Genomic DNA, 1,102,805 nt, shown 5'->3' with positions numbered 1-1,102,805 from the left:
TTAAAATACAACTCTGACCTGCAAAAACAGCCTGTTGTGGTGCTTCATTCGTGGCTTTCTGTTCTTAAGAAAATGGCACTATCTGCATGAATAATGTTGCAAAGACACCAACATGTTTGCTAAATCAGGGCCAGAAAGTAAGGCATGGATTTCCTTCGAAACTTTTCTAAAGTACCATGAACTATTAGGGATAATCATAATATTGATAAATGAAATATTAATAAAATATTAATCTAAGTGTTCCAGACTAAAGATATATTTACATTTTTATATATATATACATATATATATATATATATATCTCCAAGCCTTGGAGCTTGCAGCTTAATCATCTTGCTTTTTGTTTCTTTGGCCTGGATTCAGCAAAGCAATTAAGTCCCTAAATAGTCCGATTGATTTCAGTGACACATAGGTAGTTGGTTGAACCAGGTCCACTCTGCCTGCCTAACTGCATTGCTTCCTGCCTCCCAGTGTATTAGATTATGGAAGAGCAGTTCCAGTTATCATCAGTAGCTGTAACATGAAATCATAGTATATGTTGGCACTTCTATGCCTAGATACCTCTGCAGGAGGCCCATCTATGAGAAACTATGCAGAGATCTGCCTGAAGATTTCAGTCTTTCACAGCAGCGTTGCCGCAATTCCATGAAGTGCATGGTTGAACACACCACAGCAGACACCATACACTGCATCCATGGCAAGGCTTCCATCCTTGGAGCAGCCAAATCTCTGCAGCTAAAGCAGAGACAAGCCCTTGATTCAGGACCGATCTCTGAAATCTGCAGAGGACCAATCTCTGAAATCTGAAATCCAGATTTCAGAGAAAGGATCCCCTGTATCCGCTGTGCCAGAGAGGCAACTATTGTGCGTGGGACCAGGAGGGGAGGCGGGGGGGGGGACATGAGTCCTGTAGCCAGGACTGGGGTAGAGTTGGGTGACACACTGACTGCCAGCTCCTCAGCTCCAGCTCCTATGGTTGCTCGTCACAGAAACATTAAATTGAAGGTTTTTTTGTTTAATACATGGTTATAGTTCCCCTTTTCACATGAAGAGATAGTGGTTCTGGGTGAAATGGAAAATGCTGTGTTGTGAGGGTTGCTGCTAAATAAGAAGAACTGGAATATTTTTAGGTACCTCCTTTTTTAAAGTAGCATTATCCCCTTGTCTCATCTGCCATTTCATTTCTCTTTGATCTTTTCTGGTCATCACTATTTGTTAGTCATAATATGTTTCTAATTTTCACACTTTACAGGGAAAGAAGAAGTTGTGAGAATTAAATGGTGACAGGAGCTGCAGAGCTTTCCTCCTTAAAAGCAGAGATGGTTTTATTTTTCTGAAGTACATGTTACATAATTGTATCAGTTCCACAGCTGAATTATTTCAAAAAATGGATAATGAGGTTGTCAGCTGAGTCGAGGCAGAGCTGCCTGCTGAATCCTGACTCCATGTTCGTCAGGGCTACTGGACTTTACATGGGAAAGCTGACCAACTTAGAGCTTATCTTGTAGTAGCCAACATCAAATAGAAGAATAAAGCATGTGAAAATATTGTAGTGGTAAAAGAGGTATTTAAAAAAAGAAAATTTTGACTGTCACCAGAGACTTCATGGTATTAAGTCTGGTATTTTAATAATATTAAAGAACTGTTGATGTCCGTGATCATGTCTCTGATATAGTTAGTTTAGACTAAATTCTTTTGTACCTCTATGTTAGTATTTTCTAACTATTATAAAATGCTGGGTTTGTATATATTTCTTTGTTTTCACAGGAAAAAAATATTAAATATCCACTGTTCTTAAAGCCTTTAAACATTAACCAGGCCCTGCACTTTTCCTCCATTGAAAGCATAATCCTATACAGATCTAATGTTGCAACCCATCACTCTTTCTACAGTTTCAAAATTTACTGCTTTTGTCATTTAATTTGAAACTAAAAGCAAGTGCAGAGAGATTTGGAAGCAAAATGAACGTACAGAGATTCTTATTGTGACACTGATGCTTCTTGTCCTGGCCCATTTCCTCCTGCAACAGAAAACAACTGGACAAACAGCGTGCAAAAAACCTCAATTAAGTGTTTGGGGGTTTTTAAATAAATAAATACAGCCTAAAGTAACACCTGACATATATAACATTGGAATATTAATATCTGTGAATTACCTTATCATTCATGCTATGTTTTCATTAGCAGTGCAGTCAAATCTTATTTCACTTAACTTGGTCTAGATAGGTGTATGTTGCCAGCTGGCCTGAAGAAACAGGTGCAAAATCTCTGGACCACCAAAGGTAACCAGGCTGAAGTCAGTGTAAGTGCAAATTTATACAATCTGCGTCCCTGAAGCCTGGCTGCTCCTGCTTGCATTGGTTGGGTATAATCTGGTTGTACATTCAGACAGCTTTATTCAGGATGCTGCTGCAGAGTACTTCTGAAAATATGACCAGCCTACCCTGACAGGAAATAGCATAAAGAAATGAACACTTCATCGATTTTATCGTCTTCTCTTACCACCTTTCAGATGCATGTGAATAAAATAGGATTTGAAATACTAACAAAAAGCCTGAATCTTCACAGAATGCCTTTCTGTCTTTCTGGTGCTTCAACAACATGTACTTCCCAGTAATAGACCAAGAAAACAAATGGTACAAGCTCTTAACTACTGAATCAAGTAAATAAATAACAGTTAATTATTTAATGTAGACAAATTTGGTTTTCTATTCCTATAAAGCTGGTGATGAGGTACCACGTGATCATTTCTAAAGGTGCCTAGGATTTCTGTTGATCTTCCCTCCACACTTGTTACCAGGATGCGTTGATCAGCTCAGAGGGCAGCTGGCCCATGCGCGCGCGCGCGTGTGTGTGTGTGCTGGCACTGTGCTGAGCGTGGCCCGCAGTGCAGTGTCACACAGAGACAGAGAAGCTACATGAGCTGGCAGTGGGGGTTGCTCTGCCCGTGGGGTTGAGCTAACTTCTCTGCTGAGAGTGAGCAAACATTCCCCATTGATGAAGATGATGGGCACAGGCAAGGGGAACCTCCTGCTTTTCCTTTTACGTCTCCTTCCCCTTTAACTCTCCCTCCCCTTAGCAGAATGATGGATCAATGGCTATATAGGCATCCTTTATAGTGTGTTTTCTATCACTAGACATTGGTATTATTGTTCATCAAATGTGATCAGACATTTGTGACCTTATGGTGTGCTGTGCAGTATTCCATTTGCTGTTTCCTCATTCAAGCAGGAAAAGATGAGTAGAAAGCATAACCACATATTTCAAAAAAACTGCAAGCCACAACAAACAAAAATAGCCGAAATTAATCTTTCTACAGATTCAGGACAAAGATGCTGCATGGGGTCTTAGCCTCATCTCAAGCCCTACGTGGTTAGAATCCTGTTTGTAACCTGGTGCCCAACCTGTCTGCAATTGTTTGTGAGCCTCAGAGCAGCTACTGTGCTCTAAGTGTCACTGAGGAAGGGTTAGGCAAGCAGAGAAAAAGTGAACCAAGAAATCTGGCTGAATAAAGTCCACAAGACAGGCTCTGTCTGTCATGTGCCAGGTCACACAGAAAGGGCACAGTCCCCTGTAAGTAGCTTTAGCACTCACATGAATTGTGCCGCTCCACAGCACTTCAGTTGCTTCCTCTATTGCTCTCTGGTGCATCTCAGCTGTTTGTCAAACAGCTGCAACAACAAATCTTTTCCAAGTACAAGGGAGGCTGAAGAACCTCCTGAAATGCATGTGATACAGGTCTTTGAGAGGAAAGTGGAAAAAATGTTCCACCAAAAATGTAATGGTGGCTGTCTGATCCCATCTCTTGGTGGGCTCCATTGAAGCTGACCGGTGGGTGCTCACAGTGGTGCCTGGCTCCAGCTACTGCCCTGACCCAGTCAGAACCAGGAACTGAGCCACTGCTTCTCACAAAGGTTTCTCAGAAGACATAAAGGCTTTTTCCGTGCTGTAATTAAAATCGGTCCTGTTGTAACTTGTAAAGCCTTTGCCAATACAAGATGCTAATGCAAATAAGCTCTTCCATCCTAGAAGAAAGAAGGAGGGTTTATTGGTCTAGGAACATTTACTTTAAGAGATCTTTTTTCAGGCATTTTTTGGTCAAACAATGACAAATAAGAAGTAGAAAATACTAGAAGTGTCTATCTGTGTTAGCTGCCATGTGAGCTCATTCCTTTTACTACTATGCCTTGAAAACACATAAGAACCTGTGACTTTTCAGGTCCCTGATATACTATCATGCCTCTTCTCTGCCATATTGCTTTTGAAGTGGAATCAATACCTATTCAAACAGTGTTGAAATTCCATTAATTTACTAAATCATATTGTATATTCCATTAATTTACTAAATTATATTGTATATTTAGGGCTGTAGGGAGAGAGAAGATGACTGACTACAAGAAGACCAGCATTCATTACCCCCTGCACTCCAAGCTCAGGAGACTCAGTATTGGGACTGACTGGACAGTTTTTCCTGTGCGCAAGAAAACCAAGGAGGTGTAATTTCCTATGGATTTGTGCACGTCTGATGACTCATCTAACTCCTTTGCAACAACCCAATGGTCTCCATAGGGCACCCCAGAGGCATCTCCATAGGCAGAGGCAGCACACCCCAACATATGTACTGGCTGGCTCCTGGTGCAGTGGGTGACCACTGCTGGAAAGAGAGAGTAATAGTTGTTGCTTAACTTAACCTGGAAGGGGAATTCATTTGATTCTTATTTACCTGAAACTTTCAGGAGTCTGAATACCTGTGAGGCTCAGAGATCAGACTTGGCAAAGTTCTGGGTTCAGAACTGATGTGCAGGCAGCACAATTCCATAAAACTAATTTTCAGGATAAAAATCATAGTAAAAAATGTAATGTTCATATATGTGTTTCTTATCTGGATTCTTCAGAGTCATGAGAATTTGGATCACATTTTTAAGAGTGTTAAAGAAGTAGTAAATTGAACTTAAAAGATTAAAAATGGATATTCTCACATAGTTATTTGACTTACATTTGGAAATTTAAACTGACAAAATTCCTTGGAAACAAAGTAATTGAGTAGGTAGGGGTAGGTGCACATTAGAGCTTGCCTACATCTGACAGATGCTGTAGGTTCAGGGAAGTGCTGGTGGCAAAGCAAATTCTTTTCCATTTTACGGGTAAGGATTTTTACTGGAAGAGGTTTCTTTCAGGCTAACATCCTCACTGGAAACCCCTGCAGCTGCTGGAATGCAGCCTGGTAGGGGGACAAATGCCCACAACCTCCAAGCCCTCTGGCTTGTGGTGTTTGTTGCTATGACAGTAAGTCAACAACAAGGACGGACCAGGCAGCCTGTAAAGAAGGGGAAGCTTTGTAATGAGTTAGATCACCTGGAGTAGAAATTTCCTTTATGTGGTTTTGCTCCACTTCTACCCCTTGTCTTCTCGATAATTGATTTAATTATGGCATTAATTTTTCTCCCAGTTACTTCACTAAAGAAGGTTTGTCCATCTTTCCTTCCATTTCAAAGCATAAAGATGCTTTCCTAAGATTCCACCTGGCCAGATGGCTCCTGCTAGTCTTAGTGCTTCAGCAAGTGAACATGTCAGCCTCTGAACATATATGGATTTGAATACATTACTTGTTTACAGCATTATGACTTCAAATCTAATCATGATGCAGCAAGAGAAGCAGGGCCAAGGAATGGGGCCCATTAGCACCTCTCAGTATGCACTGGATTGGACTGCAGACTTGCGTTCTTTGTGCTGGCCCAAAGTGACAACTAGTTATGGCAAAAGGACCAGAGACTTTGCATTAATAGCATTTCTCCATGTTTGATAGCAGTGCTGCTGCAGTTTCTGTAGTACTCTACCTTCCTCTAGGAGCTCATTCCTAACCCAAGACTCTTCCATCATGTCGTCACAAGGGTTTGTGTGTTCAGATTTGAATCCATGTTATGACAAATAGCACAGCCAAGACAGATAAGTTCTCTGATCTAGTTCATTGCATGACTATACAAACAGTTATGCAAGGCACAGTAAAGGGGGGAAATATGGTGTAAGAACAAGATGCCAAGGTGAAGAGGAAGAAGGGCTCATTTCAGCAAGCCTTATCGCAGTATAAAGGTCCAAGGAGCTGTAACCCAGGCTGCTGTAGCAGAAATTAATAATTCTGATAGTTTCTGCACCAAGCATTATCTTCTTCTTTAATAAGGTATAGATATAGAGACATTAGCACTTCTTGGCAGTTTTCCTGTCCTTTTAAAGATAAATTTTCAACAATAATGTGTCTGTTAAAATGACACAACGTAGCTAAGGCATACATCTGAGCTATAACAGCTTTTTCAATAGAATAAATATAAAATTTCCTGCTTTCACTGTTCCTCAGAATATTAATGTCTTTTTGACATTTTGCCTGCATTGTACTGTACTCTGAGATCCCTTTCCAGATGCAGTCAGTCTGATACATGGAGGCTCAAATAGCTCACAGCTTAAATAGTTCACATCAGGGAAACCTCCTGCGCAGACAGTCAGATGTGCCAGATATTAGCACCATTTGTGGTAAATATAGCAGTCCTCTGACACCAGATTTACACACGTAAGGCCTGCACTGCATGCATATCTATCACCTGCAAGGAGAATGAGCTCAGAGAAGAAATTTATTGTTGTAATGGGATCATCTACCCAAGATATTCAAGACTCCCTGGCACACTTTCACAGATATTATAGCTTGTGTAGTATGGGTAGTTTAAGGACTTCAGCTGCCTTTTCTGGCTCTCCTAGAAACACAGTGACAACGTGGGAGCCTACAACCCAGGAGGAGTGTAGTTTTAATCCTCTTATAGTAATAATATTTATTTCTTTCCAAATGGGCTGCCCCTCTCTTCTTGCCTTATAAAGTCAAGACAGGAAGAAACGAGGAGCAAGACATTAATAACAAGGGAAAATTTATACAGTGAAGGCAGAAGAGAAGTGTCAGGAGGGAAACAAAAAATAAGAAGAGGAGGGGAAAAGGACAGGTGAGGTGTTGTGTGCAGATTGCTTACTTGGTTTCACCAAGTTCAGAGGCAATCAAATCTATTTGCAAGGATGACATTGTCTAGTCAATGCTTTTGTTGTGAAGCAGAAGGATCCTTTGCTCTGGCCATGGTTTTTGTGCTTTCAGCTGCAGGACTTGTGCTGATAGGTAAACACTATGTTGTGTATCAATGCCCAGGTGTCATCCTGTCTGAATGACAGAGGTTATAATCTATTTACTGAGGCTTGGGCGAGCAAACCAAGATTAATTTCTCTAGCATGTGGTGATCCTTCATGGTGACCCAGCTGAAGAAGAAACCTAGATAGAGAGATGATGGATAGAGTGAATAGATAGATGTATTAGATAGATAGATAGATAGATAGATAGATAGATAGATAGATAGATAGATGATAGATAGATAGATAGATAGATAGATAGATAGATAGATAGATAGATAGATAGATCTATGTGCCTACAAAATTATACCGGTCCAGTTTGACCTCACTGCGCTCTTTGAAATATTGGCATATTCTGATAATCTTGAGGTACCTACTCTACATAGCCTTGCTTCAGCATAGAACAACAATGACAGTTTTAGCAGCAGGACCACCCTAACCTGAGACCTCTGTTTGAGTTAAGGGTTGATCCTGAGAGCAGGCACAGAATTATTGTCCAAGCACGTCCTTTAGCCTCAGGTTCAGGTGCTGCACTGATTTTCTAGAGGAAAATGCAATGAGGGGCTTCGCTTAGTCCCAGGCACTTGAAAGTCATAGCAACAGTGTGATTCACAGGAACATACCATGTGACTCAGCCGACGTTTGCCCCAGCACAGAGATGGAATTGCCACTTCAGCCACAGCAGACTGGGTGTGAGCTTGCAGCATGGCTGCTCACATCTCACAGAGGCCAGAAACAGAGGGTGCAAGCTCTGGTGCTCCTGCTGCTGCCTGGGACAACCTGGGACTGAGGTTGGGGACAATCATGGGGATTGCTTTCAAACAAATAATGGATGAATTTCTTCCAGACTAAACAATGTTGTTAACCATTAGTGGTAGTTATATGCAATCCTGAAGTAACTGAGAAATACTTTAGCAAAACAAAATGGAAGTACAGTATTTTTACAATAATAAGCCAATACAAATTCACTGTAGGTTCAGACAAATGAGGTAACCCAGTTTTTGAACCAGAATAGATGAACATAGGACAACATAGCTGGCACTTTGTTGACCTTAATACAACTCCAGAGAAGGCAATACAGAATCAATATGCATTTTAGTTTGGCCTGGTATTCCCAGGTCAGGCTTGACTTCAAGAATGAAGTAGCATAAAGCCTTGCACCCAAGGCTTACCTCAGAGTGGAGACTTTGGGAGTTGTGGCTTCTTGATAGGAAAACACTTAATCTCCTCATTTACTACTGACGTCACCTATCTGTGAGGGATGGTCACCCTTCCGACAGCGGAGATGCCAGAGCAGTTACCCTGACAGGGATCAGTGCTGATGAGCAGGAGAGGCAGGCAGCCCATGCCAGCAGCACTTGCTTGCACCAGAGGAGTCTCACAGAAGCTGCGCTGAGGGTTGTGCATTGCCTATGCCTTGGCTCGGTTTTGTCATCCTCATGCCCACACCTGAACAAGGTATCAGCTTCTACAGAGTCCTTTGTGTAATACCACAAGATAAATTCTTCATGTTTTTAAGTGAGAAAATAGACACCTGTTCTTTGAGCACAGGGGTAGAGTGGGGAATTAACCATGGGAATAAATGCCAGGAAAACCAGTGGGGTTTTTATCTCTTCACGTGCATTTGACTCAAACATCTTCTAATCAGATTCTCAAATAACTACACTGAGTGTAGGAATAAACGGGTGCAATGCAATGCTCTGTTTTGTCAGGTGGTCAGATGAAATGATTCCCAGTCTGTCCTGTGCTTACAGTTTATAAATCAGTATCCAGTACACTCTGCTACAGAAGGATAAAACCAAGCATTTTGAAGAGTATCACTGTGGGCAAGAAACGTATGATGATATATCCTAAACTTCAGTCAGTAGTGTCCCAAACTACAAACTGTGACTGTCTTAACAAAGCCTATGTACAGCTGTAGCTGCCAAAATAGGACTTGCCAGCTGTTTGTTTGTAATCCAATAATCCAGTATCACCCCTGCAGCTGGCCTGCCTCCACTCACACCATCACAGGCAGGCAGCAGAAGTTACACCACCATAATTATGAGATGGCCTGGACACAGTCATCAGATAGAAGCAGATATGTATCCATCTTACTGGAGGAATGATATTCCAGCATATGCTCCATGAAATGTGTTTTCAGCTGTCTTGCAGAAGACTGTTTCCCAGTCCAGTTGTGGGAAGGAATCAGCTGTCGCTGGCCATGAACTGCTTTCCCAAGGTACTGTATAGAAGAGGTGACCGGCTTTGATCAATAACACGAGGAAACTGGTGTTGTACAATGCTGACAAAGTTGACTTTTATGAGGGATCTGCAAAATGACCATGGTTTGTGCAGCTGGTTCCACCACTTTGAACTAAACTGCCTCAGCCCAGCCTTTCTTCTTAGTGATCCAACTCCTCATGATGACCAGGCAAGTTGACCAGAGAAGGTGACCAAAAAGCCAATTTTCTAACATTTTGTGCAGAACGCATATATCTGTCATTTTAAGCTGAGATTTTCCAAGCTGCCATGTTGGGTCCAGTTCCCAGTCCCTCTGTGCCCTCAGCTGTATTCAGTTAATGACCTGAGACTTCCATCACCACACAGCAGCTACAAAACACATTTCAGGGCTTTGGACACTGTACCTGGTGTGCTACAAAACAGCAGACCAATGGATTTGACCAATGTGGTAATAAAATACATGGGAAACTGTGTGGGACCAAGTGGGATAGTGTAAAAACAGTTGACTATAGGCAGGGTTTTTTTGGAAAATTGAGGAAAAAATATCCTGCAGTGGCAAAGACAGATGATGTTTTGAGACTGCTCATCATGATGTTTAGTTATTGCTCTGCCGATCTATGCCAGGGAATATTCTCTTCTCTTCAACCCAGTTACCAGGGAAATTAAATAGGAGGTTGTTACTATTTCAAGACTCAGAATGAAAAACAAACGTATTGGTTTGCTGCAGCACAATGAATTTGCAGGGACCCTCCAGGCCATGGTGTTGAAACAGACTGAAAAGTGTGCATGGGTTTTTATTTTTCATGTCAAAAGCAGACTTACGCTCTGATTTTCCAAGGAGGAAAAATTGTAGTGGAAATTAATTCCCTTTACCTTGCCCGCAGTATGAAGTGAAAGAAAAATGTGCAGATGCTATTCAGCGAAGCCCAGCTTAGTCTTAGTTAAAGATGTTGCAAAGACTTTAATGGCAGGAGTGTTTTTCTGCTGTTCAATTACTGCTATGCCTCATTTGGAAGATCTGGTAGTTACTCTGACCGCTACACAGTGATACAATGAAGTCTCCAAGAGAGGCTGAAAGCTGCTCACAAGGCTCAATGATGTGCCAGGAACGAAGTAAGAACCAGGGCTTCAAACGGGAATTTCTGTGACTTGAATCAAGACTATTCCCTCCCCTCTCTACCGGAAGTCTGGTTTCTTTTTCATTACGAAGCCAAAAAAGCTCAAATGTATATTGGTGCAGGGATCTGGCATTAAACAGTGAAGGTAAATGTGGAGAAGCAGAGTTACTAGCTATACAGATTTATTGCTCCAAGTCATTACAGGAAAAACAGTGGCAAGCAAAACCATTCCCTAAGTTATATTTTGATAACCTCATAAAATTAATGACATGGTATTACATCCTGAAATTCACTTGCAGTTTCTCTGAAATTTCCTCTGTGCTCTGCAGAGGCACATGAAAAATTCATCCTCTGGCATTGCTGCTTTGAGTCAGAGGAATGAATGATCTCCTGTGAGGAACTGTATCTTCATTGCATTGACAGCTTATCAAATGCCAGAAGTCCTCGGTGAGTTCTGTTTGAATGAACAGCAAGGGGAGAGAGTAAGAACAGATCACGTATCAGATACTGCTGAAGAGTGACTCTCCTCTGCAGGGACGTGCTACCTTGGCTGACTCCAGCAACCACTGGAGTAGCATGGAGTTAAATGGTGTCACTGGCAGAGCATGAGTCCTCTGAAAACAGAATAGCCTCTCGGCAGAGCCAGACACTGTCCTGTCAGGCCACTCTCTGCAGGGCAGCTGATGTTAGCCAGCCACCACTGTACCTGGAGGTGCAGCACTGCTGTGCCCCAAACTCATGTCAAAAGTGACACAAGTCATCAAATGCTGCTTCAGACCTCTGCTCTCCTCCTCCCTCTCCTTGCCTGTAGCTACAAATGTAACATAAGGGTTTATGCCTGTCAGCTTTGCAAAATATTTACCATAAACATCACAAATTGTGATTTTTGCTAGAAATGCCACAAGGGGGAAGAATTGGGTTATTTACAGGGCAGCATTCGCTTAAAACATTTGGTTTGTTCAGTCGAATTAAGACTGAGATTGCTCTACAAACCCTTTGTTGGGAGAGGCAGGAAGGAAAGAGGAGAAAGGATAGGGTGAAACTAATCCCTGAGATCTAAGGAAAACTCAGTCAAGCAACCCTAGTTCTGTATCTAGACAGGGCATACTGAAGTTTTGCATTGTACTGGTTCAAAAGAACCCACATCTGGCCCATGCTGAAACAATCTCTCTCAAAAGGGCTCTTAAGCAAACTGGTTTTTATTAAGCCTTCCATTAATCTGTTCAGCAAAAGGTTTAACAGACTGTCCAGTTCTACACCTGACAGTACTTCCTCTGGCTTTGGTAATAAATCAATGAAACCAGAGGTGGGGTTGATAGGGGCCTGCCATGGCAGCACAGTTAGTCAAAGTGCCTGCAGGGTCACTGGGCACAATTATTTTTTAAAAAATTATTTTCCTCATCACTCTAATGGTATCTAAGCACCTTACTGTAAAATGAAAATCCCAGCCACACATTTCAGGTTTGTTTCAAGGCAGCAGTGCTTGCTTCACCATCAGAGCTGTACCTTGCTAATACTGTGCTAGAGAGCACATTTGTATGACAAGGTGCTGGGTTTTTACAGAAAAGAAGCAGAGGCCAAAACAACCTTCTGATTCAGATTAACATATCAAACCATAAGTGCTAGAAGTGCATGTATATATATGAGAATATTGTTATACTTATGGATTGACAAAATGAAGACATGATTTCATGATGGTGTCATTTGGACACTCTTAGATATCTGAGCAGTTCAATGAGACAGCATAATGAAATATGGAGTGCAAATAACTTTAAAACAACCTTGTATGTTCCCAAGCTTTTGCCTGACTGGTTTGACTGTATGAAAAGAAAAAAGAGGAACACTGAATTAGCATTCCTGGGAAATGAATAAACTATTGCAGCCCAATCAGGAAGGCAAATATAATGTTTTCTCTCCTCAGGAAGTAAGGAAAGCTGACTTCATGCTGTAAAACATAATGCGGAGTGTTTGTCATAAGTTAAAAATCAATGAACTCCAGCTGTTCTTGTGGTCCTGGGAGATCCATTTTCAATAAAGAAATATTTTTTCTTGCAGGACTATTCTAGAAAATAGACTTCACCCTCAATGACAGTGTGAAAAGTCAAGTTGGATGGAACATAGCTTTCCAAGCTAGTAGATAGGCTCCCTGATGAGCCCTTAAAATAAAAAATGACTTTGCTAAATGAGAGTATTAGTCCAATATTAGCCCAATTAGAAAATCAGCAGAATGAGACTTTCCTCCTCTTTTGAACAGAGGTTCAGCCTCTATTTCAGAAGCTGTCTACTTGCTTGCCAAGGAGCACTTTCTCTTACCAATGCATTATGCTGAAGTATGCAGAAGACAAACCAACTTCTGGCATGAACCAGACTATCCTTAGGGTGTCTATCTAGTAAAACATTTACTTATCTAACCAAGAAGGCATCTCTCTAACCAGAACAGATGGATCATGCAGGATTTTGGCTTCTTCATCTTCCATTTTGGATCTGCTTCCTCGTTATCATCCAAGAAAGTCTTCTGGTTAAGTGTCTTGCCTCCGCACAGGGACTGTAGATGCTTTAAGTCCCCTTTGAGTAGGAGGAGATGCCTCAGTGTAGAAGACATGTTAGGGATTTGGATCTCCAGTTCTGCTTTTTATTCCGTATGGGCATTGCAATAAGCCTGTGTGGCAAAGAGATGAAATTAAATGCAAACCGTGCACCCAGGCAATTGATCTGACAGTATTCTATCTACTGTTGGAAAAATATCCCACATACAGCCTGTTTGGGTAGAAAAGAAATGAGTTCGTTGTTTCTGGAGTTCTTGATTCCTGTTCATGTCAGTGTCTCCCAGGGAAAAAAAAATATTCTAATGGTATTTTTAAGCCAGAGTTGGAGCCAGGTCGTCAGCCATCAGAAGCAATCATGTCACTCTTGAGAGCAAGCACAGCAAGAAGAGGTGTGAGGGAAAATGGCTTCTGTGTCCAGCTCTAAAAATGCCAGCATATGTGTGAATTTAGCCTAGAAGCACAGTAGAGGAAACCCACCTGTACTGCAGCAAATAAAAATCAAACTCACAGAGCAGTTTGGTTGCTAGCAGTTATTCACACATTGTGAGTAAATAACTGTGTCAACAGGAAAGAAGACAAGGGAAGTTACAGTCAAATCATAGTTCCACATTCTTCTTTTAGGAAATGTAAAACCAGAATAATTTCTTAAGGAAAGTGGGAATTTGATAGCAAATTTAAGCCATGACTTCCCAGGAGTGCAAGGCTCGCAACTAATTAAAATGCAATGTTTCACAAATTTTATCATCTTCTAATGATGGTGCAACCAAAGGATTACATGGTCTCACCTACAAGTGCTGAATTTAGGTACTGCATTATCTGCATTAAATTAAGTGCATTGATTTTCGTGCTAAAGCTATTAAAAAAATGGGAGAGGCTTTTCCCCCTCAGTTTCCTCAAGCTGCACCTTTCTTGTAAAGTTAATCCTTGTCACAAGCTGCAGTAATAAGCAGTGCTTGCACACAAATACATTTTTCTGATGTCAAGGACTTGGATTCGGTGAGCTTGCTTTGGAATATATTACTATGAGTGAATTCAATTTACCTTAACTGATTAAAAAGACAATTTTTAAACTACAACCAGTCCTCTGTAAAAAAAGCACCATTCTTTTGCAATCAACATATGCTCAAGAAAATAATGTATTTTTCTTAAAAAGGTTTAAGTAGGATTTTAAAAAATCTGGATGTGCAAGGTAGCCCTGAGTCTCAATGCCTTTCCTCCAGAAGTCATAGCAAAAATAATCTACAAAAGATCAATGGCCTTCTGTCAGTATTTCTGGTAAGTCATAATATATTTGAGACAATTCCAAGTCTGGAAGTGTTCAAACAGAACACAGAAGAAGACTCAAATAATTGCAGGTCATCTATCCTGATATCATATTCAATGTGGCATGGTGTCAGGCAACATAGTCATTAAAAACACTTAGTGTAAGACAGCCCTGATTTTACCCACTGAAGAGTTCAGTTGTTAAAAGTAGCTTTCACATACAGCATCTTAGAATCACAGACTCATTATGTCAGAAAGCGCCTTTAAGTTTATCAAGTCCAATGTTAACACTGCCTAGTCCACCACTAAACCATGTCCCTAAGTGCAACATAGAATGATGGAATTGTTTGGGTTGGAAGGGACCTTAAAGATTTAGTTCCAACCCCCTTGGCCATGGGCAGGGACACCTTCACTAGACCAGGTTGCTCAAAGCCCCATCTAGCCTGGTCTTGAACCTCCGGGGTTGAACCATCCATAGCTTCTCTGGGCAACCTGTTCCAGTGCCACACCATGCTCACAGTAAAGAATTTCTTCCTGGGATCTGTTCTAACGCTACTCTCTTTCAGTTTTAAGCCATTTCCCCTTGTCCTACCACCTCTCATCAAGGAAGAAGAGATACAAGCTAAGCTGACAGACTGAAAGGCACTATGCTGGGGAACAAACAAGCAAACAAACAAACTGACCTAAAAAGTTCAATCATGATGAAAAAGATGGCATGGCTGCATGGTGACACTTGATGAAATATATAGGGTTTCACAGAAATTTCAGAAAATATTCTGAGTTGGAAGGGACCCACAAGTTTGAAATATCTCTAATTGTGTAGACATAGGGTTACAATAACTGTGGCTGGAAAATGAAGCAAAGCTAATTAATGTGAGAAATCAGATATATACCTATAACCTTCCTTGGTGTTTGTGCATGTGTGTGTGTGTGTGTATACTTATATAAACCCAGCAACCTAGAACAAACTGAATGGTATGACAGATTATTCTCCATTGCTGTGGTCCTTAATTTCTTCCCAGAAGCCTGATCTAAACTCATTACTTTTGCATCAGAAATTAATTATTACACTCAGTACAGGAATAGTTGGATGAAGTGTGTTGACCTATTGTTTTACTGAAAACCAGATTTGAAGATCTAATTGTTCCTTTAAATCTCTGAAACAACAAATTAGCAATATAAGCAGCAGTATTAGCAACATTATCCAAAAAGCTAGTCCCAAGCTAATTATTCAGTCAGCCTAAGTGATTATGTTTTGCATTAAGGCCCCAAAATTATTCTCTAGAAATACCATGATGTTGGAGACTGTGGCCACATTCTTAGAGACCCTATGCCCAGCGAGAGATTAACTCATAAATCTACTGTCCTTTTTTTGGTACTGTCTTTTCACTATGGCTGATGAAATGGCTTGGATAGGCAGTGTGGACTGAGTGGGCCAGGGACTGCCTGCTGCATGGCAGAAGGCTGCATATGGCTTTTTACAACAGTTGGTTTCTTATGGATTTTATTTGCACATATTGATTCAATAAAAGAAAGTTATATCTGAAAATCACAAATACAATTTGTGGAATCTAAACAGGTTTTCAATTTAGATGTTCAAGGAGCAGAGACATGGAAAAAGACAAAAGATAAAAATCAAAGGAGGAAGACTATAAATTACATCATCCTCAGTATGTTACTAAACAATCCTGTCAGGGCCCTTTCTGCCTATCACCTTCCTCTCTTGCAATAACAGTAATTCTTAAGAATATAAATCATTATTACACCTATTAAAGGGCTGACAGAGATGATGGACCCAAGAAGGCTGAAATATAAACACTAGGAAAATTACAGATGCAGAAAGAGACCAGAGTCTTTCTTCATGTAGGCAATGATTGCAAGTGCAGCAGCTGGCATCATCTAGAAATACAGGCCATCATGCACTTTGATACTTTCTTGTGTCTTCAAATACTGCCTCATCACTGCTTTAGATTTGGCAGTGCAAGAGAGGTCTGGTTTGATGGGAGTACCCAGCATATGACATGAGTGTTTGAAAGCAGACTTTCACAAGGTAGGAAATGAATGAGAAGGGAAAGCACAGGGCTGGAGCTGTATTCCATAGGCAGATGATAAAACCCAGCAGGCAGGAGATGGAGCAAGTTCAGAGCCTGTTTCTGCACACCCCTGTTTTCCTCATTGCTGGCTGTAATAGAAATGCTAGTGAGGAAACTAATCCGGACATTCAAGACAGAAAAGAGCAATTTGGGTTGTGATGCAGCACAGATACATAGTGAAACTGTCAAACTTCACTTGAGCTATTCCACCTTCACTGGGTCCCACCTATTTTTATATTTTATTTTGCAGAATACACAAGTTCACTATCATTTTACAAACTTCACATGTCAGAGGGCCTCTCACCTTTGAGGTCATTTTATTCAGGCAATGTAAATGTCAGCTGCCAGTTGTAGGTATTATTATTTATATGGAGACGTCAAGGAGTGAGGGGAAAATGATGCAGGCAGCTCACTTCTGTCTTAGCTCTCAGGAAAGGTCAGCTGAGCCTTTCAAAAAGGGCTGTCAAAGCCAAACCATCTTTCAAAATACATTTGGTAGAAACAGTGCAAAAAAGCACATGCTTTAAAACCAGCCAAGGTAGGGCTGAAGTGACTGGTTTTTTCTGTTGTCAAAAGGTTCCATTAGTGACTACTAGTGATGTAAGAACCCAAGGCAGCCAGAGAATGGACAGAGCTCACTCTAGTAACTGCATCCAGCTGCATTTTGTTTACTTTGGGGATTATGTTTTTTAGCCTCCTGTTTGACCTGACTCACATCTGAGCAAATTTCATCCTCTGATGAACATCCCCACATATCCCCATTTCATCCTCCTGATCTACCAGTACACAGAGCAGCTCTCTACCCCATGACCTGGATGGGAGCAGAGGAAGACCAAGATGTACAGCCTACAGCTCTAACAGTGAGGGTAGATTTTGTCCTTGCAAACTTGGCAAAGGAATATGGGGGTTATATGGCTGACAACACTAGGATTCGAGGCAGATTATGGCACTTAGATGTGGATAGACTGGCCAGAAATTTTATAAGTGCAGAAAGGAGATCTCTTCACAGAGGTTTGGCTCAAATCCCAAAAATATTTAGGTGCCTGATTTCCAAGGAAATCAATAGCAATCAAATGGCTAAATGTCCTGCCAGTTACGTAAAAGAAGCAGAAAGAAATTCCTTTAGTTCTCCTATAAGAATTGCTGATGCAGTTCTGTGAAAATGTCCCAAAGGGAATAAGAATAAAGGAGGAAAGGCAAATTCCAGATGAATGCAATGACTAACTTCTAGTTATCCAGAGGTACTCTCTCAAGAACATCCCAGCCCAGAAATGCTCTGTTTCAAGCATATTGAGTTCTAGACTAATAATTCCATCTTCTTTTTTTTTTCTCCTTCACCCAATTAAAAAAAAAAAAATCAGGAAACACTCAAATTTCCCTGAAGACATCTAAAAGAAACAAGAGACCCACTTAGTATTGCTGTTGCATAATACTTCAAGAAAAAAAAATGAGCAGGACTTTATGATCTCTGCCCACATCAATATTTACTGTTCTGGCTCCTCGTTAGCCAGGTCTGTGTTACTAAAAAATGAGTTCTATCCCCAGCAGGATGTGAATGAAACCATATAGGAAGAGTGAGTCCCTCTGTCCTGCTCCCAGTTTTCTGATCTGAGGGGAATGCTGAGCCAGACTGTGTGGTTACAGAGCCTTGCCCCTTTCGACATGGCTACCATGTCTATTTTTAATTTATTGGTGTATTCAGCTGTTCTTTTCCCCTTGGCCCATGTCCTGCTGGGATCTCAGCTTCTGAGCCCTATCTACGAAATTCACACCCACTGAGACAGAGAAGCACTAAAGTGAAAAATAGTTTTATGTGTATTTAAGCCTCGTGTTGCTGTGGGGCCAAGTCTTTTAGGGAACAATGTATTTAAATCTGAGCTTGTTTTCACTGCTGTTTCTGATCCTGCCATAGGAGGTCCTCAGGAGCAGAAGCACGTGAAGAAAGACAAAAGCCCACTGCCAGATCACATTTTGGAGGAGGTTATCACATCTTGGAAAATACACGGCTCTTTCACCCATGGGGCTGTTTTCCCTTTGACACAGAGTTTGTCTTTGCTAGAATATACTGAAAGCCGGAAAGACTTGCCAGAAATTGTGTTCACTAGGGAGATGGAAACACGGATTCTTTGGTTCCTCTAGCTCTTCATCCTCATCTGCGCCACCTCTGGCCATCCCAGCAAACTGGACACCTTCCTGCAGTAAGCAGACACTGGTTAACACAGCTCCTTATCTCCCAGCTGAAAAGGGGGATGCTAGGGCTTGAGAGAGCTGCCTGGACTTCGCCAAGATTTCTTGCAAGATGGTGGAGAAACCCACATATACCAATCTTCACCTTCTCACCTGTAAAATGGGAGAAGTGTTTTCCCACCTCATGGCTCTTTTTAAGTCATCCATGAGTAGGAAGTGCTTTAGATTAAGGGTTTATCCAAACATCGGGCCTTATCCTTTCTATGCACCATTCGTTTTTGGCTTCTTATCTCCAAAGAATTTTATTGGGAGTTTGTTGTTCTTCTGTGTTACTTATTCCCTGGAGAGGTATATCATTCCCTCCCCCCTTTTTTATTAGCTCATTCTCTCTTAATTATCTTGTGCTCTTACTATCCAATCACTGCATGTGTCTTCTCTCAAGACTGTGGTTTTATGATAATTAGTATCAGACCTGAGTATTACCTGTCCAAAGAGGACAAATGAGATCAAACAATCATGTTTCTGCCAAATTAACCCAAGCTCACAGCAGCGGTTTCTGGCAGATTTTTTCACAAGAGTTGTGGGAGAACAGGCAGTACCCGATGTGGTGTGAAGTTAAAGCAGTGACATAAAGCCAGCTGATAAAAGCCAAACCTTTCAATGTTCTTTGAAGAAATGTAAAATGGAGTGTTTGTTGCTGTCAGATTGGTTTCAGGGATCCAGTACTAGATCCCCGAACTTTCCTAGTCTTCAAGTTCTTGTATTACCAAACTACAGCCTTATGCACGTAAACATACCAGCTCCTCCATCTCCTCTCCTTGTCCCTCAGCACTGGTGAGCTGCACCCTTTCCCACATCCCTACCTGGCAATGCTGGTGTAGGGACAAGAATGAGAAGTGAAGAAAAGCAAGGCAGGGCAGAGAGCGAGGAAAGGCTTTCACTGACAGTGTAACATCTGAACTTTTATTTAGCAGTTGGTCCCTTTATAATTAAGAAATAAATAAAAAAGATCAGGAAATTTAATCCAATGACAGTGGCCAAAGCAAGTTCTGTACCGCTTCACGAAGTGAGTGTATAAGTGAAAGTCTTTGCCAACCCTGGGGCACTGCTTTTGTTAGTCAGCTCCCAGGTCACTGCATGCCTGCAAGGACTGCTCATGTGCTCCAGGCTTGCAGCTGGGCTGTGTGTGACTGTTTTGAGTGGTGAGGCTGGCCAGGCAGGCATCCTGGAGCTGATGATGGTCTGCCAAGCTGCAGTGCCGCCTTGACTGCTGCGTGTGGTCCTTACATTCACCTGGAGAGCTGTGTCAGGAAAGGTCAAACTGTCAACATTCCCACCTTTCCCCTTTGGAAAGTCTGGCATTTGGAAGCCTATTATTCCCACGCATAAGAATAACTTTTTTTCTCTGACAACAGGATAGCTCTGGGACTGATATGTCAGTCAAACATTGCAGAAGGAGAGACCATACACACTGCCATTTTATAAATCCTGAAAACCTATTTGTAATTAAAAGGAAAACCAAAATTACACAACCCCACAGCTCTGATTTGTTGTAAAGATGGATTTTTAGAATTAAAAAAAAAGATAGAATTTACGGGAAAGAGTTGTTACTATGAAAAAATTTTCATATAGATTAGCCCTGTGGGAAATTTTGTAAGTTTATGTGAGAAGGGAAATTAATCCATTCAAGACACCCACTCAGCCCTTTCCCACAAATAAAATAAAGCATCCAATCACATATTGACAATAGGAAATAATGTGTGTGTTGCAAGCTGGTCTGGCTGGAACTGAGTGAATTTTTTACCTATTCCCATCTATTTCATATGTTCTGATACATTTATTACAGTGAAAATACTGAAAAGTACCCTTTCCTGGCAACCTGAGAGGATAAACCACCCTTTACCTGTGTCTATGTGCTCTCTCCCTATTTCCCTGACCTTGAAAGTCACTTTGCAATTTTATGCAAAGAAGCCAAAAGCCAGCAAAAATGTGAGCTGCCTTGGTAGAGGATCTGCAGCATGTTGGTGTGTGTGCTTGCACAGAGAATATCCTGAGCAGACAGTTTTTTATGGCCCTCTGGCTCTGTTCGTGCTCTCACAACACCAATGGCGTAACTGCAGTAAACAAGTCTGAACAAAAGTCTTTGTCTAAACCTCATGCAGGACTATGTTCAGGCTTTCTACAGCAGGGACCCTTCTGGCAACCATTTTCTGCAGAGGACAAACCAACGTGGACAGGAACACCCCGGAGTAGGATCTTCAATGCAAAGGCCTGGTAGACATGAAAGCAAATGCTGCGAAGAGAAAGGGAAAACCAATTCTCCATGTCAATAAGAGGTAAAACAAGAAGGAAGAGTTTTAAATGGAGTGAAATGTCAGATGTCCTGTTAAGCCTTTGGAGAAAACTCTCCCAAGATAAGGGATAATAAGGCATGGGAAGAGAGCTCTCTGAGGCAGTTCAAATCTGGCTAATCTTGCCTGGATATTTCAGACTCTTCCTGAAGCTTCTTCCATTTCTATTTCCTATCATTTTATGAGCTATTCCAGAATGCAGATACCTTTTCCTGTAACTAAACTAACCTGACCAGTGAGGCTGTCCTCTGTTTCAGGCCTTGTGTCATGCAAATATAATTTTTCTTTTATTAACCTCAGATCATCTGGGAGTTTCCCAGGCTGTTGCATGTGCAAATAGTTTTAGTGTAATTTGCTTATGTGCAGAAATGCCTGTACTTCCCTGGGAATTTCTGCTTTAGCAGTTAGTCATGTATCAACCAACAAGCTGAGAAGTCCACAGAAAATATAGCTAAGGTCCATGTCACCTATATATGGCCATATAGCTAATATAAGCTAGTAAGCTAATAAGAGAAACAATGGCAACTTTATAGCACACTCTGACAAACCACAAGCATGTAAACTCTCAGGCAGCCCTTACTGAAGAGAAACCGAGCCAGCTTATTTTGTTTCAGAGCACCATGCATTTCCCAGAGAAGAAGACCTTTTTTCTCACTTTCCTTAGCTTGCTTTTCTTTCTATGAACTCCTTAAGAATGATACACACAGTTGACCGCAAATGCTGCCATGGGAGACAGCTAGTTCTACATTTCTGAGGTAATTGGAAACACCAAGATGCAGAAGGAGAAGAAATGGACTGGCACTTTCCATGGTAATTCCCTAGTGTATTAAAAATAATCAATATAACTATAGTAACAAGTAAAAACTTGCTAACACAGAGCAGGGAAGCAGGGAGCAGGTTCATGCTGTCCACACCATACCAACGTGATGTTCTTGAGATGCTGAAGTGGAACTACCAAAACAGAAAACTACACTTGACCTGATTTTCTTTCTGCATCCAGAAACATTCCTGACATGAGCAGGAATTGCATGCGCCAGCATCTCTGAGAAACAAGGTCCTAACAAGCATATACATGAACGGAGCATTGGGACATAGACCACGGCAAAATATAGCCTGCTCATACACAGGGTTATTCACAGCCTGTTTCAGTCAGTATTGCTCTATCTCTAATGAAATGCCAGAGCCCAGACCATTTCCCAAGAACGCTTACATCAGTAAGGAAAGAACTATAAAACCAGATTAATATCTCAGAAGCTTGGTTTAAGGCATTATAACCGTGACAGTTATGAACTAAACAAATCTGTTTTCACATGTGTAAGCAGAGATTTTGCAGAGCTAAATATGCTGAGAATTTTTACTCTTGGGCCAGGTATTCCTACTATTTTTTCTTATTCAGTAGATCTCATCAAATGCATGCTCTGTTTTTATGTTGTTAAGTGATTTTCATTACATTTTCATGGAACAAATGCCATTCCTTTTGCCGGATATCCAAAAGAACTTGCTGCTTGGACCATCTGATTTTTACAGAATTTTACTTTACTGCTGTCTTTAAAGGAGTCGCTGCCATGGGCAAATGCCTCCCCATGCAGCACCACAGGCAGGCTTCTCACCACCCCTCCAGTATGTTTGCATGGCTATCACACCCTCAGTGCACACCGACATATATACCTTCTGATATATGACAATAAAATGTGGCCCTCTAATGTCACATGCAGTAAACAAGATATTTAAAATGCAGGAAAGTACTTAACCACTACATTTGCTAATGCTTTTTAAAGCTTTCAACACATTTTAGCACAGAGAAATTCCTTAGGAGGAGAGCTCCAATGCGTGGTGTCAGCCTGTGCCATCTGCTGAATGCGTTCATCAGCAGTCTCTGCTCTGGGGTGCTAAAACACAGCAGCTTTTGTTAGGGATGTGCATCTCCATGGGCAGTAGCAGAAAGGCACTGGCACAGCTGGAGGGTGGCTTTCCATACAGGCATTGGTACCAGCCAGGGAAGGGTTTGTCCACCCTGTGTTCAGCCATACTAGCCATGTGTCCTTGGTACACGTATCAGGGTAGACATGTTCCTGGTGATGGGGTGGGGGGCATGGAGAGGGTGAGTTGTAGGGTATGGGGTGGGAGCACACATGTCACTGATGCCAGTGACAGAGCTCCTACAGCCTGTCAGGCTGACCTGTCTCTGCACCGCAGCCATGACTGTGCCCTCTTGCCACCCCCCCTCTACCGTCTGGGCTTCAGCCGAAAGCCTCCAGGGACAGCAGCTGCAAGAACGAGCCAAAAAAACCCAGCAATGCCACGTGCATCTCTTTTTTGTGTGCAGCCTTTCCTTCCCTAGGGAGCAGGGAATGGAACAAACTGTGAACTGTGTGGCTGAAATTCAAACACTCAGGGTTAAGAAGCACATGAGAGATTAAAAGCAGCATCACGCTATCAGGTGAAGCTCATGACAGCAACAAACCTGATGGAAAAACTTCCCCCCAGTCTCAGACTTGCTCTCACAGCATTGCTTGCGTGCAATAAAGTCTCTGCTCTGTGAATTTGGCAGTATCAGAGGACATAAAGAGTTGGCTGCTTTTGGAACTGAATTCCCTTGCCTTTGTTCAGCCTTTGAAGCAGGAGAAGCCAAGCCAGGAGGAGGTGACTGGAAACAAGCCCATTCCCAGCTAGCCAGTGCCTGGCAGGGACCTGGGGTCACCCAGGCAGAGTGGGGAGGCATCACCACCCTGGTAAGAGAGGGTCTCCTCCTCCCATTCCAAGAGGGCAGCCCTTCCATCGGCACTGCAATATCAGGCTGGCTATATCCACTGGTGAGACTGCACCTTGGCTCCCTACCTGCTACCCAGTGATGTACAGCACAGGCATGTATCTACAGCATCCAAGCACTATTCCATCCATCTGCAGGCAGTATGGCAAACACAGCTTGGTTAATTCCTCACTACACTTTTCCTCCCCAGTGACAGTTAATAAACAAAAATACTAGAATGACCCTTTAAAAATAGGTCTGCTATAAGAGCATGTGGTTGTAATTACTGTCTTTATGGACAAATCTATTATTTTTGTTTCCTTCTATCTCCCCTGTGTTATAGGAAATGTGCCAGTTTTCAAGCATTCTGCTTCATTACTATTGGAAGGAAGTTTCCAAAAAGTAGAGTTTGTTTAACATAGGTTCCTGAGCCCATCCTGAGAGTCACCCTCAAAAGCTGGGGTGGAATAAATTTGAATGAAGTTCTAAAGTCCCAAGCACTTCCTTGCTTCTTCATTGTCATTCTTTATCTCTATTACATTAATCTTCTGCATGTTTTCTTTCCCTTTTTTTTCCTTTGGATTCTTCTTACACCAAGTCCAGCCTCCCTTCACCTTCTTCCCATTATCTTTTCTCTTTTGCATACAGTTTTCCCATCAGTCCTCAGGCTGTCTCCAATGCTGGTCTTCTTCCCATGTCCTTCTGTCACCCCAGGCAGTCCCTTCTCTTTTTCAGCACCTGATTTCCCTTCCGGGTGTCTGAAATTGTTTTCTCTCCTTATTTTCCCTGTTCTGTCCTCCTTTCCATGGTTTCTCATGTCACCATCTTTTCCCCCTTCCTTACCCTTCCCCCATCTCTCTGCTCAGCTGCCCTCCATCATCCTTCCCTATCATCTTTTGTCTTCCTGAGGGCTTTCCTTGTAGGGCTCCCCCTCTCAGTCCCTATTGCCTCCATCCACCACCTTCAGCCCTCCCTCGTGCCTTCTTTGCTTGCCGTCAGTGCTGGGGTTACCATCCAGCAGTGTTCCATCACTCTACCCCTACATCAGCTCATGCTTCAGTGAGTCTGACACCAAGGTGACACAGGATTCGCCAGGGGCCATGAAATCTGAATGGCCTGCCAGGGGGCTGCCACTGCACTGGAGTGTTGGCACTCACTTTCCACCTCCATGTTGCCCCGGGGAATCACTGTTAGAGCCAACAGGCGCAAGGCAGCGTGGGCTCCAGCTCTACTGTGAGAGATTTGTTTGTAATGGAAACAACCCTGATGGATTAAGGGAAGCTGCCTCTTCCAAAAAACACATGAGATTTCAATATTAAATGGGGAGAAGTGGCCAAAGTAACATGACCCACGAAATACCTCTGAACTTTGGAGTTTTTTGGCATGGCAGCAGGTATGGTGTTTCATTCAGCTACCAAACCAGTCCCACTTGCATGGCTAAAACCACTCCTGCTGCTGCTGCTAAGGGTAACCACAGAGCCCTGTCTCCTACCAGAGAATTTTGGAGTGCAATGCAAATAATTGATGAGTTATCAGAACACTGAGCGCATATTTTCATTATTCTCTCACGCACAAGGATTCCGATCAGGCATAGTATGTATTTCCAGTGCTACTCACCACCTTCATTCTTGCATCATTTTGATACAAGAAAGATAGTCTCGCAGGTTGGCATAAGGCTTGATAATCCAGGAAAGTGGAATAATGGGCAGGCACTGGAGCACTCAGAAAATTAAAATGCATTTTTTATAGTATTTTTGGTTTAGAGATTTGGGGAGTCCTTATTTTAAAAAATTATATTTAGAAGCTTGAACACTGACAAAATCTAAAAATGAAAATGTGCATATTTAGGATATTTCTATGTTCAAAAACTGAACAATTTTTAGGGGAAATCTGCTCTGATATGCAAGGCTTACATCTGCCACCTTTGGTGAAATCACTGTCACATACCTGTCTCATGCGTAGACACGTGCACACAGTCAGAGTACTCCTCCTAGATAATGTAGTCAGTGCATCCCATGAAATTAATTCCTAGTTTTTGCAGGACTAGAACTGATCATTAATTCATAGATTTATGTCTTTCCAGAATAAAGTAGGAAAACCTGAAAATAAATGGAAAATATTGGAAAAGTAAATGCACATGCTTTTAAATTTCCAATATGATTTTCTTTATTGACATAATTTACGACCAAAAACTTTTGGCTCAAGCTGGTTTGAGTTTCCAGGAAGTTCTCTGGCCCCTGACTGCCCATTACTGTCAATCTCAAGTCTGTGCACATACTGACATTCCAAGTACGTAGTCGGTGTTTCACTGCAGTTCGAAACAGCTCCTAGAAACTGTCAGGTGACCAGTTAGGGCCAAGGCAGGCAGTAGCAAATGAATGGGCATGAGGGGAGAGGGTTGTGCAGGGCTGCACATGGAGACAGTGAAAGAAGCAATGGGAAATTACACTTTCCTAGTAGACAAAACCACAGTGGAAAGGAGCAAAGTGTAGTGTAAAGAGAAAATGATTGGATCAGGCATGTACAAATGGAAGAGGAAACCAGAATGTAAAAGCTTAAAGAGCAGAAAAAAATACACAAGTAGAAATACAAGTACTAATGTCAGGGATGCCCAGAAAAGACATGAGATACTTGCAGGACTGAGCCTCATGTAGATCACAAACATGTTTGTTACGTTAGAATTAATTGCTGCCTTTTATATGAGAGGGAGAAAGGGCTATGCAAGGCTGCTCCCCCTACCACCACAGGGTGCTTATGCAGGGATTAGACATCAGGAAATCAACCTCTTAAAAAATCTATCTTTGAGAGTGCACAAGTCCTGACAGTTTTGCCTAGGTCTTTGTACAACAAGACCTACATGAGAGACATGACTGCAAACTAAAGATGTGAAGTGCATTTCTCCTGACTCAACGGGAGCAGCCACCAGCTGCCATTAGCAAAACCTCATGAAAACAAGAGAAGCAACCTGTGAAGGCTACACAGCATGTTGTGGTGCTGAAGTTTGCCAAGTCACAAGCCTTGGATGAGCGTATGAGCTAAAGACAAATGTGTATTGACAGCAAAAACCAAAGAGAAAGCATCATGGGTCTTCCCAGAAGGCACAGAAATCAGGCAAAGAGTTCGTTGGCATGGCAGGCCACATGGCTAATGCTTATTTCTATTTTAATCTAAAAGAACAGTCCAGAAAAACAGCCTCCTTGAAACAAACCCTTGAATGCTACTCTAAGCCTGACCTGCATGAACCAGTCTGGGGTTTCATGTGCACAGATCTGATTTCACACTGTCATCAAAAGGGATAAGACTGGCCCTGCTGCACATGTCCAAAGCTTCCCTTGCACTGTCACCAGCAGAAGTAGGGACCTAGGGCAGGGAATATCTCAGGCTGAACATGAGTCATTATTTTTCCTCTGGATCAGTTTTCAGCTGCACCTCTCTCCAGATCCTTCCTGCCAGGCAGGGGCACAAGCATTAGCCCTGGGAGTATGCAGCTGGGAGTAAACTCCCCTTTGGCAGCAAACACCAGCACAGGCTGCAGTCTGAGTCAGCGGCACCATCTGATACCGGTGGCATCACAGGGCAACATGACTCCGAGTCATCCTGGGACACGTGTGCCTGAGCTGAGCGTCTGCACGTGTATGTGTGACAAGGTCCATGGGTAGGACCTTAGCCATAGCAGAGCGGCCCTTGCAAGCACGGAAATTGGTAAACGTGATTTTTGTTCTGACTCGGCTAAGCTTCTGCAAATTGCTGTTATTAGTGCGTTTTTAACTTTCTGTGGTCCAGCCCTTGAGGCCACCCTGAGCTTTTCACGGGATATGTTTGGCAGCTACAATTGTTTGCATGCCAATTGGATTGTATTTTATATATCAGCAGCTGTGCCTGGAGCAGCGCCTGATCTTTTGACTTCCTTTTGTGGTGACCTCCTCTTTTGTTCAACCACTGCATGCTCTGATGCCTGTCAGTCTGTCATGTGCCAGAGAAGCAGCAGCAAGACAGAAATTCTCCAAGGATTTTTATTTTCTTTTTCACATGAATTCAGGCACAACAAGGAGGTTCATGAAGAGCATCTTGTGAACAATTCAGCTCTGGTTGGACAGTGTCCTCTGTGTCAAGCAGTGGGCCAGCAGGAGCTTCTGGATTTGACAGTTTTGGTTTGTCTGAGGTAACAGTCATGAAAACAACCCAGCCCATAAAAAAACAACGAGACTCTTGTCATCTCTTGGAGATGATATATGTCCTTTGGCTAGTGGCCCTGTGAAAGTTTGTGGGTTTGTACAGATCCTGCCCTTGCTGTACAGTGATTTGGTTGTGCTCTCTAACACAATCTTAAGCTGCTATAGGCCACTCCTTGACACAGTATGGTATCTAAGATCAAATTCATATCCCACACCACATGGTCCAAAGGATTGTGCCTACCTTTTCACAAACCCCAAGACACTGCTAGCATCAAACCATTCCCTGCAGACACAACAGATACGTTCACATGGGTCTGCTGACTGCTCAACATAACTTCATGGATCATAGGTAGTGAGGAGTGGGACCCACATGTTCTCCTGGGACCCACAGGAATCTGATGTGAGAGGATCCAGCACATTTCACCCACTCGTGCACCCCCTCCTGCACTTTACCCTGTGTATTGGGAACAACATACATTCTTTTCTCTGGATATATGGTTTGCTTACTTACACCCAGGAGACACCTTAACAACAAGAAGCTCATGAGGGACCGCTGTCACTGAAGGCACGGGGTAAAAGCTGTTGTAGAGAAGAGACAGGAGCACTGCTGCATTGCTCCACAGTCTTTCTCACAGGCACCACTGAGGCTGCACGGAACTGAGAGGCAGACAAGCACGTCAGTGAGAAATGTGTCTGCCTTTGGCACATTTTACGCAATGCAGAAAGTGCGAAACACCTTGAAGTAGATGTAAATTTTGTTTCAACTTGATTGGTACTTTTATTGCCCATTTTGTTCTAAATGACAGCTAGGCCTAAGATATCCAAGTTAATATATCATAGCAATAGCATTTCCTGTTTTATCATACCATGAAGGACAAATGAATGATGTAATCTTGCAAAAAACATTAAATACCTTCAGAAGACTCTGAAACAGCCCTTGGTGGCTATTTATAGCAAGTGCACATTGCTTTGTGGTGCTCTGAGGTCTGGGGTCTGCTGTAGCAGAAGGATGCACAATGTGGAGCAAGCTGTATTTGCTTACAGCTAGTAAACAACAGCATTTATTGTAGGTCATCTTCCACTGCTGTTTGCTACTCACTTTTAAATACTACTTACTTTCTCTGTCAGAAAACTACACAATTACTACTAGCAATCAGAATAAATTACACTTCTAAAATAATTTCTGCTGAAATAGAGACCCCTCCAGGGTGAAACACTTGAGCACTACATAGCCATGCTAGGTTGCAAGCAGGGACAAAAGGAAGACTATACTGGAGCATAGGAACTTGAAAGAATTGTTGTGTTTCCAGTAACATGCTTCTTTTTCTTTTTGCTTTTTAGTTGGATATTCCTTTGCTACCCCCTTTCCCTACTTTGGCTCCAGTTCAGAACTACTTGGGCATATATTTAACTTCAAGTAGTTAATCATGTGCTCATGTTCTTTGCTCAGTTGGTTCCATGGTTATTAAATATCTACTTCATATCAGGAAGGAGGGCTCTGTGTGATAGTAAGTACCTGCCAACCTTGCCCTTTGGGGCTCTGGGAGGTTACCCCAAACCTTAGACCAAACAGACTTGTTCAAGAGCATTACAATTGCTCTTTTCCCTAGGAACTCATCATGTTGTCAAAGCATCAGTCTTGGTCTGTATACATCTCATTCTTGAGATGGTCGCTTTCTGTGTCCTCTGCAGAAAGCAGACTTTAAATCAGAGGCTTTGTGTGGTTCTGCACTATTCCCACCCTGCAGCAACAGCTCTGAAGACAACAGTCACCAAGTCAAACCCTTCATGGCATTCAAAGCAAGAGGTAGGAAGAGTATTTTGCTAGTACGTTGGTTTCTCTCTAGCTGTGTGTGCAGCTGCACTGCATTAGCCTAAAGGTACTTTCCTTCTTACGTGCCTGTTAGCAGGTACCTCATTCAGCTGACTACAGTTTAAAGTGAATTGGGTCTGGCAGAGTACAAACCTTGCTTTCCACTCCAAGTACAAACCTTGCTTTCCATGCTTCCTTAAGAAAGGCTGTCCTGGGACTGCAGGTTCCTGGAGGGAGTGAAGGAAAAGCTGCAGAGCTGGGCATAGAGCCACTTTTGCAGGGAGAAAAGACTCACATAGTGCCATCTGCCCTGTAAAGCTTTTTGGCAACGTAAAAATACATACCATGTCTTCAACGTATACATATAGAGAAAGCTAACATCCCTTGCTAAATCACACCCATTTTCCCCTGGATTTCACTCTACTTGCATAGATACTTACAGAAATGCTACATATTGTATTCTCTGACTGACTTTAGCCCCTGTCACTTTTAACAGGCCCCAGTTAGTATGCTAACAGGAATGCGTGTTTAATGCTTTGTTCATGATTGTGCAATGAGGATGGAAAAGCTGTAACGACTGTTCCATGATGCAGAGTCTATAAATAGAGTGTATGGGAAAGGATGCTCTCTAATGCATTATGTTCTAATCAATAACAACAAGCTGACTCCAATTATATTTTATTGTCTCAGAAAAGTATTTACATGGTATAACAGCTGTGAGTCACAGCAGTGGTTTAGTTAAGAGTCAGATTCACTTAGGAATATTTGAGGCTAATGGCTATTGTTTTCTGCACTCAGGCACTGCACCATTGACTGCTCTTGCTACAGTTAATATTTAATCCCTTCGCTGAACTTGCACCACTTACATGTAAGCGCTCTTCACAAGACTGCACTCCAAGGCCATAGAAAGCAAAAGGCTGTTATCTTAGCTGGATGCAAACCTCAGCAAGCTTATGAATTCTTTGGATAGGGAAAGTGTAGAGATCCCAAGTGCATATGATCCTTCAAATTCTTTTAAGTAAAGAGAAAGATGGCAGGTTAAAGTGATTTGCCCAAAATTGCGTAGCAGATGAGTGGCAGAGAGAGGAAAACAACCCAAGTTCCCTAAGCCTTGCATTGTTAGGTCTGGCCACAGACTTTGGGTACCATGTTTTGTTTGTCAATGGTCTGAACTGTGTTGCATTACCCTCTATCTGTGGCAGACTAGCAACTGGTATACAGAAGATTACTAGAGATACCCAAGTCTTGGGTGGTACATGGCAATTAACCAGAAGTTTAGTCATGTGGCAGAGACCTCATATGTCCATATGAGCTTGAGGAAAATCTTCACAGATCAACCTGCAGATACTCTGAACATGAATAAATAAAATCCAAATACTGTGTATTTAATGAGAACCAGACCTGGGAGAAGCACATAGTTTCAACTTTCAGCCATTTTCCCTCTTCCAAAGCAAGAAACACTGAGAAAAGATGTTTTATCTCTCTTTTCTAACAGACTTAAAAGCTTGGCTAACAATGCTTTACAAAAAAACCCCCTTCAGTTATGTACTGCAATATGGTAAGTACAATGGTAATTATTACAATTTCATGCATCCATTTTCCATAGAAGCATTTACAACCCTGATTTCTCTAGAGCACTTAATGCTTTCAGACAGCCAGTGAGGATGACTTTTCGAGAGGTGGAAAGCAGGGAGGCAGAACAACTTCAGTGTTCCAGGAGAGCATTCACATTTACGTGGAGGCTGCCTACAGCAACGAATGGTATAAGCTTCCTTTTGTCTCCCTAAAGTGACAAATTTTAAGACACTTGCTTGTGTTTTCTTGCTTTTTTAAACTACAAGACAAGGAGAGAAACATGAAGAAAGAGGCCGAGAGTCAGTGAGAGAAATAGGTACCAGTCAAGACCAAAATATAAGGTAGCCTCAGAGGTAAACCAGAGTTACTTATGTCTTCGACAGAGTTACCCTGTGGTGAGAGGAAACTCACTGCTGTCAGTGAATTACAGACATCAGAAGCCAGGACATGGAATTACCCATTAGTACATTACTGGTATGCTGGATTCCAAAATAACTTTGCCTTTGAGAAAGGTGAGGTTGGCTTGCTCTAGTCTGTGCCTCTTGACTGTGGAGATTATGGACTCTGACTATGTCCCGGGGAGTTGCGAATGTCTGGAGCCTGATTTCCAGAGAAAGTGTGCATTATTAGGTTATATGTTTTGCCAAAAGTTGGGGGGGGTTCCCCTCTGTAAAGTTTACGTATTGCTTAAGTAGCCAAAGCAAGCGCTAGGTACCAAGTTACACTTGTACTAGGATTGTCCAGTGGTTAATCTAACACAAAATGTGAATTCACCTTACCAAATCATTGCTTGCCCAACACTTTGGGGATCTAACATACTACATAGCATGAGGTGTACTTGACTATCATGGTCAATTGGTCACATCCTCCTCCTCCGTTGTAGACAACACTATCCAGTTTCACAGGCAGTGCTGAAGCCCACAGAGACAGAATGACCACAGCTGCGTGAATAGCATCACCATGGTAAATATGTAAACATGCAAGGTTTAGAAGGTGGTCAGATCTGATACTTGCAATACCAGACCAGAGCCAGTACCTCTGCTATGATCTAGTCATGCAGAAATGAGTCATTGTTGACCTCCTGAACTTGGTGAGCCTATGAGTTCACATGATTCATCTCATTTTGCAGTAAAAAGTTTTTTAATATATTTCTGCACAGCTACAAGAAATGCAAGGTGTAGGATGCCTCTTGGTGTGACAATTTACACTAGGGTATTTTTAGATTCAGTAGTTACACTTATTTTGATTATAAAGTTTCCATCAATAGTTTCTACCTGATTCTGCTTACATTAAGAACTTTCAGCACAACATTTTGTCATCCATTCTCATGGATGGTCTCTATCTCATCTATTTAATGCTTTTCATGCCCACGAATTCTATCAATATGTGATTGTACGTGTCTGATATGATAAAGTCCAAATCTTCCCTGGTGCCTACAAAAAGTACTCCACTAGATTTGCATTTCTCACATTAAAATGCATGTCTTTTAGTATTTTGATGTTTTTAAACAATTGCCCAGCACATGATTACCCTCCTACTTTATTGTGTCTACCCAATTTTAAAGGACATCTTTTTTGGAACCCTACCTTGGCAGAATAATAAATACACTCTGGTAATCTAAGAGAACAGATCACTTCCTGAAACAAATTTATCCACTTAAACACTTCTTTAACAAATCCACAGATCAGGAGCACTAAACAGGATCAAGGGCTAAGCAATAGGATTCTATACTGCATTTGAATCCTTTAATTATCATATTCTTTAAATGGTGAGAGGGTTATATTTTACCAAATCAAGATAGCTAGCAACTTTAATGAAGCTGTATTACACTAACTTCATAACAGTGAGTTTCAGAGCAGGGGATAACCTAACTTGTACCTGTACAGGCTGAACTTACAGCCCTGCTTTTGGCTTGAACTTCGGCTCCTTTCAAATATCACTCGCCCTACATCAGATAGCTTTTCTAGGAAGAAGCAGGGAGATTATTCTTGAGTGGGATCCAGGATCGACTTCTTTCTACCTGTGGTCTGCCAGTACCAAAGGCAATGGGTCTCTGGGATGATTTGCACAGTGGGGAGATGTGCCAGAGAAGCTGCCATAATATAGGGCTCACAATGGGGAAGCATCATCTGGCTCTCCCTGCATCCTGTCCGGAAGAGCTCCCACTGGCAAGTGCTGCCAGCAGGGTGAACTCAGCCACATAGTTAGTTTGGGGGCTGATCCTGAGTAGCTGTGCAAGTCCAGCCAGTGAACTTACGAGCGGGACTTTTATGTATATGTTTCAAGTGCAGCTTTCAGCTAGATTTTTCCTGATATAGTTCTACTCTTTGTTTGACCCTAAGAAACTGCTAGTATTTCCACTAGTCATGGGCAAAACTCCCATGGACTTCAACGCAAGTTAAATTTCTCTGCAAAAAGAGACATGTCATTTAGTCTGTGGTTTGATCTCACATTAGTATTTACTGCCCACTGCTATGCAAAACAAAATGACAAGTTTCTAAAAGGAAAGTTTATTCTTTTGCATGTGTGTTTTCTAACCACATGAGTAAAAATAGACATGGTAATTTCACTGTCTGCAAGCAAATGTCTGGAGCTTCTTGAAAATCATCTTTGAGAGACAGCATGTGAACCTGCAGGACTCACTGAGATCCAGGTGGTAATTCCATGACAAAGCTGCTTTGATGTGACTCAGAGACAACTGCAAAGTGACACTTGGTGACTTATCACCTCTCAGATCAGTGAGTGCCCCAATTCCACTTTTTTGTGTGGATGTGCCCCAGGACATCCGTAATTCATGATAGGAATTACCTAGATGTTGGCAGAAGAAATCACAAAAAAACTCTGCCCAGTCTGCAGCAGTGGTGAAAAGAGCTGATTTATGTCAGAATACAAAAAGAAGGTGATAGAGAACAGCTTGAAATATACTCTGTGTCATTTGATAATTCAAGGAGAGTTTCTTTCGCAAAACACATTGGTTACTCCTGTCTATTTTGAGAATGGTATTGGAGACAATTCCAAAGCATATTAGAGGCAAAGCAAAAGTCCCCTTAAAGAATGCTTGAAAAGTTTGGGAACACTTTCTTAGACTAAATAAAAAAATTTGAATAAAAAGAAACAAGATTAAAAGCATATAAAATGATGCAGACAAAGTTAATCAGGAAGAGAATGAAGGTAACTTCCTGAAAGGAAGTTTTTAACTTGGTTTTCTTTCCCAAATGAAAGAAAAGCAGGTTTAAAAAAATGTGCATTTTCACCGTATGCACAGCTAACCTATGTTGCCATTATAGCAGACATTAAAGCAGACTCCTCTTAATGCAGAAAGGCAAGTTATATGTATTTACAGCTTAAAGCAGTGTCAAGAGTTGTAATAGGACAAGTAAGCAGGGCTCAAACCCCAAACTTAGTTGGTGGGACAGTAGCTATAATGGTGGATGTGAGAGGTGTGGGTTCAATTTCCTTCTCTACCCTGTAATCTGTTTGGCTAGAGAGGGATGAAAGACAATAGCTAGGCAGATGCTGAAACTTGGTTTGGAGACCAGAAACCCCTGAGAATTCTCTGGAATTCCACAGTTCAATGCCATTAAAACATTGGCTCTCTGCACCTCTGCTCTCCAGCTACAAAGTGGGAAAAACGGCATTGCACTCCAACCAAAACATATGAGACAATCCATCAATGTGCAAAGACATATATTCCTGTGACCAAGAACCAGAGAAACATTATCTTCAGAAGAAATTAACTCCTGTTCCTACTTCTGGGGTTATTTTTGGTTGTGTCGTTTTTTTGTTCTGGTTTGTTGGTTTTTTTTTCTCTCCCTCCCCCAAAGTACATGATGCTGTTGACTGCTGCCAAGGTCTAGCTGGGCTTTAACTACAGCTGCAGCCCTAGTCCTGGAGGAGGTTAGTCAGATGCCAGAGTGCCAGAAGGGCAGAAGCAATGCTTGATGACTCTTGCCTGCAGATCAGTATTCCTCTCTTCTACCTGTGTGCTTTAAAATTCAGTGACTGAACCCATGCTTTCCCTCCAACATGGATCTTTAATAACAAAGCATCAGACAGGGTAGCAAAAGTCACCCCAGAGTGAATCTAAGAACCAACTGTTGTCAGCTTGTTGATCCTTTACTTCCATACACTGATCCAGTGCTGAAACTACAAGTCCCAGTGTGCAATACCACATCTTTATCAAAATGGAGCATCTGTTGCCTAGCAGTTAAATATCTTGGCAACAAAATATCAATACTTATGACTATGTGAGCAGACATTATCTGATTTGCTATAGCTGCCCCCTCTAAACTGTGTTGGAGGTATTTGGTTACAGCAAAATTCAGAAGTCAGGAGGTTCAGAGCACCAAAAAGCTACTAGATTCACACCGGAGGAGAAAAAAAGGGAATGCAATGCTTTTTGACTGCAGTATATACTATAAATCACACAGCAAATATCAGAAGATGCAATTTGGCATTATGTCCAACCATGCTTGAATAATCAGGTCAGTCTTATTTGTTGCTGTTCCAATCTCTCCTGCAAATACTAGCTTCCTTGTTTTATTCTGATTCACGCAGGCCCCACAACCATCTGCGATTTGGCAGCTTCACCGAGTCAGAAAATGTCAGCAGGAGTGGGGAGGGGTGATTAAAGAGAAGAGACAGAAACTTTTCCAGCCCTCAGCTTGCCTGCCTTTTTAGCACACTTTGTGTGAGCTCTGCTGGCAACACCTACAATTCCTTTCTTTCATTAGAACATCTGATTGTGCTAACTGGGGCTGCCCAGCACTTGATTAAAGATGTGATTTTGACTGAGACTGTGCAATTAAATGTGAGAGTTGTACGGATCCAAGACCTTAATCAGGGGCTGGAGAGGGGAGATCTACTGTTAATACAATATAGCCCTGAACTACTTAATAGACTGATATTTCATGTTGGGGAGGGGGGAGAAAGAGGTGTAAAGAGTCTGAGGTCCCACATGGGGAAGCAGGATGCAAAGCTCAGGGAAGAGGTTTGCCTTCTTGTCTTCTCAGCACCCTAGCCACAGACCTGCCACTGACCCTTGGGTAGCCTGGCACAGATCACTAGGGACTGGTTTCTGACCTCACTTGGCTGTTCTGCCTTTGGCTGTATGAAATCAACCTGTGCCAGGTCTGTTGCAGTGTGTGTACAGGAACATATTACATACTGTTTCAGGCCAAACTAGTACATTATCAGATTTGACCAACTCTGCTTGGACAGTGGTGACACAAAGTCTTCTGCTCCACAACAAAGGCATGTTAATGGCACAGTAACATCTTTGGACTGGAGCACTGTTGTGGGCTGCAGTGAGCTGTCACAGCAAGCACAATGATTCTGGCACAGTAGCAGGTATCCCCTCTCACCAGTTGCCTCCCTTGCCTCTGCAGGAGGCACCCACCTTCCCAGGAAGAGCTGCGGGAATGAATCACGGAAGTCCCTCACCCAGTTCAATGCAAAATCAGCAAGGTTTTCTCTTCCCCAGCATTAGGTAAGTTGACATCAGTCTGAGTGTTTGGCTTGTTAGGCGATACAGGTTTCACTCTTCAAAGGGCAATAGAAAAGAGCATGGCACTTCTTACATTGCTACACCTGTGTCTGCTCTGACCTGCTTCACTTCCTTCCTCCCACTTACCCCCAGGAAGTCAAGAGTTCCCTGCTATTTCTTTTTCTGCTTCATTTTCCTGCATTTCAAAAATGAGATTGTTAATGCTCGCTCCACAGGACTATAGAAAACACAGTCAGAAGATAAACATGTACCAGTGCAGTGCTTTAAAATCTCATATCTAGCACACCCTCACACTGTAAGCTGCTTGTGGAGAGAAGAGTGATCTTTCCCACTGTGAAATTTATTACTTAGCTGGATCACAGTCATTTATTCTACCTCCAAACAAAGTGCAGTGATCAGAAGTTCTTCTTTTGTGATAGCATTAAAGAATTTTGCAGATCAAGGCCTGTCACACATTATGGAGATGGAGCGAATACCCCTCCTCTTGATTCAACTTAGCTGAGTGTGTAATGAAAACCAAATTCCCTGTATCTCTGCCAAAGAAATAAGAAAACTAAGTGTGGCATTTCCTTACTCCTGACGTCCTACAACTGGCCTTTTCTGTAATACAGAAGGTCTATGGTAAGTAACCATTCTCATGAAAACCAATTTAGATAGCAGTGACTAGGTGGGTACACACGGTGTTTCAGAAAGAGAAGTGTGGCTGCTGCGGTTTTTTACTGTGTTTAGGAAAAGAAACATTGTAAGTGTCACCCTTCAACAACCCTAAACTTGCTGTGGGTGTCAAGAAGACAGTTCTTTTCTCCTGACTTTCTTGGTCAATAGTAACAGCAAGGAGTTCTGGAGCAAAGATGATAACTGATGACATCAGCATCCACTTATGGCACAAGAGCTGATTTAAATTCAGCTCTACCAGTTGTTGCTCTTTCAGGAAAGTTGGTGCAAACCTGGGAATCCAGCTACAAACACAGAGAATTTCATCTAATGCTCCTCTGTGCAAGAGGAAGAGACCATTCTCTTTCCACATCTATCTATGGCAATAAGTAATCAGTGGTGAAACCTGTGCAGCAAAGCTGGTATCTGCTTCCTTGTTTTAACAGAGATATCCCAGGTGTGGCTGGAGCTTGGACTTTTTTTATGTGTGGTTTTTTTTGGTATTTTTGTTGTTGTTTATCCTATGCATTCATGGCTTTTACACAGTCGGTCTTACAGGCTAGAGTGGTGATCACTAGTGTGAAATATTAGCAGGAAATATTGAGCTGCATGAAGTGCTCTGAGATTCATTAGTCTCTGCACACTGATAATACTTATACATGCATGTAAAGTTTCCCTCTGCAGCCATTCCAAATTCAAACTCTGTGGGAGATATCAGGACTGGCAGATTAATATGAAATTTGGGGTTGGATTTTAGGGAGGTTCAAGCAGCAATTAAACCAGAAATCTGAATTTGAAGATTCAATTCCTCTCCAACTTCCAATATATTCCTGTCAGACATAGTTTACATTTGACCCCTGTGTGCCAAGTGAATGAAGCGAATCCAATCTTCCTGAACTGGGGAAATCTTCACTGTTAATTGAAGTCCTCTTTCTCCAAATCACAGGACAATGTAGGTAGGGAAAAACATAAACATACTCACGCTGGCCCTGTAAAGACAGAGTAAAATCTATAATGTTTGAACAAAATAGCATAAGAAAGGATTAGGCTGCTGTAGCTGAAATGAATGATAAATGACTTGGTTCAACTCCCTACCCTAAAATGTCTCAACACTTCCTTTCACTGGCATTTTTGTTGGGGTCCCAAGTCCAGCGTCACACCCCTATTTCTTCCATTTTGGCTAAGACCGATTGTAACAGGCCTCACTTCGGTTTCCATACAGTGCAAAACCAAGACGGAAGCAGAAAAAAAAACCTTATCAGTGTATATGTCCATGTGATGTGTACATATCTGTGTGCATATAGACATAAAAGGAAAGCAGGCACTCTGGATCAGTGAGCTTTGATTTTCTCAAATGTTTCTCAAATGATCACAGAGATGGTGGCTCCAGCATTACATCAGCCTGGTTCTTCCAGATATATATAAATAAATGTATACCTCCTATGAGACAGCAGTCTAGACCAAAACACATGTGGGCTGGCACTAAATGGCATCCTAGGAAAATCAGAATATCTATCCTCATAGGAGGCTGTGCAAACAGCATAAAGCTACTTAAATCACCAGAGCACTGTTACCTTCATTTCTGAATGTTGCAAATTACTTTCATCATCCACTTTCCACTCACTACAGCAGAAACAAGTTGGTTTATTTCCCAGAATCAAGCTTAAAGAGACAGTTGACTTCTAAAAACCTTGGTGGGCTGACTGCAGATCACTTTGGCTGAAGATTTTAAACAGTTTTAAATTCGTCTTGGCCCTTTGTACATCTGGTTCAGCTTTTGGCCAACTTCCAATAGAGAATGACGAATTCTTCACTTTCTGTCCCAACTGCTGTGAAATTTTGCTGTAAAATGAATTAAAATTGCAGAAACCCATCCAAGAGGTGGTTTAAAGACAGACTCCTGCACAGAAGAGGAAAAAGCTTTTTTACACTACAGTTGGAAAAAAATCCCATGAAACTGTTCAGCCCCAAACTGGCTGATGCAGTGCTTGTTGCAGAAAGACACCAAAAGATATCTTTCTCTGGCTTCTCACATCGTCTCAAACATGATGTGTTTTGCAGGTCTGGAGGCCTGCAGAAGAGAAGCTGGAAAGTGAAGAGAAGCTTCCACACAGCTTTTTTTGCCAGGCCTACTTCTCCTTAGGTGGCTGAATTGTCACCTCCTGATGGAAGGAGAGAGAAGGAAGGAATAAAACTACAGAGAGGAGAAATGGAAGATCATCTTCTCTTCATGGTCAATAATGTTTAATAATAAGCTGTCAAAGCCTCATCCATGTACAGTGAGGCCAGTACCAGTCATTTTGCAGTGCCTAAGCTAGAGGCACTGACAAAGGATTTTTCTGACTATCTCTATTTCCACTTCCCTTCTTTTTTTTTTTTTCCCTGCAGTACATGAGACAAAATTAGGATCAGAGCTATAAGGCAGGCTTGCAATATTTGGAAGGAAGAAGTGACATGCATAAGCATGTTTCTTTCATTAGAAGATTTGATTGCATTTACTTATATGAAAGTGGGATTTCAAAAACTACTGGATCTCATTAAGTCACATGCTGTTTTTAATGTAAAGCATTTCAGCACCATTCTTTGGGAGGAGTCTGTTTACATACAGTATTAGACATCATTTTTCTGTATGTACTATGTGTGTGACTATGGTACTCCTATATGCAGTAAATAGTGTCATATGGCAAAACCAGCTGCCTTGGACATGTGGGATTTCCTGGAGGATAAGTTCCTAAGATGTGTGTGTGTGTGTGTGTGTGTACACAGACATGTAACAGCATATGAGCCAGTTTGTGAACTGGCTTGTTCAACTTAGATCTTACCATCTTACCTCCTTTGGTAGCCAGCTACTTCTCTGAGTAGATATTTTGGTTTCGGAAGAACACCTGTGAGACTTCTTATCAGCAATAACTTGGGTAGCTCAATTGCTTTCAGGTAAATTTGGAGAAAAAAATTCCCAAACTCCCAAAACAAACAGAATATCTTTGTGGAAACTAGAAAGATTCTGCAAAGAAACAAGCAGACCGTATGTACACACATATCTGTCTGTGGTGCACTTCCAACAATATCTTAAGCAGCTCTACATCATATACGGTACCAGAACAGTTGACCTGCTGCAGATATCTCATGATATAGCAGTAAAACTCAGTCTGATTTTCTGTGTCACCATGACAGTTGGCAGTGGTCATGTTCACAGAGTTCACATATGAATGCAATTTTCTTTAATGAAAGTCCTTTTCTACTGTGAATATGATTTAGAAATTCTTCTAGCTGCAGTAAACTAACTTAGGGAATTTTAAGGGGCACTGGCAAAAGACTTTGTAGGCACATCTGCCACAGGCAAGTAGCATCCCTCTAGGTGGAAGAGCATTCAAAATCAGGCTTCTCAGCATTACAATCCCTGTGACACATTAGCAGGTTAGCAGAAGTCTATGTATCCACTGAGACCTAGTATTAAAGAACCTCTGGCTTTAATGAGGTGATTAGTCACCTCATCCCATTAGCTCACCCCTTAACATCAGCCAGCACAGCTTAGTTGTTTGTATTATATACTTTAGGCCTATCTGTGCAGTGTCTGCTCTCTTCCCCCAATTCATATTGGGATCAAATCTACTCTGTAGTACAGGGTACTATTATCTCATGCAATAGAGTGGAATATTTTGGGCTTACACATTAGATAATCTGATTTAAAAGTGTAAGACGTATGGACTCCCCTATAGTGTCATTTTTCTGTGCATCTTGGCCATACACACACAGACATGCACCACTAGGAGGAAACAAACTCTGGACCCTTAAACAGAAATATTGCAGACTGCAGGTACTAGAGAAAAGGCATAAACCACACTTTCACTCTGATCATGTTGAAGGTTCAATCTCTCTTACCCCATGGAAATTCTGATACAATACTTTTTAGAGTAACATAGTTAGCAAGGCTCCCTTAGGTATGAGCTCCCACAGCCACACAGCAACTGCATCAACTCTACACATCAGAAAGATGTCTCTGCTGATGCAAGCACTTTGCAAATACAAAAGATGCAAGGGGGAGGGGTAGAATCAAACTTCAAAAGCAGCTTAAATATAACTTCAAAAAACAAAGTTTTGTGTAATATATGCCACTAACAGTTGATGAAGAAAGTGCGTTTTCAGTGATGCAAAACAATAGATCAAGATCTAATGTATTTGTGAATGGCAGTAGTAATATCAGACCTTTTTAGAACAGGCTGTCCAAAAAAATATTTTGGCTGCAGTACAGACAGAAAGTCCTATGGGATGACATATACATACAGACCAATGGCAATAAACCACCTAAAAATACACATCCACTGGAAACTGAGAAGGGGTGGAAAGATCAGAGAGGCAACAAGGGGCTTTGATTAGCACATTTAGAGCAAATGCATTCCACCTTTCAGTTTAAAGAGCATGAACACAACCAAATTCACCATTACAGACGAGTCCAATAGAGAATATCAGCAGTTTAATGGCTAGAGTTTGTATGTTACATATCTCAAAGCCAAAGAAATTCTTTGCATTAGCAGCACTGTGAGAATTGCATAAGTTCTTGCATGCTAGGAAATTTAGTCCAGAAATAACAAAACTGTAAGGGAAATGTCCTGCCTTCTGTATTGCTGTAGATCTTTGCTAAAATGCTGTTGAAGCCATTTGGATATAAAATCCCTATTTACAGAAACAATTTTTTAAATGGACAACTGGAGAAATAGACAGGTATTCTGAATGCTCTGGAAAATTATATTACACTGATTGCCAATTCTTTCCTATACATAACAGCCAACTCCCTTACAGTGTGTGTAATAGTGAAAGACAATTCTGTTGTTGGTGAAGAACAAGCAGAGTTCATCTCTTCAGCAACATTTTAAAGATACACAAGAAGTCTCTCACACCGTAAAGACAAAACACTAGTGGAAATGTACTCTGAGTTTGAGGAATGATACCGAGGGGGTTTAAAGGAAATTCTTTTTCTCTACTCCTTCTGCCTCTAGCAGAGGCTGAGTCAGGCCAGTTTTAAAGCCTCCAGGTGGCCTGCTCTGTAGATGTGCATATAAGGTCTAAATTATTCTACTCTATGTGCCATGTTCCTCCCTAAAACGGTTTCAAGGAACAATTATGGCTCCATCTCTCAGCATGAAGGAGAATGATGCTTTCTGTCAACTGATTACCAGCCAGCTGATTCCTAGTGGCATCCCTATTTCAATGGGCAGCTGACTGTGTCTGCAGAGAGTTACTAAGGCCCACAAGCATGCAATAAAGAGAGTTTTAGACTCATTCGGAGTGCAAGTAAGAAAAACATATATCTGCATTAAGACTTCAGACAGCATATGGAGGAATAATATTAAAAACCAATTTTAAAGACAGGCTTACAAAACTCGCCACTTCCATAGGTGACACTAGGATTAATAGGAAGGTCAAGTTATACTTAGATCATTTATGTTTCTTGCATGAATGTGTGTGTATGTGTAGATTTCCTTTTCAGAAATAATACAGGGGAATGGAGCCTAACGGAGCTCTTCCCCTTAAGCAAATAAGTGAATAAAGCCATTACTGTGGTTCAGTAATCACAGTTATGGGAACTAGAAAAATTACCACAGTCCACTGGCCCTGTTATGAGTGAAGCTGAAAGAAATATTTAAACAGTGACAGCAGCAACTTTTTAAAATTAGTATGTCCAACTAGCCACCTGCAAACCAAAATCACCAGTTTTGATACTTTTGGGCATCAGAATCAATGTCTGTAATTAGGCGGACACAGAAAACCTTGACAAAATGAACTTGCACTTGACCTATTAGTTTATTTCAAAAACCTTCTGTTCATTAAACTTACATACATCAGGGAATGTTGTCGATATTTGATCCTTTCTCTGTTATTCAACAATGTGGTCTATGTCAAAGGCAACCAAAGAAACTGAAGGGAACAAAAGAAACACCTTCACTGACTAATCAAGGGAAATGCTTTCATAGTTAAATACTTCAAACAAAAGTGCACCACTATTTTTCAGAACAAAACTGCTTAACTTTACCTTAGAGGTAATTTAAAGAGTGTTATTGCAGTCATCTCTGACTGAAATAAAGAACCATATTTTTTTACAATTCTTTCATATTACTCTTTCCTCGGCCTTAGGCATTTAAAGCTGGTCAGCTACTTAGGCATTAAAAGGTCAATTTTCAAGGCATTTTGGTTTGCTAATTTCCAGTTAGAATATTAAGCCATGTTCCAAATTCACTGTGAATCATCTCTAATTTTTTTAGGGCTAAGGAAGTTAATGGAATGCAATGTCTAAATTAGGCCAAGCAGGCAAATTTAGAGAAGTCTTGATTTTTCACTTAAGCACACAGACTTTTGTCTCCATCCAAACCGTATAAATTTTCCTCAAGATTTTCTGTCCTTGTATCTCTTCCAGCAAGAACTTTGCAATGTCTGAGTAAATTTTGATGAATTGTTGATTGGCTTGAAGTCTTCATATATTGTAGTGAGATAGACTTAGAAAGGACCAGAAGTCTAGATAGGGCAAATTACTCTGGGCATGGTTTTGCCAAGCAGACAGCCACAATGGCATGACAAGGTGGGATTTAGCACTCTAATGCCTGCTTGTTCTAATATTGGCAAGCCCAAACAGTTACCAATGCTACCATACAGGCTATATTGCTCAGAACACATGGCCTCCTGTTTTCTCTCTCTTCAAAATCAAAGCTGTGTAGAGGAAAGAACAATAAGGTCCTAAAAGGAAGGAAAAAGGCATGAATTCTCAACATGACTGGAATAGGACAACAGATCACTACCAAATTAAGCACAATTAATTTTCCCTATATTGCCACATATACAATTCACTAGGACAAAAGCCTACACTCTCTCTGAAATCCTTTTTACATTCACATAAGATGTGCACATTAATGGGTACCGGGATGATTTTTAAAATTCCTTTGAACATCCTATGTTTCTCCAGGAGAAGAAAAGTTGTAAGACAAGATCAGGCTGATGTTGAAGAAGTGCCTCTTTACTCCTTTTAACCTAGACATGCTACTTAAAGGTAACATTTATCATCATTACTGCACTATGCATCCAGCAACAGCCTAACAAAGGGTGCAAAAATTCCAGGATAACAGACACTGTCTTTCTGAAAGTTCAGAGTGTGAGAAGCATCCATGTTTCTCTCACACTGTGGGAAGGAACAAGCCAGGCTCTGTGCATGTCATTCAGATGGCCCATAATACCAGGTCAAGTGATGGCAAAAACATACTTGCAATGCCACATGTCTACGATTTTGGGCACAATTGTGATCATACCTCGATGCAGTATTTCCGTACTAGATGCAGCTTGTTGCCAGAGTGCAAGTAAACTTTGTAACTGACTGCCACGAGTCAGTCGGGGAGCAGTAAACGAGCAAGTGGCTCAGGCACTCTAGTCTAGGAGAAGAGTAAAAGAGGAGTGTGGCTGCAGCACTGGGTACAGCGGTGTTTGTTCTCCTGCCTTGAGTGAAAGTAAACAAGTCCATTGTTATTTGACTTTGCCAAACCTCAAAGTATAATGCTAGAAGGAAAAATAAGTTTTACAGAATTGAGCATATATAACCCTTTTCTTCCCTTCATAAATTGTATGTTACAGTAGTTGAAATTACCAAAGTGTTTACAGTATGCTATATATAAAATGGCACATTTAAGCTTTTTAAAGGGATTGGAACATTTCAGAAATGTCTCTGGTGCTGAAAAAGGCTAATGTATTACAAATCATATAATATTTTAATTCAGAAAAAAATATGTTTGGGTATTTTGACCTAGCATAAGGGTTAGGAAACCGAACGAGTATGCCATGAAGCATGACTGACAAATCAGTCGAGCTAGTCTGCTTCAGATACATATTGTGCAAGGCATTATCGCTGCAATCAGTCACAAAAAATGAATATTTAAGTATTTTTTACATTAAATACTACGCCTGTGAACCTATGTAAAAGATATACAAAATATAAATGTCATCAGGACTGTATATTTCAAACTTTTTAAAATAAACATGAAGTATATATATACGTAGGCATATAGGTTGCAATTTCAATGTCAACACTAGCACAGTTTGTCTCTTCTAAGTACAGGCCTGTATACTTCCTAGTCCAACACATGCACCTACAAACACATGATCATGCATACAGCTTTACGTTCTGCTGTTTGCAGAAGAGTCAGAATATACAGCACTATACATTGTTTCGACTCAAAACTGATTGGCAAATTAAGGAAGATGCCATTCAAAATAAATTCCTTGTGAACTACTACCAAAAAAAACCCAGATAAAACCAGGGGTATAGTTATTTCATCTCAATAAAAACACTGAAGACCACGGTGATGATGACCTAAGATTCAGAATGCTTTGTCCAGCACGTGGTGGGGGTCACTCTTGGACAAAATACAATAGTGTAGAACTGGTTGCTATGACACATACCAAACACAGTTATAATGAGGCGTAGAGCTTTCACAACACCATCCAACCCAGCTCTGGGTTCAGACTACTGAGGTCTCTGACCGAAAGGAGACAGAGCAGTTGTACACCGTTCTTCTCACAGCAGGTGGTGCTGAGGGGGATCTAGATGCCCATCTGGAAGGTAAGCGTCGATTTGCTGGCCGAGCAGGACGGGAAAAACCCTTCTCACTTGAACATTTAGCTGGCACACAGATCTGGAACACAAAGGCAATTCCTTTCTTTAACAAGTTAAGGCTTTTGCGGAATGCAGCGGGAATGCAGGAAGACATTTGCGGTGACCTCAGAACAGGTGGTCGGAAGCTATTAAAAGGAGTGCAGTCATGTACAGAATGCAAAAGAACAGCTATTTCTATGTACTGGGATTCTCACATCAGTTGTGGTTTAAAATACATGGAGACAAGTGTCAGACACAAGGAAAGGTATAAAATGTTAGTGCAAGACAAAACTAACATTCACCTCTTAGTTATTTTAATTTTTGGAAGGTTTTTTTTGTCAATGAACACTGCAAACTATTTTAAGTATAGAACTCAGAATACCATCTTATATTACTGAAGTATGATCTACATATTTTTCAGGTATTTTTTGATAGATCCTATTTCAGCAGTCACATAGTCTATTAAGAACTCTGTTTCCATTAGTGCAGTGTGAAGCTGTTTACACTTGGTAACTAATTCAGAATGTTTACATATTAATACAGCGTTATGTCTACCTGCAGAGCTTTAGGAAACCCAACGGATTTTGATCATAGCTACAGTGATGTGAATTGGAAATAATGAACATAAACCAAATGCCTCATGCCATGTACAGTTCCTACAGCTCTGTGACATGCATGCTGTCAGACCTAAAATGGTAACTTCTGATCAGGCAGTATTCTACACTCAGTTTGTTCAGATAGAAATGATGATATAAAGTGTGAGCCTACGGAGAAATAAAATCTAATTGGTTTAATAAAGTTATTCTGGGCTTACATCAGTATAAACTCAGCATTATTTAGTCATTATTTCTTTCCTCCATTGCTGAAAAATTGTTTTCCTGTCAAAAGTTTATCAGATGAAAAACAAATGGTAAGCTTCATGGGTTTTTCCTTCTTTGTTGTAGTAAAGATGTGTCTGCTAAGTAAGAGATGTTGCTTCACTGCAAGGCTGTCAGAAAGACATGCGGAAGAAAATCTGCATGGTCAGATTCTCAGCTGCTTAAATCCACATAGCTCCACTGAAGTCTGTGAATTTGTGACAGTTTAAAGCATACCAGCTGACAGTCTGAACCCATTTAAGTTTCTCAGCTCAAAACACACCTGCCTTCTCCTTTTTGAGATTCTAAGGGGCATATCTATCTGTGTTTGTTGGCCAAGGAGCACTGCAGGAAAAAATATTTTTCTTTCTTTGCGGACTTTTACAGAACTTGCAATTTATAGTATATTTTCCAAACCATCTGTTTCTCTCTTCATTAAGAAAGAATGTTGGCAAAGGAAGTATTTCTAAACTTCTGCAAATAAAATTCAGCCAAATATAAATTAATTAGTCATGCCATGATCTTCTGTTTCTGTGAGCGTATGTTTGAATATATAGGAGAAGCTGGTACTGAGACATGAGTAAGAGGAGGTCACTTTATTACTGGAAAATTTATGGAGTTACAATATCCCTTGTCATAGGCAGTTCCAAGGAAATCCTGAACCAAGCAGCACCCTGGATGCTGAAGAATGCTATCTAAGACCTCCAGGGTTTTGGACATGGGCAAGTGTGCTTAAGTCCTTTGAGAAGTCTTATGAAATAACTAAAGGAAGGAAAGATGGGGTTAAAACCTGATTGCAGTTCTCACTAGTTCAATCCTTGCATAACTGCATTGCAGTTAAAATACAGCTTTATAGAACAGCAGCAGGGATCAGAATCTGGCACATGTCTCCACTCTTACTTACATCCTTCTGCCCTTCTACAACTCTATAATCTGCAGAGGAAATGCTCCTGATTCATCCAGATCTTGGTTTAAAATGTCTATTTCTACATAATTATTTACAATACAATGTTAGCCTGCCTCATTTTAGAATCTGAGGTTTGGTATGAAACAATTTTTCTGGTCTTGCCATTCTTATGAACCTTACCTCTGGTAACTTCTGTCTCTCTTTTCCTTGCTTGAGTTGCTGCCCAATATGCTTGGCTGAATTCCTCGGAAATTCTTGCTTTTCTTGCTCAATCTGGAGCATTTCTAAATACTGACTCAGTTTCTCGCAACCCCCATCAGTGAATTCAGAATTTGCCTGCGTCCACTTATCTTTGCAGCATTTTGCATTACACGGAGAAGTCACTGTTGATTTTTCATAGGTTTTCAAAAGCTTTTCAACAACACCATAGTTCGACCTTGAGTCAGCTGAACGCGGGCGACCGGATAAATTACTTGGTCTCCAGTCATGCTCCTGGAGCATGTGCCTATAACCACTAGTATTTGGAAGTCCATTCATTTGTTTTTGTTGCCCTGCTGTCCTGACAGCTTTGCTGGGGTTGCTAGCTTCTTGCTCCTTGGCTACAGAGAGTTTGGGATTTGAAATACAAGATGTATTTACAGTGTCTGTCCTGCTAGTAGCAGAGTCACACAGTGGCCCACAGGGTTTGTGATCTTCTGATGCTGTTTGAGGCACCTGGTTTTGTTGCAGAGCATTGTTATGTTTATCTGTGTGAAATACAGTCCGATTAAACTCATCGATCTTTGCTGCTAACATTTCATTTCTTTGGGTCTTTCCCAAAGTATATCTGGTGTCTTCCAAAAGGTCGTTGTGCAGGGTAGCAGGGGTACAAAAGTCATTACTGTAAAAAGGGCTGCTGTGAGACTTGGGGTTTTGTTTCTGGTGCATCTTGTTCCTTTGGGCCATATTTCCATCTGAACAACTTTTTTGGGCTGACAGTTGGAAAGGCTCGCTTCTGTTGTCTTTCCCAAGTTTGACCACATCATATGCCCATGTGTTGTGGCAGAAACTTGTTGGAACTTTGCACTCATTTTTGGTTACAGGTACTGCAGCAGTTACCATCACAGGAACTTTCACAGCCTGCCCTTCATTTGCACAGGCTGCTGCAGATTCATTCTTGTTTACAGGTGAAGAATTCCTCAGTTTCCCTCCACTCCAACAGTCCTGAACCTTGCAATTGCTTTTGATGCCTGAGTCTCTTATTGGTGCTTCAGAAAGCTGTACAACTGTAGAAAGAGAGTTTGTTAGGTGCCGAGAAGTGCTCCGTGGAGGAACTGGTGGAGCTTCTTTCCTTTGCCAAGGTCTGAAGTCTGTTCCTATGTCACCAGTAAGACCACCATAAGACATGTCCTTCAAAGCCTTGGTGGAGCTCATCAGATTCTTCCTATTGTTGTGTTCCTCTGTTTCAAAAGCAACTGAAGTCTGTGATTCATCGCTGGACACATGGTTCATCTCAGGCAGAATAACCGTGTTTTGGGTTTCCTCAAATTCCCCCAGGAAAGGAAGTGACTTCATTCTGGAAATAACAGAAGTGTTTTAGGGACGAGCAATAAGGATCCCTCCAGGGGACCTCATCATAGATTCATTCCCCCATGAGCAGGTGTTTTAACACTGGCTGCTTAAAGAGATTTGGGAGCAGTTTTGCCACAGCTGATATACCCAGCATAACTGAAACATATATGAAGAATTTGACAAAAGATCAAAACAAGGAATTTGTATTCCTTCCCTGTGCCACTAAAATTCTTTTCCTGAGTTTTTTAGATGATTGTTCATTTTCTTACCTATACTACAATAAGGACAGAGGAATCCTGTGAGTTCTAATAACTCCCATGAGTCTACCTGATTATAAACTGACTGAAGCAAGCTTCGGGACCTCCCTTGTATAGATTTCCTAACCTTACACATGACAGTAAAAATGTCTTTTGAGATCTGTTAAAAAATCACCTTTAGAAACTACGCATCAGCTATGAATCTATTTGCTTTAAAGATACGAACACTAGCCCAGCTACAATAATAAACTAGTGACAGAGCCAACTGACAGCATGGGGGAGTGTAAGAAGTCCCTCTTCTCTTTGGGAGCATCTGAGAAGAGCTTGCCATGATGCACACTTCCATGGGGTCTCAGCTGCGACAGTTCATTTGCCATGCGACAGTTCATTTGCAGTTCAGGGGCTGACTTGCTATCTCTCCATTAGTACAAATGTATGGTGGTTCTTCTTTCTCTTGCCTTCTTTGCACTCTTGAGTTGTCAGTTCCTGATATATCCCCCATGCTCATGGCTAGATCTGGGCTTTAAGTAAGAAACTTCCCAGCCTGACAAACACACACAGTGTTGTATAGAACTGCATGAAAATGGCATCAGGGCAGATAGAACTATCTGTTCACTTTGCAAATCCTCCATATAGCCATTAGAAACAAGTATAATTTCATCTCACAGAAATACTAATTTCAATTTGTAGGTTCTGGAGAAAAACTCCATTTTGCTAATAAAACACGCTCTTTGATCATATTTCAGTAAATTTAATTTGAATGTTTTATGCTGAGCACTGAAACACTAGGATGGTAGGAACTGCCCAACTCCTAATAAATCCAATAGCAAACCCAGCTTCAAAGTGAACAGCAAAAGGAGCACAGTCTCATTATTTATTTTCTTCCTCTAATATAAGAATTCCAAATATGTTTTTACCTTCTGTGGTTGGACCTCTTTCGAATTTCTTCTTGATAGCTGCATAATTCTTCACTGACTCTGGCAAGTTCTTTAAGAGCCTTTATAAATATAAAAACAGTCCTTTAATATAAGTGTTTTAAATGGTATCTCCAGAATTATTTTGAAACCTGTGGTCATTCGCATTTCAGACTCACAGCAGAGGAAACTGGCACAGGAAAAAATACAAAAATGCCCCCACAGTAGGAAGAGAGGTAAAGAGCATGCTGTTAACACATTTAAATAGTGAGAGGACACTCACTGATAGCAAACCGAGGAGGAAGTAGTGACTTATTGGAAAGCTAAAACCAGGGAGATCAGTTCTTTAGGTTAACCTGACAGGCCAAAGTCCTCAGTATTTTCCTCACCCTTGTAACTGAAACATGCTCATACTTTACTTACTACATTGAGATCACCAATATAATTCTTGGTATTTTTCTTGGAAGGTGTGGTGCTGTGGCTGTCTTCAAGTTCCTCATGGTTCTCAAAGGCCAGATTGTCCATTAACAGAGTATTGTTTCTGCTCTTGGCTCTGGTTTCTTTACATTCGTGTCCTGTTTTACCGAGCAAACTCCCTTTTTCCATTCTGTCATTTTCCATATTGTGTTGAAAGTTCAGCTCCACTGTGTCACTCTCTTGCAAAGTAGGGGAATACATAGACAGCTGCAGCATCTTGCTCTGAATGGCATTGTTATCACGGACATTCATATTGCTCTCCCTTCTAAGTCTTACCTCCTGGTAGAGCTGAAAAAACAATAGAATCTTCTATTAAATCGTGGTATTCTAATGAACTTTATGGTAAAATACATATTTATCTTCTGTTGTTAACAACGCTTCACTCAGTAGCACTGATTGGAAAGTTTTTATACATGTGTTTGTAGAAAAGTGCTGAGTCACCTAGTGTAATAGTTCACACACCATTATTGTCACCAGATAAGGAAAGGGCTGTTACCATTCACAAACTCTTTGCCATGGTTTTAACCATGGTTGGAACTGGAAGAGATCTCATGAGATCAATGGCCCTGTCTTGAGCTGGAAGCCGTATGGTTGTCTTCCAAGTAATCTTATTGTACTATGTGGTGGACACAGCCCTGACCTGATGGATAGGAAATGCAGGGGAATGTGAGGGAGGGAGAGGGTTCTGGCTATGTTACAGCCTAATAAAGTATATTAGTTGAAGGAGAGGAAGTGAATTCACATCAAATACAGTGCCATCTGCACTAGAGCAGACTTTTCTGGTTCTCAGGCAAGTGGAATTCTTCCCTCTGATTGGAGCGATAAATCAGTACTGCAGAATAGTATTATTTGGCAATGCACTGTCACGCTCTTCTTTCACGCTATCTGCTGAGATCCAGTGGCTTCATTTGTAAATGAAAAAGTGTTAATTCCTGTCACCCAGCACATTCAAACTAGGAACCGTGATAAATTATACATTAGAAAAAAATAGCAACATCATAAAAATCTCTTCTGCTTACAGTATAATTCCCAGGCCAAGAATCCCATGGCTCTTTATAAACCTTCATTCTTAACTTGCTCTTACAAAGAAAGCACAGAGCAGGCACCTCTGAACAGCCATCTGCCTGCCCTCTCACAGTGCACAAGGCCATCACAACAGCTTTTGAAAGGACAGTGAAAAAGAATAACATGAAGAACATGTGGCTAGTTCATGGGTAGTGCTGTGGATGACAAGTATCCTCACGTTCAGAGACTTAACACTTGATCTCATCCTGGGCTTTCAGATTTCACTTTCAAAGCCCAGCTGCTCATGGAAACTGAAGGCTGAACTTTGCCATTTCCAAGACATTGAGAGCTTCATGGATTCAGCATAGCAGTAAGAAGGAAGGATACCATCTCCTATACCACACAAGTCTTCCTGGACAAATCCAGGAATTAAGTTAGGTTTTGATGGGCTAGAGAAAACTACCAAATAAAAATACAAGCTGATAAGGTAGTGAAAATTTTATTGAGGAAATCTTTCTACAGATGATGGCATTTAAAAGGTATCTATCTCCCCTTTTCTCCACGCACGTGGCTTTTGGAGAAGAAATGTCAGGCAACTGAAATCAATTGACATTGTCAGAACTACCAATAGCCAGAATACCTTTTCATTACCATCATTCCAAAACGCTTCATATACCTAAGAAAATTAAATTCAACTACATACACAGATCACATTACTAATTTTTGGAGTATTCTCACCTCGGCAGTGAAATTAGGTACGAATCTACAGAAAAGTCCTAACACAAAAGGAAAAATGTGGCAAAGACCATCATATTAAAGTCTGCAAGTAAGAATTGCAGGTAAAATATAAGAAAGCTGACATTATGGAGTTATGCTGCAGGCTGGTTTAATGGGCACTGTATGCCTTATGCCTGTAATTCCTTTGGCTCTGACTATTTTACTTCTCATACTTTCATGTCAGCAATCTCTGCCATACATTCCTGTGTTGCTCAGCCACAGGACAGTGTCGGCAGAGAGCAAGAAAAAACTACTCCATGTGTATATTAGATGAAAAATGTGAAAGAAAAAACTTGCCTCTATATGTAGCCAAACATATTCAGTTAATGCATTATAGTGCCACGGGGTTCTGCTGCAGGGACAATTTGGGGATAAAAGAATAATAATTGCTATAACTATTTCTGGAAGGAGATGCATTGCAAATGGCAGGGAGTGAGCGTTTATTAGTATGTGTAAACACAAGTGGTGTCAGGACTTTCATGCTATTTACTTTACCTGTTTCCTCTCCTAAAAGCCATCCATAAATGGAACAGGTTCTAGCCAGAATGATTCTATATCATGCAGCATTTAAAATATGTATTCTTTTTAATATTACCATTTACCCCAGCAGACATTGCCATATGATTCCTTTTTGCCAGATGATGATACCTAGATTTTTTTGTTACTAAATATGTATTTTCCTAAACTCCATATTGTTCAGTATGTACTTGAAAAAAACTTGTATAATATAGGCAGTGTGGCTCATGCCCAGTAGAACTGACAGCAGTATGTACAGCCAACAACCTCATCGCAAACAAAGTGACATTTCACTCGCTGCTCTTTATTCATGACTGTTAAATGAGCAATTGCAAATACTGCTTAATCCCAGGTTTTTCATCCTAGTATTAGCTATTAGAAACTTCCAGTGAGACATAAGAAACAGGATAAAATTCAGAAAAAAAAAAATTTAAGTGATTCCATGTCACTTCACCCCAAGTGAAAATGGTAATGCTCAGAGTTTTGTTTAGTAGTACCTCTTCTATTTTCTTCTGCATGATCTTCCATTGACATTCCCATTCTTTCCTTTCATTGTCAAATCTCTCCAGCAATTCCATCTTCTCTTTATTCCAGTTCCTCTCAGTATTCTCCAGTTGTTTACGCAGGTCCATGGTTACAGTCTGTGCAACAGCAAAGAGAGCTCTGCTTTTTTTCTTTCTTCTCTGAATGTTTCCTGGAAGTTTATCAGAATAAGTCTTACTTCTATTTGATTCTAGCTTTCAGAGAACAAAAAACAACAAAACAATTTCACAAAATTCATAACTGAAATGTGCTTTCAGGAAACAGTATCATATGATTGCTTGATATTTATCTGGAGTGTGATTGAAATATGGATGAACTAAGTGTTACAGGACATAAACCCAAGGCAGAGAGGCCCAATCTGGAAGGGGGAGGTGGGACATGCGTTCAGCATCAGAGAATTCAGTAACATCTGCCACAGTGGGCTTTGTATCATGGCCACTTTGCATCTTCCATTAATCTTCACTATAAATGTGTTTTCAATGAATTTGAGTCTGTATAATACTGAATGGCACTTCAGAACCATGGGATCCTGCAACATCTGCCCTTGAGGGCAAAAGTTATTTTAGGTTTGTTCAAAAGACAACTGCAAATGGAAAGGTATCATGTTTACTCATGCACTCCTTTCATGCATGCATGAAGCACAACAAAGACTATGACATTCTTTTGGCAATTGAAGACTGTAAACTTGATAACCGAAGACTGTAAACTTGATATATGCAGAAAATTCTCATGGCTATATGAGTGATTTGGAATACATGAAGAAAAACAAGATAGGAAAGCTAATAATAGGTACAAACATATATACAGTAGAAAGCATCATTCTACTATATAAAGGACTATCAGTCACTATAAAGGGTTCAAGCTTTTTGGATTTACAAATCTAAATCTGTACATGTTAGTTTCAGGACCAGCATAGGGAAAAGTAGAAAATATTCTCCAATAGCACTAACTCCAATCTAGTTCAAAACCTTTCTCAGAATATTTAACTAATTTGTCCTCCGGTTTCTTCTTCCCCTTAAGAAGTCTTTAGCATCTTAGTGTCTCTGAATGAAAAAATTATTATATGAACCACTAAATATTTGTATTTTAAGGGAAATATTTTAGATCTGCTCATGTGGCTTTGGAGAAAAGCAGGTACAGGTTTTATGGACCTGGTGTTACTCTTGATTTCTTAGGTTTTACAATAGAAACCCCACTACCATCAGCACATTTACTATGCCAGCAAGACCAAAATAACACTCATTCATTCAGTTATGATGGCCCCTGTGGTATGATGGCTGGTACACATACACTGATACTTGAGTTTGTTAATTTTAGTTCTCAAAGCCAACTGTTGTGTTACTTGGGTAGACATAAATGTAGTTCTAGTGATAAAACACCTCTGCATTGCTTTGGTCCCCTGCCAGAAATCAAACGGGCAGACAAATGAATTACCAGAGGGTTAACTAGGGCTAAGACCACCCTACCTTCCTGCAATTTGTTCATTTCCCTGACTGAGGATCAGTGATCGTAAACTCACAGGAACTGCCCATTTCATTGCCCACATTTTCTATGATACAGTGAAAATTTATTCCTGAGCTTCACACAAAGTCCTTCCCCATCCTATATGTTATTGGACAAGTCTTGTTGATTCAGCTGTGGCTACTGTGTAACCACCGTTTACCAGCGTCTGTGTTATTTCAGCTCACTGGGAAGATGATGCCAAACTTGAAGTAAGACTCTTTCGTGAACAAGCAGAAGAGCTCAGATGAAACCCAACAGTTTACTCAGGTCTTTGGGTCATAGCAAGTCCTCCCAAAGGACCTCTCAAGCCATCACGGGCCCAATCCTAACTCAGGGCTTGCAAAACAGTTTACCCCAAGCACCTGTTCTTGGGCCTCTGAAATGGCAATCTGTCTCTCAACTGTCTACAAACAGATTTCAAACCCTTCGTCTTTCCCCTGCCCAAAAACATACAGGGCAGCTTTATAAAAACATGAAACTCCTTGAAACTAAGACCTGCTGAAAGACAGCACAGCATTCTCATCACAAGAGAAGCCGAGCACTGGTTTGCTCCCGGCTTCTTAGGGAATGCAGCCAGGCTATAGAGACTGCACCTCTCCAGGCCAGTGTTTCAGCTTTGTGCCAGACTTCAGTAAGTGTTGACCAAAAACAACTTGTAAAAAAATTCTATTGCATTTAAGATCTGTTGCGGTCTAAACATCTATTGATAATGAACTTTAGAAGCATTTCCATACTTTCTCACTTTGCTAATTCAAAGATTGTAGTTTTTAGTACAGTCGTTAGCTTTTTGGTTACATTTATGTCTTTATAACCTTTCAAGATATCTCTGAGAAATAAACAAAACTCTCTGCTCCACTATAAACCTTATACAAATACATCTCAGAAAACAATTTTAAAAACTCCACGTGTAAACGCTGTGAAATCATGAACAAGATAGGCAGACATAATCTGTCAACAATTTGCACAAATGGTGATTTTGCTAGTGCACTTACAGTAATAATGACCACACTTTAATCAGCAGCATATTACTAGAAAGGTCAATACTGTATAGCATATTATTTTTACACATATAAGAATAGATATAAAGCATGAATATAGTGTTGAAAAGGCCCCTGGTGTTTTCTTAGTACTATTGCCATGTTTGCATTAATCTTAACAATTTTTAATTTTTTCATATGGAACTCCGATTATAAAAAGAGATGAGACCATGAGAAGGAAATCAAGTCTTTAAAGAGGTTAGTTACAGAAGTTACAGATAGTCACTTGTAGCTCTAAGATTCACAAAAAGCCTTTATTGCTTCTTACACTTCTACAATTTCCTCTTGACATAAATTCTGAGAAAAAAACCACGTTTATTGATGTTAGCAGCTGAATGACTATACAGTTTTGCTCCTGTTGTACAGTGGATGAGTTCCTCAGAGAGTTTTAACTCCTATGTCTGCATCTCTTTCCCCCTTTTTTTTTTTTCTGTTTGTTTTGTTTTGTTTTGGGGGGGATGGTGTTGCTTGCTTTTTCCCCTACTAGCAATAAAATCCAATATGCAGTCCTGGTGCTATCCCTCTGTCTGTATAGTGCACTAAGATGTCCCCATGGGTATTTCACGTGGCTTAAGCAACACAAAGGCATGTAAAATGCCACATTATAATTTGCTCTGTAGATCAGAACAGTATCTGTGCTCTTGCAGTATTGGCAATTTCTGCATGTCCTAGACAAGGTCAGAAGCTCATTACAGCAGTCAAATTTAAGCAAATAATCAATTTTGTCTACATCAGCTGCATTTTCCTTTAGTCCTTCCTCCTTTCAAGCAAAAAATGCTTTAAGCAAAAATTTTATGTTAGTCATTATTCCCTCATATCATACTCATTCCCTTTTCATCCACATTTTAAAAATGCAAAATAGTTTGCAAACAACCTCTATCAACTTCTGAAAATAATCTGTTTGACATCAGCCAAGATGTTACTTTTCAACAGATTTTAATTAGATTGGATATACACAACCATTCAGAGACACAAATCTTCCCTTGTTTTTACAGAAAAAAAATGAAATGAAATTATATTTCCAACAAAGTGCTGTGTTTTGGATGACTAAGAAAATTGTAAACATATGTATTTGTTCAGTTATAATCATGTGCCATGTGTCACAATATTGTGTGCTTTATCCATAAAAAGAAAGTACAGTTGAGTGAGAGAAGGGAAAGAAACAAGAAACAGAGAGAAATGAGAGCCAGAAAGAGTGAAAGCAAGAAAGAAAAAGAAAAAAGAAAGAAGAGAGGGGAAAAAGAAAGAAAAAAGAAGGAAGGAAAGAAAAAGTAGGAAAGAAAGAAAGAAAGACAAGTGCTCACAATGCTCCGTCATTCCTGTTCTGTTAATATATCTCTGCCTGCACTGAAGAAACTAACTGAACTAATGAAGTCTTTCTCTAAGAATAAAGACCATATATAACATACATGAACATCACATTACACATAAATAACGTTAGATGTTTAAATAACTGTTTGCTGCATCAGTAATATGCTTTCTTTTTTAATCTAAAGTGTTCAAAACCATTGATTTAAAATAAACTGCAACCATACCTTTCATGGAATAAGAAATCCTTTAGAAGATTCTCTGTCCATTTCTAAGCAGCAGTGAAAGCAATGAAACACATAGCTAGCAGGGGTCCAGTTCTGTGAATCTTGATCTTTAAAAGAAATAAGAAAGCTGAGCAAGACACAACCTTTCAACTGGGGCAGTATTTGTAACTCTCTTTGAATAACTCCTCAACTTCTGCAAACTGAAAAACAGTTCCGTTCAGCATCATTCCCGCAGCTGGCTTCCACGTGACGTCAGCGCATGGAGGATGGTTTTAAAGCCACCTCTTCCAGCCCCCAGCTCTGTAACTTTATATCTCTTCATATTTTGTGTAAACAACTCCAAGTCCAGGACATTTTTAGGTTTTATAGTGCAGTCCAGCCTTTAAAGCTTGCCAAAGCAGATAGTGTTAATATTAAAGCTATGACAATAGGCAATTTTAGGTTTCTTTTATTGTGGTCCAGATTTTTTGCTGTTTTCCAGACCCAGCTTTCAGGGTTTTATTTTTTAGTATGATTATTTTGAGCTTTGCAACTTGATCCTCATAAACTGCTTTTTAAAGGGAGTTTTGTTTAAAGCAGCAAAACAACAACAAAAGGTTTTGTCAGTTAACAGCTATCTTAAAGAGCTAAGAGCAAACCCCTCCTCTCTAAAATCTTTTTCTGTACTCTAAATATGCTCTTACTTATGAAGTGTGGAATTATTAGGCACTGCGTAATCCCACTGTCTTGCATTTTGGGAATGACAATAATGGTTTCTTTGGGATATACCCAAATATTCCCGATACTTTATAAGGTTTCTGGATCAGATTCTCCAGTCTGTTAAGACACTTGGTGTCTCAGCAAAGCAAAGCACTTGAAATTGGATGGAGAGTCTCCCTTTCACAAGGAAACTCATCTCTGGCATTAAGCCTGGTAAGGAAGGTACAAAAACACTTTGGTCTGGATATAAATCACTGGGAGTGCCCATAGCAAGTGTTGGCATGGGGTAAGGTAAGGGAGTGTATGTGACAAAAATGATCCAGCAAGTCTAAGTCCACAGGAGACCCTGAAGCCAGCATGGCAAAAATTAGCTGCTCCCCCTGCTGAGCCACAGGCACAAGGAGCCCAGCTCACTCTTCCTGTCTCTGCCCACAACTCTCCCGTTGCATTGTGTGTTAAATTGCTTTCATTTTGCAACTGAGAGAGACCCTTGGGTGGAAGCTTCACACACAAATACCACTGCCATGCTGGGTACTTGTGCTTGGATGTGTTTGTGGACAGTGACTGAGGCACAGTTAGTAAATTCACATTTCAGAAAACATTTTTCCCCACATGTATCTAGAGAAGGGCCCCAAAATACTTGACTCAGGCAGCATAAAACTGGATAAATCCTGCTATCAGATGGGTGTCTTCAAATGCACTAAGCAGGAGTGACATATATTTTTGTGGGCAGAGCAGTTGATGACAGGAGGATCAGTGAGACAAAGGGCATGATATGAGGTTTCACACAACCTTTGCTTAGTCAGCACTCTCATCTTTAGAACAGTAAGTTTTTATCTGTGATAAAATCCATGCACAGTATAAAGATTTTAGCTCTGGGTGCATTTTATAGTAAATACCAAATCAGGTTTCAGGGAAAACACATTTTTTCTCCTTATATGGTCTAGCAGTAAGTCTTAGTGAATACATTACTGGGGTGCTTATTCTGCTCCTATGTAACATAAATAATGGGACTTGGGATGTTCGTGAAAATTTTAAAGATGATTTAAAAATTGAACAAAGATGCCCAAGTACTTGACTGAATGTTCCTGAAGAAAATTCCCAGACTCTAAACTCTGAGGATTTAAAAATAAAGCAACAGTGTGACTTTCTTTTGTGACATTAGGACCCAAACACCAGCTGACATGGCTGGAGGTGAAGCTGGAGTGCCTGGGAGCAGAACTGAGCCCACAGCTGGAGGCCAGGTGCCACAGCACAGCCTCCTCCCTGAAGCCAGCACAGCTGCACCACTGCACATGAAGGCAGACTCCTAAGACATGTTTTTTTACTCTTATCCGTCAGCATAGGCTATTATTCTTTAATATTGCTAACTCAATCCCTCTAGTCTTGCTATGTGAACTCTTTGAAGTAAAAGGAGTAAAATTAAAGAAAACAATGGATTAAATCCCAGGCTTGAGTTTTCACTCAGGCAAAGGCCTACATTTCTGTCAGTGTGAAGAATTAGAAATGTGTGAGACTGAAGGGCTCATTAGGAGACAAGCACAGGACCCATCTCATAGGTCAAAGGGCCACATCAAACTCATCCTAATATGGGAAAGGCAGAATAAAGTTGAGACAAAGAAAACATGTAGTGAGTTCTGAAAACCTGGGATCATTATTCTATATACCCTTAAGTGTAGCAGTAGTGACTTCTGCTTTTGAGGAAAAGAAGTTATTTAACAAAAATTGTCCCTACTGACTCTCCTCCAGCAGCAGGGGCCAAAGCAGCAGATGTGGCTTTCTGGCCTCTGGCACAGGTAAAATAAGCAGGAAGATTTATTACACTCAACACATTGCTTCCCCAGGAAAGCATATTTTGTCTATATCTGGCATCAGCTCTACTTGTGTCAAAAGTCAGCACCTCAACAAACAAAAGGTGCAAGGGCATTTTAAACAAGCCCTCTGCTAAATCTCTCTTCATCATGCAGGACTGGAGGCAAAGCAGCATGAGTTTCAGCATGGGCTATAATCTGATTACATACTCAGGATAGTGTGTATTCTGGTTACAGTAGTCTGTGCTCAAGACTGTTTCAGAGCATCCTCGGTTCTGCTGCAATAGTTTGATTATGGCATACCCATTGTGCTATGGCCACATAAACTAGTGACAAGAAGGAAGAGCACAGCTGTCACTGCAGTCAACCCATCCACAACATTAGATTCCTGAATGATGTACATCTTGGTAATCCTGGTATATACATTTCAGGAGTGGATATATACAATTGGTATATATATACACAAAACTGGCAGAAGGGAGTAAAAATTGTGTCTCCTCTTTGTTGTGCACTTCTGAGATAGTACATAACTCAGTGGAGAAACGGAGCAAACAACGTGTTATGTCATGTCACTTCTCCAAGGTTACATTGGAAATCGGTGGCAGATAGTTTAGATGTTTACTTTAAATAGAGCCACCGTAATTTTCCTCATAGGCAACTGCATGTGTAATGGCAAAAGTTGGGTTTGAATATCACTTCCCCTGGCATTAAATCAGAGACAGGCATGTAAGCCAATGGGAACTATGTCCGTGATACTGATGCCTTTAGAAGTCTCCTACTCACCTATCAGATTCTGGGGTGATTAAGGGAAAGGGCATGTAATACCCTGAAGCTCTGCTTGTTTTCGTAAACAACTCCCAAAGTTCATGTGCAGTTCATCTTTTTTTATAACACATATCTAGACAGTCATGTTTCTGGCAATTTTCTATTTTCCGACTGCCAGGCATTTTTCTGCACTATAGCACCTGCTCTCTTCTGGTTTTGATTCTGAAACACTGGTGACATGTGTCAGCAGACACTTATTCTATCTCTAAACTGGAACTTCAGGCATGGATATTCTTGGTTGAAAGAAATATCTCTGATCCTAGAGAAGATGATCATTCTAGCTTCAAGAGAATTTTTCAGCAGCAGTAAAGAAAATATTTGCAGAGAGATTTTGTCAGGGCATTCAGAGCTGCCTCTAAATAGAAAACAAATACAATTGAGTTTATCTGGTTGCATTAAAGGAAAAAATACATCTTTCCCTAAATTACATAAAAATTCATTGGAGTTACTGCCAATTTACACAAGTGTAAAAATGTCAGAATGAGACTTATAGATGAAAGATTTTTCCTTTTGAAAGAACATGGAATTAATTCCTTGGGAACACTGGAAACAGAAAGTAATATTTCAGAGAAATGCTAAATTAAGGCAATCTCATGGTTCAAATTCAATAACTTTTTTTTCCCCGAATGTTAATATTTCACCAGAATGTTACAAAATGGGAACCGTGAATCTGCTAAGTGAGACCTGAACTGATAGGTAACCTGGCATATCCAGCTTTTTGCCACATGCAATTAAAATCTGTACTCTTCTTATTAATGCTCTTCAGAATTACAAGCTATGCAGCAGGCAGAATCAGTGAATCAGCAGTATTCTGTCTGCCTCCGCCCAGCCTGACTCCCCTGCATTCCTGCTAGAGGATGCTGATGTGTTCAGCTGCATCTATTCACTCACCTGTGAAGTGGTCTTTGCCCATCAGGCCAGTAAATGAGTGGGCAGAGTCTGCTTTCTTTCTTGCAAGTATAATTGCTGCATTTCGTAATACTAAGTTCAATTTAGCAAGACAGAACATTTATTTCTTTGGCTAGATCTTGTCTTATGGTGAAGAATAAATGTTCATACAGATTTTATTAGCTTTCTCAGCAACTTTTTAAATTATGCAATATCTGGTGTGAAACAGATAAGCCACTTCAATTCCTGCCTTCAAGGAAAATGAAAAAAGACAGGAAAAACACATCTCATATCTCACTGAGATTTCTCTGTGGGGTTCCTCATCATTCTCCATGCTTGTCACAGAGTCAAAGATTGTGGGGAACTTCTAAAATAATTTTGTATACTTTGGTGTGCTTTTATTTCAGATTGAAGCCTGTGCAATAGCTCCCTAAATGTCTCAAAAGGTCCCAGCTTTGATTTGTTTTGTTGCTGCCCAATGGAATTAGGCCTAGGAAATGTCCAGCTATATGCAAGAAAAAAACACTGTGAGAAAGCAATGGGGTTGTAACTGCCAGTGTTTGTGCAGAGATTAGCTCCATCTCTTGTCTGAACACATATGAAAGCAGCTTAGAAACTCCTCAAAATTAGTTTGGGCCTGACTTTCTTTTTATTTGGGTCACCAATCAAGGCTACCTAATTATCTCATATGTATTGATTCTAATTTCCTTTAGACATATCTTGCTAACTATAAAATAGATAATGACAGCATCCCCTGGCAGCAATAAGTATTGAAATCAAAGAGGTCAATAATTTAAATGATAAGGTTACTACACCTGCAGAGTATGCTGAGGGTAAGCTAGACAAACAAGGAGAAAAATACAATATTTGTTTAATACCAAATATTTTGAGTTTACTATTTTTTTTGTTCTTAAAACATACATTTTATTGCTCCACCTCTGCTGCCCTTCAAGGATTTTCTCTCAAAGCCGTGTCTCTCAACAAGTAGCAGAGCACAACTCAGGTGTGGAGATGAACTTTTCTCACTGGGAATGGGTTAAGTGAACGAAGTGCTAGCATAAGTCAAAGGGGATCCTTATTGCTAGCTGCTTTTTTTTTATTACCACTTTTCATTATTAGATTATTTAACATGGCAACTGCAGAAAAAAAAGTCATTAATACACATACTTGTTCACCTTTGGAGAATTCACATTTGCGGGACTTAATGGTTTCAACATAGGTTGAATAAAACAGAAAAGAAAACTGAGCCCCATTGGACATTTCAGATGAGGTTTTCACAGTGGGAGATCTACTGTTTGTAGGAACAGCCCATGTAAGTGTGAAAGAAAGGTAATGAGTTGCCTGTATTCTTAGTTCAGCCTCTCATAAGCAAGACAGGAATATCCAGTGACTATTGATGCACACCTATGCACACAAGCTTCCCTCACCTATGGTGGTTGGCTACCAACAGCATGGTTAGATAGGGGTCACTCAGCAAGCCAAGAGTTACCATGTTCATTCAAAATTTGTTCTGAAACCTGGAGAATGTAAAGCTGGGGTAGCTACAGACTGGGAAATGTTATCGGATAAATTCAACATGAGACAAGGTGACTTACATCACTCTCATCAGTTCAAGGTAGACTCTAGCGTGGCCATTTTTCTAGAGCATAGAGAGAATGCAGCCAGACTGTATCTCTCTGAAGACTCCTAAACTACTCTGATACCTCCTCCTCAGGTATCTCATTCTCAGGGGCTCCAGCTCCTCGACACAGTTCCAGAGTGCTTTATTTACCAAGCATTCTGATTTTGTCCCCTCCAGGGTGTCTAATCCATGTTAATACAGTCCTGGAAAACATCATCATCACAGTCATGCAAAACATATATACAAGCTGTGATATACAACCGCAGAATAAACATGGAATGCGATTTTACTATTCATATGTGGCTAGAATACAAATTCTGTTTCTGGGAGTGGGAAAAGTAACAGTCCTCACACCCACTGTGCGTATTTCTGTTTTGTTTCTGATTTGGTGCAAATTAATAAATATTAAAATGGTTTCAGTCACCCAGGAAACTTTTATCCAAAAATGATAAAACCAGAGAAAGTGAAAAATACTGTTGTCTGTTTGCTTACCTGGAACACTGTGGTGAGCAGGTTTCCTATTCAACTGGGTGACTTTTTGGTATGGTTTTTGCAGCTTTTTTGGTTTTTTTTTGGTTTTGGCAAACAAGTAGTCTTCAGTGTTTTTACAGCAGTGGTTATTACAAAAACTATGTCTCTTTCACTTCTTATCTTGGAGGGTGGACAAAATAAACAAACTGAAAATAACACTACAATGAACAGTAAATGATGAATGGCTTACAGTACAAAAAACAGTGTAAAAAGGAAGACAAGTTTAAATATTGTTGTGTATGAAAGGGATGAAAATAATACAAGGATGAGAATAAGTAAAATGATAGGCTGGAACATCTGGGAAAGTAAATACAAAGACAAAGAGAACAGTCAATTAATGGAATAGCAAGTCCAAAGTTTCAACAAAATAAATAGTGAATCAGACTATGCTTGTGGAGGGACCAAGTGCCCATCTCCCATTTACTTCAGTAGGAGTTCTGCATGGTCATGCCCTGAAATTCCAATTGTTAAATGTTCAATTGTTGTTACTTGTTTAGAGAAAATGCTAATTACTTTGCTTTAAATTTGTGTAAGTCCACGCAGTGCTCTGCCTTTAAGCTAATGGGAGCTCTACAAGCCCAGAGCTATTGCTAGATCAGAAAGTGAGCATGCTAAATGCCGTCTCTGTTTGATTTCATGCAATACATGTATAGTAATTGATTAGCTTTAAACTCACTGCGTCTGTGACTTTCTGATACAAGGAAACAAAAGACTAATTAGTCAGCATAGGAATAAGAATAGCTTTCAGCTTCACCTGGCAACTACTTTGACTGTAAACTAGCAAGACAGCACAAAATAAATTAACACAGCAAGAGACTTACAAAACATTGGGTAATTCCATGAGCAATAACAAGATATGTCAACTATAGGACTGCATGATAAGATAAGAGTTGGTAATTTTCATTTTTCATGGCAAAAGATCTTGAGTCAGCAAGGAATTTGCTTCCCAAAACCTCTCTGAGACAGTTCTGCACAAAAATGAACCACAAAAAAGATTCTTGTCACTGCTGCATGCAAGCAGTGACCCATAGGCCTTCAACAAGATGCAATCAGTTACAGCAATTCCAGTATTCACACTACTGTGTGGCTCTCTGACTCCATAAAGTAGATTCACATGATTTCCTTTTATCCGTGGTTTGCCATATTCTCTATAATTTCTGAAATTTATTGATTCTTCCTGTTTAAAATTAATAAAGTTTTCCTTTTATCCATTTAACACCACTAAGAAAACAACCATGTTCATTCGTGTGCCAGAAATACGATCTGTACTGCCTTTAGTGGCAATGAAGGCACAACTCTGTCAAAATGCAGTTGCAAAGCCAGAAAGGAGTGAAATCTTCTACCTCCTAGCACATAATTTTAATTTCCAGGAGACCAGACTTATTCACTGTTCACAAACAATTCTATTGGTAGAACATGTTTTTATATGGCCAAATGGGGATTTTAAGTAATTTGAGAAATAGTGATTGTGGTCCACTGCCTAGAGTAAAGAATTTTCACGTGCCATAAATTGAATTTGAGGCTTAATTTGCTTGGCAGAGCCTTTTTACCTGTAGGCCGTAATAAGTAAAAGTCTACCTGACTCACTGACAAAGGTTCATCTGCACTTCGATCGTCCGAAGACTTTGGAACTTCGAGTCTGTCAATGAAAGCCTGGAGCTCTTTCCTGAAGGCCTTCATCTGCGCATTGATGCGGTAAAGAAGCTCATGCTCACGTATTCTGCTGCCATCGTCTTCCTCATCCATGAGTCCAAAGAGATCACCATTAGCTACATAAATTCGTGCCTCTGTTATGATGGTGCTCGTGTCAGAAATTAGGCGATCTATTGTCTTGCCCAGCCGCTCAGCTTCAGAGCGAATGTCCTTCATCTGCTGCCTGTCAGTGAAGCTTTTCTGCCACCCAGATGGTGTTGGATAAAAAGACCTCGTGGGTGTCAGGCATCGAATGTTGCGCACCTCTTCAGAGTCACTTTCCCCACCTATGGGGCCTTCCCTTTTGCGGTGAGGAGGGCGGGAATCATCATCGCTCTCCTTTTTTCCTGCATCACTTTCCGCGTCACTGTCTCTAGGACTGCCACGGATCCCAAGATGAGAGGCCAAGTCATAGCGCTGCATGTTGGACATTAAGACTCTGTTCTCATACTGGAGTTGCATGACTTTGCCACTCAGCTCGTTGATCTGCATTCGTGCAGCTTTTAGCTCCTCCTGTAATGCTTCTGTCTTGGCATTGTCATGGTGCCTAGAGCTCTCATGGGCCCCAGACTTGTACTTGTATTTGTTCAGCTCAGCTGTTATGCGCTTGTTTTGTTCTTCCAAATCAGCTACATTTCTCCTCAGCAATTCTGTTTCATCTTCTACCAACTGCAGATGCTGCCGCAATTCTGACAGGGATTCACTCTGCTCTCCCAGGAGTGGGTTAGTGGTCCCTGAGAAATCATCTCCTCTTAAATCATCAAGCTCCGCTTTCAGTCCTCTATTTTCTACTTCTAGTTCCACTATTTTCCTCCCAAGAATGTTAGCTTCCTCCTCAACAAGTCTCAGTCGAAGCTTGAGTTCAGCTTCTCTTGTGGTAGGTGGCCCACCTGCTTCACCTTTTGGCAAGGGACTGTCCAAATCCCCATAAAATGATCTGTATTTTTGCAGCTCATGTTCAAATCTGTCTTTCTCTTTATCTATTTTAGCCATTTTCTTCCTCATCAAGGCTGCTTCTTCTTTGACAAACTGTAGCTGGCATTTCAGGTCTTCATTGTCCTCCTTAGGAAAAAAAACATAGTATTTGAAGAAACTTGATGTCAAACAGGAGACCTCCAGTGGATAGTCTTAACTTACAAGATTAACAATCACAGGTATATGGCTTTATACACTATGAGATTTTTCTGTAATCATTTTTTCACTGATCAATAAATTAAAAAGAGGGAAGTAAGGACTTACATGTAAAAGAGGAGAAAAGAATATTTTACTTGTGACTAAAATTTGCACAGAAAATACATAGTGAGGGGCGGAGAGGAGGGCTTGTAAAAAACCCTAATATTTTCTAGGCTTGCAACATAGACTTTACAGTGTTCAAAAATCCTGAAGTCAGCACACAAAGAACCTATAAACTTGTTTCACTGGTGCTGCCATTTACATCTTCTAAAATATCAGGTAGATGAAAGCTGGAGGGTTCTGTCACAGTACCAACAGTTTGTTTCGGTGGTCCTTGAGATTAGTGGTGACTGACTGCAAATCTGGGGTAAGATCTCTCCATTTCACAGCATATAGGAAAACAAAGGGCAAAGCAAAAAGCAAGCCAAGCGCACATCTACAAATCATGTACCCCATTTCAATAGTGTCCTTGAAGCCTGTGCATAAGAATCCAGGTTACAGTTATTGCAACATACCTCTGTTGGTGTCTGCTGTGACTTTTTTTCTGATTTTGGAAGGTCTTTGCTCCCTCTCCTTTTCAGTGATTGCTGCAATTACAACAAAAGGAGATGCACTGAATATTTCACTAAAGAGGTATATAATTCATGTATCGTTCATTTCAAAATATAGTAAGATGAAACTATAAAGGAATTAATTTCTTCCAATTTTTGAGATACCAAATACAGAGGGGAGACACAGCTGCCCAAAAATGACACAGCAATGGCATACAAGTAAAGCTTTGGTTTAATCAATCTGTTACCTTTTTTGTTCAACACATTTTAAGACTAATCCATTATGAATGCTTAACACATGACAAGAATGGTAAGAAAGCAGGTATCCCAAGTAGTAACTTACAGATGGGAAAGCTGAGACAAGCAGTGAAACCCAGCTTGCCCATTTGGCATTAACCTTAGTGTGGCTAAGGCACTTAAAAATACTTTAGCCTTAGACTTTGTGGTAGTAAAGCTACATAAAAGCATCTCTGAGATCTGTCAGCTGACATCAGAGTACACCTACAAACACACCTTTCTCCATGTCCTGGTATAGTCACAGCTCCATAAGTGTACACTGCAGATAAACTCACACATAGGTCTGGTCCCTGTTTGTTTTGTTTTCAGAAGTTATTCAAGGAAATACAATTTAAAACTGCTTGGACTACAAAGTCGTGGTGAGAGAGCACGTTAGCTCAAGAACAGCACCACACAAACACACATATGCACCACCATATGAGCAATATTCTTTAGTGCCCTCTATTCTGCTATGTAGCCCAAGTGAGTAGAAAAGAAATGCCTGCTTTTGAAACAGGATGCATTGGAATTGAAACCTGCTAGTGTTTCAATTCCAAATTGAAAAAATCTTGTAATTGCTGACAGCAGAAAGGTTGTTAGCGGGAAAACGGCAGCAGTGGAAAACAACTACCACTATCCCACTGGCAGCACTCAATACAGATCATCGAGAAAACAGCAGGAGAGAGGAAAGCAAATTAGAGAATATGTTAATACATAACACTCCACTTGCAGCTGTTCCCAGTTTTTATTTTCCCCAGGTAAACTGTAGGCCCCGAGGCAGAACAGTGATAAAACCAACACCATCTCCCTCTGAGACTATTCTCTGGTAAAAGGACCCTTCGTGCCTTTGAGAAACATGCAGTTCCCTGCACCAGCTAGGGGAGAATCCAGCTCTATCTAAAAGCCACTCAGTTCCATAGAGTGGGAAATACAATATGTTCATAATCCTCAAGAAACAGAGTACAGTGGGCAGGTTTGCTGTACATAACAATCCTGTGCACTATTTGACTGCTGGTACCAATCATTCTCTTTTTTCTGCAGATCAACCCCAGTAAAAAATCCTATGCTCATAGACTACTCACTCAAAAGGAAAAGTTAACACCATAGAAGCGACTCACATATAAATCTGAGCAACCACAAGAGACGATTTTTCATGGGGTTTTTTGCTCGAATTTGCTGTAGAATTAAGCAATTAAATATTACCTCAGATTCAGAGTCAGAACTAAAATTCAATGATGTGTCCACCAAGAATCAGAACCGAAATTCTTACGTCTCTTCCAGAAACACTGAATGCTCTGAGCAGACCAAATAATAAAATCAATCACAAGTCATAGCTGGATAGCCGGATAGCTGTAAAACACAGGTTTCTAAGGTAATCCAGAAAAGACGTGAAAATAGTTAAACTAACTTATTCTTCCCTCTAAATATAAATCCAACAACTCCGGATCCAGTCTACAAACTGGTTCTTTTCCGGGGTCACCCATCAGTTATCCTATTATTGAAATAGCTTTGGAGAAGTTTTTTGTTGTTTTTCTTTCTGAATTGGCAAATTTATAAAGCCTTAAACTTTCAAAGGAGCAGGTTTCTCCTCTGTATTACCATTAATTATACCACTATATATTTCCACTTCAAAAAAAAACTTTTAAATCAGTTAGCACCACAAACTTCTCCGTGCTCCAGATTCTTGCCAATACCACTGACTGAGAAAACAAATAAGGGATAGTTAAACCAGATTTCTGCTTGATTATATAAATGCCTTCTATTCACCCTGCTGAGCTCAGCATCTCTCCAGAAATAAGGAAGTTCTGAAATGCTGAGCTGAAACTTCTTGTGTACCCTACAACATTTCAGAAGATAAAAGAAACAACAAAAAGTACTTTTCTAGGTGTGACATGGAAAAAACCAACTTGTTTTTCTTCTTTCTCTCTATATTTTTTTGTGTTCCTTTTAGTAGTCAGGATGGCAACATTTTAATTACAACAGTAGTTGTGGCTATGTAATGACTAGGCAGCACTTTCTATTCTGCTCTACTTGAATTACAACAAATCATCCACAGAGCTTGTATTATTCACCAATGAAATGACAGTGCTTAGCAACAAAATTTTGTAGCAGAAATCAATGAAGAACACACACAATTCAACTGGCAGGATGATTGGGGTAAGTGGATTAGGCCCAGCTGGAATTGGTATGATTTCTTTACTTAAGGAAAACACCATGAGACAATTTCTGATCACTAGAGGTTAAGATCTCACACATTTCAGCTGATAAACAATATCTGCAAAATCAGTGTCCCACAACATCATGCCAGAGCACAGAGGCAATGCTCATACCAAATAAAGAATGCCACATATCAAGAAGTATATCCTGCTATATATAAATGCTACATTTTTCAGAGTTTCTTCCAGAGGTGCATTTCACAATTTACAGTGGCTACTCTTTCTCTCACTTCTCTCAAGCATTGCACTACTACACTCTTCCAATCCAGTTCTCAACATGGAAAAATTTATTGTTGCTAACAAAAAGAAATCCATCGCAGCAAAATAGAAAAAGGAAAACATATGGCAAAGCCAAAAAATAGCAACTCAGATTTCTCCAAGTAAATCTTCATATTACCCCTGCAACTGGACACTGCTAAAATTGCGTGTTGCTTGTTTTGACACGCTAACAAAAGTTAGACTGGGTGAGTGATTCAGCCACCTTCATATATGAAATTTGTTTATTCAAAAGCATTCATGTTAGATCACCTCTAAATATAATTCACCACTTGCTATATTTTTCCCATGACACAGTGTACCACAAAATCTACTGTAGTGCCACTAAAAGCCACCTCTACTGTTTTCTCAACTGTAGCAAAAAATCGGTCCCTCATATTCTAGAACTGGTTTTTTGAAAGTTTGTTGTGAAGGACAGTTTGGAGGCTTAGATAATTTTGCTTCCATATAATTTAAAAAATCATATTCAGTTCACTCTAATGATTATGAGTTAAAAAAATGACAACAGTAAAGCAAGAAACATGAGACTCCTTTTGCACTATCTGATCTGTAAAGCTTACCAGACAGTGCTATGGTGTTAATAACCTTGAACCAAGAATAAGCAAAAAAATGTATATAATACTGTTTCTACTCCACAAAAGAGTTTGGTGAAATAAACACTTGAAGAAAAGTACAAAGATCAGTGTTTACAAAGCCATTGTGCTGTCTACTCTTTTATATGGATCTGAATCATGGGTCATCTACCGCCACCACCTGCGTCTCCTAGAACGCTTCCATCAACGCTGCCTCCATACAATCCTAAACATCCACTGGTCAGATTATGTGACCAGTACATCTGTTCTAGAACAAGCAGCAGTCACAAGTATTGAGGCCATGCTGCTGAGAACACAGCTGCAATGGGCAGGGCACATCTCCAGGATGAAGGACCACCGCCTCCCTAAGATCCTGCTCTATGGTGAACTTGCCACCGGCTGCTGCAAGAGAGGAGCCCTGAAGAGAAGATACAAGGACTCCCTGAAACAACATCTCAGCCTTGGCCATATTGATCAACATAACTGGTCTACTCTGGCCTCCAATCGGGAGGTCTGGAGACACACCATCTATAACGCTGCTGATGCCTTTGAGAACACACGCAGGATCACTCTCAAGGAGAAAAGACAATGCAGAAAGAATCGTGCCTTGCAGAATATACCACCTAAGGAGTCTTTCTGTTGTGCCTTTTGCAGTCGGACGTGTCTATCTCGTATTGGCCTTTTTAGCCATCAGCATGCTTGTAACAAATGTGGGTAAAACCTTTCCCAAATCTTCGTTCACGAAGCCTAGCCATGATGATGACAATGAGGAGTTTGCTAAACTGCTCAAGTATTAATGAAACATTTGAACAGTACTGGGGATTACAAAACCAGTAATTGTGGCATGCATCATTATATTGTATAATCTGTGCTTACCTTTGCTTACCTCTTTACCTGTGAGGTAAAACTGGGTTTCACCTGACTATTCTAGCATTCACTGTAGCCAGCACACATGGGGCTGCACGTGTGTTCTGATAATGCTGAGAAGTGTCCACAGCCTAGATAAGACTGCAGATAATATTTGTATTAGATGCATACCAGATCACACGCAACGGGCAATTCAGTTGTGATGTTCAGCAGCATCAAATCCCCAGTGACCTTCATTGGAGTTTATCCAATGTCTTGCTGGAGATGCTAAGCACTTCTCAAGACCAGATGGCATAATCCTTCTCTTGCCAGCCCTAAATTGCAAGCCAAATGTGCAGTCCAAACATCACCTGCCATGCTCAGTGCTTCTCAGGTGTAAAAAGACCTGAAATCTACTCTGAGAGTAAGACAATGCAGAAATAATTGCATCATGCTCCACCGAGTAGGAAAGCTATAAAATGAACTCAAATTCTTCCTACCTGATTCTAAGCTACAGTAAATATATCAGCAATTAATAAAGAAGTCTTAAGCAAAACATACCAATATTTTTCAAGATTCTCAAATTTGATTATTTCAAGCCTGATCTAGGGGTATTATCTAAAAATTACTGTAGGAAAGCACAGGAGGAACTCCTGATGCATCAAAGGATTTATGCATGCACATGGGTCCCATAACAGCCCTTATCACTCCTCACAGAGCAGGCTAAGGCAAAGGGTGTGCAGCTCCTTGAATCTCCACAGCTATCATTGAACCTTCTCATCTGCACAAAACTGTCCTGTACTCGATTATGGTTAGCTGCCTCCCAACTCTGACACATCTGCAGAGTTTTCAAATATCAGAGTAAACCTACCACCATCTTTACAGTCTTGAAAATACTTGATGAATACTGAACAACTTTTGGGCTGCACAAACTTGGCTCTGTCTGATACAGGGTGACAAGGACCAGGGAAATTAAAATTTGCCCTAAGCCTCTCCCTGTATTTTCCCTTCAATCAGTATGGCTGGGTAACTCATGGAGCTGAATGAACTCTTGACACAAGATATATTTTCGAGTTTTCTGCCACTAGCTCTAATGTAGTGAAAACTAAATGGACACTATCTATTTTGGCAAATTGAAAATGCCTATTCTCCTAAAAAAAAAAATAATTGTTTTTAAAATGTCTCCCTTATACTGCAACTCTTATCAGTGCAGTTTGCCAGCAACCAACTCAAGATACTGGCCTTGTCTGTCACTGGCACAAGTACATAGAATAATACAACACTTTATTCCTCCCACCACCCTTCAAGAGCAGGAGGAGTCTTGGGTATTTCTGTATTCTACTTCCTTGCAAAATTAAGGCATGAATGAAAAATCAAAAGATAATTGAAATACAAAGATGCACATCCTCCCTGTCCATGAAGCAAATACTAAGCATATCCCCACCAGCTCTAGCAATGCTCTCTTCATGTTAAAACTGGTGTATTTGAAAACGCTGCTAAGGAAAAACACAAAATGAAAGCAATCTTTATTACTTCACTACAGGGAGAAAAATAGTTCTCATGCAGTCTTTTGCATGACTTCATATTGCAGAAGAGAAAAGAGGAGCTGCCCTCCAATATTTGTATTATTTCATTTGTATTTATTTAGGAGTTATTTCAGTTATCATTTTCAAAACCATTATTCATTTGCCAATTAAAAGAGAAAAAAATAAAAGAAGGGGAAAAGATACACAACATTTGCACTTTATCTAGAGAAACCTTTTGCAATTGAACAAAAACCACATTGCCAGAGCATATAATGGTAACTCTGTGGTATAACTAGGTAAAAGCATTCTTTGCAGTGCATAAATGAAGCAGCATATTTATGCTTTGATTACATTTGCTTCTGTCTTTTCTTTATTTGAAAAAAATCCCGAGCAATGGAAGACGAAAGATGCCTTTTCAAAGCTCTCACTATGGTCTGGTCAAATATCTGGCCAAACTCTGATACTTTGCTTCCTGTGATTACACATTCCTTCATCCACCAGGATATCATGAAATAGTGAAAGCAATTTATCTGAGGAGGAAGAGGTCTCCTGTCATTTGACTCTTTAAAAAGATGGAAGAGCTAGATATTCTTAGTTCCTCAGTGCTATCCAACTAGGCCTCATTGCAGATGGAGAAATCACAGTTGTCTTACACTTGGCTCCCTAATCCTGAAATGCAAAAGAAAATCTCAGAATACCATGAATATTTTGGAATGCAAGTGCAGGAATAAGGTATTTTATTCATAGTGACGCCAGTTAAACCTCTTCCTAGGGCTTCCTAAGTTTGTGTTTATTTGTCAACTCAGCTATTTGTCTGTTTTGAGAGAAGAGAGTCAGTCTTTTTGCCAGGGTTTGCACAACGTCTAGTCCAATGTACTGCCCCAGTCTTTATTTGAGACTGCCAGCATGACAGACAGCCTGTCAACATAGTTCAAACCATCACCACATAACAATAGCAATAATCACAGGCACAAACATGGATATGGCAATTATGAATTAAATACATATGAGATTTTGTCAAATATAAAGAGTTTTCATTCTCACACCTAGTATCACATGTAGAGTTTTCCAGTCTTCTTAGAGGAATATCCCAGAAGAGATTCCAAACAGATTTTCATGAGAACAGGAAAGTGCAAGCAACCAGACAAAAATGCATATCTATAACCAAAAAAAAAGGTTCATCTGAAAATGAGAAGTAATGAGAAGGAAAATAAGTATGATTCTGCATACAATGTGCACCTCTACACTGCTTGCTGGAAATGTATACAGAAGCCAGTTTGCAAAGTTGTGGGCTGATCAAACATGTACGTTTGTGTTTGTGCTCATTTCATACTAAAGATTTGTATGAAATGCATATACAGCCCTCACAGTCCCTCACCCGGATTCACAGGGTAGATGGCATCAAGCACACACATCTGTGTGTTTGTAGGCACACAGCAGAGAAAGGGGCTTTGAAGCTTGCCCTATGAGACTGTACATCTCTGACAATACCTCCAGTTATGGGGACATCTCACAAAAATCAGATTTTAGAGTTCATTTGAAAGGATGCTAAAATTTAAGATGAATTCAGGTAGAAAAAACTCTGAAATCAGCGCTTGGCCTAGAAGCCTGAGCAGTGAGCAGAAGATTTTCTATTAACAAGGGAAAGAATTACAGCTGTTGTGTCAGCAATCATCAGTCTGTTCTCTGGCTATAAGGAGGGGTCTTCTATTACACTTGGTCTCTTCGTTTGCTTGTATTTTCTTGGGAAAGTTCTATTCTAAAGCTAGCTTTTTGTAAATTGACTGAAAAATATTTTCCTCAATATAACATATGGGGAAGTTTCAAAGGTGTTTGGGAACTTAGATTATTGAAAACAGAGAATCAGTCTCTGCAGTGCTCTGAAGTTATGCCAATGTGATCCTACCATAAATTAAATCTACATTTTGAGCAGCTCATGTAAAGAACATAGAATCACAGAATCATAGAATCAGCTAGGTTGGAAGGGACCTCAGAGATCATCAAGTCCAACCCTTGATTCACTACCACTGCGGTTACTAGGCCATGGCACTAAGTGCCACATCCAGTCTCTTTTTAAAAATCTCCAGGGACGGAGAATCCACTACTTCCTTGGGTAGCCCATTCCAATGTCTGACCACCCTCTCTGTAAAGAAATTCTTTCTAAGATCTAACCTAAACCTCCCCCAGCACAACTTGAGACCATGCCCTCTCGTCTTGCTGATAGTTGCCAGGGAAAAGAGACCAACCCCCACCTGGATACAACCTTCTCTCAGGTAGTTGTAGAGAGTATGCTCTAGAAAAAACTTTGGAGGCTAGAAGCTAAAATGGAAGGAAGATGTTTTAGGAGTTTGGACATCCCCATATCTACTTTTCTCTGGTACCACTCTGATCTCACATAAGCCTGCGTCCAATACCTTTCGTGGTATTTCAACAATGCAAAGATGGAAATGAGGGAAGGAGAATATTGCAGCATTGGTTGGAGCAGCTTCACTGACTTCAAGAGGCTCATAAGACCTATGACTTGTGATCCATGTCTCATCCTTATAAATGATAACTCTTCCCCCTAACTGAAATCTGCTCAGGTTCTTAAGGGAAAAGCTTATTCCCACCAAGGGACGGGACTGTGGCTCTTAGGCTGACTTAAAACCTTAATGTAGAGGTTGATTTAAGACTATTATTTAAAGGTTCTCTTTGCTAGGAATGTGAAAATCTCATTCTAAAAAGAAGCTTGACAGTCATCAGCTCATTATAAATATTTGATCACTGGGATGCATTTTTAACTAGCTACCATGAACAAATATCTGACTCTTCAGAATTTATCATAAATGTCACTGAACCAGCAAATCACCTGCCACAGCAACCCTAATGGGGTTATGCAAGAATCAAGTCTTCATCCTACACTAATTAACATTTTTTGCCACTACCTGGAAAAAAACCACATAAAATAATATTGGATTAAGGCTGCAGATAGGGTAAAGACTGGAGAAACATTAAATATTGAAAAGGACAGTCACTGATACAAACCTTGGAGCAATCAAATATCTGTTTTAATATGTGTAAATATGAAACACACATGCAAGAACAAGGAGTAACAAGAATGCTAACACAACAGGAGAAGAGCCTAGAGAATAGAGAAGATCTCTTGAAAAGCCACATCTCTGAAAAAAACTACAGGGTCGTAAACAGTAATCAGCTGAAATAATATCAAGGTGTAATTTTGTGACCAAAAGGTTTAATGCAGGATGTAGATGTCAAAACTGAGGTTCACTGTGCAATAATTAGAAATAGATATGCCTCTCCACAGAATCAAACCAGCCTCAGACAAGTGGAATGATTCACTTTAAAGTAGTGCCCACCTTCCTCCTTTGAGGGAGGTCAAATTCCCTATTTAGGTTAAATACTTAATTTTTAAATGGCTAAATGATATCAACTCTAAGCATGAAGATTAAAAAAAACCACAACCAAAAAACAAACAAACAAACAAAACCAAAACAAAACGGCAAAAAAATCAAACCAAACAAAAAAACCCCACAACAAACCAAAACCAAACCACAAACAAACAAACAAAAAACCACCAAAGCATTGATTCTGTACTTTTGAATTTAGCATGGTAGTAAGAAAATGTTTCCTGACTGGTAACTAGCAAATTCAGTTGAGAAGGGAGGTGCAAATTTTTACCGGTTCCTGAGACAGTTTAGGCAGAGCTGTGGTAGACTATTCTCAGCTGTCAATTTTTAATACAGACAAGAACCCTTTTCTGAAATGTAGGCATCAGTCTGAACAAATTTAATTGGGGTATTTTATGACCCATGTTATTCAGAAGACCTGACTAGTTGATCATATAATACAGTTCTGGCCTCACAATTTCTGAACACATGAAGCCCAACCAAAATTTGGAAACTCAGCAACAATACTCCTAGAAGCACTCCACAAAGAAAATGAAGCTCCTAGAAGCACATCACAAGGAAAATAAACGTTTAAGAGTATCTATGTGTACCACCAAGGCAATGTTCCAGTTCAAAACTACTTCTGAGGCCCTCTTACTGGTGCTTCTAATTAATCATTTAATCAAAGATCTAAACTGGTAGCATCTGTAAATTTAAAATAATTCAGCCAAGCCTGTAATATAACAGGCTCTTGGTAATCAGGCCAGTTGGATGTCATCATCGGTCATGCTTTGCAGGGATGTGGAAGCCTCTCATCACACACAACACTGATGGCAAATACCTTCTAAGTGCAGCTACTCATCTGTGATATAAGCAAAGGGCTTCATTGTTATGCTAACCTGGATTTATTTCTAACCTAGCAAAAGTAAATTAACACAATCATGCAACTAAGGTGAGACAGAGCAAAAGAGGCTTAATACCCAGAGGTCCCATTCTACACATCTCAATATATGCAGTTGTTAATACTAGCAGTGGAGAGGGAAAAATCACATAATATATCAAAACATCTCAGCAGAAACAAACACTTTGGAAAAGCATACCTGCACATCTAAAAGGTTAATCCACTGCCCTTTACTTCAAAATAAGAAATCCAGTGCTTGGAATGCTTAGCTATGGGGCATTACCAAAATCTGAATCTGCTTAAATGCCAGGGGGTTGCATTTCTTTATATCATGAACACTGCAGTAAGAGAAAAAAACCCAAAACATCAAAAGCCTGGTGTTCTTGTTCTTGAATTGATTCCATGTGATTTAGAAGACCCACTGGGCTGATGCCAGAACCCAGCACACCCTATAGCTGGGCCTTCTCCCTGTCAAGTGACATACACTATAGAATATGGCTCTAAATGTGTGCAAACGAGAGGGTCTAAAATATGAAGGAGTCTAAAAGAAGAGGGTCAAACATGCCATTTTGCTCTCCAAAGTGTCACATACTTCCAGGGCAGTTCAGAGGTAAAGCACAACTAGCACACTGGTAGTTGATGTAGAATCAGCTGGCTGCCTTGAATAGTCACACAGTCTCTACTCCTGTCCAGCCCACCACAGAAGCCATTTGTTGGGCAGTATTCCCCTCCCCTGTACTGTGTACAATACATTCTTTGTTGCATTTTGTTCTTCATACATCAATCCCCTTACTGCATGTGAGGTATCTGCCTGAAGGAAGGTTTAGTACTCTGCCCACAGACACACACATGTACAGATATATGGCACAGAACACAAGTAGATGCACAAACCACTGTGCCTATCAGTGCCACAGGGAAAATGCCCTCCTTGATAGCATGTAGCTGCCTCTGACTTCCTGTTAACTCCTGTGTTTTGTCTGAGAAGAAAGTCAGCTTGGAAAAACCCTGGATTCTCCTGCTTAACAGAAGTAACTCGCAAACCATTTCCTTTCTCCCTTTCCAGAACTGGTATTTTCATATGCTCTGCTGTAAAATGGGAAATTAGATTCTGCTTGTTGTTAACAAGTACACATCACAGAGTTGATAAAAAGTACAGAGCCATTGAGGCTGAAAAATCTAGTCCAGTCCCCCTGCTCAGTGCAGAGACAAGCAGGCTTCTCAGGGCTTGTCCTGTACAGTCCTGAATTTCTCCAAGGATGGAGTCTCCTCTTCTATAGGCCGTATTTGACCACGTTCACTAAAAAGTTTGTTCTTGTCTTGTCACTGAACACCACTGAAAAGTGTCCGAGTCCTTCTTTGTACCCTACTATCAGGTATTTCATAGAATCATATATCTAGGGCCTCCCCAGACACCCTGCCCATGGGCCCTGGAGCCCCATTTCAGCTCAGCCCAGGAGGCTCCAGGTCCTGTTTGAGCTATGTGAGATGCAGTGTGAGATGTCTGTGTCTTTAGCTCACCACAGTTGTTCCTATTGCCAGTCACAGACTCTGTTGATACACCTGTGGATTGGCTTTCCGGCTGCGCCTCAGACCTGACTCATCACCTTGAACCTGGTTGACAATCTGGTCACCCTAATGGGGTGACAGTGGAACCAGGCCTTGGCTGACAAAACCCCTGCCCCGCTGTCTGTGTTGTTCCCCCGAACTCCCCAAATCACAGGAGGAAGCCAGCCCTTGCTGGTCCCCAACATCTCCAGGCTGAGCAGTCTCAGCTCTCTCAGCACCCCTGGAATTTCACATATGCTCCAATTCCTTATCATCTTCACAGCCCTTTCTCCAGTATGCCCATACGGCCCTCTTGAGATGAGAAGCCCAGCACTCCAGGAGTGGCATCACCATTCCTGAATAGAGGGGAGAGATCACCTCCCTTAACCTACTGACCTCATTCAGGTCAATAATGAAGATGTTAAACACAATTGGCTATACACTGACCCCTAGGGTCCTGCCAAAAGCCTGTATGTTCTAATAGGCCTTCACCACCCAGATGAGCTTCAGCAGGGCTTACATCCACAGTCCTGCCCACAGCCCCAAGAGGTCCACCTGACTTCAGATCTGGGCCTTGCATCCCTGCATGAATTCCATTGTAGCTGTATCCAGCTCTGTCATAGCTGTGGATGGCCATGGACCCTCTTGATCTTAACCCTCATCCGCAGCCTGACTTCCTGGCTTAACCTTGCATTTTCCCCTTGATTACTAGACCTGTGGATTAATATCTAAGTTTAACCTCAGAGCTCCCTGTCACCCCATGACCTGGATTCCTGCTTGATTCCAGCTGCTCTCCCTAGGCTGGTTCTGGTCACTTTGTTGGATACTGCTAAACCAGACCCTGGCTGTGCTGCCCCTGCCCTATGCTCTGTGTTGTTGTGCTTGGCTTCTCTTCCCAGTTCTTAGAGCAGCTGGCATTTGCTGTTTCCTGACAGGTACACCACCAGGCACCAGACTCCAGATGGACTTTGCACTGCTGATTGCAACTGTTTGAACCTGGTAGTTCATCAGATAGTTTTCAGTCAACCTCATTGTCCAGTTATGTAGCCCATACTTTATCAGCTTATCTAGGAGAATGCTATGGAAGAGGTTCCCTACACCATTAGAGTGCATACATTTTCACTCATCTTCACATTGTAGCTGATATACCTGTAGAGGCCCTTCTTGTTGCCCTTTGACATCCCTTACCAGATTCCAATCCAGCGGGTTTTGTCTTTTCAAACCCCACTGCTCTATGTTCTGACAGTGTCTCTACATTTTTCTAGGATCACCTTCACTTGATTTCCTGCACACTAGGATGGACCATGGCTATTGTTGCAAACAATAGCCTCACCACACTGCATAATCTTTTTTTTAAAGTGCACTAGAAACAAACATAAGAGATGTTATAAAGCATTTGAAACAAAACATTTTTTTTTTTATCCTGGAGAGGGCAGGGGAGAAGATGAATTTGAAAGAGAATGACCAAGCCAAATTAAAAGCCCAGAGTATCATGCTACATTTTTTGCATTTTATGTGCCTCTAGGATGCTAGTTAACAAACAGTATCATCTCTCCTTCAGGAACTACTTACTAATCACACATAGCAGTACATAAAGAAGCTACCCAGGCTTCACTTGGCTTTTCTGATTCTGTAAGTACTGGGCACTTTATGCCAGCCACCTAAGTTTCCCAGAAGGATCATTCTAAAAAAAGTAACAAGTAATATATTGAATAGTAAATACAGCAATTTCCTGTTTGAGCTATGTGAGATGCAGTGAGAGATATCTGTGTCTTTAGCTAGCTGTGTCTTTAGCTGTGTCTTCAGGTAGTTTTGCTGTACATGTCTGTTTTCTATGTTCCTTTTGAGGTCTTGCCACTCTGTTTCACCTGTTCTTACACTGGAAACTGCACTGAGGTTACTCCCTGAGGGCCCATGACATGTTCCAGAACAGCCATCTGTACTATGACATGACAAGGTTCTCCTTCCTCACACTGACAGCTGAGTTCAGCCAAAATGCAGGACAGTGCTTAACTCCACGGTGCTACATCCTGCTTACTCTCTCAAAGCCAGAACAAACTACCTATGGCTGTGAGGCTCTGCCAAACTTCTATCAGGAACACAGGAACCTAAAAGATGCATTGGGAAATTCCATGTGCAGAATAATTGAAAAATCTACCAGGCTACAGAGTGTTCCGTTCTTTTTTTTAACTGTAGATTTCACTAGCAGCACCAGAGATCATAAAGACTAAAAATTATTTCATGTGGAGTTGCTGAAGAGCTCAATTAAAGACTGAGAAAGACAGCCCTGAAACCAGCAGTAACCACATGCACGAAAGAATAACAGAGCTATGCTAACTTTCCTTTCAATCTGAAACATGCTCAGCTTTGATCTTTATCAACACATTGCAAACGCTCTGTTATTTCACGTGTTTCTTTGAAGGGACAGGTGCACTTAAGCACTAAGGACTAAATACAGTGGTATAAGGGACAGAAAGCATGTATAACTATTATTCATCAAAGGCTTGGTGAGACTTCAGTAAGATGACGACATTTGGTGTACACTGATTCCATACAAAAACATGTATCTAGACCTCTTGTTCAGTACCAAAAGATGTCTCTGTTCTTCCGCCATAAAACCTTCCAAGTGATAAAAAGAAATTTTACAAAGTCACATGGACTTCCTTTAAATCTAGAAAATTCTGGCCTACCCCTACTCTCCCATTCATGTTTTTGTAGCAGTACAAAGAGGTCGAATTTGTCCTCTCTATCATGCAATCTCTTTCTTTAAGAAACTAAGGAAATCATACACAGTATCTCACAAAAAAATTCCAAAGACCTGGCAAAACTGGTTCTAAATAAGATGTTAGTTAGAATTTGAAAAGCATAATATATTATTAAAAAAATGTAAGCAAAACAACAACAAAAGAACAAGTGTGGATTACGTACTATCTGTGGATACAACTGTGAAAGGTAATATGATAGCTATTGAAAAGCCAGCTAAACCAGGGAGTTAATTTTTAAGTTACCTGGCAACTTTTTCTTTCATTTGAGCAATCAAGTTGGTACCTCTATGTCTAAATTACATATATGGACATTTGAATGTCCGTTTGAGTAAAAATATACTGAGACCGTGAAGTACAAAACCAAAAACTTGTCTTCTGTGACCAAGGACCATTACAGAGCCCTGTAAAACTGGATTTCCCCAAATTTCCTCCATTTGTTAATGTGGTATCGTATTTTCACAATTTTAGTGAAGTCAGTAGCGAGATTACCTACTTCTTTCTCCTTTAGATCTCTAGAAAGTCATACCCTAAAGTCTGTAGCAAGAGAAATACTCTTTTACAACCTGCCCCAAGGTGAGTTCATGACCACAAACTATTTTCTCTGGTAACCAGTTACCACCTACGCCACAGTTACCACACTGCCCATTATTCCTACAGACAACTGGGAATGCCAGCTATATTGGCTTTGTCACTGCTGATGATTGCCCCTTGCCAAGTAATTCTCAGCAGTGGGAACTCATATGGCAGCAACAGACTGGACTTGCTGTTCTTCATCTCATTTGCCATCTCATCTGGCTCTATACCAAGTCAGAGAGCCTTTGCCTAGTTTTTACACTAGTAAATTAAATGGTCAGGGACTGTTCTCAGGACCTGATGCCAACTGGCACTTCATAATTCAGTCTCCTTTCAGCTATGATGACAATACAGCTAAACTTCCCTACAGCTTCCTTTCAAACAAACAGGACCATATCCAAATTGTCAATCAGGAACAAGCTCTGACCCAGGCTAGACCCCAAATTATGCCCAAGCACTGAAGCAGTGGTAGCTGATCCAGGTCAAAAGATCTGAGGCATGTACAAGGAATCACTTGTCAGCGTGCAGACCCTTCTTTAGCCTGATTTACTTTATAAATATAGTTTACTTTACTTTATAAATATAGTTTACTTTATAAATATAGTTTTTGACTGATGGAAGCAATTCTATAGCAAAGAAAAACTTTGAGAAGCATGATCCAAGCAAAAAAAAGTCTCAGGTGCTTGAGATCATGATGTTGGGACTCCTGTCCTTTCTCTATAACATAGTTTCTATGTTTGGAAGCTCAGCTCTTATTCTATGTTTCCATTTTAGTTTTTTTGAAGATGGTCATTATTTTTTTCCTTTAAAATACACCTTATTGCAAAGAGACTCTGATTTTATCCGAAGACTGTATATAATATCAACAACACCTTTGACAGATAGCTTGCAAATCTAAGGCTGCTGATAACTATTACAGAAATTAAGGAAAACAAAGTAAGATTCTGACACAAGGAAGGAACTCCCATGTTCCCATGAAACCAGAGTAACACCATTATGCTTACAGGTTCAAAAGAATAGATCAGACTTTATTTTGTGATGGCTAAATCAGTTTCTGTTTTAAACCTGTTCTAGATATAGTCTTTTTCACTACAGCTGCCAGCTTTCATTATTACTTTCCAGTTGGTCATCAATCCTGCCACTCCTTTTACACATCCTTGCAAATTTTCATACAATTCAATAGGAATTCACAAAACAGCACAGCAGCTTGAAAGACAGAAAAATACCACCTCCAGACATCTTTACTCACAAATCTCTTCACAATAACATATTTATGGAGCTTTATTCTTTGGACTCATTCACTATTTATTACATATGTTTTGGAGTATATTATATTGACCATCAGGCTGTTTAGCTTTAATTTTGAGTAACTCTCTTGAAGAAAATAGCTGATGTGAATTGCTGATGGCTGATATATAATTAAAATCTAATTTTATGAAGTTTAAGTGCAAACTGCTTCTAAAATGCACTTTTTCCCCTATTTATGGCATGACATTTTCAGAGAAGCACTACAACAGATTTTGTAACAGATTAATATTTTTCTCCATTATGATTCTTTTCTCATATTCAAAGAACTAAACCGATGCAAACTCTGCATATCTCACTCACACACTGTGAAATCACAGTGTGCTCTGAGCAAGTATGTCAGAAGCACACCCTCACAGATCATGAATAGCATCCCCGCAGAGTACTGCTTTTAAAGGAACAAAATATTTGGGCAAGATACCAAGGGTAACAGAATATCACACAAGCAAGTCTGAAAAGTAACCAGGGGTTATGCATCTACTGGAATGTGGTGCTCAAAAATCATTGAGCTAGCTGTGCTTAGAGATGGAGAACTTTTTTTTCTTTTTCCTGTACTAACCCAGGCACACACTTATTTCTCATCTCTTTTTAAAAAACCCTTTCATTATCCTGTTGTTCTCTTCACCAAAGCAGATTGAATTTTGGTGAGGCAACAAACCGAAATTCCAGATCATGGAAACTCTCTGCTTAACAGTACTATTAGTAAAAGTGTAGCTGATACACTTAGCGTTTGGGTACTCCAAAAGACCCAGGAAGGAGCTGGACTGGTGAGAGCCCTATTAAACCTTCCCCTGCTGCCATCTGGTGCCAGGAGCAAGTAAATTACCCTAACTGTCCGAAGAGTACTGCTTACTGCTCTGAGCCTGTGAGGCTGAGCAGCTACATCAGCAGGTGTACTAGCATCTCATCTCTCTCTGCCTTGACCTTGCTCCCTTCATTACCAGCTGTTTAAAATGAGACTCTAACTCCGAGGAAAAAAGAAAATATGAGGTGCAATTATTATGTGCTTGGTAGACAGTATGATGGAGGAGACTCAAACTTTCCCTTTCAAAGCAGCACAACCAAGTATCCATCTCCAGTGACTTGTATGCATGCAGCATGGGCCACAAACAGAAGCTAGAAGTGCATGAACATCTGCACAGTTATGACCTCACTGGAATCATAGAGACCTGTCAAGATAACTCACATGCCTGGAGTACAGCAATGGATTGATGAAAACTCTGAAGTTGAGGAAGGGTTTTGCTCTACGCAAAAGAGCAGTTCAATTGCATTTGGTGTTGTCTTGTAACAGGTGATGGGCCAACTGGGAGCTATGGGCACAAATCAGAGGACAGAGAAGCATGGTGGCATCATCTGGAGTATCTTCTACTGACCATCTGACGCATAAGAGAAAATAGATGAAGCATTTTTCAGACCACTAGAAGTCACGTGATTTTTGCAATGGATTGAAGACAATTTTTGCCACGGGTGATTAATGTCAGCTGTGGGAATTACTTGTTGCAAATAAAGAAGCATTGGTCAGGGGTTTGATGGCCAATGGTAGCACTGGCAGCCTACTATGAGACTGTAAGGTGGTGAAGTTTAAGGTCCTGAGAGAAGGGACCAAGACAAGTACCAGATGAGAAAGTTCTGAAAGCATCCAAAAATGTAGCACTGCTGTTGGACAGGGTTGCCTTGCCCATTGGAAATGCTGCAAACCACCACTCATTATGAAACTTGTTTCCAGTTTCTTGCAACCTCACTACATTTTAGATGTTGCAGATTTTCCACGCCAAGCATCTGTCCCGGAATAAGTTATCAATATGGTTAATATCTTTTAGAAAATTTTAGCAAAAATATTCATATTTTTTTAAGATGAGAACATTCTTTTTTGCTCATAATAAATTATTCTAGCAACTGTTCTTTTGAGAAGTTCCAATATGTCTGTGTTCTGGAACATTTTTGTGTTTATACATTTCTAACTGTATAAAATCATGACATAACCTTTCAGAAATCTTCCATTCCTATACAATGCCAGCTAATTATTTGTTGGAACTTACCAGTTTAAGTTGCTGAAAATTCTATATTTATGAACTACCACACCCTCTCCCACTCCAGCTATCAATCTGCACATTTTCTCCAGCTGACAGATCATGTTCAAACTCCAGGCCAGAAGGCAAAACCTAACTAGTCCTGTGATTGCTGTTCCATGAGAGTCTAGATAAAGCTGAGTCTAGACATTAGAATCAGAAATCCTCCCTTCACTGCTCACAGTGATATAGCTGCTATCTCCCAGCACAGTGAGTGATCCTCCACAGCTCTCTCTCCAGACGCAAAAACGAAGAGCTAAGGCTTGGAAATAAGGAAAGGAACAGAACAAACTAAGGAAGCTGACAGATTTATATGAGGGGTTGGGAGAATCAGGGGAAAAGGACAAATTTTGCAGCAGAGAGAAGTTGTAACTAAGAAATGCGGATAAAATATCTGGAGTAGAATAAGGGCTAAATGAACTGGAATATACTCGAAATCCGGAGAGGAGATTGGACACTCATGAGGAGTTGGAAGGATACAGGGAAGGAGGGAATGGTGGGGGAGAAGGACAAGACTAGAACTTAAGAATCAGTAGACAGCAAAACAGCCACTACTACCACACATATGAAAAAAAAAAAAAAAGAAGAAATGAAAAAACAGACACAAGATCAAGACCGAGTGAGAGAACCTGGAGAATTTGAGGCTTTGTAAGTTATAGACGAAAGACTTGAAATAAGCAGTTGTGGTTAAATGACAGGAGAAGGGGCTTAGAGAGAGAAAGGGCTGTGAGACAGAAGAGATATTCGATTTTTATCAGAGACAAGCTGGGCAAGCTGGTATTGGTGATAAGAGGACCGGGGTAGGAACACTCCTTACTAGTTCTTACACAGCTTTCCAGTTTTGGGGTTTTGGTGTTTTGTTTGAGGGGTTTTTTGGGGGGGGAAAGGGGAGGGGTGGAATTTGGGTTTGTTTGTGGGGGTTTTTTACAGCAGTTTTTGTGGAGAAATTTCCAGCTACCCTCCTGATTTCTGTGCAGCCTGAACACTCAGAGAGGTGAAGAGAGCTAATCTGTGCTTAAATGGCAGGCAAAGGTTGCAAGAATAAGCAGAAAAGTGTAATTATTTTCCCGTGGTCCTGCAGCATGTTAGTATCTAAATCAGGAACAGAATTCAGGTTCTTCCTCCCAGCTCCAATGCCCAGTTCCCCAGACCATATTCTTCCATTTCCATGCAGTGTACAAAGAGACAGACTGACAAGACAGGCACCACTCCAGCAAAACACAGACCCATGCAGGGAGGCATAAACTCCTCTGCCTGCAGTCTGAACTGAAGGGACAGAAGACATCTCTGGTTCATGTGCCATGTAGCCATGTTTATCACAAGTTCTATCTCTGACCAAATACTTACGCTAAGAAGAAGAAAATGGTGGCTTGGCAACATCACCCTTAAGTGGCTGTAAGAACTGAGCTTGGAGCGCTAGCAGAGCAATCTATCTCTATCCAGAGAGATGTATGTCTCTGAAAAACACTGAGCTTCTTGCAATTACATGTCTGCATTGCAATGAGGATTTGTAAAGACCAAGGTTCAGTACATCTGTCATATTTTCCCCCTACTTCATTTGTCTCTCAACAAGCCACCTAAAGCACAGCTAACTGGGAGTTTCCTACATAGCTATAGCAGATGAATGATATATGATATATGATATGGCACTGTGATACCAAAAGCTTTACAAGAGTTAGCTAGGCTTTGCCAAAGAGTTAACAACAAACTAATGAACATTAATTAATTAACAACATGTTGACTTCTTTTTATATAACTGAAAAATTACATCTAGCTATTGTTGGTTTCTCAGTAGGAGGAAGAGGAAATCAGCAGCAGTTGCTACAAAAAAAACCAACACAGATTAAAAATCTCGTGTATCTGTGTGGACATATGCAGGAATAACATTAAATCAAATAGCTGCAGGCTAGGGGACCGAATGCAAAAGTAGCTGATAGAGAATGTATGCATTGCTGGAACACCTTCCAAAACCTGGATGCTTGCAAGCTTCTGCTGTCATCAACAACAATTTCTGATTTGTCGTGAAATTTACCATAAATACAAATAAAGCTCCAAATCAAGAGAGCCAACAGCAACTACCTCTCTATATTAATGGACAAATGCATTCACATGTCTATATTCACACAAATGTTCACTGAAGAACTCTAGATTTGAGTCTACACAAACACATCTGCTAGTATTTATCTTTTATACAAGTTTCCAGTCAAGTCTCCATGCTTTTAAAAACGACTGAGAATCCACACAGAGAGAACTTTGGCTTTGGTCCTGCCCTGGAGACTACCTAACAAAAAATTGTACTTCTGCTTCTTGCATTTTCTATTAAGTCTTATTTTAACTATTCTATGCTATCTCACACTGTTCATTATAAAAGGAGAACAAATTTCCCATGGCAGTCATACATAAACAGATTTTAAGAAGAATGGAAATGTTTGTGTTTCTGCGATACATTTAATGACATAAAAGTACAGAAATCAGTCATTACATATTCTGAGCACTGTTACTATGCTGTGAAACAAAAATGGTTCATTGTCTTTGGAGATTAACTTTGCCATTAATTATAACCTCAAAAAAGTGAAGATTGCAATCCAGACAAAAGATCTTCCATTCATTTCTATCTATGCTGAGTAGAACTTCCCTAGATAGGAGGTTCCATTGATTATAATGGCTGTATTGAAATAAGAAAGGGTTGTAAACCCACGAAATTAGAGGAAATAACTCACAAGTAAACAGAAAATTAATATTATGACTATCTGACAATGACATTTAAGATGCACAAAACCTTTGATTGCCACAGAAGAAGAAAACATATTTGTCACAGAAAAATTCCAATGCACTTCACATGGTTTTGGGTTGTTTTCATAGTTGTTTCACATTAACATTTTCATAGCTTCTTCACAGATTCTAAATTTCAGTTCTGTAAGAATTAGTATTTTTTACCAGCATGCTTCCATGGGTCCCCCAAGTCATGACATGTTTGCAAAGTGCATAATAATTTAGCTTTGCTTCAAACTTGCTTCTCTCTGACTTGTACCAACTATCCTCCAACTTTCCCCATGCTGTGCTGAAAGTCCTAGCCCGAAAAGCAGCCTTCTCCTACTGAAATGGACTCAGCAACCTCTTTGAAGTACATAAATGAAAACTCCTGCCTAATTATGATGACCCATATAATGACTGTGCATGGCAGTTCTCCTCTGTTCAGTATAAGGATGTATATTTCTGACTCTTTGTCCACTCCACCTCTACTATGGTATCAAGTCTTACTTCATTTTTTCATTCTGGCTCAGTGCCCCCATTCTGTGCCAGTGGGAATCATCCATCTGTTTCAGCTTCATAAAAACCACTATTGTGTAGCACAGCCCCTAGTTTAAACATGACACTCTCTCTTTTGGAGTCTCCACTATCCTTTCATTGATACCAACTGCAAAAACAGAAAGGGTAAACACCTAAACCAGAGAAAGAATTGGAGAACAGTATGAGAGCAAGAGAACCATAGTTCCATCAGTGGTCCAGAGGGAAGAATCAGGATAAGGAGAAAGTGACTAGTGATGACACGGATAAAGAAGCCTATTTATTGGTTAATATCAAAGAACATGAGCTATTAAATTGCATTAAACTTCATTATAATCTGAGGATGTGTAAGAAGCAGCAAGGCAAAAGAAGCTTACAGCAGTACAACCTAGTAGAGCGCAGGAGGGTCCAAAGACGAGGATCTACAAGAAAGTAGAGTCTGAATGGACAAGAATAATGAAAAATTCTGAGTAAAACCAATCTTAAAGCACAAGCTGCAAGGATAATTGCAGAAAGATCATGCTCTCACAAAGAAAATGGCCCAGGAAACCAAGTTGGTTTTGATGGCAGAAACCAGAGTGAAAACAGAGGAAGAAAGTCTCAGGGAAATGAGAGGAAAGCTGAATAAGGCTCAGATTTCATGCCCTTTTAAATCTGCAATTATCTGGGATAGCAGCAGAAGGTGGAGCAAACCACCTGTTAATCATCTACTAACATGCTTGAAATTCAGTTCCTGTAAGGAAAACAAGAATATTTTTAATACTACATCACTTAAAGGCAGCACTTGCAGTTCCTAAAAATACCCTAACTTATCATACAACTGAAAATTTCCTGTTGTTCTTAACAACAGAAATACATCTCTTTTGCTTCATAAAAGATCAAAGAAGACCCTGGCATTCCTACTGGCCTATATTCCTAAAAGTGAAAATCTGTGACATTCATTGATTTTTAAACATTGAACTGGAGAGCTGTTGCTAAAAGCTGTTCTGAGAATTCATTCTTAATCAACAGGTTCTCCTCTTACTCCCTGCTTTGTTATCTCTGTTGGCCTAGCTATTACTGCTGTAATGCAATTTTCTGCTTACTTAATGGCACGGTATCTTGCAGTTATATAATGGCAAATTGAGTAATTTTGAAGATTAATTAGATCCAATGTAAAACTATGCTTAGATTGAAAGACCAGGTAGAGTCTCTCACTTCCAGATAAGTCCAAAGAGCATGACTGAACAAGATGGGGAGGTGGATAGATCCCCAGTCTCGGTGCCTGCTAGGCTCTGCTAGGAATCAGCAAGGGAAAAACTATCGGTCTTTGTAAAAACATGTAGGGAATACAGATGCCTCTTAACACACTTCAGCACTCTTCCTGCATGAATCTTTACATAGGTACAATGTATCAAAGCCTCCGAACTCTTGTTACCATCAGCATCACATTTCCCTCCTTGTAGAGGAAAAAACAAAGCCACAACTTGGTTTCTGTTTTGCCTAGAAAACACAGAATATTTTAGTTTGTATTTAGCTTCCCAATCACCACGTTGTACTTCAGCACTCTTTGCAACTTTCAACTTTTGCCTGCCATATTTTTTGACCCCACAAGTAAGAGAAGAAAAACAGTTAGTTCAGTAATAAAAATTTGAGATCTTCAAATAATTGCTATAGAAGTAAATAGCAACACTAACCTCTTTCATTTTTTCCAGTTCATTCTGTAGTGCTTGTTTGGCAATTTCAACTTCTATAAGCTGCTGTCTTAATTTTTCATTTTCGTCTTCTGTTATAGTACGTTTTTCTTCCACATTTTCTAACTCATGATGAAGTCTCACTGATACATCTTTTGCAACCTAAGTGAAATGGTATATCAAAAGAAAGGTTAAAAAATAAATTACTGCTGCAGTGCTTAGTGCCTAAGCAACCATTTAGAGGCTAATTCTGGACGTTTTGATGAAAGTGGTATGTAAGGAACCATGTAGACAAGGACATCCACAGACAGAATTCTAAATTATTCCAAATTCAAGGCAATTCCTTTCAAAAGATGGTACATTGTTCCTATGGACTTCACTGGAAATTACATTAGACACTAAACCTCAACTCCTTCTGAGGTTCTGTTACATCCACAGTTAAACAGGACCTGCAATATTCCTGGAGGCAGTGCATCACCTATCTTCTCTGAACCACAGTTAGTTTATGTTTTTCAATGCACCAAAGCATATGCCCTTCAAATACTTGACATGCAACAGCATCAAAAAGCAGGGCCCATCTTCTCCAGGCCTTCCCTAACTGTGCTTTGAATAGGACCACAAATGGATACGTGTTTATTTCTACTCTGCTAGTTTCTCTCTCCATCATGGACAATTAATCTAAATATTCACTACAATTAATTCATTTTAGGATTAAAATAAGAACAAACAATATTTTTACTGACCTTGTGTTCACCCAAATGATGTCCAATATTTTCAGTGAAAATGAACAATAAGGTTTTTTGGTTGTTGGGGGTTTTTTTAATGCATTTTCACAGGAATAGAGTTAAAAAGCATATGACAAGATCTGACTCCTCTTCTTCATAGAAAGTAATGAGAATCTTGCCCTCCAAGGCACTTGCACTGCATTTTGTGGAACCACTAGAAACTATAATCACACACCAAAAATATTTAAATATACACTAATCACTGTTATGGTGGTGATTTAAACACATAGACACATGATTTGAAAAGCCTAATTTTCTGCTTTTTTTAGAACATGGGAAAGCATAATTAATCCTACTTAGCATTAGCTAGGGGAGCTCAGTGAGCTATCCTTCATGGCTTTGACTAGAATGATCTTTATGTTAGTATGTCAGAGACTTCTTTGACATACTAAAACACTAAAGAAAAATAATAATTGTAAGCAAGCAGTCTAGAAGAATCAACCTAGAAGAATCCAACCAGAAAACAGTAGCAGTTAGTGACTCAGCCTCCTCTGACAAGAAACCCAGTGTGTGTGAATTACAGATACAACACCAACCTCCCCCACTGCACATGCACTCAAGACACATAATGCCCAACAGAGAGTGTGAGTGGAGGGGAACTTAAATTATACCCATACTCCAAAGAGACTACAGAATGAGTTGAGAATCACACCACAGGGCTTTAGATTGATGTCTTTTCCTACACTTAGTGTTAAACTGCTCATTTGGTTGTCCAATCAAAGTAAATGGAAAATCATGGGGGATATTTTAAACAGCATCCTATCAGAATCTGTCTTCAACCCATAGATACAGCCTGGATAGGTAAATAAAACCGAATTAAAATATCATTACTGGGAGCAAATGTTTTGACACAAAATGTGACAGAGTAGCTATTAATGCAGGGAAATCCTACAGAGCATCCTAGGCTACATGGGAAATGGGACTCACTTATGCAAGATACATTTTAATACAGTTACATGCAAGACTATATCTATGAAAGATCAAGTCCTCTAATATATTGCCCATGCAAAATGAAGAATGTTATTTTGGATAGTCATTCTTCAGAAGAGGATTTGGGAACACTACAGACACCTGCACATGAATTATTATGGTTAGCCAGCACCTAGAATTCTATTAGGCAGCAATCTGGCATTCATCCCTACTCCAAAGCAGAACACATTCAGGATCCTTGGGAACACTCTGCAAAAACACTATTCCTTCCCAAAGAGTCAGTCATATAGTTATATAAAAACATGGGAAAAATGCTAATTAAAGTGAGCCCTTTATCCAGCTCAACCTAAGGCCTTAGCTGCTATCTCCTATATTAGCAGGCAAGAACCTCAGCAGAGGTATTCTCACCACTTCCCTGGCTCGCCTGCATGTGTATGACTTGCTAATACAAAGTAACATTGAGACAACAAAGAAGCCAACTCTATAAGCTGGAATCACAATATTCACTTGGAACATGAAGGCTCACATTCAAATTCTGCCTGCAAAGGTGCATATCTCAACTAAGCACCTAAGCATCTTTCTGAATGTGCAAAACATCCCTTGTTTCGAACAGAAATCCCTGTGACAAAGGGATGTTTTCGCTTCTGGCCAGGAACACTATTTTGTTAAAGAGTCATGTGGGCAGTCGTATTTATAGAACTGTCACAGCCACAACAGAAAACATGGGGTTTGATTATGCACAGAAAAGGAATATCAAATAGAAATTTTAATAAGAATGATGACAAGATGGAAAACTTTCAGAAAAGATGATCCAAACCAGGCCTGGGAATAAAATACTCTCAATTCGCTATACCAATTAGAAAGAAGTTTAAAATTCACCTTACTCCAAATCATGTATTAAATTTGCATTATCAACTGCAGTTCACAGAATCCAATGCACCACAGGTAACTAGAATCCTGGGCAGAAGTGCACCCAGTAAGCTCGTATTTGCTATACAGAGGTCTACACTTCCATGAGAAAAGGTGGGAGACCAGTCAACTGAAAAAATTTACAAGTCCTGGTTTAGCAGGAGCCTTTCAAAGTCTAGTAGATGGAAGCAGAAATTAAACTTGCAACTACCTCAAGAAAGCTTTTTTTTCCCCTGTAATTGGACCAATTTAGACTGCAGATGATGGCTATTTTACCAATGACAATCTTTAAATGAGGACTGAAACTTCTCCTCAACAATGGGTTGTGGTTCATTCAGATTTTATGGATGAAATGCAGTTGATTACACATTGAAATCTGATGGGTTTTGTCTGAGGTTTCAGGTGGATTGGAAAATCCTGGATTTGCTGAATGTAACAGCAGTTTTTTACTGACAGCAACAGCATCAGGGTTTCATGTTATGACTCTGCAAGTATTCAATCTGCTCATCCCTTGAAATCTTTTACTAAAGAGTAATAAAATCCCCTCAAAGTCAATGTAGCTATTCAGTGAGGTTGGTTTCATTTCGCAGTGGAAGGGTATGTTTTCCGTTCAGCATAAAGGGTCCAAAACTTTTAGTTCCTAAATTGCATTAGAACAATTTCTTGCACATTATCTTTACAAAAAATGGTTGGACTGAAGCTGAAAATAGCCTATCTCCATACTGGAAGGCCTTCTATTACCAAGGATAGCTCGGCCATTGCTATTCTATGAGGCGCACTGGGTGCACAGTGAAATGGATGGAAATGCCTGACTCATGAGGACTGAGAACACGGTTGTGTCTCCATCTGAGGCGCTCCCTCCCTTCGACACCTGCTCATGTCTGTACCTTGAGGTCCTGCTCCATGCTGCGTATGAGCTCGTTGTCAATCTCGCCAGTCTGGGCATAGCGAAGCCTCTTGCGCTCAGCCTTGCGCAGCCGGTACTGAAGGATCCGGCAGTTCTTGTTGGCTCGCTCCAGTTCGTGGCGCATTTCTTGAAGCTGACAAGCATCCTCCTCAAAGAAACTGTCCCTCATCTCGTCCATCTCTGTTCTCAGCTCATCTATCTCATTCTGGTACCAGGGCGAGAAAGGGATGGGGACGCAACAGGTGGGTCAAAAGCACAAATGTCAGCACGTACAGGGGAAGGAAGCCAAAACAGAGCTCCGCCCCGCAGGGACCGCAGGTAAATACAACCCAGCTCATTAAAAGCACCGCAACGACGCAGGGAAGCGACAGTGCCCACATCCCCCAAAACAGAGCCATCTTAACGCTGCCTCCACCGTTCCTGCCGGGGGAGAAGGCGGCCGGGAAAGTCCCTCCCGGCGCGGGCGTGGGGAGGTGGCCTGACCCCCGCCCGGCCCCGGTTCTCCCCCACCCCCGCCACCGCCCCGGCCACTCACCTTGAGGCTCTCGTTCTCCTCCCGCAGCTTCTCCATCTCTTCCTGCATCTCCTCCTGTAGCTGCGGGCTCAGGGCGCCTTCGGGGCCGCCGCTCCTGCCGTCGCCTCCCGCCTCGCCCTGTCGCAGCCCCTCCGCCCCGGCCGCCGCCATGGCAGCGGGCGAGGAGGCGGAGGCGGCCGGGGGAGGCTCGGCTGGGGCGGCGGCCGCGGAGGCGGCGGAGGAAGCACTGCCGCTGCTGCCGCTGTGATTGCTGACCTTGGTTTGCATCTGGGCGGCCGCCGCCAGCCCTTTCCTGAGGTGGAACTGGATGAGCTCACTTTGCAGGCATCCCTCCTTCCAGTACCCGCCGCCGCCCGCCGCCGCACCGCGGCCCTTCCCCGCACCCGAGGAAGATGGAGGCGCCGGGGCCGCCTCCCCCGCGCCCTTCAGCGGGGACCGCCCCGCTTTCCCCCGCCACTGCTTGGGCGGCGGCGCCGCCGCCCCCTCCCGCTCGCCCCCGCCGGCCCCTGCAGGGGGCGCCTCCTCGGCGGCGCCGGGCGGCGGCAGCGGCTCCTCGGCGGCGGCTCCTCTCCCGGCGGCGGCGGCGGCGGCGGCGGGAGGGGGTTCAGCACCGGCGCCGGGCTGGACAGCTCCCCGCGGCGGTCTGTCGGCGGCACGACCGCGGGCGGCTCGGGGGGCCTGGCCCTGTAGCGGCCGCGCCGAGGCGGCTTTGGCGGCGGCGGCGGCGGCGGGCGGGGCGCGGGAGGCGGCGGCGGCCGGCGGCGGGCGCGGGGCGGTGTCGCGGGCCCGGGCCGGCGAGGATGCTCGCGGCTGCTTCCTGCCGCTGCTGCCCTCGGGATGCAGGCGCGGCTCGGCGGCGGCGCCCCCTGCAGGCGGCTGGCTCATGGCGGCGGCTATCTCGGGGACGCGTCCATCATCCGTGCTGTCCTCCGCCTCCTCCTCCGCCGCCGCCCCGACAGCTGGGGGAGGAGAACCGGAGAAGGCGGTCGGGGTGGGGACGGGGAGGACAAGGAGATGGGCTTCCTGGCAACGGCAGCGGCCAGCGAGCCCGGTCCCTGCCACCCCCCAGCCCTGCCCCGAGCCCACCTGCGGGCGGAGCGGCGGCCGGGGACGCGCCAGCCGAGGCTGCAGCCCAGCGCCAATGGGAGCGGCTCTCGGAAGGGGTGCGCAGGGCTCAGCTGAGGCTGAGACCTGTTCCCACTCCGCCTGCACCTCGGGGCGTTTCCCCAACCCCCATGCCGAACCTTCCCCCGAAGGGCCACCACATTAAGGATGAATTTCCTTGCACACACAAACTTCTCTCTCCCTCGTCCTCAACACGAAGCCTGGGTTGCTAATGCACCTGTCTGCCTGGTCAAAGGCCTCTTCCAGGTGTCTGTCATAGCCAAGTGGGGAAACGCTGCTCTACAAAGGGCTGCACACATGGAAGCAAGTACAGATTTTCCTTCAGCATTGACAAGGATTCTTCCAGGGCAAGGTGACTTGGCAATCGAGGGTCATAAAGGAAAGTGGTTCTTCAATCAGCTTCTAAACACAAATTTGTCCCAGTTTGTTACCCAGATGCACTGTTTCATGTTTATTATTGGTTATGCAGATCAGTAGGTTATATAGGACTGAGGTATAATCGCTCAGCAGATTTTCAAACCAAAGCAAGGAATACAGCTTTATCCAGAACAAAATGTTATGTGGTATTCTCTGAAGGGTGCTCACTTGGCAATTTTCCCATACAGTGAAACAACCAGAGTTTTCGTGGCTGCAACATATTATGAAAAAGGGCTGTTAAAAGCCGTATCATGCTGTTAATGTCGCTCAATATATTCTTTAAAAAATGGCTATGATCCGTAAACTGCTTTCACACAGCCTTTATTCAACTGTCCTTAAAGGGACAACGTGGGCAACAGCAGAAATGACAGCATTCCTAACACAGCCAACCACTTCCCTCCCAGAACATGGCTTAAACGTTCCCTGCTAAAACAGGGAATAAAGAAAGAAGCACAACTGGGCAAAGTCAATGTAGACACTATACCGTACCCTGACAATTGGTTTACTCCCTGGAATATACTAGACAATGAGGCTCTGTTTGCTCTGCTCTCACTGGCAGGAGCACAGCATTTCCTCTCAAATGCACTGTCATTATCAACCCGATATATATCTGGAAAATAATTCTCAAAATGACACAATTAGGCAGAAACCTCCCAGGCATTAATTAGTAAAAAAGGCGCATGGGATTGTAGACCTACCTACCAAAACTTGTATCACAACACTTTATAAAAGATTTGCTTTGCATTTCTATTTAACCAACACAAACGGAATTCCCACACTACAGTTGTTTAGAGCTATATAGGTATGAAATGTATAGAATTAAATTAAAATTAATAATCGGGAACCCTATGCTATATCTGAATCTTTTCGGGAACTTTCACTGCAACTAAGTCATCAGCCGCGACCTGCCAGAACACAGCCAGCACCCTCCATGCCCCGAATTCCAGGATCGGCTACCGCCTACGGTTAAGTTGGCTGATTTTAGATAGATATAAACATATACATTTTTTTTTTAACTGGCACAACGAAAGCCCGTTTGAGCTCAAGTCCGAAATCTCCGTCCTCACAAAACTCCGCGGCACAACCTTCTCCCCAGCGGCAAACCCACGTGGCGCCGGGCCGCGCCGTCTCCGCAGGTTTTCTTGTCCAGGCGAAAAAACGGGTAAATAAATGGCAGCAACAAAAGGGAGCAGTCCGGTGGCTCTACGCGCCGGTGCGGGGCTCTTTTCTGCCCGGGGCTTCGGGCAGGGTAACCCTCCCGGCTCCGGCCCTTTCGCCCGGCCGGGGGCCCGCCTCTCCCTCTCCGAGAATTCGCAAACGCGGCTTGAGCTTTGGGAGCGCTTCTGCCTTTTGTCCCGGTTTAGAGGCGCGGGGGGATTTTCGAGGGTCCCCCGTCATACCTGGCGGGTTTGTTGCATCTGGATCCCGAGTAACATTCCCTTTTTGGAGTGGGGGGGGGGGGGTGGGGGGGGGGGGGAAGAGGGAGAAAAAAAGGCTTAGATCTAAAGAATCCGCGTTACTCACCACCACTTCGTTTGCTGCCCGGCTGGCGAAATGCATGCACGGAGAGCTGGGCACCGCACACGAGGTACACGCCGCTGCCAGAGCCTCTCAGGAAAATGAGCTGACCTCACTGGGCCTGGGAGACGGAAAGGGGGGGGGGGGGGGGGAGCAGGGAGGAAAGCAGCGAAGAGAAGAGAAAGGAAGAGATTAAACGGCGAGAACCCCGCCCAGGCCTGAAGGCTGAGTTAACGTCCCCTCATCTATCCGCACATGGTGGAATAGGATTACAGCGCAAATGGGGGAAGGAGCTGGTTGCACGCAAGGGATGCGCCCTCTTTCCCTTTCCAATGCATGCAGGCAATCGATTCTGATCAATTATTTAGTGTCCCCTTCAGGGGAGCCTGCTCGGGCCGGGCAGGGATGCCGGGCGTCTTCTGTACCGACAGCAGGATGGTGACAGAGCTTTCTTTCCTTTGTTCGCCGCCCTCTTCTGCGCCCCTTCGGCAAGAGCCCGCTTCCACCGGGAGGGGTAGAGACAAAGGCAGCCCCCTCTCAGAGTTGGTGGAGATCATTCCCCGGGGTTATTTATCCGCCTGAACACAGGGAACTAACGGGTCACTGACACTTTACTCGTGTCGCGGGCAAATCCCAGAGGTGGTCATCTGTTTTACCTTTCTGTTCTGTCATGAGGTGATTTTACCTTTGCTCTGAAGCACCTCAGAGGGCTCTTAAGATTTTACGATTGAAGTCTTTCCCAATTACAAACAAAGAGAAGCAGAGAAAAGGCTTGCTTTCCTTCCCCTTCCCTCCCTGCCCTCCGAGGAGGGTCCCTTGCCATCTGATGGCTGTGCGTGGGAGTGTCCCGGACCCACCTGTGTCTGCGTATCTGTGTGAACATCGGGCAAGAATAGTCTCGGGGGGAGCAGTACTCGAGGTGGGGTCCTTCTCACTCCTCCTGCAGCAGCTGGCAGGTCCGGGGGAGCTCCTGGGCTCTGCTTCAGCCTCGGCAGCGCGTTCGAGGCGGGAGAGGCGGAGGGCACTTCGCTCCAGCCGGGAGGAGACTGGGTTTCCGGGCTGGAAACTCCTCCCGAAGGATAATTAACCGAGGATTTCGTGCCCATAGGTATACCAGCATATACGTACATGCATACGTCTATATGCAAACTAAATGTACACCGTACATATGTATATACATAAATGTGTGTGCATACACACGCACAAATACATGTATAAAATATACGTATATATGCATGGGTTTATTTATTGTATGTACATATATGCTTATCTCTGATGTTCTTGTGCGTCCTTGGGGGAGGGCAAGCTCGGGGAAGGGCAAGCTCAGGGGAGACCAGCTGCCCCCTTTCCAGCTTCCCCTCCCCCACAGTTCTCTCCACCTCTTCTGATACGCCAAGCAGGACTCAGCGCATCTAAAACAGCATATCCTGGCATGCAGAAAGGTATTCCCCCATGCAGGTGCATGTCCTTCAACCTTGAGCCCAGGGACTGCGTGAACGGGATATATATATATAGATGTGATGAGTTGAGGGCAATCAGAAAATAGGAAATGGAACATTTATGCTGAAGAAGAAAATCACTAGGATGATGAAAAGCTACTTTTTGAATTCATAATATTTAATGATTTTTTAAGCCTTTGAAACTCATAAATAACAACTGCAATCGTACCAATTAAACAGAATAACTGGTTGAAAGCATGAGGGATGAAAATAAAAAATATTTCTGGAGTTGAAGTTGAAAAACTTCCCTGTGAAAGCACTGCATAGATTCTGCTAGAACATCTAGGCTCCTGGTCTCGGTGAATATACGGAATAGAAGCGATCAGGTGACAAAAACATAACAGTTTGTCTACACAGTATCTTTCAGAAGGACAAACACAACAGTCTATTTAAGCACTGGACAGCAATTAGCATCCTTTCTGCTCACTTGGTGGGTGCGATCTCTGGATGAACTTTCCACAGAAAAAAAATACGGGATGTGATGACATACCACCTACAATAGGTTTTATCATTATTTTGCAAAGATACAGATTCTTATTTTCTCATAGTAGTGTCCAAATGAAAATCAGGTCATCAGATTATCTTCACCCACATTTTCAGGCCATATGTCTGATGGCAAAGATCAATCTTATGGAAGAAAAAATTGCCCATCTCTCAATGTCATTTGGGACTGTTGATTTTATTCTCAAAATTTCCATTCTGACTAAACTTCAGTGCTGACGCAATTATAAAAATTGACATGGGCACAAAAATACTCTACTCATACAATTTACTCTTCTGGGGGAAATGAGTATAATCTACACAAGCTAAAGCACTCTTTTTCTAATATAAGCTGTATTTCCATTAGGAAATTCTCTGCTAGATCTCTGTGGGCGTTTTACGTCACTAGCAGGTCATGATATAAAAGATACAATAATTATATCTACCCTTGAATAAGTACAGTATGAAGAGATCTATACATAAAAGTTAATATAGTAAAAATTCCCTTTATGAACAAATTTTGTTGTAGAGTCTCTAAAACCTGTGAATTGAAATAATGCACAGAAAGAAAGATCTTAATTTCACATAGAAAACAGGATGCTCTCAGCTGACTATTGTCATTCAGAAGTGAAGCACTGCCATGATGCTAAACAGTTGTATAAATACACTGGCTCAAGTGTCAGACAAAACAATGCAAATAAAATATTAGAATTAGAGAGAAGTAGAGAGGAAATCAGAAAATATAATTATTGGTCCAGTATAATTCCATGGTAGAGAGATTTTGATTACCAAGAGCAGTTTTAGTCCCCCATCTCAAACCAGGCATGATGGAAGAGAGTTAGGTACAGAGAAGAGTGGCCAGGGTGTGAAGTGTGTGTGCTTGAGGAATGGCTAGGTATGGTAGGAGTCTTCAGAGTGGAAATGGGGTGACAGAGGAGAAATATGATGTAGGTCCCTACCTGTAAGGAAGGTATACAGTGGTAAAAGGTTCACTGTCACTCACAGTCTCTTCCTACACAAGTAGTGCAAAGACGCAAATGTGAATGAAAGAAACAAGCAGGTGATGGATTCCAAAAAACTAGAAAACAGTCCTTGTGGTTAAGCTGTTCAACTCCCTGACACACGGTGTTGTGAATATAAGGGTCTATGTGGGTTTAAAAAATGACTGAAGAAAAATCAGTTGGACATAACAAAGGGCAAACGTGTTCAAGAAACACCTCTCCACTGACTATTTCTTTGATCCGGGAGATTGTCTGGGAGAGATATTAGTATGTGTTTTTGTGTTCTCTTCTAGCATCCACTATTGACCACGGTCAGATTCCTATCAGTAAGCTAAAAAGTCCTTGATCTGGCTTTGTATGAGAATTCTTATCCTGTTAGCATCACCCTCTAGCTTTGCTCCTCTCTCTTTTCCACCTTCTTTTATTTTCTTCATTTCTTTTTCATTCCTTCTCCATAGATTTCTTGTCATGCAGAGCACTGGCAACCTGCTCCACCCTGATAGAGCATACCTATGACTTTTTCATTACTTTTTTGTCTTCAGTATCTAAAAGCATTTTGACTTGATTTAAAGCTAAGAATACCTTGTTTTCTAATCCCCATTATCGCATACTTGTGTAGAGTCATATTTTTTTGTTCGGTCTACAACTGCATTTAGTTGTATGCAGTTGTGCAAGAGATGAAGGAACACCAGACTTAGAAGTAGAGGAAGAGAAAGGAGAGGAAGAATTTCTCTTCCAAGCAGAGTTTCAGTTTGTCATATAGGTCTCTTTTCCTAAGTTAAGAAGAGAATCCCTTTACATAACACCCTAAAGGTATGACCGAAGCATGACCTCCTGGCTTTCGGTAGAGAACACTTTAATAACAGATTTCAGATGCAGGTTGGAGAGGATGTTTTTCCAGGAGAATGCCTGTGTGGCTCACAATTGCTGTGCTTTTACCACTTGCTTACTCACCTCCTCTGCCCTCTTGGGAATATGCTGATTTATGCTGGGGCAGAAAGAGAAGCTTCTGGAGCATGCTGTGCTAGTTCATGGTACTGGCACTGCCCCAGCTGGCAGAGGCTGCAGTTTATCTGCCTGCCCAAGAAGATGTGCCGGACACGACTAATTATACACCAGACCGGAGCCCATTTTCTCTGTCCATTAAAAAAAAAAAAAAAAGGAAAGTTTGGGACTTTTAACTCACCAGGTTCTAATATGTTGACTAAGTGTGCCAAGCAGTAATTTAGAAATAAACAATGAATACTTTAGGAGTGTTCTTTTTTCTTATTTACTTGGAAATGGAAAAGCTTTCCAGATGTACTACTGTATTGCGTTTGGCTAAGCTGAAGTTCATTTTCCCACAGTAGCCCTCACAGTGCTGTGCTTTGCACTGGTAGCTAGAAGGGTGTTGATAACACACTGGTGTTTTGGCTACTGCTGAACACAGCATCAGCACTGTAACATTCTTTCCTTAGTTGAGGGCAAGATCCTGGGAGGGGACTCAAGTAGGCCAGATGACCCAAACTAACCAAAGGGATATTCCAGACCATGTAATGTCAGCTCAGATATAAAAGCTAAGGCAAGGAGCAAGAAGGCAGGCATTCATTGTCTCCAATGGCTGCCTGCTGAGGAACGTGTACCAAAGCCCTGCTTCTCGGGAGTGGCCAACCATTGCTGCTGATGGGAAGTAGAGAATAAACCCTGCTATCTTTTGCTTCGCTTTTTGCACGGACAAGCTTCCACTTTACTTTTTGCTTTAAATAAAGTGCCTTATCCCAACCCACAAGTGGTTTTTCCACCTTACTCTCTACCCTGTCCAGCTGGAAATGGGAGTGATAGAGCAGTTGGGTGGGCACCTGGCATCCAGTCAAGGTCAGCCTATCACAACTGCATAGCAGAATTGTACAGCACCAAATCATCATATTTCAAAAAGAAGAAACCTTTATGTTAGATAGGAATAATATTTGGGTGAAAAAGCAAAGCTAAAACCCAAATATTTTAAGTTCATACAACTTAGTAGAATAGAAATAACAGCACCAAATAATTTGTTAAAAGAGGCAGTTTGGCATGCACATTTAACCAGATCATTATATAAAATCATGGTGGTCTGACTGTCATGTCTCCCTCCTTTTTCCTCCTCCTCCTCTTTGGCGGTTGCTTCTCAACCAGAGACAGCTACAGCATGGCACACCGAGGCTGCACCTTCTGTTCATCCACAGACCCTACCAAGGGGACAGGATGCCCCATCAAAGGTACAGAAATACCATCTGCATCCTTCCTGGCAATTCATCCCAATGGGAGAAGTAGGTCATGCTGCTTTTCACTGCTATGTAAAGGAAACAGCTTCAGCCTTCATATCTGTGAGGGATCTCCTATATCCTGGTTCAGGAAATCTGTATGGCATGCACTGTGTCATACCTGTCTTGGTTTAACCCTTGCATTCAAACACCTGACTGGTTTCTCAGCCTCACAGGCTTGTGAGAAGGCACAAAAATTGAAATTGTAATGAAAATTAGAGAAATCTTTGGCTCCGTCAATGGAGAATAAAACTAGGTGAAATTGGGTCTTGCTTATAACAACTAAGTTCTTATAAAATAAAGGATTGGTTCTATTTTTTATATCATACATTTCATTCAGCCTTTCTGAAGGCTTCAGGAAGTTTTGAAGTCCTGATATTTATTCCTTCAGCAATCAATTGTACCTATGGTTCAGAGATAGTGTCAGAACTGAACATGCCCTGAAATAGGCAAGTGCATGATCAAAAAAAAAAACTGCATTAATTTGGAACTTAAGACACTGAAAAAGTCTAACTGTGTTTGCTGCTACTCTACTTTCACACATTCAGAGTATAAGATTATACCAAACTTGCATAAATCCTATCATGGATACATATATCCGCATAGTCTCTATATTGCATTAGTATCTAAAGCTCACTGATTACTTAATGAGGCTAATGGGAGAGAAAATTTTATAGCTAAGACCGTGGGAATGAAAGCCAAAATACGGAATTTCTCTAGATTAATCAGTCTTGTACCCTGTGTCATTGCATTTTGTATAACATGCTCACTGGCTGCTAAACAAAAACAATACTCCTGTTTGGACACTAACACAGTACCAATATGTTCAAACAGTCTTCTCCAGGAACAGATTTCAAATATAAAGCACAGTAATAGCAGGTGAATGGATGGTCTTAAAAGAAATTAGTCATGAGCAGGCTGTACCCTGTGGTCTGTCTGCTTCCTCCTGACAGGAGGCTGTGCCACAACCTGTGTGTCACACTGAGCAGTGGCTCCTGATCAATATGAATGTTTTATTGCTCACATTAGTCTTTAAAGTCCTCGTTGTGTCTTTCTCAAGCAGGCTGCAGAGCTTATTACCCTATGGTGCTCCACCACAGCTTAAAGTAAGTGGAAACAGAGGTTCTAGCATCCTAGAGGGGTTACAGACTCCTTCCTCTGTGCCTAAAAAGAGAGTATGGGAGAAGCAGGGCCATCCCAGTACTGTACATCTGGTGACTAACAAAGCACAGTACTTTCCAGGGGTCTCCACAGTTGGTGGTTTTTCTTCATTAAACTTTTACAGCCCAGCAGCTGGCCATTGCATTAGTCAGGCAAGTGTAAAACAAAGCTGCACAACTTTAAAGGTGCTTGAATGCCCAGTTCCCTTTGACAGCTAAGAAACTTAGGAAAGGCAGGGACAGAATGAGGAAACAGGTGAATAAACAGTATTTTGTTAGCTGATGTTAGACAATTAGTTACCTTTCCACCTGTGATGCCTCCTGAATTACTCTCTGCCTTGTTGTCCTCTTTTTATGGATAATCTCTCTTTTTGTTTTTTCTTTACTCTCTCTGGTAATTATTCTCTATTACTTGCACTTCAGGATCAGTAGATTTTTGTACAGATCATTTGTGAGCTTAATGTGATTTTCAGAGATAACTCTTGGACTAGGAACTTCTGAAAATATTATCAGATTTATCTCTGTTCTTTTTTCTCCTAAATGCCTGTGAGACCTCAATGTAAGAAATTCTGAAAATAAGTTTTTTCATTTCTATGTTTTAATGGATTTTGAATATGACGATTTGACATCTTATTTGTTAATTTACACTTGCAAATGTTATGGAAAAATGACTGTACTTAGGCAAGCTGAAAATTAGTAAATCAACAATGAAACAGATCCTTTGTTCAACAGCTTGCTGGGCTTTTTATCAAACCTGTTATGCTGTTATCTACATTCTGGATCTTATCTGAGCTTCTTACATAGTACCTTAGTGCTTTCGGAGAAATTAGAGGACTCTGGCACACATCAAAATAAGAGAATCAGGATATTAGGTTTTCCAGCTGGTACATGTGCACAGGAGAAGCTCTGTAGGTGTATTGAGAAGTATATTTAATAGCTTCATTGCATGGCTTTTGATTCAGGGACCACATATTTAATGAACAAATGAGAAAATTATTTGCCCCAGATCTCATCCCTTGCATATGCTGGTGTTGTTTTACAGGGCTTTAAATGACAGACAGTGTTGATCAGCTCTGACTATACCTACAAGAGCTTCTGTGCTCTCTCCGGGCTGTGGGAGAGCAGCTTGCTGTGTGAATGAGGCCAGAGCCTCTGTTTCTATGGTGACTTTACCTGAACGTCACCCCATCAAGCAGCCCTTCTTCAATGCCATGGAGCTGGTGAAGGGGAGGGGGAGGAGGTGGAGGTAAGGAAGGAGTATTTCCAAGGAGGCACCTGGGAAATCAGCATTGGTTTGTTACCTCTGTAGCCCTTATGGTAGTGCCAGAGTGTCAGGGAATGGAAATAGGAGAGACCTCATTCCTGCAGGGCAAGCTTAGGGGAGATGCTGGGCTCCTCCTCCCTAATCACCTCCTGCATTCTTTGCGTCTCACAGAAAGCACGGCAGTGACAAAATGCTGATAGCCTGATCTTGTTTGGAGTCCCAATGGAGTAATGTTATTCAGCACAGCACATCTACCCTGGTGTAATTCTATAACAAACAACATAACAATCAAGCTTTGTGCAGTATGGACAGGGCCGCTGACATCGGAGTCCTGCAACAAGGCTTTGGGTCACATTGCCATAGCAAAATGTAAACCCTGGACAGCTCATACTGCTGCCCATGGAGAATCAGAACATTGCAGGACAGATCTGGGATAATCTTTTTTTGACACGAGGTGCAAGAGATCATTATTGCAGTAAAATTGATCCTTAAGCTTAAGATAATTTCTTTGGGCTGAAAAGGGTGCTGCAGAGTGAGTCTTTCTCCCTCTCCTCTGAGCCTGAATGTGGGGTTAACTTGGTACATATCCCAGCAGTCAGCAATAAATCCAAAAGTTTCTGTTTGGCCTAACTAAACAGTTATTAATGAAATACATACAGGAGAGGATACCCCACAGGTTTCATTCATTATTGAGGGAGGAAGTCCAAGGAAAGCACACAAACTTACCCTGTTGTAAACCTATACTTGCTCAAAAGAGCTGTGATACACTCTTTCCAAACTCACCCTCTTTTCTCATGCTCCAACTTGTCTTATAACAGTAGAAGAGGCATATGGAGGAAGCAACAAATCCTCATATTACAGGGATATTCCCTAAAATCTTCTGTGGCTAAATTTTAGCTCCACTGAGGTCAATAGCAAATCTTACATTGTCATCAAAATGACCATACCCAAACATTAGGATTCCTTGCCTGTTTTGCTCATTGTTGCAAACTGGCACAGGATTGCTCTGTGATTTGAGTACTGACAGATTTAATTTAGAAGCTTTACTAAATAAATTGCTATAAAGAAAATATATATTTTCAAATCACTGTTTATTTCTGCCATTACTAGAAAAAAATATGGTCAGTTCACTTGAAATACTTCATATAACCTGAGAACTGCTATGAAACATGGTCAGGAATTGTACTAGGAATGGACTTTATTAAAACAGTAGTTGTCTTTGCTATCTTTGTGTGTAAAACATTTTTGTATGACAGAAAAACAATTTAAGCAAAATAAAAATCACTTAATGCAGCAAGGTAGATCATCCTACTTTTATAATGAAGCTTCTCTTTCAAGAGGAAATGGTGTAGTTACTGGAAAGGAAGGCTCTCTCTGCTCAGCTGGGGCTGCCAATGCTCAGGCACAGAGCCAAGCAGTGCACTCCCATCTTCTGTTTGATACTGGCCATGTACCTTATGACTTTCAGACACAGTTTTCTAAAGTAATGATAATATTCATCAGCATCTCTTCTACTCCCATCCTTCAGATCTAATTCTGGAATGAGATATGAAAAGCAGGCTAACTCAGGGAAGTTAAGTCCCTTCTCTTAGAGATGATTGAGTTCAATTTTTTGAGGGAAAAAAAAGCTAAAGCATTTTTACCCACTTTTCATTTGCATGAGCTTTCTATTGATCAATAATTTTAAAGATGCCTCACTGCATTAAAACAAAATTTCAGCTTTCTTTTTGTTTACCATGCTTTTAGTAGCTTGAAATACCAAAAACTCCAGTGCTGAAGGCTTCACTAGCATTAAAACCCACAAAAAGAGACGTGAAAATTTTTATTGAGCCCAGAATATCCCTCTTTCAGCAAGAATAAGTGGCTTCTTCAGTAACTGCTGTGGTGACATTGTCTCTCACAGCAGAATGGTTTGAGAGCCATTGGGAATCTGAGTGCTAAAGTATGACCCTGATTTGCTTATGTTTATTTTTATAGCCTTTCAGCCTCATTTTCTAGGCTGTATGTGAGAATTTCATAACTACAATGAAGCAGTTAAATTGGATCTTGCATTGTGTATTGCCTGTATAATGTAGTACCCCAAAATTGTTGTGCTCCTGTGAAGATGAGAAATTGAGGAACTGTCAAATGTATGACTTAAGTATGACTTCCCAGAGTAAGGAATCTTTCTACTACCATCCTTCACTTCTTACCAGAAAAATCAAACTTTCCCCACATGCACAAAGGACAATATTGATCTCTCAGAAGAGCAACTGTAGATCTACAGAGGTGTTTGATGTGTACTGCTGTTGGAGTACTACTAATGAAACAGAAAATGACGGGCCTGTGTGCAGGGGCCCATTTGCTAACACATGAAGTTGAAGGTGCATACAGGGAGTAATTACAAAAGTTCTGTTGTATATTAAAATATTCTTGATGAGAGTATGAGAAAAGTCTTGCTGAGAATGAAAGTGTTCTTAAGTCAGAACTTCTCTAGTTTATATGAAAGAGTGCAGCTTCTGTTCCCTGGTTGCACTCTTATCATCATGCTTGTAATCGTAATCAATTGACAGGACTCAAGAGTTCTCGAACTCTAGAGGAGCATTACAAAACCCTGTGCCCTAGTTCTGACAAACTAAAATTCAAGTATGCTAAAATTCAACTATGTTCTCACCACTACAGGTTTCTCTTCTACAAAAACAGCAACAGCCTTCACAGCTATTCTGATGTGTGTTCTCTTATCTGAGAACACACATCCTTGCTACAGTGGAGGTTGCCTTGGAGAGAATTTTTCAATGATACTTTCCTGGGTTCCACTCAATGATTTCCCTGAAACCCACTCATTTTTGCTGAAGCCTGCTGGGTAATTTTAACCTCCTTTTTTTCTGCATTCTACTCACTAATTTTCCAGCCACACACCTTTGCAGGCATTATACTTCTGAGACACTTCAGGCAAGGGCCATGCAATCCTCCCACAACAAGAATCAGAATCAGATCCTGCCGAGAGTCCAACAATGGAGAACTACTAAACCAAACACCGTGTCTTATGTTTTTCATATCCATTTTCATGTTATTTCTTCTTCAACACAGAGAGTAGATGAAAATGAGCATCAAGAACAGAGTTTATTACAGTCAGAAATGACAACTTAGAAGACATGGGTAAGTTGCATACAAGTGGAATTGCTGTACTTTATTCTTCCTTGTTTTCATTTCAGGGTGTGTCCAATAGATTTTAGATCAGAATTAAGTGAACACCATGATGACTAGGTATTAAATTAGTGAAACACCACAACACTTTTTGCATTTGCAAAAGACAGTCATGACTGTTTTCCCACATACAAAGTAACAAAAAAATGAAGCAGGTATTTTGATGTCTCTTGACTAGGCAGTGGAAACACCTTCTGTCATTTCACTATAAAATGTCAGTGGTGTTAATGAATGGTTTTATTGACATTATGCTGTAATTAATAGTATTAATACATTGGGTAGGGGGGTTTGTTGTTTGGTTTTTTTTGTTGTTGTTCTTCTTCTGTTTTTTTTTTTTTTTATAAAGCAACAGAAGACTCAAGACATCTGTCAGATGATGTTGCTATCCAGAACAGAGGACACATGGCTGTTATTTAGCATAGTCACCCAATTCTCCCATGCATCTTGGTGGTCAAAACCTTTAAAGCAAGGCCGGAGCAGCAATGGCGAGCCAGAGCCACAAGTCTTTCAGGGGCAGGCAGAAGCCCAGCATGGATCTTCACTGCTCCATGTGTGACCCCCTCAATTTTTTGGGGAATCTAGGACCTGAATTACTGAACCTCCTTCTGTTTCAGGCTGATGTAGAAACTGTATGGGAAGCATGAGATACTAAAGAAACATTGTCTCTTGCCTCTGTCATGAAGGTACGAGGCTGAACAGAAACAGTGGGGCTGTCAGAAGCTGAGTCCTCCCTTGCTCTCCTTTAAGGAAGGGGAGAAGGAGCAGGGGGATGGAGTAAGCCATTCTAGGAATGGTGTGTGACAAGTAGGGATGTTGCTAAACTTAATATGTTATCTGGTGTCACTTGAGAAAGCATGCAATGGGTAAATTGTGCCAAGCAGAACGAACATAATCCAAGAACATTAGTATATTTCAATCTTAAGCAAATGAGCAGATTGACTACATATATTTATATTTGAAGGAACAGGTAATTTCATCCACTAGGACCTCTAATACTTAATCAGTGGTTTATACAACTTGGCTTAGTCACATTCCCAAAATGGAGGAATTAATTATATATCCATCAAGTGGATAGAATTTGTCTCCAAATAGTGGCTTGTAAAGTCCAGGAGACTTTACAAAAGTATGAGCCTGCTTTTTACTATTTCCATACCCGAAAAAACCTGACTACATAGAAGAAAAGCAAGTGGATTTAGCCAGACAACTCACCTTTTGGAAGTATTTTGCAGCTCTTGGTGAATAACCTTTCAAATCTTACGTCTTGTAATCACTAACAAAGCTTTGCCTAAGGATCAAACTAGTTCTTCAAGCAAGCTTAAAGTCCTTGTGCCTTCATCAACCACCTTTTCTAAGGTAATGTTAAGCTGCACCAGTGATGTGAAAAGAGCATAACAGCAGAGTTATTTCCATGACTGCCTCGTGAGCATGTTAGTGCATAGGCAGTGTAGAATAACTAAGGAGTTCTGGAAACTGCATAGATGAATACCAACATGGAGCAAGAGCAGCAGCTAGTCCACTTCCCAGACAGCAAAATTTGGGATTCTCCCTTTTAATATTGCTGCGAATTATAAAAGAACTATCAGTATGTGGACAGGGAACTGTTTGTATCTGTAACTGTATCCACCCTGAGACTCAGATTCACAACTTGGTTAATGTTTGAACTGTGATATAGAGACATCATACATACAAGGGTCATCAAGATCAGAGGAGCTATTTCTTATAGGAAAAACAGGAGACGTCAGAATGACTCCAAAGCCTTTTCTCTGGGTCACACCCTTTTTCTGTACAGTACCACACTACCTGGCAGCACAAGTTTCATCTGGATCAAGCTGACTTAGTCCAAATACAGCATGTGATGTTTATGCCAGTTTAAGGCATTGTCTTGACTGTAGCAAAAAAGTTGATACCTGGTCCAGTAAAAAAGGCCTATTCTGCTATCTCTGCTAAATACAGACAGAGCAATGCTTTAAAGAAACCTGTGAATTAAGAAGCTGAAGCCAGTGCAATGGGCAGGGGGGCTGTTGCCAACTTTTTTTTGGCAAAGCAATTGGAAAGCACCATTGCTGTTAAAGATTTGTTTAAAATCATTCTGTAGTACATTGCCACAATGTCTGGCACAAGGAGCCCTAAAATCACATGTACTCTCTCTCTTTGCATCTGTCAGCTGAGATGGAGACAGCTGACTGAGAATGTAGATTTTTTTATTTCAGTGCTGTGGTTTGGCTTACGTGCATACTTGTCAGTGTATTAAAACCAAATTCTAGTCTGGTCTTCTGATTTTATTCAATTTTTTTTCAGTTACGTGTGAAAGTAATAGATTGAAAAGTTATATAGCATCATCTAGTGTTCATTTACAAATTTACAGGAGCCTGCAGTTTCACCATCCTTACTTATTCAGATTTGCTGGCACCAGTGTAGACTCCAAAGGAAGATGTAAGGTAAATTCTTTATTTCCAGCTGTCAGTCTGTGGACTCTAAGGAAAAAAAAAAAAAAGAAAAAGAAAGAAAGAAAGAAAGAAAGAAAAAGAAAGAAAGAAAGAAAGAAAAGAAAGAAAGAAAGAAAAGAAAGAAAGAAAGAAAGAAAGAAAGAAAGAAAGAAAGAAAGAAAAGAAAGAAAGAAAGAGCTGTGTCATACCCACACTGTTAGCATTCACAGATGAAGAACAAGAATATCAAATATTTTGTTGCAAGTATTTTTGAAAATAAGGTGAAGCCAGAGGATTTTGGTGTGTGATTTAAGTATAAGGATGGTAAAAGCCCAGGTTCAGAGCCTACTGTACTTACTCAGATTTGACAAAATAAACTACAATGCTTTACTTTGTAAGTACTGTTCAAAGACAGAGAATCAGAACAGGAATGCAAATCTTCTCTCTTCAAGGCTAAGCATTTTAAATTAAATTAATTACAAGAAAATGCAATAGAAATCCAGGAGGATGTCACAGACTTCAGAAACTTGCCTTCTATAAAGCTTGGCTGCTTATGTTCACTGCTCTGGAGAGGGTTTTGCTTTTTTCTCCTTCTTAAAAGCTTCAGATTTCAAGATTTTAAAATCAGTTGTACTTAACTGTATACTGTGTTAGTATGTGTAAAATAGCTGGTAGCAAGGTCCATGCTAATGCAAAAAAAAAAAAAAAAAGAAAAAAAATTATAATTATCCCTGGTCTTTCATTTAAATCTGAGCTATAATGTAAGACTTTCTTGTATCTGTGTCAATGACACTCTTAGTCATCTCTAACAGGTCACATCACTCTAGGAAAGGCAACCTTTGTTCCTAGGGAGCACAGCAGTTCCCTTCACACCCAAACAGCAGAAAAAAATTCAGATCACGTCTCTCTAGCCTCTTCTGCTGGATGGTTTCCCATGGTATGCCATCCTGGGTAAGTAAGCATAGTATTGCAGCTCCCCACAAAGACCACAGAGCATGACCCAAGTGATGGTGCAGTCAGGGAGGAGACAGACAGGTTATGCTGGAAACCAAGGTAGGAACAGGACAGACAGCTGGATAGGAGGCTGAGGGAGGCATACCTTTTTATCAACAAAACTATTCTTATGTTCTTGATGCCAATTAAATATGACAATTATGTATGACTTGAGCTGAGTAAGGTCATGTGCCACATTCATTTGAGGAAACGGCTCTTCAGAGCAGGCCAGGAATATTTGGGAAGTTGGACAGTTTTTTCAGTGATATCAGTGAATCCTCAGAGGTTCTTGTTTGACAGGAATACCTGGGGGCTAAAATGAATTCCTTTAAAATCTATTTAAAGTTAAAAATGTGTTTCTCTTACATCCTTTTGATAATCCAAGGCTTAATTTTTTAATGACCTGGGACAATGGACTAGAAAGCCCTGTCCCACAATAGCTGCCCAGTCGTGTGCTGCAGGGCTTTTATTATAGTCCCAAACTTGGTGGGCTTTGTGGCAGTTTATGTTTGCTGTGTAATATCAGCAGGTAGCTGTTAGATATAGGAAATATATTTCACATGAATATTTATGCATTGGACACTTGCATTATGGAATTGATATTGATAGACATGAAATCATGTCATGTGAGAAATCTCAGAAGCAGAGTCCTTAGTAGCATCCAGGTATTGGAGCTTGGTGATCTAAAAAGAAAGAGAAGTCAAGTGAAAGAAAAGCATGAAAAAATGGGCAATGGAAATATTTATTATGTTTTCCAGAAAAATGTTCTATTTTATAATTATTTCTTTTTCTATCATATCTCAGCTTGATGATGTGACATCTCTCCATATAGTATCATTAGGTATCATTTCAATGTTAGCTTTGTTGTGCAAGTATCTGTGAATACCAAGTCATTTCTCTCTTAATACATATCCATGCATATCTTTGCTTCTTACAGACCTTTTCTAGGTTTATAGTACCATGATTATGTTTCAAAAATTACTGATTTGATTTGGGAATTTTATGTTAAATACACATTTTAGTTTAATCAAATAGGTTTAGAATTTGTTTTTAGTGAGTTATTCAGAATTCTCTAAACAAGAATGAAATCTGTTTTTCTTGAAAATCACCCTTATTTCCTCTGTCATTGCAAATGAAACTGCAGACCAAAATACTGTGCTGAATACCAACAGAGAATATCAATTAGAAACAACAAGAGTGTTATTCTTTTCCATGACAGAAACAAAATTAGGCAATAAATGTGAGGATAATTTATACCACTTGTCTTTTATTTTACTACATTTTCTTCCAGTTTTCTTACATTAAAATTTATTTTTCCTGCTTACACAATGAAGACTAATTTGTTTCTTTGAGAAACATTTTTGTTAGCTCTCCTTTCCTTTCTTGTAAGGAAGCTTTTCCCCTCCCCCTCCCTTTTATTTTTTCAGTCTGAGGAAAATGGCTGCAGCTGGAAGAAGATGGTTCACAGTCTTCTGAAAGTTTTCTCTGCAGTCTCTGAGTTTCAAGTGCCTCAAAATATATCCTGATTTTAATTCCTGAAATAATTGTTTACTCCTTCCAAATGGCAAAAAAAAGCTGTTTTGGTCCAAGTTTCTAATTGATGCAGTCATTTTGCATACTTCACATCAGTAAATCTGGGCACCAGCAACTAGCTACAGATTTACTGCTTTGGAAATTTGTGCCTTTATTTTAATGAATCTTTGCCATTATGGTGATTTTTTTCTAATTAGTTATTCCCACTTATTCTCATTTTCATATTAGAATATCATGCTAAAAATATAAGTGAAGATTCAGTTAATTTGTCTTATAAATGGATGCATAATTAATGAAAGATTGAAAATTTTCATCAACTGACAATGTGATCCTAGTATTTTTTGCTGCAGTTTGCTCACTCCCTAGTGATATACAAAAAAGCAGCCAGAAGATTTCCTTGACTTTGTACACAGTCTTAGGGAGGTATTTGAGTAACTACTTCTAAGACAAAATAGACATATTATATTAAAAATTTATTATCATCTTCCTCCATTAGACATGTGTTTACAACCCTGATGCTCTCAGGAATATATCTATCTGTTTTGGTTTTACCAACTTTTAAATCTCTGCTCCAGTGAATGGAGGTTTTGTGTGGTCTATCTCAAAGGAATGAATTCCACCATATGAAAATAAGGTTGATGTCTTGTAGAGTAGGTGTTGAAGAGGTGATGTGGAAGACCATAGATCTGTAGGTGCTAAATACTACAGATATCTGAGTATGTGATCAGCTTAAGCTTCACCTTCTAAGCTGAAGATAACAAAAAGATGTGAAGGTTATGGTGTCATCTGAACTAACCTCTAAGGAAAATATACCTCCATAATACCATTATGAAAATGAAAACTATAGGTTAATTCAAACTTTCCTGTTTTGGGTCTGATGAAGGGTTGTTGTTTTTTTTTTTTTTGGTTGATTGGTTTTGTATCCATCTATCCATCTATTTATCTGCCCATGCACAAAGTCACATTGGTCCTGCAAGCAAGCCTGCTCAGGAACTTGAGTATGGTCTGTACTCCTCTGGAGCACTCTGATCTGACAGAGTACACCTGGGACAGCTTCAGGTATGCATTACACATCTTGTAGCTTACTCTTAAATCCATATGTTTACCTTGCTGGTAGTTACTCTTCTTTTACTATTATGAATTGGAACTCTGGAAATGTTGGACTTACACTTGCTTTTGTAGCCAGTTATTCAGCCAGACTTTCACCCAGCCAGCTCCATGGAAAGAATACTGCTTCATCTGGGAAAGAAAAACTGCAAATGGTAAAATCCCACCACAGATATGAATCTGGTATTTCCTAAAATAGGAGTGATTGGATTTAATTTGATTATTAGGTTTGGGGGGGTTGAGTTGTTTTTTTTTGTTTTGGTTTGTTTGGGTTTTTTGTTTGGTTTTGTTTGTTTTTATTTCTTTTTTTGTTTGTTGGTTTGGTTGGTTTGGTTGGGATTTTTTTTGTGCTACTCTGTATGGCCAATTCAATAGTTTGCTTCTGTTAAAAAAAAAAAAAAGAAAGAAAGAGAGAGATAAAGTGAATATATTATTATGACCATAGTTCACCAACATTTATCAGCACAATTTATAGTCTGGATTGTCAGGATCTGCAGCTCTGCAGCATAGGTTACTCTTTCTGGTGATGCAAGATCAGCAGGTAATATGGGAAGTCTTTTGGAGAGGGGAGAACAACATGAGAATGATGTTTTCCAAAGGAGAAATGTTAGGTCCAAGGACATGTGGAGAAGACAGGATATGATGATGCAGCGCCTGCTGCTAGGTCCACTACACACACAACGTCGTTTCCCCTCAGATGCCTGACAGTCTTACCACGTGTGTTGCTGCATTAGTGGTAGAGCCCACTCATGGTCATGAGGTTTAGCTGATGACCTTTACTCACAACCACACCAGTAGCAATTTATAATCTCTTTTATAGCCCTGTTAAGGGGTTTTGCTGGAGGGCACTGAAGCCAGAGAGATCCTCCCTTGCCAAATATCCCTGCCTGTGACAAAAAGAGTCTGTTCAAAACGATAGCTGCAGTCAATAACAACAAATATGAGTAAGTAACCTAAATATATCCACTGTTCTAAGTTTATCCAGTGAAATACATGAAGAATACCTTCAGCTACAGTGTGGTCTTGTTTTCCCTGGAACAGATCACAGTCGAGGAGCGCTCACAATTACTGGTGGAAATGTCAGGGCATGAAAAAATGTGCCAGGTGGTAGGGAGGCTCACCCAGAACAATATCCCATCTAAATGAAAACTCATTCTTCTTTTTCTTAGGACAGTTGCCCTAAAATGAAGTGTGGGAACCCTTCTTTTCAGCGCTATTTTATGTGATTGAAGGGTAGTGAGAGCGCCAGATAATCTAAAGATTTCTGACATGCTTCTGACTTCACTCCAGTGGGAGTACTGATGCTTCTTCCTCACTCGCTTTCCAGTTCCTTCCTCAGAGTATCCCACCAGGACTACAGAACTTTATGTTTTGATAGTCTGGGGACTTAAAGCTGCCATCTTTTCTTGCAGTCACCTCAACCAGTCTAATTGATGCTTATCAGCTTTTCTGCTGTTATCTTGAAGCAAAATCTGTAGCCCATCTGAAAACTATAGAGTTGTCTCTTGAAACTTGACAACAATTACATATCAGACCTGAAATTACCATCTATCATAATCTACAGTCTTTTCCAGCACGTGCTTCTATTGCCATGTCTGTATGAGCACATCCTTACTGAGTAACTGGCAGGGTGCTTATTAAGAGAGTTGTGAAAAGAACAGCGGTGCTGACATTACTAATAGTCTTCCTTAATCTTCCACTTACTTAAAATGCTGATAGTCCTGAAGGGGTGCTATGACTCAACACCCAACATCACCACCACTCAAGTCCAATTGATATCACATGAAGCACACCCTTGTCCCTCCCTCAGGACAGCAAACCAACAGGCCTGGATTCCAAACTGGAAACGCCAGATATTTCTCAGAGTAAAACTGTTGTCCCTAAAGACTTAAAGAAACTTCAGCAACGTATTTGCTGACACAGATAAATGCAAAAATGGAGTAAGAGCTATAAAATTAATTATAATATTTTTCAGAAAGAATATTTTATTGTATTACGGAAAAATTATTGTTGATCTTTAAAGATGAATTAGGTTGTTGAACTCCTTTTATTACCATAATAAGCAAAAGGCTGAAACTCCTAAAAGTGAACGAACTCAGCAGAGTTTGTCTAAGTAGATGTATTCAAGTTTTGGTTTTTTTACCATTTAGCATACAACACAATTTTTTTTCTATAAAATAACTCAAAAATTGATATAAGACAAGCATTATGTCATTAATTTCTCTTAATTCTGTATTGTAAGTCTTTTGAGAAAGTACATTTTTGCATTCAAACTAGTAATTAATATTTTTACACCTGCCCAGACCAGTGTTAATAGGGTTTGCTTTTCCAGATGGCAGAGCAGGACGACAGTTTTTCATGCACAATAAAGTTCCACACAAACATAGAACCAATCAATTTACTATATGTAATCTGTCATGAGGATGTAAATATACTGTACCTCTGCCAAAAAAAAGTGAAGAAGTTTATTCACCTCTCTTTACCTTAATTACCTAAAGCAAAATAACTCGTAATACAAATGGCTGCTATCTCTCACTAGCAAATTCAAACTCTCCCCCTTGACTATAGAAAACCAGAAAGAATTTAGGCTCCTGATTTGGACACTTCTTTCAGTGACGGTAAAAACCAAAATGCCAGCCACTCTTACTCACTCTTTCATGTTCCCAAATAAAATTTTTGCCCTAGTGCAATTATGAAATTTGTGCCTTTTATTTCATTGAGTCACAGGTTTCCTCTGTAAGTCTTGTGACCTAGTTAATGCCTTTCAGCATTCTTCCTTTTTAGGTGAGCCTTACTGCCCATTGTCTCAATTAGATCCTAAATATATATATATATACATAGGTATGTATAAAACCAACACAATTCTTGGCGTTTATCCTGGGTATTATTTCACAGAATGTCTTATTTCAAGGAAATAAAAAGTACCTTTGAAAACATTTCTGAAGGAATTATTTCAGAAAAGTAGGTAAAACAATATTGATCTTATTTAATCTAAAAATATTTTTTTCTCTGTCTAAAGGTAAACTTGTAATTTCTACTCCCTCTTCAGTCAGTCAGGAGCAATACTCCTCTCAGTGGTGTGTTTTAAATGAGTTACATTCTGGACATGCCTCATTCTCTGGTTTGGCTATCGAGGGAATCTTCATAGCTAGGTTAATATTTAAATGTCCACAGTGAGGTTAGATAAATCTCATCCACTGAAAGTTAATGAAAGAATAGCTTGATTATTTGTAACCTCTGCGAGGCAGCATGATTAGAAAAAGCGTTCTCCAATCTATGTTAATTTCTGTTGAACACTGTATTTCAAAAGCCTTTGTTTCTTTCTCAGTAGCGGAGCCAAAAATAATAAATGATCATTGAAAAATCATGCTATTTAGATATTTAGAGACTAGAAAGTCTCCTTAATACATAGAGAAAATGGAAAAATTTTGAATTGAACTGATAAATTTCTTCTAAATTTACTGTGAAAAGTTTGCAGCCACTTTTGACTTGTTCCATCCACAGTTTAAGGTACTTTAGGCACACAAAGCCCAACCGAAACTCACAGAATTACTTCAAAGAAAAGGGGCATTTGCAATTTTTCTCATGCAAATAAAAGACTACAGAGATAACAAACCATGTGTTTGCTGAGTGTTCTTTTGCAACCATTGCTTATCTGAGAAAAAGCAGCTGAAGATTATAAAGTCCCAGAATTCCTAGAAGTACCTACTTCTAGGAAGTAGGTGAGAGGAAGGCAGCTGGACAGTTTCACTTTTTTTGGAGTGTAACTTAGACACCCCTTTTATCAGTGGAGGCTTGGCCTTTGTATTCCCTTTGCAGGCTACAAGATCATGGAGGTTTAGTAGGAGACTTTAGGACTTTATAATGATGACCATTTCCACACAAGACAAGTCAGTACTTGCAGACAGGCTGATTTGGCTACTTCCAACACTCTTATGACCTGAAGGCTGCAGGCAGTTGTCTCAAGGCCAAAAGACAAAGGTGCCAATGGCAGTGCCGGCCATATGTCACTGCTGTTCCTTTGTCAGGGCTTTGAGCCCTCCTCAGAGTACCTCAGCCCTAGCCCCACTCTGCCTTGTGTGTGTGCTGGGGTGAGCTCTATGGCATTGCTGTCCCTTCTTTACCTGAACTAGGTTGGGAAAGGGAAGCTGAAAACTAGTAAGAAACACTGCCACAAAAATTTTGATAATGCAGCTCTACAATCAGTATTGTAGCACCTCAGCCATATGGAAGGGTGGGTATATGTCACGGGCAGCGCAGACTTGGACATTTTCTGATTAGATTGATTTTTCTTAAACATCTGTCGCTGCTCCCTAGATTCCATGGAAAGGACAGAGCATTATTCACACAGTTGCTAATCTGGCAACTCCACGTCAGGGTCACTGGGAAGAGGGAAGGACGACAACGGAGACCTCTGTGTTTGAGTCACCCTTTTTTGCCCAGCCCTCACCTTTCCTGATAAAAGCCCTGCAGCCACAAACACCTGGGTTACAAACCTTCACAATGTGTCCCTGCCTTGGCATATACACTCTTTTTATAGTGACTATTACCCTGAGTCCTGTGACGGCTGCAGCATGGAGTGAAAACAAAGTCCCTGGAGAAGATGAATATCCCCCTCTGTGGGACCTTGCCCCTGAAAACCTGCTGGATTTCCCAGTAAAGGACAACAAAATTGTCATCAATGCTTGGAACTATCAAGAAAGACTGGGAGTGTATAAGAGCTTGCTAAATTCTTCAGCCGAATATTTTAGTGCCTTTGGACTCCAAAACATTGGCAACATTCTCTGGGGATTACCACTGCAGCATGGGTGGCAATTTCGTACAGGTATGAATTATGTCCTTAAAATGTTAGATTAGCAAAGTATTTACTGGATCTGCTTTGAGTCTTCCTTTCCAAGGTTTTTGCCCCGAAAGCCCAGCGTAGCCTCAGTACGTGTAAACTTTGACATGCTGAGCTAGGCTGCCAATTTGAAAAAGAAATGCTGAACGAAGAGAACACCCTTGCCTTGTTGAGCAATAGCTATTAAAATTCCTAATAGGAAGAGGTCAGAATACAGAAGATCTGTGGTTTAGATGGGTAATATTTCAGCTAGCAGAAAATCTTTGAAAAGGCATTCCCAGTTGTTCCAGCAGACAGATTTCAGGGCCTGCACTGTGCAGGGCTGCTCTTAATTTGTTAACTAATAAGCTTTTATTTTTTGTCAATGGTTGCTATAGGTAGTTTTAGTTTAATTTCTAATACAGATAGTTAAAAGTCCACCTCTCCCTGTGAGAATTTATTTCCATTTGCTTTCATGATCAGTTTAGAAGTAGCCTCATTATTTTCTAGATATGGTTTTTACAAAAATTAAAGCTTGTTCTGTTTGTTGAGGTTGTTTTGTTTGTTTGTGGGGGTTGTGAGTTTGTTTTGTTGTTGTTGTTGATTTGGTTTTGTGGCGTCTTCAATTTTGTCCAAAATCTAATGGTTTATCCCCTAAAAGCTTGTTTTTATCTAGGGCAGTCATTCTTGTTTGCCTGTTCATGACAGGGAAGCAGACACAGAAACACATGTGAAAGGTCCCTTAAGGCTAAGGCTGTAACATCTTATCGGGGGCTTTATCAGAGAATGCATTCTCTCAGAGGCTGCTTCACACACAGACGCCGGTGAAGCTTTCCTTTCAAAGCCAGAGCTGAACTCGCCTTGTTCTAGCAATCAAAAAAAGAGGGGAAGAGGGGAATAAAAGTCAAGGATGTTTTCACGGACTTGTGCCTAGTGGTAACAAGATGTAAGCAAATGTATCTGTCTGCCTGTTTTTTTCTTTATTGGATATAATCTGCAGTGGTGGTTTGGCTGAAGCTGTATGTTTGGAAGAAGCTAGAGGTGCTGCAGCTGGTGGAGAAGCAAGGCTGCCAGCATTTAGTCACAACTAATGGAAAATTAACTCCTAAGTAAAAATTAGGAAAACAATGTAGTAAGCAAAATCCAAGCAGGAAACTAGCTGGCAAACAGATAGCAACAAGAAGAATTTAGTTGGAGTTTAGTCAAGCTTTTTCCTCTTTCCCTTTTTTATGTATACAAGAAGGGGAGAGGCTAGTGCAGCAGGAGAACTGACCCACTGTGAGGCAAAGATGACTGGATGTTGGAGCTACACTTCAGTGGTTACCTGCTGGAAAGGATCTAGTTATGCAGAATGGCCTCTTCCAAAAAGTGAGGATGTGCCTTGTTGCAGCAAGGATTTCCAAGTAGAGATGAGGGACATAGTAGATGAGAAGAAGATTTGCACCTTGTTGCATAGATAGGTAAAGATGTACTGTCACCTACCAGAGAGTCATAGGACTGGTCCTTAGACAAGGAGATATATTTTTGAAATTACATGACCAGAAGGTTAAAAAAAATACTAAAAGGTTTTACAGTAAAAAAATATAAGAAGTTGAAAGATAAATAGATAAGGGACAAAGAATAACATAATTCTGCTGCATTCAGTATTGAGGTTAGCAACAGGCTAAACCTAACTGAGACAGGCAGCTGGGATAAACTAGTGAGGAATGGCTGAAGTGTTTGTATGTTGACTTAATAAGCTTGGACATACAAAAGCAGGATGTGAGTCCAGAGTGCAAGACAACAGATCTTTAAAAATACTGCAAAAATTGTTGAATTAACAGTTCTGTCTGGTCTTGAAAGTTATGTTACTGAGAAAATATTTTTATGGATATAGTTCCGTATAAACCATAAAGAGGAAGCGAAGCTGCTACTTAATAAGAGCAGTACAAAGATTTGCAATAATCTACTCACGGACATAAAATGAAATCAGTCATTTCCCTAAATTTACAGTAGAGAAAATTATGTTGAGACAAAACGGATGTTAGGAATGAGACTGTGGAAGGACAAATTGTCACTTGGGAGATGAAGCTAGACTGGGAGTCCTACCTACACAAACTGAGGAAACTGGGTAGTCTCTACCCCCACTTCACATATAGAAGTACAAATTCAGGAGCAAGAACTTTGAGAAAGATTCAGGCACCATTGTATGTCTGAGGAGCAGGATAGGTTGTACCTATATTAAGAAGAAGGAAAAGTGGGATAAGAACACAAAAACATTTGTCTTACCTCAGCAGTAGATGAGACATTAGAATAAGTACAGAGGAAAGAATAATTAAAGACATAGAACTAAATAGAAAAAGGGATAAAGCAGAGCTTACATGAATCAAAGGTAGATTGTGTCAGGCTAACTTGATATTTTCTTTCATTATATGAATGTTGTTTTATCAAAGTCCAGAAATGTATTTCCTCCCTTTGTAAAAGCAAAGCATAGGACGAAAATTTTTAATGATACTTTACAAGATAAGAATGAAACAGGGAACTGTAAATTTGGTAAAGGAACACTTGAAGGAGAATTTAGTGATGAGTGTTGCTAAGAGAATTACACAGCTAAATGGAGGATGTGCTCAGAGTTCTTCATCAGCAAGATAAGAACAACTGCATTTAGCATTTTCAGTAACAACCTTTCCACAAAAAATAGTGGAGAGATCTTGCTGGTGGGATAACATACGGCTGGGGACACTGTCAATACAGAGAGACACAGTTTAGCTTGGGTAGACCTGAAGACTGAAATAACGATCATGTTAAGCACAGAGAATGGGAGGGAGTAGAGACAACAAAAATGGAGTATAGACCTGTAAGCCCAGCTAGTAATTACTACATATCTTATAATTATCACTGATACTGCCTGGGATTCTTCATTTTCCCAAAACACCAAGGCTAACAATCTTTCATAAACCTCATATACAACTCCTTTGCAACATTTTGTCTTCTTTTCTTCTTATCCTTTATCCTCCCCATTCATCTCCTTTGCATACCAGTGATCTATTGTGCCTATTTTTGGCACTCCCTGTTGAAGTAGAATATTGAAAAATAGAATCTTTCTGTTAATATTAAAAATTATAGTTTTTCACTAAAAAAAATAATCCAGTTGAACTGCAATCCTCATCACTGCAAGTTCATGTGCTCTGCTAACGAAAGATATGAGTTTGAGCACCTTGCGTGCCCCAGAGCACAAGCTCTGTCCAGTCATCTAGGGAAGATGATTAGGATAATTTGTATCCACATTGTTCATGATCATCTCTTCTTCTTGAGCAAAAAGTATCAGAAAATTTGGTTTGGTAATGAGGTTTAGTTCTAATCTGACAGAAACGATGCTGTCTTCATTCAGCTGACTTGTCAGAGAGTAAGTGCTCTGCAGGGCAGAGTTTGAGAGCTTCTGGAATAGCTCAAGTCATTGGACTAGACCACAGTAATTTCACATCATGCAATTCAAGCAGACTTCCTGACACACTACATAATTACTTACCACTTCATATACATGTACGTTATTCTTTTAATACTTGGGCTGTTTCTTCACATCACATGCTTAAAGTAAAATATGCCTTACATGCTGTCACAAATAATTGTGAAATGTCTTGCATGTTTGCTACAGCATAGATGCTTGAAAACCTTGCTAATCAGTTACAACAACATTTGCATGCTTAGCTTCACAGTAAGGCCATGTTTGTATGCATGATTAAACTGAAAGGGATTCTGTATCACACAACCCAATTAGGTGAGACAATTACTAGTACATTTAATTTGTGCTATTCTGCTCATTAAGCAGCTCTCCTGCACTAGCAGCCCTACATCTATTGGAAATTATGCATCAGCTATGCGTGTGTTTACCTCTCTATGTGAATATATATTTACACCTCTGTAAAAATATCACTGTGGTGTTCTGATTTCAAACAGCTCCATAAATTCACAGGGAGGCATAAATCAAACTGTACAACACAATCAAATTACTATGCACTGAGAGATTCAACTACTCTAGGAACAGTAGTTTATGAAACAAAGCAACAGTAATTGTTTTGCTTCTCTGAGCAAAATTCTGTTTGCTTTACTCCTACATATTGTTTTCATCTCAGTAGGATTTCTTGTGTGAAAAGTTTGATAAGTATTTGTTGTATTATTTCATTTGATTTATTCAGGTAGGTTAGCAGATCCTTCTGGTGCAACTTCCTGTGGCTATGAAGATGGAGACCTCCTGTGCCTATCTGTAAGAAGCTGGTGGTCCTGTAAGTATATGCTAACACATTGTTCTTCTCCAGAATAAGATTAGTGTCCTAGAAGGCTATTTCTAAATCTTTCTTCCCCTTAGAATTCTCTATTACAATGTAATTTCCATGTTATGTGATGTTGCATTGCAAACTTGCAGTAAGACACCTAAGTGTGAGTAAATGAAAGTTAGTTGATTTTGATAATATGTTTGAGGAAGGAGAAAAAAAACCCAAACTTGCAGCTTTAAAAATGTTTACACTGCAAAAATTTATGTTAAATAAGTGGGAAACACCATGACAGTTACCTATATTTGTAGATATTTGCCGTTTTCAATTACTCCACAGCAGATTTGTTCAGTTTAGATGCTAGCACTTCAAACTAAAACCTTGTGTGAGAATGTCAAGCAGGAATCTTTGTGGTTCTTCCAATCACCTTTGGTTCTTTTTCCCATAGCATGTTCTCCCTCCATCACTTCTGTCCCTTGCTCCCTCAGCTGTCTTGCTGTCCTGTCCTAGGTCCCCCTTTCCACCAGACCTGCCAGCAGGTTTCAGCGAGCAGCTGTCCCTTCCCCGCCACAGGAATGCTTTGTTGAATGAAGCTTCTGGCTGTGAGCCAGCAATTAAATGTATATGTCTTCAAGTGAACAAAGGCACAAGCACAGAGAAAATGTCAAATGTAAATCTAGAGTAAAACCAAAGCCGACTGCGATACTCACTCCAGCTTCAGTTTCCCATCTCTGCGGTTGGATAGCACTACATGCTCTGTGGGAAGGCATCCCATGAAGTGACAAGTAATAAGAGTCATTTCATAGCCCTGTGCAAGCAGGGCACCCTCCTGGAATAGAAACCACCACCTTTACCTTCTCAGTGTTTGCATTCCTGCTCTTCACTTACTTCTAAATATTGCATGTTTGCTTGATATCAATTTTGTTGCCTCCAAAAATGTATAAACTCAGCCTTGATTTAGCCTATTGCAGCAAGAACATGCAAAAAGTCTTTGAGACTGCATGGAAATGTCTCTTACTGTTCTGAGTGTATGAGTGCTTTCAGCTGTCCTTCAGAGCTGGCTTCTCTGGTACGAGTAGTCATAAGAAGCCAGGAATGAGTTTAAAGAAGAAACTCACATTTAATACACCCCTAGGTGTATGGGAAACTCCCTACTTAAGAACATCAGTCTTTTTAGCTCACTGTTTTGGAGGGTTGGTTGGTTGGTTCAACCAACCTATTCAGGTTCATACACCTGAATAGCATTCCCGCTCTGTATGTATGAGCAGTTTTGTCAAGTATGATATTGCTGCCAGCCACTCCTAGTGCCTATTCTGAAAACCAAACAGTTTACAGAATAACACACTTTATTAACAAACACACTGATTGTAGAAAACTGTGACAGGTTAATATTCAGAAATTGCTGTTGATAGTAACAGACTGCAGAAATGAATTTGAAGCAATATATAGACAAGCTCTAACCACCAATTAAAGCTAGCTAGAGATAATAATTTAGCTTGCATAGAATGAGGTTCTTACTCAATAAGCATCCCTATGGGGGAGAAGACAGGTTCAGCCTTTTGACTGATCCCAGAAGTTACGATTGAGTCTTCGGTGACCTCCCTCCCTACTTAAGAGATATTTATATTAATTTCTTTGAGGAAAGGGAGAAGCTAAAGTTAGAGTTGATGACATTTCATGTTGAGGTGGAGTTTGAGTGACTTTAGTCATTAGTATATGTAGGGCATCAAAAGTAATATGTATTTTTGAGCTGCATTGTTTTTGATGGAGCATAATCTCAATACCACTGTGTTGCTCTATCCTTTGTTTCATACGTGCCACTCCATCCTCCTCATCTCATCCTTAGAGCAATACACCAAGCTCCCTCAGTGTTCCTGTACAGACAGTCCCTGGTGAATTATAGCCAAGGTATACACTCCTTTTTGCTGAACTTTGTTTTGTGGTCTTCTCCCCAGAAGGTGGAACAATGGTTTCCCATTAGTAGGACAGGGATACATGGTCGGTGGTCAGGTTTTGGTAATTTTGGTCCTCGCTGCTGTGATTGTATAAAACATACCAGGGCAGCCCATGGCCTGGAGACCATAAGCAAATGACTTTTCAGCACAGCAGCTCAGAGGCACCCACACAAAAGAGAGAATAACGGATTTCCAGGCTTTACTTCACTGAAAGTTATTTAACTTTATTTCTACAAAGGGGACACAATTAAAAGGAGAATTTAAAATTCTCCTTTCAAATGTGGAATATCAAATAACCCTATGGGCACTCTCACTGCAGACATGATTTGGCAGAGGTGAGAAATGAGCCTGAGTTTCCTACGTGCTGGATCTGACTGCTCCAAATTATGGATCAGACCAAAGGAAGCCATCACCCCAAAATAAAACTGGACAGATAAAGTGAGGTAGTTTTCAGGCAGTTTTCAGTGTGTGAAATATTTTTTAAAAGCAAAATGATTATTTTCCAGTAAAATATTGCTAGTATTTGTCTTTTCATTGCTTATAGGTCTAGGATGCAAAGAAGGGGATCTTTTAATGAAAACAATACTTGTGGAGTACCCTTTAGTCCTTCTGTACTTAGTTTGCAATTAATATTTGAGAGGCTTTTCTTGTCCTGTCTGTGACAGCCTAAAAAGATTTAACTTTTTTTTTAATAGTGTTTTCATTTCCGGCAAAGTAAAGCCCTCTGTAAGCTCATGCAAGGCTCTTAAAGGACAATATATAAATGAACATTACAAATCATATCTAAATTAATACAGATGACACCATTAGTGCATTTCAGTAAATATGTCCCACTGCTGAACACAGTTGTATCAGTGGCAATTTGAAACGGTTGAATTTGGTGTGGGACAGAGTTCACTTTTCTATGCAGGAATTTTTCATTTGCTTGTGATTAACACTTCCTCCTTTTTAATTATTGTTACAGGTATGAATTACTACCTGGCTGTCATACCCTTTCTGGGGGCAGTGGAGGCTGGCCTCTTTGGGCAGCTGCCGTTCAAGGTAGAAATACTGCCACCAGAGGAGCGAAAAGATGATTTCTGTTACAGTGTTGCAGACTGCCGGTCTCGCATGCCCAAGCTCATGGATGAGTGGAAGGCCTTTTTTGAAGTAAATAATGTTTCTTTCCCCCCCCCCCCCCCATAGTTTTAGAAATGAGACCAGAATATTACCTTTAAAAACTATTATTACTGTCACTTGTAAGACTCAGAGAGCTTAGTTTTCTTTCAATAACAGCTTCATATAAAAGCAAGAAGCAGGAAAAATGAAAAGCATAACATAAATTGAGTCAGAGATAAGAAGGCCATGATTTTTACTAGTTATGGATTTTTCTTTTCTTCCTTTAAGATAATTTCTGTAATTTGGCCTCTGTCCCAAGACACTGCTTTGTTAACAATTATATTTGTATTCTTCCAATACTGCTTATGTTAGCAATGCAAAATAAGCATGTGAGATGGAACACTGCCATTAAGAAATGACCTTGGGTTGGTTTTATAAGGTTCATTTATTCCTTTAGACATCTAAAAACCTGAAAATGTGAAACTTCACTCAGAGGGACACTTATTCATGTAAGTAGATATTGTCTTTCCTCCACATTCAGCTGCTCCCTAATCCCAAAGATGACAATATTTCTTATTTCATAGATTTAATAACTAATTTTTATAGATAGACTACTACAGTCAACATTATTGTTGGTAGTCAAATAATTTATAATGATCTGAAAGCTTAAACTATAAGTTCCTCTTGGCACCTCTGAGTGAAGGTAGAGGGTTTGAGAGACTTTGAGAGTTTTTGAAAGACTGGATTTGTCTTCATAAGATCATTTTTCCTACGCAGCATGTTTCAGAAATTATTATAAAATATCAGCTCCTCAAATAACCGTAATTATAACAATTAAGGCTAATTTTCTTGTTTTCTGAAAATCTCCAGAAAGTTGTGGCCAAAAGGATAGAGACAGGTTTTTAAGGAATCCAATATTTCATTGCAGTAGCTTCCACGGAAGTTGGATACAAAAGTCCACTGACAGAATACCTAAAGCATGTGGATAAAACCCTTGCTCTGTTGCTGTCAAAGAACAGCAGGTCCCACTAACTCCAGCATGGATACATATTCATTTTAAAAATTTATATTAATCATCTTTTTGTCCCTATGTCAGACATTATATTTACATACAAAGCAGCACATTCTAACTACTCAAAAGCAATTTTCCTTAGCTTGTAAACTCCTTATTTTGTGAAGTATGTGCGCAAATAAAATGCATTGTGTTTCGATCTCCCCTTTCATTCTCTGCCTTTTTTCCTCCCTATTGCTGTAGTATCTGCTATCTACAGAACACAAAGCTGTGAGCCCTGCAACCTTCTCCTCCTTCAAACTGGATGATGCCCTTGGTCTTATGTGGAAGGCACATGTTACCTCCATTGCTTATGCACTCCCTAAGTTCCAGGACAGGTAAGGGGATGAGAAAGGTGGCCAAGGAGGATCTTCCCACCTCCATGCCTCTTTGGAAGGGTAGTATCCTAACAAAGTCTGCATGAGCTTTCTTACTTTAGGTATCTACTCTTTAGGCTCTGCTCTTCTTTCCACTCTCTCGGAGTATGGGATGACCAGTGAGAGATGGCTGCCCAGACTGTGATGGGCAAGTAGGCTGTGCCCTTAAAATGAGATGTTGATTCCCCACTGGGAGCCAGGGCCTGATTCAGGAGCTGTTTTGAGTCTGGGCAGAGGCAGTAATACCAGGAGAAATTAGGTGTAAAGTACTGAAGGAGGCTTTAGTTCACTGTGGCACTAAGACCACTCAGGATTTTATACTGAACAAAAACATTTGGGATAAATGATCAACTAATGTGTTCTACAGGAGATTTCAATTATTTGTTACATTTTTTTATCTTCATCTCTTTCAGCTTAAAATATCTCTCTGATCCAGAAGCAAATTTTGGTGAAGACTGGTCTAATGCTGTAGATTTCATTGGGGCCACACACTTCCTTACAGATTTACCAACCACAAACAAGTTCCAGGCTTTCCTGCCCTCAAGGATGCTTGTTGAAGGGGATATTCCCCCATCCATTAGTGACTTCAGTCCACAGCAAAATAAAGTTCTGCTTTCAATGAGAGCTCTTCATAAAGCAAATAAATTAACAGGTATGAGACTGACCTACAAATGTATGCAGTCCATAGATATTTAATATCTTGTTCTCTCTACATAGCTTTCTCCATATGAATACAATGAATTTTTTATATAAAGTACTATAAACACTTAGAGACTAACAATAAAACAGTTAAAAATACAACCATAAGCAAACAATACACCAGAGAGCAAATGCAGCAATGGGATAATACTGACTACATGTGGTATTTCAGTGAGACAAATGCATTTGTTAAGCAGATGACCTTACTTTTTTCCCCCCAGTTTTCATAAGAACTTTAAAAACACAGACACTAGTGTGTGTTTCACCAGTTGAATGTGGAAACATTAAAGCTGTAAATGAATTTATTAGATCAGTTGAACAACAACAACAAAAAGTAAACGATCATGAGTAAGAGTTTGTGAGTTCACAAGTGTTCTAGTTTTCGTTTTTGAGAGAATGTCATTTGTCCCAGCAAAACTGTATCCTTAGACAATGCTGGCTTCTTCATCTTCACCAAAATTAGTCATGCATCACCATCCAGCGGTGCGACATAGAATTACACTCTTCTGAGGATTCAGTTCATGCATAGATACTGCTGGGTTGGCTATTTTTGTTTGACCTTTATGAAGCAAAGTTATTTTGAATCTTTAAATGGAAATAGAACGTAAAAATACACTGGAAAATTAGTATGCCTAGTTATGGCATTCGTGATTCTCTTCTGTCCATATATTTCAGTGAAAATTCTCTCACCAGTTGCATTTGCAGCTGAAAAAGATGTGAAATGAAGCTCTCGAATGTTACAAAAGAGCACCCTCCCATCACAGAGTGCTTCCCTCCCACTTTCCATATAGCATTATTCCTCAGAATCTGAATAAGGGTCTTAACAGCTCTATCCCCTGCCTGGTAGTCTATGCCACAGCTCAGGGTTTCTTGACCTACCTCCAGAGGGAAAAAGGGGCAGAGCAAAGAAAAGCATGACCAGTAGGATGGCAGGGAGGGAGAAGAGTACCAGGGCAGCACAGTAGGTGAGGATAACAATGCAGGGAGAGAGGAAAGGAGATATCAGTGCTGAATATGGTAGATGGAAGGAAAGCGAGAGATGATGTTTCGTGCAGGTGCAGCCAAAATAAAGTTCATAGCTGAAATCCTGAAATTGCTTTGCAGGGAAAAGGTTTCCCTGACTCTGCTCTAAGGGATGAACTTTGAATTCAGCTGATAATTAAAGGCCAGCTAACTCAGGCTGGTGACTGATTTGCAGATGAGAAAAAGAAGCTTTGAAATATATTTTGTCTGGATGCACAGCGTCAGCAGGAACCTGAAAGACCCTACACTATTGCTAAAAACCTCAGGTGAAAAAATGTGACATAGTGTTTTTGTAGAGTCAGATTCCTCAAAATTTTGAATACGTTCTGTGAGATATAGAGTCCTCTTCTGGTACTCCAAACTTCAACAGCAGGTAGAGGGATAGACTAGAGCAGCCAGTACCTCCTAGGATGGGACTCCATCCAACCAAGAGTGAGACTTCATTTCTTGATTCAGACTTTGATTACTCTTTATTTTCTTCTAGTTGCCTCTGCTAGTCCAGCAGGAACTGTACTGAGAGAGTGCTGTGCTACCTCTAAAGCTTCTCAATCCATGGACAGTCAGAATCTTTATTTTTTATGCTCTGCCCCTCACTGATACCCAAAGGTAGAGCAGCATATGCCACATTATTCAAAACCTTTCCTGCTGTCCTCACCTTTTCTGCAGTCCTCTTGTGGTCCTCCTAGGCAAGAGGACTGTTTGCTTCCTTCTCCTCCTAATTCATTCCCCCAGTACAATACTGTGCAAATTCAATTCTTCAACGTTGCCAGTTTTATACAAAAGCATGCTTTGCAGGAGAATAACTCTTCTCAGTTTTCTAGTAGACTTTTTACCCTCAAATTTCCTCTGTAGACCCTTTATCCACTATAAAGATCAGTACTGAGTGTAGTGAGGAGCAAACAATGACTATCCTGCAAACTGGTGCTAATGTTAGGTTGGGCTGGCCAGGCACACTTCCTAGAGGGCCACAGCTTATTGCCTGGACATAAGTACTGGGGATTATTTTCTTCATTAGCTTGAGGTCTTAGCTGGCAGAAAGCACAAACTATAGTTATAGAGTGAAAACCATATAGTTATAGAGTGAAAACCATATAGTTATAGAGTGAAAACAAAGACAGGCCTAGTTATATCTACCACACTACTACTTCATAAACCATGAAGGTATGTGCAAGCACAGACCAAGACCTTAACATGAGTCTTCAATCATCTTGACTTGCAACACTGGTGACAAGGGAACAAGCCCGGTTGTCTCTCAGTACGAAGGATCCTGAGCTGAATGAATGGCCTGTGTCTCCCTACGCATTTGTAGGCAATTATTACCCCATCAGCAAGCTCCAGCTTTGTCTACTTTTCACTGTCCACAGGAGAGTGGCAAGTGCAGACATGTATTTCATCCCTTGCATGCTGCAAGCTGCATGTGCTCCATGCTAATTTGACAATGTCATGTTGTGTTTCTTTCCAAGGAGGACTGCTGCTGAAGCTCTGGCAAAAGGCTATGACTAATGAAGCAGGAAGAAAAATGGGCCGAGAACTGCTTGAAAGCTTGACTTTGAGCCAACAGCTTGACCTAGTGGGAATTTAGAATGATTTGGAAGGAGATGATTTGACAGTGCCCAGTTTCTTGAGAAAGAGCAGTTCCAACATTGTTTGATTTTATCTTTTAGCAGACGTGTCTGGTAATCTGGCTTTGGTAATTTCTTACAGCAGGATTTCCTGAGAAACCATGTGTGCATCTCTCTCATATTGAATCAATATTTTTATCCTTAATTTTTCTAATTATCTCATTTGTTTAACTCAATTCCTTATAAATAAAAGGCCTCACAGTATATGTTACTTTACTACTTTTTTGACTTTATAAATAGTGTATCATTATTGGAGACAAAATTAAATGCAGGCAAATTATATTCTGTTTCAGACTGGGTTTTTTTGTCCCTGTAGACAGGGATTCCACCAGATATGGAATTACTCAGGTCCTTGACGGTCTGGATGAGCATCAGAAACTTTTCTTTGAAGTTCTGATCAAAAACCAATGTCTTGACTGTTTCCCACCAAAGCTGTTATTTTGCAGACCAGCTGCAATCAAATTTGAAGCTTTCAGGCTTTTCAGGTTGAATACTAGAGTACAGATGGATTCCCTCGGTAGGCTGCTTTGCAACAAGTAAATGCCTCGTGGTAGTGCAGAGCCCATCCAAAGAAGTCCTGAAAGCAAATTACCTCATTCTGTAGCTGCTTTTACATGACAACAGAGATTTCTGGTTTTTGATTCATTACACTTACTTCAAGAAAACTTTGATCTATATATTGATTTATGTGATTACGTATCCTGTATAAGCACAGGATGCTTTTCCATTCTCCCATGTCTAATCCTCTTGTTACAGTGTGTCATATGTTAGATTTGATTACTGAGGAAGAGAAATATTTGCAATGTTTGTAATCTCAGTGCCTGGCACACTCAGACCCAAGTGCTGATCGCAGTCTTCATGGTGATAACACGTACTGGGAATCAATTATAACTTGGAAACAGAGGTTGTGGGGAGGTGGGACAGGGAAGTTTCTTGGGAAATCTGCTGGCTTGGATCCTCCATCTTTATGGAAACTCCCTCTGGAGAGCAGGCATAGCTGGAGCTCCCTTTCCATGGTGGAGTGTAGGACCACTGCCTGCTATATCGTATCAGGTTATAGCCTGCACTACAGTGTAGTCAAAGATAACACAAGTCTTAGACTCATAAGTCAAAATCAGGAAAAGCAGAGTTCTTCTGACACCATTTTAGGTCTGCCTCATAGTTTTGGTTTCACCCAACATGTCAGTTGGTAACCCACTCCCACAGCACTCAATCAGAAGAAGAAAAGCATGTGCCACTTGCTCTTCTACTGGAGCACAGAGTTTCATTCTATTGCACTCACACACCATGTTTCATTTGTAGCCATTGTAGAGATGACCTTTCTGACACAAGCAACAGTCCAGGATTTTCCGTGGACATTAGAGGTGACATTTGAACTTTTCCTCCATCAGTAGAGTGACTGAAATAAGCTCTCGCAGCCTTGCTGGCCACTGAGCAAAGGCCCTTCCAGCAGGAACCCTCTGAGGCTGCCCTTAGGAGCCCACCCTCCCAGCAGGTTGACCCTGGGGTGGGAGAGCAGCCCCCTCTGCATGCCTGCCAGACACAAGTCCTTGCTGTCTCTTTGTACTGCTGATTCAGCTTCAGGTAACAGGAGAAACATCAGCTCCTCAGGAGGCTCCATGTCTCCTAAATTATTGGCCATATGCCAAGGAAATGAATGAAAGGTGTCCAGGCACATGGCAATGGGGTTGGAACTAGATGACCTTTAAGGTTCTTTCTAATCCAAACCTTTCTATGATTCTATGAAAAGGAAATTATTTCTGTCTTTCCCTTCCACTTTCCCAGTTTGACTGGTCCTTTCTCCCCAAACTTGCATGATATTTGCACTGCAAATTAAGAAATAATTACCGACACATTGAGCAGTTAAACACTATTCTGTCCTTTAATGTCCCAGGACAAAGGTTTTAATTATTCATTGTCACTTAATGGATAAACTCTTAATGTACCATCATTAGCTAACAATTTTCAAAGGAAATACATTAATGAGGTCTACTAAAATGTGGGAGTTTTTACCTTAATTACCTGGTTCATATATCTGAGTAATTAGATTCCAACAGACTTTAGGTATAATCTAAAAGTAATCACCACAGCTGCCAGCTGCTAAAATATTAAGCTAGTTGTGCTCCTGAAAACTTTGAAAAAAATTTTTGACCTTTTCTGTGGTTAACTTAGATTTAACCTAAGGCTCGCTTTGAGAAAACAAAAAGAGCCATTAATACAAACTTACAAACTGCACTTGAGAGAATATTTTTAAAGCACGTTTTAAAAAAGCAAATAACTCCTTACCTGAATTTATGACAACATTAAGAAATATTTCAGATTTTTGAAAAAGAGTCATCTTTCTAATACAGCATCAAACACTTGTGTATTTTAGACACTTTGTCCTAATCCAACAACTAGTTAGGTAAAGACTTTAAATATTGGTCAATGATTGCACTTTGGAGGTTGAGGAATGTATGAAAGTTTAGATAAAATATGGGATGGGAGCAGAGCCTGTTACCTTGAAACGGAATAGATGCATTCTTGTAAGAAAACATCTGGGTATCAGAAACAGATAGAAACAGAGAAGAGCAGCAACAGAAAGCCTTAGAGGTATGGTAGGTGTCCTTGGCGAGGAATGGGAGAGCACTGGAGGAGCCTGCTTGCTAGTTAGAGCTAGCAAAAGCTGATAACTACCAAAGCAGGGGTTTGCCCAGCAAGAAGGACTTGCAAAGCATACGGGTTTTTCTTACTCAGCATTAGTCTGGGGTTTGCAGCTCTGTTCTCATACCTGTTACACATGTAATCTCTTTACTGAGGAATGCCTGGCATTACACAGGACTAGTTTCTGTTTGACAGAGGTGCTGTTAGAAGAAAGCATAACCACAGTTGGCTGCATCTCCAGAAAGCCAGGGAGATAAATTTCCATATGTGCCTACAAATAGCAAGCCTAAAAGGACTAGAAAAAGCATCTGCGAGTGAAGAAGGGAGGTTTAGAAACGAAATGTAGCACATGATAAAGGAAGAACTGGGGAGAATAAAAGCCCACCACAAAACAGCCTGTCCATCCTCAAAACTTGGATAATAGTGCTGAACACCATGCAGTGCTCCACCCCGCCCCAGCTCTGTGGGGTTGATGGGGAACTACCGCCTTTGCCTCCTCAGTCTACTTGCACCCAAGGTCACCCAGGCTCATTTTAGGCGGATCAGCTCCTTATGTCTGAGAGTTGAGCAGTTTTCAGTGCCCTTCCTACAGGAATGATCACATTTCTGAGGAATGGTGAGAAATGAGGTTCTCGTCCTTGCCTACTCTTTGCACTCTTTGCAACTAGGTATACAGTCATGGTAAAATGGACCTGCGCTTTACAAATACTGTCCTAAACTATTACCTAATAGATATGTGTAAGGGCTGACCTCTCCAGCAATCTCCCTTTTTTGTTCCAGAAGGCGAATGGCACCCTTGTCCTTCTCTAGGAATGATACCTCTCTCTTCACAAAACTGCAAACAGAGGTCAGCAGTCATTTCTTTAGATTTCTTAGATATCAAGACACAGAGGTCACAGGGCCTACACCCAAGGAGGTCATTTGCAAAGATGCCAAAAAACTATTTTTTTTCAAGGAGGAGTTGGAACCCCAGATTTCCCTTTCCCTATGATCCCTAACCTGTGCAGAATTACTTGGGCATTCCTTCCCAGCCTATGCTCCCTATTGCACTTTTTGTGGTGGGAAAAAGTACTCTCCACACACCTGCCAGGTGTGGAGGAGAGCAAAGATATTCTTGCCCAGGGCAGCCTCTAATCTGGCAGCTAGGAGGTTTTGCTGGGAAGCAGATGTAAATTTGCACTCTGACAGAAAACAAAATGACCTAATATAAATACTCTAACTGTAGTGCACAACATTAAAAAACTCCTGCATTTCCCAAACCTAAACTGTTCCACTACTTTTTTAAACCAGGGAATGCTGCCTGCCCCTCTCACCAGGTGTTGTGAGCTGTGGACCTTCAGTTCCCACTACCAAAGGTAGTGAGGTTCGAGACGATGCAGTCTTATAACATTTTCCCTCATCCTAACATCAGTGACTTCAGGAGCATGTTGTCTTTTCCAGAGCTCATACTGAACCTTGATATACTGAGTGCAAAGAGCTGGCAACTGAAAAAGGTATGATATTTCCTTCAGTTTAATTTTTGAAGAAAAATTCCAGCTTGATACCACCTCTCCCACTGCCACTTCATTTTTGCACAAATGCTGGACACCAGAGCACTTGCTGGGCTCTGTTCTATTTAAGTTTGAAGTGCTTACAGCCTATATCCACAGTGGCATTTGGGCTCCTAACACCTAATAGGACATTTTTGATGCTTGTAAATCTGAGTCTAAGTTCCTTTTGGATTTAATTCTCTGTTCAACAAAGAGATACAATTGACCATGAGGTATTTCAAGAGCAAAGTGCATGGTATTGAAGTGCTGTGCTGCCACAGGCAGCGGTGGCAAGGATCCCTGGAGGGCATAAGGGAGCTTGGGACTGCAGATCTGCCTGACTGCACCAACTGGAAAGGGCTGCTCCAGCTGGGAAGCATAGACAGTCACTCAAAATGGGGTTCAGAGGATGAGGAATGGAGGCAGAATCACATAAAGATTTGTTAAAAAGCATTTATACCTACTTAAAACATGACTCTAGGAAAAAAAAACATGATACTTTAAAAACGCTTTTTAACTGATTCATTCCTAATCAAACTCTCCAGGACAGAAAATGCAATAAAATAAAATCCTTAATGTCTTTCACTTTCTTCTACAAACTGTTTGTAGCTGTGGGAAAATTTGCATGAACTGTTTGTGTGCATGTTTGCAGGAAGGGGCTGCAGCAGGTACGGTGGACAGATAGTGGCAGTATAAACCAGCCTTCTGGACTAGGAAAGTCATTTTAGAAAGAAAGGTTCCTTCTACCTCTCCTTTTGTGCGATGTTAGATCCCAAAACACTAACAGATGTGATCACTGAAGCTAAGAAGAACAGGCAGCTGAAATAAGGGGGGAAAGTAGAAGAATCTTTTTGCTGACAAAGTAGCTGCAGTGCCCCATGAGGGGCAATCCTCTGAGCTCCACTCAGACCCTTCCTCTGCACCATGGGGACCAGGGGGATTACAGAGGAACACTATTTCCTAGAAAGAAAGATCATAACATCTGAGGCTGCCCTAGGAAGAGTTACTGCTTTCTGAGGTTGGCCTGAGCCTCCAGCTGCTGGCACTGCTGCGTCCAGAGCCTCAGGGACAATGTCACAAGAGGACATGGGAACAAGGCATGCACATGTACAGGCACTTCTTAGATCCTGATGGGATCAGCCCCTTGAGACATCATGTAACCTTCTCCACATACTCCCAAATCTTAATAAACATGAGGAATTTAAAGTTACATGAGAAAATTTAAAGGGTCAGATTGAGTTATCCATCCCAGTAACCTCTCTCTCTGCTGGGGGCTGGCAGCAGTGAACTGGGACAAGAGCAGCAGCAGCAAGGCAAAAGCAGGGTAATCTCTCCTCCTACCCAGCCTGCCAGCAGCTGGCAGTCTGCACTTACATCAGACCCACATGGTTTATCAGTCCTAGAGAAAGAGTTGTAAAAGGCTATCCTAGAAAATAAAAAAACCTATGAAAATATATGAAGTAAGCTTATCAGAGACATGTTATTGCAAAGCACAAGAACTCTTCCCAGCACACAGATGCATTAAAAAAAAAAAGAGGAAAAAAACAAAACAAAACAAAACAACAACAACAAAAAACCTAAACCAGCAAAAACCAGCCACTAATACATGAAGCAGAAGCAAGAAAACTTTCTCTTCAGAGATGATCAGTTTTAATATGGTGTCAAAAAGTTGAAAATTAAAGGCGCACCAAAGCGGGAAAATGTTAGGGCAGTCTCAGGAGAGGTAGGAAAGGTATCATATCAGTTAAGTGAAGAGATAGCAAGAATAAAAGGCCGTTTCTTATTGGGAGCATTGTGGTAGATAAGTGTTCCTGCAACATATGTCATTTAAACAAAAGAGCTTTTGGCATTTAAAGAAGAATGCAGGGAGAACATTCTTCTTATCTTCCCAGGCACAAAGGCTGGATATATAAAAAATGTGCATATTGATCATCCAAACAGAAAATGCCATCTCACTAAGGGCTTATGTACACATGGAGTGCTGTGGAAGCAGCTGCTTCTGATCAGGTCCTCAGTGAGAACACACTGGAAATACTTCTTAGCATTAAAAGAGATAAGCCTTTAAGCTAACAAGTCTGTGCAAAAGCTTATGCCAATCTTTTGCAAAGCAAATATCTTATTATTTAAATACACTTGTATTCTCTTCAGGCATAGTGATTGTGGTCTGTGTTTAGCTGAAAATGGCTTTCCCCTCTTGAATGCAGTCTTCTTGAGCATTAATGTCTGGGAATGATAACCATGTCCCTCAAGGACTGCAATGACATTATAGCTTTGTCAAACATGTATTAGCAAACAGTATGAAATCACTGTGGTCATCTGTATGGCATAAGGGAATCACAATACTTATTAAGTCTTAAATATCAAACACAAGCCTTTTATTAGGACCTTACTTTGTGCCTTCTCCCTGTTCTCTGCTTTCCTCAGCAAGACTGGATGCCCTTTCCTCACAGCACAGCACAGCACCACGGCCTCTCCTCTATGCCAGAACTGAATGCAAGAGGCACTGTCCCTCTGTGTCATGTAAACTGAACAGCCAGGCTAGTTCTCATTTCTGTGATAGGGCACGATGCTGGCTCATGTGCCTGAGGAAAAGATACAGGCCTTCACTCAGATCAATAAAACTCATTCAACTCAGTGAGGTTGAACATACAAGACATGATTACAGTATGGGACAAGGGTGTTAGAACCAGACTCCTTATGTGACAGGATCTATGCAAACAAGAGAAATTGCTTCTTTGAAAGCATTTTAAAGGGAAGAATTTGCAAAAAGGGCTGATGAGCCTGGGTTTTAGATCCCAAATGCTGACGTAGAATGTCTGAAAAAAGCCTAGGTTTGTTGGGAAAGTTACTGCATCCCACCTCGTTCACACTCATCCTAACACTTAGAGCAACTAATGAGCACCTTGTTTTTTCTAGACTGTCTCATGCTCTCCTTGTATGCCAAATGCTCCAAGTCCTCAGTCATCTTCATGGTCCAGAACTGGACACAGTAGTCCAGATGTGGCCTCACCAGCGCTGAGCAGAGGGAAGAGTCATCACCTGCTGGCACCATTCCACCACTGTAGCCCAGGAGGCTGTTGGTTTTCCTCTCCTTTCTATCTGCAGAAGCCTGGCTTCTGATACTTTAGTGAAGAAAAATTGTGGTAGTAATGTATCATACCTTTCAAACATTCAGCAGATGACATCACCACATTCAGTAGAAAAGTAGGAAAAGAGAAAAAGAAAATCAGCAAAATGCACAACAAATTTCTTTTATTCAAATACCAGGCTGTACTTGCCAGTGAAACAAACAGGGCTGTTTTGAGCTGCTAGAAGAGAAATACAGATTTTTGTGAAAGAATCCTTAAAATTTATTTAAAATATCCAAAAGTGATGTGTCAGCCACTTAAAAGTTCTGTACACATCTGCAAACTGTGTTAACTAGTGATATGTGTAGAATCAGAGTACTCTGAGTGATACTTTTAATACTTAAATGTTCATCCTCATTAAAATCAGTTACAATTTATCTTGAATAAATTAATGTGAGACTATTAAGAAATCCTAAATCAATTTGCATTAGGGAAAATTAATCATTCAGTAGAATTTTAATAGACAAGTCTGAAGATACTACAAAGAAAAAGTCTTTTCAAGCAGACAAGAAAGTATTTTAAGGTATTTTTGTGAGCTTTTGCTTTTAAACTCCTCAGTAGGACTAAAAATAGATATGCCTAGGCTTTGTAAAAATGTTCTCTTTTTCCACCCTGCTGTCTGGGATTTCTGGATATGTCACTCTGATCAAGTTGCTGTTGAGTCTGGAGACTGTTGGCACATCAACTCTGTGTTTACACATCAGTTCTCGATAGTTTTCCCTGGAAGTCAAATCACTGCCAGAGGGTTATGCACCTCTCCTAGGTCTAACACTTTTGGATACACAGTACTCACTATGCAGGAGTTGCATACAAGGACTAGGTTCAGTACCACCCAAAGATATTAAGCGCACCCTACCTGCGCAGCTCGTGTGCTCGCCCAAATCGATCCCAGACAGGAATGTGGCAGGTCTAATATCAGCATCGATTACACGCTTCCTGCTAAGCCCACTGAGATTCTCATTCATATAAGCAGAGGTTCTCCCTGTCCCTACTCAGCACTCACAGGCTAGGGGGCAGGACACAAATGAAGGTCCCTCCATCTGGGCCAAGGAGGTCCTGTATCCTTTCGGATATCATGCAACCATTTTGCTCTCATTTTCATTTCCAGTTGTATGAAGTAAAAGGAAATTCTTCAAAATAAATACTTGTTTAATTTAAAAAAGAAAAGGTTATGATGCCTCCTGTACCTTTTCTCCAGTGGGGTGATGTTGACCATTCATGGGTGTTGCAGAGAGGTACTTGGGGCTGCCTCTTCCCCCAATCCCTGCGTGGGAATATGAGGTACCGCAAGGTGTAGGTGAAGTTCTTCAGCATTGCTTTCCTCAGACTTCTTAAAGAGGGCAGCACGTGCCTTTATCTCAGTTTGTAGAGTCAGCACGAACACTAACCTTTCAGCTCCAGCTTCTGTCCATCGTTCCTGGCTGCATTTTCAGAACATTGCTGAATATAGTAGTTCTAGTGTGATTCTAAACATTAGCTGTGCAAGGGGTTATAGAGATGCAATGCTATCTAAGTTGGGCATTCCTGGGCCTTCTGAGTAGCACTTCCCTCTGAGAGGAGTGGCACTGCTTTCCAGGAAAAATTAAATGTTTTGCAACAGTACTACTTGTACATTGTTCATCATCTGAAAGAGTGGCAGAATCTGGTAATTTCCAGTTTTGAGCCTTAACCTGAAGCATGTAAGATTGGCCAAAGAAATTGGCCAATTGTTCACCTAAGACATCCCTTCCCTTTCTACCTTTCCCTTCTCAAAAAAGCCTAAGGAAACAATCCTGCAGCTGTTTTAGTAAGGGATGTTCCTTTTGCTTATACCCTACAGTGATTCAGGAAATAACTGGAATTTCAGGTGCAATGAGAATGAAGGATTGGACTAGGCATTATTATCTGAATTCATTAATAAATATGTACAGAAGAACTCCATCCCTTCAAAGGATTATGAGACATTAGCTGGTTTGACTTCTTCAGGACAAGTAAGCAGTTTATTTTCGTGGGGGATTATTATAGCTAAACTACAGCCTCATTGCTCTTCATGAGACAAGAAGGACACTTTCATGAGTAGCTTTTTCTTACAGTTGTGGTCAATCTTAATGTGTGAAGGACAGAGCTTCCTACTTGTTTCCAGTTAATTTCAGAATTATTTTGCTTCAGATGTTTCTGAAAACAAACAAAACAAAATGACAAGGTGAAATGAGAATTTTTACTTTTGGATCTAAAAATTGCACAGAGAGTACAGGTGAATGAGCTCGAGTGAAACTAATGGCTGCAAGTTAGGGCTTGTCTGTGCTGTAAAATGGTTTGTCAGTACCATTACACCAGCAATCCCAAGACTACAGCAAAAAAATAAAGCTAATATATGACTCCAACACAGCTATGCCAGCAACTTTGCCGAAATAAGTGAAACTCATACCAGTAAATTTTTCTTCTAGCTTATGCAGTTTAGGGAAATATTTTACCTACATGGGGCCAAAGAACTTATCTAGTCAGTATAAACTGTGACTCCAGCAAAAACTTTTCCTAGTGTTTCTCCACTATGATTACAACCATGGTGCCTGTGTCATGTTGCTGGTCTGGCAGACATGGGGGAAGAGATACCTCCCTCTTGGAGAGAGACTTCCAAGATGTGTGCCCTGGGGCTCATGTAATAGAGGTGTAGGCCTGGAGGGAAGTTAATTAATAATTTAATTAATATTTAATGGCAATATGCCAGTGTACTAAGACTTCACTAGTGGACTCTGTTCCCAGCTCTGCAACACTATAAAAATGTTTGAATTTGCTGTCTGGGGGAACGGCAGTGCTTGTGCATGCAGGAAGAACATCTAGAACATCTAAATAATCGTGGTAGTCTCCCCTGCTCTTAGAGTCTCTGCACCCACAACTGCTTTGAGACAAACTGTCTGAAGTCCTGCTTCTGTCAAAGCTAAGAAGTGATCTGCAGCTCTAAGCGCAGCACACCCTTTAGTTGCTCCCTTCTTGATTCTTTCTTCCTTCTGGAATCACCATTGGTTGCAACCCAGAAAAAAGCTCCACTTCACATATTAGGGGAAAGTGGCAGCTGAAAAATCACCTAACAACGAAAATGAGCAAAGTAGATGATGCCCCCAAATCTGCACTGAAAGTTACTCTGGAGGGAGACTTTCAAAAGTGCTGAGAACACACAACTACATTCATGGATTTGGGTTCCTCACTCCAATATCCCCAAGGCTACAAAGTTTGCTGCAGCCTTTCAGCCAGAGGCTTTTCTAAGACAGAAACAGCTAACTTAGAGGGTCAGTGGTACAAAAGCTCCAGAGAAATGTCTTAGAAAAAGAGTACAAAAGGATTAATGAAGACGTGGCAGGGTCAGAAAGGCTGGTTTTCATTTGTAGTACTGGCTCTATATTTCAATTATGAAGGAACCTGAATTTCAGCACAACCAAGGTAAAAAAAAAAAAAAGTTGCTCCTCAATCTGTTTCATACAATTACTTTAAAAATTTGGTACAAATTGAAAATACAAAAATCTACTTTGCCTAAACAAAACCCCCTCAGCTGTTGAGTTCATGAGAACAGGAAAACACAGCTGTGTATTTTTTTCATTCCCTACTGCATTACTCTATCTTTTCTACTCTTCCTTTTTTTTGCCTCCTATTTAATAAGCATAGAAGGTTAGTCAGCTGAGACCATTCCTTTTCCGGCACTTATGTGCAGTTCAAGTCCAGAAAGCAACGTCCTGAAACAGTCTGACACTAGTACTCATTTTCAGCTCTCCAGGCAGCTGGACCATGTTGTTTTGATCCTTTTTCAGCCATGAGATTACAAGGAGCTATCAGGACTGGAGACAGAAGCTGCCTCCTCTGGTTTTGCTGCTATTCTTTTGTTGTCATTGCTGTTCCTGCATGCATGCCTCTCATTTTTGTCTGCAGGGACAGAGGAGGAGACATTACAACAGCACCACCGGTATTCCAATTCAATGCAATGGACCTTTTCTCTTCCGATTTTCTCACACCCAAGAAAAGCCACTCTTGACATCTTTAATACCACTTAAAAGACTGTCAAACTGAAGGCTTTCCTCCTTAAAAAAGCAGAACCAACTCATGGCAGTAAAAGAAGAGAAACTTGTTAAAAAGAAAGCCACACATTTTAAATGCTTCCAGGGTGGTGTGTTTTTTTCTTAATTTCTCTTGAATCTTTAATGAAAGGTTAAATAAAATATGTTAATGATGGTTGTTGCTATAGCAAGCTCAGGCATCTGTAGTGAAATCCCTTGCTTAATTTCTTATCATTCTGGAGTGATGAGGTCATGTTAACATCATTGACCCACTGGGCCCATTTTTTCTATCAAAATTAACATAGTAATGACCTGAGGCAAGTCTCCTTTCTTTCTCACTGTTGCTTAGGATGAGGACTAGCTCTTAGTAGTATCATCCTGGCATGCTTCAGCCCTGACTGTGGAAAGATTTTGAGGGTGACACTGGTGAAGCACTGCAAATAATAAATACTGGGGTTTTTTAAGTAGACCTGACTGTTGAGGTTTACTTCTTTATTTCATTAAAACTATTTTTCCTCCTAATGACTCTATTTAAAAGTAATTTAGATCAATAGATTTAATTTTGATAGATCATACATACCAAATAATTAAAAGTGGACATTAAGAAATAGCATAAATATCCTGAGGAAAGAAGGGACTATGGGTGGGAAATAGTTGACTGATGAATTCTTGAAGAACTAACATGATCAGATATTAAGTATTGGCACAGGTGAAAGAGACAACGTATTTTGGTGTGTTATTTCTCTACGTATAAGCCTAAAAGAGCTAGTTTGGTTACTTTATCTGGCTAGATATTTTATAAGACTTTTGCCCACATTAAAGGTTAATTGTATATGGCCACATCAAATCTGTATTTCTCTCAATGCTCACATGTGAGGAAGCTTAATAGAAATTTTAAGTGCTAGAAAAAAGCCATAATGGAGGATTTCTGATGGCTGGGGGAGACCAGCAGCTGGAGGAGCCACATGCTCCTTAGCTAATAATTTCAGAGGGTGGATACTTGTGTGAGCCATCAAGGATGATAATTTATGAGACTGCTTTATAATCCAGACAATGATTTCCCTCAAGGTGGCAAAGGTCCTTTCTTTCATGTTTTGCTAGAGCCTCACTAGAAGACAACTAATAAAGTGAAACCTTACCTCCATTGATAGGGAGTTTAAAGGGCAGGTGGATAAAGACTTAAAGGAGCTGATGCCATAACAGTAAGTACTATAATCAGACGCTGATCCTCTACCTGGCTTGCTTCTTGAGAGCATGCTTTTCCTTTAATGCCTATAGCTGCAAGGGGTATTTTAGTCAAAAGAGAATTTAATTCTCTCTTTCTCAGCTTCTTTACATGATAGACAAGACCCCACCCTCACTGGTATGTGGACTGAGGAAATAATGTGTTATATGAAACATACTAGTTTGTTTCATTTTTCAGTCTTTTCTGTAACTTTGGACTTTCTGCAGCTGTGAGTAGGGGAATAGATGGTCTTACGTATACCACACACTGCCCTGGATGTCATGTTTCTGAGGGGTTTGAGCATTTCAGAAAAAAAATAACAGCTTATTTCAGATTCACGATATTGTTTAACTCAAATACAACATTAACATTGCATGCAAGTTAAAAATAAATAGAAAGTACCTTTTGAAATAAAATACCACTTCATAAAAAAATATTTTTTTAAATCTCTGAAACAAAAAATTTGAAGTTTCTCTCTTTTTTCATGGGTTTCTCTTCACAAAAGAAGCCATTCAGCTGAATCAAGTGAAGTTCATACAAGGTTTAGCTGTGAGTGAAAAGAGCTGGGACCACATAGTTTCACTCATATCTAGAAAAAGTCTCATCTCTGTTTAGCTGGAAATGATGCCTAGAGATCTTTAGAAGCAAAGACCCTCTTCACTAGCGTCTAAAGCCTCTGCAGATTGCCGGAGCAGAACCTCGAGGTTTAAATGAAAACACAGATTATTCCTGAAAGCTTTTAAAGTGACTAAACTTAGTCACAAGGCATCCATTTCCAAAAAGAGGAAAAGGATTGAATTCAGAGTATTATAATTCATTACAGCAAACTGGCACAAATCAGAAGAAATGCCTGTGCACTTCTATCCCCAGAACAATGATAGGTACCACTTTAACAAAGGTGACACAGCTAAGAGTGGCAGGGGGTCACAGATGGTAGCTCAGAGGTGCCTTTCCTGCCATATTCACAGGACGTTTGGGGTAACAGCAGCAGCCCCAAGGGAAAAACTTCTCTTGTTTCAAGGAGTGAAGACTGCTGTCCAGTCTGAAAAATCACTCTGACTGCTCTTGTTTGCATAAGTGACCATAGGTTATGCTCACCTTCTTCCTTCAGAGATTGCAGGCTTATTTCCAATGCTGCTGTCATGAAATGCTTTTCTTATGTTTTCAATTATGTTTTCATCCACATAGCTGTAGTCATGCTCTTCTTCCTCTTCTTTTTCTGCCTCATAATTACTTGTTAAACCTGAAAAAATTAACAAAAAATAACTGTAGGAAATGGAAGACACTGCCCTTGGCCTGAAAAAAAAAAAAGTACAATTCAAACAGGTAATCATACAAGCAAAGAAAACAATGTTTCGTTTTTCGTATAGTACTAGTACTCTAATTTGACCACTCCCTGCTACCTATGCACATATAACTAAGGTTTATTGAAACTTTTAAATGATATAATCACTAACAGCATAAAAGCAGGCAGATAAAATTATCTGACCATAGTAAGAGAAGAGTAGTCCACTTGCCATGAGCCACACATACCACCCTTACCGCAGATGTGCTCCCATGCTCCTGTGTTTCATTGCCTTACAAAACGAGCCACTTCAGCTAGGAAACCACGGTGTTACCTAGAGCCAGAAAACCCACTTGCTGCTTATTCTGAAGGGAATAACACAGACATAGTCTTGAAAGTGGCTTGAGGTTAAAATGAAAAGTGTTGAAGTACATTTCTTTATATCCATCTAAACTAGCTTGAAGTAACACTAAGGACAAACCTTTCAGAAAGCAGCAGCCTTTTTCCAAAAGGGCAGAGACCCTCACTGGAGACTTCTTGGGAGTTCAATGGCTGGGGCAGCCCCTGCTTTTTATCTAGGCACAGCAACAGTTTCACATTACAGCTCACACTGACGAGCTACAGACTGCTGTCAGGAGGCCCCAGTCTCCTCCCCTGCTTGGGTGGTCCTACCACTTCCCTGAAGCTAGAGGGAGCTCTGCAAGACACATGGGACCACTGGTCTCCTGCAGAACCCCATAAGGATCAGTCAGTGAGTGCCCCACATCCCTCCTCTAGAGCCACCCCATCCCTCAGCTCAGGCTGTGGTGCGGAAAAGCCAGGTAGTAATAAGACCAGCCAGGGCTGAAGTAGTGGCACTGGGACCAGCTGGAGCTGAGGTGGTGGTGGAGGCATCATCAGTCTCCCTGCAAAGAACAGCTCACCCTTGAAGTTTATCAGGAAGACTATAATTTAATAGAGCTGAGAGGATACTGTATTTCTACAGCAAAAAGTTTCACTTGAAATTGCAAAACCATGTGAAACACTGCTTTGGGTACAGCTGTTCATGGTTGTTTAACTTGCTACGATGCAACCTGAAACAACCTACAGTAGTGCACTAACTGACCTCGCAGCAAGGCTGTGCTTGTTAAACATGTCCTTCTTCATGGGACCAAGCTTCTCAAACACGAATCCTGCCAAGTTTACTCTTGCAACCACCGTATGCCCCTTCACCAAGACAATAATTGTATAATCTCTCAGCAGTCTCCAAATCCCATTGTGTTCCTCCTGAGACTCTCCATGGCTGATGTGTCTCTCCCTGAAAAACTGGTTAGTAATAATTTCTTTCTGAAGTTGTGACTCTTTCCTTTATAGGTTTTTTCAAGGCTAGAAATAAACACCAAGTTAATCAAGCAGCTGTCTGGCCACACCAGTACACAGTCTATCACAGACCAATTTATACACAAGTCCCCTGCTACTAAATTAGCAAAATATTTCCAGATCTAGGTATCAAAAGGAAAAAACCAAAACAAAATCCCAAGCATATGATTACAAATATATTGAAGATCTCATTCACACATATGGCCACTATTTCGTTAATAAGCATTTCCAGGTTTGTAGTTAATTTCCAATTTGGCTATGTTTGATATCAGTAAAAGTAAACTAATGAATAAAACAGGCACTGAAAGAATAAGCTAATCCCTGTGATTCAGCAAGGGAAATATTGTTTGTGCACTTAGACTTGCTAATACGGATATAAGGTACAGATTGCTCATGGGTGGCATAGCTAGACTTTCTTCTTTCCCAAACATGTGCAAACAAAATTATGCGGTTCTAAGCAAGACAGCTCAAGGAGAAAGAAAATTAATGTCATCAGGCCAGACTAAATCACAGCTGTCCCCAGTACCAAACTTGTGCAGGATGCCTTCTCAAATGTATATATTTACACTTCAATAAAGCATTAAGCAATGAATAGACAAGCCGAACAATCCCAAGGGGATTCTGAATATTGAAATCAATGCAATTTACTTCCCTGTTTGAAAAAAAAATAAAATCTATTACCCTCAACACTGAATTACCTAATCGGATAGGTCATGTCAGCCTGCCAAGAAAACAAGGCTTATGTCATCGTGCTGTCTATCCATTCGTCAATCTCTTTGGTACTTTTACAAGTTTATTTCTGCCAATTTCAGTCAGATTTGAAAAGGGGGCAGAAGTCTTACCGTGGTTACAAAAGCAAGATTTGAATTAGTTCCTCCATTGAAAGAGAAAGATGCAGAACACAGCTGTCATACACTCCATTTGGCAGCAGACAGCAGGATAAGTCAGTGTGTGCATATTGGTTGGCCATTCAACACACACATAGCTCCAGACTTGCTCTTTTTCATTTGATAGGAGCACCATAAAGAGAGTTTTGGTTATTATCAGGAAAGGCAGAGAGGAGCAGTAGGGGACAACAGACCTGAATACTTATTAAACCAAACTTCATTAATTCTGCTCTTCCTGGAACAATTTGTATAATTACGTTTGCCTTTATAGTGGAAGGGTAGTGCTCTGCAGACTAAAATTTTCCATTTATCTCACTTGTATCTTCAAGTGAGTAGGATTTGATTTTTTTTTTTCTCAGAATATACTTGCTGTTTTTTCACAAATTTCAGGGTCACAAATGGTTGTCATAACTCTCCATTTTGTCCTTATTCAAAATGTAGGCAACAGAAGCAACCCAACCCATCAAGACCCTTAGTTGGATGAAACAAGTGCTAGAGGCCCCAACTCATGTACATACAAGGCTGGCTGCACACCTAAATGCCTTTGGCTGTGTGACCATAACACATTTTTATAGCTATGGTAAATATTTCAGATCAGTATTTACAGTGTATAAATTAACATTCAACCACATAGCATTTATTGTTTATTTATGCCTAACTTGAAAAAAGTAATTGTGAAATATTCTGCATAATAATATTATGAATTCAACATGGTAGAACCACATCTTTATTTCTGCACATCACATACGTGAAAATGCACGGAACTGAAGGTATATGCATAAGCCAAAGTGTTTTTATGGACAGTAGCATTTTATTTGCCGTGAGCCTGGTTCTAATGCTCCTCAGTGCTAATGAGAACTAATTCCTTAGGGACTGCTACTAAAAGTCATTCAGTGACAGCAGAATCTGAGCCCATAAAACTAATGGATTGTTCCTCGAGCTGATATCCATCAACTGTTCCTTCATGTGATGATGTAGTGTATCTTTAAAAACTGTTAAGTGCTACAGTTCAAATATTTCATATAAACTGTAGAGTTGCAATTCATGTATGGGTAATGTTTATCTCCCTCTGGAATCTACTAACCTATTGTTTGGAAAAGTTTAATCTTAAATTTAATTTCTTAAAAAAATCTTAAGTTTCCTGAGAGACACAACTGTTAACCTCTTTCATTCTCCTCTTTTTTTTTTCCTCAGTTTTTTTTTCTGGTCTATCTTGATGGTTTTATTGAACTTTTTGAGATCTAATTTCCACTGCTGCGCCACTGCCTTGTATAAAATAAATCTCCAGTGTATCAACAGCTCTTCCAGATCAGAAATGGTTGCCGTAAGTTTTAAACAATCACATATTTCTTGCCTCATCACACGTTCCTGCAAGAGGATAAGGGAAAGGGCCCAGGGCACCATGAACCACACCTTCCCAGGCTCTGAAGTGCTGCTCGTCATGAGGCTGGAGGAGGAGAACCTGCCAGAGAGTGGGAGAGGGGACTGACATGATGTACCCTTTAGTTACACTACATATAACACTGCAATACCCCCTCTTTGCAACCATATCCATGAGTTCCTGCCTGGAACCTCTGCATATTACTGCAGTTAAAACCAGTCATATCTAATAAATCAGTAAAATGTGGAAGGATTCAGAGCTTTCTTCCCCCTGCTGTCCAGCAAGTTAGAGTTTGGTTAAGGGCAAAGCTGATTGAAAATGTTTAAATATAATTTACTAAAATTTACTCACCATCCTATGAAATTAGATGATCTCCATATTTTAAGCAATTTTCTTGCCTTTTTTTAAACTGAGCTCAGAAGATGTGGTAGCCAAGAATAAGTTTTGTGTTTACAGCCCAAAACCCAAGAGTCTTTTTTTTTTTAAGATAGTTACAAGACCAGAGGAGCCAGAGAATCTAATAACAGCTTTGCTCTAATCAAAGCCTGAGCTGAGTGTGGAAGCTGGAGAGAGTTGTCACACATGCATAAAGGATTCCTAATTCATATTGCTTATCCCCTACACCCAATTCAGAACACTAATGCAAAATCTCTGTGATGAAAGAGTAATTTATTTTCAAAATAATTTAGAATTCTATGTTTTGCTTTTTAAGTTTTTGAGTTTGCTATGTTTAATTCATTTTAATACTGGTTTTAGAGCGCAGTGACATAGCCTCATGTATTGTCTTAACTAATGGGACAGCAAGTTACAGCACAGGGGTAAAAATTTCTTAAACCATCTTTGCTGCCAAATTTATTAGACATTATATGTGTATCCTAAAGTACAATCAGAAGGCCCATTTCTCTTTTTCTTTCTCAAGCCCACTAGCCTTCTAAATCAAGTGCCTAAAGACAGTATAAATAAATACCTTCCCTAAAATATCCTAACATCAAAAAATAAAATCAACATAAATAATGTTTTACTGCAGACTGTAACAATTCCAGAAACTAAGCCATGAGCAAGAAGATTATGCAATGTTTCAGAAACTCCACATAGAATAACTTTCAAGGTTAAAGAGAAGCTGATACAGCAGATTTCTGTTGAGAGTTATCCTGCAGATATTGCTACTATTTCTAATGGATTCAAACTCAGTCAAATATTAGAAAATAATATTTTTAGTGGCCTATTGAGGTTTAATTGCAACAGAGCAAAAAGGTTAAATTTCTTTGACGTAAGAATAATAAATCCTACCTTTATTAACATGAACTCCATAAGGAAAGACAATAGAGGCTTTAAAACTGAAAGAAAAACATGTTGCTTTTCCTTTCAGAACTATCTGGCCTTTGGTAAGAAATACTAATTGTCTCTATAACCAGTTTGGTTTTTTTTTGAGAGTTCATATTCAATATCCTTATTAGGAATTTGAAATAGGTTGGTGCTTTAGAGGGTGGCTGAACATTCATCAGTAGAAGTTTAAAGATTAGTCAGTGAATGGTGCATTTCCTCCCACTCAAAACCCACAGGAGTGAGTCTGTGTCATTAGTCTTGACATATTTTCTAAATCCATTATCTTGTGAATTAGCAGAGCATACTCTCTGGAACAGGCAAGCTTGCTGCATGCAACAATGGACTCATGGGGATCCCTTGGCTGGCCAGGAAGAACTGTTTTATCATCTAATCTAATCTCCTGTATAATTCTACAGTCCTATTTGAATAAAGCCAAATAATTTTGGGCTATACATTTTTCAGAAAAACCTTTAGCTTTAATTCGGGTATGTCAGTGTACAATCCATCACTGTTCTTTGGACAAGGTTAAATCTGCCCAGCTCAAATACACACTATGCTCCAATTCAGACAGAGTTTGTAAAGGGATATACTCCAAGGCAATTTCCTAGCATTTTCCTAGTCTTGCAAAAAAAGAATCATTATGATACTACTTCTTGATTTTCTATGTGTGTACTGAACTGAAGTACCAGGAGTTTGTTTGAAACCTTCAGTAACAAAAGTTATTCCTCATCTGGTGTTCCGTGAGTAGTCTAAGCAAATACAGTATATAGGATGAACTTCAAATTATCTAATGGCCACTTTCATGATAAAGGAAGCAGGAGACGTGACTGATGAGCTTTTGAATCAGATACATGGCTAAGAACTGCGCTAGCAGGCAAAAGTTAAGTGCTGTGAATCTCTGCAGTACCAGAGGCCCGCAAGCATTTAGCAGTTCTAACATCACTTTTTCTCTAATACTCTTGGTCAGACACACAAAGCTACCTTCAAAGCACAGGTCTCTAGTCATAAACTCAGGGAAATAAGTAGATAGGACAAAGATGAGCCTGACTGATACTTTAAGTTTTTTAAAAAAAAATGTCTACTGGACACAGGAACAGTTAAGTCAGAAATCTACCATGACAGTTGATATGTGAATCTCAGCCAGCAGGAAAGTAAACTCTGCTTTCTCAGAAGGGATGTTACAACAAACATTAGGATCTTGATGGAATGAGGAGCAAAGGAAATAGAGAAGAATAGCTAAGACAAGATATTTCCAAACTTCAAAAAGCCCCTGGAAAAGGCTTTCTTTTCAATCAGATTGTTTCAGAATTAAAAACAAATGGAGAATTGTCTGGGACAAATAGACTTTTGCTAGAAAGTGAAAAATTGCAATAAAAATCAAGTGCTGTTCAAGAGTCTGAAAAAGGTTTATCAAGGACATATAAGTAAGGCTTAATGGGGTGGACAAAACACTAAATGCTAGTGCCTCTGAGTGAATACAGAGAGAGGTGGCAGGCAGACTTCAAGCAGGGCAGCTCAGACAGTCAGCAATATTGTTTTGTTTCAACATAGTGCTGAAACATGTTCAATAGAAGATCCAAATAATGAACTGTTGCAGAAAGTCCAAGTCTGTTTTCTAGTGTCCAGAAGAAGAAGGAAGAAACTTTGCTTGTAGCATGGCTGACAGAGGCAGCCCTCTTTCTAGGGCAGGTAAGAGGCACAGGAAGTGACTGTACGACTCCACTTCTCACTGCATGAACCGAGCAGCTGTGTTCAGAAAAATATTTGAAGAATCTTGACTGTAAAGCCATTTTGAAACTTTAGCCTGTGTGACTTTCCATGTCTGTGAGGAGTCTAGACCCATCTAGTAAAGCACCTACACAAGCATTGACTTCTGTGTCCTCAGCATAAGCTTTATGTCTGGCTTACTTCAGTAAGCTTTGGTCAAGTTTTCTTCAGGTGTGTTCCCCCTGCTTCCCATGCCTGCCTCACCCCACAGAGACTAACCCATGCACGTGATCTGACTGATCCCTGTAGCATGGACAGTGGTTTTCAAACTCAAGCCTCAGTGATTTGCAGGTAGTTCCCTTGACAAAAATGAGTACCACATTAACCCATGCTGGTAATCTTTTTTTTTTCTTTTTTTTTGTGAGGTTTAAACAGAGATGCTGTCCTTTGTAGCCACCAATATGTAAGCTTCACCGTTTACCACTATAAAATCTAATCAATTCATTAAACATTGACAAAATGAAGCCTGAAGGGAGATTTTTAAAGTCACAAAATAACATATGTGGAATTATATTTCAAAGCTGCCACATACTAAAATACCTTTTTGTGCTGGTTTTGGCTGGGGTAGAATCAACTGTCTTCATAGTGGCCTCTATGGGGCTATGTTTTGGATTTGTGCTGAACACAGGGTTGATAATATAGAGATGTTTTTGCTGTTGCTGAGCAGTGCTTACACAGAGCCAAGGCCTCTTCTGCTTCTATAATACCACACTGACAAGAGAAGTTGGGAGTGCATGGCAAACTGGGAGGAGACACAGCCAGGATAGGTGATTCAAACTGCCCAAAGTCTGAAGTTCCATACCATCTGATATCATACTAAGCGTATAAAGGGGGAGGAAGAAGGAAGAATGGTGGGACATTTGGAGTGATGGTGTTTGTTTTCCCAAGTAAAGGTTATGCGTGATGGGGCTCTGTTCTCCTGGAGATGGCTGAACACCTGCCTGATGATTATTTGTTTTTCTTTGGTTTTGTGTGTTGCTTTTGCTTTCCCTATTAAACTGTCTTAACCTCAACCCATGAGTTTTCTAGCTTTTACCCTTCCAATTTTGTTCCCGATTCCACTGCGGGGAGTGAGCGGGTGACTGCTTGATTGCCAGCTGGCGTGAAACCATGGCACTTTCAAAAATCAGTCCTCAAATAATCAACTTCCACAGCAATAAGGATTAATGAATATTCAGCATGACACTGTAATTCTTCTCTATAAAAATTACATTGCTTTTAGAAGTTTCAATACACATAGTTTCAAATAGACAATCCTTTTTAAGAGTCTGACACACTGAATGACAAGAAAATAAAGAGAAACCTTATGGGAGGTTCTTATATTGATATCAATTATCAGTTAACAAATGCTGTGAGGATAAGTATTTGTGCTTTAGTCTTCCAAATGTTCCAGTGTTGTAATTAATGTGATATGATTGTATTTCAGATATAACCTGTGACTGACAGAGTAACAAAATATTTTTTTTTCTATTAACTGCAAAGTTATTGTATCTATATAATAAATATAATTTGGATTTGTCCTCTTATCATCTAGCTTCTCAACTTCAGTATGGTTCCTTTCTGCAAAAGGAAAAACTTGAAAGATAAGTAGAAAAACTATCTATCTATCAAAAATTATGGGAAATCGAAACAAATGGTGACTTTAAATCCAATTATCAGTCAAGCAATTTGCTCAATATTATTTTTTCTTCAAAATACAAAAATGTGAGTTGAAGACATCCTCATATCTTTGTGCAAAATGCTTGCTCATCTTAAAACCTTTTGGGATAGGTATTCTTTTCTAACAGATTATGTGTAAGCATCACCCTAAAGCTAAAGGAAAACACATCTTTTCCAAATGTCTGTTCCTCAAACCCACTGAATATTCATGCTGGAGTGTCAAACAGAGTTTAATACCATGCTGCTGTTGAGAGCTTGGATGAATTTGCCTTACAGCATTTATGGAGGAAGAACAGAAATGTTCACTTTTCATCCCTTTTGACTAAGCCACAGATTCCAAGTGAAATAACACAAGATGCTCCTGTATGTCAGTCTTTCATCAGGGCTGGGGTTAAGCTTTGTTATATTAATAGCTCAAACCATAAAGCTTAACTGACCTTTAATCATAGTAGGTTCCACTAGTGGAGCTTTCCCAGTCTTGTCCTTATTCTCACAATGCACCAAATCATTTTGACAACTGACTTGCAATTCTGAAACATCAGCAGCTTGACTTGAGCACAATTTCTTCATGGTATCTACACAAAATTTCTGAAACAGAAGAGTACATTAACTTTACATGTAAATTGTTATTCCTAACTGATGTATTCAGAGATGTGACATGTAAGAGCAACATTCTTTGAGTTGCTTCTGTGAGTTTTAACCACAGATCTGTTTGTCAAAGCCATGGATCACATTTACCACAATGCTTGTCTTTGAGGCATGTACATCACAAAATAACATGACCAGAAGGCACTCTAGGTGAAGAAATTACCTCTAAAACCTATCTTCAGTCTTTCTTTTTTTTTGTTGTGGTTTTTTTTTTTGGCTATATGGAGTCACACAAACAACAGGAGATTTATTTATCCTTTTGGCTGATACAGATTACTTTCTGATTAACTATTTTTATTGTATTGATTGTTCATTTAATGTGTTCTGTTAGGTATTACATCACAAATTCATATAAAGTCTGACATTTCAATTCCATTTACCCAGTAGCATTCATAGCATAGTAAGTATAGATGGATGATGGGAACAGACAATTATGGAGTAATTAATTATAGTTTTACTACATTGCAGAAAGTTATATGGCTGCAATATTTGCATCCCTTGAAATTCAGGCTTGATACATACATTTCCATAATTCCGTTGTTTGTTTTATTTTTAATTCAGAGATATTTATATAATAAATACTTTCAGTCAAATACCTATTTTTGGCTGTGTAAATAACAGTCAATTAAAAGTGTCAAAAGGTGTATCTTTGGTGAAGCTGCAGTATAGGTACAAACCAATTGCAATCATTATACCAGAGAGTATATATTTTAAGAAATCATCAGTATATACTTTCCATTCAAAATCAAATGTAGATTTTTCCTCAGCAATGACAAAGCCCATCCTATTCAGAGAGATAAGGTCATGTTGGTAAAACTGACAGTAGCCACACAGTAATAGTATTTGATCTTTTCAGAATCAACCCACAATTTGTGAAGGCACAACACAAGCCCACATTTTATGACAATCTACCCTTTCTGAAAAAAAGATATTAGCTAGCAACAAGAAAGTCACAGGTAATTGAAATAGAAAATTTGATAGAGTATATTAAGAAGACCAGATGAGGATGAAACGTGTAACACATAGGGATGATTTTCCTCAGTGGGTGGGTCACGATATTGCATAAGTGGAAGACCCTCATTTTTCAGTTAGAGGAATCTATGGTACTTTTCTCTATTTTCTAAGAATAATACTGCAAGCTGAATCTGCAGGGGGCAGTTGAGTTACAGTATTCAATGCATGTTTGTGCACTACAGGCTCTACAATGCTTGACAGTGCTGTCCTTGATTGCAAAACTGCCACTGAGGCCAAGCAAAGCTTTAAACAGTAATGTAATAATTAAAAAAAACCTCAAGGACTTGTACAAAAATAAATTCAGCTAAGAAATATTTTACAAAGAGGACAGAAACATCAGAATAAGTTCTTCACAGCAGAGAATTAACCCAATGGAAATGGCACTGTTCAAACTGGGATCATGCTCGGCTGGTGTGTTGGGGAACAGCTTCACTGAGGCTACAGGATCTTTACCTTTCTTTCACCAGCATGGCATGGCCTTTCTTTCATCTCCAGTTCTTTTCTTGATCATCTGCACCTAAACATGCCTGTATGCACCACCTGTTTGTTGCTGGACTGTCCCAATAATACAAATCCCAGAATCATAGAATATGCTGTGTTGGAAGGGAACTACAAGGATCATTGAGTCCAACTCATAGGACCATCCCCACGAATCACAACATGCGCCTGAGAGTATTGTCCAAACAATTCTCAAACTCTGTCAGGTTTAGTGCTGTGACAACTTCCCTGAGGAGCCTGTTCCAGTGCCCAAACACTCTCTGGGTGAAGAACCTTTTTCTAATATCCAACCTAAACCTTCCCTAACACACACACTTTACAGATAGTTATTGAGAAATTTCCACCTTCTGCTGGGGGAAAATAAATGCTTAAATAACCACGTTTCAGAGCTGTCACTAAACTAGTCCCATCCTTTGTATCAGTCATACTTGTTTATCATAAATGAAAGGTCTTGGGCAGAGTAGGGTAACTTTATTATTCACAGGCTGATTTTTTCAATGTTCAAGTTATTTGGCATACTTAACACACAGAAAACTTTCACTTAGTAATCAGCTTTCAGGTGAAAATGGATCCTTAATTTAAATAGCACACATTAAAAAAGAAAAAACAAGATTTTTTAAAAAATTATAAATTCTTTTATTTTCTAGTCAGCTCCTTATTTAACATATTAATACCAGCAATCAATATGATGAATAAGTATTGAGTTTATTTATTTTTGTATTGCCTTAACTAACTAAAAACAAGCCTTGGAATCAAAATAGAAAGATCCTCTCATTTGGAAAAATGTAGCTGAAATTTGTGCTAATCTTATAATTCCTCAGTAAAACCACATGCTGTGAAACAATAGCTACCTGGGGCAACTTGCAAACCAATTAAAATATGCAGAATTCAAATATTTAAAAACTAATATAATTACAGAGAGTGAACTGTCACATCACTTTATGCTAAAATCTGATCACATTTTAACATCCTTAATAGCACTATAGATAACAGTTATATTAGAGACCCATAGAGATAAGATTTTTTTTAAAACTATGTAAGAGTGAAGTCTTACAGTTGTCTTTCAAATACTTGGCGTACTTAACAGCACAGGGTTTCCATCTATGCAGTTATTATTCCACTAATTTAAAGAAGTCAGGATATCAGCCATGGTTTTCAGTAGTTACTGCCAGAAGAAACACTAATTCAATTAAAACCTCATGATTAGAACTACAGTCACTTGTTATAAGAGACTACTCATGAGGAAACACCAAATCTCAGCATCTGGAAAATACAACCAACAGGAACATGTGCATGAACTAAAAATTTTACCCCAGTGGCAAAGCACTTCCCATTACATCTCTAGGCTCGCTCACTGTCCAGGAACAACTCAGGAGACAAAGCACAAAGCCGTAAAGGTAAGGTAGTCTAAATGTACACAGTTCCTCTCAGGAAATAGGAGGTGTTATGTCAAACAGGATACAAAAAAGTGTGAGTGCTAAGGTGAGACCTAAAGAGGCAGAGATGCATCATTTTAGTAAGAACAGAAGTGTCAACATTCTGCAGAAGCTGTAAGTGAGTGCAGTTTATCGAAGGTGCTCAAACTGAAAACACTGCAGTAGCAAACTGAGTTTTGGACTAAATGGTTTGAATTAATTTCCCTTGGTTACCTGAAGAGTTTAATGCACTACATGTATGTGTGTGCGTGAGCTCTCTTCTGCATGCAAGGCTTCCCTCTGCCTCTCTGCAGAAGCAGTGAAATCTGACAGTAGTTCTCATTTTTATGAATGGCACTGCACAAATAGTAATGCTTTCCCTATCTACAGCCCCAGTTGCATAAAACCTGTTCCCAAAATGCCAATTTCCCCTGCAATGTAAGTGTATGCTATCATCTTCTTCTCATAGCTCCAAGGTGTGTTCTCCTCTCACTTAAAAAATTGGGATATCAACAATTGTTTCCATATGAATATTTCTTTCATTACTGTGTCTAATTGTTTTCTTTAACTCACATTTCTGTTATCAATATCATGTGGCAATGAGTTCCAGAATTTACTTCTGCATTGAAATTTACTTTTGGTTGTGGGGTTTTTTTGCCGCCCTACCTCATAATTTCATGCTGCTGCTGTAATCCCTTTCTATTAATTTTCTCCCTGCATTCAGGTTTTTAGTCTTTTTTCTTGAGCTGCCTCTTCCTCAGGTTGAAGAATTTCTGATCAATTTAAGCTTTCTTCTTATAGGAACCGAATTGTAACCCAGGATGGTTACATGACTGGAAATTCCTGCTCCTTTGCAAGATACAACCCAAAAATACTGAAGGCAATCCATATTCCACACATACATCAGACAGCAGTATTTGGTCACAACTACTCAGTAAGCCCATAAAATAGCACAGAAGTTCTTACAAAAAAATATCCATAAACAACACCACCACCACCCACCACCACCCAATAACAAAAACACAGAACAAACAAACAACAAAAAACCAACTATCAACTCTGGAGCTGCCCAGCAAAATTATTGTAACCTCTGAGATAGAACAGAAGAAAGAGAAGCTCTTACAGCAAGTAAGAAAACAGGCTGTTAAATCCATTTACAAAAAAAAGAAAATAATACATGTGTTCATAATACACATTATTGTTTGGTTGCTTTTTTTTAAGGAAACAAAGCCTCAACAGCATCTAGAACATTCAGAGTAAAGAAGGAGAAACAACATTTGTTTAAAGTACAGAATAATGTGGGAGTAAATATGAAACCAACAGCTGTCATAGTCTCTGAAAATGCTGTGAGAGATGTAGTGGCATAAACCAGTGTGACAAAGCTATGCTTTTCCAGACAGAAAGTCAAACTGTTACATGATTACAAATGACTCTAGTGAAGAGGAGTACTCATTTGCTGGAGCAATCAGTGCTGGACATGGCACTACACCATTGGAGTACATTTATTACAAGTCACCCACGCTAGTAAATACAGATCATAAACCTTTTACTGCAGTCTTTAAAGACAGCTTGGAGTGGCACTCTCTACTGCTTGCACAAACCCAAGCCAAAGCTCTAGATACATATTTTTTGCTTTGGCATATACTGCGTGGATATATTTATCTGCAAAATGCTTAATTGCTGGATGCACCTTTCTGCCAGAAAAAAAAAAAAAGCTATATACATAGAATGAAAGTGTGAGGAATGATTTCACAGTCAAAACACAAACAAAAAAGACAATTTATCCCCAAAAGCTGCATATGATGATTCTGCAAGAGTCACACAGCACTTTATTCATGGGGAAGCCCAAACCAGACGGAACGAAGATTTAGTTTTCAATATTTTAGAGAATATTTTAAGGAAATTGTGAAAGAGGGGGTTAGGAAGAGTCATATCAGTCTAAGGTTATTCATAGTTGCTGATTTATAGAGAAGACTTCATGAATTTCTGAGCAACCTACAGAATTACAACTTACTTATTTAATTTTGCTTCAACTGCATGAGTTTCTGCAGGGACAGTTTGGAACTACAGTGAACTAGAGAAGAATCACAGATTTCGATTCCCATATCATATCAACCAGTGTAAACACTATCACAATCAGAACCTCAGACCATCCTGAAACACAGATCCGAATAGTTTTTCAGTTTGCAAAAGCATAAACTGGAGTAAATACATTCTGGAGTAACTACATTCTAGAGTAACTTCATTGATCAGATTTACACCAATGTTCGTAATTAGGTGATTCTGCCTCTCTGCTGTGGGGACCTCAACATAACAAGGACATGGATCTGTTGGAGTGGGTCCAGAGGATGGCTGCAAACATGATCTGGAGCACCTCTCCTATGAAAACAGGCTGAGGGAGCTGGAGTTGTTCAGCCTGGAGAAGGCTCTGGGGAGACCTTATAGTAGCCTTCCAGTACCTAAAGGGGGCCTTACAGTAAAGATGAGGAGGGACTCTATCAGATACTGTAGTGATATGACAAGGGGGGCATAGTTTTAAACTGAAAGTAGGAAGTAGATTAGATATTGGGAAGAAATTCTCTACTGTGAGGGTGGTGAGGCACTGGCACAGAGAAGTGATGGGTTCAAGGCCAAGTGGGAAGAGTCTTTGAGCAAGCTGGTCTAGTGGAAGGTGTCCCTGACCATGGTAGCAGAGTTGGAACCAGATGATCTCTAAGTCCCTTCCAACCCAAACCATTCTATGACTCTGTGAAAATATATTTCATCCACTGCATGACTAGAAGCAGGAATCGGTGCTCCCACCTAACAGATGGGAAAGACAAATTTGAATAATGGGAACACACATATGCAAATTGCTGACACCTCTCAAAATCTGTGTTATTACGGTAGACAGGATTGATTTATTCCACTTGAAAAGAAACAATTACCTTTAGATTATTACTCATTTGTATCCCAAGGTAGCCTTCTTGCATGATCTATTGGCAAGCCAACTTATCTTGCACATCAAGGTAATTTTTGCAAGGGCACAGTGTACCCATAGCAAAGGGTACTGACAAGGGTCTATGATTTTGTAGCAAAGAATTTTAACGGTCTTCTCCATTGCACTGATTCCAGTACATGATATCAAGTCTTCATTTTCCACAGTCCACTGGAGTGTGGAAAAGGAGAAGAGCTAGTTAGAAGAAACTCCAGAAAGGCCATGGGCAATAAAAAGGATCCTCATTTAGCCTTATTAATATACAGGACAAGAGCACTTTGGAGAATTATTATTTGCCTGCAGGACTCATAAGGTACTATAAACTGCAGATGAGCTATTTTTGACAAAGAAGGGGTCAAGGTTATATCATCTCAAAGACAGGAACAAAATTACATTAGTTTATGAGTTCTTCTCTGCCTAAAAGAGACACAGAACATGTGATCACATTAGGTTTCTTTGATCCAGGTTCAAGCACTCGATAGGTTTCTTCCTCACAAGGTACTTTCTGTACATACCAACAAGAACACCATTAATTTGAATTTCCTTGTCAGCAGTCTGGGTTTTATTTAGAATCATAGAATAGTTTGGGTTGGAAAGGACCTTAAAGATCATCTTGTTGCATCTCCACTGCCATGGACAGGGACACTTTCCACTAGACCAGGTTGCTCCTGGTTCTTTTCCCAAAGATTAAAAAGGGTAAGATTATAAATAAAGTCATGCTAGATCACAGGCAGATGCTGCTGTAGGCTCATTGTAAGGGTTCAAACACCGTATTTAAAAAGTGCTGTTTTCCTAACAGTAGGGACAGTATTAGTTAATCCTTGTTCAGGGCTTGAATAAGAATATTTGTATTTAAAACCAAAACAAACCGGAGCAGAGAGCCATGTTCTAGCCGGATCCATTTCTACAAAAACAATGTACCAAACCGAAAGATCTTGGAAAAATCAGCGGCACCGAGCCCTGCCCGACGCGCAGTTTATCTATGAGCTGGGAATCCCCCGCCACACTGACTGAAAGGAATAAACGGGGCAGCGGGCGGCGGGCACCGCTAGGGGGCTCCGTCCGCCGCCGCATCCCGCCGGATCGGGGCTGCCGGGGCTCGCGGCTCAGCGGTAAAACCAGGAAAACCCGGCATCCGAACTCCCCTCTGACAAAGATTCTCCTCCTGGTTCATCCCTTTCCACCTGTTTAAAACGACAAGCACAGCAAATTCCGCGGTTCTGTCTGGGACTAGGCAGAAAGAAAAATACGCTCGATCAGATCTGATGATTTTTTGGGGGATGAAATATGGTGAAATGTTAAAATCTTGTAATTTAACAGGATGAGGTTTAATAATTGCAGGGGGAGTAGCAAACAGAGGGGAGAAAGGGATCCAGCCAATAGAACGACCTTTAAAAAACAGCTGTTGATCATAAATGGTCCATGCTTTTCTAGGAAATGTTGGGAGGGCTTTAATGAGCTAATGAAATAGTGCCACTCTTCAGTGACAGTTCCCACAGTTCAGGTAAATTTTCTTCAGCTGACTGAGACAAAATAAATTGCATTAAGTCATCAATAAAAATCACACAAGAGTGTATTGATATTTCATTCTACTAAAATTCTTTGCTTGCTCCAGAAATTCAGAGCCCCAAGCTTTTTGTTCTTAATCCAATGACTTTCATGTACTCATTCACCGCTCACAGTACTCATTTAATCATTTGTTGAATGAGATCTTTTTCTTTCCCAAAATCTATCCCAGAATAAGACAATTTACGTCTCAAGAGACTTTAAAATGAAGTTTTGCTACCAAAGGGTCTTTTATGTCTCTGGGTAACTGAAGCTGTCAGCCTCTTTTCCCAGACAATTTTTTCCAGTTCTGTGTGTGTACAAGCAAAAGAGAACAGAAAATGATGTTGTGCACCCATGAGTGGCCTGGGATGAAACAATGCTCTATTAGCCAGCGCAAAATCACGAGCCTTACCCCTTCAGCTCTTGGTGTTACAAATAAAAAAGTGTATTTAAAAATCTTTAAGCAATAGTTCAAATGCAAAGTGCATATCTGCATTTTGCCTTCCCAGCTCCATCTCTTCCCTCTTCTCTACCTGATAAATGCATAAAGGTGGGAGTGCTTGATCCTCAGTGCCTTGGAGCAGAGAGCAGTTTTTTCATCTTTCCTATAATGTGGGTGATAATAATATTACATTTATTTTTGCAGCTATGTCTTTATCTTAAGGCTTAGATTTTTTTCTGAGTACTTAGTCTTAAACAGCACTTTCTCTCTTCAGCACAGTATGCAGTGAAAGGTAAATATTGTTTTCTGCATTTTACATGCTGGCAAATTGAAATGTGCTCTTTTCTACATAGATTCAAAAAGTGGGTAGGAGCCAGGGAGGTGCCACAAGCTGTCACCTTTCTATACACACTGACTCTTCAGCACTCTGCCTTCACTGCCAGCAGGCACAGCAACTGCAGCCACAGCTCTCAGCTAAAGAAATTAGCCACAGCTCTCAGCTAAAGAAATTAGGCCTGGACTGTTTCAGACTGGGCAATGAAACACCATTAGTAGCAACCTGTGAAAATCCTGGTTTCCATGGCGCTCATGGCAACTGTGAAAGGAAGCAAAAAGAGGACCCCATAGTTTCTTGGAGAGTCCGCTGTCTTAACCCCAAGGAGGCTTTGCTCTTCTCCTGGGCTACTCACCCACTCAGCACTGAAGTTCTTGGGAGAAAAAAAGTGTACACCTGAAGAAGTAAATTATTGAGATCTACTTCTGTATTACAAATGCACCTCACCTTGGCAAATGGAAGTGCTTGTTTGTTCAACGACTATGAAATGTTGTATTTTGTGCAATCACCACTTAAGCAGTAGATGCGAATTCTTCTCATTTATCTTTAATAGGACATTAACTTGAAATATAATTACAAGGGAGAGCTAATTACCTGCAGGTTTGCCAAACTGCAGATGGAATCTACTCAACAGAATGAAATCTGAATGCTGAAGCTGATGTGAACATAAGTGCAGTTTAGTGTGCTGAAAATTTGAATTGAAACTAAATGAAAAGAAGAATGAAATTTCCTGTAACTCCTAACACAGAACCTCAAATGAGGCAGCCCTCACTGCACCGTTGTCTCAGTTGTCTCTCTCTGAGTCCTCAGATCTTCTCTGTCCCTAAAAAATGAAATAAAAACCATACTGGTTCAGGTCAAAATGCATCTCACACAGTGTTTTTTCTTCACCATTGCCTTATGCAGACAGCAAGGAAGAGTGAGAACTGAGCAAGGTGACCTGCTATATTGAAATACACTCTCAGCCTTTTATTATTTTCAGTTCAGGGAATTTCCTGAGTTTGATGTGGTTTGTCTATTAGTAACCCTTAAAGAGTCTCTCTTCCAAGTATCTGCTCAGTCTCCCCTTGAACTCCTGATCTTCTTTCAGCCTTGTTTGGGCTCCCCTTAATCTGACTGTATCCTGCCCCATTTCCTCTAATTGTGGTCCTGCAGAGACTGGGGAAGGGAAGGAGTAGGGGGGCAAGATTTTTAAAATAAATTGTTTTCAATTCTTACTGCTGTGCTGCCCTTCCTAGCATAAGTCTGCAAGTCCAGCAGAGCTCACACTGTGCTTCCTCTTATTGCATGACAGAAAATGCTGTGCGTGGCAGACAGCAGCCTCAGGAAAGCAGCAGGACACTCTGTTGGTAGGAATTAAATACTTCAGACTGGACTCAGACCTCAGAAACTGGGTGTAAATCTGGAGTAACTCCCAGCAGTTTGAAAGCATTATTCTGGATTTACTCAGTCATGGCTGAGTCCAGCATCAGGCTTCTTGTTTTTCAAAATCATCCAGTTTCCAGGCCACAGCAGGAAATGTAACAGCAGGAGTGAAAAGAAAATGGGTTATTTTATTAGTAAAATACATTTCTATTCTAACAGGTATTTCTGCAATGTTTCGATTCCTTCAAGAAAATTTTGCCTTCTCACACACATATGCACATAAAAATGTATACAAAAATATGAGTATATAAATATTTCAGTTTGCCCACTAGAAGCCAGCCTGTTTTGTCAGAAAGAAACTATTCTGCCCCATTTTCAATTCCCTTTTTGTTCTTTTTTCTCCAACATAATTTCAAAGCTCTGAAAATGAATTCCCTAGCAGCTGTGTTAAGCTACATATTGGTAGTTAGCAAACCTGGCTAAGTCACAGGGGGTTTTGGTTTGTTGGCAACATTGAACCATGTCCTGTAGAGGATCTGGATTTTTCCTCATCAGAAAGGATGTTCACATCCTGGAACTTCTGGCAAATTGGGAAGTGTTCACCCCCTGAAAAAAATTCACTTCTAATTACAAGTACTTATCAAAACTATTAAAAGGAGACTTTTTGGTCTGTTTCTGTCTGTTGGCATTTTAGATTTTAATTTCCTCAATTCACTACAGGGAACAAAAAGTAAGAGGTGGAAAGGCTTTCAAGGGCTTTTGCTCCCCAATATCAAAATGAAACTCTGTAATGTGATGTGCCCACTTCTGCTTCCTGCCCCCCCACCCTGAACCACCTTCCCTCCTGGGCACTGGAGCTACTGGAGGTCTGAGAGATCTCCCTGGGTTATCTCTATGGCAAACAGCAGGCCCTGATAACCAGCTCACTTCAGAGCCAGGCTGTAGCCTGATCTGCCTCAATAGCAAGCTGTGAGAATGAGAATTAAATATCCTCCTCTGCTCGTAACTGTTTTCCATCGCTTTTGTTAAATCCACTCCCTTTCTAAGTTCTCTCCAGAGAGCTGGGTTTGTAGGACAGGCCTGGCACTCCAACAATGTTCAGAGCTATGCCTCAGTGGCATTTATAAGGAAAACCTTTTAAGCCCATTCAAAAAGAAATAAGTGAGAAGAGAGGATCTGTACAAACCTCAACCCATTATTTCTTGGCTTTCAGAATAACAATTGAGAAGTCATCCTAATAAGCATGGAAAACAGTGATGACGGTACTTCCCTCATACACTAAAAAATGTCGAATAGCAGAAGAAGGTTTATATTCAGCCATTTTGCTTTATGTTATGGAAGTCAAGGCCTGTCCCATACGTGTTCATCTTAATGCATTATGAGTTTGTCCAAAGGACAGAGATGGATGTGTCATACCACAGGCTTCTTCCAGCAAACACCACTGTGCCTTGCCTCCTGTATTTTCTTCACAGGAGTTATGTAGCAATTAGATATTTTCTTCTCTTGCTTGATTGTGATGGTATCTTGACACTCATTCCTGTTGCTCCCAAAGGAACTAATCTGGAGACAGTAGTTACTCATTCTCAATATATTCCATTTATTTGGGATGCTATTAAAAAGATGAGCGAACACCTGTGGTTTATTTTTGTAAGACACAGAAAGGTCTGTGATAAAGTCTTCTAGGGTATTTAAATATTTAGGTAATTTTTAGATCTTTAAGGTAGATTTTATTCTCAGTCAGATATCATGCTTCACAAATAGGTCTCCTTTCACTGTTTTTCTCTTTTTAATATGGGACAATTTCTTCATTATAGAATTATACTTTAGGTATAATAGTGGTTGGCTTTCTTGGGTTAAAAATGGGAAAATCTGGATTGCATTAATCTCACTAAAGATTTGTTTTCCCATCTCTTCATTGAGTGCTGTAGCTCAAAAGGAGATAATGAAATTTCATCCATGTTAAATATGCATTTTTTCATAAAACCAAAGATACCCTGATAAAATCTTGGTTGCTAGTTCCACCATTCTGTAGATGACACTGAAGATGGTGCAATCTTGAAAGTGGATGTTGCTTATCCCCGGCTCATATTCATTCATGTTCAGCATGTATACGTCTTCATGAAATAGTGTCTGAACTTTGTAGGTAGTTTCAACATACTAAACCAGGCCTTTTAAGCCACTTGTTTAATATTTTTCTGAAAGACTCGATGTGCAGAATACAGTCTAAGTGGTAAATATCTGCATTTCCTAACCAAAATAATGAAGTAAATAATTCCTGTACTACATTTACAAAACCCAGGAAGACATCCACATTGGTGGGGTTTTAAGCACTGCTGCAGCTGACTAATGCATTAAACAGCTGTTGGCATGCTCTGCTGTATCCTATGTCTAGGCATACACACAGCTGTTACATTCTGACCTGTCAGTGTATCCACATACATTTTCAGAGTGCTTTGCCACAGTGACCACATATATACACCAGATAGAACATTCTTTGAGCAAATAAATACTTGCTTGGTGGACAATACTTCAAAGTACTGACAAGGGCAAAGAGCTGTGTAACTCTCATGAGTTTCAACAATAGGACTGCTTTGGTTTCTTTAGTCCACTGAATTACCTTGGGAATTTAGAAAAGGTTTTATCTCTGCAGCCTACAATTTCATCTCATTCAGTCTTTGAGCCAAGTTTAAGTATTTATTTGCTTCTTGATTCAGCAGCTAGCCTTTAAAATATAATGCTGTCTTCTCCTGAGGTTTCATGCTCAACATTCAGATGGTCAGGTGGGTCCAGGAGGTGGAAATACAAGATCACAGAAGGTTTTAAAAGAGATTATTATCACATCAATCTTATGCCAGTCTTTAGCGGTAATATTGGCAGTCCTATTTAGTGCACAAGAAAGACAACTTTCTTACACTTACTGACAGTAAGTAGTCCAAACATGCACACTAGGCCTCCCCTCAATGATATGTGTTACGTGTCAGATTATCAGTGTAGTTTTTATGCCCTACATTGCAGCAAAGTTTGCAAGCAACATTGCAGACTGGTCTCCCAGATCTATGAACTTGGCTCCAGAAACAAAAAGGTGAGCATGTCTAATCAAACTGGCAGCGTTGCCAGCAGCAGGACTTTTTTTCCTTTGAAATTCCAGCTGAAATGACTGCTGATCTCCAACCTTCTCTCATTTCCTTCATCTGGTTTGCAAAATGGTGGCAGGCATAAGAGGAAGAGGCTCTTGGCTGCAGTGCCAGGAGTTAGCCATTACTGCCTCAGGAAACTGTCTGGCACAGCAGGCCTGTGAAGAAAGACTCACCACAGGCAGATGTGAGAAGACATTTATCTCTCCAGAGCTGTTCTTTTCTTTGATTTCACCAAAAACATAGATTGTGGAAGTACAGTGCTGTATAGGGGCATGGTACTGAGCAGATGCAAAAATATTCCAGCTCTGGGAATATGGGGTTACCTCCCAGCTGTGCCTTCCGCCAGCCACCATGAGCATATTAAGATTGCTGTAGATCATGCAAATAAAGAGGTACGTGACAGAAATGAAGTTGTCCAAGCTGAAACAAAATGGAAAGCCTGAAATGAGCCTGGCCAAGTCACAGGTGGTGTCAGAGGTTGCTGGTACTTGTTTCAAGCTGTTTGGAAAATGGCTTGTTGAGAGTTTAATAAAAGCAACACAAATTCTCAAAATAATTTGGCTGGTTTCGGCTATTGTTGTGTTCTTGACCCAGTGTGAAACAGATTAATGCAAGAAAAATATCTAATCAGCTGGAGTAAATTAGTCTGTTACAATGAGTGTGCATCCTTGTGTGAGTATAGCTATGCACATGTTTAATTGCAAAAGCAGAGCCTTAGAGGCCAAAACATTCACACATACTGAAGTTTACTATGTGAACAATCCCACTTGGCAAGTGGAAAATCTCAGTGTGGTATTGAACAAGCCTAACAGTTGGCAAAGTCAGGACCTTGGAAACAATGTTTTCTACAGCTATATGTATTTTTTGGCATGGAGGAAGCTGAATAATCTATCAGATATATAAATCTAGTATGTCTTAAACAAAAAAGTATTCAGGGAAGAAACTGTATGGGGACAGTCTTTAACATATTGTGGGTGCTACCAAAATTCAAAGAAAAAAAAAAAAGAGAAAATAACTTGGCATCATTTATTTATTTGCTTCTTTGTGGATATATGAAAAGACTGACAAGAAAAAAGGAAGAATGTACAGTGTGTTGTCTTTAATTCTGTGGTTTAATAGTTTTCTATTTACTTAGGTGTAGAAAACTTCAAAACTTACAAATCCATCCATGCTTTCTGGGTGCCTGGTGACATTTGAAAGCTTATAAAAATCATGCGGATCTCAGGTTAGCCTCACCCCCCAACACTTATTTTGATTTCTTAGATAACTAATAAGATCAACAGCAGGTGACACTGCATGTGAAAATGGCTCTAGGGAGAAAATTCTCTGATCTACCTGGAGTTGGACTGAAATCTCTCATTAATTTCACATGGATCATCAAAGAGCATCTGTGAGGTAGCAACAGTTTGTGGATGGCACAACCCTGCTTGCCAACAAAAGCCTTCCCTTCAGCATTACTTATTATTCTAAGACATAAAGTCTCAAATTTTGCAATCTTGACTGATACTGTGGAAAAAAAATTGCTGTGAATTAAAAAGCTGTGTCATAAGCAACCTAAGGGCATGCCCAATACCTCCTTTTGAGACAGAATTTACAGGGTTAGCAATTTCTGACTCCTCCTAGCCCATTTGGCCACCTCTATAACCGGCATGTTAGCAACAGGGAAACGTACCTCCTGTGACAGTAACTGTCTCCTTTTTGAGGCCCCATTTTGCACTGCCATAGCAAAAAGAGCCTTTAATGCAAGTGAGAGGTAGATCCAGGGATGAGTAAGAAGCCACGCTTAAAGTGTGGAGCTCTCTGAGGTCAGTGAGTTTTAACTATGTACTGGTTTTAGCAAACCTTTGCAGGAGGTGGTCTGTGAGGGTTTGTGTCCCAAAAGTTTCATCTTAAGTTTGGGGAGTTAGGTGACAGACAACATTTTTGAAGAAACTGGGTGAAAGATTTACACATATCTTTGAAAGATTCAGAAAGTTTTCACTGAACTGCCTGGTTTCTAGTCCAGGATTTCACTGGAATTTTCTGGTAAAATTTCCAAGAGCTTGACTTTTGATCCACCATGTATTATGTTTGAGATTTAACAAACAAACAAACAAAAAAACCCAAAACAACAAAAAAGGCAGAAATAAAGGGTCTTGTATTTTAAACCAGCTTATTTTGATATTTGTAATAGTCTAACACTTTTGCAGATTGTTTGTTGCACAAACATTTTCTAATGTCTTAGAACTTGATATAAGTAAGACTGCAGTTATGAAGTTTCATATGTTTTTCCCCTGAAAAATTGGTTTGCATTCATATAGTGAAAGGAGAAAAGCAGGGGCTATCAAATACTCTTCTGATAAAAGCAGTATTACTGATGGAAATTTTTAGGTTTAAATAGTTCTCATCAAATTTCTCTTACTAACTTAAAAAATATTCTTTATAGCAATTTCATAATGTAGCTATCTAAAACTTCTATATTAAGCAGTGGATTCAAGCAGGTATTCATTTTTTTGTGACTTTACAGGTACGACTGGTACATTGCTCCTGGCAGACTGGCAAGATAGCACATAGGAATTATCTCATTTAGCTGTAGATCAATGCCATGACTGCAATGATAAAATTGTAGGCAAATTTTACTGTAACTACAAGGTTATTATCAATCACTTTTAGCTCTGCAGTGGCACAGGAGAGAGGACAGATACTGTAATAGGCTCTCTGCTGAGTACATTTCATTAACATGCTATGTTTTCTTCCAGTCTTGCACATCTCTTGCTCCCAATGGCTACTTTTGTCTTGCTTATGACAAAAGTTGGAAATCAGCCTAGGTTCAAGTAAATACATCAGGATGAGTGTTACTTTTCCTCTTATAGATGAAAAGATTCATTTAGTGATTTATTATTTGCTAGAAATGTATCGCATGGGCATTTCATAAAATCAAGCAGCATCCTTCTGCTTTTGCTTAGTAATTATTAGGTCACAGCCCTAAGTGGAAGACAAAGTAAAACCAAAGGTTTGATTTCCAGTGTAGGCAGGTGTTCCTTTACTGAACATGGTAGCATCACAGAGGCACAAAATCAGGAGGCCACTCAAATCTCAATATTGATCTTAAACAATTTATCAGATTTTGTTAATGAATGCATAGAGGCAGAAATGGAGCCACATGCTTTTTTACTGCTGCTTAGTATCAATGGCTGCAAAGTTATTTAAAGACTGAAAGCAGTAGTATAGGAGAGTGGACTTCACTCTTAAAATAGCCTCTTTTGCCCATCTCAAATGCTTCCTTTCAAAATTACCCCTTCAAAAACATTTATTTCATACCTGACCAAAATCCTTTATTTCTGGCAGTCCTCTGACTTGGTCTCTCATGGCCATAGTAGAATTTAATGTTTGGGGCCAGGGAAACAGTAACACATATTGGCACAAAAGAGTTTCTTGAGGATTTTGCTTCAGAGGAGAGCTAAATACAGTAGTCACTTGCTCCAGTATTTTTTCTTAGCTGCCTATATTTCATCTTTACACTGTAAAGATAACATGAGGGAGTTCCAGGAGAGTAAGGTGGCAAACTTATTCTGGTTGTCACTACAAAAGGGGACATCATTCAAGAAAGAGATGTCTGGTGATGATTTCCAACTAGTTTAGAATTATTATGCAAAACTAATACCTAATATTACTTCACAAGGCTATTCTAACACAGAACTTCATGCTAGACTTTGGTGTAGATGTATAGGGACACATTACAGACTTGTGACAAGTGCATCCTTCCAAGTATAGCATTAATTCAACCTGAACAACAATGCTGACTTAAAAAATACTATGGTTGTTTTGAATTAATTTTATAGGCTGACTGTTTGACAAACTTTGTATCTGGGATCTCAGTTTATTTTTCTCCTCAAAAACTGCAGAGAAAAAATTCTGCCCAGAGATTTAGTTAGGACGAAACAGGTCTGCTAGCCAAGAAACCCAGCCACTAACCTGCTGAGTGACTGCAGGCAAGTCATCTGCTGTCTGTTCCCTCTGACAAGAGTTCTCCAGCTATTTAGAGCAGAAGGATATCTGCTGGGATTGCCACTCACTGCATGTTTCTGCAGGGCTTAGAGATTCCAAGCCCCTCGCTCTGCATGGGCCTGTAGGTGATACAATGGCTGTAAATATCCACGCAATGAATCTTCACCATCACACCATTTCCTAGTGGAATTCTATTCATCCAAATATCCCACTCTTATATGCCAGTGATTGGCCAAGGCAAGTCCCTAGGTGTAAGAAGCCCTCCAGCTGCCTAGAAATTGAAGCAACAGACAGCTGCAATAGTATTAGATACCTCCCCAGGATCCTTACAGCAAGCAGTAGCCTTTTGTTCTCATCTCTCTTCATATTACCCTTATACAGTTCTCTTGTACAGCTAATAGTAACATGAAAATGCGGAAAAAATCAAGTTTGCCTTACTCTTGACAAAATAGAAACATGAACATATAACAAATATTGATATATTCATGACATATATTTTGAATATAGAATGATGGAAACCTTCTAAATGAAGGTCTAAGGTCAGAAAACTTCCCTTAAGTTATGGTTAAGGGTACAAAGATGAGTTGATTTAAATATAGACTGCCAATAAAGAAAATAGTCTCTAATTAACTTTTTTATCATAAAAAATGGTATCTTACATAAACGTGTTAGTTGTCTTAAAACCACTGAGAAAACATGAACCTGATCCCTCAAAACAAAGAGCTGCCTTTTGTGAACATTCACCATGTATTCTGGTCACTATGACAATAATTACCAACTAGCTCACAGTGTTATCTGAGATACCAAGGGGACCTGACTTACACGAAAATAGAAAGCAGAATGCAGGACACTGTATTCCACTGAGCTGTAAGGCAGGTAAGCATTGATGAAATGACAGGCACAGGAAAATATACTAGAAAGTAACAGCCTCAGTTCATAGCTTCCCTCAATGCCCATAATGTCTTTTCAGACCACATAAGGTTTTCATTTCAGTTATATCAACTATAACTCCAACCTTAACCTTGATACAGGCTTTTTCTGCAGGTTTTTTTTTTCCCTGCAGATGGCAAGCTCTTTCAGCAAGGATCATCTCTTCTTCACTGTTTGTAAACAAGGTAGCCCTCTCTCATGTTTAGCAGCATTTATGTATGTTCATAGCTGTCCTGCTGACTTCAAATTAATTTTGTCACAAGGGAACGCTAATGTGTAAGAATGACAGCATCAGAGCTGGACCAGAGCTACATGGAAGCATGCCTCAGGTACCACTAAGGCAAATACTCCAGCAATGAATGCAGACAAAACTGCTGAAAACAGAACACAGCCTTTATGAAATTGCTAACATGAGGCTTAAAAACTAGAAGCACATTAGCTATCTTAATTGTGTGGTTCCTCTGAAATGAAGTGCCCCATTAACAGCTACATGTCCACTGTACAGGTGAGACTGTTGTCAAATCCATCACTATTCAGTCAAAAACCCTAAGGCGAAATTTTGTGCTGTGTAACAAAAAAATTACAGCTGAGGAAGAGGGAGCTTTGATGGTTTAAAATAGTCTTCTTATCATCCAACTTTTAGCTGTCTCAGGAGCTATAGCTGATATTGGCCAGTTTTGTGTCCTACTACCTCATTTTTTACCAAGGCCCTTCAGAACAGAGGGAACAATGCAACAAAGTACATGAGCTACTGTCCAAGGATGTATTTATTTCAGTTAGATGTAGTGAAGAAGGCATGCTCAGCAGAGGAGAGATGGGAGATAGAAGAGAGAACAAAATTACAGAAGTGAAGAGCAGCTGTTCGAATTAACTCATTGCATCTGTCTAAAGTCATACAAAAAGATATAATTTCACCCAAGAGCAAGCCTTCCAAACGGCAATTTATTTTCTAGAAATAATTTAATGACACACAACTACTTGAGTGCCTGGTACTTTACATACAAATAAAAATGGCAAGTCCTTGCACTTCAGTTTTGTCATCTAAATTAGACTTTTGAGACCAAGTCCTCTGTGGATATAAATTAGCATAGCTCCACTAATGCTACAGGAATCATTTATGCACCAGAAGGGGAAATAGTATGGGGAAAAGATATTTTTTGACTATAAAACACCAGCTCAGTCCTGGTTGTTTTAATTTAAATTATTAATACTCCAGGCATTTCCAGTGAATTGATTTTACAACACTTGTAGATCTAGAGAATGCATATATAGATTCATGAATTGATAGGATAAGCCTTTCAGTTCTCAAAAAGAAAAAATACAGGGAAGAAACACATAGAACAAGGGAATTCTATAACCAAGTTTCTAGGCTTCTTATGCAAAACTCCTGCAAATTTTGGCTTAAAAGGTCGCAAACGCCAACAGGGAAAAGGGTCATAAAAATTAGATATGATCACATTTATAGAAAAAAAGTCCTTTACTAGTAATTATTGTCAGAGCCAATTTATTCTCTGAGCTTTCAGGTCTCTTGGTGAAGAACTTAAACTTTTTTATACTGCTCTACAAGCAGTAGAGCATGCTCCTCATGCCAATGGTACATCCTGTAAGTATCCACATATGGGAAGTAATCTCCTGCTTGAATGCGTACCAGTCACAGAAGAGTGGTAAAAATCTAACTTTTTTCTATAATAGGAATTAAAGCCTTGTCCAAAAGAAATTGAAGCAGTGCAAATTACAGCCAGAAGGAATCATGCCTCTGAACTCTCAGAGAATAGAATGCAAGACACTATACATCAAGATCACTGGACTCAATCGCATGGCTGCATTCAGCATTGCCTTGGAGCCAAAGCATTTGTACATTATTGCAACTGGTTATGACCCCTTCAAACAGAGGTACTACAACTGGGCCATTCATCTTTCTGTGATACATTGATGGTGCTTCAAATGTGATACAATATTGCTTTTTTTTTTCTTTTCTTTTTCTTCTCAGGAGGCATTAGGTAATGCTCACGTGAATCAAGAGGGTTCTCTTGTGAAATTTTCCTTGGGAATGTTGGAAAGCTAACAACTGTGCTCCTATTTTCTCACCTCTAATTCCATTTATTGCAAAGGACTGCTGATGCATTCTTTCTTCTCAAAGAATATATCCAAATGGGCCCACAAAAGGCAAATAAAACAAGAAGTATGTGATGTTAAAAATATACATTTAATTACTTAAAAAGAAAAAGGGTTGCGATAGTAGGAGGCATTAGCAGGGGGTTTGTCCTCTGAACTTCTACTGAATATGCTTTACTAGGAACATTTTACTCATCAGTTATGTTCTGCAAGTTGAATGACAGCGATGTTTTTCCAGAATGATCAATTTATTAAATAGGGATTTTATATCACCCCATTTATTGTAAAATGTAAAACACGGCCTAAATGGCTAAAAAAAAATTTTACAGATAATTAAGATGAATATGGCATTTATTATTAGACTAGGCCATAGTAAATAAAATTCTAATGTGAAAAGCTGTACTTCTCATGTGTTTGGTTTCTTTCTTTGAAACAGTAGAGATGGTATCTCAACTGAACAAGCTTTTAAACATAATGGACATAGGTGCACAAAAATACTCATAGTGGTTGTATATCAGCAGATAGTTTTCTCAGATTTGAAAAAAATACCTTGTCCAAGGTTATCTGTCTGTAAGCTATGGCTATATGAGGCAAATTAATAAAAAACCATTTACTATGTTTTAGGCAAGGGTTCTCAATAATGGTGTGGTGTTTTGTAAAACATAATTCTCTATAAATTAAATCTATTCACATACATCTGCTACATGAAAGAGAAATGTTACTGAACTAAAAATCAGAAAGTGATATGGAAAAGAAATAAATTTATTTTATTGCACCTATTAATGAAAATATGGACCCTGTGTGCTTAGTAGCTGGGGACACATTTATTAAACACCTATGAAAAAAAGAATTTCAGTAAAAAATTTTTCTGTGGATGATTTCTTTTATCTACCACTGAAAATTATCTAGGACAGACATTTAATACACTGAGATGCTTGTGTAATAAACACGAATTAAATGGATTCATAAAATTCAAAAAGAAAAGGAGAACTAAAAAATAGTGTATCTCTGTCATGTTAGATTGGCAACATGCAGTGAGGAGGGAGAGGGAGAAGGAGATGAAGAGGGAGAGGACCCGTTCAATTAAATAACCCTGGGGGGGGTGTCACAATTTTAGCAAATTGTTAGTTTATGTACCAGTGAGGAAAGGAAAACCACGACACATGTATATGCTCTTTTACCTGAAATAGAAACTGAACTGAGACGTTCACGTGTGCAATGTTTCAGTATGTAGGAATCAAAATTTATGGCAGGACTAAAAACCATACTCTTTTCTTTCAATTTAAATTGATTTTTTCACATGTAAAGTCATGTAATTAAAGTTTTCTTTGTCAGAACAAAGGCATTAAAAACTTACTGGAATTATTAATTTTTTAATTCTTGCTGATACTTTACATCTTCATCAGAAGTAAAGAAGATGTCTTCAGAAATGTCCATTATTAATTTCAAGACTTCAGAGAAAGATTTGACCACTAAGCAAATACAACCAGTTTTAAATAAGGGTTTGAAGGAAAACTCACACCTGTCGCTTCTGAGGGCTCAGCGTTTCTATGTCTTTGAAACATGTATGGATCTTCTCATCTGTGCCCTTAGCTACCATTTAAAAAAAATGCTGCAAAAGCAAAGTGGTGGATGAAAACAAACATCTTAGAGATCCCAGAACCCAATGTGCCTTTTCAATTACTGGCATTGCAAGAGCTATGGAAACAGGAGGACTAGCTTACATTTGAATTCTTACTTTGTCTCTTTGTCCAGAAAGAATTACCATGACAATATTTAGTTTTATTAAGAAAAGCAAATCTGAGAAACACAAAATTTTCCCAGTCCTACTAAGTAATTCCATTAAATGAGCCTCTGAGAGTACAAACCATAGTGGAAGCTTAGAGATGTAGCTCACATCTCTAACATGTGGCTACCTAAGCAAAGGTGCCTTTCTCTGTAGCTAGGCTGTGCCAGGCCATCAGTCACAGAACCATGCTGGCCCAGCTCTGAAGAAACACGCATGCCATTTTTCTCTCCCAAAACAAATATTCCAAATTCATACTTGGAAAATGTTTTGATTCCATTAAAGCGAATGGAGCTCTATTTCTTTAAACCACGCCTGCACACGCCCCGTGAGGTCCATCTATCCCAGCACAGCCAGCCTAAGACAGAACACATTAAAATGTAGACAGAGCTGAGACAGCTAGTCAAACAGCAGAGCAGTAAAAAGTTTGCTTATAGTACGGGTTTCAATAAGGAAACTATTTAGCAGTGCCTAATGACCAGAGTCAGTAGCAAAACCAAAGCTAGAAAAACCAAATGCTCCATCAGGAATCTTCATATTGGGGAGGAAGTTTCTCTGTGGTTACATATGAATGACACTATATGTTGAGAGAAACCCAAGCGTGACATTTTGGTTAGGGATGCATAAGCATGTAAAACATCTGTAAAGGATTTTTTAAATCAACAAATTAGTGCCTCAGACTGTCATGTTATTACAGTTGCGCTGTACCTGCAGACAGGGTGAGGAAGTTGAAAATTGCAAATACAAATTACATTTGTACATTTGAAAATGTATTTACATTTGAAAAAGTTATGAAAAATACGATGGCAGCACTTGGCAATGTGTCTTTTGAAATAAGCTGGAAGCTCCCATTTATTTGAAATTGTTAGCATAATGTTTTATGCCATTAGGTATCAAATCTCTTTTTGTAATTACAGAAGAGATCACAATCAACAAATAAAGAAATTGTGCTTAGGTGCTAAGGAAAAACAAATTCATTTAATCTACAGTCCACAGACATCTGAGAGTCATATGTTACTGTTGCCTTTGTTATTTTTGAAAGCTGCTATGATTTATTACTCTAAACACATAGCCATAAATTGAAAGCACGGATTAAAATGTTTCCTACTTGACCTTTTCAGAACTATCTCATGAATATAAATATTTATTTTATGCATTCAATAGCTGCTGATCAAGTTACATATTGTGAATAGTATTGCTTGAATTATTATTCCACCATTCAAATTACATAGTTCCATGACAAACTGTATGGGCATTTTATGCTAATAGGCACTTTACAAACCATTGCATAACCTCCACAAATTTACACGACATGCGTAGCTGTAGAGGCATATGACAGCTTCTGGTCTATGACTGGATGATCTTTGGACTGTAACAATACAAGAAATCCCCTCTGATATCAACTCTTCCCCTGAAACAAATCTTGACATTTATTCATTCAGAGATGAGAAATCAGTCAGCTACTTCACATTAAAAATGAATGTACAGCAATAAAACCAAAACAAGCACTTTCCACTTTGCCTTGATTTTTATTCCTGTTCACATTTGTAACACCTTTGTTCTTAGCCTTGCCCTTATTTCTCTCAGGCACTGCAATTTTAGTGAAGACTAAGTTGTCTCCGCTTGGCACAAAGCAAAATAAAAGATAGTGTTAAGGTGCAGTGATTGAAGACAAATAATAGAAGAAAGAATATTTTCTCAATACAGCTACTACATTCTGGTGTTGATTACATCCTATTCTCCCATCTGTGCCTCATCCAGTTGAGCCACGGAGGGAGAAAAGATTACTTACTCTCTTCTCGGTGTGTATATCTGCTGTAGGTTCAACACACAACCAGTAAGCCCTTATACTCATGCAAAGATTACTGATGCTACCAGATTATTTGCTACTTGACCTGCAAAGCAATGAAAACAATCCAGTGTCCCTATGCTGGTTGGCATTATACTACTATTAGAAGCTACTCTAAGTTCCCCTTTATTGTAACCACACTGATTTATCAGAACAAGAACACTTTCTGGGAATTACTGTTTTGGCTGCCCTAGAAAAGTGTTTTCAAGATCTTTATTTTTTAAATTGAGTCTAAGTTTTACCTTCTCTGTGGCTTCTGTGTCCTTAATGAATTGTGACCTGCATAGACTGCATCACCTCCCTCTGTTACATCCACAGAACCGGGGCCTCCAAGATGCAGTTTGTGGGGTTTGCCCACAAAGTGCCTTCTAAATGACATTTATCTGAAATGATTTTCAAAGTGCTTTCAGTCTCAGCCTGAATATTCATCTGCTTTGATAACCACCTCAGCTGCCTATGCTTGTTCTGTCTCTGCCCTTGTTTATAAAGATATTGTGCAGTAAGTTAGGATATGAATTTACAGTTTCTTGCCACTAACTCTCTCTGTAAACTCTCCTACAGAGAGTTTCCTTGAACAATTTCCTTGGTTCAAAGCAATTTAATCTCCTCTCAATGCCACGTGAAATATCTAATACTTTCTTCATACTGAGTAACCACAAAAGAGGCGATATAGAAAACCAAATTAGCTGTAAATTCACAGCCTAACACACTTCTTTACGTAGAAAAGCCATCTATTTCAGTTAATTCTTTGCAACTAGGTCGTAGTGATGATATACCAGCATCCCCAAGAAGAAGTTTCATTTACTCTTCCTGCTTTCACTTTGACTGTCATGACTGTAGAGCTGGTGTCTAGTCAGTGAGAGAATCTTATTATAGCAACATCCAAATGTGACACACAGCAAGGATTAAAGTGTTATCCAACTTGTAAATGCATAAGCAGGTTCCCTGGAAACAGAATTCAGACTGGTATTTTCATTTTCAAACCTATATTTTTCTCCATCTGAGCAGTCAATGGAGCATCTTCCTTTCTAAGTAAGATCCAATTATAATGAGAGCTTGGATTGACAGGAAACATTATTATAACTGAATGAGCTGTCAAATCCATGATTAATAAGGTTTTTCATTTAGGTTCAACAATAGCAGCATTAGACTCCTGCCATATTATTATTCAATAACTCATAACACTCAAAGAAGGTTTATTTTCTGTTTCGGAGGAGAGAGGGAGATGTCGCACATTCAGCTATTCGTATGGGCAGAAGTGGTTTCAATATTTCATGAGATGATTTTATCTCTATATTTTCTGAAGATGCAAACTAATGAAAAGCCTTATGCAAAATCTAAGCCTGCTGTTTATGGATTTAGGTTCTGTTTTCCTTCTAGCTCCCATGTTTTTTTGCCCATACTCCTATAGTTCGAGCCATGAGAACAGAGAGGGAGTATCAGTAGTGTAGGGGCTTGGTAGCCTGGGTATTTGCACCATCAAATGTTGACTATATACAGTATAAGTAGGAGGCAAACCAAGACCTCTTTGGTCCATCTGGTCAACAAAGTGCAAAGTGACACATGAAGAGCAGATATTTCATGTTAACCACAATGTATGTATGCATGTGGTTGGCTCAAGCAGAGCATTTTTTTTTTTTACAGTACACTACTTTTCATATTTATGTGAGAGACAATGAAGGTGGGATAGTTATGAATTAGGATATTCGAAAGAGGAAACAAACATACTTAAAAAGAAAAATCCTCCCCCTGAAAAAAGCCTCTTTGTCGCAAAAATGCAATTCCCTCCATCCTACATAAATTCTCTTTTCCCATCCCATTTCACAGTTTGATAGAATGTAACTGGATATTCCATTTTACTGTTTCACTAGTTCTCAATTTTACCTTCCTAGCTTAACTGCTTAATCCATTCTTCCATCCGAATGGTGGTGCTGCTCCACCATTGTAAGTAGTATAAATGATGTGTCTGTAAAATCTGTGTGCTAGAGTTGACCTCGAAAAATTACCTTTTAGTCCAGCATTTATTTATATATGATAAGTTATGTCCCATTACTTTTTATCCAAGTATGATCTATCAATATTATATATATATATATTTATATAACCCATATTGTAGCAGTCTCTTTCTCATTTTCTTCCCTTGCTGACACCTTTCATGCTTGCACAAACTAACCTTTAACATGGATTTCTTAGTTTAATGTTATTATCTGTCAAAGTTTCACAAGCTGTGAAAATTTACAGAGGCGTTATAACATCTGAGCATTGTAACATCTGGAAACATCTGAGTTTCCATCCGTTAAGTCTTCATGCCTTGAAACTAACTGCTACCTTCTGTAAGCCAGCAGGTGCAGACAAGGATTAAGACACAGGATATACCACAGCAGATGCAGAACGCAAGCACAAAGACCAGTATCTACTATTACAATAAATTGTGAACTGGTTAACAAAAGACTGAGCTCACAAAAGTGTTAGTGAGTCTCAGGGTTAACACCTTGCAGTGACATAAGTTCTTCTTTCTTGTTTCTTTCTCTTTCAAATACCCACACTTCAGAATCCATCTATCCTAGACAACTGTCACTTGCCTTTTTCACCTCTTCTGTAGATTAACTTCCAGATAAAAACTTTTAAACAAGGATAAAATGTACTAGTAATTTCATTGCTGACATTATTTTTTATGTTGTTACTGTTGTTCCTATTGCAGTAGCCAATGCACAATACATATGAAAATTATGCTTGTCTATACAAATATCCAAGACAGGAAAATGAAATATTGTGTCCCATTTCATAGACAGAGGAGACAGCTACATGAACAAGTCGCCACCTAGTAAATGACCATGGATTTACAGCTCATTTAATACTCCATGGCAACTGTCAGTGTGGTTAGTGCTCCAGAGTAAATGTGAGGTAGCTCTGACCCTTACTGAAAATGAGGCAATGTATCTTGCAGTTACCTGAGATTTAAGCAACCATATAAAGTAACTAATGAGCTGTAAATCCACACTCCCTCTTCACACTTGGCAGTTTCTTCATGTATCTGGAGGCAATGATATTTATGTGATTTGCCTGGTGAAGCAGCATGTGACAGAAGTGGCAATGTAAACCAGACCTACTGAGCTCCTATGAACCCTACTCCTCTCATGGCCAGAATTTTCTTGTAGAGATACTGTTCAATTGCTTGGCACATTTGCTTTCAAATGAGAATAGTTCACAAGCAAACTCAACCATTCTTTCCCTTATTAATACTGCAGAGCATGCATTTACCACTTATGCAAAACAGATGGATCCGTAAAAGTAGCTTCCAGATACAGTTTCTTAATTTCACACATAAAATATTATTTACTTTTTCAAACACTCTTAAATTTAAAGCTTAAAAGTAATGCTTTGGGAATAGCCTTATCCTACTTTATTAAGCAGATTTCAACTCTAGCTAATTTCGAGTCCAAACCAGGGCATAGTCTAAGTGGTTCATCACCAGTGTTATCCATCAGGGTGGTGCATGGCATGCGACAAACTAGCAAAGAGCTTTCTTTCTTTTCCTTTTTTTTCTCCAGTGACTCCTATGGAGTGATACTTTGCGTAGACTCCATCGCACTAGTTCAGATGGACCACTGATACAAGCCACTGTCTACAGGCATTGCAAGCCTGGGATCATTGCTCTGGTTTTCAGTGGCACTACAGGAATCCCAAGAGAATTGAATACCCTGGGCATCCTCAATCCCCTTGTCATTTTGTATTAACAAAAGAAAAAAGAAGTGGGAGAAAAATCTGAACTACAACACCACAACACTGTCATCACAACATATTTACCAGTAAAACTGCTTTGTGTCCTGAGGCAAAACAAGAACATAATGTTGTTAAATACCTTGAAAAGGTTTGGTGTACATTATACATATCTACGCATAAAGAAGGAAAATTAATTTTCTTGGTAAAGACATTAAATACATTATTTTTCAATCCTCAAAAGCTCCCTCACCATACTTTTTTTGCCACATATATGGACTAACACATTCAAAAAGTAAAGAGTGAAAGCCCACAACAGACTGTCATGACAAATTTTAATGGATTTGATGACTGTTTCCACAGCATTCTCTGTTTCTTGATAATCACTCAATTCCTTACTGCAAGGACTCTCTGGAAAATATGAAACATGCCCACAGGTCTTTTGGGATTTGACCCTGCTGTCACACTGACAGCAAGTTTCTCGTTTCTTTTCACGGGGCATATTTTTCAAAGCATAATCCCAACCTTCTGGGGTGCTTTCACTTCCAGAATACCCAGCTGATAATACTGTGAAAGTTTGAATTTCATGAAAGAAGGCATAATGTAAATGGGCAATGTCAGTGTTGTCTTTTACACTGATCACATACAACACTTTAGTGACTTTGGTGAGCATCCTTCTTTTCTTTTTTTTCCATCTTTTTTTAGCAGTGGCTACATCAACACTAGTTGATTACACAGTGCCTATAAACATCCTTGGATTTCATTTCAACCTGTGCCAACTAGCACTTTCCCAAACAACTCCCAGGCATGATCTGGGGGTTAGAGCACCACCAAGGCCCACTCCCAAAAATAAGGAGACCAAAGGGTTACTAGCAGAGATGCCAGTTGGCCTTCAGAACCCAGAAAAGTCCCTGAAGGTGTTTAAGCAGAGATGGAGTCAGAGAGCCTGGCAGTTGTCCAGAGCTCCAGCACTAGCTCTGTGGGATCCTTGTGAGCTGCCTGGCAGGTCACTGCCACTGCTCGACACAGCCTTTTGAGGAGTATGGGGACTGTGCTTCCTGCTGGAAATTCACTGTGGTGTAGATTATCTCTGGCCATTGTAAATTGAAAAGCTCTTTGGTGACTTCCAAACAGACCAAAATACAGGCCATAAGAGGTAGTGTTAGCTACTCATGAACTTAATTTTCCAATCTTCTTGCTGTGAGAAGGGCAAACAGTAGGATGCAGCCTGCAGAACAGTCTCGTGGGAAGTCAGGCTTCTTGGAACCCCAGTTGAAAAAAAAAAAAATCCAGTTTCTATTTTGAAGAGTTATTCCGCTGCAGTGCATCCTTGAATTTTGGATTTATTTTTTTACTTTTTTCACCTTCTTTATAATTATACATAATTGTATGATTTTGTTATGTGCTTTATTATGTTATATACTTTCTGTGAGACAAGAAAAAAAAATGTGCCAGCCAATTCTCATCTTACTGACATCAATGGCTTTTGGCTCACACACTCTTTGCAGGATTTTCCTTCTTATCAAAGGTTCCATATTTTCATGTGGTTCAATTTTTTATTTCTTCTGGGTATCCTCTTTATTTTTATATTTCTTTTCTCTTTGTTCTCAAAGTAATTAATTTTTAGCTCTAAATTAAGCAATTTGCTTTTAACCAGTTGGCACTTTCATCAATCAGCATATCCAAATGTTCATCTGTACCTTCCTTAATTTCATGTACTATATCAGCATTTCCTGTAGCAGTAATGCCTTTCTGCAATGAGACTTACACCTCAGATTGCCTTGCTGTTTATCCAGGCAATTATGTACTGCCTGTCCTTCTAGCAGGCACATTGCTATCTTCCCTACTGTATTTAGTTTTTGACACATCATGCCACAGTAAGTGCCTACAGACGTGATGATTCTCTATGAAAATGTTAAGCTTCTATTATTGTTTAAAAGAGAAAGAGGTCTTAATGCCTGCTCTCTATACTGAAAATATCAGGAAAACTCCAGTCATTTATTAGCTAGGGATTTAGAGTTTACTGCTCTTCTAACTCTGTTGGTTCATACAGAGTCCATAGGGTACCCATCAGTCCTGGTCCCTCACCATCCAGATTAGAATGCTTCTACAGACAGCGTTGCTTGGTTTCTTCTGCAGAAAAACCCAGGACATGAAGTGCGATGGCACACATGTAGGCTTCAGCCCAGCATGGTATCAGGATGCATACAGGCTTTCCAGAAAATTGTCATGGGCCCCCAGGTCTGAACATAGCTATAAGGATCTCTGCAACAGAGCACCAATGCAAAATCCTTCAGCTTGGACTGTCCAGCCAACAAGAGAATTAAATTGCTTGACACTTGTCAGCACCTACATCCTGCTCCAGTTTTGCTCCTAAGAACCTAGCTGGAGACTGATGCTCTGCTGAGGTTTGGAATATGTGCTGCTGGGGAACACAACAAAAACCTGTGTGTAACTTGTGATATCCCTGCAACCCCTTCTCCATTATGCCTGTGACCTTGGCTTCAGCTCACTGTGTGAGAGAAGAGAAAGCAGTGGAGATGTGTTGGGAAGAAACAAGGAACAGGAAAAGGCAAGCCTGTTGAAAGTAGTAAAGTGGACTGGACAACCAATGTCATGTAAGTTAGGGGGAGTGAAAGGCTACATGAAAACTGTAGTACAGGGGAGCCCAAGGCACGTGGGTCTGGGGGAAATCAGGCATATGTGGCACAGGATGGGTGTTAGGAGGAAAAGGAACCCATGGCACAGTGTTGACATGATGCTCAGAGAAGCGAGAAGCTGCAGCACAAGGACTTTGAGGGATCTGGGGCCTGATTCACCAGGTGAAGCTGCTGTGGGGATGGAATTTTGAGAGGCTTTACGAACTTGACCACAGTGACAGCATGGGGTGGCCCTCAGTCTCTAGGGCTGTGCTTCCAAACTTCACATGATCCTTATTAGGGACTTACAAAGGTACTAGAAAGTGACAAGGAGAAGCAATACATCGAATGTGGGGAAGGAGAGAGAGAGTGGAAGGTGAGATTCCAGGGAGAGGGAAACCTCCTCTTAAGTGCGGACAGAGAAAAAGAGAGGAAGAGGGAGCACAGCTGCTTCCTCAGCAGCCACGTCAGAGAAAAACTCTCCTTCTTATGTTTGCATATGCACATTTCTGCATCTGCTAATGAACCACATTCTTCTTCATTTCCAGAGCCAAAAGATTGTTAATTCCTAGAGTCTGTTGTTACCTATTTCTTCCTGGCTGTCCAGTGTGTATTTTCTAACATGCATTTGTTTAGGAAGGTTAGTTTCTTGTTATACAGAAGAAATATTTGTGTTAAATCTACTCCATAAAGGCCCCAAAAATGTCAAAAATGCTCTGGAAGCAGAAAAGAAATAGTTATGAGGAAGGAAAGGAGACACTGCAGGAAAACTCATTTGCTGAGAAATGCAGCTTATGTCTTATCAACTTAATTCCAGATAAGTCTTCATTTTGCTGTGAAGACAGATGCGATAAATATGTTAATGGTAGATTTTGATAGTTCAGTTTGTAGAATTGCAAAGCCAGATGGAAGTGATAATTTTTTTTTTCATTTTAATTGAAATAAAAAGCAAGAAAGCAAGAAAGTTCCTGATATCATAACACTGTAATGACTTTTGGAAGCATAATGGACCCTAGCACAAAATGATGATTAACTATCATGCCCGATACTCCTATTTTATTAAAATCCAGTTTCCCTGGCTAGAATTCTCTCTTGCCAGAGACGAACATATTACTGCCTGAAACTGACTTTTCCAGTACCACATTTTTAAAGGTATTTAGGAACAATCCAGCTACTGAGTATTTTACTGATTCTATTGTTGCTCAGGTTAGATATATGACTAAACATACCATTGAAAATAACATTGGATGGAGCTAACCTCTCTTTAGCGGGAGTGAAATACCGCCTTTTTTTGTCCCTTAAGTAGTGCACTTAGTGCACTCAGGGTATTAGAAGTACTAGGACTAAACTGTGGCTTTCCACGTATTGATTAAGATTGCATTTAGCAATATTTGGTGTGGGCTATTCTTTGTTTCAATTTAATACAAAACCATTGAGGGGCATATATTAGCACCTTCTTAAATCTGTAGGATATTTACAGCTTCAACTAATAGGCAAAGAGAAAGCCAGAAAACTTTTGCTGCTTGAATGGGAGGAAAACAGGTAGCAGGTAAAAAGGAAATTTAAAAAACAATTTTCAATGGAGTTACTAAGTGAAAACTTGGTTTTGTTATATTCATAGTGGTGGTTGTAATTGTGGAGACAGAATAGACACATCTGTCTTGTTCCCTTTAAATGAATTTTCATATCAAGAAAGTGAGGCCCCGACTAGTTCCTCTCCAAGGAACTTCTCTCCAGGACCAATTTGGCAAAAAAGTGAGATGTTCCATTCTCAAATCAGTAGCATTAACTTCTAGGGTTTTATTTGATCATTCTCACTATCTAGATAAGCTCACAAATCAGGAACTGAATGACTTATACCATTTAATTCAACATGTCAGTTAGATCCCCTTGTGAACTTTATTGCAGCAAGGAAAATGTGGATTTCTGGTGAATGACTGCTTGTATCCCACATTTTACAATAAGACAAAGGCTACAAGTTGTTTTATCATCCTTGTCCTCAGTTGGGGCTGCTTGTAGGTAGAGGTGATATTGGTTATTGGATAGATATTTTCTATCTTCTATTCATATTAAATTGTTATCTGCCATATGAGAGATCAGATTAATTTCATCATTCAGTACAAGCTGTTTTGTTTCATTTGTTTAGTTTACACATATTTGCTTGTGGTTTGTTTATTCAATTAGCAAGTAATACAAAATTGCAAACATATGTGACCTGTATGTTTCTTACTCAAACAATGTTCGTATGAGAGAGAAAGGGAAAGTCTATGATGTACTGTGGAGGGGAGAGGAGAGATCTCCAGGCTCTGGAAGGGAAAGCTGTATCAGCAGGACCTGAGCCAACTTAATTACCACTGTGAAAAAACTCAGCAGAGTGCTTGGTTAATGCAGCTATATTATGTTTGAGAATTCATGTGTTATCTCTGGACTGTGCTGAACTGTGCAAACATCCACTTCTCTGCAGCATTGCACCATGCACACAAGTGCAGGCAGTTCTTACACTCATCTGAGGTTCCAGTCTGTGTTGGCTGCTAATCTCATACAATTCAGTAACTAACATGACCAAAAGTACACAGTGAAGCATACAGTCCTGCTCCTGGCCCTAGGGTTCCCCTACCAAGGTCAGAGAACAGCAGGAAGAGACAGCTGGAGCCTCTCTGCCCTCATGGCCTTGCTCTGAGCTAAGAGGCAATCAGAGCACAAGCTGTAGCTAAAGGTGACCCACTCTTGCAGATTATCCTCAGGTACTGGCATAAAATAGACAGATTTTAGTCCTCTGAGGACTCATGCAGCAGCAGCATTAAATCCTGGAGCTCCAAGCCAAGCAAAGCTTCCCAACTGGTGGGCAAGGAAGCCATTTACCACCCTCCAGCAAGCAGCCAGAGCTCCCCAAGCACCAGGCAGGGAGCTGCCTGCAGGAGGAGCACGGCAACTCATGCAGCACTAAAGCTTATTCCAGGCTGCCACCTTGTCAGGCTTAAGTTCAGCTCATTAGGATGCTCATCTGTTATTTATGTAAATAAGCCTATGCATAGTCACAAATATGCAAAGAGGGCTGTTTATCACTTTGGCACAACTTCCAACTTCAGACATTCCTGATACATGTAAAAGAAAATGTAGTCTCCCCTAACACTGCAGAGGGGCCAAGGCAGAGCCTAGCTGCTAACATCCACACCCTCTTGGAGGACTTATGGTGCTTGGGATAAAAAAGATAATGCATTCTGTGTGACTTTAAACCCAATATGTTACAGCTCAGGATGCTTAATCTAATGAATAAGGGATCTCTACTTGTTTCACTTTCCCAGGGAAGGAGAATTGCAAATCTGCATAATCTAAGCATTCTGATTGCAGTTTATTATTTATTTATAACAAATATGTGACAAAAAAAAAGGTCTTCTGAAATAGTGTTTAAATTATCTCCTTCATCTGGACAGCTGCAGTCTAAGGTTGCTCTCACTCGTGAACGCACGAGGAGGAACCTCATGTGCAAACGAACCTCAGCTCATCTATCTCCTGCTCATTTTGCTCTCTCCTCTCTTCAGGAAAATATCATCTTCTGCGTGAACCTGATCTGGAAGCAGCATCCACCTGCTTTGCTCCACACACAACCATCACTAACTGCAGGAGGTCTAAGTTCTCCTGACAAAGGTGCAGGTCTACCAGAAACACAACTTCAGGGAATTTTTCCCCAGTTCTGTACCCCAGAACAGTACCAGGTTGACTGCTTGCCTATTAGCTCGGAGACCAGTTTCTCATGTATCCTGCCTTGCCTAACAGGATGGCTTATTTAAGCTGCTGCAATGTTCATTGAACAAATTATTAGAAAAGAAGTTTCTGTATGAAAGATGGGAGAAAATGATATACCTTTTTATTGTATTACCCTTATCTGAGGGACCCCCTTATCCGAGAGATCCCCTTATCCATTCACTTCTCCTATGGTGTGTTGTAACAATCTTCCAGGATCTATGTGGAGCTTTGGACTTGCATGTAGTCTTGGAATTGGCATGAGGGGAGGAAAACCTCTAGCAGGCAGAGAGGTACTCACAAATGCTGCCCTTTCAGAGGGGCTCCAACTGGACTTTAGTTTGATAGCAACAAAAAACCCCCCACTTTCTATGAACCTCTCAAAATATAATTACATGAGTTACATTGCATTTAAAGCATAGCACAAACACAACCCAGAGACCTGAAAGTTTTTCCCTCTTCCCCTGTAGGGAATTTTTATTTGCACATGAGGTCAACTGCAACCTAAGTTAAACACCTCCTAGACCGTGTCTCTCATTAAAGCCCATCAACCGGCCTTTGATTCTTTCAATACAAGCAAGAAAATTGTGGTGGGTTAACCCCAGCCAGCAGCTAAGCATTCATCCACATGCTTGCTCACTCCACCATGTCATCAGGATGATGATCTCGTCAGGAGAGAGAAGATTAAGAGCAAAAGCAAGAAAACTCATGGGTTGAGATAAAGACTTTAATAAATTAAGGAAAGAGGAAAAAAACCCACAGAATCAGTGATGCAAAGGTAGTCACTCACCACCTCCCACAAGCAGACTGATGTCTGGCCAGTCTCCGAGTTAGGCTAACTTCCTAGACCAATCACCCCTTCAGTTTTTATTTCTGATCATAGCATTATATGCCATGGAATATCCCTTTGGTCATTGGGGTCAGCTGTCCCATCTGTGTCCCCTCCCAACCTCTTGTCCAACCCCAGTCAACTTTCTGGGGGAAACCCAGGAAATAGAGAAGGCCTTGATGCTGTGGGTGCACTGCTGTGCAACAGCCAAAAGATTGATGTTGTCAACACTGATTAAGTGACAAATCCAAAACACAATGTGTTGCCTTAGGTTAAACATGAAGAAAATTGTCCTAGAAGGGACACTTCTTTCTTAACATCAAGTGCTTCTAAAACGACTGCCTTTTTTTTTTTTCTTTCCCAAACCTATTTGCCACTTAGATAAGTGCAAACAATGAATTCAAAAATTTCTATACGACCGGTCCTTATGGGAACTTGAACTTAATTCTGCCATTTCCAGCTGAGCAAAATTGTCTTTACATCATGAAAACATATGCTTCCCCTTAATAAAGATTTAAATACAGGCACTTCAAGTCTCTCCCTTCAGTTCTACAGTGGTGCAGTAAAGGATTATCCATGCAAAACTATACAGCTAAGATTTCTGCTGTCAGTTGGCATGGTTCTGTTGTTTTTCATGGATCAATTAACACACACTGGAGATTTTAGTCATTCTTGTCTATAATGGCTAATTTGCCTATTACTGGGAGCTGAGAGACATCTGTGTGCATGCTGTAAGGATTCGACAGAGAAATGAAGACTTGAAACCCACAGAACATGACCTGTGATTATAAGACATTCAAAGACAAGCTGTGATACCTTACCTTTGGAGCCTGTAGTACATCAGACACATCTTGCTTAGTTACTGCAAAAGCAAGTTTGGGGGCAAGTGTTGTTGGCTTTTTGGGAGGCCTAGGTGGTGGATGAAGGGTTTGGTTTTCATATCTTCGCACCATATAGTATTGCTCTTCACTGATCTCTTCCACTGTTGTCTTAGTCACAGGTGGTACAACTACCTGGACATCTTTGCTGAGCAAATGGACCAACACGTTTAAGCGATATACGGGAATCTCCCAGCTCTCCACTGGATTGGTGGCACTACTGATCAACAAGTAAGAGTCTGTGATTTCCTCTTCAAACTGCAGACCAGGCACTGCAGCCAAGACATCTTCCTCAATGGAAAGGTCTCTCACGGACACTTTGACATTAAAAGGCAAACGGAATTCTTTGCAAATCTCAGAAAGGTGGTACCGTTTCTTGTCATGAATCACTTCCACAAAGCTACCTTCCATGTACATAGGGAGGAGCACTTTTTTATATGTATCACTTAGTATTTGTTCACAAGCTAAAACATCTACAAGTTTCTTTCTTCCCTCGTAAAGAATTTCACTAGTCTGGCATTGCTGAACTAGAAATTGATCTCCAACCGAAACAGAAAAAAACTCTTTATGAGGGGAAGCAAAGGCTTTAGTTGCTACAACATGAAGCTGTTCCTTTTCACTTCTTGCTATCTCTAGGTCATAGGCAGTTGGAAGCTCACGAGGTCTTCTCTTGAACTTTCCTTTGTAGCTCATAGGGATTAAAAAATGTCTTTTGGGAGAATCACTTCTGATCTCAGAAGCTAGGACTCTTGCTGCCTGGTACTTTTTGTAGATGATAATCTCTTTCCCTGTAGACAATAAATTATAAGGGTTTTGGCTTCCTGAAGGCCCTTCCATTATCTCAGCAACCATAGGAAATTCCATGCTTGTTCTCTCAAATACATCTTCCAAAGACAGTGGCTGAAGGAAAGAGCCAATATCATAACAGTCTGTTATATCCTTGACCTCAACATCTAGATCTGAGAGGATATGAACTATGTCCTTTCGAACTGCAAAGGAAAAGAAAATAAATACATTGGGTTTTGTTTTCAAACTGACATTGGAATAAAATACACATCCTGTTGACCAGATACTAAAAGTACTTTCCCTGAGATGTGCTGCCCCATGTGTAAACATGCACCATGAATAAGGCCAGAAAGTCTAATTGTTGTAATTTGAGATATATGGTTATCAGATATGCCTAAGACCACACAAAGGAAGAGAGAGAATAAGGTGTATGAGTGAAAGAAAAGCTTAAGGAAGAGGAATGGGAAAAATATCTAGTTCACTATTTTACCCACAGTAGCTCCAAATTTAATCAGTTGTTTATCTTATCAAAGATATCTTTCTTGGGTACTATTTCTATTCTTTCATTTCATAGTAACTTATGGTTTCTATAAAGAAGTGAGTGGGAAAACATGCTTAATAAATAAATACATTTGAATCCTTTAGCACATGTCGTTGCTATGGCCAGTCTGGGAGAAATAAGGTGTTTTGATATTTATAAGACTAATAAAAACATCTGTAATTACTAGGAAATAATATCACAAAAAAAAAAAAAAAGAAGGCAAAACCTTTCTGTAACAAAGTCTAAGGTTATTGTTTACGAATTAGGACATTTTACTATAATGCTCCTCTGTGGAAATCCTTGTCTGCATCACCCGGTTTTACTCACTACCAGAACTGAGCCATTGAATTTAACCATCTGTCAGGGAACAACAGCACTTTTATCACAATTGAACTTGCAAAATTTTTAATGCAAAACTTCCAAGCAGAAAGCTGACTATGAAATTAAGGCTTGTTTAAGAATTTGGCTCCAAATCAGTGGCACCACAGATCCCTGACCAGAGCAGTAAAATTTAACAAGCAAATAATATTTAATTACTTTCTTCAATAATACTTATTCTGCACAGACCTACACACATGGATAGTATACCCTGGGTTCAAATTTCCTTGTAGCAGGACATACCGATATTTTATACTGCAAAGTTGGTATCTATTTTATATGACAGAGTTCTGTGGCAGTGATTCAGAACCTGTTTGTTCCAACTCTGCTTTTGTCACATTGACACCTTCAGGTGACAAACATCCTAAGCACTTCAAGGGAAAGATAAAAAAGGAGAAATGGCTAGTGAAAATGAAAGTTTTCTAGGAGCATTTGAGGGAGTTCCCCACATATAACTTGTTCATTATTAAGAATGGAATGAGAAGTATAGAGGGTTCCTGCTCACAGCCTGTGAAAATGTAATCAGTTATCCCTCTTATCAGGAATCCTTTTTATTGAATAGTGGATAGTATTTCTCATACTTTATCTTGTGTCTATTTATAGTTCTTCTAAAAATGGTGAAAATCCATTTTTCATGGTCCACAAGAAAGTAGTTAATCATGTACCATGAAGCCTACTCTCCAAGTTTGTATTTAACAGTTATTTAGGACACATTTAATGCTTCTTAAAGGTTGAGAACACTACGAAATATAAAATAAAAACAACAAATACAACTCTCACTGGAATAACTCATTCGAAGACAAGTGAATACCAAACATTCTGCATCTTCTGAAAGTTTTTAGGGACATTAAATTCCTATTGATTCTGCACAAATATTTAAATGGGTATAAAAACATACCTAAGTGAATCCAGCTTCAGGAGATGAGCTAGATTCCTGAATCTAGCTGGAGTGATAGCAAATGGAGTACTTTATCTTGTGAAGTATGTTTTCCAAACTCACACATTAAATCACATAGCAAGCATATGATAAGCACATAACAACTATAGTATAGTGTGTTAACAGTCTCTGCCCACTTTTATTTCTTTTTCTTTTATCCATTTTCTTACATCATTCAACAGACAAAGCTCAATTATGAAAAGATTTCCTACTTAATATCCTCACGAATTATATATTTCTGTTAGGATTTAATTCCTACGGAGCTCACTGGTTTGGTTCTAGTAAATACAACAGGCAGCAAAACCCTTCCGAAAGCTAAGCTACTATCCTGCAATTAGAACTCAGTTGTTTCAATGTTTTGGTGGAACAACTAGAACAGTGTTAATGTGCCATGGATATTTTTGGGGGTTTTAAATAAAACCTCATAACACAAATTACAGCTTTTAAATATATTGGGTTTGTAATCTTTCTGTTTCCTCAAACCTAGTGGTTTCAGAAATTGTCCATGAGTTTCTTCTGTTTATATTCCATTGATATTTGTTTCCGCAATAAAGTAAAATAATATGATTTTTCTTTCTGTGGCATCCTCATTCTGAAAAATAAATGGTAATTAAGTGTAGTGCAACATATATGTCTATATTCTTTTTCTACCTCCTTAGCCGTGCCATAAATGCTTATTTGGCTTCTCCATGGCCAAAGTCTGAGATGCAAAGAAAGAGAATCAGACAACCGAACAGAATTCCTAAGCTCCACCTTTTCACCATGTGATATATTTTATTTGCAGTGAGGATTTAATTGTAGTGATCAGTAAAATGATAACAGAAAAAAATTCAAGGTAACAATCTGAATTAACAGATGATAAAGGAATAATAAAGGCAATATTATTTTTATCTTTCTTCATCTTGAAACTATCATCAGTGTCAAATATGGATCAGGAATTTTTGATAAACTGAATCTTTCCTGGCTATTTTAAACAAATGTTGTGTATTTAAGGGTACTGTGCTATACCAAGTTTAACAGAACATGATTTCGATTCCTACTTACATTTCATTACTGCCTGCACTTCATAGACAGGCATGAGAATCAAGCAGCCATCAAAATTCTCAGGAAGTGGATTAGAGGAATCCCACACATGTAAAGTATCGGAAAGTTTGACAATCCGTTTTCTGCACTTAGGGATTTTCCATTCTGCAATTTCTTTTAGGGTGTATATCTGGTCATCTTCGCACTCGTAGAATTTTCCTTCTTGCGAAAGAGGCAAAGTAAAGGAATGAATCTGGTTGTTTCTGACCAAGACACAGTTCACAGCCATTGTTCCATTGACCTCTTCCACCGAGTTGAAGGTGATCTGTTCACCATGTTTGATTGTGAAGTTTGCCAGTTTTATATCCTCAGGGCTGTAGAAACATGGATGGCCAAATCTTGTTGGCCCAATAGAGACTTTTCTAGTGATTTCTTCAATGCTGACATATGGAGTTTTATCTGCCACAACCTTATAAAGACCTAAGAGCAGAAAACTTGCATTACAAAAAGGGAAATATACAAAGCAAGTCACGCCAAATTTTAGACTGTGAGTGTAATAAAAATGGGGAGTAAACCACATCAGACAACTCATAGATGACAGTTCAGTTGCTAGAAATCTGACTCTACAAAGATAATGTCGGCTGCATGGTACAAGGTATAGGTAGTTGGCATTAACCCTTTCTACTCTGCATCTAATTTCTGACATCCAACATTTGTCCACAGTTAATTTTTTCTTTGCCACAGAATAAAGAAAAATTATCTAAATGCAGATACGGTACAAGGAAGAGCAACATTAAAGTGATCAGTGAATGCAGGATAAGTTTCTGCCTAAACATCAGTACTATATAACCTTCCACACACAGACTGGGGATTCCTAGACAAAGTATGCTTAAAGATACAACACAAATGAAAAAGTAGCACCTACAGATAAGAAAAAGCAAACAGATTTTAGCATATCTGATAGCTCAGTGCACCAGCTGGATTAATTCAAAGGCTGAGTGTTGCAGCACTCCAACCATCACAACGCAATTAAAATGTTGAAGTTCTGCAAAGCAGAGGTCGTATCTGAGCTTCCCTATCCCCTAGGGACATTATTATTTCATGTTAATCACGCCCCTTGGAGCTGTCTCATTAGGAGTTTGCATTGCAAGAAAAATGTGCACATTTCTATATTTGTGTGAGTGTTTTCATGAAGGAAGATGAACTGGAGGGTTTAGAAGACTAAAATGAAGGGCTTAGCTGAACTGTGTGATTCAGCTTTCTTCACAAGGTGTGGCAGCATTCACAATGGAATTATAGTGCAGCTTCCTGAGACAAAGACTCGCTTCTGAGTGAATATGACTGAGCATAGAGGTTATTGTTAGGCCAAGTTTGCTAACCACAACTTAACCAACAGCTACAGGTACAGTGACAAAGAAGCCAAGCTTCCTTGGAGGTACCGCACCTTTTCTCCCTTTTATCTCCCAAAGCCAACTAGCAAAAATCCTATTAACCAGCTGCTCCACACTTCTGCTCCTCTGGACTACACAGAGGGCACTTTACTTTGGCTATTAAGGAGGAAGTATGGGATGAGGAATCAAGAAGTCCTGGTTGGTACCACCAGAGACTCTTTCACAGCAGCTCCAGATCTCAAGAGTAGTTAGTTTAAGCCATGTCTACAAGGTTTGAAATCCAACTGCCTGCAGCCACTTAGTGTGGGAACTAGGTTCACACTAGCCATGACTCCCTTCTTGTGGGAACCAGAATGTGACAAAAGTGCAAGATGTCCCAGCAAATACTGAAATCTCAGCAAGGTGAGATGCTGCCGAAACACACAGTTGCTGCAAGATCTTGGGAAAAACCTCACTCCCTTCTTTACACCTTCCCTGATTGTGGGATTGTTTAAAAAATTAGATTAGGGGATTGCTTTGGTTAAAAATAAGCAATTTGCTTATTTCCTCCCATACTTTTTCCCTTACCGATCTTCAATACTGACCACAATCAACACAACTGAGGGGCCTGCATGGAAGCAGGGTCTCCCTAAGACTGTATTCCTTAAAAAGAATATCAAACCATTACCTCCACCACAACAGACTTTTTTTTTCCTTTTTTTTCTTGGTTTGTTTTGTTTATTTTGGTTTTGTTTTGTTTGTTTTGGTTTTATTTTGGCTACAAAATAAATGTGATTCTGGCTTTACTGGAACAAAACCCACTACTTTCACTTCATAACTCTAGCAGCGTATGTGTTAAAGGAGATGTTATTAAGATTCTATCTGTTGAGTTGCTTTTAACTGAATTCATCACCCGATTGGGCATGTTTGGTTCTGGGTGTCCCATGAGGCCACTAGTAACTGTGGGAACTAACAGCTCTGAGGGCCTGACAGCAGCCTGAAGAGTAATAGCCTATTTGATCTTCTGCAGAGATAGTCACTAGTTGTGCCTATGTCACTGCTTTCTGCAGTTCTGTGCCTTCACAGTTGTCTGTATGAAAGCCAGCTTTTCCTGTGTGAAATTAGTACCCCCGGTGTACATACATCCTCTACATATATGTCCTTACTGCAGCACTGCAGGAAAAACTCCAGGCTCTTTCATGGGCTGCAAGGAAGCCACATCCATGAATGTAGCTGCACAAGTACAAAGTACAACTGCAACACACTTTTCTTTCCAACTGGTAGTTGTAATATTTCTCATAGCCATTTTTAACACAGTTATTAGCAAGGAAACTATCCACCCCAGTCCTAGTCACTACTGAAGCTGTCAGTGCAGATGAACACAAACAGGTTCATCAGCATTTAGAAAGTAGCACAGTGTGGGAAGCACCAATGACAAACTGAAACTGTGGAAAAGACAGTATCCCTCAGTGTTCTGGTTTCTTGCTTTGCAAGCACAAGATGGGTATCATCTCCTTGAAGTGCTGGGAGAAAGCAAATACAAATATTCTCAATTAAAAAATATATTCAAAGTAGTTATGATGTGTCCCAAAGGCAGTAACTATGCTTACCCATCTGTGATACAGGAGCATGCATATTTTCCCTCACAAAACCTCCAGATTTGCATTAAAATGCCTCCATAAACTGTGCTTAAAAAACACTTCCAGTTGAAAATATTTTGCAATGCACAGGTACGAGAAACATTCTTTTCCTCTATGAGTTTGACAGTAGTCTCAGGCTCTACTAATTTTGCTGGGACTACAGTTATTTGTAAGCCAGCTATTTCAGCAGCAAACCAATGAACATCCTGAATTAGAAAGCAGGTTTCACAGGAAGCATAATTATACCATTTCATACAAAACTAGACAACTGATTATCCTCTTGGGCCCAGGCAGACTGACTTTGTCAAGGCTGGGAGCAGAGAAATCTTCACCTTCTGTTCTACTGGTGTTCTTAATTTTGGTAACAGAATGCTTGTTTAGGCAAGTAAAGAGACATGTGGCCTTGCATACTTAGCTTTGCATGGATGAGATTCCTGAAGTGGAGGCACCTAATAGCCACCTATGAGTGGCTATGAGTATGCAAAGTTCCATACAGTTCTCTCTCTCTAGAAAATAGGTAAATATATATAAAGTTATTTTGGTATGTTGGGCGAAAGTGACTGTGGTTCCTATCTAACTCTCATAATCTGCCATGGTATCCTCTTATAAATGCTCTCTTTGCTACTATATATATATATAAAAACAAAACAAAACCACAAGAAACCCAAACAGTATTATCTGGAACCACTCACAATCTTATTAAAATCATTATGAATCAAATTGCAAAACCAAATGTTTTCCAAACCTAAGATAACAAGGAAATCTCCAGGAGGAGGAGACATATGGTAAGTTTGAGACAGTAAAGTTTGGACATTTTGAGGTCAAACAAGAATATTTTTGTATTTTTTCATAAATCATAAAATGAATAAATCAAATTCACTTAGACTTTCCTAAGAGATCTTGGTGGACTATTAAGGGGTAAAACAGATGGAAATAGCAAACCTGGAAAAAAGTCCATCTGGTTTATCAAGATCTGGCATTACTGCTCCTACAGATCTACTTTCTAAACATAATCTGGCCTACAATCAAAGTGCACTGATGCCCAATGGTTTTGGCTACACACATACGATAACTACAGGAATATATAACTGTTCTTTTCCATGAAGCCTCTGTACCTAGTGAAATTTCACTAGGTGAAATGTCAGCCTAGCCACAACATTTTAATTAATAAGACCCAAACCTAATCAGACCATCATTTTCAAGAGAAGTTTTACTAATTGATGTACAGATTGATAGTGAGTTTGAGAATTTGAGAAAATTATTTTCTTAGGTATGGGAGACAAAACATAGCCTGAGGATCACAAGATTAAATGTGTAATGGGAAAGCATGTTTTGACAGAAGGATACTTTTACCACACTGTAGCCTTCTAGTCTTCCGATTTTTTGTCTTAGAGTCCTGAAGGAAAGGAGTATCCTTTTTACTCTCTTTTCCTCACAGAAAACTGAGAAAACCAGTAGTTAGGCTTTCCTAGTAGAGCAGCAGGTAATCTTCAAGAAGAGCAGAAAGATCATCTGTCCCAGACTGCCAGTTTCTGTTCCCCAAGGTAATGCAAAAGACTGGGTAGAGCACAGTTCTTAACTTCTCTGGAGCCGACTTAATTGCTATCCCTCTTTTCCTTCACCTCCACTACCCACTCTCTACCCCCTCTGCTCCAGCATTCTCCTCTCCCCATCCTGTTCCAAAGGCCAGCTCTACATCATCTCTTGTTCAGATGAGCCTCCTAGTTCCTAATCCCTGTTCTTCCACAGATGTGCTGCACGGTCACAGATGAGTCCTCTGTCTTGTGACTCGCAGAGGCTGAGCACTCAAAGGGGACAGTTGTGCTCGTTATCTGTCAGACCACATAGGAACGAGCAGTAGCCAACAGCCAGGGACCTCACAAGAACAAGGTCAGTCCAGAAATATTTTTGCAGAAGAAGGAATACAACGGAATGAAATGTAATTGTTTGTGCTGGCAAACAGTTCAGATGTTCTGCAAATTACCTGTCTGCTAATTTGCTAGCAGTGAAAATTGTAGTTTGAAATGTGGTTAGATATAGCCGTTGAAGTAACAGCAGACTTCTTTTTTTTTTACCCAGTGTATAAGCACAGAAAGAATAGCCTGGCTCCCTGAGGCATGAAAAAGAAAAAATTAGAATGAGGATAAAACAATGTAACACAGTTAGTGAACTTGCAGTTGCAGTGGTTTCTCTAGTGCCAAGGGCAGATTAGGCCTTTATCAAGGATCTGATTTGCCAGAGCAGAAAAAAAGGAATTCTGTAGGCTGTAAATACATTCAGAAAGACAAAGATTAAGGCTCATTTAAAGCCAATGAGCACAGTTCTTCACTCACAGAGATGCTATCCTCAGAGTAACCTAAATAGGAGCATTGTTTATTTATGCCAGCATGCACATGGTTAAAGGACACATGACTCCACTGCATAAAAATGAAAACTCATGACAGAGGAATCGGAAAATAGTATCAAAGCAAAAGATTTCTCTGCATCAACACTGGCAAGAGAGCACTGCACATACAATGTAAATACAGTGTCAGCCTCCTAAAGACCTGTGAATATTTTTATTGAATTAAGTCAATGTCAGTGTGAAAAAGATCATCTGCAATTCAGTTCTGTGCTTTGTTCAGGAGATAGGGGAAAGCCATGTTTCATGTGCAGTGTTTCAGTTAGAATTTAGCATGTGCACCTAATAAAGTGAAAAGGAAGGTCAAGAAGAAGCAGAGATAGGGAAATCTTGACTCTGCAGAGCAGAATAATTCTTCAGCTAAGAAATAAATTAGAGAAATGACAGATTTACATCTTACCAAATAGCTCTTGAATGCATAAGAGTACGTATACAGAGAGAAACAGGAAAGAGATGCTCCCTGTTGGGCTAATAAGAAGTATCATTATACACCTCTTCAGTGCTGCTATTCAGCAATACCTGTCACGTGGAGTATAATGATGATAAATTTCAGCAAAACTAACTCTGAATCTATTTTTCAAGTGAAATAACACAGTTTTCTAGAACACTGGTTGCGAGAGTTTGTAACTATGCATGCAAATTGTGATGATTAGAACAAATTTGAAATGTGCTCAATAGGGCAACAACATCCAAATGCCAAGTTGTAAAAATGATCACTTAAATGCAAACAAATCCTGATTCACTAGGTTCAAGCATATGAAATCACAAGTCATTCTGTTCTAAAGACCAGGAGTTTCAGCATCAACAAATGCAGGATTACTTTTATCCCTCTGCTGTGTTGGATATTTTAGGATTGGACCTCATTTGTCAACCAGGATTTAGAATATGACTTCCTATAGGTATATATATTTTAGAAATAGGAGAAATTTTAATAATAGTAAGGAAGCTTGGATTTCAAGAAAAATACCAAATATCTTGAGAGTTCACAGGAGAGTCATATTTCAATACCTCTAGATAGTCACAGACAATTAAAATGTCTTTGATCCTACATTTGGGCCCTACTAGTGCTTGAAAATGGCATTCCAGAAAAAGTCTTTTGATAAGTGGTCATATAAATGGTTCTGATTCACTGAGAAAGAAATACGTGAAAGTAAATTGAACATCTACTTGAGGGGCAAATACGATATATATACAACTATTTCAGAGAGAAATCTGAAATAAAGACATGGTAGAAGATATTTTTATATGGAAATCAGATAAAACATTGCATTCCCATGCACTTTTACATTTTATTTGCTTCAAGAATCATGTCTTGTGTCCCTCTGCAGAAAAAGCACATACCAGTTTGGACACTGTCATAACCTAAACCCTATATATGCTTACATGCACACAATCACATGCTCAGCAAGACATTAGAGCACCAATGAAGTTATTAAGTCAAGCACTCAAACACCAGAAAACACTCATATCATGTTCCCCATGCAACATCAGTTTATCCTCCCATGTGCTTGCAGTACAATACAGTGCTAATTAAATGTTTACATATTTTTTTTTTCTACAAAACTGTAGTCTCATTCATTTCATTAGCTAGACTGAAGGCAAAAGTGAGTCCTGGATGTGATCTCAGACTCTTGAAGTCTGCTGTGTCCTGTGTGTGCTCTGTCCCAATGTTTCCTACCTGCAGGTGACCCATAACTTCTCTCCCAGACCTAAACAGACTCCTTCCCCTATCCCACTGGCCTTATACTGTTTTCCAGCCTGCTCATCTCCTCTCTTCGAGCAGCTCCCATTACCTCTGCTGCCTACAAGAGTCCCAGTATAGGAAATTCCCTACTTATATATTTTTGTGTGTGGGTGAGATATTCCTCTGCTGCTGAAATCACCTGCACCTCTGTCTCCAGTCCCTGATCTTTGCATGGCCAGTCTTGATCCTTCTGCTCTGCTCTGAGGGGTCCAATCTTTTTCCATCATTTTCCCAACCTAGTTTGTCTCCCCTATTTCCTACACATGGGATACTCACAGTCCATCACTTCTCCCTCCGCACTCCATTCACTTCCCTTTTTAACGCTGCTGGGCCCTAATAGTAGAGGAATTGAGATGAGAGCAGAATGCAAAAATTAATAAATATAACGTGTGATGAACTAGGTACCCTGGGTTCAGTACTTGGCCAGCTCTCCCTAACAAGTCATCATGGACAGAGGAAAATATATTTCAAATAACAAGTCAGTATAACATGCCAAATTTCAAGTCTATCCTCCAAAATATGACTACATTTGGATTTATCTATAGAACAGTTAAAGTATTTTTTAAGCAGAAAAACACATAATTTCCCTCTAATCCTGCTTCCAGGCATGGAACAGCCATTCTGACCATTGGAATTAAAATAAATAATTAAAATAAAAGCAGAATGCAACAAAGTATTGAAAATATTTTACACCCAAAAGTAATAAAATACACATGTAGTAATGGTAAATAAATTATAGTTTGAGTACACATCAAGGAAAATTTCAGCTGAGACAAAGTTCAGCAAAGCTGGAAGTAAATGAAAAGAAAATTTTTGTTACAATTCTTAGACTGACTCCAAGTATAGAAAGCATTACTACCAAATATTATAATATTAATCATTTCTATTCAGGTTTAAAAATGAACTGTAAGAGTTGAAATTTAAAAATTAGTTGATTGTATCTTCTGATAAAACCGTGTCCTTGACAGCATCCAACTCAGCAGTCGTGACCTCAAATATCAATCAAGACAGCAAATCAATAAAATGAACAAAGGTGATTACTCAGGACTATAATTTCTCAAAAACATGTTTGCATGAAATACTATACCGGGGAAATTTAGTGGTAATTCCACTTTGGCTGAAAACCGGCTGACTTCATTATTCTCACAGATACTTGCTATGAGCTTATTAATTTTGAAGCCAATAACTTTAATGACTTCTCCTGTTGACAGGCAGCATTCATTTCCGAACATCTCATAGATGGAGCCTAAAAAGAAATACAAAAAGAAAGAAAAACTTTATTCAGCTTTTTCTCACTTTGTCAAGAGTCTTGAGTGAAAGCAAAAACAATACTTAAACTATATAAAATAATACTTATCCTGTGACAATTGACATAATTTTAATTTTCTTCCTTAGGGTCACGAGAAAATCCATTTTGTGACTTCAGTGACCTCTATATCAGCTCTATATGTACACTGCTCTTAGATGCATGTAAGGAGAAAAAGGTCTGAAGAAACTACATTTCTGAATAAGCAGACCAAAATGTAACGAGGTAGAGCATAGGATTGGCTGAGTTGTCAGGAGTTGTCTTCTGAAGTCAGCAGGCAGTGGAGTTCGGGCAGACAAGGTGCCTCTGGACAGCATAGGGCATAGGAAACGACAGACTACAGCAGAAGACAAAAACCCACAGATCCTAGAAAGTGTCCGGGGAAATGACAGGAGACGTCAATGTGCTCCAGCCTTTGAGCTTTCTGGAGTAACAGAAGACCTGAAGAAAGTACAAGAAATTGGAAAACTGGCAAATTAACCATGACAACTTCTGTCCCATGCTGAAACAACCCTACTGATTCTGACCTGGCAGCAAAAAAATTCCTTTTTTGTCTGTCATGTTCAGAACTTTGAGAACAGGAACAAGGCAATCCAGCCAAGCGTTTCAGCATTTGCTCAGCAAAACATGGAACTGCATCTTGCCCTGCCAAAAACAGCCTTCCCTTTTCCATTTGAGCTGTGGTCAAACCTTTGCTGTTTCAGAAGCAGGTGCAGGGGGAGAAGGATAACCAAAAGCCAAGTTATGCAGAAGGCAAATTCTTCTTGGTCTCTGCAGGAGATTAGCAGAAGCTTTCAGGCATGGGATCAATTAACTATATATAAATGCAATGCGGCAGACACATGGTGTTCCATTTGTAGATAGAATTGCATTGAACACAGAACATCAGAAATGCTGACTTTAATGCTAGCTTCAATTCTTCTACGCATTTCCTCCCAAGAACTTACCAAAATCTGTCCTGAAGTGGTGTGGACATACCCTTTCTGAAGTCTCGTCTCAAAATTTCATTTCCCTTGTGGTGAGAAACCTTGTTGTCATTTCCACTCTCAATGCATTGGTGAGTGTATTCATTTGCTCTCCTACTAACATTGTTCTGCTACTTAAAATACTTTTTCTCTCATTTCCATTTCTCCCTTCCCCAAGGGGTTTGCAATGTTAATTTTGCCCTTCTCTTTATCACCTCTGAGAAGACGGATTTTCCTTCTCACAATCACTCTAAGCCCCTTCTTGCATCTTGTTCAAAGTCACCCTTTTTTTTTTTTTTTAAACCTAGGTAACCAGAATGGTCTCAGGCAATGAGAGATATTTAAAACCTGACCTTTGGCTACATAGTTGTAATCAATAATTGAGTTGGCCTGTACTGAAATATTGCCATTGCCTGCAGAACTCACTTCCCACAGAGAGTAACACTCTTTACTTCACAGGTTTCCTTATAGTTGGTGGGGATAAGGGAGAAAAAGAAAAAAAGCAGTTGATTTTTTTTTTGCCAGGTGTCACATCAAAAAACCAATTATTAGCTGACTGATCTTCCTAATGTTCACTCAAGAACAATTCCAGCCTGGGCTAATAAGCATCTCTTACTGAGTCTGGGATATATTTATCGACTCTGCTGAAGCACTTGGCAAGCACTTGGCTATCACTTTGACCTCATTGGAAGTCACTGGGAGCCCAGCCTGAGCATAGCTTACTCTCATTTTAGCCTAAACCCAAAGCCTCTGTAGAGCACCACAAAACAACAGGTTTGTGTCAGTACAGGAGAATGAGTGAGAGTAATGACAGCAACTGGTTAAGTGTGCTCTGTTGTGAACACACGTTCAGGCAAAACCATCATTTGCTTGTGCAGTGCTCTCACAATTGAGATGGACACCAGAAGATCCCCAGCTGCTCCTCTAAAGAAGATGTAGGGTTTTAACCCTTTGGAGAAGGAATCTCAGTTTAAAAAAAAAAAAAGTAAAAAACCATCTGTCAGATGCTTTTGACAGGCTGGATGAGACAACATCCCTGGTTTCTCTTGCTAAGAACCCTACATAGGCTCAAGGGGTCTGCTCTACTTAGGCTCTAAACTCACCCAGCAGGCTACTGCCTTTCTGTTGCACACCAGGATGACGATTAACACAGAAATTCTGGATTACAATGCCACACAAGTATCAACCAGAGCCAGGTGAAGAAACATATTGTTTATACATGCTTTCAACAATTCTGCTATTCAGCAGAAGAATAAGAAAGCTGCTATCCTTTAACTGAAAAAGAACAATCTAGTATTCTTCTTGTAAGAATAGTGCATAGTTGTTTGCACTCCCTCCAGTCCCTGAGCAATTCAACACAGACTACCTCAGCTGTCTCCACTGGATATTGCTACAGCTACCATCACTAGGCTGGCTGCTGCTGTAATAAACACATGAGGAATTATTATACGTCTCATTGCTTTAGGTGAGCTCCATAGGATATTTTATGACAGTCAGAAAAGTGTATGTGCATTACTTATTTCATATAAGAGTGAGAGGGAGAGAAAGATTGAGCAGCTGTGAAGAGGGTAATATTCCCTTTGTGCTGAACCACCTCACTCCTCACATCAGACACAGTAGAGATTACAAGTAAATGCGATATTATTAGATACAGGGAATCCCAAAGGACCCAGTGTGATGAGCTCTGCATTTCAGAATCATGGAAGGATGAGCAAAGAATTCCAGTATTCCCACTTCTGAACAAATATTTGTGAAAACCTACTCAAAATGGGAGCTTGTGGTTTCTAGAGGCTTTTTTTCTTCAGCACAGATTTAGATCCACCTTCTCCAGATTACCTCACTTGAAAACAAGCTCCTAGAAGCCAGTTAACATATGAAAGCAATTACACAGACTAATTAGGGGCTTCGGGCACATTTGTTTTCATCTCTGCTAGACAGTCTTCACAAGTGTCATCCCTGGACGTTCACTCACACACCAGCAGTGTTCCTCCATAGGAGCAAAGACACTGAACCATACAGGTCTGGTGTCCTCACCGGCTGCAGCTGGTTTGCTAACAACATGGTACCTGGAGTCGAGCTGTCCAAACTGTCCCTGAGGCAAAGAATCATAGAATCATCAAGGTTGGAAGAGACCTCTAAGATCATCAAGTCTAACCTTCAACTGAGTACCATCATGCCCACTAACACATATTACGAACTGCCATGTCTACTCACGTTTTTAATACCTCCGGGGATGGTGACTCCACCATTTCCCTGGGTAGCCGGTTCCAATGCTTAACTACTCTTTCAGTGAAGAAACTTTTCCTAATATCCAACACGAGCCTCCCCTGCACTGCTTGAAGCCTTTTCCCTTGTCCTTTTGCTAGTTACCTGGGGGAAGAGACCGACCCCCACATTGCCACAACCTCCTTTCAGGTAGTTTTAGAGAGCAGTAAGGTCTCCCCTGAGACTTCTTTTCTCCTGACTAAACAACCTCAGCTCCCTCAGTCACTCCTCATAGGATTTATGTTCAAGCCCCCTCATCAGCTCCATTGCCCTACTCTGGACGTGCTCCAGCACCTCAAGGTCTTTCTTGTCATTCATTTACCACAACTCTCTGGGTTTGGCCATCCAGTCAGTTTTTTAACCAGTGAAGAGTGCACCTGTTCAAGCCATGGGCTGCCAGCTTCTCCAAGACAATGCTGTGGGAGACAGTGTCAAAGGCTTCACTGAAGTCTTGGTAGACAACATCCACAGCCTTTCCCTCATCCACTAAATGGAGCAGTTAAGGGGCTAAAGCTCTCAAAAAAATGGTGCGAATGAGAAATATTTAACCACTACTTCAGTTTGTAACTGCAACAGAGTGGTGCCACTGAAAAATAAAGAGGGGAGTCAGAGGAGAGTTCTGTTTCAGACTATGGCTACTTCTGAGGGACTTACTACTTTTATCAGGTTTACTTTTCCTCAGACATAGTAGATTAGCTACAAATTTTATAACAGAGTTTGAGGAGTCCTGCAAAATAAGAAGTATAAACATCTTGAAAGAAAGTGAAAACACGGATCAATTAGTGATGGGTCTGAGGCTGAAGATCCAGTTGGGCAATACCCATAAGAAGTTTTTATGAATGGAACTTACAGGAAAAATAGGGCAAGACTATCAAGAGCATGTAGTGACAGGACAAGGGGGAATGGGTTCAAATTGAAAGAGAGTAGGTTTAGATTAGATATTAGAAAGATTTGTTAGATATTACTGTGAGGGTGGTGAGGCACCGGAATATGCTGCCCAGGGAAGGAGTGGATGCCCCATCCCTGGAGATGTTCAAGGCCAGGTTGGATGGGGCTGTGAGCAACGTCATTTAGTTGAACTCCCGCTCTGGCAGGGGCGTTGGAACTAGATGATCTTCAAGGTCCCCTTCCAACCCAAAACATTCTAGGATTCTGTGATTCTATGAAGAGAGTTGTTCTACCAGACACTCAAAAAGAGATGATTTGATGACACAAAAAATTAGCCTTTGACAAAGCACTCAAAATTTGCAAACCAGGACAAAAACAGGGTAAGTGGTGGCCTAGCACTGTGGAGACGGCAGACAACCTAAAACACTACAAGAAAAGGGTAAAATACACAAGGAAAGAAAATCTGCACTCATAAAAGAGAGAAAGTACCTAAGGCAGACAAGCATATGTAGTACAAGCTGGAGCCTACAAAAAGCATTACATGGAGCTGCAGGCTCTGCTTGAAACATCAAGGGCCAAGATAATGCATTCAGAAAAAAAAATGGATTATAAATGCCACAGTGCAAACCACAAAAGAGCGTGCACAGAATAGATGAGCAGGGCTGCCATAGCACCTTACCTCTCAGAGTATTTAATCAGAATGTAACATAGCATTGCTGTGGAAAACAAATGGATCATTCATCTAAGAGCATCCATTCTAGGAAAAATTGAGATGAAAATTAATACTTTGATATGGTTTGAAGCTGGCTCCCTGCCAAGTCTCCAAACCTTACCACAAGAAGTCCCCCCCACCCCAAACCTCAGAGAGAAGAGGGAAAAAACAACCAAGAAAACCAAAATGAGAGAGAGACAGCTAAAGCAATATATATAAATACATTTACATTTATGTTACAGTTATATACAATTGAAATATATATATATAATTTCACAAGGGAAAGGGAAGGGGGAAGGGAAAAGGAACAAAACCAAAATAAAATATATATATATCTCAATTAGTAGCCCAATATCTAGCAACTAAAAGAATTGGCAAAAAAACTATCTTACTACTCTCCTTGGGACAACGGAGAGTCACGCTGGAACGATCACCGGCACCCTCTGTCTCCCAAGGTCAACAAGGCCTTACCAGGCCTCGCTCCCCAACCCGACAGACTCAACAGCAGGGAACCTGCACCTCCAAGCCGCCGGAAGGAAAGAGAGCGAAGGCTTCTCCTCCTTTCTTCTTATAGTCTGGTTTACGTAAAAATTGTAGGGAATACCGGGTAAATCTGGACCCTTCCTTGGTTACAAACTGGTCACCAAGGAAGGCCTAGACCAAACTACCACATTCTTAAAGAAAAAAAGCCATGACTTTAATTTAAAAAAAACAACAAGAAAACAAACTAAGAACCTCAAGAAAATTAAAATCAAGGAAGCCTGTGGTCCTACCATCAAAGAAATAAACATGGGTACATAATCCGCTGGCAAAGAAAATGCTTTGTAATAATACCAGTGGAAGTGAACCTCTTCTTGAATTAAAAAAGAGGAAGAAAGAAAATATTTATTTTTGGGCATCATCAAGAAGAGAAAGGGTATTAAGCATCTAAGAAAGATGATTTAAGTCTTCTGGAAGATAGGAAAGCTTTAGGAGAGTAGAAGCAAAGAGTCTCCAAGAATCCCAGTATACATCACCATAGGGTGGTACCTTTCATTGCAGAAGAGAAGTTGGTAGATAGCTCATATAACTAATGAATCTTGGAGGTATGCCACCACATTTTCCATCCAATTAAGGAAGTCAGAGGCCAACCTTCAACAGCTTATCAGTAGGAAAACATATATATGAGTGGATAGACAGATATAAAGATGTGTATATATGTACGTAGATAGATATCTACATAGATGACCATTTTCATGGACAACTTGTAGGAGTTTAATTACATCCTTCTTTACCAGATTCATTTGAAATAGGCCAAGAGGTTGAAAGATTATGAGGGTGAGAGGCTGGGAGGATGATGGCTAACAGACTGAAACCATGATTGCAGAAGCTTCATTTTTATCGATACCAGGATTAAAAAAAAATTCAAAATGAAAATCTGCCAGCCATACAAGAACAGACTCAATTTTGGGGGTGCAATTGCACATGCAGTATTGATTGTAATTACATATTTGTCTGCAACTGGATTGCTTTGGCCCTGATTTTAGCCCTTGCTTGGCGGTTTGCCTGGAATAATACAATGTAGATTATATTCAGACAAAAAAAATGTTACCTAGGCATTTCCAGCAAATATTTGTGCTGATAAAAGGGAGAGGGAAACTGCACAGCTTTCAAAAGGGATAATAAAAGTTCTTTTTCCCTGCGAAAGCCATCATAACTAATCTTAAAACATTATGAAAATTCCCCCCTGTGTTACAATGTGACCCTGCAAGATTTTACTTCAGCTGTGTGATGTGGACCCCATCACACAATATCCCTAAAAATAAAATTAAAATGGACCTTTTAGTACATCGATTTGTTGTTGCACAACAATAACTTCGTTTTTCCCACTCAAGTCACAAAGAAAATGTAACACTTTGAAAATGTAAATCAAGTAACCTAAAGAACAGAATCTTTTGATTTGAGAAAGATGTGTGCATAATAATCCAAAAAAACCTCCCAACATTTTAGCAGAACCCACAATAAAGCAGCTTATTTACAGTGATCAAATAATGCCCCTGAAGGCTGTAATTAAAGAGCTTGTTGCCTTTGAAATCACCTTTTATGGAATGTTACTTTATTCAATAAAAAACACATTTATACCCTTTCATAAACTCATCTCTAGTTGACAATCTGTGTTAGCAACCACTGCGATCACATAAAAGAAACCACCACAACTGGTTCAGTATCTTTTTCCTCCATCTTTCCTAAAATGTTAAGCAACCACACCACCATCCTCCCTAATATGAGCCCTTTATTTGATTTATTTCTCGTTATAGGTACAAGAAGAATATTTTTATATTAAAACCAATAATATAAAATATAAATACAGTGAATGCCTGACATGGAGAATGTCATTCTTCATGTCAGGACATGTGACAGTACCACTGAGAGAAATATTTTATAATACAATGTAAAACAGTAAAATATCTCAGTAATATGTCCCTTTTTCTTCCCAGCATCTTAGAGCTCCATTCGGTGACTGCTCTCAGAATGAACGCTTCACTGATGCTGATAGGAAGTATGGCTCAAAATCAGGCCCAAGACTAAACAGCAACAATACATCACTTGGATGTAATGCTCTTTCATCACACACCTCTGGGCAGTTTAGCAGGGACGGCCAGGGAGAGCAATGCAAGTAAAACAAAAGGCTTGACTAAGGCGGCACAGAGGATTATTCATTAGGGCTGAAGCTCAAGCCCAGGCTGGCTGACTCCCAGTCTCAGTCTGTCTGCTACAGGGTGCTGCTAAGCACTTCCAAGTATCCCCTGTGCTTTTTTCCTTTTCTCTTCCTTTTTTTTTTTTTTTAAACAAAGACCAAGCTTTTTTTCTTAACAAAACCCAGTAACTTGGGAGGCCAAACACTAGGCATTGACTCCCTAGCCCCATGAGTTTGAACCCTTGAAGGAAAAAATTCTCCCTTTCATCTCTCAGTAGCACTTACTGAATTCATTGCAGCTGGCAGGCTGAGCAGTCTTTGAAAGAAGATCCAAAGAACTGAGAACCTGGCTGCTTAGCAGGGAGATGAAAGATCTCCCTACATCTCCTGAAAGAGTAGAACTTTGTCCCCATGTCCTTTTTCCAGTGCTCCTTTCTCCACTATTAAGTTGTCATCAGTTGCCCATATGGGTGCTGTCTTTCCCGATCAGAGGTGACTGTTTCAGGGGCTGGTGAAATGGTTCTGCTTTCACATAAAGGCTGTCTCCTGATGCAGCCATTCAGCCAGCATTACAATAGCCTTATTTCCCCTACCACATCGCTGAGCTGAAATCACAGTTTCATTAAGGCTGCTGAAGGCTCCCACAGTAATATGAAGGGCATAATGTATCTATAATTAGTGTAAATAAAAAAAAAAAATCATTCTTTACGGGCATTTTTTGACAACTAGCCAATTGTTCAGAGTTTATGCTCTATGGCAAGAAAAGCTATTTTAAAGTTATGGGAAGGAGAGTTTTGCTTGATAATTTTAATTATTTTATACTCTGATTAAGCAGAGGAAAAGCAGACGATTCCTGATGGTGAATTAGTTGTTTGGGGTTTTTTTTCCCCCCCAGTGAAATACCTCCTGAGCACCAAAGATGCTCATCAGCATGCTGGATTTTCCCCACTAAGCTCAAATAAACTACCATCTTGCAGGGAAGAGGCTGAAAAGCATATCCATGAGTCAGGCAAAGAAGGAAGCATGCCCCAGCTTCTCTCTAGGCTATGAGAATGGCTGCAAATAGTATAAATTATGGCTTTTATCCACCCTTCTATTCCTACTCTCAGAAGGTGTCCCCAGGGAGAGTGGGTGAGTCCAGCTCTCCCGTGCCCACATGGTATTCCAGAGTCTGAAGGACAGCAGCAGTCGTGAAGGTAGTGTGAATTTGAGTGGAAGACCCTTTGTCAAGTGACAGAGCAACGTACTGGGCTTTCTAACAGCTCTTCTCTTTAACATGTTCTATGCAACAAAAACTTTCAGGTTTGGTCATTTTGGGACACAAATCCTTCAAAAGGCTCTATGCAAAAATGCATGTTATCTTGATCATACCTTCTTAGGCTGCAAAGGGTCTGATTTTTGCCAGCATGAAACCATCAAAAAACAAAAGCTGCAAGATTTAAAGTTTGACATTATATGGCAAAAGATAAATGTCAAATGCTTTAAGTCATTTCAATCATAAAGAACTTTTTTTAAAAATTACTTCAGCAGTTTCTAATTTATTCCAGATAGGTTTATGGCCTTTTTTTTTAATAAATACTTTCTTATGATTTTCATCTATCTAGAGGAGTCATGCTCTGCATGTGGCAATGGAGCTTTATTGTCTGCAACATCCACTATAATGGAAAGAGCACGGAAAATCACACTGCACAATGCAGTATCTTTGACCTGTTATTTGGGTTTACCCACATGAGTTGAAAATACTGCAGCAATGAAGAGAACTCCCAAACTTGCTTTTGAACAGCATTAGCCACTGCTTTATAAAGCTGTTCATGATTTATTTTATTTCATTAATTTTCTTTGCAGAAAAACTACTTAAAGTATGTTTATTGACGTGTATGTTTAACAGAAAAACTATGTTTTGTTGGACTAGGATTAAGAAGGTTGCTTAAGTCAAATTGCAGGTTCAGGTCAGAGTGTTGAGCACTTCACAGGTACAGGCCAGAACTGGAAACAATTTTAAGCATCTTCCCCTACTGAGATCACAGCACTCTTCCCCTTGTGCCATTACCATGTGTCCAAGAGAGCTAACCAGAAACAGTGGACCTGGACAAATGCCATGTTCCTTCATGAAAAGACCACCTGGTACTTGAAGGAAAAATTACCCCAGGAAAGCCCTGTAACTCAGAAAGAGTGTGTGGTCATGGGCTTGTGTATCATGGGATGTTTATCCCAGGATCTTCCCTCCTATGTTATTTAATATAGTTGTCTCATTATCTTCCCAGAGCCTGAGTTTATGAAAATTGTCTTGATATTTTTATAAGCTTTTTATATGTTCATGGGAAGGGAAACAGGGCTCCTCCTGCTGCAGACTTCCTCCTCGCATCCCTTGGAGGCTCAAGTGCGATGACAGCTGGAGAGCCCTCTTTGTTAGAGGAAACTAGCACATTGAGGGAGCTTTAGCAAGCCAAGACAAGAGGTTGACCCCTGCATTGAGACAAACAAGGCAATTTGGGTATTCTGCCTACCTCCTGTGCCATCAACAGGGAGGCTCAAAGCTGAATGTCATGGAAAGAAAATCCCTACAAAAGAAATCCTTGAAACAGTTTCACCCTGAGTGAAGCTACCCAGGGTCAGATTTTTCTCACTGTATCTGAATGAGTCATGCCATTTAGAGCAGTAGTATGAATAAAGTGAGCAATATTTGACCCATAAAAGTCAGGGTTTGTTCTCACATTGCATTCACTGAAGGACATTTTCTTTCTTGTTTAGAACAAAACCTGCTTTTGAAGCAGCTTGAACAAGTACAGGAGAGTTTTGGTGGTACATATTAATCTAGAAAATTTACCAACATGCTCTGACTATTGACCACAACAGAGAATCCAAACTATCTGTTACTCTGGCTGTACCTAGGGCTCTCGCTCCTAATTGCTCAATCAAGAGGAATGGAAATAACTGTGTTCAAGGGAAAACACCCTTCCATTTTTACAGACAGTTTGGTTTCTATCTCTGTAAAAAAAAAAAAAAGAGACAAATTAGTAAGTGCAAACACTGTACCACAAATTTCACTGATTGCATGTGCAACTGGGGGTCCACCCTGTAAATGCACAGATAATTTTTAATGATACTCCACCTCTAAGAAATACAACCCTTATCTTCATCAAACCTGTCCATGCTTTAGCCTCTATTTTAAATTATCATGTTGCTTTTTGTAAGAAAAAGTAGCTTTATTAATCCTGAAGAGGCAGCTTGCTTGTTTTATTCATACATATTACAGACTGCATATCCTAGCCTTCATCAACTCATCAGCTTATCACACTTGACAAGGGAGCAGGATTTGTTCCCTCTAGTTGACTCAGAAACAGTAAAAAAACATTCTATCCTACGTGATCATTTTCTGTTAGTGTTGAGAGCGATTTCTTGTCTAAATTAGGACTTGGGGCAGCTGAGACTCGATAGACAAGGATTCCCCTTATGTTCAGTTTGCCCAGCTACAGCCACAGGGTTAAGAAGACTTTTTGCAAAGAGTTCCAGCACTCTGTTGATGGCCAGCAGAATTGATCACTCCCCTGAAAGGCTTGCAGAAGTGCGTACTGGAAAGGTGTTGTTTCCCAGACATAGATGCAGAGAGAGTGAAATTGAAACTGCAGAGACAGAGAGTGACTGTGGATACACAGTCAGCAAGAGGAACCGTGAGCCTAAGCACGTTCATATTCTTCATAGTTCACCAAAGTGACTTCTGAAATGGAACTATTCACATGGAGCCAAGAAGGAGAAAATCCCAAAGGATTTTTTCTGGCATTGCTTCTCATGCAGCTGTCAGAGAGCATGAAGCAGCTGCCCAGGGGAGGGATCCTCACCTGGCAATACTGAGCAGCTTTAGATCCTTTAGGTCGGGAAGGGCATTAACCAAGGATGTATATGTGACCCCACAGTTGCCTCTTCCCAACATTTTCTCCCCACACAGAGAGACCTGTAACTTTCCAGAACCCCAGAAAGCATAGAGCACCACAGCTACAGCATGCTGCTTCACTGCACACCCAGCCGGGAGAGGAGGAGGCTGGCTGCTGGCTTAGAGTTCCCTTCTCCTCAGAGAAAGAGCAAGAAACACAGAGTTTCCCAATCTGTTTCACAGGTCCATTGAAAAGAGGGGATGTCCTGGAACTGCAATTTACACAACACACATGCTGCTTTCACACAGCTGAGCTGCAGAGCACAGCTACCAACTCTCCCCACACTCTGGCAAGTCTCAATCCCTGGAGGAATGGGAGAATACCATCACTGATGTGCGTATTTAGTTTAGGGGAATAAAAAAGAGCCAGTGTGGGACTTCTGTTTAGGTGGAACAAGAATGGGAAGGCTGTGGGTAGGCTAATGACAGGAAACACCAACAGAATAGGTGCCTTGAGCAGTTCTACATTTTTCACAATTAAAGTTTGACACTTTTTACTGTTCTGCCACTGGTTAAATTAAGCCTGTAGAATATTAAATTCAATTACCCATAAAATAATTATATCGGTATTAAAACAGACATAAATTTTGCAACATAAAGATGAAAGCCCACATTTGCATGCTATCTGTAAAAATCAGTGGTCAGACAGTACTTACCTTGCTAAGTATCAATATTTACTAAAATGTAGATAGTCGATCAGAAAGATAGTCGATCAATCAAACCAGTTCCCAATGGAGTTTCAGCAGTTTAATTTTTTTTATAACATATTTTAATGAGCTATTAAATTGTCATGTACTTCAGTATGCACTGTAGTTTTTTCTAATCAGTGCTGATTACTAAGGTATTTGTATCTGGCAGACTTGCTCTCATTTTATAATCAGCCTTCCTATTCCCTTCAGAGATTCAACACTACAGTCCAGTTTCTGTAGCAATGACATTATGACTGCAGAGTCCAAAATTATTATCCCGACAGGCATCCCTGGCATTTGCAGAACTACCATCTCCTTTCACTTCGGTTTCTGTTTTCAAACCAGAGATGACAATCATTTTTCTATGTCTGTATGGTCTTTTGAGTATGATGAATGAAAAGCACTTTGGAAGAATTCAGGGCTATTACTAATACCCCATGTTCCTGACTCTGCACAGTGATGACTGCAGGTTGGGGCTCTGACTATGCACCCACACATGGCTGGAGGGAAAGGGGAATAGGAACATGAGAGTATGAACAATCTCCTCAGACCTTGGTATCCTGCCTAGAGGCAAACTGGTAAGGCTTTAAACAACTGGTGTAGGTCCAGGTGTAGCATGAAAACCACTGATATCACCCCAGGGAAACCCTTCCCTCTGCTTCAGGCCAGGAACAGACATGTGAACAGGAACAGAACTTCCTCAGAAAGGTGTCTACTTCATAGTATTCACTACCAACAGCAAAAGTTCAATTGTCTATAGCTTTTCTAGCTGAAAGTATTCCGATTGGAAGCAGAGTCAATAAAATCCTATCCATTTGCAGTGTGGAGAACTAAAGTTAAATACATAACATTTCACTACTATCAGCAAGAACATAATTTTTTATAGGCTAGTAAAGAGACTAATGGTAGAATGACTGCACACAGCATACGTTTTCTACATACTCTCCATCAGGAATGGTAGCAGGCAGGCTTGGGTCCGAAAGCAGAGACCTAGACTGTACTTGGTATAACATGGATATAAAGGCAGAACGGATTATTTTGGAGATGCTACTTTGCCCAAGGCCAAAATATTCACGCTCTTTTCCTAGAGCCTGACTTTGTAGTTTCTAAGTAAAGTACCTTACCACATGGAAAAAGATACATCCATTTTTACAAAGCACTATGCTTTCTTTATGCTTTCAGAGCTCCTGAAAATCTATCAAGCACCACAAGGTTAATTTGCAATTTGTAAAATCATTAGACCTAAGTGTAGTGTGTAAAAAACGCTGCTTCCAGACAGAGTAAATGGAGAGTTTCATCCCTATAGCATACAAGGCACCACAGAACAGTAAATGAATTACACTTTGCTGTCTTCTTATCGCATAGCTTGCTGGTAGCCTTCTTTGGTTGGCTGCTACAACTTTTATGTGACAGCTCTAATGGATTTAGTAGACTATTATTTACTCCATTAGCCATTCTGTGTACCTGGTTAAGTTGACATTAAGAAACTTCGCCTTTTTTTTCAGGGGTTGTAGAGAGAAGAATATATATTAATGTTTACACATATACAAATTATTGCTATTTTAAATTCTTCCATAGGAAAATTAATTATGCCTTGTGATTGATCAGTTTCAAACAATCATACATAATGCTTTAAAAATAGATCTTCTCCTTTACTATCTGCCTGTTGTGCTGAGAATGATTACAGATTCAGGAAATCCCACTCCATAAAACCACTCAGCTGACCAGGCTGACTGCGTAGCCGTTTGGGAGCTACTACAATCAATGCACAAATGCTCAGATTTGGTCCCTGCAACCATAATAATAAACCCCTCCTGGCTGATGGACCTGCCATTACCCACACTGTGATTGCTGGTGTACTGCATGGGGTAAGAGAGATCAAGAAAGCTGTCACAGGGGTGGGGGAATCTGCCTGAGGAAGGGCTGAAGAATGGTTGCCCTAATGGAAGCTTGAAGTGCTCAAAGTAGTTCATTCTCTTGTTTAACAATATAACAGGAGTGACTTCAGACTCTCTCTGAAGCACTACTCTTGCTTCAGAAAATGCAACATAAAACGCAATGCAATCACAGAACAGTATGTTCACCCCTGCTGCCACGTACAGAAAGGAGCAAAATATTCAGGAGAGATCTGACAGGGACAGAGAGCTCATGGAGGGAGTGAGAGGAAGAGAGGGCCTGGCCTGAGAAGATCTTTTGTAGCCCTAGATCCTGCAAGCCTATCAGGCACCAAGTGTCTTGAGCATCTCAAACTTCCTCTGAAGCAAGGAAGAAGAGGAACCAACATAAGTGCTCTATGGGATATTGGCGTTCTAGGTACTTACAAGTATTCTTGGGATATGTTGACTGTGAGGGGAAGGAGCCAAGTAGAATGTCTGTAACAGTCTTGCATGTATTAAGCAAGAGACACATGCACCTATGCTAGTGCTGCATCTACTCTGCAGATGGAACATGTATGAGTACAGCTGAGAAACCACCAGGAGCAGAGGACAGGAAGAAGTGGTGCTGCTGAAGACCAAAAAAAGCACAGAGCAGCACACTTCTTAATGCAAATATTCCCGGGTCTTTAGAGCATATACCACCCCCTCCCAAGGCTGTGCAGGCATTTTTATTATAGTCAGCTAATAGCTTTTTTGTCTCACATGTGAGAACACAGCTGCAGAATGGTCTGTGGGCTAAGTTGCCACTGGTTTTTCCTCCTCATGTAGAAGGGTTTACACAGTACGTGGAAGCACAAATTGAAATACCCCAGCTACAAAGATTTACTGATATGAATTTTACCATCCATGAGCAGCAAGTTGGAACTCAGAAATATGCAGACAGCTGGGCTACTATCATTTTATCACTGCATTTTTTTACATATATATACATATCTCACAGTATTTTGTGTACACATATAATACATATATATGTACATGTATATCTACATAGATGTACATATATATGCAAATTGTTTTCATATCACTTATGTTTCCTAGCTGTGTGGAAAGGGACAAATATAGTGGCTACTCCAACTTAAGGATGCAATCTTCCCTTTTTTAATTTCAGTTCCACTCTTCATCACTTAGGTAGTAGCTTCCTTACCAGGAATTTAATTCAGTCCCAGTTGTCAGACCAGCTTAAAACATAAAACTTGAACAGGCCACATAGCAAAGATCAGAAAAAGTGTATTTTCAACTGTTTCTGGTATTTTTAGTTATGTTTATTTTCCAGAATGCCTTTTTGTATATTAATACTATTCATGCGCCCTAGGCAGTTTCCAGAGTAGCCAGAATGGGCAACTGGGACAACATGGACAGTTGTTGTTGACACTACCATCACAGACTCAGTATGCCCTGTTCCATTTTCTTTCTGCCCCAAAAGGCTGTTCTCATGGAGGGAATCATTGTCCACTCCAGCCACAGCTACTGATTGCTGCTCAGATGTTCCATGGCCACCTCCTGTCTCCTCCTACTAAGGACCAGCATGAGGATTTTTAGATTGGTGTAAAGACAGATATTGTGGATCCTGAAGTGGGTATTTGGCTGAAGCTGAATCAGACTTCAGCTCATGTCATGAAACTCTCTCTGTTTTATTTAGCTGGAGCCCAAGTTTTCCCTTGCAGTGGCATGGAGGTAATTTTCTTTTCCTAGACCGATACATGAGCTTGACACGATGTTTTCACCTGTCATGGAACAAAGCCCATGCCCTGACCAAGATAAGGATTTTTCCTTCCAATGCAAGCCTCTACCACCTTTCCACTGTGTTTTGTATGCAAGCAGAGCCCAGCCTAAAAAAAACCATAAAAAAGATCTGCAGTAGGAAAACACAGTAAAATATGTCACCTGTGTTGCTTATACCCACCACTTCGTATTATTGCACCACCTGAAGTATCGCCAAATGCAGGACAGAACTTGAGGATAACCTCACGGTCACTTTCCAGACTCCCTGAGCCAGAAAGCACCTCTTCATGGCAGCTCTAGAAGTGCAAGCTGGCTTTAATCAAATAAACTCTGTGAAGCGATTTGTGGTTGCTGGATTGATGGCTCTGTGTAAGAGCAAAGCAAATTCATGTCTCATTCCACTACTCTTTCCAGGATACAGCGAGGACTAACTACATTTTCTTCTTCACTGCCAGTGAGAAGACCAAATGCACACCCTACCAAAGACATTTTCAAAGCCATTGATCAAACACTCATTCTTCAAAGTGAAAACTGGGAAACTGCTAGGAGACAACTCCATCAGCATCTTCCCTCTGCCTCCCCCACATTCTCGTCAGGAGGGGTGCCTGATGTCAAATACAAAGCCCTGACAGAAAGCACTCGATGCTCACCTTGGAAATAGACGCCTGATTGGATTTCGAGGACCCTGGGAAGGGCTCTGGGGTCCAGAGAATGAATGAACTTCTCCAGGGTAGAGGCCATGGTCCGCAGCAAGACAGCATGTGGGCTTGGCACATAAAGACCAGTGAAAAGCTTTCGAGGCAGTAACACTTGCAGCCTGGTGCATGCCGTGCTCGGGAGCGCTGTGGGGCTCCCAGGCGGAGGGGAGGAGTGGCACGGGGAGGTACTTCTGCTTCCTTCCCTCTGCGGCTGCTTCCTCCCATGGGTGCAGCTGCACTGGGGTGAGGCAAGTGGTGGTCCCCTCACCCACACACACCCCGAGTCCACGCCAGGCTGAGAGAAGGTGATGGTGTGGGGGGGGGGGGGTTGCTGTGGGTACTGGGCTTCGGAGAGGGCAGGGCGATCTGCTACAAAGCTTCATTTTGACAGTGATGGTTATTGAACCTGTGAAAAGAAGATACTGAATATCAGCCCTACCTAAAGTGGGAGAAAAACACCATGTCTGGGTGGGGTTTTGTTGTGTTTTTTTTTTTTTCCCCTGGAGCATGGCAAAACAGTTTAGTGTTTGTTCACTAAACAGCCTTTGAAGAAAAGAAATTAACCATTTTGCTATCTTAAATATTTTGTCTGGATTTAAGACATACAAATAGAATACAAATGACTTCATCATGTAAACGGACATTAAGAGACAATGCTGTTATGCAAAATGGCCAACATTTTTTAATGCCACCAGCGATTTGTGGGAATTTGAATTTGAGATGCTGTAACTGGGAAAGGATTTTAAGAGACTACAGCCCAGTGCCAAGGGAAAATCAGACTGCTTTGATGACAAACCCCCAGCACTGGTTCCAACTCTGCTATTCTGAGCTTGATTGAGCATCATTATTGCTGGAGTACTCATCTGAAGAACGAGGCCATAGTAGATAAGCAGCGGACTCAGATCATGAGGAAGGCTGAAGTGACTGTGATTTCATGTTTCCTTACACTGTTCTCCTGTCTCCCTGAGAGGACAGGGAAAGTAGAAAGCATGACATTGTGACAAAACAGTGAGCAAAATAATTGACCATTTATTTTCAAAAAGCTTATTAGCTTCATTTCACCAATATGTAATATTTTGCAGGAGGCAATATTACTCACACACTAAAAACTTCACATATTAAACTCCCAAATTCTTATTGTGGGTGCACAGGCCTTTAAGCTGCCATGCTAACTATGGAGTTTGAAGAGTTTCTTACCTTGGTCTTAACAAATATTTCTCCAGAGAACATGAAATAGGTTTTCTAAGTGGGGAGCCTGCAGGTGCAGAGCAATAACAGGACTTTGGATCTAGGAGTGACAGGTATTAGTAAAAGCCAAACTAGAGAACATGCACAGCCAACCACTCATCAACTATTTTAATACAATGATTCCTTATTCTCCCCTCCCAACAAAATGCATTTGAAATTAAACAAATATAATTGATTTGGTAAAGAGCTGGGAAAATCACATGCATTCAGTGGTAGTCAAAAGACCCATATTGTAAAAAACTGGTTCTGACAGGCACAAAGCATTGAAATGTATGAGCGGTTTCAGTTTTTTCAGTGGGACATCTTTATATGTTTAAAGATTATGTGCAATTCTAGGAAATCAAAGCCAATTTTCTTGGTACCAGCTCCCAGGGCTGTGAGGTATTGTGTCAGTGCCAGCGGCTGGACTTTATCCATGGACCAAAACAATGTGGACAGGTAAAGAACCCCTAAAGCTATTTCTACAGTTCGTCAATTCACTTGTATTTGGCTCTTCACTTTGATGAGACTGCCAGGAACAACACCACAGAAGAACATCTAACATGAATGGCAGTGCACATACAAATTAATAAAGGCTTTCAAAATCGCTTGAATCCAGCAGAGCAAATGTACAAACAGACATGGATTTCATACAAGAAAAATTCAGCACAAAACCTATTTTATGTTGGTGAATCCAGAAGCTGAGCAGCATGAAGAAGGCAGCTGCAGCTCTGTGCTCTCATGGCTAACCAGAAGTATGTGTTCCCAATAGGCACAGACACTCACATAGACATATACAGCACCTATACACATAAGTACACACAGGGAAACCTAGACAGAAACCACAGCAAGCACCAACAGCCTCATCCTGTTCCCCTCTCTGGTTGATTGATGTACTAGTGGGAAATGTATATATATATATATATGCAGTGAGGATCCCTGCAGTAGCTGGACTTAAGCACAGTCCAACCAGTAACTGGCCTCTGATCCTGCTGTCACTGGGGCATGCAAGCAGCCCTCAAGGCTCAGAGCCTCATGCCTCAGTGGGGAGATGAGCCTCAGTGTGCTGATGGCTCTCTTGTGATGTGCCTGGAAGTACCGTGGAAATACCTCTGGGGTTCCCCCACCCATTGTTGTCCCTCTCTGTTCCTCTGTGTTGCAGAGACCAGCTTTTTATCATGTAACCTAACAAAACCAATCATCTTTGTTGCAATGAAGGAACTATATATGCACTTGTCTAAGATTGCAATTTAAATCAGGAATGCTACCCACTGGTCACATGTTATCAGAGGAGTGCCCATCTCTGCTAACACATAGACTGGTAAATGAGGACCACTGATCTGCTCTCCAAATATTCTGCAGGAGCTTTTTCCAGTTTGATGTGCAATGCCAAGTGCAGAGGAAAATATTTTGCCATCTCCAAAACATCCTTGATCCCAGAGTGGAAAATCATCACATTATCATCATGAACTCCTGGTAATAAGGGACCATTCGGGGAGATTATTGTATTGAAGACTAAATTCTTAGGAGGATCTTGACTTAGAAAAGTTCCTTTTGCTTTGTCCAAGTTTCAATACTAAAGATTAGGACATGCTGCTGAAAAATGTATATCTACTGTACTGAGAAGAGGCAATATCTGAGCCTATTCTTCCCATACTGAAAGAACAGAGATCACAAACCCCTCCTTACCGCACCTTCATTTCTGAGTTATTGCATTCTTCCCAAAGAGCCTATTGGGACCTCACTGCTACCTATGTCCTGTGTGAATCTGCAGGTAGCATTCAGCTTGGCCACTCCATCTCCTACTGCCAGCAACGGGGTGAAGGTCAAATCAAGCACCTACACCTGCAAGAGCCAAAGCGACCATGAGTCCTCATGCAGCCATGGTGTTGGCAACTCCAGCTGCTCTGGAAGATGCACACAAACAGGGACCCACATCTCTCCATGTGGAAAAGCCCCTGCTTATTCTCCCAGAAGGTGGCCAAGAACTGTAGGGAAATGCGCCTGAAAAATAATGGTCAGATAAGTCAGAAGAATGGACACATAGGCAAAACAAAGAATTTTGAAAACTATATCCAAGAATATTTTTCTGCCTTGCTGGTGAATATTAATTTGGTTTAGTTATTGGTTTTCAGAAAGTCAATAAAATGTTCCAAGTTTCCAAATAAAATCAGTTCTGAGCCTGTGAAGGTTTGCAATATGTTTTAAGCTCAGACCATTCTCTAGATAAATGCAGCCATTAGTTGAGCTAGTTGAAGGTAAACTTTAAAACAATCCTATAAATATGAAACTAGGCATTATGTCAACAGAAAGATATGTCCCATTTATTGAGTTTATAAACATAAGGGAAATTTATTTGATACTTGATTTGGCAGAACTGTAATTCCAAAGAGGAAGATACTTTATGGAAACTCAGAACAGTCAGGCCCTGGGAGGCCTTGGAATCCAGTTCATACTGAAGTTCCAGCATATCCAGCACAGCAGCACTCAGTGGTGGTGTGACTCTGTTCAGGCCATGATGGTCCACTGTCAGTCTCCACTCACCACTGGACTTACACACTGGCCATATAGGACTATGAAAGGGTGAGCAAGTCTTGCTGGTCACTCCCTGGCTCTCCAGTTCAGAAATCATCTCAGGGATGGGGTCACAGAGTCCCAGTTGGTGTGGTATTGCTGATGGTGCACTGTTGAGGTAGCAGTCAGTACCTGTTGTTCTTCAGACCTCAGCAGTCCCACAGCAGAAGGGTCCTCTGAGAGACCAGGCAACGTATTAAACTGTCTAAGTTCCCCTGTCTCTAAAGCAGCTATCCCAAAAGCTCAACAATGCCCTTTTGGGTCCCTGAAATACCCTTTCCGGAGGTAATCTATGCCAAGGATGCATGGGGCTTCTGGGTCAGTCATAATGGGTGTTTCTGCCATTTGCTCCCAGTCAGGATCACTTCAGCTTCCAGTACAGTCAGCTGTTGGGATCCCCCTGTCACCCCAGAAATAGAGATGTCATGAGGTTCTGCCCCTATGTACCTTGATGGCATCAGGATGCATTATGTGCTGGTAACAGGCTCTCAAAGGTAGCACCCATGATAAGGGTAGGAGAGCAACAGTGAATACACATACCAAATGACTCTCATTGCCCTTGATGTTATCGTATCATAAACTGATATCACACACTACAGCAACAAAGCAATCCTACTCCCTCTCCCTGCTCTGAAAAAGATCCCCGTGAGCAGTATATACGGGAGTACATTCAGGGTTAGGTACCACCACAGGAACACACCAAGCAATATTGTGACCAGTGACTCCACACCTAATACAACAAATGCTTAGATCAAATTTGTTTCCAGTCCACTCTGGGCAGATCTGTTGTTATCTCAACACTTCATACCCCCACATTGGGCACCAATTAATGCTGTCATGGTTTAGGAATGGTATTCTCCAATTTAGTACTCCCACTATAAAAAATACACACATCTCCCCCTGACCCACCTCCAATTGGAGGTACAAAAGACAAGGATCACAGGTTGAGATAAGAACAATTTACTGGAAGCAGCAACGAGATAAGAAAAGGAACAGTAACAACAACAGAAATAAGAAAAGTATACAAAAGAGAGAGTGATTCATGTGCAAAAATGCTCACCATGGAGGCCACGACAAAAAAGAATTCTGGACAGCTCCTCCTGCCATATTTTCTCAATTGGAAGGAACCCCTTCTCCTTGGAAGCAAGAGTCTCTTTTCCCTGCTCCCAGCAATGACGTGAGATGGTATAGAATAACCTCTGAGTCCTAGACACACCTCCTCCCACCTACTGTAAAAAAAAATAACTCTTCCCTGAATGGAACCAGGACAAAGTTGGAAACTCCATCTTTCATTGAAGTAATACTAAACTGTAGGGAATTCTCCCTGAGACAGGTGCATTGAGCTGTGAAATAATCTCTCAAGGGAACAAGTGGACACCAGGGATGTTTTGGTCTTGAATAAATATAGGACTATAAAACACCATCAAGAATAATTCTGATAAAGAAAAGGAGAGATGATATATCGATGATCACCTGTAGTGACACCTTTCATTTATAGGAACCTAAGTCAAGTGAACAGTAGTATACTGAAACTGCTCCAAAGGCGAACGGAGCTTTAAAACAAATTGCAGAGACTTTCAAGAGCTGTGATCTTCCTCTTCCAATCAGCACTGGTTCTGGTAACATCAATCAGGTTTCATGCAACCCACCCAAGAAGCACAACACTGAACTTCCAGTGGTCCTTGGGATGTAAGATGATGATCTCGGCAGCTTGAGCAAGCTGTCTCCAACGTAAGAAAAAAATCTAACCTCAACAATGGTACACCTGGATTAGTCCTGGAGAGACAGGGGCTGAATAGGCTAAAGACCTAATTGAAACATGAGCTGTTGTAACATGAGTTACAACATGGTGTGTGGATCTTTGTGTACAAGCTTTTTCTGCTACTTTGGTATGCATGGGTGAATGGGATTAATTTCCCCTTAAAGCCAAAGACGATCAGCTCTTAAGCACTGCAATCATTCCTTCTAAAGAAACCTAGCTTTGTTAGCCTAACATTTATGTGACTCCAACAATTGCTTATAACTTCACCTGAAAATAAAAAGCACTCATTGCACAGAATATTTCAATGACCCCAAAAAGTTGGTTTGTTTGTTTTTTCTTTTTTTTTTTTTTTTTTTTAACATTCCTACTTCTATGGACAGCCTCTGCTCATAGTCCCCATAGAATGAGTCACTTTGGGTACAGGACTTTTCAATCCTGGAGACAAAGGCACAGAAAGATCCTGCTGGAATTTAAAATTAGGAGCCATGTTAAAAAGCAAGGATAATTTTCCACAGAATTTTATACTGCTTCACCATCAGCTGAAGCCCACAGATAGGGATAAAATATACCTTTCTAAAGTTATAATCTTGCTCTGCTCCAAGTTTCTTGGACTTGGTATGAAAATGATCATGTTGAAAATGCTAACACCTTCAGAAAGCAGTTGGTCACCCCTGTGAATTGTGATGGCTCCTGGCTTTAAAATCTTGGTTTTAGGGCCCTGTGATTTTATTGTGAACATTCCTTTATATTTTCAGGATATACGTTTTGGGTTCTTTGACATTTCCTTACAGTTCGGCAGAGAGATCTTAGACGTGCTCGTCTGTATGAAATTTAAATGGCTTAGCAGGTATGAACAAAAGGCTGTCAGTAAAAGCTCCTGAGCCCAGAGGGTTGTTTGCCAATGTTTGACTCCAGTGAATGGTCCATTGAAGAACCAGGATCCCCCAGTGCTTTTAAAGCACACGTACACACATTACATTGTGAAAAATAGTAAGTTTTTGGCTGACTTTTTATGGACTGAACAATAATAACCTGTGGGCATTTTCTACATTTTATTGAGCAATTCTGTACCTGCCGGAGTCAGAAAGATCTTTTCATTGATTTTAACAGAGGTTGGAGTGGATTCTTAATAAGGAGGAGTTACGGCTTTTAGCTGGTTGTGGCTTCCCATAGAAACACCTTGCTGATAATGGCATTTTAAGTTACAGTCTTGCAAAGAATATTGACATGAAGTTTTCCAAAGTTTCTTCAACAAAGAAGAAGTGTATGGCTTTGCATAAATCAGTAAACTATAGGAAATGTATCTCCAGAAATCTCTCTTGAACTGTTGGTAAGTGTGATTAGAATCATGGTCTTAATAAATACATTTAAAATGTTAGCACTGTGTATGAATGGAACACTTAAAACCCTGAAAGGTTTGGGTGCTGCATAGACAGGCAGCTCTGCAAATGTTTTTTGTTCAACCAAAGAGGAAAGGACACTGAGATTTCTAAGCTCTACGCTAGTACAGACTCAAAGCTAAAAGTAGCCTTGAGAGTATAGACTATCAAGCTAAAAATTTCCCCGTCTATTGACAGGTATTAATGCTACCTGTCTTTATAAATATATTTAGATGATTGATATTGAAGCATTTATAAAGTATTTTGAAGATAAAGCAGAATGCAAATGTGTAATACAGTAGGAGTTCTAGGCCTTTCCAGTACAAAGAAGCATCTGTCAAAATGAGTGTTTATACAAAATGGGCCAACCAGGTGATCCTCAGCTAGTGTTACCACTCTTTATTTGACAGCACAGAATGTGAACTCACTATTCTAATGGAAATATTTATCTCTCTGTGAGTAGCACCATACTATAAAACCTATTCAGGCACCCTCAGTGTTCCAGTAGCTCAGTAAATATTCAGCATATGTGGTTTCTATCTTCCGTATACTCAGTTTGGGGCATCATTTTGTTGGAGTAGACTCAAAGCAGAGAACTTACAACGTATGCAGGGTTACATGGGCCTTGAGTACAGAACCCCAAAGCCCAGCCTGAGCGCACTCACCACAGAACTAATTTTTGCTCTCTCAAAAAAATAAACCAAGAAAAAAGTCATACCCAAACAGCTTGGCACATTTCCTTATCTATCTGGTTTCTGTGGATTGTTGTTTGGGTTTTGTTTGTACATTTGTTTGTTTTTGTGGGGAAAGAAAAAAGATGGGAGGGACCTAAATAAAAAGACGTCCCACAGTTTTAGAGAGAAGTATGGGTCCATTAAAGATCTACTTTGGGAGTAAAAATTACTTGAGAGATCTTCAAATTACAGAAAGTGTTTTGAAATATGTTTGGCATATCTTCAATGCATTTTTGACAGCTGGAGACATGTTGGAGAAATTTTTGAATTAATTTCAAATATCACTCTTTCCCTTTGTGATTTCTTGAGTGGGGTGTGCTAGTAATTTATTTTTAAAGAGGCAATGTAGGTTTCTAGATGCTGTTAAAGAAATCCAAAATAATTTTTTTGCACCCTGCCACTGTTCAAAGGAAAGGACACTGAATTAATTTAAATATATTTGTTAAAGATTGATTCCCCCAATGGAATTTACATATCTACTTTCCCTAATTATTCCTGAAGTTTCACCTATCAACTGTCAATTTTCCATAGAAGAGAAGCAAAACACTTTGACTTTTCCTGACAGCAAAGAGCTTTAAAAGAACTAGAATGAAAACTGGCATCTTGCACGCCTTACCTCCCTAATGTCTACATTACTGATAGAACAAGCACTAATAACTCCTTTTTGTGTGAGCATTAGAAACCACAGTTTAGCCTAAACAGCCAGTAAAAGAAATCAACAAAATATTTAGTTTAATAATGGTTGCCTTGAAGTTTTTGTCATCCTTAGTATTTATCTTAAATGACAGACTTGTTGTCTGACTTTCAAATTAATGATGAATTGATTGCACTGAATGTATTTACTCATTTTTAGTGGAACTGAAATACCACCTGTCATTTTAAAATATATACAAACCCAGGCATTCTGCAGTCCTCTCTTTCTTTCTTTTTCTTTCTTTCTTTTTTTTTTCCTTTCTTTTTCTTTCCTTCTTTCTTTCTTTCTTTTTCCTTCTTTCTTTTCTTTCTTTCTTTCTTTCTTTTTCTTTCTCTTTCTTTCTTTCTTTTTCTTTCTTTCTCTTTCTTTCTTTCTTGCTTTCTTTTTCTTTCTCTTTCTTTCTTTCTTTCTTTCTTTCTTTCTTTCTTTCTTTCTTTCTTTCTTTCTTTCTTTCTTTCTTTCTATTAGTGGGAGCATCTCTAAAAGGTACACAGAAAGAACAAACTTAATTATAAATACTTGCACTGTATGTATGAAGTTGAATTTAAAAACAAATATTTCTGCAGGAAAATTGTGCTTCATTAAAGGATAAAGTCTTCATATAAAATGCAGTTAACGCTTGCCAACATATCAGTTAAACTGATTTTAATTTCCTTCTTTTCCCAAGGTATTGATACTCTGCTGCACGGCATTTTGGTTATCATTTTAATTTGCCACACAAAAGCTTAGATGTATTTGCTATCTCAGTGATTTGAATCTATGGTTGTGTTCCAGGTGTCCGTTGCTCTTTCTTAAGGAGAAGCACTATAAAGATTAGTGGACTTCTTTCTTGGACTGTCTGAGAAAGCTGTGGAAAAACTAAGATTTGAAATAAAGAGGCTAGAGAGATATTTTATGTGAAGAGGCAACCAGACCCTCGGGCTGGCACTCACCAGAGTTTCAGCCAGTGGGAGAAGAGAGTGCCCAGGGAGTTCTCAGCCTGCCCTCATGACTCCTCATCCGTAGGAATGGTGGGTTAGGGGCTGTATTGAATCTAGCTGAGATGGGGCCTGTCTGCACTTCATCACAGGCACAGATACAGCTAGTGCTTTATTTCATGCTCATATCATATGTCTTTTTGTTTACTTATCAGCCATAAAGTTATTTGGTTTCAGGAAACAGTCTCAATGCAATTAAATAGAGGTTGTTTTTTATATTAATGCAGCATCCAGTAAGTTTGTCCATCAAAAATTCTGAGAGAAGTATAATCAACATACATTTGCTTTATATCAAGCAAACATGAGCATCTCCTTCTTTTTCTCTTCCAGTCCTATTTCTCCCTTTTGAAGAGTAGAATGTTGCCTTTTCTGCCATGCCTGGTACCATTAACATAAACAGTGTGGTCACCAAAACCCTTCTAATGCCCTCAGTGGTGGCACGTGTTCCATCCTCTACCTCACACAAGAGAGAAATGCAGTACTGTCAATGGCTGCTGGCCAACACCTTTCCTGAGTGATGCACAGTTGTCATCTTTGTGGTAGACTATGACAAACAGAGAGAATCACTAACAGGATGCAGCACACTTACCACTATGAGAAGCTAAGCTTTCAGAGACTCATTTGTGAAAAGTGCTGGAAAACAAATGTATTTTCTTATCAAATTGTTCAATTAGTCTGTCTTCCCAGCTGGGCAGGAAGAAAGAGCACAGGGGCTCCTCTCCAGAACAACCTATAAAAAGATTGCAAAAAGATTTTTTCTTGAAGAACTCATAGGTAGCATTTATTGTAACTTTTCTAGTGTGTATTTTAGCCTTCTCCTATTAAAATACTCAATCCAAAAAGTTCACCTTGTGTTTTCTTACTTACTTTTTCAGCATTTCCAAGGCTAAATAAATCATATGCAAAGTGGTAACTCACTGAGTACCACACACTGCATCCATTTCTTCTTATAGGTAGCTTTGCAATATGGAACATGTTGTGATCCAGCCAAGGCCCTTTCACTTTGTCCTTCTCCACAAACTTCATGTAAATTATCTAAGATTTCAAACGGTCTGTAAGGAAATATCCCGAGGCTCTCACTTTGGAGTTTAAGTCCTTCTGCCAGCCTTTCATATTGATTTCAGTTTGTTGCATGTACATTTATTTGACATCCAAGAGCATTTGTGACCCTTGGGCATCTCCTTCAATGTGTTCCTAGCACATGTTCTCCAGGATGAAGCATACAGCACAGCAGTTGGACCCTGCTCATTCCTTCCCCTCACCATACTGCCAGAGACCCCAAGACAGGGGATGCTGAGAGCCTGTGGGGCACTACAGCATCCTGGACCTTCTGGTGCTGAGTGCACTGTGAGATTTAACAAACAGCCAGCACAAATAGATAGATACATTTTGAAAAATGAGATTCTACAGCTCCTTCCACATCTCTCTGAGGAATGTATTTGTAAGTGTTTTTGTAGAATTATGTCAACAAATTAATTCAGACTTACCAAGGCTAGAGGATGAAATCTACAAAGCTATCACACCAAAGTCCATTTTACAAACAACATATTTTGTTAATTTTTTTTCTGAATTCTGCTTTCTGGTCACCTACAAAACCCACCAACACAATATGGCTGAAGATGAGCTTGCCAAGGAAGATTTAATATATCATGTAAGAGAAGGTACTTAAAAAAGAGGAAAAAACATTCAATCCAAACACTCAAACTCTTCCTAGAAGAAAGAATAAAATAAAATCAAAGCAAGCAGAGTTACAGACACCCCCCCCCAAAAAAAACCCCACAAAACCAAACAACAACAACAACAACAGCCAAAAAAACCCATCCCCAAGATTTAAAAAAAAAGGTTGAAGAAAATTTGCTGGTTTCTGTTTTAACACGCAGCTGAGGATGTGGTACAGCTTCCTACAACTAGCAGATAAAAGGAGTCCCTTGCTCATCTGACCTGCCCTATGACAGGCACTCATCACAATGCTGTTCCCTGTGGCAGTCCTCTCTCCTTGCTTGAACAGTAGCAAAAAGAGCTATTGACTTAAGAGATTCTTGTAACTTGGGGTGCCTCACCTCATTTTGGGCAGTTATGACTTTCCCAGAACATTGTATTTCTGAATATTAAAACATTAATATTAAAATATTAAATATTTATGTATTTAAATTTAAATTTAAATACATAAAATATTATTTTCTGTCCCTGGGCTGTGTGTTCTAACCCAGCACCACGGCAAAGAGACAGGAGAATGTCTCCCAACTTCCACATGGACACTAGCTACAGTAATGTTATTAAAAGCTGAGTGTGGGAAAGTTATTTTTGCCACACTCCCTTTAGTAGTTAATTTTAAGGTCTCATTTAAAAATCACTTCACAACAGCCCATTTCAGGAACTGCCATGACAGAAAGCCAGTTACACCAGACATACTGGAGTACATACACAGATATTCCCATTTTCTTTCCCTCAATATCTATGATCTTCTGTGGAATTAACCAACCTCCCCCCCTACATTGTTGGGTTAATCTTTTTCAAATCAAACACACCTAAACATATCACTTACCAAAGTTCTTCCTTTGTTGTTTCGCACTGTTTTAAAGTCCACAGACCTTTAAAGACTTGGAAGCACTGTAAAAGAATTGGAAGGGAGCAGGCTTTTTCACCTCCTCCCCACCCCAGAGAAGCATTGGAAGGAACAAGAAAGCATTTTCATTTGTTTCAATTTGAAATTAAGTCATTGTCATCCTGCTGAAAACACTCAGCACACTTGAATGACAACCACCATGAAGCTTGCTTTCAGAGATGCCAGCTGACCCTGGCTCAGGTGAGATTAGAGAGTGGGATGTGTTAGTCCAGCTATTTAGTGTAAATTTGAAACTAACTCTTGAAATTGTTTCTGCTGAAAAGTTGAAATACGTTATGGAGATAATACCATATTCCATCTATGCCTGCTTTGCTTCAGCCTGTGCTGAGTGAAAAAAAAATCAGTGCAAACAAGAATTAAGGAACCTCAAACCAAACCAACAAAACTGAGCAACCTATAGGATCATTTGCTGGATCCCAGTCAAGTACAAAGACCACTGGAAGAAGAGGAAAAATGATCAGGTAGGAGTATAGAAGCTGAAAAACACATAGGCTTGCAAAGAGGTGAGTATCTGTCTTCCTTAAATATTTGCGTGCCTGTGACAAGTCTAGGATACACACCTCACTGGCAAACTGAAAGTAATAAGATCAGGACATCATGGTACTGTGAGGAGTCTTTGCATGACCACACAGGTGTGTGGAAGATGCAGACTTGTATGTGTATATCAACAAAATAATTGTTACATTCTAGTCTCTATTTTTCCTGAGGTCATCTGCTAATTCAATTTTTATTTTGCCATGCTGGACTGTAAACACAGACAGTAAATTGCAGAGCATGTGCCCCTCCCCCATCCAATTTTTGCAATTTTCTCCAAATGCTAATTGGTGTAGGACTCTAAAGCTATTTCCTTTATCAAGTTGGCTTATGTTTTCAGAACACTCAGAATCCATTTTGGTCTTTGAAATCTTCTTTTACGGTAGTTCCCTGGAGGCCATAGTCAAGCAGCTGCCTGTCAGAGTGCTTTCCTAAAATGCTCTCCTCTCTCAACCCCAATCTCTAAAGTTGCTCGTCTTGGTATAAATTTTCTTCTTCTAAGAAATTAAAAAAAAAACCATGCCATAATTATGCTAAAAATCAAGCATCAAAAAGAAGCCCATGAAGTAGTATTTGGCTCTCACCAACAGTGGAGTAGGGGCTGAGACCATTCCTGTGAAATCACACCTGAGCTATGACTTCCTGTCACATTTACTTTACTTCTCATTTGTTGCTTGTCCTCAAAACTAAGATAAGAACTATATGAATGACCATGTTCAGTGTTGCAGCATTCTCCTTTTCTTGATTGGCATCAACCAATATGGTATCAGAAAAATAGCACCTTGTGGGCTTCAAGGCAGACTAACTCCACAAACCACCTGTAGTTCATAGCTCATAAAATGAGGTATGTGACCTCAAGTCCCCTGCCTGTGCTAAGCCTGGTTTGGGGGCATTGTTATTTTTTAAATCTTTCACAATATGTACTCAGAAATCTCCTTTGCTGAAGGATCTGTTCACATAAATTGCCTGTTTCTTTCCTTGGCAGTGTCCCTTGCTCAGCATTTTTTATCCTCAGTGGCCCAAATCAACTGTTCAATCTTTCTTGACCACAAACACAACATTTAGTCAGTATTCAAAACTTTTTCATTGACTGTAGCATTCAGGATTTTTATATCCTTCCATACATTTCGTAACTGTGCTTTTTGGGAAGTTCCAATCTCGTCTAGACTTTTTATACTCTCCATCCTCCCAGTTCTTATATCCAAAGCTAGTGCTTTCTATGCTGTTGCCCAAATAACAAGTGAATAAGATTCCAGTCTTCATACTGGTCCTGGTCAGTTCACTAAACACTTTTTTTTCTCTGTTTCTTGCACAAAGTTTATAAATCCTCTAGTGGAAAAACTAAAGGCCTATCCCTCCGGCCTTTGCGCACTGAAGTTGCCCCCTGAATGCACTGTAGGATCCATCATACCTATCTCTGCTACCTTTAATCCACATACCAACAGTTTACTTGTATTTAAGGACAGAGACTGCTGCAGGCTGTGATTCTGACTGCTTAAAGAACTATCATCTTAGCAAGGGTCTGTGTTAAGGAAGGCTATTATTTGAAGTAAACGAGTGCCTTAAAGGAAGGCACATTGAAGTAGAAACAAAGCCTGCACTTCTTCCCTTTCTTTTTTTTAAAGAAATTTTTAGAAGCCTCTGCCACAGACAAAACCACACAGCTATTTTCTCACAGCTGTAATTACAGCTCACTGTCACACTAGCTGAACCAGCTCGTCTTGCTGGAGGAGAAATATTAGAACCTAGTGCTTTTATGCTCCATTTTTATCCTTATCCCTGAAGTAGTCTGACCTGTGAGAACTACTGCTCAAACACTGCTGTATTTCTTACTACAAGGGAAGCTGGAAACCTTGATCCTTTCAAGAGATGAAACTAAGTAGCAACCTATTTACACAGTTTAAAAGGCACCAACTGAAGCTTCAATGATACGACTTCTGTGCAACAGAAAAGGTTGCAGCAGTGTCATAGCTTTCTGTGATTTCCACCTAATTTAAAATGAAGGCATACACATCTTCATCAGGTGGTTTCAAACATTTTCAGTAAACAGAGGCAATTTTGCATCGTTAATCTGTATGATCAGCAAATTTCATAACAATTTCATCCTAAAACTGGGGAAAAAGGCTACAGGACCAGGTTCTGTGCTGAAGATAGTTCCAACTGTGGGTCCAGGTGGGTTGTTTATAGTACTGCTCATAGATACAGCAAGTGGACCAGAAAGACTAACAAAATATTAAGTAGAGAGACTTAATGTCCTTGATAACAAATGAACTGAGATTTCCCCTGCTGGGACTTAAACAAAACAAATGATTTCCAAAACTTTTCTGAAACTTATCATAGTTTGACTTTATGGCACTACAAAAACCAGCTCACTCTGGTTATCTTGAGAGAGAAACTCCAATTCTATAATATCTAGTTTCACATTTTCTATCAGAGCACAAAAGGTAACTTTCTTCAGCATTTCAGGATTCAGCAAAATACGGTGTTGTTTCAGATATTATTCTAGAAGATTAGATACACAAAAGAAAGACAAAAGTTTTGTGCTGTGAAATTAAAAGAGCTCACACGGTTTTACACCTGGCAGGAAAATGCACAGATATTATCAAAATCTGGAGGTACTGTGTTTTGCCAGATGCCATTTTTGTGCTCATTACCAAAGAACTCCAGGGTACTTGAAAGCTTGCAGAAAGATCATGTTTTTCTGCCATGCAGAAGACAGAGTTTGTTGCTGATTTTTCTTTTTAACATAGACTTCTATTTTTCTGTTTTATCTAGTGGAGATTTGAAAAATTTTCTGAGCATATGGGGATTTCAAACTTATCTTGATGTAATTTGTGAAGTTGGGACTATTTTCTAATCCAGATGGAAGCTAGAAGGCATTACAAGAGTATTGAAATCAAGCTGTTGTATCTCAACAGGGCACAAAAACATCTGTTCTTTGTTGGCCAAGACACAGTTAACAAACATTATTATTAGGTAAGCATCCTATTGTGCCTGTCATCATATATGTCAATTTCTGCATAAATTAGGACTCTAAACCCAACAGCAGGGAAAGAATTAATTTCTAAGAAGCGTGGGCCAAAATAACAGTCATGCCTGTCAACCACCACCACAATCAACAACATCCTTTTACTCAGGCTTAAAGGAAAAACATCTAGCAAGCCCAAAATAATTTAACAACACTTCTATATTATCTGTATCTCAAAATTTTGCTCAAACAGAGCCTCTAATTAAAAAATTAACAAAGGCTTTTCTGAATAAAGTTGAAGGAAAATTTATGGGACTAAACTTCTGCATATTCTGAAAGTCTTATCCTCAGTATACATAATCTAATCCTAGCAGATTACTCAACCCCAGAAACTAAAACCATAATTGAATATTCACAGATACCCTTCACAGACTATCCTGGATTTGCAGAGGTTACAAGATCTTTGACTATTTAACAAAAGAAGAGTACAAGCAATAAACTACCACAAAGGTTCTTTTGTGAGATTATGATCACTTAATTCAGACCTCTACATGACACAGGAAAGTACAGCTGAAAATGAGTTACTTTTCAGTAGAGAGCAGAGCACTATAAAAGCAGCTTTTACAATTATTTCAAGATCTCAGGGTTTCTTCTGACACAGCAGCAGAGTGAAGTTTAAAAGAGGCCCTTTATACAGTTATTTGCCAGTCCAGGTGGCCTGGCCATGCAGTGATCCTGCAACATTTTTTCTCAGGCTGCCCCTTCCTTGTACTTTAACATTTCAATTCAAGCTTGAGGCTCGATGACAGAGCACTTGCCTACCATTGCTCCCCTAGTCTGCTTTTCTTAGACTTTTGATTTTGAAATTGTTAACCCATTTGAAAGAGTATGCTCCTTCAGTAGCTTTGGTTTTCATGTTTCTTGAAGGAATATTGTGTTTCTTAATGTAGTATGTAGGACATAGCATAAACTAAGAAAATATATTATCTGAGCAACTTCCCAAATGAAATAAATCCCAGTAACTGCTTGTATATAGTGAGAATACTAAGCTACAAGCTTCTAACTCATATGCCTGTGACTGTTTTCCAGGAGGCAGAGTCTCTTCCAAAGCTGTTTTTTCCCGGTGGCAGCATTTACCCAGGAAGCATGAAATGTAAATACTAGGATCTCATTTACCAGCTGGGGTCTGATCTCTCTGGACCCAGACAAAAGGTCAAAACCTGAGTCTCTTCACACCTCCTTCTGCTGGAGTTGGATCATTATGATCAGGGAAGGCAAATTCAAAGGGCCAAAAGAAAGAGGAAAAAAAAAAAGAGCAAAGCCTCTCTCTATACAGGATGCTGAGGTTTGCAGACTCTTCAGTCTCCATGAAGCTGCTTTAGATATGTCCAAGGATTTACAGCTCTTCAGTGCTGGATCCTAAGATCTGGTTATTCTGGGAAAATTCAGATAGTTTGAACACATCCCTAAGTTACCTCTTTGATTACCGTTCTATAGAAAATGAACCAAAGCCATCAAAGCAACTCGCAGAACTCCTTCCACTGGCAAGTACACAGACTAGGACACTGGAGTCATCACTTCCCAGTTTTAGAGCAAAGAATACCTTCTTGTACACAGCAATCATGTTTTTTGGAACTTATACATTTCTTTGGATCCTTTCATTACATGATATTAAACCAGTTTCAACTTCATTCCTTTTAAATTTGAATCATCTCACACACCTCTATGGATGAAGCTTTTTGTGCTTCTCTGTTTTCTGACTTGATGCCCATTTGCTCTGTGTATTTACTGCATGTGTGAGTCCAGTTTTCATTTCATGCTGCTGAAGAAAGCAGAGACAATGTACCATGCAGGCTTTAGCCACTTGACTGAGTCTGTGCTAATATTTCAAGGGTAATAGCAAGCAGAAAGATTTTAAGGAGTCTTGAAACCTATGGACCGCTCCAGGGCTGGAGCTGCTGGTACCTTGTGATATTGGTGTTGGTGGTGTCTCACTGCCTCAGGGAGTGAAATATTTCCCTCTTCAAGTGCCCAAGGTCAGGAAGACTTCTCTTCTTCCACTGCACACTCTTTTTATGAGAAATACTTTTTTTCCCTCTGGGTCAGGTTTCCATAGTCCCCTCACTTCCCTTTTTTCTGTTTTGCAGAGGTGTAAGAAAAGGACACTGGCACAGCATCTATCTGGGGGAACAGAGCCAGTGATCTCAGAAAACAAAGATGGCATTTGCTGCCACTGGATGAGACAAGAGAAAAGAAAGAGCTGCACAATGAAACAATCTGTCTCTTCTGATTTTACACTTAAAAGCAGACTCTAACATTGTCTTTTGCCTAAGAGACCCTCAAAAGGTACTATTATTGGAGAATGATATTTCTGATCTGCTTCTTACACATAATATTCCCTCTACATACTTTCCCCTGATCTTGCTAGGAAGAACTTCCCACAGATTTTTCAATCATGAGCTATTGAAAAAGCTCTTTAGGTCACCACAGTCAGCTACAGTTACAGAAATTATGTGACTCTCAGAGTACTCAAACAACATAGGCAGAGTTCCCCTTTGCAGAATAACCACTGGCAACTATAATACCTTCCAGTTAAGGGGGATTCTCCTAAGGAAGACTCCTTTGCTGCAATGCCAGAATTCATTTTGGGATTTGCACCAGTCATGCTTAATGTACAGGTGAAGCTGAACACAAAAATCTTAACAAGGATTATGAAATTCTGATGTGAATGGACCCCACTGTCCCACACACAGCAGCTCTCCATGAAAATAAGTATTCAGTCAGCCTAATGGTAATCTACATTTTTGGTCAGGAACCAAAAAAGCAAAACATAAATATCATTCTGGGCAGTACAGAATGTGGCTTTTGCTTTCCACTACCCTAAAAGCTACACATCTCATCTGTCAAAAAATTAATCTAGACTTCTAGACTAATCTTCTCAACATCCTTTACAGACAACAGAGGAAGATTCTTCCAGAGTCCAAACCATTTAGTGCCAGACAGACACTAAACAGGCAGGATGCATCAGTCTGTGAAGATGGTGTGTTATTTCCACAAAATGTGGTGACCAGACAGCTAAATTTGAGTGTTAGACCCAGCACTTTGACTGTTAAAGTTAGCTGAATGCTGTTACCTCACAGGGAAAGGTGGAAATGTTGCAATTCTGTTGCATGCAGTTTTATAATCCACTTTCCAGTGTGGCAGAATTAAAAATAGGGCAATTTGAGCATTAAGAAGCCAAATCCAGTGAATGTTTTCAAACCTCATTTACTTACCTTGCTGTTCACAGGTAGGAATTAATAGTGGATGCCACAAAAAAGGAATTTTTTAGATCTGGAAGAGGTGGAGCTATGCAATACGGATGGAGGCACTGAAAAAATCTGAGAACTAGTATTTCTCTAAACATTTCTCTGCCATTTATAGTGTTGGATGGGTAATACCATGTATCTCAAGTAGAAGAAGAAACTTAGGACATACAGATGACATGGCATCTTTTCAAATACTCCCTGAAGCAATGGGGTGAAAAATAATACAATTTCCTTTTGAGATTTTCCTTATCCAAATATATTGATCTTCCAGACAAGAATGACTCCTTAACAATAACAGTAAGTGAGAGGGTATTAAAGTAGGAAAAAAATATAAAATAATCTTTAAATAAAAATTTAATTCACTCTTACTTTACAGAATATTTAAAAGCACCATAGAATTTTACTGTCAGTTCTAAAAATGATCAACAAGAGACTGGAATGATTTTAGCCAGTAATATATAAGAAACTTTGTGAAGAAATGGATGCAAGCTAAGTGAAAGCAAAGTAATATTTTGTACACCACAACTATAATCAGAATCTCGCATTGGTTTATTCAAATTTTGCTTTCTTGGAAGCAAAGCTTACATGTTTGTAAACATCAAATTAAACATTGCTTAGTTTTACAATTTGCTAAACAAATACTTTTTTACCCTTAAGGGCATATGCAGACCCATCTATTTGTCTCACAGTTCTCCTGTTGACCTGTGCTTCAGTGTTTTTTTGAAACAATTGGTTCCTGTACAATTTTAATGAAGCTTAAAAATTTCTTCCAATACTGTGCAAGTCATAGGCAAGGCCATTTTGAAGTGTGTACTTCCTTACATAGTTTTTTGATCAGTACTTAACTAATGCAACTGTGAAAAACTATACATTTTCAGGAAAATGTTTAGATTTTGGTCCTGTACTTAAAGACCTTCTATAATCAAGTTGTTTACATGAATTTGAATCACAAGCATGTACACAACAAAACCACTATACCTATGTTTCTTGGTCTATGCATAAAAAGTATGTTTTCTACTTACACTAAAACATACAAAAAATAAACTACAAAAATTGTTTACACTTGATTTCAGCAAAAAAAGCTTTCTTCAAGAAAAATGATTCTTCTTTTTTTCAGCCATCATAAAAGGAATGCAAGTAAACAATAAATACATGTGCTTTCTCCATATAGACATATTTACACTTGAGTCTTTGGCTTATGTTTAAGTTTCTTTATAAAGATCTTTATGTGATCCAGCCATCATTGCACATTAAAACAAAATAAGCCAGTTTTTTTTACTATATATAATATATATATGCAACACTTGAAACGTATAAAGAATGAACCTTACTATCAATTTGCACTGTTATTGTACTTTAACAATGTATCAAAAGGAAAAAAAATACCATATAGGAAATATTGATACATGCAACAGATGGTCGCTCTAACTGTTTTGAGAGACGGCTGCATATACACACACTAAAAAGTCCTAATTTGCGCAAATCTCTTCTGACTCTGGTTTTCATTAAATAGTATTTATGTGGCACTAAATGTTGATACTGTATACAAGCATAGAAACAGATTGAGTTCTTTTATTAAGATACACAACTTCATAAGAAAAATACTTTGCATTTAAAATTTAAAATCCCTCCCACCCCCCTCTTTCCCTAAAATCTTTCTTCACAGGATCAAGAACTGTTGTCAAAACAGCTTATTGAGATTCATGTATTTGGTGAACTTTGCCATGTCCCTTCCAACTAAGAGGATTCCAGGTACTCCAGCGCCACATCATAGCAGAAGCGATATTGCTCCTTTAAGGGGAAACAGAAACAAAAACTGAAGTTAAATAAAGATTCTAAAATCTTAGCAGCAACATCTACAACCAAGAACACTGTTTGCTGACTAGTAAGCCAGACATGCTTGGATTTTCTATTTTTTCCCCCTATTACACAAGTAAAGTACATTACCAGCTCTGATTTAAAAACTCACCCTAATCAATGAAGTGGAAAAAAATCCCTGACCATGGAATGCAATTATGTGCTTCTCTGATTTTTTCAGCTTCTAAACTGGTTTATCAAACATGGAAAGCTCTCCTCTCAGTCAGAGCATTCTTGCAGTGAAAGCACCTCGACTCTTACACTTGATCACTTAATACTTGAGTTAGCTGATACTGAGCAGTAACTAGTGCCTGCTGCTTGGGCAGCCAGTGAATGGATGGGGAATACTGAGCCATGATACAAGGCTGCTCAGGGTCCACAGCCCCTTTGTACAGTCGTGTTGATGTAACATCCAAGAGATCAGATGCACATTTAAAAGAGAAGGTAAAGCTAAAACTTCATTGTGGTTAGTATTTTCCCTCAACAAGGCTGCTGTTGAGAGCTGATATTGGGCGAAAAGGAGGAGGAAGGAGAGAGGAGAGGTAAAGAAGAAGAAAAAACCAAGAAAATTAATGCGATCTCTATTGCCCTTGTGACTTAACAAAATAAATCTGCTTTTGTGATTTATTTTTGTTTGCAAAGGAAGACAGCGTGATCCATTAGCAGGAAGTTGTGGGGATATCTTAAAGGCTTTGTTGTGCTGCTCATTGTTGTTATCTGATCATGTTGCTGAATGTAGGGCACATGACAGTGTTATATATTGGTTTTCCTGGTTTGTTTTCTAACTAACGACTCAACATCTGCTGCTGTTCAGGAGTTCTGACTAAAACCCCACACAACAGAAATACATAACTACAAAAATTTTGTAACTTCACTTTAAAGCTACAGTGGAATTCAGGTCTATTTTGAAATGAAATATTATTTTGCAGAGCGTTTATCAGAAACACACATAATCTACCTTGGCCTCCCTTTACTGTGACACAAATAATTTTCCATGTGATCTGACCTGTTTTCTTCACAGCAGTCAAGTAAAATCCAGGCAGCAATTTAATATGTTGTGTCTCAGATGCCTGTGGCACAGGAGAATGCAAAGTATTTGTAGCAAAACCAGCAATACCTAGCCCAATGTCACTGCTGTTACAGGACGTTCTATTTGTTACCTATTTGTTAACTATCTTCTTAATTTATGTGATGGCAAGGGATGGAATTGATGCACAATAATTAAGAAAATCATGCCACAAAAGCTATTTGATACTAAGTGAGCACTGACACTTGCAAAAAAAGGGCAATATGGGGAGAGGCAGCTATAGACATTTTCCTCAATATGCAAGTTCACAAGGTCAGAAGCAATTTCCAGTATGCATAAACTGTGAAATGTTTTAAATTTCAATTGGCATCCCTGATTTTTATGCTGTAGGCAGCCATCTGGCTGAAGACACTGGCTGCTGGCAGTGCGAGAGTCAAATGGCAGGAATTCCCAAACACTATCTTTCAACCTGCTTTCACATTCACCTACAAAAAGGAAAAATGTCCATGTGGGAGAATTTTTTTAAGGACTGCTTAGCTTTTCTGACTGAAGCAAAAATTTCCTACGCATATGCACTCATACTGTATGCATAAAGATTATCCAGAAGAGCGAAGATTATTTTGAGTTCTGGCAATGTACATACAGCTATTTAGTCTTGCAGTTTCACTAATTCAGACTCATATTGTTTATATTAGTGCAAGGTGATAGAAAGGCTACACAAAAGGAGAAAAAACCTCCTGATGATTTCCTAGAAAACCCTAGCACCTAGGGAGACATTCCCAGAAACTGATAAAAGGATTAAAATGAAGAAAGGAGTGATATGGAGATAACATGGCCTTTTTTCTTGAACATCCTGGCTGCCAGGAACTGAGGAAGTGGACTCTTGGGCCTATTTCAACTGTCTATCACCCCAAAATTAGTTTATTGACTATATCCACTCAAACTGCCTAAAGAAAAAAGGCATAAAAAGAGATATGACATAAGCAAAAATCGGGGAGAAGTTCCACCAACTCCGTGGGGGTAACCGATGGGTTACCTTTTCTACCTCCACCTTCTCAGGACACCTTGGGCTGAGCGATCGCTTTATTAATATATACTAATTTTACTTTTGCTTCATAGTAATTTAAAATTTTTAGGTATTACTTCATTGTAAGTTGCTTTTGCTTTATAGTGTGTATTTAAGTTTTTTGCTTTACTTATTCTTTGTTGTCTCACTTATTTGTAAGTCGCTTTTGCTTTAGGCCATGTGCTTAAGTTTTTGCTTTACTTATTCTTTGTAGGTTGTTTTACATCTTTGTAAGTTGCTTTTGCTTTAGCATGTGTCCCTGTGCTTGGCTTTATTATTACTATTACATAGTTTACGTGTGTTTTTGCAGTTAGACCCTATTCCAGACAAAATGAACCCCATAAATTGTCACAAATTTGTATTAATAAATGCGGTATTTTACGAACTGTTAGAACGAGTCAGTTTTTACGTGCTGACAGTTTTGTTGACGGTGAAATAACTCATAGCAGAAACCTGCTGAGGGGTTTTCCCACTGCTATTAAGGGTAGTCCTGATATAAAAAGGTATCAAATGTCCTGTCCGTCTCAGCAAATCTGTTAAGCGAAGAGTCGCATTAGGTGAGATGCTAACAGACTCTTTTGGACATTAAAAGGCTTTGATCTCCTGGGGAGGACACTGATAGACAAAAAATAAATTAACACAGGTTGGACAGAAAATTCTTCTTTTCTGCCACTTTTCATGTGACAATTAGTTTACTGTTTATATTGTTTATTATTTAACTGCTGGTCTCAATGATCTTAAGGGTCTTTTCCAACTTAAAAGATTCTAGATTCTATATATTCATTTGCAACATACTAGATCCAAGGCTTTGATTTTAAAGTTCTGAGGTATCATTTTGACTACTACAAATCGGAGTAAAAAAGATTATTGTTATTCAATAAATTTTCAAAGCAGCAGTTGTTACTAAGGAGAAAAATATTCACATATCCAGCTACGAATCTATACCTTACAGCCTAATCCTACCAAGGAGAAATGTCTTACTCTGTAAAATTTCAAGATGGCTTGTTTGAGCACAGCCTGCTGCAACTTCCTTTCAAACAGACAGGGTTATTTTGGGAGATTAAAGTGCATTCTGTTAACTCAGAATATTTTCTGTGAAAATCATGCTATCAGTACAAGAAAAGTACTGTAAAATGCTTAGTCACTCCTCTTGTGATGCTGATTTGTGTGTACACCCAGTATCTGACCCTTTCTTCTTGTGGCCCATCATAGGTTTGCACTGTTTTGTGGGCACAGGACTGAGAGAGCAGCTCACACAACAAGAGAGCCTCTGGTTCCCTCGCTGTTTGCAGTAACCCTGATGGGCTGGTACTTACCGGAGTTTCTACCATGTTGGGCTTGCTGTTCCGCAAAGTCTTCACAGCATGGAAAACGTCCACCACATTCTGCCTTTTTACCATCTCAACCACAATGCCAATGGCACAGAACATCCCGCTCCGGCCACCGCCATTTCTGTACACAAGGAAAACAGATGGTTACATATCACTACAACCTAAGAGAACACCCAAAATGCATTTCTCTTCTTTTATGCTGTAAGCACAAGTGATTCATGAGTCCCAGAGGGAGATCAGAATTTAGCAATCTCATTGCAGCACCAGTGAGTTTGGTCTAAGAAATTTGGTTTTTCTGACCTTTCTCTCAGTTACCACTTTTGAATTCTGTCCTTACAGTCAACTGTGCTGCCCAGCTATACTATAAGTCTAAATTACATATGCATTAGAAAAAAAACGCAAAACACAAGTTCCATGGCAAGTAGAGCATTAGAAATAAAAAAAACCCCAAGTTCAATGGCAAATAATTTTTCCTCTTAGTTTTGTAAAGACACTCACTTAAATTATCCTGTAATATGAGGATTATCTAGCCAGATAGAATAAGCAATTCAATATCTTGTTGACCTTTAGGCACACTTCTGAACTATTTTAATATTATTTTCAAAGAAATTAGGGTAGGTATTTCCTCTTATGAAGTTTGAGGTGGGATAGACAGAAAGGGGTCACTAGTTCATTCTGAACATTTAAACAGAAGCCTTTTAAGGAAAAATGCATAATTCAATTTCTATATTTAAAACTTTGTATTTAAATAAGGTAGGAAAGAGATCAATTATTCTCTGCCATCTTTTCAAAACCCTCAAACCAGCTCCCATTTAAGCATCAGGTCCAGATAAGCAGCCAGCAGTCATTTACTGACAATAGTTGTAGGATCACGTACTGTAGTAGAACTTTTCTCTGGTTTCATATATCCATAGTGTTCAGTTTAAACACCTCAAAATATTGTAGGCATTCCTTCTGGAAAAAATGCAGCACACTATATGCAAGAGTGGCACAAAAAAATAACCATTTGACACTCAGCAAAAAAAGACTTCCTTCTGAAACCAGGCAGAAGTTGTTTATCTGTAAAGGTTTTGTACCTGAAAAACATGCTATTATGTACAGAAGAAGGCAAATACACAGTATCACAGTAGTATCATGTTCCCATGGTACCTTGACCTGATACAAACAAATCCAAAAGTTGACCAAAAGCAGTGGTTCTTACTTTCTTTTAATAAAAGTAACAAGAGCATGTGAAAAAGAAGGTATCTATAAGAATACTGCTTAAATTTAAAACAAGAAGTAATTTATAACCCTTTATTTGAAGAACAGCAATTGACTTTCTCCAAGTTACTCACAGACAATGGATGATGGTCCGGCCCTCCCCTTCTTCACATTCCTCTTGCCATTTTTCAACCTGCAGAATTAACTTCAAGAAGGATCTCTTGGAAGCTGGTACATCCCTGTGAGAAGCCCATCCCAAATACTGGAATTGCTGCACCATCAGATAGCCCTCCTGTGGCTGAGGGAAAAACCAAAGAGCTTTAGGTCAAAACGACACCTTTACATCTTAGTTTAGAAAACAAAAACATAAAACTAACATGAAACCTAAGTGTTTATATTATGAACAGATTCCAACAAGTATATACATTGCATGGTAGGCTTTCCATTAAATTGTACCACTGGAGCTCAAGGAAGATGTCAAAAAAGGGGAAAAAAAGAGGACTACATTGAAGACATCATCACAGTTTATCAATCACTAATGTAACCTATTCTGACTTTTAAATGGACAAATTCCCTAGATTCTAAGTGCCAAGCTGGTTTAACATCAATAATCAATAAAAAAATCACTGTTAAGTTCTTAGACCCACAGAAACGAAGACAGATCTCTGACTCCTAAGCATGAACTGATCCCATTACAAATAAACAACAAGTAATATTGGTGCACAAATACAACTACTGTCCTTGAAGTCTTCCCTTTTTGCCAGATGATAATCATGACAGCCTTGTTGCCAGTCTCTGAGCTTTCCATATGCTAGATGCGATAGAGGGAGAGCTTTGAATACAATTAGACTGTCACAAGAAAGGCCTCAATAACAGGAAGAATAAATAGTCTATTCACTTTCTTGCAGCTGAAGATGACGAAAAGGAGTAAGACTGTGGATTTTAGAAAAGGAAGAACAGAGCAGAGAGATATTTAAAAACAAGACATATAGGCAAAAAAGCCACAGGAGAGAGAGAGCAGAGGAGTAGAAAATCAAAACATCATAAAAAAAGAAGAAATGGAAAAAACAAAAATAAGAAATGAACCAAAAAAAATAGAAAAAAAAGAGGAAGTCTCAAAATACAACAAAAAAGTGCTATGATGTAATATTTGCCAGTGTGCCCACACCCACACCCTCCTGTAGTTTCCAAACAAGGCATGAAAAGCTGAAAATGTTCTCTGAAAAATGAAAATGAAAATCAAATAAAAAGAAAAATCTTTGCGTATTCACAGTAATCAGTTTTCCCCACAGCTATCCTTCAACATTAATGAAAGTTAAACGTACTCCAAGTAGCAGTCAGTGGTAAAGTCAGTATTGGATGAAAAATACAAAGCAGTCTTGGTAAGTAAAATAGGGATTGCTGGTTAATTGTACATAGAATGGTGGTTACAATCATCTGTAACTCTTTAATGGTAGGTAACATAAATAAGTGATGCATAGAGGTGAGACAAAGGAGGAAATGCTGTGTGGCAAACAGGGTCTGAGAAGATGCTGCAATAGTGTGAAACACTGTGGGATAGCAAAAAGACAAGATGGTGCAAGGTATGAAAGAGCTGACAAGAATGCAAGACTGGCACTGCTACTGAGCTTGAGAAAAAGATGATAAATGTAGGTCGAGGCACAGTGGTGAAGAACCCTTCAGAGGCAGAGGAGCTTTCAGACTTTTTTCACGCCCTGCTTTACAGGGTGCCACAATCTTCCTTTTATGTTGTGGTTTTCACATCTTAGGCTGAGAAGGTCCTGGCTGTATAACCAGCCTCAGCTTTCCTGTTCCTGATTTACCACGGAAAATGTCTTATCAAACCTATGAACTAAATACTTGTCACTACATGTTCATTACAGGGATATTTCTTTTACTGTACACCAAACAAGCAGATTACAGAATACTTCTCATACATCTACTCATGAGGGAAAATGTCACAGAAAAACACTCATTCTCCCTAAATCTCTCTCTGTTTAGTGCGTAGCTAAAGAAAAGTACTAGAAATTAGTATTAGACAGTGATGCTTGTCTGACTCTTTTCTGGTTAATGTCTTAAGAACATTAGTATTCTACTATTATTCAAAATTAAAAAGTAGAACAGCCTAGAGAGTATTAAAAATAACATATTTTTCTGTCACATATTGTTATGATAATGCTTACTCTTGTTAGGTTGCATATCCTGAAAATTCGGTTTATGACATCGCAGTCCATTGAACACGACATGCACTCCACTTGGATGGGACCGTACCGCAGTATCCCTTCCTCGGGCCAGTATTGTGGGCAGCCCTGCACCAGAACAAAATGGACATAATTAAATGTTGTAAGTTACACCTTGAGCATTGCCTTATTCCACTGCAGACCTTCAGTGAACAACTAGTGTTGATTAGTTTCTGTAAAGCAGAGAATAACTGTAAAATCACTGCACTCCTCTACATTTTCATCATGTAGTTAATGCAGAGTAATTAAAGCACGCAATGGTACATGGAAAATTCAAGCTCCAAACTAACCTGTGCTAAGTCGACTTCATTTAACATCACAAGAGAAGTACAGCCATAGTCATACACTAATCTCCAGAAATCTTTCACAGTGTTTGGTAAAGGATGTTGTGTGACAATAAAAGCTGCTGGCTGCCTGTAGCTCTGTAAAGGTAAATAATTTTATTAGTACCTGTAGGGGAAGTACTTAACTTCTACTGAAACACTGCAACAGAAAAAAACCCATAAAAATAGAACAAAGTTGTAACATCAGCTACACCAGATTTCACCAAAGATGTTACAGTTAAAAATACATTATCATTTCCAGTAAGAACAAAGAGGTTGACTCTGCTCAGGTCTGCCTTCTGCTCGGTTACAGACCAAGCACTGTTTTCTCAGTTCAGATATGCTCTGGGCACTGATGGTGCTTTTCAGGGCTCTGCTGAACTGAGGCTCAGGCAACTCTGCTCCAGGCACTGTGTCCAGGAGACCAAGCAGGAAACCTTCACCTCATGTTACAGGGAGGGGTGCAGAGGTCTCAGAAAGTCACCCTATCCACAGCAGGCTATAGGTGAACTCCGTGACTGAACCAGGGACTAAGCTCAATCCCAAACTCTGTTTCACAGTGCACACCCACAGGGTCACCCACAGAACCACTTTCAGGATTACTGGGGCCCATTTCCAGCAGAAAGCGTAAGTTACACAGCAAAGTACTATTTCCTGTCATGACCGCAGGTTCCATTTTCTGTATGCTGTGTTATACACAACTGCAAACAGGGATTTCCAGCTTTGCACAGATTAACTGAGACACAACTAACAGTTGAGGGGCTCATTTGATGATGTACATTTATTACAAGCATCAAGCAGAAGAGGAGAGATCAGAAGTCTTTTGCAGGCAATTCGCAACCATGCATGGAAAAGTTCTGCAGTGAAGGAATACAGATATGAGGTAGTAAGGAAGCATCAAGAGGTTGATCCGAGAAATGGAATAAGGTGGTGAATGCTCTTGGAGGTGGATGGGATTTTAAGTCACCAGTTTGAAAACCAAGTTGCTGGGACTACTGTATGCAACACAGAGAGCCCCATGTTTAGCACCAATGCTGGTACCAGAAGCAGTCTGGCTCTTTTTTTATTGAATTAAGTAAATTAACTTAAGAGAAAGACCTAGTACCATAGATAAACCACTTCCAGTATGGAAGCTTACTTGTTTGAAGATTGATATAAGGGATCTTCATGTGCAATATACTGACATACCCTCCAATAACTTGTTATTATTGTACTGTAACTTGTCTTTATGATCAGTACTTGTTTGACAAGAGAGTAAGGAGGCTGCCAGTTTTTTTAATCTAAATTTTTCCTATCCTTTTCTAATGCAGGAATCATGTTGGGGTAGTAGCAGCTTGTGTCTTCCTTCCTAGATCTGCCCAGGGAGAACACAGGAACAACCAATTTTGATTCTTCCCCTGTATTTTTAAGAAATAGAACATGTCCTAGCTGATGTTTTCCTATCCCTCCTCCCCATAATTTCTAGTCTTCCTTAAGATAAGAGAAAGATAAGGGGAAAATTTCCATTTCTATTTTGCTCTTGAAAGTCCTCTTTCCTTGTCCAGGAGTAATTCCCCCCTCCCTCTGTGAATAAATCAGTCTTAAAAATTTCTGCCTTTCCTTACTTGCCTCTTATTTCTGATCCATTAATACATTGCTTGGTTCTTGTCCCTGCTGCCACATACTGTTGCACACTCAGAGTCCTCTTGCCACCCACAGCCTGTGTTGTCTTCCTTTCACCCCAGACTACACTCCTCTGTGCAGCTGTGTTGGTTGGTCTGTAGTCCATCAATTTTATCCAGGTACTTAATGTAATTTTAACTGCAATTCTAAACAATTTTGATTGCTACCAAAATTCTGTTCATTGCTTTTATTCATCCATTGACTCAGTCACCCAGTGACTCCCCAATACATTGGTCTTACACATGCTACTCCTCTAATCTTTTTGGCACAATAGCTAATTCTGAGATTAGGGACTGCATTTTGCTATCAGTTCAAATGTTTCCTGTACTAGCTCAGGCAGAACTCAAAGATGTCTACATCATTCAGTGCTAATGATTTCTGCTGCTATTTGCTATTTTATTCCAGCATCTCTCCTTGACATGGCAGTTTCTGACACCACTTTATTTTTAAGGAAGGTGAGGTGCCCCTGGAAGTCAGGCCACTTGTTTAAGTATTTACTGTAAAGGTAGCTTTAGGGGCCTATTGTTGGAAATGCTAATGGGAGGCACAAGCAGGTATCTAGCAGCATGTGTGATGAACTGATCTATCGGTTAGACCTGTATAAGCAGGTTCAACTCCCTTTTTCCTATTAATTCACCTTTTCCCCTGACAAGTACTTCTGTCACTCAAAGTTAAACTTTAAAGAGTTGCAACTCAAAATATGAACAACAAAACCCCCAACTCTATACCCAAACATGCCAAAGAAACATTTTTTTTCTTCCTCTGTCAGTCCTGCCTCAATATAGAAAGCTTTTTTTATGAAATAGTGATAGTAACCTCATGCTCAGAGAGGTTATCTGACAAACAGTAGATTTTTGAGATCCTGCTGAGATTTGAGATTTGGACATCTAGAGACTCAAGCTTTATATAATGCTGTTAAAAAGGTGAGATTTCCAGTGGGTCCCACAAAGATGCAAAAGGCTAAAGACAACAAACCTTCTGAACAAACAACACAAGCTAGTGGGGCTTCTTACCCATTCCCCCCCAAACTTCTTCATTAGGACTATTTTACTGGGCACTGCAGTAACAAAGAATTACCCTTTCTTAAACCAGCAAATGCTCTCTCTTATATTACAGAGCTTTTCATGGCAAACTGTGCAGACAAAGAAGATAGTATCTTACGTCCATAAGAGCTGCATTGATGTAGTTGCTGCTGTCCCCATCAATAGTAATTAAGAAAGGCAGACATCTGTCAGGTGGCAGCATATCCATGAAGCGGTTCTTGTCGTGGTTCCTTGGCAAGCAGGCTATGCTGCAGTCCTCCGCTTGCAGGCGAGGGGTCACAGAATTCAGGGTCTAAGGGAAAGAGGATGCTTGCTTTAGTGCACTGAATCAACACAAAATGGACTCAAGATTCCGCAAGTTTTAATGTAAAATATTGCAATATGAGAAAACGTGAGGCGCTAGCGAGAAGACATTAGCGAATATGAGCTCCTATCCATTTGTTGGACATGCTGGTGCTTTTCAAGGGAGGTTAAGCTGCGGGTATGAAAGGCACTCCACATACCACATTCCGCATGACAGCATATTTTCCGAAAGGAATAAAAAATCAAGATCCTTTGGAGCCCTAAAGAGCTATTCCTTCGCTGTGCAAGTGCAAGCTAAAACTCTCTGTTGGTTCCTACTCACTGCTCATTATTCCAGACAGATATTTCTAAGCTATTTTATTAAAGAAAGGATATTTCATATTTAAAACAACTTTGCAAAGCACATAAATGTGGGTGTTTTATTTTGTGTACAAAAGCTAGAGACCAAATGCTATTAAAGTTATTTGAAAAGCCTTTTCATTGAAATAAATTAAATGTATCTACAGGCAAAAAAATTGTTGTTGCATCAAGAGTTAGTAGGAACTGTGAATACCTGAAACTCATCTTTGAGATGCGAAGAGTTTGTCTGAGAGTCAATTCTAATCATATCAAAATAAGCAGCTTTGAATTCACAGACAGGAATGGCAGTTTCTCCACACAGACAAGCTTCTAGAATGGCATCATGAATAAAGATGTACTGCTCCTATCAAATCAGGAAAAGAAACAAAAATTATAGCCATTTAAAAGCAACAGATCTTTCCTTCTTTTAGGATAAACAGATTTTACTGCACACTGTAAAACTCATCAAGGTAGTGTCCATCAATACATTAAATAATGTTTTAATACAAACACAGTCTTGTTCTTATTGGGGTGCAGTTAACAAGGACATTTTCTTCGTGACCAATTTAAATTCAGTAAAATTTAACAAAGCAGGGATAGCAATTTATTTAACATGAGATTTTTAGTTTTCTTGCAGTGCTTATGGGTTTCTGTGCATATGCCAATGACTTGTTGGCAATACTAATTTTTTTAATAGGTTTCAGACTTCTGATAATAACAGAAAGAGTAAATTGCTTCAAGCACTACTAGTGTGATTAGCCAGTATTTGGCACACTGCACTCTCCTCATGCATGTGCAAGCTAGTACCCCAATTGCCTCATAGCCAGCTCTAGGCCAGTAATAAATTCAAGTGTGTTCCAACAAAAGCACCATTTCTTCCCATTTTTTTCCGACTTGCCTTGAGATAGCCTGAGTCCTAGATAACTGCACTACTATTTCAATTAAGTCTTCTGTCAGTTTTTACACAATGCCCATTATATTTACTCATCCCTAGAGTAATAGATGTAAACCATGTCTAGAACTGTGCCAGCCTCACCTAGTTACTGTGTATACAAATGAGGTTCTAACAGCTCAAACTTTAATATGTGCCTGTAGAAACAGCACATATCCAGGGACCGTGGTCATGTTCTGTCTCTACAGCCTTTGCTGCCTTACCCCCACAGGTATAGAGCTATTGGCATCACTGTTGCCTATATAACAAGAACTTGCTGCAATTACAGCTTTATTTTTCTATGTAAGTATGAACCTCTGAGAGAAGGTGAGAGGCAAAAAGGAGAGAAAGAGAAAGGAATAATAATAGAGGTGTTAATTCACATGCAGACTCAGGTGGGATAGTTGAAGCAGTCAGACTGAAACACTACACCCCAGGCACTTCCCAAAAGTTAATGGCCCTGTAGTAGGACTAGCTGACCATGAACATTTATTTGTTCAACTGACACAGGTTGAAGCATGGAATAAAAACTGCACCAAATTACACTGATATGCCTTGCTGCCAACTGCAGAGATTTCCATGTGGTCACAGATGAAATAACTTCTCAGGTAGATGTCCCTATGGAGAGAAATGGCAAACCACTTCAGGTCGCCTGTCTTAATATAAACCAATAACCTATGTTTCCGTGGAAGCTCAATGGTACTCCGGTGGCAGAATGGGAACTGTTAGAGCTTCATTACTAAGGCAATGGTTTTTACTGTGAAGCTGTTGAAGACGTTGAAAAACCAAAAGGGTAAAAAATGGTAAAAGCTTGGCAGCAAGGTTAATAAAGCAAACAAAAACAGAGTTGAAAAGGGAGAGAGAAATAGACATAAAGGGCAACAGTCAATTTATGGATAAAGTGATTGGAGATAGTCTAAAACCAGTGGCAACCTGCTGAAATTCCACCTGTGGGTTCCTGGAATTGCTGATACCGGAGCTGGGGAGAGGTGTCCCAGACAGGTCTTACGTAGCGTCTTCCCTAAAAAAAATCCTCTTTGCTTTCCTTTTGTTACCCAGTGAGGTGGGCACTTGTTTGTGTGAAGACTAAAAGAGTTGTCACGTTTGTTGCACCACCCTCGTTCTGGGCACTGTTAACACTGAGCAATGCTCCCTGATGGAGATAAACCCTCAAGAAGGCCACTGCCTGCTCTTTTCAGAGCCACAGTGAAAGTCTGACGTAGTCTGTTTCAAAAGGCTTTGAAGGCGAACTGCCATACCTCAGTCTGTACCATGTTGATGCGACGAGACCGTAAAGCTTTGACACAGTTGTAGATATCCACAACACCTTCTCTTTCTGCCATATCTAACATGATATCAATCACAATATAACAACCTGTCCGTCCAGCACCAGCACTAAAAAGAACCAGTAAATACTGTTAGGAATATCCCCCGAAAAACATCTACAAACTTTAAAACCATTACTGAGGGCATTTTTATAATGACATTCAGTTCTGTCATCACAAACACTATCTAATTTTTATCTTCTCATCATAATGTCCTTTAAATCTTTTGATGTGTCCAAAACAACCTTTTTCCACCAGATTTGAGCCACTAAGTAACAGCAAAAAAAAAAAAAAAAGAACCTCCTTTTATCATCCAGATCAATACTGAATTATTAAAATCTATAAAGGTCAAGCAACTTTATGTACAAAATGTAATTAAACATTTGATGAAAATGTTTAAGAAAATCACACATCTGCTGAATTCTATCTGTCAAAGGACTGTGTCCCAACAACAAAACCTTGCAAAACCTGCACAGGAAAAACAACGTTCTGTATTTGTTGCCATTAACCTCATTCCATCTTCCTTCATCTAGTTGCTTACTTTGATTTAAATTAATAATCTGTTCAGACATTATATGCAACACCAAACTATCAGAGCAGATATATCTACACTCATTCTCGAATGCTGTCACAAAATTGTTGTAGGCTACCTAAAATGATAGCCTAAAGAATTATATGATTTAGCTGGTGCAGATGTTGCAGGAAAAAGAAATTCTCTGGCTATTGCTTTTAGGAAAAGTGTACTAGAATCTGGTTATTTTCAGACATTGCTTTAGACAGCCAAATCCTACTGCAGTGTGAATTAGGCAATTCAAAAATGGAACAACAAACCCAAAACAATTCAAAATGATGAATGCTCCAGAATAGACTACTGTAAATAATCATATACACGTTTGTGGAAAAAATCAATCTTGCCTCTTCTGTACACACCTGCAATGGACAACAATAGGCCCTGCACTAGGAGGGTTAGATAATTTGACTCTCCGTATAAAGGAAAGCAGGCCTGTGGCATTGTAAGGAACTCCATGATCTGGCCAGCCAGTGAAATGAAACTGTTTAACTTCACGGATTTCATTGTAGCCCCTCTGAAAAAGGCAAAAAAACAAAGGTTATGAAATTCAAAGTATTTCATAGACTAGATTTTATCTGACTCCAATAATGATCACACATACTGATAGAATCTAGATGCAGTTTTCATCCTTTCACTATTTAAAGCAAAGACCCACAGGAAGCTTACAGATGTTACTGGGCTTCTTTTAATTTTGAAGTTTGTAATTTTTACTTTCAACATTAAGCATGCTAGTTTTGCTGCGTTAGATTTTTTTTTGTTTGTTATAGACTTAGATGCATTTTATATTGATTTTCAGAAGTTTTGCTAATTAAGTCAATGGTTCGATACCTTTAAAGGCAAGTAAAATGATTCACCATAAGACCACAACTGTGTCACATATATTGCACTTCACAGAGTTTGCCCTTTGATTGAGATTGACTCAGCGGCAGTCAAAACAGAGTGAATGGAGGTGAAGAGCAGGCATGACTCATAACCTGGTACTTGAGCTTAGCTCAGAAGCATGGCTATGGAGAGGAGGTGACTATCAGAGAGGGGAGGGCAGCAGTTGACGTTTCTGGGAAAATTCAAAGTCCCACAGTGAGATACATGTTTGGATAGTGCTGATGCAATGCAAAACTCCCATGGTGAGGTAAGGGTGCCTATACTGTGGGCCTGCTAACGAGCCAGAGGGATTTGGTATTCTACAGGAACACATGCCAGCATAGCCTCTTTCATCCTCCTTGCTACCAGGGAACAGTATTTTGCTGAGCGCTTTCAAAATGTGCTCACTGCTCACCCTTCCCAAAGTGAATGTCCTGACGACGTACTCCGCAAGGGGCTCCATCTCTACACAGGTCACTTTGAAGTCCCCATAAACTTCTGTGTCATCAGGCCAGTACTTGTAACACTTGACCTAAATACAAAATGGGTATGCATTTTACACCAATGGTAAAGAAAAGCTTGAGGATAAATGACACCACATTTATTTCCAAAATGACCATGCACTCATGTGGCTTGTCATGGCTAATGGCTGTTAAGTTAAGCACTAGCTACAAGAAGTTTCCACTGCTTTACACAGCTGTACTTAGATGCCAAATTCACTTTTAAATGAGCATTTGTGTTTTTTTTTTTAGTGCTGAGCTATGGAATACATTTCCACTTAGGTTAAACTCGGATGTATTTTGTATCCATAATCAAACTGTTGCAAGTAATCCCAGATACTTTATAGAACTCCCTGAGGGATGTGTTACTGCTCAACTATAAATAATTTGCTGATTTCTAGTCACTGATATTGAAGCTCGTTTCCTCACTAGTCCACTTACCCTCCTCATTTGAGTGACAATATGCAAATCTATATTGTTGAAATATGAATTTTTGATTTAGACAATTTTTCACTACTCATGAAAGCAACATGGCAAACACCTTCAGAAGTCATTTTTATGCAATGCCATAATGGCAGCAATGTCTGGACTCTTGCCCCTTCTCCTCTCAGGATGCAGGATCATCCTTCACAAGACCCTTCTACATTCTACCGATAGTGTGTCTTGTCAGCAGGTTGTTTTTTAAGCTTGCAGCATTAAAAATAAAACAAAACCCAAAACTTACTCTCCCAACTTCCACTAAATTTGTGACCATCACAACACAAGCCGATTGCTCCTGCCATATCATTCTCCAAAAGTCATATACAGTCTCATGAACTGGACCTGTAAGAAAATAATCCAGATAATATTCTGCAAAAAAATAATAGTCAAAGCAAGTGCTAAAAATAAAATCCAGTGGTTTTCAGAGCTGATGTACATGAGCACACTTGTTCAGAGATGAAAGCTTTGCAAAACCACATCATCGTAACATTGTGACAGTTTCCAGACTATATTGTTTTTTCTAACCAATGCTAAATCTTCTCAATTTAACTGAATTACCACTTGAAAGAAATTAATAGCAGGTGTTTCGTGTACCAAAATGCCAGAAGTTGCTTGAAAACTACAAGGACACAGCAATGTGTGACTACATCTATAGTTGCACTTCCAGATTTGTTTTCCATTTGTTCTATACAATGTGTTGAGAGTCAGTTTCTTCAGGTGCTCACCAAGGAGATGCCCATGCCAGAGTGAAGAATCAGGCAGGAGGGCTACTGGTACAGATACTGTGCACTTACCATCCAGATGCTGGCAAAGCTCAGAAACACAAGTAGGTGCTGAGTTGTAAACTTCCCACTGCAGTGTATATAAACTAACTACTTTTCTGTGAGGCAGATGAAGAGCACTAATTTAAGCTTTGCCTCCTGCTCTGCTGCAGAGACATGCTGAGTGACAGAGGCTTTTACACTGATACAATAACCTTAGAAACAGCTTCCTGACCATCCGGCAGTACTATAAATATTACTGTATATAACACGCATAGAATCATAGCATTATTTAGGTTGGAAAAGGCCTTTAAGATCATTGAGTCCAACTGCAAACCTAGCACTGCTGAGCGCACCACTAAACCTAAGTGCCACATTTGGAGACTAAAACATATTCCTTCATGTTAGACCAAAGGCTGCACACAAAAACAGCAATAAATTTTTGTCTCCTTTACACACTATTATGTGCAATGATTTACATAGTAAAACAAAAATAAAATGCAAATGTAGACTTAACTACCATAGAGAGACCTATTTAGGCAGCACTTACACAAAAATTAAAAAACGTGGACAGAACTTTGAACATCCTGCTTTAAAACAAGTCTTTATTTTTTCTTTCCTGTGTGCAGCTACAATCAACCAAGGGCACAAATAACAGGATATTTCCAGACAGATATCTGATTATACTTAGAGATCAAATAATGGCACACCTAAATCTAATTATTTTTACTTTAATTCATATCCTCTGATATTTCAGTGCAATCTTAGACTAATCTATTTGTTTTTCCTCATTGTGAGGAAAAACACTGTGTTTCATCAGAAACACAAAATTAATAATTTCCATAGAATTTCAGTTTTTTTCTCTAACCCCTCTTTTTATTAGTAGGGTGTTACATGACAAAGATTTCCCTCACTCCTTCCTATAAAGAGGCTTTGTCCTCTGGACTTACTTTACCCAGATTTTCTGAGACAGAGTTTAATTTATCATTACTATCTTCACTGCATCCTGGACTAAATCCTAGACAACAAAATAATACACTGTAATATGGAAAGAAAAATGCCTCAAGGCAGGTTGAAACTGTTCACTTCTGTCCACATCTCTTTTCTCTATTCATCTTCATAACTGGAAATCATGGTAGTAGTTTCTGACTTTATCATCTGAATTTATCACTAAAAGATTTGCTCAATAGCTAATTAACACGATAAATTAGTGCAATTTTTGAATTTATTCACATTCTGCCTGAACAAAATAACCTATGTTATTTTACCATAACACAAGATGATAACTCACAATACTATGTATGCTTTATTTCCATCTACTTCCATTTTACCAAAACACTTTAGGACACTACAGAGAACACTTGTTTGATTTGATTAAAGCTGGCAGATCCTTACCTTGGGTTGCAATGTAGTGACTTGGTCTCTGATATCCCTAAAACAGCAATATAAGTTGGTTTGAGTACCATATTACTAACAGAGAGTGGAAAATAAAAGCCTTAACTCTAGACAACATTTTCAGAACAAACCAATATTTAAGAGCAGCATGAAGCTCAAAATCTAAAAAAACAATTAATATTGAAAAGGTTCGAATGACAACAGATAAAATGAAAATAAGAACATCTGACTTGAACAGACATTGTAGTGTACCGGGAAGGAGTACTCTAGATGGGCCCCCTGTGCCTAAAAATTAGTTATCTATTGACATTATTTCCCCAGCCAAATACATTGGGTCATTTACTTAAAATTCTTTGCCACCATATTATCTCAGTAGTTGATCTGTGTTCTCAACTTAGCCAATATGAAAAAATATACACCTTTTTTCTTCTTCTAAACAGAGAATCTTTGTAAGGCACAGAGGTATATACCCCAGCTCTAACTAATGGGGACAGAGTTGGACACTGATGTGTGCACTGTATCGAGGTCCTACTGCAGTGAAATGTTTTGCTTGACTGCACAAAATGTGCATCAATTATAGTGGGCATGATACACACAAGTATATACACATACTTATATATCTATAGATAGATAGATATAGATATATATAGATATGTACATGGGTAACCCTACACAACTAAGCTTTTCCAGGTAGCTGGGTCTATGGGTTTAGACCCAGTACTATATAGCACTAATTGCCCACATAAAAACTACAAGACAAAGAGGTGCTGCTCTTAAGGAAATAATTCACAGTACATTTTGACCAGTGCCAGCTAGGCACTTAGCTACAAAGAGGAAGGAGAGTTCAGTATTGTTGGTGAGAAGACAATACAGAATTTCATGATGTGCAAATGTTAATAACTCCAATTTTTCTCTAGGTTACAGTTTTATTAGGCCACTTGCTTGAAGCATTGCATTACAGGGGAACATAAGCCCTTGGATTCCTGGTATTCACAAGATACTACTAAACTGAAGGACTTCAACAAACCCAAGGAGGTTTTATTCTTTTCCACAGACTGCTTCATCATCCTGTTTAGAGAGAGAATACCTTCCTCTGGGGCTTATGAAAAAACTTCTGAGTATCTTACTCTTGGCTTCATAAGAGACCAAGATCGCATCAAATGACTAAAAAATTTTTCCTGGAGTTCTTAATATCAAGCCCCAGTTTCAAATTATGAAAGTGGAACCTGGGCTACACTGGTTTACATTCAGTAATGCTTTCCAGAAGAAGATAAAAGTGCCACTTAAAAATTGCCAAGTACCAGTTTTAACTTGTAGCTTTCTTGTCTGGATCTAATGAGATTCAATTTACTCCTAAATCAGAAAAACAATATTCTCAAGGAACTGGAATTATTACAAATCTGGGAGAGTTTTCTTGTTTAAGGCCCCAGGAAAAATATCATGGGCCTATCACTTCACAGAGACTGCCTTGTTAAAATATCCAAATAAAAAGACATATATATATATAGAGAGCTAAATCTTTATATCCTGGAAATTCAAGGGCTCTTAAATAATTTATCAACTAATGGTGGTCAGGAAAAACTACTAAGGTTCAATTATAACGAAAAGTAATCAAACTCCACGTATTTGAAAAACATTTGTACTAGTTACTCCACTACCTTTCAAATTACTTTGGAATTACTTTGAATACAACATCTTGTTTATTCCTACAGTGTTAATTAGAGAAAAGTTATATGTTGTTAATCAAAGTATCTGGCAAAATTTGTACCACTTTTTTTTTTTTTAAATTTATAATTTAATTTGTATTCTGATTAAAGTATGGAATTTTGAACTTTAGAGGTTTTCTGCAGAAGTGAGGAAATTTCTACTACATTAAAATATTTATATAAAATGTGTTGGTGCATATACTTTGTAATACCTAAATTAGCACATTAAGATAAATGACACCTAAATATTGTTTGTCTAAACCGTTGTTAAAAACAAACAACACCCCCTCCAAAACCCAATCTAACCCAAAAATGTCATAATCCCTCCCTTTTTGCCAAACATACATTATGGCTACTCCACAGGTACATTTTCAGACAGTTACAGTACAGCATACTATCTAGTTTCTCACATATAAATGGGAAGGGAAAAAGAAAAGCTAGTGGTGCAAATCATCACTAGAAAATGAGAACAGTAAGTTCTCTTTAACAGATAGGCTCACCTGACTTATCTAACATCCAATAATATGCTAAAAGGCATAATTATGCTAAAAGGCTAAATTATCTTTTCAAAACAGGTACAAAAAATATTCACACAAAAAAGAAACTTTTTAAAGGAACAGATGAGGTAAATTAGATGAGGCATGCATAGTTATCAACTGATAAAAATAGAAGAGGAAAGTAATTAATAACAATATCTATATTAAATATTTACAATAGGATGTTGTTATTCACATATAGTGGTACTTACATCCCTGTACAGCCAAATCTACAGCCCAAACCAAAGTCAGATGTGAAAGAAAGCACAACAATGTCAGTGAGTACTAGGACGTAGAACAAGGAAAGTGTACATTTGTTCTTAAAAAAAGAAAGCTTTCAATAAATTTGTAGGCATAGCATGCAATAATTTCACATAGAGAAGCTGGCAAATTGAGAGGGAGAAAGCTGTGCATTCCACTCACATCTATGTAGTTGGCATTAATGTAATCTGAAGATGGATCATCTTCAACAGGTTGCAAAATCACCCTGGAGTGGTCATCTGTAAAAACCAAGTGGTTACGGAGCCTTTTTGAAGTGTGATTTTTTAAGTAAGATACTAACGGTAAGTCATCTAGAAAACCAAAATCAGCTGGCATAAGCACCTCACAATTTACAATCTTTAAATATGAAGTGTTCATACAGAATTACAAAGAACCATTTTGTTTGAGGTCTCCAATTATTTCAAAAAACATTCACTTAATTTCATTAAGTGTAGCTGAAAGGTGTTGGCACTGTTACACGTGGTTAAAAAGACACAAAGAAAACCAGTTACTTGCTCAAAGTCCCTTTCAATATCAGCTCCACTGTTGGCAATCTAGAAAACCAAAAATGCTGATTACTGTTTCCTCACTTCCAACCCAAGCCTGCTCAAGTTCATATTGAGACATTAATGAAGTCAAAACATGGTGGTTAGCAATGCACTTGGGATTCGATGAAGAGGTAACTCTACCCATTCAGATAGTTCTCTGGTACCTTGATTCCTGTGTGTTCAATAGCACTGGTAAAACAATACAAATTGCAAATAAACAGAATCAACATCCAAATGAGTCCTAGCTTGCTGCTGATATATGCTTACCACCGCTTGCACAACGGAGATGCAAATGCGAAATTCAGCCTGAGTTATAAAAGGAAGAAAGTTGAACTGTGAAGGACAAAAAAAAAAGCTGAAAAAGGCACTGTCCTGCTTCTCAGCTGAGGGTATTAAACAGTTATGCCACTGGAGATTTGTAAAGGAAGAGAGAACACAGCATGGGTAACACACGAGTAGAGCTATCGCTCAAACCAAGGACACCGATACTCACATGCTATAATGTTTCCATAGCGGTTCTTTGTTCTGTTTTGATCCTTCTTAGCGACATCCCAAGAAGCTGACTGCCCCTCAAAGAAACTCTATAAATAAAAATGTTCCGAAAGAAAACATTCTGACCATTAATTTATCTCCAGAAATAACAGCTTAAAAGAACTGCTCTACCATTAAGTAAGCTCAGTTTGGCTTGTCTGCCACGGTCACCCAGGTGGTATCATGGTATATAAATACAGCTAGAGAAGAAGGAAGGCTCCCTCTGACTGCTATGAGTAAATGGGCAAGTCACTGAGGAACTCCAGAGGGATTCCAAATCCTGGAATTGCTGGAAGGCTAAACTTGCTTATACATACTTGCTATGGAGTAATGACAGCAAACTGAGAACGCACAGAGAAACTGATCACTCTTCTTACAAGACACCATAATATACAGCCTGTTTACTCCACCATTACATCGCTGTCCACATCTTACTTAGTAAAATGGCTTTTCTTTCTACAGAGGCATCAGGAAATCTCCTCTGCCATTGTTCATTGTTCATGTTGCTTTTCCTCATATGCCTCCCTCTAGCCACTAGCAAAATTGTTCTACATTTTTGAGCTCTTAAAGAGTTTGATCTCTCAGTAGCGACAGAAGCAGCTTTTATTTCTCCTTGGCTTTTTCTTCATTGCTCGTAGATATTTTACAGCAGTTGCAGGTCTATGCTATTCCTTCCTTCCAGATGTTCTCTTATCCTGATCTGGGTAAGTTATCTCCAGAAAATACACAGTAGCCATGGAAACAGAACTTTAATGCACAGTCAGAAGCCCAAGGTAGGGAACAGATGTTGTGTATAGTAATAGAAGAAGTAGCAAGTAGGAAAACACCTGATGTGGCATCAGGGACCACCCTCCCCCCAACAGTGGCTGACACTTGGCCTTAGCCCTGAAGTTAGGTAGAGCATAATGAAGTATATTTAAGTAAAAGAGAGGAAAAGAGAATATATTCTTTTAAAAACCACACATTTATTTATTCCAGTTCTTATGTTACAGTAGAGACAGCTGCAGAAAGGAGAGAAGGTTGAAAACTGTGTCAGAAGAGATTACTTACTCAGAGAAAACTCATTTTAAACCTAGCTGTATTGTGAGCAACCTTGGCAGTACCATTCCCATCTTTACTGTGTGTCCTGCCTGATGTTCTAATCCCAAAGAATCACAACAGATTCAGAGATCAGAAGTGAAATTAATCTGTACTCATCTTCTACCGCCAGTGCTGGGAATTTTTTGCTTCCATTTTAACATTAAAGTTGCAAGTAGACATTCTCAGGCAGGTTTAATTAGAACTTCAAGACATTACTACCCTCGGCATGTCTTTACTGCTTCTTGGTTGGACTTAAGTCCCAGTACTGCCCTACTGAGATGCTATAATAAATCATGAAAGTGCTTCCAATGTTTCTTGTGCAACCAGTCAGGTTAAAATCTTTACTTTAACCTCATCCAGGAGATCTGCACTGAAGATAGCTCACATAACTAATTACAACATTTCCACTAAAGAGCAGCAACAAAAGAGTGGTAACTTCTTACAATATGTCAAAAAGATTCAGGACATGTCTTCTTGTACCCTAAGGAACACACAGGGGTTTTCTACCAGTCAGTGGTAAAGGCTAAAACTATTGGACTCCATTCACTATTTCACTTTTGGTTACATATATAGGAATCTTATGTCTGTTTTTCACTTAAGCCCGTGACATTTAGTCCATCCTTCTGCAATACAATGCAAACAAAAGGCTGCCCATTTCAAAGGGAATTTTCCTAGCAAAGCCCCACCACTGAAGATCTCACCTCATACTCCTCTTTAAATCCATAGCTGTCAGAGGTCTTCATTAGGTTAATATGCTGCAGGAGATCAGCCACCCTGATGGCAGGGTGCAGCTGCCCAGTCTGGTACGGGGATTCTGTGCCTTCGCAGAGGTAACGAGGGACATCCAGGAGTCGGCTGGACTCTGCTGTCGCACTGTGATTTTCATCTGTATTCACAAGAAATCAATGCATTAGGTACCTGCAAAGCAATAACAGCTGCTGCTATACATATCAATATCTATTTTCAACCTCTTCCTTCAAAAACATATCTAATTTCTGAGAACGCAAAGCACTTACTCTCCAGCACATAAATACTGCGAAGTACATAAAAGAATTTAACAGCAAACTCGTATGAAAGTGTGCAGTCCTTCATCCTACAATAAAGATGTCTAAAGGGCATTTTATTTGAAGCTACAAAACTTTATGACATTAATGTACTTGGAAACTCCAGACTCTATCACTGAAAGTAACTTTTTAATGGATAATATGTATCGAGAGCAATACTCCACCCTAAACAATAAATTAGAATAATTCTATAGTGGTATCAGCACATAATTTGTCTAAAACCAACAAACAGTTGAGATCCCAGTTAAAAAAAAAGCAATTATGCCACGATTCAGAACACCACCTCCACTTAGGAAGACGAATCAGCACTTCAGAGTGGTCATTTTAACTCGGGTCTTTTAGCAGAGAAATGAAACTGTTGAGCGTGCTGATTTCATCCACAATTTTTGCTCTGTATAAACAAAGAAGTTTCTTCTAATGCTCTATGCTACACTAATCTTCATATCAAAACCAAACATCAAAGATGCACGAGGTGATCGCATTTTGTCAATCCCTTTTGTGAAATAGTTATTTTATTTAAATTAGCAATCATCAGATCAAATGAATTTGCAAAGGAAGAAAGATTCAAATTTAAACCTTTTTGAAAAACAGCTACTGAAACGAGAAGTGGGTAGCTGACCCCTCCTAAACTTCTTTGAAATCTGTTTACCATTTTCCTTGCAAAGGATCCAGATTAGAAGGCAAAACACTCTAGGAAAAAAAAATGAACACCTCAAGGGTTGTATTTTCTACAATTGTGCCAAAATGCAAACCCTGTTAATGCCTTCTGAAATGAAATCTCCTAAGAAACCTGATTTTTTGAACTGTCACAGAAGCTGCTAATTTCAGTACATTTATGCCTCACTAACCTGCTTAATAATGTGAGTGACATGCAGCAGTCACTTTTTATTGCAGTGTTACGCACACATTTCAAACCACCTCAGGATTTGCAGTTCTCCCCGTTCCTTGCAGTATACTTACCAGTAATAGGCACTTTAACCCATTGAAGCAGCAAAAAACAATGAGTGAACAGAACACAAGAAATTTATTTCAGGACTATAATAGAAAATGACTAAAAGAAAGTGACATTAAAAGTTGTTAAAGCTTCACAATAGGTAACAATGAAAGCCATTTAAAAAATATAAGGGCCACATTATTATGCCATCACTGTAATGATAGGGACTTGAGAAAAGCAAAATTGTCATACTAACTTAGTGCTAACGTACACAGAATGGAGAGTAGCATTAATAACCTATACATGAAGAAAAAGAAATCTAGTATAGCTACAAAGTAATAAAAGTTTCATATAAAAGAACATGTTCTATAATTTAAAAAATTTTGCTCATCTCTAAATAAAAGCAGAAGTAAACTGTTTTGTGACACTGGGCCAAGCAAGGGTTATATGGAGTAGGCCAAATGATCCAGTTCCAAAGGAACAAGTTTACAGGTACCTAGCCTCTTTTACATGGTGTGTCCAAAAGTTTGTACACTTCCCTCCCACTATTTCAGTCCACTCGATGAAAAATACTATCTCTTTTAACTTTCATTGTTTTGCTTATACCAGGAGACCATCGTGCCCAGAATAGCATTACCACTAGATGGGAATGCAGATAGGAACTATTAAACTCTTCTTCAGTTAGTTCCTTGCCCTTGCTGTTCACAATTGTCTGTGTCTGCCACAGCAGAAAACACCCTGACAGTATGGGTATTTTCTTATATGAGTGGTAAGGTACCTCAAGCATTTCACAAGCATGGGATCAGATTTCAAAGTTATCTTGATTATTTGGGAGACAATGAGAAAATCAACAAGGTGAATTGAATGGTGAATGCAACACACTGTGTGTGTATTGGAAAGGGAAGTCAAATATAAAACTACAGAATGGAGCAAGGGACTGGCTAATGACAACTGTGATTTTAACAGGTAACTCAATGCAAGTCAGCAACATGAGCGCAATAAAAACAAGAAAATACAGTTCGGATAGCAGGAAAAATGCACGTAGGATATGGGGGTACCTATACCACTCAGTTCAGCACTGAGACTTCTTCTACAAACTGTACCTGATTTGGGGCACTGCAACTTAAAATTCAACCTATGAGTTGGAAAGCGTTGAGAGGAAAATAATGACAATAAATTTAGAAAACATCAGCTACAAGATGATGAGTGAAAGAACTGGGTTTAACTCAACTATAAGAGAGACAATTGAGGACATGTGAGCTTCTCAATGGGAAAAAGACTGTTTTAAAAGGACAGAAGCATGAGTCCTATGAGTCCCTCAAAAGGAAATGGCTCAATCCACAGCAATGATTAGCCTAGTTAGGAAATACTAGAGGTAAGTATTAATAATACTTAGTAGTAGCACTCAGTTAGTAGTAATTAATACCCAGAAAATTGAGCTTTGGATCCCAAATTTTACTAACATGAATCTGAATTTTAGTTTTACTTAAGAGGAGCGAGGCACTGGAACACGCCACTGCAAGAGCAAAATTTTGTTCACTCCAAATGTTTAAAACACAATGAGGCAATCAATTGCCAGAAAGAGTCTATATTTTACGTATAATGTCCCATCTCAAAACACAGGAGGGATTAAATTGCCCCTAGGCTCCTTTAAGTGCTACTTCTAGGAATCTAATTTTTGAACTTGTTTATATTCACCCTCATTTCCTGATATTTGTCTTTTAGCCTAAAATAACCTCAGCAACAGACTCAGTACTGCACATTGCGTTTATCCAACCAAGAACTTGGGTACAAATTATACTTTTCACTTTGTATTTAAAAAAAAAAAATAAAAAAAAAATCAGTGACTCTAAAACCTGCATTCAGTGTTAGATTCAGCGGACATAAGCAGTCTGGACATTCCAACATATGTTCTTCTTTCTGAAGTAAGTAAAAAACTGAAAAATTTACTAGCTAATGTCAACTGAAATGTGTAAATAATATAGGTATACAGAAGTATTTGTTCAGAACATACACAGAAAGCTGTTGTTTCTTCTTGGATATTCTGGAATTTTATCTTTTCTATTTTTCTTATTCTTGTTACTTAGAAAATTGAACTTTTGGTGGTAATAATGCTAATATGGACCTGAATTTTATTTTTAAGGCTTTCTTAATAGAGCTCTAGTTTCACATGTCAGTTTATCGGAACTCAGTTTCAAAGCTCTGGGGAAAAACATTTTAGTATTTTCCATTTACCTATTTCCTCATTTACTCTTCAGTTAGCAGTGACTAAGAATAAAATCTTAATGAGAACATAAAATAATTTTCATTCTAAAATTGTTGCCAGTTTAATTCTGAATTGATGAACTGAGTGTAGAGTTATTTTCTGAAAACAGGATAGTTTTACATAAAACAAGCTGTTTCAACGTTCAACCATGCAAGGAGACAAAACTCATGCAGGAATGGATAATGAAGGACTGGGGTCCTCACCTAACACAGCTGTCGGCACAAGTGGATCATTGGGCACTGTAGAAAAACAAAGCCCATGAAGAAACACATTACCCTCAATTTGTGTATTTTTAAGAGTAAAAACAATGTACTTCAGAGTATAAGCAACTGATAACTAAACCCCATTCATTTTATTACAAGAGAAAAACAAAATGAATATGCAGTTCCAGAAAGCATCCTGAATAAAAGAGGAATGAAAGCCAGCGATTTTGGACTTCAGAAATGTAATAATAAGGGCAAAGAGATTCTTAGTGAAATGAAATAAAGAAGACATTACATGCAATTTAGTTTTTGAAAGGGCTCCTCCTTCACTATTGTTCTTTCACTTCACAATAAAGGTTCACTTTCATAGAACTGCTTCTTTCCTTTTAAACCCATTCTCTCATATAATACTTCAATAGCTCATCTCAAAATAAAATGGTATTTCTGTAAAATCTTCCAGGTAATTAAAAAAAATTTCATACATTTTCACAGTTAATAGCTTTTTTAATGTGTAATACCAAAGATACTGCTCTTAATGAGTATAGGAAAATCACAGATACACCGATACAGATGTCTGAATAAAATTCATAGAATTTCATTATCACAACTAGAGCCACGCACTAGACAAATGTGCTGGTTTGGACAGAAATGGTGGAATCCAGGATTTGGTTTTGTTCCAACCTGGAACACAAAATTAGAATATCAATTTCTCTGTGACAAAATTAAGCTCCAGTTCTCAAACAATCTGCCTAAATGTTTGTCACATAGCAGGAAACCCTGAAAGCTTGGAAGACTTGTCTCAGCACAGACAATGGTCAGGAGAAATGAATCCTCCAACACAGAAAAAAATCACATACCTAGGATGCTAGAAACCAGCAATGCCCAACTTCTTTGCCAACCAACCAGGACGGTTGTGGTGGCTGGAGCTCATGGGCTCTTGGCATTCACTCCATCTGGAAGGCTGCCTGAGTGCCTGGCAGTCCCAGCTCACTAATAGCCATGTAAATTCCTGATGAATTCTTTGCCTGGGATCCACCATCAAAGCCCATATCAAACTGTCTCTGCTCTTCCTGCCTCTACAAATTTCAATGCCAATAAGACATCAAACTTTGGAGATTTTTCAAACTGTTCCAGCCAAAACTGTGTAGAAAAACTACCAGGCTGATACTAAACTCCCATTTATAATTGGTTACGGGACACTTAAAATGTTAGCACTTTGCAGTTTGGTAAGCTTCAATAAATCCAGCAATAAACCCTCCTCCAAAATCCATTTACCTTACAACAACCAGGAAAGAACTTAAGAGTCTTAAGGGATGTATTTTGTTCATGCATGGTAAGCAGTATGGGAGGCAAGAGAAAAGAGATGCAGTGCCATTCCCAAAAGATTCCAATTCAGAAGCAGCTCAGACTGCTCAGATCTGTTTAAAGCCAAGCCACAAGTCCATGGAGCTGTGAGGAGGTCAGGTTCCCACCAGCTCCATGACAGAATTGCGTCCCCTTGGAAACTTATACACTATTTTGATATATTCAGAGTCTGCCAGTGGAGGATCTCGCTTTTGTGAAAGGTATAGTGTAGATGCTGGGAGGCAAGAGTGCTGGACAGTGGTAGCCATAACCCAGACACGTAGCAGACACCCAAACTGCCAGACAGTTGGCAAGTCTACAAAAAATGAATACAAATATAGAAAAAATTTGCAGATATATTAACAAGCTTGTTCGTAAACTTCACAAACAACAATGAAAATTGTCAGTGTTTCCTTCTGTTATAATGTTCTTACTGCCAAAAAACCAGTAGAAATTAATTTGGACCTCATATTATTATTCTATACATGGTTTACAGAGTAATATTTAACATGTTGCCATTAAATACCTTCATGAGGAAAAATTCAGTTTCAGATTTTAACTGAGATATTCTAGAAGTAGAATATTTTCCCTAAAACAAAAATTGTTGCATAGTGAAAGTACTTGCAGATATTTAATTAAATAATTGACCACATAACACTAAGGATAACATACAGACTGCCCTATTTAACCTTTGGCTTTCCCAGTGTTCCTGGAAAACCTGGAGCTTAAAACCATTTTTCTTATAAACTAGAATTGTTTTCTGTGTTTCTATATTCACCTACGCTACATAGAAGATATCACTGTCTACTTACATCTGGGGCTGAAGTTATGTGAGTCCATAAATGTGATTGAAAGGGGGTCCTCCGCATGCAGAGTGCTCTGGTCAGCGTAACTCCTATCCATTGCATTCACCATGTGGGTCATCTCCTGGCGGGTTGTTCCCATGGCATCCTTGCGCTTCTTTGCAAGTTTGCTGCCCAGCCAAGAAAAAAAACGCAAACGACCTTAATATTTGATGAGCGTTGATGTCTACAGTAATCATTATCTATAATCCTGAATGACTCAAAAGTTTGGCTGATTTCCTTGTGTACAACTTTTTCAGCATGTAATCGATAGACTATGCACCCTGCTATGAAACAGTGATGATCATATCTTTTCTGTACACACACAAATGCTGTAATGGAAACGCTTACTTCTGTACCCTGGTAATATTTTTTTTTCCTGTGGAGTAATTACACTAATATAAACAAATTAGAGAATATAATTACATTTTAACTGAAATGACAAATAAGAAGCATCTGTGCATGCAGTTTTATCAACCATCTCTGTTTAAATATCTGTTTTGATTTTATAAATGGATAATTCATTCCCCTTGCCTGCCTTGTTAGGAAAAAAATCATTTAACCTTCTAAATTACTTTGTTAGTAAAAAACCCAATGAAATAACAAAAGAAACATAATTATTCAATATACATTATTATTACCTTTTATGTTAAAGGTTGTTCTGCCCATTCAGTATACAAGATACAACATAATAGCACATTTTATTGCTGATACTGAACTTTGGTTCTTTGAAGAACAAAACCACCCTCATCATTTTACTTTTTCATCCAGTTTGGGAACATCACAATTTTGACATTAACAGTCTTACACTCTGAATGTATCACAATTAAAGAGCAACTTAATCTGTACAACTAAATCCCTCAAATTAACAGCCAATGCCCTTAAAGTGCACACCTCAGAAATACCTCTCAATTCTTCCCTTTTGATAAAGAACTGGAAGTGATTTGCACTGTCTCCAGAAGTCAAAAGGAAGCAAATAATATATTTTAATTATAACTTAAAGCCTACTACACTTAAAGCATGTATCTCAAGTAGCAAGGAGCATGCAGACTAGCATGAAGTGCACCTTGGTTCTGCAGGAACCAGTAACTTACATTAGACTATTCTGAAATCTCCCTGTTTTCATCTGAAGCTGTGACTGCAATATAATAGATAGCCAACCTGCTTATTTGGATAAATCTGACACCACATGGGAGAGACACAATCATCACATAAGGTACTGAGTACTTGAAAATGTATGTTTCACACACAGCTTAGCTTCCTAAGTTTCTTCTGCACAGAATGTCATGAAATACCCTGTTAATTGTTTAGACAGTGTTTATCTTACATTTCTCTTGACTTAAGAGGATTGCTTGCTCTTCCTCTATTCTCTGCCAACTTTTAATATTCCATGCACATTCTAACATCAGACAAGAACTATATTAGATATTTATTACATAGCAGAAGATTAGATATTATGAAGAAATTCTTTACTATAAGGCTGATAAGACAGTGGCACACATTGCCCGGAGAGGTTGTGGACTTCACCTCCCTGAATGTTTTCAAGACCAGGCTGGTGGGGCTCTGAATAACCTGGTCTGGTGGAAGGCATCCCTGGCAGGGGTATTGGAACTTGATGATCTCTAGGGTCCCTTCCAACCCAAACCATTCCATGACTCTATGAAGAATATTAGTGTAAACTAACCATCTATTTACTTGTTAAGTCTTGGGAACATCCACCAGAGAGGACCTACACTTCTCTCTAGGGCAAGAAGTACTTCATGCTTGTGCTTATCTAAGAAAATGTTACTTAGTTAACAGTCTTGGTTCATGACGAGGGAATACAATGTAGAATATGGATGGACAAAGCTCTCCTGCAAACAATAAAGATTCTTCCACCAATCAGACTCATCTCCTTATTTTGTCACACTTCCTCCCCCCCTTCTTTTTCCCATTTACAGGTGGAGTAGTTGGAAAATTACTACTCATTAACAGTCTCACTACAAAAATCCCAAAGGTGTTCTCTAAATCCATCATTTTTTCATCAAACTCTTGTGGTGTACATGAGGGTTCTGTATCAGTTGTTCAGTGAAAAATAAAAAATTTGTTAAATGTCCCCCATAAAATGCTTTATTTTATACAATTACTCCACACCTTCCTATTACCTTAAGAGAAACTGACTTAAATTATATTCTGGTTGAAAAATGAAGACCATAAGAACTTCCAAATTTGAAACTGCTTGAGCTTTATAATTCTTTCAAAATACTATCAAAGCTTTCTCAAAACTAGCATTTCTAGTTCAAACTGGTTTTTTTAAGTTTCAAAGCCTTTCAAATAGTCTCTATACACTGAAGATCACCTTTTTCTAATGTCACCTCAGAAATGGAACAAAAAGACTATTACATCTCATCTCTCAGCGACATTAAGCTTTTCTTTGAAGCATCACTTTGTAACAAAACCTGCTAGCTATGATAAATAAATCAACGGCTATTACGGCTTTCATGTTATTAGCTTATTACAGTAGCTACTTTCTAATTCTTATGCTCTGCTTCAACGCCTAAAATGGCCTATTGTGTTGTAGCACTGTAACTGCTTCCCAAAACTGCTGGGAAATGGGAGCACAGCTTTATTGTTCAACAGCTCCTGGTGCCCTTGGAGTTTGATGACTTCTTTTGCCTTTCATTTCCTTTTTTGTCCCTCCCTCCCTCAGCTAAAGGCACATGAAATCTGTACTTCATGACAGTTAAGCAAATCATTAGGTTAAAGAACTTGAGGCTGACAGAAAGTGTAAATGATTCTCATTATCTGCTAAAGGATCCAGTTGGATCCTGCATAGGTGGGTGCTACAGTGGTTGGAGGGGAAAAGTGCTTCATCATAGGATGAAACTGTGTGGATAATTATCTTGAGTTGAAGCAATTGTTATTTAACAAGGAAATTATAATTTGTCACAATAAACCAGAGAATGGCAGCTGGCTAAGCCACTTTAGCTTTTTTTAAAATTATTATAATTTTAAAGTTTGTTTAAAGAAGTCAATTAATCTGCTTAAAATTGTGGAAGAGTGCCACTATTGGATACCACCAGTTCATCAAAGCACTTGAATGCATTCTTAGAACCCCTCTGAATTCAATGGCTTTATGCATTTATTTAAAATGAAGAATGCATGTAACTGCTTTGCTCAATCACAGACAAAACCATTGCAATCCTCGCAAAAACTCATATGGTAAATATGTATAGAAAAAGTCAATTTTGCTTCAATGAAGTACAGTTTTATACAAACCAATGTCAAAAATAAGATCCACACTTTAAAATATGTATGCAAATCACCTCAAAAGTGATAGATGCAGATCATGACCTATTTATAAAGGTTTGGCATCTCCCTACAACCTGCATAGGAAAAGTGGTGCACAAGATCACTGCTGAACTGATACGTTGAGAAAGTAGAATTTGTGATTTACAAGCACAGTTCTCTGGCTAGGAAATGGGAAAGGAAGTTTTTTCCTTAGTGTGACGTGTTGCTGTGAATCATAATGCAAATTAAATTATGATTACAATAAACTAAAATAGTATTGGGAAAAACTGTAGAAAAAAGCTATAGTCTCAATATACAGTCAGAAATACAATATCCCTTTAAAAAAAACAAACAGAGCAAGAATGACAGGAACAATGATACAAGCAATTTTTCAAGCCTGAGAACAATGAAAGGTAACTATCAAAAAAACTTAAAAAAAAAATATAGAGACTGTTTTTATTTTTTAAAAAGGGATACTGCATCTTTAAAACACGTAAAATAGTAATTCACCCGTATTCTACTTACAGATAGTAGGAGTAAGAATAGTAGCTCCTCCTGGCAAGCAAATCACAGACAGTGGAAAAAGAGAAGCAATGGTGAATGAAAAGCATGACTCTGTCACATTCAATAAAGCAGAGAAATGTGCGTTTAAAAAAAAAAAGTTGAAAAATTCATGTTTCTTTGGTTAGCATTTCAACTTGCTCATGCACAAACTAGCCTTACTTTGCCATGCAATTAAAAAAAAAACCAACAAAAAAACCACTAGCATATAAAAATGATTTTTTAGAGAGATCATTTGAGAAAATTACATGCTGAGATTTCACTTATTGCCAAAAATTTGAAAATTAAATGGATTGTGTAATTTCAACATGCAGTTCAGCATAATATAATGATTACCGCCTAGATGTCATGACAAATGAACAGCTGTGTACAAATCTTGTGCAGTAGATATGCTTTTTACTTTTCAGTCAGAAAAAATAAAGGTTCCATTAATAAATACATTTAATCAGAAAACAATTTCATGTAATTCATTTTAACATCTTTATCAGTACACAGGTGTATACATATATGTTTGTATGCGTACTATGTGTAGCTATATGAGTACACACATTGTAAAGAATGCACGTTTACAACAGACATGTGTATACTGACATATATACCACACATTTCCTGAATGCAAACATATGTTTTCTATTTTAAAATCTTAAAATTGGAAATGCTGATGTAGTCATGCTAAGCATTAAAAACATGGAAGGTAAACAAATGGAAGGAAATGAAGAACATTTGAAAATAGTCCAACAATGACTTTGAAAATAAAAATGGCATTGCTTGTTAAAGATGCAGTATCCCTTTTCTTAGCTGGTTTGATTACTCCAGTAAAAGTCTGTAAAAGCTGTTAAGAGCTTCATTCAGGAAAACTTCAAACCAATTTGTACAAAATGATCAGGCAAAGCCTAAAACATCTCAAGCTCATGAACAAAACTGCTTAGTACTCCATTTTCCAATAAAATGTAATGCTGCATTTAATCAGTTTGAGATAGTGCTGGCTGTGCATACAACTTAATAAACCAATGAAAATGCAGAAACCATTGTTTTATTGACTTTTTCATCTAATAAGCTGTGGTCAATTCAGGTATCAAAAGGGATACTACATAATGGATCACTGAATAGGTACACTACAGAGGATGATTTGACGGATCAGTTTTCAGTCCCACCACAGCTAAGTGAAGTGTGTTTTTGTTTGTGTGAATGTGTCAGAGTTTTTACAGCTGTTCCTGCCTTCATGATGTGAATTGCCCTGATTCACTAAATGGACTGAATTAACTCAGGAACACAAAGTTTGTCTATGGTTCTTGTAAGAGACCTTGACTAAAGCTGGTATTAAAAAAAGTGCCCATTTTCCCTAAGGGAAGAAGGGGAGAAGAATGGCACACCTATAACATACACAGTAGACAACCAATTAAACTATCATGATGAAAAATTGTCAATCATTAAAGATTCATTAAGCAGGTTAATTTCTCACCTATTTTGAATACAAAATAGTACAGGAGTTTAGAAATATTATGTGCTTTAGAATGATGATTGCTCCTAAGAGGATACTGCCTTCACAGGTTCAGAGGAGGGAAGGGGGGAAAAGGGGAAAACTTTAAAATATCACTTCATGGACATAATTAACTTATTTCCATAAAAAAATTCAATAGTGAAAGGACTCGGAATGCAAGAGGTAAAAAGGATAGGAAAAAAGAACACATGGAATTTTTTTGTTTGTTTGTTACCTGCAAAACTAGTCAATCCCCATCTGCAAGTGACTGACACTATATAGTGTTAGACAATCTCTCTCTCTCTTACACACACATGCACACACACTGAGTTTTCAATTAAACATAAGGGGACCACTGTAACACGCACTAGACGATACTCCCCAGCACATACCTTGCTATAAAACTGCAAAATAGAGATTGCCTCCTAGAAGCTGAAAAACAACTTCGTTTTTGTTTTTCAGAAGTTGTGTAAATAAAGAAAACTTGCTGACTGTATGTTTTTTTGCACATGATGAGTTGGACCTTTTGCATATGTGTTAACTCTCAACCACAGAGGTAAACAACAGAGAAAAGTAAAAGCACTTTTGGGAAAAATCACATATGTAGCTAACTAACACAGAACACTATAAGCATACCTAATGTTTCTAATGCAGACGTTTCTTCTCCAAGTTATATATCTCCAGGGATAATTGTAAAAAGGCAATAAATTAAAAAAATCTAATGCAAACCAGTAGTTATAACACATAGAATGATCTTAGGTACAATTTTAATCTTTTTCTTAATCTTTAAAAATAATACCAAGCTGCATTTCAGAGGAATATGTGCAACATTTACAAAAATACTTTTCATGACGACTTCTGCAAAAGGCAAGGGCACACAACGCACACACCATGGGGAGGCAAAGGGCTTGTTCTATCCAAGAGAAATCAGCTTGTGGCACATGAAGAGGACCCACCAGAGAGGGAATGCACAGAGAGGAACTAGTTTCTATACCATAACTACAGATTTATAGGACATATTATGGACTTTTATGCCAGGTTAAAAGAGTTGCAACTACTGAGAAGGCTAGACTTTGAAACACTGACCAAGCAATAGGATCGCATAAGTTACTACAGGTAGGATTGGGATGCAGGGTTAGCGCTGTACAACGCCAGAAGATGGCGATATTGCTCACTTTCTAAGAAAGCACTGGGAAAAAATTAAAATTCGAATTAATACACTTTTAAACAATTTCATGCACTAGGGACTCACTAGATAATTTTACAGTGATGTAGTATGACTTTTAAGAAAAACCTTCACGTTTATAAAAGCATAAATAGAGGTATAAAATTACATTATTTTGCAAGTTGTGTAACATACAGATACAAATAACTTATTAGAGCCGCATATAGAAAATCATATTCATTATGTGATTAAAACATGAAAAGTGCAGTAAGTTATTATTTTTTCTTTGCTTTAAAAAATAAAAAAGGCTCCATGAATTTTAATTCCACCCACTTTAATATTCTCTACATTCCTCCAACTCCAACTTAAAACTACTTGGAAATAAAAAAGTATGAGAAAATGTATAGCTATTGGATCCCAAATATAAAGAACTCCTCTCTTTAAATACATCCTAAGAATCACAGCAAAACCAAAAGGAAACACAAAGAACTCATCCAAAATCGGATGTGACCTACTGGTCCTAAAACCTTTTTTTTTTTTTTATAAAGACCTGTAAAAAACACTCATTTAGTTATTATTTGATATGGACAAAAAAAGACCGATCAGCACAGACCATTTTCTTACCTTTTTTTGACTATCAATATGACAACAAGGAGAAGTAGGATGAATACCAGAATTCCAGCACTTATTCCTGCTATTTTCACCACCCGATCTGTTTGTTTAGCTGGATCTGGAATCACTTCAGGTTCTTCTGTTGCTGCTGCTAAATGAATCAATAAAAGAAATTACTTAAATGTATAAGCACTAGAGACAAGAAAATAATTGTTGGTGATAATTTTCAAATATGTGTGTGTCTTAATACAGTAGTTAAAATATAGATACATGCATCATGTGTTTAAACATCTATATATGTGTACATAGACACACCATAAATTTCAATATATATGCCATACATTTGCAACACCAAATATACAAGCAGTGTTTATTAAACACTCTTTTCCAAGCCACAGTCTGCACCCTAAACTGTAGCACTTCTCCCCTTCACCCAGTTCCAGTCCACCTTTGTGTATTAATTCAGCTTGCAGCATCTGGTCTGAGATCTGCATGCTACTGGGAATTTTAATTCTCTAAATAAGGTCATCCACAAAGCCAAGACTAAAGTCAGCAGTAGTTTTATTTCTGTTTATAGACCCTGAAAAAAACCCCACAAACTGCTGTTCTACCGAGAGTTGAAACCATTCCATAACACAGCTGAGTGGGCTGAGGCTACAGGTTACAGCAGAGAAAAAACCAGAATATAAATGAAAGTGCACAGCCATTCAGTCTGCACCTCTTTGCATAACAGCCTGGTATACAAAAGATCAGGAACATAGTCTTTTCCACCTTGATAAAAATATAAAAAAATATAAATCAGTTTCAGCCAAGGGTAAAATCCCGTGAGATGTTTACTTGTGGAACAGGAAATGGCTCCTGTTCTCTAGTTCTTACTTTCTAAGGCTGTGGCCTTTTGTCTACTCACAGGCATGAAATGGTATGTGTGCTTGCTCTCCCTCTGACCCTTCTCTCACTCTCCACCCAGCATGCAGCAGATGCCACTTAACCTCTCCACTCACAGCAGCTGCATGTGGAATAGGTACAAACTGTTGGTATCACTGTGTCTGTGGCATTACACAGAAAATGTCCTTTACTCTGAAACTAGGACGCTTCTCAACAGATCACCAAAAGAAGCAGAATGAAAAATGAGGTGAAATAGTATACTACTGCTCTGCTGAAAAACTGCTCCATAGCCCTTTCAGAAAACCAGTGTAGTCAGTACCAGGGAAATTGCTATCTAATACTTTCTGGTTTTAACCATGTTACTTAGACTGTTTCTGTTCAGGTTCCATGCACAGGACCTGTATTAACTTCTGAGGGAAGGATTATGCTGTCATTTAAAATCAGTCTTTATTACTTGTTTCTGTAACTTTCATCTCAGCCGTATCTGAACCACTTACAACTTACCCTCAGATCAACCTTCTGAGTTAGGAACATGCTCTCTTCCAGACACCCATGCAAGAGCTAGACAGACAGTAAGAGATCTGGCAGTGCTTTAATCATAAAACTTAATCATCATCATAAGACTTCATCATTATAATCGTCTCTCTCACCTACAGCTTGAACTCTATCTGCTAAGAAATACTAAATGCTTCCTCCTCTGTGTAAATACATGCCTGCATGCACACTTGCATACATAACCTGTGTGGACTCAATTCTACATATTTTGTTTGTATTATGTGTTTGTTGAGGTGTCTCGGGTAAGAGTCAGGATCGCGTAAGTGGCGTGTGAATATGTAGCTGCATACACACAACACATACACACAAACTAAAATTAATGTTAGATATGCATAGGATGCTGTCTAACAGAGGAAATGAGGGGCATGACTTTTGAGGTGGAACTGGAAGATGAAGGTATTCAACATTCTCAGTGCTTAAAATGAATCACCTCCCAGTCCAATATTAGCTGGGCTGGATGTGACAAATGCAAATCAACATTTGAGAAGCAGTAGAGCCAAAAGGCCAATCAGAAGAGTCAAAAGACCAATCAAAGCTAAATATAAATGGCGTTATATGCCAATGGGGAAAAAAAGTCACGTTTGCTGTAAGGGCTACGGAGAAATAGCAAGGACTTGGGAAGGGTAAAGAGGGAGCATGCAGGAGTGGGATAGTCACTCTGTCTGGAATTGCAAATGTGAGCACAGCTGGGCAAAGGTAAGACCTAGCAAAGGTAAGAACTACTCAAGCTGCAAAATAACTAAGGCTGGAGCAAGAGATTTAGCTGTATGGATGGAAATTTAAGGCCAGGTCTTTGAGAGATTTCAAATTATGAACCAGAGGGATTATATGTGACCTGAAGTTATACTTTAAAACTTGAAGGCTCAAAAATGCATCCAGCAGTACAGCCTTGATCAGGACAGTGGTATTTTCACAGGAGTATTAGTGATGAGAGAGTAGAGGGGAAAAAATAACAGACCCATTTCACACCTCTCAGAAGAAAGATAGGACCCTTATAACTTGATAGAGCAAGCTTCAATATAGGTGCTTCTCATAGTCATGTTTAAAATTATTGCATGGTCACATACAATGTTATTTCATTCAGAAAAGTTACTTTAGAGAAAGAACAACAGACATCTCAGAAAAACTGAAGAAAAGGTTATTGAGGAAGTTTACTTATTTGGTTAACTTAAGCACAGGTGTTTTATTATACAGTGTGTAAGCAATGACTGGGTTTGGATCATGAATGACTTCAAAATGAAGTTCTCTATCAAGTTTGTAGAACAACAGTGGAAAGCCAGGGGGATATCAACTACTTGCCCATTTGTTCCGGTTTCCTTACATTAAAGGGTTTGAAGTAAGAGACAGTAATTAATTCCATGAACTTTAAGGCTGCTTATGAGATAAAGTTTGTGCCCACTAGAAATGTACCACAGAGTTCTAAATTAATTGAGAAAAATTATATTGAATAGTTATAGACTAAGCAAGTGTATAACCAGTGAATGAGCCTGCTATATCCAAAATGCTAAAATCTACTGGCAGAACAATACCTCTCTCCCCAATATCAACTGAAAGATTGCTTTGTACTTAAATGAAACCAGGCTTATTATATGCATGTTTCCAGCAACAGACAATATATGCATTCTCTAGACTAAATGTTACATTTGGGGACTATATGAAAGCAATCATAGATATAAATCACACTGTAATCTATGCCTTATGTGTATGGGCATTGCATGCAATGGAGTATATTATTTTGAGGAAGCTATTGAATGTAACATCATTTAATGGAACTTACAAATTTGAAAGTATTTCATATTACTTGTGTTTTAACTGTGACAGCTCAAAGCGTATTGCAATAAGCATGCGCGAACTTACACATGCACAGACAAAGGACAAAATCAGAGAAAACTTGTGCCTATGTGTTAAACCTACATATACGAATGAGTGTCTCCTGGCTGCTGACTGCAGAAGGACTACAGCAGCAAGAGAACTTCTGCTTACTCTGAGAATTTGCTTTCTGTACCCTCTACAAGATTACGGGGATTTAGTTCTCTGAAGTGGCTCTTCTGTAGGCTGAACTGCTTTTGTCAAACAAAGTAACTCAACTAACCAAGGCTTCATCAAGGACAAATCTTGCCTAACCAACCCAGCAGCTTTCTATGATGGTGTGACTACATCAGTGGACAAGGGAAGAATTACAGATGTCATCTGTCTGTAAGCCTTTGACATGGTCCACGACAACATCCTAACACATCTCTAAATTGGAGAGATACAGTAATTAAAAATGGAATTATTTAGATAACTGGAGTTAACTAGTGTATATTTCTAAACAAGGCAAAAATGGTCTAAAAATTATTTAAGTTACAAAGACATCTGCTTTACTAACTTCTAATGTTCATTTTTAGTAATGTAGTCCTGCAATCCTCTCTTACATATTGAACAGCAGACTGTATTCAAAGGTAATTTACAGAAAGATGGTCATATAAAAATGCATGCTCTCTTTGCTATTAATTCCTTTGGCCAACCTTACTCTAATAGACCTTAAATTAATATCTTTGCCTTGCACATTACTGTTTTTCACAATTTGATCCTATAAGTCTGAGATAATCCTGCAGTTTCAACCAGTGCAAACTCATCTTCCATAAAATTTGCTAGAGTTTCTCCTCTGAAACAGAGCGTTAGCTACATTTTTTTCCCCTGTACAAAAATGGCTGCCTAAAGTGAAGATTTATGAGATAGACTGGGAAGAGAACAACTTCTCTACTTGCCTTTCTTCTGAACTAATGAACAGTAACAGCAATCACATTCCACAGTTCCATTCACAAAGTTCATAAAATAACTTGATCCAGTGATGTGTGATTACATAGCCAGTAATAGTCACCATATAAGAAGTCATTCTACTTGTTTTCATAGATACTAAAGGAGAATATTCAGTCAGTTGCATGAAGCTCAACTGTGAACAGGACTAAATCAGACTAGCATCGCTAACTCTCTCAGGGACAGTAAAATTCTAAACAGTTGATGAGGTACAGTTCATCTCACAATTTCCTGATGTACTTGATTTCTCTAATTTTTTTTAACATATTTTTAATTAATCACACCAAAAAATCCAATACCCACTTCTAAAACTGAGCATATGCATAGTATTTACACTTAATTCTTGATGTATACTGTTGCATAAGGAATCCAGTCACAGCATATATTGCTTTCCTGTCTTCTCCTTCCTTCTGTGGTTCAGAATTTACACACAGCCTTGCAAAATTGTCAGAGAATTTATGACACTCAGCACAAAATCTATTCACCTATCCCTTCCTCAGGAGATGGTGGAGGAATCAAGATAATGATATTCTACTCATTCACCCAAACACAATTATTCAAGCAGAAAATTCTGGTAGGGTTTTGCAGAGCTGCTTGCATGGTACCACTTAAAGAACAGCCAGCCTTCTAAAAGACAGCTTTAAATCAGAGGTTTCGAACAAGGTTTTTATACTTAACTTCTCACCATACCATTCGACTCTCTTAGCATTCACAGCATTTTATGCTGGGTTTCCTTTGTGTGAGCAAGAGAAGAAACTCAGTTTTATGCATGATTAAAGCTGCTATTTTATTACACTGCATTTTCTTTGAATGTTAATTTCTGTTTATGGCAGATCTTTGAATTCTCACAAACTGGTGTTATTGCTGCGTAGCTTGATATTCAAAATAGCTCTGCTCAAGATAATCAGTTCTGCACTTTTGTTACGTGGCATTCAAAAACTTTTAATTAAAACTAGGAATGACATCTGAATGAGTTCAACAAGGTAACATCAGGATAACATCATCAAATTACACTGGAGGCAGCTCTGAAGATATGTCAGTCTACCACCTGAGAAAAGGGCTCGTTGAGAAACTGAGATCCTCTGACAAATATTTTCTTTGAGACTGGCCTGCCCTGTGTAATCATCTGCCCAGAAAGATCGTTGTGCCTCAATCGGTTTTGTCTTCTTACTGCTTTGCTACAATGATAATCTTTGTGCAGTTAAGGAAATTTTTAGAAGTCTGAAATTTAATTAGTAAATTCAAGTTCAGTGAGAGAAGATCTGTAACCACTTTTAACTTAATTATATTTAAAAGCCTCAGCTGATTCCATTTGATGAAAATATTTGAATGTACTTTTGCAGGGATCAGAAGATGGGATGTGCAACTTTTTCTAGCAAACTACACACATTATTCATGAGGTCTTACAGATATCCTCACGTGAGTCAGTTTGGTACACCAGTTCTCTCTCTTTAAGATTTTTTTTTTCTCAGGTCGAAACCTGAAGATACATTTACAGGGAAAGGAATCTCTACAATTCTCCCTTTCCTACATCTTCTAAAGAGTTTCTGTCTTGGAGAACAGCTTCTGGGAGATGAAGGCATGCCAGAAATTAATGGGGGTTTGGATCCATCTAAGCTGTTGCTTCCAAGACTCTAAATTACAGATTTCTGGGGGAACATTATTAAAAAGAAAAATTGTATTTCACTATGAAGAGAAAGTGTGATTCGCTGAGCTGTGCTCTGAAGTGTCAGGTTCATCCTTGTCACCATGGTAACCAGGTCCATGGCTGTCCCAAGTAAGAGAGTTTAACAGGCTCTGCTTGTGAAAAGGGGGATGCCAGGCACCACCAGCCTCTTCTCTGAACTCGTTCTGAAAGAGGAGAGTAGTGACATGATGCTTAGATAAATCTGCTGCCTTACTTCGTGTTGCAACATACCGTGCCCAACTTGTCCTCATGCATGTCCCTCACTGGAGAAAAGGGGAGGTGTTATAGATGCTATCAGTTGAGCCTAACAGAAGGAGTCCTCAAGGTCCCAAAGATTTGTGATATTAAAAGTTAAGCCTTTGTATGAACGAAGTTATATACAACAACTGTTCTCTACATAAAAGGTCACTGTTGCAGAAATTGATAGAGCCACTGTTTCATGGGTCCCTGCAGTTCCTTCTGATAGCTTACACGCAAAAATGAAGTTAATACAGCTTCAGGTCAACCTGTAGTCAGTCAGATTTGGGATAGTATAAGGAGCTGTAGAAGTTAAGCACAGGGACTCCCACAGGTGGCTATGTACATAAATATGGTACCAAGTAAACAGATTTACCACCTGCTTACACATCCTGCTTTCAGATAATACAGAAAAATAGCCTGAGCTTATGCTACTGATATTTTTTAAATGACAAACATGCAGTTTATAAATATTCGTACACATTTTAATTAATCAAATGAAGCAGCACAGCATATCTTGCCATGCAGTAATGATAACGTTTCCCAGAATTCCAGTATAATATATACATTTATATATAAAAGACCAGTTCCTGACTAGTATTGTAAACCCTCAGAAGTGTAGATATATGTTGTTTTGATAAGTCATATGTAATAAAGAACCCCTTAGTCCTGTTTCTACTTCTCTGCAAGACTTTCAGATCAGTCCATGGACTGGTACTGCTTTGGTAGGAAACTATAAGGAAAAAAGAATCAAGTGAACCGTCTGCTGTTATTAGGGTCTGAAGTGAAAACTAAAGAGGACTTACTCTTGCAATGTTGCACTAGAAGCAATTTAAATTCACAACAGCTACTCTGAAAACAGTAATGTCCATGAATTTATAACCAATTAGCAAGAAGTTGACCTTAATAGATTCAGAAGTATCAAGTGGAGAAAGTGCTGAACCTGTTTGCCTCACTAGCTGAGAAACCTTGGATATGAGCAGATGAAGACAGCCAGAGCAGGAACAATGCTGAGGAGACAATGTTCCAGCAACACTCTGCCCTGCTTCCATGAGTCACATTGAAAGAGATTAGTGCCGTCAATGCATTTCTATTATATCTGCCACTAAGACGTACTTCTGGAGCATATACTTTGCAGGCACTTAAAAAAATAAAATAATACTTTCTTTAGCCACTTGATGGGCTTCTTTCAGTAGTCAACATGGAAGCAAAGATCCAAAGATTCAAAGCAAATTTTTTCATTGCATGTGTACTAACAGACCTTGAAAAGGGTACATAAAAAAACCAGTTGTAGAAATACATAACATGCACGCTGTAAAGTATCAAACTGAAACAATGAAATCTAAACCACTAATTCTCCTTGATTTTCTGGAAAGGGGTATTCATTAAGAATGGTCCCCTAACACTCTGATCCACCTGATTAATAACTCATTTAGCAACGACTTGTTGGATGGACTGTTACCATTTCTTAAGGTCACTCTGATCTTTTGTTATACCTTTTGTAGCACTTTTTCTTAAGAACATATAAAAGCAGCCAAGCAGCCAGCATTTTGTTAATTAAACCATTTGTTGAGGTTTTTTTTTTTAGGAGAACAAAAACACTTTCAAGTTAGTGTTTGGCCACATTAAAAATCAAACAACTTTCAAGTTTTAGTCTGAACAAACCATCTGATTTCACAAGTGTGCTTTTAAAAATGAAGCCTCACTTGATGTTAGTTATAAAATTACATGTATGCAAAATACTGTATTAAAAAATTACCTGGTTTTGACAGTGACTCCTATATGGTTTGCTAGGTCATAATTAAATCTGAAAAGAAAATTACTACAAAAGCAGTGTTTGGTAACAATATACAAAATGTACAAAATACCTCATCTTCATGTGCCTTTCCACCAGGCAGCATTTAAGAAATTTAGCAGAGAAAGTATATTATAATGATCATTATCATTTGTATAGGCACATGACATGGTTTGTAGGGAAAACTATTACTCTCAAATGTCTGAAGTCCAGTTTTGCTATATTTATTGAAAATAACATTCTGTAAATAACTTCCGCTAATTCAAGCAACTATAAAATTGCAAGTGAGAATTTACTGGTAGTAAAGGAGTTGCAGAGTTATTGCAGACCTAAGTAAATACATTGAAGGGAGCAAGGACAACTAAACTCTTCTCCATAAGAAAACTGCAAACTCTCATCCCAAACAATATTCACACTAGCTCAAAAATGAGAAATTACCAAGATGAAAAATTATATTAAATGCAGTGCTAATAACATTGTGGATGGAATCAAAAGACAGAGGCAATGAGGAAGAACAGAAACAGTGTTTTCTTCATCCTTTCAAAACCCCAAACCCACACAAATCACAGTTTATATAGTGCTACATCTAGTCTTCAATAGTAGCCATCAGTTATTATTTGCCATTCAGAATGGCAAAAGATGAGAAAATACACAGAACCACCTTCAAGAAAACAAGTGGTTAATTCTTCCTTTGGAGTTAGGTCCCAGTTTTTCCAAACATGCATAGATTAAATTTATCCATAGCACACATATATATAGTTTATATATAGTCTTTAATAGCACTCATTTGTTACTAGTATCCCAGATTATTACTGTCATGACTGCCAGCCTTCAGTATCTTGTTTTCTGTAAAATCTGGTACATTTTCAAATAGAGTGAAAAAGTAAATGTATATACTCTGAAATAAGCAAAGATGCTTTCTTTCACATGAATTCTTTTCTTCCACCTGGAGAAAGTTTTTGCAACTTCTTCAGTTATACAACACCTTAATGACATGATGCAGTGTCTATAGGAGTTGACTGGGCTGGCTGGGAAACAACACAGGATGCGCTGGTGTGCAACACCCATGGCAGGGAACTTTTTTTCCCTTTAAAACCTTGCCATGTGAAGAGCACCCACTACCAGAAGGTTACACGCTCAAGGTTCTTGAGGTTCTCCAGAACCTTTTAGCACTAATAGGTGTCATAAGCAGCTGGATGTCTGGGAGCATGAAGGAAAGGCAAATATCCTCTTCCAAACCAATGGGGGGCATCACCCATCTGCACATTGCAGCAGGCTGCAAGTACTATCTCAGCTGTTACCCTAATTACACAGTTGCTCCCAAATCTGCTTATCTAAATACATCTGAAATGTCTTATATGTGCACTTTAAGCTAGGCCACATGATTTTGCATGGAAACATCAAAGCAGTGGTGCTTATCCATGCTAGTCTACCAGGTGCAATGTGAGGGCAACAGCCTATAGCTGGCTAAGAGCTTAGCTATCTTCTGCTACACCACCCATTTCCAACACAAATATGTTAACTAAGCCTTAAACCCTGTGTAAGAAGTCACAAGCCTGTCTATAGGCTTTTTTACCACATTTGACATCTAGAAACACAACCATAATGGCACTGCAACAACATGCAGCTAATGCAATGGTAACTGTATGAAAAACACATTGATGTTCACAGCTCAGGGTTGATTGCCATTGACTACTGAGTTCAGATCAGGACTTGTAATGACATTAAAAGCCTTCCATATTGTGTCATTGCCTCTCTTTCTACATATTTCTACATTATTAATATGTCAAAGAAACTTTCAAGCATTAAGAAGAGGTGGCCATCCTGCAGACTACAGGACAAAACATGCTTGCAAGAAAGAAGACAGTTAAAGTGTATTGCCACTTTTTGAACCTTTGTCTCTACTTTTTCACATTTTTTTTCTTTTAATACTGAAGTTTTCTTACCTTCAAATTTTACACTCTAATTACTCTCTCTCTCTGAAAGAAATACGAGACTTTTTGTTATTTCCATTACCCAAGGACTACTCATACAAGACTGTGATGGGGAACCAGGTATAACAAAGAGTGTCCACGATTAAAGTTACATAAACTTTTTATATCTGTTATCATACTGGTTCATAAAAAGTGAAGATGAACCAGTTTTTAATTTCACAAAGCACAACTCTGCCAGAAGACAGCCAGGCTGTAGGAATAATAGTAAAGGGCTGTACAGTATGCAGAACTAAAAGGTATCAGTTTGAAAGCTGTTCTGCTGTCCCCTCAGCTGTATTTTTTTACAGGTTGTAGAGCAGTCATTTTTATCCAGAGGATGAAATTAGCTGTTCTGTATTGGATATGCCTTGGGCTGCTGCTGTCTCAGCTAGCTTCTCTAGGAAAATACAACTGTATCAAAGGAAAAAAAATATATCTAACAAAAGCTTCAAATTCACATAGAAGTAAAAATAAATGAAGCCAACTATAACATGCAAATATTGTATTATGATTTATGTAATGGATTGCTGGCAAAGAAGATTACTGTACTGGTATTTTGCTTTAAATCTGGTTTTAGGGTTTTCAGTCAGTTGTGATCTGATTAAAATGCGCCTGATTTGGAGGAGAAAATCACCTTAAACTGATGGAGTGCCAAGAACTCTTGTAGATGAGGTGGCAAAAATATCTATACTGAGACCCTGAGCTATGCCTATCAATGACCAAAACCAAATTTGCATTTTAAAATGAAAAAAAAAATTGAATTAACAAGGGCTGACATGAAAATAATGTGCTCTAGTGTTCACAGACACAGGCTAAGACACACCTGTATGTATCTCATATACATTGTCCCTTTGGCAAAATGCGAATTGCAATTTGAAACACACAGGCCACTCCACACTGTGAGTTCCCATTTATAAGCAGGTATTACTGACCATACTGTGCAAAAATGGCCTTTCAGCATTTTTAGGAAGGGAAAAATGGCTTTATTCAGTGACTAAGTGGATACGACTTTAATGAATGGCTCATTTCAGCTTCTTATTCCTTAAGACCTAGCCAATGTGATCTATCACCTTTCTTTCAAACTTGGATGATGGATTCACCAACACAGAAGATGACTTTCAGATGGCTTAAATAACACTCACAAATCAGATGTACTGTTATATTTTAAATAATGTTTGAAAAGAAACATACACATGGGAAACATATTAGCAAATCAACGTAATATCTCCAGATAAGACCTTACCTTGCCTGATTCTGGTGTAATAATGACTAGTAAGTACTACATGAAAATATAGTGCAATCTGATATGATCATGCCTGTTACTTACAGAGTCCTGCAAAAGTAAATACAAAACTGTTTGCATACTTCAAGCATTTAAGAAACAGAAAGTGGAGAATAACAATGTATTTCTGAAGCAAATATTAAACAGCTTGGTACTACATTAAACTTCATATGAAATCTATAAAAGCCTTTTTAGATTATTAGGACACTTCAGCTAGACAAAATGCTGAAAAGTAAGAAATAAAAATGAAATTTGATCTAAAGTCACATATATCATTAATTTATTTTCAGTGTGCAACAAATACAAACATTAGAAAAATCTCTAGTATTAAAGGGCAACTTTGTTATCTCACTGATCATTTAGGGGTAAATACAGCTGCCATACGCTGAGAATGGAGAAGAGATCTAGTGGTCTTTCAGTTTTGTAGACCCAAGGATTTTACTCGATGTAAAAATAAATGCTCAATTCTGTGCTCCCAATCTTACACCAATCTTGATACATTTACACTCAGCTACATGTGACATTCTTCATGGAAAGTAATTCCCTCTGTTTTCACCTAGAAAGACAAGTGCAGCATCTGACGTTTGGGATGGTAACACCACGGTACTGCCTCGGAATAGAAAGAAGCATTGCAGAAAACAAGGAAGGAAAGAATTGATCTTGTTTCCATCTTCAGCTGTGTCATGGATGTTGAAGACATCACCAGACTCTGCTCAGGGAGATGCACAGTAAAAGGACTAGGGGCGACAGACATGATTTGCACTGAGGAAAATCCCAAAGCAGATAAAATGGGGAAAAACAAAAGAAAAGTCACAATTAGGGTGGTCAAACACTGGGAGAGCTGTTCAGAGAGATATCTCCATCCTTGGAGGCATTTAAAACTCAGCTTGACAAGGCCCTGAGCAACCTAACTTAACTTCCAATGTAGATTCCAACAAGTTGCACCTGCTCTGAGCAAGGGTTTGATCAGACAATCTTTAGAGATCCCTTACAACATGAATTATTGCAAGATTCCTATTTCATTCATCAGGACACCAACTGAGACTCTGTTCATCTCATTGCTCTAAGTAGTCATTATTGCCTTGTCTTCATAATTAAATAAATGCATGAAACAATATTCTCTGGAATGCAGGGAATACAGTTTTAACTTTGTATTTCATCCAGTTTCAGTATTTCACTTAGATTCACTTTTGAAGCTTTCTTCTAAGGCTGTTGCAATTTCAGAAACAACCCTCTAAGATTCAATCAGTGCTGGCTCCTAGGAAGTTGACTGTAGCTATAAGCATCTGGAGCTGAGTATTTAAGAAAAAGTTCATGCCTTGCTTTGCTTTAAGATTCTCAGTGGCAACTGATTGCCTATAAAGATGAAGACTGCAGTTCAGGTCCTGCATCTCAACCCAGCAGAGAAGATACATTACATCACTTAGTCCTTCCTTACCAGAAAATATCTTCATCAGCTGAAGTTTCATTACCTGAGAAAGGGGATAGAAAGCACCCTTTTAAGCTGCTATTGACATGGCTACATATTGGGTAAAAAAACTTACCGCCTATAGCATGTGATTGCTTTCCCCCCTGAAATCCTCTCTCCTCATTTGCTCCCCACTGCCAAGGGGCCCCCTGGGGCTGGAGAAACAATGTCGTAAGATAGTGTGGAGATATAAGAAGGGTGATGCAGGGTTTAGCGGCAGAGAGAGAGCTTGTGGTTAAAGGAGTTGCCCTAGGTCTGACAGGAAAATGAAAATACAGAGATATGGAAAGGGAAATGAGAGATGAAAAAGTAAGAGAGTCTGGAAAGAAGATATGTAGAACAACCACAACAGGGAAACAGAAAAAGGAAAAAAAAAAAACAGCAAAAAGGGAAACAGTAAAAGAAAGTGTAACATATCATAAAAAAAAAAAAGGAAGAAGAAAGGGAGAAAGGATAATGGTTGATATAGAAAATGTTTAAAATTCTTTAGTGATAAAATAAAAGATTTTTGTGAAATCAATGATTTTTGGTTGTAAATGTCGATTTAAATTGGACTGGAATTGTGTCCCCTCGCTACATGAATCTGAGCAATACGTGCCAATGAAAAGAGACACAAAACCAAACGTGTATCTCTGTGAATGAAAGAGGTGATCTATTTCTTTCCTTCTTTCCAAAGGCACGATCCAGACATGTTACAAACATTACTTTGCACACACTAGGAAGGTCATCTCCTGTGCTGGTTAGCAATGGGAATTTCAGATGCAACTACACGTGCTGCCGCCACAGAAAACTACCATGTAACTCTGCATAAATTGTCTGCCTTTTTGTGAGATAGGCAGAACAAGATCATAAATAGCATTATGAATCATAAATGAAATGTGCTGCCAAATCTGCACGGAGTGATTTACAGATCAACGTCCTTGTGATATATATTACCTTGGGTCACTGCTATTAAGTCTTCGCTTTTAGTTGGAGAAAATACATTCCTTTCTATTTCTTACCGTGTAGGTAGAAAAAAATCAACCAACCAGCATCACTGACATGAGAGCAGTGGTGTTACCTTCCACTTAACAGAAAAATATCAATGCAGACCTTGTCATTTAACCTTCCTTAGCCTTCGCTCCCTCAATCAAACAACTTCTGCCTCAAACTAGTGCATGCTCTTACCCTTGATGTTTCTTTTAAGGCGAACCAGTGTGAACTAAAAAATGTTCCAGTTTGCTTCAAATATTTTAAATATTTTAAATATTCTCTACATTCAGTTACTCTCTTGAGACCCGGCAAATCAAACAACTCCATACGCATCTGAGAGCAGACTTTCAGCTGAAATCAGTGGGGTTCTGCCAGGATGGACAAACAAGGAGTGCTTCAACCACTCTTAAAAGAAACTACTAAAAGAAAAGCCTTATTTCAAGGCTCTGTGTTTTGCTTCATCAAATGTAGTGAATAAAGATGCCAATTTAAGGACTATCATTTTACAAAATAGCAGTACCTACTGCAAAATTTTTCAACAATTACATGTATTGGCTCTGAGCTTCCAGCAGAATCGCACACAAAAAAATCTTATTTTCAGTCATTTACAGGAATGTATTTACGCCCACTAAAAAAATATGCTTTATTAACATTCATAGACATTGCAGGTATTAAATCAGTTTAATCACCAGAAGATATTTTTATAGAATATCAATTTTCTATCTCTTTATTGAATGCTTCTATAGCCTCTTTCAAGAAACATAAAATCATTTACTGAGTAACAATACACTAAGTAAATTTCATTCTCACTCAGTTCATTGACTTAATAATGTTCACTTAGTGAATGTGAATTCAAAACAAGTTTCATTACATTAAACCATCTTACAGTGATCTTGACTTTTGGCAAAGATAAAAAGTACCATTAGGAAACTTTAATTACAAATCTTGATTGAAAACCCAGAGACAGCAACAGCCGAATTGAAAGGGTTTTTTAATTTTAAAAAAAGGAAATATTCCTCATCCCATAACCCAAGAAGACTAAGCTTTCTATACTGATATGTACACCCTCATTAAAACCAATTTTCCTTCTCCCATAGCATTGCCACCATGCCTATGTTACTGCAGGTGGGAACCCCTGCTCTGTTTTTTGCAAAGACCTTTCTCACATCAAATACTCTAGTAACTTCAGCTTGGATTTCATTCTTGTCTTTCATATTGGATGAGGGAAGATTACTGATAAGATTAAGGTGAGTTAGGTTCAGAGCTGGGTTTCCCTCGCTTTTCAGACAGTGCTCCTTGTGCGCAAGGGTCTATTCCAGCCACAATGAAATGAACATAAATAGTTTGAAAATAATTTCTAAGGTTAAAAGAAGTCTTTCGCTAAAAAGAGAGATGTGGGCCAAACAGTAAGAGAAGAGTAAATGGAGACTTTTCAAGGAGGCCAGACTCAAGAAATTTGGGGGAAATACAAGTGTAAATTAGTAGCTCTGGAAATTATAATTTTTTCCTACATTTCCTTCAAAGGTTCCCTTCTTAAACCCCAGTTTTTCAGGTAACTGACAAAGAAAAATAAGCAGCTCATCCCCCTGTTCCCATTGGTTTTTTTTTCCAAATTTAGAGCTAATGGAGAATTTCATTAATATGAAACTTCAGAACACCAAATTTGAATCATCACTGTGAGCATACATAGGGAAAGAAATTTTGCCCCAACTTTCTCCATTCTCCTTGGAAATACAGTATGCTGAAAAGCATGACCATAAAATCTAAGCATTCTTAAGGAATGCTGTCTGGCTGAGAATGAAGTAAGGATGAGTCTGGCTAAGATGGAGTAAACCTTCCTCACTACAGTCGATAGGGTGCTGTGTTTTCAACTTGTGAGCAGAACAGTGTTAATAACACAGGGATGTTTTAGCTATTGCTGAGCACACCGTCAAGGTGCTTCCACACCGTCAAGGCTTTCTCATTTTTCATGCTGCCCCAATAGCACATAGGCTGGTGATGGGGGATGGGTAGGATGTTGCGGTGGGGGGGAGGATCAGGACAGCTGGCCCCAACTGACCAAAGGGGTTTCCCATAACATATAATGTCATCGTTAGTAATAAAAACTGGGAGTTTTGTTTTTCCAAAGTAACCATTGCTTGGAGACTCTCTGGGAATGGGACTGTCTGCAGGAGGTGGTGAGCGACTGCCTTTGCATCACCTTTTAAAAAATAAATTAATCCTTCCTTCACTTATTAAACCATTCTTATCTCATCCCACAGGTTTGCTTACTCTTTCTCTTCTGATTCTCTTCCCCATTCTGGTGGTGAGAAGAGCAGCTGGGTTGGAGCTTAGTTGCCTCCAAAAAGTACACAGAAAAGGAAAAAAGAGCAATAATAAAACTTGTTAAAAATCTGAAAAAAACCTCCAAACAACTCACAGAAAAGACTCAAAAGCTACTTATACTATTGGCCATTTATATCATCTAAAAAAAATAGGTTATTTCTTCTTATTGAATTAACAAGACATATTTATAATGCTCTACTCAGTTAATTACTATATTGTAATTTGCATGTCATCTCTCCTTCTAGCTGAACCTTTAAAAGTCTTTTCAGGTATTACCTTGAGACAGAGGACTCTTATTTAACAGCTGAAAAAACTGAAACAGAAAATAAACAAGCCTGGGGATAACAAGGATCTCGTACTTGAGCTATAAGTGTTTTCAGATAAAGGTAATGTTTGGTATAAGTCTTACTTTCCACAGTGTCTTTTTCCCCCTTCCTCACTCTGCTGCTTTTACAAGGTAAGATAAGGTCATACCAGGTTTAGTAACCTTAAAAAAAGCAACCTACACTAACTGGCACTTTTTCACACATTTGTTTTTGCTATACCTATCCCCTCACTCTCTCAGTTTTTTACACAGTATTTAAAGTAGCTTAAGATTAAATTATTTGAATGTCAGACTTGTAAGGTAAAGCTCTCCAGTGTACCACTTACCCTTTTTTTTCTCTATAACAAGAGAGGATGAATGAAAAGGGAATAAACAATACAGTAGTCCTTTCATACACCCTTTTTCTATCAAAAGCATTCTTTTTTATTTCCCTCACTTTCAATTCAACCCATTCACAAAGGATTAGCATAACACATCTTTTTATGCTGTAAGGGTTACAGCTGTAATCGCTTCACCTCATCACTTTACTCCGAAATCCTGTCTCTAGAGGAGTAATTCGATTACTCACAACAATCCAACTTTTGCCTAACCAAATAGAAATTCATTATAATGCTGTGCTGGTGCATCAGTTTACTATTAGTGGATGGGAAAAAATACAGCGACGTGAATAGCTGGTGTGAAATGAAGAAAGTAATCATCACCTAACAAAAGGCTATCAACAAAAGGTAGGATGACTAGCAGAAATTCTTAGCCCCATGGGCAGGGTAGCCTCCAAACTACTAATGACTTCTAGCTTTTAAAATCTTGGGTTTCAAATAGGCATGGAAAATTTATAAATTGATGAGAGCACCTGATTGCTTCAATCCCACTAGTCTTTATACTGGGCAAGTGTGTGTAAAAACTTGAGACAGAGCTTTTCCACATGCTGAAGAATCACCATCGTCTTCTGTTGGTGGAAAATACACTCATGCTAGTCCTTATAATGGCTTCTCTTGTCCTTTGCTTCTGAAATTCAAAAATGTACATGAAGCAATCTTGACTGCATGCTGCTTCAAAGCAAAACTAGTACCATCCTTAGCAACTGACAGTGGATAAGGACAAAAGAAAAAAATAATGAGGACAACTGGCATCTCCAAATGACTTCCAGTTGTCCATATGCCCACAAGCATAAATCTAAGAGAACCTCATGCTGATTGTGTCACAGAAGGACAGCACTTGGGGCAGAAGCACAGATGCCAGGATCATGTCTTGTATTTAGAAGTAGAGCATTTTATTTTATATTATTTCTGTAGAGTGATTTAAGATGCCCAGATATAATGAGATAAGTTCTCAAAGGCAACATTTGTTTTGCCAAAGGTTTAGGAGCATTAGGATCTAGCTGACAAATCTTTAGCTGTTAGACTGGCTTAGGCTGGTTTTCAGCTTTCAGAGCCCATAACTATCTTCTTGAGTTTTAGTTTTACAGATTCCCAAGGATTTCAGCACAACATATGGGCAGCATTAAGGACATTAAGGATTTACAAATTCATATCATCATTATAAAAACACATAAAGTCTGAAATATATCTGGCATTAAATGGAATACATATATTACTCATGGTCAAATTAAATACTGATGTATTCACATTTGCATTAAAAAGAAAAAAAGAAAACATCCTTTTTACAGTAGTCGTATAAAGAAAACACTCTAAACTTACCCATAAAGAAAGCAGTTCACTGCATTTACTTTAGTTTGATTTCTTTTTAATCTGGAATTTCTTTTTACTTAAAATCGCTGTTCTTCTACATTCTTCTAGACAGTTAACCTTTACTGTGATGTGTGTGTACTTTACAGTGACTGGAAATCAATAATAATTCTGATACTAAGCCATTTTTGTCTTGAAAAAACTTAAAATATCCCCAAGACAACATCTTTCTTCAATACTACCCATGGGAATTTACTAATAATTACATTGTTAAATGTGAGTGGAGAAATTGAGTATGTGAAATAAAAGCCAAACTCTAAAATGAAAGAAGGTCCTCATAGCATAGAAAAAACAGTTAGTTATTGTCATTGTGCAAGTTACTGTTCAACATATAAACACAACTGCAATAACAATGCTCACTCTCTACAGGTGAAGTATCTGTATTCTTTCTTTTATTCCAGAGTTAAAAAACAGAGGAGAGTAATCCCCCAACCAAGACCTGATGCTCTTATAATCTACAGCTACACAGAGAGATAGGGCAAAATCCAGCATACAGCCTTGAATCAATAAGATACCTTAAGAAATGCAGCAAATTTTTCAGGTACAAGAACAAACATTCTCTTTTGCCACCTGACACTTTCTCATTTGCCATGCCTTATTTGCTGAAAACGAAGTTACAATACTAATTTTTATATGTGTGTGTTGTTAAAGAAATGAATTACTTTGTTTGCAGAAATGCAGCTTTGATAAAATGTGCAGAGAGGACAGGTATGGCTAAGCAATGCTACATATCCCAGTGGAAACAAGACTTTTCTCTCTAGTAAAGAACTGCCACCAGAAAAGTTCAAATACCTTATAATTATATGATAAAATAAAAGAGAAAGTGAAAGGCCTCAGCAGAAACATGAAAGCATGCATTCATATTGCATATGCCCTACCCCAACCAGAAACAAGTCCTCAAAATTGCTTAACCAAGTTAATACATTGTGGGACTGTAAGTATCACAAGCTAGCCATCATGCTTACAGGTAGAGGATTTGATGATGTTCATCACGATGATAACTTTTTTCACTGTGCTGTAAAACACCTAGTTAGACATTCAATCGGGAGTCAAAGACTACATAGTTCTCAAAATTAATGTGACACAAACACCAGCAGAATAGGAAAATGACTGAGAGTATCTGTTCTCATAAAAAATGAATTTAAAACACACTAGCCAGTTTCAAAGCTGACAAAAGAAATGTATATTACATCTGTACTTAGCTTCCAGTTTAAGGATGTTTTATTTATGCTTTTGTCTCAGACATTTATACCACAGTATAAATTGGTTCTAACTACCTTAACCATGTTCAAACAGGGAGTAGCTACATCTTGAAGAAGGGAGAGAAAAATATAAATGACTGTCAACTTATCTTGCATTATTATATTTCCCCTTTAGCCTAACAAATGTTAAAGCAACTTGTTGCAAATCCTACATTTTTTATTATGTCACCACCAGCAATGGCAATAACAAAATTTGGCTTGATGAAATATTCGTGGATTGGGTAGGACTCAAGGAGCCTCCACACAGGGCTGAATAGAGCATGCCATACAGCTGATGTGTTTTGCTTTGACGAGAAGCTGAGCAAGCAACTCAAATGTGGAAGGAGTTGTGTTTTAAGAAATTCTACCATTAGATAAAAAGCAGCTGTCACTTGATCTTACAGTTCTGAAAAAGTAGTCAAGTGTCTTGTTTAGCATATGGACACATTCTCATTTTCCCAAACCTCAGAATGAGTTGTTATAGCAATCAGGGCTCTCTTGTTCTGGCAGCCTACCCCACCTTGACAGTGACAGGAGCTACATCCTGCGGTCAGGTCCCTGACAGGTTTACTGTGTGGGCACCATGTGCTACTTATCTGACCGGAGAGCTTATCACCTCTACAGGCTGCCTACTTGTTGTAGGCTCAGACAGCAGCAGTACTCGCATAGTTGTTCCTCTTCTCCTCCAAGCTATAGGCATTAGTTCATGCAAAAGTCTATCTGGTTCAGGTCCAAGTGCTGGGTCAGCAGCCAGCCATTAAATCTAGAAGTCCCACATCCTCAGACTATACTTGAAACACAATGCAGCTATGGTGTCTATGAAGAGCATGGGCTCTGCTGAGCTTTTCTAACCACAAACACAGGATGACTCAGGAGACCTGCTGAGCAGAACAACTGAACAGGCTTTCCCGCAGCTGAACTTCTGCAAGTCAATCCACCGTCCTCCAAATACGACAGCACTGTGTTGCTTACGATCTATCACATTATGTTATGACCTATACAAGCACTACAGACCACTCTGCCAGCCAAACAAATTGTTCTAAGTAACTGTTTGCATTCATTCAAAATAGTTCCTTAAATGGGTTACTAAAAAATAAATTATAAAAGATTTGTACTTCCCAAAACAATTTGGAAAAATACTTCCAGGTGGTTCTGTTCCATAGGTATAAAATTTCACTGTCTAAATTTCATCACTACTAGAGGGACATCCAGGAAATTGTGATTTCTCTTGCTTAATTCTCTGCATGCAAAAATGATTTCACTTTTTGAGTTAGAAAACTCTTCAGTATGGTTTGAATTCAATCTGTATTAGTAAAGCCACTCGATTTGGCTAAGTGACATGATGCCTCAGAGCTTATGATGAGTAAGCAGTATATTTTTAATAAGAGGCAACCAAATTAGCAGCTTTCATGTTTGGACAAGCATATAATGAGATTCAGTTTTCCATTAGCAGAAGATGAGTGAGCTGGGTTTCCTGGAGAAAAGAAGGTTCATTGGGGACCCTATTGCTTTCTACAAGTACCTGAAAGGAGGTTGTAGCAAGGTGGGGGTTGGTCTCTTCTCACAGGTATCAAGCGGCAGGATGACAGGAAACGGTCCCAAGATCTTAGAAGCCTTTTCCAACATCAACAGTTCTATGATTCTATGATCTCTCAGTCCCTAAATTTCCAAGTACTTATCATGAAAGGAGGGTTTCTAAATTGTGTTCAAAAGCAAAATAAGAACTTGGTAGATTTACAAATATGTGGTGACTGCTGCAAATAGCCACCAGCCTTTCTCAGCTCAGTGTGCAGCTTGATCTAGGCTGAAACACACAAGCAGTTGGTAACAGCAATGGCAAACTCCACAGTTCAAGTCATGGATCAAAAATCCTATCTAACTCTGATGGCTAATAGCTGACTACTGTTTATGGGGACTTGAGACATATGTTCCTCAATAGACAGAGTAATCTGAAACATCATCCTTCTTATCTGATATCTATACAAAATACTAGGGTATGCAGCACCATCGCTTCAAAACTGGAATGACAGACTCAATTCAGCAAAATCTGTGAAATTAGAAACAGATCAAGGATTAATTTGAGATTTGCTTGACTATATATTTTCTGTTGTAGTGGGTCAACAAAACAAGCAAATTCACACAATCTGATTCATGTTAATGCACATAAAAATTAAGATTCACATTAAAAAATGCCTGTACTTGTGCAAATCAACTGCCTTCCATATGTTGAGGCAATCTGAATGCCAATTACAATAATTGTAGAATTCTATCCCCTTTCTCATATGTTGTTAAAAACATGGATATAACAGCAAAACCTCCTTCAAGAGTTCTAACAAATAGTCCACAGTTTGATATTCCTGTCATCATCTAACGGTCCCAAGAATAAGATGTACAATCAGGATACGTATCTTCATATCATAGAAAGTTTGAGTAGGAAAGGACCTTTAAAGGTCATCTAGTGCAACCCCCCTGTGCAGTGAGCAGGGACATGTTTAACTAGATAAGCTTGCTCAGCGCCTCATCCAACCTGACCCTGAATGTTTCCATCGGGGCATGGGGCATCCGCCAGCTCTTTGGACAACCTGTGCCAATGTTTACAAAAAATATGATTTACATCTTCCATAAGCAGTCCTTTGAAATCACAGATTCACAGAACGGGCAAGGTTGGAAGGGATTACAGTGGGTCATCTGCTCCAACCTCCCTGCTCGAGCAGGGTCATCCTGGAGCACATGGTACAGGATTGCATCCAGATGGTTTCTGAATATCTCCAGTGAGGGAGACACAACCTCTCTGGGCAATCTGTTCCAGTGCTTGGTCACTTGCATAGTAGATAAGTTCTTCCTCATATTCAGGTGGAACTTCCTGTGCATCAGTTTCTACCAGTTGCCTCTTGCCCTATTGCTTGGCAGCACTGAGAAGAGCCTGGTTCCATCTTGTTGACACCCACCTTTCAGATACTTATATACATTGATGAGGTCTCCTCTCAGTCATCTCTTCTCAAGGCTGAACTCCAACTCTCTTTCCTCATAAGAGAGATGCTCCAGTACCTTAATCATCTTCATAGCCCTCTGTTGGACCCGCTCCAGGAACTCTATGTCTCTGTCGTACTGAGGAGCCCAGAACTAGACACAGTATTCTAGGTGAGGCTTCACCAGGGCTGAGGGAAGATCACCAGAGGAGGAGGATCACCTCCCTCGACCTGCTGGGAATGCCCTTCTTAATGCACCCCAGAATACCATTGGCCTTCTTGGCCACAAGGGCACACTGCTGTCTCATGGACAGCTTGTTGAACACCAGGACTCTCAGGTGACTCACAGAGCTGCTTTCCAGCAGGTCACACAGGTTCTGGACCCTGCATTTGCCTTTGTTGAATTTCTCATAGTTCTTTGCCCATCTCTCCAGCCTATGGAGGTCTTTCTGAAGGGCTGCAGAGGCCTCTGGTGGATCAACCACTCCTCCCAGCTTTGTGTCATCAGCAAACTTGCTGAGGAGGCATCTACCCTTCATCCAAGTCATTGATGAACAAGTTTAACAATACTGGGCCTGGTATTGAAACTTGGGGGCCTCCAACTAGACCCTGTGCCACTGATTATAACCCTCCAGGATCTGCTGTTCAGCCAGTTCTCAATCCACCTCACTGTCCACTCATCTAGTCCATAATTCCTGAGTTTGCCTATGAGGATGTTGTGACAGACAGTGTTGAAAGCCTTGCTAAAGGAAAGGTAGGCAATATCCACTGCTCTCCCCTCATCCATCTAGGCAGTTGCTTCATTGTAGAAAGCAATCAGATTGGGTCAAGCATGATTTACCTTTAGTGAATCCATGCTGACTACTCCTGATCATCCACTTTACTGTCATCCATATGAATAGAAATGGCCTCCAGAATAAAGTGTTCCACCCCCTTTACAGGGATTGAGGAAAGGCTGACCGGATGGTAGTTCCTTGGGTCCTCCTTTTTGAAGACTGGTGTGACATTTGCTTTTTTCCAGTCCTCAGGCATCTCTCCTAATCTCCATGATCTTTCAAAGATGATTGTGAGCAGTGATCTTGTTGTCCATGACACCCTTTGCCAGATTTAACTCCTTGGCCTTCCTTGTCTCATTTCTACTTACTCTGACAACCTCTTTATATTCATTCCAAGTGGCCTGACTCTTTTTCCATCTCCTATGTATTTTCTGCTTACGCTTGAGTAATGACAGGAGTTCTTTATTCATCCACATAGGTTTCTAGCCCCGTTTGCCTGACTTCTTGCTCATCAGGATGCATCGTTCTTGAGCCTGGAGAAACGGCAAAGTCAGAAACACAGTAGCACAAGGGATGGAAAGGCACGTGATGCCTGTTTTCCATCAGTACATAAGGACTTGGTTTTATTGTGCAAGAAAGATGCACATTTTCATGATTCTGTGAAATGTACAGATATAATGTTTCACTACTATATTTACATTTACCATACAGTATCATTCTGATTTTATTTGCATGTTATGACGGCATAAGTACTCATTCTTTGCTAGAGCAGGAAATTATCAGATGTAATTTCCTACACTATGAAACTGATGACACATAACTGAGGATTTGCCTTGAACTTCCTCATTAACTACCTCATTATGCTGCCTCTGAGCTTTACTCTGCATTTCAGCTGCCCATAGAAATCAGTTTTGGGCAATTTGTTGTCCAACATGAGAAGTAGGTCCGGCATAACTGGATGTCCTGTAATCTTCCTTCAGTTCTGACAATGTGACAGCAATTTAAGAGTATAGCATTCAGGGCAAGATTCTGCAGTTTTATGGCAGCAAGGGCATGAAAGCAGTGCATTGGAAATGGTTTGGGTGCTAGATGTGGAGACCATAAAACGTCCAAGTTTTGTAGCTGTACACTGAGTGACAACAACTAATGCACAATAGATGTTTACTTTTATTTGAAGCCACATGTCTCTTATTTCAGACATGTTGCTTTATCATCCTAAATACTATATTGACTTTTGCTATTCCCTGCATGAGTACACTATTAACTCTGGTGTTAAAAGTATGCTGGTGAAGTAGCATTGCTATTCTCACAAATTTCAGTGGTTTATCATTAGCACAGACTACTGCCTCAGGATATTTTCCACCACAGCAAGGTTAGAGCAGGACCTCTTTTTCCTCTATGCTAATGGCCTGGCCAAACCACTTGGCAGAGGGGCTGAAACAGTCAATAATATGTAGTCTGCTTACATATGTTTGAATAACCAATACTCAGTCATCAGCAAAGAGCAAGTAACACAAGTCAGCAGGTATGGGACTTTGGATTTAATGTTCAGGTTAAATATACTAGCATCTATATGGTATTGAATGTGGTTACCTTTCTTGTTGACTCAACAAAGCAAATGTCAATCAGAAATGTCAAAGAATGCAATATATTTTATGACCTCTTTGACAATGAAGGGTTCTGGAAGTCCATCCTGATCAAGAACCTTCATCACTGTGCAGCATGGAGAATATTCATAGTCCTTTCCAAACTGCTGAATTTGCACAAAAGCCTCCAGCCTAAGTCAAAAGCACCGAAAACCACACACAGGCTCATAATTCTGTTCCCTATCTTTGAATTTACCTGGCCCCAAAGTCCATTTTAACAGTGCCTATAACTGACTCCTGCTATAACAGACAGCTGTGTGACAAGCACATAATTTCTAAAAAGATCATCCTTCCTACAAGGTCCATCTGCAAACCCTTTCTGTTGGGATCTTTCCAAAAATAGTGTGGTTAGTACACAACTTCCCACCAGAGCAGAAAGCAGCGTATGCTCCTGAACTTCAGAGCCATCATCTCCTTATGCAGCTGACAAAGCATCAGTCTCTGTATTTGAGTAATTTGGCAGCAGTGCCAATCAACCATACTAACTTGCACTGCAACACATTTGACAGCATTTAAGAAGTGCTACTACACTTGGCAATGCTGCTCCTTGTTTCTAGATGACTAGCTGTAGAACTTCATTTAGCACTCTGTCAGAGATGACATGCAAATAGTTTAATAAACCCTTGAAATGTTCATGACAATGAGCTGGAACTTTTCATTTAGTTAAAAGTGTTTGATTAGATACAGAGAAACATAGTGATGTCAATTTTAGGGCCATAAACTGTTTTCATAAAAATCAATAATCACATTTCTGATTTAGATGTTGCTGAATTTCTTCTGTGTTCTTTGGGCAACATTCTTTTCTGTTATAAAACCGTCTTTGTCCTTCCTCTCTAGGTACACAGTAAGCAGCCTTCTATTCAAAATATCTCACTGTTAGGCAGTTGTTAATACAAGGATGGATAATTGCAAGGATTACCTCCTCTGTGGTAAGGTGCTGCATACTGATGCAACATTTCATGTTCGGTTTTTTTTAGTTAGACTGAAGGAGCTTTGACCTTGAGGTTTAAATTCTTCTAGCAGTTTTAAGCATGACCTTGACACCTTTTGGCTGCATCTGAAGATGGTGAAGACTACCTTCCTCTTTCACCACTATTCCAGCACGTGCTGTCATTTTTATTCAGCTTTCAGAACTGCTTGTGCAATTGTTCTAACCTAGAAAATGCTTAAAATTATTTTTACTGTGTTAAGTTAGTTTATTTTGGCAAGTCTGAGTGAGGTCAGTAATGTGTAAGAAGAATAGCAATGAGCTGCTGACAGGCACTTTTTTTCCATGAGCTTTGTGACCACCAGCCATACACACTCCTTAAGAATTTGTTTTTCTGTCTTTATTGGCCTATGTGTGATCTACCAACATTAACTCCTCATTATTAATGATGATTTTAATGAATCTGCCATTTAAATGATTTTTACTTTATCAGTGCTATGTTGTAGCATAGGAAGGAAGCTATTACTAGGCCAAGAGTGAATGCATTCATGACATCATCTGCAATAACAGCACATCAGAACTAGGGACAGCGATGACCAGCTAGGGCTCAGAGCATATCATCACTACTGGAGTGGCATCCAAGTTTTCGTTACCACTTCCAAAACAATCTGGACTTTCCTACAAACTTCCAAATTCAACAAATGTGTGTATATTAAAATCTCCCAATCTAATGAAGCATTTAATGGAACTGGTTTCAAGTATGACTGATTTTGACTGTATCAGTTTGAACTGTAGTTTCTCTACTGGCACTAACAAGGGTGGTAAGATACCTGTAAGCAGGGATATTTCTAGGATCAGCAATTCATTGCTTTATTTGGTACAGTATTCAACTTATGTGTAAATTATGTGTATGGCAAAACCTACCCTGGGCTGTCTCTGCTGCTTGCCAATGCAGAGAAAGTGTTATTCTGGCTGAAGAATACTGAATGGATACAAACAAAATTTATACTTTCTAGAGACTCCGTTCTCCTTCTTTCTTTGAAAAGGTGAAACAGTGCTGTCCCTTCATGGGGTTTCACTGCAGCCCAGATAAGCCAAATTCTTGTTGCTCCAAAGTTGAACATGCATCTGAGATGCCTGTGAAGACTGTTAAGAGGCAGCAATCTCTGCCTGATCTACCTCACGCACTCTTCAATCCCAAGCATTGCAAGGGGCCATTTTATCCAAAGGTACAGTTAATCACAGTTAATAAAATGAAAGTGTACACAGGCTGCTTGTATGAAAAGGGGCTAATGAAACCAGTCCTATCAGGTGATGATAGAGTTTACCTTCTCTAAACACTTGTAATTGTAAAATTACACAAAGAAGGCAAAAACATAAGAAAAGACAAATGAGAAATTATGAAAGAACAGTTAAAAAAAAGAGAGCTAAAATACCCCCTGCAACCAGCAGTATCAAAAAAATGGCAATTTTAAATGCATATCTACTATAGCGTAATGAAGAATTTTCAATTGCAGTTAAAATTCTAACAGGTTTTGTAAAAGCACTAGATTTCTACCTTTATGTCTCCATATTCTGTAACAATGGATGCAAACGCCTCAATGCCCACAAACTGATTCATGAAATAATATTCATAACAGCTGAAGAGACCTAATAAACCAGGCACCTACTAAAACAGAATATGTGCTAAGATGCTGAATCTTCACTTTGAGCAGGTAATGTATCAACATTCCTTCTCTAACATTTAAACATAAACTAGAATCCTCTACCTGAATTCTTACTTCTAAAATTCATATTCTTTAGGAAATCTTTAAGGTTCCTAAGATTTCAATCTGCATATAGCATCTACACAAAGTAATTTTTAAGTAGCTAGGTTAAAAGAAATACTGAAACATTTCAAAATCAAGGAAAGTTAATATTTAGTTAATATCTTTGGACTCAAAATTTCTTCATTCTAATGACTAATTTAAAAAAACCCAAATACTGAAATGTATCACTAGTGTTTCCTCTTACAAACATACCAGTTTTAAAAATGCTTACTTTCAAAACTGTATTAAATTTAGTAAAAGAAAATTTGCATATAATAAACTTATTCACTAAGTAATGTGTTTAACAATAAAGTTTTCTAGTAAAGAAATTAGATTTACTAATTGTATTTACTAGATTTAGTCATCTATGAAATTTTTCTGACCAGAATCAGTCAACTACTCTTTCAAAACACAGTCATATCTGAAGACTCATGAAATGGGCCAGAAACGATAAAATACTTCTAATTATAATTGTTTATAAATACAGTTAAAATAAATGGTTCAGCTCAGGCAATGTCATAAGCATAAAAACATTAGGTAATTAATAAGTTTCTGCTCTTACCCTCAGGTATCCCTTATTTCTTAGAGGTGTGAAGCAACAAGGAGAAAAGTGTACTTCTTTTTGGTGCCTTCTAATAAAGAATGGGAAATACATTCTCTGAAAATTGCTATCCCACGCATATCAGTCAGGTAATTTGACATGATAAATGTTGTTGTTACATTGAATTCTTTTTTACTCAAATGAAATTTTTGTAATTGAATTCCACAATTTTCTTACTCTTTGTGTATATATGAAAATGTCCACATTACAGGTTTTTGTGTCTGAAAATCTGGGGGTGTCCCTCACTTAACTGCATTTTTAATAACTATCATCAAATATTCCATCAAAAGATCATGCAATTTTTTATTTACAACCAAAGGTATCAGTTATCAGAACTAGCAGATGTGGTTGCTCAGCGAACTTCTGCAATTTCCCACACAAAAGAGAAAACTATGCCATGCTAATATTGTGTTTCCATCTTTGGAAAGCTCAGCAAGCTAGTTAAATTCCCCTCTTTGTGTGATAAAATACATTATGCAAAAGACCACTGAAGTTTAAACATATTAATAGCTTTTTCCTATGAATAAGTGAAAAAAAAATATGGGACTTGGGAAACACCTGCATTGTTCTCTAAATTTATACTGCCACTTGGGTCTCCAGGACCTATTGTGATGGTACAGCTAAAAGTCATTGTAGAAGCATTGATCCCAACATAAAAACAACAGTGAGAGAAGCTTCGTTTCAGATACATTTAGCATCTGACATCTTCCCTTCATTTGTACATTAATTGGTAACAGACATTTTTGAGCATCCTGCAACAGGAGGTGATTTGACTTTCACAAATTTCCCTAAGAGCAGAAACACCATCAGGAACAATTTCAAAGAAATAATTATGGTCTAGACAGATTTATGACTTCTAAAGACCTAATCCAAAGCACATTAATGTCAGTGGAAGGACTCCCATTGACATCAAAGGCCTTTGGATCAATTCCCAACTGCTGTGGGAATGAATTCAGAGCAATAATGATGGTGGACTAAATACACACTTGCAGTAGAAATGTTACCACCCAGACCTTTTTATTCCTCAAATCAGATTAAAAAGTCATTTTCTGCTATTTCACAATTACTTCCAGATGTGCATCATCTCAAACGGCATTTTCATCCGTCTGTATGAACCAAACGTGCACAGAGATAGAGAGGTTCTATTCTGCCTGAACTAATAACACAAATGAAAACCACAAGGGAAAATAATGTTGGAGTTGATGAAGTTCTTGTTTTAAATGTGGAAAGAGAAACCTTGGGCTTCATTTATTCCCTCTAACTACTTTGTGATAGAGCTGCCAGGCCCACCACTTCTTTATTGCCACAGTAGATTTCTTCTAATTATATTTTCAAAGTGTTTCTCTAGTCCACTAAACAAAACAAAAGAATAGTATTAGCCTCAAACTTGGCAGCTTGAAAACTGTCACAAATATCAGCTTCATATACTCTGTTTAGTAATAGGTCTGCTGTCCCTTCTGTCCTCTTAAATATCTATTTACATGCTAAATAGTTTGAAGCATCACTCTTCTCTGACCACGTTAATCTAGTTTCATTCCCTGAGCAGTCGATAACATTTTAGACTGTAGAATGAAATGCCAATGCCCGGGTGTGAATGGAAACCCGTTCAAAATTTTATACTGTCAAACTCAACTCCAGGATATGACTGATCAGTCACCAACATGTATTACTCTGAAGTGCATGCACCTTTTATTTACTTCAGTCTATCAATATTTTGGTTAGGCAGGTTTGGTTATCACATATCCATTCTGACATGTGCATATTATGAACTAGTTAATGACCTCAAGTTGCGGTAGAAGGAGTTTAGGTTAGATATTAGGAAAAATTTGTTCATGAAAAGGGTGTAAAGCATTGGAGCAGAATGCCCACGGAAGTGGTGGAGTCACCATCCCCAGAAGCACTTAAAAAGATGTGGATAAGGTACCTGTGAACATGGTTTAGTGGTGAACATGGTGGTGGTGTTAGGTTGACTGTTGGACTTCATGATCTTAGCGGTATTTTCCAACCTTAACGATTCTATGATTCCATAGTTGAACTCTGCCTTACTAAGTGAGTATTAGGAAGTTAAAGAACTTTCTTTAGGAAATTATATGTAACACTTTTTTTTAAAATCAAATAACACATATTTTCTAGCATAATTCCATCTTTCCTTTCCTAATGAAAATCTGACCTATTATCTCAGTCTCTGTACTCTCCTCTGCTCTTCAGAAAACAAGATTATTATTTTTCCCTCTTCTTTAGTTACTATGTGTGGGAAACCAGATTATTAGTGACTGGGTAATCCTACTACATAGATTCAAAAATAATGAGGTAGGGAACAATGAAGTGGCGTTAAAAAATAAAAATCATGCCAATCATGAGCTACTAAGAGACTCTGAATGAGAAGAGGGTTCAAGTTGATGGATTAAGGCAGTATCAACTAAAAGTGTCCAAGGAATTAAAATCGTTCACACTTAATACATTTTCTGGGCTATACCTGTAATGGAAATGGTGCTTTAGGTATAGTCTACTCGTCATCATCTGTGACACAAGGAATTATTTTTAACCTGGTTTCCTCAAGAATCAAAGCTTATATGAACAGACTGTGTACATCTGTATAACTCACATACTCTCTCACATCTAATTATTTGGGACTGTCCTGGCCAATTCACTCCAATCTACAGAAGGGCAAAAGTCAGAGTCATTAAACTCTTACAAGCATTGTGGAAGTAGGTGTCCATAAAAAGGGGGAATTCTATTATTAGCCTAAATCAGGGCCATCAAAGAATCACTCAGGCATTTATCCTTCAGCTGCAAGTACACAGGAACTGCTCAGGAGACTACTTTTTAAACTGATGCTGTTCCAATATTTTCTATAATGAAAACTTAACTCAGTGTATTTTAATATACCACACACTAATAACCCTCTCAGTTTACTCTAAAAACATTCTTTCAAGACACATCAAAAGCAGCAACATACTTCAGTCATGATTCGGCACCATCTTTTAAATGACTTGACACTTCAGTGCACTTTGTTATCAGAAGTGCATGAGACCACTGCACCTGGAATATACAGACTACAAAAAGTATGAGCGCTTCAATTTAAATTTGCTGGCTTTCATTAGTTTGACACCAATAAACTATTCCATCAATTTCTGAAGGCAAAAGCCAACCCACGGGAATGATACGTGCAAGATCCCTTATGCAGTAAAATATATGTAAATTATATAGGGAACTGTCCAAGCAAACAAAAAACTGTCCAAGCAAGGAAACAACAGACCTAAGAAAGTTAAATTCTCAAGATTACAACTGCAGGGATATGAACTTCTCCAGCACCAAACCATGGTACTATCATATTTTTTCCACCTTTACATCTTATTGCTATGAATATACACAGTAGATAACACCAGATCCTTGAACAAGATAGAGATGAGAAACTAACTTTGACAGTAACACTGAACTTCACTACCAGGGAAATTTTGTCTTGTTTAAACATTATCTTTAATGTTGTTCCTCCCTGCTCTTTTCCACCCCAGCATTTTATCATTTTTAATGCCTTTTCAACATATTCAAGACAAAATTCAGTTTGGCAAACTGTAGGCTGCTTCAAGTCACAGGAGATAACACAGAACTACACATTACTTTTATAACGGAATACATAGTTTAGACAATTTTTTTGATTTTAAATGGATATGTTAGCTTTAGTGGAGTGCATTAGGTAAGATGAGACAGTCCTCTTTTCCCTATGAAAATATTACAAATGTAACTAGACATGTAGGTCAATGATTCAAAACGATCCTATACACTACAAAACAAACAAACAAACAAACCACAAAAAACCAAGAAACCAAAACAAACCAGGATAACCAGATGAGCATATGCATAAACCAATACATTAAGTATAGTTTTCTTTGAGTACAACAAATCATGGTATTATTATTACAATGAAAACATGGGGGAAAAAAATCAGTGTGAGCTCATAAAAAATGTTTTAGAATAACAGTATAACTAATTTGAGAAGTATGAATGTACATGACTTTGAAGTGATGATGCCCTATTAAATGAATTCCGTCAGAGGAAGAGAAAGCATTTACTCCTAATGTTGCCTCCACCTGCAATTCACACCTACAAAGTAAAATAAGTCAGAGAAAACATTTTGGGTTTTAGTTCCACTTTCAAGGAGTTTCACACTGATATATCAGGCAATGCACTTATTTAAGAAACTGTCTTCAATCACAGTGGTAAAGGCAGGATATATGGTACAATGGTAAGAAACCTGTTACTCATTTCCCCTTTCCTTCAATCGACAGCCATTGTGGGTGAGTGTGACTATTGCAAGCAGAGAAAGGTGTACAAGCAACCACCAAGAGGTCTTTTGCTACCAAGAACATTGCTTTGAGATCCATTGACTGTGTATGATTAAGTAAAAAATAGTTTTCTTATACTAAAGTCAATTCCCTCTTTGTTTTGTTATTACTATCCAGAAAATTTATTATAAGAGACGCCATTGCTTTCCCTGTCCTCAGTCCTGCAATATTTTAGGTTATTTCTGAGCCTTTCAAGATTCTCCCTTGAGTCAAATTCTAGCAATACATGCTTGTGGTACATAAATATTTGTTTATGCAAATATATTTTAATTCAAACATTTAATCATACCAGGTAAACATAAGAAAAATAAGGCTGATGTACCTTTCACAGACACTTAGCTCATGGTTTTAATTTCCTGTTTTTATTAGCTTACCACACTTGATAAAAATATTAACACATCTTGAGAAGTACATTTTATTTTCTGGTTTCTCAAGAAAATGTTTGATTGCTACCACCTCATTACAGGCACCAGCTTGTAATTGGAATAAGATTTAAATTGAAAGAAGTTACTGAAAAATAGGACTGATGTACCTCCTCAGTACTTTAAATGCCTGCTTGCTCATATCTAAAGTTGTTTTTATGCTAAATATCAATATGCAATTAGAAAGAGACAACGTAAGTGCTGGGCCTCTGCAGAGTACTCTTTGGGCATTTGTAAGCTCCTTTCCTGTTTATGCTGCCAGAGTCTATCAAACAACTCTTATGTCCACACGATCAAGTCACCAAAACGAATGTCTATAAATACAGTCAAAGAGAGAGATAACAATAAACAGAACAACTACGTCCTCATTTGAAGATGAAACAGTGGTTCTGAGTGAGCAGTATGTGATTAACCCGCTGTACATGGGGTCAACATGATTTATTCTCACAGCTATGCAGTCAGTCCTAGCCCTGGAACTCACTTGCTATCAAAGAGACAAACCTTCCTCAAATCAACCCTCCCCTATGTCTAGCTAACACTTGGAGCTCTTACTTAGGAAAATTAACTGTCATGTCCTTCATTTAAATTAATTCCACCCCTGCTTGTAAATAATTGCCAGCATAACAGACAGTTTAACCACGTGCACATTCCAGACTCCCATCCATCTATCTGCTGCCTGAAATGCTTCAGCACCCTAAAAGCATATCTTGAAAATCACAGACAGGGAGGGGGGAAAAAAAAGAGGAGATTTTATTTTGTCCTAAATTCTGAGTATTGGTAGAACAGTACTGTCTTGGCCCAATACCAAAGAATAAAAAGTAGTAGACCATTACATCTTAAGACAATCACGTGGTTCAAAATAGAGGGATACTATTGGCTTTGCTTCAAACATTTAATAGAAACACCACGTTTCATTAAAAAAAGCTACTTTGCGTGCAGGGACAAACCTCTTACCTTTTGTAGCTATTCGAACACACTGAGTTTTGGTTTCCTGTTGAGGACAGAAAAGTAAAGAAAACAGTCAAATCAGGTTGCTTTTTCCTGCCCTCTCCACTCCATAGATTCATCCTAGATCTACTGATCACGTTGGGACAACTCAATGAGGTGGCTCAGGGCTCTGGGCTTAGCAGAGAAGGAGGTTGGGGGATTTTGTCTTTACAAAAGCTGGATGACAACTAGACATTGGACTGTACTGTCCAGGAAAAATGATGGGGAGAAAAGGTGCAGGACAGGCCAAATGCAGAAAAATTTCAGATTATTCAAATCAAATGGAAATCATGCCATAAGAATACAAAGGGAGTGCAGCAGAAGGAAATGGGAGGACTGGTGCTCCTATTTATGGCATGGCACAGAAATCCTGAGCCAGTGTTGACCTCCAACAGCACTACGCAGCAAAGAAGATACTTTTGTTCAGCACTTTCTCCAAACTTACATCTTGCTACATTCTGACATTCTTAAACAGTCACCTGAAGCACATTAGCAACACACTCCCCCATGCTTCTGCATGTGGAATGAGCACAGAGCAGCCCAGGTATTCCTTCATAGATGACACAGTTAATCTAAAATTTACACAATCTGCCTAGGAGACACAGTGATTCAACAGCGATGTGCTTCAGAAGTTGTACATGCAAAGACAATTTTTATGTAACTTTACTTTTCCCTCCCTTCCGCTCAGAAGTTTGGTCAGCAATCAAAACAAATGAACAGAGAAATTACTCAGTTATGCCCAGTTTGGACAACTTGAAGAGCTGAGGGTCAGTCATAAATGGGTTTTCTGACCTTTTTGTACAATGTGCAGTCATTTTAAAGGCAAAAATACTGAAATAGCATAAGGTTGCATGAGAGGATACAACTGCTGTTGTATTAGATTGCTCTAAACGATATTAGCATGTAATTTGAAAATATAATAATGACAGTTTCACTCTATAAAATATCCTCTCTCTAGTTCTGCACCTCCCAGCCCTTCATCCCTGAATAAATCCCCTGGGATCTCTCTCATCTTGAAGATTCCAAAGCAACAGGTAAAAAAACCATGTTGATGCTGATTTGTAAACACAGCTTGTAAAGAGCTCTAAAGCTCTAAGTTGAGGCACTGTAAGTGTTCCATAAAGACAGTTTTTCCATCTATATGAAAGCCCCACAAAGTTTACCAAATATAATCTTACTTATTCTCCCCAGTTACTGGATTTACTCTTGTTCAATATCTTCCAGGATCACAGAGTAACCCTCCTCTCAAACCTACCGTGTATTTCAGAGCATACTTTACTTCCCTCTGCCTATTTTGGTGATCCTGGTAGTTTATAGTAAAGCATCTGTTTAAATATTCTGCAGCTCAGAGGTTATGTTACAACCACTAGGTCTCTGTCCCAGCAGAATGTGGTGCAGTCCCCCTCAGAATTTCCCCCTTCCTTTAAGAACAGAAATTGGATCCAAAGTTTTAAATCATAACAGAGAAATTCATTTTAGTATTAAACTCTCTCACAAACTGAAATCAAGTTTAAGCGAAAAAAATTCTGTTCTTCTCTCAGCTTCTACTTATCTGTCAAAATGCAAAAGTCAAAATTGAGACCTACTTTTTGTATTTAGTATTTTTATTTTACTTTTCCCTCCCCCTTATTTCTTGGGTAATGAAACAAATTTCCTTACAATGTAGTCTGCTGAAAGCCTACAAAACCAAAGGGAATTATTTTTAACAGGAGAGGGAAATACGGATGAGTGTCTAGCAGCGACCTCTTATTTTGCTTTGTTTACTTCATACAGTTCTATAGATAAGGACTAAAAAGAGGGAATGGTCTCTTGAATCAGAAAAAACCCATCTAATTCTCAAACAGCTTTGTCCCTATTCTCACTTGATGCATATCCAATTTCCATAACCATAAGTAAAAGGTTAAATTTTCTTTGAAAGACTCCAAGGCAAGGCTGCCTGTTAGCAAGGATTTGTTTAGTCTCCATGAAAACCCAAATGTAAAGAAGGGTAAACACTGCTTCTGCTCCTTTCCAAAGGTTCGGGTGCATATCAGTGGCTATCAATCTAGTTGTCCTTTCTAGCTCCTTTCTGACCTGCCTGGACACTTCAGTTTTCTATACTATAAACCAAAATTTTAAGTTTTTAAATATCTAAAGCTTATGTGTGTACCACATTTTCCCTCCTCACCAGTCATTTTCCCTTTCCTTATTTTTCATTTACAAAAGGAAAAACCATTAAAGAGCAACACCATGGGGCTTGCAGAGTTGTTCTTCCCACCTAGAACCTCTCTCCCTGGCACTTTTAGTCCTTCCATATGAATACAGAGCCAGCAGCAGTACTCAGTAACAGAGGTAAAAAGAAACACCAAGGAGGCGACAGATACACTTCTACTACTGCACAGCAGTGGTGCAAGTCCGACCTACACCTTCTCAAAAAGACTCTTGCAAACACACAGTGGACCTGGAGTTTTGCTCAAGCAAACTTTTACCTTTTACTGACGTTCAGTGCAAGAGTCTCACAAAGTTAGCAATGTTTTACTAGCCCGCGGAACAGCCCACATTTTGTTCGTCCTGCAGTAATTTAATCTTCTGAAGCGTGCAAGGACTGAGAATTAGAGAAAGGACTGAGGATATTATTTACCAAGGAGACAGAGTCACAACACTGAAATTACTTTGCTCAGACAATTACTATGAGACGTATTAAACTCTCATCTAAGCAATTTACTATGACAGGACGGTGATGTGAAATGTGAATGGCGCACTGCCACGCTCTCACTGCACAGAGAGGATTACAGCTATGCCACTGCCAACACCTCCTGTGTCCAACTCCAACAGCCCTAATCGTCACCACAGGCATGTCTTTGACTCCTTCCAGGAGAAAGGTGGTGTTAGCACTTGCCTTCTCAACGCTGCTCATGGCCTGGAAATAGATGTTGTAGCCTTTCCGAGGAGCCAACGGTGGGTTCCAGAAACCTTGGTAAGTCCTGTTGTCACCCACAGTAAAAGGGGCTGGCTCTGGCAGGTTTCCTGGAGGCAGCTGAGCAGCAAAGTAATATGGTGACCCTCCGCTAAGAGCAGTCTGATAGGTGATAGGGATTTGGTAGCACTCCATGGCACCTGTTTCTCGCTTTGTTCGGTGCGGGTGCAGCTCCTCAACAACAATCTGGTAGGCACTGGTGAGACAGAGGAAAACCAGCATAACTTTAAGGTCATCTGCTAGAGTCAAATCTCTAGTATCATAAAAATATTAACTGAATTGATCTGTGTAAACTTAGAAGAGAAAAAAGCAAAATACAGGAGATAAATGGACGCAGAGAAAAAACAAAGGCTTGAAATATAGCAGAGCCATCCATTTCAGCCATTAGAAAGAAGCACCATCCATTTTTTTCATGAAAAACAACTATGCAATTCTATACATGATCTCCTATTTTTTTTAGACTTTTTTTTGAAGAAACACAGGAGTAACTGTGAAGGACCAGGAATCAGAATGGGGAAAATTTCAGAAGTGGAAAAAGATGTACAGTGATTGAAAGGACTTTATGACACAGACTTTACAGTTATTATGTATATACACATTGTATGCTTCCTCAGAATTTGTATTTCCCGGGCATGTTCAGGCTTGTCCGCTTCCCTGCTTTCCTGCAGATTGGCTGGAGAAGCTGCCGAGAGGAGACAGCCTCCATTTGCCCCTTCTCTCCCCGGTTCCTCCCACGTTCCTCCCTCTTTCGCCTGTGCCCCTATCCTGATTTGCTTCCCCGTTTGTCTGTCTCATACCCCACCCTATGTTCTGGTCCTTTCCCTGCCTGAACTGATAAAGAATCCTGCGCACGCCTCAATAAAGCATTCTACTTGCACCCTACCTTGTGTCCCGGACCCGTGCTGTGCCACGGTCCCATCCCCCCTTCGGACCGCGGCAAGTAACTGTGTTAAACTACAACAGATTAAACTCCTGGCTGATCAGAAGCATCTGAAGTTAGCATTTTCCTTTGAAGCAGTATTAGAGAAAGCTGAGCTTCAAGACCCAACATAATGACTGCCTCCAGGCTGTTCCTGAAGCACCAATTTGCAGTTGTCATATCATTAGAGACAGAATGCGCTGACAGGCTTCTCCACCTCCTGACCTTGCTGTGGCTTCTATCTTGGCTCAGAGCTATGCAGATCTAAAGTACAAGTGACATGCTGTAATACAAGCACAGATGGACAGAAATCTGTCCATTCCACCAAAATAGACTGCCTCATTCCTCTACAGTTGTCAATGATAAAATGTTACAAATTGCTGAGGCAGACAGCATTTGGCCTATCAAAACAGCATCCCAACCTTCCAATACCTCTCTTGAAGTGGAATATGGCTTGGTCACTTTTCAAAATCACCTGTTCAAAATAGAACATGTAATTATAATTCTTTCTCCTTTAGGGGAACTACCTAACTACAGGATGTTACCAACTTATTAGCAGCTTCCTCTGCTCTTCAGAAGTACAGAACTTAGCTACTGAGAGCAGGAGGCAGTTCTTCATTTTATGAGAAAAAAAGAGACTTAGGGGGGTTTAAGAACTATATATACACATATATATACATGTGTATATGTGCACACAATTTCTCATTTTTATGCAGATACATGTGAGGACTTTACGAAAAATAGTAAGAAAATATGCCTAGGCATATAGAAAAGACCTGAAGTTTTTCAATTAAACTGTCTTGGGTTTGTTTTAAGGCTTTCTAAACAGAAAAAGTAAAATTGAACTAAGTTTTCGAAGTGTCACTGCATTGCTGCAAGGACTCCAAAAGGCAAAGGCAAAGACAATCCTACTTTGGTGCAGCATTAAATTATTTTGTCAATTTTCTCTGTTACTACTGCCCAGAAAACCCAATAACTACAGTGGCAGAGATAAAGTATGATACTGGGGAATGGAAAAAAGGAGAGAAGAAAAAAGTAGGAAATTAATTTCACATCTTTCTTGAGCAGTTAGCATCCCATTTTCATTGCACCTAAAAAATTAAGGAGGAATGCCTCTTTCTTCCCTTTCAAAGCGTCCAAGAGGAATATATAAAGTCATACCAGTTTTGAAACTCCAGGAGAAAGAAGAATGTGAAGAAAAAATAAAATAAAAAATAGTTAGTTCTGGGAATATCTATTTCTCACAAACTGTCTGTGAACTGAGCTTGGTTATATATCACCTTCTGTGATACATAATCTTTTCAGTTAATGTGGACTGCACCAACAAATCAGTTGCAAAAGACCCCTGCACACCCAGAATATTTCTTTATGGTTCAAAATCAATGTATTAGCAAAAAAACCCTAAAAGCATCGATATTTTATAAAATTGAGAGGATGTAAAATATTTTTAAAATTTTTATTTATAATGTCCAAAGGTAAGAAATTACTACCGGTGTTCATTCCATCTCTGGCCTGGCCCTGGACCCAGGAAGGGTTAAAACCACCATTCTGGAATTGGGCAGACAACCAACTGGAGATCACTGGGACACAGACACCACGTCTCTGCTCCCTCCATTCTGCATTCTTCTCGCATCAGCTGCCAATGGACTGGGACCAACACAAATTCTGCTCTCAGAAGTGCCAGGAGAGCAGGAAACTTGTCCATGACACCTTGCCAGCTTCAGAGAAGGAAGGCAGCAGGGAGAGAGGAAGGACAGTGCAACGCCTGCACGTGGTGGAGACAACCGTCTCCTGAAACAGCCTGGTTTGTCACACAGCTCCGTAGCTGAGATGCACCAGTTACCAAACCCTCCTTCCCTCTCAGTTTTATAGAATAAGGGATAAATGAGGTATCTTCTTCTTAGGGCACATCTCCTTTTCAAGGGTCAAGCCTCTTTGGAGACCAAAACAAATAAAAAGTCAAAGATGAATGGCATGAGAGTCAAATATTAAAAAAAAGTCTTTTTTAATAGCATTCTTTTAAAACATACTGTAATTTTTGAATGTGATATAAAAGATATGGCATAATTTTAAGCATGAGACCACAATAAAATGTGAAAGTTCTCAAAAATTTTTAAATAAATTAATTTATATAAAATACACTACCAAAAGTAATGCTTTTTGGACCCCTACATCTGAAAAGCAACAAAAGGTGGAAAATAAGAAATTGATACACACATTGTAATCATCTACATCTACATAATTACTTTTAAAGAAGGAATAGTAAATTACAGAAACTCTTTCAAGTCTCCAACAAGGCTTTATTTTTATTTTTTTTAAAATTTATTTTCACAAAGTATTTTTTAAATAAAAGATTTGCCTGTCCTCTTTGGGAAAGGGATCTGGCAGTATTTTTCATACAGCATTATAGGCTAACAAGGCATGGAGGAATACAGTCATTTACCTCTAGGCCCTTTGTGATACCATCTGCTTAAACCCATTTACTAAACACTATAGTGGCTCCAAAGTTACTGTTACTCTATGTACACATAATATTTGGAAAGGACAGCCCACTGTAACATGTGAAGAAAGAACTCAAAATTAAATTTGCAACTTGAAAAGTGGAGTGTTCAATGACTGCAAATGTGGTCTGATATCAGGCTAATAGTGAAAAGTTAAAGGCTACATACTCTGCTTATCCTTGCATCTTTACATATTACTAATCCTAGCTTCAATCATCTTAGGTTTTTAACACATTATCTTTTCTACACATTTAATTATTGAGAGAGCTTTCTTGTGACTGGAGCTGAGGGAAGTCCTACAACAGCATTTTTCTCCCAGTCTTTCCATACAGCAAAGAAGGAATAAAAAGGGGAAATAAAAAGAGAGGAGTGAAAATCTTAAATGACAATATTCCTTCTCCTTGTTGACTAAAAAAAATTCTGAGTAATAAAAATTTCAGAACCCACTACATAAGTCATCAGGATCATAAAGACCAAACAGTTGCCTGAGACAGCCAGGTAAACAGAGAAAATGTTGATGATACAGCAGCTGAAGAGTTCCTCAGCTGAGGTTTTCCACGAAGAAAGTATTTTTCATGTCAAAAATTTTTTTTTTTTTTTTTTTTTTAACTTAAGAAAACCTCTACAGTACCTCCCTATAGACCAAGATGATTAGAAACAGCTGAAGGAGGTCCCTGACAACTGATTTTCCTTTTCATCTCTCCCTAAAAGTTCAGGCTTCCAAAGAGGTATGGCAGTGGATAACATGTTGTTCATCCTTTAGCCCTATTCTGACTAGACTTTAAATACCAGCTAGACATTTCCTTCTGTGTGTCTAGTGGAGACACAGCTTCCTCTCCTTTGACAAGTGCCAGACTGACTGACGGCCCAAGCTTCAACCCCAGCTCTTGGAATTCTAACTGACAGCAAAATTTTAACTACTCCCTGCCGTGGTCCACTTAATTAGTTTTGCTGCAAAATGAAAACAATGTAATTTTGCATAAGGTATAAGAGCAATACTATAACAATCAAATAAAATAAATTTAATAATTAAAAAATTGTTTACTATGATTCTGATTTATGCTCTTCGTAATCCTCATCTGCAGTAGAATTTGAAAACAAAACATTGTGTTCCTGGTACTCAGTTAGGAACCTTCAGAAAAAATACAGCAACAAATCACATCTTCTAACGAATCACTGAAGCACCATTGATTCTACTGACTGGAATCTCATCCACGAGATTGATGGTGAAAACAATATGTGCTTCAAAGTGAGCTTGAGCCATCCAGCCCTGTTTCCCTTTGCATTTCTAGTTCGTAATTTGGTCTAAAACTTAAGGAGGCCATAAAGAATGATAATAACACTTGACAGGGAAGATATGATTAGAGTCATGTTTAAACTGTGATGACTACAGCAGCTAGTGTCTTAAAGAAATGACTGACAGCCACACATAGATTATACCAAGTTAAGGAACACCCATTTCCTGAGGGCCTGTCCTGATGGAGAGGCCGTGATGGAAATCCAATCATAGCATAATTCTGCTTGTGAAAGCAACAGAGTATCAGACTAAGCTTTTTTTCCTTTTCCTATTTTTTTTTCCTTTTCCTATTTTTTAAATGTGAACCTACTGCTATTAGATAAAATGACCATCTACAGCTCCAGTGATTACAGGACTGGTTATAAACAAACCTTTTCAAAAAGCCAACCATATTCTTCAGTGTCTAAAGAACAGTATTTGAGTGCCTTCTACTGAATCACAGCTGCGGGCATAGTGATGCATTTTTTTTCCCACCTACCTAGTAACACTCATTATGGCAGCAAGCCAGCCTGTAGAGGAAACACAACTGCAATGTGGATGAAGCTGCACTAAAACACATCACAAAGTTTAGCAAATTGCATTGAATCAATTCAGAATTTCAGTGTGCTACATTTATCTGCCTATTAAGAAGGTGCCGAAAAATACCTGACTGTAATATGCATAACTTCAGAAAAGGGAATAGGAGCATGTCTTCTGTATTTCCCTGGAGAACGTTTTTCATTCCAAGTAAGGAACAAAACACCTGGTTTGCTTTAAGGATAAAGCCTAGCTCTCCGGTTATGGTAATGGACTTACTTCCTTAACCTCTTCGTGTTAGAAATTTGATGTAATATCTTAGATTTCAGAAATTAAATGAAGTGGAGAGGGAAGATGTCAGAAAGGAAGAAAGACATAGGCTTTTTTGAGAACACAGTCAAGCAACAGTTATTAATACTCTATGAAACTATCCCTATCAAACTATCTAGTAACATTTAGTACATAGATCCTTTCTGCCACCTTCATAGGCCACAGTGACCAGCTTATGCCATTGAACTGAGGATGCTGTAAGGAAAATTGAGACAATAAATGTAAGCTGGTGTGCTGCAGATTTATTCTGCAGCAAGTTACTTGTCTGCTAGCACAATGCAGAGAAACCAGAACTCCTTGAGCTAGGGAGAGTAACTCTCTAGCCAAAACCCATCATGCTACCAGTTCACAAAGGAACCATCCCACTCCAGGACAGAAACTCAAGATTCAAGATTGACCCTCTCTGGGTGAGCAGTGGGACTGAAGGCGGAACCCCACTGCCGTTGGCACAGATGTGCCCCAGAGCAGTTGCTGTGCATCACCACCATCAGCAGATCCCTGTGGTGTCCAGGAGGCATGCTCTGGGCAAGGATATGCATCAGCTCTCTCAGGTGACCAGACACAAGACTGAAAGGATGTGACATGGATTACATGAGAGATAGATATCACATTTCCCCAAAATACACAGCTTTGTTGAAGGCCAGTAGCAGGGCACCTGAAGTCTTTAAAAGCACCTACAAAGACTTTGTATACAAAGTCTTTAAAAGCACCTACAAAGACGTATAGTGAGTTTAAGCGCCTGTGTAACTTGGGAGCATTTTCAGACCACGATTTTGGTTTCTACTGTATTAATTAAAAAAAAATAAATCCCTATTTTAAGAATCCAAGTCCGGTACTGAAAGTATTCCTGTTCCTCAAAAATCCTAGGATTGCCCCAGGGCAATCTTTCAGAAACTAATGATGCATTGGATTACAACTTTAAATATAACACATCAAAATCTCCTATTAAAGGGATGAACTTAATAGGAAATAATTAAGTTTATTATAATTAAAGATAATAATTATCTTCTATGACAGAATATAAATAAATAACTTGATCACATCAAACATAAGGGTGACTATACAATAAGCACATAGAAATGCTTATAAATACATGCCTCATCCTCACAACATCCATGTAAAACATACATTCTTCTTAATGGAAACTGACTTAAGAAAGAGTTAATTTTCCTCTGCTTTTAGGGCTTGGACACACGACTGGAAATCAGCTGAGCCACGATAACTGACTTAACATAACACAGAATGAAATGCATTAGCCTGCATTTCTCTAAAATGTCACAAGGGTAATAGCAAGAAAACCTTCTGATGCTCAGCAGCTAATTAACCCCCAATTAGTCAACCCTGCCCCTGAATATTGCTGATGCAGCCACATCAGTAAAACACAAATGGAATCAAATATTATCACAAAATTTTTACACTAACAAGAAGAAGTAAAGAGAAGGATATGGACTAATCTTTGCAAACAGAATTAAATTATCTCTCAACAGAGAGCAGAAAGACCCTTCAAAGTTAACATAAATGAAACATTTTAATATGATTATGGGACATGCCAAGTAAAATTTAATAGCTTGCAACATGATTCCTAGTAAAAAGCACTCTCAGAAGAAAAAGGTCAACTAGTTTGTATTCATCACTATTATTTTACCATTTCCCCTGAGCTTCCAATTTCCAATTTTCCAATCATACATATATGCTACAGACTAGATGATTTGAAGCAATGGAGAGGAAGTGTTATTTTCAAATCTATTTTCTGACAAACACCTTTCAACCTCATATTTCAGAGACACTGTGAGAAAGTAAAATGAAATTATAGTGGTTAGAAGGTGGCCCTGGGGAACCTAAATCAAACAGGACAGATAGCTGAATGATTCCAAAAGACCCTGCCAAACCAAGAGTTTTTTTTAATTACAACTCTGTTGGCAAGCTCAGTACAGGTAAGAAAAACAATAGTAATGTTAAATAAATATCACTCCGAAATATACAGCTTTATGTACTGCGAGACAGCATATATGCAACTAAAAACCAAACTCTTCCTGATTTTTTAATTTTTTTTTTATTTTTTTTTTTTTACCTGATAGGTGCACCTTTGGCCTGTGCTGGTCTCAAGAGTACAGTTATTGTAGTAGCAGTTTCGTTGAGAGATGCATCGACTCCTTCATAGTCCGGTAAAGTGGGAGCTGATTAATGTTGAGTGGGAAGGAAAAGAACAAGAAAGAAATCAGTGATAACCTTTTGAATTTCCATGAGAATGTGTCTGTGCAATATAGTACAAAGCCAGAATCTTTATCAGCAATATGAGTATTTTTAAATGATTTTTCAAGTCAGGCATGGTCTTTTACTACAGCATGAATGGGACTTCACCAACCCATAACCCCAACCCTAGCTGCTTCCCCTCAAATCACCACACCTATGAACTTAAACAGGTTTATTCAAGGACAGAGGAAGTGACTGCCAAGAAACCCTAAAACTACAAAAAACCCCATTTTGGCATCACGCTTTCTACCCTACAAATAACTACAGTCATCATGTCAAAGACCCAACCTCTACCACGTCTCTTTTTCCTCCTCCAACAATTTAAGAACCTTTCACATTTGCTCTTGAATGTCATTGGAGACAATGCCAATACCAACCCGAGTGCAGGAAAATTGGCCTTGCATAGACATGCGTTGGTGGACTAGAACTGGATGGAGGAATCTCTTCCCATGCCCATTTTTAACAATGTATGGCATTAAACAGCTTCTGAACCACTATGAAAAAACCAAAATCAACATCCAAACTAGAGGCAGTTTGCCAGGCCTCAAGGCAGCAATATTTGCTGTGGGTTGGATGGCTGGTGTTGGTGGTTACTTCAACTATCCAACTTTAATCTACTGCCTGTTACAGTCCTCCCTGGTAATACTGTTGCTGACTTCAGCCTTGGTGCAAGGAAAGAAATAGCATTTTCTGTGTATCAGAAAACAATAGATTTCTATTAATTACTAATTCTTCACAAGTTTGAAAACTATCTGTATGGGGTTTTTTTGTATGTGGCTGTATTGTTATAAAATCATTAATGATGCTGGTATATTTCAAAATGAAATTTCACAAAACAATGTTTTCTAGCAGGTTGTCAATCACTTAAATCATAATAATTTTACAAAAATATATCAATTGATAGAAGAGCACTGAAAGATTAAAAGTCTTGCTTCATTAGTCCCAGATCCTAGATGAACACAAAATCTGCTCTTATTTCAGGAAATACTTTTTTATAGAATTAATGTTTATTTAATGTTAATTTTAAAATTACTGTTTACACCATGTTCACTAGAATCACAGCAGCCATTTGTAAGCTTGACTAAAAGGAATAATTCCACTTCTCACTAAACTAAAGCTAGCATTTTCTGAACATGTATTGCTTCATATAAAGTATCAGTTATGCAGAGCGAAACTAGACAACACTTCAGCATAAAGCAAGATGAAAAAAAAAAGGCTGAAATTCAGATACAAGGGATTTCACAGTCTGCCTTTAAGCTTTCCTAGTAAAAACCACATCTTGCCAACTAACAGATCCATACTGTGTCTAGAAAGTGTGCTATACTGGATTCTGGACAAAATTCCTCCAATTTCTGTGTGGAAAAGGAAGGCATATCTGAAGAAGCCTGAACACATTGTAGTCCTAAATAATCCAAACATGTTGAAGCACTTATTTCTCGAAATACTGAAATATCTACAGGATATTGTAAAGAATTATAAGGACCTTAAAACAACTTGAGTAAAATATCAGACTTGAACACAACCTAACAGCTACATAAACAGAACAGAACACATCATTTAGGATTTTTTGGTGCCTTGGTTGGGTTCTTTTGAAGGGACTGGGGAGTGAGAAGTGCTAGTGGTTATGTGCTGGGGTGGAATTCAACAAGCTGTTCCATTTAACTACGACAACTACAGTATTTCACTTGATACATAATTCAAGGAGTTTCTGCCTTGAATTTTCTCGCATTTTGATTTTTGTGCATGTTTTCAGGAACTGGGTGAGGAGACTACATGAGTAGTTTCCCATAAAAATCATAGGTGCATTCTGATACATTATTAACTTCCCTTTACAGGAAAATCTAAGTGTCATTATGGTAGATAATAAGGAAAATAGCTGCTTTGTGCTGTTTAAATTTCTAAATGACTGATTTCTTTGATCTCTGCCAAGCTCTGAAGTCACCATGTCACAAAATCAACAGTCTCTCTAAATATAGCATTGACTTATTTTCTGCTATTAAATGCATAAGCCACTATCTTATTTTGTGAGAATAACAATGAAATTTAAGAAAATAAAAATATTAAAGCATTCTATTTGACATTACTGTCTTCTAGAATTTGCAGTGCATTATTAAGACAAATAACGTCAATCTTGGTGCACTAAAATAAGTGAACAAAGGCACAAGGAAGCAGAGCTATATAAATCTGGCAAAAGAAGTTCCCACTTTGTCCCAACTGCCCTGCTTATGTTATAGCTGCATGTTCCTAAGTGGTGACACCCTCAGAGAGTTAGTTAATTTTCTGTATATGACTTTACTAATATGCAAAACAAATACAGATTTTAGTGACCTATGGAGTGCTGGAAGGCTTAATTAGTTAAGGTTTATACAGCAGTTCAAAATCTTTAGATGAAAGTACTAGATTACATAAAAAAACCCTGAACAGTTAACAACTACAGCTATGCAATTTCCACCTCATACAAGGATGATTTATCTCTGAACTTACACTACTGTGTGGCAAACACACTCTAAAACATTTTTAGTAATATAATTTAACAACACAGTAGGATTTTCTGGGGGGTTTTCTTTAGCATTTCACAAATTTTCATGGTCAAATATTCACAATACATTTTCCTCTTTCTCCTTCGCTGTTTTTATTTTATGTTGTTGTTTGCTTTTTACCTGAGATGTTGGTTGTTACATTGATTGTAGTTGCTGGTCCAAACCCTTTGACAGTGCTTGCACGTATAAAGAACTGGTAAGTAGTACCGGGGTGCAAATGTGAGAAGACGTGGTGTGTGCTGTTCCACAACTTCGACACGGTTTGTGGAGGTCCTGCAACTGGAACTGCAGGATCAAACGACTGTACGCTGCTATAGCTGACCTGTGAAAACCATTATTTTAGTAACAACTGTTACAAGTTTTGGCACAAGGGGATTAGGTTAGCTTGGCTGGAGTGGAAACAAAAGACACATGCTCATACAGCTACCTGTGTACCTTGGGGATACCACAGAATCATAGAATCATTTCGGCTGGAAAAGATCTTTAAGATCATCAGTTCCATTAATCCTACACTGATAAATCCACCACTAAACCAGTGAGGACTTGATGTGTATTACTGAAGACTCTGCTTCACTTGAAAGGCTGTGCAGGTGCCCTTCATCTCTCTTTCTCTGTGATATTAGTTCACGTATGGAAAATTTCACTATTACATTAAATTTTGGACACCCCTCCACCCTCTCCGTTTCCACTAATGCCCTTTATTTTTCATTTCATGTGATATTTTTCCCTCTCCTCTTCTAAAAATCATATTTATATGCTATTCAAACCAAGCTAATATTTTTAAAGCTAGATATGATATCTTGATGTACTAGTTTTGACTGGGATAGATTAATTTTATTCATCATGGCTCATGTGGTGTTGTGTTTTGGATTTGTGATTAAAATACAAAAGCCTGCACTTTTGCTCTTTTCAATTCTACCCCCATCCCACTGCAGGGAAGTGAGTGAACAGCTGAGTGGGGTTGAGCTGCCCATCTGGGTTAAAGAACTTTTGTAGCATCAATAAATAAACAAACAAAATATTTATAGGGTTTTGTTAGCTTAGTTGATTTGCCTTCCTGTAATTCACTAGTAAATAAAAGTATACCTTCTGTTCCTTTAAAAAAGGAGTGCTGGAGAGCGTAGTGTTTGTTGCTCAAATCAGCTAGTGTTACCTGCTAACCTTCTGTGCAGGTCCCCAGAAGGATCATATATTAAATACACTTTAAACAGAATATACATGGAAATTTCCTTGAAGGGTGATATCTGAAGAGCTAACAAAGGTAAAAAACCATGGCTCCAAATTTAATAACCACCTTACTTTTCACATAAACTTCTCTCCCAACAAAGAAGATGTCACAGATCATGGCTGTTAAGATTTTGGAGCAGTGTATATTAACAATACAAGATTTTTAAGGTACTTATACTCACATGCCAAAGCCACTTGACAGGGCTGGACAGCGAACAACATATGCATCATAATTACGAATTTTGAATATCTAATCACTATACAAAATCATGTATTCTGTAAATGAAAGGAGCATATCATTGAATAGTTGCCTACAAGAGCATAAACACCCACTGTCAGCCATCTCTCTTGATGCACCTCCCTAGTCCCATCCTGTGCTTATTAGGTGTTTAATGATTACCTCATACTGAGTAATGATGCCATTTGGATCCACAGGTTCCTTCCAGTTGAGGAAGATCTTATCTTCAAAAGGAGTTCCTTTCACTGATTTGGCAGGTATAGGGCCTGGCACTACAAACAAAATAAAACCTTTAAAAATAGGAAATTCAAGAGACAGAAAAACTAAAGAGATGACAGAACATCCTATTGAAACCAAAAGTGAACGCAGGTCTATTTTTATTAATATTCATTGAATGTAAAAGGCAGTGGTAGAGAGTATGAAAAAGCACTTCAAAGTGGTTTTTGTCATTTGCAGTGCAGAGAGCATGAAGTTGAAACGTTAACATCATCTGCATATACGGTTTTCAGAGCTTCATACAAAGTCAAATTGTCTTGTAGTATAGCCAGGGGAAACAGTTCAAGCCAGATTACAACTTCAGAAAACATCACTGAACTCTGTAATAAGCATATCTTAGGACAAGGGCTACATGGTTTTAAATTTCTTTCAAAGAGAAAAATCAAAGGCAAGGAAGAGTTTCTGTTATACAGCTTCTTCCAAAGGAGAGATATTCTTATAAAATAGTTCTCAATCACCCCTTCTTATGATTTGTTGTTTTAAAAGAAATCCTGATTTAAACAGAGGGCTGGAGATGGGGCAAACACAGCAGCTCAGCTGCCACTTCTTTCAGCCACTGACCTCTTTATGCTGTAGAAAGATCAAGACTGCTTACTTCAAATCTTTCCAATAAGAGATGTTTTCAAAGCTTTGAACTGAACTGCACTAAGATGACCCTACTTTCTTATTTTAAATGGAACCAATATCCCTGGTGTAATAACAAGTCTGATATGTCACCTCAGGCCTCTTTGCCCAAGTGATTCACAGCACCTGGTAATCCCATCAACACCAGGCAGAAGCTCGTAGTTATCTTGCATTACAGCTTACAAGATACTTTTGCCTACACATATGATTCCTTTTTAACACAGCAGCTCATCTAGATTTGAACAAATACATGCTGAAAGAAGGGGATGAGGATAAGAGAGTGCCTGAAGAAATTTCAACCACAAAGAAACACCCTCCTCCCCCCCAAGGAGAAAAAGTTGCCCAAATTTGCAGTCTTTCAATCAAAAATGTTACTTCTATTTAATTTATTTACATATATTTATCTCCCCTTCTTGGGTATTCGTTATCAAAGCAGACTAAAGTTTTGCACAGAGTAAAAATAAATTAAAACCTACTGGATCAAGGAAAGTGTCAGGCAGTGTGCTAGCAGCAGAAAGGAGTGAGTGGTCTGTCCCAACAGTAGGATTTATTTCAGTCTACATGCAAGCTATAAATGATGGCCTGACCCTTGGTACAAACAACATAATTTGGCACATTAATAATAAATTCATGCTGTCAAAAAAGCCCAGAAGTAAACAGATGAGACCTGTTTATCTACCTGTCAAATGAAGACTTAGGAGAAGTTAACTAAAATCACAGGCTGGTGCTTTGCTTCAGTGTCTCCATATAGACTAGGCAGTGGATGAAGGCTGACATGCCATGACAGCCCCTCTGTGCACTTCATGTCAGAGAGACCTTCTGTAAGTAACACTTTCATGGGAATGCACTACTGTTTTTCCTTACATCTCAAAAGAGGTATGAATATACCCTGATGCACATGACATTTTCCTTGGAAGACACATTCACATGTCTGTGTGTGCACATGTATATCTGTGTTTGGGAAAGAACATGCATACACACCAGGGCCTACACAGAATATGAAATTTGACATTAAAGCACATCAAAGTATGTGAGGTAAAAAGATCGCTCAAAAACATGCCAAATACTAAAAAAAAAAAGTTTCATATTCAGTTGAAACTAAGTGCAGGATTCTACATCTGAGGGTTGTATAAAGCCTCCTACACCTTCTGTTCAAACACCAAAGCAGGAGATGCCTCTAGGCTCATCACATCCCATGACTGTGTTTTCTTCTCCTCCAACATAAAATTTGATACTTGAGGCAGCAGCAGCAATGTTAAGTGACTGGAACTGCATGATCCCAGTTAGTTTCATACTTCTCGCTGGCATGGGAAGGGTACAAGAACAGAACCGAGTACAGCAATGAGCAGCTTGCTGGGAATCCCAGTTAAAATAAGGTCAGAAAGTAAAAGAAGGTGAGTATGTAGAAAAAGAGAACAGTAATTACCACAAACCTCACCCATCCCCACAGATTCATAAAAATGAAGCTTGGGATCAGCCCAAGTTATTTGAGAGCTCAACTGGAATTAAAACAGAGAAGCAAATAAAAGTTCAAGTGCCTAGAAAAAGGAATATAGTTTGAAGGACACATTTGGATAGTCCAAAATTATTTTTTCCTTTCCATTTTTCAGTTCGACCACAGTAAAAATGCCTTTAAATTGCACTGCTTTACCAAAGGGGTAAAGAGAAGTGAGAAAAGAGAAAAGTAGGAGCAAGAGAATTTGCTTTAAGAACACAGTATCTTCAGGTTAGTCAAAATAATGCCCTATCATCGTGTGAGACACAAGATTATTATATTATTGGGTTGGAACCAACTCAAGTGTGTGCATGTGGAGAGAAGAGACAGGTTGAATCCCACAGAGGTGAGGTAATGCTGTATCCCACGTCAGCCCCTGGGAGACCTCTGGGGTGACCCTGGATCAGCTGTCAGTCAAAGGCAGCCCAGGAGCACAGTGCACAGGAACCCCTAACCCAGCCTTAGATTGGTTCACACAGTGGGAGCACCACCCCTCACCCCACCCTGGAGCCCCAGAGTGGCCAATGGATTGGAAGTCACACCTGGGAGGGGTGGCCACAGAGGGCCAAAGCATGTAAAAACAGCAGCACATGGCCACCACTTCGCTTGAGACCTGCCACCTGCTCCGTGGCATCTTGACTTGCACAGTACTCTCTGGTGGTAGCTATGATCTTATCTTAATCTCTTTTCTCTCTCTTTCTTTACTCTTCCTTCTTCTCCTTCTCCTAAACTCCTTTCTTAATATTTTGGGTAACTTGGGACTGAATGGGTTCGATTTTGCTAAGTTGTATGGGTTAGCATGTGCTAAGTCATATGTTTGTGGAATACTCTGTTTTGGTTGTTCATTACCCTTTTAAACTTTTGCCAAGTTCCCTTATTTTCTAAAGTTATCAGTAAAAGCATCTCCTGGAAAATATGTGCTGCATCATCTCTTTACGCTGCCTCAAGGTATTAAAGGACCAAGGGCTTTTCAAAATATTTGGTGGGCAAATTTTTTTGAGCCTTTTATACTTTTAAAAGTAGAACTCCTTGTTGAGCTTGTTGCTCCAGTCCTGGGCTCTTATATATCCTCATTAGTGTTTTTATGTCTTTGTTCTCAGATCAGAATTAGTTACAAAGAGAAATTTTAAAAAGGCCAAAATTAGTAAAAAAATTCCCCAAACAAACAAAAACCACAAACAAAAGAACAACAGCAAGGTAATCTGCCAGTAACACTACCTTGAAGACTCAAACTGCATTTCTCCTTGTAGGCAGCCATTGCTGTATATTCCCTGTGAGTTACAGCAAGACTAAAGACTTCAGAAATACCTTAAACTTCATCTTTCCAAAACAGTGTTAAGAGTCTTCTGTTTATATGATGTTTATCAAGGACTCAGGTAAAGAACAGCCAGATAAATGTCATTCTTGTGTTGATAATAGCTTTCAGAAACCTCCTCACAAACAGCCCAAAAGACTTTTTTCAGGCTTGTGTGAGCGTGTTGAGAAGCCTCATCGCTCACCACAGCACCTCTTTGCTGCCTTCTCAGCTCCCATTCTTCTTTCTAGACAAGCTCTCACTCTTCCCTTTGGACTTACAGACAGTTTACATTTAAATCAAAACACTCAAGACTACTACAAGTGTATATTAAGGTGAAGTATATTAATTAACATTTTCTGTCATTGGCTAGGTATCTGAATAATTCAAAAAGTATAAGTAAAGAGTTGGACTCTGAGCTTTTGGCCTCTGCACCCTCTCTTTAAAAAGATTCTGGCCCCATTGATTTTCTTTCCATCTGCTTTCCATCTGTGAACCCACCATGTCTCAGTGACAGCAACAGTAAATACACTTTCCTTCCCATCATTATTCTATGCTAAACTTCCAACAAGTCAGGCTTTACACATATCTGAAGAAGTGAAATTATTTAGGTGGGTTTAACTATATGGGTTTCAGAAGAGATTTGGAACTTAAGCAAAGAAAAAAATCCTATAAAAAGTATACAGATATAAAATGCACATATATATAAAAGGAACATGAAATAAATTCAAATGGAATCTCAGCAAGGTTTTATAGGGCAAACAACACAAGCTCTTCTGTCATGATTTACATGCATCTCCAAAGCTTTTTAATGAAGCTATATGTTCATATAGTGAATAGCTGATAATCTTTTCTTCTATATGCATGTGAGATGGTGGACTTCTATAAATACTATGCGTAATAAAGGCACAAAACATCAATCTGACATCGGATCAACTAATTTTAGAGCAATATATTTGCATTAAATTATGTCACAATCACAAATAAATTGTTATTCACAAATAGTGTCACTTAAATGTTGTTCTACACTGACTTAATGGGAAATTTATATTACAATACATTACTTCTGGAAGAACAATGTATTAACTGACACCAACTACTATAAAAATGAATTTATATTGCTTCAGTTTTCCTGCTACAAAATAATGAAAGTGCATGTAAACAGAGTATTTTTATTATTATTATACTCCATGAAAGCCCTGCAGAGTATTACTATGCTCTGTGGTAAAAGTTATGTGCAGATATATGTGTGGTTATGTCAGGAAGAATTCCTTTGTTGTATTCAAAAAGGATAGCATATCAGCAGCAAACTTACAGCTTGCAAATTTGGACTAAGGTTTAAACAGAAGCAAATTTTAGATATTAAAAAGGAAAAAGAAAACCAGAATTCCTATTACTAGTCCTTACTGTATGAGCATTTACACCAAAGGTGGTGACAAAAAAAATAGTTCTCTGGAAATCGCTCAAGTTGGACAATTTGCAGAGAAGAACAAAATGATACTGAGTGCTATTGAGAAAAAACCTAATCTTATATTGACAGTCTCCTTTGGTGCACATGCTCCACTTGGCATTCCTTTTCCAGCCCCAGTGTCCCTGGAGCTGTAGGCTCTGTGGCTCTATGAACTCTAACCCTACTGGAAGCTTGTTGCTGAGGCTGGTGTCCACATCATGATGGGTGGCCCAGATTACATAGCTGTGAAGGCAGCAATGTTGGTGACCTGCTGTGCTCCACTTGGAATGTCTTTTCCAGCCCCAGTGTCCCTGGAGCTGTAGGCTTGCTGAGTCTCTGAACCCTAACGTTAAACCAAGCTTGTCATCAAGGGTAAGGTCCCTATTGCCATGGGTGGTCTAGATTACAAAAGTGTGGAGGCAGCAATGTTGGTGCCCTGCCGTGATCCTCTCGATATACCTTCTCCAGCCCTAGTTTCCCTGGAGTTGTAGGTTTTCTGGACCTCTGAACTCTAACCCAAACCCTAATGGAAGCTTGGTGCTGAGGCTGAGGTGCCCATCAACATGGATGGTCCAGATTCCAAAGGGTGTGGAGGCAGCAATGCTGGTGCCCTGCCATGATCTCCTTGGCATTACTTTTCCAGACCCAGTGCCCCTGAAGCCGTAGGCTTTCTGGCTCTCTGAACCCTAACCCTAACTGTAATGGAAGCTTGGTGCTGAGGCGCTTCCAGGGATGGTGATTCCACCACTTCCTTGGTCAGCTTCTTCCAATATCCAAACCCACGAGTTCTGGATTTGCTGAATTCAGGGGCTCAGGCACCTAATGTAGTATTTTATTTAACGCTTTTTTACACCAAGTGCTGACTTCAGTACTCCTCATTTCTGGGAATTGGAAATGTTTCTTCATTTCAGGGTGAGATAATCTCACATACTCACAGACCTTACAACTTTCTGAAAGTATGCAATTCAATATTCGGAGAGTGCTTTCAGCTAACACATGGCTTAGGAATACAAAAACTTGTGGGGCCAGGTGCAAGCCCTCATTTCATTGCAAAAACTCTATAGAAACAAGGAGAAGCAGTGGGTCCCTGTCATAGCACAGATAATGCTCTCTTCCCAAAGTGAAAGATGTTTCACTCTTAAAACACTCAAAAATTTCCTTGTTTTCATTCTCTTTTTGCACAACTTGTTTACCAGTGTCTCTCTCAAGGGCTTTATTTTTACATGGAGTACAGCTTTCTGAAATTACTATAACTTACTTTAAGATTAGTTCTAGCTTTGCATGTTACATAGAAATACTTAAACTACCAATTATTAAGATCTAGCTCTAGTCAAAAGAGAGCCTACTTTCAGACTGTCAGATATTCCTGGGCTTTGCTTTCTTGCAGATATTGAATTACAAGCTAATGAAACTGTCCTCATTTGTTAGTCATGGCTCCAAAGGTCTGAAGCATAGATTGTGACTCTTACCCCATTCTTCTACTAATTGTTTCTTGAATTAATTCTGCTCCTGGTACCATATGCGGCTAAGTTACCATTCAGCACTCGGGCAGGTCTGACAATTTTTGAAAGACCCACAACCCAGCTGCACAGCCTTACACAAATGTGAACCTTTTGTAAAAGACTACAAGAGATCCACCCTGCTGCACAGTGGAGCCTCACAGAAGTCCAAATTCCTCTGCTTTTAGGGAATTCCAGAAGTTCAGAAATTTGTAAAAGTCCTGACAGAAGAGAGGAGATGAGATGATCGATGTAGAGAGATGAAGGGAAAGATTAAAACAAAACAACAACACCTAAAGAGAAGAAAGGGACAGCTTGGAAGCATGAGTAAGTATGACAAGAAAACATGGCGTAGGCATCTCTATCTCCAACAGTCTATAAAGTTTTTGCTTGTTTAGCAAAAATGGCACTGAAAAGAATCCCACACTATAGAAAAGCTAACAAAAAACTAATTATCAATGTAAATATAAGAAAAGGAAACTAACATTGTTCTTTGCTACCACATTTTAAATATTATGAGGGGAAAATATCAATTTTTATTTTAGCATCTTTGATACCCAGATTCATGGCCTAACCACTGAATGTGTCACCACTAACATATATACATCTATTCTTTATTTCTTCCCAACTAAGGTAAGTTCACTTCTCTTGTCAATGAAACTTCATCAAAAGAATTTTAAAGACGAATCACAGAATATCTGGAGTTGGAAGGGACCTATAAGGCTGATTCAGTCTAATTCCCAAGTTCTCAAAATAACTTTAATTTGATGGGTGGCTTTCAAATAGTTAACAGAGAGATTCAGTTTGACTTGTGTTTCATGGACAGTTTTATCTATATATGCAGGGTGACAGCTATAATACTTTTATAGTTACCATTTTGGGGCTAATTAATACATTAATAGAAGACAACTTGCATCCTTCAGGACACATATTGTAACACACAAAGTCATTTCCTACCATCTGTCTAGACTAGACCTGGATGTAATTTCCATAAGAGCATTTACACATACCATCTTCATCTGTCTGGATAATGGTCTCCTCGCTCTCCTTCCTCCCTTCTGGGTTGGTTAAGATCATTTTGAGGCTGACATTTGTGTAGGGTGGCAAGTGATCCACGACGTGCTGGGGTGCTTTGGGGTCCATGTCCAAGCAGTCTGCTTTGCTCTCATTGTGTCCACAGAAGTAGTGGTAGCAGATAGTGACATTGAAAGTATGGCAGCGAGTGATGTTGTAACCCAGAGATTCCCAATCCACTGCGATGTGCCTGGCCTGGATCTCAGCAATCTTCAGTGTTTTTGGTGTTCTCATAGGTTCTAGAAAACAGAGTACAATGAAGAAAAACACTGTTAAAATTCTTCATCCTTGCACTGAACTGTAGCTGGTAGATGATACCTCCAGGAAAGTGAAAGTAAAGGAAGCACCCAACAAATAGACAAGTATCATCCTTTGCCCAGGTACCCTGAAGGGAAAAAAGCTGGCAGTCTTTTATTTCTTTTTACTTCATTCTCCTCTGTCCTCTCTTTGCAAGCTTTAATCCATGATTGAGACTTAGCAACAGTAAGAAAAAGAACTGTTAATTATCAGTGGAGCAATTCAAAGCAATTGAGAATACAGGCAGCAGATGCAAGAAAAGTGACCAAAAGGCCACACAGCTGTCACTGCTGGCTTCCCTTCTTGATTTCCCCCTTACCATTTGTTTTTTTTTTTTACCTGCATAAATTAGATAATACATCATAATGGTAAAGAGTGAACATTCATTACGTTATGATTTATCATGCCACCAAGCAACGCTATATACTAATTATACTAATTACCTTACTAAGCTAGCAGTTACAAAAATGATGCAGATATTAATTACTGTTTATTATTTTAGCAATGAAGCTATTCATTCAAGCAAACCCCCTCAGAAATAGTACAAAAAGCGCTTTTGGATATTCACATTGTATCCCAATTCCTTCAAATCACCAAAACTGTGCTTGGGCATTACTCTGAGTGAGTAATCTCTGACCTGCTCCCCAAGCTCAGCTGCTCTCCACACTTGCATTTCCACCAGTAGAGTATGTGATGCTCCCCAAGCTGTCATCAATCTTTCATTGTCTCTCTAGTGCATTTATTCCTCATGCAAGACTAACTTTTATTGTTGAACTTGATTAAAATGATTACACAATGAAAATCATGACCATGACTGTATATACTAGAGTTTCAGTGAAAATATACCTTGCTAATACAGGCTTTATCACCAGAGAAAATAAAGCCTGTTGTAGTACATAGCTTCAGCCTTGCGTCCTTGCTGTTTTAAGGTTAAAACAGTCGAGATTATCCAAGGAAGTGAAATATAGGATTTCTCTTTCTGAGCATAACCGTTCTTTGTAACTTGCATTTATGAGTTCCAACCAGGCAAAAACTAGCCAAAAGCACAGATGGTATACTGAAATAAGGAAATGTGAATCAGTGTAATCTATTCAGCATGCAGTTTGCCAGACAAATTGCAAACATTTAGTTTCAAACATCAAAACAACCAAATTCTAAATATAACATAAAGCTATTCCTAGTAACATGACAAGTGTTAAGGATTAAAAATTACTCGTATTTGTTCCCACGATCTATTCTTCCCTTTCTGGATTTTGAACAAGCATGTTACCTTTCCCCTTAAGTACTGATTTATCATATATACGGTGAAAAATACAAATGAATAAGTAGAATTCCTAGGCAGTAGCTTTCTGAACACACTATGCACTGTAACAATAGAGATTTGAAGTGGAAAGATAGCATTGAAAAGGTCCTTGAAAGATAAGAGACTTGAAGAGAAGGGGGGAAAAAGGGGTTTTATAGAGCAAACAAAGGCAAGTACAGGGAGGTGTGAGGCGGTCATGGAGAAAAAATGTACCAACGCAGTAGACCTACTGAAGGAGCTGGTAAGAGTCTTCAAAGAATCAGTATTCACTGCAAGCAAAAAACTGAAAACACTCAAGTGTCATAGAGGAAGATAACTGCTGAGACAAATATATATGCATATTTATATATATATATATATATAATCAGCCCTTTTCTCATCCGAATGACCTAGTTATACATACTCTGATTTAGAGTTTGAGGCCCAAAAGAGTAAACATATCCTTCACCAAGGAAATTGTTACAGGCTAAGTTTTCCTTCTAAAATGAAATGATTCTTCTCATTTTAATAATTTCCTCTTTATTCTACTAATCCAGGTTGTGCCTCCAACCACTCCCACCAGAGATGGAATTCAAACCTGAATTCAAAATTTATTGGAATTAAGACAACATAATACATGTTGTCTGATGATGAACGATGAAACTATTAATGTTTGAAGCCAACTGAACAGTAATGGAAAATATACTCCATTTTTCATCTTGCAGCTTTCAAGACAAGACTTAAACTGCATTTATGCTATGCCATACAGCACTTTCAAAAGAGAAGGAAAAAAAAATAAAAGCTTTGTTAATCTTGAAGAAAAATTATTTTACAATTCTATGCAAATTTTACAAATGTGTCACAGTATCAGAGGAGATACTGAAAAGCATTCTTTATTCACCTGTCAAAAAGGAAAGAATGAAAGACAGAGTGTGATCTCGCTTTCTCACAACTATTCCATTCTTTGGCAGAAATTAAACAACTTCTGCAATATCGAGGTGGTAATTAAAGTCTGCAGAGTCTCTCAACAGCTTTGGTAAACTCTGCCAACAGTCCCACTGCTCCTAAAATGGTGCTTTAAAAACACAATTTTCCTCTTGCTTCTGGGCAATGTTCATCTTGGGAATCTCTAGAGGTAAAGACCAATTGTTTTAAACTACCATACCACAAAGCCTCCATCTGTAACACCTCAGTAGAAAGCAATAATCAAATAATTACTTTTCTCAGATAAAACACTATTGAATTTTTGAGTAGGCTTCCCAAAAATCTCAGCCATCTCATTAAAAATAACTTTTAACTCTTGATGGGGGTGAAAAGAAGTGTTCATCTGCTTTTTTTTTTCCATTTTCCCATCACAATTTAGGGTTTGTGTTTCACTGAAATATTTCCTTAATCCTACTGGAATATAATTTCAATTCATGCATTCTCTTCTGATCTCTGGATATTCTCTCAGTACTGCTAATTCCAGTAATTCAATTCACATCTTGTCTTTCACGTGCTTTCCCATCTTTCCTCTTTCATTCTCATCTAGAACTTTTATCCAAAATACATGGATTTTCAAGCCCATGACTTCTCACTTCTTTGTTGAACTACCCAAATCAAATCAGCACCCTATGCCAAAGAGGGAAGAAAAAAGATGCTCTCAATATACCTGTTCATTCCTTGACCTGTCTGTTGGAGTTTCAATAACAGTGGCAGAAGGCACTTAATATTTTTCAAACGTTAATCTACCAATTACCCCTGTGAGATATGTAAGCAATGTTAATCCTTTTCTGTGAGGAGAAAGAGGCACAAAAAAGGTTAATAGCTTGTTCAAAGCTCCACAGTGATTTACTGCCAGGGCCACAAGAAAACTGAACAGTAACCAGTGCTCTGGCCATCAGATAGCAGCAGCTAGCAGCAACAATTCAGAGACCTCATTTACAATTTATGTACCAATGCTTCCACCAAAATGCTAACTCCAATACTCAACTTTAGTCCTTTTTTTAAGAGTTTGGGGTTTTTTTTTCAGATTTTCTTAAAACAAGTTTGAAAAAGAAACTGCTCAGACACTAAGTGAATATCTGAGCATAAGGACATGTTATTTGAAAAACAATAATTTTGTTTATTAATTTAGAAAGATTTCTTGTTTCAGAGCTTTGAAATTTAATGAAACAAGTTTGGGTTGTTTTGGGTTTTTTTGCATTAAATCTTGTATTTAAATTTAAAATTTTGGGGAGAAGATATTTGTAATCTACTTTTTTCAAGCCTTTTTTTGCCAGAAGAAAACATACTTAACACTGGAGGAAGTTCTTTGTGGTGATAGCAGAAAGTACGTTGACTTCTGTTGTTGCAGGAAATTCATATCCTGTGACTGTATCAAGCTCTTAAACACAAACATCCTGACTAGAAGAGTTAGGTCTTCAAACAGAAATACGGCAACAAGGTATATGGAAGATTTGGTGGTGGTGGCAGTGTTGACCTGTAGATTCTCCTGAGCCCCTCTAACGATGACAGGCTCCCTTCTACCAGACTGTCTGCCCACGGGCTGCTGCTATGACCTCCACCCCATTCCCACCTCTGCTTATGGCCAGCTTCTCTCTCTGCCCTTTGCTTTTAATGCTTGGCAATACCCAGCTCTGTTATCTCCCTTCTCCTCACCCCTGCTTTATCTCTTGGCAAACAAATACTACCAAGTGTTCACTAACTCATATCCATCATCCAATCTGACTGCTTTTACTCTCAATGAACCGATTAAAAACAGAGGCATTGAGAGAATATCAAAAGAACAGAAAAACCCAGAATGATAAGGGATCTCTACATTTATACAGATTACTAAATCTTCAATCCTTATCCAGAAACCTTATAAAAGAATTACATGTACGTGGCACTCAATGGCAACAATTTATGGATCAAGAAGATTTAACCCAACCTTATGGGATAAAATAAAGAACATCTTAGTAATTCTCCAAAGGTTAATAATCCAGAGATAGATGGCAAAAGAGACAGAACCTGTTGACCCTATACCACCTCTCAACTGCACAGTGATTTAATACAATGCTCCAGATAAAATGAAATTCAATTTCTTTAGTACTTGATAAGCAACACATGATATGACAGGTCAATATTGAGCCCCTTTGTAGAGATTATCTTCACTTACACAGAGATGAGAGTGAAAACAAAAGCCTTCACAGCTGCTGAAGCAGCAAGGTCAGAGCATGCATTTTCTCAGAAACTGTTCTTAATGATAATACATATTAGCCTGCTGTCAATCAGAAACAAACATAAGTCCCAAAAGTTTTGACAAAAATCCTATGCAATGAGGCCAGTAAAATATGACAAGTCCTCTGATTTTCCTGCCTTTCCCCAGAAATTCTAAATATTGACTGCAATACAGTTTCATTTAGATTTACCTGGTCGGGAAAGAGGAATTAGACCTTCAAACTGGCAGACAGAATGCACATTTGTTCAAATGAAATGGAAAACAATCACATAAATATTAAAGCACAAACATTTCAGATAAAGACGGTGCTTCTTGGAAACCACCGTATCCTGTCTATACACTGGGTATTCTTTAACTGGAGTTGGCTTTTAGATCCTTCCTCCCCCTTGAACTCTTTCTAGTTTGCCATTACACTGAGGAGCTGACTTCAAATTCCTGCTTTAACTACATTGACTGAAATTCATATCAAGTTTAAGAGTGATCCAGGCTGTCTTCATCGGTGACACTGGAGGTGAAAACCAACTGGACTTGGAACGTGTCATATCACACAAATTTGTGTGTTCGTGGGAACTACAGAGATGTACGGGGCTTATATTAAATAAAAACCCTGACATACAAAAGCAAATGTATGACCATTATTTAAAAAGTACAGTAAATTTTGTTTAAGGTAGTAACCCCATAATTTAAAGCAGTGTTTCTGCCAGAGGCTCTTTTAATTATTTTGCCCTTACATTTTAAAACGAAAATTACACAGAAAAAAAAGTCCTCATATTTCCTCTAATATTCTCAGTCTAAACAGTCACTAGAATTCCCTAGGCTTTTCTTCTACGAGAACATGAGCCTCTTTGTCCTGTGGCTTCTCCTGACCTTTCCAGGGTAACTCTTTCCTTGGCACATGGGAAATAAAAGAGGATTATTCTAAGATGTCACTGTGGCTCCTGCTGCTTCCTTGGTTCATGTAAGGTCCTACAAAAACAAAATGTTCCCAAAACTAAAAAAAAAAAAAAAAAAAAAAAAGTTACAGTCCTGTTGCTTTAAAGAATTCTTCTAAAAGAACCCTGATAAGAACCTGGAAGAAAGGTATGAGTGAAAAGTTACAACAGAAGTACAACCCAAACCAGAATAACTGTCAGATGTGCAGTAAGAAAACAATAAACAAAGGTTTCTGCCTTGTTCATTTCAGCTGCATTACTCTCAATTATTACTTTTGTTATTAGTGAATGATAAATCAAGCAATGTTTTTTTGTACAGATACTAAGATAATAAACTTGATTAGGACTGTTGAATGTAGAAGCAATGTAGAAGCATATGACTCATTAAAAAGGATCGAACTAGAGTTACACATTTCAAGAGACAGCCACAATCTGAGCAAGAACTATGCACATCAACTGTGATCACTTCTGAACTTCTGTGGATGATCTGCTGTTGTCAAATGAGCATACTATAATAAATTATGTTACGAACAAAGCTAGCAAAAATCCCTAGGTTAGGTAAACTGTCCTAGAATATCCATGATGAAGCCCCTATGTTTCAAGGATTATTAATCTACAAATCCAAAAGAATTTAGTTCAGACTAACTCCCAATAACTCCACTATTTAACAATATGATGACAATACAGGAAGATCTTTCAAACATTCCAGAAGTGCCATGCATTTCAGCCTAATCTTCATGAACCAGTCTGTCTTTATGACAGAATAATTCTTGCCAATTCTACTCAAGTTTCTAGCCTGTAACTCTGGCAGACTTTTTACCATTTCTAAGTAGAGTTAAAGGATAGCTTTTAAGTAAAGGTTTAAATCAATTATCAGCATCTGCCTCAATTCCTTAACAACTACTTATTGATAGTTCATGAACTACTTATCTTCAGTCAGGGACTCTTCTACCTACCTATGTATATTCCAAGCCAAAACCATGCCACATTATATTACCAGCTGGATCAATATAGCCTTCTCATATGTTATTAGAATAAGTTACTATTCCAGATATTCCAGTGTTGGAGTATCTGCACTCACTCACTCTCATAATGTACAAAAACTAGGACAGCTGTCTCATGTGTAAATGCAGGTTGGAAAGTCTAACTGAGGTACTTGGTGGTGGGGTTTTTTTGTTTGGTTTGTTTGTTTGAAGGGTTTTGGGGGGAGTTTCAAATCTTGTTCCATGTCAGTAGAGACCTGATTTTAGGGAGTCACATTTGGAAATTCAGGACTTCAATCTTTTTAAACTTAGAAGCATTAAGAAATAGTGAACATCAAAGAAAGAGAAGCTAAATGTAATTGACAGAAGTAGTACAATTTGAAGTCTTTTCAGCACTCTGACAGGAAAGGAAAAATTAATAGGTACATATTCCCAAAATAAAAAAATCAAAGGGATTACTGGGCATGTCCCTTCTCAAATATGTAACACATACAGAATACAGAATAAATCCATATACAGATGCAAATACAAAATGAATCCACTTTGTGTGCATTAGTATGTCCATCTATTCATCACGTGAAATATGAACCCAGAACAAATGAAACTATGGTATAAACACTGTACTAGCACAGAAGATTTATTTTGGTGCAAACAAAGGTTATAATGCAATTGCATGAAAATCTATGAGCTTTTTCTCTTTTCACTTCATCTAGCAACTGACCTATTAAGCCAGTTTACAAATTTCTTATTGACTACATATCTCAGAGAGCTGAAGAAAGCATCTGAATTATTACGTAGATAATCAGCTCTACTACACTAGTTTCAGTAGCAATGAGGGGATATTCAATATATTTTAGGACGTACCTGTTTGGATGCAAAATACAGCTGTCCCTGCATCAGAAGTATAGTAAAGACATAAATATAACTGCACTACAGACAATTATTTGCCCATTTCCTCTTGATAGTACATTTATTCTATTGCTTCCATGCATGACTAACAGTTTGTGCATCCTTAGCATGTAATCAATAGCTGCAGAGTCTGGTATTAGCTTGAGAGATTAGACATCCCTTGATAATAAATTCCATTGATTTCTCCAGTTTAGCTTAGCTGCAGAAATTCACTTTCCTTTTTTATTTTTTTTTTTTTAAGTCTGAGTTTAAATTAAAGGGAGATATATAGTCTAGGAAGGGAGAGGAAAAGCTGGCATGACCTCTTTAAGCTCATTCTTCCAAATAAACAAAATTTATCTGGTGGTGTAAAACATGGATCAGCATATCAGCAGCCATCAGACTGCAAGAGCAAACACAGGGAAAGCCTGCCATTATAAAATTCCTAGGAAACTTGTCTAGGACTACAATTGTGAAGTTTAATTGTGTAAAGTCATTTACAAAATTAATAGTGATAGGGAAAAATTAATCTTTGACTTTAAATATTAGTGGCATGGCTATATTAAATCAGAGTGGAAGACATCATCTAAAACAATAACAATTATATTATAAAGAATATATTGCAAAAGAATATATAATGTGTACTTACACACACACGTATACACTTTTTACCTACCTTAACAGTGAACCAAAGTATTAAACTCTATGAAGAAAGCATTTACAAACATTTATTTGAATATAAATAAATCACCAGTTTGCTTAGGTGATATATTTTTCATTTCTTTCCAATGCACATTCATAAATATGTTTTTATGGTTTTGTTTACAAACAATATATTTGGGAGCTTAGGATGTTATGAGTATTAAGCAAAATGACTAAGTTGGAGTAATGTGAATAAGCTAAATAAGAATTTTCTATGGATATCGTTAAAGCTTCAGTTCCTTTCTCCTGTACATAAAAATTTCAGTCCTCCAAGTTAGGAAGCATAAAAATCATCCTATGAAATAAATAAAAAAAAAGTGGAATATAGTCTATAATAAATAAATAGTAAGCACAGAAGGGAGACTTAGACTGTGAATAAAGTTAGGGCCTCTAAAGTCACCTCTGATGACTAAAAATTGAAAACTGCAGGGAGCAGTTATGACACACATTTAAAACTTGTACGTTTATACATGTGAGTGCATGTACACTCACAGAGTGCACATATGTTCATTTCCCCACATGCAGACAAAACACCCATCAAAATTCATCCTTTGTCTCTGTACACCTACAGAAATGGTCTAAATCCAATTTTCTCCTGGTCCCATTTTGTCCCATCTGGATCCTGCAGCCCCTGTGGCCCTGGCTGAAACCATCCACACTGCAGTCCACTCCCTACAACCCACAAGGCCTTGAATTTCTATCTGCGTCACAGGCCATGAACTTGCCCTTCAAATGTTGTGTTTGTATGGTAAAACCAAGAAAAAAGTGTTGTTGCATCTCAGTCTGGCTTCTTTCGCAAAATCAATATATACCATTACATATCACAAAATGTATATATTGTTTAGTGACAAATGCATATGATAAAAATTGGCTGAAACACAAATCCAATAAGTGGCCTTAAACCAGAAATGACACTGTATCATACAATGCATCTGCTTTATACATCTTGTTCTGTCAGAGAAAATAGTCCAGGTATTTATTTTTAAATGTTGAATCACCAAACCTATAGCTTCTATTGTATAAAGAAGTTTTTCTTAAGCAGTTGGAAATCTATTTAACAAATTGTCTTCATTTTCTTCATTGGTTCATACAAAGTTAAGAACACAAGTTGATAATATAAGCAAGTTTGCTTTCTTTGGACAAAAATAACACAGGTGGGCAAAGAAGAATTCCTCTAAGATTAAAATCTTGGATAAAATCAGAGGCCATTTTCAAAGGTATGTAGAAAACTGCTATATATTCTAAAAATGTTGTTAAGGACCCAAGAGGTCAACTCTTCTTTTTAAGGTAGATACCTCATTACCATGAAATTTTACGGTCTTTGAATTTTGGTGACATATTGTTACTTAAGTCACACAGTCATCTGCAAAAACTTGACTAAAAAAACCTTCTCAATCTATTGGTCAATCACCACTGCCAAGTGACTACCACAATCCAATACTCGTGCCAATATGAATAATCTTCTTAATCTGTTATTTCTTTACAGATATTTTACACAACAAACCACTTTCTGTGCATTTTAAGCATTCCAATTTCAATTCAACTGTCCCTTGATGTACCTATGAGAAAAAAATCCACATTCTTGAGTAAACAGGGAAAGTACTGTTTACAATTTACTAATGAAACAGTCATGGTGTTTTCATTAGAAAATACAGTCAAAAGTTGATAATTTCCAGAGAAAGGGTGTTTTTTTCCTGAAAAGTTCTTTAAAACTTTCAGTGCTTTCAAAAAGGAAAAATGATGATAAGAAATATTTACTTTTCACATTGACTTGCTCTGTCTGGGCAAAATGGACATGGCATCAACTCTCATTCCTACCACCATCTGGCTGTGAAGGTTTGCAAGGTCATGGGAAATGGAACCTAACCCTGCAAACCTTTTATTCCTGGAGCTGCCTTTGCTCAACAGAAGCAGGGCTCTGCAGAAGTGAGCTCACAGGCACCTCTTTGCTACTGTGAAACATGGTCCCTGTGACAAAAAACATAAGAACAACAAAAAGAACTTAGAGGCACTAGCAAACTGGGGAAGTGTTTTCTAAAATAGGCCATGAAATTCAGAAAATACTTTTCCATTTAGCTGCATAAAACACTCAAAAAATTGCTCTGCTGCTTCACTTTCAGCCAGCTAGTGTTCCACCAAGCTATTGTTTCCTGTCCAAGCAAAAACTTGGAAATCATAAAGTAATTCACCCTACAGTAAAAGAAGGTAATCTATTTTAGAAACAATTTTCTCTTTGCAAACTTCCTCCGAGCAGTTCTGGTTCATTCCATGATCCCAAGACACAAAAATGCTCCTGAAAAATGATCTTTAAAGTATTTTCAGAGAATCACAGAATATGCTGAGTTGGAAGGGAACCACAAGGATCAGAGTCCAACCCCTAACCCTGCACAGGACTATCCCCAAGAGTCACACCATGTGCCTGAGAGTATTATCCAAATGCTCTTTGAACTCTGTCAAGCTTGGGGCTGTGATCACTTCCCTGGGGAGCCTGTTCCAGTGCCCAACCACCCTCTGGGCGAAGAACCTTTTTCTAATATCTAACCTGAACCTCCCCTGGCACAACTTCAGGCCATGGGTCCTGTCACTAGTCACCACAGAGAAGAAATCAGTGTCTTCCCCTCCTCTTTCCCTCACGAGGAAGTTGTAGACTGCAATGAGGTTTCCCATCAGTCTCCTCTTCTCCAGGATGAACAGACCAAGTGACCTCAGCTGCTCCTCATACGGCTTCTCCTCAAGGCCCTTCACCATCTTTGTTGCCCTCTTTTGGACAATCTCTTTCTTATATTGCAGTGCCCAAAACTGCACACAATATTCATGGTGAGGCCACACCAATGCAGAGCACAGCGGGACAATCCCCTTCCTTGACCAGCTGGCGATGCTTTGCCTGATGCCCCCAGGACATGGTTGGCCCTCCTGGCTGCCAGGGCACTGCTGACTCATATTCAACTTGCTGTCGACCAGGACCCTCAGGTCCCTTTCCGTGGCACTGCTTTCCAGCATCTCATTCCCCAGTCTGTACGAATATTTAGGATTGCCCCATCCCAGGTGCAGAATCCATCACTTTCCCTTGTTGAACTTTATATAGTTGGTGATATTGCCCAGTCCTCTAATTTGTCGAGGTCTCTCTGCAGGGCCTCCCTGCCTTTGAGGGTGTCAACAGGTCCTCCCAGTTTTGTATCGTCTGCAAATCTGCTTAGTATCCCTTCCAGTCCTGCATCCAAGTCATTTATGAAGATGCTGAAGAGCACAGGGCTTTAGATGAAGCCCTGCAGAACCGCACTAGTGACAGGTCGCCAGTCTGATGTCACCCCATTCACTGTTACCCTCTGTGCTCAACCCATGAGCCAATTGCTCACCCCCCACATGATGTGTTTATCCAGCTGTGTGCTGGACATTTTGTCCAGAAGGATTCAGTTGACAGTAAAGCTGGATGAGTGATAACAGAAAAAGGTGGCAAACCCAGCAAAAGAAAAACAATTTTTAGATTGAATAATAACTTCTCCTCTTCCTCCACATAAATTAGGTGTTTTTATAAAAAGTGATTAATTAACAAGCAAATGATCTTTCTTTATAAAGAACAGATGGTGCTGTTAAATGCAAACCGAACAAACCTACTTTTCAGTCACATGCAAATGTAAAGGATTAGTTCTTCCCTTGCAGGAGTCATCGCCCCTTATTTGTGTTTTGGGTGTACTACTTGTACATCACCTTTGTGTTTTCTTGTTCTAGATACCCATCTAGCAATATAGCTAGTTCAAGCTGTCAATCATATTCAGTAATTTTACCACGTTCTGACTTTCAAAAAGATATTGTACTAGAACAGTTGTCTTGGCTTCACTGTTATGGTGAAGCAACTGCCAATGTGCTACCCTAATCAGCTCTGCTGTAACAGTCACCCAAGAGAGTGTCAATCATTCATGCTGAGTAAGTGGAGCATTAAATTATTTTTTTATGCCTGTGTTGTACATGCTGAATCACTGTCATCATACAATCACAACAGCATGCTAAAAAGGAAAGGTAGCCAATTAGTCAAGTCAAGACCACACTGGTGAATGCAGTATTAATTTGGAAGTGCAGGCTAATTGCTGGACACCACCATTATGTCACTTAAATCAAATTTATTGCCGAGTCTAGTAAATGTTTAAGAATAAAAAGAACAACAATCCCTTCCTCCCACTTTTTGTTGTCCCATCTTACTGCTAACCTTTTGGAGATCAGCATAATGAGCACACATGCAATCTGCAATCATCTTGTCTTGTAACTACAATCATCCCACCAGCTCACGACATTTACTGACAGCCATGATAATTTGCAGGATTAAGCATCTCCTGTAAAATGTTTAAAAATACAAAATTCTTCAGAGCTGGTTTGAAGACTTTTATGACTAGCAATGAAGTGGGCTTTTTTTAACTTACATTCCAAATATACCTGACACTTGACAGCTTCTGCATTGCTTTTTGAGCTAATTCTATTCATATCCATTTCCATTCATACCAGCTAATGATGCCAACCTTATTCTGCCACTGGCCATGTTCTCCATAACCATCTTCTCATTTTTTCCTTGATTTGAACCTTGAAGTTATGGCAGCTCTTGCCTTCCAAAATTCACTTGCTACTTTAATATTCAGGCAAAATTATAACATTACTATTGAGCTATAATAAGGACATGCGCTAACAGTCAGAAAAAACAACCACCAAAAAAACCCCAAGCACATTTGCCTTTCCCAGAAACCCTTCACTTGTTGCTTTTGACTTGGATATCTGGAAGGCAGATTAAATCATGACACCATAGAACAATTCAGCTTCAAGGGGACCTCTGAAGGTCATATAACCCAATCTCCTGCTCAAAGCAATTGTATGAGATTGCTTAGGAACTTATCCAGTCTATTTCTGGATATCTCCAAGGAGGGAAAGTCTACATTCTCTCAGGACAGCAGGCATGGAAGGTATATAGGAAATATAAATATGACTTCAAGACTTAAGATGATTTGCAACTATCTGGTGTTTGGAACAAGACAGAAAAGCAGAGAATTCCAAAATTCCCTAAAAAAAGTCAGATTTTTTTAAATCTTTCTTCACAGCATCTGGCACTGGCCTCTATTAGATAACAAGGCTGCAGGCCTTGCTTCACTGTGCTTCACCTTGTTTGACACACAACTTTGCAGTGTGCAGAATATCAGAATCATTGCTTCCTATTAAAAATATTGGTTTTAACTGCATTATTTAAGATAAATGTGCAAAAAAAAAAAAAAGTTGAACAGAAGTATTCAGGTCTCCTCTTTTCAAACCACCTGGATGTAGCACTTAGAGCCATGCTTTAGTGGTGGACTTGGCAGCATTAGGTTTATGGTTGGACTTGATGATCTTAAAGGACTTTTCCAACCTAAATGATTTCATGCTAGAGAACAGAAGTGATCAATTTACTGTACTCTAATCTGTATATTTCCCACCATTCTTTAGAGATATTTGGCAAGGGGCAGACATTTAAGTAAAATGGGTTGGGGTTGTCCTGTTTAATAACCCTTAGGTTGCTATATACATATATATAGAAATTTTTTGATGAGTGGGGATTTTTGGTTCTTTAGAGGGTTTGGGTCAGATTTTATTTCTATTGAACATTATAATAGAACCCAGGAACACAAGTCAATCATCATAAGTGTACAGTGATGCATCTACATTGCCTTTACTTCTTAATGAAATTAAAAGATGGAAAAGGCTAACAGTTATGTGAATGTACATGGCATAAAAACCAATGTTTTGACATCCAGACAAAATCAGGCATGTTAGAGTCCTGTAAGAAACTTGCTAATATCCTTTTTTGATCTGTGCTGCCATTGCAACCATCAGTATGATTAATGAAATGTATGCTTTCAGTCTCCATTCTAACAGCTGTAGCACCACGGTAGTGCAGTGCTTTTTCAGCATTACAACAAAATGAATAATCTGTATCAATTGGTTTTGAGCAAAGGCTTTATACAGAGACTGAAAAAACCAACAGAATATGTGATTTTCACAGCTAAGCATTTAAATCAAGCCACTTACTGAGAGGGTGAACAAGTCTATTTAATAATGAGGTCTAGCTAACATCAGATATTTCTGCCAGGGCTGCAGGATTGGCTTATCTAAGTGACACATAGTCTGCAGGAAAGGGGGCCGTATAACAGAGAGAGCACAGGTTGTATTTCAAGCATAACTCCTGAATAGTTTCAGAGAAAAAGTCACCATAGCCATAGAAACTTCCAAACAAAGAATGTAATCCATGCTCTACTTGCAGCTTGGCTCCTGAGGAATGTGTCCCTCAAGAAACATGTCCAGTAGGCATTCAACCCAAAGGACAACAGGCTGCTTGTCTTCTTTTAGACATAAACTCTACTGCCTAATTAAAACAGGGTGTATAAAATGAAGTTTCCTTCAGTTGCTGGGGAGTTTGGCAAGTTTGGGGTTTTTTTTAAGCTGCTCTCCATTTAAATTCAGATGTTTTGTTTCTAGACACAAAAATCCTTGAGGAAATTTATTTGATTGGTTTCTTTGTTGTTGCTGGCTCTGAACCCTCATTCTTGCCTAGCTATGTTGATCAAGCTCTGATGGAGTAGCATGCTAGGGAAACTGCTATCTGTCTTAGAAGGAATCCAAAATACTCTGAGTCAGTTTTAATTCTTTTTAACATGATTAATATATCTTACCTAGATTCAAATTTACCTAAATATAAAATATCAGAAGAGGAAGTTATCCAAAGACTTGTAAGAAATTAATTTATATTACATAGCCCACAAATGAAACAGCTTTATCTTTAATAGAACTGGTTGGAAACAGAGTCTTACATAACCTGCTGTTTACGTGGTGGTTTAAAAGCCTGATTATAACAATCAGCATTTGGCATTTGCGAAGGACCTTTAAGAAAGCCAAAAGATACCAGTTTATATTGACAGCAAAATTATGGACTCCTTGCAAATATAAGCAAAGCTGTAAAATTTGTGTTATCCTTATTTCCGTTTAAGCATGAAAATCCAACAACTTTCATTTCCTTAACATTCCTCGAAAAAAAGCAAGAGGATGAGAAATCACTTTAATGATACTGTTATGAAGTATCATTATGATGGAGCTGTAGCTATGATTACAATTACGACCATGCTATGGTATCGCACAGCTGATAATATCCTGGCCTTATGTGGTTTGTGCTACTGCTTGAGTTCAATTTCCTTCAGATAATGTATTTTGGTTCCATAATACGCTTCTTTGGTGAAACCAATAACTGAATCCAGTGGTAATTCCTCAAGGAGTTATAATTTATGGCAATTGTCTGTTTCCACGACTTTTCTCAGTAATTTGTTCTAATGATTAATAGCCCCACTGTTAAAGATAAATAATTGTGCCTCACTTCTAATTTAAATGAGCCTGACCTCAGCATGCAGCCATTTGAGGTTCTTACGTTTTTCCTCTTCTAGAAGAAAGAGGTGCTTTGTCCCTGGTAGTATTATTCCTCTATATACATCTTGTATATTCACCTCAGCTCTGACAGATTGAAATCTTTAAGTCACTTTTTGTAAGACTGCATCTTAAGCCACGACTCTCTTTGTGCCACTTTTCGCCATTCATCCCAAATCTGCATCTGTGTGTTGAAAGCTCAGACACCAGATGTGCGTGCAGTTATCAGTATTTGTCATACTCAAAAAATCACATCTTTCCTCCTTGCTGTGACCCTGTTTTTTTGTCACAGAACTACACAAAGAACTATTGATGACTGCTGATCCACATCCCCCAAAATTCTTTTTGTGCTTCTGTACTACTTCCGAATACACGCATTTAATTTACATTTGTGTGTAGACAGTGAGCCATATTATCTATACTACCTCTAAACTATCAGAGGAAGAAAAAAACTAGAAATCAAAATTCAAATTTAAATCTCAAAGCAAGTACAAAATTTTAACAAGTATAAGGTTATAAATTTATATAGTGAACTATCTTGGCTTTACAGATTCTCACTTCACAGCTCAAAATTTTGATTGCATTTTGTAATCAAAAGATCAAAAAAACCCTAAAGGTAAATACAAAAGGTTTAAGGGCAGTAAACATATCTGCAAACATATTTACTAATTCACTTTGCTTGTCACCCAAAATGAAGACTATGTATACATACATTTTTCTTAATTAAAATATGGCAATTATGTAAATTTACCAACTGCAGAGAAAAATACAACAAAACCAGAAAAGAATGCCAATGCAGTGGGAAAGAGGGTTACGCCTTCTCCCTATGGAAACACCACAAAAAACCCCAGTCATGCTTGTCTGCAAAAAACAATGATACAATTTTTTCTTAAAGACCGATGTCTTGCTGAAAGTCACTGAAGATTCCCTAAGGAGAACTTGAATTAGAGCCAGAGGCCAAACACAAAGACACCTCTCTGAAACCTAATCCTCTTGCCCATTTAAAATGCTCCTGCAGGTCCTGGTTGGAAGAATACACCACTGTGTTGCACTGTCAGTTTTACTTGTTTTTCTTCAGTGTTTTCAACACCGCATAACTCAAATATCTGAACAAGTATCAACACAACTAAAATAAAACCAGATAATCTTCTCCTTTTTGTCACTCAATGTCATATTTTTTCCCCTTCCAAAATACTATCTTCTGGTGTTATCAACATAACTGTTTAAAAGACAAATAGGCATTAGAAATTTAAGTGTTATTTCTGTGGGTTTATACAGAACTTGGTTGCTTTTCCACTGTCCTTCCAAGATATTCCTGTACAGACATGGATTTAAGTACAAGAATCAGCTCTGTGTCTTTTCTGACTTAGGCTGAGCCTGAAAGTATAGCACATTTGTTGACACCAGTACTCCTTAAGAACCAGCCAAATTTGTTCATAAATGAGCTCTAAAGAAAAAATTAAGCAGTAATAAGAGCAAATCAAGCATTTATATGTCATCTGAATAAAACTGAGAGAAGTCTTCATTCAGAAAACCATTTTACCAGAGTCTCTGTCTGTCACAGAACAAGAACTCCTCAGGGTCTCTCTTGACATGTCTGACAGCTCACCAGGGTCTCCAGCAGACTCCATGCACCCGATGTCTCTTCACTTTCTCCATAAACACTCCCCTTCCCCCTGTCCCACATGGCACCCTTAGACCCTTAAACTCCAAAATGCTCTATTTTAAAGGCTCAGGTATATTAGATTCTCCTGCCACACTTGAAAAAAAAAAATTTCCTGCTCTTTACTTGATTTAACAATGTCATCAGCAATTCCAAATACAGATAGAGGAACTCCAGGTACTTGATTCCCACACCCAGGCAAAAATCTAAGGTATTTTGCATTCTATTATTTGCAAATAACAGATGCAAAACTGAGGCACTCACTGTGAACATAAAAATGCCACAAAATGTGTTTATAGTCTTCGTAACAACCAGAAAAGCATCTCCACCATTGCCAGGACCTTTCCTACCTGCTGTTTTTCCTGGGCTTTGACCTGAATGGAGTACCTCTGAAGAGCTCAGGTTTTGTATGGGCAAAACCAGATGAGACACAACACTGAAAATTACGACTGGGATGCCAGCCTCCCATTCCCCTCTGCCCACCTCTCTTCCACATCAAAACGAGTCACACTAACGGAGTAGGGTTCAGACAGTCTTGGGCCTATGCTGCGTGAAGGAGTGGATTGCCTCCTCATCCATTTTTCTTCAGTCTTGCAATTGAATACTATAAATCAATAAACAAGCTGTTAAATTGATTTTTTTCCCCGTGGCTGAGACATTAGATGCTGAATTAACTAAGCCTTAAATAAAACAGAATTCCAGTAGAGGAAATTTCACAGTCTGAATTGAATTAACACAGTCAAAAAGTACCCTGATTTTTCACCCTTTTCCACTTTACACAAGGAGCTGGAGTCCAGGAAAGTCAAGACAAAACCTGTAATAACAGCACAATATAAACTTTCCAAACTCAGGGCAAATCCTATAAGTTATGGTTATGGCTATTAATAACACAGTAAACAACTATTTTAAACTCCTTGTACTTTATTCCCCCCCCGTTCTAGAACTTGATTGATATACTGATAAACTATTAATGCTTAAAGCAGCTTTTAAAATTCTTGTGTAGATAATCAGTATATTGAACCATTATTATCACACTTATTAATTATTACATCTTAGATTTAGGTGAGGTATGTATTTCCATCTGTATCTTTCCGCTATTTAACAGATGTGTCTCCTGTCACAACTATCAAATGTCCTGGAAAGCCTTCTCCAACACACTTTTGTATGTCACTGGCAATATCAACCTCCAGTTTTGTGTACAAATATTACACAGTTTGCTTCCTTCTCAGTAGTGCTATACACCAGGTAACTCAGCAAATAAGGAAAACATCAGGATTACTTTCCCCCCCTCAAACACAGAACAAAATAATACTTCATAAAATAGTGTAAAGAGAATTAAAGATTTTTTTTCAAAAATGCAAGCAAGGTTAGAAATTTTCTGATAGCAACAATGCACAGCATAGACATAGCAATCCATATTAAATAATTGTTACAGAAAATTAATTACTTCTTTATAATTGTGTCAGAATTAATAAATCACTGTTAAACCCCTGATATGGTATTTCTAAACTGGTTATGTGTTGCTAGCTTGTCTATGAATAACAGCCCCATAACCCCAAAAAAGTAAAAGGCTGAATGCTATTTTCTATGGCAAGGAATCTCTACCTAAAGTATTTTATTTTTAAATAACTGAAAACTACAATCCATATGTGAAAAATACGCCAGATTAGGATACACAGAACTCAAAATTAGCTTTCTAACCCTGAAAATGGGTTCAGCACACTTACTCAGTTCTAAAACTAGAGGAAACAACTGTCACTAAGCACTGAAATACACAACAATCCCAGCAGTTTAAACCAAGATTTAAGTGCTTACGCCTGCTATGTACCCACTGCATAATGAAGCAGCTGCCCTCTCAGTTTATTATCACTTGTGATAATAAATGAATAAATTAAAAAAGCAGTCCAAATACCTAATTTCATACTGTCCTAACAAAACAGAAAAAAAAGGAGGAAAAAGTTGTATATATATTGGTTTTTTTCCTGGACTTTGGAATGCACTTAGCATATTTTGTTTTAAATTAATTTCTTCAATTTTTCATTTTATTTCACATTGACCTATACTTTCAGGCTTTGTACTACACAACACACAATTCTTTCTCTTCCTTCAAACATATGGGATTGTGACCGCACCATTGTGTTATTTTCACATATATGACACTTCTGTAAGAAAATAGCAAACTCTCAACAATCTTGTTTACCTCTAAGTCAAGCAGCATTTTTCAAAACTGTCCCAAGAAGATCTAATTCTCTATTAACAGGACAAAAATTCCATTTCAAAGTATGCTACGTTATAAAACCATCTCAGTCTACAGAATCTTTTTTTCTGAAAAGGATACATTTCCACGCTCTTCAGTCGAAATAAAAACTGAGGAAAAAAATTCAAAGGTTAAAAAAGAAAGAAATTATGATATAATCAAGTCAGACTTTCAGAGACTTCAAAACTGTCAAAAATACATAATCAGAGATGGAGGAGATGAAATATCTACTATGACAATAGAGGGGTTCAAAATGATTGAGCAAGCAAGAGCAAAAAACCCACAAAGTGAAAAAAAAAAAATCCTTTGCATTCCTTTCACCTAGCATTTGTTTTGCATTTGATATTTACTTCCCAGCTACTCCATGTGAACTATTACTAAATAAAAGCCTTCACATTTGATATGCCATGAAACTGCTACAATTACTCTCTGATAATCTTGACAGCTACTGTTGACCTTTTGCCATTCACTGCGATTTTGCATAACAAGAATAATGCATGTGACATTTTTACTACGGGAAAACTTATGAAAGAGATAAACATTCTAATGATGAGGAATATTTCTTTATGCTCCAGGTCTAAAGATGTGAGCACCCATCAAGATGGACATGACTATGGTCATGCAACCCCTGCCATGCCCAGCACAGGCAGCAGAGCCCATGCTGGAGTACTGCACACCACCCAAGCCCTCCCAACTCTTATAAGCATCATAGCAGGCTTTTATATAGTACAAAGGTATGTAACCTGTGCTTCAGCACTCAGCTGATAGTGCTTACAAACATCAAGGTTTCCCATTCCATTTAAGTTTATATCTAAGTTCCAGATTCATTTCCTTCCCCACTTCACCCTTTCTGCTCCCTCTCCCCTAACATACATCTTCTGGCACCCTGAAGAGGATGGCTGCTCTGTTCCCTGACAAGACAGCTAAAAACCATGACCAGCATCAATGCAGGGACCACCACTGTGTATAAAGATGACTTTCAAAGTAGACCTAGTAAGTGTGATCTGTAAGCTACTTTTTAAGATGCCTAGATTCTTTAATAAATAGTAATCTTTGATGCCAAACAGAAATAAACTAGGCTACTAAGCAAATTGCCTAATCAAAATAAAACAATGCTGAAATGATAATATTGAAATGAGTCTAATGTTTTGATAGTTCTAGATACCAATTATCAAGAAAGGTGAAAACTAAACATCAGTCTTTGTTCTTGATTGTATACCTTATCTCCTCCATCTATGGAAATGGAAAAACTTTATTAATGTCCTATTTATCTGCCAATGAAGCGTATTTAATTTTCCATGGATTTTTCAGCTCTTTTTGTTTAAATCAAGTGTTAAATATAAGGCATAAACCAAAGAAAAATAAAAAATTACAATTTATTGCATCTGTGTTTTGCATATGCAAGTTACCATCTTTGGCAAACTTTATTATGTAAAACTTACAGTGAATAATCACTTTTTGGTTCTATTAAAAAAAAACAGTTACAAAATGAGCATAAATTTACCACCTACTTATACATTTTTGCTCCTCTGGCCACAAGTCATCACAATCTGTACTAGAATCTAATCCAAATGACATGCAATTTACTCTTCTACTTTCGGGGAAAAAAGTAATTTGAAAAAAACAAACAAACAACAAAACCCAAACCAAGGAGTTCTTCCTAACAGATGTCTCTTCCTCCCTCAACCTCTGTTTGGACTTTGCATCGCTCAAACATCAAAGTGAATTTTAAACCTATTGTATCATTCAGTGGCTTTTTTCAGAAATCAGATTATGTAACACCTGCTCATCTCTTTCCCTCCATCTTAGGTTTGGTATTGGACTGAGGAGCTGAACATCACATGCAAAAGGAGAGCCATTAACCTCCTTGTAAGTTCATAACCACAAGTCACTTTGCAGACTACTTTCAGTGTTTAGAGACACCTCATTTCAAAATAAAGGGCAGTTAACACCTGTAAAGTAATTATATCTACCAAATGTTGTTGGCCTGAAATATGAATATGTAATTGTTCCTGCCATCTGTTAATTATAATAGTTGAGCCACTTATTTAATCATATACATTTACCTGACATCCACAAACTTTTTAATAGCTTTCACAAATGCTATCCTGGTGCTCAGGCAGAACTAAGACATTATTTATGTGTCCCACAAGGAAATGACACCATTATACGCAAGGCCAGATTTTGCAGCAGCTTGACAAGATGAGAAAGCAGTTAGTGCCAGGCATCTTCCCAGCCTGTCCATGCTGGCTAAGAGCCTCAGGGACCAATGCAGGGTTACCAGTGGAGTCAGAGGCATTGTTTGTCAGCAACAAGAATGGCTGGAGTGAAGACCCAGGGGAGAAGGGAGGAAGATGGTGGGTTACAGTACAACATGATTTACTAAGAAAGCTGCCCAAGCATTCCTGAATGCTGCTTCTGAACATCTAAAAATAAGGAACTCATGCTAGCACATCACAGCTTTGGCTGCTTTAAACCATCGCAGAACTGCAGGCAAAATTGAATTTTGCTGTTCTCCAAGGGTAAGAAGATATACAACTTGCATTGCCCTTGCTGTAGTGCTGGACGGGGTGTTTGGAGGTGATTTCTGATGAGAACTTCTCCCACTCCTCAGAGCTCGTCCCCTTAGCCCTCCTGGCGCTTACTGACTTGACACATGCATCCCCCAGCCCAAACTAGCTCCATCCTACCTCCCTGTGACTCTCAATGGTACCAAAAGCATGAGCAAGACAGGAGAAAGGAAAAGTAGACCATGACCTGTCTCCCTCATTCTAGGAGGGAGAAAGGACAAGAGGTTCCCCTCTTGTTCCCCCCCCCCAAACTCTCAGCCTTGGATGGTAGCCGAAACAGAGGTGGGAACGAAGACAGTAAATCCACAACCACAACAGGTTTGCAGATGTTTTACCCACCTTCCCAGAGCTTCCCACTCTGCCTGCACCTGCAGCCACCTGGTGGCTAGCAAGTGCTGTTCAGGTAGAGTGAGTCTAGAAAAAGTGAAATAAGGAAAATAAAACAGCTTACTGGAACACATAACATGATTTTCCTGGAAATTGCTTTAATAACAGGGATGGGATAAAACAGCGCTGTGCATGCATATTTTGGAGATCAGCAGCCTAAGCTATTCTGAAACTTTTGATGCAAATTTCAATATCTCGAAGATTACCTCTCTGAGTTTCTGTTGCAAATAGAGTTGTTAAAATGCGAACCAAAGCACTGCTGCTAACCCTGCATTGCAAGAAAAGATGTCCACAGGTTAAAATAAAATAAAAATCAAAAGTTAAGGCAGGTTCATACCATTTGCACATTTAAATGGTTATTTTAACAGCCAATATTTTCATGCATCTGGACATGGCCTCATTTCTTTCTTTTGTGGAGAAAAAAACCCCTGTACTTTAGTTAAGGAAAATTTAACTTTTTAAAAATAAAACCCCTTTGTATCAGTATATCTATAAAGCTAACAGTAGGCAAGAAGCATGCATAAAAATTCATGCAAGAGGATGGCTGTCATCTCACAGAAATAAATTTATGACCTGGTACAATAAAGCAAGCCCCATCTTATCATCTTATCTCTCCATCTTCACAGCTGGTTATATTCCACACCGCTCAAAACTGCTGACCGTTCCTAAAGCTGCCTAACAATTTCCTCTGCTGCACGAACATTAAACCAGAACTCACAGTTGAACTCTGGTGGTGATCAAGTTCATATAACTGTGACAATGTTTCCACCAGTGTGGTGGTGGCAGGATAGCAGCTCCACATCACAGGGAATATAACCCAGTTGGCCACAAAATCTTGGGAAACACTGGAACAAGTACAACTCGTGGTCATCTCTACCCTATACATCTTGCAGAAAATTGGCACCACCCTTACGCTGGACATAAGCTGAGTTGTCCTTATAATATAAAAGTATTTTTTTCTAACAATTCAATCCAAAGGACAAAGAAATTATTCCAGAGAAATTTACTCTCTAATTTGCAGCTACTTTGCATATCTGCTGGTTGATGAATTATATCTATTGAATCCTCTAAAGACAGCGAGTTATTTTATTGTCCCTAAAACCTAGAAATGGGCTACAAACCCCATAACCGTGCTTAGATCAGGACTATAAGTACATTTTTTGCTTGAAAAAGCAAAAGGCATGCAGTGCCTCCTTCATTGCAAGTAAACATCCTGTATTTGTCAAGCTGCCCTGGCTCCTCCTGGGAAGCAGCTGCAATACACCACTGTGCTTTCCATGCAGAAATGCAACACGAGGCTGGAGCCAAGGGTTAGTGGAAAACCAAATCCATCCATGCTCCAGGAGGAGGAAAAGGACTAAAAAAGGCAGGATGGGGGATGTTCTTTTTGAAAAAGTCAACAAAAAGCTACCAGTGGTCCCATCAGGGTGTTAGGGAGTTTAAGGGCTGTCTGGGGGCCTTAGAGCAGTGGGGAGCTCCTGGGGAAGGCTGGGCAGAGCCGCACAACTTGGATCCCTCAGTATGCAGATGCTATCTTTCTGCACACACCATAAAGAGCTCGAATACCTTCAAACACTTCTTCAGATACGCAAATGATGTCTCTATAGAAATTAGGAGAAAACTAAGTACCCTTTATTTGAATTAATTATGAGTAACTCAAACGTTGCAAGTAATAAAGTAGTCAGTAAGTAACTTAAAAAATGTTCAAGGAATGTGCAAAACAAAGCCCTAGACCATAGTTGTCTCTCCCCATTGCTAAGAGGTTCCCTATATAAAGAAAGTCTGCTAAAACGTCAGACTTTCCCTAGAGAAAAAAGAAATAAATTGAAGTCACATACTGTGACTTTTTCCAGCAAGGAATAGACAAATTAAGTGGATTTAATCAGGTATCACAAATATATCACAAAGCGCTATGGGCTCAAGATTTAACATTTTAGTTATGCCTGTATTGATCTTACAATTTATTTTGATACTAGTTTTCCCTTTTTCTCAATCAAATGTCACTTTAAAAGCATGCAAATGGTATTTGGTGAGGCCTGCTGGGCACTCTGCCATGGCCTATAAATGCTCAGAGGCAGCTGAGAAAGAGAAAAAGGCAATGGTCTGAACACTGATTCAAAAGGAGAAAAAAGAAAACTAGTCTGAAACTGGAGATTCAGGAAAGACATTGGCAAAAATCAGTATGGCATGGGTAGAGCCAAAGAATCTATTTAAATACGCTTACAATACACACAAACAGTCCAAGTGAAAGCATACAAGTGTTCATTACCAATCACTATAAAATTTTTTCATATTGTTAAAGACAATGTAACTGTAAATTAATTCAGGCAAAGTTATCGAGCTGAGAATTGACTACATTCTCATCTTAGACATCTTGGTAATTAATGGCTGAATTTGATGCTAAAGTGCTTATTGTCTATTATTTACTTCCATATGCCAAAAAAGATAACTATGCATTATTTTCACATTTGCCAGTCACACAGGCACATAACTAACCATATCAACAGTCTATTAAACACACTACAGTAAAATTATTAATCTTCCTCATCAAGAAGTCCTTTTTCCCTAGCAGAGGCCTCCCTCGCCCCTCACATAGGCTGAGCTGTGCCTCTTACCCGGCCTGGAAAGCTGCACACAGTCCAGGGATTGCTCAGCAGACAGTGTTGTTCATTCTTATCATGGGCCCATATGCCCCAAAGGTTGCTTGCTTTTTTTTCAGGTGTACCACTGGGTCTAATAAGTTTTATGATTTTCACCCATACAGCTACCTTCCTATCATAGAATCATGTAATCAGCCGGGTTGGAAAACACCTCTGAGATCATCAAGTCCAACTCTTGATCCAACAACACCGTGGTTACTAGACCATGGCACTAAGTGCCACATTCAGTCTCATCTTAAAAACCTCCGGGGACAGTGAATCCACCACCTCCCTAGGCAGCCTATTCCAGTGTCTGATTACTCTCTCTGCAAAAAATTTCTTCCTAATATCCAACCTAAACTTGCCGTGGCAGAGCTTAAGATCGTGCTCTCTTGTCCAAATTGTTGTCACAAATTCAACAGTGCTACTATCCCTAAATATTCTGCAGGGTAAAGTTACCACTGAATCCAATGGTAACTGAAAAAAATGAGCAGTTCTGTAGTTTGTTCCACAAGATCCCAGTGCAGAGGCTCGGATTAAGTTCTATCACTAATCATTTGTGAAAGACCTGGTTTAATAACACCTACCTAGTATCACTCCAAAACTTACTGGGAATCATAGTTTTTGAGAGTGGAGCTCAATTTCTTTCATCAAAAACGGTTTCTTTCTCTTCCTGAAGTCTTTTCCCTTGTTTGACAATGAATCTCAACTTTCTGAAAATCCAGTAAGGGTCTTACTGCCAAGAGACCCCTTTATTAAATAACTAATTCTTTACAAGACACCCTGGAGCACAGTCATCCTCTTCACTGAATGAGCTAAAGATTACTTCTAATGAGACAATTGCACATTATCTCGCCATGTTCCTGAAGAAGAACAAATAAGAGATTGCACTGGCAACCAAAATCTGGCATATCCTAAGTAACAAAGGCTTGACTTTGACACCTGTGTGCAATTTTTACTTCACAGAATATTTTGTGCTATTATGCAGATATCCAGCAGAATCATCATTAGCTTTTGAGCTTTCAAGTCCCCAGTGGAGATACCTGCAGCTTTCAGGCAATGGGGCAACAGGGAGGGATTGACAACCTAGTGACACAGAACATCATTTTTCAGGGATGACTTTGTTGTCAGTTCTGCAGCTTTATCCTGCATTTAAAAAATACTGAGATGCAGTGATCCTGGACTACATTTCAGGCTCACTTCTCAGCTTTCTCTAAATCTGAGCCTTTCTTATCTATCCTCTAGGCTGCCCATGACCCACACGTAATTTTACTCTTACTTAACTCCTCTTGCCAGTATTACTTCTCATATATAGACTCTTTTGTTTTGTCTTCAGGCTTCTCATCACACTGCTTGTATTCCAGTCTGCCCTGCTCACAGAATCACACAATGACTAAGGTCAGAATGCACCTCTGGAGATTGTCTAGACCATTCTCTCTGGCTTAAGTGGGGTCATCAACTGCAGCAGGCTGTTCAGGGCACTGCCCAAACAGGTACTGAATATTTCCACAGAGGGCAACTCCAAAGTCCCCCTGGGCAACCTTATCCACTGTTCAACTACTTTCACAGTAAAGTTTTTTCTTATATATTTCCCTTATTTCAGTTGTGCTCATTGCCTCTTGTTTTCAATGGATATTTTGTACATATGGATAAGTTCCCTCTAAACCTTCTCTTCTTCAGACTAAACAGCGCCAGCTCTCTTAGCCTCTTCTCTTATGGCAGATACACCAGTCTTTGTGGCCTTAATAATCCCATGAACTTCCTCTTCCTAGTCCTATCTTTGATGTCTGCCCCAGATCTATAAATTTTTTTCTCTTAGACCCCACTCCTCTTGATTCTTGCCCAGCTATTTCCAGCCCCTATCCTTGTCTCCTCTGCATTGCTACATTCCAGATCCTATTCAACTTACGCTCTGTTGAACTGACCTTCAGTCTCTGTTCTCTCCATCACACAACTTTCTGCCAAGATTTTTTTCCCATTTTGCAGGTCTCTCTCATTTTTTTACTCCCTTCCTGTGATGCCCGGAAACTACTAGACTATGAAGAACACAGGGACACATACATGTGTTCTACTCTGCTCCAGGAAATTACTTTTAGCAGTCCGAACTGTCAGCAATAAAGATGTGCTCAACCTCTAACAGTACTGGTCAGTCATGTTTGAATATAGTCAGAATCTATAGGGTGTTAGACTGAGTTCTTAATAAGTCTCTGCTAAGATGTGATATTTCAAAGGCTTACAACTCCAACAGAATTCTCCCAGGAATAGAAAAAGCCACTCCCTTGACACAAATTCCTTGTGAAGACTTCAAGTCCTTGCTTGAAAGCTTAGGGACATCATCCTGCTTCTGTATTTTTGATGCAAACAAATGCACAGCACTTAGTCCCTGCATTCAGAAATCTGTACAATATTTTTGTTGATTTTTTTCCCCATGCAAAAGACAACTAAACTCTAAACACCTGGCAAGTGAGAACGGGGCAAGCAATAAACACAGCCAATGCCACAGAACAGCTCCTGCACACTTTTATTCTTAATCTTGTTAAGGAAGCGTTTTCCATTTATAAAATTGAGTTTTATCAAGCTCTGACAAGACTTCTTGGGTACAGATACTACCAAAACCAATCCTAAATTAAATTTCATTACCTTTAATAAAAGCAAGAAATGCTAGGAAAAATCTGTATATTTTTTAGGATTTCTTACATCTCTTTTGCCCACACCTATCTTCCCTTTAGTATTTATGTTTTCTGATGTAAGAAAAGTTAGTCAAATACATTAATCATGCTCACACTCTGAAAGAGGAAAAAAACACCCACCATCCAAGGGAACTAGTGAAGCATTTCTTCATATCTTTTTATGTGTAAGGGTTTACAGAGTGTCATCTGATAACTCCACATGCAGACAATTGTCATGCCAATTGTGAATATACAGCTCGACACTGTAAGAGTATGCAACAACTCAGTACTTCTTTTTCAGCATAGTGCAGTTTTTAACTTAACTTTACACAATAGGTTTCTTGAGTATATATAGGATAGGAACTTTTTTTTCTGTTTTCCATTGCTACTAAGGATCCAATTCTAACTAACTTACATCCCAGTCCAGAACACTTCTCTTTCTGAGTATAATCTGATAAGTGGAAAGATAATTTCAAATATCACTGCTTATAAAAGTGCAGAATGAATTATACTACCAGTTACTTTCTGAATTTTTAGCATCAGCATAAACTGCAAGAAGCAAGCGAATGGAAGAAATTCAGAAGTGTGAGAATATACACCTCAGAAATAACACGTTCATGAATATTTGCCCTCTTCTACAATCTTAGAGATTCTAAGTCTATGTTATTCACAGGGCTACAGGTTGAAGCAGTATTTAAGAATAGATGTTGAATTAACTTTTAGTTTTTAGCTTCCTTCAAACTTGCATAAATAAATCCATTTATACTTTTCCCTAAAATGGATCTCAGTAGAATCTTACTCGCTCAACCTACATTTTGGAGGATTCAGCCCTAAAAATAATGAAACAGCAGGGGAAATGCATCGTAAAATATACTGTTCTCACTGGACAGATATAGCATAGCTTTAAATTCTAAGAAAGATTGTAGCATATTTTGGAAGAGCCAGGAGATCTTGCAAAATGGAAACTTTCATGTCAGTCATCCTCCATGAAATCTTTGCTCAGAGGTAAGGACAGATTGCTACTCTGCAAGGATAAATTAGGAAATACAATGATGAGTAAGACCTCCTCCTCTTTGGAGAAAGTCCATGATACTTTAAAGTAGAAATCTACAATTGATATGCCATGTAAAAGATGAAGTAATTGCAGCAGCCTTTGTATAATTAAAAGAAGTTCTAGTTCTGGCATTCTGACAAGCACTGGTATACAAGCAAGTGTTTGTAATTATGGCAGTTTTCCAAATCCAGGATATGCCTGACAGGAGTAACTCCTTGCTTTGGTAACTAAACATGATCCACTAATGGTGGTGCTTTGAAAGGAAACCTGACCTAATGGAAATCAATGGGAAACTTTGGCAGAGTAGGTATGCATTGTGCTCTGTCCCTGTACGGGATGGAGAGTCATTTAGATGCACAAAATGAATTAATTAGGCACCACTGTTGAAATTCACTGGTTTTATCCAGAAAGCTTCTTTCAACAGTGACCTCTGTAATAGATAACTGCATTTCCATCCCATTGAAGCTATAGTTAAAGAGCTTCCAGTTACTGGGGAATGGAAAAAAAAAAAAAAAGAAAAAAGAAAAGAAAAAAGGAGATTTGGTAGGAAGGACAATGTCATCCCTTAGGTACCATAGTACAATTTTGTTATAGGAAACCCTACATAGTGTATACACAAGCAATATGCATGCAAGTAACTGAATTTCATAAAAAGGAGAAAATTTCCTTCCTCCTTTCTTACAAACAAAGTACAGTTAACCATTTAACCACAAAGAATCTCTCTCTACCACTTTTTCATTATGTCAAATTAGTGGTAACTAATGCTGTGATGATTCATTGTAGGATTCAGAATTGTAAATGATATTATTAGTTGCTCTTTTTTACTCTGATCCTTTCCCCAAAGTAGAAAATCACCTTGTGTATTTCGTACCCAAAACATTTGAATAAATTACTCATTTATGCATATGCATCCCTCCTTTAAAGATAAAAACAGGGCTTGTCTTCATTCACAAAAGATAAAGTGCTTCTGTTATATTTTACTATGGTGATTTAAGACAGTGCAAAAAAAAAAAAAAACCAAAACAAACACAAAGCCCCAAACTAACAAATCCCAACAACAGAAACTGTGCTCAGTTAAAAGGACAATGTGACAGAGGTTTAAAATCTGACAGTCTTAACCTGCAGCTTTCAAGGTATATTTCCCCACAGAACCTGAAAAACTAAGGAAAAATAAATCATGACTCCATGGTTTTGGATAAGAGTAAGGACGGACAGAGAGGAACGCTGGCTAATATTTAAGTTCACTCACTGGTTAAACTCTATAGATATGGTTTTCTTGAAAGTTAATGTTTGGCACCAGACTGCTCTATGACTAATGAAGAAGAAACAAGACTACAACCAGATGCAGAGTCAACACAACAAGAGTGCACAGTGAAGTAACTGAAAAACTCTTTGCTGATATTTACTGTGCAAGTATAATGAGTCTACGGTTGATAGATACGTACAAATAATATTAGTAATTATTCTGAACACAGTGAACTTTCTATTTCATTACCTCAAAATTCTTGAGAAAAAAGGCCAATTTTTTTAAAGGGGCTAGCTAGTTGATTTTTCCCCATGGAGTCTCACCAATCAGCCAGCAAACTGCATTGTTGCTAAAATAACACAGTTAGGAAATAGTGACATTAAGCAGCAGTTCATAAGAAAGATGGTAAGATTTGACCACCTCCCCTTCTCTGCTGTTAAACAGGCAAGCATAGTATGCAACATTTTAAGTGCCTGTGGAGCTTTCCCTCTTGACAGAAAACACCAACAAACTATACAGCTCTACTATATTTTGAGAAAATGAAATGTTGCCTTCAAAGGTCTTGTAACAGAATGATACGAATACATCTCTTTTTAATGAAAATGTGACCTACAGAGAGAGAGAAAACGTTTCCTTTATTAACTTTTTTCTCACTTTCTACTCACCAGGCAGGAAGATTTCTTTCAATATAAAACTGACTCATCATAAGGCCAACTACAAATTCGAGGTATCTGCTAGGCTTCAAAAAAAATCTAATGACAGACAGATTTCCACATATGTTCATATCAGCACGACATCATAGTGGTCCTGAGTAATTACTAAGGGACACTAAAACGAGTCCCTTTTATTCAAATATCCACCATCTAAATATGTTTGCTTTCTTAAGGAAAAATGTGTTGTCTCTTCAGGGGATAAACGTGAGTGCACTGGGAAAAGCAGAAATCAGACTCGTCCTTCCCTTCACTTTCAAAGAATATGCACAATGTTGTATAGAAGGCCACAGGGTAGACAACTTCTGATCAGGATTCTTGAATGCTGTGCCTGTGCAAATGATACAGCCCTGCCTGCAACTGCCATCTAGCACTGGCTAATCTATCTTGGGTTTACTGATTTTAAGTTCATACTCTCAAAAGCTCTGTATTCCCCAAAAGGCTGCTTTTGATTTTACTTGAAGGCCACCAGTATTGTAGATTTCTTTCCAGAATAAAAACTCAGAGGCATTTTACCTGAAGCCTGTGTAACACCCAATTTATTTTATAAACAGCTGTGGAATTTGTTCCTCAAGTTCTATGGATCTGTTTGTAGAAGGTGCAAATCATGTGGCTCAGAAATTAAGAACTAACACATCTTCTTCCTACTAATGTATGGCAGGGAAAGAAACTAACCAAACTAGCCAGCAGCCAAAAGCAAAGCAGGAGGGAAAAGAAAGTATCAATGAAGTCATACCATGACCGTGGACTGCTAGGAAAGTCACAATTCTGCCCATTTGATTTATTTAAACTTTGGAGAGTGTTTCCTTTTAAAAAAATGCTTTGATGCAGAGTGCATAACTATAAGCGAATCCTATAACCCCTGTACTTTTCTTTCAGGCATCCTATGGTTCTCTCTAATCAGCATAAAGAATTCACTCTAATGAAACTTAAATATATTAGTGACAGTTGAACATGTTTTGCATTATATAGCTAGGAAAATTACATCTCTCCCATATAGAAATTAACTTCAGTAACCCCATGAACAATAATGACAATCAACTAACACGAAAACACAACACGACAAAATGCACCCTGCAATTTATCTCCTTGACAAAATTACACTGTACAGAAGAGAAGGTATTCCCTCACTTAACTCAGTACTGGTGTACCAACAGGCTAATGAAGTTCCTTCACTTCTGCAGATTCCTTCAAATCAGTAGCCAACTAAGATAAAACATGCCATACCCATAGCCTCTTTTAGATGTAATCCAACTGATCTCTATACTATGATTTTTCATCTTTTTATTTTCTGCAATGAAAAAGAAAAAACCAGAACAAGATAGCTATTATTCGCACCTCAAATAGAATGGTATGAGTTTCAAATGTGAAGAAAAATAAATCCAACCCCACCTTTAAACACATTAATGGGATTAGAGTTCCAACAACAAGAAATATACACAAAATTTTAAGAAGCAAATTTTAAAAATTAACATTTCATTAAGAGTGCTTACTTTCATCTTGACATGACAGAAAAAAAGGAAGAGCATCACTGGTCATCATATGCAAGCATATTCATGACTATAAACCCATTTAAATCACTGAAAGAAACATTATTTGAGCACCACAATGAAAAAGAAGGAAAACATATGAAATTAAGATGGAAACCCCAAAGCTACATGCATAACAGATAAAACCTGGGGTCAAGAAACAAAAGCAGGGTGTCTATGTTAGAAAGAATTTATAATAATTGTCAAAAAATGCCTTTCTACCACCTTTCCCGCAAGTACAGGCAGAAGTAATTCCATTAATTCCAATAAAAACACAATAAAGTTACACTTCATGAAAAATACCATAGGTCATAGTCAGATCTGTGTTTAATAGAGCTTTAGATGTGTTAAAAAGAAATACAGATAATACAAAAACAAAAATATATTTCAAAATAAAGGATATGCTATTTGAGAAAACTGAAAATACGAAGCCAGCGTCAAAACATATTGGACAAAATATTTGAAGATAAAATCGTTTGTGCTTAAATGAAAAAGTAATTATCTCTATCTCTGCATTTCATCAAGATACTACAATTTCCTATTAATAGAACTGAATGCTAAATATGCATACTTCATTCTCATTGTCTATATTCTCCCCGCTTCTCTCTGCACATCATTTTATAAAGTGCCTCCTAAGAGTTGACAAAAGTCTATTTTACGACAAGGAAAATCAAAAGAAGGGACTAAAGAACATTTTCTACTTTAACATCATCTTCCTTTACATTACTTACAATTTCTGTAGGAAGAAAGGCATACTCTGGTCCACAAGAGGAGCAAGAGTTTGCAAACGCTTTTTTTGATATTGAAAGAGTGGTGAGACAATGGCACAGGTTGCCCAAAGAAGCTGTGGATGCCCCAGCCCTGGAAGTCTTAAAGTTTGGGTTGGATGGGGTTCTGAGCAGTCTGATGTATCACAGAATCATATCACAGAATTGATTGGGTTGTAAGGTACACTGTCTCACATGACGTCCTTGTCTTTAGACCAGAGAGACCTGGACTTGATGTGTGGACCACTCAGTAGATATGGAATTGGCTGAACAATCACACTCAAAGATTTGTGGTCAAGGGCTCGATGTCCAGGTTAGACATCAGTGACTAGAGGCATTCCTCAGGGGTTGGTACTGGGACTGACACTGTTTAACAACTTTGTCAGTGACACGGACACTGGGCCTAAGTGCTGTCTCAGAGAGTTTGCTACCGACACCAAGCTGTGTGATGCAGTCGACATGATGGAGGGAAGGGATTCAAAGGCTTGAGAAGTGAGCCTGTGTAAACTTCATGAAGTTCAACAAGGCCAAGTGCAGGGTCCCACACCTGGATCAGAGCAATCCCAAGCACAAATACAGGTTGGGTGGAGAACAGTGATTGGACAAGACATAATGTCTTTAAGATGAAAGAGCGTAGGTTTAGATTAGATGCTAGGTATAGTTTCCTGTGAGGATGGTAAGGCACTGGAACAGGTTGCCCAGGCAAGCTGTGATGTCCTATCCCTGGAAGTGTTCAAGGCCAGGTTGGATAGGTCCCTGAGCAATCTGGTCTAGTGGAAGGTGTCCTTGCCTATAGAATGGGGGTTGGAACTAGGTGATCTTTAAGATCCCTTCCAACCAAGACCATGCTATAATTCTATGTTTAATGATGATTAGCTTGAGTGTATTACAGTACACTGATAAGTTAAAAGAAATTAATGCATTCATAAATGGAATTAGACTCAATTTTAAAATCTGATGTTTTTATTACTTTAGGTATGCATTGTAAAGAAGGTGAAGTAACTCAGGCTACCAATAAGAAATTCCAATGATGTTCAGCAACTTCTTAAACACCTACCTGACTTGAAAGCCAAGTATGAGTTAACATTTGTCTTACAGGATAATGAAGTGAACAATTTACATGAATATTATTTGTATATCTGGGTCTGGACTTTGATTCTCTCTAAAATTAAAATTACCAATTGCTCTTGGTTTTTTCCTGATGTCTTTATCCCAGTGAACAAATCTCAGACTTTCTCAAAAGGGGAAAGAGGTAGAGAAGTGCAGAAATAATATTAGTAGAAGTAGCTTCTGATCAGAATGAAATCATAAACCCTTCAGCCATAATCAACAACACCCTGCAAGCTTGATATCCCCCAGTTATCGCACCATTAGGAGGGTGCAAGAGTAGCTCTGCGAGAAGCTGAAGAAGCAGCACAAATTCATTCATTTTCAGTTTTAAAATTCAAATTGAGCTGCCTGCAGAGAAGCTGATAAGCTCTCTAGTAGAGTATAAAGTGTACACAGACCTTAAGATCTAGCACAGGTGGATTATGTGTAATGAAGTAAAAGGAATAAATATCATCTAGAGTGAACAAATCCATCCCAACTGTTATCCATGCAAGCAAAACAAAGCACAAAATGCAGCCAGAATTATGCATATAAATATCTAAAAGAGTGTATAAATATTATATTTACAAAAATGTGTCTCAGAGATCTGAGTAAAGTGGAATTCCATGGTACACATCATATTTTTAGGAGAACACAAGGCAGAAGGTAAGGACTTTTCTTCTTCAACTGTTAGGTTAACAAAGAGTGACCAGAAGCGGGAAGGACATTTTTGAAAGGCGGTAAGTTAAGGAGCATAAATTGTCACAATTCTCCATATTTTTTTAAGGGAAAAGAAAAAAAAAGAAAAAACCAAGTCCAAACATGAGAAAAAGGTAACAATCTTGCCTTTTTCTACAAAAGGTCTTTTAGACAATCAACCATAACCCTAAGGCCTCATCTAACTTCTGTACAGCATTTATCCTTAGACCTGTCACCAAGATAAATCAGTCACATTTACTTACTTCAAAATAGTGGATTTCTTCAGAAACACTGTTACATTCATACCTTATTAGATGACTTAGTTGAAAAATTAAATATAAATGTGTTTGGGTTGGAGGGGGTTGTGTTTGGTTTCCTTTTCTTTTTTTTTATAATTACAGCTAATAGGCTAGCCCACAGCAGTCAACAAATAAGCAGTATAAATATTCATTCTACACATAGCAATGTCCTAAACTTCTTTGCACCATGAAAATATGTATGGCTAACTAGAGCTTAGATCTGAAAAAGACTCAGTATCCCACGCTGAGTATATATATATATATACATATATATATATATATATATATACTGCGTATATATATATGAACATTTTTTAATCCGGACAAAGAGCTGCTTCAGCCTTTGTGCCCATGTAATTATTTTCAGTAATAGATTACAGTCTGACCATAGAAAAATATGTAATGCCTATGATTCTGACTTATCAAGTCACGTTGAGAGCACATCATAGGTTGTAAGGAGCATTGGAAAGCCAAACACAATTGCGTGACATTTTTAAAGATGAAAACAGTAGTTTTAATGGTGGATTTCTAACTGTAAATCATTAAATATACCAGTACATACTATACACCATTTTTTGTTGATTTGTTGTAGCATGGCAAAAAGATAAATCCAAGTTTTTCTAATATTAAAAAAAATGTTATATTTAGCAATATTGTCTTTTCATCTGGTCAACACATAGAAGTGTAATAGAATCAAGGAATAAATACTTCTCTTTCATAAAACCAGTGGGAATTAATGAAAAGCTTTCCAAAATTATGCCGTGTAACAGTCCTGCTTTGTCTGCTAAACAGTGATTATACTGCAAGAATTTTAGGAGCTTTAAACGAAACCAGAGTAATTATAACTCTAGAGAGATGGTCCATTCTAATTTGTCAGAAGAAATGGATTGATGTTTTATGAAGGTGTATTTCCCTTCCCATAGCCTCTCCTCATCTCATCCTGCTCCTCTCCAATTCTTTAACCAGTACCAGCCTACCCTCATCAGAAACACATCCACAGCTGCCTCCTCTAACCCAGCATCACTGTACTCGCCAAAGCCCAGGAGGTATAAAACAGGAGAGGAAAAAGCAGCTGAGGCTTATACCAAATAGCAAAGTTGCTGTCGCTGCTATTGAAGGTGTAAAGGAACCAGGAATGCTGCCAGTGCTAGAGGAGGCTGCCCTTATGGCCCCACTTTGGTTGAAGAACACGTATCTCAGTACTTGTCCTCTTCTCCTAGGACAACTCCTTCAAACTAACAAAAGGACCCCATCCCACTCTGGCCTGCTTGAATAAATGCCTATTTATTGCAACACAGGTACACATTCAAGGTTGTTATATATTATCTTTCATGTAACACCACCATCTCTGATAAGGCCACAGCTGTGAAACACATAATAGTGTTACCTAAGTTCCTGTGTGCTTTCTTCTGTTGACTTTGGTCCAGTTTCCCTGAAGAAATACAAGACTCCTTATTCCTTATCTAAAACTTTTCCTAGAAAAGGCAACCATTAAGGTAAGGTTGCAAAGCCAGCAATGTTCCATATTTTCTTGAGCTTTATCAATCTCTTGTTTTAATCTTTCTTCTAAATTATTTACAGCAAGGACCAATTTTTTTTTCCTTCAGACTTGCACTGAGTCCAGTAAAGAGGAGCCCTATATTATTTCAGAGGAAAATGGATGGTTTTCTGCAACACAGAGGAGATATTTTTTAAATTTACTAATATTGGAAGCAAATGATTTAAAAAGAAAGAAAAAACATGTATAACTACTTGGAATAAACATTAATGAATGTTGTTCACCGTGGTAATTCACAGCATATTAGCAAATATTCTAAAGCATTTTGATACTCAAAACATTTTGAAAATAGGAATACTCTTCAGGAAAAAAATATATGGTAAGTGAGGCAGAGTGGAAATTAGCAGTGGCTGTAATTCTGCTCCATTAATTTATTATTTTGGGCTCACTACATATGGGCAAACTCTCAGAAAACTAGTGCTTCTTTATTGCTGCATTTGCAAATGTGTACTGGGGCAGTGAAGTCGTAGAATTAATACTTTAATTTTCTTTCTTGAGCAGTGAAAATAGCTTCATATCTTGTTTGCAAAATCTACACACAGTGCGCAATTGCTTCAAACATGAACATTTTTCAATACAAATGAACAGCCTAAAAACCATCCACCAGAGGGGCAAAACGGAAACATTCTCCCTGTTTTGTTATAATTAGCAAATCATTTACTTTAGCTCAGTACCACTGTTATCTTTTGAAACAGCTTCTATATTCCTTCCATCTAAGCCAAATTTTAGCTCTTGCATACAAATGAGCAAACCTGCCAGAAGTTCATCAGAAGAGCAGATCTGGCTTTCAGATTCTCAGCTCTGAAGTAATTCTGTGTTAGCCTATACTCACAATTTTCATTCCCCTCAACAATTGCCCTTTCCCCACTTCAAATTAGATATAATTTAGAGAAAGGTATTGACAATATTTAAAAATACCTGTTCTAACATTAAAATCACTACATTAAGAACAGCCAATTTAAAAAACCAATGGCCAAATAATAAATATATATATAAAAAAGAACAATAAATACCACGATAGTTCTGGTATTGGAAAGCAAAATGTTGGCTAGTATTACAGAAAAGACACTTTCAGAATTTGAAGTTGTGGATGGAAGAATAAGATTGTGAAATTTCTTTCAGTGTCTCAAGTTATCTAATTAGTTTTCATATAAAGCATTATTAAGAACTCATTTTTATTTGAAAGCTTAGATGATAAGATGATATTCATACCACACTAAAATATGTGATGCTGCATGGCTACATCCCAGTTTTATGCTACAAGCACAGGCAGTTATGTAGGGTCAGGGATGACGCAGCACTGAGCTCAGAGCAGGTAGAGGCCCTCTGAGCTTGTCCCCATACCCAGGTAGGTTTTTTAGGTTTTGCAGTGCTCTCTGCTCCCTTAGCAATACTCCTGCCGGTACATAAGGTGGCTAGTTTAAAACCTGCCCAGGTTTACACAAGTTTCAACAAGAATTGACTCTGTGATTATGTATGTCTGCCAGGCAGATATAACCTGAACAGGATGTTGGAGATAAATCCCCAAAAGGATTTATCACACTTAAGTATGTATATTACTTAATAATACTTTAGTAAAACATTCAGTTTAGCATGTTATAGTTTCCTTTACTACGAAGGTTAAGAACTTCTCTCTATTTAAAAGTTAGTACTTCTAAGAGAGTCTGAAGGTTTGGGAATGCTTAAGTTACCCTGAAATATGGAGTACATACTATACCTTGGATCCAGCCTCATCCTTTTTCTTCTCTTCCAGTGAGTTTGGTGTTCTAATATACTTCCTGGACCTCCCTCCCTCCCACTGCCCCACAAATTTTGGTTTAACTAATGGCTTTAGTCATGGAGAATACAGCTCTGTAGCTCAATAGGGAAGCACATCCATCCCCTTTGGCAAAGCAGATTACTTGTGGGTGCCTGTATTCTGCAGAGGGCACTGGGGTTGTGCTGACAACCTGGCAGCATTTCTCCTAGATTTCTGAGAAGAGAGATCCATCATGACCATTCCTTGCAGGACAACTCTGGACTTCTACATCCACACCTTATATAGGGTCAGGATATCCAAATACTACTCAAAGCCATAAGCGCTGCTTCGCACCAGTTGCCTGCATGTTTACTGCTGTACAAGGCAGCTCATTCTTCCTAAAGTAACCTTAGTCTTTGTTTTTGCTTTCCCTTAAGAGTCCAGGTCAGAAGATATTGATAAAATATCTTAAAATTTAAATCTGAGACCTAGATGACACAAAACTAGGGGTTTTGATGGTGACACAAGACATAAGTACTTTGGAGACCAAGGAAATCAGTGTTGGCCAACAGCAACAGACCATGGAAGGTTTGGCCAAAGTTGGGCTGTGTGGCGGTCTGATCTGCCATGCCTAAACAGCAGAGATTAGTTATGCACAGCCATACAAAGAACTGTAACTTACAATATATGAAGGAAAAAGAAAGAATTATAAATATCATGAAACAATTTCGTGGCTTCCCAGATGTTTTAAACTTATCAAAATAGAAGGACAAGGCTTCTGCTCTGGAAAGGCTGTATTTCTCAAGGGATAATGATGGAAAAAAGGAGAGCCTACGCTGTCTCAAATCTTTTGTAGCTGTAGTAATCATAATGAAAAGCATCAACACTTCTGAACAAAGACTATGCCTGATTCCTCTCTGTGGACCTGTTTGCAACTATAAAGTCCAAAGCACAACCATAAACTGTATTCCAAAATAGCAAAGTGCAGGAGGGAAGATGGGCTCAAATTACAGATCTCTGATTAAGACAGAGAAAATTCTCAGCAGTCAACCAACAAAATAGGTTAAATAGCCTAAGTATTCATTAAGTTTCATATTTCTTTCCCTCTTTTCATTATTTTTGCTCTTTAGTAGCCAAATCAGGACACTTAGTGTAAAATATAATGTTAAAGACCTTTGTATAATGTATTTTTCTGTGCCCAGTGGTATCTGAATTCACCCAAGTGGCCTATTCAGTACTGACTGTATATATTAAAAAGATAGTTCAGGTTTTATATCTGAAAAACTATAATTCTATCTTTTATGGATCATCCGACCCCCCTAACATAAAATTTCATTCTGTTTTTGAACTCTACTAGACCAGAAACTACCAAGCCCACTAAACCTTAAGCCTGATCTACAGGACTGTTAAACTAAAACATGTAACCCAAGTCAGGCATGACTCTAGCACAGGAAGTTTAGCCTTCCCTTGGGTCTCATTTCCTGCTCTCTTGCCACAACAGAAGCAGCTTGCTCATTCTCCTGATTCTCACTTCACGGAGTCATCAGCCTATTAACCAGCTGGATCTGAGAAGCGAGCTCCAAAACCATGAAAAATCCAAGGGCACTCTGAAGCAGGGAGGCATGTTTCACCTTGTCCCTGGCAGAAGCCCCACAGCACAGCTTTTCAGAATATCCAGTGGAATGGACAAGAGGTGCTGTGGAATGAATGTTGGAGAGGCTGAACAGACCAGAGGGGAGTTTTCCTCTCAATCCCACACTCTGTACAGTCCCCTCAAAGTCTGACATTGATACTTCAAATTTACCTGGGCTACTTCAGCCAATTTAGGAATAACAGCTCAAAAGACATTTTAATGCATCAATGAGCCATGTAATTTGGGGCAGAGGGGAAAGAAGAACTAAGCATGCTCTAATGTTCATTTCTGACAAGTTATGCATAATATTGTATTTCTCATATTTTATACTTTTAAAACTTTATTTTATTCCTTCGAGGGTTTAAAGACAATATTGAAATACCATGAAAATATTAGAAGACTCAGAGAATACCACCCATCTCCTCCTTTTCCCATGGAAACCTCAGTACAGATGTTCTGTCCTCTGGTAGTAGCAACATCAGAGGAAATTCAAGGGAAAATTCCTGTGGGCTGCTCCTGTCCCCCTGAGGCAGGCTGTCCTGTCTCTCAAATATGGCCCACTGTCTTCAAGAATTAGCAAGCGGTAGGGTGCTTTAAGAAAGTAACACTACAAATTACAGATCTCATGGAAGGTGCTACTGGTTAGTCACCATTTTAGGTAACTTCAGTCATCATTTCATGTGCAAAGTAGAACTGTCAGTTTGGCATGTATGGATGGCCAGGGAACAGAAAAAAAGGCTGGTGCTGCAGCATGAAAAACAGATTAGGAACTAATAGATACAACCCTTTCTTCCTTTGTCTTGTTAAGTATGTCCATGTTTTCTTCTCTATCCAGGCTGTCATTCAGACAACTCTGACAAGATCCTAAACAAAGGTTTACCCGTTCAGAATCCATTTGTTGGTCCATGCTCCCTTCAGCATGACTAGAAACATCTTTGGTCTCTTTGGTCTTAACCTTGCATGCAAACACAGTTCAGCTGAATTGCTGTGATTCTGCTGGGACTACTCAAATGAATAGTTACAGATAATTTTATTTGCAGAGTTAGAATGTAATAATAATGCCATCTGAATTTTTAGAATGATCAGAGCCAAAGCTAGAGGAATTCTGACAAACATGAAAAAATATTTCAAAAGCAGTTCAGACACTTGGGGCTTTGGAGTCACTTAGGTGCTTTTTCAGATACCCTACAGCTTTTGTATTAAATTCTGTATTTTTGTTTTATATGACAAAGACCGCATCAAAGTTGCCTGCACCACGAAAAACAGGATCACTTAGTGAAGGTTGAGATATTCAATAACAAACAACACAAAAGAGATGCCATAACCCTGTAGTCTGTACTGCATTCGAACAGGAGTTTTGCAAAGCCTTTTTTGCAATATTCTTCTGAAGGTTGTCAAAAACACCACCCACTCAAGCTAACTATTCATAATTAAGAAACACGAAGGAAAATAGCCTGTGGAATATATCAGCTAGCCTAGTTTCCCTAACATTAGCAAGCATTCAAACCATACTCAAGCCACACTGTTAGTAGCCTTGGAAGCCCATGAGAGCCAAATAAAAGAGACAAAGAAGTCTCTAATTCCTATTCAAAATCCTGCTAAAGGCATTGCAATTATTGACACTCAAGTAAGAGGTTTTTTGTGTATGGGTTTCTTTTTGTTGGGTTTTGTCTGATTTTTTAATGTGTTTATTTGTTTTGTTGGGGTATGTGGTTCTTTGGGCATTCTCTTTTTGCTTCCTATTTTTAACAGAAACCATTTATATATTGTGCCTCAATGTCATGATTTTTCAATGTCTCCTCAAAAGATTCAACAGAGGAGATGTTACATATTTTTGTAGCTCTAGAAGTTTAATTGCTCAGCCAGAGGGGGAGCCAGAAGCAAGGAATTACAGGGCAATCACCCTTAATAAAGTTACAGATGGAAAGATAACAGAAGCCTGTTGGAAATGAACAGTCATAGAAAGATTTGTAATTTAATTTGTTCAGGGATTTTAAGAGTTTGAAATAGCTGACAACCTGACAGGGGAAAATCTATCATTAGGATCCAGATTTAAAAAAAGCAAATTACTTTTTAATTTTTACAAGAGCAAACTGAAGAGAGTGAAAGCAGCCCATATTCACATTCTAACAAAATCCAAAGACTTAATAAGGATGAAAAACACATTATAATTTTGAAAGACCATTTGTTTCCAGGATCAGATTGCGTGTACTGTAAATCGCACAACAGGATATAATTAAGCAATAACACATGCCAGGCATTAGCTTCTGAGCAGTCAGAAAACACTATAGATTTCAGTAAAAAAAAACCAAACCCAAACCAAACCAAAAAAACCCCACAGTTTACTTGTTACTTATCACAGTTTGTACAGCTTTCCTCCTGCATACACAATATATATATTCACTCTGCTGTAGAGATGCATGAAACTATGTCTGATCGTATCTTATAAATCCTTAATTACTTCTTATTTATAAATCAAGGCCAGTTTTGAAGACAATCCAAAAGGCAAAATCTTCTCCGCTGAGATCCCTGTAATCCTTTTATTAAGTTAAGTGTTGTGGGTGATAAAAGTTAACCTTAACTTAATTCACTAAACATGGACTGACACATTTTTATGGTTGAGAAGTCCTCTCTCCCAGCCTGCAATCATTTTGTGATTCTCCTAACAGTAAATGACCAGCCGACCATGACGCACACAGGAAAAAACACCATAGTGTTTTCTCCATAGGTCCAACTTATGAATGAAAACAACAATAAGAACTTTTCTTCTTAAAATATGCTCGGTACTATGCCTTGATGTTTCATTTGTTACAAGTGCAATTCTTCACTATAATTCAACCAATTTATATTCTACTGTACGGTTATTACTCTGTGTGTTGTAATTTACATTTAAGCTTCCATAGCTCTGGCATGTTCCTTAAGAAAAGTAACTTCTAAGTAAATCAAGATCAAGCAGCAATAGTGCAGCAGCAACAGTTGAAAATGTGCTTATAAGTAAGATCACACTCCTCTCAGAATAAGGATCTCTGAATAAATCAAGAAAAGAAAATAGTTTTGTATAATGTGAAATACTGAGCATTTTGGTCAATAATTGCTCTTCAGGGATGTACTAACAGTTCATTGCTCAGCTCAACTCTGAAGTCTTCACTCATCTGAAAAAGGCACCAGGAGATATACACTCCAGAACTACCCCCAGAGTAGGTGATGGACTCCTTAAAATACACCAGCCACCACAAGAAGAAGAACAAACCATAGTTGAAAAACTGATTCATTATTTGCTCACTACAAAGACCAATCTATTGACTTACAGCTCCCCACCTAGGTTTGCCTGTTCTTCAGTAGAAATACAGGATTTCAGTTTGGTCTCAGGACAGAGCATACAGCTAGGAAAATGAAGAAAGGGCTTCAGTTCTTGTGGGTGGAAATTTGCACAAATATCACAAGGCTTTGAAGGCAGCACTAGTTTTACCTCCTGTCTGGCTGTTCTATTCCTACTGCTTCAGCCTCACCAGCCCCCAACAGAATTTACCAACATTTATAGACTGGCTTTCAAGCTTAAAAAACACTTCATAAACACTGTCTCATGGGACTAAAAAGTTTCTCAAAAAAATTACATACTTCATGGACTAAGTATACAAGAATTACTGTGGCACTCAATTATGCTATGGCCAACATATCTGATATTGCACAATATGGGCTGAAAAGTCTCTAAAAATAAAAAATATTGTTATAATGTTGCCAGCTAAGATAGTATTTAAACCACTGTCAGGCCCCTAAATTCTGATCCTTAGAAATATTGCCTACTGAAAAACACAATGCCATCAAAGTTTTGAAGACTTATCAATAAATGCTTGGATCACTGTGTCAAGAGAATAATCACTGCAGATGCAACTGCAATGTATGGTAAAGGAAATAAATTTTCTTCAGCAGTTTGCAACAATATAAAGTGTGTATCAATTGGTTTTAAGTCTAACCTCCTTTGGCAGGGGTAGAATTCCAATGAAATATAGTGACAAATACTGAAAACAGACCGTGTTGACAATTTTAAATTGTTAATTCTTTAGCCATACTATAACTGATCCCTCTATATGCTACTAACACAAATCAGTTTCATAAAACTTCATCCTATGCCAAGAAACCAACTGAACATGCAGGTCTCCCTTCTCCCTCGGAGGAGGAATGAGCCCTGGAATAGCTCAAGCCAATTTCACTTGGATAAGCATGTGCAGCCCTGAGCAACTTTGATCCTGGGTTACATTCAGGCAAGTTGTTCTCTTCCTCCTCCCTACTGAAAGTCAGGGATTTCTAGGGCAACTACCCAGAGAGGGGACACCTACTAGACTATTTAAATAATATCTCCATCTAAAGAATCTGTTGGAAACAGATAAGCTAAAATCTTCAGAATGACCAGTTAAGGGAACAGCACACGCATATTTAGAAACTACGAAGCCACTTAAAAAAAATTATGGCTGGAAGCCAGGAACTCACCACAAGTCTTCCTGTGCTCAGCTCAAAATCAGCAGCCTTCCAAATAAGATACATACTCGGTATACTCTGCTATTTATTAATAAACCTCTCAGTTCCATAGGGGAACCTCAGAACTGAAAATGTTAAGCTACACAAAAGACACCTCCCACCCCAAAAATGTGAGTTGCAGTAACTACTGCTCTGCTGTGCAAACAATATGGGGTGCATGCTAGCTATAAAACAGTTTTCATAGTGGCACTCTGGTCTTAATTGATGTAAAGAATGGCTGCTTGCTGCTGCTACATCAAATACATCATTCATGTGTACATAAAATATAACCCTAATGTTCATGGTAGAACTAGGAAAAGAAAGTGGATTCTATGTCTTGCATGTTTTGCAGCAAGTGAATTTAATTTCTTTGCAAGCTTTTTTTTTTTAATGCATCTAATTTAGTCCCTAACCTTGGAGTGCCATTTTTTCCCTTCAAATAAGTAAAATTTATTCATACATATATCCTTTGGTCAAAAGCAATCAAACCAATGAGGACATTTTTTCAAAAAGAGGAAAGGCAGAGAACTCCAAATTCCCCTGTCCAGCCAGGCATGGTATCACATCTACACACTGTAGATTGTGATCGCTGGATGAAAGACAACATCCACTTGCCAAGTTCTATTATAAATCTTTGTTTTTATGTTAGAAACTTACTCTAAGCTCAATTTCTGCTACATTTAGCCTTTATCTATCTTCATCGAATAAAGAAAGAGCCAGGAAATACATACTTGAGATTTCAAAACAAAAGCAGCAGATTTCTATGCTATATTGTCTCTGGCCTTGCAAATTCCCCACGTACATCTTATTCCTCAGGGTGGACATGTAGGGTAGGAGCCTGAAACCCAGTACATTCAGTTTTGGAAAGAAGAAGCAACAGCATAGTCAAAACAGCACTTTTTCAGGGCTTAATAATGACAGTTTGCAGAAGTGTTATGTTCCAGTCCTCCTCACTTTTAGAACTGAACAGAACAGAGAAAAAACCCCACAAAACCCCAAAAAACAAAACCTTAAAGAAAACAAACAAAAAAGAATAAGAAAAAAGAAAAATAAAGGTAAGAATAATATAAGGGAGCCTCAGTATTCTGCATGGCAATCCTGCCTTCCCTGCACTAAAGAAGATTAGTCACTGTCACAAAATTCTCTTTCAAATACTGGTTGTGCCTACACCCATGTGTCATTCACATTAACTTTTCAGGAGAGAAAGTAGTTTTCCATTATCTCTCTTTATTTACACAGAGCATCTCTTGTGGGCAGAGCAAATTAGGTACTCTTCTCTTATGACCCTTTATTCACAGCAATTCTCTGGCTGGATAGCAAGTGGGATACACAGTGACAAAAAGAACATGGAGGGAAAGAGACGTCACAAACACACAAGACAGGCATTGGCTAGGAATGAAGCTACTTGCCAAATGAAGCCATCTTGTGAACAGGTGCTGGCTCAGGAATAAGTGCTGCCAAAAAGATCACCACCCAGATGTCTTCTACACAGTACTAATACCCCAGTGAAGGTAGCTGTTAAGGATTTATTTATCTCTTTAGAAGTTAGTTCCAACATGCATCTCATGAGGCCATCATCAAGATGCAGCTGGATCAAGGTCATGCTCAAGAAAATTATCAAGAGCAGCTTCCCACAATATACAGGTTATCCCAGAAATTCCTAACTGTGGACATGGCCCAAAGAAATTGTCAGCAACTATTTGAGAGCCTGCTTGTCTTTCTTTCTCAGGAGGGCCACTACTTTGGTTTTCTCCATCACTCACCATCAGAGCTTTATTCTCCACAAGTTTTGGTCCACTCAGAGTATCCTATTTTATTTGACACATTTGCTGTTTTATCTGGAGTTAATTGCAAAGCCTGTAATAATTTACCTGTGCAAACTGTCCATGGTCTTTGTTTCTATTCAAAGCCCTTTTTCCTCCTGTGACATCCCTCTCCACCAGGGCAAAAAAAGAAAAAAGTAGACAGCCAAGTACAGCCAAATTCACCATGGTTTTACTTTCTTCTGAGCTCTCTTTTGGAGATGCAACACATTTTACATGAGTGCTGTGTACTTCATGTTTCTGAAACACATATTTCCTCCATAATGCCCCAGGTTCTTTATGACCATTTTCTCCTGCAATTCTTTGCTGCAGTTAGAGAATAAAGTGCCGGAAACATTTGTTAGTTGTCGCCATTTCCATTAGCTTTCACCTGGGCTGGACTTCTAAGATCTGAATTCCATTTGTAACATTGACTTAGTTCATTCATGATTTCCCACTCTATCCAAGCAGTCTGGGAGAAACAGGCATCATTCAGTGTCGAAGTCCAGCTGAAGCCTTGCCTATGTATGTTATATAACATGACTAGTTCTAACTAGTTATCTTAAAAGTCACACATCATTAGAAATCATTGATACTTCTGCTGACTCAAATGCTGAATATCAGTCAAATGCACTTTACAAAGTAATTAATCATGTATTAAAAGGCAGAAACGGATGCACAATTAATGCTGAAATTCCACTATCAGCTCATGTTATGAATACAGTTAAAAATAGTTAGAATCGGTATTATACGTATCACTAAAAATCACACATGGAATCTAAATGCAGTGACATTTTTAAGACTACCCCTTCTTCATCAAGGATGTTTTGGGGTGGTTTTTTTTCACCTTTTCTCCCTTCTGAATCAGTCAAAAAAATGCAGAAAGAAAGAATTTCTGGAAAAACCTTCATTTCCATAGCAATAGATTGAGAGATCAAACACAAGATTTTCAATTACCAGCTAAATTTATATAGTAGAAGAAACTAGAAAATTCAAAAAACCCCAAACCAAAGAAAACCACTCAAAAATAATTACAAAATAATCCACAAGTCCCCTTACTCAGATTCTGCCTTGTGGAAAAACAGGATAAAAAAAGAAGGCTATGATAATCTATATCAACTTGTGATTTTCCTTTTCTGTGTGCATGAGCAGTAGGCCTCATGATATAAGCCTTCTTTTGAAGGCTGACAATTGATATGATATATTTTAGAAAGTCACAGTTTGTACAGAAAAGCAAGCAAAAATATTTTTGCCAGTTCTCACTCACACTGCTTCTCTATGTATGCCTACTAGATAATTATGTGTTTTATGATTATAGCAGGGAGCAATTTAAAACACTACTATACTTGGATTTTGATTTGAAATTATATAGTGTCCTCATTGCTTACTGGGGTGTGTTGTAATTATTTAGCTTAGTACCAGTCACTAAAAAAGTGGATCTATTACTTACTGAATGACATGAGACAGACGCTTTGTTTGTTAAACACTGCTCCTGTTTCTAACTTCTTCCTTCTTCGTTTGTTTTTGTGCTCACTGTTGTATTGTTCTTAAACACCAAAGTGGTGTTCACAAGAGGATGAGCCTGCCATTATAATTCACCTTAATGCTTGTCTTCCCAGATAATAAGTAGATTTTCCCAAACTTTCTTAACTTCACATAACAAATAGTTTTAAAAATAACTAGAAAGAACATTTAAAAAAAGACTTTAGAACCCCTCAAGAAGTGGTCAATAATGCGGTACATATTGCTTAAAATACAGGGTTTTTTCAATATGATACAGTGGCAAATTTTGAAGAAAACAATGACTAGGTAAAAACAGATTTAATATTTATGATACAAATTTCCTTTCTGATGACTACCACCCTAAAAATGGGCTTTGACTGTTCTTGGTTCACATTTTTTTTAGCATCTGTTAAAATACTTGCACTTAAAAATATGGTTTCTTTCTAACAAGCAACAGTCCTTCAGAAGAAGTCAAAGTTCTAGCACGTCAGATAAAATAGCTCAACCAAAAGGTGGAATTGCTATAAAATTATAATCCTTGCCCAGATGACCTTAGGATCTCTGCAGAGAAGAGCTGCAGATGTTGTGGTCAAATTTCCTTTTGGTCAGAGTCCGTTATCTCACTTGCCACATTATCCAAACTGGAGTAACAAAACATCCTCAAAGGATGTCAGATGAAGCTACCAATTAATTATCATCCAGAAAGTGATGCCAAATCTACACGGAAGTACCAGCATTATACTACCAGTTAAACAGTGGTTTGGTGGTCAGACACCACTGATGGAGCATCTCCACTAAGCTAGCCTGCACAGAATCTCTGCAACTGTGATAAGGTTTATAAACACAGAGCTGTGAGGGAAATAACTTGGTTGAGGAACACTGGAAATACAGAGGCTGAATGCTTCAGTCTCTATGCACCCTTCCCCTGGCGCTGAAAAACCCTTCAAGCTTTAGAATCCTCAGAATTTCTCTTTCCTGTTGACCCAGGGTCTTTCTTTTCCAACCACAAGCCTCAAAATTGAGGCTCATGTAGGTACAAGCAGCGCCCTGAAGCACATGGCAACAGCAGAAGAAAACATAGTGTAGTTCTGTGGGGAAGCTCAAGAGTTCAGGGCGAAATCACAACTTCCCAGCCACAAAACAGAGGTGCAGGAGACGGACCAACTAACTGGGAGAGCTGTTCAGCACTGGCAAAGTTCCCCAGGGAGAATAAACATGGCAGACCTCATGGCAAAATTATCTAGGCACAAGAAAAACGTTGAATCTGGGGTGGAAGCCAACAGACTTTTGTATCATTCCATTAGTGTTTTTGTGAAACATAACAGGTAATTTCTCCTTTTCCTTTCAAAAAAAGATCCTTTCTTCATTTAAATATCTGCTGTGATACACACAGGGCTTTTGATAGCAAGTGGCAGGTGAAATCTTCAATCAAAAATATGGAGAAGTGAGTCCTGAATGAGAAGAGAAGGCTTCCCCCAGAGAAAAGTCCTCATTCTCCTCCTCGTTTTCAGGTCCCCTGAAAATTACCAGTGGCAGTGAATTGTTCCCTTGCTGTGAAACACAGGAGAAGGAAACAGGGTACTGAGATGTAAAATGAAACCATTCTCTGTGTGGCCCCAAGGAATGCTCACATACAGAGCTGTGAGGAATTTTCAGTTCAAATTAAAATAATAATAATAATAATTTTAAAAAGATAAGGAAAAAAGGTGGGAAGGAAAAAGAAAAAAAAAGGAAAAGTTACTTTCAGTAAAACTGAAGTAAAATTGTTTCTCTGGATATCTCAATCTAATTGTTGCCAGGTAGTTTTTATCCTTTTAAAAAAGTAGTGTGGCTCAATTTGAAAACAAAACATTGTGTCAAAATCAAAGCAGAGCCATTTCATCTTGCTACTGAAATAAAATATTTAGGTTCCCAATATTTTTCACAGAAACTACTGGATGAATTGCATCAAAACAAGAAAATAGCTTTGATCAATACCACACTGTGTCTCTCAGTTAATACACTATTTGCATAAACAATTTCATCAGGCATTACTACAAGTGCAATTGAGACCACAGAAATAAGTCAATCTGCCTAGTGGATAATTTGCTGCAGAATGCAAACTACACCACTGCTTACGTTCACGGACAAAAGACTGAGTAGCCAAAGAGAAAATTACATTCCCACTGGTCCCCTCACACCTTCCCCCAACCAGTGATGTGCTACTGCCATTTGTGTCTGCTTCAATGGCTGAACAAAACGATGGAGACTTTTTATGCATGAAATATTTGGTATGTATCTGCTCTTCCTTCCCAGAGAAGGATAGAGCTGGAGCCATTGCATATGGTTGGAAGGTGTTGCTACTGAAGACTGACCAAATCAGCTGTGAGGATCAAGGGTAGAAGATCCTCAGCTAGGAAGGGTTGAGAAGGTATGAAGTCACAATGGGTACAAATCCCTGGAAGCACAACCCAACCTAAAACTGCATCACCACATTCCTATCCCATGGCCAATTTTGCATTCCTCCCCTTGGGTCAAGCATTAACCCCAAGCAATCAGGTGAATCCAGATGAAGCCTGGTGAGTTGGCAGGACTAGTCTTTAGTTGTGTCACATGGGATGAGTTTCTGCAGCAGTCAGCCACACCTTAATCGAAACAAATGCTGGGATGGAACTATGTGACCACTTGCCATGAGGAGCAGTTCCCATTTCAGATGGAGGGCCACTTCATTTGAAAGCAACAAAATGAGCTCTCACTCCCCAGAGACGAACAAGCCGAGCCTGTGCACCTGCCCCAGCATGGCAGGAGAGCAGTGTGGTGCTCGGGTGCCCGAGTCCTGGAACAAAGTGAAATTGTTCTGAAGCAATTGGTTTCTGGCATAAAATTTCTGCAGAATAACAAATGGCAGTTGGCCTCATAATTAACAGTTTCAGGGGCCTTCTAGAATATGAATCAGAGGGAAACAAAATTTGAATAATGCATTAGTGAGAGTTCATGTTCTAGTAGCCCTATGTGGACTGTCAGTGTGCGTTCCAGTAGCTCATTATGATTTATCTTCATCAGCCATGGGCTGAAATTACCAGATTCCAATTACTTTGCTTTCCGTGTTCAAGAGAAAAAAAAAAATTGTCAGGCCTTCCACAGGAGATGGTTTAAAATGCCCGAGGTAAAGAAAATAATCTACTGTTCTCTGACATTCACTGCCTGAAAGTCATTCACATTAACAACCATTCAAACTTGTTTAGTGCAAAGCAATTGCTTCTGTTTCCCTCTTGTCAGTAACATTAGCTTCAATTCAAATTAAACTCTCCAAAAATTTCAAAATGTAAAATGAAATTCAGTGAGGCTTGGCAGGGACATGTTAGGGTCTTGATAGAACATAGTGTTGCTGAATTTGTCTTCTTTAATATGTTAATTTTTAAATTTCTATTTCCAAGGGAAAAAACCTGATGATCTGCACTTCTTTTACTATCTCAGGGAAGGCAAGAGATTTATGCTGATATTTACCAGGTTCACATTTTAATATCACTCCTAACATAACAAGGACTAGAGGCAGAAAAATAGATGCGCTCAATTTAAACTAACAAATTAAGCGATTATTTACAAGAACAACTTGAGGTTTAGTTACATAGCAAAATACATTTAATAACTTAATAACCCATCACCATGAATGCTTAGACTTGTATAACAGGCCATTAACTTCTAAAGAATTTGTGCTTATAAGGTTAGTGCCTACAGTGAGGAGGAGAAGTACGTTAGATGGTTAAACAACAGTAGCTGTCACAGACTGCTCGGATAGACACCAAGGACACTGGCCTCCATCAACATTCTTTCTTCCTATGACACCCACTAGAAAAATGCTTTAGTAGTCAATTTTATAGTTAAATAAAGAAACCCCCCAAGATACCCACACAGCCTCACTTTTTTGGTTTCACGTTTTTAAGACTAGAATGCTGTAAAGTTGTGTTACTAATGTGAATTCTGAATATACTCCTAAAGATAATTTTTTGTATGGGTTGGGGATGGGGGGACTGCAAGATCAGAGGGGGAAAACTAATTTTTTCTTATTTTCTATTTGCAAAATGAGGCAGGAAAAAAACCCACATGCAAGCTCACGCTGGCTGCGATAAATTCAACCCCATTTCAAGCAAATTAGTACAGTTACAGTCCTTTATGGTATGACATAATTCAACTGAAGAAAAAGCCAAATAATTTCTTACATGCTAGAAAATGAAAGTAGTAAAGCTCAGTATTACATAGTTGACTGTTTCAAAGCACTGTATATTCATTATTTTTAAACTAGCAGTAAAAAAATTACAGACAATAATTAACATCAAACAGTTTGAGGGCAGTAGCTGGTTTACAGACTAAATCAGATGGGTTGATATGAGCCTGAAGTCTACAGCTTACACATCAGATCCAGTTAGACAAACCTGACATTTCTGTAGCCAGTCAAATAATTTTCTGGGTTTTGCAGTGCATGTCAATATGCCAGCTCCTTTGGGAAGACTGAGCAGTTACCTTAAGGCAGAAGGTGTGGCATCACTGTAACACATCAAAACTCCAGCACAACAGTTAATGGTTATGAAAGAGTTTGGCCTACTGCCTTATATTAACATTAATATCACTATCCTTACTGAGGGATTCAGCATGAAACCGGAAACAGGTAGCTTGACTTATAATTCCAGTCTTAGTGTCACCTGGTCTTTGCCTCTCTCTCTAGGCAGTTTCATCACAGGTAATCTTAAAACATTCACATTTCATGATCTAGGCAGAATACACTTTTGCAGATATATGTCCAAGGAAAGAAGAGAGATACAATCAAAATCCTGCCCCGAAAGCATTAGCAGTGCAGTTAATTAATGCCTGCCCACCAGCAATTCTCTTCCCCAAAATCTCCACCAGTACAACGAGCAGATCTCATTTGTTACAGTGAAAAAGTCAAGCAGTTCCAATTAAATTGCCAACAAGGGGGACTCAGTAATATGCATGGCTGGCTTTGCCTGGCAGTAGGCAAAGGGGCCTTGTGTGATCTTTTCTGCTCTTTCTGGCAAAAGGAAGGCTGTGGAAGGCAAAGTGGCAACATCCAGGAGATATGCAATGGTAAGAAGACAAAGGACAATAAGGCCTCAAGCCATCTATATGTAAACCAAAGTTTGCAGTCAGCATACAGCAACAAAATTAGGTAGACTTATTGGAAGGAAGTTAAGTAATGCAAAACCTTGTTTGGTTTTAAGGAAAGAACCCACCAGTACTTGGAACAATATTCTGCAATAAAAACGTGTACAGGAACGCAAGGATATTTTTGGAAGTCTTAAGACAGATAATTCTAATTATGTCCATACAACTGATGTACATCCACACTTCTGAGGAAAAAGATATTATCATACTGGAAGCCTCTAGAATGATTTTATTTTCTTGTTCTTCTGAGTTAGTCTATCTCAAGCACTCATGTGACATATCCCAAGTTATTTCTTGCCTTAAAAAACTCAGAGACTATTTTATGTGGCATAGATCACTCTGCTGTCATAAAGCTTTGCAAGCACTCTAGCTCTTAAGAATTGGAAACTGAGAAAATGAAAAAAAATATTATTGATTAAAAAGCTCAAAATATTAGAGTATTTAAATTCTCAGACATAAGATATATTGGTACAGTAATATTGTGTTTCATTGCTGACTTTCCATTTATTCTAGGTACCAAATGTTATTATTACTTCTTATATGGTGGTAACACCTTGCAAGTTGATATTCCAACTAATTTACTTTTATGACCCTTGAGAACATTATTTTCTTTCATTTTTGAAAAAAAAAAGGATTACGAATCAAAGAAGTTATTTAATTTTTGCTATTTTCACTTTTTCAGTACAATGAGCAAACTTTGTCTTTCAAAAGTTAGACTTCTTACCTGGGAAATAATTTCACTCATTTATTAACTATATCACATTTGTAGTAATTCAATCTTTTCGCTTTCAATCAATCTGCATTGTTAGTTTCTTAAGAAAACTGAACTTTAAAGTTATTATATGCTCTTGTTTCAGCTCTTATTTTCTGTGGAAATTGCACTGTAGCTATAGGAAATTTAGGGAAAACAAACTAGTTATCTTTATGATTTTCTTTCAACTGCCTGAACTGAGCTATTTAGAAAGGAAACAATGGTTTTTTGGAACTTATCAACTTGACACAAAGTTTTTACAATTATAAGCAGCAGAGCCAATGTTTTTTCAGAAGCATACTGAACCAAAATTTTTCATTGTGTTCATATGGAAATGACACAGAAGTGAAATTCATACCATTACAGAGTATCTTCTTCCTAACAGAAAACATAGGAAAATACAGCTCAAGAATATTCCTGGTGGTGCAGTTTCTGTGTTTTGAGAATGTATGCAATTTCCTGACCTGAGGTTTGCATCTGAAAGCTGAACTGCTTAACATTTTTGAATCTTAGTAATAAATCCAAAGCATCAGCTGAACATTTTACCTAAGGAATGCAATATTCTTAAAATATGAAGTTTTCTAGCTAGTCCAAATAAAATGAGAAAATTTTGAAACTTTATTTGTAAATATCGATGAGTCATACCCAATGGCCCTCTTATGAACTAAGGTCATCCCAATTAGCTAGAGCTTTGGTTACACCAAGAATTCTGTGGCCACTGCATAAAGTGTCTAACAGGCTTGTGTCAGATTTTTAGCTGATCATGTGGTTTTATTTTATCAATGTTTAAAGTAAAAGATAAAAATTTTAGAAATCGTCCTGCCAAAAGCTCAGAAACTTGTGACTTGAGAAACCCCTTCTCTTTAGTTTCAACAAGTGCGGAACACATCCTTTAAATATCAGGCACGACTTCTGATATTACAACTGAATAATAAACTGAAACAGTAAAATCACTCTTCGTTATTTTGTTTTGGATATGGTAATTTCCTTGTTTCTTTTGCATCAGAAGTTCATTAAAGAGAAATGAAAGGGTTGACCTCCCATCTTCTTCCAATAATTTGGTTTTTTCTGCCTTGTCAGCAGAGGACAAAAGACATAAAACAAAGAAAAACAAAATCGTAAAATTATAAACATTGCTAAGGCAGTTTGGGACAGGTGTTACAGAGAAGAATGACTACAAGAGGAATAAAAGCAGACAGTGATGCTCACAGGACAGGACTACAGCCTTCCTTTGATTCACAGTAGTCCACATCCATAGATGTATTTAAATTTCCAGGTCCAGTGTGCTACTTAACTGGAAATTTAAATCCTGATACAACAGAAGAGTGGAAAGTGAATACCCAAGAGTTGGAGAGTTGATGAGAAAAACAAGTAAAGTGGTAAAGCACATCCAATTCATTGCCATTAGCTCTAAGGAAAATGGTTGAAACGAAGAAAATCAGGAAAACAGCCTTGTATCCTCTGCCTTGTTTTATATTTTCTAAACAAAACCAAAACCACAACCTCCTCACAAAACCCACCAATCCATCCATCACAAAACACCTTAACTTACGTCTTCCAGAAAAAAAGAGACAAAGGACTGGAAGCTTGAGATAAGACCTTTCCGAAAACATACTTCCATAACTTGCTTCTAAAACTCAAAGCTAATCTTTTGAAGTGAATAAAGCTATTATTAAAAGAGAAAGGACAGTATACCTAAGAAACCATGTTGAGTACAAGGAAAAGACTAAATTGTAATATAAATGCTTGAGAGGAATATACAGTGAAGATGGTTTTATCTTAGATCCCTTAACTTTGAACCAGGTAAAGTAATGTTTCAAATGTGGGATATTCACAATATGGTAATTAAATTATAGCAACAAAGAAACAAAATCTATACAGAATTACTTCAATTAATAATAAAATATATAAAACTAAAATTTTTTTAGTGCTAACTACATTGGCATGCTTGGTAGCAAACATTTTTAAATTAAATGTGCTTTTCAACTTAAACAGTAACTGCAAGAGTGCAAAAGAAATACAACCTTATGGGTTGTCACAAGAAATACCTCGAAGTTAGCACTTTACTTAATTATACAAAAGTGTAAGATGAAATCAATTTCTTGGGCACTGTAATAGTGCCTTGCTTATTGCAAAATACTTTTGTATTGCCTTTGTCAACATAAATTAGACTTGCACAATTTTTTCTGAGAACACTTAAATTAAATTATGTGCTTTGCAAGTATAATATTAAACTGATGAATTAAGCTTCTAAATTCCATTAAACCATTGTATTTCCTTTATATTCTATAATGGAACTTTAAAAATCAAAACCGTTCTTAAAAGATATCTTCAATAATCTGCATCAAGAGCAACTGAGCTATCAATCAGAAATAAAAAAATTAAAAAGAGGAAATTTGCATCCCATCTATAAAAACTTTAAAATTTGCAGCAACTCTTTATTCATTAAAAATCAAACAGCAGAGAGAATACTACCAGCAATTAATTTTCAGCATGGCTTGCATTATCATTTCAAGGTCAGGTTTCATTGGCCATGCCTCAGTGGGAGTTTGGTTTTGAGATCACTGAACACTGCTCATAAGGGAAACATCATTAAACATGTACTTGAAAAAGTGAAATTACTTGCAATAGCAACAACTGAAAAACTCTGCTTTCCTGCCTCGACCATTTACCCTCCAGACAGAAGCAGGTGCCTTTCAGGAAGCATTCACAAGCCGCCAGATCTACCACTGATGGAATACTTGAGTGTATCCTTAATAACAGTTTGGCTTTGTGACCATAGATCTAAAGACTGCTCCAGTCCCAATGATGTCAGACAGAAATACAAAACTAGAGACCCATACTTCCGGGAAAGATTAAAAGCAGAACACTTAAAAGGCAAATTATGCTCTGAGGGGGCTGGAGGGAGAAAAAAAGCACAGCCACTCTTGGCCCTAGCAAAGATCAGCAGCAATCTTGACAAATAGAATTACTCCACCACATCCATAACACAAGGAAATCCAGCCTCTCCAATATCAATGACTGGCATTTTCAAATTCATGCCACAAGTATAATTTCTATCTCTAGGAATTCTTCTATGTTTTCTCAAAAATTCTTTCTAACTTTAGGAATATCTTTAGGAAAAAACCCAAAACATAACAGGTTCCTTCCCTCACCATCTTTAACTGGAAAAACAAATCTTAAATTATACCTTTTTGACACTTACATATTTTTTTTTAACTTCCAAACTGCCTTTATGTATAATTTATACTGCTTTTTATTTTTATTTTCTCTCTACTCCTAGTGTAATTCCTTGACACAACTGTTAAGATTAAGTAGTTCTTTCTCTCACTATAACCCATCCTCACAATGCAGGAGTTTCTAAATAGAAAGGTGAATTCAGGTTGCTGAGGACATCCAGTTGGCTGATATAATTTATGTACCCCTCTCACATGATTAATTGAGACCAAGACAGGACTATGATGCAGAGACGACAATTTGGAAAAATATACTGAAAATAAGTGGCTGCTTCTTTGCAAATGATACCTGGCAGAAACATACCGTTTCGTCTATTTCTTCAAATTCAGAAAAAGCAATAGGTATGGATTTTTTCCCCTTCATGTCTATTGTAATACACTGGGGAGGAGAAAATAGTTCTAACCATCTGACTCGTTATTAAACATATTACAATCATTTACAAAAAAATGTTTCAGCCTACTGAAACATTTATTTTTTTTTTAACAAAGCTATCAGAATATTTCTCTTGCAATTGATATATATCTCAACACATCTATGTGTTTGGGTGCACATACACAGTTTTAAATCTCAAAACAAAGGTTTCTCTATTTCTTTCAAACACTTTTGCAGAAAACACTGCCAGCAACACCTATGAATGGTGACAGACATTCATAAGCAATTGCTGGAAGCAATCAGGGACCTCAAGATTTCAATTCAACACTGCAGTCCAAAGAAAGCTAGATCTTTTACTGTCCTTGAACACAACAGAGAATATCAGTCTGTTTTGTTTTTTTTTTTTTCCTTTTTAAAGCAGCTAAGCAACAATGACTGATCTTGAAGCATGTATTTAACCATGACTCACTCAGGAACCGTTTATGTGGGTTCTTCCATCTATGCCTTGAATAATTTCCCTACAAAAGGTAGATGAATAAACATATTACCCTTCATTGCCCTATGCTATTCCCTGACCCCAGCCTTAAAGGATGAGCTGCCCCCTGCCTACCCCTGCAACTCAGTTACTGCAGTGCATGCCAGACTTACAACAGTGTAAGTGCAGCATGGATTTGCAAGGGACAGGTTGGTTCTCACATCCTGCAGTGCCTTGATCTCTTCCACAGCTTTACATCACATTGGATCTTAACTGCTAAATCTGTGTCTCACGACCTTCATCTCCCCTGGTCCCTTAAGACCATAGGAAGCTGTACCCTATCTTCCCCTGGAGGACATGGGAAGCCAGGAACTGCCTCTGAATGTTAGTGGTCTCATGGAGGAAGAAACAGAGTCCACCACCTTCCAGATAACATAAGCTGAACTACATGGCCTAGACGCAGCTGGGAGAGGAGAGCATTATTAACTATTGTGATGGTAAAGTCTACAAACTAGTTAATTCCTAAGAAAATCCAAAATAGCAGAGTGCATTGCAAGACCTCTATTGCTCTCTCCTACTTTTATTTTAAAATAGGAAATGCTATCCTCTTGTATAAGGACTTCGGCTGATGCTGACGTAGTAGAGGATGGGGAGTATGGGCTTTGGTAAGCAAATGCTGGCTTTAGCACTTTTGGGATTTTCTCTGTCCCTGTGTAACTGTCAAGAGAGCAGAAGGATCCTTCAGACAAAGCAAAAGGCCTGAGGGCCAGCAGCTACAGATGATACAGTCTGTTAACTGTTGGCACACACACAGCAGTACCACCAATACAAATCCAGAGGTCACAGAATGCTACAAACAAATTGATTTAGAGATGCTCCATGAACACCACAAAAACAGCAACAAAAAACTGACTGTGCAAGCCCAAAGACAATAAGTCACAGGAAACCAAACTTGGTCATATCTGCCTTTATATCCAAGACCTAAATGGATGGTGAAAGACATACAGATAACAAACAATACTATGTAGCCTTCTCAAGAGTTGGAGGGCTACTTCTAATCGAATTTAGTTTATGAAACAAAGGTGAAACTTGCTACAGAGAAACCTGCTTTAACTTCACTAAGAAATGTCATAGCAATGCTCTAAAATGTGCAAACTCAAACAATTTAGGTGTTTGCATCTTTTATGAAATTTAAGGGAAATAATTCTCTTTTAAATGTCAAAACACATTTTTTATTAATTTTCTTTTTCTCTAACAGCCAGCAGAAACTTTTAAGTGAAAGAATTTGAAGGATATTCTTGTCTATTGTAGTTTATAGCAAATTATATGCACAAAAGCTATATTACAGTAAAAGAGCAAAATAAAGTATTTAAAAGTTGAGAAATGCCACCTTTGAGATATCAGTAACAACCTTAATTCAATTTCACTATGCATATGCATTATGATAATATTTTCCTTAAGGCAAGATGGAAAAATCTATATATAAAAATATAATGTCAACTAATGCAGGTGGCACAGGCTAAAAAAAGCAATAAATACAACTATATTTATCCTGTATTCCTTGTATACAAGGAGATAATCAAACTAGGTCAGAAAAGGCATATCAAAGAATACACTTTACTGACAATTTTAGGAAAAAGTAAGTGCAGCAGCATTGGTGTCTTGCTGCATGAGGTGTCACAGACATTTTGTACATAGAAGCACATGGTCTACTAGGCATTCATCAGGGAACATCCTGAAAGGTTTGCCTGGCCTGTAAGCTACTCATGTTTGTTGTAATATGAGTTTCACAACCTACCATTTGATCAAGCACATGCTAGGGTAGTTTATCAGTTTTCTGTGCTGTTGAAGTTACACTGTAGAAAAAGTATCCTCTGTAAATCTAAAAAAAAAATCCAATTATCCCGACCCTTTAACAAATTTGTCTTGCAAATGATGGTAGATATTGTCATTGACAGGTAGTATGTAATACAAAAGATGTCGAGCCTCTCTATTTGCTACTAAAAAAAAAAAAAGGAAGCACAAAATCCTGCCATAAAACCCAACATGTGCACACACACCATACACTGCTAGGAAGACAGTGGAAAAAGAGCAATTGCCTCTCTCCAAGCTATTATGGGAATTAGTACACAGCTAACAGGCTACTTGGATCAGACCGGAAAAAGGGACTCCAAAAATGGAGTTTGAAGAGCTGCTTGTGGTTTCACTGTTTTCCTAACTGGTAACAACTTCCGGTCTACCAGAAAAAAAAGCCTCTCTTCGAGCATATTCTAGGCACCTCTGCAGCCAGCATCAAGGGAATCTGGATAACTATTTCCCCATTTCAGTCAGTGTACAAAGCCCACTCACTGTATATCAGCTGAGCTCCAGCAGAGAAACAACTTGACAAGACAGGAGTTGAAGCAATATGTGTCAAAGAGATTGAATTCCACTTTCATATTAGCACAGAAGAAGACAGTGCATGATTATTGCTTGGAGCGTGTGGTTGTTTAGGGGATAATGCTGGTACCTTAACACTGAGAAGTAATGGAAATTGTCTGTCTTGTTCTCATTCTTTCTGAGACAGTCACTTGTGATATGTCTTGTTACGCTGCCAGGTCATTTCTCTCTTCAGGCTCCTTAAATATCACCTGTCCAAGTTGACACTACATCTCTCCAATGATGGCATTATGCTTTGTCCCTTGCTAAATAGCCAGACACTCACTTTACCAAGGATGAAAAGTCACACTTCACTTGCAGAAATTAAAATATTAAAGGCTGGGCACTGTGTTAGAGCTCTGCTTCTGAATGCTGCCTGTCTGTAAGGATGCTCAGACTCCCCCACTGTCAAGGCATCTTCCTCTGCAGCAGCCCAGGCCCATGTCCTCCTTTCTGTTCTTGTTCGCCAAAAGTGAGACTACTCCTAAAATGACTAAATTCAAAGAGATGGATTCAATTATTAGAATTTCAAACAACGACAAAAAAAAGCATATACAATGACTTTCATATTAACTGAGAGGAACTTCTAAGACAGAAGTTGCAGTGCTTTGAGTACCCCATTTTCTCTCACCAGCAACTGTTCTGTGCAGAAAACAACTCAGCAAACCCCGATACAAAAAACAGAACTTCAGCACCAGAATCAAAACAGTTTCTTCCTGAGCTGTCAGTGCTATATTTAACCCATTCTACAAGTCCACATTAGATGGAGTAAGGCATAGCATGAAACACAGAAAGACTGGTGAGAGTAACAGTAGGATATTTAAAGGTAGATTTTTTTGCAATCCAAGGCTGAAAAAACCAGATTGTACGTACTACAAGTTATTTTGCAGTTGTTCTTTACTACAATTGCTACACATTTGTTTCCTGGTCTGCGTTATGGTCTAAACAGGAGAAAAGAAGCCTGCTCATCATACCCAACAGCCTTACACAGAACCACTGGCTGCTCTTCAAAGGTAGAAAAGCACACATTGGCACATGTGTCTACAGAGAGAATATGTAAAGTGTCCAAGAGATTAGTTTTAGGACAATAAAGCACATAACAGAAGCATCTGACATTTTCTAATTTGAGTCTGTCCACAAGGCAAACTTTCAGAGTCCACTGAAAGAGTACGGCTTCCACAGAACCTGCACCACATGGGATATCTATTTCCAAGAGATCTTTAAATCACTGACAGTCATCACAGACTCAGAATTCCCACCTTAAACTTCCAAATCCTTTCTTAAACACAGAGACAGTAAGTTGATTTGTGAAAGCAATATTGAAGAGTGATAGTACTTTTTCCCCACAGTGGGACCAGATCAAATTAACACAGGAGAAAAAAACCTTAAATTTGTGAACTGACTTTATTTAAGGCACGTGACAACTTGTAAATTCAGGACTAAATAATTCACAGTAAGGTATAAACATCATGGTTTATTGATTTCTACACAATATTGTTGTATATATTTTTTCTCATTGTATAAACTATGGGAATAGGCTCTGAATAAGCACATTAGTAAAGTGACAATGAAAAATGTCTACCATCTCAACTTGTGATTCAAGTATGCATCCACCATCTTTTCCTGTTACTGCTAGGCAAGATATGTCACATCTAGAAAACTTTTTACTTGTTTCTTTTCTGTATAGGTTCTTATACTATATTCATCACCATATGAACTGCAAACTTAAAAGCATATTACCCAATGTGAGTAATTTCTACAACATATTATTATTTGTCTCATTCTTTGGACAGAAGCAATCACATTTGCTCTTAACTTTTAAATTATGTTTCAAGGCTGAAGTAGAGGAATAGATGAGGATGAAGCAGGAGGTATGGTTGTGTTAAAAAAAAAAAAAAAAAGAAAAGAAAACTTGGTAATAGTAACCTAAGAAGTCTTTGAGATAAAGTGGGAGACACAGGAAAAATGATCATGCTCAACTTTCATGATCCCTAATTATGGCTATTGGAAGGATAATAGACAAGGGCTAAGCCAAAAAAAAAAAACAAACAAAAAAAACAAAACAAAAAAACCCCCACAAAGTTCAGGAATAAATTGATCTTCACTAATTTCTATACAGTATGATTGCTGCATCTTTCCACACTCCCCAGCCATCCCTTACTATATCAAGTCAACACCAGAAATAGACTCTGCATAGACAGACACAAAGAACTGTTGGTCACACTAAGAGCTCAATGCAGAACAGTTGTACTTCTTTATTTTCAGGGGAAGGATCTGCCTACAGAACCCCAAAAACTACATCAGTAATAAAATTTGTCACTGAATGAATAAAAACTTCATCTCTAATATATGATCTTCATTATATAAGATAATCGTTATTATTTATCTTTGGAAACTATTCAAACACATAAGTCCAAGATCTCAATGCAGCCAGTACAATAAAAGTGCTTGCTCTTATTTACCTCCTGAGGTAAATAAACATGGAAGAAATTTCTGGGGAAACATGCACAGCCAATCCTGTTTTCCAAATGACAAAATGACAATGAGACACAAAGTGAACTGATTCGTCAAAGATGACATCAGAGGCCACAGTAGAAAGCAGGTTTCTTGAATAACAGTTCTGTGCTGCCTTTGAAGGTCATTACTTTAAGGAAAGATGGTGCAATTCAACTAGTTTGTTTGTAATTGTCTAAGATGCTACAAGTTGTGAACTGTGAATATAGCACATCATAATCCCAGTGGATGCTTGTGCTCTGACATTTCAGCCTAACTGTTAGAATTCACTTTGTAGACAAAAGAAGGTACATTGTCAAATATATTTTCAACAGTCCCTTGCATTAAGTACAATCTCTCTAAAATAAAGGTAATAAACTGCAAAATGTATACTTATGGTACCATTACAGTATCTGAAATTTTATCTAAATGATAATTAAGCATGTAATTTCCAAGAGTAATGAAATAGCTTTCACCAATTAATGTCCTGAAAAAACAAAATGCATAAAATGACATAGTTTTCAAAGGTAACCTGAAATGAAAAAATACTAGTATACAAAGGAATGGAAGGCTTTTGTATATGGGTTGGAGATGTGAAACAAGGAAAATAAATTTCAACCACATAAGAAATCATTGCCTAAATCACGTCTACATTTCTACCCCAGAATTAATTCTGGTCATATCACACATAAACAACAAGATTTTCTTTCCAGATTTTAACTTCTTGCCATACTTTTTTTTAATTTTGGTTTCCTAATCCTCCTGACAACAACCTCTTGGACAACATCATACCTTTAATTCTATAGAGCAGGATGCTATACTGATTTGAAGAGGGGTTGGAGAGATAGGGATAAAGAACTTGGTCAGAGAACCAATTTGATAAACAATTTCAAATATGTACTTTCAAAAGCTTTAAAACATTCTCCAATACTAAGTGGGAAATTTTGCTCTGGTTTACAAGCCAAGGACTAGAGGACCTCTTTTATTTCCAGTGCCCAAGTGACGGCCCTAACAGTCAGTGATTCTTAGGTTTCTTTTCCCTCTCTGTACAGATGGTCTACTTTGTTTTTATTGTACTGCAGCTGGCCTACTTGAAACATAGATTAGCATCACTAATTTCAAACCACTGTAAATTAGTAACTCAATTCTTTATTCAGTGACTTTTCTTCTACTAGTTTCACAATCTTCTGTAATTTACCCACTCTATCATAGTTACATTTTCTTTACAAATTACACAGAACGGTTCCTGATAGGACCCAAATAGAAATGTTTATTCAATTAATCCATAAAAATGGTTTTAGATATATAAGCTAGTTCTTCTCCATTGAGTTGATTTTATTCTGGTTTCTTAATCAGAATGTTTTATATCAAATTAAATGCATTAGCAAAGAACAATATCGCCTTTATTAACCAGATCTGTAATTTAATTTTTTAAAAATCAAGTTATTCTGACAAGATGAGTATTCTATAAACCTGTTGACTGTCTCTAATTACATTACTTCCTTAATTCTTCATTAATCAACCCTAGTATTGGCTGTTTATTATTCTGTTCAGAATTATAGTCAAGATGACATGCTTTTAATTAATTGGGTGATCCTAAGCCTTCGTGTCAGTATTTTTAATGTCTGTTTTCAAGTCATCTGGAACTTTCCAGGATTGCTCCAGATTTTTATCTGCAAACAGTAAACAAAACCATGTAACATTAAGAGTCTTGACAAGTCATTTTAGGTTTGTGGACCTACTGATCACCTGAGGTGTAACTTGACATCAGCTGCTGCTTAATATGCTCCTCAACTCCTTGTTATAATGGAAGCTATTTCATTATCATTCCATACAAAAGCATCACCTGGTTCATTCCCCCTCTCAGCACCAGCAAGAAAATTTACTGAGAAATAAAATGAAGAGAGTAAAATTCACTCAGCTCTGCCTCATACAGTCTAGGGTCAAATTAGGTGAAAAGAATTATGCTGCTCACTATTAAAATGAAACAAAGTTGAAAAAATAAAAAAGGAAACAAGAATTAAATGAAAAATAAAGATTTATCTAGCGGAATAAAGCCCAAAGAATTTATGCCAATAAGAACCATGGCTTTTGGGAAGAATGACATGATATCTCTCTATATATAATGGCTTTGGAGAGAGACATGGGGGAGACAGAAAAAGTATTGAATGCATTTGAGAAATCTCATTGATATCCCTCCCCTCAGCACATGCTGCTGGTACTCCTTTCCTCTTCCACCCTTCCACATCACCACTCCTGCTACTCATAGCCTTCCCTACCTAACCCAACACTACTCTGTCAATAGTGCCAAAATAACAGTGAAAAATCACTGTGCTTTCAAAATATGTCATTGCTGCCATGATAAGAGCAACTCTCAAAACCTTACTAGAATTTTCCAATTAATTTTTCATAGACTGATAAATGAAAATACAATAAAAGCCAGTCCTATAAAATTTTGTTCTATTTACGTACTTATCAATTCTCAAACACTATAAAATTAATATTGCATTCCTGAAGAGTTGAGAGACCTTAATTAGGAAAGCAAACTAAATTAAAGTATCAAACACACTAACGAATCATATTAAAAAAAATTATTTATTTCAGCTGAAATTAAAAATAAAAGTCATAGCTCAAAAAAAGAGTTCCAGTCTTCTGAAAGGGAAATATTATCTCAACCTGCAGTCATGTTTTTTGGAAGCAAATGCAGACCAAAAAACTGTGAATTTCCTCTGAAGAGGCTATAATCAGGCTGTGAGTTATCTGGCCCAGGTGCACTCATAGCACTTTCAAGTGCTGCAATATGAATTATTGCCCACATCCATTCTTTTACAGCTAGAATGGGCATTGTGGATTAATGTACTGCAATACATTTTCTTGCCACAGACAGTGCTCCTCTCGGAAGTGTGATCTATTGACTAGTTACATGCACTTCGGATAAATCACAACGGTCTCAGTGCTATGGCATGCTCTGCTCTAGGAAAAGATGCCAAACAAACCAAGATGAGACAGGAGATGGAGCAATTGCTTGACAGACAGGGAAGCTCTGCGTGGTGTTGGCAGCTGCTCCTTTTCTTCCCCCCACCTCTATTATGCAGTGAAGTGGTATCCTGACCTAGTGCCCTTCACCAAGAGAGTCAGTAACTTTAACTGAAGTACTTCCCTCAACTTGGTGACTGAACTGACGCCTTTACTGACCAGCATGTCAAGTGCCAATGACCATAACCATATCTTACTGTAGATAACTCATCCTCCACTGCCCACTGGTAGAGAACTCAGAAAGAAGGTAAAGGAAGAGATCACTGCACACAACAGAGGCTTTGAAACGTGGGTAGCCATGCTAGATGAGCCCACCACCCTGCTATCCTAACTCCAAGTGAAGAGCATAAGTGTGATTCACTGATGAATACGATACTATACTATATAAAACTAGCCATGAACAAAGTTTATCCCAAAAATGAAGAAGGAGAGAATTCAGAAAACCCACATCTCATTGTATAACATGGAACTCAAAATGTTGCAGGATAAAAGTTTCCAGTTAGCACAGAGGGAACTTGCAGCTGCAAGTAACAAATAAATGATACTAAGCAAGGCTGAACATAGTAAACAAAAAAAGTTGAAAACTAATTTAGGGGAGGTCAGTGTATGAACTTGCAGTTTACTGCCAATTCAACTGAGTCATCAGCATTGTACTCTTTTGGAAAAGTAGATACCATGCTTAATTTACACAATCTGACAAGAATTTGGCTGGGCAGGCTGCTCGCTCTCTTGCTAGGTAAGTCAGCTGCACTACAGTCCTTTCTTCTGAAAATAAGCATCATTAGGATTCTATATGTGGCATGGGTGTCTCAGCAGTGGCAAGCAGCACAATAATCAGAGTATGGTTGCATGTGCCAGATGATGGTCCAAATCAGATAGCTCTCCTACAGGATGCTTTCTCAATAACAATTTTAGTATTCAGTCTTAAATGGAATATGATGAAGTTCCTTAGTCCAGACCTTTTCCATTGTTTAAATACCTACCTACTCTGCTCCCCCATATCATAGCCAAGTGGTAAGCCTATACGGGACATGACTCTGGTGCATTTAGAATCTGATAGTGAGATCTTTAATGTTTCCAATTACTACCTGGCCAAAAGCCCAGAAACAGTCACGAGTGCCAAACACATTTGTAAAAACAACAGCAAGTTATAAATATTGGTGTAATGAGGGCCGTTCTGGAATGACAAACATAAAATAATTTTTAAAGGTATTGTATTCATTTAGTTTCAAGCTGTTCATCTTTAGTTTATTCTAAAAAAGTGTTCAAATTGTAAAAAACCAAAAACATGAGTAATAAAAACATGGAATTTAAGTGCTCAAAATGTGTTTAAGCTCCTCTTGAAGCTATAGGGTAAATCCCAAACAATACCTATTTCGAGAGAAATAAAGTAAAAATTCTGTTTGAAGCTTTTCTGTGAAGGTAAATATTTCTCTCTGTTCTATTTTTAAAAAAATTAAATATTTCAAAATTACATCCTGCAAATTAAAAATTCTATATTTTTATTAGCTTTCAAAGATTTAAATAACTGAAAATGCTCTACTGCAGGGGACACAAATGAAGAGCATATTTAGCGCCATATTTTCCAGAACTCTCCTGTGATGTTGACTGTATCCAATTTTACAAGACCATTGCCTCACATACCAACATCCTAAATTCTCATTTACAGAACACAACAAAGCCCATAAATCCAGGTCCATACCCTGAACACTCTGCCTTCGCTCTGCAAGTGTAAAAGGCAAACAACACCGACTGAAGTAGCACTGCACAAATCCCACATCAGCACATGCAGATTCTGTACTGCAATGTCCCTTTCACTGAACGCATTTTCAAAATAAATTACAATTTTTACGTAACCACGACAATATTTTAGTCCTCCAAATGGCCCTGCAAGGTCACTTTCTCAATCACTGTGGTCCCTCTATTATAAATCCCCAGACAATGAACAAAAGCCCTTAAGCTTGCTTTTGTTTTTAAACGTTTCCCCATGTTTTGGTTTTTTTGTTTGCTAGAGGAGAATTCAGCAGAATTCTGCATTCTGTGTACACTGTTTTCAAAATTAATATATGAGGAAACTGTACACAAATATTTGGTGCTTGAAAAAGGCAGCAGAGAGTAGACAAGTTCCCAAAACTTCAACTGCAGTGATCATACGCCAGTGTTGCATCACTGAACCAGCATCTCTGCTATTGTACCTTGAGGCTGACTGTTACCAATAGCAGGTCTCTGTGATGGATAATGATTTTGAACAATGAAATAATAATAATAATAATAATAATAATAATAATAATCATCATCATCATTATTATTATTATTTTATTGATATATATTTTTCCATTCCTATCCCTGCTAAAGCCATAAAGCTTCCCCCTCCAATGCCCTTACTCATTTTGTTATTAAAACCAAATCATACAAGCAACGGTTTACTAAAATCAAGTCATTTGGAAAAAAATGAAAATACAAAGGACTCTTTCTCCAATTGCTCTACAATTCTTCATGTTTTTCTGAAAAATCACACCCTTGCACTGAACTTCAGTAAAATAAGAGTGAGCAACTGCACTGTATACATATATTAAGCTCTGGACAGGCTGAACTATTGACCTCCTTTGCTACTAAAATACCAGTTAATCATAAAACTGAGCTGTGAGTTGTTACTCAGAAGCAGCAGCCAATGTGACAGAATAACTTCTAACTTACAGTTGAAAAAGTAGGCTAAGTGCACAATTTTATATTGCCACATATTTTCTACACGCACACCCTCCCCAAGGAAAGACAATCACAACTCAGAGGATACGCTCAGAAGGATGACACACTCCAAAGCCACAGAAAACAGTCGTAAGGATTACTTCTGATTCAAGTGTTACTCTTCTGCATTTTGTTTTGGTGTTAAAATCCTTAAAAAGTGAATAACGTGAGCAATGACACCAGGCAGGAAGTGTAGTCATAATGAAATAAATTTCAGGTGCCCCGTGAGGACTGATGGGGAGGCAGGAGCCTTTGGCATCAGCAGCCGAGAACACAGTGCCCAGTACCATCATCAGCGGTGCTTAGAAAAAGAAAACACAAAGCATATGCCTGGCTGCTAGGGAGGATAATGTCAGAAAATAGTGCTTTGTTTCACATGTTTTAGACTTCAGCCATTTCAAAACACTCAGTGGCTTCATATATTTGATTGCTCAGCACTATCTTTAATTGCAGACTGATAAAACAACACATCTAGGAAAATGCATTCACTTAGCTTCAGCACAAGAAAGATTACCTGGGAAATGCCAGGTAGACAAACAGGCTGTCAGAGGACTTAACTACTGGAAGAATTATCCCTTCATTAAAGAACAATTTTGTTTAGCATTAGCGGAAACATTTAGTAAACGAGTCACCAGACACTAGTTTTGCTACGAGGAAGAGCGAAAATTATCTAAATACCTAATAATAATGTGCATGTATGGCAATGAGATACTTACAATCATCAGTCAAGTCACTAAGGAGTAAGATACACCCCCTGCAAAGCCTAGGCCAACTGATCAATAATATGTTATTAAGAAATAAAATGAAATTATAAATACTGAATGAATTATGGAGAAAAATATTTTAATCTTCATTTGAAAACAATGCTAATATTTGCTTAAGTATTAAACAGAGAGCAGAATACTAACTATCCTGATTATTTTTTCAGTGAGTTTGCTTTTGCTGCTACTCCTAATGTAAACTTTAATGTTTACAGTCTCATCAGATCAACATTCACTAATGTATGCTTTTTAATCTGTATAGAGAGTAGTCAAAACTTCATGTTGAAAATTCATTTATTTCCCACCACTCCATCTGACACTGAGCAGATAAACAATTATAACTTGTTTCAGAATTTGAACTAATATGTATAAAACCAATGGACAGACAAAACTGACAAAGAACATTGACAGAAAAGAGAGTATCTGTCTGGAAAAAAAGTGATCTTGTCAGAAACAAGAATTAGGAATAATTGAAGGATCTCCAGAAAGAAGATATTGCTGCAGAGATGTCATCTAATATAGCACAGTAAATCACCTGCCAGTCACTTGTACAATACTGGCAGCAGCAGAGACTGCAGGGTGAGCTATTCCATTATTACCTTTACCTTTTCTTATAAATCTTCTCTTTGGAAAAGACTAATTTTTGTGTTTATAGTTTACCTTTAACAAGCAAAATATATAAAAATAAAAAAATCATACTGATTGGGACTTGCAGTTATCTATCAGAAGCCTTGTGAAAACACTGCAGAAAAGGAAGGTCTGTCTCATTTTCCAGACAGGTGAGGAGGTAGAAGGGTGACCTGCTGTTCAAGCCAGTTCTGCCCCTGACTCATCCCTGATGGTGGGCACAATCCTTCAGTCTTCACAAGCCCTTGCTGACTCACCGTCTTCCAACTGCAACTAGCTAATAGTAACATTTATTTGCCTTCACTTTGATAGAATAAGAAGAATCAATCTTACTGCAAGGTAAACAGCTTGAAATTTCATTATTATTAATGTTGTCACAGGTTCAGATTTTTCTGCTCAAGTATCTTTTTATCTGCTTCATTTCATATGGATTATATTGAATTAAAAAATGTTGTCAGGACAGACTAGATTTTGGAGCCTTATATTTGAGCATTATGCTAAAAATAAATTATAATCACACCCAAAACATTGTTTCCCCTAACTGGCTTCTAAAAATATGTCACATAAATAATTACTTCCTTTCTTTTTCTTTCCTATTAAAAAGCTTTTGTCTGTCACAACCTGGGTAAACGAAATTACATTTTTTAAGTGCTAGGAAAAGAACCTGAACCTTTGGATATGTTAGTCTCTGCTCAGCCTCTTTAAAACAGAGGCTGTTTCCCAATTCCTACTTTTTCAGAAGAATGTCTAAACCAATTCAGTGCAATTAACCAATGCTTTAACCTTACTCAGATCTCAACAACTGTCACCTTAACTGAGATGGACACACAGAGCTTTTTACTTCACTAGAAAGACAACCTAAATTCTAAATAAGATCACAAACTCCAAAAGATGCTTCAGTTTAGTCTCCAGTTGCTTGCCTTAGCTTCTGACAGTACTATGTCCAGTTTCAAAAAAGACCATCTAATTTCCTGGGTTTCATGCCTATTGACCTAGTCCGCTGAAGTTCTGGCTTCTAATCCAGATCCTGACACTCTTTCTTAGGTAAACAAAATGAGTGGTCATGCATGAAAGAGGTGTCCCACTGAGGTATCTCACAAACTTGTGAAAAAACTATTTCATTTATATTTCTTATTCACATCTGCACACATATACCTGACACACAGAAACCTGAAACTGCAGCTTTTCCTTCTGATTACTTTAATGCAATTTTGAATACATGGTTTTCCGCACTCTTTGCTAAATCTAATATAGTTGCAACTTTAAAATACTGTCAGGCCCCAGAAGTCCTGAGATTAGGGGGAAAGAAAACCCACAATTTAAGTTATGCTTATTTGTCTCCCAGTCTGAGATTCAAACCTGATTTTTCTCCCTGACAACTATGAGATATAGGTATTATCTTTCTTCTTATGAAAGCTGAGATTAAAATAACTTTAAGTATCTTTAGAAGGAACAGCATATAACACAAGCTGGCTGTGCTTAATATTCTTGGTGCTGGCCACGCAAGGGCACTCTAAGAAACAAGAAGCAGACTTCAGGGCTCAGGAGCACATGATTTTGGTGATGGTAGTCAAAAAAGGAGAAAATACTCTATTAATATTTGCAATTGTATTTTATGATTTAAAGTATAATAGAATATCTTGAGTTGGAAGGGACCCACAAGAATCATTCAGTCCAACCCCCAGCCATGCACAGGACAGCCCCAAGAATCATACCATGTGCCTGAGAGCTGTGACCACTTCCTTTGGGAGTGGTCATGACTAGAGATTTTAGTATTTGTATTCTAGTTCTTAGAGATTCTGGCAGGCCATTTGTAACTGCTTGGGAAAAGACAAATTATGCAGAAGTACATTACATTTTTTAATACAATTTTATTTCTTAAACATATCTTTTTTTTACCATGCAAGTTCCCTTATATGTAAGTTTATTTAAAATGTAAGTGAAAATATAAAGGTGAAAAAACAAGGTGGTCTGTACTTTCCAGAAATCACGAGATCTCCTTCCTTGCACGAGGAGAAGGAAAATGCTTTCTTAGATTTCTAAAGTCCCATCTCCTAACTTACCCCCCCAGGGTTAGCAAACAGCAACCTAGACAATGACTGAGCAAAGCAGCTAATCCTTATTGGCCCAGAAACTTGGAGATCCTGTGGGTGTGAAGGGAATCCTTAAGTTCTGCTACAAATTAATTGAAGCCAACAAGCCTGCCAATGGATTAAACCAATTAATAGACAGTTTTGAGGTTTTGTTCATTTTTTCAAAGCAGCACTCACCAGCACATTTGGTCCTGGTGATGAGCGGTGGTCCTGGCTGCCCAGTCCCACCTTCCCCTGGTCTGGTGAGCAGGACTCGAATCTCATATTCAGTGTCAGGGTCCAGGTGCCAGAGCTTGTATGTTGGTGCATTGACAGCATGGGTTTCGGTCCAAGTCCCAGACGTCATTCGGTATTCCACTTCTTTCAGGATAATGGGTCCGTCCCCGATGATGGAGTTGGCATTCAACTGAATGAGCAAGTATGTAGGCCCAACGCCCAGCAGCTGCGGGGGTGCTATTGGCCGAGGTGGCTCTGCAGGGGAGACAAAAAATAAGCCAGTGATAAAACAAAAGCTGGAAAACCCACAAAGAGGAGGACTCTTTACATAGAAAGTCGTCAGATTTTGGCCAGCAAAGATTCCAAAACTCAAAAGCATATTCAAACCAACATCAAAGGAGAAGTGCTGAGAAGAATTTCAGCTGATGGAAGTGAGTGGTACACCGCTGGCATCTGCTTAATGCTATTTTTTCCATTTAAAAATCTCAGCTAGGGACCACAAAATCCTATCTGATTTATATGTTGCTGCTTCTTAACATTTCTCTCTGAAAAAAAATGCTCATTTATATAATTTACTATGGCAGTAACTCGAGATTTTCTTTTATTGACTGAAACTACATTTGTACTTTCCTTTTAGAAAGAGCTGCAATAGGTGATACACTAACCCTGCACAGAATATTCTTAAAAACTAGTATCACTGCAGTTAACTTGAAACCCACCAGATGCAGTTAGGGTAAAAGATACAGATACCTATTACAGGCATTCAGAATACTCAGATCTGAGCAAAAATGCCAGGAGAATGACAAAATAAAGACATATGGCAACAACTTGAGTCTTCAGTAACTTACTACTGATTTTGAAATTAAAACAATATGTGCTGCCTTTTGTCTTTCCCTGTTCTCATCAGCTTCTGCTTGCCTAAATATTTCAATGCAGCTGCAAAGTGAAAAAAGTAACCAAACAGGAAGGAGTGATCCCCCCTACTCTGATAAATGCTAACAGAGAAACACTGCCTCAGCATGATTTTTTTTTTTAAGAAACAAATCACAAGCAACATGTACTTTTCTAATAAAATGAATCCACCGATAAACATGGAAGGTTCATTTTCATTCCAGATGGCTCATATTTCAACTAATTTGTTTCAGTTAATTAGGCAACAATGCTAAATTCAGTGCACACAGGGGTTTCACACAGCAGTGATGCAGAACTAACAATGCAGCATCTCTGAGCAGTTAGAGGGGATCTCATGGCCAGTACACTAAAAATAACATTTAGCCCCAGACCATAAGATTTCCTTAGAGGGGAACCCTTCTCATCACCATTCCCCTCACCCTCTCCACAACAGAAGTTGAGACACAGAAGAATTGTACATATTCTGCCTCCTAGGAATGATCCCATCAGTGTCAATGACAGAGTTCATGGTGCGGGGTGGTGAACCTCCTTTGACATCCCATCTGCACTGCATGGTGAAGTTCGGCTAATGACTCTCTGGTTCTGCCTTATTCTCTATATCCAACAGTAAAGTTTCCTTCCAGATGCCAGAGCTTGCTCCAAACAGTATATTTATATTTGCTGTATAAGCAACCAAGTTTCCCACATTTTGGCAAAAAGGATTTCTTGCAGACTTTTTTCTAAATTAGCTGCGTCCCAAAACACTCCGTTTGGAGACCAAGGAATCTGTGGTCATACCATAGTGGCTGTAATGGGAGCTGATTTTCTCCTCCTGGACTAAAAAGGTGAATGCTCCAAGGTGTTTCCATTTATGCTTTGGGATATACAAAGCTGTAGAAAATATCTCAATTAATTATTAACATTTTATCTTGTTTTGGCAAGAAATGTGCATATGAACTTATTTAGATCCCTACCTGCATCAAAGCTCAGAAATGCAGCTGGGCTTAATGAGGGTGGTTTATTTGCTGTGGAACTAATATATTAAATGTCAAACTAATGTATTCTAAGGTCAGTATATATTACAGAAAAAAACCATAATCGTTGATGAGCATGATGCATTACCGACTCCAAGTTATAAAACTTCTAAAACATATGGCTATGTTTAGAAGTATACACTTTGATTAAGAGCACAATTATCACAAATAAAACCTCACATTAATGAGACTAATATACCATTGCCTATTAAGTTTTTATGTTAAGAAGTAAAGCACATTCTTATATTAGCATACACATTTTGTTTTTAAGCTCTTGAGGCCAAGGAGACTTATTTATAAAGTCTCTTCCAGTTCAAATAAATTATGCATGAATTTTAATCAGTTAGCAAATGAACCAGTAATTGTTCTGCAACATTATTAATATTCTTCATAATACAATATACTATCAGAACCAGAGGTGAGGTGCAACCAGAAATCCCAAAAGTACACTAAGTATCAACTGAAGCATGCAATTCCAATATACCAGGATAAACTTTTCTTATGTTACCCAATTACCTTTCTATTAATTATTCTCATTTGTTATTCTACAACCACATCTCCAATTATAATTTGAAATCACACAATTTCTTTTTGTATATACAGCAACCTGAACGTTTAATGGTTTAAAAATCACCATTGATAACTAAAAAGACAGAACAAAGCCATTAATAATGTTTTGGTTGCCATTCCCATAGCAAATATCACACGCATCAACCACACCCTTCTTTCAGTGGGTTTTAAAACACAGTTTACAACTTTCAAGTAATTTTATGCTTCTGGCTTTTTACCTCAGTAATCTGGGTCCACCTGTAGTAAGTAATACAGTTTCAGAATACCCTGAGAAGACAGTCTGCCAAAAATTAAAAACCTCTTATATGAGGCATGAAAAATAAAAGGAGATGTGTGAAAGGGAAGCCCAAGAAAATCATCCTCTCAGAAGTTTGTTCTGGCTTACAAACAACACAAAAACTCAGCTTCAGCCAAGACAGGTGTTGGCTTAGATGTTCAGAGCCTGGCTCAGTGGTAGCATTACAGGAAGCTGAGGCTCACAAGGTGCCCACCACAACAGCCACTCTCCTGCCTGGCCCTGCCGAGGCACTCCACAGGCAGATGGGCCCTACTCAGATGCATTTTGTGGCTTCCAGCCACCCAGACCCAAAGCCAGGTGAGGCAGCACGGTGACCTCCCTCCACCCTCACAATGCCCTGATCACTTCAACTAAACTGGAGAACTGTACTGTTTATTTCTACCAAAAAACCCCCACATTTCCCTCAATTATTATGAGCAGATGTGGTTAAGGTACACAGTATTCCTTGCAAGCAATTTTCCTTGAGCTCAGTTCCCCTTTTTTCAGCCATGAAACTCTATGAAGAGCCATAAAGTTCTAAACAATATTTTATGAAAAAATATTTCAACCCATGGATGGTTTAGCTCTTCAGTAGAACCACAATTTCAATAGGTATTTAAGATACACTAAACATTTGAACAAAGACCCTGCATGGTGAGTTTCATTTCTCCCTTTGCTTAGTACAAAATTTAAGATTCCTTTTCTAATATAACTAGTTTAATTACTGATTCATTTTCTGACTATATTTTTAGCCAGTCCCTGAAGGTGTTAAATCTGATGAAACCTCTTCCAGTTTTCATAGCCACTAACATTTCTGAAAGACTATGGGAAAATACCACTTGTACATTTGCAAGACATTAAATAAATGAAAGCATTTTCATTGCATAGCATGTTTCAGTATTTGGTCAGATCTGGTTTTGACATAAAATGCCCACAGCTAAGGTAATAAAAAATTAAGACTGACATTTCATCAGTACAAAGTTTCTATTCTGCTGAGCTACTAGCAGTGCATTATGCTCACATCAGTATGTATATGACATTGTATATTAAATGTACTGTGATATTTAGGCACCTATGACTAGAATAAGCATGCAGCATCAACCTCAGCTATAAGTATTCCTATGATTAAGTAGTTGTGTCATATTTTTATTATTAAATATTGTATAAAAATAATTACACATTCATAGACTTAAAAAAATCAACCAGAAAAGGCTCCTAGTGTTATTAGCACAATAACTAATATGCATAAAACTTCCTATATTTTCAAGTAACATACGCATACTATGTGGCTTAATACTATTTACTTAGCCTGGGTGATGATAGTCCTACTACACTGCCCTCAAGCATTAAATACTTCCTAAGTTTAAAATAAAGAAAGGTAGTTTCATTACTATGGTAATCACATACTGTTAATGATCAGTTCGAGGCAGAAAATAAAAATAAAACTAAACCAGAATCCTACAAGGTTTTCCACTTTGGAGGAAAAGCTGATACTGGATGCATACCTGATAAAATCTTATTTACTTACAAGAGTCATGTTTTGCTGCGCATAACACGTACCAGGAGTCACAGGAGACTGTTGTCCTGCTCACAGCAGAAGGGACTGGGGAGGTGGGTCACCACACAGCTCAAACACATAGAATGGGTGCATGCCTTCATCCTTGCCACTCTCTGACCCATGCATGCCTTGTACAGTACCTCCACACATTATTGCTGTGCATTAACAGCCTGCAAGTTCCCTCCGCTCATGCGCACGGTGTGTCTTCCCTCTGGTGTCAGCATGTTCAGCCTTCTCTGTGAAATGCTTCACACCAAGCTATACAGTTGGTATGCTGGTAAGCATTAAGTTACAGGGTTATGTGGTACATACAGCAGGGGTAATCATAATAAGCTTAATTTTTACAAGTATAACAAAGCACTCATTTATTAAAAGAAGCCCAACATCAGCCTCACCTCTCAAGAAATTAAAATCGATGTGTCTTAACTACACCACAAACTATCAAGAAAGCAGGTCAACCAAAAGAATACAAATTTCTTTTAAAATTTGTCATAATTCAAAGAAACAAACAAATAAGGCCAAATAAATACAGCTAATACTGGATGTTCCAGGGAGCATAGCAGAGATGCCTCCACAAACGACTCAAGACTCACTCAGCTCTCACCTAAACTCCCTCTTCTAGGGAAATTTCTTGCAAAACTGGTTAAGTACATCTGCATATTTCTTACAAGTACTCTGGGTTTCTAGTAGAGTTCAGCTGAGGTTCAGTGCCTGACCCACACTGGCTATGTATAATTGGAGCACAACCTTTGCCATGCGAAGGCCCCAGGGACCAGAGGCCCTAGGCAATGCAGTCTGAGACACCCAAGGCATGTAGAGTAAGGGGAAAGTCCCTGCTGGCCAGGAACTGGACTGTGCAGAAGTGTGCTGGTACCTCTGCACTGGGCTCCAGATTGCACATCGAGATGTTGTGGCAAAGTTGTATCAGAAGACCCATGTCACAGGGCCTGAAGAGCATGGGGAAGCAGGCTGCTAATCCCTTGCAACACCTACACTGCATCAGTACTCTTCCTGTACTGGAAGGTTACATACTGCTTTAGGGATTCATACCTTCTAAAAAATATTGAAAACCTGAAGAAGTAGAAATATTTGTTTAAGACTTGGAGAAAATGTATGAGGTTTAGCAGAAAGAATTACGGCAGACAAGTACTACCAGGAAAACAAAATTCTTGGTCTTAAAAGCTGGTTAATACAATGGAAAAAAGGAATTAGCAAGAAGCAGTGACTGAAAGCTTAAATTTAAATACAGTATTAAGCCACAAATGTACCAATGCAAATAGTAACTGAAGATCAATAACTGGTAATACTGTAGGAAATTCTGCATTCTCTGTCTGAGTGTTGTCCATCGAAGCTGCATGTCTTCTTATAAATTACATTTTGGAGGGAAAAAATAGAAGATTATTCTAATATGTAAGGCTCCAAAGAAATACAACTGAAAGAAATTATGTGATTGTGAAGGTGGTAACAAAATGAGCTATGGAAAGTTTGAAGATAAAAACAAACCATGGAGGCTTTTAGCACAAACAATGAGGTTTTTAATTTTTGGAAAAAATCATTCCACACGTGGCATATCTTTAATATAGACTAGAAATACCTATTCAACTCTTCAAAATTTTTAGGAAGAATTTAAGACAAACAGGTTTATTTTGGACTTGGCTTGCTTGAAAGGACACCTGACTATCTTCTATGCTGACAGCAACCTGACAAGACCTGCCACTCCTCAGCACCAATAACAGCTGTATTAACACAAACAGGGGACTTTGCCAGGTAAATGGAAAAGTATTACAGAAAGCAGTGCTTGCCTGATGAGAAATTATTCTACTCAGTTAAAACACAGGCTAATGCAGAGGACTGAGGGATCCCAACATGAAAGCACAGATCTGATGAACAGCAGAGATATTATGAACCTTAAAGTCACAGAATTTCTCTGCATTTTTTTTTTTTAAATTTCCAACAAGAACTCAAATTTTCTTTCTCTGTGCATGACAGACTACACTCACGGCTCAATCTGTCACCCTATAAATGCCATCTCCAGTGAGTTGTTTGGTCCTTAATGGTTTTCCTGTATAACACATGGAAGACAAATAAAAAAAGCCCAACAGACTACGCATTAAATAGATTGCCCAACACACAGTTTAATAATGGGAATTGAGCACTGTACTCGGCTTCTGAAAAGAAGGAAATCAAAATAAAAACAGATCCAGCAAACAAACAACCAACAAAAAAGCAGCATATTTTCTTTTTCCACATTATTAAAAACACACCTCTAGATCTACATTGCTCCAAGACCTTCCAACGACCAATCAAGTCGGAAGTTCAATAAACCAAATTACATCAGGACAATACTAACTACCGAATTCAAAGCTGCAGACACACACGCAGCTTTAAGTGAGAAATGCTGTTATTAGGGACTTAGCTCACAGGATTCTTGCTTGCACACCATGTAGTGGTACTTGACTTTCCCACCTGAGCAGCCCACCTTATTCTTGTGGCAAAGGACACAAGCAAGTGTAAAGCTTATTCCCAGTCAGACATACTCTACATCAGCTACATAAATTACTCCTGCCCAAAAGATGTGATGCATCTGAAAAACATCAGAATAAAGGAGGGGGTGCATAAGCAAGTCTTCTACTGCTGTAGCGTTGCACATGGAAAAGGGAGGGGCTGGCACAAGAAGCAGCTGCTACAACAGCCTCTGCTGTTTGCAGCCTGCTCTCAGGTTTTTTTTTTCCTCAGAGGTTACACTTTTGTCCACTAACTTCCTACCCCCTCAGTTGGGTAGATTGTACCAATTACGGACCACCAGCTGGGCATCAGCCTCCATGACCTGAGCCATGCTTGGTCCTGTTCCCACTTTGGTGGGCACATTGGTGTGAGGCACAGCAGCAGTCAAAACCAGGTTTCATCAGGATGAGCTTGACTGCAGGCAGTGCATGTTGCAGAGGCTGGAGGAGGGCATGCTTCCTTAAACCAGCTGTAACATTCAACTCACAAAGACCTGAGAGGAGTTTTAGAATCACGTCCACTACTCCAAAACCAAATGCTGGTTATAGATTCATACAATAAAAACCCCACCAGCTGCAAGCCCTTTAGAGTTCTCACAAGCCTTGACCATTTAATTAATATTTTCCAAAGCCATTGCTTGGCTTCTCTATAAGTTCATAAACTCATTTACAATTTTTGCAATATATTTATTTGTTTCAGGGTTTTTTTACCCAGTGGTGAAAAATGTCTCTCTGCTCATCAAGTTGAACTCATTTTAACAGGTGCTTTATTTTTCTACCTTGGTAATTTTTTCCTGATAGAAAAGTTTCTATTGCTCCCATCTTCGTCTTCTAAAGATAACTTGGCGAAAGCATTTATGGTAGGTTCCTGCAGCTCATGCAAGTTAACAACACCTCCTTCCAAAAGTATACTGAAGAGAAGGCAGCAAAAACTTTATCAGCAAATAAATGACCTAGACATATTACACTATGTAATAATTTTATGTAGAAATTGGTAGGTTTTTAGAGTTAAGTGTTCCATATAGCCACAAGCTGCCTCTATATTTAAAAAACAAAGCAAAACAAAACAAAAAACCCAAACCAAAACAAAAAACATTTAAAAGCTAATTCAAACTTAGCTGCTGTCCTATGACCATAAGTGACGGTGGCTGCAAGGAGAACCTTGAGCAGCTTGTGATCTAGTATTCTGCCACAAAGATTTTTCTCCAGCTCTTTTTTTTTTTTTCATTTTAATAATGCTTATGCAAACTTACTTTCTGTGATTCCAGAAACATTATTTCTGTGACTTTAAAATAGAATTTATCACAATTGCACAGTATCTGGCACTAGTTGCCAGTCATGAGGTTGAGACACAATATCTACAAAATGTTACACTTTAATTACTAGAGTTAGTTGTCTGGAACAATGAACTCATTCTAAGCAATAGCTTAGTGACCAGGTCGTATCAAGTGATTTATCCAACTCACTTCAGGGAGTTTGCAAGACCATTTTCATTGTCTTTTATTACATGGAATGGAAAAACTGAAAGAATCAATTTTAAATAAACATTCAAAATATCTGTAACAGTAAAATTCAGGTAACTACCTAGAGAACCAGTCACTGGAGAAAAAACAACAACAAACAGAAATGGCAAATTGAACAGTGAGCTCACAATGCTGGCTTAGGTAGGGTACTGACATATTTCACAATAATATCTCTAATTTGGGGTCTGCAAACAAGGGTAGTATGTCACAAGCTCACTTCAAGCTACTGATTTAGCTTTGAGCACCTAATACATCAAGTTTGTGCAGCAGGTACAAAAAAATCTGCAAGCTCATGCAGCTAAAATATATCTAATTTAAGTGACGTGGCAGTTACTGACCACCTGAAGTGCTGAAATAGGAATTATTTCAACAGCAAAAACTGCTAACTTCTGCATACTGATGTTATATCCTATGCATCACCATGGCATTTTATTCACCTTGATTTGAAACACCACCACATTCATTTTATTATCTTCCTTTAAAATAAAGAGCAGTGCACAGGTTTAGCATTGTCAGCAGAAACCATAAACAAGGTTAAGAACATGCCCAGCTTACGTGTAAAAAAAAAAAAAGGTCTATCTAAAAATCAGACCATGTCATCCCTCTACACAATTTATGAACAGAACACATGCCTATTTTTTGAATGATAGTAGGCCATGTTACTCTGGGAATCAATTAGAAAAGTATGACACAGTTTGTCAAAAAGATTTCATTGTGTTAATGACATTTATGCAGTATATTCCTAGAGGATAAATGAATAAATGTAAGAAAAAGAGGTGCCTGTAATGAGAAGACATTCAACTCCTAAAAAAAAATCAGTCAGGATAAATGAGTCAGCTATAGAAATATCTCAGGCAAAGACTTGATCACAATGACTTCATTATCCACATGTATCAGTAATTCCCTTGAGGTCTCAATGTTGTGATTATTGTTGGAAAGAAATATTTTATCTGCTTCATTGTCAGGAACCAGCAGGTTGAGAACAAAATTGAATGCCTTCTTCAAAATTGGTATTTCCCAAGAAAGAATTGTTCTTAACTATTCTTAACAAGGCTTTGCAATGGGATACTTGATGATACTGAATTCTGCATGCACATCCACATGCTGTCAGTGATGAGAAGGAATAAAACTGGAGATTACAGAAATAGTGACTGAATGACAAAACATTATTTTAGAGACTCCAGGATTTTCTCTTACAGTTAGGTAACGTGTAATGGGAATATATTTATTTTCTCAGGTACTTGGATTATTTTTATTTTTATTTAATTTTAAGTCTGAACTTAAAGTTCCAGTAAGCTGAGATTGTGAAGATTTTTGCCTTTGCGTTGTTGTTATATCTGTTGATGCTATGCTCATGCTCACGTTCAGTTTACTGCCTAAACAAACCAAGCACAGATACTTTCTGATGGACAAAAGTTACAGTGACGTATTTATAATCAAACTCAAAAAATTCAAACACTGCAGCAAAACTAGAATATTTCAATAGAATTCAGTGAAGCAAACATACATAAATAAATAAACATTAAAAAAAAAAAGAGAGAGAAGAAAACAACTAACACATATTTACTCACTAGCTCTATATATCTATAAAACTTGAAAGCTAAAAAAAATTCACCCAGACAGCACTCTTGCCTGTCATGGAACTCTTTTGTATGCTTCATTTTGGAAGACACATTATAACCAGACAGAACCAACACAAATTTTTATCACCGGCTTTCCTGCATGCCTTTTAAATGACAGAGAAAAATGTGTTGTGCTGTTGGGATGGTGTCATTGTGAGGAAGAATTCAAAACTGTATGGTGCTCCATAAATGCAATGATCTGTACACACTACTGTATCAGAAGCATACTGAAATATGAAGTACCTTCAGGTGAGAGGAAGAGCTGGCATAGGTTTGGTTTCCAAGCATCTACAGTTTTATTTAATAGTAATTACAGAAACTTCAAGCATGTAAGAGGTGAGTCATGTACAACTGACCTTCCCAGCCCTCCCCATTCTCTGAAATATACCTGCTCGCCCGGCACCCGAGATACCATTAGCATTCCCAGTCCAGTTCACTGCCATGTAGTACCTGTGCACATTTTTAAGTATGATGGTCAAGCACCTGCAAGCTGTCTGTGGCTACATGCCAGATCACTTGCTTGAGGCTGCTCCTACCCCACACCACCTTCCACTGTTCTCCCTCAACTTTAGTTGCCCAGCAGCCCCCTGGGGCCCCGGGAGAAGGTGGGAGAAGGAAGGAAGGAAAGCAGCTCACACACTTATTATCGAGGCAAGACCCTTACAAATGCACAGGGGACAGAGATGAACAGAAAACATTCACCTTCAGATTTGCAAGGCATTCTCCAAAGTTCTTCCTCAGGTATCCCATTTCACTGATGTTAAGCTTTCTGTCAGCACTTGAATACTATCATCAAAGGAAAAACTGATACAATTTAGTATAAAGGTTACATATTCATGATTATCTAAAGAGATTTTGTGTGTGCTCAGCCTATTCAAATCTATGGGGGGAAAATGACAGAATCCATCACTTTTGAGCAAACATATTTTTGAGGGGCCGTTTCCTTGCTGAAATACCTCTATTTCTATTAATAATTTTTCCTAAGACACATTTAGATGTTCCCACCAGCAATGTCTTCACGTTTCTTATTACAGCATGCCCGAATACTTCTTGCCAAAAATGCCAGAAGGCAGCCCACTGGAATGACAGAGAAGGGGGATAATTTTAGGAGGCACTGAGACACTTCCCTTGATCTATGCAATGAACCAACAGAAACCAAAATGGTAACCCACTTGGTTAATTTTTACACCACAGTTTTACATCACAGATGTGAAATACACATCATCTAACACCCACTTCAAAGGGCAACCCTACTCCTCCACTTTCCACCATCAGTGTTGCTTGCAGTGTCACTCAACCACACTACATCCAAGGCAGTTAAAGTTTAAAATTGGTCTTGTGGGGGTGTACATGGAAGTGTCCCGCTTTTCTGGGTCCCTGCAGCAACTCCCAGTGGCTTCAGACAAGAGCCAGTGCCAGCACAGAAGCAGAAGCACAAGTTCACATAAGAAAGGCAAGCAAAATCAATAACTCTAAAGAAACAATGAGAAGAAATTATTAGAGTAGAAATTGTACAGTATAGCATTCATCTTCAAATACAAGATCCATTGCTAATAATATAGTTTATAATAACATGCACCATTATGAGATTGCTACCTTCAAAGATTACACAAGAAAACTATGTTGTTAATTAAATTTAGATGGCCTGTGCATAACAGGCATTTTGTTGAGAACTGGGGTTTTTTTGCTTCTGAACCAAGCACTTAAGAGTACATTACAATAGATCTAGAGACAAAAATAAATCAGATGTCACCATATTACTGTTTAAACAAACAGTAACAGTACGTTAAAGGAGCCCTTACATAAGAAGTGGTAACAAAAGCATATCATCATGGGGAAAAAGGTTGTGTAATTTTACCAGCAAGCTCTGTTGGCCCCAGTACACAAGGCTAGAAACACTTTTTCAGGAATTTTTAATAACGCTTTTCCTGAAGACAGGGAAATTCATGACTCTTCCTGCCAAATTCCAAAGTCCTGCTTCAAACTTTTGATGTGTGAGTGTTCTTTGAAGAATTTGGTTGGTTTGTTTGTTTTCAAATAACTGCAAGCACCAGGAAGCCTCTCATGGACTTACTGCCCTTCAGATAAATGTGGGTTTCGGGTAAAAAACAGCAGTTTTGTCAACTCAGTCATTGGACTGATGAAGCTGCCCTGCTAAACTCTATTTAGCCTTCCATGTCCCAATACAAATAATTATCTAGCCTGCTTTCAAGAAAGCCTCAGCCTGCTATTCACTCTCCTCTCCATCCTGTAATGGGAAAAGCAAGCTGGGCTTACAAAACATTCAGATTAAGTTCACATAACTTTTTTCCAAACAGTAGTCATAACACAGTACTTTGATATTTTAAAAAATCCCCTAACTCTTCCCTTTTTTATTTAAAATAGTTTTTTTCTTCCCAAAATTCACTTGAGTTTTACTTTAAGAAGTTAAACCATTTTGCCACTGAACTGAGAAGTCAGTAATCAGGTAGATTTGTATCTCTAAGCTCTCCCCACTTGGCACAGCCTCTTTTCCCAACTTCTGAAGCATGTTCTTAGGGTTCAAATCCTTTTGCTTAGTACTCACATACAGCCAATGAAAATTCAGGGTCTAGACAACCCTGAGCACAAATACAATTCTGGATTTTTTTCAGTCTTCAAATAATCCCTTTCTCAGGGCCACACAAGTACAGGAAACCTACAGGAAACTGTAACCTTTGGTTACAGTCAAGAATATAGAGGTACCACAAACAATCTCAAACACACATATTTTATGCCTTCTTAAGTGCTGAGGCTTAAAAGTTGGAAAAAGAATAACTCCCCATTGAAAGGGAAAAAAAAAAAAACGAACACAAAAAAGTCTTCTTTCTCCTTTGGAATGAAATGGGCTAGAGAGGCTGAGGTTGGGCTTACATTTTTTTACTGGGGAGGAGCGGGCGTGTGTAGTAAAACACTCAATAAAAGATTAGAGGGTTAAGACAAAAAAAAGATGTTAAAAATTTCCTCCCAATTCAGCAAATAGCTGCAAGTAAAAACATTTATATTAGCATTTTCAAAACGACATTTTGATTTTTCAGCTCAGTCACATATGAGGCACTAGCTAATAATAAGAGACATTCAGAACACAGTTCGGGATTATAGAGAAGTGACTTATTCAATCTCTCAAAATAAGGACATTCCATATCCATTCTTCTTGTCTGACTGGAGTAAGAATTTGAGCAGACTTCCTATTTCCCAGGACGAGACCTTAACCTACAGGTTCAGAGATTCTCAGAAGAGTCTCTACATCCCTCTTCTTGAGGCTAAACCATTTTCTGCAACATATTCATTAAGTTGTATGTCTGACTAAAATGTCAGGAGAAAACATGGGTTTTAATCATGGCTCCAATTAGAGCAATAATATTTTTATCTTCTTTGGTAGACATCTGCTGGTCTTTGTGAATAGTTACATCCAGCTTTTTTTTTTTTTCTTAAGATACTGAAGAATTAAGAAATAAAACAGCACATAAAGTCAAAGCTAAACAATACAAAGCAGTGCACTTGCAGGGGTAGGGGGAAATCCCTTATGGACTCTAAATCAGTATAATCAGACAGGAATAATAATTCAGTTGGGAATTTCATGACCACATCACCTCAATTCAGACAAAAAAAGTCAGATAAGATATTGGTGATTATTAGGAACAAACACAAAAGAAAGTATATCTTGTGCTAGTATGTAAACTCATAATGTTCTCTCATCTAAAATAAAAGATGTAAATCTAGTCTTCCTATCTCCCATTGGATGGGCTACAAGACAAGGCATAGAAAAGTCCAAATAGAAGCTATTGAAGACCTAGGATAACTTCCATATGTGAAAACATTAAATAAGTCTGTAACACTCAACATGAAAGAATGACTGAAGGACTACATGCTAGATGTTTATGAAATGACAAGTGACATGAAACAGACTAACATGGAATGACTTGCTGTTTCTTGCAGTGAAAAAAGGTGTTGCATAACAATTTTTTTAAAGGGTCACCAGCAGCTTCAGAGGTACTTTCTTCTCTAACTTAACTGTGGGAATTCATCGCTGCAAGTTGGGCAAAAACACTAGTTCAGAAACTATTTGACAGATTCATAGAAGATTCGTCAAGGATATTACACACAGAATATGATGAAATAGTCTCTGGCTTCATAAATCTTAAGCTAGAGATCACTAGATGCTTGATCATGGAGTGTATCACTGTGTGCTTCTCCCATTCTTACATCTTCCCCTAAGCTTATACACTAAACTAGGAAGATTTTTGACCCAATAGCAAGGTTTTCTGAAGTCGCTGTCATGTTCTCTAGAGGAAAAAAAAAAACCAACAAACTGCTAGCTGTCAAGCTACTGACTGAATACTGGACAATATAAAAACCCATAGGCTTCAATTCATTTAATCCATTATAGGTCAGTGTCCTCTGCATATGATCCAACTCTCATCTTCTTTCCAGGTGTGAATGGTGCATGGCTGTATGGCCACAGTTATTTCAGATTTAATTATAAAGTATCAAGTTTCTCTTTTTTTGTGATGCTTGAATGGGGAGCTCTCGGTTTTAAAAGATACTTTGTAGAGCCAAAGCAGTATAAGCTAATAAACTGAAAAGAGATTAATTTTCTGTTGACTTACATCCCTGAATGGTTAACATAATACAGATGTAGTAAGAAGAGCATAATTACGTTGTACCTGTACTGTCATCCCACATACGTAATACCTTATGAAAATTTTTCTTCCTATCCCATCATCTCTTTAATGTGTGGGGAAAAATAAATAGCAAAGGTAAACAAGTCAGCAAGTAAAATAGCTTGTTTGAACTCCTTTGACTCTACTTTTCACTGCAGGCCAATCCCTGAGTATTACTGGGGCTTACAACTGTTAAATAGCTTAAAAGAAGATAAAACTACCACTTGTCTATACATCCTCTCCTGCCAATGCAAAATGCTTTGCCCTGCTGTCTGCCTTTGTTTCACAGGTAGTTTAAACAGTTCCCCCATTGGTAAGTATTCTAACCCTGTGGTGTTTATACTTTCCTTGGCCTGAATTATTTATTATTTCTTTCTCTACAACACATAAAAGAAAAAATGGATAATGGAATTGGGCCAGTAACATTGTTGAAGCTCAAAGTGTACCCTTTGAAAGTACCATGATATTTTCCCTTTGATATGTTGTCCAATTTTTCTCAAGTTATTTAATACAGTGTTTCTGTTCATGGTCCATTTACACCATACAATAATTAGTTATTAAAAAACACAAAACACCTGTTATTCCACCTACGAGTTGTCACGGCACTTTTCTCACCCAGTTCATAATCCTTTGCTCTTCAGCATATTATTCTTGCCTTTGTATTGCCTTCTCCTCTGAACTATAAACACCATAACAGTGCCCTCTGGTTGTCGCCCTCCTTTTAAATGTCTTTTTGAGCTACTTGAATTACTTCTAAAATCACAATCAGTCAATTATTCATCAGTGGAAGAATATTTTTAATTTAGACTCAACAAATCATTTAACAAGAGTGCATTTTCTCCCAACTTCTTTTCTTTCCCACAGTTAAACTATACCTATACAAATCGTACGCTTGAAAACAGCATACGGGCCTACATACCAGCTCCAAAACCCTCTACTCAGCACAGATGGTCAAACACTTCTGACAGATAAAACCTCCATTCTGAATCGATGGTCTGAACACTTTCAGACTCTTTTCAGTACTAGCCATGTAGTTCAAGACACAGCAATTCAGTCCATCACACAACAACTGGTGAAGAATGAATTGGATATTGCCCCCACTTTAGGAGAAACTCTTAAGGCCATACAGCAGGTGAAAATTGGCAAGGCAGCTGGAGTTGATGGAATTCCACTTGAACTCTGGAAACATGGGGGCCATGCGCTCCATGCTAAATTTCACAACAGTGGTGCACTGTTGGGAACTAGGCGAACTACCATCAGACCTTCGAGATGCAGTCATCACCTTATATAAAAAGAAAGGAGTTAAATCAAACTGTTCAAATTACCGTGGTATTACTCTGCTCTCCATTGCTGGCAAAATCCTGGCAAGAATACTCTTGAACAGACTAATATCCGCTATAGCAGAAGGAATTCTACCTGAAAGCCAATGTGGTTTCAGAGCCAACAGGAGTACCACAGACATGGTTTTTGTTCTCAGACAACTGCCATTGGGAACAGAAGTGTAGGGAACAGAATAAAGGTCTTTATGTAACCTTTGTTGATCTCATCAAGGCTTTCGACACTGTGAGCAGAAAAGGTCTATGGTAGATTTTGGAACGTTTAGGATGCCCCCCCAAGTTCCTTAAAATTATCATCTCACTACATGAGGATCAGCACAGCCAAGTCAGATATGGTAATGCAATTCCTGAGCCCTTTCTAATTACCAATGGTGTGAAACAAGGCTGCGTTCTTGCACCAACCCTATTCACAGTCTTTTTCAGCATGATGCTCCAAAGGGCCACGGCAGACCTTGATGATCAGGATGGTATCTACATTTGATACCGTACTGATGGAAGCCTATTCAACCTAAGGTGACTGAAGGCCCACACCAAGACCTTAAACCATCTTGTCCGGAAGCTGCTTTATGCTGATGACACCGCCCTTGTCACCCACACAGAAACAGCTCTGCAGCGTTTAACATCCTGCTTTGCAGATGCTGCTGAGCTCTTTGGGCTGGAAGTCAGCTTAAAGAAGACAGAAGTTCTCTATCAACATGCACCTCAGGAAGTCTTCCAACATCCCCATATCACCATTGGTCAATCAGAGCTCAAATCAGTCCAGCAGTTTAATTACTGCTCATCTCCTTGAATGGTAAAATTGACGGAGAGATAGACAACAGGTTAGCAAAGGCATAAAGTGCTTTCAGAAAACTCCATAAAAGAGTTTGGTGAAATAAACACTTGAAGAAAAGTACAAAGATCAGTGTTTACAGAGCCATAGTGCTGTCTACTCTCTTATATGGATTCGAATAATGAGTCATCTACCGCCACCACCTGCAACTCTTAGAACGCTTCCATCAACGCTGCCTCCGTACAATCCTAAACATCCACTGGTCAGATTATGTGACTAATATGTCTGTTCTAGAACAAGCAGCAGTCACAAGTATTGAGGCCATGTTGCTGAGAACACAGCTGCACTGGGCAGGGCATGTCTCAAGGATGAAGGACCACCACCTCCCTAAGATCCTGCTTTATGGTGAACTTGCCACTGGCTGCCGCAAGAGAGGAGCCCTGAAGAAAAGATACCAGGATTCCCTGAAACAACATCTCAGCCTTGGCCATATTGATCAACACAACTGGTCTACTCTGGCCTCCAATCGGGAGGCCTGGAGACACACCATCTATAATGCTGCTGCTTCCTTTGAGAAAGCACGCAAGATCACCCTTGAGGAGAAAAGACAATGCAGAAAGAATCGTGTCTCATAGAAATTACCACCCAAGGAGTCTTTCTGCTGTGACTTTTGCAGTTGGATGTGTCTATCTCATACTGGCCTTTTTAGCCACCAGCGTGCTTGTAATGTGGGTAGAGCCCTTCCCAGATCTTCGTTCGCGAAGCCCAGCCATGATGATGATGATGATGATGATGATGATGATGATGATGATGAAATCATACTAGCTTACTTCATTAGGATATTGCAGAAAAGCCCTCCAAGTGTTATTGTATTTATGTATTTAAAGGGCCTGATTAGCATTCTGAACTTAAACCCAATGTCCAACTGAAGAGAGACATTTTACATACCTTTTTTTTCCCTCTTTATTTACTTCTTTTTTGGTTGATTTTTTTGTCTTCCATATTAAGTCCAACTGTTCTTTCTCATAACAATACAAAAATTAGGCTTACTGCAGGTTTTTCTATTCAGGTCTGTTACATTACAGCCTATCATTTTGGTATCTGGTTATCTCCTCTACTATGACAAGATAATGCGGGCTTTAGGGAACATACTTGTATCTCCTGTCAGTCCCCTTCTGTTATATCAACTCCTCTAAGGGTATGTTCATACAAGAAAGCTGCTACCAAAAAAAAAAAACAAAACAACCTCAAGAAACGAAAACCAAACTGTCATGGTTTGAAAACTGCCCTCCCTGGGAGTCGGGGGGCCTAAAAGTGATTAGATGCCAGGGCAGTCTCCCCTGGAGAGCCAATCACCACCCGTCTCGTTTGCTCCTGCTGAAAAATCATATATACACAGCCAGCGGAAGTTGTTGGCAATCGGTCTGTCTGTCTGCTGCTGTGGGGGGGGTGTGTTTGAGAAGGCCAGGGGTGGCAGGACCCCCTTCTTTCCCCTCCGGGGGGAAGGGGGACCCTGCGGCCCTCAGCTCTGGCCAAGCCAGGGTTGGAGGTAGCACTGGAGTGAGTGTGTGTTTGTGAGGGACGAGACTCACAAACAGCTGGTAAGCGGGAGAGAGAGAGGCAGGCCTTGCAGCCAAGCCCTCTTTCCCCTCCCCCCCTTTGCAGTTAGACTGCAGAGGGGGCTTCTTTTTTCCCTCTCACTCTAAAGTGGAGGGGAGGCTCAGCATTGGAGCCAAAGTGGATGGGCTGAATGCAGCTCGGTGCCAGGGAGATAACCCCACGCGAACCTAGAGATGGACCAGAGAGAGGCCCGGAGGATGTCCTTGCAGTGATTTAAAACGGAGGACAGCCAAAAACTTGGAGGAGCAATGAAGATTCCAAGACGCATACTGTGGTAAGCTGAACTAAACTACAGCAGCATGGAACCGAGGTATGAGAGAGAGAATGACACAGCAGAGATGGTATGGAACCAAGGAGAAAGGACTCAGAGCTATCTTCTCAGACTTTGTGAATAAGAAAAGACTTCAGCAAACAGCTGGAGGTTGGGGGGGGGAGTGAACCCTTTTCCCTGAACACTCCCACGAGAGAAAGACTGCTTTACCTATCAGCCTGAAGAGCTTTTCCTGGACTGAATTAAGGGAAAAAGCTTAAAGGGACTGATAAAAGTGTATAATATTATATATATAGTTGTTTTTAGCTTGTACAGTATTTATTTGTGTAGAATAAATGTATATATACTTCCCCTTTTCCCCTATAGAAGCCTCTTGCCTGAAAGTTTTTCTTCGGTGTTGAGATAAAATCGTGGAAAGGGGTGGGGGAAGCCTGGAAATTGGATTTTGGATTTTTGTGGTGGTTTCAAACCACAGGAGTGTTTATCTCAGGAACCATTCCACACCACATTTCCCTGTGGGCTCAAAGATTTTTTGCAATGTAGTGTAATTCACCTGCAAAACAGACTGAGGATGCAGTTTACCACTATAACTAAGCCAAGCCAGGATGACCACATCGTCATGGGGAGTGAACTACTACCTCTTCCCTGGTCTTTCCGTCTTTTCCAAATCAGTGCCTCTACAACCAGTAGACATAAAAACACCTACTTGTTTTTACAGTGTCTTTATTTTGTTTAGCTCACTCATCAAGCTCACTGAAGAGAGGGACTAGCATGGTTCTAGTGTAACATAAGTCAGGAATGGCAAGACACTGAGGGACTGAGAGAGGGAAAAGAGTAGTAGGACCATGCCTTTTGGTACATCTGGTGTAACATCAGAGGCTGATGAAGATAAACAGCCATTATGCATGCTTACATATATATTTTTAATGAAGGGTCTAACAAATAAATAAACAAATAAATAATCAGTGTATTAATCTGTTATGAGGCACAGAGTCAGTCAAAACCAGAACAGGCAAAAAATTCTTTCACAGATTAGGAAGCTTCATTAATTATGGCAATACGGAAATGCATTTTTCAGAAATGAGGCTGAAATCAGACCAAATGATGAGTGATAGGTTTCAACTCTTTATTCAGTGCAAATCCCTCTGGAAGGCCTCCTCTGTATTTTGATGCTGTGAGTCAAAACAGGATTCCTGCCATCATAGAATCACTTCAGTTATTCTTTCTCAATCAATTAAAATTCCAGAATCCTGTGAAATTTTTAATCTCCCACAGGAATCCTATGAGCTCTGCTAAGCAGGTGACAAATCCCAGCAAATTTCAATGAGGAAGCCTAAGGTGCTAAACACCTGAAAGTCATCTGAGCTGGAAGGGTGGGAAGGGCAAGGACACTGCACCAACACCCACAGGAAACAGACTGTAGGTATCTACCTGGTCCATTAATTTCTGTTAATTGCCTGAAAGCTCAACTTCGTATTATTTGCTTCCACTTAGCAACTGCTTAGTCAGTTGGCCAGAAGGCTGTCTTCTCACTGAAATATAGTTCATCTTAATTATCAGAATTCCTAATGGTGCAAATATCTTAAGGGACAGCCTCCTTAATAAGGTGATAGTTTGCACATACATGTTTGGGACACACGTTCTGATTCCTATCCCTTCCCTTTTTTCTAATGTAAGCAATCGCAGCTGTACAAAACATTCTGTTTCAGAGCAAGAAAATTGTCTTCTTTTGATGACACATTTTTAACAAATTCTTTGTTCCAGCCTGGAAGCACTGACATACCACTGAAGTCCTACCTTTGGGGTTTGTTTTGTTTTTACATAAGAGGTAGCAAAATCTGGACAAAAAACGCCATTAATTAAACCACTCTCATCTGTCTGCAACTCGAGAAAATTGCCTGGTGAACTTCTTGAAACCACTACTTGATTTGGCCTGAATGAAAAGCCAGCCTGTGCTATCTCTATAATTTCTTTAACCTTTTATAATGTTATTCAAAGAAGAGGCTAAAGCTGCTCCTGGAACAACTAGAAGTAAAAAAAACCAACCAAACAACAACAAAAAACCCCAACTGGTAATGACAGTAATTTGAAGGGAAAAGTATCACTGGGGTACAATTCTTTTTGTTGTGTAATCCACATACTTAGAGGTCAAGTAAGTACTGAAAGCATTCCCAGGAAAAATAAAACTCATTAAACATTTCTTTAGACAGCCATGTTGAATGAAAAATGCAAGAGGAAGGTCAAACAGATTCCTGAAATGGCACTAGGAAGAAGCTGAACGTAAAGAACTTAAACAACAAAAAGAAAAAAAAATGAAAAGGTGGAGGCAGTTTCTCACATAAAACGAAGACAAATAACAGGAAAGAAGTCTGTAAGCCTAAACTCAAAATACATCTTAAACATGTCTTCAGTCAGCCAGAAAGTAGGCATGGTCCAATCTTTCTCTTGAAGAGTCCAGCTATATTGCCTTTATGAAACCTTTTGGAAAAGGAGCTGTTCTTTCTTGTAAAACAAACTTTTTAACCACTTTTCAATTACCTCATTGTCATTTATTGTCACATTCAACTTGACAGCATTTTCTCTGCTCCACTGAAAAAAAGTAGCAACCAACAGGTACAGCACAAAAGATGGCAGACTTAAATCATTTTGCACAAAGTACAGAGGTGTAAAACAGAAAAAAAAATGAAAGAAAGAAAATATAGAGAGAAGGCAGTGGCAAAAGTGAGAATTGCAGTGTGCCGTACCTATGCTAACTAGCAGATCTCTTCTCCCCTTCAGTGCACTTAGGTGACCAAGTGCTATGCTGCATACATTCAAAGGAAGAACTGTGCCACAACATCAAGTATTTAAAAAAAAAAAAAAGAAAATCAAAACAAACTACCCTGTAACTGTACACTGGAAGTATCTGGCTGCCAACATGAAGCTGTGCTTCCTACATTGCCAAACAGCTGCTCCTTTCTGTCTCCTATAAAAACAAAAGGAAAATATTCCCATGGCTGGTTATGTAACCCATAGATCACAAGTTTGATCACACTGAGTGTATCTTCTTTTCTCTAGGACATGCAAGTTATCCAGTGCAAGAGAAGTGAAAAGTCAAAGAATAAATCACTAGTCAAGACATTTCCAACTGCTGTCAACACAATTCAAAGTCAGAGTAAAGTTCAAAGTAAGCATTAAAAATCATGAGACTACAATCTCAATTTTTAAGTCAAAGAAAAACATCTAGATTACTCCTATCTCCCTTCAAAAGCAGTAGCCTTTATATCTCCAGTTGTTAAAAAACACAACTTATGCTACCATGAGGATAGCAATATAAGAATAAAGCTGAGATTGAATAAAAGATTCAACTAGGTTACAGAAATTATAAGATGCTTGGTAAATTCAAACAAAGTTCAAATTCAGTTAATTTATAATCCATTTATTTGGGGGGAAATCCAAACCAAGACTCTAAATTGAGCAAAGCATTTTTGCTGATATTTATTTTTTCAAATTAAGTAATTCACACAAATTGGGACAATCATTCTTAATAATACTAGAACTCCACATTGGATTTATAAGTCTTGAACTAACACCATACAATGTCTATGTCTTTCAGATCACATTGATTAAGAACATACCAGAGTGTGTCCAGTGAAGGGCAATGGGCTCATGAAAGGTCAAGAAAATATGTCTTATGAGGAATGGCTGAGGGAGATGGGTTTGTTTAGTCTCGAGAAGACAAGGTTCAGGGGGAACCTGATCGCTGTCTACAACCACCTGAAAGGAGCCTGTAGTGGGGTGGGGGCCGGTCTCTTCTATCATGCCTGCAGTGAGGGGACAAGAGGAAACAGCCTTAAGCTGAGACAGAAGAGATTTAGATTAGATATTAGAAAAAACTTTTTCTCTGTTAGGATGGTCAGGCCTTGGAATGGGTTGCCCAGGAAGGTGCTCGAGTCACCATCACTGGAAATGTTTGAGAGGCATCCAGATCTGGCACTGGGTGGTTTAGAGGTTACAGTGGTAGCGTTGGGTTGACAGTTGGACTTGATGATCTTAAAGGTCTCTTCCAACCTTGATGATTCTATGATTCTGTGATATTTTGTATTTACATCCTTCTTTCTTGAAGGAAAAAAGTAACTTATGTAAATTGACTGTTGAGAGACTTTTTCCTACCATACCTACTAACCATTCTTATTAGGCTGCAAGGTTTCTAACATAAGTCAATTCTAAGCAATTTTTGACTGCTAAGAAGGTGCCCTCACTTTTTTATAACACTGTTCAGTGAGTTTTGTCTCTGTTTAGCCCCCAAACTCATCAGCTGAAATTTTCTCTTTCATTAACTAGTAAAGAATTCAGGAAAGTGAAAAATTGCACTTGTTACCACATACAGACATCAACTGGGATGGTAAACTCAAAATGTTTGGCAGTATAAGATATGCTGCAAGTTTTAAAAGCTAAATGGCTAAGAAAATCAGACAGAATAACTACATGAAATGTTACAGATGAAGTCCTGGAAACAAAGCAGTTTAAAAAGAAATAAAATTAAAATAGCAAAAAATTTAGGGAAGAGATGAAAATTCAAACATCAGTCCTAACACAACATTGTTATCCTTCCTCATGAAGGAGGTAGGACACAGACTGCCATAAGCAACAGGAACATACCTAGGGAACAGCGGAGAGAAACAAATTCATTTTCCTTATAACACTCCTTAAACGTTCTCCAAGATATGCCTATTAGCAGTTCCATATCAATCTCAATGACAAGCTTTCTAGCACACTAGCACATCCAAATTCAACACTGCATCTCAGCAGGAAGAAATCTATCTTTCTCCATGTAGCTAAGCTTCTCTCTTCTTCAGGAGAGGCAGATAAGTTTCTCACCACTTTCTATATAATTCTGCAAATATTCCAGCAGTCAACATTGCAAGATAATCCTGCAATATGAATTATTGAACAGACAAATATTTAAATCTCTTTAGGAAAGAAAAAAAAATTTCTATCCAAACTATTCTGAGTAAATTTTTTGTAATCTCTTTAAAGTTATCCTCAACCAAGATGACGATTTAAGATCATTGGTACATTGCAAATCTTATTTTTATGAGATAAATTCCATTATAATTGCAACAACTTTTCCAGCCACAATTTAGACATAGAATCCAATTATCCATTTGATTTTCATTTACACCTCATGGGTTAGATTATTTATCATGTTTCATAACAACGATCAGAAGGCACATGGAAAGTGATTTCTGGAGGTAACAAATTACCTATCATATTAGCATAGCTTACAAGATCCTGTCAACAAGTACTACAGATAAATATGAGGTAATTAAATTTACCATGTGCAGGAGTGTTTGATATGCTACTTGGTTTTCAAGAAGCCACCAAAAAACCGAGGTTACTAAATTCAACATATCAGTTTAGTTGCTTAAGTACAGTAATTTAGTTCTTCATAACACATCAGGAATCATTATGCCACTAGAACACCAACAGGTAGACAGCATGCAGTGGACTCAAGATCTAGACATGAATCTCTCATCATCTGGTATTATTGCTTCTTGCTGCCAAACCATCCATCATGTCTCTGAGACAGCTTGGAATGATAGTGCCGGACCTTCACATTACTGCTCCCTGAACTCTGTCTCATCCATCTTTTGCATCATTCCCCATTTGAAGCGAAGTATCATCTCCTTGCTGCAAAACTGAGTGTGAACTTGTAATGCCTTTAACCTGCAGTGTCACTCTAATAGTAATTGATTTCTTTTTATTGCAGAGACGGCGCTCAGTAAGACTGCATACAGTTGCTGACGCTGGGACATGGTCAGAACAGTGCTACAATGCAAACATCTATGCATTTAGGAATATGACCCATTTCCAAGGAAATATTGTCACATTTCCACAGCTAGCTATTTATAATGCATGTATATTTATCAATATATAAAATTGATATAGTGATATATATGCAGTTTGTTTTCCTGCAGTTCATCTACAATTTAATAGTAAGATTCACTAAAATGCAGCTGAAAATGAATGTTGGGGTGGCTTCATTTTGTATTTTTGTTAAGTGATTCAGTATTAGAACATTGTTAGATTTTTAAATACATACTAAAGCACACAGATGCACCTGCATTCAAAGAACAGCTTAAATTAACTCTACATTGATCATGGTGACACTTCACTAGCATGATGACTTGTGTACCATAAACCACCCAAGACTAAGCGTTTTAATTCAGCTTCATCTGAATGCTGTTATAAAAGTTTAATAAATCAAAATGATCAAAATGCCCCCACTGGCAGGTTGGGATTCAGTTTCCAATTCAAATTCCCTTTAATATATGGCTTCTCTGACATCCTGCATTTTCTGCCACCTATGTTGAATTCCAAATGCACTCCTTTTCATCATTACCATGCATCCACTCATCGGCACCCTTTTTAACAACTCTGCACAACACACAGAGATGTCAAACCTAGAGGGATTTTTCCCCTCCCCCAAACTGGAAAACAATGGCAGGTAAGGGAACTTTGTCTACTCTTAAGTAAATATTTAAACTGCCTCACTAATGTCAGTGGCATTTAAACTGAGAGACACCATCCTGAGCTGCAGTATTCAAATGGAATATTTGATTTAAATAAATGTAGAGACAGACCAGATACTGGAAGGGAAATTATCCAAGTGAAATACAGCACTGATGTGGTAGAGCAGTCTGGAGACATCTCTAATTAAGATGAGAAAAATCGTATTACTGCAAATGATGTTCATGTCACTGTACTTGGATAAAATGCAGATATAAGGAACAAAGAATCCCCTTATTTCCTCCCTGAAGTGACACCTGCCAAAAGCTTTTTCCTCATCTCTTTGTTTCTTTTGCACTGTCTCCCATTAAGCCTAAAGGCCAACAGGGATCCTGCTATTCAAAGTGATTACATTTTAATTTCCCAAATGCTTTATTTGCTGTTTGGATCCACTGAAGTACTTTCACAATAAGATGGCATATGAGAAAATGACAGAGTTATAGGACAGCACCTAAGCAGCGAGACCTTGCTCACACAATCAATCACTGACACCACATCTGTGGTATCACTAGCAACACGATTTCAAGCCAGGCTGAGTGAAGCTGCATCATATCTTGGCTTTGCTGGATTAGGCAGAGCAGGTGATGTTGCCTGTAAGGAGGCTGATAATACTTGGTCTGCTGAAGGCAGAAAACCCCTGAGGAACACTACCAGCACTAAGCCTGATGGCATAGAGCTAACTCCTCTGCAAACATGAGCTGTTAGGCCAAGTTCATCACAGGTCACTACTTCCCATTATAAGGTTCCCTACAGCTGTATTTATTTTACTGCCAAGCGATGGCAAGGTCTCCACAAGACCTGACAAGAACAAGTAGTAGTCCACTGCCTGGCAAGTGGGGAAAGTCCCTTTTCTGAAGATATACTTTGATAGCACATTCTTGTCTGAACGTTTATGCAACGTGGTCGAATATGACCATCAGAAAAACAGTCGGGCCTCCTGTAAGTTCATTCCTGGAGACAAAACACTGTCACACCTAATAATTAGGAAAGACACAAGAAAAACTATCTGTAGTTCTAGACATGATTAGATGCATAGAAACGTATCATCTTCATATTTAGAAAAAGCAGTTCACAGAAAAAACCAAAAATATCCATGCAAACTAACATTGATCTGGCTAATTATCAGCATCCCCAGCCTTCCTCCTCTTTTTTTTACTTTGTCGTGCTGGTTTCCACCTAGAGGCTGTGAAAAGAGTCCTCATCATGCTTCTCGTCACTGAGAAATGAGAACAGGAGAGAGGACTTCCACAGAGTTTGTTATCCCATGTGTTTTCCTACAGGTAGCCTTGCAGAAAACACAACAGGAACTACTAGCTGCTTAGACTCATGAATCAAAGGGCCACACAGCATCAGCATCCACCACAGATGTCAGGTAAAAGTATATATCAGGCAATGAAACCCATAAATAGACAATGTCCCTTGCACCAAATAAGTCAACTAGTTAATCATGAATCTCTTTTGGTTTCTGCATGCTTATGAATGAGAAACTAAGGCCCAACACCAGTGTCCAGGCCAAGAGGGTATTGCCTTTTACATAAAAGATATCTGAACCACAGACTCTCGGGAAGGTAAAATTCTATGTCAACAAAGAATGCCTCTACATCTACTTTTCTCTGATACTCTACTCCAAACACTAGCTATTGGGGCAGGACATGAAGCTACAGGACTTTGGCTTTTGCTCTGATCCAGATCAATCACCTTAAAGTTGAGATAATATACTAAGAATATGCATATCAGCACTGAAATTGCTATCTTTTGTCTAATGAGAATATTAATTTAGTCTGTATCAAGCAGTACAAAACTCATGTCTTATGAAATAAAAGCAAAACGTGCTTTACCTTAAACATTTTAGATCTTCCTGAAGAACACATTAGAACTACAATAAAGCAACAGTTCCCATTAGAAAGTCTTCAAGAGGATCATAAGGAGATAAAACCACTCTCCACTCAAACTAAGACAACACTGCACTGAAGCAATTGGCTAAGCAAGAGTCATCACACCAAACAAGAGATTAATCTTTGTCCAAAATGCACTTCTAGTGATAGCATGAATACGATTTAAAAAAATCACATACACATGAAAACACTTTGAAATTAAAGAACCTTTTTCCTCCCTTGAAAAAAGTAAACAATCAAACTGACTGCTACAAAGCATTGAAACATTTCATGTTTAACATGTCCATTAATATCTGGATGATGCGGCACCACCCTCAGCAAGTTTGCTGATGACACTAACTGGGAGGAGTGGTTGATAATGCCAGAAGGTCATGCTGCCATCCAGAGGGATCTCAATCGTCTTGAGACATGGGCTGACAAGAGCCTCAAAATTCAGCAAGGATGAGTGCAAAGTCCTATACTTGGGGAGGAACAAGCTCAGGCATCACTATATTTTGGGGGCCACACAGCTGGAAAACAGCTTGGCAGAAAAAGACCTGAGGATCCTGGAGGACAGCATGCTGATCATGAGCAAGCAACGTAATCTGGTGGCAAAGAAAAGGCCAATGGTATCCTGGGCTGCATTAGACAAAGTTTTGCCAGCAGGTTGAAGGAGGTCATCCTTCTACCCAGCACCTGGAATGCCACATCCAGTGCTGACTTCCTCAGTATGAGGGAGAAATGGAAATTTCACTGGAGAGAGTCCAATGAAGGGACATCTAAAGATGATAAATGGACTGGATCCCTCATGTGAGAAAAAGCTGAGGGACCTGGGACTGGTCAGCCTGGAGATGAGAAGGCTCAGGGGATCTTACTGATGTGTAAAAACACCTGAAGGGAGGGTGGAGAGGATGAAGCCAGGCCCTTTTCAGTGGTGCCCAGTCACAGCATAGGAAGCAATGGGCACAAACTGAAATACAGGAGGGTTCCTCTGAACATCAGGAAACACTAATTTTACTGTGAAGGTGCCCAAGAAGTGGCACAGGTTGCCCAGGGAGGCTCCACAGTCTCCATCCTTGAGGATACTCAGAAGCCATCTGGATGTGATACTGGGCAAATAGTCCTAGGTGGTTCTCCTTGAGCAGGGATGTTTGATACTAGAGGACCTCCAGAAGCACCTTTCAATCTCAGCCATTCTGTCATTGACATTTCAAATGTAAACCTGTGCAGTCAAGATTGCTCAACACTGAATAATGGAATTGATCTTATTCAAAATACCCTGCATTTGTTATCTTCTGTAAATGTAAGTCTCTTTGGCTTCTTCAAAAAAACCTGTTTTCTCCTGCTTCTCCAGCCAAAACAACTTTCCTACGCTTCCTAAAGAAAATGAGCAATGCACCCATTAATTACATAAACCAGAGACAAATGTTGCCAGAGCAAAGGCAATGAGCAGAGTTACTTTCACTCTGAGTGAAGAAGAGCAGAAAGTGTTGCCTGAGCAGAAAGTGAAGTTGCTGTTCTTTCTGATATGTAGATGCATGAAGAAATTGAGACTTCTATTTGGCTCGATTTATTCATTATGAACATAAAGACTTTCTGAGGTATTTTCCTATATTCTTGTTTTATTCTGTTATGTTTATTATGTTATGTAAAGGAGGCAGGATTTGACTTCAGGGTGACAGCTCCTCTTTACCTGCCGTAAGAAACAGAAGATTGAAAATAGGAAGATTCCATTGTTAAACCTGCTTAAAGAGGATAAGATCTTAATATAGTAGAGAAATTAAAACCAGAGAATGCCACAAAAAAAGATCAAGCTAATTGGATCCTGAACTCTCTGAAGGATGCTTATAGCTAAATATACACCCCAAATATAACATGTTTTATCAGCAAGGTTTAGAAAAACTGCACAAAATACTTTCATTATTTTTCCAACTGCTGCAAAGTAATTAAGACATTGTCCTCTGCTCTTCCTATACAGATACAATCATAAGAAAATAAAGCTACAACTAATGAGAAAAACTTAGAATATAAAATTCTTTTGAAGGTGAGCTGAGGGTCCAAAAGAGTAACAGTATCAATATCTATACTCCAGGAAGGCACCTTATGAACCAAGCACAGCAGCCACATGTGTCTTCTGACTCACATATAAAATTTTTCCATACCTCTATTGAAGTCTGGTGATGATTCAAAGGGAAACTTAGACTGGGTAATGATGTAAAGACTACAGATCTCAACAACTTGCACTGTGTAATCTCTCTATCCAGTTTCCCCTCTGCTCTGAAATTCAGTGAGTTCAGAAAAACACACACCCTAAGACCCAGCTCAAGACTTTTCAAAGATACAGTCCAAAGTTTTATTACATATTACCACTGTACCCTGGAGACTGAATTTCTGAACACATTACAAAGTATATAAGAACCTGAATTACATAACATTTATGATAGTGGGTGACATGATCAGAGGTAAAATAATAATTATAAAATAATAATAGTAATTTTTAAAAATAGATTCATCAGAGAACTTAATAATGGAGAACAGAAATATGGAGCATTTTTCAAAAATGGTATAAAAGTGTTTAAGTTTATTTGCAAGCAGGGAATATATTCAGACTACGTGATCAGTTTATTTTTTACCTGCCTTCTAGGACTCTCCTTGGCATATTTTTAAGTCTGTTAGTATACTGAACAAGTAAACCAAGTTACAAAATTGAGGACACACATCTGAAGCAAGTCTAGAGATTTCACTTTTTTTTCCAGACAAAACAAGTACTAGTGAAATTTGGAAAGTGAATGTTGGTCCACAGCTTTCTCAGACGGAAATACTTCAGTTTTCTTGTAAGAGAAAAAAAATAATGTTCCCATGAGAAGTACTTGCCAGGGGCAAAGTGTCCCCAGCATCTCAGGGAACCAGCCAAATTGCTGGCTTTCCTATACAAAATCCCTAAAGGGATTTCAGACAAAAAAGGCAGAAAAATCACTGCCAGGTTTGCATAACAAGAACTGCTCTTGAAGACAAATTAGGTCCAGTAAGGCAAACAAAGAAGAACATAATCACAAACTCCACCAAAACTTGAACCTGATGATTGCTTGCCATATCAAATCAAATAGAAGAAACAATCATATTCATAAACTCCTACAAACAGGTCAGTTCACCAGAACCTATGATTACTGGAAGAACAGTCAGAAGACAGTAGAGGAAAACTGCCTTTCTTTTCTGTTGTTAAACTGGATTTACCAGGCACATGAAGGCAATTCCATATTAGAACTATAAATCAAGGTGTAGACTTCCCCTGTTTAACACCATCACAGAAGACCTATTTGGGTTAGACAAAGAAATGTTAAAAAGAAAAAAATTCACCTAGCAAAACCATAAAAAATAGCAGATAAAACTTATAAACTTATCAGTAGAATCAGACATATGATAGAACTATTTACAGATTAAAAAATATTGCATTTATTCATACATTTTGAGCCTTTTTTCCTTTATTTTTCTACCTTGTCTTTAACACTAACAAACTTTTTTTTCAACTCATCTATGTAAGATCCACTATGTAAAATAAAATGCATCACATTTCCTGCTGATTTTGCAGCATTTAATATCATAATATCAAGTCTCATACAATTAGTTTGGTAACAATGTGTAGCATTTAAAGGAAAACAAACTTGGGAAGCATACAAACACTGCACATCAAGTGTAATTCAATATTTAAGAGAGTGGTTTGCCTTTTTTTTTTTTTTTTGGACAATCAGAGCAACAAATTGTTATTCCATGAAAAAAAAAAAAAAAGAGACTTATCACCTGTATCTTTCAGCCAAAGAAAATAGTTAATTTGTTCATCATCCCTGCAGGACTGCCCAAGAGTAAGACATTCCAAATGGAGACAAACTGAATTTGGATTATTTTACAAAGTTTTGCTAACTAACCACATAAGAATGCAACACCAGTTGCATCTCCATCTGAGAGCCACTTTTAACATGTCACATCAACTAAGAAGTTGATCATAGCTGCTGCAATGGACACTACCTGGTTTCTTGATGCATAGGATAACTTTTCTGGCACATACTGCCAACTACAGAGAAATATTACACTACATGTTTAAGAGATTTGAACAATGAAACTGTACAAGTGCTGATTACGGGGCAAAGTTCTCAACTGATTGAAGATCAGGACATTTGATACGGTAACTTGGAAAGTCTACACAATTTTATACATCACACAGATGATCTCTTTGGAAACATAATTTCTACAAGTCCACCTTAAGTAGCAAAGTGAGCAGAAAGACTTTGAGACCATGATACACTTGTTCTCAAAACCAAGTAAGAAATAAGCAAAAAGAAAGAAACTGTCAGTGTCTTCCTGTTCACTCTTACCTATCACAGATACTGTTCCTACCTCCCAGCCCCTCCTTCGAGTTCCAGTGCATTCAACCCTAAAGACTTCAACAAACTCCCTTCCCAGAAACTGCCAATTTATCAGCCAACAAGGGAAAATATAAATAGACAATTAATCAGATGGACCTATTCAGGAGGGTAAAGTCAAATAACAGTAATAACAGCACCAAATTTCCTGTAAAAGGAAGGGGAAAGGGAGAACTCCTTCTTCACGTCTCCCAGAATGACAGTAATGCCATAGAAACCATGTAAAAAAAAATCAATACAATGCAGCCATTGAGCTTGGAGTTGAAGACCAGCTCTAAGCAAAGGTGAGACATTAAATCATTGATGGAACTACTTTTGGTAAAAATCTCATAATTGAATTACAAATCCTATCCTAGCTCAATTCTTCTTTAAAAAACTAATCAGAGTAATTGAGTTATGCCTTTCAGGGTCTTTAAATGTATACCATCCCTCCCAGGTAACTACATTTGTAATAGCGTTTAGAACTCCACTGGAAGCAATTCTTCTGTTAAAGCTCAAAATGAAATAGCGATGTTTCAACATAATGTATATTATAATTGGAAATTTTCATTACCAAGACTAACTTCTAGTCTGCTGATTAGGAAAGTATCAGATGCCTCTACATCTACATTATGGTACCACATGTCTGTATAGATGTGGGATATGTAAGCATCTTGGCTATGCATCTAAACACCAAGGTTTTGAGTTACTGGGCAACAACTCCTGTTCCTCATCCCTTGCCCTCTAGTAACCAGTGTTGTCAATAAAGTTTGGCTTCCACAAACCAAAGACCTTATCGTTACTCAAAATTATCTGGAAGCAATACTAAAGCCATGACAAAGTAATTTGTGTTTCATGGCTTTTTTCCCCTCCTCTGGCTGTGAGAACACACAGATCAATACTCTTCAGCATGAGAATTCTGCAGCAAAATTTTCATTTGTTACAAACAGCAACAAAAGGCCCCCAAGCATGCTCTGTCACTTCCAGTTTAGAAGGAAATGCACTAATAAACTCTTCCCCCTGGGTCATCTTTGACAATGGGCAATACTATGCCAGCTCTTATTAAAGGCAATTCATATCAGTGGCCCAAAAATTTCCTTTAAAATTATCATCTTTTGTATCCATGTAGCAGGATGTCAGCTTTAAAGTGCCACTGAGATATAGGACCTGTCATTATGGTTAATTTTCAGTACAGTTTTAACACCAGGGTAGCTGATCCCTAAGGGTATGGGTATGCTTTTTTGGCTAACAAGATTTATTTAGTGGTTATCCAGACAAACAAGAAAATGTATTACTGTATATTGCTTTTCAAATACAAGAGCAAGCAATAAATCCTAGTATAAGATGCATATCTTTGTTCTCTACCATGTTGTCAAACAGATGAAAATATTTTTGGAAGGTTAATATTTTAGTTTATATATATCTATCTATATATTTAAAATTCTTGGACATCCAATCCAAAAAGCACACTAAAAGTAAAATTACCTGTAAAATACAAACCTATATAGCTGTTATATATAGATACAGATATAATATTTATGTTTTAAGTCATAAATATAGTAGTATCTCTGGAATTACCTATGTTTTCCAGCATGACAATATGATGCATTTAAAATGAGGGTACTATGAAAATTTATATTCTTACCTCATTTTTTTTAAGAGAAATAGTGTTCTAAACACCATTGCTCTATTATTCCAGAAAAAATAGAAAACTTCATTTATTGGATAAATACATTGTTTTGCCTTGTGTTTCTAAGAACAAAAGTCTGTTTTCATGCTGCAACGGGACTTATTTCATTTTATTAGGATGAAGACCATCCTGCACTTTACTAGAAAAATGGTATATCTAAGAGAATAAAAGAAGCTCTTAACATATTGTCTAAATCTTTGTATGGTCAGCAAAGCCTGTGTTTATTGATTTTATATAGAAGGCATAAAACCTAGTTGACCTCAATCAACTGATCTCCAAGGGAAAAGATCTCTGCCAGCAAATGCCAGATACCAAATATGTTGGAGCACCTCCTACATTACTTTTATTTCTATAAGCTGAGGACGAACTTACTTTCTCTGTTCCAGCTCCAGATGCAGTGTCTGACTCCAAGATGCTGAACTGACCAAACAGCCCATTGCTTGACCAACGAAATCACAGAATCACAAAGTCATAGAATACGCTTAGTTGGAAGAGACCCACAAAGACCAATGTCCAATCCTTGGCCCTGCACAGGACCATCCCCAAGATGACACACATCATGTACCTGAGAGTATTGTCCAAACAATTTCTGAACTCTGGCCAATTTGGTGCTGTGACAACTTCCCCGGAGAGCCTGTTCCATTGCCCAGCCACCTCCTGGGTGAAGAACCTTTTTCAAACATCCAACCTAAACCTCCCCTGACACAACTTCAGGCCATTCCCTTGGGTACCGTCACTGGTCACCATAGAGAAGAGATCAGGGCCTGCCTCTCCTTTTCCCCTCATGATGAAGTTGTAGACTGTGTTGAGATCGACCCTCAGTCTCCTCTTCTCCAGGCTAAACAGACCAAGTGTCCTCAGCCACTCCTCAAATGAATCAAGCAGGAGCCTGTTGCGTGTCTGACCCCTGCACTTACTGGGCCAAAACAGCTCCTCCACTAGCCAGCAGCACCACAGGCAGATTTTGTACATCACTTCTTTTTCCCACTTAAAAAACATTAAGCCTCATCACAACTAAGAATGAAATGGGCAGTTTTGCAGGTGACACAATTAGGTAAGGAGAGGTTCAATAGCTTATCCCAGTTCATACAGCACACACATTTGGAAATTAAAACTGAACTCCTGTGTTCAACCATATCCTTTGCCATTTGATATTACATGCTTCCACAACACAAAATGCATAAATACAAAAATCACTAACCCAAATCGCACCATACACAATGTATGGTTGCTTCTGAATGAATTACAACCAAAAAAACCAGTATTTCAAGTGGAAAAAGCAAGTTTTTTCTTTTTCTTCCTCCTACTTCTGTATTGGAAATCATTACAGAACATCTCCACAATGCTCCCAGTCCGCCAGTAGGTGAAACTTTACAACTCTTTCTACACACCTGTCTCCCAGGTAACAGAAAAATGAATTATTTGATCTACACTACTGGTCTGCCCAAAGCAACAGATTTTAAAAGGGAATGGCAACTAAGTATAGTGGAATCTCATACTTGTAAAATTATTTATTAAAAGTTAAGCAGTTTGCACCTTAAGTTCAAATAATAGCATCCACAGAAAACCAGGCAGGAACATTACACTCAATGTTATGCAGGAACAGGGTTTTACACAGATGTATTTTGTAGAAAGCAATTGTAAGGAGCTTTGCAAACCACTCTTTCATTTTATGACAATTTCACAGGGCTACCTTTCTATGATCGTTTCAGATCAAGGTATATGCAGGCTAATTAAAAAGTGTAAGTAAAAAGTGCTGGCATTAGGAGCATTTAACTGGATAAAATGAAAGCAATTAAAACGTTACCTCGAACAATAAGTTGAGCAAAATTTGACACTCCAGAACCTCTCTCTGACTGAGTTACACAGCGATATAAATCCTGGTCAGTTTTTGTCACCTCTTGTAACTTAAAGGTAGCAGCAAATCTTCTATGATTGATATTTTTAGTCTGAGCAACTGGAATATCTTCCCCGTTTCTTCTCTGAAAATAAGAGTAACCAAGGCAGAGTTATAAGGATATAAAAGACATTTCATTATCATTGTACAAAAAATACACACATAACAAAACTTCAAATGCATTCAGCCCATGCTTCATTTCCATGGTAGAAATGGTGAGGTCCCATCAAGAAACAAGCAGTACTCAAACGCATTTCAGAATAAAGTTTGAGGGTGAAAAGCACCGCCAGGATTTTGCACTGGCACAAAACATGACCACAACATACTCAACTGCCACTGCTTCACAGATGGAATCATCCGGGGGAGCCCAGCAGTAGCAGTTGTACTTTTAAGAAAATTCATTCAACTTTAAGGAGATATAAAACAGACACACTGGGTATATTGTAAGAAGTATTTAAACAAACCTGGCATTGAGGGATTTCACAGGTTTTCAACAGCTTTTCCAGCAACCAACCAATGTTTCCTTTTTAATGCTACTTTTTAATCTGTCCAAGTTCAATACCTTCTCAAATTTTACCTTTGTTATACTAAGCACCACCTATCCATCTAAAGCTAGCTGAAATAGAAGGTGGAGGGTAGGAAGCTAAAAGAGGAATAACACAGATCTCATTTAAAGGAAGGAGCTAAAAGAGTTCTTAAAAAATCATAGCTACCACAAATCACTGAAAAATTTTATCTGTGTGGAGCGGTGGGGCAGGGTGAAAGGTCAGTAAGGTAGAAATAGTCTGAGTTCTTGTGGGATCTTTTTTTCTTGTAATCATTCACATTAAATGTTCAATTTTGATTTCAATAGAAAAACAGACCCTCCACCAAAAGTCAGTATTAAAAACAACCCCAGAAACACACACCAAATGAACAAGTGACGTCACTGCTCTCTCCCAAGGATCAACTGCATGTTATTCCCTGACCAGGATAGTTTCTGATCACCCAGCATTGCTCAGTCCCTAGAAAGCTGCCAGCACTTGCTTATAACCATCCATTCTGCTCGGTACATAGCAAAATGTGACCTCTGTGGACATTTTTAGCTCTAATCAACCCCTGGAATGAGAAACTTCATTGAGGTCTTAAACTCCAAGCTTTCTAACACCAGAAGTGCTACTGCTGAGCCACAGAATTTAATAACCTGAAAGCCTGGGGCAAAACACAAAGAGGAGAAAAAGGAAATGAGTTAATGCTGTATGTGTATATCAGCCAGCCTCCTATCACAGTAGTGACAAACTCTTCATTCTACAACTACCCTTTGTCATTTTAGCATCTTAGGTTAGTCTTTCTAAAGAGTTTTGTGATAATTAGTCAGGGTTTCAGCACCACTTCAAACTCACCAAAACAAGCATTCATTTTAACTATTGAAATGTTTAAAGAGATGAATTTCATTTATACCAACCAGGTAGATTTCAGTCACTCTTGTTTCACTACAAAGACCATGCCATCACCTTTAACAACATCAGGTTTATTGGTGTGACTTTCTCACTTCAAGAAGACACCATCTAGTTTCCCCTGAGGAACAGGGAGTGACTCCCCAGGGATAAGCTCTGTTTGCAGGGCTGGGACAGAAAGAACAATGAGATACCAAGAATGAAAACAGATCTCCAAAAAAAAATGGCACATGAGACACTTCCAAAAGCTACTCTCATTGCTTCTCCCTAAAACTGCCATCCTCCCATAACCAACACAAGTCTGCTTATCACAGGGATGATTTCTGACTGGGTGTTCCCAGGGCAAGAACAATGGATGTTGGGTGCTTAGACATCTGGACTAAGTGCAGTGTAGCTGAGTCACCCTGTGACAGACACAAGCTCCCTCCTCAGCATTGTGAGTATCCGACTCCGACTAAGGAAAATTAAGGAAGTTTGCTATGCCTGCAAAGACCTCTACGAATGACAGGCCTTACTGAACTTCAGGGATAAATGAAATTATTAAATTATAATAGCATGAAAATGAGAGATGATGTTAAAGGCTTTATTTCAGTACTGCTTAAACAACAGTAAAATTTTGTGGGAGATGGACCTTCTGCTCCAGGTAGCTGGCTTCTCCTGAGAGCAAAAGCTAAATCTGAAAACAGGATTTTCAAGCTATGTTTCCCCCACATCAGTATCAACCAAAGATTTGAACTATCTGGAATTATAACTTAATATAAACCTTGGATCTAGTGCCTTGAAGTACCCAAGATAAACAAATCTCATGGTACTTTCTTCCTCTCGTGCTTGTCGGTGCCCTCATGGACTTGCCACACCATAGCCAGCTGGCAAACGGATGCCAAGCTCCCAGACTGGACACAAACTTGCTATGTGATTGTTGAAATGATCAACCAGCATATAATAAACTGAAAGTGTATCTTTAAAATTTATATGATAGTAGACTTGACAAGTAACCTATGTAATGCAGTCATTCTTGCTCTGCTATGAAGGGAAAAATAAATATTAGAGAGTTTTCTAAAATAAAGGACTCTCTTTCAATAATCTCTTTAAACTGGAATGCCAAGCGCTTAGTCTGCAGCAGAGGAGCACATCCAAGCTTGCTATACAAAATAATTTACACTCTGAAGCTCAGAACTTGCTTACTTAAGCTCATCTGCATGCTTCATGTTGAGAAACAAAGTGAATTGGGCTCTTACTTAAAACAAAATATAAATGCACTTTCAGAGAAATTAATCAAAATAAATGTAACAAGCTTCACAGTTCTAGGATTTTCTTTTCTATTTACATCAGTGATTTCCTACCACATTACCTTACAAGGCTTGAAGCAGTTGCTCTAATTTCTGTGTATTAGAATTTGTTTCTTGGTAATCCAACTGCACAACTATATTTTCAAAGTCTTTCTTCATGTACAGCTTATCCATTAAAATATTTTTCCATCACTAAAATGATGAAAAGTTCAAACAGAAAAGAGTTCTCATCTAAAATTGAATGTTAAAGAAAATACCCTCCATTCATTTCAGCATATATGCCTTACACTGGTAAGTCATTAGCCAGTCAGAGTTCAGATGCACTGTCACGATCTCTTAATTAAATTCTTCTTTTTAATGTCAGGGCATTACTACTGATTTTAAAGGAGAGGGAAGAAAGGCAGCAGTGCTCTCTGCTTATTAAGGGTTCCTGGTACATACTGTTTCAATTTATGTCCTGCTCACACTGCACAGAGCTTGAAAATGCTGCTCAATTAGGTTTTAAAAATTCAATTTAAAATTAATGTGGAGTTATACTAATGGGTAATGGCTGTACCCTGTGTGATCCTTGGTTCCTCCAGTCCCTTGCTGTCTGATTTGATAACCCTGAATTGCTCATTTAGGAGAGGTCACCACCAGGCAGTTCTCTTCGTTTTGTGAAAATAACTCTGAGCTTCACAAAGAACTACTCTCTATAAACACTTGATTAAAAGAAATACAAGCCTGTGAAAAAAACTCCTTAATTCTGGCATTTCAGACATTTAAAATCCTGATCCTACATAAATCTCTCTGACTTCAAGGTTGCGTTTAATTTGATAGGAGCATGATTTTATTAATTTTTTTTTCAGGCAATGAAATTAGATCATCTATATTTTAAGTAAAGTCAACAGTAAAGTCTATGCAGCTTAAAAAAAAATCTTATGTAAATTAACAATTAGTCTTAAATATCTATCTTTTGTCTCACAAAAGAAATCAAGCATTTAATAAATATGAAATGAAATTTTAGTGCATATTTTAGAACCTGAGTGGAACCAGAAGAATCTAAACCCCAATATCTTATTTAATTGGTAGAATTTAAGTGCATTTTTAATGACCTTATAGAAATTTAAAACTTATCAGCATTTCTCCCTCAACTTTCCAGGTTGAAAAGTGGTGGGTTTTGCTTTTTTGTTTACACAGCAATAACATACCTTTCTGCAGCAATTTTCCTGAACCCTTTTTTTTACACTGGTGATTTTTATTAGCCTGGACAGTTCAACCTTACACATCCCCATCCCTTTCTTACTGTAAACACCTTAAAATAAGTCCACTCCACTGCTAATAATTACAGTCAACTCTGGTTGCCTTCTCGGGCTCTCGGCTGGATGCCAGGATGCCTCCAGAGATCAGAAGATGTCAACACTTTGGCTGCAGTGACACATGCGTTACTCTGGCAGCAGTGCCCTATCAGTGGCCCCCACTCACTATCTCCTCATCTTCCCTCCCGTGCTCATGCAGAAAACCGACCTGAAATAAAAAAACCGTCCTGAAAACATACTCCCTCCCCATATATTATCATCACCAAACAGATTAGCTTGTGATCGGATTCACTGCTCAGACACTGGGAGCGGAGAAGAAGGCAAGTTACACGTGGTGAGCTGGCCGCAAGTCCGTCCGTAGTTTGTCTAAACGACTTGATCCCCAAAGGTGCGATCATAATTTCGCCAGCAGCAGGAGGGCTGTAAGGATGCCCCCAGCAGCCATGGGAATTAAATCTCTGCTGCCTCGAGGAAAGGGGAATTTGTAAATAACATGGTCCAAAACATTCTTGGGTTTACTCATTATGTAAGGGGAGAAATGTAATTTTTTGACAGGGAAAAAAAAAAAAGAGGGTTGACTGTGGATAGTTTGAATGCCAGCAATAATGTGCACTCTGCCAAAAGATGCTTTCAAAAAATAAAAAAAAGCTGAGGGGAAAAACCAGAAATAACTATACTGTTTAAACTTTACTTACAGTGCTATCATCACTTTTCAGCACGCACAGCATATGCTTTTACACCATTTAGGACACAATTTCCAAATGGAGAAAAATCTAAAAGAATTTCTGAAGTAATTTCTTTATTACTAATATTTTTAGTTTAGTTTATTTTCTTCTTTTACACAAATGTTTCAATATATTCTTGGCACTTGAGAACTTATTAACATATTAGAAACATAATAAAGCATGACATCTAGTTAGAGTAAGAAGCTATAAATAAAATTTTAATTTTTTTTCCCCACAAAAGGGCAAATTACTGAACAAGTGGGATTATTTTTCCAATTTTATTTATAAATATACAATTTAAGCCTAAGAAATCATTTTTTTTCAAGCAGATTATGAATTGGAACTACAGTTTAAATAATATGCCTAGATAGCCCTATCTTCTTAGTACACAAGAAAGCTAAATAGCAATTTCTTTTGTTTGATTGATTTTTAAGAAGAAGTAAGCAGTCAAACATTTAAGTAGGAAATTAATAAAACTTGCTTCAACTTGCTGATCTACATGCACAGCAAACCAGAATATGATTCTACTTTCTAATGAACTATGCATTCTTATATTAGAAGGAAAAGAATATGATTCTACTTTCTAATGAACTATGCATTCTTATATTAGAAGGAAAAGCCACACAGCTTTTCTGATGCAAACATACACTGAAGATCATGAATAAATGTGGCAAGCCAAGTTTTATCCTGCCTGCTGCACTGCAGTACAGAAACATCCGTGATTACTTTAAACATCTTGGTTACTCAAACTGCTGTTACTCAAACTTGTCCACTTTGGAGCAGCTCAAATTTCTGTTGCGCTGCACTGATCCTTCTACTGAAGAAATCAAGGGCTCACGTGAAATAATCTAATTGAGAGCCATCTGGCCCTTTAGAGGTGGCAATTCTAATTTATTTATTATAATTAAAGCTACCTGAGGCAAACCAGCAAAATTCATACTACTGTGTCCCTGGTCATTCCACTACACAAAAAAAACAACACTTGCTTTCTCTGAATATTTTAAACCCCCTTATTTTGAACCTAATCTAACACGTGTCGAACATACAAAAAAAAGTATGTTTTAAGAAAAATAATAAAGAAGCTTTTCAGAAAGCTATAATTCTTTAACGCAATGTTGTTGATTTTAAAAAAAAAATAAATAAACACCAACCAATCAAACAATTGCATAGTTCACAGAAATACAAATTCCAGACAGTGAATAAAGATCTATATCACCTTCAGCAGTGCACATTGAACTACAGTATTCCTCCTGCAGCAAAAAAAATCTGATTAGAAGACAACGAAGGAAAAAAGTCGCAAAAATCCCCACTACTGAAGACCAGCGCCCCACCAAAGGGGGGGGGAGGCTTCAAACACTTCTCAGCAGATAATTTTACCTTTTTCTAAAAGCAGCCAAGAATACCAGCTGCTCTTACTTTTCTCTAATGCATTTAGTCCTGCAGCTATTTGAGGAAACTAGGGGCTGGGGTATTAGGCTACCTTCCACACATCACACCACCGAGGAGAAGACAACTTGAATGCAGGCAATAACAGACAAGAGTCACAGGACAGAACGGCCAAGGAAGTTGTAACAGTATATGTTTTTATAAACATCACCTTAATTTCAGGTGTCATTTACACGCGGGTTTAAGTCTCTGGTTGGCTGTACTACTGGGACTACACAGAGGGACCAAATTTCCACTGTAGCTGGTCTACCTGTAAAGTACAAAACGGCGGGAGGAGAAGGCAGCACCTGGAACACCAGGTGGTCACTGAGAAGCTGTGCCCAGCAGCACTGGGGCCACAGGTAGTGATGCAGCCCCCAGTAACTCATGCTCCAGCAGCCACTGGACCCAGAGACCCATGGGGATGACAGCCCCAAAGGCTGCTGTGTAAACTAAATGACTGGTAGCTATGCAGACCAGAGGACTTAGTTAACTGGGGTAGAATTAAACTAAGACCAGGAGGATTACAGTATTTCATGTTGCTAAAACCTAAGATGACCGGGCACCTAGGGGAAACTGCCATATTTATCCATGAAGCTGATAAATTGAGGCAGGAGAGAGGGAGAATGGTTCATTTGGGGTTAAATGACATAGATAGCATCAAAGGTGAATATAGAGTAAAAAGAAAAAACAAGGAAAAAAAACTCTATGTGAAACAAACAAGTTATGAATACTGTATTTTTCATTGATGAATATTCTTTATAACCATGTCTGAGTCAGTAGTGTGTGATACAGAGTCAAGTCATTTATGAGAAGCCTGATAGAGTACTTCAAGGCAGCTTTTCATACATCTTTGAAAAAAATGTTTGGAAAACCAGGACTTCTATCACAGAACATAAATCTGATGAGGTGAAAGTGCAGGTAAAATAGACAAGTCACTGCAGAAGTATACCTAATGCCTCCCTATTCTGTTGCTTGCTTTCAAAAACACCTTTTCTATAAATAAAAGTTACCAATTTGAGACAAACGAGGGAAGTGAAGTTTCCATGCAAGCCTTGAGCACAACAAAAAAAAGAATTTATATGCTACTTGGCCATTGTCAGTAATCAAGATAAAGGTAAGATGATGTATACTTGAGCAGGATTTTACTGGCTGAAGAAAGAAGGTTTGGCATAAACAGTCCTGTTTGCTGTGCAAATTAGTACTTGCTTTGGGCAGATGATGTTGATCCAAAAAGTCTTCTGTCTCCCCAGAGGCTCCTTGGAGGTTCACCCACCGTTCCTGCCACCCAGGGAGAAGAGCAAAACCAGAGCCATAGGCCTTCTCTGCCCCCACAGCCTCCATATATCATAGCTTCGACTCCTCCTTAGGGCAAGCAGGCCTGACTGACTTATTTCAGTTCAAAACCAAAAAGCATCAAACTTGACAGTCGACCAAAACCAAAAAGGGGATCGAAACTCACTATCACAGTTCTACAGCTGAAACCCTGGCACTTTCTCTGAACTTTCTCTAGACCCCACAAAAGAAAGAAAGCAAAATAACAAAGCTTCTCTAACACTCAGAGTGTACTCAGCTCCTCTTAGCTTTCACGAGTCATAAAATATGTGCAAACCAACAGAAAAAAATCTTCAAATGTAATGAAAATGGTGAATAGGTAGGTACACTGTAACAGCAAATGTTTTATCACTGAACTAAAGAAAGCATATCTTAACCAGTTAATTAAATGTATCAAAATGCAATGGGATCTCAAAAGGCAAAGTTGCATTAGAAAACTCATAGGAAAAAACCCATACAAAACAACATAAAACATAGTTAAATTGGACATGACTCTCGTATTATGGATACTTTTTTTTGAGACCACGAGTGAGCCTCCCAACATTCACTGCAGCTAAATGGTTTACTCCAAAGGCCCATGGCCCATGCTCAAACCCTTCTGCTGAATACTGATCCATGCTTTCACCTTCTGGATACAGCAGGAAGAAATGAATTGTGTGGCATAACTTCTTTCCTTTGAGAGGAAATACTGTCCTTCCAAAAAGCAAAACAAAACAATTAATTTTGTGTCCCTCAATTCCTTGCCAGAGGCACAAGTTCTCATGTAAACTCTCCAGAATAAATTCCTAGAATACTCTACTGGTCCTTATACACCCTCCAATCTAAAGTCCTGGAATACTATATTGGTCCTGCACAACGCATCATCACAGGATACCATCTGCCTGTGCCCAGTCCAAGGATTTGTTAAAGAGTACACATACACAGTACCTAGCAAGAGAAATGAATGCTAAATATCACATCATGTTCTGTGGCAACCAGCACCAAAACCAGAGATGCTGGTAAACAGGGCATTAAGGGTTATGGCAGCTTCCTCAACAAAGGGAGTTAGAGCCTGAACAGACGCTCGTTCATCCTCCAGTAACAGTTGGTACCACTGGGAGGTCAGCTCGACTCCATTGTTTTTACAGCAATTTGCATTTTATTTTCCATAATGCTGTTTAATTTCACTTTTTCAATTATTACTCTCAGGCAATTGCTTTAATTATCTGTTATTCCACAAGGAAAGATACTTTCCTCCGGCAGAGAGAAGGGCTGCATCAGACCATATTAACGCTGATGAGTCTCTCCACAGGCGAGCGCGGGGCTGCCTTGCCAGCCTTGGCAGCCCAAGTGGAGGGCGGTTAGCCAGCACCCACAGCTATTGCTGACAGATTGGCCCGCTCGCCACCGCTCTGACGGCAATCTGCACAGGATTACAAGGCGTGTATTAAATCTTTAAATGCATGCAGCCGAAACCCCTTTGAATTTCAGATTCGCCAAAGCAAATGGTATCACCGCAGACCGTGGCAAAACACATCTGACTGCAAAGCCAGAACAAGCCGCTTTCGCTAATCCAATGCTATGTTAATGCAAAGCTCAGCAATGATGGATGGACTCATTAGTGCTGCAGTTATCGCCATCTGAACCTGGTGCCAAGACATATGGTTTAACAGATGTTCTAGCAAAAAGCTCTGTACTCTGCACTGTTTGAGTGTCCAGTTAAATCGGACATTGATAAGACACTGAAAATCGTACTGGAGTTCTGGGAACCACAATTGCTCCCAGCTCAGGAAGCCGTTAAACACAGCCCGATTATGCAAAAAATCCTGTTGCTCTGATATCCCAATTAGATCAGCAGAACAAATGCTGGACAACACATACACTGCTCTCCACAGTCTTGGTGTACCCAAATGTTATTTAACCTATCCAGTCAATTCTATTTCTCTACTATTGTAGTAAAGAAATGAAGCTCAAATCTATGGAAGCTTTCTCCAAACAGAAATCTCCAAATCAAACAGGCAAACAGAGCCCCAACCCCACTCTTGCATTTTCATATTTAGAATGCCCTGTGAGCATTATTCTTTCAAACATTTAATACGTAACACGTATCCATTCTGAGCACAGGATTAACATACAGAAGGAACTTGTTTGCAAGCCTATTTACTGACGTAACTCCACTGGAGTGTATGGCATTTCACAGGGAAATAAACAGAATTAAAAGAGAGTCCTTTCTATACTAATTCAGTAAATTAATGTGCATGAAGCAGTAAGGTGCATCAAATGCTAAAAAAAGAAAGAATCCTTATTCTTTAAATGTCTTTTCAAAGAAAGACAATTCATAGGCTTTGGAAAAAAAGAAAATCAGCAGTAAGTGGGCCAGAACTGATTAATTATGATGTCTATACACACTATATTCATTTCTTTAAGATTACACACACACTTATGTTCATCTCCTACAGGAAAGCATTTTTCAGCAAGAACTTCTGTTATCTCCTGAAGCTTGTAAGTCAGAAAATACCAATGCATAACAGGTGGATTTGGGGACTCCTATCACACAACCCAACTGCTTCAGTGTGTGTAGTGGCACCAATGGCTGTTGGTGTGTGATATTTTGCAGAGGAAAATTTAAGAGGAGGGAGAAAATACTGAGGAACTCCCTCTCCCTCCCCCCACTGCGTTCTGAAGGGTCAGGTAAAAAAGACACTACACATCGAGATTGAACGTATTTCAGAAACAACATCAATGTTGTTTCACATTTAAACAAAAACTAAAGACTTTGAAACTTTCAGAATTTGCTAATAATTGCAGGTCATAAAGAGAACACTTCAGCTCTCAACCATAAAAGATTTGACAGTAGATTAGGTTGAAAAAGTGAAGAACAAAAGAACTTCAGTTGCATTTCTGTCCTGCTCCCATACCTACTATTCACACTGTCACAAAAGGTGTGTTTCAGACCATCTTGTTTAACCAGTTAAATCTCTTGATCTGCTCAAATATTTGTTCTGTATTAATGCAGCTGCAACTTTTAAAAACTTCTGTTATCTTTACTGCTTATCTTTCAATGACAGAACTATGTCTGTCCCAGATCTTGGTCGACTGAGGCTGCAAAATGCAGGGGTTGGAGGGAAGGGGTATCAAAGGGGACAAGAGACCAGATACAATCTAAAAACAAACAAACAAGAACAGAATCTGCAGCCATGAAAGTCAGAAGTTCAACTCAATGTTAATCCCTATTTGTCTGAAATGTTTACAGACATACATTTATAGAAAATGGAGTTGATGAAAATACTGTCATTACAGCGGTAAACACAAGAAACTGTGTATTGAAATGTGCCTATTTTTATTACTTTTTATTTTAAGGCATATAAAGCTATGTGCACTTAATTATATATACACTCGGAAAAACATAAGCATGGAAATGTGAACGCACATAGCTCACCTAGTATATGATCAGGGCTCTTCCCCAATAACTATAACAATATTGAACTTTACATAAGACAACTACAGGGAGACATGCTACCAAGATCCCCACTTTCATTTCAGGTTGTTAAAATTTTTCCCTCTTCCCTGCTTCTAACCAAACATCCTAATCTTTTTCTACCTGCTGGCATTATTTATAAAGGTAATTTAGACATGAATCAAGTTCGGGGAAAAAGACACAAAAAAAATCCAAAAAACCCAAGCAAACAAAAAAGAAATCCAACCAAACAAAAAAACCCACACCAAAACAGAGTCCTCCCCACGCCCAACAACAACAAAAACCCAATTTCAGTCAAAGTCTTTTTCAGTCAGATCACTTTCCTGAACTGACTGACTGGCAAACTGCAAAAGGTCCAGAGTCAGTGCAGAGAGGGATCAAGAAGGAGAAGCCAAGGCCATGACAGTTCAGACTGAGCCCAGCTGAAGCAGCTGTGGGATTGCAGGACTTTGAACACAGAGCAGGGTGGCTGCTATTTTTTTCATGTGCTGCTCAATTTAGTTAAATTCTTTTCAAAACAGGGGGCTGGGAGAGACAGAGAGCACTGGTATAGAGTTTTTAACGAAATCTCTGCTTGCACATCTTTACTGTAAGCAAATGAGATCTTAGATCCCTGCAGATACAAAAAGTCTAGTGTCCCAGATTGGACCTCAGAACTTTGCTTGCCAAAGAATGTCTTTTAATAGCAAATTCTTTACTGGTTTGCTTTTGGGTTTTGTTGGGTTTTTTTTCTCCTCACGGAAATAGTTTTTCTCTTTCAATAAGGACATAACCTAAAGCTATTTTCTCTAACACAATGTGCTTGGAGAGTGTCTTTTCCCCCACCATTGTCCATTTATTTTTCATTTTTGTACATTTTTTTTTCCAATGGCCTTTCTCGTTATGAAAAAAATACATTCCTGGAATGTTTCAGCTCAACGCTCTCAAAAACAATTACTTAGGCATTTGATTTGATCTACTAGTTTTTCCTTTCAGAGTATTCGGGTTTTATGAATTTCCGGTTTGGTCAAAGGTTAAACCAAACCTTTTCCAAGTTACACTCCAGTGCCTCATGAGGTCCATATATGTCCACCTGAGGTTTTAAGAAAAAGGAGGAAATTCACTATTAGCTGTGCACAACAGCAGTGACTTTGAGTGTAATCTAAGGAAGACAATCCAGAAAGGGAAGGTTGCTGATTCACGCTTATATTGGATTGAGGGGTGGAATGATGAGTGATGAAGAAAAAAAACAGTCACCTTTAAACTGGTGAAAATTTGGCACTGTTTATGGAAAAACAAGAAGTGGAACAGAAGCTCAAGTAGCAAGTATCTTCAAGAGTATCAGGGTACTTCACAAGCACAAGCAAGCAGAGTTATAACCTCTAAAGGACCTTATTTTTTGCACTGTGAGACATTACCACATCTGTGGTCCACAAACACACATACAAGAAAAAACAAACGATCCATGAAGCATATGGAGGGACAAAACATATGTTTTCTGAGTTGACCTGGCTGCTAACTGGGCTTCTCAGGGGACTGAAAGTTATAAAGGATAATCTGTCAGAGTTATGACTCCAAGGAGTGAGCGATAGGGAAGATTTCCAGCTGGTTGTCTCTATCGGGTCTTTCTGATCAATGATCAACTGAAAATGGTGCTTTGCAGGTTTGCTGGAATGCTCCTATGGCTATTGTTCTGCCTTGGATACAGCAAAATCCAGCTCAGTTTCATTTTGTGTGCTCAGTGTGCTTTTTTGGCAAGTCTCGGAAATCAACTCCTTTTTCTCAATGAATGCATTCTATGTTTACTCAGTTCAAACAAATTATTGCTCCAAGACACGGAGTACTTGATATGCTATGATACCTTTTCACTAAATCCAATGCAGTTACTGCTATACTTGTGTTACTTCTTTAATTTTGCAGTATATTTGTCTAATAATACATTTTGCATATCAGATTTTTAATAACCTAATAAAAATATCTTTAAAATTTTTAACTTATCACATGCCTATATGCAACATTTAGTCAAGGTTTGTCAGCTCCACTATTAATTAAAAAATAAGCAGATTGAAGTAGCTGGTTATAGTTCACTTCAAACTACAACACTTGACAAAAAATAAATGTTTTGAAGTTCTGACTGTAGTTAATTTAAAAGTACATTTTCCCAAAAAGTACTTCAGAACTTTACAGTTCTGAAAATATACAGAAATACACATTTAAAAAAAAAAAAGTTTTAGAGAATATATTTAGAAACCTTTCTACAGGAATGTTGATGCTTAAGGTTTACATATAAAGAATGCACACAAAGGTACACATACAACTAAAGTGATTTTTTTAATCCTTATTAAATGTTAAAATATAATTTTTTTAAGAGCAATTAGAAACTTTGTTATCTTTCTACTTAACCAGTGGTCTGAACTGTAAGTAACCCCATCCCCAGGCTACAAAGGAAAGTGGCTATTTTGGAGGGACGATGATGTTAATTTCTTCTTTTTCTTCTTTTATACTAAGAAGGATTTTTTCTGGTTTTAGTCATCTCTTAAATTCTGAGATACATACTACTCAGAATTACACATAGGTAAAAGTTCAAGTTCCTCCTACTATGGAGACAGAGAAAAAGGACATGTAGCAGTCCTTTTATGCTGTTTCATTAAACATGCTGCTGAGCAAAATGGATATGCACACAGAAGTACAGCCATGTCCCTCCAGCCACCTGCTCAGACAGGTAATTTACGTGATAAAATAACCCTCAAAATTCACGACAGCTGTGTTACATCTGTGTCGTACTAGATCCCAAATGCCAATTATCTGCATTGAATGATAATAAATTTTGACACAGAGAGTTGATTTACAAGGAGAGAAGGCCCACAATACCTTTAAGGGCCAACCTTACCCCAGCATCCACACCAGTTGTTCTAATTTTTAATGCAAGCTTTTTAGTATTAAAAAATTGATTAAAGTTTCTCCATTTAACAGAGATAAAATTGCATTTAAATTACATACTTTACATGTAGAAGAAAAAAAGGCTTAGGAACTTAAACATTTCATCTCCAGAAAGTAGCTTGTCCTCTAGCCAAATAGACTTGCTTGAGTTAGCCTTACCTGGAGCCATAACTTGTTATTCACTGCATCTCTCCCTGTAGCAATGCATTGAAATGTAGCATTCTGCCCTGCATTGACCTCTACATCCCCCAATCTCAAAAAATGTGGAGATTTATCTGCAGAGGGAGAAAATAAAAATTACAAATAAGACTTATTACAAAAAATAAAGGTGCCAGCAACATTATTATCTCCCTTAACATCCATATTTTCACAAACTTTGGCTAAAAAATAGAAACAGAAGAAAGAAAATTATTTCTTTCATCTCTCATTTGTTCGAGGAGTGCTTTCAGTCCTTTCCCTTCTCCCCTGGTGATTCTACTAACTTCATGTTATACATGGGTTATAATAAAGTCTTTTTAAAATCAAAGCCAAAAGAAGTAGAACAAATGCCAAAATGTCAGCAGCACTTTACAAAAATTATCCCAAAGACTGTATGAAATCCATCATACTGAGAAAAACCCAATTAGCAGCACACTGCTCAAGCAAATAGAGAGATACTATTCACTTATTTGCAATGCAACTCAGAGCTCTTGTTTTAGAAAATGAAATCATTCATGCCATTGAATGTAGTATTTCAGAAGCTGACAAATCTATTTCCCACACTGACAAAGCCCCCAGGAAACCTCAGTGGCAAAATCACCTGAAGGATTTATTAAACTGAAGAAAGCCGACAGACACATTTGAGGAATGGGTACACTGCACATTGTAACAAACGCGGGTAGAGCCCTTCCCAAATCTTCCTTCGTGAAGCCCAGCCATGATGATATGAAACACTGCACAGCTTGCCCATCCCTCTCTCAAGACCTACTAAAGAAAACAGCAGCTGAACTGTTATTTCTTTGTGCTTACTAAAAAAAAAAAAACCCACACAAAAATCCCACAATACACAGGAAAATAAACCATTAAATTGGAACGAAGAGGGTTTACACAGCGGTAACAAAAAAGAGCTAATCTGAATACTGTAACATGCTGATAATCTGCTAGTATGACTGTACATTTTGTTTTGGCACTTAAAAAAAACACATGGGGGGGGGAGGGGCAGAAAGAAAGGTAGATACTGAATCCAAGCAGAGCTTTGCTGAATACAGACATCAGATAGTTGGGCTGGCTGAAATATAAAAAGTTAACTCACTCAAATACCCTGTAAGCTTGGTAGCCCCCGGGAGCTATGATTTTAAAAGGTTTGGGGTAGAAGAAAACAAGATGTGAGGTTGCCATTGCAACTTTATTATCTGACATTGTTTTGCAAAGTTGGGGCAGGGTATTGTGATATCTTGATCATTTCAGAAAGCAATTAAATTGTCAGCCATGTGGTACATTATAATGAAATCACATTTTAGAACGGGCATGTGTAGGGGAAGATCAAAAGAGCTGAACAGAACCAAAATGCCAAAAAAAATTCATAGGTGTCAGAAATGCACAGTAACAATTTCTTCCTCACAACTTTTTATTTGTAGAAGATTCTCTCATTATCACAATTTGTGTTTGCATGTGTGTAATTATTCCCCAGGATTAAGAAGGAAAAGGCAAAAATAAATGTCTGAAGTCTGTCCACAAAAAAAAATAAACAGAATGCAATCCCTCTGTAGTTCAATAGCCCTTTTACTTTCTTTTTTTTTTAAATCTATTGTGCCTGTTTAGAATAAAAAAAAAAAAAAAGAAAAAGAAAAATGGCACAAAATCTGATGAACCTCCTACAAGCATCTGCCAATTCAGTTTTCTTTAACAGTGAGTACACATATTAACATTAAAACCCATTTTGATTATGCACACCAACTACAGTTATGACTAAAGACACTGAAGAATTCCTGCTTTTTTATCCCTGTATAATTTACCTCTGGTAGAAAAAGATTTCACCCAGACAAATCACTATTGCAACACTACATTTCCTCCTGGAAGCTGCAACAAAAATACTATTGAAGGAAAAAAGAACATCAGTGATCAAGTGATGAAAACTGAGCAGGCCTCAACAATATCAAATATGTCCTGAAAAGACAGAGAAAAATGCAGCTCTTAATCATTACTTACCACAAGGGTAACTCAGGACCTGGATGTCATCAATGGCAATGTAGCCCTTTCTCCCATCTGAGACTTCGGCTTCAAATATTACCTGTCAAAATGAAAGAAAAAATGTTTACAACACTCATTTCTACAGAATTCCCCCAGTGGCAAGTGTGTAGATATAAGACACATTGCCTTTTTCATTTAGTTGAAGTTCCTTCCAGGTTTGACAACTGAATGGAATATTTATTACTCAATGTATTGCAGTTCCATACTATTCATATACATGACTTGCTTTGGATTTGCTGCTCATAGCACACCAGAAAAACATGTTTATTACCTCAATTAATGGCATACTGCTTTCACTCAGTTAAATGTACAAACATGATTCAATTCTGAAAAGATGCCATTACTTTGAAACAGGTTAGATATCAGTACACAACGGATCAACCAATTTTAACAAAATTTTATCATTCTTGTTGGGGGTCCCAATATAGTCCACAGTCTCCTGTAACCTTCTGCAGAGTAGTTGCACAGGGAAACACGCAGAAGCACAGAAATAGTGCAGCACTCCCCAGTGGCAATGAAAAGAACAGCTGTAGCATGAGATTTATGTAGTAGTTGTTAACTTCATTCTTCATTCTTGCAAGATAATGTGGAAATTTCTGTGCATGAAGAAAAAGAGGAGACTATTTTCACATCCAGCATCTTGACCCACCCCAAATGGGCAGTAACAACAAAGAATTGCTCTTGGATGGCTCCCAAGACCGGAACTGGATTTTGCTACAGAGGGACCGAAACATTACCAACCGACAGAAATGACCACTTCACTCTTCAGTCTCAAGAGAGTCCTTGGAGCAAGCAGCTCCTGTTAACCTCCAGAGTTCCTTGTGGACCACTCATTCACAAAAATACCCTCTTCAGCAAGATACCTGAAATTTATGCAACTTGACTCTGTACACTGCATCAGGTACACTTCCGTGTTCTTATGTTCCACTCACTGAATTTCCACACCTTTACATCCCACCCAGACGTGAAGTGCAATTTGTCTCCCCACCACAGGAGGCAGGGATCCCAGGTGGTCTGTTTACACACAGAGATAATTTCAAAACCTCAAACAAGGAAAAAAAAGGTGGCTATGGACATGTTAATAATGTGATTCACAGCATTCCCAAACTTGTGCTTTGACTGCAGAAAGAGGAAGCCTTTGGGGCACATATATTTTGACAGCACTGGACTACAATCCTCTTCCAATTTCTCCAGAAGTTCCCCCGAAGACTATATTTCTAACCCCTTTCTTTTTTTTCCTTTTTATTTTATTTGCACCCAAATGCAATTAAGTTGTAAAACCCACTTCATTCTCTGCCTCTTCCTCCTGCTTTGGCCAACAACAGCTTGATGGAAATTAATTTAGTCTCAGGGTCCTACTTTCACAATGCCCCTTGTCCAGTGACCTCTCTGACCAAAGCACTATTTGACAGTGTCCACCCACTCCTCAGACATCTTCAGAGAGCTGGCACTTGTTCCCAGTAAGGAGCATCAATATTAATATTGATTAATCATATTTTTATTTAAATGGTTACATCATGTGGAAGACAACTCAGTAAGAAATAAACATTATATCTACATCTCTTCTGGCAGACAAGTTCCTTTACAACACAATACAGTTCTATAACATACACAAACTCCAAAAGCACATTGTTTCTCAAAGTCCAGTTAAGAAATTTGAGCTTCAATGTTAAGAACTGGACTAAATTTACACCTCACTCTAACTTGGTTGTTAGTAATTTATTTGGAAGTAACTTAGATCCAGTTCCCAGGGAAGTTTGGCCTATGTAAGTGTGTCCTTCTCCTGTATGTTGATACCTTCCCACACTGGGCATCATAGAAGAGAAAGTTATCTTTCCTGGAACATAGCTGGGAATTAATTTACTCGGGTTTTTCTACCTCTACAAGATTAATTTAAGTAATCTCCACCCACCAAGAGTAGGAAGTTATCAAAAAAGGAGAAATTCACAGGAATTGGTAAGATTAAATCAAGGAGATCCATGGGAAAAACAAACAAACAAACAAACAAAATCCCACAACACAACAAAACAGAAAACATGAAGAAATATGGAAAGGCAAAGTCTATGAAAAGTTATAAGGAATAATGTTTACAAGATAAGCAAAAGAAAAACGCAACAATTAAAAAGACAGATATTAGAGAGCTGAGATTTCATGTATGCAGTACTAAATTATTATTATTTACATTCATAATTGGTATAAATACAACCATGAAATATTCATAATTATAGACACAATATAGCAAAAGGCACAGCTCAAAAAAAATTATTATCAGGTTTTAATTTAATAACATCTGTTCACATTTAAAATGGAAAGTAGAAAAGGGGAATTGCATATATGGGTGAAAACCTATAAAAAGCAATTTTAAATGCTGACAAGTTAGACCAGAACCTGGAGTTGTTCTTTTCCTCAGATAAGCATACACTACTTGAGAAAAAACAGATTGTTGAGCTATTCCTTTCACCAGAGGAGGTTTATCCTAATAAGACACTAGTGCTTTGGGAGTGAATCCTGCACTTCATCTGCACTGCTGTTCAGCTTACAGTCCTAGAAAGAATGGCTTCAACACCTTCATTTTAGCTGAAAAATAATTCAGATTATCACTCTAGCCAGGAAACACTAGTTGTCTGTGCAACTATAAATGTCCTTCCACTTATTACGATTTAATTGCATGCTCATCTAGTGCACTTCTGAGAGATGCTCACTTCCTTTAATGGAAAGGAGAGAGAGAGAGATCATTTCCATTGGATGAATTGGGCTGGCACAGAGCAGGGCTGTAGAGATAGCTATCCTGTCTCATTTGTACCAGTGTTGCCACACTGAACGAGAAAGGGAAACGCTGAATCGTTCAGGTAGTTCAAATGCTACTCAAAGGAATTAGATTTGATCCCTGAATTTTCTACACAGTTCCAAGGTGATACTCAGATGTTATTTAATTCTCCAAATAAAATTGCATATCCTTGTTTATGAAGTGCCTACATTCACATGCAAATGAAGATCTAGTGTCAGAACTCCCTGAACTGGATGTACTCCTACATATTTAGAGATTCCCAATGTATCTCTTGTCCATATATTGGGCCATTTTCTCCCTAAAACCATGCAAGCTTTTAGTGAACACGGTATCATTTGGAAAGATCCACAACAGCATTGAGACATTTCCACTTGTCTGGTTTGTACAGACTTCCTTCAATGACCTAAATCTGACAAACTGATCCCAGTCACCCTTCTATATTATTCACAACTTTGTAGACCTCTATTATACATCCCCAAGTAATTTTGCCTCAAATTTGAACAGTCCCAGATTGTTCAATCATATAAAAGCCATTTGATTATACTCATCCTTCTCTCTAAAGCTCTTTCTAACTGCACTATATTCTTTGAAGATAATGAGAGCAGAGCTGGCACAAAGTAACAGAAATATGGGTGAGTCATAATTTATACAACAGCACAATATCGTTATCTAATTTATACTGACTTTTTTAACCATTCTTAACACTTAATTTCCTTTTTTTTCACCATCACTGGGCTCTACGCTGACATTTTTATGAACCCCACAATGATTTTATGCAGTGTGCATTACTTTATATCTCATTATCTACACTAAAATGTGCCTGTCATTTTATTGCTCAATCACTCACAGTTGGAGATACTGTGATGGTCCTTCTACAGGACCTTACAATTACATACTGTCCTTGCCATTCCAAAGTAGCTTTCACCAACAAACTTGTCTTTGCAGTGTTCTCTGGCACCCACTCTGGTCCCATATGAACATGATGAAGGGCATAAATTTCCATAGGATGCCTTGGTGACTACTTCAAGACATCTTGACAATTTATTTCTACTTTCTCTTTTTCCTCCTAAACAATTACCTATCTATGGAAGTATATCATAGAATGGCATCTTAGCTTCACTACAAGCTTGTGTAGAGGGGCATTTGGAAACCTAACTAGACTCTATCAATCACATCACCCTTACTTACATGTTTGTCAACCCCTAAAGGACTCTAAGTTGAAAATTAGGTGGATGATGTGCAATATAGAATAAAATAAAAAAAATGAGAGATGTGATATATATATATATATATATATATATATATATATAGTCTCAGAACCCCATATCACAAAATTCTTCTCCCACCTCCTAACCTTCCTCATTGCTATACTAATATTAACCATCATCAACAATATATTCCTCATATATTATTCCTTACAATATTCTAATATTATTTATTGGCTGAGAGGGAGTCGGGATCATATCATTCCCTCTAACTGGATGATGACATGGCCAAGCAGAAGCCAATGCTGCTGTACTTCAACCCCATATTCTACAACCATGTTGGAGATATCGGATTTATTCTCTGTATAGCATGACTAGCCTCCACAATAAATATCTGAGAAATTCAACAGTCCTCCTCCACAAACCAGACCCCGCTACTCCCCCTTCTAGGCCTCATTTTAGCCGCCACAGGAAAATCTGCTCGATTTGGCCTCCACCCATGACTACAGCCGCCATGGAAGATAGCACCCCAGTATCTGCCCAACTTCACTCCAGCACCATAGTAGTAGCCAAAATTTTCTTACTCATCCACACTCATTCCATATTCTGTAACAACCAAACTGCCCTTACCTTATGCCTCTGCATAGGTGCCCTCTCCACACTATTCGCCACCACATATGTCCTAACCCAAAACAATATCAAAAAAATTATTGCTTTCTCCACATCAAGCCATCTAGGCCTAATGATAGTTACAGTTGGACTAAATCTCCCTCAGCTATACTTTCTATATACCTCAACCCATGCATTCTTTAAAGTGATATTATTCCTTTGCTCTGGGTCTATCATCCATGTACTTTTCAGACCCCGGCTTTAAAAAGCAGATGATGAAAATCACTATTCATCTAAGATTTCAGAAATAAATGTTTTGAACAACTTAAGTACTCAACAGTATTTGAATGCAATGGGAGAAGTAGCAATTATTACAGGAGAGACTCCTACGCAGGTTTAGTTGTTAAGAAATACTCAAACCTTCACATTCCTTCACAGCCCTAACAATGCATCCTGTAATCACCATGAAGGCTAAGTCCGAACTTGCAGGAATATAAAAAATGTACTTTTTAAGGACTGGTCTCACTGCATTTTTAACTCTTGTCAGGATCCAAAAGTTTAGGTATCAGCACCATTATTAGCTCATTTGAGGCACTGATCAAAATAAGGACTCCCAAAGCATACCTAGTCCATTAAGTACAATCATAGTCAGGAAAGAGGGAAAACAACTTTGCAGCCCAAAGCCTACCTTTAGGAACACTTTTCTTCCTAAGTTTTGTAAAAGTTGTTTTCTTGTAAGCGATATACCACCACCACCACCGAGCAGGATACTTTCAGTACAGTTTAAGACCTTCCTTGTCCTTTCTCCATTTGACTAGTTTTCTGGCTACTCACGGTAGTGAAGGAGGCAGAATCTCCCACAGTTTTGACAGCAGTCCTGTCACACCATCATGTATATAAAGCTAACATCAATTAGACAAAAATTAGTATTAAAAGGTTTAGTTACAACAGAAATGTAGTGTTTCATTGACTAATTTTTCCTGCTAGACTCTAATACATTGCATTAGAGAGAGGTGAAGAAGAATTTGTGACGGAAATAAAAAAAAATTTTAAAAAGGAAAAAATTAGATATTGTAGTTTCCACACAGCATTCAACTTGTAACATATCTTTTGTTCCTGCATAGTAGGGCTTCTACTAGCTTAATTACCTGAAATCAAACTTGTAGATGGGTGAATTCCAATGCTTGGTGGAAAGGTGTATTAGAGAGCTGTATGCAAATAGAAGGTATCATGTCTGTGATAAACCACAGTAAAAGTACAGTACAACACACAAAAAAATCCCAACAAAAAACCAAACAAAAACCTCACCAACTGAACAAAATACACACAAAAAAACCCCAAACAAACTTCAACTAGAGCATTACTGGACATTTCATGCAATTTTGATTTTTGGCACTTCCTACATAATTTTTATTCAATTTGTGAATAAAACAAATGAATTACTTAACATCAAAGGAAGAAGGGGAGTTATATTAACTAACTTCTTTAGGTGTGAGTTATATCAACCTCCCCAGATACAAACCTTTAAAGGTTTTCCTAAGAATATAAAAAGAAAACATTAATTTTTTTCTACTTCATACACATCTCTTTTGTTGGTTAATTTTCAGTTTTGTAAAAGCACAGTAGGGTGACTACAGATATACTTGAACCTTCTACTTGCACTAAAATGATTAAACGGCATATAGAAGCAAGTTTGTTTTGTAGTAAAATAATTTCCTGTAGATGAAAAGCCATGAACAGCAAGACCAGTTATACATAAAACAGTAACCAATCCTATTCACTGACAAGCTTCTAGCCCAATCCAGTGCTTTTACAATGTTAAAGGCATTTTAAAACACTAAATCAAAGGTTTTAATTACCAAGAAACTGAAAATTAATATAAGCGTGAAAACAGTGTCATGTTACAAAAGAAACACTGAAAGAAAGGGACAGTTAAAGAAATCTTATCTAACATATAAAAATTTTGTTGACAAAAAGCATTTCCCTTGTGAAAGTTACCAATAATTTTGCTGAACTAATTTAGAATTCATGAAAACATAATTACTTCCATTTGAATGCTTAAGTAGTACTGTGAGGCAGCCTTTGCTGCTGACAGGACCTAGGATAACTTCCAGCACAGCAAATCAAACACTTGGGTGAAAACTTTGGGATCTCAAGTCTGCCAAGTCAGCTAACACCCTATTACTTCTTTTTTCCTCAAAAACACACCTCCTGATATTGAAAGCCAAAGGATATAAGGTTATCTGCTCACCAGTATCCTTACCAGCTGAGCTGGTCATTTCAGATTCTTTCAGCATCTTACAATCACCTACAAGGAGCCTTGACATTCATACCCTCAAGTTATACTCAAGCTCCCCTTAACATAGGGATACCTACACCAGCAAGATTCATCTCAGTTCCTGCTGTCTGGTGAGGAATCACACAAAACATGCCTCCAAAGGCTCCTAAAGGCTAATCCTTCAGCGAATTTATTAGTTGTAAGTCAAGCCACTTAGCCATCTACCTACCCAATCCCCAGGCAAAAAAAGGAGGGGAAAAAAACACAAAACAACTCACACCACAATACAGAAATTGTCTCTTTACATTTAAGAAATAACTTTCAGTGAGCCAAACAATATAAAAATGAGGAAAGATAATAACAATGTTTTACCTCCACAAACAAGATACATGTTCCAGGAAAACACATTATTCATATGAAGCATAATAAGCCTTTGAAATGACACAGTTATCCAGTGGCAGGAAGAGCCAGAAATTAGACTCAGAGACCCTGGAAAACACTGTGTTAGTAAAGAACACCGGGAAAAAAAATTCTCTGAACTTATCTTTACTTACTTCTCATAAATTGCTTATGCCAAATGTTTCTAGATTCCTGTCTAGAAAATGTCTGGATGAAGCACTATACATGGATGAGTTACAGCTGCTCTGGCTTTGGAGCTGCAGTAGTTTATCATGTGGGAACACTTACAGTCTTACAAAAACCCACCCTGCTCTTGACTGACTGAAGAACTTGAAGAAAAAACATTCTTACATAGCCCATAAACACCAGATCTTCAATACACCAAAACATTTATTTAAGTGTGAAAGTTCTTAAAGGACTGAGATTTAAAAATAACAGTAACACTGCATACAAAGGCATGACTTTTAACCATGAGCAACAAAGACATTAATAGCATTGTAAGTGATGACATTTAAAAGCTAAAACGGGGAAAGTAGCCATAAGAGAAGTTAAGGATCAATATGAAATACTTAATACTTTGCTTATTTTTGTGATATACCAAAACCTTAAGAAAACATTTTCCAGTAGCGCAGAAGCAGTCCTTTTGAACATCGCTAGCTACTTGAAAATGCAGCAATATAAGCCTGGCATGATGCTGTTTTTTGAAATCTAGGATGGAGGTCAGTCCTTTTTGACTTTCAGTGATCTTTGGGAATTCCCCATTATGTGGAAAAAATTTTATTTGTTTTGTTTTGTAAATATGCTCTGTCTCAAACCATATATATTCCCAGTCAAATTACTGACACATTTGAACACTCTTGGTAATCATACCCATTATCTCTTGAAGTAATATCTGCATTAGCCAGCATATTCGGGGGGCCACATAGCTGAAAAGTAGTTGGCAGAAAAGGACATAGGTGCCATGGTAAATACCAAGTTCAACATGAACCAGCATTGTGACCTTGTGGCAAAGAAGACCAAATGGTATCCTGGGCTGCATTAAAGTGTTGCCAGCAGATCAAAGGAGCTGATCCTTCCATCCAGCGCTGGTGAGGCCACACCTGGAGCGCTGAGCTCCTCAGTACAAGAGAGACGTGGACACAGTGAAGAAAGCCACTGAGTGAAGGGCCAGAAAGATGATGAAGAGACTGCAGCATCCCTCAGGTAAGGAAAGGTGAGACAGCTGGGACTTAACAGCCCAGAGAAGAGAAGGGTCACGGAGATCTCATCAAAGTATATAAAAACCCAAAGAGAGAGTGAGGACAGAAACAGTGTGACAGGACCAAACACACACTGTAGTTTGGATTGCATATCATCCCTTTCTCATTAGGAAGCGTAAATTGAAAGGTTTCATGTATGCACTTTGCAATCATTAATATTTACTACATGTATTCTGCCAAAATGCCAGCCACTGACTAATACCTGCCCCTTTTACTATAATTCCTGCCTATGAACCATCTGTGGGACAATGGAAGCAATATTTGTATAAGTCACCTGGAAGATTTGCTATCCCCTTCCACTAGTACCTAATAAAAAGGTAATATCATCTATCAACAAAGTTTTGAGCTATGAAAGGTTCTCCAGCAACCATTTTTGGCCATTACAAATGTTATCTATAACCATGGAGAAGCAGAGACTTTTCCAGAGGGCAGGGCAATCTTGCCCCATTGTCTGCACTTGAGGGTGGGCTCACAGAGACTTCGTTGCCAAATGCTGAATGTGAATAAGCAAGTTTTTTAAAACCCAAAGCTCAAAATCTGTTGTGTTAATTCCTATTTGTTTTCATGTGAGAATACAAGCCTAAATGATCATGCTGCCCTGCATTATGGAGCTGACTGATATGGTAACTCCTAAATTATCTTGTATGCTCTGTTTTAGACTTTCTTGTTTGATTGTTTTGCACCTCAAAGCTCTTCTGTGTTTTGATTTAATGAACCAGAAGTTTAGGTGGGCAGTTGTTACTGCCTTTTTGGTGATGACTGTTTGTTCATCAGCAGTGACTACAAACCCAAGAAATCCATATACTTATGAAGGCTAATCATAGGACCTTAACTTACAGGTGGAACAGTTGCATGGAGGACGCAGCACATGCAAGTTCTCCAGAAGCAGATTACAGTAAACAAATCAAGTATAAAATGGCTTTTGTCACAGTGAAGCAATGGAATGCAGTTCAATTTTGTTAACCAGGACTTCATTGCTTCATAGTAGTTTTGAACAAATCAGTTTGACAGGCTACACCTTTACTTTACTGTAAGTAGCATAATTTCCACATTGGATTAGGCTAGAACAACCTCAAGCCATGCCTAACAACTGGTTCAACTCCTTTTTTCTGTTCCTACCACAGTTGAAAGAAATTAACTGCTCATGGTTGGTACAGTGACAGTAAAGTCCATCAAAGCCACATTTGTGAATGAAAAAGTAAAAGAACCAGTTGTTTCTCAAGAGCATGATGCACTGAAAATGAAAACCTGAAGAAGAAAGAGGTTAAAGTTGTGCTTCTGTCTTTATAAACTGATACACCTTAAAAAATAAAAAAAAAGATAGAATACATCTCCCTAGATACACAATGACATCCATGGATTTTTCTCATGAAATTTAATTTTGTGAAGTAAAAAAAAAACCCTAATCCCCAAACCAAAAACCACCCCAAAAAACCAGCCAAACAAAAATCACTAACTGAATCTTTCAAAATATATTACCCGACATCCTTGTACAGGTCATGTCTAGGGTGTACACTTGGGACCAGGTTTTGGTGATTTTGCGTTCAGTGAGACTACCTAGCAAGACCACAAAGAGAAAGACCTTGAAAAGGCCTCTAGACATACCAGATATGCCAGACCTCCAGATACTCAGATTCAATTTCAACAAGTCTCTCTGCAAATTATCTTCCTACTTCTGAAAACATTAGAGCAGGAACATTGAAACCATTTAAACTGTCACTACCACTTGGTTATATGCAATATTACATGCCTTGCTTAATGAAATCAGACATGTCAGATTAATTCCCTAATTTTCTACTTAAAGCAGAAACTTGCATTTGAGATTGTGATAGTGAAATACTTCTTTTTCCAAGTGCTTCTATATCAAAAATAGGTAATAGCTGTGGAATCTGTGATACTGATTAGGTAAACATCAGTCAGGAATGATACAGATCTAGCTTACCCCACCACTGGCCAAGGCTGATATGTTATATTAACTCAGAAGGGATTCTCCAAATATGTTTTTCTGGGATATTTTTAGAGCTTTCAGAAATTATAACATTAATAATAAAAAAATTAAATACAGAATCTGTAGTTTCTTCAATTTATTTGGAGCAGAAAGCTAAAGCTATTCAGCTTATATTCTATATCTATAGATGCTATAGTTGATACAGCTCAACAAATGAAACTGGATCAAATCAGAGAAGACAAGTTACTGACATGTCAAGTCAGGCACATCTCACTAAGACAAAAATTAACAAGACAGAGACTTGGGGGCAAAGAACTTCCTCTGTCCTCCTTAAAACCCTTGAATATATCTAATAAAGTCTTATTAGTTGTTTTCCCTCCTACCTTTCTGCTGTTGATGAATCAACTGCTGCGACATCAACTAGCCTTTGAACAAACAAACTAAAATGAAAAGTCAAACAAAAGAATGATGAATCCAAATTCAAGGGAAAAAGGGCTCTCTGTTCTCAAAACAAATCCATTTTTATTTTTTAAGTATTTAAGATTAATACTGAGCAGATCTTTGTTTCTTCTATAGGTGTACCACATAAGTTATTTCAGCAATTTTGGCTACTAAGACAAGTAGTGCTTCTGTCTCTGGTACCGCACAGAAACGTATCATTTTTCTCCACAAATAAAGGAAGGCAAAAATACTGCCAAAATGAATATTGTCTCTTGAAAGACAGAAATAACCAAGAACCATTCATAATCACATCCTTTGAACTTTTTCAGGATAAAGCACCAACTTGGTTTTTAAATCATTCAGAAAAATAGCTATGGAACACCAAGCAATTACTATTCTTGAAACAGCTTGGGGTTTATAACCAGTAGAGCAAACATACCATAGCTTCTTCTAATTTGAAACACACATTTTTAATGTGCCTATAAAATAATTTTCTAATAGATGGATTATTAAATGGCAGAAAAATATTTCATAGATGAATACTAACCTTTTACCTCATAAAATTACAATTTTCATCTACAATAAGCAGATAAGAAAGAAGGACGTCCTTACTAGTAACCTTCTGAAGATAAATTTCAATCCCAAAACAAACACATTTTACAACCTCTGCTCTCAAGGCTCATTGTTTATTATTGTAAGTCATGGTAAGTTATTAGAGATTGTCCCACTGGCAATCACAGAAAAGCCAAAACCTATATTTAAGCTGCCCTTTTTTCCAGCAGGGGGCAGGGGCACTGTCCCACCAGTGGATCCAGTTGATACCTGTATCACAACACGCTCTATTCTGTTCAACATGGTGCTTTTAACTTCCATGACATTTTATAAAGGATGACAAAGGCATTTCTTAAGTGGGAGTACATTAGGGTTTGCAATATGAATGGTGATTTCCGTCCTCACCAGATTCAGGCTTCTGCAGTCACAGGATATTATTGTCATGTTCAGTTCACAAAGGTTTGCAGAACACCACAGGCCATAATAAATTTCCAGCATTAAACCACAACTTTAACCACCACAGACATTCACCATGCAAAAGCCAAGAGTACATTGCTCCACCACAATAAATACTGAAGGCAGTGCCAGTATCTGCAACAAATTTTCTACTGTCTCCTACTGGAAAACCAAGTACATTTAAATTAGCAAAGTTCACCATAGAATACACATTTACTTTATGCTCACATTTAAAATACATATGCAAGAATACTTATTTTCACAATTCTAAAGACAAGCTACAAAAACTCCAAATCCATGCCCGTGAAAAAACTACAGGCTTTGATCTGTTTACACAATTTTTTCTGGATACCAAACTTTTAAATAAACTCACAAGCCTAACTGTGACAAAAAGGTCAACAAGATATGTACATATATACACACACCGTCTATATACTGAAGGAGAACAATGCATCTAATTAGAGCATATTAATATATTTCTGCATTTAGCAATAGATATATAGATCTATGCATGAATGTGCTTACATGTGCCTAAACATACTTTGAATTTGGACAAGGTATTGATCCCACCAAATGAACAGGGCACTGTGTCTCAACAAACATTAACTCTGTTTATCTAAAGAACACTAGGAAACCGCCAGACTGTTGATGCCATTTTTGGGTAGCAACATTTTCAGATATTCTCTTATACATTTCGCAACAGGGTATTTGGAGCAACTAATCTGGATTACCTAAAAGCCTTTTGTAAAGAGATGTCAAAATTAAGCTTTCTCTAATTGCTCAACTGATCCACATGGAGTTACCAGATTCCTCTCTCCTCTCCCTTGCTTAAAACAGACCTAGTCATTTCGATCAAGCCAAACAGTGACAGGACAGGGCTATTCAAAGCATTTCTATTCCCCTCCCTTACACTGATTACTGTTTAATAATGGCAAATACAACAAATTGAGTAATAGTCATTTTGTCCTTTAGCATATCCAGTTATCCTTGGCTTAAGTTTAGTCAATCCTGTGCACAAAACCAAAGCAAACATCAAGGTCCTGACAAAAGTCAGTGATTAATAAGGACAATACAAACTAAAGAAGAAAAAACTGTGTGATCCGTCTCTGTGCTGTAAACAGGTCTCTGGATGTGAAAAAATTCAAGGTATTTGTAAGACAATAAATACAGCGGATGTCAGAATATCTAGGGAACTCAGGTGCTATTCATCTTGTGCCTGAAAGATATGGAGGAACAATCCCTTACTAACAGCCATGCCTTCTTTTCTCCTTCCTCTTCATCTTACACTGCTTTAGTGTAAGTTGTTGAATGTCTGAATTCTTAAATCCAGGATGTGCTTCTGAGGACAAAATGCTTTCCTTGTGAGCTAAACAATTTATTATATACATGTCAGGGTATTAACACACACATGCATGCACATGCACACAGGGGTTTTTTGCTCATACTGTCTTATTGCCACTCTCTCTAGCAACATAGAAGGTTTCAAAACACTGTAAGACAGCTTCAAGAAAAATGTCTGTGTTTATTCTAGAAACTCCATCCTCACACTGTATGAAGGTCCAGAGGAGAAAAAAAAAGTATACTATTCTACTAACAATTAACTTTCTGAATATAATGAACTATGAACAAGTGGTATCTAATATTCAAACACTATTTAAAGTGGAACATTTTAGACATGTATGATTTCAACCTACAAAAAAATTTATATCTTGTATCCAAAAAAAACTTGCGATGAGTGTCAGAAGGCAAGAGTGAGGTACACAGTTAATATTAAAAATCATTAGAAAGTTCCAGGGCCTTAAAGCACAATTCTAAAAACTGCAAAACCTGGAGATTTAGCAGCATCTCTCACTGTGCTTCAAATACCATCCTGCTACTATTAGGTGTTAAACAAATACCAAAATAGATAAGCTGGGTATATGGTAAAAGGCTAATTTTGATCCTTTTGAAAGAAATTAAATAAACATAAGCTTATCAGGTACAACAAATTTGGGATAGTAGAATATTACTTAACTACAATGGAAATACATAAGAAATACAAAAAGAGCTGCTTTTTAATTGCCAAAGATCTTAATTTCAAAGGGGGAAAACCCAGAAGTACCAATAAAGGGAATCTTCTAGACATTGATAGAGCATGCTTATTTCCATGCACTTTTCTTCAGCAGACCATTGCATTTCTGTGTGATTAAGTTACTACAGCACCTCATGCTTTTACCAGTTTACAGAACTCTGGCATAAACTGTTACACCACCACATAAAAACCAGCTCACTCATTCTGAAGATACTCTTTATGGCACGCCCTCCAGTGCATCCTCAAACATATGCTCTTACATATCCATACCTCAAAAACTGTAAATATTTACTACATAGTTGTTCAATTTTTATTTAGTTTCAAACTCTTCTACTCCATGATTAGCAGAGGAGCTAATCAAAGGATAAGCTAGGAAAAAAAATAAATCAGGGTTTGAGTTTGGTTGGGTTTATGATTTTTTTTCTTTTTCCAGCAGGGTTTTTACTGAAAAAAGATAACAATCAGATAGAATAAAAATTGTCACTGCAGCAACAGTACCTAAAATTGATGTAATGTGAAATCAAGCTCACAGCAGTTAGCTGAAATTAAGTTTCTTAGTGCACGTGGCCTGAGGAAAGTGAAAGTATGCAATGGAATATACTTACAGAAATCTCTGTGTCATCTCTAAAAACTAACCAATGAAGAGTATATTCAAATTTTACATGTGAGTAAGACTGTTACTTATATGTCAGTATAAGAGTAGCTAGACATGTACATGCCACACTTCATGCCACTTTCTGCCACATTTTCTATGTAAAAGTTGAGAAAGACACCATTTTAATAGCCCTGTTTATATCAAGGGCTACCTCCATCGGTCAATAAAAACAATTTTACATCTAAACTAAACTGCATGAAAGTAATGGTTAAAATTTCTTTCAAAGTTTAAATAAGACCTAACACACTCAAAAATGAACATTTCTTATACTGAATTCGCACCATCCTTAATTTGTTGTCTCTTTTGACTTAGCTGACTTTTTGATAAGAAAGGCTAAGGTGAAGAGAAAAAAAAAACAAAACAAACAACCCAAAAACTCCTACCTAGCCCATTAATTAATAGATTTGACAACAAAATGAGGTCAGATCACAAACTGTTATAACTGACAAACCCAAGGGTAGCATCCCTTTTCATAGATTAGTAGCCAAACCAGTTGCAGTAAGTAACTCCATGAGAAAAATATTCCATAAAAAAGAAGAAAGCAACCACTATATTCGGGATGATGTCTTCATTTGTAATTTTGCTCAGTTCATCAGTTCAAAGTACACATAAAAAGAGACACATAAATTTTATTTTTTTAAAAGAGAATATTACTTCCCCAAACGATCATTTCCTTTCTTTTTTCCCCTCCGGTCCCTCTGACCATCCCCTCTCTCACTGTTTCTTGCCCTTCCTGCAAAGGATGAAGTATCTTTTGCCATCCTCTGGAAAAAACTTCAAGGATAATAATTTGATTTAAAGCGCTCCACTTCACTCATGAAAAGCCATGAGACTTCTATCCAAGGCTACTAATATATTTTTCAAACAGGTACGTGAAAGCTTCTTACATAGACATTATCTTCATTTATAAGACAGAGTGAAAATACAATCAGAAGCTGAAAGTGTCCCACAGCTGGCAGTACAAGTCTGGAGCAGAAACTTAAGTTACTTAAAGGCAAAATAAATTAATAGAATCATGGAACCATTTAGAATTGAAAAAATCTTTCAGATCATCAAGTCCAACCATAAATTCTTAGTCAAGTGCTTGTCTGAAAATACCTTTTAATGTCCCTTTAATTCACTCATGCAGGAGCCTGTGTATAAAAGTTAAGCATCTTAGCTAAATAAAAGCCTGAAATCCTGTTTCTGAGCTACTATACAAAATTTTCTCCCTGGGAGGTGGGGAGGTCTTTTAACTCATCAGTTTTGGTTGTCCCTGCCAGCAAAGCATATGCTTTGTTTGATCTAACCAGTAAGACCAATTTACCGGAAAGCCACTTTTCAAAGACACATGTTGCAAATACTCCACTGAAATAAAGTCTTTAGTGTTTACTGGGCAAATTTGACCAATTCACTAAGTGACTTCAGCAAATTCAGCAATAACATACTTCTCTAAGAAGAAAGCACTAAATCCACTTCTAAAAGCAAAATAAAACATATGCAAAACAAAAAGCCATGTGCACACAGTATGTCTGAACAGCAGGCAAGTATTTCTTGGCCATTTCCCTGTGCTGTTAATAAAAGCATCTCGCTAAGTATAAAAAACTTGTACAACTACAGCAAAATCTCAAAGGATTTGAAGCAATTTTTCCCCTTCTCCTACACTGCCTGTTGTGCATCACCTGCTGACATGACACAAAAATTATCACGTTCTCTACTTCTCAGTGTAGCACAGTCACTCATCCAATACCTCCATTTACAGCCAAATCGTAGGACCCTTTGTCCTTGTCCTGGGGAAATTTGCCACCATCACTGGTCATGACATGAACTCTATGACAAGACACCCTGCCTAGTGGATGAGGAAAAGGTTGTGGATGTTGTCTGCCTGGACTTTAATAAAGACTTTGACACTGTCTCCCACAGCATTCTCCTGGAGAAACTGGCTGCTTATGGTTTGGATGGGTACACTGCAGGCTGGATAGAAAACTGTGTGGATGGCCAAACCAAGAGAGTGGTGGTGAATGGAGTTAAATCCAGTTGGTGGCCAGTCACTAGTGGTGTTCCCCGGTGCTCAGTATTGGGCCAGTCCTGTCTAATATCTTACTCAATGATCTGGATGAGGTGTCATCTGCAAACCCCCTCAGTAGGTTTGCAGATGACACCAAGCTGCTGGAGGGCAGGAAGGCTCAGCAGAGGGATCTGGACAGGCTGGATCAATGGACCAAGGGCAGCTGTATGAAATTTAACAAGGTGAAATGCCGGATCCTGCACTTGGGTCACAACAACTCCCTCCCATGCTACAGGCTTGAGGTTGAATGGCTGGAAAGGTGCTCTGCGGAAAAGGATCTGGGGTAGTTGAATATGAATATGTGCCCAGGTGGCCAAGAAGGCCAGTGGCATCCTGGCTTGTATCAAATAGCTTGGCCAGCAGGACTAGGGAAGTGATCGTTCTCCTTTACTCTGCCCTGGTTAAGCTGCACCTCGAATCCTGTGTTCAGTTTTGTGCCTCTCACTACAAGAAATACATCGAGGTGCTGGAATACGTCCAGAGAAGGGCAACAGAGCTGGTGAAGGGTCTGGAGCACCAGTCTTACAGGGAGTGTCTGAGGGAGCTGGGGGGTTTTAGTCTAAAGAAAAGGAGGCTCAGGGGAGACCTTGTTGCTCTCTACAGTTTCCTGAAAGGAGGCTGTAGGAAAGTGGGGATCAGTCTCTTTGAGATAACAAGCCATAGGACAAGAAGAAACAGCCTCAAGTTCCACCTGGTTTAGATTGGATATTAGGAAAAATTTTCCTATCTTCTTGAACTACACAGTTTTGTACATACAGGACATATCTTTTCTACTTGTTCTGATTTTGTATCTATTTCTCGAGCTTACATCCACCAAAAATGAGAAATGTTTCTTAAGAGAGGTCTGACTTTCTCAGAAGGACAAGAACCAGTTTGACAGGCTAAGGTTTGAAAATGCAGCCTTGTACACTGCTGCTGACAGATCGGCAGGACTTGCTAAAGGAGTAGGTCTGCTGCTTTGCCCACAGACATGGAGAATGTACATGATCTGTACTAGGAAACGTGAAATTTGAATGAAGCCTTCCTCGCTCCTTTACTGACACTCACTCATTCCAGATTTAAATTACAAGTTACACAAAGACTGCCTCAAATCCTCAAGCATCCCACCAGCAAGCTAGAAAAAAAGTGAAAATAATTAATATACTGACTAAAGAAAGCTATTATCTCACATATATACTAATTATTAGGAATGCACTTAAGTCTGGTTATGAAAAAGAAGCAGTTCTTAAAAAGAATATTCTAGTCTGTTTCAAAAATAAGTATTACACTACAGACAAGGAAATAAACTTTCTTCGCCTACATCTAGCACATTGACAATTTGAGGTAAATGTATGGAACTTAGCTGTAACATTAACTGATTTTTTAAAAATCTCTCCTATAAACAGGTTAAAAAAAATTTTAAAAGGCTAAAGCAGAAGCGAACAGATAGTGTTACTATAGCAGCAAAGAATCCAAAAAATGCCAGATTTCTCCCTTTTAAAATGAAAACCAAACTGCCAGAGTTATTGGGTTAGAAACTACTATGAGCAAAATTCTACAGTCTGAAAAGATTTACAGAACTTCACAAAAATCACTACAAAGGTACTTAAAAAAAAAAAGCTAGAAAAGATGAAAAATGGAAAGTAATCACACTGCTGTGAAGCCTTACAAAAGGAGAGCCCAAGTAAAAATCTTTAATGAAAATCACTCTTTATTGCAGCAAATCATGTATGTTACCAAAAGTATATAGTTATTCTTGAAAATAGAGAGTATTTTTATCATAAAGGAATTCAAAACACATGTATCTGAGGGAGCAATTATTTTACCTGGTAAAATTTATCCGTAAGTGTAACAGTATAACATTTTCACTTTTTTGCAGTGTTATAAATATATGTATGCATATTAATGATCACATTATCTGTTAAGTGACTGAAGTCTGTTCAGTTTTTGAGTTTGCTCTTGCTTTTAAATCCCAGAATCCTGTTCTTTAAAGAATAGTTCATAATCTGTCTGGAGTACCACCTACCTAGAAATATTCCTCCGTACCCTAAGAAGGTCCAATGTGCACAATTCAGCATATACTAAAAGCAAACAAACAAGTCTTTATTTTACTGACATTGTTGTTTCAGTCTTAGCAATATCAGACTGCTCACATTTCTATAATACTTCTTTTGATTCACTGTCATTTACATTACATACCGTCACTTTGTAAATAAGCTGCTTGCTGCTATAACAACACGCTTGCTATGAATCAATAAAATATAAATCTATTTTATACAAATCAAAGAGCCATCATATGTCAATGACTGCAAAGAGCACTGCCTAGCATTAATGTTTTCAGCCCACCCACGAAGATCACACACAGCTTACACTCTGTAACCTCATACAGTGTTCAATTCAAACATATTTGTTGTAAACTACTGCGTTTTAGGAGCCAGCTAATGCTTTGCACCTCTTTTTCAAATTTTACATTCCATATACAGAGGGGGTTTTTTGCCTTCATTACTTTCCTCCTGTCTATTTTTCAGTTCATCATACCAGTGAGGAACTCATTCATTCCTTCTTTCTTGAAAGCTCCAAGTCCTTCCCCTGCAGGTAAAAGCAGCTGGTTTTGTCCAGGTGTCATGGGTTGGCTCTTAATTTCACAGGACAAGCTGTGTTTGTGAAATATGTCCCACAGTGATGTGTGGACATCCATACAGTCAGGATGGTGTGCAGATAGGGAAATTAATAAGTATACAATTAAATACACAAATGTTGGTATGAGTGCTTAGACACTCATTTTTTGCCTACATCCAGTCAGACACTCGTGACTATTGCCTCATCTTTTTGCTATGCACCTCACAGAAGAATACAGTTCCATCTTCTCTTTAACATCCTTTAGAGAATTGATTCAAGGTCAACACTAGGAACTTTAGATACTTTTATCTATTTGGCTTGCAGCTTCCTTTTCCACATACTTTTGAAAAATATGCTATATATCTACATGCTTATTCACACATACATACAATTTGTGAAAGCCAGACACAGAAAGCAAAGGGTCAGAATCCAATTCTACTCACATGGAAAAGGAAGCCTGTCATCCACAGATTTCTGATTATGAGGAGGAGAGATCCCAAGCTCTAATTATTTATTTAATAATATGTGTTCTTTTAAGCAGCAGTCCAGTGATTTCTATCTCCTAGCTAATGAGATGTACATTTCCTTAACAGAAAATGCTGTCGACAAGAGGACAGTGAGAAAGCTGATGATATCTATACATTTTTTTCCTTCTTGGTATGATTATTTACAGGACACTAAATAATAGGACCCCGCATGTTATTGTTTGCCCTTTCAGGATCAAAGATGGTTAAAACAGAAGACCAACAGCTATAGCTCTCAAGACATCTTCTTTAAAGTACTAAAGAAAAACATTAGGAAGTGAAGACAACACTTAGTAACACGGGTAACATTTCATACATGAAGAACCCTTCAGATTAGAACTTGTCCTGAAGCATATGAAAGTTGAATAGGTTGACAGTAGACAACTTCACCTTTCCTCTAAATGGCTTAAAGCTAAAAAAAGTACATTAAACTCTCCTAACTTGTATCATTTGACTACCTATGGCATTGGTCTCTCTTGCCTCTTTAATAATGCCAGAAATTTAGAAAAGATGGTATCCTATTACAAACTTTCTAAAGTACAAGCTCCAAAATTTTTGTACTTTTGTATTTGACTCAAAATATAATTTTCGTTGTTAAAATGTGAGTTCCAATGAAATATAACTCTAACATTGCTCTTCACACTTTGACCAACATTATATTTATTATTAAACCTATGAATCCATTGTTGTTATGATTATCAAACATAAAACAGGCAGAAGAACTTGAATCAAGTTGTTCTACGTTGTATAATACTACACCAAAAAATATTTACCAGGGCATTTACCTGATGTACCATAAGCAGCAAGAAGATACTCTTTTCTCCAACTATTGTGAAATACATGTCATGAAAGCACATTTTCACCATATTTCCTGTTCTTTAAGGCTCTTTTTCTATCATGAAAGTTTAGGGAATTGTTTTAATTTCTTTAAGGCGTCTTTTATTTAACCACAGTTTATAGAGCTGTATGGCATGCACCATTTCAGAACACTCAAAAACTGATGCTATTAGAATTATTCCCAAAATGCTTTCTGCTTCATTCTTTATGTATTATTTCTCTCTTTGCAATTCTTAATCTTCTATTTTTCTTTACAATTACCTTTTTGAGCAATGATATTTCACAGAACTATCCACAATCATTCCAATATATCTTTCTTCCTGGTAACATTTTCTTTGCCATCATCTGTAATCATCATGAAATTCAAATTAATAGTTGGAATTCCTCCTCGAACCCATCATTTATTCTGTCATATTTTTATAATTAAAGTTATTTGGCTCACTCCTGTATTTCTTTTGCATCTCTTCATAGATAATTTTAGTTTTGACTATCCAAAAAAAAATTTTGAATGATCTGAAAAAAATACCACTTACTTAACCATCAATTTCCTAATTCATTTGTGAGGATGCTGAAGTGCACAGCTTCCAGAAGACTTCCTTTTGAAACTCCAGTATTGGGTTTTCTCTCACCTTCCCAATCTATGACCACAAATTTTACTCCTACCCATATTTTTTTTTATAGGTAACTGAACTGCAAGTTGTCTTTTTCATATATATTTCACAAAAAAAATTAAGCCTTGTCAAAGAACCTTTAGTCAAAACTTTTCATATCAAATCTCAAAAAATATCAGCTGAATCATCCTTACCTATGTCCTCATATAATTCTTTTCTATGAACTCAAGGGTCTAAGAAGAATAATTTATTTCCATAAAGGGGATGAAGACCTCATGTACTCCATTTTTGTACACTTATTCATGTCTTACCTATTTGTGCTGGCTTTGGAGAGGATGGAGTTAATTTTCTTCATAGCAGCTCATATGGTGCTGCATTCTGGATTTGTGACCAAAACAGTGTTGACAGCACAAGGATGCTTTGGCTATTGCTGAGCACTGCTTGCACAGCATGAAGGCTTTCCTGTTTCCACGCAGTGAGGAGATTGGAGGTTGTTTGCAGGAGGTTTGTGGGGGGCACAAGCAGGACAGTCAGCTCCAACTGACCAGAGGGATATCCCATGCCATATTGCATTGTCCTAAGCAACAAATACTGGGGGAAAGAATGAGGAAGGGGAGGATAGGGTGAGAGGACAGGGGAAGCATGGGGAAGTGGTTTTACTTTTATTTCAGTCATTAATGCTTTGGGCCTTGTGTGTGAATATTCTCACTCTCTTTTTTATTACTCTCATTAGGACATGACTTGCACCATTTAAAAGATGTCTTCCTCCTTGTAATAGTCATCTTTGCTCTAGTTTTAAATCCCCGCAGCTTTTAGTTTCAGTGGTATTGGGATATTCTTGGCTTTCTTACTTCTATTGTTCCAGATCCCTCTTACACAGGAGGGTTGTTCCATGATAGCTGAAATTGTTTTAACCTTTCAGCTGTTCCTTCCAACGTATTTTATTGTTTTACCACAGAAAAATCTCACTCCAGTGACACTGCTCCTATGGAATGAAACAGGATCACTCCTGTGGAATAGCTATAGAAATAATAATGTGATTTTTCCCTGGCTAGACAGGTTTCTCTTTGGTAGGTTTCCTAAGTAGTTACCTCAATAACCATTCATAGAACTGAAAACTTACTCTCCACATTCCACCTTAATATTTACCCCACCAACCTATATTACTGGCTTAGTATATCCCATTAACAGTAACCATCACAGCCAGGTTGGGAGTACAGTCCTAAAACAGTCCTAACAGCCATAGAATAACAGTTCACAACACTTTTTCACAGAGTTTCTCCAAAAAATCACATTTTTTATGCTTCTATGGGGCTGACTCAATTTCGAAGAGCTTGATGCTGCCCTGGGAGCAAAATGGTGCAGAACTCCTGCACCCAGTTCCATTCCTTCAATGAACTATTTGCTTAGGAGCAAAAGATTCTTCCAATATCTCCATAAGGACAGAGAGAATATTAGTGGAGTACTTCTTAAAGAATTTATTTTTTTTTCTTCTTCTGCATATCTTACCCTTTATTAAAACTTTATTAAAGGAAATAAAAAGTAGAACTGAACCTACATATTCAGCAGAATAGAAGAGTCTGAGCTTGTCAGAAGACTAAGGGAAAAAAACGACTCTCATATAAAGTCACACTAATTTAAAAAAAGAAAAAAAAATTCACCAATTAAGTGTACTTTATCTTCATTTTAACAAAACCCTTAGCAACAGAACACCGTAAGTCTTGGTTGCTATGACAAAAATTATTATAATTAATATGATCGGAAGCAAAATAAAAACTGCTGTGCATTGGAGAAGGTATCATAACCGTCCACAATGAGAAAAGGTCATTAGATACTGTAGTTAATAATAATTAGCTTTTCCGAAAGGTCCCAAGAGAAGCTGCTTTTCAGTTGTTGTATTCTCTAACATTCCTTGAATCAAAAGTGAAGCTTAAACTAAAGTATGGACTTGACAACTCATCTACAAGCCAGACAAAACAGCTGTCTAATGCAGAACTCTGGTTTTCAGTCCTTTGAGTATCCTTCAAAGAGCGAGAATGCACTTTCCCCATATTTAATAAATTGGCTTCATCATTGGGAGTCGTCTCTCTTTAAGTACATTTTTCATATTAGAATTTAAAGCTGTCTTTTGAAAACAGAAGCAGCTATTAATTATATCTTATTCCGTATCAGCTTTCCCATCTTTACTACACTGTAAATGCTACTTCCAAATGCTTTCAAGGGTTTTCAGGTTTTTAAAAATAACTTAAATAACTACATAATTTTTTTTAATAACCATGTTTACATAGTAATGGTTACTATTAGCGTAGTTACTAGAGGGTAATGATAATTTGAGTGTCAAAGTGGAAAGTGAAGACTATGTCTAGACACATGCAGTAAAAATTATTTTTCCAGACTAATAAACACAATTTGGTATCATTTTGACCCAGCAGATTAAAACAATTTTTTTCAGATTAACCAGTCAAGCTGCTTTATCAAGCCCATTTAAACTGTGAGCAAGATTTTAGAAGTGAGCACTCTGAGATAAATAGTGATGACACTGAATCATTAAAGGGATTTCTGTGACACAGCACACGACAGGTGATTTTTTTTCCCCTAAGTTAACACAGAATGCTCAGTTTTTAATATATAAACCTATGAAATTGCATTTCTTTTTACTTCAGAGAACAGATCCCTGCTTGTTCAAAAAACACTGGTAAAAAAGTACTAAAAATAGAGACCGTATTCAAAGGATTATTTTCAGACCCTTCATATATTTGGGTTTTAACAAGTGTGTGTATTACCACAATTTGTAATTTTCAGCTTTTGATCATGCTAAGAATAACTGGGGAGTCACAGATATGTAAACATAAGTAAGTGTTTTAAATGGGCTAATAAATTATAACACATAAATTTGAAAGACAAAAAATATTATTTTGCTGAAATTTTGATAACTTTGGCAACATTTTAACAAGCCGTTGGCACTATTAACACTTTCCCACCAGCAAGGGCAGATTTTCTTCTTAATTTCACTGCTCCTGCCTGCCCAGTGCATGGTCTGCCTTCTGCCAGCATCAAAGCTCATCCTTCCAAAAGCCAAAGAAAATCTGCTTTGCTGACTTTTATTGCAGGTTTAGGGTCTTCCACCAGGCTAAGCAGTTAAACCAGTTGGTTGTCCCAAAGAGTCCCAAAGCACGACGAGTGGACCTGTTCCTCACTGGGCTCCAGGGCTGGCAGAAGTGCTCTCCTTTTCTCCAGCCCTGCTTTCATCCAATATTCATGTAATACAGGTCTATGCATGAAGGAAACAACTCCGATAAACAAATTAGAATTGTAACAAGTTCACCTTTTATGGGCAATGACAAAACTCAAATCACAGATGAAGCGGCCTCATACTTTCCTGTGACCAGGTAATGTTTCCCCTACTAAACCCTGGGAAGCTGTGCAGGGCCAAGAAGGCTGACTAACACTAGGGATAGTGAGGAGGGCAATATATTCCCAATCGCATGTGAAACTTCAGGCAGGCTTGACTGCCTCATTTTACAACCATGCCCCAAGGATATTCTTACACCTTCAATAAGAGAAGTTACCAGTTCAAACTGAAGTTCCTCAAATTTTCAAGTGTCAGTCTTCTGACAGTTTTAATCTGTCTGTACTGTTTGCCTGTAAAAGCTGCCCACCAGGTTTCCCACTCTTTAGACGAGGAAAGAGGGCGAATTAAGTCTTCCAAAGGAAAAAATAGTCTCCTCTCTCAATGTGCTGTAATTCAGGCAAGAAGCTGAGTAGAGAAATCACTGAATGCTTCCTACCATTTTTATCCAGTACTGTATACTAAATCCACTGTTAACCTTAACTTTGAGTGGGGAAAAAAGTTACCATGGGGAGAGAATAACAAGGTATTATAAAACTGAAACACTTCAGAGAAAGCAAACAAATCCCGGCCACCCACCCACCCCCACCCCGAAAGCAGAAAAACAAAAACTACAGGGAAACCACAGGGTTCTCAAACTTCACCTCTGACAGCTAACACATGCAATTTGCTCAAGACTAAGTGCAGCTCACAGTAACTTAAGGAGATGGCAATAAAAATCAGAACTATTTGTCCTATCAAATTACTGTCACTCTCAGTCCAATCCGAATGTTTCTTACTTTAAAAGAATTTATACTTCCAAATGACCAATGGCCTTAGATATACTTCAAAACCAAAACAAACAAAAAAGTATTTCCCTAGTTCTTTGCTGGGATAAATGTTACAAGGAAAAGAGAGGAAAAAAAGAAAAGTAAGCAAGCTTCCAAAATTGTAGAGAATTTTATTCAATTGCTGTGAGGTACAGAAAAAATGATCCTTCCAGCAGTGTGACTAAGGAGAAATTGTGTTGCTCAAGACACTTCAAGGAAGGAAGGCTTTCCCTCATCTTCTCACAAAAAATAATTAGGGGTTCAAGACTCTGTAACTCTCTCAAAATTGTTTTTAAAATCACTGTTCTGAACAGTAAGTAAAGTATTTTAAGATCTTTATAAAATCAGCAGAACTAAGTACCTCTCTACTCAAACAGACAAAAAAAGTCACTTCAAATCCTGACTGACATTCCGTCTTGCAAATATCTACGTTCTGCTCTAAATAGATGACAAGGAGCTCCTATAATGTTTTTCTCAGAACTGTTATTTAACATTTTATGACTCTGCAAAGGCATGAAAACATTAAAACTCTTTTGTTGGAAGCAGAGTGTCTGGAAGTTCATTGGCAGAGTAGTTCCATCTACTTTTCAAGAACACATGATCATTCCCTGGTTTCCCCAAAGAGAGGAGGAGGAAGAACACAGAAAGAAGCAGCAGCGCACACAATATGTTTTTACTTCCATCTGCCATCTGTTAACAGTTTCAGCTACTTGGATAAATATGTAGTTATACTCATCAGGAAAGATTACAGTCTTGTCTAGATGCAGTTATTCAGTACAGTTGTTCACAAACAAGTCCAAGGTGAGGGCATTCTTACAGAATCAGTAGCTAAGAGTGAACAGAAATATAATGATTTGAAATGAGAACACCCAAAAAAAGAACTATTCAATAGTGAGTGCTTATGAACACCTAAATATAAAGCAATTCCCACAATTCATCACGATAGGGTCTATTTACGTGCACACCACTACCTACACAATGCAGAATCTACCAGCATGGCCTTGTCCTTCAGAAATCAGAGGGAGAAGAAACTACATGTTAAGCAAATGTAGCTACATGGTCAGATGTAGAACCTTTTTACTGTTATGTTTCATATTAATTTAGGAAGTTGGATTAAACCACAGAGGTTCTTTTATCTCGAGAAAATTAATTGCTTTTTCACTGCAATTCAGCTGCCTCTTTGGCAGACTAACTGGTAAAACCTTTGCAGCTTTGATGAGCTCAGTTTAGTACCACTGTCATCTCAGATCCGTCCTGCCTTGCCCTCTTGAATAAGTGAAAATAGTCTGAACTAAGATGACATGATAGTAACTACACACTGGGAATAACCAACTTTGATTTCTGGTGGAAGTGATTTTAAATGAAAGAAGGCAATTGCAGCCTTGTAACAATTTTTCAGTTTTCCCCTGAAATTGCCATTCAGCAAGAACAACAACAAAACCCACAAGGCACAGGGCACTGCTAAGATAGACTTGTCCCAAGTAGAAGCAAGACAATGCAGCCCTGATTCGCAAAGTCAGCTTCTTCTAAAAGGAGCCCAGAAATGTCTTGCCTGAACCAGAAGACTATTTTTAACACGCACATATTCAAAAGGCACACAGGAATACCAGACTACATAGTGGTTTAAAGCATATACCTGCTAAGTGTGAATAAAATTTGTCTCAAATGTTCATAACTGGGGAAATTACAGTGGTAGATTAACACAAACAAATACCATTGAACATTTGTTTTTAATCCATATATTAGAAATAACCACAGAAGACATCAAAAAAGTTAAGTCTCAGCACTGCTAACTGACATTACATAGGGCAGTATTAGCTTTGTTTCACAGTTCCAGTTCCATACAGAAGCTGAACATAAAAAATACACATCATGTTATTTTCAAGTGAAATCTCAGTTATCAATGTTTGCTGTATGAAAATACATGCTAACTTAACACCCTATCACAAATCTTCTGCAGATTGTCTTAGTATTTTGAATAATCCCTTTTCTCTCTAGCTGTGCACTGATCTCATTACATCTATATTTGTATCCTTTAAAGGACTAAGATGGGCATAGTGTGGACTGTGTCTCTGTCTCCACTGTGACACCAGGCAAACTGGAACTGCTGATTTTTTTAAAAAATTTGAATGCAAGAGGCTGAACCCAGTTAGCACAGTGGACCTCGGGGATTTCTTGAACTTGCAGTTTCACCACATGGCATTAGTTGACTGTCAGTGGTCACACTGTACTGCATTCTGGCTGTGTTTTATTGCTGATTGAGCTTATATACACCCAAGTTGTCAGCTTTGATTTCACTGGGAATGAACTGGTAGACCACTTTTTAACATACCCTACACAAATCATCTTTATAGTACGCTGCTCGCTTAACAGACCTCATCCTCTTCTCTGCGTAGCACTGACAACCTAGAGCTGCTGCAGTGACACATATAGATACTAAATCTATGTCACTAAAGACTCTTAGCAGGCTGATTTCAGTGATGGGTACATGCCTGCAAGACATGACAAAGATTAATGATGCACAAAATATCTGTATCAGTTATCAAGGACCAGTTCTTAAAAACTGTTTTCATTTCACTTCAGGAAACACATGTCCTGGGATGCTGCAGCTAACCAGAAGAGACAGATCAATTCGTGTTCAAACTGAGTTGTTACTTGTTTTCAGGACTAGTGTTTTCCTTGGCTTACACTATGCCTTAGCACACTGGCTCAATATCAAAATCATCCTTAGACAAGTCAGCTTACAACCGGCACAATACCAACAACTCATTTACAGAAAAGGAAACAAGCATGAAGGAGCAAATTGCTCCTTTGAGAAGAATAGCTAAGATTCATTTATAATATTAAAACACTGAATGCTGTAATATGGGTGATGAATGTGCAAATTAGGTAGAAGATGACAATGGAAGACAAGGTAGGAAAATGTTGCCAGAAGTTTGAATCTTACAAAACAGAAGAAGTGTCTCACACTGCCTGTGAAGCTAACACCAAGCATAGCGGAAGAGATAACACGGCAACACATAATTGGGTGATGGAGCATAGGGGGGCATTTTTCATTTTAATTGCCTTGGGAAAGAAAATCTTGAAAAGAAACTGAAACACTATCTTTAAAGTTGCCTTTAATTACTGCTAGCTGTCATGGCAATAAAGGTAAGCAAAAAGGAAGCACTGTTCCCACCGCTGTGTGGGTTCTTTCTAATACTAAGAAAATCAAAGCTTAAATACATGAGCTACCAAAAGAAGCAACGATAAGTAAAACCGTATTAAGAGCTCACTAATAACCACATCTGGATTTACCAGTAAACCCCACAGATCCAAGCTTTATTTTAACTAGGGTGTGTGAAAATTCTCCCTGGGGAATTTCAGAAGAATATCAATTCCTTCCTGAAAAATATTACACCAGAGCAGCATCTAGAATACAGACTTATTTAGGACCCTTTTTTCATTATTTATTTTAAAATACTGTACACAAAAAATTCTAGAAAACTTTCTTTTCTGAAATCTTAGCATACTTCTGCAGGCAATCTGTATCAGTTTTGCAATCAAATTTTATTCCTATTCTCTACACAGCCAACTTAACTTAGTAACTGTATTAGAGCAGAGATACAACTTCTACGGCTCTAAATGTTAAAGTTTAATTATAAATTAAATATCATCCCTATGGAACTAAAGGATGAAACACCTGTAAAAATTTCAACACTAAGTAACATAGGTAAAAATTACTTATCAGCTCAAATCACAATATTTACATGAAACTAAAGAATTTAGAAAAGCAATTAAGATCTGGTATAAGGCTTCTTTTTACACCATGAAAAATGACTACATTTAAAATTACAGTAATTGAACTAATAAAAGCGAAGCAGTCAAATGAATCTACATTTTAACTTAAACATAAACTGTGTCATTTTCTTTAATAAACTAATTAAATTTGAAACTATATGAATTATAACAATGGAAAACCAGTTTCTGTGCTCGATAAATTTTCCTGGATCATTTTTCAGATGTTCAGCTTTAGCTTCATCTAGCACTTTTGGAGAAGTGCTAGGAAAAAAAATATTTTCAGCTTAGAACTTCTACACAACGAGCTCCATTTGCAGTTGCACACCTCCTCCACGTGATCTTTAGAGGTATGAAGTATCCAACCTTACGCTTCCTCTGGAATGAATTGACTCTCAAAAAAACCCCTGAAATTATTACAGTTCCTGGTTTATCTGGCTTGAAATTGATCTGGTTTTACATTTTTACAAAATCTGCACTTGATTTTTTATTCCAATTTAAAAAGAAATCACTTTTTATTTGTTTGTTTTATTTTGCAAATAGACACATTAAACACGTTGATTACACTTAAAGAAGCAGATCTTACTCTCAGTTTGACATATATTTTCTGAAAGCAAATATTTAATCATTAACAATTTTTGTCAAAAATAAATTCTCCCTAAAAATACACCTGCATTCACTTCTTGTTGCCATCAGTGCTCCACAGGCAACTTAACTGCCATTAAATGATGCCTCCAGAAAGGTCTCTTACCTAGTACTGGTGTTCAGCTCTATAAAGTTGTGTCTCAAGTGACAACTTTCCATTGTCCTCCCCACCTTTGCCTTCTGGTCCTCACTGCTCCAGCAACTTGTGCTCTTCCAATGCTTGCATTTGGAGCCTTCCCTATGATTTATGACCACTTTGTGACCACCTGCACATTTCCAAGAAAACAAGCCCTACGGCATTTTGCATTTGTTACGGGTTCAGAAGGTTCCCTTCCCAAACCTGCCTAAAGTAAAGTCAAGCCTCCAAACAGCGCTGGTGCCAGCTTTTCTCCCAACCACCCCTGAAAAAACAATCTCCCAGATCTTAAATGGAAATACAGCCTTTTATTTTTCCACAAATCAATAAGGTTGGTTTGCTGGGTGCAGCATCAAGTTAGAAGTCCCAGGTAATTTCAACACAGCCCTGGTTAAGCAAGCGCAGGTCACAGCATCAAAAACAGTACTGCACTGACCCACGAGTTAAAAATTATGTCAAAGGCTCCTGATCCCCAAACCACTCCCTTGCATCCCCCTCTGCTCTTGGTTTTGTAACCCTGCCCCCCACTCCTCCACCCCAGCGGAGAAGCATCACACTCTTCAGCAACCATAGACGACTCAACAGTAGAGAATGCAAAGACTTATTTTTTGCTGTGTGGTGTAGTTAGGCTTTGTTCTGGGGAGCCTGCAATTTTTCAGTTTGTAATTTATAAAATTTTTTACTGATACAGCACGAACCTGCTCAAGAAGGAGGCTAAACTGCACGGAGGGGAGGAGGCTGCATTTGCAAAATGACACAATTAACTTATTTTTCATGTGCTCTGCTTTGCCCCCATCATGGCCCAAACCAAAGCATTTTTCCTCAAACTTATTAGAAAAGATTGTTCAAAAGGTACAAGGATTTGGAATATGTTAGTTACCAAGATGGTTTCTGCAGAGTTTGGGTTGAAGGTGTTTCATACCAGGGAAACTGCTCTTGAATTTCAGCCATACACAGCACTTGCAGAACCAGTTTTAACATTACAGTAGACTTGCTGTAGCAAAATTATTCTGGATTTAAAAATGGACAAGCTAGTTTTCCCAATTTAATTAACAATTAACTAAGCTGGAGAAGAAAACTGCTTAACTTTGTTATGACTTTACTTTTGAGTAAAATTATAATCCTCTAAGTGGTTATTAAGAATATCTGTACAAGAAACAAAGCTTATTGTCTCTGCTACTGATCCTGTCATACTTTTTTGAGAACGAGCAAGACATATACATGCTCAAAATAAAATGCTCTCTAACTTTAGAAGTGGAAGCATGAAGACACCTGTATTTCAGCAGACTTTCTGAATACAGATCTGATCACAGTGAACAAGGTTCTGAAGCATCTTCATTTTTCAGTACTATCTTACCATACATAATACCCTTAAAAAGAAAGAAAAAAAAAAAGGAAAAAATGAGAGGCGGGGGGGGCGGGGAGGGGGGAAGTGGATGTCTGGAAAATTAAAGGTTTACTGTTACAATTTAGAAAAAAAAAATCCCTTTCCAATTTGTGGGGGCAGCTTTTCAATCATATATATTGAACCTAACTGATGGTTCTGTAAAGCTACAGCCAAAGAGAGCCTGTGTCTGGTTTAACTGTTTTGTTGTGAGAAAATACCCACTTAACACATTTTTCTGTTTCAACGTGCTATGCCACATTTATCTAACATATGTAAACAAATAATATATTAAAATGCATGCCATGTTCCATTTCACTAGATTTCTGAAACAAGACAAACATAAAAGGGAAACTGCTCACATAGTGTTTTGAAAAATATTGGTTATACTACAAGTTATACTTTGGACAAATAGTAATAAATCAACACTTGAGCAATGTAATTCATACTGAATTCAATGCTACCAAGATAAGCATGCCTGATGTTCAGCTCTTTATGGAAAAACAGGTAGCTGCTGCTAAACCTTATTCCCTTTAATTATTCAAATCGGTGCTGTTAAAATCTCATAATTAAGTCCAGGGACAAAGATGACGCTTTCCTTTAAGGTTCATTTCTATCCTCATAAAAACAAAAGTTTAAAACCTAGGCACATGCTCATATACACAAAAATCCCATCACATGTATTTGGTGTTCACCATTTTTAGTTTAAAGATAAATGTGCCAATCAAGCAAATTCCAGCTTTGTTCTGATTTTTGTGTTAAGTCGCACAATAAACGACTGACTTCTTGGTAAGATCTATGACAGAAAAAAATTATTTTGTAACCTGCAAATGCATTGCAAGCTGATTGATATTTTAACCTGCATAAAAAGAAAAACATAACCATATTTTGATAACTTATCACAGCTTTCAGTACATTACAAATACTTTAATAATTCAGTTCATATAGGAAATAAATTTGGCTCAATGTGATGGACTCTCATCTCTCTCATCAAGAGTAGTAGAAAATCAGATTGTTACCCTGCATTAAAGATTTACACTAAAACAAATCACTAGAAATATTGTAACAGGAACCTGTCACCCCTTTGGTTTACCATTATGGAAAAAGGGAAGTGTTTGGTGAGGGGTTTTTTGGTGGTGGTACTATTGTTCTTCATTATTAATTATTGTTTTACTTATTTTTAAAAAAACATGATTTTTTGTGTTTGTATGTTCTTTACAAATACAAGCATAGTGTAAATGGCAGCACATATTCACTCTGTCAAAGGAGAAGACCAAGTATCACCCTGGAAGCACGCAATTTCACAGCAGGGTAGGGACCTGTGGCACTGCAGAGGGAAGACCAGCATCACCTTCCTCTACATCTCTTCCAAGGGCAGCATCTGGGAAAGCTGGAAAATGGACAGCGGCAGGGCAGAACCAGCATTGCAGTCCTCTTGCCTGCAGCTATGGGTGCAGCAGGAGAGGGAAGCAGGGACCGCAGTGCTGATGTGCACCTGTGCATAGCCCCCTGCCCTTCTGAAGGCAACACATCCCTGCTCCTTGGCTTCCCCTCCAGACACACAGCACAGTGGCTGCACTGTAATGAATCAGAATTAGAGAAAAGTCCAATTCGTCAAAGTTAAACAAGACAATTCAAATGTATCACTAGCTGATTTTTTTTAAACCACTAAACCTCTGAATGAGCAAACCAGTTGTCAATGCAAACACACAAGGTGCTTCTATTTAATACAAAAGATAACACCACTCAAAAGAAAGAAAAGGGAGAAAAGACAGACTTAATGCAGGTTATGACTGTTTCTTAATTCATTTACTGAAGGCTAGAAAGTTTACATTAATCCACTAAGCATAGCAGAAAAGAAGAAGGGGAGAAACAGGGATTCACTCACATGTGAGAGGGTGTGGATGTGAGCAGGTGCACTTTTAAATCCTCAAAAAGAAATAAAAAAAAAATCAGAAGAAATAAAGATTATCTGTCTCCATTACTGCCTTGAATTCCACAAGACAAAGGACTTTATAGTTTTTGAGGTGTTTGGGGGTTGGGTTTGTTTGTTGGGGTTTTTTTCTCAGTTTCAGATGAAATCCAGTTCTGAAGTTAACCAGTCAACTGCAATACCTGAAGCTAATCAAGTCCAACCAAATCAACCAGTGATCAAAACTACCAAAATTTCATAACATGAGCATAGTGCACACAAAAAGGGCAGTCGGATACACCAGATAAAATGTGTTTTACTGCTGAAGTTTGACAACTGGAAGATACGGTATAGTCACTTGTTCCTTTCTTTTCTATTGCTGACAGAGCACACTAGAAATGCTCTAGGCAAGCCGATCCTTTAGGTGTTCACTGCTGAATCTGGCACAACCACTGTTACTTCTCCCTTCTCCAAAAACTAGTGACAGGATGATACCCCCAGAAACCCATTCCTCCACTGAGTTAAAAAACTTGTCTTGTTCTGTCTTACAGGTCAAGACCACCACCAGTTGAGTGCTACAACAAAATCCCTAATATTTGATTCCCCTTCCAATAACTCAACAATGCTGGAGTTATAGGACTTGTATAATTTAATTTTTTAGAAGCTTATTACAGTCATTACAGTTATTCACATTGAACAAATATGCTTTCCTTGCTTGCAAATAATTTCATTCCATAAATAGCAGCAAACTTGCTACTATAACTTCCAGGTGACAATTATTTTCTTCCAACAGACAACACCTACTGAAACATGCACTAACTGTGAGAGACATTCATTGCCTGGTGAACATAGTAAAGACAACAAAATTGACAATTACAGCAAAAATGTAATACAAGCCAAAAAGTTGACTCAAGACTAAAAATCTTCATTATGAAATTTCGAAAGGTAACTCATACACAAGCACCAAACAGGCACACACAATCAACCCCAGTAAATATGAAGTTCACACTGCAGCAGGTCAGTACAGTGACACCACAACAACCCCATTAACTCCTCTGCTCTGCATTAGCAGGGATGCCCACACAATCTGTACCTTCCACTAATGTGCAAAACGTGTCTTGGCTCTGCCGTGCATTTGTCAAGCATTAATGTGCTGTGCCAGCTCAACACTGAGGAATAGCTGTGTGTTGGGCTTCCATTTGCTGTTGCTTGCTTGAGATACAGGTAGATATGCAGTAACCCTGGCACGCACATCAACGAAACCTCACAGGGCAACAGTAAACCTTAAAACCAAAACCCACCAGAAAAAAAAAAAAACATTTGGGTTTACATAGGGTTTCTTTCAGGTAGCCAAGGTACTTTGCTAAAGAAATCCACTCCAGTAAGTTTTATACCAATTCTTTAAACATTCTGGGATTTGCACATAAAGACATTTAAAGAAAACAGTGGAGGAGTTCCACAACTGACTAGGAATAATGGGGAGAACTCTCAAAGAAGAAACATAACATGTCTGCAAAGACTACAATGCAACCACTCCTGGCTTTCAGATCAGAGAACTATCTGCCTGACTGGGTCACTGCTCTATATCCCACAGGGCACTTAGCAGTTTTCAAGTTTCCCATCATTATCTTAGGGTCAAAAAATTGTTGTTCTTCAGATGGTGTTTCAGAACTTCCAGAATAGGAGTATAATTTACTTCACTCTGGTAAGAGGGGGCAAGGAGAGTGGGGATAACTCTAAGATGCTTAGTAATATATTTTGGGAGAAGCAGAAAATTCAGCAACACTAGTTTTTTTATTTGTTTAAATACATAGACCTTGCATATTTGATCATAATGTGATTCTATCGCAAATTAATTGATACACTTTCTCCTATCTTTGAATTTTGGTTATTTTCTCCTTCAGAGCAATCATCTCAGTTGTTTTTTCAATGTCACCTCAAACAAAGTCTAAACTTCAGAAAAGAAGCACATACAGGAAAGAGAGAATTATAAAGATATGAGGTACTTATTTCTCTCTGAGGAGGTCATATCACCAGTCAATGTGGGATTCCTATTACATAGTACTCTGGATGAAGAATACCTTTTGACTTTAATACAAGCCTCAGGCTTGTTCACCACTTAGCACTAGAAAAAGAGAAAATATTAAAAAAAAATCAAAACAAACAATACATTATAGTACAGTGTGCACATACTCAAAAAAATTCTTCTAGAGTATTTCATCTTGCCCTAAATAATAAAAGTCAGAAAAGGACAAAAAGAAAGTTAAGTGGCTGCATAGTTCTCAGTATTATTTTGTTTTCCAGCTGTGCTGGTTTTGGCTGGGGTAGAGTTCATTTTCTTCACAGTAGCTGGCATGTGGCTATGTTTTGGATTTGTGCTCAAAACAGTGTTGATAACATGGGGATCGAGCTGAGCAGTGCTTTCACAGCCAAGGCCTTGTCTACTTCTTACCCCATCCCTCCAGTGAGTAGGCTGGGGATGCACAAACTGGGAGGGAACACAGCCAAGACACCTAACTCCTGCATCCCTGCTCCTCCAATTGACCAGAAGGATACCCCTTGCCATATGGCGTCATACCCAACATATAAAGTGGGAAGGAGGAGGAAAGGGGGACATTATGAATGATGGCATTTGTCTTCCCAAGTCACTGTTACACATCATGGGGCCCTGCTTTCCTGGAGATGGCTGAACACCTGCCTGCCCATGGGAAATGGTGAATTCATTCCTTGTTTTGCTTTGCTTACACTTACAGCTTTTTCTTTACCTCTGTCTTAAAATGTTATCTCAAGGCATTTCTCACTTTTACCCTTGCAGTTCTCTCCCCACCCCATGGGGGAGGTGGAGGGGAGTGAGCGATGAACTGTGTGGGTCTTTGCCACAGGCTGTGGTTAAACCACAGGCACTGGTTAAAGGCACTGGTGGGGGACTGGGGGGAAGTCAGGAAAAATCCAGATATCTAGCAGCATACAATGCTTCACAGCAAAAATTACTTGACAATACATCTTATGAGTGATGAATTGATGAGCTCAGACTTTGAAACTGAAAACCCTGACTCTTCAAGGCCCATTTGGAGACTTGGATTGGCTTCCAATTGGATTGGCTTCCAATTTTTGAAGTGCAGAGATTTTAGTGAATTTTTTATATGATTCAATACTGTAATATTATATTTTTATTTACCTTCACTTAGGGGTAATCTGGAAACCCCTAGCAGAGCACAATCTTTTCAGAACCTGTATAATGAAATGAAAGTACTACCAATTTCTGCTTTTCTTTAACTATCAAGTTCAAGCATGTATCACTGATTTCTGCCATAATCCTCTTTCATTCATTTCATTTTTCACGTGAACAAAAGAGCCGAGTGGAAGAGTACATCATTGCCAGGTCCTTGATAGTGTGATATTCACAATTTTTCTTAGAAAGCAATAGGATCTTGCAGAAGCTGATAAAAATACGACAAAATCTGAGCTTCTTATGTAGCAACTAATTACGCTTTCCAATGACAGACTAAACCCTAAAAAGAGAAAAATCTTGACAAAAGGAACCATATCCAGAACTTCTTTATTTACACACCATCATTTAAGTCAATCTTATATTTCTGAAAAAATTGAATCAGGCAGTCTGAGATGGTTGATTAGCAATAGTGTGTTTTCCATTTCACTGCCTGACAGTGCCTGCTGCATGATGAGGAGGAGAGTGCTACAGGTTTTTCATAATGTTGGTAATCAAGGTTAATACAAAATTTGCATACCACCTTGTAGACGTGTGGAATGTTTCCTGGAAGAGTGCTGAGGTTAAAGTCACATATATTTCATCAGGAATTAAGCACTGGCTAAAAATATTACATAGTTATCTCAAAGTAAGTCTTCATGAGTTTACAGCCAGTCGGTGTTCCACTCAACACTTTTAGATAATTAAAGGTAATTCATAAAAGGGACTCATATGGCATATTAACCTCCAAATCCTTCACTGCCTTTGGAAATGCAAAGCATCTACTAAATTTTCATCACTTTGCCCTGACGACAACCATCATTTTACAGGGAATAGTGAAAAAAAGTCAAAATCTTCATCAGCCTCATTGGTACTACATTATTTGATGGAAAGAGAATTGAACATCTTGTATGTATAGCCATACAATTCCTTAGAATACTTCAGTACTTCAAGTATAACATTTCTACCCTCCTTTTAAGGTCAGATCATTCACATAAGACATGAAACACAGAACACAGTAAAACAAAAATAAGCTACTCACAAAATGTAATATAACAGAAATCAAAGCAGTGGAAAAGACAGTGTTGAAAATTTTCTCCAAATGAAAAGGGAAGGAGTAAACTGCTAACATTTCCTTTTTCACCATACAAACACTTGAGATTTTCTTCAGTACAGGACTAAGAATAGAGTAAGAGAGGTGATTGCTTGGACCCCACAGGTCCTTAGCCTGTAAAAACTAAGGCATCCAAAGTAATTTCATCTACATCCCTGATGGAATTGAGTTCTTGGTGTTTTGTGAAGTACAGCTTGGGTCACTGATTGAGACAAAGCTGACAGATTTTACCCGATTAACAATAATTTATGTTATTTTAACTGTAAAAATTCTTTGATAGTAGTTTATCATATTGGCCCTGTTTTAATGTAGCATGTCCCAAAACAAACTAGGTTTCATCAAAACAGGCTAACAAAAATCTACCAAGCTAGGAAAGCTATTATATGCATCTCCATAAGACAATTTTAAAGTTCTTAAGAAAAAGATAAAAAAAAAAGGGAGTGAGGGAGGAGGAGACAACACAGTAGATAGGGGAGAGGCAAACAAGATATATCACCAATATATACTTGCTTTCCCACCACCATCATTCCCTTATCCCTCAGGAAGTTCCTGTGCTCATTAATGAACTAACACGGGATGGAAAGAAGCACATTGTGGTTTGCCTGTAGAACAATACTGAAGCAATGAAACCCTACTGAAACAATGCCACAGACCAGAACTAACAGTCAAAACCCACATCATCATTTCTAAGAAAAAATCAAGAGCTTCCAGGAAGTCTACAATAGTTACAGTGTTACTGAAAACCTGGGGGCTGGCACCTCAGCCGTGACTGGGCTTGTCCAGGCAACACTCACTTTCACTGCCTGCACTATGATTTTCCAGTTTGAAGACTGGAATGAGAGAGTATTTGTACAGGTCCTTTGAGAGCTGTGAGTGCTTTGTGATCTAGAGAACTAAATTATTAAAATGGTGCTGGTAATCACTCTATCGAAACTTATGCTTTCTTTGTCCTCACAAAACAGACAAATATCTTGAAAGAAATGAGACAGAAATGTGACAGATATGCTTGCACATGTTCATGTTTATCCTAGCAGTTAAAAAAGATGGTGTTTTGCTTGTACTAGCAAGTCTTAGAGAAGCAATAAGAAAGTTCATTATAAAAAAGGCATTTCTCTGAGTAATTCTTTGATAAACAGTATAAAGAAAAAATCTTCTGATTACGTGCTGCCTAGCAAGTAATGGTCAGGAGAACACTTAGGGGTTTAGAAAGTGTTTCTAATGAGAAAGCAACATCATTGCTCTTTGTAGATATTTTCAGCTATTAGAGACAAGGGTAAGCCATGAGACAGTTGAAAGCGTCCTTAACTGGTGAAAACTATGGAGGAAAGAAGGAAGACAAAGAAAACAAACAAATGTATAAGCCATTTCATTGTGTATTAATGAACTGGAAACAAAATAGTTTATGGAAAGTCACCTTAAATTCCTTTAAAGCCGTAAAGTATTCTCCAAGGAGTTATTCCACAAAAGGAAAGCTAAAGAATGATGTAGCTATACAAGGAACATTTCCGTGACCTATACCACCTACCAAACACAAGCTGTTCCAAGCTTAAGGAAAAAAAAGCGCTCTCTCAGTTTAATAACTATTAGCCTAAATGTTTTTAATTATACAGTTAACCCATCTTTTACTAACACATTTCATCAAACAATTTTTATATCTCTTCTAGAATGAAATTCGTCATTCAACAAAAAATTTCTAATTCATACTTTATTTCGGAAAATCCTTAGAAACTTTTAAAAAAATTAAAAAGCTTAATTTGTAAATTTCAATTTTAAGATGTCTAAAATATTCTGTTACTTCAAGTGAGATTGAAAGGAAATGATAAGGAAAAAAAGAACCAAAAGAAATAGGTGTAGGGCTGGTAGTGGCAGACAAAGTCAGTCTTCATTTCTACAGCCAGACATTTCTACCCAAAATATGACCAGGCTGGTTTAGATAAGCACAGAATAAAAAACCATTACATTTAGTCTGCCTAGGAATCCAAAATCAAATTAAGTACACATCATCTTGAGGAGTGGGAGGCACTGAACATCCACAACAGCATCCTCTGGCATCCACAACAGCTACTTCTGCCAGTTACCTTCATGGGTCTAGGCCTGCTTGTGTGACTCACCTCCATTCACTTCTTTTCAGTCTAGTTTCCCCACCAGACCAAAAAGGCCCCTAATTCTTCAAGCAGAAGAGGATTCCCCTTCATACAACTGACAGCTTTGCTGAACTCTATCGCATTCTCCTAAATTGTGTCTTTTCCAGGCCACATAACAGCCTATTTCAGCATTGCCCCTCACACACGACTACAGACTGCTCTCCTCTGTCCCCAAACTCCCTCTCATGCTGAGATTTTCACCAGATAATTTTCACTGGCTTGCAACTCAACATCCAAGGCTTACACAGCAAGTTGTAACGTTAACTGGTTGGCTGTTTAATAGTGTTGCTCAAAATTTTCAAATATAGCACTTTCTACATTGCATTCTTACCTAGGTAGTCAACAATCTTACACTAGTTCCAAGTTTTATTTATCCAGTGCGTCTTTGATATTATTTTAAGAAATTTTCCCTATTCCAATATATTTTAAATAAAATATTTTGAAAATATCAGTCCTTTGGAATGTTTTTGGTTTTTATTTTTTAAATACTTTCTTTGTATTTTATTGATGTTACATAGTATTTAAAGGTTAAAGGCTATATATAAACAAGGACATTTTTCGTATAAATAGGATGTTGGAGTTTGGTGAGTTTTTTCTTAAGTTGGCTTATAACTCAGTTCCACATAGTTCACACAGGCTATATGTACTTTCCATTTCACTTGTTGCTTTCCTTTCTTAGCTATATCAAATGACTAAATCAAATCTAATTCCCTGTTTTCCAAAACTTTTCTCCACGCAGCTTGCTTTTAGTATCACGTCTGCAAGTTCAGAATAGCGATCTGACATCCAAAAAGCCAACAAATTCTCATATTTTACAAGAAATCTGTCTCGTACCTTATGTGGCATATGGCCCAATTGTACACACCATTAGTGAATCTTCAGTCTACCATCCTCCTGTTATACTTCTATTACAGTTTTGAGACCTTTCAAGATGATAAAGGAAAATAATTTTCTAAGATCTTGGAGCAATTTAAACTTTCACAAATGCTATAAATCATCAGTATTAAAGAACAAATTCATTATCCAAATCAGGATTCACAATTAGGCAAGAAAATAATTTGGCTTTCTAGAGTTTTCCTGCACATCATTAGTCTTCTGAATGGATAAAAGATCTTCTGCTTGGTGTAGTTCAGTATTTTTACTTTCCTAGCTATACTTCTAGGTGCAAGATCACTCCTATGAAGCCAGTATCCTAGCCAGCCCATTTGTTAAATTACAGAGCAACATTACTGTATAGTGAATTTTTAAAGAACCAAAAGAAACCAAATAATTCATTTTTTACAAGTTTGAAATTGATGGCTCCAAATCAAGAGTTTATTTAACTTTTTCTGATATAAACACCAGATATATGTAATATAAAACCATCATGTGTTCACATCACAAAGTGGATCTAACAGGTGAGCAAAAACAGATATGATCCTGTGGTAGCAAAACAAATTTGCTGGAGGAGGACACACAAAAAATAGGAAAAAGGGACTTTGGGGAGACAGTATTCAAAAACCAACCAAACAACAAACCCCAAACAAACAAAATCAAACTTAAAAAGGATGACGATGACAAAGAAAGTGGAAAATGACTGTGACAGAAGCAGAGAGGAAGAGACAACCCCCAGCAGTTGAATAACACCTACTGTGTAAAGCAGAAGAGAACTTGAGGAAATGAACAGAAGCATTAGACAAAACAACTCATCCAGACAGGAACAAACCTCTCAACTAAAATAAATTAATTACAATAATAACCAACAAAGAAAAGAGAGAGACAAAATTCCTAGTCAGTTACAAAGTTTAAACAACAAAAATCCCAAAATATTTTTCCTTTGAAGCAAACTTGAGGCAGGTCAAATGTAGCATATTTCCAACAGTGATAAAAAAAAGATTCTAGAACTAACAAGGATCACAATCAAATCATAACCTCGATCCTAAGGGATTCTCTAATCAAACCCTTTTGTTCGAGAGTTCATCCACATGTTAAACAAGCAGAACAGAAAAAGTGCAGATGCCTTGCTAACAGAAGAGAGAAGACAGATTGTATCATTACAGGACTGTTGAAACTACCCAAGTACAAAATATGACAACTGAAGAATTACAGACCTCACGCTTAAGAAACCCACAGGAATAGTCCTAACATCGAATTAACATTAAAATTTCTTGTCATATATACTGTAGACACTAGAAGCTTAAATCATAGCAAAAAACCCCACCATGGACTAACAGGAATACAGAAAGGCACTACTTAGGTTCTTAAGCTCAAAGTTCTTGAACAACATAATAGGCTCAAGGTTGGAAGTTATTCTGGGGGAGGTATGACCATGAGTTTGTCCTGTTCCTGAACTTCTCTACAAGCTTCCACTGTTATCTGCATCAGAGACAAGGAGATGAGGTATGAAATTAGATAAAAATTCAGTTTGATCCAGTAAAACTATTGTAATAAACTGTACTATGTTTTGTCAGAAAATAAATATGTATAAATAATTGTCCAGCAGAGTACAGTTCAAGAAAATTAAGTAAATGGATAATTAAAAAAAAGCAAACAACAACAAAGTAAAAGAAAGTGTTAAATCTATCCAAAAACGCACAAGCTGAATTTATACTGTACACTAGAGTGCTATGCAAAAACACTGCTCGTTTCGAACAGGAAGCAATAAAGCTTCAACACAGCACAGCAGAACACAGAAATACTGTTTTGGAGCTAATTAGTACTAGGTGCAGCACTCTGTTATTAAAACTAACACGGCTATCATGCTAACTTTGAAGTCACCACACAAGACTTCCTTACAGTGCAGCCTGTGCTATTCAGCCCCAGGTAATCTCTACTCTCTTCCCTACTTAAAAGCGAAGGAAATGGCAATGAAGTTGACCTGATTGTAACAAAGTACATGCAAACAGTTGCGCTCAGCAGTGATCTTTAGCACTGACCTTGCTAGTACAGGCAGGGATCCAATTCCCAGGTTAGTAAAGAACCACTTCCATCTTGTTAAAGAAACCAGTGCTTAGTTCCCTCACTACTAGCTAAACTCATTGACCAACGGTAGATCAAAGTGCGAAAATCAGGAGCTAGAACTGTACAGCATAGAACTCCTATGAGAAAAATGAAAAAATATTTCCACACCAAAGAATAACAATTCAAAACTAAGGGGGGGAAAAATCTACCAAGAGCAATGTTGACCTCGAGACCTCAAAGGACCAAAACCAAACCCACAAAAATACCAACTCTGTTTGTGCAAACAAGAAGTTGTGCATGGACAGCATGCAGATTTCCCCTCCTCTTCATAAAAGCAATTATGCAAGTTGGACACAAATCACAGCAGGTTGCATTAACAGCAAAAATAAACTGGGTTACACAGGATTTCAATATTCGGCTGGATGACCAAGCAAGAGAGAGAGTGAATTTAAGCTCTGTCTATAGAGAGATAATGTGAAGGCTATAACATAAGTGAAAAATGGTCATGTTGCTAAGATAAGGCCCCAGCCACCAATTTCATTGTCAAGCCTGGCCATCTGTCAGCAGAAACCTGATTTACTGCATATAATGTTGCTATAGTTGATCACTACTATACTGCTAAAAAAGGCTCCTGTTTTGTTTTGTTTTTTTTTAAGCACATCAAAAGCTACTTTCCAGCAACATAAAAGGGTTAATAAAACACTTCCTCAGAAGCCACGTTTTCAGAAACCAGGTTTCAGAATGTTAAATCAAATTTTACCCAGTTTCAATGCCACTGATAGATTAAATTTCTTTATAAATAAAAACATTAAAAATGGGGAAAAAAAACCAAAGAAAAACATAAAATGATAGCAAATTACTTAGTTTTCACCATATAAGTAAGGTTGCTTGCACCAAATCACAGAATATGCTGAGTTGGAAAGGAACCACAAGGATCACTGAGTCCAGCCCTTAGCCCTGCACAGGACCATCCCCAGGAGGCACACCATGTACCTGAGAATATCATCCAAACACTTCTTGAACTCTGTCAGGCTTGGTGCTGTGACCACTCCCCTGGAGAGCCTGTTCCAGTACCCAACCACCCTGTGGCTGAAGAACCCTTTTCTAATATACAACCTAAACCTCCCCTGACACAACTTCAGGCCATTCCCTCTGGTCACCACAGAAAAGAGATCAGTGCCTGCCCCTTCTCTCCCCTCATGACTAAGTTGTAGACTGCAATGAGGTCTTCCTTCAGTCTCCTCCAGGCTGAACAGACCAAGTGACCTCAGCTGCTCCTCATACAGCTTCCCTGTCGGCAGAGAGGCTCGAGACAAACTGCAACGACCAATGTGATCAGCAAAATGTCCGTTTATTACAAAAAGGATACCCGTTATATACTGTTACTACAGTATTGGCTACATGAAACATACCCTGTTGTCCAGTTCTAATTGGATTAATACAGTTGTCCATATGAGCTAAGGACACATGTTTACCTCTTGAGACTCCACCTTAACCTTGGCACAGATCCTCCTTTGTCTTAGCTTTCAGAGCCTGAAGCCATGTTAATTGCACAACATTTTTTACTGTTTGTGCTCAGCTATGCCAAGGCAAGGCCCTCAAAATGCAGGAGAAATTGTTCACTCAATTTTGCTCTCTCCACACTTCCCTCATTTTGATGGTGGACAATTGCAACAGACTTTAGAAAAGGCACTTTTAAGAAACACTCCTACAATACCACTATTCAACAAAACCATTAATAAAGCAGCCACTCTCCTTTATTTGATAACTATTTGTCTGGACATCCAAACTGTTTGCAAGAGCACTAATGATGCGAAGCATCTTTAGATAGGGGTCTGTAAGCACATAACACCTCATGGTGTAACAACTCATCTAAGTCCATCTAATCCACTCCTACAGACCACAACAAAAATGCCCACGTATGAGATTTATCCTTCACATCAAATACCCACTAAGCAAAACAGCTGCAGGTACTTTCTCAGGTTAATCAAACAAATCAAATAACAGCATCTAGTAACAACAAGACTATTTTTCCCTCCAAACAACAGACCTACACTGCAGGTGGTTTTGTCCCATAGCAAGCAAACAGGAGAAAAAACATGTCCTGAACAGCTGCTCATTAGGTGAGCACCATTCTGCCTGCACTGCAAATGAAGCAAATGTCATGTGGAAAAAAACACAGTTTACAGTCATGTAATTAGACATGGTAACACAGGCATACACAAAAAAGGAGGGAAGACAAGTACAAATTACACTTACACAGGCAATTTATTTCTGGGAGTTTATAATTTTTGATGTTCCTGGACTTTAACCTTATAATTTCTTATAAAAAGGCTTGTTTTCATATTATTTTTTCATATTATACAATAACTGATAACTTTAAACAATCACCTGCTATAAAAATATCCACCCTCAAATAATTATTTATTCTGAATGGAACACTTTACTTAAGGACACTGGGAGAATACTCTATCAGAACAGACCAAAGCTAACACAAACTGAATAGGACCTTACAGTAAATATTATGAAGCAGTGTGAATTTATTGCAAGTTTACCTGATACTCGTTGGGCCAGAAAGTGCTGACAGCCAACTCCGCTCGAAGCCAGTCTTTGCCAGTGGAGCCTGTGACGTTCCAGATGGGATTAGCCAGTGGCCCTTTGTTCACCCTAACCAGGATGTTCAAAGTGCCTGGGTTTGCTCCATTCTTGCTGTACAGAAGGTAGCTGAAATCGATGCAGTGAGTATCATTTTCCTTCATTGTTGGAAGCTGAAGTCTAGTCTTTTCTCCGGGGTCATGGTCTGAGGAAATCACTATCATATACGATCCTAGGAAAGGGGGGAGTGGGAAAGGGGAAAAAAAAACCAAAACACAAGAAAAAGTAAAGATAAATGCTAAGAAACTGATTCTTCACAGCGAAAAAGGAAGAAATGCATAGGTTTTCATATCCCAGAAATCTCAAAATTCAAGTAGCATGAAATTCAGCAAGCTATAAAATGGCTAGAAACATCATTGAAGCAGTAACTAGAGAAGATATCACATATCTCTGAGGACCTACCCCCAAAAAAAGGCAGACTTGAATTTCAAATACATTAGCAATGGAAATAGCTGACTTAGGACAACAAGTCAAATCTGTTTTGAAAACTTTGGTTTACTGTTCCATTTGCCAATGGATTTGAGGGGATAATAGAAGTTTCTACAGCTGGAAGAGAGTCCACCTTGTAAATGTGTATTACAAGTATACATAAGACAAAACAAGCTGTGCCTGCCTAGCTGTAAAGGCAGGAAGTGGAAATCATATGTTTTAACAGGTTATACAGGCTATACTGATGAAAGTCTGTCCTGCTGTTCTGCAGAATGGATGATAAAGACAGGCTCCCATCTAACCTAGTCCAGAGTTGCTTCATTTCTTCAAGAGTGACAACTCCATATCAGGTACTATTTAGTGAATGAACCCCACAGAAAAAAGGCTGATAGATGGAGCATGCCAGGAAAACCTTTGCAACCAAGTGAGAGAACCCAACTCAGCATACAATCTGAATCATTGCTACAGGAAAGTTTCCTAACCTAAATTTACCTACCCATCTGCTTAATGATTTTGGAACCTTCACGTTGACAGATTTTCCTTATACTTTCAGTCCTGAAGGGCATCACAATAAAGAGCCTTTCCTCCCGAAAATGGTTCAATTAAACCCATCAAAAATACAGTCAAAAATTAACCTAAATTTAAAAAAGTAATAGATTTGTGAACAATTGCCCAAATGAGTAGTCTCACAGAAGTCTTGGAAGTATGTATATACACAACCTTGCTCCCTCCTCAGTCATCTACCTATTCCAAGAAAATTAGAAGCCTATGCCAAAGTAAACTATATAGAAAAATTATACCTTTGAAAAACATGCAGAATACGTTCTTACACCTTTTATAAGAAAGTCATTCTTTACTCATAAAGAAGTACTATAGGATTAAAAGAGTTAGGGTTTTTTCCCTATTTATGTACAATTGTAATATCTTAATATTAATTAATTATTTTAGTGTAAAATCTTCATAATATCTTAAGATATTATTGGACTTGGCAGAAACATGAAGTATAAACGAGGGAAATGCTCATAATCTCATTAATTCCCAAGATTAAGTAACTCTGAGATTTGCAATGAGAGTTTGGGGCAAATCTTACAGCTAACTATTCACAGTGGTGCTTCAGGCTGGAGCAGGGGAACAGGGTGAGGAGAAGCAGAGACCAAGTGTGATGGACTGACTGCAGCTCCCAGTCCCCATCCCCTTGTGGTGTAAATTTGGCTAAATTTTCCCTAAAATGAGTCTGTTTTGCCTGTGACAGCAAATGGTGATTTACAAAAGAAATGATTTCCATGTCTTTGTCTCAACCCATGAGCTTGTCAACCTCATTTACCCCCCTTGTGCTGTTGAGGAACAGAGCAAAACAGGCAGGATGGGGATCTGGCCAAGGTCAACACACCACAGTTGCCATAAAGAGCAGCAGTTAGACAGTGTTAGCTAACACTAATACTAGGTGTTTCATTACACCCCACTAGAGACAGGGTCTGTGATATTTTTTCCATTGTTACTGGCCTAATAGGTCAAGCACAAGCAGATGTAAAACACTGTATACACCTACTTCCCTTGCAAAAAAGAAAGAAAAAAAGCCAACTAACCTGTATTCTGTTTCCACCAAGATTTTATAAGGAAAAAGTCAATGCAAGTGAGTTGCTTAATTAAATCCAAAAATAGTAAAAAATAAAAAATTAAATTAAATTAAAAAAAAAAAAAAAAAACAACCACAAAAACATATTTGGGGCAATGAAGAAAGAAAAACTAAAATTTCTTTACAGCACCGTCCAAAGAAGAAATTCATCCTTTCTGTCTTGCAAGAAGAAAAAATGAACTTCTTTGATGTTAAGATGAAAAGTATTCAAAGTCATAATTTATGCCTGGACAAAGAGCCACTGCTGTTAGATATTCCTTTCACTGCCTATTTTTCAACATGCTTAAGCATAATGCCTTTAGTTACTCTGGCAGTAGTGCAGTTACAAAATGCATCACAGCGGATCAGTAACATTTTTCTTGAAAATGTTTGACAGTGATGTTGCTTCATCCTTTTTTCAGTAATTATCAGATAAGAGTCTTCTCCATCCTTGCGAGTTTGCAGTCTTTAAAATTCATAAAATATGCTCCCTTTCCCCAAGAAACTTGTGTTAATTTTTCCTACTTAAATATAGTTTAAATTTCTCCAAATCAAACTCCATACTTTCATTTTAGCTTCTAAGTGTCTTCTATTTTTTTGCCAGTTAATAGCTCCTAATCCTATTCCTGATGTAAAAGGTCAATCCAACTCTCTCCTGCACAGAAGGGAAACACAGTATGAAACAGATAAATGGCACTGTCTCCTAAGTCTTTACCAAGTTAATGCAAAGAATTCAGCTTTAGCATCTGACTTTCAGGAAGATTTTTATGCCTATTTACCACTTAATGAACTCGCTAAAAGGCATCTACACAGATATAGAATAAGAGACACCAGACTTTTCCTTAGCCACATTATTAAACATACCTCTATATACCTCATAGTTTTCACTGTCTTTTATTTGTTTTGATATGCATTGAATTTGAAGTCCTAGCTCAGTGGCAAGGACAGATCATTTCACAATAAATTAATTCCTTAATTAATAAATTGTGAAAAGTCGTAGTTTTTATTCCCTACTGAAAACTAAGCTCTCTTATCATCTAGCATTTAATTGCAGGTAAGAAATCATGTTAAGATTAAAAAAAAATAAATTCCTTAAATAATATAAAACATGCCTACTGTAAGGTACTGATGTGACAGATCAGTTTCCCGATCAAATTATTTTCTCTCACTTCCTTGATTCCTGAAAAACGGGCTTCTGTTTGAGGTGTGAAACTTTTAATTTTCAGCAGGCTGGTCTTCAGCCAAATCCTGCAAATCTTCTTTTCTCCAAACAAGTACTAACCATCAAACCATCTCCATTTTGATGGCACACTGTGATAACTTCTCTGTCTACAAATGTGATCCTTTAATTACTAGGACTTCCTACTGGGGAAAAAAAAGTTCAGAATGTTATAAATTTCATTTGCAACTAGACTTATGGGTACAGAAATGGAGTCAATTTTCAACTGTGGTTCTTGATGGGGGAGAAAAGACCCAACTAATACACACCCACTGTAATAGAGAGTAATGTGAGGATGCTAAAATAGATTCACAGAGAAAGATCAGGTAAAAAGAAGCCTTTACCATAAAGTTAAAAGAAGGGGTTGTCTTTACTTCATGGCAATGTCAATGACATGAGATGGAGAGTCAAGGCACTTACATGCATTATCCTAATGCTCAGGACTATGTGACCTTTTTTTTTTTAATAATGAGGCAATGAACAGACACTAAAATGCAGAAAAAGGCTTGCAACAGGAAGTAGACTGTAAAAATTAGTTGAGAAGAAATTCAGAAACATCTGTATTAATTCACAGAAAACTTATATTTCAAACATAATAGTATTTATGCCTATTTTGGTCTTCAGAGATTGCCTTCCCTGTAACAATTTGAGAGGGCCTTTTATATATATTTCTGTAATTTGTAAGAAGGGAAGAAGTAAAGACTAATGATAAAAAGCCAAAAGCTATTCATTTTTTCTTCTTGCAGGAAGGATACTATTTAAAAAAGAAAAAGTCAATGAATAAATTAAATATGCTCCAGGTAAACTTTCATCTGCTTGGGTTTAATAAAACCTCAAACCATTATAACCTTCTCTTCCTCTTTCTCTTTCCATTACCCAACACATAGCAAATGACTGCCACCTTAGGACAAAAAACATAGGAAAAAAATAAAGAATTTATAATTTTAATGTCCCTCACCATCAGTTAAGGAATGTATCTAGAACTATATGTTAGTTTTTTGTAATTCCACTTAAGATACATTACTTGATACACATGCAAAATATTCAACGTTATATCCTGATTTTGCCTGCTTTCATTTTAAAAAATTCAACAATAATATTATTAGTGTAACAACATAAGCTTTCTCCAAAATTTTTTTAGATGGCTACAACTCAGAGTCATCTTTCCACTTACTTCACTTGCTACCAGTATCATTCCCTACACAAGGTTCTAATTGTTGAAGGCTTGTTTCTATTTCTTTACAGACTGCTAAAATGTAAGGGTTGGAGGTGGGGGTTGGGGACATCAGGATCAGCAATTTCAGCTTCACCGTCTAGCTCTCTGCCACGGCACCACAACACAAATGTAAAAGTAAAGACCCTGAATTTCCTACAAAGATTAAAAATAACAACAAAAACACACAATACAGACAGAGGAAATTTTTCTGGAGAACGCAAACCTTTTTGGTTTTTTTCTACTTCCAATAGAGAATGCGAATTATTAACCGAACCAAACCAAAACAGGTTATTAAGCTACATCATATAAATAAAAGCAGAGTACTCATTCAAACAGAAACTCAGTGTCATGGACTGCAACAGCTCATCAATTCATCAATTTCACACCAACAACACACACAAGAAGAAGTGTCCTGCCCTCCAGACTATACTTGTTGATGCCAAAAGTCCTGCCTTACAGTAAGGTCATGTAACTGGGATTCCCCCATTAACCACACCCACAGAGGTCAAGCAACAGGAAGACAACTTGACAAGATAGCACAGCATAAGACTGATCCAGGCAAGGCAAATAAAAGCAGCATCAACTCAGCCATAGAATAAATATCATGAGCTACTACAACACTTTACCAGTATTTACATCTATGATACTACTGGTGCAATACTAGTATCACTCATGGCTCGTACAATTCCATAAGAGCAAAAAAATGTTTGTCAATTAAAAGGGGGAAAAAAGAGAAAGGAAAAGAAAACACGTCTCCAAGGTATGAAGCATTTGGAACACAGTTTATGACGAAGTTTTGTCTAAAAATTGTTCCTTGGGCTAGAAGCAGTTACAAAAGTTTTATTCTCCTTATCAACATTTTACATATGAATAAATATGAAATATATACTCTTTGGAAGTGTTTGAATTGATAGTTTTCTCATACATAATACCAGCATCCTGTGGATTTGTTTGTACTGATGCAGAGAAAATAGATCATGATGACATACCAGTTTCTGAGGTATGATAATTTAGGTCTTTTCACCCTGTTTTTTCTTGTGATGGACCTTTAGCTAATACACAGACTATAAGCACTTCAAAATCTGAGACAGAAAAATGTCAGCAACTGAAATTTACAATGCAAGCTTGTACAATGCAAGCTTGTGTCTGTACAAAAGAGCATTTATCTTGTGATGTGCTCCTTTGAACAATCTCTTCCACCAAAGTATACAGAAAATGATATTTGATACGGTGCATCAGGCAAGCTTATGAAAGCACAGTGTTACTGAACAGAAAGCTGCATTTAAGTAACCAAAAGGCACATGGAATAGTTTCATATTTATTTAGGAATTAAGCAAGGTACTCTGTCGTGAATTTTTAAAATCACCGTCCATGAATGGATGGCTAAGATGAAAGTAACAACAGCTCTTGAATTGTCTGAATTTCTGCTGTAAACCCATAAATATCCCATGGATGGTGGCATGGTGACTGCAGGACGCTTCTCAGTCACCCAGGGGCAAAATTTCCAAGAAACTTCCAACTCTAGATCAATAAAAACTCAGTATGAAGCTATCCAATTGGGATACCATTTACACTTGCACAGCCTAAAGCCTGTCAGATGTCCCAGTGAGCAGCTGCTCCCAGAGCAGCAGCTAACGCTACCAAACCTCAAGGCAGTATTGCACCTCCTGGGAAAAATGCAGTCCCATGAAGATACTGACACCTGCACACACTTGCAATAACTTCACTGTATGAAAAAGAAAAGAGTTTAAATCCATTTTGTTTCACCACTCCTGTAAATTGATATTACTTGGCTGGATGAGTAGTAATGCACAGAAGTTTCCCTGTGTGTTAGTTGTGTTCCATTCATTTTTGTGCAGACCCTCCAGGATGAAAGACCAGTGTTGGCCATTCTGTGTCCACTTATAGGTCTACAGTGCCACCATATCACCATACTACTGAATATTCAGCATTTAGATTTTTCAAATGCTGATAAAAGAGACACTTTACTAAGAGGGTTACAAGAAATCAAATGGAAATCAAATTATCTATTCCTGTGGAGTATTATTTATTTGGAATGAAATTAAAGTGAAATATGAAAATATTAAAAGTACCTGAAGGCAGATACCTTACAGAAAATGTCAGTGCTGAGTACTTGCTTAAGTCTTTGGTGTGTTGTGTGTTTGCTGTGGTGCATAAAAACAAGTCCACAGAGAATTCACAAATTTCAGCCAAGGTGAAAGCTTATTGCCACTAGAATTCATAGGACTTTTACTCCTACTGTGTCCTCCTCCATCTGTGCTCATCAGATCCTTGCAAAGCAACACACAAATCCAGTAATAAATGACCTAAATCTCCTTTACTCTCCTCTTGAGAGAGGTAAGGGGACAGAAAAGTTCAATTTCCTCCCACATGAGGAATATGAACTGACTCCTGGAGAAGCCAAACAAGAACCAGAGCCAGGTCAAGGTAAGAGAGGAAACTGAAGCCACAATACATAGATAGACAAGGGGTTTTTTTCTGCATTAAAAAAAAAAAAAAATTTAACTTCTTTCAAGTAGCTTGAAAGTATTTAGAGAAAGGCAGTTCAAAAAATATCTTTAGGATTATTTTTTCTTCCTTGTCAACTAAAAAATACCCTGCAAGTTTTCTAGGTTTTTTTCCTTTCCTAAGTACTAAACAGTATTTAGATTTTAAATGAATGGGAAAATATAATTTTTGAAGCTGCATTCATACTCAGTGTTTTTAACACACTAATCATTCTTCTAAAAGGAACAATATTAAATGTGAGCTGAGAGGATACTTACTCCTACCAGCTTAAGACACTGAAACTGAAAACAAAAATGGAACTGGTCATTCCCTGGATAAGTGTCTGACAGCAGAACAATCTTCTGAGAATACTGCTCACAGGGATCACGAACAGTTAAATAAAAGCTCAATACCATATGTGACAGCAGATTACAACTGCTGTTACAGACCTTTCTAAAGAGAAAATTAAATATCCAATATTTCTGGGAAAGTAGTCTTAGAATTTATTTAAAGCATGGGAGGCTCATAAAATATTTTTACTAGGTTTTTTTTCAGGGTGTTGGTTTTTTTTGGTAACAGGAAGAACATTTATTTATTTTTGATCACTTTTCCTTAGCACCAAATAACAATTTTTCCTGTTATGAAATAATTTTTTCCCAGAACACTGCTTTATGCAACAGCAAACTGAAGAATGATGTTTTATTTTCAAGTTTTATTGCTTTTACAGGTGTAGGATAGGACCTACACTTAAGATGCTGTATAACCCTTGATTAAACGCACAACATGGATTAAGAACCAACTGCTGGTAAGAGTTACCATTGATAAGAATTTTGAAAAACAATATAGAACAATAGTTAAATAATGGAAAAAAAACTCACTGTATGCATTCACAAAATAGATTTAGTAGCAAATTGTTTGCTGTTCTTCATAATATCACTCTGAAGTACATATCTTACTTTGTAGGCATTCACACTCCAGTTGAGAACAACCAGAAGTCAGGCCTTTACCAATACAACTGTAGTACTCTTTAGTAAACTCAAGTACTTGCTTAAGTACTTAAGGGAAAAAAGCTGAAAACCTTGAAATTTATTAAGTTCCAAGGAAGTCTTCCATCTGTCTTCACACCATCAAATACATATGGTTATGAGTATTTGCAAAATAAAATCTTAGGCAATTTTTCGAGCATGGTACATTAACACTGAATGCTACGTAAAGTGAGGAATTTTACATAGACAGAAAGGAAGAGGCTAAAAAAAGGGACATCTACAAACAGCTACTTCTAGAATTTATTTTGATTTTCCAGTTCTGATGGTGATGTTGATCTCGCAAGCGCAAACAGTCCTATAATGTATATTGCTATGATTACTATAATAAATAATTCAACAACACCTACAGAGAACAGTAAAAATCCACAAATTGTACATATCCAAAAAATTGAGGAATCCTATGCAAGAATATGGGGATTCATAATCCACCATATTGAATACCACAGAAAAAAAATTAAAAACCCTAAATACATGTTGCACACCAGAAAAAATTCATACGGACAATAAAAATAACAAAGACAGACAAAAAGCTGGCCAAAAAACAGTTGAAACATTTGTTTGATACCATAGGAAGGCTTACAAAATACATAAAAACCTTGCTCTTCTAGACGCTGGAGCTCACAGTTAAAACAGACACATGGGTTTTATGGTGTGTGACAACTCTCGTCACACTTCACCTCTTGCTAACAGTCCTCCCTTCCCCAGACATCAACTACTCTTCTCTCCCAAATACTTAAACTGATTAGCATTAATACATTACATCCAGAGTAATGGTTACAACCTATACGTAGTTTGATGTCTGCTACGCCTCCATCAGGCGTGATGGAGGTTAGAATGCCCGAGAGGTCATCATATTTTCCATCCAAATTAGTTGTTTGAAAATAAATTGATAAATAAATAAATAAGCTCTCCTTAAAAACCCTTGCCTCTCAAATTGTATTAGCAGTTCGACTGGTTTTACACTCTAGTACACACCATCTTTCTTCTACAGGGAAATACTTTTGAGATGGATGGAAACAACCCTATCTATTATAAAAACCACTCATGCTAGCATACTAGCATTTTTTATAGTGTTTTCAAAGAAATAATTGGGCTCAGTGTCCAGCAAGTGGAGGAACAGCAAGGAAAAAGACTGCATCATACAAACTAGGACTGCTGTTTCAGAGAAAACTTGAAGTTCACCAGCTATTAATGGAGTTTTAGTAATTTTTCTTGTTGTTTGGGGGATTTTTGTTTTCATGTCAGAAAGCATCTCAGTTTATGAAGATTTGCATCTTTCCTCTAGACACCATGCTTTCCAATTAATAAAAATTTGAAACAGCTTTTTGCTTCCAAATAGCTAGTTCATATATGCTAATGCTATTTAAATCCTTCTTTATTTTGACTACTGAAGTTCATAATGTCAACAAAACACTAAGCATACTTATCCAAGTCTGTAAAACATTCCCCCACCTGCATGAGATTACCAGCTAATTCTTGGCACCAACTAATGTGATTCACCTAAACTTCTGAAAAATACAAAACTGATAAATGTACCAAAACATGTATTGTATGAAGGATGAGAACCTAGTCTCCGTTTCAGACAATTTGTGAACTTTTAACACTAATATTCATTAGTCAAACATTGCACTTAATTATTAGAACTGGGAATTGAACTCATGTTCCAAAGATAATTTCTTTGCAATTTTCTTCTGTGATTTATTTCACACTTCTGTTCTCTTTAATGACACAGTATAGATATCAGAGTACCAGGTCATCCAAGAAGCTATTTTATTTTCTTTTTTAAACTGCAAATAAGCTTTTAAATAAAATTTGGAGCTTTTTTTCTTCCTAAGGGAATGCATAATTTATCCTGAACTAACAGTATAATTTCAGTCTCAAACTTTTCTTTCAAAATTAGAATTTACCAAAACCATAAAAGAAAACTGAAGTCGTTAACAACTATAAATCATAATACTGCCTTCAAATAGTCCAAATGTTCATATAAGATACTCAAGAGTCAAGTGGCATCTCAGAAAATGAAGAGAGATTAATCTCATAGTATTGTCTTCTAACACTAAAATTTTCTAATAAAAATCTCTGTGAAGGGAATACCAAACAAATTGAGAAAACAAGCACAGCTGTTAATCATTACATAGTTACTAAAAAAAGGTTTTTTAAAAAAATTCAAATATTTATTTCCTTTAATGTTTTACCAGCAACCCTCCTGAGACTGACTAAGGGCTAAGCAGAATCTTCCCTACACACAATGGAAATGCACAACAGTTAGGGAAAGAAAAAGAATTTAGACTCTTTCCAACAGAAATAGATAAAAACAGGCAATGAAGTCTGTGTATTGTCAGCTGACGTGTTCCTTTCTCACGTACAGAAGACAGAACTGTTCCTGGCATTTATGCACGTAGAAACACTTCAGGAGGAAAGACTGTGACAGTAGATAGCAGAACACTTACGACTCCGGCAAGAGGCAGTTATTAAGCACTCAATTCCAGAATTCAATTAACATTTTATCTAATCGTCAACCTGAAATCTCACAGTAATTTAAGATTATTACTGCTTAACCTATCACCAGCCAACATGAAGTCTAGGTTACCACCTTTTTTGCACCAGTCTTTAACTTTCTGAAAATTTCCCTTTCCTTTTCCTCTCTTGTAGAAAAGACAGTCCTAATATTCTTCAGTTTTTGCACAGAGGAAACGCTGCTATCTAGCCCTGTCATTTCTGTCGCTTTCTTCTGAGCTTTCCAAGAACAGACATTCTCCTTCCACACTCCAAAGTGAAGTGCCTATTATTCTAACTGCACTAAGAAAAAAACAAAAATATAATTTAATATGTATTTATATAGAACATCCTATACAAAACAATTACAGCATCTGCCTTTTCCATAACAGCATAACAGGCCTGCACAGTTTCACCAAATCATTTCTTCCTTATTGTTTCTCAATTCTTCTTGATTACTCCAATGCATCATAATAATTTTTGAACCCCAGATTACCCTGAAATAGGCTCACAGGCTTAGTAACCTGGATAACCTCAGCCAGTCAAAGAACATTTGTTATTCCACAATCTACAGCACTAATGAAAACTAAGAATGACTGGACACTACAAGTGCTTTCCAAGTAGCTTTTCATCTACAGGAAAGCTGTCCCAGTTTCATCAATATGTTTCTTCCCTAAGCTTAATGAACTAAGCTTCACAAGTTAAGAACATGTGGTATCTACTGCTTCACTATCTTCTTATATATTTAGAGAAATACATTTACACTTCATTAAATAATATAAAACTTTCTTCTTGTTACTCTCCAGTAGCTACACCTTAGCTCACTGCCACATTAAATATACTGTCAAGAGGTGGTTAAGAAGCTGAAGATCATCAATTCTGATGGACAGAAGACACTTCATTTCAACATCTACCCATAAGATGCCCAGGTCAGCAGCAAGAACAGCTATTCCCTGGTCTGTGGGGACACCTGCCCCCAGGGCACTCGGGGTAACTCCATCCAGGGCCATCCAGACTGGCCAGGCAGCCTCTTGGCATCGTCAAGCCCTGTATGTCACATCCACAGCTCCAAGACATAGCCCTTTCCCATGTACCTTGATTTTTTTTTCAGTTTAAGATGTTGGGAGTGGGAAAGGGCATGGAAGGGACCACAGTTCAGCAGCTTCTGCCATACAATGTCAAGGCTATTAATGCCTACCTCAAGCTAGACTTTTGGAAGGAGAAGACATGCTGAAACACTGGTGGACAACATAAGGCAGGAACCGGAAAACAGCACAGCCCCCATGCTGCCAGCCAAGCAGTGCCCAGAACTGCACCCTGAGGTCTTGGGTATAACACCAGGCCAGCACTGAGAGGCTGCACAATCCCTGCTGCAACATGAGAGAATGAATGACAAGATCAGTCAGTAAACGTATGAGGTTTTCTTTAGCTGCATCTTCTCGTCTACAGATAGTGGTGTGCAAGGGAAGAAATCCACAGCTCTGGGATACGTTTGCCCCTATTAAAGTTACCTGTGACACAGCTATTTCCATGTTGAGTGTTAATTCATCAAGCAAAAATTAGAGACTAACAACATAAATTAGTTACATGTATTCCTGTAGTTAGAGAGGAATCAATTGTTCGGGTTAGGGGGTTTGTTTGGTTTCCTGGTTTTGGGAAAGCTGCTAGTAACCGAGTGCATGACAGCAGACAGAGGCAAGGTGGAAAAGAATTCCATTAACTATCAATGCAAGGTGTTCTGACTCTATACAACTGCAGTCTCACATTCCCTTATCCAGTGTTCTCATTATTACATAAGAGACACATAAACACATAAATAAATAGATTAAATAGATTCATGGACCCACAGGAAGCAGGCTGCTTCATCTGAATAAAAGTAAAACAACAAAAAAATTAAATACTTTCAAAAGTTGAAAATAATTTTAAAGTCTATCTATACAACCAATAAAATACATTAATTTCTTTTAATACCAGGTACTAATTACCACTTCAGTTGTAAATTTACTAAGAAACTTATCAGAATAAAAATAATACATTGAGAGATGCAAGATACATTTTGAAAGAAGCACTTTTTTTCCTTTAATATAATCAAGTATTTTTGTAATATGCAACACACCAAGGGTGAGGCAAGGCTTGAAGCAACCATATGGCTCAGTCATTTAGCAAAAACAGGAAATAAGGCAGTGCAGGTGGCTATGGAAGCATTCAGTGATGTTTAATTTTAATGAACTAATTTGAACAATGTGTGATAAAATCAGCATACAAAATGATGCATATTGCTAGAACTATCAAGAGAAATGCCTCTCTCCTGCAAGGCTCAATCATTCTGCACAAAAGACACCTTCGGAGGTTGTGAGTGTACAGGGATATGGTAAGATAAAGGCAAGAGAAGCAAATGAGAGCATACACGTAATATTTACACCTATGTAATGCCAGACACCTGTAGCCTATCTAAAACAATTACTCCAAACTTTATCCTTAATTTTACGTTTCTCTTTTGCCAGAACTTAGTCAGTTCCGTGCGTCTCATAGCAACGAATTGTCACAGTTTATTTTTGTAATTTATGTTCTCAGAACAAATTAATTTTTACAAATTAGCATTTGCTTGAGAATGCTAACACTTCCATATTACATGAATGAATCAATAGTTTCCATGAAAAGGGGATAATAATGTTATCTAAACCATGCTACTGAAGTTCAAAATCACAGATAGGTATAACTTTTGGGAAGTAAAGCTACCAACAGACCATAATTTTTAATATCTGCCACAACTTCTCCTTTAATTCAAAGGTCAGCAAGCACATTTACTACTCTGAGTGATCAGTGCCTTACTGTCTTTATAAGGTACAATTACTTGGACAGCTATTTATCATTTCTAACAACTAAAAACATTGCTCTTGTCTTCAAAGAAGCAAAGGTTATAAAGTTTCACTGCCAGTCAAAGCCTTAAAAATTTGATTACTTACTCCAAACTGATAGGGGCATCACACTGGTATGAAAAGAGCATTCTATACTGATAAATCATAACACTATTTGAAAGTGTCATGCTGCCATACAGATTCACTTTAAGCAACATACTGGAAAATTTCCACTCAAGATATATAACAGTGAGACATATAACAATGCTCTTACTCTTACCCTTTAATTTTAAACTGAACACACAGAAACCTGTGGTACACAAAGTAATGAAAAGCACTGGAGTAATCCCACATCACCTCCAAACGTAGTTGTCCCACTGGATTCAACAGAAACCACCTTCACCTTTCATGAATCATTTTGGGTGCTGTATAATTAAGCTGGAGAAGGAACAAGACAATAACATACACACCCAAACACAATTAAATCATCAGACTCTTCAACATTGCTCTGAATTATTTCTGAGAGTTAGCCAAAAGACAATACTACACAGTTCTCTGCTAGGTTTATTAATTTCTACCTGGGACTACTCATCACTAAGAGATATGTAGGCAAAAAACATTCTTCTTCAAATTTAAACTCTATTTCGCTAGCTAGTTCACAATCCTATGGCAAGAACCTTATTGCCCAGGAAAAAATAAATAAAAGGGTGGGAGGAAATTTTAAAAACTCAACAAAGAGCAAACTCAGTAGAAGCTAACATATAAATATGGATTTCATCACCCTGAAAGTCCTCTTTAAAAAAAAAATCACATCAAAGATGCTGGTGAAAAGTATCACAAAACCAGATGGAACAGCAGAAACAAAAATTAACATAAATAAGTGAAAGGAAAGCATAGCTAGAAAACAAAAAAACACCATAACTTAAAAAAACCCCCAGCAACAACAACAAAACCACCACACACATACTTGTTAAAAGACAACCATGGGGCTGTAAAGAGGTTAAGAATTGAGTTCTAGAGGACCAGCTCTAGAATATATCACAGTACAAAAGAGCAGTAATATCCTGCAAGACTGCTTGTAATACAAGGCTGGGAGACATCTCAAAGTATTGGAGACCAAGAGCATCACAAACAAAGAAGGGGTATCAAATGCAAGGAGAGTAAGGGGTAAAATACAGCTGTAAAACATGAAATGACAGAAATTAAAGACTTTAGATGTAAGACTCTGATAGCTGAAAAGACAAAGAAGCAGGAGGAGAGTGGTTCAAGAGACAAATAGGTATAGGTCAAATAGTGCTAAGCAGTGTACAACTTGACCAAGTCCAGCTACACAGTATGGCTGGTTGAAAGATGATGCTACATGATCCTAAAGTCCTCTTAATAACTAAATGATTTTGTACATTAAACCTGAGGAGGATTTTTTCCCAAAGTAACACACCCTTGGAATATTATTTCATGAGTTCCAGGATATGCTTTTCTTATATACAGACCTTGCCCACATTTAGAAAGCAAAAATCTTACACTTTTAGGCTATCAATTCAAGAACAAGATTGCTGTTAGCAAATATCTGGCAATATAATCCTTCAGTAAATAGCATCAATTTAGTGATTTCAATACATCTAAGGCCAGTATGTGCCTCACACAAATCTATCTCTATTAAGTGAATAAGTAATAAAAACAAAGTACCTTAGGGTTTTGTTCCACATAAGTAGGCATGCAAGCAACAGAGAAGACTAAACTGGGAACAACTCTTCCAGTCCTTGTCTGTGGATAGCTAGATAGTTAAGCCTCCAAACTACAAAAAACTTCAAATATTTTGTGAGCAATGAAAATAGCCTTAAAAAACCCCAAACAAATCCCGCACTCAGGGCTCTCCTCGATCTTCCCCAAGAAAGGACTGAATGGAGGAGAATGCACACATTGAGATGGATGCAGGCTTTTTTGAAGCTCTGTCCCTCTCCGAGTCTTTGCAGAAAAGCTGTGGAAGTAACTATTAGAGGGCTGCCAAGCCTGCTTTCAAATATCTCATTTGGAGATTTTCTTCTTTATTATCTTTTTTCTGATGTGCTTGCTCAGGTACAGACAAGCAAAGTCTGTAACATTCCTATAGATTTGAGAGGCTAATGTGCAACTGAAAAATTTTATTACTTATTCCACTTCTAGCTCCATATTATGAAGAAAAAACCCCATATATTCTTCTGTCTTTCATATTAATTGATGTTGCTACATATTTCTTAAAAGGGCTTGGCTATGGTGAGGCACTGGAACAGACTGCCCAGAGAAGCAGAGGATGGCCCACCCTTGGAAGTGTTCAAGGCCAGTTTGGATGGGGCTTTGGGCAACCTGGTTTAGTAGAAGGTGTCCCTGCCCCCCCTGGCAAGGGGTTGGAACTAGATGATCTTTAAGATCCCTTTCAACCCAAACCATTCTATCATTCTATTATTCTTTAGAGAACATAAAAATGAATGATTTTTAAAAGGACTAGGGGAGGTATAAAGGGTTTAAAATTGCTGAAATAAAATCACGGGAATTCCCAGTTTACCTCTCAAGTGTCTTACATCTCTTATTAATATATGATAATCATACAAAATAGAACTGTAAATCCAAAATGTAGAGAGGCAGAGAAAAGAAAAAGAGGTCTAGCAAGTAGAAAAGGTTAGAACAGAGGGCAGAGAATAAGAGTTAACTGGATGGTCGAAGAGAAACTGTCACATCATTCAAAAATAATTTTGAATATGAGGGGGATTAATAATAATTCTGAGGTCTTAGAAAGACTAAGTGCCAAGGGAAAATAACACCATCAAAATTACCCTTTTCTCACATATTTGATGCAGTAGTAATGTGCAATATTAAGTGAATGGTATAAAGCAAACGGCATGCTTCTGTATGATGACTATTTTCCTTTAAAAAGTGCAATTTTAAATTCTTGATTTAAGACACCATAATAAATCAGATTTTGAAGAATTGCCTTTGTTTTCAGGGGTGGGTGGGGCAAGGGTATGAGGAATGATAGGTGTTGTTTGTTCCAACTTCTTCAAATAAAACAGGCTTTATACATAACCCACATCCATAACAAAGCCCTATATCAAGCTCTGGATGAGTGTGGGGGTGATGAGAATTCATTTTTCATTCCTCCAATATCAACCAACCACACTGAAACACTACCAACCCTTTAAAACATTATTATTCACTTTCTACCAAAAAAAAAACCAACAATGTCTCAGCAACTGTGAAACCAGCACTAACCATGCAATACCTGAGAACTGCAGTCAGAGAAATGGACAGCAGAGCACAGCAAACACAGTCATGGACCCGTTAATTCAGTTTGTTCACCAGACCTTTGACTCTTAATGCAACCTTTCCCACTTACTCCTAGATTCTCAGACACAGAGATGAAATCTCTTCCACTACTGACAAAGTATCATTTTCATCTTCCATCTTCTTGCTCTCCAGAGTGTATACTGTGGTGTGACTTCTGCCAAGTAAAGTTTTGCCTCACTGCCTAAGTGATTCAACCTACCACAGGCTTCTTTCTGGTTCACGTGAATTCTGGGACTCTCCCAGAAACATTTTGTCCATGCACACTGCTTCCTTAATATAACCTGCTTAATGCACAGTGCTTTCCTTGTGAAGGCAAATGCAACATGGCACTAAACTGGGTCCTATACATTAACCTCAAATAAATCAAATTATTAAAATCTCTGAAAAGATGTGTTTCAAAGGAAACCAAACAAACATTAGTCCCCATACATACTAGTCCTACAATGCATAAAAGGCTACTCATATGAAACTTTAAGCTGTTTTGCCAAACTTCGACTCCTCACTGAATTTAAACTCCTTCTGAAAAATATCTAAAAGCTTACTATCTCAAGAATATCTGAGAAATTGAACCTCCTTGGGAAGCAGGGGCAGAATGACACCAACAGGGGCTGGCGACAAAGCACTGAAAACAATTTCAGCTTGTATTTCATAACACTCACCATTGATCAAGTCTATAAAAACTTTGAATCTAATAGAAGAACAGATTACAGCTTAATTTTATTACTGGATAAAGTCTTCTTATAAAAACAGCAAAACTAAGAACCTGTGAAATGAACACTTGTAAAAAAACAACTCTTGTCTAGCATGAACACCCTCCAGACTGCTACAAATGGCAAGGAAGGATAATGCTCAAGTTTTTCAAGTACTCACTAAACACAAAAAGCTATGTATTTTTTTCATTTACTTCTTCATACAATTTAGTACTTCATTGACCAATAAATATGTTTTAATAACTTAAGAAATGGGACAAATCCTTCAAAACACACATGCACATATCTAAAAGCTGCTTGAACTTATATGTTCCTGAGGAGACCTACTAGAGAATCATCTCCAGTGAGTTACATTTAGCTTGCTAGTTCTACGCTAAAGATGCTTGCTAATAGTTTCCCACATTTTAGCCAGGCATCCTCTCCAGTTCATGTAACTCAGCTTAAAAATATTAATTTACAAAATACATTATATGAGACATTAAGTGGATATGCTATTTCTGTACAGACAAACTTGTTCTTTATTCCAAAGAAACTACAGTCTAAGTTTAGGGAGAAGTACAGTAATGGAAAAAACATGTATAGAAACAAAGAAGATGACCATATATTGTACAAGGAAAAGACACTATCTGGGGGAGGTGGTGTTTATTTTCTTAATGCAAAAGAATAAGTACTATATATAGAAAACACTTCACCATTTTTGAAAGCTTATAAAAGGAGGTGATTAAGATACATATATGAGCCAACTCATTTGCCTCCTAGAAACTGGCTACCAGACTCCTCTCCTTTGTTAGCACTCTACTGCTAACAATGCTGAGACTGAAGATGCATCTCTCTGGCATTCCCAATTTCAGGACCTGTCCATTGCTGTCTAAATTTTCAATAAGATTGAGAAGATAATCATGGGCAGAAAAAAACAAAATCCAGAATTTTTCTTGCATAAACTCTTTATGAGACTATCAAATTAAATCTTCTGTGTAGTAGAAAGGAATGTCAAACATGTTTGTCCAGTTCTCCATTCACCCAGTTGGCCATTCACAGTTAGAGAGCTTGTCAACACTTCTGTTTGCAACTTTTTTTTTTATAGAATATTTTTATCTGAACCAAAACTCACACCTTAAATGAATAAAAACCAAAGCTGAATGCTACTTTCCTGCACTTCAGTGCAGGAAGAGGAAGGAAAGGCAAAAAAAAAGAATCGTTTTTAAATGCACTTTAAAAATTAATTGTGGTTTGTTTCAATTACAGTCTGTTACCATAAAAACATTTTTAGTCAGTTCTAGACAGAAAACAGTACTCTTGACTACATAAATATGTTAATCAGCGATTCATACTTTTCTGATTACTCAACAAGATTTCTTCCAGCTTCAAGACACCACAGAACTATATAACTTGCCACTCAAAAAAATAAATGACAGGTTGTTTCATCAAATGAATGAAGACTCAGAGTTCCTCCTGAGCTGGTTCTACTTCAAGAATCCCTAATCCAAGATGCTAAAAGTGTTATACAAATGAAAGGATCACTAAATGCAAAAAGGTCCCACACCTTTCAGAAAGTATACCCAAACAAGAAGAGTCCTGCAACAAATCCTGTTTTCTCAGAAGAGCAGAATATGAGTTAATTCTCCTGGCTTACATGTAAGAGTCAATCTTTTCAGCAACATTCATGACTACAAGCTAGTTCCCAGCACACTTCTTCCAACTGCCATAAGCCATGCAACATGAAACTGAGAATATTCAGCTCCTGTTGTTACCCACTGCAAAAACAATCATGGTTTTATAATAATTTTCATTTTGATTGTTTGGAAAAGGGCCAAACTTGCAGGAAGCTACTCAGAGGGGTAGCTTCACAAGCCACTTTAAAGCTATTTTTAATACCCTTGAATCCATTTGTGGACCACTTCACACCAGGTCCCCCTCCTTCAAACACTGAATACTAATCTATCATGCCAATGCCTTTGCTTCCCAAAGGTAGCGTACAACCATCCACTTTCTCTCCATGTCATGTGGGAATAGAGTTGGAGAAAGCAGAAGCCAAGAGGTTCTGAAATCATCTCACATTCTTTCATGAAACATCAAAATAACATAATTGTGGTACTGGCCACTTGGGATGTTCAAGGAACAGAAGAAGAAAAGGACTCATCTTTTCCCATGTTCATTCTTCCAACAAGGACAGGAACTTCATAAGCCAAAGTATATCTGAACTCTTGTGATAAAAGCCCTATCATTGAGTAATCCATCCAGCACTTGTTGAAATCCAGCTATATTTTCATCTGTCAAAAAATTTTATTGGATGAAAACATATGTATCTTCCTTCACTGTGTTCTGCTTGTTTTCATTTTCTCATCCTACTAAAGGTATTATAAGAAAAATTTGTCTGTATTCATATATATTGTTTGTTTCATGGTTGTATGTAATGTCTGAAAGGACACACACTTTTTCACTTCTCTTGTTCAAGCTGCTTTATACTACATGCTGCTTTTCAAAATTTATCTTCTTTGTAAAGGTTCTTTATCTTTTTAGATTTGCTATATCCTTTCAGATATAGCTCAGCTCAGTCCTGATCATGTGAAGAGGTGAAAGCACCATTTATTTACAAAATCCCTCTGGTAAAAAAGATTCCATCAATCCAAGCCCACCGCCTGACTGCACTCTCCTTAACCACATAATGCATCTCCTGTGTGCTCACAATTACAGTGCAAATTAGTGAAAACAAATGCTATGCAGGAAGGGTTACAAAGTACTGCAAAGCTAAAGCTCTTTCAAAGAGCAGCTTTGTAACAGCAGTATACGTGGCAATGTAGGTCTGCAATGGTAATGCTTAAGTTGGACTGGAAGATCGTGTCACCTGCATATGCATTGACCACAGATATATTGATGTGCATAGAAGAACTACCTAAAATTGCCTAGGACAAGGAAACACCAGCAGTTGTGGGGTTTGCCCCCTCCCATCTAGCAAAGTAAGTTCTAATAAAATCAGTCTCTCTCTGTTGCGTCCACATGCAGCACAAGACTGCAGTTTTCTCGTAGTCTACAAATGCTTTCCATTTTCCCATCCAATTGCTTTCACAGTAAACCAATATTTGACTATTTGCCAGGCACTTCTTACAGTGAACAAAGACTTACTCTCAAGTTTGGATAACTAAAATGAAACACAATTGGTGCATTGTGCTTCACACACATTAATTAATTTTGATATCATCCAATCACTAAATAAGAGTCTTCTACAACTCTCTGGAATAAGCTACAGGATTAATCATCCTAAATAACTTCATTTTACATGTAAACCTTCTTGTACCCATTTCACAAAACATTTCTGACATGGAACAGCAAAGGGAATCCTACGGAAATCCTACTGATAACTTTTCCCACTGGGAAGACTGGCTATTTTTCCTTCATCCTACTCATGCCCTTTTCAAAGTCTAGCACCAGACTTGATGCCTAGCAGACTGATACTTCCACAGTTTCACAAAGTTTCTTTTGAATGCCTGGAACATTATGCGCTGCTGCCAGTGACTGCTTGCACTGAACAGTATCTGCTATCAGGGCTTCTTGTAAACACAGCCAAAAATATTCTCATACAAAGAAGTTCCTCTACTATGTATATGCATTTCAAATAACACATCCAGCTTCCCTGTAATAAGGTGACCTGGAATTTTCTCTTTAATTCTTCAGTATCTCTTCTCCTCAACAGACACCTCCAAGCTCTTAGCTTCTAACATCTCACAATAAAAGTTGGGATTTAAATTAAATTCTAAGATTTAGCAAGTTCCTACTGAAATATTGTCTTGGACAGATATGTTTGCAGTATTGCATTTAATGTTCCAGGTTTTGTACTCTTTCTTGATAAAAAAATAAGACCTTGGGCATTTCCAGGAACCTCATTGTTCAATTATGGTTAACAGAGCTTGAATTCACAATTCAGGTTGTCAGCTTTCTTTCCAGCCTAATTCTCTACTTTTCAAATTATCAGAAAACCTGATGTCATCATTTTATGCACACATACTTACAATATATCAAACACCTTACCAATAGCGCTTGTCTTCATCTTACTGTAAATATGCCCTTATTAGAAAGGTAGAAGAATAAAGAGCTTTTATTACAAAATACTAAATAACACACACCTAGACTCAAGAGTATTAATCAACTGCTTATCCTCTTCGTGGCAGAAATAAATACAAATCCAACAGTTCAGTGACATTTGTAATGGCCATCATAAATGGCACTACCCAGTCTTCTTCAATGCTACAAGAATTTTATGTAAGACTTAAACAATTTAAGGTCCACTGATTTTCCAAGCAACTTAGGCGACTTAGTCCTTGCACATGTGAAAAACTAAAGGGTTAAAGAACCAAAGACACACCACCTGAAGAAGAATTTACTATACTCACATTGCTTGTTTCTTAGTCAAGAAAAACCCATCAGTTGGTGAGCAAAGCAGTGCTCCAAGTGTCACAAAAGCACTTAATTAAGATGGGATGACAATCTCACAAGTTTTGAGATGCGGCAGAATAACACATTCTTTAAAGCCAGTGTTCCTCCTGGAAGAAACATAGAGGTTGTACCCAAACATGTCTTTTGAGAAGTTTACTTTCCTCAGGTGGTCTTCCACATTTTCGCACTGTTTTGAAACAACTGAAATACCATCTTGCTTCAGCTCCCTTGATTAAAAAAAATGGCAAGTTCTGGATTACAGCAACTACCTCTTCTTATTTGTCTCATCCCTCTTGCACAGCTGAGGTAGGATGTTCTCTACATTACATCAGGATAGGGGAGAAAAAAAGGTAGAAATCTGCTCTCTTCGAATTTAAAAAAAAAAAAAATCCTAAAATGACACCAACCTCAAGACAGACTACACATATGTTACATTATGACCACTCCAAGGTGGCTTGTAAATAGTAAATGCATACGTCAATATAACTTTGACTATGATTTGATCAAACTCAGTAATGTTTATACGAAATCTTAAAACAGTGTTGTGGCACAGTAAGTTCTTAGAGACAAGAAAATCCTGCTGAGAAAAAAGCTTTTATGTAAAATTCTTCTTCAGTCTTGGAAGACCTGCAACTTTTAAATCTATTATATTTTATTTCTAATAACATCTATTACATAGATTTTCTGAAAAAACTTGGCTTCCAGAGATGTGGCAGGAATAAATCAAATTTATTCTCCTTTGTGGGACAATTACGGCAAATAATTAAATTATGCCTTCTGGTTATTATTTCTGTATGTTTTCAATGGTTTTCATATAAATTGTCCTAAGAGAGTATCTAGCAGTATTATCTTGACTTTTCCAAAGTTCAAAAAATCCATGATCTAAGTCTAAGCTAACAAATAGTACTTGGATTTATATCTTTATACTTGTTTTTCAGGTTTTAGGAAAAAATTGCATTGGTATGAAAATCACATCGTTTTCAGTCTTTTGATTTTTTAGATTTATTCCATTAAATTTCTTTTTGTTATTCAATGTAGTTCTCCAAAAAAATAAAACTAGACGGACTTTACATTATCATTGACAAAGTCTCTCAAATACTGAATATTTTACAAAATATTTCAAGATTTTAAAAAAAATATTGAAGAAAAACACAAAACAAAATTGTAATCTATTTAGGATTGGCAGCATTGTTATTATGTAATTATGGGTCTAAAATGCTAGTTGCCATAACAACTTGTAACAGTTCTATATCCATTATAAATCTTTTGCTCCCTCTTGATATGTATGCTTATTTTTAACCCTGACTTCCTCCTGATGCACTTTTTGCTAGGCAACCTCATTAGCTAAACTCCTACTGTGTCAGATTGGCAGATAAAATTGCAGGCATTCCCACCACCAAACAAACATATTATCTTCATGCAAGCTGCCAGATGTGCCATATATCTTGTAAATTTGGGGTTGCACCTCCTTTAATTATGTTCTCTTCTCTTGGATAGTAAAAACTCTCCAAATTCTCTATCCTTTAATAAAGTGCTTAAAGACTCAAAATTGCTATATCGTGCCAGTTAAGGGCACAATACACTGCAATTAATGCATACACTTAATACAATATGGCAAGTCATAAGCCTCAAACTTGAAAAACATTAAAATAAAATCATACCTGCCTTCTGCAATTTTACAGAGTTGTAATATCTCCAAGTAGATTAAATCTTTGGAAATTAATTATCTTGCAGCTATATTTTGGTTAAAAAAAAAAAAAAAAACTTAGACAAAGCTTGAGAAAAATTTGAACAAATCTACTCTTCCCTCCTCTCTCTCCCTCATAAATCTCCAACACTGACATGAACGCTACTTATTTGTAGAATTTTCATTATAATGAAAAGCCATAACAGTAATAAAACTGTCTGTGTTGCCCTAGGAAACTGTATACAAATTAACACTACCAACATAAGAAATCCATCAGAAAAATCATGCTAAAATTGATATTATTAAAAAAAAAAAAGTGGCATAAGATGAAGATGTGCTCAAGTTAAACTTAGTGTGAGCAACAGTGCCAGTATCAGATGGGAAAAATAACACAGGAATCATAATAGCTGTGCAACATTTAAAAAGGGAATGTTTTTTCCAATTAACCTCTAGATTTATTCCCAACAGAAGTGTAGACAAAACCAAACCTGCTGCCACATACACAGAACAAAAAAAAAAATAAAAGAGCTGGACAGTACTTTCAGAGCCACAAAGTTCCTTCATCTTGCTGTTCAGAAGCGGGAAATCTTAATAAAATTATTTCACAGTTACAGAAACTAAGAAAACCAAAGATTTCAGAGAAAAAGAGAAAGTTGAGGTTGGAAGGAACCTCCGGAGGTGATCTGGTTCAAACTTCCTGCTAAAGCAGGGTCACCTGGAGCCACCTGCCCAGGACTGTGTGTCCAGCAGTTTCTGCATATCTCCAAGGATGGAAACTCCACAGCCTCCCTGGACAACCTGTGCCAGTGCTCAATCACCCTCTCAGTAAAAAGGTGTTTCCTGTTGTTCAGAGGGAACGCCCCGTGTATCAGTTTGCGCCCATTGACTCCTAACCTGTCACTGGGTACCAGTGAAAAGAGCCTGGCTCAGTTTCCTTTACACTCTCCCCACAGGTATTTAAATACATTGATAAGATTTTCCAATTTCCTAGTTCGCTGATGTGCAAGACTGTACATTTGGTCAGATTTAGAGAGAAGTGCCACCATGTTAGTGTCAGACACAGAGCCTACCACATGAAAGAGAGCCCACAACTGAAAATGAAGCATCATGTAAGAACTGTATATTTAATGAGGTCTTCAAAAGAAAAAAATCCTTGCGTAAAGGAAATCTTAAGATATCTGCTTTCAGTAAAAACATCTAATTATTTTCATTGGTGATCTAGCCTTTTATTTCATTCAGATGTAGAAGATTGGCTGTCATCTTATGAAGCCCAAAGCATCAAAAAACTGGGCCTTCTTCACATCAATTTTACCAGAACAAAATTTGAGCCAGAAAGCCATTCAGTGTCTCTCCTCTCCTTCCTTATGATAGGATCTCAAATTCCAAATCAAACACATTGGACCTAAATTTTGCTCTATAACATGGCAATATTAACTCTTTTTATGCTCTGGCTTGTAAAGCAACAGGAACAATTCTCTAACGCTATATGTTAAGTCAGTCTTCTGTAAATAAAAAGTAAACAAATAATCTTGCAAACTCTTGGGTCATTTTACATACTCCTTATATATATTTACATGTTCCAACCTACTCATGGAGGGTTTAGTCTTCAGGATTTCTTTTCAGAAGAATTAATTTAGTGAATAACTCCTTGATTATATTTCAAAGGTCAATTAAGAATTCTGCAAATGGTTCGCATCTCATCAAATTGAGAGAAGATTAAAACTCAAGTCATTAATTTTTTTTGATAAGCAGTGCAAATATATATGAAAAATGCTAGTACTTTTGCGTCAGGCTTCCTTAGTGCATCATTTAGTCTCATTTAGCATATAGGACAGTACTTGGGGAAGGGAATGAACTGAAGGGACTAGTAGAATCCTTAAGATCTCGTGCATATGTATTATCATAAGCAAACAAACTGATTGTGAAGCACTGAAGTCATGTTGCCGCAGCTTCAGATGTCCTTTCATTGTATACCTTTGTGCCTATATATGCAAGGGTAGCTAAAAGCATTTCAGAAGAGTGGGAGAGGGATGGAGAAAAGTCAGAGCAAAAAGAGGAAGCGACAGTTAGGAAATGACAAAGGACAAAATCAATGTTTTTAATCATTTCAGGCAATGAAATAAAATTTCAACTATCTCTAGTTCTAATTAACATGTAAGGTCAAAGACAAATATCATTATATGTAATTTATCTTTCCATTATAAATTTCACCCAAGTACAAAGGCATTAGAGAAGCATACAAATTACTGTAGGTTTTCAAAAATTTTAAAATTAATTTTCTTATTTAACACAAGAAATATTCACTATCCTATTCAACTCTAAGAAATTAGTACATGCATTTCAAGTTCAGATCTTTGATCAAAGTTTGTTTTTCCAAGATCTATAGCATTTTAAATCTTACAGAAAACTAATATGCTGACGACATTACAGAACAAAGACTTTGCCACGGTAAATGACGAATTAAAAGCAACTTTTGGTTTATGTTTAGCATAAAACATTCCCTAAGTGATCTGAGGGCAGACTAGTATAGTAGCTGAGTTTAGTAATGCAATATACAGAAATGTTGTGGCCCACATGAAAAAATACTTGTATTTTAGATTAGATCATGCCTTTTTTTATTTATGAAACTTTATTTCAATATATACACTTCTAGACAAAACCACAAAATATTTATGAAACCTCCAAATAATTTAAACTTTAAGTACATCAGCTTATGATCTTTTACTTATGTCAATAAATTTCCTTGACTACAACTTTCAGTTTTATATTAATTCTGGATTTTCTTTTTCTATGTTGCTGTACAGTCTGACTTAGAATTTTAAAAACAAGTAAACCACCAGACAAAGAGTTTGTAGTCCCACATTTACAGTTTATATTTGGAGGAAGGGATGGAAGGACATAACAGATCTTATTTTCAGCTGACACTTAAGTTTTTGTTCCTTTAATTTAGTTTTGTTGATTGTAACTCCCACATACCCCAAAAAGATTTCAGTACATTTCTAACAAGTCATGCTGAGTCTCAAAGTGAAGGAAGACAAATAGATCATGGGGATTCAACACCCTCCACAACCCCAATAAAGCTTCTATACAACTTAGGGATGTTTTTTTTCATAATTGTTCATCTGCAATTGGACTAACACAATGACCAAAATAAGAAAATTACATTCTATAATAATCTCTTCTGCAAACACATTGCAGTATACTGAGCAGTTATCTAAAGGATTGTCAGTAGGTAAATTCTAAAAACCTTTATGCAAATCTTTAGAGATTGTAATTTTCTACAGTATTCTGAAAGTATCATAAGTTTCAGTTATACACGATTCTGGCTTGCATAATTTAATTTTCTTTTAGTCCAGGACACAAATTATTTTCTTCATTATTTTTACAATGAAACTATTTTTTTCTTGCTTCAATTAACTTTCTAAGTAAAAACTCAATGCAGCACACCTGAATAAAATATAAAACAATATTACGTACTCCACACTTGAACAACATTAAGATTTATAGTAAATAAAGATCATTCATCTGTTAAATTCAGTACCTATTCATTATGGCAACCATCCATCACATTACATCTCCCTCCAGTTCAGTCAAACATTATTGAATTAAAAGTGAATGTTGAATAATTACTTTCTGATTCCCCATTTACAGTCTTAAAACAGGAAATTTGATCCCCTGTAGACCTCAAATTTTTATTAAGAAAAAAATCGAGTAAAGCTTCAACTTTACCTTTTCAGATGTTGCTGTAGAAATGTTAGATCCTAAATGAGTGATATCACAGTTTACTTGGGGAACAATTGTAAATTCTGTCATACCTAAGATTTGAGTTAAGGATCAAAGACATGGAGCAGACGGAATGCAAGAGATAAACATTTACATGCAAATATCTTTGTTAACAGGAAACATTTTAAGAGAAGCTATCAAAGCACATGGAAGATAAGTGTTCATCTATTTAAGTTAGATATATTCAAAAGTTTCTCCCACTAGCAAAATCAGCTTAAGTCTGCAAGCAATCCAGAAATAGCCAGCACATGACAAAAAAGAACAGCAAAGATTTTTTCCTAGTTGCCTTTTCAGAAGTCGATAAGGAGTACAGCACAGATCTGTATTAATACTGCTTCCCTCCTCTTAATGGTGTCACTGTTTATTGCTCAAGTTAAGCAGAAAACACTGAATACTGTATTGAGATTGTATTGTTCTCTCCCCCCAAAGCTACTGCTTCTGATTCACTCATGGAGAAGCTAAAACACTCACCAACTCCTAATTTTCACATGCTTTCTTGTAACCAATTAGCTGACACTGGGAGGACTACCTAAGGTATCTGGTCAAATCTCCGGCTTAACAAAGGCCTGCTCAGTAAATACACACCTGTCACAGCTGTCACGATGGCAAAGGAAATACTTGTTTTGCTCCTCTGTCCTAAAAAGGATGAAATTACAAAATATTGCTACCTCTAAAACAAGCTCTATATAGTACATGAAGGTCCACAACCAAGTGTGGCTTGGGCATCTTTGTATATGATGTTTCTTTATGAAAATCTTATTGAAGCATTCCTTAAATGTATCCACTTATATAAACAATATGTAATAATATACAAATAATGCAGGTGCCCCGAGGAGGCATTCATATATCTCTCCAGCAGTGCTGTGACCTCCCACAACTAAGCATCACACCTGCAGTGGCCAGCTACATTGGACTGAGGAGAAAGAGAGGCAGAAGAAATATACAGTTTCAAGATATATATGGTTTCAAGAGTGACCACAACCATGGCATTAGGCCCCAGCTTCACTCTTTGGACCCACTTGCTGGTGTACAGAGCAGGTGGGGCCATCCCTGGAGATCTCAAACCTGAATGAGGCTTGGAGCAAAAGGAACCTGACTCAGTGAGGTGGGGAAGGAATATGGAGGATGCAGTTGGTTTTAGGAGATGGGACAGGTTAGCAGACTGGAGGAGCTCTGGACTGGTGAGGGCTGATTCTGGTCTAGGGAAGTGGTGCTGAACTCTTGGCCACACCGTAACTTCCAAACTTGCAAATCTGACAATTTTGGTAATTCCTGGCACAGATGTTTAAATGCTGCCACATTCCAAGTATATAAAAATTAATAATTAAATAAATCTTTCCACTGAGCAACTTCCTAGAAACTGAATAAACTACATTCCTCCCAAGAGAGACAAGGACAGGCCTAGCTGCCTTCAGGGGTTTGCCTTCCAGCTTGTTACTCATTTCGCACCTTCACAGCACACATCTATGTAATCACTTCTCCACTTCAGACTAAACAGACAGTTCTCATTTCAGATTTCACATGTGGAAACTAATAAATACATAAACAAGTCACAAAATCAAGATCTGAAGTAGGCCAATTACAGTCACTGAAAACTAAAAAGTGACAAAATAAGCAACAAAAGAATTTAAATTAATCCAAATTGTTTTAATGTTATCTTCCCTTGCTGAGGAAGGAAATGTTTAAAATAGGGTTGAGGAAATTTTATATCACTTCTGCTTACAATCACTAGACACAATGTCTTTGATGGCCATCCTCATAAGAGCTGAAATTTCTTTCAGATTGACTCAAGAGACTGTCACTCTTCAGTCTCACCAAGAGGCACTTTCCAAATCCTTAACCTTTCTGCCTGCTCCTCTGCTCTTTCCCATTTCTCAGCATCTGGTTTTGAAATGGACAACATCACAAGGGCAAATGCTCACTACAGATCCAATTACATCTGCCCACCAACAGTTATACTCCAACTGTATGTGACTGTAAGACTGACTGTGATTCCTGGGATTTTTTGAGTCATTGCTTTTCAAGCTGCAGTCCCACAAATAGATATAGTCATAAATGGCTGACTGAACACAACTACCAAAACAAATAATACTCTGTGAATAAAACACTACCTTCATAAAACAAACAACAAAACCAAAATTTACTTATGCTACCACCTTTAAGCCTCATACATCCCATGATATTGCTATGATGACAATATCATATCAACTGCCTCCCAAGCAAATTATTTTAAATAGAACCAAAAGTTTTGGATGGTTTTTAGTCTTAAAAAAAAACAAACCCCTAGCTCATACAATGGCAACATCGCATCAACAAACTCACAAACAAAAGAGAAAAGAGAAAAGCACAACAATCTGGAATAATCTACAGTCTTAAAGAACAAAAAATCTAGCTTATCTTAAATTACTTGAAAAAGTCTTGAATCAAGGGTTTGATACAAAAGGTCCTGCATGGATGTTACCCTGTCCTATGGATTTAACAAGTATTTCTTTGTCAGCAGTTACCATCTGATACTCCAATCAGAGAAATGGGAGATGGGAATGTCTCCAATGGGAGAAAAAAGTACCTTATTACCCAAAGACATTGTTAACTGCGTAAGGATTATTGCCCCATGCCTACTCCTGAGCAGAACTCTCAACTCCCTCAGATCTGTACTACCATTGTCTAATTCCAATTTGTGCTAAAACCCACATAATTTTCCATCTTGTCCAACTCATTAGTCTGTTCTGTTTAGTTTTCATCACCTTAATTTTCTAGTCCTTACTTTATATTAATTCTTAATCAACATCTTCATATACCTGCTTTCATGAAGACAAATGGTTCAGGTCAGAAGACACCTTTGGAGGTCATTGTAGTGCAGCACACTGCTCAAGTCAGGCTTAACTACACAGCAGGCCTATCACGCCTCTAGGCATCTCCTCTGATTTTACTACCCATTAAAAAAAAAAAAATCTAGCCAAAATTTTCCATATTCCAACTTGTGTTCACTACCCTCATCTCACCACCGTGAAAAAAAGTGTACGGCTCCACCTTTTCTCTATCTTCCAATCAGACATTTCTAGACAACAAACAGTCTCTGAGCCTTCTCTTCTCCAGCTTGAACATGCCTAGCTCTCATAATCTCTCCTTGAATGTCCTGTGATCCAGTCCCTGACCATCTTGGTAGTCCTTTGTTGAACTCATTTCTGTATGCCCATACCTCTTTTGTGTTGGGGAGCCCAAACTCAGGCACATCGTTCCAGATATGTCTCACCAGGGCTGAACAGTAGGAAAGGATCACCTACTGCATACTGCAGCAGGGTAACAAGGGGCTGTTAGCCATCCCTGCTGCAAAGATGCATTGCTGGCTCATGGTCCACCAGGACTCCCCGGTTCTGCAAAGCCATTGTCCCTATATGGCCCCAGCATGTGCTAGTGCATGTGCTACTGCATGAGGCTGCTCTTCCTACTCAGGGCCGGGACTTTCCACCTCCCTTTCTTAATCTTCATGAAGTTACTGTGAGTCCCTTTCTGCAATCTGTCCATGACCCTCCAAGCACAGCCCTGCTCTCTAAGCATACTGAAGTAAACTGACCATCAGTAGGATTTTGCATCATCACAGCTTTGAGTCTGGGAGTCCAACCAATTTTCCACTCATCATCTATTTGTAGAGCTCATATATCACCAGTTCAGAGATACGTAAGCTATGAAAGCCTGGGTTAAAGCCCAGTAAAGCCACAATATGTGACACATTCTACCTTGTTCACCTTGTATCACAGAAAGCAGTGAAACTCATCAGGTATGATTTGTTTTTTTCAAACCCATGTTGGCTGTTCCCATCAACCCCTTTCTTGACCTTCATGTGTTTGGAAACTGTTTCTATTATTATCTGCTCAATCATCTTCCCAGGGGAAGGCTGCAAAACAGCCTGTAGTTCTCTGTATCCTTTTTCCAATTCGTCTTGAGAATGGAAGTGACACAATGTTTTTACAGTCCTCTGAAGCCTCCCCCAAGTGCCACCATCTTTTGAAGACAGCAGAAAGCAGCCTCACAGTCAATATCAGCCAGCTCTTAGATGCATTCCAGCTGGTCCCACAGACTAGTCCATGTCCAAGTGGTTAAGTGATCCCTAACCCAGTCCACATTTCCTGCAGCTACAGCCTCACTTCCCAGACCATGAAAGGTTTGGGGATAAGCCTTACTTGTGAAAACTGAAGCAAAGAAGGGATCAAGTACATCCACTTTCCCTTGTCCCTAGGTCCCCAGTCTCTCTGAGCAATGGACCCACACTCTCCTTAGCCTCCCTCTTGCTGCCAGCATACTTATAGAGGAAATGTTTCATACTGTACTCCAGCTCCCTCGCTAGCTTCAATTTCAGATGAGCTTTGGCTTTCCTGACTCCACCTTTATATAAGCAGACAATGTCTCCATATCCTCCCAAGCAGCCTCTCTGTGCTTCTGTGTCTGTGCACTCTTGTGCACAAGCTCTGTTCATCCATGATGGCTTTCTGCCATACCTGCTTAACTCTCTGCACGAGGTAGCCCCCTGTGCTCCAAGGGGCTGTCCTTGATCAATCAGCTCTCCTAAACCCCTTTGCCCTTCAGGGCACCTCCCAATGGGATCCTGTGAAGCAAGTCCCTGAACAGGTCAAAATCTGGTTTTCAAAAGTCTTAAGTTTGTAATTCTGCTGTCAGTCCTGGTGACTCCTCTCAGGATCTCAAATTTAAGACTCATCATTATGTCAGCTGATGCTGCCCTCAATCATACTCAAACAGTTCTTCCTTGTTTGTAAATGTAACACCTCTCAGAGTCAGATTGCAAGGCTTTCACCAGCTGCATAAAGAGGGCTTTGTCTATCTCCTGCTCTTCATGGGTTTAGGTAGGTACTCATGGCAATATCACCTGTGCTGATTTATGCTCTGATCCCTACCCATAAGCTATGTACTGTTTTGTAGCTTTGCTTCTTTAACCCTCCTCTAATCAAAATCTTCATATAAATTCTACATGAATATTACATGAATATAATTTATATATAAATTATATATGTAAGATAAACTGTGTGGCTTATGAGCAACATAAATTTTATACAAATGTAAGTAAATTTACATAGCAATTTTAAGAAGTTTTTCATCTTTTCATACTAGATAAGCTGGTCAGATTCCAAAATTTATTTATTCTAGAGGAAATAATCAGATTTTTTTTGTTTAAGAAGTTCATTGTACACTTTTACCCATGACTGCTTTAAGCTATGGTACACAGACCTTTTCACTGAAGAGGCTGCATTTGCTTGGTGCAGCAGTTCTCTTCATGCAGTCACCAGCTCCCAAGTACCCAACATTTTTTGATTGGTGGTAACCTCATTGTCCTTATACACTTAATGAAGTCCAGTGGAAAACGTTTTGCAACAACGTGCTATCTATACTCAAAAGTATGTACCTGTCAGAAAGCTCCAAAGAAGCTACTCACATGGTTATCCACAGTTCCATATATCCACACAAGACGCATATATCCATCGTCTGACTCATAAGATGAAAAGATTTTGGTTGATCAGATAAGATCCACTACAAAGGTATTAGCAGGACCATAAAATGAAAACTTGGGTCTTTTCCATCCAGGGTGGAAATTAGATTATACTTATTGCAAAACTCAAAACACAAACCTCTGCTTACAGCTTAGAGGCAGCATGACCTAACAACTCCCTACCTGCCTCTCTTCTTTTTATGCCTCTCCTCCTTCCAGATCCTTCGTTCCCTTGTGCTGCTCACTCTGATGCTTGTCAGACCTTTCCATGAGTCAACTGAATTCACTAAGCCAGATGAATCCAGAAAAACAACATTTTCTCTGGGATAATGAGTTATATCAGCTCTTGGTAAACTCTAATGAGTAAAGCTAGCAAAGGAAGCTAGCTGAAGCATGAAGGCAAGGGAGGAGAGGGAGAAAAGATGAGTAGAATAATCCCTTTACTCAACAGTAAGGTATTAGGCTGATTCACTGTGACCTATGAAGCTGCAGCCTAATTGGAAACTTATATTGGCTTAATGTCTACCTGCAACTGCAGTCTTATTAGAAACCAGAGCTGTTACTTCCAGTCTGGAGGAATGTGATAAGAGACCACCTATAAAGCCTGGAGCCAAAGCAACCTGCTCCCAAGCACTGTAACCAACAGATGCACGAGCACAGGAAGCCATCTCTACTGCTGGGACACAGGACACTCACTACTGGCATTGCAAATACCACTCAGCTGCAAGTTTTCCCTATTTCTTTCAAGAAAGTCCACAGGTTTGGAGATTTCAAAGCGATCCATAAGCCTGGTATACACAGGAGAAGCTAATGGAAGGTAAAGGCTAGGCTACCAGATAGCAGCTGTAACAGAGGAAAAATTCATGACAACTTCGCTTTGAATGCCATGTGCTTGCTGATCCCTCATTCATGGAAATTGGTTAAGAGAACATAAATGCATAAAAAACATTCTTAGTTCATACTGTTTGTTGACTTTCTCTAAAGTAGTACGGTATGTCTGATCCATGTTTATACAAGGCTAGATTTTCAGAGCTGAAACCAGTTTGATCCAAAATAGACTAAATAGCTGTCAAATCCTGAGAATTGTTCTTTAAAAAGACAGAAGAACACAAGGAATTTTTTTTTTTGGGGGGGGGGGGGCATGTGTGTTTGGGTTTATTTAACTTCAAAACATTGAAGCCTCAATGAAGTACTGATATTATTTTGATTTTGAGTCATCTGAGAAGACTGAAACTTTTTTCTTAGGTTGTGGTGAACTAATGATCTTAATTATACCTCCCATACAAAGTAGGGTCCTGATAGCAGACAAGTGTTTTTTCAAGTCTGGTAGGACAGGTGTAAAATGTTCAGTGAAAAAGTAGACAAACGTTCTCATAGCTCTCTGGTAGAATATTTACCTTCTGCATACTTTTCAACCACTGCACACACTCTGCTACAAGCAATCTATTTTCAAGCCTTGACAGGAACTTCTGTTCTTCCTCCTTATATTTTGTTAACTTGACCTGGGTAGAGTATCACTGTGTCTATCCTGCTGTTGTGGATGGCAGGGGGAATGAATCTTTATTTTTGAGCTAGCTGGCAACACCTAGCTTTGTCCATGTAAGCAAGGTTCATCACCCTCTGCAGAAGACAGGCTCATACCAGGCTCACATCTATAACTCATCATATCTGGCCCAGCTGTCCTCTGGAGCTCTGCTGACAACAACTGTCCACATGATGTTCCTTTCTTCAGTTTCTGCTATTGGAAATACTAAAATGGACATTCTGTGTCCACCCAAGAGATGTTATTTATAGTATAACACCTTGGTCAAAGCACATGGATGGTAAGCTGCAGGACATAAGGAGATACTTGGGGACACAAGCACAGCTGCAAGTGCATTAGAAGACTGTTCCACTTGAGAAGCAATAAACTTGAGGCAATGTGGCCACTACCTAAAAATCCAAAGTTCTGATCATCTAGACCCAGGTTTCTTCTCAAAAGAAACTCAGTGGCTTCCTCCAGCAACAGGCTCTGAAGCAACCAGAACGTGTGTTAGGTCTATAATGAAAACAGGCTCAAGCTTATACAGGGAAGTGAGAGCAAACCAAACTGACACTGAGTATACGAACAGAAAAGAGGGGATGAGAAGAGCTGCATATAATTTCCCACATGACACATAGGCTGCCCTGTAGAACACCCATCATCTCCCTTTGGACACATGCAACTGCTGGCCCGCTCCCAGAGGGTGGTTGGCTCCCCAGGAAAGTGGTCACAGTACCAAGTCTGACATAGCTCAAGAGGCATTTGGATGACACTCTCAGGCACATGATGTGAGTCTTGGGGATGGTTCTGTGCAGAGCTAAGGGTTGGACTCGATGATTTTTGTGGGTCCCTTCCAGCTCAGCATATTCTGTGACATATTTCCAACTTGTACCTCCCTCAGGAAAGAAGAAGTATGAGGTTTCAAACACCTGCAGGAAAACTCAACTTCTTACTAAGTATTATAAAACACAGGCATTGCCTTCACCAGGTAGGATGACAGAACTTTTGATGGCTAGGTTGTCTGAGCCTCCAATGTGGCTGACAGCTCCGGTAAATGGCTTCTTGAAGGAGACAAGAATCTTTGAAGAGGAGGGAGGGTAAGGAGCAGGAGTGGAGGGGGCAATATGTTTATTTCTTTTCCAAGATAGACACTATGTAAAATGACTACCAAATTAAAAATATATTATCTAATTCAAGTTTTCTTGCTTGCTAATTTTAACTACAGTTTAAATTTGATAAAACTCCACTTACCTTTGGACAGAAGCAACATGTTTTGGAATGAAATAATATATTGCATTTTTAAAGTAATATTTTTCTAGTGGATCTTGTCCTTCGTGGATTTAATTTCTGAATAATATTCTAAAATCTACCCTAAAACATACCTAAACAACATTACTCTTTCAAGTCCAGGCAGAGACAGGACTTGGGGGGAGGGGGTGGAAGGACAGCTTTGAATGTCACTGTATGTGTGGCAGCAACATTACCCATGCTAATGATTAAGCAAGATTCAGAAACAAACACAAACATCACATACAAGGCAAAGGAAAGCAACACAACTGAATCTGTTCCTGTACATGACACAAACCTGCTCCTTCTTTAACAAGCACCACCTAAGCAACTGCCTCTTCACAGCCTACGTGCTTGGAAATTAGGTTTGTGTAACCCTCAATAGAACAGATTTGCCTTTTCAAACTATTTCTATGTAGAAAGGTGGTACAGGGAACAAGGGGTGGGGGAAGAGTGGCAGGGAAGAAGGAATAAAAAAAACCGAGCTGAAACAAGCCTTACTAACTAGCTTGATAACAACAATTTAAACAAGTATCTGCACAAGTAATGATAGAAATGCCCAAATTAAATATTTTACTGTTTTCTGAATATAATTGTTTCATTAGCTCACCACAACCTAAGAAAAAAGTTTGAATTTTCTCAGTTGACTCAAAATCTGTTCTATAAAATAATAGTTTTATTACTACTGCAGCTGTAGTCACCATTAACAAACATCAGTGACTGCTGCATCAGCACAGACCTGCCACAAACACACAAGGGAACATAAATTACATGCTGAGCAGCAAAAGGGTTGGAGCTCAGAAATCAATATTTAAGCAGATAGGAAAATTCGGGCACTGTATGTGAAAAACGTGGAGGAAAGCATCACTTCCCTTTGGGTTTTTTTGCTATTATGCGGCTTACTGAATTTCACCTCATCCTAAAGGTTTTCTGTTTGTTTGTATAGGCATTGCTTCTTCTGTTGTTGGGATTGTCACTGCTCAGGTTATTGATTTGTAGGTAATTCAGATATTAGTTTTCAGTTGTATAATAAGTCCTGTACTAAAAGTGGGATTGGGAATGCCCTTACTCTACAGTGAATTCAAAGTATCTCACAGCTTCACTTCCACTAAGAGGCTTCATCTCTGATGTGACAAAAGTCAGAATTGTCACATCAAGGACAATTCGTCTCTCAGATCGTGAGGTACCCAAACAGAAAGGGTTACCACAGCACCTTGCTCACAGAAAGACATGGCATTTCCTTCTGAAGCTTGCTGCTTCAGAAATAATAATCTGCATTAGCAACCACTGTACACTATTCATTTTATTGCAGAGCTTTTTTCCATCTTGTCTGAACATCACTTTTTTTCATACACCATGGTGTTTTTTTCTTCACTCTCTTCCCCAAATAGTTCCTGGGTGCTGTTTTTATTTACCCTCTTCCAAACAGTAAAGCTATTTTACTTTTTTCCTCTACTTCTAACCTGGCTTCTTCTATATCTCCTACATCACAAGCTGTAGCTATACTATTGCTTGAATCTGGCATGCATTGGACTGTTAAAAATTGGACACAGGTGAGTGAGAGTGGAAAGAAGAGCAATAGGGTTTCCAGTCAGGGCAACTTACAGAAATGTCAAAGCTAAAGAATAGGAGCATATGTGGATAGGGACAGGGAAGGACACCTACATTTGCATCAAACTGAAGCCGCCATGTAAACATAAAGTAAGTTCATATACCCTAGTTATCTGATTTTTATATTTTCTATCAAAGGATTCAGCCAAAGGTTGACAAATAGAGGGTTCAAAATCACCAGATGTGCTGACCCTATGGGGGGTGAGTTGTGCCCATGCTCTGAGCCAAATGAAGCCATTTGAGAAGCAGCAGTACTTTAACTGGGGTATGACGCTCCACTACACTCCAAAATAGCCCAGAAAACTTGAAGGCAAGGCAAACTACTGTTACATTCAGAAGAAAAAAATAAATATATATCTATACACACACACAAGCAGGCTGAGAGGGAAAATGATGGTTGGACAATGGCAGAACAGGCAGATACACTCAAAAGCAGGGCTGGCTTGCTCTTCTCCATGCAGGCAAGCAGGAACCCAACAGGCACTACGCCTCGCTGTGCTTTGGACTTCCAGCCTTGCACATTCTGAATGCCTCTAAATGCCTCAAATAATTTGGAACACCTCCCAGGCTACCAAGGTGCTATTCAAACCTCGTGTTCCCTTCAATTCTGAAAGGCCAGCACAGCATCATTTTGCTTTTTGTTCACCCTTTGCAATGCTACCAGAACAGCAGTTCCCGGTAATGCCTCTTACCGACATTCACAATTGCTGAAGCAGCAGCTGATTTCATATGAGCAATGAAACACTTCCACTTACAGCCCAGGCTCCTGAAAAAGAGTGGCAAGCGTTGACCAGAACTGGTCATTTCTTCCTGATGACACTGCTGACCAATACCATTTGAACATCCTGAGATACAAATATCAGAAGCTAGAAAGCTGCACCACTCAACAGAAGGCTGTGTCACAAGCAAGAATACTATTATGAATGCTCTCATGGTACCAGGACGGCAAAGGTGAATTTGTCCAAGTTTAACCTACTACTCTGAAACTCTATCTATAGCAGACTTCTCACCTTGCTTTAATTTAGTAGTCCAGATTCAGAATAATATACTAATTTACTTCAAATATTGAACCAGGAAAAAAAATAGAACAAAAAAAGAAAAAGAACAAACAGTTTCTCAGAAGGCAGCATTTTATACAGCTTCTATTGAATGGAAGAGTAGAAGCTGAACAAAATATTATTACAACTTAGAAGAGGAAAAGAAAAAACCAAACCAACCAAATGTCACTCTAGATAAGCAGGTAAAAAAGCTGGCCTTGAAGGTGAAGTAATTTTGTGTAAATCAGCAAGAAATCTTTTTTTAAATGTTCCATCTTTTATCACCCAAATGAAAAAGAATAAATCCATCTGTGCCAATGCATGAAAAACCAGCATATATGTTACTCATATGTGAAAATCACTTCTATTACTACAAAAACTTTACTTTTACTAACCCCATGCCTAAATTTCTTGATCAATAAATGGTTTATCTAAATGTACAAAAGCACTAATACACTGTGTAGTAGCTATAAAGCCTTCCCTGCGTCCTTCCTCTCTTCACTTTATACCAAGTGAAGTATACTTGAGAACAACAGGGAATCTTTGGAATTAGTCAATAGATTGATAGTGCACTATACTGAATGAGCCAAATAGCATCAGGATGTTTACATGTGTTCTTTGGGTAGACATTAATTGCACTGGACTAACAAGGTAGGTGTCCTTTTGTTAAAGATGCTACTAGCAAATAATACAGACAAAAAACCAACCACGAGGCTTACTGATCAAGAAAAACAGTAAAATATGTTTTTGTGATTAAGGAAGCAGTTCAAATGAATTCAACTCTGCAGTACATTGACAAGATAAACAGGAAATAAATATCAGTCAACTTTTTGGGCAAAGGAGTATATGAAGACTCAGATGACTAAGGAAAAAAAATATCTCAGTCACCTTAAATAAAACATAAATAAATATAAAAGAAGAGACAATCAGAATTTTTTACCATCCCCAGACACAGACTCTAGCTTTTGCAATTAATTTCATAATGTAATGACCCAGATAAGCTTTCAATGATCAAATTTTAAAATCACTATCTTCCTGAATTGTATTGGCCAATCTATGGACTAGTCAACAAATTTTCTTACACAGTTTCTCTGATCTTTACCAACATGCAAGTCATAGAGCAGCAAAATTTTGAAAATACAGTTCCAACTGCTCCATGGACTGGTAAACTCTGTTTGCCTGTCTATTAAAATAAAGAGACCTAGAAAGCACTCTGTTTAAACTTCACTCTTCTGTAGCACAAAACAGCAAACTGACACATCGTGTGTGGAACAGCATCACAGTGGAAGAGCTCAGTAACCTGGGACATGGTGAGGGTTCTCCTGCTGATGAGCTCCCAATCTTTTCCATGCCTCAAGAAACACACTATTTTCACCAGACACTGGTTCCCAGTTAGCTTTTGTCTGACTGTACCCATACACATCCACATAATTCATATTTATTCATGAGTTGGTGGATTCATTTTTACAGGAAAAAAAAATGCAGGTTTAAGTGAAGTAAAAGGCCAAAAGTCTCATCTATATAACCTTTACATTACAGCTTTCCTTTCTGAGTTACATTCATATGAAATCTATATTGAAACACAAAATTCGTGACCTTCTGGTTCCCCTTTCTCATTTATACATTTTATAAACACTTACACTGGTCCGTGCTGAAATTCATTTTGGGTCATGTGGGTGACACAGAAGTTATTTCCTTTCTGTATAAGGCAGAATTTAAATAGAGCACAACTGACCTTTTAGATCACAACAAATACTCAAAACTATTTGTACAGGAACATTAAAGTTCCATGTGAATCTAAGGGTGTAATTTTCATATTTCTTTCAGGCACCCCAGAGGTTTACACAACCCCTATACCCACCTATGCAACCAGCTCCCAAGGTCTTCATCACCTATACGAGCATAAATCTTTTTACAGCTGCACAATGAACTAACTGGTCTAATGAACTGACCCATGCTACATACTCCTTTTTTTTCCCTGGGTTATTATTTTCAATCCACGTGAGTTCACAACCACATGCACAACAGAGCAACTGGGAGAAGGAAGAAACATGAAAATGCCTCTGGGAATGACAGGATGTGGTAATGAGCAGTCAGACATTCTACCCAAAAACCATAAAAAAGAAATTACCATGAAGTGTGGCCTAAGGTTACTTGTCAACATACTTCCTCCAATCTCCACTACCTTTCACTGTATACATTCTCAATTCTGAAATAACTGTGCAGTCTTCTACCAGGGACCCCTAGACATCAGCCTAAACCAGAATATATAATGTTTTACTTTTCAGGACTGTTTTGTTTCTTTTCCTTTTTCTCAGAGTAGTGAATTTAGTCTTATTCTTTAATAGGGCAGCATGTAAGGTCATCTGTAATTTCTGCAAAGTAGAAAATTATTTCTGCAATATTCTTCACTGTAAATAAAGTTTGCATTTCCAAAACACCATAATACTAAGGAATATCTTTCAAGACTTAATCTGCTCCCCTTTAGTCATGCTAGATGACAAGTGCACCTAAGAACTTTTCCTCACTCCTGGTAATTTAGTTTCCTCAGATTTCTACAAAACCAATTAAAAAAAATAGCACACATTCAGTTCAGGCACCTTATCCATCTGAGAGATCAGAAACAAGATGTCCATCTCAGCATGTCAGTATTGTCCACTATAATTTAGACATTCTTCAAAATGCATTGGTAACCAGGAGGGTAATAGTCCTTACACTAAAAAAGTCCTTCATTAAGTGGTTCCTCATCATACAGCCTATTACAGGGTCTCATGGCCTGACCTTGCATAACCTCAGAAAAATGTCGCTTTTAACAGGCAAACCAAACTGAGTAAATAAACTATCTTCTCTATCTAAGGGTAAAACCATCAGTAAACATATTAATAATATGGATAAAATCCCTCTTTGCACATCCCCAGTGGTATAAGAAAGCACTATTATTTCCTTTGTCTTCTGCAAAATTAAGTTATCCACACACCATAAATAATCCCCTAAAATAACTTCAAAATATCCATAAACAAAATTGGATTTCATCTTAATAGCATTCTCTAATTTCTATCTTGTATAGTATAATGTATAAAAATCATATGCATGAAAACATAATACATGCTTTAAAGGGTTAGCTTCAATATCTGAAAAATGTTTCATTTTAGAGGTACAAAGACCACCAGTTAAATGCTTGGACTTCATTTTTGTCATCATGTCTATAAAAATGTTACCAACCTTGCCTCACACAAAATGCAAATCCACAGTTGTGGAACCACTTCCACATAGGGAACAACTCAATCATCTTGGACCATTCGAGCTTGAACGATGCCCGCAGAAGGATGCGTTTTTATTTAAAAGGTATTTAAACAAATCTGAATGGGTTGGAGAAGACAGTTAGTACTCAGTTTTGCTCACTTCCTCTCAAGAAGCCAACATGCATCAAACAGAAGTCATGTGCAAGCTCAAAACAAGTAAGAAGAGCTGCATCTCCCCATGTTTCATAACAAAACCTGGCACTCTGTTTTATGACACAGCAGATACAAGAAGGCTTCAAGGAAACCACACACGGTGAGACAAAACTGACAGGACATTGAGAATATCACTAATAAAGCCCGTTTCTAGTTGAGAACATTCCTAAATGCCAAACAGCTGGGAAGTAGGAGAGCAGTCAGGGTATGATCAGCAGTCACTTGTCCTACCTTTGCACTCTTCCCTAGGCAACTGCTAATGACTACACTCAAAAGCAGCAGACCTTTAGCTTGATCTAGCAAGGTCACTTTTATATGCTCTTAGAAAGCTAATGTTGGACATCAGGTGGTTTCCAAGGTCTTAGTAAGTAATCCAAAGGTTTTATAATGTAAGCTGCAGTTCAGACAATTTACAAGTTGGTATTTAAAGCTGTATACAAGTACCTGCTCTGAGTGTTCATTTTATTTCGAAATTAATCACTATGTACTACATTTATTTTTCCCCATAACAGAAGATAAGTGGCTTTTGCCTCAGCTCACAGCTTGAGAAATACCATGTAGGTCAGTCTAAAAAAAAATCTGAAGTTGCATTAATTGCTCAGAGGTAATTACACTTGTTTTTCCAATAGCATTTACTATTGCTACACCTGCAAAATGTTTTCCATTAGGACAAGTTTTCATATTTTCATAGCACTCTGAAACACATGCCATTAGGTCTTAAATTTCCAATGATTTATCATCCCTCTCCAAAGCACAACATTGATTTAAACCACTATCCCTCCTTGAATCAAAAGTAAAACATTAGCACTTGTCAATTTAGCACTTGCTAAAACATTAACAATTTTCATTTTTTTCCCTTTTTCTATTTTCTTTTATGTGTCCTTTTCTCTCTCACACTGTTTTTATTCTGGGGTCTTTTGTTTTTTTGGGTTTGGGGTTTTTTAATAAGACTTTTCTGAATGTACTGAAGACTGAAAATTGACATTTGAAAATTGAGTATAATCCTTTATAACTACAATGTAGTTATTCACACAGATTCTGTGTGAATCTGGTAAAGTTAGAGCCCTGAAAGCAGCATACTCACTGTACTGGTATTATCTTTCTATCACAGAGGCAAAACAGTGCTCCTCCCGAGACTAATCTATACCAGAAGCCCCCATTGCATTGTATTCCAAAGAGATGTAAAAGACAAAGGCTCCAAACACTACAAAGGGTGTCCATGGAGAGAACACCAGCACGTGCATTAAGGAGCTTCGTGCCTAGCTGAAGTATTATAGAGCCTGAAAGGAAGAGGTGCAAAGAAAACAGTCCCTACCCTCGGACTTCAGTTTCTTTGCTGCTTAGTTTTTCTGGGTACCCCTTTCTTTCTCTGCTCTCATTCAGAGATCGAAAAAGTGGTCCCTAGAAGATTCCTGGTTTCTACAGGTTATAAAATACAGCATTTTTCAAAGTGAAAAAGCAATAGTTTAATTTTACCTATACCTATAATACTATACCTATAATTTCACCTATACCTTCATTCCACATCTTATTCTACTTGGATAACTTCTTCATGAGCAGTAGAATCCTTTTGAACTTACAGTTTCAACAGTAATCAGGAACCGTCAGCAATGTTAAAGCACTGCACAGCAGATGACTGCACACACTTATTTCCCTTCTGCTTTTTCCTGAACCTCTTGCTGTTCTACTTCCTGCAGACCCACTGAAGGAATTCAGCACTCATTTTAGAACCATGTTACCTTTTTAGACTTAATTTAAAGCCATGCTATTTCAAACACAAATGAACTTAAATATTTAGATATGGCATAGATCTTCAGAATCTGGGAACTGTGAACTTCTTAAAGGCAGTTTGCCAGATGAGACTGCTCAGTTTTAGTCTGGATCTCAGATACCGAAGACCAAACTTATCAACAGTGGTACAAGAAATCTAGCATTCTAACCAGAGGAAAAAAATAATCATCAGAGCTTCTTCTGTATCTGTTTTGGACTATATCTGAAACATTCCATTATTCTGCTAGATTTTATTGAGTACCCACAATTTCACATACAGATTTGAGAAAAGAACTTCCTCTGAAAGAGTTCACATGCTACACTCTGAGAAAAAGAATCTGTAGCAGAATTGAACAGAAACCACATGCCAGAGAGCACTGTGTCATTTAACTCTGAAAACTGCCTAAGGATGACAGGTATGTTATTTGGGACAAGCAAGAAGAAACTATCTTGTCATTTAGATTCATTCAAACTACAATTCCTCAAATTGCTCTTCTTCCTATACAAGGTGTGTCTAAGGACTGAGAAAACCAAATTACGGGCTTTTTTACAAAATGGTGCTTCCATCACAATTAACATACCTCCAACCTTTAGAAAACCCACGTAGGCTCTGAAAAATGCAACCTGAAAAGTAACTAATTTCAGCCTTCCCAGTGGAGATACTGTTTTGATTTTTTTAATATTAGACCATCACAAATGCTGAGGCTTCAGGCTTTAAATTTATTCTTGCTTATGCAAACCTGAAGCACCAAGAAGACCATTAAATAAGTGCGGATCTTGTTCAGTGAACATATTTTGCAAGATATTGGGCATGGTAACAGCTGCTGTCACTGGAGTATCAGTGACTCCAAAGCAGGGAGAACCCACCTAGTCATCAGTTAAGAAGTAAAATTTCATAGAACAACCACCATTAATAATACACAACAATACACAAAAAACAGGGGAAGGAATGGTGCAGAGGTGAGGTTACTTCTGTGTGGCAACATTTCCCACTCCTTCTCCACACGTACCTCACTTCACAAAACCTTTAAGATACAAATAAAATAGCCATGACCTTTTTTCCTCCTCTGCATGATTAATTACTTAATGTATTATTAATTGGAAAATGTAGCTGAATTTCAAATGCTTTCATTCTCTCAGCATATCATGCTGTCTGGGAAGCGCCGATTAAGCTGTTCATCAAAGGTGAGCAGGCAAGGTCATGTAGACTGCACCTCTTCAGTTATTCATTACCTGTCCTAAATAGTAATTAACAACAGCAATATTTCCATAAATCAAAGCTTTTCTGATTACCTTCAGATGATAAGGGTTGGGGGAAGGGAAGAAAGGAAAAGTGTATTCCTTTTTACTGCATTTATTCTAATGCTTACCTGAATAATTTAATTGATATCTTAGCTGTCATATAAAAAGCAGAGTTTGACTGTGCATCAATAGGAATTCCACACAGAACAAAAAGAGATGGTTATGGTTTCTTTTCTCCCTTCCCCATGTCCCCCAAACTTTAAAGGGGGACTTGATCTAAGAAGGTTTCTCAATTACAAAGACCGTTATATTTATTATCTTTGTTTCTTTTTATTACCTCCATTATCAAGGTTCAAGTGGATATCACAGAGAATGGCCTCGAGGCCATATTCAGTGAGCACTTAAGTGCACTTCAGTACTTTCTTAAGTAACTTATCCCTTCAGTATCCGTGGGGTTTCTCACCTTGAGGCATCTCAGGTGGCAAATAGTGAGGCTCTTGAGCACTGACATGTACCCAGTCGAAATCATCGTACAAGTCTTGGTGGTAGTCACAGGGCCCAGGACCATCATCGAACGTGCATCCCCCTAGAGAAGAAACTTGTTATTAGTTTACTTAAAAGCAGAGATCTTCCAAGAGACAACCAGAGGTGTTCCTCCAAGATCCACCACAACTACAGTGTCCACTCAGACTGTGCCATAGTTCACAGGCCTGCCTGTGCAAAGCTAAAAACTGCAAGCAGCTGATCCATCAGTGTTCTTCTCTCTTTTGTAAAAACATCACTACCTCGTGTAACCAATTTCCCTCAAGAGCACTTTCTGTCAGGGCAGATCACAGCCTGAAGTCACCAATTCAACTGAAATTTACTTTAATGTCTGTGTGACAAAAAACAACACATTATATAAACCACAGGGGAAACTGAAAATAATAGACCAGGCTCAAAAATGATAGATGAAAATCAAAAATTCTGAAGCATTGAAAGTATACACAGTCCAAACACCAGCAACAAGGATAAATACTGTCCCCAAAACAGTCAGAAAAAATAATTAAAATTTACTTAGAAATGTAATAATTTGTGCAGAATGGAGATCTTGCTTTACTAAATCAGTCTAGCATAACAGAACAAAGCGTTTTTTCAGGGTCACACAAACAATGGATAGGAAAACCTTACAACAAAAGCTGAGAGAAGTGATAGGAAGAAAGAAGAATGGAAGGAATGTAAACGATGGGAGGAAAAAAATCCAGAATTCCCATGTAACACAGTAATGTCTGCTCTGTCTCATTCAGTAAGTTTTTTATTGCATTCTTAACTCAAGGCCATTAAGTAGGTTGGGGAAAAGAGAGAAGAAAGTACGATGATCACAGAAACAGATCAAGGTTTGAGAAGGAAGAAACAAAGGAATCAAAAGAGCCTGGTCAAAGAAAGAGCAGAGCATAAAGGCGAGAAAATACAGATGTCATGCATACAATTCTGCAGCAGCTGTTATCTCTATATGCATGGCACAAAGCCCTCGAGTTTTCTCCTCCTGCTCAAAAACAAAAGGCAGCAGCAAATAGTTCACAGAAATCTGCAAATTTTTTGTCATTTTGAATGAATGACAAAACCAAGTTTTAGCTAATCCCTACATCACCAAAAACCATTGCCACATACATTCCCAGGCACTACATGTTAACTACAGGTTAACTACATGTTAACCACTGCTTCAGCTGGCAAGGACAACATCAGGACAGAATGAAAATTCTACACTGTAGCAAAATTTGTGCTAAACCTTGTACTGTAAAACCTTCATCTCTATGTTAAAAAAGTTGCTCAAACATCACCTTGTGACAACATAAGCATAGCATCAACAGCAACAGCAGAAAAAACCCCAACATTTCATGTTCTGTACTAAGTCGGCTACTACATCACTGTCAAAGACTGCAAGGCACAGGAAGAGAAATATTTGTGCTTCAAAGAAACATTTATACTTTTCAAAGTTTCAACTCCAGTGCCCTCTGTTACCACTGGGAGACTTTTCTAATTAACATATATTATGATAAAGCTCAAAAGGCTTAGAACATAAATCTTGGGTTTTGATTTAGCTTACAATACACTTCTGTGATCACTTTACAGCAAAAAATGTACTTTTCCTTCAACATTTAATTGATAAATGAATAGCAGTTTCCCTTAAAGGGAAGTTATCAGTCTGATGTCCCAGTACCAAAATGACATATGGCTTTGAAGTACATGCCTGCAGGGCACCCATTACCCTTTTTAATGGTTTAAGTGCCCTCAGTATATAAATTTAAACTACCAATGAATCTTTTAGACTCATCTGGAAGATGAATGTCCTTAATTGCTTGTCTTTGTACCCACTATTAATTTTAGTTATCAGGGTTCTGATTAGCAATAACAATGTGCCTGTTAATACACACAGCAAGCAATCCAAACCTCCGTGTGTGCACATCATGGCTCCATCCACAGAACAAGCAAAGTGTGCATTTATCACACGCACATGAGCAAAGTTTATCAGAACAGATTATCAACCCACTACAAAATTGACTCTGTAACAACTGCTTAAACCAATGGCTTCCTCTCATGAAGCACACCACCTCCTCTTACCAACATACCAAGACATTCCAAGTCAAGTAAGGTAACAGCCAATGCTGTAGTGATTTATCCAGTACAACACAAGTCAAACTAAGCATTTTAAACCCTCTGCAGACTACTCCTTATGACTTAAACCATGAGCAAATTCAGACATCACTTTCTCTGTTTTAGCAGTCAACTGCTTGAGTCCTATTCCAGTAACTCCAGGCACTAAGAGACAAATGTAGTGGAACGTGCTGTGTGGAAAACACAAGGAGAAGAGATGGTGGGTGAGCGAAACCTGCAGTGATATATTTTGTTCCCAGTCATTTGTTCAAAACCATATACATTTTAAATCAATCTTGAACCACTCAAACATAAAATCACATGTGACAAAAGTACACTGTAGGTCAGGACTTACTAGCACCTAATTCAGCTACTGGGCGACTCTCCGCAATAATGTAACAGTGCTGTTCAGAGAAGAAAGTGGATCAGCTTGATGAACGTTCACTACCTCCCAGCGAAGTTCAGCAACTGAACTCAAATACCCGCTCATATTTGTTGCCTAACGTTTTGACAGCAGTCTGCTAATATACTACAAATGACAAGTTAGGCATCTCCTACTAAGCCATTTCTAATATTCCTCAAAACTCTATAAAAAGGTACTTCACTACCAACCACCATTCCATTACATATCACCACCCCATTCCTTTAGCTACAGCTGATGTGTAACCTGAAATTTATCTTCAGTATTACCCTGCTACTTGAATTTATGCATACCTACCAACACACACATCACTCCACAGTGATTTGCGCACCTCTGCTCAATCTCCCGGCTGGAAGCACACACTGCTGACATTAAAATGCTCTTGGAGCTTGCACTCCCTAAATCCACATTTACCTTAGATTTCTAATATCATTTTTCTGAAAAAGGTGGCAGAAGCAGCAATACACCAGACTGGTCTGACCTCAGAAGCCTGATGTAAGCCTGAGGACTGGGATGCAAAGCAGCCAGCAGTACCTTCTCCTTTCAAGTGACACTGCCATCAGGATATGGCCCAGAAGAGCCAGATATGGCAGCATCAACCAGAGCTATGACTTTCCAAACCTGCAGTGGTGGCAGCAGCCACCAAGTCACCTCAACAATTGAAGACAAACAAAATGAAAAATCAGGTAGTCAGTCAGAAACAAATGCCCCATCAAGAGCTGGAATGGTAAGCTAGGAAGACAGAAAGAATTTTAAGTGATTATTTTGTCCAACTGCTAATTGTATTTTGGGTCCATCAACTTTGTTCAGTTGCCGAGGAAGTCTTTGGGAAACATTTACATTCCACAGAAGCCAAGCAAATCAACAATTCACTGTATCCATTATCTTTTCCCACAAGCTTCACTAGGTTCAATAATCCTTCACTAGGTTAAATGCTGTTCAGCTTAAACAGACCTAGAACTCACACATTCCTCTTCAGTGACCTTCTAAAAGATAAGTGATAAATCATACTAGCCTCAAAAAATTTCCTGCCTACATGTCCATTTTCATTTATAAAAGATAATGAATCTTAAATGTTCATTATAAAAAGAAAGATTAATATCCCACACTGAACTCTCAGAAAATAAATTAAAGCTCCACTAACTAACAAGGTCATCAAGATTAATCTAAATTCAATCTTAAAATTAATCATAAAATCCCCAAAATTAAACTAAATTCAATACAGGTCGTATAGTCAAGGTTTACACATCATCTATTTCTGGTGGGTTGACCCTGGCTGGACACCATGTGTCCACAAAAGTTGCTCTATCACTCCCCTCCTCAAGGAAGAGAAAAATATTATAAAAGACCTATGGGTCGAGATAAAGACAGGGAAAGATCATACACCAATTACCATCATGGGCAAACCAGACTTGACTTAATTTATTAGCAATCAAATCAGAGTAAGGTAATGAGAAATAATATCAAATCTTAAAAAACCTTTCCCCACCCCTTCCTTTTTTCCTGGCTTAACTTTACTCCTGATTTCCTCTACCTCCTGGCCCTCAGTGGTGCAGGGGGACGAGGAATGGGGGTTGTGATCAGTTCATGACATGTTTTCTCTCCCTTTCCTTTCTCCTCAAGGGCAGGGTTCCTCACACCCTTCCCCTTCTCCAGCATGGGGTCCCTCCCCTGGAAGCCAGTCTTCCACAAACTTCTCCAATACGAGGCCTTCCAACAGGCTGCAGTTTTTCACAAACTGCTCTTATGTAGGTCCCATGCAGGATCGCAAGTCCTGCCAGGAGACTGCTCCAGCATGGGCATTCCCCATGGGGTCACAGCCTCTTTTGGGTATATTCTGTGGGGTCCTCCAGGGGCTGCAGGTGGATCCCTGCTCTGCCACAGACCTCCATGCATGGCAGGGGGATGTTCCCCATGGCCTGCAGGGTAATCTCTGCTCCAGCACCCGGAGCAACTCCTTCTCCTTCTTCACTGACCTTGGAGTCTGCAGAGTTTTTTCTCTCACATATTCTCCCTTCTCTCACTGGCTGCCATTGCTGTTACATAAACTTTTTCCCTTCTTAAATCTGTTATCCCAGAGATGCTACCACTGTCACTGACTGACTCCGTCTTGGCCAGCAGCAGATCCGTCTTAGAGCCATCTGGCATTGGCTCCATGAGGCACAGAGGAAGCTTCTAGCTGTTCTTCACAGAAGCCACCCCTGTGACCCCCCCAGCCACAAAAACCTTGTCACACAAACACAATATTTAAATATGCTTGAATTTGAAGACAAATTACATTTTTTTAAAACGCTAACATATTTCCTTAGCAGCAACACTCAGTACTGACACTGGCCTGTGATTTTGATTTATCCTACCTCCTTTTTCACCAACCCAAGAAAGAAGAGCTAAACAGATCATTTCCCCACCAGGTTAAAATATAAATATGCTTAAGACTAGGAGAAACATGTCTCAGTAACTACCACTGATCAATGGATGCCCAGTACAAATTTATTGTGACCTCCTAGCTCATCGGCTCAGGACAGAAAGTAAAACTTATTCTGAATTTGAATTACTGATCTTTATCTAACAATTCCAATGTTCTCACTACACTTCCTAGAGATTATGTCACTTCTACTATTTAGAATAGTAACAGTCAGTTGCACAACAATATTGAATTAAATTTAAGATACCCATAATATTTATTATGAGTAGTATTATAGGGATGCTGCCCTGGAGATCTACTGATTTCTAGATAAAAGACACTATTCCCAATTACCACCCAAAAATTCTGCATGCCAGTTTTCATATTTACATTTTAGAAGTGTTCTTCATTATTGAGTTCCATAACATATCAGCATTACAAAGGAATTTTTTTCAGCAATAGAATGAGATCTATAGAATGACAACCAAGAGAACACAAATTTACAGTTTATTTCTGAGATCTGTTTTATATCTGACTACTACTGGTGTTAAACAAAATGCAAAATACACTAGGAATATCTTACATTTCATGCTCCTCCATTTTAAGGAGCTGGTTATAAGCCCAGAAATTCATCCACTACAGATCACCAATACAGGAGAAAGAAAAGAATCCCAAACCACTAGCATGAGAGAAGAATTGTACTACAGGCATACAACAATATTCTGTCAGCACAGGGCTCAGCTACCAGTGGTTTCTTTTGGGGCCTCCATGTACTAAGGTGTCGCATATACTCTTTTCTTATTCAGCTCAAATGACTAGTTAGAACAATCTGCTCCTTTTATTCAAGAGCATGCTTTTATTTTTCTCCGCCACCTGTTGTAAAAGTATAATGACTAGCTCTAAATCTATCAAAGTAGATAGCTCCATGGTAAGAACACAGTACAAAATTATGTTTATTTGGGATGTCAGGTAAAAGTCCTGCGAAAATTTATTTTTTTCTTCTCATATAGATGGGTGAATTCAAAGGTTGTAAAGCATAAAGGTGCTATAGCATGTCTCTCTTCAGCCATATATATCCAGGAACAAGTTCTGCTTTTAAAGAAATTGCCCACCTACCACATTAATTTACCTGTTTATATTACAGTGCACCTTGAAGCACAGGATGTTTTCATCTTCTAAAGGCACTATGTTATTTCTGTTACAAGCATTTTAAAATATCTTGACTGCAGAGCATTCAGACACCTATTAAGAATATACTATGAATTGCTGTTAATGCAGTCTGAGAACAAGTTTTAATGACTTATGTTGAAAGGCTTGTGTTAAGTACTACCTACCAAAATGTAACACTGAAACAACCTATGGCATGTAAAAAAGCAGGTCAGAGACATCGCTTAATATTAAAAAAATAACCATGAAAAGAGCTGTACTTCAGGAAAATTACAGATTCTCCTTCCCTATAGGGAGAAGTCATACTAAATACTAAGAATATTTATCTTCTTTGCAGTGGTATCTTATTTTGTAGTACTAGAATTCATTATACAAAAAACAACTGATTACAGGTAACAGCAATAAAAGCCAAGTAAACTCAATTACCTAAAAACACTTTAAACTTTTTCTAGCCTTGTTCTCACTAAGTTTTAATCACCCTCTTAGCTTAGTAACTTGAACATGGAACTCCAAGTCCTGTCCACTAACATCAATGGAATGTAAACACCAACAGCTTAATAGGAAATACGGCCAATTATTCCTAAATTAACTTGACTTTAGTTTCATTGTAGGGCTTTTGTTGGTGTTGTTAGAACAGTCAACTGATCTACACAGCCCTATAATTATACTTTTTTCTGAAGAGGAAGTGGGCAAAACCCTCCCTAAATCATTACATACTATAAATCACCTTGACATTAAAAACTAATCCCACCCCCCAGTAGCCATTAAGGAGTCCCACAATCAAGGAGAAGGGGGAAAAGAATGCTAAACAGCTCATAATCAAGTTTTATCCATGCATAATTTTTCCATTTTCTGTCTTCCATATTCCTTATTAATAACATGTAGTAGCTTATTTTAGAAAGGAAAGATGGGAACTTCATAATTATTAGCTACAAGTTACCAAAATTGCAAGAAACCTCAGGTGAACATCCTTTCCTGTACTCTTCAGGGTAAGATATCACTATGAATCCCAGCATTTAGCCTAAGCCCAAATTTTGGGAGAGCATGAAGATTCACATCTACATGTGGTCTACCATGCCATTTATTAGATTTCTTCTATTAAATTAACCTTTCTCTACATATAACAGGCCTGGAAAAGGCTTCTACTTGAAATCTACCATTTCAAAAAGCTTCATATTCCCTGGTAAGAGGAAACCTTTCCATGCTTTACCAGCAGTGAACAGGATGAAAAAAGGAAAGAGATGAAAGGGAGAAAAGATCAGTCTCCATTACATGCCCTTCAGTTTCCAACTAAGTAAAACATAATCTAAACAGAAGTGTCTTTAAATTTCCTCTTGTTCTCCAGGGAAAAGGAGTTTTTCTGTTCTTTACTGGAGAGGTGACAACAGGTAGCTGTGAAAAGTCACAGTCGCTTAATGCCTTTTTCACCCTTCCTTGGCATGGGCAAGGCAGCAAAGAGCAAACAGCCCTGCATATGCAGATCACATTATATAACTGAAGCTACCAAGACAATTTCCATTTCAGTTCACAAGATATTTCTGAAACCTTGAGGAGAATCAAGAGTTTCATGAAATGATGAACAGATCTTCATCAGTATACAAGTTACAGCATCCACCGAACACCAAAACTATTTCATATTTCAACTTATAAACTGCAAGCTTCGGTATGCCTCCAGTGCACTGGGCAAACTTCCAACAAATTGCACTGGTGACAACAAATTACACCACTTCAATGTAAATAATTGGGGGATTGAGGGGTGGAATCATGTACTTGAAAGTAATAAATATTTTCATAACTATACCAATAGTAACTACAACATCAGCAAGCAAGTTCTGTGACTTCAAGGACACAATTGAGAGTTCCAAAAATAAATTAATCTCTTTGATTATTTTATTTATGGATATGTGGTCTTACAATGCTGCTCCTGAAAACAACATCTTTTCCCAAGACACTGCTGGTGCTTATTTATAGAAAATCTTATGTAGATATCAGAGTCTCCGGCATTTCTCCTAAACGTTCCCACAACATGCTGTTAAAAGGTAATGGATAAGAACATGATTAAACTCAGTAGGAGTGTTGAATGAAGACAGCCCTACAAACATTACACTGAATTAAATCACAAAATTTTCTACAGATTGAATACAAGGTTATTTTGCAACCTACTCTCCAAGGGGGAAAAAAAAAAACAGCTGAAACAAGGACTTGGAAGAAATAAGTTTAAAGCTCAACTATTATCTCTACTAATCACATCAGCATCTCAACCACAAAAGCAGGTCTAAAAAATAGACTGGCCACCCTATTACAACTTTGACAGTTTAACCATAAAATGAGGTGACGGGGAAAATACAGGTTATTTAAATTTGTTCTAGAACTCATCTCTTTTGATAGCAACTATCAAAACTTCATTCAACAGACAAAAGCAAAAGTTTCCAGTGAGACAATAGGAACAGCTATTTACAAAAAAAGTCTTCTCCTTTGAGGACAACAAACAAACCAGTCACCACAACATCAGTGCAGAAGCCAGACAAATGTGTAAATGAGGGATGAGTACATAAGTTATACAGACTGAACTATAAAAGGAGCTCAGGGAACACAGGGGCACAGAGCACAAAAGGAATATGGCCAACATGAAAGCTGAGGACTTCCTAAGGGGAGGTGAGCTAAGATGTATAAAATTTTAAATGGTCATGCAAAAAGGAAGATCAAATTAAATGCAAAGGAATGGAAAAAGCTCTGATGTTGAAAATGACAGAAGCTGTTACAAAAGGTCATCTCTGAAGCCTCAGAAGGAGATAAGTCCAAGAAGGTAGAGAGATGATTGAAGAGTTCGGTCATGGTATAAATCCAGAGTCACAAGAGGATGACAAGAACCTCTCAGAAGAGATCTTTCAAGAAATGACATCAAGGTACATAAAGAATTAAGCTAGCAGTGAATCACACAACTCAGGCACATGAATGAGAGGGGCAGTGTGCAATATAGAGATTAAAAATATATCTTCACACATACAGGCACTGCTAAACTAAAAGCCAAATCCTTTTGTATCAGAAGTGCAGTTACTGCTCTAGTTTCTCTAGAAAAGTTGTAAGTACTTTAATATCTGGCATATCTTTCCATGCAATCCAACTGTATGAAAGAAAGTCTAGAAAAAAGAACAATGCAAATGTATTTTGAAAACACAGTGAAGGTTTCTACACCCATAGGAAACAGTTAAGCTCCCAGATTTAGAGAAACAGACCAATAAATAACAAATTTAAGATATACTGCCCCCCAATTTACAGAATCAGAGAACAGTTGAGTTTGGAAGGGACTGCTGTAGGCCATCTCGTCCAAACCTTCTGCTCAAGCAGCACCACCTAGAGGCGGTTGCCCAGGACAATGTCCAGACAATATCTCCAAGAACAGATTCCACAACTTCCCTGGGCAACCTGCACCAGTGCTCAGTTACCCAGACAGTAAAGAAAAAAAAAAAAGGTGCTTCCCAATGCTTCGAGGGACCTCCCTGTGTGGGAGACAGTGTCAACAGCCTTACTGATATTTAGACAGACAACATGATGTCCTGATGCCCTTCATGTGCCTGGAAATGGTTTCAAGGATGAGCTGTTTCATCACCTTCCCAGAATCGAGTCTAGATGGACCAGTCTGTTCTTCTCTAGGTTCTCCTTGCACAATCTCCTATTAAAATCCTGTCTCAAAAGTTTCTCAGTAATACTTCATATTTTCCCTGATATCAAAATGAAGCTCTACACGTTGTTACTGATTTTAACACCTTTTATTCAATCACAAAGACAAGCACAACATTGCCCACTGTAATATTATGCATAAACATGGACTAAAGTATCAGCAAAAAGCTAAGAAAAAAACCAGAATTATATGAAAACTTTTCATATTAAACAAGCTGAGAGCATCAAACACAAAGAAATTGAGATTTATCTTTTACTTTTCTTCTTTAAACTTACAAATCTAAGTCTTTCATTACAGGTGCCCTACAGAATCAAATGAATGTCAAATGGATGATTCATTTCACATCTACTTTTTGTATTATTTTTTGTGTTACTTCATTTTTCAACAAAGTAAGATTTATCAAAATATTTCATAGACTGTGGGGAAAATATCTTAGGTAGATTATATTGAGAGACAGTAATCTGACAGCAAAGCTGTTTAACACATCCAAGGCACACATACAGAAAAAGAAGATGCTAACAGCTTGCTTTCTTCCTTTTGTGGTTAAATTATTACTTGCTATTGAACTGATTTAACATACAAAATTGTGCACATAAGCAAATAATGTGCCCCTCCTCTCATCAGATTTGGTCCTCAACAAGACCAATGAACCAACAGCACAAGTCATGACATAATTTTGGACAAAGCTTATCAAACTTAGCTTTACTTGTGCAATAAAAAATATTGTCTACATAGAAATTGCAAGAGGCATGTAAACTTATAGCAAGAAATCACTATTTTAGGGTAGAAATATTTATAGTAGTTGTATTTTTACTACAATTTAACAAAGAAAGAAAATGTTATTTTATGACTTCCCAGGAAATTGAACTCAAGCACCTGAAACACGTATTTTTATCTGCAAATCTGTACTTGAGTTTCAATAGAACCAACTATTACAAGAATACTTAACTGTATTATAGTACTTTTTCAAGCAGATTCAAGTTGTATTTAATCTCTCCACTTCTTAAACAGAGAAACATTCTCACTGGGGTGGCTTTGTAAAATGGTGAAAGCCTGAAGGTTAGATGAAACCAACTTTAGGCTGTGCATTGCAGTTGTAGCATTTTGAAGCCAATCATCTGTCCGTGTCCTGAAGGCATACTGCCCAAAGCAGAGTAAAGAGAACAGAGAAACTATTCTGACAATCTTACCGCTTCAGCACATAAGTGAAAATGTATCCCTCTATGCTATACATTGCACAGAAGTCAAGTGCAACAAAAACTATGGCTGAAAACTGTCCTGGTAGACACTGGTAGTGTAACAGAACTACTCTGAGCATATATTTGCCACTCAGACTTAAGATTTTAAGGCTGAACTAAATATTTTCAGGAAAATATCATAAAATTTAGTTTGATGCTAAATAGTAATTAAAAGGTAATTCAAGAGTTAGGAGGAAGAACATTTAGACAAGAATACTGATCGTTTCTGCACAATGTTATAAGCCACATCCAGAAATCATGTATGGTTCTACTTTTCCATCTCCTGAGGGTCATAGCAGAAATTAAAAAGTCTTACAGAACATTCAGAAGAAAAAAAGTTTAAAAAAAATAAGTCTCACAATTCGCTCTTGCACTAGCTTTTTTTTTTTCCAAGTTAGACAAGTCATTTACACATTCAACTAGAACTTGTGCAAGTATTATGTACCTATGTTTTCACAATGTCTTTTCAGTTATCCTTTGGTAGTGTACTCACAAAGGCGTATATGACAAAGCATTCGCTTTTTGATACGCCATTACCTAAAAATGAGCAGGCAATTTGCTTGGAAAGAAAGGCTGCAGCAAGATAAACTTTTAAGTATCAGTTTTAAAATTCATACTATATCTCATCTGACAATGAAAATCTTATGGAAGGAGAAAATATCTGAAGAATTTCACATTTGGGGTTTGTTTTGGTTTTTAAAGCCAGGAGAAAAAAATGTGAATTGTTTCAGTGGGCACTGTGTACCTGATGCTTGCATCATTTGTCACCATAAATAAATTTAAAAAATTAAAAAATTAAAATAAATACACCAACACCTCCACAAAAGCAGCATTCTTCTCTGTTTCTTAATTTTTCTGTACTATAACTTAAAGAAAGCTCAAAATTGGCTCTGCATTACCAAGTTATCATTTTAAAGTTAAAATACAGAACATAACACAGAGCAATACATCCAGAAGAAAATATTTCATAGACACCAAAAGCCAATAAAAGCATAAAAAAAAATCTGATACAATATAAAAATCAATGTTTAATAACCAACACATGATCTGGATGCAATGCATAAAGCAACAACCATAATAAAAATTTTGCTGATTTTAAATTGAAACACTTTAGTACCAGAGGAATATACGCAATTTGTAATAAAATAACAGCCTCAAGGTGTGACCAAAACTTTCCTCCCCTAATTTTTGCCATATCACAATCAACCCCACAAAAGTATAAGGCAGCGGAAAAAACAGATATTTTTGTTCGTACCACCCATACCAGTAGATCAATCACAACTTGTTAAGAAAAAAGAAGTGACAGGTACAGACTACTGAGAATTGCTAGTTTAAGTTCAAGTACAAATCCATGTAACCCACCAGCACAGTGAAGTTCTATCCTCTTTTGATCCTTGTAATTGTGACTGGTTTCATGCACTCCAAAGGATCAAAAATAGACTCCAGGTCTTTTTGTCTGCATCTCATTTCTGTGTGTCCTCATCTACAACTACATTTGCAAACGCTTTTTCTGTGGGGTTGACTCCATCATACCACTGATCTAAAGTGGTGTCCTTCTATCTAAACTGAACCTCAGCCTGCCTTTCTGACCATTTTAGAGCAGCACAACAGTTACAACCACACTCTTACTCTTTCACTCCATACTTGATCTCAGGTCAGCACCTCTTTTCTGAAGTATTACAGACACCATCATTCATCACTCACATCTTCCTTCAAGCCTCTTCAGGTGTCCATCACTCCTGCTATGCTCAATTTTTTAAGGATAACTAAAAATTTTCTCTGACATACACTTTATCTAGAACTCTCTTCCAGCTTTCATCTCCCCCTAACCCAACCACGTTTTGCCCTTGACAAATGAGTCTTCTCCCACGCTTATCTATTCCCAGTCCTGCTGGGATCGCTTTGGCCGCATTCCACTTTCACTTCCTCTGTCTCCATTTTCACAGAACAAACTTTATTTTTATAACCATTCACTGTTTATGCCCACTTACAGAAAACCAGCCAACTGAACTCAACAAAACTCATGGCAGCAACTGGCAGAAACCTGTTCCTTTGTTGCTGCTGCCAGATTTCCTATCCTCTGGTTTAAATAGTTAAAACAACCCAGAGAGCTAAAGTGAAGGGGGACTCAGGGGTCAAATAAGTGCCAAAAAAAAAAAAAAAAAGATTGCACAAGTCCATTTGTAGAAAAAGGAATAAGGCAGATGTGTGTACAGGGAGATGAGAAAGCATGGACTGTCAGGCTTAGGGGAGGAAACTACTTGGTTGGCTAGGTTTCCTGCTTTCATTGCCCATAGGTATCCAATGGAGGTGGGCGTCAGGGGGCAAATCACACCTTCCTACTCATCTAAGTTATCAACATCATCTACTTAGGAGTCATAATGGTCAGCCTGGAAAAGGCACAAGTTTTGTGGGTAGCTAACAAAAAATTAAACTGTTTTTAAAAGATATTTTTATTACAGCTGCCTCTACATCTCTGATGTAGAGCATGAAGAAGTGCTAGCACAGCTTAAAACTGAGAGCCAAACTGAGAGGCCAATAGCATTATTCTGCAGTCTTGCACTGCTTGCATCTCATACCACCTACAGAGCAAAAGGAATTGAAAACTACTGACTTTGCCAGGATGTTTTGCACTAGCTCAAGAAAAGAAGGACATTGTCAGCACCTTCTGTGTCTAGCAGTGACTAGTGACCCATGCACCATTACACTTTTGTCTTGATCTTTATATAGTCCAGTCACATGGAAAACACTCCTCATCTTCCAGCCCAAATTAGTATCACCTAGAGTTAACTTGGTAGACACAGCATTACAGATGCAAGCTCTGAGAGACAGCCTTCATTTTTGTGATCCAGGAATGGACATATGCTGCAGGGGCCAGGGGAAAGTTGAGCCATATCAACACTATTTTGATCCCATTAGATGAATGGCTTGCTTGTCCATAGCCCTCTCACTAAGGTCAACAATCACCTTCTGATGACAGAAACCTGCAAAACAGGATAAATCCCAGAATCACAGAAAGGGTAAGGTTGGAAGGGGCAATAGTGGGTCATCTGGTCCCACCTCCCTGCTCAAATAGGGTCCTCTAAAGCACATTACTCAGGATTATGTCCAGACAGTTCTTGAATATCTCCAATGAGGGAGACTCCACAACCTCTCTGGGCAATCTGTTCCAGTGCACAGTCACCCACACAGTAAAGTAGTTCTTCCTCATGTTCAGGTGGAGCTTCTCATGCATCAGTTTCTGTCCACTGTCTCTGGTCCTATTGCTTGAGACTAGAAGACCCTGGCTCCATTCTCTTAACACAAAAAACACAAAACCCCAAAAATTCCATTTTCAGGAACACACAGATCAGTTATATAAAGATGTGTTATATTTTGTGGAACTAAAGCACCACTCAGAATTTGAGATACGGTTCTCTAATAATCCATTTCACGTAGAAGTAAACACAGCAGAGCTAATTTTTAGCACTGGATTTGTTCTGAAGTTCTCAATTTGACACACCATTTTGCAGACTTACAGTAGAAAATGCTGATGACCGATTCAAGGTTGTTCCATTTAGAAGGTACACTAAGACAGTCCACTAACAAACCTACCCAGAATAACCCCTAAGTGATCTGTTCCTACTCTGCAACACCCTTGTATCCAGCCACTATTTTCAGTCTCTACAAGAACAGTTTAACTGAACAGGCCTTAAAGAGTGAGTATGAACACATTTTCAAAGGTCTAATCAGTGTTCACCTTCACTCCATACAGTAGTTATCTATGCTGATGACTTTGGCCTGCGTAACTATCTCAATCCTTTTTTAATCCTGAGGGAACTGGGAATTGCAAACTGGCAGTTACAGCACACTCTTACTGAAGTTGACATATTTTCCATCTCTAGTAATGCTTTTGCTATCCAGTAGCAGAGCATTTTCAGAAAAGAGCTCTACCTAAACAATTCACATCAGTTCTCTCTCAGCAACACTCCCTGTAGGTCTCTGACTTACTAAGGCCATATGATAAAATTGTATGCAAGCCCCTCCCTCTAAGCTCAAAATCACAGTAGTAGTCTACACAGCAGCAATACTGGATCTACCCAGGGATCCCTCATACTCTGGACATCTGCTCTTCAGTGTTGCTACTCCACAGCCTGAATATCATGTATCAGTCTGGGCCCACCTACCTTATATGTAGTTAGTTAGCTGTCATGCAACTCCCCACTACTATGAGCGTCATTTCAGACTACAGATGGCATCTCTACCCCAGCTGCCACTGCTGAGTCACACTGCTCTGCCATTTGCTCACTTTGAATACACATTTGCTAAAATAGTCACAAGGACTGAAAGCTCATCTGACTTATTGTACCCAGATCTGTTTTGGTACCAAACCTCATTTTTTTTCTTACTGCCAGCTTTGTCACGTCACTGTTTGTCAGTGGCAACTCACTAGGAGAGGATAATAAACCACATGGCAACGAGGTTTTACTCTGCCTCGCTACTTCAGGATGTTCCCAAATTGCCTGTGTGCTGGCCAGAGTGTGCAAGCAGGCAGTGTGGACCCAGCTGCATTACAGCTGAGTGGAGCACATCTGCATGCAGATGTGGCGACTGGCAGCCTCACAGAGGACAGGCTCCAACACAGAGCAGCCACAACCTAATGCAAGGAATTTCATTTCCAAAACTGCCGTGGCTTGGGTTTTGCACATGAATCAACAACAGCAGTAATGAAATTTGAAAGTTGATTACCAGAAGTATTTTGCTACCTTCCTTCTAATCCACCTACTTCTACCCACTCAATACGACTACATTCAATCCATAAATTGAGAATTAGAAAATCCCAAAGAGGAAAAGTGCTAGAAATAAAAAGTTAATTTGTTAGTTAACAGGGAACCCAACATGAAGGAGACTGACTGCCAGAAAATATTTTAATTCCTTCAATATTCAGTTAGAAAAAGACACACAAGTCCAAATCCTGCACCACACTTCGCAAACAAAATGTTAGGCAAGATAAATGTTCTCAAATATTATTCAAGACAAGTAACTACCTACCACATTACAGTTTTGCAATTAATACTTCTAAAAACAGAGAGTCTCCACTAACTCTGAATCAAACAACGAATAACAACTGCTAAGAGTCAGGATTCCACTTGATCCTCAAATATCCTTTGCCCCAGTAGGAATAGCACTTCCAGAACACAGTGTGTTTTAAGAAAAGGAACTTTTCTTAATAAGAAAGGAACTTTTCTTAATAAGAAAGGAACTTTTCATGATAAGGCAAGGCAATTTCCTCACCTCAGCCCATCATCCTTTTATTTTTACATTGTGCAGAGAAAATGTAAAAGAATATACTAACTCTACAGCACCAAAACCAATCATACTTTTTTTAGAAATATTGAAAGACAATTAGAAACAGTTCAGGTGGCAGAAGACCAAAAGAGCTAAAGACATTTTTCCTTAGGCCAAAGAGTCTTTATATGAATGCTACTCTGATGAGGGTGCAAAATTTTGTGGTTTCATGCCCTCAGGAGCAAGTACATCTTCATTCTTTGATACAGAAATTTATTTTTTTTGCTGCTTTTAGGTCTTGCAAACCAAAAATTCACAACTCCATTTTCAGAAAGTAAGCAGAGGAGGATCTAATTTGAGTCAGTTTTAAATTATACAGCCCTAAATGAATTAAGTTTATTCAATCAATTCTTTTGGGTCACCTTTAAACCTCCTGCTACCAGTGTGTATGTTAGACTAATTGCTTCAGATTCATCTTTCTTTCCTCTGAAGAGGAGAATCATGAAAATTAAATGCTCTTACATTTCTACAAGATGCAAACACTGGTGCTTTAATCTGCAAGCAACTAGCTGAGGGAAAGTAGTCAGAGTTTTGGATATACAGATATACTACTTGGCCTATGGGAGGGAGCACTGAATATTGCTGCTGATGTAAAAAATTCAAGAAGAAGAAAGTGTCAGTTCAAAAAGAGTAGGAAGAAGAGGAGCAGCACTAGAGTGACACACTTCTGCCCTAGGACACAACCCTGCTGAAGGGTCCTCTTGTCAGCTGTGTCTGAAATATGTATAATCAGTGTGAAGTAAGCTTTAGCTGTTACTCAGGATTAAATATAGTAGGAATACATAAGTGCAGATTGATGCTAAATTTAAAAGAACTGTTTAACAGAGATTTTTTTTTTTGAGTCAAGATGTTATGCATACAGGGGCTATTTACACAAATGGTAACGCTTCTAATGCAGCAGCCTTCTTCAACTCAAGCTGTCAAAAATAGAAGGCAATGGGTAGGAGGGGAGGTGCTCCTCTTTATCAGCAGCATCTTACTTTAAGTGGATAAGATGAAAGGAAAAAAAGTATTGAAATGTGAAAGAGAAGAATAACAGCAAATAAGCGTTAGATTTTACACTTCATTTTTTCCAAGAAAAAAGAAAGATTTGATATTGAATTCTTTTTATATAAGTCAGCAATACGAATCAAACAGAATGAACACTTGGAAAACAAAAATCAATAAAAGTATTTCTAGTTAGAATCACTGTTGTTAATTACTTCATGACAAATTATCACAATAAATGTCAAACTTCAAATTTAAGGAGCAAGTCTTAAGTCACTCAGTGCCTCAAGATGCCAATTACAAAAGTAACAAATGGCTCTAGTCAAGTTTAGGTCAACTCAGGTATACAAGGAAGCCAGCAAGTACTGTTCTGCAGAAAACCAAAATGTTTTATATATCCTCCTAATATGGGGATCAAATAGTGGTAAAATTTCTACATTTCTATTGTTAATCAAACATGTAATATTAAAATGAACAAAAATACACTTAAAACTAACATCCTTAATAAAATAGAATACACCCAGGGGCATTGACAGTGACACCTTCTGTAGCCCTAACAAATACTATTGTTCAATGTTTCACTCTCCTTACTCTGACACAGAGAGGCTGATGATCAGACAGAGGCAGCTACAGCTTTGGTTCAGTATAGCATTATCTCTTATTTGGCCTTTACTGTAAAAGATTTGGAGGTTTTCACTTACCCTATTTGAAGTACTCTGTTCCAATTCTTTCTATTCTATTTTATTTTTGTGAGAACCAAGTCCCATAAAAAATATAACAGTTTCAGCTTTTATTAAGAATTACCTGTACCACAGTTGTATTCCTTCAATAGTATAACATTGCACTTAAAAAACCCAAAGTTATTCTTGTAGATTCATTTGTTTTCAAAGTCTCTCTTGAGAGATTGGTAGGTAGTATCTGCTTTCTGAGGAAGCTATAGAGATGGGGGGGATTAACAATCCCTAACAATCAGAGTTTTGTTTCATTTCATCTCTGAGCCCACAATACATCATGAGATTTGATGACTTAAACTACTGCAACAGCTCCTTGCTGGGCCACTGCTGTTCCTAATTAGTTTTTCTGAAGTGTCAGAACATGAAACGTCCAGTGACAATGGTCACTGCCATGCTTTCGGCTATGCATCAGCCATTTATTATAGCTTCACAATCTGCTAACAGAGAAAAGAGCAGCAGAGAGCTTTAAATTGACAGAAAAAAACCAGGACCCTTTTTTCTTAATTTAAACATTTACGAAATTATACAACATTTATTTATATATTCTAGAGTGCTTCATTATCATGTCACAAGTACAAAACTCTCCTGGAAGAAAGTGAGAACATGAAGCTTCCACTACATACAGGAGCACCAATAGAATCACCTATTTCACCACCCACTCTGCTGGTTAGTAACTGAAAGCAACTGAATGGTTGTTAAAGGACTCAAACCCAACTTAGTCAACACTTAGCACTTCCTTGTTGCTTACTAAGCAGAGAGGGGAAAGTACAAATTTGGAAAGGAAGTGAGCACCAGGTAGTAAGCATTACAACACATGAGCTGACAGGGGACCAAATTGCTTTGGCACACAAACCACTCTTACAGGTATCTCTCCAATCTGACTTTTCTGCCAAATGTAGCACTTGTGATCATCTTTCATCTTACCTGTCTGCATGCCAAGAATTGTAATTTTATTTCTATAATTCATTCTTAAATAGCAGCAAATGAAATGCAAAAATACAAAACAGAGAATATCTGGGGGTTGTTCTGTCCTACAAGCAAAATGTGGGTACACAGAACAGCAGTTTCTCATCCTAGAGGATATTAGCAATGCCATCAGCTTTTGATTAAAACGTCGGTATAGAATCAGTCTAGAAGTGAAGATACATGCTAAAAATAGCAATGTGCAAGAAAGAGTTCTCATGTATGACAAACAAGAGGTCTTATCTACAGAAAGTTTTTAAGACTTTTTGTGAACTATGAGCGTGTTAACTAATGTTTATTCCTCCTCCCCTGAAGATATTTTTTGTGCTTTGACCTGTGATGAAAGACAAATTCAGTCTTTCAGCAACATCACATTAGTACCTTTACAACCAGAAAAGTTTAAAAACTTTAGCGTTTTAGTAAAGTGGGGATTTTTTGGTGTTGTTTGGGGAGTTCTAAATCCAAAAAATAAAAGCAACAAGAATAAAAGTGTTCAGTACAAGAACTGTAGCCATGACTTGTTACGTTTTGTCTCTTTGACAGTCAATGTTTAAGGAATGAGACAGTCTGAACAGCTTAGCCATTTGGTTTCTAAGGTTAAGAATTTGGCTAATGGAGTAAAGACCACTGTGCCTAATTATGTCCTTTATTAATGAAAAAGCATATGCAACTAAAGGTTGGTCACCATCATTTGAAAACCATCTACTCTCACATTAATGTGCAAATCCCACTATTAACTGAAATCCACAGTCTTTTTTATTGAAGAAACAAAGCCAAGTCCAGGGAGAACAGTGAAATCTTTCTCTAACAAGCACAAATATAAAAGATTCCCTTTTCTAATAAGAAAAACTCTTCCCATTAGTAAGTATTGCACTTACAGCATCCTAAGTAACACACTCAAAATTAATCTCTACTTCTCCAACTGTAGGTGGGCTCCTCATTAACTACTTATTAGAGGGATGAAAGTGCCACCGTCACTTCAGCCATGTGCCTACAGCCCTTTGGCCTCCCTACAGGCTCTCTCCTCCAATGTCTGTCATTTGGTGTAACCACACAACATCAGGTTATGGAAAGCAGTGATTTCTAAGGCTTGCTAAATACAGCCAGCAGGTCCACACTAGGCAGATGGGGACTCGTTCTGCCCCAGTTCCACAGCAGATGCCAGTTTGCCCTGCCAGCACTCTGAGCCACTGGAAAGCTTTGTAACTGTGTTAACATGGTGGCCAGCCTGAACTGAAGAGCCCAGCTTGGAAAAAAGTCATACTAGCCTGGTCTGAGCACTGCACTGCATCAGCACAGCTCCTGGACAAGAGCTGACACAATGCTCGTCAGGCTTGGAGCACACTCTGATGCAAAACAGTCTACGGACATACCCAGTATCAGTCATCTGCGTGGAAAAAAATGCAGTGGAGAGCTGTCATCACTTCTGAAAAATGTCCGTAACAGCTCATACTAGGAATTAAAGCAGAAGAAAAATGTTCAGTTGGGACTCAGTATGTTAAACACTCCTATCAAAACAAGACATAATTTTCAGTGTTTAAGATGAAACTGTAAAGCCAGTAAACAATAAAAGTTTTATATCACAGCCCAGTCAAAAATGTTTCCATTTGCAGTGACTTTTTGGACTTTGTTTTTCACAGAGAAGAAATTGAGAAAAAGCCTCGAACAAAAAGCTGTGATGCTTCCTTGCCGTGAGGACTTTAAAGTCAGTTTTCCCCCACACCAGCAAGGGAAAATGAACTTAAAACATTCTGCTGAACGTCATAAAACACTCTGATGCAGTTTGCCATTTCAGAAAAAAATGAATCTCACTGGAGCAAGAAGCCAACATAACACAGAACAATGGCCAGATTTCCATTAGCAGTAATGACAGTGAAGTGAACCCTGAGCTCCTAATACAGAGTACTGTGTTATCAGGTTTATTAACAAATCTTTTGTCCAAACAGTTTTGCAGGTCTGACCTAAATTTATACACAAATCAAGGCAACTCAAACTCAATTTAGTAGCAGACAAATGCCTCAAATAGACATCTTCTACATTTCTTTCCCTAACTAGCACTCTCAAATTTGTGCTCACACCTACAAGTCCTTTTGACCTTTCAGAAGGCAAATTTGACAACATCCTGCACTGAAACAAGAAACAAAGGCAAAGTGATTTTGAATTTAGAATTGTACAGGAACATCTCTAAGCAGAACAAGAGATTTCCAATGCGTTTAAAGAGTAATAAGCAGCATATTAACACTGCAGTCTGGGGGCATTTTATTGAGCTATTTCAACAGAAAACAGGTCAGGCAATCCAGCACTGTTTGAAGAAGAGACCGTAATCTACACAACTGCTCCAACCAGTTTTAAAACTGGTTAGCATATTTTCAATGTACAGAGCCCCAAAGGCAAAATAATCCATTTTAAGAGGAAATTAAACAGTGATATTCAAACTGCTGCTTCTACTGGCACCAGCCAGATATTCCCAAATCCAGCCCTGCTGGTACATGTCATGAATATAAAGAGACATAAGATTCTAATGACCGACAACAAAAACAAACAAACAAAACAAACAAACAAAAACTGTAAAAAAATTGGAAAAGTTACCATAAAATAGATTAAGCATAGAGAAATAAAACTATATACCTGAACACGTAAATGTAACCTCTATGTGCAAAAACAAGCATTTATCCCTGGGGCCATGGAGGGCGGGAAGAAAGGGTAGGATATGATTGACAGCTCTTAACATTGAAATATTCAATTAACAGATTAGTAATGCCCTGTTGACAACAGAAAAATGTGAAGTATATAATTTTTGGATTTCACCATGGCTTTAAAAAACTGCCTTTCCATACTTTTCTAATGTTTCTTAAATAATATGTCTAGAACTGCAGGACCTAAGAAACAGTTATTAGAGTGGAACCTGCACAGCTGACAGTCTCTTGTCCAATGTACTGTCACTGCACACGTCACAGCAGATTGTTTTGAAGCAAAGACTACTTTTACAGCAGCTAATCAAATTTCAGATAGCTGAAGTATTCTGATGGCCACAACATCACTTGAAAGACATAGAAGGAAAAAAAAATGCAGAAAATCAAAATACACTTCAAATATTTACATTAGGCCCCAATCAAGGTCCACTACATCTTTGTCTTCACAGTTCTGTGACTAAGCCATTCCAAATATAACTACATTACCTTCCACTAGGTTGAAGCCCTTTCTTGCCATTTCCATCTCTGCATAAAACACTTATTTCATGTAAGTGAAGGAAGCAGATGAGAAAGATTCAGATAAAGCCATGAAAAAGATTATAAAAGGTAGCCTACAGAGGTTAAATAACATTCAGAAACAATAATCACTTTAGCATGGCAAGTTTCTACACTATAGCTGTGCACAGTTTGCATGATTAACATCTGCTATATTGCTGCTGGTATATGAAACTACTTCCAAAAGCAGCTGGAGAAGTCAGAGTTAAATAATCATAGTGTCGCCTATATCACAAGTGTAAAATTTGAGAAGAAGCAAAATTGCAGCAGAAGTCATCAGCCATGCAAAGCAGCTCACAAATTGAAATGTCCACCTGGAATCACAACAGATTTGTGCTACAGCTCTGCCAAACTCTGCTTCATCCTGGCATCATTCTCTATATTCACATCAAAAGTTTATCTCCTTCCACAAAATTCATCTTGAATAAACCTGCTTACTTCACCTATACACAAATGTTTTCAACTTTATATCCATGTTTCACATTATGTGAATGTTATTTTTCACTTACATGGAGTCCAAAAGTTTGACTGACTAGATATTTTCTCCAACACATTTTCAAAATACTGAATGGATTGCACAATAGTTTCAACTCCTCAGTGCAGGTCTGCTTGATTCATACACACAAACTCTAGATTTTGAAACTACAAGAAGCCAGTGAAACAATAACTGATTGCATGCTGCAACACTGACATGTTTCTGTCACGCGTAGGGTTGTGTAGCAATATGCATCACCTTTAGTCAGTAACATTACATCCTTGGGGTTCTTTTTTAACTAGCCTATCAAAGTCACTGAAAGTGGTTATCACAGAGATGTAAATCCTTAGTAATATTAAGAGATAGCAATTATTGTCTTTAGTGCTATTGGTAGATATTGCCATGCCAAAAATAAAACTTTAGAATACACAAAAAAACAGTGAAACATCTACCTTAATGTCTTCCTAAAAAAAAAAAAAATAAAAAAAAATCAGGCATTGTTGATAGATGAATCTAGTCTAACTGGTGATGGGCCATGATAGGTATAGCCATTTTAGAGAACAGACTCAATGAAGCATACAGAAGATGCAAACCCTGGAAACACCTCACTTTTAACACCAACACAGTCTTTGAAGCCTTCTTATGAAACACTAGACTGCTTACTTCTGAATTCAAAGGCTCGCCTAAAAAGTGAAATATAAAAACATAACTTTAGTAACAAAAATCTATTATACTATGAAGGTCATTTCCTAGCAGGAGACAGCAGCGGTTCAAGGAGACAGGTTGCCTGAAGGGATAAAAATGCACTTCCTATCTTTCATTGACATTTTTGCAAAACCTGAACTCTTATCAGTATCTCTGTATACTGGCTGACTTCAAGGCCTCAAAATTATTGACTGGAAGCTATGTTGAAAGAGTCATGTTGTGTCAGCTCTGTGATAAACTGGCCAAAGGAAGAAAGAGGGTTACACACACCGCACAGCCTGGGTTGCAACCTATGACTCATTAAGAAGCTATTCAGCACTTCCAGAGCAATCCACATGAGAGGGGAAGAAAATGGATGTCTTTTGAAAGGCAGGATTATACTGCCTTACTGCACTATTGTTGATCCAGCCTTCCAGTATAGCTAGCAATCTTCTTTCAAGTCTATTTGACCTGGAATTGTTGAGGGGGTTTTTGGTAACTCTTAGAAACAAGTCATAACATTCATAGCAATGACCAGGGGGAAAAAAAAAAAAAAAAAGACAGATAGCAAGTGTTCAGCAACTGATCATGCAACCCCCCACACACAAAATTTACACCTCTTTAGCTCCCCATGTGCTCAGTGGCTCCGCAGTAAGGATCCAGGTAAAAACCAGACTTTACCAGCTCCCAGAATTTTCACCAGCAATTTTACTATATTCAGAGTGTTCTATCACTGAATGATTTCAATTTAAAAAGGAACGTTTTTTCTTTGATCCAGTTCAGCACTCTGGGATTTTCCAGCTAGACACCTGACCCAGAAGAGAAATGAGCCAAATAGACTCACAGCAGGCAGTGTGCATACAACCACCTCCCACTGTCCAAACCTGAGATGCACCAAGAGCATCTGGAAAAAGAAAACAGCTTTGGTATTCAAAGTCAAATGGCACAGATTGCTTATGTCACATGCCTTTCTTGTTGTTATTGTCATTTACAAGCCACAGTATTAATCCTGTTATTGAATTTCAAGTTCTTCAATGAGATTCCAGTTTCCTGGTTCCAGTTCCTGGAAGAGAAGATTTTTTAGCCTGGTCTCTGGAATATATCCTAAGTATTTAGGAGGAGAACAGCACTTGAAACAATAACCCTGATCATGTCTCATTGCTACTGCTTATAACATGCATCTTTTGATTGGTTTCAATAAAACAGCTTTAACAACTATTCTGCCATTTAAACCTCAATACAAATCCAATGCATTATTACCAAGTTACATATTTTGAATTTAGAGTAAGGATTTTACATTAAAGCAGCATTAGAACAATTAAGGTCAGAGCCTTAAACATATATAAGCCTATATATGAGTGCCTTTATATGTATCTAATTGACAGATAGTTATCAATATGCACACATTCATTTCCAAATCACACTTTACCATCAATAATAGAACTTTAAGAGCTATGGGGCAGAACCAAACAAGGTTCTACTCATTCAACAAAATCACAGTCTCCAAATACCATATAAAAGAATGGTTAATGGTAACAACTTTAAAATAGCATTGAGTTCATTGACAAAATGCTTACAACTGGTATCTATATATTATTGAGGTGTGACTAAAATTCAGAAGACAGATTCTCAGGATATCTCTTTTGTAAATAGTTGAGGCAATTCAATTAAAAAGAGAGTTCAAGATCCAACACACACATTCAGTCATTGATTGACTAGTGCATTTGTGAGGCACTCATTTTAGTAATTAGGGTGGGAAGTCCATTAATACACTATCCATTAAATAACGATCTGTAAGCATAATGGTTTATTGGAATTAAAAAAAAAAAGGAAAAAAGATTTATTGTGGAAGGCATTCAAGTTCAAGTGAGCATCAACAGGAAAAATATCGACCATGTTATATACTCAAGGTATATTTCATCAGATACAGCTTAGTACATAATCATTTGGTCTTTTCTCTCTGAAACACATGCCTACTGAAAAAACACATTTCAAACACAAGAGCTGCACTAACACCCAATAAAGCTATTTTGGAAACCCCAGAAATATCTTTAAATATTTAGGACAAGTTTTATAAAACACTGCAAGATCACATGATTCCTTTGTGGGTATTTAAATAGGCAGCTAGCATTCCAAACACTTTTACCAAAAAAGTGCTCAATAGTACTCTGTACAGATGTTCAGTATTCATTACACATTTATATGTCTTTATGCAAGCTGTATTATAGATGAGAACTGGCACAAACAAATAGAGTAAAGACAAAGCCAATAAACATTAACACTGTTTCCTGCCGCTAAGGGTGATTATACATCAATACCCCTGTACTATTGTGATCCAGGATGTAAAGGATAATGAGGATTTGCAGTGCAGCACAGCTGCATACAGCCTCATTTTCTCAAACCCCTGCCCCTCAGGCACCTGCGTGTGACTGTGTCCTTTCTCTTTTGGGATCAAGGGGTAAGGAATGCTTGCTGTCCACCTCTCTGGAAAAAGTACTGAAGCAAAGCACAGCCACAATACATATGGTCACAGGGGTGAAGTTTGCCATGTGAGGGGCCTGAAGATTACATTGGAACAGAAAATTGAAAAAAAAAAATAAAATAAAAAGGAAGAAGATTCTTTATCTACCAGAGCCCCAAAATTACTTGTGGCACATGTCTTCAGCCCAACTTCTAGTGCCTCCTCACCCAGCAAGGATGGTAGCAGCTCAGCAGCATGTTTATACTGGCACTGTGGAATACTCTAACCCAAAAGACACCATTGTGGCCATGGAATACCATCTCACATCCGCTCATGTAAGCCTGGTAAAGGCAACTCCACCCAAAAGCCAATTGACCACATCATTTGTTTCTGTGATTGAATAATCAACATTCAACATTTACATTTAGCTCTGAAGAGCAATGTAGAAAAACAAAGGTGCATTTTAAGCCAGTCTGATGTCTCTAAGAAAATTCACTGTCAATTAAAAGTTCATTGGAAGACTACCTCACATCCCTTCAAAAGCACAGAAAGCTTCCCAAAAATGAGATTTGTCTCTTTGCAGCAGACTAGCAAAGAGAGCTCTATCAAAGGACTCCACCCAGTACAAATCAAACAAGAAATCAATAAAAAATAAAGAAATAAAAAAAAAAATTGAGAACTTAAATGTTGGGGAAAAAAAGTCTTGATAACAAATGGTGCCTTGCTTTCTGAAGAAGGCTCCATGATTCGCAATTAAATAAATTTTAAGTAGGAAAGAAAAGTGAGTCCCCTTCTGCTAAAAGCAAAGAGGAACTAGAAGCACACCTAAAAAAACATCATCCTTAACTCACTAGTAAAAGATACAAGACATGACAGACTACCTTTTCCAGTTAGACAACTGAGTCCACATGACTGTTAAACAAAGAGTCCTATCTTTAAGACTCAGGATGAAATTAAGATAGATATGATTAATGCCAAATCAAACTTGGACAGCTATGTATCTGCTTTCCATATCGCAGTGAAAAGCAAACAAAGCAAGCCAGTTAAAATCTGTTGCACTCACATTAGGCATAATAGTGAGTAACAAATTTCTCAAGGGCCTATACAAAGCTTTCCTAAGCTGAAATTTGAATTAAGGGCTCATATGAACATGCAAATTTCTTCATCTTTCATTTGTACAGGATTAACATTCATTAAACACCTACATATTCAAACCTGAGAAGAAAGTCCTAAGTCAGAAGGATCAAGTCAAAAGTTGTAAATAAGCACGGGCATGGAAGGGTTGTGTCCCTTACAATCGAAACAGAAGACTCCTTGATGTGTTTTTCTTCATATATATAAAAATAGTAATTCATACAATGACAAGCATAACTATGTAACACAACATAATTCATTTATAACTGACAGAAAAGAGCAGTATTAGAAGTTGCTACTTTATCAATAGTATAGGAATAGACAAGAAAACAGGAAATTTGAGAAAGTAGTATTGGACAGAAAAAAATGTAAAAGTCTAAAGGCAATGGAGGAAATACAGGGAAAGAGTACAAAGTACTAAAAGATAACCTTTGTCACAAGGGACAGAGTAAAGCCATGACTACCAGTGTGGACAAAGGGAGGGAGAAATGGGAAGGCAATAGAACTTGGAGGTTTTTAGTCTGTATAAAATCAGGACTGTTTGTTTAGTCCAAGTCTGCTTTAAAATGCTCAATTACAAAAAAACCCCAAAACTAAACAAACAAAAAAACCCCCAAAATAAAAAAGACCAACCAACCAAAATAAACCCCATTAAAAAAACCAGCCAATAGGGTACATATGAACTTTCAAATTTTCAGATAAGTTTACTAGCCACTCAAAATTATTTTAAAAGGTAACCACAGCTTCAAGTCTATTAGAAAATATTGCAAGCGTACAGTGTATAACACTGAGGTAGTACAGATATTTTTCACTATTTTAGCAAACTCAAATATTAAGCTAGCAGGCATCAGAATTATTTTCCATTCTTATTTTTAATATATCTGAACGTATATTGTTTAATCCAGAAACGAACTGGAAGGAACAGGAACTGCCAAAGTGCAATAGGCAAGTGTTCTTGAGAGCATATTAAGTACAAGAAAAGAAAATATTTTTCTTCTTTATGCTAAGAAATTGAAATAGCATTTTTCTTCATTTAGTGAGTCAGCTTTGTTCTGAAAGTGCCCTCCTATTTGTCTTTATACCATAAGAGATTAAACTTTAGGGAGGATGTGGCCCTGAAACAAGGATAAACTTGAAATCTAAGCCTCTTGGCTCTTAAGAAAACTGTTTTTCTGGGTGATAAACCTCTCCTTCCCTCATAGGAAGTTTCTTGGACAGTGTTTCCAGGATAGCATTTTGCTTCACATTTCTTTCCCATGGGTGTGAAGCTCTACTGAGGGTGAGCATCAATACACACTGGACACTTGCAATTTTTTTACCATTTTTGGGGAGACACCCTGGTCTAAGACTGTAAGTGTTGAAGCTGTGCCAACAAATATTCATGCAGAAATGCTGGTACAGTTGCAGAGCCTCCGTAGTCTCACCAGGTGATGCGACCAGACCTGATCTGAGAAGGAGAATCTACACACAATTCCTAACTACCCAGAAAAAACACCCCACAAGGTTTTAACAGCCTCTTCTGCTGCTGTAGTACCAACTTGCAACCTGGACTTCCCAAAGGTCTTCCAGATGCCTCCATGCCAGGGAAGGGAGTTGTGGGTGCACAATATCCCCCTGGCCTATCCTCAGTCATTCCCTCCACCATCCATAGGCTGTACCCTTTCCGTCACAAAGGACTACCACCCCACACAAAGCAGCAGAGAAAGCAAACCATGTGCACACCTGGATTTTATCTATGATGATTAAGCCTACAGAAGCCAAATTCCAAGTTATCGAACATGCACAGAATACTTTACAGAGCTACAATCGAGTAGAAAAGCTGTAACCAAGCAATGTTGCATTCTGCAGGTCACGTGCAAGCTGTCAAACTCAAGCATCGAGAAGGCTTTAAAACAGACAATAACTAGCAGAAGGCTGGTATGTCTGTGTTAGAAAATAAATTGGCAGCCCATCTATTTAAATGCAGTTAAGTTTCAATTTAAACTAAATCACACGGTTTGAAATTAGCTGCATTTCATGACCCTCAAGTTACTCTTTCACTTCTCTCCATCAAGTTTAAAACCTGGCTCTACTTGTAAATGACCAAAGGCAAACCAAGAGTAAGAAGTCCAGTAAGATCTTTAAGAGAGGCCTTGCTTTACTTAATATACAGGAATCTATTCTACATTCAGATGGTGACCGAATCATGCAAATTCGGTGGAAGATTTTCCATGTGACTTCAAATAACTAGGTTTACATATTCCATCTTAAATAGTCACTATTACATAAACTTCTACTTCGGGTATACTTATTACATAAGGGGAGTCTGTGTGATGTAAATGCTTTCTAAACAGTTCTGTAATAGTGGATCAAACAACAACATTGATAGGGCTGGTAGAGGGAGAGCAGGGATTTCACAACCTTCGTCTTCACTGAACACTAATCTCTCACTCAGTTTGTTCATCCTGTTAAAAGGATTCTCCATGCAGAAAATGCTACACTGTATTTGTAAATGAATGGATTGACCACACACTCACTTTTAGTTATATTATGCTAACCTAAGGTTCAAGAGAGCATGCAGTCCCAAGCATAGATTCACTCTATTCCCATAATCTGTGTACTGTAATGCAAACTGTGACCTGACTTCAATGGGTCCTTCTCCGTGGTCTCTATATTGCTACACCATGAGCATCCACCCTGCTGGTCCTTTCTTTAGGCATTGTTTTCAAAAACATGTAAGAAAGAAAAAGCATGAAACGAAAGTAGAGTGGGGGTGAGTAGGCATGGGGTTGGCATGAAGACATTTAACTTCATGTTAAATGCATCATTTCTTTCCATTGTGAGATGATTCACTGTTTTGGTAGCTTCTGGCCTATCTGGACTGAGCTGGACGGTAATTTAGAATACATATGAAGACATCCAAAGTGAACTAGATAAAGATCAAGGGACAATAAGAAAACTAATATTGCCATGACTTTGTCACAACAAAACACACCATGTTCTGGCAGTAGTTGAAGAGAGCCCTTTTAGGGTAGGGGTTAGCCTGGTGCCAGAACGGATACCACTTGGAGCAGGAAGATCTTTGGGCACACAGCCCCTTCAAACCAGGCACTGGCACACAGATAGTTGAACATGGAAGAAGCCCCTACCTAGCAAGCAACTTTCCTCAGCCATAAAATCTACCACAGGAAGGAAGAAGGATGCAGGATCTCAGACAATGGACAAGTCTTGAACCGCTGCTATTTAAGTGAAAAATTTTGCAAAACAATTTCCACGACAGAGTTCTTGTAAACTTCTCTGACACAATCATCTGCCTCTTTCCACTTACCTCCCAGCTGTGTTATTCAAAACTGAGGGTGGGCAGGAAATATAACTAAAATTCACCTCCTGATAGCAGCACATGTAAAGATTTCATCACCAGTTTGGACAGAGTCATGTAATTTTAAACTCAGTGTTTCTCAGAAATATTTTGACTAAATGCAAATCACTGGTGGGAAAATCAAAACAACAAACCGTGCTCAACTGTACACTCGACAACACTTGCCACCTCTTCTCAAGGTTCCCAGGCATTAAACAAAAGCAATAAGACTCTATGATTTTTAAGCACCTCCAGAAACAGAATGTAATTTCCCAAATCCTACCATTTATCAATATTTATTACAAAATGTATAATTATTTTCTTGCCTTAATTTAAGGATTGCAGCTCATATATGCTGCTTGACTGGTAACATATAGCAGATATGCTCTGAGATATGCACACAGTCACACTAGCTTTCAGTAACCATAGATAAAGGGCCTGGCTAGACCCAAGGTTGTTTAACCCAATGCACTCCTTCCTCATCTCCACACACACACACACACAGAGTCCTGCTCAGTCATCATTGTGCTTCCAAATAATATCCCTTGTCTACAGCAGTCCAAAAGCAGGTGATCTGATTCCTGCCACAGAAACCTGCAGAAGAGGGGGAAAAAGGCTAACCCACTGCCACCCACTGTAGGAAAAATGAAGCCCTTGCTGCAAACCATTTTCCCCTCAGTATCTATCAACTTCCTCAGCCTCCCCTGTTTCCTTCCACTTCTCTAAAAATAAGCAAACATATTGACTTACAAACATATCAGGAAACAGTGGTGGCCAGAGAGTCAAGAAGACTATTTCTTCCCCAGGGGAAGCAAATTCAGCAGATTATCATTAATGATAAGAAACACTGTGATCGGCACAGAGAAAACTACCATACAGCAGTAAGCATGGAATCCCCTTTTAAATTTAAAACAAGGCTGAAGCGGCTGAGTGTTGGACAACTCACTGAAATTCAAGTCACTTAATGAAGTCCATCACTACAGAGAATTACTAAAAACGCAAATACTGCTTCCTCCTTTATGCACACTCATGTTGGCTTAAGAGGTCGAGAAATCAGTGCGAACCAATTTCAGCTGAAAAGGTTCTTTTCAGTGACTTACTTCCCCCCCCCCCCCCCCGCCCCCGGTTTTAAACAGCCTTCTGAAATTCTGTTAGAAAATACCCAAAGGCAAACATTCAGCATGTTTGTTATTAATTCGATTAAAATTATTGTGAAATCTTGTCTAAGAGCACTTTTTTTTTTTTTAAGAAAAATAATCCTGAAGATTTAGGAACAGTTTTGTTTCCCCGTCCTCCACAAAGAGGGGGGAGAGGGGGAGGAAGAATCACCAATAGGGTAGTCTCAACTCTTATTTTAACAGCCACTAATATAAGTCAAGGCTGCACTGATGTGCTTAGATAATTCTAGGCTCTTCAAAACAGAAGGAAGCTTTTCTTTAAGAGAATTTTGAATGAAGTAGCTACCTACAGATAATTAAAAATGTTCTTATTTGTTGAGCTGAATTAAATACCGGCTTGCACTGCTGTATCTCTTTCCACCTCCTTCACTGTCTTTCTTCTCCGTTAATAAGCTAAACCAACAGATGGAAAAGAAGTTTTAAAAATAGTTTGTATTGTAGAAAAGGGCAAAAGCATTTGATTTTGCAAGATAGGAGACGATATAAAAAGAATATGAAAGATGCAAAAAAGCATTCAAAATGTGAACATGTGCAATGTTGTGCTTTTAAGCCACTCTCACAGAAATCTGCCTCCAGCCAAAAATAGCAAGAACATCACTGTAAACTACAGCCATTCAAACCATGATTACTATACTCTACCCACCCATCAAACTGCTCCAACACAAAATATTTGGAAAATGGAATGCATAATTCCAAAGACAAATCTTAAATTACATCTGCGCAGATACTTCCACAAGTTGAAAGTGGCCTTGATTCAAGTATTAAACACTTGTTTAAGAAAGCCTTTTAGTACCAAGTGAGTACATGCGAGGTTAAAGTACTTTATTGTTTGTTCAGCCTGAAGCTAACACACAAATTAAATTACAAGCTTCCCTTTGTCAAGCCCTGAGAATATTTTAAGATTTCCATAAATAGTTATACCAATGTTCAAGACACTATGAAATCACTGTTAAAGCTTGTAAGGAAATGCTGACATCCTGCCAGTGACTAAGGATGACTGGAAGCTCAGTGTGCTATCTGCAAAGACAGTGGGGGTATTGAGGGGAACAGGAGCAGGAGGTGGGGGGGAAAGGCTTACTTTTCCGTGTTAGAAAAGTAAGCAATACTTTACCCTGACTGCTTGCAAGGGCAGATTGTTCTTTCATAGTTTCTGTTGGTAAAGCCTGGTTGCTATATACCTGGTTCTCTCATATTATGACTTATGTTATGACTTCTTCCTCCCAGCCAAAACTTCTTTGTAATCCCAGATCACTCTAAAGATGTAATCTGTGTAAACCTCATCGGTTTTCTTTTTCCTGCCGATTCATCTTTTTTTGTTCTCTATTCCAGACACTCTTGTCTATGAATCATTCTCTTTTTATTCCTGTTTCAAAAAATCTTGTTGCCCCATTGTCCAAATATCTGAGGTCTGCCCAGAACATAACATCCTAATTCCCTTTCCTGAAGGCACAAAAAAGCACACGCACTATCTCATCACACACTTTCCTTGCCACCCATCAGTTGTTTTTAATTTATGAAATGCAGTGTATCAACACTTTAAAATCTAATTAGAATGAAGGACTGGGATATGCAGGTGTCCTGTGGCACAATCATTCACTCCCATCCACTCCCTCAGCAGTGTTGCTCAAAATGTCATCCAGAAAGCCATGGGGGTGGAAAGAAGAGTTCAACAATCTCATGAAAACTGAGATCCCTCCCAACCGTTTCCAGTACATGCAGAGATGAAAAACCATATTATCATTTTAATTAAAATGTTTTTAAACTATGACTAAGAATGAAGTTCTTTACCCCACAGCTGGTCCATCACATATGTTTTAAACAGGTCAGTGTTCCCCTGAAATGCTATGTTACATTTGTGTACCAAAAAAGTGGCAATGTCAAGCATGAGAGATTGGCATCAACACATCTGATCTTCTATTTTGTTAGGGGTTTTTTTCCTTAGGCCTTAAACCGACCTCTACAGAGGAGGGGTGGTGGATGAGAACACCACTATATTTAGAAAATATTCACTTTAAGTCTGAACTACAGTTTACAGATATGAAAGATTTATCACCAAGTGAACTTAAGTCCTTAAAAGCACCTTAAATAATCTATTGTATAGTTATATCCCAGTCTATTGAGGAATTTCTGACAAAATTGATGCATTTCTAGAGTGAGGACATCTCTAAATTTAAGCCTCCTAAACATTTTCTGTTATCCATATGCTGATGCAAGGATATTGTATAATACTAGTAAAAGCATGTCCACACCTGCCAGCTGCAGTAGATGACCTCCAACTTTCTGTGGCTGCCTTGGCCTCTGAACAGAGCTTTGCTAACCTGAGCAAAGCTGCACAGGGACACAGTAATTATTGTGAACTACGCCAAACATCACATTTAATTTAAATCACTTCCTCTACAGGCAGATAAATTTAACTAGAAGGGAAGACTCAATAAGTAAAGAAACTAAGCAAGGTAAATATATCAAAACAAACTAAATGGAAATGTTTGTTCGAAACTAGCTTGAACACATACTTAAGAGCAAGCAAAAGCTACTAAAAGGGAAATGTATTGTCTTCAACCGTGGGCTAATATACAGCTTCAGTGAGTGTTTCCACTAGTTATCACACAGACATATCTCCCCAAAATAATCTCTTTATTTAAAGATAAAAAAAGATATTAAGTAAAAGTGACTCTGGATTTGCCCTTCAGTACTTCTAAACTCATGTTACATTGTATTATTTCCAAAGTGATGTATTTGCCGTTTGAAAAAGAAAGCCAGGATGTTTGTTCCCAGCAAACTAACAGTTGGTTTCGCATTTGTGTCAGGGCAAAGAGCACAGCATGACAAAACACAGAACAGATCACCCTCAAGACAGCACTTCAACCTTAAAAGTGTGCCTGAATTTTTTTCAGTTTGTCAAAGTAGACATCTTGATCTTTTACTGAACTAAGAAAAAAAAGACAACAGTTTTACAATGTTTAAATCAAGAGATTTGGTTAAGTTCAGATGGGTTTGCAAGATGCATTTAATCAATAAATTATTCGCCAAGGATTGATTCTGATCTCTTCAGTCTATGCATTTTGCCTCTCACTGAGCTCATTAACTCAACACATACAACAAATTCCATAACCTTACTCAGCTTTGTTCAACAAGAGGTGGTAGCAAAAATACTATAATTCAAAAGCAAGAGTGCTGCACAGTTATTGCAAGGACTTACTCTTGTCTGTAAAGTGTTTGTTGTTTGCAGTGAGAAAAGTCTCTAGTCGACACACTTTCAAGCAGGAAGAGTCATGTTACTGAGTGTTTTCCTGTACATATGAATATTGGAGAATTCAAGCTCAAGAATACTTTTTTCCCCAATCTAAAAAGGATTCAAAGATGGTCTTGTCAATTAAAGCATGGTTCTACTCATAAAAATCTTCATTTGAAACAATTACACACATTAAGGCAGTAGAAAATAAAATTCAATACTTGAAAAAGGGACACAAATTTTTATAAACTAATACATATCCAGCAAAAAATACATACCCTGAATTTGTAGTTTGAGAACTGCAGGTTCAGCAGTAAGAACAGCGTGTTTGTTATACTGATAAGAAGGGGGGGGGGGAGATAACCACCCTGAAATTCACTGTAACGTGTTAGGATAATACTTGATGGGGAACAACTCTGCTATTCATCCTTCTCAATGCCAGAAGATGCAATAAGTATCTCTTTATGTCTTCCAATACTTGTTACAAATAAAAGTGAACATAATCACTATTTCTCGAGTTTCTATCCTCACAAAAGAAAGGTAGAAAGAAGAAATTTACACCTTCTCACATCTGAATTGTATTTACATATAATTATTTTTTACATATGCTACATAAAGAAAGCACACATATGTATATCAAAAACATATATATGCACACACATATGTATTTATGCACACAGAGGCACTTTTGTTAAACTAAAAGAGGAGTTGGTAGGACTGATATTTAACCTAAATCCAACCATCTCTGTCTTTGATTAAAACTAGGTACCTAAATGTCAGCTACAGTGTTAAACACTTTTCAAAAGGCAGGAATTATGTGAACTTTCAAAAATATCCTGAACATATTATTAGCTTATATATAATTCCTTGAAAATGGTATTTCAGGAGGGGGGAAAAAAAGGCATTCTTTCCCCGCCCCCCTCCTCAATGTATTTAATCCATAGTCCTTTCTGAAGGAGTAATGGAGTCAGTGTAGACAAGTGGTAAATTATAAAATCTTCTTCCATTACCCTCAAGTGCTCTAACCTGTCACACCCGCCCAGCAGCAAGACGTTCAGAGAACACAGCCAAGCCAAGGGAAGTAGGCAGCTGGTACCAGCTAGAGCAAGGGCTGCAGTTCAACCTGAAGGCTGCTGCTTGGATCTTTGGGCCCCTTTGCCTGTTTGGGAGCACTCAGAACTGGATGAAATGTTCTTAGTAAGTGGTGCTGAGAGGTTGTATCCATTCACATGTGCTCATTTCCCATGGCTGCAAGAGGAAGTTCTGTAACATTCGTAATTGCCTGAAAGATCAGGAAATGCTCACACACTGGACACCCAACTGATGTTCATGATGTAGGGACAAAGACCTACCCTTTCACTTCATGAAAATCACTTTTAGTACCATGTTTTCTCAGCTACTTTTAATAGAAATTCTACTAAATATTTTTAGAAAAAGCTATGTGCCCCCCCCAATATAAAGCCCCCAGAAAACAAACCAACAAACAAAAAATCCACTGTGTAAACTCTTGTCCTAATGGTTTCATTAATAACTAAATATTGTTTAGGATAAAAGTCTTTCACATTCCTTTATTATTTTTATTCCCCACACACTTTTGGATGTAGGTACATTCTCTGAAGTAAGTATATAAATCACCTTGTGGATTACCTCCTGGTGTCATTCAGAGTGCAAACTGGGGCAAGGAGGGGGGAAAGTAGGGGAAAGCAGAATCCAGCAGACATTTCTGAAGCACTATTTTAAGACAGACCATCACCAAGACACAGCCCTCCCCAACCACCTTCTCTCCCAGGATAGAGGATGCAAAAATGATACTTGTGAAAAAAGGCTTAAATTTAGATTTGAGGGAATGTTTGCAGTCTTTTTGGAGAAAACAAAAAAACACAACATATTGGGAGACTCTCTCCCGCCAGTAAACAGGAGAAACTAGACCCTCTGAAGACAGGCAGAAGTACTGCTGCACAACAGAAAGCAGCCTCTATCAGCAAAGGCAAATAAAACTAATGTACCAAATCTAAGTGGTTCCTGGGAAAAAGAAAGAGAAATATTAGGAAAAGAAGTCTTCCAAGCAAATGTGTTTGTCACATTTTCTACTCACCAATACCATGTCTTTCATAAAATATAACTGAAAAGCCATTTTTAACCAAATCATCCAGAAATCTGAATTACTAACTCATTGATAGATAAGATACTACAGATTTAGGGTCAAAACATTAAGAGCTGGCTTGAAAAGCAAGTACACCTATTATATTTTCATAAGGAAGCAAAAGTAATTCAAAGGACTTAGAAAGTAATAAACAAAAACTGAATCTTGATCCAGTTGTAGATGTGTTTTCTCACAATGTAACAATTTTTTCTCTCTTCCTCTTGTCATTCTTTCATTTTCCCACTGTTCTCATTTAGATGTTTTGTCAGCACAAGTCAAATTTAGTCTTGTTTATTGCTTGTAACTTTTATTTATAAAATTTCTCTTTTTAAAATATCCTAACCAAAATAACCTATAGGAGAGTCAGAAACAGAGATGAAAAGTAAACAAATTCAAAACCCAGAACATGTGGGGTCAGTCAAGAACAGACCTCCTACAGACCCTCAACATCCTCCAACAGCCTCCCAAAGGCATATCATAGGAAGAAACAAAAGGAAGATTTCTTTCCCATCGCTCCAAAGTGATATGATCAATATTAACCAAGAGAAGAGAATATCTGCTTTTTGTTCCTCCATTCTTCCAGGTAAGCTTGGTAAAACGATAAATAAAAATATAAAGAAAAAATAATTGCCATTGGACCCATATACTTCATATATTTCTATAAACACATTGTAAGCCCTGCCAATTTAAGAGATTCTTTTACCACCCACAACTACTTCCTTTTATCTTATCAGAAAAATAGCTCTTCACTGCTGTAGGCTAATTACACCATCTGTCTAGCCCCAGTACAGTAACACTGAGACATGGCACATTAATTCCTTAACTTTCCCACATGGAACTGCCTTGTGTTGCCCTTGTACTCGAAAAGACACAGGCTGGGCAGCAGGAAGGGGGCAGGGGAGGGGAAGAAAATCAGCCTCACGTTATTTGTATTCCCTCTTCCTCCACCACAGCTCTGCTGCCAGCCTTCACAGGGATTTAAGCAATCTGACAATTTCTCTCTACCTCACCTCTGCACAATAGTGCCAGTTGTCAGGATCAGCAATGAAAAACATCAATCACAAGCATGCACACAAAAGAGGAGGCAGAATCTATGCATGTTTCCACTCCATCATATCAAGCGAGCTGCCTCTCTTCACAGTGGTCAGAGATCACAGAATCTCAAGTTAGAGCCTTCCTTGGGAAACCAGGACACACACAGCCTGGAATTAAAAAGAGGGACTTCTCCAGCCTTTGGAAAATAGAACATCCCCAACATCTCCAACACCCCTTCCACTTCTTCAAAGCAAACATGTCCTGTCCCATCCAACCGGACTAGAGACAGCACGCAAACTGGCAGCTGTCCCCCAGGTGGGAGACACTACCCAATATGTACCATGCATGCTGGCATGCTGGGAAAAGAAACATCATCACAAGTGCCCTAAACCCTTTTCTTTTTCTTCCTTCCCCCAAGTGTTCAAATAAGACAGAACATTCATATAAATTGCCACTTGGAATTCCTTGTTTAAATTAGCACCAACTAAAAATAAAACAATGAATTTGGGGTGTGAACCACTGCAGGCTCAGGTAGACAGCACAGGAGCTTGTCCAAACCCTGCACTATCTTGCACAATGTCAACAGCCTGGGTTCAAGAGTTTGCACCTTTCCACCGGAGACCATCACTTCCCGCTCCCACCCAGATCCATCAGGTGATTAACTTATTTAACCCCTCTCTCAGCTAAAATTGCATTTACACAGCTGATTTGGACAAGGGGACAAGACCAAACACATAGCAAGGGGAGGCAGAAGGCATGAAAGGGCAGTCTCTGCACAGCAGCAATTACAAGCATTTACATTCATCATCCTCTTCAGCCAGCAAAGCTTCAGCAAGAAGGGAACATTTGTCTGCATCCTTGCAACCTGTAAGAATTCCCTTTTACAGTTCAAAAAAGTTAGAAAATTTGTTCCTAACTTTGAACATATCTGGGACTCTCAGATTTGCCTCCCCTCTTGCCCCTTAGAGGCATTCCTGCTTTTCTAATGTGGTGATACAAAAACCCTACAAACACACATGTTCCAGTTTCATTAGAAAAAAAAAAAACCAAGAAACACTCTACTGATAACCATTAAGATTACACCAAAGGTGAAAGGAAAAATCCTTTGGAATTTAACATCACTTTGCATTGCTCAGCGAGAGACATTAACAGTTACTTACACATTCATGTTGCTGCTCACGTGCCTGTGTCACAGGCTTGGGTTTTATCTAGTTTGGGGTTTTTTAAATACGGCATGGTGCAGGCAGGCTGGAAAGGGGAAAGCCAGAAATAAGGGGATACTACATCTTACAGAGATTGCTCAAGAAAGTATTTACATTCATCTATAGAAGAACAAGGGCACAGGTCACATGGAACAAACTGTGACACAGAGGAGGAGAAATAAGAGAAGGTGAATCAAGCCCAATTACAGTCAATATCTCTGCCCTCAGCTCCCATCAAAAGTGAACATCAGGAGATGTGGATGGGATAGGGAACAAAATAAAACTACTATATGCTTTCTTTCCTAAAATATTATGTTTATATCTTTGCTTATCATTTCAAATTTAGAAACAAAGTACACAGCTATTTTTAGCACTGTATACAGAAATTAGAAAAGTTTTCATCACTGTATTTCTTCCGATCTTTTCAGTGACAAAACTACTCAAAAGTGAAGCAAGAAAATTTAAAAAAAAGTTACTTCAATTGGGTAATTGTAAGTAGAGAAATGGTAAAGGCTTGACCAAAACCATCCAGATTTCATCCCTCTATTCAGTAGTGCCTTACATAAGCCTCGTGTATACAGAATAAACCTTAGTACAGCCACAGCTCAGTGAAACCACCCGAGGAGCGGGCTGGCGCAGGTTCAGGGACTCCTACACAGTAAGGTCAGGGATACACTGTGCAAGACACACTTCATGTAGCACTGTACTTGTTTCTATTCTCTGAGGCACTTTCCTATCATGGAGACAAAAATGTAGAGTCAAGCATTCAGTGCTATGACAGCCGTATCTGCCCTTCCAGCTAATGGAAAAGTACCAAACATCAACACTAGCTGATGGAGTGGAGGATCTCGCATGACTGCTGTCACTTAATGCGCTCTCTTCCCACTCATGGTCAACAGCAAGGCCAGGGTAAGTCACTTGGTAACTTTATTAACCAGGTAATCCATTAACTTAAATTGTAGGACAGAAAGTACAATCTGCATAAAACCAATCTGTATTTATCAATTCTGAAGAGGTGTTCTGTAGACTCTTTTCCTTTTCAAAGTCATTCTGACACCCTAAACCTGAAAATTTTCCCAGCTGAACCCCAACTGAAAGACAGTAAACATTGCAAAAACAAGTGCATTCTATAACATAAAAGGTATTCTACTAACCAACCTATCACCTTCTCTTACTTTGACTTATAGCATATATCTTTATGTAACACGTAGATGTAAAAAAAAGATTTATATTTTACTAGTAAAGTAGAGTTGTGTTTGCTTAAAAGGCAGGTCCCTGCAACAATGCCCATTTCCTGTATGTACCTCTTATCTGCTTATACAAATAATCAACACACAACTCCTGCACCTCAATATATACTTGGAATAAACCAGGTATCCCAGTAGTGGCAATCCGGCATGAAGGGGAACAATTCTATATTGTCATTCACAGATATAAGTGAAGTAAGATGGGTTTGTTGTTGCATAAACTGTAGTTCATTAAACCATAAACAACAATAGCTTTAGTTTTACATGAAGAAATGGATTTATGACTTGATGAGAAACAAATTGCCAAAAAACCCCACTGCAAACTTGCAACCTAATTAAACACCTTCTGTTACACATAGCAGGAAAACTACCACCACTGCTTTTTATGACTATAAAACCACTCTTCCTTCTAACTGTTATTTACCTCCTGTTGGCCAAGTGCAGAATAATGCCGGTATGCACCCTTCAGGATTTCCTTAAGTTCCTACAGACAGAATAGCTCTGTGTACTGCCACTCATGTGCTAGCTTGCAAAGAAACATATCTGTATCCCCAAACAAAGGGGGTTTGTTTCTGGCACATAACTTTGACATTAAAAAAACCATTGTCACTAACTTAATCGCCTTGTTATGTCAAGTGCAATACATACAATCAAAGGTTAAGGACACAGACCATTTCCCTCACCCAAAAAGCTCACCAGAGGAGTCAAACTTCAGAAAGATGACTCCCTTGAAACATCTGGCAGTCATGCAGTCAGATTAAGTAAGTATACATGGAATGCTAAGCACCTCTTCAGTATTTCATTGCCTCCCCAGCACATAGTGCCACTGTATCAGATACAACACTTAATCTCGCACTTCTAAATTTTGAAAGCATCCACTAAGATTTGAAATTATTTAAAACAGAACTGTAAACCCTTAAAAAAACCCAAAATATTTCAACTGTCCATGAACACTGCAAAGAACCAGAAAACAGAAAAGTAGAGAAATATACTCAACGGTCGAAGTATTGTAAGTATTGATGCTTTTCAAAATCCTACACATAAAGTAAAATTCTGATTACTTCAATGGCAATTTTTCACTCAATATCTGCAAGCACATCATCAAAGCATTCAGGAATATTCCTTTAAATATTAATAATTATCATATAGGACCATAATTAACTGAGGGGTTCAAGGCAAAACACAAGGGAACCCTTTCCAAATTTCACAAATCCTTAGTGGAATTCAAACACCTATTATACCAATGCATATCCCATCACATTTGCACATTTGCACATTTGCACACTGCTGGAAAACAGCAGTCAGCTACTAGTCACTAGTTTTGGTAAAGTGTCAACTAAGACAAGGCAGAAGGCACTGACTTCACACGAGCAACATAAATTGACTGGAGACCACTAGAAAAGGAGAGAATTATATTGTTAACAAATGGCAATGAAAAATCATTTCATTAGCTATTGTTCTCTCAGGTTAAATTAAGTTTCTATGCAGAAAAACAGTTCTCTAAACCTTTCCTACTGGTAGCAGTACCACAACTCCTAAGTATCAAAACACCTTCTGAAGCAAACAGACCAGAATTTTTTTATAACAGTCAATGTACGCAACATGACAAAATAGATTTGATAATCTGATAAGAGTCAATCTAATCTAGTAACACTTCTTGGCTCAGAAAGGGCCCCAGAAAAGGTTGTCTTTAACGACTCTGAAAGTTTAAACTGTCAATATGGGGGGGGGAACAAAAGAAAAAAATCAAAAAGCATACTCTTTCAAGAAACAAACAGTCAAAATCATCTTCCAATAATTTGACTGAAAAATAGCACAACCAGTGTGAGAAAAACATTTGAATTTACACTCTGAAAGCAAATCCTCAAATGTCTGTCTTAAATTACCTTCTGAGAAGTTTGAATTTGCATCACAGATACAGCTACACCAAGACTCTCTAACACCAAATATTTCCACACATATTACAGGTTGCTTGTGAGACTGATTTTTTTTTTCAGTCACACACCATCCGCTTCTGCTACCACCATCAAACTTATATCTCCACACCTTGCATTTTCTTAGGTATGAGGAAGCAGAACGCCTATACAGCTAGTTTATCCAAATACACTCATCAGATACAGGGGAGATTACAAGCATTTAGAAACAACAAAAGTTAATGACCACTTTATTTTTTCAGTGTTCTACAAGCCAATCTTGTAATCTAAAAGACACCTCATGTCTGAATATATTCAGTTCAAGAAGACAGCCATAAGTCTTTCTACATACACCTATAACTATCACAAATTCACACCATTTTTCTTCCCCTATATTCAATGCATCCCAGAGAAAACATACTTTATCCAGATTATTCTACCTTACAGGCCTCCTTTCCAAACCATTTCCTGAGATAAAAAAGGCAATAACATTTTGTATTTGATTATAGAAGCCTCCAACTGTTTTAAACCTGTTGCTTCAAATATCCTCCATTTCACAGCAGAAGTAACTGGGGGTACAACTACTACCCTCTACTCAGAATCAGGCTCAACAAGGACAATCACAGGCCTTCCCTCATCCCTTGCTGCTGTTAGTTCAGTAGCTCCTCTTCAACTCTGGGCTACATTACAAGGAAGAAAACAGTTTCCAGTTCTATTCCTGCTTCCCTCACTATCCCTTTAATCCTGTTTCAACATAACTTAGGCACTATGTTTTTTCCACATGTATCACAGAGTACACCAAGTATACAGTTCACTACAGTCATTGGCATACTTGAAGTTCATCCCCTACCTTACCCCATGACAATTTGCTCAAATACCTATACCTTTAGCTACACAAGGACGCTGGACACAAAGTGCTACTTAGAAAGAGGAAAATAAAAAAGCCTTATGCTACTGATAATTTTCTTTTTATCTGAGGAAAGCATAGCAGAATGGATGGCATGGTAGATGCTGCCCTCTCCCACTACAGCACCTCTCAGTCTCTCTCAGACTACAAAAGATGGAAAGAAAGCCTTACACATTTTTCATTCAGGCCTACCTAATGAGAAAAACACTTCACTTGTACCTCCTTGCCTAAATACTAAAAGTAAGCTCAATAAGGACAACCAGAACTCTCCGAAACACAAATTGCCATGTACCTTTAAACAGATTGCACACAACCTAACACGCTCATATTCAGTAATTTCTAGAGGAACAGTCAAACATCACATGCACTTTATCCCACATAAACCTTTTTTTTTTTTAATATGTAAATATTCGGAATTACTTTTCCACTTCCAAAATGACATCACAATGAAGAACACTGTATGTAGTACTACCTTCACAGTTCATAAGGTCTAATCATCTGGAATAACAGAAGTATTAATTCAGCTGTGATAGGCAGAATACTTAAAAATTTGAAAAACTGTGATTTTAACAGCCTAAATTTATCCAGAAAGCCTCAAACTGACATTTTGTCCCAATAAGATCTTCTGTATATTAAATTTCAATTTAAAAAAGTAAAATTGATTCTTTTAGAAGTTGTTTTTAAATATTTAGAACTAGACTCTGATCTCAGTGATTTTGGTTCATTGGTGGTATCTCATGATAGCAGTGCAGCTCATAAACATAAGATATTACTTCTTAATAGCTCCATTAAACATGTTTCAAGATACAAAACAATTTTGCAAGGCCTAGGGGGATTAAAGAAAAAATAAAAGGGAAATTACGGTATGTGTGAGGCAATTATGCTATCTGTGAGTCAACACTAGCTCCTCTTCACTGTCTAAATATCCATACATAACTGTTTTATAACTGCCTTGGACTTTTTGACAACACATGATCATTAATGGTTTCCTCCTCCTAGACTCAAAAAGAAAAAAAAAAATACAAGAGAACTATCAGGTTTTAATAGTTCATGATAGGTGGTATATGAAACACCTAGGATGTATTTGAACAATACTTATTGAATTTTGCTATTAAAAAGTTGGACATCTCCTTATCCACTAGCATCCAAATGGTTTCGTTTATGCAAGCAGCATTTTTAATTATAATTTAGTACTTCCAGTCATGAGAGTGACAGCAAGATTCATTTGTTTATTCCTTAAAATCTAAAACAACATGGGAACGCCAAGACAAAAGCTCCACGTGTGACATGTTAATACAGCTTCTGGGAAGAGACTATTTACAAAACCAAGAGAATGATTCAGCCTCTCTTTGTGTATTTGTTCTTTCATTCTTCTGCAACTGAACATAAATTTGGATTAATCATTCCGGGATGTTGCACTATCTCATTTTCCATGTCGTGTTAACTTTTTGACTACTGAACCAGGACCACATAAGCAGTTGTGATTTCCTCTAGCACAGAAATAAAGTTTTCATGACAACTTACTGTAAGTAAATTTCACATAAATTCACAATAGTTTTGTCTAGTTGCTTTTGTTTATTGAAAGTAAGCCTCAGACTTGCACAAAGTAGCTTTTTACATCCTGATCTGTTTAGTTTCTGAAACCAAAGCAAGACTGCAAGCACCTTCTTATTTATCTATATTCATTAAGAGTATGAAACGTCCTAAGCCTCTTGCAATAGTTATTTCAAGGAAACTGCAAAGTACAAGCAAGAATAAGTAGCCTCATTAACAATTAGTCAATTTCATTTAGCAATCCCACGAGAGCACTTAATTGCTGTCAAGTTCAGCATCAGATGGCAATTCTCCTTTGAAACTATGTAGCAAAAGTGAAATAACCGAGTCTGCACAAACAGGAAGTTCAGCCTCCAAAGGTGTTTCCCCAGATTTCTTGTCTTATTCTCAAAAGGGCTCCAAACTTCCCTGAAGTCAAACTGAGAAGCAATTAGATAAATTTAGATAATATTTTGTGTGCCCTCAGACCATGAGTAAAGCCATTAAAATCCTTACATTTACCTCTTCTGATTCCCAGTTCACAATACTCATCCAGAGCACAAGATGCCCTAATGGAAATAACACAGGTTAAACTTAACAATGACTACAGATCTGAATAATTAAATTGCCCATTTAATCAGAAAAGTGCCAATATATTATTTTTTAGTTTCTGATTGAGATCATGGCTTATATTATCTTTAATCTAATATGTGATGGAAATATATCCATGTTTACAACTATGCTATACACTCTTACAACTTGGCATTTAAACCACTGATAATGGCATCTCTCCCTCTAGGAGGTCTACAACCAATCTGTCCAGCACATTCTATTTCAGCAAATCTTTCTAACCAAGCAAATACAAAATTCTCAATTACGTGATCTGCCAGCACGTCTTCGAATGTATTAGCTGCCAAATTTGAATAAATGGAAAACACAACACTGACAACCATTCAAGCCTGCTGAGATCTACGCTAAAGCTGCTTTAATTCTGGTGAAGCCAACAAGTACGTGCAGGTACTGTCCCTGAACAGGTAGTCCTGTCCTCAGACATCCATTCTTCCACTGGCACCGGCGAAACAACACAAATGAGTAAGAAAGAAGTCAAAACCCTCCCTTTCTGGCAGCAATATACAGCACGTATAAACTACACACATGAGTGTGAGAACAGAAAACTTCCTTCAGGCTTCTTCTCCACCAGTACCACCAAGTTTCATACTCTCATAAAACTTCCTATGTTGGGTTTGTTGCTGTTATAAAGAGGGAAGATCCACTTACTAACAATATAAATCTTTCCTGTTGTAGCCCTACAAGTTCTTTCACGCTCTTCATTTAGGGAAAAACAGAGGTCCCGTACAGGCAAGTACAGAACAGTAAAATCATCCAGAAGATAATCAGTAGGGAGCAGATGTTTCCAGGAAAAGATAGCGAGGAAGGTGGCCCGATTTCAGCATACCTGTCTCTACATACCCTACACCTGCATTGTAAAGTGCCCATCCTGCCCTCATCAGTGGCCCTTGCCTGACTGTTAGCAAGACACTTAAAATCCCATTTCCTCTTCTGTGCCACAAAAACAACAAAAGTGCAAGTGCTCCCTATGCCAGATTTTCTTTTCAAAAACAAAAAGAAGGCTTTTTTTTTTTATTCTGTATTTCGCAGGTTTAGTGCAAGAGCAGTCAGGTAAAACTGAAGTATTTGAGAGTTGGATGGTGGAACTAACAGCCTGAGATTGTATTCACCCAACTGTGATAAGTAGTAGCCACACTAGTCTCTCTGACTTTTTATTAATCCACCACCAGAATGAGTGGACTTCAGCCTAGTTGAGGATTCTACCAGAAGCAAATATTAATTGCTTTCAAAAAATATTACCCCTGTGTGGAAAGTCACTACAGTTCCTGCTGCAAGGAACTTTTCACCTTTCCCCAAAAGATTACCTTTAGTCACAGCTGTTTTACAAATGGAAACAGACAACTTCCCTGCTCAGATAAGCCAAGCATCAAAAAGCTTAATTGCACCAGTGAAAGAATGTGTAAAGTTCCCTAACTCCTACTAAACAACGGATTCAACAGCAGCGATGCTGTATTAAAGTTTCCATGATTTTTAAAAATGCATTTTTAAAGCATCTGTACCAAGGACAAGTCCATTAATGGCATACTGAGAGACTATTTTTCAACCTCCTAAGCTTTTAGCTTGAGCAGAGAAAGGGAATCTGACTCACTAAACAAGCTAACAAAAGACTTAAAAATATGAGAAAATTCATTATTTGAGAGGACAATCAACAACATCTCTCAGTTTACACTTTGTCCATTTTATAACAGGTACATGAATCAGAGATATGGTATGTTCAAGTACATTTCTGACCTATATCTTTTGTAGTTAGAGGGAGATAAATATATCTACACACTCAGACACTTGCCACAGATGTTTCAATTCTACTGGAACATATTCTGCTAATTTTAAAAGCTTCAGTTATACAATGTTGGAAGAAGGAATCTGGTTCTAAGCTTACTTAAAATGTTCTAAGCACTATCTCTAAAAATAGAGGAAAGTTAAACATAGCTAGAAGCATGTTGCATAAAACAAATATATCATTATACCAGTGTTATGAATAACTGGTGGGAAGCTTTGCTTTCTGTTAGCATTTTCAGTCAGTGGAACCAGCTGTATACAGTGCAAGAGAAGCAAGGAAAAAGAGGCATAGTTTGGCAAGGGGAAAAAAAAAATCAGCAAGCTAACTGCTATGTTAGCCCTTAGCTATTAATAGAATAGCCATTAGGATAGCTTAATAGTTAGCTATTCTTCAGCTATTTCTTGATTATCATAATTAAATAAAATTCAGAATGAATAATTAGAAACCTCAACTCAGTTTCAGTTTTAAGTGGAAAACTTCATCTTGAAACCAAAAGTGTATTTCTTTCCAGGTGTCTTCCTCCTTCACTTCTTTCCATATGAAGAATGTCCACTGCTTCATCACAAGCAGAATGCTCTCTGCAAATCTGCATACAATTATTAAATTTACATATTCTCATAATGGACAGAGGGTTGAGTGAGAGGGGAGGGTAAACATGAGGGGGAAAAGGGTTTTTTCATAAATGGAAGTACAGAGGGAGCATTATTTTCCTATCTTAACATCTATAAACTGAAGATGCTAATGATGTACAGTCTACAGTGATAAACATAACTGTTGAAGTGTTTTAATTCATATAGGGTTTGGGGGGGTTTGTTTGATTCTAAATATGAAAAAAAAAATCATCTGTTCAGAGGTACAATTCAAATCAACAATTTAAAGCTAAGCCTTAATCTATAGGTAACAAATTACTGCAGTCTGTTCCGATGTATTTACACAACTGTTTTGACTGATGCATTCAGGGTAGAAAAGTACATAACAAATTATAATAACTAATATTTGAATACAGAACACAAAGCTATGTCTCAGGACAAAATCTTCAAAGGTTGCATGAACTTTTTAGTGAGCCTTCCAATATTGCTCCAAAACTCTGTATCTAGAGGTATATCAGACTTCAGTTCTTCAATAATGAACCTTAAAAAAACTGTTCAGAGGAAGTAACTGAATAAGGTCACAGTAGGTCTGGGTTGTTAGTTTGCTGTGGAATCAGACTATGACATCAGTTATATAAAAATAGGGGGGGGGGGTATTTTGCTGATGAGCCTTCTCCCCTCTTTTTGTCTTACCTTGAAAATACAGCATGACAGAATAATTACATTTGTGATCTAATCACCTGTTTCACCTCTCAAGTACTGTAACAAGCAAGATCCTAACATTAGTGCACCATAATATTAAAAAGTCGAATTTGGTCAATCCATTTTTCTACCCAGTCTCATTTCACTTGCATTTTAAAAGATGGTCAAAAGCCATCATGGTCAAATTGGAAGGTCCCCTATCAAGTACAAAAGTAAGTGGTGCCTGACCTATCTAATAAAAGCCTTTCAGTTCCTGGGTATATACAGCTTATATAGAGAGAACACCTCTATATTTCCATGTACTCAAGACTGATGAGCAAAATCATCTCCTGTAAATCACAATCAAATGTTTGCTACTCTACAGCATGTTTTGCCATACTGTGCAGTACATGACATTTTTATTTACTGGGGAAAAAAAAGAGTCATTCCTGTTTTCCATTAGTTTGTAGACATGGAAGTATCTCCTAGGTTTTGCAGTGTCAACTACACATGATTCTTGGTCCAAGTTCAAAAAGACTGTAGACTCACTATGTTTTAAAAATTAAAGTAGATCACTTGCCCTTTTCAAAGCATAGTAACATTAACACAAATACCTTGGTATTTCCATGGTCTGAGACATAACTGATCTCAGAAAATATATACAGTTTTCAGCTATTTCATTATATTTCTTCCTCTATCAGGTGACAAAAACAAACATTGCTGAGAATCCTTAAAGATTACCTTTGGAACATGTATAGTCTCTCCAGGATTAAGTCTGAAACAACTTTACTTCATTTCCTATTACAATCAACTGGTTTACATAACAGGTCAAAGTAGAAATTACAGAACATCAACTTTATGTTGCTTGGCTACTAAGCACTACATTTTTTCATATTTTCACAGTGACTAGCAGAAGAATTTCAAGAATTCATGCTGAGGCGTGCTATCAGCCACCCTTGAAATGGGCCTGGCAATCCCATCTGTTTACATGTTCTGCTACATGCAACAAGCATCTGAAAGAAATTCTTGTAAATAGACCGGTAAACTTTATCTGAAGGTAGCTACCATTTCCTTCATAATTCCATTGATTTCTTCTCCTTTTAAGAGAATGAGCTAGACAGGAGACTCCATCGTCCTGTCCTAAACACAGAAGAACACAACCACAGAATAAGAGTAGAATAGACCAACCACGGAATAGAATAATTCACCTGTGAACTTAAATGTACACTGTTTTTCATATATTGGGCAAATAAAATGTAGGCAACCTAAAAATGAAAGCCAGTTTTAGGTGGTAAAGGCTTTAACCTACAGAGTCACCCTAGTGGAAATAATTTTGTAGCTATATTGAAAATATTTTCTCAAAAATAGCAAACTACTTCTTTTGCACTGAAAGAGTAGTTGAAGTGACACAGGGACACCCTTGTCACCAAACATACCAATGGTAACTCTTCTGGGACTGTACCCTGGTCTGGGTCTTTCTCCTCAGAGGTGTCAAGTTATCAGTACTCTAAACAACACCAGACACCATCACAATTTGCTGTTCCTCACTGTTTTTGCACAGCTGAATTACAGCAGTTAAAAGCATGTGTAACTACATTTCACTTAAAAATGTAGCTCTGAACTATGACTCCTTTGGGGCTGTAAGCATCATAGGAAAACAGTCCCATACAACTACTGTAAACTTCATTGTCTAGGAGACAGAACACAGGGGTTCCACAACTGATTTCTGCTATAACTTTGGCCCATTTAACTTACAGTGTCAATAAAATTAATGCAACATATTTTCAGCAGCCTTGAAGATAGCACCGATGACTACAAGTGGACTAGCAGCACAGCAAATGCTGTTATGAAGTCTCTCCTCAGGGATTAAAAACCTTTCAGTGTTCCCTTCCCCAGGTTCACTCACTTTGCTCCTAAGGCTTTGGAATACACAGATTTGTAAATCTGCTAACTACATTCTCCAAGTTTATAGGAATCAAGACTCTCATATTCATTTGTAAGACAGACTCCTCTCATTAATGAGAAGAGATTATAGCAAATCAGTTTATGGGAAGCAAAAAGGCAGAACCTATCACAAAACCACCAAAAAAAAAAATCCACCAAAACTATGTTATTCACATCATGCCAAAAAACCCAAAGTCATTGAATACTCAAAGATAATTTGAGTTCTTGTTTTACACCTCTCCCCATACTGTAAAAACACTTCTAAGGATATTCCAAATCAGAATAAACAAAACCTGGTAAATATTTTGCTCCTTGCACTTTATCCATTATGCCTTTGGTACAAAGCTACCCAGATATCAGTCCATAGCCAGTATACATCAAAGTCTCCAAACGTGAACATAGCGAATATTACTAAGCTAGGCCATCTTCGGTTTAATACTTTTTCTTCACTATCTGACTCCAGAAGGACTGTTAATAACATTTTAAAGAGCCACCCGCCCAGCTTAAAGCGTGGTGCAGCATTACCCTTCATTGCACAGTTTGACCTCTTCATTTGTCTTTGAAAGCACTCTGTATAAGCAGCTGCTCTTCATAGTAACTACCTCCTTTGATTAACTGCTATGAAAGCCTCTATCAATAGGATATCTTTTATCTCATATCTTCTGACATACTTTGAAAATCCTATTACAGTGGACTCTACCCTCAAGGTCTGACTTTAAGCTGCTCCCTCCTCGTTAACTATATTATAATTGCTCTCAGCCAAAACCTGTTTTTCTCCTAGCACCAGAGCGCCATTAGACAACGCTGACAAGGCATTTGTGGACTGAAACATCCTGGCAGGCTCGCTCCAACACCGTAATGCTTTAAAGGTATTACTGCACAGAACTGATTAGTTCAAAACACCGCACAAGCGTGTGCAGTGTCTCCCTGCAGGCATATCAGAAGTCACAAAAATGGTCCTTCAAAATCCAAGCTTGCCCTTATTAGCATGCAGTTCTGTGTCTCAATACCACACATTTGTTCTATTTATACCCTAGGACCTCTCGCACGCACCAGATGAAATCCTCTCCTGACATAATCCTTGAAAAAAAGATAGTAACTACAAGCATCAAGGGAGGGGGGGGGGAGGGGGAAATCACAAATTGCTCATTTCGATGACAACAGGTAGTACTGAAACCAACTAATGTCTCAGGTACATTTTCACACACACACGCTTCCACACCGTGAGTTTTTGGATATTTTCCAGTTTTATCTCAGATGCAAACTCTTCCTTTTTGTCAGTAGCTACTAATAATAGCACTCAGATCAAAACTTATTTTACTGGTAAAACTTCCCTACAGGCAGTTTTGCATTCATGGTCTTTGCTGCTACCTTCTAAGTTTCATCTGGCCTCAGAGCACTCAGAAGACTATCTCTGACCCACAGAATTTTTTCCAGCAGCTTAAACGCATGACTCTGATTTTTAGCAAATTCACTAAATTCCTGAAAGGAATTGCAACCAGAGTCACAGTTAGTATTCAGCTTTTTTCACAGTTAGTATTCAGCTTTTTCACTTTTTTTTAAATTAATTTTAATTTCCCCACTTGTAATTTTGCATACCTGTAAAGAAAGCTTGTTTTCTTCTTTGTAACATGTTGCGAAACATCCCTTATCAATTGCCAAATTAAATTCAATTTAAATTAACTCAAGTCTCGTACAATATTCTTCAAAGCCTTGCCACTAGGCATTTATTTCTCATAGTTACATACTCAGCTAGTCCCAAGATACATGCCAACAACTACAAGGTTTCCTTCTCCTGTTGTCTCCTGGTATGGATTTCAAAAGGACAGTAACTACTTCGAAGGAGTCCTTGTGAAATCATCAGCAAGATTTATATTTAGAAGCCGCTGGAAATTTGGAAACAACAGTAAAAAAAAAAAAATAAAAGGCTGCTTGACAATTTTCCTACTTTCTAAATTAAAACAGGTTTAATGGAGGGGAAAAAAGCCCCAAAAAATCTTAGGGGATTTTCTATCCTAAATAGTGATTGCAAGCTCAAAATACCTATGCAATATTCTTAATACCTCCCTGAGCTTCCTTTTCTTCTTTGACAAAGTAAATTTCACATAAGCAAGTCCCTGAAAAGACATATACAGAGACAAACAGCAAGTTCATGAAGGGGCCTGTCAGTCATGCCGTAACACACCAAGTATAACAAGTATTAATTAATATGTTTTCAGGATGATAACTCACTCTTCCCTACAGTGTGGAAAACAAACACAACAGAAGGAACAATCAAGAAAATAAGCTCTATCACTTAACTTTTACAATACTTAGCACACTTCAACTTCTATTCCTTCCTAACTCAGGTTTCCCTGTAACACAAGGTGCAGGTAGCAATACAAATGCAGCAGTACTTCTGTTTTAAAATTATTCTAAAGTGGTTAAAAGTTTACTAAGTGGAATATAAAATTAATTATCTGTAGCATTGGAAGTGCTGTACAAGATGGCATAAAATCTTTGAGCACAGAACTATGGAAATGTTACTCTTGAAATATTCTTTCAAAAAATTTAAATAACAAAAGTAAACCTTCTTCTCATAAGGACATTTCTTACTGTATTTAGCGTGTCAGAAAATGCACAAATTCAGCTGCAGCAGAGCATTCCATAGCTGCCAGTACAAAGGACACACAGTGAGTGTTAAGCATTAAACCAACACAAACAGCAAATTGATTTTCCAGAAGAGCCTTTTAGAGCACTTCACAACTTCAAAATGGAGGGAAAGAAGCAGAAAAGGGAAACTACGAAAATTCTGTTCTTCTGTAGATAAGCGGTTCAACACAAGGTGTAGATGTCAGAAAACATAAGACATTAGAATTATTACGTAATAAGAAGTTATGCTAGTTATGACTTTGAATAGGAAACTGTTTCCAGAGTCCCAGGTGTCAAACAGATAACTACTCACCGTATACAACTAATGCTTCTATTCGAGTGAGCAGTGAAGTTACTGATTGTACGTACTGTTTCTTGAATTGATTGTAAAATACTGAATCACATAATTTGATAAACAAAATGTTTTAAAAATTAGTGTACATGGTCCAATAGAATTAAGATAATTAAGAAGTATCTAGAAAGCCAGAGGAGAGCCCCTTGCAATTCACCCACCAAAGGCTGAGGAGATCGGCTCCAGCCTCCCCCCTGCTTGGGAGGTGTAGGTGTACACCTAAGTCACAGGCCCTTGCAAAGCCCATGGGCATCCTGACACACAGATGACAACAGTCCTACATCACCAATGTCTCATTCCCTGTACCCATCCCTAGACTAGCAACAGAATTCAAAAATTTGAATTTAAAAGCAGCACAGCGTGATGATCTCAGCTACCAGGCACATTTTGATAGGGAGCCCTTGCCATCAGCCAGATACAGGTCTGACATACTGAGCAAGGGATGTCACCCTGTATCACAGTGTGCAGAATGGCCCTTGCCGAGCATGCTGTGGGCTTGGGAAAGACAGGGTGTGAGAACTAGTACTCATTCGGCACAAGTTAGTTGCATAGGCTTCTAAATTGGTCAAATAAAATTTACATTTTCATGACAGCGTGAAGACACGAGTGGGAGGGGAGGAGGAACTTCACTGCTACACATGCACGTTCAAACTCCCAATTGTTGCAGCTACCTCAGCTTTCCAGTAAAGCTGACGGGCTTTCCTTAATTTTTAACATTTCTTCAGCTTCACACCTCCAAGACATGAATTTCTACAAATCTTTAGGAAAAGAGGATGGTTGGTTAAATTAAATCCAGGCAATCCCAATTTTTCAAGATAAAGAACAGATAAGGACAGATCAGGAGTTTAGGAGAGAAAAGTTCTCACAACCTTAAATAAACCAGTCACTATTTGCCTACGCCGCACTCTGGCTTTAAAAGAATATGTTTATTAAAATGTAGTCACACACATTGCTGATGTATTACCTCTCTTCTCTCTAATTTGGGCTAGTAAAATCTCAAAACAAACTAAGTTAAAAAAATAATAATAATTTAAAAAAAAAAGCCAAAATCAAAAAAAAAAAAAAACCAAAAAAAAAAAAAAAACAAAACAGTTTTCGTATATGCCGAGTTTTAAGCGTCAGTTCTCGGGAGCAGGCAGGAGGGAGGGGACACCCCCCCACCCCGCACGCACGGGGCCAGTGGCCGCGCTCCAACCGCAGCTCTGCGGCCGCTGGAGACGGGCTGAGACAGCGCCGCAGCTCCTGCGTGTTCTCTACCGCCACCTCCCGGCCCCGGCCCCGGCCCCGCCTGCAGAGCTCGGAACGGCTCGGAAAGATGCTCGGAAAGGGCGGGTGGGCGGCTCGTTAGAGCTGGTCTTGAGAGAAACTCAGTGGCAGGGAAAACGAAGACTAACAAAAAACCCGAACCACCACCACCAACGAAACAACAAACCAGGAAAAAAAAAAAAAATTAGGAAATTATAGAGGTTTGGTTTTTTTCTTTTTAAAGCTTCTTTTGCTTCCCCCAAAGCAAAAGAGGAAAAAAAGGAGGGATTGAGGCAGGAGGAGAAAACATCGAGCTGAGGAGAGACAAAGAGTCTGACAAGCTAAAGCCAACTGATGGTGACACAACAGCATGGTGAAAAGACAAAGCATAAGACCACAAGAGCCTCCCACAGACTGTATAGTTTTTACTGAAATGGGAAAAATAAATGAAGTAGCTTTGTCTGTGTCAAAAAAATAAACCATCAAGCACCTATAAAATTCCTCCTCCACAGCACACCTAAGAGCCCAAGCTCTGAAAGCTGAGGGGAGCTCACCTGAGCATTATTCAATCCACTGACTCTTCTTGCCACCTCCCTTCCTGAAGGCCCCTTCAAAGAGGATCTTCCTGGATTGAGCTACCAGAAGGAGATACCATATACTGACAAACATCTACAGCTTTCAATCGAGGCTACACGAGCTCTTCGAGCAGAAAGTTTAAACCCCACTGCAGCAGGCAATGTCTCCCCCACCCACCATCATCCATTTGGGAAAAGACAGCTTGGAATCACTAGAAATACCTTCAGGCCCACTCTTAAATGGCATGAGAAGAAAAAGATGTTTTTGTGTAAGGTGGGGAGAACTAAAGCATTCATCGAGTCTTTCCTTAAGGCTTTTTCTTCAATGTTTTTTATTCATTTTACAGTCTTGCACTTGATCACTGGTTACTGACAAAAGGGATGTGCTTTTGCAAATAAATTGGACCCAGCTTTAAAGAAAATTGCTGCATATATGAAGCTTGAAATTCCAAGGCAAATTGAAGTTCAATCAGAAAATTAATACATGAAAATGTGTTATGTATCAGAAAAATTATGTTCTTGGCTTTCATACATTTCTTGTGGTTGTACTTAATTGTGCTTAAGACTACCAGACAAGACTCTATGTCAACAAAACAAAAAAGATAGTACTCACTTGTGCAACACCTGCAAAAATCACACTATTAAACATCTGGCAAAAGATATTTATTTTGTGGTTAAGTGTCAAGATGTTGCATTTATAATTAGTGCACATATAATTGCACAGAAAAGTTTTTTCCTAAAAAAAATTAACCACCATTCTCAAAACAAAAAACAAACAAACAAAAAAAAGAAATAAAACCCAAAAGAGTACAAAATAAACAAACAAACAAAACAAGCCACCCACACACAATTTTTGGAATTTATAAACATGGATTACAAGCATCTGAAATTGTCTGATGTTTTATACTATCTCCAACATAGGCTACTTATAGAAACATATTTTATCACAACATCAAAAGTAAAATGTGTCCAACTTTGTTTGTTAGATAAATTTACATGCACTTGTGTGACACCACACTATGAGCAACTAAACTCTACATTCCTGTTCAAACAAATCTAATCTCCTCCTTACAACAAGAGCTCCAGAGCCTCCTTGATTTTACCCAAGAGTATTTCTGGGCTATCTTTGGAATGCTTGCAGGGTGCAGGGAGGGGTGAGAGACCAAGAAGGAATGGAAGAAATACCAGCAAGTAATAAGCAAATATAGATAGAAATTAAATCTTACTTCAGGTGTTGACCGAAAAAAAAAAATTATGCCATTCCTTATAAATCACTGCTTGGCTAATGATCTAACTGACCTTCACTAAAATGTTTACAAAGTTAACACTGTCCCACAGATTCAATCTCTATGAAAAATGGCACTTCTGCCTTCTCTACTAACTTACGTTATTCCATTCATAGGTGCTTCCACACTGGATCATAAATTATGGGCTCACAGCCTGCTGTATGTCCAGCTTTCCCGTTTCCCATAAAAATTGCTACTTAAAATGGGCAGGTAAAGGTTTTCTACTAAGATTTGAGTAAAAATACTTTTCAAATCTGAGAATAGAATCAGGAACTTTGTCTTAACTCAGATGCAGATTATACCATTTTTCCTGCACACGTTTTTACCTCCTCGATTTAAGCTACTGCTCCACAGTTTGCCTTATGTCTCAGATCACAAGCTTTTTAGATAAGAGAAATTAAGACACTTCTTTTTTGTAGGAAATGCCATTCACATTTACAGCTTTACAGAACAACAAACAGCATGTATACAAACTCCCTCACAAATTGCTTTTTTAGAAATATTCAGAAGTTTAAACAAGTTACATGTTTAAATCTGTGTCAAAACTTAGTAGTTACATAGTTTAGGTTTGCTTTTTACTTTGAACACGGCTCATATTAGAAGTCCTCAGACTTTGTACTAGTGGTCAGAAGTTACGAAACTTGGTAACTTGCAAACTTTACTCCATTATCTGCAAGAACAAAAGTCACATGGAAGAGTTGAAGGATAAAAAAAAAAAAAAAAGAAAAAAAAAACACCAAGACAAACATAAAAAAGCATGTTCTCAAAGGGTTTCTTCCACAGATAAAATGTAGCAGTCAGTGAAGAGGAAGATTACTTCTTCACTGCACTCAGTTAGAGGTTTTCCTACTGCAGATCCAAAAGAGAGAATAACTGCCTGCTTCATTGCTTAAAAACAGGGAATGTTTTACATCAAATTATTTCATAGCTTTCATAAGGTATTCAGCTATTATACTGATGGTCATGGGAACATTATAAATAATTTGAACAAAGGAATCTACATAGACTTAATGACAAACAAAAATTAATTAAACAGGAAGGGTCAGAAAATGGAGGCATCTATTCTGACACCTACCAGAAGTATTAAAGTAATGCCCTACTTAGCAGTAACAGACAATGTTGTAAAATCTGTCTCTTACAAGATCTAGAACCAACTTTGACCTTCCAATAAGATTCCAGATGAGGACAACTTAAAATTGTACCTACAGAAGTAATCTTGTAGCAAAGTTATTAGTTAAGAATGCCACATTTAAAAAATACGCTACTCTATCTACCCAGACACTAACCTAACCTTCACAGCCCCTTCACAACCATTGCTGAAGATCAGAGATCCCATTTTCTTGAGAGTCTGACTGGTAGAACTGTTAATGTTCCAATTAACACCGAGATAACTAACTGGGAATTAATCTCCAGTGCATATTATAAGGACTAAACAACAAACAAGTGTTGTGTCTTTTGAAAATTATGGGCAAAATAATATTTAACATCATATGAACATATACCATTGCCAATGTTGATCAGGCTGTCACAAACTCAACTGACACCTCTCAGTCACGTCACAGGGCTCTCAGTGCCTCCCATAAAGACAGCCAAAATCCAGACTGTACAGACAAGCCTAGCAACCTCTCTAAGCTAGGTTTATCTCTTCCCAGAGAACCTCTTTATTTCCCACAACTGCAAATTGGAGATGAATGACTCAACCATGAGAATAAGTCAACACCACAGATTCTAGTTTGCCTGCACAGTAGAGAACGATAGTAGGAAATCTTTCTATTGTTTGTTCTAGATATTTCCAACCCTACTTAAACAAAACAAAAAAAAGTGAAGAGTTTCAAATCTTTATCTTCAACTCCACTTTCCGCATTTGCAATGAGATCATTGTGAAGTTTCTGTACAAGGATTTTGTTCTAAATGCCCTTGAACCACAAAATCTGAGTTTAGGTACAAGAAAATACAGTGCTAAAATTCAGGTGATTAAGCTAGAAAGAAATAATTTTTAAAAATAATGTTTTCTAAGAGCAGCCTGTCAAAATCAAATGCTTGTCTACTTAAACCTACAAGGTCAGTGCTAAATATGATACAAGTTTCCTGCTTGATTTTCTACAAAATATACTTCTAAGACCACAGTGGCCACTGGCAAATGGTTTTTTAGTTTAATAAATAAATAAATATAATCAGTAACAACAAAAATAACCCTCAGCTCTAGTAAATGCAAATGTGGTAACATGTTAATGGCAATTAACACAAAGAGGCTGTATAGAGCATTCCCTAACCACATATGTCTGTTAATAGGACTATCAAAATTATTTTAATTACTATCATTTGTCCACTTAGGAACACCTGCAAAAGACCAGAACGTCACAGATAAAAATCCTAGAAATGGTCACAATTTCTGTACGGTGCAGTGAATAAGCTCTGGGGTTTTAGTCGCATACCACTATCCCTTCTTGACCACTCCAAGAAAAACACAGATCTGTTCAATGAGTTACAGTTACAACCTGGTTTGCACCAAATAGTATATGGAATCCATACAATGAAAGTGTGATTAGAAGCAGCAGTCTATACCTCCATATAACATTGTGTAGATCAAGAAATAAGAAAACACAATATAAAGAATAAATCTGCAATGTTGATCATTTACATCTTTAATGCCATAGAATAATACTACACAAGCAATTCCAGCGGAAGGGTATAATTAGGATAATATATTTAGAATAGGTAGCATTTTCAGTCTTTTATGAAAAACAACTCACTAAGCTACAATGACAAACCACAGATTTCCTTTAGAAAAATAATCCTTGGTTTCAAATTTCTGAACAAAATGACTGCAGAAACCTTCAGATAGGACTAAAGTCATCCAGAGGGATCTCAAAGTTACCTTGATTTAAAAAATTAAATAGTTTCACTTCACTTCTTTCAATAGCCTGTCCTTTACAAGTCTTTCAGTATGAAATTAGTAACATCAGTAAGAAACTACTTCCCTATTTGCCTAACACTAAAGGAGGACTACTTAGGAAGAAAAAATGCTACAGGAAAAACACATCCAGCATGCTGGCATACTAACTATAGCACTCTTATGCTTATAAAAGGTTTCCACATTCTATCCAAGAAAAATTACAAACAGACTAAGTACAAAATAATTTACAAAAAGGGAAGCATACATTCTAAGTTAGTCCAGTAAGGAATGTAGATTTGATTACCAATTCTGACCTTTTACCACTTGAATCATAGGAGAAAAATAACTTCAGAACTACAAGCATGCAAATCCCTTTAAAGTAACACTGTAAACTTTTTGAGTAGTTGAAAACAAATATTAATAAAATGTCAAAGAGGCCACAGGAGACATAACACAGGAAGCATGGGGATGTTTTCATAGAGGAGGCTTACAGAAAATACTGGCATTTAAGTTGGCCAATCCAGCATACAGCTGAATACGGGAGGACACAATTTTTTGGTGTTCACCTAGGACTGATGGCAACAACCACTGCACAGTGTTTCAGAATAAAATAAATGGCATTCTTCCCCCAGAAGTGGATAGGGGATTCTGGAGGATTTCCAAGCTTTAAGCTGCAGCTATAACTGCAGGGAGCCCAGGGAAACAGAGTGGGCACTTCACCCTTTCTAACCAACAGCGGGCAGTCAATCCAAGCTAAAGCAAAACACACAGCCTTAACTCTGAAGCCCTAGAAAGCTACCCAGACATGTCTGATGAGAAAAAGATTGAAAGAGTTGTCAGTAAACAGAATGACAAATGAAGGGAAAACGTACGGGCATGATTTAACATTCATCATCCTTACTTAGTGGCCACATCGACCTTGGCCTCCACCTTTTGTGCCGGTACTCATGCTCACCTGAGCCACAAAGCTAGGGATCTAGAGCTCCTAGGATCACCTCCTGTGGCACAGCACTGCCCCTGGCCCTCCCTTACTGTGGCACCTCAGGGGATAGGTTCCTGCCGGATTATCAGGCTGGACTGGCAAACCAAGAGCAGGCAGGTTCATGCCAAGGAAAGGGGAAAGAGAGGCACCAAGAGAAGCATCAATTCAGGTCAGCTGCCAAGGAATCGACTCCTAACCCTACCTCAAGGAAAACTAGAAAAAGAAAAACTGCTTGCCATGTTAACTCAGATGTGTTAGCATTTTTAAGTTATTTAGCCAATAGTCAAAATCTACTCAAGCATGAGGAGAAGTAAAAAAAAAAAAAATCCTTACTTCCACATTCCATTCAAAGAAATGAAGTAGGACTGAAGACACAATTACCATAACCACTTACTTTCCAGAGCGCTAAACCTGTATGTAAAGTTCAGCCTAAACTCTCATGACAGCCCAAAGCTACCATGAGTAATACTACCTTCCACAGGTCACAAGTCAGAAGCTTCAGCTAGACTCTTCCCACTTCTTTATCCAGTGTCTTTACAGGGAAGCTGGTTACCACCCTCAGAGCTGGCGGAGCAGGAAGGTCACAGAAATACTGAAGGAAACAGGCAAAAGCACAAATCCCTGGTGCCAGGGCAGTCTCATACCTGCTGAAGTTTCTGTGTCAGAGGAACTCCAGGAACCTCAAGCACCTGCCTCCAGATGCTGACAAACTTCAGCCAAGCCGGAAGCAACCCTCCAGTAAGTCCCAAAAATGCATTGTAAAACCAGCTCCAAATTATACATTAGGTCAGACAAATCTATAGCCACATGATGGAGTTCAACTTGCAGTTGATTATCCTAGAAACGTAGCACCTGTATACAACAATTTCAACTAGCCAGCATGAAAAGTAACCATTTCAGTTTACTCATGGTTTCACTCCTGCTTTCCCTTCTGTTTGCATTAGTGAAAGCAACTGGAATGTGTGCTCAAGAATTAGAAGACAAAACAGAGTGGAGGTGTAATAATAATCAAATATGCAGAAAATAAGAAAAAATTATATAGGGATACATACATGCACTTTATTGAAAACTTTGAAAATGGTCCTTGTCTGATGTAAAAAGTGGAGAGTCATTTTTAATTCACAAATTTGTTACAGAAAGAGGCACATATAGTTTCAGTGAAAACAGGTATAACAATCTTGCAGCATTGCTTTGGCAATGCTTGAAAGATTTTTTGTTTAACTAAGATGTTCCTAGAAATACAAAAAGGGAAATAAAGTACCAATGTTCCTAAAAGTAAGCAGATTTTTTTTTTTAGTTTTTCATCTAACAATGCCAAGTGCTCTATAAAATTGCCTCTCTCTCTCTCCATTAGAAGCTAGCCTGAAAACAAAAACATTCGCACTTCTCATTTTTTCCCCTTCTTGTTTAATCTAGAAGCACATAATATCCATAACACATATGGCTCCGCAGTGAACTGTGACTTCAACGTACTTACTTGACAATGAAGAAAGCCCCAAGGTCCATATTTGTAGGAATAAAGCAGATCATACTAATCTGGCTCTAGGAATTTCAAGACTGGTATCATATTGCAAGTGGCTACCCACTTGAACATAATTTCTCCTTAGGTTTTTCTTTCTACTTGAACTGCCAGCAGTGTTAACTCATCCAAGCAGCACATATTAACACTACAGAATCCAAAGAAAGCTACAGATCCTACAAAGAACAATCTCCAATACACAAAACTACACTGAATTTCAGTTGATCTAGTTTTGACATCCTTCTAAACAAACCAGTCTTCACTAGCAAGATGGAAGCCTACACACTATATTGGAAACTATTTTACAAATGCAGTCTTAAAAGTGTAAAAATTTTTGTTTTATTCAAAATAGTAAGCCAAAAATGGGATAGATTTTTCTTGGGAATGAGAAGTTTTAATTGGAAACCACAACGTTTATGCCAATTGCTTTGGGTAGTCCTGAAGTATTCTCTGAATGGAGTTGCTTAAGTTATCTAAGCACAGTCAGTTTAAAGAGAACAAAGAAAAACCCTTTAGAGTTGAAGCATTTTCCCAGAAATTCCAGGAAACTGTAAAACTTCAAAGGATGTTCAGCAAAACGTAACACTGGCATCATTTAGGAACGGGATTCAAAAGTCTAGACCAATAAGTAGCGTCTTAACATTGTCTTCATACTTCTTTTAAATCATGGAGAGTGGGAAAAACTCAGAATTAAAAAAAAAAAAAAAAAATCAGCATCTTACTAAACACAATCTCCTCACTTTGGTGCTTCCATTGTTTTGAGCTTCTCATTCTTTATTTTCATTGATATTGTCTTTTTCTATTTAAAAAGCATTTGGATTATCGTTAATCCTGGTTTTTGAATGGCAAGAAGTTATCAGGAACGACATACTGCACAAAAAAAGTAAAAAGCTAAAATATATCTAGGTCAACAGTACTATGACTTCAATGGGAGATGTTAGCAGCAACCAGTGGGAGAGAGGTTTTTTCCCCCATCTGAAATGGCTAAAACTCATGATCTTTCTCAAAGCAAAACCTGAAAGCAAACATTTGTGATTATCTGCATATTTGCCCTCAGTGTCTATTTTATAACAAGTTGCCAGTCTTGTGCAGTTTTCCAGAGTGTGCATCAAACTCTTCATCAGACTGAAACTACAACATGCAAAAGAGGCACGACAAAGCCAGACAGCACACAATAATATACACATGGGATATGAAAGTGGGAGCAAAGTCCTGCAATCACAGCAGTCTCAAAGATTGGTAGTATGTAATCCTGAACTGAATGCATTTAAAATGAGAGACTATTCCTTCAAATATGGTAAATACAATATTAATTAATTGACATTAAGAGTGATCTTTACATGTATCAGAGACCAGATCCATATCTCACCAGATTATTTGACTGATGGGTCAAATAAACTGTGTTGTCAGGGGGCAGGAGGGGTGTTGGGTAGGGGCTAGGCTTAGGCTTGGAGCCAACACAGCTGCACCCATGCAGAGCACAGTGCAGGGAAAGCCATGTGGCTGGGCTGTCAATAAGGTCCACCTGGTGACCCGCCCACACCACATCCCCTGGAGCCTGTAAGTGGCTGTGGCACCCCTCATTTTGGCTAGTGGGACAGTGAGTGGCATTGAGCCAAAGGTCCCACCTGAAGGGAGCTGCCACAATAGCCAGAGTCTATGAATAGACAGGCATGAGGTCTCCATCCCCCTTGGCATCTGCCCTCCTGACTCATCAAGATGTGACCTTCATAGTGGTAACTATGTTTCTCTCCTCTCTTGCTGTCTTTATTCTTTCCTCTCAGTCTCTTTCCTTCCTCTTGTGGGCAACTTGTCTGTAATTCACTTAAGTTGTGATGTTTCACTTAAGTTCGGGTTGGTGTTTTCCTAGTAACTTGCTAGTAAGTGTAATGCTTCTGTGAAGTTGCAGGTTATTTCTGTTAAACCCTTTTTGCCAAAACCCCTATTTTCTCACCAAATTAAAAGAAATCTCTTACAGAAAAATGTGTAATTTTTCTCCGGACGTGAACTCAAGGCACCAAAGAATCAAAGGTTTTGCAAGAGGTTGTGTGGGCAAAATCTCTTGGAGCCTGAAATAAAAGTGTAGCTTGGAGCTTCTAAACCGGGTTGTAACAACATGTAGCGAGCATCACATGTCTTGTCCATAGGGACAAGAAGGTGTCTTGTCCATAGGGATTGCTGAAGAATTCTGTGACAGCTAAGCAAAAGAGAACCCAATCTGCTTTTTTAACCTTCTCGTTAAGCACTAAGCAACACAATAGCCAGTCAAAATCATTTACTTGGATATTAAAACTGTACACTGAACCTACACCAAATTACTACAAAATTTTGTACTGACCTTCTACAAAACAAAGACTGAAGTTTTGGTTGTTGTAGGACCAGCTCATAGTTTTGGTAAAAGGATAGGATTTTAGGATCATAAAGAGTTTAAAGTTGAATGTTTCCTGCTAAAAAAAAAAAAAAAAGTGCAGCATGATTAGCCATCTTGGCTACGATACCATTTAGAATGAGCTTCTACCAGAACTAGTGAGTTAAGTCACTAGGCAGATGGAGAAAGACATACCTGAAGACCTACTCAATGCACAGTTAAAATTAACACAATGAAAGGAGCTTCCTTGAAACATACATTTTTTTTCTAATTTTTAAAAATTAGATTTAAAAAAAAGAAAACAAACCTAACACTTCTGGAACAAAAAACTCCTTCTGTTTCAGATTCTAAATTCAGCAAAAAATTCCTCACTCATTTTATCACATATTAAAACAAACATGAACAGGTAAACTACTTTTCCCAAATACCAAATAATCTGAATATATTAGCTTAAAAAGTTTTGACTATGAATAAAGCTTGTTTCCCAAATACTAGTATACATCACATCAAACACATCATACACAAAGGTGCCATTCTGTGGATTGTTTGAGTTTGAGGGTTTGGGAAAGGGGGTATGTTTTCCTTGGTAAGCAGCAGCTTGTTTCTTGGTTTTTAACCATGAGAAGGTTGCCTATAATAGCTTCAGAGCACACAGCTTCAAGGAGACTTAAACTAATCCCTTTCAGAATCTGCCGACACAGCGCTCTCACTGCTCCAACTCCCACTGGATTTGGTTAAAGCAGCCAAAGAAGTTAAGTTCCCCCCTTTGCTATGCCCACAGAAACTGGAAATGGGAGCTGGGGAGGTCACACCCCAGCACATCATCTGTAGTCAACCAACCCCTCGGCAGAAGCACGGCTGTCAACTGTGGTCACAAAGGAGTGGACACACTTCCTTCTCTGTGTTGGTTTCAGGCTCTGATAGGGATCACTGGAGTAGACAGTCGTTTTCTTAAATTGCCCCAAAACAGATCACTGGATGCCTTGGGGACCTTATCTATCTGAATTATTTCTGAGGCTAAAGCCAACCCAGTCTCAATGAAAGCCCTGCACAAATGATGTATCACTCTTGCTGATATACCTTTATGTCACAGCTTTAGTTAAGAGACTGCTGTTTTGTTGCAGACACCCCTTTATACATGTTGCCTTACTGATATCCTTAAAAGCAGCCTTGTCCTGAAAGCTACCCCGTCTACACAGCTCAACTTGAATAAGCAAAATATATCATCTGAGTACATTCTTCTTCTGGCATAACTCCATTGGAGAACATGAAAAATGTACCTCCCTGATACACCAAGGAAGAAGGATCAACAGGGCCTTCAGAGGCTTCCCAAAAGAGAAGGATAAAACAGAGGCTCGGTGTTAAAAAACAGTGACTTGAGGTTTATGCTCAGCAGAGCAAAGAAGGGCTGAATTATATACCTATCTTATTTTAATCTTGACAACAGCGTTTATGTACCATAGGATGAAACATTGCAACAACGAAAATTAGTCTAAATTACTTCTGAAGTAATTTTATTTCACTTGGAAAAACTTGTGTAGACTCTTTTTCCAGAATTAGCCTACTTTAATCCAATTTACCCTAATCCATTCCTAAGGTGAATTATACTAAACTGAATTTTAATACCACGTTTTAATACTGAATGAAAGCAACCCACACAGAATTTTAACATGATTTAACTAAACTGTTTTAAATTCATTTTTAATTTGAATGTGGCCTTATTGTCACATATAAACACATCACCTTCACCCATGCTTTGAAAAAAGGTCTAACAACACAGAGCAATGTATCTACAGGAATTTCTGTGCCAGTCAGAAAACATCACATAAGGTGCCCTCCCAGATGGAAAGGCAGTTTCTCACTTGGCCACCTCCTTTAAAAAGTCAAGAGTTAAACAGGCATGAGGGGTTTCACCTCAGCAAGTGCTAAATACAACTGTGAGAAGCCTTTTTTGTGGAACAGTGGAAATCACATGGAAGAATTTACAGACACCCTTTTCCTAATAGAGCTATGCTTACCAAAGATTAAGCAGTTCAGCACCAAACCCTTGCTGTCTTAATGCTTGACGTGTAAGGTAACTCAAGGTTATAAGTGAGTCTGCATTAAAACCATAAATCTTGCCCAATTCACATAGTTAGAGGGAAGGAAAAAAAAGGAAAAAAAAGGAAAGTGCATGTGTTTCTGCAAACCCACTCCTCATCTCCAACAAAAACTTATGGAAGTTCTTTGATACTGGGCTGGCTGTGAATGTATCACTTCACATAAAATAACAACAAAAAAATCTAGTCTGACTGTTCAGAGAGGGAGCAAAGGTTATGAAAATGTCTCTCTGGAGCAGAGACCAACCAGCCATTCTGCCAGGCTGGAGCATTTTCAACCTGCATCGACCTGTTCCCACACCCTATGAAATTGCAGCCTACAGTTCTACCAGAATCAAAGAAGTGTTGCTTGTAAGGCACTTCTGCAGGCAATCTAGGCCAAATACACCCTTCAAAGCAGAACTATCACCAACACTATAACATCAGCCACAGCTTTGTCTAGCTGAGGACTGAAAGCCTCCATGGACATAGGTTGCCCCAGGCAGTGTGTTCTGCTCCACCACCCTCCTCCACATGAGCAATGTTTTATAGTACCCAAGCTGAGCCTCCAAAGCTGCAATTTGCATTTACTGCCATTTGCTGTATTATTTGCTGCTTTGTCATCTTCATAATCACTCTAAGTTCTTGCAACTTCCTGTTAAGATTATCCCCCTACTCTTCATCTTGAGACCAAAGAAGCTGAGCTCCCTTCAGGTACCCCTTATAGATCACACCATCTAGGTCACACCATCCAGGCCCCAACTTCATCAACCTTCTCAACTTCACCAGCTTCTCAACAGACTTCAGCTTCCCATGTCAGACAGACATGCTTTCTTGACTTGGGAGAGGGTAAGAGTTACGATTCCCAACAAAATACTGCAGAGGTACCTCACCAGCACTGAGTAGATGGGGACAACAGCTTGCCATAATCTGCCAGCTACACTCCTCTCGGTGCAGCCCATGTGCCATTCACTTTGCTCACAAAAATAAACAAACTAGAAACCCCACAAAAGCAGGCAAACCCCACAGAAGTACTCAGCCAGCTATCAACCCCAAATCCCTTTATTTCACGGCCATCACCCAGCCACTACGCAGCCTGCACCCACAGGTATTCCTCCTGGTGAGATTGGCCCATACACTGATGTTCTTGCTGCAGATGCCCTTCACAACTCCGTTCAAAATTAAATTATCAACCCCAAACTATTCTGGCTTGCAGTAACATACCGTATGTCCTTATTACCACAGCAGAAGACAGAGATGCCATGACTCCCTCTGTAAATTGTGCCACTTCAACAACAGACAGTCCCCATCAGAAACAGGAGCACAGGTCATCCTCCATTAAAAAACTGGCATTGAAAATTGAGAGACAGGAATGAGTAGTAGCATAGGCATTGTAACTATAACATGAATTACAATTATGCTTTTCTTTTGAGTGCCTAGTGAAACACACACCTTTGATAGTTCACATGACTTCTAGATAAAGCAAACCTATACACCTGAAAGTTTTCATGCTAAAAACTGGGGACACAGGGGAAGAATGAAAATTTTTCTCCATCATCAGATATCCCCAATGTGTAACCAAATATATCTCATCTGGAATTGTATTTTGAGATGACTAGTTTTATACACTTTTACCTCTCTGACTTCTAATATTTTGAGTAAGAGTTGGCATTTAAAGGAAAGTGTCACTCGTCCTAATAAATTCGAAGTAAGCACACACCTACCTTTTTTCTGAAAAAAGATTGTGTGCTAAATAAAGGTTGAAGTGCTAAATAAAAAAAAAAAACCAATTACACAGTTTTCTAATACATAAATATAAACTGTGAAAACTTTGCACTTCCCTCCTCCTAAAGGGCAATCTAACCTCTGAAACTCCATGCTTTCAGGAGCTATTGAAATGACAGAGGTAGAAAAAACTGTCTCATATGTCAATAATGACACCGATCCTCCATTGCTTAATCAGAAATCTGATCTGCTTACTAGTTACTGTGTAAGAAAGAGGATTAAATATGAGAAGAGTGAACTTGCCACAATTTGCTTTGCAACATTAATAAAACATTCAATAGTAGTTTTGTTGCTAAGTCTGCTAAAGTGAAATGTTCAAATGGCCTTGGAAGAATCTATTTGACAACAGAGCATTAGTCTCTGAAATAAAGTCAAGGTTTTTTCCTATCCATGTCCTATAAGATATCTCTTTGGTATGGTGAATGCATGTTTATCGTTTTTCCAAATCACATATTCCTTATTCTGTGTGATATTAATCTCCGTGGGGGTGGACACGTCCGTGAAGTGCAATGGTTCATCTCCCAGTTCTGGTCAATTCTTGTTTTAATTTCATTTCCAGATCACAGTCTTCACACATACTGAGATATTAATCTCCATAGGGGCAGACATCTCAGCTGGCCTTAGCACACAGCTCCCCCCCTTCTGGTCAATTTTTATTTTAATTCTAATTTCTTCTGATTCATATTCCTCTTTCAAGTTTAATATATTCTACTTCATTCTTCTCAACAAATCTTCCCTCTCCCTTCCCTGCCTCTTTTCAGAGGTTTTCACAGGAAAACTACTGGTTTGATTCCTTTTACCAAACATTAACCTGAAAATCATTGTAGTATAACTGATGTTATTGCCAGGTGGAGATGCTATTGGTGTCATTGTTAATAGGCATTATTACCATCAACACTACTTGCAAACACATTGAGAGTGTGTGCCTTATTAAGGACTAGTTCTCTCAGCGAGGTGTAATTTTGCGCAGCCTTGGTTTTATGTACTTTCACTCACCCATTGCAGGATGGGATAACCCCACACCTATGTAACAAACTAGGATATAAGTTAGAGCATAAGAAATTAAAGCATAATGCCTTATTGTACCCTTTCTGATTGACAATCAAGTCTCTGGGAGTACAGTCCTCTTTGTGCAAAATGAGGGGTGTAGTACAGCAGAAATCACAGGAACATCATGAGCCTAAAATATTTCAGATATCTCAAATAAAAGTCTCATTAGGGGCAATCTCAGAGAGGAAAACAGAGATCTTCAGCTTGCATGACATCTACCTGAAACATTTTGAGACCATATCTTTGCTCTTTACACCAACCATAGAGCATTATACGAATACGGTATTTAATGTCACTATCTAAACAAACTTTCCATTTTCCCTGCAAGGTTTGCTTCTCTGCCTTGAAAACGCTCATCACTAAATTAACGCATCATCATTATCTTAGTCTCCTATCAGCTCACCACTTGAAAAGCCTACTAGTCCTATATTAAAACCACAACATAGATGCATGTTTGTAGAAAGGGCAAGAGACATGATTTCAAAAATATTGCTAATTTTTCAGAGCACGTTTCTCTTCAACTTCTTATCCCACTGTTTTTTGTATACTCTCCTGTAGGGAGCCTTTCTAATGTTCTACCTTTTTTTTTTTTTTTTAATAAGCTGTACCTGTGTTGGGAATGTGGTTCAAAAGAGAAGGAAAATAAATGCCCTGATTACCTCTATTTACCATTAGTTTGTTTCTCTGCACAGTTCTTGTACACATGAACTTCGCCACCACACTCAGAGAAGAGCAAACCAGAAACTCCATACCTGAAGTGCTCTGACACTTCTCAGGGAAGCTTGGTTCAAAGTTAGTAGACTATGTACCATGAGATCCGTAAGAACACAAGACACCAGACATGATTAGCCTACAGGAAAAGATCATGAAATCTGAGGTACTCCTGCCTGGCTGCACCACATGCAATGGTTCCAAGTGTCTCACTTTTCCTAATGCTTCAAGTCAGCATCTGTTGCACCAAATTGCTTGTCAACGTAGACACAGCCATAGTCTAAAATTCAGAAAAACAGAATTATCCTGAAAGATATTAGTGTCACAGATAAAACAGGCAAAATTCTTCTAATTTCCTGCTGTAGCAGTTCATAGGAGTCCAAGAACAACGTACCATGCAGCTAAGTGTGCAGACAACCCTACCCAAACATAGCATTATTTTCTCTTTGGAAATTATTTTTTAATGTTTATATTCACAGCCATTCAAGTTGAAAGCTTAAATTAAAAAAGGATGCCTTCCTACTTATCCAAGCCTGCAATTCAAAACTTTTTGGAAAGCAAACTGAATTACACTTCCGAACATTTATCCAAGGTTTGATTTCATTTAATTTTACCATGCATTTGCACTGTCATATATAGTCCTTATGGCTGGCTGGCTGCTAGGCTGCTATCTTCTGCAATCCATTAGCCAGTTTTCAAACACTGATTACAGTTCCCCATTAAGAATATCTTCTTTGCCTGTACACTTGATCTCCTGCTATTATAACATTTCATCAAGCCAGAATCTGTAAACTGTGTCTGAGAACAAACTACTCAATGTCTTAGGTAAACTGATCAATCATATATGAAAGAAACCAAAAATACTCCAGGGAACCTAGAAGTATTTATATATTTTACCATGTATAAACACATTCCTCAAACAGCCACTGGGTCCACTTATGAGCTATACATCAATTACTGAACATTTACATAGAAGATACAATCATTGGTAGTTTATCTTTTATACTGCTAAAGGCAAATCCTCTTAATTACAACTTATTTAGACTGAAATTTTTAATATGTGCAACTCTAATGTTCTTAATGTTGTTACACTTTCTCTACTTTTTCCCCTGACAGATGACAGTAATCCCACTTTTTTTTTAATTGTGTTCTCAACTCAAAAGTGTAAGGAAATAGCAACTTCACATAGCCAAAGTAATATTTTACATAAGAAGGACCCATTTTCCTTAAATACAGAGGCCACATACTGCCTTCTCTTTCTTAATTCTTACACAAAGAAATGCAAATTTAATCAGATGCTTCATTACTACAGTGGGGATATAGTAAACAAGCAGATAAGAGAGAATATAAAAGAAGGTCAAGAAGAATACTGTGATAAACAAGACACAGTCATCTTGGATGCAGAATGTCTCAAAAAAGGATTAGGAAATAAACAGAAACCAGTTTTACCTGGAGTCCTCCTTGACAAGGCCTTTTTAATATAGTAAACTGGAAGATAAAGGTACCCTGATCTGGGAGTTTAAAAAACCCCACACCAATAAAACAAAAGCTGAGCAGAAGCGTGGAAGAAACTTGAGAATTACCAGGAAAATTACAAAAACCCCCTGTCTACTCACAGCTCAGAGTCATGAAATCTTAACAAGAAGGTATTCATCCCACAGGCAGGTATGCTGCTTTGTTTTTCTGTCCTGTTTCACCCGGTGATGCTGTCAACATAGAGCATGAGTGGCATTGTTTAAAATTTTACCTATTGCTGCCCATACACCTACAACTGTCAGTGTAACAAGACAATGATGAAACATGAGTTATTCCTAAAGTACCAAAAGCTGAAGAGCAAGAACAAGGATGGTCTTAACTTCCTTCCATTCTCAGTCCATATTTTCTATCTTATCAAAAAAAAAAAAAAGGCCATCCTCCTCATTGATGGCACAGTACTGAAGAAACTCATCAACTTCAGGAATTTCACAATGGATTTACAGACCCTTCCACCCCTGTTTAATTTTACACTTTCTTCTTCAAATCTTCTGTTTTGTTTTCATAGCTGAAAGGCTGCCACCATCACAAGACTCAATCCTCAGCCACAAGACAATAACTGAGGTGACATGGAAGAATATGTAAGAAGATCTGGGATCTTTATGTTTTAAAGGGGCGTTTATTACAAAATTGTGATCCCAGGACCTACATTTGTCCTCAAATCAACAAAAGAGCAGTTGCTTTTCCTTTAAGAGAAGTCTAAAAATAAGTATTTGGAGTTTGATGACATAACAAGAAAGAAATAGTGCACTTATGCCTCCCCTCTATTTCATAAATCAAATTAAGAGTATATTATGTTATTCCCATTTTCAAAGTGGTCTTAATGGGAAAAAATTCTTCGAAACTAATTTCCACTACAGCTTTGTTGGAGGCACTACAAATGCAGAGACGCGGAAACAGTATTTGGTAAAAACTTAAAAAACTGTATTCTGTAAACAACATCAGTACTGCAGTGCACCTCAAGAGTGAATAAAATTCTTATTTTATTGGAGAGATAAGTAAACATTTACTAACTTCATTCACTTGTTCCTGTGTCCTCTGGGGACTGCCTAATATAGAAACTTAGTAAATTTGAGCATTTTCTTTGGCATTTGTTTCAGTTGCTAATGTTGGGTTTGTTTAGGTTCACAATGCAAATGCTTCACGTTTAAGTGCAGTAGGGGGGGTTTTGATGTTATTTTACGCACATATTCACTTCTATTTCTAATTCTCTTAACTTCATTATCATAGAATAAGACTCACCCATGGATTATTTAAGGTTGCTTTCAGGTGACAAGTGAAGAATAGTTGTTTGAAGAGATGGATGGCCAAAATTATTTCCCAGAAACACAAACTGTCTACTACTTGTTTTCATTCCCATTTCCATGCTTAAGCAAACAGAGAGAGAGATTTATACTTAGCATCTGGATACCATCATTATGCAAGCAAAGCAATCCAACAGATTATTTCAGTACTCCTAGGGTCTGCAAATGTCATTATTAATCACAAATGCTAGTTTTTCAGGTTCACAGCCTCATCACATAGCCCATAAAGCTGAGACCAAAGATTTTAAAATACATGGTTTCTCTCAACCTGAAAGTAATGTACAGACTCCCCTCTTCTGAATGCTCATAGAGAACATCTGTGCAGTCTCTCTAAATGAGAGCATAATCTTGCCCTTCCCAAATGCTGGTCACTTTACACAATTCCTGGTTCAACAGCTGACAGAAACACCAATAAATCACCAAAAGAATTGAACACCCAGAGTATAAACTCAAAAAAATACAGATAGGTGATCCAGAGGAATCAATCATCACCCAAAAAAAAGCTGTTTAGTAAATTTACTTCAATGCATTTAAAACAGCTTATAAACTGAGTCTAATGGTTAACTGCTGCTGTGCAGACAACAGGATACACAAACTGGCCAGGAACTCACTCATCCCTGGAAAGAACTGCAGACCTGAAAGCACTTCATGCCTTCAGCATGACTCATAAGGAGCTGTTAACCTACACTGCAGTATTTAACCAAATCAGCATACAGGGATTTCAAAGGAAAGGAAAAAGAAAAAAGGAAAAAAAAAAAAAAAAAAAGAAAAAGAAAGGGAAAAAAAAGTACTAGGAGTAACACACCACCTAAGAATGCAACACCTTCCCACTTATGCAAGGTGAATCAAAGCATTAAATCATTGAACTAACTTTATGAAAGGAAAAAGCTAACCAGCTTGGCTATTAATGGCATCCAAAGTCAGTAACTACTAAATGAATTGGTTTAAAAATATTAACTTTTAATATTTAAAAAAAAACAATCTGACTGACAACTTCTCACTGACAGCTTTCAGCTGCCTAAGTCAGGAAAAAAAAAAATTAAAAATAACAAGAGAAAAAAAAAAAGAAGTCTTTAAATCTTTATGACATTACACCCCTCTGTTTAGCCTGTGTCTACTAGGGAAACTGTATTCCCTTTCATTACCAAGCTTCATTTCAACTGATTCAGAAACCCAAATTATCATACACTAAGGGTTTTGGTCTCACCTGCAAATAGTCTTTCTTTAATTCACACTTACATACGTACATATGTTATAGCTTTAAGTACACAGAGCAAATAGATGAAGGGTTTTCTTGGGGGGGTGGTGGTGTGTGAATAATTTATCATACTATCTTGAAGAAAAGGTGGCAAGAAAGGAAAGCCAACCCCACAGATATTTACAAATACAAGAAACTTAATATAAATAGACCTTTTGCACTAAACAAGGCCACACACACAAAACACTCACATGCTGAAGAGCTGACAAGCCTGTGGAATGAGTTTGCGATTTCTAGTATTTTCACGAGTTGAGTCAGGACAGATTACTAGTAAAAACTAACTGCAAAAAGAATATTTGTTTGGCTTTTCTGAATAGAATAAGGAAAAAACTGAAAAGACCATTTCATTACATTTCTCTTGTGCAAGACTGGAAAGCCTCTTTAACTGGAAATTTTCTAGCCTGAAAAGTGAACGTGGAATGCACCAAACAACACTGTCATGTCAACAAAGACATGTACAGCTAAGGAGTTAAGCAAAGGAACACAGAAACTTCCTGAACAATCTAATGCTATATATTTATACTGATTAACCATTTTTGAGTAAGGAATCTCATATACCTTGCCTCCCCCTTCACTTATGGCACAAAACTTTAACATCGACATAAAACTCTTCCAACAAAACACAAGGACAGACAAGGAGATTAAAAAAACTGGGGTGAGGGGTCAAGGAGCATGAGAACAGCGGGAAAATGATAATCCACTTCTTTCTACAGGGATGGGGGAAGGGATTATGGGAGCATTGGGTAGTTCTGAGTTTACTTGGAGTTTTTTCACTTACTTAACATTACTTTTAAGTCAACACCATTATCTCGTCTTTACAACTTATGACAAATCGCAGTAAAAAGTTAACACAACAATGTTTGGCATGTATTGTCTACTTAAAACATATGCAACATGCAGATTTAAGCATACTAATTTGAGAGGTATTTTTTTCAGGTATCTTCTACAATTGTAAAAATGCATTTCTTCAAAGGAATCGGGAGTTGAACAAAATATAAAACTGCCTTTGGTATTTTGGGTTAGTAGATTTTAAGAAATCGTCCCTTCAAAGCATTTTAAGTACAGTAATGGCAGTCAGCACAGAGCACTTATCTGCTGTATGAAGTCACAAACTCAGACACATTTCTTCAGCGCTCTCATGTCTGATAAATGCTTTCACATTGACAAAGAACAGGCAAACAGGATAACACTAGGAAAACTAAGACATTTTGATCTTACTCCAGCCTAATACCACATAGAGATGATAACCATATAATGAAGTGTCAAAATATCAAATGAGAGCATTTTTCTAATGGACAACTCTCTACCAGGTCTTATAATTTTAATTTTTTACTGTAGGGAAAAAGACAAAAGCAGCCTAAAATTTCAAATTTTTTTTCTTTTTTACTTAAAACCATAAATCATTTTAAAAGAACAGATATAACTGTACTATAGAACTCACAAATAAACACAACCTCTATTGGGAAACAGTAATACAAAAAAATAGTTCAAGAAGTCAGCTATCCAGTCAAAAATTTAACTCTGAGCAGTTTTGAATTCATTTGAACTACAGCCACAACTGTTCTTCATAGTACTTTTCTGTTCTGGTTAATATTCATCAGTCATTTTTACTGTTTCAGAACAAGTGTTTACCTACAAAAGAAAGCATACAACTCCACCTCAGAATAAATTGAGTAACCAGTGTGCAATAATTAGAATGAACATAGCATAATTTAATTGCAACAGAACTTGGGTTTAAAGTATTCCATAGTGTCTCATAAGTCAGTAGAATTAATTTTATGACATGGTAGTTGAGAAATGGCTTCTTTTGCTACTCAATAAATATAATCACATGTTTTTAGTAAGTAGTAGCAGAAGTAAATGACGTTCTGACAAACTGAAGGGTCCAATTTTTCATACACTGGCTAACAAAAATAAGCTCATATTACCCTTAGTACCAGGAAAAGAATTTAATTTTTTCACAGCACCAATCCTGAAGAAATTAAGTCTCTCAAATCTTTTACTGAGGCATATACTTTGTGTACTATTGTAAATATGAGCTAATTCCATAAACATATGACCTTCTTAAGAGAACAAACGCCTGACAAGCCCATGCACAGCCCCTTCTAGTTTAAGACAAGTTTTTACATGAACAGTTATTTCAGGCTTATGGAAAATACTGTTGTGGGTTTGGGTTTTATTTAGTTTGGTTTTGTTTTGTCCCCTCTGGACTATTAGACAAGCAAATCTGTTTTAGACCTCATCCACACAGTTTTTTTGTTTGTTTGCACACCTGCCATTGAGTAATTTCAGGGGGGAAAAAATCAAAAACACAAATCTATAAGGAAATATAGCTATGCCAGCAAAAAACCCTAATGCAGTCCCAGATTTTAAAACTACAGGAAAATAAGTTTATAATTGCAGCCTATTCTGCTTGAGAAAGTGACTCCAAGTTATCAGTACAAAGTTGCCCCATTGCTGTAACATTTGCTGTGACTTTTGGGAGGACCTCCTTCCTTTTGGCAGTGGCCAGCGTTGTTCCCTGTTTTATAAGGATACTCAGATGTTTTTAACCAGAGACTATTGTATCACTTATATGTCATTTATTACTCTACAGTGGATCTTCCTGCTATATGCTTATGCTATGTTCCTACCCTAGAGTACAGGTATGTTTTACAGATGTTGCAACAAATTTTCCTGATCAAATTCCTCATCGTCCACCCAGTGCTTTAAGGATATATTGCCTCTGTTGAGGCTCAATTCTACAGTCTCAATTCTTCAACCACTTTATCTGTCAACAGTAGAAATTATCTTGGTTAACAACTTCACAGAGCTTTTCATGCGCGGTCTTCCATAAAAAACCAAATCGCAGCACTCTGACATAATTTCACTGTTTCACTACTAAGAAATATATCCTGTTGGATATTTTAGACTGTTTAAAATAAAACAGTGCAAAGGCTGTTAAGGTAAAGATTTGGCCATGACAAATCACAAAATAGATCTGGTTAGATCAACGAATAAATTGTTCTTAACTGAAATACATGTAGATATTTGTGAATAAAAACTCTAACTTCCACAGTAATTAAATTTCACTAACAAAAAGCAAATCTAAAAACTTGTTTCACATTCACTGATCAGTACTTAGCTTTTACCTTTCAAAGGACAAATGCAGATTATTTACAGAGAAACGTGTCAGATATTAAGTCAACTAAAAGTCCCTTAAAAGAAGGCAAGCAGCTTTTTGCTTGTTCATTTAAACAGAGCATTGAGTTGACAGTGATACTAATAACTTCTTGTTCAGAAAAACACTTCAGTATGTTTCTATTAGCTTCTAATATTTACAAAATGACTAGAAAATGCAAACACAGCTTTCAACTATATAGCTTCCTGGTAAGAGCAGACTCTGACTCAAAACTACACATTAGCAATGCACTATAGGTGACTTCAGATTGGGTCATTTGCATAGTTTTAAACTACTAGTTTAAAGCCACTTGTAGTCAAGGCTTACCAGGAAGCAGCACAAGGTAATGGCCTATCTGACCTACAAAATTAGGTACAGCAGGATTTTATTGTCAGCCAGATGATACAAAATTTTTACCAATGCCATTTACCACTCCTCAACTGGCTCGCCCTAACCTTTTGAAACCATGGCCATTTTTCTTCTTCTACCCATATCCACAAGTCTTATGACCTATTTAAACACCCCACAGAATGGGGAAGAACAAATCATGCATGGAAAGATGTGATTCCGAACCCAGCTTTAAACCAATTCCTGCTGTGCCCCAAACAGGGTGTCACAACAACCTCATAATCCTTATTTATACACTTATGTAATAAATGCCTTAGCTATCTATTATAACAAAAGAACACAGTTAAGTCCAGTTTACTCAAAGATGCATGTCATAAACACTAGCACCCTGCCATCAGTTGGTGTACAGTCAGCCAGAATGCAGCCTCAACCACCTTCACCCAGTCTAATCCCTCCAGCTCCAGGGGGGAGCACTGGGCCTCTCTTCACATCCCAATCCATGCTCTCCTGCCTGCTCCTTGTACTTCCTTGGGTGAACAAAGTGCTGGCATGGTGAGAAGAGTACACAGCCAGTGTGATCAAAACAGTGCCGTATTCACCTTACATGAGTTGCACTGCAGTTACAGCTGTCAAACTAAGCCTTCCCACCATAAGCCCTCATCTCCCATACATCAAACTTAAATGGCTCCACATGTGCTATAAGGGAACTAATCCCAAGCCCTTATCTTTCCTTCAAGAACATTCACACAAAGCTATACCAACTCATCCACAGGCCACATGGTGGCCAGATCTAGCACAGGCGAAGACCAGAGAGCTATTCAAGTGATAGAAATGCCCCCCTCTGAGGCAGCATAATTTAAATTAGCTTAATAGCATTGGCAGATTGCAACTGAAGCTGCAAATCTGAGTGCACGCTTCTGGGAACAGCACTACAAAGGCATCTTTTCATGACAATGCTAAGCTATGACAGATGGGATTCCACCAGCACATGAAAACACAAGGTGTGTCCTGACTGACTCAGCTATCAGGACTAAAGTGATTTTTTTGGAAGCTTCCTATTACACATTCAACAGGATGTTTGTTGCAAAAGGAAGAGTAGAGATTTCATCAAAATAGATGCTAATGTAAAGCAAAGCTGACACTCAGTCACATATCCAGCTCCTGGGAGGTAAGATGACCTAAAGGTCTACCAGCTAAAGCAGTCACACAAAGACACCATAAAGACTCCACAGCAAGAAACAACTCTACAGCAGTGCTGCAGATCTCTCTGCATGTTAATCCAGATACTGTCAATCTTTACATGGAAGAGGATAAACTCTTTTTAACTCACTTGTATTAACAAGAGCATTTCAAAAAGAGAAAGAGGCAAACCACAGTGGTAAGCATTAACCAGGTATCTCCCCCAAACATCCAGCATGAGGTCACGGGTCCTTCAAGAGCCTTGCTTAAAAGTTCTCCACCCTCCAAAAGGGCGGACTCAAAGTTTAAAGACTCTCTCCTTCCCAAGGGTCCTGCAGTCCACTGACACAGCCACCCCACCGTCCATCATTTAACTGCAATATCTCAACTCTTCAGTAATGAAATGGGTAGTTCCACAAAAGTGTCAGCTCAGAACCAGAAGCAAGATAAATGGTCAAAAAAGCCAAGCATATGACAGGAATGATCACTATCCCTATACATAGGGAACAGAAAAGAAATCATTATTAAGTGCTATATAAATCCATCAGGCAGCTGTGTCTTGAATACTCTGAGCAATGTAGAACTGGAACAGAAAGAGAAGAGAAAGCTGATAAAGAATATATGGAATGGTACCTTCATAGCAAGTGGCTACGACTGGACTTTTCTGACTAGAATAGTTGAAACAGGGTGGAAAAAATCATGTGTGCCATGAAGAAAGTAAAATGGAAGAAATGATTAATCATCTTTTAATACAAGAGCTAGAATATGTGAAATACAACCAGCAATTTTAAAAACAAAGCTTTTTCCACACAACCTATAGATTCCTTGCCACAAAGTGAGGCAAATGCTAAAAACAATCCAGGCTGAATACATCATTAGGCATGATCATGGTTACAAGAATCCACTTACAGTATAAAACACCAACACATTGTCTCTGTGGACAGACAGTACTCCAAAGAAGTCACTCACCTTGCCAAACACCCCCTTCCCTGAGTGCCCACCATCAGAGACTGGATACTAGGCTAGGTGGACCTCTCACCTGATCATGTGCAGATTTCCCCATTATGATTCTTTTATTTTTTATTTTTAATTATCATAAGCAGATCTTAAATAAGGGCATGACATCTGCCCGGTTTAAGATGCACATCACTACCAAAGTTCTTAAGCAGTACTGTGATTTCTCAGACAAAAGGGACTAAACAAGACTTCTGGGGTCATCATGTGCTGGGTGCTTCCAATTTCATCTGAATCAGTTAAGTTCCACTTAGAAAATTTATATTGATTTTTTAAATGTAATATTGCATCTGAAAATATAGATAAACAAGTGATCTGTGAACCAACAGTGCCATGGAAGGAGCTGAACATATAAAGGAAAGGAAAATATTTGCAAAGGAGGAGGTGAAAGCAAGAAAGCAATTTCATTTTTAATTTCACTCATTTTCCATATAATTTGTCAATACATTTTAGCAGCTTGATGGGGGGGGAAGCTACTGAACAGTCTCTTATACATACACGCCTACTTACACCAGTGCCTCCGGTATATCACATGCAAATTGTAGCACATTCAAGGAAAAAATAAGAGTGAAGCAACTTTTGCTGTTCTGGCAGCAAAGGGCTGATTTGAGTTAATTACTTTCAAGTATTTTTAAACATTTTCAAAAAGCCCTCACTTTCTCCTACTACATGATTACAAATAATAGATATGCTTACTATGATTTTCATATATTTCTGTAAGTATATTTAATGACAAATTTTTATAAAACAAATAACATCTTCTACTTTATCACATCAAATTTCTGAGTTATAGCCAGCCTTTGGGAGAGAATCTAACTATTTTATCAGGGGAAGGGAAAAATATTACCCTAGAAATATTTACTCTTGACTGTTTATTTGTGACAATAACGACTTCGCATGAGAAAATCTGAGGAATACCTACCCTAATAAATGACTCGAACTTGTAAAACATACAGTTCTTTTTATGCTTAACTATCTCTATGATCTGAAATATCATGGTTAAACAGCTGCAGGTAAGCTCATGCATTTCTACAGTTTTTATCCTCATAACTTTTATTTAGTATTAAAAAAACCCACACACTTACACAGACACCATCAGAGGCAGTGCAATGCGTATTTCTATGAGCTAGTTGACAAGCCAGCAGCATTCTTCAAAAAATTTTTTTAAATATTTCCTTGGGTTTTTTTTTCAAATTTGAAAACATGCAAATTGCTAAAAATAATATTCAAGAAATATAAGTTTAAAGTGATTGAGTTGTGAAAACAAGCTGAACTTGTTCTTTATCAAACTGTAGGAGTTGCAGATGAAAGAAGGTGCTATATAAGGAATAGCTAGACTTCAACAGAGAACACACTGCCAAAACATTTTGGCCTAGATTCTGACAGGCACGCACCCAAGCTGAAGGGTCATGGAAAGCAGCGGTGTAAAGAAACAATCTACAGAGACCAGAAAACATTACACTGAGGATTATGCCTGTGTTGGGGCGGGAAGGAGGTAGGTGGAGGAAGGGGGGACCTGTAGATAGAAGCTGCTTGGGGTTTTGTTTGCTTGGGTTTTTTCAATCGAAATCTCTGGAGAAAGACAAAAGATACAATATTTCAATTATGTGCTAAGGGCCGGAGAAGATATACAAGCACAATTTCTAAGACTGCAACAAATTACAAGATGTATCTTGTTCCTTTTCCTAACTTGCTGCTGCTCCTTCTCATTCGCTTTCCCAGAATATGCTAGGAGGAAGAACGGACAACAAACTATCCCACACAGCTTCTGAAAAAGGCCAAGAAATTCATACTCTGTAATTTGATTAGACCCTTAATAAACATGTCAAAATTTTAATGAAGAATTCTGTATCTGGCAATCTTTCATGCTCGTGAGTAGTACAGAGCATCATAAAGAGGAAATAAAAATCAAATTACAATGCGAGAGATTTGTGAAAGGTCCAGACTGAATTAACAGCTTCATAAATGAAAAGAAAAATTAACAGTTTAAAATTCTTACAATTCAGACAAGAAGACTATTAATAAAAAGGAAGCTGACAACTAGTTAGACGTAGTTTAACCTGGAAAAGTACAGGCTGTAATATTAAAGTGAGGAGTGGGAAAGGCAGTCAAAAAAAGATGATTGAAAAACAGTACTCATGTTAAACAGCAGAGATGACTAGGAAGAAAACAGATGCTCCAGTGTGCACTAAACACAGAAATATCTCATTGTAGGCTACAGAATGGTTCTCACTGGAACAGACATGAATCCAAACCTTTGTGTTCTGCATTCACTAACACCAGGATAAAGATGTCTCATCAAACACACACACACACACTTCAGGGACTGGCTTAGAATAAGGAACAAAACCAAAATTTATGTTAGTTATCAAATTCAGTAGGGCATAGCTCTACTTGCAGATATCAAATGTATCTCATAAAAGCCCAAGAACCATACCTTAAGCTAAGTACACTGAAAGAACCAGCTACTGACAAGTCTATTTCGCTAAAGCTTCAAAAAAAGTCTGTGTCTCCAACTAATAAACCTCCAACTGGTACAATACACCAGCATTTCTGATACTTGGCAATAGAAATTAAAGTCTCTATCTGCTGACATGCTACACACACACACACACACACACACACACACACACAAAATCTCATGTTTCCTAGATACAATTCTTCAACTCTTCGACAAGCTTCACCTGCTCTGGTCAGAAGGATATTCAACATTCTTCTCCACTTACCTAACACATACCCCACAGTACCAACCTGACTGCTTGCACTTGCAATTCTAAAATGGGCTGCATGCCACATTTTCAGCATAAAATACCACGGACCATATAAGTTATCAGAACTTCCTACTGTTCTTACACCAGTGAACAAGCTTGTAAAAAAAATCTTTACGTAAGTGTTACCTTTGGTGTTAACATTAGTCTGACGAGTCAGAGTAAAGCAAAAATCACTGGTCTGATTTCACTATGGTTTTGAATGAAAAGATATTATGCTTGGGAATATTTTGTTTTACCTGTTCCTATAACATACCAGCTGCTATATGGTACATTTCCCTTCCTGTGGTAAAGGGCTTGTAGGTGCTTACATAATTTTACAATTCTGATACTCAGACATTAAATTATACACACCGAAGTCAGACACAGAAGGAGACATGTAATCTGTTCAGACCAGCACTGCTTCAGCACATTTCTTAATCAACGACACATCTCACATGTCTCAATTAAAAACTAATTTATAGGAGAACCAAGAGGAAAAGAAAAAAAAGCCCCCTAACTACACATCAATCCTTATGAAAACCATGCTTCGAAGTCTCATGAGTGCAGATACTTTTATTAATGGCAGTTTTCAAATCAGCATCCTATGATAAAGGCTTCAAATGCCTGTCGAATTAATGCACCCGGTGCAATTGTAAGTACTGTTTAAAAGGGGGGAGGGAGGGGGGGGAGCGGGAAACCAGAAAAAGAAAAATAAGAGCCTGAAGTCTATTTCAGCTAGTCAGCTGGTCATTCGCGTGATACTTCACACCGTAAAAAATAAGAAGAACCCGTTCAAGATAAAGCTTCACCCCAAGGAAACGAAGGGTGCTTCATAAAGGAGGAGGTGGGGGTGAGGGTCCCGCACACGACCCCCCACTGCCCCGCATCGCCCCGGCACAGCACAGGAGATGCTGCCTCCCCTCTCCGCCCGGAGCGACCGCTTCAGCCCCGTGTTCTCTGCCCCGAGGCTCTCCTGGGGCCAACAACTCACTGCCGCCCCGGCCACAGCTCCCACCGCCCGGCCCCAAGGGCTTTAATTCCGCAAAACCCCGTGCCGTGGGCCGGGGGGGGGAAGGGGCAAGAAATTCTTGCCGGCCCTACAGACGTCGGCCCTACATAGTGCTTTCCCTCCCCTTTCTCGCCCACCAATCTTTTTTTCGTGTGGAAGGGGGGGATCCCGCTGGCCAGCGGCAGCCCTTGCCTTCCCGCCCCACGCCTCGGGGCGAGGGGAGCGGCCGGGGCGCCCCGCGGGCTGCGCCCCCTACGCTGAGCAGGGAGACGCCGGGAAAAGTTTGAGCAGGGAAAGGGGAGAGAGCAGCTCCGGCCCCGCCGCCAGCACCGCCGGCACCTGGGAGGCTGGCCGGGGGAGAGAAGGAGGAGGAGGGGAGGAAGGAGAGTTTGTGAGGTGCCCGAAGCCCGCGCCCTGCCCGCCCCTGCAAGCCCTGCGCCGGCAGCACACGCACGGGTCGCCCACCCCGCCGCACCTCGCCCCGCAGAGCGGAGGGGATGGAGGTGTGGGGCGGCCCTTCTGCAGCCCCACCGCCGCTCCTCGGGGCGGGAACCCGGAGCAGTGCCACCCGCGACCCCCCGCAACCCTCTCTCCTTCCTCTGCCGGCGCACAGCCCGAGCACGGCGCGACCCAGCCGCGCCGCCCGCCCTTACCTGGGCGCCGAGCAACAACTCACCTGCGGAGAACTGGGCCCGGGCCGCCCCGAGCAGGGCGGGCGAGCGGCCGGCCAGCAGGGCGAGCGCCGCCAGCAGCGGCAGCGAGGCGGCGGCGCCGGCCCCCCTGCCCATGCCGACTTGCGGAGAAGTTTCTGAAAGAGGCCGGGGCTGCCCCGGCCCGCGGCGGCGGGCGGAGCGCGCCTCGCCCGCCCCTTTCGCCGCGGCGCCTCGCCAGGAGACCCCCGCGCCGAGGGGCGCCCGCTGGCCCCGGGGCCGCCCGCTGGGGCAGCCGTCTGCGGCGCGACGAGCGCGGCGGCAGAGGCACCGACTCCCCTCGTACTCCGGAGTTACTTTGCTGCTGGGAGAGCGGGGCTGGAGGGAGGAGCCGAGAGCGCACGTCCAACCCCCGTTCCCCGGCACTTGGCACGGGGAATGTGGGACTCCGGCCCGCAGCCCGGCGCGGGCGCAGCGGCGCCCGGCAGCGCCTCCTGCTGCAGGCGCGGGGGCAGCGCCGGCTGGGATGGGATCGGCGCTGCCCGGATCGTCTCAGTGCTGTCCGGCCCCGCTCGGCTTGCCTCTGCTTTCCTTGGCACGGCTCGGCTCGGAACGGCTCTGTTTTCACTGGCACGGCTCGGCTCGACACGGCTCTGCTTTCTCTGGCACGGCTCGGCCCGACTCTTCTCCTCTCACTCTTGCACGGCACAGCCTGGCTCGGCGCGGCTCGGCTCGCCTCGGCTCGGCTCAGCACGGCACAGGAGCCGCTACCGGTGGCTGTACGAGCCCCTCGCTCTCGTCCCCCCGCCTGGGGAGAACCTGCCGCTTCTGGAGGAGAAGGAGGAGGCGGAGAGGGGCGGAAGGGAAAGCGCGCCGGCTGAGCTGGTGGGGCGGGAGGTCGGGGCAGGGAGCGCGGCCGGGGGCGGAGGGTCCCGGGTGCTGGTTACGGAGGGAAGTCCCCCCGCCCAGGGCGGGATATGCTGTCTGATCCCGCTTTTGGAAACGCGGTATCGATCGGGTGGCAAGCGTGGAGTTATCAGCGCACATCAAGCAGCCTGGCTGTATCCTCGAGTCAGGGTTCATGTTTTTGCTTTTTTGGCAACACTTGTCTGGTTTCTAATGCTAGTAAAGGCTCATTGATCGGAATTGGAATGGTAATAAAGAGTATTGCCATTAATGCTGTCATTTCCACGTGTAATCGAAATTCGACCTTTCAGACAGGTCTGTGTGCTGCTGTGAGACTGACACCCGTGGTTTGAGAAGCAGAATACTCTTTCCCAGGTATGCCCTATAATAACAGCCTCGTTTTCTGTCTCTGAAAAAAACCCAAAAAGCATTTAGAGTAACAGATCAAACCACCAGTGCTGGAATTTCTGTTTAAATAGGCATAATTTCCTCCAATTTTTTTAACCTATTTTTTATTAGATTTTCTTTTTTCGTGACAGCTTGTAATTAGAGACGTTGTATAGTGATTACAAACGAACCTGAAACCACTGGAAACTCACAGGTTTTATTGCAAACTCGAAATTCAATCCAGGCTCATCAAAGGTTTGCTGTGATTCAAAATCATTTCCAGCCAATGTCTGGCAGCTGGGGTTTACCTTTAAGCCTCGCAAGGTTTTCGCAGCAGAAAAAATTAAGAAACAGATGGAACACAGCAGTTTGCTTTGTTATACGAACTACCGCATGTACTTCACACACCCCCAGAAAAAAAAACTAACACTAAAAAAACCTGTGCACCTGGAACCCCCGTCCTTCATTTGGGTGGAGTGGCCGAAAACCAACTTGCATGATGTGCTTCAGTGAACACTGGCTCTTTGTTTGAACTTCAAGAAGAATGGGAGCTGTGTGAGATGATCTCATGACACCCAGTGTTTCAGTAAGGATGGGCCACGTACTAGGTCCAAGTAAACATTGGAAATTGTTCTGAGCAAGGGGAAGGAAAGCAGCGTGCCACCCCAGTTTCTGATGCACGAGGCTGCAACACTATTTCTGTTGTTAGGCGAAAACTTTTAATGAAAAAATTCCAAGTCATATAGACATAGTTGTGGAGGAGTACATGGGTATCTGATGCCAGCCTTTATCCTGAGAGCTATAGAACTGACACTGTAAAAGTGGCTTCAAGCCAGATAACTTGTGAATGGTTTGGGAAGCAGAAAGAGGAAGACTAATGCCTGCTTCCCCTTTACCATCGTGGCAGGTTTGCATGTATGTCTGGTGTCCAGTACTGCAGATTGCCACGTCCAGAGATCCAGAATGTGGGAGCAGTTGGTAGGTGATAGTGAACGTGCAGGTCCAGGTCACTATTCCATTTCATTGCTATAAGATGATGAATCCCACTGATGTACTGTGCTTTATCCAGGTAGTTTACATATCTTCCAGTAGGAGTCTCTTGGGATTTCATCCTTTCCCATTACTCACATTGCTGTTAAAAAGCAATAAAAAGGATTTTGATTGCTCTTCTTTCTTTGACTGGAGAGTTCAAGCTTAAGAGGTATGGGTGAGATGTGCTTGTGACCTCACTTTTCCCTCAGTCTGTTGAACTATTATGTGTAGTTCACTCTTTGCGTCTTTCTACTGTACTTGGCATCCTGAAAAATATTTAAACTTAAACATCAGGTTTGAGATCATTTTTATGTTACATAACATGAATGGATTTATTTTTTGTTCCAGCTTTTACAGTTTTAGAGCTTTAAATGTTTTACAGTTTTTACATTTCCAATTAAGAGCCAGTATATCTATATTACCTCTTGCACATCTTTTACGAACTGTCTGAGCAAACAACTTGTATGCTAAATACAAGCCAAATATAGCAGCAGAAAGATGGATACACCCCAACATCTTTCCCTCCAGCCTAAGGGGTATTTGGAACTTAAGGAAGGTACTGTTTATTGTGATAATTACAACTCTAAATAAATTCCCTAATAAATCTCTGTCAAATTCAAGAAAGTTTGGTTCTGAAACTTGACTAGATGCCTCTACTCTCTTTGCATTCCCTGTTAAAACTTCCCCATTATAGTTTTGGGTGTTGTTAAACCCATCATAACATATTTTTTAATACAGGCTATCATTTAATTATGTTCATAATGACTGACAGTTATCTAGCATAATATATAATCTCACAGTAAAATATATTAAATTAACAATATTCCAGTGTTATATGATAGAATTCTTATTGAAGGTGGTATTTCCCCATGGCATATGAATAGTATATAAAGTTTAGATATGTTACAGTAAGTTACGTATTCCTAATCAGGAAAGATAGTTCCCTCTTCACTCTTTTCCTTTAACCTAGAGCACAAGGGGATTTGGAGAGATTTAAATGAAATTTTTCAAAAAATCAGATAGTCAAGGATTCTCATTATCCTGCTGCTCCCATTCGACTTTCCACCCCTCTACAGTTTTGTTTCCTTTGTGAAAAACTGCTCATTTATTTTGTGAGTCTTAAAAAGATCCAAGGCCTTGAAGTTCTGGCTCTTGGAGGTTGAAGATCCTAGAGAAAATTGAGACTCGTATTGACTGAGGTTTTCTTGGTGTTTTCCAATAATGCCCATGTCAGGGTTGTCATTGTATTTTGACTTCTGAAAAAAATACCTCCATAAAATGTACTGCAAATTTCAATTAAATGTGATATTTTGCTCCCTAGTTCTCACAGAAGCTTTTTTAGAGCATACTAATTCCACAGAGAACCAACAGCCAAAGCTCTTGTCTAACTATGGACGTGTGAACTGAAGAGAAGGAGACAATGCTGAGTCTTACTGATGCCTTTGAACTTTCTCCCAGTTGCTTTTTTGATGCAAATGTAGGGCAGGCAGAGGTCTAAAAGGATGATGATTCACTGATGCATATGATGTGTGCACAGGTGGACCTGGATAATAGCTTCCCCACGTTCACCCAGCTACTTGTGGTACATGGTGAGAATAGGGCATGCAACAAGTGAAGTACCCTTTGAGAGGGGTACCTCTGCAGCTCTTGCTCACATTCTTCAGTCCCAATGTCACCAGAGCTAGTGACAAGCTTGTGTGATTACAGAGAGCTGTGTGGTGTTTTGTTCAGCCAAAGGGTGGACTCAATGATCTCGGAAGTCTTTTCCAACCTAAATGATTCTAATATTCTATAATATCATTCTGTGATTTCCCATCCTGAGCCTCCTGTTCTCACCTGACCAACATTCTCAGCAATGTCCACCTTTCAGGGTAGAATTTTCTATTCTTTACCCAGAGACAGAATATTACTTTGGTCTGCTTGTCATTTCTGCAGTTTTGATAAAGTAACATTTGGGTTTTTAAAAAGAGTTCATAGCCTCAATTACCTGTTATTGACCAAATCCTGTCTTATTTTTTTCAAGCAGACAAAATAGTTCACAACTGAAATATAGCATGGGAATAGCCTTCAAGAAGGAGTGAGACATGAGCTTGTTCTCATATAAATTGTTTTACTGAATTCCATCCCTTCAAAATTACATTGTACTGTGCATTCCTCATGCCAGGGTCCAGCCCAGAAACAAGCTGGTTCCTGAGTTTGTCTAAACATCAAAGAAACTGTTCTGTAAAAGTCTCTATCTGAGTATGGTCTTATTGTGTAAGACACTATTCGGTTAAAGCAAGGTGTATCGAGATCTGGTCTCTGGGAGACAGCTAATAGCTAAAACACAGCGTATCTATTGGTGATTATAAATGCATTAAAATCCTCAGAACCATTTAGTTTTAAACAAGTTCTTGTAACACATTTTCTGTATGTGTGCAAATTTCCACTTTACCTAGAAACCTTTTACTTGTTGTCTTCTACCCCCATGCCATCCATCACAGTTGCATGCTCGTATTCCTCATTAGAAACATAGGAGGAAACATTATTTTGTGCCATTGAGGAAGATACCAAAAAGACTTTAGAAGTTTCTGAGGACTTGCAAAAGTACATTGCACTTCTGTAGTAATTACCCAATTCTTTTTAGGTTATTGTACCTGTACCTAATGCTTGCAATTGTTTGAAAGCATGTAGAGCTAAAGTCAGCAACACTAAAGCTGAGCTTAAACTCAGTTGAAGGTGTTCATTCAGGTTTTGGAACAGCTCTGAATAGGCGCTCAATATGCCGTTCAAAGGTTCATGAGAACTTGGGAAGCAAAATGCACAGATGGCCTTAGAGCATGTCTTGCCACTGAAGTACAGCAGACCAAGATATTCAATAATAGAGAATAGTCAGATGAGGTGTTGCAGGTGTTAATCTGATGCACTGAAAACGAGAAGCTGATAGAAAAATGAATGTAAAAAGATAATATACAGATGGACCACCTAGAGATATCATTTTAGCAGCAACTTTTCAGGCTAAATAGTTGCTTGTGATCATCAGGATAAATCACACAGTATTGCTTCTGTTCACATGTTAGGTAATATATTTGTAGCTTAATTGAGTAAACATGAATATTTAAAATTCAGAGAGTAGAATGTTTGTAAGAAGCTAATGGATGAAAGAAACAAACTTAAAGTAAAATCAATGTGATGCAAAATAACCTTGCACTTTTTATCCAGTTTTATTCAGGCTTAGCAGGTTCTGATTGGCACAAGCAACATGACAATATTTTGTACATAAAAAGAAATGCAGAGCCAGGTAGTTTCCTATTGAGAACCTTTGAAGAACATGCGGTTTGTGAATTGACAAGTGATAGGCCTCAAAATACTTAAATATGATTCTGGGGATGCTGGTGGCTTCACTGATAGAGAGTAGGTTTAGATTAGATATTGGAAGAAATACTTTACATGAGGGTGGTGAAGCACTGGAAGCAGTTGCCCAGAGAATTTGTGGATGACTCATCCTTGGAAGTGTTCAAGAGCAGGTTGGATGGGGCCCTGAGCAACCTGGTCTAATGGATAGCATCCCTGCCTGTAGTAAGGGGTTTAGAACTAGATGATTTTTAAGGTCCCTTCCAACCCTGGCCATTCTATCATTCTATGATATCTCTTTTTCTAGGCTTTTTTTTTTTTTTTTTTTTAGCATAGTTAGAGTTATTCAGAGGTCCCAGAGGAGACATTTCGTAGAAAACAGACATCTGAAAGGCATTTGTAAATGTCAAACCCTGGTCCCATTAGTGGCAAAAAATTCAACAACTTCATTTGAATGGTGTGATTCATGTAGGGAGAGTAATGACATGCAAGTTGTCCATAGCCTCAAGACCTCTCACCAGTGCTGGCACGTCCAGTTGTGCTACATCCAATGATCAGTTTTTTAAGGGGACTTGGAGATAAATTAATTATTTAAAATTACAATAAATTGAGAATTCAGTCTTCCCTCCCTTAACAGATGTAAGGTTCTTGTGATTACCATTAGATCCTCAATACCAGATATTGTCAAACTCTTACCTGAAAGACGTGTTTCAGAAAACCTTAAAGTGAAATAAATAGAGCTTATAAATCACAAATTACTTTTAAGTAATTGTCCTTGTTTCAGCCAAGGACGGTTAATTTTTTGCCATGAGGGAGCCTGGAGCTGTGGGGGCATGACCAAGACCCTATTTGATACTATCCCATGTGAGGGAAAGGGGCTCTTTGTCTCTTTTCTGAGAAGAAGGGCTTTCCTTCAGGTGGAGCAAGCGTAGTGGACAGAGCAGTGGGTGACACTGGTCCCGACCGGAGGGAGTGGTTTGAGTGGTGTGGCTGCAATCAGGCCAACCTCCACACTCTCTCTTTTGTACTCTTTTGCTGTTAATATTGTTGTTGTCACTGTTACTGTTCATTTTTTTAATCTCACTGCTGTTTCCAGTAATTTTTTTTATCTCAACTCATGACCTTTGCCTTTTGTGCTTTCAGTTGGAGGGGGAGGGGAGTGGCTCGTGGTCTTCGGCTGCAAACTGACGACAGTAATGCAGAACTCTGTAGTGTTGAGCAGGTCTGTTGGTAGTGACTTTGATTGGCTTATCCAGGCATAGATGTCCAATACAGATTACTGTCAAACATGTTACTGAAACAAAAGAAAGCTAGGCCTGGCTTGTAGGAGAGCAATTACTCTCCCTGTAATGACTGTTGGTGTTACAGTGGTATGTTCCAAACTTCTATGAAATCCAAATTCTTACGTGTTTCTACCTCTTCTTGTTAATTGGAAATTGATATATGTAAGGGTGCTGAGAAGTCTGCTTGGATTTAAAATGATCTAAAGAATACTACCCTGAGCATTAACAACCATGAGTAAATGACAATATAAAAACCACTGTCCAATGCTCTGGCACATTTATCCATTAAAAAGGAATATATTCAGGTTCTTGCTGTTAAACAAGAGATGGCTAAGATTTGAATAAGAAAGAGATTTGAACAAGCCCAGTCTATGATTCAAACTTACCTTCACAAATACTAATGATAGCCAGGAATGAAAACTGGAATCTGCAATCAGTCAGTCCATACTCAAGGGAACAAGAATATGATTAAAATCATTTCAAGTCCAGGACTATACACACATTTATTTTTGCAGTCTCACTGGCTACCAACCAAAAGCAAAACTAGGGCCCAACTATGTGCCCTCCATAATTGCGGCTATGCTACTGATCAGTGACAACCCACCAGAAAAGGAAAGTTCCCATCTGGCAGAGGTTTTCTGAATTACCTGCAGGGAAAAGAAGACCTGAGTAGGGAAAGATCCTAAACAAAATATAGCCCTCTGTATTTGAGCCTGCTATGTAAGTTGTCAGCTGGGGTAGGGCTATATGACCTCTCGAAGGAGGAATAGATATTGAATTATTTCTTCATCACACATAAACCTGAGGAATTGTTAAAGCTCTGAAGATACTTTTGCAGAAACAATTGATAAAAATTCTTGGTTGCCATTTCTATAGATTTAGGAAGATTTCATCCCCAAGGGAAATTAATCAAGCCACATTAATACATACTCAGAAGACACACAAGTCATAACTGACATCTGGTATAGTGATCGTTCATGTCATTCCACAAAAGCTTTCTCTCTCTGAACAGTCTTTCATAAGCCACTACTAAACTTCTCCTCGAAAGTGGAAAGTCTCATCAGATAAATCTTACCAGTCATAAAGACTTTATCTCTGGGGTCTGACAGCTGTTTTCTGGTTGTTCTTAAAATATTACTACTTCAGTTCTGTATACTTTAAGATTTCAGTGTGATTTTCAGATATCTACCACAAAGCCCTAAGTTTCCACTTTTATGTTTCTTCATTTTAGAGTTAAAGTATTCTCGTCAATTCCCAGTTTTTAAAATAAGTTACTAAAATGGAAAAGGCTACTTACTCCAAGAATAGATGTGTATATATCTTATCCAAAGTAGGTTAACTTCTGCCCGAAGAGTTTATCAGCATTTGAATTACCGTACTCTGTCTTTGCTGGATGGCAAGTGACTCACTCTGAATTATTGTACGTCAGGATGTTGGAGCTGTGTGTAAAGTTGCTATATTCTTCAATTTTTTCCATTTTTTTTGTTCTATATTTAAAACTTGCATTTTTTATATCCAATTTTAGTGGTGTAATACTTGGAATATTTCTTCTTTCCCTAGAAAAACTTTATTGGAACAATTCAGAAAAGGGGGAGAGAACAGCGTTGTGGAAGACCATGCTACCTGAAACAGAATACTGTGAAACATTTAATAATAACTTTATTAGAGTCTAGAGAGTATTGAAAAGTAAAAAATTTGTAGAGCAGAATTAGGAGTGTTTACCTGGCAACTTGTTACAGTATTTGTTGTTTTCTGAAAAGAAGGCTCATGCAGACATTTATATGAGAAAATTATTTTACCTGGCCCAATTGTTTATTTTAGTTTTGAAAATGTATCTCCACTGGATTCTGAAACTCATTTCAATGCAAGTTGAAGGAAAATGACTTTACATTTTATGCATATAGAATAATCTAGAAGATTTTATAATGAACTTGGGTGCTTCTTTTTCTGTCTGTGCTGGAGTGATTCTATAATAACATAGATATCACTTACTCAGCTGAATTGTATTACTGTCTCTTCTATCTCAACAATGACAGACTAAAGGACAGAAGAACAGTTCAAGAATACCTATAGCAAATGCAACGCCAACCTTCGTCAGCAGTGACAAATATGCAGTACTACACTACTAACCTTTTGTGTGCTGTAAATAAACCCACATCCTGTTTTGCCTAACTCCTTTGAGATACCACTTCCCTCAAAAAAAACCACAGTCCTTAGGTCCTCAGCAATATTTGCAGATTGAAATGTGCTTATGGATCTTACTGTAGCCTACAACTAGGTTCAGTGACCGGATTGATGTATTTTACTGTCTCACTCTGCTTTATCCCATCCTGTTCTTGAATTGCCATCTATCTCTTCTGGGTAGGGACATTCTGGATACAAACAGGAATCCTCCATCTTTATAGTGCTGATGGCAGTAGTAGCATTGATACAGTTTGTGAAGTGCTGTTCCTGAACAAAGGATTAGCCATTTTTTACCTTGAGCTTTGGTTTGAGTGGTTTATTATCTTCCTGACTCAAAACTGTTTTAGGAGACTTGAAGCAATCTGTAGGATCTCAGCCTGGTTTTCTCCATGTTCCAGTCTATTCCTCTCCCCACTTGACTGCTTATACTCCAGAGAAGAGCAGGGTCCTCTTCTAGTCTCAGATACCTCAAAGGAGAGAATCATGAATGAATCTGACCCCAAAAAATGTTTCATAGTAACTTCTAGTGGACCAGATCTGGAGGTTTTCTAAGTCAACAATATTCAGCCTCCACAGGAAATACCATAGTACTTTTTAGCTTCTGCTCAGAATAATTGCTGTTGGTCTAATTTTTGATGTGCCAATGAGAGTAAGTAGCTAGTTGTTTACTCCTTTTACAGTGCCCACCTGAGTGCCAACACTTAATGATTACTCAGTATGTGGCACCACTGTAATGACAATCTTAGCAATAACACCACTAAAACAACAATATCATTAAATTATTTTCCCAGAGGAGATAATAGACAACGATAAAGAGAAAAAAAAGAAAACCATAAATATAAATTACGTTAGTCTTGGAGAATATCACTTGTTTGTTCAGTAGGAAGAAAAAACCAGCAATTATCAGAAACCTTTCAGTTCCTGAGGATGAAAGGTTAAAACACCCATGAACTCCACCTAACTACAGGTTTTATTTGGAAAAAATATAGACTCAGAGAGACCCTGTCCTTGCACAGCTGAAATGCCCTTTCTCCTGTTTCAGTTCCCACTGGAGTAATTAGCTGTGGTAGCAGTTCAAAAGTGGTTGCCTGACATTTATGATTAGAATTGATAATTCCAGAGTTCTAAACATTTCATTTATTAAGAACTATATTTCTACTTAAAATCTCTCTTTCACCTACATTTTTGCGTTTATGGTTACAATTAATACCTACAAATATAAAAAAATACATGCTTCCCCTATTTTTCATTGTGCTCAGATGATGCAATTTGTAGCACTTCAGGTCTGGTTATTTGGTTGTTATCTTTTATATAATCGATGAGAGTTCTGTCCAGCAACAGAGGCTCTTCACGCGGTACTGTGAATAGTCCCACTGAAATCAGAGTCTCATTCATCATGCTTGGTGATTATGGTTTGGTAGATGGGGCCAGATCTCATAACTCTCTACCACGCCCCCTCGCCCCTCCCCACTTCCTAAGGGTGTTTTTAAACCATTTGGAAGAGAAAAATATATATTAAATCTCTAAAAATGGTAAAAATTGTTCATATATTAAATCTCTAAAAATGGTAAAAATTGTTCATATATCAGGATTTAGCTTTTAAGGACACTATGTATAACACCATCAGTAATAATGTCATTCAATGATACCCTCTGTTAAGTGACAACACTTGTATTCAACTAAATTAAAGGTCTGAAAAAACATTAAGTTCTTTAATTTTTCAAGAGTCTGAGCCTTTAACTAACACATTGCCTCATAATGGATTTCAATGACTAATCAACTTAATTTTGAAAACGCGTCAAGATTTAAGTTCCAAAAATTGCTCTTGACAATATCTCTCTAAATTAGTCTTTGCTTTTGCCTACACTAATTACTGTTTTATCTATATACTATAGAACTCAGAGAGGGTTGTCAGTAATAAAATTATTAAAAATATATTGTTAGCAAGCACTTAGGTTAAAATTACTTTTACTGTAATTTTTTAATCATCAGCTGTCAGTGATTTGAGTCATGCATGATTTACAATGAAATCTGCATTTCTAACTCCCAAAGGAGATAGATTATTCTGTTCACTTATGCTAACAAAGAGTACTCCAACAAGTCTTTGGGATCATAAAGTGGAAGACTACCTGCCCAGTCATAAATTATAAGCAGCCTCATTAATTTATTTCAGGTATGTGCATGAAGGATTTTTTATAACCACAGTTGCTGTAAGGCAGGTAGAGTGCCTAGCAGCATGCAGGGATTCCAGAGAGGCTTGTGATCTTCTTATCCTGCTGTGTTCAAAGTTTCAAGGATTGTCTTGAAGCAAATGTTTGATGGATAGCATACAGTGCTCCTCCATCCGGCACTGTGAGTCATCGCATTGTGTATTGTACAAGTTTATTCAACTTCCACAGAGCAGCATATCCCACACAGAGACCTAAGTGTTTCTTTTTCCTCTCTCTAAGGACAAACTTTCTGATTCTACTTTATATTCTTTGTCCAGAGCTTCTGAAGTGGAATAGAGTTCCAAATGGGGAGATGGTGACTTGACTCTGCTTTTTTTTCCCTTCACATGAAGAAATAAGCCTTGATTAATGATGAGTTTCTGTTCACAGTGTTCTTTCTTTTAAAAGGCAAAACCTGTTCTCTGTGTGTGTGGAAAACAGCAGATTGACAGCCCTGGGAGACTGAAAGCCCTCTGTTTATCCCCAGTACAGATACAGCACAACTAGCAAAAATGCAACTTTCCATAAGATATCCTATCAATGTATTTCAGCAGCAGTCTACATGGCCAGGGAAATATTCAGAATTCTAGAAGTCACTGTAGTTATTCAGCTTATGTGGTGCTTTGTCTTTGCCAAAGCTACTAACCACAGCAATGGCAATTTCTGTGATCTGGATGACTGAGAACATTTGCTTTATTTGAACAGTCATCACATGGTAGTAGCTTTCATTTAAGACTGATTTGGTCTGAATTTGAACCATATTTCATAGACAAATACCTTAATGTCTTGTATCCAGTCACATGAGCCTTTCAGCTACTCTAAGTGTCCCTTCCCTTAAAAGGAAAAGAAAGAGAGGTTATTTTTTGCGGTTTTTTGAATGGGGAGGGGAATCTTGGCCGATCACATTCATTTCAGTACTTTGGTGCCTCTTTGAAACTGATGGGAATGTACCATGAGTGACTCTTCTTGCACAGCTATAAAATTCGATGAGTTCAGAAGGAATTGCAGGTGGAGCAACCTGAACATATGAGTGTGAATAAGAGGTTATTTGCACACTGATTATTGCAAAAGATTTCTACAGATGCATATTAGGAGACTTATAGATTGTAAAATGCCTTAGTACCACTTTGGGAAGCGGTATGCCAGAGATGAAAATTATTGGTTTCTTAGCACATTCCTGTTTCAAGGAAGCCAAAATTGAATCATCATTCTGTGGTGGGGACAGGAAAAGGAACACATTGGCTAGATATATGGCTGTCCTAGGACAGGAGGCATTGGTGAGGGAGGAAAGAACCTGCAGAGGAAAGGTGACAAGAAAAACACTTCCAGACCTTTCTTAATGTCCTATGGCTGGCAGTTAGTACTCAGAAACTGAGTTTAAAATTACGAGACTGTCATGAATTTTGGTCAGGGATCTGCTCAGGCAGCCTAACTGAAATACACTTTTTTTTTCCACTGAAAATAAGGTTCTGTAGCAGCCTGATGCAAGGAATTCAGCAGTTGCAGAAATTACTGAGGGGACATTTGGTCTTTGTGAACATGCAGTGAAGTGCTACCTTGCACTACTACAATGGTAGTATATGATTAATATTGCAATTAATAGCTCACGTTTCTCCCCTGTGAACCCAAATACTGAGCTGTCTGAAACCTGATTCAAGAGATCTTGCTGCAGCTGCAGTGTTCTTAGTACAAGTCCCCCGTGCTTTTATAACACTGTAACTAATATTTCAATGCTATGCTATTCCCAAAGTCCCCAAATCTTATTTAATCTTTCTTTTTTTTTCTTTCTGTTTTCCCACTTTCTAGAAATAACATTTTCTTCAAGGATGTGAATATTCTCTCCATGTCAGTGAAGGTCTACCTAATGCTGAGCTCTCTTATTTCTGTATTTCCCCTCTGAATTCTAGAGCATGACAGCAATTCCCTCAGTTCTACGAGGAGGGAACTAATACCATGAAAGATAGAAAGAGTTTGGGCCATTGAAGGCCCTTTACAAAACCTTTTCACCCAGCTCTAGAATCTGTACAAGCCCAAGCATTTCTCATATATGCCTGATGAAGAATTTTAACTCTGCTTTTGTGTCCTGTTGGATTTCAAGAACACTGATGAGCTTTCTGAAAGCACATTTAGTAATTTGCAAAAAGTGTGAATTCAGGATACCTTGGGGTTTGGGGTTTTTTTTGTAGGTTTGCTGAGAGTTTAACTCATCAGATACAGTTTTTTTAATGTTTCCCTGAGAAATATGCAAGATATGGGCTGTGCGTTTTCTCTCCTACCAAAAGGAGTTTTTTGACTTCTTGGATGGCCAAGTATCTTCATGCCTCATCTATGAACACCATATCCTATCAAGAAAATCTCTTCTCCCAGTAACTGAGAAAAGTATTTGATCTGTTTGCAATTTCATGTGCTATCATGTGATAACAAGACTGTTATTTGGAAAAACTCTGTTCATTTTCATTTTTAGAATTGCAGTGCTTACTTAGTTGTCTGTTTAAATGTTCTTTGGTCCCCAAGGCCATTTTTATATAAAGCCAAACTCAGTAACAAATATTTTAATGCTATATTTGAATTGCTTTTAGCACACAAAGCATTTTGTTATTTGCAAACTTTTCTATCGGTTCATTTAAAAATTCAGAAACAAATTTAGATCAACTAACATCATCTGAAATGTATGTACTTGATTTTTACATTCATTTTGTCAGCTATACATCCCCCATACCATATGGTATGATACTTTCAGAGAGAAGCTAAATGTTTTCTGCACAGTAATTGTTTTCATTTCTATTAAAAGAGAAAGGCACAAATAACAGGTACAGCGAAGGCATGCAATCTTTGACATGTCACTAAATCCTTGATGTCTATTAAAACCCTAGACTTGCAATTTCCTTGACAGAGCACGTAGGAAGGCCTTTCTCCATCTGCTGTTTTTGCTGATGAGATGCCAAATATCTTTACAGATACTCTCACAGAAAAGGAAGGAAATACAATTACAGGAATCATGCTCTTAAAAACACCATTTAAGGAGAAAAAAACCTAGGTGAAGTGATTTTATATGTATGAAATCACCTCAGAGATTGATTATAAATTATGTTCCTTCACAGTGTAAAAGAGCGATAACTGATTTTTATGTAGTCATGTAGATGATGTTTGAAGTGTCCATCATTCTCTGCTAATTCAGCTGTCCTCTTACCTTAAAACTTACAGCTTAGAACAGAATAAGAAAACAGCTTTTATCAAGTTTAAACAAATCTAGTAGAAGTAACTGAACACGAATATTTTAATGAGAGGACCAGTGCTTTAAATGCTGTGACAACATAAAATCTTAAAATCATCCTAAATATTTGCCTTAGCCTCATCTAAAACAGTTTTATACTGTGGCATTGTATTTTAGATATAGGCGTGAAGATGTGCTTTCAAAAGAGCAGCAAATTGTTGAAAAAGGCACACTACTTGTTTTGCTCATTTGTAATGCACTGGTATGGAATTAAAGCATTTCCTTAGAGACTGAAATGATAATTATACCTTTTTTTTGCTAACACGTCTAAACCGAAATGTCCAGAGCCAGTCAGCTGACATATTTTGACATTTTTATTGATTTTTTTTTTTTTTACAGAGAATTTAATGTGACAAACAGGATTCAAGCAGCTTTAGACAGGAATTTCTTTCATATTCACAACCATTTGCTTGAATTGAACTACAATCTTAAAAGCATCAAGTTGCTGAAAGAGTGTCTATGAAAATAAAACTGCCTTTGTGTACCAGAGGTGATACATTTTTTGTGCTCTCAAATATAGGTGTAAATTGAAACAGAGTAAAACTAGCAAGAGCAAACAGGAAAAGAATTAAAACACTATGTCTTTGTTGTTTCATTTTCTTTACTATGGAGTACAATCAATACTTTACAACAGGGTTAATACGGTCTCTTCAAACATGCTATTATTCTTTCAAAATAGCACAATAACTTTGTTAGTTATGCTGTCTGCAGTCTTTCCAACGTGACAGGATTGTGTGGGTGTTCAGATTGTAAGTAATTTTCTTGGTGCCCTCCGTTGCAGTATTATTTGTGAGTGCTAACAATAGCAGCTACCACCACACAGCTGCACCAAATTGGAGTGGTGGAAGTTCTAATTCTAATTAGTATAATTAGCACAAACAAAAAAATGCCCCACACTGAGAGACTTACTGTTTCTGCTTAGTAGTTATAATATTCAGATTCCACATCTGCCAGTTGTTTACTATTCCAGTGAGGTTGTAGTGGTTGATTTCTTTTTTTTTTTCTTCAGTGACATTCAGGTGCACTGAAAGGTTATTTTAAAACATGGCCTAGAGACTGATCTGGTAACTAGGTGTTTGTATTCCTTCTCGTACCTTACTTTTGCAAAGCATCTGTTTTGTAAATAAATGTGAGTAAGCATTGGCCCCGTTTGGTGTAGCAGTACCTCCTGTTTTTTGTTTTCAGATGAATTCTGTGTTCGCAAGACACAAGGAGAGAGATTTTTTCCTTTGCAAGAGAATCAAGATGACCAAGTTCAGAAATAATCATTGTGGCCAGCTACAACGCTGTGTTGAGCACTTCAATCAAATAGCCAATGGCCAGCCTATGTGAGGGAGGAAGAATGCCATCAAAATTACTGTTTGATGAGATTTGAATATCTTAGAGACTCACTTCAGAATTGGTTTGGATCCCAGGGAGTATCACCCTACATAACTTTGTCAACATCCTAATCCTGGGCAAAAATCTTAATTGTCTTTCTTTTTTTTTTTTTTTTTTTTTTAAACTTAGTCAAGTCTTGGTATTTTAACTATCTCCTCATCACTATTTCTTTTTATAATCCAGAACGCCAGTATCCTGACCGAATAGTCTTTCATTTGTCTTTGATCACACATATCACCTTAGTAAAAGGGCAGAAATGTGATGTACTTACCTACAATGAGAAATAGCTGCAAGTAGCTGCATTCATGCAGCAAAGTGCAACTCAGCTCTACTTTGCTATGCAAAGGTATGCTCAGTAACATTCAGTATCACTGAATGTTAATGTTATTTGTATGGCTGGTCCCAATGGACAAAATATGGCAGAAATCATAATCTAAGAGGCAATTACTTAACACAGAAAGGATAAATGTGTTGGCTGGTGCTTATCAAAATGGAAGAACTGAGTAAAATGTTATCTTTTGCAATTAAGTTAGTGTTGGGCAATCCAAACTGATTCACCTGCCAAAGTCACAAGTGGTCATATCTGCACAAAGTGATAATTTTTCTATCCCTTTTCTTGTCAAGATTGAGTCAATCATCATGTGACAGACCACCCATGTGTAAAAAGATATATGTCTGGCAGGAGCTGATATGGGACCTGCAGATGGGTTTACTGGCTTTGAAAGGCAAGTAATTTTCCAATAATACTTCCTGTAGACGATAAGGCCCTGATACTTTTCAGATGAACAGTAATTAGGCCATTATTTGAGGTCTTAGATACTGCAGCTGATAACTGTGTAAGTTATAGTCTTTTTCTAAATTACCCTTTCATCTTTCAGTCTGGCTTAATGTCTGGATACACCACTGAATGAATCACTCACATTAATTAATAGTCAACTTATTAGCTGCATGAGTTGTTTGTAATTTCTTCTCTCTACATTAGCTTAACCTCATATATCCATTATTAATAGTATTATATCCAGTATTAATAGTTTTATAGAAGCACCCCCTTACAGCTAGGTACTGTGCAAATATATATAAAAACACAAACCCACAAAGCATAGAAGCTAAAGAAAAATAGAATTAATGACGTCATTACTCCAGTTTGAATCTCTGTAACAGCAAGTGATTCTCAACACTGGAATTTTATTTCTGCAACTTACCTCTTACTTAGATGTTTCTCATTCTCTGTATCTGTTTCAAAGAACTTGTATTTCCTCAAATATTTTTAAATTAAACAAGTATAACATTTCTAGTCGTCCTTTTTTGTGTAAAAGGATCTAACTTCAGCACTTATATAATTACTAGATTTGATATGTCACAAATGTCCATTGCTCAGTTAGAATATTCTGAAATATTCATTTGAGGTCCAGTAGTTCATTTCTGCTTCTTTCCAAGTTTTTCTTACGTGATCAGTTTCCCATAAGTACTTAGCAAGAATCAGATGATCTGAACTAGAATAAGTAGTTCTTGGTATGGATCTCATGCAAAATGAAATATTCCCCAGGAACTACAGAGAAAAGAGTTATATATACAGAAAGAAGGAATTAAACATACAGAAGAATTAAAAGTGTACAAGCATCAGTGAATGAATAAGTATACGTTCGCATACACACATTTTCTTCCTAGGAATTTTAAGACACTTGGGAGTAAGAGATTGAGATGTTTGCAAGAGTCTTCTGAAGGATGTAAATAGATAGGTCACCATAAAAATCTGAGAACTGAAAGAAAAGAAAACAGCTTACCAGGTTTTCCAGATGGTTAGAAGAAAATGAAACAGCGGCAAACAGCAGAAGTTGGGAAGGGTGGAAGAAGATGAGGGCAGGGCAACAGCCTCTGGCTTTTTTCTGCTGTGGAGATGGGTGTCCAGTAAGGATCGAAGACCTCAAAACAAAGAAGACAGGAATGAGAAAAGTCCCAAGGGGCAAGGTGTGGAGAATTTCACCTGGGATAAAAAAAGGAAGGCAAACGATTGAAAATACCTGTTATGACAGAGTACTTTAGGAGCGGAACAGGACATGCAGACAGTGTGAATGCACAATAGCTGAGGTGAACACTACAGTGGTGGGAGAGCACTGGATGAAGAATTGCCCTTCTAAAGCATATGTAAAGAGTTTGTTAAGATAATGTTTATTTATGGTTAAACAAGGGAATTGCAAGCCAAGTTCTGACTGATCCATCCTGTCAGAAGCCTGGGTCTGTGTGTCAAGTGTATGCACTGCCTTAATGCACAGAAACATCCTGACTGGCTTTTGTGTTCGTGTTCTCCCCCAACTGGGGATATCCTTGGTCCAGAGGAGTTAAAAGCATTAGATGAGAAATGCTAAAATGCCTCTAATTACACTGCATTTACACTTACAGTTAGCCTGATAGAAGTCATACAGTTAAAAAAATCCAAGAGATAAACACAAAATATTCTCATGATTTTTTGGGTTTTATTCTCCTGAAGTGACCGACCATTTGCATGGACCTCTGTCAGGACATAGCTAACTGGAGCAGAAAGATATCAGCACTTCTCACTACCTGCTTCTGCATCCTAGTTGAAGATAACTGTGTGTTCTTTACTTCACCGCAGTATACGCAGGTAAGTCTTATCTGATAGTCACCTGAAGCAGGCCAAGTTTGCAGGGAAGCAAGCGAGGCATGTCCCTGTGATCCACACCACTAGATCTGTAGAGGGCCATGGGGTGTCTTAAAATACTTCATTCATTTTCAAGTGAGTGTATCTCTGTGTCTTACGCAGGCGTTGCAGTGGCGGAATATTTTCTGCCTTGTTCCTCTTTCAGTCTTGCAACAGGGCGTAATACATAACTTTAGACAGTACTAGTAAAGATAGAAGAATAAAATTGTACATAGTATGCCATATGTTGATTTGCAGCTAGGATGCAAACTCTGCCTTCAACAACATCTGTGTGAAACAGCTCTGCTATCCAGCTGCCATCACAGTTTTGTCTTTGGAAAAGGGAAAATGTTTCTACATCTGAGTTCATTTGAGGTACACACTCCAGGGGGGCCAGTTCTAGCATTATGTTTCCTGAAAACTTATGCCAATCATAAGTAAGGCTTCAGATTTACCAGTAGAGCTTGTTATATAGAATGTCACTGTGTTAAATATTTGGTGTGGGCTTTCTATGAAAAAAAATAAATCGAATATTTACTGTTGCATAAAACTGACCAGTGATTTTTGTGGTTTCATAGAAAGGAGAAAATCCTTTAGCAAGTCAATTAACCGAAAAAGATTGTGAAAAGTCATGACCTTTCCAAACCCGAGCTTTTTATACTGAGAATAAAAATATTGTTATGTGTTATGTATTATGTATCATAGGGAGTAGTGTTAGAATTACCTCAGAGGTAGGTGCCATAGCTCTGTGGTTGAGCTGGTCACAGGATTTCAGTGGTTTTGTTGGTTTGGTTGGTTTTTTTCTACATGTGTTTTTTCACAAATGTGCCATTTCAAGATAACATTTTGACAGAGGCTCACACATCATCATTATCACATTATCAAGGAAGAGCTCCAAGCTCAATTCTCTTTTCTGGTGACTCATAGCAAGTGATTTCACACATCCGAATTTCGCATATCTGAATTTCACAGATTTACAAATTCAGAGGTTCCTAAATAATCTGGACATTAAAATGTACAAGATGTCCTTTGTCTCATGTTATATTTGTAGCAAATGGACTCATTTGTAGCAAATGGACTCATTTCAGAGTCAAAATGTACTTAACTGAGTCCAAAACTCATACGGTTCACGTGGAAATATTCGGAAAGTGCTTTTACCCTGTAGGACTGGAATCACATTTTTAAGACACATTTTTAAGTCATTACATTAAACTCATTTCATAAACTATGAGTAGTAGAAAAGTCAGAGGTATGTCTGGAGTTCCTCTTTCCCAAACCCATGAAAAGGTGCAATAGTAGAGCCACTGCTCCTCTGTCCTCTTCCAGAAACAAACATTTCTGGTTTTTCTGCCTACTGCCCATGATCCTTATTGCAACCTGTGCTGGTTTAAAGGTAAATCGGTAGGAGAAATGAACCCAACTCAAAAGAGATATAAGTCAGAATTACAATTTAATAGAAATAATACAATAAATACAATTATATGGATAAACAATTGGTTTTAACCCACAAAACCCAGATGTATAACCCAGCACTCTGAGGTAGAAACAGAATGGTGTTCGTTGGCCCTGTGCTGAGCCCCACGTAGTCCTCTGAGTCCAAAGTAAAAGGAAAGGAAAACCTGTTGGTGAGAGTGCGGATTGCAGTCTGGTCGAGGTTCTGGTCCTCCTCTGGATCCAACAAGTGGACCCAGAAGTCCCAAGACCCCAAGATTATATACACTCAGGTTTCAGTGGGAATGCCCGGTACCTCCCCCAGGGCAGGGGGTTCTACAACGGGTGATTGCGAATTGTGAGATATTTTTGGGATCCTTGATGGCCCATTAGCAGACATGACCCCTCAGGCTGGGTGTGGAGGTGCTAATGACACCCCGGAGGGGAGTCATCACACCTGAGTCATTTGTGTGAGGATAGGAACATCCTCCTGTCTCACAGGCTTCCTAACATCCAGCTTAGAGTTTGAGGAGTCAGCTGTGCTCGAGTAGCTGCTGCAAATGGTCTATTGTTAACAATTTCTGGGAAATGACATAGAGGGTGTAGAATACATGGTTTGGGTTACATCCACATAGTGATGAACTGGTCCCGGCTGCTCTAACTAGGACACAAGCATTTATGCCATGCATATTTCTATGTCTTTCTTTGCATGCTGTTCTTTAGGATCATTCAAAACAAAACAAAACAACCAAAGAAACGAAAAACAACCTCAAACACAATTAGTTATTTTTTCTTAAGCTAAACTCACCTTGTGCCACAGTTACTATTCAGATATCCATTTATTAAATGGAGCTATGCAAGAGATATTATTTATTTTGTAACTGCAGGTCAAACAAAACTATATTAGTGTGGTTAATGGGATGCATTAGTAGTATCACAGCATCTCAGAGACTTGTCATGAGTTAGAGCTATGTGGTGTCTCATGCTGCATCCTCAGAGCACGGGAAAACAATCCCTCCTCCAAAGACGAGGTGGTCTAGGATGAAGGACACCAAACATGTACAAACGGTTCTATCTGTAAAAGGAAATAATGTCTCAGTGACTGAACATGAGATGCCCAGATGCTTTCGAGGATACCTTCATATGAAAGAAATATTGAAACTGCTTATATACTTTGAGTTCTGGTTTCCACATTCTCTGGAGAGGAAAAATGGCTTGGAAGAAGATTTCTCTGTGCCCACAAGTTCTTGATTGTATTTTAGTCCCTTTGAAGACCAGAAATATATACGGAAAAATCACTTCTTCCTTTCCTAATGAAATGAAAGGAAGCTCTTTGCATATGCTGCTATTCCTTATTTTGCACTCCCAGACACTTTAGGTCTCTATTGTATGGACTTTATAATTACTTTTTTAATATATTTTTCCGTATAGAAATACCTTCAAATTACCAAGGGGCTGAAAATTGCAGAGAAGAGCAGGATGGCGTATCAGTTTATTGCTACTCCTGCTGGTATTTGTGATGAGATGCCAATGACAGGTTGGCTAAGGCCTTTAGAGCCCCTGCCCCCTCTTCCTGGCACTGCTGAAGCTGTAAGGGAACTCCCCAGAATGCCTGTGTGCTGCATAGGAGCATGCTGTCCCCGCCTCTTTGCAGACTCAGCACACCCTCACACAAATGTGTACACACAGATAGTCCAGTGTAAATCAGAGCTGCCCATCCAGCAGACTGCATGTACTTGCTGTAAATAGATGCTGTGCGTTATAGATCTGTGTCAGTGTCTGTGTAATTTTTAAATCTATAAAATTCAGGCAAGTAAAATTAAAGTTCCAATCACTTCACAAAATCATAGCATGGTTTGGGTTGGAAGAGAACTTAAGAGATCATCTAGTTCCAACCACTCCTGCTGTGAGCAGGCACACCTTCCACTAGATCGAGTTGCTCAAAGCCCCATCCAACATGGCCTTGAACACTTCCAGAGATGGAGCATCCATAGCTTCTCTGGACAACCTGTTCCAGTGCCTCACCATCCTCACAGTAAAGAATTTCTTCCTAATATGCAATCTAAATCTACCCTCTTTCAGTTTAAAGCTGATCCTCCTTGTCCTGTCATTACATGCTCGTGCAAAAAGTCCCTTTCCATCTCTCTTGTAAGCCCATTTTAGGTACTGAAAGGCTTCTGTAAAGTACCCTGAAGCCTTCTCTTCTGTAGGCTGAACAACGCCAATTTTCTCAGGCTGTCTTCGTAGGAGACGCGTTCCATCCTTCTGATCATCCTCATGGCCCTCCTCTGGACCTGCTCCAACAAGTCCACATGCTTCTTATGTGGGAGGCCCCAGAAGTGGATGCAGTCCTTCTCCTCAGAGCTGCTCTCAATCCGTTCTCCACCCAGCCTGTATTTGGGATTGCCCTGACCCACATTCAGGACTTTACACTTGGCCTTGTTCACTTGATACCCTTGACATAAAAAATATAGTATTTCATTACATGTTTATTTTTAGTGCATGTACAATGCAACATGAGGGACTTAATGTTGCCATGGGAACCATGACTTTGAATTCCTCATTTTTTTTATATGATGTTTTATAAAAAACAAGAAGTATACAGAAAGATCATGGACAAAAAATATTGGACAGAACTCAAGTTAGTGGTACATGAGTATGATTAACATGACTGGGAGAATAACAAACCTAAAATACTTTCAGTCTTAAATAGTAAACATAATTATAATTGGCTAAACATTATGAGTTTGAATACAACTAGATGGATCTGGCAACAGAATTTCATATGATTGAATATATATGTCTCAGATTTTATATATCTGCCCCAAATTTTTTTTAACTAGCCCCTGAACATGATCTTTTTTCTACCATTCTGCTGCAAAACAAAAAAAAATAGCTATCAAAAGAAACAGAAAAAATGGAACTATACTCCTGTGTGGAGATTCAACCCTAGATGTTGAACATGGTAAAAAGATAATTTTTTTCATATATGTTAATTTTTTAAATTATTTTTTCTCTATGAGGCAGTTCTATTCTGTCTTCATTGCACAGCCTATTCTGTGCAGTCTGTAAAGAAAGTGTTATGACCACCAGTGTTATGTACTATTTCATAACTCTAGAAAGATTAAGACACAGCAGTAGATATGTTAATAGAAACTTTTAAGCTTATTGTGCTCAATATGGAGGACATTATTCTTTCAGCTGCATATTCAGACTGCCTGGAAAATGGAAGTTTCATAAGTATCCTGTGGGTTCCAGAGAAAAAGTACTTCAGACCTATAACTTGTCTCTGATCTCTCCAAAGGAAGGGGCTGATACTGATGGAGAAGGTTCACTGCTGTGCCTTTGATTTCCATCCAGCATAATCCCTGCCTGACATAACTCCTGTGTGAATGTTTTGCCCTATTCAGTTAACAGCAACATGAAGAAAGTCTGACTAGGTAGTTTTGAAGATGTTATTTACAAACACTGGATGAACATGCCTAAACTTTGCTATACCTGTTATCTTTTGGCTGGTTTCTATGAGTTTCTGGAACAGTGAATAACTATTTACAGTTAATAAGACATTATATAAACTATTAGATACATACTAGTTTCATCTCATATAGTGCATGGATGTAATTGGCAGGCCACAGAATACTAGAGCTTTATTACTTCTGGGCTTTATTGGATGGTGATGTCACCAAAGAACATCCTTGGTGGATGGAGGTAAGCGCAACCTTTAATATAAAAGGATACAAAAAAGTTACTGGCAAATATGCATGTTCTGTTTACAAAACTCAAAGATCCATTATAGCATCTTTCTGGATAACAGTTTATTAGTATCAAAATAGTATCTGGGACAATATGTGGACATTGCATACCTCTATGAAACACTCCCCTGAAGAGTTTAGGTCACTTAAAATAGATACTGGGACCTGAGTTTCATTAGTGGCATCACATATCTAATTTATTGCAGGTTGAGTACATAAATAATACATAAATAACATCTAGAACTGGGCTTAGAAAAACCTGGGCAAGATTTTAAATTCCTCTTCCAAGTCACTTGTGGTTGATATGTTTTGTTACGTTTGCTTTTCTCTTTGGACAGCATAACATTTAAGGTTTTGCTGCAAACTACCTTTATGGAGAAACAGGGAAGAAACATTTGCAGGTACTCTTTAATATGTCCATTGATAAGTATATCTTTGAGAAAATGGCAAAAATTCCAGTCTCCCAGTTCAGTATATCCTATTTATGGTTTTATTAACTTTTCTGCAGTGATATTCAATGAATCAAGGATTACTAATTATGGATGTTCTCCAGGAGTGTGAAATTCTGAGTAACAGGACTGCTGCTGGAGGTTCTTCTCAGACTACTACTCTAAAAGTTGTCTGCTACTCTCTTGGTGGTGCCACCAGTTTCTTTACGCTTGCACACGTCAAAATAATGTGAAGAAATCACATGGCCACTTTTGAAATCTTATTACAAGCACCTGATCACTCAGGCTAGTTTCTGTTGATTAAAAAGAAATGGTTTTAAATTAGGGATTATTAGAGAGCTCAGATAATTTTAAAGGGATACAACTGTTTTTCTATGCACTGTGATTCTTTTCCCTTGCATTCATAACCCGAAATCTATCCTCAGCTACACTGTGGAGTCTAAGAGAAAGTAGAACAAAACGCTTCTTTGTGCTCCCTCCCTTCAGCCCTGTCTCTGCCCTCTGTTCCGGGCTCATGTTTGTACACAAGAGTATACATATCATTCATAGTGGCAGAAGCAAATCTGGATGAGCTGGGTCCCTTGCGGATGTGGAGCCAGAGGGCATGATCAAGCATGCAGCTGTTGACTGATGGCTCCTTCCTGCACAATGTGAAACTGAAGTAATTCTTTCTACTAGATAGTTTATCTTATTGTTAGAAGAAAATTGTTTGGGTTTTATTTGGGTAATGTGCCTGCTGGAGGGGGTGTGCATTAAACTTTTTGCATTTGAGAGCACTGAGATGCATAATATTAGTGTGATCATGATGTCGTCTTATTAGTAAGACAACTTGTCCTTTTTTGTCAGTGAATTGCAAAGATCTGTCAAGGCCCGGTTTAATCTACTCCCTGTAATAGGATTTGTCTGTAGCTTGAGGAAACAGAAGCTTGTAATGCATAGGGTTATTAAGAGCAAAATGTAAGCTATTTGAGACTCTTTAATAAAATATAATATCAGTATATTCAAGAATATGGAAAGAGGGATCTAAATATTTCTTGTTACAGCCTTCAGATATCTTGGGAGAGGAGAATGATACCAATTAAAACATTTCTCTGAATTCTAGCCTTCCTCAAAGTTAAATATTGATGCAAGAAAGAGTTCCGTTCAAGAATCTCATTGCCACTGTTGTAACCATTAAACTAAATCCCTGCCCCATTCCAAGGCAAGGTTAATGTATTTAGGGAACCTTGTGAACAACAGCTTTAGTTGCTTTCATGTACACCCATGCATAGCCCTTCTGCAAACAAGGCAGCTTTAAACAAGGAAAGATACAGCTGCCAGGAGTACAAAGTATTCTGCCCTGTGAATTGCCTCACTTCCTATGTAACGAGCTTTCAGACGGCTGAAAGTATTTGCAGCCCCAAACCTCACTCACCTCCCTCCGCGCCTTGATAGGAAACAAAAAATCGAAAGCTTTAATTGCCTCTTTTTAAAGGGAGTTTTGGTGTCCAGAGTAAGCAATCAACACAAAGTGATTGAATTTTTTTTTTGTGGATAGAGCCATTAGGAACAGGGCTCTGTTTTGTATACTTCTGAACATTAAGGTATACTGTGGTGGGAAACAGATTGCTTTAACGTAAGATTGTGATCTTCTGTCAAGCACACAGTTTTGCCCATCACATGTACAGTCATATCCCTGTTGCTGGAGATTCCTGGAATTGGAGTAACTTAAACTAAGACTGGCATCTTTTAGTCAATAACACACTTGCAGCCCCTCCAGTACATCAAATTCACTATTTACCTTGCTGATTAATACAACCTTGTCTGTGTTTTATCTAGACAGGTTAAATACCTAGATTGTCAGTCACTGCCAAAATGTCACTAAATCTATTGAACTGAAATCACAAACAAGCAACTTGTGATGCTTGTCCTCACTTGAAATACTCCACAAGTACTCTCTGATTGTGGTCTTCCAGAAGTACTGTAGGGTAAAATATATAGTTTTGAATGAAACATCCTCATTCCCTTAACTGGTTGCCTCTGAATCCAAAATACAGATTCAGGTCTCTCAATGATTGCTCACAGATTGCTCCAAAATGCCAGATAAAAGTAGTCCTCAGTCTGTGCAAAGAGAGAAGGTGGAGGTAAATTTCACTTTCTGTTTATTGGGACTGGGGCTGATTCGGGGGTTGTTTTTGGTACGTGTAGAGCTTTGCAGGAATGACAAAAGTATGAGAACAAGTATGGTAAGATTTTTTGGGTTTTATAGAAAGAGAATTTTTTGGGATTTGTCATTATGAAATAAAAATTCTCTTTGGACAATGATAAAAGAATAAGATGAAACAAAAGGGAACTTTCCCCTAAGGAATTATCCTTAGTTTAATGACTAAGAATTTGTTATTAATTAACCTGAGCTAATCTGAAATACAAGGAAGTTGAACTCCCTCTGTAAAGGTATTTGCTACAGGAAATAGGCCTGGATATTATCTCAGACAGACAGAAGGGGAAAAGGAGTATAGGTCATTTTCTCATTAATTACATTTGAGACAAAATCATACAGTGAAAGCAACAGAGAGAAATTTAGGCCAGTCAGGCCTCAAATATATTCCACTGAGGCTTCCCCCAGGTCAGAAGCAGTGTAAGTGTGCCTTCAAGGAGTCCAGGACTCCGCAAAGGGTTTGTAAACTGGGTTGTGGAGAGACAGCAGATGGTTATTCTTATGGCCTCACCCATTCTCTCTCAGGAAGCTTATTCACATTGGAAGCTGTTGCAGTGGTGAGACTGCTCTAGAGCCTTAAATTGGACCTTACCAAATAGCACCATATTTCTATCTGATCTCATGAACAAAGGGTCACAGGTTACTCCTCTGAATCCTTCCTTCCAAAGCAGATATTACCTCATTTTTATTAGAGAACGCGGAACATAAAACATCATTTTTATTGCTACTCCGTTTTGGGTCCCAAAGGTTTTGCTTATGATGAGTAACATGACATCCAAAACATTTCATAACTTCTGGAGAAATTTGAAGTCTGTAATTTTCCGTGACTTTCAACACAGTAGAGAATTGAATAGATTGAGAGCCCTGCTCACAGAGGGACTAGAGGAGCACAGGTGCTGAGTGGTGCTTGGTGAGCATCTGCAATAAAGGTGACATGCCTGTAACCTAGGGAAAGCAGCAGCTTTAAAATGCCTTGTCTCTCTGTAGAGTCACAAAACTTAACTGGAACAAAGTCTCAAAGAAATAAATAGGATTTATTCTTTTCTCCTGTCACAGAGATGAGCATTTTTCCCAGCCACAAATCTTTCTAAAAGATAGAGACCTAAGAATCAAGCTCTTCTCTTTCTAAGTCAGAGAAAGCAGAGGTATGTCATTTCCATCTTCACTGCTTCTGACAGCTGATGGTTCAGTGGTGAAAGTAATCACTGAGGACATCATACAAGGTACGGATCAGTCCTTTGCCCGAGCTAAAGCAGGAATTTCAAGGTGATTTCAGTTTCTCATAAATATGTTAACCACGGGCTATGGGGTAAACCAAGGAGCATCTGGAAGCCTCCCAAGACTAGGGGGTCTATGGGTGCTCTATTAGGTGGGATGACTCTGACCCCACACATTTCCACATCTGTGCAAAAGAGAAAATCTTCGAAGAAGAGAGCAGGAGAGACCAAAACCCCCACAGCCTAGTGAAAAATATGCTTAGTCATAAATTAAAGACCAACAGGCAAGTAAGAATGAAAGTTTTCTGTGCATCTTAAGTACGTTGTCTTACTGGGCATGAGCAAAGGAGTTAGTAGTGGGAAATAGCTTCTTCTGTTATTGCCAGGGGTGTGGTATATATTCTGGTATTGCCAAGTGCAGTCATAGCTGCCAGTTCCCCATGCAGATCAAGATTGTACCCGGGCCTGTGCCTACCTTTCAGATAAATATTGTAATGGTGCTGATGATGTAATTAGAAGGATCCCTCTGTCTCTTCTTTGCCTTTTGCTTGCATTAGACACAATTCCAGAAAACAAACATTATGGAATTTGTAAAATCCATAATTAGGGGTAGAGAACACCTAACTTTCAGATTCTACTGAGTTTTGTGGAAAACAAAGACTGTTGCCAAAGACTTTAAATGGATAGTTTGAGAGAATGTTGAACTAAGGTGACAGCCTCGGGTCTTAATCATTAGATTACAAAAGAGATGACGGTCTAAAACATGGACATAAAAAAAGATTTGAAAAGCAAAATATCCTTAATTAATTAATTTCCCACTCAAAATCTGTAGTGTGTCTCATCTCACAAACACTCAAATTGTTTTAAAAAATATAAGTAATGTGTTGAAGTGGTATGAGGAAAAACAAGGACTGACAAGCAAAGGCATGAACAAGCTGGAAATGGAGTTCAAGTGAGGCTGGTTTTGGTTGTAAATTGTTTTAATAAGGCACACAAGAGAGAACCTACTTCTAACATAATGGTGAAAAGTCACTGCTAAGCTTACTGTGTCTTACTAGAGCCAGAGGCTGCTGAAAGATTTTTGGGATGAACCTTGTGCTCCCCAAACCCTCATATAATCTGAATAGTAGCATTGCAACATGGTTCAGAGTGCAATCCTATATGTTTCAGACCAAGTTTATAAGCAAAGAGCCTGTGAAATCAAGACTTCTAACTTCAGAAGATTAAACTTTCTATTGAATTCACTTTTCTAAAGATTTCAGGACTAAATTAGAGTCTGTGGTCTCCACAGCTGCAAGGGAAGCAATACTCCACGTGTATTTTTTAAGCTTATTTGAAACAGTAGATAAAATAGCCAGTTTTCATGCACATGTACACACATGACAGGCACTCTATTAGTGACATATCACAGACCATACATCAGATGCAGTGGTAACAATTCTAATAATATTGAACAAAATTGAGTGAAATTAACCCATGGGGGAAAAAGTCCTACATTGCAATCTATTTTTCTGTTGACTAATCTATCAAAAGAAAGGAGTACTTTCACTGTTTGAAACTATGTTGGCCATTTTTCTTTCCATATAGGATCAATATATATATAAAAATAGCGAGGTTACAGTTAGGAAATGGGTTTTAGATAACAGAGCTGGAGCTTGAGAGTTTAGTTGTTGATACAGCAAGTGCCAAGATTCCTTTAACCCACAGATACAATAAAAATTGCACAGATCTGCAGAAAACAGTAAGAGGTAAGAAAATCTCTGTAACAGATAAATTTCTTTCTACTTTTGGATCCCTTTGGCAATAGAGCTTCACATTGTGAGTGGTGCTTGTGGCTGGATAAGGAGCTATTTCCTGCAGGATTTCTTCTTGAAAGCCTGAACTTTCCCTGTGGGAAATTTTCTGTACAGGCAGTAAATGCTTTGCAGACCATTGTGTGCTAGCTTGCCAAATTCTTCTCTCTTCCTAACTAACAGAGATAAAAAGGTATCTGTGGTATTTTGAGAAAAGTAGTTGTAGAACTTTTTCTTCCTCCCTATGTATGTTAGGAATTTTTCACCTTTATTTTGATCTTTCTCAGACTGCTGCAGTTAGGAGGTAGATTGTGTCCAGAGCAAGAAAACTGTGCACTGTCTAGTAGACTGCACTGGCCAACTGTTAGCTGTCTAAATTCTAGAAAAAAAAATCTCTTACAGTTTAAACTCAGTGTAATAACCTGCACCATTGTTGGAAGACCGTGCATAATAGAACAAAAGCAAGGTTTGCTTTCTCTCAGTGGCTACAATCTCTATTGCATCTCATACATATCATAGTAAAGAAACAGAGATCACATCAGTGATATGTGGTGTCAGGGTGCTGCCACAACACACCTGGGTTAGCTCACAGAGAGCCAGTGTTGAAGTTCTAGTGCTAAATCTCCAGTACAGTCTAGAAGAACTTAAAAAATGCAAATGAAAGCATTTGTCTCCAGATGCACAGACAATCCATTCTGAGATGGACTGCGGGTTTACAGGAGCCTACTTTACAGTCATCCTCACCTTCATCCTGAAGAATTCAAAGAATGGTGAGAAAATGACATGATATGATGTGATGGTCCATTACCTTTTCAGTAAAAGTATGTACAGAACTGTCACTCTCAGGTGAAGCCAACTGTCTGAACCTTAAAATGAATGGTGAGAGGGAAAAAGAACATAGGAAAACATGTTTTGCAGAGGAAACCTGATCTTTTATAAAATAGAACAGAAATGATGAATTTATCAAGCAGACTAACAGATTAACAAAAATAGTTCTTTGGACTTGGCCATAGAAAACAGTTAAATGACTGTAAATTCCATACATTAAACAGATATATATACTCAGTGGTAAAAGGAGCACATTCACATATGAAGGTCAGTCTCTTTAATTCTAATGGACCAGACTTAGAATCTTTTACACCTCCTCTCAAAAATTGGCTGCAGCTGAGGAAAAGTGAGAGTCAAGCTAAGAAGCCCATAATACCTCTGGTAGCATCAGAGTCCATGGTGCAGGATCCAGGCTCAGCATCCTGTATCAGGGCAGCAGCCTCCTCACGAGACTCTGTTCCTCTGAGTTTGTCTTCCAGCCCTGTGCTTGTCAAGTACCAGTCAGAGATGTACAGCTGTGCATAAAACCGAAAACATTTGTTTCGTCTGCAGATATTTCCAGACATAGTGCAGAAAAATCCAGTTATTTTGCATTAATTAAAGCACTTATTAACAAGCACTTGTTTGCAATTCTGTAAATGTCTTTGCTTTTCATTAGTGCAAAATAATAAGAAATAAGCATGTGCATTTTGACAGAGTTTATCTTAGGAAGTCAGAATAATTCACAAATATTAATTAATTTAACACCCCATTTATTTATCAGAAGCCTCTAAAAGTACTCAAGTCATTAGTGGTTCTGTACTGTCAGAGTAGATTGTGTTGGGTGATCTCAGCCAGTGTACCTGGGATTAATCATTCTGTTCCAAACAGACCATGGCACAAAATTTGTTCTAATATATTTGCTTGAATGACATAGATGACATAAATTCATATTATTAATTATTTTATGCGGCTTTAGATCTCCTAAGTGCAAGAAGCTTCCTTGTGGATTGTTGTTGGCTTTTAACTTTTTTTAATAATGAAATTGCATTAAAGAAAAAGAAGGTACATTATTTTTCATAATGTAAGATGCCTTGTATTTTAACATGTAAGGAAAAAGTTTCATGAGTTTCTAAAGACTTACTGTAGAATTAAGCACATCGGACTTTTCCCCAGATTAGTCTCAGAGCATTGAGGTTAACAGCCTAATCCAATAGTCACTGCTTTTGATAATATCCTCTTATACTGGCTTCAACCAGATCAGAACAGGATCTGATGTAGTATATACTCTTGTCAGCAAACCAGTTTTTAACGTGTCCTTATACCACGTTGCTTAACAGTCCTTCTGCAGAGAGATTGCCTTGAGACCATGCTTAAGGTTCAATATGTGCTCAAGTACTTTGGGGAACTTTAGTATTATAAAGAATTTAAATAATTTGATCAGGAATCCAGAAATTAGAATGATTCAGGCAATTAATTAATCGTGGTTGAGAAATGGCTCTCTCATGTAACAAGCACAGAACAATAAAAAGTAAAAAACTAATATTTATTCTGAAATGCGGTATCAAGGGTTGCAAGATTTTGAGTGATGAACAAAGAATAATCTTGAATCTAGACCATAAAACAAATCTTTGAGACTCCTTTTACATGGAGGTATCTGGATAATGAATGGAGATAACTATGGAAAGTGAATAAGGCTCAAATAAGAAAGTTCAAGTTGAAAATCCTGTTTCAGAAAAAGTCCTGTGCAGAATGCATCCTAGTCTTCAAGGTATCTGATAGAGTGTGTCTTTCTGGTTTTTTTTAGGGATGGGAATAGCATGGAGTCCTGTACATTTGCTCTGGAGCATCCATACTCTGCACCATGCAGAGTGAGCCAGGCTCCAGAACAGAGGCTTCCTTGAGGTACCCCATGATTTTGGTATGCTCTGGCAGGCTGTGAGTCTCCCACAAAATGCAGAATCACTGATTCTGAAAGGAAGAAACTCCCCCAGATCCTCTCCTGCCATTGCATGCCTTTACCTCCCAACTGCAGAAGAATGTGCCCCGGCCCCATAGGAACTATGTGCCCCTTTGCACAGCGCCCCACTTCCATCGGTAGTACAGCGGACACCCAGCCATCATAGCTGCACCCTCCAGGCTCTCGGGTCAGAGTGTTTGCATGGGTGGTGGGAGATGGAAGCCTAAAACCTCTAACTGAGGAAGTGTTGAACCAAATGTGTCCATTTCCTGATAGAAGGAGTTATTTAAAAAACCCTACAAATAAGTGCTTCTTCCTGTGAAGGTTTTGAGACTGTGAGTCCTGGTTAGATCCTGAACATTAGAGAGGTGAGTGTTCCAGATACTCAGTGGTTTTTGGTGTTTAAGCAATTCCATATTCAATGTATGACAGTTCTTAATAATCATTTGGGGTGTATAACAATCCTGTAGGCTACAGGGAGTGCAATTCTAGATACGTGTGTGTTATTTGCAGATGTCTAAATCAAATTTTGTATCTATTTCTAAGAGCCTGAATGAACCTTCTTAGCATGACAAATCAACTCCATACAGCAAAAATCGAAGAGAAAAAGATCAACGCAACTAACTGTTAGAATAAGTGAAAGAAAAAGTAGGAAACCACCTATTGCAGAGTTGGGGAGTATAAAGATAATTATTTGCTGAAGAAACTGAAGCCATTTTACAAAAGTACTTTGATGTGTCTTTGCAATTCCATTTCACATAGAGAGAGCAATCTTGTTTCTCAGCTGGTATAAACTGTCAGGGATGCGTGGAAGCCAATTTCCTTCAGCTTCTGATCTGGTCCAGAGATATCATCTACTGCTATCTATACTGGTATCATCTAGTACCATCTATACTGGTATCATGTAGTATCTTCTATACTGGCAACAGGATAAAAATGTACATGACCGCATATAGCTTTGCACCTGACGCTGACAAGGACAGAGAACTGTGCTAACATAGAAGAGAAAAATAACTGGTCCAGACTAAAATGAATACCCATGGCTGAAAAATTCTATATACATAATATCGCACTGTTTACTCTTTAGTTTCTGTTTTCATTTATTTAGAAAGTGTTGTCTTCAAACTGGGTGATATTTATATTAACTTTGTTTATAGATTTTTCCTATGCAGTACAAGCGCATATTCCCTCCTGCAGAAGGCAGATGTTGCAGGAACATACCTAATGTAGTGCTACTATTTCATGCAGAGGAGATACAAAATATGATGCAGTCAGGGAAATGGCAGTCAAGTGTGATCATTGCATTGGTTTTTGACAACAAAAAATGTTATGCTTTTCCTTCTTTAGCAATCAAAAAATTTTCAACCAGTCAGTCAGAAGGCAAAGGCTAAAGTGACTGAGGCTTATATTGCAACATTTTGCCAGCATTCTTATAGAGCTCCATGGATCTCAAAGAGGTTTAGTATAGTGGTCTTCTCTTGTGGAAAGCATGTGTGTGTGCACCTGTGAGATGTGTGCACACATGCATGCCTATTCTCCTAGAGGAGTTTTTCAAGACTTTGACCTGTGGATGTAAGTTCAATAGTGCCAGTCTGCAGGAATGAAGGTCTGGAGATGTGGAGTGTGATGATACCAACCACATAACTACTGCCTGAGGTGAGAGATTCCAGTAATTTTCCTTGCTGTTATGGGAAATGTCGTATGTAATTCCAGTTTTGACAGGTTTTTCTGTAATTTGGCTACTGGATGCACCTTTTACTGGAACAAGGCACTGTCCCTCAGGCTGTGACGTGATGTCTGCAGCAGCACTGCTGCCTCAGCTTCTGAGCTGATAACTTCAGTCTGCACAGCTCTCCATGGAACTATATGGGGAACTGACCTGCATTAAAAAAATATCCCACTCCAGCATCAAAGACCTATTTTTTTTCATTTGGAATCTGTGCTGGCTATATGAATGGCTGAAGAAATACTTGTGCCAGCATGGTGGTGGGAAAGTCAAGGGGTTGGGAACAAGTGTCTGGGGAAGAAAGGGTGGTAGCTTCTTAAGGTGGCTCAGCTGATGCAAACTTGTCCATCGCCCAGCCCCAGTGTACTTATGTGCACTTCCACCACTGTTACTTTAATTCATGTTTGTGATCAATAAATCAAATTCAAACAACTGAATAAGGCACTAGACAAAACAGAATTTAATCTGCAAGATACACCATTGCCTCTGGAATGCTGGAGCTGCCCTAGCACTGCCTTCAAGCCCAGACAGGGTTTTGATGTGCTAAATGCAAAGATGTCATTGGAACTGAGTTGCCAGTCAATATCCCTACTGTGTACACAACACCGTATTTTTAACACTTCTGCCACTGTTCAGCATGTGTAGTGTGTTCTGGCATGTATTTTAAAATGGCTATGTCACCTCTGCATTAGCAGGCAGGCATTTTAACATAATATTTGACAGACTAATAAGCAGATAAACTCCGAAATTTGAAATTAATTTCCTTTAACGGATTTGGTCTAAAGAAATCTGAACTATGCTAGTTGACCATAGTTTGGCTTTAGCTCCACAGGTACTTGCAGTCACACTCATTCTGGCACTAAGCAACCAGCATTCCTGAACCTGTGATACAAGGGTGAGACAGGTCGTTCTTTAGTGTGAACTGACTCTTATTGAAAGAAAGGTTATAACTAGGGAAGGATTTTCACTAGGAATGTGGTGTTGAAAGTTTGATTCTTTAAATCTCTTCTTCTTCTGAAAAAAGAAGTTAATCATATTCTGATGTCAGAATATGATTAACTTCTTTTTTCAGAAGAAGAAGAGATTTAAAGAATCAAACTGACATCAGAATATGATTAAGTATGCTATTCCTGTGGTATCTCATTTCAAGAAGACCACAGTAGTGCATGGAAGCAGAATAGTATTATTTTACATAGCATGCAGATTTAATTTTGAGATGTATGCTGACAGCCTATGTTACTCCTTCTGTCGTCATAAAACAAAGTAACTAAGTTTGGAAAATCTCAAATACTCTTTTTATTTGATCTTTAGAGCTTCTGAAAATAATCAGAAATCCATCTTCTTTGCTTGTGATGAGATAGGAGAAAACTACTGGCCTTCCAGCTTTGTCCTAGTGCACCAGTGGCAACACAGTGGAAATTTTATCTATTAGTTAATATAAACTTAGACCCTGAAGTCCATATATGCCTGTTATTCCAGCACAGTTATCTCTAAAGTCAAAAGATTTTTTTCTGAATAGGACTGATTAAACATGTCAGAAATTAGATCTGTACTATATTTAGTGCTATGTGTTCAATACTGTTAGGTGTATAACTGTTTCTACCTCAGGCATTTAAAATGCTTTATGTGCTCTAGCATTTAAAGACTAACTCAATTCCACATTTTTTGAAATAAAACTTTTTCAGTTTTTCCACGGGGCCATAGAAATAACTGTAATTTATTATAGGATTTCAAAATCTTCATGAACAAGTGATGCTTTCTTTCTTTCCTTTTTCTTTCCTTGTCCTACAGTTGTATAGAATTAGGGTTTTTTTTGGTTTTGTTTGGTTTGTTTTTATTTTTTTTTTGTAATTGCAAAATTAAACTATTACAAAGGCAAAGATGTACAAGCTGAAATTCAGGACCTACTGAATAGCCTTCCTATGGAAATGGAGCCCAGAAACTAAATTATAAACCTCTTGGTTTATCTCATATGAAGTTCACTTATTAAAGGATATTCAACATTGTACTACTAAGGATTTAAATAAAGCAATATGGTAGAAAAAAATATCCCTGAAACAGTGAAGTGACCTTCTTAACACCTTTTGTGTTGCAGGGAGGGTCTCCAGCACAGCTCTGAGACAATTCCAGGGCAGGTTTCTTTGGCTCCTGAGACAAAGGTTGTGGTCCCCAGGACTGCAAAGGCGTATGGGATTTTCCATCCTGCCTGGTCCTTCTCTCTCAATTAATGATCCCTAGTTCAGTGCTTCTCTGCCACAGGCTCTGCCTTTCAGAGAACTGAGCTGGGAGGCTAGAAGGGCAGATGCAGTGAAGAGCTGAGGACCTCAGCCTCAGGACGCAGTTAAGATAGATACAAACCTACTTTGTACCTCACTTCTGATTTGGCTCTTCTTTGAGTAGGAGATTGGACAAGATGACCTCCCACAGGTCCATTTCAACTTAGGCTGTTTATAGCTTTGTGCTTTTATAAAAAAAACCCAACCCAACACCTGCCCCCTGCCTCCCCCCCCCAAAAAAAACCCCTAACCCCTAATTTGTAGTGTGATTAATTTGAAAAACGTGAGTGATTTTTCATGTAGAATTTATTTAGAGTTATGGGACACTCTCAGCATTTGAAAGAAATTTCAGAGCATTTCTACCACTCAGTTCTTCAGCTTTAGATTGATGGTAAATATTTCTCTTTTGTCTTTGCCTCTGAAAATCTTCTTACTGTGTTGATAGATGGAAATCAGCTCCTGATGTCTGAATAAAATGAAGCATGAACATGCTTAAGTAAGACCACAGTGTTCCTAAGTCACCTGTGTAATTTTAAAATCATTTTTTCTGTTATGCCATTAGCAGAATATATGTGACCAACAAAGATATGTAGAAGTGCTGTAATTTAGGAATTAATTGTTCCAAGGAACTACTAAGCATAACATTAAAGATGTGATTCCCCTGTACCAGAGATGCAGCAACTACCCAGTAAAGACACATACAGTGGCAACTAGTGTGTGACAAATAACCAAAGATATGAAATTGTTTCCAAAGTAATTGTACATTTACTTAGTCAAATACAGTCTAGAAACAAAATGAATTGTTTCTATTTGTCCTTTGAATTGTAGTTTAATAATAGAGACAAAAGTGGCTGAGGAGGGGAAGCAACCCATTAGTCAAATTGTGATACTTTTGCTTTCAAAAATCATTTTATTTCATAAATAGTTCTGTTAATTTGGTATAACGGATAGGAGAGTATCACGGTTCAGTCACACAGCCTTGAGATTATAACCTGAGGCAAGGTTAGCTTTAGTATGACAATTTTTTCAATTGATAAGTTGGAAATAAACACTGCCTGCTTTTAACAGAAACACTGAGGAGAGCAGGATGTTATGTTTTATTGTGTATCCTGCCTTTTAGTCAGCTCAGTATTACTTCAAAAACTTGCAGTCTTCTGCAGGCTTTGTATGAAGAGAAAATAGTCACAGACAGCTATTCTTTTGCTTGCTGAAAATTAGTATCAAGCACTTCTACAATACAGTCTAGACAGGAAATTGCCTTGTCCTTCAGTAGAAAATTGATTAGGTGATTCATTACATCAGTCATTTCAGACACTCCATCCTTCGAAAATTTGTTTTCTGTCTCTGATAAAGGTAAGATCTATAGGTCTTCTAAGTACGTGAGTCATCTTAGGCTGGGCATTTCACACATGTCTTCTTAGGACAGCAATTATTCTTCTGTGGCTAAACCAATTGAAGAAAAACTTTAAGCTTACCTGATGCTTATCTGTAGGGTGCTCAGGATACAGGACAGAATAAGCCTTCTAAAGAGAACTTTTGGTCCTTCTGTTCCTCTTCAGCTCTCAATCAATGGCTTCTGTTCGTGTCTGAAATGTTTGCGCTCCCCCAGGTGAATTCTCTCAGCAGAACCTGAATCTCCCCGAGGTATTTTCATTCCATAGCTACCTATTGATTTTCATTTAAGTGTGTAGATCACAGCATACACTTTAACTCTGTGTATCAGCTCAGAAAAATTCTTACTTCCACAACACCTTCTTCTTCTGATGCATTAATGATTGCATGTCAATCACAATTATCTGACTTTTAGCATTTGCAATCAGCATGTGTCATAGATGAACCTAAAAATGTGCTCCGTGTATTCCAGCTAATAGAAAAAAAAATAAGTCAAAGAGCAAAGAAATGCAGTAATTAATACCAAATTATGAGCAGGACATTTTCAGAGGTCAGAAAAGCAGGAGTGGAACAATAAATGAACTGAGTGCGAGTATATGGCATGGCAAAAAGGAAAGTAACTACTTCTGTAATAAAACAGTCTTTAAAAAGTAGTGAAGAAAGCCAATAAAAGAAACAGTTGTGTCGCTTGGGATTTTTAAAGGATTTTTTAAAAGAATGATACACAAAATGATCTTCTCCTTTTTTTCCTCTTAAATATGTAGTTTTACAATCTTGATTTGGACAGAAAGTGAGTTTAAAAAATGCTGAAAAAGGTAAGAAAGTATCCTTGAAAAAAAACAAAGCATGTCCAAGCAAGTGAAAGGGAAGCAAAATGTGAAAAGTGGAAAGTTATAGGTCAAAAATGAATATTTTAGGGACTATTTGCTAAAGGCATAAAAGCTAACAGCAAACTGTTCCTCAAAGCCCTGGGGCGTGGGGAGCCTCCTTGAAGTCATTAAGGACAATTGACATATTAATGACAGGAGGAGTTACAGCAGAAAATCCAAAGAAAGTCTTGCATGTTTCCTCAGCCTGGAAGATCTAAGATCACACTTCAGAAGTCATCTTTACCAGGACGTATCAGAAGATCTGTTTTAAACCGAAATGTCTGTGAAAGAGATTGTCGAACAAATTGTAGTGGTTTAACCCCAGCCTGCAAGTCAGCACCACACTTTCCCCCGGGGGACCAAACTGCCAGATCATATGATATTTACCCAGGAGGTCTAAAGAAAATTGAGGATGAAATAGTTGAACATTAACTTCCTGAAAACTCTTTCTATACTAAAGGTAAGGAAGGTGGCAACTAAGACAATAACTTTTTGCAATGATTTCAATGAGGGATTCTGGGATTACAGACCAGTTATTCTCTAAGGAATACTAAGTAAATTTGCCGACAACATGGAATTGGGAGCAGCTGTCGTCTCCCTTGAGGGTGAAGAGACCCTGTAGAGAGACCTAGACAAGTCAGAGAGTTGGAAAATCACCAGCCATATGAAGTTTAACAAGGACAAATGCTGGATTCTGCACCTAGACAGGGCAACCCTGATTGTACGTATAGAAGAGAGAATGAAACACTGGAGAGCAGTGCCACAAAAAGGGTCCCAGGCAAGTTGAATAGGAGTCAGCAGTGCCCTGACAGGCAGGAGGGCCAACCGTGTCCTGGAGCTCATCAGGCAAAGCATCACCAGCCAGTCGAGGGAGGGGATTGTCCTGCTGTGCTCTGCACAGGGGCGGCCTCACCTTGATTATTGAGTGCAGTTTGGGGCACTGCAGTATAAGAAAGATGTTAAACCATTAGACAACATCCAAAGAAGGGCAACTAAATGGTAAAGGGCCTTGAGGGGAAGCAGCATGATGAGTGGTTGAGGGCACTTGGTCTGTTCAGTCTGGAGAAGAGGAGACTGAGGGGAGATCTCATCGCAGACTTCAACTTCCCCAGGAGGGGAAGTGGAGGGGTAGGTACTGATCTCTTCACTGTTATGACCAGTGACAGGCACGAAACTGAGTCAGGGGAGGTTTAGGTTAGATATCAGGAAAAGGATTTTTATCCAGAGGGTGATTGGGCACTGGAACAGGCTCCCTAGAGAAGTGGTCACAGTACCAAGCCTGCCAGAGTTCAAGAAATATTTGGACAATGCTCTCAGGCACATGGTGTGATTCTTGGGGTGTCCTGTGTGGGGTCAGGAGTTAGACTCGATCCTGATGGTCCCTTCCAACTTAACATATGCTCTAATTCTATGATTTTGATTTCTGGGAAGTAACACACAATGTGGAAAAAATAATCCTAACTTACATGCAGGGTGATAAACTTTGTACTTTCTTCTGCCGTTCAGGAAAAAAAAGTCTTGAATATGTAACTGAAATATTCTGTGTATATTTCAGTTTCGCGTTCAGTAAAAGTCAAAGAAGCAACTACAAAATAAATCAGCAATTTTAGGTATTACATTTGTCCTTCAGCATGAACCTCGTTGTGAAACACATGCCAAAAGTATCTTTTTTATTATTTGTTCTGATAAACGTATTACCTCCATTTCCAAGCCGCTTGTTTTGATATGTCCTTGGGCAACCACAGCAGGAGCAATGCTACCAATAAATGATTACTACACAAATAGAGAGTAAAACAGCATGTCAAGTTATGTACACTTTTAAAATACCGTGTTACATAGCTGGTCTTCCCTCATGTCTCTCATGCCCAGAAGAGACAGGGTAGAACTAGAAAAAAGTTCAAGGAAGGACAATAACAGTGATCAAAGAGATTAAATAGCTTCCATAAGAGGTACAACTGAATTTTTTTATGACTGTTCAACCATCGTGGCCTGGAGAAGACAGTTAACGACTTTTTTTCCTTCAGAAGTGAGTGAGAGTTCAAATAATATTTTTGAGGAGTAGGTTGAAAATGAACAAAGTTAGTTATACTGTGGAACCCTTTCCCATAGGATATTTTGATATTAAAATTGTACAGCTGCTCAAAAAGCTAATTAATGAAAGAAAAATCCACCAGATAGTACACAAATATATATAATACCTCTCCTTCAGAAATTTGCTGAACCTCTAATTACTGGAGAATGAAAAGGTATTGTGGAGAAGTATTGGCATATTCAGGCTTTGTTTTTACACTATTACCAAGATATCTGTAATTTGCCACTGAGAAAGAGGTGTTGCACTTGATGAACTTGTGACTTTATACTGTAAGATATAGTCCATCATTTGCATACAGGAATACCCCATGCAAGGTTATAAGGGCTATCAAGGTTAATTTCTGAAGTCCCTTATGCACAGTTATATGGGCAGACTCTCAATTAGAATCTACCTTCTGTTTGTTTTAGGCATTAACGTGGCTAGATTTTAGGTACGAAGGGAATAGCATGGTTGTTACTAATATTTGGCCTCCCAAGAGCGGAAAGTACTTCATCAGACCTTGAGAAAACTAAGAAAAAGAAAAATGTTGGTCTGAAGTAATAAATTACTGGTTTCTAGTAACTGCACACAACAGCATGCCTCTGAGGAAGTGTGTGAAATTCTGTGCAATCATCTTGAAGAGAGGATAAAGAAAAAATAAAATATTCCAAAATATCCAAAAGGAATCATTTGAGTGAGGGTGAAAAATAAAAAGATGTAAAAAATTTTGAAGCTCTCTGTAGTTGAATTGTTTCTCAACATACAGCAAAATTAGGTCTCCTTTCAGGCTTGGTATGTGTAAACATTACACAGTTATGAATTCCAACTGAAAATAGATTTGTCAGTGCAACTCTGTTGCCAAATTAGAGTTGGAATTTTAAATTAGAAAGAAGTCCTCAGCATCTTCAGTGTGGCCGTTTTCCACAGTTTCTGATGAAGGTAGTAGGAATAAAATGCTCCTTTAGAGTTTGCACTTTGCTGATGACTATTTGACTTTAATGAAAATCCTTGCTTTTTAAGGGTAGAAACGAACGCAAGTTATTACCTTCTGCTTGTTGCTTATGGTACTAGAGGAATGAATTGAATGCTTTTTAATTTCTAGAATCAACATTCTAGAAACCAACAAACAACCAACAAACAAAAAGCCTAACATGAATGGAAACTTCACTAGCAGCTCTCAGTTGGTGTGAATCAAATGACTGCAGTCTGATCTCACTCTTTGTCTTTGGACAAAATCCATTTAAAAAAAAAGTTTCATTGACCAATAGCTATGGACTTACATATGCAACTTAAAATCATTACATTATAGGAAGAATGAATAGAATAACTGGGCAGGAAACAGAAAAACAAGATTTCTTTCTCCAGTCATGGTCAAATCACTCATCTCTTCCTCTCCTTTTACTTTCTTTCACCAGCTTTATATTTATGCCAGCAGATGTATATTGCCAGCATTGCAATTCCTTCTTCGCACATCCAAAATTCCTGATAACTATCAGGATGCAGTGGCTCTAAATTAATATAATAATCAATACCAGTTGGCTGGACCTCACTGGTTCAGAGAGATTTTACGTAGCTGTGAGATACTAGCCAGTTACAACTTTATAGCCCATTGCAACACAAAATTGGAGATTTGAATCTTTCCTTGTGGTTTAGGAATAACTGGTGGCAGTAAACATCAGTGTGGTAATGGGAAGAAAATTTTCATTTCTGTTTGTTGCACATCATATTTTCTGAGTCTCAAAGGTGATAAGCTGGTAGAAGCCCTTGCTTCTGAGACTGAATGGGGTACTTCCAGGCAGTTGGGAGACTTTCTGGATATAATCAATCTTCTGAAGAGTCTTGAATTTATTTTTGCTCTCTAACCACAGCCTAAATTCTGCAGACTTAAGAAAGCAAAAATGGCATCATCGACTCCTTTCTGCTGTGAAAAAAAAGCACTTCTGTAAAGCAAGGGTTGAAGCTACCAAACAGAAATTCCGTTTACATTTTTTTTTGTCCTACTAGTGTCTGTGTAACCTAAGAGATCTTAATTTCACAGTGATGCTAGTTTGATTCATTTCATAACAACAGGATTTTCAAGCTGATTTTAGAGAAAAAATATTCTGTGAAAGGTACACAGCTCTGGCAACAAGCTAATAGGAACATTGTGCTGCAGCCCAAAGTGTATGAGCCCTCACTTGCCAATCTCACAGTCATTCCCTGTTGATATGATTGGATTATTTCATTGGATTATTTCCCAGATGGGCATTAATGTGTTTGTAGGGAGTATTCAGTTAAAGGGTCAATGTTTATTAAAGCTAGAGATATTGCACTTGCTCTGAACATATAATTAAAACAGCAGATTGCTCTCTGTTTTGCATTTCATGCAGTAGACTGCTTTATAAACCAGCTCTGGATAATTCTATCACCTATTTTTGTCAAGAGCTTTAAAGTTGAATATGTTATAGGCTTCTTATATGAAATGAATTGAAATAGTATTTTTCCATACAGCTAAGGTTTTCAAACATAATGATTTATGTTGTAGTCAGGGTAATTCCATATTTTCTCAGAGACCTCTGTCTTGGTTTATGGATTTGTTGTATCTATCTCCCTCCAGAGCTCCCTGCTTCTGCTGTTTAATCTGGGGGGGGAATCTTCGCTGAAATAAGTGTGACTTAGGTCTATAATTTCTAACTAGATGATGCTGCACTTGGTCAGAATTTCTACCTAAAAGCAAGATTCTGACCATACTGTAATTCAATTACACCTTTCATACCTTTAAATGTGCTCAATATTAGTAATTCTCATTGTCTTACAACTTTCCCTCCCTAAAATATTGAAGGTGTCTGCTTTCAGGAAGATATAAAATTATTTTTTCTTAACTTATTTTGTCTTATCTTCATTTTGTATTTAATGTTATATATTCTATACTTCCGTTCAGTGGTGAATGAAATTATGGTTCCTATATATAATATATTATGTATCAGAAATTAACCATTGATAGAAAGCAATTTTTTATCAGTATTTTTAATAATATTAGGCAGTAAAATACTGTGGTTCCAGATATTAAAACTCTATGTTCATTGTTCCAACACAGTATTTCTACCATACAAATTCAGTATGCAAATCATTACTTCCCTTATTCTATCTTTAGAAGAAAGTCTCAGAGCCACATTCCCAGGTTCAGTCAAGAAAGAACTGCAGACCTGAAAAATGAAGTCAGAAAGACTTCTTGGTTTTCAAAGTAACCTTTTGACCATATGTCATTAAGAGGTTAGATCTCTTCTAAGAGCCTCTTCCAATTATACTGGCTTAGTGCTATTCCAGGAGCTTACCATGTCCAATCACCCTAAAAGAATCCTAATCAGGCCTTAGACTAAAATGCTGCATTAACAGAAAAGCTGAACAGCAAGTAGGGTGCTGCATTTCCTTCCACTGATGATCTTGTCAAATAATCATGTTTCCAAATTCTCGAGTTAAAATAGATGAAGTGTCATTGAAAATCAGGGTCAATCTTTTGTTCCTGGGGAAGTAAACAAGTTAGGCCTGTGAGTAAATCTTAGATTGTAGCCTTGACGCATATTTGAGGTGTTGGATCTTCGAGTTGAGCCTGGATGAACAACAATCAGGGATAATGCTTTGCATTAGACGTTTAAGAAGTGTCCTTCAGAGCTGCTCACATTGTTCGTCCTAGGAGTATAGGACTTCTTTACAACTTCTGATCCAGCCCTTCACTCTTTGAGATTTGTGGTCTTAACAACTCTTAAAACTGCTGCGATTTGTGTCCTCTCATCCTGTTTGATGCTGGTTCAGGGCTCTGAAAAGAACTGTACTGTACTCCAGACCCAATTGATACACTATGCACTGGCCTAGAGCATTCTGTATGGCTGTATTATGGCAAGATTAATAATAAGACTTTCATTATGTTAATCTTTTGAAATTTTTATTTGGGACTAACAGAGTTTGAGAGCATGAGAAAACATGATACTTAACTGATTTGAATTGGTATTTTAGGGCCTGATGGTCTCACATGTTTCATGCACAGAGCCACTGTGACATGTAAACTGTCAAGCTCAAATTGGGTTTACCCATAATAACTAAAGCAGGCATATTTTGTATGTTAGTACCTTATCTTGTTTTGCATGTCTTCCATTCATAGAGGATTAAGGTTGTGCCAACAATAGCAAACTGTGTGACTGATATTATTAGAAAGATGATGGGGACACTCTTTTTCTTTTTTTAATTCAAACGACCACTTGCATTAGCCCTCCCACTAGTTTAGTTACCTGTTTGCAGATTATCATGTAAAAGCAGCACATTGAACCAGCAATATTGAACTAGTAGAGAATGTTGCCTGCTTATATTTCCCTTGCCCTGGCTGCTACACGAGGTCATGAGCACTGTGTGGAGGTTTGGGAAAGTGGTTTCTTTTCTGAAAGGTGCTAAAAATGGACAAGAGGCGAGTTGCTTGTGATGCGCAAGTGAGAGAGACAGGGACAAAGAATTGAAGCAGAGAAAGAGGGTCTACCCAAGAAGAACGGGGAGTAGACATTGCACTGGACCTTAACTGTGAAGGGAAAGTTTTTCTCTGGGGAGCAAGGGGAGACAATTGAATTCATTTCAAGACAGTAAGTCTTTAATTTGTGGGACTGAGGGTGAGACTGAAGAAAGGGGAGTTGTGTTTATAAATCATCTGTTTCTGATCTATTTCACTATTTTTGTTTGGAAATCAGTGCTTCGGAAGTTCTGAAAACACAGAAATATTCACCCACTTTAATTTGGCTGGTTTTACATTGCCCCACCTTTAAAAACTGACCTGTTTCATATTCCTATTGAATCATTACTAACAAAACTTTCTCCTGAAGTGTAATTAGCAAGTCCGTACCAATGAGATTAGTGTTGTCTAATAAAACTGATAACTTAATGCCTTCTCTGTGTTCCCATCTGATGTCTCAGCTAGCAAGACATTCCTCTCTCTAGCCATCACTCTTAGGATTAGTTAACAGCTGACAAAATCTCAGGAAAGCCCTTGTATCCTATGGATCAGGTGGTAGCTATGCTCCCTGCAAGCAGGTGCGGGAACAGATATTTTCTGCGGATGGAGAGTTAGACCTTTGCAACTGTGCAAGTTGTCAGGAGCAGTAGCACCAGAGATGGAAGCCACAGATGGCAACAAGGGGATGCAGCTGTCTGCATGAGGCTTAGCATCCCTGAAGCAGCTGCACTGGGAATTTAGTAGATGCAGCATGGCTTATGTATGCTGAGTGCTCTCCTTTAATCCTCCTGCCTTCACCCTATCTTTGTTCATTACATTATTATTGCAAATTATTATCATTGCTAAAGTGCTAACAATATGGCCACCAGTTGGCTTAACCCTATGTTCTGTGCTCTCCAGGTTCCTGGTCTAAGGTAGGCCACACTCAGCATTCATTGCTAATTATTATTTTTCTTGACTGTTTTTTGTTTTGTTTCTTGCTTTACTTTCCACTTTGAGTAGACACGATTTGTGGGTGTCAAGAGCTTTGTGTAGGAAGGGTAAATATCATTGTAAATGGTAGCCCATGGCACAAGAACATGATGCAAGGCCTAATTATTGAACACAGTTTCTTTTGAATCTATCACCAAAGCCAGAAGATCAGGGTAAAATATAACCTTGATGGAATACTTAAATTTCAGCTATGATTTAAATTATGCTCAGTTTTGCACAGAAGAAAATTAAGATTAACCTTATACCTTTCAAATTCATTTCCACGTCACTCAATTTTTTTCTTCCTCTACTTTGTTTCTCCAGCCACTTTCAAATTTGTTCCTCAAGGCCATTATCCCATCCGCCTTTTTATTTATTTATTTGATTAGCTATTAATAAATCCTTGATCTCTTATCATTAGCACTTTGGCATTAGCACAGAAAGCATACAGTAAAACTCCTCTTGATGTTGGAGCAAATCTTTTTCTCTGAAGCATCCATGCAGAATTTGGATTAGTAGTTGTGTTGCATCCAAAGGCAGCCTGATCTCCCACTGGTGTATTACATACTTCTGGAGGGAACTGGATCTTGCTCCCCCACATTCCCAGTTTTGGGGGAACTGACAGGCTAATTAGGTCTCTATTAATGCATGAAGGAGCTCACAAGGATACTTTAATTTGTATGCTGGCAGAAATTGCCATTTTACTGCTGGAGTCACCTGAGGAACAACAGACGTACAGTACAGTGCCATCTCAGCACTGGCTTTTTCCCACTCTTGTCTCTCCGGAATTTGCTACCAGGCACATAAGTGGATCTAAGCCATTTCCAGACAGAGAATTCTGCAGGGATATTAGCTTTGTTTCTGGCTCGAAGTGCAAAAGAGCCTCTAAGGTGATCATTGTAAGAATTTTTTTCCCATTTTAATATCTTTTTGCCCTGGTTTTGGGGCTGCAAGGCATCACTGCTTAGAAACAGTGCGTATCTCTGAATCAATGCTGTAGGAGAGGTCAGGAAGAGGAACAGATAAGAACACACACAGAAAGAGAGTTTGTTTATAACAGTATTTATTTAGCATTTTTCCAAATTCCTTTGGGTAACAGAAAACATTAAACATAGAGGTAATTCCAGACAAATAAGAATGATTTGAATTCATAAGAGATTTGGGGAAGTGAAAGAAATGAAAACTGTTCACACACAGAATATATTGACTTGCACTAACGAGAAAAGCTTGAATTGCTACTTGTTCAAAATTGTAGAAAATATTTACAGATGATATTGCTAACACATCAAACCATTTCCCCCACTTTGTCTTCCCCTTCTTTTCTTCTGAGCTTTTTCCCTTCTGTGTTTTTCTTCTCCTTTTTTAGTTGTTCTTGACTTTTTGTCAGTTTTCAGTTTTACCCTTCCAGTCAATACATTTTTTCCCTCATCTCCCCTTTTGCCTTTTGTGTTGCATTTATTCTGTCTATAATTTGTCTGCCATGTGCCTTTTTTCTTTTGTATCACTTGCTGTGTCTCTCTCTATATAATTATTTAGATATTTAATTTTCCTGAATCACTTTATATTTTTTTGTCTTAAAAGAAAAAAAAAGTTAAATGGGAAAGGCAGCTTTCAGTTAAATATTAAAGCTGCATAATGGGCTGCTTACTGTGTTATATGCCTTCGTGTTATCCTGACACAAACTGACAAAGGAGATAAAATGAAGGATGAATGAGAGAAAAAAAAAGTGTTGACTGTCAGGATCACCATGAAAGCATGGTATAATGACAAGTATTAACCTAGACATTCCTTGGGATTCCCTTTTGGTTTCATCTCTGTTCTGAGTACTGGTTTCAAAACTGTAAAATGAAGATTTTGGAACTTCCATCCCTCAAAGAGGCAATGTGATGACAAATATATTAGAAGTTTGAAGGGTGACCACGTAAAAAGGTAATGACCTCATACAAGAATGAATAACAGCTAACTTCAAAGTGGCAACAGCTTGACAAACACTTAAACTGTTGACAAAATATTTAAGTGGATTTAGACTGTATTTTCAAATTCATTGTCAGCTGCTAAAGAACACAATAAATTTTCCAACATTTTATTTCCCGTATGAGCACTCGAGACAACTAAATCTCATCATAGTATCAAAATATTTTTGAGATACACTCCCTTTTCAACTAGATTTTGGAAGATGAATGTTTTCCAAGACCAATATATTATCTAGATAATTAATAATAATGCAGAAGAAATGGATAAATTATTTCTATAAATCAGCTATCTGTTTTTAAAATGTTGTAGTTCTGAAAAGAAATAAGAAAATTGTAACTTGATCTAATGAAACATTTGCAGGATATCTTATTTGTTCTATTTTTATACAATCATTTTTTCAGAATAACCAGTTACTGTGAAGTGAATTTTGTACATGCAGTTCAAAATTCACAAAATAAAAATAAAATGAGCGATCAAGGATGAAGAGTAAATGAAATAGTGTTAGTCTCAAGAGCCTCTTTCAATAGCTCTTCTGACATCTCTGTAACATTTTAGTAGCATCGGCAGGAAAAACATTTATCTCACTGCTGGAAAAAGAGAAAAGATGGAATAATGTGGAAAAGAAACTACAGTGATGAAGTAAAGTGATGACCAAGCTTTGGTGTAAATTAAGTATTGTTAATGGACCATAGATGTTAGAGCCTTGGTACGCTGAATTAAATGATTATATTCCCACTAAGTCAGTGGGAGTGAGGTTTTCATTCTAATTTCAGACTTAAGCTTTGAAAAGACTTCATAAATAAACACTTGAAGTTCCTCAGATGCCTTAGCTGAATGTATATTTTTATTTTAGAGTAATCTGATTCACTTAAAGCTGCATGACTACTGTCAGAAGTAGGAATGTAGGGTTTGGTGTTTACACTGCAATCCCTACAAAATGGGAGAAGCATTTTGGGCAGTGCTTGTATTACTGTCGCTGAAAGGAAACAGGTTCCTTTACTCATACTTCTACTGGCAAAACAAACGAAGTAAGACTGTTAGCAAATGCTTTATTTCAACACATAATTTGTTACTTAGCATTTTCTTCATGTTTACTACTGTTCGTTGTTTGCTTTCAGAATTAATTTTGATGAAGCACCATCATATTACAATGAATAATCAAGGAGTGGCCCAAAATAATAGATTAATGTTTAATCAGTCTTTTACTTTCCTAGCTTCAATGATTCTAATGATTGGTAGTGTAAATTTAGCGACAAAAATTCCTAATAGACATTACAGAGATAAATGCAGTTCTTCCTGGTTCATAATTGCTAGTAATACTACCTTTCCAGGTGCTCTGAACATATTCTATTGGTGGTATTTTAATGTCTAATATAGAAGGTTGCAAATATTTTACGTATACTATTAATAGAATTTTACCATTGGAAAATATTCAGAAATAAGTTTTTATCTAAAAAGATGCAATTGCTTGTTTTAGGAAATGAAATCCAGTGAGTTAGCTTTACATCATGAATATTTATTTTTGTCTTTGTAGTGTGCTGAGCACCACTTTCAGGCTTGTTCTGTAGGGTGTATATGTGTGTCTCTGCCTTTCCAAGTTGAGAGCTTCATTTAATCTTGACCCCAGAAGACAGTTTCTCATCGAGATATCTGGCCATAGCTTTAAAGGGAAGTTCATACATCTTTTGTGTTCCTCAAACAATGGCACTCTTCAAAATTGCCAAGTATTGGCCACAAAAAGGGAATATAAAACTACGTTTTGTCTCTTAATCTAGTGGCCTCTGTAAGTGACTTCTGGAGGCCTTGCACTTGGATGACTTTCTCTTTTGTGCATTTACAGTTGCATCTACTTGTTAATCATAGCCCTTGCTGTTCCCTGATGTTAACAGGAATTATATAAATGATTAAATAAGGACAAAAATAGTACATATCTTATAAAACAGAAATAATTTACCCTTGTAGAAAAGATCTTATATAAGTAAAATCATTTTTAAGTGGTGAATGGCCATCTTTGACTCGAAAGTAATTGGCATGGGCTTCTTGAAAAGTCTGAGAGAAGAAAGTCCAGCTAAAGCCAGTTTTGAATCACACTGATGAACCAGGGAATTCCTAAAACTGCCATAAAAATAAATTGCTTTTCCCATTTTCAATCTTTTCTCATCAGCAAATGCATGGAGATAATCCCAAGATTTTCTGAAGAGTTAGAGAAAAAACATATTCAATAAAAGTAGGAGATGAGGAAAATGGTGCTTTTTTTTTTTTTTGAGAGAGAGTTTTTGAGCAAAGTAACTGAAAGAATCTTTGCAAAATTCTTTGGACAACCTCCCTCTGTCCTCAGAGATTTATACAGGATAAATAGAACAAATAGTGTCCCTGCATGTTTGTTTATCTATGAAGTTTCACCACACAAAAAGTAATGATACCCTTCGATTAATATCATCCAAGTAATAATATCCTTCTGACTGCATCATAGGAGTAATAATAAGCTTTCAACTATTTCAATAAGTAATGTATTTCTGACATTTTACATAAAAATAAAGTCTCTTTAGAAATACATACCTTCTATTTGCTCTAGCACAAATTTTAATATCAATAAAATTTTTGTGGATTTGAATGCAGATTTGACCCATTGTACAAAAGAAGTAATAAGATTCTAAGAGACTAGTTACTTCCACAGTTTTCTTCATAACATTATGATTAGGCAATTAATCTGTTTTAATAAGCTTTTTGTCACTATTCCACATGACAAGCATACATTATCAGACAAGGAAGGAACAGGGTGACATACAAGGCTTTTCAAAACTCCTCTGTTTTGTTTAATTGGATGTTATTTATCATTCAGCAAATTAGCTTTGAGAGGAAACTGTTGCTCACACAGAACAGAAGCATTAATACTAAGATACTGCATAGCAAGATAGTTTAGTTAAGCAGTTGCTCTTAGGCTGTTGTTGACAGCCTATGTTGACATGTAAAGACTTATGTTGACATGTAAAGACTTTTCCACATGACACAGTAGAAGGTTGTGTGAAACTGTTCATAACAAAAATGCACACTTTCTTCTTCCAAATTAATACTTTAATTACCTAATATAAAAGAGATTTAGTGCAATAAGATAATATGTATTCATTAGAGCACTCTGATTGGATTGCTTCTTGTCATAATGTTTTATCATTAATGTAAAATACATTGCAATTTTGATATTTTTATTAAGTCAATATCTTTTAAATCTAAAGATCTACCAAATTGTAAAAGAAGTTAACTGTGTTACTGTTTATTGAGCTTGATTTACTCCATTGAGCTTTTAATAGAATCAGATAAAATACATAGATCAAAGAAATTTCCTGCTTAAGAGGGAGAGTGACCTGCATGTTAACTTTTTCATGCTACCAGCGAGACTTCTTGTAACCCAGCCAATAGAATAAGTGCATTGCGGAGGTATGAATTTTGGGGGTTAGCCTTGAAGAAATTCTGCAGTCACTGGCTATAGCTTATTTCAGAACAAGTTCTCTTTTCTGTGAATTTGAGCTGTTAGAATGCCCCTTTTACTCTGACTGCATTCCCATTTGAACTCATGATAAAAGCAGGCTTTCAAAGCTGTTCTAAACTGAGCTCTCTTTTTGCCTATTCATTTAAAAAATAAGTAGTAGAATTTGTCTTACATATAAAACAAAATTCACTGATTTGTTCTGTTCACATGTTGAATTGCATTCTGCCAGTAATGTGAAATCATATTTCATCCATTTGCAATAATAGTTCTCACTTCCTGTAAGCTAGTTTTGATAGCTTTGAGACTGAACAGCATGTAACCCTATGAAGAATTCTGTTTCAATTGCTGGGATCAGTTGCAGTAGTAATTTTAGGATGTGCCTGTCATGTATGACTAAAACCATATAGTATTACTTTAAAATTATTTTCATGCTAAACCATCTGCAACATCTTCTTTCTTCTCAAGATTTTAAAGAGGCCTTGTTTTGTACTTTTTTGGCTCTGAAGGTTGTTTTCCAGTTTGCTTAGAGCCATATACTTTTCCAGTTGAAGCCTTGATTCTGCAAACCTTTAAGCACTACCTAGTGACAAAATCTCTTATATACTGACTAACAGAGTAAAAAGTATTAATAAGATTTGATCTTTGTTTGTCTTTCAGGAAATCTTTTACACTCCTCCAAATACTTCAAGCAGCCCTTTTATTGAGCAAACTATGCCTGCGAGGCTACAAAGGAAGCCCAAAATAAAAACAGAGATATCTGCACATTTCTCTAAGAAGAACAGTTTTTTCCATTTAAGTTTTAAATGGAAGAGAGAAGGAAGGAGAAAAGTCATAGCAGCACCTGTTACACTGCCTGATAAACCCATCAACAGGGCAAAATGTGGTGTAAACAGGGCCATCAGCAGAGTTAACAAGAGAAATGAGCCTCTTACACCCAGTGAAAGTAATAGAGATCTGTAATTGGAATGGTTGCCTTTAGAAATACAGGAATACACAATTTCTGTGGCTGCAAAAAAGGGCAAAGGGTAAGAAAGAAGAGCCTTGGTTAAGAGACATAAATTCACAAGTGTTTTAAGAAATGATGGCAGGTTGTCTGTAATAACTTCCTTTGTTTCTTCACCCCAGGTCAAGAAAGCAGTCAGTGCAAAGGTTGTTTTCAAGACACAGGCAAAAAAGTGAGTCCAATTCAGCATACACCTAAATTCCTCTGGGTTTTTCATGTTACCTTCAAGTGTGGGAAGAAATATTTGTGAAGTGTAACTGAAAATAATCACTCCTACGGAGACCAAGAAGTCCTCAAACTCAATGGAGAGTCTGAATTTTGCCCAGGACCACTGGTGTGTTTGTGTGAGACAGTAAGTCATCACTACAAGGATGATAACAAAGTGAACTAAGGAGCAAAGCTGGCTGAGTTTGGAAACAATTTTGAGAGTTCTGATAAATACACAAGGTAACAGAGTAACAAATGCAATTACAGACCAAGTTTTCTCAGTCAGTGCTACGTTTGGAAAACTCTGTGACAGCGAGTTCCCACTAACAATCAGATACAAAATACATGTCATGATCAGTTCCACCACTTGGGTCACGTTGACAACTATGCCACCTAGTTTGGGAGATAGCTTTTTGCAGCAGGTATTTGCAATATCTTCATACGAGTCTCTCACTCTTACCAGTTGCCCATCTTCATTTTCTTCATACAAGCAAGCAATTAGAATTTTGCCTGTGTAGCAGCATAATGCTGCAGCCAAGACAATAAGAAGTAGGCCACTGTATCCACTGTGGAGGAGAGCATATGGCAATCCTAGGACAAATATTCCCTGAAAAGGAAAAAGAGAAAGAAAAGATAGCACATAATCCCTGAGGCAAAATGTTTACTAGAAGCTGCACTCCCAAACCTCTCCTCCATTGAACATTGTTTTCACCTAGCTGCATGCTGCAAGTACTGCTACATTCAGCTAAGTAAGTAACAATCATGAGAAATGTGTTTATTTATGAGAAATGAAATTATCAGCAAAAATAACTGCTTCTATCAAAGCACATGTAATGATAAGCTGGGAAAAAAGAGAATGTGACTGAATGATAGAGTCAGGTTTCCAGTTAATATTTAATGTTGATGTGATTAGAAGCACATTTAAGAAGGTTCATAGTTATTCAGTCAACATACATACTAATGAAACAGGTTCAATATCAGTAAAATTAAACATCTGTAGCATCATCTGTGCGAGTTTCATTCCAATTAAAAATAGCAATGTAGATAGATCCAGTAATGACAGTTGTCTTTAGCCTAAAAGTTGTTAGCAGACCTCTGGAGAGAAAATGGCATTAGAGTGCCTCAGACTAAACTTGTGTTTCCTCTGCAGCTTCTGTTTTCCTCATGTGGACTTTGCTCTTGCTAAGTCCACTGCTAAAGTGATTTTTCTCGAAGCTGAGATTTTAGACTTCTTCGTCTAGAAGTGTAAACTTCTTTGGGTGTTTAAAAATACATGCAAGACATATAGACTTTCTTCTCAAGGAGAAGGACAAATTACACTTTTATGTGGTTTTTCCATCAGAATAAACCCCAAAAACCCCTTGAATGATAGTTACTGATAAAAAGATCCAATTTAAGAAAAGTGACATTTCTCTTTTTATACTACAGAACTGAAATTAAGAAATGCACATTAGTCACACTGGTCAGGCATTTTTGTTCATGACGACTGAAGGACAGTGAGGAAACAAAATACAATTAATTAGTTCTGCAGAAATTTTTGCTTTAATATTTCTTACCACACCCATAACATGATGAAATCTGCGCATTTGTGCTCACATTTGCTATTCTGGTCTGACAGAAGGACTTGATTTGCATCAAACCCATCTAGACTCTATTTCTGACCAAACCTGAGTAACCCCATCTGCTCTGCAAAACCCTGACAGAAACAGATCTCCTCACAGAAGGGGGGACTCTTCTCTCACATCTTGAGTGGATAGTGCTACTGACTGCAGCCAAAGCAGAAGAGATGAGTTTAGTGGTCTACACCTTAATTCCAGACTTTTCCATCTACAATCATGAGCATGAGGCCGAATGGGGGACCAGAGTTTCAGGCATTCTTCTGCCTTTGGTATTTTCTATCAACTCTCTTAGGTTTTATACCCATCAAACAGTTTCTGTGAAGGCAGTGTAGGAGCCCAGATCTGGTGGAGCTCATCAAGAGGGTGGGCACTTGTCTCAGCTTTGTAGGGCTTATACCTAGCACCCCACTTCTAAGTGATACAAGTACGTCCACACCTGATCCATTAGGAGGACTCTGAAGAGAGGCAATTTTTCAAACACTAAATAATCATTAATGTATAAAAAAGTATTATCCTTCTCTTCCAGACACAAAATAGCAATCCTTTTTGGGCAGATTGTGAGATGAACATTAACCAGAAAAGAAAGATTTGAAGTCCTTGAATCAGAGCAGTGTTTCTTCTCTAAGTTAATGAGAAAAATGGAGTGCCCATCATATGAAAGAGCATCATTGCCTAATTTACCAGGCTTCACTCTAGATGCAGATATCTTCAGCTTTTAGCTGACTTAGAGCTGGAAAAATCATATTAAATATATGCCTTAGTAAATTTCACTTAAAAAAGGTCTATGCCTTTATGTTTTGAAATAGAAGTACTTCAGTTATTATTACTGATATAATAATAAAGTTATTGACTAGGTATTTTCTTCATTGTTTTCCATGACTTCATTTACAGCATTTGTTTTACGTAAGTCACATATGCTATTTCATTTAGAAGCTGGGATGTTCGGCTATGCAGCTTGTGGTATTTAGGCACCCAAATCTCTCCACTCAATGTCTTAACTACATTCTAATACAGGTCTCATGACCCAATTAGCTTGAAGTGTAATTAGGATTTCTTTTGTACATGAATTTAACAGAATTGTCCAAAATTGTACCATTTCTGCCATCTAACAGTCTACTTTCATAAAAAGATTAGATATCTGGATGTATTCAGACTGCAGGTAGCACATATGTAACAGCAGCTTTTGATATGCCATTTTTAATCATGGCTTTCACTGACTGGCAAGTTAGATAGCTGTCTAAAGAACTGAATTTGGTTTCTTTCCTATGAAAACAATCCTTGGGGAAGATTGACATAACAGATAGATTTTAAAAGCATCACAAATAAACCAAGTCTATGAAAAAATCAAGAAGATAAAACCATAGAGTCATCTTCCATATTAACATAAGAACAGTGATGTTTTCTCAGTTCCTTGCAGTCTGTATAAAGCTTATCTCATTTGTTCTATACTCACAGCATTATTATTTTGCTGCTTAACCTGCAACTGGGACTTAAAATGGTATCTGCCGACCCAAAGGGTCACTGTATAATTAAACTGCAGATAAATGTCAGCATGGGCCTTGGCCACACAATGGCTTCTCCCCTGCTGAATTGAAGCATGGAAAGGTATATTAGGCAAGCATGGTGTTGGAAACTGCAACGATAATGGTCGACTTCTGCTAGAATTCTGTGCAGAGCAACAGCTCACCATCACTAATACTATCTTCCAGCAGAAAAATAGTCTGAAGACAACCTGGATGCACCCCAGATCTAAGCATTGGCACCTCATCGATTATGCCTTGGTGCGACGGAGAGATGTCTGCGATGTCCTCCATACCCACATGATGCCCAGTGCAGAATGCCAAAGAGACCATCGGCTTGTGCGCTGTAAACTCAACTTCAATTTCACATTCAAACCCAAAAGGTGCAGTATCCCAAGGAGAAGACTCCAAGTTAACAATCTCCAATCAGCCACAGTAAGAGAGAGATTCCAGGCTAACCTTCAAACTAGGCTCGAAAACCATTCCACAGATTCTGCAGATTCCTCCCCTGAATCAACTTGGCACCATATTAAAAACAGCATCCTGCAGTCCTCTGAAGAATCCTTAGGGTTCTCCCTCAAGAAGAACAAGGACTGGTTTGATGAAAACAATCAAGTAATCCAGGGCTTGTTGAGGAAGAAGAGAACTGCCCACCAAGCACGCCTTGCACTGCCATCCTGTCACATAAGAACAACAGCCTTTCGTCTTGCATGCAGCAAACTCCAACAGAAACTCCGTGACATTCAAAACAAGTGGTGGATCGATCTAGCTGAAAAAACTCAATTATGCGCAGATATGGGTGATCACAGAGGATTCTATGAGGCCCTGAAAACAGCATACGGGCCTACATATCAAGTACAAAGCCCTCTACTCAGCACTGATGGTCAAACGCTTCTGACAGATAAAACCTCCATTTTGAATCAATGGTCTGAACACCTTCAGACTCTTTTCAGTACCAACTCTGTAGTCCAAGACTCAGCAATTCAGTCCATCACGCAACAACCGGTAAAGTACGAATTGGATACTGCCCCCACTTTAGGAGAAACCCTCAAGGCCATACAGCAGGTGAAAATCGGCAAGGCAGCTGGGGTTGATGGAATTCCACCTGAAGTCTGGAAACATGGGGGCTTCGCACTCAATACCATATTTCACAAGTTTGTGGTGTGCTGTTGGGAACTAGGCGAACTATCATCAGATCTTCGTGATGCAGTCACCATCACTTTGTATAAGAAGAAAGGTATTAAATCAGATTGCTCAAATTACCGTGGTATTACTCTGTTCTCCATTGCAGGCAAAATCCTGGCAAGAGTACTCTTGAACAGACTAATACCCACTATAGCTGAAGAAATTCTACCTGAAAGTCAGTGTGGTTTCAGAGCCAACAGGAGTACCACAGACATGGTATTTGTTCTCAGACAACTGCAAGAGAAGTGTAGGGAACAGAACAAAGGTCTTTATGTAACCTTTGTCGACCTCACCAAGGCTTTTGATACTGTGAGCAGAAGAGGTCTGTGGCAGATTTTGGAACGTTTAGGTTGTCCCCCCAAGTTCCTCAAAATGGTCATCTCACTCCATGAGGATCAGCACAGCCAAGTCAGATATGGCAACACACTTTCTGAGCCCTTTCTAATAAAGAATGGCATGAAACAAGGCTGCGTTCTCGCTCCTACCCTATTCACAGTCTTTTTCAGCATGATGTTCCAAAGCGCCACGGCAGACCTCGATGATCAGGACGGTATCTACATTCGATACCGTACTGATGGAAGTCTATTCAACCTAAGGCGACTGAAGGCCCACACCAAGACCTTAAACCATCTTGTCCGGGAGCTGCTTTATGCTGATGACACCGCCCTTGTTGCCCACACAGAAACAGCTCTGCAGCGTTTAACATCCTGCTTTGCAGACGCTGCTGAGCTCTTTGGGCTGGAAGTCAGTTTAAAGAGGACAAGTTCTCCATCAAGCTGCACCTCAGGAAGTCCCCCATCATCCTCACATCACCATTGGCCAATCAGCACTCAAATCAGTCCAGCAGTTTAATTACCTAGGTAGCCTCATCTCCTCGGATGGTAAGATTGACGGGGAGATAGACAACAGGTTAGCAAAGGCCTATAGTGCTTTCACAAAGCTTCATAAAAGAGTTTGGCGAAACAAACACCTGAAGAAAAGTACAAAGATCAGTGTTTACAGAGCCATTGTGCTGTCTACTCTCTTATACGGATCTGAATCATGGGTCATCTACTGCCACCACCTGTGTCTCCTAGAACGCTTCCATCAATGCTGTCTCCGTTCAATCCTAAACATCCACTGATCAGATTATGTGACCAATACATCTGTTCTAGAACAAGCAGCAGTCACAAGTATTGAGGCCATGTTGCTGAGAACACAGCTGCAATGGGCAGGGCACGTCTCCAGGATGAAGGACCACCGCCTCCCTAAGATCTTGCTTTATGGTGAACTTGCCACCGGCTGCCGCAAGAGAGGAGCCCCAAAGAGAAGATACAAGGACTCCCCGAAACAACATCTCAGCCTTGGCCATATTGATCATCATAAGTGGTCTACTCTGGCCTCAAATCGGGAGACCTGGAGACACACCATCTATAACGCTGCTGATGCCTTTGAGAACGCACGCAGGATCACCCTTGAGGAGAAAAGGCAACGCAGAAAGAATCGTGTCTTGCAGAATATACCACCTAAGGAGTCTTTCTGCTGTGCCTTTTGCAGCCGGACATGTCTATCTCGTATTGGCCTTTTCAGCCACCAACGCTCTTGCAACAAACGTGGGTAGAGCCCTTCCCAAACCTTCGTTTGCGAAGCCTAGCCATGATTCACCTTGTCAGAACATCCCCAAGAGGAAGCATCCAAGTATGATAAGTACCACCAGGAATCACCAATCCACCTACAATACAAAACAACAAGCAGAACAGGATTTCCAAATTACATCTGCACATTAAAATCTTTTGCTGATGGTTTGACTACAATATTTATACTACATGTGTGTATTTCTCATACCAGCAAGACTGACTGCTTATTTAAAAATACCTGACATCTGGAGCACTGCTGAATGCAAAAAATGGGCATTCTGCTATCATACCTCTATCATACTCCTTCACCTCAGGGCAAGTACCTCCCCAAGGAATAAAATGGATTTAGAAAAGTCATAAATGAGCACAGTCAAGCACTGTGAGAAAAATATAAAAAAAATCAAAATTCAGTTTTAAGACTTTTTAGTCCCAAGTAAAATATTTCATGTTATAAATTGTTTTAACCTGAAATATGACATTTTGAAAAAAAAACCAAACCAAATTAAAAGGTAATTAAAAAGTAAAGAAGATCAAATCACAGTCAGAGTTGAGGCATGCCAAAAGACCATGAAATAAAATGGAGTGAAAAGCAATGTTAAAAAAAAAAGAGAGAAAATTATTTCACCTTAAGACTTAATCAAATGGAAAAATAAATTAAGAAGTGAAGAAGAATTTAACTGAAAATTATTCAGTTTGTACAACTCTCCTATATATAGAATGCATGCTGATATGCCAGACTGCCAAATTAGCTCTGACTGACTTTCTCACCATCTGTAGTTACTCCGGTGGAGTGGTTAATTTAGGTCTAGCTATTTTCCCCAACTATGCATTTGATTCCTTGCCATGAACATGGGTTAGACATGGAAACTATACTGGAAAGTGTTCTTCATAAATCTTCTTGGAAGAGTAGGGAGTTAAAATCAAGAACCCTGTTTTTCAGTACAATTCCATGAAGTATTTCATTATGTTGTTTAACATTTGTTGCTGTTTAAAATAAATAATTTTCCCAAATAGATGCAAGCCTGTGTTGCTGTGGTATTTATAGAAAGAAACAATTTTATAAGTACAAAATTACAAACATAGCAAATCCCTTAATCTTATGCCATGATAACAGAGATGCTTACTGACCTGCATGGTCTTTTTTGTTTCTTAACCACCACTGTGATCATCAGTGATTTTGTATCTTTTTCCAAATCACTGTTGACTACACTGAATAGTACTGGACCAGCTGCCATTTATTCTACTAGATAACCTCCTAACCCTACTAGAAACTCATTCCTTTGACAGTAGATCCACACTGACAGTTACTTTTACGGAACCTGTCACTTAGGCAGTTGCTAATCCATTCAAGAGGTACTGTGTTGTTGCATTAATTTTTAAATCAGTGTGTTGTGTATTAAAGTGTCAAAATTCCTTTTAGAAGTGTAAATATATTATTTATCTTTCACTGCCTAAATTATAATGTCATAAAAAGATTATATGAAGTGTGTTTAATACAGACTGTAAGGGCTCTTCCTCCAAAACATAATGATTGACACTAATTATATTTCTAGCTTTTTATGCTCTATCAATTAAAACCTGTATTAACAATTACATTCTTTTTCTCAGCATTCTTGCCAGTTTTCACTAGTCAGTATTTATATGGCTTTTAAAATATTGAGATGATATTCACAAACTTTTAAAAATTCCACTTGTGATAGCAATTGAATAAGAATATTACCAGGTCAGATAGCCCTTTTGTTATGTCTCCCAGGTGAAAACTTGCTGGGCATTCTGCTTTCAAAATACTATTGAGATACATTTTAACATCCTTTTTAAATAACATCTATGGTTATCTCATAGTTAATTGTCCAAGTCTAAGCTTGGAAAAATCAGGCATCTCAATTTATATGTAATTCACACCTGTCTTAAGATAGGTCATTAATAGAACTGAGACAAATTTCCTTTCAGAAATGTCCATTTCTCTTGCTGGGCATACAATGTGTGTCCACACAGTGGAGTGTGCACACACAGTACAGGAATTCAGACATAACTTTTTAATGTCTGATGGAGAATATCATGATGTCTGTCCTGAAAAATTACAAAATGGCACCCTCTTCTCCTGTGCTATGAGCACATTCTCCTGGTTCTTTACAGGAACAACATAAGAACATATGAACAGCTGCATCTCTTTTTCAGTTAAGAACAGTTTTAGAACCTTCATCTACTGCTGGAAAAGCAGAAAATCAATGTAGCAAAATTCAGTGAGATAGAGAAGATGAAGGTGGTCTTACACTAGAAAATCTCTGAGTTAACTTTTCACATTCTCACATTCACATACTCTAGGGTTTTTGTCTCAGTGGCTTGGCCAGGATCGTTTGTGTGCAATAAGGGGTGTCAGTCCAGTGCTCACTATGTCTCTGGTGTTCATCTTGGCTAATGATGACAAATGGATTTTTTTTATTTACCTTCTATACTCTTCTGGAATGGATGCAGTTTTGGATATTTTGCCTCATTATTTTGTCTCATCTCTCATAAATATTAGGCAAAATTACTGACTTTCTCAGTGGTGTTGTTTATCTTATCTGCATGTTTTATAAATACTGTCCTCTACTTCATTCCCTTAACACTTATCTATAGGTGAGTTTTTCTACCTCTTCATTTGAATGAAATCACTTATATGGTGCTCTGTAGCAGTCAACTCACACCTTCCCTTTTGTCCTACTGTTTATGCTGGTGCTTTTAGATGAGCATACACAGTCACATACACAGACACACACTTCCATTTATACTTAATTGTTACCATGATTAGTATTTCTGTTTAAAATTTTTAGACTAAACATAGCCTTTTTTTTCTAATTCCTAAAAAATTTTTTTCTTATTGTTCAAATTCCTGGGAGATGCACTTTCTCCTAGCGCCTCTGCGTTCTCTTTTCTACCGGTCCTTATTTTTGATTTACTATTATTACTCTTACCTTTTGTTTCTCCCTTTTATATATATATATATATAGTTTTAATTTTAATTGCTACATTTAATTCACTCCTGAAGTAAGGAGGGGGTTTTAAAACATTTAAACATCTCTTTCGTAGTTGCGAGATGTTGCTTTTGAACATCATAAATTCTTGTTAAACTTTAAAATTGCTTTCACAATTGGCTATCTGCACTTTTTCTTTCTAATCAATTATCTCTCATAATTTTCTCCAGGTTTGAAAAATTCACTCTTTAGAAGTACCAAATATATATACTACTGTCCTCTGTTTTCCCATAATGAATGTAATTAGATCCTCCAATTCATTCATCTTTATTCAACATAATGAGGTTCAAAGTTGAATTACCTTATGCTAGGTTCAATACCTTTTGTGTCAGATAATTATCATCCATCATTTTTAGAAACTTCAATGATGTTTTACAACATACTGCATACAACGCCCAGTATAGGTCTTTAAAACTGGAGTCTCCAAGGACAATACAATTTTTCTCTTCAGACAACAGCTCTAACACAGATAATTAGCTGTCTAACATGGAGTGCCACCCTCATTTCTTTTGCCTACTCTTTTTTGTAAATATGCTTTATCTAATTATTTTTAAACTTCAGGTGTATAGGTCATCCCACCATATATTTGCAATACCAGTAACATTCTATTTCTTCTCAGCAGTAAGAATTTCCATTTCCCTAGCAGGTTACCCAAACTCCTGGCAGTGCTCTACAGATGTCAGGAAAAGAATTCATCTACTTTCCCACTCACTTTGCAGTTTGTTCATAGCTCAGCTGAGTTTGAATTCAAAAATACTACAAGCTGTTCTGTGGAAAACTTCAAATATTGTCTCTGGCCTGTATGACCTTATCAGCAGATCCATTTCCTCTAATATCAGCAAAAAATCTTCCTTTAACTTCAGGGATGGTTGAATTAGACCCCAGCAATCTTGTTTTTCCTGATTTTTCTCATTCTTTCTCTCTGCCAATGCCAATCCTGTTTCAGCTGCAGGAAGGATGGTGACTAAGGTGTTTATTCTGTGATTAATGCCTTCATTCACCTCATACACTGACAGAAACTTTAGAAGTGTTTACCTGTCAATCCTTCATATACCAGAAGCAGATGATAAGGCAGATAGACTGCTCAGGAGGTACTATGATAAGATAAGCAAGTAAAGAAGCTGCATGGTCTGCACTGCAAAATGTATGTCTCCATTTGACTCACAGAAACCACTGATTTCATTCTACTTTTAGTGGCCAGATTAGTCCTAAGGATCTCCTAAAACTTAGGAAAGTGAAAAGAGGAAAGAAACTGTCTCAAAAAAAAAAAAAAAAGGAATTACTGCTATTGAGTGTGACAGTTGACCTCATTGGCTTTGCTATTGGTTTAAATATTTGTTCTAAAACCAAAATAATATGCTCAATGCTTAATTCTGAATGGTTCAACGGGAAGTGTTAGTTTGCATAAATCCAGAACAATCTGCAAAAATGCACTGAATGATACCAAGAAAATCTCCCAAGTAAATTGCCTTTTAAGAAAACATTATTTTGCTTGGTCCCAAAGGAGAAAGCAGGCTTTCATAAAAGAATGAGGATGTTTTATTATGTGTTATGCAGCTGAGAGGAAAGATAGATGGAAAAAGCAAGGCAGTTTAAACTAAAACAAACATTATTCTAAAAGTGGCAAACAACATGGACTTCCTGGCTGCTTACTCATTTATCTCTTTATAGGTCATCACAGATTATCCGGTTTTCACCTGAAGGCAGGCAAGCACTCAGAACTCCCAATACAAGAACGTGAGAGCGAGTTCCCATGAAAATATGGTCAAAAGAACTTGAAGGGAGGCAGAGGGTGGACTTTGGGAGACTAGAATCAAAGCAAAGCAGTGGGGAGCCAAAGAATTTCCTTTGAGTGTGTACTTAGATAACAAAAGGAGGAGTTAAAGTGCATAGAAAGTTCTAACTGAGGCTGGGGGAAAGTATTGTTAGGAGTTCTTAAATACTACCTGTGTCAGTCAAGACACAGTTCTTGTCACTTTTAAGAAGTAATGATGAAGAGGAAATGGAAGAAAACAACCCCATACTACAAAGATCTTTGCATTGGAAAAGACCTCATGCAGCTCTGAGAGCTGAAAATGAATCCAGGTTATATCTTCTAGAAGCTGAATTGTATTTTCTGAACACTGGTATAGGATTTGTCATGCAGAATAAAAGGTGACTGAATCCTCCCCTGGTTAATATTACTCTGCTCTTTCCTCAGCACAGACCTAACCACCAGTTTTAGGTGGACTCTTACTCAAGCTATAATGACTCCCAGAGTTCAGTGTATAAAGGAGAAATTTGTCTTAGAGTACTGCCTGGAGAGAATATAGTTAATAGTCTGGATGAGAGACATAAATAGTAATATACTATTTGTTTCGTCTTCAGGAATCAGTAAACTAAAACAGAGTATCATATTATATCCTTCTGAAATATGTGAGAAAAGCTGTTGTCTGACAATTAGGCTGGTTATAGACAACAAATTTCTGCTGCTTTTCCTCTCTTAACCTCAGTCAAACTTCAGTGGCACCCTTGGAGGCTTCTACCTTCAGGATAAAAGCAACAGCAAGTGATTTTACTGCCTGAATAATTCATCATGGAGAAATACAGATAAAGTTGATGTTGCAAATGAATGCCTATAATGGAGGTGTCTCTCTCCTATAATGACACAAAAGATCACATCATTCGTAAAGTTCAACAAGGTAGAATAATTCCCCTGTTTCCAAGTAGATTAGACAAACATTCCCAAATGTGCATAATTAATAAGAAACAGAAAATACAAAGATCAGAAAAGAAATGTGACTGAGTTTTATGACATGCTCTGGACTCTCATCAGAAAAGCAAATTTAGGTAAGTTCTCCTTTTTAAAAAATAAATAAATTTTGAATATGGCTATGCATTGTGAAACTAGGCGTATGGCATATAGAATGCATGTCAAAAATGTCGTTTTAAGGTCTCTAGATGTAAAATACTTGAAGTATTACTACTTGAGGAGGTATTTCTCGTTCTGTTTGTACAGCCTGTGACACAGTGGTTCTCGACCTCTACCTGGCCTATAAAGAAAAGTATTGGAGTTATAAAATAAGCAATACTCCTTTTCTGTAGTGTTTTTTTTGTTTGTTTGCTTTATTTTCCTCTTCTTTTTTTTTTTTTAATTTTTTTTCTTAGTCTGAATTTCCCCTGGAAAGACTCAAAGACAGGATGTTGTCTGGAAACAACAGGTGAGGGAACAAACCGGGGATCTTGATTATCCTTGACCTTTGTCAAAGACCTCAGGTTTATTCTTTACTTTTAGATAGAAAAGCTGTCTGATCAAGATAAAACCACTTCTTTCATTATTAAAACAAAGTTAGCTAAGTAATGGCTCTAAAAGTTTGTATATTTAAAAATAGTTTTATTTCTTTTTTTTTTTTAACTTCAATCATTCTGATACTGCAAGAAAAATTTCCCATATTTATTGGATCTCTCCTGGTTGTTTACTTCAATGTTGAGAGCTGTAGTGATTTCATACTTGAGCAACTTATTTCAAGACTGCATTTAGTTTCTGTTCCTTTCTCCTAAATAGCTTTCATTTCTCACATTCAAATTTTTAGGTGAAATCAAAAATTATTCATGGGGTGAAATTAATGAATTTTAAGCAAAAACTCAGCTGGTTATAAGAGAAGTTACTAAACTGACTACTTTTTTTGCTCTCAAGGAAATGATTCCTTCTTAGCATCTATGAATTTGGTTAATTTCACCCAACTTTTTCTGTATAAAATGGACATTCAATGAATGAGTACACATAGTAGCTGAAAAGACACACATGACAAATCTACCTTGCTTTGACGTACCCTTACAAGGAATGGTATTCCTAACTTCTCCTATCTAAATATAGCAAAAAATAAAGCTAATCTGGTAACTCTGGAAAGCATGGATAGAAATAAGGATCACCAAATGATTACTCATTCCAACAGTGTAGGATACTTGTTTCAGGATTTGTGAATCTCCCTTAGAGATACCTGTCTTTCTCTCTGTCATCTGTAGAGTCAGGTGAATTCCTTTAAAGTCCATGAGACTGTGAGTGCCTTGAAAGAGCGAAGGAAAAGCAAGAAGGTGGATAATTTGAGAATACGACTGCACCAGGGGAAGCAGGAACAGGGGAAAAAAGGTGGCGTTAGGTAAACTGAAGATCTTTAAAACATAAGGTTGTGACCCATAAGAGATAGAAACAAGGGGTAAGAGAATATGATGGGCAAGAGTCTGTGAGGAAAAATTACTAGATATGAGACACACCTAACTATAAGCATAAGACAGGAACAAGTAGAAAGCTAGAGGGAAAGTATGCGTTATGCAGCTGATTATCCTTTCTGATTAGGAAAGGAATCCTTCAGGGGTGGAATGGCAGATTCTCACAACTTAGGAGAGAGTAAAGAGTCTCTAAAATCGCAACCAAGCAGCAGAAGGAAGCCTACAGTTTTGTGCAGGTATTTTATTTTTAACTTGAGATGACAACAACAAAAAAATACAAAAGAAAGAGCTCAGAGAGCAGCTGGCTTCCCAGAAAAAGTGAAAAAAAGTCAGCTGGCAAGTAAAGGCAACAAGAGCTGGAGTGGAGAACTCATTTTAAACTCCAGATCCCAATTAAAGCCTAGAAGATTTTCAAGTCCCTTAAGGGAAGGTGGCTGAGGATATGTCATTTGGAGTTGCAGAAATCATGCAGACAACGAGAAAAAAGAACAGATTCAAATTGTAGCGAGATAGAATAAACCTCAGTGCCAACTTATTAAGTTACAGTAAACTGAGAGACTTAACAGTCATTATAACAACAAAAAAAGATAACTTGCAATAAAAAAAGAAACAACTTTCTTATAAAAAAATAAGATACATTGATTGTATCTATGTGGTATATAATTCTTATCCTCATATTGATATTTTTTCAAGCTTCAGTAGGATTATTAATAATTTCTGAAATACCAGGATTTAATTTGAAATAATCAAATTAGAATGGGTTTTAAAACTGAAAAAAAGTTCTGTACTTATCAGGGAGGAATTAGCCTGAATTAAACATGATTCTGGAGGGCAAAACAGCAATAAAAAAACCTATCATGAATGGAAATACCCATGTAGAGTAAAGGAAAACGCTGACACTCCCTCTGCTATCAATAACATAAAAAAAGCAAAAATGTTTGTTCTAGAGATTACAGAACATAATCTATCGGTGTTGCCATTTGTGTCAATTCAAGAACTGGACTGAGAGAAATTGATATGGATAGTGGAATATGTGTGTATGAGCTGAAGTGAACGTTTCCTTACTTTGACTCATGTTTACATTTTTGTGAAGTAAATAATAAATTTAATTTTTTTGTTAGCTGTTTAGTAACACAGTATTGTACATATGGCAAAACTAGTGCCACTGGCCATGAATATGGATAAACATTGTCTTCCAAGAAACATGGTGTGTGTGTGTGAGGAGAGGAGGGAGAATCCATGCAAATAGAAGACAATTTTGTTTAGCTTTAGGGGTAAAATGTTTTATACAGCTTACTGTGCTAAAACTAGGTTACAATATATCATCTTCAGTACTGTGTATAATCAGCATTTAGGGCTTTTTATTTTCTCAAATAGCTCCATTTGCTCATTCAGATAGAGCTTGTACCGCTTCAGCAAATCTTTTGCTGTCAGGAATTATACACACTGAAGTAAACTGTAGATTAACCGTCTATGGATTGTGTGGAAGAAAGTTTACCATACAGAAAATCTGATAGAGAAATATTACTATTTCTGATTCTACTAGTACATTATAATAATTCAGATGTCCTTTACTTTCAGCATTAAATTCTCATAAACACTTGCAAATGCTGAGCTTGTCAATTTTTATTCCTTGATGAACTCTAAGACTCACTCTTTCACTTCATAAAAAAATGAGCTCCCTTCTGAAAATTTGCTAATAGAAGTGAAGGAAGTTTAGAAAAAAATAGGAAAGGAATACTATCTGACAAAATATTTTACTTTCTGCTACCTGTCACTCTGTTCTTGCTGTCTTGGGAGGAATGTTATCCTGGGAGGAGTTATATGTCTATGGCTTATTAAAGCAAATTCACTGAAGTTATATACCTCATAAGTTGAAGAATAGGGACAGAAAGAATATTTTTAAGAAGAATGTTTTCCAGTAGTGATAGCTGGTCATTGGCAGGGCTATAGACAGGAACAAGTGTACAAATTATCTCAGCCACAGAAAGATGGGAAATAATTATAATAGGCAAATTGGACTTTGTTTTGAAAAGTCTGTCAAACCTAATATCACAACAATGAAGTAGCCAAATATAGAAATATAGATATAGAAATTCGAAGTTGTCTGATAAGTGTATTTAAATACCATGTGACCTGCTATGAATTAAAAAAAAAAAAAAAAAGAAATGACACCATCTATTTTAATTCATCTTGTTGAAAATGCTCTCAGGGATTCATGACACCAAAATTATGGTAGGTTAATTTCATTTTAGTACAGTGGGAAAATACATCAGCTGTTCCCTTCACGTGAGGGAGCCAGAGATCCTTGTTCTGCAACAAGTCGTGGTGCATTGTGTTATCCCATGGAATAAAGTGATTATGGCTTTCAAACAGCTGACAATTTTTGATCCTTTGGTTTTGGTAACATTTGTTGTTTCAAAGGGTATAGTTTTCATAATGCCACTATCCATTTATCTTTGATATCATGGTTTTGTCATTCTCTTTCTTGACCATCTGGATTTTTAAGATGGAATACCCATTTTAATGGCTGAATATTCTAACAGTACTCTTATCACATTTGTTTGCCAATTTATCTTGCGCTCAGCCCCTACAGTAAGTCTCAACAGCAAGGAGAATCCATTCTATAAAGAGAAAAGGGAGGAAACTGAATCAAATATCAAGCTGACTTATTGCAGGATACATTTAAACAATCATTATTTTGTAAAGAGCTTCTGTAAAATAGAAAATATTTAGAGACTTACTTTCAAACTGTTTTCATTATTGCAGCACCTGAAAGTCCTTGAATGGAATCCCATTGTGCAAAGCACTGTGCAAACAAAGCACAGAGAGATGGTCTCTTCTCCAAAGAATTTAAAATCTAGGGGTAAGATAACAGGAAACAAATACAGGCAAAAAGGGGAGTCAAGGAAACCTTGAGTCAATATCAGAAACCAAGTCAAGCGAGGAAAAAGTGGTTTCAATGTAGCTTATAATTATGCAGTTTTCATCAAAAGGATATTTCCAAGAGTATCAGAGGAATATCCTCATATAAATTCATAGGAATGCTTGTAAAATATTTAACAAATTGATAATAGGATTGTAACTGGAAGAAGAAAGATTGGAGTCAATAGATGCAGGAAAAAAAATGATAGATTATTATAGAAAAGATGAGCAGCTTACATTAAGGAATGAAACTGCATCAATTTCCAGGTGGGTATGCACAGGGTGAGCTTGGCAAAGTCAGGGAAAAGTGTGTTACTTGACCGAGAGGGGGAATCATTAGTGCTCAGATCAGAGTTTTAGCCTTGTGGATTAGTAAATGAGACTATGTATTAGTTTACAGTAAAAACTAGGTTTACAGCAAAAATAAGCGGGGGCTGGACGTAGTCTCAGTGTAGGATTTAGAAAGAGGCTGAGTGAAAGATGATGCCAGATGGTAGGCCTGCATGGTAGAAAGGATAAGGATTTACACAGGCAGTGAAGGAATGTTGCTGTGGGCAGACACTGGATGGAAGACTGGATGTTTAGCTGCTTTGATTGACTGCTGAGAAGACAGACCAATATTTTATGAGAGCAGCTGTGGGATCTAAATAAGATGTGAACTTGAACTGGTCCAGGAAAGTACACTGTGCTGCAGTCCCACACTCCCACAGGTGGTGAAGGATGCGGTGTCTATCAGATGTGTCTGTAGGAGACACAAGAGCCTGAGTCTACTGCAAGTGATGACCTCAGGGAGGAAGGTGTGAGGTAATGTTCAGGAGAGATTGCCAGCATTTGGTGTGTACCTGGTTACAGATAGCAGTACAGAACAGAGGGAGCTGATCACGACCATATGTGTTAATTCACGCAAGACTTTTTCTTTCAAAAAATTATTGGAATTAAAATTAAAAATAAAGTGGTGTAGTGTGGGTACTTCTAAGTTATCTACATGCCAATGCAAAAGCTTTTTTTAGACATTAACACCCCCAGAGCAGGCCATCTCCTGGGTGCTTTGAAGGTTTCCTAAGGATGAAATGAAGGAAAAAAAAGAGGTCTGGGAACATGAGGGACAATGACCAGGTTTCTGTGGTACTCATATATACCATTTATTTTAGATGTGTTGTGGGAGAAATGCAAATGGACACACCCTTTTTGGAAATATATGTTAATATGCATGCAAATCATACCTCTGTCACTTGACAGACCATCAATTAAGCTCTTGCAACACCACTGATAGTAGTTGGCCTTTCAGGAATGTTAGGGTTTTAAAGCTCTTGGATGGAGACACACTTAAGCTGACTGAGATATAAAGTAGGTGATATATGACAGACTCCTCTAGGGCATCCACCCATGGAGTTCTGTCAATGTTGGAGGCAGGTCACCTGCACCTTGCAGGTACAGGAGCAGGAAGCTGAACCTTTTGGGTCCTTTTCATCTCAAGGTCTTCTTTGATTGTATGTCCTCACTAAGGCTGTCTCTTGGTAGACTGAATTTGGCAGCATGCCAAAACAACTCACATATTCCAAAACACAAGTTCATGTTATTACTAGCTAGAAAGCACCACTGTAAGGAGAAGAGTTGAGCTGGTGTCTCCCAGCTTACTTGCCACACTACTGTATGCTTACTTGCTAGTTCTTTTGTCCTTTTATGTGCAGAAAATTTCTACTACCAGCTGCTTCATGTAGGAGGACTATAGCCTCATATTTATAAAACAGTTGTTCTAAAACTTTAATAGTAGAAGATTTTCCAGGTGAAACAATTTTCAACGTATGACAACTGAACAATCAATGAGAAATCCCCACTTGTAAGAAACAGGCACTTGCAAATTCTCCAAGACTTGCTGGACCAGACTGTGACAAACTGAACGTCAATCCCAGCATAAGTATACTGTGTATTGCAGTGACTTAGCTACTGTTTCTAGGAATAAACTCAAGATACTATGATGGCTTTTAAATTCAGATGCTGAAATATACAGCTTTCAAAAATTCTAGACAAGAAGAGTTTCAGCTAAAGTTGTTGGAAATGATAGATATTTGACTGCTAAAAATTAAGTGTCAAATAAATACTTTCATGAAATGTAAGGTTATATGTAAGTTGAGGTTCTGAACAGAATTATTCATATTTCTTTAAGCCCACTAGTGCTTCTGGCTACTATTATCAAAAGAATGTAATATTAGACAGCTATGTCAGTAAAACTCAGGTGAAAAAAAATTAAAGATATAAGATAAGGTATTGGTTAAGAATAAATATTTTAAAATATATATATCTTACACAGTATAATCAAGATATTCAGATTTAAGGCTGAGGTTGCATGGTAAATTCCATGGGTTTATTGAGCATTATACTTTAGAATGTTTCTCTCTCATCTCACATGAGATAATTATCTCATATGGTAATTAGCTCAAAATATATCAATATAATAGATTATTTTATAAAGTATGCCAGTTTTAGCCAAACTACTGAGGCTATTAGAATCATTTATGAGGGAGAAACAGAGAGAGACACTTCCTGTAACTTTCCCACAACTCATCTGTTAAGAGATGGAATTTCGAGCCCATGGTGTAGGTTAGCATAATCTAAGGACTGCTTTAACTTCTAGAAATATTTTAATATGTAATTTTAACTCCTAGAAGTCTGTAAGAATTGCAATACTTTGATCTGTTGCTTGTGTGACCCATGTACTTTTTTCTGCGATTCTCCATGAGCTATTATGGTGTTTTCTGAACCAATTGTCTGTATGTTGGGACTATCTGTATGTCCAAAGAATAATTTTTTGGAGTAGTTATGTTATATCACAGTTTCTATTTGAGGGAAAATCTGACACAGAGGGGCTATGGAAAACTGATTTGCTGTTCCTAACATTTTCATAACAGAGTAGAATATGCTGATGTAAATCCATTCAATGCCCCCTCTGCCTGTTCATTGCCCAGATGATGTGATGAACAACATAAAATTCAAACCTTACAAAACAGCAACTTAAATCCCATGAGAAAAATCCAAATATTTCTTCTTGGAATAATTTTAGGTGAGCCACCTCTCTATGTTTAGGAGTTCTGGCTTCATAAGATTTTATAGTGTTTGCAGGTGACCAAATAAAAAGCAGATTGATACAGTGCATTCTTTAATGAGATTTATGGGAATGGCAGTTAGTTAACTCAAAATCAGTCAGCTGCACAGTGCTTACATGTCAAATAGAGAGATTTCTGTGAAGTAGATGTAGTTTCCTTGTTGCAGGATAACACATTTTTGACAGAAAGCTTTTGTAATAAAAGGTAGGGTTGGGAAAAGAGAAGATATATATCCTTCATGCAGCCTTCTCTGTACTATATGGGTATATGCACAAAACTAAAGAAATTTACTGCATGGTCTAAGATGAAATAAAAGGTTATATAAAGTAGTGATGTATATCTGGAATTTTTTTCCCCTCAAGAGAAAATCAAAAGAGAAAATAAAGGCACAAACATTAGTTACAGAGTCTTCTTCCTTAAAATACACCTATTATCAATTGCATTGCATAATAGTGACATTCTATCATAGGACCTGAATTTAGATTGTTCTGCTCAGATTTTTCTCTGGGTTGAGGCCATATGGGTTTCTGGTTGCAAACCCATTAAAAATAAATTTGGCCAGTACTGCAGGTGCATTTCAGCTAAAACCATAATATTTGGAATTTTTATGTGCACCACAATAGTCCTACTGTCTTGGAATTTTACTTTATTCTGTCATTTTTTGATGCTCCATTTGGCAACTTGTATTACTTGCTGATCCTAGGTTAGATATCAGCACTGGGCATCTCCCTTTAATTTGCAGTACCACATCTTGGTATGCAGAAGTTCATTTCCCTCCAATGCCTATAATTTAGTTCAGAGTATGACATCAGCTTCAATGTATATGACTTTAGCTTCAATATGAAATTCAAAGAAGTTACTTCTTGGTACACAAGAAAGGATTGACCTATGTTCTTATGTCTGGAAAGTAAATACTTAAGATCAAGTACTGCAAAATCCAAGTGGTTATTTAGTTAAATGTGACTAAATTATTTAAGGTCGAGGATTATTTATACTGTTATACATCTAATGACCCACTTTATAAGCACGTACATATTTATATTTAGAAAATGCTTTCAGTAAAGTTTAATGTGAGGGGTGTTTAGACACCTTTAAAAGATGTTTACCTTTATATCTTTAGGGACATGTCTGCTAATTCTGATTCTCAGCATGAGTCTGTTTTCCACTTAAGTATTTGAGAGTTGTGGATATTCAGCAAGAATTCTAAAAATTGGTCTATATTAGGGAGATGAAGGCAGGTAACTCAGAGGAAACATCATAGAGTAATAAATGTTAATTATGAGATATTTTCAAGTGAATCTCTTAGACTTACATAAATTAAAATGAACTGAATTGAAGCGCAGTATGTAAATATGGCTATAAAGGCACACAGTGAAGGACATGTGGATATTCAGTCCTTAAGTGATGATTATTGAAGTGTTTAGTCTTTTCTAAATTAATGTACAATATACAGAATATATATATAATGATTACTACTGCAATAATTAGTAATTTATTACTGACACATTTTAAAATCATTATTAATACTACTAATTGAATTATGGTATTTCCTAGAAGCACTCACAATAGCCAAGCACCATATTGTGTTATTCTGATCATGGAATTGTAAAATTCCCTCTTCTGCAGATATTTCTAACCTTTGTGCTACTTAATTCTTTTAAAAATGCAGGACACAAAAGTTGGCAATATTAGGTATCAGAGGCATTGAATCAAACTGCCCATTCAGTATGATTTCACAGAATCCCAGAATCATTTAGGTTGGAAGAGACCTCTAAGATCATCAAGTCCAACTTTAGACTAAGTGCCACACCCAGTCATTTCTTGAACACCTCCAAGGATGGTGACTCCAACACCCCACTGAACAGTCCATTCCAATGCTTAACAACACTTTCCACAAAAAAAATAGTTCCTGATGTCCAACCTGAATCTCCCCTGCTTGAGGTTATGTCCTCTCATCTTGTCAGTAGTTGCCTGGGAGAAGAGACCAATCCCCACCTCACTGCAACCTCTGCTCAATTGTAGAGAGCAATAAGGTCTCCCCTGAGCCTCCTTTTTTCCAGGCTAAACAACCCCTGCTCCCTCACCTGCTCCTCACAAGACATATGCTCCAGACCCTTCACCAGCTCTGTTGCCCTTCTCTGGACATGCTTCAGCACTTTGATATCCTTGTAGTGAAGGGACCAGAGCTGGACACAGCACTCAAGGTGCAGCCTCATCAGTGCCAAATACAGAGGGGCAGTCACTGTGCTGGTCCTGCTGGCCAAACTATTGCTGATACAGCCCAAGATGCCATTGCCCTTCTTGGCCAGTTGGGCACACTGCTAGATCATGTTCAGCCAGCTGTCAAGAAGCATCCCTAAGTCCTTTTCTGCTGGGCTGCTTTCCAGCCAGATTTGATATATCATATTTTACAAAACATCCAGGAGAAAATTGTGTAATTATATAAAGCTGTATTTTAAAGATTGTACAGGCATTATAATGAAATTAAAGCCATTTGGTGCTTTCTGGTAAAATGCCTGACTTTTTTTCACTGTTAAACTTGTTTGTGCTTCTGAGACCTAAGTGGAGATTGACTCAAAAATGTGAGTTATAAATTACATCTGAGATTAACATTATTTCACTTCTTGCCATTATTTCACTTCCTCTCCCTCTGTTTTTTTCTCGATTGTGTTCTCTTGTGCCCCTTCATGATACTATAAACTGAATGCCTTTTTCTTTTACTTTAACAGAATCACAGAATATGCCGAGTTGGAAGGGAACCACAAGGATCATCGAGTCCAGCTCCTGGCATTGCACAGGACCATCCCTAAGAGTCACATCATGTACCTGAGAGCGTTGTTCAAATGTTTCTTGAACTCTGTCAGGCTTGGTGCTGTGACCACTTCCCCGGGGAAGCACCCAACCACACTCTGGGTGAAGAATCTTTTTCTAACGTCCAGCCTAAACTTACCCTGACACAACTTCAGGCCATTCCCTTGAGTCCTATCACTGGTCACCACACAGAAGAGGTCAGTGCCTGCCCCTCCTCTTCCCCTCACGAGGAAGTTGAAGACTACAATGAGGTCTCCCCTCAGTCTCCTCTTCTCCAGGCTGAACAGTGCCCTCAGCTGCTCATCATATGGCTTCCCCTCAAGGTCCTTCACCATCTTCATTGCCCTCCTTTGGACACTCTCTAAGAGCTTAGTGTCTTTCTTATATTGCAGTGCCCCAAACTGCACACAATATTCAAGGTGAGGCCGCACCAGGCAGAGCAGAGCGGGACAATCCCCTCCCTCGACTGGCTGGTGATGCTTTGCCTGATGCCCCCCAGGACATGGTTGGCCCTCCTGGCTGCCAGGGCACTGCTGACTCAGATTCAACTTGCTGTTGACTCCCAGGTCCCTTTCCGTGGCACTGCTTTCCAACATCTCATTCTCCAGTCTGTATGAACACCCCGGGTTGCCCCACCCCAGGTGTAGAATCCATCATTTTCCCTTGTTGAACTTCATATGGTTGGTGATTGCCCAGTCCTCTAATTTGTCGAGGTGTCTCTGCAGGGCTTCCCTGCCTTTGAGGGAGTCAGCAGCTTCTCCTAGTTTTGTGTCAACTGTGAACTTGCTTAGTCCAGCCTTCAAGTAATTTATGAAGATGTTGAAGAGCACAGGGCCTAAGATGAAGTCCTGTGGAACCCCACTAGTGACAGGTTACCAGTCTGACACTGTTTGCAAAAATCCTGCTATATGTGGCTGGCAAATAGTCTTTCTTTTCCTTTGGTTCTGCTGTGAAATGCTTTACCATTACAATTTAACTACCTTCTTCCTTGTTGCTGTTGCTTTGCTTATCCATCCAGCACTACTGTACAAGTTATTACAAATATATTTTTTTGCTTTTTGCTGCTACATACAAACAAATGCAACTTGCATCACTCTGCCAGATGATGCTGTACATTTTCCCATTAGAATTAACTCAGTTTTATGTTCTCTGTCCTTACCCAGATTAACTGAACATAGGTTTTCATTTGCCTGTGCAATGTTGGAATAAGAAACATGTTTCCTTGGAAACTTAAATGTCTGAAGCAATCATTTACACATAAAATATCTTCACCAGAAGCACACGTTTTTGCAGTTCAAGTTGAGAATAAAATAAAAATATCTTCTTGTTTGTTTGAAAATATTTATATTTAAAGCACTGTAAGAGAACCCTTGCATTTGATTTCAGAGACCAAAGATTTAATCGTTCCCATAATAAATCTGGATTGTGAAATAATTTCACTTTTAGACTAATTGTATTCACCAGAATAACTGTTTAGAACACTTCAGAAATCTGCTGAAATGTTTACCTCTAATTGCTATGCAAAACACTTCTGTCCTTTCCTCTGGGTAGGGCAAAACAACTCATTTTAGCATAGACTGTCTTTGCCAGTCAAGAATGTTTGTATTGTTTTAATCATTCTGCTCACAACTCAGACTTTCTCTTCAAAGCTATTCATAAAAATTTCCTCAAACTGTTATTTTTTACTGGCAGATGCCCATTCAATATTCTCTCCTCTCTCCTCTCCTGCCTTTCCCCTCCCCTTTCTCTGCTCTCTACCCCTGTTTCTAAACCAAATGCCTTGCTCCCAATCCCAGGTCTTGGGAAATGGAAAAATGCATAGAATCTATGTGTGCATAGATTCATATTTGAGGTTTCATATCCACACAGTTGAGCAATGTGTCATTAGGACCCTTTGGTTGTACTACTAATGAAACTGCAGCTCCCAGGCTTTACAGTTTTCAGCCTACTCCCTTAATGATGATTTCTAAAATATTTGACCAAATGAAAGCGATGGTACGCAACACAGTATGTTGAGAGTTTTGACCAAGACCATAGTTACTGATTCGATTGGATAGTTTAGCTTGAATTTGCCCGCATTTTAAACAAGCAACTGTATCTTTGTGTTTTTACACTGTGTTTTCAGTCCATTTTTTAACTGAAAACTATAATATTAATAATTAATAGTACTTGTGTACACAACAATATTTGTGATTTTTTGGGCACTTTGGTGTATTTACAGAGGCATTGTTCGGAAAGGAAAACAATGGGTGAGAGAACATGACTTGCCAAAAGGTCATACAGCAAACATTGACAAAATTCCAGAATGAAATCTTGGCTTCTGTGGAATCAAAGGTAAAACTCACAGAGAAAACAATGGGCTCTCATCCCAGACTCCTGTCCTGTCTAGATGCTGCTGAGGGAGACTGAAGATAAAATGTGTTACTAGAATGCAGTTGAGGTATTTTAGGACTTCACACTTTTATTCACAGCTGAACACTTTCAGAGTATGATATGCTGCTGTACCCTGCTATTGCATTGGCTCTCATATGGTGGTGCTCATGTTTGAAAATGCAGCAGGATTAGAAATATGTCCTTTTTCTCCTCCTTTGCAGAGCTGAGGAATGAATTGGATATGTAAACAAATGTTCATCATCATAGTCAGACTTGTGTAATACCAGAAAGATTATTCTTCTATAATTAAAGTGGCATAAAAAATTATTTAAGCAAAAGTTACTGGGACTAGATGTGTCTGTGGATACTGCTTTATTCTCATCATGTCACACAGAATGTTAGTGGTAATGATAGAATTATGTAAGGAAATGAATCATGAAAAGTGAGAAGATTCTGAAACATTTAGTGCTAAATTTAAGGATTCAGAAAGATACTCCACAAATAATTCCACACAGAATGCTGGGACCAAATGTTTTCAGTCTATTCAACCTAACTATTTTCTTTAACATTGACAAGTATTATTACACTTCTTGTGCTTCGTGCTTCAATTTATTTCTAGTCAAACTTACATGTCAGTAAATTTATTTCTGACGTCAGTCTGGCTCTTACCATCCTCTTTTTATTAGATGTTTATCTCACACTTCTATCAAACATCTCTGTCACTGAATTCAAATATACTTATTAAAGATAATGCCTGCACTTCCAGAACAGGTGCAATCACCACCTTTTCAATTTCACAAAATTTAAACACTTTTTAAACTTTAGATAACATATGTATCATTTTCCCCTTTAGAACTCTTTTTTTTCAGAGTGCTAATCTTATGCAGAAAGGTTCAAATATGTGAGTAATAAATTCATAGAAACCTTCCAGAATACTGCAAAATAATGGTGTAGCTAAGTAAAACAGAACAGGCTAAGTGATGATCATGTTTTTCAAATGATGAGTTTAATAAGTGGGGAAGTAAAAGGTTACCTGAATGGCGTTTGTTACATTCCATCCTGCTTCCCAGCTGGTGATCAGTTTGACCTGGTCATGTGGCAAGGGAGCTGGGAACATGTATTCTGGATCCTGCTGACAAACATCAAGCTCAAAGTTCAGGGGTCCATCTGGTTCCTCACTGTGAGCTCTGTTCAGTTCATCTCTTCTAGCAAAATTCACACGTTCTTCGTCAGTGTCTAGGCAGCTGTCCAACCTCATAAGTCCCAAAAAGAGAGACGGTGTTTCCCTAAAGCAGTTGAAAAGAGATGAAAAAGTCTGCTTCAGGTGAGCCATCCTCAATACCAAACTTAAAAGTAAAATTTTTCATTACATGTCTTTATGTTGTACCTTGTTACTCCTTTTGTTAGGTTAGTCTTGATAATGTAGCTATGATAAATGGAGTTTGTTGTCCATAGTTCAGTTATTTGTGCCTGTTTCAAATGGCAGCTAAAGAAATATCTCCACAATCTTTAACATACTGCCCAGAGCAGTATGCAGCTAGATTTAGCAGTCTGCAACCTGCAATTTACAATTCAAATAATTTTTCCTTTTACCTATGGCATCTATGTAGATCAGTCATTCATGAAGCATCTACAGGTGGCTGCAAGAATATTTTCCTGGGCATTATGCATGTTTCTAATACAAATAAATAGCTCTGCCAAAAGGAAAAAATGCTTCATTAAAAACCAGAGTTGATAGACTGACTGCTAAGCAAATGCATGTAAACAAGTTCACTTTTCCAGATGTGATGATTTTCTACTGTGTTTTAGTGTCTACAGAGGTCAGTAGAACTTAAAAAATGTTCTTAAAAGAGCTTAAAGCAGCAAGATAAAGAAAAGTAACTTGTTTGTAACTATATATAATTCACAGTTACTAGCAGCAGTTAAGAGAAAGACATAGAGTTTTGATAATATGTTTACTGTATGGATGTGAATGATATATTATTATTAGTCACACTGTAAAATCCTAAAAATAATGTTTACAATAGTATCCTCTTACTTCCTGGCATGGCCCATGGAATTTGTGAAGGAAAGGTCAAGAGAGAGAGAGAGTGTTGGGTTGCACAGGTATAGGATTATTTGTGCCCATTTTCTTTTGTTATTTCCAGTACCTGCCCTACATTCCTCTTCTCTCTTTGTTTCTGAAGAGTACTGTGTTTTAACAGCTATATTTCTACATTAACAACTGAATAACTGGTACAACACTGCTGCAAAAAAGTGTTTGCTTACAAAAGGTCTGCATGTAGACCTTATAGTATGTGACAGCAGTTACAGGCCTTGCTTGCCCTAGCATGTCCTACCTGCTAGAAGAAATTTCAGGAATTCTTGAAACAAACTTAGAAGTTTCTATTTCTGAACAAGAATTCTAAATCACTGACTTTTTGACTATATATATATATGCGTATATATATATATAAACTGCAGTCTCACTAGTAACTCTCAGGACTTACCCACTTCCAAAATGAACTATTATTCATGCCGGCCTTGTTGTCTGCTTTTTCTTATGAGGTCAGGATTAAATAGATATGGAGACAACCTTCACTGTTCTGTCATTTACAATCAGATACTGAAATTTCTCCTGTTCTCATTGCAAAACTAATATTCTGAAGCTCTCTACAGTTTATTAATTTGTTCTAAAACCAGAAATACTTCAGAAACACTACTAGTATGGAATTATGTTCCTGTGACTACCCTGTTCAAGTCTCATCACTGACTCTTGTATATGCCATATCCATGGGTTTATTACTGAGTGCTCTAGAATATTTCCTCTACACATAGTGAAATCTGCTGATGTTGGCCTGAACTGAATAAGTGTCTTTCTTGTCAAAATATACCTTTATTGCTATTTTTGATGACCAAAGTGAATATTTCCAGCCTTCCCACAAAATATCATGATCTTCTGGATTGACCTGGAAGGCACTTGAAAGTACAACAGAGTCTTTTTACAGCAAATTTTGACCTTAGTTTAGTTCTCCTTTCATGGAAGGCATTCCAATGAGAAGCTTCAGAAAGATGTCTGAGGGGAATGCTCTGTGATAGGTTTAGGTAGTGGTCAAATTAAGTAAGCCTGGTAACTATCTATAAAGTGAAAAAAAATAATGTTAGAAATTGTGAATTTTCCTAATACGTACAGAATTTTCTGAGATACACAAATGGAACCATGGGAAACGGTAAACATTAATATGTAATATCAGTCTGTTCTGAAGTATTACTTCTGTAGATATTTACATTTCTGGAAACAATCATTCTGTTGTTATTTGCTTTATGTAATGTGAAAGTGTAATGTCATGGGACAAATATTTAGCATTTTAAAAGCCATTTTTATTAATTAAATACAGATAAGAACCATTTTAACAACCTGAGGAACTGAATTACATCAGATGCAAACATTGTTTGTTTACAAATTTTGTATTACATAAGAAATTGCGCTATCTGGTGTTGTAGAATCTTTATTTTCTGTTTAAAAGAATTTATTGAGACAGCAATCAGCGCTGCTGCTGGGGGTTGTTTGTTTTTCTTTGTTTCATTTTTATTCCTGATTCTAAATAAGTTTTTTTTTCTTGTAAATTAGTTAGGATTTCATACAGCTATCTTGATCAAGGGATTTGTAAGGAAGTTTAGGAAAAGAGAGATATCTCTGAGCATAGAACCATTCCATTTGACTATACAGGGTTAGGGAGGAATTGTCCAGTTTTATCCAAGGCCCTCTGACAGCACTGGAAAGGATTCTATTTTCAGATCTCTTGTCTGTCAGATACATAACATGTGGAAGTCAGAAAAATTAGTGAAAATTGTTCTTTTGCAGTTATGCAGGACTTCAAAAATAATGTAAAATCTATTTTAAAAATTAGTTTTTAGTTGGTCAAATTCACGACTTCTCTACTGACTATCAAATACAAAGGTAAGTAGGTCTGTAAGTTTACAAAAATATATGAATTTTAGTAAAATATTTATGTTAGATCTCCCAAACTTGATATACTTTTTGGACTATTTGTTTCAATGAAATATCATTATTCAGCTCTGACATATAACATAGCACAGGACAACGCAGGTTATCATTTTACGATATTTATTATTATTTACATATAATGCTGCTTAGAGATTGAGTGTCTTCAAATAGTAGGAGACAGCTTTTTTTATGAAAGGTACAACAAGTGAAGACAGACAGAGATGTGGCAGTCTGGAAGTGTATACTTCTTTGTCTGCTGGGCATGGATTTTTCAGTCTATATATTCCCTGTAGCTTTGATTTTTGCAGTCAGTAGGGCAAATTATGCTCCTAGTTACATCACTGTGTATCTACTGGCTCTTTCACTGACATAAATAATGAACAAAGGAAGATATATAAAATCTGGTTTTATTATTGCATTAAAAACTACTGTCTAGATGACAGCAGCAAATTTCTTATTTATCATGCTACTTCCAGGCCATCAGAAATAATCAGTAAAGACAACAAATGAGAACTGGACTCAGTCAAAGGCTAGTCCAGTTCTTCACTTTTCCCATGCACTTCTTCTGCCAGACATTATTTCTCCAGATGTTCTTTATCCACCCAAGTCAATATTGTAAGTTCAATTAAATGTTATGTCTTGTCTTAGGAAAAACTTCCTGATTTATGGTAGATTCGTAAGTACGGTTATCATTGTCCTTGGCACCTATTCACCTATTTCTACTTCAGTGCCTACACTGAGATTCAAATTTCTTGGAAAGCAGCAGACTGTCACTGTGATTCATAAGAGCGGAATTCCAGGAACAGGAAGAATGCGTGGATAGGCTTGGAAAAGACATCTTTCTTGGTCAGTAGAATTTTGTAGTGAAGCTGCTTATGCCCAAGGAAATAAGGTCTTCAGAGCTGCCACTTGCATTGGCCATCTTTTTTTTCAAAATTTGTTTGACTGTAGGACCCTTCAGTTATACACATCAAGAAGACTGTTTCAGAACAGCAGTAAAAAGTAGGTCAACAAAATAGTTTATCAGCTCTGCATACTTTTATCTGACATAGCAATCATTGATACATTGATATAATGGTGAATCTTATCTCTTCTTTATAATCTCACTTTTGCTGTGGGACATGGGTTTGGCTCAAGTCTTGAGGTAGTAGCATGGCATACCCTTTCACAAGGGAGATCTCTCTCCTCAAAAAAGGTATCTTAAATAGTCACCACTCAGTCATGAGGCTAGCTGGGGTGAACACACACACTTCTAGATATGTAAGACATTTTCTCTAGAATAAGTGTCTGCTTAGAGGATGTGCACTGTTATTACTTCCCATAATGGAATCAGTTTACAACTAAAGGGCTTTTTCGGTCTTTCCATGTTAAGGCACTAGGACCATGTATAAAATTGGATCTAAGGGCAGGAAAATCTCACTTAGGCAAAGTTAGATCTGTGATGTATTCCCACAGAACTCTGAAGCTGTATGATGGAGCAACCAGTAATGCAGATGTACTCCTGAGTACCCACGTTATACAGTTTAGGTACATCCCAGCTATCCCAGCACAAGCTCAATAGGGCCCTTTTTGGTAGAGAAACTCTTTATTGGTATTAGTCTAGCTTTTGGTGCTGCCTGAATGACTTTAAACTAAAATAGAAATGACAGGGCAAAATGGAAAAAATACCTGAAACAAAACAGTATTCAGTTTGGTAAGCATATCCAGAAAAAATATCACAGATTATCCATCCACCCTTTGCCTTTTGTAGGTTAAGATGAGGAATTTTTTTTTGTAGTGAAATGAGGACTTAACTTTTGGTACTAACATAAATATTTGCAGTATTTTTTTAAACTTTCAACTGATGCTTCTTATGAATGCTCAGGTTCTTAGCAAAATTCATCTTCTCCAAAAGTTTCTGCCAATTATAAATTTGGAAAGCAGACACAGACAAGGCTTAGTGCATGAGGAAAGATAACATTAGTAGTTAATTGTATGTGTTTAGACAGGTTTCTTTGTGTTCACTTACAATTATTTGTATGCTTTTGTACGGTTTTTTTGTATTGTTGCCTGCTCTATGTGTATTCTCTGACAATTCTTTAAATAGTTATTCCAAGTTATGTTCAAGCATGCAAATATATATGTGACTGTAAATGCCTGTCGAACTTTAGAAGTACATGAAAGATATTGTCCCTCCTCTAAGAAAATAACCTCTAATCCAAACAGAATAGTATTATTGTGATGCTGATATAAAACAAAAAGGAAAGAATGGAATGGTTAACACTGAACAGATGAGTACTGGAAAGTTTCTTGAAAAATCTTGATCATGAGCCAGCATTTGTAGAGGATACTTTTGTTTGAGAAAGAGAAGGCACTATTCAAAGCCTGAGGGACACGGAAGGAATTAAGCCAATAGTGGAGAAAGAATGAAAACAGTAGGAATGAAGATTTTGAGAAACATACATCTGAATGGTGTAAGAGAAGATAAAAACAGGCATAGAGACAGAAAGGAAATGGGAAAGATTGAGCACAAGGACAGGATGGAATACCATGAAGAACTTTGTTGCTTATTTACATAGAATATTTCCTAAGACATGCCACAAAATCTCCATATATAACCAGAATTGTGAATTCTTTTCTGAGTTTCTTAAAGTTCCTATATGCTAATATTCTTTCTATTTTTTGTAATAGAGGGAAAGAGAATCAGTTCTGGCAATTTTCAGTTAAGGATATTCTCCTGGAAAAAGAAATTCAATTTGTGAGGAACAGAGAGAATGCCAAGGAAAAAGACAGAAAGATACTTCATCGGGAGTGGCTATTTAAACATATCCCACAGATGACCCTCAAGGAACATTTGTGCTCCAAATCAGGCTCACCAGAGATGCAAATGCTAGAAGTAGGCATTGACTTAATTCAGGCCATTTGTATATATGCATCATGATATAGTCCTTAAACGTATAGAGGTTTGTATCTTTCCATTTGCTAGTTCACTGAAGAGAAATCACCATTATGTAGGAATGGATTAGCATCATGGAGCTATGATGCCTAAAAGAAAATTCAGGCAGAAAAAAACTCCGAGATAATTTAGTTTTGAAGGTGAGATGAGGAAAGGGTTTAATTTGTGCCTAGGCATAAAGTCACAAGACATGTGCGCCTCCTCTGTCTCAGATATTACAATTTTATAAGACTCTCCATCCAATCAACTATTTTATCCACCCCCCAGCCTTTGCCCCTCAGTCACGCCTCTTGGGAATTGGGGCTGGGGTCTCTGAGACTCTCTCTTCACCAATCTTCATCTTCGGAGTACAGGGTACACACATTCACCTAGTTTTTGCTTGTACTCTTGCGGTTCAGGCCAGGATTAGATGTCCTCAAACAGAAGAGGCCTATCTTGAAGAGAGACTAAACATTTCTGCTGGAATTCAGGGGATATTGATATGGGGAATTGGGGTAAAAGGGTTGGAGAATGTGTGCAGTTTCTGTGCTAAGGGTAAGGGAATAAGTACTGCTGCTTCTAAATCTACTTCTACTATACAACTACTTATAAAACTTATAAAAATTAGAAAAATCAAAAAACCAGATGGACCTTAAGGTATCAGCTAAGATGGTTGATGATCTCAAGAGGAGAGTAGTCTTGTAGCTAATCAAGAAGTGTATTTTCTCTCTGTCTGCAACATTTAAGTTACAGCTTGGTGAGTTGCACCACGGTTTTTACATAAGTTAATATGGATGAGATTCTTCTGAGCAGCAGACAAATTTTCTGAGCTACCCTTTTGGCCCCCTTTCATATACACAGTAGAATAAAACAGATACTTCTAAAGAATTATTTGTCTCAGCCTAAACATGACACCTGAAGTAGGTCAGATGCCATAGGTTATAGTGGCATAAAATTGGCCATTTTCCCCCTCTGTATAAGGGAAATCCAGAATCCCATACTATGCACTTCCTGAATGCTTATTTTAATTTGTGAGTAACTGCTGCTGCAATGTAGACCATTAAATTTGTCATTTAAATTCATCAACATTTTTGGCTTTTTTTTTTCTGATAATCTGTGCTTTTGTTCAGACATATAAATATATGTCAACTAAAATAATTAAACCTATTGTTAAATGTTACAGTAGAAAAAGATTCACTACATTTTTAAAGTAGTAAGGGCAATATTTTTAAAAAATTATTTGGAAGTAATTCACTGATTTAGACAATTAGGTGACATTTCTTAAATTGTCACTTTATCACCTTATGGATAGTAGGGATTTTAATATTCTGTGTGAGATTGTAATTCTGAATAACTGTCCGCTATGTGGAGACTATTCCTTGAGCACAGGATAAGATGGGGGTGAAAATACATGATTAAGTGGTAAATTACTATTGTAATGATGCATAAAGGAGCTAAATTAAGATTACAACAACAATTCATATATAGCATATATACCTCTTCAGCACTGGTTTTTCAGACTTGCTTTTTAAAATAGATGCACGATTTTGTAGATGTGCATTCATTTCATAGAACTGGAAAAGGATCTCAGGTTGTAGGGAATATGCCGTGTGTATCTCATACAGCACTTGTAGAAACTATACCTATATAGTGATTTAATGGCATAATTCTTTTACTGGGCTGATAAAATAACATAAATTTAATCTTAAACTTCAGTCACAATGGTAGAAGATTTAATTCAGTTTTGTTCTTGTTCTGCTGAATTTAAATGACACTTCTACAGAAATAGATACTTATTTATAGTCTAATTCTACATGGTAATGGAAAACAACTATCAGTCACAACATATTATCCTTTAATCCAGCAACCCCTATATACATATCACACACTACAACTCATAAATAGTCTGTCATGTCTGAAAAAATTCAGTGATGTAGGTTAATGGACAGTGAATATACACTAACATCCTCCTCCCCTTCCTTGAAATGTAAAGATCAAAATTTTTCTAACTGCAAATGTAACATCCAGATGAAGAAATGTCTCACTTAAGAGTGAAGGATATAGTGAATGGGGCAACATCAGACTGGTGACCTGTCATTGGTGGGCTTCCGCAGGGCTTCATCTTAGGCCCTGTGCTCTTCAACAAGGGAAAATGATGGATTCTACACCTGGGATGGGGCAACCCGGGGTGTTCATACAGACTGGAGAATGAGATGTTGGAAAGCAGTGCCACGGAAAGGGACCTGGGGTCCTGGTCGGCGGTGAGTTGAATATGAGTCAGCAGTGCCCTGGCAGCCAGGAGGGCCAACCATGTCCTGGGGGGCATCAGGCAAAGCATCGCCAGCCAGTCGAGGGAGGGGATTGTCCTGCTCTGCTCTGCACTGGTGCGGCCTCACCTTGAATATTGTGTGCAGTTTTGGTCACTGCAATATAAGAAAGACACTAAGCTCTCAGAGAGTGTCCAAAGGAGGGCAATGAAGATGGTGAAGGACCTTGAGGGGAAGCCATATGATGAGCAGCTGAGGGCACTTGGTCTGTTCAGCCTGGAGAAGAGGAGACTGAGGGGAGACCTCATTGTAGTCTTCAACTTCCTCGTGAGGGGAAGAGGAGGGACAGGCACCAGTGACAGGACCCAAGGGAATGGCCTGAAGTTGTGTCAGGGTAAGTTTAGGTTGGACGTTAGAAAAAGGTTCTTTACCCAGAGGTGAAGTGCATGGTACAGGCTCCCCAGGGAAGTGGTCACAGCACCAAGCCTGACAGAGTTCAAGAAGCATTTGAACAATGCTCTCAGGCACATGGTGTGACTCTTGGGGATGGTCTTGTGCAAGGCCAGGAGTTGGATCCTTGTGGTTCCCTTCCAACTCGGCATATTCAGTGATTCTGTGACATGAAAACAATAAAGCATATCTACAAGTAAGAGGTCAAATTGGCAGTTACAATTCAAGTTGAGGCAGTTCTTGAAAAAGAATTTGTCATGATAATGAAGACCAGCAGACATAAGGAATTTTTTATGTAGCACGTAAAATTATTTCCACTTCTTTAGGAAAACTGAGATGTACAACGTGAGAACAATGCTAGATATATTTGTACATATGTTCCACTGCATAAGAGCTTTTTACTTTGCCTTCAGGAAAGAAAATGTGTCTCCACCCCAGCTGCAATATTCTGTGTTTATTTGTAGTCTCCCAGGTCCAACTGTATTGCCTCATCATCAAGTTCTGCTCCCTCAGTGCTCATCTACAGTCTCTGTATTCGAGTATTCATACTATACAGGAAGTGTTTCTTCACCTGTTGTATGTCTTCATTATAGGTATTTTCTTCAAGAAATCCTATAGAAAAGATACAGGAATAACTTATAGGCATGACATTATTGTCATCTGTGCATTTCATTTAGTGTTATCCATAGAAACTTACTTTTAGGAGAGGTTGCAATTACAGAGAAAATTACTTAGCATTGCGATGCTTACAGTAAATTTGAAACAAAGTATTTTACTCTCATTCTTCACGAGATACATTTTAGACTCTGAAGGATGATTTGGGACTTTCCTCACAGTCTCTTACATTTAAGTTTTTGATAAAAATTCAGATATGTAGTTATATAGTGAAATAGCATAGTCTCACAACACAGACATCCATCATTTTAAGTATATATGAAAAAAGAAAGAACTGCAAAATGTGTTGTTGTCCTTCACTTTTACAGGCAAACAGATGCTCTGAGGTGATAAACTTGTATTTTTCAACAGAGATTAAATATCAGCACTTCTCCAGATTAGAATAAGCAGTATGCAGTAATTAAATCAAAATAACAGAAACTTTTATAGGTGATTAAATCACAATAAGCAGAGAAAACAAAAGAAGTAGAAAACAGTTGAATAGATCTCTGCTGCTCCTGACTATAAAACTGCTGTGCTCTGCTCTCTAGGCTAGAAATGCATTGAACTTCATAGGTGATTTATCTCTTCAGTTTTTCCCTTTTATCAATGATCTTTCTCCTAGAACTCAATTAAAACCCAACCTATTTTATTCCTTTTTATCTCATCTTTTCATCTTTTAATGATTTTTTTAGAAACATTGTTCCTCTGGGAAGTGACAGTGCCCAATGCCAAGAAGCATTTTAAGTCTCTGTGCTTGAAGAGTTAGCATATGAAATCTTCATAATATTTTCACATTTTGTGCAACTGCTGGTTAGAGAAAATGACAAAGGAAATATTTTATTCATAATAGGATCAGAGAATGATTTAAACTAAAATTAATCATCTAAAACTAGATTTTAGAATACTTTAAAACTGACAGGGAAGGGGAACCTCAATCCATCCCATTCTTACCAGTTTGATGCCAGTACCATTAAGAGATGTCCAGAGCCTGGAAAGGGATCAGGAGAGCACCTGAAAAACGTCACTAAGGTATTTCAGCTACTCCAGACAGTAAGCCAGCTTCATGAGGGACTCAAACACCTCTATTCAAAGGCATGCAGTATGGGACATAAAAAAGAGGAGTTAGAAATCTGTGCACATCTGCAGGGCAATGATCTTATTGGCATTGTGGAAATGTGGTGGGATGGTTCCTATGGCTGGACTCCTGGAATGGAAGGATATAGACTCTGTGGGAAGGACAGGCAGGGGAGAAGAGGAGGTGGTGTTATCCTTTATGTCCATGACCAGCTGGAGCGCATGGAGCTCCTCCTGGGAATGGATAAGGAGCCTACTGAGAGCTTTTATGGGTCAGAATTAAAGAGAGGGCACTTTATAGTGACCTTATAGTGAGGGTCTGCTACAGATTCCTTGATCAGGAAGACAAAGCTGATGAGGTCCTCTACAGACAGATAGGAGCAGCGTCAGGTCTACAAGCCCTAGTCCTATGAGGGGCTACGGGCACTTCAACCACCCCTGTATCTGCTGGAGAGACAACGCAGCAGGGCACATCACCTGCAGGCAAGGATACCACCTTCTCCTGCCCCAGCCCAGGAAGAGGCACCAGGTGCTTCCTGTAACCCCAGACCTGGATGGCCACATCTGCCCTTCAGAGCTCTGAGCCAAGGCCTTTGCTGTACCACTAGTTGCTCCAGCTGATGCTAGGGATTGTGTCCTGTGGCACATGCCCAAGTTTATCCAGAAGATCCATGCTGTTTTAAGTAACCTTCCAGCTCCTGTCCATAACTCTCCTGCACAAACGAATAGGTCTATTAGCTACTGCTTGCTGCACTGCAGGTGTGATAGTTAGATTTTTTGCTAGCGCTAGTTCAGTGGGTGTTTGTAATCAGGAGTCACCTGCAGACAAAAGGTCTAAGCACCTTTGAGCATAAAAAACTAGCAGATACTTTTACAAACTGAGTTTGCTAGAACGAAAAGCCTCTAGTTTTCATACTTTTCCAGCACCAGTAGGCACCCCAAAATTCTTAGTCAAATTCCAGGAAGTCCTCCAGGCAAGAGGCCCAGAAATAGACATATAAAGTGTTTTGGCTGTTCACTGCCTCTGCTGCATCTGGGACAAAAGCAGGTGAAGTTTAAATAAATTGATATTACTTGTGTAGCCCTATAATGTCTGTTTTTTGAGTAAGAGTGAGTCTTCTGCTTTATCCTTTACCTGTGTATATAATATAAGACATCCAGATAGGTAACTAATTTTACCTGTCAGGAGATTTATTTAAGCTAATCATCACAAAGGAGTTTTACATCTTCTACATGAGCAGAATGCCAGAACATTTTGCTTTTCTTAACACTGCTATGAAAGTTGCACAGAAGGCAACGTTGAGAAAGTTCTCTCCCACATTAAAGAACTAAGATGGTTTCTCTAAGCAGACCATTAATTGTTTTCAGAACTATTTCAGAAGACTGATTCATGCATAAAAACGCATTTAGTCAAGGATTTCAGGTTTCAGCAACTCTGCTTAGAAAAGCTTTATAATTTTCTTCTTGACGAAAGATCTTTAATTACATTGGAGCAATAGAGTGGGATTTATGCATATATTCTAATTATGTACTAGTAAAACTGAAAAGCTCTTCGTTAAAACCATGTGGAGAAAAATCAGACACATGCCAGCACTTCATTACTGAGAAGAGGAATTGTGTGGTGGCTTATTATCAGTATTACAAAATAGAAGGGCACTCTACATATTGCATATGTTGACACAGTCTTTCAGATTAAAAAATAGGCTGATTTTGAGAAAAGAGAAGAGGATGCAAATTAGCTCGGTTAATTAAACTAAACCAATTAATTCTACTTAGTGATATTAGTGCCTTACTACCTGTTTAGTAGAGGAAGCATAATAATAAGCATTTTTTTTTAAGATAAATCTGTGTACGTACATCCATAAACAGACATACATGGAGAATATAAGATGAAAGATCGAGGTTCACTCAACCACAACTTAATTAGATGTAAGTAATCATCAAATAGTATGATTAGATTGTATAATCATTCATAAGATTTACATGCTTATAGAATGATCAAAATATATGGCATGCTTTCTGTTTAAACATAAGCCTTTACGATGAAGGGTTTTCTCATGTTGTAAACAAGAACAGCTGGTGCACAGGCTGTGTTACAAACCACTGTAATAGCAATACAATAGATTTATTGTTGCTTCTAAGATTGTGTATAAAGAAGTCATTCATATTTTAAACACAGAATTATTGAGCACTTCTTGCCAAATTGCAGACCCTTGTGAACAATTCTCTTTGAGTCACAAGCACATGACTTTTCACTTCTTAGGGTCAGTCCATAAGATGATAAAATAATTAAGACTCACGAGGGGGTTGGGTATGTACAACATCCAGCTGCTGACTCCAAATTCACAGAAAGGAGCTGAATAAACTCTGAATCTGAGCAGGGTAGAGAGGGGATAGCAGTAGAAACTAGAACTGAGAATGGAAAGAACAGTGTGTCCCTATAGTGAGTCTCTGACAAAACTCACATTTGGCCAAATCCTGCAGCCCTTTCTTTGTTATCAAGATCCTTTATATTATATATCTGGCCATAAAAAAAAAAAAGGATATCGCCGTGTATTCTAAGTGAACCAGCTCATTAAATGTAAAGAGAGTTGACAGAGTGGTTTGATTAGGGGAAGATTTCTTGTGGTTGTGTGCGTAAAATACCTTGCTCATTATTTTTTAAGTAAAAAAGCAACTTAAATTATGCATAGCACACATATCACTGCATGATTAAACAACATAAATAATTTTCTAATATTTACAATATCTCACTTCTACCTCTATCAGGAAGCATTTTCAATGAGAAGTATTACTGAATTTTTTAAAGGTAACTTCAAAGTAGGACATATATGAATGAGAGACTTCCACTATCACCAGTTCTAGTATTCTCTTATTATGGACAAATTTCTCACATAATCTGTTTTTTAAACTGATCAAATTTGATTTAAAACGTCTAAGGTTTCTTGTCTAAATTATTCTTATGAGAAGAATTACAGAACTACAGAATGGTTGAGGTTGAAGTAGATCTGTGGAATTCATCTGGTCCAACCCCTCTGCTCAAGTAGAATCACCTAGAGCTGCTTGGCCAGGATCATGTCCAGATGGCTTCTGAATGTTTCCAAAGATGGAGACTCCATACCTTCTCGGGCAACCTGTGCCAGTGCTTGGTCACTCCCACAGTAAAAAAGTATCTCCTGATGTTCCCACAGAACTGTCTGTGTTTCAGTTTGTGCCCATTGCCTCTGGTCCTGCCATTTGACACCACTGAAAAGTGCCAGGATCCATTGTCTTTGCACCTCCTCTTCAGATATTTTATATACATTAATAAGATCCCATCTCATCCTTCTCTTCTCTGGGTTAAGCAGTCCCAGCTATCAGGGATCAAGGTGCGGCTGACTGGCCTGTAGTTCCCTGGATCCTCCTTGCCCTTCTTCAAGATGGGAGCAACATTTGCTTTCCTGCAGTCTTCAGGTACTTCTTGTAGTTACCGTGCTTGATCAAAAGCTATTAAGAGCGGCCTTGCAATGACATCAGCCAACTCCCTCAGCACTTGTGGATGCATCCCATCAGGGCCCATGAACTTACGCATGTTCAGTTTTCTTAAGTATTCCTTAGCCTGATCCTCCCCCGGCAATGACAGACTGTCCTTGCTCCAACCTTTCCCCTTCATCTCTGGGACCTGGGACTACTGAAAGTTGGTCTTGTTTGTAAAGACTGAAGCAAAGAAGGCATTGAGGACCAATGAGCAACCGTCACTCTAGTATCCTTAAATATTATCATTATCACTTTTCCCAACCAGAGATTTTTATCTGCAACAAAGAGAAAAAGAGTTGAAAAGCAATACTGGGTTTCACACAACGTTCCATGTAAATCAGAGGAATGGGAAAAAATTGCTTATAGGTATGGTCAGGACATAGAGTTGTTTTGTCTGCAGATACTCTCAGTTTCTCAGGTTCATAATAGGAAGAGACTTCTTGGTATATGGGGAAAATCTATAATGAAAAGTTGTTGAAGTAAATTGCTGTTGATTAGAGGTAACACAGACACAGCAAATAAGTACTCCATTATCTATATCATGGATTTTCACGATAAACTATTGAAAGAAATGAGTCATGAATGCTGAAAATACAATATAAATAACCCAACTTTCTTTTCCTAGGCAGCGACCAGGAAAATATTTACTTTTACTAAAAACAGTTGTGTTGGTATAGATCATACAATGTCTGTTTGCTTTAGAGTCAAATTTGGCCCTTCTGAGGTAGATTTGTAAAGCATACATTTTTCCCCTCTCCAAGAGCTTCTGTGTGTTCTGCTCTCGCTATTCACCTCAGAAAGTGCTGTGCACCTGCAATGCTCATTATGAAGAGACCTGGCTAAAGGTCTTTTTCTGAAGAAGTAAGATGTGTCCAAAGATATTTCTAACTGCACACAAAGTTGTGTTTATTGCATCTTGACACAAAGGTAAAGTTCACTCTATCTTGACAGAGGGCAAAGTTCAGTTGCTCGTTTCCTTATATCTACCTATTCAGTAGTAGCACTTAGACGTATTTTAAATTCTATCATTGCAAGCAAAAGGGCTAGAAACTTTTCTTTCAAAGGATGGATGAATGTTCCCTTTACAGCACTAAATCTAAAGAAGACTGGGTCGTGGTAAACAAATCCTAGAATGATTTAGTTCATTCAACACATGGAAACAATATGAAAGTTAGTGAAAAATTAATATTTGTACATATATCTGATTTGTGATCGTTCATTCTTATCCAACTGAAACTTTCTTATTTCACAAAATAAGAGCATTTTGTTTTTCCTGAAGAAATGAGTATGAGCTGCCACTACACAGGCTATATTTTTGTCCCAGAGAAGAAACAACTCACTGCTGATTCTTGCTTAAAACGTCAGGCCACAAGCATGGTCTGGGCTAGTAGACACCGATCATTGATCTGCATAGAAAGTTGAACCTCCTGTTTAGACATGAGGGATGTTTCTGACATTTTTTCACAGTCCTCAGTGGAACTGTCTTCTGCCTTGGAAACCTGTATTTCTTCAACCTATCCCTTTCTCTACTAAGTAGAGGAATTTTTTGGCATGCTGTGTAAGAGTGTCAGACCATCACAGAAAACACCCAAAAGAAAATGTAGAGGAGCAAGGAACTGAATTCCTCAGGCCTTCAGTCACCAGAGGTAATTCACTATAAAATGACAGCCAGAAATCTTTCCAGCATTGTTACTCTGATAATACACATTAAGGACAAAAAGCCACCACTCTGAAACGGAGCTTTCAAGCAAGTAAATGTTCTGATTACATTGGTGGGCCCCTGAGTGACAGTGAAGGATCACTTTTGCATCTTGGGTTACTGTCCTTTCTTCCAAATCATATGATTAGACTAGTATGGAAAGTGACTGGTTATTCTCAGGGGACAAGTTGTAGTAGAGCAAGAAATTGTGTTCTGTGTTTATGCAGAAAGGTGCTATAAAATGAAACATTACCTGGAGATGAGAGAGAAAGAGAATATAAGCCTGTTCTTGAAGCACTGATGCCTCAAAGCCCATCTCTCTGTCTGTCCCTTCTCCTTGTAGTTTTTGCAACAGGAGAGAAGTGTTCTGCAGCTTTCTGGACATCTGGTAGTTTTTAGTCTAGAAGAGACCTCACAGAAGATGATAAAAGAATAAAAGGTAGGGTAATATGTCCTGACTCTAGGCTCCAGGTTCAGGATAGTATCAGGGGAGTAAGGGAAGATTGGGAAATATGTGAGAAGCATCCTGCAGACAGATTTTTGTACTTGTGCATGTGTGGGCAGCCACCCACTTTGCCTTCTGTTAGGCACTGAATAGAATGATGTTTTTCATTCAGCTTTCACAGGACCTGGGCTTCTCTAAAAGGACTGGGTATGCACAACAGTAGGATGCTTCATACAGATGTGAGAGAGGCTTTGGACTTGATGCTGCAAAACTTATTTTAAAGTGACAATACAGCAGAAAGTTACCATTTGGGGTATAAGAAGTGTTCTTTCCCTACTCTAGCCAGCTAAATCAGTCTGCCGCCTGTTACAGGAAGAAGTGAAAAAGAAGTCTAGTGCCTTCAGGAAATGAGTGATAAAGGACAGGAGGAGGGATAAGAGTCATAGAATCACTGAATATGCTGAGTGGGAAGGGAACCACAAGGATCATCGAGTCCAACTCTTAGGCCTGCACAGGACATCCTCAAAAGTCACACCATGTGCCTGACAGTGTGCCAGGGTTCAAATGTTTCTTGAACTCTGTCAGGCTTGGTGCTGTGACCACTTCCCTGAGAAGCCTGTTCCAGCACCCAAATACCCTCTGGTGAAGAACCTTCTTCTAATATCTGACCTAAACCTCTCCTGACACAACTTCAAGCCTTTCCCATGGGTCCTATCACTTGTCACTACAGAGAAAAGATCCGTGCCTGTCCCTCCTCTTCCCCTCACGAGGAAATTGTAGACTGCAATGAAGTGTCCCTTCAATCTCCTCTTCTCTAGGTTGAACAGACCAAGGGAAAAGCTGTTAAGAAGATGACCCGAGAATAAGTCAGTAAAAGTGCAATCAGTATAACTGCAGATGATGTAATAATATTTTCCTCATGGAACCAGATCCACAAGTCTATTCATTCAGGATCAGGTGGTTAAAGGTCTGGGAAATATTCATTCTTACTGGAACTATTTAAGTGACAAAGTTTTAAGTGACATCTACTTTCTGTAGGTTATAAAGGGGACAGGTCATCAAACCAATATCACATGCAGTCCTGGTGGACTTAAACACTTTAAAGCTTCAAGAATGGCAAATATGTATCAATGCTGGCAATGGAAGTAAGAACTGCCATGCAATGAATATCAATACAGTAGGGTAGCTTGTTTGGCATTTCAAAAATATTGGGCATCGTAAACATGGTTGATGTGTCTAATGCTGATGGGGTGTGACTGAGGGACCCTAAAGTATATTGAGCAGTTGTGTCATCTTTTGGTTACTTATATAAGTCAGGGATTCTTTCCCAGGGATGTTGGAAGGAATGTGTATCTGCTCTAAAGCTGAGAACAGCTGGGCATGTTTCCCCACTGGAACATGATAATGTTGTCTTAGGTTTCAAATGGACCAGAAATATCCACACCTAGTGTTAAGTCCCGGAAGAGAAACTTTGATATATTGAAATTGATAGCTTACTATCGATCATCCCAGAATTTGGAAGATGAAATTGTACTACCAGTAAACATTAATACTTGAGTTCCTCTCAACCAGGACTGTGAAGTCACATGAGGTATGATATTCAGAGATGTCCCAGCAATTTAAAGTATGGATGTGACTGAAGCTATGACTTCCCAAAAATATTTTTGTTAGGGCAGCCACTGGAACAGATCCAGGAGAACACTGCAAATGTAGGTATGGATCTCTGTGTTGCAGCTGTTCAAGTGCCACAATCTAGTTATAAAGTACACCAACACTCTGACAAGAACTGTTAGGAAGCACCAATAGTAGGCTGTGTCACAATGGAAGGTGAGGTAGGAGTTCACTGTGACAGAAACTGAGGTGAAATGCATCCAAAAAATAAGGGAACTCATGTTGCTTGGAAACACAGCTGAGACTGTGCAGACTGGTAGCAGAGCTGAAGCAATTTTTGCTCAGACCAGTACTGCAACACATTTCCTAAATAAACCACTATAGCTCAAATGACACATATAAAATTATATAATTCCACATTTAATATTTTAACTAGAATTAAGAAAAGAGCATTTAAAAGTTTGGAACTACTTGGCTGGAACAAGAATGATCACTTATTAAGCATATTAATTTTTCTTCATGAGCAGTTAATCTTGAAAACCACAGTGGTTTGTCAAAATAATTAAATTCCATTTGCTTTTCAGATATAAATGCCTACACATCTTGCCAAAGTAATCCTTGCTTGTTACTCAGAAGCTGAAACTTTCATAAATGTTCTTTCTAAACATCATTTTTTCTTTTTCATTTATGAGGTAAGGCAAAAAAAAGAATTATTTTACACTTTCTGATTATAATCTTCCATGTTGTTCATGCTAATCCCGCTAAAAGAATTCATTTTTCAGTATCAGTTTCACATGTAACACAGGGATAAAAAAGACCTATTTTCTCCATTGTTGACAGTGTTAATTTCACTCTGATTTGCTTTCATCTTTTTTATCAGCAACTCAGGCTACTGGATCCCATGATTATAGACAGAAAAATGCCTGATGTTTTCAGGTGACAGCAATATCGGTCTTATTTTGTAATTCTGGTATATCTGTGGAATAGATAGATAGATAGATGTGGTAGATATCTACATATATTTTTCTTAGATTTCCTATTTCCTTTATTGACCATAACAGTGACAGTTAATCAAAAAGGGTTTTTTGCTACCCTTTGCAAAACCTCTGTGATTTCTTCTGTGACAATTCAGTACAGACAAAGAGCACTGTAACAGCCCTACACACAAAGCTCCCCAAAAAATCTCAAAGTCAAACCACAGCAAGAAAATCCCAAAACTAGTTAATTGCACTGACACACAGGTAAACTATGCTTACCCCATAGAAAAAGACACTATCTTTCTCAGTCCTTGTCAAGGCTCTGAGTGTAGCCTGCCACACACATTCCTAGACAGTAGGCTGCCTGTGCCCAGGTCTGCCTCTGACATGATGCAGTCAGATATCCTTGGATTGGAGGGTGGTGATAGTCCTGTGAGAGCCGGGAGAAGCTCTCCCGGTTACTGAACAAGGGAGAATGAAGTTTCTTCAAATTTAATCCCAGTCCCCAAATCCTAACCAAATAAATTTTGGCTGAAAAAAAAGCCTCAGCTTGATATTGACAATTACAAGCACCCAGAATTGCATTTATAAGAATCCAATATTTTTAACGTGTTATTTTAGTTACTTTTTTTTTATTCTTTCAAATCAAAGACTTAGATCAGGTTTTCCTCTGCAATCACTATACTTATAAATCAACATTTTGTTTTAAAATTAAGTTGATATTCACAGGGAATCACTTGCCTTCAGGTCCTTCAGGACCTTCAAAGAAAAAAAATAATATTTTGAGACTTTGAATAATGTTTAAGCTGCTGAGTTAAAGCTAGCATAGGTTGCACTAGATGAATGCAGTACTGGAAATTGATAGTATTTGGAAAACACGTGTAACGTATTTTGGAAGAAATTACTAAGGTAGTAAACATATATATTTAAAAATACTTCAAAAATTTCAGCTGTTAATTTGATTTATCAAAATTCCAGTCTTTTATTTCCTTCCTTTTGCCTTCTGCTTATCTTAGCCCTGCTGACCTTACACTTCTCTGTTTATAAGACCTAAAAAGTAAAGGCTGTCTCTCATTAAAGTTTTATTTTTCATTGCACTGTCTTCAATCATCATACTGGAAAACACTGTCTATGCCAAGTCATGTACATGGGTTTGTATCTGTATTGTTTATGATTCATGTGCTTTGAGTCAAGCATCCACATCCATTCCAGCAGAACACAATGCTAGGAGAGCACTGTGATTCAAGGACTGCCTCATCCCCCCTTTGCATCTCAAGAATATGGGCCTTCCATCCATGCAAGAGTGTTATGACATGCTAACTTAAATTGGTTGTATGAGGCTTCCTGAGACATCCTTGGATAACCATAGTGGGCTGAGCCTACTCAGATCACTTTCCTGCTGTGTGCGGCACTGGAATCCTTTTGCACGCTTTCCTGTCAGTGTTTGGGAGGAGCATGAGGTGGGTTGCTCTGCAAGGAGAGGCAAACCTAAAGCTGAGGACAACACCAAGGCAGGGTAGGCAGCAACATCACTGACAAGAACCAAGTATGTGAATGAGGAAAGCAGATCATGTCCGGTGACTGTAACCATGAGTGGATGTACTCAAGGGCTTACCAATCTAGTTTGTAGTGCCCAGACAGGTCAAGGACCAGGTCAGAAAGCCAACTGTGCAGGTCAGAGTCAGAATCAGGGAGGTATGCACAGCCACACCTGCAGCATGATTCAGGCACAGAACCAGGATGACAGCCTGAGCTTATGTCCTGGTCCCAGGAGAAGAGAGGTAAGGCTCCCCAAAGCAGCTTCTCATATATCGACTTTTCCAACAGATTAATCTTGACAAGTCACTATTGAGATTTTTTTAAGTTTATAGTAGAATGAAATCAAAATATGGAGCTAGGAGACAGCTGCCTGTACTAATTTATCAGTTCCCTAAAGTCTGAAATTAGAGGTAATTTTCAAACAACTTCACACTTTTTTCCCAATTTCACTTAGGTAGACTTTATAATAATGGTATTCTAAAAATTCAATAGTATGCAGAGTGTTTATGAGAGATGTATATCATTAATTTACATAGATTAATGGATGTGTCTCTCATTAAAAAATAGTATTAAACATCCAGCAAGTGGGTATGTATATACATACATATATCAGCAGAAAATTAAAACCATATATAGTAACTTTTAGAAGCATGTTTATATGTACACATTTAATATTGTTATTTTAGTGTTATATTTAATGTTATTAAAGCATAATGCATGGGTTTAATATCCATTTCATATGTATTTTAAGATTTTATTGAGTTTAATATTCCTAACACAGCAAACAGTTTACGTCAAATACCTCATTATCCATTTGTATAATGTATCTTATAAATGCAGTAATTGGATAAGAAGATGTAAAATACAAGTTTGAAAACTAGTTACAAAGGGCATGGTTTGCAATACATTAGCTATAATCCACCAAGGAAAAGTATTTTTTCTATGTCTTTCAATTTATGAGAATCTTCTTATTTTCTTATAAGATCATTCACACTTTATAAAGGAAAGAATCATATTTTTTGAGCAACAGCAAACATGCCATACAAATGTCACAAAAATCACAGGCAGAAATGTTGGTTGGATGAGATGTTCAGAGGTCCTTTAGTCCAGCCTGCAGTCTGATGCAGCCCCTCTGCCAACATCAGGTCAGCCAGGGCTCTGCACCTTTCATTAGTTCTTGAGTTTCTCCAACTCACTCTGAACTGTACAACCAACTGTTGTGTTAGACACTTCAACCAGACTAGTGTCAGCTGCAAATCTGTTTTGATGAATGAATTGAGCATTATATGCTACATTTATAGCCCCCTGGTTATTTTGCTACCGGATGCCATTTGGTTATCAAGCCATTGATTATGACATTTGGAGCCTGGTAGTCCAGCTAATTCTCAGCCCAACTAATAGTTGATTAATGCAGCTCATATGTCTTCAGGTTCCCAGTGAGAGACAACCCTTTAGGAGATGATGTCAAAAGGAAGGTATATTACATCCAACAACAAATAACAGCAAAGAGTAGTAAAACGTACTTCAGTTGCCCAGTGCATATATTGCAACCATATTTTATTGTGTTCCTCTGATATGTGTCAATCCATTCCTTACTATTTGTAAACAAATAAAGTCAGTGCCTAAAAGTGAAACAAATGCATGAGCAAATGAACTCTCTACAAACTCTCACGGGACAGAAATCAAATAACGCTATCTCAACATCTTTGGGCTAATAACCTGAACAGACAACAAAAAACATATCTGATATAAAATATACAGAACTCTATTTTCTATATCAAGTGCAAAACACATTTCTTCTTGTTTTTTTTTTTTCTTGTTTCTTTAATGAAGAAGCAGATTTTTGGAGCCAGCTCTAAAAGTCTACAACCTTGGACTGAGAAGAAGAAACAGAATGAAGAGCCTCCTTTTCTTCTGAACATCCAGTCACCAGCTTCATATAAAACAAACTTAGGAATGTATCTTGTTTATTGTAGTGAAGCTGTCAAACTAAAGCTCGATGAGAGATATCTGAAAGATATTCTGTTTCTTGCCTATAAAGATAGAACAAGATCAACTGTTTAATTAACAAAGTTACTTTCCATATTACTGTTTCTTCCCATGTTTTATTGGTTCTGTGAAGAAGTGGTATGTGTATGTGTAGAACAGGTAGGATATACTTTTGCGCTGTGTGCCTGGTTCTGCAGGATAACAGATGGGCAGGTATATTATGAATGAAAGCATTTAGAGTTCATGCCATAGACTAATTTTATTTGACTAAAATAATTGTCCAGCCAACAGTAATACTGTGTACCTATCAATAAAGATTGTGTAATTGGCTATCTGTCTAAATAAAGATGATTGTTTAATCTGGCCATTTCAAATTCTATTTCAAAAATATTATGATCTCATAGAATAAACAATTTACTGGTGGCATCAAGTCGCGATTTCTCTTTGAGGATGTACATTTTTACATTAGAAGCATACCTTAATTTTACATTTTAAAATCGCTAAAAGTAATTTATTCTACCAGTATAAAAGCTGACCCTTTGACAGATGTTTTTGTACACAAGGGCATTTGCTTTATAAATAGCACATGACATTCTATTCTCTTGAAGAGGGCATTGCATTCAAGACTCTTCCTTTTGTATATTTACAGTTTCTAGATTTTCACATTTTTTTTTTCTCCAGAAATAGGAACTAAAACTCGTAAGTCAAAAAAAATCTACTCTGCAACTGCTTCTAAAATCCCACTTTTAAAGTTGCGGTTGAGATCTAGACGTTTCTTTATGGATTGGAAACTTATGTTACAGCTTAAATGAAGCAGTTGACTTTTGGTCATGCATACAGATATGTAATTTGACAAAAGTGTGATCTTCACCGCTCTTTTACAATATTCTCCAGGTTTTCCTAATGAACAAAGTGTACAAACTGACTTTTCATCAGAATAGGTAAGAATACACTAAGTATCTGTCACTTAGTAGAGCAGCTGAATGGAAGAAGTCTTTAATGAAGATCTCTTGCTTAATCCTTTCTGTTTTGGAGTAAATCATCTGAGAAAAACTCATTAGTAGTTTAAGGATTCAAAAGTGAGTTTCCTTCCTTCCTGCCTTCCTTCTTGCCTTTCTTTTCCTTCCCTTCCTTTCTTACAATTTGCTTTCTAGTGAGTTACAAGCTTCTCTACTCTAAAACAAAATTGTCTTCAGCTTCAACTACACTATGATACCGATTTCTAAAAGCCTTGATCCAGAAATATGCCAAAGATCCTTCCTTAGCATATCAAACCACAATACAGTCAGCTCAGTAAGATGTAATCATGTGTGCAACTATATCCACACAGCTAATTTCATTGATTCTAACACTCCATACTCATTTCAGTAGTCTCCAGGAATACTCAGAGGATGATAGACTTTCCTCCTTTTCTAGACCAACTGCCCTTTTGCATCCTTGAATTCAGTGGGAGGAGGCTGGACTGTGTTGCCTTATAGACCGGTGTGGTTATCCTCCTTAGGGCCATGATACTTCCCGGATAATGAATTCTGCTTTTGTAAAATGCAGTAATATTCATGACAAATTTTTCTTTCCTAAATTAAGGCATGGGGAGTCTCAGAGAGGAAAAATAAACTTTGTTTAGAAATGTATCAGGAAGTGAAGAAAACACAATAAAACTCAAGCAGAGAAGCTAAAAATTTAGATTTTATCAGATAAAGTAATATGGCCTTCAAATCCACAGGACATGAACAGGAATTCTTCACATCTTAACTGACAATGACCTAATGTCTCCAATGTACTTATAAGTTCATCCCTGTTACTATCCTTGTGAAGCAATGTTTCCTGTACATTTTCTTTTTTTTCTCTAATTTTACTCATCTTACTATTTCTAGAAAACAATTTCAAAAACAAGCCAAAGAGTTTATCAAACAATTTCATGAAGATAAAATTTTTCCATTATAAAAGAGAGAAACTTAACACCTTTACATTTGAGAATATAAATTGATAATAATCTAGTGAGCTGATCCTTCCTCTCAGATTACTGTATCAACCTGCTTTTGCTAGCGTCTGAGTGTGACATCATTGCAAAGAGGAATATCACCTAAGCAACCCTATAATGCTAAAAAGCTTATAGCTGAAATGTGTAGAAAGAAACAGATGGGGCAGTATCTGGAAATTTTATTTGTCAGATATCGCCCATCTGTTTCTCTCCCTATCTGCATGTTTTGCAGTAATATCCATTTTTAGGAAGGCAAGTCAATCTAATTCTACAGAATTGGTTCAATATTCTGTTTTATTATTATTATTATTATTATTATTATTATTATTATTTAATTTTTATTTTTTACAATTCATTAATGGCTGGCAGGGAAACATAAAACCCACACTGGTGATTCAGCCAAGCAATCTTCATTTCTATTCCATGAAAGGCAAAGTTATACTTTAGGGCAAAATTAAGAGATGTAACTTTCCTTATTAATCAAATCTAACAATTTTGGCAGTTTCTCACATGCAACAGACCTCCTAAACAAATGAATGATAGTAACTATTTTTAAATGTATTCTAAAACTGAAATGACTGTGTGTCATTTCAGAGTAAGCTCTAGTTTCTTTGTAATGAGTAGCTATTAAAATCAGTCATTTTTGGCAGCTATCTGATTCTCTGAAAACAGAGCCACAAAAGGCTTTGCAACAGGTATATTATTTACGAGTACATAAAGGCCTTGGTTGTAAAAATTAATTATGGGCCAAGAAATTCTATTTGCTTTCTGCTTCATATTCTTAGCTAAACACAAGCCGACATAATGCCACTGCTATTGCGCTCCAAACTGTTTTTTCCTCACAAGATCAAAATTAAAACAAAAGCCACTTCAAATAGCAGCATAGGCAGAAAGGAAGTTATTAGAAGTCAAGACCAGAAATGCGTGGTGCTTACAAATGGCACACAGAATCCAATATTAGTCAAGAACATGACTTCTGTCTGTTCTTTATGCAGAAGTACCAATATCAAGGTACTAATAGATGAGCATTTAGCTCATCTGTAAAAGTCAATGAAAAATAATGACAATAAGTGGTTTGGGTGCACTAATTACTCTAATTACAGGGGTGGTGAGCAAGGTAAAATGGAGGGGTTGAAACAAATGAGCTCTATTCCAAAATGAGCTCCATCCTAATGTCATTTGTAGCTCATCAAACTGTAGCAACTCTGCTCTTGACTCTAGTCTCCTCAGCATGCAGTGACTGCTATTGCTGTCATCCTTCTCTTCACAGCCTTTCCTGCCAAATTATCAGTTACTCTCTCTTTACCACCCTGGCCCAGGTCTACCCTATTCTCCCTGTTCTTTTGATTATTTTTCCTGTCTTTCCCCCCTTAATTTTACAGAATTACTTTCTGACCTGCAGTTATCTGCATCAGCCTTTAAACTGACAGTACTTGGTGACCCTGGCAACAGAGGGTCTCACAAGAATGCTTTTCTATCACTGTTAGATTCATTCTTTTTTTCATGTCTCCTTTGTCTACTTAGATCTTGAATTGTGTTCCCTGCTTTGATATTGATTTCTAGTCACAGATCTCATTTCTTTATCTGTTGTCTGCCTTTATTTTGTCTTTTGCCAGACCCTTCCCTAACATTTTCTTTGGGTGACCACAATCCTGGCATGAGGACATATCTGGTTTCTGACTTGGGTCCAAATCATGTCTCACCTTGACCCTAAAATATGTTAATTCTTTGATTCTTGTGGTTCACACATTTCAACTCATTCTAAGTGTTGTATCTGATTCTTCTCTCTATCCTTTAAACCTCATTTTTCATGTTTATTTTTTTTATCCTTTGATTACAGACCATTTAAGAACATAGGACAGGGTCACACAGGTCATCAAATCCATTCCTCCTGCCTTCTGCAGGCAACTTTGTCATGGAAATACTTTCATAAAACTGCCAAGTTCTACTTTTAAATCAATTATTTTTTCCCCTCTTCTCTCCTAACAGAAGGCTGTTTCAATACCTTATGATCAGAAACCATCTTCCATTTTTCCAGCCTATACTGATCTGCATCTTGCTTATGTTCTTTTCCTTTTGTGACAATTCTATCCATTAATATCCCTGTTACACTTAGAACTGTCTCACATCTTATTCTCCTAGGTTAAACAAATCAAACTGTTCTAATCTATGTGTCTCAGATAAGCTCTCCATTCCCCAGAGGCCTCTGTACTGTTTAAGTCTGAAAAATTCTTCTTGAACAGGCATCATCATAATTCTCTATGATATTCTAGGTGGGATGCAACAGTATTAATTTTCATATCTTCACTGGAAATATTTTCCATGATTCTAGGCTCTATGTATCCTAGGCTCTACTTGCTTATTTCATAGCTTCATCTCTCTGGTGACTCAAAAATGCCTTGTGACTCACTGACTTCCACCCAGGAGTTTGATGTTATATTCTTTATTGTTAATTCTCATAAGAAACTGTTACTGTTAGCCCAAACTGGCATGACCCAAGATCTTGTAGGATTTAGGAACTTCTAATTTGCTATATTTGAGTCATTGAGAATAAAAATTGTATAAATTCACAACGTATACTGCTGTACATAAATGTATAAATTTATAAAATATACATTGGTCCTCCCCAATCTTATTTTATCACCAAAAATAATTTAAAAACACCTCTCTTTTATGCAAAGGTCTTGAAAATATTAAGTCATATTGGTTCCCAGATGAGTCCTTGTCTGATTTTACTTACATTCTCCTTTCAGCCCAGCAGTTCTATCCTCAGTATACACTATCATTATTGCCCCTTTAGCCACTGCTGTAACTGAAAAGCTTTTTATCTAGTTTGCCATGACTCTGAGTGCAGCTACAGGCTCTGCAGCCTAGTATCCTCATCTATGGGTTTGACCGCCTTTGCTCAAGGCCACCTCTGACCTGGTAGGGCCATGTAACCTTGTGTCAGGCAGTGGTTACACATTTGACGTGTGACACAGAGCTTGAAGAAACCTTGTTGGTTTCCCACTGCATTTAAGGAGTAGATGCTGCATTTAAGCTCAAGCCTTTATCCTCAGCCTCAGACTGTTTTACATTGCAGCTACATCTACGCCTTGCTTTGCACCTTACTGATCCTGACCTCGATTTGCAGACTTGACCTCTTGGCTTGACCTCAGATCTGTCTTCTCCCTATGAACCTGTCTGGAGATCTGTAACTTTGTTTGATCCTGGTTATCACCCTCAGATCTGTTTCTCCTGTATTTGTGTACTATGGGATCAAGCCCTGGTGTTAAGGCCACTGCCCTGCCTGTCTCAGTGATGTCACTTCAGCTTCCAACTTGTTTCTCCTTTCGAGGTAGCCCCCTCTTGCTGCTTCTTGACACAGCTTGGCATTTTATAGTAAGAAATTATTTCCTGTGGATCAGAGGTGAAAAATCATTGAATAGGTCAGTAGGTCATCCTGGCATATCTTGCCTCTTGGTGTCCCCAAACTATTAAAGTTTATAGCTCTGGTGCACAGTGAGTTAGTGCACAGTGGTTCTGACGGGTGATGGGGTTACCTGGGTACACCAGCAGTATTGCTGAACTGAAACAAGGCTTTCTCACAACACCTTCTCACAGTTAAAGACTACACAGGCTCAACAGCAGGAAAAGCTGGTTCAAATAAAAGCTCAGGTAAATAATATGTTGAACATATTGTATTTAATATTGGTGTAATACCGGTATTTGGAGAACTAGAGACCCCTACAACCAATCTGCTATTGATCCTAAATTGACGAGTCATGGAGATATTTTGCAGATACCTCAGATCTAATGAGACCTTTACACAAAGCAGCAAAGGTTTCTGCCTTCAGGTCTCTCTTTCAGTTTCTACAATCTGCCTCTGAAGTATTACCTCAAACTCACCGCAGCACTTGCACCTTTTGGAGCCCTGGAAAGAATTTCTTCAGTTGGGGGAGTATGCAACTCATGCTGGTATGGCTTTCATTCAGTGGCTGCCACCATGCTTGACCAAATTCAACCAATAAACGGTTGATCAACCATTTGTAGGATTAACCCAGTGTCAATGTAGTCAGATCCCTACCTATGAAACTGGCATTGAATTCTCCAAGTTACTGCCATATACTTGGGGTGAGGAGTTTTTACCTTATTTGTTGTACTTAACAATTCCCTAGCTTACTCCTCTTGCATATATGCACAATTCCTTGCAGTCAAAATTTTTGCATGAAGGAAATTGCAGAGAGAGAAGCAGTCAGAAAAAAGAAGTGTCTGTTGCTGTTTGTAGGGAAACACTTTAAGGACTAAATAGTGATAGTGATAAAACTGTGGAGAGAGTCATAAACACCATCTCCCTCTTTGTCCCTCCCAGCTCCCTGACTATGTATACTTCCACAACAAAGCAAATAGTTGACAAGATGAAAATCATTGAGACGAACCTTGAACTTGGGTTTTCCAGTAAAAAGTGCAGAAGACCACACACACATCATCTCTTGGCAAGAGGACTGGAGTATTTTCCATCGACTTACGAGTGACAAATGGCAGACTCGTACAAGAGCATTATTGTTGCTGCCCTGTGCTGGGAGAGCAGTTTCCCAAAGGCCGTGGAAGCAATAAGTGTCCAATAACACGACTCCCAGAAGCAGAGCCCAGGCTGTTCGGGGTGAAACCTCAGAAGCGAGCAGTCAGTGTGAAGAGAAAGAACGTCAGTTCGGAGTGGGATGACAGGGACAGAAACAAATAGGTTGCGTGGCTGGATGCAACTGTCTATTATATGCAAAATGCAGCGTTCTTTGAACTTGGGTGTGAAGTGACAGACAAATTTACCAACAGAAAATGCTGTGGTTTGAGAGCTGAAATAGACTGTACCAAACTCAGGCTTGCACACGCTTATCCCCAGCCTCACTCAGTGTTGATTCCAGCAAGTAAAGCTGTGTATGAGTGCATAGATACTGAAGTATTTATGTCAGTAAATAAATATAATTGCTTAACCTCTATGCGAAATACAAGGAATGCTCACTTTCAAGTGCAGTGTTACAAGACTTGTGAAGATGCAGGGTTGACCATGCAAGTCAGAAACAGCCTGCCAGCACAATCCTGGTTTTGTGCCACAGATAACGCTGTGAGTTCAGCCCACCTCATTCGTTCCAACAGCCTATGATGTTCTTTCTCAGTGTGCTCTCACGCAGGTTGGAAACCTCTCTCTTCCATGATGGAACCTGGTTTTTAATAGTTGTTTGTTTGTTGTTGCTGGGGTTTTTTTGTTTGTTTGTTTGTTTTTTTAAGCATTATTTACTTCAGGAAAACTATGCAACAGATTTTAATCAACATTTTATTTTAATGCAAAGCTAATTTTTCCTTTATGCAGTGATACAGTTTTTTTTTCTCGTTAAAGGTGGCTAGCAATGACATATTTCCCCCAGGCACAGCAGGAAAAATATGTTTGACTCGTTTGCAATCCTCATTTCCTGAATGCCTTCCCAGAAAGCTCCTCGCCCCCTCCCCTCCCCCCCATCCCCAGCACAGGTTTTTTTTTTTCCTCTCTCTCAGATAACCTGATAAATACTTGAAATGGCGAGGACACTTCCAGGCGGCAACACTTCCCAACTGGCGGGAGCGGCCGTCGGGCGGGCACGTGCTGCCCTCCTCGCGCGGCGCCTCGTGTCCGCCCGGCGCTCCAGCCACGTGTTCCCCCATCCCGGCGCCTCCACGGCGCTCCCTTGCCGATGCGCGCCCCTTCCGGCGGGGGTTGCTCTCGGCCCTCCGGCCCCTCGGTGCCTACTGGCCCCTCTCGCTCCCCGGCCGCCCTGGGAGCGGCGGTCTGGCGGCGGGGCGGGGTGTGTGTGTGGGGGGGGGACAGGGGTGTGTCCTGCTCCCTGCGCTGGACACCGCGGTGTCCTGACCCGGGCCGCCGCGGCTCACTCGCCTGGCTGTCCCGCGGCGGGACGGGTCGGCAGCTCGGCTGCCCGGGAGCCATGGTACGGGAAAGTTTGCCGCTCCTTCTGCTCCTGGCGGCGCTCGGCAGCCGAGGCCAGTCGCCGTCACCGCCGCCGCCGCTGCAGAGAGGTATAGGGGAGCGGGGAGCCCGTCCGTGCTTCACCCGCCCGGCCGGGGCTGCGGCGGACAAGAGGGGGAGGCGACCTTGCCACCAGCTCGGGAGCCCTTGTGGTGACGGGAGGGCCGAGGGGACGGAGACCGACCGTGAGGAGTAGCCCCCAGCCCGCAGAGGGGACTCGGCACCGCCGCCGGTACCTCGGTGGCCGGGCCGAGGAGGGGCTGTCACGGGCGCTGCTGCCGCGGTCCCGCGGGGCGGCCGCGGGAGCTGCGCTGCAGCCCCGGCACATCCCACATCCCGCATCCCGCTGCCCTTCCCGGTACCGCACACACGCGCTTGATGTCCCCGCTCGGAGCAGCGCAATTGGGCTGCGCTGCGACTGAATGCGGAGGGGGGGCAAATCACTGTCGCTATAGTTGAGGGGAGGCTGGAGGATGTGTCCTTGTTCCCGAAGAGTCGCATAGTCGTTACGGGCTGATCTGCTGGCAGCCCTCCTCCACCCGGGATGTGCCCATCTGTTGACATCTCTGTAGTGGGGGAAGCTTAGCAATGTGTTGAAAGCCCGGGCTGCTTTTACTTCAGGTGACAATTTGATGCTCTTATCCTGGTGTTATAAACTAACCACGACTGGGATGGGGACAGAATCAATTGTATGGGTACCTGCATGGGCAGTCAATGTCTTACATATACCATTATCTTCCATTATACAGCGTTTAGGTGTGTTGACACTACTGGGGTTTTGTTTGTTTTTTAAGTTGGTGTTCTGTGTAAAGATCAAAAAGAGTGTTGTACAGGTATGGGAGAAATAATCTTTATTCAATTTTTCAGGTCTCATAGGAAATCCTTAAAACCATTGTTCAGCTCACGGTATTCCTTCTGGTGCTTGCATTTGCTGCTCTTTACGTTTTTAGCCTCGATGAAATGAATTCAGTGAGGAGATATTGTGGGTGTGTCAAAATAAAACTAATTAAAGCCACTGGGTTAACAACTAGCTTCCCTTTGACCCTGATGTCACACTGTAGGCTGAACACTATGGATTAGGAATTTTTACAATTTCGGGTTTACTTTGGAAAACGTGGTGCACTGACGTTTCATGAGAAAACATATCTCAAACAGCTGACTCCTTAATATGAATTTTACCGTGTGAGGATAAACGACAGTTGATCAAGTATCTGTGCAGATAAAAACTCATCCAGAATTAGACTGTGTTTAGATGATGACTTATTGGGAAACATTGAAGACTGAGATTTTAAAAGTAGAGAATTTAAAATATAGTAAATTTCCTCTTGCTGTTTCTTTTTTTCTTTTTTCTTTTTTTTTTTTTTTTTACCTGCCAGCTAATTCATTTTTCAGCTAGAAAGACAGTGATTTGACATTTCTTTTAGTATTCTCTCACTCACATACATGAAGATACTTTTGGAGAATATCCTTTTTATGCAGTACCTTTTTTTTTAACCTCTGCAGTGAAGGAATATGTTCATTATTTTCCTTTTAAATTAGAAGTGGGTGTCTTTGGCGTTCATCTGCTGCATTGCTGATATTATGTTATAACTAAATTCTGGTAATCCAGTGGGGAACACTACAGCTTTTAATTAAATGTTAATGTGCTGATGAGACCTTCTAAACTTCGCAGTTGAATTCAAGTGCTGGCCTGTCAAATTTTTATGCCATTTACTGTCTTCAAAATTTCTAAGATCTTTTACAGCTGCTAGGAGGTGCTAGCACTATGTAGCTGTCACTGTGTTGCTCAGGCAAAGAGGTAATGAACTCCTCTCTAATGCGAAAAGTTTGAAAAGTCTGACTTCACTGGAGTCTCGAGGGATTTTTAGCAAGTACAAGAATGTTACTGGACCCATGGTTTATATATTTAGACTTACAACTTTTGTTTTTCCACTTAATAGTTATTTGGTAATAACCATAACATTGGATGGTAAGTATTGCTCACTAATTGTTAGCATCAGTTGGATGTCTGCGGAGAAAATTATGTAACAGAGCTGCAATGCTTTGAAAAACAGTATTTGAGACATGACAATGAATTCCCATGTTGTTTTTTAGAACAGAACAGTTCAAGAACATTTTGCACCTCAAAAATGAGAACAGTCTGTATTGCTTTTCTTGTTGCTGTTCTTGTTGTTACAGTTTTTTTCCCCATTTTTAAATTGTTAAAAGATTTACTGTGGTCAGAAACCTGGAGTTAATTTTAAATTTTTTGGTTTGGTTTATTTTTTCAGCTACACGTTATTAGTTCTTTTGTTGTTTGAACACTAAATAGTCATGTAGAATTTCTGTCATGGTTGAACCCCAGCCATTGACCAAGCACCATGCAGCCCCTTACTCACTCCCACCGCAGTGAGATCAGGGAGAAAATCAGAAAGGTTAAAGCTATAAAACTTGTGGGTTGAGATAAAGACAGGAAATACAAAAGCCATGCACGCGAACAAAGCAAAACAAGGAATTAATTCACTGCTTCCCATGGGCAGGCAGGTGTTCAACCATCTCCAGGAGAGCAGGGCCTCATCATGCATAACTATTACTTGGGAAGACAAATGCCATCACTCCAAAAGTCCTGCCCTTCCTCCTTCTTCCTCCCACTTTATATACTGAGCATGATGTCATATGGTATGGAATATCCCTTTGGTCAGTTTGAGTCACCTGTCCTGGCTGTGTCTTCTCCCAACCTCCCATGCACCCCGGTCTCCTCACCAGCGTGGCAGTATGAAAAGCAGAAACGGCATTGTCTCTGTCTAAGCACTGCTCATCAATAACAAAAACATCTCTATATGATCATTGCTGTGTTCAGCACAAATCCAAAACACAGTCCTATACCAACCACTGTGAAGAAAATTAACTCTACCCTAGCCGAAACAAGCACAATTTCTCAGAAAATAGAAGAATCAGAACCAGAAAGGCACGTGCATTCTGTAACGGTGTTTCTTAATGGTATGCATAACTTGAAGTCTTACTGAAGTGCTATGTAATGTTCCTTTGAATCTTGAACCTTAGTTCATCCTCTTCCCTGTGGAATATGAGAAAATCAGAAGAGTAGTTTAGAAAGTAATGAACGATTTGCTTTTGGTCTTGAACTCACAGTTTTATTAAAAGGTCTAAGTGTCTGCCATGAGACAGAATGGAAACTATTTGTCTGTGAAAGGTGTGAATAGTAGGGACAGGGCTAAGGAACATACACTGCACAGTAACTTGATCTGTGATGCCAGCTGCTGACTTCAGCGGAGATAATTCATGAAGTACGGGTGCTTTTAGCATGCGTGGAAGGAAGTGTAAGTTGACTCCAAGAGGTGGTGCGTATAGGACGCTTATTATGTCAAAGTGAAATTTCTCACTCAGAAATGAGGAGTGAAATCAGCCTGGTGTTAACAGAGTATGACTAGTGTCAGTCTGTTAGGGAGTGGATGGCGGCAGGTTGGTCAATATTTTTATGTCTGTCTGTAGGTGTGGGTTTTTTAAGCAGGTTTCCAGGGAGTTTAGTTCAAAACTGTATTCTCCCTGTTATCTCATGGAAGTGAGGAGTTACAAGATTCCTTCCCACACACAAGCATGTGTGCGTATTGTATCCTGTATTCTGAAAAGTCAAGAGAGAAGGCTAATGGGACATAATTTTAATATTTCAAATACTAAGAATAAAGAATGTTGTGTAGACTTGGATTCTGTTTCTCGAGATAAAAAATGTCCAGATGCTTTGTTAATGAAATCTTGTAAAGCAAAACTCAAGTTTCCTATTTCTTCATAGGGACCTCTTTGAAGTAAGGTCAATTTCAAAAATTACCAAGACTACTCAGCTGTAATCTTGAAATGGAGAGCATTTCTATAATGGATAATGGCATTTAAACATTCAAAACATTCTGCTGACTTTATTTGGAGAACAGAGCTTGTTAAAGATTTAGTTGGTAAATTTGCATTCTGCTTTCCTGAGAAAACAGGGCTTAGGTGATTGTTTATTTGCTCGTTCTCAACCTAAATAAATTTTGAATCTGTTGTCCAATATCAACAAATATGAAAACAATGTTAAAGTCTTTAAGATGCAATAAAACAGTGTAAAAATCTTTAAGATACAATTACTGAAAATCCATGGCTCTTTGAGAGAAAGAGTCCCAAAGTACTTTATCTTCTGCTAGAAGAAAGGTAGAATTTAGCCATTATCTAATCCATTCAGTCTGTGTAAGTCAACATGTGTAGGACTCTGGATTCAAGAATATAAAGGAGAATACATCCATTGTGGAGGATAGGCATCTTACAATGTGTAAAATTATGTGTATTTTTTTTTTATTTTTAAAAAGGAGTTCTTTAATCAAGTTTCAGGATTTTATGACAGGTAACAAGCCTTGGTCACTGAAGGCATATCGGAATATAGTACATTCAGTGTGTCCCCTTTTTACAGTCGTTCTATATGCTACTAAATGTTTTGGGATATAAATTTTTGGTGATCTGGAAATCATGATTTATGTTGGTTTTTTTTTTATTATTATTTATTTAAATGTACGTGTTCAAGACCATGATTGGTTCTAGCAGTATTTAGTGCTGCCTGATTAATAGGGATTAATCAGCCCCAAAATTTTGGGAGATGCTTCTCTCAAATATACATTGTGATTACATGTAATTTTTTACTTCAAAGCTGTTGTCCATATGACTTTCTGATAGTTTAATAACTGACTGAGGAAATGAAAGAAGAGGGAATTAATATATGTTTCAGGTTTAGAATGTGAGAAAGGAAAACATAGTAATTAGGGGCCAGCCTAAGGTATTAGAAATAGGTAGAATTGCCCAGACTGAGTGGAGACATGAATATGTGAATTTTTTGTGTACACGCTTTAACTAGAAATAACCACAGCCAAACTGAATGAGGCAGGCCTTGTACAAGAATGTGTGAATTTTTCCAAGCAACAATTAAGAACATAAGATGATAAGATGCACTTTATGTTTAACACCGTTATTATTAATTTTTCCTCCAAGTTTTTTATATGAGTCATTCTTATTAGTCTTGAAATACTAAAGTCAGAACAGGGGTTCTTTAACCTGTTCCAGAAATCCGCTTTAAAATAATACAGCAAACAATCACTTTTAATTAATTCAGGCTGGAGGAAGGAATCCACCCACACATGTTCTAATTTCTTATCCAGCTACTTGGACTGACAGTTTTTTGAGATTATAGTATTTTGGAATAAGAGGCAGCATGAGCTCCTGGTTCAGGGTTGTTTTTTCTTTTCTTCTCTTTTTTTTTTGTTTTCCTTTTTTTTCCCCCTAGAAGTCCAGACTCCTTATATTTATAGGTCAGAAATGGTGATAGGACACAAATACATGCAAATGTGAACTGGCGTGCCTGATTATCTCCTTTCCTTTCCCAACTTTTTTCATAACTCCTTAATTACTGGATATTTTTCTCCTGAATAAGAGTTTTGTCTAGAGTATGAGAGGTCATTATGTCACACGCTTAGGCTACAGTAGCAATAATACAGACCAAATCTTCCTTACATATGTAAAATGCAGACCAATACGTTATGTTTGTTAAACTTTATATTTATTCCATGCATGTGTTTGAAATGGGAAAGGGAATTCTTTATGTTTGCTATTTCATGAGCTGGCTCCTGCTGGTGTTATTTATTCTCTTTTATCAACCGCTGTTGATAGCCAATTCCTAGTTCCTGATTTTCTGCAGTTTCTATGTTTTCTTCAATCTAAAAATGTAGATAAAAGAGCTACTGAAGTAAATTACAATGATTTTGGACCACTTCTGTACCATAGATAAGGTTGAGATTAGACTTTTTGTTTTTACGATTTATTTTTATTAGAAAAATTATAAGATTTCCCGGAAAAATAACTTGGATTTGAGTGTTTTTTGTACTGACAAATAACAAAGATCCCTCAGGAGTCTTGCAACGCTCAAAACAAATAGCTGTTACTACCCACAGTTTTTGCAGCAGTTCAGTGTCCATTAGTTACACCTTAGCGTCACAAGGATTTTCATAGGACTCTTGCTCCCTGCCAGATTCCTCTAGCAGACATTATCGTTGAATCAGACCTTGTAATAACATTAGACTGTAAAGCAGCTGTAGCAGTATTATGCCAGGGAACTCTTGTGAAACCTCAGGAAGAATAATGAACATTCCTGCAGAGTGGATTATCCAAATACCATTACAATGCCTTGTTCCGTCCCAACTGACATGTGTATCTACTACTTTCATAATTCATGGATTTAAGATGTAATAAAAAAGAAAATTACCCAGAAGTGAAGGGAATAGTATTAAAAATTATTTTTATAACTATATAAAAACGATTTTTTTTTTTAATGGCAAATGACTATCTCGTCATTCTTCACCTACCCCAATGAGTGGGGGTGGTGTTTGAGGGCAATTAGAAAGAATCAGAATGATGAATGCCTCTAAATATATTGTAGTGTATTTCCCACTGCTACAGGAAAATGGAGCAAAGCTGGGGACTGGCAATCGGGAGCTTAGGGGTGCAAGAAAAAGAAATCAAAAGCACTGTTTTTCTGCACATTTCCAGTGGTAGTAATAGTTTACTTAGGATTCAGTTTTGTTTTCTGCGTAAATCCCAACTCCTCAGATGAACCCGGAGAGTTTTTGGTGCCACTTTCACTCAAGCTACCTTTAGGTTTTGATGGGAGATGCTGAACATGGCAATTTGTTACTCTCTGTATGCTAGATGCTCAACAGCCTGTAATCCCATTCCACAGAAATGTCTGGGCAATCTCTATTACAAAGAAATACATTATATATTAACTTTCCTGGAGTATGTCCTGCACTGGGAATGCAGAACTATTGCCATACATTTGTTGCTGAATAACTTTTAGACGGGGATAAGGAATAAATAGATAGCATTATTTTTACATATTGCTATGTTTCTGAATATGTATGATAAGATACTATGCTGCAGTGATAACTATTTTGTGATTAGTGATATTTGTGAATAGTGATAGCTATTTTGTGTGTTTTCGAAACCTATCTGTAATGGTGGGAACATGAATAGTCTGGATTCCTCTGAAAGCTACAGAGTTCTACCTAACAAGAAAAAGTTTACACAGTACAAAGTTAGATAATAAAATATACAGGGGTTTTGTATTTGATACATGAAACCACCAGGAACAGAACATGTATGTTTGTACAAATCCCAGAGCTGGTGATTTGAATGTGGTGAAGTTGCACATCTAATTTAGCTGTGTGAATTAAATTACACATGCATTTTTTGTAGTGTCAACAAAAGGATGATTGCAGACCATCACATTTTGTTTGTTAAACCTTGAGCCATCATTGACAATACTGAATTCATTAATGTTACCTGAAAAAACAATTCTCGATACCATTTCATCCCTGTGGATAATTTTTAGTTCACCTTTTATGACAATTGTGGAAAAATCCCAATTGTGAATATAAGAATTCCCATATATAGTGCATGGCATAAAACAGAGTGTGCTACTCATTGACTTGATTTTGGTACAACTGGAGAATATCTTCTATTAATCATTCCTTTTTAAAGATGATTGAGCCCTCACACAAAAAGGCCTTTTTTACCTTTGGACACCTCCCTCCCCTTAATTGAATAATATATTTGTAATATGCACACTGAATTATTCACTTAAGCACAGTGTCTTTCTACAGCTGGGCACAACCTCCTAAATTAGTTCCATTATATTAAGGTTGTATGTTGTGTGGGTTTAGGGTTAATGCAAGTGTCACTTTTGGTATGCTTATGTAGTAAATATGGCAAATATTTTCTAAATTCAGAGTAGGTGGGAAACTTTTACATGCATACCCTATAATCACTGATTATGTGTGCAGCTTCATCTTCTTCCCCCTGCTGCAGCTTTGACATAGAGAACATGGCAGTCATTTGCCAGAAAAATTAATAGTTAAATGCTTGTATCAACTTCATAACTTGTTAACTAGAGGGTAAAATGCAATGAACCTGTTTGCCATATTAGTAGGAGTTATTTAAAACTGACTTTGAAGCTCTAGTTTAATTGGTGAAAGAACTTTTGTGGCATATAAAAGTGATGGGGAATGCAACAATAAGAAATCAGCATCATCTTCGTCGGGAGCTTGAGTCAGTTCTTGGGGAAATGAGACACTGTCCCAGAAGAATAAAGTGGAACTCAAGTTGTTAGAATAGATCATTTGTATATTCATTAAAGATAGACCTTATCTTTGGTCAGGGTTGTTAGTCTCATGATTTCACTCTGGGCTGTCGTTCTTAGATGATAATATCTAAAGGAATCAATGGATACAGCTGTGCTCTAATGTATTGGTTCTTCATGATGCTAAACATCTGTGGTTGTTTGTGCAGTACTTTACTTCCACCTACAATATCTATTTGTTCAAAAATATCTATTTAAAATGTTCTATGATTCAGAGGTTCTTATGTATCTACTTGTTCTGCTGGTCTGCTTTTTGCCTTCACCTTGATGAAGTCCCATAATATCATTCAAAGTAGTAAAATTGTATGTGAACCAGTAGTAAGAGAGAGATCAATGCTTGGTTTAGTACATTATTTTGGACAGAGTGTAAAACTGCATGTATAGTTTTTGTATACTGTTTCTATGTTTTCTATTACTCATAAAATTTTTTTTTTTATTTTAGTAATTCGTGACTTTTGAGCACATAGCTTGCAGATACACAAGTTTGCACAGATTGTCAGGGGTTATCTTAAAAAAACATTGCTTGAGGAACATAAGGTACTTTTTGAGGGGAAAGTTTGGGAGAGAAGGACTGTTTATGCCTATCTGTAAGAATGAAATAAAAATAGTTTGAAATTCTGTGAGATGACTGCTAAGAAATGAAGCTTTTTGCTTCAAGAATTACCTTTACTGATATGAAACCTTGTCTTTATATTCCAGGCTCTTTAGGACTAAAATAGAAGTGCCATATAGGCAGAAATAAAGTAGTTGAAGAGAAGAACTGTAGTGATGAGCAAACCAATGAAACGTACACAGTAATTTCTGATTGTGTTTAGCACTATAGATGTCACAGACAGCTAATGTGCTCGGATTTTGATCTAAACAGCAGATGAAGGAGGAAAGAAATGCTGATTTATCAAGTTATCAACTCTGGATCTAGGATTTGTTGTTAGCATGAAAATGTTTGAGGAACCAGCTTTGATATAGATTATTTAAGGCTAATGAATGGTACCGGCTCAGTAACTCTAGGAGAAATAGGTATTTGAATCTGAGACTTATGGAAGGTTGTAAAGAACTTGATGTAAAAGTACTGATGAAGTAATATCAGTATATAACTGATTACTGAACAGGTTATATGAACAGCCTCATTAGAGGGGAAATGGAAGCCTGCAGATATGATGTTAATATTTAAAAATGCCTCACACAGTAAACTTGTCACTACAGTCTTAGAAATGAATATAGTTGTAGGCATAGTAAAGCATAGATTTAGTAAATACATGGATAAATATGTTGTATTGGCAAGACCCAGAGCAAGGTTTTTTTATTGTATGGGCAAACTGTCAAAGCATTTGTACTAGTCATATTAATAAGGGCTATTGTAGTAGACCTCGGTTTTCAGAAGAGCATTTCAGAATATGCCTGAATATCTTAAACTACGATATCACAGAAAAAGAGGAGAGAACTAATTTATGGAAAAATTCATAAAGGCTTTGGCCTGTCTGGGATGGAATTAGTCTTAAATTGAATTGGTAGATATGAACATTAGTTATATTGGAAGCTATTCAGTAATTTGTTGCAATCCTAGTAGTGATCTGCAGAACTGCTCTTTGTCACTTAACATGAGAAAATGCAACATTCTGTTAAACAGTCAGTTTTTTACGACTTGGTTATTAAAGATCCAGTAACTAGTAAGTGTTCTGCTATATCTAATTGTAAGGTGCTGTGAGTCATCAGGAATTCCAGGAATTCCATCAGGAATTCCAGACAATCATTTATAGACCATCACTTTTCATGTGAATCTCACCATCTCTGTGAAATATGGGACAATTGTAGACAGTCTGCTTCAAAAATGGTGAAATCTGTTGTAGCTTGAATGTAGACTGAGGTTTTAATCGTTCACCTCGGTTCTGTGCATTTGTGAAACAAACCGCTTGCAGATTTCTCATGCAAGAAATTCTCAGTCTCACTTTTCCTTAGTTTTATTTGCAAAAATTTTCATGGAAAGACTTATGCCTGGAAATATGAAGAAGCACAGCACAGAAAATGTCGCTGAACAGGCAGTTTGAACAAGTTAGGAAAAGTAAGGCTTTGATATAAGTTGTTGCAAAGTGAAAACAACTCCTATTTTAACATGGTCTTTACTACCTCTCTTCCTCTGCTATTATGAGTCTTTATTGCATAGAATCACAGAAGGATTGGAAGGGACCTTAGAGATCATCTAGTTTCAATGTCTTTGCCATGGTCAGGGACATCTCCCAGAGGACCATGTTCTTGATGCTCTGTCCAAACTGACCTTGAACACTGGTGGCGTTCACCACTTCTCTGGGCAAGCTGTTCCAGTGCCTTACCGCCTTCACAGTAAAGAATTTCTTCTGTATATTTAACCTAAATTTCCCCTCTTTCAGTTTGAACCCATTAATCCTTGTCCTATCAATACAGTTCCAGGCAGTTACAGTTCCAGCCAGTTCCAGGCCTGGCTTCCATGTAGGCCTTCTTCATTCACTGTAAGGCTGATGTGGGGTCTCCACACAACCTTCTGTTTCCAGGCTGATCAGACCTGATGTTGCTGTTATGACAATACAGAGTTTTCTTCCCAGTAACTATTGCATGGGCTATCAGTTTTGTGCTAGAGAAGCTGACTGGGTGAGCAGTGTTTGCCTAAAATTACTTGACATACCCCTAGGGTCAAATGTGACTCGGAGTCTTTATAGTGCTCAGGTGTGTCACTTTGAACATGGTTCATGAAGGGCACTCTTATACTCTCCTTAGAGTCCCATAGAATAGAGTTGTTTCCAGAAATTAGAAGGAATTTTGGCTGAAAGGTATGAAAATAAATACTTCCAATTAACTGAAAATCCGTTGATAAATTAATCCATTAATTGATCTAAGTATTTTTGTAATATAACATTTGGTTTCAAAGTGAGTCAACATTATTAGGACAATCTAGAATGAGATGAAATTAGTCTCCTCGGTCTGTTTCATAAACCCAAGTAATTATTAAATTTTGTGTTAAAAAGCCATTCTATTCTACACAGCAGACCTTTAAATCACTTCTGGAATTAGTTTAAAAATGTAGCGTCTGTCTACAGTATGACAGTTCCTGTACAATTATTTTCTAGAAGTGAAACTGAATTTATGTATTCCCTGTTAAACCAAATCCACAGAGAGTCCAACAAAATAGTTTTCTTCCATTCACTACCTGATTTTTCTTTATCCGATAAAAATTGTGTGATACGTACTCATTTTAGAGTGAAAGTTAGGTTTGTTCGAAGTTACAGTGAAATTCTTACTGGCTTCCTCGTGGCAAGACTTGAATTCCAAGTCATTATAGAGGGAGCATGCAATGCAGAACATAACATTTTGTTCTGTCTTAATGTTCTGCTTAACATATTTGTGTGTAAGCTGTTTATTTCTACAATGTCTGGAAGAACATGAGGGGCCAGAGAGTCCCAGGGGTGTCAGAATGAATTGTTAAACTGAAGTATTAACTATAGTTGAAAACTAAGGAGTGAGTGGCTACAGAGAGCTGTTAAGAAGCATTTAGTGTTGTTTCTTGTTTAAATGAGGCTTTGTTTCTATATTTGTATCAGCTCCCTCGACTCTATAAAGATACCTTAGCAGTAAACAAAACCAACTAGCTTTTAAAATAAACTAATTGTAGAAATAGTATGCAAGGGGAAGCTCTTTAAAATTACATATACAGATCCATCCATAGTAGACTTTTGTTAGGAATTAAACTTTCCTGTGTTGAAGTTAAGATGTTTTCACTGTATCAGCTGGGATGAAGAAACAGCTGTTCTAAGTCTATGAGGATCAAAATATTGACATGTCATCAGATGGTACTTCTGGAATCCCACTGTTCTGTTTCATAAACATTAATCACTCCTACATATGCAGTTGGAGTGTATCTATGTTTTTTGAAAAACCTGATGAGGGGTAATTCCAGATAGGTATATAATTCTCTATGTACAAATAATTCTTGTAATTTTTACCAGTGCAAAGAAACTTCAGCAAAGGATTCAGCATTTCTTGGATAAAGTATCTTAAGAAGTAAGTCTGAGGTTTTAGAGGCTTATTCTGAAAGAACTTAGATTAATTTTTATTAGCAAAGCTAATTGTATCTGACATTTTATTTTAGATTTCAAGGTGAATTTAATGTGTAAGAGTGTATTCAGTGTTATTGTACCTAAAGAGATTTTAAGATGTGATACTTGTCAGCCTTAGTTTCCCCTAAGAAATATAATTAGCCTGAAAGTGAGTGTGTTTGCTTTAATTTTTTTTTAAATTGGCAAGCACAGACAAGCTGTTTCCTCCTGAATATCTTTTTAGCTTTGTTTTAAAACAAACCTTGAAATTTTAACCTATTTTAACTCTAGTTATTATTGTTAGTGAATATTTTCTTACTAAAATCTTAAATCAGTTTTTGTCCCCAGTGTGCTGTACTATACATTGGAGGACTTTGGTTTCATCACAATATATATTGCTCTACTTAAGATGCAACATATATAATGTTTAGAATTACTGCATGTTACTGAGCTGCATTAAAATTCCAACTAAATTAATTATCTAGGACTTTCAGAATTTGGGAACAATGTTGAGTGAATCTGTGTTTTTGATACTAGACTATGGGTATAGGACTGAGATAAAGACCATGTAGTTTAAAGCAGACAGATGGCCCTTAGACATGACCTAACTGTGTCAATATAGACTGTAAGGAGAAACAATGAGATTGTAGCTATTCTGAGGTACTTTGCTTTTTTAAATAGTATTCTTAAGAACATTCTTGAATAGAGACAGATCATATTTCCCACCCTTGTAAGAAGTCTTTTTGTGTTCGTTCTCTATGGAATGTTTCTGCATAACTTCCATTAAATTGAAATTACTTATGTCTGTCTAAAATAGATGTGTACATGGAAGGTGAGCTAAGCTGTTCTTTCCACATTCATAAATGAGGCTTGTACAATGCTATTTAGATAAGTGCATTGTGCTTTTGATATAGTGGATGGATAATGGAATACTGAATTAATTTTATTATTCTATTAATATTATTCAGTCTAGTAGGTTCATGTCTTCTGCCTACAGGTGAACTTACCCTTGGATCTGACAGTTTACTTGATACAAGACTTGAAAGGGAAAGATGAGGTGCACTCAGCCCGATAAAAAAGGCTCAGCAGTATTATTTTAATAGACCTGTAAACAGAAGTAGTACTTCTCGTGAAAATATGTTGTTGTCTGAGAAACTCATTAATTTGTGCACCAACCTGTATCTTTGTCGGAAGTGATAGTTTTTATGGGGTTTTTTTACAAAGGAAGAAGCTCTCTTGTCAGAATGTACTTTTGAAAAATAGCAACATTTCTGAAGTCAGGTGCTCTGTGGTCTATTATTGCATTCAATAAATTGAAATGTGTGATGCGGGATTATTTGTTTTCCTTAAAATTTGTAATTGATCTGCTTGAATCATCTGACCCAAACAGAGAGAGTCTGTAGTCAAGTTTCCTTCCCAGATATGAGTATTCCGGCACAATATTCCAGAAAACTCTTCTGGCTGATGTTTTTTAAGCAATACCTGCCATCATGCACAGATATGTATACTTCACATGTATTTTGTTATTGCAGTCTTTGTGAATATGGATTATTAGCTCCACGTGTATCAGTTGACTAGAAAAATAACAATGTGGCAAGTATGTGGTTTTAAAATATTTGTATTAAGGCAATCCTTGGTGGTGTGGAGAGAGTGGTGAAACTGGCCACAGAAAGAAGTGTGTAAATAGTTAGAGATACTGTTCTTTGTTTAAGACTACTACACTTCTGGTGTTCTTGTTCTACAAATGCTTGTGTGCTAAGTATGGGATTTTTAATAAGTACCCAGTTATTGTTAGAGGAATGCTTGGTGTTTGCAGAGTCAGACCCTAGAAGGACAAGTAATACATGAAGGATGTAGAAGTTTAGTGGCCTTCTGAATCTGATCACAGCCTACTTTTTTGTCTTTGATAACAAACTCTTGCGAACTTGATATTTGAACAACATAAAGAGGAAGTTATAAATTGAAATAAAGGTTAAAAAATAATGCCCTACATTTGCATCTGGATTTTGTTACCCATCTTAAAATGCAGCCCAGTGCAACAGCATGCTGCATGGGAAATCTGATAACACTGTGAATCTTTCAACTTTATGCATTCTAATCTGAGTATGGTTTCCTGTAGTATTGCTGATATGCCAGATAAAACAAGCTTGGATCCAAAATCAACCTCTGTTATAAATGGATGCTCTCTGTTATCCCTGTTTGTCCTGTAATCTGTGATTAACTGTTCCCTATCAAAAAGGGAAAAACATTATTGTGTTCCATTTTGTGTGTAGACTCGTTTCCAAATGGGAAGCAATTGCTGTTTACATGACTGTTTAGGTCAAGTTCAATTATGTATTATTTTATGATAATTTAAGTGTAGAAATACTTTTATTCAAAGCAACATCTTCTGGGTTACTAACTGCTTTCATTTTTCTTCAACGGCCATAAAACTTCACTGTGGTGATGAAAATACTGTAATTTGGCTTCCTCTGATTTTTTTTTTTATTTACTTGAAATGATATGCAATAGATTACATATGAAGAATCAACGTATAGCAGCAAAATTTAGTATGAGCAAATGAAATTAATAATTCTGTTGTCTCTCAATGCTAAATAGGATTTGTGAAAAAAATACCAAGATCTGGTCTTTTCTGTTCCTTTTTTTTTCTGTCTGAGCAGACTTCCATCAGACGTTTAGATATTGACTCCAAAATCCACATTTCTTTTTTACTTTGGTGTTTTTCTGCTTTAAAATATGTAGAGTTACACAGTAGTCCTCCCATCTCACTTAAGGATTTTCATATTTGTGAAGAAACAGGAAAGTTTGAGAGGAATACTGCTCTCTTATGCTATAAATTTCTTAATGTTATATTTCTCTAACAAATCAATAGAGCATTTCAAAAGCATAGTCAAAAAAAAAAAGAAACCTACTGCGGAAACCCAAGCTACTGAGACCTGAAGTGCTGGGGCAAGTATCTATACTAGTTAGTATCAGGCACTTAGCTTGATTAGGGAGGTGTTCTATTGATCATAAACATAGTTATTTTGTTTCACATGGAACTTCAGAGTACCAGTTTGAGACACTCTGATTTGTCTTCTGAAGGAGACTTGCTCTTATCTAAACAGAGAGATTAACTGCCCCCAATTTAGATGCTTTACTTTCTTGCCTGATACCCTGATTCTGTTAATAAAAAGGCAGGTCATGAGGAAAGATCTAATACAATTGAATAGTGGATTATATAATTAGTCATTGAGACAAATACTGTTTAGATAGAAGGTCAAAGTAAGAATAGCAATGAGAAAAAGTATTGGTGAAGTTACAATATACTTCTCATGTTGAAAGACTAGACTAGACTAGTCTCCGTGGCTGAAAAATCATGCTTCCTTTTGTTCTCTGGACCAAATTAGTATTCAAAAATTCACAGGAGAACAGATTGAGTAAGAAATGTAAAAATGCCTACTCCCTCCCTCTCGTCAAGTCATGTGGAATTTGAACCAGTTCCTAAGAGATGAAAAGCATGTATTTAAATCCTTTTGGGCAAATATGGATCGATACTCTGTACTGAAGCTATTCGGTTTGTTTCAGCAATGTATTTCTGAAGCCTTATTAGATGTGGAAGAGTGACAAAATTCACAATTCACGTACCACTTGGTGGAGCTGACTAACTGAAATCTTAGAAAGTAATTTTTGAATACTACAGGTTGGGCATATTTTGTCTCTAACTTGCTACAAATACTGCAGGCATGCAAAGTTTATATGACATACAGAGACATAGAACTTAAGTTTTCAGTGGCAGAACTGGTAATAGAAACCAACTCCCAATATCTTCTGTAGCCACTTTATTACACAGCTATATTCACTGAGAGTTAGAGAGACATGGTTTTAATTTGCTTTATAGCACAGCTTTTCTCTGAAGAAATTGCATCAGCAAAATATTACTTGCAGCTGTAGTTACGGTTTAGGGCCATTAGTTAACGGTTGCTATTATGAAAGGACAAGGAAGCATATTTCTAGTTCTCATTTTGAAATACATTCAAGAAGTAAGTATGATTGTGACTTTTGTAAACCCAAGGGGAGATAAGAGCAGGAAACACTTGTTCTTACAGTGGAACAGTGTCAAAACGATAGTCTTCATCCTATAATAATTTAATTTCATCTGTCTAGACAGTGCAGAAAATTCTGCATGCATGTCAGGAAATTGAGGTCTGTAAAATATACTACACATTGTAGAGTTAAAGTGTCAGGGAAGAGAGGAGGAGAACATGGCAGCTTTGATGTAGTGAGAACAACATGCTTAGGAACTCACAGTGGCAGAAAGAGAAGATTTTCCAATGTTGCTGTGTGAAGTTTACTGATTAGTTTTTTTCCAACTAATTTAATTTCTATCTTTCTGAAAAATAAATTAGCCCAAGAAATCAGAATCATATCTGGAACTTGGCTTCTGTATTTATAGGGCAAAGATAGTACTTAATGTCAAGCAATGATGTCTTAAAATTGAAATTTTCTGTATTATAAATACAAGACCAGCCATAAGGCATCCAAGTTTACAAGAACTGGAATATAAGCCAAATATACTAGAATACACATCACCAGTAGATAACTTTTCATGGCTATTTTCATATTTTTCTTTTTCCCTCCTTTCCCACTAGAATCTTTCTTCATATTTTTTTTAGAGTAGGGAGGGTATTTAAAATTTGATAGGTCCTTTGTAAACACTCTGATTTTTAACAAGGGATAGGTTACCACACATCATGAAGCTTTCTGAGGAAAAATGGGAAAGTTTCTTCAGTTCTTTTCTCTAATCTCCAAGGGCACAGGATATGATCAGAATTTTTCGAAACCTGATTTTATGTTGTGTTGCATTTGTGTAGCATGACAAAAACCAAATCTTGTTGTGGAGCAGCTGTGTATGATCTCCATTACCTTCAGAGAATAGGTGTGGTTCGTGCTTACTACCTCACTAGATTTGTGTAGTTTTGTTTGAAAGGAACTTGGCAATCTTGTTACTGAACTTCAATGAACAAAGTATAATGTAGCTGTTTTCCTTTGAGATTTTCTTGTACATTGTGATCTAAAACTGAGCCAACAGAAGATTCTTGGCCTCAATAGCATCAGACATGACAAACAACTGTTGTTGGGAAGTCCTCTTACCCTTTGGAGTATATGAATTGCTGTTATGCTTGACCTGGAGGTCTATGTTGAGGTTATGTGTACTGTGGAGGGTTCTTTTGGTACATGTGGCAAGTGGACTAGCACAATTCAAATGACTTTTCAGCATGTTTAAATTTTTGGCTTGTAAAGGTTTGATAAGAGGGTTGAAAATTGGGAGAGGCAGTGTTTGTGGAGCCTTTTCCTAAACTCTCTGTGGCATATGGAACATATATAAAGATACTTGATGAGCAGAACACTCTGTGGACATTTTTAAGGAATGTCATTAAGGTCAAATGAACTCCAGATACTTGCTTTTTTAAAGCCTTTTATTAGAATTTAATCCTTTTTAATTAGGTGAAAGAGCCACAGCTCTATTTTAAAAAAAGATTTAAGTTCTAATGGGCATAGTGAGGAGTTGTGGACACTTGATTTACTATTTGCACTCCTGAAAACTTGGATGCTGTTTCAAGATTTTGGAAGCCTGTTGAGTTTCTGGATCTGACCACCTGATGTGGTCTTTTTTCACGAATGGGGGAAACCTTAGCTTACAGACAAATTTAGTTAGGCTTAGAATTTTGAAAAAGGTATAATTTTCTTTTGCAGAGAAGAAAGATTCGGGCTTAAATGCAACAGTAGTTCCCAAATCTTTGTTTGTGAAGCCTAGCCATGATGAGTGGTCTTGGAGTTCTCCAGGCACTGCTCCACTATGGTGTTTTGGTGTTCGGCATGGAGGTAACAGATGAAGACAGTCTGTGTGTCTGTTATGCTCGCACTGGAAGTCACACTCAGAAGGATGTTACCCTTCATGCTTTGACTTCTATTTCTAAGAAGCTATTAGATTTTGGCCTTGCAACTTATTTTCTTATACTAATACCGCTTACATCTTTTTTATGTTGCTGTTATTTTCTCTCTCTTTTTTTTTCCCCCCCATGGCACTCTTTTCCTCTCTTCTCCTATCTGAAATTTACTTGAAAATTATTTGGTATATAAATCCTACATTATATTTTCAAAGATGAGGTATGGGAAACTAAATCTTAGTTTTTGAGGCCCAGAATGTTCACTAGGCTAGATATTTCATTCCTTGAAAACCAGACACAGTGAAACACGGAGACAGCAGAAGGAACTAGGATGTTACACTGACTTCCCTGCAGATTAGATAGTGGATTAGAGAAGACTTGTCAACTTGATGTTGTAAGGCAAATCCCTGTAACTATGGACCTAGTTTCAAGCTTTCTATTCTGCTGGACTCTGTCAGATACAGGGCACTTTTGTCAGGGTTTTGTCAAGGTACTGTTATGCAAGTTTAAGAGCTTCTTTAAATGTTGATTTCAACAGGGAATGAGGAGGAAAAAGTAAGTTACACAACTCTGAATTCAATTTTCTCATGAAGCTTCCACTTTGGAACATCTGTTGTTCTCCTGGATGAGACAATTTTGGTCATCTGTGTTACTAAGCCCCTCAAAAGTAAAAGTTGACCATATACTTGGAGATAAGTAATTTCTCCAAGATCAGGGGCATTCCTACCCCTGTTTACAAGGACAAAGGTCCCTTCTCTTGCCTTCTCTTTGCCTTTCTCTCACTGTCACTCACTCGCACTTCTCTCTCTCTCTCTTCCTTGCTCTCTGCCTCTCTTTTTATCTTCCTCTTTCCTCTTTGCTTTCCTCTTTCTCATGTGTCTTGTATTGAAGCTTGTCAGCCAAGGGCAGATCTTTTGTTATGTAACAGTCTAAATAAAATAATGGTTGGTCAGTGCTTAATAGATACATAAAATTTTACTGTTCAGTTTTAAGTGAAAATGCAACATAAATAAGTATAGCTATTTAATCTTCCACTCTGACACCTCAGATTCCTAATGTAATTTTTCCTCAGTAGGTCATATAGAGATTTTGTTTTAAGGTATCATCCAGAGTCTTCAGCATTAGGTCTTAGAGGTAATTGAGGAGTTTGATAAGTCTGTGTTACTAATCCTTGAAATTTTGGGAACTTGAATTATGATTCAGTTCATTGTTCCACATCCATTTAAATGAATGTCATTCATAGTGTGGAAGCTCCCCATATCCAAAAGCAAAGCAGTTTGGTCTAAGTTAGTCTTTGATACTGCAGTACATCAATACTTAAGGATGAGCAATATGAGGATTATAGAAGGGGATGAAATTGTGTATTAGACCAACTAATTTACTAGTTTGTGGTAAAATAAATAAGCTTTAAGGGTGCACAAGTCTTTGTTCAGATACTAAAAGAAGGTACCTTACTAATACCTTTATCTCATAGAAAGATTCAGGAAAAGAAGTTTTAAGCTTCTGCAGCCTCTAACATGAGAAACTGTTTGAAACCAGTACATTCTCATAAAGTGACATTTGTGATCTGCTAATAGCTGCATCCCCTTGGTACAGAACTCGATTCAGGAAACTGTGAGAAACCTGACTTGCAGGTTTGGGGTGGTGAGGCTTATTGGAGAGGAAAGATCTTTAAAGAGATGAATGGTTGTAGTTTGGTGGAGAACTAAAAATTTCAGGAACATGAAATTAGAAATTTTCTTAAAGGCTTGTGAATAATGACACAGGTCTATTATGGACAGAAGTTACCTCTTCTGTATGCTGTAGATCTGTCTAGGCATTTAAGGAGCTAGTATATGTGATTATTTTCCCTCTGGGTGCTATTGCTATATGTGCTGTCTGGGATGTCCCATATATTTTTTTCTGTGTCTAAGGTACGCTCACAAGCATTTTTAAAATATAAGACGCTCTACTCCACGTTAAAAATCAAGATTGTTGTCTGTGGTATCTGCAAAGACATATCTATTCACAAAGTAAAAAATATTCAGGCTTTAAAACTCACATAATAATTTAGATTAAAATGGCTAGACTTTGTTGTGGAGAACATTCTGCTACCTGCGATGTTACATAAACTGCCTTTTTGGGAGCGTGAAATGACTGCAATTACAGTCAATAAAGTATTGAACGTTATAGCAGAACTACACTGAAGTTAAGCTGCGTTTGACAAAGTCAACAAGTCAATAAAGTACAGGTAACTCCTTCCTTCCCTCCTATATTTGAGTAGTGATAAGTGCAGACATGTAAAAGTGCAGGTAAAGTGTATTTCTCTGCAGGTGATCTCAGTGGTACTCCTATATGAAAGAAACCTTGGCTGTAGTTCTGTATATGGCAGCTCTGGCCTAAACTAGGCATGTTCATTTGTAACACGATGCATACGCAAGGAGTCTTCTTTGCAGTGGATTCAGTGTTCAATATATTGTCTTAAAAGTTGTGGTGTTTTATTCAAATATTATTTTTAAGTAAATGTGTAAATGCATAAATGTTTATTTATACAATTATGTAGTAATCTATATTTAGACTATCTGCTAAGCATATATCTATTAAGCACTGTATTCAAGGAATAGTGGAGATATTTTATATATTAAGCAAACTAAATTAAAACAGAAAATGTATAAATTGAAGCTTAATCTATTTCTTGAGCTATTCCTGTTACTGTCAAGTACTCAGAGAATTACTGCTAGTTTATATTAAGTAATAGTGACATTAGAATATTCTAAAGAGTGACAATTACTTGCCAGTATTATACAGATTGTGGAGGTGTAGAGAAAAAAAAAAGCATGAACAGTTAAAAGACTGAAATCCAAGACCTTTGATTTTGTGCTTGTCTTGTTATAGAGTGCATTGAGGCTATGTTACTCAGTCAATATCTAGGAGCCAGGTAACTAGTCCAAAGCAGGTATGCTTAAAATATCATACATTTTTCAGTTCTGTTTATGGTTAGATGCACTTTGGAATGCTGTTTGCTTTGACCAGGAACTGAGAGCTTTCAGTCCACTGTCAAGGTGCCATTTTGCTGCTTTGCAGTATCAAAATTGATCATTTGAGTACCTAAATTCCCTTTAGGCAACACACAATGTAAAATAGTTGGAGGAACTTATGTATCAGCATATGGGCCTTCCTTAGTATGCTAGAACATTTTTATCTAGGCAAAAAAGTGAAATCTGACCTGTTGAATATTGTGTACTTGTTGGAATGAAAATGGAGTCAGCAAAAGGGGCCTGCCATTCAGTCATGAGAGACAAATGTTGTGTGGCTTGTCTCACTGTTAGCTCTTCATTGAATAAATGAGCAAGGAAGAACAATTATGTTTAAAATTTTGGGAACTCCTAGAAAAGGAGGGACTTGGATTTATTTTGGTGCCTGTGGCAGAAGATGGTAATAGGCACATACAGAGCTGAAAAGCGGTTGTTCGCTTCTGAGAAGTAGGGACAGGATAAATGGAAGGACTCAAGCAACCTTTGCACAGCCCAGTTCAGAAACATGTAAGTTCCCTTTCTGCCATCTTACAATGTGTTTTTAGTGCAGAAGGTACTTACAGTTTATTTGGAAGATATTTTGAACAACACTTAGTTTTCACAGACAGAAGCATCCTTAACTTTCCTGTTCAGTTTTTAAAATATGTTTATATTTTAGTCTTGATTTTTAATAGCTTTAATCAAAAGGCTGTCATTTTGAAATTTGTGATTTGAACCTGTTTTTTATTAAAATCCTATTGCCTTACAGTACATGCTTCACACTTTGGAATAACATAATTGTATTTTAATACTATTATTTTGCTATGATGTATTATATTTAATGTTTTGCTATGATGTGTTATACTTAATGTTTATGTGTGAAGTACAGAAATTCTTGAAACTTCAGTGTGTATGTTCGCTGCCAAATTGTGCCTTCGGAGTAAGGGTTATAATCAGGAGGTAAAGTTACTCTGAAATACAATTTGATTGAAGAAGTATATGCATATTGTGAAGTTATGGTCAATTTATCAGGGCTGGTAGTCCATGTTACTATCTGCCTACCATCCAATCTATAGTTTCATACCCTTTATATTAAAATATGATCTGTGTAGTTTTTTAATTTCAGGTGTTGTAAGTAATATAATTTTTCCATAATTTTCTACAATAATTTTGTCCTGTCACTTCTTTTTAATGAATTCTTTAAGTACAGTAGGATATTTGCTGTTGGAAGGAAAAGGTTTATAACAGCCTTTCAGAGTTGCATAAGGTAGGTTGGACACGTCTTGCTGTTCTGCACTTGCAGAGTTTGTCACATCTTGTATGTAGTGTCACTGGCTTAAATGTGCAAGTGGAAGGATTGAAACTTTGCAGCAAACAAGCCAAATGTTTTACTAAAGACCTAGTGTCTGTATTTCCCTTTCCTCACCTCCTGACTTCACCTAGACTCAAAACATCACTACCATACTTATGCTAGAGGACTATTGTTCATTTTAACTCCCGTTTTTCATTCTATCTTCACCAACCCCATGGAAGCTGCTGTGCCTTATGGAATGTGTGTGTAAAAATTGTGCCATATCTGTGTGGATGAGATATTACAGGCTGTGGTTTTTCTTATCCAGTATAACTTAAAGGCACAAATGAAGCATTAAAGGCATCAAATCATGTTGTGGTATCTGTAACTATCTCAATCAAATGCCACCTGAGTAAAACATTTCATTTACTGTTTGGAAGCATTTTAAATGATTTGTGCATGACATTTGCATATCACAGTCAATGACCTTGCTATGAAAAAGTTTCTAGTTTGAAGCATTCTGAAATGTTAATTGTTTGGCTTTGTGCAATTATTGAGGGATCTGCTGGTGTTTAGAAATGTTACACAGAGAAAATCATTATTACATAGGTGATGAAATATTTAAGGAAAGAGACAGAAAATTACGGAAGGGTAGAAAACAAAATAATTCTAATTTTTCATGCTGAAGTGCTGCACATATTGCATCCTTGAACAGACTAGCTGACAAATATAATTTAAATCTTCAAACTACCCCACTATGTTCAATATTGTGATGAAAAAACCCCCAGCCTTTAGGTAACTAGAACACACTTATCTAAGTATTCACCAAATACCTTAAGCACTTTAATACTACAAAGAATAAGACTAGTGTAGGTTTAAACTAGGTTAAAACGTAGTGACTGATAGTGACTTCTCTTAAAGATGGGTAGAGGAGTGTAATCATTCTCCATCCTCTGGTACAATCCAATGGTCTTCCCACCACTACCTTGAAGGGTGACTTCTTTGTAGTACAGGAAAGGATACAGGGGAAAAATGTGAGAGTGGAAGAGAGAATCCTGAATGAATATGATAAGGCACAATGATGAAAAATGCTGAGATTCAGTATCTTCTCCACATGTAGGTGCTGACTTGCAGTCCGGGTCTATATGGCATCAATATTCCTGGCCTACTGCTTGATCCGTGTCTGTATTGTTTTTTAGGGTGCAGTTGCCATCTGCAGCCATTCTTCCAAACAGCAGGTGTTAGAGCAGGTGTCTGACAGTGTCTTTTTTCTATGAAATAGGTCTCTTGCTTCTGATGTGAGGACTGAGCTTCTATCTCTGTTCAGTCAGAGATGTTTTATCTTCAAAGAAGATGTTCTATGCATCAGGGTACAGACAAAGTTAGTGGGGGTTAAGTAATGCTTTTCCTGTTAAAGCCAGATTACCAGTCAGTTGAAGAGTACAAGTGTTTTTGGGAAAATTGGATGATGTTCTCTAGTGGTAAGGCAACTCATCTGGCAAACAGACTAGATTTCATATCTATTTCTTGCTCCCTGTGCTTTTTTAATACAGTTGTATATTTTATATATTTTATTTACTGATTCTGTAATGAAAAATATAGTGGTGCTCACTTAAATGAGAACAGGACCTTATAATTCCCTTTGGACTGCCTTTGCCTTCTACTGTTACATCCCGTAGCACTCCATGTGCATTTACAGAGTCAGACTGCAGAATTAACCCAGATCATCCAGTTAGGCCTGGATGAAAGGTAGTTTTCCTCTTCTTTTTCCTTTACCTTTTCCTGGATTTCCAACACTTCAGACTTGAATTGTGGAATATAGAAGGTAGTCACCACTACAGTACCAACATTTTGGAGTGCAAGTTGCTGCTGTTGTGCTGGTCCCGTGCATGTGCAAGCTCACAGATCAGCTGTCAAATGAGACCTCTCCGTTGGTCACAAGGGATGCCTTCTTGTGAGTCCTGAATAGATCATGAAGGTATTCAGGGTCTGCTGTATTACATAGTGTGTATGTATTGCAAAAGGTAGAGGAAGAAAAGTAAATCTTAGATCATAAAATAACTAATTTCTGCAAAATAAATCAAGAGTAGTAATGATTACAAGAATGTTGACAAACTGTTGGCAAAGCTACTGAAGCATGAAAAGCTAATTGCTCAAGTATTGCAAGTTGGTTGGAAAGATTTGTATACTACCATATGTCTAGTCTTTAGTAAAGCTTGTTATAATTGACAATATTGTTGGTCTGCTACTGAAAAGCAGGAATCAATTTCTAAGCAGTAGAAGAAAAATGCATAAATTAAGAACATCAAACTATCAGATTTCATCCAGTCATTTGGATGACAGCAAAAAAGTATTATGTAAGAATCAATGTAATGAAGAAAGAAAGTAGAACCAATATTGGTTGAATTCTATCCAAGTATATTTAGGAAGATTATACTGTCAAAAAAAGTCTAAATTTTTCCAGATTTAACTGTAATAATTAGTGTTTCTTTCCAATTCTGTTAACATACTTCCCCGCACAATGTTTTATTATGATCCATAGTAATGTAAACTATGGATCATAATAATAATTAAGAGTTCTAATGTGCCTTTCAAAGATCCTGGTCACTCTACTAAGGAGATGTGTATAGTTCCTATGAAGGATTTTTCCTTTTTTTTATTCTTGCATCTTTGCCAGTGCATATGATGTTTTTCTCTCATTTAACATATTTTTTTGTATACTGAAAAGAGCCAAGACAGGCACTTCATATCTAAATAGCAGTACCTTTTTTTGCTTCGTAAGTGACTAGAGGGGATATTGTTCTTTTCAACTATCTGATAGGAAGGTATAAAAAAGATGCAGATAGAGTCTCCTTGGCAGTTCAGAATGGTACAATAATAGGCAGTGAACATGAGGTGCAACAGGGAAATTCTTTTGAGATATTTAGAAAACTTGTTCAAAATATGGGTGGTCTGAGATGGATGAACAGATAATATTCTGTTAGCTTGGATCTCTGGCTGAATGAGCAGGCAAACAATATAGCTACTAATATAGATTCTTCGAATGTTTGGTAAGGAACTTTGATGCTAAAATATGTACTGCTCTGTTCAAGTTCCAAGCTGGCAGTGAGACTGAAATACTCGAATGAATGTTTTCTGATTATTTTCTTGAGTTTAGTACACTTCTATTTGGCTACCAATTCTGGATGAAAACTTAGATTTTGGAATCTGATGGAAGTAATACAAATGTTGATGAACCTATTTTAATCTGTCCAGTGTGTCAGCACCCTTCTGATTAAATGGAGTACAAATATCTCTATGTCACTATTTTGATTAAATTTTATCCTTACTTCATCCTAGGTGTACTATTAGCATGACTGAAAACTCTTCTGGGGCTTTTCTGTTGTCTGGTTGCAGCTTAGGAAGATGAAATACATGTATAAAATAAAATATGTTGGGGCAAAAGGCACCAAACACTGTATGACCACGTACTTACATGTGGGACAATGGTGCTTAATACATGGCATGGACATTTAGGAAATAAGATTCTCTTACTTGCCTTATCTTTGACTCTCTGTTGTTCCTTAGACAAGTTATTTTACTTGGGATGTGTTCTGTGGCAAAAATTCTCAAAGGTAACTATATAAACACTATAGTGTTCTCCTGCTGGTAGGACTATTATATGTCTTTTAGAATCTACAGAGATTAAAATGTTATATAAAATGACCTGTGGATATGAAAAATGTTCCCAGAAGATAAAGAATCATAAGGGGAAAAAAAAAAAAGGAAATTGAAACTCAGGCCCTCATTTTGAAACTACCCTAAAATCTGGAGATAATTTGAACATGGTTTTGGATACCGAGAATATTCTGGGATGTAATACTAATAAAAAGAGTATCGAAGTGAGACAACAATTTTTAAGGATGCCAACACTTCTTCAACTATTATCCATTAGTATTGAATTAGAAATAGGGGAGAATTATGTACGGAGTTTTCCTCTGCCTTTCTGGAGCACCTAGTGATTGTTATATCAAACCTCTGGTATTACATAAAATATGAGTTTGATGCAATAAAGCAACTGCTGCATTCCTAAAATCATAGTAATATGAGATCAGGTAGGAGGCAGAAGAAAATGGCTACAACAAAGTGTTGAAATAGCTTCTAAGCTCTGCCTCATATACCTGTTCCATAAATAATGTTTCCTCTGGTAGAACAGCCCTAAAGTGCCTCATGATAGAAGACTGCAAATCCCCACCCACATAATTTTCTTTGATCATATAATTTACGTAAAAAAATAACAGGATTCAGTCTGTTCCAAAAAGGCTTTGCTCCTGTGAGTTATGTGTTGTTGGTTGTCAGTAAAACCTGGAGCCAGGAAAGCTTATAGGGTGCCTAGTGCTAAATATTAAAATACCTAGAATGTTAAATAAATGCTAAATGTTTAATAAAAAAAGTTTGTTTGGTTTTTTGTTGTTGTTGTTCTGTAACTATGTTACTTTTTTTTTTCTTAAAAATACCCCTTAAAATTGCCCTTATAAAAGGTTATGGTCTGATGAGCTGGAAACCAAAACTACCTTTAGTTATCTGAAGAACACAGGTTGGAAGAACATGTTCTGTTATGTTCCCCATCAGCGTGACCTAATCATCATCTGACTGTTAGGTTCAAGAAGTGAATTTTTATTTTCATTCAGCATTTGACCTCTTTGACTTACTGAATGTTAAGCTTTATTTGCCTTATAAAATGCCTGATGATTTGAAACTGTCTTTTTATTGCACAACTCCACAGGCCAGCTTCAAATAGTAATGATTTTCAGTCAGTACTATTCTCATCTGGATTGTGAAATGAAGAATTTCTTAGGCTTTATTTTAAAAGTGGTTTGAAATTACCACCTTTAGGTCTGAGCTGTAAATGAAGAGAGGGTGTGAAGCCAAAAAAAGACCATGAGAAGTGGTCAGTACCGATTGAGCAACGTAGATGAAATGTCTGAAGTATTTCCTGACAGAAAAATGTCACGAGGAAGGTAGGCAGGAAGAAAGAAGAGGGTGAATAAAAGGAGAAAATTAATTAAGCCTGAAAAATTGGGGAATATTGGTTCTACTAAGAATAAAATGTGATTATTTAATTCTGTATTTAATAAATTCTATAAATTTCTTTAGGAACACAAATTCCAACTAATGTCAATCATTCTACCTTTAAGGAAGCTACATGCCATATCTTAATTTTTAATAATATGAATTATTAATTTTGCATAATTAATGATTACACAGAATCAGTACATCTGTGGTAACATAGTCTTTAAGTGCCATAAAATATCCTTTTGCAATAGAGAAAAGAAGTGGATTTTCAGTTGTCTTGATATGTACATATCATACCAGTAACTTATTTTCTGTTTTTCATAATCAGTTTGAACAAATGGGCCAACATATGAAGAATTATATTCTCACAAAACTTGTTATCTTGTGAGGATGCAGAGATCCCAGGGGATCCCAAACTATTCTATCACTTTGCAAACTCTTTGGGGAGCTTAATAAGTTTTGTAACCAATCTTGTATACACTGATCATTTTTCCTTGCAGTCTATTTTTTTTTACAGAGACTGCTATATGCTTACAGAGGCTTGTGTCTGGGACAAATTGTTACATAGTAGTGTGGATTTCATTCTATACAGTTGCACTGACGGAGATCAAGAAGGGATAGGGACTCACAGCGAAGTGTTGTTACTTTTTGCACTGACTTCTTCTGCTAGGGTATTTTTCCTATTCTTCTCAAACTGTGAATTTTAGCCAAATCCAGCTGATTCAGGGCTATTTAGATAAGACAATGGTTGTGTTGGATTGTGTCAATGGAGAAGATACAGTAAGTGAAGTTTCTGATACTCAGTAATTCAGCAGTGTGCAATTGGAAGAGCCTTTACACCTGCTTTAAGAGTAATCCAGATTCTAGGTTTTTGTCACCTGTTTTCCCCGCTCCCCATCTATCCAGCAGTTTATCTGAAGTTCAGTAAATGCAATGAAATGTCTCTAAATGTAGCCTATAAAGAAAACAAAATTTGAATTTGTAGATGAAAAATACAATTTAGGGTTGTGGGCTGCCTTATGTTAGCATAATTTAATGTAACTGCCTCACCACCTTCTTCTGGCACTGCCCAATTAGTGCAAAATCATAAGTCTGTATTAGAAGCCTGTCATGTCATTAGGCTCAAGGAGATTCCTTTAATAAAGAAAACTTGCAGTGTTATGGCTGTTCCACAGCAGAAATACGAAACAAAAAGATGAAGGGTTTCAGGAAGGGCTGTTAGAGTTTGGAAGGAGTTTGATAGGACTTCTAGAGGAAAAGGGAGTTGGAACCTTGTTTGGGACTTGGAATTAGAAGGCAGAGGAAGGAAGTCATGTGACAGTCTATGGGGCAGTCTTGTCCAAGGAATTTTTTATATTTCTTTTGTCTTTTAACTCAGCGACCTGAGGGTCACATTCTATTCTGAAACTGGATGTCATTTTTGATTATTATTGTGTGATTCATGCAGATGAACAGTGCTTTAAAACGAAATAAAATATTAACTGAGAAATGAGGTAGTCCAGGTGCCATGTATCAATATTTGAATTCTCTGTACATGACCACCTTCTTAAAGAGCTATTTTGCATTTGGATGGCTTTCTTGTAATTGCATCTGACTGGGCTAGTGCAGGAGGCATATGAGGCATGTGGTAATGATCTCTAACAGAACTGCATTTCTCTGGCAACTACATTAAAAATTAGTCTTGTACAGTATGAGTGCATGTCACTGTCAATTTTCAAAGCAATGTTGATCTAAATTAGTTTTGGCAGAGTAAAGAAAACTCCCTTCTTTTCTTTTTTAATGTAGGTAATATTTTTTCTTTAGATTTTGCTTCTAATGATTGTCACATTGAGCTCTTTAGATCTTTATTCTGTATGAAAACATGGACACGCAAAATCACCACTACCAACAAGCAACAACAAGAAGTAATTATATTCCAAAGAGGACATTATTTTTAAATCTGTGTGAGCTTTTAAAAAGGAATGAAAAAGTCGTTACCAGTTCTAGATCACCCATCAACTTGTTTGTGAGAAAGCTGAAATTAATATGGCTATCTGTCTTTTTCTGACTGTTCTTATTTTCTCCAACATATTGACCTCCTTTTGGGGATAATCTTGTATTATATTACCTTTTTTTTTTCCTAAGTGTCTGAGATATAGCTTCATTGCAACAGGTTTTCCTGTCTGGGAGCTGCTGTGATGTTGGGGCAACTGAGTTCAGAGAGGCAGGGCAGAGGCCAGGATCCTATGTAGCCACAATGAGGATGATAACAATGGGCATAACTCCTGAAGGATAGATAATGTGTATATAGATAAACGTGCTTGTGTGCAGACACACGCTAGCATATAAATGGAGCTTAACTTGGGTTCTAGGGTTCTTTCCCAATTGCTGTTCAGACATAAAGAGCTGTGCCTCTACATTTCACATATAAGAGTTCAAAAGCCTAAATGAGAATTTTTGCAGTCGCCAATTATTTGAGGCAATGCTGTGCTAAAGATTGGATGTGTTGTGGTATTTAGTACATTTATTCTTGCATTCGCTATGCCTGGGAGGGAAGGATTTTTTTTTTCTGTTTATAAAATGGATGCAGAGAGTTTTCCTTTTGGTATCATTAGCATGAAGTACAATGTTAATATTGCTCTTAACCAATTCCCATTTACCCACAAAAATCTGTAGTTTGAATTGAATGCTTTAAGGTTGAGCAAGTCAGCTGCTTGCAAGTTGCTAGTTGAAATTCCAGTTCTGCTTACTCTAATAATGCAATGAAAATATATCTACAAGCCGAATAAGCATACAAGCATCAACTGCTAATGAAATTAGTTTATTTATAAATTGAAAGTCTCTTCTTCAAGCTTGGCCTGGCTGCTAGCTGTGGGCCGTAGGGCTTTAAAGCACTCAAATGGAGATAAGCATGGCTGGTGATTCAGAGAATCAAATGTTTCTGGGTGCCTTCAGGATGCTGTGAAAGGATACATGATTAGCCTGGGGGGTACTTTTTGCATCAAAGGATGAGTTACAAAGCAGCTAGTGTAGGGGAATGCGGAAGCAAGGTAGGATTTCAGTTACATCATTTTCAGAATCTTCTATGGAATAAATCATGCCTTTGGATACAACCCAGTTCATACTTTTGTAACACATCTCATAGCAGCTCCTTCTACACTTTCTCTGGGAAAGAAGGGATTCTAGACCCTCATATCCTCATGAGGTTCAATATATTCTTCCCCTTTTGGTTTCTTACCTATGTAGGGTAAGGCAGTGGGAGGTGGAATTTCCCATCCGTCTTAACTCTTGATAGAGGAAGGCTCACAGGGGAGAACAAATCTTCAGCTCTCTTCATGCCTTTCTTATCTTTGGGAAGTGCTTTTATGACAGGCTACTGCTTTCTTCTTGTAGTCATTTTGTACCCCTTGAGGGACACCCTTGCTTTAGTATTCTCAGCTTATCTAGGAGCCGTAGAGCCTTAGACAAAAAAGATGCCATGATCCTTTACTCCTGTGGCCTGTGAAACCTTCTGGCAGAAATGCAGGTCTGTCAAATTTTTAGCTGACTAATTTTACTAAAAAAAGTAAAAATGAAGCTTATAAAGATGACTGTTGTTGGGCCTGAGTTGCAGTAAAGGTTGGACCTGGTGTGGACTTTCACTTCTTGGGGTTCTGGAGTTCAGTTCCCTGCTTTATTGTTATTTCATTAAGTTATGGGCTAACAGTTCAATCTGTTTTTCATGAGTGTCAGGTTTTTTCCCAAAAGATTTACTACTGTAAGAACCACTTCCATACACCCATTAACATTTCGTTATGGTTTTAATTTTTAAAAACACTCCTATTAAACACATTCATCTAGGTTTCTTATTACATCTATTTTAGCTATACTCACTTTTCTCAGTATCCATCAAACTAAATGATTTTTGCCTTGTAGTTCATTTTTATAAAATTACTTTTGTAGTGCAGATTTCTTTTATTTACTCCACTTTAAAAGCTTAATGGACACTCAGAATGTCTGTACTTCTTTTCAGTTATAGCTGGGTAGAAGTGCAGAACTATAAAAAAGTAATGGATGTATCTTAAAACGATTAATTTAAAGGTTTGTAAGATTTATTATCCACACAAATTTTTGTTATGTGTTCCTTCTTTAAGGCAGTATATTTACGATATTACGTTGATTGGGCTGTTATCTTCAACTTTGCCACTCCTTCAGGCTTATTTCCTAATTTTGCATTGCATTTGCTTATTTGAAGGGATCATTTATGTACAAAGTGTTGTTGTTAACACTCCATCTGAGTTTAAGAACTTGTCCTACTGTCCAGTATAGTAATGTATTCTAATTACGCAAGAACACAGAAATTATGTTAAAGAAGTATATTTGAAATAATGACTTATTGACAATAATAAGCATAGAAGACATCAAAGACTTAATTTGGAAAGAAAACCTGTGCTTTGGAATGACACCTTTTCCAAATTGTCACTGTGAAAAATGGTTGTAATTTTCGCTGTTAGAAAATAAAGGTGTTGATGAACATAAAAATAATATCAGCACTTACTGTAATATACAGTTAAGTGATGTGAAGACATGCAAATTAGTTTGTGAATATACATGCTTCAGTTGCACTTTGGAGTTCTTGTGTATTGCATAAATTGGGAAAAAATTGCAAATGATGTACTAATTCTTTCTATCCAGAAGAAAGCAACTTTGGGACTTTATGGATGCGTAATGCTTCTATGTAAATCCAGCAGGAGTCAGCAGAGCTGAACTTGCTGGGAGTGTGTTTTGTTGATGCATCTCAACAAAAAAGGTAAAGAACAAAATCTTAAAAACGAACACAGTATGTGGAAAAACATCTCACTGAATAAAATTCTTATCAGATTGCGTAGGTACATGATATTTTTCTTAAAGAGTTCCTTTCTTTCAATTAAGTTGCTGATGGTTTATTTAGATTTTTATTTTGCATTGTATAAATTGCATTGAATATCTTGGAAGTCTTTGTAGAAGCCAGGCATGTCAAATGCAAAACTCTGGACAAGGCAATGAATTTCTGTTAAATCTGTTAAATATTTATTATTGGATCTTTGTTTTTTCTACATGAGAGTAGTGCTGATTTTCGCCAACCTGATCCTGCTGTCAGTCAGTGTGCTGGCCTTTAGCCAAGGGTCATGAACTCTCAGATAGAGAGTATAGATTGGAGCTGTATGAGTATTTGGGTGTCAGTATGATTTGGCCTTGACAGTAATGTGTCATATAAACCCCAGGTATGGTGTGGGATTTTTAGGTGTTCCCTGATGACCCCGTTGCTAAGGAATTTTTCTGATTAAAAAAATTCAGAAAAGTGCGGGGTGTTCTCCCCTATTCATTGTTCTTGGAAATATTTGGCTGTTGCTGGTCCTGCCTTCTGTATTTTTACACTGCCTGTAAAAAGCAGTAGATTAGCCAAAGCCTGGAAGTGCCACTTCATTCCTTCTATGTAGCTCTGCACAGTGTACAGCTTTGCACCTCATCTGGATAGATAGACATTGGATCAAAGTGCAAGAGGCAATTTGGCACTTGTATCTGAAGATGCGGTAGGTGACCTTAGTGACTTTCTTCTACGTGAATCAAAGTGTTCTAATATTAAACCTCCCTATGAAAATACTGTAAGTCTAGAAGTATGAAATAAAATGCCAGAATAGAGAACAACTTTCAAAACTTAAGGCAGTTAGAGTGAGACTTACCCACAGTGTGCACAGGCTAATCCTTACTAACAGTCCATGGTAAAGTGGTGCTGTGTCATGAAAAACGAGATGTAGACATCAAGTTCTGAGAGAACCTCTTAAATCAGTACTGTTCAGTTTTGTCTGGGATGGACATGGGAATCTTGTATTTTTATTTGAAAGGTTTTAATAGGATTGGCCATTTTGATGTTTGTCATCTATTCTTTGGCATGTGGGGTTTCTGTTGATGTGTTTATAATTATATTTGCAAAATGCACAGACTATCAGGTTTTTGCCAAAATAGCTGTTTCTGTATTTATCTGTCATTGAGGTGCTTCAAAGAACATCTGTAATAATAACTGAATTGGGAGGAATGACCACGGGCAGTATATTTTGCTACTTTTTAATCACATTGAAAACATTTCCATGGTTTTTAGTGGGACTATTCATGTGAATAATTTCAAGCATTTTGAGAAGAGGTTGCATCATCAGGCATTAAGCGTGGTGGATTGAACCAGGCTATTAGAAAAAGATATGAGGAAAAATATATTTTAAATTACAGAAGCTGTCTTGATAGTGCCCTTAAGATTAGGGCTGAGTTGCAGTTGATTAAAAATTACCTAGTTTTTACTGGGGTCATCTTGAGTTCTGAAGAGTTATGTGAGAGTTAAAGAGAATTTGTCTTCTCACATTCAAATATTTTTATATCATCACTGTAACAATGCATGTGCTTTCCTTTTCCAGTACTTTTTAGGAAAATTCTTGACTTTTTTTTAGGAAAATTCTTACTTCACAGAAAGTCTCCTACCATATATTGCTGTTTTAAAACAAACAAACAAACCAGCAAACACCCACATTTCTTTTCATCTTTACATTATGTGCTTTAGATAATTATATACCTAAGCAGTTAAAAATGTTTTCCCTTGCTCTAATAGAATTTGGAGGAAATATGAAGAACTTTAGTTTTAGTTCAGGCAGATACTGCTCTATTGGGCTTATAGAGATGATAATAAGCCTTCTGAAATACTAAAACTGACTGAGTTCATTCATCTGAGTAAAACCACACTCGTCTTTCAGAGGAGAGCATGCAGGCACTTCCAAACTATTTTTCATGAGGAAGTTTTTGAACTGTAATTATGAAGCTATCTAGAATGCATTATCTAAATATGGGGCAGATCATTGCTTCTCTAGCTGTTTACTCTCAAAAGTGAGTTTTGCATTGGCTAATGAGAACCCTCACACAGAGAACAAATAATAAGTGAGTAGGCAGCATTTTCAGATACTTTTCATTTCAGTTTTAGGATAGGAATCTACCCTGTTCTGAATTGCCATCATCATGGTTACGCTATTATGGCTGATATTCAGAGATACCATTTTGCTGGTGAACTTGCTGGTGGCAGAGTAAGATAATCACCACAAAGTGTCTGGGAATGCCTTCTGTGGCTAGTTGACTCGAAGTATTAGCTCCCTTCAGAAAGAACTACATGCTTTATGATTAGTTTACACAAGTTATTTCACAGGACCACTTCAGAGCATGACATTAGTTTTTTGATTATTTTTGGTTTTGTTTTAAAAAATATAGCAAAGTTTTCACATGATATGTAAAATAATGGAGCAGATGACAATATTACGCTAAGTAATGTGAGGGAAAATATTTAGTAAATGAGACTTCAGAATATTTGTCTCTGCCTTGTTTTCACTTCTCAAATTTCCCTTTCTAAAAGCAGTGTTGTCTCCTTCTTACATTTTCCTGATATATATTTATTTTTCCCTGGATTCAGAACACAGTCAAAACAAAATCCCAAACACATATTTTCATGAAGAAGTCATCTGTGTTTGCCTTCAGTTTAGTGATACCGGAGTCACATCACCATTATCTTAGTGATAGTTAGAAAAAAACATCACCTTGCCTAATTTGTCTAGTGATACTTTACGAAGATGTACTACACTATCAACATTTCTAATAGAAAAATACACATTTCACACTACCAGTGTCACAACTGTGAAATAAATCATTCTGATGCATTCAAATACATTCAAATTCAAAATTAATGGCAATAGGCAGTATAGAAATATCATTGGCTCATTGCAAGATGAGGATGGTCACCTCACAAATGGGGACAGAGACAAGGCAGAGGTGTTTAACACTTTCTTTGCCTTGATCTTCAACATGAATGATGGACCAGCGGCGTCTCAATGGAGGAGCATGACTCTGGTAATGATCAACTCCCAGTCGACCCAGATATTGTGTGGGATCTGCTGCTCCAGCTGGATCCCTGCAAATCTATGGGGTCTGATGGGATTCATCCCAGAATCCTCAGAGAGGTAACCAATATAATTGCAGAACCTCTCTTGATGATTTTTGAGTGGTCTTGGGAATCCGGAGAGGTCCCAGCTGGCAAATGTTGTCCTGATTTTCAAGAAGGAGGACCCCAGAAACAGGCCTGTCAGTCTCACTTCAGTGCCTGGTGAAGTTATGGAGAAGATTATTCTGGGAAGTATTGAAAAACACCTGAAAGCCAACGCTGTCGTCGGTCAAGCCAGCAAGGTTTCATGAGAGGAAAGTCCTGCTTATCCATCCTGTTTTCCTTTTATGACATGGTAACCCACCTTGTTGATCAAGAGAAGCCAGTTGATTTTTGGATTTCAGTAAAGCTTTCGATACTATCTCTCACAGGATCCTTCTGGACAAAATGTCCAGCACACAGCTGGGTAAACACATCCTGTGGTGGGTGAGCAATTGGCTCACGGGTCAAGCACAAAGGGTAACAGTGAATGGGGTGACATCAGACTGTCACTAGTGGGGTTCCACAGGGCTCCATCTTGGGCCCTGTGCTCTTTAACATCTTCATAAATTACTTGGATGCAGGACTGGAAGGGATACTAAGCAGGTTTGCAGATGACACAAAACTGGGAGGACCTGTTGACGCCCTCAAAGGCAGGGAGGCCCTGCAGAGAGACCTCGACAAATTAGAGGACTGGGCAATCACCAACTGTATGAAGTTCAATAAGGGAAAGTGATGGATTCTGCACCTGGGATGGGGCAATCCTAAATGTTCGTACAGACTGGGGAATGAGATACTGGAAAGCAGTGCGGTGGAAAGGGACCTGGGGGTCCTGGTCGACCGCAAGTTGAATCTGAGTCAGCAGTGCCCTGGCAGCCAGGAGGGCCAACCATGTCCTGGGGGGCATCAGGCACAACATCGCCAGCCGGTTGAGGGAGGGGATTGTCCCACTCTGCTCTGCACTGGTGTGGCCTCACCTTGAATGTTGTGTGCAGTTTTGGTCACTGCAATATAAGAAAGATATTCAGCTCTTTTAAGCATCCAAAGGAGGGCAAGGAAGATGGTGAAGACCTTGAGGGGAAGCCATATGAGGAGTGACTGAGGGCACTTGGTCTGTTCAGCTTGGAGAACAGGAGACTGAGGGGACACCTCATTGCAGTTTACAGCTTCCTCATGATGGGAAGAGGAGGAGTAGGCAGTGATTTCTCCTCCGTGGTGACCAGTGACAGGGCCCAAGGGAATGCTCTGAAATTGTGTCAGGAGAGGTTTAGATTAGATATTAGAAAAAGGTTCTTCACTGAGTGGGTGGTTGAGTTGCTGGTACAGGCATCCCAGGGAAGCGGTCACAGCACCAACCCTGACAGAGTTCAAAAAGTGTTCAGACAATACTCTCGGGCACATGGTGTGACTCTTGGGCATGGTGCTGTGGAGTTCTAAGGGTCAGATTTTATGATTCTTGTGAGTCCCTTCTAACTCAGCATATTCTGTGATTCAAATATTACCCTTGTGAAATTATATGGGAAGAAAATGTTCAAGAAACACCACTGCAATGTGAATGACTGGGTGTTATTTGAAAGAAAACCTCACTAGATACTTGAAAAGGCATAGTTTTCCAAATGGAAAAATTAATTTCAAAGTTTAAAAAAACCTAGTTAAGAGAAATAAAAATGGAAATATAAACAAAAGAATGCGTAATAAAGAAAAAGATAACTGTTAGGAATTAACATTAATGAGTAGATATCTGAAAACTAAATAAATCTGCAGACAAAAGAATAATTATTTGGTATTTTGGATAAGGAAAATAAGAATTCTTTGAGAAAATAAAACATCCACAAAACCGTTGGATAGGAATTGATGAAATGATTTTTAGAACATTGTAATACTAGACAAACTTGAAAGTCTTTAAAAGGAAAGAAGCTATAGCAGTATTTGAAAAGTGGAAGCAAGATGTCTCAAGTATTGGCAGGCAAATTAGCATTACACTAATCCAAAGGAAAATCCTGGAGAAGAGTGATAACTGGACGTAATCAAGATGCATGATGCTTTTGGGATTAGTTAACAAGAAATTAACCAACAAGAAATCCAATGCTGGAAAACAGATTCATGAAACAACTGTAAGAAAACGTTCGTTAGTTTATGCATTTTTACAAAGTTGACATATTTAGTGTTTTAAATTATTTAGCTTACTTTGATCAGTCTAACCTCATTAAAACTAGTATTCTGCAAAGACCAGTGTATCATAGATTTAATGATAATGGATACTCCAAAGAAATGGTAAACAGAAAATCAGGTAATGAGATTATAGCCAGGTCCAGAAGATCTTTTCTTGTTCTGAGGCTGTTTATCATCATTATAATGTATCTGCAAGAAAACCTGATTTTGTTGCTAGTAAACATTACAGATGTCATAAACATCAGTTAAGCAATCATTAAAATAATCAAAATCAGACCAAGATTAACAGCACAGTACAGGTTGTGTGGTAGCATAATCTCACTTAATAGGGTATGTACATTTCTGACTAAATGGTATGAATCATCCATGCATACATATGTATGTACTATGCATATTCCCCCAGAGAACTGAATTCATGCAACAAAATAATCTAAGTGCTGTGTATGGCCAACTGTCCACAATGTGCATTGGTGGCTCTTAAAGGAGCAATCTTTCTATGATACTTAGGGAAAAAAACAAAGGAAGAGTAGGCAGCTGTTACTGCACTGGCATTAGCACAGCTTTTGGAAAAAAAGTATTTTCTTAATTCTAGTAATGACATCTTCAAGTGGGTTTTGACTAAAATTGTGTGAATAGTTGATAATTTGGTTTTTTTTTTCTATGAACTGATTTTTTTTCTTGTCTTTTTTTCCACATTAATAGATCATCCTTATATCTTTGGCTAAAATAAATTTTTTACTTTTTTAAAAAAAGGTTTTTGAGTTTTTTGCATGCTTTCAAGACTCACAGCATTCTGAAGTAAAGAATTAATAAAATATCAAAATGATAAGAATTAGTTAAGCAGACATAAGGTTCTAATTTTGAAATGTTTTAGGGCAAGGCAAGAGACTAGTCATGACTGTAGATTTTTCTCGGAAACAAGTTCTTAGCACAACACTTAATGGAAATTACTTTGATTCTGAGGAAAGAACCAAGGGGTAATTCCGAAAGGCTTTCCCGCCCCCCCCCCCCAATTAAATATTAATTTCCTTGTCTGTCTTTATGGAATCTTTAATCTCCTTAAGTTTTTTTTACTCTGTATTTATATATGTACTTGATTTACTTATGAAGGCAGTCTCACTGCCCTTTCAGATTTTTTGGTGAAAACATTTTAAAGAATACTGTGTAATAATCTGTATCATCAGCACAGAATTTGCAAGGAATGTTCAATTCTGCAAAGTTTTCCCGATATTCTTAAGAAAAAAAGAGTACTGAATAAATTTCAAGTCATAAAAAATTCAGCCAGACTGTTTTTGTTCATCAAATTCAGATAGGAATTTAGGATTTGTTTTTCTAAGTCAAGATAGATGAATTTGAGAATGCTATCTTTAGAAAAACCTTAGAGCTTTTGAAAAACTCTCCGATGTTTTGTTTTGTTTTCAGGCAAGCTGTCAAAATAATTTAAAATTCGTTGGATTCACTTCCCATGAAATTTGTACAACATGAAATTCCAGTGAGAGAGATGATCATGATTGGTGAATAATATGGGCCAAAGGAAGCTGAATTAAGCTACGGTCTCTGTTGTAGAAATCTTTTACAAGTGTGCCGTTATGGGATTTGACCTACTGCTTGTCTTCCTGTAAAATAATCCCCTAGTGCCAAAAGAAGTTCCTCTAATCAGGAGACTAAGTTGAATTGACTCAAACTTAGAGCTTTTATAGAAATACTAGTTATTTGTATTGCAGCTGAAAGATGGTGAATCTGTCATTCAGCTCTTGTTTAGCAATTTACTATGAATTATTTATTATTCTGACATCTCTGTTCTTTTTCTGATATACAGGAAAATTGCTGGTGAAATGCTAGTGTATTTATGCAAATAGAAACTTGAGTTAGATTAACTCAGTGGGGTATGTATTTTATAACAATAGCCTTTTTTTTTAATGTCAGAATTAAATAGATTTTTTTTCCCCCTGAATTCCCTTGTTTATCTTCGGTAAAGGATATCTGTGGTCTTCTATGAAATACATAGTACAGTAAACTAAACAAAGAGATTTCTGTGATCTTTCTATGTTCTTAAATATTTTTTTTCTAACTCTAGAGAAAATGCTGTATTTTTCAGTCTGGCTTCTTCATTTATCCCAATTTATTTTTTGAACCGGTTATACAGGCTCAAGTGAGGCATATGCTGCTTAATTAAAATGCTTGCAAAACTACCAATAGCTTTGAGATGAGAGTACTCATTTGGTGAGAGGATGAGTGAAACTGCCATCTCTCTCAAAAGTACCCTGAAAATTGCCCATTCTCTTGGTTGGGATGCAAGGGAATGCCTTAGAGCGTAAGGAAATGGCTTTAAGCTGTGACAGGTGAAGTTCGGATTGGTATTAGGAGAGTTCTTCACTGAGAGGGTGGTCAAGCACTGGGAACAAGCTCCCTAGGAAGTGGTCCTTGTCTGAAGCCTCAGGATTCAAGAAGTGTTTTGAAAATGCTCTTAGATATGTGGTTTAATTTTTAGGTTGCTCCTGGAATCAGGACCTTGACCTGATGATCCTTCTGGGTTCCTTCCAATTTAGGATATTCTATGATTCTGTGATTTAGTTATAGGTCAGAATACTTTGAACTTTTTAATTGGACTCTTCCCAACATATTTTCCTTTCAGTTGTTTTCTGTGGTTTTACAGGTATCACACTGAAACTATACACAGCCTCTCTCCCTCCTTTGCTCTAATCTTCCTACTTAATTGATGAAGTAGTGTATTGTTAACTAGTTTTTGATTGATTGCATAATTTGACTGTTGGTTGTTTCTTATTTAAAAGGTGGAAGAGAATTGTCATTCACATAATTACTTTTTAAAGTTACTCTCCTGTCTGGCTCACACTTCTTCAGTTGTTTTTTTTTTTTTGTTAGTCAGAATTTTATCATATTTCATAAGAGGCATAAAGGAAAAATAATCATGTATGCATCTGATAATGTTACAATGTTACAGGATTCATCTCATCCCCAGTGACTGCTGAAATCCAAACACCATAAGTACCATTAGGAGCAAAATTAGGGATTTATATACGCATGAAATGGCCATGGTTAGTTGCAATATGAAATTTGGATAATATGGTGCAGAGCACCACATTCAGAATAACTACTGATTCTTTCAGACTAGGCCTGGAGTAGAAAAATAAGGATCTTCGAAAGCAGAGAAGAGGCTCTGGTTTAAGCTTGATCATGCAGTTCAAAGAATATAGGGCAGAGAACTTGCACAAAATGATCTGACTCTCTTACACAAACAAAGTTTTCACATTCGTGTCACTGTGGCTCCTGACGAAGTGAAGCCAAACTTGCTTCACTTACAATTATGTTAAACTGGGAGATCTGCTAATTATAATTTAGGAGTGTGAAGAAAAACTCTTTGGCTTAGTATCTGAACTCTTAAAACGTAATCTTATGTTATAACTGTTACATTAAAATATCTTTTTTCAAATGTATTTTACAGAAAGCCTAGACAGTGAGATGCCCAGAATATATAAGTATGCCTAGCTTCTCTTTGCAAAGTCTCAAAATGTTATACATATTTTGGATTTTGCCTAATCCCTATGGATTATGAAATTATTGTCTTTAGATGAGATAGCTAAGACCTGCAAGAGAAGTTAAATTACTTGGTCAATTCTGAAGATCATATTTTTTCAGTTGTTTGGCTGTGCAATGAATCACTGAAGATTAAAGGCTAAAACTGCTTAATCTCAAGTGTTTGTTGCTCACTCTGTCACCTGGATAGGTGACCACAACATAATTGTAAGTGGTGCAAGTTTGGCTTCACTTCGTCAGGAGCCACAGTGACACGAATGTGAAAACTTTGTTTGTGTAAGAGTGTCAGATCATTCTGTGCAGCTTCTCTGCCCTATATTCTTTGTACTGCATGATAAAGCTTAAACCAGAGCCTCTTCTCCCACTCTTCTCTATTTTGGAAGATCCTGGATAGGATTTTCAAGGAGGTACTGACAGAAATATTTTAACCTGTTTTAATATGTTTAATATGTTCATAGAACATATTAAATAAATCAAATTATGATGATGACAACAAAAAAAAATCTCTTTAAAGCATTAGTAAAGGAGCAACTTATATGTCACTTCCACAGTTCAGTAGGGTCATAATGCTTGCCTGTTTAATCCAGGTACAGTTTCAGTGTTGCTGAGAAGTCTGGAAATTAGTAACAGCCATTTGCTTAAAGGCAAGAATAAAAATAACAGCTAAATGATTATATTTTGATTTATAAAACATGCACTGAAATGTTATCAGTATAAGGCTTTGGAAAGTTCATTATTAGAATGTTGAATATATTGAAGTACAGAGCAGAGAGACCACAACCCACTGGGGTGATTTAAGTTCAACATCCTATTAGCTTAATTTGGGTAAAAATCAGGTATTTTTAATTTTCAGATGGGTGTCAGAAATAGAAAGGAATAAAGAAGTAACATATTCTTCAGTTAACTTTTTTGTGTGTGTGAGGATTTCAGATCACAAATAGCTAAATTCAGAGTTGTTCAGTTCACAGCTGGTTTTAATATTTTTTATTTTGTTCAGGATTTTGGATAATTTACAGCTAGTGCGGGAATTAATTGCATGCAGATTAATATTTCCCTCTAATATAAATAAATCCCCCTTGAAAATTACTTTCCATCTAAAGGGGATACCAAATCCAAGTTTTTACTAGAGTCAATAACTTTTATGTATGTGTTATTACAGTAAACAAGCAAAAGGAAGTATAAATACAAATCTTCAGAATACTTGCATCAGCCTAAAGTGGTAAAGGCTTGCTGTGAGTTCCTTTTAAGTATTTTAGAAGTATTCAAGTTGAGTTTTCATGTACAGTGTGACACATGACAGTTGTATAATCACTCTGTAGTATTTATTTTAGTTTCGCCATTTTTACCAGTATAGCTTCTCCCATCAACATCACTACCCCTCTCCCCTCACAATGTATAGAATGTGTAACACTGCAAATGACCATTTGAAAGCTGGGAACTTGAGAGTTTAGATCTTCAGAAAAGGGCTATGCTTTAACTTCATTCATCTGTTTGCAGTACAATCTTGGGTTTCTTGGTTACATCCGGTTTGTTTTTTATTACTGGGTGTTACAAAAGTGTAAGATTTTTCCAGGCTTCTTTTAATCCTCAGATGTGGTCTTTTGTCTTACTTATTGCTTTCCATTTGTACCCTGTCTTGAACACAAAAGTGACTGTTTTCCTTCTTCCTGTTTTTGTGTTCACTTGATAGTATTTTTTGTAAATGTATTTAATAGTAAAGCATTATATAATTAAAGGAAGTGAGAATCTCTACTAAGTCAGACTGTGAAAGGTATTACCTCTAGCCAGTTACAAATAAAGTTACAAAGGGGTTATAGGCAAAAATTTTCCAATAACTTTTAGTGCCCATGAGACATTTGGAGTACAATCTTTTCTCCAAATACAGGAAATCACAGCTGGAATCTCCAGAAATTTTTGCTGCCAAACTGTATCTCTTTTTTCTGCTTGTTAAGACATGCACAGATAAAGAGAAGTAAACATGAACAAGGTGATATCTGGTCATCTTTTCAAGAGGGCATTAAAGGCATGTCCTTTATAGCATTATATAGCTTTAAGTTAGAGCTATCCTTTGGGAAAGTTATCATTAACACTGACAAAACAATTTATCTTTTCCAAACTTGTTTTCAGTATCCACAGGAGTGTTCTGACATGCAGAAATTTTGACTAGAATTTTAATCCAAAGCATAAAAATCTTTGTTTCAGATTTCAATTTTCATTGCTAAACATTTTCCTAAGTGATATAATAAGGAAGTTAATACTATCTCTTAGTTAGCTCTTATTGGTGTGTGTTTACTTTTGTTCTTTTATATATTTTTTTTGTTCTTTTATAGATTTTCTCAAGTCATTGTTCTAACTCAATGGATAATGTAAAAAAGTGTTGCAAAATTCCCTTCTTTTTGTAGTACCTTTGCAGGCATCTGGAGTCCTTTTGGTATGAACAGAACATCTTGAGTTCTTCTACTCGTGTTATCTGGACTTCTAATCACTTTGTTTTTCTTCTGAAACTCAGATCTTTTTTTAATGGGCAGTGTCAAAATGAAACTATTGCTCAGGTCTCATATTGAACAATCTTTCACAGTCTTTCAAGTTTTTACTGCTGTTTCTAACCTCCATCTACTAATAAAACTTCTGATTTGACTTATTGAGACCTAAAAGCTGGACATGCTATACCTCTGATTAGATGCCATGGAATGATAATCAACCTTTAGGTAACTACATTGCAAGGGAACACAATTGATTTCTACGTTGTTGATTTCTACAGAGCTCCTAGTCAGTAATTGCTCCTGTTCCTGTGTTTATGGAGCTGATTATTCCTAGTGTAAATATTGAATTTTCTGGATTTCAAGACTGTGTTTTTCAGACTTCTCTAGCTGTTAGAGAGTTTCTAAACCTCTTTTCTACACTGTGCCGCTGCAATAATTTTATTTCTATAATTAATAAACATATTAAATAGTGTTGAATGTGGAACAGAATTTGCAGAATACTGCATTTTGTATCCTTCTGTTTCCATGACAAATACCCATAATTGGTGTGCAAGTTTCACATTTAGAAACATTATAGTTGGTAATCTAACTTTTGCTTTATGTATGTAAAAGTAAGGAATGTATCTAATTTATCATTTAATCTAAGAAGTGATTGGTGTTTCACTTACCTTCTTACCTTTTCTCTTTGCACTGAGATAAATAACAGGCTTGGCATAGAAAATATTTTGCTTTGGCTGTGGCGCTCTGTAGGACATATTAATGGCCACACAGCTCTTTCCCTACCATTTGAAAGACTTCTCTTTGGATAAATTACAGCTCTGAGTAAACTTTGTATTAGTTCCACTATCTGTAAGACCCTAAGTCTTGTAGCTAAGAACTCACCAAGGGAGTTTTATTTCAAAAATATACAAGGCTCCAACTTTTCACCCTCCGAATTATTAGAAGAGCCCTTAGTCCTCTTAACACCTTAAGAGAGAGTGCGAAGGAGAAGGTGCAGGACATGTTTTCTCAGGAGGCACTTTACTGGTAAACTTTAGGAAATAAGAGATCTTGGCAAAAGTTTAAAGGGTAACATTCAACCAAAACAAAGCATTCCACAAGGCATTGACTTAGCACATGCTAACCCATACAGTTTAGCAAAATCCAAGCCGTTCAGTCCCAAGTTACCCAAAATATTAAGAGAGGAGATTAAGAGAATAAGAAGGAGTAAAGAAAGAGAGAGAAGAGAGATTCAGATAAGATCATAGCTACCACCAGAGAGTCCTGTGCAAGTCCATCTTCCACGTGGCCAGGTGGCAGGTCTCAAGCAAAACTGGAGAGCATATGTTGCTGTTTTTATGTGCTTTGGCCTTCTGTGACCGTCCCTCCCAGGTGTGACTTCCGACCCACTGGCCACTCTGGGGCTCTGGGGCAGGATGAGGAGTGGTGCTCCCACTGTGTGAGCCAATCTAAGGCTGGGTTAGGAGTTCCAGAGAGCGTGGTGTGCGCTGTGCTCCTTTGACTGACAGCTGATCCGGGGTTGACCAGTGAGACTAGCAGGGGCTGGCACGTGGGACAAGGCACGACTGCACCTCCCGAAGATTCAACCTGTCCCTCCCCACCTCACCCCTCACACACACACATGCACTCGAGTTGTCCGAGCGAGCCAGTGTAATAATCTGGTGTCCTACACTATCTCTTTAAAGATAATTGAGACCTAGAACCAGCTTTTCCTTTCTGTTCAACCTCCCTAGACGTACTGTATAATGAGAAGAGTCTTCAGGCTGTTTTGTCATCTGTTGAGACTGGAAACAAGACCAGAACAAAAGTATCACAAGTACACATTGTTCATAGTCTCTGGTTTAAAGGATTTATATGAGAGAATATGACAATCTTATAATAAAAGAAAAAAAAGTAAAAATTAGTAGTGGAGTTCTTGCTATGGTAGAAATCCATCAATTCCTTGAGGGAATAAGGTTGTGATTATTGTTCTGCTATCACTTGTATCACAGCAAAACAGAGATTTTACATATTATAGTAAATTCAACTTATTGTAACAGTTTTACTGATACTACTTTGGTGATGTGTGCTATATTCTTGCTATAGAAGCAAAATAGTTTACTTGGCAAAATGCACAGGGAATGCATGAATATAAAACTGGGAAAAGTAGGAAAAAACACTTTTTTCCTTCTCAGAATGATGATTAGCTTCTCTTATCTTAAAAGATGTGTAATAATCACCTTTTTAAATTGTTGTCTGTCTTACTTCTTTCTGGTTTCACTTTGAGGGATAGTAATAGAGCTGTTGAAAACACCAAGCTAGAGTTAATTTAAAAATCAGTAAAACCAGATAAGACACTTGACACTATACAAAGTGAATATTTGGTCAGCAGAAACAGTCAACATTTTCAAAAAATGGGCAGTTGATTCAGTCAGTCTCTTTCAGAATTTAGCCACATATAAAGTAATTTAAGTCTTTTTTGTGCCATCATGATTTTTCTCTGAAATTAATTTTCTGCATTTATCAAGAACTGCATACAAACAGAGAGCGCTTCTAAATTTCATACACCTTGCTTTTCCTTCATGGCGTTATGGTGACCTTTAAATAGAAGACAGTCACTTACTGTTCTGAGAGGAGGAAGGATAAAAACATCTAAGTCTGTCCAGTGTAAGAAAAGGATGAGACTGTATGCCAACGTGGAAGAACACTTCCCAAAAAGCTGTGGGGGTTTTTAACTGTTGGGATATTACAGAGATTATTTATAATCTTGGGTATGAGAAATTGAGAACCTTAGAGCTTGATGAAAGGCAAGAAGAAGGCATTTCCTGAGAAAAATGTAAGGCTTGTGAACATTAAACATGACTAAAAAAGGAATTGTGTTCTAACCTCCTAATATTTTTAAAGCCTGTACTAAATTCAGCAAGGGTGCATTTAGTTAACATGGACATTGTTTGAAAAAGTAAATATTTGCAAATATTATTCCATGCTATTGATAATTTAAGATGTTCTTACCTACCAGGCATAAAAAAAATTGTTTCCAAATGAAATATTGCAATCCCTAATCTGTGATTCTTATGCCAAGTGATGTCAGAATACTACCTTTGATTGGTTTATTAATGTATTTGCAGAATTTGGAGGTCTGTTGTTCAAGTAACATTTTAAAGTACCCCAACAAGTTGGAGCAAGAAACTTCTATTCAAATTAATATAGCTATATTAGAGTTCAAATGATCCTCATGTCAAATGAGTCTGCCAAATAATTAAATTCAATATAAAAGTAAAACTTAGCTTTTTTTTAATTAGTCCTAAATAATAACAGCTGTTTTGTTGGACGAAAATAATTGTTGGTTTGTTTTGATTTTTTAAATAGCATTTTTAGTAGCTAGTTTGAATTTATCCAAGTGAACAAATCAGTAAATATATATGTCTAAAAGCAGATATGAAAGATCAGTGGTGACAATCAAAAATTCTGTTACCACATTACTTACTTTGTCTGTACTTACAAAGGACTCTCAAAACTGATGTTTTTATTCATAGATGCAGTTGAGGCCCAGCATGAAATGGCAAGGAAACAACTCTGGAACTGGTGTGTTTTTGTTTGTTTGTTTGTTTTTGTTTTTGTTTTTGTTTTTTGTTTGTTTTTTTTTGTGTGTGGTTTTTTGGTTAGGTTTGGTTTTTTGTGGGGTTTTTGGTATTTTTGGGGGGGGTTTTGTGTTTTTTTTGTTTGTTTTTGTTGTTGTTGTTGTTTGTTTTTGTGGCTGCTGTATTTGATGCTATCTTGTTACTGGAGGAACTGCCCAATTTTTTACCTTTTTACAAGCATAACAGATCAGATTTTATACAATTACTTGGATGCTCACCTAGCTTACTTATACCTCATACACATCCCACTTTTTAATCCTTAAATCTTTACTTTTCTTTGTACTCTAAAGTCCATTAATCTTGGTATTATAAACAGGTCACACTTACAGCTAAGATCCAGAAGTTGGTCATTCTTAGTTTCCTTTACAGACACTTCACTGTCACCTGCGTGCACCCTCAGTAACTGTCTCAAGCCAAAATGCAGTGATGACTGCCATTTTATTTTTCACAGAGCACCTTACACAAAGGCTTCTCTGGAGTGAAAGCCTCCAGCTGCTCTTACAAGTATATGAGGAAATGACTTGTTAGGCTTTGAGGAAAGAAAAAACTATAATCATAACTCAAAATGAACATCAGTTGAAGACTTTTCAGATACTGATCCAGTCAGTTACTGCAGTAACGTGATTTAGGCCACTTTTCATCATTGTGTATGTAAGCATACACTGTACACTTTACTTTAAACATAGGTCTAATTTCATTGCCTTCGGTGGAACTGAAGCAAGCATTAGGTGTTCTTTGGACTTAAAGCCATGTAAATGATTCCTGTACCCTGTTGGTAAACTACAGAAGTAAAAATCAAGCTGTGGCAGTGCAATAAGCCAGATATAACTGGATTAATATTAGTCGTGCTGCTTCAGGAATTAATTTGGTTTGCAGTCTCACTTGCAACCACAGTTTTTTCTTATTAATACTGCATGTAGATGATAGATGTGTCTTATTGAAGACTACTGAAATATCATCAAGCTGTACCTGGGCCAGTGTCTGGCCATGTTCCTTCCTGTGTACAGGCTTCTCCCTCTCATTGAGCTCCAGAAACAAAAACATCCATAAGAAGGAAATTATCGTTTTCAATTCCAGGTGAACTGATGAATGCTGGCAAATGCTAGTCTTGTGAGTACTGTTACTGTTCTCTGGTACCTCTTTTTATCTAGTAAATTTGATTTAGGATCCTGACATGCAGTATTGTTCAAATTAGTAATTTTTAATTACTCATAAAAAATACATTATAGGGTAAAACTGACACTGTAGCGAAATTTGTTTTCTCTAAGTCCCATAAAACAGTCACACCAAATTTATTTTTTCCTATTTTCGTATCTGCAATTGCTTTTTCTCAAGATCAAATTCTACAGTGTCCAGTTGCACACAACTATAAGCAATAAAACAGGCTTATAGTAGTCTATTCCAGTTTTACACTAGGATTTCCAGTAGCATATCAGAGATAAGCACATAAATTCATATCATATGTTTCTTGTGATTTCATTCTATAGTCTTAAATCTGAAATTTAACTTAAAGCTGACACCTATCCTTTAAAAATCATTTCCAGTGTCAGTTGTTTTATTGGTTTTTTTTTATCATTTTGTGATTCTTATGATACATCATATTATTTAAATAAGATCTTGTTTATACAGGAAACACTTCATTAATTAAAGGCCCATTTTTAGACATCCTTAGTCGAACTACTCTATGTTTATGTATGGCATTACTGTACAGCTACATATGCTATATGTAGCTTTTAGTAGTGTATTTTGGTCTAGTTTATTTCCAAAAGGTTTCTAAATGCTCGTTTAAGGTCACAGTCGTACTAAAAATGTGAATGAGATATAGACCATTATGCCTGATGCCTGTACCAGAAGCAATAGCTCTCAAATTTCTGCCATAAGACTTCAGTCTGTTAGAAAATTTGGGAAGGCAAAAGCTGTTCCTGAGACGTAATCATAGATTTCTACATGTTTCTTTTAGGTTCATTGCTGCATAAATAAATAAAAATGTGCCATTAATTATGTATTAATGTTTCCTGGTTTACATTTATAAAAAATGTAAGGCAGTACTGTTACCAAGATAAATTTTCCTTTCATTTCTGACAGAAACCTTACAGAGGAGAAGTATCATAAATCCCTGATGGCAGTCCCCTCAGCCTTTGTAGGATTAACCTATTGTCTTTCCCAGTTCCTACCTTTTCTGTTTTCTGAGACTTTGATTGATTCTGATGCTTCTAGTAGTTATTTGTAATCTAAATCCATCATCTCCATTTATTTGTTGGCAAATTCCAGTGACAAAGAAGTTAGTGTTTTGTTTACTTTTCAGCAGTGAGTTTCAGCCAAAGCCTCTGAGAAACACAGGGGTGTTTTCATTAGCTGTTATGGGCTTGGTATAGTTCTGTGTTGTTGAAACAACTAAATGGCTGTTTAATGTAGAGATAATCAACCAACTCAGCTATTGGCACAGTGTTTCAAGATTATGAGACAACTCAGTACAACTGCACTAATACTGATAACTGAGATAGTTTAAGCAGGGCTAGCTCTGGTAGTCCTCTGTGGCCTTGAGCATGCAGGCATACCATAAATTACCTTACACTTTGTTTTCATTTCCCTTGATTCAAATTCAAGAAAAGAGATTCTGTTCCCTCATTACACTGGAAATCATAAGTTGAGGCCATGAGCCTTACTGATATGTGCAAAGTGTTTCGTGACTTTGAGCATGTAAATTATAGGAAGGGCAAACTATTCATCCTAACAATTTCTTTTGGCCTTGGACTATTTATAGAGGCGCTCCCTGTGGAGCTGCACTGTCAAGAATCCCCCAGCTGGGGAACAGCTTATGAAAGGTTCTCTGAGGAGTATGTATGCACACTGAAAACTCATTAATACTCATATGTGGTCCTACAAGCAAGATTATTCCTGTGGCCATTCTTCATCTGGAAAAATCTTTGGATTTATTTCTTTAATAATGGCATCTCCTACTTTGGAACATTTTTTTGTTAATGCTCAAGGTTGGCTTCAAAAGAGACTAAATGTCATAGAGCTTGTTATTTTAATATCTAACAAAATTATTGTCTTAAAATAGGTACTCAGAGTCAGTTCTGTACTGGGTACTCAGGTCTTTGCAAGCCCTGCAGTGTAGAATGTAAAACGTGAATATGTGGAGAACAGAGTCATAAATAGGAAATGTGGACGACTGAAATTTGAAATTCTATGGCAGGGGAAAGATTTGGTGCACAGAGTAAATAATAGGACAGAATAAAGATGCAGAATTGTTATGTAAAGTTGTAAGGGTCCCTTGTGGACTGGTTCCACACACCTTCTGTGGGGCAGAATCTCCTGGTGTTTTTTGGACCATGGTGCTGCAACAGTGCAAGCACGATGCTTATCCTAGGGTCTTAGAATTCCTCTGTGGACTCTGAGTTGTTCTGTTGAGTCTGAGCTGTGTAACTTCTTTGGCCATTTTTTTTTCAATATGCAACATTTCACTTAGTGACCAATTAAGGATAATTATTTGCTCTTCTGTTTCTATTCCATATCCATTGCAAGTGTTTTTAAATCATAGCCAGCAATTCATAACTTAAGATGTCATTCTGTGAAACATTTCATTGTCATTTTATGAGCTACGGATTTAAATTTTCATCTCCCTCAGGACCTGATGAAGATTTTTCTGTCACTGATTCATCTGTTTGCATTTGAGATCTGATCAGTATCGTGTTTTGAGTGCATATCTTGGTGGTGAATACAGTGGTGGTGCTAGGTTGACAGTTGATGATCCGAAAGGTCTTTTATGACATTGGTATTCCAGAGTGCATGAACTGGATTCCTTTTAGATTTTTCTAAACCAAAGTTGTCCAGTTCATAGAATCTGACTGGAATTGTTCCAAAATAAATTTGAAGTACCACTTACTTCCCAAAAATGTCTACATCATGGATACCTGGTCCTCTGCACTGATGTTTTACTCCTCAGGTCCGTTTGTACTCCAGTGTGCTACTTGTTAGTGTAAATAAAATGGTCAGCTTGTTGTTGCAACTGCTGCATAGATGCTTCAGAATCATCAGCCTTTGCCACATCATGGCTGACATAGACACAGAAAAAAAAAGTAAATACTGATAGAAACAGAAATGAAACTTTGAGGTAAAGTATTTGTAGGGCTATTAAATTGAGCCTGGAGGCTTGTGTGGATCACTTAAAATACAGTTTAAAAACTGCTATTTCGAACGTGAAGCACTGTACAAGTGAAATTCTTAGCACAGTTTTGTGAGTTATACTTCAGCTAATCAAATTCATGTGAAGAACCACAGAAATATTGGAGGACTGAAGGAGTCTGTTTTATCCTTCCCTCTGTCACAGATAGTTGACTTTATGAGAATAGTCAAAAAAGTGAGCAGAAGATAAATGATAATAAAAAAGGAGGAAAGTTATTTCATCATTTTATCCGGAAAATTATGCTTTTCATAAAGAACATTGTATTCGTTAATATTAATGGACATGGAGCATGCACTAATGATTTGCTTAAGTTATCTTAAATACCATCTGCTTCTGTCACTTTTTTGATATTTTTCACTATCTAAGAAGCCTTTCACACGATCAATTTCTACGAGTTTCAAATACTAATGTTAAATTTTTTATGCTTCTCCTTTATGACTGTGGATCTTGTTAAGTCACTTAAAATACTAAAATGAGTTGCTTCTTATTCTCCTCTAACGTATGGATGATTGTGAAGCTTCTCCTTAAAAGATAAGAGATTCCATTCCTCAAAGAAGTACTGCAAATATAAGGTCCTGATTATGGCTCTACTACAAGGGTCTGAGTTCTGTGTGTTTTGTGTTTAAGGAGTATCTTTGGTTTGGTGAGTTAGTTTTTCTTCTAACACATACTGGTGGAGTGCTCTATTATATATCTGCCAGGGATTATTAATTTGGAAAGATCAGGACTTGCTGATGAAGTACAACATATCACTTTTGAGCATTGAAGATCTCAAAAAACTTCAGAAAAATTAGTGTGACTGGTGTGAGTAATTCCTAATATCCTGGTTAGGATGATCTATCCAAGCAGAAAGGTGAGGAAACAAGTAATTCCTAATATCCTGGTTAGGATGATCTATCCAAGCAGAAAGCTGAGGAAACAAGTTAGAGATTCATCTAGAATGGGGTCCTGGTTTTTACCTTCCATCTTGATGTTTTGTCATCTTCCATCTCCTGTCTCTAATGCATAGAGACATACATGACACAGTACACATGAGATGACTACTATCATGTATGCCTGAGATGAGTTCTGTAATGCAGTAAGATGAAAAAAGTCATCCCGTTTTCATGCTAAATTTACAATACATTTGAAGCTGTTGCAATCTTCTGACTGTCCCAGTTGAGTTCATTACTATCAGAGTGTTCTCAAAATTTTGACTGACAGCATATACTCATAAGCACCTTTTCATATACTTAGAAGCAAGTGAATTTGGTGTGAAAGCAAGTGAGATCCTTTAACTTCTTGCGGAGCATAAGAAGAAATCTGCATGGTAGTCTGAAGAGTCCTCCTGAAGGATTTTCCTGTAAGGTGAAATGAAATGATAGATCTGCAGATTACCAGGAGGTATGAGTACTAAAGCAACTACTAAGAAGATCCCTCTAAAGCCAGAGGTCCCATGAGAGGTGAACTTTTTCAAAGAAGTCTTGTAAGAGGAAGTTACATTAGAAGGCTGTTGTCAGCTAGCTTGATAGACAACATCTGGACTCTCTGGTGGGTGGCAAAACACATAAGTATTTTGCACTGTTACAAGTCATGAATAGCCATGTGTTCTGTTCTGATGCAGCCTATTCTGTTGCAGCCATGAGAGAAATACTCAAGACACAAGAGAAAACTATTTTTATTTTTGTTCAGTTTTTATTGTTAGTGTCTTGTAATGATGTCCAGGAATGTGCAATATGTGAGAAACTGTCATTATACTGCCATTCTGTCTCAGGACAGAATAATGAATATTATATCTCAGGAATCAGAGCCTCCTGCACAAATCTGCTCAAAGGTGAGATACTCTAACATAGGTTTAAAGTTACAAACCCAGATGTTTAGTAGAAGTACTGAAGTACTCTCTGTCACTGGAGTGAGCAAATTATTCCTGCTCTGCATGCTTCAAAATGGGGAATGCTGATTTGAGTGTTTACACTTTCTCTTCTGCTACCTATGTGGTGGTGTTTCTTCTCAGGGCTCAACTTTTGTCTGAGCTGTAGATTTTAGTAAAAAGTATTGTTCTTCAACTTTTTAATTACTTTCTATGCTTCTGGCTTTTGTTTCTCTGTATGTTTTTCTTTAGACCAAGACAGTTTTTCCATTTTCTGGTACAAACTTTAGAATATCAACAATAAACAAAAATAACAAAAATGAAAAGCAACCTTCCAGGTAATACTGCATAATTTTCTTGAACAAAGTGTAAGCCTTACAAGAAATCATGAGCTCTAGTTATTATTACCAGTCTACTTGAACGTATTATGTAGTTCATAAAATAGTTATTTGAAGCAACTAATATGACTGTACATTCTGTGTTCTCATATATATATTTTTTTGATTAAAATAACTACTTACTGGCATACTCCATTTTCTGGGAGGAGATAACAGAGAACAGTAACAGAGCAGTTAGTTTTACTACTCTGTATCACAAGGAATTGGTTTACAAAAAAATAAGGAAAATATTTTCAAACATTTTAGTCCCAGCAAACATTTGTCCGGAAATGCTGTTCCAGCTGATGTTATCCTAATAACCCTCATGCTGTGCTGAATGCTTCTGTGGTTTCTTTCTGAAGCCTGCAGACTGAAGGAGCATTGTTACACTATTAACACCTGTATTTTGGATGAGTTTCTTCATTTGAATCTTTCTTTACTTTTGTTTCCCAATAGGACCTCATGGGACAACAGGTTGAATTAGGTGAAGCATAGAAAGCATATGTTTGTTGAGCTCTTCAATGTATCTAGTAAAGGCATTACACATGTAGAGAAGAAAATAAGCTTCTTTATACACTGTGCCAAAAATCAGAGAAATAATCAGATTTCATGTAAACAGTGTTACAACCATCTGCAGTATCACTCTCTGGTTATTGCACATGTGCTTTGTTTAGACAGTCACTTCAGTCTTCCTGTTTAAAAAAAAAAAATTTCCTTGCATCCTCAATTACCTCTAAGGATGTTAAAGTGAGTTTCCATACACCTGCAAGACCACAAGATTTCTATTTTGGGAGTTGTAGGGGATGTTGTTTTTAGGACTTCAAGGATGCAAACACGAAAGAGAAATTTGGTCTTAAACTATCTGGGAGGATTTTGTTTTTTTTTTAATTAACATGAATGTAATATTAGTGAAAGATTTTAAACTGACAGCTCTGATAATTAATTGCTGCTATCTAGGTCTGATCTAAAGACTGTCACTGATTTAAAGGACTTTTGGGATTAGGTTTTATGACGCCCATTGCAGTCATCCACTTCACTCATCTGATCTCAGTGCATTTTGGTTACAGTGATTATTTAAAAAAATACTCTTGGCCATTTTTGGGTGCATTTTACTCATGTTTTCCAAGTAGATTTGGCAATACTTTGAGAGCTAAAATTCTGTGGATAAGAATTGAAATTCTGTGGTTATAAGGGGAAAAAATTCAAAGTATTGAAGAATGGATGAGATAACCAAGTTCCTTTGTCAACAGGAATGAATTGTTAAGTGATGGCTAATAGCTATGACTGAAATAACCACCAGACTGGTCACCAGACTGCACACTACAGGCATCTTGAACAGATACTGGATCAGGGACTGGTTTTGTCCATTGGCTCTAAAGAGAACTGGGATGTGAAAGCTGTGGATGGAATCACACATTAATTCTTCGAATTCAAAACACGTTATATTTCAATTATTAAGTTAGTAATTAAGTAAGCAAGCAATATGAATAAATCCTTGTATCAATAAAATAGGTTAGCCTAAGGTAAAAGCAGAAGTGATTAGGATAATGTATCTCTGAACTTCAGAAACTATGTCCATATCCCTCATTTGTCCAGTTTTCCTGTCCATTTGGGGCTCCTAGTGCCTGTTTGTAATCAAAGAACATCCTGCCTTTTTTTTTTTCCTGGATGTGTAATGTCCTCCAATCTCAACATGAAATCCTAAGTTTTTTTCATGTACTTTCTGAAAAGAAAATAATTTTGTTAGTTTTCTGTACTGATCACATTCTAATTCAGAGCATTTGATACTGGAGCATGTTGTGAATTTTCAGTTTGATTAGGAGCATAATAAACTATTGCAGGGGAGCTGGAAACTAGAGGTCACTCTGTCACTCAGTGTAAAATATTTTGCCTTTGACAAAGCTTTACCCTGTTCTTAATTTCAGTTCTTTTGATGCTTTTATTTTCAAGAAACATCTCTGTTTCAACAGCAAGATTTTGAATAACTGTTCCCTAGCAGGATTTAATGAAAACCACTTTTTTTTTTCTTCTTGACTTTAACTGAAAAAAAAATTATCTTGGTAAATTCAAAGCATTTGTTTGAGTTGTTATTGATTTTGTAGGTTTTATATACTACTGAAAAATATAGAGAATTTTCTTTTATCATATTTATTTAGTTGATGTTAGATTAGTACAGTTCTGTTCTTACTTACATACTAAAACTCTTCTTCCTATTCAACAGATCAGTGCTAGTGCAGTGCTAAGAACTTTTGAATATTGAAAGTCATTTTGAATTCAGTAAATAATGCTGTGACCAAATTCTAGACTTATAATTACTGGAGCTAAGAATCACATTGGGATACTCATGGCTGCTTATTGAATAAATGGTCAAACATATATTAGTTTGGCAATGTATATCTGATTCTTTCAGGGTCATAATGTTCTCCTCTAGAAAGAAAATGAGGATCGAGGTCTCTGAATGAAGAACTCAAATGTTAAAATTAAGCAACATTACCAAAGTCCTCTTCAACTCTACCAGAAGACAACTGTGGTTTAGAGGGAATCGAACCATTCATACTTCAGTTTCTTTATTCATGTCCATGGTACATGAAAATATACAAAATGGAAATTAAGGGTGCTCTGAGTTGGTTTTGACTCCAAAATTTCTACAATTCTTACAGAAGGAAAGAAAAGGGAAGGCGTCTTGCATAAATAGGCTGCAAAGGGGAAGGATACTGGATACTCTTCTGCGTGCTAGACATCTGCAAATATACACATGAATTTCTAATGTCTGTAATTTGACATAATTTCTACATTTCCCTGTTTTCTATGGAATTTTCCTCTTTCTCTTGTTCTGTAGAATTGTGGAGCTTAAGCCTTACAGCTTGCTTTTGGGGTCGCCTGTTAAAACAGTGAAGAATTGTTTTCAGCAGTGCTCTCTCCTTTCTTATTTGCTCAGTAGAAAGGCTTGCCTGATAGACTGAAAATGGGTTTATTTCTTGTAACTTTTTATTTTACGCTGTTTGTCCAAAGGGCACCTATTCTGACATGAGAGCCTTTCTCCAGCCCTTGGGAGGTAAGCGTTATGTAGTTAAAGCAGCAACTCTGTGAGGAAAGACCTGAACAGGTTTTTTTATTTCATGTCAATTAAAATGAAACAGACTGTGAGGTGGGGGCAAGATGTTTTAACCTCAAGCTATTGGATTCCATTTCCAAATTACACTGTAGTTTAATCACAAGAACCAGTCACTCGCTGCAGCCAGTCATGTTTTAGATGAGTTTTCCGTTGTGTTCTAGTTTTCTGCAGGGCTACCTGGGGGTGCCCATGTTACTGTTACTGAGCATAAATTGCTTTCCTGAACTTTGAGGCTGGCTTTAGTGCAGTTTGAAGCACTACAGGAGTTTAAATGTAAAAGTATGAATATTTCACTGTTGTTGAGAAACTGTCTCACTTGCTCATCTGTGTAGCATATTCTACAAATTAATTACTTGGCAGATCTGAAATACTTGTTTTTATTAGGCATTCAAAGACAGAATATCACATTTTATTCTTTTGAAGTAAATCACAGAGCAGTACCTGTAAGTATCTCACTGCTCATTCCTCCCTCACCATCCCCATTTATTCAAAACCTATTTCATCCTTTTTTGATTTATGTCTGTTACACATGTATAACCATGAATACAAAATCTATCCCTATGAATGTAAATTGGACAGTCGCTTGTGCAGATTTGGTTAAAAAAATAAAAATGGATATCTTTTTTGGTTCTTGTCTGTAGAAATGTATATCAACCAATATAGATCAACCAAAACTGGTACTTCTACCAGGTGGAATGCCTAGAATGGCTTCGCAGCTTCTCTGGTTTCATGGTCAGGACTAAGTTCTTTCTCATGAGAGTTATCTTTTAGAGACATTAGGAATGGTGAGTAGATAATGCCTTTTTTTTTTTTTAACTACATTAACACATATTCAATATTCTTATTATTAGGTGTTTTGAGCCTATGTAGATGTTACTTTCCTTAGCATTTCATAACATTTCCCTTTTGATTACTGAAACTGAAATAGCTTCCCTATAATTTCTTTGTATGCTATTAGTAAATGAATTTGTAGTTGTAGCTAAGTCACTTGCAAAGTAATCTGGTGTAACTCTATTATCAAGCAACAGTAAAACCTAAAAACTACATGAATAATAAAGTTTGAAATTGATATCATAGGAATTCATCTGAGAAACAGAGTTATGTACTCTCAGGCATTCTTACAAATACCTTGGATATGAGCAGTGACAGAATCCTTCTTTTAGTGTAATCAAATAGCTCCGGTTAATTAATCTCTGTGTTCAGGACCTTAAGTGCTGTATCATTTGGATACATAGAGTTTGCTGTTCTTGAGCAATAGGGCTCAGAAATGTGATGCTTTGGTCTGTCACAGATGAGTAATGATCATGATTTTGGATAATATTAAATAGGCTTTTGAGAGACTGGGTTTTTGGAGGAGCCTTCCTCTGAAGAGGCTGCTGAAGTTAGAGAAGTCAAATTCATCTTAGCTCAGAAGTCTGTTCAATGTTAGATATCTGTCCAGTAGTATTTGAAGGTTTATAGGTTTCTGACATTAGGAGGTAATTTCAAAGAGACACACACCCCACATAAAAGGTCCCAGGATGGTTTATAACTGAGATGAATGGAAACTGTATGTTTGGTAAATAGATATTCTGGGGGGATTTTTGTTTTTTGTTGTGAGGGGTTTCTTTGTGTGTGTGGTTTCTTTTTCCTTTTATTTTTTTTTCTTAATTGTATTAATACAGAAGGTGGGATTCACACATGTGATGAAGTGTGGTAGTGTCTGTAAATGCACTGTGTAAACTCCCTGTAAGTACTGAACCTTCAAGTAACCCCTGTTCAGCTCTGGAGACAGACTGATAAATTACCTTTCCAGCAGCTGGGTGACTATGCTTCTGTTGTGATAGTTCTTCACTAGCTGTTTTGTTTGGAGAAACTGCTGTTTCAAAGCGCTCTCTCCATGCAGTTCTTCTAAACTTTAAGCTCTTTGCTAAGTCTATTCCAGTCTCATTAAGGCCTAAATCAATGAGTGGACAACGCTATTACAAGGTTTTCTAGCACATACATCTAACGTGCCTATGCTAACAGAAGGCTCTTAAATTGTTCTGAAGTACACTGAACCCTATCTGTGTGCCTCAGTGCCATTCATACTTTTTACACTAATCAGCCTTCAACTTTTTGCAACTCCTGCTTATTCTTCATTCTTCCACCCTTCTGGTTGGAAAATTCTTTTCTTCTTGGGAAACCTACCTGTTGTTGGGAATCCTTCTGTTGTCATGTTTTCTGGTTTTGATTATTTTGATTTCAGCCTCTTAAAAAAATCAGGTGAAATGCAAACCAAGGCCTCGAGGAAGTGACTGCTGATAAATATGTGCCTTTTCTCTAGTTGAAAAATTATCAGAACATCAGAATATGCCTAACCTTTTAAATGCCACTGTGTAAGAAAAGACTAGCAAACAGTGCTACCCAAATTTCAAGGTGAAGAGGATAACTAAAGGTGGAGTGTCACACAGCAAACATAGACCAAGTAGGAAGAGTTTTAAGAGATCTTCGGATAGGAACACAACCATGAACTTGTTGCTTATTTGAAATAACACATAGTGGGTATTGTGTGAAAATATGAAAGTTTCTGGAGCTTTATGGTGCTACTCTGTGATCTGTATCTGTAGCTCTCAGAGAAAACTACTGTGAGGGCATATTGTAAAATATATTTTTGGCCTGCTATCCTTCCTGGCAGGTCTCACCCTTTGCACCATCATTCCCTGATTCCAGATAGGCAAGCATTCTGCTTCTCTGAATATGTCTTTTAACTGGGAACAGTGCTGATGAATTAAGGCATTCAGCTACCAACTGTGAACTTAAAATGCAATCCTGGCCTAACTGCAGGGTCTGTTTTTTTCATGTGGTGCTATGAGCTGTGGAATATATCTTCCCCATAGTGATTAGCTACAACAAAACCTGTTTGGTCAGCCAAAGTGACTGAATGCTTAAGGCACCTATGACAGTGCAGTCTTCTAGACTTTATAATGACCTAGTATGGACTCTTTTTAATGCCTTTCATTTTAACATCCTGTGGGAATACTTTAGTAGAAAAGAATCTGTGTATTTTGGGATACACTGATGTGAAGAAGCTGGTATGTCTGATAGTTGACAGTGTGTCCCATTACTTCTTTGAGTTGGAAGGGAAGCTCCCTTTTAGTACCAGTCTGAGGAAGGGGCCTGATGGAAATGCTACAGAATAGTAATAGACCTTTCAGGAATGACTTAATTGAAGAGTTCATCATTTCCTGCTGGTTTGCTGAACTCCGAGGCCATGTGAACAAGGACACTTGTATTTAAAATAATCCAACATTTCCTAAAATACACAGATTTCTTTTTCTCTCAGCAGGGCAACACTAGGCCCCTGATTTACTCCCAGAATTATTTCAGGAAATATTCTTTAACACACTATGTATGTTATGAAAGGCAAACGAATGGGAAAAAGTCCTGGCATCTGTGAAGTTAGTGGGAAATTGATTTCAAAGGAGTCAAAGTTCATCACAGTTGCAATCCTAGGGTAACCAGGGAGGTGAGTTTCTCAGTTTACAATAATTTTTAATGGATTTATCTGAATTCAATAGTAGCAGTGGTTGTAAAACTCACTAACTTAGTTCACAACAGGTTGTAAAATCTTGAATTTCCAATATTCACAAAATTATTTTGTCTTCAGAAAAAGTTACTGTAGTGGAGAAAATATATTTTGTCTAAGACCTAGTAGTACTTTGAATATGATAAAGTTAAATACTGCTGCAATGAAAGCACAAGGTAAAGGACATGACATGAGATTTTTGTTTTTCCTCTAAAGTAAGAAGTAGGAAGATTTCTAGCGTTGTGATCTGCTTTGAATATCTAGCATGTAACTGCACAAAGTTTTATATATCTGCTAGAGAGCTCTGATGGGGGAGAGGAGTTCGTATTGTTCTTGATTTGAGCAAGACTTTTTTCGATGTGTTCCCCAATATGCTCTTTTATAAACATATGAAATACAGACCACATAAGTGGACAGTGAGATAGACTGAAAACAGGTTGAACTGCTGGACTCTAAGGACAGCTGTAGGCAAGCTACTAGTGGAGGTTCAGTAGTGGGGCCAAATAGTGTTTAACCTCTTTGCTAGTGACCTGGATGATGGGGCAGAGTTTACCCTCAGCAAGTTACAAAATTGGACAGAGTGGATGATACAACTGACCTTGACAGGCTGGAGAAATGGGCTGACAAGAACCTCATGAAGTTCAACAGAGGGATGCCTTATGAAAAACAAGTTGCAAATGTGCCAACCAAGTGCCCCGGTAACAAAGAGTGACCGGTCAGAAAGCATTTTGGGCTGTGTTAGTAAGAGCATGACCAGAAGGTTAAAAGAAGTGGTTATTCTTCTCTGCTCAGCAGTGGTGAGGGCAAGCCTGGAGTATTATTTCCATCTCTATGTTCCACAGTACAAGAGGGGCATGGATATGCTGGGGCAAATCCAGAGATGATGACTAACGGCTTGAAGCATCTGACATACTAGGAGAAACAGAGAGAGCTGAGATTATTTGAGAGCCTTGAGAAGGGAAGATTGAGGGGGAATTTTGTCAATGTGTGTAAAATACCTGATAAGTAAAGAGGACAAAGTCAGATTCTTCTCAGCAGTGCCTAGTAGGAGGACAAGAAGCCATATTCACAAACAGCAATAAGGAAATCACATTTAAACAGAAGAAACCCCATTTTGACTGCAACGGTAATCAAGGGCTGGAAAAGGTTGCCCACAGAGCTTTTGGATTCTCTACTGGACAAAGCCCTACCTGTGGTAGTTGACCCTACTCTGTGCAGGGGTAATGGACTAGACAATCCTGAGAGGTCCCTTCCAGCCTTAAAGGTTTAGTTATTCTGTGATTGATACAAAACTTTTCAACAAAACTTTTGCCTATCTGATTATTGGGCAAATATTTGTTTCATAAAGATTCTCAAATTCTTACTCAAAAATTACTTATTTTGGGCTGCTTTATTGTTATCCTGTTAGTTTCCATACATCATCTTCCTTCCCAGCCGTCAAACTAAATAATCCTTATAGTAAATGTTCCGTTAGTTCTGGATAACTGTGTCCTGACTTTTTATTATTCTATAGCTTTTCACAATAATGCATCTTACATTTCAAATGACAGAATTGTTTCCTACATGAAGTATTTCATTAAGAAACATATTATTTATTTAATTTCATGAGCATGAAAGAGATTCCATGCCAGTGTAGTATAATGCCAGGTTGTATGTAGAAGTGCTGCTTTACCTTTCAGCTTCAGGTACACTGCTCACCTAATCTTAGAATTTTTTTCAAACTGAATAACACTTAACTAGTATTCTGGAAGTTCTTAGACTTCTTGAAGTACTTTATTATTTAAAATAAATATTCAAGCAGCATTGGGTGGAGACTGCTTGTGTGTGTTGCAGTTTCACCCACTCTGTTTTTATTAGGATTAGCCATACACTTGTACATTAATACTGCAAGATTTGTTAGTGCAATTAATATTAAATCCCAGAAGGAGGGAATTATTTTCTAAGTATTATGGTAGTATTTTTCTCATCTAACTGAGGCAAGACTTAGGCATCTCCCCAGTATGATTCAACCTGCTTGTATTTGCTACTTAGGAGGTATCTCTTGAGGGGCACGATTCAATTCTGCCTATTGACAGAGCTTAACAAAAAAAGACCTAATGTTTTTGCAGATAACTCTACTTGTCTGTCTTCTTTCTTGCAAATTTAGTTTTGAAATGTTGATTTATGCAGAAAACAAAGAATGAAAATTTGAAAATTGTGTCCTCTTGGATCACTGCATCTGCAGACAGGATATTTTAATTAGATTTAGACAGAGATCACTTGAAAAATCGATATCCATCTATGATAATTATGCTATGACTGAGAAATATAAAAATATTTATACACTTTACTTTTTGAATATTTGTTAATTTTTTTGTTGTGCAACTGTGTTTATGTGATGGAAAGTATCCAAAGCTTGCAAAATTGCACTAATTGATAAGTAGTATTCAGGTTATTGGAATATTGAAACAATTGTAAGATTTGATTGTGTGGATCTTAGTTCCAGTGAGAAAAGATAGATTCTATCAGTTGGAGAGGTTTGTTTCTAGTCTCCTTGTACTGTGCCTGTCATCAAAATAGTACTAGAGCTTTAGGAAAAAAAAAAAAGGTGAAAATTTGTGTGGGTTGTTAGTTTGTTTAGATTTGCATATTTATAGTGCTGTCTTGACTGACTCGTTTCTGGGTCCCCACTGAGTGCATGCCTGACAAGCTGAACAATAAAGTCTGATTGCTAACAAGGTTGAAGACCTTTGAGAGAATGCCTAGCTGGAAAGAGTGAAGGTATAACAAGGCCGTGTAACACCACTTAATGACTCTGACCACATAATGTATTGCATATTAGCATTACAAATCAGGTCATTCTGTGAAAATCTTCAGAATTTTCTGTTAATCATAGTATTGTATTGTCAGGAATACAACAATTTCTGTTTTAATGTGTTTAATTTGCAAGATCAAAGCACCAGTTAAATAAATGAAGGGTTGTTTACATCTGGGTTTGGATTCTGGAGTATATCTAACTTTAGGAAATAATTTTTTTCTCTCTTCTGTTATGGAAATTAGGCATGTCAGCCGCCATAACAGAGTTTTATTCTAGGTTTCCACATAAGCCAAAAGATTCCTCTATGGAAGTACTTTTTATTAATAGTGTTACAGTTCCAAGTTTTGATTACAACTTTTCTCATGGAATTAGAATAACTAGAACAATTTTTAAGTGAAGGTCAGAGAAGATTATTAGATACTTAATATTGTGACTAAAGGCTTTGTTAGATACAGAATCGATATGCACATGGACTTTTGATTTGTCAGTGTCTGTCAGTGCAGCTCAAGGAAAGCCTTGAAGGACAAAGGGTTAACTTAAAAAATAATTTGGATGGTAAGTTATAAGTCATTTGTAGCTGGCTTTGGATTGTAAGTGAACATGCTCTAAAACTTAATGAAACTCAAGACACCACTTCCAAGAACGTTTTCTGTGTTCTGTGTTCATCTCATTGCCTATCAGTTGCATTCAACCTTCAGAGGAAGACCTTTGCTGTAGCTTCCCTACAAATCTCATAAAATGTATTGCTATAATGTAGCCATACAACTGTAATTATGGTAGCATGTTCTTTCTTAGTTTTACACTAAGGTTTTGTCTCCCACCTAAGTTTCTGCAGGATATTAAAAGTAATATTAAAAATGCTGCAGTTATTCTGCCTGCCTGATTATAACGGTGAAGTAGACAAAATTGATTCCAGTTCATGGCTCAGTGTTCCAATGTTATTCAGCAGCACCTGTTGACTGACAGCTGTTCAGGATTGTTCCAGGTTTATTAGTCATGAACAAGATAACAATAACTGTAAATAAGTTTTAAACTAGCTCCTGAGGAAGTTTGGCTAAAAGATGTATTTTTATATCTGGATAATTTTTAATGTTAAATTAGAAACAGCATACAGCCATGAACCAAGCTATTGAGGTAAATACATGCAGTCTTCATACATATACTAAAATCTGTAAAATTATTCTTCTAGGCTTTATCACATGAGGGTGAGGAAAAATCAGAATTTACTAACACAGACATTTTTCTGACTTCTATGTGCTCAGCCTAAATGAAGTGAAAAGCAATTGTTTTGTGTAATTCCTTACCATATGTATGCCTTGAATGTGCAAGGGTTTTATTTATTCAAATAATCTGTTTATCAGACTTAGTCTTTGTGATGCAATTTCAGAGATTTTTCAGACGCTTGGAGAGTAACTAGGGACCATATCTATCTTTTCTGTTTTGAATATGAGTGTTACCTCTAGAAGGTCACAAATGAAGTCAGAACTTTCCTGGTTCTGTTGGAGTCTTTGTATGTTTGCAGAAACTGAAAGAGAAATGTTGTTAAGTAAGAGCTTGTTATGCTACTTTGTTTAAAAAAATAAAACCAAACCCCTTTGGCTGGAGGAAACTTCAAAGGCCAATCTCATTCTGTTCTTGTTGGAATAGCAGATAGTCATATGTTCATAAAATGTAGAAAAAGCCCCACATCTCATGACTTGATAAAATTGTACTAGGTTTTCTTTTCATTAACTTTGTTTGGTAGGAAGGTGATATCTTTTTACTGGTATAGGTTGGAACATGCCTGTTTAGTTTTCTGTGAGACCACATCTGTTCTTGCTCATTTTACATTCTTCTTGAATAGTTCTTCTGCCACTAAATTGTTCTCTTATTAGCCAAGTCTAGAAATCCTAAGGCATGAAACATCTCTTCCTTAAGAATAACTTTAACTAACTACATTCATCATTTTAATGACAAGCTGCTCACTAAATCTCTGTTACTTATTTAAAGGTCTTCACCCTTGTCACTTGCCCGTGGGAATGTTTGAAAAGACCTCAGATGTGAAAAATAATCTTTGAATTTTTTTATATTTCAGTTGCCTTCCATTCCCACGCCCCTTCTGTATGCCTCGAAAGTAATTTTATCTTTTTACTCCCATGACTTAACCTGCTTTTGTATGATTAGTCTTTATCTGGTAGCTCTTCTATATGTAAATGAGCAAAAGTTCTTTTGTGCCACCATTCAAGTCTCTTAAAACATTTTGCTTTACTGCCTTTGAGCAATCAAAAAGTCTCACTAGAAATCAAACAATGTTCTTCAGCTTTTAGACCTTCAGTTTTAACTGAATTCCTAGTTATGTGGTTGGGTATTATGAAGATTACCAGAGAAATGAGGAAGCTGGAGATGGAGACTTTTAAGTAGAAGGGTTACGGGCAGTCTATAGAAAGTTCACTCACTCTATTTGGAATCAGCAACTGTGTGTCAAACTAGAATTGCATCTTAATTTTAAGGCTGGTCTTTCCTTGTTCAATTTTTAAAAAATCCTTCACACAGTCTGAGGGCTGTAGTCAGGAAGGAAGAGGGAAGAGTGCAAGGCTACACTGCTTGGGTGGTAGTGTCAGCCACCCACCTGATGTAAATGGCATGCCATTCCTGACAACAGATACGTTCACCTGTAAACTGCAAGGCCTCTGACACAGATGAGTTTATGAAAAGACTGTGCTTACGCATAGATGAGAGTGTGCCAGTGCTAACAGGCAGTTGAACTGTTGTCCTGGTGGAACTGTACCTGAGGATAGCCAAATTTAATTCAGTAGTTTTTTAAGTTTGGGGCTTTAACGGTCTAAAGATCTGGTGATTGCATTTTTTAGTCTTAAATGACCAATAGTGGGTCTGTGACTAAATGCATTCACAACTATATACATAAATAAATAGAGGTGGAAAACAACTGTGGCTCCATATTTGGCCTGACCTGCCTGTAAGAGTGTGCAATTATAAAAAGGGGTGTACCTACCCCTTCTCTTGGATTTCCCACAAAAGTTTGTCCCCATTTCCCTTGTGTGGTTGTTACAGATTATGTGGTCAGTCATACTATGGGCAGGTCACTGTCCTTGTCAGATACTAGTTTTTTCTTCACGTGCTTGTGCAATTCCAACTTACTGTGCAGCTAAATGATTACCAAAGTATGGTGAAAAAATGTGGATGAGGGAAGAAGGGGAATAGGCTGTTTTCAGCAGCAGGACATGCTTAAGATTGATTTAAGGCAACTGGGAAACTATGTGCTAACTTGACTAGAAACATGAAGCGTGCAAAATAAAAGATCACTAAGAAAGAAAGCTACCACTTTGCTTTTCTCAGTTAAGTGAAACATTACTGATCTTGACACAAAGCCGAACATTTTGTTTGTGATAGATATAGCTACATAATGAGGGGCACTCTTGGAAACCATGGAATGAAACAGTAATCCTAAAATAAAGGCCTTCCAAGCAAGAAAATCCATTATTTGAAACAAGATATTTTGAAAAATCTCTTCAACTTCAGTCAATAAATAATTACTAAAGCTTCACATTCTAAGAAGAAACAGAAAGAAGAGGTTATTCTTATTCTGTGTCCTATCCAATGACCACAGAAGAACATCTGCTTAGGAAATATACTGGTGATTTCTCAGAAAAACCCCAAACAGAACTGCAGGAGGATTTTAAGTCTAAATGTATGATCTGGATAAAAAAGTATGAACTGACAGATCCACATGCCTTTTTTTTATGTCATGTTAACTAAAATTAGGTCATTAAAAATATGCCATAAGCTAAAAAATAGGTGAATCTGTAAGGGTATTTCTGTTGGTTTGGAATGGTTTTCGTTGGTGTTTTTTTTTTAACCTAAGCCTTTTTTTAATACCTCCTCTTTATTTTTCTGTTTTCTCTCCCACTTCTTATAGAGTGGGATAGATATATTGGTGGGAAGGGACCACTGGAATCCAACCTTGTGAGATTCAAAACCACAGTATGACCTGCACATAATTAGTTTATTAGATTAGCATAGAATATTATTAGAATAATTCGGTTTTAGCTGTGACTTTGTGTACCCAAATTTTAGAAATAACCTAGGACAGAGATTTCACAGCCTCTCTAGAAACCTATTCTCACTCTGTACTACTCATTAAGAGCAGTTTTTCTTGGTCTTCAGTTTGAACATTTCAAATTGAAATCTGTGGCCATCACCCCTTCCTGTGTTCTTGTGACTTAGGGTATTCACGACTCCTTTTTTACCTCAGACTCTTGTTTTCCTGATGTTTTCTGCTAATTACATATTTATTTTTTTCTGATTCAGAGAGTATCCTACTCTTTTAGCTTTAATGCAAATGTTTGTCTTTGACATCATTCAAATCATAAATAGTTTGCATTTAATTCAAGTAAATACTGCAGATGCTAATAAACTGTCATTTTAGGCTGGATTTGGATCTGGAGTGTTCACCAGATATGCTGGTCTGTACTGTTAGCATCCGTGTTTTCAAATTAATACTGTAATTTATAATTACGTATATTTGAATGTTACTGTATCTATATTACATATCTTCTCTGAAATTCATTTTGAAAGGATTCTTTGTAGGTTCTGAAACCATTTGCATCACAGGTTTTTTTCTAATGCCTCTTTATCTACTCCAATATATCATCCATGCTTTCGGCATTGATTTGAATTTTATTTCCATTCTTTACATGTCCATAAACATGAAATAATGCAGCATCAGATAAGTCTTTACATAGAAGGTGGTGGGCCCAGTTAAGTTACAGCACCTAAATTCTATCTTTTAAATTCTAAATTTTGATCTATTCCAATTTCAACATACTTTTCATGAGACTTTACCAAAATGAAAAATCATCAAAATGCATTATTTTCTTCACATTTCTGTTTGAGCTGAATTTTGTTTCAATTGCATGTCCTTCAGATTCCTGTAGCAACTAGTATGTCTGTATATACACGATTCCATGGGGAGTTTTTCTTCAACCCCTGGTTACAGTGACTTATACAACGGTGTTTTCATATTTTAAGTTAGCTGCTCACAGAGATTATTGCTTCTCTCTCATGTAAGAGATGTTTAGGAATGGACACCAGCACCTACACATTCTCGAGGGATTTATGTTAGAATGTAGAATTAAGTAACAATCTGATACACCATATTGCTACTTAACTGTGGTGACTAAACTTGGAGTCATCAGCATTGTGTTCTGTTGGTCTGTCAGCACTTTGCTTCTGTTGTCTGATACTTGGAGTTAGTAAGTTTATTTGATTGACTCTTGTAAGTAGCTGATACTTCCCCCAGCACACACAGAACAGAAGTTATGTCAAAATATATTGTAGAACTGTGTATGTAGATTTAACTTGGTTCTGTGATGGGTGGTGAAAAGAGACGTTGTATCCCTGGTACTTAACAGAAAAGAACTTTGAAAGATTGCAGAACTATGCAAGAGCCTCCTATCAGTTTTCTTGCTGTCTTCATTGAACACAGGTTTTACTGAAATTTTCTAGTGATATTTTCTGCACTTATCACCATACACATAATAGTCTAAGTGTCTATTAAACATTAACTGCTGGTGTGGGAATTACCCCACAAAGGGAACTCAAGACAATAGTAAAATATCTAATAAATTATTCTGTAGATCTCAAAGTTCTTTTAGAAAGGGAATCAGAATCAGCATTATCTTTTCTCAGTGATAATGCTTGAGACACAGAGAGAGGATATGGCATTGCATAGGGACTACACTTAGAAAGAAAATGAAGGACCTTCCCAAATTTTAACCATTAGGTTTAAACACATGCTTCATGACAAGTGACTTGGGGTGGCCTACCCTAATTTACTTATGTGTGAATGTATATCTGTGCTTGCTCTCCCCTAACCAGCTATCTAGTATGTTTCCAGAACAAAAGGTGCCCTTTAACCTCCATAAATCTCCTATGTCAAAAAACCCCAGTACGTTTGTGCTCTGTTTATTAGCAGTAATAAAAGATACATTTAGATGGGACTACCTAAGGATAAAAAAAATACATATGTATAAATATTTAATTTTTTTTTACCTCTAGACTTTTTCTTCCAACATAATTTCCATATCTTTCAGAAAACAGGGCAGGTATTATCTCCATTTTACAGATGTGGAAAAAGAGGTTTACTGTGCATTTTGCAATAAACCAGTTGTAGGTTTTGAGCAGAACTTTGATATTTGCCTTCCAGACATTAATGTGATTGATTCATATGTGTATACTTTGTGGCAAGGAATTTTTACAAGCTATTTCAGTTTCTTTTGACTTGAACTCCACAAAAGTGACAGAAACAGAGGGAAGCAAATCCCATTCTTTATGGAATGCCACATGATAGAAATTCATGGGTTTTGTTTTGTCTTTGTTTACAAGTAAAATGCTCTAATGGAAAAAAAATTGTTATGCTCTTAAAAGCAAGCTTGTGGTAAAAATGGAAATTAATAAAACAGTAACATAGAAATTATGTAAGAAAAACATATTAATTTTTTGCAGTTACACTGCCAGTACCTTGTGTACTCATATACATCAGGTGTATATGAGTTCCTTCAATTAAAATCAAAGGAGCTTTTTGACCTGAAGGAGCAGCCCTCAGCTTCCATACCTTCAAAACTTCTTTCTCTAAGTATTGGCAGATCAGAGGTTTATCTTACAGATTTTTGGTTCATATGTATACTTTATATCTCTTTGTAATTGCATATTCACATTTTCCTAAATCCACTTGCAGAAATTTCCTTTCTTTTGTTATAGTAAGGGCTTTGTTAAATGTATATTTTATTTTATACTTTTATGCCTGTGTTATTTTAGTGTCTTGTCCATTGGAGGGCCATCTGGTCATTCAAATGTGTCAGTTTTTAGAACCAAAAAGACAGAGAGGATAGTTGTTTGTAGAATTAAAAAAAAAAAAACACAAAAAACCAGAGAAAGTGTAATTGCAATGTTGAAGAGAATTCTCTTGGTACACAGTCTGGTAAACCTGAAAAAAAGCTTAAGGAAGTGGCTCTTCAGACCTAAATGGAGGAGGAAATTGTTAATTAATGCAGATTGTTCCAGTTTTCTTCCCATACTACTGCAGAGTGATTCTGTCATGAGAAGCTGCCCTCAGCCACTGGAAGCCCACTAGGAATGGCAGCTGTGGGTGGTGGGGAAGAGGGCTTCTGTGGCCAGGACCTGAGTCTCACATGCACAGAGTAGGATGTAGGTACAATCAGGGACAGATTGTGATCCTTGTGTTAAGATTTTTAAAACATACTACTAGGAACTTGTATGGTTGTCAACTTCTTCTGTAACACTGTTTTGGAAATTACTTTATCCATAGTCCCATCAGTTTAACAATCATCTAAAATCAGAGCATTTAAGATAAATTGTAAGGGTATGTACTGAACACAGTCATGTGTGTCTGTATAACATGCAAACTGCCATGCCCTTCCTTGTGTACTCCAAGAATAATGTTCTAAATAAAAGCTTGTAGGGGTGCCTGAGGAGATGGAGCCATGCTTTTAAAAAAACTTAGCCTTGGCTTTTTAATACCAAGTCTTCCTTAAATGATAGGTTCAGGTTCTTGTAGTACTGTCTTTGGAATTTTGTCACTGTGGAAGCTACACTATTTATCCTGCAGATTACTCTGTTAGGTGTTTTTTCAGATGAGAGCATAAGGTCTCAAGTCTACTCTGTGTATAGAGATTATAATTCAATACGGTACAGTACGATTGCTTACTCGAGATCAACTGTGTGATAAAACAATCACTAGAATCCAATTAAAATAAGGAAGAAGGGTTAAAACACAGATAGATTAAAAGAACTTAAAACTCTTTGATGATAAAATAATAACATATTAAATGTTTTAGTCAAGTCTTGGAGCAAGATGGATCAAATATGAGCACCCCAGAAGAATCAGCAGAAAATGAAATTGTGCTACATGACAGCAGGGGTACTTTTATTTGGTCTGTGATACATTGATAGTACAATTGAACCATTATTTAAGAAAGGGTAAAGATCAGCAATACAGTTTTACAGAAAGAAACTACTACTACAGAAAACCCATCTACAAGTCACTCGAATATTGAATATATGACAGGTGGGAATGCAAGTGAGTAGAAATCTGCGAGGATATTTGTGAGTAGTTCTAATGTGAGTTGAGTAGTTGGCTGAAGATAACCCCAGGGGTTCTTTTATAATATGAAGAATTAACTGAAATGTGTATTTCTGTTATCTTTCCAATAACCGGATAGCTTTTCTATTGCTAATAAAAAAAATTTCCTGTTACAGGATATTAAACTGGTCTCCACTGTCTTATGAATTTATGAATTGTGTGGCATATGAGCTTTAATTTTTTTTCAACAAATGGATAAAAACTCATCAGTAAGGACAAATTTAGGCATGCTGTAAGATTTGCAGGGTAGCAAATATGGTGCTGCTCTGTACTGTGATTCAAAGCCACCCTGATTCCTGCTGGTGTGCTCGTAACTGCCTGGGAACTGTAGTAAATTTCAAGTGGCTTTGCCTTGGTCCTAGGAACAGCTGAATGCACTGCAAAGATGCCAAAATTCCTGTTAGCAGAAAAAGTTATATTCTATGCTAGATAATGCTGAGCAGAATTGTCTGCAGCCCTAAAGTGATCATAGTTATATGGAAAGACACTAGGAAGATTTTAAGGATCAGTGTTTGAAGTTTACAGGGTTAAGTCATAGACTGCATGAAAATGGCTTCTTCATACCCAAACCAACTTTTAACAGATTCCCTATGTAATACAAGCATAGGAAACTCATATTTAAGTGTAGATTAAAATAAGAATAGGCTTATTAATTCTACCCTTTAACATCACCTTCTAATAGTCCTAACTGTGAAAAAGGTCCCATACTGAAAATATTTTCAAACATGAATGTTTCGGAAAGAGTTACTTTGAATTTTCCTTCAGCTCCTTTGTGTGACATCCAAAGAATGCAGAGGCTAATTAATAATTATGTGTAGTGTTAGATTTCATGAAGGTTCAAGATAGTATTTGTGTTATTAAGTTATCCTAGAAGAAGGAAGAGACTTGGCACTAATTGCTAACTTTTTTCGAAATTTCAGCCTGAGGATTTAGGATAGCAATGTCAAAGAAGTTCTCTTAAACTCAAAATTAGGTGTGAGATTTTAAGGAGAGAGTGCATGCATAATAAAAGCTGAGATGTGTTTGTAGATACAACTCTGCACATTAGAAAGCTAGTTAGAGAAAGAAGGATGAATGTTCTTTAGTAGAAAATGCAAACAAAACTCTGAAATTAAAACTTTCAATGGAGAGATGTGTCTTCAGGCTTTTTGTTCTTTGCTGATTCTACAGTGGCCTTTGCACAGTTGGAAGCCTTTTCCACAGAAAATTACTCTGAAGAAAATTCTTAGTCTATCCCACTGTGCCTGTAGAAATGATACCAGGTCTACCTTGCAATTTTGTTTTTTGACATTGGAGTGATGGCTTCTGTTGTCCTTCATAAAAGGAGATTTTTTTTTTCCCCCAGGGTAAAAGGAAAAGATTACAGTATTTGTATTCTGAGTAACCAGAGTTTATGTGTTCCCACCCAAATTTATTGTATAAAAGTTTCCACTCATCTTTCCTCAGTATGGGAACAGTCTTTGACTTTTTTCTTAGGAGTTCTCTTTGTTACACAACTTTTTGTCTCTTACTGCTAAATATGCTTATTGCTATTCTGTTTGCAGCTGAGATCTGTCTGTACTCTACTACTTCCACTTCACCTATTGCCTTTCTTACCCTGTGCTCTCCAGTGCATCTCCACGTATCACCCCCCACACACTTGGATCATCTTGTGCTCTCCTCGCCTTCCTGCTTCCCCTCATCGGCTGCCGTGGGTTTCAAAAGCAGAAGGGCTGCCAAGACATGTTCTCCTGATCACCCTTTCTCTGCATTTAGGGTTCACCAAATGTCTAAACAATGCATCTGCTGAGTGTTCTTTTATTCTTTTTGCTTATGAAAGTGTCTCTCTTATTTCTTTCAGGAACTTCCTTATTTTAACCCTTTCACTGTTGACAATGGCTGTGTCTTTCACCTTGTTCTCTTTGTCCCTAAAAGGAGCTCCTCCTGCCCCACCACCTGCTCCATCTCACCTATCAAAATCCCCCCAATTCTGCAAAAAAGAAATGCTGCATTTCATTGCTACCTATCTGCAAAATTATTTTTCCTACCTGTTTTGGGTCTCAGTACTTATTCTAAATTCCTCCCTTCTTCCAATTTTTCACTAATCAAGAACTCATTCTCTTTGATTCTATGTCTTAGTAACTAGACTCCATGTAATCAAGTGTATCACTGTTACCTGGAAAAGCATCAGTAGGTGCTTTTATCAGCCAGCTCTGTTGGTTGTGAATTTATACAGTTACAGGCAGTTAAACCTGTCACTCTTCTAACCCATCCAGCTCCGATTTTTTTGTCTCCCTCCTTCCCTTCCGCTTTCCCAGGGCAGTAACTGATCCAGAGAACACTTAAGTTTTACAATTAATTTTAAGTATTACAGCCAATTGTCATAATACTTACAGGTATGCACATAAATGTTATCAACTTTGTAAGTCTGCAGAGACCTCACATTTCAAATGTATTTTTTTTGTATGAGTGCCAGTCAACTGTGGAACTGTGTTTCAGGGGGCAGTTCTTGTAGAATCAAAAAGTGTAGAAGTTAAGGTCTCCATGAACTGAGCAGTCTGTCACTTAGAATTACTGAAAGCAACTTCAGTTAATCAGAAAAAGCTGCATAAAAAGCTGTTGCTATACATAAATGTGGGGGACCTGAAAACTTTTTTTTTTTGCTAACTTTGAGTACAGCAAGGGCAGCCAAAGGAAAAGCCAAGAAATGTGCATTTGCTTCAGATTTCTGAACCATTTGTTCTCCAGCTGAGAGTCCATTGCTAAAGCCTTTAATCAGGCAAAAAAATGTTAAACTAGTGACAGTAGTACCATTGAAGCGTGTTAAGAGAAGAAGAATAATTCCTTTCCTTGATGTGTCATCCCGTGCATTTTTAAAGAAATGTGCAGGGATTCTTCTGCATGCAGTTCAGACTGATTTTAATGGCATGTAAAGATGTGACATCTGTGAGCTCTGAGTCCACTTTTATAAAGAAGAAAAGGAGAGTTTTCACTAATACAGATAGGCACAGCTTTAACAGAGAAGTATTAAGAGATACTGATATAATTTAATTTTCATGAATGATAAAATAAATATGTGTAGGGATGTTCAAGCTGGCTTATATTCTAAGCCAGATGTCTTTGGCAGTTACAAGCAGAAATTGTATACCAGGTTACACATTTTATGTCTAATTCTAAACCATGATATGTTGTCACTGGTTTGCTGACAGCCATCTGCTCAGACCTCATTTGGTCTTTCCATTCAGTCACAGTTCAAGTAAGGGGACAAAATATATGTATGGGAGGGAAATTGTTTGTCCATTTTTCTCATGGAGAAAATAAATATTACTTAAATATTCTTTCTTACAAAATAGTTATTAAAATATATTGAAATCATGCATGTACTATATTCTCTTCATGAAACAGGAAGAATTTTAGGCATACTACTGTGACTACAGATACAGATGCACTGTCTATTGTATTTGCCTGTCTGTATATATTACATATATATAACATACAAATATATAAATACACTATTAAAGCCATAACATATATTTAGAAGCCCTTTTATAGCAAAGTCTGTGGTGAACAAATTTAGGTAACATACAATGACTATTTCAATGTACTAGAACTAAAGGATGCAGAATGTTCAAAATATTCTTTCATGTTCTCATATATAATGAAGAGTTTCTGTATTCAATGCATTGTGTATTACTACACAAATGTACAATTTAATTTTTCAATTTATTGTACGTTTTTTATTATTTGTAGCATCTTTCAGTTATTCAGCTAGCTCATGCCTGAGAATATTGCCTGTCTGGAAATGAAATAGAGACAACCTGCTCTGTTCTATGGAAAGCTGGGAGTCTGAGATGGGAAAAATACATTTTGTGTTCTGCCTTCAATACTATAATCACTGAAGGCCTTGATCTTGCTAATTGTGCCTTACGTGCATTGAAATTGAACGGCTCAAAGGTGTACAGCCTTATGGTATTATCTGAGAAGGACAAGTTAGTTCTCATTTTAATAGAATGTTGTGTAGTTTGTGTTTAAATAACACATGCATGTAACATGGTAAATGTAAATGGTACATGTAGCTAAAATGTTTGTTTTAGAACCAACATGAAGTTTTGAAGGGGAATTTTTGATTAGCCAACCTGATAGCCTTCTGTGATGAGGTGTCAGACTTGCTGGATGAAAGGAGAAGAGTGGATGTTATTTACACTAGCTTTATTAAGGCTTTTGGTGCTGTCTCTATAACAACCTCAAAGAAAAGCTGATGAAATACATGTTAGAAAAGTGGGCAGAAAGGTGAATTAGAAACTGAATGGATAGGCCCAGGTGGTTGTGATCAGTGGCACGAAGTCCATCTGGAGGCAGGTCACTAGTGATCACTAGGCAGGCACTAGTGGTCAGCACTGGGGTCAATACTATGTAAGATCTTTGTTAATGACCTGTGTGATGGGGCACCCTCGGTAAGTTTGCAGACAATCCAAAATTGGACAGAGGGGCTGATTTGCCAGAGGGTCGTGCCAGAGGGGCATTGTCAGGCTGGAAAAATAGACTAACCTCATGAAGTTTAGCAAAAGGAAGTGCAGAGTCCTGCCCATGGGGAGGGACAGCCCCATGCACCAGTAGAAACATGTCTTCCACATGGCTGGAAGACAGCTTTGCAGAGAAGGACCTGGGTGTTCTAGCAGAGACCAAGTTGAGTGTGCCAGCGATGTGGTAAAAAAAGCAAAAGAGCTGCGTTAGTTAGAGTGTCTCCAACAGGCTGAGAGAGGTGATCATTCCCCATCAGATCAGCAGTGATGAGAGCACACCTAAAGAGCCGAGTCCAGTTCCAGACCCCCTAATACAAGAGAAACATGGACATGTTGGAACAAGTCCAGGAAATGTCTGGGAAGATGATTAAGGACTTGGAGTGTCTATCCTGTAAAAAGAGGCTGAGAGGCCTGAGGTTGCTAAGTCTTGAGAAAAGAAATCTCAAGGAGATATTATCAAGGTGTGTAAATATGTATTGGGGTGATAGATAAGATATATCCAAACTTGTATGGATATATCTCAGTGGTGTCCAGTGACAGGACAAGAGGTAATGGGCACAAATCAGTGTACAGGAAATTCCATTTAAACAGAAGAAGCACTCTTGTAACCCTACGTGAGCACGGATTTGGGCTAGATCTGAGTCCCTTCCAGCCTCAGTGATTCTTTATTCTCTGAACATCATGTTAAGAACTCTACATAGAAACTACTAATTGGTGACCACACATTTTACCAGAATATGTAGAAAATTTATAATCCTTATCATTATGTGTTTCTAAAGCATGTCATCAGAATAGCAAGAAGTAAATCAGTTCAAAGAATGAAAATCGAACTTAATGTTTATTCAAGCTCATCAGCTGAGAGAAACATACTTTAAAATACTTTCTTCTGAATCCTCGTGGTAAAAGTATGGTAAGATCAGTTTTTCCATTTGCTCTTTGGTTTCGTAAAGTCAGACTCAGTTTGGGTTTTTTTGACAGTTAGATGATGATGAATAGAAGGATGACTTTTATTAGCCTCCATAACATCTTTCGTTGCCTCTTGTTAAAGAACACCACAAACATCTCAGTGTTTCTGTTTAAGTTGACAGTGTTGTAGACTCAAGGGCACAGTAAGTAATTTTGACTCTGCAGTGTGGTTTCAATGGACATTGATTCTGAAGTTATTGCAAAAACAGTAATATACTTCATATTCCTTAGTGTCCAAGACAATGCATAGCAGAACTTTTTTCATGAGACAGAAGCTTTGTCAAGACCAAAGTCATCAGTCAGTTGCATCTGGAGGCTCTGATTTTCCCAGGCTCTATCCTGCCTTTGAGAAATTCTGATTTATTTTTTTTTCCATTTCTCAATCCTCTTTTTTTAATTCTCCTTCAGTGGGACGGAACTGGGATAGACAAAGCATACAGGTCTCTCTCTAACCCTCTGTTGGCAAATGAGGGAAGTGCATGAGTGGGGAAAACCAAACGTGGCGTCTCCGGAGTATGGAGATACTGGTGTTCAGATGTTGGAACTGAATAAAAATGCACATTTTTAGCTATATCATGCAATTTGGGAAAGCTGTAAATTGATGTGTACTATCTAAGAACAGAAGACACGTGATTCAGTGGAATTCCGGTTTGCAGATCAGTGTTGTTTCTCAGAGGTCCTTTTACTTTTTCTTGTTAGGCCTGCTTGGCTGACCAGGACCATACTACTGTACTGCAAAGATTTTAATGAGGGTCATGTGGTTAATAAATAAAAGGAAATAGCTGTAAAGAGTGTGGTGCTGCTTGCTTCTTCATGCATAGTGCACTCTTTCTACAGATAAGGTATTTGTACAACTGCAATTTTGCTCTTCAAAATTTTTACCAGAATACAGACAGAATACATTTGAAAACCGGTGGGTGTCTGACTCAGACTGGACATGTAAATACCTTTGAAAATGAGATGTCCGTTAAGTCTTTGTGCTTTGGATTTTTGATTCAGTGGGAGTTCTGCCATGGATGTCAAGGAGACAGGATTTCATCTTCACCTATATTTTTCCTGTTCTACTTTTCAAAACAACTTTTTGTGTCAGCTCTGGGAAAGAAGGAAAATCATTAGAAAGCTAGGGGGTGGCTTATATATTTCATCCAATATAATATTGGGGTAAACCGGTAGCAATTTTTAAATTCAGTCTCCTAATCTGTAAAACTGATGGAGTTTTGCTATTAAAATCAGCTACGTCCCTACATATTTTCAATGTTGTAAGCTGTGGAGAGACAACATAATATTACTAGATAATCAATATATTCTTTTTCAGATGTGTCTGTTACTTTGCAAGGATTATAGTTAGCTTTGCTATCATGTTTCTCCAGGTTAGAGTTTCATACCCTGTCTTTTGTGTTGAAGTTAAATATGCAGGAGGATGTATGTAACACTATTCTGTATGCAGAAAGAAAATCATCTCTAAGTAAAAGCAAGCCGTCTCTACCACCAAATATGAAAAATTACTTTTCCACTTCCTTTGGGAGGAAAAAAGGATGACTACCAAACAGTACTGTAATGCACAGGGGTTTAGGGCGACTGACATAAATGGGCACTGAAACATTTGTTTCCCATTTTGTTTTCCTCTGGACAAAAGGGTTTAGTGTCAATTTTTTTTCCAATCTGTATGATCTGTTGTGTCTGGACAGCTATTTCTTCAAATTGCGTTTATTTTCTAGTTGTATAAAAGTCTTCATCTACATTGTGGATAGAGTGCATTAAGTTACTCCCTGTTGTGCACAGCTGAAAGCAATTCAGTGCTGCAACATTTTGTTTTGTTTTGTCCCAGTTTTTTCTCCCCACTGTGTTCCCACAGCCTAGCTTAGCTCCGTGCTGCAGCAGACAAGTCTCTCTTTTTCCAGTGACACTTCTTAGAACATCTGAAATTGACATATTCTCTTTTGTCTTTTTAGTACAAATTCAGTGGCAAACAGCTCTGCTTGACTGCATGAACATTTCAAAGTGCTCTATAGACTAGGAAAATTGGCTTGAAAAGTTAACATATTTAGGCAGGCTGTTTTATTTGCTTCTTTGAAGAGACTAGGGATATTTTGAGAAGATTGAAGGAAGTATACAGTGCCAAACATTGGTCTGTTTAGAAGAGAGAAGAGGAATATGCAGGTCTTAACAGAGATTTCTTTGAAGGAGAAAAACATTTACTCAGTTCTAATGCTTTAATAAGACACAAAGAAATTCCTGAGCTGGTAAACCAAAGTTTGTCTTCTATTTTGGAAGTACTTAAAAAATGCTATGGAAAATCAGTGATGATTTTTTTAGAAGTTAATATGTGCAGGGTCTGCAATTATTTATATTAATTTTACCTTGATCTTATCACTGTATGATACTGATATTATCACCGTTATCACAATTTAGACGTGAAATAATAATGGATGCAAATTTTACTAGCATTTTCTGTCAAGAAGGGCTACAGGTTCTATGAGTATCTTTGCAGTGATCTTTCTCCTTCCAGTTTTCTTCTCTCTTCCCAATCTGCCACACTCAGAGAGTTACTTCCTTAATCTCTGTGTAAGTATCTCTGATGCTGTCTCCATCTCCTATCAACCACCAATGGTGGTTCCTTGTTTCTCATTTAAGGTGTCTGCTGTTTCCTCCATGCAGTAGCAGAAGTCTGACAGAGGTTATAATCTTGGTTCCTTGATTGTACTTCCTGCTTCCGTTGTAATGCTGGAGTGTCCTTCTAGTGAGACTTACCCCACCAGTTGTTTTGTAGGTCTAGAATGGTGATGTGATTGAAACAGTATTTAGAATTCTCCATGGGTTATGTGAAGGGAAGGAAAGAAAAATGTGTCAGAACTGGTCAATGATAGGAACAATTATGTACAAGGTAATTATTTTGTTTACATTCATATCTGTTTCCTGTACCCCTTCCTTTGCTCTAGCTACTTCTTGACACATTTTGAAAGTAGGTTACCCCAGTGACTATCCCCACTTCATAATGAACCTGTAATCACCCTTCGGCAGCTGGAGATGCAGTTAATATCTTTGATTTCCCACTAGAATCCCTCCATCCTCTCTCAGCTAGGGAAATCATCTAGGTCTTGCAGTGACTCTGAAGGTCAATCAAACAGTGCTGTTTGGGAGGAGAGTGAGAATGAGATTGAATTCAACAGCTGACAGGATTTATGAAAATGTCTTGTACCTGCTACTTGTGTAGCTCATCTGCTTCTGCTGATCTCCACTATTGCAATAAAGCATGTGGAAAATCTGTCAGTTTGGCAGAGAAGTAGGTAATAGGGCATGACAAAACAGGGCAGGGTGCCAGGCATCAGATTGGCGGGTTTTATTCCACCGATACTCATTGAGCTTAAATGAGCTGGAGGTTGGTGAGGATACATGAAAAGTAGATAAAAAAAACCCACATGAAGTTGAGCTGTTATTTTCCTTTATGAAATGAAATAAGGAAAACATAAGAAAATTAATAGTGCTGTACAGAAAACTGCAAGGAAATTGCCAATCTCAAGAGAATGTTCTGGGGGTCTATTGAATAAGTAACCATTAATGAGGCCTCTATGTATGCAAAGTAATGACGGGAAGTAGTATAAAGGACAATTGCTTATGAAAGAGATTAATATTGGCAAAAATATTAGTTTCATTAGCAATGCCGCACAAAATTCAGTTTACATATTCTACTGGATTTTGGATGGACCTTGATGTAGGGATATATGTGCTACCAGCCTTAGTAAGAAACAACTACAGGTACCTATCAATGACAATATTGAGGAAAAATGTGAAAGAAGAAAAAGAGTACAGTGATGCCTCCCTGGGTAAAACCCAGTGATTTAGGGATATTCTGAACTGACAACTGAACACAAGCCCTTCATGTTTAACATCCCCAGATGAACCCTTGTTCTTTGTATTAATCTAATTGGGTTTTAATCAATTCCTGCTTTTGGAATAAAAATATTTTATTGTATAATTTATTCATGTATTCTAGAATTTAATTGCTGTCATGCTGGAAAGAAGTTCCATTTATAAATAGGAAAAAAGTCCCAAGCAGTGAAGAAAAATTCTGTATGATAAATTGACTCAGCACCTCCAATTTGTGTTAGAAGGACAATGAGACTTACCATGTTCACTTCCAAATGTTTACTTACTAAAACTACTAATGACTTTATATGCAGTTACATAATTTTATACATCTCCAAATCAGTTTGTTTTCCAGTAGAAAACTCATAGACTATTCATACCCACATTGAGAAGCTGTGGTCGTCACACTTTTCTTCATTGTTTTAACTCTACCATGTCCTTTTGGAGATGAGAGATAAGGAATACCGTACAGCATTTGAGTTGTCAGTACAGATGGATTTATGCAGTAATGTAATGACATTTTGTTTCTATTCCTTGAGCTAATATTTTCATTGAAATATCAATAATAATTCTTTCAGGGCTGGTAATAGCTAGTGCAGAGCCTATAATATTTTCCCCCTGTGTATTAATTTCTATTCCTTGATTTCATCTGCCATTTTGTTGTCTAGACACAAATGGTGAAATTTTTCTACCATTCTTTGTGGTCTATCCTTATTTTAATTTTTGGGAATAATTTTTATCATCCATAAACAATCATCTTACTTTTTATCCTCTTTTCTAAGTAACTTATGTACCTTTTGAACAAAACAGGATTAAGCAAAGATTGCTGTGGTTTTCCACTGTTATTCTTCATTTTCCTTTTCGATGTCATGAGAGGTCATTCCTTCATATGTGATGACAGCTTATTTCCTTTAATGACCTTTGTGGAATGTTGTAAAAATCTGTTTCTTAATCTAAATGTGCTGAACTCAGTGAATCAATTATATGCTTACCAGTGCCTACAGAGAACTTTGGTATTGATAAGGGATGACTTGTAAGGCATCTGTAAAACAATTAAGATCCCAAGCAGCCACAATTTTTATCTTTAAGATAGGTATCTAGATGTGCTTTGATCCAGAATCCATTTTAAGAAAAAAATAATGTATTTAGCAGCTTGGCGCCACACCCGACTTAACTAGAACAGTGGCAGTGTAAAACTTGTATACATTGGAGTTTGTAAGCAAGAAAATTCTGCTGATTTGCTGGTTTTCATTTTTAGCAGTTTTTTCTAAAACTATTTCTGTTGATGATATGTGCTACAGTTATCATCCGTAATTCTCTAGTGAACTGAGCACCACGCTTAATTACCTGTGAATGGTACACTACTTGAAATAATTTGATTAATTTCTGTGTTATTTGCCTTTCGTAGTTTAATCACCTGTCAACACTGAACAAACTTTCTATCTGGCTTCCACTAAAAGCTTCATGGAATACTTTCCATGCTTAAAACCCAAAATGTAAAGCAGAAAGATGGCCATGGCTATTTCATAGATGAGAATCAGGGATATTGTTTTTCTCTTCACACATCAGTAGTCCTTTGAAAATCAGAAACTGAACCAAAGCTACTCAAACCACTATCTGTTCACAAGCCAATATTTTCTACCTATTTCCTCCATGTAATTGTTAGAATTTTGTTATTTTAACAGATAGAAATGAATGCTAATCTGTTTTATACTGGTACCACAAAAAAGGGAAAAGATTGATGTAGCTGGCAGTTGAAGGGAGTAGAATTTCTTTACTTACACTTGAGCTACGAAAGATAGAGATAATATGTTGGTGACTCAGAGCATTTTATGCAGTCTTTGCACTGGAGCAAATGATTACAAAAGGCGTTTGGCAATAAAGAAAGAAGAACTCTGTAATTTTGGCAGATCATGTTTTTGGAAGTGTTTAATAGAAGGATGCCCATAAAATTCAAGGTGGGATTGATAACAACAAACTTTATAATTTAGCGAGAAATTAAATTTAGGATGCACAAAACTAGTACACCAGATTTTAAATATTTCTTATGTATGATTATTTTAATAAAAGCAAAGTAAAATTCTCTAAAAAAAATAATAACTGTGCTATCTATAGCTCTCTTGCCTTTTTCCTGGGGGTTTGTGATCGGATAGATAAGAATCTCAGAAAATGGTAACTGGATTTATTGACATCATGAACATACACATTTTTATTTCATATTCTAGAGGCCTTGAATATGACAGATAAATAATAATAAACTAATAAATACCTAATAAAATAATGATTCAAGACAATGTTTTCATCATCTGTATTGCTAGAATCTCATTTCTGTGTTGTGAAACTGCTAGAACTCAGTATTGCTTCCTCCATTCCATCAGGCTTGCACATCAAATGTGTTTTTTTCTAAAGCAAAGCCTTATTTTTGGCTGTACAAAGCCGTGTTATAGAATCATAGAATATCTTGAGTTGAAAGGGACCTGTAAGATCCACTGAGCCCAACTCCCTGCTCCTTGGAAATAAAGATTATTCAAGAAAAGTTCAGATATGTAGTTGTTAATTGTCATTTTTAGCTTGTTAAGATCCCAAGTTTGAGGAATTAATTCATCAATGCCAAATGTGAAGTGCTGGGTTCAATGTGCATCTTTTGCTCTCTGCCTGTCATCTGAGCCTGCAGGGAATTCAGTGTGGTGCACTTCTCTGTGAGGTGCTGGCATCTTGACATGGGCTCTTCAGTGAACTGGCATCTTGACATGGGCTCTTCAGTGAAATACCCAATACTTGTTTTGTTGCCTGTGTTGGTACTGATTATGGGCAAGACTGTTTTGGTAGCTTTGCCCTACGCTGCTCTGTACATTTAAGAGATGACCTGAGGGCAAAATCATGTTCTAATTGATGAGTTCCTTAAGTACTCTTTGTTTACTTACATGTCTTACACTTAGAGTTAAAACTTAGAGCAATGGTATGATTTTTGATAGGCATATAACAGGTAATATTTTTATAACTGTGTGAATCTGAATGCTTTTTGGCTGCTCTCTTTCAGCCATTCTACTGTTTTTTGAAGGATTTATTCTCCTGATGCCATGTACTGCGATTTCTTTTCATGTAGGATCATTTTGTCCTTTTTATGAGATTTGTTTTTGAGGGCTTAAGATACTTAACTCCAAACCAAATTCCAGACTCTGTGTTAACACTAAATGATTACTGGCTTCTACACTATTAACTTTGTACAGCCTAAAAAGAGAATAATGAGACTGTAAGTCAACATAGGAAGTTTCACGGCTATTAGTTCATCTACTCTCCTAATGCTTACGCAGGCTTTTACCATATGGCCCCATTGTAGAAGGCAGCAAATATCACTGAATGCAGTGAATAAAAAGACAAGAACGGCTGTACAGATTTTAAAATGTGATGAAAATGAGCTGTAATCTATACAGAAGGGGCAAACTACTTGATCAATAAAATCTCAAGTACTGATTGACTATACAAATTGAATGGGTTAGTAACTAATTGGTTCTCTTTCTCAAGCAGTGTATTTACACATGGTTTTAAAGTGAACAGGAGAGTCAAAGAACTGTACCATGACCAGCCAAGCTTGGTAATTAAATGGCATACAGGTTAATTGCAGAGACAAGCAGTAGACTGTCTGAACAAGCAATAGACTGTCTGAACAAGGAGTCAGTTAAAGAGTGTTGTCCATTTGTGGAGGACGAAAAGGAATGCCATTATAAAGAGAGCTTTATCAGAGTACAATAATTACAAATTCAATTTTTATTAAAGCCTTATTTTAAGGTTATAATAGTAAAATAGGGTTAGAAGCTGAATGAATTGCAGAAGAGTGGGTTTTGGGCCAGTGTAAATTATCATAAAGTAAATCTGAAGGTGATCTCAAACATCTGTACGTAAGCCTTTTCTTTTGCTTGTTTTATTGTGGATTTTTTTTGTTTAACCTGTAACCAGGACAAATTATGCTTTTGAAGATGCAAAACTGATTGATTTAATGTGAGGTGCTAATGTATGCATTCAACATATCATGTTAATTTGTCTCCATGGAGGAATTTTATTATGACTCAAAGATTTTGATCAGTACTTAGTGGGAAGGAGAGTAGCCCACCTTAATGAATGTTCTTTGTATGGTTTATGATCTTTATAGCTTATTGCTACATAGAACTTGGCTCAGCAGAGCATTCAGACATGTGCTTAAGCGCTGTGCTGAATGAGAGTTATAGTACATCACTCAGTGTGTGCACCTGGAAAAATAACAATAGTGCTACCATAAAAGATATGATGTCGTATATATTATTCTCTTCTTGAGGAAAGGGAAACATGGCATATGCTATTCATGTTGCTGAATGAATTACTCAGATGCTCTGATGACAAAGGTGCCTATGAGGTCCTATGTGCAGAACAGTAATACAGTGCAATACAAGTGCTGCATACTCTGAAGGAAAAACTTTTCAATGCATGTAACCAGAAAAGAAAATGATGAAGAGTTTTCCTAGGTATTTTGTGTACAGTGTTACAGTATCCAGTTGGGTACGAACACAAGGTTTATTTATGAAAAATACAGTTTTATGATGCTTTGTATGTTTCTACACTTTACTTTCTTCTTTGGCATTCTGCTGTTGTTTAAGATATAACCAGAAGGTACCAATTTGAACTTTAGAAAAATGAGGAAAAACCATCAGTCTAATATCTAATGTCTGATGTCTAAATTCTGGATGCACATCCAAATTTGTTCTTCATTACTTCCATAGTTGTTAAAAACTGAACCTTTTGCTTTAACGTCGTAACAGCTGTTATGTTCATTCATGATTATTCTGCTAAGTTCACCTTGGTTTTACCTTTGTTGCTTTTGTTTATGATTTTATTTTATTTTATTGCAGGACTGTTTCCTGCAGTGCTGAACCTAGCCAGTAATGCTCTCATCACAACCAATGCTACCTGTGGAGAAAAGGGGCGGGAAATGTACTGCAAACTCGTTGAACATGTACCTGGACAGCCTGCAAGGAACCCTCAGTGCCGTATTTGTGATCAAAGGAGCAGGGTTCCACATCGTATGTGTGCCATTTTCATTTTGTTCCTTTAAAAAGATTTTTTTCCAAAGGGTGTAGATACTCAGGAAACAAAACTGTAGTTCACCAGCCCGATTGCTATGAAATGTGGGTCTCTTTTTAAGTCAGGTTACCCATCTCTCCCAAAGGTATTTCAAAATCTATATCTGATATAGATACTCCTCACACTGAACTTTCTGATTCAGGTGCTGAAAAGCAGAGCACTTAAATTTAGATTTAGAAAAATTAAGTGTCTACAACTGTTGTTGGATTCTTTTGAAATATACTAATCGTGAATGAAAACCAGGTGACTTTTACCTGCATACATACATGTGGAATTTGAACATTTTGGCCAATCTAAGCAAAATTCTGTAAAATTTTCTGTAAAAAAAATTTACTGAAAATTCAGTAAATTCAGTTTCACTGAGCCAGCAAAAAAAGAATAATTGTGTAACATTGCTTGGTTTAATGTTTAGTTTAACAGTTTTCAAGTATGAATTTGTTATAATCTACTTCAGAGAAGCCTATTTATAGTAGTTGGGAAGATTAGAACTAAGGAAATTTCTTACTCGATTAATACAAGTTTAATTTCATGTGACCTTGTAGTGGAAGACATGAATAACTTCAACATAGTTATATTTTCATGAGTATATTGGCACAGTAGATGGTAGAGAGTGTAGAGATACTTAAGACAGCTTTTAATGGAGTAGCTAAAATGTTGGAAGAAGCAAAGGACACAAAAGCATGGAGACAATTATATTTTTTTCTAGTTGTTTCCCTCTAAAACATAGCTCAGATATATTTACACCTCATGACATTTACGCAAGTGCTTAAAACCACAGGATAAAGAAAAAAAAAACCAAAACCATTTAATCTGTCTGCTAGTTCTAGACATGATGAGCTATAGCTGTAGCTTTCCAGACAGAAGCTTGTTTGGCTTCTCCTTAGAAACTTCCTCTCATGGACACTCTACCTAGAGGTATTTTACCTGTTACAAAATGATTTTGTAATAGTTTTTCTGCATCTTCCTTGCAGAAATTCATGTTGCCTATTTCCTAAATTCAGTCAATACAAGGAATGACTTATTTCCTTTTTCTTAACCAAAGTATTTTTCTTAGTGTAGAAACTAGATAGAGCAAGACCATCAGCACTCAGCTATTTTTAATTTCATTCTCCTCATAGGCTGTATTTTCTAGAACTCTAACTGTGCAAATTGCAGTTCTCTGAATTTTCTCTAGAGTCTTTCATATTTATTAAAATTCACCTGAGCTGTTACTAGCACTGCATAGTAATCTAGGTTTGCTTCAGAATGAACAGCATATATTCCTGTTTACGTGTTTTAATTAGACGTTTCCCCCTTCTAATGGTGTGACACCACTAGGAAAAGATACAAAGCTAGTTTCCACTACAGTCCTCAGATACTTTCTTTCCTAATAAATTGCTACGTATCCATTTCCTCCCCATCTTATATTTGCGAAGCTAGTTATAATTGTCCCAGTATAGATTACATTATTCTGAAGACAGTTCTGAAGACTATTTTTTCCCCAAGATAGTTTTCCAAGTTTCAATGTCTTCTTTAGCTGCAGTTAATGCCGCCTTCTGAGATAAGGTCATATGATGTTGTAGCAATGTACGCATCTAAGTATGTTACACTATAGCAGTGTCTCTCACTTGGAGAAGAATTCAGGAGTTTTTGGGAGCATTCCGACTAGTGGAAAGATTGTGCAGTAGACTGTTTCCTTTTTTATAGATGAATATTTAGAGACAGATGCTTTATAGATGAATATTTAGAGACAAGTTTTTCTCCTAGATCAAGCTTGCTTAATTCAAAACCCAAACCTAAACCAGATATATTGCTTTGTCCTGCCTATGATATCAGATAATGTACACTGAAGTATGTGTATATAGACATACATAATGTGTGTGTGTATATAAAAAACTCATCTAAGTGATATATATCTGTGTTTCCCCTTGCTCCTGCCCTCTTCTAAACTTCAGTCTGCCCAACTTCATAATAACTGGTCTTTTGTTTATAACCACATCTCATTTTAAAGTTTCTAAACATTAATTTGGCAAAAAGAAGTGCCTTATTTAAACAGAGAAGGCTTGTTAATAGGAGAACCATGTAATATAACCAGACTTTAAATGATCCCCCTGGAATGTGTGAGTCTGGAGTGCCTCCCCTTAATTACTGTAATAGGAAATGTACAGAAATTCCCTGGTTAATCACATGTGAGTCCAAATTAAAGAGCACAGTTTGACGGGCTCACTCTGTAAGTTCTCCCTCTTGCCATCCATCAGGGAGATTGGTCCTTGAACTGCGTTTGCAATCCAGTCCTTTTTATAAATATTATATTTTCCCCTTACCTTTTAAATAAGCAATACATGCCAGCAATTAATCCGTGTTTTCAAATTAATTATGATTAAACTTTCATAATGGTGATTACAGTTAATTATTGATTCATCTCCCAATCCACCTTCTCATGATATACCTTTGTATCAATTTCATCTGAAGAGACTCACATTAAAATTTCCAATTAGACAGCTTCTGTCACAATCACCGAGGATCTCTGAGTTTGATTTACAGCTGATTTTTGCTACCACTCATTTAAAGCCAAGATTTGTGAAAATGATCAGAGCTGGGGGAACTGACAACATGTAAAACGTTAGGGTGTGTTTTGCTTTTCTGTTCAATATAAAACTACCATTAACATCAATTGTAGCACCAGTATTGTAACTTCCAAATGTTGCTGCCCACTAATGCCATTGAATAATCTAATATTTAAATGAAATTTTTTTGCATTTTCAGTATTGAGGTTCTATACCTTTTCTCACTCCCACAGAGCCCTTTGATTCTATATTTAAATATGGTCAGACATTCTGGCTTTCCTTAATGAGCTAGGACTCCTGTCCTTCACAGGTCTTTGCTGTAGCAAAGAAAACAGAGACACAAAGGCTATCTGGCTGGTTGATTTAAGTAATAATTAAAATAACCATTAATCAATTCATGAATTAGTTATTTGCAGTTCTAGGACTAGCTAGTAATGAAACATATTCCAGTTTTATATCAAGAAAACTTGTCAGTTTATGAAGTCATCCTTAATAAGAGGGGTTAGGTTTTCTCCTAATATACTATGTTGTTGCAGACAAAAGTTGCATAGCACTGTATTTCAATTTCCTTTGGGTTATTTTCCTCATAATGTACAGGCTTGCTCTAGACAATTAGGAACTTCAAAATGTAGATCTGTGTATTTTTTAAAATTCTGATTATGTTATTCTCCATGTCGTACAGGAGAGAAACACAAATTGTCCACAGAAAGTAGCCCAAAATGTTGAGTGTGATTTTTCTCAGTCTGAATAAAAACAAAATACTATCTAAGCAGACTTTAATAATTTGGAAGATCTTGAAATTTAAGAACAATTCAATTCATATCCCTCTTCAGATTCATTTGGGATACTGCAGCAGAATATATGTAGAAATGAAAAGTAATGCATCGTGGACTTTTGTATGGATTATAACTAAACAAACCTTCTTTATATGCATGTATATGAGTCCGAAAATTTTCCAATTGAGGAATAAATTCCTCTCTAATGATTTCTGAATTATTTCGTGAATTATTTCCGTGTGTGCTTAGAAATGTCTTAGAAGTGCAAGTACCAGTATTACTTTAATCTCTGCTTTCCTTGCACACCATATCACAGGTTTCTGATTTGTTGTTTCTTTTGCAATGCTTTATGACTTTACAATACTTGAAACTTTGGAAGACTGCAGGAAGTGTTCACTTGATTTAGATGCCTGCATTTTCTGTAGAATCATGAGAGCCTTCTGCATTTAGATGTTCTGAATCACCTTCTTGTGGTTCTTCTTTAGCAAAATTAAACAACATCAGATGAGTATTCTAGTAATAATAAGCATGACTGGTGCCCCAAGAGTACAAGAAAAATTAATTTATAATTTTTTATTTTAAAGTCCTGCCTCATTAGTTCTGTAATTGTATTAAAATCTAGATTTCAGATCTAAAAATAATTAAATCTTTTAATAATTTTGAAATTTATTTATATATTTCTGCTTTTCTAACAGAACGACACCCAATAACAAATGCAATTGATGGCAAGAACACTTGGTGGCAAAGCCCTAGTATCCAGAATGGAATTGAGTATCATTATGTGACCATTACATTGGACCTCCAACAGGTAGACTTCTGTTTGTTTGTTTGCTTCTGAAAAGGCTTTCTTTCTTGCACAATAGGTCACCTGGATTATCTTAATTTTTGCTCTGTGTTTCTTTCATACTATGAAGACATGCTCAGCTTCTCTTATAACTTTTTGTTGTTTATATGGGTAATTCTGACTGACCCATTCCTTGTAGCATAATGTGCCAAAAATAGTTGTTTCATATATATTTTTATGAAGTTGTGCTTAAAATTATTTTAACTATAACATTTTCAGTATTTTTTTTCACAGGAACTTCTGATTTGACTCCTTAAAGACTATTAAAAGATAGTTTTGGGTAAAAGTACTATGAATAAAAGTTTGTGTTCAGAATACTATTCTTTCTTGTTTCAGTAACATAATATTATACACTTAAATACACAAAAAATACTAAAAATACTTAAATACACTAAACATGAGTTCACTATGCTAAGAAAACATGTACAGGTGATGGGTTATGTTGAGGGACAACCTGGGTAAAGGGAGGAGTTTGCCTAATGAAGTCCTTAAGTGAATTGCCTTTTCTCAGTGAAGTCTTTCTTGACAGAGGTAGCTATTCAGGATGTGGTAATTTGATGCTTATGAAAATGCTGCATAAATTCTAAGTATGTAAAACGAGGATTTGAGGGTAGATAGAGAATAATTTTATTTTTACTATGTGTTGTGGTTTCAAGCCCAGCTGAAGATTAAGCACCATGCAGCCGTTTGCTCAACTCCCCGTCTCACTCCACCCCAATGGAATGGGAAGGAGAATCCAAGTAAAACTTGTATGTTGATCTAAGAACAGTTTAGTAAATGGAAATAAAGCAAAATGCAGTAATAGTGGTAAATTATAACAATAATGATAGTAAAAGAGGAAAATAAGTGATGCATAATGTAGTTGCTCATCACCCGTTGACCAGTGCCAGACTCTCCCTTCCCAAACCCAGATCAACCACCCTTATGGATCTCCCCCCCCCAGTTTGTATACTGGGCATGACATTCTATGGTGTGGAATATCCCTTTGGTCAGTTCAGGTCCTCTGTCCCAGCTCTGCTCCCTCTCAGTTTCTTTTGCATACCTCATCACTGGCAGAACATGAGACAAGAAATAAAAAGTCCTTGACTTAGGATAAATATGACTTAGCAAAAAACCAAAACATCAGTGTATTATCAATGCCATTCTCATTCTGAATCCAAAACACAGCACTGTAACAGCTACTGAGATATTAGATATTAGCTAATATCTAATTAACCTACCTGAAAACCAGGACACTATAAAAGAAAAATAAATACGGAACAATTACCTGGTACCAAATTTGTTCATCTTGTTATTAAACTTGGACGTTTTGGTATTCAGTTAAGTCAGTAACAAATTAATCCCCCCTGCTAAAATCTTCTCTAATTTGTGGTTCACACATATTTGTCTTCAACTTGAATCAGAACAGAAAACAGAATGATTTAGTTTGGAAAAGACCTTTAAGTTCGAGCCTAGCCATTAACCCAGCACTAAGCCAGTGTCACATCTACATGTCTTTTAATTACTTCCAAGAGAGGTGACTCCACCACTTCCCTGGGCAGCCTGTTCCAATGCTTGGGAACCATTTCTGTAAAGAAATTTTTCCTAATACTGATTTGAAACCTGGGCAACTTGAGGCTTGTCCTATTGCTTATTCTTTGGGAGAAGAGACTGAACCCCTACCTTTCTACAACTTCTTTTCAGGTAGTCATAGAGAGTGATAAGGTCCCCCCTTTTTCTTCCGGATGGCTTTCCAGCCACTCCTCCCCAAGCCTGTAGTGCTCCATGGGGATGTTATGACACAAGTGCAGGACCTGGCATTTGGTCTTGTTAAACTTCATACAGTTTTTTAGCCTCAGCCCATTGATCCAGCCTATCCAGATCCCTCTGCAGAGCCTTCCTGCCCTTTAGCAGATCAACATTCCCACCCAACTTGGTGTCACTTGTGAACTGGTTGAGGAAGCACTTGATCCCCTTGTCCAGATCATCAATAAAGGTGTTAAACAGGACTGACCACAGTACTGAGCCATGGGGAACACCAGTCATGACATCCAGTCACTGGCTGGATGTAACACCATTCTTTGGCCCTGACCATCCCGCCAGTTTTTTACTCAGTGAACAGTTCACCTGTCCAAGGCATGAGCAGCTAGTTTCTCCAGGAGAATGCTGTGGGAAACAATGTCATAATCTGTTTTCCAGGTATTAAGAGGAAAGGGGCCCTTTCTCTGGCTCACTGAACAGAAATTCCCCTTCCTCTGTGGTCTCTTTATGGAAGTCAGTTTTCTATTTCAGTTTATTATTGGTTTATTGATTTCGCTTGGAACCTCCTTGTCCGTATCTCCATTCTTTCTCATTTAGCCATACTTAGAGAGGACAAAAGCTATTTATCAACTATAGAGGCTTGAATAAGGCATAATTTGTTATAAAATAAATAAAAAAAAATGACATGAAAGGCAGGGCACTGAGACATCCGTGTGTATCCATACGTACAATTTTGTTGTTAGAGATCAAACTTAACTTAGTCCAGAACTCAGAACTTCAGTAAAGTTAAATACCTTTACCATCACAACGATGATTGTTGTCCTGTATTTCTTGCAAAAAATCTCTCAGCCAAATTATGTGATGGTAAAATTTCTTGTAAGTACCTTCTATCTGTGACACTGAAGCCCTTGGTGGCCAGCAGTCTTTATACCTGGAAGAACCTTTGAACCCTGGAAGTGTCATTAGCAGTCTGGCTTTGGAGCCCTCATTGTTATTGGCAGAAACAATCTTACATCTGTGTGTTTGGCCTTATATAAGCAAAAGTATTCAATGTGCATTTCTCATTCAATCCACAGGGCTAAAACTTTTTACATAAGTTTGAGAGTAAGGTCCTGTGCATTAAAAAATTTCAGGTTTTTTTTAACATATCTTTTAAATTTTCAGAGTTATTAACTAGTTTACCTTTACAGCAAGGGACCGTGCCTCTTGTTGGCAATGATCTGTTAGTATGTGAGTAGGACTCCAGCATTAGAACTAAATTACTATCCTTGTTTTTCATCACCGTAGTGATTTTACTTGTGTAGTTGTTTAGGGCAGGTCTGCTAAACTAAGGCTCTACAACTTCTGTTTTTTCCCTGCTATGTCAGTATCTAGATTATCATAAGAAATAAGCAAATCTATGCACTTCTGAAGTTTTACATTTTCTTATATATTAAAAGCTAGGGTCAGTGAGGATATTGAAGAAAAAGTATGGGGTGTTCTGATGTACCTAAAGGGCTTCTTTATGTGCCAGTTGACAGCAGCCTGAGAATACTGCACTGTGTGTGGTGTGGGTTTGGAGTTTTTTGTTACTATTTTTTTTTAAATGAGACAAGGATCAAGTATGATCCTGTTTCTTTGACATGTTCTCTTACTTACTGCTCAAAGAAAACTTGGCAGTCCTTCTGCTGTTCTAAAGCTTCTGAAGCGCCTTCTCTTAAGGCCATTCATTTGTTATTGGCTGGAATGGGAGCAGAGTTTAGGTTTCTGTGGATGTCAGAAAGATGGGATAAGACCCTGTGTCACTAATGCTGTCTGGCACACTCTTTATGATCTCAGTAACCCATGTAGTTAGGAATGCACACTGTGTTACTCACCACCATACATAAACAGAACAACAGTTTTGTTCCCCAAAATGTAGTAAAAGGTCTGTTGGGATTTGCATGGCTTTTGGACTGGCCGGTAAGAAAAAAGAGTTGTTTGGGTTTTGAGAAATATTAGGAGTTTTTGTTTGCTTTTTCAGGAATTTTGTAGACACAGCATTATAGACTCTATTAAAGTAACTGGTAAAATATTAAATTTCTCTTTCAGTTAGTGTCTTGTGTAGTAGCCACTATGAATGGTGAAGGTCACCAGTGAGGCCTCACTTAAAAGAAATTCTATTCTTTACATTTGGCTTTTAGGAGATTCTGTAATTGCTATGTTTGTGTTGATAAATTCTTGCTTTAAGTATAAAAATGCTTAACTTCTTTTTGTGAGATAGAAATAACAAATGATGAAACCACAAGTAATGGATTGAAAATTGCAGGAATGCATTAGTTTTTATGTTATTGCTAGTAATTATGGTAGTACATGGAATGCTTTTAGCAATCCTAATTTCATGAAAAAATCGGAAAATAATTACAATTTCCTCATTTATATAATGCTTGGCTTTTTGGGGCAGTGACTTTTTTTTACTGTATTGTGCAGTGTAACCGTATAAAAATGATGTATACTATTTAGCAATAACTAATAAACTAGAAGAAGTAAAATATATTTAATGTTAGAAAGAGCCAAAATATTATCAGTCAGGTTGGGAAAAATGCAGTATTTTTTATTATTTTCTCTCAGCAGTTGCAACTTACCTTAAAGAGCTTTTATCTATAATGGAGGCTAGGTTTCTAAATCATTGAAGTATGCTTGAAATTTGTACCCCATCTATTATAAAAATAGGAGTTGAAAACTAGAACTGTTTGGTTCTGAGCATCTTTGCTAATTTGCTCTTAACCCTTCACTTTTTCCCACTTTTTAACCATTATGACAATCCTTATGTATTTTACAAGAATATTATGGAACTGCATTCGTATTTGTAAACGTGGAATTATTTTTTACAGTGCTTTTCATCCAGAAAGTGCATAGGAGGTCAAAATGTGAGTATAGATTTATTTGGGAGTTGCTTACATGAATTTAAATGAAGGTTAGAGTGACAGGTTGAGCTACCCTGGTTACTGAAACTGCAGATCCGAGTTTGGAAGGGTGGGTTCGTAGATATGCGAGGTTGTTGCGCCTATGGAGCACTACAGAGAGAAACTGTCTGCTGTTCTACAGCTCTTAGTCCTGCTTGTTGGTAGTCTATGTCTATCTGTTTCACCTTAAGAATGGTGGGCAGTTGAAGTGCAACAGAAGTAATTCAGGTCCAGTGAGTGCAATGTATAGCAGGACTTACCTGGCTAAGAAACAGGGAGTTGGTAAAACAGAGATGCTTAGACTTCCAGGGAGAACATATTCCCTGTACTTGTGCTATTCCTAAATCCTCAATTGGTTTAATTTCACAGTCATGTGGGAGATAGTAGAGTGTCTTTAAAGAAAATTGGCAAATATGCAGGAAAACCAGTTGGCAGTTTGAGGTGAAGTGGTCAGCCCATCTGTTTCTGATTTCTACACACATCAGGACACTTTTATTAACAAATTCCCTGCTGTTGTAGGGAACAAGGACATTGGCAATATCCTTGATGTTGCTAAGATACTTGTGTCAGGAGCGTATTTATGTGGGTTTTGACTTTTTTAGAAGACACTTTATATTTTTTAAATGGTGCTGGAATATTTTCTGTGACTTGCAGATGTGTGGAACTCAAGTGGACACAGAGTTAATATTCTGACAGAAATTTCTAATCTTAATAACTATGTTATTAAGATTTCCAATCTTAATAACTAATTTCTAATCTTAATAACTCATTGCCTGAGACTGTGGAGGATCATTGCAGTGTCCAGGTTATCCTTTCCAGGCATACATTTCTGAAAAAAAAGAAAGTAATTGAATCTCTTCAGAGCCTTGTAAGATGCAAGAGCTAGAAGAACTGATTAAGCTATGTAGTTGATTTCTCTATGAAACAATTGCCATTCATCAGTTTTAAGTTCCTTAAGCTCTAATAGTGTCCAACTCTTTCACATCATCCTTTCATCTTGTCCCCTACTCTCCTTCTGTAGGAAGGAAGGAGTCTAAGAAATCGTGTTCTGACTCTATGAGGAAATCACTGCAGTCCCAGTGTATTCCATTACTTTCTAGAATGTAAGATTTTAGACTCATGGACTTGACTATTTGAGTGGCACATATAATACTTTGGGAAAGGGCATTTCTTAAACTATATAGAGAACTGAATAATAAAGGGAGAAGAATTCTTGACTTGCTCAGAAGCATTTTGAAAAGCATCTGCAAAGAGCAGGCAGCAATATTCTGCTGATGCTAAATTAATTATTTTGTAGTTCTGTGTTTTCCAAATATGACTCAAGTGGAGGATTTTGATCAGGTTTTGAATGATTTCTCAGTTAGTTGATTCACTTTAATACCCGTGAGCAGAAATACACATGCCTGTGTGCACACTCGCAATGTGTCATGTGTCTTCAATAGGAATAATACCAGGAAAAGGAAAGAATTGCAAAATGAGTGATTACTTTTGCTTTCTCTACACAAGTCTACACAACACTGTACAACTAAGTGGCTCTGTGGCAAAAGACAGACATGAGAACTAAAAAACTGTGACAAGATGAATGGGAGAGGTTTAAGTTGGGACTGAAAAAATCCAGGATAAGACTTAGGGTAGTGTGTTAAAAGTGCTCAGTATGGTAGTCTGGGGGAAGAGCTTAAAAGGGACGGAAAAAACCTTCTGTCAGTGAAGGGAAATAGAATCTGTATGTGCACAGTTGTCACTAAATTATAAAAAAGATAATTAGGGAGGAAGACCCCCATGGAAAGTACATCTTCACTCTTTGCTTTTATAGGTAGGACAGCTACAAATATCAAAAATAGCATATAACAAGTTTCTGAAAGTAATATTTCACAGCTGAGAAACCACATGTGAAATACGGTCTGTGATTCATAACTTTGTTACTGTGCTTTATAATTCTTGCTTTTTAGAAATAACTGTTTTTATTTTAAAGTTTGAATTTTGCACATTGCAATTTATAAATCTGCTGCTATGCTGTTATACATAATGGGAAATGTGAACTATAACTTGAATATTTGGGTAAAATTTGAAACCAAAAAAAATCTAATTATTGATACTTCCATTTTGCCTGCATTAGCAAAGAGCATGTTGCAATAGGAGAGAGGGGAACAGACTTGGGAGAGGACTTGTGTGTATTTGATGCCGACCCAGCTCACTTGTCAAGAAATTTATTTCAGACTAGCTCTATTAGGGACCATGGGCTGAATGTCCCTTGGCAGATAAAATGAATCTTGTATGTCTAAGCATGTTCTTCTGGCTTTGTTCTTATCTGAAAGGAATCCAATTTGTGAGCTCCACAATATATTAATTATATGAGCAAAAGCATGCTAAATTGGGACAGTAGGAGGTTGACCTCTCGAGCATGCTTCTTTTCTGAGCTACAAAGCTAAGGTGGATGTACCCTCATAAGCTTTCTGTCTGAACTGAGTCTAGATTTTATGTTGAGCCTATCAGATTTTATGTTGAGCCTATTAGATTTTGCAGACACCAAACTGATGGTACTCCCCCATTTCTTAATGCAATATTGCTGACTTCAGTTGTACGAGAAGGGAAGTTTGAGAGAGGAATACACTCTCCTATGAAGAGACTTTGGTTTTGGGACCTTGCTTGTCATTTGCTGCTTTTCTTTGCCAGTATGACTGTGCTGTGTTGATAGCTGTTCGAAGGAAACATTTTCAGCTGTCAGTTCCCTTAATATACAACATTAACCAGATCCTTTGAGGGAGAACAGATCTCTTGCAGAAAGGTTCATCACTTTTACAAAGCAGCAGAGTTCAACTGTTTGTTAGCCAAAGGTGACTTAAGTCAAGTTTGGCAAGTACTGTCTTGCAGAACACTGTTGAAGACGTTGCCCAAATGTGTGTGCAGACTGAGACAGGCTTCCCATTTGTAATATGTTTAATTTAAAGAATGGCTGTTTTTAATGGAACTTAATATGAACAATTAAGTTCTTACTTCCATCACCACTTCTCTGCCTACTTTTCGCCTTCTTCCCTCTCTTTTCTAGTGTTTCACTGAGGACATGACAAAATGATTCCTAGGAAGGACTGGTTTGAAGTACTTTTGTAATCTCAGAAGTAAAGCCGCGCTTTATGACTCACCATTTCTTTGTGTTTGTAATAAATGAGATATTGCCTGTGTTTCACCATCCCTTGTAAAGCGAGTCTGAAAGCACCTCTTACAGGGACTATATCACAAGGAAAATTAAGTGGCAGACATGCACAAATTTTTACTCAGTCTGCATCCCTGTCTAATTAATATTTTTTCTTAAAGAAGAAATAACCAAGTTTTCGAGTCTTGACCATTTTGAAGTCGATGCATAAGTTTTGGATTCTGAAACAATCTTCCTGTTCTCTGGTTTCAAATAACTAGTGGAACCCATTGTTTGGGTATTTGTCTATACAGTTGAACCCCACAAATAGGTTCATTTAAACTAATCCTTTCAGGATTGACTGAAGTCAATCTTACAGCCACAGTGAAGTATGAGGTAAAATGGATGATATTTCACACCAGCATTGCTTCTTTTAATACATAATTGTAGTTTTGTTGTTTAAACCTATAACAGTTCACCAAACAGTAGCTAAGGAATCAGAATGTGTTGAGCAACACAGCCATGTTAAAATAGCCTTTACACATTATTTGCATAGTAGTGTAGGAATATGCATATCACTAGGAGCTATTTGGGTTTAATGTTATATTTTCTCTTCTTTGGAATATCAAATACATTTTCCAGTGGGAAAAAAAATTACAGTTAGTTCTCTGTTACAAATTGAGTAACTTCTGATATCAAATATCAGAATAGCTAAAGGAATGAAGAGGAAGTTAACAATATCATTTAGTCTTGGGATGTAAGAAGCAGTTTAGTGAAATTAAGTGCCAGTTGGTCTTCATATGTTAAATTTATATATATGTGCAAACATCTTTTTTAGGTTTTCAGTTAATGTTTTCTTTCTCTCTTTTACTAATAATTATGGACTTCAAATGTTTTCAAAACAGCTTTTTTAAAGATAATGTTTAAAGCTTCTGTTTGTCCCCAAACCAGAAAGTAGTTTAGTAGAAATGAGATTTAATCCACTCGTGGACTTTTCACCAACAAATGTCGATTGACTTTGTCCATCTTCAAAAATGTTTTTCTAAAGAGAGAAATGGGAAAAAAAAGCAAAGAATTTTGAGACTGTAATGCTGCAATTCCCTGACTGCTGCTCTCTCTATTGCCCTCATGATTACAAACATCCTTTTGCCGTCATTGATGAAAGGGAGATGTTTCTGTTGTTCTTGTTCTGGCACTAGCACTTGTATTGCCATGGAGCAAGCCAGATGTACCTTGATACCGAAAACTATGTCTTGTCTTGTTTTTTGGGGTTAGGTTTCTGCCAGATCAATTTTCCAATTTGGCTTGCTGTGGTAGGTTTTAATTCCAGCCTGGGGGAAGGGGGCAGGAATGTATTTCTGGAGCTAGTGGGAAAACAGTTCCTCTCCTCTCTGAGCAGTTGGCATTCTGTGTTGGCTTGAACTGACTGTAAAACCTCAAAGCATGCAATAGTGATCTATGAGTCTGTCCCTGCAACATAGAGCTGTCATCCTCAGTATTTGTTCCTAGTATTTCTTGCACATGAATCATTCTGTTTTGAAGTAATCTAAATATTTGAGAATTCAGAATATTAATTATCCCCCCCCCCAAAAAAAATTAATCTTAAGTCCAGTTCCCTGGCTCAGTTATACCTAAGTGGTAAGGAACTAAGAAACTGTTGATGTGACAACCGAAAAGAGATGCAATTAAAACCATGCAAATGAGACTCTGGAACGAACTGAAAAAAAAAAAAGAGGAAAGAAATATGTTCTGTTTTATTAAAGTCCACAGCCAATTTTTAGACGTGTCTGGATGCTAGTTGTAATACCATTTTTTAAAATTTTATTTCTTTTTCTTTGTTGCCTTCATAGACTTGAATCTGAACATTTTAGTAATTCCCTTCATTTTTTAGTTTTGCTATTTGCTGATAATGCATTGACTACATATTGATAGAATGAAACAAATAACATCCTTCTGATATTATTTTAAGTTATTATTTAATTTTTAGGGGTTTTATATTATTGATTACTATCTAATTTTTAAATTATTATTTTTAAAGCCAAACTATTGCACTTGAAGCCAGTTTATAATGAAAGTGTTTGAAAAACTCAAAAACAAAAACAAGAAAACAAACAGCACATAAATATATCAGTGAGGATTTATAACAAACATACCTACATAATTATTTGTCATCATGAAAACAAATAAAACTGTAGTAAATATTCTGACATTACCGTAAACATTTTTAAGAACTACCTGTTTTATATACTATATGCAAATATACTTTGTATTATATAGCTTTCCACCTGGATTTTTATTTGTGGGAAGGAAGAATATATGCACATTGGTAACAGATGTTACCCAGGACTCTGTTCTTGTCTCAGAATAAAGTTTTCCACACTGATATCACTCACACAAAAGCATAAAGAAAAACAAATGACCCTTTCCCTCAGTTAAGGGTTAAGAGTGCACATCTATGCCAGCCATAACTGCAGAAGACCCTGCTGCATTAAGCTTTTAGATGTTCTAACAAACAAATGTTAGTGAAGATACTCATGCTGACTTTCCCACAGCATCAAAAATGAAAGCTTTTCATGAGTGGTGCAATAATACATGGAGGGAGTACTTTCCAATGCATTCTGAAATGCTAAGAAGCCATTATTGTACTGAAAGATGAGCAGTAATACCCACGATATAAAGTGCTGTAAGCTAGGAAGAGTGGTTGTATTAAAAAGAAATCTCTACAGGATTATTTTGCCCAATTTTTTTATGCTCCCCACTAAATCAGACCATACCTTTATTGCTTTGTGGTTATCAGAAAGAATTCTAAGTGAGTAAATCCTTTCAACTTCAGTTCATAATATACAGTAACAATGATTTATGAGTAGTTTTTCCAAAATCTTTTTCTTTCTGATGTTACTTGCCTTACATTTTCCCTGGGTAACTACAATAAATATACATACCACTTTTCTAATTCTGACTTTAAGCAAGAAAGCTATTCACCTTTGATATTGGTCCAAAGTACTCTCTTATAATTTTGAATCCATTGACACGTATGTTCTGACATGAATATGAGGTTGTGTTCTCATTTTGTACTGTTAGCAGTTTTGATTCTAAAGAAAATTACAGTGCCTGGGAGAATGGTGGCATGACAAAATGATGAGTTCATAGCATTCTCAGTCTTGAACAGATTTTGTTATTCATTTTGAAGAAATATGTTGTCATTGAGTAGGTTATGATGATAAAAGCTTACTTGAAAAAATGAGTTTTGCAGCTGACAGTGGTGGTTGTAAAATAATGCTTTTGTTGTGCTATGCTAACTCATAACCAAGAGAACCATTAGAAAAATTCCCAGTTTCAGAAATACATTCCTCCTAGATCAAATAAATGTGTTGATACTAGAGGTCCTTCATATATGTTTAAGGTATTAGAATTAGGATGAATTACAAATATATAGGAAATAACTTGACACTGCTGACCACAGAAGCTCACCTAAAACACTTAGAAAGTAATTTATCAATTGCGTAGTTTAGACAGTCACTGAAAACAGTCATAAATGTAGCTCTTCTTGTTTTATTTGCACTAATGTGGACTAAGTGACAAAAGCAGCTTGGAGAATGACGTCTGTTGGATCTCTCCAAGTACAAAATATGGAAAACCAGAGACTTGGTGTGTTCTTAAACAGAACATAAAACATGGTGAAGATAAACTTTCCACTTGGTTGTGAGTCCTAATGTATCATGACTAGTAATTATTCATAAGTAAATTCTGACTGTAAAAGGGGGCTATGAGACAGAAATATGTAAAATCACTCATAAATCACTTTTTATATTCCCTACTATGCCATACAGCAGCACATCTACATCCAAAGCAGTTCTCAGGATATTTTAAAAAATATTAAAAACTAAAAGCAAAAATGCCAACTGAACGCACATACTCATTTTTGATCTGGAAATCTGTTTTAGAATCTAATCTCTTTTATATTTTCTTTTTTCCTTGTATATGTCTTTGAAATGTCCAAACTTTAGTGACACGAGACAGGTTCGTATTAGTGCCAGCATATATTTTTAAAGGGGTCTTAACCACTATCATGTTTATAAAGAAATTGGGCATGACATGTATGAAGAGACAGCAAAGAAATATTCTGAAAGGAAAACTCTGTATTTTTTTTATTTGAACTACTTTATTCATGTTTTCATTGTTCAAGTTGTTCATATTGCCCAGTATTTCCAGATTGAGATGGAGAGAACATTGTGTCATGTTCAGAGAATGGGTGTGAATTAGTACATGCCTATTTCATGTTCAGATCAATGATATTAACCTTGAACAGTTTACAATCAAAATCAAACCAAAATCCCTGTTCCTCAAGATATGATGCCTCTAAGCATACATTATATATGGTGAATAACATGTACTTTTACAGAAAACTAAAAGTAAAAGCTTGTGAAGTTTTCAGCAGGAAATGTTAAAGGTTTAAATGTTGATAATGCAGAAGATGCTCTCTGCCAACAATACAACAGTTTGAGATGTTTGTTTGTATCCCTCTCCACAAGGTGGGTAACAGATGTCACCTCATTAAGTAACAAGTATTTATTTATATACTTTTTAGCACTCTATAGAAAAGTTAGAAACCATAACATTGAAAAAGATCTTTAATTTCACATTGAAAAAATTATTGCAGCATGAACTTGCTGATGTTATACAAAAAGGAAATCTGAAGAACTTTCACAAGATCCCTCACAGGGTCCTGAGGGAATTGGCTGATGTAGTTGCTAAGCCACTCTTCGTCATATTTGAAAAGCCTTGGCACACAGGTGAAGTCCCCAGTGACTTGAGAAAAGCAAATATCACACCAATTTTTAAAAAGTGTATTAAAGAGGACCCTGGGAACTACCAAACAGTCAGTCTCTAGTGCAGGAGTCCCTACTTAAGACCGGAGGGTTGGACTAGGTCTTCATAGGACCCTTTGAACCCAAGCCATTCTACAATTCTGTAAGAAAAGTGAGTGTTCTTTAGGAAAAGCAGTTTATTATGTGCTGTTCCTGTATCTGACTGAGTAGTTTAATCTATGTTGAAATTAATATTCTCATTATGAAATTAAAATGTAAAGACTTGGTATGAGTATGTGAGAGGACACTGCATGGAAACATCACTGAAGGAAATATGGATACTTCACCCTGAGTTCTCTCAATGCTACTGGACCCAGGCTGAGCATCAGTTCTTGGATCAAGAAAAAAAAAAGAAAAAATTATTTTTTTGTGCTTTAGCACCAAAATAGAAGAACAACCTTTTCTGTCCTTCTCCTCTATTGTCTGTATTTTAAGAAAAAGGTTTGAATATTGACATTTTCATCAACTTTCCTTTTCTCACCATACTCCTTCTCCATGGAAAGAAGTTATTAGCTTTAGGAAATAAAGAGAAAAGAAACTGCCTTCTGCTATTATCTGAAAGCACTGTGAAAAGAGATTATTAACTTCAGCCTCAATTCAGGTATACACCAGGCCAATGATGAGCAGCAAAAATAGTCAGTAGAAAGCAGCTATTCTTTTTGAGACCTTCACAAACAACTGAACAGTGGATAATGGAGAAAACCAAGTGAGAAAATTACAAAGAACAAAGCTGACATTGACAGAAACTTTACAGATACTGATTCCTTCCATTTGGCTTAATGTGTCTCAGATATTCAACAGCTGGACAACTTGAGAGCTTTACAGTTTGACATTGTATAAAGTGCACTCTTTTACTGGACTTTGTTTTCATTTTTTTTTTTTAATGACAGGAGTCATAATCATGAGATGAGTGAAAGTTGAGAAATATTAATAAATGATGTATTTTTATCAAGGAGAAAGACATGTTCTGAAAGGAACTTGTGTGTCTCTAGCAGTTACATACAGGGAGGGGAGAAAGCTGAGCTTGTTCTAAGTTGAGGTATTTTTATACTTTTTTCAAAATCCATGTTCTGTGAGTATTAACTGAATGGGACTGAGCATTGTACATGAGTGAATTTTTGTATAGTTAGAAAAGATGAATTTCTACCTGAAGCAGCTTGGTTTGGAGCTACCTTAGAGCTTTTCAAGGTTTCCTGTGATAAAATCTTTCTCTCTTTTTTTTTTCCCATGTATTGCTGTGGACATCTTAATTTGCATGACATTCATAGCTTGAACTTTTTGTAGCTACAATTTTTCTGAGACAGATGATGCCTTGCTAGATTTGCTTGTAACACTGGAAAAAACCCTATATTGGAATCAAGTGTTTCTTTCAGCCCAAATTCCCCATCTGGTAGCAGCGTTTCAGTTGGAAGCGGCTCAGATGAACAGGAGCAACATTATCATTAGAAGGCAAACTGCAGCACAGCGGAGAGATGTTCAGCTCTCTAAACTGATATTAGTGAAATCCTGCTAAGCGTAGTTTTTTCCTACCCCATGCCATTATTTTCAATTTCAGAATTTCTAAGTGTGAGCAGAATATTTGAAACCATGACCACTATCTCTCAGGACAGTGATAGAAAAACCAAATGCTAGATGGTCTTTTGAGGAATTCAGAGAGCCGCTCCATTTCTAAATAAGGCTTTTTCTCAGTCTGAGTTGGATGTGAGACTAAAATGAGAAGTTAAGTTGTTTTTAAATAGCCAATTGTATAAAAATTCTTGCATCAAAACTTCCTACTCTCTGTCGTACATACTAGACCCAAACAATAATCCATAACAGTAACTGTGAATTGAAATATTACTGACCACATATATTGGCCTATGAGAACACAAGGAGCTGTTTCTCAAACTCATAAAATCTTTTCTTCAGTTCATTAGTAGTTGGATTTGATCTGTTTCATGTCTTAAGCCTTTAGGAGAGACTATTCCAAAATGAAAAACAGTGCAAATGTGGTATTTAAGATGTATGATGTCTGCCATATTCAGTCATTTCTTATACTTGAGTGTAAAGATAGAAGTTAATGATCAAAGAACACTTTTGCACTGAGAATCTGTTTAGATCTGTGATTCCTGATTGTTGGTCATGCAAGGTATTAAAAGTTACTGAATCTGGTAGCCTGATGGATGCAAGGCTTCTATGGCTCCATCTTCATGTACAGACTGTAGCAAGGCAGAGCTCATAATCCTGAGAGAGTGAAACACATGCATGGCTGCACAGAGCAGACCACAGTGCCCCGTCAGCACCCACATGAACACAAACACAGCACAGCCTGCCTCACCCTCTTCTTCCTCTCCAGCTGATCAGGATTAAAGTCTGCTAGGCTCATGTCTATCTCTGGATGCATACACAACATGCCGTGCTTCAGGAAGCAGCCTTAAATAGTCTTTTCACGATCTTGGAGATTTGCAGCCCCACTCGAGTTGCTGGTACTCAGGCCTCTTCTGCTTTTTGGCTAGTTGAGCATGAAGTTAAGTGTTATTCACAAATACCCAGTAAAAAGAGGGAGCATACCTAAATGGAAGATACTAAGAAGCAGGATTTAATGAGAAAATAGGACAGATTTCAGTGATCAAGGTCAGGCCTAATATGCTGACCACCTAGCTATTTACAGTCAACCAGTTCCTTTTATCTCCTTTTCCCTCTATCTTATACTTGTTCTTTCCTGAGCCACCTTGGTCCTTCTATTTCTCCACCTCTATTCCCTTCCCTAAATGTTCCATATTACGTTTTGTCCATTTACACAATCCCCTTAACACATCCCATAATAAATTCTGCATAGACTTCCCCCCCTTCTCTTAAAGGAGTGACACCCCCCCCCCCCGCCCCCCCCGTAGCCAATAACCTCCACTAACCTGCAGGGTGTTCTGAGATGGCCTTCTCAGTTCAGAGATAGCCTTGACTCATCTGAGTGGATTTCACATTGGGACAAGGGGTATCTGCAGTGCTTTTGCTGCCCCTACCAGCACTTTTAAATGACTGGTTAAATATATCTGTGGGCTGTTTAAGGCCACATGGCTTGACATTATTTATGCCAGCCTGTAAGAAAACAAGCCCTTGCCCAAGTTGTGCATTCTTCTTGATGGACGAATACCATGTGTACCTGGCCACTGAACCACAATAATGATCAACAGTGTAACTACAGTAAATAAGCAGATACAGAGTTTATACCAGATTGTTCATAGAAGCCTCCATTAGAGCTAATACATTCTTCTGTTGAGAAAATGAAATGGAAATAATTGTGTGGGACTGAATTTTTTCTCTGATGATATTCGACTTACATGAATGCTTTCTAACTGAAGGATTTATTTTTTAAATAGAAGTGCAGGTGGGAGTCAGACACAATGAGATTTCCTGCTTCACTAGATAACCCTATGCAGATTAATGATTCACTTCAGCTCTATCTGAATAATATTAGTATAGCGAATTATCCTGTATAGTAGGATGCACTTTTCTATGTCTTATGAGGCATTCACAAGAAGATACAGCACTATAACTTATGGAATTGTTCCTACTATGTGTTTCACAGATCTCACTGCCGAGACAATTACTATGGAAAATGAGACCCAAGGCTCATTTTGTTTCTTATCTTGAGGATTATGTTGTATAGAATTTCGGAAAGGTTTAAGGGACTATTTAGACTATTTCCCTCCTGCTCCCATGATTATACTATGGTCACATGAGCAGAACAAGTAGAAAAAAGCACCAGCTGCACTTCAGCCACTGTGTTAATGGTCTATTACATGCCACTCGGCAGCTTGGTATTGCTCCATTTTCGCATTTGTATCAGCAAAGTTCGTTGTTTAGGTTACATTGCACTTGTACAAAACCAGATGTGCTCTAAGATTGTGCAGTTACTATATCCATTGACATGTGTCAGTCTATTGATGCTATTTGAAAAATAAACCAGGTGTGCTCCATCGATTACCCTATGGGGGTGGAAGCTCAGTGTTATGATGTACTGGGAAACGTGGCTTCAGAACGCTGAAAAATTTCACTTTTTTTTGATTGTGGAAACAAATGCAGCAAAACTCAGTGAAACATTAGACTTTATTAGTATTAATATTGTCATGCCACTGAGCACTTGCTGATTGCATTAAAGTAACCAGAACACCATTTGCTAAGCAAGTCCACAATAGAAGAAGAGTTACTCTCGTAAAGGACAGTTTTCCAACTGATTGGAAACTTTAGTGTTGCTTCCATTACATTGACTTACTTTGAGAGTAATCATACAGCTGCCATTAATTTTAGTCTGTTTTTTCTGCACTAATTGTCATTGTCAACTTGCTTAGAAAGCAAACATGGAATACACCTTGTTTGCTACCTGCATCACTGTGGTGAGCTGGTGGTGCCTAGTGTAGCTGTCTAAGCTGGGGCAAGCAAGACTGTCTTCTTGATTCTTGCTAAAGATCTACATGTCTAGCTGTCCCCAAAAGGAAAAGTGTTTCTAAGAAGGGTAGATTAGCATTCTGTGTTGTCTTCAGCCTAGCCTTAGAGAAATCAGGAATATCAACCAGGACATGTTTTTGATGCATGTGCTTGTCCATCTTCCCTTCTCTGCAATTAGCATTAACAGTCTACCAACATTTAAAAACACTGGTCCTTAGTCCAGCTCTGTTTCTCTACCCAGGAAATAATTTGTATTACACAATACAGTCTTGCAGTTCTACTTGTGAGGAGAGACTTGAAAGAGAAAAGAGAAGGTTTCTTATGTCAGTGGGTTGCAGATAGCTTGGTGCTGTTGCAGAAGCCACTACAGGAATATTCAGAGGCTGAGACAGTAGTAGTCTGGATCAGGTTGAAAACTGTAATTGAGTAATAGTTAAAACCAGCTTTTCATGTGTATTCTTTTATTTACATTAAGAAGGTTCTTTTTTCCCTGTCAAATTTAGATTAACAGAAATAATATCCACCCCACTGTGACCTGCAATATGCTGTTTCATCTCCACTGCTTTTTTTAATAAAATTTTGTTGCAGTTTCATTTACAAAGTGTGCTAAAAATAATGAAAGCCAAAGGTATGTAATAAATTTCAGTCAAGCAGTACACTATATCAGAAGGTAAGAAACAAGACTTCAAACAAATCTTCAGCAGAATATACAGGAAATGTTATTGAAAGAGGGTTCTAATTTGAGAAGTCACTGTAGAAAGTTGCACTCTCCCACACAGCCTAGTATTTCAAAGCAAGCAAACAATAAAAGACTTCCTGTTGATTACATCTCTTGGCCCCACAGAGCCAATGCATCCAAGATGTTTGTAGAGTTAAATGTTTTTTGGCAGTATTTAACAATGAGTCTTTCATGAAGTTTTGCAAATTTTAGGACTTCCACGAAGGAAGCTATATATACAAACCTGTAATTATGAATTTATTGTCAGATATGCTGTAAATCACAGATCTTCCATGGTAGAAGCCCTAGCAATGTGTTTAACCTCAATTGTTATGCATTCTACATATAGTCTACATATAGACATATAGTCTTATTATGATAACTTGAGGTAAATCACTTATGTAAAATTAAAAAGAAAAAGTATTTAGAAGTACTCTAGAATGAAATTTCTGTTCTCTAATTCTGTCATTTCTAAGAGCTTAACTGATGAGGAACAGTTTGGAGAAGTTTGTTAATGTTGTATTTGTCTCTCTTTATTGTAAACAGTATTAGTGACACTGATCCAGGATAGTTATGATTAGAATTATTTGTGGCCACAATGGAATATAGCTATAGAAGAGTTTGAGAGAGGAGAAGGCATTTGTGAAACAGGGGACAAATGATTGTATGATTCCTGTTGAAACAGCGGAATGATACATCGGTTTCTCCTTGTCTCTGCAATGCTTATTCTATGCTATTGAAGAAAAATATTGAGATAGTCCTTCATGAATGCAGAGTTACACATGTGTTCTTCAGAGTGAAATAAATACAACCTCACTCCCTTCTTATTCCCAGTGAAAAACTTTGGTTGTTAGGGATTTGTTTTCCTGACTGAAGCTATTGTGAATCTTACCATGTACTCAGCACCTGCACAGAGGGCAGGAATGATAATTGGAGATAAATATTTTCTTTGCTTCCATCATCAAGTGTACTGCAGTATTTGTAGTACTCTGCCACTTAACATATTTTCTATTTTACAGTAATTCTAACTGGTTGTTAATAAAAAACAATTTGAATCTTCTTACTGTTTCTTTCATCAGTTGCTGTAGGATCTTCTTTCAGTGGCTTTATTGATTGTCTCAGCATTCACAAGAGATTTTGTGTGGACTAAGTCTGTATCTCGCAGCTTTCTTGCGGTGACTATCTGACACAGAAAGCATTAAGTATTAAATCAACACTGTTCTCTCCATGATATCCTCTGACATCCTCATGTGCAGACTCAACAGTGCATCTTAGAAATATTAACGTGCTATATGTTCTTTATTAATGGAAATACCTGTTTCTTTTTCTTGGCTTCAGTTCTACCTCTGTATAGCTGTTACTAGGTTAAAAGCAAACCAAACCAAACCCGCATCACTAATGTATGTCATACTGCAATTGCAAATGTATTTGTGGTTTGCATTCCAGCAACCTTGTAACAGAAATAAACCTTGATAAATCAATTGAATAGCCAGGTGAAATGGACTATAATGAGCATTGATTATATGTTTACATTCTGTTTGTAGTGGTATTTGATGTGTCTCCGTCCTATAAATCTTATTTATTGTCACAGTGCTGAGTTGTGTGATTGAAACAAGAGCATTTTGTAGAATGACTTCAGCATGATGTGATTACCTTTCAATAGCTTAAAACGGTGGGTTTTTTTTAACTGAGATAGAGTTGTAGCAGTTTGGCAACTCTTAAACATGGTGGAGAGTACATGTCTATAAATACACAGATGAAAACAATCTCACTTCTACAAGTTGAAAATACTCCAAACTTTCCAAACATTTTGCTGAAATGGCAGCTTAGCAATTACCTGCTAAACTATGCATAATTTAGAGTGCTTTCTAATTCTATTTTCAAAGTCTCTATTGGCCTAATGCAACTAATACTTTTTCAGAAATGTTAATGGAGAATTTAGTCATATAGTTAGAGAGTGTCAATGTAGTCTGAGGCCATATTGCATTTCCAGCAGAAAAAAAGTCACAGATTTTCATATTTACTGTTTGGCAAATATTAAGTTCTTAGTTTGGCAAATATTAAGAAATTGGAATTGATTTGTAATTATGTTCTTAAATGCATTTTAACAATTCTTCTATTTTTTTTCAGATTTTCCAGATTGCATATGTTATTGTGAAAGCAGCTAACTCACCTCGTCCTGGAAACTGGATATTAGAGCGTTCTCTGGATGGTGTAGACTATCAACCATGGCAGTACTATGCTATCACAGACAGTGAATGCCTGACACGCTACAACATTCATCCCCGTCCTGGAACTCCATCCTATATAAAAGATGATGAAGTCATATGCACTTCTTATTATTCCAAAATCCATCCTCTGGAAAATGGAGAGGTAAGATCAGATGTGTACTGTAACCTGACAGAAAAAAACCCCTTTGATTAATTGGCACATATGTCCTCAGCAGACAGAGTATTTTGGTAGAGTTGAAAAATGTGGAGAGAGTCTGTTTGCAAATTAAAAAACCCTCATCTTACACGGTACTGTATAAATGCATAAAAGGTTCACTCCATTATTAGAGTTATTATTATTCTACAAGGGGAACTAAGAGATAAAAGAGTTATTAGGTAGGCACTAGTACTTTCAGACACCTTTTAAGTGCTTGAAATATGTTGCCATGTCACTTGTGAACAAAGATGAGAATACTGGGAAAAATCACAGATCCAGTGAAGTCATTAAAACACTTTTCTTTTGGATCCGTTTTCAGTCCCAGTGTGCAAACCAGGATGTCAAATGGTAATGATTTTAGTCAGAGTTTAATTTAATGCCTTTAAGAGCTTGTACCTGATACTCTGCCCCTGTTTATGCCTGTTCCTTCTTCTCCTGTCAGAGGCCTCTACTATTTTATCGTAAGTCCAGGTGCATGAATCATGGACCAGTCATTTGTTCTAACTGAGGGTATGGAAAAATATGGTGGACATGAGGATGAGGATCTGTGGTTGAAAGAGCAAGGCAAATATAACAACAGTAGCTGAAAATGCAGTATTTTCAGTCACTTAAAATGACAAGAGGGAAAACCAACAGCATATTTTTTTCCCAGATTTTTTCCAACACTTGCTTTGCAAATAGCTTGGTAATTCAAGGAAACAATGTGGTTTGAATGTGTACTAGATCTGAAGTATTTATTTATTTATAGATTCTTTGATGTCTAATGGTATTCTGTGAAATTTTAGTCTCAATATTTTTCCTTCTGTTAATTTTTTTTGGAAAGAGGTACAAAATTACTTTATTTTGTTCCCTAAATGCAAAGCAACATTCATATGCAAAATTGTTAATACAGTTCTTTTTGAGTCTCGGTCACAGATGTGTATAGTTTGTTTATGTTCACAGAAAATTGCCAATGCAGTTGCAAAAATTGAAAAATACAGCTTTCAATGAAAATATCCTGCTGATACACTTTAAAAAGATATAAACTTGGATCTAGAGGTGTCTTGGATTATCAGAAGTTATCAGATAGGAAATAATTTGCATATCTAGGAAAAATCATTGCAAATATTTTGTATTTGTATAATTTGAATGGGTATTTGCTCCTGTAAAATCTAGCTGGAGCAGATGAAGTGATATTAAAAGAAATAGTGCATGCACATGTTCTGTGTTTTCAAACTGGTTTCAACTGGGTGCTTTTTGAGGGGTGAACAGAACAAGAGTTAGCAGTTTATCACTTGCAAAGAAATTTTTTACAGTTTCTTTAGGAGAACGTGTCTGCACTGAAAATATAATGCAAAAGTAATTATGCTAATAATTAATTTAATTTACATTGTTCCAATTCTTTGATTATCCAATTCTCTCACAGATAGATATTGCTTCCAGTAGTCAGCTGTGCTCCTGGTTAAACCAGTTCTTCCTTGTTCTTCTTATGTCTTCTCAGTCTAACTTGACTGAGTTAAACAGCAAAGAACTTTATTCAGCACACTAGTGTATATCCGTGGCTGAAACATTGGCTTAAAGCCTGTTGAATTGAATGGAACTTAATTCTGATCTTAAGTGTGCAATTAATAACTTTTTAACTTGGTGTGATGTGCTGCAATTGATGCTCTGTCCTGAACCTAGTAAATCACCAGCATCTGATACATAGTTTCTTTAAACTGGTAGAAGACTTTGCAGGGAGGAACACATCTGTTCCATACCACTTGGCAAAGGGGAGTTGTTAAATACAGGCATACTCTACGAAAGGCATGTCATTTAAGCCTCTCTAAGTTAATCTTACCTCACTCAGGTCGTTATTAATCTGAGTTGTGGCCCTAATAAAGAGAGAGAACAGCTTGAAATGAAAAGCCTAAAGCTTTACCTTTATAAAGACTGCAAGAGTACCATTCCACATGAACTAATCCATTTACATTTTTAACATTACTCTTTTCATGAGTAAAACTCTAGTTTCATCTGTCTGAGCAGCTAAAGGCTGCAGTAAGAAGTATGTAGCATTTACACAGAATTAACCTAGGTTCATTCTTTTTCGTATTTTGTCAAACACATAACATGAAAAATGACCAAGTTTCTACCAATATTAGATTTACTTGCAATTGTGTTGTAGGTGGTATTTGGCTCCTGGTTTTTCAGTTGAACTACATCTGCATATAATTTATTTTTGTTCCAGGATAGCAATTTTTTTCTATAAATCAGATATTACAGTAACTTTGTAAGACTGACACAGTTATGAAATGTACATTAAGTCCCTTTGCTTCAAAACCCGTGAGTTATTCAGGCACACCATTCTGGTGTACACCCAGAAAACCTGATGAAGTGCAGAAGGAACATAGGTCAGCAAGCCAGTGCCAATGCCAAATGTACATCTGCAGTACCGTCTGAGGTTAAAACTTGTCATCTTAAAAAAATCAGAATATGTTCTTCTTATGTATACTATCAATGAACATTTTAGTCAGTGACTTGATTCATTAGCATATTCCTAGAAATGTTCATTCTGAGCCAAATACTTTTGTAATTTAGTACTGTTCCTACTTGCAGCAGTAATACTATCTTGGTCAATCACTAAATTAGAACCACCAACAACTAGAACAACAGCAACAACACAAACAAAAACCCTATGGGATATATCTTCAAATCAATGTAACTAGCACAAGTTTACTCGATCAAATGTGAACAAACAATCTGTAGACCAAGAAGTATTTGCAAAAAATAATTGTCTTGAATATTTTCATGAATTAATGGAAAATTGTATGGTGATAGCTTCTGAATAAACAAAAGTGAGAAATTCTCAAATACAGAAATTTCTCTAAAGGTGTAGACTTGAATGCAGAAAGATTGCTAGCATTCTGGTTTCCATACTGTCTAAGATCAGTGATAGCTGGAAAAATAGGGTGTCTCTATATCACATTGGCAAAGGTAGACTTTTAGCACAGATGTTTCTGATATACAGTCACAGAATCACGGAATGGGGTATGAATGGAAGGCACCACAGTGTCTCATCTCATCCAATCTCCCTGCTCAGGCAGGGTCATCCCAGAGCATATGGCTCAGGATTTTACTCAGGCGGATTTTTAATATCTCCAGTGAGGTAGACTCCACAACCTCTCTGGGCAATCTGTTCCAGTGCACAGTCACCTACACAGTGAAGAAGTTCTTCCTCATGTTCAGGTGGAACTTCCTGTGCATAAGTGTCTGCCCATTGCCTCTTGTCCTGTTGCTTGGCATCACTGAGAAGAGCCTGGCTCTATCCTCTTAACACCTTCCCTTCAGATACTTATAGACATTGATGAGGTCTCCTCTCAGTTGTCTCTTCTCAAGGCTGAACAGGCCCAGCTCCCTCAGCTTATCCTCATAAGAGAGATGCTCCAATCCCCAAATAAATGTAAATGGTAAAGTTTCCCAAAACAGTACTTCCAAATAAAAAAAGAAAGTTCCTCTGTCTCAGTGTCTTCAAGACAGAAAAATAGGGGAAAGAGATTAGTTATCATTATGAGTTACTCATTAACTTTTACTGAATTGATGTTTCTTGCTTTGACGGTAATTTCTTTTTTACACTAACTGAAAAAGACCCATTCACATAAGGGTTAATAACTGGTGAGACAAGTCTGGTATTTTCAGGTAAAGAAGAATGCTCATTTTGTTCTCATCTTTGCTTAAACACCATATCAGAATGGTGTATATTTTTTTCTTTATTTCCTCAGATGATCATTAGTTCAAGAAGTGAAAATCAGTGGGTTACCATAGTGATTTTTGCTTCATTTCCCTGACACAGGATCCTCTGATGTTTATATCTAGTTTGTACTTTTTTATTGAAACCTTTCTTCTTCTGCTAGACCCCATTTGTGTCACAGCTTCTTTACCTTGATGACTAGGATGTATGCCTCTGGACATTAGCCTCCAATGTTGTGATTTTATTTTCTGTGAGATGCTGAAAGATTTCTTTTAGTGAGTGATTGTTTGAAGTAGCATATATAGTATTTTTATTTTGATACATGGGAGTCTTCTCGCTTGCAGTCGTGTCAAAGCTGGACCCTCTGAAGACTTCAGATGTGATGGTTGATCATTATAACATCTTAGGAAAATGTATATCTTTTCACAGAAAATGACACATTTTACCTGGCCTATAGTTTCATAGGAAATAAAATTGGTAGTTACACTTGGAAAAAGCATTCTTAAAACATACATAGATTTAGAGTACTTTGTATAGGCTAGGAAAAAATAAATATTAAGGTAAAAAATAATTGTTTTGTTATTTTTCAATATAAAATAATTCTCTGTACAAGCAGATGTTGAAAGTCAAATCCAATGAAGACAGCAGATGAAAAGCTTAATTAATCTGATAGGAAAGCCCTTCCTTGTATTAAGAAGTCAAAAAGAACGTCCCCCCATATTCTGGGAAACATTGAGTTTCTCTAAAATGAGGCTTTCTGAAAGTATAAAAAAGAAGAGGAAGGCTGTGAATTTAATTCCCACCTTTTAAAATTTTAATTGGAATACCCAATTGACTCTCTGTTCTGTCATCACATAGAGGTGTTCTGTCAAAGTTGGTTTTGAAAAATTATAATCATTGCTGTGGTGTGGAAGGTGTGTAAACTTTCAAAGAAAAGAAATCCTTCACTCATTGTGGGCAGAATCTGTCTTCAGAATATGCTGCCTCGAAGGATATTTCGATTAGAGTTTTGGATACACAGTAACAATGGAGAGGTGAAATTTCAGAATTCAGTAAATATTTTCTTGTACTGAGTAAGAGAAACAATCTCTGATCCTCCTGTGCGAGATGCCTTTTGTATGTTATTTTTAGTTGCTGAGAATGTTCTACCTTGACATTTGAAGATTGAAAAATTAAAGGGTATAAGACCTATATTTGAAGGAAAGTAATCTGATTCTAGAAACAAGAATGACGCCTAGTTGCAGTATACCAGCTGGATCAAATTTCCAAAAAGTTTGTCTGAACACTTCATATCAAACACAGTCCTTAGCATTGCTTGATTCTTTTCAGCAAGGAGCATTTGTGAAGCAATCAATGTGGCCATCAGATAGTTGATAAAATGATACTGATAATGGCTATCAGTCTGTTATTAAGGAGGTAATATAGTTGTACATCTGCTATTTTCAGTTGTAAACAGCATAATATTTCCGTGTTCAAAAGTAAAAATTGGAAACTGAAAGACTTTGGAAAGAACTGTCTGTGTGAACAATGAAGTTTAAAGTTCTCTGAGTCTCGATGCTAGGCTTTAACAAGAAAATTCCTTCTTCTTCTCTCTGGCCATAGCCAGCACTAAGGCTGAAGCGGAGGACTGACAGGGAGGGGAGTTATGGTGGGAATTAAGTAACCTGTCTCCTTCGTTTTCTGCAATGAGTTTTCCTATCACTGTTATTATAGTGGACAGAATGATACTGCAGTGAAGGTGGTGCTTCAGTTCTGCTCTTTCAAGTGCTTAATCTCTTACCTTTCTTGTAATGGTAGCAATGTAAGTGTGAGGTCAAAAAAAAATGTTTTCATGGGGATAAAAGCTAGTCTGTGTAAGCATGTTCATTAGTCTTTCTTCAATCAACTGGAAGTTCAAAGTGTGTACTAAACATGTAAAGAAGAAAAATAAACAGAAACAACTTCCTTGGTAGTAATGGGGTTTTTTTGTTTTGTTCACTTGACATAGCACTTGAATGCTTTTACTGTGCCCTTTTTTAAATGCATCTTTGTGCTGCATGTCTCAGCTCCCTTGGAACTTCTTGCAACACCCTAGTACTTTGCTGAGCTTACCTCAGGCCAACGATACCATGAACATTGAACTCTATTACTTCCCAGTGTTTGCATGCTAGATTTCTCCTCTTCATACCATAGCTTGTCCTGTTTGGTGTAGTCTCAGTGATTCACAGAGAAGGAAGGGAAGAAAAAGAGATTTTCTTAAGAGTCTAAGAGTGTCAGTGCTAAGAGGACAGAGGATCAGAATTTTGGAAGTACTCAAAATTGAAACATTTTCAGTTGCAGACTGAAAATTTTGTGTTGACTTTTTTTTTCTTATTAATAAATGATACAGATGCTACACTGTTTCTAAAAAAAATGCCAAAAAGTTCGTCAATTGCAGTATTGGGGCTGCTTTTATAGTTCCTATTTTTAGATTGACCCTCTCAGCTCCTAATATGCGTTCAGCATCTTTTTTTTATTGCAAAATAATTTTCTAGAGTCTGCACTCTTAGTTCCCCTTGAGTAACAGTGATAGGTTTCTTTTCAAATGCATAAGACGTAGAAAAGGCATCACCAGTAAAAAGTAATGCATATCTGTCTCCATGCCCTCAGCTGCAATCACTCTAGGCATTTCTCATGACTATGCTAAATTTCCATATATTTGACTTGCATCTGTACACCTCCTTAGAGGGCATATGTTGTCTCGTACAAGTATTTTATTGCTATATTATCATTGTAAAAAAATTCATGATACAAAAAAAATAGGTAACAATCTATTGTTAATGGTTGAAACTGTTCAGAAATTTAAGCGGGTTCTACTTCCAGCATCACAAAGACATTAGACTAAGACTAATGAATGCAGTCTGAGTCAGGAATTCCAGAATAGGGATTTGTGAACAGTTTTTTTCAGCTTGATGTCTGAACAGGGAGAATAGCAATAATTTTAAATAATTTAGGTTTGGGGTTTTTTTCAAAAAGTGGAAGGGAAATTTTTATTTTGATTGACATGGGTTGTTCCAGGTATGCAAAATGAAAACATTTTATTTGGTCATTTAATTCTTTTTTTCAATGCAAAGACGATGAAAACAAATTTCTCAAAACTGTGAATAGAGGCCATTTGACAGTCATTTGCCTGGAAAGCAAAAGAAAACTTCAGCAGGTAGATATCAGATGCAATCCTTGCATCCAAGATATCCTGCTTCCCAGGTTTTTAGTACTACTTCCCAGTTTTTAGCATACTTTGAGTCAGGCTGTCTAGACAGGTGGCATAGCTTCATTTTCTAAGAAATAATGAATTAGGTTTTCTGAAATACAAGTGTCCCATCAGCTTAGGATCATTCTCATCTTCTTGCTTTTCTGTCTTACAATGCACAGTTAGTATTTTGTAGTGATTAGTAATAGGGACAGCCAACAGGATACATAGATAAATGGTTCTTAATATTAAAGATCTTTTCACTGAAGTCAATAATAACCTTTGGATCAAGTCTTCTGTGAAGGCTGTTAATCTCATTTTATTCAGATTTTCGTCAATACAGAGGTTAAACAGTCCCTGCTTAACACTCTTGGATTACTCAAACTTTGTTTTCCCTGTTGGTCTTGGTTTATATTTTCTTTCTGTCCCCTCCCACCCCCCTCTTCTGGCTACAGTGGCTTCAGGAACATTTATGCTCAAGCCATGGGTTTGGATATCATCTTTTTGTGTATGATTGCTCTCGATGAAATGACTTGTGATAACTTGACTTTTGAGTGTTCTTTTTTGACTGTTTTGAAAGGAAAGCAGCCTAGAAGGTTACTTGTGTCTAGCAAGGCATAAAATACTGATTTTCTTCAAGAATTTTGGCACATAAGCTTTCAGCTGTTTCAAAATTTCCACTTAGAATAACCATGAAAGAAACAGTTTACAAAAAGATATAAAACAGATTAGAGATTTGGACAAAGATCCAGGTCAAGTTCATTTGGCTGCTTTTTTTGGTTTTTTTTTTTCTTCTTTTTTTTTTTGTCTAGTAAAACTGAACTTGAGTGTCTAATCTGAGAAAAAAAAGGCCTTTGACAAATAACTGCCAAATAAATGGATACATTTTACATACTCTGTGTGCACAATGATATATTGCCTCACTAGCATAGTATTAATATTTCCTGTTTTTCTAATCGACATTCAAAGATATGTAAAAGGAAAAAACAAAGTAAGCATTTCATGTATGTGCTCAGTATCATGGGAAAGTGTTGAAAACATAGAATTTAATGTAGAATAGTTTTAAATTATTTTATTATGCATGATGAGAATTGACTTTGCAATAGTTTATTCAAATCTTGTACAACTGATCTTGCAAGTCAGTAATTTAAGAATTGCATTATAGCAATATTCACTGTTAATTTTTGCCTAAGAAAAGGGAAACTTACAGTAATATTTTCAAGTTGATAGTTATACCGAATCTGAGTTTTTGCTATTTAATATTACAGAAATATTATAGAAAAAATAGTGGATATAAAATGTATAATGTACTTCTAAATTATGCTGCAAAGAGGAAACAACTGTGGAAAACTACATGTAAGTAGTATTGCAGTTTCCCATTATTGTAAAAACAAGAAACGGGATATTTACTGACAAATCTATGTGGGCCAAGTTGCAATGAAAGTTTGTTTTGTGTAGTTAGACAGTCCACTTTTCTATCTTGGCATGTCTTCTGTCCTTGAGCAAACTTATGTCATAATTTCTACTGTTTCTGAAAAAAAAGCAAAATTGATTCATCATATGAATCATAATATTTAAAAAGCAATAAAGTTGCAATATTCAAAAAACATACTATACAGTGCAGTCTTTCAGTTTGAAGTTGAAGAGTCAAATTGACTATTTTCCTTTTTTCTTTAGAATTCATCATTTATTGCTCACAATGCTTACTGAAAAGAGAAATGTGCACATCTTTATATCTTTTATATCTTTGTATCTTTTCCAAATCATAAAGGTTGAATTCATGCCTGTAAATGTAGTTTGTAACTCAACATACTGTTTTAGTTGCAAAGGGAAATGTTACACTGAAGTCTTGGTATTTGCTTGAAATGACACAAATTTGTCGTGTTGGGTCTGGTAGCAGATTTTTGGTCAGATTTCATAGCTGTAGATTTTAATCTGACAGCAAAACAAGAGCAGTGGGTGCTTGCTAACTTGGTGAGGTTTTTTTCTCTTCTGTTTGATTAAGGGAACTGAAGATCCCCTGTCGGTTTTTGTTTTGGGGAACTGATACTTGAAAACCTTTCTTTTCTTTTTTTTTCTTTTTTTTTTTTTTCCTTTGAGTAGTTGTTAAACAGTCATGGAAAATTACCGGGAGACAGAATAGCTGAACTGTAAAAAAAATAAATATTTTTTTAAAGGTAGAATTTGTTAAAATCCGGTTGGACTACATGGAGAAGTAATTTTAATCACTAAAATCTGATTGAAGCAGGGACGTATAAATAGGTCAGCTTGACGCCAAATGTAGGTATGCTTTCATGTCAGTGCAAAGGAATTGTATATTAAAGGAAATCAAAACCAAACAGCGTAATTTACCTGGAAATTTCAGTTTAAATGGGATTTACATGGAATTTTCAGTTTAAGTGTCACGGAAGTTCAGTATAAGGAAAGTTAGTCAATGAGGCGCTGTAATACCAGTGAAAACATTATTTGATTTAGGTCTAATGTCTAGAACACATAAATGAAGAAACATAGAGGCAGGTTGGATAAGTTGACAGATTGCTTTTTCAAGCACATCAGAATAATAAAGCTGGTAGACAACTGAGACATAGTAGGAGTACCAAGGACAGTAGGTCCACAGCAGGTTAATTCTGTGGATTGAGCTTCTTATGGAGGGACATAAAGAAGTAGCTACAGTAGAGCTTTTCTTTGTTTTAGAAGTTGGAGAAATAATAGTTTTAAAAGAACAGTTTAGAGGCCTTGGCAGACTTGTTCCTCGGCTTTCATTGCTGTCATATGGTAGGGAATAACCCTGTGATCAGTTGGGGTCAGCTGTCCCAGCTGTGCCCCCTCCTAACCCCTTCTGCACCCCCAGCTTCCTCGCTGAGGGAGGCAGGGTGAGAAGCAAAAAAGGCCTTGATGCTGTGCAAGCGATGCTCAGCAGTAGCTGGCATATCTCTGGAATGTTATCGACGCTGTTTTCATCGCAGATCCAAAGCATAACCCCACACAAGACACTGTGAAGAAAATTAACTCTGTCCCAGCCAAAACAGCACACTAGTTGACTATATAAATCATATTATTTTATATCAGGTATCACAGATGAAATCTGAAAAATCCAAACGATTGAGAGTTTGACAAAACCCTGCCAAGTTTAGTTTTTGTAGTCAAAGTAAGCAGTACTGTTTTTGTGATTTTGCAACAATTAATCACGATAGGAGCAAAGAATAAAAAGTTGTTTTCATGCACATAATTCTTTAATCTCCTGTCTTTTACAGAAGATTTATGATGCTATTCCTGACCTGGGAATTCTGTGCTACTTAGAAATGGATTTTTTCCCCTGACTTTTCTTACAGTAGCCTTTCTAAAATATCTCAAAGTCTGAACAGGTCAGGTTCAGAGTTGGAGACATATCAAAGTTTCTTGTATTCTACAGCTGAATGTCCTATTTAATCTTTCATTTTAAAATATTATAAATGGTTTTAAAGGCACTGAATGCTCACCATTCACAGGAATCCCATCTGGTTTTCAAAAGCATTCATCAGTTCATGTTCAAAATTATATGATATGACACAGGTTTTGCTAGAAATTAGACACCAACACTGTACAGTAATTGTAATGGACTTTTCCACACATAGGTTTGCACTACAAAAAAACCCAAAAAGTTTTGTTAACATTTTTCCAGTCCAAAACTCTTCAGAGTTGTGGTTACAAACAAGAATGTTGCAGCAATGTAAAACATATTACTACAGTTTATTTAATGATAACATTCAGGAGCAGATGTACTTGTTTACTGTTTGAATAGCTTAAATCCACACATTCTCCCTCCTTTACATCAGCAGTTGTGTTTGGCAGCCCTTTGCAACTGCTTACAGCTGTTAAAAGTTCCTGTGGATTTTCTTTCTACTGGTCGCAATTCTGTACTGGCAGTAATTTGTAATTCCACAGTGTACTCCACAGTACATCTTATTCAGGAAAAAAATATAGCAGGAAGTGCCATAAGTTTTTAGGATAATCATATAATGAATAAGGGAAGTCATAACATCTTGGTAGGAAAGGGAGGGTGAGTGTTGTTTATGTTTTTTTTTTAATATTGTTTGATTTGGCATACTTAGAAATCTTTTAATTAAATCTGGGGATCAGAATGCTTTTTACTATAATCCACAAGAAAACATAACTTTCCTGTTTTAGTTATTTATTTGAAATTACTTGTCTCATTCATGATCACTGTCCAAAAAGAAGCTTAGAACTTTAAAAAGTAGTAGAGAAAAAAATATTCTTTTAAGATAATGTGTCATCTCATTTCAGAGCTTTCTTAAAAAATAGGCTAATTTGAATTTTAATGTTGTGCTTTTTGAGTACCTTTGAAGAACATATTTGACGGACCACTGTATTTCATCCTGTAAGCCGAGAGATCGTCATGTTTAACTCAGTAATGCCACTGTATTTCACCTGTGCTTGATCAGAACTCAGAATAACATAATTCTCAGAATTGCTTTGCAGCTGGAGTTGCCATTGGCATCAGCCGTTGAGTTCCTGTGGCAGCAGCTGTTTCACACTGACAAAATGTAAACCAGAATGACAGTGGTAGTACAGATTTTCAGATATCAGAGCGTTGTTCCGTACGATGAAATTTAAACCAGTTATCATTTAGTGATTTAAAATCATAAGTCTCCTGCAGTACTATGTGCTAGAACCGAGAGCACATTGTCAATCTACTTGGTTGTACACAACTCTTACAAATACTGTTTCAGTGTGCTTCATCTGTGAGAATGTTCCTGTAAGAGCCAAGCCTTTAACTCTTTCTCCAACTATCTCGTTAGTTATTACTAAACACAAAAAAATTTTTTTTGCTGTATTAAGAGGAGGTGTCTCACTTGTAAGTACACTTTGAAGAGCCAGTAGAGCACAAACCATCATTGTTGTGTTAAAGCACAGTATTCCAAGCCACACGTCTTGTTTGTGGTATGCATAACTGTTGCTGAAACTACAGCATGCTGCAGCGTTTCCATTGATTTAAGACAGTTACAAAAAGAAAATAAAATCTTTAAATTACAAGTATACTTTCAAGGTAATCAAATTCCTGATTATTCTGTGATTTATGAACTATTGCTCTGACAATGAGCAATCTGTTTAAAAATATGCAAGGTGATGTCTTTGACAAATTGTTTCTTGTCCAAAAATGACAAGTATGAGAATTACAGGAGCCACAAGAAAGCAGTGGCTTGAATAGGGAAATTAAGTTTCAGGTAGAATTGGAAAGAGGAAAATGACAAAAGTGAGTTAATCAAAACTGAAGAGGTGAAGCCTTATTTAGCTTAAGCTGTAGGGTATAGTTGTCAATGACACAATAGTATTTGCTAAACAGTTCGTTAAACTGACATTTGCGTGTATTCTTAGGGGGAATGAATTAGTGGAGATAAAATTTGACATACATAGCCCTTGACATTTTAATGCAAGTTTAAGCACTGCATTTCAAGCAGCTCTTGTACTCATTAGCAAGGCACAGAAGGGAGTTGTGGTTTCACTTACTAAACCATTAATTTATTAAGATAGTGAGATATTTATTAGAAATACAGCAAACCTTGCCAAATATACAGTTTCTAATAAAATTATTATAAATATGTATTTATGATGAAAAATTGGATGCTGAGTTCTGACATATGTTTCCCTCTACTATTCTAGTTGTGAAATCAACTCTAATGATAGATTAGGTCTTACAGTAAGAAAACTCACAGAAATTTTGTCTTTAGGGATTAAATATAAAATGCCAAGAGATTAATTAATCAGCAGTTATTTTGCATCTACTGCAAATGAGCTATTTGCGACAGATAATTAAAACTGGTATTGGGTAGAAGAATTTTGAGAGCTACTGAATCACCTGTTGAAAAATTTATGTTCAGTATTGTCCATCTTCATATTGATGTGCTTGCATAACATGAGAATTTAAATCAGGGAGTACCTTTCTCATTAAATTATTTTAATGCTGACATATCTGTCTTCTCCACTGCTGATTATCAAGTTACAAGTCTTTTTGCTCAGCACAGAAACTTTTCTCTCCTGCATGCTGCTGTCTGAGATTAGATTTTAGTGAGAAATTGACCTTTCTTGACAATATTTTAGGGTCAGACCACTACCTTACACAGAGCATCAGGCTTGAAGCCCACAGTCTTGATACAATTGTCCTAGTTAGAACAGCTGGGACCAGTTTATTACTGTATGGGTGTAACCCAAAACTGTGTATTCTATAGCCTCCCAGAAACTGTTATCAATAGACCATTTACACCCTCTGCCCAGAGCAGGCCTGACTCCTCAGGCTATAAACTGTGTGTTAAGAGGCCTGCAAGATAAGAGGATGCTCCTCACACCCATTGTGGAACTCCCCGCCCTGAGGGAGGTACTGGGCATTCCTGCCTGAACTGGAGGATATATAATCTTGGGGTCTTGGGACTTTTTTAACCACTCGTGGGATCCAGAGGAAGACTGCAGACCACCACTCTCAACCAGACTGCAACCACCACTGTCGACCAGACTGCAATCACTACTCTTGACCAGACTGCAACAGCACTCTCACCAACAGATTTTCCCCTCTCCTTTTACTTTGGACTCAGGGGGCCCAATGAACACCACTCTGTTCATGCCCCAGGGTGCTGGGTTATACATTTGGGTTTTGTGGGTTAAAACCAATTATTTGTCTGTATAATCGTACTTATTGTATTATTTTATTAAACTGTTATTCTGATTTATAATCTCTCTTTTGAGTTGGGTTCATTTCCCCTGCTGGTTTACTTTTAAACCAGCACAACGATGTACTAAACTACTGAGTACTTCAACAAAGTAAGTTCTTTACCACTACTAGCCAAAATGTTCCCACTCCATCCTTTTAACAGATTACAAGAAGTAACCTTTTCTTTTTATGAAGAAAGTTACAGATTATCACCAGTGAAAAGTGTTGGAGATGTTGTTTTCTTGAAAAGAAAGTGAGTATAAAAACTCCATGCCACATAGCCAAACAGCTGGGGTTTTTTATATCCTACAAACAGGTTGAGATTGACTGCACTCAAATATCTTGACAAAGTAACTTCAAACGCCAAAGCTCTGAGCAGAAAAATACACCACATGGGTATTATAAATTTGTATGAGAACATGGTGCATACTTAAAATTCTTAGAAACTTTGTAAAGTGTTAAAGTAACTCAGCGGATGATAATATACATTCATGCAGAGTGGTACCATTTTTACTGTTGCATTAAGTAAAACAACAGAGGCATCTAGCATGATCCATGTTTTCGTATCAGTTCATGCCAGAAACATGCACAGAAAGAGGGCTGGAAAGAGTGGTTTTATGCTCAACAATGGTGGTGAGGCACAATCTGGGCACAGTACTCAGCACTGGCTGATGCGGCTGCAGAACCCTCAACTCAGGCTGAGATCCAGAGATAGGATGCAGATTTTAGCCTCTGAGACTGCAAAAACTGCCTGGGACCTTCCTGAGGTTGAGGGAGAAAGAGATTGTGTCCTTGCCTGCAGAATGTTTGATGTGGCTGGGGATTTGTGTATTACCAAGAAAAGGACTGCAGGACCATGTCAGCAGTCTGTGCAGCATCAGGGGTGATAAGAAAGAAATTAACTGATTTTTCTCTGTGACTCTGCAAGCCATAACTGTATGAAAATAAAGGCAGGCAGAGTCTGTGCCTGTTGGTTCAGAAATGGGAACTCCCGTGAAGGTGAAGACTGCAAATCAGTGACTTCTGACACCGTGACTGGTACTTCTTCTTTGCCTGCAGATGGGCAGCTACATGATAGTTCAGTGCCTGGTAGCAGGCAATGGGCTGGGAGCTCTGTTCAATGACACATGTGAGCCAGCTTTGCCTATGTCACCCAGAAGCATCAGGAGGAGACTGGGTGACAGCAGTGGTGTACACCAAGTGGTATATAAGCCAGCAATGTGCCCTTGCAAGTAAAGAAAGCCAGGAGTATCCTGGGCTACATTAGTTAGACAGTCACCAGCAGGTTGAGGGAGGTGAGAGCACACCTGAAGCACTAAGTCCAGTTCTAGGCTCCTCAGTACAAGAAAGACATGGACATCTTGGAGCAAGTCCAGGAAACATCCAGTAATATGATTAAGAACTTGCAATGTGTATCCTATAAGGAGAGGGTGAGAGGGCTGGAGTTGCTTAGCCTTGAGAAGTCTCTGGGAAATTTTATCAACATGTAAAAAATATGTGGTGGGGTGCAGGGTGATACTTTTCTCTGTTCTGAGAACCCTTGTTCACTAGTGTATGAGACTTGTCTAATTCCAAAAATGGCAGAAAATTTCTTAGGCAGCATCTGTCACTTCTCAGTGACAGAAACCCAATGCAATGTGTTGTGAAATTCTAGTCATATGGCTGGATGGTCTGATGGTCATCTGGTTGGAGCATGTTGCAAGCCCTTTCAGATGATGTTGTTGCAGAAGCTAGGATTGGAAGCATCCAAATAATGCCCAGTGTCCCTACCCAGAGCTGAGAAAGGTTACCTGGTAATTAAAACCAATTAAAAGGGTTTTCCATTAAAAGGGTGCTGGAAAAAGGTGGCACTGTAGACATGACAGACACAAGAAGCTTTTTAAGAATGACTGAGTGGCTTGTGGAGGAGAGGCACTATAGATTTAATAGTAATATAAAATAATATAAGAAATTCAGCAGAAATAAAATCATATATGAGATCTCTATGAACTAAAATTCAGCACCTAAACTGGGTCAGCACAGCTTTAATGTTATATCAGCAACTACCCAGAAGTTTGGAACTGAGTGGGTCTGGATGAAGGAAGGCTAAGAATGTAGTATCAGCCTTTTGTAACCCTTTGGCAGACTCTGTAGGAGTCAAAGGGAATGTAGTGCAAAAGAGTATTTCTTAAAAACCTGAATGTTCTTGGTGCAGGTGATAAAGGAACCCATGATATAGTCTAAAACATTACACAGATCCTAGTCCAAGTTATTAACTGTTGAATAATTGTTATGTAAAAATAACCAGAAAATACTAAAAATGCAACATCCCAGGGGAATGAAATCTGCCAAAGTGCAACTTCAAAATAGAAAAGATGGTGAAACATCTAAAAAAAATCAGGCAGCCAAGAGTTTAAAAATAAAACAGCACACACGTGCATGCTACATTTTAGAGTGGTTCCAAAAATCATAATAGATGTTTAAAGAATAAACTAAGGAAAGGTAATAGATATGAAAAGTGAAATGGCATAACGTATGAATGGACATCATGTCTTTTCCTGCAAATGAGGAAAATAGGTAGGAAAATAAGCTCCAGCAAGTGAAATGTTAAACCACAATAAAAATGTGAAAAAGATTCTGAGTGACTGAGTTGAAATAAACCTTTTTTCAAACACATCAGATTCAGGAAGTCTGGTAGAGAATTGATGGGCTTGAGAGATGATCAAAGAGTGTTCAAGAAAGATAAGGTCATGGCTGAAAAACTAAATTAATTATTTGAATCAGTTTTTCTATAGAAACTGTCAGGAGGGTTTCTGCAGTGGAAACGTTATTTACAGGAGAGGAGTTGGAGAAGCAGTTGCAAACTAGGTTGTTAACTGAAGAGGTGCAGAAATAATTGATAAATTGAATAGTGAAAAGGAACTCAAGGCTAACATAGGTGAATTATAACAGTTATTATTTAACTCCTCACTTTCAAATATTCTCAGTGACTAAGGAGTGTGAAGTGTCAAATGAAACACCACTTTTTTAGTAACATTCCTTAGACATCCAAGGAAACTGCAGGTCTGGAAGGCTGATACCTGTTCAAAGCTAATTAGTAGTAAAGAAATGCAATGAAGAATAGAGCTGATAGAAAGATACATTTCTTTGCTCCAATTTAAGAACTAGGAAATATTAAGTGAATTTAGTATGAAGCAGGATTAAAACAAGCAAAAGAAGGATCTCTTTCTCTACAACATGTAAATGAGATGAGAAAATCCTTATTAGGTGATGGGTGTAGATATTAAGGTGAGACTGAGTGAGTTTGTGGAAGTCCTTTGAGGCTTGCCAGCAGTACAGAAACTACCTGTAGCTCAGGAAATCCCTGAGTATTATGTATGCTTGCCTTCATCTTATTGTTAGTGTGTTGATTTGGATGCTGAGTAAGGCAGAGTACCAAGGTAGATAGGTCTTTTGGTTCTGACATGGTCCAGAGATTCTGATGTACTTGAGATGTCCTTTGAATACATTTGGTATATGTTCAACATTCTTGTGGGCAATCTATAAAAACGGAAAACTGTAATAGCAGCATTTGTTGGTAATGCGAAATTTAAAATAATTTGTTCTATAGCAGCTTATTATCCTATAAGAAAAATGCTATATGAAAATGAATGTTGCTAAATGTAATGTATTGCAATGTAATACATGCAAGATGAAAAAAGAATTATGCATGAATGCTGATGGACTAGTTTTGGACTAAATTCTCTTCAGAGTAGAGAGCTTGTAGCATTCTCCACAGTTCTCAGGAAAAAAAGTTGATTTATCGTCATACTGAATCTTAAAAATGAAAAGATGTTGACTGCTCAGAATTTTCTCAAATGAAAAATTAGAATACTGTCAATTAAATAATTATGAGTTCTAGGTTTAAAAGGAAAAAAGCCCCAAACAAACAATAACCCCACCAGAACCAGTTATTTTTGTTGAGGTTTTTTAAAGAAAAAAATTTCCTCCCACTGGGGCAAGTATATGTTGTGATGAAAAACATTACAATGGAAGAGGAGAGTAGAGCTATAAGAGAGAGAAGGGCAATTGGTAGACTTTAAATACTGTGACTCAGATTCACTCTGTAGCTCAGGAAGCATTTAAACTGTTTAGTCAGAGGAAGTGATAATATATCAGAGGGATCACTCTCTAAATGCCCTCTTTCTTTTATTCCTTCATAACCATTTTCTTCTGGCCTCTGTTGAAGATTCCTAAAGATTCCATTTGGTGGAATAAAATCCCAGACAAATTCCCTGCTAAGGAAAGGTTTTCTGTGGTTGAAATCTGCATAGCTTTCATTTAGAATGCAAAATGATGATTACTTAAGTATTGGAATTAGTGAATAAAAGTTGTCCATGAAACCTGAAGAAAATTTGACGTTGTCCTCTCATGGGGGTTTGGATTATCCAAATTATAACAGCCAATCTCTACTAGATTAGCATTGCAAAATAGATGTACTGCTGGCAGATAAATCCTTCTAAAAAGGGAGTCTGTTCTAAAATGGATGCCTCTTGCTTTATTTTGTTAATTTACATTTTAGTTCTGTAAACCTACTATGCCAAGGTGGTGATTTAGTCTTCAGTGTCTGAAGACTAAATTTGTTCTTTTTAAAAAAGATATAAGTCAAAAGGCGTGACTGCTATTTAGCTGTGTCACTTCTTATCAAGCTGGTTCTATTATTCATACTTTTAACTTTTCCTTATTCTGCTACATGGATTTTACCTGCATCTTTCTGCCACCACCCCCAAAAAGCTTTATTTTCATCTTTTTGAAGAGATGGTCAAATTGCCATGCTGCTTATCGTCAAGGTGCTATTGTTGTATCAGAGTGAGCAAGGGGGTGTTTTCAGCGCTAGTTTAGGTACATTTCTTCTTTAGCTCAAATATCAAAGTTCAGTCTTTAGTATTCTATTGCTTTAAACCCATCTATGTTTGCTAGCTGTAAACAAGAAATCTCTTGGATCTAGTTTAAAGGAAGGAGGCAACGGTGTGAAAAAATACTCAGAAGAAATATGTTTCCTTGCTCAGAGGTATGATACAGAGAAGTCTTGAGGCATGTGTTTTTACTAAAATCCTGCTTCTTTTGGAAAGATCTGTCAATTTCCACTTGACCTATTGTAACCATCTCCAGGGTTTTTTTAAGCTTGCTCTCTTCACACGTCCTCTCTCTTTTCACCAGGGACTTGAGCAGTTCTCTGGTCATGTGTTTTTGTCCTATTTGTAGCCAGAGGTTTCTCATTCAGGACTTCCTCCTTTCTTCCTCTGGGGTTTTTATCACAATCTTTTGTTTGCACCCTGTCTTTCTCATAGCATTTTATTCTGTTAATTTCCAGCCAACTATCTTCTTTCACTTAATTACTTGTAGTCAGAAGCAAAACTGAGGCAGAGCTCAAAGTGAAATGCGGAGGCGGTAGTTTTATCACCTGTTCCTGGAGATAACATGGCAGAAACCTAGAGGTGCTGATTCATACATAGGCAAGATATGATAGCTGCTCCTGGCAGAGTGGCTCCCAGTGATTTTGTGTACCTGGGGATACAGTGGAGCAGGATGCTGGACATGATGAGGTTTAAGGTTTCCCTCTTGGTAGAGAAAATCACAGAATTTGTTAGGGTTGGAAGGGACCTCTAGAGATCATTTAGTGCAACCCCTCTGCCAAGGCAGTGTCACCTACAACAGGTTACAAAGGAATGCATCCAGGTGGGTGTTGAATGTCTCCAGAGAGGAAGAATCAACAACCTCCCTGGGCAGCTGGTTCCAGTGCTCTGCCACCCTCAGTGTAAAAAAGTTCTTCCTTAATGTTGAGATGAAACTTCTTGTGTTTTAGTTTATGGCCATTACTCCTTGTCATGTCTCTGGGTACCACTGAAAAGAGTCTGGCACCATCCTCTTGCCACCCGCCTTTGAGATAAATGAGTAAGTTGATAGTATCACATAGCCAATGCAAGACAGTAGTAAGTCTTCTATCCAGTACCTCCAAAAACTCCAGGAAAGAAGAGCTATTGCTTTCCTGGGAGCAGTAGATTTACTGTCTCTTTCCTCAGTGTGAGGCAGCCACTGCTGAGTGAGTGCCAGCTGGCATTCAGAGTGCAGCTGTTTGCCTAAAACAGTGATAATATCACCATGTTCAATGACAGAAAATGACTGTGTGTCCTGACCTCTCACTCAGAGGACTGAGGTAAGAGGCAACACGTGTTAATTGCAAAGAAGAAATAATTTTTTATTCGTTCTAATGTTCTGCACATTTGACTCAGCATCTGAACATTCTTTCAGTGTACCAGCCTGTAATAAAAATGCCCCAATTAAAATTTAACACTTCAGAATACAGGAAAATTAATGGTTTCTTTCCTCCCTCCCCCTAGGTGCTCATTAACAGTGGTTTGCTGTACCTGACTTGCTTCTTCGTGTAGGCCTTTTCCAAGAACAGTTCTGTAGCAGCCCATCTGTTTTATTTAGTTGATTCAGAGCTAATGTATGCCATGATCAGCTACAAAGACAGGAGGGGAAGGAGATCTCTTATTTTTGTTGCCTTGCCCTTGATGCTGCTGTTGGGGTCAGAGAGTCTCTTTATGAAGGAGCCACAAAGCCCACTTACCTAGAAGTCTAGACTTTAGGATAGGGCAGGCAGAGAAAAGAGGGGTAACCTTCACAGAAACCACAGTGTAGGCAGAGAGAAGTAACATCTTTGGAAAAACAAATGCTAAACAGAGTTCTCAGAAGTGATAAAGATTTTCCTGGGGGACCAGGTGAAAACAGTTGCAACCCAGGAAATTGTTTCACCTTGCTGAGAACAAGATTCAAAGGAGATGTATTGTGTAAAGAGACAATGGGTAAGGAGAGATGCTAATGAATGCTTATTTTGTCTCATCTAGCTGTTATAGTTTTCAGTATTTCAAGAGTTACCTTATCCTGGCTTTTGAATGCACCTAGTTCAAAAGCCTTTTGATTATGATCCCTCTAAGAGGTGCAAACTGACACCTGTTGAATTCTCAGTCCCATTCCAAGTACACACTCCTTTAACTCAAAATTTCTGAGCCCATTGGTATGATAACTTCAAAATACCTATTTTCAGACTACAGGAGGAGAAATGAGTTGCTTGCGGCATGAATGCTGTTAGAGGGCCTGGGTACACACTTGCAGTTTGTGCTACAGTCTTTCTGTAGATAATGACTTTCCTTTGCTCAAAATGTTTTTATTGTAAAGACTCTTCATAGCTGAGGTCTGTGGACAATTCGACTTTTTAAAGAAAGAAGGTATTTTACATTTACAAATGCATTCACACAGTGTGTGTAGTGATATTTGTTGTTGTAATTATGACAGCTTTGATGCCATCTAATTCCTTACTGCATTAATAATTTTTCAGATTCACACTTCTCTAATTAATGGAAGGCCTAGTGCTGATGATCCTTCACGTGAATTACTGGAATTCACCTCTGCTCGCTTTATTCGCCTGAGATTCCAGAGGATACGGACACTAAATGCTGATTTAATGATGTTCGCACACAAAGATCCAACTGAAATTGATCCTATTGTTACGAGGAGGGTAAGTTCTGACAAGATGGTAGAAATGCATGTGTAGTTGTTCTCTTACACTTGTAAATGCTGTACCCGCCTTTGTTTGCTGTATGAAATTTTGGGAGATGATGAATACCTGTTTTTGCGTATCAAAATCCTGGTGATGCAGAATTCCCTGTTCACTCAGTTTTGTTATCTTCTCTGGACTGGAAGTAACAGTTTTATCTTTTCTGCTTAATACTGTTATTATTAACATAAGCACACAGCTCCTTTGACTGCAAACATTTGGATGCAGGTATTTGGCAAGTGTTTGCTGTTAGTGTCCTCTTGCCTCTTCTGCTGCTCAGTCCTTTGCTGCATTTAACATTCTTTGAGCACTTCCTTTCAGTAGAATTTCTAATTGTACTATAAGTAGTAGTAGGGTCTGAATGTAGCACTTCTAGCATTATCATATGATTGAGGCTAGCAGTAAAAATTTTGCATTTTTGCTTTAGCTTAAAAGAATGGGTGCAGCACTCAAACTCACACCATACCCCAGTCTTGTCCACTGTCCCTTGTGTGTATACACCCGTATCTATTCTTTCTGTAGTCTTTACTTTCTTTCTATGCCTCTTTTCCTTGTGCTTAAATGTGTGTTAGTCTAGTTTTCCTCTGATTTTTCTACCAAGCATTTTCAAAAGCTGGTTTGGGGGATATATAACTTGCCACATTTTTTTCTTTCTGCTCACTTCTTCTTCCTCTTGGTCACCATAGTTTTCTTTTGGAAAGTTTAAGTCACCACTATAGTAAGTCCTGTTGTGAAAGGAGTGTATTGTTATCCTTGGCTTTAGTTAATATCATTTGTCAATGGTGGATAACTGCAAAGAAACTTTTTTTTCTTCTGTTCCGTATTTCTGGGTTTTGTTTCCTCATCTAAATACATAGAGTGATGGCTATTTCTGAAAGTTTGGAATGAGCCATTCTCTTTTATATTACAAACTTAGAAACCCTTCCTGTTCAGTGCAGTTATTGCAGCCTCACTAATCATGGAAACTGTGTGTTTATGTAAAAGTGGACATTTAATAATCTGATTCTAAGTGAATAGAAATGCAAAATTAAATTCACATTTTAAAAATCATTTTATACTCATGAAAACTGAGTGCAGGACAATCCACTGATTTCTTAAACCAACAAAGAACGGTAACTTCTGTGTGGCATCTCTCCATGAGGCTGTCCTCAAAGGAACAAGGAGCAACTGAAACTTGCCATCCTTGTCAGAAAACAAAGGGTAGCCACAAATTATATATTTTCTGTGTTTTGTAAGCTTGACTATGAGTGATAAGAGTTCTTATTTTGTTTAATATATTTATTCATGATCTGATAAAGAGGTTAAGCACAGTAACAGTAAAATTTGCAAATAGCGTATGTTTGGTTTGTTGTTAGCTGTTAGCATGTTGCAGGACCCTTGCCAAAAATAGATGAAAACGGACAAGATTCATTGTTCCCAGATGCTGTAATACATGATTATAAATATCTTTCTATCCTTCATTTTGGTTAGGGCTCTTAATCCTCACCAAAGAAAAAAGAGAAATTGTCAAATGGCAGAACAACAGGTCAAAAGTACTTAAAGCTCAGTAGCGAAGACTATTCCAAGATCATTCAAAAGGCCAATTGCGAAAAACAGTTCTTCTCTCCACTTGCACAGAATGCCCAAGTTAGACCCAGCTAAGGTGAACAAAGGTGTTAGTTTTTGTTCTAGCTTTTCTCTTCTCCCCATCATCATGCCTTTTCATTTTCATGTTTTCTGAAGGGAATAAATTCTGTAGCATTTGCCTTCTCATTATCCAGTGTGCATATAGCCTTCTTCTATTCTCGTGTTTGTTGTATGCTGTGTATAAATTGACGTGGCTCTTGTGACTTCAAACAAATGGAACTGCGCCACTTTATACCCTTTCTTTCACTCAGCCTGAGTCTGTTGATCAAGACACGTCTTGGATTACACTGCCTGCTATATTTGTAATAGATCAAAAAAAAAAATAAAACAGGACCTGACAGTTTTGTCACCAGAAATGAATTCTGCAGTTTGGCACCTGCATTTTACAATCCACTTAGCAATTCAATTTCTGTTTTGTCTTACAGTATTACTATTCTATAAAAGACATCTCTGTTGGAGGCATGTGTATATGTTCAGGCCATGCGAAGGCTTGTCCACTGGATCCAGTGACCAATGTATGTATTTTTTTTTAATGTGACTTATTTATAGAGTGGAACATGAAAAAAAACCCCAACAACTTACAAACCTGATAATGAAATTCCTCAGATGTCTGTGAATTTATGTCTGTTCTTTATCTGGAAGAAAGTCAGAAGCAGTGCCAGGATGAAACAGTGCTAGCAACCAGAATGATAAACATTCTTTCAATGTCAGCAGAGGCTTTCCTGAAATGAAAGAATAGGTTTCAGATAATTCAGTCCATATTGGAAGTTTCCTAGGAAAAACAGAAATCTGGGTTACTCTATGTAGCTGTAGAAATGAATACTGTCAGTCTTTCTTTTCCTACTTGATATTAATCAAGGAGTTTCCTAAATGATTGCCAAGTATTTAATTGATACTTGTAAAGAAATTATGACTCTAGAATGGTGCATTTACTATGCAGGAAATATTAACTGAGTTATCGGTTAAGCTAATCTAGAAAATCATGAGTTGCTTATAATGTCTTCCAACTTGTAACTTTCTTTTTACACATACACAATATAATAAAAACATAAGCAATATAATTGATATATAGAAATATAACTTGTTACTGATTGTCTGACTGTATGCACTCACTAATACAGAATTTCCTGTCTACTAATATTACATGCCACAGTGTGGGATCTTCTCATACACTATTCACTTCAGTAGGAGCTTTATAGGATTTAACAGAAAATCTTGTTTGTATTTGACATTAAGCCATTATGTAGAAAATCATTAAAAAAAAAAATCTTACAGTGAATGCATTTACAGATCTAAGCAGTTTCTAGGGATCCTTGTAAAATTTTTGCAAACTCCTCGGTTTAATCCTTCTGAGCCTTTTCCGTAGTGATGTGTATAGCAAGTGTCGAACTGTTGTTTCAGATGACCTTAGTGATTGAACTGCAGCATTGTTAGAATTAGGCCAGCTGTTAGAATTGGGTCTGCCTCAGAAAATAAGTGCTGCTACTGCAATTAATACATTCTTCAGATAATATGGGTACTAGATAAAATAAAGCCTTTCAGAGAAGTGTGGTATCCTGTTTTGCAGGATGTCAAATATGTATTTGTTGTCTGACCGATATGAAAAATAGCATAAGTGAAACAACTCAAGCCAGAAGAGATTTGGAGGTTTAGCTTTCCAGGGATACTCTTTAGACTGAGCCATTCCAAAACAGGCTTGTAAACATTATGACTGTAGTTGTTATCAGAAAGAATCTTTCCCTTAGCATTGCAGAGAATAAACTTGCCGGAATTTACTGCCATGCTTTTTTGAAGCATTCCTTAACTTAGTCTTGTTTTGCAAGATTTATGCTTTGTCCTGTGAGCCATAGAATTTTTCTAGCCTTCTGCTTTGACCTTAAATGGCTTCACAAGGACCATGGAGAATCCCCTTCACTGAATAACTATCAAGAAGCCAATTTTTACTTCTCATTTCTCCAAACCACAGTTTCTTTTGCATTTTTCCAAGCTGCTTTTGTGGCTCGGAGAGTTTGGGTGTTCCATACAGCAATATTTTCATACTGGTACTATGTGGTCTGCTGAGGAACTGCAAAGTGCCTGAAAGGCTGGACTTGTGCTCTAAGGGGAGGGTCTAGAATGGCTCACTTCTTCTGGGGTCAGATCAGTTTTCCTGTAATGTGACACTGTATTTGAAGGCTACCAGCACTTCGGCTTATTTACTGTGTTGGGGAACTTTCATTCTCCCATCCTCCTTTCTTTATCCAGTTGAAATTTAGTTCTCCTACATCCTTAGATTCTCCTTAGATAATATGGCCAACAATCTTCCTTTGCTTTGTGACTTCCTGTGCTTTTTAGAGCTACAGAAGTTAAACACATTTAGTGAATGGAGGATACATAAGTGAATAAAAATGAATAAACAAAGGAATTACAGAGTATAGCCAGTCTCAATGTTTTCATAATTTGAACTGGAACGCAGATTATGTACATGGACAGATTCTTCAAATCATCACATTGTGTAAATATTTGTTTTTCTTTTAAATTAGAAATCCATCTGTCAGTGTGAGCACAACACATGCGGAGAGACGTGTGATCAGTGTTGTCCTGGTTTCCATCAAAAACCTTGGCATGCTGGCACTTTCCTGCATAAGCATGAATGTGAACGTAAGTTGAAAGCAGTACAGAATAAAAAGTTTGTTGCAACTGCTAGTGAAAACTGAAATTGGGTCCTAAAATATTTTACAATTAGTTTTGTTTCTAACCACATTTGTTTATGAATAACATTTGATGTGATGTTATTCGCTTGGTTAGATGGACTCAAAAGACTTAACAGAAAAATTACATGTTGAATTGTGGTTTTATTGAATGTGGAATATTTTATCATAACATAGTGATACTTGGGGAATATTGTATCATTTTTTTTCTTGCTTGGTTTTCATAATTATGATGGGGATTTTTTGATAAAGTAACAGGACTGTATGCTGGTAAGTAAAAAGTCTTTTTACAGATTTTTCATTATTTTAAACTTTAACAACATAATTTTTGTATAAATGACACTTTTATATGTTATACTCTTCATCCCTGATGAACATTGTATTTTTATATATGATCAAAATATAATTTGAATGTGTGATTTTTTTTAACAGAAAATACAAAGTATCTAGTTTTCCAGCATGGAATGAAAACATACTTAGAAATGTCACCTTCCCACAGGGTGGGAATTTCATTTTCAGCTTTATTGTAGTAAGGGTAGTTATAATTGAACTTTAATATCTTACTTCCAGAGGTCATATACCACGAATATTTCCGAACATAATAAAATCTAGTGCTCCATTACATATAAGTGTTTATTCATTTGTAGGTTTTCAACTTACCATGAGTGATTAAAAGTAAACAAATAGGAACAGATATGCCCATATTAAAAGTAGCCATTGCTTATTTGTGTCCTGTAAACTTTGGCCACAGAGGTTATTGTTTCAGTTAGGGCTGTGTCTGCGCTGGGAATGCATTCTGGAATGAAATCAGGGTACATTTATTTTCATGTTTAACTTTTGAGAGACACTTCTTATGCCCTGTTCAACCCTTAGTGAATTGTTGTACTGTCATGGTCGAAACAGTTCCCTGGGATCTGATTCAGATGTAAGGAGAATGCCTCCCTACAATGTTGACAAGCTTTGAATTTCTCTGTATGTGGAAATGAATGTTTTAATACCACAGAGGAAGGGAGAGAAAGTGAGCTACCTCATTTTTACAGCAACAGATTATTAGTTTATCTTTTCTTCTTAGGGACCTGAAGTCTAGAGTTCAGATATGAACTTCAAAAGAAGTTTTAAGATTGGGAATCCTTTTGTTCTGACCCAGTTCTTACATGCGTATGTGCAAGTCAAATATTTTTAGGATGTCTTTCAGCTTTCATTTGACTTATTTTAATTTACTCATACCATTCTGCTACTTTCCTTACAGCTGCTCTTGTATTTTAAGTTAGATGACTCTTTCATGAAACATATGTGTGTGCAATCACCAAAACGTTCTTGACTATCAATTTAAACAGAAAAAAAAGAAACAACCTAAACCAAAACATCATAACTAAACTATGTCTGTCAACTTCCATACTCCCTAAGACAAAATATTGAGGGAAAAAAATACAACATACAGAATTCTGGGCCATGTTTATGATGGGACCACCTTACTTTTCAGAAATGAAGTACTAAATGAATGTTTGGATGTGCTGCCAGTTACCATATACAGCACCAATGACAAAATGTTGAATGACTCTTTTTAGTACCTTAGTAACAGTGGGGCATCTCCAGTGGGAATGTATTTGCTAACACATTCCCTCTCTTTTAGCATGCAACTGTCATGGGAAGACTGAAGAGTGTTACTATGATCAGGATGTTGCAGACAGAAATCAGAGTTTGAATATCCATGGAGAATACATTGGGGGTGGAGTGTGTGTGAATTGCACAGGCTACACTGGTGGCATAAACTGCGAGACCTGCCTCGACGGATACTTCAGACCTAAAGGGGTAAACTCTTGTTCTGTTGTCCCTTCTCTGTAAAGCTTGGTGTGCAAACCATCACTTCATCAGGGGACGTTCAGTTATTAAAAAGAGATGGCACAGTTTGGACTGCCATTTTATGAAGGTTAACTTCTAATTCTTACAGTGCAGCAGTTGTTTTTCACAACTGGAAATCTATAAAGTTAACGGTCAGAGAAATATGGAAGTGAATAGTGTTGATATGAACAAATGCACTTGAGGTCAGGGCTTCCAGCTAGTATTTCAATTTAATTTAAAGGAGGATGTGGTCCTGTAAACAGAACTTTTGCCTCAGTAGTGAATTTCAAGTTTTGTTATCGAAGTTCAAAGAAATATTGCTATTTTTTATATTGATGACAGTCTGTAATTTTTATTTTTAAATGTAATGTAGAATTAATAACCACTGAAATTCTATAGTGTCTCATGAATGTCTTTAAATTTCAGTGCAGGGGGAATAGTTTTTTGTATTTTGTCAAATAAGACTGTATTTTCATCTAAATTGAAGCTATCAGAAGATGAATCTTACGTTGGTTGTATTGTTAATATAGGTCATTCCTGTGCTTTAAGCTACACTATTAGTGTGTGCTTAAACTGCTTATGTTTCACCTGTTTAGTTTCAGTTGGGTAAATAATGGCCTTTAGTCTGATTTGTTTTCAATCCTCAAACACAGAAAACATTAGCAAATAGCAGTAGTTACATTTCCCCTGATATACAGGGCTTAGCCCTAGAGCTTGAGAAAAGGAGTACTGAGAACCAATTTCTTCAGCCGCAGGGCACTTGCTTGATTTTTTCCTCCGAATCAACTTATTGTCCAGCTAATAGGGATTTGATATGTGAGAGAGAGTGTGTGTGTGTGTGTAGTGTATCTATAGTATGTGTATGTACCTACTTCATACAGCACTTCTAATTTATATTCCTAGTGTGATATTAGACCAAGGTTTAAGTTTGGCTGAGGTAACGTTTTCAAGAACAATTTTCTAATGTTCACTTTTCTTCACTTACTTTTTGTTAAGTTACTGACTAACTTCAGTTAGTTTTTTGAATCATGCTGACCAGAACAACTGAGGTACGTGTCAATATTACTTTAGTTAGTAAATGCTTAAAATCTACTTCATTACATTTATTGATTTTAACCGTATACAGATTGGTTACAATCTCTACACCTTTGTTTTTTAAGTTGAAAAACTATCTGTATCTAAGTCTCTTACATGTTTCTGAATGAAAATCCAAAATGTAAGTTTAGTGGAATCATAGAACATAGAATCATTTATATTGGAAAGGATCATTGAGTCCAACCCTTAACTTAACACTACCAAGTCTACCACTAAACAATGTCCTTAAATGCCACATCTACACTCTTTTAAATACCTCTGGTGATGGTTACTCTACCACTTTTTTTGGCAGCCCTTTGCAGTGTTTAACAACCCTTTCTGTGAAGCAATTTTACCTAATATCCAATCTCTGGTGCAATTTGAGACCTTTTCTTTTTGTCATAGACTGCATGGACTTAGTTTATCGGCTATCTCATTTTTGTTAAAGTGTAAGGCACCTACACAGAAGTTGTTCTCGCCTCTTTTCTTTAAGAAATAAATGAAAGTTTTCAATTATTAAAGGTAAGGTTTTGTTTTCTTTATTTTTATAGGTGTTACCAGATAGCCCAGATCCATGCCAACCATGTTCCTGTGATCCAAATGGGTCTTTAAATGATACCTGTGTCAAGGATGAGAAACATGCAGCAGGAGGTAAGATTCCTCAAAAATATTGATGTTAAAGATGAAGTTTGACAATAGTCAAAGAAAAACTGAATCATGGTTTTGGTATCTTTAACAAAAAAAAAACCATAAAACTCTGGTTTTTTAAAGTTTACGCATACAAACAGTAATCCAGCTGCATTGTTTTGATATTTTTTTTTTAATTCATATTTCCAATTTGTTGAGGCTTCTTTCAGATTCATGGCTTGCAAACTTGGGTATATTTGTAAGATATGGAAAATATTGAAGAATTTTGGCTTTAAAGAGCTTTCTTCTTTTACCACAGGGATTAAAACTGGTGCAACAATAATGCTTTAATGTCTTTTCCTATCTAAACATATTTCCATTTGAAATCTAGAAAAAAATCTGTTTGAAAGGTATTTATGTGCTTTCTCTATTACTAATACAGGATTGCAAGATGTTTACCATAGCCCTGTAAAAGCTGTCTTCACATAGACAATAAACTGCTTCATTGTGCTTTGGAAACAGTCATAGAGTCATAGAATCATCTAATCAACCTGGTTGGCAAAGACCTCCAAGATCATCAAGTCCAACCCTTGATCCAACACCACTGTGGTTACTGGACCATGGCACTAAGTGCCACATCCAGTTTCATCTTAAAAATGGAAGTCCAGGGTAGAAGTTTTATTGATGGCCCTCTTTGTGTCCCTGAGTATTGAAAACTCTATTATTTCATAGTCACAATGGATTGAAATATTTTTTGGTTCTTTTGTTGTAAAACGTCTGAAAATACTGTACAAAGATAAAAAAACTTGAGGTCAGTTCTTAAGAGTGTTTAAATTGGGCTAATTACAATCTATTGATGAGATGTAGCAAACCTTTTTTGAAATAGAGATCAATGGAACATAAAAGCAGCATGACAAAGATGCAAATACTGGGCCAAAGGTGTAAAATCTTCTGTAATAACCCTGTACTGATTGCATCAGTTCAATAAAATGATACTGATTTACTGTCACTGGTATTGGTGGTGGGTTGATCTTGACTGGCTGCAACTGCCCACCCAGCCACTCTCTCACTGTCCTCCTCAGCAGGATAGAGGCAGAACATAAGATGAGGCAGCTCTCTGGTTGAGGTAAAGACCAGATTGCTTGCCAGTTACCACCATGGGCAAAACAGAGTTTACTTGGGGAAAATTAATTTAACTTATTGTCAATTTAAATAGATTCAGATACTGATAAGCAAAGACAAAAATTAAAAATACACCTCCTCCTCCACTACCACAAGTGGTGCAGGGTGATGAGGAGCAGGGGTCATAACAGTGCCTCTATTACACTCCTTTCTCCTCACACTTTTCCCCACCTCCAGTGTGGGTGCTTCTCATGGGCCTATGTCCTTCAGGAAAAGAAATTTACTCTGTCGTGGGTTGTCCATGAGATGTAGTTCCTTCAAGAAATATCCACCTTTTCCTTCATGAGGTCCTTCATGGGATGCAGTGTGGATGTCTGCTCCAGGCTGGTTTCCTCCAGGGGCTGCAGGAGTATATCTGCTCCAGCACCTGGAGTTCCTCCTCCCCCTCCTTCCCCTTCTTCATGCTCTGATCTGTCTGGCTGAGGGGTTCAGCTGTGCACCATTGGAGCTGGCTGTGTGTGGCACAGGGCAACCCCATCCTTTCCTCACAGAGGCTGCCCTGAAGCACCCTCCCCACTGCCAGTGCCTAGTCTGGATGCTCAGTACAGTGTATCACCTAGATTGATGTGAGAGACAGTACGAGCAGAAGAGGATGAATCCCAAAGCCGGAAAAAACACAGCGAGACTCTACAGTGCCCGTACCAAAGCTGTGGGTGAGACTGTATAGGTTATAGATGACAGACAATGAAACAAAGAAACCTCTCAGGCTGTGATTTTGAGATGGAGGAATGATTGATTCAAAGAAATGTGATGTCCCACTTGCGTGTTATGTGGCTGCTTGGTCTCAGTCCTGTTGCTGCTGCAGTCTCTCTTTTCACACCTTCTGTGCTGGCCCCTGCTGTGGGTCATCCTCTGGGGCCCTGGGAGCTGAACAGCACTTAACAGGCTGACAGCTCCTCTTTCACAAGAAAAGGGAAGGAAAAAGATAGAGACGTTTTTCCATCTGTTTGATTGTCAGTAATAGTGTCTTAGGACTCTCATAGTGTCTTATGCCTCTGAGCATTCAACAGATCTAAACCATCTCATAGTTGCTTTCGAAATCTGCTTACATTTTCTGATCTGACAAGGTGGTACCATGCTTTGACACCTTGCTTCCGTGTCTCCTGCCTTTTTTAATCCTCTGATCTTCTTTCTGGTAAATTCTTCCGCTGCCTCTTTTCTGGACCTTCTCTTAGGAAGAGAATAATGCTCCTGTTTTGGATCATTTGAATCATTCCCATGTCCTTCTAGTAAATCAAGAAATATGCCAGCCACGCATCTGGAAGATAACGTCTCCAAAATTAGATTCTCTTTTTCTGTTTTACCTCTGCTATCTAGCCCAGGCATTCAAATAAGATTCCTACTTCACAGTTCCTCCAGTTCCGAGAACCAAAGAGTCTTTTTGCTCTCTTCACAGAATGAAAAACTCTTGTCTCTTTTTCTGTCTTGGACTGTAACCAGCTTCTCCTCATTGTCCTAAAACTTAACTGATCCTGCTGCAATTGGTTAGAGGCCTGTTGCTTTTGAGCATGTCAGAGTATTCTTAATCTCTATTGAATCTGCTGTTTGTAACACATGAAGTAATTTTTTTTTCATTTATTCCTTTTCAAACCGATTGATTTCTTCTGATTCCAACTTATTTACTGTAGAGATTATTCTGTGTGTTTGAAGTACTTATTCTCATATGTGACACGCACAACCCACCATCATATATGGAATTATCTCTCCAAAGTAGTCCATGCATTTCTTTCAAACCTGTTGTCTGTGTCCTGCCCAGTCTTGGAAGTCTGGTGAGAAGTGGACACTTCGCACTTTCTAGACAGTGGCTAGAGGACAATTTTGGTATCTATTTTATTATTTACCTGTTTTAAGACCACTATAACAAAAATAAGCCAGCTCTACATATAACTGAGCTTCATAGCCATTCTACCTACAATGTGCTTGTTCTTTGCTTCTTTTTCTTGTTGTTTATTTGCCCTTTTGTTTTTTACTTCTTGTATTAAATAATGCTCCAACACATTAGGAAAACTGTTTACTTCTTGCACATTATGTTTGTTTATGGTTTTTGAACCAGTGGCTGTATCTGTGACTGTAATACCTTATTCAACAGAAAACACAGTAATGCCAATTGAAAGAAAAAGTCTTTCTAATATTTCTTTTAAGAAAAGATTTTTGTGGTAATAGAAGAAGTTGTGTTAGGTTCAAGAGCAAGTTCTGCATATAATTTTTAGTATAAAACTATCCTGAAAGCAGATCACTTTTTCTCTTTTTTTCCCCTCAAATTTATATTCAGTACACTGATAAAATTCTTTTTACTATACACTGCTCACCGTGGGGAGCAATTGGGTTTGAAGCATTGGTGAGCCTTCGTAAAGGAAAGGCTGGAAAGCATGATCTGTCTGAAGGAATCTGTGTATTCACCAGTGAACCATAATGAACACATTGGGTAGGTTGAAATACATCTCAAGAGTTACTGGCTGACGGATTGAGGATGAATTGTTTTCTTTGTGTAAGATGGGAATATGCTTTTTAAATATGTGCTAAGTAAATGCTTTGAGAAAGTAAAAAACATTAAACGAAAATGGAAACTAAAACATTAAACTAAAATGATAATAAGGAACATCACAGGATATGGAGTCACTGTGAACAATTCTCAAGGAAAATAAAGCTGGAGGCTGTACATTCTCTGTGTGCTTGAGTACAGTGGGTAACCAGCAATTCAAATGGAAAATTGCAGCAAATACTCTAGTAACTAGTACATTGATGAAACACATTAAGAGGCTTTAACTGACTGCATCCTATATTCATAATCAGATTTTGGTAGGTAAGAGAAAGGCATGGAAAAGTCCTTTTATAGTATAGCATACATTGTTTCAGGAGAAAAAGAAGTATTGTTATATATTAAGTATGTATAACTTCCATTTTGATCAGCATAGTATAACTTTGTCTTCATATGTTTCAGTCAGCATTCTAAAATGAAATATTATTATTCTAACTTGTAAAGTATATTTTTGGGTTTGAATCTTCAAGAATGCTTTTCAACTATTCTTTCATAGCAATCCTATATCAAATATTTGTGAGCAATATAAAAAAGGGAGACTTAGGATCAATCATAGTATTTTTTAAGCTAGGTTATTGATAATATAAACTGATGAAAATGCCTCTCAGTTTTGTAAATGAAAGGCAATAATTTTAAAACTGAACTTGTGCACCTGTGTCCAATCCATCCTAGTAATAGATAAACTTGACCATTGCTGATATTGTGATCATTTGCAATTGTCCATTCATAAGTGAACCTATACATTCAGAACTACTCTGTACTCCAGTAATTAGGGCTTTCATGGTGAATCAGTACTCTCATTTCGAGCTCTATTGGCTAGATTTTAACAAATAGCCATTTTACTGGACTTTTAAGCACCTGGAAAGGCTTGGAAACTGGCAGAGTTCTGTGACTCAGTCTTCACCACATGCTATCATGCAGTGAATTTTTCCCCTTTGCCTCTTTATGTACAATATAATCCCAATGACAGATGTTTATTTTTACTGAAAAACTTCCTCAGACATTTTAGGATAAATAAGATCCAGACATCTTGATCTTTATTCAGGCTTTATAGTACTTTCCTCAGCAAGCAGTCCCACTGATTTCCATGAGATCATTTTTTAGAATTTATACACTGTTGAACAAGAGTGAATATGATGGAGGCCAATCATAGGATTGCAGGTTTTTCAAGGGTCTGGTGCATGCTTTTGCGTGCATTTATTTTTGTGCGGTTTTGAAAGACTGCTAGGCTGGGAGAAAACAGACTGATAAAACTCATTTCAAGATGATTCATCCTCTAGGATGAACTTTCAAAGCCTCTACATGCTCAAAGATAGGTCAGAAACTGATAATATTCAGGGAGAAAACAGGGAATAACAGCTTCATCAAATAAAGCCCCATTCAAACAAGGCCTATGAAGTCATAGGCCAAAAGCAAAAGATGTACTTATGCTGAAATATGAGTTCATTACAACAAAAACAAAAGACAGACTTGAAACATCTGCCCTAAATCAAAATGTAGTTAGACTGTTGTCATAGTATACACTACATATGCACTACAGAAGCCTGGTCAAAAATAACCAGCGGGACACTGAGAGGAATTTACCATGTAATACAGTGAGATTTTGCAAGAGCCATAAATGAAAGAAGGCATGGAGCAAAATAGAATATACAGACTAACCCTGTCAACAAGCCTAAGAGCTGGAAGAATATATGACAGTTAGCAGTCTCTGCATCTTCCTCTCTCTGATATGGAGTGTGAGGTCTCTTGATAGGTGGTGGGCTGAGATTACCCATGCCTGTTTATGCTGTGTAAGAATGGGTGGGCGAGGACTGGTGACAGTGGAGTTTCCAATCTGGTCTCTCTCCCTTAACTGCAGAGTAAGGAGGAGAAGGAGAACGGACAGTTCTTGATGGGGAACTAAAAAATTGGACTAACTGAGCAATGGAGGACAGACTATAGATTTAAATGAGTATTTGGGAGTTCCATACTGAGAAATGTAATTGAATTTGAGTTTGCTGAGATTTGTGAGACAGGAGTTCTTGAAACTTTCAAATAAGACTGGTTCGCTTCTAAAGAGTAGGCTTGTCACTGCTAAAGAGTAACAGTGTCTTTTACTGCTGAATCCTGGAGCACAGCAGAATATTTTCATCTCTAAGGAACAAAAGTTTCTCTGTTCCGGATTGTCCAGTTAGGATGCATTGACCCAGATTACAAGAGAGCTTGTGTTCTGCTGTGCTGTGGGACTTCACTGGTAGCTGGTTCAGAGGAGAGTAACTCAGAAATTTGAGAATTAGGGCCAAAGGCATCAAAACCCATGGAGCACACGGCTTTGTGATAGTAAGTAACACACATTCATGCACTGAATTCGGTATATATTAGGACAGATCAAGAAGGTGACAGTCATTATGATGTGCTACAGGAGATCAAAGAGGCTGCAAGGTTAAAGTAGACAGATTGAGTCTCATCTCTGTATAGATTAAGAGATAATATACTTTAAAACTCCTGTAGGTGACGCTTCTTTCAATAGCTAGTAAAAGAAACTATAAAAAGAGAAGCACCTCTAGATTTATACATGAGAGACTCTCATCTTGAAGGACAGTCAAATTCAACATTCTTGTAGGAATGAGAAGGCCTTCCTAAAAAACCAACCTAATCAAAACAAGGAAACCTTTAAAAAGAAAATAAAAATGACAATCCAAGATTGCTAATGGCAACGCAGTTTTTAGACTGCATATTAGACATCATAGAAGATACATTTCTCTAGTTCAAAATTATTCAAGCAACACAATTAAGATAAAAAGAAATATATACCTCTATTTAAACAATAAAAAGAAACTCCCTGAAAAAGCAGGAGTTATTTCCAACTGAGCATAATGGAAAAGGACATAAGTTGTTACAGATTCCAGGAAGTCATACTCTTAATAATACGTACACATATTTTAAGGAATAATTTTCTAAATACCTAGGTGTTGCTAAGAAGTACTTTTTCAGATAAATCAGAATCGAAAAGATTGCTAGAGATTTAAATGCAGTAGGAGTTAAAAATGGTGTTGATGTAATCAAGTTATAACTAGAGATCTCAAGAAAGAAAAGGACACAGTAGAAAAGCTGTAATAATTCTTTGTAACAGTGAATAGAATAGCTCAGGAATTTCCCACTGGGAGTCTTTGTTCATGGGGACAAGTCAGAAGAACTGTCTCAAACAGAAGGTGTCAGGTTTACAGCAAGCTGATAAATGCAGAATAAAATTCGTTAGGCATGTAACATATTTATACATGGCTTCAGGACGAGTTGAGAAGTTGAAAATTGAGTTGCTTGAAGCATTAAATATAGCTTATAATATTTTTTAAAACAGACATTAATATTATATAAATAGACACCGTTTATCTAATTTGTAAAAGAAGTCAGAGGGTTCCAGGAAACTAGAATCAGGTCTAGTTTCTGTACCAAGCAAATCACCAGAAATACAATGAATGATTTATGCAATTTATGAAATATGGCAAAAATGGGCAAAACGTAAGGCCAGGGCTTTTATATAGAAGACAGTCTGCCTTATGAATCTGTTTGAATGATTAATGAACATGTGGACAAAGGCTCATTTGATATATGTATTTTGATTTTCAAAAGGTTTGACAAGATCCTTTACCAAAATCCACAAAAAGAAAGTGTAATACAATAAGGAGGAAAGGTTCTTTCATGGGTTAGTACTTGGTTAAAAGAATAAATGGACCATTTTCACAGTGATGATCAATATGAACTGTTGAAAATATTCATATTTAACCTGGAGAAGGGATGAGTAGGAAGGTGATACAGTTAGCAAGTACAAAATCTTTCAGCATAGAAAAATGAAAGAACTGCAAAATGTTCAGAAAGATCTCAAGATAGTCAGTGGCTGAGTAGTAAAATAAATGATGAATTTCTGTAGCAATTAAAAGTAGAACACTGAAAAAAATAGTTCTACTTGTACAGTGATTACAGTGATTACTGGAATTAGGCACTACCAGTTGTGAAACAGCTCTTGCAATTACTTTGGGCTGTGCCCCCGGTCTGTCAGCTCAGTTCTGCCTCGGCAATAGTCAAAAGGTCAACAGCGCCTTAGGAAATACTACTGTTCTTGAAAAAAACAACTGAAAAAAAATCATCAAAAAAACGTATCAGACCAGTCCACACTATGCACTACCTTCTTCTTAAATAATTTATTAGAACTGGAAACAGTGCAGAGAAAGACAACAGAGACTTTTGGCTACACCAAGCAGTTTCTCTGTAGAGATATTGAGTAGGCTTAGGACTTTGTGGCATATGAAATAAAAATGTCATATGGGATATGATAGAGGTATATTGAAATCACAGATAACATGGAAAAAGTGTCTGATTACTTGCTCTATGATATAAGAATTAGATGGCAATAAATAGAGATTTAACACACTTCAGTGTTTTCTTTCACACTATAACAGGCTAAATGTGGAAGTTCCTGCTAGGGAGCTTTATGGATTCTGAAAATAAAAGCATTTTCAAAGGCTTTTAGGTGAATTGATGGAAGAGAAGGTTTTCAGGGACTGTTAGATGCAATGAAGTAGAGATAAGTTTCAGTTTTCAAGATCTCTAATATGCAGATTTCTGGAAACTCAAAATTCAAATCACTGTATATTTGCCCTATTCTTGCATGCTTTACTCTAGTCTCTCTCAGACAGGACATTGAGTTAAATAGAAGGTGGTGTGACCAACAGTAAATAAATGTATGTTATACTTACCAAAGGTGTTGCTTTGAGCACTCTAAAACACATATCTGCCAATAATAATGATATATCAAATCAATCTCATGTTTTCTCCCTCTTCCCATAGATATGTTGCCTGGTTTCTGTCACTGCAAGACTGGCTATGCAGGAGAAAGCTGCAATCGATGTGCCTTGGGTTATAAAGGATATCCTGAGTGCCTGCTCTGCAACTGCTCCCTTAAGGGCAGTGAGAATGATGACCCTTGCATAGGTCCCTGCATCTGCAAGGTATGCATGTCAGGTTCTTCTGAGTCGTAGAAAGATGCTAATGATATTGAAAGATTGCAGTTAATGCTCTTCTGTCATACAACAGCATTCTAGTGTTCTACCTAGCTGTATTAATATCTGTGTTAGTCACTTCTCATGAACACTTAATTTGGGTCCTGTAAAGTCTTAGATTGTCTTATGTCAGAACTCACTGTAATCAACATATTTACCTAGGAGTCTGCTGCCAGTCCTTCAAGTCCTTAGAAATCTGTAATGAAGGGTTATTTCTGAAGCCTGTGAATCATTTGTTTCAAACTTCCATCCTCATCTACTCAGAAACTATATGTTTACAGTATTGTGGACTCTAAAACTAACCTGTCATGTGACTTTAAAAGAGGAAGTGAACTGGTGATCTATTAAAACAAGAAAATTACTTTTAAGAGTAGTTATTAGGGATATATTCCTCTTTTCTTGCTAAATTCTAAACTGAGAGTATTCTTTCCTGCCTTGGGATAGTTGTTTAGAAATCTCTAACGTATTTAAAAAACCAAAATACATCCTTTCTGTAGGAAGAGTTTCTTAATTTCTAGGAGGAAAGTTTAAGAGTATTTTTCTCCATGTGCCTTCACGTACCTCCATCAAATTATATTTTGATATTATATTGAAATAAAAAACTTTTAAAAGCACATGAACTAACTTCTTATAAAATACCTAGTTATGAGAAATGCTTTAGAAATGATTGTGCTCTCTAAGTCACAGTCTAGTAAATGACCATGAATATGCCCAAAGGACAGCTTACTGTACTATGGATCAATTTTTCTGTGTTGTACTTGTGGGAATTTCCTTCCAGAATTTAATTAACAGAATTAGTCACAAATGAGAATTTAAAAATACTCACATTACATCCTTAAATACAGAAATGTACAAAAAAAATGCTTCAATCTATAAGCTCATGCTGCGGACACACACAAAGCTCTGTCACAAAGCCCTGTTTTGACAGCTGAATAGCACTGAAATCTACTCAGAGAATTAACCTTATCCTCACTTTATGTAACAGTCACATGCTGTCTGTCAGAAATAAAATCTATCCATATCACATTTCTAATTACTTAGCCATCAAGTCTAGAAGATGAGAAAAGGGGTGCTTTCACAATATTCTGTCTCGAAACAGAGCTTTGATGAAGATGTATTATGTTAAACAGAAGATAACTACTGCTTAATGATTCTTATGACATTATTTGTCTAAAGCCAAACTGATGTTAGTACAGTCAGACCAAAATGAACAAATAAGGAATAGAGATAATTGTTCCTATCCCAGAGAGTTCTCATTATATGCAGTTTTTTGCTCGGTGTTCATCTTTTGTCTCCCTTCTGCTCCTCTAATCCTTTTAAGCGCTTGTGGGAGAAAAATGATACCTTTTGCAGATAGCTGAGATAAGATACATACACATTTATTTTCACTAGCAATCTTCAATTCAAATCAAGCAGATTTTGGTCAAAGGGACACTAAATTATCAGATTAGTTATGCTCCATATGAAGAAAAAAGTGGGATGTCTAGTTAATAGCAGGTCTTAGGAAAAATGCTTCCCTTCCTTTAATCACATCTTTCAATTACCTATGATGAGCTGTAAATTTGCTAAAGATAGTTTTCTTGTAAAGGAAATTACTGAAAAGCAGTTCTGTCTGTAAGCAGCAAAATGCAGCCAAGTGGACATTAGATTGTTATTTTTACCACATTAACTAGAGTAAACTAAAGTACAAAAAGGGGAGGGGCAAGTATAAATGCCTTTTTTTACTAATTATCATAACTTTATGAAGGTATATACCCGAAGTCTCATTTTTGGATAATTTAAAACTAGATTGAACAGTATTCAGAAATACATGGGACTGCAGAACATTATTTTATTTGCTGAAAGATAGGTTAGATCTCCTTCCCAACTTTGAGTTTTATTTATGTATTATCAAGATATATCTATTATATATCTATTATCTCTGAATTTGCTGCCTATTCAATAGAATTCTACATGTTTTACTCACAGATGATGTGTTTGTGACTGGGAAAGTGGGCAACTTTGCATTTAAACACATACTTTTGCCTTTCATCTCTCTTTTTTTATTTTCCCCTTCCCACTCTGCACACACTCAGCACATCACCACAGTATGAAACTTTTGTGACCAGTGTTCATAATTCTAGTTTGTAGAATCATTGGTGAGAGTATCTATGGGCCCAGATGTTACCCACATTGTTTTTCACATGAAACATGGTTGATTTCAGTATATCTGTGGCAGGAATATGCCTGAGACTGCTGGTGAAAATGTAAAACTACTGGTCTTGACATTAATGAGATGTTGAAGTTAAATGTAATTGACTGATAGCCTTGAGTTTTATTAAAGTATTTGTGGTTTGTTAGCAGAGTCTGTATGATGTTACTGAAGGGGAGCATAGATAGAGCAGAGCAGCAGAGACAGAGCAAAGATATTTTACTACACGTCTATGAATTATTGTATAATTAAGGGTTGAAAATGTATTACATTTTCGTGGTATCTCCTTTTTGCCTGTTGTCATTTCCCCTTCCCACTCACTGTCCCTATTTTCTCTTAATTTGTATGTGCTATCCTTTCTCCCCATACCTCCACCTGCTTTGACCTGCATGTTACATCTTTGCTAGATCTTATCCTGGAGGCTATCAAATGGCTTTTGGCAAATTTTCTTGAGATTTGTGTGTTTTGAGCAATCCTAGACTACATAGTGTAGGCAGGCTTTTTATGAAGTGTTCATTCTCTGCTGACATAGAGCCAACAATTTGGTCCTGTGAGCATAACACAGAGCACTGTCTCCAGGATTAAGGAGACTGTATAATACTTCTGAAAGGGTATTTTCTGAGCTATATGGGACAAAATACTGAATTACTAAGCCAGCACCATATTGCAAGCCTCCTGCAACACACTTATTGTAGAAAACCTGGCTTTATTTTTGACTATAGGACAAATTGGTTTCTAGTGTCAGGCAGCAGGACTTAATGCACAACATAAGCTTTCTATGAAAAATATAAGTACCAAATGGTAAATTTAGAATTCTTCATGTATATTTAGTGCCTGTCTTTCTACAGCAGAAGAGCTTGCAGACCTGGTTGCACGGGTAGCAAACCCATGTAGTTATGAAGCACTAGGATATAGCCTGAATTCAGCTACCAATTACAGACCCCTGAAGAACTGATACACTGAGTGATTAGTACGACTGATACTAAGAACCTGTGGTTTGCATCAGTTGGATGTGCACAGATTTAATCAGCCCTACCTACGAACTGCTATTGTTGAGGTTGTAATGTTGTGTCCCATACTTCCTTCCATTCTGAGACTCTCAAGTGTAATAACAAATAAATAAATAAGTAAATAAGTAAATAAGTAAGTAAGTAAATAAATAAATAAATAAATAAGATTATTCCCTGAAATCAAGTATGTCTATTCACATAAAAGAAAAATCAAAACTCTTTTAATGTCCGAATTCCATTTCCTGTTATTTACGTGCAGTCATAGTACCTTTTATTGTGTAAAGGATTTGCTACTAACATTCCCAAATAAGGAAGTTTTTCCTGTAAGTGTCTAGACTCCTGCAATTTATACTCTCCTGAAGAATAAAAAGCCAGTGATCTCAAGTTCTGATCTATGACAACTGAAGTAATATTCTAATGTGCATTTTCAGGAACATGTTGAAGGAGAAAACTGTGATCAGTGCAAACCAGGTTTCTTCAATCTTCAGCAAAATAATCCTGAAGGCTGTGAGGAATGTTTCTGCTCTGGGAAAACAAATATCTGCACACATTCTCACCTTACCTATGGAAGTGTAAGAAAAATCATACTACAACAGTACATGTCACTGGTTTTGTGTTTTTCTGCGTTGTCACTGACCATTGTCACCAGGGTGCATCTTATTAGAAAATACTGCATGTTTTTTTATGCCCCCTATGACTTGATGATCCTTATGGGTCCCTTCCATTTGGAGATATTTTATGATTCTATTGTATGATTCTATTATATTTTCCATTTATCCAAAAGAAAATGCTTATAATCTTTGTTTCTCTTTGTGAGAAAATTCTGGAATAGTGCAGTTAGAACAGTGAAAAGCACAAAAAAAGCTAAAATAGTAAGAAATGAAGCATGTGCAAAACACAATCCTGGAATGTGCATATGTAATCAGTCCTGAGTTAAATGCACAGACTCTTTTCCAGATAATTATTAAATTTCTAGACCTGAAATACTTAAGATTTTTGAAACACTAAATGTACAACACACAGCTTAAGTAAGAAAAAAGGAATGCCTTGCAGAGGGCATTTTGAGAGCATTTCTTTTGCATACTGCATTCCTAGGAAAGGATGTAAGAGGGAGATGAACCTACTGTTCTTATTTGTGCTGTAGAAAAATGTCTTTAGCCTGCAAATATACTCTAAACTTTAAATTAGTTCTCAAAGCTCAGACACTAATTCCACTGTAACGGATGTATGCTACATATTCATGCCTGTAGATCGAGTCTGGGAAATATGTTCCAGGTTTACTAGCTCCTAGTTTTGGCCATATTGTTTGCTGGAAGGCTGTGAATAGCATCATATATGCCTAGTGTTCTCATTTACATGCCAGCACCTGGAAAATTTTCCATCCCATGGCTGAGCTCATTTATTGTTCTGTTTGTATCCGGCTCCAGAAGCCATCCTTGTATGACCATTGGCTCTTTGCTGATCATTCATTTCTAGTTACGGGATTCAGGTATTTCAAGAAATTCGGTTTCCAGCTTTGCTTTGGCTTTATAAAAAGAATATATTTGAACTTGTAAGTTGTAAGGCTTTAGCATTACAAATTACTATAAATTACGCTGCCAACAACAATCAGAAAAAGTATATCTATTTGTCAACTCATCTTCTGTACACTCCATGACTCATTTATTGAAAACTTGCATAGTATTTGGAGATATTCTTGCACATATGTTTGTATGATAGAATTTCCTCCTCTCTCTGGAGCATTTGAAGCAGACAATGCAAATATTAGCAGTTATTTCAAGCTACTCAGAAGTTATAGCTCCCAGTCACATAAGAGAAATGCTTTTATTGCTCTTATTATTTTGTGTTTTCCTTGGTTCCTAAATTTTCCTAAGTTTTTTTAAAAAAACCTCAGTTTTTTTAAAATGGACAAGTGAGAGACTGTGACTGTTGAAATGACTGATGTCCCGATTCCTACTGTAATGTGGTTTTATTTTTTTTTTTTCCCTATCATTATAGATAGAAGACATGAATGGTTGGCATCTGACTGACTTACCGGGTCTTGTCAGAGTTACCCCCAAGCAAAAGAGATTTGATGGGCGCCAACAGTTTAGCATCAGCAATGTGGCTGCGCGAAAAGTACTACCACAGACTTACTACTGGAGTGCACCCAGTTCTTATTTGGGCAACAAAGTAAGTGCGGTTGGTACTTACCTCAACGCTAATTTGATTTACTGAGGAAAAAAAGGTAAGATTTGAAGGAGAGTGGAACTGAGGAAAGATTAAATTGGGTAGCCATTTGACCAGCAAAAGTGCAAGCAGAAAGGAATCAGGCATGTGGAATATCCACGTGAGGCAAAAAGTTAAGTAGAGAAAATTAACTAAGTCTCTTTGACCTTAGGCCCTCTTTGGTCTCCTGCTGTCAGGTCTTAGAGAAGTCTCAGTAGTTCGCAGCAGTGTTTTTTTGAATGAATTAGCTCGTGATTCAGCATGTCCTGTTCTTTTCTCACGTTGTCCTCAGCTTTGAAAATTAGTTCCCTCGTCTGCTTTTCAGAGATGTAAGTTGTGCATCAGATGTTGTGGGGGTGTGTTACAAAACTTTAATGTTTGGCAAGAAACTTGTGTGTGGGGAGCTCTCTGCCCTATAACTCAGAAAATGCTGTTGTGCGATTTGTGTCAGTTCTAACGCATATATTTAAGTCTGCATGTATCTAGTTGTGCATGTACACACATATTCATGCCCTGCAGGTTAATACCAAATCCACGATACTTTCTTGAAAATCTCATTTTTCTCAGAGAGTAGAGGACTGAATGAGTCTTAAATGTGAAGAAGGCTTAACAGCTTTCCATTTACTGTAACCCAGATTATGCTAAAACTTAGCAGAAATGCTAACACTAATGTATTTGAGCACATTTTCCTCTGTAGTCACTTCAGGCTAGCCAATCTCTTATTTATTTAGTTCTTCCTATTGGCTGAAAATCAACATGACAGAAGGTAAGTGAGCATGTTGAAACTAAATATCATCATTCCAAAGAATTGGGCATCCTGTTCATGACTATAAATTGTTAAAGATAGGCAGGCTTACTTAGTTGGGCAAGGGGGAGTTTCTTCTATAATCTTCCATGACTAGTGAACTTACCCTGAAATATGAACTAATACTTTTCCAGACAGAATTTCATCTTGCTTCTATTCAGTGAGCAAAATAATGGTAGGAATATGCACAAATTATTTGAATGTGAAAGATATTTTTTCAGTGTAATTTGGAGGTCCTTTGTGGTTACTGTCAGATATCACTGTATGAATGAAGCAATTGCCTTAATAAACTGAACCATATAAAATTTTTGATACTACAATAACACTGAAAGCACTCAAATTACCACAGTACATCTTAACTGTCATGTTGCATCACGTAAACTATAGTGATAATGACATGCTTAGGCCAGATGATTTATGCTGTAGAAAGGGAAGTGGAAGTAGAATACTGAGAGGCCTTATTTGTAAACTCAATAGAACATTTTTCTAAATAGCTGAAACTGAATAAAACCAAATAGCTGAATCTAGATAAAAACACCCTATCTTGCGAATGACTGCTAGTTATAGAATAATTAGTATCTCGAAGCGTGCAAACTGCCTTAAGAATTTTTGTCTTAGAAAACAACTTCAGAAGTCTATATCAAGATGCACACTTCTGTTGTAATTTATAAACCTCATGCCACAGAAAACTGCCTTTTCTTTAAAATTATTGCTCTTAAAAAATATTCCCCAAAATAAAATTGATTAATAAGAGATATTAACTGTACTACATTTCCTAGTTTTCAAATATAGCTCAAAAACCTTAGATAAAATAATTCTTTAATATAAAGGTGGTGTGTTCTGCACATGCCTCCACATTGTTGACTGACATACATGTGCTAACTGCTTGTTTTACATCCATCTCCAAATGCTCTTTGGATGAAAAAACATTATAATAGGATGTCCCTGAGTGTGCAGCCTTCAGCTTTTTCATCTAAATCTGGATGACGCTAGGTAATGTGATACTGGTCTTTGACTGTGTCTTGAAGGAGACATTATAAATAACAGGAAGCTGTAGATGGGATTCTTGTTTATGCCAGAGTTGGACAAGAACATGGGCAAATTATTTGAACATCACCATACCCTTTTAGTCTTCTAAATATATGTACTGTTACCAGAATTTAAAACTTTGTTATATAAATTCAGATAATTTTTCAAAAAGCCATATAATATGCATTTGAACTGAAAAATTGAACATTGTTTTTGATGCAGAATATGTTTGGGAGTAATCTGGAGGAATTTAATTTCTAGAAATAAAATATCTAGTGAGTAATTTGAGAGAACAGATTTAAAATGGCTAGTGTTAAGGTTTTAGTAGGTATCATAAAATAGTTTATCTTCTTGCCTGCCTACCTCATCATAGCCTACTGAACTAAGGATTGCAGCAATAATGAGGACTTGTGGTGTGTTACAGCTTATAGTATCTGAAAAATCACATTATTCTATCAACTCTAATTACATTCTAGGTATTTGAAAACCCCATTTGGTTTTTGTTAGCAGTTTCTTAAATTGTTTTGACAGTGGATCTATAAGTTTATTTTAAACATGTGTCCATGCTAAAATATTTTATATATTTGTCTGAAAGTGTTATGAGTTACAGTATGATAATGTTTGATCACAGCACTGAAAAGAAAGTCAAAAATTAATTAAAAATTAGATACCCAGCTCAGCAGGATGATATGAAATGCTTGTTTCTTTAAAGTCAACATAGAAGGGTTAGGCGTGTGTGATATTTCAGAAGTCTAACATTCCATATACACTCTGCATCTTTGACACCTCATCAAAAAGCAATTTGATAATTTGTATGATGAATAGAACCCCCTTACAATTAGGTGAAAGTAAACATGATATGCAACATATCTAAACATGGCACCCCTTCCCATCCCTCCGCCCCCTATGACACACACGAGAGGCCTCTGAGACCACTTGAAATTCCATGGGGAAACATCCATCTTTGGTTACGTGCTTTATTTTTTTTCTGCAGCTGCAAATTTTATGTTCCTTTCTCTGCTAAGGGCCAGCTTTATGGTGAATGTGAAGATTTATCCTGCCTTTTTCAGGTGGTTAGGGCACTGACTTTGGTTAGCAGTTGCAGGTTAATTCAGTCTTTAGGTGGAGCTTATTTTAGAATTCTGGTTTCTGGACATTGTTAGGTCTCAATACGCAGCAGAAAATACATCCCCTCTAACTCCTTCATCTGGGTTTTGAGCAGATACTAATGCTGGCATTACTCAAACTGCAAATAATATGATAGAAACCATAAAACACTTCTTCTCAAAACCACTATCTGCTGACAGACTTATATTGAGAAGTTTCTTGCATCAAACCTTGTTTTACAGGAATCATTTAAGTCAGCTGTACAGCGCAATCCCATTCAGTATAACTAAGATTAATGTAATATGGTCCTTCATGAAGTCAGAGAATGTTGAAAATTAAAGCAAAAGATGTTTGAATGATAAGCTTTGCTATCTCTCAGAAAAGTTCTAGAACATCATGTTTGCCAACTCCATTGACTTAAAGCATTCATGTGGTAGATACTGTTCTTTCTCTGACCTCAAGTTAAAACCAATACAATAGCTGAAAGTTTTGTGTAGAGTCTGTGCATACAGAATGGGAAGGGGACTTTTTTGACCTTGTCACTTCATTTATTTTTCCTGTTCTTTTATAACTAGCTGTGTAACCTATATGCTGACTTACAGAAGTTATTGTTTCTTTGAGTCCGCAAATGAAGATGCTGTAATAAGCCTGTAGGCAATACGTACAAACTTTAAAAATCTTTCAGCCCTTTAAAAGTACTTTACAGTGGAAAATTAAAAATTGAGATAGAGGGAGCAGTTTGTTTTGTGACATATTATCTGTTGCAGACTGCCCAGACTACCTCATAGGATTAAATATTGAATTATAAAATAATCATAAACTAGGTCCTCATGACTTTTATGTTTATTTCCTTCCATTTGTTTTCATTTCTTAGGCAACTCTGATACAAAAGGCAGAATAATGCAAAGCAAATTGTAGTCTATGGCTCCCAGGGGGAAGGAATGTAGCTGAGACCCAAAACATAAGGAAGTGTGAATAATAGAATAATCAGCTGGAACTGAAATGCCGGTATCAATTGTCCTAAACTATGCATCTAAGCGCAGGAAGCTTCATCTAACATTGTCAAGGTTTCAGATCTCAAGGTTTTCCTGTTCAGAGAACATGATGGCGTTAGATAGATCCACAACTCCTTTATTTTAGTGTCTGTCTCAAAAAGGAAAACAATCTACATAACACCTTTTGGTATAAATGGTTGAGATGCAAATTAAGTTGTAGTTGGAAGCTACTTTTTTTACCATCAGTTTGTTTTGAAATTATTCGGCCTAATGAAAAGCAGGGAGTGACCTAGCCTACACAGTTCCAACATTCAACTGTGTCTTAAATTCAGAGAATAGACTGATTTTTTAAAAGTATGTGTCTGTATTGCTTTTATTGTCAGGGAAGTGAAGTAGTGAAACTTAGGTGGGCTGATGTGATCTCCCTTTGTGTGCCTTGTTAAGAAAATTAAGGGAGTAGGGAATGTGATCCTCAAGTATAAGGCATAGCATAACAAAACCAATTTTATAGGGGCATTTAATGATTCTTAATATCTTATATATTAGAGTAGGATGAAATAGTTAAGTTATATGCATGTTATCCATATCTATAAAAGAAACATAATAGGCATCAGCAGCACATAGTATGCAAGAAATCTTCATTCAGTGTAACACCTCTGAAGTTATTCAAAGCTGTTGCAGATTCTCAGATTTTTTTGAGTAATGTCAACAGCCAACACATGGCAGAAAATTAAAATGATTCATTTAAAGCTAAAGAAAAACGTATTTTGTAAAGACAGCTACTTCAGTATCTTTATCTTCATATTTGAATGCATTCTTCTAAGAAAAAGATGGTTTAGTTTATTGGTATGTTTTTCATTTTTTAAACAAGTAAACCTTAAAGTAATCTAAATAATGTTATTTTATTTTAAATCACAATCTAAATTGCCCTGACTGAAATTAAGTCACCGTGGAAAACAGACTCAGTCAACAGTATGAAGATGTCTTCAATTTATACCAAATGTGCTGTTTATTTTATTAGCACTTACTTCACTATAGCTTCTAGAAATTGAGATAATAGGCAGAGTCAGATATGGAAAGGATGAGATAAACAAAGCAGGCATACTAGGGAAGAGAAAAACATTTAAAAGATTTGAACCACATCTGACTGATACTTCCTCTAAGTTTACTTAATTTGTGTTACATGATTGAGTTTAGATTATTTATTTTTCCTGAAATATTCTCTCAGCTTGGCACCATGGAATGGACAGGGATAGTTCTCTGCATTCTTTCACAGCTGTGGCTCACCAAATTTTGCTTGATCCCCAGTACAAATTGAAACAATATTGGTACTGTACTACTTGGTGATCAGCTACCTGTGACTGTAAAGAACCACCAAGAGATAAGTAAATTTTGCACACTTTGTTCCTCATTAATGCTTTTAATGATGTTTGGATAGCCTGTTGGGACAGTTCAAGTATAGCCATTATTGAGATTACAAGGAAACTAAGGATGCCCAGTAGACTGTTACGGCCTCTTTGCACCTTGGAAATGAGTTGAAACAGGGCTCAGACTCTGGCTAGCTGAGTCCATTGACTGCAGTAATTCATGTATCTCATGTTAAATTTAATTTCTTAGTGCTCAGATCATCTCACACTACTGTAGAAAAAGAGGAAATTTATTGTTGGTGAAATTATTTCATAAATCTCAAGTGTCCTTTGTGTTACCTGCCTACTAAGTCTGCCTTGAAGGCAAGGGCTTCAATCAATAGGGGCAGTTGGAAAATGGAAAAACAAGCAGGAAATAAAGTAGTTTCACAAAAGAAGGGAAGTGAATGCTAGAGAGAGAACACTAAGGGGTCATAGGAAATAATGAAAAAGGAAGCAAACTGGGGAATATGCTTGCTGGATTTCAGTGTTTTATTCTTCATATCTTTGATCCCAAATACTAAAATACCGAAGGATCCAAAAAAGCAGCAGAAAAATTAAAAAAGGTTTTGACTTGGAAAGAATTTATATGTCTGGTGATTTGTACTGAGGGCTAATCAACATGCAAAGAGGCATGGTGATGATGATTCCCAAGCTAGAGATAGCTAAATTGAATAGCGGTTACTTGCGACTGTAAAGGAAAACTGAAGTTTATGAAAGGGAGGATACATGGGTGTTTTGTTCCTCTTATATTTTATTCCTCTTATATATATGCCTCTGCATACTAAATACCTCATCAGCAACAAAGTGCTTTGAAAACTATATTTAGAATTCCTTAGTGATCACAGGTTACCTGGAAATAAAGTGTTTAATCAAATTTTACTTAACTTACCTAATCAGAGAGATTTTATAGTCCAAACATCTAATTCATATTGGGTTACACAGGTGTGTGATGAAGGCATTTATGTCCATCACCAAAAGGGTATACTTAAAAGCTAATGAATGGTCATTCTTCAAATATTGAGAGTCACAAAGAGATAGTGTTAGGTTTAGTTTCCAGATTTCCCTTTATGAATAACTGAGTTGCTATTTCTGTTTGATTTACAGGCCTGGCCCCCCAGTTTACTTCAAATTTAAATGATTTACAAAATCCTGAAATAGAATGGAATTAAAATTGTTAAGTTTATAACTAATTAGTAACACTGCATGATGCCACTGAGCTTTAGTTTTGTAATTTTGTGCTGTTCAACTTTTGTTTTCCACATCAAAAAAGCAGTATGCGGAAGGACAGAAGTACTGAGAATCTCTGACAGTGCACAGCTTTTCACACAAACCATTTGTTGTACTTTCAATCTGTACTATTTTTTTTCTTGCGGAGGGAGTTTGACACGCTCAGTAGCATCTGACAATCTCAAAATTGTCTTGATATGCAGCTTCTCTACAAGATGAATAAATGGCATTATTTTCATTTTGTGTATAGGAATTAGCCTTGCTTTTCTATGTGTCTGTCTTCAGAAACTAAGGTTTGATGCTAACTTGATTAACTAACTACCCTGTGTCATTAAGAAGTTTTAATACCAAACAAGTGTATCACAGGCGCCCAAATCCAAGTGCTAATCACCTGTGTACAGATGCAATTAAGAGGTATATGTGTGTGAATTTATGTGACTCATATTTAATTTTGTGGCTGTCATGTGAATTTTTAATCAGTTCATGGGTCTGGGAGGCGTAATCCAACTAAATGTGTTAACAGCATTTTACATCTATTGTTATTAACAAAAGGATTGTGTGTTTGTAAAACAACATATTGGAGTGAGTCACGGATTTCTGATACACAAAGCTCCATTACTAACTAGAGTATAGAAGATGTAAAGGTGGCTTAAATGGTTCAAAATGGGACAAATTCAATTACTGAAAGAAAACCCAAACTGACATTCAAAATGTACACAAAGTAATGCTTTTAAAATTTATTTCGTATTTGTTTATGGGGAACAGTAATCAATTCCACAACAAATTCTAATACAAATTAAATGAGTAATTTTGCAAATTCTATAAATTCTTAATGTTTTCAAAATTGATTGGTGAGTAGTAGGGCCATTAACTGTGAGTGCCTTAAAGACTCTCATTTTCAAAGGGTGATACTTACTAAATTTCCAGCAATCCAAAAATTTAGTATCAAAAATATCACTTTCATATATTTCAGTGTAATGACACAAAGACAGAGAAAGACAGACAAACTGATAGACCAATGTGAACATACTTTTAACTTCTGTAGTGCATCTGGCTTTCTTCATAGTGGTGCATTTGCTGCTGCATTTTTCATTTGTGGCTAAAACAGTGTTGGTAACACACCTGTCTTTTGGCTTTTGTTGAACAGAGCTTGCACAGTGTCAAGGCTTTCTCTTCAACCTTTCCCACTGATCCATGTCTTTTCACCCTCCTTCTATTTTCTCCCAATCGCATGGGAGAGAGGACTAGGGGAGTGAGAGAGTAGGGAGAGTTCAGCGAGTTTTTGGCTGCTGGCCAGTGTCAATTCATGACAGTAAAATTGGAAGTGATAGAGAAATAGAACCTTTAAGCCTTTGACAATGCTGCAGTTGCAAAGGAAGTAAGTTTTCATTATGGCTGTGATATGCAGCCAAAGAACTGAACAATGAAAGGGTAACCAAAACTAACAAGAAAGTAGCACAATAGTGATCAGAAGCTTGAATTACTTGTTTAAACTTGTCTCTTTATAGAGTCATCATTCTAAATATATTAATATTGAGACTCATTCTTTAGTCTAATCTTTGAACAGAGTATGAAGCATCCTTTAAATTGTAGGTCCTGTTTCATGTATACTATTCCGTCTGTCTCATCTACCCTGATTGCTCTTTACCTGGTTGCTCTGAATGGACTTATACTGCTTCATTAAAGGCAAAATGAGCTCCATTACTTTAGGATCCTATTATGTTTACACACCGTAAGTTGTTCTTTAATAGAAGAGAATGATGGCAGAAGAGGTTTTATTTTCCAGACAGACTCTAGCTAACTACAATAAATTTCCTTAGAAAGTTGAAATTTTAAATATTCAGTAAGTTTCTAGAAGTAAGGATTTTTCTAACTACAGAATGAATTTGCCTTACTGGACCCAAGATACTAAAGGGTTAAGACCTCAATATTTGGCATATTGAAGGGATAATCATGTGTTAGAACCCCAATCTGAACTGCAATGAATTATTAAACAAGTGGTTTGTTGGATGATATCTCCTTGAGGCATATCCAGAGCTAACTGCATTGAGCCAATTAGACTGACTGTCTCTTCAATGAGTTGTGACCTATCAATGGTAATAGCTTATTGTGGTGATAAATGAACCTATCTCTCAAATTGAAGCTTGAGTACACACTTCAGCAGTTTCCCTGAATCATAGGGCCATTACCTATCAACTTCAGATTGACAGGAGCGACAGCAATGAGAGCAGATAGCATGCATGAGAAGACACAGATGATTGTTTTACCCGAATGAATATATTTACACTTATTTTTTATGAGGTTGTTTTGTGGGTTTTTTTGTTTTTTTTAATGGGCCTGCCTTAACATTCCATATTTTGCTAGCAAATTTCTCACAGTATGTGCACAGGAGACCCCTGTCTCCTGAGATGGCTGGATAAATTTCTGATTGATATCTACGTAACTTTTCAGTTTCACAGGCACTCTGTGTTGTGATACAGGTTAGTCCTTTTTTTTTCTAGTTGCAGAGGATGGTGTGTGTTTGGCCCTCTTAGCCTTAGCAATTTATTTTCCAGAGGTAATCTCAGAAAAATGGGCAAAATTAAAGAACTGCATCATTATCAATATTTTTCATTATTTTATTACGAGTTTCTGAAACCTATAAGCATCAAATATCATTAAATACTTCGACACTTTGTGGTGGGGAAAAAGTATTTCCCCTGGAGTTAAAAAAAATGGTAACCCCCGAAGGGGTGGTGTCTCTTGGTGTTGACCCAGTCAGCACCCCTGCAAAATTAAAACATATCACACCAGACCGGAAAAGAAGGATGATGAGGTAGTTGGAGGAGAAGTGGCCGTGTTGTGAAACCACGAGGAACTGAGGGGCCAGGAGCCCCGCTGGGGGCTAGGTCCCCCTCAGCCCCCCGGCTGGGGTTGCAGAAGCTTGGAAACAGTGTTAAACTGGACTGAGTTCTGTGGCTGAAAAGCTGGTGGAGTTTTCTCCACTGTGAGTGGGCAGCAGAAGACAGAAAAGCGGTGGCAGAGGCAGCGCTGAGTGGAAAGCTATGGCTGAAAGCCAAGAACATAGCCAGCAACTAGCAACATGGCACATAGCCAAGATGAGGAACGCAGAGACATGTCCTGCAAGGAGAGAGACCCAGCAACAGAGCAGAGAAAGCTCAACAGAGACAGTTTTGGGGTAAGAACTGAATTAAATCTCCCCAAAACCCCTTTGAGACCCCTCCTGGGAGGAGGTGGTGGAGTTCTACTTGATGGAAGTCCTAAAATGCAGCATGCACCGGAGAGGGGAGCTAAGAAGGTCAGAGACGTCCTGGAAGCTGGACTGGGATGGCCGGATGGAATGCGGAGGAGGTGGCCTTGCTCCCCACCCCCCCCGCCGCTGCTGCCACACTGGCAGTTTTGAGATAGAGCAAAGGAGCTCTGATAGGATGTTTAGGGCAAAGACTGAACTGAAAGCTACCCTAAATTTTCTGATTCAGGGGGAGCTTAAATCCCCTGAGGAAGGGACTTTAACGAAGATGCCCCTGCACTTCATGATATGACCTTGGTGAGGCGAGCATGTCCCTGCTATTGCAGTCAACGGGAGAGAGACCTTTGCTTGGAGTCAAAGGGCTGAGAGGGGTGAGAGAAGACCCCTTGTATTGTAATGGAGAGAGAGAGAGATTCCAGCTAAAACTCCAGCTATGACTGCTGCATTGAAGAAGAGAGACACTGCTGCCCTGAACGTGGAAAGGGCTTTATACGTTCCTAAACCATATCTCAATTATCCATAAGATAGCTACAGTGTGCTCTGAAGCTGTGGCCTGAAGTGAATACTCCTCTGAATGAAAGAATTTAAGCTGTGCAACTAGCCAAACAATGTAGCAATCCTATCTGTATCCATGTGTCTCCTGTATAGTATGTACCAGAAGGTTTCCTGCAGTATATTCTGGTGAACCATGCCTCACTGCAGTGCATATTTTACTATGCAGTTAATAAAGCAAAACTTACAATTCTAAGTCTGCTTTTCCATGAACTGGGTAGCTTGTTTGCAGAAATATTAATGGATATAAATACAGTGAATAGCAATGCATAGTTTTCCATCAATATTGTATCTTCCATGCTCCAGAAAAACCGTAACACAGTATTTCAGTCACTTTGAAGTTATTTGAAGCTCAGATGATCAAAGTGTGTCACATTGTAAAGGAACTTTTTCTTCTTACATATTTTAAATTAAATGCAACGATACAGAGCTGTACATATATCTAGTAATTTTTAATATTTGCCAAGTTAAAAAAAAAGATTGAAAAGCAAAAAAAGTGAAATGAAAAAGAAAACTAATAGATCAGTATTCTGTTGCCATTAGCTATGGAGAGATTTCCTAGCTTAATAAACCTAGGCAGTCTAAACAAATAAAACTGGTCGACCAAAACTGCATTGTTTAACTTACGAAGTGGATTTGTCACAACAGATGCCTTTAACGCTAATCAAATAAATAGATACAGGGTTTGGTCAGCTGTGTCTTATTACTTAAATGTGTGAGCTAATTCTGTTTAGTCTGCTATGATGAAAAGTCCTTTTGAGAAAGAACTTCCTACAGTTTTGTTGCTGAGATTCATCTTATGTGATGTGCAGCCCAGTAAATATTTCTTGTCTCTCGTAGGTGACGTATTAGTACAGTTTAGGTAGACGCACAAAATTCCAGTTTTGTCACTGTCCTGTGTCTTTCGTTTTATGCCAAATATATGATATACATATGCATTTAAATAAAAATAGCTTTATACATGTATCCCATATGTTGAACAAAAATATGAATGAATAACACAAAGAGTGCAAGAGAATAAAAATAGCCACATGAGATTAAAAAACTTAGCAACATAAATATATGAATGATCAAGGCAACTTTTCTTAAAAAGACTCTCAAGCTTTTATTTTAAAGCTAGCTGATAATTCTTCATTAAAATAGTGGTTTGGCTTTTTCTGCTATTCTCAAATAGTCTATTAGAAAAATTGCAGTGAGATACTTTGTTTCAGATTTTGGAAAGTCTGAGCTTGTTTGATGTTAATGGACATTGAGCAACTGCAGTGTGTCTTTAAGGATATGTCACTCCAATTTTCTTCCTTTGTTTCTGAAAAGATGCTGGCAGTAGGAGAAAAGTTCTAACATTTGGTAACAAACTGGAGTTATTTAGTCTGGAGAAAATGAGGCTCGGGGGAATGTTACTGCTCTCTATAACTACCTTAAAGAAGGATGTAAACAGGTGGGGATCAGTCTTTTCTCCCAGGTAACAAGTGATAGGACAAAAGGAAACAGCATCGAGTTGTGCTCAAGGAGGTTGAAATTAGATATTAGGAAATATTTCTTCACTGAAAGAGTGTTCAAGCATTAGAACGAACTGCCCAGGGAAGGGCATCCCTGGAAGTGTTCAAAGATGCGTAAGGTGTGGTGATTAAAGATGTGGTTTAGTGGTGGACCTGGCAACCTTACATTAATGAATGAACTCCATCATAGAAGTCTTTTCAAACCTTAATGATTCTATGATAACTCAAAATCTCCTATATCCACTATAAGTGTGATAAAGTAGATGACCTTATCAGTAAATCAACCAGACTCATTACCAAGCCTTCCCAGAGCTCCATGAAACAAAACATCCTTCTACCTGCAATATTCAAGGAAAATAAGTGAGAGCTGAAACATCTGGGAGAGGCAAAAGAGCTCTCCAAATCTCAGAGTATCTCCCGACTGTCCCTGCACTGTCTCAGTTTCCAATTAAATAGAAGTGCCTTCACTGTTCAGGGGTGGCTTCATCAAACTGTCAAACCTGTTTGAAAATGTGTGATAAAACATGGTTCTTAATTCTTTTTACAGAGTTACAAATCTAATGTTTTTCTGAAAGTTACAGGCAAAAGTGAAATGAAATGAGAAAAAAGCTTCTAAACTTTCAATGCAAGTTTTTGTAAGGAAAAAATAATTATGAGGTTCACATTCTTTGTCTAAAATAATGAAAACAGCAGCTTTTCACCTAAGCTGTATGTGATTATAAATATTTTTACTGACTTCAGTGTGCTTTCAGTCTGCAATCTATATACTTGGCTTGGTATGAGAGTATTACTCTAGGCAAATATGAATAACTTAGCCTGAGCTACTTTTCCTCTAAGTCATTATTTAGCTTCTTTGTCTACTTTCTTTCAAGTACTCTGAAGTTTTTCTATATATTTGCTTTTGAGAAGTAAGATAATTCTGGACTATTCTCTTTAGATGTCTTGTACAGAGTCTAAACTTTGTTCTGATCACATTTTATATGTTCCAAAATGAAAGTGCTTTTGACTTCCTCTAAGGTTTTTACATGATAGTTCTTTCAGGCTGTCTTTTTGTATTTTGTGTGGCTAAATGCTGCATGTTCTGCTTAGAAAGTGGTTGTTCTATACATCTATGAAATGTTTTATGACAAGCAGTGAAAGTAAAAACTTACAGTAGATCTATAAAAAAGTATTTTTTTGTTTTCTTCAAAAGATTCCTGATGGTTTTAACACAAAAAAATCTTATTTAAATTCTTATGTAGCCTTTTTATGTATGTACTTTGCATGTTTTATTTTTGATTTCTATTTTAAATTTGTTAATTTGCATCCACTTATGCATAAAAAATATTTAGAACTTGTAGCAATATTCTGCTCTGTGACAAAGCAAAAGACTATATTTTTCAGATACAGAAATTTGGGCCATTTTGAAAATATCCAGGGCAACATTATGAAATTTTTCTTATGTTTGGAGGGAGAGCATTAGTCTAAAGAGATTTTGATCTAACCTACTGAAGTCTTTCTGACATTTTTACAGTGCAAATTTAGCTTCATATTCAAATACCAAAATCTGCAAAGAGCTGAAAAGCCATCTATCGCATTCCCTATTTAGGTACGGGAGATTGTTCTGCGATAATCAGAACCGTAGCAGAAGTAAGTGCAAAGTGGCTACAGTTATCCATGGCTTTGAAAATGATGTCCCAGAGTTTCTTGCCTGTTAGCAACGTGATGCTTTCTAGTGTGAGAAAGCCCAGTTTTCATAAATGCAACAGCATGTGTGCTACTGCTGCAACCTTTCATAAAGCACTGAAAACTCTGGTTATTTACTGAAATGTCTTCACTTTACCTGAAGAATATGGTGAATTTAAATTTATGATTCAAGATTTATTTTGCTCTAGGCAGATAGTGACTATCACTTTAAAATAAGTGGATGTTAATTAATGCTTGAATACAGCAGATATTATATTGAATAATGTGGATACAAATCCACATTATTAATAAAGAGATCCATCATAATGAGTATATTGCTGTCTATCCTGAATTATGATGTAATTCTTATGGAAGGATAAATGGCATCCATTTTAAAACCTAATGACTATTATTATGGTCAATGTTAGAACAATGAATACCAAATGACTGAGTAATAGGAGGGACACTAAAACTAAATTTTATTCATTAACTATGTCGGTAAAAATGTATAATCAGTATCACAGATTTATGTACACATCCTAGTTAACTGTGCATGTGCTTTGAGCAATCTGGGACCTTCAGGAAAATTTTACCACTGCAGCAAAATGTTCTTAACCACTTCAGGAGAATGATATATATATTGAAAGTACAAAGAAAATAACCTAACTATTGCCCAAAAGGCCATAAATATTTTCTTCTTTGTACAAAGAAGCTTAAATAGAAATCCCAGCAGTATGGCAATGGCAATTAAGCAAACATTTTGTAATTGGTGTACTTTATTATCCTGACTATGTGAACAGAAGTGTGAATACTTAGTGACTTGGAACTGCCCTAAAAAGTACATCTGCTTGAGACAGCATTCAGCAGCCCATTAAAAGAAAAGATAAAAGCACCCCATAAGGCAGGTAGTTCCAACTACAAGTACATAGCATGTTCATTGATCTCAAACTTCCAAAGGTTCTTACAGTTGTCCATAGGGCTGCTTTGTCACTGTAAGCTCTACATTGGCTTCTAATAGTTTCTCTTTATTAATTAATAAGTGAACTTATTTATTTATTCCTTGTTAGTTTTTATGCCAACTCTCCCCAGGGAAATTTAAATTGCTGCAAGCTTTAGAAACAATTATGTTGTTAACAAATGGTCTAAAAATACCACATGATCACACTGAGTTCTTGTTTTTATGGAGGGAAAAAAGGAAAAAGTGGAATTCAGAAGGGGATTGTAACTAGAAAGAGTTTACATCCATGCTTGTGTGTGATTTACTTCTCATCTGGCTGACTAGGAAGAAACTAAAGAGTAATTTTGCTGGAGAAGTGTGTGTCATTTTTATGGGCTGTTTTTTCTATCTCAGAATAACTAAGACAAAAACTCTCCCATTTGAACTCAATCTGTATTGGGTATACTAACTTATATTAGCTGTCTTATTACAGATCTTTGATCTGGATCTATATTAAGTGTTCTGTTCGGTGAATCAGTATCAGGTATTTTACAGTGGCTCTGAGGAAGAACTTTCACCTGCGATAGTGAAAGAAACGGAAGCACAATATGTAATAAACTAATAAACTGCAAACAGGAGTCACACTGCAGATCTGAGAAGAAGAATTTGCCCTGAGAGGGAGATTATAGATTCAGATTTAGAACTACTCTTGCCAGTTTTATTTGACTCCTCAGGGAAAGCAGAGAGAGATATGGTAATACATTACTTTCTGAGTATGTAGCTATTATTACAATTACAAGTATAAACAAAGGTTTATACTTCCAGTTCTTTACATAGAATTATAAACCATTAGTATATTTCTAGGAAAAGACAAAGTTTGAGAATATAACAATCTCTAAGCTGCACCAGAGGAAAGTCCATCCAACACAGTAGCCTGTTTAATCGCAATGGCCAGCAAGTGCCAAGAGAAGAGTATAAGAAGTTGATAGGGGTATAGTGATACTTCATTAGATACTTTCCTAGCCTCAAACAACCTGTAGCCCGTGTGCCTCTGAACTGATGGAGGTGTCTTCATATTTGATGCTCTTTATTCATCTTAACTGCACATTAAAATCTTTATTACATGAAATCTAGCAATAAATGAAGGTCTTCTTTGGGTCAGCAAGTCTGGTTGTGTGGCAGCCTGCTCCATGTCCTGCCCTCTACCACTGTTATTTAATTTTGAATTGTCCCTGGAAAATGGTACTTGTATGGGAAATCTGGGAGATCAAATTTTTTTCTGTCTAGCCTCAGTTACACTATTATTTGTTCTTTACTGCTTTAAGCAACTGTGTCCCTTTATGCTGGCAATTCAGGTAAGAGGTCCTGAGGCATATTACTGTACTTTGTAAAGAACTGCAGGTATTTGCCATGACATCAAAACACACACCATTGTGTTTGCCTCTCATCCATCAGTTTATTTTGTAAATTGCTATCTCTCACATTTTGACAAATCGGAAAGAAGATATTTTGTGATTATATTGTTTCATGGCCAGGCTTCATGAACGAAGATTTGGGAAAGGCTCTATCCACATTTGTTACAAGCACGCTAGTGGCTAATAGGGTATTGTAGGAAAATCCTTTTAAATATCTGCTTTTCAGGGATGATTTATTTTTCTCTTCATATTATAATCTGCTAATTATTTAAAACAGTTATGTTAGCAGTTATTAGAATCTGTATGTACTTGGTATGAATGCATTAAGAATTTTTAAACCTCTCTTTGATTTACGTTAATATCAAAATAAATGAAGAAACAACATATTGTTATCAGTCTTCTAATTTATGTGATTGTATCACACACTACATTTTTGTCCTGCAGTATATAAAAAGCAGCGAGCCCTGGAAAATTATCTGAGCCAGTACTAAAATAGCTAAATAAGGTTGAAGAAGGGGAAGCAGTAAATCAGATCAAATAGAATCTTAGGAGCATACAGAAAAAAAGAATTAGTGTAACTACTTTTCAAGGCATATTCTGGTTTCTCTTGAGTGGGCCCACACAAGAAAAACAGTGGACCAAAAATGCCTTTCCCAGCTTAAGTTGTCTCAGTTTTATTGCAGAAATGATGTAAACACTTCATTCCACAAAACCTGGTTTTTGCTGACCAAGAAAGTGAGTTTTGTGAGATTGTTAATTGTAGAAAAGTGTATGTGATGATGCCTTCATCCTGTTTACTTATCAGCACTTCAGCTGTGATAGAGCTCACCGTACTCCTTTAAAGATGCACCAGTTCATAATATTTTGCATATTATCAACATCAGTTATGAGATAGAGAAGATGTATTTCATTTCCTAATATCTCATCTTAAACTTTAAATGTCTTTCTGCGGAACACAGGAATGACAGTGAGTGTCCCCAAAGTGGAATTGGATTTTTGTTCTTAGCTGTGTACTAGTTCAGTAGCTACTCTGCATTGGTACCATCTTTATTCTTTGGCCACAATTTGCAGATGGCCAGTTTTCAGTCGATGAACACAGTTCCACAGAGGCAAGTGACTGTTGCTGTTTCTTATATAGTGGGTTCCAGGCTAAAACATAGAAATGTCTAACCATTTCTACTTTTTAAATCTTAATAGTAATTTCTTGTTTCACGTTTCTGTTAAGTCATTGATTAAACCTTTTAGGTATTAAAACACCATGAACTTGAAAACAAACTCCTTGGTCATAGAACTACTGCTAGAACACTTTGACTAAAGTCCTTACAAATATGTTCAAAAGGGAATTGTTGAGTTCAAGCACTTTATGTTATGACTTTGGGAGGCACGTAAGCAAATAATTGTGCAAAAATACATGACACAGGCACCACAGCAAGTTAATCACTTCAGAGTTCCTCCTACTTCCCAAAAGTGTGCTGCATTAGATTAGAGTATGAAAACAATCTGATTTGACAAATTCTTGTGCTGTAGGGACTGAGGATTAGGTACTGCTCCAACAGTCAATTCATTTAATAACTTCTCATGTCTGAAGTTACATTATCCACTTTTCTGTCTTTTATAGGATCCAGCTAAGTTAGATCAATATCCTGAGGAAATGTGGCTTTCTATTTTAGGATGACATTGGCAGGATATTATCTTCATCAACATGTGTACAATATGGTACTAATTTATGTCTGTATCTTAGTCTGGGAAAAGTCTTGCACAGTGTATTAGAACTTACAACTATTACTTTAGACAATCTTATAATATACTTCCTCATTTTACTGTAAAATGATACTGTATTGAGTCAAGAGCTGTAACTGTACTGAAATGAAGGCCTAATAATTTAATAATAATTTTCATCATTAACTTCTCATTCCAGTAGGCTTAAACTGAGTTAATAAAATGGAACTTGGGCCAAAACTCAACATACAAAATTCTTTATTCAACCATATGATGGTACTTGAATGGAATGAGTTTTAGATACACAGATTACCAACAATGAAAACAAAAGTTTGCAAAATAGTTTTCAAGCTACACTGTGAGAGTTATTGTTCACATGGGTACTTCAAGGACATGTCTGTTTTAATAATCTAGGAGTTGCTGGGCCCTGTTCTCTAGTTTTGAGGCCCCTGGTATGGCCATATTATTTCAACACTATGCTGTTGAATTAGTAGCAAATATTTAAAGAGTACTCTAGTACTGTGTGCAGTTTTGGAGGCCACAATATAAAGAGGATATAAACTTATTAAAAAGCATCCAAAGGAGGGCAACAAAGATGGTGAAGGGCCTTGACGAGAAGCTGTATGAGGAGCAGCTGAGATCACTCGCTTTGGTCAGCCTGGAAAAGGGGAGACTGAGGAAAGACCTCATTGCAGTCTACAACTTCCTCACAAGGGTAAATGGAGTGGCAGGCACTGATCAGTCTGTAGTGATCAGTGACAGGACCTGAGGGAATGGCCTGAACCTGTGTCAGGGAAGGTTTAGGCTAGATAGCAGGAAAAGAGTCTTCAACCGGAGGCTGGTCAGGCACTGGAACAGACTCCCCAGAGAAGTGGTCATGGCAGCAAGCCAGAGTCCAAGAAGCATTTGGACAATACCCCCAGGCACATGGTGTGATTCTTGGGGTTGTCCTGTGATGAGCCAGGAATTGGACCTTGATGATCTTTGTGGGTCCCTTTCAGCTCAAGATATTCTATAATTCTATAAAAGAAGTAACAGCTAATTAGTGCAACTAATAAAATTATTAAATTTCTTTCAACTTCTTAAATCTCTTATCCTCCAAAAGAGAATTGTCCAATCCAAATTATAATTTGAAAATGTCTCCTAGCCCATAATCATCCCAGACTATTCCCATGAGAAATTAGGAGAAACTCCTGTTGTTAATATTTTCTCCTTCCTCTGTGTTAATGTTTTAAGCTTCTCCAGAGTTAAGCTGAACTACATACATCTAGATGACTGTACAAAATTTTCGATCTGCCAAACATTAGTTGTTTGGCAAGGTGAAAATCACTAGAGAAACTGTTTTAACAATCTAAAAAGTTGTGATTTGCTGGCTCACCAGGCACTTTATCAAATGAACTTCCTAAATGGGAAACGCAGAAATCTTGCGAAATAATTAGGTCTATTCTAGTGTGTGTTAAGTTCACAAGCCAGTTTTGATGACTCCCTATGTAACCAGAGGAGAGAGGCAAGTTCCCCCAAAGGACAATTCGTAGCACTAACTTATACTCTTTATGAACTTAGGGATACCTCTCCTTCTTCACTGACAGTGGAGGAACATTGAGAATATAATCTCCAAAACTAAATGAGGTATATAATATTGGCTTGGCCTAGGGTCCCTGCAGTTCCTACTTTAACTTGAAAATATTCTGTTTTGAAAAATGCTAAAAAACGCCGACAAAATGTAGATAAAAGGGACCAAATCCTGTCCTATTCATGGGAAGTACCTTAGCTTGTAATTTCTGTTGGAAATTTCTTTGACGGTCTGCACTGGACAGTTTATTATGAATTTACATTTTTTTTTACTTTACACTACGAAGGAAGCTTAAATACAGGAAGTCTCATCATGCCAATGGCATCAGATTTGTGAAAGAAGCCTGGACACACAAGTCAGATATCCCATGCAGCAACACCCAGATCTAGGGAGACAGTTCGCAAAAGTAAGAGCTTGTCCTTTTTCTCAATTACAAATGAAGCTAAGACACAGCCTTCTGTGTGTAATATAGCTATAAGAAAATTATAGTCAGTATTATTTGTAAATAATGGTTTACATGATAGGAATGTTTATATGTATGTTACTAAAATGCTTGTGTGTGGCAGGTTATAAAACATCAGTGTTCTAAACTGTAATCTTTAATGCAAAACACACAGTTTGTAGACATTGTTAGAATCAGTTCATGATTATAAAGGTCACTTCTCTGTCCAGTTGCATATTGTCCCAGTGGAAAATACAATTACTGTATATTAATACTATTAATAAATATTTAGGTATTTTAGCTTTCTGCATAAGATAAAGCAACTGGAAAGCTCTCAGTACCCCATGACCAGTCAGTAATTGTAGATCCTCAGCAGTCCAAAGTGGTATTTATTCAATAATTGCCCTCGCTGTACTGCTGTTAGCAGGGTGTTGTAAATGTTCTGAGGTAACTTTAAGTGATCTAGGTGAGGTATTAATAACTGAATTCCCAACTTCTGTAGTTTAGACTGCTTTCAGTCCTCATACCTCTGCATATAAAAAAATTCAGTGCAATAATTCATTAGTTTTTGTACAGTTTTGCAACAACTTTATGTTGGTGCATTGATTAAAAAAAATCTGATGAAATCATTTCTGTAATAGACAAAAGCAATATAGCGACTCAGCCTACCTAAATAGGGAGATAACTCAGTGAGTTGAGAAGTAGTTTTAATTGCATGGAAACACATGAGAAGAACTTTGAGTAAAAGCAAGGTCATCCTGTGCCTGGATAGACTACCAGGAAAATACAGTTATTTAACTTCTGTGGGAATTAATTTAAATTAAATGTGCTGAAAGCTGCATAAATATTTGTGCGTGATTGTGATAGCAGTTCATGTCCTGATGGATAGTCAGTGCTTTCATATCCTTCTTTGAACTTTAGCAGAAAGCCTGCAGTGTCCTGGGGGCCTGCTGTTACCGAGCAGAAACTCCCGTTTTCTTAGAAAACAGCAAATTATGTGGCACTGCGGAGACACCTGTGATTTACAGTAAGCAGCCAAACTAACAGTCAATTGTAGACCCATTTAAATTATGTAGCTCAAATATTTATTCCACACCTTGATGTTATCACGGTCACTTCTTCCCTGCAGCAGCTAGATTTTTAATCTGAAAAAGGACACTCATAATTTGCACTGCAGATAATTCAGGTGCATTAATTTTAATGGTGGGAAGATATAACCATGAGAGAACAGGGATTCTAACAATATGGGAATCATTCTCAAGTGTGTCTGAGTGAATAATCCATCTTTCATAGGGCCATGAAATAAAAAAAGTTGGGGCGAAAGGTAGTGACAATTTATTGGGATCAACTCATGATAAAATCTTTCTTGGTTCCAGTTAAAATGAAAAACTAAAGGATTTCATTACAGATCAAAGGTTTCACTTGACCTGGAGTAGATATTTTTGGTTGGCAGGTATTTATTAAAATGAAGAGAATTAACAGCACTGCTGTGGAAGTCTAGTAAATTGTGCTCCATCAGTTTAGCCTCTGAAATACTTTTCAGATGAAATTGTCAGGCTAACTTCTTCAGATTTTCTAAATAATTCTGGAACAAGCAAAATAGCATTTTAAAAGTGAGATTACTTCATTATTAAAATGTAATAAGACTATTCAGATCAACTTAACTCTTATTCCAAATAGTTTCATGGTATCAGTGTAACATTATGTGCTCCTTTTCCTTCCTTCTTTTGAGGAATAATGCAGACTATAGGAATTTTTTTTAAAGCTTTCTCCACTCCTTTAGGTATATTGTCATCTTCTTCTCTTTTCTTTTGCATTCCCACAAAATGAAGTTAGAAGTTCTTTGCTATTGCAGAGGATTGTAAACTCTTCAAGATCAGAATAGAACACTGTTTCTAGGCCTTATGTACTAGCACTTGGACTCCTTTCCAGATAAGGCTAAGCCAAATTAAATATATATATTAATTAAATTTAAAAAAAAAAAAAAGTTAATGTAAAGTGTTGGTAGGATTTAGGAGTTGGACTAGATTATCTCCAGAGATCCCTTCCAAGCTTCCACAAGCATCTTAGTACTAGTAATTACTTTTAAATTAAAATTATTCAAGTTTAAATTGTAGAAGTTAAAAGTTTTTGCAACTTACTGTGTATCACAGAGATACAGCTGATTATTTGGAAATCACTGTATTGTAAGTTATTGTGTTATGGTCTTGTTTTTTAATCTCAGACATTCCTGTTACTCTCTGGTGAAGTACAGTGCCATGACCTACTACAGCAATTAAGAGTCATACGAGAAATCCTAAATGCCAGTAATCAGTGCCTGAGTTCACAGTGGTTATATGGGAGTAGAAAGATCCCCTGGACTAAAATAAAATGAGAAACAGTATGTGTCGTATTTTGCATATAGATTATGATAAATCTAGTTTTTCTTTAAAGAGTTGTGGCTGTGTAGCTGACACACTGCAAGTTAAAAGTTCTTTCAGTTGCAGAACCTTAAATTTACTGTTTGTTTTAATCAATTTAATCAGTAGCTAAATAAACTGAGATTAATGTAACTGGTTAGATGTAAAGCAATGTGTTAATATGGGTAAACTATCTTATAAACTTGAATTATTTTCAAATTAAAGTCTTTGTAAAGCTGTATTTTTGTGATGTATTATAACTTGACCTTTTGTAATTATATTTTTTGTGGTACTCCATGAAGTGCTAGGGTATCTTAGGCACCAGAGCTTGAATTCAGATTATTGAAATTCAGCTACGTGCACTGACCTTAGGTATCTTGGAGTTTAAATGCATTGTATTCTTTGCCTTCAGGTATTTCACAGACACTTCTTATAAAAAGACTGTGTTTACACTTCTGATAAAAAGACTGAGTGTTTTCCACAGGCTGTAACTAAAAATATCATTAAGACATTTCCTTCTGTTTCTAGTAGACATACCTTGAAGTTTGCAAAGTTTACATGACAATCTCAAATCAACAGTTCCAGAATGAAAATGAAAGGGTATGGTGGGTTGGTTAAGGGCCAAACTCCAACCCAGATGTTCTCTCACTTCCCATTCTTGGGAGGATAGGAGGAGAAAATAGGATGAGAAAACTCATGGGTAGAGGTTAAGACAGGAAGATTGCTTACCAGTTCCTGTCGTCATCATCAAAATAGACTTATCTTGGAGAAAATTAATTTAATTTATTGCAAACTGATATAGCAAGAAATAAAAAAAAAAGCTTAAAAAATACTTTTCCTTCATCCTTTCTTAGGTTCAGCTTTAGTCCTTCACTTCTTATTCCTCTACCCCTACGTGAGTGTGTCAGGGGAAGTTGGAGGTAGTGATCCCTTGCATAACAGTTCCTCTCTGCCACTCCTCTCTCACACATTTTCCCCTGTTCTGGCATGTCCTTCAGGAAAAATCCTCTCTAGTGTGGGCTTTCCATGGGCTGCAGTTCCTGTCAGGAAAATGTGCTCATTGTGGGCTCTTTTGTGGGCTGTAGGGATATCTGCTGTGCCACGGAGCAACTCCTCCTTTTCTAACCTAGCTATTCTCTCTGATGTTTCTCACTGTTTTTTTTTCCGTCCTCCTCTCTTCACTCCATATTTTTTCCTGTCTTACCTATGTTTCCACAGAGGCATCGCCAGGTTGATTAGATGGGCTGATGGTGGGTCCACTGCAGGCCAGCTGGACTAAGCTGTGCCTGGCACAGGAGAGCCCCTGACAAGTTCCTAGAGGGGTCACTCCTGCAGTCCACCTGCTACCAAAATCTCATCACTTATACCCCATACACTGTATTACCAATACCCTAAAATACACTGTATTACAGTAAACATTGAAAAATAAATCATTAAGTCAATAGTAAGGCAGAAATTGCTATGATAATTTTTCAGGTGCATAAGGATTGAAATGGGCCTTTAGAACTTGACTTTTCATACAGCTTATATATTATATGCTCGCCATGTATACCAGTAAAATGCTTTCTTATGACCATATTTTGTTAAATTCTTAGTTACAGAAATGTAAAAGATTTTGCATCTTGAGTGTTAATGGTTTTGTGTGTTGCTATTGGTTCCAAGACTTCACACCAAATACCTAGCATGAATTATTTAGATGTGAAAGATGTTATGGAGTATCATTGTCATCCAGTAACCTAGTATTTTGTCAGGTTTTGGCACAATAATAATTGGAGAATTACTAAAGTAACTGATATTACACTTAGTGCTATTCATCCTCAAGCATATTTAAAGGTTAGTATAAACAGGAAATAATTTGAAATTTCAGGTTCTCTACAGAGGGATCTGAAAAGTGTGCATAACTGAGGCTTATGATGATTCGTGTTGCAGTCCATATAAACTGAAAGTTTTATGAGCATCACTTACTGTTGGCTGGAATGCTAGAGGAATCCATGGATCTGAAATTTTTATGCCAAACTAAATGCACGATTTACAAAAACCTTTTGCCATTTACAGTTTTACTAGTTCATTGAAGGCATAATAAGACCAGCCCTGCTCACATCTGAATATTTCAAAATAGAACTTTTACATATTACAAATGACAGACTCTGATGCTTCTTTCTGAGCACCATTATTTGTACAGATGTCTACACACCTAAAGTTATACTTCATTGTGGAAAAGAATTTTAAAAAACAAAAAATTCTACATGTAAGCTAAAATATTTTAGAATCATATTGAGGATGCACTGGAATTCCACACACACTGCGCAGGACTGTGTAAGTTTACAATCTTCCCAAATATGCATGAATTATGCATACTCATTAATGACTTTATTAATGATGTACAAGTAAGGGCACAGTGTTTTATGTACAAAGTTTATTACCCCACCATGAAGGTGACAAAGGCAATAGGATAGGAAGGTGCATGAGTACACAGGTTGTGCGTTACACGTCACGCAGGCTGCATGCTTTTCTGTTTCCCAAGCACAGCACAATTATGTTTTAAAAATAAAACCCGGTGGCCTGCATGTATGGGTTTGTGTGGGCTTAATACATAGAGATTTGCTCCCTGTTGTTTCATATCCTGTTCTTTCTTTTAGCTAATATAAGATGTTTAAATGTTTTGCTTTGAACTTCAGCTACCTGCTTTCTGGTCTACATTCACAAATTAATTCATGAAAAATACTGACTATGAAATTGTTAACAGACTTAAGTGGATAGAGCACTATACACATTTTCTGTGAAAATTAGTGAAAAGAGGCATTTTTTCAAGTGTTAAGAAATGGCAATTCCTGCTAGATGGCTGTGGACATTCATTCACTCCCCAGAGGTTGTTAGGATTATCTTTACCTCTTCAGAAGAGACGTATCAACACCTTAGTTGGCACTTGGTGATACAGGAAAAGACAGATCCCCTGTTAGCAGAAATTTTCAGAAATCAATTAGGTTCATGGAGCTACAGCAGTTTCTATCAGCAGGAGATCAGTTCTGAAACATTTGTGAGAAAGTAAGAGCAGCTGTAGTTAGTCAGAGGAAACGTCTGTCTAGTGTAGAAAGTGGGTCTCCAACAGTGGCCAATACAACATGCATATGGAATAATATAAGAATGCAAGCACAGATCAATGCTGTCCTGCCCATCAACCCAGTATACAGCAACTTGCACTCATTTTCTAAGCTAGAGAATAGCTCTGTTGCAGTCAAGGTAAGAGAATGAAGTGTCGAATAGATTAGAAAATTTACAGCATTAAATAAAAGGTGATTTACTTAAATTATTACACCATAATTGGTGGTTAATGCAAGATATTATGAAATAATAACAAATGGGCCAATACAACTAGACGGAGGATGGGAAGAGACAGATGAAGAAACAGAATTCATACATTAATGATGGAGATTGTGGCAGTGGAGGACTAAAGAAAATGTTGACTCTTATCTCTCTCTATTCTAAATTTCAAACAACTGTACATCTAAGGAGTTTTGCAACAGTGGGGAGGCTAGTTTGTCATATGACCATGCATAGGGTCTGGAACACACTGCTGAGTCAAAACAACCTGTAAATAGACGCTATGGTAAAAAAAAAAAAAATACTCCCTGATTGTGCATGGTTAACTTAATACATGAGTATTTTTTAAATATAGATAATCATTTTGTAAAAGAGTTTATGGTGTGTTCTAATTGTGCCTGGAAACTTGTCTAACTTCGTGTAGGTCACAGTCCTCTTTTAACTCATATTTTAAACAGCACTAAGTTAAGCTCAACATTTTTAATCATTTTTTTCTCTTAATGCTATTGTGAAGTGATAGCTTTTTTATTCATATTTTATCTTACAGCTGTAAAGTCAATCGTTACTTCAGACTACATCATTTGCATTAAGTCTAAAGCAGCATGAAACCCTGCTAAATATTAAAGAGTTTGAGATGGAAGCAGAAAATTTACATTGTTAGTCAAAACTTGATTTATTAGAACCTAGCAGCCTGGCTTACATTAGAGATGAGCAGAAAATATACATTGCCAACAGAAACAAGGGAAGAAGGAACACATTCAATTAAAGAAAATTTATATAGGTATATAAATCACATTAATCACACTTGGAAGACCTTGTATTTATCTATTATATATGAACTACATAAAAGGTTTGATTCTTTTTGAGTTATATAGCTTTTTGTCACACCAAGAATTCAAAAGATATTAAAGTTAAAAGTTGGTATCCTGGATAAAATATAAAATTGAGGTTTTCCAACCTATTTGTTAAAATTCAGAGTAACTTTTGAAAAGCCACAGAGTGAGTAATAATGAATAATAAAAAATCCTAGACTCTATTAGATTCACGATTGATATGCTGTTAATAAGATTTAAAGATCCTGGAGCATGTGATGAAATTCTATACTGAGATTTTACTGTTTAAGGTTGCGAAATTACAATTATTCTTAAAACAATTACTTGCAACACCAAAACTCACAATGATTTTATCATTCTTCCAGGCTTTGATACACGTAGATAATGCCATTCTCCATTCTCCAAGGATACAAATGATGAAATATGAGTCAATCTGTTGCTAGAAACTGAACTTACGTTGAAAGAAATAGATAACCAGCTTAAACTGATTTTTTAATGCTTTTTGTAAGTAATACTTCATTATTTGAGTATTAGAGCTGTTACACTTTAATTATGTTTATTCTGACATTAGAGTAAGGGAGAGTTTTCTTATTTAGAAAATTAACTTATGAGAATTTTTACTGCAATGAAGTGGGATATTTTCTGAGAGATTCTGAAGCACCTGATTTTAGTGTCTATATATCTTCTCCGTGTAGGCTATCTCAAATACAGGTATGCTTTCTGTATGTATAAAATTATTTGCCTGCACATACATAAACACAGACTCATTCTTCTCTCAAGGTGAGACTTTCAAACATTGTTTAATGTTCTATATCTAATCTTTTCTCTCTACAAAAGACACTTTTGCAGTTGCAACTTTATAAAGGCTCTTTGGTCCTCATAAAAGGATATTGATGTGTCCAGGGCTCTACTGTCAACTGGAGGTAGCCCAGAGGAGAACTAGACTTAAGGAAAAACATGGAAAACTGAGTTTATTTAATAACAAATGTACATAAATAAAATTAATAAGAACCGAAGCAGATGTCTTAAATACCTAAAAGGCAGCAGCTGTGTGGAGAGAAGGAACGGTGCTGGGTTAACAGTTGGACTCGGTGATCTTAGGGGTCGTTTCTGACCTTAAAGGTTCTTTGGTTCTGTGCACAATTTTGTTCTTCATGTTGATGTTGAAAGGGACAAAACAGAGTGAGCTGAAATAATGGAAAGTCTTGGCAGTCAGGTGAAGTCCCAGGTGACTGGAAAAAGGGAAACATTGTACCCATCTTTAAAAAGGGTAGAAAGGAGGACCCTGGGAACTACCGACCTGTCAGCCTCACCTCTGTGCCTGGGAAGGTCATGGAACAGGTCCTCCTAGAAGCTGTGCTAAGGCACGTGTAGGACAGGGAGGTGACTTGAGACAGCCAGCACGGCTTCATCAAGGGCCAGTCCTGCCTGACCAACGTAGTGGCTTTCTATGATGGAGTGACTACATCAGTGGACAAAGGAAGGGCTACAGATGTTCTTTATCTGGACACAGTCCCCCACAATATCCTTCTCTCTTAATTGGAGAGAGATAGATTTGATGAGTGGACTGTTAGGTGGATAAGGAATTGGCTGGATGGTCACATCCAGAGGATTGTAGTCAATGGCCCAGAGTCCTGATGAACATAAGTGACAAGTGGTGTCCCTCAGGAGTCCGTATTAGGACAGTGTTATTTAATATCTCCATTAATGATGTAGATGAAGGCATCAAGTGGACCCTCAGCAAATTTGGAGATGACGCCAAGCTGGGTGGTGCTTTTGACGCACTTGAAGGACAGGATGACATTCAGAGGGACCTGGACAAACTCGAGAAGTGGGCCCATGGAAACTCACGTGGTTTAACAAGACCAAGTGCAAGGTGCTGCACCTGGGTTGGGGCAACCCCTGGTATCAGTATAGGCTGGGGGATGAACAGATTGAGAGCAACCTTGCTGAGAAGCACTTAGGGGTGCTGGTGGATGAGAGGCTGGACATGATCTGGCAATGTGCACCTGCAACCCAGAAAGCCTGTTGTTTCCTGGGCTGCGTGAAAAGAAATGTGGCCATCAGGGCAAGGGAGGTGATTCTACCCCTCTACTTTGCTTTGGTGTGACTCCACCTGGAGTTCCACATGCAGCCCTGGGGTCCACAGCACAAGAGAGACATCGACCTGTTGGAGCAAGTCCAGAGGAGGGCCACTGAGATGATATGAGGGATGGAGCACCTCCTATGAGGAAAGGCTGAGAGAATTGGAATTGTTCAACCTGTAAAAGAGAAGGCTTCAGTGTGACCTAATTGCAACCTTCCAGTACCTGAAAAGAGCCTACAAGAAAGATAGAAAGAGGCTTTTTACAGGGGCATGTGGTAACAGGGTAGAGAAGAATGGCTTTAATCTGAAAGCCATTTAGGTTTAGATTAGATATTGGGCAGAAATTCTTCACTGTGAGGTTGGTGAGGCACTGGAAGAAGTTGCTGAGAGAAGTGGTGGATGCCCCATCCCTGGAAGTGTTGAAGCCTAAATTGGATGGAGCTCTGAGCAAGTGGATTAGTAAAAGGTTTAGTGAAACCCTCCATGATAGGGAGGGTTGGAACTAGAGGATTTTCAAGGTCCCTTCCAACCCAGGCCAATCTATGATACTATTCTACGATTCTGTCAAGAGTTATATGGAACAGGCTGCCCAGGGAGGTCATGGAATCTCCCTCTCTTGAGATATTCAAAACCCACCTGTACACATTCCTGTATAATTTGCTCTAGGTGACCCTGCCTTGGCAGGCCCATTGGACTAGATGATCGCCAGAAGTCCCTTCCAACTCTAAAATTCTGTGATTATATCTGGATTAATTTTGATGGAATTACTTCATCCTTCCTTATTAACATCTCAGTTGATCATCTTTAGCTAATCTCTTCTGGCTGAACATTTTTAAATAAGCTATGCAAAAAGTATTCTTGCTTTTAAGTAGAGTTAAGAAAAAAACTGCAGTCCATCACTAAATGTGATTTTCAATTAGTGCTCTTTTGGAACATCGGTATCTCCTTCCTTTGACTTGGTTACTCTTTGAGGATCTGTGCGTAGATTTTTTTTTTTTTGTGATTATGCCAATGGCCTTTTCTTCATCCTAATAATTCTTCAGTTGAATCAGATCTGAATTGGATTCAGGGAGTTATCTGAAAGATGATGTATCTATCCTTCCTTCTTTCATATTCAAAAAGAGTGAAGTTTGAAATGTATCGTTTTAAGAAAGTGCTGTCTGAAAAGGAAGCTGTAAATCATCAAAGGTGAGTAGCATCCACTCCTATAATACCAACCAGATATAACATTCACAGTGCTGATACACTGTAAGGTAAGAAATTTCTTTTTATAAAATCTCCGTTAAATTGAAAAGTGTCAGCATCCATAGAGAAAGCAAATGGGGAGGATCTCTTTTAGCTAGTGAGGTCAAGTATATCTTCTTGAAAGGTACAGAAGATACAGTTAGATCAGGTAGATGACTAACATGGACATGCAGAAGATATTTTTTCAGTAGAAATAATTTTTTTCACATTATTTTCTTTTGTTGCTATGTGTGGATACTTAGTCTATGTGCATTAATTATTATCATGTTGGATATCATTTTATAGCTAGACTTAATGTACTTATTCTCTAAGTTTGTGAGTGTTGTATTACTTTTTTAGGTACCTCTGATATTTTCAGAACATTAAAATAAAGTGTATATGGAACAATACTATCACATGGTTTTCATGCTCAATTTGTTGTGGAATACATTTCATAGTGAAAAGTGAAGGAGTTTCTGACATTTTTGTATGGTGAATTTGTGAAGAGAATAGGAGGCTTGCTTTGACATATGTGACTCTTACTTAAATGCGTATAGCACTTTCTATAAAAAAATTTGCAAAATGATTAAGCGTATGAAGTTTACAGACCTCACAACATTTAATTTCAGTAGAACTTTTTCCTACCTGTGTGAATTAATCACACTCTCTATGTTAACATATCTCGTGGAACCGCAATGTTTTTGGTGATGATGAATCCTTCAAATGGGACTCAGTATAGGACTTTCATAGAGCCTATGCCAATGTAAGATTGATGTGGATTCTTTCAGCAAATGTAACCCTTGGGCAGTAGAGTTGCCTCTTTTTTTTTGGACAGTAACTAATTCATCCAAAGGAAATTTTCTCCATCATTATGCCTTTAAAGCAGAGGTAACCAATAAAAGATACAGTATATAAATTCGTAATTGGTAGAAAAGATACTGCTTCAAGACTGTAAAAGGAAGGCACAGCACTTGTAGGAACAAATAATAAGAAGAAGTGGCAACCTGTATTGTCTGCTGTAAAATAATGTCATTTTTCTAGTCAGGATAATTTATGAAGAATAGATATTTGTTATGGTTTTCCTTTAAGGGAAAAAAAATGTTAAAAATAGCACACATGAATGCAGAAACCACAAAGTTCATAGAACTGGATTATCCTCACAATGGCTAAAGGATTTTTTTTGTCATTTCCCATTAAGGCAAATTGAAGTTGAAAAAATAAATTCTCTTATGGAGGACTCATAAAGCTGTGTCATTTCTCCTTTCTCAGTCTTGGGCATAAATTCACGTATCTTCTATCTTTCCTTTGCTCTCCAATCTCATTAGCTTGATTGCTCACCCTTCCTTCAGCCTTCTAAGAAGAAATGTGTGTTTTCTCATAGAAGATCATATCTAAAAAAGATAAAGACTTTGAACTTGAAGAAAAAAAATTGCCTGCAAAGATTTTCAGAAAGGACCTTTTCTTTAAGATTATTTTGAAACAAACTTGGTTTTGTATTGCCTTTTGAAACAACAGCACAGTTTTGTAGCTTTCAAAGATCGGTGCATACCAAGTTTTATTTTTACTGTGTGTGCATATGCATACATAGTGTGTGTGTTTGTGCATGGGCAGTGCTCATATATATAAGCACATTGCCTCAAGTAATGATAGTCTGGACTACCATGATGGTGGATTACCATGTGGATTACCATGATGCTAACAAGTGAGGAATTGCTTTTATGGGTACAATAAAGAATAGCATGATATATTTTATCAATACTGTTTTTTTAAAAAAAAAATCTGTCTTAAAACATATTTGTTAATTAAGGGCTGTCTATTCTCTTCTGAAAAATCTTTTTTCCTTGAGTAATACAGTATTAAAATTCAGGTTTTGTGTAATACATACATATATTTAGTTACTATTAACTAGCATTAATTTCAAATAAGATCATACACGAGTTTCTTTCTCTAGAAGAAAACATATGTATTTTTCAAAACTATATTATCTTGTCATGAATAAGTTTAGCAGAAGAAAGGCTGCAAAACTAGCAAACCAGGAAAGTGGCCATGAATTTAATCATGAGAAAGAATTGGCTCCAGAGGCAAAGTATTTCAAAATATGGTTTATACTGACTGAAAATAGACGAAAAATCACAGGAGTTCTGATTCACTGCTTTGTTTTCCCCTAAAACTGAAAAATAAAATCAAAATTCAAGGAGTTTTGGGGGTTTATGCTATGATTATTGTTGGTGAATTATAATACACAGAGACAAGTTTATATGGATCTATATCTTTTTTTAGTACTCAAGTGTTTATTCTTACTGCTTTTATTTTGATATGTGATCCTTAGAGGTCTCCATGGTATGCAGCAAAATACTAAATAAGAATATATTACTGTTGCATTTGTTATATCAAATGACAAGCAACCTCTGAAGAGCAGATATTTGGGCTTTGCAAGTCCTTGTATTTTTCTTAGGAAAGAAGAAATTTTCTTCAAAACACTGATATATTTACATGTTATTTCATTCAAAATCTCCCATTTAAAGTTAAAAAACCCCAGCAGTTATTAAAAGCAGTATATCCTTTCTGTCAGAGTAATTTTGCACAACAGATACTGCAGTCACACAACTCTTTCATGCTTGAAACATTATGATATATTTCAGTTTCCTAAAGGATCCCAAAGTGCTAGTTATGTCATACTTTGCTTTGAATTACTCATGCAGCCATGATTGTGGTACAATATTGTCCATAGTAATATTGCAAACAAGTTAAGTAGAAGGAGATAGGAAAATAATCTTTGGCTGGCTAGAAGTGAAGGGTTTTTTCCATTTTCTGTTGTGGCAAAGTTTAGAAAAAATTTCCTGAGCTATTTTGCTTGTTGCTTTAAACACAGAAACAAAAAGAAAGCCTAAGATCAAGAATGCTTACAGTCTAACTTGGTGAACTGTACTAACAAGAGTTGGTTGTACCACTTGATGGCACTTTGGGATATAGCTTAGTGGTGAACACAGTGAGCTGGGTTAATGGTTGGACTACATGATCTTTACCAACCTTAATGATTCTATGATTCTTATGAGGGAATAGAATTTAACTATTTATTTCTGCTGCTTACACTCTTTAAGCTTTTTCAGTAGCAAGTAAATGTTTTAGGAGGAATCCATGGATTTTGATTTTAAGATCATGATGCGGTGGGATATCCTCAGCAGTATTGGATGCAAATATTCCTTAGCCCTAAATGCAGTAGCAAGGCTGAGGGAAACATCTTTACTAAGAACAGCTTTTAATTTGGACTTGAGCAGTTGCTCTTGTTTTATAGTCCTGCATTTTTGTTTTTAATAATCCTTGCATGCTGGGATTTTGTTGCCATAGAAATATGAGCTTTTAGTTTTGCAAAATTATGCAAATTCTTTTTCTTATTAAAATATTCATGAAAGTACAGCCAAATAAGGAAGGGTAAGCATTGGTTCTTCTGTTTTAATGAAACTGGACATTGACATAAATGTTCTAGTTAGTAATTCATTCTAATATTACAGGAAGGCATTTATTGATATGTCTACTGCAATTATGGTTTGTCCCTTTGGAACCAAAGACCATGGAACTGGGAGACCAACATTTAATCAGTAAGATTAAGAATTACTTTCAATTATGAGGTCATTGACAACTACAAGACCAGCAGTAAACAGTTTTTATTTAGAAACATTTGATGAGGGTATGTTATTTAGAAACATATCTCAGAGTTGATGCTCAAATAGTGAATTGGATTTCAATATCACTAGCAGTCTGAAACATCTTCGCAGTTAAAGAAAAAGTGTTATTTTTACCCAGACTTACACCATTCAGCCACTTTGGCCTGTTAAATTGGTGCTTACAGAGATCAGAGCAGCTGTTGTGAAAAACTAGTCATCAGTTGGTGAGTTTGTATTAGTTGTTTTGTTTGGTTTGGTTTTTTTCTTTTCCTTGCAGTTTAACTGTATTCAGTCAGGCAAAAATGCCTGCAATTTTGATGACGTGCAAAGTTAATTTCTTTAAATATTCCTCTATGATGAGTGCTTGACATATTATGCTATAGTGTTACAGTTTCTGGTATATTTTTGCCAGATTATGAGACTTCCAAAGACTGAGATTTACCTACCACCACAGTAATAGATATGAACAGTAATTGTTCATGAATTACGGTTACCACATCATTACTGGAAGAATATACCCCTGTTTTGTATTTTTGAATCCTTGATCTAGTTACAGCAGCTTGGGGAACAGTGGTTGGGAAGGCACAGTCAAGATCATATGGAAAGCAAAGGAAGAAGAAGAAGAGGAAAGTGAGTAACCATACTAAGCTTATATGCTATTGTTACTATGGTTAAGTACTTATAACAAAGTAATCATAATCTAAATTTTGTAAAGGCTTATCAGTAGAAAAACGGGTTTTAGACTTCAGGTTGGCCAGACAGTTCTGTTTGTCTTCTCTAGTGAGGGGAAATGACAGCTGGGAATTATGGTAGACATTTGAGAATTTGTAGAATGTATAGACACATGAATGTCTACATTCATAAATACATTTCATGAGACAGCATATAACCTTATTGTGCAAATTTTTCAGTCTCTCACTGATTATATTAATTTTTTTCAATGCTAAGTTCAGAAGGAGCAACTACTCAACATTAGTAGGATTGGCAGCACAGGGCTCACAGGATACCTCATATCATTCAGTTCCCATCTTTCTTAGGAACTGAGATTTATTCCATTTTTCCTTTTAGAGTTCCATGATGTCATTGGATGTTTCAATACTGTATATTAAACACAATGAATTTTTGCACTTTATTTAGACATCTTTTTTTTTTTTTTTTGCTTCTGAATAATAAAGTCTATTTCATCCAAGAAGGAAGAGAAGCAAGGTTATAAAATGGTAATGTTAATACAATATCTGGTAACAGTGAGACTGGGCTGAGTTTATAGATATAACTTAGGAAATCCACAAATAAGAAGCTTCTTACTGATTATTTTAAAATATTTTCCATGTAAATGTTTCTTATTATAGCAGATACATTCAATTAAAAGAATTATGTAAGGTTTTGATTGGTCTAAATGGTTTGTGACAAAATATTTTAAATATGAAGGGTCAGAAAATAGGCATCAGATTATCATGTTCAGGATAGCAAATCTTATCAACCACTTTACCAATATTATGCCTTGCATCTTCTGAAGCAAGAAGGAAAAAGCAGCAAGCTTTAAATTGTCTGATTACACTTTTGATATTCTAGCAAAAGCAAGGGATACTTTCAAGGGATGATTAAGGTAATAGTTACTAGATTTTAATGTCTTCCTCTCTTGGTGTTCTTTCTTCACGTGTTTTGGCTATATTTGAATCTGAACACGTGATATTTCTCTGATAGGTGCAGGGTATTCTTTCGACTGCCTAGTGATCAGATGCAGCATACAAAAAGACTGCTAAACTTTGTGTTCTGGAAGGGATCCCAGTTGTTCGGGTATCGATGTGAAATATGGAAAAGTCATGGTCAATGTCCATGTGAAATACAATGTAGCAGAGTTTGGGTTGCTCCTTATGGGTTGTGCTTGCTCTTTGGACAGGTTTTATTTGTCTCTTAAACTGAAAACATTCACTTGGGGGGAAAAAATAAACCCACATATTTCATGCCTTTTTCCATTGCTGGGAAAATTTTAAATATTAAGATTTATTGTGATTGTCTTGTTCCATTATCCAATGTACAAAGAGAGAAAGTCTTACAGAGTGAGTTTTTAAGGAAAGGTCATTCAAGGTAGAGCAAGGTAGAGCAAATAAATGTATAGATAAGATATAAAGCAATAGCATGCAAAAGCAATAGCATGCAAAAGCTCTTTGACCTTTTAATATATAGCTTCAACATCACAGAACATTCTGTGATCAAATGAGTACCTACATTGAATAAAACTCCTTTATCTTTGACCCAACTCTACCTTTAATCACAATCAGCAGAGGAAAATCTAAAAAATAAAGAGGCTGCATCATAACATTTTGGATAAGATTCAAGAAAAGTATGACTTGGAAATCTTCTCAGCTGTTGGAGTGATCTGTTTCAAGAAACTGAAGAAATAGTGAATTCCCCTTTGAGTGGTTCAGTATTATAAACAAATTCTCATGGAAAGCAATTGAACCAAACAATATAGTAGTCAGACTACCTTATATAGCTTACTCCCATGTTTGGTTAACTTCTCTGGAAGCAGCATTTTGATTACGAGAATTTAAATAGAATGCATCATCAATTTATATAGAAAAATGTTGAGTGTACTTAAGCAGGGAAACTGTAGGATTCTGAACTAGCTGGGGTGGAATTGAGGAAACTCTAGATGGCAGAGAGCTAAGAGAATGAGCCCATTCTTTCAGGGGAAAATTTAACTTCCCTATAAAGAAAATTCTGACTTTTTTTTTAAAGCTAGCCAGAACTATACTGTCATTCAAATAAAACATGATTATTCTTCTCCCTGCTTTATCTGAAATATTACTTTAATGCCTCAGATGAGCTTTTTTATCCTATCTAAATTCAATCTGTCTAAGAGAGGAGAGTCTATTTAATCTCTAATTGGATCTGGAGTAGAACTAAAACATGCAATCTTTGCTGAGAGCTATTACTAAATGAAGAAAGGTTTGACATCTTCTTGGTGATGGTTCTATCAGAATTCTTTTCTAGTCCCTGCCTTCCCTCACACTACAACTATCACAAAGACTGGATCGGCAAAATCCAATTAAATATCATAAATTTACAGCTGGTACTTTTTCATAAAGAAGATAACAATCCAGATGAGCGCTGAATTAACAATGAAATATTTCTTTATACATAAGTTAGGAAAAGTAGCCCTTTGTCCACTCCCTTCTGCACTGAGTGGGCTACTAGAAGAACACGTGCACTTAACCATCAGTTAAGGTGGTACATTGTTCAGTGACTTGTCAAATAATATCACAACTGCATACGTGCCAATCAATTATGGACTAAATTGGTCACCACTAATAAACTGGGAGCAATCTTACTTTATTTAAAGGATTTCCATCATATGCTTAATGCTGCTGTTCTGGGGGCAAATATCTCTAGTTTGCTGAAATCCATGTCATAAAATAAATGTGTGCCTAGAGAATTTGTGAAGGTGAAAGAGTCCAAATAAACTTCAGCATTTTATTACAGCTCTATTTCATGGAAATTCAAGGCTAGCAGGGAATGTTAAACTGTATATATTACATTTCCATTCCCTTCAAGCACAGTATCTAGTAGTAGATAGTGCCATAGGAATATGACAGAGCCACTGGAAGACTGAATGAACATCTGTGTAATTTCTCATAATCATGGCAGCAAGTAAAAAACATTCATAGATGTATCAGGAAACAAATAGGGGTTTGTTTTGGGGATGTCTTCTAGAATAAGAAAACATTATTATCTCCTAGAACCTTAAATTACTGTCACCAACTTGCTGTGCGACTCCTTGGTTTTGTATTCAGCAGTATGTGTGTTAACATTCTGCACTGAAATGTTCTGCTCATTCATGTTTGTAGCCTTTTCTCTTTTTTTCTTTTTTTTCTTTTATTTTTCTACTAACATTTGTTCACTTGCTATAGTCCTAATTGTATGACCACATATATAATTATGTAATAGCAAGTAGGATTCATGTTTCCAAAAGCATGTTACCTTTCTATAGCTGTATTGCAGCTATATCGGTTTAATAAAAATATTAACTCTCTCTGCTAATCTTTGTTTGTCTAGTAAAACATGAGACTATATTTCCTCTACAACCACTGACAGTGAAGAGGGAAAAAATACTTCAATTTCTTGACATTTGTTAATTTGTTTAGGGACATGGTTTACTGGTACACTTAGCAGTGCTGGGTTAATTGTTGGACTCAAGGATCTTAGAGGACTTTTGCAACATAAATGACTCCTGAGATTATATGACACCTTTTATTTCTCTCATTTTGGAAGTCTGGTGTTGTATTAGTATTGGCCTAAATCTGTTTTAATACAGTGATATAATTCGCTTTTGAGATGTTATGTTCTCTTGGATTGTGCCTGAAATCCAAGCCTTTCTGAGCTAAATCCATTCTGGTATAGATTTTACAACTAAACATATGAGCAAGGTGTGTGTGTTTTATTTAGTGCATAATTTTTTGTTCATTTGTGAAATGCATCTTATGTCTTCCAAGTTACTTTTTAAATATAAATATGAAGTGAAATTATTTGAAAGTCATCTTTCAGTGGGGATGTCATAGACCAGCTGCTTTCCTTTGACTCTGCAAAAGACTTCTTTCAATTGCCCATACGTAGCCACATAGTGCCATATCAGACACCCCAGTTCATATTCAGGTGCTTTAATCACAAACTAAGTCTCTTCCTAGCTGACAGAAGAGCAGTTTACTGCTTAATGAGATAAGGGATTATAATCAGCGCCCTGTTTAGTGCAGATAGCTCCTAATCTCTGAAGTTACATTTGGCAGATGTTCAGCAGAAATGAGGCAGCGCCCAGCATAGTGGACTAAGTGCTAAACCTTTACAGGCAGAGTTACAAGAGACATTTAAGAGGGGGAATATGAATCATCATGCAATAATTCAAGAATAAGATGGGTTATAAAAACTGCATAAGAAAGAGGTACTCTACAATGACATTAGCAGGAGAGATCCTGACAGCTTGCCCTAGAAAAGCGTTGGCAGGAGATTCACTAAGTGGAAGAAGAGAAAGACTTCTAGAATTTGATTTCCATATAAAGAGATGGAATTTTTCCTCTTCTATGGCCTTGCTAATATTTGTAGCAATACTGTTTGTTTTCAGTGCTGTATTTGTGGTTTAATATCACTTGTCTTGGTTTAAAAGTAATTTTAGTGTGACAGGTGTAACATCAAAGATGCTTTGCACTAGGTAACATTGACTGCTTCCTACTACCCTCCATCTTCTTGCTGTTGAGAAAGGCAATTTTTTCATAGAAAAGGAGCCATTTCTTCTGCTTCAGTTTTGGTTGACCCTCTCTGTCAGCTTGTTGTAAAAAAGTCTTGTGTGCTTCCTGTTTATATCCTTTAACAACATGTAACATAATAGTAAAGTACAGTTGTAACCAACAACAACAAAAAACAAAAACCAAACCAAAGAAAAACTATCTGCCCGAAACTTGGTGGATTAAAACTAAAATAGATGTGATTTCTCTCTTCTGTACTTGTATTTCCTGGGGAATCTGTGACTTTTCTTGATTCTGCCTCCTGAGCCGGGAATAAATATTTGATGTATTAATCTAAAAAACAGGTGAGAGAGACAATGGAAATTCTGTGGAACTTCTTGACATTTTTAGACAGCTATACTTGTCTCAATAATACATGCCTTTGTCACAGCAAGGCAAACTTTTATGCTCTGTTCTCTTTGGTGTTGATGACCTCAGGTGACAATCTTTGAAGCAGAACTCTGAATCTTTGGATGATACAGAGAAAAACATCAAAATAGAGGGATCTCACAGGTGCCCAACTTCTGTATTGTCCTTGTATTTAAAATTCAGTGAAAAGTATTTTTTGCAGTAGATGACACAGGCAGCACATGGATCAACCTCTGAATTCTTTTGCCTGTGAACGAACTTGTACTCTAGATATGCAGAGGAAGGAAATTACCACTATAAACAATGGCAACAGGAAGTAGTACTTTCTGCTATATGTAAGTTGGAGGTTTTTTCTAATCTATATTGGTATTATACAGCACACAAGGTAAATATGTATTCTGAACTACCAGATATTCTCTACAATAAGTACCATTTTGGGAATTTGTCTTCAATGTGTAATCCTGTTTGTGATATGCAAATCTTGTTGGTTGCAGTTGTGAAGATCAGACTGCTGCGATTAGCAGAGAACTAAAGAGACTTCCTAGTCATATTCCAACTCTTAGGCATTGTACCCAGAGTACCTTCGACATGTTTGAAGTGCTATTAAAGAATTAACGAAATAATTTAATAGCATTTCCAAGTAATTTGATACTGGTTTGACCAACCTTACGAACAGAAAGCTTTCTGTAAACTTAAGCTGAGTCTTCTTTATGCTTTTCCTGCAGTTGCCACAGGAAAATAAAAATGGCCATTTCATTTTTCTAGTTTTTGGTAAACTATTTTCTTATTCCCTCTGAGCATTCTCTTTTCTGGACTAGTCAGCCCACCCCTTTATTCTTGTGTTTCCTATTGGTTATATTTTAGGAGTCCCTAGTCCATTCTGGTTGCTTTCTCTAAACTATTGTCTTTAGGGGTGGTTTGTTTTTGTTTTTGGTTTTGGTTTTGTTTTGTTTTGTTTTTTGTTTTTTGTTTTTTTTATTGATTGGTTGTTTGGGATTTTTTCTGCTTTGTGACCTATCAATTCATGAGTTAGATTTTTATTTACTAAGGTAAAGGTTATGTAGCTGGGAAAAAGTAAAACCTGTCTTGGTATATAATTTTTATGCATTGCCTGAAACTCCCTAATCTTTGTTTTCCCATTATTTTTACTTTTTTTAATCCTTGTAGTTAGTCTGAAATTGAAATAGAAATTATAAAATTCTGCAAAAGTTACTCTTCTAAAATGTTTGTCTAAATCTGAAAGCAATTCTGGGTACTTCCTGTAGCATTTCAGATATGTAAGTTTTCTACATTCCTCTTGCAATTATAAACCAGCGCTTAGACTTGACCAGAAGCAAAGCAAAAATGATGTAATATCTGTATCTAAGGAAACAAAAGTCTTTCCGTGTTGTTATGGTCAAGGCTTAATATAGGCATCGCTCACAGGTTTGGATACTATGTAGATAAACATGTGATGCTACTCTTTGTCAATGATACTAAACTAGGAGGAGCTGCAGACTCTGTTGAGGGTAGAGAACCCTTACAGAGAGATCTGGATAGCCTAGAGAGCTGGACCATCACTAACCGAATTTAAAAAGCCCAAGTGCTGGACTCTGCACCTGGGATGGGTTAATCCTGCTTATATATACAAATTTGGGGATAAGAGGCTGAAGATGAGCCCTGTGGAAAGAGGGTTGGTGGCCCTGAGGTTTTGGGTTGGTGGCAAGTTGAATATGAACTAAAAGTGTGCCCTGGCAGCCAGGAGGGCCAGCCATGTCCTGAGGTGCATCAGGCAAAGCATCGCCAGCTCGTCAAGGAAGATGATTGTCCCTCTCTGCTCTGCACGGATGCAGCCTCACTTTGAATGTGGGGTGCGGGTTTGGACACCTCAAGGACATCAGGCTGTTAGAGTGTGTCCAGAGAAGGGTGATCAAGTTAATGAAAGGCCTTGGGGGCAAGACTTGCAAGGAGCAGCTGAGGTCACTTGGTTTGTTCATCTTGGAGAAGGCTGAGACCGTATCGCAGTCTATAACTTCCTCAAGAGGGGCAGTGGAGGTGGAGGTGCTGATCTCCTCTCTTTGGTGATTAGCCATATGACATGAGGAAATGGAATGAAGCTGCACTGGAGGAAGTTCAGATTTGACATTAGGAAAAAGATTCTTCCTCCTCGGGGAAGTAGTCACAACATGAAGCCTGACAGCATTCAAGGAGCCTCTGAAGAGGCCTCCTCTCAGTCATATGGTTTAGTTTTAGGTAGTCCTGCAAGGAGCAGGGAGTTGGACTCCCTGCTTATGATGCTTATGAACGCCTTCCAACTTGAGATATTCTATGATTCTGTGATCCCATGATTCTATGATCCAAGATTTGTGTTATGAACTGGAGGCAATTTTCTGGCTTAAACCTAGCAATTAGCTGTACAGCCTTAGATATAGGCGGTTTATATACCTTTATGAATAACTCAAAATCAATTGATTTCCAGGCCTTAAATGCTGGGACTTTTTTCCGCCCCTTAAATTAGGTGCATCATAAAATAATGAAGATTGATGCCTTAAGCCCCTAATGGTTTTTATTTTTCTAATACTTGTAAGTTTTATAAGTAGTGGAAGTAGATTCTAAAAGCAGCATCCCTCACTCCCTCCCTTTTCCCTTTCCCTCTAGCACCCTTGTTTACGCATTCCTTAACCCTCTTACCCCATTCTATGCTCCCTATATCACTCATAGCCCCGAATCCAGTAGAATTGTTTAGTCTTTTGTCAAGGCAAGGCCTAGACTGTTGGCAGAACAGCATATCAGGGCCTAAACCACAGAATGAAGTCAAGAATTAGGTAACTATGTACCCTTTGTGCTCTGATGATGGTGAAGGTGATGAAGTAGGTGGTCCCAAAATGCACCCCAGACCCATTTCTCAGGGGGTGGACCCAGGGCGGTCCAGAGTAAAGGCCACAGGGTGGACACATCTGGGATTGGATGGATGGTATTATAAAATGTAACATCTCAGGCACGGCCTGCACGCCTCTTGTAACATCTTAGCCTTGGCAAATAAACCCTTTCTTATCTCACCCCTAATGAACTGCTCCGGGAGATTTTTTTCAGCACCATAAATCCCACGGCAACAAGATGATAACTTTCACTGCTATCTGTTACTGTGTGCAACACCATCTAGTATGATGAACAAATGATGGCACATTATGTCCTTGAGAATAACCAGATTATTCTCTTTGTAGAAGACTCATGAGTTTGCTCTGTGCTCAGCAGTATACACTGGAAGGGCAGAAGGGTCCCTGTGATTTTAATAGTCTCTGAGAGGAGGCTCACATTGCACTGAAGTATGAGGGAGATGTGTTTAAAACCCAAAATGTAGCTCTTTCAGCCTTTGATTTACTTATGCTTCTTCCAATCAATTAACAGAAAGCACTATTTCTGTGCTGAACTCTGTTGTTCAAATCTGCAGTTTTTGATTTGCATCCTATATTCCATTTCTAATGGAAAAGCTAGTGTCATTGCCAGGATTTTGAGGGCTAAAAGAGCATAGAGAAAATATATTGGCATGGCAGAAGAGCCTGGTGGTTGACGTCTCGTATTGTAGGCTGGGTCAAACTGAGCAAAAGGGCTGGAACATTCTTTTAAAGTAAATTTATTTAACTCCATGAGGGAAAATTCTTACTTCATCTTAGGTTACAGTCCATTCTAAGAAAAACATCACTGCGCTTTTTTTCTATTTTTCTATTTTTCTAATTCGACCCATCAATGAAACTGAAGTTATTGAATCTTTCATAGGTTGCTAAGGATGTAGAGGCCAGCCTAAATGAGGACCATATAACTGAAATAAATACATTAAAAATCTAATGTCAGTATCTAGTGGAAATTTACACTGATTTCATATCTGTTTCTGATTTCTCTGTTAGTCTGTGCATTTAAAGAACTTGCAGCCTTCAAAAGGCATAGAAATAAAATGACTAGGTGTCATTTCTAGATAGTTCAGTGAGAAGGGAATGGTCTGTAGAACTGTAATTCCCAGGTATCTGCACATGGTTTTGCAACATTAGAGACCGACTTAGGGGAGATACTGATGCTGGAGAAAAATGCCCCCAATGGTTAAGGACCATTTTCTTTCATTTAATTGCACTTTCTTCTGTCTTTTTACTCCCTAGGTAGCAGTTGCTGGAGGACATCTGAAATTTACAGTCTCCTATGACTTCACAGACGAAGAAGAAACAGTTCAATTGATAGTTCAATCTGATGTCATCATAGAGGTAAAATGATTGTATTTTCAGCCACCAAAAAAAAAAAATGAAAGAAAATTGCCTGCTTCTTCAGATGTTCAGTGTGAAGTCTGGTGGTTGAGGACACAAAACAGAACGGTGCACATACTCTTAGGTAGTTTATAGTATCAGAAAATGGATACAGTTCAGAGAACTAAAAGCTTCAATATCTCTGGTATTATTGCAGTAGCTTAGAAAACTATAATACTTCTTGTTCGTCAGGAGGAATGAAGAAATAAAATAATTGGTTGTTTGAGGTACCACTTTTGCATTCTTTCAGCAGATCTGTTCTTGTGCAACTCAGCATTGTATGAATTTGCTTTTGCCTATGCAGAGCCATGACACTAGGTTTTGTCTGAATAATCTAAACTTTCTTTTCCACCGATTTTCAATTTTATCGAGCAAGACCATTTCAGGGTTATGAAAAGTGAATATTATTCCTGATACTTGTTATTCTTGTAAAATATATTATTCAATAAATCATGTACCCCAACTGGGTTTTTTTTCATTACTCTTTTCATATTCAAATATCTCTCATTCATGGCCCTTTCTAGGGAGGTGACTTGATAATCAGCACTCCGAAAGGGGGTATTCACCTGCAGCCTTCTGAAGAGCACACTGAAGAGATTGTGCTGAAACCAGAATCTTTCTCAGTGCATGGCACCGATGTTCCAGTCAGCAGGAGGGAGTTCATGACTATCCTTGCAAATGTAAAGAGGATCCTCATAAGAGCCACATACAGCAATGGGATGAATGCCATCTACAGGTGAATGTGGGAAACGGGTCCCTTTGCTACAGCGATATTCTCAAGAGTTGTTTTCTCTCTTCAGCGAACTAAGCTGATGTAATATGAAACACTCTAATTTATTATCATGAAATCCATAGCATTCATTTACACTTTCAAGCAGTCATTAGTATGTTTTTCATTTTGGATAGGCAGGAGGAGGAAGGCAACAGAAAGGAACAGCGTTTTAAGAAAATGAAATTACATGGACTATTAAGGCATGAGTGACAGTTCTATAAATATGTTTATTTTGTGAACATGGTAATTCCCATGTATATGGTAAATCATGGAGTGCGGTAATGACATGTTGAAGAAAGAGATGATATATTGCATATATACTGTTTTCCCCATTTAATGAGCATACAGGGCCACATTAACACTGGACCAGAGAGTAATATCCTGAGTTTCTAAGCTGGAAAAGTGCCTCGAGGGGAATTTTCTATGTTTTTAATCCCAAAGCCTTTCCTTTGATTTATGTCAGGATGCTGCCTGGACTGCTTAAAGCCACTGATTTGATGTGAACTCTTCTGAGTCCTTCGATAAAATTAAAGACATATGAGATGATATAGTTGTTCTATTTCAGTGGCTGCAGTGTGGTTGAAACTGTAAAGCTCATCTTGCATTTCAAATTTTGATAAGTGCATGAGCAAATACTCCAGGTGGGCTAGAAAGCAGCCTCATTTCTGATACTGTATGATTGCACTGTCTATACATTAATAGTTAGGTGGCATAAGTAATATTTTTTTAAATGTGCAATGGAATTGATTGCCTAGTAGTGTTTCACTCACAAGGCATGAAACCTGAAATGTTTTCTAATCTACACATCACTTGACTCAGTGGTGTAAGTCAATTTGGAATGGAGGGAGCTGATAGCACAGTTAGTGATTATTTGCTGAGAGCACAGACACAGTTTTTGCTACTGTGCAATTTCCTAAGAAATCCAACCGTCATTTGAATATTTAGGTAATTAAAATACATCCTCAATTGAAAGGCAAGTTGTGTCAAAAACGTGCAGTTTTCTGATTTGAGCTTTGGCAGTGCAAATTTTTTCTCTGCAAAAAGAATTCATATTTCTTCAATCTGTGTCTCTTCCTGTGGTTAATTAGTATGTATTACATCTCTGTAAATAAGTTTGTGAATCATAACTAGCTTGAGTTTGGGCCAAACTGCTTCCTAATTTACTCATTTGGTCGTCAACCTTGCATCTCTTTGCATCTCTACATCTCCTTGAATCCAGTTTAAAAACCTTTCATGGCCCATCAGTTTCCCACCCTGGTTTTAGAGGAGAGCCAAAATACCAGGCCAGAGATCATCTCTTATGCATTGTGAGCAGACCATGAGAAACTGTTAATCCACAGCTTTCAGCTGAGACTAGTGGGAGCTCAGTAATGCTGTTCCTCCACTCTGTTCTCATTCAGATAAAAAATGGAAACCATTAGTCAGAATTTTCCCAGCTAAAGGAGTGCAGGAGCAATTTTGGTGTGAACAATATGGGCTTATATGCTATGTTTTTTTAGAGGAGGTATGTATGATTGACTTTCTTTGGGGCAAAGGTCTTACTAAGTATTACGGGAAATGCAAACTTCAGTTGTCAGAGGTTTAGATGTATTGGTGTACTGATGTTTATACTTCTATGACAAGAGGGGCTTTCCTACAAAAAAACACTTTAGCTGGGCAGTTAAAATCTGTGAAGAAAGTGCATTGCTGGACATGTACTGGCTCCATCTTGCCTCTACTGTGGAACAGTGAGGGTGGGATGGATGAGATCCCCTCTGGGCAACAGCGTGTAGCTCAGATAAGCGCACACATGTAGAACAGACACAGTCTGTAATTTGTGCCTTGTAAGTAAGAAGTGGCAGACCTCTCCGTGGCACGTTTGGAAGACTAAACGTCACTGCCTGCATCCCAGATTACTGCTTTAGCCATTTGGCCGTGTGTGGTGCCTCGCTGTTTGGTAGTGTTGTTCATATTTAGCCTTTGGAACAGTTTAGTGGTGGGTTACAGAAAATTTTCCAAAAACATGTCTTGGAAATACTCTTTAAGAAGAGATCTGTGACAAACATATAATTTATGCTTTGTGTTAGTAGCCATCAGCTTCTAGGTGTAGTGACATTACAGCTAGGAAGGTTGGTCCCTGAAAGACAGTGAGTTAAAAGGGGGTTAGGGGAAGGGACTGAAGTAATTTTGAAGAGTATCCTTTTTACTAGAAATGGTCTTATATTACTGGTACATTTCTAGCTGTCCCTATGATATCTCTTACCGGAGAAGAATGCAGTGGTTACTGTGTTACTGTGATTACTGTCAGGATGTCCACAAGTCTAAAGTAAACACATTTTGTTTTGTACTGTTAGGGTGCTCATTGCAGTTTAGCATGAGAGAAGAGAAAATGTGAAATTCTAATCACAGTTAAACAAATTCAGTTTTTCATCCTTGATTTAACTGTAGGAATCATAGTTTCACCCATGGGAGTGAGATTTACTGAGTGGAGTTGAGTCTTCTCAGAACAGTTTGTGCTCACAGTCACCTCTTGTAGCAACAAGAGCATCTACTGTCACCCAGCCTATCTTATCATCTGTCATTGTAGGCATATTGCTGATTTTTAGGGTATGCCTCAGTAATGAGTTTTTATATTCTCTTTGACTTCCACTCGTGCTAAAATATGCTAGGCACAAAGCTGTGCTCATAACTCTTAAGATCATGTGAAATAACTCTTTTCTCCATATTCTGCCCCTTTAGTACTGCTGGGAAAATGTAGGCCCAATGAAGAAGATATTCTTTGTGATATGTTGTGCTGATTAAGGACTACTGTTAATGGCCTCCAAAGGATGACATTGTTGAAAAGACATAGTGTAGAGCTAAGCCTTAATAGATAAGTAGATTGAATTAAAAGTTTTTTAATATCTATAAACAGGTATATGCAGTGGACAGATGGATATTCCTTTGAGAGGGTTAAGAGGATCTGGCAGAGAGACAGAAATATTGCAGGGTTATTAGATCCTTCATGAATGACAATTTCTGCTTCAAAGCACCAGCAGAATTATGCAACATACTAATTAGAGAATGCTATATTAAGCAACCTGTTCATTTAAATACTGCAAATTTTCAAAATGGCTACTGACACCACATATATAAGCATTTCCAAGGATGCTATTATAATCTGTGCTTAAAAGAGACCAGAATGGAGACATTGTAAGATAAAGTAACTTTCTTGCAGTCATGTGGAAAGAGACTTAAAAATTCAATGGTATTGTTTCCAGTTAGTAAGAGCTTTAATTTTAAGATTGTATTTTTAACTCTTGTTTAGTTTAACTTACTAGAAACACTAATCAGTCAGTAACACTTTAAGTAGCTACGAAACAGTATTAATTCAGTAATGCTGAGTTTGACTTGAGCGTGGTTTTGAGTACATTTTTTTGGGTCTTTTTAAGATTACAGTGTTGTTGTTGCTCTATGGCATAATTAGGAAGCTTCCTAATTATGAATGGGCTTTCATTTAGATGATCAAGTGGGATAAAAAATGAGAATACAGAAATACAGCAATCAGTCTGAACACGAACCAAGCTTCTGGGTTTATATCCTGATCCTCCTCTAAGTTGACAGATCTTCCAAAATATTGCAGTTAAGTCCATATGTGGTAGAAGCAACTGGCCTGGAAAAGATAACTCTCTTTTATTGTTTTGTTTAATCTAATACTGTTAGCTTGTGCTTCAAAGAAAGTTTAATAGCACTGTTTATTTGGTTTTAATATTCGGAGTGGTCATTGGTGGTAAATGTTGCAGACACAGACATTGGAAATCATGGTGCTAAAGATAATAGGTTGCTTATAACCACATACAAAAGAGTCAGTGCTAGACACAAGGAGGAAGAGGGAAGAAGAGGCCAAGGGTTTTCCTCCCTATGTGGAATTGGCTTCAACACAAATGAGCAATGATTGGGTCAGTACTTCATGAGCCTTGTGCAGCTGATGTGATTCAGATGCCTGGCACAGCAGACAGTAAACTATGCCGATACAGCCTGAAACGTCCCCTTCCTTTTTAATCTTGTTTGTTTTTAGAAGTCAACAGTTGCCTGCTGACAGTAACAGTCAGCTTAAATATTTGGTCTTGATGTCTAATCTCAAATTGTTCATGCATCTCCAGGATACAGTGCCCCATTACTGCCAGCATTATGTATTTTAATGAATGCAAAATGGCATCGAGGAATCAAAACTGCAACATCAAAATGGGAGAAAAGAAAATCACTGCAGCTTTCTTCACTGAGTAACTGTTAATGCTAAAAACTGTTAAACACATTAAAATCCCATTTAGCAAATAGCAGAATGTAATGCAAATTGGAACAATTCAGTGAATAGAAATGTGGAATTATACTGAGTGGATTGTTTCTGTGTGTTAGTGTTTCTCTTTGTTCCAAGATCTGTGCTGAGAGGGAACTAGCTGTAGTTCAAAGGAGAAATAAAATTTGGCCTTTTATTAAAATTTTGTTTCTTCATTTACAGATTTAAATTTTTGGATTTTTTTTTACTGTAAGTCAGCACTTTTTGATATCTAATATCCTAGAGATTGGTTATCTTATTGTAAGGAAAACTCAAAAGCATAATAGCAAAATAAGTGTACAGCAATGGAACAAAGGGCATATATTGAAAAGCGAGAGAGAATTTACTGAAGATCTGGATAGGAACAAGTATCCTTCTCTTAAAACAGTATCAAGAACCTTTTACAGAAGTTCTAGTATCACTAAATCAGATTCAAGTTTCTAACTGAATAATCCACGATGATAGTCCCTCCAAATTCCTGTCATATTCTTAGAGATGGTAAAATTTTTGTTTTTCAGAAGTTTCTGTCTTAATTTCAGAAATCTTCCTTTTTTTCCCCCTTACCTTTCATGTCTGTCTTATTTAGAGTACTCATAAAATCAAGCGGGAAAATATTCTGTCTTAACCTTTCCTCCAACTGCTACAGGAACAACAAAATATTTTTCTAGGATGTTTTCTTATTCAAGGTCATCCAAATAATTTTCAGGATTTTTTGGCAGCCAAAAGATAAATGCCTTACTATGGAGGAAAAAAATGTTTGTTTTAAATTTTCCAAAGAAAATGGATTATTTTTAAACAAAATATATATCATGATAGAAAGGTATTTTTTGCTGAAAAAGACTTCAAAAGAAGCTCTTCAAGTAGCTCTAGTAATAAAACACTGTTAATATTACTGGGTGAAGTCACTGAGCCTTTGTAATACCTTAATGTTCCTTCTGAATTCTCATAAGAATTAAACTCCTAAATCCCTTTCCCCAAATGGATACTACTGAGGTAAACTACACCTGTTTCTCATTCATTCATTCATGACTAGCTTAACGAATGAAGATTTGGGAAGGGCTCTACCCACATTTGCTACAAGTGCGCTGGTGGCTAAAGAGGCCGATGCGAGATAGACAAGTCCAGTTGCAAAAGGCAGAGGAGAAAGACTCCTTGGATAGTATCGGCAAGATGCCTGTTTCTCATAATTCCTGCAAGATTATCAAAAGACTCTTATCGTTTCTCTCATCATACTTCCATGCTTTTGAAATAAAAATCATGGTCAGTGTTTGCCTAAACAATGGCTATTTAGGCAATGTCTAGCATTAGTTTTTCTCTGTTATTGGGGAAAACAGGATGTATGGTAGAAGATTTCCTTTCATTTACATACATTTTTCTTTGATATACATAATACTTAGGTTCTCGATCCTTGTGGACAGGGATTAAATCTTTTTCAGAAGTCAAATCTCCAGACCTTATAACCAAAACTTAGTAATGTAATATTTTAGAAAGCTGGACTGGTAGTTCATAAATTTTGAGGGGTCTGCTTAGTGCCAAATTTGCTCTATATGCAACTGCAATGCAAGTTGACACAAGTGGCTTGCAGGCCAGGAATAGCCTTCCATCTCCTGCTACTGTGCTGTGAGACTTTTTTAATCTATTTTTATCAATGTGTGTCTGACCATAGTCTCCCTCACATGATGAACGAAAATAGTAACAAGCCTACAGACATGTAGTTTAGAAGAAATAGATGAATATGAAAACCTTTTTTTTAAGTAGGAAGACAGAAACAAGCACTGAATGTCACTATAAAGTATTTGTTGCATTCAGCTGCAGATACACTTCCATCTAATTTGCCTGTTTAATTTCGGTTACATCCAGACTAAGAAACGTTATCATGGAAGCTGCTGACCACACTTCAACAGGAAGAAAGGTGGCATCTGCAGTGGAGTTATGTGACTGTCCTCCAGGCTATGATGGTACCTCATGCGAGGTGAGTATCATGGTTCAGTCTAGTTCCATTGGGCTAACACTGTAATGGTTGTAAGCAGCCAGTAGACCTGTGTTGGTAGAAGATAATAAGAGAGCTGCCTGTTCCTGTTAGGAATTTGGTATGACTTGACTTATTACCCTTATTTCTAGATAACAGTTCATTATATTTGAAAATATTTAAAATCTGAAGTTTTAAACCTCTGTGGCGATTTCTAAATTATGAAAAGACATTTTGGTTAATAAAAAGGAAGTGAAAACAATATTTGTTCTCTTCAGCCAATTGATAATATGAATGAATGCACCTATTACAATTACAACGAAAATGTCAGTTGTCTGACATGGGCATAACAAAGCCGGATCAAATTATCTGAGTTACCATGGTTGAGTTTCCTCTTTTGTTTTCCCAGGGCTTTACCATTTGCCTTGGTGTCATTGAGAATTGCACATGTGTTCTTGTGAGGATTGTTTCATTCTATTTTGGTCCTGTTACGGATAATAACATAGACACATGCTCAGAAAAATACCCACTTTCCTAACAAATTCATTAGTTCACACAGAATGTGTTCATACAAGTATACATATGAGTAACTAGCTCACATGGGCATAGCTTGGGGTAAATAGAAGCCAAAAAAAAATTCTTCAAAAGCTTTGCCTTTAAGGAAATAGTTTCAAACACCAAGATGCTCTGCTTCACAAAACTACAAACAGTATGCCATTTACACAGGCACTCTAGGCATTTGCTTGTCAACTCTCTTTTTCTTTAAAATTTTTAATGCTTATATGTGATATTTAGGGCTTAGAGTCTAGTCTCATGTGGTTGCTTGTTGCTGGGGCTAGATAAACTAATGTAGAAAGAAAGCCTGAAGGAATTATGGATATTCCTATCACTTCCAAAATGGTACAGATAGAAAAATAACTGGAGAGGAATACCTTGCTTACCTTGGCTGAGAAATAGTTTTAAAGTCTGACCATTGTCTGTCTGTTCAATTATTTTCAGAAAAAAGCTGGATGTAGTGTCATTGTGCTTTACACTGTTTTGTTTTACTTGTCCATTTTTTCTCCAAATTCACTTTTAGATGTGATGACCAAGAAAGCAATTGGAAAAGCCCTGACTGTAGATATTTCAATATCTATTTTTGTTGTAGAAGTTGAAGGACCCGAGTAGAATTCCTGTCTTGGTGTTGCTGAATTTCTCTGTCCAACATTGTGTCCTTCAGTGCTAAACATTCTCTCCAATTATAAACAGTCCCTGAAATTTTATATATATGTAAATACTTTCTCCACAAGAGAAAGTATTTACATATATATATATATCTACAAATTTAAAGTTCCTATGCATGCTAGTGGGCATAGGAAAAAAAAAATAAAGTTTTAGATTTCCAGACAGACTGCAGCTAAGAAATTATGGAAAGGGAAGTTGAAAATGTCAATTTAAATTTTTTTTTACATGTTTGTTTTTTCCTCTGAATACTTTTGGCCTTGTCCAACACTTTACTTCTGTCAGCTTCAGCCTAGCAGAGTTTCATTTTCATTGATTTTGTGCAGATTTTCAGTTTCATTTTTTTTTCTTTATTTAATGTAATGTATTTGTCTCCTGCATAATGATGTTGTTCTACCTGATATAGATGCTGCAGCACTAAAAACAACCATTATTTACTTATCTTCTTGCTGTGAATGTTTTGACGTGATCGGTCTTCAGAAGACAACCAATCCCATCTAAAATATGCTCTCTCTTCTAAGATTGTTCCATTGCATAAATTTGGAATTTATTTTTTACAAGATTCTGGGCAAATAAAATTCCTACATTTTTGCATGTATATGAACACAGAATTGCATGAGCACAAGTAAAGCAGATTATGTTTTTAATACCAATTGGACTCATTTTTGATAGTTACTTCACTCATGAATTTTCTGGCCTTTATTTGTCAACATCTTCACATCTAATTGCTCTTCTCCCACAGATTTGTTCCCATTCTATCTACTCTTTTCTTCCATTGCAGAAGAAACTGTGTTTAACTTGCATCACAATGATGGTCAAGAACTTTCCTGACTTTTCAATGTTACATAATTTCTCTTGTTAAAATCTCAATCTGTAAGCTTTTAGTTCTACTCTACACCTTGATGTTGATATTCCATGTCTTAACCCTTAGAATTAGTGAGTTTTGGAGCCTTGTTTTGTGCGACATCAATTGTATCTGGGCACAAGACCATTATTTTCATTCACTGAAAGAGGAAGACATAGATTTTTGCAGAAACCACTGGCATCTCATGCCCCAGAAATTTAAATAAAGTAGTTTCTTTTAAGCTGATTTTTAGGTTTGGGATTTTATAATTTTAGATTTTAGTTTTTAGTATTTATAGGGTTTTCTAGGAATGCATAACAAGGAATGTAAAGAAGGAAAAACCGGGATAATGTCTCAGGTTTTGGAATTTTTTTAAAGAATCATTTCAAGTCATGTTTATATTGCTTTCACATTTTTCAGGAGTAAGACAAAAAGAGATATTTTTCTTTATTTTTATAAAGAAGAGTCTTCTTGTTACCTTTTTATAGAGTCTATGTGAAGGGGAAGGGATTTTCTTTATTAAATTATATTTTTAGTGTTCTATTAGTACAAACTTTCTCTTTGTACTAGTGAGATGCTTTTGAAGGTCAACACTGTCATGCACCTTTTTATATTATGCAAAGTCTTTGGATCACATGAGCAGTCTTACTGTGGAAGGATAGTTTGCAAAATTATAAAGCCATTTGTGAGATATATAGTACAGAAGACTGCTGCTTGACATCTTATGAAGAAATGAAATAGCTGAATTTTTGCTGATAAATCACGGTTGTATGGTATCACCTTTCCTACAAAATAACTGGCCATGCATTTAATATTGATTTAAATTTGACATTTAAAAAAAATAAATTAAAAAATCAGAGCACTTTATTAAAGGGAAGTTGCTAATTACTAAGAAGCACAATTTGTAAATAACAGGATGGTGGGTTTTTCAGCCTGTGTTTTATTTCAAAGCAGCCTTATGTTAGAGTCCAAACAAGACAAGGTGCACAATTGCTCTTTGTGGCTGAACTTCTCAGAAAACGTTTTTTGTTGTTTTGAGGTTTTCTTCTCTCCTTCTCTCTCCTTCAGTATTTCACCTTCTGGCTGTTTTTCAGTCTGTACCTCTTGCTTTAATGCTGTCATATTTCAGTCCTTCATTTCTCTGCTTTATTTTACCATTTCAGAAGAATGATCAAGTTAAGGCTGCCTCTAATCTCACATCTGCCACTAGGGCTAAGGTTACTGCAAAGCCACAGCACTAGGAAGAACAACTTTCTAGAGAAATGTTGGTATTTTTATTCATTTGGCAAGTATGTTTTTTGCAGGTCCAAACATCAAAGTCAACAAAATTTTAAAAATCTCATTCCTTTCTCTATTCAAGCAACAGTTTAACTTTTCATCTAATTTATCTTGCAGTTGTGCTGGCCTCAACACAGACGTGTGAATGGCACAATTTTTGGTGGAGTCTGTGCACCATGTACATGCTTTGGTCATGCAGACTCGTGTGATGATATCACAGGAGAATGCCTGGTAAGTGTCACTACAGGAAACTTGATGGGCATGGCCAACATCAATTCAATATACTAGTGCAACTGAATTAGTGTACTCTGAGACCTGAAATATTCAAGAACAAAGCCAGTGATTAACAGAAGAAATATTTATGTTGAACTGTTATTGAAATTTAGGATCCCCTCGTATATGATATCTCTTATAGTTTAAAAAAAAAGGGATTTTCTTTATCACATAGGATCTATGTTTTACAGTAGAATCAATAGTATAAGGTATGGCATGCAGAAAGCAGCAAATATATTAATAATTTTTCATGTAAGATTTATCTCCTCCCACTTGTCTCCTGCAGTATATTCAATTTATAGTATGTAGCAGATAACTTTGTAAATTCTCTTCTAGTTTGATGAGAAGATATTGTTAGTGGCTTCCTTCATCTAAATTCATACTAAACCCCAAAGGAACATTTAATGAATTGTACTTTGGAAAAATAATAAAAGCGTGCAATCTGGCCTAAATCAGCTTATTTTTTTTTTGCTATGGAGATTTTATGTAGTTACCTACTAATTCAGCAATTAAATCTACGATATTATCCATAGCAAGCCTACCAGCACATGACTATTTCCAGTCCATTCAGTAGCCTTTTGGAATGGGTGAATTATGCTGAATAGACTGTTCTGGTTGACTCAAGGGCGTTTTTAGTTTTATATTGTCTGACATGGCATGAAACTTGAAACAACATGTCTCATTTCATTAGTCTTGCAGAAGCACAATTTAAGCCAGTGCCAGTTTAGTGGGATATACTCTCGTTTCCCTGCAGAATTTCAAGCAGGTTCTGCAATGTGCGTGTTTCTAAATGTTCCCTTTTATTTCCTTAAGAAATATCTGCTGGGAAAATTCCAAAATGAAAATTCAAGCTTTTTCCAGTATAATTTGACACTTAAAATTATTACTGTTCTTCCTGTTTTGCTCATAGATGTTTAATTGCATTGCAGTGCAAAACAAGATATCTCTGATGTGTGGATCAATGAATTTTTCAAATTGCCTTTTCATGAATAGAAGCTTAAAATGGTTCTCAATTTGATTACACTGTAAGCCTAGAATGAAAAAATATGTTTGACATGACAGTTATGTTTTGAATCCTTCTCTTAATATTCAACAAAAATGTTTATTAGTAGTGTAATATGGATTTGTGTTTCTTGAGAAAAATTTCTTACATTAATGACTGTAGTCTCCAGCTACGATGTCTATAATATCAGTGTGGGATAAAATCAATTAGCACAAGAGAAAGGGAAGGGAAAGTCTTGTTTAAGATGTGTCATAACTGTTGTCTATTTTGCTTAGAGTACATAGCCAGATGCAAGTTCTGAGGTTGTTTACTTCAGTGTCTTCAAGTTTCAGCCCTTGCACGGGTTTCCTCTTTATTTTTGTCTGTGGCACCAGCCTGGATAAAACAGAAGGCCATGTAGTTGCCTACTGTATTGCTTTTGTGCGTTTCGACTGTTGTGAACTGTTAACTGAGACAGTGGAGCTCCCCCTTCTGATGCTTTAAGGATGCTGGTGTAAGATAATACAGTACTGACAAGGAAGTCGAAAATAACCAGTTGAAGATGTACTTTAATCTATACACGTTATCAAGCTGTCTGTGTTTTATGTGCTCTGTCTGAGCTTAAACTAGATCATACCATAGAGAAGAGGTGCACAGGGAGCTTAAAATCAGTTCTGGATTTTCTTGCATCTTTGAAAGCACTGTAAGTCAGATTGGCTAGTATCTATGCAGGCTATTAAATGCTGCTTTTCAATTTGGATCATAAGCCTTTTGAAGTGAAAGAGAGAGAAGTCTGAATGCTGAAAAAGAGAAATGTTTCACATCAAAGGCATTCTTTCTATTGAGGTTTACACAGCCTTTTGGCCTCCTTATTATTATTCATGGTGTTTTTTCAGTAATACAACAGACAATTTAGGCACCTAATTTACTGATATGATAGTTCTTTTTGCTCTTCCTTAGCTTTGAAATGTAGCTGAAAAGAAGCTGAAATATGTTTTTGACTCATGATAAAAGCTCAAGTCATCTGCTTCAACACAGGCCTGTATAAAAAGCTCATTTTAACGCATATCTCGCAGTAACCTGCAAAGCCCTTTGATCCACGCAGCAGCCATAGGGAGCTGCATGATACATTGTTCTCATTACCATTGTGATACACATAACTGCTTTGGTACATAGGGCAAGTTCTAACATTCAGAAGTACTGTTTTTAGTGTTACACATACAACATTTACAGTAGCTTTAGGAGTTGGTTAAACTTAAACCTTGTGAAAAGCAAGCACATTTCAATGTTTCATTCATTGCAGGATAGAACATCGCTATTAGCAAGCCCAGAGAAAGCAGTTCTTCTCCCCTAAGTAGTGCTCAAATTGCTGAGTGGGCAGTCCACAGAGGCATCCCTTCCACAGTGTATTCCTTTGTGTATAAATAACATCCTACTATGTAGGATGAGGCCCATGTCAGATCTGGTGGACATGTGCTTTAGACAGTGTTCACCAAAAGAGTGACAAAATGCCTTCATCCATATTTATATGCGTGGAAACAAAATGATATGTCCTAGCTAAATGCCGAACTACCGGCTCTTCCGCAAGTGAAAATAAGTAAAGCCTCTGCAACATCCTGATGACATTTGTAACACCAGGAAAGGGAATTGTCTGTGTAATCTTGACATTACGGTAGTTTGAAAATACCAGAAGGCTATATTCGTGCTTCCAAAGACATTATACCATTGTCAGGTCTAGGCGTCTGGGGAATATACTAGAATAGGCACCCAGGCTTACACTTTCGCTTACTTTAGCTAGCTTTAACAGCTTCCCTGGTTGTCTCTGTGACAGATATCCTGAGGAAGGGCGTCTGTGTGCCAAAGGCACTATCTTGGACTCAGTCATACTCCCTGATTAAAGTTTTATTTTCATCGCTAGCATTCTATTCTGACTGTTTCTTTCCATGTTCATACACATTCGGCTGCATATGCAGCTAAGCAGGAGTCATTTTTCAGTGTGAATTAAAGGTTCCCTGATACTGGGCATAAAGATGTTAATTTTGTTTGTTCCAAAACAGAAGAGCTGCCTCGGTAGGAAATGGTGGAAAACACAATTCAGGACACCAGCAATAAAGTTTTCAGGGTACAGACTGAGTCATACATAAAATTTCAGACAAAAATAAATCCCACAGTCTTACTTACCCAGAGGTTGTCCAAGAGAAGTTTAATGGTGTTTAGAGATAAAAGAGGTCCAGAAAATTGATGCGTTCAAAATAGTATGTGGAATTTCAAAACATAAATATTTAGACATAAAATGAGGGGAGACCTCATAACAGTCTTAAAACTTCCTCACCAGGGAAAGAGGAGGGGCAGGCACCGATCTCTTCTCTGTGGTGACCAGTAACAGGACCAGAGGCAATGGCCTGAAGCTGTGTCAGGAGATGTTTAGACTGGATATCAGGAAAAGGTTCTTCACCCAGGGACTGGTTAGGCACTGGAACAGGCTTCCCGGAGAATTGGTCATGGCACCAAGACAAAGTTCAAGAAGCATTTGGACAATGCCCCCAGGCACATGGTGTGATTCTTGGGGTGGTCCTGTGCAAGGCCAGGAGCTGGACTTGATCCTTCCAACTGTGGATATTCTATGGTTCTAAGATTGTAAGGAAGTAAACACAGATATCTGGATTGAGGAGATTTAGTCACAGTATGTGGAAATGACTGATTAGTGCCAGAAAATATTTAATCAAGAAAGTGGTCAGGTCTTTGTAACATGAATTGTTTTCCCACAAAATGGAAGGTTTCAGGTTTTTTATGTTAAAAAAAAAGCAGAAGCTGCAAATACCACTCAGCAAGAGATGCAAAGCTTTAAAGTAGTGTGTTAGTTCCTCTCACTTTAATAACATCCTTGACATATAAGCTGTTCATATTCTTCAGAAACTTTAAGATGTGACTGAGGATATTTAAAGCTAAACTTAACACAAAAAAAGAATCCATTATTTTTCAGAAAAAGCACAAATAATTTGACATGATGCCTTTAAAAAGTTGAATTGCAAGGGATTTTTCTTTTGAAACACTTAAATTGTTTTTGACACGTCTTCTTTGAAAAGCGTATCTTATTGTTCCCAGATACTTTTTTGGTATGGCTGGTAGATTCTCTTTTAATGTCAGCACTTGAAATAACAATCAAACGGACTTAAATGACCTAATGAAGTTGATTTTAACCCAGCCGACTGTTCTAAAGCCATAATTAAGAGTCTCAATAAGTTGGTATTAGCTCACAATCTACTAAATATATTAAAGTATAATATCGTGACAAATGCTTTCATTTTGAAGATGTGCTGGTTGCATGCACTAGCAATAAGAATGCACCCTTTGAAACAACAAGCAGCATTTCTGGAGATGGATGCTTTTGACTCCAATGCACTCAAGACTAAAAAGGGTATTGTGCTTTTTCAGCTGCCCAGGTGTATGGTACTGGCTATGCAGAGCACAATGCAAAAAACCTTCGTACAAATCATTACAATCCTGGAAAGCTGTGAAGAACTCAGTGTTCTTTAGAATACTGCTGTTTTCTTTACTGAGAATAAATTATGCGTTTCAGACAGTAAGGCTGTTGAATAGCAATCAGTACCATATGCATGACTTATTAAAATGAGAAAACTATTTTCTAGTGTTCTTAAAAAACTATTTTAACTTAAATCATAAGTTTGAAAATACCTACACCTTAAAAAAAAAACCAAAACAAAAACAAGCCTCAAGAGTTTTTAAGCAGCAGCTTGAGTAAAGAAGATTCTAGATTTGATCTCTCCTATTGTCTAAAACACACCCCATTAAATAAAATCTGTCTCATGGCTTTCATTTTGGCCTTTTCAAGTTGTCATGTGCTTTTTCAGTCCATACACAAGCACATCAAGATGGCATTTAACAACCAAAATCATTCCTACTCCTTTCTCTGTTTTTCATTGTGAGAGGACTACACTTGGGTATCTTGTGGCAAATAGCAGTGAAAGGAATAGTGTGATGTGCTAAAAATGTGGGGGGAGAAAGGAAAGAGATTAAGCCAGAAAACTAATTTTCTGAATCTATTATGGATTCTACAAAATTATTTAGAATTTCTAAACCCTCTATGTGAGAAGGAAGAAGAATAGAAAGAGTAATTACTCTTTAAAACTTGGTTCTTGCAAGTCATCATGGGAAGTCTATTCTCACAGGAGCAATTTCCGTTCTGCTAAAACATTGTTTAATTTGAGATGAGCCAAAAGTTATGTACAAAAATGCAAATCTAGTACTACCATTTTTATGTTGCATGTTTCATATGCTCAGATTAACTCTCTCTTCTATTATGAAAGCCATTCATGTAGACAAACACACACTGTTGGAAAGGGCCCTATATACAGCGTACTTGTCCTTGTTTCTACTCACAAAATAGAGTCTGGATGCTATTCCAGCAAATAAGTATTAATTTAGTAATTCAGGCTTTACTACTGTTTACAAATACAGCTAGCCATATACCTTGTAAAATGAACTAGTGCACTTACATGTGAAATGTAATAATTTCTTTTTATAAATTATGTAGTGTGGGCTTTATTTTTGGAATCAATATCTGAAAACAGTTTGTCACAAAATATGGCCTGTTGCAAGACTGCAATACTAAACCTGTTTTATGCTTCTCTGAAGGTTGGTTTTCTTTAAGCAAGCTAGAACAATAATACAGCTGTTGTTTGGTGGAAATATAAAGGTTTGCAATTAAATATTCTTTTTGTTTTACATAGAAAAAAATTATCCATGAGAACACAACTACCCAACACACATGAATCATGTATTGTGATATCTAACCTCTAGAACTGTTTCTCAACCAGCAGAAAAAAAATCAGAATATATATTGCAGAGCTGTTACAATCCTGGTGTGATGATGAACCAGGTGAATTTATACATAAGTTTCCATATGTAAGTTCTCTAATAGTCAATTTATACTTTTCATCTTCTGTTTAGGACTGTAAACACAACACAGGTGGTTCATATTGTGATAGATGCCTTCCTGGCTTCTATGGTGATCCTACTAAAGGGACAGCTGAAGACTGTCAGTTGTGTGCTTGCCCCTTAAATATACCTTCTAACAAGTAAGTTGTATATTTATTGCATATTACACTTTTTCACTTAGTAAATTGCATGATTTCTTGATTTATAGTTTTGCATTTACACTTGAAATCTTTTCTTGTTTCAATCAAGTAATATACTCTGCAGTATAAAGTTTTAATTTTTGCAGTTTTACAGAGTGCTTCACAGACAGGCAAAGATCAAGACAAAAGCTGAATAAGACTAATTTAGAAAGAACAACACAGCATTTCCATTTGGAATCACTTTTAGAACCAAAAACTAGCATTTGCTTGTCTGTCCTTCTTAAGAGTTGTTGTTTCTAGTGTTAAAGCTCAATTTACAAATTTAATGGGTAGGCTTTTTCGGTAACTGAATTTAAAGTCAATTTATGTTGATCAGATAAAATAGTGAAGTTTTCTGCTCAGTGCTTTGTTTGGAAGCTGAATTCATCCTTAGATCTTATGAGCGAAAATATTGTGTCAGCATATCTCAGAATAATCACTGTTGTTTTATTAAATAAAATACTAGTGAAAAGTTATTCAAAACTCTGATCTAAGAACCAAAAGCTTTTATGCTACTCCATAGCCTAATTTAATAGACTGAGTAGCTTGAAGATTTTTTCATTGGTTTTGTCCCAGTCAATACCTGAAAAATAACAGTACTAAAATAATTTTACATGATGTAGTTGAATAAAACTGAACCCTGTCTGTGGCATTGCGTCCTATTAAAATTGCACTGTTCAGAGAAGGAATAGCCTAAGCACTTATGAGCAGAAATTCCAGGGGATTGTAGAATGGGAGCCTGCCTTCCTGTTAGCACGGCTCTTGAATTGGTTTTATTAGATATATATGGGTTTATTATATCTGCTGCTCAGGCATAGTTCCTCTGACATCCTCATTACTTAGTATTTCCTTGCATCGTTAATTAATTATCTTTCTCTTGTTTGAGAACACTATGCTGACAAAACAGGAGAAACACTATCACATTTCAGTCTTGCACAGACGTGCAACAAACCAGGTAAATAGGTTGAATTTAGGTTTTGATTGGCAGAATGCCTGGAGACTTCCATTATGTATTTGTCAGAGTTCTGTGTGCTTTACTTACCTTTTTTGAAGTTGAGAGTCCTCTTTTTAATATTTAGTTTTCTTAAAAATTATAGGTACAAAATACACAGTATAAATATTCTTTGAACTGTGAAACTGTGTTAGTCCTGAATCCTACAAAGTTCAGCTTTGTAGAACTCATTGTAAGGTTCAAGGTCTCATGACATTAGAGTTATAGACCAATTACTTAAAAAAGAAGTTGTTAAAGATTTAATGTGTTACCTGTAGATTTTAATTCCTGCAGCATTTAATTTCTAACATGACATAACATGGCATCTGTAGGTCTTTAAGCTTAATATTAATTTCCTGCTACACAGAGAATATTGTTCACGTAATAAGCTTGAGATATATATTTTTATTAAGAAATAAGTTTTATCTTTTATAACAGTCTAATTTCTTTATGATGTTTGTAGTGGTTCCCATCACTGTTCTCACAGCACATGACTCGTCGTTTTCGTTGCAGTGCCACATAAGGTGGAGGAGAAGTGTTCAGTTCATTTTAGAAATGATGTGGTGATGGTATTGTTCCATAGTTGACTTAAGTCCCTCTCCTATTTTCTAATGGCAGGAGTTTCCATATGCAGTCATTGAAGCCAATTATAAAACTGCCTTCTGAAGCACAACAGTCATGAGTGGCTTGCCATATGTCAAACAAGAGCACTTAGCCAAACCAGGAAACTAAAATTAAGTTATCTAACTTGTTTTCTACATCCTGGGCTGTATTTTTCACTTTTTCCATATATCTACATATATGTGCTTATATCATGCAAATGAGATCAATACCCATATTATAAATGGTATACGTAATGGATGCTTGACTTCTTTTTCCTATCTCTTCTCATTAAGGAGTTTCAAATAAACTGATTTTCTTCTATAAAGATTATCAGACATACTACTAAGTAATTTTTTCTACTAAATGTAGATGTCTGGGATAATTACTGCTCTTCTCTTGATGTGGTGATAAATTTAATATAGGTAACAAAGACCCTGACAGGAATGCTTTGTCACCGAAAATGGGAGATAGAAGATATCTCACTAAGCCTGGGAAGGTCACAAGTAAACTCATAGTGTGTGAACTAGGAATTCAAGTCGGTCACAGAATTTTAATATTTTCTTGGAGTATTAAATAAAATCACAGACAAATTCTCAAGGGATATTTTCCATAACATACTTGTAAGCCTCTAGGAAGTCCTGTCTCCCAACATAGACTTACCACATATATACCCATACTGTGTATTCATATTGTCCCATGTCCTGTTATTAATGTTGTTATCTTATGTAAAAACAGTAAAGAGCGATGATAAATCAAGAGGGACTACTATTTTTTGAAGCTTATTTTGACAAATCAATACTTACAGTTCTTTAGTATTTAGCACTAGCAAGTAACAAGGTTCTTAATAATCAGAAAGATAAACCCTTCTTAGCTTGATATCACGTATTTCTTTATAGTATGCAGGTTGGAATTTCTCAGTATATTAGTGTTTAGTGTTGAGATGTGGACTATTAAGTCAGAGAAAGAATCTAGGAGGCTAGGTCTGAGCATAACCCTTAAAACATGGAAATTCTACTATTCATTATTATTGCTTAGTAATGATAATTATAATAATGATGCTCTTATCATCATCATGATTACTACAACATTTTAAATGTATGCAGTTGAATTCAGAGTTCTTGGTGAAACTTTGGTACAGTCAGTTTTGTTCAATGCTGTAATGAGCTGTGATAGCATCTCCACAAAGTTTCCCATGTAGCTCTTGGAAAGAGTGAGGCTGGGACTGAGAAGCAGGAACTTATTTGAAGTAAGTCAGGTGCTACTGATTATATTCAATGATAATGTGTGCTTTCATTGCTATTAAAAAATAGAACGAGCAATTATTGTTTCTTCAACTGACTCCTCATGCATTCGTGGATCTATTATTAAGTAAATGACATTGGAAAATAACACAAACATAATCCTTATGGGAAAGAGAAAAATCCCAATACTTATCTATGTTTATTGGACCTGATATTCCCACACTTTTCTTACTGATCTCTTATGTCTGTGAGATAACATGGAATAAAGAATAACTGAGGACAGATCATAGGATGGATGACTCCTGAGAAGTGGGGTCTAGTCACCAGCATCTAATCACATTACATTACCCTAATTAAGGTATTCTGCCTTCCCTGTGCCTATTATTTTCCAGAAACTGTCATGGTATATCCTGCTTTAATACATCCAAGGTTGGATTATATCTATTTGTTATTATTGTAGAATTAACTGTTTGAATATACCTTCCCTCTGATGTCTTTGTTGGAACAATTCTGTTGCTTCTCAACTTCTCTTTTCCTGGGTTACAAAAGATAAATTTAGTGTCTTCTTTTCAGGTAGCTGTTTTGTTTTCCCCTTGTGAATAGTCACCTCACTATGTACCTGCTCCTATTCTTTTATTTTTATTTTTTTCCTTTTTCTATTTGTTTGATCAGAGTTGATTACCATTGTTTAGATGAGGTCTTATAAAGATGCTCATATGTCTCTGTCTCTAATAATCATTATAGAATTACAGAAAAACAGATTTCCTCTTTTTCTGTGTAGTCTCTTTTAGAGTGTCAGGAGGTTTCTTCAGAGAAGTGTGTTAAAGGAGAAAGATTATGGAAAGCAAAATGTTAACAGTGAGGGAACACAGTTCAGAGTTAAACAGACATTGAGAGGAGGAGCTTGCAAATGCCTACAGTATCTTTATTAATAAAAAAAGAAAAAACCAAAACAGCCAAAATTAATTAGAGCATAGCCTTCTAGTCTGCAAGCTATTCTTAAACTTCAACGTGCCTGTGTGGCCTGTAGCTTGAGGTCATTGGCACTTGATTAACTCAAATGTGTTCTCTGGGAAGCTGCACCAGATATTTCCCTTTTTGCCCCTCCCCTTTCTTGTTCACTGGGTTCCTTTCACAGCCGACTATACACAAAGTTAACTGAGTTTTTAATCGGTTGTCCTTCAGAAAGATTTATATAGGGGCTGCATTATGGCATAGATTGTTTTGCCAGGCCCTGGGGGGCACAAACAAACAGCTGTGCATTCCTGCCTTTTTAATGGTATCCAGACCACTCAGTGGCAGGCTCAAGTCCCGTAATAACAGGCTATTGGGATGCTGCCATCCGTTGCTCTATATTCAGTGTCGCAGAAATAGCAGAGTCATTCCAAATTCAATTTGCTGGAGTCGAACTTAAGCCCTATGTCCCAGACCAGAATCACTTTTCCTGTGCACTGTTTTGCAAATTAACCATCTCTAAAGCGGGAAGAGAATTATGCTGTTAACCATCTTTTCTTTATGTTTCATCTTTGTCCCCCTTCTTTCTCAATATCAACAACACAGCTTTAGCCCAACATGCCATTTTGACCGAAGTCGTGGATTAATATGCGATGAATGCCCTGCTGGATATGTGGGACCACGCTGTGAAAGGTAAGCAAGCACCATGCTATTAACCATATGACATTTGAAACAAAAGTATTGATCACATGAAACTGTTCTACCTTTTTATTACTTCCCCTTCTTATTCCCATTCCTGTGTTCTTAAACTCCCTGAAGAAATTCCTGTGTATTTTCCTTTGATATTGCATACATGAATTGGTGTTTTTCTAGTTGTTGTTTTATTATTTTATGGTAAAATGTAAAGTTTCCAAGAAGCATTTTCTGAGAAGTAAGAGTCTTTGTTAAAAAAGTTTCTTCTAGCATTTCTGTCACTCTTCTTTGATTTTTATAATTCTTTTGTCTCTTTTTTCATTTGAACGTTTAGAGCATGGTGAATCAAATATGCTGTAAATTACTGATGCCTCTTTTAGAGAAGTCAATATGCAGCAAAATTACAGCTCTTCTAGCATGTTATTTGTAGATTTTGATTATTTTTAAAAAGAATATTTTACATTTTTGTTGCTTCTTGTTCCCTGTTGCAGTCTTTATTTAGCAAGTAGAACAAACTATGCTTTAATGAAAAAAAGATAATTCTTCTTTGTCAAATAAATAGAAAAGCTCAATATATATTTCCTACACTTATTACTACCTCTGCAAAAGCATTATTCTGAAAGGATCATATAGAGAATTTAAATGAAACAGACAGCTAACATGAGTGCTGGTGCTAAGCTCCCAGGAACCCTCTTCCACAGGAGGTGAGACCACGCAAGCAAAGGGATGTAATCACTGTATCTGCATGCCTTTGGTCCCTTGGGTTTTCACATGGATAAAGCAGCTTTCAAGAGCAGTTAATGTGCCAGGGGACCTCTGCTAGTTGTTTGAAGGTCATGAGGAATCGCTATTGGCTTTGTCTGCATTATCCCAGTCCCCTATGACCCTGCCAATGGCACCCACTGAAGAGGGGCTGGCAAAGTTAAGGGGCGTGAAAACATGGCACTTGGATTTTTTAGCAGGCTTTTGCCATTTGGCACTTCCATGAGCTGCTTGAAGCGTTTTCCAATGTAAATCCTAAAAAAGGTAAGGTTTCTGAATGAAGATTTACAATAATCTGGCTGAGATGAGAAGAAATAGGAATGAACCAAGAGGAAGAGCCAACCAGAAAAGCAACAACCTGACCATATGCTGTGAATCTCCCTATAGTCCTGTCTTTCCAATTTGCAGCTATTTCCTTTTAAATCCCCTGTTGTGCTATAACTGTCCTAAAGTGATAGTGCAGGCTGTCACCTGTTTCCACCCATCATCACCAAGTCTGCTCCTGCTGCGTGCTATTTCTGCCTGTCTTTTACTGTCTGTCTTGGAAGTCATCACCTTCTTTCAGCTAGTGGGCTGTGAAGTTAATGATGGCAGGAATAAATCACATCAAGAGCACTTTGGTGGCAGTTTGTCAATGCAGGGTCATTGACAGCTTCCATTAGCAACAAGTGCTGTTTCTGAGTGGAGTGCAGGCTGTAGATGAAGTAGGACAGAATCTGAATAAATGATGAGCTTGGATTTTAGCCTGATTTCCTAAGGAAACGAGGCTAGTGTGATCTTTTTGTGCATGTCTGTCTGGCTGCCTGCAAAGTCATCTGAACTTGTAGGTCAATTTCAGCCAAATTTGGCAGAAGGATAGGAGGTCTCAAAGATAATAATTGTTCCCAAATGTTTTGTGAAAAGAAGTGGCTGAATGGAGGTTAATAAATCAGGACATGTCATAGCTAAGGGGGAGAATATTGTGTGAACTCACACCTGATTAAACAGCAGAGAATACATGAGATAGAGAGAGAACAAGAGAGATTACTAAATGTTCTGCCCATAAGAAAACTTTCACAGGGCAAGGAAAAAGTGCTACTGTAGCCTGAGGGCTTACTCCCTGCTGAATAGAACATCCTGCAGCAAATTAGCAGCCCTTAGCCTTGTAACCATAAGATATAAATCCACTGGAAATTAGACCATTAATTCCAATGCTCACAGAACAATTTGCTTTTAATTTTAACAAGTTGCTTGGAAATGTCTGCAGCTGTCAGTAATAATGATCAGGAGAAAGCGTGTCACCTTTTGCTATTAATAGTGATTCTATAATTGCTGAAAGAGTTTACATGAAATTCTTTTTCATTTTAGCAACTACAAAGTGACAAGTGATCTGAGCCACGTGATTCATTAGCTGAACAATCCTAAATTATCATGATATACTAAGTATCATGAAGTGAGCATGCACAGTACTGTACTTATTCATCCTAAAAACACATCCTGTCCCCTAGAGAGATATATACACATGTCGGGGTTGTAAAACGCCAAAAAAATTCCTACTTCTTTCACCTGTACTCTTCAGAAAAATGTTGCCAAAATTGCTCAATGTTCTGAACGGTCTAGCTCATAACACCATCGAAATAATTGCAGGTATAAACTGTGTTGAGAGTTACCACATACCTATAATTGTAGAGAAACTCCTGCTTTCCCATTTAATATTTTTCCCCAGCAAATTAGACATAAGTTTTTTTCCTTTTCTCACTGCTCACTTTTCCAAAGACAAATGAGGTAAGATGGACATTCTCTTAACTTCATAGAAAGGATCTATGAGAATATCCTGGGCTCAAAGGATGGCTTTTTGACATTTACAGGGTGATGATATGCCTTTTCCAAATACAGTCTTGATAGAGATAAGAGCACAAAGCTTTAGGGAAAAGAAGCAAAATGGGTAAGAGTCCTGTAGTACTCCATCATTTATGTACATAGTTCCAGTAACCTTTTCCTTCAAGAAGGAGAGATGAGAGATCACACCTTATGTGTGAGGAGAAGGGTGAGCTGGCTCATGTCCTACCTTCCCCCCCACCTTCCCCATTCTTCAAGTCTAGCACAGAGTGCCACCAGCCACAGTCTCTCACAAGTACTGTGGCTTCAAACTACTGCTCATTCTAGCTAATATAATTCTTCCACTAGTGCCAGAGGAGCAATTCTGTATTCCAGTGCTGATGGGAAAAGGGTCAAACATTTCAGGAGATTTGATACAACAAATGTGTTAATGCAGGATTGCTTACAGCTTGCAAAGGTAGGCACTCTGACGTTAGAAAATGCAAGATTTATAGTTGGTCACACAACAATAACATCTGTGCTGTGCGTCCGAGTTAAGATATCTAACTGTGTACTCACAAGTTTCTTTCTCCACAGGGCTTTTGCCTGATTTTGTACGCAGGTTGAATGCACATAAATTTCAAGGCGTCTGTACAAATAGTATTTCCAGACTTTAAAGTGTTTGCATGTGTAGCCTTAATTAACTCTGTCCCAAGGGCTTTTTTTCCAGTAAATATAAAGAAATGTATAAAATAGGCCTACCTGTGTTTCTGTGCGTACATGTGTATATACACAGCACCACAGAGACTGCTATAAGGAATATTAACTCCATATGGACCAGGCCCAGTACGCATACATATACATATATTTAAATAGTATCCCTGTGTTTGGTACCAGTTATGCTAAACAAAACCAATGTCAGTCACAGACACACCTACATTTGAGACTAGAAGAGAAAAATATGGAAAAAAAAAATCTTTCTTTACTGCTTTTACTCCTATTTTTGTTTATTTTTTAATCTCAGGGGTGTTATGCTGCACTTAGCAGTCATTTATTTATACACGTGTTTTGTGTAATGCATAAAAGTAATTTTCCATGCCAGATACATTATTGGTGTTTGTTAATCTAAACCTTGCCAAACATATAATGCTTTCAATCTAAGAAGAGTAGCTGAAGTAGGAATGTCCTTAAGGGAATAAAGATGGAATCAGTGGGTTTTTTAATCTTCCGCTACTACTTCAGGGAAAGTGGGAGAAAAAGAGGAAGACTTTACAAGTACACAATTTTCTTTTAAGCTGAACTGATTTACTGCTACTTTCAGGATCATCTTCATTGGATTCGAGATTATGTATGTATATAAGTAGGATATGGCTAAGAGATGGTAGTGGGTTTTTCTAATTTTAATTATCAGAGTCCAAACTGATGAGAACACAAAGAGTTATCGAGGTCTCCTGCTATTAATAGAAGGAAATTATTAGCAGTGCATTTTGCACAAATCCTTGGGGTATTCCTTCTGCGAATTGCTTGGCAAGTTTCTGCGAATGCTGTCAGATATGGAACTAACCCCTAAATAAAAATGGAAGAGGAAAATGAACACAAAATTAACTGAAGTCAAATAGATTGGTAGGACCGAAAGATACAGACAAATACACCAGTAGTAAGTGAGAGAGATCTTAGCAAAGTGTGGATTAACTTCAGGCATAATCTGGTCTAGATAAAGTAAAATAGCTGCATAAATTATTCAAATGTTCTTGGTTTTTCATAAAACATGGCTGTTAATTGTTACATACTAAGATACATTCCTGGCCATTGTAACTGAGATATCACCGCTGAAAAAAAGCCAGTTTATTTTGGTGAAATTAAGCTAAAAATCAGTATTTTGTGTTTGCTGAGATATCCTTCATAAAGGAAAAAAGTATCCATTTCTTTGCAGGGAATACAGTAAATGGCTACATTCATGACAGATTCTGAAATAAAATGCCTGTATTATTCTAATGACAAGATTTTGATGTGTTGTTGCTACGAGGAGATAATTGTGAGAGATAACTATGATAGCACAGTGGGCTAGATTGTGAAAATTTTACTCATGGTCTTAAGTGCTTAAATGCACCCAGACTGATGGAATATTTATACATATTATTCATCTATGGTCTGCATTGTGTATATTTTTAGAGAATGGAAAAAATCCTATTTTATGTAATCTCTTACTGCAAAAAACTCTTCAATTAGTTCCTACTGTGATTTCCTCTCTAGTCTCAGATATCCATTTCTTATAATCTTTGCTAATGATATTGAATAATATTTAACAAATGTTTAGACAGCTTTGCTTAGGATCCAGTTGAAAGATTGATGAGATATTCTGGAAGCAAGGAAAAGGATGAGCTCGATGTACATAAAGGGATAAGAGTGAAAGCAGAGTGGAGCTCTACATTCCTTTATTAGGATGATACACAAAATCTTTGCTCAACCATGCCATCCAGTACTATTATGAAGTAGAAAGGATATCTGTGTACATTAGGACTGCATTCAAACTGATTTTAAAATAGTGGAAACCATTAATTTATGCAATGTGTTTTATGTACTTTCTGTTTTCTTTATGCTAATTGAAGTTCATCTGAGATGCACATGAATAACTTCATTAGCTAGAAACGGGCAATTTTTCTTATTTTTCTTCACTGTCTACAAGTTGCTCTTACAATGAAGTGTGAGCAAATGTACTGGAAAGGGAAAACAGACCAGAATATAAATAGGAAATAGGCTGTGAGATGAGTAGTAATTTGCTTTAAATACAGAGTCATGTTAGGTCAGATTCACTAACTTGTTTTACATGGTCCTCACAGGAAATTACTGTTGGGCAAGGTGGAAAAGAAGGTGATATTTTTAAACAATTCTCTTAAAATGTGAAAGGCACAGTACACACCAACAAAGTTCCTGTGATAATGAGCAGTCTTTTTGTTACCTGGCCATACACAGAGATTAGCAATCCATTAATTTAACAAATCTGACCATGCAGTAGATCAGGGGAAGACTAAGTTGGGGGAGGATCTTGTTAGATAAACAAATTTATGTCTGTATTGCATTCTATTTTTCTAAACTAAACAAGTTTTTAAGGTATAGGGAAAAAATCATCAGCCTTGCTGGTAAATGAGTACAGGACATCTAGACATGATATGCTGAAATACAAAGCATATCTAACGCAGGATCATAGAATAGTTTGGGTTGGAAGGGACCCTTAAAAGTCATCTACTCCAACTCCTCCCCCATCCTAGGGTGCAAATAAGATTTCTTGCTATACTTTGTCTCTCCTTCAGTGCCAGTGACAAGATTTTTCACCCACTGAAGTCTAATTACTAACAGAACTGGCAGGTTGGTACTGTATCTACAGTGTTATTAAAAAGGAGAAGGAGGGAGAAAGACAAAAGATGCTTAAGACACACTTGGGATCATTTTTTGTGTTTAGGGAGGCAACAGAATTAAATATTTCTAATGAGAGGATAATTTAATAGTCCTAACTGATGATGTCTTTTACCTTAGGTGTGCAGAAGGCTATTTTGGACAACCTTTAATACCAGGGGGATCGTGCCAGCCATGCCAGTGTAATGACAACCTTGACTTCTCCGTTCCTGGCAGCTGTGACAGCTTGTCTGGTGCTTGTCTGATATGTAAGCCAGGTACAACAGGCCAATATTGTGAGAGGTGTGCTGATGGATATTTTGGTGATGCTGTTGATGCAAGGAACTGTCAACGTAAGTCACAAACTTTTACAGCTCCTGACAGTATTGATCTATCCTATAACTGTGTTCCTGAGAGGAAGACTGTGCCCCTGTATGTGTGAGCAGGAGAATGATATAGAGTACTTACACCTCTAAAAATTATTGCTGTGCGTCTTCATCTGGAAAGGAGGCTTTAAAGTAAATGGAAGGAACCTATTAAAAACGTTGTAGTTGAAGCAGACATGGAAAAAAAACTCGAGAGCGGAGCATTGCATGTGTGCAAAAGGTTATACTAAATGTCAGATCTACCAAACTAAATGCAAATAAATGAAAACTACTCACTACAAATGCTATAAGCTATCCAGAGAAATCCTGTTAACTAGTGAGACTGGTGCTGAAAGGAGGGAGTGATGTTTCAGTTACTGTAGGGTCCAGCTGTGGCAGCACTTGTGACCTCCTTCCCTCCTCCATGACCTCAGTAAGAGTTCGGAGCTGCTGCCACTTACAGGACAAGATTCTCCCACCTGTAAAGCAGAGTCTAAAAATCTCCAGACAAATTTTCTAAAGTGCACCGGAAGAAGATACCTGGCACTGCAGCAAACTACCACTTCTCAACTGAGTGGTGGCATGTTGTTTAAGTATCAACCCTAGCTCATACTTCCCCACAGTGATTACAGAAAATTGTTGAGAGGAGATGGAAGATTTGGTAGCAGCAGAAGCTTTTGCTTCTGTAGGAGGCAGTGGCTCTCTCTGAGCCATTACTGGCACAATTTAGAATGCAGGAAAAGTGCTTTTAACTTAAAAACATTCTTCACATACCTTCCATCCTATTTGGAGAAATGTAATAAAAGAGGTTACAAACTTCCCTGAAAGAGCAGAAGATTTTGTTTCACTGTCACAAGGATTTAGTCTTTTTAGATCCACTGGAATAAACTCAGAGTAACTCCACTGAGTACAGAGGTGTTATAGCAGGATAAAATTATGCAATTAAAAGTTCTGGAGCATTGTCTAACTGCTGTCTGCATAAGAACATGGAGACGATGTCTGCAGTATGTGTTGCATCCATGGCAGTCTGAGCCAGTAACATCTGTTTCCAAGACTTACTCTATTAGCAACTTCAACTTTGAAAGTGAAAATACTGGTTCTGTTGGACCATATAAGAGTGTGTGGGATGCAGAACATCACCAAGTTTCTCAACTAAGATTAATAAATACCGATGAATGCAAAGTCATAGATAACCATGAAGACATACACATGTGTAAATGCTTTCTGTACTTACTATACACAATGCCAGCAAAAATTTGGACAATCACATATATACAATGCACAAGTTAACAGATCGTGATGAATAATGTCATATAAGTTAGAATGTTAAGTATGTAAAGTGATTTTAAAAAGAAGTGTATTTCAAAAATCATAGCTTCCAGTAGCTTGTCACCATTCCTGAGACATCAATAGGATTATTGCTTTGACCATTTCCACGGTAGTGGCAGCTCCACAAGAAAGAGATTTAGTATGAGGAGAGTTCGGAAAACATACAATTAAAAAAAAGATATTAAAAATATATACATATTTAATGTTGAATTACAAGCTTTGCTTTTGTTGTTAATATCACTGACAAGGAGAGCTCCCTAATGTATTCATAGCCTTCTGCTTGCAGTTGCCTTGTATTCATCTACTCTCGGTCTTTCATGTGGGTTTTCTTTTTTGCATATGATTTTTTATTTCCTTTGCAGACTTCCATAAAGTTTGCCCTGCAGCTACAATATCAGAGGGACTGTGCCTTTACTTTGTTGTTTTCAATTTCATTCCTTATTAAAAAGCCAAATCCAAGAGTATTGCAAAGCATGAATTTGCTTTCAAATTAGTGTTTGAAATGTTTCTTGCTCTTTCTCAGTACAGTGCTGTTGTGTGCATTAACCATTTCAAATGAAAGTACAGCTTTGTATCAGCATAGCACCTCTGAGTTTTTTTGTGTATCTATACAAAATCATAAATCTAAGAACAATGAGCAAGTGTCCTAGGCATATTTGATTTGATTCTAGTAGGTTGTTTTTTGGAGTGAAACAGCACAGTGTACTGAAGCAAATACCTGGAGGTTGTGCTGATGGTAATAGAGCTCAGTGTCATGAGATGCATTAAAGTAGATATTCAAGTGTGCTTGTGTTCCAGTGCGTAGGTACTACTGTTGGAGGAGAATAAGTGTGTAGGTTGATCATAAATAGATGTTCATAAATATTTATGCAAATCTAGAGAGAATGAAGGGTCTTGACCAGTGTGATTTTGGAAGAAAGTAAGACAAAGTTCTCTGCTATATTGTATTATAATAACCATTTCGAGCTTTGGACAAGAGCTAATCTTTCCAGTAGAAGTGAATGAATGGGAAGGCTTTAGGTGAGATAAATGCAATTTATCAGATTGAATAACAGTTTATTAGATGGATAGCCCTGACTTTATGTTTCTTCTCTATGTATGTACTGCCAGAGCCAAGAAAAACATATATATGTGATACTTATCACTGTGTATAGTTTGGAGTGTTAGCAGTTTTAAAACGTGAATATCCTGATAAAGAGGACTGTATCCAGGTTGAAAGATAAATTATGGGTTTGTTTAGTGTTGAAAACTGAAAGTGAAAGGAAAAGATAAGTGATGTTAATTACATCAGAAGTGTTTTAAATGTTTGCTTTTAAAAAATATATTGCAAAACAAAAAGAGATCAAAACCTCTAAAGGTGTTACATGACTGGTATGAACACCAGAACCAGCATTATTTTTGTTACTTATTCCAGAATTTTTACAAACATTTGAGAAACAATGCCATGAACAGAATGGCAAGTCATCAAGTCACTTTCATTTTAAAAAAGCAACTTTTGCAGAATACCTCAAAAGTGGGGAGAAAAACCCCCGCCTATCCTTTCAATTTATAATTGGAAACTGTAAATTAGTAAGTCGAATGAAGTAATGAGGAAAGTCCTGTTGTAATAGTCTATATATAGAAAAAATAAAGCTGCCTTCTCTCACGTGGCACCTTCTGACATGAAAGTATGTGACCACCATGTGTTCACAGTTGGGACTCAAGTGTTTCTTAAAATGAAACTGTCAGTTTGAGGACGAAAAAATAACACATGCAGTTAGGGCACTGCAGGAAGACAAAATGTGGACTGGACCCCAAATTTACACAGTAGATTGATAATCAGTGTAGAAATGTGGATTCATTCCATTCTGGGGGGGAAAAAAGGGACATGCAGGAACCAGCTCATGCTGATAGAATCAGTGACTGCATGGTTATAGTCCCTGTGATATCAATTGCATCCCTCTTCTCCACTGTGAGTGCTAATGGGATTTTTTCCTATTCTCTGCGTGCCAAAAGGATTGTGGTTGAAGAACATGAAGGGCAATAGAAATCTTCCCCAAAATTTCTCTTCTCCTAAAACATAAGAATTTACGAGCCAGAAATATTGTTATTTTCCTGAAGAAACAGCATTTTCATTGCCTTTTTAAATCTTAAAGAGAGCACTGTGATGAGTTAATCTGGTCAGTTGGGTTACATTTCCTCTGGAAACTCTGATGCTATTGCTGAGACAGAAATCCTGGGCAGTAATGGTAGCAGAGAACCCTTAGTCTCTTTTTCAGCTCTACTCTAGAGTTCTAGCTGGGGGGTGAGGGCGTTACTACCCTTGTAGAGAGGCCCCAGAGTCAACCTCGTTCTGGGTCCTCAGCCTGCCAGTATATCCTGATGACTACATTGACAGGGAGTGGACTCCAGGGCAGCAGAACCAGCATGCGGAGCAGTAACACTCCCACTGGCCGTAGCTACATCCTGTACGCACCATCTGCATCGGTTTGGGGGTTTTTTTCTCTAAACATCCTGATGATCTTTAGAGGAGCAACTAAAAAAAGTTGTTAACGAACTTGAGACAGAATTTCTGACTGCAATAATTTGTAGCAAAATTCCACATTCATATGGGTAGGTAAATGTGTGTTGTCAGTGTATGGGACTGACACCTTCCTGCTTTACTCAGGCTGGGTGTTTCTCAGAGTGGCGAAAGATGCACTGTAAACATTTGGCTATTAGACTTAGCTTCAGGAAACACATCAACATCTCCTTCTTCTTCCTTTGCAGCCTGTCACTGTCACATCAATGGCTCCTTCTCAGAGATCTGTGACTCTCGGACAGGCCAGTGCGAGTGTAAAGCCAACGTAATTGGACGCCGGTGTGACGTCTGCAAAGTGAGTGAAAAGTGGCATTTCCTTTCAGCTTTCTTCCATTTTTTCTTAACTAAGGGGGTTTTTTGTTGTTCATTTTTCGCTTAAAGAACATGTACGGATTGTTCTTATGTTGAGAAAGGCAGAATGGTTGCTTTTTAAATGTTTTCTAATGGTTTTCTAGAATAAAATATGGAACATTGGATTTACATGCAATGAATGTATTTTAAGTCTCACTGTACGTATTTGCATACATGGTGTGTGCACTTTATATTCTGAATGTTTGAAATAAATAAATTAGTTAAAAATATTGCAGCTTTGGAGGATAACCCCTTTATGAAGAAAGTCTGATAGCATCTTATTCTGCTTTTGTGTTTTTTTCTTAGGGTTTCTTCTTGTTTTGTCCAAACAATGTATTATTTTTTTGTGAAAGTGTCTTTTGCCGTGACTTTGTTTTCCTGTCTCATAAATCACTGCAAAAAATATTGTTTCATAAACTTTCACAGAATTGTCTTCAGGCAGCTAAGGAATATGTTTTAGCTGGCTGCACATTTCTCTAGCTCAGTGTAAGGACTCATGGATTAGGTCTGTGTCCTCAGAATACCTCCACCTGTGTGTAATTTAAAGCACATAAATAATTCTGCAGAAATCAAAAGGATCATTTTCACTGTTTAGAGTTACGTAATTTCTGAAGTGTTTGCTCACGCTCCATTTTCAACAGTATTTAAAGAGTCTGTTCAAAGAAAAATTGCTGGTATCAATGGAATTTGCAGATTGCATAATGTACCCAGCAAATAACTCAAGCTTGTTAATACAGTACTCGTGGTTAATTGGAATTAATCTTTGTTTACCACTATGTTTGCTCCTGTCTTTATTCCTGTACTCTCTTAGGTGGTGTAGTTTCCTTATCTTTACTTTCTAACAGTGTTTACTTTTCATTCTTAAAGCCTAGCTACTTCTGGGCCTCAGAAAAGCTCTTTTGTATACCCTGTGGCTGCAGTGCTTTAGGAGCTGTGTCACTGCAGTGTGATATGTTGGGAAGATGTATCTGCAAAGCAGGATTCATGGGCAGACGCTGTGAAATCAGAAAACAGGTGCCTAAATTGCAAGAAAATGCAGGAAGCAGTCAGCAGATTCGTGTACCCCCTCGGAGATGGGGTGCCAGCAGTGCCGGTGGGTGCCCACGAGGTGCTTACCGGCCTGAGACTCTGGTAATGAGAAAATGCGTGCATTGCATGGGCTGAAGTCTCATATTTGCTTGTGTTTGGAGCTCACATAGATTGGAGTTTTTTTAATTCTAAGTACGCATGCTACAATAGAAGAAATTCTTGAGAAACGGAGAAGCTCAGAAGACAGGCAGCCTTTTAGGATACTTCCCTAATCCTAAGGCTTCTCATTGTGCAAATTGTGATATCGGCGAGAAATCAAATACCAGAATAAGTCCCAAAACAGCACCATTAGCAGCTGTATGCAGAAAATGTATGGGAGATATACATAAATCAGTGGAATCAGTGGGATTTTCTTGGCTTTTGGCAGCATAAGATTTCCTTTTCTAACAATTGAAGAATCAACAGCTCAAGGAGTTTGCAAGAAGGATCAGCCCCAGAGGCAAAGAGTTAAGATCTAATTTTAAAATGTCAAACATAACTGGTGCTAAAAGTTCTCATTAGTGAATATGGCCAGTTATCTGAGCCATTTTTAACTTTGTACAGTGCCAGTAATTTGAATGTAATGCCCAGAATAACAGGAGTGTTCATTGCTTATCACATACCAAAAAAGCAACTTATTTCCTAAAATAAAGTAATTATAATGCAACTGCTTCTAACAGAGCAGTGTTTTAGAAATGTTGGGTTTTTGTCCCTGCAATGCAAACTCTCCATGCTTATCACACCCTGTCTGAAAAATACCTGGCAGTGTTTTTCCTCCTCAGCTAGACTCTGGGACCCATGCTGTATTCGATCATATGGATTCCCTTGGAGAAATGAGCTTTTACCCATTACACATGCATTAGGTTACTGTGTTGCCCACATAAACACTCGACATACACTGATGGGGACAAAATATAATAACATTATCAGAAAATTCATTGTATTTCCTCATTGTAATCCAGGATCTTATCTCTTGTGCAGTAGCTGTGATTCTGAGAATTTCTGTGCATGAATAAGCTTTGCTGAGGACTTAACTAGGGAGTTCATCTTGAGGGTTGCATGACTTATCAAAATGTCTTTGTGCAGACCTCCTCACAGAATATAACTCAGCATGCTAGTGATCTTTCCTAACTTAATAGAGTGTGGAGTGCCAGTATCAGACTTTTTCTGACTTTCACCCTTATAAACAGAATTAAGATTCTATCAAACTTTATATTGAGAACTGAGATGCATGCTGTGCGTTGGTTACTTCATTGCATTAGTCTGATTGTGCATATTCTCATTTCTGTGTGTTTCTTCTGGTGTAAAAGAAATTTTAGAGATAGTCATATATTTAATTGAACCCTGGAGTTTACTTATATGAGTTCGAGTATTTTTTTCTCTCTGATAAACTGTATTTTGTCATGTAGAAATTGGCAAAACATTTCAATATAGAATTTGAAAGTGAAAATCAGTGTAATTCTTTATTACATATATAATCAAGCATTGGCTTAGGTTCATATAGTTCTTCAGGCCAAATTCTGACCATAGGTGTGGTCCTGTATTCTGATACCTATCAGCAGATTCTCTGTGTGGGTGTGGAACTTCAGTATTAAATTCAGATATCAGATTCCAGGATTTCTCCATGGAAAGTTTCTGAAGGCTCTGAGAATTCATTAGTACAAGAGGTTCCACTATTTGTTCCACTATGGAACAAATCCATGTAAAATGTGAGTCATAGAATCATTAAGGTTAGGAAAGACCTCCAAGATTATCAAGTCCAACCTTTGATCACCACCTTGTCAACTAGACGTAGCACTAAGTGCCATGTCTAGTCATTTCTTGAACACCCCTGGTGTGGTGACTCCACTCCCTGGACAACCTGTTCCAATGCCTGACCACCCTTTCAGTGAAGAAATTGTTCCTGGTGTCCAATCTGAGCCTCCTTTGGCACTGCTTGAGAATATGTCCACTTGTCCTGTTGCTAGTTGCCTGAGAGAAGAGGCTTACCCCTACCTTGCTGCAACCTCCTTTTGGGTATTGTAGAGAACAGTAAGGTCTTCCCCGAGCATCCTTTTATTCAGGCAAAACAACCCCAGTTCCCTCAGCCACTCCTCATGTGACTTACTCTCTAGACCCTTCACCATCTCTGTTGCCCTTCTCTGGACAAGCTCCAGTACTCCAATTTCTTTCTTGTAATGAGGGGCCCAGAACTGGAGGCAGTACTCAAGGTGCAGCTTCACCAGTGCTGAGTACAGAGGGACAATCACTTCCCTAGTCAAAGTCAGTGCAGCTCCACTGATCTGAAAAATCTACTGATTTATAGAAGGTAAAAATCTAACACCTTGTACCTGGATCACACAGTAGTACATTGTAAAATAATTATTTTCACTTTGTTCCATTTATATTTGTTAGCAGTGATCTTTTGAATATACAGTTTTTAACTTTTTGTTTTTCTAGCACAGTCTGTGATAGATTTTATTACTAAATGTTGTAATATCAGTTTCAAGTGAAGTTGTTATTATTATGATTTGGATTTCAGATTTCTTTGAAAATTATAATTTCGGGGAAAAAAAGGTAGAGAAGTACTCCCATTTTAAAGCAGTCTAGCTCAAGACTGAGTTCAGAATTTGAATATCAAGTATGGTTGTTCCTAGGAGCCTCTGTTGGCTGGTGCAGTGAAACCTGCAAGGTCTGTTGGTTGAAAGTTTTGTGCAGAACTCCAGATTACAGTAGATAAATGAGCATGTGTCTTCCCCTCTTTACAAGTATTTTGCATTCCACTAGTGAAGTTGAGGAAATTTATTACTGTAGTTGATCATATCTACTCTGGTTCTGTAGTGTATTAATCACTGCAAAAAAGAAAGTAAAGAAAGAAAATAGAAACAACGGCCTGATCCAAAGACAGAGTTTTTATCTTAAAAATAGATAATTCCCATTATTTGTTTGTATTGCACACAAAAACATTATATCTACGTTCTTCTGAAATTATTCCTATATATCATTCAAAAGAAATGCCCTTGCGTTACAGAATACAGTACACAGACCTTGCCCCTGATCAGAGGAGATAATATCTAGTTGTTCAGAGGCTTTCCAGTTGAATCAATCTCCATTCGCAGCTAAGAATTTGAGTGCACTCTCTTAGCAGCAAACTACCTGACAAATTCTTACAACCAGACACAGGGTATGCATATGGTGCTGACATACATTCCATTCCATGTGAGAATTGTACTTATGGGAACACAGCCTGGTAAGCAGTGCATTACACTTGTAGAACATCCATTATAGCATCATGTATAGCATTATATAATAGTTATTTTTTCTCATTTATGTAGGGCATTTAGTGCCCTTGCTCCAGGGTTTTACCACTACAATTCACTTTGTTAAGAGTGGTATTTCAGTGACGAAGAGGAAAGATCTCCCTGCACTCAACTCTTGCTCTTTCCTCCTGATAATGATTCTATGTACTAACTGCTCTTCCTCTCTCTGTGGCAGCCTGAAACATTTGGCTTACAGTCTTCAAGAGGATGTGTTCCCTGCAACTGCAACTCTTTTGGTTCCAAGTCCTTTGACTGTGATGGAGATGGACAGTGTTATTGCCAACCTGGAGTGACAGGAAAGAAGTGTGACCGCTGTGCACATGGATTTTACAACTTTGAAGAGGGAGGCTGTACTCGTACGTAAATTTTTTGCAGATTTATTTATTTGTTTGTTTATTACTAAGATTCTAGTTTGGCTGGTTTTGGATTGCCTAACAAATTTTCTTGACAGCTAGGTATGTTCATAGACAGCCTTGTAAATCAGTCAGTTGGCAAGGATGATGATTGGTAAGAAGAAAAGACATGGGTAATTTCTGCCATTTTATGGTCAGTTTATGGCTAATCTACTATGCTTAGAAGGAACAGGGATGTCTTTTACTCCAAGTACTGTCTGCCAAAAAATTCTATGAATTTCCTATAATTTAATTATATTGAGGATATCGTAGAAGTCTGATTAAAGTTCTTACCAAATCACATCAGCTTGAAGAGAAAACAAAAACAAAAACACAACCCCCCTTTGCTTCTAGTTTTATTCCAAATCTTTTTTTATTAATGCAGTCCTTTTCTGTACATTAATATTTAGTTTCTTGCTTACTTGTATACTTTTTGTGTGCAACAATATCTTCAGGTAAATCTGTCTGCTATGTCCCTTGTGTCAACACATGAAAAGTCTGCTTTTCTAGATGCTGAAACTCTGGCATTGGACATAAATATATCCAGCCACTTCTTTACATTTATTTTTTTTCCTTTTTGGACATTAGGTCAAAAACTGAAATGGATGCTTCCTATATCTGAAGTCGTACAGATTGCTATGTCAGAAAGAACCTAATCTCTAGGTTTCTTCACAGGGAAATATCCATCTTTGCTGCTAGAACTGTATTTTTAAAGTCTCACAGACACATTTAGGTGTGATTACAGGAGACATAACTGGTTGTCTAGTGTGAGTGACTACTGGAATGCCAGAATGCTGCTATCATTCTTCAACCATAAACTGTATTCTTCCGCAAAGCAGAAATCACCATGTCCAGTAATCTGTTCTTCCTCCTTTCCTATCCAGAATGGCAACAGAAGCAGCAAGACTAGCTCTCTGCCTTTTTTTACTCCCTTTTTTATGGAAGGGGCATCAAGGCCTTGAGACCCACATTTGTGCAGCAAATTCCAATTTTAGCTGTAGTGTGGATAAACCTTAAGACAGGATTATGTTTGAAAACATTGTTCTATGGTATTGTTTCCCATGTTCAGAAGGGGAACAGCCTTGAAAAGTGCAAAAACATTGGCACCTTGGAAAAGGGAAACATTGGTTCCCAGGCTCATTGATGAAAACAGCTTGAAATAAAATGCAAATGATAACTGCAGTCCTAAAGCCTATAGCAAGTATACAGAAGGGAAAAATACTATAGTTTATCTTTATGGTTAGCCTCTTATTCTAGCATTTCACAGTTTAAAAGTACATCAGTATTGTGAAACACAAAAAAATGTTGTTAATTTCGTACAGTTGGAGAAGAAAAATGAGGGCTATTAATAAGATTTCAAATTAAAGTTATAATTGCTCTCTTAGCAAACTTTGAAATGACAGAGTAAATCCATACAACATTTTAAATAGAAATATATCAACCTGTGATCATCAAATGTTTAAAATAACAGCAACAGCTAAAGATATTCAGAACATTCAGATTTTTAAAAGTTCCTAAGTAAGTAGACAGATGGAGAGGAATTCTGTTTTCAACATGCTGGTTTCCCCACTTATTTTTAGGAGACTTCTTATGTATTCCTTCACATGACAAAAAATAAGGAATTAAATAATGAATCACAAAGAAAATCAGAAATTTAATAAAATATATCAAAACGTGCTAGAAAGAAAAGTACAGAAAAATTATTTCCATTGTGACAGTTAAGTATCAAATAAAATATTGGACCTCTTTTATCTAGCATTTATCCAGAAGGAATATAATTTGATTTTTTTTCTTGTGCAGTAAAAGCCCATAAATCATAAAATAAACCCTAAAGCATCATCAGTGTTGACATTCTAGCAGCAAAGATACAAAAGAGATTTCTATTTCACTATTGCTTGCAACATGTTTTACTTTTTCCCTCCTTTTTTTTTTCTTTTGATGACAATAAAAGTAAAAATGAAAAAAAGATTGGTCTATCTCCTTCTTCCCCTCCATGTCTTTTAAGCCAATATTCTGTAAGACCTGGAAGCCCATAGAAGATTTGAAGTAGCATGCAACATATCCTGTTCTGGTCAAAAGATTTGAAGTAGCATGCAACATATCCTGTTCTGGCAGGATGGAGGCAAAACTTGCTATCTTCTTTGCAACAATTACCTTATTTTGAAAGCATTGATGAGGAAAAAATAAAGGTCACTTCTTATTTGAGCTATAAATATGAGCTCTATCTTTGCACATCTCTTGTTTTCTTATTTAATTCTGAACTGATGTATTTCATACGGTAAAGGCAATGATCATAAATGAAGCCCTCAGTAACAAAGTTACACTGCCCTTTAAACACTCAAGGAACAGATTAAGGCTCACAGAGTCATAGTTTTCTTATGATGCTTTTTCTCTGGCCTCAGGGGTAATGTGGATGATGGGTATGAAAATAACCATACACCAGTTCTACTTCTTCAATCACTGAGGTATCTTGTGTCCCATAACTACTTATCACTTACATACCTTGAATTTGTATTTTCCACCAATGAGCTGTTTACTTAATAATCATTTAAGAGCAACGACCGCTTCTGGAACCACTTTCAAACCCAAAGTATTTTTAATTTACTATAGTCTGTGAAGAATCCCAGTTTCCCATGGAGAGGAGACATCAACTGGTTGACATCCTCCCAAGGCAGAGAACATGTAATCTGAGAAAGAATAGAAATGGAAAAAGAAACCAAAACACCTCTTTTGTCCTTTAAAAGAAGTCTCTTTAGAGCAGCAGACATTTCAGGAGGTTGGCTCATATTGGTATAAGATGTTAAACACACTGCAGTTCCTGCATAAATGGCTCAGGTGGCTTCTTGCAGGAGACAGCGTGGGTTCAGAAACTGTACAGCAGCACTCCTGCAGCTAAGTCACAAAAATGCACAATCTCAGAAGTCTCTGCACTTCAGCAGTTAGTGCCTTTGTTTTTCCCATTCTGTTCTCATTGCAGTTACTTCAACCTCAGCTGTGTTCCATTGCTACTGGTTTTGGTTTGTCTGGGTTTACCCTACCTTTCCTACCCCACTGTGTCCACAGATAAATGAGTTCACTATACAGTTAGCATCTGCTCTCCAGATGTCACATAAAGGGCTAATTTTTCCTCTGCTTTATTTTATTTCCATCTTCCATGAAGCCTGTGAGTGTTCACGTTTTGGTGATAACTGTGATCCCATCAGTGGCCGCTGTATCTGCCCTCCCAATACTGTTGGAGAAATGTGTGACAAATGTGCACCAAATTACTGGGGCCACAACATTATCAGTGGCTGCAAGGTGAGTGGATTTCTATTTTCTCTGTGTGCATTACTTTTTTCACAGTAATTTATAGCTGGAACACAATTCGTGGTTTGTAAATCATGTTTTGCCTCTGCATTGCAAATTTTGGTGTCAGACTGTGATGTAAATGTTGGTGATCTTTTACTGAGCACTGCAGATCCTTTGTCTCAGGTATACAGCCTGTAACACAAAAATCCTGTTGATTCTGTGGTCACGCTGAGTCAGTATCCTACTTGAAACTGGTTTTATTTTATTATAGCTGTGTTTAAAGTGATTGAGGAGATTACCACAGTATTGAACAATGTAGATAGATGTATATTTACAGGTAATTGACAGTGCTTTTGTGGAACAAATTTACTTTAGTCTTAATGGTGATACCACTGGGAATTTGTACTCAAAGTTTGCTTGAAAAGGGCTTCCATTAGTGTATAAAAGACATCAAGGAGAGAAGAAAAGAAACATCCACCTTAGTTGTAAATAGCTCTTTCTTCCTCTGTTCTGAAAGGGGTAATAAACCTTTTCATTAGCCTTTAAACCCTTTTATCACAATATTTGACACAGAGTTAAAAAAATCTGAAGAGAAGGGAGAAGAAACAGGAAAACAATGATAGAACATCAAGGAGGCCATGAACGCTGTTGTTAATGCCTTTGAGTTGAGGAGAGCAGTATTCGGCTCAGGTTGAAAATTGGTGACAGTGGACATCATGCAAAGTTCAAATGCCTTCTCCTCTCTTCTATGCTAATTGATGATGAGGGATTTATAGTACTGCTACAATTCATCCACAAAATTATATCTGGTCTGAACATAGTCATACACCTTTAATGCTTTTTCTTGAAAGGCTGTTTGTCATGTAGCTCAGGCTGCAAAGCAGTTGTCGAGAATGATTTCCTTTTTGTATGTACGAAAAACTCCTCTTGTGAAACCTCTGCTGTGCTGCTGTGATACAGACTCTTGGCTTCTGAAACCAGCCTAATGAGGTTGAAGACCTCTGTTTGAGCTCTGGAATATATTCTCTGATTGTCTTTTATGTGAACACATTAGTATGACAGTTCCATGGCACCATCTAAATTAATAATGATCTATCAGCCCACATCTCTTTCAGTATGTTGCAGCTAATTTCTGCAAAGTAAGATGTGAACCTCCAATTTTCGTAGAAGTTTTCCAAGGCTCTTTTAACTCAGGGATAGAGAGAATTGCGTACAACTGCAAAAACAAACAGCATCTTACGGTAATTTAGGTTTTGATATTGCACACCAAGCTATTTCAGAGTATGGCGAAGAATTTGCTTTCTAAGCAAATATATCACATATATGTTCACATATATCCTGTAGTATAAAGGTCTTTCTGTCAGAAGGTTTTATTTTTTAGGTTAGGTAGTAATCTAGCAGCCTAGCATTTAACCAGTGGATAAATAGTTCCTCTGGCATTCATTAAAGATTGCATTTGAATGTTTCCTGTAAATATTAACCTTCTTTATATATGGTCTTTTCAGATCTGAAGAAAAGTGCTCTAAGTAGTCATGTGATAAACAATTTTGCTTAGAAACTGAATCCACTTTTTCTTCTTCTCTTTTTTGGCTTTGTTTCTGTAATTTTAGGAAGTCTATCCATGTCAGTTACTGTGGTAACCTGTACTACTGCCACAGTTTGCTTCTGTAAGCTGAACTCCTCAATATGAGATTCTGGTCATGCCAGGGATTGCAGCCAATGTCCTGTGCTAACTTTGCAGTGCAGTCACAGTAATAGCACTGAGGGATTCTTCTGTTCCTTGGAAGTCTGCAGCTTTCCCTGCTACTTAATTCTTTATTCAATATCTAGACCCCCTGGCAAATCACCTATTTCTATCCTTACCTGCCTGCGCAAGTCTCATTCTCTGAGCAAGTTTACTTCCCAGTATACTGCATGACTAAATCTCTAGCCCTTACTGTGTAAACTGCTGTCATCGAGGAGTCTTTTTTGTACAAAGACGCCTGCCTGATGGATGACTAATAAACACTGAACTAGATTCCTCTGGAACTGCTAAACCAATTGCCCCATAGCAATTCCAGTTTTAGGAAAGTGGTCTGAACATGCCTGCAAACGATTTACATACAAAATACTTTTTAGGGAGTGTTTGTAGTTTGCAAGTTAATTTTGTCCCCGAAGTATCCTAATGTCCTCAACACTTTTAGATTTATTTGTTTTCACTGCCTAACTTATCAGTGATAAGTCATATATGTTGAAAAAAACCTTGTGGAAAAAACCCACCGGTACTGTAAATGTATTTAGTGTATATGCTTGACCCTTGTTGAGTAAAAATAAACTACTATCCTCATAATTTAGATATGTTACTTTTAGACAGTAGTGATTCATTGCTGTACTTTATTTACAGGTACTTGAAAGAGATTAATTACTTTTTGGTTGGGTTTTGGTTTTGATTGGTTTTTGGGGGTTTTTTTGTTTTGTTTTGTTTTTTTTTCAGAGCACAATTACAATTGTCTCCTTGTTTCTCTCCTTTTTAGCCCTGTGACTGCAGCCTTGTTGGAGCTCTAAGTTCTCAGTGTGACTTAAGTACAGGCTGCTGCTTCTGCCGCCCTGAATTCTCTGGGGATAAATGCACTGAGTGCAGGTTGGGCTACTGGAATTATCCACATTGTGTTGCTTGTCAGTGCTTTCCAGCTGGGACTGATCCACAGAGCTGTGATACAGAGGGGAAGTGCTCATGCATTGATCATACTGGCCAATGCAGCTGCAAGGTAGGGCAATGAAGGTTGTAAACTGATTTTATAGCTGCTGAGAAGTGTATTCCAAAATTTATTAACCTTTGTACTTATTCCAGCTATACATGCAGACAAATCTCCTTGGTTTTCATAGTGCATTTGCTAACTGCTGTGGGAGGAGCCCAACACAAGGAAAGACTTAAGTGCTTGTCAGTTACTTTTTCACATACAAACACTTGCCAGGATAGCATCCTCTTGAGCTTTTTTCTTAGTTTGAATTTATTTCTGTTCTTAGAGAACTGCTACTAGTTTATCCCCATAATACAATTCTTGTTCAGATATTGGGCAAAATAAAAGCAAACACATCAGTAATCACAGTCTGCCACAGTGCTAGTTCAAAGTACATTGTCTTAGAGGGAGTCAATATTTATAATTTCATTAGTAGAATTCATTGCAGTAGTACCCCTTCTGAGTAGATTGCATCCAGTTCAGGATCACTAATGCAAAGACTTTTGGCATTACCATCCACAGCATTCTTATTTGGAATTGTTCTTGGAAGAACAGCACACTTAGGTAGTTTGAAAATTGACTGGATTGATGGCTTAAAGGGCAATAATCGATGGTTTGACATGCAGTTGGTAGCCAGCAAGCAGAGTACTCCCAAGCCAATACCTTCATCAGCACCACAGATGACAGAATTCATGATTAGCACATTTGAGAATATTGCTGATTTGAAAGAGGTAGAAGGTTGACATGCTGAACAGTAGAATTATAGTCTAGAGGATACTTGAAAAGCTTGATGACTGGGAAAATGGAAAGATCATAAATTGGAGGAAAAAGCCTGAGTGGTAATTCTGCTGAAAAGCACAATATTAACCAACCCTATACTCTCCTTGTAAGTCCTGCCTACGGAGCTGGATGCTTTGAGCATACCAGACAATGCAGCTGCAAGGTACAGCATCACAAAGAGCATGACCAGCAGAGGAAAGTCTTTATCTACTCCATGCTCTACTCTTTACTCAGTGTTGGTAAGACTGCACTTGGAAATGGTGTCCTGTTTTAGGACCTGATTCAAAAGTATTGTTGAGAAATTGGAGAGGATCCAGAGAAGGGCTATAAAGAGTCTTACAGTAGATGATCTGTGAAGATGTACTGAGAGCTGGACTCTCTTAGCCTGAAAAAAGAGGCTAATAAGAGGAAATGCAATTACAGCCTGTAGCCACTTCAAAGAGTAGCTGATGGAGTCAAGTCCTTTTTTTACGGTGACAAAAGATGTAAGAAGGGATGGCAGCTGCAAATGGCAGCTTGGGAATTTTGAGTTGGACATAAGAAAAAAAAATCACGGTTATGCAGCACTGGAAGAGATTGTCCAGAAACATTGTGAAATACCCATTCTTGGAGATTTTCAAGAACTGACTAGAAAGAGGTGTGGGTAACTTGATCCAGTATTGGTGATAGTCTCACTTCAAGGAGGAGGCTTTTGAAAGTGACCTCTGGAGATTCCTTCTGTGACTTTGATTCATTTTCCTTCTTTAGGTCTGTATTGACACAAAGAGCTAGTAAAATGGAAGAATTAATTTAGAGTGTTGAATTGCCAGGTAATCATTTTGTTAAATGGGCACCAGTCACTTAATTCTGAGTTTAAAGACTCAGTGGAAGAACTGTAGAACAAAATAAGTTGGAAGTCACCTATTGAGGTCACCTAGTCCACTGCCTGTTTTGAAAGACGTTGCTGAGGCAGTAATTTCAAGGATGGAGAGGGATTTCACAACCTCTCTGCAAACTGTTTGACTACCCTCCCATTTCTCTGGTATATTTGAACAGAAGATATCCATTGTGTTCTATTTCACAAATACTGATTCATTTGATGGTGAGACCATAACAAAATTGAAGTGATTTGATCACATGGACTGTCTTAGTAAAACTCAGTGCTATTTGCCCTGTGTCAGCCTCTGAAATGAGAAATTGAGGTATCTCAATTCTTTCAGCCTCTCAGGATACATGATAAGCTCCAGCCCCTCTAACCATCTTGGTGCCCCATTTCTGGATTAGGTCCAGTATGTCACAGAATCACAAAATGTGTCAGATTGGAAGGGACCAGTGAAGGTCATCTAGTCCAACCTCCCTGCTCAAGCAGGGTCCGCTAGAACATGTTACTCAGAATTGTGTCCAGATGACTTTGGAATATCTCCAGAGGAGACTCCACAACTTCTCTGGTTCATCGTCTCTCTTGTAGCTCCTGTAAGCACCAAGTAGAAAGAAGGGAGGTTGATGGTATTTTTAAATGGAAGTGTTTCTTTGTTGATTCTTTTAAGGCTAATATAGTTGCTTCTATGTTTCTGTGAGTGCAAATGAACAGTATATATTTAGCTGATGATTAATGATAAGGAACTGAAATTGACATGAAACAAAATTCAAAGCAAGTAAAAATCACCTTTTATGACAGAAAATGGACAAATAATACTGAATGAAGTCAGCGTTTTTTCCTCGGAGTTTATGTCTAAGGTTGAATTTAAATCTAGCATTGGTTAACATTTTGTATAACTTTTTTGAAAGAGTTATATATTGAAGAAACTAGACTTTTAGAAAAAGGTAATCATTCCCATTTTAATCTGCTGTTACAGCTGCACAAATGAGCTTTCAAAGGCTCAGGAGCCTCATTGTCAGCCCTGATAAAAAGCAGCAAAATTTAAGCTAAATACAGTGTAGGCACATTTGTTGATAGAGTTACATGTGGAAATGAGGGTTAAAAATGGTAAATCCTGAGGGATAATGTTGGTTTCCTGTATAAGCTTTGGAAAGTTTAATTTATTTTTTAGATTGTCTTCTTCACATTACTCTCAAGAGAAAAAAAAAAAAGGTGTGTGTGGGGGAAAAGCCAATCAGTACTTTCATATTGGTGATTTTTTTTTCTTTTTAAATACCTTGGTCTTGGTAAGAAAATGGTTTTAAAAGGCTCTGCATAAATTATTGCGTATCTCCCCTATCTAGAATAACTTTTTATTTAGACTAATTGAAAAATGAAAATGAAAGCATTGACATTACAACAGTGAAACATTTCAGCCTTGTTAATACTGTTCAATGATGTGGAAAACAATGATGAAGAGGGGAAAGCTTTTCTCTACAGAATTTCCATTAAAATACACTTCTCAGCAAGAACATTTAGTGCTGTACCTTAAATATCTGAACATGTCAATGGTAATTCCTATTAAGAAGGCTTGATTAACACAGGCAATTTCAGAACAACTTATTTTTCTTATCTTATCTATCAGTTATTGAGTATGTCATGCCCAAAGTGCCATTTAATTTTTCTGTGGTTACAAATGTCTGTGTGAAGCCAGCATCCATTGCTCAGAGCTACTCAGTGGATACAAATGCAAATGCCTTAATTACATTAATTACATATGTTTACATACACACGTGATAAGAAACTGGAAAGTTCCTTGAATATTTTCTAACCCTTATTATTATTTCCTTCTGCACCCTGTTATTGTCATCACTGCCTGATTTTGTTTTTCTATTGCTACCTTAAAATAAAATTTGCTGCTTTTTTCCCTCTCTTTTTCCCCCTTTTTTAAACATTCTCTCTCTTCCAGGTTAATGTGGAAGGTATCCACTGTGACAGGTGCAAGTCTGGTACATTTGGTCTCTCTGCCAGAAACCCACTTGGCTGCAGCAGTTGCTATTGCTTTGGCCTGACTACACGGTGCAGTGAAGCAAGGGGGCTGATCCGTATGTGGGTGAGTAGGAAACTGCTGAGCCATGTAATGCGATAATGTTGTTTCCTGCTGGCATCTTTTAGTCAGGCACTGAGAGGCAGCTAGAAAATGGCCAAACATTTAAGCAATCATTTTCCTCTTTATACTTTGAGAAGTGGTGAGAGCGGTATGTTCCATTAGACAATCAGGGTCAAGACATTAAAAGTAAATAAGTAGATAATAAAATGAGTGATAGGATAGCTGATGTCAAGCCAAAGTGAAGCTATTAAGCCCCAAGAAAGGGCAAGCTAGTTGTGTGGCAAAATTATGCAGTACAATGCATTGCAACATAATCCCTGGTACATGATACACAGTTTACCCAGGTGTATTCAAGGGTCACAGATGCTGGTTGTCCAGCATAAATTTCCGATAGTTCAATTAATCTGTTTATTTTCATTGTTGGTTTTGCTGTTTTAATGTTGTTGGGTTTTTTTTGTTTTGTTTTTCTGTTTGGTTGGTTGGTTGGTTGGTTGGTTTGGTTTGGTTTGGTTTGTTTTTTGTTTTGTTTTGTTTTTTAATTTAAAAAGAAAGCTTATTGAAGCTGTATTTAAATTCAAGAATGGAGGGGTATAATTCATCAAAGCAAACAAAGAGCTCTCCACTTTTTTGTGGAAGAGGGCCTTGAGGCCTGTGCAGCGCTGACAAATAAGGCAGACTGGATGTCTCCATTTATCTGTACAACAAGCACAAAACACACGTTGAGACTGCTGCTATCTTGTCACTGCTGTGCCAGCTCCTCAGTTACATTCTGGAGGAATGATTTCTAATGGAAAAAGATTAGTTCTGTCCCCATGTATGGTCAGTCATATCTCTACTCAAAAGCATGTTGGCCATAGAAGGAATGTCTGCCTAATGCAAATCAACCAAAGCCCCAGACTGGACAAGTACAAGCATCAGCTGGATAAGGAAACTTTAGGCTGAAATCTAGATAATGTTTCTTGCTTGGTGTAATATGAATACAACTTATTCTCCCCTTCATTGTTCAATCCTGTAGCACCTCTTTGCCTTCCTAGTGGATGAAGTGATTTATTATGATCTGACCCAGTTCTCATTATTTCTGTTTTGCCCCTCATATGCTGCTAGACTGGAGATGGAAGGCTGTAGAGGACTGACAAGTTATAAAATTTAATCAAGTTCCGTGACAGCAGCAATTCTGGATAATTGTGCTTTGACCTTTGTGGGAGCACAAACCATAAACAGTTTAAACCTCCTGATTATTTTGTTTCTCTTGATTAACTTCCTTTCATATTTGTGCTCATATCTAAAGGAAAGTATGATTACATGTCATCTAGTTTTTGGTGTTCTGTGTTCTGCCAGCTGATGGTGGCTATTTCAGATACTTTCAGGTGCTTCAAATGGCATTACAATTGTTTTAAACAAGCAAATCCTCTCTTATATGGCAATAAGGCATGACTAATCTGAAATTCAAATGTGTTGACCCGTTTCTTGATGTCTAAAGTATTAAACAGTAAAATACAGTTATTCTAGGAGCTCAATAAATCTCACTTAGGGCTAGCAATGTTAGGAATGCTTCCATGTCTGATCAGTCCATAGATGCTGCAGTAAATGGAAATACCAGGATACTGGAAGTACAGTACAGGATTTAGCTGATTCCTCATTGCCTGGCTCCTATCTCATGACCAACCTGTTGATGGGATGACTGTTAGAGATATGACTCTGCATTTGTTTTCTTTGTTTACCTCACTCTTTGGGAGAAGCAATTTTGACACCAGCCTTTTGCATCTGTTCACACACTCCCTGTGATACTTCCATGGGTGCAGAATTACTAAGACTCGTATTACAATTTTTGATCAGAATAATTATTTCAATAAAATGCTATTGAGACTCTGTCAACAAGTCTAAGATAATTATAAACATCTAAGTGGCATCCTTGTATTTTTCATTAAATCTGAATTTAGAGTTACATAAACCCTCATTGAGCCCTCACTCTTTGCATATTGCCTGGAAAATGTTTAGCTTTGAATATTGCATAGAACTGTCAAGGGGTCAGGCACTGTGTTCCACAGCCTCAGTGATGTATGATGAGTGGTGGTGAGAACTATGCTTCTTTGTGAGGTATGTTCTCACAATCTGAACAGAAGAGGCCGGAGACTGAAATAGGACTTTGAAAATCACTCTGATAAAATTCATGGAATCGCTTGCTGATTGAACTATTTTAACCAGTGCTACTACATTTTTTGTTAACATGAGGACAGGGTGCAAAAGGCTCAAGAGGAAAGTCATTATTAGCACTGTTTATACCTGAAGGAGTAGCAAGACTGCTTTGTGACAAATTGCTCATGATGTGAAATGAAATTACCTAGAAGTAATTTTTTAAAGAGGTAGAATTTAAAGACTAACAATTCATGCAGGAAAATAGAGTTAATTTTCTTCTCAATCTTTTTTGATTATGCATAGGTGACCTTGAAGCCAGAGCAAATGATTCTGCCACTGGTGGATGAAAAACTTCAGCGCAGCACTCTTTCAGGGATTGCATTCCAGCCTCCTGAAATAGTAGCAAATATAGAACAGGTGATGCAGGATCTTCGGTCAGAACCTGTTTACTGGAGACTTCCAGAGCAGTTTGAGGGACGAAAGGTAAACCTAAAATTCCACAGAATACTGACATCGATTTCTTTTTTTTAGTCTTATATTTCTATTTTACAGTGCCTTTTTTCCCTTCCAATGAGCATGTCATCACACAGTGAAAGGTACTTCAAAAGAAAATAAATGCTATTCCATTATTAAAAATTATTTGCTCGGTTATCATGGAAATTCATAAAGTAACATGATCAATATTTAACATAGATATTTACGGATATTAATATGTAATATTTTTCCACAGGATAGATTTTCTCATAAAAATGTTATTTGAAAAAATAAGCTGCATAAAATTTAATATACTTCTCTTGCAATTTTTTGTTTATCTCAATTTTAAACCAAAAATGTCTGACCTTTTTAAGTTACATAGGAGAAAATGATTGAAATAACCCTCCTTTTGGATATTGTTATGCACCTCTGTGATGATTTATTTTACACTTTTTGTATTTCTTGGTTTGGCTTGGGGAGGTTTAGATGTTTCTTTCCTTAAACACAAATTTTGGGGAACACCAAAGCACATGTAAAGAAATAGATAACATATTGTTTTTAGTGTAGTACAATAACAAATTGTTGATGGGTGTTTTTGAACACAGCCCTTTTTCCCAGATATCTCCACAAGTATGTATTGCTATTTTTTACCATGTATGCATTCATCAGGCTGCACATGGGTGCAGAGTGCATCTAGCTCCTTCCCAAGAATTTATTTCTATATAACTGAAAATTAAGATTTCTTTTTATCCATTCTTAGCTGACTGCTTATGGAGGGAAACTGAAATATGCCATCTACTTTGAAGCACGAGAAGAGACAGGTTTTACTACTTACTATCCACAAGTCATCATAAGAGGTGGACCTCCTACTCATACAAGAATTATTGTCCGGCACATGGCTGCCCCTCTGATTGGGCAGCTGACAAGGCATGAGATAGAGATGACAGAGGTAAATCACATTTCCATCTGCTTTTTTTACTCCAAAGCTTAAGCACCCTGTTCTTTTGAATACTGTTAATAACCTGGTTTTGCATTTCTGTCTTTCAGCATGAATGGGAATATTATGGTGATGACCAAAGAGTCAGAAATACTGTGCCCTGGGAATATTATCATGATGACTCAGGTATCAACAGGACAATGTCGCAGACAGATTTTACCTGGAAGCCTTATGGAGATGACTCAAGACCAAGTAGAGCTGTATCCCGGGAAGACTTCATGAATGTGTTGTATGATGTTCATTACATTCTTATTAAAGCAACTCATGGCAATATCATGAGGCAGAGCAGGTAACTATTTCATGCAGTGGTCTGAAATAGTGGAGTAGTCACAGATAACCTTGTAGACCTCCCAGCTATTCCCAACAGAATTTGTATTCATAACATCAGCTATAAGCCATTGCTGAGAAGAAGGAACAGAAGGACTTAGCATTCAGCCTAGCAGAAGACACAGGAGAGGGAAGTTTAATTCAACAGAAAATTTAAATCACAATAGGCAAATGAAATCTCTATTTTCAGGTTCCTACAGCAGAAAACACATGTAGCACACACATTCTGAAGCAAATTCAGGGTATTTTTTGAATAAATGTCTATTTTATGAATATATGATGCTGTAATTAAATAAAAATGTTAGTGTACAAAGAATTTTTCTTGTGCAAGTGGGAAATAGAATATGTTTGGGTCAAATATACTCAACATCTTCTATTCAGTCTATTAGTTATTTATATGAGGAAATAAAAATATATTTGGAGTGGATATCAGACATCAAGATGACTGGAGCAGTACAAAAATCTGCTGCAATCTAAAGGTCAGCTATAAGATTTTACACTGAAAGTAGCAGTCAATTGAACAAACAAGGAACAACTGCTTAGTTGCCTATTCTTTGAAGAGGAGTCTGCTGTTTACAACAGATCACCAGGTGAACATGATTCAGTAACGATATTTTTGTTAAGAAATCCTAATACTCTATCTCCATGCATAAACAAATATGGTATGGCCTGTGAAATGAAAAAAAAAACAAACAACCTCTTTTACTTCCCCCAACACTAATAAAGCCTAAGCATCAAGTTCCAGGTAATGGAATTCAAGAAAAATGTTATTAAAGTGTTGACAGGATATCAGTGAACATCATCACAGGTTAAAAAACATGACCTGTGAGAAAAGATGTAAAGAACCAGATATGTTTAGAAACTAGAAATTGCCTTAAGATGCTTAAAATGTCATAGAGAGAAAGAGAATAATGTATTCTTTGTTGCCATGGTGGGAAAGTCAAAAACAAAAATGAACTTAAACTTCAGCAGGAAAGATTCACATTAGACATGAAAGAAAGACTCGTTGGGGTAAAGACATTGTAGAACAGATTATATAGACTATTGCAAAAAGGTTTTAATAATGAATTCACAATATCCTTTGCAAGCAAAATTTATTAGCAAGGACATGGGAATGATCAGAGATAAACTCCGAAAGTCTCCAGAGGTCCTTTTTATGATTCTGTCATAAAAGCGATAGACTAAAATTACTTCCAGATTTTTAGATTACAAATACGTCTGTAAGAGCCTTGCCTTTGGAGTTTAAGGGTGAATAGTAGGGGAAGATACATGTACAACTTTGCAGTATCTTGTGACAGAAAACGTAGTCGTTGTTTCTGCTATTATCTCTATTTAAAGTATGTATTTTACTGAAAAGTATTCATGCAGCTTGTGCTGGCTAGATGCTAAATATTAACACATGCCATAAATATTTTACATTGGTTTCATTTATTTTTGGCACAGTCCATGTAGGATATTGTATTACAAGCACAGGGGGGTTCCCATGAAAAGAGTTATGAAGGTAACTCCACTGCAACTGGAAAATTTGAGAAGCATATTCATGTTTTATGTCTGTTTCTCCCTTCCCTTACCTTTACTCTGTACATATCCTAGTTCAGCTGTGGAAACAAAAATTGAATACTATCTCAGCTCGAGCATCAAGGAAATTTATGAAAGCAAAGCTTCTGGGTTTGTTCTGGGATATGTGTGACTATTGTGACTGAACTAGACCTGAATTGTAATCAGGGCTACAGAGTAAGGAGGCATATATCAGAACAGGGGAAGACTTTTCAGTTTCAGGGCAGGTTTGCAAAGTGTCACTTAAAGAACTAGAATATATTTTTATAGCATGACACTTAAGAATGTGACATTTTATGACAGCAGGACTTAGCAAAGAGTTCATCTGGTCTTTCTGGTAACTCTCCTTCTGAAGGCATAACTTTGCATATGATACCGTATTTGATTTTGAAGGCGGTTATGTTACAATAGATTTTTATGGCTTAGTTACAAAGCATTTACCACATGGCATCTGAGACTTTAGGTAGAATATAGCATGAACACATTATTATTTTTTTCAAGTTAGTAGTTTGAACGATTTCAGTGAAAGTTTTAGAAAAGACTAAAAATAAATCCCCCAGAATGTTTTTAAAGGTTAGTGGAATATTACCTTGCATAACAATTGAAGGCTTTTATTAAAAATAAGCTGAGACCCTCTAAAGGACAATATTTATGCTCAAATTTAAATATATGTTTGAATTAAGTGACTTATAACATTTGTTTAAATAGAATGTGTTGCGCTTTCCAAATAAGGAAACTTGTAGTAAACTAGTAAAGCTTCTCTTTCTACCTGACTGCATAGTAGGAAAGAATAAAGCAAAAGGAACTGTGGATAGGAGGAGGAAAATATATATATGAAGTGGTTTTATATTTTTTTTAGGTTTTTAATAGTGCTTTAATTTCAATTGCAAAGTTTAAAAACTGTAGGTAAGTGGTAAATACCAGGAAAAACATTTTAAAATAAGAAGTCAAAGTAGCAGCAGCAACAGGAAACATAAAAATAGCTTAGTTCTAGTGTTAACACTGCATTAGCAGCAATGCTAATGTTACAGCTTCAAAGCTGCAGCACCGGTAGTGATTTAGAGGTTTCTGCTCAGAATCCAAACCCAAACATTTTTCTCCAGTATTGTTCATTTTGTTGCCCTCATTTTCACATTCACCACTCTAAATGGAAACATTGCTTTTATTAGATTTTGATTTGCAGCTGGGCTGTGATAATAAATTCATTTGTATTGGAAGTATGCTTTCAATTTGACTGGGAATTATTTCAATATTTCTGACAGTGATCAGATAACAATTGTTTGACTGCTATCTAATACACAGACAGTTTCCAAAAATCAGCCAAACCAGACCTTCCTTGAGTAACATTTTCACACAAACAACAGGTAGGTTTGTGGTCCTAGAATGTATTGTTATGTAAATACAGCTTTTTGACAGTAAACAGTTTCTCAACCTTGCCTCAGCCTTCATGGGGGAGCAGATTTCATTTTCTCCCCCCATTAAGTGTACAGACATTTCAATGTAAGCTTACATCGACATATCAGATCTGAATGGTTTTGCCCTCTTTATTTTCAGTCTTCTATTTTGACCTGGCTTTGTTTTCTTGAGAGTTTTTTTTTTGTTCAGTTTCCCTACTCCACTGAACCCCTTTCTTTAGGTAATAACAAGAGAGCACAGATACTAGATTGATTTGGGATTTTTATTTTGACACAAGGTATCAAGAAGTATGGGTCTAGTCATGTAAGCTCAATCACAAACTCTCATCTAGTTCAGTGGTAGGCATTTGCTTTTCCTATATTTATCTCCTGACATTGGTACCTATATGCCAATGAGCAGAAGACTGTCACTGAGTCACTCAGTAATCAAAATTTGGGAGTAGATGAACAGACTGTAAGCATAAGAAGGAGATGAGCAGTTCTGTGAGCTCCCCTGCATTAGCCCTGTGCTCAGACACTTAATGAGTAGACTCTAGCTGCATTATTGACATTTATTCAGCTAGTTAGTCAGATGATCTTTGACATTTTATCTTATGTTGGCATTATATTTGAAGCTTTAAAATTTACACTGTTCTGCCCTTTTAATTTCTCAGAGGCAATAGGTGTTCCAGATCAGAGCATACATTTAAACAAACTAACAAACCCCCAAAATAAAGAAGTAAGCTGAAAGTACAGCATTAGGGTGCATTAGGATTAAGTGTATTTCATTAGATGTTATATTGGTTACCTTTGTCTGTGTGTACTGAACCCTATTTTTCAGGACAGTGTTCATGCTGGAAAGACAAGGAGTGGTTGGGAGACAAGGATATTATTATTTATACAATCGAACAAATGCTTAGAAAGTTAAAATGTTAGAAACATATCCATTTCTGATACTAGAAGATGTTTCTGTAGTAGGATTTCATGTTTGCTTTGAATTGTTTTTTATAGGTCTAAATAATCCTAAAGGAAAAAAAAAGGATATCTGGCTACAGATCTTAAAATTCCTGCTAAAAAGGCAAATGTCCAATATCTTTGAAGTCTGTTTTACAGCTTGTTAGGTTGCTTTAGTTGCTGAGGATAGATTTTATTTTATTTTTTAAATAGTTGCCTCATTACAAGCTCATTTAGTGAACAATTTTATTGCCGTACCCCTGAGAGTCATGAATTGGAACTGCATTTAGTATGTAACTTCAGTTTCTTAATGAGTCCCTCCAAATGAAGAATCAGATATGAACTTTTGTTAGTAGTTTGCCTGAAAAGAGATTAAAAAAAAGAAAGAATCAAGCTTGAGTGCTAGTTAGCTATACTATTGCTTAAGATGGAAAATGAGACCAGAGGTGGTGTTAACTTTGTAGTTTCCTTAGCAGATGCAAAAACCAGTGTTGTCTCCTGTAGATCAAGAATCCTACAAACAGCTAAATAAGACTGTTTTCTCCCATGCTAGCTATGAACTAGCTGGGTTTGAGTTAGTGCTTGACTAATCTCATTAGAGATATTTACTCCTCTTTTTCAGGATTTCTGAGATCATGCTGGAAGTTGCTGAAGGTGGCACTGTGTCTGGGATGACTCCTCAGGCTTACCTGATAGAGAAATGTGACTGCCCATTGGGTTATTCTGGTTTGTCTTGTGAGGTACAGTACTAACCTAACTCCCAGTAAAAGTCTTTGTACCTTCACTGGTCCATTCATTGGTAACATGTGAAAAGTAATTAGAGTGTGAATTCATTTAACTGGTAACAACTCTCTCTTAATTACTTACTTACTCTCTCAGGTATTTCTCTCACAAGGAATTTAGGCACTTTTTTTTTTTTTTTGCTGTAGGCAAATATGCTACTGAAACCATGGTGATGACTCAAATACTTAGTATAAAGGAAAGTGAGTTTTAGTAGGACAGCATCTCTGAGGCTGAATTGTGTGACTGGCAGATCAAGGCTGACAGATCAAGCCTTTTTGAACAGATAAGGGTATAATACCATTGCAATAGTAAATTTCTAACTCATTGAATGCTGGGAGAAAATGCTGTTCAACTCGGTGAGCTCAGTGTGCCTTATACATGCACCATATTTATTTTTTTACTTATGTAAATATTTTCATGCAGATGACAACATATTTCAAAAGTATCCAAGTTTTATAGAAAATCAGCTGACTTGCGTTTTTGCAGAATTTATTTTATGATAGATACCAGAAAAAGTGTTTAAGATGTTCTGCATTGGCTGCAGAATAGGAGCTAATATTTTTGACTGTCTATCTCTGGAGGATGAGACTTCCAGTCTTTCTGTGTGCAAAACACCATGTTTTCATTTTTAAGCAGCACTAGCAATTCCAAATGTATTGGTTACAATTGCTAGGTAGAGGTAGCAGGAGCAACACCTCGAGTATTCTGCAAATGCCTCGGACACCCTGACTAAATGGGGATCTTGTAAAGGTTCCCCCAAACTAGCAGTGGGAGAAAAATTGAAGTAAATAAATCAAGGGAATGATGCCTTGTTATCTGTAAGAACTCTGCTCCCTTCAGACATTATACAGAATTGTGTTATGCAGCAAATGAGTCAACAGGAACTGTGAGTTCATACGAAATATGTGGAAGGAAGCAAGTGAAGTATTTTTCTTTACACACTGTTTTGGTAAGAGCATACACCTGAACTTGTGTAAATGCATGAGAAATTAATCGGCTCCAACGTTAATAACTACAGATATTTTTTTTAATTACTGTTGCAAATTGAATTTTTGAAGAAAAATATATGATAATGTAATTAGAACTTTATTTTAATTCACACCCGCCGGGGGCTGCAATAAATGTCTCAATTGCAGCCTTCATACTTCATGCTTAATTGTGTGATCTTCACATGCTCATAACTTAGTTTATTTTTAGTGTGCTCAGTGAAGGTTATGTTGTGTTCTGTGAAGGTTTATTTCATTTTCGAAGGAAAAAAAAGCATCTGATACCCTGGCATTTTTTAAGCAAATGCTAACAGGGTATATGCTCTATCTGTATAATTGCATTTTGAAGACCATGTGCATAGCATTTTTTATTAGAAGTGACATTTATATCTCCCCTCCCCTTTTTTTTTCTTTAATCTGTTTGTATGCTGAAAAAGCAGTGGTAAGAGTTTTCCTTATGGCTACTTCTGAAAAACTTCCAAACTAGTAATTAAAAATGTAGTCTACTTTATCTTTTGTCTGTGTCTCATTTCATCTGAGAAATGCTATAATCAAAATAGGTGAGAAGAGTGTTAATGACATCAGGAAAAAAACAAACAGATGTTAGTTTTGTTTGAGGATGTACCATATATTTATACCTTGATTTTAAAGTCACTCAGAACTTGTAAAGCTGTGCTTTGTACCATGTTTGGACAAGGACTGTTGTGGGGATAGAGAGGGAGAAAAAACCCTGGAAATTGTAGTAAGAAACAGAATTACTTTCATTTGGGATTATTTATCTAAATTAGAATTCTTCACAAACCATGAAAAAGCAGATAGACTGTTTCTATGCTTCAGGGAACTTAATGTAGTCTAAGTCAAAATAAAAGGGGAAAAGCAGAAGTGAGTTAGATTTCTTTCTTTGTGATTCTAAAAAAATAATTGTGTTTATGCTTTTTCCATAACTTAGGCACCTGGAGGTTTTGGCAATAATTGTAAAACTGTCAGAGTGGCAGTGTGTGAATAAATCTAGCATGTCAGCTAGTGCTTCTCTGAAGGATTCCGCTTTTTGTCACGAAAAGTTACTTACTCCAGATTCTCCTTTGTTTTATTTTGCATCCATTTTATTGCTGTGTGAAAAGTGTACTATTCCCATTCTCTCCAAAAAGCAGAAATTGTGGTCAACAGTAGGAAATTATCTCATCAGACAGCCTTCACAGGCTCCTGGCACCAATAGGTGGTGAGATTTATACATGGGACAAGTGACTTCTCTGTAGGTTCTTACTCCTAATGGTCTCAGCTGTCAAAATTTTCCTGTTTGTGTTTTTGTGCAGCCATAGCTGTATGCTTTCTGAGAGCTATGTAGTGACTTTCATAGAATTGAGTAATAAGCCTGAAATAAAGATCAAGTGTTTGATTTTGCATGTGTCAGCTTTGCTAGTAATTTGCTAGTAATTTTGTTCTCAGAATTTTATTACCAAGCTGTGGTGGAGGAGAGAGTGATTGATAAACTTGGTTTGGGGCTGATAGTCTCAAGACATGGAACACCTTTAACATTTTGAATTCTGTACTTTTATGGTCTTTAAATTATATAGCTATAAATAATGCAGCCATGCAGCCATATTCTTGTTTATTATCATTTGGCTTTTGCTTGTTATCCATCAGGTAGTCTGTAGGCAGATACTAGCTTGTCAAACCTGAAAAACTTAGCAAGGATGAAGGAAACAGAATCATCATGCTTACTCTCCACAATCCATGCAAAAAAAATTATTTTGAAAACAAACCTTTTTTGAAGAAATGAAGGTAGTGCACAGTGAGAACAGAAAGGTGTTGTGCATCTGAATGAAAGATCTCTCAAGCTGTAGGGTAAAAGCCTGACGCCAGTGGAGTGCTCCTGGGATTTTTCAGCCCTGTGTCCAATTAGGCTTGGCTCTTGTTATCTGTAAAGTACTGTATATTGTTTGTAACACAGCTGGAAACCTGTCAGGTTCTTTTCACAGCTTGTAAAAACTGGTGATTGGAAAGATGAGCTTGCAATGCTCCCCTACCCAGTCCACTCTGTAATGATCTGTTTTCTTCTGCATCTTTTTTTATTGCAGTCATGCTCTCCAGGATTTTACAGGCTTCCATCTCCACCTGTGGGAAGGACATCTGCTCAGTCCTTGGGCACCTGTGTTGTATGTCAGTGTCATGGACACAGTACTATGTGTGACTCTGAAACATCAATTTGTCAGGTATTATGCTTCTGAACTTAAGCACCAGGTTAATCGTAATGTAAAATTCATAAGTTGTATAACTGGTCTAAAAAGACAGAGGATGATATTTTAATCTAATTTTTTTTAAATAGCTTAAGTGTCAAAGTTCAGGGAGGTTTATAAAAGCAAACTTTTAAAGTTTTCCACTCTGATTTTCTAAATTTCAGATTAAGCAGTGCCTTTTCCCCCCTGAATTACTATTTGTGTAAAAAGAAAAACTATACACCTGCAAACTGAAGAAACAATGTACCATGTGATGTACAGTAAGCACAATGCTGCACTTGTAGGCAGTAATACATGTAACTTGATACAGTAAGATTGAATTTTAATTATTTCTTGTTCTTCAATGGCTGGAACAAAGGAATGAAGAAAGGATGAATGGGATAAGAAATTCTGTAGGATACATCTGGCTAGCTGCAGACCTCTATTCTTTCTTCTTTTAAGCCCACATATTACTCAGCAGGCATTTGATAGATGCTTAAAGCAAGCATTCCCACTGAGAATCATATCAGGAAGAGACAAATTACGTATTGAAGTAAGTTTGAATCCCTGAGGCTAGGAACAAAATTTTGTCTGCTTTCTTGTAATTATCAAATACAGCTTTCATTTTGTCTCCTTCCTCTGCAGAATTGTCAGCACAATACTGCTGGTCACCACTGTGAGAGATGTGCACCAGGATTTTATGGCACTGTCCAAGGCTCTCCGGATGACTGCCAGCCTTGTGCTTGTCCCCTATCCATTTCTAGTAACAAGTGAGTAACCAAACTTAAGATGCAGAATTACCTTTCCAGCAAGCCAAAGCTTTGTTCTGGGCTCACTGTGTCCTTTTTTCAGATGGCTACAGGAAAATTGCATCATGGAAGCTTTACTAAAAATTTCTTATCTACTTTTGCTAATTGATCTCCTTTTAAAAGTGGGAAATTGCTCCTTTGCTAATTTGTGATGAATAAATTAATAAGTGCTAGAAAATGCAATACTCAAGATAATGAATGTGTGTTATAAAGGTATTCTCATAAATGAAGCTAGAGCAGAATTCAAGTACAATATAGCCACAAGGGAGCTGCAAAAAGTCTTATGCTCATGTTTTATGTTGGTATAAATGTGTTACAGTGCCTTTCTTGCTCCACTATGGAATTTATTGATTCCTTATTTAATGTTACATGAGTTTTAGGCAATTTGTGAAAGATAGAATAATTTAAAAGCAATATAGTTATTGCAGCATAAATTTTATTGGTTGCTTTATGCTAATGAGCCTTTCCGTGGTTCTTCTGCATGTGTTCCCAACAGATGATATTTTAGCACTTGAGATTTGTTTCTCGTTTTGTTGAGAAGCTCTTAATGATATTTGGCATCCTACTATAATACTGCTCTGAAAAGGTTTATGTTTCATGATTGTTCTTTTGAAAAGCTGGAAGTGTTCCGTAAAACCATTTTTCTGTGCTTTGTCTGACCTTTAGGATACTTTAGTGAGTATTTCAGTAGTATAGCTGAGATTTTGGGGTTTTTTTTCTTCTTACTTCTTCATTTTATCATTTTGGATTGGTCTCAGGTTTATTTTGAAGGAGGGAAATCCTTTCTTAAACATTACTAGCTAAAGACATCATGATCATTCATCCACAGAAAGAGTTTTTAAGAATACTTTAAAATCTCAGGTATTTAAAGAAATAACCTTTATCTCAGGAAGTTATAATGCAGTCTTAAATGCAAGTTTTTCTGAGTTGTACCCACTATTTCATGAGTGTTTGGTGTTACAACTTAATTATGTGTTCTACCTATTACTATGAAAAAGGACATTCAAGTTGCAAAGAACAAGATCAACCAAGCTTTTCAGCTTTGTAAATCAGCAAATAGACTAGAAAAAACTTTTTCTGTTACTAACTGGCAGTATGAAGTGCTGAAAATATCCCATCCTATTTTTTTTCTGGGGTTTAGGAATCTTTTGTTGCCCAGAAATACATGTCAGTTCAGAAAATGATGAGGACTTTTCACATGAGTGGTTATGGCACCCTGCTACAAGAATTTAGACATATTCTCCACACTGTGCCCAGAGATCATTTCAGTATCTTATCTAAAAGCTAACATAAAACACAGGAAGTGGGTGTCGCTGAAGTGCTCTACAAGTGAAAAATGTGTGGACCCTGGGTAGTGCATGTGTCACAGAATCATAGGATGGTTTGGGTTGGAAGGGATCTTAAAGATCCAGCTCCAACCTCCCTGCCATAGGCAGGGCCCCCTTCCACTAGACCAAGTTGCTCAAACCCCATCCATCCTGGCCTTGAACACTTCAAGAGATTGGGGCATCCACCATTTGTCTGGGCAGCCAGTTCATTCACCATCCTCTGAGTAAAGATGTCCTCCTAACACCTAATTACATCTCCTCCCTTTTAGTTTAAAACCATTCCCCATTGTCTCAACACTATCTGCCCATGTACAATGTTGCTTTCCACCTTTTTTAATAAGCTCCCTTAAAGTGTCCTGTGGGCACACTTAAATTGCTGAGCTGTCTGAGGAAGAGCAAACAAAGTGCCCATACCTCATGCAGCCATATAGCCTGCATGGCCATGGATGTTGTCACAGCCTTTTGTGTCATGCTCATGTAGAAGTAAACTCTTTTGTTTCATAACCTTCATAGGAGATAAGAGAATAACACATAGTTTGAATTTAGAAAATACACTTAATCATGATATGGTCATCCAATTTCTTAGGAGTCAGATCTGAAGCATGTCCAGAAAGAGAACTGTTTGTGTTTTATAGAGCTTAACTCAGAAGTCTCTAGAAGTCACGGAGAGATTTCTGTTAGCTGCAGCCATCAACAACTTTAGTAACTGTATAGTAAATGCGGGGACAGACGACTGTACATCTCGCCCAAGTGAAAACTGAAGGAAAACACCATTGGAGAGAGGGCAGGGAAAGAGATGTTTCAAATGTGTGTATAAGCCTGTCTGTGCATCTCCACTTTCCAGTGCTGATAGACAATGCCCAAACAGTTGGATTAGACTACGTGCCTAACTTGTAGATGGATAGAGTGGGATAGGTCCATTCCATAAAACTACAGTATTAGGTGGAAACTAATAGTATCACACCTTGGATTTGCATCTTTTGCAGGTCAGTTCAAGCTCTTCAAGATACTATTAAGGAAAAAACTCTACCAGCAGCTATTCTATGGTAGTCAAGTAATCGTAATCTACATGAAATACAGATAGCTAATGAGCTATCTCGTTAGCTTACTATGTCATGACTGACATGATAGTATTTAAGAAAGGTATAGTGCAATTATTTTTATTTATGAAATTGTATAAAACTCCACTAAAGTTTTAAATACTGTGTTTATACTCCTGTACAATCAGCAGTCAGCTTCAAACATGATGAACTAGGGGAAAAAAAAAAAAGAAAGAACAGCAAGAATGAATTTTTCCTAGCATGGATCTATTTTTATAGAGTTGAAAATGTGTTGGATAATGAGGCTGTGAGTAATAGATCGATTTGTTTACATTTTTTGCAAAGGCATATTTTATGTACTTATTCAAGCACTATTGATTTAATGCATTATAAGCAAGTTAGAGTAGGATGCTGACTGTACTGTACCAAGAAGGAGCTCTGGGCTCACCACTAGCCACCTCCGTGCCTTTCTGGTTCTTCTTCTACAAAGAGCTGGAAGAGTTTTACAGTTTTGCACCATCTTAATATTTAGTTCTCTTTATCTTTCCCTACCTACCCTTTTTATTGTTTTAACTGCCTTTGCATGCACTTAATACATATATCCCAACAAAATGCTACTTTGCACAATCCCCATAGCTACAGACTAGTAAAGTGACTTAGTAAAGATAATCTAGTGTCTTCTATGATTAGAATAAGACCCCTCCCTGACCATGAAGGAGATAGCTTTTAGGCTTTTTTAATCTGTAGAATACTTTTTTCTCTTCAATATCTCCTTGAGAAGATTATCTGATGCTGCCTTTTTGAAAGATTCACACAGCTATGATTTTTGTTCCTTTTTCCCTCTTTTTGTCTTGACTTTGAGTAAATACTTCCTAGTTTATATCCTTTCATTTGAACTAAAAATAAATCCATCTGGAAAGGCTGGATGTTTGTTAGCTCAGTTTCTTAATCTTTGATTTCACATTCTTCCTAGTGCTTCCTCTTCTTGATCACAGTGAGTGACAGCACCATTCAGTTGCACAAGCCTGCAGCATGGGATGTTACTGACTCCGTCCCCTCTGATACAACCCTTAGAGCATTTGTCCAAATTGTCCAAGGCATTCACATAATTCTTAATAGAAAAGAGAGATCTCCTACAGGTTTTTATAAGCAGATAAGAAAATGCTGCCATTTATGTTGAGTGGAGCTTACCATGGGCCCTTCTGCACAGCTGACTGAAGTGAAATGATGCAATAGAGTGGAAAAAATTCTTTATTTGCTTTTGTTTTAGTTTTAGCCCTACTTGTGTTGCTGAAGGACCTAGTGATTACCGGTGTACTGCATGCCCACCTGGATATGAAGGCCAATACTGTCAAAGGTAGGATGAATGGGAAAGGAGGAAAGAGGGACAAAGTAATGCAGAATAGACATGAAGGAGGCAAATGATTTTTGATACTACAAGCATGTATTTACTAATGTTTAAATACACGCTTGGGATAAGTTATTTCCTCTTTACATGTTTTTAAAACTCAGCCGAAATAGGCAAGTTTTATGTACACTTACTGTAAATTGATAGTCAGTGCTATTGGCATGACCAATACTGTCCTAGTCTTACTTTTTGATTTGTGAGGGTTTTTTCCTATGGACCTCTGAAGTTAAATCGAAAAATACAAAATTTATCTAAAATTAGATGCCATGCTAAGAGAGTATCTTGATGTCACTCATACCTTTTGTTCTAGTGACTGTTGTGTCCTCCTGGGCACTGACTGTGAAAGAAAGTTACATATTAACATATTAATGCCAAGTTGCAAATTAATAACCCAAACAGCAGCTGTTTGTTGTCCTGTCCGTAGCAACACTGAGATGATCAAAATTATCAAAATTGTCTGCTAGGAGATTTCACTTCTAATGCCAAATAGGTCTATAGGCCAAATATTGATAATGGAGAAAGTTGGGGGTTTTTTGTGGTATAATAGAAGTTTAACTGAAAACTGTTAAAGATATGGAATCACTTTTGCATATCGGCTCCACCCAGACTGTTCCATGTCCTGGTTAGAAGTTAATATCACTTTGTTGGACAGTTTGCAATATTTATCCCTAAGTCATGAAGCACCACAGATCTTTTTTCAGTGGTTCATGAATGTCCATATAAATTTTGTTTACAATATGGCCAAGTATTCATTGTGGTGCACTGCATCTCAGCTGCCCAAATCTTGTTTTGTATTTGCAATGTCTAGATGTTCTTCTGGCTACACAGGAAACCCACAGATTCCAGGAGGCTCCTGCCAGGAATGTGAGTGTGATCCATATGGTTCTCTGCCTGTCCCCTGTGACGCTGTCACTGGGCACTGCACTTGCAAGCCTGGATTCACGGGGTGGAAGTGTGCTGGCTGCGAACATCGGCACGTGCGTGATGGCATGAGATGCATTTGTACGTATACTAATGTAATTTTGGATAACATTTGATTGTGTTTGTCGTGTTTCAGAAATCCAAACCTGCTTGTTTAACAATGACTTTTGTGGGTGTCTTTGAAAATAATTGCCAGGTTTCTTACTACTTTGGCATCTGGTCTTTTTTTTACAAGCCTCAAGATGTTAGGAAAACTCCCAATACTTTTTAATATGCTCATTGTTAATTGACAACAAAATTTTGAAGGATTTCTTTTTGAGTTTGTTAAGTTTTGCTAAAGTTTGTCACTGTTGTTGCTCTTAGTGAATTTTTTTGTGTTGTCCTAAATGTTTAACCAGCAATTGCAATACTCTATGCCATGAGTCACACACAGAGTTTTACCAAAGTTTACTTTATCATGTTGGTTCAACAACCACCCATTGAAATGTAAAAGATGCAAGGAATGACAGTGCAACATGCCCAGGAGCAAAGAAGTTCCTTAGTTTAAAACACAAAACTAGTAGCCTAAAACACCAGTTTATATTTACAGTATTGGTATCTTTGTCCTACGCTCAATTTTGATACAAAGTGTCTTATCTTGTATTATTGTTTGGATTTTTTTTTCTTGAAATTGGATGGTGTTTGGTTTGAGTCTACAGTCTCATATCCCATGATGTTGTACGTTTATATCTTGTACAAAAAAACAGGTAGCAAAATGTTTCTAGAACACTTGGTCAACCCTGACTGAAATAAGGCATTTTCCTCTCCTCCATTCTCCCCAGCTTTTGAAGGACTAACTTTGTGACTTTTTTTCCTCTTCAATGCCATGATTGTTCATTTTAAAGTAGAATACAGGTAGAGTTTCAATAACTCCACAGTATATAATATTTATTAATCTGTGCATATTTGAATATATTGGCAAGGTACAATGAAGTGGTTTAAATGTTTTCTCTTTAATTGGAGCTTTTTCATGGAAGGGGAGGTGTATATGTGAGGGACATGTAACATCAAGGCAAATAGATGCCATCTATTTTTTTTCTTTTTGCTTCTTCAAAGAATTTGTTCCATTTATACCTCAATACCCAGAAGTTTACAGTTCTCTAATATTAAAATCAAGTAGTAAAGTAAAAACAAATTGCAACTATTTCAAAAGCAATTTGGAAAAATAAACAGTGAAGTGCTAAAAATGTGTGAAGGCATCATATCAGTGAAGAATGAAATGCATGGCTTTTTTTGAGTGGTTGAAGAGGAAGACATTAGGCACGTAGGGTCAAGGACTACACAGTGCAGAACATTTTTTCACTCAATTTAATGGCTTTGATCAGCTCTCAGGCAGTCATCAGGACTTAGCAACTAAGCTTTTAAATGTGACTGTTGAGTTCGGTGCTTTTACATTAGTCCCGAATCCCAGGCAGAGATTATAGATTACAGGGAATATAGACATAAATACTTCTATTTCTATATTATTAACAATATGGCATTGATTCATCAATTCAAAGCTTAGTGTACTTAAGGGAAATAAAATTTAATGTCCTGCAGTGTGATGTAGTTTAGGACTTAATTCTGAACTTAAGCTCTATGTTAAACTACACAAAAATGACTGCAAGTAAGTAGTCACTTTGCCAAAATAACTACAGTTTGGGTTCCATTTTGTGGCCTACATGCCAAGGAGAATTCAAGGAGAATTGTAATTGTGATTAAGTCCGTAAGTATTACAGCTAGAAAATTTTAAAATAAAGACTGTGTTTTCCAGAGTGGCATCTAAATGAAAATTACTTCATTTTTCAATATCCTGAATAGCTCTTTCATTATTTCCAGTATTAGCCAATGTTTCCAATCTCAGGCATGACTTAGTATGGTTTGGGTCTTTTACCTTATCAGTATTACGAAAAGTCTTTTGGATATCCAGGATGACAGAGTTTCATTGTACAAAACAGCCTAAATGCAAGTTATCATTTCTAATGGTTTTCCAATTTGTTAATCAGACTATTTCACTGTGTGGATAATAAGGTTAAAAATCCATGCTGTGAATGGGAAAAGCTGTTTGCAGGTAAATCAAATTTTCCACCTTTTTGCTTTTAAATACATGATTCTCTGAAATCTCTGATTTAGCTGCAACATGTTCATGTGCAGGTGTTGAAATGTATCTATGCTATCTATAGTGACATTTTTGCTTTAACTAGGTAGTCAGTTTTCACCATAAAAACAGTCCATAACATGTGCATATGGACATTTCCTTTGACTGGTAGAAATGTGGATCAAATGAGAAGATTTCTTTTCTTTGGTCATAAAGATAGGAACCACCTATAGGAACATGTGGGAGGTGCTTTAAATCTCCCCTGTCACAGGAACTAAGCTGCTACTACTGATACCATTTCAATAATATCCTTGTCATAAATTGCAGAAACTGCAATCAAATATTTCATTAGACACTTTATGCCTATTTGCTCTTGTCATATGACTTTCCCTTTGTTTAAAGGTTCTTTGACTCCCATATTACTCCAAATGTACCTTTGCTAATGCAGTGCAATACCGTTGACATAGCAGAAAATAAAGCTGATCAATAACCTTTGTAGCCTGTGATGGATACAGGGGCTGTGGCAGACAAAGGAGTGGGAATTTGCCCATGGTTAGCACTACCTAGTATGTCACAGGCTTCAAAGTGCAGCTATTGATAGGGATTCATTACTGCAGCCCTTAATGTGCTTTAGTAGTCACTGTGCTGTCAAAGAACCATTAGAAACACCTTTTGGGGGAACCTTGAAGCTTTCCTTCCTTACTCTCAGAACATTGAGCTGTTCCTATCTGAATTTAATGCAGCTGAGAATTTGGTCCTGTATACAATATATTTTTACTTTCATATATCAACCAATTGCAAAATACTCAGTAAATTCCCATCTGACTATAGTTGTAATGAAACCTTAATAGTAATAGTACTCTTAATGTACAGAAAATTAATGCCAAGAGCAGAATCCCATTTGCCTTCAATATTTAAAATGAGTCGTATGCATGTATCTACTTTTGCTCTTTTGTGGTCCTATTTCAGGTACTGCAATAGCGTTGTACCTGTTAGAAATTTGAGGAACCCCTAGTTAGGTGGTAAAGTAGTCTAACTTAAAGAATATAGATGTAAATACAGGAACCCATGTTTGAAAAGGTGTACTTGTAGATAATATAAGACATAATTTGATTAAGCTGTCCAATGTTAGTATATTATAGTTCATATTTAGGAAAGTGAAATTTGATTTTGAATATTTAACAAAGAGTAACTGTAACAAATTTTTTGGCAAATTCTATAAAAGGTCACCACGCCATATGACCTGAAAACCAAACAATGCATATTTAAATCAAATTACAGAGATATTTTAGCCAAAATATTGTAATGCATTGGTTTTTAAGTATAACATTTATCTTTTAACATAACCCTTATCACAAATATTCTAAAGATTTTTAAGTGAAGATTTGCAGTGAAAAGATGGGGGGAAAAAAGCAAGAAAGCATGCATGTTCACTAAAATGGTCTATTTCTGATATAGCTGAAAATCTGTTTTACCAGGTTCTTACTGGCTTTCATCATAACGCTTCATTTTTCAGTTGCTTAGTGCATGCCACTTTTCAATGCTGTGTTATAATATTATATTTTAGAAAGCTACTGGTAAAATAGAAAGTGAATATATTTTTCAAAAGCCACTGTACAAAGGGGAAGAGTTTGCTTACTGATGAATAGCAACGGTAAGATAATTACAGGTTCTTGGCACAGAGAGCATTCGCTTCCCATTATATTCTTAGAACAGAACAATGTTGTTTTCTCTAGGATGCCATCAGGGAATGAAAAATTATATCCAAAAAGTAGATTTTTTAAAATAAGTAATACAAGAGTCTAGTCTACTACACATCATAAAAAATGTAATTTTTTTAAATTAAACTCTAAAAATTTTATTTTTTTTCTAATTCTTTTCTTTCTTTCTTTCTTTTTTTTTTTTTTTTTTGTATTAGTACAGTAACTAGATTATTTGGCCAGCTAAAGTGACCATCTAAGTTGTCCTGTGCAGATATTCATAATACTCTGCTGATCAATACTTCCTTGTTGGACTCAAGGAATCCACTTTGTAGGCTCACTTTCCCTTCTCTTTTGAAACAGTCAGTTGCCAATTAAAAAAAAAAATAATGATGGCTGCAAACTTATTTTAATAATGCTACCAGAATCCTTGTATACTGTCAAATATGACAAAAGTTTTCCCAAATCTTCTCTAAGATTTTGAATCAAACCTGTAGCAATCATGCATTTTCTTAGATATAGTAATTCCCTTGTGTATTTTTTATTATACCTTTTGGCATTCCGCTTCAATTGTAGAGTTTGTAGTACATAAAATGAAAAAACCTAAATTGCAATGTTATTGGAACAGTGATTGTGATCGCTACTGTGCCGTATTTAGGGAACAAAACAATCCTAGTGAGAACTTCAAGGCTTCATTGTTTTATGGTTCTATATCTTATGTGGCAAGTCAGAACTCACCTTCTGAATGCTTTCAGGGTATCTGTCATAACTACAATGGAGACTTCAAAAAAATGGTCTTCAATATTTTGAGCTCTGTTGCAACACAAACTACAAAACCTTTCTGTGGATGTATGCATCTGTCACAAATGTTCTTTGGGGTCAAGCAAAAGCCTGAATGTGAAGTTGATGTGACCGAACAGGAAGCAATCACGACACAGGCAGATCTAACAGATAGTTAATTGTTAGCAGTTTTTCTTTATCTCAGTCTTATGGGGGGGTGGTGGTGGAATAAAAAGACCTTAAGCCATGCTGCAGTCAAAAAACTTTCATCTTTATGAATTTAAATATTCAATACTGGTAAAAGGAGAAAATTATATAATGAGATTCCTTTAATACCAGGTCTAGCACACTTGCCACCAGTCCTGGCAGAATCAAGGTTTTGGCTTCAAAACAGTGAATAGCTCCACGATATCAACCCCTCCAAAGTCAGAACTAGGCAGAGATGCTGCCTCTGTCAGAAGCAGATCTTGAAGAATCCATGAAGAGAAGCCTCTCCTAGCTCCTACACACTGCTTAATTCAGCAGGAGCTAGGAGCTGCTTCTTACAAGCCTTTACAGAGTGAGTTGAAAAGAAAGGTCCTGTGTGTAACACCATTTTTGTGATATGTGAGTTCGTGTGGAGTTTAGAACCACACACCAGTGCCTTTCACCCAACTCAAGCATTCTTTAAACTCAACTAGTACTAGAGTATTAGGACCAGTGGTATGTATTGGAACCAGCAAATGAGGATTTCTAAATTAGCAAAATCAGAAATAAACCTGAGTAGGTGCTTTAGACCCGGATCTGGATCTGAATTTTCCTATAATTTGGAGACATATTGATCATGTAAGCTACCTGAAACCAGCAGCAGTGGTAAGGAAGCTAAAACTTTAAACTCTCTGTGGGGGTTCTGTTTTCGGGGGCACAGGAAGGCTATTTTTTATTTGATATGAGACTAGTGCCAAAATGGGAAAAATGAGGTAATAGCTAACAGACTAATGAGCTAACAATAGTCCAACACTTTGTTGTGAAGCACCAGGAAACTAATACTGAAGAGTTACTGACTATCATAGGATACCACATCCTATCAGAGATTGCATGGTTGCTCTTAGACCAAAAATTACCTAGTCATAACACAGTCTTCTGAATCTTAACAGCAATGAATGTATTAAAGCAAAATTGTGTCATATAATCACTCAGTTGGAGGAGTGATTATCACTCAATTGTGACTCAGACATGTGTTTTCTTTATTGTACATTATCTGCTCTTTGTATGATGGAATAAATGGTTAATGTCCATAAGCTTAAAAGAATTTCTTTCGCATGCATACTTTGGAGATGCTTCTCACAAGAGGTAAGTCAAAATCCTTAGAGGAGTTATTTTGCATGGAAAAGTGTGATGAAAATGGAAAATGCAGTAATTTGCATTAATTGCTTGCTGGACTATTGTAATATTGATTGCATGATTTGCCTCTTACATGCTTGCACTGCTATAATGTTCTGAATTTAGTGCTGCATTTGTTAATATTAGGCACAAATTTATCCTGACAGCTTTATAGATAGACACAGAAGTATTTAGTCTTGCAAAATATAATCACGCTCTTTAAGTATTTCCCATAGCTACAGTACATTTCAGACTGCATATTGGAGTAGCTTAGTCCTGTCTCATCTGCTCAGCTGTGGTCTCACTTGATGCAGTTCCTCTTTTCAACCCGATTATTGTGCAAGAGGAGTTAATTTATACTGAATCCTCACTTAATGATTTTTTACTCATTGAGAATACTTTTTCTCTTCATGAGCTGTTATTTTTTCTCTTATTGATGTGAATTGAGTTTGTCTTTACCACATAGCAAATTTTTAGCATTTTATTTCCACCCACTAAGAAAATTTTCCAGGGGAATAGATTTAGCTTGTTCTTTAAGTGAAACAATGTAGCAGAAGAAAACCCACAGCAAAACCCAAACAATAAAGACCAATCCTTTTCAGGTCCGATATTGGTTTCTTTCATCCTGCAAAATGATTATCAGGTTTCCTTACTTTCTTGATCAGCTACAGAACAAATATTTGTTATTTTAAACATTGTTGGCTATAAAACTTGCTTTTCCTTTAATTCTCTCAGACTTCTAAAGGCAAGCACACAGATGACAAGAACTGGGATGTTAATGAGTTGAGGGGTGGGCATGGGAGGTTAAATTCCATGGAGAAGCATAAATCAGAATATATCATGCCCACAGTTATAGACCACAGTTCTAGTGCAATTCAGCTTATGTAACAAAATACTGTGAAAAAGGAAGAAGTCTGCAAATGGAAGCAATGAAAATGCAAAAGGAAGTCTTAAAATAACAGTAGTATCTACCTTTCTGTACCCACTTCTTATTGCACTAAGCCAGCATCTACCTTGTCTCCTTTTCAGTCATCACAGGAGTTTCATGGTGCATTAAACTAGTTTTGGGGTTTTTGCCCCTCTGTGTTTGACTTGACTCTTTGCTATATTGAACAGTCAACCTACTGAATAAGAATTGTATTTAGGTAACTGAAAACTTCAAAGAACAGAAAAGATTTAATCTACGTGAAGCATAGATTTTGGGGGGGGGGAGTAATTCTCTTTTGAAAACTACTTCTCTTTTCTACAAAAGCATACATACTGCTTAATGGAGGGCTTTTTATAGCCATTAAGCTGCGTATTTTTTTTAAATAAATAATGACACAGTTGTAAAATTTTCGGTACAACCCTCCACATCTCTTAACATCACCAGTGAATTTGTTGTTTCACAGTTTACTTCATCTCCTGAGATGTTTAGGTTTGTCAGTTCTGCGCAGAGTCTTTATGCAGGGAAACAGGTATTCCCACAACCCTGTTCTAAAGGATGAAGAATTTTCCTGTCTGCAGAATAAATGATACAGGATGAGAATTCCTTGTGATAATTAATCGAAAGCAAGGGGAGGACAAATGCAAACTCCTCTTGATATATGCAGCACAGACCCGTATTTTTCTTGCTGAAAGATATTTGCAAGAAAGGAAGCATGCGTGAAAATCTTATAAACTGGTTAGTGAAAAGAGGTAGGGAAAAGCAATTTTTAAAAGAAAACTATCAATATTTTTACCTGTATGCTTTCAACTGTCTGCATTACAAGTTTAGCGTGCTTGACCATGCTGTTATATGAAGTATGTAAATTGGAAGATTTTTTTAGGTTTTTTCTTACGTTCAAATCCATAAGCATACTGTGTTTCTTACAGCGCTCCTTAGATTTTCCAAATTGTCTGTCCACTTTTCTCAAATTTCATCCAAATTGCTTATCTAATTTAATATTATATTGGCCAGTTCATATGGACAACATAAATGATTTCCTTTTTTTTTTGTGAGGTAAGCCTTTCAATTTTGCTCTTTATGTTTTATATTAAACTGTCCCATTACCAAGTCCTAAGCAATAACGCCTTTCCTATTCCCTAGTTGTTGTTTCCATTTTTTCTCACTCTACACTTTTGGAGTAAATTATCTGAAATTAGTGTTACCTCTCACAGAATTGTATCTGTGCCATATAATTTCTAACTCAAACATATGTCTTAAATGTTTAGCAGGAAGAAATAAGCTTTGGTTGTTCTTCCCCCAGCTTGTGATGATAAATGCACAGGACTCCTTCTCAATGACCTGGATCAGCTAAACCAGATGATACTGAGTGTTAACCTTAGTGGTCCACTGCCTGCTCCATATAAAATGTTACATGGTTTTGAGAACATGACACAGGAATTAAAGGTATGTTCATAGTATTCAATACAGAAATAACCAGGCTTCAGTACAACTGTACTTAAATCTGTTCAAACATACAGACTGAGTAGATTCAAGGAAGAAGAAAAATTCAAGATTTAATTACTTCAGACTTGCTTTGGTTGATAAGTATTTATTTTTACTTACTTCAGTAATTTATTTATCTTGCAGCAGTAATTTCTGTACGTATGTTCAAGGAATTATACTGCAAGCACAGAAAAAGCAATGTTTATACAAATAAAATGGTTTTTATGCTGGTTGTCCATAAAGTGGTTATGTGTTTTATATACTGTATGTTCCCTACCGTACTTACAAGTTCCCCACTAAACTATGTAAAGTTGTCAAGATTCCTGAGAAAAGTCTGTTGGATGAATGTGACACAAAAGTCAATGGCAAAAGGGATTGCATACTATAGTGAAAAGGAAATGTTTTATGCTTCTTCTCTACAATATTTGAAAGCACCAACTATTAAATATGGATTTTTCACTCTCCCATCTTTTTCCCAACAGCATTTACTTTCCCCTCAGCGAGCTCCAGAGAGATTTCTTCAGCTAGCACGAGAAAATCTGGATACCCTGGTGACAGAAATGGATGAACTACTGACAAGAGTAAGTCTGTGATCACATTGGGGTCTATGGGTTTGGTTAAGGCTGCATAATGACAGAAATCTTCTGAGTATGAATTAAACATGAATGAATAGATGAATTATAAGTCCTTCTCACTCTCAGTGTTTGAAATGGCAGCAAGTCCTCTAACAACCTCTTTTTGTGGGCCAATACATTGAGACATATTTTCTACAAAACTTCATAATAAGGTAAGAATGCTTTATCCTGCCCATATGGAGCATTCAAGAATGAACTTATCTGGAAAAGCCAACACTAAAGAAGTACATGAGTTTAGTTTTAAATATCTAAGTTAAATTTTCTAGATTTTATTTATGAGGATAGTTAGTCTTCTGGATTTTAATAGTTGTCTTATGTACTCTATTACAAAAGTTTTATTTCGCACAGACCTTATTTTGTTCTTTAAAGACAGTCTTAGAAAATAAATTGTGCCACCTAGTGGAGAAAAAATAGGAAATGAATCAGCCTCAATACAACTACAGCTGTCCAAGGTACATTGGTGTGAGGGACTACCAAAAGTCATCTTTGTGAGTTGAAAAAGCCAAATAAGAAAGATGTGGAGTACTGTAGTGATGAATATTCACCTCGGAGAATAACATAAACTCCATACAGTTTTAGCATCATGTCTTTAAATTGTACATGGCTTACAGATCAAAAATTCTCAGAGAAACTCTTTCTTTGGGTGAATTTTACTCAATTTTGAAACGAGTGTTGGGTAAGAAAGCATCTGTAGTGTACTTGCATATGTAGTCGTGTATTTGTATGTCTGTACACGCACACACACGTGCATACACAAGTATCTATTTATACATACTCTCTTTGTGAGAAAGCTTGCTTTTCCACTTCTCTTTGATCTTTTACTTTTCTGCCAGAAATAACTATGGTAGTTTTAAGTCTAGCTGGATTTTTAACTTATGTTAGCCCTACAAGCAGGTGAGATTATATTTCTTCTATTAAGATTTCTCAGTCTTAGGCTAAGATAATTTTTTTCCACTTGTAAAGTTGCTCTTTTTAATATGCTTTTCCAATTGCCCCCGTAGAGATGACCTAAAATAATGTTGCAAATTCTGACCTTCTGTAGACTACTCTTGGAAGCCAAAATATATCAAAGGTGTGATCTTAAGGGAGTTATTGTAGTGGCCACATTATCGCCATGGTTGCAATGACTAAGAAGCCTTATGATTTCCAGTTATCCTTACAGAGAGTTGTTAATTGGATTGGAGTAGTTTGTTTTGTTTTGTTTTTTTAATTTAGGGACTGGCAACAGGTGGCAGGTCCTACCTTTATCTTTCTATGTTTGTAAATAGGGATAATATTCCAGAAAGAAGTGTGAGTCCTGATATAGTATGTTTAAGTCCATTTCTGAATGAACATGGCTAGCACTTGGACTACATAGTATAACCATACATACCAAAATTTTTCCCCTTATCTGATTTGCAAGCTCACTGAATTTTCAAAGTGAAACCAGTAGTGATGAGGAAAAAGGTTGATGAGGATTGGTGAGGAGACTATTTCCATGAAAAAAAAAATCTAACTATTTAAGATAAAATACAGAAGCCAATAATATTTAGTCACTACAAGACCTTTGGGGATTTTGCTTCCTTGTGGTAGCTTTTCAACCAATGATCTCTTACTTCAGCACAGCATTCCTTTTCCTTTTTTCACGTCGTTCTTCATTTACTTTGCCATATAGAAGATCCTCACATCTTTTTCACACTGATTACATGCATATTCCCACACCTAGCACCAGGGGCAGATCCAAGACTTCAGTTCACTGCATTTCATCAAAACTCCCACTTCCCTTCTAATGGGTACCTTCAGAGCCCTCACGAAGGGCAGGGATCAGAATCACTCATTTTGGTTGAAATGCTTCTTTTGTCTTTGTAAACTTTTACATTTTTCCCATACCACTGAATTTCTCAAACTTGAATATTTATGAAAGCAGTAGCAGAGGCAACTTAGTTTGCCATATCTGGAAGCATTTGGAGGGAGAGTCAAGAACTACCATCTGTACAGTGAGTTCTGTGTTTACTCCTCTTTATGTGGTCTGCAGCTCATTAGCTGGAGAAATTCCTATAAGGCACCCCTCCAGATGCCATCCAGAGGAGTTTCTTTTATCTTAAGACCTCAGATTAAATAAACATAGAAACAAAACCAAACCAAGAATGTGTGTATAGTTGCTAATACTTGCTAATAGTTTAAGTTGCTCAGTGTTTACTCCAGACTAGGACAAGGCTTTCCATAAAACTTCCATCACTAAGTATAAGCTGTGGACATCACCTAAGCGTTTTCATACTTTCTTTACTGTATTTCCATGCTAGGAATCTCCTTTATGCCAAAAAGTCTTACATTTGTCCAGACTTCTTGAAGATTCATTCCAAACCCTTTCTCTGGGTCCAGTCTGCCTGACCCTTATTGCTCCCTCAGAAAGAGTTTATCATGCCTGTTTAAACTGTTAGAAGATGCTGAAAACTGACCATATAGAAATGGTGAATTGTAGTAAATTGAATATATAGAAAATTAATGGTACCTTATTAACAAATGAAAACATTTAATTAACCATGGAATGGCTAGGTACAGTGTGAAGGATTTTCACCATTTAATTTGGTTCCGGAGTTAAAGCTAGACCAGATAACGAAGTGAAAGGTTATTTTTCAACAAAGCAAATTATGTCAAAATGCAGAAAGCCTTCAGTGGACCTGAATGGGATTTAAGTACTAAGGAGAACTGTCACTGAAAGGAAATGAAAATTGTTCAATGACAGATTAATTTGCACAAAAATGTAGTACGTGCTATTCAGTCATAAATAGAGAGGTTAAAGTGGCCAATTTGAATTAACATGACTGTGGAAAAAGTAATCAAACCTAAGAAAGGTATATGTAAGTTATAAAATGCCATTTGTAGCAAAGGACTTAAAGATGTTATAAAATATAATAAAATTCAATGTGAATATTCCAAGCAAATAAAACCCAAAGAATAAAAGGCTGCTTGTGGAGGATTTGACAATAAATAATAAGGTATTCTCAGTTACATGAAGAATTAAATTTCATCAGAAATGCCAAGCAGTGTTAGAGCAGTGGTCCATCAAGACTTTTGAATTTTTGCCTTTTTCCTATCCCATTGCCTCTTACAGCTCACTGGGAGAGTATTTTAGTTCTGTATCCAGGCAGATAAAAGGGGGTTGTAAATCTTAGAGGAAGTAATCAATAGTATGATTAAAGCTGTATAAGTGTAAAAATACATGTTTTTCTACTGATGTAGGGATGAAGTAGAACAAACTTTCCCTGGTCTGCATTGCTTCTTAACTCTTCTTGTATATTCTATTTACCTGAACCATTTTCATATAAATTGCTTTCAGTGTAACTACTCTGATGTAGCCCAAAATTGTAAGTGGTATGATAATCCCAGGGATTTCCTTTCAGAAACCCAGATGTCCTAATATATCTTGAGGGGTTTCCATCTAGAGGATAATCAGGCAAAAATAAATGTGTTTAAGTGCTACTATTTCTCTTAGATTATTACTGAAATGGAGAGGGGGGAGAGGGGCGGTGTTGTTGTAGCAGAGAAATATTTTGTGCAGTTCTAGTCGGGGAAAACCTAAACTTAATTTTGAAAAATTGACCTTCTAGCCATTTCACAGAGACAGAAGAGAGCATAATGCCCTACTTCAAGTTGTTTCTTGGGAAGGCAATCCCCAAAGAAAAAAGCTAGGGTGTTGGGAGGGTTTTGTTTGTTTGTTGATTGGTTGGGGGGTTGTTTGTTTGTTTGTTTGCCTGTTTGCTTTACAGTACAGTTCCACAAGCTTTGTTGCTTGAAATGGTCAGCTTCTTTATAATAAAAGTGGGTCCCTTTTGTAAATTGGGACTTTGAGAGCTAAGTAGAATGTCTTAAGATGACTCCTTTCCTCAGCATTTTTTCTCGGGTCTGCAGCAGATGTATGTCTTCCTGCTGCTGCTGTGATGCAATAAAATTATAAAGCATTTAGTTACACACAGCTAAAATTTTACTGAGCACCCCAGTAAACAAGCACCTTGAAGCATTAGAGCTGAAGAAAACTACTATTTTTTTTCTCCCATTTTCTTGTTTTAATTAATGTATTGATTTAAAGTTCTTCTTGCTTGTTGTCATGAACTGTCTCTTTGAGAACACCTCCAGGGAAGAAGAAAAGAGGTCATGGTACCTGCTGCACTTTGTCAGTCAAAAAGTGCACAGTTGTGGAACTATAGAAAATATTCCCTGAAGAATCTATTAAAAGGTTCCAAACAACATTTCTTTAAGCAAATTCAGTGGATAATTTCATCCTGTCTCCCTTTGTGTGCTTTGCACACATGTGGGTTTCTAGGAACCTAAAATAAAAGCCTTTCAATTTCCATTTAAAGGAAAAGGTAATAAAATTTGTGTTCTTGAACAGAGCATGTAATTTCCCATGCTTCTGATCAATAATTCGTTGATTGCCTCTGGCCTGAGGAAAGTTTTATATATAGATTCAGCCATTAGGAATATCACATAGTACACCCCTGTCCTGTTCATTAATTATATTTCTCCTGAATTTGGATCACCAGGCTACCAAGGTGACAGCAGATGGTGAGCAGACCAGGCAGGATGCTGAGAGGACTAATGACAGAGCGAAATCTCTTGGACAGTTTGTCAAAGGCATTCTCCAAGCTGCTGAAGGTATTGGAAAAAGGAATATTGCTGGTTGTTTCTCAGGGAAAAACTGGAGGATGGTGGAAGAGGGTCAGAGACAATGAGGAAGATTTTATTCACTGAGAAATGTCATGTGCTTTAAATGTTGAGTGAAGAAAATGCAGTAAACTATCTTCAGAATTTTTTTCAAATCTGTATATGCATTTTGTATAAACAGTTAGGGTATTAGTAAATATGAACAAAGACACAGAATACTGAGTATGTTTCTTCAGGATATTTGCAGTCATTTGAAGAGCTATTATGATGAAGTAACTAACAGGGCTTAGCTTTTGTTTATTTTCAAAGCAGTCAAAAATATGTATTGGTAAAGAAATTTGATGTAATTTTAGCACTTGGTGCATTAACACTTCATCTTAATTCCCCAGCATTACTTCAAAAATGCACTACTACTTCCTGTTAAGGAACATCTGCTGCTTGGTATTTGCAAGTGACTCTTAACCCTACCTAAGCAGCGGCATGGAGCCAAGCCAGCTCCCTCTCTTCCACAGACTGATCCACTGCACTTACACTGCAGTAAATACTTAAGAGAAAAAGTATTGCCGATGGCTTTGAGAAGCTATTAAATATGATAATGGCTGAAAAATATGAAAATAATTGGAAATTACAGGCAGGTTTTTTCTTTGAAAAATACTTATCAGTTCTTTCCTCCTTGAAAGTTTCACTGCAGTACTGATTTCAGTAGCTATGCTTCTGAGGGCCCATTTCATTGGAAGGGAAAGCTTTCACTTTTGTCCAAGTGCTATAAAATACATTTTATATTGCCTTTCGTGTAACACATAACCATACATGCCCTGGAGCTAAACTGAACAGTAATTTAGGGTATCTTTAGGACTTGTAGCTTTGACATGAAAAAAATGTGGAAAAAGCAACAAGAAAAAGTGAGCAAGTTTTCGAGAATTTTTTTTAAACAAAAACCCTTGCTCCTCATATTTCAAGATGAATTTGGAATTACAAGAGCAAAACCAATTCTTTTACTCAACGAAGTTTATGCCCAGTATTTGTAACTAAACAAAAATTTCCTCGAGCGGTATTAACAGTAGGAAATACAGAGTTAAAAAACATTGAGGCGGTGAAATAAATTTATGCAGTATCTTAGAAGTAGGCAAAGACTTTAAAATCAATGTGTTTGCCTAGTGGCCATGTTAACATTCTAAGAATACATGAAATACAAGAACACAGGACTGAAAGATACCTTCTGGGTTAAGGCGTCCACTCGTCTGTTATCATAAACTTTCTAAGCCTCACCTTCAAAGTAGTTTCCACAAATACACACAATCTGAAGAGGAGGCAGTTTCAGTACTCTTCATAACTACAGTCCTTCACATTTCTAGGAAAAAATATTCATGTTTAGTTTATCATCGTGGGTTCTTTGTCCTATAGTTCAAATAGATATTTTTTTTTCCTCTCCCTAGTACTTCTCTTCCTTCTCCCACACCCAACTATGATTGTAGAGAGGAATCATATTCCTCTTTGACCCCTTTCTTTCTAGACTGAAACACACAAAAGAATATTCTCCCAAGTCTCCTACTCACCTTCATGTAATTTCCTGTTCAAAATTATGTCCATGTTTCCTGACCACAGGTAAAAAGCGAGCAAAGGGGTTTCTTCAGTGTCTTGTTCTTCAGCAGTAGTAAAACCTGCCTTTGTCAGCTCTCCTAATAACGTCCTAATAACTTTTTTTTCACAGTTGGGTGCCATTGGAGATTCATAACACAGCTATGTTTTCTCATTCATATCTTTTATCTAGCTGACAAAGCTCCTTATTAAATGTGAGAAGTGTGTGGTGACTTCTTCTAATGACCATACTCTGATCATTGGTCCATTTCTACTGGTCTGATTGCTGACTTTCTGAACTTCTGAGTATCTGTAACTGGTTTTCCCCCTTAACTATGGAACTTCCCTGCTTTGCACTTCCTTGCATTTGTCTGTGTCAGTGCACACAAATCTTTTACCACCACTGGACTCTGAGACTCTGATAGTTTTCAGTATACCAAGACTCCAAAAAAAAGATTGTTAGTAGAAGAGAAGAATGGGGAGGAAGGATTAAACTAGGTATAAATTTTCCTGAACTAAGGAAAGCTTAGGTAACATATCCATTTTCTCTTTTAAGGTAAATATTCAGGGAGGTTAAATTCCCATTTATTTATTCCAGAATTAAAAAATTAATATATATCTATTCCTTGCCTGAGGTAACTTAGTAATGATTCTAAGTACACAGAAGTGATCCACAATTCATTTGAGCAAAGTGTAGTCTTTTCCAGACCTCACTACCCCATACACTTGATTAAAGACATAAATCTCACCAGCTAATCAAAGACATCATTAGATAATCATTTTCTTCTTAATTGTCTCTGAACCTATGCAATGTGTAGATGAAATTCAAAGTTTGAAAGACCAATTTTACTTTTTTCAATTAAAGATTTAATTTAAAATATTCAGAAGTACCCATGTGACCATGAATGGTGCCATTTTGTAGAAATCAGTTACTTGGGAGCTCTGTACCTATGATAGGACAACAATACTTTTTAAAATTGAAGATGGAATTGATAAATGACCTAGTTGCTTCTGAAAGTGTATATTCTAATATATTGTGGTGTGCTATGGCAGAAAGATTTTAGACAGTCCTTGAATATGATGCCATGTATACAGCTTTATCACTCAGGAATAATTCAGCTGTTCCAAATACATAATGTGTTTACAGTATACCTTCATATATTCCAAACTTCATACTCTTCCATTTCTGGGTATCTGCTTCTAAACATGAGTGGGTTTAGACATCTGTAGGTGTCTTTCACTCCTCTCTCCTTCATTTTCCAAGATTTCACAATTGTTTATTCTTCTTAGTACAAAGTCTGAATGCTAAAAGTGACATATATTGAAGTTCTCCAAAAGTAATTTAAATCTAATTTTCATTGCTTGTACTGCCTGCTCCTTAAATCTATGAGCAATATAGCAGATTATCTTCTGCCGTTCTGAAGGTTCAGTGCAAATTCTTTCTTTCAGGAGGGGAGCAATGTATTTCATATCCTGGATATAGAGACTTCTTCACTTTAATTATTGTGTTTAAAAGTGAACTATAATAATAGGTTTGATGAAACATATATCACTTTCTCATTTGTTACTGATCATTGGATTAACCATCCTTTATAATTCACGGCAGGAATAAGCAGTGCAAGTTGCATTCCACTTGCTGATAGAGTTGATGGGCAGATACTTAAAGCCGCTCTGTTGTTAATTACTAATTCCCTACATAAATATTTTTGGTCTCCTACAGCTGCAAATGAAGATGCTATAAAACTGAATGAGACACTCAGAACTCAAGATGAGACCTTGGAGAAGAGTCTTCCAGAACTGCAGAGGGAGGCTGAAAGAATAATCATAGAGATGAGAAATAGAGAGCTCAATATGCAAGAAAGAATAGCTCAAGATGAATTAAAGTAAGTAGAGGGACCTCCGTCTTCCACCTCCTAGTAATAATATCTGGCTCTTATAAATGTGATTGTCATCTTTTCTGATCAATTTTTTGACCTGTGGCTTACAAAAATGTGAAGGAAGCAAAGTCTAATATTTCAAATCTGTTAAGGTAGCATTTGCATTTTTGGAAATGCTTACATCTGTGGAATACAATCCCTAGGAAATTACTTCTCTGCTCTGCAGGTACCAGCAACATTTCTAGTTGAATTCTAAGCAATTTTTCTAAGTTTGGTTTTAGCTTCTGCTTCAGACCTAATGAATGGCTTTTGTACTAAAAAGCTTGTCTAGAAGCTTGGGGTTTTTTTTCTGGAAAACTAGTTGGTCTCATAAAAATATCTGTCTTCAAAGTTTGTCCAACAGCGTAGACATTCAAAAGGATGTATTTTGCCATGTATAGAATAGTATAGATCAGAATATCCTGTCTCTGTGGCACAGTTCAGAAGTTTAACCAAACCAGGGTTTGGTTATTTAGTTACCTCTAAAAATAATAATAATGATTATATGTACAATTATATTTGCAGCTGTTTATAAACATTTTGCAAAATGCTAAAAACTGATCCAGAAAAATACTTGGCTTGACGTTAAAGTTCTGGTAGTCTTTTACTTCTGTCTGAGTCAGACCAGGCATATTTCTAGAGCTAGACTTTGCTTAGCACTTCACCAGAGCAAACAACTAGCAGAGAATCCAGCTGAGGAGCTACCTGGTCCACTGAAGTTGTGATGGCTCAGAAAACTCTTTGGGATAGAGTTATTCTGGCCTGAAAATGTCAGTTATCAGGTGTGTGCATACTTTAAGGAGATGTAAACAGAATACAAGATTAGCTAAGAATTCCAAGCAGTATACAATCAGATTTACACTGGCTATTTTAGACTTTATAAATCAGATTATTTTCTGGAAATCCAGCCAGTACAGTATTTCTTCCCATAATGCTGATGGCTCTGCTTTCTGTTCTCTTGAGAAAGAGTATTTTGCAAACTTATTTTTCAGCAATGTTTTATTGCTTTTTCCTCTGATGCCACTGAGCCTCTTCTGTGCCTTCTCTACTCATGCATAGGAAACAACTAGGAAAAAGTAGAGATGAGAAAAATTTAACCAGACCTTTTAAAGTGCTGCCTGCAATTTTAGGACAGGCTGGATAAGAGTCTTTCTGACAAGGCATTCTTAGTTCTCAAATACTACAACCAACATGAACTGTCAGCCTACCATGAAATCATTCCTATTCTAACCCAATAATTAAAGTAAAAAATGCAACAGGGCTTTTTGGAGGGAAAAAACTTCTCTTTCTCTTCCATTGTTTCTGAAATGTACAAAGCAGATGTATAAATTTCTTGATAAAGGAATACATTTTATACTAAGAGATACATGAATATGCTCATTGATTGCAATAAAAGTTGTATGGTTTATCTTAAGGATATGGTTATCTCTTTATAGGCAGTCATTGAGATCCAAGAAATTTTGGCAGTGAATTCAACTGAAGCAAAATTAGTCACTGTGGATTACAGGGTAGGAAGGAAAGGACCCTAGATAGTTTTCTACCTCTTAAAGAAAAATGTTTTCAAACTGCTTAAATAACGTAGTAAGATAGTGGATAGGATACATTCTTCAAGGAAAAAGGAAGAAAAATTAATCATTCTTAGAACTCTGTAGGTATGCGTGCATGTGTGTGGATTGCTATGGTCATGTGTTTTCTACAGACTCATTTAAAAACATTTACTTTTGAATAAATTAAGGGTCTTGCAAGTCTCATGATCACTTTGAAGTAGTTAATCATGTGTACTCTTTGCTGAGATGTCTTTTGGCAGTGATTGTATTCTGTTTTCAGAATTCTGACCAAGAACAGAATGACAAGATTCAGGGGATCCTCTGCTATGTTTTCAGTGAATTCTCAGAAATTAAATAAAAACAAATAAAGTTTCTTGCTTTCATAGATGGCACAACTTCTCTTACATACGCATTTTTTCCATTAGTTTCCTTCAAACTTTTCAAATCCAACCTGTAATCTGATTGCCTCAGTGTACTGGAATGGCACATTAGTCAATAATTTTTCTCTAAAAAAGAGCATGTTAGAAACACACCAGTTGCTGTTCTGAACTGCCCTGCTTTTCACACTTAAGAAATTAATCTTTCAATATTTTGTAACATTACTACATATTTTCTCAGATGCCACTGAGTTGCTGTCAAGGGATGCTGTGAGCCAGAATTCTCTCTTTCCATTTAGTATGTTGAATAGCTTTATTTTTGTGTGACTTTTTCTTCCATGAATTTGTCTGATGGCTTTTGAGCCTCTGTGAACTTCTATTACCTGGTTTATTGTAAGAATGAATTGCATAACTCAGCCATACAGTGTTTTAAGATACACCTCCTGTGTTTTGACATTGCTTCCTGATATTTTCATTTTTGATTTTGGAGAGACATTGAACAGTTGATCACCTTATCCATGCTATTCATGATGTGACAATCCTTATTTCTTCTCCATATAGGACAATTCTAACATATTTAGGCTCTTATATACAGTTGCCAGTGGTTTTCAGTCATTTTGTCAACAGTTTCTAATCTTTTTTTGTTCCCTTGCACTCATTTTGAGGATCCAGACCATACAGCATTCCAGGTGTTAGGCCAGATCTGTGACTGTTTCTTCTAACAATTCAAGCATTTTGTATAGTTTTATTTTTTTTCTAGGATGGTATCTAGTGAAAGTAGAACAGCTTAAATGTCCAAGAGAGTATTTCAAGAAATGTGATGGAGTCCAGTCACACAGTAATTCTGGTACCTAAAGCAAGGGATTACATTGAGCACCTTGCCTCATACTTCATTAGAAAGGGCAGAGGGAAAAATGTACAACAGATCAATATGGAAGTGTTATCTTTAGATCCAAGGAAGAATTTTGAGGTAGACTATTGGATGGATAAGTAGAGTTTGAACTGTGCTATGAGGCAAGGGAATAAAAAGGAAATCCATCTGTCTTGTAATGTTTCTTCACTACTGCAGAGTCATAAGGGCGTCAAAATTTGCCAGAAGTGTAAGAGAGGAGCTTCTTATACAAAGAATATTGGAGGACGTATGGGAGAAATTCCTTTCTACACTTCTTCTGAGACAGGGTGTCAATACTGGGATTTAGGTTTTGATTAAATATTTTGTCCTCAGAAGTTGCAAATTCACAGTTTGAATATTTTTTTTTCATCAGAACCAAAGCCAGAACAGACAGGGGAACAAAACAATCCATCTCAGAAAATTCGAAAGCTAAGATAACAAGTTTACTTTTCTTGGCTCCAGTTCAGATCCTTCATCTAAATTATGTCTAGTGTCAGCATACCTTTTCCACTTTTCAGATATTTTTGGTGTGTGTTTATTTATGTGTTTATTTTTAGAAGATTCCCTAATGAATGGACTACAGGCAGGCCAAACTGCAGTGTTTTTCAAAAAATACAGTTCTTATTTTCCACACTTGGTCATAATGAAACTGGAAGAAAAACTTAATCTGTTCTAGGAGGAAGTGTGATAAATTTCTTCTGTAGTTATTATCTATCCTACAGATTCCTGTTTACTTAGTATTTTTCTTACCTCCAAAACATCATTTTGGAACTGCCTGAAGTGCCTCTTTTTTGTTTTCTGTCCTTGACATATCATTGCATTAGCACAGTGGTATTGCATTAATGAAGCTGATCCCATGACCTGCTATCACAAGTACTCCAGTCCAGTAAAAATATCCCAGAATTTATTTTAGATAAGCAACATTTTTGGCTACTGGAAGTCATAAATCCAAGGATCCTGGTTTTTTCTTTATTTCACCAGAAAATATTTATAATTTTTGACTGTCTAGTCTAAAGCAGTTGTCTGCTCAAAGACAACTTGAAATCAGGCATATCTACATATACTGCTCAGCTCAAGGTAGGAAACTACTTTGTGTCACGTGTCACATTAATGTGAATGAATGAAACCTTTTTGAGAAGTTGAAATGTTTCAGCAAACCTGACTTTGCTAGTGAGATCTCAAGAATGGCAGTTTAACCCCCCTCAAAAAAAACCAAAACCAGAAAAAACCCCAGACCTTAAAGACCGTATTCAATGGTGGATATTTGAATAAATAGGACATCAGTGGCATTTAAAAACCTCCTTTAAGAAAGGGCTTAAGAACAATTTTCACTTCACTTTATTAAGCATGTGTCCTCTGGAAAATTACATTGAGATTTAATTTAGAAGTCTATTTCATTTGCCTATTATTAAGACTATTCAGATTATTGAAATATGAATATGAACTTGGTGTCTTCATGGGTGGTGTTGTATTACAGGAATGCAGAAGATCTTTTGGACAAGGTGAAGAAATTATTTGGTGAGCCCAGTGAGAAAAATGAAGATCTCAAAAATGAGGTCCAGGACAAGTTAGCAAACTACCACACCAAAATCAATGATGCTCAAGATCTGCTACGAGAAGCTGCAAGTAAAATTTGGGAGGCTGATCGTTTATCTGCAGTCAACCAAAAAAATATGACCATGCTAGAGGTGAGTGCTGACAAGTTTTATCCTTGATTACTTGGATTCTGATTAAAGTTTGAACCTTTGCATGATTAAATCTTGAAACAAAAACATAAGCAAAAATATTATTAAAATATAACTATATCTGATGTAATTTAAAGGGAACATGAGAGAATGCCTTGGCTTTTAAAAGTAGAATTACTCCCCAGCTTTACTGAAATAAATGTTATGTGGAAGGTTCATTGGATTTATTATGCTGGGGGAAACTAAATTCATCTCAGTATAAATAGTCATGTAAAATTCAAATTGTGTGCTCAATATTTAAATAGGAGTTCAGTTAAAATCTTTGCTGTCATATATTTGCTTCTAGAAAACTTACACTTTCATCTCCCTCTCCAACCCCTGTGAAGGAGACTGAAGGGGGTATGTGGATATTACAGAGTAATGAATCAAACTCTATCCTCTGTAGTTAGAGGCTGTTATAAATGATCTCACTCATAGAAGAGGGGTCTGCTTGTGATTTAATTTAAATTGCAGAGACTTAAAGAGTATATTATAATGCACATTAACAAGCATTTAACCGAGACATAAAGAGCCGAGTCAACCTAATGAAGATAAATGTTTCAACTGTGTTTGTATCTCAATGAGCTTTCAGCTCCAGTACAGTATGAGGTTAGAGTTCTGAGACCTCTGTTCTCAGAAGAGATTTCTGGGCTTGATTGAATTAAGGAAATACAGTGATGTGAAGAAGTTAGGTGATCTCTGCTCTGTGCATTTGTTTCCCAAAGATGGATGGATAAAGGTTGAAGAAATTACCTGTTATCTCAGTTTTTAAAATATTCTCTGCATCACAGTAACAGAGTGCCTGAAGGCATTTTTTCCAGCTGTCCTGCCCACATCACTACCATGGTCTCCTGTCAAATTAATCTGTGATACTCAATGGATCTTATAAAGGAAATTGCCAATTCCTTATTTAGAGGTCAATCTTTACTACACAGTATGCAGTAGTTACTCCAAAGGTTACTCCAAAGCTTTTATTTTTGCATTCAGTAGTAGTGAAGTACCAATGGATGTTAGCAGGAAAGCAGCAGATAAATTTTTCCTTTATAGTCAGAGGAAGTGATTTTCAAAATGAGGTATTTACACATCTGTGTAAAGTTTAGGATTTATAACTTATTTCTTATTAATTTTGCGATAGTACTTCAGTCAGTTACGTCAAAAACTTTACCATGTGGGAGGACGATACAAAACTGGGGATAGGAAGACAAAGAAAAGATACCTTACATTAGATGTTCTTTATTGTTATTACTGTCTTTGCTCTGAGAGCTCAGAGAATTCCACAAAGGGTATTGTGGCATGGTGAGAAAATGCTGGCATTTGAACTGGCATTCCTGTTCTAATAAACAACTTGTATTTTTCTTTGTGTGAACGCATCCTATAGAAAAAGAAGCAAGCTGTAGAAGATGGCAGACAAGATGTTGAAAAGACTCTTCAGGAAGGGAATGATGTCCTTAATGAAGCCAATGAACTTGCAAATGACATCAGCATAGCTGTAGAGGTGAGTGCTTTATCGTCTTTATCTGAGAATTAGTACAACAAAGCATCATTATGGAAGCAAAATATGTAATTAAAGTACCACCTGATTTTTCATTGTATTTATCAATGTTGGAGTATTTGATTTGGAAGAACTCATTTTTCAATTGCTGTATGGCAGAAAAGCTAGTCTGTTATATAAAAATTATTAACTTGGAGATTTGAGTGATTCGTTGAAATACATAAAGAGCTAGCTCATAATTTTTCATGGACTCTGCCTGCTTTTATGAATATGGTATTCTGATTGTAGTATTGACTTAATCTTAAGAATTGCAGATGTAGCAGACCCATTCATAATCTTGCTTTGACTGTAATCTAGATGTAGATTTATCTGCACAAAAACTGTGTGTGCATATCAGAAGGAAACTTCAGAAATAATTCATTGCCTGTGGCCACAATTTTAAGTCTAGATAGATCAGGGAGAGGAAAGGATTGCACTCTGATTTTACATAACATTTTTGAAAATTCTGCCTTAAAAGTTTTATCAAGTGTTTGAGATGAGTGCCTTAGCTACAAAAAAAAGTACCTTAAAGTATCATTAGTTCTGAATATATTTCCAGCTTGCATTGCAACTTGTTATAATGAATGTAAAAATGCTTTTTGGAGAAATGGAAAAGGAAACAATTTGAGACTGCTTATTTGCAGGTCTTTATAAAGTACACTTCTTACTAGTATGCTTTAATAAGCAAAAATAGATTGTAGTCACTCAAAAGGTCCTGAAACATGAAATTTTTTTATTGTGGAGCATAGCAACTGCGTATGCATCTACATTTAGGAAACAAAAGCAAACTAGAGTTTATGAGCTTTTAAACTGTGCAGCTCCTTAATTGTAAAATAGAAGCTTCTACTAAGCTCTAGAGAGACATGTAGCTCTTGGAATATTGTTTATCTCCTTTCTGCTTTCCAGTCCAGCCATTCCTGTTACTCTTAGTTTCCTGAAGTTTTAATACATAGGTAAGTTGAGATAATACCTCACAAGGAAAAAAACCAATTATATATATATATAGGGCTACAGAGTGCTTGCATTCAGCAATTTAAAGGCCTTTCTTCTGTCATTTTCAGTATGTGGAAGGTGTTGCAGACAAGATACAGCCAATGTCTGATCAGCTGAAAGATAAAATAGATGACTTATCACAAGAAATTCGTGACAGGATGCTTCCAGAAAAAGTATTGCAAGCTGAGAACCATGCAGCCCAGCTGAATGAATCATCTGCAGTTCTGGATGGGTAAGGCAAACATTCACTGGTGATGATAAAATCGTGAAGCAGGTTTGCAGAATTGCTTACCAGAAGTTGAAGGGCTTTCTTCTTCAACTTCAACATCTGGCACTGGAAGTATACAAATAACTACTGTTCTATACAAATATACAACTATCCAGTTGGTCAATTTGTGTGTGTATCTCTTGTAAATGTTTTCATACATCTTATAGGCTTCATGAAGTGCAATCAGTGCCCTCAGATGCACTCATTACACAGTTTAATTTATCATATGCTTACTGCTGTGTTGATGTGAAAAAGATAGAAATTCTTCTTAGAGATCTCACTATATGTTTTCATATAAATTTGTTAAAAACCAGGAGTACTCTTCTTTTTAAGGTGACTGTTTTGGTATGAGACACTTATCATTATGTGAAGGACTTCATGAAGTGATGGACAGTGATTCCTCTAGTGGTTTCAAAACGTTCTCCCAAAACGTTCTCTGGACCAAAATGCTTAAACCTATGTACAGAAACTTCAGTTTCTGTTTACCACTGTCACATTCCTAAATATAATTGAGAATTGGAATGCCCTTCATTTATATGACCACAACCCTTTCAGAAGAATGATACTTTATAACTCATCATCAAAATAGTTTCCTGGAAAGAATATAAGATAAGAAGTTGAGGGTTTTTTGTTTTGGATTGTTGGGATTTTGGGGGCATCTTTTGTTTTATTGCATTTAGGAAAGCAAGACATAAATAGTAAGTGTAATTTGCAATAGTAATACTGAGAAATAGATTGTGGATATTCTACCTCTTGGACCTGTCCGCAGCATAGCTTCAGAGTTTTATTATTTTATAAAAGCACTGCATGGAAAAAAAAAAAATAAAATTTTTCTTTAGACATGAACATCAACAATGTGCTACTTTTTTGCTGCTTACATCTTTTAAATCTGTATGAAGACTTATGTATCCCAAAAACTTGTGAGCAGACCCTTAACACATTTTTTTCTTGCCAGTATCTGTAATTTTGAGGAAAAGGCAGAGAATTGTCTCTGATAAAGTGTGTGATACTTGTAAAATTACTGGCTTAATTTACAGCATCACACTAGTCTAAGTATTCAGTCTAATGTATGTTTTGAGGAGTGCATAAAAGAATGATAGCTGTGATTTCCTTACTAAAAAGGATTTGAAGGACACTGTTTCTAGAAAAGTGTGGCTTTTGTATCACATCCAACCATATATAAAAATCCAAATACACGGAAAGTTGGAACGAAGGAACTAAGTAGAGAAAAAGTAGACAAAAAATATTACACCTCCTTAATCAAATGCTGGAAAGATATATTTTGAGATAGAGCTATTTAACTATTCTAAATACACTTTTTTATGGGTGCGTGTATGTGCTTCTGCCTTAATGAAGATTGACAGGTTGGCCTTAAGGAGCTTAGGATAGTGTTTAAAGTCACATTCACTGTGGTATAACAGTACCATGAATACCTCTGTCTGATCCGGACATCAACCTCAGTTTTTCAAAATGCACAATAAAAAGTGCAGAGTCAAGGACATTAAAAATTATGTCTAAAAGCAGAATGTTTAAAGTTTATATTTCTGATGTGGTCAGATAGATACCTAACTTAAAAGGACAAATACCATGGTACTGTGTAGTCCTGCGTCAGGATAAAGCTGTTTAGTTCATCCACTGGCAATAAACAGGTATACTTTACAGGCATATACAGTGTCTATCAGTCTTAGGAATTGAAAAGTGTATCTATCTTCACAACTGACACTTGAGTGTCTTTCCGATACTACTAAATTTGCTGTAAAATACCATTTCATCTTACAGGAGAAATTGAGGTAGAGCCCTTTCTCTCCAATCACTCCCCCTAAGAACTCAAACAGCATACTGATTGATGGTGAAGATGTTCTCTTGGGTGTTAGAACACAGAACAGTTCATTAATTTAACCTAGAAAAAAAAATGTTGTTATTTTTTCTGTATACAAAAAGGTATTAGTATAGGCTTCTCCCTTATGGCTAATTGCCTGCTCCTGAGTAAACATCATTGGTATTTGGCAAATTCAGTTTGGTTCCCTCCTAACCAGAAGGGATTTGAACCATATTTCTAAGTAGTACTTGAGCTACTTGCTAGATAGCCATTCTGGGCTGCACATTTCTCTAACAGAGCATCACAGAAACTTACAGTAGCCTAGTGAGTTCCATCTGTAGTTGAGGAAGGAGATATGCTTTTCCAGGAGTGATGCAGAGGCAGGTCAGTCATGCTATTTCTGCAGTAACCTAGAGGGACTCTATCCCCCTATTAACTACATGTGGAGTCCAGGGATTATATTTTCTGTCCACTTTCTTCCCTGTGGCATTTTGTAGAAATCAGTATGTAATTGATGCCGAGATCAGAGCCCAGCTGTCCTAGTTCTCCAGAGAACAGATTAATTACCAGGATGAATTTGTCTTTTTTTCAACACACACTTTATCAATAATGATTTTGTACAAGCTTAAACAGGTCCAGCAGAAGTAATCCCTGCCTCTCTTTTGTTGTCATACACCTTGATGGCTCAAGCATCTCCCAGAAAGGCAAAAATCCAAGTTCAGATCCATGTTTACCCATTTCAAGTGGAGATTTTAGCACATTTACACTTTATTCAGTAAAAGCATCATAGCCATCAGTCATAATGTATACTGAGATGGTGGTTTTCAAGTTAATTCTGTAGGTGTAGTAATTCTTCCTTGAAAATGTTTGAATGTATCATACAGAGAGAGTGCAAGAAAAGTTATTTCCCCAACCTGCTGACTAGAAATTCCCCTGGAAGGAGGTTAACTGAGATCTGTCCCTGCACCAGAAAATAATAACTGTTTATAATTACCTTTTAATCTAATTATAGTTACTAGAACATAATATTTCATGTCAGTTGAACTTCCCATTCAATATGAAGCATTATTATTTATGTTTTTCATTTTGTTCAGCAAAATTAGCATTTAAGATTTGGTTTAGATGGTGAGATCTCCTTTAAAACCAGCAGTTCTGTGTTTGGCAGCCAGACCAAGAAATTAGTTGTTCAGAGATTCTACTTTAAAACATGTCTGTCATGATCCTTCATGTTCATACAGTGCAAATTTCATTGAGTTGCCTGGCTCAACGCATGGATATGTGGCTACAAACCCACATTATGAATATGTTACTTGTATTAGTGTTAAGCACAGTGCTGTCTTTTCTCAGTGTCTAGTCTATTTTTATCTCACAGAACCTCCTCTTTAAGCGAACATTGTTCTTTATGTCTTTCTGCACAGATAAAATGTGAATTCTATTAAACATGAGGCCAGAACTCCTGAAATCCCAAGTGTAGCATTGCTCTCTAAAGAAACACCTTAGAAATACAGGCTGTTGGGTTTGAAAAAGTAGGATACTGTGTTCTGTTGGGCTCTGATAGCGGTTTAACGGTGTGTTTACTTTTCCCATCCCAACAGAATCCTTACTGAAGCCAAAAACCTCTCTTTCAATGCCACACGTGCTTTCAATGCTTATACTAACATCAAGGATAACACAGACGAAGCTGAAAGAGTTGCCAAGGAAGCCAAGGTTCTTGCAAATGATGCTATGCAAGCGGTAAGAAAAATAAGTAAATTAATGAGTGGAAGGGTTAGACTTTCTGTGGAACTGTGCTACACTTTATCTGAGATTTGTGTTTTGTTATCTTATGACTTTATGTAGAGACTTCTGCCGCCATAAATTCTTGTGCTGCCATCAGAAAGCTTATGCCCTTGTGAGAGCTATGTGCACCTTCAGACTATATCCCCATTTATTCCTAACTCACATTCCTTGTTTTTCATTCCTTTTTATTTACTATTCTTCCTTCCTCTGTCTTTCACCTTCTGATCTATATCTATGGCTCAAGCTAACAGCTTTCGGTCAGGACTGTAGGCCATTTGGTATTCAATAAAACTAGTTTAGACATGAGCCAGACATTTGTTAAATATAAAGAACTCCATACCTTACTTAACTCTTCGACCCAGTTCCATGAAAATGCTCAGAGGCACTCATCTGCCCGTCAGGTGAACTGCACGCACCTGGTAGAATTCTAGAAAGAGAGAATTGTAGCAGAGGAGTGGAAAGTTTTATTCCCTTTGTGAACTCTGCCGGTTGTTGCAGAGAAATTCTCACTGTGAGGTACTGCATGCAAATTTTCAAAGAAAACAGAGAGAACATTTAAAAATGGGATTTTAAGGTAAAGGCAGCTCTCCAGCCTGAGTCATAATGAGGATCTCAGCTCTTCAGTGCATATACTATGAGCAGAAAACATTCTGAGCATAGCCAGAATTATCTTTTATGTCAAATATCAAAGGAGTTAATGGCTAATTTGTGGAAGGCAGTCAGAGAGCAACTGACGTGCACTTCACAGGCACACAGAAACATGAGGCAATGATAGTATAATAGGAGATTTCCAGAACCTATATTTGATACAGAAACATAGATGAACAGAAGCAACTTGTAGCCACAGCACTTGTACATGAATAAAGGTAGCTTGCAGAGAGCTATTTCAGTGAAATTGATTATGGGAATAGCAAAAGCAATCACATGCTGTAAAGGTCTGTATTTATGAGAGGGATAAAGTTGTCTAGCCACTGCACAAAATTTTTAATATTTTTAGGCTTTTTACATTTTCAGCATTCTTTCAAATAACAGTAATTACTATATTTCTCTCTTGATGAAATAGTTTCACCTCACACATTGCTATGTGCTAGTTCTCTGTAAATAGTTATTTGTTTCACCAGAACACCTAGTTACATCGCAAAATTAAATAAGAACTTGGCCTTTTTTTTTTTATTTCTTCTTGTTAGGATCAATACATGCTGTCTTTTGCTCCTTTGGAGTGAGTGAAGCAGGCAACTGTTTCAGGGACTGAATTGGAAAAAAAGAGATGCATAGAGCAGTAAAGAAACAAAGCAAGCAATTACAGGATAATGAGAAAAGTGTATATATCAGATGGTGAACTGAGTGATTATAGCATAGACAGAATAACAATTAAATAAAACATTTAAAAGTGATGGAGGTCAAGATGAACAGTATGATGTAAATAGCGGCAAGTGAGTAGCAAGGGAGGAGACTAAGATATTAAGGTGATGTTTTCAGCATCTCTGTTGCATGTATTCATTAAAGGGAGATTGCTTTTTGTTATGAGCTGTATATGTATAGTGGGGATCTACTTGATGAGGAAGAAAATTGAGGCAGCTGACGCCTTTTAAATGTAATTAACATCAGACAGAGTAGAGATCATCAGTGATTTACCATCAAATTACTGCAGAGCAAGATAGATTTAGCCATTTTTTGTTAAAGGATCATGTGAGGATTTCAGGCCAGATTTAAAAAATATATCAGTTGTGAACTACAGGCATCATTTTGCTATTCTATTTTCTTGTTTTTATTTAAATACTGTTGAATGTTTGCTCATCCTAAGTGAAGAGTTTAACTGGTAACCAGGTAAATCAGGATCCCTCTTTCTGGAAGTCCCAAGGAACTTTTAGCTGAGCTTCAGCACAAGAGAAAGAATGTACCCTCATGCAAGGGTGTCTGGAGCACAGTGGTTCAAACAGTCTCCCTCAGAATGATAAGCCCCTGGAAACTGTGTCCCCAACTTTCTGAGAAGATACACATGAGGACACTGCACAGAAGATAGAGATGATGCCTTTCCCCTCCTTTTGAAAGATGGAGCCATGTTCTCTTCTTTATGAGAGCCGTTGTGGACGCCTGTCTTCTGTAAAAGACTCTGAGCTCCAGATGCTAGGAGATAATGGAGAAAAGCGCTGTAGCTCACATGCATCCCTGATCCTAGCCTTTCCCATTCACCAGTTAAAATGTTGGGGCAGGGGAAGGAAGGTTTCCCAGTGGTAATAAGCTGGTGTATAAAGTAGAGATGGTAGAGACAGGTTTCTGTTTTAGGTTCTACCCTGTACATCACTGGAGCAAATGATTTACAAGAACCTAAGTGATATCTCAAGGAATTTTTTTTGGTTTTGGTTTGTAATGAAAAGTACTTCTTTTTCAAATTAAGCTAATGTTGCTGAAAACAAGAACAGAAGACGCTTAAAATCCATCATGATTACAGGAAGCCTGAAAAATGACTGGGAAAAAATGTATTAAAAATATGACAGAAAAATTCCTCCTGAGCTGTTTATGATGGATATGTTCTCCTCTTCAAAAGCAAAATAAATTCATCACAAATGAGGAATCTCTAGCATTCAAGCAGCTTCAGCATCCCATTAGCTAAGGCAGTAAGTGACTAGAAAAGAGTCACATTAATAGATTCTGCTTGTACCTCACAGATCAGAATCATAGTTTTACCATATATCTTGAAAAAGTGTGATTATTCTCAGGCTTTTTGGAGAGGACTTATGGGATAGTAACTGGAACCACAGGGGACACATTAAATGTTTAGGGTCCTACTTCCTTCTTTGCTTTTGACTTTCTTTGTAGTGGTACCCCAACAGTTACATTGGGTGTCTAGATATTCTTACATTGTAATGGCATAAAGCTGCCTGGACATCGCTGTGAGGATGTCCTGAGGTGCAAACCCTTCATAACATTTTTGGTACTTCAGAATGCTCAGCTATCTTCAGGGCTGGTAAAAACGAGAGTAACCCTAACTCTTGCTAGGTGAAAACTTCACAATATAAGTGTATGTGAAAAAAAAATAATTTAAGAATAACACGGAACTATTTTTAACTGATGTGAATTAGCGCTGAGCTCTATAAAACATCTAGTGAGTTGTATGTGATCCTCAAAACTGTCCCAGTGCATTTATACCTCTAAACCATGATTGAGGCTGCAGTGTATGAACACATAATGAGGTCTCGCTCCTGCCACAAGATGCTGCAGGGATTCAAGCTGCACAGAGTTTGCATGAGCAGGGTAGAAGCCATGAAGAAAGGCACAGGGGGAGGAAGGTACTATCCACAAGTTATGGGCACTCTGGAAGAGGCAGAATTAGAACAAATTAGACTCCCAAGACCTTGCAATTTTCTAATTTATTTTGAATAATAGTATTTTTTTAATTATTCTTTTTTTTTACAGTGTCCCAATTTAGAAAATAATATCAGAGACTCTTGGCTGTAAATCCTACTAAATCATTAAGGGGTTCACCATGCACCAGGCTTGCCAGAAGCCCACAAGCTCACTTCACACAAAGGCATAAAATGTTTGGTTTTTTAATTGTTGACTGCTTCATAACTTGACATCTCATGAGCCACAAGAAAAACTAGTAAAAAAAAGTATGTTTTCTATCAGATATCTTGATTAATCCTTACTTTCAGAATTACTTTTAAAAAAATATAAAATAAAGCTTTTAATCAGTACAAGTTTATTTATATCTGAAAGGGTTTTATGCTGAAATCTGCTTCTGCCTAATTGTCAGCGCACGCCCAATTATTGTTCCTGATTTGATGAACTTTTTGGTTTTGCATTGTAAATTTGACCTTCCAGTTTCATTTTACTGACTATAAACTGCGTCAACAGCCAGTCAACCATGCCTAGTCATAGAATAATAATAACAATTCTTGTTTTTGAAGTCTGTGGTCCCAAAGTGATCATACCCTGGATTCTGTTGCTAATGGGAAAAGAAATATGAAAGTATTATCTGATTTGACAAGTGCATCTGCCACAAAATCTGGCCAAACATTCTTCCTTCAAGAGCAGCATTTTGCTTAATTGGGTAGTTTTTCGGATTTTTTTTCCTGGGACTTTATGTATTTTTCTTTTACCAGTGCTACTTGTTATTATGTAGTAAAGAAAATCTAGAAGAAATTAATTTTGTTCATCTTTTGAATTTATATGTTCCTGTTGATGTTGAAAGGAATTTGTATTCACAGGAATTCGTGTACAAAGGAATTTTGTGTACACAGCTCCTTTCAGGTGAGCTTGGAAAAGGGCAGTCATGTGTACCTTAGTTCTTAAAATCACGTAAAGGCATACATTTACATCCCATACAAATACAAAGAATCTTTAATAGCTATACATCCCTGTGATATGGCAACATATACCACGAGATATCGCATAACAAAAACCTTGGTTCTGAATTTTGAAAGTATCCAAAGCATTCTCTAAAAGTTTTAAAAGAAATGGCAAGTTCAATATACGGTTTTTACAGTTTCGTTGAAAAACAGCAGAGATTCAGGAGTATGCGGAATGTCACCTCTGGGCTTACTCATTATATAAATAATGAATAGCAATAATAATTGTGTCATTTAATTGACACACAGTTAATTTTTGAGTATATGTATCTGCCCTGGAAAATGAAAAGTAGCTGCTTCTTAATTACATACTAGTTGCAAGGCTATGACCCATGACTAATATAGAATGTTATCTGGCTGTCAGGAGTATTCTCAAAGAAATGTATTCAGTATGATGTATGACCTGAGTTCAGTCTTACAAACTGAACAGTAAGTGGTTCAGAAGCTAGAGCATTTCCTACCAACTGAAAACACTAATCTAATTTAGAAAAATCATTCCATCTATCGATCAGCCTCTGCACAGAAGGTAGAGATGGATGTTTTTCAAAAGAAAGATCTTTAAGTAGCACGATATGATGAAGGATGGTTACTTACTAATAAAACTCTTTCAGATTAAATGCAGTCTGCCCTTCTTTTAAAACTCTATTTCTTATTTCTTTACTGACCTAGCAATTATAATTCTTTAATTTAACCACAAATGAATCTCTGTTGTCAGTGTGGAATCATCAGATCCAGTCTGACTTCTAAAGTTGCTCAAGCTGCAGTTAAGGAGAAATACTATATTGCATGGTGTTCTGTCCATAGCTGGAAGGATAAATACATATTTAATTTGAAATATGTTTTGTTTGTTTTGGACAAAGTTTTGCTTTTAGAGTCAAATCTTTTTCTTTAATACTGTAAAAATTGTCTCTTTTTATTGAAGTCTCCAAAGGGCATCTGGCTTCCCATTTAAAAAAAAAAATAATTAGAGAATTTTTTTTATTTTTTGCTCTTGTAGACCAATATAATGGCAATGGGATGTAATTCAGAGCACACATTTATCATTCAGATGACTCTTCACTTAGATCATATTCATACTTCTTTTATGACTTCGGACTTTCCTGTATGTTTAACACTGCTTGTTTGTCTACAGACATCTGGTCCTCAAGGATCATTGAAGGATGGCGCCAGGAGCTCTCTTCAGAAAAGCTTCAGGGTCCTTAATGAAGCCAAGATGTTAGACAATGATGTTAAAGGTAAATGCAGTATATGACAATCAGACCTATTAAATAGAGAAAAAACCCCACCAAAACGTGCTATGCTTTCAGTATGAAGAAATCAGATCAGTAGGAAAAAAGTATAATTCATTATCTGATTTGAAATTGAACAATGTATCCATAAAAAAGATTCTCCTGTTCTGTGTCCAAGCATTATGCAGGAATGTTTGTTCTCTCTGTCCATTTTCTTGGACAAGAAGGCTGAGGAGGATGAAACTTTGGTCTTCTCTTGCTAAAGGAACCCAGTATTAAACATTTATACTTGTCAATACAAAAGAGTTTGCAATGCTCTTCAGAGATACCACATCTCTTGAGGACGTGTATGGGGTTTTGACTGAAAATGGAAGCATGGGGAGGTCAAATGAAGCTGTTTGCCAAACAGACTAGTGGATAAGAATTGCTAAGCATTTTCTTAAAAAAGAAAAAAAAAAAGAGATTAAATCCATGTCTCCAGAGGTAAAATTTCACACACACAAAAAGATTTCTTTGTTCCTAAAGCATCAATACATGTCTAAATCCAGGTTAAGTCATAAGGTTTGTACATTCCAAACTGAATACTTCAGTTTCCTGGTGAAAAATAAAGCATCTTTAATTTCTCTTCAATATTTTTCACTGGGGAAAAAAAATAAGTTTTTGAACCATGATGTTCAGTGAGATGTAAAAGCTGGTAATTCAGGTCAGACTGTGCATATAATGTCCTTAATATTTTCACATCAATAAATGAGAGTATTGCTGGTGAATGCCATAGTGTGAGAAGGTAGGACAGTAGTCAGTATGGACACGTACAAGGGCTTACATGTATACATGAATAATCTGCTGCAGAAGTGAAGAATGGTGATCAGTTGTCTGGGTAGCACTTCTCTAGTGCAAGACTAAAGAGAAGCATGGATCACGTGCTGGGTGAGGGTGGAAAAGACAGATGTCACAGAGTAATGCACAAATAGGTGCACACTTTCCAAAACACATGAAACAATCCTTCCACTCTGTTCAGGGCTCCTAGTGTTTGAGTTACTGGCACCCAACTTCATGGGGGCTGAGGTGGTTTTCAGCGTCCTGAAGACATCATGAAGACTAATTGGTGATTTAGCAGAAGAGAGATGAGGAGAAAGATTGAAATAATGTAGATTTAAAGACTAAAAGACAAATAATCAAAGGGATTTAATATTCTTCAGTTATGTCAAGGTTTTTCCAAAGAAGTTGAGACTAACATATCTCAAATGCACTGATGCAGATCACATATTAGAAAAATCTTCTTTGTAATTAAAATACAGAAGTACTGAAATTGATTACTGGGAAGATTAGGGAGATACAGCCTTTGAAAATCTCTGAAAACAGCTTAGATGAACATCAGTGAGGAATGGCTGTTGATCAGAAGGAGAAAAACGATCTTTGGACAACCATTTGTTCAGAGCCTATGATTCAATGATCTTCTGATCGTTGCAACCAAAAGCAGTTTATTCCTTGGGTCTTTATCTAGACAGATCATTTTATAGGTCCTCTAAGAAAATACCTATTGTAGCACTAATGAAGAATCTATTTAACAGTACTCAATACTTCTTTCTCCACAGCACTCTTAGGAAGGAATTGAAAAAAAAATATTTTGACTAAACCTGAGGGGAAATAAGTATGATACAATTATCCACTTTCAAGTAGGCCAACATCAAGTTTCTCACATCTACCTTTGTGAAAAATGTTAAATATTACTGCTTTAATTATTTTGGTTTTTTACATGTAGCAATTTAGGAGCATACAATGGTTGTGCCACTGATGTAGTAAAGTCTGAGAGGAGAATCAGTTAACTGAGTCCGCCATAAAATTCTTTGAAAGTCTTTCATCTGAACACTGAGTCCAGACAGAATCAGTTCAAGTTGATAATTCTGTGGTTTGTTTCAAGTTAGTGCACTGTAATCCCCTCCCTTTAGTAATTTGAAATTTTGGTGTGTGTATATTTGGAGAAGCTTATGTCCAGTCACTATAGTTTTTGGAGAAATCTTTCATACTAGATAGTATACTCTGATTCAATTGGCTGAATCTATAATAGGGTTAACCTGCAATTAACCACAAGGACACAAGGAAAAAGCATAGCACTTGAAAACCTATATGAGAAAGCACATTTAGGACTTGGAAGAAATAAAGATGAGAAAAAAAAAAAGTAGTTATGATGTGATATTTTTTGCTCATCATAGGATCTGAAAATCAAGATGGGTTTTGGGGGTTTTTTTTGTTGTTTTTTTCCGTGCATCAGAACTAGAAAAATTGTACACAGTAAATATTCAAAGTTGAGTTTTAAACTTGTCACAGAGATGATGCCTGAAGCTTCCCTGTCCTCTTAGCTTAGTTAAAATACTGTTTTATTAGAAACAAGACAGATTTTTATAATACAGCCTATTTTTCAGGTTTTTACATACAAAATTTTCCTTGGCCTGCTGGGATATACATTAAGAAGAACATCCAGCATAAGGGATGAGATCCATACAGCTTTTGGCTATTACTACACTTGCATTTAGTTTTGGCAGCTCTAGGATTTCCAACTGCGGAACAAGTAAACATAATGTTTCATAAGGTCATTAATTGCATTTCACTGTCATACAGTGTTTGAAAGTGAAAAATATCATTATTTTCTTGTAGCAGATCTGAGAAAAAAAATGTGTCTGAGCTACTAGTAAATCTTGGATGTATATTTAGGGTATTCTTTATTGCAACTCTCTACTGCCAGATTCAGTACAGATTTAGGGCTGGATGAACATATTTCAGGAAATATGTTATAGAAAATCACATAATATGAGGAGAGGCCAATGTGCATTTTCAGTAACATGGCTAAAGCACGAAAAATAGGGGTGTTTTCTGGAATGCAAACTGCTGCAGTTTGCCATGGCTGGTTTATAGAAAACACTAAAATTACCCTGCTGCCTCTTCTCTTCCACAGCATTCCTCTGAGCAGACTGGACACCACGAAGTGGGGTCCATAGCTCCATGTGCTTCCCAGACACGTATAATTGAGTAACCATGTGTTTCACATAGCGCTGTGCCCTCTTTTCAAGGACAAAGTAAAATAGTGTCTGTACTTGGATGTATGTGAATTCCATGTGTTCACAAGACCATTCAATTTAACCCTGAGACAAGATATATTACAGCCTCAATCAGGCATTACTTCAGAGAATTTTGGAAATACTTATGTTATTGTCCCATTTTACCAGTGAGAATTTGATTACAGTTTCATAATTCAGAAGCAAAAGTCTAAAGAGTCTAAAGATGCATAAAGCAAACCTAATGCAAGCAGGCAGCAGTGCTTGTAATGCACATATTAGATCTTTGTCTATGTTCTTGGCCCCAAACTGAAGGGTAATGAGATGGAGCTTTCTTAATGCTCTCTGATATGTCTTAGATTTAAAGGGCTTCATAAAGACAAACATTCTGAACTTGAACAGTACATCTTTTTGCATCTAATAAAACATGGCCATGCTCCACAGTTTGACCAGTGGAGATCAGTTAACATCGTGCCCAAAATACAGACGTGTAAGAATAAAATGCAATGACAGATTTCTATTCCCCGCCCTGCTTTTGCTCAAAGTGATGATATTATTATTATTGTGAATAACATAGAACATATGTTATTAGTATTATGAACATAATCCCTTCTGGATGTCTTGCTGTTCCCGCGATAGAAAGTGAGAGTTCAGTGTCAAACGCATAGTAAGATGTTTTTTTAGAATTCCTATAAAGCCACCCTGTTCAGAGTCTCAGCTGGAAGTGCAGGATGGCTAATGGGCACTCTATAAAGATTTGGTAGAAAGAAGTAATCACTAGTTTAAAATTTCTCTGTCTGCACTACAGGTAGTACATTAGTTAAAGTAATGAAGACCTATAAGCCACTCAACTGATATATGCTCCAAAATTCCAGGCTAGGCTGTGATAGAGGTGAGACTGTTTTCTTCCTACATTATGACATTCTCCTGATTTGTAGCCAATTACCTGAGTTATAAAACCACTGTTAATCATGAAAATGTTTTATATTACCACCAAAGACTGCTGAAACAGTCCTTACAAAGCAAATGTTCTGACAGAAGCTATTAAAATGGAGATTTAGTAATTTCTCTCTCAGTGGGGCTTGGAGTTAGAAAGAATAGCCCTGGTTATTCAAAGAAGCAAAATCTGTATGTAGTACTCTGTAGTACTGTGACTAAGAAGGAGTTTTGAAATTTTGGCTACAAGTGAGTAAATCCTGCTGCCTGCTAGCTGCATTCTCTCTGTGCCTTGAGGGATTTTTCAGTTTGCCAGGAGCAATTTTTCTTTCTTATAATTTTGAACTTAATGTTTTAAAAATATACTTGCCCCAGCATAGATTTGAGACTGTATACAGACTTTGTCAAAACTGATCAATGAAAAGTGAAAGTAAGATATATAAACTCCTCATCAGCTAGAGATTGCTGTCAAGTCATTTCTTTTGCTGAAGAATTGACAACTTGAGGGGGACTTGTCTTGTCTGACAGCACGTGAATATTTTTAGCTAAAACATTTTCCAGCTGATAGGCAACATAACAAGGTGATAGATCCCTTGTTTGTGTATTCTCCTCTGCTTTGTATTTCTGCTGACCTGGCATATTGCATTCGCCAAATTATTGCAGTCAGTGCTAAAAGTAGTCTTCTTAAAAAGTTAAACATCATTAGCTGCATTTCTGTAGTTGCATATCTTTCCCCTGTTTGTTTCTAATGCCAAGTCTTGCTTGGTTTAGGGGAAAAAAAATCAGCTTGTGACCCATCTTCATCTTTATAGGATGAGACTGTGGAAAGCAAGGATGCTATTTGGAAGAAGTAATACAAAGATAACAAAGATGTGTGTAATGGTCAGTTCATTTGTGCTGTTTCCAGTAAATAAAAACAGCTGCATGTGTTGCTACTCGGTAGATTTCCATCTTTATTCTGATTTTGGGGTACATGCATTTGGTAGCATAGTCTTGTAATGTCTTTTGGACAGTTTCACATGGAAAAACTGCATTGGTCCATACTATCGGAAGATGCCTGTTTTGACTATGTTCCACTATGTTTCTACATATATATTTCCACATATGTTCCACTGTGATGGTGGCTCATCATCAGTCCTTAACCAGTATCACCTTGTATGTGCTCTGCAGAGACTTGTAAAAACGTGTCCCTTGTAAGAGTAGATCACTGCCTATAAACAATAAGTAACTAAATTCTTAAGTTCATCTTAAGATGAAATATATGCGTGCAGGTATTTTTTTTTTTCATTTGGCTTGCTTCAGTTTATTCACTCAGAGGAAAAAGGGATGATGCTTTATCCTGTAATGCTCTGTTTAATATAAAGAGGAATTTAAAATCTTTGTTCATGTTAACCAATCCAGAAAATTTAAAGGCCCATACATGCCAAGTCCTTCAGGTTTCTGCTTACTCTTAAGAGTTTAGTTTCAGCAATGCATGACTAGTTTTGCTCATTTGAACAATAAACAGTGCATTTATTGGTATCCTGTGCCGTCTCTGTGCAGAGCTAATCAAATGGAAACAGTATTGAGATAAATTTCTCAGGATACTCCTCAACCTATACTTGAATGTGAACTGACAGTGCAGACCTATTAACCTCTTCCAAGTCAGATAAGCTCTGTAGTTTAGAAAAAAAACTTAGGAAAAGCTGCCTGTATTTTGACTAGCTCTGATGATTAACTGGAGGATCTCAGGCCTTCAAATCATAGCTCCAGCATTTTTCATAAATGCTAATACTAAAAGGATGGGGGAAAGCTGATGTGAAGTGGTTCAGTTTGTGATTCATACAGAAAATTAGTTCAGTGCTTAGTGAAGAGGCCATCTGAATTACAATATGAGAAGTTACTTCAGAATAAAACCTCGTCTTAATATCACTGTGCAAAATGAACAATTTCCTTGAAAAGCTGACATGGGACCTAGCATCTCCTCACTTCTCTTTGTGTAAGAGCCTCCCTAGGAACACTTATTTATGGCTTTATTATTGTAATTAAAAAAGAAAAAAACCAAAGCCATACCCTTAAAACGTATTTGAGGAATTAAAAGAAAAACAATTAAACAGGTATTTCAGGAGTTCTAGGGAAACTTCCCTCATTAAATTCTGGTTTGCTGCTATGGTTACAAAGCTGAAAACAGAAGTCTGAAAACATGATTCTTCAGAAATATAACTGGGGGATAATTAGCATGTTGGATCTGGCAGAGTAAAGAGCAGAAAAAGAGATAATTTAAAAGTATGCTACAAAGTTAGAGCATAAATGAATCAAACTTCTCAGAAATATTGACACACTTTATAAACACTAAAATCCCACCAGAGACACCAAGAAATTATCAGGCAAACCATAATTTCAGAATTAAATAGAGGAAATTAAAACAGTTTTGTGAGTATTATTACTTAACAAGAAATGAACTCAGATAAAATCTCAGGGCATGCAAGATCAGAATATCATGAGTTTATCCTGGTTTAACAATATCCCGTTACCGGTAGCCTCGTTTAGCAGTCATGACAAAACCTGTCATTTAAAAATAAAGGTGTTTTTGAGGAGAAGAGTGATCTCATAATTTGTATGATTCTTCCCAACTTTATTCTAGTGTTAACTGTGCCTCTTACAGTTCACACAATTGTCCTGTTCCTCTGCAGGACATTTTGCAGGAGTGAAGGCCTACCTCCAAGCACTCCTGCAGTCCCATATGTTGCTTTAATTTAAATAATGCAGACAGATTTTCTCCTGAATGATGTTTCAAAAGATCTAACGAAAAAAGTATAATTCTTGTTTAAATTCAATGTGCTACTTCAGCCTTGCTATAGCCTCGGAAAATTTAATAAATTATTTCTTACAGTCTATATAAATTTTGTTTGATTTTTCTCTTTACAAATTGCTTTTTGTGCATCTAGTTTTAAGAAACTAGATTTTCTAGAAATTTTGGAATGTGAACTACAGTCCCTCATTTTAATGTACTGTTTTTTCTCTCACAAAAGTGTTACAGCCCTGGTGATGTTGGCGGGGTTGGAATACCAATGATACACCTAATTATTGTTCCTTAGTAAAAAGAGATGCTTTTTGTTTTGGCAAGCATATGCTTATAATTCACCTAATCGCCAGTACATTTTCCTACCCCAGTATCTATTTGGATAAGTATCTAAAAAGTAGTTGTTTATTTTCAATAACCTGTCACATATCTGAAGGTCACAGTCATAGTTTGTATCCTGAACTCCTTTTCTACAAATTATTCTCCTCTTCTGGCTGTCAAGCTCAGTGATGTTGAATTACTTCTGAGTAGGATATGCCTTTAAAGGCAGGAAATAACCTGTTTCGAATAATTTCGTACTGATAGGAAGAAATGATCAAAAATGCCCCCTACTACAGTAGTTTAAACACTAACCAGCATTTTTTATGCCAAACTTTACTTATGAATTTTGGAATAATGTCTGTTTCAATAGCCATAAAGCTTAGCTGGAAGCTCATTTTTGAGAGTTTGAAAAATTGTTGCTATGCTGGATGCTGTTCAAAAGACCCTCCATGATTTTTATTCAGAGCAACTGATGAAGAATAGGAACTTCCTTGTGAAGGAGAACATCAGTTTCAAACATAATGTGCCAAATATGACACACCTGTGCCTTTGATTTGTACTAGTTCTTCAGTTTGAACAAATTCTTAGCTATGAATGTTATTTACTAGACAGGCATTTCCCCTAAAAATTTAGTATGTTTGTTTCATAATAACCTATTGTTAGTGTGTTCTTCTTGTATTGATGATCAGTGCCAGGGTGATCTTGTGTTTTCCTTGGATGTTATGTCAACACTTGTTATCTTTGAGAAAATCCAGGAGGACTAGGCTGTGGCCAAATTACAACAGCTAGCTGACCTAATCATGCTTGCCTCTTTCACACTACATTCAACTCATTCAACTTAGACAACCAGCTTAAGAAGGCTCAATCTAGGAATCAAAACTGTGACTAACATCACAGTTGTTGAATCCATCATTATGTGAATTTGTCTAAATCATAACATCTGTGATTGTAGTTCTTTCCTCTGCACGCCTTGGAAAAACTCATGATAAATATACAACAGTACAAGGAATTGAAACATTTAAATATCAGATGATCAGTGAACACTACAACAAGTTCTACTGGACTTCCTTATTTACACCGTATAATATCTTAATGAAAAATGGCTTGCTTGTTATTGTGCATTTTAAGTTTTGTGCAAAGAAAGGGTAGTGGAATCAAAGAGTTAAAGCTTCTGTATCATATGGACTTTTTATAGAAAATGGGGATGATCTGGACAGCATGCAGAACAGGCTGAAAGATGCTGATGAGAAGAATTCCAATCTCCTGAGAGCTTTGAATGAAACTTTAGGAAAGCTGTCAGCCATTCCTAATGGTAAGTTGGAAAAATGTTGCAACATTTGACTCATCTCTGTTCTTTTGTTTCTTTTTCCATCACTTAACATCCATCTCATCAGTCTTTGCCTGTGTCCACACTATGTCTACTTTAACCATTGGCTGTTGTTGTAAGATGAAGATGAGCAATGTGAGAGAGAAAACTGAACAGAAAAGTTACGTGGTATCAGTTTGAATGGTAAAAGGTATCATGCTCTACAGTTTGAAGAAGGTTTTTTCTGAAGGAAAATAATTATGATAGCAGGATATGGTATACACTCTGAGAAAAACAGTCTTTTGTTTATATGTGAAAAGTCTTTTTATGAAACTACTGTTTAATGAACCATTATAATTTCACCAGTGTAATTTAACCAAAGAAGCATAGGACTTACTGACTTTACAGAAAAAGCAGAGTGAAATTTTCTGGATTTTGTCTTACCTTTCTACCACACTCTCAATGTTTCCAGTCACTGTTTGGTGTTGCATATCTTTTTTAGCTCTGAAATGCTTATGACTGGAACAAATTTTCCTCAATGGACTCTGAAGTGCTGTTGTGTTACAACCCACCCCTGAAGCCAGGGTAACTGAGACTGAGTGACCAGTGTTGGTATATACATATATATGGCAGGTTTATTTTAGAACAATTTAGTTGCAATGGAAAGGAGGTATGCCATCCTTTTGGCTATTAATTATAGAAATATAACAATATAAAAGTATAAAAATATCACTGGAGAAAATAAATAAGGAAAAGAGATAAAGAAAAGCTAAGAGTAGGTCCAGCAAAGAGGAAAGATATCACCACCAGTGGATTCAGCAGGAGACTAGGTCCTTGCAATTTAGATGTCTGTTAGCCAAAGTGATGGTTGCAGCCTTGATCCATCTGGGGTCAAGGAAGCCCCACACAACATAAAGTTCAAGGGGTTAATATACACTCAGGTTCAGGTGGGAATACCCAGGTGGGAATACCCAGGGGGGGAGTTTTACTGTGTTTGATGCAACACTGTGGATCATGTGTGGTCCTCTGGTGGAAGGCCCCAGAAATGAGTCTGGGGTCTTTGATGGTTTATAATATGACAGCTGCCCTCTCACCTGTAGGTGAGCCAGTTATGCCTTATCAGAAGGGATGAGTACCTTCTGGCCTGCATGTGAATGTCCTGATACATATCCTGGGGAGGGGGAGTTTTATGCCTTTGCCTGTGTAAGGAGGACATTGGCATGATAAAAAGCATTATCCCTGTCTTGAGGGATCTGCCTCTTATTGGCCTTTTCCCTTATCTGGCACAAGAAACAGCCTCTGGCTAAACAAAGATTGGTTTGTTGATGATCTTCCAGTGATGGGTGTGTGCCCTCACTGCACATGGGCTGTTCTTATGCAAGTCAGAGGTTTCACCCCAGGCGCTCAAAAACCATCCTCCTCCTCTTCATTTGCAGGCTGCAAATCTGGTCTCAGCAAAGCACCTGCTGCTTTTGCCAGTGCCCAATTTTTTGAGTCATTAACTGTTAATATTTCAGTCTCTCACATATGCACATTTTTCATTCCATATAGACATTTTTTTCCAAAAAAATGTAATATTCATTAAAATTCCAAAGTCCTTAGATGTTAGCTACATTGTATTGTGATAGCAAGAGACAGGGAGTTACAGCAGTTTCATTATAATGGACAGTGAATGATAAAATGAATGTTTTAGAAAATAAAAAGATTTTTATCAATGTATTCTGCTATGATTTTTCTCTCCAAGGAATACTTTATAAACTGAAGTTACGCCTTAAGGAAAGTGTCTATGGAAAATCTATGTTCTATCTGGTTTCTGATGGTCTAGAAGGTTCAGACTGCAAGTAAAATCTTGGCATGAAAAACAATTTACTATTAATGTTGTACATTTTTGTGACTTTAAGATTCCAACTAACTGAAAAGTTTTGGTTTGGATTTAGTAATCCTTTGAATCAGTCATTCACAAAATAAATTGTTTAATATTTTGTCCTCATAGTATACCATTTCTTGGGTTTTGGTCACAGATATTGACATGAGTGTTTGTCTTCTTGTGCACAGATAGATGTCTCTGTCAAACAAAATGGATGTCTAAGGCCTGTTAACCTTAGGACACAGATTACTAAATATGGAACATGTAAAATAAATATGAAATATGCAATTATTAGCAATGCATTAAACTCTTGGCAGATTAGAGTTACAGGGTGCCTGTTCTTGGGACAAGGACACTCATTAAAACAAGCTGATGTGTATTAAGAATGAAATTCAGAGCAAATAAATGGCATGGATAAAAAAATGCAGTAAATTAGTTGTCCAACAGAACAATAATCAATGAAGAAGGGAGAAGAAATGAGCCTGTGATATCTTGTTCAAGAATTCAAGAAACCAGAGAACAGCCTAAACTGATAATTCTTGTGTCCATGCTACACTGATAGTCCAATAAAAGCAGAAAGATTCAGAATGGGATAGGCAGGCAGATTGCATGTGGGACAAGGACCAATAAGTGCAGGGATGGCATAATTTAAAGGGTGGTTGAAAATAGTTTGTGTCACCAATGGGGGAAGTGACACAGTAATTCCAACTTTCAGTCAGCCAGAAAGGTGTATGACCTCTAATAGTGATACCAGAAGGAATTACTTAAATATACTGAAAAAAAGAAGTGAGAAAAGACAATTAGAGCTCTCTTTTCTTTCGCTTGGCAGGACTGATAATGACAATGGTTTATGAAAAGTTCAGTTGTATTTCTTACGTGCTGTTGTATTTGGGAGGCTTTTCAGAGCCAAAACTTCAGAAATAATGGTTGAGTTGTTTGGAGCGCAGGTATAATATCTTTACTCAAAAAAAGTAAAAAGGCTCAAATAACTCTCCAGCATGCAGGACAAACCCACCAATTCTCTATAGCATACAGAAGCATTATATGCTCCCCAGGTTTGATTGCATCAGATGTTCCACAGAAGGAGAATCACCTGCCTAGGAGACCATCTGGAAACCTATGCTGTTGATCCATTGAAATGGAGAAAATATCTGTGTTTCCCATGTCTTCAACAGTCACAGAATCAGGAATGTGCAATCTGTTTCAAGCAAATGTTTGTATAAACTAACTCTTATCAGCTCTCTTGGAAATTGAGTGATATCACAACATCCTGTGCCTTCCCCACTACTTCAATACAGCATTGACTTCACAGACTACCACAGGAAGCCCAAGTCAATATAAGTGGCACTATCTCTACATGGTTGTTTCAGAGTTGTCCAAACTTCTGAGCTGCACACTGAAATTTTTATATGACTAAGGAACAAGAGAATACCTTGGAGAGCGTAATGGGAAACCAACACCAAGAACAGTTTCACAGAAAGCACGTGGCAAAACAGGTTCCTGCGGGTTCCATGACTCCACTGTGGTGTGGTAATAGGGTGGGAGTTCACATCAGTTCCCTTGCAAGCTGGAGTGTCCACCACATTTTCTACCTGCTCACTTCCTCACATCTATGGGAATTTAGAAAATCGGTCCTCCCTAGCCAAAAACAGTCTGTGCTACTGGCTCATCATGTGCAGTATTCCCAGCCTGACAACAGCACCTGAGCTGCATGATAAGTTTTAAAGCAATCCAGTTTACACAGGATCTGAATAAGTACCTACTTGAATATTTAGCTGTCTGTTTTATCATTTATCAATGGCAGAATCAAAACCATTCAACTTGAATGTTTTCACCCCAAAGACAGAACACTGGTTTCCATTTTTCAGGCAGAGAGGTGGGGCAGTATTAGACTAATTGCTTTGCTCAAGGTCACCCATGATGTCTATGGATGTATGTCATTAACTAGGGCAATGGATCCTTGGTCCTCTGATTCACAAAAATATTTGTCATGGAGTTAGATTTCTGTGCTCTGTACATCAGAAGATTGAAACTCCTATTTCTAAATATCAAATATTATATCTGACTCTTGATCAGAGGTTAACCAATGAGTCAACAGCAACAACAAAAATTGCATACAATTTTACTCGCTGAAAATTATTTGTCCTTTGCATACAAATGGGGCTGGAGCCTTTTTTCTTCTTCACATGCATTTGATGTCCCAAAAAAATATAAAGGGCCAGATTCTGCAGTCGAAACTTACAAGTAATAATGTCTTGCTATGTGTGAAATAGGAAGTCTCAAAGAACTATATAACACAGTTTAACTGTGTTTAACTACATAACACAGTAGAACTTTTACCCAAGTTTATTCTTAAGATGTGTGGAAGAAACTTCTGTACTTATCACTTCATTATCCTTTTCTACCTACAGATACAGCTATAAAGGTACAGGCAGCCAAGGACAAAGCAAGACAAGCCAACAGTACTGCAAATGACATCCTGGCCCAAATTAAAGACCTCAATCAGAATCTCCTGGGCTTGAAAAACAACTACAGTAAACTTACAGATGATGTGGCCAAAACAAATGCTGTTGTGAAGGATCCTATCAAGAACAGTAAGATCTTTTGGGGTTGTTTAGTGGTGGGGTTTTTTCAGTTTGTGGTTTTCATTTCATATCTCAAAATGAAACAGAGACACTCCAGAATTGCACTCATATAGCATTCTACAGTATGCTGGGATAAAAGGAATCTCTATCACTTCTATTTTCTGGACTTCTTATATATGAAAAAGGACAAACTCTAACAATTCTGTGATTCTGTGAAAAGAATTTTAAATCTTAATGCTAGTAGTTGAAAGAAAAGCTCATGTCAGCACGATGAAAATGTAATGGATAGATTTGTTCCACAGACTACTTTTTAAAGTATTTAGGAGGTGAATAATCAAAGATTCTGACTAGCAATTCACCACTTGACTCAAGCAAAATAGCCCACACTGTACCTGTCTTCAGTCAATCAGATAATCAGTCCTTGGAGAAATGCATGACTTCTTTCTTATACATTACTATTTTTGGTAGAGCACGGAAGATGCTTAAGAAGAAAGAAAGAAAGGAGATTCTGGGAATGGGCTTTTGTCTGTTTTTTTTTTTTTCCCCACCATGGTTTCTGTTATCAAATGTGGCAATTGCTTTAGCATTTTCACTTTGGTTATGATGGATAACAGATTAATTCTAAATTACAACACATTTTATGATAGATTGTTAGACCCTATCCTACAGAGTATACAATCAGGACTGACCACAAAACCAGTGTGTCTTTAGAAAATTACAGAAGGACTAATTTCTTAGCTACCCTGGGCTCCCCAGCTTGTTGTCAGCTTGATGAATCTGGGCACCTAAAAACATACAATTTAGGAGGTTTTCATTCTCATTCTATGGACAAATATCCTCTTCCAATTGATGCTGTACAATGTCCTGATTGTCCCCAGTCACCATTATTTTGTTTGCATTGAACAGTAGTCTTAACACTTGCAAACTGTTTGATGTCAGATAAAGCTTAACTGGAAGATGTTCTCCAGAAGTACACTTCTACCATTCTTCAATTGTTAACGGATACTCAGATTACAGAATGAGATTAAACTAATATGGAGTAAACCATTCCAGATGTATAAAGTGAATATGTTGGCACTCATGACTACATGCTGAAGTAGACATAGCCTCTCTTCTATGTCAAAATTCAGGCCCTGAATTCTCATTTTGTAGATGTGCAGAGTACAAACGGTAAAAAGTTTTTTATAGACTCATCTTGTCCCTTGTTTTACTTTACATGTCTGTTTAGATCTTCAAAATGTTCTCTTACATTCTCTTCTGTTTTTTCTCTTTTCTTTATCTCCATATCTTGCCTGCAGAAATCTGTACGTACGTTTTTCTTACTTGCAGTTTTTAGTGTGCATTTTCCAGTAAACGATGATTCACTGCTTACCACCAAAGCTTCTGCATGGTGCTCTATGTTTCACATTCATTGAAATAGCTAAATAGTCACTTTTTGAAAACTTTGAGATAAAGTGACTTACTTGGCAGCTAGTTTACCTTACATGAAACCTTAAGAAGCATCTTGAAGGTTTGGTATGAGTGTTTGGGTGATGATCCAAAAACTAGATATGCAATAATTTCTGCTTTATCTAAGCATTATTTTTATTACTATTACTATTATTTTCATGTACTATACATTCCTTCGGTAAATGTGTGTTTGTCCCTTTCGATGTCATCCACAAAAGCCCACACCCTCATTCTAGCCAAATGTAATACTTAGATCTGCTGATGAATTGTCAAAAAGAAGGCATTATTCACTAGCTTTGTGTTGAGAGGCAAAAAAGTAATTTGAAGCTTAAAGAAAAAAGAGGCAAAAATATCCATGTAAAATAATTAAGTGCACCTGAAAAAAAGAACATCTGCAGTTTACTGCCACTGTGTTTAAATCTGCTTTCAGTACACATACAGAATCTTAAACTTGTAACCAGAATAAAGCTTTTTCTATTTGTACCCATTATAATTAGTTCAAGAATTAATTTCAAATTAATTTTAACACTGTTTCAGAAATTACTAATGGAAACTAACCAGTTTTTATTAATCTAGCATTTTTCTTCAAAATTTGAGTTTAAAAAAAAGAGGAAAGCAAATATTTCATTCATAAATGTATTTCACTACAGGAAATGTTTTCCATTAGTATCATCCTGACCTGAAGCATAGTTACGTCTTCAAAATCCTGCTTTAACCCATGGTTTTGCTACTTTTGCTGTTTTAACTTGATTCTAAATATTCTGAAATTATCTTATTCTGTTCAAGTAGCTTCCTGGTCTGTGTGTACCTCATTGTGTATGCCGAATTTTCTTGGATTTTATTTTTGCAATGTCTAATTAGTCTCTGCCACTATTCTCTAAAACTCTGCCTTGTTCTCTCTTATGAAGTTGCTGATGCAGATTCCAGTATTAAAACCCTAGAAAAGGAAGCAGATCGCCTGTTAGATAAAATCAAGCCAATCAAAGAACTTCAGGATAACTTAGGGAAAAACATTTCTCAAATAAAAGAGCTGATAAACCAAGCTCGGAAGCAAGCCAATTCGGTAAGTCCTCTTTCTCAAAAAAATGACCTTTTGAGTATTGATGGGATTTTATTTTCCACTTTTTTATTTCTTTTCCACAGTGTAAACCCTTCCTAATTCTAAACAGAGTAAAGAGAGAAAATAATGGAGTATAATTTCGCAGATAAAAAGAGAATATTCTGATGATTTTCATTCTGTGTCTTGTTTCTTCATTTCAATCCTGCACTTGTTAAATTAATAACATCTGTAGGAATGTATCTGAAAAGGTTATTATTTAAGTATTGTAGATGATAGTACAACAGAAAGGCCACAATATAATTGGGTTTTTTTGAAAACAAAACCGTATTTTTTTGTTTCAGCAATTATATTAAGCCCTAGATTTCATTTCATAGAACTTATATTACTCAAGAATGACACCAACTCAAATTCATTGAAATTGCTGAGTATATTTGTTTTTCCCATATTTTTGATTTTTTTTTGTCCAGTAGCAGCGTTGAGGACTCAAAATGGACTCTTGTCCATTTAGGGAGTTTGGAGTCCACTTCCCTGACTCAGAAATGCTATCAACTTGAGGATCAGCTGGTTAATAGTGAGGTTATTCAGCTTGTGACCAAAATAACAAACGAAAAAAAATCTTGAAGATGGTACTTAAGAAATCTTCCTCAAAAATGGTTGAAAAATAGTGGAAAGAAGCAATCTACAGAATACTAGGACACTGTGAAAGAAGTGCATTCCATATACTTGATGAAATTTGCACAGAGTAGAAAGACAGGCTACAGTAATGGTATGTTTTACTAAAGGCTTTGAAGTAATTAACTGCTCAGCATTTCTGTGATAGGGAAATTGTGAATTTGGTCCTATAATGGATCTCCTTTTTACCAAAGTTTGCCCTAAGCATAAGATGATACTCTTATGTGCATTTCCTCTAATGCATAAACATGTCTAGCTGGGATTGAAATACCCTTGTACTGTCATTATGTCTGTGCTGGCATTATGAAAGCAAACAGTAAAGAGTTTTTATCTGTGCTCAGAGCCTGAGGAAACTAGTACATGTATCCAAACGCATATGTCACTCAGCTGTGAAAATAAAACTTAGTTATGAATGCCAACTCCATTATGGACTATGTAAAAGCAGTGATAGACACAACTGTTGGTTTAAAAATAATAGTGAAAAAGTGTCTTAAACTGGCATAATCGAAGATATTACAAGAGAAAAATAGATCATTCTGACTACCCAATAGCAATATACTGTGACTCCTTTAGGAATGCTGTTTATTTTCCTGCTGTATATTCCACTTACAGACTGTCTGTACTGCTAGAATTCCACTGCTGCTTGCATTAGACCATTATATCTTCTAGCTATTTTTAGTCTATACAGTTTTTTCTTTCAAATCTGAATGCCAGAAAAGGCTTTTATTTCCTTCTAATAAACAATTCCAGAAAGAAAATTCCATTTCTACCTCCTCTGCATACCCAAGCAACTCCTTGGTACATGTAACAAAAAAATGTGAAGAAAAAAAAGTATGTTTTTATAATTAGTTGGAAGCATCCATAGTTAATTCTGGAATAGTAAGCAGTGAACTGAATTCTTTCTGCTATGCTTTTTTTTGAAGATCAAAGTGTCCGTGTCCTCTGGAGGCAATTGTATTCGCACATACAGACCAGAAATAAAGAAGGGAACGTACAACACCGTCATTGTCAATGTGAAGACTGTAGTTGCTGACAATCTGCTTTTTTACCTTGGAAGTGCCAAGTTTGTGAGTCTGTCTCCTGCTTTTCATGTCAGAGTTGCTCGATCAGATCAGACTACTGACAAATATAGAGGATGAGAAAGGCTTTTTTTTTCTCACAGAGGCTTCAAGGCAGTAGTATAGGGTCTAAGATAATCTAGACATATACTGTCTTTGGTATTAATATAGAAACTTCTAGTATATGACCAGCAAATTTTTAACATATGTCTTTATTTTAACTAAATATGAAATAGCAGGCTTGTACATGAACTACATTAGAGCTTTAAAATTCTTGGTGTAACTAGAGTAATTTTGGAGTTGGTTGTGCATTTTCCCTTGGGAACGATGTAGCTAATCACATTGCATCTGTCAAAGCTTCTATTTATTGTCATTTTAAGTCAAGACTACAATTTCAAGCATAGCAATGGTGACTGATTCAGTTTCCCATGCGGCCTGTAGGAGGTAAACTTCTAGAATAACCAAAAATAATTCAGTAAGTGGAAAAGGTATTCTATTACCAACATTTTAAACTATGTATTTTATTTACCTAATACAAAATGAAAAGGCTAGATGTCATCGTGTATCCCAACATCCTTCTGCCATCCAGGGGATATTTCAACAATATTTTTCCGAGTTTAATACCTCTCTCAAGGGCTAAAATATTAACATTTATATAAGTCTGGCAGTCATTTACTCACTTCTCTCATCACTGAGAGAAATCATTTGCCATGTTTGGCTTAAGATTCCTTGTTTGAACCAATGAAAGGAGGAAAAAGAGAGTCATTTTAGATCACTGTGAGAATTAATGTTCATACTCTAGTGTCTATATCTATCTGGGCTTCTCATGCCTCATTAGACCTGAAATGTGAAGGTTTCTGGAAAACTTCCTTAATTAAAGTATGAGATTGCTTTTCGTATTTTACATGTAGACTGACTTCTTGGCCATAGAAATGCGCAAAGGCAAGGTGAGCTTCCTGTGGGATGTAGGATCTGGAGTTGGACGAGTTGAGTATCCAGATTTGACGATTGATGATGGGTTTTGGTACCGGATTGAAGCCTCCAGGTAAGTATATATTTCATTTCCAAGATTTTAGAAAAAATGGCTAATATGAGAAATTCTAGTTTGGTTTAATGAAAGCTTTTGAACCTACATCCACTAGTACCAAAAGTGTATACACTACAATTACTTTTGAAATGTGAATTGTTCTGTGTCAAGAACTCATTTTAATTATATAGTTCCCCTCTAGCATCAACAATCTATGACTGATTATATTCCCTTCTATTTACCTGTCACTCTATCAATTCTCTTCTTCAACTAGCTTCCTTTTAAAATCAGTTACAGGTTTTGGCACTCAAATGGATAACTACTGTGCTTTTCTCCTTGAGTTTTAAAGAGGAGCATCTTTTCTGAATTTCTGGTCTTGAGACAGTACTGCAAATGAGTGGTCTGTCATACAGCAGTATCTTGATTCTCAACTCAAAATGCTGTTTCCATAGGCAAAATGTCTTATCAAACTGGAGATATTTAAAACAGATAGAGTTTATGAAAATTAAAGGAGGAAATATTCTGGAAAGTTAAAATACATTTTGTAGTTTGAGATCCATTGTTTAATGCTTTTGAACTTTAGAAATATAGATACATAAGTATTCAGGTTCCAGATTTGTTACCTGAAGCTTATATTTTCCACTCAAATACCAAACATATGACATATGGTGTAGTAATTACAGCATAAGGATTGCATAACTTTATCTTAAACAGATCTCACTAATTTAGATAACATCATCTGTATTGTAATTTGATAGAAAGCTGAGTAATTTCTCCTGCATCATTACAGTTAATTTCACAGAGTACTAAGCATAGCACAGACAATATAGTCAGAAAATGAGAGAATGAAGGAGAAAGAAAACAAAGCACTCTAATTTTGGTTACATGCATAGCTCTTAGAGGAGGAAATGGCATCCAGTTTAAATAATTTAGTGAAACCACAGAAATCAGGCATTCCGAGCAGAGAATTAAATAAAATTATGGCACCATCTCCAGAAGCTGGCTTAATGAATAGGAAAATACAAACTGGGGTACAATACGAATTGTTGAAATCTTCACCAGTTCATATTATGCATACTAAAGCAGCTTCATGACACAGTAATGCCAGGCTTTCATTTACAAGAAAGCTGCTTCAGCAGAATATGGAGCCAGGACATGGTATAAAATTCACGCATCCTACAAAAGCCCATTACCTATTAGCTGGTTGTTCCGGATATATAGGGTGTGCTTGCCATTAGTTTTGAATAAAGTGCTGGATCAGCTATTTAGAACGATTACAGCTGCACAAATCAAAAGTACATAGCAGTGTTTGGGAGAATTACACTGCAGAGGCATTAGTTGGATTTGTGGGATTAAGATGAGGAGCTTGGAACTGATTTTGCATTCTTAAGGCAGACTTCAAAAAATGTACCCTACAGAAGAGTCTTCAACTTCGAATATTTTAGTCCATTTGATAGCTTTTCTCTAACTTCCTTCATAAGCTGTTGAAGAGTTTTACTCATTTCTTTGCCTCACACATTTTCTCTTAATTTCTGCTCAGTTCCAGCCACAGACTTTTTCAGCCTGACATAACCACCTGAACAGCCGGAGCAGGGCATGTGTTTAGAATGTGGACATAAGATGAAATTTTGGCCTTGCTGAATTTTGCCATAGTTTTCAGTGGTGGCAAGCATTAACAATAATAATGATATGGTGTTAAACTCACCATGGGTTGATAGGAGTTCTCAATCAAGGATCCCAAAGGGACTTAAACAAAAAAGAGATGTGGTGGCACAGAAGTTGGGAAATTCTTAAGGTCACTCAGCATTCTGAATGAAATCTAAATATGAAAAATCTGACTGTTCAGTAATGTTCAGAGGAGTTCAGTTGATGCCTGCACCAAAATTTCCAGTTATTTAAGGCTTAATTGATAATAACTGCATCTGTTTTCCAGGGACACTTTTAATTTTCATCACCTTTTTATTTAAAGCACACTGATCCTTTGCATTTTATTGTATATGCAGAGGCTAGCAAGGAAATATTTTGAATTCTTTTTAATGGAATTGAAGTAAAATTTATTTGTTCCAATAGGAATAAATAAAGAAATTCCCTATACTTTGATGGTACAGGAGTTTAACAAATGTCACTTACATAGTTACTTACCTGCTTACAGAAGCAAATCTAATTGGCATCAAGAACTGCAATCAATCAAAGTTTCAATTAACAAAGGAAAATCTGGCATAACAGTATGTGACAAAATGATTTAAAGGAGATTTACAACATGCAGATAATGTCAATTCTGTGAGACAGTCAAATGGATGAGAGAATATTTTTGAGACTCACTAGATCAGTAAAGCAATGTCACTTCAATTCAGCAGGCCTCGATTAGGAGCAGAACCTGATTAGTTTTGATTTTAATCAACTGTAATTTAAGTATTACCTTTGTTTTGATTGTTAATGACAGAGTTTAAGCAGTGCCCTTCCTTTGAGGACAAAGGATGCTTGAATCACAAGTTCACTTTAGACACATCCAGTGTAGCTCAGCAAGAATTCGGTCTTAAACTACTGTAGCATTTCTAAGCCATGTTTTTCAGTGAAGTTTTTCTGTGCTTTCAAGGGGTCAAGGAGCAGAGGTTTCTACATGGTGTTTTCTAATCTAATGTTGATTACTCGCGAAAGTCATCTCATTTACCTCGTGCATCTCCTAAAGAGCAAACACTGCATGTATGATATTACATAAATTTTCCATGGAATCATAGAATATGCTGAGCTGGAAGGGACCCGCAAGGATCATGAAGTCACCCCAAGAATCACTCTATGTGCCTGAGAGCATTGTCCAAATGCTTCTTGAACTTAGACAGGCTTGTTTCTGTGACCACTTCCATGGAGAACCTGTTCCAGTGCTCAACCACCCTCTGGGTAAAAAAACTTTTCCCTGATATCTAACCTAAACCTCCCCTGAGTCAGCTTCATGCCATTTCCTCAAGTTCTGTCACTGGTCACAAGAGTGAAGAGATATGTACTTGCCCCTCTGCTTCCCCTCATGAGGATGTTGAAGACTGCAATCAGATTTTCCCTTAGTCTCCTCCAGGCTGAACAGACCAAGTGACCTCAGCTGCTCCTTCTACGGCTTCCCCTCCAGACCCTTCACCATCCTTGTGGCCCTTCTTTGGCTGGTCTCCAATAGCTTAATGTCTTTTTTATAATGTGGTGCCCAAAACTGTACGCAATGTTCAAGATGAGACCGCACCAGAGCAGAGTAGAGTAGGACAATCACCTCCTTCCACCAGCTGGCGATGCTTTCCCTGATGCTCCCCCAGGACACAGTTGGCCCTCCTGGCTGCCGGGGCACTGCTGACATATTCAACTTGCTGTTGACCAGGACTCTCAGGTCCCTTTCCACAGTGCTGCTCTCCAGCCTCTTGTTCCCCAGTCAGTACACACAACCAAGAGTGCCCCATCCCAGGTGCAGAAACTTGCCCTTGTTAGGCTTCATACAGTTGGTGATTGCCCATTTCTGATTTTTTAAGGTCTCTCTGCAGGGCCTCCCTGCTCTTGAGGGAGTCAACAGCTCCTCCCAATTTAGTGCCCTAATCAGTGCCTTTTTGCATGTCAGCCACACAGTGCTGGTACATCTTCTGTAATCCTCCAGTTTTACAGGACTGACTATCACTAGAAAAATATCTTCTAACCTGATGACTTGTCATGCACAGGATAGAAATATCTTTTTGCTGTCAAGTTAACCAGGATCTTCCTTTAAGATCCATTGTCCTCCATAAATAAGAGAGAATTATTTATTGCAGAGACTCCATTGTTAGCATTTCAGTCTGTTTGAAGATGAAAGACATGCATACTATTTGTGAATTATTAGACACCCTAAAATGTGTCAGTCTGCTCAGTGACTTTTGCATTATTGCACTTGAATGTTTTTAAACTGGAATCCTGATTTCAGCACAATATAGACTGGAACTTTCAGAAAGTTACTTGCCAGTAACTTTCAGAAAGCATCAGATTTTCACAGTTTTAAAAAGGTTTCTAGTAACTTTGTCTTTTGGCAGTTATTACATTGAAAACTTTTATCCTTTAAAGGGCTTCACATCAATAAACCTTCTGTAATAAACCAGTTGCAACTTAGACACACACAAGTCCACGGGAATGGGATTCACCCAAGACAACTGAGGGAGCTGGTGGAAAATCTCACCAGGCCACTTTCAATCATTTACCAGAAGTCCTGTTCAACTGGGGACATCCCAGGTGACTGAAAGTTGGTAAATGTGACACCCATCTATAAGAAGGGTCAGAAAGAGGATTCAGGGGACAACAGGGCTGTCAGTCTGACCTTGGTGCCAAGGAAGGTCTTAGAGCAGATAATCTTGAGAGCAATCACACGACATGCACAGGACAACCAGGGGATCAGGCCCAGCCAGCATGGGTTTACAAAAGGCAGGTCCTGCTTGACCAACCTGATCTCCTTCTATGAAAAGGTGACCCACTTAGTGGCTAAGGGAAAAGCTGTAGATGTTGTTCACCTAGACTTTAGCAAAGCCTTCAACACCGTTTCCCACAATGTTCTCCTGGAGAAACTGGCTGCTCAGGGCTTGGGCAGGTGCACTGTTTGCTGGTTCAAAAACTGTGTGGATGGCTGAGTCCAGAGACTGATGATGAATGGAGTTACATCCAGCTGATGGCCGGTCACAAGTGGTGTTCCTCACGGTCACTGTTGGAGTCAGTTCTATTTAACATCTTCATCAACGGCCTGGACAAGGGGATCACAGACACCCTCAGTCAGTTTTTAGATAACACCAATTTGGGTGGGAGTGTTGATCTGCTGGAGGGCAGGAAGGCACTGCAGGGGGATCTAGACAGGCTGGATCGATGGGCTGAGTCCAACTGTATGAGGCCAAGTGCCCGGTCCTGCTCTTGGGTCACAACCCCAGTCAGCATTACAGGCTGGGGCAGAGTGGCTGGAAAGCTGCTTCTTGGAGGAGGACCTGGGGGTGCTAGTCAACAATGGTTGAACATGAGCCAGCAGTGTGCCCACATGGCCAAGAAGGCCAATGACATCCTGGCCTGTATCAGCAATAGTGTGACCAGGAGGATAATCAAAGTGATCATCCCCCTGTACTCAGCACTGCTGAGGCCACACCTCGAATCCCATTTTCCATTCTGGGCCACTCACTACAAGAAAGATGGAGGGCAATGGAGCTGAGAAAGGGTCTGGAACATAAGTTCTGTGAGGAACACTGAGGGAGCTGGGGTTGTTTAGCCTAGAGAAAAGGAGGCTTGGAGGAGATCTTATCACTCTCTATTCTAAATCAAGGAATTCCATAAATACAGGATGGCAGTGTCTTCATTTAGCTTATTCAGTAGCCTAAGTTCTGTAGTTTTCCTTGCTGTGCTCTACATGTAAGTTCTTGAAGTAAAGATTTATTTAACTTTTAGTTTGCTTCTTATTTCAACATTCCAAGCCAGTCATGTTAGTTTTGGGTTTGTTTTTTTGTTTTCTAATTAAGCAAAAAGGAATTTTGCATCTTTGCATGCAACAAAGTTCAGGATTTTAGAAAATCAAAGGAATTTTTTTTTACCTTTCTGGTTGGGACTTGGCAGTATCTTGATGGGATGGGCATGTAACTTTTTATCTAGAAAAGCTATATATGGAAATTTTTTTGTGAATTTTATATTTAATTGTATTTCTTTCTTTCCCTAGAAACTTTTTTCACAAATATAGATATAAAATTTTTTTCTGAGAAAAATCTCCATTTTGCCTAGCTTGAAAACAGGCACTGATTAATTTTTAGAGTCTAATCAGGCAGCCAGTAAAATATCACATGTAATCTAAAAAAATTGATAGTCATTCTTGATAGGTATATACTCTTTGTAAGCTGTTATGGAAAAAAGAGAGTTTTGTTTTAGATGGTGCTTTTCTACATTAAGTATGAAACGTGTAAGTTAGCAAAGTTCCAATGGTATCCATGCTGTGTGTTTCAGTGCTAGTTAGATTTCAAGATCTGGCATACATGTTAGGAATTTCCAAATCAACATGACAGTCATCATGGGAAATCCAGCATCCTATTAAAAATGAGATAAAGTAGCAATTTCCAAAGTTATCTATAAATCCACAATATTTGATGACCCTCTGCCTGATCTCCCCACCACACCTTTACCACATTACTAAACATACTAAATACTTCATGACAAGATTTAGGTCATATTCCATGCTTATTTCTACAATCATATTATGGCCCCATAAATTATGTGTGTTGATTATGATCCATCTGTTTGGGACGAAACACTCATTTGTAGTGTGACTAAAAGTACCTAATAGCTTACTTCTGTTAAGTAGTCACCTTTCTGTGAAAAGCTACTATCCATACTGCTGTAAGCTAAAGTAACGTTAAGCAATTTATTGCAAAGGATTCAAAATTATTCAAGTTTCCTTTGAAATACCTTTCGATATATCTGAAAGACTAGGAGGAATCATCCTTCCACAGTCTATTCTTTCTGTTGTAAATACATGTCAGCAAACTCTTTCTGTGCCAGTTACTACATTAATATAACCTAAGAAGTAGAAAACAGATTCAGAAACTGTTAACAAATGGCAAAGTCTGTTCTTGCTGTTGTTACCATCAGTATTTGATGTGATTCATAGAGGACTGTGCAGGAACATTCTTAATTGTAATGGGGTTTGTACCTGTTTGATAAGCAACTAGAGAGCTCCACTGCAAAAAATGCAAACTCTGTGCATCACAGTGAAGGAAACTGAAGCACTTTATCACATGATCATTCATTTCAATTCAAATATAATCTAATAAACCTTATGAAATTCCGAAATTTCATTTGGAACCTTACCTGCAACATTTGTTATGTCAAGAAACAACTACTTAACACTAATTTCATCACAGTAATTAAAAAAATGCAATTTCTTTTTTTTAGTCAAGCTCCATGTGTATAGTGAATTTTGTTCAAAAAGGACATTCAGGTGAGAAAAAAGTCTGGTTCTGTAATCATGTCTTTAACTTATGCAGGCATATTAGTCTGTTCATTTGTATCAAAATGGAGTATAATCAGATCACTAATTCATGCCTCTGTTAAAAGATACCATATAAAATGGACTTTTCCTATGTTTGGTGTAACTACTGACTTTTTATGCTTATATTATTGTTTTTAAATCTCTAGGACTGGGAAAAATGGCACAATATCAGTGCGAGCTCTGGATGGTCCTAAAGCCAGCATTGTGCCAGCGACATTCAGTGCTGTCTCTCCACCTGGATATACCATTCTGGATGTAGATGTCAATGCCGTGCTGTTTGTTGGTGGTTTAACTGAAAAAATTAAGGTAATGTCTTGACTGGTAATAGTGTATTAACTGGCTGCTTATGTGGACAAGTTTTGTTATTGCTTAAAATAGAAATAGTAAATTTTAATATGCTGACATCATTGTAGTAGGTGCTTTAATAGCAAGTAGTACACCTGCACTCTAGAAAGATTTTTGGGATTTGCATACACCTAGGTGCACAGACCTGAGATTTCACTGCCCATGCTGCTAACTTCTAATCAGAGGTCCTATGGCTGGTTGTATTAATGCAGAGTTTAGCCCAAGCAACTAATTCCTGCTGGTTAGCTTGATGCTTTACCTTGGACATACTGCTGCTCTGACAGGCTTTCAGGAACTAATTTCTGTTTCCATACATTTCTGGTCTCCTAACAATATAACAGCATATTTTCCTTTGCATTCAGGGTTTTTTCTTCGTCATATATCCATCATATCACTTTCTCCTTTGCAGTCTACTTCTGGTATTTCTGCTTTATTTTCTTAATTTTTATTCCAATTTCCTCCCTTGTACTACCTTTCTTTTTAACTGCTACCTGCATCAGACCCCTGATCTATTTTCTCTTGGTTTTGCCTGTTCACCCTTCTGATGACTTCTTCTACATTGTTAAACTTAAAGGGAGTGAATAGAAGATTTATGCCAAATAGAATGTATGGAAATCTTTAAAAAAAATGTTCTCCAATAAAAGCTAACTAGCATTTATTTTCCAGTGGCATTCATTACAAAACAGTTTAAATTGACTATTTTTTTCCTGGTCAATATTTTACCATTTAAAAAAAGCTAAAATTTAGACTTTCTCTAAGAGTGAACTCAAAGAATTTTTTTTACCCTAAAATTTGTATATGTCCTCAAGGGTTAAAATCACACCATATACAAAAAATTGAAATGCAAAACCCTGATGTCAGAACAACTGTTTTCAACCTCAGTAACTTCTCCAGGTATTTTTTATCCTAGCAGGAAAACCCTCCTGAATTCTTTTTTCTTCCAGGTAAATAAGGACAAGGGGAGAGGTAGGAAAGCAGTCTATTCTAAGTTTGATATGACTAGTATATTTGCAATTTAGGGTTTTAAACACTATCAGATTTATTTTGTTCAAATGGAGTGTGTGAATTAAAAGATAAATTATAACTTCATGGTTTTGGGAATTTCTGTCATCATGTAGTACAGTTGTCAGGCTTAAAAAATTAAGACCTTAACTGAGACTTTTCTAAAACTATAAAGCTTTGTGGACATTTAATCAAGATCACCGATATATCTTAAATCTTTGAATCTGCTTTTTCATATTATTGGGATTTGGAGTGCTTTAGATTTGTCCTATGGTTTTGTCCAAATCCCTTTTTATGTGCATCTTTGCAGTGTATTCAATAAGAAGGTTCATTTTCGGTTTTTACAAACATCTTTCATCTGACTTGAGTAGATGACTATGATACTTAGATATCATGGATTTCTCAGAACTGACATTAAGTTCATACTTGTTGTTAATTAAAACCTTTCCAATTACCCTGGGAAACATCAATAGCACAATAATTTTTTTTAAGTCATACTTTTCTTTGAATATTTTCAAATTGCACTTCTCCATGTTCTCTTGCAAGACCTTAATATTTGTAATTGCTGTATGTAAAACAGCAGGTGCTTGTCTGTCTCAAATAGCTAAGTGTATAGATTTTTAATCAGCTCATATTGATGAAGTGAAATTTAAATGAAACAAGGTATTTTTAGAAAGAGAATTTTGATCTGAGTACTCTGTGTACTGTCAAATGTTACTACCTTCATTATGGTACCATGTTATGATCTCGTAAGCACATATGTGCGTGACCCTAGCTTAATGAGTTCTGATGCAACATGGAGTTTAATTGCTTTGCCACCTGCACTTTTTTCTGTATCCAAAGTTCAGCATGAACTTTACAGGTGTAACAGTTGAGTTCACACTTAGTCTTTTAGCTTGGACAGTCTGCTCCATTTCGAGGGTTTCGAGCATTAAGTAGAATTTCTATTGTGGCTGCTGTTAAGTTTGTAAATTGGTGCCCGTGGCTGAAAAATTCTGGCCCCGTAGTTCTCTTTTGGAATCAGGAGAACTGTGTCTATTGGACTGTGTGGATCCGATGGCCTGGCATGTCAGACCCACAAGAATACCAGACTTTGGTTGACACTGATGCTCAATGCACATTAATGCCATCAGGACATGTGGGACCAGAGGCTATTTCCATTTCTGGGGTGACTGGAGGGTCTCAAGAGTTGACTGTGTTGGAAGCTGAGGTGAGCTTGACCAGGAAGGACTGGCAGAAACACCCCATTGTGACTGATCCAGATGCCCCATGTATCCTGGGCATTGACTACCTCAGGAACAGGTATTTCAAAGACCCAAAGGGACATAGGTGGGCTTTTGGAATAGCTGTTGTGGAGACAGAGGCAGCTAAGCCATTGAATTTGTTACTGGGCCACTCAGAGAACCCTTCTGCTGTGGGATTGTTGAAGGTTGAGGAATAGCAAGTGCCAATTACCACTTCAACTGTGCATTGTCGGCAGTACGGAACAAACCGAGACTCTGTGATCCGTGTCCGTAAGATGATTTGTGAGCTGGAGAGCCAAGGGGTGGTAGCAAGACCCACTCACCCTTCAACAGCCCCAGCTGGCCTGTGCGTAAGTCTGATGGAGAATGGAGACTGACTGTGGACTATCGTGGCCTGAATGAAGACACCCCACCGCTGAGTGCCACTGTTTCAGACATGTTGGAGCCCCAGTGCGGGCTGGAGTCCAAGACAGCGAGATGGTATGCCACTATTGACATTGCAAATGCGTTCTTCTCCATCCCTTTAGCAGCAGAGTGCAGGGCGCAGTTTGCTGTCACGTGGAGGGGTGTGCAGTACACTTGGAACCGACTGCCCCAGGGGTGGAAACACAGTCCCACCATCTGCCACGGACTGACCCACACTACACTAGAGAAGGATGAGGAACCAGAACACCTGCAATATATTGATGACATCATCCTATGGGGAGACACAGCAGAGGAGGTTTTTGGGAGAGAAAATCCTCTAGATTCTCCTGGGAACCGGTTTTGCCATCAAAAAGAGTAAGATCAAGGGACCTGCCCGAGAGATCCAGTTCCCGGGGGTCAAGTGGCAAGATGGACATCATCAGATCCCGACAGAAGCCATCGATAAGGTCACAGCAATGGCCCCACTGACCAGCAAGAAGGAAACACAAGCTTTTCTGGGTGCCAAAGGTTTCTGGAGAATGCACATCCCTAAGTACAGCCAAATCGTAAGCTCTCTCTCTCTGATAACCCACAAGAAGAATGATTTCCATTGGGGCCTTGAACAGCAGCAAGCATTTGAACAGATTAAGCAGGAGATTGCCCACGCTGTAGCCCTTGGGCCATTCAGGACAGGACCAGATGTGAAAAATGTACTCTATTTTGCAGCGGGGGATAATGGTTATTATGTTGCTTATTGTATTGTGAGCAAGATTCCTCATAGTCCTTTCTATGAAGTCTTAAATGAAAACCCAGATAGACCTTGAACAGGTGAGAGCAGGCAACTCTTTGAATAGCCAGGAAAACTGATGGTGGAAACCAGAGCAGCTCCTTGTTCTCCAGGAGTTGTTCTGCCTGGGCCTTCCCCACAGTCTCAAATCCATACAATCTTTTTTTTTTTCCCACATTTTCACTGATCAGTTGTTCTATAGGAGGGCTTCTAAGATTAGCTACTACTCTTGATATTCGAAATATTAAGAAGCATCTTATGGTATTTGTGATTTTCATACCAGTTATGTTTTCAGACACAGAAGATCACTTTGAATTGCATTCTAAGGAGGTTTTTGTTTTCTGTTGCAGAAGTCAGATGCTGTAAGAGTCACCACCTTCACTGGCTGCATGGGTGAAACCTTTCTAGACAGCAAACCCATAGGACTCTGGAATTTCAGGGATATTGAAGGCGACTGCAAAGGGTGTGCTGTCAGGTAGGTAAAGCACTGTTTTTCATCTTCTTTAGAAACCTGTCATTACATTTGGTGGTAAGCATCAGGAATTTCCAAAGCAGCCATCAAGGTCCAGTCTGTATGCAACAGAAGTTAGGTTGCAATTACACCAAATGTGGTCAATGTTTTATCAGAAGTAAGACTGATGGTGTAAGACTGGTGTAGCAGTGCTGCGATGGAAAGATTTCTCACAACCAATAACCAGGATTAGTCAAAGCATGAGAGAGCATGAGAGGCATAGTGGGATTGAGTCTGGCTCATAGACAGCTGTGTTGTGGGTGCCTGCATATCTTACACAGCATGAAGCAGAGGCAGGTGCCTCAAGGTGACTTTCACAGTGTAGAAAGCAGAGACCCCCACAACAGAAAGGTGTTTCCATTCTCAGAATAGGATGGGAAATCCTGTTCCTGTCTGTGACCTTGTAGTTGCAAGTAGGGTAAATGGCACATCCAGACAGGACCCAGTTTCACATATATAGGCTCAGAACTCTGTTTGGGAACTTTAAAACAAGTTAATTCCTTTCCAGATGCAGCCTTGTCCTCAGAGAGCTGCGATCTTCATTCCTCTTTCTGACCAAACTTATCTCAAACACTTTGCTGTGTCATGTCTCAGCTTCAAAAGCTGAGGACCCTTATACAGAGGCACCACCTGATACTACAGCACAGTCCAGGCCTGGGAATGATCATGTAAAAAGGACAGACTCCACGTCTCTCACATATTCACAGTGACCCTCTCCATGAAATCAGTTCTATTCTCTTAAATGTTCCTGTTGTAGTGAATTTGGCAGTCTTAATGTTAGGTAAAATAGTTGTAGCCCCAGTCAGGGAAGTTAAGAGTGGGTAATTTTTCAAACTAGCAGCCTAATTTTACATCCTGCTAAGGCTTAGCCCTTTGAAAGTGTTGGAAATTCCAGTCATGAACTGAAACAATTTTGGAAGTACCAGAGGATTTCCTTGACTATAACTGTAGTAATAGTGTAGGTCTGCTTGCTTGGAGTGGGAGTGGTCGAGAGAGATTGAAAAAAGAATAGTAGATTGAAGATTTGTAGAAAACTGAATTACAAGCTTCCTTTTACCTTAACCCATTGTTCCAGTACCAGAAAGAGTCCTATTCTCCTGCAAAGTCTAGTTGCAAAACTGTTAAGTGCAGCTATGGAAGGTGAGAGGACTACATTCAAGACCCTTGCATGTGTTCCAAGATAAATGGGAAACATGCTCCTGGCCAATATTTCACATGTAGGTCCTGTGTTCAAATTCAGTTATGTTTGTGATTAAATCAAAAGCTTGCTGTCTTGCAGCTGTCTGTTCTGTGTGACAGAAATGGACAAAAAGTCTATCATAAAATCATACCAATCAAATTCGAGGCCTGATCTTTCCTGTTTTGTAATTTCGGGAATGTCGAAAATTATGAAGGAATTGATTGCAAGGTTTGTAAATTGTGGGTAAATAGAGAATCACAGTTTCCAGGGTTTTAATTCTTGGACCCTCCAGAAGTTGTAAAATCAGTAAGAATAATGAAACAAAGATTTATTAGAAGATGAAAGAGTACTTAATGCTATTTTACACTGAGGAGTGCAAAATGAGTCATCGCAGACCGTGAGATAGATGTATGTGACATATTCCTCTTCCGTCTTCCTCACAGGTGCGTTTTTGTGTTGGACAGCTGATGAGCTGACCTTACAGCTTTACTTGTCAGAACAGAGGTTTGATATGAAATCAAACCAAGTTCAGGAAGGCTCCCAAGAGGTGTCCCCACACTCCCCTAGCCCCCCACTTTTTCTTTTAACCTCACAAGGCAAAGGAAAATGGTTGGGTTTGCCTCTTTTCAGCCCACAGGTGGCAGATGGTGAAGGGACGGTCCAGTTCGATGGTGACAGCTATGCCATGGTGAGCCGCCCAATCCGCTGGAACCCCAATATTTCCACAGTCATGTTCAAATTCAGGACCTTCTCATCAAATGCCCTGCTGATGTATCTTGCTACTGATGACTTGGTAAGAACAATCAGCTAACCTCTATACTCCTTACAGGTTTCATGCCGTCTTTGCAGTGGCTGAATTAATCAGATTATGAAAACAATTAGTAATTTAATGTACCACTGTCTTGGTATGATGTTGCCTGGTGTGATGCTTCACTGCTGTCCAAGTGAAGACAATGTTATAGTGTGGAGGTTGACTACCTAATGTTTGCTGGCTGTTGAGCATTATGTTAGACTGAGGGGAATTCCAGCTTTTCGGAAATTATTAATTAATTTTCATTTACTGCAAATGTGAATCTGTGCAAACATTTTCAGTTGTGGTTGTATATTCATAGTTTAAAATATTGCAGAATGAGGGCAGGGAGAATATAGAACTCCTACTGATATGAAGAAAAAGTTTGTGTTTAATGTGAGTGGCGTTAAAGAGGAACTGAATAGTGCAACAAGCAGGATGTAATGGTGATCATATTTTTACAAGGTCTACAGATAGGGCCTTTTAGAGCTGAAATAGAGAATAGAAACATTAGTTATGAAGTTGCTCAAGATTTTTATTCATACACAGTATCAACTGTGTGTGGACAATAGGAAGAAATTATTTATAAACACATCTGTCCAGTTCTGAATAACCCATCTTCAGCATCTCTGATCCAGATTGACTTGCATGACTGACTGGGAACGGAATCCTTTCCTCAACCCTTTCACATGGGCCAGAAATTAGGTGCAGCAGTTCTCACCAATGTCTTGAAGAATTACTGAGAAGTCACTGTTTTATAAAAAACGTGTTTGTCTAAATCAGTCTTTTCCAAGCACTCCATGCTAAATTCCACAAGTTTGTGGTGCACTGTTGGGAACTAGGTGAACTACCATCAGACCTTTGTGATGCAGTCATCATCACATTGTATAAGAAGAAAGGATTTAAATCAGACTGTTCAAATTACCATGGTATTACTCTGCTCTCCATTGCTGGCAAAATCCTGGCAAGAATACTTTTGAACAGATTAATACCCACTATAGCAGAAGGAATTCTACCTGAAAGCCAGTGTGGTTTCAGAGCCAACAGCAGTACCACAGACATGGTATTTGTTCTCAGACAACTGCAAGAGAAGTGTAGGGAACAGAATAAAGGTCTCCATGTAACCTTTGTTGATCTCACCAAGGCTTTTGATACTGTGAGCAGAAAAGGTCTATGGCAGATTTTGGAACGTTTAGGATGTCCCCCCAAGTTCCTTAAAATGATCATCTCACTTCATGAGGATCAGCACAGCCAAGTCAGATATGGCAATGCACTTCCTGAGCCCTTTCTAGTTACCAATGGTATGAAACAAGGCTGCATTCTTGCACCAACTCTATTCACAGTCTTTTACAGCATGATGCTCCAAAGGGCCACGGCAGACCTCGATGATCAGGACGGTATCTTCATTAGATATCATACTGATGGAAGCCTATTCAACCTAAGGCGACTGAAGGCCCACACTAAATCATCTTGTCCGGGAGCTGCTTTATGCTGATGACACAGCCCTTGTTGCCCACACAGAAGCAGCTCTGCAGCGTTTAATATCCTGCTTTGCAGACGCTTCTGAGCTCTTTGGGCTGGAAGTCAGCTTAAAGAAGACAGAAGTTCTCTATCAACCAGCACCTCAGGAAGTCTTCCATCATCCCCATATCACCATTGGCCAATCAGAACTCAAATCAGTTCAGCAGTTTAATTACCTAGGCAGCCTCATCTCCTCGGATGGTAAGATTGACGGAGAGATAGACAACAGGTTAGTAAAGGCATATAGTGCTTTTGGAAAACTCCATAAAAGAGATTGGCGAAATAAACACTTGAAGAAAAGTACAAAGATCAGTGTTTACAGAGCCATTGTGCTGTCTACTCTTTTATATGGGTCCAAATCATGGGTCATCTACCGCCACCACCTGCGTCTCTTAGAACGCTTCCATCAACGCTGCCTCTGTACAATCCTAAACATCCACTGGTCAGATTATGTGACCAATCCATCTGTTCTAGAACAAGCAGCAGTCACAAGTATTGAGGCCATGTTGCTGAGAACACAGCTGCGCCGGGCAGGGCACGTCTCAAGGATGAAGGACCACCGCCTCCCTAAGATCTTGCTTTATGGTGGACTTGCCACTGGCTGCCGCAAGAGAGAAGCCCCAAAGAGAAGATACTCCCTGAAACAACATCTCAGCCTTGGCCATATTGATCATCATAACTGGTCTACTCTGGCCTCCAATCAGGAGGCCTGGAGATACACCATCTATAACGCTGCTGCTTCCTTTGAGAAAGCATGCAAGATCACTCTCGAGGAGAAAAGACAACGCAGAAAGAACTGTGTCTTGCAGAACATACCACCTAGGGAGTCTTTCTATTGTACCTTTTGCGATCGGACACATCTATCTCACATTGGCCTTATTAGTCACCAGCGTGCTTGTAACAAATGTGGATAGAGCCTTTCCCAAATCTTCATTCGCAAAGCCCAGCCATGAGATCAAGGAGGAGTGTGCTCCTCCTGACTGACTAAAAGAAAAGCTGGCATTTTATCGTGATAATGAAGTATTCGTGTAGTTTTTCTAATTAACTTTTGTAATTGAATATTGAAAGTATAATTAATGTAATTATTTTAGATGATCTTGTATCATTATTATTAATTTATTTAGTTTTCTACAAAAAATTATTTACTTGAATGTCTGAATAACACTGGGAGCTGGAAGGCAACTGGACCCTGACACAGTTTGTCTCTGAAGATACTGTCCCACTGTATAAAAACTTTGAGGATGCTCTTTCTAGTGATGCATGGATAGACTTGCCTAAGTATCTAGAATACTGAGTTTCTTAAATTTTACTCCGAGAAAAGTTGGAACTGGCCGTAAGCAAAATTATAATTAAAATTTTCTGATACATTCACATTCTGGGTCATAGTTCCAGGCATTACTTAATGCCTATCATGCTGTTAAGTTCCCTGGCTATTTGTTTTGCTCTTTGTATCCTGCCAGCTCCTTTTCTGTAGGTACTGGAGCATATATCATTGGTCCAGTCAGCCATCACCAGTTCCTGCTTAGATACTGGTGTCAGTGGTTGGTGAAAATAAGAGAGTTCGTAGCTTTCTATTGCTTCATTAGTACAGATTACTCCCTGGGAATCCTGGTAAAATGTGTCCATTTTACCATCTTTGCTATTCTAGTTTTCTGCCTTGCGAGGTATGTAGAAAATACTCTAACTATAGTAAAGATGTATCTTCAAAGCAGAGTATTAGTTACAGGTAATTATAATGTCTATTTCTGTCCTCAGTCCAACAAAAGAGAAGTACAGACATCCCATCAAAAATCCAGCTAAGTTGTTAGCAAAATTCCAGCTAAGTTAGCAATTCAGAAGAGAATAAAAGGGGAGAAAAAAACTTGTTGGCATCAAACTTTTGTATATTAGAATCCTGGGCAGTAAATGCCCACTTTTTTTTTATTTTTAAAGCTTGAAAAAAATTGTCTGATGTCACCTAGGACTAAAACGTGTTTATTTAATGTCATATGCCTCTAACCAAAATGAACAAAAGTCACTATTGTGTATCTAATCCTTTTCGTTAACAGAAGGATTTCATGAGCGTAGAACTGAGTGGTGGACGTATAAAAGTCAGCTATGATCTGGGTTCAGGTACAGCTTCTGTTGTCAGCAACCAAAATCATAATGATGGCAAGTGGAAATCTTTCACCCTGTCAAGAATTCAAAAGCAAGGTAAGTTTCTGTGATGTCAACACCATGACTTTCCCAGTTACCTGTACAGTATAGCTAACCATCTAATCACAGGGAAGATGTTGTGGGAATGATAAAGTTCTAATGATTTAGCAACTTCTTTTGTTTAGATTACAGATCAAATGGGTCTTTCTGGACAGGTAGCCTATTTTTCAGGCATAATTCTCTTATATAATTACATAAATTGTATTCTAAAATTCTTCTGGGTGGGAAAAAAAACAAACCTTTTCATCAGTTCCCTGATGTTGTTCCAAATCATGAAACACACCAGTGTGATTTTTGTTAGGACAGCAATAGCTTTCGTGCTATACAGTCTTCTCATGCTCAGCATATACTAAAGCACTTAAAAAAAGCACTGACTTTGTTACTGATAGTACAGTACCTCAGTAGATGAACACAACAACTATTTTATATTCCCTAATGATATGTAGTGTGCCGCTATCTCAGTCTGCAGGGAAACAACCTCAGTCTGCAGGGAAACAACTGGGAACATCTCCAGAAATTCTACTGATTCTTTAATCAGTCTGCTGGTGCAAAATGTGAAGTGGTGGCATTTGATAAGATCACAAAGAATGCTGGCTACCATTGCTGGCAAACCCCTTTTTTGTTTATAATCTAATTAGAGGGCTGATATAATCTTACCTGAGACAAATTAATTTTAATTATGACAACTGTGGCCTATTCTGTGCCTTTGTATTCTGAAGTTTTTCTGCATTCTGCATCTGCAGTCACCATGAGCCACTGAACACACTCCTCCTCCTCTGCCCCCTGCAGTTCCAGTTCTGTACCTGGCCTTTATACCTCAAACACAGTCCCTCTCCCTTGTCATTTGGCTGAAGTAGATTTGGGAGCTGAGACAGTGACCAAAATAATTTAGAGCTCTCACTCACAGATTTGCTGCACCTTTAGAGGATGAATGCTTTATTGCTAGCCAGTTATATTAGTTCATATTTAACTCAGGAGATATTAAGATAAAATACAATGTTACATAATTGTAATTTATTAATAGCATTTAAATATCATGTGTTTATAAAGAGGATACAGGTCTAGAAATGAAAGGAAAATTAATCTGGTTTTGGTAAGGTACAGCAGGAAAGTCTCTCCCACATTCAATTCTCAAGGAAGGAAGGAAGGAATCCTTCCTTTTCATCCCTGTGGTAGAACATCCCTATCTTTCTTGGAGACTGCTCAGCATTTTTCACTGAGTCTCATCTCTTTTACTGAACTTTATATTATTTATTAATCCATACATAAAAATATACATGGAACAAGCACTTAAATAAGATGGTTGTGTGTAGCGCATCACTGACTCCAGACTGAATTAGACATGACAGTAACTAACTGCTTTGGGTGTGAAATTGGTTTAGAGTGACTGATCACCAATCTCTAAGGCACATAATGACAATGCTTAACCAAATTTTACACTAAAAAATCCTGTTCAAGTGGCAATCTTTGGACTGAGATCACAAATTAGACATAAAATGATCTCTTCTGTCTCGACTCTGTCCTGAAGTGTTAGCTCCAAAGCCCAGTGACACAAAGAAGACACCAAACTGAAACAGGTTTAGAGAATATATAAAAATAAAGCATACAGAACTGCTATAGTTATTCAGGTTGTTATGGAAACAGAGAAAAGTGCAGGTCTCTTCCCCTGCCCATAATTACACAATGTGGAAATCCAATATCTTAATTGCAAAATACAGCCCTCCTTGCCTCTCCCCTCACTTGCTAACCCTCCAAATATTTCTCTGTTGGTTTCTTACATTAAGACATCATTGTTCATGTCCAATATTTTGAAACTAATCTGAAATTTCTTTTAGCCAACGTATCAATTGTAGACATAGACACCAATGAAGAAGAGACCATAGCAACAGCTTCTACAGGCAGCCACTTTGGACTCAACTTAAAAGCACATGAGAAAATATATTTTGGGGGGTTGCCAACCCTGAGAAATCTAAGGTAACGTGGCTCAAACCAATTTCTTCACCTTTGATAAGGGAATGTAAATACACTGTAATCTTATTCTCTGTATTTATTTTTCAAGTTCGCTTGCGATGAGTGGTGAATTCCCAATATATATTGCCACAGCAGATGATGCTTTATTTGCATATGTTGTGTATTTCGGTGTATTTCACACAGCTCACCTTACACAAATACAATGGAAATAACAGTAGCAGTGCAGTATGTCTTTGTGATACTGTGCAAGAATCATGATGTAGCTGACTTTTAAAGTATTTTTTATTTGATGAATAGAATTTGTCGCTGCAGACTTATAGAAATGGCTCTATACCTCAACAAAATTAAGGACAAGTGTTTACCTTGTGCATGAGTAGAAAAATTGAACTACTCCTCATGGAATTACTGTTAAATGAGTATCCCTGCTTTTGCATAATCGATGTCAGTATACTTTAAATATGTATTAAAATATTTTGTTTAGATATTGTTTAACATTATTTGTAGACTTAGGTTCCTGGACTCCTTAGGTAAAATTCTTCCTATATTCAGGACTTAAAGTATATGATAAAATATTCTTGATATATTTAATGTAAATAGAATAAAGTCTGACAACCTTTTCCCTTTAGAAGTCTGATCCTGAATTTCTTACACAAATAAAATTCCTGGTATTTACTTTTTAAATATTACATGGTGTTATTCATAAACTTTAACCTCAACTTCAATAAACTAAAGAAATGGGATAACAGATACTTGAATTTAGTAATTTTATTACATGTCTTTAAATAGACCAAAACCTTACTGAAAGCTTAAATGAATATTCAGCAGTTTTGCAATGACAAGAACAAGAGAATTCTGTGCTACCATGAACAGATGAGCAACACAGAAACAAGCCCATTAATCTGTGTCAGCTTTAACTACATGGCATAATGACAGCCTTGAACTGGTCTTGTGCACAAGGAACTGTTGTGATTAGTCCACAGACTGTTCTGTAACTAAAAGAATGGACGTATTTGTTAATTTATTAGGATAATAACTGACCTCTGATGTCAAATCACCCAGCAATAAAAAGATCTAAGATCTATTTTAGTCATGAAATATAACACTATATTATGTAATTGTGAAATCACATCAGTGCATAACAAAATGTCTAGAGCCATTATCTTCCACTTCCTTTGTGGTTGCTTAAAAAATCAGTGTACCACAGCTACTTGGACCTGTGGTAACCATTTTGCCTGCGGCTATGATTCATCAGTGACTGAGGCAAGATGAATGTTATGGTAAATTAGAATCAAAAGTAGTGAAAGGGGGATTAGGGCAAAGCTGAACTACTGCAAACAATAGACGCTGAGGTATCCATGACTTTGTAATTACCAGGTCATGTCAGTTCTGCCAAATTCTTTTACGTGGTTTGCTTTTACTCATAGCCAAGTATAGTAACAAATTATAAAAGCCCTCTGATATATTACATTTTAAGATAGCATTTTTGCAGAGTAAACCTGTTAATTGTTATATGTTGCTTGTAAATTACGAATATCTGCTTCACTGTGAAATGTTTGAATTTTGCTAATAAGCATCACAAAGTAACAATACAAGAATTATCATTTGCTACAATTAATTCATTTTTGTTGTTTTCTTCTTTTGTTTTACTTTCTCACCCCAGTATGAAAGCAAGGTAAAAATAATCAGATTACTTGCATGACTTGCATGTGTCTAGTAAATGCAGCTTGAAAGCACGGGCGGCAGCACAGCAGCAGCGTGTAGGCGGTATTTATACCAGCTGTTACGCTAAGGCTCTTAGTTCAGTGAGCTGCTCCTGCCACAACTAGCAAAGCTGCTCCCAAGTGCTTAGCACTGTCATGTTACACGCTCTGCACACACCTACACAAGCAACTTTTATTTTCTTCATGCAGCTGCTTACTTCAGCTGCGTTTGTTGCCTCGGAAGAAAAGCTACAGCCAGCTGTATTGCTTTTGCTTCAACTTCCAGGCTGTAAGAGCAGTGTAAACCAATGTGAGGCAAGGAGCACTGTGCTTAGAGGCTGTTAAGTAATTACTGAGGAGAGTATGAAAGCAAGGGGCAGATTTTTGTGAAATTTACCACTTCTCAGTTTAAGAACAGGAGGATGAGCGGAAGACAGAGGAGGTCACCTATTTCTGATTGCGTTTTCAGTTTGCAGCTGTTTTTATCCATTACTTTTGCTTTAATATGCTCAGATAAGAACTGAAATTCACTGTGTTTTGCAGCTTAATTCCTGGCTTGAACTTGAAAAGTGGAATTTCACCCCCATACCTCTGCCCTGACTGTGAGAAAGATTATTTCCTTCCGAGCTCTAGAAATTGTTTCTTGTTCTCCCTTTAAACTAATTCTAGCTTGGCCAAGGGAAAAAAAAAAAAAAAAGACCCAGATCTGAGTGAACTTGGACCTAGTCTGGCATGTTTTGGAAAGGAACAAGGAAAAAGGGAACACTTAAAACACTGAGCAAGTGTTCAGCGTTTGCAAAGAGATTGAACCAGATGTGACCCACTGTAGTCCCTTCCAACCTTACCCCTTCTGTGATTCTGTGATATGGGTTGGGAATTATAACAACAACTGCTTGTACAGAACAGGATAAGGGCACTCTGTCACTGGACAGGGCAGCAAGAGGGTAGTAACAAGAATGGTTTCTGGATGGCAAATACAGGAGACTATGGGCACCACTGACAACAGCAAAACTGTTCTGCAGCTGAAAAGATAAGTCCATAAAGGAACTAGAGAAAGCTAGGGGAAAAAAAATGAAAAATGAAAGGTGACCATAACTACATGACTGTAAATAAAGCAGCATATGGATCATTTTAGTAAACCAGATGCTCGCTTTAACTTATGTAAAGGATACTAATTTGCCAGAGAATACATCATGCTTGCTAGGATGGCTATAATGCAAAGAATAACTTTCAGTGCCAAAAGGTGCAGCTGATTAGTATCTATGCAAAACGGGTTTATTTTGTAATTAATATTCTTTAAATTTTTTTCTTTTCTTCCAGGGAGCTGAAATGTTTGTTGCTTCACGATTTCTCCCCCCTCACCCCACCTCTCCCCACCCCACACCATTTTTAACTCATTTAATTTCCAAATTCATTTTTCTTCCTTTGAGCTGTTCATCTTTTTCAGATATTCTAGAAAACAGTCATGAATAATACTGTGAGCGAATTAACTAGTGCTTTTTTGCTTTTTGGATTTACTCTCCATAGTATGAATGGCAACATTTTTTTCTGAAGTGACTTTCTAAGGCTTTTCTTCTGGCAAGCCTGGTTCAGATGTTGCCAGCAGTTGTGGTCTCACTCTGGTGTTCCCAGGCCTGGGAAATTATACTTTTGCATTAAAGCATGATAGCTTTGGTGTTAACATTCAAGGGGCTTCTAATTTCTTCTGTCAGCCAGCTGATGAGTCAGACATGGAACTTGAATTCTGTTATAATATTTTCCTTTTCTGGATAGATACATTCTGTAACAAACCCAAGTGTTTTGTTTTCTTTAACTACCTGAGAAAGTCAAGTGTATTGCTGTGTCGTAAGAAAATACGCAGCAGTTTTCATAAGAAAGATTCTGGGAATATAAAATACATAGAAAAAATGTTTGTATGCTGTTTAAGTTCCTCTTTCATTAGGATCTAGCATGCAAAAAGAGGAATGAAACTTGTCTTCCATTTCAGGTCTCTCCTTACTGTTATGATTTCCTAGCTTGCATCTTTCTGCTTTGCCTAAGGAACAACAGTTTCCTTATTTTATAGCTCACTGCATTTTAACACCAGAGGTGACAGCACTCCTTTACCAAAGGAAAAAAAAAAAACAACAACCCAGAACCAAACCAACCAACCAACCAATCAAAAAACCTAAAGAAAAGAAAGAAAAAATGGAAAAGGGGACTGTTGTCAATTTGAGATTATTAGATGAATCTCCCATTACAGCTTTGACTGATGCAAAGCAGAGTGCAGTATGTGCTGATAGATGGTAGAAGGCAGCATTTGAGTGTATGTGGTTAGTTAAGATAAAAATCAAGCATCTGTGCATCTGAAAGTGTATGTGTGTGTGTGTGGCTGACTGTGTTCTCCCTAATCTGTATTTTTGAAAACACATTGTACTTCTAAATGTTTTTTAGGCCTGAAGTGAACTTAGAGAAATACACAGGCTGCCTCAAAGACATTGAAATTTCAAGGACACCATATAATATACTGAGTAGTCCTGATTTTGTTGGTCTAACCAAAGGATGCACACTGGAGGTTAGTCTGAGTTCCATGTGTTTTGGCCTTAATGGGTATAAATGTTTTCTGGTTTCTGATTTTTATGGCATAATAGATTAATTGTATAAGGCATATTCCTTAAATAAGAATCTAACAAATAGGAATCTAACCTGAAAATCCAAACAGTTATATTTAAGAGAAAGAAATAATAAGTCCTTCTGATCAGGAAGTAGACCAGTTTTCCAGAACCTAACTTCTTGGATAGTATCCCAGGCCAGTTGTGATATCCCCGTCCCTAAAGGGTAGGATTTTCTGATTTGTATGGCAGTGATCTAGTTTTGTTTCAGCTGACTAAAATGGGCATTATTGAAATTAATGAAGGTAGTTACTGACAACATTGCAAAAGCTAAAAAATTGTGATGCACATAAAACCCAAGGATTTAAATTATTTTTTAAAATTTTTATTCTAAAGTCGTTCACTACATAAAACCTGAGGTATGAGCACTTAGTATTATGAGTTACCACTGAGCTGGAAGGCACATTTCTTACCTATCATGAAGAATGTGAAAAATTGATGTTATTTTAGCTTTAAATACAACTCAGGACCATTTATTTTCGATTATTGCTGCTTACAATTAGCAGCCTTTCAATGAATATAGAATTCAAGGAATGTGATCTGAAATTTGGGAGAGAATGTAGTAATTTTCCATGGAAAAGAAAAGTCTTCATATATAAAAGATACTTCCAGTAACACTTGTCTCCCAATAAATAGTTAGTATTTCTTCTCTGGAAATCTATACTAGTTTTAGCAAGCAGATGTTCCATATCAGATATCGCTACAGTAAATCCAAATAAGTTGTTGTTAACCTGATGCTCTTCAAACATTTTTTTTTTCTACAAAACATTAAAAGTTTCCTTCAGACAGTAACTGGAACTTAGCCAGGCCAAAATAAAGATGAGGGCTCTATTTTTCTTTGTTTATCCTTTGTAGCTCTGGCCCTCATCAGAGCAAAAAAGCACACAACAGTAGAACTCACACAGGATATTAGACAAGATGGATTTGTTATGAGATCCACATTTTAAGATTTCAAGTTTGTGATAAAGCTAAACTGTAAACAAGCAGGTTGCTCAAATGCTTTTAAATCTTACAGATTTGGTTTCAGCAAAAATTTGCTACAGAGGTTCATGTTTGTTTTCATTTATTGTAGATTTTTATGGAATAGGAAAGTAGGATAGTTGTGTTCATTTTCTTCTATTGCTATGAATCTTAGAAAGTACTTTACTTTTCACATAATTTTGTAACACTTGAGGTTTCAGAGTATGAAATCTAATTGGATTAATTATTTTGTTGAGGAAAGAAATACAATATTCCAAATGTACAAAACAAAATATGTAGGAAAATTAAGAGGAAGTGAAGTAAAAGTAAAAGATAAAGACTGATATGCACTCAGTTTTTTAAATGTCCTCATATTTCAGAGAAAGGTGAGCACCACCAGCAATGATTTTATGTGGCATAATCTCTTCTCTAGACCTGAAAACAGTTCTACTGTACTTAAAAAATTGTATACTACTTTAGAAGAAGTCACTTTTCTATAGACTGGTCTTCCACAGCTAGAATAATACATAAATTGGCAGCAATGACAGAAAATCTTCAGGTGTATGCATTGATTTATTATTTGATGACATATTCTACTCTTTAAATTGTGTTAATGGATACCAATGTCCAAAGACTTGGGCCATGTGCAACAAATGCTTCATTCATGAGTCTAAGTAATAAAGAAAGCAGTGGTTCTTAGTGAAGCAACAATGACTGATAATTGAAAAGTATCTTCTGGGCATTTTTGACGAATAACAGAATCTAGTTTATTTTCATGTTGGCTGTTGTTACCTATTTTAATAATTCAAGAGAAAGGTCCAACTGTATTAACTAATGGAAAACATTCATATAAAAAAACCCACCCTTGAACAGCTATTTTTAATTCAAGAGGATATACTGATATAAGACTGGAACTTTGCCTTCCTGTAAGACAGGATTTCAGAAATATGCTAATGATGCCAGATATAAACAGGTAAATTAGTGTTTGCACAACACTTTGAGAAGTAAATTGCTGTTTGTTATTACTTTCATCTCTTCACACTGGTTACATTTACATAGTTTATTCTTTTAGTTAAGAAATCTTCCTGTGTGTTCATACTCTTGCTTTTAATTCTACTAATGACCTTTACTCTCCTTTTCTTCCTGCAGAACATTTATACAGTTAGCTTCTCCAAGCCAGGTTTTGTGGAACTGCAGCCTGTCTCTTTTGACATTGGCACAGAAATCAATCTCTCCTTCAGCACCAAGAATGAATCTGGGATCATCTTGTTTGGCACAAGTGGTACAATTGTCCCCCCCAGGAGAAAGCGCAGGTACACTGCAAGGAAAGCTGCCCCTCTGAGGAGAAAACGCAGACAGACAGGACAGGTATGAGGAACCTAGCAAAAGATAAAGAAAACCCAGAATTTTACTGAGATTCCACTTGGTTTGTTTTAAGACACTGTCAGATATTCATAATTAAGTTAAAGTTCAGTGCTTGGGAATAAATGATTTCTAATGCTATCCTTTATCTGATGAAGAATCTGGTAGAAGCTCAGAATTTTTTTTTGCACTGGAGTAACTGTTTTTCTTACAGATTCACAGTAAGGCATCCATTGCTTGTTGCTAAGCAGCAGATTTTTTTTTAATCACATTCCATGTTGGTTTTTTTAACCAAACCTAAATAACCCTAACCAAATCCAAATCTCATTCTGAGGGCTACTTATGCACCATTAAAGCTTAGAAACTCTCTCATTCCTCTTCATAGAGATATAAATGAGGATCATTCTAATTCCCCTGAGACCAAAAGAGAAAAAAAAGAAGCTGCTGAAAGTAGTGTAAGATAAGACTCTTGTTTGGGATCACTGCTGTGGGATATATGACTCAAGCACTCCAGCCTCTCCTTCTCTCCCATAAAATACAAATCCACAGTGTATAAATCCACAGTGTCCCAAATGACTAACTGATAGAAGTGTGGTTGCTGTTAGAAGTTATTCGAATCTTGATTAAATCTTGATTATAATCCTGACAGACATACTATGGCAGCAATAAACAGAATGTTTTGATACTTTCTCTGTTCAGGACTTCTGGGAAATGATATTTCATTATTCTCCTTTCTGCCTATTTTGGAAGAGAGCTCTCAGTGACCTGTAGTAACACACTGCAGGAACAGCACATTGCAATGGCTCACCTGCGTGACATTAACTTTAGGGCAGGGGCTCCTTTATCATTTCCCAGCTCCTCAGGTCACAGAAGTGAATGTGACCACTTATTGCTATAGTAACTGGAGGTTAGATTCTGAAATCTACTACAATATGATATTGTTGCTAGAGTAACTACTGGCATGATTTGCCAGCCTCCAAACTCAGAACTCATGCTGAGATTAGTGCTATTCAGGCCTTGATGGGTTTAAGACCGGTTATTGTAACAACAAAAACAAGAAGAATTGTGGGTTAGAAGCCTCCACCCTTCCCTGAATGAACATAGGTATGCAGAGAGTTAAATGTTTTGTTGAAGTTTTTCAGTATGACCTCCTTTTACCCATTCCTTATTACAAAAATGAATGTAGCAGCAGCAGCAGAACTGAAACAAGTGTCTTTTCTGTGAGTGAGCAAATTAAAAACCAGTGTAAGACAATAAAACATACACACTAATGTAAAACTAAATGAAATAATTTCTTTCCAAAAGCAACTTACCTTTTCATGGCAACATATACATTGCAGGCCTACTATGCAGTGTTCCTAAACAGAGGTCGACTAGAAGTGCATATCTCCACTGGGATGCGGGATCCCCACAGAATCACCGTCAGACCAGAAGCTGGCGAGTTTCACGATGGCAGAGCACACTCCATCCGGATAGAACGAGTTAAAGGGTAAAAAATTCCTGGAAGTGCTACAGACCACACAGCACAGCTAATTCAGCAAAGCAAATATATTGATGTCTTTGGCAATCCATGTAAATACTTCTGCTGAGACAAAAAAACTAGTGTAATTCCATCATTATCCAAAAATTTTTAGAAGTAAGTTTCTGATACTGTTTATTGTTCTGCAGAGCTGGGTTTACATGCTTTCCTAGGCTATTGGCCTGTTCCTCCAGAGACCTGTATTTGCCTGAATTGGCATTTTTAACCTTTTGATTCTTGGCAAATATCACTCTTGAGGAGAAAAGACAATGCAGAAAGAACCATGTCTTCGGAATATACCACCTAAGGAGTCTTTCTGCTGTGCCTTTTGCAATCGGATATGTCTGTCACGTATTGGCCTCATTAGCCACCAGTGTGCCTGTAACAAATGTGGATAGAGCCTTCCTTAATCTTTGTTCGCGAAGCCTAGCCATGAAACAGCAACAGCATAGCAGCCTGTAGTCTTTTTGAGATGCCCTGTGCTGGTGTATGTACATGTGGTTACAGTAGTGCCCAGCTAAATATGGTAAAACAGTGAAAACACACAGTCCCACAGACATTTTCATTGGAAAATCCATCACAGACCTTCTCAGACCATGTTGTTTTAAGCAGAATTTCCCTTGAGTTCCTTTGCCTTTTCTCAGACATTGTAAAAATTTCTTATTACTCTTCACCATTCAGAAAGTGATTAGAAACAACACTACTATAGTGTGTAGGACTCAGGCAGTCATTATTATTTATGGCCTGGAATAGCCCTTCTTCCAAACAAGGTTTATTATGGACATTTGAACATACAAATGTGTACATGTGGACATTCATTGGATTCATGTACTATGCATAATGTTCTACGTTGTATAAAAAAGTCAGAAAGAAGACGTGACATCCAGCATGTTACACAATGCACTTATCCTAGCATACTGAAGACTAAGCTTCACCCTCTTAACACCAAGGCACTGAAGCCTTCTTGAACAACAGTTCCCATCTGTCTAGTCCCGAGGTGCCCTTCTGTCCTCTCTGTAATTTGCTTTTCTTTGTTTTGTCCTTTATCAGTATAATTTTCTGACTGAATTCCTATTGTATTGTTAAAAAACCCCTTGTAAATAATGCCTGCAGACAATATGTCTCCTCTACTTCAGTGACTAGATTAAAGTCAAACCATAAGTTCTTTGGGAGAAAAAGCTATTTTGGAAATGGATGACTACTTTTGTGATACATTTTGTGCCACCATGACAGAACATGAATATGCAGGTAATAATTAAAAGCTCTAAAAACAAAGTAAGTTCTTTTAATTAGTGCTATAACAGGTACAGTAGCTTGACCTTGTTAGGGTACATGTAAGGATACAATCAAGGCACAATTGTTGTACAATGCTATCCAGTGATGATGCTTGTTCAGACGAAACCTCTGCATTTTCAAAGAAGCTTTGTTACAAAACCAGTTGTCTGAACTCTGCAGTTTCTGTAACCTGAAATGGATGTGAAAAGATGTAAATTAAGATTAACCCTTCCCCTACTCATCACAAACTCAAGTTTTATTTTATTAAATATATGATTATATATTTTCGCTGTTCAGTTGCTAACATTTGTAATTATAGTTAAGGAAGAACACGGTAGTTCAATATAATTTTGCAGTTGACAAAAGTGAGGTTATTTGCCAGAAACTGATTGGTCAGCCAGTGGTGCTCTGCTTCAGAGGCTTCTACTTTCCTCTGTTCAGCCTTAACAGTATCTTCCATGGGACTGCATTGTCTTTGACTTGTGCCATGTGAATTACTGATGGGAATGAATTATAGCACCTGTATCAGTACATGGTGGACAATCAGCAATTTTCCTTCTCTGCTGTCTTTCCCAGAAAAAGCTTGGTTAATCTTGCAATCAGAGCAGACTGTAGCAGTGCTTGTGTCCCAGCAAGAAGATAACCTGTACAAACTGGTAAATAGGGAATCCAAACAAAATGTGACCCTGTGCTATTCCCATGCTGCTGAGCTCTAGATGATTATATCCACCATCACAGTACAGCAGGCTTGACCCTTACTGTGTCAATGTTGCCACACCACAAACACTTCTTCCTATACAACTACAGTCTGGTATTGTCACCCCTCCACAAAACAATTTTGCCAAGCTTTGTCAGACAACTAGTAAGGAAGCACAGCAGTGGCTGAAAACCCTCTAGTAGTTAATATGCATTTAATATGAGCTGCTAATTACATAATTTGAGTTGCTCAGTGTTACAGCTGGTGTAGGAGTAAATGGGGCCTACAAAGGGGTAATTTCAATGCAAGCAATACCCAGAGTAAAATATCTATTTCTTTGTTTTCAAATCTTTTTCACAGGATGTTCACTGTTCAAGTTGATGAAGACAAAGTCCAGACTCAGAGGTTGCCTTCAGACCAGCCCATCTCTGTTAAGAAACTCTTTGTGGGCGGTACTGCTTCTCAGTTTCAGACTGCACCTCTCAGAAACATACCACCATTTGCAGGCTGTATATGGAATCTTGTCATTAATGCCACGTAAGTCTCACTGATACCAACAAACGTCCAGTTAAGGAGGTCTTGGCGGCCAGAAGAAAGTTCATTGTTGCAAGGAATCATACTAGCAGCAAATCCTAGGATATGATCTGTTTTCTTTTAGCACCCTTCCTTTTTTTTGTCTACAATATATTCTCCAAAGGCTATACAATAATTAACTGTTTTACAGATAAGCCAACACTGTCTATTTTTCTATAAAATCAGAGAAATTCAACAGTAACACTGCAGTAAGATGTGCATCCGTGATAGGTATTTATGATGTACTGTAACACTTTATTTTAAGTAAGGTTCACCTCCAAGAGTATACAAATTCTAAGAAGCACCATGGGAATCAATTTGCTTTGTGGAAAGTGCAGTAATCTGGAAGGAACATTTAGGTACAAAGAAAGGGAATGGTGAATAAAGTAAAACCTCTATAGAAAGTTCCAGTGTAAATCTTTCTTTCAAAAATCTGATGTACCTAAATTAGGATCTCATCACCCCACACTCCATCACTGTATATCAGAGAGGACTTCTCTGCAATGTGATTGAAAGTACCTGGGCTGGTAAAGCTTGACAAGGAGGATGCCTGTCTCTCTGCACTGACTATAGGAAGGAAAGCCAGTGCTATGATCACCTCTAATTTAAGTGTTCTGCTTCTGTACCTGTACCTACCTTTACAGGGTGGGATGAATCCTGGCTTCTGTGTCCTGTGCAGTGAAATTACACTACAGCAAATAACTATTCTTTATAAATTGGTTGTAAAAAGGCAGAAAAAGTAATAACAGACATCAATTTCTTTGTGTGTTCTCAGCCCCATGGACTTTGCTCAACCCATGTCCTTCGAAAATGCAGATATTGGCCGATGTCCCACTCTAGAACCAGAGGTTAGGCCACCTGAGGATGAAGATAAACCCACTCGTGCAACAGTCATCATCCAACCTGAACCAGACACTAATGGGGAGAAAGAAGGGCCAAGGATTCCTTCTGCTTCTCCTCCTCCAACACCACCTCTATCTTCAGCCCCTGTAAGTGTAGGTCACTTCAGTCAGGTGAAGTTTTAAAAGTTTGTTTTTCTGAGCAAAACTGAAGGGTGAGCCATAAAGAATAATGGAACACTTTGTTGCAAAAATAGTAACAATTCAACATGATACTGTAAAGGCAACATCTTGTTGCAGGTCAGTAAAACCTGTGGATAATGGAAAATTAGTTGATCTCATTTGCTTGTATTATCATGACAGCAATTTAAAGAATGATATAGCATTAGAATTCTCTTTGGCTTGCATGCTTAGCCATAAACCCTTACACCTCAGGATGTTACCCAACCAATATCTGCTTGGGGTTGAAAGGGGAATTTTCCTATGGGAAATCTGTGTCATTATGATTTTTCATGCTGTTCTCTGATGCACATAATAACAGCCATGTTAGTGACAGGATGAAGAAAAAGGTGAACCAGGAGATCTGTTGGATATGGCAACTCCTCCACTGCTATTTTATAACTTTATTCAGGAGACTTACAAAATGAAACTCCACTCACTACTAAATTGAGGACAGCTGTTGTTATCAGTAATCTTAAATAGCTAGATAATAACAAGTAGCCTTATACAACAAAATTGAAGGAAGAAATTTCTTCTGTCACAAGTGTAGTAGTTTTGTAAGTTGATACAACATTTTACTGTTCAGAAAATATATGCTTAGATATCTGAATATTAAACTGAATAATATATACACTGGAAGATATTATTGGTGGAAAAAGCCTTTGCATGTTGTTGAACCTGCATACAACCCACAGGTTTATGCAGGCTCTAGTTAAGTATGAGTGAGGTTTCCAAAAAGCGTGAAAAAGCTGCACATTTCCAAGTTAGGAGCCTGTTTACTCTATCAGAATTTACACTATCATAATAAGACAGTTTTGAGAAGTTAACAACTGTAATATTTAATATATAGCAAATACAAAGGAGTCAGTAATTTTGAAAATTTCTCACGGATTAGCTTCAGAAAATCTTTTAACCATTTTGGGTCTAGTTAAATCTTTGTTCCCGTTTCACACGTCCTCACTGACACAACATTACAGAATACCAAATTTGTTTATATTGGGGTTTTTTGTGTGACTTAGAGATTAATATTATCAATTAATTGCATGAAGGACACCAAAAAAAACCCCAAACAAAAACAGTTGTGATTTTCAATGAGGCTGTAAGTCCATAAGCGAGAGACAAAGTAACCTGAATTCATTGCCACAGTCACTCCAAGTGAACACTCGTTTTCAGAATTCATATCTGGTTTTCCTTAGGAAGGATTTCTAAAATGGTACAAAAGTTAGTCCAAAACCCCTAACTCATTAAGGTTAATTTTGTATTTGAGATTCATGGCCACCTTCATTGTCCAGGTACATATGGCACAGATTTATCTAAAAGGACTTTTCTGAAGTGAAGTCTCGACATCACATGCAGCCATCTGTGTGCCTGGAAATGGGAGCCTTGGGTTCAACATAGGCAAGCTCCATCTTAGTTATTAAGGCTCCAGAGTTATAAATGTCGGCCTTTTAATGCTCTAGGGCAGCGGTTTTGATTCGTTCCCACAAGGTGGAGTAGTTGTAGCACAAGGGTTGCAATGTGGCTTTGTTTGGAGCTGAAAGCAAATTTACTGTACAGTAAGGCTACCATAGAAAGATAAGGAACCAGGCAACAAGGTAAAAGGATTGTCCAGTTTAATGGTCACTGTAGTGAAGGAATGTGGACACAGTATCTCTTGATTAAGCCTTATAAACAAAACAAAACAACACAGAAGTGCATGAAAGAGCAAGTGCACACCTTCTTATACTATAAGCACTAACTTTTAAATAGCAAAATTGGAAGGAATAGATCCTCTCATTAATATTGGAAACTAGTTCCATTGTAACTAGGTGAGTTTTCTATATCAACATATCTAGAGCCATGATAATTTGAAATAGGAATTCAAAATAAAGATCTAAATAAAACACCATTACTCTACTTCTCTCTTGGAAAAATTGAAACTGTGTTATTATGTTGAAGATTTGAAAGTAATTTAAATAAGGCAAAGTTTTGGTTAGTTTACGTTCGTATAATGTAAGTTCTCCAAAGTATTTTTCGGGGAAATGTTGCAACAAATAAGTAACTACAGTGTGGTAAAGAGATAACACTCATATGGCAGTAAATGATACAGAATCTCAGAGTAGAAAGACTGTATATGGAAAATATACAGCAGAAAAAAATATTTGCACATAGCAGGCTTAAATAAAGTATCTGTTCTATTTAAGTCCTTTTAGGACTTTTTTTTCTCCATTGTCCATCTGCATGAAAAAGGGGAGGGCAGTTTAATCCCAAATGAGAAAAAACCTACCCTCTACTAAAAGCAAGACAAGATCAAAGAGTAGGACATTTGGGAAATAACATCTGTCACCAATCTGCTGCTCCTGCTTGCTATAGATGCCAGAATGTTTCTCAACATTGGGTAACTGCTGCTTCTGCCTCACGTTATTCACTGCTTCTCAGGATTCACTTGCCAATGAAATGAAGAGTACCAGCATTACTTCTGCATTTGACTCCATGATGGTATTTTCCACTATTGCTTCATGCGTTACTGCATTGTTTTATTAACAATTAGTGAACTCTTTGGACTGCTTCAATGCTCCCTTTTTCCACTAATTGCTTTCTTTGCAATTGCTAATACAGCAAATGAGAATGTAGAGAATGTGTGACAGTCCACCAGTGGGCTTTTCTGTTCCTATTTCCACTGCCAGACACACCTAGTTTCTTGACCTACCAGTCAAGTCCCTGACATCTGACAAGACTGAAGTGCAGCTAAAGAGTTCAGTCTTGACACACTCATGGAATACGGAAGATTATTAAACAGCCAGGACACATTAAGACCATTACTGAAAATACAAAACTGAGATATTTAAATACAGTCCAATGATCCACTTAGTGCACAGTCTTGTGAAGACTGTAAAGCTGGCAGTCCTTTGATAAAATGAAGGCAGACACAGGCTTGTGAATAAAGTCTGGAAGTTTTTTTTAAATATGCCCTAATGATTTTTTTTTTCCATTTAGTTTTTTTCCTTTAAAATCTTCAAATTTTAGCAAGTCCAAATGTTATTGAAAGTATTATATGCATAGCATTACTATTAACATAGTTGTGAAACTTCTAGATAAGCCTGCAAAGCTTAAAATAATTCAAAACTTTACCCTGCATTATGGGAATATAATTTTTTTCCCTATTTGATGATTGCTGGAAGACTGATGTCACACATTCATAATTTCACTTGATCCTACTGAATTTTCCCTGTTTTTCCCCTTCATTGCATACTGATGTGTACTTGTCATGATACATGGTGTTCTACTGTGTCATATTCAAACCAGAGCATTCATTTCATTATGGAAAACTAATTTTTAGAAGTGCTCTATACTTTTGTGAAGATTTTTGTGATGTGTGAAAACAAAAAATACAACATTACTGAATGAGTGAGAAAGGGAAAGAAATTTCCTCTTTGCAGCTGAAATCCCAATGCCTGAGTCACTCATGATATTTTCAAAAATGTTTCACAGAAAGAACTATTTGAAAGCAAGGGACTGCACCCTGTGCTTTGCAGGTCCCTGCTGAGTCAGGGCTCAAATAAGAGACTGTCACCAACCCAAAATGATAGCAGACACAGTGCTTAAAAACAGAGCTTGCAGCTATCAAAGTTTGTTTTTTTCCCAGCGGTATTGTCCTGATATTGTGTTTCGTTAGATCCTTTGAGTAGTTTCTTCACAATACTCTCAGTGGGAGGCAAAAGCTAGACATGAGTAGGAGCTGGTAATTACCATGGTCTCACATTGCCCCAGGCACCCCTATACAAGAGCTTTAGGGCCAGAGAGTAAAAGACCTAGTGAAATTAAAAAGAGAAAATTATAGTGGGCAGAAGATATTTTACCTTGCATTGTTGCACCACTTCAAGATTAATAGAGGTGGAACAGACAGGGAGGGGTTTCTTTCTTTATTCCCTGGGTAATGTGTCTACATTAGACAGCTCAGGGAGTTCAACAGTTGTTATGTCTATCCATCAGTTATTCAGATTCCCTTATTGTTTTGAGGGGCCTTTCAGCAGCACTGCGGAAAAGAACAGCACATTAAACAAAGATTACAGTTATAAAACAATATAAAGAAGTAAAATGGAGGACTCATTGAAAGGTGCAGGATCTGAAACTACTTTTAACTCATTATTTTTAAGGTGACTATATTTCAGGTCACCAACAAAGCTTAGCTTTAAAACTTAGATCTTGCTACATTTTTGTAAGAGGGCATCCTACTGTGTAAAACTCAGTCATGGGAGTTAAGAGTACACTGAGCTGCCTGGAAATCACTTAAGACTCTTGTAAATGTCCACTGATGAAAGCGTAAAAGCAGCAATGTTCATATATTACTTTTATTTGCTTTTACAGCTGGCTTAATGAGCTCTGCTTTTAAACCAAGTTCCTGTCATACTGCTTTATAACAGGGCCAGTCTCTCAACTAGGTAGAATATTCTGTCCTGAATATTGAAAGCTGGAAGACTCGCAGCCTATACATAGCTGAGACAGATAAAAAAATTTGATGTTTGTATGATTGCTGTATATTTTGCAGGATTCCTGTGCTGCTGACATAGTACCATCCATTTTGGAAGGTGGAAAGCAGTTTGGTCTTTCAAGGAACAGCCACATTGCAGTTGCATTTGATGACACCAAAGTGAAAAACAGGTATGATTGTTTCAGCAATGAGTTTTGGTGGAATAATGTCAAAATAAAATGCCCCTCCTCATACTCTCAAAAGCATCTCCCAAAATTATGGACATAATCTGAAAAAGATCACATTCTATGACTAATTCATTTCATTAACCAAACCTAAAATAGCATTAAAGTGTGAAATCTAGGCAATGAAGTGCCCACCTAAGTAGCTGTCACAGAAACAGTTTACCTCTTTCTTTGGGCATGCACAGATCCCAAATAGATTTTCAGAAAAACAAACAGAAGAATGTATCCATGTCATCCAACTGAGTTCATAGATTGCTTTTTCAGAAGAAAGTTTTTTTATTCAGTAACTTGATAATTTCTTTTAATAAGAAAAACTTTTTTCCTCTTTCCTCCAATAGTTAAGATCAAGCTTGCACACTAAACAGACATAATGACATCGGCCTCATAAAGTATAACAATATATACATATAGATGTTGACATGCAAAGGAATTCTGTGAACTGTGTATGAAAATGCAGCTATTTTCAATTGATTTGTGAAGCTATAACTTGTTAATTCTTCATTTTTTCTCTGAAGGCACGTGGTCATTAACAAATATGCCATGTCCCACTACTAAGCACTTTTGTTACCTTATAGTTTACAAATCCATGAGGCTCACACTTATTTTTCCCTATAAAGATGTTGTACTGCATATTTTCCCATATGCTAATTTTAGAAAAGTAGGAATGATCCTGGCCTGATCATTTTCTTGAAATGATTTTTCACATTTATATTATCAACTACTTTCAGGTACTGACTTCGCAGCCCAGCTTGAGCTAGGTTAGTGATGTGTTGCCAGTACAACTTTAGCATCTAGAGAATCGAAATAATTTCTTCACAGGTTCTTTGCTGTAGAGGAGGTTCTCGGCATCACTGTTCTGTCTGAGGGGTCAGCAGACCTGCTCAGACACAGCCTCATTTTCTGTTAGGAGAAATCAGAATAAGTATTTTATATCCTCATTGTAAACTCTTCTCTCTGCATCTTTAAAAGTTTTGCAACCTGTCTTCAGGCAATACAACTCATTAGAAATTCAACATTTGCCAGCTGTCACTACAGCTCTCTCTGTGAGTATTGTGTGGATGATGGAAAACGCTGCTGGAATTTTACAAGTGCTGGGATTTTTCTAGCTGCTACAGCTGCAGCTGAGAATTATATCTTGAAATTCTATGCCAAGATTGCGGTTTTGTATGGACTAATGAACACTCACATGTCAGGGATCAGATATGTGTGAAATGCAAGTTGCATAAAATCAAATTATTTTTCTTGAACTCTAACGGACAGGTAGAATTGGCCACCAACTGTAAAGTTTTTTTAGAGGAACACAAAAAGGTAAAGCAGATGAATTTGTCCACTCCCTGACTCCAAATATCTTTTCCTTGGTTACAGTTTTCCTGTTTGTTTGATTTCTAGACTTACAATTGAATTTGAACTCCGAACAACAGCTGATTCTGGCTTGCTGTTTTATATGGCCCGCATCAACCATGCTGATTTTGCTACAGTTCAGATAAAGAATGGTCTGCCTTACTTCAGTTATGATCTGGGGAGTGGAGACACCAACACAGTGGTTCCAAACAAAATAAATGATGGCCAGTGGCACAAGGTATAATAGTCTCTAATGCTATGTTATTCTTTGTAATGCTAAGAGTGAGCTTTTTTTGGCCCTAAGATATTTTCAGAATGTAATTTACACAAGCCAAAACTTGTGTAAACTAAGACTTTCTGGGGAAAAAATCATCTAGCAAAATTTGAGTTTTCAGATTCACTGGAACGCAGAAATTTGTCCTTCAGGGAACATATTTCTGGACATATTTAAAATATGTCCCATTTATGGAAAGGAACTGCAGGAAATGTTCCTTCCTGCCTAATAGGGCTCAGGTGAGTATCAGCTCACGATGATGGAATACATCATTAAAGCCAGTTGTTTCTACATTAATAATGTCATTGTTAAGCATGGTGCTAAGAATAAAGAAAAATAAAGGAAAAAAAAGAGGTAACATGCAAGTAAACCTTCCCTGGATTATTAATTCCTTAAGGAATAAATATGATATACATGGATGTATTTGACAGCTCCATCCGTGACTCTATGAGGGGAAGCATTATAGGCAATGCCTGTAGCATTTAGGAATAATATCACAACTGTGAAATTTAGTATTTAGTGGACAAGGACAACAGACACATAGTATATTCATTAGGTAACATGCTGGAAGGCACCAATAAAGACAGTGAAGAAAAGAGTACATATAACTATGTTTTCAAATTATATACCGTAAGATATACTGAATTTTGTACAGATCTTTGAAAATTCACCATCCACATCTCATCACCAAATCAGGAGAAAATCTAATTGCATTTTCTCTTACACTTTAATTGCTTCATTCCCACTCTGTTCTCCGGGAATTTTATTTTCACTGGATTTTTAGTCATGAACTTTTTGATGATACCAACTGCTCTACACATAAGTGGAAAAATGAAGTTGTATTCATAATTAATCTGTTTTATGCAATATAATATCTAGGAGCACTGGCAGTAGACCAAGGCCCCTTCTTGCTAGTCCCTCTGCACATACAGAAGAGATATGTTTTTGTTCTTTAGCCATACCCTCTTTATTCTAAGAGAACTGTCTGGAGCATGTATTTCTTAAAGGAGGATTGTGCTTTTGGGGCATACAACTTGACACTCCACAGGAGAGGGCCCCTTTTTGTAGATCCTATTTCTGTAGGGGAGAATGAAGACAAAGTCACAATTCCCAAAAAGCACAAGAAAATCCATTTTGAGAGGGGGGAGAGGGAAGGCAATGTCTTTAAGAAAAGGCCACAGTGTTTGTTTCTACAAAAACAGGGGCTTTTCCTCAAAATAATCCCTTAATGACAACCTTTTCTCCATATGAAATGATTTAGGTTAAAACATTTCCCTCAGGCCTGCAGAAGACACGTCGTGCTGCTGGTATCTTTTTAGGTTCTCTCCAAGGGTGTCTGTTCCCAGTTCCTGTTTCACTCACCTAATCCTTCTGCCCAAGGTGTAGTTATCCATCTCAAATTTACAGTTGCCTGTAAGCACCAAGTTCAGTCCCTCACCTTCAGGCCACTGTTGTCAGTGTTCAGTCATTCCCATTGCATGACAGATATGCTGCCACACTGAAACAGAAGCAGCCACACTAAAGAAAAGCCAAAAAATGCTCTTTGTCTCTCTTTGCTACTCTGGTGAGCCACATACTGTGCTCTTTAGAAATCCACTAATACGCATGATGCATTTATCCCTTTTTTATGCAGAACCATTATTATACTGATTTGTAGAGGTTTCGGTATAAACCTTTGGAAAGACATTGGCCTGTGGTTGTTGGGGTAGAATTTACTCAGCTCTTCAGCAACTGCACTTCTTCCATGCAATTCACAGCCCATTTGTCTGAGCAGAAGTCATAATAACCAACAGAACATAGTTGGTATTATATTTGCTCTAGCATGAACTATGACCTGAGGCATGTCCAAGCTAGTGGAATCATAAACTCAATATTGTCTGCAAATGTGTGCTGCAATGAAGATTTGCAACCAGTACAATTAACATTCAAAATTTACAATTCTCAGTCCTTAAAATTGCTGTCTAATTCCAGGAAAAAAAATATTGTGCTGTGCCTATTATAACACGATGAAGCTTTTTAAAGGAACCTCAAGTCTTTTCAGTAATTCTAATAAATAATCATTGTGATGCCTCCTAAACCAGATGCGATTAAAAGACAGTCAAATGTTTGCACAAAACATTGCTCAGGAGCTTTGTTCCATAAATATCATTCATAGTTGCTGCCATGGTACTTCTGTAACCACTCCTACTACTTTCTCCTGTATTGTTACATATTTTGGACTGTAAGGCTGGTTACAATCTGGAAATGCTTTGTTGTCAGAAAACTATCTGTAATTGTATTGCATTTGTGTGTCTTTCTAGATAAAAGTAATTCGAACAAAGCAAGAAGGAAACCTTATAGTAGATGGTATTTCAAACAGGACTGTTAGCCCCAAGAAAGCTGATATATTAGATGTTGTAGGAATGCTGTATGTCGGAGGATTGCCCATTAACTACACAACCAGAAGAATTGGTCCGGTAAGCAAATTTGTTTAGGTTATCTTACACTCCTTAAGTATGTTTTGATTGGTACTAGTGTCTCTCCAGTTTTGCTTTTCCCTCAGATTGCTCAAGAATATGAATAAAATGGACCGTAGGAGAGGTACATTACATCCTTTCACTTGGAGTCCAGTTAATGCAACAAAAAATACAAATAGAAATAGAAGAGTTACTCTTTTGGAAAATCAGGAAGTTCCATACACTTGTATCCACTTGGATCACTGTGCAGGTAGCATTTAGGTTCCTGAGTACCATTTGCCCTTTCCCGTTGCTGTAATTCATCTAGCAACAAATGCTAATAAACAGTGAAAGCACCTCCTACAAGAAGCAGCAGAAGCCAAAATTACCCTGGACAAAGTACCCAATAGTACTGCTACTTACTGTAGTAATCAGTTGTGTATTGGTATTACTAAAAGAGGAGAGAATGTGTTTTGAAGTAAGGCCATGAAAATTCTGCTGTAGTCTTTCTGTTTCCAAATCAAATGTTCATGTATCAGTTTATCACTGTTTCAGTTCAAATGGCCAGCTTCCATGCTGACACGGAAGATACCTTGAAAAACAGAGAGCCCAGAGAAGTGAATATAAGTTTGGCCTGAACTTTGTAGAATTAGCTAGGAACACTGTACTGTCTCACCCAAGCCATTTACTGCATGTATCTACACAACTTCATGTCAGTCATTTCACTTTCTTGATGCCCTTCCAGCCTCACCAGATACATCAGTATCTGAATCAGAGAGAAACCTCTTCTGTGCCTTATTTTTCTCTCTCTGCAGAGGGTTCTTTCGAAGCAGAAGCCTGAACTTGAGTGAATTTAATTATAGCGAACAACAAATTAGCCATCTAGTACAGCACAATTCAGAAACACAAAAAATAGAATGTGAGTATCAGCTCTATCTGGGTTCATCCTGGACAGTTGTACAGAATCAGTAAAGAGAAGGCAAAAGTACAAATCTGGTAAGGAAACAAAACGGACACCCAAAGAAACTGCAAGACGATTACGGAATGGCAAATACTAGTCTATAAACAGGCAAGAATCCTCCAGTTTGGGTGGACAAAATAAATACAGAAAAGGAATTCCTAGACTCTGCTTAAGTAAGTCCCTGTAACAACTCATGGACAAGGAACAAAGGGTATAAGTAACCACTCTACATCTGAGAGTTGTATTTCATAAAGAAAACTGACTTGTAAGATAATGTTTCTCAGCAAATAATTAATTGTGCAGAACACTCAAACTGAGGCAAATCTACTGATAATTTGGATTTACCAAGACAAATCTGAGACGCTGAAAAACAAAAGCAATACTTAATTACCCACAACACATAATTCATAGTAGTATCAAATCATGCTCTTTGAAATATACCTGCAATTTACAAATACTAATCTAAGGAGAAAGATAACACTAAATCCTTACCTATTGCTCTTTGTCAGAAGTAATGGAGGGAACCCATGCAGATAAATGGCTCAGTCTGGCAGTAACAATCATGTCAGATTCTGATAGTCTTAAGTGCTTTGGGACTTAAATGAAGCTGTGACTTCAAATGCCGTGTAAAAACCAGTACTTGTCTTCCAATCATTCTCAATAAATTAATACACACCCAGTGATGTATTAAGAGAGTGTTGTGTTGTAGACTTCATGTAAAGGCTCTGAAGCAAAGTTGAAAGGATATGTTATCTTAATTAAGACTTTCTTCTAAACATTCATTAGCCTTTTTAGACACTAATTGATTATATAACCAGAGGTGGGTTGGCTTTCTATTCAGTGCAGAAGACTGATACCTACTTATTTGGATTCAGCAGAACTCACATTTTAAGCACACAAAACTCTGCTTTCAGCAACAGAGGTTATATTACCATGCTAATGTGTCACCAGATTTGCTTTTCCATAAGCAAAGGGAAATTTTAAACTAGAGAACGTAATTGAGTTGTCTACATATCTTGCATTTCTGTGATTTATTCTTGCAGTGAAAATGGAAAGATTTGTTTTCTTTTCTGGCATTTTCCTTTGTTGATAACAAAACTTTTTGATCTGGAGATGACTTTCACTTAGAAATTACAAAAAGGTCTATTTATGAAGAATCTGACAGAAAGCATTGTTCAGTTCAGAACTGAATTTATTCAGTGATATTGCTCAAGTTCTCATGAAAATTTTGTACAGGTATATTTAGCTGTAATAAGCTATATAATTTCGCGGTACATACAGCTTTGATTTACAAGAAAATTCTTGGAAATTCTTTCAATTACTAGTCAGAATACTGTTAGAGGAGGTAGTGTGCAGAGTCAAGACTTGTCTCTGCAGATGTACCTCTATCCTTTCTGTATTTGCTCATATTTCTAGGCTCTATTTTATACACAGATGTTTATTTTCCTCCTTTCTACTGCTCTGCTTCTGAATATATCTTCTTTTTCTTTCTCAAAGTGCATGTTTTATCATTTTCCTTTCTCCCACTGATATCAGGGATAGACTTTTCTAATTCTAAGTCAAAGATCAAAGCCCTTGTCTGAATCTGAGAACCAAAATGCAGCTTCTGCACACCTTGGAGGGAAAAAAGGAGACAGAGCTCTGGAGGAGATGCCAGTGGCTTCCAGAGGACCCATTGGTATGCTCTGATCACACCCAGGGCAGCCCAGTGCGTAGCCTAGGTAGTCCCTCACTCCTGCCCCAGGCAGATGTTGCGTACTTACACCACCATTTTAAGTGCGCACACATCGCCCACTGGGAGTCAGAGTCATGTGCGCCCAGTGCAGAAGCCAAATTGGAGCTGCAGTTTGCTGCCCTGCACAGGAGCCTCCTTATACCTAAGTACATTCCATGCCTCCACTTGCCTCTCTGGCCAACAGAGTGGCGCTTATCATTGTGGTCATCAGACTACGTACAGTCAACAACCTTTACATAGGGTTGTTCATTTTAGTAGCCGTGTATCTGCATTACCTCTCCTTACCATGCAACGTTAGGCCCACAGCAAAGTGATTAAAGGAAGAAAAAAAAAACCCTAGTAAAATTACCAGCAGCCCAGAGAACTATATCCAGTATCTTCATCTACTTGCAAACCCTAGTCAATTAAAAAGGTAAAGTATAGGCCATTAAATTCCTGCATTGCTGATGTAATTTGCTGTTTCATTATGCGGTGTATTATTTTATGTCCCCTCCATTAAGCCAAATAGATGTGACTCAGATCACATCACTGAAAAGTAATGTAATTCATCCTCAGTATGACTAAGATTAGATTCCAATTACAATCAGATATTAAACATTAGCCATGTAAAATTCAAGTTTTATCCAGTTCCATAAATCCAGCAGAGAAGCAGAGGAAATGTACTTTTTGATTGCATACTTTAGGCTTACTTTCGCAGTTATACATTTTGTTTGAAATATTGACTGCAGATCATCTACAGCATCGATGGCTGCATCAGGAATTTTAAAATGACAGAATCACCTGTTGACCTGGATAATCCAACTTCCAGCTTCAGTGTTGGGAAATGCTTTGTCAATGCCCAGAAGGGAACATATTTTGATGGAACAGGCTTTGCCAAAACAGGTAATGAACAACAATTCTACTGATAGACAAAGAACAGAGAAAGAGGAGATTCTGCTTTCAAAAACTCCCAGTGCTACCTAACTCCTGTTGGCTGGAGGCAAAATGAGACCACTGCTTGAAACTGTCACTGATCGGTTTTGGTTATCTTGCCTAAGCATAGACTATATGACTTTCTAGCAAGGTCTCACACTAAGCACAACCACCATAACAGTTATTTACATGATTTCACATGAAATGGAGTTGATTAATAATGCTTAGTTACCTCACATTACTCACAACACACTTTGTGTGATTATTAGGAATAATGTATTAAATGCTTATCTTCATTTTATTATGCTTCCCCTTTTCTCTCCAAGTTGGTGCATACAGAGTGGGAACAGACCTGCTTGTGGAATTTGAATTCCGTACAACACGAATGAATGGTGTTCTTCTAGGAGTCAGCAGCCAGAAAATGGATGGGCTTGGCATTGAATTAGTAGGTGGAAAAGTGAGTAGCAAAGCAGTTTTGTCTCTTTATAAAGATTGGTTTTAGACAGCACAGGTAGTTTAAATGCAAGGTTACTACCCCAATCTCAAGGCATCTCAAACAATATCTGGGCTTTCCTTTATGCAACACTTGTCACTTTCCATACACCTGTAGTCTCTTAACACTTTCAAAAGATACTTTAAAAAATTCTGTAACACTTGAGTTTCCTAAAACGACATCATCAGGTCTTAAATTAATGACTATATGAGAAGTTTTGAGGAAAGGCTTTGTCATTAATACCGGTTTCTTGTTTATATCTTTTATTCCACAGTCCAGAAAACCAGCCATTAATCTGTCACTATAGAGAGCTTGGGGGTGGGGGGGGGGGCTGTGAAACACCCTAAAACTAAGACCCCAAAAATGGAAATACAGCAATTTTGTTCATTTCCGCTTGTGTTTATCTCAGTGATATAACAGACATCCCAGAGAAAGAGCAAGCCACATAGAGTCTGGTATTAAATTAGAGTGTGTGTACAGTCAGACCATGCTGACTTTAAACAAAAAAGAACTTAAGAACCATTTTGAAAACTGGCCATGTCATGCTTTTCAGGTGATGTTTCACGTTGACAATGGTGCAGGCCGATTCTCTGCTGTCTATGAGCCAGATGCACCAGGCAGCTTGTGTGATGGACAGTGGCACAAGGTTATTGCAAACAAGATCAAACACCATTTAGAGCTGACTATTGACGGCAAACAGGTGGATAATAGCAGCCCAAACAGGGCCTCGACCTCAGCGGACACTAATGACCCTGTCTTCGTTGGAGGCTATCCTGGTAAGCACGTAACACACAACTTGTGCTTTACTTATGCTCTAGTAACACTGCCTTGGTAATGGCTGAGGTACAATTAGGACCAGTATATTAAAGATGATGGGTAAGACTGGCCAAGTGTGTATCAGTTGTCATGGATGCTCGTTTCTGCATCCAGCTGCATTTCAGAACAAGAAGTTCTGCAACACCAAGGGAGTCTCACAGATACCTCTGCCCCATTTCAAATAGGCACTGTCACAGAGAATCAGGCAGACTTTCTGCCTTCTGCTGCTCACACACGCACATAACCTCCTTCTTAAAACTTTCTGTTTAGTAACAGCATAATAGTTATGTTGTAATAGTAACAGTATATAGCAAATTTAAATTTAACTGAAGAATGGCAAATTTTAACTAAAGAATGCATGTATGCCCTTGCATGGGGCAGGGAACCATGTGTGTAAATCAGCCTAGGAACTTAGGCTGAGGAACTTAGGAATGTGCAGGGCAGCTTGCAAAGAGAGGTGAGAAGACACCATCTCTTCTTGATTAATGTCTTTGCTTTTGTTCTGCTGGTTTTTAAAGGAAAAAAAATAATCAAAATTTGCTAATCAGTATTCTGGAAGCCCTTGAGAGAATTGCTTTATGCAGAGGTGATTGAAGAGGATTGAGAACGGAGCTGACCTCTGTAGCTAGCTTTATCTTCCACTAAACTGATAATGAATGCTAGTATTTATCTCTTCATAAACAGTCAATAAGTTTATCTAACAGTAGTTTACTTTCTGAAAACGCAGTTGATATGTTTACAAAGTACAGTTTTGTTACTTTTATAGTAAAGTTTCCCTCTAGCTTGCAAACAAAAAAACAAAGTAAGTTTGCAGTATCTGTCTACTCTAGTGAATACTGAGGGCAATGGCAATACACCTCTGAGTTAATTCCTAAATTATTTTCTGTAAGTTGTATTTTCCCCCCATTCTGATGTGTGATATAGTGAATCCAAAAAGCCTTCTATCTCAAGCTCCAGAACATTTTAAAAAATGTCCTTGATACTGACATATGAGAGTTGTACTTCAGTCACAATGACTATTCATAAGGACCAACAACTTTATGCCAGAGGGAAAAGAGCTTTGTTGTAGCCTTTTTATAACAAAACAAGATCCTATATAGGAGCTAGTACTAAAGAAATACTGCAGATGGAGTTACTAACTCATTCTGGACTGTGTGTCAAGAAGTATATTGCAAGAGAAACAATTCGCAGTAACACTGCAATCTGTACATACAAGCCTACCCTTACATCATGTTAAAGTGACATTCCTGAGTTCAGACACATGGCAAGTTATGAAATTATTTAATAAACCTACTGCACATGTAAACACTTCACACTTCTTTTGCCATCTAGTCTAGCTTATCCAAGATTTGTTTTAATATTCCCAATACCTGGACAGCTTCATCTCAAATTTGAAACACAGTATCATGAGATTTTGTAAAATTAGTAAGCTTTTGTATTTTCCGTTCTCTTGAGGATTCTCCTGGCTGCATAAACAGTGCAAAACATTTGTAAACCAGCTAGAATTAGCTGATGGAGAATTTTCTGTGTAGAGAAAATTTTCAGCACCACAGCATGGACAAGAATATAAATTCCTGAGTACCCATAAAAACTATTACTCGTCTCTTAGTATCACTCTTCCCTGTGCAAGGAGGGACAAATGGATTCAGCCATCTCATCATCTGTGAAACAGAGTAATGCTATGGTCAGTCTTTCCTCTACAGGTGTAAGGTTATTTCTGCAACTCTTACTTTATCAGTCACATAGATATGTATCGAAGTGCATCCCTGTAGCAGAGCACTGAGAAAAAAGTTGGGCCATGAATTTCAAGCAATTGAGAGAAATATTTCCAGTTTCCCAGTCTAACCACCCTCACTTCTATCCCCTTCTTCTTTAGTGGAAGAGATGTACTCAAATCCCTGGCTTTACTATCAGCAAGAAAAAAAAGTCAGCATGCTTGAAAACTGTCAAAAGAAGTCCATAAATGTCCCTTGAAGTCCATCCTGAGGAACTGGCTTTCTTCTGACATTAGAGCCAAGAATTGTGTACACTTTGGCCTTTTTTTCTCTGTTATTCTGTGGATAAATAGCTTGAAAACTTGAATATCTGCCGAACTACCATGTATGCATCCTACACCATTTATAGTTAGCAAGTTGCATCCATGATTTACAATGGCAGTTTAAATGTGTTCAGATTCTGCCACTGTCACGGTAAGACAGAAAAAGAAAACAAGAGTGGATTATTGTCTAAGATAAGCATTTATCACATTTACTCATAATCTTTGTAATTTTTTTACTAATTAATATATACAGCAAATAAAACATTCATATATTGCTGGGGACATCTGTTTTCCTGCAGGACTCTCAAACAACAAAATTAAGTATCAACTCAAACTAACACAGTTCCCTTTTCCTTTTTTTTCCCCCCCCTTCAGATGGTGTGACCCAGTTTGGGCTGACTACTAATATCCGTTTTAAAGGATGTATTCGATTTCTGAAGCTCACCAAGGGTACTGCAAAACCTCAAGAGATTAACTTCAGCAAAGCTTTGGAGCTGAAGGGTGTTCAGCCACTGTCGTGCCCTGCAAACTAACTGTCATTCAGCCAATAGGGGTCTGTTTATATAAGCACCTCAGATTAAAAAAAAAATCTATACCTAAAATGCATTCATAATAAAATGTCTTTATGCAAGTATTTGAGTAGTGTTTGTGGTATATTCAAATGTCTAATTCAACGTACCTCACAAGAATTCATGAATTAACCCCTTCCCCATCCCCTTCATTAAGGGAGTAGAACAAAAATTTTTATTTATCTCTTTTCTTATAGTTGAAATGCAAATGTTTCATCATTCTTGTGATGAGTGAGACTACATATTATGCAAGTTGTTCTGGTTTTATGGAACACACGATCACAGAATATCTCAAATTGGATGGGACCCATAAGGATCATTGAGTCCAACTCCCTTAAAAGCTCCCTAAATGCTTTTGGTGAAGTAGATCTGTAAACTTGTATTCCTTTACTATTCTAAATACAGTGCACTTGTGTGCATGCACAGCTCTGTCCTTCATTAGCATATTACTTTGCTTCAAAAAATTATGCTTTGGTCACTCCCAAGAGCTACTAGAAAATTCTTCTGACCATAATATTTCCCATGAAGTTTCACTGAGAAAATCAAAACTTTGTGTAATCTACATGGCTGCTGTCATGCTATAACTATGGAACCAAATGCAGAAGGGAAAACGTTACAACTTAATGTATTTGGGATTATTGAAGAAAATATGTTGCACCTTAAGTCCCTGCTATATCGTTTGAATAGCACTGGATTTTAACAGAGGTTATGTTGTTTGATGTTGGGAGATTGAGTTTCTAATGGAAACCTATAAAACCAGGTTCTATTACTTACCTCAAAATACATAAAGTATCAAATAAAGTTTGATACTGCCTCTCTCTCCAATTACACATGATATTGAAGTTACACATAGCAAAATTCACAAACTCAGTTTTTAAATGAAGATGAAATTTGGACACTTGGAGCAGAATGGTGGTGAAGCAGGAGAATCCCAGAGATTATTAGTGCACCACCTACCACTAATCTCTACTATTACCTCTTTATGAAATCCTCACTTTAAAAGCAGCTTCCAAAGTTCAGCTCTACTGCTTCTGCTTGATGCTGTCAGTTTGTGAGGAATACTGAATGCAGAAGCCACCCTAGATGATCTTCCTTAAATAAAATTTATACTTCTCTGTGGAAACATAGATGGAGAGAGGAAAGTTGCTGCCTAGATTCTCACTAAAATGTCAAATCCTAGTGATTTTCTTCAGTGCTTTGTATGTTCTAGAGGACTATGAAATCATCATTGAAATGTGGATTGTTTCAAGTTGTTAAACTGTACTTTTGCAAAGGTTGTGATGCAGAACAGTTACTATATGAATGTAAAAAAAAACTAGCTACACAAAAGAAAAAACCCTAGCAATAAGGTAGCAGAACCATGCAATTAAAAGAAAAAAACAGGTTTTAATTATTTTTTCTACCCACAGAGGGTCTTGAATAAACATTTTCAGAACTTCCGACATTACTAAAAGAAGGCAGTGCAAAATTTGTGCATAGGCTAACTGCAAAATTTGTGTTTGACCGTGAGCACTCCTGCAGGAGTGCTTTGTATTTTACAAAAGGCCTCTTTGGCTTACAATGTTTCTTTAAACTGCCACGGGGGAAAAAAAGACATCTTTACTCTGGGAAAGTGCATTAAAGAGATGGTAGTAAATATGTATACTTCCACTCTGATGGTTTGAGGAGTCTACCATCAATCACATACACCTGAAGAAAAACTGTCTAGCTCATGTGAAGCCCTGAAGTAATTGTTTTCAGTGAGTATTCTGGTTTTAGTTGCAACTGGCCCTTAATGTTAAGAAACAGTTGATGGCCATGCAGTGTTACCCATGTTCAAAGTACTAAGAATTAGCAAAGCATACATTTGTCTCTGAAAAAGCCTAGTTATGGAATACATACTGTATTTAACTTCTACATGGTAGTGCTTCTAACAAGCACAATGTAAAATATTAATGTGTTTCTCTTTTATTATTTGTACCTCATGTATTTACCTACTCTCATCCCTATATTTCAGGATAGTTTGAGCAGCTCAAGAAAAGCAGGCCATAACACTTCAAATACAGTTGAGTACTTCCAAAAGTCTTGAAAAATATGAACAAATGAAGCCCCAAGACTTTTCTGCATGGGGATGTATGTTACTGTTATGAATTTCTCACAACACACAGAACAGCCAAGCCATTTGGCCCATTACACTACCTAGGCATATTTCCTATCCTAGCCTCTAGATTCTGCTCAACTTGTTGGTTCTTTTTTAACCCAAACTTGTTTGCAAAGTTTTGGGGTTTTGTTCTGTCTGGTTGGGTTTTTTTGGACTTGAAAACACAGGGGAAATTTGAACAACTGAAACTAGAGCAGCATGAGTTAATACCGTGGCCAGCCTGAGAGGCAGGAAATTGCCATTGCTCTGCTCAGTGCTGCATCAGCAATGGTCTTTCACATAAATATGTCTTTGCTTTCAAAACAATTACTGGAGTTTCTGAATGAAAGAAATGGAAAGGGAAAAAAGAAAAAGAGAGGCTTTTATTTTCTTAGCTATGTTGAATTATTTCTCTCTTGCATGACCTTCCAGGAATGTGTGGGACAGAGCAAAAAAGAATGAAACAATGCACATTATTTCATTTCTTGAACTTCTGAGTGGAAATAATCAACCATCTGCTGTCCTCTGCTAAAGGAAATACACTCAGTAGGCTGAAACAACAGCTACTTCAGCAAACAGCCAAGCTAAAAGAGAAAAACCTGACTAATTTGTTTTTGCAGATCAGTGAGTGGATGCAGCAAGTGCTGTTAGTAAAGCTTTCTGCATTGAAGATTCAGCACAGCATCTGGGAATGATCCCAGCTCCCTGTTAGTACAAGACCTCTTGCCATACGAGAGATTCGTAGATTGTCAGATTCCAGATAAAGACTAAAATTGCTTGAAACCAGCAGGTTGTGAGCTTCAGAGCCATATGCAAATTGCTAGAGATTATGCCACTGCTGACTGTTCCAGGAGCAAGACAATACCTTTCCAATTCAAGACTGAAAACTAATAAAGACTTCAAACTAATACACATCCACAGCACACAAGTATTTAAAACCTTATTTTGGTGGATATTTTGCATACAAAAGTTTTTACTGCCTTTTTTTTACTGTTTTTTTTTTCCTTTTTTTTGTTTGTTTGGTTTTGGGTTTTTTTGCACACACTTTAAATACTCTGCTGCTGAACTTAAAAAGAAAAACTCACATACAGGTGTTTTTTTAAATTGTTTCAAGATGGACCTTGTTGACTGAGGTCACTTTTAGGCATTTATGATGAATAGTCACTCTTAATCTGTAGTTTTAGGCAAACTGCTATGCATGAAAAAGGTTATGTTTTCAAGTTTGAATACAAGCAGTTCTCAACTTAAAGTCTTTGTAAGGAGTAATTTACTTTTTCTTTCTATTAAATCATGCTTTCAACTCTTTATAGGAGCTTTTAAGGGGAAGAACGTTTTTCTGGCTTAGTACTTTTCTTTAGAATGCACAACAAAAAATGCTTAAAAATCCAAACCATTTCCCCTGTCTCTCTTTTAATATAGAAACCACCAGGAACGCCAGTCCCAGGCTTTCACTTGTTCAGATGTCTGCTGAGGGGTTTACAGCACAGGCAAGTAAAATTTTTCGCTGACCTGTTTCTGACCAACAAGAAAAGTGTACACCGTACCTTTCATATGAATACATCTACTGAAGAACCACCAAAAGATCCCAGTTCCCACATACACACCAGTTTTAAACCTTCAAAGAAGATTTTGCAGTTTTCAGCTAAGTTTTTATGAAAGCAAATAAAACTCTTCTGAAAGTATCCTATGCAATGAAAAATGTTATTTTTAGAGCAATTTAATGAGATACCATAGCTAGACCACTGGATTTTTAACCTTTTTCTCTTTATGCCATCTGCATTGCTTAAAAATCCTACCAGTTCTTCAGTCATCCATATAGACTGAACTTCTGGTGTAAATACATAGAAAAGAATATCACTTTCATGCTTCATAATAGACATAGTCATGCTTCATAAATAGACAGAAAAACCATACAGACCTTTCTTCAACATTGTTCTTTAAATATACTGCTGACATGTCATGTAATGAAATTGAAAGAAGACCCCAAATTATTCAGGTTATGTATTTCTATGGTGTTATTCTTCATAGTCAAGAGTACAAATAATTTTTCAGGTACCTGAGGCCCCAGATAATTGCCAATATGACTCATCTGTTTCAACTCCAAAAAAACAAACCTTTCCTTTTCAAATTTAGTGGGCAACACAGCAAACTAAAATATCTAATTTAGGCAAAGAAAGAAAACCCTAGGGAAAAATCTCCAGGAGTCAGTGCTCTCATACATTTTTCATGCTCCAACTGGGACCAATATTAGAATATTTAGCCCAAATCTAACACCGTCTCACAGTTTTCACTTGACTGTGGAGTAAATCATTTTGAAGAGAACTGCACAAAACTCTCCTAATGCTGCTCCTTCTTCCTACCTTTTTTAAAAGGATGTTTGACTATAAAACTAAACTGATACTTTCTGCTTGCCCTGCATTTATCTATGTAACTATCACTCCATAATAGAGGTAATAATGAAGTTAGGTGTCTAGAGTTTCAAAGACTAACTTTTATATAGTATTATGAAAAATTCTGCAAAGCTGAATAATCTGCTGTGACATCTCCTGTTTTAAACATAATTTATTTTGACAACTTTGGTTCTTCTAGTTGGCATGAGCAAGGAAGGATGACTTGAGGCCCTTGAGTAGCTACATTTCCTGTGGTTTTCTTCATTATGATTCTGTACTGCAGTACAGCATGAATTGATTTAAACAGCCAAAGGCCTCACTCTTTCACTCAGTTTCACGTCAACAGAATGGCTCCCTGGGAGAGGAAAAACTGCCCATCCCTCTGCATTGAGGAAGGAAGTACACAGAGTGACATGGACTCCTGTGATCCTCAGAGGCATAGGGTTGTGGAATAAATCAGGACCCTTGCCTCCACAACTTTGAGTTATTTGAAGTTATATTTGAAGTGCTTCTTAAGCACTGAGATGCCTGGAGGTGTTGACTGGCCTAAGACATCAGAGAATGATACCTCTACAGTTTGCATCAGCCTACTCCACCTGAAGATTAAGGAAAGATGCACATATTACAGGTTATTCTAGTATTTCTTATTTAGCAGCTGTTCAAGCAAGATTTCTATTTCATTACTCTTTTAAAGATTCTGTTTTTATGTTAAATTGAGGGCAAAAAATCACTTCTTTTTTGATGACTTTTTCTTTCTCTGTGTCATGGACAAATATGTCCTACAACTGAGGGGGAAGTAAGCCTACAGCTGAAATACTGCTGCTTGAAAACAATTGATGTCATGTTAAACTGTTATTGATACACCCATCAGACTACCATTTCTATTTCAGACGACCAGAGGAAACAACAGGCTGTCCTTTGCCATATCTGCAAATGCCACCTCCAGAGCTCTGTTGGCTCCTGTTGCCCCAGAATCCAAATTATGAACCTGATCCATCGAATGAAACAGCAGGGTTGCATGACCAGACTGTGCCAGCGACCAATAAGCAGTGACCTTTGGTCACTACAGAAGCTGCAGACAAGCCTGCTGCCACCCTAAGTGTTCTGTTTCATCTAATGTCATTGGTAAAACCTTTCTGCCCAAAGAAAGGAACTTGGTAGCTCTGCTGCAATCTGCTACAGTAGTCAGCATTAGGGTTACTCTTAATGGAATACAGCAGAACTCCAGCTTAGGGAAAAAATTCCAGATCCAGGTAACTAGCTAGTTTCTTAATCCTCAGTAAACCAGAGCTGCAAGCACAACCACTTAGATCTTTGTCACTGAGCTGCAGCATTAAGAGAGATATTAACCTTACATATATATTCCCTGAAGCCTGTTTTTTTTCTGTTAATGGCTGCATTATTGCTACTATTCAGACCATTTTGACAATCTGAACAAATCTCCCCATTAAGGAAAATAAGGTTTAACAAAGGGGGTGAATTTGGCTGGAATAGCTGATTAGATTGGTTGTGAATTCACTGACACTGCAGCAAGTAGGAAAATCTAACTAACTCCTGACTGCTGTTACAAATCTGTTGCCTTGTGCAAAGTCTCAAGGTCAAAGGACCAGAGTATTGCTAATACTCTACTGCACCTCCTCCAGGCCATGGACAGCTGGGCAGAAGAGTGAACTACCCAGATAA

The 1,102,805-nt window shown here is 37.8% G+C and overlaps 7 protein-coding genes across 30 annotated transcripts; 2 read left to right on the top strand and 5 right to left on the bottom strand.

Moving 5' to 3' along the window:
• Positions 1-39,774: 39,774 nt before the first annotated feature.
• On the bottom strand, positions 39,775-99,064 carry SOGA3 (SOGA family member 3). 9 transcript variants are annotated; one of them, XM_032681709.1, is made up of 14 exons: positions 98,913-99,062; positions 98,062-98,176; positions 94,996-95,954; positions 94,441-94,665; positions 90,933-91,091; positions 67,677-67,748; positions 65,875-67,050; positions 64,258-64,593; positions 57,922-58,028; positions 53,801-53,997; positions 50,952-51,293; positions 50,532-50,611; positions 47,987-49,361; positions 39,775-46,082 (listed from the first exon to the last, which is right to left on the bottom strand). In XM_032681709.1, exons 3-8 carry the CDS (start codon positions 95,878-95,880, stop codon positions 64,483-64,485), a joined length of 2,628 nt encoding a protein of 875 aa, XP_032537600.1. In that variant the 5' UTR covers positions 95,881-95,954; positions 98,062-98,176; positions 98,913-99,062; the 3' UTR covers positions 39,775-46,082; positions 47,987-49,361; positions 50,532-50,611; positions 50,952-51,293; positions 53,801-53,997; positions 57,922-58,028; positions 64,258-64,482. The 9 variants fall into 9 exon arrangements, with proteins under 9 accessions (XP_032537600.1, XP_032537604.1, XP_032537605.1 ...); XM_032681713.1 differs by lacking the exons at positions 39,775-46,082; positions 47,987-49,361; positions 50,532-50,611 and having other exon boundaries at positions 51,091-51,293; positions 65,884-67,050; positions 98,913-99,063; XM_032681710.1 differs by lacking the exons at positions 39,775-46,082; positions 47,987-49,361; positions 50,532-50,611; positions 50,952-51,293; positions 53,801-53,997 and adding exons at positions 61,215-61,611; positions 63,848-63,968 and having other exon boundaries at positions 58,007-58,028.
• Positions 45,909-53,935, bottom strand: KIAA0408 (KIAA0408 ortholog). The gene is made up of 5 exons (XM_032682228.1): positions 53,801-53,935; positions 50,952-51,293; positions 50,532-50,611; positions 47,987-49,361; positions 45,909-46,082 (listed from the first exon to the last, which is right to left on the bottom strand). The coding sequence occupies exons 1-5, from the start codon at positions 53,933-53,935 to the stop codon at positions 45,909-45,911; spliced, it is 2,106 nt and encodes a 701-aa protein (XP_032538119.1).
• A 20,422-nt stretch (positions 99,065-119,486) lies between the features above and the next one.
• Positions 119,487-132,017, top strand: C3H6orf58 (chromosome 3 C6orf58 homolog). The gene is made up of 6 exons (XM_032681732.1): positions 119,487-119,808; positions 123,978-124,064; positions 126,972-127,156; positions 128,361-128,494; positions 128,947-129,185; positions 131,719-132,017. Exons 1-6 carry the CDS (start codon positions 119,487-119,489, stop codon positions 131,835-131,837), a joined length of 1,086 nt encoding a protein of 361 aa, XP_032537623.1. The 3' UTR covers positions 131,838-132,017.
• Positions 132,018-145,521: 13,504 nt separating this feature from the next.
• Positions 145,522-218,599, bottom strand: THEMIS (thymocyte selection associated). Its single transcript, XM_032681719.1, has 6 exons — positions 218,509-218,599; positions 201,854-202,012; positions 193,633-194,091; positions 189,890-190,935; positions 154,529-154,679; positions 145,522-145,670 (listed from the first exon to the last, which is right to left on the bottom strand). Exons 1-6 carry the CDS (start codon positions 218,597-218,599, stop codon positions 145,522-145,524), a joined length of 2,055 nt encoding a protein of 684 aa, XP_032537610.1.
• Positions 218,600-237,865: 19,266 nt separating this feature from the next.
• On the bottom strand, positions 237,866-629,827 carry PTPRK (protein tyrosine phosphatase receptor type K). Of its 15 annotated transcripts, XM_032681705.1 has the most exons (35): positions 629,540-629,827; positions 545,382-545,504; positions 500,076-500,347; positions 454,783-454,864; positions 452,755-452,870; positions 438,622-438,796; positions 403,602-403,895; positions 331,155-331,457; positions 323,669-323,778; positions 322,162-322,363; positions 319,320-319,425; positions 311,608-311,881; positions 308,697-308,733; positions 274,970-275,108; positions 273,817-273,858; positions 271,665-271,694; positions 267,840-268,000; positions 265,684-265,719; positions 263,241-263,252; positions 261,918-262,102; positions 260,099-260,186; positions 259,220-259,296; positions 259,009-259,026; positions 256,555-256,591; positions 254,643-254,740; positions 253,834-253,950; positions 252,917-253,071; positions 251,921-252,056; positions 249,945-250,094; positions 249,207-249,380; positions 246,351-246,482; positions 246,004-246,129; positions 243,955-244,118; positions 242,606-242,741; positions 237,866-239,130 (listed from the first exon to the last, which is right to left on the bottom strand). In XM_032681705.1, the coding sequence occupies exons 1-35, from the start codon at positions 629,649-629,651 to the stop codon at positions 239,077-239,079; spliced, it is 4,473 nt and encodes a 1,490-aa protein (XP_032537596.1). In that variant the 5' UTR covers positions 629,652-629,827; the 3' UTR covers positions 237,866-239,076. The 15 variants fall into 15 exon arrangements, with proteins under 15 accessions (XP_032537596.1, XP_032537583.1, XP_032537585.1 ...); XM_032681692.1 differs by lacking the exons at positions 271,665-271,694; positions 273,817-273,858 and having other exon boundaries at positions 267,840-268,009; XM_032681694.1 differs by lacking the exons at positions 271,665-271,694; positions 273,817-273,858.
• Positions 629,828-681,673: 51,846 nt separating this feature from the next.
• LOC116784047 (vesicular inhibitory amino acid transporter-like) lies at positions 681,674-721,515 on the bottom strand. Its single transcript, XM_032682227.1, has 3 exons — positions 721,415-721,515; positions 707,628-707,880; positions 681,674-682,825 (listed from the first exon to the last, which is right to left on the bottom strand). The coding sequence occupies exons 1-3, from the start codon at positions 721,513-721,515 to the stop codon at positions 681,674-681,676; spliced, it is 1,506 nt and encodes a 501-aa protein (XP_032538118.1).
• Positions 721,516-737,620: 16,105 nt separating this feature from the next.
• Positions 737,621-1,096,678, top strand: LAMA2 (laminin subunit alpha 2). Of its 2 annotated transcripts, none has more exons than XM_032682503.1 (66): positions 737,621-737,746; positions 823,264-823,434; positions 827,513-827,625; positions 847,597-847,839; positions 868,871-869,050; positions 871,141-871,230; positions 873,238-873,355; positions 875,039-875,217; positions 876,873-876,972; positions 885,494-885,654; positions 889,338-889,478; positions 890,905-891,078; positions 934,045-934,146; positions 934,710-934,921; positions 941,112-941,223; positions 944,681-944,794; positions 950,790-950,917; positions 955,352-955,438; positions 961,532-961,743; positions 965,833-965,939; positions 966,863-967,126; positions 970,538-970,718; positions 973,915-974,051; positions 976,556-976,789; positions 980,350-980,493; positions 982,930-983,109; positions 983,861-984,049; positions 984,148-984,386; positions 988,952-989,069; positions 992,177-992,311; positions 992,960-993,084; positions 996,762-996,848; positions 997,708-997,901; positions 1,006,007-1,006,149; positions 1,006,671-1,006,769; positions 1,011,347-1,011,458; positions 1,014,766-1,014,928; positions 1,019,255-1,019,465; positions 1,020,880-1,020,996; positions 1,022,094-1,022,257; positions 1,025,708-1,025,846; positions 1,031,376-1,031,478; positions 1,039,760-1,039,876; positions 1,044,149-1,044,331; positions 1,045,621-1,045,626; positions 1,046,680-1,046,834; positions 1,048,427-1,048,570; positions 1,049,473-1,049,606; positions 1,056,744-1,056,903; positions 1,060,731-1,060,855; positions 1,062,702-1,062,864; positions 1,066,431-1,066,575; positions 1,068,414-1,068,552; positions 1,070,210-1,070,221; positions 1,072,683-1,072,803; positions 1,075,010-1,075,228; positions 1,076,563-1,076,711; positions 1,079,074-1,079,250; positions 1,080,062-1,080,275; positions 1,084,873-1,084,985; positions 1,086,429-1,086,618; positions 1,088,955-1,089,110; positions 1,092,514-1,092,667; positions 1,093,024-1,093,154; positions 1,093,744-1,093,966; positions 1,096,420-1,096,678. In XM_032682503.1, exons 1-66 carry the CDS (start codon positions 737,656-737,658, stop codon positions 1,096,575-1,096,577), a joined length of 9,801 nt encoding a protein of 3,266 aa, XP_032538394.1. In that variant the 5' UTR covers positions 737,621-737,655; the 3' UTR covers positions 1,096,578-1,096,678. The 2 variants fall into 2 exon arrangements, with proteins under 2 accessions (XP_032538394.1, XP_032538395.1); XM_032682504.1 differs by having other exon boundaries at positions 890,905-891,082; positions 934,049-934,146.
• Positions 1,096,679-1,102,805: the final 6,127 nt, after the last annotated feature.

This window comes from Chiroxiphia lanceolata, chromosome 3 (genome assembly GCF_009829145.1).
Source record: "Chiroxiphia lanceolata isolate bChiLan1 chromosome 3, bChiLan1.pri, whole genome shotgun sequence".
Lineage (NCBI taxonomy): Eukaryota > Metazoa > Chordata > Aves > Passeriformes > Pipridae > Chiroxiphia > Chiroxiphia lanceolata.
Note: the sequence above shows the minus strand (reverse complement) of the source record. Positions and strands in the feature narration are given on the sequence as shown.

What these genes read in the sequence shown, in the direction of transcription:
- LOC116784047 (XM_032682227.1), bottom strand. Translation starts at nt 721,515, where the DNA reads ATGCGTAAGTTCATGGGCCCTGATGGGATGCATCCACAAGTGCTGAGG. An exon ending in ATAGCTTTTGATCAAGCACG is followed by an intron (nt 707,881 to 721,414) that starts GTAACTACAAGA and finishes CAACTGCTTTAG; the next exon opens with GGAAACACCGTCTCTCTTTT. An exon ending in ATGTAACAAACGCCATTCAG is followed by an intron (nt 682,826 to 707,627) that starts GTAACCTTTTAC and finishes TTTCCTTTTCAG; the next exon opens with GGAATATTTGTCCTAGGATT.
- THEMIS (XM_032681719.1), bottom strand. Translation starts at nt 218,599, where the DNA reads ATGGCCTCTACCCTGGAGAAGTTCATTCATTCTCTGGACCCCAGAGCC. An exon ending in ATCAGGCGTCTATTTCCAAG is followed by an intron (nt 202,013 to 218,508) that starts GTGAGCATCGAG and finishes ATTTCTTTTTAG; the next exon opens with GCTCCATCTATGAGATGTTC. An exon ending in GGAACCTACTATGATTAAAG is followed by an intron (nt 145,671 to 154,528) that starts GTCAGTTAAGCT and finishes TAATTTTTTCAG; the next exon opens with GTTTAACAAGTAATTATGAG.
- PTPRK (XM_032681705.1), bottom strand. Translation starts at nt 629,651, where the DNA reads ATGGGCAGGGGGGCCGGCGCCGCCGCCTCGCTGCCGCTGCTGGCGGCG. An exon ending in ATTTAGTGGAAGTTGGGAGA is followed by an intron (nt 253,951 to 254,642) that starts GTAAGTTTTGGG and finishes TTTTGTATTTAG; the next exon opens with GTCAAGTGTTACAAGTACTG. An exon ending in CCAACATGGTAGAAACTCCG is followed by an intron (nt 239,131 to 242,605) that starts GTAAGTACCAGC and finishes TTCCCCTTAAAG; the next exon opens with GAGCAATATCGCTTCTGCTA.
- C3H6orf58 (XM_032681732.1), top strand. Translation starts at nt 119,487, where the DNA reads ATGTGTCCCTGCCTTGGCATATACACTCTTTTTATAGTGACTATTACC. An exon ending in AGTGGAAGGCCTTTTTTGAA is followed by an intron (nt 127,157 to 128,360) that starts GTAAATAATGTT and finishes CTATTGCTGTAG; the next exon opens with TATCTGCTATCTACAGAACA. An exon ending in TAAAGCAAATAAATTAACAG is followed by an intron (nt 129,186 to 131,718) that starts GTATGAGACTGA and finishes TTTCTTTCCAAG; the next exon opens with GAGGACTGCTGCTGAAGCTC.
- SOGA3 (XM_032681709.1), bottom strand. Translation starts at nt 95,880, where the DNA reads ATGAGCCAGCCGCCTGCAGGGGGCGCCGCCGCCGAGCCGCGCCTGCAT. An exon ending in AACTGGAAAAAATGAAAGAG is followed by an intron (nt 67,749 to 90,932) that starts GTTAGTGTTGCT and finishes TTGTAATTGCAG; the next exon opens with CAATCACTGAAAAGGAGAGG. An exon ending in AACCTTTGTCAGTGAGTCAG is followed by an intron (nt 64,594 to 65,874) that starts GTAGACTTTTAC and finishes TTACTTTCCCAG; the next exon opens with ATGTTCCAGCCTATCATTTT.
- KIAA0408 (XM_032682228.1), bottom strand. Translation starts at nt 53,935, where the DNA reads ATGGACCTGCGTAAACAACTGGAGAATACTGAGAGGAACTGGAATAAA. An exon ending in TGCAGAAGAAAATAGAAGAG is followed by an intron (nt 51,294 to 53,800) that starts GTACTACTAAAC and finishes TTGTTTTTTCAG; the next exon opens with CTCTACCAGGAGGTAAGACT. An exon ending in AAGAGGTCCAACCACAGAAG is followed by an intron (nt 49,362 to 50,531) that starts GTAAAAACATAT and finishes TGTTATTTCCAG; the next exon opens with AATGAAGTCACTTCCTTTCC.
- LAMA2 (XM_032682503.1), top strand. Translation starts at nt 737,656, where the DNA reads ATGGTACGGGAAAGTTTGCCGCTCCTTCTGCTCCTGGCGGCGCTCGGC. An exon ending in TACCGGATTGAAGCCTCCAG is followed by an intron (nt 1,049,607 to 1,056,743) that starts GTAAGTATATAT and finishes TTAAATCTCTAG; the next exon opens with GACTGGGAAAAATGGCACAA. An exon ending in AACGCAGACAGACAGGACAG is followed by an intron (nt 1,075,229 to 1,076,562) that starts GTATGAGGAACC and finishes TATACATTGCAG; the next exon opens with GCCTACTATGCAGTGTTCCT.